The 1,086,362-nt window shown below is 40.1% G+C and overlaps 33 protein-coding genes across 89 annotated transcripts; 19 read left to right on the top strand and 14 right to left on the bottom strand.

The window, feature by feature from the left end:
- The first annotated feature begins 27,552 nt into the window (after positions 1-27,552).
- On the top strand, positions 27,553-38,212 carry vegfaa (vascular endothelial growth factor Aa). 2 transcript variants are annotated; one of them, XM_058053964.1, is made up of 7 exons: positions 27,553-28,174; positions 29,090-29,132; positions 31,328-31,524; positions 32,457-32,533; positions 32,617-32,649; positions 35,017-35,148; positions 36,134-38,212. In XM_058053964.1, exons 1-7 carry the CDS (start codon positions 28,109-28,111, stop codon positions 36,153-36,155), a joined length of 570 nt encoding a protein of 189 aa, XP_057909947.1. In that variant the 5' UTR covers positions 27,553-28,108; the 3' UTR covers positions 36,156-38,212. The 2 variants fall into 2 exon arrangements, with proteins under 2 accessions (XP_057909947.1, XP_057909948.1); XM_058053965.1 differs by lacking the exon at positions 27,553-28,174 and adding an exon at positions 28,890-29,014.
- A 25,149-nt stretch (positions 38,213-63,361) lies between these two features.
- Positions 63,362-66,877, bottom strand: LOC131105417 (uncharacterized). The gene is made up of 2 exons (XM_058053493.1): positions 66,718-66,877; positions 63,362-65,392 (listed from the first exon to the last, which is right to left on the bottom strand). The coding sequence occupies exons 1-2, from the start codon at positions 66,734-66,736 to the stop codon at positions 63,930-63,932; spliced, it is 1,482 nt and encodes a 493-aa protein (XP_057909476.1). The 5' UTR covers positions 66,737-66,877; the 3' UTR covers positions 63,362-63,929.
- A 562-nt stretch (positions 66,878-67,439) lies between these two features.
- rrp15 (ribosomal RNA processing 15 homolog) lies at positions 67,440-70,775 on the top strand. Its single transcript, XM_058053220.1, has 5 exons — positions 67,440-67,535; positions 67,911-68,188; positions 69,098-69,195; positions 69,284-69,476; positions 70,083-70,775. The coding sequence occupies exons 1-5, from the start codon at positions 67,490-67,492 to the stop codon at positions 70,230-70,232; spliced, it is 765 nt and encodes a 254-aa protein (XP_057909203.1). The 5' UTR covers positions 67,440-67,489; the 3' UTR covers positions 70,233-70,775.
- A 1,281-nt stretch (positions 70,776-72,056) lies between these two features.
- tgfb2 (transforming growth factor, beta 2) lies at positions 72,057-102,364 on the top strand. The gene is made up of 7 exons (XM_058053218.1): positions 72,057-72,937; positions 94,991-95,154; positions 98,899-99,031; positions 99,116-99,226; positions 99,317-99,491; positions 100,728-100,881; positions 100,946-102,364. Exons 1-7 carry the CDS (start codon positions 72,505-72,507, stop codon positions 101,102-101,104), a joined length of 1,329 nt encoding a protein of 442 aa, XP_057909201.1. The 5' UTR covers positions 72,057-72,504; the 3' UTR covers positions 101,105-102,364.
- Positions 102,365-120,258: 17,894 nt separating this feature from the next.
- On the top strand, positions 120,259-131,546 carry cep76 (centrosomal protein 76). Of its 4 annotated transcripts, none has more exons than XM_058053216.1 (14): positions 120,259-120,380; positions 120,954-121,089; positions 126,459-126,614; positions 126,711-126,789; positions 126,869-127,093; positions 127,166-127,351; positions 127,480-127,577; positions 127,797-127,925; positions 128,004-128,192; positions 129,322-129,488; positions 129,727-129,886; positions 129,991-130,164; positions 130,323-130,540; positions 130,776-131,546. In XM_058053216.1, exons 3-14 carry the CDS (start codon positions 126,459-126,461, stop codon positions 130,912-130,914), a joined length of 1,920 nt encoding a protein of 639 aa, XP_057909199.1. In that variant the 5' UTR covers positions 120,259-120,380; positions 120,954-121,089; the 3' UTR covers positions 130,915-131,546. The 4 variants fall into 4 exon arrangements, with proteins under 4 accessions (XP_057909199.1, XP_057909198.1, XP_057909197.1 ...); XM_058053215.1 differs by lacking the exon at positions 120,259-120,380 and adding an exon at positions 120,605-120,751; XM_058053214.1 differs by lacking the exons at positions 120,259-120,380; positions 120,954-121,089 and adding exons at positions 125,955-125,979; positions 126,063-126,148.
- A 73,321-nt stretch (positions 131,547-204,867) lies between these two features.
- id4 (inhibitor of DNA binding 4) lies at positions 204,868-207,102 on the top strand. Its single transcript, XM_058054029.1, has 3 exons — positions 204,868-205,407; positions 205,838-205,905; positions 206,286-207,102. Exons 1-2 carry the CDS (start codon positions 205,030-205,032, stop codon positions 205,883-205,885), a joined length of 426 nt encoding a protein of 141 aa, XP_057910012.1. The 5' UTR covers positions 204,868-205,029; the 3' UTR covers positions 205,886-205,905; positions 206,286-207,102.
- A 31,219-nt stretch (positions 207,103-238,321) lies between these two features.
- ncalda (neurocalcin delta a) lies at positions 238,322-255,287 on the top strand. 2 transcript variants are annotated; one of them, XM_058053763.1, is made up of 5 exons: positions 238,322-238,563; positions 248,524-248,930; positions 251,585-251,690; positions 252,539-252,658; positions 253,781-255,287. In XM_058053763.1, exons 2-4 carry the CDS (start codon positions 248,553-248,555, stop codon positions 252,634-252,636), a joined length of 582 nt encoding a protein of 193 aa, XP_057909746.1. In that variant the 5' UTR covers positions 238,322-238,563; positions 248,524-248,552; the 3' UTR covers positions 252,637-252,658; positions 253,781-255,287. The 2 variants fall into 2 exon arrangements, with proteins under 2 accessions (XP_057909746.1, XP_057909745.1); XM_058053762.1 differs by having other exon boundaries at positions 238,323-238,563; positions 248,521-248,930; positions 253,781-255,285.
- A 3,213-nt stretch (positions 255,288-258,500) lies between these two features.
- LOC131105592 (14-3-3 protein beta/alpha-like) lies at positions 258,501-263,894 on the top strand. Its single transcript, XM_058053881.1, has 6 exons — positions 258,501-258,646; positions 259,981-260,292; positions 261,196-261,319; positions 262,448-262,611; positions 262,719-262,814; positions 262,949-263,894. Exons 2-6 carry the CDS (start codon positions 259,990-259,992, stop codon positions 262,997-262,999), a joined length of 738 nt encoding a protein of 245 aa, XP_057909864.1. The 5' UTR covers positions 258,501-258,646; positions 259,981-259,989; the 3' UTR covers positions 263,000-263,894.
- A 1,218-nt stretch (positions 263,895-265,112) lies between these two features.
- Positions 265,113-269,778, top strand: LOC131105241 (polyadenylate-binding protein 1A). Of its 3 annotated transcripts, none has more exons than XM_058053151.1 (16): positions 265,113-265,387; positions 265,708-265,950; positions 266,138-266,331; positions 266,508-266,623; positions 266,975-267,114; positions 267,211-267,305; positions 267,397-267,534; positions 267,631-267,726; positions 267,844-268,116; positions 268,207-268,297; positions 268,392-268,514; positions 268,591-268,733; positions 268,865-268,949; positions 269,039-269,169; positions 269,251-269,341; positions 269,422-269,778. In XM_058053151.1, the coding sequence occupies exons 2-15, from the start codon at positions 265,758-265,760 to the stop codon at positions 269,338-269,340; spliced, it is 1,908 nt and encodes a 635-aa protein (XP_057909134.1). In that variant the 5' UTR covers positions 265,113-265,387; positions 265,708-265,757; the 3' UTR covers position 269,341; positions 269,422-269,778. The 3 variants fall into 3 exon arrangements, with proteins under 3 accessions (XP_057909134.1, XP_057909133.1, XP_057909132.1); XM_058053150.1 differs by having other exon boundaries at positions 265,113-265,391; XM_058053149.1 differs by having other exon boundaries at positions 265,113-265,634.
- A 1,242-nt stretch (positions 269,779-271,020) lies between these two features.
- On the top strand, positions 271,021-281,703 carry LOC131105240 (E3 ubiquitin-protein ligase RNF19A-like). 2 transcript variants are annotated; one of them, XM_058053147.1, is made up of 10 exons: positions 271,021-271,261; positions 273,010-273,996; positions 274,111-274,319; positions 275,166-275,310; positions 276,062-276,224; positions 276,553-276,667; positions 277,228-277,389; positions 277,813-278,026; positions 278,137-278,277; positions 279,367-281,701. In XM_058053147.1, exons 2-10 carry the CDS (start codon positions 273,293-273,295, stop codon positions 280,130-280,132), a joined length of 2,619 nt encoding a protein of 872 aa, XP_057909130.1. In that variant the 5' UTR covers positions 271,021-271,261; positions 273,010-273,292; the 3' UTR covers positions 280,133-281,701. The 2 variants fall into 2 exon arrangements, with proteins under 2 accessions (XP_057909130.1, XP_057909131.1); XM_058053148.1 differs by lacking the exon at positions 271,021-271,261 and having other exon boundaries at positions 273,022-273,996; positions 279,367-281,703.
- spag1b (sperm associated antigen 1b) lies at positions 281,484-295,376 on the bottom strand. The gene is made up of 19 exons (XM_058053145.1): positions 295,289-295,376; positions 295,021-295,189; positions 294,425-294,584; positions 294,225-294,347; positions 294,076-294,146; positions 293,026-293,132; positions 292,831-292,936; positions 292,633-292,763; positions 292,445-292,551; positions 292,048-292,171; positions 289,490-289,945; positions 287,637-287,736; positions 287,121-287,273; positions 286,863-287,020; positions 285,772-285,913; positions 284,546-284,672; positions 283,623-283,766; positions 282,863-283,183; positions 281,484-282,562 (listed from the first exon to the last, which is right to left on the bottom strand). Exons 2-19 carry the CDS (start codon positions 295,158-295,160, stop codon positions 282,434-282,436), a joined length of 2,799 nt encoding a protein of 932 aa, XP_057909128.1. The 5' UTR covers positions 295,161-295,189; positions 295,289-295,376; the 3' UTR covers positions 281,484-282,433.
- A 465-nt stretch (positions 295,377-295,841) lies between these two features.
- Positions 295,842-300,038, top strand: fbxo43 (F-box protein 43). Its single transcript, XM_058053402.1, has 6 exons — positions 295,842-295,977; positions 296,859-297,632; positions 297,711-298,454; positions 298,677-298,779; positions 299,207-299,371; positions 299,506-300,038. The coding sequence occupies exons 2-6, from the start codon at positions 296,884-296,886 to the stop codon at positions 299,752-299,754; spliced, it is 2,010 nt and encodes a 669-aa protein (XP_057909385.1). The 5' UTR covers positions 295,842-295,977; positions 296,859-296,883; the 3' UTR covers positions 299,755-300,038.
- Positions 300,039-300,836: 798 nt separating this feature from the next.
- LOC131105441 (regulator of G-protein signaling 22) lies at positions 300,837-320,036 on the top strand. Of its 6 annotated transcripts, XM_058053567.1 has the most exons (25): positions 300,837-300,940; positions 301,013-301,041; positions 301,126-301,188; positions 301,263-301,442; positions 301,534-301,619; positions 301,768-301,898; positions 302,573-302,647; positions 302,742-302,947; positions 303,014-303,201; positions 303,281-303,442; positions 304,679-304,808; positions 304,926-305,051; positions 305,205-305,306; positions 305,493-305,687; positions 310,066-310,146; positions 310,238-310,428; positions 311,411-311,573; positions 312,557-312,721; positions 314,878-314,919; positions 315,414-315,572; positions 316,993-317,172; positions 317,248-317,418; positions 317,488-317,619; positions 317,708-317,807; positions 317,934-320,036. In XM_058053567.1, the coding sequence occupies exons 1-25, from the start codon at positions 300,919-300,921 to the stop codon at positions 317,993-317,995; spliced, it is 3,141 nt and encodes a 1,046-aa protein (XP_057909550.1). In that variant the 5' UTR covers positions 300,837-300,918; the 3' UTR covers positions 317,996-320,036. The 6 variants fall into 6 exon arrangements, with proteins under 6 accessions (XP_057909550.1, XP_057909548.1, XP_057909547.1 ...); XM_058053565.1 differs by having other exon boundaries at positions 302,742-303,201; positions 304,929-305,051; XM_058053564.1 differs by having other exon boundaries at positions 300,838-300,940; positions 302,742-303,201.
- LOC131105440 (intermembrane lipid transfer protein VPS13B-like) lies at positions 318,710-584,457 on the bottom strand. Of its 9 annotated transcripts, none has more exons than XM_058053558.1 (68): positions 584,142-584,456; positions 583,499-583,668; positions 582,603-582,746; positions 575,206-575,323; positions 573,148-573,315; positions 572,731-572,912; positions 572,350-572,524; positions 567,258-567,532; positions 565,520-565,615; positions 565,093-565,215; positions 564,060-564,197; positions 560,273-560,360; positions 556,809-556,994; positions 555,431-555,600; positions 554,449-554,643; positions 552,161-552,285; positions 542,639-542,823; positions 531,842-531,976; positions 527,484-527,663; positions 495,381-495,490; positions 492,717-492,849; positions 485,738-485,871; positions 471,877-472,111; positions 470,536-470,753; positions 465,992-466,195; positions 461,739-461,910; positions 459,622-459,736; positions 456,262-456,328; positions 452,366-452,638; positions 452,155-452,302; positions 451,937-452,051; positions 426,413-426,616; positions 423,156-423,282; positions 422,165-422,308; positions 403,083-403,418; positions 401,995-402,382; positions 401,773-401,910; positions 395,329-395,712; positions 383,297-383,499; positions 381,773-381,989; positions 378,336-378,520; positions 365,511-365,707; positions 361,805-361,986; positions 361,348-361,568; positions 360,316-360,447; positions 356,822-356,983; positions 344,776-344,931; positions 344,421-344,687; positions 341,803-341,886; positions 341,495-341,670; positions 338,161-338,331; positions 334,971-335,178; positions 334,656-334,844; positions 333,305-333,451; positions 332,333-332,601; positions 331,870-331,997; positions 331,607-331,803; positions 330,012-330,142; positions 328,359-328,809; positions 327,384-327,542; positions 327,074-327,302; positions 323,898-324,074; positions 323,648-323,818; positions 323,339-323,515; positions 321,577-321,679; positions 320,288-320,456; positions 319,385-319,465; positions 318,710-319,279 (listed from the first exon to the last, which is right to left on the bottom strand). In XM_058053558.1, exons 2-68 carry the CDS (start codon positions 583,643-583,645, stop codon positions 319,028-319,030), a joined length of 12,066 nt encoding a protein of 4,021 aa, XP_057909541.1. In that variant the 5' UTR covers positions 583,646-583,668; positions 584,142-584,456; the 3' UTR covers positions 318,710-319,027. The 9 variants fall into 9 exon arrangements, 7 of the variants coding, with proteins under 7 accessions (XP_057909541.1, XP_057909539.1, XP_057909540.1 ...); XM_058053556.1 differs by lacking the exon at positions 456,262-456,328 and adding an exon at positions 454,432-454,567; XM_058053557.1 differs by lacking the exon at positions 456,262-456,328 and adding an exon at positions 454,432-454,567 and having other exon boundaries at positions 451,937-452,048.
- A 3,179-nt stretch (positions 584,458-587,636) lies between these two features.
- On the bottom strand, positions 587,637-660,636 carry osr2 (odd-skipped related transciption factor 2). Of its 4 annotated transcripts, XM_058053968.1 has the most exons (6): positions 660,415-660,636; positions 659,888-659,944; positions 651,475-651,646; positions 588,550-589,239; positions 588,290-588,389; positions 587,637-588,108 (listed from the first exon to the last, which is right to left on the bottom strand). In XM_058053968.1, the coding sequence occupies exons 4-6, from the start codon at positions 589,200-589,202 to the stop codon at positions 587,926-587,928; spliced, it is 936 nt and encodes a 311-aa protein (XP_057909951.1). In that variant the 5' UTR covers positions 589,203-589,239; positions 651,475-651,646; positions 659,888-659,944; positions 660,415-660,636; the 3' UTR covers positions 587,637-587,925. The 4 variants fall into 4 exon arrangements, with proteins under 4 accessions (XP_057909951.1, XP_057909950.1, XP_057909949.1 ...); XM_058053967.1 differs by lacking the exons at positions 651,475-651,646; positions 659,888-659,944; positions 660,415-660,636 and adding an exon at positions 590,276-590,490; XM_058053966.1 differs by lacking the exons at positions 651,475-651,646; positions 659,888-659,944; positions 660,415-660,636 and adding an exon at positions 590,281-590,490.
- A 2,675-nt stretch (positions 660,637-663,311) lies between these two features.
- Positions 663,312-673,004, bottom strand: LOC131105109 (potassium voltage-gated channel subfamily S member 2-like). Of its 6 annotated transcripts, XM_058052879.1 has the most exons (7): positions 672,547-673,002; positions 671,947-672,072; positions 671,829-671,849; positions 671,374-671,400; positions 670,479-670,848; positions 670,297-670,400; positions 663,312-664,850 (listed from the first exon to the last, which is right to left on the bottom strand). In XM_058052879.1, exon 7 carries the CDS (start codon positions 664,846-664,848, stop codon positions 663,433-663,435), a length of 1,416 nt encoding a protein of 471 aa, XP_057908862.1. In that variant the 5' UTR covers positions 664,849-664,850; positions 670,297-670,400; positions 670,479-670,848; positions 671,374-671,400; positions 671,829-671,849; positions 671,947-672,072; positions 672,547-673,002; the 3' UTR covers positions 663,312-663,432. The 6 variants fall into 6 exon arrangements, with proteins under 6 accessions (XP_057908862.1, XP_057908863.1, XP_057908858.1 ...); XM_058052880.1 differs by having other exon boundaries at positions 663,312-664,558; positions 664,628-664,850; positions 670,479-672,072; positions 672,547-673,004; XM_058052875.1 differs by having other exon boundaries at positions 670,479-670,511; positions 670,628-672,072.
- Positions 672,602-686,283, top strand: LOC131105111 (NIPA-like protein 2). The gene is made up of 11 exons (XM_058052882.1): positions 672,602-673,009; positions 678,229-678,297; positions 678,592-678,760; positions 682,367-682,426; positions 683,285-683,406; positions 683,893-683,989; positions 684,206-684,341; positions 684,426-684,514; positions 685,477-685,540; positions 685,636-685,733; positions 685,864-686,283. Exons 1-11 carry the CDS (start codon positions 672,905-672,907, stop codon positions 685,968-685,970), a joined length of 1,116 nt encoding a protein of 371 aa, XP_057908865.1. The 5' UTR covers positions 672,602-672,904; the 3' UTR covers positions 685,971-686,283.
- pop1 (POP1 homolog, ribonuclease P/MRP subunit) lies at positions 686,270-693,683 on the bottom strand. The gene is made up of 16 exons (XM_058052872.1): positions 693,530-693,683; positions 693,244-693,355; positions 692,911-693,048; positions 692,624-692,799; positions 692,272-692,532; positions 692,110-692,197; positions 691,868-692,046; positions 691,027-691,292; positions 690,858-690,951; positions 690,672-690,780; positions 690,486-690,605; positions 689,459-689,580; positions 689,193-689,384; positions 688,434-688,588; positions 688,002-688,223; positions 686,270-687,678 (listed from the first exon to the last, which is right to left on the bottom strand). Exons 2-16 carry the CDS (start codon positions 693,350-693,352, stop codon positions 687,036-687,038), a joined length of 2,874 nt encoding a protein of 957 aa, XP_057908855.1. The 5' UTR covers positions 693,353-693,355; positions 693,530-693,683; the 3' UTR covers positions 686,270-687,035.
- Positions 693,256-700,732, top strand: LOC131105113 (2-iminobutanoate/2-iminopropanoate deaminase-like). The gene is made up of 7 exons (XM_058052886.1): positions 693,256-693,299; positions 693,906-693,990; positions 694,314-694,419; positions 694,538-694,592; positions 694,812-694,880; positions 696,200-696,255; positions 696,348-700,732. Exons 2-7 carry the CDS (start codon positions 693,926-693,928, stop codon positions 696,405-696,407), a joined length of 411 nt encoding a protein of 136 aa, XP_057908869.1. The 5' UTR covers positions 693,256-693,299; positions 693,906-693,925; the 3' UTR covers positions 696,408-700,732.
- On the bottom strand, positions 696,613-703,870 carry LOC131105110 (cytadherence high molecular weight protein 1-like). Its single transcript, XM_058052881.1, has 3 exons — positions 703,729-703,870; positions 699,128-700,258; positions 696,613-697,619 (listed from the first exon to the last, which is right to left on the bottom strand). The coding sequence occupies exons 1-2, from the start codon at positions 703,814-703,816 to the stop codon at positions 699,144-699,146; spliced, it is 1,203 nt and encodes a 400-aa protein (XP_057908864.1). The 5' UTR covers positions 703,817-703,870; the 3' UTR covers positions 696,613-697,619; positions 699,128-699,143.
- An 822-nt stretch (positions 703,871-704,692) lies between these two features.
- Positions 704,693-711,135, bottom strand: LOC131105108 (matrilin-2-like). The gene is made up of 11 exons (XM_058052873.1): positions 710,946-711,135; positions 710,308-710,874; positions 710,086-710,208; positions 708,980-709,102; positions 708,702-708,824; positions 707,449-707,571; positions 707,254-707,376; positions 706,332-706,454; positions 705,835-706,245; positions 705,596-705,748; positions 704,693-704,830 (listed from the first exon to the last, which is right to left on the bottom strand). The coding sequence occupies exons 1-11, from the start codon at positions 711,133-711,135 to the stop codon at positions 704,706-704,708; spliced, it is 2,184 nt and encodes a 727-aa protein (XP_057908856.1). The 3' UTR covers positions 704,693-704,705.
- Positions 711,136-715,717: 4,582 nt separating this feature from the next.
- Positions 715,718-721,762, bottom strand: LOC131105112 (lysosomal-associated transmembrane protein 4B-like). The gene is made up of 7 exons (XM_058052885.1): positions 721,494-721,762; positions 719,902-720,013; positions 718,151-718,224; positions 717,917-718,039; positions 717,712-717,810; positions 717,295-717,390; positions 715,718-715,866 (listed from the first exon to the last, which is right to left on the bottom strand). The coding sequence occupies exons 1-7, from the start codon at positions 721,587-721,589 to the stop codon at positions 715,783-715,785; spliced, it is 684 nt and encodes a 227-aa protein (XP_057908868.1). The 5' UTR covers positions 721,590-721,762; the 3' UTR covers positions 715,718-715,782.
- A 649-nt stretch (positions 721,763-722,411) lies between these two features.
- LOC131105276 (protein LYRIC-like) lies at positions 722,412-729,006 on the bottom strand. Of its 2 annotated transcripts, XM_058053241.1 has the most exons (13): positions 728,366-729,006; positions 728,074-728,189; positions 726,658-726,733; positions 725,669-725,842; positions 725,395-725,445; positions 725,134-725,307; positions 724,851-724,928; positions 724,710-724,778; positions 724,453-724,592; positions 723,787-723,903; positions 723,519-723,629; positions 723,306-723,429; positions 722,412-723,186 (listed from the first exon to the last, which is right to left on the bottom strand). In XM_058053241.1, exons 1-13 carry the CDS (start codon positions 728,700-728,702, stop codon positions 723,122-723,124), a joined length of 1,632 nt encoding a protein of 543 aa, XP_057909224.1. In that variant the 5' UTR covers positions 728,703-729,006; the 3' UTR covers positions 722,412-723,121. The 2 variants fall into 2 exon arrangements, with proteins under 2 accessions (XP_057909224.1, XP_057909225.1); XM_058053242.1 differs by lacking the exon at positions 724,710-724,778 and having other exon boundaries at positions 728,366-729,005.
- Positions 729,007-729,474: 468 nt separating this feature from the next.
- Positions 729,475-754,819, bottom strand: ubr5 (ubiquitin protein ligase E3 component n-recognin 5). Of its 12 annotated transcripts, none has more exons than XM_058053612.1 (58): positions 754,567-754,819; positions 751,089-751,133; positions 750,915-750,996; positions 750,469-750,545; positions 750,174-750,293; positions 749,625-749,901; positions 749,370-749,529; positions 748,947-749,099; positions 748,127-748,338; positions 747,889-748,005; positions 747,168-747,278; positions 746,851-747,005; positions 746,214-746,331; positions 745,604-745,788; positions 745,372-745,481; positions 744,884-744,996; positions 744,656-744,802; positions 744,449-744,560; positions 744,181-744,335; positions 743,886-744,086; positions 743,584-743,794; positions 743,069-743,195; positions 742,833-742,984; positions 742,565-742,660; positions 742,158-742,281; positions 741,947-742,044; positions 740,592-740,749; positions 740,391-740,482; positions 740,138-740,284; positions 739,896-740,014; positions 739,685-739,811; positions 739,428-739,557; positions 739,168-739,328; positions 738,816-739,055; positions 738,533-738,656; positions 738,098-738,209; positions 737,872-738,003; positions 736,893-737,150; positions 736,527-736,798; positions 736,112-736,323; positions 735,755-735,988; positions 735,352-735,425; positions 735,103-735,275; positions 734,830-734,979; positions 734,272-734,489; positions 733,981-734,101; positions 733,408-733,780; positions 733,192-733,279; positions 732,954-733,098; positions 732,564-732,694; positions 732,332-732,392; positions 731,463-731,644; positions 731,282-731,366; positions 731,049-731,204; positions 730,849-730,962; positions 730,597-730,741; positions 730,406-730,491; positions 729,475-730,215 (listed from the first exon to the last, which is right to left on the bottom strand). In XM_058053612.1, the coding sequence occupies exons 1-58, from the start codon at positions 754,626-754,628 to the stop codon at positions 730,003-730,005; spliced, it is 8,553 nt and encodes a 2,850-aa protein (XP_057909595.1). In that variant the 5' UTR covers positions 754,629-754,819; the 3' UTR covers positions 729,475-730,002. The 12 variants fall into 12 exon arrangements, with proteins under 12 accessions (XP_057909595.1, XP_057909600.1, XP_057909602.1 ...); XM_058053617.1 differs by having other exon boundaries at positions 733,435-733,780; XM_058053619.1 differs by having other exon boundaries at positions 734,866-734,979.
- Positions 754,820-757,361: 2,542 nt separating this feature from the next.
- On the bottom strand, positions 757,362-762,690 carry LOC131105259 (antizyme inhibitor 1-like). The gene is made up of 12 exons (XM_058053194.1): positions 762,457-762,690; positions 761,751-761,872; positions 761,093-761,302; positions 760,801-760,974; positions 760,515-760,687; positions 760,008-760,142; positions 759,593-759,674; positions 759,449-759,523; positions 759,170-759,332; positions 758,928-759,043; positions 758,324-758,538; positions 757,362-758,243 (listed from the first exon to the last, which is right to left on the bottom strand). The coding sequence occupies exons 3-12, from the start codon at positions 761,192-761,194 to the stop codon at positions 758,132-758,134; spliced, it is 1,347 nt and encodes a 448-aa protein (XP_057909177.1). The 5' UTR covers positions 761,195-761,302; positions 761,751-761,872; positions 762,457-762,690; the 3' UTR covers positions 757,362-758,131.
- Positions 762,691-767,283: 4,593 nt separating this feature from the next.
- LOC131105232 (V-type proton ATPase subunit C 1-A-like) lies at positions 767,284-773,673 on the top strand. Its single transcript, XM_058053132.1, has 13 exons — positions 767,284-767,415; positions 767,825-767,969; positions 768,653-768,720; positions 769,512-769,597; positions 769,731-769,825; positions 769,941-770,032; positions 770,197-770,295; positions 770,377-770,445; positions 770,639-770,731; positions 771,447-771,540; positions 772,214-772,311; positions 772,427-772,553; positions 772,688-773,673. Exons 2-13 carry the CDS (start codon positions 767,838-767,840, stop codon positions 772,784-772,786), a joined length of 1,152 nt encoding a protein of 383 aa, XP_057909115.1. The 5' UTR covers positions 767,284-767,415; positions 767,825-767,837; the 3' UTR covers positions 772,787-773,673.
- Positions 773,674-773,985: 312 nt separating this feature from the next.
- On the top strand, positions 773,986-796,025 carry spire1b (spire-type actin nucleation factor 1b). 2 transcript variants are annotated; one of them, XM_058053130.1, is made up of 17 exons: positions 773,986-774,531; positions 776,873-776,901; positions 780,521-780,751; positions 781,321-781,446; positions 785,808-785,882; positions 786,100-786,264; positions 787,045-787,131; positions 787,443-787,572; positions 789,063-789,104; positions 791,932-792,095; positions 792,193-792,286; positions 792,382-792,524; positions 793,368-793,505; positions 794,137-794,207; positions 794,295-794,322; positions 794,471-794,736; positions 795,669-796,025. In XM_058053130.1, exons 1-17 carry the CDS (start codon positions 774,198-774,200, stop codon positions 795,922-795,924), a joined length of 2,379 nt encoding a protein of 792 aa, XP_057909113.1. In that variant the 5' UTR covers positions 773,986-774,197; the 3' UTR covers positions 795,925-796,025. The 2 variants fall into 2 exon arrangements, with proteins under 2 accessions (XP_057909113.1, XP_057909114.1); XM_058053131.1 differs by lacking the exon at positions 789,063-789,104.
- Positions 796,026-798,244: 2,219 nt separating this feature from the next.
- Positions 798,245-802,387, top strand: iqcg (IQ motif containing G). 3 transcript variants are annotated; one of them, XM_058053134.1, is made up of 10 exons: positions 798,245-798,357; positions 798,877-799,005; positions 799,094-799,122; positions 799,287-799,409; positions 799,700-799,784; positions 799,893-800,054; positions 800,687-800,761; positions 801,033-801,164; positions 801,233-801,322; positions 801,391-802,387. In XM_058053134.1, the coding sequence occupies exons 2-10, from the start codon at positions 798,877-798,879 to the stop codon at positions 801,505-801,507; spliced, it is 942 nt and encodes a 313-aa protein (XP_057909117.1). In that variant the 5' UTR covers positions 798,245-798,357; the 3' UTR covers positions 801,508-802,387. The 3 variants fall into 3 exon arrangements, with proteins under 3 accessions (XP_057909117.1, XP_057909118.1, XP_057909119.1); XM_058053135.1 differs by lacking the exon at positions 798,245-798,357 and adding an exon at positions 798,394-798,673; XM_058053136.1 differs by lacking the exon at positions 798,245-798,357 and adding an exon at positions 798,394-798,681.
- A 124-nt stretch (positions 802,388-802,511) lies between these two features.
- Positions 802,512-811,686, top strand: rnf144b (ring finger protein 144B). Its single transcript, XM_058053137.1, has 8 exons — positions 802,512-802,679; positions 805,053-805,299; positions 806,255-806,359; positions 807,042-807,102; positions 807,670-807,877; positions 808,698-808,842; positions 808,923-809,012; positions 810,408-811,686. The coding sequence occupies exons 2-8, from the start codon at positions 805,144-805,146 to the stop codon at positions 810,558-810,560; spliced, it is 918 nt and encodes a 305-aa protein (XP_057909120.1). The 5' UTR covers positions 802,512-802,679; positions 805,053-805,143; the 3' UTR covers positions 810,561-811,686.
- A 1,084-nt stretch (positions 811,687-812,770) lies between these two features.
- On the top strand, positions 812,771-819,841 carry sqlea (squalene epoxidase a). Its single transcript, XM_058053877.1, has 11 exons — positions 812,771-813,170; positions 814,202-814,442; positions 815,503-815,680; positions 816,846-816,942; positions 817,033-817,146; positions 817,222-817,393; positions 817,511-817,606; positions 818,565-818,707; positions 818,900-818,996; positions 819,063-819,150; positions 819,227-819,841. The coding sequence occupies exons 1-11, from the start codon at positions 812,907-812,909 to the stop codon at positions 819,417-819,419; spliced, it is 1,683 nt and encodes a 560-aa protein (XP_057909860.1). The 5' UTR covers positions 812,771-812,906; the 3' UTR covers positions 819,420-819,841.
- Positions 819,842-820,391: 550 nt separating this feature from the next.
- Positions 820,392-934,647, bottom strand: oxr1a (oxidation resistance 1a). Of its 10 annotated transcripts, XM_058053867.1 has the most exons (17): positions 934,516-934,647; positions 916,685-916,771; positions 882,546-882,742; positions 854,315-854,397; positions 846,830-846,937; positions 845,181-845,294; positions 838,411-838,563; positions 836,767-836,951; positions 834,051-834,724; positions 832,736-832,886; positions 830,503-830,668; positions 826,667-826,747; positions 825,231-825,356; positions 823,549-823,701; positions 823,292-823,387; positions 822,414-822,487; positions 820,399-822,341 (listed from the first exon to the last, which is right to left on the bottom strand). In XM_058053867.1, exons 2-17 carry the CDS (start codon positions 916,699-916,701, stop codon positions 822,206-822,208), a joined length of 2,514 nt encoding a protein of 837 aa, XP_057909850.1. In that variant the 5' UTR covers positions 916,702-916,771; positions 934,516-934,647; the 3' UTR covers positions 820,399-822,205. The 10 variants fall into 10 exon arrangements, with proteins under 10 accessions (XP_057909856.1, XP_057909855.1, XP_057909859.1 ...); XM_058053866.1 differs by lacking the exons at positions 916,685-916,771; positions 934,516-934,647 and adding an exon at positions 901,208-901,248; XM_058053875.1 differs by lacking the exons at positions 916,685-916,771; positions 934,516-934,647 and adding an exon at positions 886,341-886,421 and having other exon boundaries at positions 820,400-822,341.
- A 4,700-nt stretch (positions 934,648-939,347) lies between these two features.
- On the top strand, positions 939,348-961,678 carry si:dkey-122a22.2 (uncharacterized). Of its 2 annotated transcripts, none has more exons than XM_058054017.1 (11): positions 939,348-939,634; positions 939,888-940,050; positions 940,143-940,214; positions 940,294-940,370; positions 940,736-940,836; positions 942,341-942,457; positions 943,400-943,474; positions 958,570-958,705; positions 960,278-960,360; positions 960,448-960,544; positions 960,649-961,678. In XM_058054017.1, exons 1-11 carry the CDS (start codon positions 939,593-939,595, stop codon positions 960,811-960,813), a joined length of 1,128 nt encoding a protein of 375 aa, XP_057910000.1. In that variant the 5' UTR covers positions 939,348-939,592; the 3' UTR covers positions 960,814-961,678. The 2 variants fall into 2 exon arrangements, with proteins under 2 accessions (XP_057910000.1, XP_057910001.1); XM_058054018.1 differs by having other exon boundaries at positions 939,349-939,531.
- Positions 961,679-961,971: 293 nt separating this feature from the next.
- zfpm2a (zinc finger protein, FOG family member 2a) lies at positions 961,972-1,086,033 on the bottom strand. Of its 3 annotated transcripts, none has more exons than XM_058054015.1 (8): positions 1,085,747-1,086,033; positions 1,054,357-1,054,515; positions 1,047,824-1,047,925; positions 1,028,030-1,028,154; positions 1,010,975-1,011,083; positions 967,613-967,819; positions 966,875-967,102; positions 961,972-965,565 (listed from the first exon to the last, which is right to left on the bottom strand). In XM_058054015.1, the coding sequence occupies exons 1-8, from the start codon at positions 1,085,784-1,085,786 to the stop codon at positions 963,041-963,043; spliced, it is 3,495 nt and encodes a 1,164-aa protein (XP_057909998.1). In that variant the 5' UTR covers positions 1,085,787-1,086,033; the 3' UTR covers positions 961,972-963,040. The 3 variants fall into 3 exon arrangements, with proteins under 3 accessions (XP_057909998.1, XP_057909999.1, XP_057909996.1); XM_058054013.1 differs by having other exon boundaries at positions 961,973-965,565; positions 1,010,975-1,011,086; XM_058054016.1 differs by lacking the exons at positions 1,047,824-1,047,925; positions 1,054,357-1,054,515 and having other exon boundaries at positions 1,010,975-1,011,086.
- Between the last annotated feature and the right edge of the window lie 329 nt (positions 1,086,034-1,086,362).

Below are 1,086,362 nucleotides of genomic sequence, written 5' to 3'. Positions count from 1 at the left end.
TAAATAAAAAAATAAACTCCATATAAGTGTCATCATGATGGCTAAACAGTTATCATTTTAACAAATGCTACCTTTTGCACTTTTTTAAAATGAAAAGTGTTTCTCTCAGAGTTCTGACATTTGTAACTTTTCGAGTCTTCATGGGCTATTTTGCTGCTGTTTTTTTTTTAATTTATTTATTTTTAAAACCCCACACTGTACACTCAGAAATGCGCAGTGTGCTTGACCGCTACAACAGCACAGGAGCACAATGTTAAAAAGCCATAAGGATCCTTGTGTTGGAGTTCAATGAACAAAAATAACCCCCACTTTCACACTTTACTGTAGTTATGAGTACATCTACTGGTTGTATTAGGTATTACAAGTCTAACAGTTTACAGAGGTCTTTGCCTTTGTTAGATAGGTACTGCATATACAGCAAGTGTACAGTATATCCCACCCGCCTCCTTCTAGTGGTTTGGCAAAGTTTTGCAATTATTGGGTCATTACCAGCCAAAAGTGGCTGTTGGATTTTACAATTTTGATAGTAAAAAGATTAGATTTTCCACTGTTTTTTTAATTTATATTGTATTATGAAGATTGATAAAGCTCCTGCAAATTGCAAGCAGACAACGTCTGCGCCTACTGCAAAATATGTCCACATTGTCATGGGGCAAATATATATAAATCTTATATTGAGTGCATCCCATAATCAGTTCACAGTTCCACATGTCCAAAAGGAGTAGGAAGAAGCAAAGCTTATTAAATCCTACCCCTCCATCTTGTACTTTTACAATCAGTAACTGTTACATTTGTTCACTTCCTGCTTTCCATAATACAGTTTAAGGTTTTTTTGTTGTTGTTGTTGTTTTTTTCAATAATGTACCTCGTACCGAGGTACGAGGTAATATGACCAAACAATGACATAATGGGTACCATAGTAACTGTGATAGTATATATATATATATATATATATATATATATATATATATATATATATAGCACATCATGAGTATTACTACTTGTAATACTGAACACTGTGATTTTGACAAAAATACAGTCAGCTGGGATATTATTATTATATTTATATGAATCACCAACTTCACATGACTTACACATATATAGCTGAATAATAAACAAACAATACTTCTGAACAATTTCAAATCAACGTACAGCTTAAAGGTCTGCCCATGGCTGGAGCCTATCCCAGCTGTCTTCGGGGCAAGAGGCGGGGTACACCCTGGACTGGTCGCCAGCCAATCACAGGGCACATATAGACAAACAACCATTCACACTCACATTCATACCTATGGACAATTTGGAGTCGCTAATTAACCTAGCATGTTTTTGGAATGTGGGAGAAAACCGGAGTATCCGGAAAAAAAAAAAACAAAACACGCATGCACGTGGAGAGCATGCAAAGTCCACACAGAGATGCCCGAGTGTGGAATTGAACTCGGGTCTCTTAGCTGTGAGACCTGCCTGATAACCACTCATCCTAAATAACTTATTTATTTATTTATGACACACATTCACCAAATTTTGCTGAAAGGAACTGAAAAAAAAAAAAACGGACTGCCTCGCCGTAAGTTGGCCATGTGTGTGTCTTCTTTCCTACCGAGCTCTCTGCTGCTCAAAGAAACATCAAAGTGTTTCGCTCCCCATGCTCATGTGAATATGAGCTCATGGCAGGCCTGCCTTCATGACTGCAGGCCTCTCCGACATCTGTGGAAGAAAACCATCCTGGATCCGGCGCTACATATGGAAAAGTCAATGTCTTAATATTTTAGGAATGTATACCTGTATTTGATCCACGTGGTGGAACTTGAACTAAGAGTATATTTTAGCCAAATGTTCAAATCTAAGACTGCAGGTGTTACGAGATACGTATACATAGTGAAGAACTACATGACTGCGGTGAGGTAAATGGCTCTTAGTCTTTAGGTGCCGGGTGACTGACTTACGTCCAGTCCAGGGTGTTGGAAGTCCGCTGGGATTGGCCCCACCTCCAACCTCGTGACCCTAATGAAGACAAGCGAAATAGAAATGTGTCAACAGTGTTGAAGTAGTCACTCATGTCTAATAGCACTATTGCCACAGCTGGTCAAAGCCTCGGCATCAGACCCGGACTTCAGCATCTGGATCTCATCATTGCATTTCACAGAGGAAAGAGGGCAGTGGGAAGCATGGAAGCGCAACATCGCCCCAGTTCCAAGAACACCGAGACCGACGCCTTGTCCAGACTCTATTCTCCACACCCTCAAGACTCCCAACCTTCTTACCTGTGGCCTGTGTCCTTGATGCTTGTCCTCCATTGATGCTTTTACTACTTTTACTATTTATACTTTAACCTTTTAAATGCCAATTTTTAATGTTGACATTCATTTACTCCATTGATTTACACTTTAATTTCAATTAACCCTATATATCACCTTGTACTTCGGTACGAGGTACATTATTTAAAAAAACAAACAAAAAAAACAACCTTAAACTGTATTATGGAAAGCAGTTTATACTTTTTTTAACCTTTTCAAATGCCAATTTTGAATGTTGACATTCATTCACTCCATTGATTTACACTTTAATTTCAATTAACCCTATATATCACCTTGTACTTTGGTACGAGGTATATTATTAAAAAAAAAAAAAAACTTAAACTGTATTATGGAAAGCAGTTTATACTTTTTTTTTAACCTTTCAAATGCCAATTTTGAATGTTGACATTCATTTACTCCATTGATTTACACTTTAATTTCAATTAACCCTATATACCACCTTGTACTTCGGTACGAGGTACATTATTTAAAAAAAAAACAAAACAAAACAAAATTTAACTGTATTATGGAAAGCAGTTCATACTTTTTTAACCTTTCAAAGGCCAATTTTTAATGTTGACATTAATTTACTCCATTGATTTACACTTTAATTTCAATTAACCCTATATATCACTTGTACTTCGGTATGAGGTACATTATGTATTTAAAAAAAAAACAAAACAAAAAAAAACTTAAACTGTATTATGGAAAGCAGTTTATACTTTTTTAACCTTTCAAATGCCAATTTTTAATGTTGCCATTCATTTACTCCATTGATTTACACTTTAATTTTAATTAACCCTATATATCACCTTGTACTTCGGTACGAGGTACATTATTTAAAAAAAAAAAAAAAAAAAAAAACCTTCAACTGTATTATTGAAAGCAGGAAGTGAACAAATGTAACAGTTACTGATTGTAAAAGTACCAGATGGAGGGGTAGGATTTAATAAGCTTTGCTTCTTCCTACTCCTTTTGGACATGTGGAACTGTGAACTGATTATGTGATGCATTCAATTGTAATCTGATGCATGTTCAAATGAAATAAAACCATTACCATTACCATTGACATAATAACTGCTCAAACAGAAACCAAGTCAAGCTGAGTATTACCACGTACAAGAAACTGCAGAAGTATCCGTGGGTTAACAAGCCCTGATCTTTTGTCTGACTCTGGTATGTGAGGGAATCTGAAGATGAGGCTCCAAGTGGTACTTTTGCCAAGTAGACTTAAAGCTGAAAGGGGCAGCAGCACTTTTTCAAAACTCTGCAGTCATACAGGTCAAGTGGGTTTCTGCTATTTACAGAGAATTTAAAAGAAAAATGTTATAATCTAAGGAGAAAAAGTCACTTTTATGAGAATAAAGACCTAATATTCTGAGGAAAAAAAATGTCATTTAGGGAGTATGAAGTTGAAACATTTGTGAAATATATATTTTTTAAGTTGTAATATGATGGAAAACAAAGACAATAACAAATATAGTTGTATTCTTTTGGAAAATGAGACTGTGGCTGGAGTCTTCCTTTAGGGATAAGGTGAGAGGTACTGACATCTGGTCATGATGCGTTCAGCACACCTCGCCAGGGAAGTGTTCAGAGCATGTCCAACCAGTAGGAGGAAGACCAGTACACGTTTGTACCTTAGGTATTCTCTCAACTGGCCTGAGAATCCCTATGGATCCACCAGGAGGAACTGGACAAAGTAGCCGGGGAGAGGGAAGTCTGGGTTTCCATGCTTGGACTGCTGGTCCTGATCTAGGATAAGTAGACGAAGATGGATGGATGGATAGATGGGGAAAAAAAATCCAAAGAGAAGGTTGAAATAGTTCTATTCTAATGAAAAAAATATATTTTTTAAATTAATAATATGAAGAAAAATATTAACATTTAGGTAGTATAGGTTTGAAATAATAAAAATATTTTTTTCCAATCAAAACAAAATAAAAAAATATTTTTTTCAATTAAGATGGACAGAAATGTATATTATGGGAATACAATTAGAATATTTAAATAATCTAAATTTAAAAAAAATTACCAAATTTTACAAAATAGAATTTACAAATATTATTATTATTATTATTAGTATTATTTATTGCTTTGTCACCTACAGTATATGAGACCAGACCCTTGGGGGTGCCAACCCCTGGTATAGGGCAAATGTGGTCATCGTGATTGGAAAAACATCCACTTCTTACATTACTAGCAATAACTTTTGAGCATAGACAATTTCTGTACAGGTACACTATGTCTTATTATAACTAAATTCTGGTTGCCAATCATTGGTTTATTTGGATGCCCTATTATGTCTACTGGTCTTACTGATCTGTTCCCTGCCTGTGCTTATAGCTGTTTTCTTATGTTTTGCTTCACTTAGTATCAATGATATTAGTTTAGGAAATTTACCCAACTATTGCTTTGGATGTTTTGGTGATATTCCTCATCAGAAAGGTGGAAAAGTGCGGCTTGCAGCTGAAGAAGCCGATTAACTCCTGGACTTCATTAAATAAAATAAGATGCAGATGTACCTGCTAAAGTTTGTTGGTAGAATCACAAAACGCAGAGATGGAAAAGTACCCGCGTGCAACCAATTACCTTCTCAGCTGAAGCTAATTAAAAACCATGCAGTTGAACCTGCTGAAGTCCCAAATCAGAAAGGTGGAAAAGTGCAGCTGAAGAAACCGATTAACTCCTCGACTTCATCAAATTAAATAACATTCTGGGTGGATCTACCTTTGGTCGCTCTACTCTAATTTTATATATGAACCCAATTGATGGGGCTGCACGGTGGACGAGTGGTTAGCGTGTGTGGAGTTTGTATGTTGTCCCCGTGCATGCGTGGGTTTTTTCCAGGGACTCCGGTTTCCTCCCACATTCCAAAAAACATCCTAGGTTAATTAGCGACTCCAAATTGTCCATAGGTATGAATGTGAGTGTGAATGGTTGTTTGTCTATATGTGCCCTGTGATTGGCTGGCCACCAGTCCAGGGTGTACCCCGCCTCTCGCCTGAAGACAGCTGGGATAGGCTCCAGCACCCCAGTGACCTTTGTGAGGATAAGCGGTAGAAAATGAATGAATGATGTTGTGATTTTACACTATATTATGAAATTATTATTAATTTTATTAAATTATGACTATTTATTAAATTATTTATAAAATTATTATTAAATTGTGCCTGTTTTTTTTTATCATGTTTTCCCAGAGATCAAGTCTGGTCTTGTCTCACAAGTACCGACACCCAGTGATCAATGTAGAAACATTCACAATTTGAATGTGTGTTTATGATTTATTGATAATATATGTTTGAAAAACCCTGTTAGCGAGGCATACAATCTGGATTACAGTAGAATTTGGTTAGACTTTCAGAGGGAATGACTGCAACTCAAAGTGACAGAATCCCGAACACAAAGCTTTCAACCAACATTTGACTCTTTTTGCTTTTTCTGTCAGCTGTCTCTGCTTGTCTTTCAAGCCATCTGGCACAGTTTTGTGTCAGAATGTGTGAGCACTGCTTCTGCAAAGTGTATTTTTTTAAACAGTGTTTATTTACATGTGCTCACGGATATTATACAAAACATGCAGGCTTGGCTTTTGTCAAGTTTTGTAGAAGGTGGTTGGTTTGGATTGAGCATGAGTTTGAGCAATTTGCTTTAATAATTAGGCTTTAATACAAGCATTGTAATTTATATTGAGTATTAATAATGACAAATTCTTTCAAGAGCTTATTCTTGGCTTTTGATTATAAGGTAATGGCTTGTCTTTGATCACCAGTATTTTGGACTGAACTGTCATGATGTGCTATACATATCACTATATTGACAGTTACTATGGTACCCATTATGTCATTGTATGGTCATATCACCTCGTACTTCGCTGCGTGACAAAAATAAAATTATAAAAAAAATTCCAAAAATTAAAAAAATTTAAAAACAAATTTTTACATTTTTTAAAAATTTTTTTAATTAAAAAAATTATACTTAAACTATATTAGGAAAGCAGGAAGTGAACAAATGTAACAGTGACTGATTGTAAAAGTACCAGATGGAGGGGTAGGATTTAATAAGCTTTGCTTCTTCCTACTCCTTTTCGACATGTGAAACTGTGAACTGATTATGTGATGCATTCAATTGTAATCTGATGCATGTTCAAATGAAATAAAACCATTACCATGTCTCAATTTGTTTCCATCCTGCCTAATATTTGAATTTTGTAAAAGAAATAAAATTATAAAAACATGAACAGGAAGTACTTTCAGGTGATACCTTTTCAGGTTGTTATTATCACTTCTTCGGACTCCTAACTCTAAACATAAATGACTCCCAAAGCTAAAATTGTTTGTTTATAGAATCAAAAATGTAAAAGTAGCTCCATAAAAAATTGACTTTGACAATGAGAAAACAATCCATATGCATAAATGTTCATATTCCAGATGCAACATGTCTCGTGTGATTTGACACAAATGGTAAACATGGAAAAACTGAGCCAGGATAATGACGAATCTCGTCTGTACTTAATCTGCTGAAGGGAAGTTGGCATACTCACAATTGTCTTGAACAGACTCCTTCTCCCCTGTTAAGCACCACCTTGTTTCTCTTATGTCTCCCCCAACCCCCCGTATCCCCTCCTCCCTTGGTCCATCCCTGATTTCTTCCTCTCTTCTCATCCAGGTCTTTGTTCGGGGGAATGGAAAAGTACTGGAGTGTCTCAAAGAGGCTGACCAGACCCAGCATGGCTGGATGAATCCACCTTATTCGGAGCTTTCACCTTTCACTGTCCTAGCATGGTGGCCAAACACCAACTCACAAACACAACAATGTGGTGGGAACTGTGCTCGAGAGTTTGGTAGAGCAAGGAAAGTGGTTGCAGACCCATGTAGGCTAGAGGAAGAACGTGCCACTCTACTAAGAGAAGAATCAATCATGCATCACAAGCAAACCTTCTTGCTGTGAGGTACCAGTGAAAAGCGCTGCCGAGACCAGTGATTCCCATCCACTCTGTTGTCCTTGGAAAAACTTTCCAATTTTATCATTAATGGTTTTTCAAACAAATCAGTTTTATTGTTGAATACGACCTATTTGTGCAAACTGTTGCCTAAATGTTGCATTTTCAAGCATAAAAATTGCTAAATTAAGTGAAAAACAAATACAAGACAAAGCATTAAGAAGATGCATTCAAATTGGAATGTAGTATTCACTGTTGGTCACTAGGTGTCAGTAATTGTCCAGTGAGACAAGTACCAACCAGACTTTATTGCTGGATAAATAATAATTATAATAATCATAATAACAACACAGGCTGCACAGTGTAGGAGTGGTTAGCGTGCAGGCCAGACAGCTACGAGACCCGAGTTCAATTCCACCCTCAGCCATCTTTGTGTGGAGTTTGCGTGGGTTTCCTCCCACATTCCAAAAACATGCTAGGTTAATTAGCGACTCCAAATTGTCCATAGGTATGAATGTGAGTGTGAATGGTTGTTTGTCTATATGTGCCCTGTGATTGGCTGGCGACCAGTCCAGGGTGTACCCCGCTTCTCGCCCGAAGACAGCTCGGATAGGCTCCAGCACCCCCGCGACCCTCGTGAGGAAAAAGCGGTAGAAAATGAATGAATGAATAATCATAATAACAACATGGGCTGCATAGTGGTAAGTGGTTAGCGCGCAGGCCTCACAGCTAGAAGACTTGAGTTCAATTCCACCCTCAGCCATCTCTGTGTGGAGTTTGCATGGGTTTTCTCCGGGTACTCCGGTTTCCTCCCACATTCCAAAAACATGCTAGGTTAATTAGCGACTCCAAATTGTCCATAGGTATGAATGTGAGTGTGAATGGTTGTTTGTCTATATGTGCCCTGTGATTGGCTGGCGACCAGTCCAGGGTGTACACCGCTTCTTGTGCAAAGACAGCTGGGATAGGCTCCAGTCATGTTGTGACGTTCATGAACAAACCGGTTCTTTTGAACGGCTCATTAACATGAACGATGGGAACCGAGTCGCAACTGGGAACTGTTCCCACCCCCCACATCCCACCCACAGTTACATAGGGAGGAGCGCAGCCCAGCGGCGTGGTGCTTATTAGATTTGCAAATAGCATCACGTTGTGCACAGTGCCTTCACGTGAGTGCACCAGTAAAAAAAACAAAAAAATCCAACAACACAGAAACACGTGAATGCCCCATGCCTTGGAGAGCAGCAGCAGCAATATAGCAGCAAATATTTACAATGAATCCAGATCAGACTTTAAAAGGTTATAATCAGTATTTATGAATAATTTAAACTCATATTGGTGGGATATCTAAATTCATTCCTCCCAGTGATTATTTCCAAGATTTACTGGCTTCTTAAAACTTTATACTTAGTATAAAAATGAGCCAAATTAGCCAATTTTTTGAACGACTCTTTGAAAGGAACGGCTCACTAAGATCCGGCTCCCCTCAAAGAGCCAAAAATCCCATCTCTCGGCTCCAGCGGCCCCCCCCCCCCCCCCCCCCCCCCCACAACAAGCTAAAACTCAACTTTGAACCCCTAATGTCATTTCCTGTCCTCCACATGTCCGGAACACATTTACTGCAAAGCACCGAAGCACAACATGTAAGAGTTTTAATTGGCTTATTTTCTCTGATTACATCCTCAGTTGTTCCTCGTTTGTCATGGTTAATTGCTTCCAGACCTAGCCGCGATAAGTGAAATACTACAAAGTAGTATTCAATATTAATAAACAAAATATTTTTGTAGATAGAGCATATAAAGTGATTTTCCAAAATAAGGTGTTTTACCATTATTTGAGCACTGTATACATGAAATAACAATTATTCAACAATTAACCAATTCATTCCAGATAAAAAAAATATTACCATTTCTTTACAAATCTGTCTAAATGTATGATAGTGAGATAATCCATCCCACCTTACAGGTGTGCCACATCAAGATGCTGATTATTGTAAGGTCCTGATGGACAGTTCTAATATGCCAGTGCATTAATATGCATCCAAATTTTGCAGTGTTTCTTGCAATCATCTGTTCTCTCACCTTTGCTATGTGTTGTCTCTTTTGTGCCCCCCCCCCATGTTTCCCTCTGTGTGTGCACCTGCTGTGTTTGTACCCCCCCACACCCTCCACCCGCTCCCTCTCTGGCTTGGTGCTAAGAATCAGACACTACAGTATGTAGTTTTCCAATCACGTGCGGCTCAAACAGAAAAAAAAAAAAAATCACATCATTTTAAAAGGCCTGTTTAGTTCATAACCGACATCAATACTGATGATGATTATGAGTATATCCAAGATGCAGGTCGGTTTTGGCATCCGGGCACCTGTCGACTGCCTTTCAGCGGCCCTGCCGTATCACCAGCCCCCGGTCTCATGATGAAAGCTGTTAATGAGACCCAAGGCCATGTGTTGAAGGTCTGCCCAGGAATAGATGACATGTAAGGCTCGAAGGGAAGGCACACGCCGTATGACCGGCACACTAAAATCTTGTGAAAACATGTGATCAATATTTCGAGCTTGCGACCTTCATGTCGCACACGTCCACACGTTCTTGTCACATAATCTATTTTGAGGGATTGGCCAGTGAAAGTTAAGGATACAATTTACATACTGAGCATAGTCTTCCTTTTTGGGTTAAAAAAATATATTTTATAGTAAAATTAAAAACACAGAACACATGAAGGATGTATAAAATAAATATAATAAAAAAAACAGTGACGCCATATTCAAGAGTCACTCAAACATTCTGTCAGCTGCCTCACACTCCAGCCTCATATCTTCCCGAAAATATTTCAAAAATTATCCTCCCTCTGTCTCTTCCTCACTGGCCGCGACTGGCTTTCCTCACCCTCCTCTCTGGATTCTTATAAAATGTAAACAAAAATCACATTTATGTCAGATTTTCATATTGGCATGTATACAGGAGTTTGGTACACTTCTGTACAGTTTATAAACTGTTTAGGTCTTCGGAAAGTATAGATTACAGATATTAAATTTACCTGAAAATTTTGCCTTGGTTCATGTACATGACATTAAATACTCTGCATGAGTCAAACTGTCATTTTATTATATATTATATATATATATTATATATTTTTTTTAAATCACAAAAATGCCTTAAGCTAAACAAAATAGGAACCATAAGTCAGCGACATAGCCCGTCTATGATGTCATCAGCGGTCGACTGTCGAAAACGCTAACACAAAACACATTTAGTGTTTGTGCTTAACATGGATAAAGCTATCGTAATAAAATGTATTGATTCTTGACATGACTGTCCCCAAAGACACAATCTGGCAATGAGATCAACTTCCGCCACTTTCCTGTTTGCCATGAGTTATTTCTTTAATCGATTCCATTCAGTTGTTTGTTTTTTTTTAGGTATTTTATGATGTCTGATAATCCTGTGTATTTTTTGGGTTTACATTTTTTTTATTTTACAATTTTCCGGGTAATAAGGGACAATTTTTAGGATTTTTTTTCAAATGTAATTCTGCCTTTTCATGTTAAACAGGAAGCTGCTTTTGTGTTGTTTTTTTCAAAGAAGCATATATTCTTGAACAAATCGTTCAAAAAACATTTTCCGAAAATTGTCCTTTATTACCCTGCCGTCCCTTATAACCTCGTTTTACAGTACTTAATACTTAATAATAATTTATACAATAATATGATTAATGTCTCATTGAATGACAGCCTTTGTAATTATTCATTCATTCATTCATTTTCTACTGCTTATCCTCACATGGGGGTGCTGGAGCCTATCCCAGCTGTCTTCGGACAAGAGGCGGGGTACACCCTGGACTGGTCGCCAGCCAATCACAGGGCACATATAGACAAACAACCATTCACACTCACATTCATACCTATGGACAATATGGAGTCGCTAATTAACCTAGCATGTTTTTGGAATGTGGGAGGAAACCGGAGTACCCGGAGAAAACCCACGCATGCACGGGGAGAACATGCAAACTCCACACAGAGATGGCCGAGGGTGGAATCGAACCCGGGTCTCCTTTGTAATTACATTTATTGAAAATATTACTTGACTCAATCATACACGAAGCTCTGACTGATAGAGAAAATCCTCCTATCAGCTTATAGTATCAGTATTACGTCACATCAGGGAATCTCTTGACCTGGCCATTTCCATTGCATCATGGTGTGTCATGAACGAATGTACGTAAGAAACCACAACTGCGAAATCACAACAGAGCAAAAGTGAGAGTCATCCGGGAGGTTATGTTTGTGTATTATAGTATGTCTGGTTAGTAAGAAGGAAAAAACTGACACACTGCCAAGGAAGCCGATGCGTCACTGGCTGTCTGTGTGTACAGTCACACGTGCATGCGTGCGGGTGTGCACACAGCCATTGGAGTACATGCTTGTACGTGAATGTACTCACTTGCCAAGTTTTAGAGGCCTTGAGGGGTTTTTATCCATCGCTGCTTTATGTATGATAGACACCAACTGCTATGGTTACAACGATTCAGGTTTATGTGGCAGCTAAGCCCTGTCTAAATCTGAGCAAGACCTATAAAACGTTTGTATCCATTTGTGCTGTTTGAGATTGACTGGGGGATCTAGCTATCTAGGTCAAAAACCAGGCTTGTATTGCACAGGCTGCACGGTGGACGAGTGGTTAGCATGTCAAAGATGTCTTTTTGTTTGATGGGATGAATACAAAATATTCATTCATTCATTTTCTACCGCTTTTCCTCACGAGGGTCGCGAGGGTGCGGGAGCCTATCCCAGCTGGGTACACCCTGGACTGATCGCCAGCCAATCACAGGGCACATATAGACAAACAACCATTCACACTCACATTCATACCTATGGACAATTTGGAGTCGCCAATTAACCTAGCATGTTTTTGGAATGTGGGAGGAAATCGGAGTACCCGGAGAAAACCCACGCATGCACGGGGAGAACATGCAAACTCCACACAGAGATGGCCGAGGGTGGAATTGAACCCTAGCTGTGAGGTCTGCACGCTAACCACTCGTCCGCCTTTTAGTCACCTTTTAGAATGCAGTTCAGTGATATCTTACGCTTCGGTCGTCTAAACTTTCAAAGGCCAAGGCTTTTAAAAGCATTACTCACAACCACAAATGTAATCTGTGGAAGTAAAACACACATGTTGGTTTATTTAGCAGAAAGGAGTATTCTTGGATCAAATGGGTCTGATATTTTAAGGAAGTTCATTCATTCATTACTTTTTTACCGCTTATTCTCACGAGGGTCACGGGTATGCTGGAGCCTATCCCAACTGTCTTCGGACAAGAGGCGGGGTACACCCTGGACTGGTGGCCAGCCAATCACAGGGCACATATAGACAAACAACCATTCACACTCACATTCATACCTATGGACAATTTGGAGAACCTGCAAACTCAATGCCCGAGTGGGGAACTCGAACCCGGGTCTCCTAGCTGTGTGGCCTGTGTGCTAACCACTTAATTACCATGTGGGCACAGCAAATATTATACAATTATATAATAATAATAATAATAATAATAATAATAATAATAACAATAATAATAATTATTATTATTATTACTATTAATTATTATTTTATAACAATACAATAAGTAATAATAATAATATTATATTAATTAATATAATTAATATAATTATATAATAATAATTATAATAACAATTATTATTATATAATTATATAATAATAATAATAATTATTATTATTATTTTTATATTGTATCTGTAAAAATGTCATGCAACCTGCTATATGTGCTTGTGTCCCTTTTTTCAGGAACCCTTAGTAAACAGCAAACCACATTAAATAACCAAATTGATTTTTTTAAAAAAAAGCTACCTAAACCATGAAAAGGTTGGCTCAATCCATGATGCCAGGTTGTATGTTAAATTTCAATGAAATATTTTGGAAAGAACGGACGGGGCGGGCCGTATTTAAACACTTGGCGGGCCGGATGTGGCCCCCGGGCCGTAGTTTGCGCACCACTGATCTAGAGCATCACAAACAAGTTCCGTGGGTAAAATGTCCAGTATGCTGGCCATGCAAGAGACTCCAGGAATAGCATGCAGATTCTTGCAACATGGGGCCGTGCATTATCATGCTGCAACATGATGTTCTAGTCATGTTATGGACAAGGTATGCACAATATATGTACATACAAGGTATACATACAGTATTTGAGGCAAATAAAGTTACCTCATGATATGCAACACCTGTGGGGTAGATGATGAGTTCAGGTCATGAAAAAAGGGATCAATAAGAAGCGTTGTTTATATTTTTGTTGAATGTAACTGTATATTCGGAATGCTGATTCCTCGGTCATTGAAGTCAACTGAAAGAAAAGTCAGTGAAAAGTCCTTCATTTGAACCATACGGCTCATTCATCAGCGATTAGTTCTACAGCTGGCGAGCATACAGTACGCCGCTGTCATATAGATTTATGTTCACAGCTGACTTTCACTGCTTACATAACATGGAATAAATGGGACACTTTTTTTTTTCTTCTTTCTTTCCTTTCTTTAATGTATCCTGCAGATGAACTGAACAGGGATGTGACACAGCCCCTACAACCCTGGAGATTTTACTGGAACAACATACTGTAATCTTGAGCAAGAAGGTCCACCCAGATCCTCCCATGTTAATGAAACAGGGTGGCCTTTTACTGTTGGGAGCTCAGTGCAGCTGAACCCTGCACAAGCAGCTTAAGACACAGTGATAATAAAGTATGATAAACCAGCCACACAGATTGACACATTGTTTTACATAATGAGGATCTGAGGATCGAATCTGCATCCTTACCAACACCAACTGAGGCGAGTCGCCCTTAAAACCTTTGACATGATGTCCGGTAACAATGCAGCATGGGAAAAACAAGTTCAACGGCTGTTGTACTTTGCTAGTTTACATGAGAATCCCGGACTCGTTGTAAAGTCTCTGTAGACCAAAAAACCCAAGTCCTCCTCAAAAGATGGACGAAACAGAAGACAACAATTTTTTTTGGCTTTGCTAGCCTGAGCATACATTTTTTATGCCGCTTCCCATCATTTGGCGCAAGGTACACCCTGGACTGGTTGCCAGCCAATCGCAGGGCAGATATAGACAATGGACATATTTGTAGTCCAAAATGAACCGAACATGCGGTTTCAGACGCATGTTTTCTTGATCTAATAACTGTGTGGCCAACATGCTAACCATTCGTCCACCGTGCGGCCCTTTGATAAATATTCATTCATTCATTTTCTACCGTTTTTTTCCTCACGAGGGTCGCGGGGGGAGCTGGTGCCTATCCCAGCTGTCTTCGGGCGAGAGGCGGGGTACACCCTGGACTGGTCGCCAGCCAATCACAGGGCACATATAGACAAACAACCATTCACACTCACATTCATACCTATGGACAATTTGGAGTCGCCAATTAACCTAGCATGTTACAATGGAACATCAGTTAGCGTACTCCCTGGTTAGCATGTGTTTTGGTTAGTCAAAAATATTGCCTTTGGAAAATATCGAGGGACGAACTGTATTTGAGGCTGCACAGTGGTTGAGTGGTTAGCAAATCATTTGTGACATCCAGGCAATCTATTTTTTACATTGAAAAAGTCACTGAAGTCCTGAATTGACAATTTTTCCCAAACACAAATTAACTCTGATGTTGATTTTCCGGGCTGCATGGTGGACAAGTGGTTAGCACGCAGAGCTCACAGCTAAGAGACCCGAGTTCGATTCCACCATCTCTGTGTTTGCATGTTCTCCTTGTGCATTAGTGGGTTTTCTCCGGTTTTCTCCAACATTCCAAAAACATGCTAGGTTAATTAGCGACTCCAAATTGTCCATAGGTATGAATGTGAGTGTGAATGGTTGTTTGTCTATATGTGCCCTGTGATTGGCTGGCGAAATTAAAATAACTGTATTTTATAGCCTAATTGGAATTGTCATTCACCCTCCAAATGCCAATAGTTGGCGCCCCCTAGTGCCACAACACTTGGTTGGTACAAGCTGTAAATCTTTTGGAATTCCGGTTGTTCCGAGCGATTTAAATAAGTGATTTATTGTCCACTGATTGATGGCCGAAGTTTTAATTGTGTCTCCGCCGACTGAAGTCTTGGACCGGTCGACAGATTGATGACCCTCTGACTGTGGTCCTGTCTTCATACGGCATTGACCCTTGTCACCTACTCGTTCACTTCCCCTTCAGCTCCCTCACATCCGTCTTTTATTGTTTTTCCACTCATCTGGCCATGTTTCAACATCTCTTTATCTCTACCCCAGGCGAACACACAAGCCTCCCCAGCCTCTCTCCCCTTGTTCTCTAAATCTAAATCAAATCCAGGGTGTTGTTCAGACCTGGCTAGGCGGTAGCTGATTATTGAGTACATGACCCTGATTGACCCTTGACATCTGGACCTTGGTGCATTGTTAGAAGCGTTGTTGTGAAATGCATGGGGTGGCCAGGTGAAAAGGACAATTACTTGCAAGGTGTGAAAAGTGTGGAAACACATGGCCTGTGTTTACACTCCAGAGACACACACACACAAACACACACACACTCAAGAAAAACAGAAAAACTGAGAAACAGTTCTAGTCTCTTTAATGAGCAGCAGACACTGGCTGGGTATTGTTTAGAACTGAAACTTACTGTTAAATGGCAGCGAAACAACTGGCATATTACTAGGAGTCCAAGCGAACGCATCATTGGAGCCTGTATGAAAGACCCATAGTCTCCCAGGCACAGTTTTAAGTCGTCAGATCAGCCAATCAGCAGCAAGGGTGCCCAGTTGTCCCGCATCTCTTATGAAAACATCGACAACACGAAAAAGTGGAGAAGACAGGAACGACCAAGGTGAAATATAACACAAATCACAATAATTGAACTCAGAATTAATATTTTAGAAAGATTGTGTAATATCTTAAATAAACACCTTTTGTGACGACGCAACCTATTGTCACTTTTGCACTGGATTATATTTTGTGAGTCTCTTTTGTTTTCTATATATTGTTATTTTGACTGCTGAAGCATTCTTATATATTTAATCAAATAAATAACATTAATTTCTGATTCATTTAAAAGAATGGTTGCGGAGGTTCAAGCAACTTTTTTACAAATTGTTTCCGGAGGATGAAGTCAGGTGTAGAAATTAGAAATGTGGCACTGTGGATGTCCAACAACTTCATCGAGATAATAAAGTTTGTTTTTTTTGTAAGAACTTTTTGCAGCTTTATGACTAAAATATATAAAATATTAAATATAACATATAAACAATTTAAACAATTAATATAAGCAATAAATAATTTTAGATAAAATATAATATATGTGTAACCCAAGTGAAATTGTTAACATAATTTATTTATATATACTTGTACACTATATATTTATTTAATACCCTTTCATATAATTATAAGTGCATATATATATATATATATATATATATATATATATATATATATATATATATATATATATATATATATAAAGTATGAATAGAATGTTTGATATACAACACCCAGCAACCAGGTGATTTAAATCATGAGGGTTGACTCATGTAATTCTGTGCACCCAATCAGGATATCGACCCCCTTGATCACATGATATACACACTAACCAATAAATAGCCAACAGGAAGACACTCACCAAAGACACATGGGACATAAAGACACATTACATATGTGCAAAATAATAATAAAAAAAAGTTTTTCATCTGACTGTAACTTTTCTGTATACAGTTACAGTAACACTCTTAGCGGTTGCAAAATCTGTGGACTTAAAATTTGGGTGTATATCTGTAAAATCTGTCCACATCACCCAATAAAAGCTGTGTTTTTGTGCAATGACAATAAAGGCTATCTATCTATCTATCTATATTTTTGTAGTGCTGTGCATTTGTAAACATAAATAATCAGAATTAGGCAGGTTAATTGTATACGCTTAGACAGTAATATCCATGCAAAACAACACTATTGTACACGATGAGGACATTTTATATTATGTTTACAAATGCACAGCACTACAAAAATCTCATAAATATTCTGATTATCTTAAATAATCAGAATTAGGCAGGTTAATTGTAGACGCTTAGACAGTAATATTCATGCAAAACAACACTGTTGTACACTATGAGGACATTTTATATTAAGATTATTTTGTACAAAATTGTGTTTTGCGGATCCATATTGATGATTTAGATAATATTTTAACTATTTATAGTGAATTTTGAATTAGGATTTTCCATACAAAAAACACACAACTCTTGCTTTCATCACCCAAAGTGTCAAACCCTCATTCTCGATAATAGTGAAATGAAGTCCAGCACAAATGATCTTTGCAGCGAAGTGAGGAAATTATATAATTGCCAGTGTTTGGTAACACTTTAATGTTTCTCATCTGGCAGCCAGACCGGGGTGTTACTCATGAACATAAAATAAAGATAAACACGGAGAAATTCACAGACAGTCGGATCAACACATGGAGAAAAAGCAGAGCATGCTAAGCATATGTGGCCAACATGTTGCTTCTATCATGACTGTGTGATTTTAGCAGATGTTAATATGTGTGTGCACTCTTGTTGTTGGGATATAAATCTGCTTACACGGCTAGATTGTTGGATACACTCTTTTCCAGGGGGCAGAAAGCGAGGCTTCGTGACGTAAATCATTACATTTTTGAGTGAAGACATTTAATAACGTTAGGGTTAGTCACCAGGAAATGAAAGTCTGAATGTGAATGTATTGTTTGTGTGTGTATATTTCCTGTTCTTACTGTGTAAGTATACTGTTGAATGATATGTGTAATACTTTTCATATTCCTGTCATTTCTATATCAGCTAGTAGACAACATTGGAAATTTTGTAAGGTTTTACATTCATTCTTTCATTCATTTTCTACCGCTTTTTCCTCAAAAGGTTCACGGTGGTACTGGAGCCTATCCCAGCTGTCTTCGGAACTGGTCGCCAGCCAATCACACATATAGACAAACAACCATTCACACTCACATTCATACCTATGGACAATTTGCAGTTGCCAATTAACCTAGCATGTTTTTGGAATGTGGGATGAAACCGAGATGGCCGAGGGTGGAATTGAACCCTGGTCTCCTAGCTGTGAGGTCTGCGCGCTAACCACTCAGCCGCCGTGCCGCCCATCATTATTTCTATTTCTATCCTTACTAGGGTCGCTACGGGTCTCGGGGGTATGCTGGAGCCTATCCCAGCTGTCTTTGAGTTGGGATTTTTTTTTTATTATTATTGTTACACTTTCTGAACTAATTCATTTAGTCTTGTAAAAACACTTACATAATTCAGTTTGAACCCTTTTCACCCAATAAGACACTTTGGCACATTGTGTGTACTCTACAGTGTATATTGGCCAATCAACCACAAAGAATACAAATTGACTTTTTACAAATGAGCACTCAGACGTTATCTGTACATCAATTCTGGGAAAGTTTTGTAACAGTTAAGATACTTCTGCATCGATAATACAATTAGTAAATTAACCTTTACATTACCTTCTTTATTTGCTTATATTAGCCAACAATAAAAATCAAATTAGACACCCAAAAAAACACATTCGACTTGTTATCAGTCCTGTTCTTGACCTCACTCTAGCCCCTTGTCCGGTGTTGTTGAGAGTCTGCTGTGCGTCATAATGTCACTGGTGGTACAGATGAGGGACAGGGTGGGAAATGTACAGGTCCGAGGTCATGAAAATGTCTGGAAAGAAGCCTACTTTTTCAAATTAAAACTTACACAACAACATTGTAACATGGACACATCACTCTTACATAAAACAATATTCATGCATCAGGTTAATCTTATTTGGAAACATGGCTGAAAAAAAGCCTATAAACATTTTCTACTTGTAACTGTATACTTTTTAGTTATCCCTTGAGGAAAAGTTTGATTTACACGTTTTTTTGATTGTGTTTCAATTTCTTAGTCTCCCGGGCCTTAAATGCACCATTTCACAGGAGTGCCTGCGAATGGGATGGTGTGCTCTGGCTTCATGTTGGGGTCTAGCACAGAGACTTGATGTTCGATTATTTTTTTAATCAATTACATATACTGTATACTGACATGCATTGGATTGGTTTAGGTATCTTTAATGCAGAAATGTATCAAAATGCCCCCCCCCCCCTGCGTTGTTAGATTTTTCTGTATGTGGTTCTCGGTGGAAAACGTTGGGACACCCGTGGTGTAGGGATTCAGCCGAAGTGAGAAGATGGCTGAATATTTGTGTGAGAGAGCACTTTAAACAGGTGCAGATGTTACGACCCCCCCCCCCCCCCCCCACACACACACACACACATAAGCCCAATGCCTCCATATTGCACCACCTGTCTACTGTTGTCCCGGGTAATTGGAACACCTGAATCAACTCCATGACAAATCAGTCACACAATATTCATTCATTTTCTACCGCTTTTCCTCATGAGGGTCGCGGGGGGTGAGGTACATCCTGGACTGGTCGCCAGCCAATCACAGGGCACATATAGACAAACAACCATTCACACTCACATTCATACCTATGGACAATTTGGAGTCGCTAATTAACTTCGCATGTTTTTGGAATGTGGGAGGAAACCGGAGAAACCGGAGAAAACCCACGCATGCAAACTCCACAATGGTGGAATTGAACCCTGGTCTCCTAGCTGTGAGGTCTGTGCGCTAACCACTCGACCGCCGTGCCGTCCTGTCACACAATATATTCAATAAAACAATCAATTGTGTTTGAGTCCAAAAGTAATGGATACTTATCAAGATCTTGAATCAACCTTGAACCACTGGTCATATGAGGTGTGTCAGAAAAAGTTCCAGGACAAATTGTGATAGACTACAACCCAATTGCTTTTAAAAAGTGCTTTTTCCTCATCAAAATGTCCTATAAACGGGCAGCCAAAATGACACAGTTTTCAGTTGTTTTGAGTTCAAATGTTCTTCTGTTTTTCATTTAGTTCATTTTTGGCCTCTAAACACAGATGAATCAGAACTAAAAAAAAAAAAAAAAAAAAAAAAACTTTAGCTGCGTATTGACTTTCCCGTGCTGCATGGAGGTCAACAAGAAGGACAGAGAGAAAATACGAAAAATAAACCAAATTCAAATGATGTGTCCTGGTGTCTTAATCCCAACAGTGGCCTCAAACCAATGCAGAGGATTGAATGAAAGCCAATGGCAGCGAAAACAAAACAAAAAAGCAGGCAAAGCAATCTAGTCAAAGAGGAATTTGAGAGTAATAGAAGCTCTGAGGTTTGTTTGCTGTTGACATTAGGCTCAATGTGTGTTTTGCTCTCAGATGCAATAGCTTCCTTCTCAGCTTTGCCCCAAAACCAAATAAAAGCCCAGTCATCACGTGCCGAAGCACGGACTAACTGGACTGTTTTTAATATGATCTAATTCTTTCTGAGAAAAACAAAAACGATCCTTTTACTTTTCAAGTCATTTTTAGCTTTTTAAGTCTGGAAAGTTGCAGTCATGGAGAAAACACGACTGACTGCAGATCAGTGTGGCTATGTGCCTTTTTTCCCCAACTGCACCCTTACTGTATATATATATATATATATATATATATAGTATTTTTTCTTTTGTTAGCTGTGTATCATCATATCATTGAAGGTTATCAACCATTATAACCATTATTATTATAACCTGGTAATAGGGGTTCTCAACTAAACACTTCTCCTTTTCATAGGTTAGTTTCCTAGCCAGGGTTCCATCAGGAAGGGCATCCAGTTAAAGTCAAAACCATTCATACGGTTGACTCGCTCTACAGTGGCCGGGAAGTGCATAAGATGTTCATTCATTTTCTACCACTTTTCCTCTCGAGGGTCGCGGGGGTGCTGGAGCCTATCCCAGCTGTCTTCAGGTGAAAGGCGGGGTACACCCTGGACTGGTCGCCAGGCAATCACAGGGCGCATATAGACAAACAACCATTCACACTCACATTCATACCTATGGACAATTCTCCACACAGAGATGGCCGACGGTGGAATTGAACCCTGGTCTGTGCGCGCTAACCACTAGACCGCCGTGCTGCCCGCAAAACATGTTACCAATTGCAATTACACTACCCGGAAGGGGAATGTACCAAATCCCAGAGTTACAGGAAGTGATAAAGTTTGGACCAATCAGCTCCGGGTACATACCTCATACCATACCAGTTAATGATGGTGGTCCAGAAGCGCAAAACACAACAAATAATTACAATTGGACCACCCTGAAAGGGATTGTACCACACGAATCAGACAGGAAGTGGTAACATTTGGAGTTGTTGCGGGTGTTAATGGCGGACATTGACATCATTTTTTTTGCCCGTTTTGGAACAAAATTGTGTCAAGCTGTGAACCGATGCAGTGAGAGTTGAAGATCACTCAATCCTGTACTCCTTTTAAAAATATCATAGTTATATTGAACTTGAATGGTTTGATATTTATGTGTATACTGATTGGAAAAAGCCCAGTAACAAAAGTTGATACAAACATTGAACAATTTATGGGGAAGTTCAGACATTAATCGATTAATCTGGTTAGCGCCCAAATTTAAACCATGCACACTTTTTTGACACTGCCTTTTAAAAGCAACTGAATCGAGAATCGTTAGGAACCAGAATTGATACAAAGAAATTGGAACAGGAATCGTTCATATTCAAACGGTGCCCAAACCTGTCGCCTAGTCCACAAAACACATACAGACTGGTTGGCCAAACTCCCATTCACACTCAAGGACCCTGCATGCATCTGCATGTGTAGAGTTGGTCCACAGTTACACAACCAGGATGAAAATCCCACTGTGTTGACAGCGTGGGTTTCCCTCTCAGATGGCAGATTGTGATCCAGACTCTCTCCTAAGACATCAAGAAGTTATTCTCCATGGTTTTCCTGAAATTCCACGTGCCCATGGGGCAAAAAGGCCCAATAGGAATAGAGTCTTCAGCTCTTCAGCTCTTCTTCTGGGTTTAAGGCCATGATAAGTTCTCCCGGAGGTGGGAGTTGAAACTCCTTCTGATGGGGGACCGTGTCAGACTTTCCCAGCAGACCCTCGTACTGCGTTTGGGCCTGCCGAGTCTGACTAGCATGCTCCCCACCATCTGAGCCACCAGGTGTCCAAAACATGACACTACCACAAAGTCAATCATTGAACTGTGGCATTGACCATTGAAGCGTGTGAGTATAGTACAGTGACTTTCATTATCATGAAGTTCTGAAGTACTGAAAAAAATAGTACAACTTAGGATTTAGCTTAGGTTTTAGCAGAGTGTGCATGCCCCGACAACATATATGCAAATACCAGACGAAACAAATGTTCTACCGGAGTACGTCAAATATTTTAATGAGGGTACAACAGTGGTGTAATCCCCTTCCTGGTGGTGTAATTGTAATTTATTTTTCATTTTGTTTGGTGTTTTGCACTTTTCGGCTACAAACATAAACTGGAAAATTAATGTGCCAATTCACTGAAGCTGATTGGTCCAAATGTTATCACTTTCTATAACTCCTGGATTTGGTACGTTCCCTTTCCAGGTGGTGTAATTGTAATTTGGTTAGCTTTTTGTTGACATCATAGCCACTGTAGTGTAGGCTACTGCATACAATTTTTATTAGGTTCAGACATTAATAAGTTATGTGGATATAGTTAATATAAATGTCAGATGATTCAACATTTTACTTCATAAAAACATGAACCTTAAATTAGTTCAAACAAATACACATACAAATTGCCACACACACACACACACAGTCTTGTTTCCTCAGTGTACCTCACAAAATGTGCTTATGTGTAATTGGGTTGTTAACTGATCTGGTGAGTTGTGTCTGCTCAAGCCTGATGATGTGAATAGGATGTGGTTTTTAGAACCAAGTCCATTTTAACTCAAAACATACCGGGACTCTATTCAGGGGGACTTTATGTGAGAACAACAATACAGGAATCAGATGGGTTGGACATCAAACAGGCATAACCTTGCCAGCTCCCAATTGTCTCTGTAAGTCTCTGTACCGCTAAATTGAGTCCATATGTGAGAAGGCCAGGACATGCATGAGTCTGCTGTTGATGTTTTGAGTATGGGACTATCTCAAGAAACATGTGAGACACATACAAGCATAACTGCAATTAATAGAACAAAGAAATGAAAGAAATGCCAACATTTTATAACTGTGGTGTCGCTGTATTGTTTGTGAAAAGCCAGGGGTGTCAATGCATTTTCACTGAATGCCACTTGTAACTATATAATAATATATGTATAATATGAATATAAATATAAACGCTTGATATTATTACAGAGTCGCCCATGCACTTTATTATTATGCTTTTACTAACAAAACTTGTGAATATGGACCCTTTGCATTCTGTATTGTGCAAGGTGGAGTGGTTGCCTTAAATATTCATTCATTCATTTTCTTCCGCTTATCCTCACGAGGGTCGCGGGGGTGCAAACTCCACACAGAGATGGCCGAGGGTGGAATTGAACCCGCGTCTCCTAGCTGTGAGGTCTGCGCACTAACCACATGACCGCCGTGCAGCCTGACTTAAGTATATGACTCTTTATTACGTACTCGAGTGACAGTACTGTGGGTTGTCCTGTGAGGATTTTTTCTTTCTACTGATCTTTATTAACCTCACAGCTAGGAGACCAGGGTTCAATTCCACCCTCTGCCATCTCTGTGTGGAGTTTGCATGTTCTCCCCGTGCATGCGTGGGTTTTCTCCAGGTACTCCGGTTTCCTCCCACATTCCAAAAACATGCTAGGTTAATTGGCGATTCCAAATTGTCCATAGGTATGAATGTGAGTGTGAATGGTTGTTTGTCTATATGTGCCCTGTGATTGGCTGGCGACCAGTCCAGGGTGTACCCCGCCTCTCGTTTGAAGACAGCTGTGATAGGCTCCAGCTACCCCCCACGACCCTCGTGAGGAAAAGCGGTAGAAAAGAATCAATGAATGAATGATTTTTATTATGAAAGGTGGTGGTTATATATTGTAATCACATTACATTACAATCACATTTTTTGGTCATTATTAATATTATTAGGGGTGACTTGTCCACCTGTTGTCTATACTACTTGTACAACAGCATGTGAATTTGATTGATAATCTGTGTTGCTTCCCAAACGGACAGTTTGCATCCTTCCTTTTTTCATATATAGCCCTTGGTGGAAAGTTTGGACTCCCCTGTTCTAAGTGAACCCATATTTAGAATATTCCGCAATGTGAGTGCAGCCACTTATGAGATTACAGGTGTGAAGGAAAGGAATGCATTGTCAGTCAAAGAAGTACAAGTGTGTGTGTGTGTGTGTGTGTGTTTGTGTGTGTGTGTGTGTGATTGACCAAGAGACAGAGAGGTCTAAGGGTGGAAGGTTGGGGCGGGGGTTGCCCATGGACAGTCCCTGCATTCCCCTGGGCAGACTCATGGAGCCGGACACCAGGAAGCTAACATCCCTGTCTGTCTGAGTCTTGGTGGGACACTGGACCACCCAGATGGATCCCACTGAACAGACTGGCTTTAAGCAAATTGTCCACCAGGATACTGAATATTCACAGTGATGGAATCATGGGAAAATACAACATGGGAATGTAATATTTTTAGCTCCAAATATCCGCAATAATTTGATTTTAGAGGCAATGGAGAATTATTCAATACATTGAGGCATGCTTTAGTCAAAGTTCATCCCACCATCCAATTTTTGTCTAAAAAAATAAAAAATAACACAGATCTGGGACATGTCCGGAGCCACAGCATGGAATATTTTACTAACTTGTTTCTTTTTCTCACCTGTAGTAGACGCTCCTGCTTCAAAAGCTGCAGACACCAAAACACCACAACTGCTTATCATAATATGACAGTTACAGCAAAGCCTTTTTCTCTCCCCCAATATCACCCATGACATTATTGCCATAGTGCTATTTTTGTAACTGATACAGATTGTTTTTGTCATCATTAAAAATAGTAATGTGCCCTGCGATTGGCTGGCGACCAGTCCAGGGTGTACCCCGCCTCTCGCCCGAAGAAAATGAAAACTGGGGTGTTTGAAAACCAAGGAAAATCAACATTCATTCATTCATTTTCTACCGCTTATCCTCACGAGTGTCGCGGGGGTGCTGGAGCCTATCCCAGCTGTCTTCGAGCGAGAGGCAGGGTACACCCTGGACTGGTCGCCAGCCAATCACAGGGCACATATAGACAAACAACCATTCACACTCACATTCATACCTATGGACAATTTGGAGTCGCCAATTATCCTAGCATGTTTTTGGAATGTGGGAGGAAACCGGAGTACCCGGAGAAAACCCATGCATGCGCGAGGAGAACATGCAAACTCCACACAGAGATGGCAGAGGGTGGAATCGAACTCAGGTCTCCTAGCTATGTGGCTCAGAAAATCAACATCAGAGTTAATTTGGGACTTTTTCAATGTAAAAAATAGATGGCTCTGATGTCACAAATTATTTGAATGTGTGAAATGTGAGAGAAATGTGTACTGTAAAATTGTAAAGTTGGTCAATTCATGCATGAACAGTTAATATTGGTTTTATAACAAAGTCAGTATGAGCCTAGATATGATTCATTACCATTACTTCCCGTGGGACATTTTTTCAATTAAATAAATAAAGGCCAGCCAGGCCGGATGGAGTCAGAAAAACTCTTATGAACTCAGGGTCGATGATATAATTGTGTAATTCACAACCTTACAACTCATGCTCCCTGGAAAATTGGCGTCTGTAGTGACTGGAGCATGTGATATAGACTATGTGTGGAATTTTTTTTCTGCATCACGCTTTATTCATCAAACATTGACCACTAAGTTCCTCTGAAGGGAATAGTCATCTGAGACATGAGACAATGTTTTTCCAGGTTGCATTTTTTTTCCAAACAAGATGAAAAATTATTTCACACTTGACTTTGTACATAAAGTATTATCATGGCCTGAAACCGACAAGCTTAAACCTCCCAGTAATGAAGACAGTAATGAGGTAATCCCACATTTACTACAGTTAACTGGTTTCAGACGTGACAGTGAAAGTTCCACAAAGTAGGAACTTTGCAAAACGGTGCTGAAATTTAAAACGGTTGTATGCACTAACTGTTCAGATAAGTCTCTACTTATGAAAATGGCTAAAATGCTACTATGCTAACCTTAGCATGCTAACAAATAACATGCAACACCCAGTGTGGTTGAGCTGCTGTATACGTAATACTTTTTAAACTGTCAGAAAATGCTACAATGCTAGCATGCTAACACACAGCATGACACCACAAACTCTATACTACTCATAAAAACTACAAAAAATAACTACTATGCTAACATTAACATGCAACAGATAGCTAAATAGTGCTAAGTGTCAGTGCATGTTAATACTCATAAAACTGTCTGACAATTTTACTGTGCTAATGTTAGCATGCTATCAATGCTAACTGCTAGCATGATAACATGTAGCTTAATAGTGCATTCATTCATTCATTCATTTTCTACCGCTTTTTCCTCACGTGGGTCGCGGGGGGTGCTGGAGCCTATCCCAGCTGTCTTTGGGCGTAAGGCGGGGTACACCCTGGACTGGTCGCCAGCCAATCACAGGGCACATATAGACAAACAACCATTCACACTCACATTCATACCTATGGACAATTTGGAGTCGCCAATTAACCTAGCATTCACCTAGCATGAAACCGGAGTACCCGGAGAAAACCCACGCATGCACGGGGAGAACATGCAAACTCCACACAGAGATGGCCGAGGGTGGAATTGAACCCCGGTCTCCAAGCTGTGAGGTCTGCGTGCTAACTACTCGACTTCCATGCAGCCCAATATATTAATATTATAAATAATATTAATATTAATTCTAATGAGCACTGACTAGTAATCATGGTACATATCATTTATTACAGTTTCATTTTGGCATCCTTCTGTCTGGATGGGTTGAATTCTATCTCCATATTTTTTGTCCACTCACAATTGCTATGGTTAAAGTGTGTATATTAATTTTATTACCAAATTGAAGGTGAAAATTTAACAATAGTGATAAAGCAGTATCTGGTGGAAAACCAATATAAACACACTCTTTATGCACTAAATTATCATGTATGCGTTCATATAATGCACACAGAGCAATGAATAACCTCATGTTATGTCTCATTTCTACTCTGTTTATTATATTATGTATACCCCTATTACAATTAGTGTACGTACCCCACTTTGGGAACCTCGGTTCTCCAGTGAAGAAATGCCGTTCTACGATTGGCTGCTCCGCCTTGCCCCTCCTCCACAGCTGCTCAGGCACCTTTAATAAAGCATGAAAACGCAGCCCCAACCGCCAAGAGCAGACAGAACGCTGAGCCCAGCCGGTGACAACCTGCCGTCCGTTTACTATCGAAACAAGCATAAAAAACAAGCGTTTGACCGGGGTGGCGACTGAAGAACGAACAGCCTGACATTAAAAAAAAGGCGTGAAGACAAAAGGGGAAAATTGGATCCCATTTTCCTGGCTAACGTTGCTCTGACAAGCCACGCGCGCACACCTTTAAAAGACATCCGGCGTGTAAAGTTGCCGAACTGATCCTCCGGTCCCTGCCCGGGTTGAGAACACTTCAGTAGAACGTCTGTTTGAAGCTCGACCTGTTCCAGTGCGGATTTCAGACCTCGTCCCAAGCGGCTCGCTCGGGATCAACGATGCCTGTTGGATGGTAACATTGCCTGAAGAAAAACTGTCCGTGAACGTACCACATGCGCGTGGAAGATATGGATTCGCTTTCACTATAACCAAGATTTGCCGCGTTTTTTTTAAACACTTGTCTTCCTTTGACAAAATTACTTTCATTGTCATTTTAAAGGACCTCTGGGATTACTAGACTCCGCTGGGGTTACAATCATGAACTTTGTTTTTAGTTTGGTACAAATTCTTTTGGCAGCGGTTCTTCACCTATCCACTGTAAAGGTGAGTTTTGGGCATTGGATTTCTATTTCTGTAATAAACTGATTAATCACTACGTTAAAATTGATACAATTTCTGCATTGAAGCGTCAATATATAGGAAAATATCTGAACAAAATATTGAAATATTAGTATTTGTGAAAGGTCTCAAGAAAGCCAGCATACATACTACCAAGAAGAAGTATTTGATTGTGTTTAGAATGGAAAAAAAGTCTTATTTGTACAGTAAGTGAAAATGATGCAATCAATGGTGGCAGTCTAATAGTCCTTAGTCACCCATCAGGTGGCATCATTTCCTTTTACTTTCAAAAAAGCAACTTGTGTATCATGTATTTTTTTAATCTGTAAGCAATAATTTTGAAAATAAATGCACCTGAACTGACCAATTAAATAAGTCCCTGTACAACTGTTGAAAGTAGTTCAGCCTAAAATTGTCTAGTACCAACTCCAGGTTCTCTCAGCTCCCCAAAAGTTCAGCCCGGGGCCTATTTTTTTTCTCACGGTGATCATGAATATGTGGAGTCTGGGGCTCGGTTTCTCCCTGCATGATGCCCACCTCCTTCCCACCACATTCCCCACACACAGGCAGAGAACCGCTTTCTCACGCAATATCTTGGCCAATTGCAGCAGCCACATGAGGTCAACGGATGATGCCGCCTCGTCACTATGAACATGTGAACAAAGCAGCTTGAATGGAGAATAAAAGCACGCGGAAGAGCCTTTTGGGCTTTGCTAAAGGGACACACACCTCTCAATTATCTTATCTTTTATGTTAAAATACTGTACTAATCATGTTATTACACAATAATTGATCAGCATGACTCACCTGCCCAATCGCTCTTATGTAATTAGTTTTAAATATGTATTGTATATTGTCTTGCACAAGTGATGTAAACATGCTGTTTTGCTTTTCTTGCAGACTGCCAGCATTAACAAGGGAGTGGATAAGAGTAAAAATGAGGGTAAGTGCACAAGTTATATATATATACATTTTTTTTAAAGCTGTAGGTTTGCTTTGATTTGTGATCATTGTGAGAAATATAAAAGTTGGCTAAGCATAATTTGTGCTAAAATGTGTTATTTAGTGTCATACAGTACTTACATATATTATTTACCTCTCTTGTACTCAGGCTGCTGGGTTGTGCCTGTGTTGCTATGGTGACTACTATGACGCTTGCATCAATATTTTGGTATTATTGGTGCAGTTGTAGAAATTTCTGAATTACCTCGTGCTAAAGGGGACCTATTGCGCTTTTTCCACTTTTCTGAGCGATAAAGTTGTTAGAATGTTTTATTCCTTTGTTAAACAATGCCAACGTTTCAGATAATGAGTTTTGTGAATTTTGTTGCAAGTCCTGAAAGAAGTTTGGGATAGTCCTGAAGGCTCGATTTCAGAGAGTTTTTTCTAACACTTCCTTATACGAGTGTTCCCGGGTACCTGCTGTACAAGCTGAGTGGGACCAATCACAGTGCAGTGGGCGTGCCCAGAAGTGGGCTGTGATAAGTTAAAACAGACTGTTTTGGAAATCCAGCTGGAATAGGTGCAGATTCTGGAAGATCTTCTGCGTGGGTTATTGTGTGTAGCTGCTCTACAGGAGTCTACATCTCAATAGGTCTCCTTTTAAATGTTTCATCCAATAGTAGAAATGTAGTATGAGCGGTCCCTGCCCGTTTTTCCATTCCATTCCCTGTGCAGCTGCGAATAATCCATCCAGGAGTCCCTCAGACTAAGTTCTCTGTGATCCTGAGCAAATTTCTGACCCCTGGTTGGTCAGGACAACTTCACCTCAGGCACTGTGGCGCCAGGGGTCATCTCTGACATGTGACCCTTTAAGCCCACCTATGAGTTTGACTGAGCTTCTGGACTAATGCCGTAGACTTACATGTGTGTCAATGAGTTTTCCCTTTTTTTATTTAGATTTTATGATGTACACATGATCCCTTGAGATCCCAATTACAGAAGTCACTAAAATCGATTGGCCACATATCACTATATTAATGATGTGCAATAAAAACACCATTTAGCTCATTGTTATCGGTATTGTGGTGGTACCGCATTCAACGGAAGAGTTGCGTCAGGGTTTCTTGTGTCAAAATTGAGCCAAAAGAGAATCACTACCTCCAATTAGGTAATCACAATGCCTCCAGAACCAAAGCCAAGCCACAAAAACCTAATTACTTTTCTTATCTCCGTCTGACAAGCGGTGTGAGAATAGCATGAACTCTGCCACCTGCGTGCTCTTGAACACCAGTTACTTACAGTATCACCCCACCGGCAATCACATAACCCTGTGCATGTCTGTGCTCTAAAATGCTGTCTGCAGCAGCCAAAGTGTGGCGACATCCATCACCATCCACATGGTCTAACCTTGGCCTGAACACAACAGTGCCACTGTCAAACAAACAAGCCTGTGGCATTGAACCAAGGCTGATGGCTGATGTATTGACTGAGCGGCTGCCTGCATCAGACTAACCCAATCTTGCGCCAAATATGACATCGCTCTGTCTTCTTTTTTTTTTTGCTGCACGTTGAAATCTGCACCACTTTTATGGCGACTCCAAAGTCCCAAGTAAGACCTTTAACCAACCTGGGAACTTTGATTCATGTCTTTGCTCGAATGGAAAACAATCTTCAAACTGTGCGAAAGGAACTAAAACCACTATTAAAACAAAATATTAATTCACTATTATATTTATACATAGATATACTCTGTGTTCTTTACATTTTACTTTTGAGTCCTGCACATTTTGTTGTTTTTCTCACTTTCTATTGCACACAAGCCAAGTAACTCACACATTTTGCATCAGTGTTGTTCCAATTAAAGCTTGCAGGTTGTAAATGTGTTTGCCAAACATACAGCACATACACATAGCCGCACTGGTGCTATTATATTTACAGGCTGTTGATGGACTTCAAATGGATGTAGACATACATGATTAATGGCGTATGATGGACTTGAAATTGGCCATGAATGAAAAGAAAAGCAGCAGCAACAACACACAGTCCCACACCCCATAAGGATCAACCTTTTCTAAGGAAATTGTAATTTAAATTAGAAGAGTTAAGTAAATGTGCATGTTATGCTATGCTACCATCTAAAAGGTCATGTGCCGTATAGTAATTAAAATGACCAAAAAAACATTCTCCTCTTTTCAGTTATCCAACTCACAGAGGTCATCAATAAGAGTCGGTGCCAGCCAAGAGAGGTGCTTGTGGATATCTCCCAGGAGTATCCAGAAGACACGGAACACACCTACATACCTTCCTGCGTGGTCCTCACGAGGTGCGGAGGCTGCTGCATTGATGAGGCGATGGAGTGCGTACCAACTGAAACCCGCAATGTTACACTACAGGTGAGTTCAGAACGGTTGGAAACAATAGATTTTTAGAGCTTATATGTAATGTCACATGTATGCATAGTATTTATTCAAGGATAAACATGTTTAATCTTAAAGTCTGTTCTACATTAGTCCGATATTAGCACAAAAATCTAAAATCTAGTAGTCCATTCCTTACTCCATGCCAGCAATTTGATCTAACAGCACCAGATTCAACATGCAGACACGTGATCACGCTAGTGACACGTGTGCTAGCGTGTTTACAGAGTTTACAGGAGTATTTTTCGTTAATGTCTGAAAGAGACGTTGCAGCTGAGTGTAAATTTGTTATAAACAATCAGCGAAGTTTAATACGACAAATCTCATCACGCATTAGAAGCAGCATCACAAAAAAAAAACGCATGAAGAATTTTTGCAAGACCACCAAGACCAACAAAAAAAATAACTCTGGCTCCCTCAAACAGCGATAGATGTTTGCAAAGCGTGAGAAACTCCCACAGGATGACAAAAAGTCATAGGCTATAACAAAAAAAAGAGCGAGCACATCTCAGTGGTGAGTAATATCGGGTTTAAACGCTTCATTGAGCACCTTGAGCCTCACTACATTATGCATATTGTGGATAAAACTATACACCAGATGCATAAATACGTTAAAGGTTTTCTTCTGTTTGAGTATCCCTCCTTTTGTAGTATTATTATTATATACACTACCATCCAAAGCTTGGAGACACTTTCCCATTCTAATGAATGATAGAATGTCTTCAATGTACATGTGGTCAAAGCCTCTCCTGGCCTTTGATCAGGCTTGCACTTTGGCATGCATGGCAGTTAAATACTAACAGGAATGGACCATTGTACAAACATTCATGTGTTTTGGAGTATAGACAGAGCGATGAGGGCTTTGGTTTTGCAAGTGAAAAGTTTCATGAATTCTCTTTCCCTTCAAGGTGATGCAGTTGAGAACAATGGTAATACAACATAAAATACAGTTGAGCTTCACAGAGCATCAAACGTGTGATTGCAGGTGAGAGATTTGCATTCAGTTGACCTGTCATATGCATGCAAAAATCGAGATAAATTGAAATGAAATACATATTTCTACTTTAGGTTAAAGCCTGAAGTTCAAGCAAAGAAAGAATAGTAAGTACGTTGTATATCTTTTTTATTGCTGGTATTCTGTGGCGTGCATCACTGGTTGGATTATTCGTGTTGAGCATTGTGACGCCAGCCAACGCACATGACTTTGTGCCCTCTTGCATAATTACAGAAGTAATTCAGATTTAAAAATGACCTTTAATTTTGAGGTAGAGGAGGTATTGTGCTCCACCAAAAATTATTTTTGTGACTTCAATTTGGGAATTCCACAATCTACAATCCAGGCCAGGTTCAAAGGTGTACACTAAATTATGCTCACAAATTTGCTATAGTTAACTCGTGTGTGAATTCTGCAAAAATACAGTAAATTCACAATGCTTTTTTTCCCAATGCATCCAGTGTGAACCCTATAGAAACTTTCCTTTGATCCAAACAGTACATTACAACAAATATGACCACAGCCTCCCAGTACTGTCTTCCACCAAGCTATATCGGGCTCGTTTTATGGCAGTGTTAGTATTTGATGGTGTGGCTGCAGCAGTTGGGAGCGACTGAGTCTGCAGCCCACCCGCTGCTGTCTGACTCCAGTTGCACAAATCTAACCCCCCGGCTACCTCCCCAGTCTAATCGTAGCAACAGGTGTCATGGAGTTAACCTATTTTTATTTTTAGTGAGCGAAAAGAACTCCCGGTTACATGACTTGACATAAAAGCACTGTGTCTTTACATACATAGCTACATAGCTATCATCACATAAAATCCAATTGCTTGAGGTTTTAAGCAACAGTGTGCACACATTAACTAAGTGCCCTTCTCTTTGTGTTGTCTAAAATACAAAGCCATCCTTCGCACCTACAAGTAGGTCAGGTTGCTGAAGTAGATAAGAGCGTGTGTGGCTGTACCTTGGCAGCTTTAAAGTGGATGTATTGGCAGCAGAGATGATATCATATTAGCCAAAAGTCAAATCATTTTGTCTTTGGGCTAAAATTACCCTTGTCGGGTTAGAAGGTTGCTGTGCACGGTCCGATACTTGGACCAATACTGTGGCTGTGAAGATTGTGTGCGCGTTCATCAATCATAGTGACATGCATCCTGTTTCACCTTCATTGTCGATCAATATTCCAGCCTGCTAATGAGGAGACTAAATGAGAAGGCACATGCGCTTCCTGGTTGATTAGTTTCTGCTCGGTTTTATTGATTTTTGCCAACTTTGCCCGTATGTTCCTCATGTTCTCTGTGTCATAGGTAACGGACACAAGGAAGGTTTATCTCACCAAACCTTTGTTACAATTTAGAAGATTTCCTTGATTTTCGACATCTAAATGTTCTGCCGTATCTAAAATGTCGACGTTGCATCTGTTTTGTCCTACGCTGATAATTGATGCTGTCTGAGGACATTTTATCTTCTGTCGTGTCTTCTTTTGCACCTAGCGATAGCCGTCTTCATAGGCAGCAGTCAACTGTTAAGTAAATCAGAGTTAAAACAAAGCGGTAGACTGCTGTAGCCTTGACAGCCTCAATGATAAAGTCGGAATTGGATTGTTTAGTTGGTTATTTAGTCCAATGAGGCAAAGCAATGTTTCATAAAGCCGATCGGAGATACTTTATATTGTGACCTTCCATGGTGTGAGAGCACAGCTCAGCGTTAAAGTAACATTAAAGTCAACGTTATTCCAGTTTGTTTACATTATACAGTAAACCTCGGATATATCGGATTCAATTGTTCCCACTGGTTTTGTCCGATATAAGCGAAATCCGTTATATGCGTATACCGGAAAATGTCCGTTTTACGCATATATCGGATTTATATCCGGTATATGCGTAAATCGGATTTTATCCGTTATAAAAAGGCACTTCCTTGACTATGTTTCCAATGTACCTGGACGCGCAGGCAACGCTGCAAACGCTGCAAACGCTGCAAATGACGTCGTATAGCGGCCTGTCACGATTCGGCGAATCGGAGCGCCACGATGCGGCCATCCGATATATGCGAGGGAAATTTAATGGAAATGCATTGGAACGGGACTGGAGATTTTGTCCGAAATAGGCGAAATCCGTTATAAAAAATCCGATATATGCAATGAATTTTTATTGGAAATGCATTACAGAAAAATTGGTTCTTTTTTATCTGTCCGTTGTGAGCGAATTTCCGATATATCCGAGTCCGATATATCCGAGGTTTACTGTATGTTATTATATGTTGATTTGGAATTGATTTAAATCAGCGGAATGCTGTCATAAATCACATTGAGCATACATTTTCTTCACTCAACAACACTGGCAATGAGACAATGAGGGGTGGGCTGGGATTAAGGATTTTTTGCATGAGTGTCTGTCTGCCCTTTCTGCACAATTCGCTCTATAGCTTAGATCTCTCTCTCTTTTGTCTCTCCCTTTTATGCTTCCCTTGCAGCCACTGTGCGCCTTGTTCAGAGAGAAGAAAGCGCTTGTTTGTGCAGGACCCTCTCACCTGTAAATGCTCCTGCAAATTCACACAATTAGACTGCAAGTCCAGGCAGCTTGAGTTAAACGAAAGAACTTGCAGGTTTGTTTACCATACGCATTGCGATAAACAACGTGCCTTTGAATGGATAGATGGATTTCCTGTTGAGAAACACGCATGCCTTTCACTTGATTTTGATTGTTTTTTGTGTTGTATGTGAATGTTGAATTTTCGTCGTTCCCAGCACTTGCACTGCTGCATCTTTTCCAACCCTTTCTGACTTGCACGTTATAGTTACTCTGGTTGTTTAGCATCATGACATTGACATTCATATTCAAGGTGATTGCATATTGTATCTATCGGTTTCAATATTTTTCTTTATTATTGCAAGATTTTTGTTACGCTCATGTTCAAATCTTGTGTAATCTACATGGACTTTTCTTTTTGAACACTTTCCATCAAACGCAACATCTAAATTAAGTATATTTCACGTTACTGAATGCATCAATTGTGTCCATGCAGGGTGCTGCTTACTCATGTTCCTTACTCATGACTGAATCTATATAAATGCAGTCGAGTTAAACGCATCCCTTTTCCTCTGTGAAGCACCCCCCCCCCCCTCAAAAAAAAAAGAGAAGTGACATGACTGCTGCCTCTAGTTAACAAGACTACATGACCTCCCGTGACCTAATCACTTCCACGACCCCTGAGCCCCCCTGGGCCTCCCACACTGCTCTGGATTTAGAGAGCCACACACGTCTGGGTGGAATGACCGGTGAAATGATTCTAATTAGGAGGTTAGATTACTCCAACTTCCAGTTCCAGCGCTAAGCCTCAACAGCTTAACTCCGCTGCACATGAAACATCACGACTATAAAATCTACATAAAATGGCGCTTAAATCGAACATCTACGTTTGACATGCTAGAACTTAGAAAGTCATAAAAGCTACACCATCTTCACTCCCTTCTTTTTTTTGTCTCAATATGTTTGTGCATGACGTGGTGTGTTCATTGGTTAAAAGTACAAAAACAAACAATATAGTACTCGCTTATTACTGAAACAGATTTCCGTCTTGTCCTCCACAGATGTGACAAACCAAGGAGATGAGACCAGGAGACGCAGACACTGTTATAACACTGTTATGAAGGAATTATTTTTTGGCACAGCACTTTGAAATCTGAGGATGCATTCCCCCCCGCCCCCTGCAAGACACTCGATGACAATGCAAGACCGGACATTCTGGATGCTGATCACTATGCTGAACACTATTCATATATATGTGTACATATACTCTTTAAGTACGCCAACAATTTTTTGTATTGCTGCTACTATTTAAAACTGAACGACTGCGCTGCCGCGTGGGAAATGGGGGGAAAAGTATCGAAGAGTGCGGAAGTTTGCGCAAAGGATACAATTGAGGAGAAGCTATTTTATTTGATGTTAACACTTCACTGGATGCTTGTCTGCTGTGGATATGAACCTGACGTATGCCTCACTTTAAGGAATAATCGGTGACTGCGATCGAACCCGCGAATGCAGCCGAGCCGAACTGAAGAGCCTGAATGGGGACCGGAGGACGATAAGGATAAGAAAACCTGCAGCACTTGAACTGTTATATGGCAGGTTGACAAGTTGCGAAGTGACTACACTTAATGTGAGAACTACAAAAATCTGACACAACTGCTGACACAGGTTACGTGTTGTGGTGACGAATAATGGTGACCTGCTTCCCAAAATGGAAGTTCAGTGACGATGGCAAGAACCAAAACAAAATTTTGCCAATATTTACAATTGCTAAAGATTCGGGCTTATCTCCATATTTTAAAGTCAGGGTTAAAGGTATCGAACCACTACTTGTTTTTGGTCCTGCCTTCATCACACCACTTTTCCTGCGTTTTTTTTTTTTTTTTTTTGTGCACAGAGTTTATTTGTATTTTTTAAATATTGTGTTAATTTTGACTAAATGTCTTGAGACCAGGTGAAAGGGATGTTGTTGTAGGTATGTATGACAATTGAGTAGCGACTCAAAAAAAAAAAAAAAACTCAAACCGTTTTATATGAATGGCTTTGTTTGTGTTCCAAAGAAACATTCATGCTTCCACAACAGAGCAATTCATTAACGGTTTGTATGTACTTACTTGATATCCCTTTTGTCAAATAGATTACATTTAATTTATAGAACGTGTTCAGTATTCACTATTATAATATTTATATGCAGTGTTACAATGTTTTTTTTTTTTTTTTTTTTCGTTTTTTTTTTTTGGCCCTCAATTTCAATGTGGTTTGAGATTGAACATTTTTGACTGTGGATGCCTTTTTGTGGGCGAAAAGGACTGAAAACAACGCTTTGACATTCCTGATTTGAGCTAAAGCTGTGTTACTTACCAGCCGGAGAGGGAAGGGAGGGGGGGGGTCACGGGTGGGCATGTCGACCAAGAGAAAAACCCCAGTCATTAACATGTGCGAATGATGCACCAGAACAGGTGCTTTTCATTTTGGACCCGGGCATGTGGTTTTGCACTCGTTTGCCCGCAGACACGTCATAAGCAGGACGGAAGGAGTCTCGCTGCTGCTGCTGCTGCTGCTGCTGCTGCTGCTGCTGCTCAGCTCGGACCTAATTTAGTGAGGACTGTCCAATCAGATTGAGGTCTCTAGTATGAGGGCGGTGAATTGGCACTGTACTTACTCTGGCTTCTCTGACAAACACTATTGTGAAGGCTGAGTTTTTTTTTGCATTGGATTTTAAATCAGGAGGCACAATGAATCAGATCTACAGAAGCTCCAAATAGGAACACTTAATCTCAAAGACAAGTATTGCAGATTTATTCTTTAAAAAATCTCAAAGCTGCAGAAATACATACAATTTCCCACAACGTTATGCCGATTGTTCTTTATCAGTCATGTGAGCCAGCAGTAAATCCTGATATTACAACCCCTCCCCTCACACTAAAGTCCTGAGAGTGAGTTCACTAAAAGACAAGACAGCCGGGTCTCGCCTACGCCTCTTAAAGTCCTCATTTGATGAGAACATTCTCTTTGTATTTAAATGACAAAATTGTTGTTGACTTTGTACAGCCACAAAAAAATTTTGTAGTTTATTTTTCACATTAATATATTTATTTCTGCTGTATATTCTTTTACAATATTAATAGTTATTTTGTTGTTTCTAGTGTATTAAACATATTTATTTTTAAAATATCTTGTTTGCTTTTTTTTTTTTTACATTGTTGCCGTTTATGGTGATGTTATAATTTGCAGACTTTAACGACATTAACTAAAGTAATATAGTGTGTTTTGCAACTTATGAAAATAATCATAGTCATAACATAGATAAGATAAGCACGTACATGATGTACATTCATTACCTTGGCTTCAGATTGCATGTTTGGTTTTGCTAGACTGCTGTTATTTAGAACAGTAAAATACTAGGAAATTTGCCCCAAGCTAGAGTGGTTAGCGCACAGGCTACACAGCTAGAAGACCCGAGTTCGATTCCACCCTCGGCCATCTCTGTGTGGAGTTTGTATGTTCTCCTCATGAATGTGTGGGTTTTCTTCGGGTACTCCGGTTTCCTCCCACATTCCAAAAACATGCTAGGTTAATTAGCGACTCCAAATTGTCCATAGGTATGAATGTGAGTGTGAATGGTTGTTTGTCTATATGTGCCCCGTGATTTGCTGGCAACCAGTCCAGGGTGTATCCGAAGACTGTCGGCCTGAAGACAGCTGGGATAGGCTCCAGCACCCCCCGCGACCCTCGTGAGGATTGGAGGTAGAAAATGAATGAATGATGTAATTACCCAATATCCGTGTTATTCCCTTGTTATGCCACCAAGCTTGATAGACATTATGTAAGTATAAAGAAAGTTGTCTTTCGGCTTCTTTCCTGGGGTCGCAAAAACAAGTCACTTAAGTCACAGCGAGACCTCTCGTGGATACGTATTAGGGCATTGGCGGGGAATCAAACCTGCGCCAGCTGCATGAAATGAAGCAGTGTGTGCAACTCCATGCTCATTTATCCAAACAATCTGATTAATAATTCCTGTAAGGCGTATTTTTGTGAAACGTTTTTTTTATAATTCTCATGTTCTATGGTCTCTCAAGTTATTTTAGGCACATTTTTTTCTTGATTAAGAATCTATAGATAAAGTATTCTCTCAGTGATCTTTAAGATTGCGGTTGATTTCCTATAACGAGCAGCTCTGAGCCAGTAAATTAGAGCTGATGACAAACACAAGTGTTGAAGTATTTAAGCAACGCAGTTTAGTAAGAGTGTTGAGTGCTTGTGCAGCTAAATACCCCAAAGAATGCTACAAGTGATTTGATCTGTGATTACAAAGGATTTTTTTTTTCTTCTTAATATGGGTAATTTTTCCCTCATGGTAAACAGCAACAGAGTTAAGAGGCTGAACTTTAAACAGCTCACTCACTAATGCTGAGGCGACATGACATAATACGTTCAGCAATGTTACTTCAGGATACAGGCAATCCTCATCTTATGACATTTCGTGGTGATCATGTACTCCCAATTATTATTCATACTGTACAAAAAGAAAGAGCTATGTGGGCGTGGAATACATACAAAAATACATAAGTGGGATCATGCACAGTCACGCAATGAGGAAGGAGAACGTCACTTTTCAAATTCTTCTGATGCTGGTAAATCAAAGGGAAGTTAAAAGAAAGTAAAATTGTAACATTCTATATTGTTGTATGCTTGGTCAAACCCAAAGGTTTCCAAAGTGTGGCCCAGGGGCCCTCTGAAAGAGCATAATGTCATAATACAAAGAAAGGGGGAAAAAATTCACAATAATTTTCACAATTTTAGTAACAAAACCAAGCATGAAGTAATGGTTGGTGAAAAAGTTGTGATATTACAAAAACAAAATCAAAATCTTATGGCCATAAAAGTCACAGTGTTATGAAAATAATTACAAAAAAGACAGTTGAAATGTTTGGAAAAAAAAAACAGCAAAAAACTTAGGACATTCCTGGTCTAAATTATTTGACTGTCTCGACTAGTTGTGGGCAAAACGGTTCATTTCAGTGAACCGGATCGTTCAGGTTCATTCAGTAATAAGATTCGTTCATTTCGTTCATTTCGTTCATTTCGTTCATTTCGTTCATTTCGTTCATTTCGTTCATTTCGTTCATTTCGTTCATTTCGTTCATTTCGTTCATTTCGTTCATTTCGTTCATTTCGGTCAATTGGTCGTTAGCCTTTGATCTCCCCCTGTGCGTAGACCCGGTCAGCCGTGTCGAGTCAGTCTGTTCACTCATGTTCACGTTCGTTCCGACTCAACAGCACAACAACACATGATGACGTACCTTGGAATCTGAAGTATTATGACACCCCTCCGGATCCGAGCGTCTCAGCTCCCCAGTCCGGCGTTGACCGAGTCAATCTCTCTGTCTCGATCTTTCAGTCATCTAATAGTCCGGCCCTGCAAAAGAAACAATGGACTGACTCTCCAGCCAATCAAAAAAAAAGCATTTGCAACTGAACGAACTGAACGGGTATTTTAGGGTCGGTGACCTTGTTCATTCCGTTCACAAAAAAGAACTAGTTCTTTTGATCCATTCGTTCATGACAGACACACCACTAGTCTCAACCATCAATCAAGGATAATGATGGTATCCTTGAACATGTGAAAGGATCTACTGCAGGGATCTCAAACTCTATTTACTTGGGGGTCACTGGAGCTAGGGAGCATTATTAGAGCCCTGTAGACATGACAAAACACGACTATAGTCACATTTATACTCTTTTTATTTACAACATATTGCGCAACTGCAGGGTCTTGAGACATATGCTAACTCGCAAACTAGAGAGCTAGCGACCTAAAAGGTAGCCTTCAAGTTATTTCCTTTAAACTTAAATAGCCAAAAACTTACCACTTCCACACAGATAGGGAGGATAACTATTAACAGTTATTTAACCTTTAACATGAACATTAATCAAACGTAATATTTTTTTCTGGGTACATGATACCATACAGCATCCATATCAAACTTGCGCGGGCCGCACTAACATTAAACTTTTATATCAAGGCGGGGGCCTCAAACTAGTGTCCTGCGGGCCACATTTGGCCCGCGGGCCGCGTGTTTGAGACCCCTGATCTACTGTATGTATTAATTATTGTATTTGATCCTTTTACTATTATACTTTAAATGTCCCTTATATGTTATGTATACAGTGTGAGTGACTTTGGTGTTGATTTAGTTATGGTGGTGTTGCATCTTGTTCTGTTTTTGTTTGCTGTCTCCATTCGAATAAATGAAATAAAAATACAGTATGTGACCAATCGACCAACCGCGGACGTGAACAGCAGCAGCAGGACAGTTTCCCACCCATTTACTTTCCAGTTGAATAATTATTCAGGGAAATCACAGGCAGCAGGTTCAGCCACACAGACGGGGAGGGAGTGGAAAAAGAGCTCTTGTAATCTCTTTCTCCTTGTAGGTATGAACGTGCTTCCCTGAACGCACACACACACACACACACACCTCTATTATAAAAGCGTTCTTCAAGAGGGCAGGTTGACTCTCAGGTTGTCAGATTCAGCCAGTCATTCTCATTCTCATTCTCATGTACAGTAAGTACACTAGGGGTGCCCATACTTTTTCCAAGGAGGGCCACATACTGAAAATGAAAGGGCCACTTTGATATTTTATAACCCATGTAGACATGTAGGTATGTTATAAATGTTATTACATTGTATATCTCAAGAAAAAATGACCTTTTTTCACCACTTTGTGTCCAAATCGTGAATAATTAAAATGATCTATATTTACCCCAACGATCCAAAATGTCAGTCTACTCCAGTCTACAACCTTCAAAATGAAATACATCAAAATAATATTGTTATACAGCATAACTTGCAACATTGATAGCACCCACGTACACAGTCTACAGCTGAGGCTGCAAGGTTGAATACAAATGTAGGCTGAATGAGAAGCTTTATCATCAATCTTCTCAATATTTGTTGCAGTTCAGAGTCTGACATCATTTGGTCTGGTCCAAAATAAGGGCAGAAACAATCCAACTTCACAATATTTTTTTTTTTTGTGTGTGAAAATGAACACTGAAGTATTGCCTTAAATATGTCTTTGCAAATATTTGCACAGAACTGTTTAGACAAATGAAATCAAGGACAACTTGTGTCCCAATGTTGACAAGACAACCTTAAGATGCTAAACAGCCTAACACTGACATAACATCGGGTTGCCGAACTTGTCTCTGGTTAAAGCATGTCAACCGTTTGTATGTCTTCATTCATGCTCAAGCAGTCTCATTGCATGTAACTCTTAAAACACGTCTAATTTGACCTCATTGCAGGTTTATAATAGCCTTCCAGATTGTGCAGTGCTGTGATGATGATGCAAGTTAGCAACAAATGACGACGTTTGCTCCACGCTGGGGTTTTAGTAGCACGATTTCACACATTACTCGGAGATGCGAGTAGTCTCACATGTCTTGCTATGACGTATTTTGGTACACTCATGAGACATACTGTACAAACACATGAATTGATTAAGACCAAATAATGCAAACAGTAAGCGTGAAAGAACCCTTATAGTCATAGTTCTCATCACCGCCATTCTGATGTTGTCTTTAAAAAAACATTGATTTATGTCACAGATTTTGCATCAGAAAAATGTCTTGTTCATGTTATGTGTCATATATAAAATTATGGGTTTCTTAATTTTTCTGTCTGTTTTTACACATCTAAGACATTTCACACATACATTGTAATAATGATGTTGAAAATGATGAAGTAAATTATTATTTTTACATTAAAATGTACTGATCGTACAAGTATAGCATTCAGGAAAAAGCAATGAAGCGTTATTTTGCTCAACCTTGTCATCCTTTAATGCGTGAAAGGTTAAGTAGCTTATGTATACCATAACATACAAGCTATACTGTATTCCACCATACATATGAGACTGAATAACAGTTTGAAACTACAATGTGCTGCCCTGGGTGAGATTTTATATGTTTGACCCCCTCAGTTTACATAGCTTGCAAAAGAAATTGAATTGCATTATTTTTGCTGATAACAAATTACTAATAAATACAAAAAAATCAAATCCAGGATATAATATAAATAACCTTACTGCAGAATTGAAATACTTTATATATGTGAATAAATAATAATAGCGATAAATTATAAATGCAACAATACACATCAATAACTCTCCATATAATCTACATACACCGAGCCCGCACACACACAACCACACAAGCGTGCTAAACTAAACTCGCCAGTGTTTATCACCATTTTAACCTGTTTAAATCGGGAGGAGATTGTTCAGTATTTATAATTATTTCGTGCCATTATTGAGCGGTCCGCGATCCCCATACGATGGTTCCTTTCCATGACATCTTATAAATGCCATTTATACCGATATAAGTCATTTTTCTATCATTGGCAGAATCTATACCAGTATACCGGCATATAAAACATATCGCCCAACCCTGATACAAATACTGTATATATAATAACCATGTACTAAAATGATAGGTATGGCGAGATGTATATATTATAATTTGTGAGCTGTTCCATTTTAAGACTTAATAACAAGTTTTAATACAGTATAATATTAAAGATGACTTTTTTTCTGATTTTTGGCGCCCCCTGTAGGCCATGGGGTCTGTAGCATCTCCTTGTATTGCCTAATATGCCTATTAGGCAGTATAGGCTAGCTGACTCTGGTGCTATATTTCCATGTTAAAATGGTATAACTGGTAAAACAGTATAGCTGAGTGTACATCTGTATTTGCCCTATGTTTTCCTGCCTGGACTTGGCAGGGTATGGAGTCTTGGAATAATATTAATGAGGGGGGGGGGGGGGGGGAAGGAGTGGGTGGGTGTGGTGGGGGGGATTGGCTGCTTTGAAAGAGATAAGCCACATTAGTCCCAGTTGGGTGAACATGCACACATTCTCTTTACATCTAACATATGCATGCAAAGACACATTACTACACTTGAATACGGCAGAAGTAAAACTATGTCTATTCTGTACTCTTATTTCTAAAATGTTCACATAGAGATTTAAAGTAAACAAAAAAAAAAAAAAGCAAAACTGCAGCCCTTGCTGACCTGAGAAGGAGCTTAAGCACTTCATGTTTCGACCTTGTAAATCCATTCGTCCCTGAGGAGAGGAACCAGCAGGAGGACCTTAAAGGGGACACTAACAGTACAGATGGTATCATGTATTGGGAGCCGGCTATTTGGCCACTGATTCTTCAAGGATAGCCAGCATGTAGAGTTTCTTTGTTCTTTGTTACATTTCTCTGTCAACCAATTGGACTACAGTGGTTCCGAATCTACTTTTTAGGCATTGTGGGTTGTCGCCCAATCGAAATTATACACCATAGCAAACTGTACTTTAGGGCTATACTTGTCTGTTTCATTTCATTCTTAAATCTAGTGTGGAATGACAACCATATATTCTGCCAAAGCAACCAACTGCACAATGTCTGGACAATTGCAACGTTTCCACCACACAGACTTTTCATTTATCCAGGATTTAAAATCTTGGTGCATTTGGTACGGATGCCAGCCATTGTGTTTGTACGTTGAGTGTACGTTGGTAAACGTCACACTTTGAACCTTAAGAGCCATGCTGGCGGCTGAGTCACCTTGGCGCCGAGCACTCTTGACTCACATTCAGAAGGACCCGTGTTCACTTTTCCACCAAAATTACCAAAGAACTTGACCTCAATCCCATTGAAAAAAGTACCTTGTAGCGCACTGCGATTGGTGGAAGACACTTGTAGAGTTTCTATCATGATTAAGCCAGTGTACGGCTGCAAACTTCATTTCTACAAGCATCTTTTAGTTCAGTTTTAATGGAGCAACAAATGGAATGGATTGAGTAAGACCCTCAAACAATGCACAACGATGAGCCAATTCAAGAAACAATACAAGCAGTTGATGTTTGCTAAATACAAGGATGAAGAGTCTTGAACCAGTCATGATGTGCTATACATATCACTATATTGACACTTACTATGGTACCCACCTCGTACCTCGGTACGTGACAAAAAATGAAAAAAAAAACCCTTAAACTATATTAGGACAGCAGGAAGTGAACAAATGTAATGTTCATGTTGTGTTAGAACAAGGATCGCCAGCCCGCCGATCGCTATTGACCAGTCAATCCTTGGGATTTGCCCGGTCAATCACTTTCGTAAATTCCATAATTCTGTTACTTTTCAGGGCAAATTTCATGTTTGTGTAATTCTTGTGTAGGTTCACAGCCCGAGACCAGGGATCTTGTGCTCAAAAATGAGAGAAAAGGAGAAAAGTTGACATTATATATGTATAAAAAAAACCCACAAAAAAACTTACATTATATTAGGAAAGCAGGAAGTGAACAAATGTAATGTTTTACAATGGTAAAAATGGTTTTAAAATGATTAATGTTGTACAAGGGTCGCCAGCCCGCTGATCGCTATTGACCAGTCAATCCTCGGGATTTGCCCGGTCGATCACTTTCGTAAATTCCGTAATTCTGTTACTTTTCTGGGCAAATTTCATGTTTGTGTAACTCTTGTGTAGGTTCACAGCCCGAGACCAGGGATCTTGTGCTCAAAAATGAGAGAAAATGAGAAAACTTGACATTATATATATGTATAAAAAAACACAAAAAAATCTTACATTATATTAGGAAAGCAGGAAGTGAACAAATGTAACAGTTACTGATTGTAAAAGTACTAGATGGAGGGGTAGGATTTAATAAGCTTTGCTTCTTCCTACTCCTTTTGGGCATGTGGAACTGTGAACTGATTATGTGATGCATTCAATTGTAATCTGATGCATGTTCAAATGAAATAAAACCATTACCATTACAAAAGAGAATCTCTGAGACGTGAATGGACGACGTGCATATTTGAAGTACTTAGGACACCAAAACACGTTAATCTTGTTATTCCAACCGTGAGAAATTATTTTGAAAGGGATATTATATATGTGCTGGAATGTTGAGCTATTTATATGATCATTTTTCATAATTTTCATCACATCTTCTGGTTATGGAGTAGTAGGATTAAGTCACGTCTTAACCATACAGGCCTACCTGGAACTTCAACTTCAATCCACGGCTTTTCCTGTTGTTATGCTCCAGTTCTCAGTGAAACCCGCAAGACATTCGACTGTGAAAAGAAGGTAAGTATGTCAAATTTCTTCTGCTAATATGCGCCACAGCAGCCAGTCTAGAGCTCATGTTGCTAGCTACAACAGATAGTAATTGCTATCTGTTGCTAGCTACAACAGATAGCAATTAGCCACCTAGCTAGCACTGCCAGTAAAACTTTTAATACTCTTCAAAACACATACAGTATTTGTTAATGTTATTATTGTTGTCAATATGTCAATTTATTTGCGTTCGTTCATGACTGTTTGAACCTGGTTGCTGATGTCACTCGTTAGCGTTTTTGACATGACTTGCTAGCAAAGCATGGATTGCTATCGCTTGTCTTTTTAGCCTATCTTGCAGTCAATCTGTTAGGTTGAGTAAGTAAATCCATATTTTCTGACAAAATCTGTTTAAGAATAATAATCTGTTTAAGAAAATTAAAGAATAATAGTATGGACTTTCATTCTTGGGCTAAATAAGCAGTAAGTAGTGCTAACTGATGTTTTAATTTTGCTGCTGTCTGTGTCATTTTCTTATGTTATACCATTTGTTATTACAACATAATATCAATGACTGTTGTTATTGTATTATGGGATGTCACCTTCCTGGCTGTGCTGTGAGTTCATTACTACATATATTTGAATCTGGTTCCCTGAACGTAGTCGGGTAGTGATGTCACAACCAAGATGGCGTTGGTTTAGAAACCTTGCAGCGGGTTGCTGTAACAAAATGACCACTTCAGTTCACTCTTATTTCAGAATTATCCATGACAGCAGTATGACAAAAATGTTATATTAAGTGAGTACTTACATTTTGTTATTTTGTTTGTTTGTTTTTTTTTTACAAACTTTTGCTGGTGTCATGAGCACTTTAGCAAGACTGTGAGTCAACAACTTGGAATGAAGAATAGCCAACAAGCTAAATGTAGGGCATGCCGAAACTAATTTGTGAAACGTATTCAAGATTATTAAAACAACTGCAGTGAGTTGGAACACTATACCAACAAGTAACAAGACATATTGCAGCAACAAAGGGCTCCTCAACCTTGTTGAATGAGGATATGTGCCAAAGGGGTAGTAAAGCTGTGAAACGATACGATGTTAAATTACATAAAATATTAACCATTTAGTTCGGGACATTCTGTCATAGACGGTGGTGTGCCATTTGTTCAGTTAGCCAAAAGTCGAGTTAACCTAATTGCAACTGGTCAACAGGCTGACATCAAATCTAAATCACGGACAAAAATTGGATATGATTGTGTTGCTAATAATTAACATATAAATTATTCATTATGTATTGTGTCTTCCTTGAATGATTCACATGGGTATTGAGACTTGATCACAAAGTTTTTTGTCAATGCAATACTCAGGACATCTTTAACTCATTCAATCTCAGCCAAGGTACAGAATATTGTTTTATTGGGCTTTATAGACATGATGAATATCAAAAGAAAGATGAGAATAGAGAGTTTGTTTCCACATTTTTCTGTTCCTTAATAATCAGCAGTAAAACATAGGTAAGTTTCAGCAAAATATCACTTCTCAATCAAAAAAGAAGAGAGAAAAAAGGCCTGTGAAAAGGTACATTTCAAGTATAAATGAATGTACTATCTAAACAATGATGCAACAACATAAGCGGCACAAAACAATTATTGTTTTACATAAAAATAATTAATTTTTCATTTTTCTAAAGCTTTTCAAAGCACCATCGAGGTGAGAATTTTTTTGGCATGTTTTGCAGGGTGCAAAACTTATATGGCTCTAACAAAGACAGGAAGTCCCACACATGGCAGACGTGGTTGTTCTGAGTGCTGCAGGGATCTGCATTTTATTGCAAGTATGGGACGATATCGATATCATGCTTTTTTAGAGAGCTTTAAAGTCAAAATATATGTCCCATGATGTGCATTGTTAGCTTTCTCATGCTAGCCGTTTGTCTCTCTTCAGAATGCACGGAAAAGATATGTGCTCATATTTCACATAAGGATTGTGGATGATGTGCAAAATTCCCAAAAGTGCAGTTTTCCTTTAATTCAATCAAAGTGAAACGATAATGCAAGGCTTGTCTTGCTCCCACAAGAGTTTTCCCAAGATAGAAAAAAAAGAATAAGATTTTACACAGAACAAAAGTGAGGATGATAAAGTTACAAAAGTATATATAATCTACCCAAATCATGTATACAAATGTACGCTGATAATAGAGCTCCCAACATGAAATCCATTTGCTCTGGCATGAAATTGAACTTAATTCTTTGCAAACTACCATGTACAGTAGCTGTAAATGGTGTTTCCTGTAAGGCAGTTATTAGTCTTGCCACATAACTGCCTGGCATGTTCAATCATGGAATAGTTGAGGCTCTACAGTTGTGGTTTGAAAGGAATAGCTCAATGGCATAACACTCCACCCACCAACAGTCACCTTCGCAGCCCAGTCTCCACTGAGAAAGGCTACACTTTTCTAATCGAGGCAAAACACCTGAAAATGGTGCCGGGATTCCCGTTTCCACCATCTTTTGAAATGACATTTCACAAGCTTGCATTGGATGTTTACACAAAACCCCTACGTGGTTTTATGTAAATAAAAGCCAAAGATACACTCTTCTCGCTACTTCTCTTCGCCTGGCATTTTACCGGGCGCGGTCGCCACAAACTCTGAACATTGCATGCCGTGTCTTTTCAGATAATTTAGCCAGTTACACCCAACTAACTACAAGAACCAAGTCAGAGAACATTAAAGTTTGCAGCGAACCTAACTTTTATCGCAACTTTGTAACATTGTACGCAAAATAATATAATATTTAATATACTACTGATGAAATTTATTGATCTTTTCCCTACACACTTGGACAATGGACATTTATTTAAGCACATATACAAATGTAAAGATGCGTGCTTAGGCTAGCCCTCTGTTTGTCTCTCACTCACACATACAGTACATACATAATATTCAATTTATTGCGTTTACATTTTGATGAATTATAAGAAACTCAGGTATTACACTTGTTAATTGTGGTTGTTATTAATCCTAAAACAATCAGTGATTTTACTATTCCCTGATGAAAATTGAATAATTTTCCTTCATACAATTACTTTTCAATAATTACAGTATTAAGTATATTTGATAGCCTAATTGAAAAGGATTCACCCACCAAAGGCCAATAATTGGTGCCCCCTGGTGCCTGAAAACACTGAATACTTTTTATTTTTGTACTATGAAGTTTTCTTCCAAGTTCTAGCAGAATGACATTAATCATTAGCTAAATATAAACAAACACTGCAATAGAAACATCACATGCCCAACTTTAAGGAGCCACTCCCGTCTCTTACAATGTCGAGAACAGAATTGTTATTAGCCACAGGTATGATTCCACACCCCTTACATATGCTATGAGGTGTCCTTTGTTCTTGTTATGTGTGGAATGTAAAGGGTAGTACTTCATTGGCTGTTGCGTTTACACCTACACACGCTGAAAGATACATTCCTCTTGATAGGTCACCCAGCACCGGAATGAATAGCTGCAATTGAACTATGTTGTAGTAACAGCCCTGTCTGACTCCATACCTGTGTCGGTTGAGTCATTGTAGTGGGAACATAAACCATTGTCAATAAAACTAAATTCTTTCAGAACACTTCCGAGATGCTACGCCTCTGACGTGAGACACTTTTTCATCGTGTGCTTCATTTTACCCTAAACTATCCATTTCAAATGTTGAACACAAAGAATTACTTCAGGAGGACTCAAAATTACATATATTTTTCCTAATTCCAATTGTATTATAATATATGCAGTAGCACTGGTAGTGTAGTGTAACCTGCAGGTTGTAAGACTTCCCCTTGTAGAATTTGGCCGTTCTTTCACTTTCAGTTATCAATGGATTTTGTCATAACTTGTGTTTGCTTTACACATTGCCAGTTTCTCTACTGTTCTGTCTGTGCCCTATTTCCAGTGTCTGTGGTTGGTGGAGCCAACCTGCACTTACCTGATTGCCCTCAAGCAATCATATTCCCATTCATATACCCCAGAAAAACACCAGTTTGTCTTATTTCCCACTTGTGACTTCTACTTCCTTGTTCCTTGTGTTGTGACTTAGCCTTTTGTTATCGATTTGTGCCTACTTTAGCCTAGCGGCTATGGGTCATAGTATTTTGATTTTGCTACTTTTGTGTTTTATTTTCAAATTTTTGCCTCTTGTCTTTGCTTTGGGGTTCAGTGCTTTGCAAATTGTTGATTAAAAAATTTAAATTATTTCTGAATTTCTGAACAGCTAGGAGACCAGGGTTCAATCCCACCCTCGGGCATCTCTGTGTGGAGTTTGCATGTTCTCCCCGTGCATGCGTGGGTTTTCTCCGGGTACTCCGGTTTCCTCCCACATTCCAAAAACATGCTAGGTTAATTGGCCATTCCAAATTGTCCATAGGTATGAATGTGAGTGTGAATGGTTGTTTGTCTATATGTGCCCTGTGATTGGCTGGCGACCAGTCCAGGGTGTACCCCGCCTCTCGCCCAAGGACAGCTGGGATAGGCTCCAGCACCCCCCGCGACCCTCGTGAGGAAAAGCGGTAGAAAATGAATGAATGAATGAATGAATTTTGAGAGAAGGATGAGTGTAGGCTTACAGGCCCATCACCACATAAAAAATGTGATGCAATACAGGTACATTATATAAATGAGGCATAGGAATCTGAACCATGACATACTGTACTTCAATTTCCTGTAAGTTTCCGTCTCCGCTCATTTCACATGAAGGATGACTCATGTAATTTTCCATTTAATTATCAGTAAAGCAATATATGACTCATGAGGAAGCAAATATGTATATTTTTTATATTTATTACTATAGTTTTTTTAAGTGAGGGAGAGATATTCGAACAGCGTTGTGGCGAGGGATGACTGTATTTTTTTTTTATTATTATTATAGCTGCAAATCAATGCAGTGACAGCACCTTTGCTGGTACTTTGCTGGGTACCGACCCAAAGGTGCTGGTGAAACCCGGCAGGTGTAATTCTAAAGTGAGAACCGACCGGCCTACAAGTGAGACAAAGACTAACAGGTCTGATGGATTTTGAAGAGATAGTAACATTTGTGATAACATGACGCTACAGCTGGAAGAAGCCTGGGAGAAAAAGAATGTAAATAATGATAAGAAAGCTCAGGGAAGTGAAGAAGTGACTGCTATCACCAGATGGTTAAAACATCCACACTGGTGCCATTTTTTCCTTATCTGCTGGATTTCCATGGACAGTGTGGCCTAAAGGATGACACCTCCCTCAACTTTTGCCCTCGAAAAAGTCCCACGCTGCAGCATCTGTTTGACCAGTCGCCATTATAGCAACCTCGACCACAGTCATAGCCTGCTGCAACAATCTGACCAATAGTCAAAACAGCCTGCAACATCTTGTTTTTTTTTTACAAATTTACCTGATTTTTTTCTTCTTTCACTTCCTACCATGGAGCTAACTCTGCTCTCATGCTTTTTCTTTCTGGTCACGTTAAGGTTGCTGTGTTTGCAGGTATAAAGACAATCATAATTGACATATTTTGTTCCACATTGTCTTTCTACTGGAAATATCCCGCTGTCCTTTGGCTGAAATTTCCCCCTGTGGGACTAATAAATGCATAACTCTTCCTCCTACACTCTCAAGCATTCTGTTAAAACAGATCAGTTCATATCCTCAAAATCCATTCCTATCTTAGCATCAATTCAGGTTTCTGAGATTGCAACTACAGTAAACCTTGGATATATCGGATTCAATTGTTCCCACTGGTTTTGTCCGATATAAGCGAAATCCGTTATATGCGTATACCAGAAAATGTCCGTTTTACGCATATATCGGATTTATATCCGGTATATGCGTAAATTGGATTTTATCCGTTATAAAAAGGCACTTCCTTGACTATGTTTCCAATGTACCTGGACGCGCAGGCAACGCTGCAAACGCTGCAAATGACGTCGTATAGCGGCCTGTCATGATTCGGCGAATCAGAGCGCCACGATGCGGCCATCTGATATACGTATGCAAGGGAAATTTAATGGAAATGCATTGGAACGGGACTGGAGATTTTGTCCGAAATAGGCGAAATCCGTTATAAAAAATCTGATATATGCAATGAATTTTTATTGGAAATGCATTACAGAAAAATCGTTTCTTTTTTATCTGTCCGTTGTGAGCGAATTTCCGATATATCCGAGTCCGATATATCCGAGGTTTACTGTACTTTAAACGGTTTGCTAAAACGATACAAATATTGCTAGATGATGTTGAAATTTGGCGTACATGCTTTTGCAGTTGAAAGGAATAATTGTTAAATGTTGGTAACCTTCAACTTTTGGGCCATGCAAATTTCATAGCACCACTGCACTCTTTATGACGTAGCCGAATGACTGTTGGCCAACTTGTTTCTACTCAATCCCAAACCGCAATGCCCAGTGCCAAGCTTCGGTGACCTCCCGAGGGTATTTATGGACTGAGGACGAGGGTCATTTTCTCAGTACTGACATCTCACAGGCTCCCTGAGATCACCTGCTACATCAGAAATGTTTTCCACTATGAGTTAGCAAGAAACTAATCTGGCCTGTCCCATCACACATGAATATGTACACATGAGCATACACACATTATTTAATAAAATTGTTTTATGAATGGCTTGGGAAATAAAGACACTTTTAGGTTGTGTTAAAAGCAATGCACTATTTTAATTTGTCATCATTGTTGTTTGAGACTTTGTGTTCAGTCACGGTCCCGGCTAAGATGGAATCTACCCTAACTGACCGAGGTACATTGCAGACTAGATGCCTACGTATCACAGAGTAGACTGAACAGCCATTAACATTATCACCTATCTACAGTTTAAACCGCCTAGTTCACAACTAAATTTAGAACATGCAAACTATCCATTAAAATACGGCTATTGGCTGTAGTAATTGTTGCCATGACGGCATGGGTCTATATCTGACCGGTCCACTGCTGGAACTTGAACTGCTTTTTATACCAGCAATGCCACGTGATGACTTGGAAGCACAGCAAGGATCGGAATCCGATCCTGAGGTAACATCCTTCTCTTGGCAGTTTGAACAAACAAATAGCACAGGGAGGACAGCACTGCAAATTCAATCATGCAGTAAAACAAGTGCACCCCAGATATCCACCATAAATGCTACACATAAATACACATACATAGGCTTGGCCATAGCAGTTTTCTACACTGAAAAGAAACTGAGGAAATTCAATTTAGCAAGATTCATAAAAACAATAGGCTAGCATTCATTACCAAGCTAAACATTTTTTTTGTTACATATATTGGGTCTTACCATAATTATCATTATATAATGCAAATGATGGTAATGGTTTTATTTCATTTGAACATGCATCAGATTAAAATTGAGTGCATCCCATAATCAGTTCACAGTTCCACATGTCCAAAAGGAGTAGGAAGAAGCAAAGCTTATTAAATCCTACCCCTCCATCTGGTACTTTTACAATCAGTAACTGTTACATTTGTTCACTTCCTGCTTTCCTAATATAATGTAAATGTAAAGTTTTTTTTTTTTTTTTTTTTTACATATATAATGTCAAGTTTTCTCATTTTCTCTCATTTTTGAGCACAAGATCCCTGGTCTCGGGCTGTGAACCTACGCAAGAGTTACACAAACATGAAATTTGCCCTGAAAAGTAACAGAATTACGGAATTTACAAAAGTGATCGACCGGGCAAATCCCAAAGATCGACTGGTCAATCGCAATCGGGGGGACTGGTGACCCTTGTTCTAACACAACATGAACAGGCTGACTCTGACTACAGCTGTCCTATCTAGTCTTTGAACAAAAGACTAGATAGGACACCTCTAGTGAAAGTCAGACTACACCTGTCCTATCTAGTCTTTTGTTCAAAGACTAGATAGGACACCTTTAGTGAAAGTCAGACTACACCTGCCCTATCTAACATTTCCGCATGAACTAATGAAGTCTGCTCGGATGAGAGGCGAACAGGCGAAGACAACCTGAACAATACAGTTGTAATCACTTCTATGACCTGAGAATATAATGACCTTGATGAATGACAATACATATATTTATTGACATATAATGTCAATATATTATACCTATATAAACCTACTGTCTGCTGACCTCTGCATTGTTTGTTGACGGTAGTTAACAGGAGACTCGGAGCCTGTTGTAGACAGTGACACCGTTTATTTCCTGGTGTGAAATAATCTGCATTGTTCATTACGTTGGAAGGTGCTTTTCACTGACATCCTTCTGTAACGGATGCCAGTAGGCGTGGCTGTGTACTACATTGGTAAAACGTCACTCCCTTGACCTTAAGAGATGCGTTTAACACTGGCTTGACAGGCTAGGCCAGGGGTGGGCAAACTATGGCCCGGGGGCCACATCCGGCCCACCAAGTGTTTGAATACGGCCCGCCCGTTCTTTCCAAAGTATTTCATTTCAACTTAACATACAACCTGGCGTCATGTCTTCAGTTTAAGTCGCTGTTTTATCAATTTGGTTATTTGATGTGTTTACAAAGTGCTCCTGGAAAAAGGGACACAAGCACATATAGCAGATGGCTATACACCTTTACAGATACAATAATTCTCAGTGGACTGTCTGGACCCCCATCAATTTTGTTAAATCAATGCGGCCCGCAAGTCAAAAAGTTTGCCCACTTCTGTTCTAGACTTTTGGACCCAACAGACACCTCTCTTCACTCTCACTCCCAAGGTTCTCTGTTCGATCCCCAGCATGGGCAGGCTGAAGCAGGCGGGTTACTTTGGTGCCATGACCCGGATGAGAGTGGGGTTCAAGGGGGTGAGTGTAACAGATATCAAACCTCACTCACTGCACTGAACCCTGAGTCAGGGCTCCAAGCCCCAGCATGGGCTGTATGATGACGCAAGCAATGTCAGACTCTATAAATGTTTCTTCGCAAGACTTGATGCTCGTCGTTTTTTTTGGAAATGACTATGGAGGTAGGTCTGTTTGCTTTTGAAATATACTCAAGTGACAAAGTTGCAAATTGGCAACAGTCTTCTCAGTCTTCTTATTCTTTTCTAGATCAGGTGTGTGCCCCCACAAAGAAATGAATATATGGGAACCACTGACTAAATCAATGGAAGCAACCAGCTGAATACAAAGGATACAAATTAGTACATCTATATGATTTGATTTGGGAGTTAAATGCCTTAATATAACAGTATTTTTTTTACCTTTGCAAAAATGGTTCCTTCTGAAAGTATCAGGTGAGCACATTAATACATTCATTGTGGAACGTTTTCATGGAGTTTTTAGTACAATCCTTCTTGGCAGCCACAAACCTGACCATCAAATGACACCCCCCCCCCCCCCCCCCTCCTGCAACTACAAAACCCAGGCCTCCCAAGGAAACCCAGTAATAGATATATTGAAGAGGTTTATCTTTTAATTGTCTCCAGGACCCAACTGACCACTCAGCAGCTGTGGATTATTTGAAACATGAGTCACAGCAGATCGAAGCCAGATGGTTTTAAAAAAAAAGGGCTGAGCGTCTCTTGAAAGGACGAAGGAAACACCTTCTCCCTCCCACTGAGTTCTAACGTAAGTTACATAAGACTTGTGTTTTTCCATCACAAGCCAAGTGTTGAATTATTAGCCATGTTTAACGTGCCTCAGCACAGATCTCAGCGAGAATCATGTGACACATCTCAAAGTTTTATCTGTGGTGAAACAAGTCAAAGAAAGTTTGTCCAACCACCAGAGAGCCAGATCTTTTGAATTGATATCAGCTCTCAATAAATTTAAAAAGCATGAGAAAAGCATTATTTTATAAGAGGGAAGATTTGCTGTGGAGTATAATTTGATCAGGAGACGACTTATGTGTTGCATGAGACTACCGCTGATGATATGCTTACATAAAGACAAGAAACTTTTCATTCCTGAGCCTGATGAGAGACCCACTGCTCCACTTGCTGAGTCAACTACTACCAGTGGAGAAGTAGTTGTTGGAGGTGGGCTGTTGGAAACACGTGCAACCAAAGGCAGTGGCGGGAGGCCCAGGGGGGCTGGCCAGTTAATTTATAATGGCCTTGGCCAACCCTCCACCCCCCGGCTCGGCATCACTAAAATACTATGTGAATGCAGTTGATAGCCCAACTAAGTCATTTTCCTTGAGGGCCACATTGGAGTTATCGTTTCATCAAAAACAGTACTCATCAAAATATTCCAGCACTGCATGTTTCTCTTACATCCGGGTTGAGGGAGTTTCCTTTTTTTTCCAAAACATTTCCCTTATGATCAAATGCATATGTTGACAGGTATGCTTTGTTTATTGTGGTTAATTGGTTCATGACCCAACCCAACAGGGAGTTTCCGTGAAGTAGGTTCCTTATTTATAAACAGAATATTATTATTGCCAGTGCATAGGCAAGTTATTTATGACCTTCTAACACTAGTGGAGTCAAAAACAATTTCTTGAAATTGCACCGACTCACCTTTGCACTATCGCTTGCCCCTTCTTTAACTGTACTTCGGTGGAAATCGGGCTTAAAACAAGGCCTGTTTTAACGAACATGTCTATTTTTTTATATTCTAAACACATACAGTTAATCCAAAGAGCGATCAATATTCTAAAATTATTTTTTTTAAAATCATTTTGATGTTATTTTTCAATAACTGCTAATATTGATATATGTGCATTATAACAATTCCCACTGTCAATTGAACATGCCGCATGGTGACCTGCAGGAGCCATAAAGTTATGAATGCAGTTATCAAGTTCTTCCTCATTTCCTCAATAAAATGCATGAAGAAATTCCTCCAAAAATGCACTTTGGACTTATAATTAAGCATATTAATGTTTTGTTTTGTTTTTAAAGAAAGGTGTTTAAAAAAACAACTGTTGGTTGGACCTAAATAAAAATAATAGATATTATCTATAATAATAATAATAATAATAATAATAATAATAATAACAATTTTCTAATAATGTTTGCAATAATAGTAATAATACATTAAAAATAAAAATTACTTCAATAAAAGTAGGTGACCATTAGAAAATGTGGGTCCCAGGTTGAAACTATTTGAGAACCCCTGGTTACAACAACGTTTGCTCGTTAATCCTACATGCAAGAGTCTCGTATTAATTGAACAAAGTTCATCTTCATTGTTTGTTTACGTTGACCCGGTAGCATTATGACACCATGTTTCTATACGCCTCCATACTTTGAATAGTGTCTCCACCCAGGCAAGACCCCAGATTTTGTTCATGGAAGGACCTCGACGTCACAGGCCCTAACCTGGGATTGCTGCATGTGCAGTTAAGCATGCAACGAGGTTGTGCAACCTAATTACTTATATAATAGGCTATTTGAAACGGTTAATTGGTTTGGTTGTACGTGCTGACTGTCAAGTCCTGAGTGTTCGTCGATGCCAGTGGTTTTTCTAGGTTGCAGCCCGACATCGTGCTTGAGTTGGATATGGGATGATATAACTAACTAATCAAGAACGGCATGGCAACAAATGGAAAAAGCGGTTCATAAAATAGTTTTTCTTCAGAAATAGTTCCCACATTCAGGCATAATCAGTTTGTCAGTGTCATGCTCCACTTTCACTCGTCAGATTGTGACAACTTTAAGGTCTCATATAAGACAGCTCTAAGCATTACATCATGTCACGTCCACAGCAGGAGATCCTTGGAAAGCCAGCCTTTCATCCTTGATGGTGCACTCTCTCACGGTGAATATAAAGTGAAATCTCACCGTTTCTGCGCTATGGCTTCAGACAGCAGGGTGCAAGGGTCACAGGGCAGACTTGGGAAGGGAGCGATGTCATATTTGCAGCAGTAAATCAAAGTAACGACAAGAACCTCAGCTAATCTCCTGCAGGGAAGTTTGGCATCAAGTATCAGCAATCCAGTTTTCAAAATGTGACTGAGCAAAGTCATAATATGTGTTACAGAAAATATCTTAAACATCCAGGACATACTTTGGTGAGCAGACCTGCTTCACAGTCAGGAGATACCATGTGGGTTTGAATATCCATTGGGGCTTCTTTGTTTGCATGGGTTTTCTCTGGGTCTCTTCCACATCCCAAAATATGCATGGTAGGCTTGGAATTGTCCGCACTGTAGATGTGAATGGTTGTATTTCTATACAGTGTCCCCCAGAAGTACTGGACTAGTACAGTATGTTTTGCAGTACACTGAAAACATTTGGGTTAGCGCACAGACCTCACAGCTAGGAGAACCTGGGTTCAATTCCACCCTCGGCCATCTCTGTGTGGAGTTTGCATGTTCTCCCCGTGCATGCGTGGGTTTTCTCCGGGTACTCCGGTTTCCTCCCACATTCCAAAAACATGCAAGGTTAATTGGCGACTCCAAATTGTCCATAGGTATGAATGTGAGTGTGAATGGTTGTTTGTCTATATGTGCCCTGTGATTGGCTGGCCACCAGTCCAGGGTGTACCCTGCCTCTGGTCCGAAGACAGCTGGGATAGGCTCCAGCACCCTATAGGTGTGCCCTATTGCATTGCTCATTCAATCAATTAATGGCACTGAATGGTTAAGCTCAGTTTCACATTGAATAGCATATATTTTGCTTGTGCAGACTACATTTAGAGGTGAAAACAAGGTGAAAATCGGAAAGCTGTCTATGTCTTGAATCTGAGAAAATATGGAAAATCAATCGGAACCATTGCACATTGGTCACAGCTAGTGTAACCATTCGGAATGTCCTGAGGAGGAAATAAACCATTACCTGCTCTATCAGAATAATAAAGGAATTGTTCACTATTCCAGGGTGTACACCACCTCTTACTCAAATTGAGCTGGGATAAGCTCCAGCTCTCAAATTGACCCAAATGAGGACTCATATAACAGAAAATGGATAATAGAGGTGTCCTTGACCTTGATTATTTTTCCAATAATCATATTAGTGATGACATTTGGCAACCAGGAGACTTGTCACAATGAGTTGACAGTCGGTGATGATGAGTGAAGCAACACAGCAATCCATTCAGGAAGTCAAAAGGATTTCTTTTGAAAAACATCCTTTAAGCAATAGCACATGAAATATCAGGGAACAGAAAGGACAACAACCCGGGAATGACTGAAGAGAACACAAGGAGCAAAGACACGTGTTGAAACATCAGCGTTCAAGTTAGATCTTTGGCAGGGTCTACACATTTCTACACGTGGGCACATGTATGACTTGAAGAATATTTCTCTTTTTGGTAATAATAATAATAATACATATTTTTTTGGTGATGTATAACTTTATATAATTACAAAAAATGGTCTTTGTAAAGAAAAAATAGCCTTTGAGTCCAATAAGCAAGTTACAGTTAAGCAAGTTCACCAAGCTCCCGATCTCATTCCACATCACTAAATCCATGGCACGCTGTCTTGCGACTTTGCAAGTGTTTTAAATGGAGTGGGAAAGAAGGACAAAGCAAGAAGCTAAAAATGAACCACTTCCACACTAATTGGGACAATAACTTTTTTTTTTTTTTTAGTCAATCATACCAGACATTTATGTAACATTTCTGACATCCAGTCACCAGAATAACAAATATAACTTGCCTTTCAATATTTTTTTGTTTAATAAAAGGTGAACAATGAACCACAAAACAGTTTATTAAACAATGTATTAGTTCATTCAGTTTTGAGGTGACACAGCGATATAGTGAGGGATGACCGTATATAAATTTTGATATATAAGTCGCACTTGTCAAAAAGTCGCAGGGCTAGCCAAACTATGAAACAAAAGTATAATTTGTGTGAGAGATGAGGGATGGGATTCTTCCTACTCCTTTTTGGACATGCGGAACTGTGAACTTATGTTATGTGATGTGCTCCAGTATGATTTGTGTGCAACTATTTATAGTCCGGAAAATACAGTACTCTTTGAAATTAACAGAAGTGTCACTCTTTTTAGAAACTATAATTGCTATAATAATTGAAAGTGATAATTAATGATGACCACATTAAAAAAGTGCACCAACATTTGCCCTGACTACGAGTTTGAGGATCTCACCCCAATTACTGTAGTTTAGTGAAGCCATGCAGGCTGCATTTAGTGTCATACTCATACTCAATTTATCAACGTCATTATAAGCTGTCCGTTTTTCTCAGCCCCTTTTTGAAGCATGTGATTCTGAAGCCACAGTTGTGTTGAGCGGCCATATTTTGTTGATATTTTGCCAATGTTTGTCAAACTATTATGGACAGGACTTTCCACACAAGTTGCCAAAGCCAATTTATCTGCCCTCTCTTTTGCAACATCAGTAAAATAATAGCTGATTTATATTTCAGTCATTAGCCAAATGTGTCTGAAGACACTGTTTCTCTTTGTACGTTCCTGTCAGAACTGGCTCACATGGTTTTATTGCTTAATGACCCGGTACTGATGTATTTCATCTGTTCTGGATGCACTTTATTTAAGCTGTGTGAATAAACAAATAGTTTATTTCAGTTGAATGGTCAAAAATAGTTTTGATCGGCAGTTGTAAAAATATTAGTATGATGGGTTTCACAGCTTTTTGTGATTGTTGTGGCCCAAATTGCCTGATTTTTTTTTTTTTTTTACAAAGTCGCAATGTTTTGAGGGTTATTTCTGTTAATAATATTGCACAATTTTTTGGTTTTATGTAACCTTTATCGAAAAAAAGCATAGTATTTTAACACATATTGAACTTTTGAACACTGACAACACATTTATCAGTTTCCCCCAGGATCTTGCAGGCATTTCTAATATGTTTTATGCAATATAATTTCTCTCAGTACTGCCGGTGACAGTGGTTAAGGGTATCTACTATCCACCCATGAGCCACAGTAATCCATTAGGTCAATGGCATAGGGTATTGACAATGGCCAGTAGGCCAAAAACTTTCCCCATGGGAGCGTAAAATTTGGTCTTTTTCGGAATTCACAAGGCAAGTGGAACACACTAGTACTTTTTCTGTTTACCCACCACGTTTACCTGTGCAAACTTGTCCTTTCATTTTGATTATTTGGGAAATTGATCAAAAGAAGATATGTTAGAGAAGTTGAATAAACAAAATCGTTGTAGATTGTTGCAGAAATAAAGGACTCAGCAAGACTACAAAAGTACATCACAAAAAACATTCACTTCTTAGTTACTGTATATTACCAAAACTCAACTTATGGGTATAAAAATAAAAGTTACTGCAATAGAAGTACCTAGAAATGTAGGTGAAAATATATATAAATTCCCAATGATAGATTGGGACAGTAGGGGCTCGGACCACAAGCTGTTTTCTGTTATATGTTACTCAGTGCCCCGGCAAACTTCGGATATCCAGTCCTGCTGTGAGACATCTGCAACTTGACCTGCAATGGCCACTTCCTGCCAAGTTCAGGGGGATATCTCTGGTGATATATAGCGGGCTGTCTGATCCAAGTCTGTCTTGTATGGGGGCTCACAAAACCTCACAACTAATTTGTGGACACAAAAGTGAATGTACATCTTAAAGACATCTTAAAGCGGCTGAATTGTGAGAAGGATCATTTGAATACAAAACATCTGCACACAACAAACACACATGCTTGTGCAAACCCACACTGTGGGGAACACTCATTCATCACACATAGACCCCACATGGGTTTATGAAACAAGATGAATGATGATGAAAATTAGTGTGTTTTGAAAAATGTTATGAAACTACCAACACAACGGTGGTCTCAAAGACTATACTAAATAACAATACATGACAATTTTGTTACTTTGTGTCTGCATGGTTAAAGTCCCTCTCTGTGCTGCACACTTTGTGCTTTAAAGGGCCATGACGATTCTAGACCTCTGTTGTAAATATTTTTTTGTGCACGAGCATACACATCTAAAGGACACGTGTATGACTCCCAGCATGTTAAATGTCTTCCTTTGTGGATTCATCTGTGAGTGATGGCAACTGGCAGAAGGGCGCTGACCCACACTGACCCCAGGCGGACCAAAAGAGGGCTGCGTGGGAAAGACGGGGGTGGACATGGATCACTTCCCTCCTAGTTTTGCAGAATAGGAAATAGGAATCCCACAGAAGTTTGAGTGACGTTGGAAACCCAGTCAGGGTCAGCGCGTAAATCATATAAATCACTTTTTGAATTTTTGATTAAGTAAAAGTTATGCTTGACCTTTTTGAAGTGTATTTTGCAAATGGACAAACAAGCAATGCGAAGGTTGGCAAGCACGGAGGTCAGATGTTTCTTGGAGTTGGTCACCAGGATTACGCTCATCCAAGATTCTTCGTTCATCATCCCCGTCAATGTAGTCAATGCTTCCTGTACGGTTAGCAGAGAACCACCACCAAAGCTGCCCCTGCATAGGGTTCACATCATGAAACCACAGAAAGGTTCACAGAATGAAAGCCTGAGATTGTCAACTCTTAAAGCACCATGGAATGAGGTTTACCAATTGTCATCAGTTAAACTCACCTGTCCAAAAACTCAATCTCGCCCGGGTCATAGCACCACTGGTATTCCCCTACTCGGGGGTCCACACGTGCTAGTGCGACTCCTAAGGTGCCAGGGAGTGAGGTTTACCAGCTGGCATCTGTTACACTTGCGGGCATGGTAGGATCTCCGTACATTATATGTATGTTCCCAAAGTTTTTCCTGGTGATTGTGTTCCCAGGAATGTTTTAGTCAATATATGTCTCACTTTGATAAAATAAACCTAAAAATAAAAATATAGTGTATTTTTACATTAGATTTTTACTATTAAAATTTTTATTCTAACACACACTTGTAAGTCAAAATAGACAAAGAAGGATAAACACAAGAAAACCCCAAAACAATCCAAATTGTATGGCTTGGATCTGAAGGGCCATTCCCATCAATGATTGTGTCTTAGACAGATATCAGTAAGACCAATGTTGTATATCAATGGACTTTTCAGCCTGCACTGCCCTTCAGTGGTGAAACACTGAACCACACATTTTGAACTGTTTTCAGGGTTCATCTATATATATATAAAAAAACAGATAAGGAATTGTCTAAAAAAATGTTGGTTTTATTTTTTGCATAAATATTTTTAATGGCGGAAATGTCAAATGACATATGTAACTTTTTAGCATGGGTGGATCTAAACGCTTTTAATTTTTCATGACAGCTTAATTCATGAAATGATTATTATATTGGGCCCAGCACACACTAATCATTTTTGGAGACACTATAAATTTGTTATGATTTGTTTATTTTTACCACAGGATAGTTTTCCCTTGCTTTCCTAGACCGAATAGCCTGATGATGCTGGTGTTGCTTAACCGGTTTAGCAATGTTTTTAAGATTCATACACATTCTTTTCATTTCACTTCACACAGATTCATTCAAGTGAGGCAAGTGAGGCTTGTAGTTCTTTGGATGCTGTTGTAGGGGTCTTTTGTGACCTCTTGGATGAGTCGTCGGTGCGCCGTTGGGGTAATTTTGGGAAGGTTCACCACTGTTCCATGTTTTTGCCATTTGTGGATAATGGCTCTCAATGTGGTTTGCTGCAGTCCCAAAGCATTAGAACATTTCTAGACTCATAGATCTAAATGAATGTCAGTTATGTTTTAACTGGAGACTAATCGCTTTGTCACAATGGGAAAAAAAATTCTGATAAACTTTGCCACAGTTGGATTGACTGTTCTGTGAATAGTACATGGTGTATCAATGTTGTGTATCAATGAATTATTTCATTGTGCTCCACTTAAATGATGTTACCATTGTGAAGTGCAAGCCTTAGAAGGACATTTCTATGATGTTTTAGAACGCATTAGTCATAGCAAAGATATAGACAACAATGACTTGCAGTCCAGTCCTGACAATATCCCCATCACCCATGACGAAAGTGCCAATAATCACACCTGCTATCGCTCCCAAAGTGCGTGGCCAGGAAGAACACTTTCTGGCCATGGCCGCCGCTGCACCTGCAGACACCCCAGACGCACCCACCACTCCCAGCAATGCTCCGGCTTTCCCCCCTTCCCCGAGTACTGGCGATAAAACTTCCACCCCAAATAGCAGACCTACCGCCAAGACCGCCGCCCCGACTATGACTCTGTCCCCTCCAGCTGCATGCCTAACAAGGGGTCCCCCGATTGTGGCTCCCAAACCCAGCTGGCAAAGTTTAGCAGCAAAAATGGCTGAGTTCATAGCTTCTTCTGCAGAATTCTTATTCATGCGATCAGTGATTGTATTTCTGTTTGCATTATTCCCTTGCAGGTTCCCAACACTTAGCACAACCGCCTGTCCGGCATGGAGTGTCAGCATGGCGATGATAAATGTTATGAGCATTCCCATGCATCCTACCAACATCCAGAACTTAAAGTCAGATGAGTTCAGAAGCAAATAGCCCATGATTGCTACTAATCCAAGCAGAGCTATGAACACAACCTCGTGGCGTCCGTACCCAAATAAACCAAAAACCGATGTTACGACAGCGACCACAGTCATTGGAATACCCGAAAAAGCCAAAAAGTCCACATATTTGATCATAACAGTTTTGATCCATTCTTGGAGGGTTCGTTGTTCGAGTTCTGCCTCTTCTGTCTCCATCTTCTTTCTTTCTATCATTTCTCTCAGCTTACGCTCAGTTGCCCATGTCTTCATGTCCTCTGTACCGGTTTTCTTTTCGTTATTCATTGTCAGGATCCTCTCTTCGATCTGCACAGCCACTCGATCTCTTTGTTCTCGCTCTGAAATCTCCAGCTGTTTTTTCTCCATTTCCCAATTTGTTTGAGTGCAACAGGCCTCTCCTTGCTTCCAGAGAACCCGGAATACAAAGCGTAGAGGTGGTTTAAGGATGCTGAAAAAGATCAGTGCACATAGAAGACCCGTCATTCCATAATTATTCACAATCAGTTCAATGGAAAATGCCAGTGTGGCACCGCTGAGCGTGGTTCCAAGGGTGCCGGCAAGTCCTGCTGATGCCCACAAGCTTGCATAGTCTGTGTGAGCAATTCCGCAACTCCTAGTGGTGACAAACACAGAGGCTATCACTGCTGCCATGACGACACCGGCTACGACCGAAGTCATGGCGATGGTCAGTGCTGTAGCGCCCATGAGAGTCCCTAACCCAAGAGCACCCACTGTCTTGATATCTTCAATCAGTGGTTTCAGTCGGATGGGTGACGTCATCGCCATCATGATCTGGTCAACAGGGTCCTCTGTGGCGCCCATTATCGAGCCTCCCACTGTTCCCAGTACAAACCCGATCGCTGCTTCCTCTGAAAAAGGACAAGAAGATGTTTAAGGTGGTTAATTGGTCCCAGATCCAACCGTGATAATTTAATTTCTACAGAGTAGGATTATTCATTCATTCATTAATTTTCTACCGCTTATCCTCACGAGGGTCGCAGGGGTGCTGGAGCCTATCCCAGCTGTCTTTGGGCGAGAGGCGGGGTACACCCTGGACTGGTCGCCAGCCAATCACAGGGCACATATAGACAAACAACCATTCAGAGTAGGATTACTTGTTTACAATTTTCTAAATGTATTTTTTTAAGATTCTGAGAGTTTTAGAGAGGATTAGAGATCAATAAGACCTTGGTTCAAATTTCTGCTTGAGCATCTCTGATGCGTAGGTTTTCTCCGGGTACTCCGGGTACTCCGTTTTCTCCAGTTAAGTCAACTAGAAACTCCAAATTGTCCATAGGTATGAATATGAGTGTGAATGATTGTTTGTCTATATGTGCCCTGTGATTGGCTGATGACCAGTCCAGGGTGTACCCCGCCTCACGCCCAAAGACAGCTGGGATAGGCTCCAGCATACTCGTGACTCTAGTGAGGATAAACGGCATAGAAAATGGATGCATGGACAACAAATTAAAGCTATATTATAATATTCTAATATTCTACATGATACGTTGGTAATGTATTATCTTTGTTATCCACCTATTGTGTTGCTGTGTGTGTAGTTATTTTGACAACAGTAGTAGGAATTGTGTGTGACATTCGTAGGCGGGATCATTCTGCTTTGGGATCAAATACTTCCCGTTGTATTATGAGTGAGTGGACCATAAAAGTGCGTGTGAATCCGGATGATCTAAATCAAACCGACGGCAGTTAAGCGCACTGATCATTTTTGCCTCACAGCCGGGAAGTGAGTCAACATAAAATTGCATGCAGTCTTCCTTCTAAACAGACTGGATGATCTGGTTTAACGAGTAGACGGTCCACGCTGCTTTGTGTCACATCTTCTGCGTCACAAAGTTAATACAACTGGAGACTTTTCTTGAGTATTCTAAGGAAACAGAAATATACTGCTTTATTTTTTAGATACATTATAGATCTCTCTCTGTCTCTCTCACTCTATGTTTATATACAGAGATAATAAAACAGAATGAAATAGCATTTAGCAGCTCTATGTTTAGCAGCATTTAAATCAATTATTCCAAACTATATCAAGCTGCAAGAATGTGTAAAAAAACCAATGGTTGATGACAGCGATTAACATGCATTAATATTAACAATTAACAATTATGTATAATTGCACTTACGATGTAAACAGTACAGAATAAGCCAATTATTATTATTATGGAGATATACTTACTAATTTTTTTCTTAGCCATGTTCGGAGTAGTGCAGTCGGGATCCTGAGACTAGTCTAGTTCCTCCTGGTCTGTCCTGACGACACCACAGAAATAATTCCTTTTGTCCTGTTTCAAGATCTTTAGGCCACACCCACTACAGGTATGTCATTTCCCCATTGCAAAGGTGGTCCTTTTCCAATCACTATGATCTTTATACGGCGCACACGTGTAATAGCATTACTCGTGGGTCACGTGACAATGTTTTTTTTTAAACCACGTTGTCTCTCAACTCAATCTGTCAATCACTTTGCGAGAATCACTGACAATGACTGAAGGAATGAAAAAGAAAATGAAAAACTGATTTCTCTCTACTGTCCACCGATGTATTGCTCTTTTTTCTAAATTAGAAAGAATAAATAAAAAATACATATTTTGATAATAGGTTATATAATACATCTAATAATCTAATATAATAATATATGTACTATATATGCATTTTACCCTCAAATATTTTCTTTATATAACAAATACCAAACAATTAATAGCACAATAAATTTCAAGTCATGAATTAATTAAAACTAATTCTTCAACAAAGTGCATTCACAATGTAAATAACTATTCGCCATAATTATTGTATTTTGTCAAAGTGCATTTAGTTGACACCTCAATGTTATATACTGCAGTAAGTCTATTATTATCATATATTTTATAACATTGCGTATTTCCCAGTCCGAGGCGGAACCATTTCGTCTTTGCCGGTTGCACCCGGAAACAGTTATTTGTTACTCTACAATGGCGGCTGTGGAGTCGACACATGTGGATTCTCTGGCAGATATTGGTAACTATTTAACTCTTTAAGTGTGTTAACTACAGTTCTTATGTAGATGTAATTTTACTTTAGGTTATTTTGTAATACTTGTACAACTTTAGATTTGTCAGGTTGGCGTTTGTGGCTTTTCTCGTCAATTCAGTGTGTGTCAATAATACTTGTATGCTGTCAGTACCCTAATATTAGAATACAATGGCCATCCCTAAGGTCATTGAAACGTTGGTCATGTGACAGTTGCACATTTAGCCAATGTTAACACGTATCAAGAATGCTTATATCAAGTTGTGGCATTGTTGTGGCAACACGAGGGCCATATAAGGGCCACATAAGCGTTAAAAATGCTGTTATTTCGATGAGTTAACTGAATCATTTGTCAATCTGTAGATGATGCAGGGTCTTCTTTGGAGGATACAAGTGAGCTGATGAGCTCAGAAGAAGGGGGTGAACTTCAAATGTCAGCCAATGGAGAAGATGATGAGGAAAGTAACAGGGAGGATGCGGATGGTGATGAGGGCAATGCCAACGCCGGCTGGGCGCAAGCCATGGCAAAGATTTTGGGGAAAAAAACTCCCAAGACCAAAGCCACCATCTTGGCAAAGAACAAAAAAATGGACGAAGTGAAGGCGAAAGACCGACTGGAGCAGTTGGAGAAAAGGAAACTGGTAATTATAGTACTCTTCAATGCACAATTCATGAATTTTGATATTGTATTATTTTTCCGTCTCTCTGGAGATAGCCATAATAAGTAAAACAAGTCATGGAGTGGGGATTCACCCCCAAAATGACGATTTATTGTTGGTTGTATGTACATACTTTATTCATACTTTGATACTACTTTATGACGATTAACATTCCCCTTCAATTTGGTATAAAAGTAATATGCAGGCTAAACAACCAACCCCTACGAATGACGCGCGTCCCTGCAACTTCATCCTATCATCGCAGCTTTTCAGCAAAATGTTGTCCAATTGTAGTCATTCTCTGCAAGTTTCATTGCTCTTGAGTAAATCTCAAAAGCATATTTTAGCCATCAAAAATGTGTCATGACTTGTTTACATTAGTGAAAATACCGGCACAAAACTCTAAACTATCTTTTGAGCATTCGACCATCTATTAAATGGTAGGTTTGCTCAATCCACAGTACATTTTTTTCTACCGCTTATCCTAATTATCCTATGTTTAGTTTAGTATTATGTGGTAAACTATAGTCCAACTTGCAAATGCAAACTATGTATGCATTTGTGTGAATTCATCACAAGTCTAAAAATAAAGTAAAAAGCCTCGTGAAATACGAGCTTGTGTAATATTAATTACGAGGAATTGTCAATACTTGCAGAGAGATTGTTAGCTGTTGGCTAAGATCGTGGATGAATAAACTTAACCTAAACATAAGAGTTTGCGAAATGCGAATTTTATATATATTATATTATTTTATAATAAAATAAGTGACCTTGGTGTGTCGATTTCATGTAAGGCATTCAGGTTAATAATATGTTGGCAAAGGTTTTAAACGCTTTAGATTTATCTTGCATGTTTGTGTGAGCTAAATGTGTCATTGTTGTGTCCACCAGATTGACAAAAAGCGGGATTGGGAGATGATGTGCAGAGAGAAACCAAACCTTGTGAGGGACCGTGAAACTGAAAAGGATCTGCAGAGAATTGCAACCAGGTGTGTGTCATCGTGTGTCCTTGTGACGTTAAACAGGGAGCATGGGTAAACGCTGATTCCAGGCCATTCTGTGTATCTTTCCACCCAGAGGAGTCGTGCAGCTATTTAATGCCGTGAGGTGTCATCAGAAGAATGTAGATGACAAAGTGAAGAATGAGGCTGGTGGCTCAGAGAGGAAGAAGGCAAAAATACTTTCCTCGATTTCTAAAAAAGACTTCATCGATGTACTAAGGAAAACAGAAGGGGGCAGCAGCATCACAGTCAAGGAAGAAAAGGATGCTGTAAGTGGATCCACCCCATTGACACAAAATATTTTCAACATACTATTGGGCCAATTATATTGAATCTTAATGATTTATGCCATACATACGGTATACTGGTTGATGGATGAATTCCTGTGTAACAAGGAAACACAAAACGTGGACTGTATCAGTTCCGTGTCAGTGTTTTTAATTTACAAACAATCATAACAAAACTGTCTTCAAAGACAAGATAGAGTGTCCAGGAAGTTATGGATCTCTGGCGCATCAATTTAATGAAGACATTGACCAAGTGTGATGAAGCGTTTCCAAAGGGCACACATTTGGAACGCCCCATCCTTACTTTTGAGGGGTGAAAAGTATGTCGTATTATTGTTAAATTTGAAATAAGGACTATCACTCTGTTGTGTTTTCTAGTATATACCTCCAAAGTAGTTATTTTGAAGATATGTTTGTGGAAAAAACATATGCAACCTTAAAAAAAAATGATTTTTCAGTATCTTATACTCTTTATTCGTCAGTATCTGAATCACTTGGAGAGATTCTCACTGTTTTTTGGGAGAGTGCCCATCAAATTTTACAATTGCTCCGACTTAGTGGAATTTTTTTCATTATTGTGTGTCACAGGCTCCTGAGGTGGAGGAGAAACCTGCATGGAGTGTCCTCAGAGACGACTACATGATGGGAGCCACGATGAAAGACTGGGACAAACACAGCGACAAAGAAGAGGAGGATGTGCCACATACAGGAAATGATTCAGAAAATGATTCTGACTGACACCTCTCTCATACAAACTCAAGTGACTGTAAATACAGACTACACAGTACAGCCAGGTGGCTATGACGTTGTTGACCTGCAGGGGGCAGACTTGTTTCAGTCAATGCCAATAATGGGAAGTTCTTTATCAGATTGAGGCCTGCTCTGAAGGGATGGAGAACATCTAAAAATGTTGACCCTGACTGATGTTGGATATGCAGGAAATAAAATGACAAAAATATGTTGAAAGAAGATGGAAACAATAACGAGCTAGACGAGGTACTAGTTAATTACAGTTTCCAACTACAGATAATGTCGGTGCTTCAGTTTGTGTACCATATGTTATGTAATCGCTGTAAATATCAGTGTTCTGTACAGTATTGGTATCATAAAAAGCTGTTTACCAAAACATTTATTGATGACACTACTTTACTTTGAACACAGTTTAGTCCAAGATAGGACTACAATCAGATTTTTTAGATTTCCTATTGTGTTCTGAGTGTTATCAAATTGTAACATAAATGGTTGGCATCTTATGTATGACTTAATGATAAACACCAGCAGGCTGCTGCCGCTGCTGGTCTTCTAGCAATCCAATGTGTTGACGTGGCACCCAAAATTTTTGCTGACTCCTCTTTTCTTCTTCTTCCTGTGTCTGGCCTTCGTTGTTGTCACAACCTGGGTAAATATTTGCACATGGCGTTATCAACAGAGAAGGGGGGAAAGCAGCGAGTCGGGCTGTCTGCATCGCGTTGGAGACAAGTCTGTCATGGCAACACTGTGGCCTGCCATTCTGGTATGCCACCTTTTATCCCAGCGCTGTTGACATGGTCGGCCTTGGCCGCCATTCCCCACTCTGCATGCTTTGCTGAAAGTAAGATAGATGAAATATGGTGATACTCAAGGGTAAAAAATGCTCGGTAGTAGACTGGTGGAAGGAATCTCTTCGGGTCCACAGGTATGGAAGGTGTAAATTTGACCTCCCTGACTCACACCTCACTGGACCCCACATGGTGAAAGGACAAGGAAATCTGGCAGGAAAGCTAGGCAGACACAGTACACTTGGGAAATTATTCTAAAATATATTATGAACAGAAAAATTAATTGATTAATTTGATTTACCTGAATTTGTATGGGAAAATATGCTTGGTTAGGGTCTGTTTTGGTTTGCGACGGACCTTCTGTGCATACTCGGCTAATATTGCCCTTATAGATAATATTCCAAAATTTATTATGAACAGAAAAATTGTTGATTAATTTAATTTACCTGAATTTGTATGGGAAAATATGCTTGGTTAGGGTCTGTTTTGGTTTGCGACGGACATTCTGTGCATACTCAGCTAATATTGCCCTTATAGATAGTGATACCAATACTTTTTGCATGTTCATTGAATTATTTCGTGATTTTTTTCATTTAATTTGTTGATCATACTTGAACACAATTTTAGGTAAACACCTTATTTGTAAACTATTTAAGAAATATAGTACAATATGAGACAATGTAGCAATATAATAACATTATCTCTTTTATTTATTAAGTACAATTGTCTGAATAAAGTACTGTAGCATAATATAAATACATAAATATTAGTATCGATAACGTAACATCATGAACAAAACAGAAAATATTTATCTCATCGCGATACTACAACCCCAATACTGATACTATCAAAGGTATCGATACGATCGACATTTGGATCGATCCAACCGCCCCTACCATGGTCCAGCAAACCATCCTTGCCTTTGGCAGCACCATCCCGGTGTATGCATCGAACACTCAAGATTTAAAATAAACCCGGTGAGATTAAAATGAACCACCGGCTCGTCTGAAGCGGGCGGGGATAAACACGTGGTGTCGGTCTCTTTTTTTTATTCAAGTGGTCGCCGAGGTCCGTTACGCGTACACGCGTGAAGCTCATCAGCTACTTGTACATACCGGATTGAACCGTGGAGATGTTTAATCGGGTAACACCACGTTTGGGTGGATTTTGTGTTTAACCGGTTGGCGTCGAGGAACTTGTCACTTTATGAACGACAGGACCTGAGGTGTTTATTTTTGGAGCACGCCGTCTTGATATTTATTAGGATAATTAAGCTTATTTTTCTCTGTTTTGTAAATTGAAGAGACATTTTTGACTCTTTTGGAAGGTGTTGATGTGATGGTGAAGTTGTTGCTTGAGAGGCAATGCAACAGTACGCAACTTTTACCTCTCTAGTATACTTTCTAAGTGTTAGTTAACACTTTAAACCACTTAATGGCGGAAAATGTTATTTTAACGCACTCCTTTTACACATGAGATGTGTCTACTTGGTGACTTTTAAGTGGATGTTCTTCTTTCTAAATATCAATTTGGCGTGCGAAGCCTTTGTGGAGAAGATGAACCTGCACTTTGTCAGCCTTTTTCTCCTCACTTTGGATTTAGTCTCCGTCGCGCTCAGTTTGTCCACATGCAGCGTATTGGACACGGAGCAGTTCAAGAAGAGGCGCATCGAGGCTATCCGAGGGCAGATCCTGAGCAAACTCAAGCTCAGTCATCCCCCGGTGGACTTCCCCGAGCCCGAGGACGTTTCCCGGGACATCGTAGCCATTTACAACAGCACCAGGGACCTGCTGCAGGAGAAGGCCAACGAACGGGCGGCGACGTGCGAGCGACAGCGGAGTGAAGAGGAGTATTACGCCAAAGAGGTGCACAAGGTCGAAATGCAGCCCATCTACCCATCTGAGAGTAAGTGGATGATTTATATACCCTGATATGCTTTCAAATAGTAGACACAAGTACATGGTTGAGATGTCACTGATGGGGTCCCCAACCACTGGGTCACAGTCCAGTCACGGCCCAAGGATAGGGCTTTAAGTCTGTACTACATTGAATTTAATGTAAATATATATACTTTTTATACTGGTGCACCATGGACTGGTCGCCCAAAGACAACTGGGATATTATCCATCCATCCATGTTCTATGTATGTTTATGTTATGTTGGGCAAGAGGCGGGTACAACCTTGATTGGTCGCCAGCCAATCACAGAGCAATTAAGCAAATTCACTAATATTCATTCATTCATTTTCTACCGCTTTTCCTCACAAGGGTCGCTTGGGTGCTGGAGCCTATCCCAGCTGTCTTTGGGCGAGAGGCGGGGTACACCCTGGACTGGTCGCCAGCCAATCACAGGGCAAATTCACTAATATAAAAATGTTAATTCATTCATTTTGTACCGCTTATCCTTACAAGGGTCGCGGGGGGTGCTGGAGCCTATCCCAGCTGTCTTCAGGCGAGAGGCGGGGTACACCCCGGACTGGTCGCCAGCCAATCACAGGGCACATATAGACAAACAACCATTCACACTCACATTCATACCTATGGACAATTTGGAGTCGCTAATTAACCTAGCATGTTTTTGGAATGTGGGAGGAAACCGGAGTACCCGGAGAAAACCCACGCATGCACGGGAAAACTGTGTTTTCTGTTATTATGTCTACTATATTGAGTTATGCCATCGTAAAAGTAAATATAGGGGTGTTATTTATTGTCTAGAGGGCTCTAACAATTTTAAAAACATTATGTAGAAGGTCATAAACAAGTTTTCTATGCTACAACATTGTAAATATTCCTTTCATACATAAGGAATCCAACTTTGTGGACCTCACGGTAGGTCTGGAATATTCATTCATTCATTTTCTACCACTTATCCGCGAGGGGTGCTGGAGCCTATCCCAGCTGTCTTCAGGCGAGAGGCAGGGTACACCCTGGACTGGTGGCCAGCCAATCACAGGGCACATATAGACAAACAACCATTCACACTCACATTCATACCTATGGACAATTTGGAATCGCCAATTAACCTAGCATGTTTTTGGAATGTGGGAGGAAACCGGAGTACCCGGAGAAAACCCACGCATGTACGGGGAGAACATGCAAACTCCACGCAGAGATGGACGAGGGTGGAATTGAACCCGCCGTGCAGCCCTAATATAAAAATGAAGGCATTAAAATGACTTATTCAAACACGTTGATGAAATGTATTGTTCTACACTTGTCAAGTGTCTGCAGGGGGTTCGGAATTATCTTCTGTCAAGACCTTACTGTTTGAAAATGTTTGTTCACATTGTAAACATTGTACATGAAGATGAAAATATTGTTAGCTCACATGGATTTGTGGTTGTTATAACCGTCCACCAGCTGTTGGATACTGCCAGAAATAGGAGTGTAAACTGAGCAGCAGACTTCCTTTGTGTTTGTTGTGCAGTCATCGGCGGTGTCATAAAGACTTAAGTAAAGACACATAAAGACAAAAGTTGTACGGTTACTTAAAAAGTTCATCATCAATTTCATCAAGTTTATGTAAAGATTTGTCAGATCAACTCATGTAGATGTTCAAACTTGTCTGCACCGTTAATCACAGAGAAGTTCTATAGTTGGCTAAGCGCCACCTTTCAAGCACCGGCGATCATATGCTTCATAACACACCTCATGTATAGAAGAGGGCTATATATACCAAGTAAGTGTTTCCTGTGTCATGCATTTATTTGGTATTGTAAAACGACGTTATAAGTGACGATGGGGTAATAATGAACAATTTTCCGGAAAATGTTTTAAATGTAATTCTGCCTTTTCATGTTCAACAGGAAGCTTTTGTTGTTCTTGGTTTTTTTTAAGAAGCATATACAGTAAACCTCGGATATATCGGATTCAGTTGTTCCCACTGGTTTTGTCCGATATAAGCGAAATCCGTTATATGCGTATACCGGAAAATGTCCGTTTTACGCATATATCGGATTTATATCCGGTATATGCGTAAATCGGATTTTATCCGTTATAAAAAGGCACTTCCTTGACTATGTTTCCAATGTACCTGGACGCGCAGGCAACGCTGCAAATGACGTCGTATAGCGGTCTGTCACGACTCGGCGAATCGGAGCGCCACGATGCGGCCATCCGATATATGCGAGGGAAATTTAATGGAAATGCATTGGAACGGGACTGGAGATTTTGTCCGAAATTGGCGAAATCCGTTATAAAAAATCCGATATATGCAATGAATTTTTATTGGAAATGCATTACAGAAAAATTGGTTCTCTTTTATCTGTCCGTTGTGAGCGAATTTCCGATATATCCGAGTACGATATATCCGAGGTTTACTGTATTCTTGAACAAATTGTTCAAAAAACATTTTCCCGAAAACTGTCCCTTATTATTCCGTTTTACGGTAATTAAAAGGTGAAGTATCCACTGTGCAATGCACGTCTCCGTCAACAAACCAAGAAGGCGAGTGTGTCCAAGCTCTGCCTTCTTGGTTTTGTTGCATGCATGGGTGTCCAAAGTGTAGTGCAGGGGCAATGTGTGGACCGTGGCTCATTGGAGAAATGAAATAAACAAAAACAAGAGCAAAAAAAGCATAATGTAACTGTATAAACTTGAACGGTTTAAGTGAGTCAAAGGTCATGCAAAATGATTGTAAGCTAATATCAGCAAAGACGAGCAGGATAGCTTTGGGAGTATGTACTGTTGGAGTATGTACTGTTGGAGTATGTACTGCAGAAAGATGCATCGCATCAGCAGAGATGCCAGTTTTATCATACAAGCTTCGTCAAGGAATGATGAAGAGACTTATCTTTGGAGATATTAGCACCAATCAGTGTAGCAAAACGATATTTAAGCAAAACCGATATCGAATCGATAAGGCGTAAACTCTCTTTAACTTCGTCGGAAGGACAAGGAAAGCGATTTGGCGATCAGAGCTTTGGGGACTGCAATTCTATCCTGTCTGATTTATTGGGAATCGAACTCAATGGAGTGGTTAGCCGGGTTCGATTCCCCGCTCGTGCATCTTGAGTTTGCATATTCTCCCAGTTTGTGTGTGTTCTAAAACACACCACAAATTGTTTTTATAACCATGTCAAATAGTCCTACCCTGAAAGTATTTTGCACGCTCAATTTTTAAAAATTTGATCTGTTATTGGATTAGGGATCTGACTCACAGACAATAATTCCCGCCCCGGGTTCGAATCTCCACTAGTAAGCATCATAGGTATTCGTCAGGATCAAAAGATCCGCTGTGGCGACTCCGAAATCAGGAAAAAAGCCGAAATAAACAAACAAACTCACAGACAATTATTGATCATGCTGTGTACTTAATGCAATAATTTGGTTGCATTATTTTTTTTGTTGTTTTTATTTCAGTTAGGGACATAAATTCTTCGATAGTTGACCCCAAAAGGTTCACCACACTGCATTGGAAATGTGAGCACACGGACTGAAGAAAAAATAAACTAGCATGACATTCCGAATGCCCTGAAGTGTCTTTTTTCTTTGAATGTTATCCTTAGCTCTTCCTGCTGTGTAAATACCTTAAATATGAGGCCATTGGGCCTGCGTCCAAGTGCAGTCAACAAAGTATTAACCGGTATAAATAATACTGACGGGAGGGCGGGAGCCAAAAATGGATTGCCAGTCAAGTGAACTGGTGACACTGGCCAGGACTTCACAACAAGAGACAGATACCCGGACTGGAAAGAGTTTTTTCTTTCATTTCGGGTATCTGTTTATTTGGTCTTCTTCATGTGATGTATGTGTTATTGTGAAAAGTGAATAGTTCACTATCACTGATGGCATCGGGCGTTTCAGTTTTGGGCGCCAGGTAGTCGTGAAACGCCATACTGTGAGCTTCAACAGCAGCTTTCCAGAACTTCTGTACAGGAGGGTGCGTGGGCTGCGCCGGTTGTGCTCGGGGCGCTTTTGAGGCACTGTATCAGGCTTCCGTGTCTAGCGTTCAAAACCCAGTGAGCTGTGTATGTCAGCCCTGTTGGCCAACGGAGTTACTCTATGGAAAATTCCAGCAGATAACCCACCTCCCCCCCATGTTACGCCGAAAAAAACAACAACAACAAAAAAAAACCCACACATACATTCTCTAACTCTTTGTCTTTGTGATTGCATCCACAGGAGCCCACTGTCTTCACGGTAACCGATATTGCTCAAGGGCTGTCATAGTGGAATCACAACCAAAAGGGGAATTCCAACAATTTTACACTCAAATGTTGGTAACTTGTCAGTGGGAATAGTGCCAGTTACACAAGGTCCGTACGGCTCTGGAGTAGCTCTGTTAACTGTGACAAAATAAATACTATGATGTCACACAGATGCCATAGCCTTGATATTCTCCAAAATAACACATGTGAACTTTGGGGGGAAAAAATGCATTGCCCAACAGGGTCTCATTGTTTTGTGTTCTTGTCTTGGCTGCATTGGCTGCATTATGGGGACCGTTAATGCCGCCTCGTGTTTTTTTAAAACCTGTCTAATTAAAGTCAGAAAACCATAAGACTCGAGTCAAGTAACTTTATGGAAGCAAAACGGTTTTATTGCTGAGTTCACTTAAAGTATTTAGTCATTGGAATAAGGTGCAGAAACTGAAACATAATTAGGCATCGTGCTCCTACACCCATGCTGGGTTCGTTTCCTGATTTAATTACAAAAATGGGGCCTACTAACGCTATAACTTTGGTAGTCTCTGTTAAAGAAAGGAGACTATTTACTCAGCTGATTGTTGATGGGAGCCATGTTTATTGCACAAATGGTTTTGTGCCTCAAAATCTGCATTGCAAGCCAAATTTGTATTTCAAAAATTTTACTATTTTTGACAATTTTTTTTTGATATTTCCATTTGAAATAAAATAGAAAGTAAATAAAAAAAACACAACAACCTGTAGGTTTTGTTTGCTTTGTATGGTTACAGTCACACATACATATACTGTATACTCATCATGGGAATAAATGTCTTAGATTTTGATAGACAAACAACCATTCACACTCACATTCATACCTATGGACAATTTGGAGTCGCTAATTAACCTAGCATGTTTTTGGAATGTGGGAGGAAACCGGAGTATCCGGAGAAAACCCACGCATGCACGGGGAGAACATGCAAACTCCACACAGAGATGGCAGAGGGTGGAATTGAACCCTGGTCTCCTAGCTGTGAGGTCTGTGCGCTAACCACTCGACCGCCGCGCCGCCCCTGGTACTTATAATAATAATAATAATAATAATAAAAAAAACGATAATAAGGAAGGAGGAATTTCGCCAGGAAGGATATGCCAGGCGGGCGATGTTGAAGTTCTGCCTTAATTGCTCTGTTCGTTTGGTTAGGAGTTGGGTTGCATTGTGGAGGGGTTTGTGCAGCTTTCAGACCTGGTAAAAGGTACTGCACGCATTACTTATGTTGACCGAATTATTATTTACCAAATAAATGTAAGACCTGTGCCCTGTGATTGGCTGGCGACCAGTCCAGGGTGTACCCCGGCCTCTCGCCCGAAGACAGCTGGGATAGGCTCCAGCACCCCCGCGACCCTTGTGAGGATAAGCGGTACAAAAAAATGAATGAATTTCACTTTTAATGCACACTATGTTCTTAAATTGTCAACATCTCTCTCTTCGACGTATGAGGTGTGTTATGAAGCAATGTGGTCGCCGCAGTACCATTATTAATGAAACAAGACACCCACTTCACCGTTAATCTTCCAATGCCTGCCTTTCATTTCTGCTACTCACTTAGAGCATTAACACACCAGCAGCTGTTCTACTGCAATGAAAAAAAAACACCCACACGTCACTCATTGACGGTCACAGTGGGAACACAAATGTAGGTTGGGATTGCAGGGTTAATAACCTAACGTCATAATGTCTTATACAATGCCGCTTCCATATGACTATATTATCATTCATAGTAGTGATGCCATAATTCATTCTGATTCTGGCTGCTCTGTTCTCCAAATGGGAAACTTCATCGCGTTTTAATCTTGCAATTAAATCTCGATTAAATATGCATAAGGGCTGTGCGGTGGATTAGAATTGGGCACACAGTCAGGACATTTGGAATATCTGGGTTCGAATCTCTGGGTGGAGTCTGCATGTTCTTCTTCCGGGTACTCCGTTTTCTTCTTCGGTTAATTGTTCGTAGGTATGAATTGGTCTATATGTGCCCTGTGATTGGCTGGCGACCAGTCCAATTGTATCCCGCCTTTCGTTCAAAGTCGGCTGGGATAGGCGCCAGCAAACCGGCGACCGTAGTGTGTATAAGCAGCAATGAAGATGGATGAATGGAATAGGTCTTATTCAACTACAAAACCACGATAATTTATTTATGACTTCATTTTTAAAAAACCATGAAGCCGCGAAATTTGAACCGAGAAGTTGCGAGGGATGACTGCTTACTTTATACACACACACACACACACACCGACCAGACACATTTTGTAGCCATCAGCCAAGCATCTTCTGGCATACCTCTGGCTGGGTATTTGACCACTTTTCTTGGCAGAATTAGGTTTCAATTGGTTGGTTTTCCTGGCACAGAAACGGCTTTTAAATATAGTCCACAGATGTTCTATAGGGTTGATGTTAGCTTCATTTGAGCCTGCATTATCCATTCCAAAACCAGTTTTGATGTGTGTTTGGGATCACTGTCATGTTGGAACACCCAGTTGGATCCCGAGTTTCAGCTGTGTGCTGCTGATTTGAGTTGAGGAATTTAGAGGTGGTCCCCATCATGATTCCATCTTCAGGAACCAATGGCAGCAAAACAGAAGCATTGACGGTTTCTACAATGTTCTTAGTTTTCGAAAACTCACTTTGACTCCAAACATTTTGGTCTCATCTGACCAGAAAACGTTTGTACAAAAGTCAAATGTATTTACAGTATATAGGACCAGTTCAAAACAGAATTTAGGTCTAGAACCTCCTTGTACAGGGTGACCCAAAAAAAAACGGGCCCCAACTCTAATTAGGCCCCGTTTCTTAGTGTTTTGTCTGAATGAAATGAAATTTTGGTCATAACTAGTTTATTATATTCAAAACATCACTTCAAAACACTAGGGTCTTTGGACTTTTTTTCTACGTTCTACAGCTTATGTTCTAGATGGTCTCCATTTAGCTCCGTGCATTTCTTGAGGCGCAGCAGGAAGTTGTCCTTGACGTTCTTACAGACTGAATTGGTAATGGTTCTCATCTCCTCCCTGATGGCTTTCTTGATTTCCGCAATGGTTCTGGGTTTCCCTGCGTAGACTCTGTCCTTAAGATAGCCCCAAAGAAAAAAATCAGTGGGGCTTAGATCCGGGCTATGGGGTGCCCACTCAAAATCAGTCTTGAGATCTGATCACTCGGCCTCCGAAGTTCTCTTTTAGCCAATCGCGGGACAGGTTTTGAGGTGTGAGAACTTGCTCCGTCTTGCTGGAACCAGAACTTGCTCATGAGCGATGGGTAGATGGTCTGGAGTTCATTCTTGATGGTTTTGAGGACCTCCACATACCGCTCCTTGGTGACCAGATTCTCGGCTGTTCGCTTCTTGGGATGTCCCGAGTGGCTTCTCACTGGCAGTGTTGAGGTTCTCCACGGTCCCATACTTCTCGAAGTGGTCCACCCAGTTCTGAATTCTGCTTTTGGATGGAGCCTTTTCACATTCGAACTGGGTTTTCTTAAACGAGCCTGTCTTGTACTAAAAACACAGTGTATTCTTTGTCCCAGCTCCCATTGGGGTCTTTGTGTACTCACGGTTGTTGATTCTGCCATGTTCTGTAAAATAAGGGCAATCAGTGAATAAATAATGGAGATATCACATAAAGTGTACACAGACCCGTTTTTTTTGGGTCACCCTGTATACCCCAAAAACAACAACAACTGAATTCCACAAGTACAAGTACTTGTTGGAGACAAGGAAAACTCCTTCTAGAGAAGAAACCTTAAACAACCTAGACTCTGTGGGGCAGCCGTCTGTCTGAAGCGGTCGGGTTGGCATCTGGCTTGTCCGTGTGGGCAGTTGCAAATTTAAGCCGTCAAGCTTGACGGTGTTGATTTTGGAGCATGGCCTTCTTTCTTGCTTGGCATCCTGCCAGTCCACACCGATGTAAAAGCCACTTGACTTTGGTTGAGGATTCCAGAAGTTCAGTTCAGCACCACTTATAAGATTTAAGTATGTATATGTATATATTTCAGACGGTATGTACTGTATAATTCGGGCTTCCAATCCGTGTTCTTAAAAATCATTGACGATACATTGTAGTGCTATTCCATTCTGAGGAAAAAGACTTGTTCAAGCCCAAAATGAATAAGACATTCAAGCCCATTATGAGTCTATGCAAACTTTGACCGCAACTGTATGTCACCTACCTAAGTGGTTGGACTCAAATACTTTCTGGAATAAAAGACTACTTTTTTAGATATTTCCACATAATCATTAACTCAAGCTGAGACAGTCCAGCAGTAAATCTGCTCACCTATGTGTAAAAGTCTCGGTTGGTTGACACAGTGTCTTTGTGTAATAGAGCGAAGTGGACAGAAAGACTGTGTTTCAGGCTTGTGTGTCCCCCCAGTGTGCTGCATGTCTCTTGGGTGCTATACACTTCCATGCTTACTGAAGTGTATTATAAAATAAAAGTACAGTTTTTCATGGTGACCAGAAAAAAAATTGCAGATCAGAAAGATATTCCTGTTTCTACTTTGTCAAAATGTTCATAATTGTAATTTTCCGCCCCGACCTTTCTCCGATTCTTTCTATTTCTGTGGGACGCTGTGATAAAAGACATCTATTCTTTTTTGGCCAACAGCCCTTCATCCGAGATGAACTATACTAATGATAACTGAACTCCATAAAACCAGATTTTCCACAGTTAGTAACGATACAAGGCGTCTGATTTATTCTTTTGTTTGCTTTGGAAGTGGCTTGGAAATGTATTTAAACAGCAGACACATCATCAGCGCTTCAGTCACTGACACAGAGTGCCCATAACTGTAAATCTTTCAAAACTCCTAACGCTGTATTAAAGAAAGTTTGTAAGACATACGGAACGTAGCGAGCCAAAGCCTTACTGCTTATTTATAAATCAAATCTAGACCACATGTTGCTGTCTGTTGTTATTTAGTGAGCTGGATTCAAAGGCACTAATTAGTTCCCCATTAGTTTGTAATTCACTACATTGGACAGCTAAATGCATGAATTGCATTGGCTAAATCATCATTGTCATTTCATCATTGCGTCATGTTACATTTGAGACGCTCGAAGTGTACTCAAGTGTAGTGTACCTGTGTGAGGTATACCATATTAGCTACGAATCGCCACGAATCGCCTTTGTACATGCCATTCAGGAGGTTCCTCGCAAGAGTGCCAGAAAATTTGGCCGAACTTCTATGGAAGTCCCACAGGAAGAAAAGTCAAACAGGACTATAGCGGATTCGAGGAGCTAATTAAAGGGACAGCTACCCCAGCTTTGTATAATGACCAATGAATTTAATAAATGAAAATTAACCTTGACTGAAGGGTTCAGGGCGGCACGGTGGTCTAGGGGTTAGCGCACAGACCTCACAGCTAGGAGACCTGGGTTCAATTCCACCCTCGGGCATCTCTGTGTGGAGTTTGCATGTTCTCCCCGTGCATGCGTGGGTTTTCTCCGGGTACTCCGGTTTCCTCCCACATTCCAAAAACATGCTAGGTTAATTGGCGACTCCAAATTGTCCATAGGTATGAATGTGAGTGTGAATGGTTGTTTGTCTATATGTGCCCTGTGATTGGTCTGGGGTGTACCCCGCCTTACGCCCGAAGACAGCTGGGATAGGCTCCAGCACCCCCCGCGACCCTCGTGAGGAAAAGCGGTAGAAAATGAATGAATGAATGAATGAATGAAGGGTTCAGACTTTCGCTGTGAAAAACACTACATACTGAATTTTCATTGGAGACCCCTGCTATATAAGATCTACTTTATTATATGGATCTGATACTCGGACAATAACTAATTCAACTGCAGAAAGATTGGAAGCTTTTGAGATGTGGTGTGTACGTAGAGTAATAAAAGTATCCTGGAAAGAAAGAAAAAACAACACGCAAGTACTAACAATGGCAAATCGACAAAGAAAGCTTCTGAAGAATATTATGGAAAGGAAAAACATGTTCTTTGTTCACACAAACAGACACAGCCTATTTCAAACACAACTCCAAGAAGGAAAAATAGAAGGAAAGAGGAAAAAGGGTAGACTAAGACGTAAATGGATTGATAACATCAACACATGGAACAACAAATGCTAACAGAACTACAAATTAGCAGCTAAATCCGGTGCTACTGGTGAACCATGACCTCCAACCTTTAGAGAGAAGAAGACCCGCGGGCTACATCAGGTCTGCCAAGCGTTTTAATCCGACCAACAGGAATTTCCATTTTTTTTTAAACCTTTACCATCTTTAGCACTGTAGCTGGCAACATGACTTCCAGTGCTATTGTGGCAGGCTTGAGATCAGGGTGTACCCTGCTTCTCGCCCAATGTCAGCTGGGATAGACTCCAGCATATCCACGAACCAAATGAAAATTGATGGACGGACAACAAATTAAAGCTTGCATAGTTGGTTAATAGTTAATATTCTACATGATACGTTTGTAATGTATTGTCTTTGTTATCCACCTATTGTGTTGCTGTGTGTGTAGTTCTTTTGACACCAGTAGTAGGAATTGTGTGTGACTCACTGAGGAACACTGATTTTTTCGATTTTTTTTTAATCGATACATAATCCATTGTAAGGTAAAACATCGCTTTCGATATATTCGATATATTCGATATATTCGATATATTAATATTTCGTCACACCCCTATTGCAATTAATTTGATTGTCTTAAATTCTGAGCTGCACATATACACTTTATAGTATTCTAGCTGTGAAACCATCTGAAAGAAGAGGTTCACATACTAAGACCTGAGTGAAGACTTAAGGTTTTAGTTGGGAGCTCACTGTTCCCTCATGCAAGACCTGGACACTGCTGCCATTTGAACTTCTCAGACTATGCAGCCAAGTAGCATTGCATAATACAACATGAGAAAGTGAGCAAAGGCCCGAGTGAAGACTTAAGGTTTTAGTTGGGAGCTCGCATTTCCCTCAAGCAAGACCTGGACACTGTTGCCATTTGAACTTCTCAGACTATGTAGCCAAGTAGCATTGCATGAAACAACATTAGAACGGGAGCAAAGACCTGCGTGAAGACTTAAGGTTTTAGTTGGGAGCTCGCTTTTCCCTCATGCAAGACCTGGACATTGCTGCCATTTGAATATTCTCAGACTATGTAGCCAAGTAGCATTGCATAATACAACATGAGAAAGTGAGCAAAGGCCTGAGTGAAGACTTAAGGTTTTAGTTGGGAGCTCGCATTTCCCTCAAGCAAGACCTGGACACTGTTGTCATTTGAACTTCTCAGACCATGTAGCCAAGTAGCATTGCACAATACAACATGAGAAAGTGAGCAAAGACCTGAGTGAAGACTTAAGGTTTTAGTTGGGAGCTCTCTTTTCCCTCATGCAAAACCTGGACATTGCTGCCATTTGAATATTCTCAGACTATGTAGCCAAGTAGCATTGCATAAAACAACATGAGAAAGTGAGCAAAGACCTGAGTGCAGACTTAAGGTTTTAGTTGGGAGCTCGCATTTCCCTCATGCAAGACCTGGACATTGCTGCCATTTGAATATTCTCAGACTATGTAGCAAAGTAGCATTGCATAATACAACATGAGAAAGTGAGCAAAGACCTGAGTGAAGACTTAAGGTTTTAGTTGGGAGGCCACTTTTCCCTCATGCAAGACATGGACACTGCTGCCATTTGAACTTTGCAGACTATGTAGCCAAGTAGCATTGCATAATACAACATGAGAAAGTGAGCAACTGAATGAGTTAAAGAAAAACAAGATCTCCTCTATAAATGTCTTTTAAAATGTACACCAATGGCCAAGTCCTACTTCAGATGATAGCCTTAATAGGAGTGTAAGTGCAATTGTGAGCCGGTGAGTGGTGCCCATGCTTTGTTGTGGTGTGGCTCAATACAGCGCGGGCAGCCAACATTCATGCCTCCTGTTATGCAACAGTCTCGCTGAAAGAGACTACTGGATCAGTGGTCACAATGGTTTGTGTCATTCACCGTGTAACGTGCCAACATTAGTCTGCTGTACGCACACAGTGCTTGTGAGTGATTGTGTGTGTTTCTGTTATGAAGTGACAGTGGATGTGTGCCATCACACACTTTAATGACAATCCTCTGATGAAGAGACAAAGTTTAAAATAGGCCTAATGAGATCCAAATGTTCGCATTGAGTCATGGTTGTGTTTTAAGTCTCACTTGACAATTTTAAACACGTGTCAGAAAAGTTATTTCAGTATTTCAACCTTGTATCCATGGTAATAGTTTCTGTGTGATGAGTTTTGCACTTCTGTACGTAATGCCAACTGTATAGTTGATAATTGTTGATAGAGTATAAGTCATTTTGTTATTATTGGAAGGCTGGTTTACCGGTATATAAAAAAAATACCGTCCAACCCTGATTAAATGTCATTTTCTGTCGGGTATTCACATTGTCATGATCTCTTGATGGCAAAGGCAAAAAAGTTTTCTTCTCTCAAGGCTTCTCGCAGCATTGCTGCTGAGGTTTGATGCAGTAGGACAGTCATTTTAAACTTCTGGAAATATCCTGAGGGAATTGGAACCTAAAAGTCAAGTGGTAGAGTCAATGTAAGTGGTAGTCAATTGACTGATGGCTTCCATCATTACTGACATGAGAAGGAGATCCCACCTGAGTAAGGTGGAGGAGGCACAATCATGATCTGGGTTGCTTTTTCCTTCAATGGAACAATGGAGCTTGAGTTTGTGCAGGGGCGTCAAATGGAAACTGGCTATGTGGACATGATGCAGGGGACATCACTCTTGCACTTTTATGGTGCATATGGTGTGTTCCCAGCATCGTTTGTTGTTGCGTGGTTGTGTGGTGTGTCGGTCATGAATGAACGGGTCAAAATAACTCGTTCTTTTTTGTGAACGGAATGAACAAGGTCTCCACCCCTAAAACACCCGTTCAGTCCGTTCAGTTGCAAATTTTTTTTTTTGGTTGGCTGGAGAGTCAGTTCACCGTTCTTTTTGCAGGGCGGGACTATCTGCGTGCTTGCCTGTCTTATCCTATCGCCGCTCCTTGCTCTGTGGGTCGGTGGGGGGGGTTAGCTGACTGAAAGACCGAGACCGAGAGATTGACCGACACTGTCGGTGACCTCTTTCATTCCGTTCACAAAAAAGAACTAGTTCTTTTGACCGGTTCGTTCATGAAGGACACATCACTAGTCATCACGTGTTGTTGCGCTGTTGAGTCGGAACGAAGGTGAACATGAGTGAACTGACTGACTCCACACGGTTGACCGGGTCGATGCACAGGGGGAGATCATAGGCTAACAACCAATTGACCGAAATGAACGGCTCTTTTTACTGAATGAATGGTTTTGGCCACCACTAGTTCAGTTGCTAAACCCCTTCATGGACCTCTTTAAACCAGGCAGAAAAAAGTAACTTCCTGTACATAAACAGGCTTATCAGGAAGGTGTGAAAACTGCTGTTGAGACCCGTGTTACTAAACCATGCGCTCTAATGTGTGGTGAAAGTCTTTACACTTGAAGACAACCTATTGCATGTAAACCGTTACTGTATCTGACTATTCAACACTTAATGCTTTATTTGTATGTCTTCACTTCTGTTTTAATCAATACGGCATCCATGTGTATGACAGTGTATGATTTGCATGATTTAGAGGCAATCTGAATTAATTGCATGTGTTCCATGTTTGTTAGTAATACGAGTACCATAGACATGCATGGCCACTTTGTGTACATGAATGTTTATCTGTTGCTGTGTCTGTGGAGAGTGAATCCATGGTGGACGGTCCGTGAAAGAGCTGGGTATTTTTAGTTCCCAGGGATCGCGTGGAGTTGTTTCCAATTTGTTATTGGCAGGTGAGCGGCTGGGAGGAGATATATCCGAGCTCGTCCCTAACCCCCCCCACCCCTTGTCATCTCGTTCTCATTTTCATGTATTCTCTCGCTATGAACACATTCCTCCCCTCCTCCTGTTATCCCATCCTTTGCTTCTTCCTCTTTCATTTCCTCTTGGCTGCTATGTGCTTCAAGCTGTCTGCTCCTGTCATTTCCACTTTGCTTCTTTCATTCCTTGCCCCGTTGTTGGTCAAAATCACTTTTATGGTGTTTGCTGAGTACTTATCTGAGTATCTGTCTTCTGTCCGTGGGTTTCATTTACTTAAATGGTAATTATTCACTTATCTGATCTGTACTGCCATAGGATTTTTTTCCGATTCCTGACAATGCATTGCTAACACACATGGCGGTTATATGGTATTGTGTTGTCAAATGCACACATCCTTAGCTTAGATATATAATATACGTTTTTGTGTAAATGTCTTCAATGCCATTGTAGAATGTCCTGGACAGTCCGTTATCTTTCATCTGAAATGACGAAATGCAACAAACACAGTTGTTCAGCACATTTGTATGAAAACGACAAAACAATATCTTAAGGGGCTGCTGATGTAATTTCAGCTTCAGCTTCGTTCTCGTCTCCTCATCATCCTGAGTTGACTTGGAGGTTTGTTAACTTAGTTGAATTTTACAACTGCTAATAGCGATCACAAATGCCGACATTTCACCCCGATGTGATGTCATGATCCTTATCCTTCTTACCCATATACATGTCTTATTAAAATGAGAAATATTCAAAAGTAGGTGAAATAGTTTTACTGAATTCAGTCCCAGAACTTTTCAGTCTTGCACACAAGTATGCAGTCTGTTTCCATTTTTCCCCCAAATTCTGAGGTTGGAATTGCATCCTGTACTAAATCACAAAAAACGGTGCAATTTGTGAAGTCTGAGAAAAAAACAACAACTGATTTTGAAATAAAATCTATATGTTTGCATGATGTGACTTATATTCGTATACGTATGAGTGACGTGATCTGCACCGTAAACGCAATCTTAAAGAGAAAAAAAAACACCCAATAAAACTACCGTGTGTGAGAGAAGAGAAAGACGATAACGATCGCGATGCGGAGGCCAGAAGCCACAAACAGCGCCGAGGAGTCACAAAGCACATGTGCATTTCTGCATGCCAGTACTGAAACATCTGCAAAAGCAGTCAGCTCAGAATTCCAAACAGCTCGGGATCACAGTGCAATTATTTCACTGCAAATGTTTTCATTTATCTATTCCCACACTTTTCGGCTTCTGTTTTTGTTCAGCTCATGGTTTTGAACCGACTATTATGCCTGTCACCTGTTCAGGTCATTGAGGGGAGCTGAGGCTTGGAAAATAAAACTGGAAACGGTACAAAAATGCTCCCATTGGCCTGATGTCAGTAAAATGAGATGAAGTGGAGTATTGAGTCTGCCTAAATCCTCACGAAGAAGTCTCCAAGTGAAACAGTTTTAACTCAAATTGTTCTTCCTGTCCTCCAGATCACATATTTGCCCACTGCAGGTGTCCTACTTTAACCGGCCAAGGCCATAATGACCCTTTCATGTTGTAACTGCTTGTGCTTAAAGTAGCCTGTAAAGTCGGGGCCAACTGAACCCATTACATCTCTTCTACAGAAACCATGGAATTGTGGAAAGATCAGAGAGTTTGGTCGGCTGCAAAATGTAACACTTAAACAGCCAGGAAGTTTGACTCTGGCCAGTGGAGGTTAGAGGACCGCTGTGTTAACACACCCTTGCTGATATTACGCAACTGCAGAGTTGATGAGCTTGACGTGAAAAAAAAAAAACAAACTCTCAAACCGTATGAAAAGATGTTGATAACAAAGAATGACTTGTGTTCTAGATGAACTTGTTTACCCACTCGTAGTTTCCTCTTCCTGAGTGATGTGTGGTTAATAGTGCAGTCATACTACTTTTAAGTTCTCAAATACCACAAAGTCTCCAAAAACGGCAGAAAAAGTACCTTAAGAGCGAGTCGATTTTGAGAAAATATGTCACCAAGAGTGTTTGGAATGTGTCCAGATTTAGCACGGAGGGGGGTGGGCAGCAGCCTCGCTCAGGAGCGCTGACGCGCACAGCAGAGAGAGACAGACCTCTGTGTTAAGATAGAAGAGTGCAGCTCAAATCCAGTCAATATCTTTGTATAGAGTTGTGGACTCCTATAGAGCAGCTACACACAATAACCCGCACACATTTTCTTTTTTAAAGCAGGGGTCTCAAACTCAATTTACTTGGGGGCCACCGGAGCTCGGGTCTGGGTGAGACTGGGCCACATCAGGTTTTCCAAAAAAAAACAAAAACGTATTTATTAAAAACAAAAATGTATTTAAAACTTTGCTTTGGTTCCAATTTTCTACAAGAAAAGCTCTGATAAAACATTCCACTGTTCTCAAATATCTTACTTTTTATTTTTCTATACAAAATAAGATGAAAAATAAATAAACAAATCAAGAATAAAGAAAATCAATCAGTAATAAATATATAATAATAATAATAATAATAAAACGGCAAATAATAAAAACTTAAGAAACCACATATAGTTGGTGGGTAGACAAATTATTTTTTTCAGATTAAAATGAACAAAGCATTATTAGAGCCCTGTAGACATGACAAAACACGACTAGTCACATTTATACTCTTTTTATTTACAACATATTGCGCAACTGCAGGGTCTTGAGACACATGCTAACTCGCAAACTAGAGCGCTAGCGACCTAAACGGTAGCCTTCAAGTTATTTCCTTTAAACTTAAATAGCCAAAAACCTACCACTTCCACACGGATAGGGAGGATAACTATTAACAGTTATTTAACCTTTAACATGAACATTAATTAAACGTAATAATTTTTCATAACTTTCATATCAAGGCGGGGGCCTCAAACTAATGTCCTGCGGGCCACATTTGGCCCATGGGCCGCGTGTTTGAGACCCCTGGAATAAAGTCTTTGGAGAGCTAATTGAACAGTATTAAGGAGCTACTGGCAGCTCATGATCTTGGAGCGAGACCCCTGATTTACCGAGTTTTAACATAGCATATGGCAACCTTGCCTCCCCGAAGAAGAGCGCTTACTGTGGGTCAAACTTTGTCAGAAGTGCCGGTAGCGCGGTGGAGCTCAGGAGAAGCCCGACATGTGGCAATGACAAGTTGTCCTTGTCCCACACACTTTGTCAGAGGCGCCCTTGTTGCCAAATGTATTAATGGAGTCCTCGGTTTTTCCTAATACTCACTCACCCACAATTACATTCATGTTCTTAATAACGATGTGATTAATTTAATTAATGCGAGTACACCTCTCGCAAGTAATTTCAAACAGTTGCCTCCTTCCATAACAGACATAATCAGAACGACTCAATATGTTATTGGAAATAATCCATAAAGCCAGGGAATACTGCAGTTTAGAAGTTAGGGCACAAGCACTCGGACCAAAGTAGGAATGCTCGGTGCGAGCCCAGGCCAGCAGGGGCCAGGAGAGGGAGTGGGGGTGGGGGGGATCATGTCCCAAGTGCAACACAGTATGAATGGTCTAGTGTGAGCACACCCTCAATAGTGTGTGGAGGCCAGGTTGCTTGCTTTGACTCCCAATGCAAAGGTTAAAAACCCGGTCTTTGATATGTATCAAGGGCATATTCACAAAGAGGATTTTGATTTACTTGCCTTTGGATGGGAAATAGTTGCCCACTCTTCACTCATCCTTGCAAAAGTGACTTAAATGTGCTTCTTGAAATTAGTGTTTTAGACTGCTGTCAACCCCAAAGCACCACTATGCTTGATGATGGGCATGTTAGTTATATCGTTATTTAGCTTTTTAGTTCATCAGTCATATTAAGAAAAAAAATAATTCTTCAAAAACAAAAAAATACTCAATTACTAGACTCTGAGGCTCAGCTTTTTGGTTATTTTACAAACACATTTGTGCTTCTTTAACTTTAGGCCGCATAACACATGCTTTAGTACTTTACCATCGGTATGTGAGGTAATGGGAGTGATGAGTAATGAAGTGACGGATTACAAGGGTCAGTGGTATGAAAGGAGTTGTAGCCGTGTCATCTGTCATGTGATGTCACCTGCATCGCTTCTTCACACATACAAAGACCATAATGGGACCATTTGCTTTGGCTCATTTCCATGTCCGAGCTTGAATATCATGGCTAATGTATATCCTGTTATAATGTATAATGCCGCCTGCAGACAGTGAGGCAATGAGACCCAAAGCTTCAAGTCATTTTCACGATTTGCCTGTCTTGTTATGTATTCCGATTGGAAGTCTTCTAATCTTGTAATAGAGCAACATTTCCATGTGTGACTCATCCATAATTAGCATTGTATAAGGAAAACTACATGATTAAGTTAGGGAAATAGTGTGGTAGCGCGGAAATGGAAATGATGAGCAGTATCCACTGAGATCAGGATGATGCTAATAGAGGTTATACTAGAGGTTAGACGTGAGAGATGCGGCTGCATCAGTAGCAGCCTCCTGGGTCAGTAAGCATCAGTCGTCAATCACTATCACTCTTTGTGCTGTGTCTGTCACTCATTCACTGATTTCAAACGCAAATGAAACTGCATATTTTTTTACAACATAGAATGCTGTGACTTAAAGGGGATGATTATGCAAATTTTTCGGTCATTTGTATTGAGTTGTTGACTCCTATAAGCAGCTACACACAATTACCAGCACGCAAAGCTCTTCCAGAATCTGCACCTATTCAGCTATATTTCTTTGGATTTTGTGGTTCCCGCGAAAATGATCTGTTTTAATGTATTCCACCCACAGCCCGTCTCCAGGCATGCCCATTCCACTGTGGTTGGTAACCGAATGTGGCCACTAATTGTGGTGGGAGAAGGAACCTTGTTCCCTGAAGTGCTTTTGTTCCACGACTTACACAAAATAAACACAGTTAGGACAATGATAAGTTGTTATTGCTTACTCAGTCCGCACAACCAAATAACATCGGAAAGACGTCGGCTAGTCTACCTTCATACTTGCCCATTTTCACAAAACAGTTCAGTGTGTAGTGCCGTTGACAGATTAAAATTAATTTCTTTTGCTGGGAGGGAATCAAGGACTCCAACCAACCTCCAACCAGGAATTGTAAACAAATGTGACTTTACTAAAAAGTACAGATCGGGGGAGGGCAGAGAGCTTATCCGGCTTACAGATACGTCCATATAAGGAAGTCTGCGCTTTGTGACATCACAAAGATGCCGTTTTACCACGCCTTTTGAAACCGAGCGTTTTGAGCCATCCCAAATTTCTTTCAGGGTTGACTTCCAAATGCGCAAACCTCATTATCTGAAACTTTGGAATCGTTTAACACGAGAATACAACATTCTAACTACATTTATAAGTCAGAAAAGTGGGAAAAGCATAATAGGTCCCCTTTAACACCTTTAAGTAATTGACAGAAGCATGTTCTTATGTTGACGGTCTTACTAATTAAACTTCCTTATTTTCATTTGGTAGTCTTCAGCTTTTTTGCGTTGATTCTTATTCTGGGTATTACAAAAATTTACTTCCATGTACAGTATATATCTTGTGTATATCAATGCTCTTTTTATATGTGTCGTGTATTGGCCGATATATCGGTCATCGTTTTTCTTTCAGCTCTCAATATTGGTATCGGCATCGGCCCCAAAAATCCCATATTGGTCGGGCTCTAGTATCGGCTTTGGGAACAAATGTGAGGAGAAATAAAAATACAGTGTAGTAGTGTATCTGTGCCGCATGGGAGAACGTTAGATAGTACGTACAGATACTGTAAGAATGGGACTTTTTATAATTTTTATAAAGATCAATGTTTATATCAACAAATATAATCATATCATATCAGTTCATACAGTTTTTACACTGTATCAAATCATTCTATTTTTCGTATAATACATAGTTTTGAATTGTATAGTAACCTGTGTATCTCGATGCATATTGAATGATCTATAACAAAGACATTTACATCCCTACTATTTACTCAACTTCGGAAACATGTTTATCTTGTGAATCTTATCGGCGAAATATGATCTGCAAAGTGTCTCTGCTACCCTAAAGTGTGTATCAGTGTGACTGAAACCTTCCAGTGAACTTCTCCTCAATGCAGCCAGTGTCGTGTCAAAACAGCGCACTCATTCACAAGGGTCTGAAGGAGTTTGTGTAAACGGTTCTCATTCAGGACCCCTGGGAGCTGGAAGTTTAACTTTCTCTGTTGAGAGCTAGGAAGGAAACGAACAAGAGATTCATTAGTCTTGGCTTATCTTGCTTGCTACTGTTCCCTAAGACCACACTAGGTAATTATATAAAGTGATTAGTATCAGTAGTGTCTGCTCATTAACAAATAAACACAAATATTGCACTTAAGTGTAATTTTTATTTTTTGTTGTCTTTATATATTCTGAACGGGGCTGCACGGTGGTCGAGTGGTTAGCGCGCAGACCTCACAGCTAGGAGACCAGGGTTCAATTCCACCCTCGGCCATCTCTGTGTGGAGTTTGCATGTTCTTATCGTGCATGCGTGGGTTTTCTTCAGGTACTCCGGTTTCCTCCGACATTCCAAAAAAATGTGAGTGTGAATGGTTGTTTGTCTATATGTGCCCTGTGATTGGCTGGCGACCAGTCCAGGGTGTACCCCGCCTCTTGCCCGAAGGATAAACGGTAGAAAATGAATGAATGAATATATTCTGAATATCATTATTTGACTGGAAAAACTTTTCTGATATGAACTCCACACAGAGATGGCCGAGGGTGGAATTGAACCCTGGGCTCCTAGCTGTGAGGTCTGCGCGCTATGAACCAAACCACTAACTCTTTGTGTTTGGCTCATTTTGTTCTAGTCCGTCGTTGGCCAAACCGATTAATCGATTAATCAATTAATCAAAACAACAAGCTTCAGATTAATCGTCTAACTCATAGCTCATAGCCACAGAATAGAAGGTGAAGCCTGGCATATAACGCACCGCAAATTGAGCTTCAACCCTGATTATGACTCTGGCACTCACATAAATAATCCGTCATTTTTCTTTTGGCCAGTCCCAGCCAGTCTCTCTTTTTGCTGACTGAAATTGCCTACCCTTTTCCAAACAAACCACTGTGTCTTGCTAATCCAGGCCCGTTCTTCATGTTCCAACCGTCTATTAACGACCTCATAGGCTTCTATTTCACCGTGTTGTGGGCTGCTGTCAAACACTTCTCCAGCTCACACATGGTTTCCAGTACTACGGTTGCGTTCTTAATGACAAATTGTGTGTGTTCCGCGGCATCTGTCAGACATGGCAACAAATACTCCGTGGCTGTCAATGCTGCGCGTGTCACCCTGGTCATGAGGAAGCATCTGTCAAAGCCTTGCACGCACATGTTTCTAAGTAGTGTTTGCGGGGAGTTGTAAGGTTGCTACTGTACATGGCCGCTGATGTGAGAGGGCTGGGGTTCTGCTACAAAAAACTGACATTTTACCTTGTTTATCTTGTGAAACGAGATGGCAAAGTGGGTAGTATATATTAGACTAATTGTGTACTTGTATCTTTATATATCAGTATCGGATTGGGTGGTTCAGTTTACTACCACTAATCGTGCACATGCAGTAAATACCGTATTTTCTGGACTATAAGTCGCTCCGGAGTATAAGTCGCACAAGGTCAAAAATGCATAATGTAGAAAAAAGCATACATAAGTCACACTGGAGTATAAGTCACATTTTTTGCGGGTAATTTATTTTATAAACTACTTGACCAAAAACAGACATTACATCCTTGTAGAAGGCAAGTTCTAACAATAAATTTTACAAGTCGCTCTGGAGTATAAGTCGCAGGAACAGCCAACCTATGAAAAAAAGTGTGACTTATAGTCCGGAAAATACGGTAATAAGATACAAAAAAAAAAACTCGTGATGTTACGTTATAATTTGATAGTGGCAAAAACCCAAATGTAACATGCCTGTTCTCTGTTTCTCTGTTTCTCTGTTTCAGACGTTATCTCTCCCACTCTCTTCAACCCCTACTTCAGACGACTAATGTTTGACGTGTCCTCCATGGAGAAGAATGCCTCCAACCTGGTGAAAGCCGAGTTGAGAATCTTTCGACTTCAGAACCCTAGTGCCAGAGTATCCGAGCAACGCATCGAGCTATACCAGGTACAGCTGCTAGGCCGTAAGGGAAACGCGTGCACACACAAAGTACACTTCCAAATGTGAAAATTGTAACATGCATCAGATTACAATTGAATGCATCACATAATCAGTTCACAGTTCCACATGTCCAAAAGGAGTAGGAAGAAGCAAAGCTTATTAAATTCCTCACTTTTTTTGTTGAGAACTGATATTTTGGTAAAACTTCTGTTTGTTCTACTGCTGATTACTAAACAAGGGAAAAAGGTAGGAACAAACTGTTTTTTGCTGATGAAAGATGAGCGTCTAACCTTTCTTTTAGTATATACCATGTTCACATAGTCCGAGAACACAATATTTTATGTGCCTTCGAAAATCAGTCAAAATCATCAAATATGACCGGTAACCGGGACTGTTTTTTTGTAGAATTATACTGTATAAAATACACAGTATAATGTCCTGTTTTACAAAAGACATAAAAACCTCCCCACGCAGGGTTGTTGTACAAGAGACAGCCGTTCCTCCCGCATGTTCCAGACATGCCTGATCCCTATCTTTTCCGGTTTGTCAACGAATGAGAATACTCACAGCCTTTGTCAGCGACACGCTGTGCTTGTCTTGTCTGACGATTGTCAAATCTGCGCATAACTAACATAATACGGAACATTTCCAGTGGGGAAAGGAATTATTTGAAGTAGGTAATTGGTGGAGAAACACTTGGCAAGAAACTGAGGTCTTGTAGTTGGTCACCACGGTTACACGCATCTCTGGAGGGATTTGGGGTAAAGAAACAGCCCCCCCAAAAAAGCATGAATGTTTCCACTTCTGTGTTTGACAGGAGGTGATGAAGTCAAGTTTTAGTGTAGAATGGAACTTATGTCTAAATTAACACCAAAGTCACTCACAGTGTACACAAAACACACAAAGTAGCCCTTAAAAGCAAGGGTCCAAGGGGAAGAAGCCAATAATAAACAGGGCACCATTTTTATATTTTTTACCATTTTTATTTTTGCACCATTTTTATATTTTTTTACCATTTTTATTTTACCATTTTTTTTTTACTAAAAATAACATAAAATAACATGCATAAATTTCTATTTTTCTGCCTTATTTTTTGCAGGCATTTGTTCCTGTTTTGCCTTTTCTGTGTTTTGCCTGCTTCGTTTTTCCTTTATTACTCGCACCTGTTGCTAATTTGCGTTGTCCTTCTGTTGAGTTCAGGTGCGTTTGTTGATTCTGGTGGCATTATATAAGCTTGACACGCCACTGCAAAACGGATTGCTGAATCCCTGCACACATTTGTGACATATATTGCAAAATGCATGAACCTTATCAAGCATTGTTTTCAAGGTTTAACAGAATCTGTCTTTTCCTGTTGTTGATGTTCTTTCTGATTCTTTTCTAAGAAAACCCAGTATGGCATTACATGTTTCCATACTGGGATTGCAGATTTTGAATGGTCCTGCAGTATGCCGACAACAAATGATTTAAAGTCAGCGGTCTCAAACTTGCGGCCCGCGAGATGCAAGTTTGAGGCCCCCACCTTGATACCAAAGTTTAATGTTGAAATGACGGCTTAAAGCTGTGTGCACACCGTACACAATTAACATGATTTTGCGCCCCGCCCATACTGTTACCCTACCCTGTTACCCCGCCCTGTTTTGCTTTGGATTAGCAATGAAGCTAAAGGCTTATGACGCTGGGTACAAATAAATGCAGGAAAATACACGTCAAGATAAAGCATCTCATCAAACATGTTGTTAAAGTTACAACGCTGCTCCCAGATGGAACTGAGTACGATGCTAACTTGCTAATTGGGTAAAATTATTAAGTTTCATTAATGTTCATGTTAAAGGTTAAATAACTGTTAATAGTGTACATTTGAATCTGGAAAAATTATAATTTCTTACGTTTTTCTTATTTGCTGTTTTATTATTATTTTACTTATTTATTACTGATTGATTGATTTATTGTCTTTATTCTTATTCTTTTATCTTATTTTGTGTATAGAAAAATAAAAATTAAGATATTTGAGAACAGTGGAATGTTTTATCAGATATTTTGGTGTGGAAAACCGGAACCAAAGTACTGAAAAAGTGTAGATTATAGCAGAAGCAAAAGCATTGAAGATAGTTTTTTTTTGTATTGATTTTTTTTTTTCTAGTTTTTAATAAATGCGTTTTAGGGTTTTTTTTTTGAGACCCCTGTGATAAGTGATAGTGGAAAAAAAATAGACAATAAGATATAAGAGTCCAACAGTTGAATGAACTCTGATAATGTGGTGTGCCGTCCACATATGGCCATGTTGTTTACATCTTGTATTTATTCCACTTCTCGACCATCCATACTGAGTACAATAAACAGATCTCACCATGAGAATATTTGGTGGACACACCTGTAACTCAGATTACAATAAGAATTTCTCATTCTCCAAACACATGGAGTCAAGTTGAATGCCAATGAGCTCATTTTTTGGTCACATCTGACCACATGACATTATCCCAAACCTAGTATTGAGTCATTGAGTCGTTCGTTTGCCAATTCAGGCCTGGGAACGTGACCAACGCTGTGCTGTCAAGCAATTGTTATAGTGGAAATATCCTGATGTTGAACTTTTTTTTTTTTTTTTTTAACTTCCATGCTCTTTTCAAACAGTACTCAAGTACTACTTTGTTATCAAAGTGTTTCCAACACATTGGATAATTATTTATATTTGTGAATTGACCCTGCAGTTACCCTGGGTCTGGCTGTGGGTCAGCCTGTCTGCACCAGCCGGTCTCCATGCTATGTTTACTTCCAGACAAGGGGATGACAGCTGGGCTAAACACAGCTCCAAACAGAGAGACTTTCTCATGCAAACATGCCTGTAAATGTGTTAGGGAGGAAGGGACAGGCCGGTACAATGAGGGAGACCTGATATAATCCACTCAACACACATCCATCACCGACGCACTCATCTGGACGTGTTTGAAAGTATAAGAGCCTCTGAAGTAGTGACTTTGTGTGATGCATATGTGGGGGGGGGGCATACATCCTACCAAAATAACTAGTGGGGTTACACTGAATATGTAATATAATATTCAGCACTTGTGAGAGCCAATAACACCAATGATAAACATCATTTTGTTATGATTTATTTTGTTAATTAATTGTAATGGTAATGGTTTTATTTCATTTGAACATGCATCAGATTGCAATTGAATGCATCACATAATCAGTTCACAGTTACACATGTCCAAAAGGAGTAGGAAGAAGCAAAGCTTATTAAATCCTACCCCTCCATCTGGTACTTTTACAATCAGTAACTGTTACTTTTGTTCACTTCCTGCTTTCCGTAATACAGTTTAAGTTTTTTTTTTTTTTATTTGTGCCCATTGTGTTAGTTAGTTATCAATCTTTTTTTTTCACATTTTTTTTTCACGACATCATGCGTGCTAAAACCATAACTGTTCGAAATCCAAATAAGATCATATAAATATATAAAATATATTTTATTTTTATAAAATCATATTTTCTTCATAAATGTCATGTAGCATACTGCAGTTTTTTTGCATAAAACAAACAAAATATACTGGAAAAAAAAATAGAAAATATATATTAAAAAAATAAAATGATGTTGTATTTTTTATATGTATTTATTCATTACAAAAACAGATGCAGTTTGGATTTAAGTAAGAAAGACAATGCACAAAATAGTCACATATATTAAGATATGTAAAACATAATTTAGGTGTCAGATTTTATGTTTTTATTCTTCTGCACTGTGCACAGATTTTAACACACAAAGACCTGACATCCCCAACGCAACGATATATCGACAGCAGAGTAGTGCGAACACAAACGGAAGGCGAATGGCTGACCTTTGATGTGACGGAGGCGGTGAGTGAATGGATGAACCACAGAGGTGAGCGCATGCATTTGCCCTCATTTTTCTATCGGATGCATAACATTGTAACATCACCTCGTTGTGTGACATGTCTCTCCTTAGACAGAAACAGCGGATTCAAGCTCAGCCTACACTGTCCATGTTGTACTTTTATACCATCAAATAACTACATTATTCCCAACAAGAGTGAGGAACTGGAGGCACGGTTTGCAGGTTACCAATGTCGGATTACTAATTCTCAGATACTACAAATAATCTCTATGGTCTGTTGCAGCTGATTGTTGTGTTTTTTAATGTTTGTAGGTATTGATGACAGCTTCATTCATGGTCGTGACCTAAAAGTATTCAAGAGACGGCGTCACAGTGTCAGGGCTCCTCACCTCCTCATCATGCTGCTGCCCTCGTATCGGTTGGAGTCTCCGTTTCACCATAAAACCCATCGAACAAAGCGAGCCTTGGATGCAGCTTACTGCTCCAGGTACTGAGCTACACAACCATTCATTCATTCATTCATTTTCTACCGCTTTTTCCTCACTGGAGCCTATCCCAGCTGTCTTTGTGCGAGAGGCGAGGTACACCCTGGACTGGTCGCCAGCCAATCACAGGGCACATATAGACAAACAACCATTCACACTCACATTCATGTGGGAGGAAACCGGAGTATCCAGAGAAAGCCCACGCATGCACGGGGAGAACATGCAAACTCCACACAGAGATGGCCGAGGGTGGAATTGAACCCTGGTCTCCTAGCTGTGAGGTCTGCGCGCTAACCACTCGACCGCCGTGCCACCGAGCTACACAACCATCACTATGATAACCATTTCGGGAATAAACTTCATCTTTCGACTGTGATATACTGTACTGTGTGTATATATGTATATGTGTATACTGTATATATGTATATATTTGTATTATCAGTTTATAGTGGTTAATTTGTCCCAGACCCCCCAAGAATTTGCAATATAGGATTCAATCTTAATGAGCAGAATATTTTTGTAATTACAGCATACAAAACCTGTTTATGACTTTCAAAATACAGGTTTTTAACATTATTAGAGCACTGTAGGCATGAAGTAACACCCCTATAGTCACATTATGTACCTGTTATTCATTGTTTACACCAGGTTGCACATCTATTATGCTACAGGGACTCTAGACAGATTAAGCAGTTAGCTTTGAATTTATTTTTTAGAATGGGTTTCAAACAAAAAAAAAAGTAAGAAGCAACAAAATTATCACCTTAACACGGAATGGCAGCAGAATCCTTTTTTACTCTGCAACCATGGCTGGTAACATTGAATGTAATAAGTATGGATGGTGTCATCCATGTAACGTTACTGCTGCCTGGTGGCCAGAATACTACACATCAATTGTGTTTCAATTAGGGTTGTCAAAATGAGCGTGGTAATAGCAGTAACTGACTTATTTATTGTTATTTTTTTGCATAATTAATACATATGCATGTTATGATGACAGACGGAGGCACAGTGTAGTTCCCTAGAACTACCATAACAGACTTTTATTGCTTGTTCTGAATTATGTCATAATCACAATAATAATGTTGTGGCCGTAACCCTGAAACCGGTCTTATTTTTGTCCTAAATGGCTTATTTTCTATTACCTGTAATATGAGTGTGACTATTCAAAAACATGATAATTATTTAAAAAATGCATCAGTTCAAACAATATTCTTGTCCTTTTTCATGAATAATAGAAACGTTCAGGACAACTGTTGCTTAAGGTCCCTCTACATCGACTTTAAGAAAGACCTCGGCTTTCGGTGGATTCATGAACCGAAGGGCTATGAAGCCAACTTCTGTGCCGGAGCCTGTCCTTATCTATGGAGTGCTGATACACAACATTCCAGGGTAAGGATCATCCTTTAACCATTCCGGTAGCTCTACAGTCATTTCATTGTAATTATGTTTCCAGGTATTGGGCCTGTATAACACTATTAACCCGGATGCATCAGCGTCACCCTGCTGCGTGTCCCAGGACCTGGAACCCCTCACCATCCTCTACTATATCGGCAAGACTCCCAAAATAGAACAACTCTCCAATATGAAGGTCAAGTCTTGCAAGTGCAGCTAGAAACTCTTTAGCACAACCCACTCCCACTTTCCTTCAAACAATGTGCAGCCGCTTCTATTTCCGCATACACTGCGGAGTCCAAAGTCATGCGCACAAGCGATGCTACCCGAATATGCAGAACACCGTTAGCGTGACGTAGTCTAAAGACTTTAACACCAAAGTGTCTACCACACTGGCTCACGGTTGTTTAAATGCGGCGAATCTGGGCTTGTGGATTGATATTTTTTTTGATGAGAAACACGAGTCCGCGTTGCAATGTGCCGTCGGTTTTTGCGGTGCCCTACTTGGCTCGCCAAGCACACGAGCGCCTGTTGGCTATCAGATGTCAACATCCAGCCCTTTTAGACCCAGTAAACCCTTTTTTTTTTTTTTTTTCTCCTGGAAGAGAAACATTGCAGTCATTTTGGTGCTAAGTAAAGGACATTGATCCCATGCAGATAAACTGAATATTTCGTTATAAAAATGACAACCATGAAATAATGGACATGTTTCGATATAAACATGGGCAATGACGTGTGTGTGTGTGCAGTATGTGGACCACAACACGGTCATATTTGCTTTTAGTGAGTTTGACAGTATTGGCTACACATAACAGATGTGTGTCTCATTTGATCCATACACTTTAGTTTAACAAAACTGCTATGTTATTTTATTATATTATTATTATTATTATTATGAGTAAATTTGCTAGTCAGGCGTGGTCATGACGGTCGACTTCACCGCACAAATCAAATAAAAGCTGTCAAATAACGACCATGGCAAATTGTCATTATGATAAAGTGTTTTTTACAAGTCGATGCCCTTTTTGTCTTTTGAAGGCCAAGTCAACACGAATCACCTCACGCACTTGTCACACCAGACAGTTAAGGCAAACACTGGAGGTTTATGTGAGAATTATGAAGGTTCATTTGTTCCATTATTACCAGAGCTTTTTTTTTTTTTTAGACATTTAATTTTTTTTGATCTAATTATTATGCAGAAATTTTAATTGAATACAAATCTGTAAGCAAAATGAGTGCATTTTGAAATTTAGTTAATTAAAATAATGTTCAAAAATTCACTTTGATAAATTATAGTGTATTAAAATTCAGTGCAAATAAATTGGCTGTTTCGAAACTCACAGATATGCTGCAATTAATTGTGTCTCAGAACCAGCAAATCAGGTATGAAGTGCACAGTCATGTGGCACAAGCATTACAAAAATTGGAAATGCATCTGTTAATATAAATAAAATATAAATAAAATAAATAAAAATAAAATCTAACTATAAAAAAATAAAATATAATAAAAGAAATAAATAAAAATATTTGCACTGAATTTTTATGAAGTCAATTTTTAATTAACTGAATCTTAAAAAGCTGTATTTTAAAAAATAAATAAATAAATGAGAACTGGATTATTTAACTATATTATTTTGATGAATGAATATAACATGATTTGAAGTAAAAAAAAAAACAATAGTGTCTAAAAAATCTGCGGTAATAAAAAACAAATGATTCTTCATATGAAGTGTCTATATACAGTATGTGAAATATTACAAATTTCATTTTTCTCCACCCTCAACATCCATCCATTGTTTTGAGGGCTCTCTTATCCACAGTCCCATTCCCATTTGAAAGTGTTGTCTTCTTTTTTTATATACTTTGTACTTTAATGTATTCTTGGTTTTGCTATTTAAGATGTCCGTGCTTACGTGCTTCAGCACCGGAGACATTTTGAATAAGGTAGGAAACGGTGGGAAATCTCAACAATGTTTTCAATTATGCAGGTGCTGGACCCTATTTATTCATATTTTCATAATTGTCTGAAAAGGTCACAAGAAGAGATATGACATTTAGTTTAAATTGTATAGTGGGACCTCAGTTAGCGTTCGTCCTGGTTAGCATGATTTTTGGTTAATCTGAGAATAAACTAGAAATGTGCAAAGTGAGTTATTTAGTAGTTTGTTTGGGAACCTACATCTTTTTTTTTATACAGTAAACCTCGGATATATCGGACTCGGATATATCGGAAATTCGCTCACAACGGACAGATAAAAAAGAACCGATTTTTCTGTAATGCATTTCCAATAAAAATTCATTGCATATATCAGATTTTTTATAACGGATTTCGCCTATTTCGGACAAAATCTCCAGTCCCGTTCCAATGCATTTCCATTAAATTTCCCTCGCATATATCGGATGGCCGCATCGTGGCGCTCCGATTCGCCGAATCGTGACAGGCCGCTATACGACGTCATTTGCAGCGTTTGCAGCGTTGCCTGCGCGTCCAGGTACATTGGAAACATAGTCAAGGAAGTGCCTTTTTATAACGGACAAAATCCGATTTACGCATATACCGGATATAAATCCGATATATGCGTAAAACGGACATTTTCCGGTATACGCATATAACGGATTTTGCTTATATCGGACAAAACCAGTGGGAACAATTGAATCCGATATATCTGAGGTTTACTGTAGCACTAGATTGAAGTACTATTAACATATAAATCAAAGTAAAAGGTAAAAATAAATTTTATTGGCGTATCAATGGCCCCAATTTCCATTTAATTCCCATTCATTGAAAGGACATATTGAATATTAAATTTCAACAAAAAGTAAATTTTCTTTAAGTTTAATATGAATCCAATGTGATCTTGACGTCTGAGCGCCATGTATGAAAGTGTGCCACACAACACACTGGACTATTTTTGTATCCCGTTAGTAAAATTAGAACCGTAGAGCCTTTTTTGATTGTTATGTGCTTCCGAGAATAAAATCCTGATGTCATCACTTCTACAGATTGCTTCTAACATTGAACACGATTTGAAAACAGGACAAAATCAGTCAAGTCGTCCACTCGGTTCAAGCCTGTAATAATGTCATCACTGTGGCATATTGTTGCAGATTCCAATTCAAAGCTTTTGTTTCATACACAATGTCTGTCTGTCATTTGCTTCTAAAACAAATTGCACTGATGCTGTTTTTATTTTTAGTAAGTTGCAATAAACAACTTCATTTTTTTTAGTTAGGTAGTCAAGTGTCCCCTCGCCGTTTCTTCTTCTTTTTTTTTTTTTCCTCCAAAAGGGAGTATTGATGACCCCAGCTTCATTGGGGCATTTGCTGTCAGTGGACTTTCTAAATTAAAAAATAATAATTTCTAGATATTTGAGGCCTGTTTTATCATGGTAGTTTTATTGTTTCTGTGTATTTGTTGTTATTTTGATGTGATGACATTATTGTAATCCACTATACTGTAACATAATACAGTATTTTTGTGGTGCTCTTGTGGTAAATAAATTATTGAAGTTTTAAGAAAGCCGGTGTTATGTGTTGTATTATAGAAACCATCAGACTATTTGCATTGCATTGCAGATGTTTTCCTTTTAAATCAATTATGAGACGCGGCCCGCCATTAATACATCAGGACAGCCACAAATACAGTAAATTTAGCGCTACCTGTTCGGCCTGGCTCATAAACACATTATAACGAGCTTATTGTTGGAACTCTGCATAGTAGAAGATTGCTTCTTAATGTACCTGGTCTGCCAGAAAAGAAGATGTAGCACGAGGGATCAGTGGTGCCTTATTTTGTTGCTACATTTGTTTGCTTTTTTTTTTTTTTTTCAATATTCAGACCCTTTAGATTCTGTTTCAAAAACGCAAATGGCATCAAATCTAGCAGCGTTTTCAAGTCCGACTACAACACTTACTGTGCTGTATATACTGTACTTGCAATTGTCTAGCACATACAGCATTGGGCTTTTGAAATTCAACTGTATTTCTAAGGCCTCAATAATAGTATGAACATAAATAGTTTTATTTCTTCCTGCCAATTGCTGAAACTGCAACGAGATGTAGCAGTACTTCATAAATCAAAGTTCGATGCCAGTGCATGTAGTTGTAATGGGCTGCTTACGCATACAAGTGTGACTAATACAGTGACAGGGTTCATAGTGAAGAAATAATAGTACATAAATCTGCAGTTTAAAGTTCAGAGGCGGTTAATGCTGCGTTCATATTTTCCATGCTCATCTCATCGTCTGCAGAGGAATACACTTTTGCGCACCAATACTAATATAAAATATAATAATGTTATGACAAAGGTTAGCAGATTAGCGTACATTACAACATATTACGACAACAATCTACGTAACATATATATAGCAGAGGCCAGGTAGTATGCAACCATTATTTTGATGATTTAAAACACTACCGAAACATATTTTCTTTGCACATTGATACACATACTTATGCTAGTTCTGTCAACAACAACAACAACAGCGGCGACAACAGTTACAATGTCCGCTCTCCTTGAGATGGCTGTGTCTTCCAGCAGGTAAAAAAAAATGCTGACGGCAAACGAACATCTTGTTGAGTCTTTGTAGCAAAATTGAGAGCTCTTCCGTCTGTGAATGACGCTGAGACTAGCGATTAGCGACGTGTCGTGTTAGCCTACGAGATAAAAATAGTTTTTCATGTTAGCTGCTGCAATAATATCGCTGTTGCTTGGTTAATATACAAGTCAGTTATGTAAAATGGGACACTGGTTATACTGGGAAATAGGTCATTCCCATGACGTCCGTTGCTAGCTAGCTTATAGGGTCAGGCAAAATGATCTGACACATTTGTAGGTTAAATAAAAGGCAAATAAAGTAAAACAAAAAGTGTTTTTATTTCCGAAAAGTACATATAATGCCATTCTGTTTCATTATGTTTTAACAATTAAATCAGTAGGCTGCGCGGTGGATGAGTGGTTAGCGCGCATACCTCACAGCTAGGAGACCTGGGTTCAATTCCGCCCTCGGCCATCTCTGTGCGGAGTTTGCATGTTCTCCCCGTGCATGCGTGGGTTTTCTCCGGGTACTCCGGTTTCCCCCCACATTCCAAAAACATGCTAGGTTAATTAGCGACTCCAAGTTGTTCATAGGTATGAATGTGAGTGTGAATGGTTGTTTGTCTATATGTGCCCTGTGATTGGCTGGTGTTTCGATCTGGTACAGGATCATGTCTACCAAGATTGAAATGCAAATGGGACGCTCGTTATGTTGCAGTTACAGATTTGTTTGTTTTGATAAAGGTTTCCACAATAAAAGCGCGATGCTCACCAGTCTAATTCATGGCAGCAATTGAAAAAGAAACAAAAAACAATGGCATTATATGAAAAAAATGACATTATATGTACTTTTCTTGAATTTATTTGCCTGTTATTTAACCTACAAATGTGTCAGATGATTTTGCGCTAGAATTAAAAGAAATGTGTTCATGTTTCACATAAGGATTTTGAACGATGGGCAAAATTCCAACCAAAAAGTGCACTTCCCCTTTAAGCTGAAGGCCGCACAAACACATAAAATACCATTTGTTTTAACAAAACTACATTTAAATGCAGCCTGTATTGCAGTACTTACTAATCTGGTCTCATACCAAACAGCATGGCGCCAGAAAAAAAAAAAAGAGTTTTATTATTGATGCTACATATTTGACCTTAGTGTTCTGTGCTTTACTTCCACCCATATAGCCTCAACGTCTCCTTTTTTAACTATTGTTCTTTATCAGTCATTCTCTATCCCCTCCGTACCCCCGCCTTCCTCCTGCCCTTCCGCTCTTTCTTTCTCCCTTTTTTGACCGATAAACACGCAACACAACGGAAAGGCTACGGGCCAGGAAACCATTGTGGCTCAGTCAGGGAAACATGTCTACCCAAGACAGGAAACTCTTGTTAATATACGTGTCTTTATGAGCTTTTTCAAGGTTACCATATACAGTGGGGGGAATCATTATTTCTTCCCCTGCTGATTTTGTAAGTTTACCGCTTTACAACGGCATTAACAGCTTATATATTTTGCTAGCTTTGTTTTAACCGAATATAAACAAAAACATCGACATTTGACACTTTGTTAAGAGATTTTGTGTTATTTTGTATGGATTGTATACATCTCAGAAGGAATATTGGTCCATGGAAGATTCATTCACAAGCCTTCGTTGGTGTCCTGGCTGAGGACGAGAAGTTCTTATCCAAGACTCTGTGGTAGAAGGCTCCCGTTCATCGGCCCCTCGATGTGGTGAAGACTTCAGCAGAGAAGCAGAATGTTTCCACCTCCATGTTTGACAGTGGGGATGGTGTTCTCGGGGTCATATTCACCATTTATCTGTCTCCAAACACTTTTGAGTTTTTTTTGATGCCAAAGAACTGCATTTTTGTCTCGTCTGACCACATCGAAAAATTTCAATCTAATACCAACTGTGAAGCATCGGGGTGGTAACAATTAAAATTGTGCTATAACATATTTTATACGGTCCTAGAACCACAAATCTAGAATACTGTCACTGTGCTTCCTGGTTTCATTAAGCAAGGAACCAATCACTCAGTTCTTAATAAGCCAAATCGTTGATATTTATTGTGAGATATCATGTATGATTTTAGTACAGTAAACCTCGGATATATCGGATTCAATTGTTCACACTGGTTTTGTCCGATATCCGTTAAGCAAAATCCATTATATGCGTATACCGGAGAATGTCCGTTTTACGCATATATCGGATTTATATCCGGTATATGCGTAAATCGGATTTTATCCGTTATAAAAAGGCACTTCCTTGACTATGTTTCCAATGTACCTGGACGCGCAGGCAATGCTGCAAACGCTGCAAATGACGTCACAATTCGGCGAATTGGAGCGCCACGATGCAGCCATCCGATACATGCGAGGGAAATTTAATGGAAATGCATTGGAACGGGACTGGAGATTTTGTCCAAAATAGGCGAAATCCGTTATAAAAAATTAGATATATGCAATGAATTTTTATTGGAAATGCATTACAGAAAAATCGGTTCTTTTTTTATCTGTCCGTTGTGAGCGAATTTCCGATATATCCGAGTCCGATATATCCGAGGTTTACTGTATACAACTTAAAGATAATACAGACTGACTATTATAGAGCACAATTTATGTTTAGACTGCCAGACGTCTGACTAATGACATTAATAAACTACAACACAAAGGCTTGCTGCTCTGTCATTGTTTCCCTACAACATATAAATGTCAGAGTGACCGCGTCAGCCACAAAGAATGGTCATATAGTTTTTTTTTTTGTTTTTTTCTTCTAAGTCTTGGCCCAAACTAACAAACACACATCCAATCTTTCCAAAAGCAGGCATAAAATACCTTCCAGAATTCCTTCACAGTAAAGCAAAAAAATGAAAACCTCAGCATATCCAAACGATTCATTGTAAGGCACGAGCGGGATAGACATCGCCTTTTATTGAGTTTCCATTTAGACATGTCGTATTCCCCAACATGCTTTCCAATGTTCCCTCATTTAACATTACTTGTCACACGTCGCCATTGTAATGGTAATGGTTTTATTTCATTTGAACATGCATCAGATTACAATTGAATGCATCACATAATCAGTTCACAGTTCCACATGTCCAAAAGGAGTAAGAAGAAGCAAAGCTTATTAAATCCTACCCCTCCATCTGGTACTTTTACAATCAGTAACTGTTACATTTGTTCACTTCCTGCTTTCTTAAAATGGTTTAATGTTTTTTATTTTTATTTTTATTTTGCATATAAGTGTTTCAAATGTAATTCTTCCCTGAGATCATATTTCTCCTCTCTTGTAGAGAAGTATTGGATGACATTTTTAGGTAATTGGTTATTTTTAGCCTTATGCATTATTTTTAGCTGTTTGAAGATGAACTATATCAGCAGGTTTAAGTATTTGTGATTTTAGAAATAAGGAGTTAGTATGTTGTTCTCTGTAGGCGGCATTATGAATTATCCTTACTGGCCTTTTTTACAGTACATTTAGCGAGTGAAGATTGCTTTTATAGTTATTAGCCCATATTTCCACACAATAAGTACAATATGGTAGAACCAGAGAGCAATAAAGAGTTGTATGGTGGCTGTGAGGTGCAAAACAAATGACAATTAGATGTCAGGTCTTTTGTTAATCGAAGTTAGAAATCATTCAGTCAATAGTTCAATCTAATGCTCTTTTTAAGTAATAGATGCTTTGGTTAGTATCTCATACCAGATTGCTTTTGTACGTTGCAAGCCCACAGTGCAGAATCTAACCCTCCATAACATTATTCCATTATTCCACTTTCTCAACACACCTCAAGCCACCCTGGGGGGTGGGGATGGGGGGGTCTCCAGCTCTGTTTTAACCCAGATTTCATTGTAATTACAGTCTGTTTTTATTTTAAGTGGAATTTTAAACATAGAGCGCTAAAGTTGCACAGGGTCAGTGAACCCACATGGAATAGCGGTTACTCAATCTGCATGTTCTCATCCCTGACTTCACGCAAACGTGGTTTATAGTAGATTGTGCCTGGGGTTAAAATACCGCCCCGTGGCCCACCCACACCATTTCCACACGGTTCTCGCTGTTACAGCTCAATGGGAGAATAGAAATGTAAACTGTCAAGAACCAACGGTGCACTGCGCTCCCATTTCCCACGCTTTAAGAATAAAAGATAGCATTTAATAGTGTATAAATGTGTATTGTTTTGGATGTAATTACTGATGACATATTGATTTGAAGATGCTTACATATAATAATATTTTTTTTTTAATCAACGTATTTACTAAATAGGCACAATTCATTTGGACACTCTATTGCAACCCAAAAAGAATGTTACTGCTTTTCTCTTTAAAATATGACTCAGATGTCTCTGTGGGTGTGTGTGGGGTTCACAAGATGTTGTAGTCAAAAACCACATAAAGACCAAGGCCGTGCAAAACCCCCACTTTATTTTGGAATTTTGCCCATCAGTCACAATCGTTATGTGAAACATGAACACATATTCCTTTTCCTTTTTACTGTGCCATAGGAGGAACTAACAAAAAGAAAACTCAAAGAAACAACAACAGTGTCCATTTACATAACTGATTAGTATTTATTTGGCAACTAACATGAAAAACGATATTTTTCTAGTGGAGTACGCCTTGCTTGCTGCTCGTCTCAGCATCTTACAGACAGAAGAGTACATACGTAGCTCTCACTTTCGCCAAGATGACCGAATGAAGATGCTTGATTGCTATCAGCAAGTATTGTGCTTTTTTTTTTTACATAAAGAAAACAATGAAATAATTATGGATGGACGTTAATGATGATGCAGACTTATCGTACATCCTGACAAGGTCGATTTCTGTAGTGTTTCTTACTGTTTTTATCAAATTGCTGGCACTCCCAACTTGCTTAGGCCCCGTGGTGGGTTATTTTGCAATTGTTTTCAGTAAAAATTGCTCTTATAAGTACAGTATTGATGCAATATATCTAATTTTTGTCATTCTAAATAGTTTTCACCCCCATATTGACATTTCGAACATTGTGATGTTGCATGATAAATGACTGACTTCAGGGGGATTTTTACCGCTGCATGCTACTACATTGATTTCCTCAGTAATTTTCCCAAAAAAGCACGGACAGTCATCAGTGTCCTTCACTCCCTTCAACCCCCACCGATATTCTTTAAGTTCTGTTTCACTCGACTCTTGTTTTACATTACAAGCCAAGTTTACAAAAGCTGAGGTCAGTGTAATGAGAGAGTGGAAAAACTGACTTGTATCTCTTTCGTTCATTTCAACGATGATGATGAATATAGCATGTTGAAGATCATGAAATCATCCAAGTGAACACAAAGGTTTGCCCACTAACCTCCGATTTGTCAATTCAGGTTTGTAACTTTCCCATAGCTTCATTTTGCTCTGCAAATTGACGGCGGTGCTGGTACTTCTGAAAGTCACATTTTCTGTCACAAAAAGTAAAATACCCAAATCATAATATATTTCATCACTAGCTCTCACAGTACCATATTAATACACCAACATTAAATAACAATATTCCTGCTATCCAATGTCGATTTTGTTATTTTTCCTCCATCAGTAGTAAACAATCATGCTAGGTTAAATAGCGACTCCAAATTGTCCATAGGTATGAATGTGAGTGTGAATGGTTGTTTGTCTATATGTGCCCTGTGATTGGCTGGCGACCCGAAGACAGCTGGGATAGGCTCCAGCACCCCTCATGACCCTCGTGAGGATAAGCGGTAGAAAATAAATGAATGAATGAATAATTATCACTGTTCTTTCTTCATATAGTACATAGATATTGTGATGTAAAGTGCAACCTTGGTTAGCGTACGCCCCGGTTAGCATGTTTTTCAGTTAATGTAAAAAATTTACACAAAAATTCTGCTCAATTTGTGTACATTTTCTGGTTGGCGTATAATATAGCGCACGTTTTGTCGTGTTATTAATACACTGTGTGTTTCTTAATATATATTTTTAATGTAAACATTAGGCATGAGTGTGGTTAGACTTGTTATGAACAGATAATCACTTTTTTCCGAATACCAGTATGAAACGAGTACCTTTCATCATTATCCGTATTTATGCTTAAAGAAAACGCCCATTATGCCCTAATTATAATCAACCTTTTGTGGTATTATTAAAAGTTTCTCAAATATTTGAATGGCTTTACATGCATCATTTTAGTTAGGACCACTTTAGTCAAAAAATAAATGAGTTGACTGAATCCTTCCTTTTGATAGCTACTATAACATTACATTTAGTCACTATATAAAAGAACTGGAGACACATTCTCTTGGTTTTTAAATTAAAAAAAAAAATCAAGTGCATTTTTCTGTATAAACATTGCTGTCATTGTTTCCATTAGTAGAACAGGATGCCAGAGGTGCTCCAATTACACTCATGTTTGGGTTCCATACACTTCAAAATATGCTCCATGTGTGCAGAACCGAAGCCTTTTATCTCCCAATTTTATACAGATTACATCACCACGGTGCCAGAGAACCCTCCCGCCCTCCTTGCATACTCATTTATGCTTCTACGCGGTGAAAAGCTTTAAGTCGTGGTCCGAGTTAGTGGCTCTCAAAGGAATTCTCAAATCACTGAAATGTCCTCCCTCATTGTAAGCGCTCCAAATTGGATGTTGGAGTACCCAATGAATTTCATATGGGGAGATTTGTTCATCAACGGAGAGAGCTACTATATGGCGAGAATGCACAAGTCACTCACCAGAGGACCACCCTTTAAGGAATCTGTTTTTACATGACATATTAAGTGTGTGTTTAAGAAAAACAACCAAAATGGTTGTTAAAGTAATGAATAAAATATATATACATACATATAAAGTCAGAGTGTGGTTAGACAGAAAAACTGCGTGTTGTTTCTGGTTTTCTACACAAAATGAAGAGGTTAAATTAATGACTTCAATATGCTGAACATTCTTTGTTACCACTTAAGAAACAAATGATGAAATCAATCATTAGAGTGAAAGTACGCTTTAATAACCATTGATTAGGATGACTGGAAAATAACGTTTTTTTCTTAGCAGTGGAGGTCCAAGAACATGTGATTTAAGGCTTCACAGTTTTTCAACCGGCGACAAGGAGACATTGACGTCAGTGTTCCCATTCGCGCAGTTTACCAAAGTACGTAAATAACCTTACATTTATTTTCCAAAGCTGTTAACAAGACTTTGATTATACAGCTTAAATTGAGAGTGTATATGTTGTTACAGCCGTGCTTACACAATCTTGACAAATGTGGAGAGAAAATTGGGTGATTTACGATGCACGTAAAGAATTACATATCATGGCGACTAATGGAGACATTTTAATCATAAGGGGTTAGTATTATTTACGCATTGCTATTACTAGTTTTGTGACGTTGTTATCATCTTTTCACAGTTTCGGGGTAATGTTCCCGATTCTTTGGTAAAGTTGACACCCACAAAGTGGGAATGGATCCACGGTTGGCTGCGGCAAAGTCAGAAAACATTGTTTTCTCATCATGCTATTAAGTTGTAAAAACCCCTGACTCTGTTGTTACAAATAGCAATACATCAGCAACCAAACCTGGAAAGACACTGTTTTCTTTGTTTAACGACAATAAAGCATCCATGGTAACGTATCTAGGTAACCGTGTTCAATAGAACATTAATATGATCTACATTCGTGGGACAGTTAATGGCTAAAAGACAGGGGGCATGCATTGGTCAAGTTACTGGATGCTCTTCAGGAACAACATTCGGTAGGAACTGATGTAATGGCTGAATTAAATCATTGTGACAGAAATGAGAACAAGTAGAAAGAGCTGTTAAATCACAATGCTCTCCGTGGACGTTTCAATTTGTTCCAGCACAGGAGTTACAGGATGACTTGTTTTAGTCATCAAATTTGAGATCATGTCTTGTATTTTGAGCGTTTTTTTTTTTTTTGGTTTTGTCTCGACCTGTTTGTTCATTCATTCATTTTCTACCGCTTATCCTCACGAATACGGAAAATGATAAAAGGTACGAATACTTGTAACCAGCAAAAAAAAAATTATCTGTAACGGATGCTCATTTATAACGAGTCTAACCACACTCATGTCTAATGTTTACATTACAAATATATATCAAGGAACACAACAAGACGTGTGCCATATAGTACGCCAACCAGAAAATGTACACAAATTGAGCAGAATTTTAGTGTACATTTTTTACATTAACTGAAAAACATGCTAACCGGGGCGTATGCTAACCAAGGTTCCACTTTACATCACAATATCTACCTATATGAAGAAAGAACAGTGATGATTATTCATTCATTCAGTTATTTTCTACCGCTTATCCACACGAATACGGATAACGATGAAAGATACTCGTTTCATACTCGTAACCAGCAAAAAGTAATTATCCGTAACGGATACTCATTTATAACGAGTCTAACCACACTCATGTCTAATGTTTACATTACAAATATATATCAAGGAACACAACAAGATGTGTGCCATATTGTACGCCAACCAGAAAATGTACACAAATTGAGCAGAATTTTAGTGTGCATTTTGTACATTAACTGAAAAACATGCTAACCGAGGCGTATGCTAACCAAGGTTCCACTTTGCATCACAATATCTACCTATATGAAGAAAGAACAGTGATGATTATTCATTCATTCAGTTATTTTCTACCACTTATGCACACGAATACGGATAATGATGAAAGGTACTCGTTTCATACTCGTAACCAGCAAAAAGTAAATATCCGTAACGGATACTCGTTTATAACGAGTCTAACCACACTCATGTCTAATGTTTACATTACAAATATATATCAAGGAACACAACAAGATGTGTGCCATATTGTACCCCAACCAGAAAATGTACACAAATTGAGCAGAATTTTAGTGTAAATTTTTTTACATTAACTGAAAAACATGCTAACCGGGGCGTATGTTAACCAAGGTTCCACTTTACATCACAATATCTATGTATATGAAGAAAGAACAGTGATGATTATTCATTCATTCATTTATTTTCTACCGCTTATCCTCATTAGGGTAGCAGGGGGTGCTGGAGCCTATCCCCTGGACTGGTCACCAGCCAATCACAGGGCACATATAGACAAACAACCATTCACACTCACATTCATACCTATGGACAATTTGGAGTCGCTAATTAACCTAGCATGTTTTTGGAATGTGGGAGGAAATCGGAGAAAACCCACGGATGCACGGGGAGAACATGCAAACTCCACAGAAGTGTGGAATTGAACACGGGTCTCCTAGCTGTGAGGCCTGCACGCTAACCACTTGACCACCATGCAGCCTGTACCTGTTTACTCTTTGGTTTTTACAACTGCTTACAACTTCCTAAGGATCCAACATTGCAAAATGTAAATTCATGCAATTTTTTCAACAGAGAAAGAGCGCTGTATTATATTAGTACTGTTGTAAACTCCATAATCCACAACTTTTGGCAAGCAAGTCTTTCGGTCATGGTGCATCATTTTCTCCAACACCTCCAGGAAGTATACAATCCAAGTCATTTAAATTTATAGCATAATAGGCAGAAACTACTTGCAATTGCTCATTCCGTGAGTGTTTCAAACCTGGAAAATTGCTTGCCGTGCTCCATGAAAATGTGATTTAGTTTTAACAGCTGTTGGAGAGTAATAAGAGTTGTGAAAAAGTTGCCTCTTTCCTGGCACGCCAAGGGTGCTTATTGTTCTTGTAAGTTCTTAAACAAGTAGTGTTCAGTCTGTTCGAACTGAAGGGTCTACACTGAGAAACTGGCACCAGAAGCTCGTAGACTGAGTTCAGGTATTTGCCACGAAATAAACACTTCATCATTAACATTTCTAATTCATGATCAATAGCTTTGTTAAAATACAGCTCTCGGAAAAAAGTTGTTTCATTTCCACAAGTGGCCAGTGGTATCGTAAACCAGCTGATTTTTCATCTCACATACAAGAAAAGCAAAAAGATTCAAGGATGACATTGCTTATTAGTTTAATTTTTGTACTTCATTATGTCTCTCAAGTGTAAGGCAACTTGGAATTGAAAACGAACATCATAAAACGCTCACCAATTGACTGTCATGACCATCATTAAGGAGAAAGATTGTATCCTTGAGCATGTTAAAGGATCTGCTCAGCTACAGTAATAACTGAGCATTGCAGTGGTCTTGTTTGGAAGTAGTGATGTGCGGATCCATTCATCTATTTTCTATGCCGCTTATCCTCACTAGGGTCTTGGGTATATGCTGGAGCCTATCCCAGCTGTCTTCGGGCGAGAGGCGGGGTACACCCTGGACTGGTCGCCAGCCAATCACAGGGCACATATAGACAAACAACCATTCACACTCACATTCATACCTATGGACAATTTGGAGTCGCTAATTAACCTAGCATGTTTTTGGAATGTGGGAAGAAAAACGGAGTACCCGGAGAAAACCCACGCATGCACGGGGAGAACATGCAAACTCCAAGATTTGAACCCAGGTCTTCCCGAGCTCCTGCCGTGTGGCCAACACTTGTCCACTGTGCATCCATTATGTTTGTTCATTTCAAAAGTGGGTCAAAATCTGAAGTACCGACCTCACCTTACATCATTCATACGGTCTTGGACTGGATCATTAACTTGACATACTCTTTATTAAGTCAACCAAAAAAATAGTCAGGATCCTTCTAATATGCCTCAGGCCCCCAGACCCCCTTCCCCTCGCCCCTCCAAGGATCATGTTCAAGCTTATATGACTCTGGAATTGAATCAATGTCTGTTTAGTCACTTACCACACACATTTTCCACAGTGCTGGAATATCTTCAAAACATTTTCAGATGGAAAATAGTAATGGGGGGATTTGAGATTCACCTCACTGCCGTGTTCACACCAGATTATTCATTACCTTGTTTTTCTCTCCGTGCCAAATTTGATTCTCGTCTTTTGGGAGAACAAGAGTGGAATATGTGTCTTTCGGCCTGAAAGGACATATTCGTTATCAAGTTCAACTACGCCAATGCTATCGCTTTTGTAGTTCTCCTCCATGAGATGTCAACTCCCACATATTCCGTTAGACAGTTAGAACGTATCAATTATGCTGTTTGTGAAAAGTCATACCTGTTGTGTTTATCATGAATTGTATTATGTCTGTCAAGGCTGTAGTTATACTATATAATACAGTATATCTCTGTATACTGTATTTAGGTCATCTGGACCACACTGCTGAGGAAATCCCAAACCATGTCTGAAAGTCACTACTAAGGTTGAATAGCAGCGAAATAAAAATGATTTTACTGACCTCCAGTGGTCTGAATTTCATCCAGTGGTGCACCCTGGAATCCCCATTGATTTGTTATGATAATGTGCCCATTTGTGACACAATTTGTTTTTATATTTAAATTAAATTGTCTTGTTTTTTTTTTTTATTTCACTTTAAATTATTGATTAGATCAGTTTAAGCAGAGCAAAGAACCAAGACTACTGGTAATTTTACCCCAAATTTCCAAAAATGTACTATAGAAACCCTGGTTGGTTTATCCGAAAAGAAAATATATTTGTTTCTACAGTTCTATGCTTAGGGGCTGTCAACATTAATTAGGGACACATGTATTTTAATGTATTTGCCAATGGGTCAAACCTCCTCTGAACTGCTGCTACTGCAGTAGGAGTAGCCTGACAATCTCTACAATACAGCAGTGCTCACAAGCGGATGCACATACATTATATGGAAAGCGTGCAAGCTGTTGAAAGAACATTTTGTAGCAGGTGAGAGACTACTTAAAGCTTATACAAACCCATAAACAGGCTCATTTATTTTCAGATTAGGCACTCGGGGGTAATTGTACATTTTCATCAGGCCAAAATGAAAATGAAATTAAAAAAAATATATAATGTTGTCGCTGTTGACCTTTGTACTGACATGTATGTTTTTAATTTTCTAGGGAGAAAGTGAATGGAGAATTAATCAAAGTCAGGCCTTAGAATAAAGTGGTATTTCCAGAAAATTCTTTGGCTTCCAATGAGCATTCCTCTAAATTTAAAAACCTCCGCTCCTATGTTGCTATATATACAGCATATGCAGATTTCATAAAAAAAAAGAAGTACAGTGAGAGAAGGTAAAGCAACATAAAGCTGAGTGTGTTGATTCATATTTCCCATCGACTGTTATCTACTGTATTAAAGGTTCTGCATTTTTACTTTTCCCCTCCCTCCATAAAAAAGTACATTCAGGAAAAGTACTTTCATCTTGGTTGAGTTACTGCAAGGCTGCGGAAGGGGGGGGGCTTTGATGTAAAGCTATAAAGCTGGAGGGGATCTTCTAAGGCTGATTTTTCTACGTTTCATACGCATGCACGGTACTGAGTTCACTAGTGTTTATATTGTGTAGTGGGGTTAGGACTGGTACAACTGAGTCAAATTGAACATTATGGGGAGGCAGAGAAAACACAGAACCTACACCAAAGTCTGTGTGACTCAATTGAATGAAGGGTAACTTCTTTCTCTTTCAGCTTTTGAAATCAATCTTCTCCATCCAACCCCTTCACTACACACTAGGCAGCATCCTTCTACCAATATATTCACTATCTCTCCTCTGGACAAGTCCGAACCATCTCAGTCTGGTCTCTCTGACTTTATCTCCAAGGCCTCTAACATGTAATATCCCACTGATGTGCTCGTTCCTGATCCTATCCATCCTGGTCACTCCCAATGACAAGCTCAGCATCCTCATCTCTGCTACCTCCAGTTCAGCTTCCTGTCTTTTCCTCAGTGGAACTGTCTGAATGAATGATGTACAATTCCACCCCAGTCCAGTATGGGGTGCTAATATGCATAATGCTACAGGATCTGGTGACATTAGCATTATCCTTTTCCCATTATAAGCTTTCCTTCAAAAATACACTCAATCCGTGACCTCTGCCTTCGGACAATTGGTGGCCTGATCACAGTAACTCAATTTTCTCAGTTCTGGCCCCCAGGTCTGACCAAACCTTGTTGATGAAATAATGGTATTTATTTTATTTGCTAAACCAACCTATGAAAAGATAGACATCATAGACTATAGTGTCCATACTTCGCCACAGAAAAAGTAAAAGATGGAGGGGGCCACATTAAAAACGCTCAAATTCTGCAGCCTCCTCCTTGAACGCTCCTACACTGTTTGCAATTGGTTAGGGGTCGAGGGTCGTTACTCTCTCTCGCTCCCAAATGGCCCCCAGGCCAGATTTTGGCTCCCCCAGTAGAGTCTGTCTCCTATCAGTATGGCCACCAACAATGCCATATGACAGCCTGAGTAAGAACACAGAATAAAATGGAATTGAACACAATAAATATGAGCACATGGAGTAACGATGCTTGGTTTGGGTCATACAAAGTACAAAGTAATATTATCATTAGACGGGGTGCAGGGCATGGATACTGTTTGTTTGGTCTTGTGAGAGCAATGACCAGAATCCAAACTAACCAGATCATAGTTTATGTAAGATAAGATGCTCGAATGTGTTTAAAAGTGATACGCATATCCAGACAAACCATTAGGTCACCACAAGTGCTGGTAAACAGGCTCGACTTAGCAAGACAGCCGTAGTAAGGAACTATTGCTTTAAAAAAAATCAATTTCTTTTAGATCTTTCTCAAAGAGTGCATATTGTCCGATGCCAATTTTGGGGCTTTACAGGAGAAAGCCAAGTCCTAGTTATACATAATGATATTATACACATATAGTGGTGATTGCTCATTGAGTACCAGGAGAGCATAACTGCCATATGCTTTGAAATGACTATCATGAAGGAGCTGTTTGGACCAGTGCAAATGTCTGAATCAGTCGGACAGGTTCAAAGTGGATATTAAACAGACTTGCCAGCTCGTACAAAGTCTGTGTAAGATCCGATTGAGTCCATGTGTGAACTGAATAGGTCATTGTCGAGAATTCACAGCGTGTGAGTGGGAGTGCTGTTGATGTTTTGATCATGTGCCTGGAGCAAAACCAGGAACTTATTTTGGCGAGAACTGATGTGAAAATCCTCTACGACTTATTCGGTTGTTTATGAGAATATTATGACCGAGCAATGTGACTGCACTGCACCCAACTGAACCCCCCTACCCCCTTCAGGTGTCCCATTCCAAAAACATGCTCGGTTAATTGTCGACTCCAAATTGTCCATAGGTATGAATGTGAGTGTGAATGGTTGTTTGTCTATATGTGCCCTGTGATTGGTTGGCTGCCGACCAGTCCAGGGTGTACCCCGCCTCTCGCCTGAAGACAGCTGGGATAAGCTCCAGCACCCCCTGCGACCCTCGTGAGGATAAGCGGTAGAAAATGAATGAATGAATTAATATAATGGACTTCAACCACTCTTTGTTGGTGATGCAATCTGTCAACAGTACCTCTTTGTTCCCTCACTCCCTTTCTCTTTCCCCCGATATTCACCTCCCTTCCACATACCTTCGTCTTTCCACCATGATATAAAATGAAGAATGCAACTCATCACGTTACTGTCCTTTTATATTCTGCCAACAGTGAATTAAATGTCTCTAGAGATTTTTCTGCCCTGAAAAGCTTTTTACTCTTATCAAGGCCATCTAAATCACAGTGTAATGCAACAAGTTGACTAAAGCGCTATAAATATTATGACTGAAACGAGGTAAGAGTTCTCACGGGAAATGGAAGGCCATCAAGTGTTTTAATTTCACCGATTGATGGTCGCACATGAAAGGAGAAACTAAGAGAGGAGGGCTAAGAGTTAAGCTTTCATAGAACTGTGTGAAAAACATATGCCCCAAATATTACATTCAACAAACCCTGCCTAAAGGTTCCTGGTTACTTGGAAAGTACTACCCCCCGAGAAAAGCAGTCTTTCAGCCCTAAAATATGACCAGGAACTTAATTTTGACCCCACCCCAGAAAGGCGCATAGCTCCAGGATGAAGTTCCTGTGGTGCAAAGGGGCTATAGTATTAAGGGCCAAAAAAAGCCACAAAATTGACTCCTCAGAAAGTAAGTGAAAAAACACGCAGGAAATATTTTCTTAGTAAATCATAACATTTTGTCATAAACTGTAAATACTCACTTGGTCATTCTGTAGAAATACAGGCATGTGTACCTGTCATGTTTATAAATAATTTACAATGTTAAAAAACTGTGCTATGCTATTTTTGTTATGTTCTGATTGTCAACAAAGCTAGCTTCAAGGCTGTGACATCACTTCCTGTTTGAGAATAAAAAAACAGAGGTTGTCAACAAAGCTAGCTTCAGGACTGTGACATCACTTCCTGTTTTAGATTAAAAAAAAAACAGACAGGGAAGCCATTAGCCATTAGCCCACAGGATCGTTTGCTTCTGGTGTTCAGGGCTGACATATTAATGTCGTAAGTAGCTGTAATAAATTAATTAGTAGATAATGTTTAAATTATTTCATAAAAATGTTCAATAAGTTATGTTTTAAAAAGATTCTAAAATCGCTAATGCTAAAATTGGACATGCTAATACAAGCTGCGTTGGGTTTATGCATTGTCATGTTAGAAAGTGCATAGGCATTTGATTGTGTGTATTTTTTTGTATTGTTGACAGTTTGGACTCTATTCCATAATGAGTCCAGTAAAGTACCACACCCTACAGCGACGACTCATGTCTTCATTGTGGATGGAGTTTAGCTTAATGTTTTGTCTTCAGTTCCCACACTGAGTTGAGAACATTACAGTACCCAGTAAGTGTACTTCCTTGACTTATTCCTTGACATATTTTTTAGGTTGTCTTTTTTACGTTCCACGACATGGTGCTTCTCCCAACACTTCAGAAGCAGCTTTATAACCTTGGAAAATGAGCATTATAAAACAAATGAATGGCAATAAAGGTACATATTGCCTGCCTGGCTCTCTTTAGCTTTAGCTGTATTGCAAGGTGCCAGTCTAGCACAGCAAAAGTGCCTAACTTTCAGACCTTCACAAGGTGGATAAAATTGATTTCATATGTCAGGATCGACCGATAAAGAAATTGGCCCTGATTGATCATCCCTCTGATCAATCGGCGCATGCTTACTGTTGTGTGTCAGTTTTGTAGTGAAAATCCAGAAACTGAAGACAAAACAGACTTCAAACTTCAGTTCCTTTGTGGGGTAGCCCATTTTCTCTTTGTTATCCTCTCAATATTTTCTGACAAATTAAGCCTCACTGGAGTTGACTGAAGTTTAAATTTCCACATGAGCCCTGTTTGTGAGCCCTCTCAAAATGAAATCCAAAAAACTGTTCTTCCAAGTGAAAAAAACCCAAAAACCTAAATAATCAGAATCAGACAGAGAGGCCATAATTTCATCCCGGCACATTTGTTAACAAGCACGTTCTGCACATTTTCAGGTTGATACACCATGATTAATATATATCATCTCTGAAATGGAGACGAATTATGTTGAACCTGTAATGGTGTCATATGTCCTCTTTGTAGATGTACACACTTAATGGACCAAATGTCTTGTGACACAACACCAAATGAACTAATCAGCCATGCATGGGTTAGGTCTGATCCTGTTATTAGCATTTGCATTTTAGTTCAGCCATTGTTTATTCATGAATATATTTAGCAAACCATAATCGAGTGAATCAGTGAAATCCAAAGTGTGATCTGGCGAGGGATGACTGTATATGCACAATTACAATCAATTATAATTTTTGATACTTATCGTTACTCTCCTGCTTTCAGACAGCATTATGGGTACTTGCACGCTTTCCCAGATGTACCGTATGTAGTGTGCCCAGATGCACACAGATGTGAAAGATTAGGGACAGACTTAAACCCCTTATTCCAAGGCAAAAAAAAAAAGTTGATGATGTGGAACTTACGAGTACTATTCATTTTTTATGTTTTTTAAAATAACTATTTTCAGCCTTTGACTTCATGAAATCCCGAGTAAATGCCAATACAATGGGCACTGTTTATTTTTGTATTCATCGTACGGGTGGGTGGGAACGAATCCCAGAATGACAGCTGTTTTGTCTAACCGTAGTTAATAGTTTTCTCTTTTATCTGTCCAGATAAAAGGAGGGTTCTCCAATTGGCATGTTGATACCACCCTGATGTAGCTGAGGGAGAGGGGTGTGTGTGCTATCTGGTTTCCTTCTGAAGAAGACTGGAATGACCACCATTTTCCACTTATTACCAGACCCCTACCTGTTGCTTTTCATCCTGCAGTGTATGAGTCATTAGTACAAATTGATACGGTACATAGTAGATACGATATTCACAGGAATTGCATTCCGAGACTCCACTGCAAATGGCAAAAAAAAACATGAATAGTGAACACACCCCATAAAAAGCCTCCTAAAATATTTATTTTTAATATTCTAAACAGCATACAGTCGTCTCTCATTTATCATTAATTTATCGTGGTTAACTGGTTCCAGACCCAACCACAACAAGTCAATTTGTGCAAAGCAGGGTTCAATACATGTAATATTTTCATAGTTAGAGCATATAAAACCTGTTTATGACCTCCTTAATACTGTTTTTAGCATTATTAGAGCCCTGTAGACCTGAAATAACACCCCTATAATCACCTTTACACTAGTGTAATCTAATATAATAGACATGAAAAGTGATGTCGGTCGATTGCAAGGCATTGAAAACAGATTGACGTCAGCGTATCATTCATCCTCGCAATGATATGTTACTTGATTGATATACAGGGCAGCCTATCTGACATCATCATATCACACTACCACTATCTTTGCTGTGCAACCATTACATGCAAGCTACGGGATCTTGGTGCCAAACATAACATCCTTTTCCTTGAATATTTCAACTTTTTGCTACTAATATGAAGTTATTTTACCTCATAATATTATGCTATTCTTGTCAAACGATAACATTTTCTCCTTATATCACAACTTTTTTTGTTTTTAAGACTTTGACTTGACTTTGAAACTGTTTAAAAATAGTGAACTGGACAAAAATCCAGTCATGAATTTTACTCTGGTGAATCTGTTATTACTATTTCCAAGGTTGTAGGATGTAAAAATGAGTTTATAAAAAAACAATCTGGCATCGAGACAGCTGTTTTAATAATGCCAATGAGTGTATTTGAATTTAACAGAGATTTTAAACTTATGCAATATCCTATTCTGGCCTATTTTGTGCCTGCTGGATGAGCCCGACACTTGATGGACAACTTGCTTTGGGTTCCCCTCGCCAGGGTCGACCAAAGAAGTTGAGTCCCCGTGATCTGTGTTATTTCCACAAGTTTGAGTGCTGTCAGCATTGCTGCTGGGGTTGAAGAAGTGGGAGGTCAACCTGTCGGTGCTTAGACCATACACCACACACCACATCAAGTCAGCATTGTTCCAGAAGGAAGCCTCTTTTGAGGCTGGCTCACAAGAAAACCCCATAAACGTTAAATACTGGAACTATGTCCTGTGTGGTCTGATAAGTCATAAGTCAATTATGGCTTGCATACAGTCAAGTATGGTGTTGGTGTCAGGTTAAAGAACTACAGGAGAACAACAGTTGGGTTTATCCTAACTTCTTCCAGACCAGGCGTATAGACACAAACTGGGCCTATTCATTCATTCATTCATTCATTCATTCATTTTCTACCGCTTTTCCTCACGATTTGTATGACATACTGTATTTCTTGAGGTCATTTAGACTGGACTGCTTTGGATTGATGGATGGATGGAGAGTATGAAGGCAGGATAAAGAAGGAGGTGGGCTTCTCCTGGCAAATGGAGGCTTTGCATGTGAAGGCGGAGCAATTAGAATAGAGGGGGGGGTGCAGCCAAAACAAACAGAAGGAGCTCAGATTTTCATTCTGGCCCAAGCCACTGATTACTTCCAGCAATGTGTGAAAGAATGCTACTGTTGAGAAGCCAGCAGTAACCCCCTCACCCCCTAAAGAGGAAGTGTGCCAGTTCACCCCCTGGTGAAGGGACCTCGGCCTGTCAAATCACATAAACAGAACATCATCCATAATGTCTGTTGCTTCTTCTTCTTCTTATTACACTCAGGTGAAACCCAAAAGGTTGTATCAAAAGCAACAATAAACCATCTTTCACATATCATTTCTCATAGTTTTTCTCCCCTCGCTTCCCAAGTTTGTGTCCTCCTTTTGGCATTACGCACCAAGCCACCTCTCCTAGCCAAAAGTGCAACCCCTCTTGGTCAAATTATGGTGTTCTCCCTTGCTTATGTGTCACAAGGAAGGAATGTAAATCTGGACATCTCGTGGACTGCAGAGTTTTTTGGCTGCCAGTTTCCACTGCTGCGTACTTTCCACATGGAACCGCTCCAAAGTGGCCAAGCGAAAGAAGGAATTCCCGGCCGAGGGAGCTGAGATGATGACAGATTCCAGATTGCTCATCTGACCGCAGTCCCTTAATTTAGATCTTAAATTGATAGTGGCTTTTCTCCATTGTTTGTGCCGTAATATAAAAATAAAAAATATGTTGCGAACAATGGAAAATAAAAAGTGCTGACAAAACAAAGTATTGCACGATGACATTTGATCCAAGTATCTTTAAACATCAAGTACTGCCCACTGCCTGACCCCCCACCTCTGTACAGCTGTTTTCAGCACATCTCTAGAACCTTAACTGGCCCAACAAGAACTTTATATTCCCAGCAGCGCCCCTTATCCTATCCAACCCTATTGGTAACAGTGGTGCACTACATCGTAGTTACCGTAGTTGTCCACTAGAGGGCAAGAACGGCATTTAAAAAATACACTTTACATACAAATTAGTCAATGCAGTAGGCATACTCTATATGTGTTTGAGTTTGTTTCATTTATTTTGTGAAAAAAATAATGCCTTACAATGCCTTACTATTCCTTTATTCGGCAGAGTATTACAGTACAATTATAACATTCATCAGGCTACAAACACTGGGTTTGGACACAAAGAGTCAGCCTCATTCAAAGGACTTTGAGCCTTTAAGAGTTGAGGTCTTTTTCATACAGCCTTTTTAAAAAAATGGGAGTAACTTCAACGTTAGTGGAGACGCTTGCTCACCATCATGGCCGGCTTTGACCTCCATAGTATAGTATATTCTGTCCCATTCGTTCAATTACTGAGTATTTTGTTTTAAGTCCATGGTCTACACTTAGGCTGTGTCGAAATCCGGGGCCTGCAGTCAAATAGTCCGCATTTGTCCGCATAGTCCTGTCTTTTACTTTTAGACTCTTTTAGTGTATTACAGCAATTAATTGCTGAGCAGTGTGCAATACAATGATACTGGAGTCTGCTTACCATCATGGCGGCCAGACCCGCGCTACTACGGAAGTGCACGAGGAGCGGCAGTATTAACTTAAGAGTCCTTGCAAATGACGTCAAAAAGGGTCTTTCTTTGCCTCACGTCGCAGACCATGACGGAACGAGTACCTTAGTTATAGTCCTGCTTAAATTACCTCCCTAGTTCCCTACAATAAAATTAATGTACAACTTTTTTTCCAACCAGACGTATATTTATAATTATTACATGTTGTGTTATGTTCATATTTATGGTTATTTGTTGTCAAAACTTTTTTTAACGTTTTATCAAAGTTAGGCATACTCAAAGACACTTTTCCGCTGGCATTTCCGCTGCTGGCAGTTTGAATTGTGTGTCTCAGGTTTGTTTTGTTTCGATACAGCACACTTTTACTGAAAATATAGCCATTAAATTTAAAGTGGCCTGCTCTTAATGTGCTGACAGCTTCGGCAAGCACAACTGCCAGCATGTCTCTTCGTCCAGAGAAGGCCTCTGAGCTGAAGCAAATCATTCACAACCATCTGATCAAGGTAACATGGAACTGTTTAATTTAAGCAACAATTTTGCCCACATTATTGCAGTCAGCATGCTTTGTGTTAAAATATTCTTAAACATCGTGCATAGTTTTCTCACAAAACCTGGTGCTTTACTAGAAGTGAGGCAGGTGGATGTGTAGTTGAGGGTTTGATTCCCCTGTGTTGAGCAAAATAACCTGCAGGTGCTCAACCACCTCATCTTACAATCAGTTTGAATTGCAAGGTATTGATTGGTATGATTGATTGATGGTAAAGCCCATATTAGTAGTGATGGCGGTGTTATTATTTCCCTGTCTACTGTAAGATGGATATTCATGGAAAAATCCGAGAGGTGCTGTCTGAGACCATGAGGGAGGACCAAGGTCCAGCACATCGAGTCCTGTCCGAGGCAGACTTCCTCCATGCACTGCAGCGCAGAGGCATCATTGATGATGCAATGAAGGACATACTCTCCTCTCAGGTTGTATGCGCTCAATAGTCTCTCTTACTTTGTTATTTTGATAATGAAGCTGGTCATGTTATTCACTTCTTCAATGGAACATGTTCATTGTATTAGGATGGACATGGACAAGCAAGGTCTCCTCCAAAATCTGTCCCTCTCTTGACTGATAAACAGAACATCCAGCTGACAAAAAGTAACCGCTATCGCAAACAAATCAGTAAAAAGCTGCTTGTGACCGTTTTTATGCAGTGTAATGTTTCCTGTTCTTGCAGGCAATATTGACATGTGCAGACGTTACTTGTATCTGCAAGTGCTTGGTGGTAAGGCCTTCTTGGAGCACCTCCAGGAGCCAGAGCCTTTACCTGGTCATGTGTGCTCCACATTCACTTTATTCCTGCACTTCAAAAATCAAAGGTTTCACTCTAAACCAGTGCCCTGTGCTTGTGAACCTGACCTGCAAGAGGGCTTCCTCTTCCATATCCACACAGATGGCGCAGGTACAAGGATACAATGGCTTGAAATCACACTGAATGTATGAATCCGCTCTAAAATGACGTTGGATTGTGCAGGCGAAAGCAATAAGATGGCAGATGCAACCACAATGCTGTCCATTTCCGACCCGATTCACTTGGTGCTGATCAAGACGGACACATCCAGTGAGACCACACTGGTCTCTTCCTACTTCCTGGACTGGAGGACAGTCCTCAGCTCTCCCAGTGGGAAGACTAGCTTGGCTGTAGAACTGATGGGAGTGGGTGAGAATTATTTTTGCGCGCTGGCTGAGCCGGCGGGGTTTGTCATTCACGCCTACCGGAAATAGCTCAGGGAAATCATTCGGGAATAATTAACAGTAGTCGGTTGTGTTTGTTTGTTGTGTCATCAGGAAGTGAATGCAAGTTGCCGGCTGGTGTTTTAACAGTCAGTCTGGAGCTGTATCCTCCTCTCACAGCGACGCTGAGTCCTGACATCATTAGCACACAAGTAAGGACATCAACTTTACCTTAAATACTTTTCTTCCTATTAAGTTGTTTTGTTTCCGAATCATTATTATTCTATCCATTTTCTATGCCACTTCATTAGGGTCGCGGGGTTATGCTGGAGCCTATTGTTCCTTATTTATATATTTTAATTAAATTATATTCATTATTAAATAATTGTTGTGAACTTGCCTAAACATCTTGCATCTTGTTTGTTACTCAGCAATCCCTAGAAAGGCAGAGGACAGCAGAAAAGGAGAGGGTATTTCTGGTGTATGCCAAACAGTGGTGGAGGGAGTTTCTTGAAATCCGCTCATCAAACGAGTCCAAAATGGTCAAAATATTTGCACAGGTTTGCTCATGTTCATATTTTAAGGATTTTTTTAAAATTTACAGTATGACAGCTCTTATGTTTCCATCAAATCTCCAGGATGAGAATGGCATCAACAGGCCAGTGTGTTCCTACGTGCGTGTCCTCAGGGCCAGTCGACTGCTGGAAAGCCCTCGGCAGGCGGCCCGCTTTGTCAGCCTCCTGGCCCATGAAAAGGCCCCAATAGTAGGAGGAGGAGGCAAACATGAGCAGTGGTGCACATTATTGGCATTCCTGTGTAGAGGGAAGGTAATATACACAACATTGTTATGTCAATAGAAATGAGTTGTTGTGAAATTAGAATGGGATGAATGGTAAAACATACCAACATTTATGCAGATGATTAAAATGACTACAGTAGATCACCGTTTTTTTGCGGGGGTTACCGCCAGCGAATGGCAAAAATCTGTGAGTAATTAAGATGCCCATAAAAATGCCAATTTTTGACACATTGTACGCTCCTGCTACTGCCTTGGCAATTGGAGTGCAAATCCAGAACCCTCCACCATTTCGTCACATCCCTCACACATAAAATAAATGGCTACTCACCACCAATGAATAATAACTTAAGCTAAACAGATGGGATCACAGCAACTATGGTATGTTTTTGTTCCACTGAAATCTTAACACTTAATGAAAAATGATTATCTGTGAAGGCAAAGGCATAAATGTAAAAATTGTGAGCTTTTTTGTAACTTTTGTACATGTATGCTGTACATTTTACTTGTATTAATACATATTTATAAATGATTAACGACTTAGGATGATTGTGATGTGTTTTGTGTTGAAAAATGAAAATAATACATGCATACAATTTTGCAAATTTGGACGTGAATACTGCATTGCAAAAGTGTGCGGGTCCACTGTAAAACAACTTATGTTTTCTTTATGTGCATTTACCGATATATGTTGTCCATCACAGCAAATGCTATAAATTCTGAGACAAATATGTGGAATTATGTAACAAATGCCTTTTGTCATGGTCAGATTCACAGACCACCACAAGATAAATGTCCCCGACTGTTCCTCTGCAAGACAGACAACACAATCCTTGCAAAGTGGTGCTTGTCAGCCGTGATTTATGACTTTCATTCTAAGGAAAATTAATTTTGACTCATTGTCTCTGACTTGCTGTCAAACATCTATCATTCTATTGTCCTTAGCTTGGGTCATCACACCGAAGCAGCCACCTTAAGTTTATACCAATGTAAAAACAACTGCTTTATGTCATTATCAAACAATTAATTGCATGTTTAAAAGTACTATATGCGTAATATTCCACAAATATTAGTCTATAAAGATTACAGTTGACGCTCACTATACTACTGCAACATTAATAATGACTGTATTTTTATTTATTTTCTCCTTTTGTCCGCAGGGGGACTGTGAGGACCACTCGACACTGTTGTGTAGCCTCTTGCTGGGTTTTGGCCTTGACGCTTATGTGTGTGTGGGCACCAAAGCAAAGGGGACATCACACACGTGGGTTCTCACCCGAGGCACTGATGGGAGTATAACTTTTTGGGAGAGCCTGACTGCACGCAGGTTTGGTTTTTTTTTGTTCATATACTTGCTAACTTGTTATGCTGCTTTAAGTTCCTGCATTTTTTAACTGTTGTTCAGTGGTGTTATCTAAGATGATTGCATGGTGGTGCAACAAACATCAATTTTGTGTTACGATAGAGTGTGTTTGGAGCACCAATTTCAGATGGTAGCTCTTGGATAAAGGTCTAAAAAGGCCACTAATAAATGAGCATATGCATCACTCCAATTGTACGGGCAGATACCTTCATCAGACCGTAGACCCAGATGCCCCACCCCTGGCCTCCCAACCTAAACCCTTGTACCCATATCGTACCGTGGGCTGTGTCTTCAACCACCAAAGCTTCCTGGCCAACTGTCAGCCCACTGACTCGGTGGAGCTGTGTGTCTTTGACCTCCAGGTAGGCACGTGAATCTAAGGAATACTTTTGAAAATATTGGACTACCTTTTCACTCGTGAGAATCTTCACTAAATTACACTTCACTAAAGTTGTCTCTTTTTTAGAACCTATCGCGGTGGAAAGCAATGAGTGAAGAGGCTCTGAAGTCTGTCTGTGATTCTGGCGCCCTCAGCTCCCTGCCGCCTCTGCCTCCACTCATGTCCTCATCTCTCGATGATTCTACCGCCAGCAATCAGCTGGAACTGGAGATGAGGTACCTGATCTCCGAGCACAGGAAGGTATAGCATTGTGCTGCAGTGGACAATACAGTGCACAAAATATATACAGTATATATTCTAGGAAATATGATTTATAGTATAATTTTACCTTCAAATGTTTCAATCACATTGAACTGTCGACGTGTCTAATTTGCTACTGCATAATTTTTGTCCTCCAGGACTTGAACTTTACAACAGTCTGGGACGACGACCTGTGCTACCTGCTGTCCTCAGCATTATCAGCTTATGAGATGGAGCGCTGCCATGGGCTCTCATGTGGAAATGAGGAATTCCAGGATGCAGTAAGACGGGCGGTGCCGGACGGGCATACCTTTAAAGGCTTTCCCATCCACTTCCTGCACCGCAATGCCCGTAGGGCCTTTGCCACTTGCCTTAAGTAAGCAGAACGAACAAGTTGTATTTTGCACAGGCAACATATGTTCTTATTTTAATATATATTCTAACATATTCCAGCAAACTTATCTTTTTAATTAATATAAATATAAATTCTTACCACAATTCTCTTCCTGTTATTGGTTTATTCACATTATCATTGTGAATGTACTATATACCAGCAATTGTATTCCATGAAGTTATTCACATTTGCTTCTGTGTCTGATGCCGTTCTACAGGTCCCCATTCTGTGAGGAGATCGTGTGTTGCCGTGGTGACCATGTGAGGCTGGCTGTCCGTGTTAGAATATTTATTTATCCAGAGAATGTATGTGCTGTGTGGTTTATGTTTGCTTGTAAGTATCGCTCTGTTCTCTGACCACCCTCAGGTGTATGTGTGCTGTGTTGAGTGTGTTTAACGTACTTTTTAAAAAGAGAATATTTACATTATTATGAAAGGAAAAAGTCACAGGGACACTGGATGACTGTGTTCCAATCCACTTAGGTTTTTGTAAAGGTTTTTTATATTAGCCGAATTGACTCATTAGTATACAGGACAGTATTTATATCTGTTGTTGTAAACGCATAAACATGTTTACCTTTTAGTATCATTGTTCTATTGTAACATTACAACTGGAGAAACTTGACTGATGATGATCGGTCATTAATTTCATGAGAAAATGATGTGCATCATGTACAGAAGTGACAATTCTACTAAACCCATCTTTGTCTGAGGGTGGCACACAGGCATTTAGTGTTTCAGCATGCTTTTTAAAATCCATTTTTACTTTTGTATTCCATACGTGTTGCTGACAAATAAACTACTGAAAAATAACTCTACGACACTTCACTACGACATATTTGTCGCGTCTGCAATGACGTCATCAAAGCCTTTGCTTGATTGACTGATAGCGTCTTCGCCACTATTAGGCATGCGCATAACACGCTGTGAATGTGTATTTGTCTGGAAATAAATGTTTAAAATATTTTTAAAACGTCACTATGTGGCTGGAGATTTGTTTGACTTAGGGGCAAATGTTCGTTTTTGAAAATACCCGTGTTCGTGTGGGCATGGCCGGAGTATGAACAATGGAAACATAAGCTAAATCAGTGTATGAGTTGTGGCGAATCTTGATGTAATACCTAGGTTCAGCACTAGATGGCAGTTTAGCCTCAATTGTATGTTCACATTACTTTTACTATGCCTAACCGCTGGATCACAACTATGTTAAACAAATTAGAAACCATATTAAATATGTATTTGACTGGCCTTCTGTTAGTTTTTCCTCCAGTCTAGGGTTTACTCTGTCATCTGGGATAGGCTCTAGCGTTTACACAAACCTAATGAGGACAAATGGTATATATATTAGAAAATTAAAAGTGGACAATGGCTCTAGAATATTATTATTATAGCAATATAGTACAGTACAGGTGTATTTTGGCCTTAAGAGTTCAAGGGGTCATATTGACTTAACAAATGCTAATAAGCAGTCCATAAAGATGGCCCATGAATTAAAAATGTCAACATTTTCATTTGCCAGTCTACCTTTTTCCCCCACAATGATGAGTTGGTATGCCGGAAGAGCGATATGGAGCGGTAATGAATAATTCCCCTTCTCCTGTATTAGTCACAACACATACACCTCTGCTCCACAGGAAGAACAGCTCAGGAAGTGTTTGATGCTGGGAAGTCAGCTATGTTTTCAGCTCATATAAATCAGCAGTGCTGAGGTGTAATTGACTAATAGGGCCTGTGGGATCAAATGAGAAGGAGAAAGTTTGCTTCCTATCAAATCCATCACTCACACCAGAAGTGCTGCTGGCATGCAGTGTTTGCATGGGGTGGGGGGGCGGTGGGGGTCGGTGCAAGTGAGGCAATTACAGGTGTATTTTCTTCCACTTTCAATATCAGTTGTTTACTGTTGTTTATCATGGTTCCGGACCTGACTGAATATGGGGGCTACACGGTGGACGAGTGGTTAGCGCGTAGCCATCTCTGTGTGGAGGTTGCATGTTCTCCCTGTGCATGCGTGGGTTTTCTCCTTGTACTCCAGTTTCCTCCCACATTACAAAAATGAATGATTTCTTATTTAAAATTTGAATATTTTTGCAGTTAGATCATACATTTTTTTATTAAAGCCCCCTACAAATGAACTAACACCCCTATAGTCATATTTATACTCCATCCATCCATTTTCATACCGCTTGTCTTCCTCCTCCTCCTCCTCACGAGGATCGGAGGCATGCTGGCGCCTATCCTAGCTGTCTTCTGACGCGAGGCGGGGTACACCCTGGATTGGTCACCAGCCAATCACAGGGCACATATAGACAAACAACCATTCACACTCACATTCATACCTATGGACAATTTGGAGTCGCTAATTAACCTAGCATGTTTTTGGAATGTGGGAGGAAACCGGAGTACCCGGAAAAAAACCCACGCATTCACGAGTAGAACATGCAAACGCCACACAGAGATGGCTGTACATGGAATTGAACTAGCTGAACTAGGAATTGTCCTAGCTGCGAGGTCTGCGCACTAACCAGTCGTCCGCCGTGCAGCCCTTCATTATAAAATTAATTGATTCATTAATTTTCAGAGATGGTGGAGGGATGGAATTGAACTCGGGTCTCCTAACTGTGAGGCCTGCGCGCTAACCACTCGAACGCCGTGCAGCCCTTCATTATAAAATTAATTAATTCATTCATTTTCAGAGATGCCGGAAAGTGGAATTGAACTCAGGTCTCCTAGCCGTGAGGCCTGCACGCTAACCACTCGTCCGCCATGCAGCCCTTCATAATAAAATGCATTCATTCATTCATTTTCAGAGATGGCCGAGGGTGGAATTGAACTCGGGTCTCCTAGTGGTGAGGCAGCACGCTAACCACTCGACCACCGTGCAGTCCGTACTCCATATAAGTTAGTAAATAATAATAGGAACATTCTGTTTTTTCCAGCATACACACCACTCGACCACCGTGCAGCCCATAAAAAAATCACACTTAGTGGAAATTCACTTATTACAGTTGGGTCTGGAACCAATTAATTTATTGATTAATTGATTACTTGGTACCAGAATCAGAATCCAACACTTTATTATTATGGATAATGTAATAATGTAACGCATAGCAACACCATGATTCTGTTATTCTTCTGAAGGCACCGTGATAAATAACATTTCTAAAACATCCAACTAATTCTGTTCTCTTCTAGGTGTGTTGTCACACAGAAGGGGGCGTGGTTGTTGTGCTTCCTGTCTGCATTGCCTTCTTGCTGTTTGACTTCCCTCCTTTCATCCCTTGCATCCAACAAGCTCATTAAACGCCACGCAAACCGACATTTCAACCCGACTTCTCGCTCTTGTTTCACATCATTAAGAGTCAGCGTCGGGCTCAAAGGTAAGCAGGCTAACTCTTTGAGGGAGATGCTACGCCTGGCAGCTGGGTGTTTTGATGAGCTCGTCACTCCCTCACCCCAAACATGCCTCATTAGTAGTTCATTCTAAACACCTACCTGCACCCCCCCCCCCCCCGAAAACCTCCCCCAGCACCCATCTCCAACCCACACATGCACATACAGTTTTCGCTTTCTATTTGTTGCTCCCGCCCATCTCTCATCTCCCTCTCTGCGCCCCCATCCAGTTTCGGCGCTAATTAGCTGGCTTCTCCCTCTTCTGTGCTTCCCTCGTCACAAAGGGAGATGGATATTATTTTTCTTTAACCCAAAGGCCAACTTAATCAGCTGAATTAATGACTTTATTACCAGTTAGGCTCCGGGCCATGCAACGCCTTTTTCTCCAGTGGCCACTGCTCCTTCCGCCGTCGCTCACCCACTCCCACTTTGTTTACCCCCTGCAGGACTTTTTACATGACAAAAATAAAAAAAGACAATAGCAAGAGATGCAAAGACCTCCCGGCTAACAGGGAGAAATATAATCAATGATGTTACAGTATGTATACTTTATACAGCTTCAGCCTTAGTAATTTAATATTTACATCAGCAAAAAATGGAATCGGATTTTATCGGCTTACATGTAAAACTCTGATATTGGTACTCCAATACAAGCAGTCCATTCAAGACTCCGCCAGTCATGAACACTGACCTTAACCAAGGCAAGTGAGGCCTGCAGTTCTATGGATGTCGTTGTGGGGTCTTTTATGACCTCTTGAATTAGTCGTTGCTGCACTCTTGTGGTAATTTCAGTTGGGCGGACGCTCCTGGGAAGGTTCACCACGGTTTTATTTTTAGGCATTTAGTGGCTAATTGCTCTCACTGTGGTTTGCTGGAGTCCCAAAGCATTAGAAATGGCTTTAATAACCTTTTCCAGACTCAGTTAAATTATGTCAAACAATTTTTCACACAGGGCCAATAGGTTTGGATTTTTTTCACTTAATAATAAAAAGTTTAATGTAATGTAAATTATTTATTATTAAATTATTAATAAATTATTAAATTAAGAATATGGTTTATAATATAATTGTTACAGTATTTATAAAAATTTAAAAAATCATTTTCTGTGCGGTTGTCTTGTCATTGACTAATATTTAATAATAATAATAATAATATTATATATTTTATATTAATAATATTTCGTTTGATGATCTGAAACATTGAAGCATGGCATTTAAACACCCTTTCACACAGTATATATTTAAAAAAACACTATTTTTTCTTGTTTGTATCATTTTATGAGACTAGTATAATTACTAATTATTGCAGTGAACTAAAGTATTATTTGAATGAACATCCAAATAATACAATATCAGACCATAAGTGCTGTCTTAATCATAAATCCGCCCACAACCAAAAGCCCCACATTTGGATGGTGAATGCAATGAAAAAGAATGCTATGTTTGTGCTGCTGCCATAAATTGCATGTGAATAGAACTCTGATAGCTCCCACAAGGCAGCCACTGACCCCTCCGTGACTTCAATCCAAACTCCAAATTTGTTATCTGCAGCGGTGGCGGGGATAAAAGCCTGCATGCGGACCAATAGCATGAGTCAACTCCTTTGCACAAAACCGCATGTGAAAAGTGAGGAAGAAAGTCATTCTTAATGATGTCTTAAAAGCGGGATTAGCGGGTCTTGTGATTCTTCCTGAGAAATTACTGCTGACAATTTGGAATTTTGATAGGAGGATTAAAATGAATTAAATTGTAATTTCCCAAAAACCGTGGTAGAAATATGGGCCTATTTTTAGGGTTTGATAGAGCTCTATTATTGTAATATTTGTACAAATATTATTTTTTTTGTATAATTATGTATCTCACAACAGTCACACTGTAATAATAACAATAATAGTCATCATTATCATACTAATAAAGCAAGCTATTGTACTCCGGCTAAAACTAAACTCTGAATCCCTGAAGACATTCATTGAAACACACTTATTTACTCCTTATTTATGTATACTCTGCTCGTAATATGAGTGTAAATATGACTATAGGGGTGTTATTTCACATCTGGGGGCTCTAAGAATGGTAAAAATTGTATCTAGAAAGTCACAAACTTTCTATCCTCTAACTACAAAAATATTGATTTGGTGCAGGGAAGTGCAAAGTGCGACCCGGGGACCTTTTGCGGCCCACCACTGTGGCCCACAGCACGTTCTGAAAATATAATTGAACAAGAAAACATAACAAAACAGCAGAAGCAGAAAAATCAGCAGTAATTTTACAAAAATAAAGTCAATATATTAAGAGAAAAAAGTTGTATTCTAATGAGAAAAAAGTCGCAATTTTCAGAGAATAACATTGTAATATCATGACAAAGAATAATGTAATTTTAGTAACACGAAGTTAAAATATTACAGAAAAAAAGGCATTTAAAAAATTTTAATATTATGAGAGAAACAGAAAGAAAATTATTATTTTTGGAAATTAGCATGTGAAAAAAAAATGAGAATGAAGTCAAAATATTATGGGGATAAAGTCATAATGGTGAAAAAAAATATATATATATATATTATTTTTTTATTTTACTCGAATAAGGTACAAATATTGAGAGGTAAAAAAGTCATATTCTAACAAAAAAAAACATTGCAATTTTACAAGAATAAACCCTTAATATTATGAGGAAAAATAATATCATTTTAACAGCATAAATTTGACATTTTAAAGAACAGAAATGTTATTTTTTAAAAGTCATATTATTACAACAAACCAAATAAAGTTATGTTTTTGAAAATTAGGTTGGGAAATTTTGTACAACCCAGCCTTAGTACGCTTTAGCCTTAATTAGCCTTTTTTCCACTGTCAATCATCAGTCATCATTTATAATGTAAAAAAAATGACATCACCTTTGTCCTAACCTATAGTAGGGATCAACATACTGATTTTGGACCAGGAACTGCTCTAGAAGCATAATGGACGATGTAGTTCTTGAGTAAATGCACTTTTTGCCCTGTGGGTATAATTTGCATTGAATTTTTAATTTATTACAGTATACTGATTAGAATCCCTCAAGGGGAAATTCAATTTACGCTGCTGTATATATTATGTTACACATCACACCTAACCAGACCACACACACGCAGGCGTGCGACTGGAGGTGTCAGTATGACAATGTACCCATTTGCTGGAATTAAGGGGGTTTGGCACCTTTGCTTAAAGGCACCTCGACTGTAGTCCGAAGTCTAGATGAGCGCTTGTATTTGTTCAAACTATTTTTTCTTTTTTTTTACCAAGCGTCTTGCTGAAGGGACAGGACTAATTTGTGTGCTTCACGGGCACAGAACCAATCTGTCGAGGGTCAGAATTCTTGTCGGTTGGTATATAATTAGTTTATAACATTTATAGGGCTGCAGCACCCAAAACATTTTTTTTAATGAACATTGTGATTTAATTATTCTGCGGCTCCACTTGGGAATAAACACAAGATTAACATGCCAGTCATGCTAGTGAGCCTAACTTGCGTCCTCTTTTCAGGCACAACTTCCAATTTCAGACCGAGAGCCGCATTGAGTCGCTTCCAATTCCTGGGTGGTATTGCATGGAAGTGGAAAAAGTGTGCAAAATCTAAGTGGACAGGAAATGTAGGCAGAGACACGGAATACAAACCCGCTTGTGGCCCAATTGGCTGAGGTAGTGAGGCATAAAAGAATAAAAGCCAGAGAGACGCACAGCTCAGGACGTCAATAGATATCCTTAAATAAATAAATAAATACATTTTTAAGAAATGAAAACCCAAGCAGACTTTTTCCTTCGCTTTTGCCTGCGTCGTTGCCCCAAAGCCGAGAGGATGAAGAAAAGAAAAAAAAAAAACATCACAGGATGGAACATTTCCAAGAGCACTTGTCACGACGAAATTGTTTTGCTCAGTCTGCTTTATATCTTTCTTACATTCGTGTAAGATTTTAATTACACTGGCAATTAAGGATTGGTATGTTCAGGGGAGTTTTAATGCAATTTCAAAGGAAGAATTATTTAGCAGTCAGCTCTATAATTTCTACAGCAATTTCACACAGCCTCCATGACGGTAATTGCTTCAGAGTTATGAGAAATCCTGCCTATTTGATATTCCGGAATGCAACAATGTCCTTTGGCAGTTGTCTCTCCTGTTTTAATTCATGGATATACTGTATTCTTTTTTTCTGGTGCTTGTCCTTTATGGCAGCATTGCTAAAAGGAATGGATTGGTCCACCCGATCTTATTTTCTACTGATTATGCTTGTAATATTAGTTGTGTTATTTATTAGTCCCGTTCCTTCAGTAAGGCAGGTAAGGATAATTCAGTGAAAGGCGTGGAATCAGTACATTTTTTTTCATTTTACATTATGAAAATATATATATCACCTCGTACTTCTGTACAGGACAAAAAAATAAATACATAAAAAAAAATTTAAAAATTTTAAAATTTAAAAATTTAAAAATTTGAAACTATATTAGGAAAGCAGGAAGTGAACAAATGTAACAGTTACTGATTGTAAAAGTACTGTACAGGACAAAAACAAAAAAAAACAAAAAAAAAAAAATTTAAATGTAAAAATTTTAAAATTTTAAAATTTTAAACTATATTAGGAAAGCAGGAAGTGAACAAATGTAACAGTTAGTGATTGTAAAAGTACCAGATGGAGGGGTAGGATTTAATAAGCTTTGCTTCTTCCTACTCCTTTTGGACATGTGGAACTGTGAACTGATTATGGGATGCATTCAATTGTAATCTGATGCATGTTCAAATGAAATTAAACTATTACCATTACCATATATCTCTAACAATAGTGTAACACAACTATGTACAAAAATGAGACATATGTTATCATTTCTAGTAATATATATTGGGTATTTATTTACATTTGAATCAATGTGAGCTTTTCTGTAACGCTATGTGTGGGTTCCCACGTGACAGGTTGAGTTTGAGTTACCTTCTTGGGCTTTGGTTTACGTTTTGGACACTTATTTTGTATTGATCTTCCTGTTTAGCCTCGTCTGCCTTTGTTGCCATGGCCACCCACACCTGTCCCTAATTTGTCCTGTCTATTTAGTTCAGGTGTGTGCTTCTCCCTGTGTGGGATCATTATAGTTTGTCCTTCTGCTATCTCAGTTGCCTTTTTCCTGCTGCTGCAATTATTGCAAAAATAAATATTTTTACCTGCATTCGATCCTGCTCTCTGCATCCTGGGGTCGCATCGCAACACAGACATGCCGAACACGTGACATTTTCCATTTTAAGAGTTCATCATAATAACTAATAATAATAATAATAACTAGTTTTAATAGAATTACAGACCCATTCACTCCATCATGGTTTATCAAACATAAAAATCAAGTCAAATCATGTTTTGTGGTTGATTATGGTTTGTTTTTAGTAAAAAAAATATGCATTTTCTTTGTTTCTTTCGGCTTTTTCCTGATTACGGAGTCGCCACAGCGGATCTTTTGATCTGCATACTGATTTTGGCTTAATCACTTTATATTCCGGATGCCCTTCCTGACGAATACCTATGATGCTTACTAGTGGAGGTTCGAACCCGGGGCGTTTGCGCCAAAGTCCAGAATGCTAACCACTACAATATAAAATTCAATATGCATTTTTGGGTCACAAAATATGTTATATATTGAAGCAAATTCTATATAATTTTCCCCCTAAATTAGGCATTTCCAATTATAAATATGTGAAGAATAAAGAAGACTTATTCAAATTGTGAATGTAGTATTTGACATTGGTCACTAGGTGTCAGTAATTCCTGGAGCAACAGGCAATTATTGGCGGTTTAAAGGATCTCAGTCATAATAATAATAACATAATAATCATAATAATAACTTGGGCGTACCCCAAACAAGCTAAAACTCAACTGACGTCACTTCCTGTCCGCTCATCTCTCAGATCCTTTTGGGAACATATTTACCGAGACACACTCCAGCAAGAGTCTTCTGTGTTCGAAAACGCAAACTTACTACTACATACTTCCATAATGCATACTCAATCCATCAGACAGTATGCAAAGCGTTTACACTACAGCGTAGTACATGATAACCCACAATGCATTGCGATCCTACCCGAGCCGAAAATTAAAAAAACGGGCGAAAAAGTGACCGTTTAGATCCCGAGTGTGCCATTTATTTGTACAAGTAGCAACCGTTTACAATTTAGTTCGGACGAATTCGGCAAAAATTTAAGCTAGCCAAAGTGAGCAACGCACTTCCGGTTATTTTCACAAAATAAAACACCCCCTTACTTTTCTCATACAAAACTGCTTTTACTTTGAAAACAAGAAGCGAACCAACTCGCCATATATCCTGTTTGACACCGCCGTTTGGTCCATTCTGCTGCTCAATGTTCAGCCAACGGTACCGTTATGTCGCGTTGCATCCTGGGTAATTTGAGTGCGAGTAGTAAGCTGATGATACTCAACAACTTTTCGCATACCGCCAAGTATAGACTGTATACTTAAGAGTTAGTATGAGTAGTACGTAAGTATGCAGGTTCAAACACAGCATTATTTTTGTCTTAAATGTTGTATTTTCTCTGATTATATCTAGGGTATATACTATATAAGGGTGTTATTTCATGCTTAGAGAGCCGTAATAATGTTAAAAACATAATTAGAAAGTCATCAACATGTTATCTATGCCATCACTACAAAACTGCAACTACAATATACAATAAATATAGTAACATTACCCAAAATACGTGTTTTTCAATAAGTCTATGATCAAAAAAATAATGTTAGCATCCAAGTATTGGTGCTTTTGTTTGGAGACAAAAGGACAGCAGTTAATCATACTTTTTTTTCTGATCTTCCCAGAGGAATCCAATTACAGCACTGTTTGGAGATCAGTGAGATAAGTGTATCTAAGAAAAAACAATCAGAGCCTATCTGATTCCCATCTTAACCGGACATATCCCTGTAACAAAGTCTCTTCTTTCTCTATATTCCTCTTTGGGTTTTTTTTTTTATCTCCACATCTTCATCTTTTTTTATCTGCTTTCCTCCTTTTTTTCATACATTTTATATATGAAGTCGTTTTGTCTTCTTCTTCAAAGCACATCAATATTTATACAGGTTTAGCAGACTCGCTCCATAACACACCTTTTCTCATCGCTCCTTCATTTTTGAAGCATAATTGTAATGCCGCCGGAGATGCTGCTGAAATGAAGATGGTGCACATGCTCAGAAAGAGTGGAGTTGAGTAGGCGTTTTCACATCACCAGTGAAAATATCACAAAAGACCCTTTGGGTGGGGATGACCTTTTTGGTTTGAGCTGCGTTTGCTGGCTCTTTGGTCAAATGCCTCATGAAATATTTGGATATGCTAAATGAAATGTTCAGTTTTAGCCTTTATGCCAAATACTACAAGTCAAATGTTCCTCAAATGTGCCATGTATGGCGAGGATGGTGCTGCTGACCTCGACTTGAGATGTTGTGGACCCGTGGAAGGAATACCGAAGACCTCCTCAATCCCACCTTCCATCTTGGATGAAGAATCCGAGTTTACCAGGAGGTGATTTCCTGGAGAATACCATGCATGTACTCCATATCATTCATTCATTCATTGTCGCGGGGGTACTGGAGCCTATCCCAGCTGTCTTCGAGCAAGAGGTGGGGTACACCCAGTCAATCACAGGGCACATATAGACAAACAACCATTCACACTCACATTCATACCTATGGACAATTTGGAGTCGCTAATTAACCTAGCATGTTTTTGGAATGTGAGAGGAACATGCAAACTCCACACAGAGATGGCCGAGGGTGGAATTGAACTCGGGTCTTCTAGCTGTGAGGCTGCGCGCTAACCACTCGACCATCATGCAGCCCTTCACTATAAAATTCATTCATTCATTCATTCATTTTCAGAGATGGCTGAGGGTGGAATTGAACTTGGGTCTCCTAGCTGTGAGGCCTGCACGCTAACCACTCAACCGCCGTGGAATTGAACCGGGGTCTCCTAGCTGTGAGGCCTGCGCGCTAACCACTTGACCGCCGTGCAACCTTTCATAATAAAATTAATTCATTCATTCATTTTCAGAGATGGCCGAGGGTGGAATTGAACTCGGGTCTTCTAGCTGTGAGGCTGCGCGCTAACCACTCGACCATCGTGCAGCCCTTCATTATAAAATTCATTTGTTCATTCATTTTAAGAGATGGCTGTGCATGGAATTGAACTCGGGTCTCCTAGCTGTGAGGTCTGTGCACTAACCACTCGTCCGCCATGCAGCCCGTCATTATAAAATTCATTCATTCAATCATTTTCAGAGATGGCCGTGGGTGGAATTGAACTTGGGTCTCCTAGCTGTGAGTCCTGCACGCTAACCACTCGACCGCCGTGCAGCCCTTCATTATAAAATTCATTCATTCAATCATTTTCAGAGATGGCCAAGGGTGGAATTGAACTTGGGTCTCCTAGCTGTGAGGCCTGTATGCTAACCACTTCTACACCGTGCAGCCCATACTGCATATAATTTAGTAAATAATAATTTTTTAAAGGAACATTCTAATTTTCCATCATACTTGTATTGAAATTCCTTACCAGTACACTCCACCATTCCAATCAGTCATAATAATTCCATAATCCTATTACATACCGTCTGTTTGTGCTCAACCTCCGTGACCTATGGAGATTGATTATTGTATTGATACATCACTCTCCCTCCACTCATCAATAATGTCGATCAGTGTGCTCCAGCTGTGTAAAGGTCATAGATGCTTGGTAGTCATCAATTTCAACATTTTCATCTCTTCACACTGCAGTTCCTCAGCCAGTAGAGAATCCTTGACTTGGACTCTTGATGATGGAGCTCTACGATAAGCAATCATTGCAACATTGAGCCTTTGAATACACTTGAAATATTGAACATTAAATATTAAATAGACACACTCAATGCCTTGCATCCCACCCGGAAAGCACAGCCAAAACATATTGTGTGATAACCGAGCTTTATCCCCCAGTAGTTACTCTCCATTACTATGTAATGATATTCATGAGCTGGGCCCTGCCATACGGCTGTGAGGGTGTTGGATGTGTTTCATGCTGGAGATCCAGCAGCTTCTCCTCTGGGCCATTTGGGTGAGCCCTAATGACCGAGCACCCAGCTAATCCCCTTGAGGATAGGGATGTACTTTCCTTTGTAGGGAGACGCTGCGTTGAGGCCTTTGAAGGAATGTGACAGCGGTGTCTTGGGTTCAGCCCCGTACCGCACGTCGGGGGACCCACGCTTTGCCCTGCGGACATCATAAAAAGAATAGCTCACCATTACACTGAGTGTTGAGTTGAGAATATTTGTTGAGCATATTTGCATCTTCACATGTTCCTGAATAAACACACACACACACATACATAAGCACAGTGGGGCCCTCACAGTCAGGGCCGCAGTAATAGGCCCCCCGCCATCTGGAGGTCCTGTCCAGGGGGCCGTAAACAATAGAGCACACTCAATATGGCAGTAGACATCATCAGTGGAAGTGTGTGTGTGTGTTGGTAGTGTAACAGGGGACGTCGCCGGATCTTCCACACTTAAACCAATGTTTTTTTACCCCCCCACCCCGACCCCACCCCATTCAACCCCCGAGGCTGTTAGGTATAATGGTTCCTATCCAGATGATAGCCGCATACACTCTGAATAATGTAAAAATCAAAATAACATGTGTGTTTTGAATATAATTTTGTTTTTATGTGAAAATATACAAATATAGAAACATACATGTTATATTACTGTGTAGTCCCTGAATGAAGATATGTCGAAATTGCCTTTTATTATTGTCGTATAGTCAAATGTATTTTTAATGATTTTGCCTACCACCCTGGTAGCCACAAACCGGGGGAAAAAAAGCTCAGAGTGGAAAAATACAGAAGGGAAGCACACTGAGTTTTACTATTATATTGTATTATTCCAACTAACGGCAATATAATGCAGATATTGCTCATAGAAAAAGGTAATTTAAAAAAAAAATTCATATTAGATGAAATTGTGCAGTATTGCCTGATAATGGCCTTTGACATTATACAGCATATTCCAGTTAAATTCCATCATAACAAAATTTCTAAATCAAACTGTTATTTTTAGTTACTCGTCTCCGAATACTAATAACTATTTATCCATTGTCCCTGTATGAAAAATAATTGTCATATGTACCCTTCCCCCGAGCCTTTTATGAAAATCAGATGTAGAGAGCGCCTAATTAGGCGTGATTCACGGTAAAGGAAGGGGAAAGAGAGGAACGTGAATAAATTGAGAGCAGGAGGAGAGAAAACAGTGACAGACTGGTGATTAATGTGAAGGCTGTGATGCACATCAACGTGGAGACTCATTTTTTAAAAATCTTTTTGGTGGAAGGATCCAGAAGCAGGTTTCCTTTCATCTTCTACAGTATATTGCATTTAAATGCAAATTGGAGTGAATCCTGCACATAAAACCAATTGTAAAAACATAACTGTATATGACCTTGGCAGATATCTTTTTAACAAAGTTGCACTTCTTCCTACGGATTTTCGGAGAAGTGTTCCCTGTTAAGCATGAAACAAATAAATTATATTAAGGCGAAAGGCCGGGTACACCCTGGATTGGTCCCAAGGCAATCAGGATATCGAGAAACCAGGCAGCCGTTGAAGGGAAACTGAGGCCCTGTCCACATGGGAATGCTACTGATTCCGTCTACACAGTGTCGGATCAGTAAATAGTCAAAGATTATGTGATTGACACGTAGTGGCTCGCTGTGGCGCCGAATTCATGTTTGCTTAGCATGTTGCCATGTTGCTGTTATTCTGCGCCACAGCGAGCCACGACGCGCCAATCACATAATCTTTGGCAGTGGACTCCTAGCATCATTGTCGCAACTTGGCTTGCACCATTACATTCCAGTGGATTCCAATAGGCGGATTGTTTGTGACATTTGGTTCCACTTGGTGGACACTTCGTGCCGATTGCTTGATGCAAGTGCGCAACGAAGATTTTCTTGCCGCCAAACTAAATTTTTGCCGCCGTCACGGGCCACCACGAGCCAATTGGGAGGCAGTTTGAGCCACTGCACGCCACTAGGCACCTTATTGGTGACATTAGGCGCCACAGCAAATTGCATTGGCGCAAACTGGCGCAAACTGGCGCGAACTAGCACCAACTGGCGCTGGCCCAGTGGACTCCTAGCATCATTGGCGCAACTTGGCTCGCACCATTACATTCCAGTGGATTCCAATAGGCGGATTGTTTGTGACATTTGGTTCCACTTGGTGGACACTTTGCGCCACTTGCATCAAGCAAATGGCGTGACAAAGATTTTAAACATTTTGAAATTTTCTTGCCGCCAAACTCAATATTTTCCGCCGTCACGGGCCACCACGAGCCAGTTGGGAGGCAGTTTGAGCCACTGCACGCCACTTGGCACCTTATTGGCGACTCTAGGCGCCACAGCAAATTGCATTGGCACGAACTGGCGCCAGCCCAGTGGACTCCTAGCATCATTGGCGCAACTTGGCTCGCACCATTACATTCCAGCGGATTCCAATAGGTGGATTGTTTGTGACATTTGGTTCCACTTGGTGGACACTTCGCGCCACTTGCATGAAGCAATTGGCGTGACGAAGATTTTAAACATTTTGAAATTTTCTTGACGCCAAACTCAATTTTTGCCGCCGTCACGGGCCACCACGAGCCAGTTGGGAGGCAGTTTGAGCCACTGCACGCCACTAGGCACCTTACTGGCGACACTAGGCGCCACAGCAAATTGCATTGGCGTGAACTGGCAACAACTGGCGCCAGCCCAGTGGACTCCTAGCATCATTGTCGCAACTTGGCTCGCACCATTACATTATCATTATCAGATTGTTTGTGACATTTGGTTCCACTTGGTGGACACTTCGCGCCACTTGCATCAAGCAATTGGCGTGATGAAGATTTTAAACATTTTTTAATTTTCTTGCCGCCAAACTCAACTTTCTGCCGCCGTCACGAGCCACCACGAGCCAGTTGGGAGGCAGTTTGAGCCACTGCACGCCACTAGGCACCTTATTGGCGACACTAGGTGCCACAGCAAATTGCATTGGAGCGAAATGGCACCAACTGGCGCCGGCCCAGTGGACTCCTAGCATCATTGCCGCAACTTGGCTCGCAACATTACATTCCAGTGGATTCCAATAGGCGGATTGTTTGTGACATTTGGTTCCACTTGGTGGACACTTCGCACCACTTGCATCAAGCAATTGCTGTGACGAAGATTTTAAACATTTTGAAATTTTCTTGCCACGAAACTCAATTTTCTGCCGCCGTCACAGGCCACTAAGAGCCACCAAGAGCCAGGTGGGAGGCAGTTTGAGCCACTGCACGCCACTAGGCACCTTATTGGCGACACTAGGTGCCACAGCAAATTGCATTGCCGCGAACTGGCACCAACTGGCACCGGCCCAGTGGACTCTTAGCATAAACAGACACACAGACAAAGTCATATGACATATTTCCTGATGTTTTTTCTGTGAAACCCGCACGTGATTGGTTCTTAAATTTGAATGAACAAATTGAAAGTAATGTTTCCGACCAGTCCAGAGAAACGTCCTACATGTCGGCTAACAAGCAGGGTCACATTCCCCGCCACATGTCCCTGCCAGACAATGCCCCAGCTTTCTCTGATCATCAGCAGCCGTCAGCTATGCGTGTTCATTAGGAGCAAGGCTCCTTCGCCGTCAACTCCGGGGAGTGATCAGTGTTCTCTTTCTAGGTCACTGGTTATGCGATGCGCTGAGCCACTGGGAACCACTCATATTCCTATTCCGCTTTAGCAGGAGAAAGCAGCCACATGTCCAATTATACTCCCTCCACCAACCCCACCCGTCCGCCATCAGATCTGGAGCAGTCATCTTACATTCAGACATCTTCCCTCACACTCTGTTCCCGGAGTCCCTGAAGATGCTGGGGACAGGAAAAGGAAAGATTGTTTCCTGATTGCCGGCAAGAGGAAAAAGAGGGAATCTTTTTGAAATATTTAGCATTGAAATGGTCTCACCGGAATGAGGAGGTTTTGTTTTGTTTTATATTTGATGTTGGTAAACTTCAGAGGTACACAAGTCTTCCATTTAAATCACAGGGATGTCACAGTCAATGAAACGTCACGGTGACTACACTTGACATTTTTTTAAAGCTGTTGTGACTTGGGAAAGAAAAAAAACAATGTTAACATGAGGCAACGATCTGATTAATGCATTGATGAGCTGTTTAATTGGAACTCGTCTGTGGATGAGCATTTTTTTGTGCACGAGAATACAGTACTTATAGTATATTCATTCATTTATTCATTTTCTACCGCTTTTTCCTCACGAGGGTCGCTGGGGGTGCTGGAGCCTATCCCAGCTGTCTTCGGCCGAGAGGCGGGGTGCACCCTGGACTGGTCGCCAGCCAATCACAGGGCACATATAGACAAACAACCATTCACACTCACATTCATACCTATGGACAATTTGGAGTCGCCAATTAACCTAGCATGTTTTTGGAATGGCGGAGGAAACCTGAGTACCCGGAGAAAACCCATGCCCCAGGGTGGAATTGAACCCTCGTCTCCTAGCTGTGAGGTCTGCGCGCTAACCACTCCACCGCCGTGCCGCCCTATAGTATATTCAGTAGTCGCTATTTTTTCTGTAAATATATGCACTGGTCTTTCTCTTTCGGCTTTTCCCTTCAGGGGTCGCCACAGCAAATCAATCTCCTCCATCCACTACCCTCATGTCCTCCTTCACTACATCCATAAACCTCCTCTTTGGTCTTTCTCTTCCTTCTATCAATATATTTACTATCTCTCCTCTGGACATGTCCGAACCATCTCAGTCTGGCCTCTCTGACTTTATCTTCAAGGCCTCTAACATGTAATGTCTCTCTAGTGTACCCGTTTCTGATCCTATCCATCCTGGTCACTCCCAATGGGAACCTCAGCATCCTCATCACTGGTAGTTCTGCTTTCTGTGTTCAAGTTTTAATCATTAAACACAAATGTTAGGTAAGGTTTAGATTGGTGGTTTGGGAATGTAAAAAAAAAATGTTGCAATTATCCAAATTGCATCATTGCCATCTTTGCATTATTTATTTAAACGATATACTAAGTTCTATGTGAAGTATTTCCATAATGCCTCATATTAACTCGCTAGCAAGATCTCAGTGTATAGACTGGTCATATATCTCATCTCGTTTCATATTATATACATACTGTATTGTATATAACTCTGGTTGATTTTGTTAATACTTGGGTTGTTTATATTGTTTATTTTTCTATATTGTGTATTTTGTACTGCTTAACTTATTCTGTACTCTTGCTGCTGTGCAATGCAAATTTTCCCACTGAGGGAAAATTTTTCCTGTCTATTTTGCCGACGATTGTGGCGTTTGTCACCATGAAGGTCCGTATATACGCGACTCAAATGTTCAAACTGCCGTAACAGTCGGATTTATAGCCTCAACCTGGTTCACATTTTTAAAAAATGGAATAGAATTCACTCTGATACAAGTCACATATGAGCAAAAATTACATTTTAATACAGTCTACTGAAAATCCTCATTAAAAATCCGACATGATCATTTCCGAATGCACCCATTTAGAGAATAGAACATTTGTTTGTAAAGTCAGGTACTGTTTACTGGCATTTCGCTGTTTATCACAACTCGGCCCCCAGAGGATGCAACATGAAATGCAAAGGGCCTGTGCTGCTTTTGTTAATTAAAGCTGTCAATCAGGAGCTGGGTTTTTTTTTCTCCGTCAGGGTGTATTTGTGTCACTCTGACTGATTAAAGCTGTGATGAAAAGTTTCTTCAAGTAAACACTCCAGTTTTTTTAATGTTAAATGAGTTTCTTTCTTCTACATTAGTCCTTCCGACAGAATAATTGAAGTGTGCAGTATTGGCTTGCTTGTTACTATGCAACACTTAAGATATAGTATAGTAAAAAGATTATTACTTTACCTACAAATAATAATTGGTTGCAAGACACATGTAACCACATTAGCATGTTACTGGGATAGGCTCCAGCCCACCCGATTTTTACTTATATGACATGAGAAAATCCTAGTGCACCCGTAATAAAATATAAATGTAGCAACTGTATATAATTATATATAATTCATAATAGTATGAATACGCACACATTCATCTTGACATAAGAAACATATGGTTCACATGCATTAGTTCTCCAAAGTTCATTCAACATGCAGGTGCAAGGAATTATTGAAAACAACGGTTGAGGGGAGCGAGAGGGTGTAGGTTTTTTTTGTCCTGAATAAGTAAGTTTCAGTTTTTCATGTCTAAACTAGGCCTCAGAACGCCCCAGAGAGACGCTCGACATTGCTGTTCAATTAGACATGCAGAGAATCTCAGCGGTGGCGTATGCACGTATGCGCCACAGAGAGAGAGTTTTCTGTGATCCTCTACTAACCACTGAATGGATATCATACGATACGAACATCACGATACGTCATGTTGTTTGGATGTGAGTTCATGTTGCTAAAATATGCACACTTTGCTCAAACATTGTATAGAAACATATAGTCTATATGTGAAAACTCAATACTGTCATTGGCTGGGATCACTGACTGTTCCTGATGTCATTGGCCAAGATACACGCTACTGGTTTTCCATCCTGGAGATGCATTGTCAGGCCTTCACTGCTTATATTTGCTACCTGCACTGTTTATGGAGTAACGAAAAAGGGGTGGGGCTGCACGGTGGTCGAGTGGTTAGCACGCAGGCCTCACAGCTAGGAGACCCGAGTTCGATTCCACCCTCGGCTATCTCTGTGTGGAGTTTCCATGTTCTCCTCGTGCATGCTAGGTTAATTAGCGACTCCAAATTGTCCATAGGTATGAATGTGAGTGTGAATGGTTGTTTGTCTAAATGTGCCCTGTGATTGGCTGGCGACCAGTCCAGGGTGTACCCCGCCTCTCGCCTGAAGACAGCTGGGATAGGCTCCAGCACCCCCGCGACCCTAGTGAGGAAAAGCGGTAGAAAATGAATGAATAAATGAATGAATAAAAAGGGGTGGGATTGCACGGTGGTCTAGTGGTTAGCGAGCAGACCTCACAGCAAGTTCGATTCCACCCTCGGTCATCTCTGTGTGGAGTTTTCATGTTCTCCATGTGCATGCGTGGGTTTTCTCCGGGTACTCCGGTTTCCTCCCACATTCCAAAAACATGCTATGTTAATTAGCGACTCCAAATTGTCCATAGGTATGAATGTGAGTGTGAATGGTTGTTTGTCTATATGTGCCCTGTGATTGGCTGGCGACCAGTCCAGGGTGTACCCCGCCTCTCGCCTGAATACAGCTGGGATAGGCTCCAGGACGCCCGAGACCCTTGTGAGGGTAATTTTTTCACATTACTATACAACCGTCATTCAATTGCCGTTAAAGTCAAATTTAAGCGAGGCGATTGTATCAAACTGCTTTTCATGAAACAATGACTGACAGGAATGCTGACATTTACACTTCTGCCACTGAACAACAATGACAGGATCTTGTAAACTTGAGAAGAGATGCACGAAACAACTGTTCAATCTCTATAAGCAACGGACAATGGACGACCTAGAGGAATGACTTGCATTGAACGTATTCGTTCAGCTGATTTATAAATCTGCGTGAGCAGTGCCGAGATAAAGATAAGCGCTGAGAGATGGTTGTAAGGAAGAACTCAACAAGAGGAAGAAGGACGAAGAAATGCCAACTCAGGCTTCTGTCACAGCCCGTCTGCTAGGCGGCAAAGAATGAATGCCAATTATCACGGCCAACATTGTTTCTCAACAATACTTTAACTACGTGCCATTCGTCGAAAAGCCACTAAGCTCTCAGGAGTTAATTGGTTTTTAGAAAGCAATACAAAATCCCATTGCAATAATCACTTCTCATGGATCCTTTTTTCCGCTCCCATCAAACAAAGGCACAAATTATTTGAAGACTGACTATAAGCTGCTCACATTAAATTATTTGGAGTATATACTATTATATTATTATAATATGCGCACTATAAGCATCTGATAAGAGTGGTTCTCTGTATGGCAGATTGAACCCCAAGCTCTGCTTCTTTGTCTATGAGGCAAGTTCAGGCAGACGTTATTGGAGCAAGAGGAAAATATTTAAATCTGTCAACGTAATTTCACACGGGACTGTTGTTGTGAGCATGAATGTGAAATATCGGCTAAACTGTTGCTGAAGCTACAAACGGCACACTCTCTCTGGGAAAGGTGCATTAATGTCAGACACGCCATCGCTGCCTCTGACAAAGTGTATCCGACAATGAGTACTCCTCCTCTGGCTAGCGAGTTTGGAGGCAGCAACCACGTAACCCCGTTCTTATGTGCTCCACTGGCACCGGCGGTGCTTCTGACAAAGTGTGTGCGACAATGAGTGATTCTTTTAGAACGTTTTCTGTACGGGTTATTGTGTGTATCTGCTCTTTAGGGGTGCACAACTCAATATATATGGTCGAAAAATTATAGGTAACAATAATAAATAATAAAATAATAAAATATAATAATAATAATAATTTTATTAAAACAATTGCAATTATCACAATTATGTTATCTTTTTTAATTTAAATGAAATTATAATTTAATAATTAAAGATTCCTTTAATGTAATCAAATGATACTCTTTGAATAATATTTTTCCACAAAAAAAAGAAAAAAGGGCGGCACGGCGGTCGAGTGGTTAGCGCGCAGACCTCACAGCTAGGTGACCAGGGTTCAATTCCGCCCTCGGCCATCTCTGTGTGGAGTTTGCATGTTCTCCCCATGCAAGCGTGGGTTTTCTCCCGGTACTCCGGTTTCCTCCCACATTCCAAAAACATGCTAGGTTAATTAGCGACTCCAAATTGTCCATAGGTATGAATGTGAGTGTGAATGGTTGTTTGTCCATATGTGCCCTGTGATTGGCTGGCGACCAGTCTAGGGTGTACCCCGCCTCTTCCTCGTGAGGAAAAGCGGTAGAAAATGAATGAATGAATGAAAAAGAAAAAAAGAATTATCTTTGTGGGAAATTTATTACATTTGTGGGATTATTACATTCAAAGCTGCAGATTTGTTTACGTTTGTGGGCAGTTATTGCGTTTGCGGGTGTAACAGGGGCATACACACTGTATGTACTGTATGCTTAACAGACTACGGATAATATTGGAAAAACGTGTTCCCCAGAGTCATTGACCTCTGTCATAAAGCTTGTTCTGCCATACAATGCCAGCCTGGTGTTAATGCTCATTTCCACTTTAGGGTGAAGGAGGCTGCTGCAGTGATTGTGTTCCTTGACATGTGACATCCAGGGGGTTAAGGGGATACAATAGCCCCATCATGTAAGGTTGTCCCAGGGACTTGGGAGGGGAAATATAAAGGAGAGAATTGGACTGTGCATTAATGCTCTGCACGTACATGATATCTCCGGGCTTGATCCTTTCCCCCTCCATCCTCCGTCCTTCAACAACAACAGTGCAATTACGGTTCTGATGATAATAAAAGTCCTTGTGCAAAGCTCTGGAGAAACTAGGCTTTATTAATGTGACCTCTTTTTGAATGCAGCATTGCATTGAAATGTAAAATTCATATAAATTAATGTGCAAATCACAATTCACTATAATATCATTTAAGTTGTGTCAGTTGTGCTGTGCTGTTTGATTTTCATCACAACTCAAGACAAATTACAAATATGTTCTTCTCATTGTGTAGTCGTTGGAATCAGACATGGAGCAGAAACCGCACCAAATCAGACTGATGTTTGCCTGATGAAAAGACGTCAGCACCACAGGAGTGCTGCTGTGTGTGTGTTTGGGAGGAGGGGGGAAAAAAAAGAAACAATGGAAAATACATAATGCTGTGAACAGCAGGCTGCACGCTCCCACTTCACCTGGGACTTTGTGTGGAAGACCCCACCCCCCCACCCCCCTTTCTCCTGACCACACACACACACACACATGCACACACATGCATCATGTGAGGTGACCTGCTTCCATCATGAATATGGATGTGTTTGAAGAATGCAAATACACACCCTGGCTGTCTACAGACAGACAAGTCAGCAGCACAACAAAGAGAAGGTAGGAAATGAGAACAAAGGATCAGCCTGTGTTGACTCTGCACGGATGCCTTCACTTCTCGCTTTGTGTAAAAGTGCATGCATTCATATACAGTATATATGTATTTATGTGAATGTCATGTGGTCAGTCGGCGGTGAATACATTTTTAATGAAATGAGAAAGAAAGCTACTCACATCACATGACTCTACGAGATGGCATGATACAACACTTTTTTATAGTGCTTAAATGGAATCAGCATCTTCATAGATAGTGGCATTTAATGCAGGAGATGTGCCAAGCCAGACGTGGCGTACAGGGGTCCGCTTGTAAATAATTAATCTTTGCTCTTCATGTCTTCTTGTCAGTAGAGACGAGGGGCTTGTATCCTGGCAATGCGCCATGATTTCCACATGCTGCAGGGAGAGGCGGGCCCTCAGGGGGGAGACAATCTTCAACCTGCCTTGCAGCAACTGTACATACACGCATACGTATACACACACTTTGCAGCAATCTGTTACACAAAGACCTGCAAACACATGTGCAAGAAAAACTGGTCTAAGTAGATATTTGCATATACAGATGCTAAAATGTGTGCATATGCCAGTGGAGATTCTTTGTATAATTTATATTTGTGTGTTTGTACACACACAAACACACACTTTGTGGCTTTACACAAATAAACATATGGCAGGACTCATGCAAACAATCATTCTTGCAAGCAACTCAAGAGTTTCCATCTCGTAACAAAGCATCCACTCTGTGCGAGATGGAAACTCTTGAGTACAAAGTTTGCATATGCACGCAATTACAGACACACAGTGAATAAAACCTTTTAAGGATGTTTTGGGTTAGCGGTTCTAAGACTGGATACAGACTTTCTCGAGTAGCACTCAGGGTCCCAAAATATGTTATGGAATTCCCGTAAGACTTCAGGCTTTCATCAATTGATGATATCACTTCTGAGAGAAAATAGAGCTCACTAATACACAAGCAAGTTTAAGGAGAAGCATGGACAGCGAACACCAAACACTGGATCGACCAATGCAGACCCTAATTCATATCACGTCATATCACAGTAAACAACTTATTAACAGTGCAACTTCTTCAAGGTAAAAGCAGGCAACCATCAGGATCTGAATCAAGTTAACAAACTCATGAATACAGTCCATGACAGTCGGAACTTTTCTCTTTCTCAAAACGTGATTGTCGTGATATTGGGGATTTGGGGTCATGATGGTTCCCCTCGGTAATAGAGGAAGCTAACCTGGTCTGATGAAACACGTTTATCTCCCAAAAAAATAACCTCACGTCATGACGATGCAGACCACAGTTCATTCATTTTCTTCTGCTTTTCCTCAAGAGTGTCGCGGGGGTTGCTGGAGCATATCCCAGCTGTCTTTGGGCGAGAGGCGGGGTACACCCGGGACTGGTCGCCAGCCAATCACAGGGCACATATAGACAAACAACCATTCACACTCACATTCATACCGATGGACAATTTGGAGTCGCCAATTAACCTAGCATGTTTTTGGAATGTGGGAGGAAACCGGAGTAGGATAGATAGATACTTTATTTAAAAAAAAAAATTAATTCATTCATTTTCTACCGCTTATCCTCAAAAGGGTCGCCGGGTTTCGGTTTCAGTTTTGTTTTTATCAGAGAGGCCCAGATCACCTAAATTCTTTTTAACAGTAGGGATAGCAGAATCCGGGGCAATGACAAGGGTCTCTGTTTTCTCAGTGTTCAGTTGGAGACTGTTTTCATTTAACCACTGCCTCACTTGCATCAGGCAGTTGATTAAGGAGGTCAGTTTGTGGGTCTCAGATGCCTTAAATGAGGAGTACAGTTGAACATCATCGGCAAAAAGATGGTAGGAAACGTCGCTGAACTGCTGTATTATCCGACCGAGCGGTACGACAAACAATAAAAATAAAAAAAAAGAATGGGGCCCAGGACTGAGCCCTGGAGGATACCCCATAGTACATTTTTCCGGGCTCTGACATTATACATGTGATCAGACAATCCCAAAGACTCAGGTCTCAGATAGCTTAAATGAGCAGTACAGTTGAACATCATCGTCAAAAAAATGGTAGAAAACGTCGCCGAACTGCTGTATTATCCGACCAAGAGGTAGGACAGACAGTAAAAACAGAATGGGGCCCAAGACAGAGCCCTGGGGGATACCCCATAGTACATTTTTCCGGGCTCTGACATTATACACATGATCAGACAAGCCCAAAGACTCAGGTCTCAGATATCTTAAATGAGCAGTACAGTTGAAGATCATCGGCAAAAAAAATGGTAGGAAACATCGCCAAACTGCTGTATTATCCGACCAAGAGGTACGACATACAATAAAAACAGAATGGGGCCCAGGACAGAGCCCTGGGGGATACCACATAGTACATTTTTCCAGGCTCTGACATTATACACGTAATCAGACAATCCCAAAGACTGACAATAATGGAAGAGATTGACCTTGTTGTTCGAGTGTACTGATGACTGGTCGTTATTCTTTTGCAGCACATACAAAAGCATCCGTTTCACTTTTTCCAGTGAGAGAAAGCCATATGTAAATTTGCATGCATTGAAGTTTGCACCTGCTGCAGCCATAGCCTCGGTGGTCGCCGTACAAACCTAATTATTGGTGATTAGATTTGCCATCATCATGAATAATGTGTACATGGATATTGTAATGAGCTTAATTGTACACATTAGCGTATGTCTGCTAAAAGCATACATGATTCATTTCTCATATCTTTGGCCAGAAGTGTATTTCGACCACATATACATAATAATAATTATTATTATTATGAAAATACTAATTGCTACTTTTCACGGTGCACAATAAAAATAATGTTTCACACCAAACTTTGGAGTGAAATGAGAAAGACCTTGTTTGTGTAGATTGAAATAAGATATGTATTTAGCTAATGAAATTGATGTTATTAATGTGTGTGTGTGTGTGTTTTCAGGCTGGTGCTGGCTGATGAAAGCTTTCCCTCTCTGGTGGGTCATGCTGGCTGATTATTATTCTATCAGGCTCTCGGTGAGATGCAAATAGCACTAATAACTGGAGGAAGACGACGGTGTGGGGAGAGGCAAGGGAGTAGAAGAAGAGAAATAGAAGTGAACAAAATTTGATTTGCATTTTTTGTGAGAGAAATATCCAAGTCATTTCAATATCCAAGAAATTCATTGGGGTATATTTGAAAGGTTTATATTTGCCTTTAGATTGATATTCTCCATTCATAGGCCTATTGTACATTTGGTAATATGTTATATATACTATATTATACTATATTATGACACGGTACCATCACCCAATCAAGTGAAAGCACATTTAAATGAAGGGCAGCTATATTACATATTGTAGGCATATATTCTATGTGTCAACATTTTTACCATGTAGGATAATTACTGTCCAAACTCAGTTTTTAAAATTATATAAAATAATTTTATAATAATGGGATAAGCTCCAACACCCCCCGCGACCCTTGTGAGGATAAGCGGTAGAAAATGAATGAATTTTATAATGAAGGGCAGCATGGTGGACGAGTGGTTAGGTTAAGAGATCCAAGTTTGATTCTACCCTCCCTTCTTTAGCCATTTGTATTCTTAAAAAATGTTGGTCAAATCAGGTAACATTTGCTTAAATATTCAAATTTTTTGTCGAATTAATGGCCGTAGGTAACCACAATATAGTGATGATTTAGTAATAGATAGGCTGCACGGCGGACGAGTGGTTAGCATGCAGGCCTCACAGCTGAGAGACCCGAGTTCGATTCCATAAATTGTCCATAGGTATGAATGTGAGTGTGAATGGTTGTTTGTCTATATGTGCCCTGTGATTGGCTGGCGACCAGTCCAGTGTGTACCCCGCCTCTCGTCCGCAGACAGCTGGGATAGGCTCCAGCATCCCCCGCGACCCTTGTGAGGATAAGTGGTAGAAAATTAATGAATTAATGAATTTTATAATGAAGGGCTGCACAGTGGACGAGTGGTTAGCGTGCAGGCCTCACAGCTAGGAGACCCGAGTTCGATTCCAACCTCATGCGTGGGTTTTCTCCGGGTACTCCGGTTTCCTCCCACATTCCAAAAACATGCTAGGTTAATTAGCGACTCCAAATTGTCCATAGGTATGAATGTGAGTGTGAATGGTTGTTTGTCTATATGTGCCCTGTGATTGGCTGGCGACCAGTCCAGTGTGTACCCAGCCTCTCAGACAGCTGGGATAAGCTCCAGCACCCCCCTGACCCTCGAAAATTAATGAATGAATAAATAAATAATGAGGAATAGCTGGCACACAAAGTTAGATCCAGGTGCGTTCAAGAACACAGTTCTGAAAACTTCTCATGAACATATACAACAGAATACTATGTGATTGTAGAAGCAGTACTTTCACATCAACCCCTTTCCCAGTTGGCCATTAGTAAGTGAAAGACATGTATTCCCCTGCCAGCTCCTTACCATTCAACCCTCTTTGGCAGAATTCATGACCCCGGCCTGTGACAGCTGTGAGCCCTGAAGTGGCGTTTCCCAGAGAGGCAGCCAAACATTCCTCCCGGCTTTGTGAATGACAATGGGCACAATAAACAGCAACAACACAGCACTCAGTCGACGAGAGGAAGAGTGAAAGTGGTGGCTTGTTTCCTGAGAGTGTCAATTATCAATCAGCCCTCCTATAGCTTCAACTGCTTATGTTTTTTTTTTTTTTTTCTCCTCGCATTTGAAAAACATCATATGGTTTGAAATCCAACTCTCTCCACAGGGTCATGTACTTGGCAGCGTTACCCACGTATTGTGTGGGACCTTCATTTACATCCATGCTCTTTCTCTCTTAAGTGGAGCTTGATTCATCTGGAGAGGATGTTAAAGCTTGCTCACAGAGTTAAAAGAATACGACTAAATGAGCGCTGACAAAGAGCAGCCTGGAACAACGGAGCGAGCTGAGAACGCTTTCTCACATTTTATTGCTTTCGAATGGATCTAAGCCAGCGTTGCCTCACATACTCTATTCCCTCATTTGATATCATGAAAGGATCCATAAAGGATCCAGTGGTATTTTTATATGCAAAGTAGTGTAGCATAAGTAAAACTACTTTTCTCCATCTTAATGAACTGTATTTAATTTGTGCTTCCTAGACAGGGACAATATTCAAACGCACTAGCATTAAAGCCCGCCTCTTTCTGCTTTGTGTATGCCCACGTAGCACACACCCACGTTATGTTTATTGCCAGCTAATGATAGCAATTTGGAAAAGTTTAGCTACTAATGTTTGCCATCACTGAATGTATAGTCCATCATAACAATATGAATGCAAATTGTTGATTGCCTCTCTGAGACTGTTTGTGGACGCGCTACGGACATTACGTGGGAGTTTAGCAAGTCTAAAGGAAGTCTTTAGTATTTAATGTCACGTCTCGAGTCAAGTCTCAAGTAAAGATGTCCAAGTCAAGTCTCAAATCAAGACAGGTTGACTCAAGTCCAAAGTCGTAGGCTTGGAATTTTGGAGTCCTGAAGGGTCATATGTACCGTTGTTGTTGTTTGTATTAGCCATTCGTATTCTTGAAAAATGTAGGTCAAATCAGGTAACATTTGCTTAAATATTCATATTTTTTGTCTAATTAATGGCCGTAGGTAACCACAAAATAGTGAGGATTTAGTAATATATAGGCTGCACGGTGGACGAGTGGTTTGCATGCAGGCCTCACAGCTAGGAGACCTGAGTTCAATTCCACCCTCGGCCATATGTAACTTTGTTGTTTGTTTTAAAAAATAAAATAATATGTATATATATATAATATAATAATAATGTGTATTATAATTTTATATCATATAAAATATATTTTAAAAAATATGACCAGTGTGGTTAGCACGTTGGATATTGGGAAGATCTAGGTTCGAATATCCGTTTGAGCTGTGTACATGTTCAGGAAGTGGGAGGGGAGTGGGATACAACCATACAAAATAAGAGCACAAAAGAGCACATCATCAGTAGTCATCATTTGGAGTCGCCAATTAACCTAGCATGTTTTTGGAATGTGGGAGGAAACCGGAGTACCCGGAGAAAACCCACGCATGCACGGGGAGAACATGCAAACTCCACACAGAAATGGCCGAGGGTGGAATTGAACTCGGGTCTCCTAGCTGCGCACTAACTACTCGCCTATTGATTACATGATCTATTTCATTGTCCACATACAGTTCCTATCAGAAGTCTACATGTACTCATTACGGGTTTGAATGTCGTCTTAATCATGGCTGTATGCTCTATGTCCTCCTATAGCCAGTCTCCAGTTTATACGATTACTATTTGTTTTGTGTATCTATTCCTACCCTGCATCGTACTACCCTCCGACCTTGGACCAGTGGGGGATTCAGGCCAACGGTGGCATGGCTATAAATCCATGGACACAGACCATGTGGAGGCATTCAGGAGTCAGACACATCTCCTGCTGTCTTCCTGACCTCCTTCGCTGTTGTTGTTCTTCTGCTCCTTGTTCTCACTGAAATAAAATTGCCAAGCAACTAAAGTACATTTAGTATAGGAGTTCAATTTAATAATGCCTTTTCTCCCTGTGGTTGTCTTGCACACCGGGGGGCCTTGCAGTCTGTACCAATAAATATGTAATTTAAATAAATAAATACATTTAAGTTTTATAAACCGATAAATAAGTAAATTTAAATAAATATTTAATTTAAATAAATAAATAAATTTTAATTTTATAAACCGATAAATAAATACATTTAAATAAATATTTAATTTAAATAAATATTTAATTTAAATAAATAAATACATTTAAATAAATACATACATTTTATCAATATATTATCAGTTCAGTTTAATATTTTTGGCCATGACTGTACACTTTTCGAAGCAGTGCAACCAAAAGACATGCCACTAAATGGAGATAATAGACTGTTGGGAATAAAATCATACAATTTCATGGAACAAATAGGTGGAAATTTAATGTATGTCGGTGCAATCTAAGTACTTCAGGAGACCACAATGTTGTCATATATATTATCATATATACTGTGTAGACATATATACAGTATATAATTGAGTTGACTTGATTTTATGCACCTTGCAACCATGTAATAAAAAGATAACCACACAAACTAATTAACACAATCAATTTGAGTTACAGGAGCTCACAACAGTGCCTTGGTCAGCAAAGTGGGGGGACGTGTATTCCTAATTTCCCACCAGCTTTGAGTCATTCAGTCTTCAGTCCAGATGTTAGGAGAACATAAGCGCCCACTCCCCCACACACACAAAAACACACACAGGTTACACCCGATGCAAGGCGGGTTCAGTCTAGCCTGTTTAAGGTGCAACATCCCTGTCAGACGTCTGGATAGAGTCGGAGTGTAGGAGTGAATCTATTGCACACCAGTCTGTTTAAATGCATGCATGCAGGCTGTATATCACCGCTACCTCCACCCCCCCCAACCCCGAAGTCTTAGAGCAGCTTGTGCACAGTCGAGACTCACAGCAGGAGTCGAAGCAGACGATGTTGCTTTGTCTGAGGTGCTAAACGTTTGTTGTTCTTTATGACTGTCTAATTTGTTGCCATAACACAGATGTTCTCAAAATGTGACTTTTCATTACAGGAGATTCCCTTGACTGTGCAGTGTGAATTGAGAAGAAATAAAGTCATGCAGAGCCCACCCATGTGAGTTAGAGGTGCTTCTCGGCTCCTTGAGTTCCGTTCCGAGACTGTGATGAAATTCGAGTTTTGGTGGAAGTCAGATGTCTTTTTCTATGAAACAACAAAATGATATGTGTATTTTTTCCTTAATTCAAGCATTTTATTAGCATAAAAATGGCAAAAATACAAACTAATTTCTTCATTCATTCATTCATTCATTCATTTTCTACCGCCTATCCCAGCTGTCTTCGGGCGAGAGGCGGGGTACACCCTGGACAGGTCGCCAGCCAATCACAGGGCACATATAGACAAACAACCATTCACACTCACATTCATACCTATGGACAATTTGGAGTCGCTAATTAACCTAGCATGTTTTTGGAATGTGGGAGGAAACCGGAGTACCCGGGGGGAATTGAACTCGGGTCTCCTAGCTGTGAGGCCTGTACGCTAACCACTCGATCGCCGTGCAGCCTCAATTGCTGATTATTTACTATTCATTCATTCATTCATTTTCTACCGCTCATCCTCACAAGGGTCACGGGGGTGCTGGAGCCTATCCCAGAGGGGGGGGGGGTACACCCTGGACTGGTCGCCAGCCAATCACAGGGCACATATAGACAAACAACCATTCACACTCACATTCATACCTATGGACAATTTGGAGTCATGCACGAGGAGAACATGCAAACTCCACACAGAGATGGCTGAGGGTGGAATTGAACTCAGGTCTCCTAGCTGCATGCTAACCACTCGAGCACCGTGCAGCCTATGTATTACTAAATCATCACTATTTTGTAGTTACCTATGGCCAATAATTACACAAAAAAATATGAATATTTAAGCAAATGTTACCCTAACATGCAAACGCCACACAGAGATGGCCGAGGGTGGAATTGAACCCTGGTCTCTTAGCTGTGAGGTCTGCGCGCTAACCACTTAAACTAATTCAAAGAACTTTAATACAGGTTTTCAGGTTTAGACCTTATAATGATTGCAAGCCATAATAACAGAACCAAACTGACCCCTCCCACAGAAATGACTGATAACGTTGTCAACACCAGACATGAAGGATCATACTTATTATCGCACTAATTCCGGCCATGTTGACCTAACAACACACAACACACGGGGTATTCGCACACAAACACACAGTAGCAGGAGGTGTTGTTGCTGTGCTCGGCTGCAGTCCATCTGTTGCCCAGTCAGGAGGTGAACAAGAGAAGGTGTGAACCTGAGAGGACTCTTCCAGTATCACTCATGTTCAACAGCAGGTGGTGGAGTGTGTGATGGCTGTGAAGAGAGCCATGGACCCACAGACCTGGTTACTAACTTTGCTTGGCTTTGACTTTGGCTTGTTCTGATCTACTTACTTGACTTTCCTGAACAGTTGGTATGGGTGGGGGTGGTGGGGGGTGGAGGGGATGACAGCCCAGGATGACATTGCTCTTGTCTTGTTTTTGTGTTCATGAATTTACACTACATGATTCATATGATGGACAAGTGGTTAGCACGCAGGCCTCACAGCTAGGTGACCCGAGTTCAATTCCAAGTTTGTATGTTCTTCCCGTGCATGCGTGGGTTTTCTCCAATTTCCTCCCATATTCCAAAAACATGCTAGGTTAATTGGCGACTCCAAATTGTCTATACATAGGTATGAATGTGAGTGTGAATGGTTGTTTGTCTATATGTGCCCTGTGATTGGCTGGCGACCAGTCCAGGGTGTACCCCGCCTCTCGCCTGAAGACAGCTGGGATAGGCTCCAGCACCCCTCGCGACCCTCGTGAGGATAAGTGGTAGAAAATGAATGAATGAATGAATGATTCATATGACGGATGAATGGTTAGCACCCAGGCCTCACAGCTAGGAGACCCGAGTTCAATTCCAATTTTGCATGTTCTTCCCGTGCATGTGTGGGTTTTCTACGGTTTCCTCCCACATTCCAAAAACATGGTAGGTTCATTAGCGACTCCAAATTGTCCATAGGTATGAATGTGAGTGTGAATGGTTGTTTGTCTATATGTGCCCTGTGATTGGCTGGCGACCAGTCCAGGGTGTACCCCTCAAACTCGAAACTCAAAACCTACTTTAGGTTGTGGGCCAAACCACCGACATGGACATTTTTTTTACATATGAGTGGGGGGAATTTTCTATAAACACAAAAACATCACAATCTGTGAGATGTGTGGAATGGACAAATTATGCATTTCCCAGCATGCTTTGCTGTAGTTAAAATGACCACTTTTGTTTTGTCTTGTGTCTTTACAGCTAGGGTATCATCATAAAGTGTTTTTAGTCAAGTACCAATACATTATTTTCACTTTTGATCTGAATCTGACACCCTTATTAAGAATGGTTGTCACTATTGCCCAATGCCAGAGTAGTTCATACCGGAAGAATCGCCGACTTACTGAGATCACTCTTAGCTCTTTGTTTGATAAGGTCTGTGAGGCGGGTCGAATCAATGCTGTTTTTCAAACACTTCTGCGGGCTGGATAAAATTGCATCACCTCTCACCGGGCCCGAGTTTGACACATATACTCCATCACATGCAATGATGTGGCTGTGCTATAGTATGTTGTGTAATCCTAATTCCCCGACACCTTAAGAGCTGTTCTCAATCAGTGTGGTGAGTGTCCCTGTTACATTGGTGCCGTAACCCGAATGAGAGCGAGGTTCTGGGGGTGAGTGAAACAGACGCAGACAGAAAAATTTGCAAACCTGATTCTCTGATCTTTTAAGAGCTGCGCTGGACATTTTGTTGACAGCAGTTGAAAAGGACAGAGGCTTGGAAAACAACAAAAATTTGGAATTACTTTTCCCTTTTTTTTTACCTGTGCTTTGGTTGGGTGCTTTCACTCATTCAGTAAATGAAAGCAAAGTGGTCTTTGAAGGTAGATGTAAGAAAATATTGAAAAAATTGTAAATCCAGCATGAAGACCATCACTGTTAATCCAATCAAAGAGAACCACAACACAGCATCCATACTTATTCGAGTTGATCAGTTGTTATTGTCGGTGCTGTGCTCTTTGTCCGACAAGTCAAGAGAATCAGTTGAGGCTTTTGGAAACAGTGATCAATTTTCTAAATCAGTTATTAATCTTATCCCAAGCAAACCACCTCCACATGAGGCTTATTACGGGAACAAACAGGCGTACTGGCTTGAATAGCACGCTAGCTTTAATTAACTTGAGGTTATGCACCGCACACAATCACTCAACTCTCAACACAGACGTAATAACATCATAAACCCTCCATTTTATGCATTCACACACAGCATCAACAAGGATTAATATACACAGCGCTGGAAGAAGTCATACCTAAGTTTAACTTTTGCACCCCACAGCGCACTTCCATGGTGCGTTCAAGCACACCCAAAGTGCGAAATTTCAATGGCAGATGAAAAAAAATACTGTCAGTGAAGTATAAGGACATAAACACGTAAACGTTGTGAACTGCACATCCTATGGCCGCACTGCACACTCAACCTCCGTGGGCTATGTCAACACATCTCACCTCCCCACCTTGTCTCCTTCTCATTAACTTTGGAGCAGATGGCGTGCCCTGCTCTCTCTGTGTGAGCTTGACTGACAGGGGTTGGTTATTCACCTCCGTAGACATGATGCTCCACTCCATCTCTCCTATCTCATCATGTCCTTTAACTATGATGTTCCCCGGTCTCCTCCAAACCTCCTCTTAGTCCCCTTGACTTACTTTTGTGTGCTTTCACTTGTTTTTTTTGTCTTTTACTGACATGTTTCCACGCTGGTTTGTAAAGCACTGGTGATATACTACGGAAAAATTATTTCCTTGACCTAAAATGTGATATTGAGCAGTCGTTTTTACAGTATGACTGATTGTCCAGTTGTCAGGCAACAGGCTGATGCTACTTCAGGCCCGGTTTAAATCACCCTGTTTTTCAAGAAATTAGACAATAATATAAGATTGTGATTGCTTTGCTTCAGTAACTTTACAAATTGATGACTGCCAAGTCAAGTCAATTCAAGCTGATTTTATTTGCATAACCACTGATTAAAGCGTAATAGGAGTAATAGGTGTCAAAAGTTAAATATAAAAAGTGGAAAATAATCACAAAAGGCATATAACTAATGCCCTCAAAAATAAAATCAGCAAAAAGTTAAAGAAACTTTAACTTTAAGAATAGGAATATAATAATTATAATAATAGAATGTATAATCATAATAATATAATAGAATAGAATAATTATAAGAATAGGAATGCTCTGATCGGGATTTGCCCGCCAATACCGATTCCGATACCAATCATCCATGAGTGAAATCGACTGATACCGATCCCAACCACATAGATTCACTGTAAATGTTTCTATTAATTTATGATGGCTGCTATTGGCCAGAAGTGATGTACAAGGGAGGAAATTTTTCGGACAATTCCAAGGTTGTCGGCCTGCTCAAGGGCCCAAAAAAATAGGTAATTGTTAAAAAATAAAAACATGGGGGACAATGTGATTTTTTTTTTCATGGGCCCATAATTCCTGGTTGTCCCCCTGCTATTGGAGGATGAGGAGATTTTGGATGTGGGAGTATGTTGAGAGTACGACTTCCAGGTATCATGCATGATAATTTTTTTTAAAGCACCAAATATTTATGGGAGTGTGGTAGAATGACAAAAAATATATATTTTGTATGTTGTAAAAATGATGTCGTATAGGGAATTGTGTTCCCCGCTGGAACTGAAATGGTTCTCCAACACTTCAGCAGATCACTGACCCAGGAAACGTGTGGGTCAATTGCACATTGTCAGAGTTTTCCAAGTGATGAATTCCTGCTGGCAAAACTGAGCTGAGACGAGTTTTTTTTTTTTTTAGCTGTGCTTCAAGAGAAAGTTGAAAAGTTTATGACCTAATGGAAACCTTAATTAATTCTAAGCCAATATTTGCTTCTGTGGGTTGCCACAAATTTTGAGTGTCAAAATTGTAATAATAAATACATTTCGGTCAAAAATTAATGTGCCTCTCAAGTTTTTATTACATATTTTTTTAATTAATGCATTAATGTGCACTAGTGATGGGGAAACTCGATTTCTTTGACTAACCATCTCACTCGATACTGAAATCGTTGTTGAACCCTTATGGTGCAGCTTGGGAAGGCAAACTAAAGGAGAGTTGATTTCAGGCTAGTTCAAGATCTGTCGCTTTTTCCACGGAGCTAATATATTTATGCAAATGCAGTTAGAGCAATGCTTCTCAAATAGTCGGGCGCACCCCCCTCCCCCCCTGCCTGTCAGTGTTGTGCTCCATTAAGGTTTGCCTGGTCAGCAGACAGATAACACGTTCTCAATAAAGACTCCAGTTAAGTTCCATGTCAAAGCCTTGACTTTGACCAACTATGAACACCAATAAAGCATGTAAATTATGATTTTCATAAGATACAAATAATGCTAATTTACATTGTAAATTCCATATACCAGATAGCAGTTAGCGTTATGGATTTACATGGTGATTTCAAACTACTCCAAATATGACAGCTAATTAAGCAATTTAATGTACATTTAAATCAAAGATGCAAAATCGGTACAAGATACTGTCAGCTACTTCCTGTCCTTGAGGACAAACTGGACAATTAAAGTAACACTGTCACGCCCTGTGTGGGTTCCCACGTGACAGTTGGAGTTTGAGTTACCTTCTTGGGCTTTGGTTTCCGTTTTGCACGCTCTTATTTTGTATATGACTTCCTGTTTTCCCGTGTCTGCCGTGGTTGCCCTAATCACCCACACCTGTCCCTAATTTCAGTGTGTATTTAGTTCAGGTGTGTGCTTCTCCCTTTTTTTTGGGATCGTTATCATTTGTTAGTATGTCTCGTGAGTTGCTTTATCCCGCTGCTGATAATATTGCAAGCGATAAATATTTTTACCTGCATTTGGTCCTGCTTTCTGCATGCTGGGGTCACACCGCAAAGCAATCAAGCCGGACTGTGACAAACACTGCACAATTAATGATTTCTGATTTCCTTTTTTTTTAATTTAGCTTGCAGTAGCTTGGGTGTGTTATGATTCAGTAAAAAAAAACATTAAAAACATAAATTCATGACTTTCATACGTATATAATCTAAGCAGTGACCACTTGATTGACATGAGCGCAATATTGTGTTGGAGGATATTCATTCATTCATTCATTCATTCATTTTCTACCGCTTTTCCTCACGAGGGTCGCGGGGGTGCTGGAGCCTATCCCAGCTGTCTTCGGGCGTGAGGCGGGGTACACCCTGGACTGGTCGCCGGCCAATCACAGGGCACATATAGACAAACAACCATTCACACTCACGTTCATACCTATGGACAATTTGGAGTCGCCAATTGACCTAGCATGTTTTTGGAATGTGGGAAGAGAACCGGAGTACCCGGAGAAAACCCACGCATGCACGGGGAGAAAATGCAAACTCCACACAGAGATGGCCGAGGGTGGAATTGAACCCTGGTCTCCTAGCTGTGAGGTCTGCATGCTAAACACTCGATCACCGTGCAGCCTATATATTACTAAATCATCACTATTTTGTAGTTACCTACGGCCAATAATTGGGTGAGTTATGATTAAAAAAAATACATTAAAAACACAAATTCATGACTTTCATATATAATGTGCACTGGCTAAGCAGTGAACACTTGATTGACATGAGTGCATGAGTTTTGCACAAAGAATGCTGATATTTCAGTTTTGCGGCATATTTGTGCTCGCTGTCCTTCACCCCATAATCTAACATTATGATCAGTCGCCTGCTATTCACATCCCGATATACTAGATCTCTGAATCGCTCACTCTAGATTTAGGCTCTTGATATTTCACAGTCTGGGAGGCTTTTGTGGCTATTTCAGCATATTTGAGGAGAGGGCATTCAAGGAGCTGGATGCTTGTGGCCTCCAGCGAATGAATAAGAAAGCGACTGCAGCAGAAATGTTGTGAGTGTGTGTTTAAATAGAAAAAAAGGAGCACGGACCTTTATGCACAGACCGAGTGCAGCAGATAGGGTTCTTTGCGGTGATGTGTTCAGTGACCTTGTGCTTTCAGTGATGGGCTTCTATCTCCGCTCACACAATAGCACAGCAAAATAGAATTCTTGGGTACAACAGCACACAGCGGAGGTGCAGACGAGACGAGATCTCACCAATGCAATCGGGGAGGGGAGGGTCTAGCCAAAGAGATCTTGCCATGAGATTGCATGTGCAGTATGAGAGTGAGTGGAAACAGTAGAAATGAAGAAAAGGGAATGCCATCCATTAGACGATAGACCTCAACAGAGTCTGACAGTGTTTCCTTCTCAAGCTAGTGTGGCAGTGGTTAGATTTAAAGCCCATGTGCGCCAGTGCAAATGAAATTGTGTGCACAGTAGAGTAGAAACTGGCACATTTCTTTAACGAGACAGTGATTGTCACAACATCACAACAGTGGAACATCATAACTGTCAACTGGGATCAAACACACACGTGCTACCTTTTTTTTTTCCCTCCCCTGCCTCGGGCGCACTGTCCAGATGTACTGGAGAGTTTAGTTTTTTTGATGTAATATTAGTTACAGGAAATTACTTAAACAGTATAGTATAGTATAGTATAGTATCGTCCTTTATTGTCATTGTAACAAGTACAACAAATTAAAAAGTGCCAAACAGTCAGTGCATCATGAAAATATCAACTACATAAAAAACATAAATAAATAATAATATAAAAAATTAATAATGAAAAAATTGTAAAATATAATAATAATAATAATAAAATTAAACACTCATAAAATTCAGTCATTGCTATTGCACGATGTTAAATATTGAGGATACTTATTGCAAAAAACAAATAATAATATAAAAAATTTATAAAATATAATAATAATAATAATAATAAATCAAATAAAACACTCATAAAATTCACTCATTGCTATTGCACGATGTTAAGTATTGAGGGTACTTATTGCAAAAAACAAATAATAATATAACAAATTAATAAAATATAATAATAATAATAATAATAATAATAATAATAATAATAATAATAATAATAATAATAAATAAAATAAAACACTCATAAAATTCACTCATTGCTATTGCACGATGTTAAGTATTGAGGGTACTTATTGCAAAAAACAAATAATAATATAAAAAATTATAAAATATAATAATAATAATAAATCAAATAAAACACTTATAAAATTCACTCATTGCTATTGCACGATGTTAAGTATTGAGGGTACTTATTGCGGTTGGATAAAAATAGTTTTTAAGTCTGTTTGTTCTTGATTTCATTAACCTGTAACGTCTACCCGACGACAAAAGTTCAAACCTGGAGTGACCAGGATGGAAAGAGTCTAATTGCTGATGTGTTTTTCATCCATGTCTTCCACAACCCGACGGTGAAAAGTGCAACAACTGACAATACAAAGCAGGAAGGCAGGAATTGCTAGTGTTGACTGGTGTTGAAGTATTGCCTTTATTTCCTGAGCAGTTATATAACGGATATAATGCAGCATAAAGCATTGAAATAATTCCCCTGTCTTCTATTCACTCGGTTTTTGAAGCAGCACATTCTCGACCACAGAGGGTCATGATGAACTTTGAGTCGAGGGGGGGTGGGGGGTGGATATGGATGAAGTCTTTTCACCCAAGATAAGAACCTGTCCTTTCCAGAGAAAGAGCTTCTCTTGGAGAACGGCTTGATCCATGGTCCTACCTATTCTTTCCTCCACCCTTTCTCTCGCCTTCTTCCCTCTTTTGTATTTCTCTCCCGCTCACTGTAATCCAACGTGACACATTTACAGATGGTCTATCAATGCCTCAGCCCATCAGAGCCCTGTGAGCGAGCCTGCTGGCGGTCTGTGGGGACCCGATGGGCTGTCCAGTAGCTACTGCATGGGCGTATTTGCATTTGTGTGTTTATCTTGTAATTTTCAACCTTTTACTTTTGAGGCCAATATGACAGTTGTGGCTTGTATGTTTTGGTTAAGGATACGCAATATATAACATAACGATGGCCACTATAAATGGGTGCATGGGGACTCCACGATATACTGTATGTCTCGGAAGGGAAACGAGAGAAGAAACCAGACTGACACTGAGATGGATGAATGTGGAGTGGCGTAGACGTGAGGAAGGGCCTCCTGTGCCAACTCAAGGTGGATCTAGCATCCCTAAGGAAAGGTCTTTGACTATATGTCTTAGTCCATACATCTCACATCTCATCTCTCAGTATCTGAGAAGGCGTCGCTCCCTAATCGATGTTGAAAGTGGATAACGCATAGCTCTTTCTTATGATAATCACGCACTGAGCACAAATTAGACCCCGTATTGGACAGATGTTATATTTTATGCATATAGAATGCACGCTATACAAAGGGACAATATAATATTCTTGAATATGGTAATGAAAATGCAAATAATCGTCGCTAAGTATGGCATGCTCATGTCAACTGAATATCATTAAGTGGATTTTCTAAAAGCACAGAAATATATTAGTTTAAAAGTAACGCAGAGACAAATCAAAAGGCCTAATTTATAGTAATAACCATTTATGGGAGACTCCTTAAACTGAAAAAAATGACATGTATACTGTATTATCCTCTCGGTAAGCATCCGAAATCTATATAATGTATGTGTGACTGTTAGGATAAGGTGATTATTCATTGTTCGTTGCGACTAAACTAAAATCGAATCTATAAGGTGACCATATTGCAAAGTCTAACAGGCTTTGTTCTAATTAATCATCCATACATTTTCTATTTTTCTGCTGTGCCCTCAACAAATAATTAGAAAATAATATTAAAATGTTCTATTTGTTCCGCTTTTCAAGATTGGATTTGTACAATTGCTTCAATTATTCTGGTAAATAAATCTACATTGGTGAATCAGGAACAGGATCAAATGCAACAAAAACCAGAAAAATTGAGAAAACATAAATACCAAAATAGAATAACTGCAGTCAAAACAACCAACAGGAGAGGAACAAAGATTGGAAGCAAGGAGAGAAAACAAAGTGTAGAGCGATCTGGCAACTTTCTGGTGGCTTAAGAGCGCTAATTACTAAAATGTTGCTCGTCCTCGTGGCTGCAAACAAAACATAAGAAAGAAAGCAAAGGTGCAGAGACTGGACAAATAATAATTCCAGAAGATAATCATAATTCCAGAAGAAATTAAGATCACAACATCCAGTTTACAGGTCATCCCAGATTCTTAAACACAAAAAAGTGAGGAAATAGCACACTTTTAGCATTAAATGCATATGAATTTCATAGATGTAATCAATAAATGTTTGCAAATAATAAACTTTAAAGACAGCCTCCATGTTGTAGCCACTTGAGCTGTGACTTCGTCCGAGTAAGGGCTCCTGTCGCCGTATTGTGTTCTATGTAATCGCCTACAAACATCACAAGAGATTTAAGTAAATTTACAATAACGGCCATTGCTGGGGAAAACTGTACAAGTTGCTGTACAAAAAAAAAAAGAGCCATTGAAGTAGTCATTATTATGTTTGTCGCATTTCAAATATGATTGCTTTGAGGAAGTCTGCATTACAAGACTGGAATACAAGACAGGAGCCGTGCCTGGCATAAAATATCCATCTATGACAAGGAAAAGCAGCACTTCACCCGTCTCAGCTTGAGAGACCATCTCCAACCCACCCCTGACACCTTTGACATCAACGCCTAAGGCTAAACCGAGTTGAGGCGCTGTTGGGAGTAAGTAATGGCTTCCACGCACGGGAGGCGACAAACAACCGTGATTGGTGGAACTCGTTGCCAACGCTGTAGTACTCTTGCAAGTATCGAGAATAAATGTCTGTGTTTTTGTAAATTAATGTCCAGATATGATGTTACTCTGATGCCAACAAGTTCCCACGCCGCTGCTTTTTTGTTTCAAGGACATTCAATAACATCCCTTAAACTTGTATTACATAGTATAGTAAAAATAATCATAGAAAAGACATAGCATAGACTCACAGGTTAGCACTGGGAGGGACTTCCTTGTTATTCAGGTTTCTACACTACTTCCTGTGCTGGCTTTCTAAATGTGTTAGCCATTATTATTCTTGAAAAATATAGGTCAAATCAGGTAACATTTGCTTAAATATTCATATTTTTTGTCTAATTATTGGCCGTAGGTAACTACAAAATAGTGATGATTTAGTAATATATCGGCTGCATGGTGCTCGAGTGGTTAGCGTGCAGGCCTTACAGCTAGGAGACCCGAGTTCAATTCCACCCTCGGTCATGTCTGTGTGGAGTTTGCATGTTCTCCCCGTGCATGCGTGGGTTTTCTCCGGGTACTCCGGTTTACTCCCATATTCAAAAAAAATGCTCGGTTAATTAGCGACTCCAAATTGTCCATACAATGTGAGTGTGAATGGTTGTTTGTCTTTTTGTGCCCTGTGATTGGCTGGCGACCAGTCCAGGGTGGACATCGCCTCTCGCCTGAAGACAGCTGGGATAGGCTCCAGCATGCCTCCGATCCTCGTGAGGAGGAGGAGGAAGACACGCGGTATGAAAATGGATGGGTGGAGAGTAAATATGACTATAGGGGTGTTAGTTCATTTCTAGGGGGCTTTAATCAAAAAAAAATATTTGGCTGGCGACCAGTCCAGGGTGGACACCGCCTCTCGCCCTAAGACAGCTGGGATAGGCTCCAGCATGCCTCCAATCCTCGTGAGGAGGAGGAGGAGGAAGACAAGCGGTATGAAAATGGATGGATGGAGTGTAAATATGACTATAGGGGTGTTAGTTCATTTCTAGGGGGCTTTAATAAAAAAAAATATTTGGCTGGCGACCAGTCCAGGGTGTACCCCGCCTCTCGCCCGAAGACAGCTGGGATAGGCTCCAGCATGCCTCCGATCCTCGTGAGGAGGAGGAGGAGGAAGACAAGCTTTATGAAAATGGATGGATGGAGTGTAAATATGACTATAGGGGTGTTAGTTCATTTCTAGGGGGCTTTAATAAAAAAAATTATTTGGCTGGCGACCAGTCCAGGGTGGACTGGACCCCGCCTCTCGCCCTAAGACAGCTGGGATAGGCTCCAGCACCCACCTTGTGAGCATAAGCGTTAGAAAATGAATGAATGAATGAATAGTAATATATAAGTGCCACACATATATAAGTGTATTCCAGTAAATACACACACGAAAGAGGAAAAGACGACAATAAAAGTTGAGAATGAGTACAAATCTGTAGGAAGTGAAAGCTAATGAGAAAAAGAGTGACTGATAAAATGAACAAAAGTCAATAGCGTGTGTGCACAGGCTACAGTATGCGTGTGTGGGTGTGTGCGTGTGTGTGTGACATAAAGGCGTGGGGTGTTGTGCGCCACGTGGGGCCCCTCTTGTCGACTGCCTGCGTATCCCAGAATCCTATTAGGAGCAAGTCACACTTGGGTGGCACATTCATCATGGACCCTGCACATTCGGATTGCTGTTATGAATATAATTAGAGGAGAGGAGAAAGGAGGTGTTCAGGGCACTCGCACACTTTTAGTCATATGTGTGTGCACAAACACATATGTCAGGCAAACTTGTCTGGGTTACGTATAATCATGCATACAAAACATGATCCTATGGCTGCCTAACTGACACATATAGGTTCATGTCCTATTCATATACGCAGCACCACGTACTGTTTATCGTAGTTACTGTAGATTTTTACCCACCCAAAAAAATTCATATTTTTGGGGGGGTAAAAATCCGAAATTCTTATGTAGTTCACATTACCCCAAAAATGTGAACATACGTGGCACAAAAACACAACATCACACGGGTGTGTGTTTGTTTACGGAAGTTAACGGTTTTTAACGAATAAAATTTCAAGGATTTTGTTAACATTTTCTTAACCAAATTATTTTGCGTATGAGATTTACAAGGAAAGAATTTAGAAAAAATGTGGCTTGTGGAGAACTTGTTTGATGTCTGTTCCGAGAAGTGTGTAACTGGTGGTGGGACATTGACATGAGCCGCTTCACAGATTATAAAAAGTGTATGGCTGTCTTATTTTCTGTTATTATGTCTACTATATTAAGTTATACCATGGTAAAAGTAACTATAGGGGTGTTATTTCTTGTCTAGAGGGCTCTAACAGTGTTAAAAACATTATGTAGAAGGTCATGAACAAGTTTTCTATGCTCCAACGTTGTAAATATTTCTTTCTACCGCTTATCCTCACGATAGCTGGGTACACCCTGGACTGGTGACCAGCCAATCACAGGGCACATATAGACAAACAACCATTCACACTCACATTCATACCTATGGACAATTTGGAGTCGGCAATTAACCTAGCATGTTTTTGGAATGTGGGAGGAAACCGGAGTACCCGGAGAAAACCCACGCATGCACGGGGAGAACATGCAAACTCCACACAGAGATGGCCGAGGGTGGAATTGAACCCTGGTCTCCTAGCTGTGAGGTCTGTGCGCTAACCACTAGACCGCCGTGCCGCCCCCAATTGTTTATCACTTTCGAAATATTTTTTATCACTTTCGAAATATTTCTTTACACTCGTATTATCGTATTATCCATTCCATTCATACCTATGGACAATTTGGAGTCGCCAATTAACCTAGCATGTTTTTGGAATGTGGGAGGAAACCGGAGTACCGGGAGAAAACCCACACATGCACAGGGAGAACATGCAAACTCCACACAGAGATGGCCGAGGATGGAATTGAAGCCGGGTCTCCTAGCTGTGAGGCCTGCACGCTAACCATACGACCGCCGTGCAGCCCGGTCTGGAACCAATTAATTGCAATAATAATAACATCTGCCTTTATACTTCTGCTTACAAATATAGAAATTGTCATTTTGATTGATATATTCATGAAACAATATCTATACCTTTATATTGATTGTAATTTGTATCTTCAAAAAAATTAGATATTTGGGATATTTTACATATCCCATTAGGTTGTGTCTGTAAATGCATAATCCATACAAATTGTAGTCCAAATGAATAACATACTGTTTGACTTCCAGTCCTCTTTAGGCAAAAATCCACATTGTGTCCATATTTGTAATCTCATATAAGAGCCAGGACAAAGCTCTCATTAACTGTGTGCATGAACGCTGGACAAATGTAACAGCATGCTCTGTGTCTTCAGCAAACACACACACACACACACACACACGATTTGCACCCTCCGTCTGTCTCCCTGTAACTCTCACCCTGTGAGAGGATGTGCAGGCAGGAAGCTAGCCAAGACTCTTGGAGATCCAGCATGTGTTTACCACGTTCCAAATGAGAGAACTGCCTGCCATCTGAATGCTCTGTAATATCAATAATTGATGCTCTTGAGGAGTAGTAATTAAATTAGTTAATTATGCCAGTGAAATTACATGTAATTATGAGACTGGAGGGTGTGTTTAGTAAATTAGTCTCATCCATGCTCACTGTGTGAACTGCTGCCAAATTTTATTCCTCAATGATTCGGTAATTCCGATCCACTCTCTACATCTATTCATTCAGACACCATCTGATCGGGATTACAGCGTCTCTGTCACTGGAGGTATTGCTTTGTGCCTGATAGCGATACGCTAAGTGTGTGTGGCAACAACCGTGCTGTGATTTGCCGCACATATTCAAATATTTTGTCAAGTGAAAAATAATAATCATTATGACTTACGGCTTTACAAAACTTTACAGTACTGCATTTTTTTTCCAATAAGCTATCTATCTATAATCTAAGACAGCACTTTGAACATTGTAACATTCCGTACAGATTCCAGGAATACTATTAACTAAATGCTAAAGTGTGAACCTTCCCAGGAGTGACCAACCAACCAAATTTGCCCCAAGAGCATAGCAACGACTCCTCCAAGAAGTCACAAAGACCCAACAAGAACATCCAAAGAACATCATATCAACAGTAAAATATGGCGGAGGTAGTGCAATGGTCTGGGGCTGTTTTGCTGTTTCAGGACCTGGAAATGGAACCATGAATTGTACTGTTTACCAAAAAAAAATCTCATTTTAATTTTTTTTTATCTCCCTACTCAAGCAAAATGCTAACTTTAATAAATATTCAAAATTTTATAAGCCCATGGTATTCATCTAATATTGTGTAATAAAAAGGCTTAAATGCTTGAATGTTCAATATATTCGTGCCCTGCTCTGTTTATCCATGTAAGCGCTACCTATATGTAATGATATGTATTTATGTGCTCCACATTCATTTTATGAAGACCATCCCCTCCCTCAATGACAGCCTTTATTGCATTTAATCACCTTTTAATTGCATTCTATAATCTCACCTCCATTCTTCCAGATCTTGTTATGAACCTTTTGGCTTTGAAAGACTTGTGTGGGATTTCTCTGGGTGTCCAGAGGCGTCCGTCACCACATTCAAATTTCATGGCTTCACTTTATTTCAAACATATATTAATTTAATCATTAATTTAGTCATGCTGTTTCATGGTTGCATAAGGCCTATTATTAGTAAAAAATTTACATATTGAAGAAACTAAATTAAGTATGGTCAGGTATGAATATGGCAAAATTAACAAAAACACAAATACAAGAAAAATAAAAAAAATAAAAATAAAAATAAAAAATTATGAATGTAGTATTCGACTTTGGTCACTAGTAATTTTTGATGACCAGGTTTAAACTATCTCACAAAAAGCATCATAACAATAACAACACTGGCTACAGTTGCGGCTGTAAGTCAGCTAAAACCTAACCCTAAACCCCTGACATCACTTCCTGTCCACATGCCCAAATGACATTTATTGCAACACACTATCACATAACTTATTTATGTCTTAAATTGATTATATACTATATTGGGTAATACCAATGTCAGGGTGACTATATGGGTGATATATCATGTCTTTAGGTGTTATTTTACCGTATGTAGAAGGCCATATTCAGGTTTTTTTTATGCCATTTTTCATACCATAACGAGGAAAACAATTGCTTTATTGAATTTAATTAAGATACATACAGTATTTGTCAGGTGGGTGCATGGATGGTGGTGTGGTGTGCACTTTTTTGCCCACTGTACAATTGAGTTGGACACCCCTGGTATATGTGACCTCCAGTATGACGAACTGGTGGCCAGTCCAAGATGTAACGCCGTCAACCTCAAGTCAACCGTGATATGCTTCAGCTCACCATAGCCTTGAATAAGTGGAATAAAATGAATGAATAAACAGCTCACCACTCCACTTTCCCTTTAATTGAACTTGTGTTTGATCCTGGAAACACACACGTGTCAATTAAAAAAAACCTAAACAAAACACTGGACAAAATTAACACATGAAAAAGTGTTTTATACTTTATACTTTCTAATCAGCGATTCAATGTCAAGCATGCAAACTGGTATGAAAAATGAAAAACAACTGGTTCATATAATGTAAGTCTTGCAGATAATTTCAGCTTCAACTCAGATATTGGGAATAAAAGTAATTGTCCAAATGTCCAAATATTGCCCTCAGAGAAAGACTTATGGGTCGGCAAGTGTGCTAATGTTGCATTCAATAAAATAATTTAAATTAATGTGCCATGAAATAGTTCATTAATGAGGATGCATGGGGCGCATAAGGGGACCGACAGATGAGGAGGCAGCAAATAGCAGATGTCAGCAACAAGGCCACATTCAGAAATCTTAATAACTTCAAAAGAGGAGCTGCAGTTTGATTATGATAAATATGGCCTTCTTCTCGACAAAAGGTCCAATAAATCCCAATTGCACGTTTCATTCAAGCAGAACTCAAGCAGAAGTCCATCTCTAGTCTCACCTTCATAATTTGTATCTCTGACATGTTTGCTATTTTTAAAAAAATATTGAAAATAGTCTTATTATTATGGTCTTATTTTTAATCTGCTTTTTATTTTTAACCTTCTTTTTTTTCAGCTTTTCCTTTCAAGGTTCATCACAGCAAATCAACCGCCTCCATCCAACCCTGTCTCCCCTCATGTCCTCCTTCGCTACATCCATAAACCTCCTCTTTGGTCTTCCTCTACGCCTCCTACCATGCAGCATCCTTCTAGCATTCTTCTCCTCTGGACATGTCCCAACCATCTCAGTCTGACCTCTCTGACTTTATCTCCAAGGCCTCTAACATGTAATGTCCCTCTGATGTACTTGTTCCTGATCCTATCCATCCTGGTCACTCCCAATGAGAACTTCAGCATCCTCATTTCTGCTACCTACAGTTCTGCTTCCTGTGTTTTAGTCAGTGGCACTCTCTCTAGACCAAACAATATCTGGATTCTCTATAGAAGTGATGAAATATACGTATATTTATGTATATTTGAACATCTCAATTTATCTGACCTACTGCAATTTCAGCGTTATCTTTTTTCCACTTTTAAGCAGTTTAAGCAGTGAACCATGGATGTGTTCTTCCTACCTCCATATTTAATTACAACCATAAAAAAAATTACAATTTACCAGCTAATGTTGTAATAAAATGTCTAAATGTGGATCATAATCTTACTAACTACAGAAAAGACTAATTGTTAAACACAATAAACAAATACTAAAAAAGCACACACAATCACACATCACACAGTTGTTAAAACAGTCTTTCGGTAGTGGTGAAGAAAATCTGCGATGACGCGTCGTGCTCTGTGAAAGTTCCATCAAGGAATTGGGAATTGACTTTTAACACAATCACATTCAAGTGTGGAAACACATTTTTTAAAAAGCTGATTTTTATTAATTTAATGCAATAGTTGGGTATTTTTTAGTGCATGTAAACATACTGAGTGACATCTTGGGAACAATCCTATGTCTGATGTGACAACACAGTTGAATGTGCTGTAACAGATGGTGACAAAAGTGACAGGAAGTGTATTCTCTGCAGGCTGGGGTGACACATATTTGTGGCGTAAACACACAAGTGGGATCAGTCACAAAAGACAAGAGTTCTGGTCCAAAAACTGTTACTTAGTAACACAGCATTGGATAAGATTCATTCATTCATTCATTTTCTACCGCTTTTCCTCACAAAGGTCACGGGGTGTGCTGGAGCCTATCCCAGCTGTCTTCGGGCGAGAGGCGGGGTACACCCTGGACTGGTCGCCAGCCAATCACTGGATAAGATACGATGACAAAATGAAAATTGACAAAAAAATGACAAAAATCATATTTACTGTATTTGTATACAGTGAGGAAGCTGCCAATCCTCCCTCACTGATCAGGTGTATGTTATTTGTTATTTACATATATTCTGGTTAGTACTAATTATATTTATTTGCCATTTAAGTTGTTTAATTGCCACTTTAGTTTAGTTTTTTCATTTAGAAGTCATTGGTTTTGTTCCTAATTTCTCATCTGGTTCTCCTTTCTTTGAGGTGATTGGTCAGGGCACAAGCATGGAGGCGGGCCCTTGTGAGTGCAGGCCAGAGGCTGATCACCTCTTGATTGGACTCTCCCAAGTGTCACCTGGACGAGGGGGGGATTAACTGGGTAGTTGTTGGGTAATCTAAGTTGTTATGTGTAATAGAGTGTTTACATGTATACAGGAAGTGAAACTTCAGTGTGGTACTCTTGAAAGACTTTTGTAACATAAAAGAAGGGTGTTATAAATGTGAATATGGTACCTTTTAGACTTATTGCCTCACCCTCTCATTGGGAACTATGGTTGGCCCTTCATGGATAAAAGGGGCTAGGTGAATTGTTGGTGAGGAGGCTTGTTGTGTGTGCTGGGGGAAAATGCTGTTATACTGTCTGGTAAAATAAACTGAAATAGCTCTGGTGTGCATCTCAGAGGCTATGGCTATCCCGGGATATTTGTATACTATTAATGGGAAGTAATTATGTGTGGAATATTGCAGTGGAATCATCAATGCCCTCCCATGTTTCCATTGTTTGTTTGTTTGTCATTTTATTTCGAGCAAAAAAACAACAAAATAAAATGAAATGCACTGTCGCAAAAATCAGCACAATTATGCAAAATGCAAAATTGGCATAAAAACGCATTGATTCTAGTATGGGTCATTTTTGACCCACTTACGTATGGAAGAGTGTAGGGTCGAGTCACTCATGCATTTAAGGGTTAAGCAAAATCATACTCACCAACCTGTGACAGGAATCCCAACCCATGTTGTGCGTAGTTACATATGCTTCTTATGTCGCCCTTCTTCCATTCATCGGCGGTTGCACATTTTGCACATTAGCGAGTAATAAATAACTAACACCCGTTCGCCCAGATTTTGACACTTTGTGCAAAATAATCCACAAAACACCAGATTATTCACAAATGTGTTTGTAACCTTCTGTTAGAAGAAACATTTAATTGTTTATCCCTAATTATATTCCACTCTCACACTTGAATTGTTAGTAAAGCCACGGCAGATGATGCATTTGGGAGGGAGGAGAGCAGAAATGTGAAAGGATTACGTCAAACTGTTGCAAATCTTGTTCAGGGATTAGCAAGGCTTAAAATCAGGAGAAAACCCAAGGGTGTCTTCTCAAGGTCTGTGTGTGTGTGATGTGTGTTTACACTCGAGATGACACACTCCAATATACACACACACACACACAAACACGCACCCGTTCATGTTACACCTATTACACCTATTACATTCGTGTACGGACGTGCCTCTTGGCATCGTACACACACATCCATACATGTTGTTGTGATTGAATCCTGAAAAAAAAATGTATGTGTGTTTGCATGAAGGGGGTCTTCCTTTTTTTAAAAGTGTGAAAAAGGTTGCGTGTCTGCCAAATGCAACCTCAGCTTTAATCTGTGAGATGACCCACGGGGTCAAACCCATTCTCTTGGACGTGTCCCTTATTGTAGCAGGCAGTTGAGAGCCTCATCCGCAGTCAAGCTCGGTTAAAGCGTGAACGATCTGGGGGCTGTCGGACGGTGTGGCCATCACATCTCGTCTGCGTCTGCCTCAGAGTACATGACAGAAAGGGCTGAGGGGTTTCAGACACACCGAGAGAGCGGGAGTCAAGCTGACAGCTGTCACACTTGTATGTTCAATGACAGACAGGAGGATGGAGAGGACAAGGGAAATATGGACGCAGGGATGTATCTGGTGGGGAATGATTGATAATAAGTAGCAAACACATAGAACATTTGTATCCTACATAAAAATAATATGAGTTTAAACAAAACATTTGACCAAGTGTTACCGTGTGTGTATTCAGTGTGTTTGCACTAAGATAATATAACACAGGATTCATTGGGTGTGAACTTTTCTTAGGCTGCATTGAGCAAAGAATTACAGTAAATATTATAGACCTCACAGGTGCAACTCATTTAGAATACATTCAGCACATTCTTCATTCATTCCACCATCAGTCAAAATAAGCAGCATAGTGCAGAAATCTCCTGTTTATTGCAGTTAATTGTTTCCAGACCCGACCGTGATGACTGAATTTGCCCAAAGTAGGATTCCAACGTCATAGTTATAGCATAGAAAACACATTTGTGTGTGTGTGTATGTGGACAGTGGCCTGTTATTATTATTATTATTATTATTATTATTATTATGTAATAGTAATGGTTTTATTTCATTTGAACATGCATCAGATTACAATTGAATGCATCACATAATCGGTTCACAGTTCCACATGTCCAAAAGGAGTAGGAAGAAGCAAAGCTTATTAAATCCTACCCCTCCATCCTGTACTTTTACAATCAGTAACTGTTACATTTGTTCACTTCCTGCTTTCCTAATATAGTTTTTTTGTCACGTACTGAAGTACAAGGTGATATGACCATCCAATGACATAATATGTACCATAGTAAGTGTCAATATAGTGATATATATAGCACATCATGACTGGTTCAAGACTCTTCATCCTTGTATTTAGCAAACATCAACTGCTTGTATTGTTTCTTGAATTGGCTCATCGTTGTGCATTAGTCAATGACAACACCACTGAACACAAAATGCAGTTTTTAAATGAAACTTTTTATTATTAAGGGAGAAAATACAATCAGTAACTGTTACATTTGTTCACTTCCTGCTTTCCTAACATAGTTTTAAAAAATATTTTTTTTTTATTTTTTGTCACATACCGAAGTATGAGGTGATATGACCATAAAATGACATAATGGGTACCATAGTAAGTGTCAATATATTGATATATATATAGCACATTATGACTGGTTCAAGACTCTTCATCCTTGTATTTAGCAAACATCAACTGCTTGTATTGTTTCTTGAATTGGCTCATCGTTGTACATTGTTTGAGGGTCTTACTCAATCCATTCCATAGTTTGATTCCACATACTGAAATGCTATGTCCTAGCATATAAGTGTTTCAAATTTAGTTCTTCCCTAATTTTTGCTATTACTATTATTATTTTTTTGCCTGTTATGTAAGTAAGTTGTTTTTCCGGCAATCTATTCTGGTGCTTGTCTCCCAGAACAATTACTGACAACTAGTAATGTAAACTGTAGAATACCACATGCCCAATTTTTAGTACATGTAGCAATTTTTATGCTTAAAAATAATGAATTTAAGTATAAAATAGTAGTTCACTACTAACGCTGCTAACCATGACACCTAAAGGGTGCAAACTAATAAGTGTTTAGTTGCATAAGGGCAGCAGAGGCGGAAGAGAACCTCAGGGATCACTGCCATGCCAACAAGTACTTGTGGTCGTCAGTGTTATGGGGTTCAGTGTTTGGTACATGTACCCATAAATTAATAAAGAACTAAATTGTGGTCTGTAGCTTGAGTCAATGCTTATTTGTTTGACTCTTGCAACCATGATTAAGGATAAACATGGTATTGTGACGCTGACCCACATGTTGGGTTGTTTGAGCAACATCAACAAAGGTCTAATGTACCTGTCATATGTTTCACAGTACCTCTTTCTTTTCCTTCCACTGTAATATTTTTCTTTATGGCTATCCACTGGGAAAAAGCCTGTGAGCCAAAGCATCAGTTTTCCCAGAGCCGTCCCTGATAGAGGCAGATGGTGTCGATTTAAAAAGGTCCCATGGAAGTGTGTCATTTCTGGTGCTTACAACCCAAACGGATACAGAAACATAGTTGGAAACACACTTGTGCAGATGTACACCCATTTTTTTTGTTTGCATGTAAACCTCTGTCAGTACTTGTACTCTATGTACATTCTAAAGAAACAGCATGCATGTGTATTTTATACAAATACACATATCGGATTTAGAAATGTTTCAGTACTACTGTGTAAATATCAGCATTTATGGTAGCGGCTGGTCTGCTCGCCCGCACCCCTGCTTGTTTTGAGCTATGAAAATAAAGGCAACCAAATTCTGCTGATGCATAACATTTGGATGGGAAAGGCACACAGGAGCACCTGGTGGGATAGCCTCAACTGGTGCCTGTTAAATAGCTACCCGTTGGTGCCAGCTGCTGCATTGTTGGACTGAGACAATATGAGAGTTCCAGTAGCTCGACACGGCCATGTGTGTATTTGTGTGTATTTGTGTCCATTCTGACCTCACCTGCCCCCTTAATGTTTACAGGTGTTTTCCAGAGAGTGTTAGAGGACCTGTGATGCTTTTTACACTTTTCTGATCTATAAATGCACTCTACAGTGTGACCAATTACAGCAGAGTGGGCGTGCCTGGAGGCGGGCCATGGGTGGAATACATTAAAACCGACCGTTTTTGTGGAAAAAACTAAATCCAAAATAATACAGCCGAATAGGTGCAAATTCTGGAAGAACTAAAAATCTTTCTGTGCTGGTTATTGTGTGTAGCTGCTCTATAGGAGTCCACAACTCAATACAAAGGGCCAGAAAATGAGCATAATAGGTCCCATTTAAGTGTAATTCCTTTATTGTAAAGTGCAGGTCGTTCACAGCAGAGTGGGCGTGCCTGGAGGCGGGCCATGGGTGAAATACATTAAAACCAACCGTTTTTGTGGAAAAAAACGAAATCCAAAATAATACAGCTGAATAGGTGCAAATTCTGGAAGAACTAAAAAAAATTCTGTGTTGGTTATTGTGTGTAGCTGCTCTATAGGAGTCCACAACTCAATACAAAGGGCCAAAAATGAGCATAATAGGTCCCATTTAAGTGTAATTCCTTTATTGTAAAGTGCAGGTCGTTCACAGCAGAGTGGGCGTGTCTGGAGGTGGGCCATGGGTGGAATACATTAAAACCGACCATTTTTGTGGGAAAAATAAAATCCTAAATAATACAGCCGAATAGGTGCAAATTCAGGAAGAACTAAAAAAAATTCTGTGTTGGTTATTGTGTGTAGCTGCTCTATAGGAGTCCACAATTCAATACAAAGGGCCAAAAAATTAGCATAATAGGTCCCCATTTAAGTGTAATTCCTTTATTGTAAAGTGCAGGTCGCTCACAGCAGAGTGGGCGTGCCTGGAGGCGGGCCATGGGTGGAATACATTAAAAACCGACTGTTTTTGTGAAAAAAAAAAAAACGAAATCCAAAGTAATACAGCCGAATAGGTGCAAATTCTGGAAGACCTAAAAAAAAATCTGTGTTGGTTATTGTGTATTGCTGCTCTATAGGAGTCCACAATTCAATACAAAGGGACAAAAAATGAGCATAATAGGTCCCCATTTAAGTGTAATTCCTTTATTGTAAAGTGCAGATCACGCAACACAAAGTGGCCTCTCTTATATTAGTTCCACAAAGCAGCCGCTGGTTTATTCATGATGCCGCTCATACACACACGACATGTTCAATGTGCACAGTGTGGAATTCCTCTGCTGGGGTTGGTGTAGATAATGTTAATTACCGCTCAGCAATGCATGCTTTCATACTCCATTGATTCGCCATTTTTCAAAAAGTTATATTTTCTCCTTCGTATTGTGATTCATACCAGTTGGTGTTTGTCTCAATGGTAGCGCAGATAATGAAGACTAAATGATTAATGGGAGGTCATTTGGAGCATTTGAGTTTGGTATGTGTTTGGAGAAAAGAAATTACACAATAGCAAGGCAATACTTTGGTTGTGGAATCACGCAGAACAGAAGACATTCTGACGTGTTTTTTTAAGGCTAATAAAGGTAAGATGCAGCAGGTATTAGGTGGCTCCACCCCAGGAAGTCCAAAAATGGTTCGGAATGAGGTGTATACAAAGATTAGATTCTTTCCGTTTGAGCAAATAACCCGAATGGAATTGGAATATTTGGATCCATGTAAACGTGGTTATTGACTTTATTAACAAATATTTTTGAAACCCTGAAAATGGACATGTTCTCCAGACAAATTCAATCAACACAGAAAAAAAAAAATGCCATTTTATTTCTGTGAAATTGCTGACCTCTCTTATCTACCCTTCAATACTAACTGCCATCCTGCCTCGCCGCGCCATCTCATTAGTGCTCCCCACTAAACTTTAAACACAAAGACTCTTCACGTGCATGCTATTAATGAGGGAACTGAGGGTTTCTAATAAGCAGTTTTGCTTTTAATTAAAATGTCTCCATAAATTATCACCTCATAATCCAGCTGTCAAATTTCATACAGCTCCCGCTTAGTTTGACTCCAAAATTAGAGACAGAACCATCTATCTATCAATCTCAATAAACGTATCTTTCCCCTTTCGGTTTGGTAATTCTACCCTCTGGCAATTTTGGTGGATTTATTTTATATAGAGGCAGAATATCAGCAAAAATTATATATGTGCTTTACAACCCCGCCTCTCGTCCAAAGTCAGCTGGGATAGGCTCCAGCATCCCTGTGTGACCAGTGATCCTTTGGAATGGATTAATAATACTAACTGATGTACCACTGTACAAATCAATTAATAATATTGATTTAGTGTTTTTATTTTTAATTTATTGAGGTTGTATTATCTCTGTCTGTTGAAACAAAGCTACCCAAAAATTAGTAGCGGCTGAAATAATTCTATCTGTACCCTTTCTGCTACAGTGTAGCTCAGAAGAATATGTTAATAATGTTAGTGTGTCTTAATTATTGATGGTCGTATAAGACTTGGCTCCGCTCTGCTGATTTGGCAGTATTAGCGAGGGCGGCTGGCCATGCTAAATGATTTATTGTGGCCAATTTTCTTCCTGGGAGGACTTTGAATTTATAATGAGGAAATATTTCTCTAATGCCAGTGTGAATTTATCAGACTGTAAGCTGTTTTTCTGATACCAGGAAGTCTTTTGGCTGCCGCTGCCGGGACAATATGTAACTATTGCCTCTTGCATATTCAGTATCAATTTTCATGAGTGCTGTTGTTGGTTCATATGCTTACATTTTTACAAATGCAAACAATTGAACATATTTTTGATAGGAATTATTAACCCATTGACATTGTTAAAACTTGAAAGGTGTTCAAATTGCTATTGGCTGTTGACTTATTAATTTCTACTAAAATAAGCCATCTCAAAACAAAGGTTGACATCACAGAGTGATGGATGTATAAAAACAGAAAGTTACCTATTCCAATTAGTAGTTAATCTGCAGAGAAACTCCATCCATCAGCTCATCCAAGCATCATACGAAACTAAACACTGAGCGTGCTATTACTGGCAGCAGCTGTTACCATGCATTCATTAAATATGATATCTGTATTCATTATAAGGTCTGGTCAAGTCTATCTGAGCTGACAATGTGCAAGAATCGGTACACAACCTATTCAAATCACCTGTCTTTTGTAGGGTAGGGTGTGTATACGCATTCATTTTCTATGTAGCTTGTCCTCATGAAGAACCTTATTGATGAGAGGTAACCAAATATATACACAGGACCTGGAAATATAATAAAATGAAATAACTTCATAGGCTTAGAATCACAGCAATTTTATTTGTCCATATACGTATAGTGGTGTGAAAAAAGTGTTTGCCTCTGTCACACCTAAATGTCTCAATTATCAAGCAAATTTAAATATTAGTCAATACCGCTGCATTTCAGAAGAAGAATATCATACCAACAGTAAAATATGGTGGTGGTAGTGTGATGTTCCGGGGGCTGTTTTGCTGCTTTAGGACCTGGAAGACTTGCTGTGATAAATGGAACCATGAATTCTAAAAAGGCGCTTCATGCTGGAAAACCCTTAAATGTGGCTGAATTACAATTCTTCAAAGACAGTAAAATATGGTGGTGGTAGTGTGATGTTCCGGTGGGCTGTTTTGCTGCTTTAGGACCTGGAAGACTTGCTGTGATAAATGGAACCATGAATTCTGAAAAGGAACTGGAAAAGCCTCCAATGTGGCTCAATTACAATTCTGCAAAGACAGTAAAATATGGTGGTAGTAGTGTGATGTCCCGGGGCTGTTTTGCTGCTTTAGTACCTGGAAGACTTGCTGTGATAAATGGAACCATGAATTCTAAAAATGCGCTTCATGCTGGAAAACCCTTCAATGTGGCTGAATTACAATTCTGCAAAGACAGTAAAATATGGTGGTGGTAGTGTGATGTTCCGGGGGCTGTTTTACTGCTTTAGGACCTGGACGATTTGCTGTGATAAGTGGAACCATGAATTCTAAAAAGGTGCTTCATGCTGGAAAACCATTCAATGTGGCTGAATTACAATTCTGCAAAGACAGTAAAATATGGTGGTGGTAGTGTGATGTTCCGGGGACTTTTTTGCTGCTTTAGGACCTGGAAGACTTGCTGTGATAAATGGAACCATGAATTCTGAAAAGGCACTGGAAAACCCTCCAATGTGGCTCAATTACAATTCTGCAAAGACAGCAAAATATGGTGGTGGTAGTGTGATGTCCCGGGGGCTGTTTTGCTGCTTTAGGACCTGGAAGAGTTTTTTTGGCCATTTGAGTATCCATATTTGAGTAAATATACAGTCATTCATTCACTTTCTATACACAGGGCACATATAGACAAACAACCATTCACACTACACTCACATTCATACCTATGGACAATTTTCACGCATGCACGGGGAGAACATGCAAACTCCACACAGAGATGCCCAAGCGGGGAATCAAACCCGGGCACACTAACCACTCTCCACTGTACAGCCAGTAAATATACATATATACTGAAAATCAACCTAAAATGACCTTAGTGTTTTGCCCTTGTGAAACTGTAAGAGGTGGGAAAACCGGGTCACTATCCCACAATTTTCCCCAACTCCTCTGTTATTGAAACACTGATGTGCTACAGTGGATGTAACCTAGCACTAAGTATACAATAATTCCACATTCCCGCTCACATTCTATACCAAATAGAAATAATCCGGGTTCCAGCTTCCCCAAGGCGTACACTGTCTTCATTTTCTGACAAATGTTTATGGATAATAATTGTTATACTGTAATGTTTAATCTGTACTGTTAAAAGGCTCTACTTGATCCTTCGGCATTACAAATGTTATTATTATTATGATTAAAGTGTATGAGTGTCAGTGTCCTGGGAACACCGGTTCTGATTCACAGGTGAGAATTGAGGAAATATATGATATTCCTATGTGTAAAACATTTTATATTTTTATCTGTATGGGAAAAACAAAACAAAAGTCAAAGTTGTTTCATTTGGCCGCAGTAAAATTATTCAAACAAACCAGAGATATGTTTATATGTATTGAAATTAAAAAGTAATATCCCACCCAGATTGATGTTTTTCTAGGTCAGGCCAAAGAAAAGAATGAGAAAACACAGAATGAACTATTTGAACCCTAAAGGATGCATTCAAAAATACAAAACTGGCTGCAATGCAGATTTTCATGTACTGCAGCTACGAATGTCATGCTGAGTAAGAAATAGATGGTCAACAAGCCCACCGGACCCAAAGTTGACCATGTTCTAAACATGAGTATTGATCCCAGAGACATACTGTACATGCGGGACCAACCCCTCGCTAATAGAGACATTTACACATTAGTACATTTTGGCAGGTGTTATCCTGCTGTTGTTGAGAGCAGACGCATGCCGGGCATCATTAGGCCCCGTGCCAAGCCTGCTTTGGCTGCTCGCCTCAGTGTGTGTGTGTGTGTGTGTGTGTGTAAATGTGTGTGTATTTCAGTGCAACAGCAGTGTCACAAGGGGCTCCTTGTTGAAATTGAGAGTGATGTTATGATGCTGATCTGTGTGCAACATGTACAGTATCTGTTTGGACCACTGATCTGGAAACAGTGGTAACACAAAAAGCAAATGTTCTTATTCTCAATCTCAGCTATTCGTGCTGTGGTGAACCCCTCTGAACAAATTCATACCTATAAATGTAAAGGGGGGGGTCGCCAATTAACCTGACATGCATGTTTTTTTTGGAATGTGGGATAGGTTTTCCCGAAGAAAATCCATGCACAGAACATAGAAATTGCACAGAGAGACTCCAACCCACGTTTCACGATCTCCTGATTGTGTGGCCAAAATGCTAACCACTCAACTACCGTGCAACCAGCAGCACAACAGGTAAATAAGCACACAAAGGGCAAGTACTATAGTGATTAACATTAATTCATTCATTTTCTACCGCTTATCCTGGACTGGTCGCCAGCCAATCACATGGCACATATAGACAAACAACCATTCACACTCACATTCATACCTATGGACAATTTGGAGTCGCTAATTAACCTAGCATGTTTTTGGAATGTGGGAGGAAACCGGAGTACCCGGAGAAAACCCACGCATGCACGGGGAGAACATGCAAACTCCACACAGAGATGGCCGAGGGTGGAATTGAACCCTAGTCTCCTAGCTGTGAGGTCTGCGCTAACCACTCGTCCGCCGTGCAGCCCTATGATAAACAACAATTATGTTAATTCTAAACAAGTAACTTTAGCAACGTCTTACAAAACAGGTGCCGCAAAGCATGCTGGGAGCCACTCCCAATTCTGCCACTCCCAATACCTCCAAGTCAATTGAGTTAGTTACATTGATCACCATTGTTTTTTGTTTTTTTTTGTTTTTTTTGACACTATTTTGGAACAGATTTTTAACAAAAAAGAAAACATTTCACTTCATTTACCGCATGCTATAATAGAAAATCAACACAGATACAAACCTAATCACACCCCCAGAGTTTCACCAATAAAGTATGCATGCTGCAGCCATTTACAAATGTAATACATTGCAAAAGTGTTTATTTTGTAGCCCACTTTTTCCAGCAGCTTCAATCAAGTTTCCATCTGCAGGGAACGTGAAAATAAACCAGAGACATAACAAAACAAAAATGTACGCAAAGGGGAGATGATGTCGGCATACAACCTCGTCTCCTTCATTTGCAGAATAGAATATAAATTGATTTCAAACCAAAAATCCATTAATAATGATAATGGAAAAATTATTTTCCAAGCAAGAGACTCACGCACTTAGCCTAGAAATGTAAAATCCATCCGCAGATGTGTTAATATTAAAGAGAGGCTGATGGCAGGGGGAAAAAAAAAACAGCAGCATGTGAATATGTAATGACAATTGGGAGGCCATAACAAACTCTGCTTTTATGTTGAGTATTACTTATTAAAATAGCTTCTTAAATATTCATCACGTTATAGATGGCCTCTGCCACAGCTCTCTATTTGTCTCCTTAAGATATCAGACTTGAGAATAATCGAACTCTGTCACCCGGCACCCCTTTTTTTTTATAATAAACCGTAGCTTATGATGAATTATTGCAACTTTGGTGAGTTTATTTAAGGATATATAGCATGTGTATTCTATATTGATGAGGTTTTGCCATTGCTGTGAATTTATAGGTACAGTACATTTTCATAAACACATCTTAATATGACTGTATAATAAACTGCATGTGTAATAACACATTCATTTCAATGAAAGTGTTTAATTCCAATGTGTTTTTTAATTAATTAATTAATTAATTAATCTGTTCCATGCCCCAAGCCCTAAATATAGCGATATAGCTATGGTTATCGCTAACATTGGCTATCATTGAATGGTTATCATATAAACACTCCAAATTATTGATAATATATTTTGTACATATTTGTGTAGTATGTGATACTTGTCTCGCCAAACATTAAAGTGATATTACTGACACCTAGTGACCAGTATAGAATACTACATTTACAGTTTCATTCTTCTGAATGCCTTGTGGGGCTGCACACAGGCCTCACAGCTAGCAGACTGAAGTTCGATTCCACCCTCAGGCATCTCTTTGTGGAGTTTGCATGTTCTCCCGTGCAGGCGTGGGTTTTCTCCGGGTACTCCGGTTTCCTCCCACATTCCAAAAACATGCTAGGTTAATTAGCGACTCCAAATTGTCCATAGGTATGAATGTGAGTGTGAATGGTTGTTTGTCTATATGTGCCCTGTGATTGGCTGGCGACCAGTCCAGGGTGTACCCCGTCTCTCGCCGGAATACAGTTGGGATAGGCTCCAGCAGTTACATTTTTAGCTTCCGAAAAAATTAATTTCAAAAAGAACCACCAAACTTTTAATTTGGACATATAATTTCTTGATTAATTCTGGCTCTCATATCACATACGATAGGGATGACTGCTTCAATCTTTCTCCAACTATCCTATCTAAAAAGGGAAAACCAGAGGACCAACACATTGCACTGGTTATATTGATAAGTAAATACTAGAGCTTTAAATGCTCCTCACACCCAATTGGCTCCCTGCTATTGTTGCAGAGCCCACGCCTCAGTGAACACTAAATTCTCACTGTCACACTTCAATAACCCTAATTGTCCAAAATAAATGAGCTAATTTCTAAGTTCCATTTTCATACTTTGTTGATTGATTGGATTCTTTTGTGTGCCTTCCCACGTGGACATGTTTGTGTGGGCTTCACATTCTGTGTCTGTATATGTGTGTGTGGGTGTGTGTGTGTGGGTGTGTATATGTTCAACCGCTGCGTGTAATTTGACTCAAGACTTGTGTTTATTATTACGCTTCCGTTATTCTTGGGGCGAGCTATTCTCTGACCCCTGCTGTTTTTTATGCATCCATATTCCTTTCATCATCAGAAGGAAGCGAGATGGTGAGAAGGGAAACAAACTGTTTAAAATTGACTTGGGTTGTGTATTTGCATGTGTGTGTGTGTGTAAAAGTGTGAGTTTGACCTTAAAGATTCAATGCTGGATCCAGGATGATTTTTTATTTGCATCACAACCCCTCGGGATCACATTAAGTAATTCAGCAAAAAGCCGAGTTAGATGTAAATTGCTCATAACACACATGAGAAATATTACATTTCAGCCGTATTAAGTGAAAGTATACATAAGCTGATTTTAAATTGTTAAAATGTGCATTAAGAAACTCAACTATAGGAAAGGTCATCATAGTTTGAATACCTTATATCAGTGATTTTCAACCACTGTGCTGCGGCACACTAGTGTATCTTGAGAAACCGTCAGGTGTGCCGTGAGGAATTAGCCAATATCACTTTTTATAATTAACATTTATTAATCATTTGCAGATATTATATCAATAGCCATTATGTCAATAGCATACATGGACCCAAATATTCCAATTGCATTTGGTTTATTTGCTCAAACGGAAAGAATTGAACAGGGATGGAATATTCCTTTAACTCAGGGGTCTCAAACTCGCGGCCCGCGAGACATTTTGTAACATTTTTGGTTAGTGGTGTGCCACAAGATTTTTCCAATGTAAAAAAAACGTGTCGTGGCTCAAAAAAGGTTGAAAAACACTGCCTTATATGGTTACATTAGATCAGTGTTTTTCAACCTTTTTTGAGCCACAGCACGTTTTTTTACATTGGAAAAAATTTTGCAGCACACCAATAACCAATATTATTTGCTTCTTTCAGTTTTTTCCTGATTACGGACTCGCCACAGCAGATCCTTTTGATCCGCATACTAATTCAACCAACAATGTTACAAAATATCACCACTTCCTCTCATGTGCATCACTAAAGTCTATTAGAGGAACGAGGCAATCGGCTACGTGTTGCCACACGGACAAATTTACACCAATCTTATCTTTGCACCAATGACACGCGACAATATTTGCAGAAAATTATTAATACATGTTAATGAAAAAAATATATGATATTGAATAATTCCTCACGGCACACCTGACGATTTCTCACGGCACGCACAGTTGTTGAAAATCACTGCATTAGATCATGGATGTCCAAATAGCGGCTTGGGGGCCATTTGCGACCACTCAAGGGTGTATTAAGGGTGTAAATTCAGCTGGGCTAGGCTCCTGCTCATCCCTGACCTTAACAGGGACAAGATGGATGGATGGATGGATGGATGGATGGATGGATGCAACACTGTTCAGATCTAGACTACTGACAAATGACAAATCACACACACACACACACACACCGAGAAACTGGAGTTAAACTTCTTTTAACCCAACCATTCAAAAAGTGATGAGTATTTTTTCCCCAACTTTAAATCCTTTGCACCCAAACTTATCACGTCCTTTGTTCTTCCATTCAGCAGTCTTGGGGCAATAATCCCATCAATACTATCAGTGAAGGTGGCCTAGATAAGAATTCTACTGCGGCCTGTCTGTTGTGAATAAGCTGTCTAGAGGTCTGCACGCTCCAAGTGAATACACATGCACACACAAACGGGTTTTTTTTTTTAAAGTTCCCGAGGTATAAAACCTTGACCAGGATGCAATGAAGCACCACTCAAATACTTTTGATTTTTTTGTAATGGCCAAATATCAATTTTCTTTCATTTTGGGGACTTGATGACTGTCTGATTCTATAGGAATCCATATGATACCGATCTTATCTACCATCGCAAAGGTCTGAAAGTCAGCTACTGTCTGTTTTGCACTGCAAGAATGGCACCTAGCATTCTAAAACGAAAGTTAAACCGAGCAGAAGCAAAGGCTTATGAGACACACTTTAAAAATAAAATCAGCTCGGGAATCAAGCCTAATTATTACCGCCTAATTAAATGATCAAAAGATCTTTTGTTGTAATAGCGTTTGTAATAATGCTTTATCTCACAACTGTACTATAACGCTGAGCGTGTTCATTGTTTGGACCATGATAACACAAAGTGTGTGAACAAGAGGGTCATCTAAAAAGGAAAACACCCCAAAGACAAGCCAATGCAAATGTCACCCTGACCCAAAAGAGGCTCCCGGGTTAGTTAAGAATTCTGTGTGCGTATTTATACTTGCCCAAATGAATTTTGTAGTAGTATACGACATCTAGAGTCTCTTCTTGGCAACTTGAAGTGAATAATACATGAAGAAGACGCTGCAAAGATAGCATTTTATTTCAGTTCTAAAGTATAATATGAGTTGTTTACTTCTGAAATTGCTCAACAGGGGGATTGTTGTGCAAGACTACATTTTTTCATGCCTTTTGATGTACAATTAATAATTGATTTTATCTTCAACACAACACCAGACGCACAAAGGAGATTTTTAAGGCAAAATGTGCGGCCTATGATCAAAGACGTTGTGTTTTTGTTGTGGGTTGACGTCAATAATAAGTCCTCGGCATTTGAGGTGATAAGTACAGTCCCGAGTGGTTGGGGACTTGGCAGTTGTGTATATCCGATACTAGAAAAATAAATAAGATTACCTTTTTAAAGATAAAAGATTCATTAATTTTAACTTGAATGACTCATAGTACATTAGTAGTAATATGTAGTATGTTATACAACGTTTGTCCTGTATGTTTTCAGATACAGGAAGCCTTGACGTTGTAAGTCAAGTTTTCACTCCACAAGTATCTCTCCATAAGGTTTTTTCATTTGTTATGAACTCCTATACTGACAAAAGTAGAAAGTACGTTTCGGCAGTAGTCCAGAGTTCCTCGGGAGCGCAAGTTGCTTGTTGTTTTTGGAAAATGTGCGGCCTATGATCAAAGTCCCGAGTAGTTGGGGACTTGGCAGTTGTGTATATCCGATACTAGAAAAATAAATGAGATTACCTTTTTATAGATAAAAGCTTCATTAATTTTAACTTGAATGATTCACAGTACGTTAGTAGTAGTATGTAGTATGTTATGTATGTTATGTATGTTATGTATGTTATGTAGTATGTAGTATGTTATGACGTTTTAAGTCAAGTTTTCTCTCCACAAGTATCCCTCCAAAAGGTTTTTTCATTTGTTATGAACTTCTATACTGACAAAAGTAGAAAGTACATTTCGGCAGTAGTCCAGAGTTCCTCGGGAGCGTTTGGGAGCAAGTTGTTTGTTGTTTTTGGAAAATTATCTTTTAAAAAAGTGTTCTGAGGTAGCATATATACTAAAATAATTAAAACTAAAATAACATTGAAATGTATGCACCGTACTTTATTGTTAGGAAATATTTATTATGAACATTTTAACTGTCTCATCTCACCCAGAAAGCGGTAAAGGGTGATGATGTAATGACAATCAAGTGTTGTGACGTTTCTTAGTGGTTTATTCCACTTGGCTCTGACTTTTGAGAGGACGTTAGAATCAGGATTCAGTCTAAATCTATCCTGTAAACAAATGCTTGAGATCTAAAGACTTTCCTATAGTTGTTTTGCTAACCTTGGAGAGCGAATCCATTAGCATTTTGAAGGAGCTAAATATTAGCAAAGGAAGAGAGCGTCCTCAGAAAAAAAAAGCTGCCTTTCGTAGTCAACCATCTGTGCAGGCTTCTCTTCTTGCATTGCAATGGAACATACTTACTCGGAAAATAAGCCTTTCTTACGCCATTGCTATTAATTCCGATAGACTCCAGTGGTTCTCTCCATGCAAATAAATCAGTTGGACTCAAAACCAAGGAGGCAATTTTCACGACAAGTCCAGTTTGAAAATATTTCAGTTTCTTTCTGGATTTAGGGATATACCCCACAGACCGCAGTCATATTTTTTTATACCTTTCAAAACAACTGTCCACAGATAACAGCTTCACGATTGACCCCAATACAGCCTACAGTAATTGTGTTAGATGTTGTAACCATGCACCAATGCTCCAATCAGGGGATGGCCCCCAAATGGTTTGCATTGGTTTTCATGATTTTATTAAAGGGAGACTCTGCTCTTTATCAAAGACTTCCTGAAATGATTGAAATGCTGGACACACTTTGGTGTCTTTGCAAGTATGCGATGCTATGCACACTGAAGAGGATTTTTTTCCCCACCCCTTTTCTGCCATTTTCCTTTTTGTTGTTTGTTTACATGATCTTCCAGCTGACATTGGAATATGAAGGAATATTCTCGGCACGTTCTCTGGTTCTCGGTCCAAAAACATGTATGTTAGATTCCCTGAAGACTTAGACTGATGCTTCAAAGCGTTGTTTGAATATTAGCATATAGGTGGGTTTAACAAATATTTCAACATTGCAGTACACATCTAAGGCAGGAAATATGCCTTTTTCAATGTTATTTCTCACAGTGAAAAAAGTGTCGGGATCACTTCAAGAAACGCGTTACCTTAAGTAGCACAAAACCATAATGGTTGTTGGTATAAATAAGGAATTGATGGAACTTACCGTATTTTCCGGACTATAAGTCGCACTTTTTTTTCATAGGTTGGCTTTTCCTGCGACTTATACTCCAGAGCGACTTATACATGAAAAAACTGTTTATGTTACACTTTTCTGTTTATGTTTACTTTTTGTGTAGCTGAATAACCATTGTGTTAGCATATCTTACACCTATTCAGTCTGTTCTATATTATTTTATTAATGTTAGAACTTGCCTTAATGTCTGTTTTGGTAGTAGTTTGTAAAATAAATTACCTGCAAAAAATGCCACTTATACTCCAGTGGGACTTATGTATGTTTTTTTCTACCTAATTATGCATTTTTTGCCTTGTGCGACTTATACTCCAGTGCAACTTATTTATGTTTTTTTTCTACCTAATTATGCATTCTTGGCCTTGTGCGACTTATACTCTAGTGTGACTTATGTATGTTTTTTTCTACCTAATTATGCATTTTTGGCCTTGTGCGACTTATACTCCGGGGCAAATTATAGTCCACAAAATATGGTACATTGCTGATAGCATTTTCTGCTAGCAACATATGTTGGCCTTTCAATGAAATTAAGGGACATTGTAAAAATAAACAATATTTGTACTAATATTTGTAGGGACCATGAAGGCAGCGCGAGTGTACCATTGCGCATTTGAGAAAACATCCATCCATCCATCGATTTTCTATGCCACTTCCTTCACTCCTGCAATCCATCATTTTCAATGTAAATCTGGCAGAATGTATTATTAGTGTGTTATTTGTACATTTTTTCTGGTTTGCTCTTCTTCTTCTTCTTTGTAAAAGTTGTAAAAAGCAACGTGTTTGATCTATGACTATTCGCTTGTGATGATAATGAGGCAATTAGCTACCGCATTCCTACCTTGTTTTTTTTTTTGGTCAGCATTGGACCAATAAAGACTGTTGGTCAGGGGCTGATTTGACTGAGGAGATGCATGCTGGGAAAAGGGCGGTTGCAGCACCCATCTGTCTTCAGCCCCACGGCCCTGCTGCTGCGGCGCTGGAGGGCACACCTGTTACACTTTCCCAAGGGTGTGGAGGTGGAGAGGCCACAGCCACCCTGAAGCACAAAGAAAACACACACTTCTCCGAAGGAGGGGCAGCGAGAAGCATGCGTCCACAATGCACACTCTATGGGGCAGAAACCTTTATTCACCCTCAACCTTTTCTGTAATACATTCCAACACCACAAGTGGATTTGTACAATTTACACTTACACAATACACACACTTACACAATACACATTTTGTGTGGAAATTTAGATGTGAAAATGAATAGACATACTGCTGAAAATAACAAATACTACACAATCCTGGTACAAAAGTTCACAAAATGACATGTGATTCATCATTTTAATAATAGGTGTTATTGAACACTGCCGAAATCAACAGTGGTTTTGGCTACTTGTTGCCCTTAGCAACTGAAACCCCATTATATTCAATCATTCACAATGACGTTCAAGCAGAGTTATTTTTGTTTTTATCTGACATTCACTAATTGACTATACCCTCCATCCTTCAATAACACGACCATTTTGCAACAAATTTAAATGATTTATTCCGATTTTGACATAGAGAAGGGAATGACAATGACAGATTTAAAAAGGGCTTATTTTATTCTGTGTTTTTGAGTCACTTCACCCTCACTCCCTTTTCGGTCTGCAGTTGGATCCCTGAAGACTTAGACTGATGCTTCGTTGTTTGAATATTACCATATAGGTGGGTTTAACAAATATCTCAACATTGCAGTACACATCTAAGGCAGGAAATATGCCTTTTCAATGTTATTTCTCACTGTGAAAAAAAAACAGGTTTTAGTGTCGGGATCACTTTAAGAAACACGTTAAGTTAAGTAGCACAAAACCATAATGGTTGTTGGTATAAATAAGGAATCGATGGAACTTACCGTATTTTCCGGATTATAAGTCACACTTTTTTTTCATAGGTTGGCTGTTCCTGCGACTTATACTCTAGAGTGACTTATAAATCAAAAAACTGTTTATGTTACACTTTTCTGTAGCTGAATAACCATGTGTTAGCATATCTTACATCTATTCAGCCTGTTCTATATTCTTTTATTAATGTTAGAACTTGCCTTCCAAGAGGACGTAATGTCTGTTTTGGTCAAGTAGTTTGTAAAATAAATTACCTGCAAAAAAATGCCACTTATACTCCAGAGCGACTTATGTATGTTTTTGACTATACCCTCCATTCGTCAATAACACGGCCATTTTGCAACAAATTTAAATGATTTATTCCGATTTTGACGATGACAGAAAAACAGAGAGAACAGAATGACAATGACAGATTTAAAAAGGGCTTATTTTATTCTGTGTTTTTGAGTCACTTCACCCTCACTCCCCTACGTTTTTCTATCAATAACATTCCAGTCACCGGTCTGCAGTTGGATCATAGAGATGTGGCGTCTACTGGTGTTTGAGGTCGCCAACAAGAAAGACAAGTAGCAGATGGTGGTCTTTGTCATTCCCTCCTCTTTTCAATCTCCTGGCAAGCATCGCCACCTCACTCTTTTTGACCCTGTCCCCCCCCTCACTCTCTCTCCACCATAGCAAGGACCTCTGTAATCAGATATTGAAATTATTTAAAGCGATTAATTATTTTTGGAGAATCAATAGGAACATGTATGCAGCAGAGATTTGAGGCTACATATTCAATGTGTTGAATGACATTCCTTGGGAAAGTCTTTAAAAAAAAAATTCAAAAGGGGGGTGGGAGCATGGTGGCCTGGGGTGGGTGTTTCCAAGAGGAAGAAAAGAAAAGGAATGAGGAGGTTTTTCCAAGAAAGAAAAGCGCGCAAAATGTGTAAGGCTTTCTTATAGGACTTTCGTTGATGAAAAGAGGTTGAGGTTCCCGCCTTGGCGTTTTTACAATTGGGAGAAATAGCCAATATTTTTGTCACGTACCCATTTTTAGTCATCTGCACTGCAAGAATATACTGTGAATGCCATTAATTCATTACAAAGGTGACATAATTTCTTTGTTTTATTTCTTTTGTTCCACATTATTACTGGTACAATAAGTACTATTATTACAATAAGTCATTCTGCTGTTTTTTTTGTGTCAAACAGTCTATTGTCCTAAGTAGCCCAGCAAGAACTCAAGGGCTTGAATCTGCCACCCTACTGCATTGAAGACATCCTAATGACCCCGCAGGGCACGGGGTTGAGTCTGTCATTAACTCCATCACTGGGTCATCATCCATACTCATTCCATATCATTGGCAAAAGGCATTGGAACGGATGGGCAGTCGATGATGCTTAACTCATTTGGGGAAAGAATAAAACAAAAATATTTACATTTAAAAAGGGTCTGTCTAAAACCTGGAATCTTTTCCATTCACTAATTCAATCATTTCCAGCCGCTTATCCTCATAAAGGTCGTCCTAGCTGTCTTCGGGCGAGAGGCGGTGTATACTCTGGACTGGTCGCCAGCCAATCACAGGGCACATATAGACAAACAACCATTCACACTCACATTCATACCTATGGACAATTTGGAGTCGCTAATTAACCTAGCATGTTTTTGGAATGTGGGAGGAAACCGGAGTACCCGGAGAAAACCCACGCATGCACGGGGAGAACATGGAAACATGGAATTGAACTTGGGTCCCCTTGCTGTGTGGCCTGCGCGTTAACCACTGCGGCCCGTAATCTGTTCCACACACCTAAAATTGATTTTAAGATAGAAAAATTCCTGTTTTATATGCAGGAAATACACTTCTAATAAATGCAAATAAATTACAAAAAAAAGCAATAAATTAACATTTAACATCACTTTTACTTGATTGAATACCTGTTGACAATGACGGATTATTTTTTAAATTTAATGGTGTTTCTCACATTCTTTACTAAAGTGCAGTTTTTTCATTATTTTGCAGCTGTGATCCATAAAAAATAAAAACATAAACATATTCTTTCTTTGTGAAGGTTCTGTTTTTGATACAACTCTTCTAGTAGATCATAGATGTGCGTATTATGCAGGAGTACCCAGTCAAGTGGCCAGTGAGTGTATATGGCTTTTTTTCTTGAGTAGGCACTTAATATATCGCATATAAATGTGCAGATAAAGGTTTAGCTTTAGACAACATCTGTACTGCAATATACAGTACATTGGTGCACCTGTTGTTGCTTACACACACACACACATTGGATACACACTTAAAACATATGGAGATGAGCCACATGCCAATCAAATATCAGTGTCAACCTCCATGTTGTTGGCTTTGCAAAGTTTGTAGTGCAAACAACATCCGGCAGCATGAAGTGGACATGCAAAACATCAGCTCGGAAATGTTTGGTGTGGCTACAGTGGGAACTGTCAAACTGAAAGTACCAGCTATGGAAAAAAAAAAAGCTAACTCTGAATAGCCGTGTTTATCGTCGAATATTGATTTGATTTGAATATAAATCATATCTTGTCAATTTCTCACAAAATTGCCCATTTGGAATTTGAAAGAATGATGTGCTATACATATCACTATATTGACAGTTACCATGGTACCCATTATGTTATGTCATTTTATGGTCATATCACCTCGTACTTCGGTTCGGGACTAACATAATTTTAAAATTTAAAAATAAAAATGAAAAAAAAACCTTAAACCATATGCGGAAAGCAGGAAGTGAACAAATGTAACAGTTACTGATTGTAAAAGTACCAGATGGAGGGGTAGGATTTAATAAGCTTTGCTTCTTCCTACTCCTTTTGGACATGTGGAACTGTGAACTGATTATGTGATGCATTCAATTGTAATCTGATGCATGTTCAAATGAAATAAAACCATTACCATTACCAAAGAATGGCACAGCTACTCATTACTGACACCTTTTTTGAACATTAACATTTAGTCTATTTCAGTTTAATGGCTGTTTATAATACATTGCTTACTCACATTAATCTCACTGACATTTCTTCTTTTCTCATTTTTAAGCTCTAACACTGCAAAATGTAAATTCTTTGCAATAGAAAACCTATATTCAACACTTAAATGTCACCAGACTATGCTGGGAAAAAACGACACTGTAGCTTTGAATAGAACTATTCAATCTATTATAGAGCATATGACTTGCAACACTCCGAACATAGCATTTGTGTTTGTTTGCAAATAGGTGTGGATGCAAGCATGTGTGTGGACAGTTACTCAGGTTGCACAATGTAAACAGTGGATGCACCTGTGTAAATGACGCGGAGGGAACTTGTGGGTTAAGCTGGAGGGGCCACCAGGGACTGAGGCATGTTGTGCAAACTATATCATAAGGAGAGAGGCGCAACCCATCGCTACCACAGCTGAGCCCGTTGACACTGAGAGATGTTGGCTCAGATGGTACCGGTCGCTTACACACACTTGATGAACTGAATAGAAGCGCTGTTGTAGGACGAAAAGTAAACGGTATGCCATAGGTACGCAAGATCTGACAACCTGTTTCACTCCAAAAGTTTCCAGATCACAACCGGCTATTGATTCGCTTTAACCTTGTGTGACTTTCTGTCACTTCCTGTTGAAGGGAGCAAATGTTGAGCTGCATTTGATATGTGAATTTTTTGACTTGCCACATCGCTGTTTGAATTTTGTGACTTAAAAATATATATTCATTAATAAATCATTCTGTGTTTTAGATTAGATTAGATTAGATTAGATTAGATTAGATTAGATTAGATTAGATTAGATTAGATTAGATTAGATTAGATTTGATTAGATTCAACTTTATTGTTATTGCTCATGTCACTTGTACAGGGCAACAAAATGCAGTTAGCATCCAACCAGAAGTGCAAATTTATAAATACCTTATTAGTAAGTAAATGTAGAAATAGAATAGAGCTGTAAATGGACAGATCTATGTACAAACTATAACAGGTTATGATACAGTGTGGATATATACAGGGATATAAATGACTATAACATTGCTATTGCAGATAATACAGATTATAAACAGTATGCACAGTATGAATGTGACAATATATAATAACAGTAATATGTACAGTAATGCAATGAAGTAGTGCAATGAAGTGACTATGATACAGTTTTGTGGTTGAATATGCTCGATTTGTCGTTTTTTTTTAATACTTTTGCCTAAAATTAGCGCTTTCAAGCATTAAAATGGCTAAATTAAGATTAAATTAAAAATAAAAATACTGTATCAATCCATCTTTTTCTATGCCGCTTATCCTCACTAGGGTTGCGGGGATGCTGGAGCCTATCCCAGCTGACTCCGTGCAAGAGGACTAGTTGTCATCCAATCACAGGGCACATATAGACAAACAACCATTCACACTCACATTCATACCTATGGACAATTTGGAGTCGCCAATTAACCTAGCATGTTTTTGGAATGTGGGAGGAGTCCCCGGAGAAAACACACACACAATAAAAGGCAGAAGATGGAATTCCATGAATTAATCGCTAAATAAATTTTGGACTTTGAGTTCTGTCTACAAACAGCATCACAACAAAACAGGCTTATGTGATAATAAGTCTCCAGTTACCAAGTTCCAGTCCCAAGTCAGCACAGCAATAAACCTTTGGGGAAGTACAGCCAGAAGAGTCATAATTAAAGAAGCACCAGAGAGCAAATAGAAGACAACAAGATAAAACACACATCTTCACACCTTCTTGTTGTCCTGCAGATTTTAAACCTGAGTTTGTTGTCCACGGTTGGCAATAAGGCAATAATAGGTTATAAAAAAGGTTACTGGAAATAAAGGCTGTACACTTTGTGCACATTCCAACAATACACACATTTGTCACATCCATTGCCATGGTTACTGAACTGATACCAACCACATACAGTATTCTTAAACAAAATAGAAAGCCAAGGTTACACTGAGGCCTGGTAAAAGCAACATCACGAACAAGTAGACTTAATCATGAACTGACAGCTTCATCCATCCATTTGCTATTCCGCTTGTAGTCATTAGTGTGAACTGGAGCCTAACTGGAGCCTAACTGGAGCCTATCCCAGCTGATTGAAGGGGTGAGGTGGGATAGATCCACCAGTTAATCCCACATTTTAAAAAAAAGCATTATGTTGAACCAACTTGAAACAATCATTTCAGTTGGTATTGGCTTTATTCACATGAACACACAAGTGTTTAATTGAAATATTTACTTAATTTATTGAATTTATATTAATATTTAAAAAATTTAATTATATTTTAAAAATTAGCATTAATATTTACTTTATTTATTTAATTTTATTATTTATTTGAAATGTTTACTGTTTGTATCTGCCACGATCAATTCCTCCAAAGGATAAATACTCCTTCACACCAACGTTCCTTCTCCTTATGACAACAACATTCATTCACATTATGTCAATTTTTGCAAGATTCCCCATTATTATTGGTCAATTCCGTAATTGCATCCCCAATTCCATGAGCGCAGAAATCATAGGAACCTACCAAAATGAAAACAACGGCCAACCCTGTTTATTAACATCCTAAGATGCCAAGATTCCAGGGAATTTAACCACTAAACCCATTTTCCCGATGTATCTCTTATATGATAAATGCTTCTTACCTGCACTGCATTTTCACTTGTCCGCTATCTGCTTTTATGGCACATCTCAGTCCGCCTGTTTTTCAGGTCCTGTTGGGTCCAGTTGACCACGTTCACACTTGACCAAACAAACCAGACTAGCAGCCCAAATTGGTGCAACTTTGTTTAAAATAGAATAACAAGTGTGAACGCAGCCGCAGGATGTCTTGGTCCACCTGTTTGGTGCTGGGCAGAATTCACAAACAAACTGTACTAGCAGAGCAAATGGACTGTAGTTAATTTTAACCAGACCAAAAATGACAAGTGAACGCAACCTTAAGTGGTCTCGGTTAGCATTTTTGGTCTAGTGTTGTTTTTAGTTTTGATACAAACAGAAACAGAGGCCAGCTGAAGTAAAGCTAATAAAGTGGAGGCAGTGTGACCAACGCAATACAAGACGTTTTTAACTTGCCAAATGCACCGTGTACATACATCAGGGGTGGGCAAATATTTTGACTCGTTGGCCGCATTCAGTTAACAAAATTGTCCGGGGGGGCCAGAACATATATTTAACACACACACACTATTTTATGCTTATAATTTTCCTTGAATTATTTGTGTAATTTAATCTGTGAAAGTGTACTTTAAACATCAGACCACATCAAACTATGTAATTAAATTTTTTAGTTTCGTTGTTTTTTTTACTAAATAAGACATCTGACTTGTAAGTCGTGTTGCCAGTTTCTATGTTAAAAGTTGAAATACTTAGAAAGCAACTAGCGAGTGGTCCGCATGTGGCCCCCGGGCCATAGTTTGCGCACCCCTGGTGTACATGGTCGCTAGCCAATCACAAAGCGTGAAGAGTGAATACATAATGAGCATTTTCTTTAAACACGAATGCGGATAATTACGTAATGTATAAGTTGCACGGCGGTTGAGTGGTTAGCATGCAGATCTCACAGCTAGGAAACCAGGGTTCAATTCCACGCTCGGCCATCTCTGTGTGGAGTTTTGCATGTTCTCCCCGTGCATACGTGGGTTTTCTCCGGGTACTCCGGTTTCCTCCCACATTCCAAAAACATGCTAGGTTAATTAGCGACTCTAAATTGTCCATAGGTATGAATGTGAGTGTGAATGGTTGTTTGTCTGTATGTGCCCTGTGATTGGCTGGCCACCAGTCCAGGGTGTGTGTTGACACGTGACTAAATGAAACATACTAGTAAAGCAAGTTGGCTCTTGTCTATTTAAAGTGTCAATCTGAATGCACTCTTCAGTATCCAAAAAAAAAATATTTGTCCCCAAGCCACAGGTTGGACACCCCTGCTGAAGGAACTATATAACAGCAGAGATAATTCTTCCTGCTGGATTTTAGTACAGGTAAATATTTGAAATGTGTCTCACACACTCCAAAGAGTGGGAGACACGCCTTTTCCTCTTCTCCCCAGTGGGGTCAGTGTGCAGGCTTGGCGCCTCCCCTCTCCTCTATAAATGTGCACAATCTACTCCTTGTGAGCACTCGGAGCCCGATCCTGATCGCACACCACAAAGGGGATGTGGACACACTAGAATCGAATTCCCTTGTAAAAATATTTCCAACGTGGTGTCTTTTTAGAAGTGCAATTCATCCGCAGTGTCATTGTTTTGGTTTTTTTTTTAATTCACGATGAAGGCTGTTCCTCCTGTCCACCCCCAGGACTCCTCCTCCAGCAGCAGGGAGCTCTCCCTCCAACATATGCCCAAGCACAGCTTGCACATCTCCCGGTCCAATATGGAAGAGGAGGAGCGGTGCTGTTTGCAGTACGACATGAACGACTGCTACAGCCGACTGAAGCGCCTGGTGCCGACTATACCGCAGGATAAGAAAGTCAGCAAAGTGGAGATCCTCCAACATGTCATTGACTACATCCTGGACCTGCAGTTGGCCCTGGAGACGCACCCTTCTCTGCACAAACAAGCCCCTCAGCGGCACGGAACCTGCGCTCCCCCTGCGTCCAACCCCGGCCGAACGCCGCTCACGGTGCTCAACACCGAGCGCCACCAGGTACCGTTTGTTTACCGGTGGAGGTTATTATTCCTTTTTCCGTTATTTACTATGCTTAGACGCTCGCCAGCAGACAAAGCACATCAGCTCCGTCATGTGTAATTGCCCTGTCTTGTGTTAGCACATGTATGTGCAAACTGCAGCCACCCATACGTGTAGAATCTTGCAAGAAGAAAGCGCATTTGTCGTGTGCGGATTGCGCACTTGATTGCGGTGTTTATAATTTGCATGATAATGATGATGATGTGCTTTGAGGCCCATCTCATCCCACTGCTACTCAAGTAAATCAGCCTGCAGTCTCCTCTGTGCAAAAAGGTCAATTTATTATTCAGTTGGACATAAAACAATAAAAAAAAAATTTTTTTTTGCTTATTTTTATTGACTACATGTACTGAACATAATGTTATATTTCTTTTTTTTTTCTCTCTAGAGGACATCAATTGTCAAAAAACCTGAGGACTCAATTTTATGCCGCTGAGACACATAAGCACCACAATGGTAAGTTTTTAAAAATTCATATACATACGGAAACAATCATATATTAATGGTGTAAATGTAGGCCAGTGCATGCAAAGGAAAGAATCAGGCCTCACTTTGGCCTCTGTTTGAATTTTGTTACTTTCTTCTCGGTTAAAGTCAAACAGCAGTACAAAGTGTGCATAAGGGTGGGGTACGATTCTGGGGGGGTGATGTGACGGTCCGTCAGATAGCCGTCAGTCTTCAATCCGACAGCTTGAGAGAAACGATGTGGATGTGGTTTGGACCTGGTTTGTTTTGGCTTGTTGGTCAAGCACGACCTCTGTTGTTTCGGTGGCGCCACTCAGTCTGGAGCTCAGCAGCTCACCCCACCCCACCAAATCTATTTATCCCCTCCACAGGTGTGCAGGCTGCACAGAGCCCGCTCCAAAAGCCAGCAAAAGCTTCGCCAGGGACTCACAGCCAACTGGAGGCACAATCACAACAAAATTTGGAAACCACTGGAAGGACGTAAACTCGCATATAATGAACATTTTTTTTTTCTTCCATAGAGCATGGAATTTGCATAAGACCCCTTATTTGTCCCTATTCGACCACATTTTTCTTTTTGGTAATGAAGGAAATATTTTTTAACCCCAATTATGAATGATTTTTTTTTTTTTTTTTGTGAAAAAAGCGAGTCCAGTTTAAAGCTTTACTGAACTGCAAAAGTTGTTGTACATTTCTTGTAGACATCTATTGTTTAAAATAGATGGTTTGTGTCGGGATCTTAAAATATTTGATATTGTAAAAAAAAAAAAAAGGACAATTCAATTTGAAAACCATTAAGATTGTACATAAAGAGAAATAAATGATCTATGGAAAAAATAATGTATGTTAAAGGGATACATATATACTTCGAATAGATTATTGTAATTATTCAGATATTTTTATTAAAACCTTTTTTGTCGTTTTGTAAATATTGTGTTTCCACTTTGAAGTCTTTAGTCAATGAATGTGTTTTTTGTCCTCTCACAATGATATCAGTTCACTTTGCAAATATGAATATGTAGCATGTCGGGCTCATTGAAGAGATGTCAAACGTGCACTGAAGCAGGCCTCACTTTGTAGATAAGCTTATTTGCTCACTTGTTTTTATACTCACTAACGATGACTTTGACCCATTTGGGGCAATAGGCCACTCTGCTGCTTGATGGTTGTTTGTTTTTTGTTTTTTTTTTAATAAAAATGCCTGATTTAATTATGCTACAAAGCACTGTCTGCAGAAACTGTAACAGTGTTTACAATGTAATACCTAAAAATGCATTTTTAGTGACTTGACGTGTTTGTCGGCGAACAAAAAGTGATTTGAGTTCATTGAAAGAAAAATGAGCCTTTACATTTCATGACCTGAAACACCGACTTTACCTCGCCACACTCCTGCCAGAGTGGGAGGGCACATGTACGCCACTGTCAGCTGCACGGTTGGAAGTGATCTTCGCTGGCTTGTGAGGAGTTGTCAAAACAATTAAAGTTGCCAGGAAGAAGTATGTCGTCTCGTGTTTTCTCATTGTTTTGTTTGTCACGTGAAGGCTAAAGAGGGAGGTGTGCAAACATACCAGTTCTAGCTAATACAAAAATGTAATACATCACTCTTCTACTATTCAAATCTAGTGTGTTCCTGTGGTTAGACAGTCCATCCTTGTCACATTATATGGTTTGAATTTTCACTATTTCAAACATACGTATATTAAGTGATAAATTATGCTGTGCATCACATCACCTCGCACTTCGGTACAAGGTAGACTATGTAAAAAAAAAAAAAAAACGAACTGTATTATAGAAAGCAGGAAGTGAACAAATGTAACAGTTACTGATTGTAAAAGTACAAGATGGAGGGGTAGGATTTAATAAGCTTTGCTTCTTCCTACTCCTTTTGGACATGTGGAACTGTGAACTGATTATGTGATGCATTCAATTGTAATCTGATGCATGTTCAAGTGAAATAAAACCATTACCATTACCAAATATGGCCTACTGGCAAAAACAAAAGTATATTCAAGCATAAAAATGTCCATCCATCCATTCATAAACTGTAGTTGAGAGGCATAATAAACCATGGACTGGTCGCTAGCCAATCGCCGAGCATATATTGTATCGACAAAAAATAATTTACACTCACATTCATACACATGAACAATTTAAAATCGCACTTAACCTAGCATTTTATTTTGAATGTGGGGGGGATGAGGTAAAAATGTTTAAATTAACTAAATCACAAATATAACACATGAAGAAGACACATTCAAATTCATTCATTCATTCATTTTGTACTACTGGAGCCTATCCCAGTTGTCTTCGAGCAAGAAGCGGGGTACACCCTGGACTGGTCGCCAGCCAATCACAGGGCACATATAGACAAACAACCATTCACACTCACATTCATACCTATGGACAATTTGGAGTCGCCAATTAACCTAGCATGCATGTTGACGCATTCAAATTGTGATAAGCTGTTAAATGATGTTAGAAGGTTGAAACTTGATTGCAGGAACAACAGGCTTTTATTGCAGGTTTGAATATCTCATCCCAATCCTGTGCACACACATATATTACTCTTTATGGAAAGAAACAGTAAGGCCATGTGAGGCCTTGATACGTTTAAACGTATGCGGGGTGAAGTAGATATTCCATTACGGTGTCTATATCACTGTAAAAATCATACAAAGGGTAGTACTTTGGTCATGTGACGAACATACAAAATATGGTATGTGTCCTTTCTTTATGTTTTTATGATGTGTTTTATATGTGTACTTATGTGTTTTATTTGAACAATGTTTTTAAATAAAAGATAAGCGGGTCGCATGCACTATAACTCATCAAACTGACGTGCTTCTGTTTCACGCCATTCCACACTTCCTGGCTTTGATTAATGACATGCAGAATCATCCAAAATGGTCTGTGTATTAAACTGCTTTTAAAAGATAGCATCTGCTACTGCATATTTAAATGGCAGTTAAGTGATGCGTAATTATCATCATTCAGCACTACTAGATACTGTACATTTATATTCTTGGCTTTACGAAAATGTATCACTTGAATATCAATAAAGCTGTCAACATTTGCATTTGAAAAATATAATGAAATTATTTTCAGGAAAATAAGGGAAAGACGCGGGAGTATGTACCGCGTTTTAGGAATGTGGGAGAGCACGGGGAATTATTTATGTTTTATTTTTTTATTATGTCCATTACATTGTGTAATACAAGTGTAAAGGTGACTACAGCTTTATAGGTTCTTCATATAGACATGAAATAGTTATCAAAGTGAACTGACGAGTGTCTTTGTACATATTATTTCATGTATAGAGGGCTCTAATAATGTTAAAACTGTATTTAGAGGGTCGTGAGCAGGGTTTTTTTATGCTCTAAATGCGGAAATATTTAATTCATAAATAAGGAATCCGACTTTCGGTCGGGTCTGGAACCGCAATAAACGAGAAATTATTGTACATTCACAATTAGAACACCTGCACAATCTATTTTAGTCTCTTCGGGTTGATGTCAGATTGTTGCATCACAGGTTTACACCTATGGCGTCAGAAATCCACCACCTCTAAAAGGCTAAAGGTGTTTTTACAGACATGGGGAGAAAGACTTACACCAGAAGGAGAGAAGTGTGGGAGACCAGAGACCACAAGATTATTCAAAAACGGACGGAAAAACAAGCATCCCTCTCGTGAGCTCCGTGAGCTGAGGCCGATTCTCAGAAAGGTGAAGGATCGGTCCAGAATCACACCGGGGGAGTTTGGTAATGATCTCAAGGGAGCTGGGATCACAGTCTCGTAATTGCACAACACTCTGTGACGCAAAAGACATAAAACGAGAATGACTGCTGCTTTGAATGAACCTTGGCTATACGTTAAAGAGCAATAACAAGTTAAGCTGAGCTGTCTCATTTCCTTCTATTGCTGATTTAACTCCACATTATGGCGTTCCATGGGGGCCTATATCCCTGTGTGTTAATCACTACTCTTCCTGGCGTTCCCAGAAATATATGGCGACCGCTTATGTCTTGCATAACATTTATTATTTACTTGAATTGTACGCACAATATTAATAATATGATTTAAGGTTTATTTTATTTTAGCATGTATGTTAATACCCAAATTACTCAAAGTGGCACCTTAATTTTTCTCTGTCATTTACATGGTTGACGAATATATATAAAAATAAAAAAAAAAATAATAAAAAAAAAAATATATATATATATATATATATATACATATATATTATATATATAAAAAATATATATAAATAAATATAGAAATATCTGAAATATAACATACACTTAATTTTGAAAATGAATACTTCATGGACCCGTTGTCAGAATTGTACGAAAACGTGCCGCCCTGCTCCACTTCCAAACATGTACCAGATGTAAGTTTTTTATTGATGCCTCATTAATCACAATTATATTTTCCAAATTCATATTACTTATGATAATTGATGCACAATTATTTCTTCATTTGGGTTGCGTTTGAATTGATGATTTGACACGTCATGTTTTTATTTATGAGAGGAAAATAAGAAGAAACAATAATCCCACTGCGAATCATTCATTTTAATTACCCAACCTCCGATGATGCTTTAGATTTGTGATGCGGGATGTGAGAGATGCACCGCAGAGGGGGAATTGAACCGACAGTCAACATCTTAGGGCCTGCTTAGACACTCGCTTTTTTTTTTTCTTTGACATCAATATTGTTTAAAGCACCCTAGTGACACTGAGCTATAAAACACTACAATATCATTTGCATACTGTATTCATAACCTGCGTCCAACTGCTTGTTTTCTTGGTATTATCCAAAAATATGACTTAGGTCAACTTTGAGACTCTTTATTAAAAGTTTGGGTGACAGGAAAAAGTGTCTATGTGTCTGTTTTACTATTATCGTTGTCATCAATCAGCTTTTTCCTGCTTGACAACAAATGGATCCAAGGGCGGATGGAAGAATGATGTGAGGAATTTAAAAGAGAAGAGACTGAAAAACCAAAGGAGGATGTGGCATCAGCGGTGCCAATCGAGGCTCCCAGGAGACGGGCGGTGAATTACAGAAATGAGATCTCAGATAAATGCCAAGCTTCTTTAAATAGCAGAGAGAATGGCTGCATGCCCCTGGAGAACTCAGAGATTAGAGAGGGGAAACCACAAGTCTGCCAAGTCCCCGAAAGATTGGTGTGTGTGTGTGTGTGTGATGAGGTGGCCAACAGCCATGTCACAGAACATGACCCGAAGGTGCCGCCATCAGACAGCCAATATGGCACGCTAAATACTGCCGCTCCATCAGGGCGGAAGCAGCGCAACCGCCTCCAATCCAACAGGTTTTTGCTCACCTAATGAGCCTAATTAATGAGAATTCATTCACAATTTTTTATCCCACAGACATAACGAGGTGACAGTAATATATTGAAATGCATAGAAGAAATATGGAAAGGATGAAAAATAAACATAACTCACAATTAAAAAAAATATTTAAATCCTCTACAATAATAATGCAAAATAAAATTATATTTAATATTTTCTCAAAAATCTGATGAGGCAACAGAAAGATTCCCTCGCACTAAATTGTCTTTGTGAGCAAACAGCCAGAAAATGATTTCAGCAACTGCCTGAGGGGAAAGTACATCAAACCAAACAGAAATCACATTGGAGTCACAGATGACAAATGAAGACCTTAAATAACTGCATTACAGAAATAGAAAAAATTAATTTCGGCTGCTGTGCAATATTTCAGTCTCTCAAGAGCATGCGTGTGGATTAACAAATGTCTTTTGACATAGACAATTTAAAATTTCATCAGGAATGACATATTTTGTATTTGCATTCCAGTGTATTCCAGTGTTTTACCTGCACAATTTCTAAATATAACCCACCATGGAGCCAAAAAAAAAGTTGCAAGTGCCAAGAATTTTAATACAGAAGGTGACAAAAACCTTATTGAATTCAATCTTGTCCAGATAATATCAGAAATCCAACAATAAGTTGTTTCGTCATTTAGAATTATTTGACATTGTAAGTGACTTTGGAGGCCACAACAGAAAGCCATGTTATTATTAGGATCATAAACCGTTACCATTATTATTATTATAATAAGAGATTACACATTTTGGGGGAAATTTGAGTGCATTCACACGTGTGCATGTGGGGGCAAACGCGTGCACATGCACAGTTTAGTTCCAAATATGAAAATTGTAAATAGTAGTGTTATATTTCTGTATTGTTATTTTCATGTCTTATTTTCATGTCTTATTTATGTCTTAAATGGCTTATTTTCACTGATTATAACTACTACATTGGGTCATATGAGTGTAAAAAATACTATAGGGGTGTTATTTCATGTCCAGAGGGCTCTAATAATACTAGGGATCGTAAAAAAAAATTTAAAAAATCTGATGAAAGATGAGAGTCTAAACTTTCTTTTGGTGTTTATCGTGACTATATAACCTTAGAACACAATATTCTGTGTGCCTTGAAAAATCAGTCAAATTCATCAAAAATGGCCGGTATCAAGAGGGATGTCTTTTGATTTAATGAAATTATTTAATGAGATGTTTGAACTGCAATGTGATGGTTTTCTTATGTTTCTGTTTTTGTCAGATCTTTCGGAATGAATTAATAACTAAACTGAGGTTCCACTGTATCGTCGGTAATGATGCCATGGCGTCAAAACAACACCAAAAAGCCCATTTGATTATATCCATATATGCCTAAAAAGTTGTCAAAATATTCACTATATGCTGTTTAATACAGGAATATTGCTTCTAAATGCAATGATTAATGTTTTCTGATGAGCACAAATCAAAAGGCACACGGCGCGACAAAAAATACTGAGTAGAAATTGGATCCATAAGAAACGACACGTTGAAATGAAAGAAAATATGCACGTCTGATCCCGCCATATGTTTCCATATAGACATCAAGCCATCGATTAGGGGAGTGTTGTCATCTAGTTGGCACCCATTAGTCCGCCAGCTTTGGCACGCAGTCAACAACTAATTCACATGCTAATGTTTTCCAGATCAGGTCTCGCCCCCCCAAAATGCTTCCCTTTATTGACTTGATTTCATGATTGGGCAAATGGCCACTTCAATATCACAGACGCATGTTTGTGTTTGGCTCCGAGTATGCATTGGCAAGGCCTCATTTGTGGAGAGGTGGAAGATTCCCAAGCTTATGAATAAACAACAACAATCATTTACATAAACAATAACATTATCTGGCACATGAACCTTGACGACAATCAATTATGGTCATTATTGTCAAATCATCTGCCACGGTTGGCTTTTAATTACAGTTAGCTGCAGTTGGAAAAGAGGGAAAGTTTAGACACGATATCGGTCAACACTCTTAATAGATTGTTCTCGTGCTCGCCGTGACCGCAGTAAAAGATGTCGAGTGTGCTGAAACCTATCAACGTGGAGCAAGCGTGCACAAACAGCTGCAGCTAACTTTATTCTTATTCTATATCGCTCGCCCATTCGTCCACCCACAGATACAGTATCTTCCTCACCTATTGCTTGTCTGTTCATTCCCTCCCTCCATTTTCTTGCCCGGCAGCTGTCTTTCTCAGGAGACTCTCGCCTACACTTCTGTGTATCAGTCAGTAAGTTGTAAGAGTGCCTACATGCTCCCTGCAAGAGCTACTAATCATGGTTGGTTGGTTATTTAACCAGGAGAATTGAGTTTCTGTTGTTTCCATGACAATTCTGGTCCCTGATTTTAGGTCTATAAGTGTAAACCTTGCAATACATTTCGGAGCACCGAAAAACCCAAACTGCACACATACTGATGTAACTTTAGGCCCATTGTAAGGACTGTTACGTCTTGGTACATGCTAAAAAAAAATAATTTAACAAGAAAACTAAATAGCTGGAAAAAATGGAAAAAATCAGCCCAAATTATACAAGAAAATTTGAAAAATATTTTTTAAATATCATTTTAGTAGCACAGAGTTGAAATGTTGAAGAAATATTTTTTTGTCACAATATGATGAACAAATGCTGCATGGCAAGCGAGTGGTTAGCGTGCAGGCCTCACAGCTAGGAGACCCGAGTTCAATTGCATGTTCTCCCCGTGCATGCGTGGGTTTTCCTCCCACATTCCAAAAACATGCTAGGTTAATTAGCGACTCCAAATTGTCCATAGGTATGAATGTGAGTGTGAATGGTTGTTTGTCTATATGTGCCCTGTGATTGCCTGGCCACCAGTCCAGGGTGTACCCCGCCTCTCGCCCGAAAACAGCTGGGATAGGCTCCAGCACCCACCGCAACCGCAAATGAATGAACTAAACAGTCCTGAAAATGAAAAAAAATCAGCCCAAATTATACAATAAATTAAAAATTTTAATTTTTTTATATAATTTTAGTAGTACAGAGTTGAAATGTTAAAGAAATATTTTTGTCACAATATGATAAAGAAACAAAACAAAATGAAATTTAAATTTTTGGAAAATTAGTTTGAAGAAAAACTTTAGAAAAAGTCCAAATATTCACATTAAGTCATAATATTAGGAGAAGAAGTGCAAATATTTAAAGAAAACAGAAAAAAGGGGGGAAGCAAAAACTGATGTTCATACTAATGTTCACTTTTTCACCTATACTTCCATTTTTACTAGAAATATATAATATATATTAGCATATACTATCTTCAAATATCTAAGGTGCATGTGTTGCTTTTTTTTCTCATTGCACTTTAATACCATCTATATGTTGGTAAGAAATTAAAGAGCTTATACCCAATTATATGACTGATCAAAACTAATCAGCACATCGCCACGGAGAGCGCAATCTCTGTGGCAATGAGATGGGAAATGAGTAGAACAGGTGTATAGGTGAACAAAGATAAATATAGCCTGGCTTGATTAAGTAATTTCTCGACCTGTCCAGGATGATAACTGAGTATGTTAATCGCAGGCCCTATTAGTCATTTTCTCATTTGAGCTGTCGAGAAATTATTGTTATACGAGGAGATTGGTTGAAGCACGGTGAAAAGATTGGCCGTTTGCCATTCATCTCAGTCCAAGTCGCAAAAAATTTAAACATCACAATGGAAGTCATAACAGTAGCACAGCATTTGGAGTTTCCTGCAAAACAAAATAGCCGACCATAAGCTAACATAATAACAAAGATCACAGCTTCACTCTATCAATTTATCAATAAATCATGCTGAGACACAGCATTTATTTGAGTGTTTGAATTATCTCAAAACAGGCACAATAATAACAACATAATTCTAATAATAATTATTAAAAAAATAATACAGGCAACTGTTGTGGCTGTAATCCAGCTAAAACTCAACTCCACACAGCGAGTACACATTCATGCAATACACAAGCACAAGTCTTATTTATGTCTTAAATGGCTTATTTTCACTGATTATAACTACTACATTGCATAATATGAGTGTAAAAATTACTATAGGGGTGTTATTTTATGTCCAGAGGGCTCTAACAATACATTCATTCATTCATTTTCTACCGCTTTTTTCCTCACGAGGGTCGGGGGTGCTGGAGCCTATCCCAGCTGTCTTCGGGCGAGAGGCGGGGTACACCCTGGACTGGTTGCCAGCCAATCACAGGGCACATATAGACAAATAACCATTCACACTCACATTCATACCTATGGACAATTTGGAGTCGCCAATTAACCTAGCATGTTTTTGGAATGTGGGAGGAAACCGGAGTACCCGGAGAAAACCCACGCATGCACAAGAACATGCAAACTCCACACAGAGATGGCCGTGGGTGGAATTGAACCCTGGTCTCCTAGCTGTGAGGTCAGTGCGCTAACCACTCGACTGCCGTGCAGCCCTTTATTAACAGTAAAATAGACAAATAGATGAAAAAATAGACAAAAACATGTCCAAAAGTACCAAAAAACAAAAAAGACATGGGAAAAAGGTCCTTGCTGCAAAGTCCTGCTGCCGTGCATCTGTCGGCGTATTTCGCGTGTGCGCTCGCACTCCTGGCCAAAGGGGGAGAGAGAGCGGGTGCTCTGTGCAATGATGGGGTGTCACTCTCAGTCCGTCACACGTCCTTCCAATAAAATATCTCTACTCGAAAGCTTCATGGGCAAAGATCCGCCCTTTTGTTTTTCTTTTGTTGCAAGCAAGTTGACCGCACAGAACGTCCATTCTTAGTCAGAAGTTATCAGAGCTGCCGTGTTGTTGGATGTACAGATTGTCTCACATCATCACATCAAATTCCAGCCCCAGAGAACATCAGAGCAAAGTGGATTCATTGTTAGCTGTTCCTCTTAGAATGAACTCATCTTAATTATGTTCATCTTTCTCGATCTGTTTCTCTAGAAATGTCCTACTCGGGTGTATAACTGAGTGCATGGTGGGATGCCAGGGTGCCGACACACCCTCACCTCCATACCACGCTCACATCCACCTTCGCTCCAGCATTGTGTATGCACAACCCTGGTACCTAGCCTCACACAAACCCACACTTAAAAAGACACACAAAACATCTATGTGTCGGTAGTCACACATCAGATACAAAAGACACAAAGAACAGCAGCAGCAGCAGGCGAGCTGCTGGAGACGTTATCATTCCATATCTGTGCTTGGAGCCACACAAGTCTCCAAGGCTGCTATCAGCTCCCCCATTATCTCTGTCTGAGAGAGTGGAGGAGAACAGGCACAGGAGCCCCAAACCCACCCACCCCCCTTCCTCATCACCTCCTCTCTCAAAGCACTTCCACACACACACACATACACACATATATAGTAGCGACTCGTTAAGCGTGCAGAAATGAAATGTCTGTCCCCCTGGGTCTCCCAAGTTGCAGAGCTTAGCTGTGGAGGCACACGTTTGGTGACAACAAGAGTGCTAATAAAAACTAAAGATACAATACAAAGACGAGGGAATGGAAAGAGCAAGCACGTGCTGGATCTAATATTACAAAGTAGAAACACTACCGACCGGATGAGGGGGGGAAAAAAGCATTGTGAGGACCATCTGGGTTGCTTTTATGAATATTTTGTGTGGAATGAGTCACCCTGTGAAAAACCAGTTGAATTCATGATAGTTCATAACAACAAGTACTAATAATTTGGAATTGCAAATAACCATTAAAGGGTTCAAAGGTAAAAATGAACAAAAATAGTTTTGAATTAGTTTTCAAAACTATTAGTTTTCAATTAGCCTGCTTCATGCTAGCAAATGTACATTAAGGTTTGCTAGCATTAGCCATTTAGCTTATGTTCAAATGCTCTACAAAACATTTTGTAACAAACATTTAGCAGTCAGCTGTTTACTCTAGCAACTTTCTAAACTCTTTACAGCCTTTAGTATAAATTATCTCTACTTTGTACAAATCTGTGGTACAGAATAAGGAAGACAATCCACGATGATTTGACGTATATTCACCCTCGGGATTTATTCTTCCTCTGTCGTTTTGTCACCTACTCTATACCACCATCGCTGCTAGCACCCCCTAGTGGACTTTGCGGTATTACACCCAAAAGCCAACAATGGAGGTTTGGTTATTTTAGAAACAAACATACAAAAAAATAGTAGGGTGTTTTTTTTTTCTGTTACAACTGAATTTTATATGTATGACATTAACTATTACTACTCTAAACATATTTATGCATTTTAAACAGTTTTTTTAAACCATGTTTCCTTATCTTTGATGTACCTTACACTTCCCAAACTTGGAATTGGGGTAAAAAAAAGGATTTATTTACATTCCACGAACCAAGCTTATTAAATCACATATCAACATACACTGTAAATAAACCTGACATATACTGGATTCATTACACCAACTCAAATTAATCATTTATTTAGAGGACACATTCAATATACTGTATATAACTCATTGTAGCCACTAGGTGTCAGTAACGTTACAGTAACATGATAGGCAAAACAACAGGCTTTTATTGCAGGTTTGAATTATCTCACAACAGTAATCCCTGATTAAAAATAATTAAAAAAAAAACACAGTGAGTGTAAATGGTGACTTTCATGTCTAGAGGGTTCTAAAAAACATATTTAGAAGGTAGTAAACAAGTTTTGTAAGCCGTAATAACATAAATATTGTACTGGAACCAATGAATCACAATAAACGAGGGATTACTCTATGGCCTAATAGGCCAGCCAGCTCTCATTCTCCACCATTGGTTTATATTTTATGAGATAAAGCTCAAATTGTGGAAACTGGTGGACTACTTAGTTGTTCCATTAGTGCGATGCAGCTGGTCTCAGTGTCCCTTTGTGCTGGTGGTGACACGGTTGTCTGTGTTCAGCCACTATCGTCCTACAAAAACCTGCACCTTCTTATGTGTAGACTCTGAGACACCTAGAAAACGTGGGAAATAAATATAAATACCAAATAAACAGAAAGGATATTTATACTGCTTTTATGATCCGACTGAATGTCATTGTCATTGTAAGCGAGGGATGGGTGTGACACCGTGACATAGTGGAATAACACAATAATCATTAAAACCTCCCAGTTTTCAACATGGCATCCATAACAATGCCAATAATCATCAACATAATGAAAAATCATTATAGTATTCCTTTCTGCACTGGTCTAAAAATACAAACAGCTGCTGATTAGCAGGATGACAAGACACAGAGCACTAAGATGACAGTCCTTGGAGATGAAGGCGGTTCAACACTGAGCATTGTGGACCCAAAAGTGACAAAGAACAACCAAATATAGCAAGAAAAGCAATAATTAATGGGAACTGTACTGTGGAATAATTTGTCACTTCTGCTAAAAGCACCTCCTTGATCGCAGTCTGGTCTACAGAGACAAGAATCTTCTGAGAACTGGTGATCCAATTACAGCATTTCACAATATTCAAGTCTGTAATCCAGTAGGAAACATATACAGTAGTTCCTTTTTTATCACAGTTAATTGGTTCTAGACCCAATCGTGATAGGTACGATTCCTTATTTACTGAATGTATGAAATATTTTCATAGTTTCAGCATAAAAAACCTGTTTACGACCTTCTAAATACATTTTTTAAACATTGTTAGAGCCCTCTAGATATGGGATAACACATTTTTTTTGATAGCGTACTTCCTGCGCTGACTATTGTCTCATCAACATAACATTACTGAGACAGAGTGACTAGTGTAGAATACTACATATCACGTCTTTAAATGCATCTTCTGAATGCCTTATATTTGTATTTTTGGTTATTTAGCCATTTTCATGCTTAGAAATGCTTAATTTAGGAAAAAAGTATGTCAAATTTAATAATTTGCTGTATTCAACCATAAAAAATAATTAGGGGCCGCACAGTAGCCGAGTAGGCCACACAGTTAGGAGATCGGGAAGACCTGTGTTTGATTCTCAGCTTGTCTCTGTGTGGAGTTTGCATGCATGAGCATTCATCAGAAGTTTTTAACCACGACCTGTAGACCCGCCAGGAGACGTCACGTCACAGAGCAGTCCAGTTTATTGTCCTCCGTCACCCTCAACTCATCACAGAACAGGACATCAGACACCGAGGCGGCCGTGCTGATGAGAAGAAATTCACTAATTGTTTGATTATACAGATCTCCATGCTAATGAATTACTACTCTACGGTTCAGGAACATGGTGTGCAACCTGAATTATCACCCCAACACTCAAGCTGTGAAAGCTGATTACTCATTAGAAGGTGACTGAGTGGCACAAACCGCACTGACATCTTTAAATCCGCCCCTCAAAACCCCCACCCCATGTGGTTCTTGGTGGGTTTTGTCCACTTCCCGGACCAGGAAGGTGTCATTTAAACAACTCAAACAAAGGCAAAACATCGACAGCCACGGACCTGAAAAACGGCAAAAAAACGAAGCGTCAGAAAAGTGGGATTTTTTGCCTTCTTTAGGTCCTGCCGGGACCCCTGATTATTGTGTGGTGGGATTTGTGCACCTCCCGGACAAGAAAAGTGTTGTTTTGGCACCTCAAACAAAGGCGAAAAATCGACAGCCGCGGAACTGAAAAACGGGCGAAAAAACGAAGCGTCAGAAAAATGGGATTTTTTGCCTTCTTTAGGTCCTACCGGGACCCCTGATTAATGTGTGGTGGGTTTTGTCCACTTCCTGGACCAGGAAGGTGTCATTTAAACAACTCAAAAAAAGGTGAAAAATCGACAGCCACGGACCTGAAAAACGGCAAAAAAACGAAGCGTCAGAAAAGTGGGATTTTTTGCCTTCTTTAGGTCCTGCCGGGACCCATGATTAATGTGTGGTGGGATTTGTGCACCTCCCGGACAAGAAAAGTGTTGTTTTGGCACCTCAAACAAAGGCGAAAAATCGACAGCCGCGGACCTGAAAAACGGGCGAAAAAACAAAGCGTCAGAAAAGTGGGATTTTTTGCCTTCTTTAGGTCCTGCCGGGACCCCTGATTAATGTGTGGTGGGTTTTGTCAATTTCCCGGACAAGGAAGGTGTCATTTAAACAAGTCAAACAAAGGCGAAAATCGACATCCGCGGACCTGAAAAACGGGCAAAAAACGAAGCGTCAGAAAAGTGGGATTTTTTGCCTTCTTTAGGTCCTGCCGGGACCCCTGATTAATGTGTGGTGGGTTTTGTCCACTTCCCGGACCAGAAAAGTGTCGTTTTGGCACCTCAAAAAAGGAGAATTTGCGACAGCCGCAGACCTGGAAAACGGGCGAAAATCGAACTGTTAGAAAAGTGGGATTTTTTGCCTTCTTTAGGTCCTACCGGGACCCCTGATTAATGTGTTGTGGGTTTTGTCCACCTCCCGGACCAGAATTTAAAAAAAACTATTACTCATATTATTTTTTTTCCCTTTTATTCTCTTCAAATTACCAAAGCATTTTTAATTCAAACAATGCTGATACAGTCGACTGTATGAAAATGTGCAACAGAGCAATTACACATACTGTACATACAGTGGGGGCCAAATGCATTTATTAATTTGCAAAACACTGAGACGGTCAAATAAACCCACTCAAAACGTCTGGACTAATAGAACTTTTCAACTGGGATGTATGTCTACTCCGCTGGTTACTTTGTTGCATGAATGCAGCACGAACACAACATCGGATGAGAAGTATTCAAGGAAAATGTCTAACTTCCTCCTTGCATAACCATGGCCATCATTACAAATTGTATACAAATATACGAACGTTTTAAGGTCAAAACATCAAAGTATTTTGTAGAAATCGCGTTCTGCGTGCCCGAAAATTATATTTTTTTAAGTGATTTTTTTTAATCTGAAAATGCTGGCGGGCTGCACAGCTGTCGAGTGGTTCGCGCGCAGACCTCACACAGCTAGGAGACCAGGGTTCAATTCCACCCTCGGCCATCTTTACGTGGGGTTTGCATGTGCATGCGTGGGTTTTCTCCGGGTACTCCGGTTTCCTCCCACATTCCAAAAACATGCTAGGTTAATTGGCGACTCCAAATTGTCCATAGGTATGAATGTGAGTGTGAATGGTTGTTTGTCTATATGTGCCCTGTGATTGGCTGGCCACCAGTCCAGGGTGTACCCCGCCTCTCGCCCGAAGACAGCTGGGATAGGCTCCAGCACCCTCGTGAGGAAAAGCGGATGAATGAATGAATGAAAATGCTTGCTTATTGTTTTTGTGCATATCTTTATAAATGTACTTCATTCTTTATTTCTGATATTCATATGCTACATTATTAATATGGCAGGAGTAATCAAAGCCAACATCTGTGGACAAAGGCTTCAGAGCACAAAGCAGACAGGTCATGTTCTTGGATGTGCTGTTTGTGAAAGTGGGGGCGGGGGGCATCTAGCAGTTTACATGTACAGTATCTTTATCTGTGTGCGGGTGCATGCGTGGGTGCGTGCACATGTGAGCGCGAGTGTGTGTGGTGGTGTGTGTGTGTGTGTGTGTGTGTGAGAGAGAGAGAGAGTGCTGCCACAAGACAAAAGTTAATGAGGTTTGAAGGCTGCTGTAGCAGCGGCAGCCACATCTTTTTTTTTTTTTTTCCCTGTCCTTTACCTCTTTGCTTCCTGCCTGGGCCTTTCTTAAAAGGATAATGCAGCAAGGGTCTTTAAGTGTGCAGCTGCAAAGAGAAAGACAAGGGCAAGAGAGAGCGGTTTCGAGGGAGGGAGAGGAAATTTGGTGTAGTGAGCAAAAAGCAGAATGATGAAAGCATGAAAGAAAAGTGTAAATTATTATTATTTTTTAAATCTCACTCTCATTAAAGTAAAACAGTCATGTGAAGCAGACATCCTTATCAGTTGATCAAGATGAGCGGTCATTTTTTTTTGCCTTGCTCCCTGTTGGATGGGCCAATTAGTAACCTGTTAATTGGTGCAGGTGCACATGCCTGAATCAAGAGGCATTGTCATGTCATAAAAGATCTCTGCAGACCTCCCGTTGGCTTAAATTAGCCCACTTTTCCACCAATAGCAGGTCTCAGGTGTGGGTGTTGTGGACAAGACGTGTGCCTGTTAGTGTTGGTGAGTACATTGTAATTAGTATGTGGCTGCTACAAGTCTCCTTGTTGCCGTTTTCTGGATCTGACTAGCTTCTCCCACCAGCTGCCTTTTTGCTTTACCCCCCGCTTGGTCCAACTCCCTCCATCTGCTGTTGGAACCTATGCAATATGGTTTTCAATTTTTAAATTCCACAAATTTTCATTGTCGCTTAACATTATTTTCACTGTCCACATGATCGCAATTTTGATCATTCTTCCGATCATTAATATTTTCTCCGTCTTTAGTCGTCTGCATGCCTTTTGGCCGTCCAGGTGCCTCAAGTTATAGTTCCAAATTTTCTGCACCATAAGGCCAATAATCATAAGGCCATAAGGCACACCAAAAGGCGCACCATAAGGCGCACCATAAGGCGTACCATAAGGAACACCATAAGGCGCACCATAAGGCACACCATAAGGCGCACCGTAAGGCGCACCGTAAGGCGCACCGTAAGGCGCAACGTAAGGCGCAACAAAAGGCGCAACAAAAGGCGCACCATAAGGCGCACCATAAGGCACACCATAAGGCGCACCATAAGGCGCACCATAAGGCGCAACACCGGCGCCTGAGTTTAGTTGAACCTTATTAACTTTTTTTTAAAGTAATCTTCTTTTACAAATCCATCAAAATCCTCATCTTCTGTATCTGAATTGAACCGAGGAGCAATATCGTCATCAAACATGTTGGGTTCCCTCTCATCATTGTCGGAGTCGGTCTCATTGTCATGTGGATGTTCAGCAATGATGCAGGCTATCGTGAAAGGTTATAGCAGATACCTTAGTACCTTAGCACCCATAATCCATCCCCATATGGTGGCGTAACTCACCCGGTTCTGTCTCCCAGTCATCCATCGCTCTCCTGAACGCCCTGTTTACACCAATGTCCAGGGGTTGGAGTTCTTTTGTTAATTTTGTTAACGAGTAGAAAATGATGTATTCTGATGTCTCCAAAGACAGAGGGTAGCATCACACCTGCGGCCCAGATTGTGGGTGCTCTCCAATGGGAGATGGAGAAGCTTGTGACGGATGTTCTCCATGTCTCCTTTTTGGCGCTTCTAAGCTCTGTTCCCAGGTCCTGCAGTTGTCATGGTTTAAAAGTCGCTTGCCACCCAGTGGTCAGTCACACCATCTACCTGCTTTTTGGTGGTCTACTCTGCAGTCGGACTTCAAAAGGATTTGAGCCTGCCCCTGGTTTCACACTGCATGCCTTAACCCTTAGATGCATAAGTGGGTCAAAAATGACTCGGTCAGGTTGTTTTCTTGAAATATCTTTGCAATGAAAATTTTTTATCATTTCATATTCCAGGTATTCCTCAAAAAACATGTTTTTGATATCATGCCATTCACATTTTTAACTTACCTTTTATACATTTTAAGAATTTTTTGTTTTTGTGTTACTACCCCAACCTTCCATAAGTGGGTCAAAAATGACCCGGTCAGGTTGTTTTCTTGAAATATCTTCATAATGACATTTTTTTTATCATTTCATATTCCAGGTATTCCTCAAAAAACATGTTTTTGATATCATGCCATTCACATTTTTAACTTACCTTTTATACATTTTAAGAATTTTTTGTTTTTGTGTTACTACCCCAACCTTCCATAAGTGGGCCAAAAATGACCTGCATGCATTTTCTATGGAATCCAATAGGAACCATTGATTCTTATCAACTTATCAACTCCTAAATATAATACTAAATATCATACAAGTGATTATTCCTAACCAAAATGGCCAAATTGGCATCAAAACGCATTGATTCTAGTATGGGTCATTTTTCACCCACTTATAGAAGAGTGAAGGGTCCAGTCACTCATGCATCTAAGGGTTAAAATGTATTTTTTATCCTAGTTTATTATTCTATCTTTCGATTCTTGTGATGTTCCCTTCAAATTTGGCAGCTTCGTTCAATGCAGTTTTTGACTTTACACAACGAGAAATCTTCATGTCAGACACCAACTCCTTGGTGTTCTGTATATTTGACTTAGTAGCCTGATTTTTTGCTGTGCCGTCGCACTGGTTGGTTATGTACACTCCCCTCCTCTCTGCTGTGCCCGCTATCACTAATGCAACAGACATTAGCATAGTGTTTGATGTCGAGTTAGAGGACATTTAGACGCTCTCTGCTTAACAACTGTGTCAAGTGTTTGCCACGTCTATTTACCTCTAGAACAACATCAAACAATATGCACACGAGGCAATAATGGTGCTCCAGTTGTGGAGGATGCTGAGAGGAGGAGAGGGACAGATAAAGAGTGAAAGAAGCAAGAGACCATGGAAGAAATGAGAGCAGAGCCCTCAATGAGTGAAGTGAAAGTGGTGAATCAGCAGCGCAGTGAGGACTGCTGAGTCCTCTAAAGGTCTCCATTAGAATAAAGCGAAGACCTTGCACACGGCCAACTACACTAATATCATTTACTAACTGGGCAGTATTATCCACTGGAAAGATACATTTTTCTCATCATTTTTAATTTGTCCATTATAATCACAATAAAACAATACAAGCAGTTGATGTTTGCTAAATACAACCAGCCATGATGTGCTATACATATCACTATATTGACACTTACTATGGTACCCATTATGGCATTGGATGGTCATATCGCCTTGTACTTCAGTACGTGACAAAAAAATAAATAAATAAATAAAAAACTTAAACTATATTAGGAAAGTAGGAAGTGAACAAATGTAACAGTTACTGATTGTAAAAGTACCAGATGGAGGGGTAGGATTTAATAAGCTTTGCTTCTTCCTACTCCTTTTGGACATGTGGAACTGTGAACTGATTATGGGATGCATTCAATTGTAATCTGATGCATGTTCAAATGAAATAAAACCATTACCACAAAACACATGACAAAAACCCGTTTTTATTTTTCTCATAATGTAATATTTGTAATAATAATAATATATATTTTTTTTTACAGTGGCCTTGGAATTGTTGTAACTTCCCCCCTCATATTCAATAAGCAACTAGATTTTAAATACGTACTTTTCTTTTTTTTTTACAAATATAATTTTAAAAAAAATAATTTTGACTCAAAAACAGACAGATTAATTAAATTGTAATATCATTGAGGTAATATTATGACACAGCCTCAAGCCCAAATAATCACATTTTTGGAAATTACGTAATTTGAAAAAAGAAATCTGTCCTAATAATCATATTTTTTGTGAAATATAAAAAAAAAATATCCTTATCCTCACAAGGGTCACAGGCGTGCTGGAGCCTATCCCTGCTGTCTTCGGGCGAGAGGCGGGGTACACCCTGGACTGGTGGCCAGCCAATCACAGGGCACATATAGACAAACAACCATTCACACTGCCTTAAACCATTAACATATTGTTATCTATCTACAGCTATAGTATTTACAGTCATCTTTACCATACACAGCATTTCAGATGTGTGCCCTTGTCTATTTTGGCGATCTATTTGGGCTGTCAAGGTCAAATGGCGGAGATGTGAAGGTCAGTATTCGAGTAACAAGCAGCAATCACGACGGTTCCTCAGCTCTATTCAACTCCACCAGCCACAAACCAAATCATACAGCGGTAACTCTGGCAACCAAGGCTTTTTGGGGTATGAAGTGCACATTAGTACTTTATAGTTCTACGCTTGTGCTAGTGTACCATTTGCCTTCACATTACGATCAGGCAAGGCCTCTTTTCTTTTGAGCAGCCCAAAGATCTTTGGCTGGAAGTTGATATATGTCAATCAGCTTTTTTCGCCTGTCACACAGGAGCCATCCTGTCCGTCTCTCTCACCTCCAGCGAATGCTTCCCTTGCACTGATAGCACTCCAAATGTCAGATGAGCGACTGCTGGCAGAAGAGAGATTGCCTGACCTTATTGTTTGCCGTCTCCTCCTTTTTGTTCTTCACAAATAAAGGGTTTCTTAATAAACTGAAAGGTCCTCTAGTGTGGCCCACTGAGAAAATGAAAGGGGGCAGTGAGGTATGGTACAATGTGACGAGGGGGGGGGGAAAGAGGAGCTCATCAGAAAATAAAAAAGGTGCAAGTTAAAGATAAGGTGCCTGTCAGAGATTAATCCAGGCCTGCTTGATTGTTTTCTTTAATACCAGACCTGCTCCAGCAAGCGATAAGTTTGCTGAGTAATTTGGTTTTCCAGGGGACAGGGAGAGACTAGAGTGGCTGGCTTGGTGCTCAAAATAATATTCAGGTGTGCTCCATAATTGATTCTTGCTACCCTGTAGTTCTTAAAGAAAAATGAGATGAAACTCAAAACTGCTTTGACGGGCCTTTTTTATTCATCCTGCTACTTTTCTCTTTGCGCTCGCTTTTCTATCTGGTTCTTTTACCTCACTTTCGCCTCCGGATTAATAAACTGGCTTTACAAAAAAATACAATACAATAAAGGAGAGGAGAGCGAGTGCTTTTTAGTAGCCCCTATAAGTATAGTGATACTGTCAGAAAAAGGTAGAAGAGATAAAGAACACAGTGAACACGTTTTCTACCGCTTACCCTCACGAGGGTCACTGGCGTGCTGGAGCCTATCCCACCTGTCTTCGGGATAGAGGCAGGGTACACCCTGGACTGGTCGCCAGCCAATCACAGGGCACATATAGACAAACAACCATTCACACTCACATTCATACCTATGGACAATTTGGAGTCGCCAATTAACCTAGCATGTTTTTGGAATGGGGGAGGAAACCGTGAATGAATGAATGAAGATGAGGACTTTGATGGATTTGTGGGAGAAGATTGCTTTAAAAAAAAGTTAATAAGGTTCAACTAAACTCAGGCGCCGGCGGTGCGCCAGTGGTGCGCCTGCAGAAAATATGATACATATTTGATTTGTAATTACCATTGGGTGGCTGTTACTGCATTTAATTTCCACTCTAATTGTATTTATTTTGTTGGTATTTGCATTTATTATCATCAGACGACAATGTTACAGGGCTGCACGGTGGTCGAGTGGTTAGCGCAGGCCGACATATTGCACGCTCTAATGGCTTCACTTTGGAGGACAGGCTGGCCTTTTTCACATTACTTCCACATCAATGGGAAAACCATCTAGAAAATAACTCCAAATCAATACCATGCAGACCAGGGTTCACCTTAGTCGGGAGGGGATAATAAAGTGTAGAGACTTAAAGGGATAGTTTGGATTTTTTTTATATGAAGTGTACTACAGCAACAGTGACTTCCCCACTATTGGTCCCATGAGTCCAGTTCTGGTCGGAGATCCTTGACCAGGAACATAGTTGCTAATGAGTAAAGAGTTTGGCTTCTTAAAGCAATATGCATTCAAAAGAGTAATACATTTGCATCACAAAAATGTCCATAAAAAATGGGATGACCTGACAAATACTGAACAGAAACAAGACGAAAAAATACAACCAGACTTACCAGACACACTTATCACAGATCAATGTGAAGGAGCAGCAACTGTGCCTATAAACCTGCAATAAAAGTCTGTTGTTCTGGCGATCATGTTTGTTGTCTCACCAAAAAAAAAGTAACCAAAGTCGAATACTACATCCAAAATATTAATTTGTCTTCTTAGTGGTACAAAAAAAATTACAGTTTGCTCAAATATGCATATTTTTGACCAATAGCACGATTTATTATGATTTATTAATGTGGTAAAGAATGACTGGAGATGCATCAAATGGCAGTAATCAAATGGCCTCCTCCCAGATGGGCATGCCCTGGCCATCTCAACTGGCTCCTATCCATGTGAAGGAGCAGCAACTGTGCCTATAAACCTGCAATAAAAGTCTGTTGTTCTGGCGATCATGTCTGTTTGTTGTCTCACCAAAAAAACAGTAACCAAAGTCAAATACTACATCCAAAATTTTAATTTGTCTTCTTAGTGGTACAAAAAAAATGTATACAGTTTGCTCAAATGTGCATATTTTTGACAAATAGCATGATTTATTATGATTTATTACTGTGATAAAGAATGACTGGAGATGCATCAAATGGCAGTAATCAAATGGCCTCCTCCCAGATGGGCATGCCCTGGCCACCTCAATTGGCTCCTATCCATGTGAAGGCACAGCAACTGTGCCTATAAACATGCAATAAAAGCCTGTTGTTCTGGCGATCATACAAAAAAATGTATACAGTTTGCTCAAATATGCATATTTTTGACGAATAGCATGGTTTATTATGATTTATTAATGTGGTAAAGAATGACTGGAGATGCATCAAATGGTAGTAATTCATAAATGTAAATGCCATAAGTATATTTCTATGTATCTGTCTCTATTAGAAAAGGGAGATGGCTGGGGGACCAACATATTGCACTAACGTGGAAGTAACTAAGTAATCGGTTTGTGAAATCAATATTCTGCCAGCAACCACCCCCTTCTGTCCCCCCGCCCCCCCGGGTCCATCGGTGTCGCTCTGCAATTACAACATATATTGGCCAGTGCTAATTGCAAGTCTCATTATTTGAGGTTGCAGACAGTCACAAGCTCTGCAGCTGAGTTCAGCGCTAATCAGTGTGGGGTATGCGTACAAATATGCAGCATTGTAGCTGCTCTATGTATGCATGAACATGATAAAAATGAATAAATAATGTGCCTGATATCTGTGGAACCAAAAAAAGAATCAGCTAATATTTAATTTTTATTAGTTATTGTGAATTTCAATGGAAGATATGATTGTGTCCAACTCTTCCCATCACAGCCAGTAAGTCCAATGAGCAATCATTGTTCATTCAAAGTATGATCCAGCTTCTTTATTGTATCAACACAATTAGACAGTCCAATTAATTTATTCATAAATGTTTCATTGTCACGTGCATGCACACACGCACACACATTCACACACACGTACATGCGCCTGTACTCTTCCTATTTTCTCCCAAGGGTTTCTGTTAAAATTGACCTTCTCTGCCTTTCATCACAGGGAAATATCCCCCTCAAAGAATAATAAGGGCACCAGACACATTAATTAGAGGACGTCTGTTTAGATAAACGTCTGAGAGGGAGAAGGACAACGTAAGGAAAATAAAATGCAACATATTTTGCGTTGAGAAAATATTTTTTAGTTCTATAAACAAATGATCATTTGTAGATTACAATTTTCAGCACTGACAGTATCTTATATCAAACCTTGGTTTTCATACGTTCCAGTTTTCATATGATTCCTTTTTCGCATTTTGTGTGAAAATGCACCGTATGCATTACTGTGTTACTGTCGGTTAATTTTTTTTAATTGAATATGACTGCTAAATAACCCTTGATGAGGCTAAAGTGCCAGCCCTTGTATACAAAAGGTAAGAAACACTCTTTAATTTGTCTGCATCAACCCTAAATTCCATTAATTTATCATTTATAATTAATTTACATTGTTTCCTGAAAGTAAAACTATAATTACTCTATATAAAATCCATATTATGCAAGGTCAAGTCACGGAGGTAGCAGCATAAGCAGAAAAGCCCAGCCTTCCTTCTCCCTGGCGACTTCGTCCATCTCCTTCCAACGAATCCTCAGGCCTTCCCAGGCCAGTTGAGAGAGATATAGTTTCACCAAGGTGTCCTGAACGCACCCTGAAAGAATTTACCGTCAATATAGCTTCCTACCCTAACCTATGGTCATGAAATGTATAGAAGTGACTGAAAGAACAAGATCACACAGATAGGATGAGACGTTTGGTTGCTTGGACGTCTGATCAGGAGGTCCTGGACGCTCCCTTGTGAGATATTTCATCCATACCCCATACTGAGGAGGCTCATCAGGAGCAATATCCCGGACACGCTGGAGAGCGTATCTCTAAACTGAACTGGGAAAGCCTCGGGAATGGTAGGGAAGAGGGAAGTCAGGGGCTCCCTGCTAGAAGCTGCATGGATAAAAATAGGGCTCCAATAGAATCATTAACAATAAAAAAATATCTTATTTATATGCAGCGGTTTCTCCGAGGACACAATCTTTACAGCTTAAGTGTGAGATATGCTAACAAAACCCACGGGTGCTTGCACATGTCACTAGAACATACAGTATCTTGAGGTAATGGAGAATGAGGCTGGGTTGCAATCTGTTTTTAAACCACTATTGCTCACATATTTGAGCCGGATCTGGTGTTCCTATATTTTTGGGGGTGTGAAAAAAATGTAATTTGGAGAAAGTTGCACACGGTTTATGAGTTTATTTATGATTTTATTGTTTGTGTGTTGTTCCATTGGTCCTTCTATCTCAGTCTATATTTACATGATGCTAAATGTATAAATCTGTTTTTTGCGCCTGTGCATTTTTGTATGCATATTTGCCAACATCTGTAATGGAGCTTTTCATCATTTGATCATTCATTTTCAGTGACTCAATCATACTTACGACTAATATACAGCAATCCCTCATTTATCACAAATATTCATCACCCAACCTTGATAAGTGAATCTCCTCGAAGTAAGATTTCCTTTTAATAAATGTCATATTTTTAAAGTTAAAGCACAGTTAAAATGTCTACAACTTTCTAAATACAGTTTTTAATATTATTAGACCCCAATCGGCATGAAATAATACCCATATAGTCAACTTTATATCCGATTTACCCAATATAATAGAAATACTAGATAGTAAATAATGATTTTAAGACATAAATAAGACATTTTTGAATCCTGTAAGGATTACTGTGTCCATTTTTATATTTGAAAAGGCAGAATTTCTGCTACAAATGTTATTGTATTGTATTGAATCTTATTTAATGTGCAATTGTGCATAATGTTTATGTATTTACAGTGTTCCCTCACTTTATACACTTAGCTTAAATACTTTTTTTCAGACAGACACACACTTGTCTCTTATTTAAACACCCTTAAAGTTCAAATTTAATTTCAATAATGTAATATATTACATATATGAAGCATGGTTATTGACCATTTATGGTCATACATTCACTGCAGCATGTGACATGTGACAATGAACGTAAGCAAACAATACCTATTCAATTGTTTTAATGAAACCATATCCGTAAATATGTTAGATATACATGGATTTATGGACGAGTGAAAGAAGCTTGGGTGACTGGGTTGTGTCACTTCATTAAAATGATGACCCACGTGCAATGTATGATGAAAGAAGGAAAGACAAAGATAGTAAGACAGATTGATGCACTGTGGTGTACTGCGCCTGTGCAGTAAAATACCCCCCCCCCCCCCCCCCCCCCCCCCCCCCCGGACCGCTGTATTGACATTTGGACTAATAAAAACAAGAGAGAGACATTTCTCAGGGTGAGATTCTTGTGTTTGTGTCACTTATTCACATATGGGAATAAATCACCTGATGGGATTATCATATTTACTGTGAGACCTTTACCACGGTGACGTTGCATGATTGTGTTTTCAGATAAGTGAACCTCATGATAAAATAGGACGTGGAAGATGTGAGTTTGAAATGTCAGACCAATTTGACACACAGGCAGAGAAAATGGATGGATACTTGACAGAATAAAAAAAAAATGGCTGATAACATGAATTTTGACATACAAACACTGCAGCTCACTCACATCAAATACAACTAGAATTTCAAATCTGTTTTTACATTGCATTACATTTACTGGTCCAGAGGTTTTCCCTATAATTTGAATTGTTATAGTTTGTCACCTTTGGGCTTATTAAAAAATAATATAAACAGTAATTACTGTGATCACCTAATTAATTCATTTTAAAAAGCTATTAACGGCAGGAGATAACATTTTTACAATCTCATTATGCCAGGCGTAATTAGCATGTTCCCAAATAAATCTGAAATAATTAAACTTTTTTTTTTGTTTTATTTCTTGCATTTAATTCTTTTGTCGTTCTGCTGTTTGTACTCTTCTATCCTATTTTCTGTTAGTTATCCCACACTTTAGATTACTATAATCCCTCTATGGACACATCCTTTTGTTTTTAGAACATTTCTATGTTTTGCTTTCATCCTTAAGCTTTGCTTGTGTTGAATTATTAGGTTTATTCTTTGCTTGCTGTCATGGTGAAGAATGTTCACTTGGTCCCAAATTCATTCATTTATCCATTTAAATGTCCAGTGCATTCTGATTGACTAATTGAGATTCTTAACAAGAACCAACCCTATAAAGGTTTTGGACAATGCATATTGTGCATGCTGAAAACTCACCATCCAGATAATTCTATGGGAATGAGTGGCTCATCCAGCCTGTTCACCATTAGGTTTCTACTGGTTCAATTCTTCATAGCATTCTGTCATGTATTGTATTCATATATGCAACACAAGTTGAAAACAAGAGTATATATGATGGAAATTCTAATGGTTTATTTATTGTGGACGTGCTTAAGGAGTTACATCACATTTACGCATGCACAATTCAACTTTCTGATAGTTTGACATGTTAAATAATCAATACAACAACAAAAAAATAATAATTAAGAGTTGCAGGATTTCAGAAATATAAGTACAAAGAAAACCTATTCAATTAACCCAATACATGTAAATTAATGTCATTGGATATTTTCTACCTCTAATACTTTCAAATAAAGCCTTATTATTTGTCTTTTAAACGTTCCAGGCAAACATACGCCTCACTGATATCTTTATTGCAGTGTTAGAACGCTACCTGGTGGTTTTCTGTCGTTAATTCAACCTCATCCTTGTGTTCTCATTCCCATGCCTGAGTTCCTGTTTCTATACCCTTATTTTGTAATCACTTCCGGCCTTTCTTTGTTGCCGGTTAGCAGGGCCGAACATCAGGTGCTCGCTTAGCAGTGTGGGCATTTACTGCATATTACTGTGTTGTCATACTGAGCACATACTGATACCTTGTAACACATAAATCAGAAATGTCTGTTTCCGTCATAAAACTATATTTGACGGCATGGATATTAGATAAACACCTACAGCTACAGTATTTCCTGGTCACTTCCAAAGTCACAGCTTGTGACTTGCAATTTTTATAATTAGCGCTAGGAGGCAGTGTTTCTCTGAGAGTAATATCACAACCCTTAAATCCCATTGTAACATGCTAGTCCCTTATCATTTTATTAAGGACTTTAGCTCAGGAAATAAAATTTTCTCACATTAAAATATTGAAAAATGAATACAATAAATAGTAAATAACAACAAATACAACAATAAATTTTAATAAATAAATAAAATTAATAAATTTATAATGGAATAAAAATGTTAGTGCAGTACAAAGATGTGGCATGTTCCAATGACTGGGTTTGCCTAGGTCCCCAAATGAGGATTGGAGGAGATGGAATAGCCACACTGACACTGTTTCACACTATCCATCCATCTTATAAGCCGCTTATCCTCACTAGAGTGGCGAGTATGCTGGAGCCTATCCCAGCTGACTTTGGGCAAGAGTGTGTGACTTGATGACTGGCTTGCTTAAGTCCGCTCTGAAGGCTTGCAACACTGGAGCTTAACACCACTATGATCAAAATTGTCCTGTATTATTTCCACCCAGATTGGAATCGACGAGATACAGCATGAAAGCCTATTGGAGGAATATCTATATATGAGGGGGAATCATTAATGAGTGGGATGTTGTTTTGCCGCAAGTGAGTAAGAGCGTGAATAAGAGGAAGAGGTTGCATGTAGGAGTATACCACTGCAAATATGGTCGGGAGACAACACATTGCAGCTGCAGCCCAGTTTTATTAAGAGGATGAGCCAATGAACAAGCAAGCGTGTCTGGTCCATACACCCACACTGCCTGGGCTGGTGTCCTAGGAGATAAGCAAAACATTGTTTCATCCTTATCAGCTCCATCATAGTACACTATACGCATTCTGTTGTTTTCACTATATCTGTCCGAATCCTTTACTGCCTTAGCTGACATATGTAATGACCGGAGTAGCCTACTGTACAAGGTTGCATTAAAACTAACTATTAGGTCAATATTTTTTTCAGAATTAACGCTACAGTGCTAGGAGACCTGAGTTCAATTCCACCCTCGGCCATCTCTATGTGGAGTTTGCATGTTCTCCCGTGCATGTGTGGGTTTTCTGCAGGGTCTCCGGTTTCCTCCCACATTCCAAAAACATGCTAGGTTAATTAGCGACTCCAAATTGTCCATAGGTATGAATGTGAGTGTGAATGGTTGTTTGTCTATATGTGCCCTGTGATTGGCTGGCGACCAGTCCAGGGTGTACCCCGCCTCTGGCATAGGCTCCAGCACCCCCTGCGACCCTCGTGAGGACAAGCGGTAGAATGAATGAATTGAGTTGAATAGAGCTTTTTGTGCTTATAATAATCCATTGAAAACAAAAATCCTCCAACTAATTAATCTCTGCAGTGTTTTTCATTATGCATGAATGGTCACGCATTCATTCTTCATCCTTTTTTCAATTTGAATATCCTTGTATTTACACCTGTTCCTGGCTGCTTTTTGGAACATGTTGCCATGGCAGCAGTGTGGGTGTTTTTTTTTTCTTTTTATTTACCATCTTACTTCCCAAACACAAGCCAATAACAAAATGCACCACGTATACTAATTCAGTGGGTTCTAGTTTTTGTGTTGCATATCTATTTTTACTGGGGCTGGAAGGCTTTTATGTAAAATTATATTGGTGATTTTCAGCAGGCAACATAGCCAAGGTGTCAGCTGTAGTTAACTAAAAAAAAACTCAGAAAAAAACAGGAAAAAAAAATTAAAATATATATTGTACACAGTGAGCGCACACTAAACTCCTCAATATACAAATAAAACACAAAACAACACTGATATAACCTATAAATATTCCAAAGTATATGCCGCCTTTGTACATCCATAACAGTGAGAACAGGAACTTAGTGACTCATATGTGAGGCTGTGATGGAAGTGTGATTTTCTTGCTTGCTTGCCCAATCTGCTGCGTTGTGATAACGTCAGTTCATCCTCTTCCTCTACTGATCCTGTAGCCTGCCATGAAGAACAATACATTGGATAGATTTCTCCTTATTCGTTGTCCGCTGTCTCTATGTACGTACCTCCTGAAAGGACGACGTGGGTTGTAATGCTTTCTCTCCACTCACTTCGAAGTGTAATATTTTAGCACAGCCCACAATCCCCAAAATAATAAATATAGACCAGTATTTCCCAATCACTTATTAACTACTTATTCTGTACATTAATCCCTTTTTTATCATACATAGTTTCAACACCTGAGCACGACAAGTGAATTTCCTCAACGTAATGGTCAATGTCATGTAATAAACTGAATATTTTTGTAGTTTGGGCATAGAAAGCCTGTTTATGACTTTCTAAATATGATTTTTAACCATTATTAGAGCTCTCTGTATACATGAAACACCCCTATAGTTACATTCATATTACCCAATAGATATAATCAGAGAAAATCAGCCATTTAGAAAAAAAATAAGACCTGTAAATAAGTGCTTGTGTGTGTTTCGATAAACATCTTCCAAACGTCTGGACAGGAAGTGATGTCGACTATTCAGTGTTCGAGCAATGTTTGAACATTGTGCCATCTAGTGGTAGAGCATTTAATTGTTCTGAGTCTCACTATATGTTGATGGCATAGCTAGAGGAACACAAATATATTTTTGTAGTAAATAAACAATCAATGATGTAAAATTGAATCATTTTCAATTGCAATTTTTATGTCGTATTTGGGAATCACTGGTTTGGACTATCGAATTTCTGCACAAACTGTCTCAAGTAAGGTCACCTGCATGCTCGTTTTTTTCCACCAGGATCTCGACCTGACTGTAGTTTGTCCTCATAACCAACTTGAGTGGGCAAATGCTCACATTGGGTTCCACTGTACAGGACAGATGGCAAACAGCATGTATGGAGTTGTGTGGGTGAGCAATTCGCTGATGTCAACGTTGTAGATAGAGTTGCCCGTAGTGGCGATGGGCGTATGGTATGGGCAAGGCGTGTGTCGTGACAGATGCATTTTATTGATGACATTTTGCACATATGGTACATGACAAAAATCCTGAGGCTTATTTGTTATGCCATTCATCAATAACCATCATCTTATGTTACAGCATGATAATGCACCGCCCCATGTTGCTAACATCATACATGATTCCTGGAAGCCGAAAAACATCCCGGTTCTTGTATTGCTAGCATTTTCACTGGACACGTCAATCGCTGAGCGTGTTTGGGATGCTATGGATCGGAATGTTCCAGTTCCAAAATATCCAGTAACTACACAAAGCCATTGAAGAGGAGTGGACTAACATTCTGCAGGCCACAACCAACAACCTGATCAATTCCCTGTAAAGGGGATGCGCTGAGGTACAGTAATTACTGGTCACACCTGTTTTCCGATACCCCCTCACTCCCCTATGCCGTTCCCAGATTAAAATGTATTTCTTTTGCTGGAAGGGAATCAGGAACTCCAACCATTTGTGCCTGATGGAGGCGTCTTTAGGAATTGTAAACAAATGTGCCTTTCCCTTTGAGGCAAGTAGAGGAAGAGGTAGAAAGTGTATCTGGCTTACAGCGATGCCCATATAAGGAAATCCACCCATCTGTGACATCACAAAGGGGTACTTTTGCCACGCCTTTTGAAACCGAGCGTTTTGAGACAACCCAAACTTCTTTCAGGGCTTACTTCCAAATGTGCATACCTCATTATCTGAAACTTTGGCATAGTTTAACATGAGAATACAACATTTTGACTGCATTTATATGTCAGAAAATTGGAAAAAGCAAAATACAGCAAGGACATTTTTAGCACTACTGTATCATAACAAGAATGTTCACTGTTCAAATTTCAATTCCAGCCTTTCTTTGCGCACATGCTACTCGCTACAAGCCATAGGCATCATACTTTTTCAATATCCTCGACATTTTCGTCGCCCAGCTAATTTGAGTTGCGTGCAGACAATGATGTTGTTCCTTAGGCGTGTGTTTCGAACAATGGCGCAGTGTGGGACTGTTTCCTTTTTCAAAGGAACCTCGAAAGGAGGCTTTGGAGCCAAAAAAAAAAAAAAGTTTTCTCTACCACACAGGCGGTTGCTTCCTGAATATTCAGCAGGGATGAATTCCCTCTTGTGCGTGTTACCCACACTCTACGTCTGAACACACAGACACATACAACACACACACAAAACAAAGATGGCCACGTTTCTTGTAAAGTAAGGAGCATTCATTTAAAAAAACATCATTCATGGCTATTTTATAGGCCAGACCAGTTATTAGGTCACGTGTCTGATTGTGGATGTGGGTCATCCATACAAAAAGAACAATAAGAAGACATATGATTATTTTATTTTACAGCCTGTGGAGTATGGTGTCTCCCACATTGTATTTATGTGTAAAATACAGTATATAGTATTCTTCACTGGTCATTAGGTGTTACGTAATAATGATGAGACATACACATGCTCACAACTTACCTCACAACAGCTCTACTTGAGGATACTTATAATATATATAAGACATATATATATATATATATATATATAAGATGCGGGCTCAATTTATCAACGTTTCATGCTCTGCGTGCCATTCCATTGCACGCCTCTTCCCACCAGGCTCTTAAACAGCTTACTCACAGTACGCAATGGGGGGTAGTATTCACATGGATGACCTCGCCCCACCATACATAAGACCCCACCCCGGCCGGGGCCCCTTTTTTGCACCATTGAGTTGACCAGCGGCAGATGTTATTCAGATGAATTTAGCCAGACTGATTTCTGAATGTAAGATTGCAATTTTAATGCGTCACCAAAATCTGACTCATATTGTAGTAGTGCATAAAAAATACAATATTTGTTGGGTGTAATGTAATACATTACAGTAAAAAAGTAAATTATTGTTTAATTAACACAGGAAATGCAGTGCAGCTCAATTGTGTAAAGGAGTCTGTCATTTACCAGATTCCCTGTGTGTGTGTGTGTGTGTTGACCTATTGAAATCATTGCAGAGCAGTGTCCCTGTTACCATGGCAATGCAGGCTTCTGTGTCTCTCCCCTTTCATTTCCCCTCCACGCCAGAGTCAGGTCATGTGACCGTGCTGACGTCAAGCAGGGGCGGGAGGCAAAGGAGAGAGTTAGTGTGTCTGCGTTTTTTTTTTTTTTTCAAACAAATCCTCCTAACCCTCAAACGAGGTCTCTCTCCGAAAGTCAGTCTCTGTTATACTCCTTCAGCTATTCCGTTTATCTCTTTCTTTTTTGTTCTTACTCTCACTGTTATTTTTTTTTATTCCCGTTTCGGTTTCCTGTCACTCTTTTCGCCTGTTGCTTCCACGTCTCCCCCCATAAACTTAGCCTAAGATAGTGTTGGGTGATGACCTGCTAAACAACGCTACAAAGTGAGGTAAGCTTTTTGTGTATTTGTATTTATATTTGTATTTATGTGTATTTAAAAACATTCCTACACTCATTGAATTACATTTATTGATTAAATACAAGCTTTCTATCACGGCATGCTGTACACAGAAAGATCTCTATTTCATAACGGTTGCAGGAAGTGAGTGCATGATGGTGGGGGCTAGTGTGACCATCATGGGGGCTGAGAGTGTTAGTATGTGCTCCGCAGCAAGTGATGGGCAGCTCCACATGGCTTTTCCTCTCAAAGCATTCTAATGTCGGTGGCAGTCGTGGGCTGGAGCTGCTTCTTCTGTCTGCCAGAGATTTAGAAGGCGGAAAGGGGGGGGGGGGCTGAGCAGCTGCCACCTGCCCCCTCCCAACCACCCCATTGAAGGGAATTGGAAAGCCTGGAGAGGCATGCAGTGCAAAAATGCAACACTCATAATCTCCCCATGTTAATTTCAATACTTGCCACAAGTGATACATAGAGTGAGACAAGTGTTTTTCTTCCCTAATCATTTATTTTCTGGATTTTCACTTAGCGGGGGTCATGCTTAAGAACCCCTCCTCCATTCTTTGAAAGAGAACTCTCACACAAACCCAACCGTCTCCCCGCATGACTCAAACAAAAGCATACCAGCAGACATCCAGTGCAGTGAGTGCAAAAAGAAAGGGGATACTATATATATATATATAACAAGTGGTTGGAATCTTCCTATAAGACATGAGTCTTATGCATATGAATGTTTGCATTTGCATTTGTGAATTATATTCCGTTAAACTCATAATTATTGGACTAAATGATGGATTAAATTGAATTTGTATTACTTAAAGTGCCAAATTTGTGTAAGAAGTTTGGATATTCCGCATTGAAGAAACCTATTTTCAAAATTACCCCTCACAATTTAGAGGAGATGGACCAATTTTACACCATCCCAAAGGATCCTGGTAATTTAGTATAATCTAGAACATATTTTGGGTCACAGATAATCAGAGTAAAATGTTTGCTTTGTCAAGTAAGGCACTGACATCTTGGCGGTAATTGTGTTACTCTTATGGTAGTACATGATGTATTTACTTTGTACTGTATATGGGGGTAATTCATTCATTCATTTTCTACCGCTTATCCTCACAAGGGGTGCTGTCTTCGGGCGAGAAGCGGGGTACACCCTGGACTGGTCGCCAGCCAATCACAGGGCACATATAGACAAACAACCATTCACACTCACATTCATACCTATGGACAATTTGGAGTCGGCAATTAACCTAGCATGTTTTTGGAATGTGGGAGGAAACCGGAGTACCCTGGGAAAACCCACGCATGCACGGGGAGAACATGCAAACTCCACACAGAGATGGCCAAGGGTGAGATTGAACTCGGGTCTCCTAGCTGTGAGGTCTGCGTGCTAACCACTCGTCCACCGTGCAGTCCTATGGGGGTAATCAGATTACAAATAGCATCAGTTGATCAGCATCAACTATATACAGTAGTTGGAACATTGCATAAGTCTGTATTAATTTTTTTTTGGTTTCCACTTGACATCACATCCGGATGTAGTCGTCACTGACTCAGGCATGTGGGGGTCAAACCACCGTATTTGTCGCTCGACGTCACGTGACATCAGAGACAAAATCCTGCATACACAGTCTTGTTGCCGCTTATGCTGGAGTCTATCCTTCACACATAGTGGCAGGGCAAGTGGGGGTATTTATGTCTATTTATATGGTTGGAATAAAATAATACATTGTATTCAAGACATTTGTAAGATTAATCTCATTCGAGGAGCTGCTGTGGAAAAAAACACAGGCAGATAGAACATAAGTAGTAACTTTATCAGACATCCTGCAGCTTTCTCCACTGTGTATTTATGGGTGGAGTCATAACTCGGGTTAAAAATCCAGCGACAATAACAATTTCCTTTATCATATCCTGTGTGTCTACAGCTTCGGGAGGATCACAATTATGGGTTAATTGTTCAGAATTTTTGTTCTTAATTTTTTCAATTAATGTTTATGTTGTTTATGTTCCTGTGAGCTTTTTTGTAGGAATTATTTTCAAATATTCTCAGTGGAAATACATTAGTTGACGGTATTGGTGTAGTTCTATTTTATTGTTATTATCTCAATATAGTGATAAATACATTTTAATATGACTACCAGAAGAAGAACAGAGCACAGTTGATTTATAGCCAACCTCTTTGGCTTTGTTGTGGTGTTTATGTGGATGTGGGTTATGTGTTTTATTGCTGTTGAGTGGCAGTTACATGCACGCACAATTAAAAGTAATTTATTTTGCTGCGGTTTACCATCTGAAATGACAAAAAATTAAGAGTTACTGCTGAACTTCTTGAGGGATCTATAACATCCTGTTTTTGTGCTTAAGAAGGTTTCATGTAACACTGGTGGAAACTCAACTTGAAAGCAGTTTATGTAACCACTGATTTATGACCTGAGTCAGACAGCGAGAGATGGAAAGAAAGAGAGTGAGAGTGTGAAAGAGAGGATCTTAAAAAGATAGTAGGAGGAGAAGTATGTGTCATAGTACATTTGTAAATTTGGTATTAAACTAGTTCAGGTTTTAGTATAGAATTGCAACAACATACTCCTTGTAAGTATATAACGCACATTTTCATCAATCCGTCTATTTTCTAGGACACTTATCTTGCAGCAACAAAGTGGGATCCAGATTGTTGTCAATTTTCTGCCATTTTCAACATTCACCTCCCTTGCTGCTGCGCAAATAAAAAGCCTAACTGTTGGCTGCAATTCTTAGGAAGGAAAAATGTACAGTAAACCTCGGATATATCGGATTCAATTGTTCCCACTGGTTTTGTCCGATATAAGCGAAATCCGTTATATGCGTATACCGGAAAATGTCCGTTTTACGCATATATCGGCTTTATATCCGGTATATGCGTAAATCGGATTTTATCCGTTATAAAAAGGCACTTCCTTGACTATGTTTCCAATGTACCTGGACGCGCAGGCAACGCTGCAAACGCTGCAAATGACGTCGTATAGCGGCCTGTCACGATTCGGCGAATCGGAGCGCCACGATGCGGCCATCCGATATATGCGAGGGAAATTTAATGGAAATGCATTGGAACGGGACTGGAGATTTTGTCCGAAATAGGCGAAATCCGTTATAAAAAATCCGATATATGCAATGAATTTTTACTGGAAATGCATTACAGAAAAATCGGTTCTTTTTTATCCGTCCGTTGTGAGCGAAATTCCGATATATCCGAGTCCGATATATCCGAGGTTTACTGTAGTTATAAACATGAAATTAGGCATATTTATGTGAACATTAACAACTTCAAGCATATTTGACAAACTGCTCAGCGGAATTCAGTCAGTCTTAAGTTTGGAAATGTTTTTATAAAGTCCACAAATTATGTTTCAACAATTTATATTGGGTAGGATTGTTTTTCTATGATATATAATCAATGTGAGCTGTGCATGCAGAGCGATATGTTTATAGTGGATGCTAAGAACAGCTGGCCTGCCAGACTCTTGGTCATTCTCCAGTTGGGTTCTTTGTGAAAAGGGTCACGGGTCATTTACTTGATAGCCAGCTTCAAGTGGGGGCAGAATGCTCAGAGGGGTTGCCTACAGCTGAAGATTCCCATGCAGGGTGTCATGCTGACATGGTTCGTTTTGAAAGGATGACCCTGTCCTATAGGCTCTCATGCATTCGTGGGACCTATGGGAAACACATTCTGGGTCTATTTTTATCCGCTGAGTGGAATTCCCACACACTGACTTAGTAGTCATACTGGCTACAAACACAAACAGTCGTCAATAAATTAAAACCGCCAAAGTCAAACTCGATCTGTTGGTTTATTTCCCAGTTTTTTGAATTTCAGAACTTGTTGTATGGCAGTGCTTCTCAAATAGTCGGGCAGGCCCCCAAGGGGGGATGCGGTAAACTGTCAGGGGGGGCTATTGCTTGGCCGTTATAGTTAACACTGTTTATGGAGAATATTTGTGGCGAATCTGTTTTGTTACTGTATAGAATTGGCTGGAATGGAAATGCACAATCTGTAAGTGGTTAGCATAGGCCACACAGTCAGGAGATCGGGAAGTCCTGGGTTCGATTCTCATGCATGTTCTCTCCGTGCATGCCTGGGTTTTCTACAGGTACTCCAGTTTCTTGGCAACTCCAAATTGTCCATAGGTATGAATGTGAGTGTGAATGATTGTTTGTCTATATGTGCCCTGTGATTGGCTGGCGACCAGTCCAGGGTGTGCCCTGCCTCTCGGACAGGCTCCAGCACACCCATGACCCTGGTGAGGATAAGCATAAGCGGCATAGAAAATACCACATGAGTGTCTTTCCACTGGGAAAATCACAGCTACAGTGATTCCGGTTTAAACTGGAATCACCATATTATTATACCATCCTGGCATTTCAGTGTATAAGACATTTTTAGTGATTAATGATCGATGACATTGTTTAGTCTATCCTACAATACCATTTTTGAAATCAACATACTAAAACTTTCTTCTGCAATTCAAAATATTTTGTTTGTTTTTTCCATTCACCCCAAAGCTTTTTTTGTATTTTTAGTAAATTCTCAACAACCTTTTCAAACCCATCCAAGTTCCATGGGGTCATCCTGTCCCCTGACCTCGACTGATTCTACTTCTCTTTTATTGGCCATTTTCCATGATGCTGTATCCTGTTTCTATATTTTCTACACAGGAAGCTAAGAGAGCTGTGGTGCATCCCTTGGGTCATACTTAATCAGAACCATCTCCAGACTCAGTCTTTACCCTCAGGCTGTCTCTCACTATGCATACACTGTCAGTCACAAGTAGCCAGGACATATTATCCATATGTCTGCAACTACCTTTTGTATAAATTGTAATTCTGTTCTGGCTCAGCATTAAGTATCGTCGGCCACACTGTATGAATAATAAGAACCCACATTGTGTGGGTTATATGTCAAAAACATAACCACAGCAACTGCATCAGTGGTCATGTCAGGTTGAGCAATCCCTCCCACCAGGGCTACAGAGACACGGGTGCAAATTACAGCCATCTATCCATTTTCTATACCGCTTATCCTCACTAGGGTCGCCGGGGTATGCTGGAGTCTATCCCAGCTGATTGTAGCACAAAACAAAAAGATGCAGTGGTCCAAAATAGTTGTTAAATGTCATTCGCTGGAGTGTGTGCTGAACCTACTAGTATCCGTCACATCCGTTATGGAAAATACCACTCAGCTTTTGTAGTATTGTTTTGTATTTCCTTTGACATCATCTGTAAACCTGTAAAGTACTATCATTTTGGAATTGACTTGAGGAATGTGTTATATTTTGCTTCGTGCCAGCTCCCTCAATTTTCATTAAACAGGCCGCTCAGTTACTATAGCAACCTAATGAAGAAGCAAGACAATTTAAAGGTATGTTCACACTCTGCTCAGCAACTGCCTGGTCATCAGGTTGATGGTTATTGGACTACACAATAGTGACAATAGTAACGACCTTCATTTGGGTGGAGGATGGTCCTGTGTCTTGACTAGCAGCCAATCGGATTGTCCGGCTCAGAGCTGGTTACTTTTTTGGGTCACCAAACCTGACTTTTTTTGTTCCAATGGCACGTGGCGAGAGAGGCCTTGCTTACGCAGCTCAACAAACCGAAGATAGAAAGCTTTGAAAGCACTTCTGCCACTTTGTGACTGTTTCTATGGCTTAAAACTGCTCTAACATGATCAATTCTATTGTGCAGTTGCATCGTCACCTTTTTTTGGATTTTTGGATTAGGCGTTTGGGTTGAAAAAAAACATAAACACTTATTTGGTAGGGAATTAGTTAAAGTGATACTTTATTCTAATTTGAAAAGCATGGCAATGAAAATAGTGATGAACAAATGTCAGATATAAGGCAAGCATATTAGGACCCAATAAATCAGTTATTATTGATAAAATAATAAATTACCAAAATATTGCATGCATACAGGCAAGATTTAAAAGTTGAGTTTGAAAGTTAGTTTTAAGCCATCATCTATAATCATATAGAATTTTTTTTTAAAATAAAAAAATCAAAATTAATAAGATACATTTAAAAATAAAAAAAACTTGGACCAAATGGAGGGGTAGGATTTAATAAGCTTTGCTTCTTCCTACTCCTTTTGGACATGTGGAACTGTGAACTGATTATGCAATGCACTCAATTGTAATCTGATGCATGTTCAAATGAAATAAAACCATTACCATATCATAAGGATCATCCACCTCAGTTGAAGCCACCATGAGTATCCATATAGAACTGGATGTTAATGTAAGAGCACTGAGCCAGAAAGCTCATCAATGGTTATTTGATATGACGAGTATGTTGCTATGGTAACTGCTTTAAAAATTGCTTCATAAGAGAGTGTAGGTTGCAGTAAAAGGTTTTGACAAAGAGTGTGAAAATAAGGCACAAGCTAATTCTGTGAGAAAGAAGGGTTTATCAGGAAAATTGTGGAAAGAGCAAGAGGCCATATACGCTCATTTTGTCTCTTGTTGACAAATTCCTGTGGTGTGTTGGCTTTTTGAATTAGTCCCATGCTTGCTGTGAGGAAGTAACGTGACATAGCGCAGTGAGGAACATATAGGACGTCAGCAGAGTAGAACCTCTAATGTCAAACATGATTTACTGTAGTTTGTTCAGGTTTCAAAACAATTTTTCCATTGCCAATAATGGTATATATGTCCCAGATTTAAGCTGGTGCCATCATTAAAACTTTATTACAGCTTCATTCAATTCTACTTCTACAGTACTACTTCTTGAATGTTTATCATAGCACATTACCACACATTGAGACAACCTACTAACTGTCAGTATCATCGTTAGACGTGGTAGTTGAGGATCTGCCTGGTGATGATGTGATTGAAGTGAAACATTTGACTTCATTGTTGACTTTCTGTTAAGTAAATACCTGAGAGTCGTGAGGACCAAGGAATGTCTCGCCCTTTGTGACCTCGCTGATGAACCGCAATCATCCCCAGAGAACTCTTGGACCTGGTCAAACATCCGATGAAGGGGGCTGTGCGTTAGCATCAGGGTCTGATCTGTAATGCGTACAAGAGCACCCACCACAGTGATCAAGATGTTGCGACCTTATCTTGAAATTTCCGATACATGGTAGTCAAATCTCAGATTTTGATTTGAATTGATCCAGTCTGCAGCAAAGAAATTGACAAAGGGTTCATTGAAGGTGTTGCAGAGACTGAGATTATGATTACAGTGCTGAAAATAAGTAAGCCTGGTACTTTCCGTGATATGCTTATTATGAAAAAAAGCCTCATTTAAAGTTGCGCCCACCTTGGATATCAAAGCAAAACAGTATGATAACGAAAGCCCACACAATTATTATACACATTAATTAAGCTAAAACAGCATGTGATGTTTGCATCTAAACAAAGCACTGTTTTCCAGTACAACGAGAAACTTGTGCACCCACTTTGTGTCTAAAATGTATCTGAGATCAGTATGATAGAAGACCACAACCTGGAAGTAATATATTCACCAACTGATGCAGTTCAGATGCAGATGACCAAGCCATACATGCTTCCATTCTGATGTCTTCTTTGGCAAAGAGTTTAGAGAAATGTACTTTTAGACTTTTGCAACAGAATCTACATACTCTATCAAAATGATCATGTGTATGTCAAATGTGATTGACTGGCAACCAGTGCCATATGCCATCTCTTGTCTCTCATTCAAAGGTACAGATAACCTTCGACGCAGAACACGATGAAGTGGGGAGAAAGTCAATGTTTTAGTTTTTGTTCAATTATAAAATCTTTGACGCATTTGAATTCTCTGGTGCTTTTGTCATGAGTTATAGAAATTTAGAGTTGATTCTGCAATCTTTCACTTACTCTCTGTCCCTTGACCGACTCAGTCCGCCAGCATCCCCACGCCACCTATTACTTACGTGATTAACATATTTATATGCGATAAGCACCATTATTACTTCAACGCCAGCCTGTAGGTTACAGGAAGGCTGTTATCATCTATATTTACATGAGTCATGCAGCCATCTTTCTTGTATTAACGCTGACTCACAATCTACTCGTCCGTCTGATTTAAAGGGTAATACATTTGCTTGATGTTTAAGTGGAAGCACAGTGCAGTTGATGTACAGGGTCAGGCAAAATGATCTGACACATTTGTAGGTTAAATAAAAGGCAAATAAAGTAAAGAAACAAAAAAGTGTTTTTATTTTTGAAAAGTATATATAATGCCATTGTTTTCGGGGGCGCGCAGACCTCACAGCTAGGAGACCAGGTTCAATTCCACCCTCGGCCATCTCTGTGTGGAGTTTGCATGTTCTCCCCGTGCATGCGTGGGTTTTCTCCGGGTACTCCGGTTTCCTCCCACATTCCAAAAACATGCTAGGTTAATTGGCGACTCCAAATTGTCCATAGGTATGAATGTGAGTGAGAATGGTTGTTTGTCTATATGTGCCCTGTGATTGGCTGGCGACCAGTCCAGGGTGTACCCCCCCTCTCGCCCGAAGACAGCTGGGATAGGCTCCAGCACCCCCGCGACCCTCGTGAGGAAAAGCGTTAGAAAATGAATGAATGAATGAATGAATGTTTTCGGGGGGGTTTTCAGTTGCTGCCATGAATTGGACTGGTGAGCATTGCGCTTTTATTATGGAAACGTTTATCAAAAACAAACAAATCTGTAACTGCAGCATAACGAGCGTTCCATTTGCATTTCAATCTTGGTAGACATGATCCCGTACCAGCTCGAAACGCCACCTTGTTATGGGTTACCAACTTCAGAGCTACTGGATCTGCATTGAAACGAAAATCAACCGGCTCAATTAAATCAAAACTGATTTAATTGTTAAATCATATTGAAACAGAATGGCTTTATATGTACTTTTTGAAAATAAAAACACTTTATTTGCCTTTTATTTAACCTACAAATGTGTCAGATCATTTTGCCTGACCCTGTAGAAAAAGTATCTGTCAAAGAAATAAGTGCCCTGTCCTGTGACTGACTGACAGCCAGTCCAGCTAGGTTAAAGTCCACTTCTCCGGTGCCCCTGAGCAGGATAAGTGTTAGAAAATGAAGAAATGTATGAAAAAAAGTGTCTTGTTTGAATCTCCCACCCATACATTTTTTTGAGTAGCAATGACATTACATCTTCCCTTGTAACATTGGAAGCTATTTCACCAACAAAAACATTACCATGTTTGGCTGCTTAGCATGCACTTCTACAACAGTAAATTTCCCTTTGATGTTTCTTAAGAGAAGGACTAACAGATGTGTTTGGCAAATGCGGCTATCTTAGGGAGCATTTGTTGAGGTTGCAAGGGTAAATGTTTCCATATTAAGAGCATGCATGTGAACAGTCCTGTTGCGATCGATTCAACGCCCTGAGAAAGCATATTACATGCACCGCTGAGATATTTTTTTTATATTACTTGTGTTACTAAGCAATCTCGGGTTTCACACATTTGTAGCTAATACTACACAGCATTTGTAAAGGTGAGAACAACGTGTGACACTAGTAGGCAACAGCAAAAACCCAAAACACATGTCAACATTTGTCACCAGCTTTATAATAGCATGTTAAATTTAAAGTATTTGTTAGACCCGCCATCCCTATAGTTACAGTTGCTATTTGCTAAGCTAAGATTGGACACTCAGCCATTACCTTTAATGGATAGTGAGATTGTGACATGTTGACTTCCTCATTAACAAATAGGTGTTTCTCACTCTGTCAGCCTATAAGTGGTGCAAACTAGAGGCGGATTCACACTAGACTAGATCATTGATTTTCATTTATTCGATACTTTGACTTGTTTTGGTGGCCGTCGCTCAATCCCAAGGCAGACAAAAGGAAATTACAGTACTGCTACTAAATACCATGCAAATTGGCATTGTCTGTTTACATATGAGTCCGATCTCTTTAATGAATTAATCAATGCTCTTCATTTTCTGTGTCATCCAGCAGTGAGCCAAGTCATTTAAGAGCTTCCAGACATGGGGAAACAGAACAGCAAGCTCCGTCCTGAGGTGATGCAGGACCTGTTGGAGAGCACAGACTTCACCGAACACGAAATTCAAGAGTGGTACAAAGGTTTCCTGCGGGATTGCCCCAGTGGGAACCTGTCCATGGAGGAGTTTAAGAAAATATATGGCAACTTTTTCCCTTATGGAGATGCTTCAAAGTTTGCAGAGCACGTCTTTCGCACTTTTGATGCAAACGGTGACGGGACAATAGACTTCCGGGAGTTTATAATTGCGCTCAGTGTGACGTCACGTGGCAAACTGGAGCAGAAGCTAAAATGGGCCTTCAGTATGTATGACCTGGATGGGAATGGCTACATCAGTAAATCTGAGATGCTGGAAATTGTACAGGTGAGTAAGACATCTATAAGGGTTGAATATATATATATACATACATACAAATAAGAATTTTACTTTAATGTTCAGTGCCTATTTCATATTATTCAGGGCTATCATAGTAAAAACAGGGTTCCTACGCAAGTATGAAAAGTATAGAATTTTATTATATAAATTTCCTGGTACGGCTGCATAGCGACCGAGTGGTTAGCGTGCAGGCCTCACAGCTAGGAGACCTGAGTTCAATTCCACCCTCGGCCATCTCTGTGTAGAGTTTGCATGTTCTCCCTGTGCATGCATGGGTTTTCTCCGGGTACTCCGGTTTCCTCCCACATTCCAAAAACATGCTAGGTTAATTAGCGACTCCAAATTGTCCAAAGGTATGAATGTGTGTGAATGGTTGTTTGTCTATATGTGCCCTGTGATTGGCTGGCGACCAGTCCAGGGTGTACCCCGCCTCTCACCCGAAGACAGCTGGGATAGGCTCCAGCAGGATAAGCGGTAGAAAATGAATGAATGAATTTTCTGGAATGGAAAATGGAAACTGATCTTATGGAAAAATATTCAGGTTTACAATTTTAAACATACTTATAGTATAGTATAGTATATAGTATAACATACTTATACTTATCATTATGGCTAAATAGCTCAATCGTTGTCTTGTCTTGTCTTTCTTGCTTCTGTATTTAAAACTGGCTTCAATGTGGACAGTGACACAGCAACCCATCCTGCATGTATTTAAACTTATACAAGTTCAAGTTAACAAATATGGTTTCCCTGACCACAAACGAGCTACAGCAGATGTCACATAGAGAAAATATAACCGGTAGCTGCAGTAAAATGCATTCACATTATCCAAATGTTACTCTTTAAAGACATTTGTGGTTCCCAAAAGTAATGAAAAGAGAGAGAGAGAGCATAAATGGCATTTCCTGCACAAGAGCGTCAGATATAAACACCATCACATGCTGGACTCCTTCCCTAATGCATGTTGGATGCACTGAAAGGTAGCGAACAGAACAATGTGCTACAAAATGAAATAATATAGAGGATTATGACATAGACGCCTTACACAGTTTGTTAAATGTGTATGTGTACATATATGACCATAACCTTTACATAAAAAACCTTTTGATTGCGGGGATGGGTCTGCTCTTTCCCAATGAACATATGAAAGCAAATATTCCATACTCCTACATACTTTGAATCACAAATAGAAGTGTGTTTGGGTTTGACTAGCCATTAAAACAACCTCTGATTCATTTCTACAGCGGCAATAGTTAATTCCAGGAAATATGAATCCATTATGCTTTACATATACAAAGCTTCAAGGCTACATTTGCTCTCCTCCCACAGTAATTGAATAGTCTGCCTCTGCCTCTTCTATTGCTAACCTCTAATATAATCCTTTGGCACATTTCCTGTTAAATAGTAGCACTTTTTTTCCCAAAAGGCATACTTTACACATTTATCAATGGCTATTCGGAGAACTCATTTAACTATAACAAATAAAAACGACCATCAGGGAATCTAAATGCATGTTTGTAATCAGTTCAACTAGACCCAAAGCTAAGTGTTCCCGTTGGCTTTAGTGCACAATGATAGGCTGTGATTGGTTAGCTTGTAGAACATTATTTCCTGTGTGTATATGACTCAATCAGGGGGCGGACGCATCAATTAGTGGCACCTAACGGGTTGCTACAGCGAGACAATATACATAAATGTTTTTGTTGGGCTGAGTTTTACACCGAATACCTTTTTGTGACACCCTGGTTTCATCCCATCATATCAATGCATCCGAGTTTTTCTATTTTTGATACTGCTTATACTAAGAGTCCACCGGGCCAGCTCCAGTTGGTGCCAGTTCACGCCAATGCAATTTGCTGTGGCGACTAGTGTCACCAATAAGGTGCCTAGTGGCGTATAGTGGCTCAAACTGCCTCCCAACTGGCTCGTAGTGGCCCGTAACGGCGGCAAAAATTGAGTTTGGCGGCAAGAAAATTTCAAAAATGTTTAAAGTCCACCAAGTGGAACCAAATGTCACAAACAATCCGCCTATTGGAATCATCTGGAATGTAATGGCACGAGCCAAGTTGCGCCAAGGATGCTAGGAGTCCAGTTGGAGCCAGTTTGCGCCAAAGATTATGTGATTGCCGCATAGTGGCTCGCTGTGGCACCAACTGGCGCCGGCCCAGTGGACTCTTAGCAACAACAACATAGCATTGGTTATATTGGCTAGTTAAAATGCAGCACATATTGTATATCCACTGGACAGTGTCAACTATAACTTGTAGTCCATCAGAGGATGAGCTGCCATGCCACTTTGTAATAGGAAGCATAACCATAACCATTGCCAATTTAGCTCCCACTGCACTGTAATCACAATCATGCCTCATCTTTTCACGTCAGCTATCATTCTCCTGAAAGCAGCCTTCTTAATAGAGATAACGATTTCAATGATTACTACCAAGCAGCCTGCAAGGACACAGGGAGCAGAGACACACCATTGATAGCTCAGCTTATGTGTTATTTCAATAATTCTCTTATAAAGAGAATATATTTGACTGAGGGCAGTCCTTGGCATATACATTAGTTAATGTACAGTAATGTACCGTACATGTCTGCTGAGATGATTTAGAAAAGTAATTGTACTATTTGTCTTCATATAGGCTATTTATAAGATGGTGTCCTCAGTGATGAAGATGCCTGAGGATGAGTCAACACCTGAGAAAAGGACGGAGAAGATCTTCAGGCAAATGGACACCAACAGAGATGGTAGACATTTTATTTCCAGCCTTTTTAGTCGTTGATGTGCCTTTTGTTTTTTCTTCTCATTAAGTTCATTTATTGCTCAGATGATGATTTTATTTAACACCCAGGCGCCTGGTGTGATTCAGCATGGTAATGTTTGCTTTCATTTAGAACTTTAAAGGGGAATTCTGCCCTTCGTTCACAATTCAGTGATATATTCAGCTACAGTGATATTGTTATTGTAGCAGCTAACATGAAAAACTATATTTATCTGGCGGACTAACACAACGCCTCGCTAACCGCTCGTCTCAGAGTTGCTCGAATAGTCAGATGCAATCTGTAGGTTGTACAAAAAAAACACGTCAACACACAGCGCACAAAGTCACCTACCTACGGCACTATGTGGGCAACAAACCAATATCTATGTGTAATACCCATGCCAAAAAAACACTTAAATATTTGTGCCGCAAGGCATGCTGGGTAGCTTGCAATTCTGTATTTTTATTTCATACATATTTCTGTAAAATATGTTGATAAGGTTAACATACTCTTGATATCTAATGTTCTTTTTTCATGCTTCATATTGTTGTTGCAGCTGGACTACCCAGCATGACTTGCGGGCATTTGAAATAACAGTTTTAAGTTACCCATTATGTTTAGCACTTAGTTGATTCATGTGATGCGTTAAGTGGATGTGGATGTGACCCGCGTGTCAAAAAGTTTGAGAAGGAACATTACACCCCTTCTTGGTGAGCTGTGGATCCACAATGTTGTCACCAATGACCTGTGTTACCATCATTCTGTTATAATCTCACATATTCCAGATATCTCCCATCAAAACTATGTAAACTAACTGTCGGTATGTGTTTTAGGGAAGCTGTCACTCGAGGAGTTCATCAAGGGAGCAAAGAGTGACCCCTCTATTGTACGCCTGTTACAGTGTGACCCCAGCAGTGCTGGACAGTTTTGAAGATCAGGCAATGGTTTGTAAGGTAGGTGTTTATTTTTGTACAATCCACCCATTTTCTATACTGATGCCTTCATTTGGGTTGCGGTTCAGCCGGAGACTATCCCAGCTGACTTTGGGAACAAGAGGGTGGGAATTTAATCACAAGGCACCTATAGACAATACATTCACACTCGCATTCACACCTATGGATATTTTACAGACGCCAATCAGCATAAAATGCATGGCATGTTTTGGTGTGTGGGAGGAAGCCAGAGTGCTTGCAGAAAACCCACGCACCCACAGGGATAACATGTGACATGACCTATGTGCTGCCCTTTTGTAGTAAAATACATACTGTATTTTTATACAGATTTATTTATTTACATATTAACTTACAAAATTGCTACGACTGCGCAAATGCAAATATGCCAGGATGCACCGTAGGATTTGGGTGATATATTTTATTCATTTTCTACCGCTTATCCTCACGAGGGTCGCAGCTGTCTGGGCGAGAGGCGTGGTACACCCTTAACTGGTTGCCAGCCAATCACAGGGCACATATAGACAAACAACCATTCACACTCACATTCATACCTATGGACAATTTGGAGTCGCCAATTAACCTAGCATGTTTTTGGAATGTGGGAGGAAACCGGAAAACCCACGCATGCACAGTGGGGACATGCAAACTCCACACAGAGATGGCCGAGGGTGGAATTGAACCCTGGTTTCCGAGCCGTGGGGTGTGCGCAATAACCACTCGACCGCCGTGCAGCCCGGAACTCATTCATTCATTCATTTTCTACCGCTTATCCTCACGAGGGAGAGACAATTTGGAGTCGCTAATTAACCTAGCATGTTTTTGGAATGTGGGAGGAAACTGGAGTACCTGGAGAAAACCCACGCATGCACGGGGAGAACATGCAAACTCCACACAGAGATGGCCGAGGGTGGAATTGCGTGCTAACCACTTGACCGCCGTGCAGCCCTATATTTTATATACCAGTAAAGATAAGAAAATGACTTATGTATAAATGATAAACGTTGATGACTGTGCGTCGCGGTGGATATATATAAGATGAATGAAATACGAGAAGATGGGACATTGTAGCAGCCATGTTTTTATATGAAATGTTCAAAATAAAAATGCATCTATCTTGTTCAGTGCTTCTATGGCTGATCCATAATGCCCTTCGCCGTCCACTCTGGAGAAGTCTGATGATGAAGAATGACAAGCACAAGATCACGAAGAAGACAGGGCCTTTTGGTATACGTTGAAGACTTCAAAGATGTGCACAACTCCCAACCCCAAAGCGGTTTGTCTAAATTCAGGCAAACTCCAACTGCTGGACCGTCGTCTGGTTTTGAAAGCCCACAATGACGGAACGAGAGATATTGTGTTTTAATGCCAGGACTTCCTTTAGGTAAGAGAATTCAATCTGCAGAGCGGACTTGAGATCAACGACCACTTCTAATTTTCTCTTTTCTACTGTGAGAATGTTTATTGTGTATTACACAAATGTCTAGATTATTTGTTTCTTTAAAAAAAAAAAAAAAGTAGTGTGCTACTTTTTGTATTTGCAGCTTTGCAAGTTCTCAATAATGTATTGAAGGATGAAACGCATCATTTCCTGTGGTTTTGCATGTCAGTGGACATCTTTTAATAGAGGAGCAGAAGTTTTCGATGCAAAAAAAAAAGTGCACACCTCAATTTGTAAGGCAGATCCAGCCCATGATGAATTTTACGCTGTCACCTATGTATTGTATTGTATTTATGCTGCTGCAGGATTTCAAGCATAAAAATCTGTTTGTTTGTCACGTAGTCTGTATAGAAGATATTTTACTATCATTTATAGATGTTTTTAAGTGCCGCATGTGAAATGGGATCAGTTTGCTACTAATAACACATGCTCGGTGTTGTGCGAAGACGTGTGACCAGTCACATCGTGCTTGCTTCTGTTCCCAAGTATTTTCAGGGTCAGCACTACCAGTCAGTATTATTCAAGTTCCACTTAGTATCCCTTTTCGGTGAAACACAAAATAGCATCTTGTGGTCACATGCCAAATCAAACAAAAGGCAGTATTGTATAAACGTGTACTTTGTGATGTCCATCCAGACATCTTCGATGCCGCTTATCCTCACTTGAGTCGCGGGGGTATGCTGGAGCACCCCGGATCGGTCTGTATACATTCATGTGATGTGCTTAATGAAATGTTTATAGTTGCAGTTGCATTTTTGTAGGTTTTTGTATGGCATTTTGTATGGCATCTTTCAGTGTTCAATGGTTTCAGTTTTTGCACATGCAGGATTTTGACCGACTTTAAAAAAGGCAAGAATTAAATTTACAAATCAATGTTGTGTTGTGGTTTTGCTTACTGCCTGAATCTCAGGGTGCACTTCTAGCTCACTGTCATATAAATAGTTAGACCAACCCACTGACTGTATTTTCACCTGTACACTCTTTGCTGTATGCATTTACAGTCATGGATTTCATCAAATTTATTATATAAATTATGTAATTACTACTATGACAGTGCCAACGGCGGCTTGGTTTTAGTGACGTTAATTTAAATTTTGTTACATTCATGAAATGTCAATGGAAATTATGAATGTCATTGTTCCGTTATTACATGTGCACAATAAAAATGTTTGCAGCCTGATGTCACTGCCCGTATACTGTAATACGCCCATGTGACAAGAAAAACAAAAAAATGAGATTTTTTTGTTCCAGATTTTATGCAACATTCGATCTGAATGAGTAAACAAATCAGTGGGAAGTTTACAAGCAAAATTCTGTCTCCAAATTTCAAATTGCAACACTAAACAACATAAAAAAAAAACCTAGGTAACTTGCATTGTAATTTTCACCTCTATATACAGCAGCGTCAACATCCTGTGTGAACCTCCATAGGTGAGGGATCTTTGCTGGAAAGACACCACCGGTGCAGATAAACCTCCTACACAAACCCACGCTTCGCCGCCACATTTCTCAAGAAGCTTCTGATATGTGTATCTCTCCGCAAAGTGAAAAGTTTATACTGAGGACTGGAACGGGTGTCCTGGCACAAGCAGACACAACAACAGATTGATTCTGCAGAAACGAGCCGATGTCCTCTACCAACACAGTTCAGAAGACCCTGGCAGTAACAGGTTGTTGCCTGGCAACAGCATTGCAATGCCAAAATAATCAGTTCAGCCACTTTTTTTGGCTCTTTCATAAAAAAATAATAATAAATGTCTGTCCGAGACACTATTCATCATTAACACACCCACATTGCTACAGCTCATTGTTTCTGCTCAAAATCCTTTCAGTGTAATCTTAAACAATTGACTAAGATCAAACATGGAGCTTCATTCATCTCACCTATGGCCAGATTAGACCACCCGTTCCTTCACATTGAGAGGCGCCCATTAGGTGGCTTGGGCATCTAGCCCGGATGCCTCCTGGGTGCCTTCCTGGTGAGGTGAGGGCCTGGAGCAGACTTTGGACACACTGGAGGGATTAGGTCTCTCAACTGGTCTGGGACTGCCTTGGTGTCCCCTCGATGAAACAGAAAGAAGTGGAGAATAGGATCAACTTGACCCTAATGAAGATAATAGGCATAGAAAACAGATGGATGGATGGAACAAGGCTCGGTTAGATTTTAAATATAAAATATCCACGGTCTAATGAAGCCAAGTATTACGGCCACATTAAAAAACAATAATAATCAAAGAGTTCGCAAATAAAGCCGTAGACCTTTAAAACAAAACAGGAAAGAAAGACTTAAACCTTATGACATGAATTGTTTTCTAGTGACATCTTGTGGTCGTGGTATGTTATTGCAACCGAATGGACTTTTGAGACAAGATTTTGCAAAAGACAGATGCCTTCTCCAAGTTCTCAACTACTGCTGCATAAACCCCCCTTCATTACAAAAGAGCCTCAAAGGGCTTTAGTCCAGCCCCCCTAAAAGGACTGTTTCCATAGCCCTTGCTGTGCCTTGAGGTGAGTCTGACAATATCTAGCCGGAAATCCTCCACCTCCCGAATGCTTTTTCCCCACCAGAGATGTGACATTCCATGTACTTCTGCAGTCGATTATTGAACCAGCAGTAGTGGTGTGTCGGTCATGAACGAACAGGTCAAAAGAACTAGTTCTTTTTTGTGAACGGAATGAACGAGGTCACCGGCCTCTAAAATACCCGTTCAGTCCGTTCAGTTGCAAATGCTTTTTTTGATTGGCTGGAGAGTCAGTTCACCGTTCCTTTTGCAGGGCGGGACTGTCTGCGTGCTTGCCTGTCTTATACTACTGTCGCGCCTCGCTCTGTGAGTGGGTGGGGTTAGCTGACTGAAATACTTAGACCGAGAGATTGACCGACACTGTTGGTGACCTCGTTCATTCCGTTCACAAAAAAGAATTAGTTCTTTTGACCCGTTCGTTCATGACCGACACACCACTAGTCATCACGTGTTGTTGAGCTGTTGAGTCGTACCTAACGTGAACATGAGTGAACGGATTGACTCGACACGGCTGACCGGGTCAATGACCAGGGGGAGGTGATAAGCTAACGACCAATTGACTGAAATGAACGGATCTTTTTACTGAATACTTTACTGAATGATCCGGTTCACTGAAATGAACGGTTTTGCCCACCACGAAGTCCAACAGGTTTCCGGCTTTCAGCTGACACCCAGCACACTCTGCATCCAATCTTTTTGGCTCCTCCTAGGAGTGGTGTGCTTGGGAGGGAAAAATCAGTCAAATTATTTTTCTTTTCATGGTAGTTTGCTAATCCACTCTTTGTCTTGTCCCTCATTAGCGCCTTTTAGTCATTGGTGACTCTACCAGGGGCATAAAAAAACCCTGACAACTGAGCTCCTGTACCTAGACTCCTGTTTTATGGAGTTAAAAATCAACTCTGAGTCTACAATTACTGTATTCTGTTCCGGCTCCATTAAAATTACCCGTGTTTTAAGATAGACAGCTGTTAAAAATGCTACAGATAATTCACAAGCTTCATGTTTCTTGTAATCGGAGAGAAGCAGATGCAGACCACCCCCCTTTCATGGTCTTTCTGTGTACCAACACACACTTTAATGCTGATAAGAGGAAGCCTTGAGCTCCTCTTGTGACAATTGTAAATATTGGGGTCAGCCTGATGTTCATGCACAACTGGACCAACAGGTTTTGTGAGCAAGTGTTGTCTGTTTCACCCTGAAGACAAATACCATTTGCTCTCACACCTCTTACCCCTGCTAACACACCAAAAGAATTGACTATTACCTGTATATATGTATATACGTATCTATATATTGACACACATCATAATGTGATCAGTGCAATGTGATTTAACTAAAAAACATAAAAAAAACAATGATGTTCCAGGATTCCATGTGTGTATTCATTAGGTAAATATTTGTTTTAATTGATGATCAGGTAAGAAAAATAAGACAAATCTTGTTTGTGTGTGTCAGAGAGAGAGAGAGAGAGAGAGAGACTGAATTGCAACTTGTTGAACTGGTTAGGCATCTTCTTTACTGAACTTAATTATTTTGCCTTTAACTGGAATTCTTTCTAAAAGCACCACACCTTAACAAAAGTGAGGGTTTCGCTGTATTGAACTTAAACCATCTATTCTGCACGGAAATAGCTCACAGGCTTGACATATTTGCCTTCATGTTCCCCTTGGAAGTCGAACACAAACTTTTTTAATATCTAACTTTTTTAGTATATATTTAGTATGTGTTTAGTATGTAGTATATCTAACATAAATAGTACGTATTTATGTCCACAAAGTATACAATTCCTCTCCCAAACTGCAAGGCTACACAAATAAATGAATGAATTTTGGTTTGGAGGCTTAAACTACAACTACCATGATGCGTCACGTTCGGTTGGCATAGTGATTTGTGACGTCATCCACCCTGCACGGGCCGAGTCTTTAAATAGTAGAATAGGGGAGAAACCCCGTGGACTGTTCACACGACAAACTGAGAGAATTAGCTGGAGGTTTCCAGACGACACCACTGCAATCTCCCGTTGCACAGGTACGGACTGACGAAAACTTACCCCAGCCGACATGTCATGTTATTTGGTTGACGATTATAGTGTAATAAATACAATGACGTAGTCTCTCCATTGTCTGTAATTTCCAGACTTAAGAACAATGGCTAACTGGAGTGTAGAAGGAAGGTGTGTCATGTCGAAAGTTGAAGCTAGTATTGTGTCTCACTGTAAACCTGTTGGGCTGTCTGCTAACTGGGAAAGAGTTCTTTGTCGTGCTTATGTTTCGAGGTTTATAACCGTGGGGTTCTAATGCAAGCATAAAAAAGAAATGGAAGGTATACAGCAGACCTACTTAACTTGTAAAAACAAGTTATCGTGTGTGTGTGTGCGCGCGCATGCATGTACACTCATATACGTACGTACGTACGCACTAGGGTTGGGCGATATGGATCTTAGCATATATCATGATATTTTTAGGATGTATCACAATATGACTATATAAAACGATATACAATTTGAATTCAACAGAGTCTTGTATAAAAAGCTACAAACCTCAAAGGGGAACTGCACTTTTTTGGGGAAAATTTCCCATCATTCACAATCCTTATGTGAAACATGAACCGAAAACGAGTTAATTTCAGCAAGCTTACAGTACTGTCATTGGGTGACACCTATTTCGACTGAATCCCTCTAAAAAAAACGTCTAACAACATTGCATCGTTTTATATACACGCTCTGATCATGCAATAACACGTATAGTAATGATAACATGTAATAGTTGCACTATTTTGCCCTATTTTGATGATTTAAAACACCACAACTTCTTCTCTCGGCGGATCGATACATATAGTTATGGTGGCTCTGTTAACAACAACAACAACAACAGCGAAAACTTGACGATATCTCCTTGGGATGGCTTTGTGCTCGACTCCTCAGGTTTAAAAAATCCTTACGGCAAACCAGCATCTTGTTGAGTCTTTGTAGCAAAATCGAGAGCTTGGTATCTACTCTTCGGTCCGTGTTTGTTAGCTAGTATCAATATTACGCGCTAACAATGGATCTGCACGATCCATCGTTAGCGCGTAACATTATCATGATGACCCATTGGGCCTTATGATTTCCACATTAACGGAATCGTGGAATTGGCCAGTTAAACATGGAATCTCACAGAAATTGAAAATGTGACTGGAATGCTGTCATCGGGAGGAGAAGGAATGTTCGCATATTTACTTAGCTGGGCGGTCAATGGTAGCACAAAATCATTATAAACACGAAACGCAAGGTACTCAAATCATTTGAATAATCGTTGCAGCCCTATTCCAGTTTTTTAAATGGTCTCTCTAGTGACCCCCCCTTTTCACTTTCATTTTTCTAGTGAGCAGCCATGAGTGCGGAATCCATTGACAAGTTGATCAGGAAGGCCAAACTTGCTGAGCAAGTGGAGCGTTATGACGACATGGCTAACGCTATGAAGTCTGCAGCAGAGCTTGAAGAGAAAGAACTGAGCAGTGAATATCGCAACCTGCTTTCTGTGGCCTACAAGAATGTGGTTGGGGCTCGCCGATCCTCTTGGCGTGTTGTGTCTAGCATTGAGAAGATGGAAGGTGGTGACATAAAGCAGTCCTTGGCCAAGGACTACCGTGAGAAAATTGAAAATGAGCTCAAAGAAATCTGCAAGGATGTGCTGGTGAGCTTTATTCTATTGTATAATCTATTTATTGTGTTGTTACATTTATGATGTTTGGAACAGCAACAGCATTAACACAGTGACCTTAAAAGTCTACCTGGTGGTTATTGTACTGGACATGTTAAAATAAATTTGAGCTGCAGGCACTTACAGCAAGATAAATAACTTAAGATTTAAAAAGACAAAGTGCAAACTCAGCATGGGCCAGTGTGAGATTCTGATGGTATGATAACCTTGGGCAAAAAGTCACGGTTTCACAGTATTGTAATTCCAGCTCTAGTTTGAAATATTTGTATTGATAAGAGAACTATATTTTTGAACTATATAATGGAACACAAGGATTGATGGTGATGTTAACTAAAATATTGATAATATATTTATTATAAATATAATATGACAATTTATAATAAATAAAATGCAGTTATCAATGCAACCAGTCCAGGGTGTACCCCGCCTCTCACCCACAGACAGCTGAGATAGGCTCCAGCATACCCGCGACCACTGAGGACAAGCGGCATAGAAAATGGATGGCTGGATGGCAGTGTCTGTGGCTAGTTGTGTAACTCAAGTCACAACACAATATTTTCTTAGTACAAAAAAACAAAGTAAGATGCAAATAAACGCAATCAAGTGGCTCAAGAAGGTCTCAACATAAATGTAATAATAATAATAACAATAATGTTGCGTTATGTCATAGTGGTGAACGTGCCGGTCACACTTTTCAATGAACATCTGTTCCTGGCTCATATAATTTTTCGTAGGAACTGAGATGTTAAGTGATTGTTGCTATGCCCAACTTTTGGCAACACTGCACACTTTCTCTCATGACAAACAATTTTTGTGGCTTCCTGTTAACTTACAAAGTTTGATGTCGCTGTTTTTCTTTTTTTCTTAACTTTTCAGGGTCTCTTGGACAAATCTCTAATTCCAAAAACTGTATTGCCTGAAAGCAAAGTCTTCTATTTAAAAATGAAAGGCGACTATTACCGCTACCTAGCTGAAGTGGCAACAGAATCCGAGAAGGAAGGTATGAACATGAATCCATTCAGTTTGTGTGATGTTGTGGTGGTTTTATTTTTAGGTGTCACATAGGCTATGTTCACACTGCAGGGTTTGATGCACAATTTTAATTTTTTTGTTTAAATTTGATTGTTTTTTATGTGGTCAGTCACATTACCAAACAAATACGACAAGTTAATATGAACGCAAAGTACAGTAAACCTCGGATATATCGGAAATTCGCTCACAACGGACAGATAAAAAAGAACCAATTTTTCTGTAATGCATTTCCAATAAAAAATTCATTGCATATATCAGATTTTTTATAACGGATTTCGCCTATTTCGGACAAAATCTCCAGTCCCGTTCCAATGCATTTCCATTAAATTTCCCTTGCATATATCGGATGGCCGCATCGTGGCGCTCCGATTCACCGAATCGTGACAGGCCGCTATACGACGTCATTTGCAGCGTTTGCAGCGTTGCCTGCGCGTCCAGGTACATTGGAAACATAGTCAAGGAAGTGCCTTTTTATAACTGATAAAATCCGATTTACGCATATACCGGATATAAATCCGATATATGCGTAAAACTGACATTTTCCGGTATACGCATATAACGGATTTCGCTTATATCGGACAAAACCAGTGGGAACAATTGAATCCGATTATATCCGAGGTTTACTGTATCTGGAAAGTGTGTATGTGCAGAAGCATGACATCGCTCACATTTTTGTGTGTTTACAGAAGTGAACATTGCTGTAGTTTGAGTGCTTGTGCATTTCCAAGCCGATACTGGGTAAACCATTAGGCTGGTATCGGCAATTTCACAGTTCTGCTGTCTCCATCCATGCCAAAGCAAAGTGAACATTAGATACAGAAAGTGGGTTGGGTAATAGCATGTATTCAGCTGGGGGGTTAATTACGGCACTGTTTTACTTGCAACTAATATAAATAAAGACAATCAGCATGATATTAACGCAAGATTTCCTGATTACGGAGTCGCCACAGCTGATCTTTTGATCAACATACTGTTGAGATAATGCAGACTTTTATTAAATGGTCCTAATTTGGCAAAATGGGTTCCTATTTATTTGGTTCTTCTACAATGTTTTCATTTCAACACACTCACAATGTTTTTTGTTCTCCAACTTTAGAAATTATTAGCACCTCAGAGGAAGCCTACAGAGCAGCCTTTAAAATCAGCCAAGACACGATGACATCCACCCACCCAATCCGCCTTGGTCTTGCTCTCAATTTCTCTGTTTTTTTCTATGAGATCCGCAACTCACCAGAAAAGGCCTGTGAACTGGCTAAATCTGTAAGCATTGCTGAGAAATATCTTTAATAATTATTTATTTTTAAATGATTATATCACATTCATTTAATTCAGACGCCAACTGAGACTTTTGTTGTTGAATCTCGCAGGCTTTTGATGATGCCATTGCGGAGCTCAACACGCTGAGTGAAGATTCCTACAAAGACAGTACACTTATCATGCAGCTACTGAGAGACAACTTGACAGTAAGTTTAAATGTATTACACGATACACTATTATTCATTCACATTAACACGTTCATCCAACAGTCTATACTTGGATTTAGGAAAAGCATGCTCACATTACATTAATACAGATACGCTGTGGCTTTTTTTCACAGTTGTGGACTTCTGATAGCCAGTCTGAGGATACAGAGGATGCCAAAGAATGAGCTGAACCCCAATTGTCTCTTCTCGCCAGTGGCCATCATCATGACCATAAACACTGAGACCACCATAACCATAATTATTGTCCAGCTCTCCAGAATGCCTCTTGCGTCGGCTCACCTCTGTTAACTGGTATTTGTAGTAATTCAAGGTATGGGCATATAGGGGTTTTCCTTATGCATACTGTAGGTTTGTATGGTTCTAATGGTGGTGGGTTAACTCTTTAAAGTTAAAAAGCAGTATGCGTGTCAGTGGTTTTAGTTTTCTTACATCTTTTGATAAAGAAATATACCTCACAAGACGAAACATTGGCTGTTGAATGAAAGCAGGCTAAAATACCAAGGAAGGCCAAGTCTGAACACAAAGGTTGCATTCCATCACTGTCAAATGTTTAAGTTTCTACAGTTTAATTTACTTGTTTTTATATGATTTATGTTTGTGTATCGGTTACGAGGTATCAAAGTTGCAGTGGCATACAAGCTTCTTGGTGTTTTGTGCCTCTGGGGGGGAAAAAAGCTCCACATGCTACTTTTTTCAAATTGTGTTTTACTTTTCATGTTATCACATGTTTGTGATAGCAGAGCAAGTTCTTCCAGGTAAGTGGAATAAAACATTTTAACATTTTAATTCATCCATTAAACAGGCAATCTAGACTATTGACTGGAAAGTTGGATTTTTTTTAATGCAGTGTTCTGTCTGCAATAATCCATTGTATTGTCAGCAATGCTGTGGATTGTCAGCACCCGGGGGTATTTCTTAAAAGACCACAGTGTATGTTTTTAAACTGTAAGCCAGTCATTATAAATCAATTGTAATTTCTGTGATTCATTGATGCAGTGAATCACATTGAAATGCGAGAAAAGTCATCTTCCAATTAAACATGAATGTGGTTTTGTCTTCTATATTTGTCATTTTTGAATGTTCTTTGCTGTAATTTCGAGTGGATGCACACCAGTGTGCAACTTATGGCAAATGTGCTCTTTTAAAGTGTAATTTTTCCAGTGTGCTAAACTGATTTTAAAAAAAAGATATATTCAACCCATCAGACAGAGTTAATTTGAGCTAGTAGATATCAGACAGCTTTTCTTCTTTCCTCCACATCCGATCTGAGAAGAGTCAAACAAATGGGGAAAATCACCTGTGGGTATTGTCAGTTTAAAAAATTATTTCACTAATCGGACACTGGAATAAATTTTAGCACAACATAAAAGCAACGGTATTAGTGTGTGATTTAGCAAGAGTATTTCAACATAATTGGTAGAGTTTCACAGAAGTAGAAGTTCTAACTGTTAATATTAAGTGTAATGTTTAGTAATTTAGTCATCACAAATCATTCTAAGTGTCTCAAAATACAGTACAGCTATTAACTATTTTGACCAAGTAACCTATCGAGTGAGTAATTAAAAATGATGAAGTATTAACCAGAAACTGAATAAAAAAAGAACTGTTTTTGGGTCAAAGGTCATGCAAAAATATTGTAAGCTCCTATCAGCAAAGACAAGCAGGACAGCCTTGGGATTATGTACTGTTGGGGACATGACATCAGCAGAGATGCCAGTTTATCACCTTGTGTGCGTCATACAAGATTCGTGAATGAATGATGCAGAGCGTTATCTTTAGACATGGGCACAAATCAGTCTGGCAAAACAACTATAGAACGTATTTATTGTTCATCCAATTCTATTTTGTTTAATATAGTTTTAATACATTTTGTAAATATAATACCAAATTATGAGTTTTTTTCCCTTTCCCATAACTGAAAAATAGGGAAATCAAATTGGCTTCACTTAAATATGTATATATAATAATATAATGTATATACAGTATAAACAACTATTCACACAATTCTGCATGCACGTTTTCGTAATGACTCAAACCCTCGATTTCATGACTGTGAGGCCAACATACAAACCACTAGTCCACACTACAACATCACTTGTGTTATCGATACATTTTATTTTATTGGATTTACTTTATTGCTTCTTGAAAAAAAAAACAATCGGGCGAGGCTGCGTTTAAACACAACTGTCTGTGAACTACTGAGATGATGAAATCCAACCTAACATATCGCGAGATTTCTGACGTCATACGTGATATCGACCGCCCAGTGGTTCGGACTGGTATTGGGAAACAACCTCCACCGACCTTCCTTTCATTCCTGTAATCCGTCTGCGTTGGGTGTGCTCCGTAGCTAGCCACGGCACACATTTTATTATTATGAAACAAACCAAAAGCTAGACCGCACACGCAGACATATTTTTATAAGAAAAAAAAATCGGTGAAGCAGGATTTCATTTGCCAACTCAAGCAACGCCAAGAGGGAAGAAGAACCATAGACGTAACGAGAAGGACGCTGGCAAGCTAACGTTAAGATAACCGCCATTACAGAAAGCGTGGGTAATAACTCAAGCCGCTGTGTTGAGCACGTTTATGATTTCGGGGTTGCTCGTTAGTGTTAATTAAGCACGTATCTGTGTAAATTTACGGACATGTTTTGTTCAGATTGAAACGGTGTAGATAGAAATTAGTGCTCCTTGAGCCGCATCAGTTAGGCCGCGCATCGATAGCTTGCTGCTCTTGCTAGCTTAGCCCACGTTGTCACCTTTGGAGAGGAACGTGAGGAACGACTCGTTTGGGGCGGTTAGTGGTTGACGACAGGACAAAGACGATAACCGCTTCACATTGAAGATTGTGTTTTTCCAACGTATCACAGAGCGACACTTGCCATTACGTGTCTTTGGTGTCTGAACACGCGTCGTCGACATGAACCCCAGCGCGCCTAGCTACCCCATGGCCTCCCTCTATGTGGGAGACCTGCATCCAGACGTTACCGAAGCCATGCTCTACGAGAAATTCAGCCCGGCTGGGCCCATCTTGTCTATCAGGGTGTGCAGAGACATGATCACCCGTCGATCCCTCGGTTACGCCTATGTGAACTTCCAGCAGCCCGCAGATGGTGAGTGTTGCCGTTTTGGTCACGAAATGTGTTGACTCCATTTTGAACTTTTGAAGGAAAATACACGTTCTACTTAAGCTACATAAAAGTAACACTCATGTATTAGAATTACAGACAGTTTTCTGTCGGTTTGATGCAGTGTCAATGTTGTCCATGTAGGATTGCTCAAAAAAACTGTTTGTTTCAGCTGAGAGAGCCCTGGACACCATGAATTTTGATGTGATCAAAGGCAGACCACTTCGCATCATGTGGTCTCAGCGGGACCCCTCCCTGAGGAAGAGTGGAGTGGGCAACATATTCATTAAGAACCTCGACAAGTCCATTGACAACAAGGCACTCTACGATACCTTCTCAGCATTTGGAAATATCCTGTCCTGCAAGGTAGGTGGAGCAACGTTTGCCTTTTGAGCATTTTGGTGTGTATTTTTGTGCTTGACATACTCACTACTACTTTGCATGACTTTTAGGATGTGTAGCAGAACTTCAATGTTGGTCAAATGTATTAAAATTGCATGGTGTTTGATTGTTACTCAAGTGGTCAAATGTTTTCTTTCAAGGTGGTTTGTGATGAAAATGGCTCAAAGGGTTATGGCTTTGTGCACTTTGAGACCCACGAGGCTGCCGAGCGGGCCATTGAGAAAATGAATGGCATGCTGCTCAATGACAGGAAAGTGTAAGTGGGAATATCATTCATGACCCATTGATTTAAAGATTTTGTTAAATATCTTACTAACGTAATCTTAATGAACTGCAAGCCCCTCTGAGTGTTTTTACTGAGTGACTAGACTACATTGCATTTTTCTCACAAAGTTCTTTTGCAAAAACGGATACCCCACGTTTTATGTTTTGCACAACATGAAATGTGTTTTTACAGAAAGAAATAAGAAAACTTGGGGTATCTTTTTGCAAATTAACACTTCTAGTAATTTAACATTGGAACTAATGGACTTTTTGGATAATTCAGAGTAGAAAAGCACCAGAAATAAAGGTAATTGGAATGATATTTTGTCTATCTGATCAAAAGGTTTGTTGGACGCTTCAAATCACGCAAAGAGAGGGAAGCAGAGCTTGGGGCCCGTGCAAGGGAATTCACCAATGTTTATATCAAGAACTTTGGGGAGGACATGGATGATGAGAAGCTCAAGGAGTTGTTTGGAAAATATGGTAATTAAAAAGTAGCATAAACACTACCTAAATGAAAGCACGTTTTATTGTGCACATTAAATTGTATTCATTTGTGTATTTTCCTATTTGCTTAAGGGCCCGCTCTCAGTATACGTGTTATGACTGACGAGAGTGGCAAGTCCAAAGGATTTGGCTTTGTCAGTTTCGAGAGACACGAAGATGCACAAAAGGTAAGGCTACAGTGTTGTTAGTGTTTAAGATATTGTCCAAAGTCTTAAAGTGTTGGAGTTTCTTTCAGTGGCTTTGTGTGTGTATTTTTAGGCTGTGGATGATATGAATGGTAAAGAACTAAACGGCAGACAAGTTTATGTGGGCCGTGCACAGAAAAAAGGGGAGCGCCAGAACGAGCTGAAGCGTAAATTTGAGCAGATGAAACAGGATCGCATGACCAGATACCAGGTTTGTTTGCCTTTATTTCAAGAGAGTATACCTGGGCGTGTTTGAATGGGTCTACTACATGGAAGTGATTATGACTGATGAATTCATTATTTCTAGGGCGTCAACCTGTATGTGAAAAACCTGGATGACGGCCTTGATGATGAGCGTCTGCGTAAAGAATTCTCTCCATTTGGAACAATAACTAGTGCTAAGGTGAGTAGATAACGCAGTTGGGCTGTGTTAACATATAGAACCGTTGAAAGACCAGTGATGAACTCATGATGGTGCTTTACCAAGTGTTAACGTTGGCGCTGTTCTTGTCCTCCTCAGGTTATGATGGAAGGCGGACGCAGCAAAGGCTTTGGCTTTGTGTGCTTTTCTTCTCCGGAAGAGGCCACCAAAGCCGTAACAGAGATGAATGGCCGTATTGTTGCCACTAAACCATTGTATGTGGCCCTGGCTCAACGCAAAGAAGAGCGCCAGGCCCATCTAACCAATCAGTACATGCAGAGGATGGCCACAGTCCGCGCTGTGCCCAACCCTGTCCTTAACCCTTACCAGGCTGCTCCACCTTCTGGCTACTTCATGGCGGCTATACCTCAGGTGATACTAAATGACTCGCCTCCCTTTTTGAAGTACAGTACATATTTTTGTATGGCATAAGAGATACTCATGATAGTTTGTCTCCTTCAGGCCCAAAACCGTGCTGCATATTACTCTGCCAACCAGCTAGCTCAGCTGCGTCCCAGCCCGCGATGGGCTGCTCAGGGAGTGCGTCCACAGCGTAAGTTTCAACATTTACATAATGGATGCTGGTTTAATTCATGTATATTTTCATTAGTGTTCAAAAGCTATAAAATGGTTTTAATTCCCTGCAGACTTCCAGAACATGCCCAGTGCCATGCGCCCGTCGGCTCCCAGACCCCAGACTTTCAGCACGATCCGTCCTACCGCAACCACCAACACCCAGGTCCCACGTATGATGGCTTCTCAACGCATGCGTGAGTATACCCATTTTTTTGGTCACTGACTTGATGTTTAAATTGGAGGTAATCCGTTTGTTGTCCTGTGCTTCAGCCACCCAGGCCCTCAGCCAGCGCCCCGCCAGCGCTTCAGCCACTGCCGCTCCAGTGCGGGCCATGCCCCACTACAAATATGCTGCCGGAGTTCGCAACCCTCAGCAGCACATGGCCTCCCAGCCACAAGTCAACATGCAGCAGGTTTATAGTCTTTTCTTTCAATTTCTATTAGACTGTGTCACTCTAAATATTCTGAATTGATAGTTAAAGATACAACAGATGTAAAATGAAACTTGGAGAAAGTGTTAACAGATGTGTACTTTTCCCTTTAGCCGGCTGTCCATGTTCAAGGACAGGAGCCCCTGACCGCCTCCATGCTGGCAGCTGCCCCTCCTCAGGAACAGAAACAAATGCTGGGTCAGTACAGTATATTGTCTGCTCGTTTATTTTAGACGTATTAGTGGCTGCAATATAAAGCTTTATGATTGATCCTGTTCTTCCCTCAGGTGAGCGACTGTTCCCCCTGATTCAGACCATGCACCCCAGTCTGGCGGGCAAGATCACTGGCATGCTGCTGGAGATTGACAACTCTGAGCTTCTTCACATGCTTGAATCGCCTGAATCTCTGCGCTCAAAGGTCTGTAAATAGTGTTACAATACTCACTAGAACTGTTATATTTTCATATGCAGTGGTTTATTGAGTCTTGTTTTGATATAGGTGGATGAGGCTGTTGCAGTGCTCCAGGCCCACCAGGCCAAGGAAGCTGCTCAGAAGTCCACCACGCCCGCTGGTGTTCCCAGTGTCTAAGGTGTGTGAATTTTGTTGGACAACATTGCAGTAATATCTTATTACAATACATGTTTAACGGTTAATTTCCTTTCCCCGTAGATTGAGCAATTTGAAACCTGCTTCACCGATGGAAAAAGAGAAAAAAATTTAAACATTGAAAAATCCAAAACTCAGAAAACATCGCAAAATGATAAATTTTTTCTTAAAAAAAGAAAACTATTTACTCTGCCAGGTCTAGGAAGGGTTTGACTAGACCTTGATCATAAACAAAAAAAGTATTGAAAAAAAAAAGCAAAATCATCAAAATTCAATTGTAAATGTGAATGCATTCCTCTTTTATGTCATTTTACTGTGTCAGTGCCATGGACTAGAATATTAGTCATGGCACAGGATGGGGTTACCAGAGCATTTGGAAAGTTTATAGTAAAATGCTGGTTAATAAATTGTCATTCAAAATGTCTGTCTTGATTCATTTTTTGCATTTTCAAATGATATCTGTTGGTTGACATTGTCTTAAGACTGTTAACTTGTATCAGAAGGCTGTAATTCCATGGTTTAAAGGGGAACTGCACTTGTTGAAAATTTTGCCCATCATTAACAATCCTAATGTGAGACACTAACACCCTATTACTGTAGCAGCTAGCATGGTAATGCTTTTTTATCTCGCTCTTTTGCCATGTGCATTTTTTAGACCTGAGGACTGGCGCACTCAGCATCCCAATGAGAGTGGATGTCATAAGTGCTGTCGCTATTATTGAAGGAACTAGCATACGTATGTGTTTCTTGTCAAGAAGTTTTGGTAGTGTTTTAAATCATCAAAACACGGCGAGATACAACAATGACATGTTACCACTGTACGTTTTAATGGTCACATGTATATCAAACATGCAACGCTTTAAAAAAAAAAATTAAAAGGGCTTCATAGTCAAAATAGGTGTATCCAATGAGAGCGTTGTAAGCTAGCTCATATTAACTCGTTTTCTCGTGTTATAATGCACAGGCAATGGAAATAAATGTGTTCATGTTTCACATAAGGATTGTGAATGCTGATCAAAATTCCAAATGAAGTGCAGTTCCCCTTTAAAGTCTGGATTTAGAAAATGGTGGATCTTTGTGTGATACACACTTGTCAGTTATTGGCATATACTCAGGATTTAGTTATTTTGGGCTATTTTACTTACTGTACATGGGGGTGGAGTATAGGAGGGAAAGGACTGTTCGAGAAAATGGGTCAAATGAATAATAATTTATGTACTAAATGCATGATTAACAGGAATAGAGAGACACGGAAAGAGAGGAGTCGACAGTTCTATTCATTCAGCGTCCTTGATGGTGACGTTGAGTTGAACAAGTACTGTAGCCTGAGATGGCTTGAACAGCACACACAATAATGGCTGTAAAAATATTGTAATGATTTACTGCACCAGTAATTTCCAAATCTAATCAGATGCTGGATACTTTGCCTTCAAAATATATTTTTTTTAGCATATTTTAGCATTTATGTTATTGTTTTTAGTTCATTACATTCTTCATTCACATTAAAGTGTGAAGTGAGATATAGTTTTCCCACCTCTTTTTTGTCCTTATGTGAAAAAGAACATAGTATTATTTTTTTTTTGCTCAAGTGTGGATTTGGATTTACGTTAAAATAAATTTGATTGGTAAATGGGCCCTAATATGAGCGCATGCAACAAAAACCCGATCCAACTCTCGCGATATGATTTGAATTTGTGAGCTGGGGGGACAACAGCTTGAACTGAGCCTGGTATGTCTTGTTCGCGCACTGGGTGCTAGCGGAACACACAGACGTGAGTCCAGACTAAAAAGCAGTATTAGCAGTAGCGGGGAGTACTTTATCACTCATTGTTTTTCTCTTATACAACATTTTGTTTTTCTTCACTGTCACTGTGTCTGGAAGAAGAGCAACGTGCAACAGACGGTATGTTCTCATCGTTTCTTGCTAACCTATTTAGCCTGATGCTAACGCTAAGCCGTGTTTGGAAACCTTATATCGCTCAAGGACAGCGCAGACAAAATTACAATGTATGTAAATATAACTACCGTCGTGTCATATGATCTTTATTTCTCGCAGAGCCGACTTTTGTTATTAATTTGAATTGGCGTGAACATGGTAAACTGTACCACATCATTCTGGAGAAACCAAAGCCCGTCAACATTGTTTCTGTCTTCCTATTGCATCATCAATCATAACAGCAACTCATTACAAATTGTTTATTTGAATTAATCACCAATGTAACATTCTATAAAAATGTGTTTAATCTGAACTGTCACTGCTGCCCGTCTGTAAAAAGTATTTTTTGAACACTACAGAATCTATTGGTGATATAGAAATTATTTTTAAATATCTGTTGTTTATTCTTCGTGTGTGTGTATCGGGAAACATTGACTATGTTTACATGCACACGTTTTTCTGTATAAACTGGAATTTTATAAATACAGCAAAATTAAATCTTAATTTTTCAAGCCATAATATATATTTATGTTTACATGTCAATTAGTATATTTCCAATGTTGTTGGTAATAATAATCTCAAGACGTCAAATAGAAATGACATGCCAGATAAAATAGTATAAGGTATTGTGTGTCCTCCTAATACAATGGTATGGGAAACATCGCATTAGTAATAGATAGCTGTAAAACACCAACAGAGTGATGAAGATTGAAAAAGTACTCTATGCATTTTGTGTCCTACTCACAGTATTTTGTTGTCGGAAATATTGTATTTACTTTGAACTTTGAATTCACATGTTTTGTGTTAAGGATATCTTTATTGTGCCTATTCAGAAATTAATGAATGAATTTCGCTGGATGCTATCCAGACCGGTGTTTTCCTAAAGAGGTCATCAGTACAACATGATCTGTGTGTGTTTTTGTCTTTGTCACGACCTGTGACTGACCTGCCTTATTGTAAACACAGCTGCATGTTGCAGGTGTTGGTCTGGTAAACCCAAAGGGAAATACATCGTCAGTGCGGTACATGCAGTAAAAAAACTGCATCAAATAAGTTGAAACAATTCAATTAAAGTGCACGGAAACATTGTGTTTTACTCATTTTTAAAGTTGGATTAACACATATAAAATACTAGATTGAATATACCAGATTTCTCTTGCATGTACTCGTATACACTTTAATTAATCAGTCACCGTTGCCAGTGGTGCCACCTGAGGGTTCCCCTATGATTTTCTGAAGCTGTGGTGGCATTGGACTGCCTGCCGCTATGTCGTGCTGCTGCTCCAAAAATATCATGATATATGCTAAGGTTCATATCGCCCAGCCCTAGCAGCCAGGCATACTGTCTGGCTAACTACACAAGCTAATCTGCTATGTATTACACTGTATCCACTGTAGAAAATATGTATTTGCTCCCCTGATGATTTAGTAAGTTTACCCGCTTACAAAATCTGGAATTTTTATGGTGGCTTGATTGTAACTAAGAGAGACAGAATATATATTTAAAAATCCAGAAAAAAACATTATGAATGCGGGCTCACAACTGCTAAATTACTATGCGTTATACACTATACTTAAGTTTGTATGTGCTGATTTGAAGACAGGAAATGTAGCACTGTGTTCTTATGTGAACCATTTATACATAATCCAATGAAAGTGTAAGTGACAGTGTAAGTGTATAGTGACATTGTTTTGCATATTGTGTCTTTTGCTAGGTTTTGTTGCAGCTGTTTCTCCCCAAGTGACAAATTATCCGCAAACATTCGGCTGTTAGATGTGACCACGAGGTTGATCAGGAGAAGCCACCATGTCTTAAGTACAGAAGGGCCTTCTGGAGCCCTACCCCCTCCCCACCCTGGACCACCTTCCCCCTCACCCATCCATCACCTCAGTCCTTCTCTCAGCTCCATTCAACTCCCGGATCTCCCTGCACATGTGAGGGACAGGTTACCCTGCCCTGCCTCCTCACTGGCCGATCCCTCCCCTACTCCAGGAGAAATGAGCCTGCATAAGCACCATCAGTTTGGTAGTGGTGGGGTAATGGGCTCTGACCGGGATCTCCAATCCACAACCTCCACCATTTCCCTGTCGTCTGTGAAGAAGGCTCCCAAGAAAAGACGCCTATCCCTGGCTTCTCTTTTTAGATGGCGGGGACGGGAGGCCAAATCCATACGGCGGAAGTCTCGAGAGCTGCATAACCCCGGATCAGGAGGACTAACAGGGGTGGATGGTATTGCTAACATCGAGAGCATCCATTCCGAGATGTGTTACGATAAGACATCTACCCTCTTCACTGTGGTCGGGGCTGAAGATGCCTCAGCTGCAGCTGCCGCCAGCTCATCTGCCTCTGGAACTTCTTTCTTGGCCTGCACATCATCTTTCTCCAAGCAAGGGAGTGGGGTAGGAAAAGAACTTTTAGAGTGTCCCCTGTGCCTTCTGCACCACACTAAGGAGAGTTTCCCAGAGATTATGACCTGTCACCACCGCTCCTGCATTGACTGCCTACGGCAGTACCTGCGCATTGAAATTTCAGAATCACGTGTCAACATTAGTTGCCCTGAGTGCTCGGAGCGTTTCAACCCACATGATATCAATATGATTCTTAATGACCGTGGACTGATGGAGAAATACGAGGAGTTCATCCTCAGAAGGTGGTTGGTGGCTGACCCTGACTGCCGTTGGTGTCCGGCACCTGATTGCGGGTAAGAAATGTGTTTATTTCTGCATTCAGTTTGATCCATGGACTGTTATATGTATAACCATTATCTATATACAGTAGATAAATGTCACTATATGTTTTGTTTGTTTTCTGCTAGGTATGCAGTTATTGCCTTTGGTTGTGCCAGCTGCCCCAAGATCACATGCGGGAGGGACGGTTGTGGTACCGAGTTCTGTTATCACTGTAAGCAGATATGGCACCCCAACCAGACTTGCGATGCTGCACGACAACAGAGAGCCCAAAGCCTTCGCCTGAGGACAATTCGTACGTCGTCTCTCAGCTATAGCCAAGAAAGTGGAGCTGCAGGTTGGCAACCGAAGCACACATAGGCATTACTATCTGTTATGTCATCATGGCATCATGGCAAATGTGGACTCTTCACCCTTTTCCCCACATTAGCTTGCTAGTCCACACTGCAGTTTTTGAAATGAAGATTGAATTAATGGCCGAGTTTGCCTTGAGTCGTTATGATCCATGTGACAATAGTGTAATGACTCTATTATAAAATCTGTCATGTATTAAATTAACCCCTTCCCCTACCCCTTAAAACCTAGAGCCAAGGCAAAGAAGCCACTTGATTATCATTACATCATCACCCTTCACCCTTGTAACATTTATTGCAAAACAACTCTAATAAATAACAGCTCACAAGGGGCACTATAACACCATTTAGAAAAACAGAATGTATCAAATATGCATGTATAATATAAATAAAAATACGACAAACGTAATCAACAAATGTATAAACCTTATCAAGCATCATTTTAGCTTGATAAGGTTTATTTGGCCTCGCTCATTTATGAAATGCTGTACATTGCAGTGAAGTTGTATCGATGTGAGCCAGCTAGCGACAAGCAACAATTCAATAAGGGTTGTGAATGATGGGCAAAATTCCCCCCAAAAGTTCCCCTTATGTGCTAACCAGAGCGGACAAACCAGTACCATTACTGTACTTTTAGGACATATTTTTACAGTGTTGATTGGTTTTCAGATACCACATTGAAGGGTATCCAGACGTTGGCGGTAGTCTGTAATTTACCAAATGATTTACCCTTAAACAAATCTTTCTGGTTGGTGATTGCTATTATATTTTGTTGCAAGACAATATTGACTTGTTTTTTTTGTTGTTTTACTTTGTCATCCTGTCCTCAGCTGATGACATCAAGCCATGCCCACGCTGTGCTGCTTACATCATCAAAATGAACGATGGCAGTTGTAACCACATGACTTGTGCAGTCTGCGGCTGTGAGTTCTGCTGGCTTTGTATGAAGGAGATCTCAGACTTGCATTACTTGAGGTTAGTATGTGCGTACAAATGATGAAATAGGATTCGCAAAGTAGGATTCCTTATTTATAAATAATATATTTTCCTAGTTAGAGCATAGAACACATGTTTTCGACTTTGTAAATCCATTTTTTAACATTATTGGAGCACACCTTTTTACACTGTATTACCCGATACTGTATAGTAGACAGACATAGTAACAGAAAGTAAGACGTAAATCACATTACAATTACATAACATAGACTCACACCATAGCAATGACCACGTCTTCCTGCAGTGCATCAGTAATAATGTCAATGACACATACTGACCAGTATAAAATACTACTCTAATGCCATTGTTTATGGTTAAGGACCAGTCACTGACACTCTTTACCAAAGACGCTGCTCTTTACACTGCTAGCATTCAGCTAAACACAGTCAATCTAGCTAGCTGACATCTCAGTCACAGATATTGCACTACATATTATGTCTTCTGAATGCCTTAGTTGTATTTTTGTTCATTCAACCATTTTTATGCTTGAAAATGGTAATTTAGGCCACATCATTTGACATTTGACTGCTATTGCAGTAGAGGAGTGCAAGGTGAGCTGTGGCTCATTTGCATAAAACAGGATAAACCTCCAAAACCAACTGCTCTGAACAGGGCTCTTTAGAAAGAGTTTTAAATGTGCTGTAATTTTTGATCCTTAATGTATTTTGACTGAAGCGTGCCATAGTAATTTGTAATTTTGCAACGTGAATTTTATGTACCTCTTTCTCAGTCCGTCAGGTTGTACCTTTTGGGGTAAGAAGCCATGGAGCAGGAAGAAGAAGATTCTTTGGCAACTGGGAACACTTGTTGGTGCCCCTGTCGGCATTGCACTGATCGCCGGGATTGCTATCCCCGCCATGGTTATTGGCATCCCTGTATATGTTGGAAGAAAGGTGAGACCTCAAATATTCAGATTAGTTTGGAATACAGCATTGAAGTTTCCCTCATTTGGTGTGTAATTTGCCTCAAAAGTTTGAGATAAATCTATTGACATAACATTTAATGAAGAGCTGCTCTCACTATATCTTACTGTTGACATTCACTGCAGTTTTTCTTTTTCTTAAAAGTTATATTAGAATATAGTACACCTATATATTTCACTATTGAGCCATTTACCAATATGACAAAACATAGCTTATCTATTAAATTATATTTTATACGTAATGAGAAATTGATGAGGTGACTCTTAATTTGCCCCCCCCCCCCCCTTTTCTATCCTAGATTTACAATCGCTACGAAGGTAAAGATATCTGCAAACACAAGAGGAACCTGGTGATTGCAGGTGGTGTTACACTGTCTGTCATTGTGGCACCAGTGGTTGCAGCAGTCACTGTCGGTCAGTTTACTCTTCATTTCTTGCACATTTTTTCCATCCTGTGACATACTCATAGCTCTTTATTGCCAAATCTTTGACTGTGCTAGAATTCTACTTGCTTAATATTAAAGTTCACTTTATACACAAAGTTGTTGTAAAGGTCAAATGGTTTATCCATGAGTTATTGTTTAATCAAGGGAGAAGTTCATGGAGATATAAGTTTAAAAAATTAGGCGTCTTGGCTCAGGATATAGAGAGGTTGGTTCCCAATCTGAATGTTGTGGATTCGATTCTGTGTTCCTCCATGACCATTTAGAAGTACCCTTCAGCAAGATACACTTCACACTTCAAATTTCATGGTCAGGAACCAATTCAACGTGATAAATGAGGGATTACTGTACTGAACTTTCAGTTGCTCCTGCATAATCAGTAGGTGGATTAGGAGATATATGTTAAAGTGCTTTGAAACCTTACTTTACAAAAGTCCTAGGATAGAGCATAAATGAAAGGATATGAAAATTGAGGCCTCTTTTTTTTTGTTCATAGTCTAACTGTTTTTCTTATGTTGTTGTCTGCTTCAGGCATCGGTGTTCCCATCATGCTGGCATATGTATACGGTGTGGTGCCCATCTCGCTGTGCCGTAGTGGGGGCTGCGGTGTCTCCGCAGGAAATGGAAAAGGTGTTCGCATCGAATTTGCTGATGAGAATGACATGAATGTTGCCACTGGGACTGCGGCCACTGGTAAGGCCAGGACCCTGCACACCACTACACTGTTCATATCCCACACTTGTTGCTGCAAACCAAAAAAATACCTTTTCCTGGCCAACCGCTGATCTTCGTGGAACTCCGTGTGTGACACCACAGTACTCAGAGGTCTGATCCAGGAGATAAGATCTTAGCCAAGAAAGTACCTGAGCGGTAGCACCAATAGTTCCGGTTGTATAGTGTGATTGACGGTATCGAAGGCAGCACTGAGCTCTATTAATAATAATATTGAGGAGGTGTCACGATCCATAGATAACAGAAGATCGTTTGGTTGTATTTCGTCAGGCGATACCACCATGCCGGGCGGACCTCAAGTTTGGTCGCACACCATTTGCGCTCCATCCTCAGACATAATTGTTTAAGTTTTCATAACCATGTTGTGGTCATCTTTTTTTGTAGATTCAACATTAGCGACGGACACCAGGAACAACCCCAGTATATGTGAAGGCAGTGTTGGGGGTCTTACAAGCAGTTTAAGTGCCAGTGGCAGCCAAATTGACCGACTTGGGGCCATCAGGGACAATCTAAGCGAGACGGCATCCACGATGGCCTTTGCAGAAGCCAGCATCACAGGAAGCCTCTCCAGCAGTGCCATGGTCCACTACCTTAGCAGGTACAGTACATAGTCCATTCATCTTTTTTGAGTTATTTTTAACTACCCTGTCATGTTGGATTGGGAGACCCTACCAAGGGTGTAAAGTCTACTCTCTAATATGATGGCAGGTTGGAGGTGCAGGCTGATGTGCAGAAGGACCATTACAGCCTCAGTGAGTCGGGTTCTGTCAGCTTGGGAAAATTCAGCGACAGTGCAAGTACTAAAGCGTTGGCTGGATCCATTTTGAATACCCACATTCCCTTTGACAGGTAGGTCGTCTTTATTTGGGCAGAGGTAAGCAGCATGAAACTGTTGTTCTTTGTGTAAACACTCAGCAAACAAATGCAACACTTTTGCTCCCATTTTTTCATGAGCTGAACTTGAAGATCTCAAACTTTTTCAATGGGTTCGATGTTTTGAGGTATTGCTGCTACCCAACACTGTGTATCGGAGGGTCAGCAAAACTGACATTGGGCCTACACAGTACATCCGTGACACCCTCTGGTTCACCTCACAGGGCACTGGCAATCGAACTACTAGCTTGCCAACTATAAGAGATAAGATAAGATATGCCTTTATTCGTCCCTCATTGGGGAAATTTGCATTGCACAGCAGCAAGAGTACAGAATCAATTAAGCAGTACAAAATACACAATATAAAAAATAAACAAATTACCAAAATAATTAACAAATCAACAATTTTACCCAGAGTTATATACAAATACAGTTTGCAGATAATATGAAATGAGATGAAATATATGACCAGTCTATACACTGAGATCTTGCTAATTGTTAATATGAGGCATTATAGAAATACGTCACTTAGAACTTAATATATTGCACTTAGAGCCTCAATATTGCGCGTGGAGTCACCTAACAATACAAGTATTTAACCCTTTTTGGTCAGGATTTTTTTCTTAGAGTTTTCGGGTCCACCAGCAATGAAAAATTGTCTGTCCGCCTTTTAGTGCTCTTTTTATGTATCTATGGTTGTGCTGTCTCCACAGCAAATAGTGAACAGGAAGTAGCGAAAGCGTGTTGGATAATACCAAGTATTCAGCCGCAGGGGGTTACTATAAATAAATAAAATCAACAAGATATTAATTTATTGTTATTGAATTGGAATAATGTTATTATTATGGCCTTTTAGGTTTTACATCATTGAGTTTAGCTGATAAAAATGGGCAAAAAACACATTTCTGTTGAGTATTTATCTAGTGTTAACTGGTAAATCTGGAAGAAAAAAAAACAGTAGAAATATGTGACAATATACAGTATATACTACAATGTAATGCCATGGTAACGCTGATGTTTTTGCGATTGTCATCTAAATCATCGTCCTCCTGTGTTCTCTCCAAGAGATGGGAACAGCATGGAAGTCCAGGTTGACATTGAATCCAAACCTGCCAAATTACGGAACCACAGTAGCAGCAGCAGCGTAGAAGATGGCGCCCAGGTTGGCCGCTGTGGCTGGACCAGCCCCTCTAATGACCGCACGTTCTCCGAGGGCCGAGGAACATCTACCAATTGGGTCAAAGAAACATGTTGCCCCTTGTCTTCCAGCTTAGGAGGCAAAAAATGCAAAGGCAAACTGCGCAAGACGGGCGGCGGCACGAAGATCAACGAGACGAGAGAAGACATGGACACTCACCTTTTGGAGCAACGTAGCACCAACTCTTTAGAGTTTGACTCTCCTTCTCTGAGCAGCAGTCTGCCCTCCGTTTCCGACTCTCACTCCAGCCACTTCTCTGAGTTCAGCTGCTCTGATCTGGACACCATGAAAACATTATGTAACCACCACGGTCCCGGTGGAGGCGACTACCACACCCGCTTCGCCACCGTTGGCCCCTTACCCGAGGTGGAGTACGACCGTCTGGAAACCTGCCCTAGTTCTCGGACTTCCTGCCAGGGTCATGGTGCCGCTGCTCCTCATTCACCCAACTCCTCGCTTGCTCACGCAGAGCTTCCGACGCTTCGCTTTATCACAGAGGAACATGGCAGCCTGGCGTGCCCCGCTAAGCTACTAAAGGAAACCAACAACAATCACCACCAATCAGAACACGCCACTCAAACTCAGCAGTCCAACTCCTGCATACACACAGATATATTAAATATAACACCTTAAGTGCTGCCGCTTTTTCATTCCGGAAAAAATAACATTTCGCAAAATGATTTCAATCCGTGGAGAACCACTGTGCCACTTTCTATCATTCATGCCTTTTGGCTGGAGGAATCGTACCCACATCGTTCTTGAAAGTCCTTGGAACTTCTTGATGGCCATTCCCTGACTTGAAATGATCTAAAGAAATGTTTCTTCTATTTCCAAGACGACTCATTCAGACGGGAACTTCTTTTTGGTGCCTTCGTGAAGCATTTTGTGTTCTGTGTCTTAAGAACCCCAGACCATGAATGTCTGCGTCAAGGGGGCGGGGAGGACGGAGAGTTCCTCTCATAAGGAACATACTGAGACATGGTGAACTTGGTAAATGAAGACTTTTCAATGGCCTACCAAAGACCGCACTCAGGCTCTTGTTAAATCTTTTTTTTTTTTTTTTTCTTAGTCCAGTCCCCTTTAGACGTGTTATGTGTTTTACAAAAACGGGGGTCAAGAACTACATTGAGACTAGTAACCGAAGACACACAGCGGCCAAAAGGCACATGCACTGTTATTTCTTATATTGTTCATCTGCAAGATTCATAAGGCGCTCTTCTTCTAACGAGTTGTCAGTTAATTTCCCTTGCAGTCTTTGTGCTGCCAGTTGGTGCTGCTATGCTCACTTGAGGTCAAACGGTATTTTCTACACTTTTTTTTGCTTCAGCCTGCCTTTACTGCTCAGAGGCTGCATCGCGACCTCCGGCGTGGCTCAGGTGAACTCTTTATCAGGTGGATAAACAACACTTTGAATTGTATGTCAAGTCTACATTTGTTACAGATTTAAACGTTTCCTTCTGCATTACTGCGTTATCGGCTGTATCTGTACGCAGTATCTATACCACACAATGTTTTTGTTGTGCTTTGTTCATCAGCAAAACTGGTCCTTACTTAACACACCAGTGCCAGATATAATTGCAGAGACCCTTAGTTAGGCAGGGGTGTTTACACCGGGCACATTCTGAAAGTTATATTTTAACAAGAAAAATCAGCATAAATGTATAAATCTGCAGTAATTTTACACTAGTATGAGAAGAAAATTAAGCTGAGTTGAAATATTTGGAAGGGGGGGGGCAAAGAGCAAGAGTTCATAGTACGCTTTTTCACCTTTGACACACAAAGATGAGATGCATTTTATTGACTATACATTACTTCTTAGCCCACCTATATGTGTTTACAGAATATTAAAGCGGCCCTCTGTGGGAAAAGTTTGGACACCCCTGTCCTAAGGTATTTGTTTTTGGAGTTTGCATTGTTTTATGCATAAAAATGCATATCAAAATTAAAAAATGTAAAAAAAAAACATGACATTTTTGTTTATTTACTTCGGTTTGTGCAGATAGAATGCCTACAAAAAATTATTAGAGCTATTTTTTATGTAAAATATATATATTGATATATATATATATATCACATGCAAGCGACATTCCTAGTGCTCGTATCACATTCTATGCATTTATTTTTTTCTCATCGTAATATTTTGTGACCCACATAATGTTTCATAGGTATGTCACTGTGCTAATTCAACAACAAAAATGTATAAGCTTTATATTTTTTACAGGTTCTCAGCAGGAGCTGGAACCTATCCCAACTGGCTTAGCTCATTAGAGCGGAATAAACCCTGGACTGCTGTCCAATCAATTACAAAGTCGTACTTCCTGCCCATTATTAATGGCTGCTTAAAGAAACACAACATTTGGGTTAGTTTTAAGCTGTATTTTCAGAAGTTGAACAGATATTGTTGCCATACGGCACTTAACAGTACTAAAGAGGATCATGCAGATCTACAATATGTCTTCCATAACAATAATACAGCATATAAGATTTAGAACTTTGTGGTCTTTCCCTACAGCAAGGAATGTCTTAATTAGCCCAACGTCAAATTCCCTGAATGTCATGCTCATATATCAACATTCCGATATTATGAAAATTACCACAGTCAGGTCACCTGTACTGAAAAAACTCATTTTAGACCCAATTTACTAGTATAGTCAAGTTCAATAGTTCTGTGAATCTGTTAATACTTAAATGAATAGTGGTACAAAAGTAATTCTCTGTAGCAAAATTGCCTTTTAAAGAAAAATATATTTTTATGCAATCACTTTAAACTTAGTCTCAGGTCATTTACAGTACAGCGCAATTAAAGTCAATGTGTTTCCATTTGAATATATTGCTTTGGGACACATTTTGCAGCAGCCTGCACACAACAGTTTTGCATAGACCCGAGAGGTGTGGTTAGTGCAGCAGCTGATCCGGGCGGATGAGGTGGATGGTTCAGATGTATATGTTGGCCAGGTTCTGAACGTCATTCTTGGTGAACTCTGTGCTCTCTACAGCTGACAGGTGCTCAAACAGCTGGTGCACGTGGCTGCGTTCGTCCTTCTCCAGTAGCATCAATGCAACCTGAGGAAACAGCATAATTACATATATATTCATTCACTATACGGTGTGGATATACAAAAAAAATCAGATTAATATTTTTTCTAATTAATTAAAAAAAATAATTAAAAAAATAATTGATTAATTATTTTAAATTTTTTTTAATTATTTTTAAAATTAATCATGATTAATCACCACATGCAACTAAGTCTGAAGTACTTGATAATAATTTAATACTTAATAATAAAATACCCATTGGCAAAAAACTTTCAGCTACTTTTAAATGACTGTACTGTACTAAACAGATAGTAAAGCTCCTCTTACCGAGAACCTGTCAGCAGTATGTAGATGACTGAGGTGTTGGTAAACTAGGTTCGGGTCCTTCTCCAGAAGATTTGAGTCCAGCACCTTCACAATGAAGCTCATGGTCTGCCCGTTGAGGTGAGTACTCAAAAACTGTGGAAGCTTCTCTGGGTCTGTTGAAGCCAGCATGTCGGCGCACGCCGCCATGTTGCCGCTGCCGCAGGCGTTATTTAAAGCTTGGCCGAATTCGTAGGCGTTGGTTGGTTGCACTTTGTTGCTGAACTCTTCCCTGAAGCAATTATCGGAGCTCGGAACAACTGATGCTTCATGATCACTATCCACCTGAGGGGGACAAAGGATAAGACAGGAAGTGGGTTTACAGCATTCTGTCCCATTTTACATGTATAATATATATACTGCATTCATATTATTTATGTTACAAATAATGACATTACAAAGAAGAAAATAATTACATGGACAGGATAATTACTGGGAAATGTAATACCTGAAAAACAGGTCAAGCAACAAAAACCGGGCGTGGTATTCACTTACAAAATAAACAAGGTTGCTTAATGAAGTTAAATGCACACATTATTACATGATAACAAGAGTATATACTAAACTCAAATACTTTAGATTATTAACCGGGTGTAATATAATGCAAAGCCATGCCATAGACTCCATTATATCTGTTAAAATAAATGAATCTAGTTAACACGGTTAACGTACATTCAGACAAGGGTTTGAACCCTTGGGCTGTGGACCTGTGCCACGTTTTTACCTCTGTAATGGGGATGATCTTCCTGGGTTTCTCCAGACTTTGCTTGACTAGAATTGTAACCTCCTCCAGCTCCTTCTCTGCTTCCTGCACGTTGGGGTCCTGCTGCAGCACCTCCTGCAGGTCCGAACTGCATGCCAGGTAGTCCTGTGACACGGAACAACATTCAAACATAATAAAAATAATAATAAAAATAGTAATGCAGGTTTACGGCATTCAGTGATTAGGAAGGCACGCCCATAAATTCATTTAAAATGTATTCTTGTAACAAGACTCCCCCCAAGAACTAGTTAACATTGGGTGGGAGCATACACCGTAACATCTTAAGAGAACATTGTAAGGTTGACAAGATGGTTGAGTAGTTGAACCATGCCAAAACAACACCAGCAAACTCAATTATCATCGCTACACGCCGCCATCGCTGTTTTCCCATTGTGCGTTTTGTCTGAGCAACGCATTCGTTGGTGTGCTGCAATAACATCAGCCTCCCTTTGGGCTCTGGGTCTTCTGGCGGTCAAAGGCAGGATTGCAGGGCCATCCCCCATTATCTATGCTGCTTGTCCTCCAATTAAATGGTTTGCACAAATGAAATGCATTATGGGAAAACTTTTTTAAATTTTCCATGTATTGGTACATGTTTGTACATTTCTGAGGTATACCTTTTGAGTAGTTAAGTTCATGTGTGATGAGTAATGTTTGTAAGATGCTCCTGTGAGTCAGACTGTTATATTCTTACACTGTTATATATACAGACCTCCTGTGATACATATACGTATACTGTATGTATGTATATATATATATATATATACTGTATACGTATAAGTACAAATCCGTATTACTCAAACTTGAATAAATTGTAAACAACGCATGCAAATTGAAGAAGAACACCTCTTGGATAGACGTTCCACATGGCCAGCTCTTCTCACCTTAAGGCCTTTGTTGGCCATGGCTCGTCTGAAGAAGGCCTTCTTATTACTTGGCTCCAGTTTGAGTGCTGCATCACATTCCTGTTTGGCCTCCATGAATCGCTCCAGTTTCAATAAACACAAGGCTCTGTCGATGTAAACACACACACACACACACCACTTGTGACTTTTGTCTCTCATCTGCATCTTAACTATTATATTCTGATTAGGGCTGGGACAACGCGCCGACGTCATTGATGACGGCATCAAATCACAGCGGGGGAGTCGGGGGAGAAGAAAAGATCTCGCAATAGGATGTAAGTTTTCAACTTTTTTTTCCTTTCCTTGTTTGCAATGACCGCACCACGCAACTTGTGCTTCAGCCTTGCACACACAGAGCATGTACCCACTCAAACACACACCTGAGCAGACACACACACACACACATGGAGTGAGAGTGGCAGTGGAAAGCAAGAGGGAACACACACACACACACATAGCTGCTGTTATTATTTTGATTTATTTTATGTTTATATTTTGATTCAGATTGTTTTTTGCACAATATTATTATTATAATATTATTTTTGTTATTATAAGATTCCATTGTACACTTTATTGTTGTATTGTTCAATACAATTCAGTTTTGAACTTATTAAACTTATTAAAATATATATTGGTTTTATTCATGGAGATAAATTAGCATTAATTTCTAAAAAGTCAAATTATGGGGAGATAGTCGACTCGAAATCGGATTTAAAAATTAATCGTTAGATTAATCGATACATCAAAAAACTATTTTCTAGATTAATCAATTAAAAAATAATCGTTTAATCCAGCCCTAATTCTGATAACAAATGAACATAATACAACAAAAAAAAGCATAACCAAGATTAATTTCTGAGGAGTTTTCCACTTGACACTCCCTTCCCAAAACGGCCATAATGTAAACGAGTGTTTACTCAGGTGTAAAGTGTAAGCTGCTGTACGGCTGAGTCACACATTCAAAACAAACACAAACACAATAGGATGTTATCCCTGTCAGCTGCATCACACAATCAACTATTTATTAATGAAACAAAGGGACTTCCAACATGGAAAACATTGGGACATGTTTTCTCCCGCCCGATAAGAGAATCATTCAACACGATATTCAGGATAAATTCCATAAAATAGGAACAAACATGACAATTTGAAATGTTTACACCAAATAAAAATGATTGACTCCTTAACGCTGAATATGGACTAACCTGTTAGTGTAGATCGCACATTCCTCTGGTTTCATCTTAAGGCAGTCGGAATACTTTCCCAGAGCATCCTGGTATTGGCCCTTTTTCACACACATATTCCCTTCTTCCTTTAAACGAGCAAAACGCACTTCTGCTTTTGTTTCTGGAAGACAAACACAAAAGTCATTTGAATCATCTCCACTTTTTGACAGAAAACTATTATCCCAACAGCTGTCCCTTAGCTGCTGTTGGCTTTAGAAACAATTATAAAACATAACATATGTCTAATATAGGTAGTTAATTCCACATATTCATTCATAGTTTTGAGAATCTACACGATAAATAGTCTTGAAAATAAAGAAAACATGTTGAATGATGAGGTGTGTTCAAACATTTGGCCTGCACTATACCTCAATTTGGGGCTGCACGGTGGTCGAGTGATTATCATGCAAACCTCACAGCTAGGAGACCCGAGTTCAATTCCACCCTCGGCCATCTCTGTGTGGAGTTTACATGTTCTCCCTGTGCATGTTTGGGTTTTCTCCGATTTCCTCCCACATTCGAAAAACATGCTAGGTTAATTAGCGACTCCAAATTGTCCATAGGTATGAATGTGAGTGTGAATGGTTGTTTGTCTATATGTGCCCTGTGATTGGCTGGCCACCAGTCCAGGGTGTACCCCGCCTCTCGCCCGAAGACAGCTGGGATAGGCTCCAGCACCCCCCGCGACCCTCGTGAGGAAAAAGCGGTAGAAAATGAATGAATGAATGAATGAATATACCTCAATTTGAGCTCCACTATACCAATAACCTGTGTGGTTTATATTCTCTTTTCCACCGCAGGAATTTTTCATGAGCTTCTCATACACCTGGGATTTTGAAACCTTGTGTTTTGTAATAATAATAACGGTGTTCGACCCCACTAGGTGTACTAATAATAATTGTGTAATGTTAAAAGCTCATTCATGCAGAGACAAACTGCTTCTTCAAGTGCTTCCCAGCTTAAGGGAATATTTTTAGCGTCTGTTCTCACACAGTAATCCTCCAGTCTGTCTGTGGACAGGCTAAAAACAGCAAGTAATGCGCCCCTTTTTTTTTTTTTCCATCACTAACCAGCATCTCTAGCAGCCTTCTCGGCCCGAGCCTGGATGACCTCGGCGCTGGATGGATCCTCTCTGCGGTGTTGCTGGGCTGACAGGGGAACCGCCGGGATTTCCGGGAGTTTCTCTCGCCAGTCTGCACCGTCTTGCTCAATAAGCAACCGCGTGATCCTAAATGACAAGAAGTAGACGTAGAAGTAGTCAAGTATTGCTTTCCATTCCATTTAGTTTTAGCCTCCTCTGGCTAGAAGTGAGAGGTCAATCTTAATACCTGTTAACACTGTCGTGTGCTGCCTGCACGCTGCTGTCTATCTGCAACACAGTCTTGTAATCCACGTAGGCCTTTCGGTAGCGCTCCAGAGACTCATTAGCCATGGCCCGCCGCAGGAGGGGCTTGAGAGAGAATGGCTGCAGCTCCAGAGCTCTGTGAGTATTCAAATATATTTGGCAACATGAGTATAGCATCAAGTCTGCATATTCACGATATATGCACTAAGTGGACACTTTGTTTTGTTTATGTGCACAATCTAAAGGCTGCTTAAAAAATGATTTTTTACAAACAATAATGCAACAGTTATACAATTATAAACCACACACTAGAATCCATGCGATGATGTAGTACTACGCAAGTACTGTATAGCCAATGTTGCTGGCAGACCATCTTACATATGTTTGTGTACACTCAATAGTACATTATTATACCTACCAATAGTATCATATACCGAAATAGCTATTATTTTCCTTCTCACTAAGGTGCCCACACACACACACAAAGACTGGGAATCACCTTGTGCAATCCTGTATGCAGTTTTGACTATTGCCATCTTTCAGGTAGCAAGCTGCTCTATTGGAGTATAGAATACATAGGTCCTCTGGACTATCAATACCTGAAAGACAAGCAAACAAATTATGTAAACACATGACACTAATGACACAAATATTTGCTATAATAAATGACAAGTATACTCTATTGTCGGGAGTGTAACAAGACACCCAACTGACGAGATTGGGTCGACGAGACTGACTGGATAAACAAAACTTTTTTTTATTTAACGACGTCGCATAACAACGCATGGTTCATTTTGGAATGTTCCTTGTCCCACGAATTGGTGCTAAACAATATTATTGTCAACATTTTTGAGAGCAAATCAACCATTAATGTTATAATAGTAATATTAATAAATTATACATTATAATTGGCATTTGGTATTTCTCACAGGCAATTCGTACTGACCTTTTGCAGTATTTCTAAAATACTGTTTTTTAAATTGAGGTGTTAGTATTGGTAGGGCTGTTCAGCTGTCCTCTCATATTTCTAATTTTTAATAAGCCGTTTATAATAAACAATGCTATACAATATTTAAAGACAAACCATTGAGTTTTTATTAGTTTCGACATTTTAGCTTTTTCTAGTTACATTACGCCTTTTTGCTCTATTTTTAAAAATGTGTATTTCTGCAATAAACCTGGATGTCCACGTACTACCAGACAAGCAATGGAGAAGTTTCTCCAAGCTCTGTCGCTGGTCATGGACTGGGTTGCATTGCGGAGGGGTTTATGCAGCGTTTCAGCCCTACATTACATGTTAGCAAAAAGTGGAGCTCCACTCCCGCTTGTCTGTGCAGCAGATACTTCACCTTCGTTGACCACTTTAATAACCCTATAAATGCATGACATAAACACAGAGGTAGGCTAGGCTGCAAGGTTAATAGTGTGCATAAAACCCTTAATGTGCAGTTCAATGATGTCCGACGCACTGTCACTTCCATGTTACTATATTTCAATCATTCACAGTAGCGATGCCATAGTCGTGATTTATCATAAATGATTAGTTAAAAGAAAAATGCAGCAATAAGAAAATAAATGAAGTATTTCAGTCAGTGCCGTTGTAACTGTTTAATTTTTATTATATAGTTTTTTTTTTGCGAAAGCTAAGTCAGGATTAGTGTTATGAGGTGGTGCACGTGTTGCTAATGTGCCCTGTGTATTTAGACTACAGTACATTAATACGCTTATCTTAGCTCCAATTAGATTACGGGTGATGGCCAAGGCAGGCACGTGCTATATTTCAGTGATAGAAACTTGAATCGGTGGTCTAGTGTCATGAAATCCAGAGCAATAATGAGGAAGTATCAGTTTCTCTTCATCCATCTGATATTGTGTCTTTCACTTTCTCACTTCCGCTGTGAGATTTACAGCTCCAGTCTCATCCGATTTTACAGTCACTGGCCTTGCAAGTCATGTGACCCGAGCAGAGAGGCTTAGCACCAGGCTGCGACTAACAGAAAAGCCATCCGTTTAGAGCAACCTCCAAAGTGACACATCACTCTTCTTGGGTGACAGTCTGTCCTCGAGTCCACATCTTAACTGATGTGACGCGTGTTTAACTCATACGGGCAACTTTAGCCTGAAACGGACGGACGGGAAAGCTGTCATACCGGCAAGGTCATGACCTTTGAATTACAGCTTTCATGATTTGAAGCTACGTGTATTCAAGTAGAAGTGATGGAAGATTTCTCAGTTTCATGTGACATGTCTAAGATGCTAATCAATATGTGGCACAAGTGTACTTGAGTGTCATATATAGTACAATAAGTGTTGTAAAGACAGTATAAGTAACAATAACACATTTATACTTACCGGCATCTGTACAGCCTTGAATAGCTTGTGAGTATTTTTCCAGCGCATCGCCAAACTGTCCATTCTTAAACAGCAGGTTTCCTTCATTCTTTAAGCGGGATAGCGACATGGGGAGGGCTCCACACAGTACATCGAGATTGACATGTTCCCCAACACTTCCACCAACTGGAGTCTCCTTGCCGCTACTGACTTGATCAACCTGCCCCGACACCGCTGAGCCTCTCTTGCTCGTTCCATTAGCTACCTTTTCCTTGGACTCCTGCGAGACTTTGAACTTGTCTGAGCCGCTACCTTTGCTCCTCCGGTGTCCGTGATGGGAGTTAGTGGACTCGCTGTGCGGGGCCCCATCCCCTTTGCCATGGGGCCTCTTTTGTGCGTTACCCATGTCTCCCCTCTCCGCAGGAGCAGCTGAGCATTCGTCCCCTCCCACAAGCTGGCTTGGTTCAACCGGACAATCTAGAGGGTAGGAAGGGAGGGAGGGGGGGGGGGGTTCCCGGGAGAGGTTACATTGAAACACACCCACAGGAAGCAGTCAGTGGTTACATCACAGTTGGGGGAGGGTTAGGACGTGCATGACATCGAGCCACATAAGAGGAGGAGTTCCAGGAAGCGGCAGGAAGAATTACAAGAGCACTGGTTGGGTGGGGGTGGGGCGGGAGAACACGTGTGCATGCGGTTAACGTGTCACGTGGTCTCGAGGGAGGGGATTTTCAAAGCCGTCAGTGTTGGTCTGTGGTTTAAAGGGCATTTGTAACAGGAATGATGGCGGGACACGGCGTTACACCTGCACTCCATAGCCAATGACAACAAATACAGAAGCTTATATGGGAATATAGGGAGATAATTAAGACCGGCAAACGGTATTTCAGTATTTCACAATATTTTATTACAACTTTTCATGGGACAACACTAAAATAATAACACTTTCAATGTCAAATCATGAGTGTACTATTTAGATAACTGTGTAAATTTGCTGTCCCCATAAAATAACCATTATGTCAAACCTCCTGGCAAATAAAGTGAATATGCCCTTAGGTTAAACTGCAAAAATTTGACCCAATTAGCCTATTTTTTCACCCCGGGGTCATGTGACTTGCTACTGTTGCAAGGTTTTAGGTTCGAAGTTCAATATGGCACCTTGTGTCAAAGAACTGAGGATGTGAAAAAGAATAGTTGCTCTATAGACGCTCTGGAGGAGTGCAATGTGTTAACTAGGGCTGTCAATCGATTAAAATATTTGATCGCAATTAATCACATTAAAAAATTCATAGTTAACTCACAATTAATCACAGATGGAAATATGTTTTTATCTATAATAAGTAGGGGAAATATTTTCGATGTGCAACTACACCGATAATTACATCAAATTTTATGTAAAGGGATATCAATTTGGGAACTTTGGGCCATTATTTTAAAAAATGTAGTTAGAAAGCATATTTTTGTATTACTATTTTTCGTTATTGTTAGCATATTAGCTCTTAAACTCGCCCACAAACGTTCACAAATACAAAATGTTTTTGTTTATTTGTGTCAGCTCAAAATAAAATTTGTTTAATTATGATACTGGTTTTAAATTCTAAATGTTTGTGAGTAAAAAGCCTAGAAATGATTATTATTTAATATTAAATTGCTTCAATGCATCTTTCCTAAAACATTCGCAACATTTAATCCAAATTGCAAACCTAATTTAATTTAATTTCTCTTTTAAAACACATTGAAAACATTAAAACACAATGACACATGTCATTAACGCGTTAACAGCCCTAGTGTTAACACATTAAATATTTGGGCACAAGCCTGACATTTTTACGAGAGGTGTACTCACTTTTGTTGTTATCCAAACTGTACACTGACTGCATTGTATCCAAGTGTTTTAGTGTTGTCCTATTAGAAGATTTACAATATTTGCAGAAATGGGGGTGTACTCACTTATATAACATAATGTCACTGTAATGGGTGTGTGTTCAAAGTATTAGGTGAATGCTGTGCATATTTATTTAGTTTCTCTCCCTAAAATATCCCACTTTTTTTACATTTGAGTTTTGTGGTAGCAGAATAAACTGAATCATCATTTATTTGCATCACAAAATCATAGTTTGTGTGTATAGACTTTTACTATACACAGAAGATGCAGTATGATAATGTACCAATTTTACTGTAAATGTGAAAATCCATTGTGAAGGGATATAAATGATGTACAGTAGCTTATAATGTGAGTTATGTGTGTCAAATTATATGAATGATAAGGTTTTGCTCATTAGGAAACACATTGTTAAATGACTCATTCTCTGACAGTGTAAACAGGAACTGAGCATCATATTTCTCAAGACAGGCTTTTTTTTATTTTCTATGGATTTCAGTACATTAATTAGACCTGCTTTATTTTAGAATTTAGATGCTACTTGCACGAGTAAATTGTTAATAAATAAGGCATAACAAAACTGGAATTACCGTGCTGGTGAACCTCCAATAATGTTCGATTTGGGATGAATTCGGATCAACTACTTAAAATGTGCAAATCCAGAGTTTGGAAAAAATGATTTAATAACATATCTCACCGGTCTGCTGGGGTTTATTGTGTTCATCGTCCTCTTCTACTTCTTGGATGATGATTTTTTTGCCTTTTCTCTGCTTTCCTTGTCGCAGTTCTGTCATCTTCTTTGGAGTTTCAGCCAGAAGTTGCTACATCACAAATCATTGCCCACATCAGAGTATGCGATAACGTACGTCAGCAAATGTTACCACTATTATATACAACTGCAACTCTTGAATGACGTCAATCTTTTCCAACTAATTTTTTGCTAGGTGTGCTTATTATTATTATTAGGGTGGTATTATTAACTCATCGAGACCAAAATGTGGAGTATCGCCCACTTTACTTGATAGACTCTGCAGTCATAATGACAAACCGCGACATCTAGTGGACAAATGAAGCAACTGCTTCAAATCACTTACAGCGGCTACAACGTTATGTGGTTCCTCTCTCAGCACAGTTGTCAGGTCTTCAACAGCCAGTTGCCCGTTTCCCATTTCATTGTGGACGGAGGCACGGCGAAGCAGAGCTGACCAGGAAATGTAGTATTACTACTAAAGAACAAATACTGTTATAATACTGTATAATACTGTAGATAACAATAAAACACCTTTCACATTGCAGGGATCCAGCTCCAGTACACTGTTGCAGTCCTTCATGGCACTGGTCCAATGCTTCAGTTTGATCTCTGCCTGAGCTCTGTTATTGTATGCAGCCACCGTGGGCATAATGGACAGGCTCCTGTGATGATGAGGCGATAAAGGTCAATTAGACCTTCCTTTACAGTTGAATGGAATGGAAACTTGACCTTGAGTAGTATGCAACTGCCTCTTCATAATCCTTGGCTCGGAAAGCTTCATTGCCTTTGTCTTTTTCGCGCTTTGCCAGAAGCAGCTTCTCCTCGGTTGTCAGCACTGGATGTATTGTTCAGATATTATTCGAAATTGTTGTACTCGCAAGTCAACAAAATGTTGCATGAGCTAGAAAAAACCTCATGTATTACATGAAGGATCCACTTCAGCCTTGGGGTGTTCTGTGGTTATACTTGCAGGCTCATCGTTTCTGATAAAGTCGCCATCGATTTTCTTACATTCTTTCTCCACATCAAATCTACAGGATGAGATGTTAAAGGTTAGACAATATACATTCATTTTTTTGCTACATTTTGTGCGTTAAAGATGCCAGAGAAGCTAAAACTAACTCAACAAATGTCAACATAAGCTAAGCCAGGGGTGGCCAAAGTGCAGCCCATCGGCCATTTCAGGCCTGCAGCTTGTTTTCCCCAAACTTTAAAGATTTTTCCTGGCTTTAAAGAAGGATAATTTGTTGCATTTGATGCACATAACATGGAGGTCTCCAGTGAAGCTGACAATAAGAGGCGGACATGATGTTGCTCCAACAGAGCATCAGGTAGCATTGCTGATGCAGAGAAGTAAGCTGAAACAAACAATTAATGGCATATAAGACTTAAGGAAGCAAGGGAAAATTCAAGGCCGGATGATGCAAAAGTTGTCAAAGACATCAAATAACTGCACAAAATATCTTAAGATCACATCGATTACAAAGAAATTAAAGACAACTTGATGCAGCTTTGAAGTCAGCATCAGTTTTGTTTTATTAAATGTATTCCTATTTATTATTAACAATTGATTTGTAGTAGACAAAAAATCAGTAATAGGCATGGAGAAAGGGTAGGATTCAATTTAAGATCTGCTTCTTCCAACTCTTCCTTTTCAGTCATGCTGAATTTTGCAAATGGAATCATGTGATGGTTGCTTGTCTGAAACAACATACCATATTTTTTTATAAAAAATATTTTTGTCACCCTTAGCACTGTGTGATCGGGATGCAGGCTGTTTTATATCAAACTTTGACGTTAGATTATACTTTTTAGAAAAATGTCAATGTGGTCTACGCGTCCCTTGTGCTAATGAACAAAACGTTGACATCTTAGCTTTGGCTTATGGACCAAGCTGCGGGCTGAAAATGGCCCCTAGGCCACACATTTGACACCCAGGTCTATGATTTTTGATTTAAAAACAAAATGACTTACTTGTCCCATTCTCGATAATCTCGTGGTTTGATACATTTCGAAGACCTCCACTTTCCTGTCGGAGCAGAGTCCTGCAGGGAACACAAATTGTTATCTTCCCATGTATGAATGTAGTAGAAATACTGATCGAGACATTAGACATGTTTTACCCCACTGAGCGGAACAGAGTAGTTGGACCCTCTTACAGGCGGCATACTTTGAACCACATCATCTTCGAACATCAAATGCCTTTTGAGAGACATCTCTGTCTCTCGGCTTTCATCTTGCCACATCTGCATGCAAAATGTAAACTTTTTGAGTAAAATTCGACAGAAATTTGCCCCCAAGAGGTAATGAATTTGTAGCACACCCTCAACTCCTGTTCAATAAGGCTCCTCTCATCTTCTGGAAGATTGGAGGATGTGGAAACTGGATTTTCCTTCCTCAGTGCTCGGCTGTGAGGGTCTAGTTTCTCCAGATGATTCTCACAAAACTCAATCAGATGAGGATAAATGCCCTCCTTGCCAGATCTAATCAAAACACAGCCAATCACAACACCAATTACTTTGAGTAGTAGTATAGTAACTATACAAACTATAATATGAATATGATGGCTTAATAACACTGTTGCAATTTCTTTTATTTGTAAAGTCAATTCTATGATTAATTCTATCTTTAATTTGATAACTTCACTTCTCTAACCCAAATATTAAACACGTTACAGCCGATTTTATACCGGAAAATAGCTTTAAGCTAGCTTTAAACGAGCTTAATTTTCCAAGCAATTGAAGATGAATAAGTAATATAGTAATAAAAAAACATGCATACGAATGAAAATGCACCCGATATCATATGAAAAAATGCATTTTTAAGGACGTCCGCACAGACTCTCCAATATGGGTTTTCTATCATCACAACTGTTATCTTTGTAATGAGACAAGTTTGATTCAAATAATGGCTGTTTACCTCAATAATCGAAGAATTTTCTCCAGGTATTTAGTATCTTTGCATTTTTCAATGTAGTCATATTCCAGGTGCTCCACAGGGATCTTGGCAGCGGAGTCATTAGAAGTACAGTTACTTTGAAGGAAGGAAGCAGCATCCATGTCTAGGACCTACTATACTACTCCTACTACTACAAAGGGGAAACAATGACAAAGGGAAAAACAGAAAGGAAAATAAAGCCAATACTATCAGTGTGAACACAAATATTCAACTTTGTCTCGTTGTTAACCGTAGTCGTTGTTGTTGCTCTTGAAGATGCGTTCTATAGCGATTGTTTGAAGGGTTGCCGTGGAGACAGGCTCGTCGTACGTGTCTACGTCATCAGAAGGCGTCAACATTGAGCACAAACCAACAAACTCATGATTTGAATTAACGACATTTTATTTAAAAGATAAGAAAACATATACAAAACAAAACAAACCTATATTTATACTGGTAAATAAACAACAATTTTAATAAATATTCATGTGGATATATACTAATTGTCTTCAATGAGGATACAACGATGCACAACAGCTATTATTTACATCTGAGAGAGAAAATTATTCAATTAAATAATCCATCTAACTATTTGAAGGAAAACCCGTAACTGTAATAAATGATATCCATATGATTTAATTGTAAATGTAAATTGTAAATGATCCTCGTCATAATTTTTATTTGGATTCTTACTTCTTTCCCTGCTTCATATTCAGACTCCAGTCCTGTAGATGGCGGTAATACAATTAATCATAGCATCTCAGAGCTTAAAACAGGAAACACGTGACACCAGCCAAAGTTGGCTCCACATTTCAAAGCATAGCAACTTGCTGGTATGACTTGCTGGTGTACCTGATGGAAACAATGGCACACGGTGTCAGCTGAGCCTTTCCAACCGAGCCTCGATAAATCCGAGGGTCCTCTGTAGTCCTGCTTGAAGTAAGTGTTTTTATATCATTTTTAATCAGGAAAAAGCCGAAAGAAAGAAACAAAATGTCATTGCAATGTCAATACAGCGTCAGTAAAATTGAATCAATTTTAACCAGACACGTGAATGTACACAATTTCCCGAATACCAAATAATGTGAAAAATAGCTTTATAAATAATTTTAAGATAATTTTTAAGGAATAAAGAGGCAGTATCCAATGGCAATATTCAAGGAAAATCAATTTATATTTCTAGAAATTCTAAACAGAAGTTCTCTCAAGGCACTTTAGACATGGAGAAGGTCTAGAACCGTAGTCCTACTGAATCCCACATGGACATCATCAGGGTAAGCACAACAGGTGGAATGGCAACACTAATGAATCAGCTGAAGTTTGGTGTAGCTAAACCAGCTGCAAAGGTCCAATAAAAATGGCTGTAATGTGGATTATATTATTGTCTAAATAAATAAAGGAAGCAATGCTACAGTAATTTTTTTTAAGAGCCACTCGATCTGTTGCACATTATTTTAAGAGCATACGTACATGTGAAGGAGGAAAGGGATCTGCTTGTTCAAAATGTGCTCCAAATTTCTGCCAATATTTCTGTAACTGAGTAATCTTACCCCACACATGGATTTACATTTAGATTTAATTTTATATGAAACTGGGCTACAAAAGCATATGGACTTTAAGGTCCCCCTAATGCTAATAAGTATCCAATCAGGCATGTGGGTATGGTTATAAATGGATTCAAAATTTTCATATATCAGTAACAATTCCAACATTTACATGCAGTTCCTCAAGGAATTACATCTGCAAGTAATCTGTCTCTTGCTCTTCAAGCTCAAATTATATTTCTCAGCATAGTTAATTTTTGTGTTTGTCATCTAAAGGTCTCAGAAGAGTCGGAGGATAACAATGCAGTGCACTCCTGAATCCAGTGTCTACTATGGCAGCTGCAAAGGCCAACAGCGTTGTGAGAGTTCTGACAGTGGCTACTCGGGATTCTTTCACAGTCCACATAGCATCAATGGGCTGAACTCCTGCGGCTCCTTACCGGATTTCAGTGACACACCAAAAGAGAATTTCAGACCCTCGGTCACCCCCAAGGAGAAGACCAGAGATTTAATACAACCTTTGCACAAACATTCCAACAGGGTAACGCAAACCTCGGCTGTGAACTGGTGTGAAACCCCTAAAGTATACAAAAGAGATGCGCCATTACGACACAGACTACCTATGTGCAATGCCACCAATGATCAATCCAAAAGATCTCCATGCACTGCAAATACATCCCGTGGATATGATCATTGGCTCAGTGTGTCCTTTGAATCTCTTGACACCGTGCCACAGACTTCGAATTCAAGTGCATTAAACTTGAAGCAGGACTCCTTATCAGGTAGAAAACGTCGACTGCTCTTCTCCCAAGTGAGGACCTCAACTCTTGAAGATGGTACTCTCGGCTTGTGTCACCGCAACAGTTTGGAGAGGCATATTTCACTCTTGGATGATTTCAGGGACAGGAACCGTGTCTCTGATCAAGTCAGAGAATCCCCATGCTTAAGCACCTCATCCAAGGAAAACCTTCCATCGCCGGTTGGCAACCTCTATTACTCCTCGGATGTCTTGTGTACACCATCGTCCACACAGACTCCTAAACATATCGGGTATGCACTCTTTGAAATAATTAATATGTTAAAATGATGAGTTGAATGATCTGAGAACATGTCTGAACCTTGCTGCAGGTCTCTGTGTGAGGACAGTGGTTTCAGTTCCCTCACCCCGGATGAATCCCAAGACTCCTCCGTCAATCACGACGGCTCGTTCCAAGAATTGCTGCCATCTTCCCGAAAAGGAAACTCTGGAACTCCAAATCTGACAGATGCAAAACGCCGTTCCCGTTTGCAACGCCAACACAGGCTTTCCACTCTTAAGGAAGGAGGCTCGCAGTCCGAAGAAGACCCGTCTGACAGAACGCACCAACCATGCCGCCAGAGCTCTTCTAAAGATGACAATGTTTTTATCAGTGCTACCCCTCGCAGGGTCCTCGCTCTTAAATATGTCAACACTTCCTCTGGTGGGTTGGCTTCGACTAGACACAGCGGTACCACTCCTCTAAGAGACACCACAGTTAAACTCCACAGCGAGCCTCCTTCTAGTGCCAAATCTGTGAATTCTGAAATAACTCCTCTCAAGACAACTGTGGCCAATCTGTCGTTGACACCTGCTTTGCAGATGGTCCATATTTTGTCTCAGCAGAGGGCCCAGATGTTTGCTGGCGCAAGTCCAAGTCTGAAAGAGCAGATAAGGTTAGCAGAAAGTCTGGCTAGGACCCCCATAGTGTGCAAGACAACTATGCCGTTGGCGGGATTGATTGGCCGCAAGATGGGCTTGGAGAAGGTGGACATATTGACTGAGCTGAGGAAACGGAACCTCAGGCACATCCTGGCTGTTATTCTTGGCCTCCTGTCTGCTGAGTGTATCAACAGGTCAGCGCTTTATCCTCTTAATAGCCTTTTCTATTATCTGTGCTTTACATTATTTCTTACACCCTGAAATGTCAGTGTGTGTTTTTTTTTTTAAAGATGTCAAACAAGATGGCTCACCTTTTATTGGTGCTTTACTGGCTACAGTTTTAACTTCTCTTCTTCAAACCTCTGGTCTAAGTAAATATTGTCATGATACATTTATTCATTGATTTATTTTTACAGGTGTGGTCATGTTTGCAAAGGATGGGAAGAAATAATCCAGCAAGACAAGCAAGCTCGCTTTAGAAGAGAGAGTCACAGACTTGAAGTAGAAGCTTCTCGAGAGGTACGGGAACAATAAAAGCAGTATATACCTATTATTATTATTATTATTATTATTATTATTATTATTATTATTATTATTATTATATAAGCAAGCATTAAAGTCAAGTAGTCTTCACAGGATGGTAATTATGAGCCCTCAATAAATCATAAAGTGTATGCGCATCTGCTCCATCTTTGTGGTACACAGGCTGAATGACGAGGATTCACTGTGCATTTTTCTATATGAAATTAACACAAAATGGATGTCACAAAGGCGATAGTAAGCCGAATGCCACAGTTACAGTGTAGCAGCACAGCCTTCTTTCCAACTGTGAGCGCTTACTGAGGCTTTTTCAAAAACCTGGTGTAGTTATGCATTGTATGAATTGCTGTTCCAGCTGAATGAATCATATTCACAACATTGTCCTGTTATATTTTGTCACTTTCAGGTCGGTGGGACTGTGCCTGACAGTGAAAACAGACTGACTCGATCTAAAAGATCGGTCCTTCAGACCATCCAGACTCAATCCACAACATCCAGTCACTGCACCCCACAGTCTGGAACTCGCACTTTACCTTTGGGTAGCAGCAGGAAATGGGACAAGTTCGTAGAGGCAAGATTCCTTACATACACTTTTCCTTACGTTTTATTTAGATGTGTTGTATTACAAAATAATACTAATTACCTGACCTTTTTATTTAGAGAAGGTGGTAAATTACCATTATAACATATTTCATTCTCTTCCAGGTTGCCAAAACCCTCTTCAATGATGAATGCCTCAGACATTGCCCTCGCTGTCAGCATCCTGCCAAATGTCATTCGGTGAAAGGTGAAGGTGTTTGCACCAGAGATGACTGTTCTTTCAGGTTTTGCACAGCTTGTTTGTGTGCTTTCCACGGCTCCAAAGAATGTGACCGCCAATCTGTAGGACTTCACAAGAAGGACGTGTTACTTCCAGGAAGTGCCCAAAGGAGGCGAAGCATTAGGAGACTATGAACAGACAATGCATTCCTAGCTGCTACTCGGTTATTTTATAGACATATTTTTTTTACACTGAATAGCGAAGGCTAGAATGGAGAAAGTACTTTGTACATAGTACATGAGAGCTTATTCTGTACGGATCACTGTGTGTGTGTGTGTGTGTTACATGTAATTTTTTCCCCACATTTTTCAACAAGAGTCCTGTTTTTACTCATGAAGTCTCATTTGCACATGATTCTTAGTCAGTGGTTGATGTACTTTTCCATATGTGTTATTGGTGTGTTTTGATTTTGCGATTTTTAAATAAATTAGATTTTTTTAATAACCCTGCTTGCTACTTTTATGAGCTACTGTACTATTTACTGCCGACAGTCACTGGTAAAAAAAACCATTTGTGTTTGGCGACATCTAGTGGTCTTTTACCGGTAATAGAAATGTTATACTGTATGGTCCAAATGGAAGGATTAGAGACATAATTTTTACAAAGAGCTAGGGATGACGTAAAAAATATACATTACAGTACATTGCTGCTTTAAGTACACTAAAAAAATAAAGGAACACTAGACTCTAGACTCTACACTCTAGAATGAAATATTCATATTAAGTACTTTGTTCTTTACATAGACATACACGCTGCATTCATGACCACTCGGAGATCCCAGTAAATACACCCAATATGTAACACGCAGCCCAAATCACGTGATATTTACAAAAGCAACCACTTGTTACTCATAACAGTAAGACAATGTTACAAAATATTCTGCTTCTAACAGACATCAAAGTTAAACTTAAAAATACAGGTCACTGCTTGCTCTATATGCTGGAACTATTTCCTGCCATCCTTAGCGCTTTGTACGTGTTTGGCGACATCTAGTGGTGTGTTGCCTCTAATGTCATTTTTTTTTCTTCCACGTAAACCGACAGGGTAAGAAATACTTAAATCATCATGGAAGTTAGGGACTTCTAACAGTCACAAATGGATGAATGTATGTATAACATGTATGCAACAAGTCAAAGTATTTTCACACATTCCTCTCTGGTTTTTGGTAAACTTTTATGCCCCCCCCCCATGTTTACAAATCGAGTCCACTTCCATAGCAACCTGCTGTGTGTATTAGCAGGATAGTGAGTGGTTTTCCCCTGCAGTAACACATTAGGAATGTTTGTGAAGCGTGAACCATGAGTGCTGCCATTTCCACAGGTAAGATATATGTTTCCAAACGTTACTTTTGGATTTGATTCATTTGTTTAAACTTTGTTTTATTCCTTACAGACTTTCCACAACTTACGCTGGACAATTTTGTGAGAAGTTATATATTTTTTTTATTTCACAAGTTGTCCTATTAGCAAAATACATATACTAAATACTTGTTTACTTATGTGCAGGAGAACTTCCTGACCTCTGATGATCTGTTTGTTCATATGTTCAATACATTTTTAAGTCTGCCGGTAAAGCAACACTTTTTAAAAAAGATTAAAAAAAATCATTTTATTGTGTTATTAATTGACCCATCCCTTGACAGTCTTTCCCGCAGGCTTTGCTGTATAATCAGGAGACTGAGCAGTTTGAGGTGGCGAACGGAGCAGCTGAATTCACTTTGAAGACAATCAGAACAGCACTTGAACGCAGCAAATCACAACCTCTCACTGATCGCCTCACAAAAACCAAAACCCCTACAGTGGACAACCATTACACTGTCTCCGTAAATTGACAAAATGTTTCCTATTTACATATCAAGAGTGTGTGAAGTGTTGATTTCATATTAATGTTTTACTTTCTCTCTTTTCTTGCAGTGTCTGGACAGAGAACAGGGGATACAGTGGATGAGGAAGGAGAGATTGCCATATTTCCTTCAAAGTAGCTGCTACCATGAGTACAGGTAGGCCAGGGGATTCAAACTCACCTTACCTGGGGTCTGAGAGTCTGGTTGTTAGCATGTTGTGTTTGAACATTGCTGAAGTGACATTTTCAAAATCCAGAAATGTCTTTAATGTATACTTTTGCTGTGTTTTCTTGGTGTTCTGCAGACTTTCTAAGTTGTTGTTTCAGGGAGGACATGATCTAAATATGCCCTGGAGAACGTGTAGATCTTGTCTGTCCAAGCAATCGCCAACACACCATTCCAAAGGATATAACTTAGCAGCTGAGGCTGTTGAAGGTATATATTCATTTTCATGTACTCTGAACTCCCGCCCAACCAAGTTCTCTAATTGGCTGAGACGCAATCTTACTAAACATTAGCCAATCCTTATTGCTTATGGGCGCTAAACATCCGCCCACTTAAGTTCTCTGATTGGCTGAAGACACAATCTTACTAAACCTTAGCCAATCCTTATGCTTATGGGCTAAAAACACCCGCCTACCCCAATCAGAGAACTTGGGTGGGCGGGTGTTTTTAGTAAGAGATGCACTCTTACTAAACCTTAGCCAATTCGTATTGCTTGTTGGCTCTAAACACCCGCCCATCCAAGTTCTCTGATTGGCTGAAGACTCAATCTTACTAAACCTGAGCCAATCCTGATCGCTTATGCGGTTATCTCACCTCCCACCCTTGTCACTCTGCAACACTCTCACTGCGCTGTAAATTAGTTATGAAGTCGGTGATATATTTATAGTAACGTGCAGTAACGGGGTGTCGAAAATGGTAACGGCGTTATGCTGACAGTAAGAGTAATTAGTTAGATTACCCGTTACTGAAAAAAGTAACGACGTTAGTAACGGCGTTTATTTAAACGTGTTTCCCATCACTGTACATTAGCAAGGAACAAGGTCTGACATTACTGGTCTTTTAGGACTTTTTTTCTTTTTTTACATATTACGTCTTTATTAAAGGTGAAAATTCTGATGAAATTCAGAGCTGGCTTCATCTGCTCAAAGATGATCCTATCGATGGACTATTGTGGATGAGTATTTGCAGTCATTTTTATAGATGTGCTGTGTATGTATATAGATATGTATAGATTTTATAATGTGCTAAATATGAGCTATTTCACCCCTACAGGTTGTGTGGGAATACATCATCCAGCGTCCTCGGGCCGTAGCAGAAAAATGCACACAAATCGTATTAAATCCTCCAGATGTTCCTCCATCCATTTCCCTTTCTCCAACTGTGCTTGCATCGACACCCCGGAATCATCAGCTACATCTGGAGACATGCAACTTCAAGAGGAGGCTTCTGAACTCCACGTGGACCACCTGGCTGCACAGGTGGTTAAACGTGTGATTGAAGATGCTGTATACGTGTTGATTAAAAACACAAAAGAAATGTCTGAGAGGCGTTGCAGCAGGGGAACGGAAACTGTCCAGGATATTTGCTGCCACGGTACCTGTTGCCAAGGCGACAAACCAGGCATCGATGGCTTGAAGGAGTTTTTGCGAGGCACACCGGGAGGCAAGTTGTTAAATCTGTGGTTGGACATTGAGAGAATGAAAACGATACAAAACAGAGAGCGCAAAAACAGGTGATAATGTCAACACCATCAACATTGTATGTTTGAGTATACATTCTAAATGTATGTATATGATTTATTTGTGTATTAGCTTTTTGGACGTAATGAGGGGTCGCTACCTACGGGGCAGCAGTCAGAACTGTCTGAACAGGGAGCTGCTCTCCACACTGGGGCTGACGACCTCTCTCTGCTGGACGGAAGAGAGACTTTCTGCAATACAACCTGACCTCACAGAGTCACTCATCTCCTACTGGTGAGCGTTTAGTGATAAAGATGATATTTTTGCATGTATATGTGTATTACGTTTGACTCTATTATGTTCCATTGATACATTACATTAATATATTGTACTGTACACATGTAAATAAATCAAATTAGGTCAAAATTTTTAATAATACTTGACAATGTAGAAAACAGTTTTATTATATATTTAGCAAGATTGGGGCTGCACATTGGTCGAGTGGTTAGAGTTTAGGCCACACACCTAGGAGACCCGAGTTCGATTCCACCCTCAGCATCTCTGTGTGGAGTTTGCATGTTCTCCCCGTGCATTCCTTCTACATTCCAAAAACGTCTACTCCAATTTGTCCATAGGTATGAATGTGAGTGTGAATGGTTGTTTGTCTATATGTGCCCTGTGATTGGCTGGCGACCAGTCCAGGGTGTACCCCGCCTCTCGCCCGAAGACAGCTGGGATAGGCTCCAGCACCCCCGCGACCCTCGTGAGGAAAAGCGGTAGAAAATGAATGAATGAATGAATGTGTATTACGTTTGACTCTATTATGTTCCATTGATACATTACATTAATATATTGTACTGTACACATGTAAACAAATCAAATTAGGTCAAAATTTGTAATAATACTTGACAATGTAGAAAACAGTTTTATTATATATTTAGCAAGATTGGGGCTGCACATTGGTCGAGTGGTTAGCGTTTACACCACACAGCTAGGAGACCCGAGTTCGATTCCACCCTCAGCATCTCTGTGTGGAGTTTGCATGTTCTCCCCGTGCATTCCTTCTACATTCCAAAAACGTCTACTCCAAATTGTCCATAGGTATGAATATGAGTGTGAATGGTTGTTTGTCTATATGTGCCCTGTGATTGGCTGGCGACCAGTCCAGGGTGTACCCCGCCTCTTGCCTGAAAACAGCTAGGATAGGCTCCAGCACCCCTTGCGACCCTCGCGAGGATAAACGGTATAGAAAATAATGAATTTAGCAATATCCATCCATCGTCTTTCGTTTAGCTGAGGTTAGGTCGAGGGGGTGGCAGACTTCCTGTCCCCATGGCTACTTCATCCAGCTCCTCCAAGCGCATCCCGAGGCGTTCCCAGCCCAGCTGAGACACCAATTTTAATACACAGTGTACTTAAAACCACTGCATCCATAATAATCACTATATTTACTTCATATTGATGCTGATTTTTTATATTACAGTATTGGATTGCAGTACATTTTTAGGTCTCACCTTCTTGCCCCCACAGGTTTCCTCGCTACTGGACATCTATGTATGTTCAAAAAGACACAGAGCTGTGGAACGAGCGGTGTGTCAGCCTTCCCAATTATCCACCTAAAAGTGGACTGCTTGGATCCATGCATGCTGTTCACATTCAGGTAAGAGTATTAGGATATTACACAACAGATGTGCGGCTGGGAGGGATAGAAAACTAGACACAATTAAAGGTAGGTTGCGTTAATGTGACTCTCCATTGTTTTTTTTACTTTTATTAGCAGTCTAACTCTGACAGATGTCAATCACCAGACTGCACAATGATGGAGAATATGCTGAAGGCACTTTTTGTTGACCCTCGTGCTGGTTCGTACTTCACCCACTTTTGTGAGCAGTCTGGAAACCAGGTATAGGTAATAGTACCACATACACCAGACAGTAGAATGCAGTACATATGAATTTAATTTAAAAAAAATTTCAATGACAAACCCCATTATATGTTCAATGGTGTTTGCAGACTGTCAGTGTGTCTGATGATGATTACTTTGTTTCATTGAAAGCTGTGGAACAATGCGGTTTACTTTTGGATCGACCTCCAGCACTATCACGAGCTCTTCTACCAGGATGGATTGGATCCCTACCGAGTGCAGAGAGCGGCTCAGGTACGTACATAAACGGGAAATCTACTGCAGACTTCAAAATAGATAAGAAATGAGATAAGTTATTTGAGAATGTAATAAAACAAGCAAAATAGGCGAGGACACATTCAAACACATTCATTTTGTATTTTTTGTAATCAAATCACCCCAGCGATTTCAATAACTTCTCCTCTCATCTCCTTTTGTCAGCTTCTGTATTCCAAGTATCTCATCAGCTCTGCCAAAAGGAGCATTAGTGTCCCGGAGGAGGTCAGGAGGTGGGTATATGACAAGCTGACTCCTGCTTTTGAAGAGCTCTTTGACCACGTTGAGGAGCACGCCTTGCATATCCTCATGGAGGCTTGGACCGTGCTGGTTGACCGGGACAAAGACTCCTTCCTGCAGGTGAGAACGGGGCATGCTCCTTTTCACTGATATCATGTGCAAATAGTAAACAACAAGACTAGTAAGTTCAAAGTGTTACATGACGGCCAAACACAAGATTGAGAATATTAAACAAAACAACATGGCCCATCAGTAGAACCGACATGTGATGTGTTGTCTTTTTGCAAGAACTGTCATCTCAACAGCCTCAAAAAAGGAGAATTCATGACAGCCGCGGACCTGAAAAATGGGCAAAAAAACGAAGTGTCAGAAAAGTGGGATTTTTTGCCTTCTTTAGGTCTGGCCGGGACCCCTGATTAATGTGTGGTGGGTTTTGTCCACCTCCCGGACCAGAAAAGTGTTGTTTTGGCACCTCAAAAAAGGAGAATTCACGACAGCCGCGGACCTGAAAAACGGGCGAAAAAACAAAGCATCAGAAAAGTGGGATTTTTTGCCTTCTTTAGGTCCTGCCGGGACCCCTGATTAATGTGTGGTGGGTTTTGTCCACTTCCCGGACCAGGAAGGTGTCATTTAAACAACTCGAACAAAGGTGAAAAATCGACAGCCGCGGACCTGAAAAACGGGCAAAAAAACGAAGCGTCAGAAAAGTGGGATTTTTTGCCTTCTTTAGGTCCTACCGGGACCCCTGATTATTGTGTGGTGGGTTTTGTCCACTTCCTGGACCAGAAAAGTGTTGTTTTGGCACCTCAAAAAAGGAGAATTCACGACAGCCGCGGACCCGAAAAATGGGCAAAAAACGAAGCATCAGAAAAGTGGGATTTTTTGCCTTCTTTAGGTCCTGCCGGGACCCCTGATTAATGTGTGGTGGGTTTTGTCCACTTCCTGCACCAGGAAGGTGTCATTTAAACAACTCAAACAAAGGCGAAAAATCGATAGCCGCGGACCTGAAAAACGGGCAAAAAATGAAGCGTCAGAAAAGTGGGATTTTTTGCCTTCTTTAGGTCCTGCCGGGACCCCTGATTAATGTGTGGTGGGTTTTGTCCACTTCCCGGACCAGGAAGGTGTCATTTAAACAACTCAAACAAAGGCGAAAAATCAACAGCCGTGGACCTGAAAAACGGGCAAAAAAACGAAGCGTCAGAAAAGTGGAATTTTTGGCCTTCTTTACGTCCTACTGGGACCCTTGATTAATGTGTGGTGGGATTTGTCCACCTCCCGGACCAGGTGGGGGCTGCCCCCTCCGTCCGCGCGGACGCGGCATCAAAACCCATAAGACCCAGCCCGTCGATCCGCGGCAACAGCCTCTCGTGCAAAACCCCTTGTCTTGGAACTTGTCAACCTCCCCGGCCCTCTGCCGAGAGGGGGCGGTGGCCGGGAACCTCTCACCTCTGACGACTCTTAGCGGTGGATCACTCGGCTCGTGCGTCGATGAAGAACGCAGCCAGCTGCGAGAACTAATGTGAATTGCAGGACACATTGATCATCGACCTATATTGTAATCTATGACATGACTGAAAAAAATGAGAAAAAAGTCAAAAACGGGAAAAAAGAGAAAAAAATGAGAAAAAATGAAAAACAAGAAAAATCGAAAAAAATTAAAAAAAATACAAAAGTAATCCGATTACAAAAGTAATCAGATTACAATAGTAATCAGATTACAATAGTAATCAGATTACTTTTGTAATTTTTTTGTAATTTTTTGTAATTTTTTTTCGATTTTTCTTGTTTTTCATTTTTTCTTGTTTTTCAGAAAAATGAGAAAAAAGAAAAATGAAAAAAAAAAAATTGAAAAAAAATTACTTTAGTAATCGGATTACTTTAGTAATCGGATTACTTTAGTAATCGGATTACTTTTGTAATCGGATTACTTTTGTAATCGGATTACTTTTGTAATCGGATTACTTTAGTAATCGGATTACAAAAGTAATCGGATTACAAAAGTAATCTGATTACAAAAGTAATCGGATTACTTTTGTAGTCGGATTACTTTTGTAGTCGGATTACAAAAGTAATCTGATTACTTTTGTAATCTGATTACTTTTGTAATCCGATTACTTTTGTAGTCGGATTACAAAAGTAATCGGATTACTTTTGTAGTCGGATTACAAAAGTAATCGGATTACTTTTGTAGTCGGATTACAAAAGTAATCGGATTACTTTTGTAGTCGGATTACAAAAGTAATCGGATTACTTTTGTAGTCGGATTACTTTAGTAATTTTTTTTATTTTTTTGGAATTTTCTGTAATTTTTGTTCAGCTTTTCTTTTCATTTTTTCTTTTTTTCTCATTTTTCCTGAAAAACAAGAAAAATCGAAAAAAATTACAAAAAATTACAAAAGTAATCCGATTACAAAAGTAATCCGATTCGGATTACTCTTGTAATCGGATTACTCTTGTAATCGGATTCAGTCTTTTTTTTATTTTTTGTTGTAATTTTCTGTAATTTTTTTCATGTTTTCTTTTTTTCTCATTTTTCCTGAAAAACAAGAAAAAATGAAAAACAAGAAAAATCGAAAAAAATTACAAAAAATTACAAAAGTAATCCGATTACAAAAGTAATCCGATTCAGATTACTATTGTAATCGGATTACTTTTGTAACCGGATTACTCTTGTAATCGGATTACTTCTGTAATCTGATTACTCTTGTAATCTGATTACTCTTGTAATTGGATTACTTTTGTAATCGGATTACTCTTGTAATCGGATTACAAAAGTAATCAGAACTTTTGTAATCAGATTACTTTAGTAATTTTTTTGTATTTTTTTGGTAATTTTCTGTAATTTTTTTCAGTTTTTCTTTTCATTTTTTCTTTTTTTTCTCATTTTTCCTGAAAAACAAGAAAAAATGAAAAACAAGAAAAATCGAAAAAAATTACAAAAAATTACAAAAGTAATCCGATTAGATTACTCTTGTAATCCGATTACTCTTGTAATCGGATTACTCTTGTAATCTGATTACTCTTGTAATCGGATTACTCTTGTAATTGGATTACTCTTGTAATCGGATTACTTTTGTAATTTTTTTGTAATTTTGTGTAATTTTTTCAGTTTTTCTTGTTTTTCATTTTTTTCTCTTTCTCACTTTTCCTGAAAAACAAGAAAAACAAGAAAAATAAAAAAAAAAACAAAAAATTACAAAAAAAATTACTAAAGTAATCCAATTACAAGAGTAATCAGATTACAAGAGTAATCAGATTACAAGAGTAATCAGATTACAAAAGTAATCCGATTACAAGAGTAATCGTCAGAAAAGTGCGATTTTTTGCCTTCTTTAGGTCCTTCTTTAGGACCCATGATTATAGTGTTTCTTTGATGGAACCTTCAAGTCTTCATCCTCTGTCTGCACTTTTTTAGGTGTGTGTGCATAAAGTGGAGCCCTGTGTGGACAGTTGGGAATAGAAGAAAAAAAAGAAAAAAAAGAAAAATGAAAAACAAAAAAAATTGAAAAAAATTACAATAGTAATCGGATTACTTTAGTAATCGGATTACTTTTGTAGTCGGATTACAAAAGTAATCGGATTACTTTTGTAAAGTAATCCGATTCAGATTACTTTTGTAATCGGATTACTCTTGTAATCGGATTACTCTTGTAATTGGATTACTTTTGTAATCGGATTCAGTAATTTTTTTTATTTTTTGTTGTAATTTTCTGTAATTTTTTTCATTTTTTCTTTTTTTCTCATTTTTCCTGAAAAACAAGAAAAAATGAAAAACAAGAAAAATTGAAAAAAATTACAAAAAATTACAAAAGTAATCCGATTACAAAAGTAATCCGATTCAGATTACTATTGTAATCGGATTACTTTTGTAATCGGATTACTCTTGTAATTGGATTACTTTTGTAATCGGATTACTCTTGTAATCGGATTACTCTTGTAATCGGATAACTTTAGTAATTTTTTTGTATTTTTTTCAGTTTTTCTTTTCATTTTTTCTTTTTTTGTCATTTTTCCTGAAAAACAAGAAAAAATGAAAAACAAGAAAAATAAAAAAAAATTACAAAAGTAATCCGATTACAAAAGTAACCCGATTCGGATTACTCTTGTAATCGGATTACTCTTGTAATCGGATTACTCTTGTAATTGGATTACTGTTGTAATCGGATTACTTTTGTAATTTTTTTGTAATTTTTTTGTAATTTTGTGTAATTTTTTCAGTTTTTCTTGTTTTTCATTTTTTTCTCTTTCTCACTTTTCCTGAAAAACAAGAAAAACAAGAAAAATCGAAAAAAAAAATACAAAAAAAATTACTAAAGTAATCCAATTACAAAAGTAATCCGATTACAAGAGTAATCAGATTACAAGAGTAATCCGATTACAAGAGTAATCGTCAGAAAAGTGCGATTTTTTGCCTTCTTTAGGTCCAACCGGGACCCATGATTAATGTGTTTCTTTGATGGAACCTTCAAGTCTTCATCCTCTGTCTGCACTTTTTTAGGTGTGTGTGCATAAAGTGGAGCGCTGTGTGGACAGTTGGGAATACAGGGAGCTCCAGAACCTGTACACAGAATCTAAACAGGTCTGTTTGTATTGTCAATCACAAAGAAACAATAAAGGATTCAGGGTCAACTGTAATACTACATATTGTTGATGCTGTGTTTCCTAAACAGGTAACGCAGGACATGACAGCTTCATATAGTACTTCATCTCAGATGTTCTCTCAGAGCAAAGGGGCCCTCAACTCTTGGTCCAATGTGCCTCGTCAGTACCAAGGTTACCGTTTAGGCTCCTTGCTTCGCCACTCTCATGAGATCTGGCACTTTATGTCCTTCCTCCAGAATAAAGATGCAAGGTCAGTTAGGTACATCCAATATCCATATAATCCTGAGTGGATACTCATTTGCATATCTCTGTGCTCTAAATTAATATGCTATTAGCCATTCCCTTTAATCCAGGGGTCTCAAACTCAATTTACTTGGGGGCCACTGGAGCTTGGGTCTGGGTGAGACTGGGCCGCATCAGGTTTTCCATAAAAAAAACAAAAACAAAAACAAACGCATTTATTAAAAACAAAAACATTTTAAAAACTTCGCTTTGGTTCCAATTTTCTACAAGAAAAGCTCTGATAAAACATTCCACCGTTCTCAAATATTTTACTTTTTATTTTTCTACACAAAATAAGATGAAAAATAAATAAATAAATCAAGAATAAAGAAAATTAATCAATCGGAAATAAATAAATAAATAAAATAATAATAATAAAATGGCAAATAATAAAAACTTAAGAAACCACATATAGTTGGTGGGTCGACAAATTATTTTTTTCAGATTAAAATGAACAAAGCATTATTAGAGCCCTGTAGACATGACAAAACACGATTATAGTCACATTTATACTTTTTTTATTTACAACATATTGCGCAACTTGGTCTTGAAACACATGCTAACTCGCAAACTAGAGAGCTAGCGACCTAAACGGTAGCCTTCAAGTTATTTCCTTTAAACTTAAATAGCCAAAACCTTACCACTTCCACACGGATAGGGAGGATACCTTTAACATGAACATTAATCAAACGTAATAATATTTTCTGGGTACATGATATCATACAGCATCCATATCAAACTTGCGCGGGCCACGTGTTTGAGACCCCTGCTTTAATCGGTCACAGGTCCGTAATGGGCCTTTTACTGGGTCCAGATCAGGATCTGTCAATTAAGTCTCACTGAGCATTACAGTAACATTACTGACACCTACGTCAACGTCTTTGAATGCGTCTTCTGAATGTCTTATATTTTATTTGAGTTCATTCAGCCTTTTTTATGCCTGAAATGCATGTCGTCAGTATCCACTTGGAATGCTGGCTGGACCTGGAGCAGTACAGGAGGACACCTCTTCGGAACAAAGCAGTGAGAGAGGACCGATCTTCACGTATCGCGAAGAGATATCTCAACAGGAAGTACTTTTTCAGCAAGCGCAGTCCCGCCACAGCAGAGCAGCAAAATCATGTAAGTTTAAAAAGAAGTCTGTTCACATTTCGTGACAATGAAATAGATGATCTAGTTTGAATGACTGTAAAATTCATGGGAAAAGAAACACAATAACAAAGTGCCTGTGACGTGACAATACAGATTTGCAAGTTTGCAAACTTCCACTGAGACTTTCATATCAGATCTAATAAATAAGGCCTCCGTGGCTTTAATGCAATATTCCACTTTAGACTTGCCGCTGACAGTTTGGACAGGGTGTCACTGAGGGATCAGACAATAAAAAACATGGTTAGAATTGAAACGAGAAGAGGGAGAGGTTTGTGGTTTGAATCCTCAGGATTGGAGCAGACCTAGTCGGGCAACATCTGCAGTTTAAAGTTAGATTTCTACATTGCTGTATTAACTGCATGGCGCATCTAAAGTCAAGGTGAAGGGATGACGACCTTTCAAATTGGCATTTGACTTCTGTGGTCCAGTACGGATCCAGATCCAGTACAAGATCCTATATTCTGAGATAATATTAATAAACAGGATTATTCATGCCACCAGTTTTCTGGTAGTGATAACCACCTTTAGTTACATTAGAGAGGCAAAACATTACAAACACCTCTGTACGGTGGACGGAGCTACGTAGTGGCCACCCCACTGACCATCTAGACATTTCAGGTGCCCACCCCTATGTGAGTAATGGTCTCACCTTAGCTACATCAATGAAACATTTCTGGCTCCAACCACAAACATAAACACATTGTTTATTCTATGTCTGTCAATTTGTATTCATAATACTATATAATAATTCCAGTGTTTATACCAGTATGGTAAAGAAGAATGGGATTGTGGGAATCATGTTGAGAATCGTATGAGTCAGGAAATGACAGACGTCTGGTTTCCCACTGTAGGAATGTTTTATCCGACTTCCTCTGCAGCCTCTTTTGTTCTTTCATGTATAAACTTCAACTACAACAAAGAAGCCCGTCTATATTCTTTGTGTGTTTGTGTAGATATTACACCTGGCAGGTGGACGAGAGCATCTGAAACTGGATTGTCTCTCAAATGAAGTTACGGTGAAGATCCAGGATATCATCAGGAATCACATTGAGAAAACATGGCTGCCGCAGTTTCTGGCCACAGCAGAGTTCATAGAACGACAGAAACACAAACCACAGGTAGAACTTTTTTTGTCTGTCTTACACAAAGCCCAATCCCAGTCATAAAAATATCATAAATAAGTCAAGGACATCTACTACTGTAAATAAGAAACCATGTATTTTACATTATGTTATTACCACACATTCATAATTCAACATTCACAGCCATGGAAATTTGTGGATTATTATTTTTTTTTCTTCTCATTTACCCTCAGTCAGTGATTTTTACATGATACCGCTGTTAAAAAAATCTGCAATGTTTATGTCTTACGCTTCACTGATTTTGCAACACTATATTTTATAAACAATAGTTACAGCTTAACATACAGAAAACAATGAGAAATACAGTGGTGACTTGGTTAACATCAAAATGGACTCTAACCAAGTTTTCCCATCAAAAATAATGTAAATCCAATTCATCCGTTCCAGACACCCAAAAGATTTTACACAAAACACATTTTTATAGTTTTACATGAATAAAATAATACAAACATTATTATATATTTTTATTCTAATTTACCCTCAGTCCGTGATTTTTATAAGTACATGATAATACAGGTCAAATCTCCAGCATACATGTATCGCAACGCAATGTTTACGTTTATGTATTTATGCTTCACTGATTTCACAACACTATATTTTATAGACAATAGTTACAGTTTAACATACAAAAAACAATGGGAAATACAGTGGTGACTTGGTTAAAGTCAAAATGGACTCTAACCAAGTTTTCCCATAGAAAATAATGTAAATCCAATTCATCCGTTGTAGACACCTAAAAGGTTTAACACAAAACACATTTTTATAGTTTTACATGAATAAAATAATACAAAAATTATTTGTGGATTATTATAATTTTTTTTATTCTAATTTCCCCTCAGTCCGTGATTTTTATAAGTACATGATAATACAGGTCAAATCTCCAGCATACATGTATCGCAACGCTATGTTTGTCTTTATGCTTCACTGATTTCACAACACTATATTTTATAGACAATAGTTACAGTTTCACATACAGACAACAATGGGAAATACAGTGGCGACTTGGTTAACGTCAAAATGGACTCTAACCAAGTTTTTCCATCGAAAATAATGTAAATCCAATTCATCCGTTCCAGACACCCAAAAGGTTTAACACAAAACACATTTTATAGTTTTACATGAATTAAATAATACTAAAATAATTACAAATAAACTAGTTTTTGGGGACTATGTTTCAGTGTTTGGAGGTCAATCCCTTTTTTTAAAGCTGTTTCTGCACTCGAGAAAAAAACTGTTAAGGCTGTTTTACATTAAAAAAAACAATGCTACAAACATGAGAATTGACATTTTTGCAATAATTATGAATGTTAACCAGAGCACGTTAACCAAGGTATCACTACACATACAAATGATGAATGAAAATTTTAAAAGAATATTTAACATGACTTTTCCCTTTATTGAAATTGATTAACACAGAGATGAGTAGACTGTTTCCACTCTTGTTTTTATTACTAACTTAACTTTAAAGAGTGAAATAACTTATAATGTTATTGTAAACTTCCGTAATACTGAAATACTGTGGATGGTGTGGAAGTTGGCTGTAAGGCCATTTTTTTAAATTCTCTGTTTAAAACCAGTAGACAGGAAGTCGCATACCCAAAGGAGGATGCGATCATGAGTTCCATGTGAACTTTAATTTTAATTTAGAGAAATGATTCAATGTGTTCCAGTTTGTTGTCATTTCTACTAACGCACATTCATTTATCACTTCTGCCATTTCTGAGAGCGTGGACTTCATTTCCATATCATGCAGCCTTTGCTTCCTGCGTCCTTATGGCCTTGAGATAAGACGTCATGGCCTCTGCTATGTGAGAAACCACTAAATACAGTCAATGCTCTCAGGTTGCCTCATCAGGTGGCAACACCTAAACCACATATTCCGCTGCTCTGCCTCATTATGTTATCAGGTTTACATAGGATGGCCAACAAAAGTCCTCTCATTGGGTACCGAAGTGGAGTGGTAGTTTAAAATTACATGCATGGTGACAGGAGTCCAGTCGATGGGACAGTAAAGCAGTTATGTATAGGGCACACTGAAGATTAGGATTACTCTAGACTGTGGAAGTTTTTCCTCTCATCTCTTTGAATTAGTTTCTATTTCTTACTAATCTACTCGTATGTGTGCGTTGCAGCCCAGCTATCAAGGACACAAGACGAGAAAAGAAGCCTGGAAGGTAGGAACGACATCCACAGCGTTGGAATGGAGAAACAGAAGGCATTTTTTGGCCTGCAGTCATGTGATTTACTTCACCACTTGGCTCCCAGGGCTGGCTTTGTCAAACTTCATTTTGGCCTTGCGGTTAATTTTCCCAAATGGGATCCAGGATAAATACGATTAAAGCATCAGCATAACTAAACTGGCTTTAATAGTCTGTGGAGTGTTCTCATGCGGCTCTGTTGTCATCCCTGCTGCTCGGCAGCACGACACAGATATAAAACATGAACATTTTGGAAGCAGTGTGATTATAGGATGGACTTTTCATACATGATTGTGACTTTCATCTTTATGATCATGATGTCATCGCTGGCAGAGAGCATCTTCCCTATGGAGGACCGTCATTATGTCAGTTATGTGTGAGCTCATAGCTCGCATGACATTGTTATTGTTGTTTTATAGCGTGGGCACTTCCATGGCGTCCTAAAACATTGCTCACTCTCTTGCCGACAGAGTCAGGGCTTGTGGATGAGTTCCTCCAAGGAGATCCTTCTATTTCGACAGCTTCTCCTCAGCCCCGCCTCCTGTTTGCAGTTCCAACATTTTGTGTCCGTGAAGGGGGACTTCCTGGAGAATGATGTGCTCTTTTGGCAAGAGGTGCAGAGGTACAAGGTACAGCAACGCGAGCGGCACACCCACGAGCTGTCATCACAGCTTCTCAGCTTTTTCTTCAAATATGTATATTGACTCTTTTATGGCTAAAAAATGTGTATATATATTTTGAAAAATTATCAAACTTGTAATAGTATGACTTACATATTGACACTTTTATGGTAAAACTGATTTTTTAAATATTTTGAAACTATAGCAACCATGCATTAGTATGACATATATTGACACGTTTATGGCAAAACAAAAAAAAACATTTTTTAATATTTTGAAAATATATTAACCATCCAATAATATGACTTATATGTTGACACTTTTATGGTAAAACAAAAAAATATATATATATTTTCAAAATATAACAACCATGCAATAGTATACTTTGACACTTTTATGGCAAAACTAAAAAAACATTTTTTTTTAAATATTTTGAAAATATATTAACCATGCAATAGTATGACTTATATGTTGACAGTTTTATGGTAAAACAAAAAAAATACATTTTTTTAATATTTTCAAAATATAGCAATCATGCATTAGTATGACTTATATGTTGACAGTTTTATGGTAAAACTAAAAAATATTTTTAATATTTAAAAAATATAGCAACCATACATTAGTATGACTTATATATTAACACTTTGTATGGTAAAACTAAAAAAACATTTTTTTTTTAATATTTTGAAAATATAGCAACCATGCATTAATTAGTATGACTCATATATTGACACTTTTATGTTAAAACTAAAAAAAATATATATATTTTGAAAATCTAGCAACCATGCATTAGTATGACATATGGTAAAACCGAATTTTTTAAATATATTTTGAAAATATAGCACCCATGTATATATATGACATACATATTGACACCTTTATGGTAAAACTTAAAAAATTATTTTTTGTAATATTTTGAAAATATAGCAACCATGCATTAATTAGTATGACTCATATATTGACACTTTTATGGTAAAACTAAAAAAAATTTTTTTTTTTACATTTTGAAAATGTATCAACCATGCATTAGTATGACATATAGTGACACTTTTATGGTAAGTATATTTTTTTGTAATATTTTGAAAATATAGGAACATTGTAATAGTATCACTTATACATTGACACTAGTAAAAGTAACATTTTTGGAAGTACACCTTCTTGTGCTAGTCTTTGTGCGCCCTCACCCCGTTGACCCAGCTGGGGATGATCAGTCCCCGGCTTGTGTCCAAGTGGCGTGTATCTCCAGTTCACTTTGTTTCTGATGGCTTACGGCGGCCTTTCCAGCCATTGTTCCTGCATTCTTCACTGAGCTCCGTGTACTTGGCCTTCTTACGCTCGTGGGCCTCATTGATTCCGTCTTCCCAGGGGACACTTTGTCCCAGGATAGTCACTTGTTTGGTTTTCTGCCACTTTTTGCACCTCCCTGCAGGACCTGTGTCATTCCCACAGCACAGACGCCACCATTCAACAAAAAATCTCCACCATCATCAACTGTTTCATCAACTCGTCCACACCTCCAGCCCTTCAGATAGACATCCCTCTGGGGCAGGCGCAGCACATTTTGGACAAACGCCATGAGCTGGGCCCTTACATCTTCAGAGAGGCACAGGTGGTGTATCAATGTGTGTGTGTGTGTGTGTGTTTTCCGTTGTATAATCCACTATGTGATCCACTGTGCTGATAGATGTCAGTGTTCACCGAGCTGCTCAGGTTTTGGCCTGAATTTCAAGAACTAAGACGGAGTGTACAAGAAGGTCATCTCCAGGTGATGCTGTCGGACAAACGAGTCAAACATAAAGCTCGAGTACGGAGACAGAGGAGGAAGGAGGAGGAAGAGGAGGAGAGGAAAGCCCAGGTGAACGACTTTGTGTATTTATCTCTTTATAAACAAAGTTAAAGTTCATTCTTTTGTTTCTTTGTACAGGCAGAGCTAAAACAGATAGATTCCAGTTCCAGTGAGAGTGAAGACATGGAAAATGATTCCCATCAGGGAAAAGGAAGTGAAAAGCGACTGTCAACAACACAGAAGAACTTGCTATTGTATTCCCCAGAACCAGTAAGAAGATCATGTTCTCATTTAGGGAGGCAAAACATGAAAATAGTGATAGAAAGCACAGAGACTGTTGCTTATAATGTTTCCTCAGTTATCGTGGTCCTACTCCAAATACATGGCCGTTCTAAAGAGGGAGGAGACGCTACTAAGGAGGCAGAGTCAGAAGGAAGCGTCGTCGTCCACATATTCAGGTATACACAACGCTTCCATACGCCAAACTACAAGTTTCATTCAAATTCCATTCAGTAAAATGCATATTTATTCATAACTTCAAGGTACTCTGTTTTTTGACACTCAACTTTGTGTATCCTTAACAGTGTCCTCCGATGGAAGTGTGAGGTCAAGAGGAAAGTCCTCCAGATCAATGTCAACAATGTGATGGAAAGTAGTGACAAATATCATTGATAAAATAATTTTAGTATACTATTTGTTCATTTGGGATTTGCACTTAGGGTTCCAAGAAACTCAATTAACTTGATTACTGCCTATTTTTTATTTCCAGTAAAAAAAAATATGTTAGTCAATCTTGGTGAAATCAAACGTAATGAATTTCTATTGTGTAATATGCACCCCTTAGTTTATGTATAGAAATGAATTAAGACCTGGATTCATGCTTGTTTATACAGGGCTAAATGATCTGATACATTTGTAGGTTAAATAAAAAGGCAAAGTAAAGAAACTAAAATTAGTTTTAAAAAGTACATATAATGTCATTGTTTTTCGTTTCTTTTTCAGTTGCTGCCATGAATTGGACTGGTGAGCATCGCGCTTTTATTGTGGAAACGTTTATCAAAACAAACAAATGTAATAGACTTGATCCCGTACCAGCTCCAAACACCATCTTGTTATGGGTTACCAACTTCAGAGCTACTGGATCTGCATTGGAACCAAAATCAATCGGCCGACCTCGCATCGCCAGAAGTGATTTAATTGTTAAATCATAATGAAACAGAATGACATTTTACTTTATTTGCCTTTTATTTAACCTACAAATGTGTCACATCATTTTACCTGACCCTGTATGTGCCCTGCGATGGACTGGTCACCAGTCCAGGACTTTACCCTGCCTTTCACCCAAAGAAAATGGAAGGATGGATGAATGGACACACAAAGACTTTTTTACAACTTTTTTTAATTAAAAATTATTCTCTAAATATATTAGAATTTGAAAGCTATAGTACTGAAAGCTTAGAGTCCAGAGGTACTAAGGCAAAAACAACAAGGTTTGGCATCAATGTACAGTAAGAGAACTGTCAAAGATCATCTATTATTATTTCACTTGGCAGCTGGAGTTTGTGGCTTTATATATTTTCTTGACAAGTTATAAATAAAAATGTTTTCTATTTGTGCTGTGCTTTACAAAATATAAATTCTCTAAAGGCAGTTTTTCTGAGTTATCACGGATGACGTATCAGTGGAAGCCGATGTGTAAGGCTTTATTCTTTACCATGGTGAACTTGCTGATGAAAACCTTGGCGAAGGCGGGGTCCACCAGGTAGCGGTACGACTTGGTGACGGAGGGCGGCGGCTCCGCGACCGTCACTGGAGGTTGCAGCTGCAGAGATGCGGCGGCAGAGGCGGGGAAATAGTGCGAGGCTTGCTTCACGTATTGTACCAGGCGCTGGTACTGCTGCTCGGATAGACGCTCTCGAACGCCGTCACCCTGAGAGAGGATAGAGGATTACTACTACGACTTAAGCAGTGAAGTTCTCGCATTATCAAGACTAGTTATTATTATTATGAATAATAACTATGAACACTACGCCACCTCTGCGTCGCTGGCTACTGTGTGCTGCTGTAATGTGAGGGTGAGTTCCCCCTGCCGTTCTGCTTCCTGTTTACATTCCACCTGCAGAGGACACAGTCGCAATATTTAGTCTCCAGACACGGAAAAGTTCTACCTGATTATGTACAGTAAACCTCGGATATATCGGAAATTCGCTCACAACGGACAGATAAAAAAGAACAGATTTTTCTGTAATGCATTTCCAATAAAAATTCATTGCATATATCGGATTTTTTAACGGATTTCGCCTATTTCGGACAAAATTTCCAGTCCCGTTCCAATGCATTTCCATTAAATTTCCCTCGCATATATCGGATGGCTGCATCGTTATGCTAATCTTGTTGATGTCACTGGCTATTGTCTTTCTCCTGGCTCCAGATTTAGGACAAATATAAAAGTGAGTGACGTCAATAATACTAGCACAGCAGTGAATGAGATCTTAACCTCACTATTGGAAATAACGTAGGCCTGACGGGCGTAACAGGGCCTAGCTTAATTAACAATTTGTTATGCTCAGAGTCCAATAAAGTTAAATTCTCATTACCTTACGTCTCTTTTCATTGCCCAGTCCAGGTACATTGGAAACATAGTCAAGGAAGTGCCTTTTTATAACAGATAAAATCCGATTTACGCATATACCGGATATAAATCCGATATATGTGTAAAACGGACATTTTCCGGTATACGCATATACGCAACGGATTTCGCTTATATCGGACAAAACCAGTGGGAAAAATTGAATCCGATATATCCGAGGTTTACTGTATATGCGTAAAGCGGACATTTTCTGGTATACGCATATACGCAACGGATTTCGCTTATATCGGACAAAACCAGTGGGAACAATTGAATCCGATATATCCGAGGTTTACTGTATTCCCGTACCTCCGTGATTGGGAAGGCCTGCTGCTGGGTGTCCTCGCTTAAGCTGACCACAAAAAGCACCTCCAACGTGAGTAGGAGACAACCAGCATGCTCCTGCCCTGACCCACTCACAATGGTCACCTCCAGGGCCATGTGGAGCTCCGGTCGCCCCAACGACTGGAGCATTTTCCTGGAGCCGAACAGAAGAAAAAGGCGAGTTAGGATGGAATTCATGAACTGTCTTTCATCAAGATGAGATAAAAATGCTACATTTCCCATACAGGACCATGCAACAAATGACGTGATGTGTTTGCATACATCCTGTAATTTAAACATCGACATGAACGTGTGGCTCCTATTACACAGGAAGGTGAGCGTTCAGCCATGTTGCTCTGACAAGAGTGTTTACTTTGGAAAGCAGGTTCTGTAATTGCGCGGCAGATGTGAGAAGCAGCGTCGGGGACACTTTTTGATTCTGTTCAGTGTAACCGGGGCTAAAACAGTCTGACCCTTCAAACGGCTACCTGTAGTAAATATTACCGAGTGATGGACGCCTGATGGAAACCATGCAAAAGGAATAACGCCACAAGGGAGAATTCTCTCAGCGTTCTTGTATTTTCACATCATTAACTCGACATCTAAGGTGGAATGTTCCAAAGGAATAATAAATTTAAGAGATGCCATTTTTCATCACCGGGTGCTATTAAAAATATGGAACGTAGCTACTTTGAAAAAAAAAAAAAACTCATTATGAAATGCAGTCCCTTGAATAAACTAATGTTAATATTCTAAGCATTCCACGGAGAGGAACTACGAAAAGGAACGCCAAAATGTGATGCAGCGCTGAGCCGTGATCCGATTTCAATGATGCTGAAGCTGAAGGCAGCCACGCCTGCCACGGCGCAACATGCAACCTTAGTGATCCAGCTCCAAACCATCTGGCACCAAGAGGAATGTGTCCCTCTTCCACGTGAAGGCATCTTCTCTGGATAGACTCAAAGCTCACGAGTTTGAGCTGGAGGATTTGGCAGGGTGCTTACAAAAACCTTTTAACATGGCTTGACGAGAACAAGGGAGGGCAGGCTGGCTACCATGTGTGGAATCAAGGTCAAACAGACTTTTCTGACGAGTGGGGTGGTGTTAATGTAGCCTTCAAGAGAGCCAAAATGATGAGAGGAAAAGTGGGAGAAAAAAAGAACACCGCATTTTGGAGAGCATCCAAGGAAAGCAAGCCCCACATGTCCCACTTTGAATGCAAAACTCCGACACAGTGAAACAATGGTGGCCTTTTTGGGGGCGGGGTGTCATACCAAACATATTTAAGGTTGCTGTTGGGGGCCTCGGCTGATTTGTCCTCCGTTGGCAGATGGAGTTGTTGAGGAAGCTGCCACAGTCCTGCTCCATGGAGGATGCCTGTTCGGACACAGTAACGCACCATTCAAGCAAATGCGGTGTACAATTAAAGAGTCGCACAAAACATGCACACACAAACCTGAGGTTCAGACACCAGTCATGCATGCAGGTGATACCGCAGCAAATATTCACATTGACAATAAATACACAATTATTTGCTCTCATATTGCAAATTGTCCTAATTGTGCCAAAAACTGGTTCTAAATTAACTGATTCGTTATTTATACGGCAACACAACAACTGTTTACTTTTGTTTCCTAATGTTGTGATTACGTTTGGTTTCGTTGTGCGTTAGCATGCAAATTAACAGACACGCTAATGTTCATCAATGCGGAATAACCGTTTCAAGGTTTAGTGTTGAGAATTAGTGATGGGCAAAACCGTTCATTTCAGTAAACCGGATCGTTCAGGTTCATTCAGTAAAAAGATCCGTTCATTTCGGTCAATTGGTCGTTAGCCTGGGATCTCCCCCTGTGCATAGACTCGGTCAGCCGTGTGGAGTCAGTCCGTTCACTCATGTTCACGTTCGTTCCGACTTAACAGAGCAACAACACGTGATGACTAGTGGTGTGTCGGTCATGAACGAATGGGTCAAAAGAACTAGTTCTTTTTTGTGAATGGAATGACAGTGTCGGTCAATCTCTCGGTCTCGGTATTTCAGTCAGTTAACCCCACCCACCCACAGAGCGAGGCGTGACGATAGGATAAGACAGGTAAGCACTCAGATAGTCCCGCCCTACAAAAGGAACGATGAACGATGAGCCAATCACTGAACGGGTCTTTTAGGGGCGGTGACCTCGTTCATTCCGTTCACAAAAAAGAACCAGTTCTTTTGACCCGTTCGTTCATGACCGAGACACCACTATCGAGAATGAGCAACACCAACACCTGCTTGAAAAGACGGCCTATTATTAGTAAATAAAATATGCATACGTATATAAGCTTCCTGTCCACCACTTGCTCTGTTCCAACAGGGGACACATTTACGGCAACACACATGAGCACGAGTCTTATTTACGTATGTGCCTTATTTACTCTTAATATGTCTACTATGTTGGGTAATACGGGTGTAAACTAAACTATAGGGGTGTTAGTATATGTCTAGAGGGCTCTAATAATGTAAAAAAATGTATGTGTTTATTATATATTATTTACTCTTATTATGTCTACTATGTTGGGTTATACGGGTGTAAACTAAACTATAGGGGTGTTAGTATATGTCTAGAGGGCTCTAATAATGTTAAAAAATTTAAAAATGTATGTGTTTATATTTATATATATGTATATATATATAAAATTCATTATTTACTCTTATTATATCTACAATGTTGGGTTATACGGGCGTGAACGAAACTATAGGGGTGTTAGTATATGTCTAGAGGGCTCTAATAATGTAAAAAAATGTATGTGTTTATTATATATTATTTACTCTTATTATGTCTACTATGTTGGGTAATACGGGTGTAAACAAAACTATAGGGGTGTTAGTATATGTCTAGAGGGCTCTAATAATGTAAAACAAAAATTGTGTGTGTGTGTGTATATATGACATATAAATATGACATATGACAAAAAATATGGTCAGGAACCAGCTGTCTTCAAGCGAGAGTGACTTTTTTGTTTCAAACCAAACATTAATAAGATCAACTTTGAACGCACCATATCCAGTTTGGGACACCAGTTCGGCTGCTCCTCCTATGGGCTTGGTGAAAACTCCCACAATTCCCTTCCCCATGCCAGAAATGACGCCTTTGGCTTTGCAACCAGCCGAGGTCTGCATCTCCCAGTTCCTTTGGAAATTCTGCATGGGCTGGTCCACGATGCCCGCTATTGCTCCTACAACAAAGACAAACCTTCATGTGTTATTTTGACTTTTTCCCATGCCATCCAAGTAATACTTCATTTGATTAATGGTGTAGACGAGTATGAAAATCTGAAGATTATTTTTGCACCCAAATCGTCACATACCCAGCAAACTAATGCCAAGTCGTGACAGCCCCTGCCTAAGCCCGTCTCCCAGACTCTCTGGTAGCTGTCGCCTCCACTCTTCCTGCCTGGTATAGTGCTCCTCATCCAGAGACAGACGGTCCATGTTCCTGGCCAGGCTGGTGGCCAAGTTGGTGATGGATGTCAGGGTGCCTGAGTGCACACAGACTCATTTTAATGCCAATTCAATGGTAACTAAAAAGGACGTACATCCTCCATGCACTGGGGTTACCTTTGGAGATGTGCTTGACAAAGGATGTGGTCCCTCTGGAGACGCCGCTGACAAAGGCACCGGGTCCGCGGGTCAGACCCTCATAGGGTAAACGGAAGAAATCGGACACACCATTACCGATGCTCCGTACCAGACTAGCGGGACTGCCCAGAATCTCCAAAGACCCCACGACCCATCCTGATATACAAGAACAACCACAAAAACACAAAGTGAAGACAATTATTAACTTCTTCTGTTCAGATTGACCAATGTGAGATATAAATCTACATTGGGGTGAGCAAACTACGGCTCGGGGGCCACATCCGGCACGCCAAGTGTTTGAATACGGCCCGCCTGTTGCCCGCCTGTTGCCCGCCTGTTGCCTGTTGTAGCTGTTTTACCAATTTTTACCAATTTATTTGATGTGGTCTGTTTATAAAATGCTCCTGAAAAAAGGGACACAAGCAAATAATAATCATAATAATAATAGTAATAATAGTAAAAGAAAATAAATTAAAAAATAAATTTAATAAATAATAATAATATACTAAATTTAATTTTAATAATAATAACTTTAATAATAATAATAATAATAATAATAATAATAATAATAAGCAGCACTTTACATCAAATAAATTTGATTTTGTTAAATCAATGTGGCCCCATAGTCAAAAAGTCTGCCCACCCCTGGTCTACATAATCCATATACCATCTAGAATCAGTCACTAAAGACAGAATACACTATTGAGCTGTACCCCATAGTGCAGGGGTGGGCAAACTACGGCCCGGGGGCCAAATGTAGGCCACCAAGCGTTTGAATCGGGCTGCTTTCCAAGTATTTGAACTTTAAACAAAAACTGGCAACATGACTTTTCAAGTCGGATGTCTTATTTAGCAAAAAAAAAAAAAGGCAAAATTACATAGTTTGACGTAAAATAGAAAAAATGAAATGAAATGGAAAAAAATGGACATGAGAACAGCTGATAGTATAACACTTTTACAGATAAAATTAGACAAATAATTCAAGGAAAATTATAAGCACAAAATAGTGTGTGTGTGTTAAATATATGTTTTGTTAACTCAAATATTTGCCCACCCCTGCCATAGTGGAATATTTCTCATTTTTGGACATTTGGCTATAAAGGTAAGGCGGTAAGGAATAACTTACCAGAATATTACCAGTCATTACAATGTGAGTACCGGCCCCAATACTTCAGTAAAAATGTAATCTTAGTGGTAGTCACAATGATTTTAGGAGCAAAGGAATAAACCAGCAGCACCTGCTCACAAACAAGCCTCCCGAGTACGTTTCTGGGGCGTAAGAGCTTCTTGCCAAAAACACTTTATAGAGTGTGAGACTCTCTCTACAAAAATGTTCAACATCATGATTTGATATTAAACCGTGTTAAACCTATTGGATTACATTCTCAACGTTCCACATATGCTAACACACATACGCTATATACGATGATGCAAGTAGCAAAGTGGATTTATTGCACCGTGCTATCTCACCTCTGCTATCCAAGAACTGAATTTACGGCTGGTTGATAGTCGCACTAACTGACGAATGCGCGTGCAAAATCAGATAGACATTTCTCAAGACGCCCGTGCTCGCTTTGATGCTCTACTCGTTTTAACGGCGGTCACTTAGAGGCCATATTGCTTTACATTGTCTCTCAGCAGCGGTTTGAGCCCAGACGGGAGCCTCGATTTTACAGTGCTGAGTCATCCTCTTATGGACGTGCACATACACAAACATGTATCGGCATGTGCTTTATATCCATATGCCTCCTTTGTGTGTGTGTTTGTGTTTAAATGTAGCGTTATACATCCTGAAGCTAATCAGACCCAGAACACAATGCTTGCCCAAACTAATGACGACTCCAGGAAGTGGAGAACACGGGGAGGTGTTGAAATACAAGCAGAAATGATGGCTGTAATGACACACAGCGGAAAGGAGGAATAAATCCAGCCAGAAGAATAATTTCTGATGTGGAAATGATGGGTTAAATAAGACCACATGTGGAGGCTTCAACTAGACAGGACAAGAGCATGGGCCAGAACTCCAGAGCCTTCATGCTTTTCGGCCAACTTCTCCATGGTGACGGTTTAGATGAACCATAATGTATCAGCAGTAATCAGTAAAACATTATGAAGCCCTTTTTTTACATGTAAGGTGAGTCAGATGCTGGAGTACCTTGGCTGGGCGATGCTGATCTGTGGTAAGTTTGTGCCAACTGGCAAATACGGCCCAATTTTTTTTTTTTATTATTATTATTATTATTTTTTTTTTACTGCGGCTGGATTTACATTGGCCATAACAATTCCACATTGGATGAAGAGTCTTGAACCAGTCATGATGTGCTATTCTTATCACTATATTGACAGTTACTATGGTAACCATTATGTCATTGTATGGTCATATCACCATAGCACCTTCGGTACGTGACAAAAATAAAATAAAAAAATAAAATATAATAAAAAAAACTTATTAGGAAAGCACTCTGCAAAACCTCATTATCTGATACTTTTACCTTTAAAAACCTTTATTAATTAAAAAAAAATAGATAATAAATAAAAAATAAGGGCTGCACGGCGGTCAAGTGTTTAGTGCGCAGACCAGGGTTCAATCCCACCCTCGGCCATCTCTGTGTGGAGTTTGCATGTTCTCCCCGTGCATGTGTGGGTTTTCTCCGGGTACTCCGGTTTCCTCCCACATTCCAAAAAACATGCTAGGTTAATTAGCGACTCCAAATTGTCCATAGGTATGAATGTGAGTGTGAATGGTTGTTTGTCTATATGTGCCCTGTGATTGGCTGGCGACCAGTCAGACCAGTGTACCTCGCCTGGCACCCAAAGACAGCTGGGATAGGCTTCAGCAGCCCCCGCGACCCTCGTGAGGATAAGCGGTAGAAAAAATGAATGAATGAATGAATAAATTGAATTAGGAAAGCAGGAAGTGAACAAATGTAACAGTTACTGATTGTAAAAGTACCAGATGGAGGGGTAGGATTTAATAAGCTTTGCTTCTTCCTACTCCTTTTGGACATGTGGAACTGTGAACTGATTATGTGATGCATTCAATTGTAATCTGATGCATGTTCAAATGAAATTAAACCATTACCATTACATTTCTAACACTTGACATCAAACTTTGGAAAAAGTTCCAAAATTGGAAATGTTAAAAACGGACGCACCGGCTCTGAAGAGGGCCCCAGCAGCATAATGCAAAGCCAGAGCGTGGACGAGCTGTCTGGCCGTGGTGCAGAGAGGCCCTCGCTCAAACAAGGAGAACGCCAGAGGTGTGTGGTCGGAAGCGATGTACAGCTTGAGGGACGCATGGATGCTGACCAACAGGTTGACCGGCTGAATGGTCAACTTCTGCAGACGCACAGGTTGCACTAGCGTCTGTATGGATTGAAGTACCTGTAGGACGCAGTACAATGTTACCTCCATATTTGCCTTGATTATCTTCGCTTGTGAATGTTACAAAGTACGATATAACACCTGCTCAGGTAGGGTGAGGTCTGAGGCAGCTTCTTTACACATCTGAGGCTTCACTGAGGTCATAGCGGAGGCAGGGATGAAGGTGTGGAACAAGGTTTTCACATAGTAAACAAATGTGTCCTCGAGATAGACTCTTGCAGGCTGGACTTGGATGTTAACCTATGGAGGACGCAAACAAAGGAGAATAGAAACTGTAGAGCCAAACATGGCAGAAAATGAGATGATTCCCACTATAAAAGGCCTATGAATTACTTTTATTGCTGCTATATAAACTGTATAGAATGTGAAGAATAAGAAGACACAGCAGGAGGGATCAGTGTTGCCAAGTTAGGGACTTTGTTGCAAAATTTGATGTTTTTTTGTGTTTTTTTTTTAAATAAATGAGAGCCCTAGATACTCTTTGTTTTTTTTTAAAGGGACTTGTGGAAAATTAGGAGGACACTTTTGGAGGAAAAATTTTACGTATTTTTTTTTTAATCAAAAATCTCTGGATTGTGACATAAAAAAAAATTAAAAAGACAAAAATACAGGACAGAAGACAGTTTGCTTGTAGCCAACATTTTCCAGCTGTAGAGATGCGACATATGACACAAAATGAGTTAATTTCCATTATAAAAGGCCTATAAATGACTTTTGATGCTGCTATGTAAGAAAGAAGAAGACACAGCAAGAGGGACATTTTTTTTTTTTTTAAATCAGAGCCCTAGATACTCTTTGTTTTTTGAAAGGGACTTGGGGCAAATTAGGTGGACACTTTTGGAGACTGAACAAGCAGAAAAATAAAAAATAATAACCTACAAGTGGCTCTGGATTTTGACATTTAAAAAAAATTAAAAAAGACAAAAATATGGGACAGAAGACAGTTTGCTTGTAGCTATAACATTTTCTAAATAACCACCACAGATAGATTGCAGCCCTGTGGGGAATGACAAATGACATCACAATGACAAATAGGTTAAGATAAAGTAATCCCACCTCCTCCAGACTGCATCCGTCCCCAGACAGGATCAGCCTCAACTGCAGGAAACAAAAACGTTTAAACTCCTCCAGGCGTTCATCCGTGTCAACGGGGTTGTCATGGTTACTCCACTGATTCCTGAGCTCGCTGGCCCCCTTTTGCTCCTGGCACAGCAGTACAGGGAAGTGGAAGCTCGCACGGTTGTACAGCTGGTTGTCCACTTGCAGGCATAAGCAGTACACTTCAATGAGAGAGGCTTTGGCCATAAAAGCCAAGAGGGACGCTGCAGCTGCTCCAGGCTTGGCAGTCTCCTCAGGGGGCAGGGAGGTGGGTGCCGGGGCTAGTCTGAGCAGCAAGTTGGTCAATGTGAGCCTCAGCAGCTCCACAGAACCCGAGGGGCTTGTGATGTCATCACTCAATGCCACACTGGCCTTGCTCAGAAGGACACTGAAGGACAGCTTGGTGGAGCTGGAAAAATAAATTGGATGAAAATAAATACACTTCCTCCATTTCAAACACGGATTCATTAATCATTATTTATAGAGCAAAAAAGAGGTGAGGTCCATCACAGCATAATCCCAAAAACTGTCTGAGGTCATTTGCTTATGTTTACCTGATATGTAATCACAGAGATGTGGTGCTATTCAATCTTTAATGATGTTTAGTGTTGATGTAATGGAAGAACCTTGTAAAGCAATGTGCTGCAACACTAAACCAATAAGAACACAGCAGGTCTTTATGGGGGAAAAGATGGCACTATTGGCATTGCTTTGAGAACCCATTATCAGCAATTATTATTGTTATTCATTCATTTTCTACTGCTTATCCTCACGAGGGTCGCAGGGGGTGCTGGAGCCTATCCCAGCTGTCTTTGGGTGCCAGGCGGGGTACACCCTGGAAACCGGAGTACCCGGAGAAAACCAACGCATGCACAGGGAGAACATCCACCCATCCATCCTTCCATCCAACCATCATCCATCCATCCATCCATCCATCCATCCATCACGCCATCATCCATCCAACCATCCATTCATCCATCCAACCATTTATCCATCCATCCATTCATCCATCCATCACACCATCATCCATCCAACCATTCATCCATCCATCCATCCAACCATTTATCCATCCATCCATTCATCCAACCAACCAACCAACCATCCATCCATCATCCATCGTTCCATCCAACCATCTATCCATCCATCCATCCATCCTGCCATCTGTCCATCCAACTATTCATCCATCCATCCAACCATCCATCCATCCAACCATTTATCCAACCAACCATCCATCATTCATCCATCCAACCATCATCCATCGTTCCATCCAACCATCTATCCATCCATCTGCCCATCCATCCATCCAACCATCCTTCCATCCATCCAACCATCATCTATCCATCCATCCATCCATCCATCCAACCATCCAACCAATCATCATCATCCATCCATCCATCCAACCCTCCATCCAAAAACCCAATCATCATCTATCCATCCAATCATCATCCATCCAACCAACCATCCAACCCTCCATCCATCCAACCAACCATCCAACCCTCCATCCATCCATCCATCCACCCAACTATCCATCCATTGAGATTTGCAGCATATGATCAGAAGTACTTATGACCAAGATATAAGCAGACTAAAGAAGTGTCTGTATTCAAATACCTGTTGTGTTGGTTGGTTAGAACATCCCCATCCACATCCACACCGCCCTCTGGTGACAGAGTCAGAACTATGGTTCCTTTCTCATATCCCACATCTACGTAGAGACAACCAAAGCCAGGCAAGAACACAACCTGAGCAGGAAAAACAAAATAATATCATGTTAGTAGTGAAACAGTTTAAGACCACACCCCTAACAAGTATAACGTTTAAGAAAACAAACAGAATGCAACCTCAAACTACCAGATTCATATCTAAGAATCCAACGTTCCGATATGAACCTCCAGGATTGACGGGATCTGCTCCTCATGTGACAAAAGGAAGCAGATCCCTGCTAAACACTTCACTCGGCAGCCATAACAAGCCCGACCTTTGATCTCTCACCCGTACCACCGAGGTCAGACCAGGACCTGGCAGTAACCAGAGATACGCAGCCTCAGCCTCAACCCCGACCAGCGGCCGGCTAGACACAAGACTAAACATTACACATCCTTCTTGTTAGCCTAACCCCTGGCTAGCTCACTGGTCTGCATAAAGGTACGCTGCCAGGGTCTCAACTTAAACACAGCAGGGCTAAACACACTTCATGGAAATGTCTAACATCTAACATTCATTTTCTATGCCGCTTGACGTCAGTAGGGTCACGGGTTAGCTGGGGGCTAACAGGTGGGGTACACCTTGGACCGGTCACCTGGGGACGTACAAACAAACATTCATACCTATGGACATTCTCTATTATTTTTGGAATGCTAGAAGAAGTCGAAATAACCCTCGCTTGCAACTCCAAGGATTCAAACCCGAGAAAGTCATATTAAACACCAGGAACAAGCCCCCCCCCCCACCAGACTTATGAAATATAATACTTTCGTATTTAAATTTTAGATATTGCAGGAGGTAATACGCTCAATCAAAAACAAATAGCAATGTATAAATTAGAGGCGGGGTACACATTGGACTGGTGGCCAGCCAATCACAGGGCACACATAGACAAACAACCATTCACACTCACATTCATACCTATGGACAATTTGGAGTCGCTAATTAACCTAGCATGTTTTTGGAACGTGGGAGGAAACTGGAGTACCCACAGAAAACCCACGAAAAATCCATACAGAGATGACCGAGGGTGGAATTGAACTCGGGACTCCGAGCTGTGAGGCCTGTGTGTGAACCATTTGTCCACCATGCAGCCCAATGTATAAATGAATGAATTCATTTTCTACCACTTTTTCCTCACGAGGGTCGCGGGGGTGCTGGAGTCTATCCCAGCTATCTTCGAGCGAGAGGCGGGTACACCCTGGACTGGTCATCAGCCAATCACAGGGCACACGTAGACAAACAACCATTCACACTCACATTCATACCTATGGACAATTTGAAGTCGCTAATTAACCTAGCATGTTTTTGGAATGTGGGAGGAAACCGGAGTACCCGGAGAAAACCCACGAAAACTCCGCACAGAGATGCTGAGGGTGGAATTGAACTCGGGACTCTTAGCTGTGAGGCCTGCGTGCTAACCACTCGACCACCGTGCAGCCCAATGTATAAATTATTAATAGTAAATTTGTCATACAAAGAAATAAACTATGAGCTCGTACCTGAGTACCAGGGCAATTAATGTCAATGGGTTCGGTCCAGTCTGTGGTGAAGACATCTGTTATTGTTTTCAGTGACAAAGTGGGCAGTGGTTCTCTCTGCCGGCAGTCGGGGAAACTAGAAAAGTGGTGGTAGAGCTCGTGGTGGATCGAACAATTTGCAGGAAGAGGACAACAGTACACCTCTGTTTTTGGAATTTCTGCAAAAGATCAATATTTAGTCAGTGGAAAATGTGAGGAGGAAAGTCTCACTTCCTCTTTCTCACCTTTGACATTCTCCTTAAGCATCAGCGGGATTGGACACTTGTTGTACACCAGCATGTGAGGACAAGGATCCTCATTGAGAGTAATGAATGTCACCCCAAGGTGCTCCTGATACGTCAGGACTATGGCTCTGAAACGTAGAAATAAAAACAAACAAAAGCATGAAAAACATTGCCTCAGCCTCTTAGAGCCGTTAGATATTATTCTACGTCAAAGCCCTGAGGTGCATCATTGACAGAACGCCAACAGAATGAATGACGCACTTTTAATATCACAAGAGAAGAAAAAAAAAATAGAAGGATGAAAACAAGCTGAGGAACTAACTGGAAATGTTAAGGGAGTTTTCTCCTCTGCTTCATTAGCACTATTTAACAAACACTAAATGTTCACTTTGACTCATGTTCAATACCCTGCTCTAAATGGACTGTTCCTGCCAGAGGGTCACACACGCTGCAGTTAACCCACCTGGTGTTCGGGCCACCCCCGGAGTTTGTTTCCCCGGGAACCGACACACTCTGCCTGGGGAAGTCTGCTCGGATGGGAGTGGGCAAGCTCCACGCTGTAGACCCCAATAATGAGCTGAAAAGCATGTATTTTAAAGGCAAGGGGAACTCCACTTTGCCTTGGTCGCTGGTTTGGAGAAGGTCCCAGCATGGCACTGAGTGGGGTTTGGCTGGAGAGGACACTTCGCATGGCGTCAGAGTGAATGCTGCCGTCTCTGGTATTTCACAGACCTGTGCAAAATAGAAACATAACATTTCGAAAACATTCAAATCAAAGCAAATAATTATGACTTGCTTTCACCCAAATGAGCCTTTTTTTTAATTAAATTGAGTAGCACAGAAACCCTGCTGGGCTGCTTTAAAAACACTGACCTCCACTCATCCACTGTGTTGTCATTGAAGACGTTTTCTTTCTAAATTTCAGCCCTCCTGACAACTTCCAAGCTCTGCCATCTTTCTTTAGGGAGATCAGAAGCCTACATTGTTTTACATTACACTACAATGTTGCTCTCATCAGGGCCAAGCAGGAGATGAAAGCAAGAAAGGAAACCTGCATCCAATTTTGTTTGTCTAATACGTATCCCTATGAAGTGCTGTTGCCTCATAGCGAGAACAGTGGAAGGACAAAGGGCAGTGTGGGGGGGGGGGACATGATCTAAAACGGCTTGCTGTGTCCTTTTAATGCATTTGTGTGGTCGTTATGGTGTCTCTGTGTGAGTCATGGGCACGTTACATCTACTTTATGTGTGAATGGGCTATATGATAGGATGCAGCACCTACACAAGCACATATCGTATATGTATGAGGTAGCAATAGAGAGCTACAGGTCAAGGATTTATAGTGTATTTATAGTGTATATTGTACTCAAATACCTTGTATAAACTTATACAACTTATACACTTATACCATAAATATAAACATTAAAGCTCATTACCTGGTTATCATTCCCCAGACGGTGGTCAGTCAGCAGAGGCCTGCAGTGTATTGTGTAGCCGGTGTTGTTGACAAGGATTGTCCTGTCCTCTATCTGGAGGATTTGGATACCGTGTTTCACCGTAGATGACACACAGAATTGACACAGCTATGGAAGAAATCACAGACAAAATTTAACAGATATTTATCTGCTTCATTACAGTGACATAAAAGCGGATTAAATCATAGCAGCTATGTTTTCCATACGGTGAAAAATCACTTGCCACTCACTCAAACTTATGAGAGCCTAGCGTATGCCTTGAGTAGAGTAGTAAGTTAATCTGTAATGGTAATGGTTTTATTTCATTTGTTTGTCTAATACGTATCCCTATGAAGTGCTGTTGCCTCATAGCGAGAACAGTGGAAGGACAAAGGGCAGTGTGATTACAATTGATTACAATTGAATGCATCACATAATCAGTTCACAGTTCCACATGTCCAAAAGGAGTAGGAAGAAGCAAAGCTTATTAATTACTACCCCTGCATCTGGTACTTTTACAATCAATAACTGTTACATTTGTTCACTTCCTGCTTTCCTAATATAGTTTTTTTAATTTTATTGTATTTTTTTATTTGATATTTAATTATTATTATTAATTATTATAAATATTATATATTTTTTTCTAAATATTTTATTTTTTTCAAATAATGTATTTATTTTATATATTTTTTTTTTATTTTTTATTTTTCACGTACCGAAGTACGAGGTGATATGACCATCCAATGACATAATGGGTACCATAGTAAGTGTCAATATAGTGATATGTATAGCACATCATGACTGGTTCAAGACTCTTCATCCTTGTATTTAGCAAACATCAACTGCTTGTATTGTTTCTTGAATTGGCTCATCGTTGTGCATTGTTTGACCTGTAGTAATATAGAACCGTGCTATATCATGCCAGCAGCTCTTTTTAACATTTTCGTTCCCTTATTTAGCAACATAAAGAGGGGCAAGACATTACAAACAGTCCGATGCAGTGTAGTTCTACATCACTGCAAACCTCAGCGACATTAACAAAGAACATCTGTTGTTGTCTCTGTACAAGCTAGCTTATAAAAGCTCTTGTTCGGGATCTCATTAAATTGTGCAGGTGGACCTAATTCAGTGTCTTGAGACTATTTTCCATTTCACCATTCAGGTTTGTCGGTGCATGGCAAGGATTTACTACATTAAAAATGTAGCAGCAAATCTTTCTTGAGGATTTTATCGTCTCCTCCCCACCCCTGGTCATCATGTCATACACGTTTTGTCATGTGCCTGGTATATAAACAACTCCTGATTATTAAATACCTATTTTGCTGGCCCTCACCTTCTGTCTGCCGGGGAAAGCTCCCAATGTGATGTCCGCCTCCACGTATCCTTCCTCATCTAAGGTTACTACCTCGGAATTTGCACCCTCCTTCCATCGCGGTGAGGTCAGATCATGCACCAGTTTCAGTGCTGTAGACTTGTGGACTGTGTTTGTTTGAGCCCAATATATGCCGATCTGGAAAGCTTCCTACATGGTAGAGAACAATAGGGGGGGAAAAAAAGACATAAAATAATAACTTCTTATGGCTCATCAGTAAGCATGCATCATAAATACATCAAATATGCAGAACACATACTGCAGATGGCACCATACCTTGAAGTTAGGCGGTACAATGACCTTGCCGGCTGGTATCTGCAGTACAATGGTCTCTCCCTCAAAAAGCCACAGGTCCCACTGGGAGTGATTAGCCAACAGGGCCCAGGGTAGCAGCTCCACCAGCAGGGTGCTCAGGCCCAATTTCCAGCACGATAACTTCACTTGCATAGGACTATCCCACTGGGCGAGGGGCTCCAGTGTTGAACTAGAAAGAGAAAAAAAAAAAAACCCACTGCACTAGAATGCACCCCTGGATTTTACTACTGCGGCTAATGAGCAGCTATACAGAATAAATCAGAAGCAGGCAGACATCCAATCATACAGCAAATTGGACATGAATAATATAATATGCACGGTTTGATCACGAGTGCGTACAAGGGCACTTAGAAGACTGACAATCTTAATGGTTTTTTCTCCACGCTGAGCTAAGCCAGGTGACACGAGTCTGCCGATACTGTGGTAAACTCGCTTCAAAGACACAAGCGTCGTGACTTGTGACTGCAAACCTCCACCCTCTCACGTAAACAACAAGGACATACACGCAGACAGAGAGACAAACACACGGCTACCTGTAATGCGGCGCCGATAAACAAATGTCACTGTCACTTTAGTTTGTTAGCAAAACTATTTAAACAAATTATCAAGGGGGAAAGTTCTCCCGTGCGCTATATGTAGGTTTTGCGCACTCCGCTAAGTAAAACGACATGCTGCTAAAGTGGTCATTTAAATGAGTTGTGTATATAAACGGGCAATTTTGCTCCACTATATATATATGTATGTATGTATGTATGCCATTAAAATACTGACAGCAGTCATAAAAACATAACAAGCATGGCAACGTGCACAACTTATGTCTTATGAATTGGAAAAGTGTTGAGAACAGCAGATCATTTTAACCAAATAGATTCTGCTGGGGCCTGCACGGTGTATGAGTGGTTAGCGCAGAGACCTCGCAGCTAGGAGACCAGGGTTCAATTCCACCTTCGGCTATCGCTGTGTGGAGTTTGCATGTTCTCGCCATGCATGCGTGGGTTTTCTCCGGGTACTTCGGTTTCCTCCCACATTCCAAAAACATGCTAGCTTAACATGCTAGCCTCTTGCCCCAAGACAGCTGGGATAGGCTCCAGCATAGAAAATGGATGAATGGATTTCTTTAAATCCCAAGCACATAGCCCTGAACATAATGTGTGTGTGCATGTGTGTGTGTGAAAATCATCCCAGAGAATTGCAATCCTTATCACAGGCCTCACAGCAAGGAGACCCGAGTTCAATTCCACCCTCGGCCATCTCTGTGTAGAGTTTGCATGTTCTCCCCGTGCATGCGTGGGTTTTCTCCCGGTACTCCGGTTTCCTCCCACATTCCAAAAACATGCTAGGTTAATTGGCGACTCCAAATTGTCCATAGGTATGAATGTGAGTGTGAATGGTTGTTTGTCTATATGTGCCCTGTGATTGGCTGGTGTACCCGCCCGAAGACAGCCGTGATAGGCTCCAGCACTCCCCGCCACCCTCGTGAGGAAAAGCGGTGAAAAATGAATGAATGAATGAATGACTCTGCTGGAGTGACGTTGTCATGTCAGACGTCTTTCCACTGTGGTTAACCTTTTTGTGTACCATACTGGTGTTTATGCATGTGCAAGGTTAATTGGTGAACTGCAGGAGAGGTCAGCCAAGTGTTGGCCTCATAAATCACACACACAAAAAGAAACGAAAACACTATTGTGACAGAGCAAAAGAAACCCTCCGTTGCTTTAACCCTTCGATGCATAAGTGGGTCAAAAATGACCAGGTCAGGTTATTTTCTTGAAATATCTTCATAATGAAAAAGTGTTATAATTTCATATTCCAGGTATTCCCCAAAAAACATGTTTATGACATCCGGCCAACCTTTTATACATTTTAAGAAATTTTTGTTTTTGTGTTACTACCTCAACCTTCAATAATTGGGTCAAACATGACCCGCATGCATTTTCTATGGAATCCAATAGGAACCTTTGATTCTTATTCTCTTACTTCATAACTGGCTGACACTAGCTGGCTAATATTACTATATGTATAGTTGGGCATTACTCTTTTATTTCCTCACCCATGCCTTGGCTGCTAGTTACACAGCTTGAAATGGTCCTACAGATGCTGGATGATGGAGAAGCAGTAACGGGGTTGTACTCTGAGTCAGAAATGTCTGAAGACCTAGACTTTAGTGCAGGTGGCAAGCCAAGTAGGGTCTAAAGATCTTCTGGGTGTGTGATGCACGCATCCCCTATGCGACACACAATGGATCATTTTTCAAAGATGTAAAAAAGTGAAAAATTAAGATGTTTCTAACATGTTTCTTCCATGTGCAATATTAAGGGCTCTCAATGCAATATACTAAGTTATATGTGAAGTATTTCCATAATGCCTCATATTAACTCACTAGCAAGATCTCAGTGTATAGACTGGTCATATATCTCATTTCGTTTCACATTATCTACACACTGTATTGTATATATAACTCTGTGAAAAACTGTTGATTTTGTTAATACTTGGGTTGTGTATATGTTTATTTTATTTTATTGTATATTTTGTATTTTGTACTGCTTACCTGATTCTGTACTCTTGCTGCTGTGCAATGCAAATTTCCCCACTGAGGGACGAATAAAGGTATATCTTATCTTATCTTATGAAATCATTCTTGTGTGGTCCTAAATATAATACTAAATATAATACAAGCATTGATTCTAATATGGGTCATTTTTGACCCACTTATGAAAGAGTGTAGGGTCTAGTCACTCGTGCATCTAAGGGTTAAGACACAGTGCTTCTCTCTTTCTCTCTCTCTTTTTCTGGACAAGGGAGTATGCACACTGAGCTTTCATCTGCAGTGCAGCGGCCCTCTCAGCATGCCCATAAACTGTTCCCCATGTCTGGCCACTCTTTTCTCCCATGTGTAGTACATTTAAGGGTACAGTCAATGCTGATTACTAAAATAAAAAGAAGTTACAAACAGTAACGACAACAGGAAAAAAAAAAAAGCAGATTTCAGTACCCCGACATTACCAGGCTCATAAAAACTGTTTTTTTCTTTGATTTAAAGTACAAATTAAATGTCTTAATGCTTGAGTTAAATTATGCTGCTCTCATTTTAGATGAAAAGCAGTACTCTCATAGACAAATAGTACAAAGTACAGAGCTACTAAATGAGTACCCGTCTGTGTCTTTGGAGACGTAAGGCCATGGTGGCTCGCTGGAAGTCTTTGGACCATAGAAATCAGACAGGATGTTCTCCAGGTTGTTCTCATTTCCATTCTTGTCCACTATCTGTTTGATGAGGCTGGTGGAGATGGGTACAGCACAATGGGATGCATCTTTATCCTCCCTGAAAAGAAGAACGCAAAGTCATTGTCAGTCCAATCCCTGATCAACTTTATCAGTTTAAATATGTACAGACAAAACTAAATATGCAATATTGCTTTGCAAGGCATCTTTCATTGAGCTTTACCAATCTTGTTGGGTATTCCAGCATAAAACTGTGCACCATTATGGTTCTTTTTGTTTTACTCTGCAACATTCAAAGTATGCAAATGTTCCCAAGAAGCCCGGTGAACACGCTAATGAATTGCATCCATTCTACAGTAAACCTTGGATATATCGGATTCAATTGTTCCCACTGGTTGTGTCCGATATAAGCAAAATCCGTTATATGCGTATACCGGAAAATGTCCGTTTTACGCATATATCGGATTTATATCCGGTATATAGTATGTAAATCGGATTTTATCCGTTATAAAAAGGCACTTCCTTGACTATGTTTCCAATGTACCTGGACGCGCAGGCAACGCTGCAAACGCTGCAAATGACGTCGTATAGCGGCCTGTCACGATTCGGCGAATCGGAGCGCCACGATGCGGCCATCCGATATATGCGAGGGAAATTTAATGGAAATGCATTGGAACGGGACTGGAGATTTTGTCCGAAATAGGCGAAATCCGTTATAAAAAATCAGATATATGCAATGAATTTTTATTGGAAATGCATTACAGAAAAATCGGTTCTTTTTTATCTGTCCATTGTGAGCGAATTTCCGATATATTCGAGTCCGATATATCCGAGGTTTACTGTACTATAAAAGGAACTTAGGGTAAGCGACATGATGGAGACAAGGTGTCGACAGGAAGATTTTCATTCCGAACACTTCCTGAGGGGGTTAAACTTGAAGAGGCTTCTGATTGTAAGCCTCATTTTTTTCTCATGTGGTTGCCTATATGAGCCGAGCAGGACACGGTGGTTCTGGTTAAGACCTGTCTGTCTCTCTTGTGCTGCACACCACAGCCCTGTCCATTACAGCCCACAACTATGTGTAATTACAGGAAGGAAAGATGAGCCGTTGACCAGTGAACATTCAAAATTGAATCCATCCTTGGGGTTTAAAGGCACATATACGGTATATGTGTATATATATATATATATATATATGTGTGTGTGTGTGTAAAGGTACATTCCCACTTGTGGCTTCTGTTGAGTGCATTTATAAGGCTGGAAAGTAACCAAGCATGGATTGAGTCGGGGGTACAAGAGTGCAGAATGGAAGCGTGTGGTGAGACACGGTTTATGCAGGGGACACTGTGTAAACACAAGGGATATTGTGGTTGCAAACCCCAAAAGAACAAGACCGAGATGCATTCATTTTTATTGTTTTTCAGGCTTATCTACAACATTAGGAGCTAAATATATTCCCAGTCACTACGGTATTGCTATGTGGTTCTTACAGGGCCTGTGTAATCAAAACAAACTTTGTGACCAGATATCTAAACCAAAAAAAATTCTGTCAGGAGTCAATTACGCTCAGTGTTTACTGTTTATTCAACTCATCAGTAGTCGCTACCATAAAGAATGAAATTCCCTCCATGTATTCCTATAACACGGCAGTTTATGCATGCACAGATGACAAATACGGTAGGAGCAGCTATACATGTGGTAGTCATTTCTCGACTTACACTAACACTAATGTAACTGAAAGTCAAAGCATCTGCCATTTATATATATATGCGTGACATGACACATGAGGTACCATAGTGATATATCGACTAATGTTATTACATCATATAAAATTCAGATGAATTATACATACATGACAATTATTTTACAAGCAAATGTAGATTCATCGCAGAAAAACCTACGACGCTACAAATGTGAGGCCGGCTAATAACTCTCAAACCAACACTGGCACATAGCGCTAACCCTAGTAAATAACAGTAGACCACACACAGAAACAACATGGAAAACATCTACTCAAGATACATACATCTTCTCCAAACACATACACAAATAAAAACCACAGGTAGGTCCAAAAACCTGCTCTCTGTTAGAGTCTCCATCGAAATTAGGGGTAATTACAGTTTGACCTGACATGCTGGAATTGGAGTTGTATTTCTGCTGCCAAGCTGACTTCCTGCATGTCTGAAATAAGGGGGAAATTGGCTTACTAAACTCAAAATATGCTATGAGCATTTTTTTTTTTTTTTTAAAGTAAGTGGCTCTCCAACTACACAAGATCGAAACATTGCAAGCCAGAGAAAGACCGGCTGTCAGACTGGCTTTTACAACAATAGTCGGACCAAAAATAAAAAGCCATAGCATTTCAGTATGTGGAATCAAACTATGGAATGGATTGAGTAAGACCCTCAAACAATGCACAACGATGAGCCAATTCAAGAAACAATACAAGCAGTTGATGTTTGCTAAATACAAGGATGAAGAGTCTTGAACCAGTCATGATGTGCTATACATATCACTATATTGACACTTACTATGGTACCCATTATGTCATTGGATGGTCATATCACCTTGTACTTTAGTACATTATTTAAAAAAAACAAAAACAAAAAAAAAACCCTTAAACTGTATTATGGAAAGCAGGAAGTGAACAAATGTAACAGTTACTGATTGTAAAAGTACCAGATGGAGGGGTAAGATTTAATAAGCTTTGCTCGTAGGTTTGCATTTACTGAGTGCAGGCAATTTGCGGCCCACGTAAGGAAGTCCGGCTCGCATTGAATTAATAGAACTTGATGTTAGAAAAAAAACTGTAAAACCTCATTATATGATGCTTTGATGTTTTTTTTTTTAAAAGAACCTTTACTAATAAAAAATTAAAAAATGATAAAACAATACAAAAATTTAATGAAAATAAAATAAATGAATAAAAACTTAAATTGTATTAGGAAAGCAGGAAGTGAACAAATGTAACAGTTACTGATTGCAAAAGTACCAGATGGAGGGGTAGGATTTAATAAGCTTTGCTTCTTCCTACTCCTTTTGGACATGTGGAACTGTGAACTGATTATGTGATGCATTCAATTGTAATCTGATGCATGTTCAAATGAAATAAAACCATTACCATTACCAAAATAAGAAGGAACATGAAGACTGCTGATAATTTTGTCCGCACCCTCACTTGCTTTCTTTTTTTTTTTACATGAAAAGCCTGTTGCGATATGGGTTTTATTCATTATTATTGAGATTTTGTATTTGTTTCTTACCTGGCCTGGAACGTGAGATGGTGGGTAAGGTCTGCCTCGGTGTTGAACAGGGGCTCCTGGTGGCCCTGCCCTGGTACCAGCTGGCTCTCTCGTAGTCCTAGGCTCCTTTTCTCTATATGGATGATTATTGGGTCCGGTAAATGGCTCCTCATGACAAACAGTGGACTAAACGCAACCTGAAAGAAGACAATTGTATGTGTTACAAAGATGCATTACATCATATCAGAGGCTAAGTAGATTATAAGGACGGGAAAACTAAAATCTTAATCTTTCATTACCATATGCAAAAGTAAATCCAGGACACTCACCACTCTTTGTTGCATATGGGAATTCGGTTCAATCGTGATGAGATTACACCACACGAAGAGTAAAGATCCATCAGAACACGGCACCTTAATAGAAGACCAAAAAGAATTAGTGGGCCATGTGCCATTTTGGACTTGACTGGGGGATGTGGTGACTTCATTGCTTCCCAAAAGCTGAAAAGAATGGGTTTCATCAAGAACACTTCACTTGTCTTTGTTCCAGACGTCACTGATGGAATGTATGTTTCCTCAGTGATATGTCGTGTTATTGCTGTGTTGCGGCCGTGCAGACGCATGCTTTGATTTTAAATGTGTTCGGTTTATTTATTTATTTATGGCATGCCTGAAAAGCATGAAGACTAATTTTTAATTTTTGCACTGTTTGTGTTTTGTTCACCCATAAATTATACACTTTACACGCAATTTGTGACAGCAAATGGTGCACATTGGGACAAAATTATTTTTTTTACATCTTATCAAGTACTGTTTTCTTCTAGTATACGGCAACAGTATGCACAATACACATATCTGTGAAGCAGTCTTGGCATTATTTGGTCCTGCTGTGTCCCATGTGATGCCCCCACAACAGCAGTAATTCCTCTATTTGCAAGGCCCCTACAAGATGCTGAACTCAAGAGAACCCGCTCCCAGTGCAGGAATAGAAAGATTAGTCTTTTTTTTAATTAATTTATAATTATTAATTAATTATAATTTAAATAAAAAAATAAAAATAAGTAATTATAATTAATTATAATTAATTATAATTAATTAACTTATAATTATTATAATAATTTAATTAATTTTAAATAAAATACAGTTTAGTTTAGTTTAATTTATTATTATAATTTAATAATAGATATTATTATTTATATTTATTATTGTTGTTTATTTATTATTATTATTTTATTATTATTTTATTAAGTATTTATTATCCAGAAAAAGAATGTAGAAAGAGCAGAAAGGGTGTATAAACGAGAAAGAAGAACACAGACAATATGGGAGAGGGTTTGCTTACTAGAAGACGTCACTTTGGGCATTATGATAAATTACTAACAAAAATTCACATAGGTATTGAAAAAATGAGCCATAAATAATAGAAATGAAATGTCTGTGACTTAGTGATGAGAAGGAGAGACGCTGATCTAAAAAACTACATTCCTGTGGATGAACAAACAGGACGATGAGCAGGTTTCCAGAGAATGGAGTTAATAAGCGATTAAAGCGCGTGACAGACGAGGTAGCGAGTGTGTGGGCGACAGAGCAAAAGAAGCAGAGGGAAATAGTTAACGGAGAAGAAAAGCGAGATCTAAGGATTCAGCTACTAGACAACTCTCTTATTTGGATCCAACCATCCATATGTGGAATGAATGTCTGATGTGCGGAGAAAAGATAACAGCGGAGTTTGGACACAAGTCAGTTGGGGGGGGGGGCAGAAATGCAAGCTGTTAAAAGTATGACGCTCATATAGCAGCAAAAATACAAGCAAAGCCACAAACAAAGGCCGACAACAAGTAAAACAAAGAATACAAGGAGGAGGAAGTGATCAGCTGGTGTGAAAGTGCTTTCAATGGATCTCATGCCCGCATATCAGTGAGCGTTTCCTGTTTATGCTTAGCGATACGGAGCATAAACTCTATTATTTACTTCTCAACATCTTTGGCCGACAGACTAAAAAAATAAAAAAAAAGACATTTCTTAGTGAGTGATGATGGTTTGTTATCAAGTCTTATGCCACAGTGGCCACCCAAGAGAAGATGATCTGGTCACAGTTGGTGGTCCAGTCACCAGCGACAAATAGGTGTGAGATGAAGATATGGTAATGGTTTTATTATTTCATTTGAACATGCATCAGATTACAATTGAATGCATCACATAATCAGTTCACAGTTCCACATGTCCAAAAGGAGTAGGAAGAAGCAAAGCTTATTAAATCCTACCCCTCCATCTGGTACTTTTACAATCAGTAACTGTTACATTTGTTCACTTCCTGCTTTCCTAATATAGTTCAAGTTTTTTTTTTGTCACGTACCGAAGTACGAGGTGATATGACCATACAATGACATAATGGGTACCATAGTAAGTGTCAATATAGTGTTGGAATCAGCTGTGAGGCCTGTGCGCTAACCACTCGTCCACCGTGCAGCCGGTGGTAAAATATATGTGTATTTATCCGGTTGGCACATTCTAAATTTGCAAAGGAGGAGCGACACGGTAAGTGCACTATATATATATATATATATATATATATATATATATATATATATATATATATATACATATATATACCGTCAGAAACGGGTACATGTACAGTTGGAGCTGATTATTATATAGAATACTACACAGTATCAAACGCTACACTACCATGGCTAGGAAAATTTAAGAATACACAAAAGTTGCCATATTAACTATAGTTCACTTATTTTTTCCATTAATTTTACAATTAAGAATCTTGAAATATTACTTAAATCATTGTTTGTGCAAATAATAAAGGTTTAGTTCTACTTCAAGTGTTTAGAAATCCCAAACCAGTCATGAAAAGATTTGTTTTTGACCTTAAAGGTTCTTTTTCTGAAGTCAACCCAGCCATGGTAATCTAATGTGTACTATGGAAAGTACAATACCTGAACAATAGAGCTGCTGGTGCCCATTTCCTTCCTCTCTAGCTGCACATCCTGGGACCAGTCGTCATCTCCTCTGGCCCTCACACACAGCTCTGTCAGTTCTGCGTCCTCCAGAACGTAGGATGGCAACTTAGCTCCTGCCTCCAGGCACTCGCAGTGTTCTCTGACCACCGTCTGACCGTTAGGGCCAACATAGTGCTGGGCCAGGCGCACTTCAATGTCCTCAGTCAGGTAACTGCATAATATTTGGCGTCCGCAGATTATTACCTGGTAAAGGGAACACATACGTAGATCTTCACTGTATTATAACATCTTTGTTGTATCTTATGTATATTGTATATATATATTTTTTTACCTGCTTCTGGACACCGTTAAGTTGCTCCACTTTGATAATAAGTGACGCTGTGCGGCCTTTGTCCTCAATGGTCCTGATCAGTGTCCCGACATTGTCCACATTGAAGGCCTCAGACCAGCGCCAGTTACCCCATCCTTCAATGCAGATGTGCAGCAGCTGCAGCATGGAACAGCGAGGGTGACATACACAAAAACAAGACACAGAGGCACACTTAACATCAGAGGGTAATCGCTTTTTCCTTTATTTATTGCTAAGCATAAGGCACATAAACAACAAGATTCTGTGTTTAGAAGATTTTGCTGCGGAGACAAACACAAAGTTCCTGTTTACTGGTGCAGAAAAGTCCTGCTGCTGCTGTGCGAAAATAGAAGCACGTACACAATAAACTGGACGGTGGAAAACAGCTGATGTGGAAGCTAATTGTGGCGGCGATGAGCGATGGATAGCGGACGGGGTCTGTTCTGCACACGTCTAAATCGGATTCAGATAGTTTGGCTCTCGAGCATGTCGGCCTCATATCCGTCACTTCAAAATGGAGCACACCTCTCTCTGTGTGCCTTGGGGTAAACAAACAGAGGCGGGAGGACAAGAAACAGATGCTGGACAAATTTATTTTCCAACCGTTTTATATAATTCCTTGAACTACGGGTCACAATATGGTAATAGCCACGAGGATGACAACTCCACTCTGGATGCTGCTTTTTTTTGCACTTTGTGAGTAAAGTAATGGTAATGGTTTTATTTCATTTGAACATGCATCAGATTACAATTGAATGCATCACATAATCAGTTCACAGTCCCACATGTCCAAAAGGAGTAGGAAGAAGCAAAGCTTATTAAATCCTACCCCTCCATCTGGTACTTTTACAATCACTAACTGTTACATTTGTTCACTTCCTGCTTTCATAATACAATTTAAGTTTTTATTTATTTATATTATTTTTATTTAATTTTTGTATTATTTAATCATTTTTTCATTTTTTATTAGTAAAGGTTTTTTTTTTTAAAAAAACATCAAAGCATCATATAATGAGGTTTTACAGTTTTTTCTAACATCAAGTTCTATTAATTCAATGTGAGCCGGACTTCCTTATGTAGGCTGCAGATTGCCTGCACTCAGTAAATGCAAACCTACAAGTGACCAATCACAGCAGAGTGTGCGTATGCTAGAGGAGGGTCGGGGGATGGAGTAAATTAAACACACCGTATGCGGAGAAGGCAGGAAATCCATGGAAACACTGCGGAAGGAGGTGCAGGAATTTGGAATATTTCGGAAGAGTTGTTTGCGGGTTATTGTGTGTAGCTGCTCTATAGGAGTCCATTCAATACAAAGTGTAATCTATTAATTTTGCATTTATTTTGCTCATTATACAATGTCAGTTATTCTTTATTTCTGAATAAGCCATCACCCATTCTATTTTTCTGTACAAAATGATTGATTTGAACACGTTAACCACAGAAAGTGAACAAAAGAGAGATAAATAGAGGCATGGAAAGAGACAGACAAGAAGAGAAAAAGAGAAAGAAGAGAAAAAGAGAGAAGGGAGAGAGACAAACATGAGGTGGATGTCTGGCTTCACTATATCGTCCCAGAGGAGAAGCAACCAGACTAAAACACCAAGGAGTCTTTTTGAAGTATTTTTAAAGATTTACACATCGCTTTAATGTGCTGAACTTTTAGCCAGTCTTTTTTTTTTTTTTTTTTTTAAAGAAAAACAAATTTCTCCTCAGGTCAGAGAGCATGGGGGAGCCCTGGTCAAGACCTTCTATGTTTCTCCCCACCGCACTGGTTCCTCACTGTTTGAAGGCAGATTTCTTTACAATAACATTCTTAATCAAAGCCTGAATTCACTTTCTTTGAGACCGTTTCTCCTTCCTGTCGGCTGAATATAAGTGACATAATTTCTTAGATCTCCTTGATCACAAGGAACGTGGCAAAGTGGTGTAAACAACCAGGTGATGGAGGTGAAGATAAAGCCTCAGGGTGGAGAACTACTATGTAATTCTTTAAAGAAGCCTGCACGTTATAATAAAGGACCCTTAGATGAAATGGAGTCGACTTAAAGCCTGTATTAGTATTAGTTTCAGTCTCAGGGAATCGTGAAGAAGTACCGGACTGAAGTTAATTATAGTCCAAATATTTTAGTAGTACTGTACACTTACTGGAAGCCCGAGCTGTGCCTCAGCACCATCTGTGAGGACTGCTTTAGTATTTCAACACTTTTTCTCTTCTTTAACCTCGCCATCCCTCCCCCTCCTCTCCGTGCCTCAAATTGACCTTTAAGACAGACGTCATAATAAGAGCGTGTACTCTTAACTTCAAACACAAAGTGCGTTTTTTGTTGTAAGTCATCACTGCTTTGACTGCGAGCAATGAAAAACAAGAAAACGCCAATAACATAAACACATCGGACACGTAAGACAACAAGAATTAAAAATACAAAGCTGTTTTTCCTCTTTTTGACTTATACAACTTTTGTGACAGAGTAAAAAAAAAAAAAAAAAAAAAAAAAAGCTAGCGGACCACATGTGGTGGCTTTAGGCCCAAGGATTAGATCGGCCCTTGCACTCACATCCAATTTATTCTACCAAGAGAAAACATTATGGACTGTGAGGAGGTTTTTTTTTATAGGTTGTAATTGTTGTGTTCTCTGTGTGGAGTTTGCATGTTCTCCCCGTGTATGCGTGGGTTTTTTTTTCCGGGGACTCCGGTTTCCTCCGGAATGTGAGTGTGAATGGTTGTTTGTCTATATGTGCCCTGTGATTGGCTGGCGACCAGTCCAGAGTGTACCCCGCCTCTTGTCCGAAAACAGCTGGGATAGGCTCCAGCGCCCCCGCCACCCTTGTGTGGAAAAGCGGTAGAAAATGAATGAATGAATGAATGTTTAGTTTTTGTTTCTGAAAACATTAAAGTTGTAAGTGGGCTGCACAGTGTCCGAGTAGTTAGCGCGCAGACCTCACACCAAGGAGACCTGAGTTCAATTCCACCCTCGGCCATCTCTGTGTGGAGTTTGCATGTTCTCCCCGTGCACGTGTGGGTTTTTCTCCCGGTACTCCGGTTTCCTCCCACATTCCAAAAAACATGCTAGGTTAATTGGCGACTCCAAATTGTCCATAGGTATGAATGTGAGTGTGAATGGTTGTTTGTCTATATGTGCCCTCTGATTGGCTGGTGACCAGTCCAGGGTGTATCCCGCCTGTCGCCTGAAGACAGCTGGGATAGGCTCCAGCACCCCCTGCGACTCTTGTGAGGATAATCGGCAAAAAATGAATAAATTAATAAATGAATTGTTGTGTTATTGTTATATAGAAATGATAAAATACATCTTGAATAAAGTTTGAATGAACTTTTCCTGGTTCATTATTTAAACTTGAATATTGGGAGGGGGCGGGGGGCAGAAAACATGAATATCATAGTTTTATTGAGTGGCTCTAAATGAACTGTAATGAAATCCTATCAACTATCATCATCTCAGATTCAACAGTTTATTGCGTCTTAAGTCTGTATGTCATTTTTTTTACCTTATATAACAAATACCTTAGTACTTACAGTTTGTTGAAAGAAGAACACATGATGACCTTTTCATGTTTTTCTTCTCAACCAAAATATGTAAGGGTCAAATTAGTGATAAAAGTTGACTCAGACACAAGTGGGACCATACACAGCATCATCACATTGTTATTACATGACCCAGCTTTTGTGGTTGCTATGGAAGATAAATGCATAACCCAAACATGGAACTGACATATTCAGAAATGCTGCAAACTTCTGAGAAGCACCCGCCTCAAATGGTAATAATAACCCATGAGTCAATCAAACAAGCAGATTCTTTCATAGGTCACTGTCACATCTAGTGCCAATGTTGTTTAATTTTATCCCGGGATAAAATTATTAGCGACAAGGATTACTGGAAAAGGCGGTCAGTTTTTACTCCGTCAAAGCGGTGATGATCTACTTTGCGGTAAACAGACAGCCACTACCTCATTTGGTTTGCAAGTGCTCACATATCCCATAGATACCGAGGGCGGCAACACTAATGAAACAAGCCTAAAAATACAAAAACAAACTACCGTCTAGACACAAACTCTCTTACACAAGGCACGCACAGTACTGACCACTGGGATTGCTATCCACTGCTTGGCCCTTCAGTGATGTACTTCACACCGATCACATGACAAACTGTCAACAGCAAATGTCATTTTAGTCTTTCTTTAGAACATTAACTTCTTGTTTGTGACCACGATTGACTGCAGCTGTTGGTGCCTCTTTGGCAGCATAGAATGATGTCAGCGGATGGGACAATATTCCCAAACAATGGGAAAGTCCGAGGAACTTGAAGATGATCAAGGTGAAAGACATTTGACCAAGTATTTATGCGAGTACATATACATATATTTGAACCTGTACGTATACTTTCGACCTTGTGTAAATTTTAGTTCTTTTTTTAGTGTTTTTGAAAATATTAAAGTTGTAAGTGGGCTGCACGGTGGTTGAGTGGTTAGCGCGCAGACCTCACACCAAGGAGATCTGAGTTCAATTCCACCCTCGGCCATCTCTGTGTGGAGTTTGCATGTTCTCCCCGTGCATGCATGGGTTTCCTCGGATAATCCGGTTTCCTCCCACATTCCAAAAACATGCTAGGTTAATTAATTAAATGAATGTGAGTGTGAATGGTTGTTTGTCTATATGTGCCCTGTGATTGGCTGGCCACCAGTCCAGGGTGTACCCCGTCTCTCGCCCGAAGACAGCTGGGATAAGCTCCAGCGACCCTCGTGAGGAAAAGCGGTAGAAAATGAATGAAGGAATGAATGTTTAGTTTTTGTTTTTTTTGGAAAACAAGAAAGTTGTAAGTGGGCTGCACGGCGGTTGAGTGGTTAGCGTGCAGACCTCACACCAAGGAGACCTGAGTTCAATTCCACCCTCGGCCATGGACGCGTGGGTTTTCTCCAGTTTCCTCCCACATTCCAAAAACATGCTAGGTTAATTGGCGACTCCAAATTGTCCATAGGTATGAATGTGAGTGTGAATGGTTGTTTGTCTATATGTGCCCTGTGATTGGCTGGCGACCAGTCCAGGGTGTACCCCGCCTCTTGCCCGAAGACAGCTGAGAACACTCATGAGGATAAGCGGAAGAAAATGAATGAATGAATGAAAAGTTGTAAGTCACTACAACCTCGAAAAAAATGGCTCAAATGCCCAAATCATTCTTGTGATGACTGTAAGTAAACTTCTAACCACAACTGTACTGTGTGTACCGGTAATTATAAACAAAATATGAAGCAACATCCCTCTATTGTAAATCCATGTCAATAATAGTCACACTGTTGTCTGTTTCTGATTTGATGTATTTTCATTTTCGGCGACTTTTGTTGTGCCAATTTGCAATCGTGCTTCGGCGTCTGTCGCTTTTGAAGTATGTTGAGCTTTCTTGGCCACAGTAATATCCCCTTACTGACTACATTGAACAACAAGAGAGGCCACTATGGCAATATCAATCAAAGGAGGGACAGGTCACAGCGATCTAATGTGCTGTCCGTGGTGCTGAACCAAAGAATAACCCAAAGGTCCACAATGTTCACCAGCATCCTCATAGTGTGGTCACAATCAAACAGGAGACCAATTAGACTATTTTGTAATTATCCTGGCTCATTTAACTCTACTTATCTGTCAGAAAATGTCCGAAAAAATTAAATAATAGAAATCAAACAAAACCAAAAGTCAACCAGCAACACAGAAAAGTCCTCTAAACCTACGTGACCGTGTTTAAAAAGTAACGACAAGGCTGCTAAAAGAAAAGATAGGAGTTAATTCAAATCAAAAGACATCAGTCACAGCGAGAGACGTTATTGTGATGCTGACATCATAGCACGCTTTCATTTGCTGAGCTGGCAAGACATATCTTTAGTCACAGAATCATTAACAGGACTTTTGTCATGTGGAGTTTGACCAGAAACGGTTCTGCTTCCCAAACACGCTTACGATTCTTTGTTGTCCATTCAAGGCCAAGGATTTGGCAAGAAGAATAAATATTTTGATCCTTTCATTGTAAAAAAAATGCTAACACATTGACATGTTTAAAAAATTACCAAGCACAAAAAAACCCAGCTCCTCAAAGTTCAACGCTCATCAACGTGAATTATTGAATTATTACACTGCGTCTAAGAGATAGGAAACTTTTTGGTGGGCCAAACGCCACAGGGTTGAATTACTTCAACATATAAACATATATACACTTATGAAGAACCGTGATAGAACAATGGCCCATCTGATACACACCGTGGAGTCATAACACAATCTCACAGCAAATCAGAGGGAGAAAAACAAACCCTCCCAAGTAAATATCGGGCTGGTAGAACGTGATGAGAGGGACTTCGGAGGACTGAGATAGAAAAGAAAAAGGGGGTGGCAAATACAAGAAACTGCCAGTACTCATTGTATTGAATTGAATGAAGTCTTGGCTATAGAATTTGTGGTCAGAAACGAATAAAGTGCATTGCGGTTTAAAAGATTGCACAAAGGAAAATATGTCTCTTAAATGCAAACAATTTTTTATTATTTTATTTTATTTTATTTTATTTTAATTTTAATTTTAATTTTAATTTTTTAATTTTTTATTTATAAGATTTAATATAATAGACATTTATCCTAAACATTTATTCATTTTTTGACAAATAAATGTGCCTTACAGGTTGCCGTAGTATTGTGTAAACAAGTGACGTGAGATTTGTGTGATCCAAAATGGCTGAATAAACAAACAATGCTGTGGTAGGCTGAAAGTGTACATTTTTTGTTGAAAACCGATCCATACAAAACTGCGGCTCAGCTATATTATGTACATGTTGTAGGGTTAAAAGACAGCAATGTCCTATTCATGTCAAAACAGTTCATCCCACCTGGAAGCTGCCCAGTAAAACCGCATCTAATCCTTGGGCCAAAGCAGCAGCAGCTACACTACAGTAGAGCGGTTTGGGGTTAAGGGCCTTTACTCAAAGAAACCTACAAGCTCTGACTTCTCCCACGTAGCTTTATAAGGTCAGTCTCGGAATTAAACCAACGACCACTATTGCTCAATCGCTCTAAATACGAAACATAGGCTTTTGGGCCGCAATCACTATAACGAGTCAACCATAGAAGCCCTTTGCTGGAGCAAATGACTCCTTATTCAAATTCTGATGATTCCTTGTCGGCCCTTAAAAGTCCAAAATCCCGGGGGCTTTTTACACCCCTCTCCTGACTTAACCGCAAGAACCACAAGGATTTCCATCAGCTAGGCTGTTTCCTGTACTGAGTAGCCAGATATTTCAAATATCCACACCACACGGCAGTCTTGAAAAACAACAGGGTGGGGTGAGAAGAATTGATGTTATGTGCTTATAAATATAAAAAATATGTGTAGCAGGACACAATGATGACTTTTTAATGGATGTTGTTAATCACTTTTTCAATTCACCTCAATGCAGATGGCTCATAGTGTATGATACAACATAGTATAAATATACAGTACATTGTCTTGGCTGCTGAATGCTGGAGTGTGAAGGTATGCATGGCTTGACGGTCTCCAGGCTGTAGGAAACATTTTATAACATTGTGTAGGTGTGAGTAAGGATTTGATTCAGGGTCAAGTGATAGTCGGCCTGAAGAACATGACTGCTAACGTATGGCTAGGATTGGCAGAAGAAGCAGGGGGTAAAAGAAAAAAAAACAACAAAAAACACAAGAGCCTTGAGTAGGATCGTGACCTGAGTGGAGGTTCATGTTTCACTGAGAAAACAGTTTGCTTGAGCCTTTCTTGAGAGAGGAGTGACAGACATTCAAAGGTATGTCAACATCATTGGAAGGGTTCTCTGGTTCGACTGCTTTGAATCATACGTATGCCTCCTTTACACACGTGCATGAACATGCATGCAAGTACAAAGAATTAGACTGTTCATTCCTGGGAATTTATCTTCTTATTCTTTATAACTGCATCTATGAAGTACCAGCAGGTGTGGTAAATACAGTAAACCTCTGATATATCGGATTCAATTGTTCCCACTGGTTTTGTCCGATATAAGCGAAATCCGTTATATGCGTATACCGGAAAATATCCGTTTTACGCATATATCGAATTTATATCCGGTATATGCGTAAATCGGATTTTATCCGTTATAAAAAGGCACTTCCTTGACTGTTTCCAATGTACCTGGACGCGCAGGCAACGCTGCAAATGACGTCGTATAGCGGCCTGTCACGATTCGGCGAATCGGAGCGCCACGATGCGGCCATCCGATATATGCGAGGGAAATTTAATGGAAATGCATTGGAACGGGACTGGAGATTTTGTCCCAAATAGGCGAAATCCGTTATAAAAAATCCGATATATGCAATGAATTTTTATTGGAAATGCATTACAGAAAAATCGGTTCTTTTTTATCTGTCCGTTGTGAGCGAATTTCCGATATATCCGAGGTTTACTGTAGTTAAATTTTTGCACTGCTGAGTATCGTCTCAGCATTTCTAAAGCTTTGGGACTCCAGCAAACCACAGTGAGAGCCGCTATTCACAAACGGCAAAAACATGGAACAGTGATGAACCTTCCCAGGAGTGGCTAGCCAACACAAATCACCCCAGGAGCGCAGCAAAGACTAATCCAAGAAGTTCAAGAACATCCACAAAAACTTCATGAACATAAGAATTCAGTTTCAAGACAAAACCACAACTGAAAAAAAAAAAAAAACCACCAATACGATAATAGTCTGACAAGACAAAAGTTAAACTTTGTGTCTCATTACATCTGGCATAAAGAACAACACACCAACAGCAAAATATGGTGGTGGTAGCATGATGGTCTTAGGCTGTTTTGCTGCATCAGTACCTGGAATACTGTGATAAATGAAACCATGGATTCTGCTGTCTACCAAAAAAATCCTGAAGAAGAATGTCCAGCCATCTGTTTGTTGAAACCAACTTACAAGGGGGGCAAACACTTTTACCACAATACTCTCTATATTATTATTATTATATTATTATTATCCATCCAGGCATACACTGTATTCTTCTGCACAGCATGTAGCACACACTGCATTCTTATGCTGTACACGGCACGTATCCTTCCGCTGGCGAGCGCTATAACCGGGATTCGAGTGAGTTGTGTTTAAGGACCAAATGTATGTTTTTAATTCATTTATGGGCTCATATTCATTACTATGGAATCTCATAACATGAAACTTTATTAACCGAGGCACACCTGTACCGCTCGATAATAACAGATCTCTGTACGCTTTCTACTAATTAAATTCTGGACTTTTCTGGATGCATTTCAATTTGTACGCATTTTCGTAGGTCAATCATATATCTAATAAGTTATCTGCAGATCTGGAGAGAATAAGAGAGAGAAAGAATAGGGACATATTTTACTGCACACAATTAAAGCTTGTGTGCCTGTGGGACCGGTCAGCTGGGACACAGACATCATACCACAGCCATGAGGACAGGCTGATGGCTTCAAGCCTCAAGCGCAGTGAAAATGTCCATAAACAAACGGGAATGTGACACGGACATTATTGTTTTTATGGATTAATCTGGAAGTATGTGTTTCTTTGCGAGAAAAACACAATATATTGGTAAAAGCTTTATGATACTTGTACTGTATGAATTAAGTAACGGCATCATGACTTCATTCCAGTGGTGAAATACAAAATATGAGGAAATGAGTGTTTATCTGTTGCTTGAAGTGGAATACTAAATGATGAGAAGGGGGTATGTGATGCGCTCAAGCAAAAATAACGCAATCACTGATTCGGGAAATGATGTGCAAGAGCAACAACATACCTATGAGCAACTATTAAAACAATTCTTTTATCAGTTGTGTTATTTGTGTAACCCTGGAAAGTAATTACGTGTGCGTGCTGAGGCAGACATATTGCCACACATTTATCATAAGGCTTAATAAGTTAGCTGATTGTTTTGGCCAAGTTGCACTCGTTACTTATTTATCTACTTTCACAAATCATGCTCATCTTGAGAACACATTTAATATACTGTATCACAAACACATGATAAGATAATATATGACACAAGCGCATCATTCATAATGACATTTGGCTCCGTATGTCAATGTTTGTGGACACATCCTGAAGATACAGAGGTCATTTTGACTCATTTCAGACATTAAAGATTGCAACTTCCCGTGTGTGTGTGTGTGTGTGTGTGTGTGTGTGTGTATCTGTACGTTGGAGAGGCTGAAGTAAGCGCACAGATTAACCGCAGTCAATGATTAATACAACTTGACTTACTGCAAAGTAATTACGGCCATGTCTTTTCTCAGGTTTGACTTTCTCACACTTGTCATTGAGTACATGGGTTCTTGAAACGTGTTTAATGACGACACATGCGTGTGCCTCAAACGGCCGACCAACCCACCGCTAACCTCAAAACCACAAAGGGTTAAATATAATCAATCTCCTTTACCAGCACTGTCACGCCACTAGAAACAGTCAAATAACACTTTTTTTTTCCACCAAGCAGCATGATTGTGTTCTGTTTTGAATTGTGTGCACATTTTTAATAAAAATAAAAATAAAAATAAAAATAAAAATAAAAATAAAAATAAAAATAAAAATAAAAATAAAAATAAAAATAAAAATAAAAATAAAAATAAAAATAAAAATAAAAATAAAAATAAAAATAAAAATAAAATAAAAATAAAAAAATAAAAAATAAAAATAAAAATAAAAATAAAAATAAAAATAAAAATAAAAATAATTTTTAATGTGCACAAAAGGTGCACAAACAACATCTGAACCAGGCTACCTTGTCAATGGAGAATATTAATTTACATTCAACACAGGGAAGAAATGAAAAGGACCAAAAATGTGGCCTTTTGTGGTAGAAACAATCCAGATCAGGGTTTACTCTTCCAAACTGTACTGTGCCGAGATTAAATAAATTGCACCACTCCATGGAAACACATCACTCAACATGAGCTTCTGAATATTATGTGTCTTTTTTATACTTAGTTACATTGGTTTTCATCATTAATTCCTTCCAAAAAGATATTTTTGCCATTTCAATTTAATATGAAGGGCTACACGGTGGTCGAGTGGTTAGCGCGCAGACCTCACAGCTAGGAGACCTAGCTCAATTCAATGCCACCCTCGATTGGCTGGCGACCAGTCCAGGGTGTACCCTGCCTCTTGCCCGAAAACAGCTGGGATAGGCTCCAGCACCCCCGCGACCCTCGGGAGGATAAGTGGTAGAAAATGAATGAATGAATTTAATATGAAGGGCTGCACGCTGGTTGACTTTATGTGCCCTGTGATTGGCTGCAAACCAGTCCAGGGTGTACCCTGCCTCCAGACAGCTGGGATAGGCTCCAGCACCCTCCGCGACCCTCGCGAGGATAAGCGGTAGAAAATGAATGAATGAATAAAGTTGTAAGTGGGCTGCACGGCGGTCGAGTGGTTAGCGCGCAGACCTCACAGCTAGGAAACCCGAGTTCAATCCCACCCTCGGCCATCTCTGTGTGGAGTTTGCATGTTCTCCCCGTGCATGCGTGGGTTTTCTCAGAGTACTCCGGTTTCCTCCCACATTCCAAAAACATGCTAGGTTAATTAGCGACTCCAAATTGTCCATAGGTATGAATGTGAGTGTGAATGGTTGTTTGTCTATATGTGCCTTGTGATTGGCTGGCGACCAGTCCAGGGTGTATCTTGCCTGAAGACAGCTGGGATAGGCTCCAGCACCCCCCATCACCCTTGTGAGGATAAGCGGTAAAAAATGAATGAATTAATTTAATATGAAAGCAGAAAAAAATGTCCATTTGTCCCATAATCTATCAAAAAAATTAAACAAATGTTCATTCCTTACATCATTAATACGCCTAAATCATAATGACACTGATTGTACTAATCGTGTGCTCTACTGTCATCCAAAATCATTAGGTGGGTGTTGACATGGCGTCTACGTCCATACTTTAACATACCGTACAGAGCCATAAAGCTTTGGGCTGTCAGGTACTTCCCAGTCGTTCCACGATGTGTGTGTGTGCGTGTGTGTGTGTGTTACCTGGGGAGATTTGTGAGATCTCCAGCTGTACTGGTGGCTGTGGAGGCTGGCCAGGAGCACATTCTCATCTGTATCCACCTGGCCGAAGCGCAGAGTCTCCTGGGTATCATTACAGATGACATAGTGGCTGTAAACTAGTTCCTCGGCCTCTGGGTTTCCATTCTGTGAACAAACAGTAGGAGCTACGGTCAGATGGATTCATTAATTAATTAAAAAGGTGACAGAAGCTAAAACGCTCTAAGATGTCTTATGCGTGTTATTGTGAGCCGTGTGTGAGAACATCTCCAACAATGCCATGGCGTGTACGTGTTCCTGATCTAAAAAGTGTCGATCCTGCCAGGTCAGCTGTGAGCCAGTAGGAGATTGAGGTGATATCATCTGTGGGAGCAAGACAACCTCAGTAGGGGGGTGAAACAAATCACAGCCTGTCAGCTAACCAGGCTGGAGCCGCCTCAGCTGAACTTCAAGTACATTTTCGGTTCTTCTCTTCAGGAACTTTTTTGCACATCTGGCCAAATGAGCAACAAGTTTTTTCCTCTATACTTAAACTTTTCCTTTCTCGGTAAGTTTTAGGTCACCGTTATATGGCTGTAAAAATATTTCTCAAAGGTCAAGGAATTGCAACTAACAGCTTTATTATGTGCACCTGTCTTTCGTATTATCTTTATGCATAGAATATAGAGTTACACAAAGTGGAAGCATCATAATATTAAACTATTAGTTCTTAGTCTGATCCATTTTCCATGCATAAAATGGGAAAATCATACTGAAATTGTGTCACACATGGATGCCGTGCACTCATACATCACTTTCATGAAAGAAAACAGACCTCCAGGGTAAACTAATGTGCACAATTTATCATTTTATTTGAACTCCTTCCAAAGTGTCTTGGGCCCTGATGGGATATCTCACTCTCTTGCACACCCCTCCGCCCCCCCCCCCTTGCCTCGTGAGGTACATCCATCTGTATTTCAAACAGCTTCTTCACTGCTACCCAACTGCTCCAAAAAGACAGACCCAGTCCTGCTGTATACTTTTAAAACGGCACACGGGTTGTTATAAGACCCTAGCAATAAAAGCTCAAAGTTTGACTGCCGAGCACGTTTAAGGCCCCGATATTGTTGAGGTTATTGAAAACGGATGGGGAAGTTTACATCATTGCACTTGACAATGGATGACGACTGATATGCAAATAAAAGTAAAGCGAAAGAGAAGTAAAAAAAAAAAAAAAGGGGGTAAATAGAAATAAGACAGCTGCTGCGGTTTCAAATCCACTTCCCAGTTTTACAGTGGAACAGTATCTATGCTCCCCACCGCCATTTACAAACTTCCTGCTGCCCATTGTAAGATGCCATCGCTAATCCCGCTGTTTGATGGTATCGTCTTTCTGCTCCGGTTCATGAGGCAACATGATAGGCGCGTCCACATCGCAAACACAAGAGTCCACGTCATGATGCTTTTTATTCAAGGACTTTAACGCGTCTAAATATTAGGAAATAACAAGATTTGAAAAGAAAACATCTTAGTTGTTAAAGAGCACATGGTGAAACGTTGAAACATCAGGAATCCAAGTATCGATTTCACTAATCCACCCAGATACTGTTTCATCAGTACCCAGAGTACGTACAAAAGGGGCACATACAAGTATGCCCATAAAATGTCTGGAATACAAATTGTAAATTATGATACCCCTGAAAAAATACATACTTTCTTTGCTTTGAAAGTCAATTGTGTGTGTGTGTATTTTCTAAAACTACTTATGTATGCAAAAGATGAAAAAAAAAACTTTTCTCTCACGCATATACAACAGTTTGTGAAGATTTTGTGAGAAAATACACAGTGCCAGCACTCTGGGCCTTTGTGTGGCTTTCCACCAAAACCACTTCCACAGGGTTTAGGGGGCTGAGGGAGAGAACAAGTTGGAGAAATGAAAATGGAGGTATGGAGCTTGAGGTTTAAATATAGGGGGTCTGAGGTCGTCAAAATATGGGCCAGATGAAGTTGACGGACATGTAGCGTAAAAAAAAAATCATACTAAATGAAAATATTTGCAACAAAAACTGCACTGAAGTTTAGCACAATGCGGTACTTTCTATCTGACGTTTTATTGCCGTGCATCTGGAAGTGGTACGGCTGTTCTGGTCATGGTGGTGGTGGTGGTATGACCACCATGCGTTGTTAGCTTTAACTTGTGTGGTAGTTGAGGAATCCTCTCCATGGTTCAGTGGTGACCCTTAAGGCCACATCACAACATGCCCGCATGCCAGCCTTGACACCAAGAACCATGAAAATCACTAAAATGATTAAACATGTAAAGATACGTCCTTCTGTTGTGGCGGGACCAGCCAGGCCTGTTAACATTTCCAACTGTTTCTGATTAGGTTTTCAATAAAGATCACGTTTTATGACGTATAGACTACGTGTGTCTGTGTTTGTCTTATGTTTGGGGTGTTTAAAAAAAAAAAAAAAAATACCCATGTTGTGTGATTGGCCTCTCTTTACCCCCGTCTCCAAAACTACCAAATCCACATGCAGCACATTTACCTCATAATTACAGCGTGTTTCCCCCTTAAGCAAAGTGGTTGAGGTAGTTATGTAGGGGTTCCGAGGTTGCTGCTGTTTAGTCCAATCAAAACAATACAGAAACTCAATAACTCCATGAACTAATCCGCAGGGAATATCCGAAAAAATCCCTGTGGGAGACAAAATGACCTAGTAGTCATGCTTGGCAAGTTAGGTAAAGCCCATCATGAATATCAACATGTCCAAAACACGACTTCAGAACTGCTCTATGAGCTTTCATTACAGCCGGTTATTTATGGCTAAATTAACTCGCAGAAATTGGGAGCAATCATAACCTTGCACCAATGAGGCAAATGATCTAATATGAGCCATCATCCAACGGGGCTGATGGTGTAAAAAACTAAATCTTCTGGCTGAAACAATGAATTTAAAATATGTTTCTATGTATTTGATTTGATCACAGCTGTTTCTGTATTAAAAAAAAAAAAAAAAAAGAAAACATAGCTATTATTTCTCCAAGTACAACCATGAGCATACTTCATATCTCAAGGGGCCGGTATAATGAGGCAGTACAGCTGAGCAGAGCCATGCAAAGCCAGAATGCCCCAAGTGTCTTAACATGTGTGGTGGACAAGAGGGTGGAGGACCCGGGCCAGAAAAAGTCTTGGCAGGTGTCATCAATTTTACAATATTTTCTTCAGCCGAAATTCAAACATTAACCTGGCTACCAGAGGCAGGGGTGAACGTTTGGAAAAGAGACTAGATGAGGGACCGATGTGTTAAAGTCTAAGTCCACATTCACAACAAACTAGGTTACACTTACATTAACTGAGCGATAAGATGCTATAGTTATGTGAAACCTCAACCATTGACCGAAAAACTATTTCACCACACACATTTTGGGATTACCTTCCGCAAACTGGCTCGATCGGTCATGTGTTAGATGTTTCAATGTCAGATGATTTTATTACCTGTTGCCAGCTTTGAAGAGCGGTGTCCAAAGTGTGGATGGCATACTGATTGATTGTGGCAAACATCGGATCCACAAACACGTTTGCATCCCAAACGCTGCTTTGGGGACAGCGGGTGGCTGTGGCCTGGCCCTGAAATATATCATAAATATATCATATTAAGAAACATGAAGTTAGAGCTCTCGAATAATGCACACAAGTTAATTAGATTGCACTTAAATTAGAAATATATGGTTGTTGATGCAATGGATGGCTTTATATTTTCCTATACATTCAGTAATAATTAGACAGTAATTTATTTTCCTTTGGAGTGACAGGGCACATATAGTCAAACAACCATTCACACTCGCATTCATACCTATGGACAATTTGGAGTCGCTAATTAACCTAGCATGTTTTTGGAATGTGGGAGGAAACCGGAGTACCCGAAGAAAAAACGCGCATGCACGGGGAGCAAACTCCGCACAGACATGGCCGAGGGTGGAATTGAACTTGTGTCTCCTAGCTGTGTGGCCTGCGCACCAACCACTAATCCGCCGTGCAGCCCACTTACAACTTTATTCATTCATTCATTCATTTTCTACTGCTTATCCTCGCAAGGGTCGCAGAGGGTGCTGGAGCCTATCCCAGCTGTCTGGAGAAGGGGTACACCCTGGACTGGTTTGCAGCCAATCACAGGGCACATAAAGTCAAACAACCATTCACACTCACATTCATACCTATGGCAATTTGGGGAGAACATGCAAACTCCACACAGAGATGGCTGAGGGTGGAATTGAACTTGTGTCTCCTAGCTGTGAGACCTACACGCTAACCACTTTACCACCGTGCAGCCTCATAATAAAAATAATGAAGGAAAAGAAAGCAGTGACTCTAATGTGCTCCCAGGGATGCAATGCTTATTATTACATATTACATTTATTTAAGAGAATACAAAGGACAAAACGTTGGAGATGTCCCGCTGAGACCACATTTGGTGCACCTCTACAACCAGACGTGATGCTCCATCTTTAATATTCTGGACTGGATTACCTGGATTACACAAGGCTGCAGAACCTGCATGTGTGTTAGGTTCCGATACTGCAGCAGTTTGCAGTCCAGCTGGGTGGAAAAGTTGAACTCCTGACAATGACGTGGTCCATTGGTCCACTGCCGCAAGAAGATCTGTGGCTCCCCACCACCAATGACCATGAACTCCTGTTTCTGGGGTATCTTCCTATCTGGCAGGAAGGGCCGCAGCTTTTGTGATGGAGCTGTGAGAAGAGAGACATTTTACTGGTATTTGTATTTAAAGCATAACCGGGCAGGTTTAGCCTATATAAGCAGTTAATTTAATATTGGTTAATTAATTTAAAATCATCAAATCAAGTTAGCATGGTCCCCCATAAAACAGAAAATGGAAGATTAGAGATTTAACTTGTCAATAAAAATAATGTACAAACCAAACAATAATAATACAGTAATAGGATTCAGTACAATGAGTCCTAACCTGTTCCTAGTTGTTCTAGGTGGTGGCAGAGGTGAACTTGGATCTGTGCGAGTTGCAGTGACACACCCAACGAAGGCACATACCACGGGGCAAAGCAGGAGTCAACACGGGTACACACTGCTAGGGCCATGGGGGATACCAGCTGATCACATGGCAGCTGGGAGCCAGACTCGCTATCGGAACTGGGTGCAAAGAAGAGAAGCAACTCAGCTGAGATGGTAACGTCTAAATTTCATCCATCCATGTTCTATACCGCTTATCCTAACGAGAGTGGCGGGCATGCTGCAGCCTATCTCAGCTGGGGTACACCCTGGACTGGTGGCCAGCCAATCACAGGGCACATATAGACAAACAACCATTCACACTCACATTCATACCTATGGACAATTTGGAGTCGCCAATTAACCTAGCATGTTTTTGGAATGTGGGAGGAAACCAGAGTACCCGGAGAAAACCCACGCATGCACTGGGAGAACATGCAAACTCCACACAGAGATGCTTGTGAGGGGAATCGAACCCGGGTATGTATGATTCACTTTTTTTGTGAAAAATGTGTCTGTTTTTGGAAATTTTGCACGTAAACTGGTCTGATTGTCCTGTACTGTATGGTTCCGAAAAATGAAGTGAACCTAAATAAAGAAACCTTTGCTTTGCTGACTGATTTCTTATTGAATGGCTGCTAAATAAAATCAACAGTTTTCTGCATGTAAAACTATAGTTATTCTCTCTATATATAAAAAATAAAATATAATTTTAAAAATATTTTTATAATATTTTTTATTTATATTTTTTATTATATATATATATTTATATTTTTCGATCTCCATGGGAAAAAATGCTTCAGTTTTCGTCTGACCTTTTATAAAAAACAGGTTCCACTGAATTGCGGTCCACCATCGCTGTTGTGGTCTAAATACAGTACTGGAGATGGTCCCCATGGACATTCACTGTATGTCATGGCTGATAGTGCTGAATGGAATATAATTGAAGTGAATGACCATTTGCTCAGTAATTTGCCTCTACCACGGGTCCACCTTAGCCAATACAGCAGGAAATGCTTGAGACCTAAATAATAGTGGTGCAGCAAAGCGCCCCTTAAAAAAGATAAGCATCACATGTTGACGATTTTCATGACTTTCAGTTGGCAGGGCAGCCAAGTTTTTTTTTTTTTTTTTTTTTTTGCTGGAAACAAGTACGGTAGATGAAATCTGTGAGTAAGGAGAGAGGAATCAATTTTTATCAATAAAGACAAACAATTTAAACTTATGTTTGAAGTATGATTGTAATGAAATGCAGATGTATATTTCATTAAATGCTGTTTCTCAGTTTCTTGTACATGTTTTCTTGTTTTCTTTTCTCTCCAACAGAACAGAATGTGGGCTTGGCAATTTCATTCCACTTACATTTTTCTACATCTCAGGAGGAAATAGAGGAGAAACGGGAAATAGTGGGAAAAGAGTTAGATGCAAAGAGTGGAGCCCATAAGCAGTCAGAAGGTGTTGGCTGAGATATTAAAGAAGAGAAGCAGCAGTAGTAAGACGTGAAGACCAAACACATTCTTTTTGGGGAGTTACAAGTCAACCCAACCCTTCTAGCAACTTTTGAGCCAAACCAAAGGGGGCTTTTACTCCTTGTGCTTCCCGTGAGCTTTCCCGCGATTAGATACACTCAAGGTAAGCAGGAAGGAATCCGGATGGGCCCTGACAGGCACTTGGTGTGCTGGGAAATCTCATTAGGCCGATCTGAACGCCTTCCAAACCCGCTCCCAGCTCCTGCTCACCATATGTGGGATGAGGGACACATTGCTGACTTTTGTGCTCAGTGGCCGGGATGTGTGCTCGTGTTCTCTGCTTTCACCCACACATATTCCAAATGAGTACAGTACAGTATCTATTCAAACTAGGGTATCCTGATACAATATTGATACTCAATATCGGGCCAATATTGGAAAAAAAACGGTTATCAAATTATATGGATATCTAAAACCTCTGATATTGACACTCCGATACAAAAAGTGGATTCTAGACGCCAGCAATGGTCGGATAGAACCCGCATGATCACAGCAACAGTGTGAGCTAACGTGGTAACAAAGTAGCAAATGAGTGGAAGTGATATCAGGCGCATGGAAGTATGTTATATTGCAGCTGAGCGTAAAACTTGTAATGCACAACTTTCTCGTGCGGGCACAGAATCGGAAATCAAACCAATTTCATTGCACATTTGAAGCACCACCACACAGGACACTCCCACGGGACCAAGTGCCAGCCTCTTTGGGTGGTTAGGGAAGTCTCGTTTAAATGCTACATTGTTTAAATGCTAGCTGCTACTACATTGTCCATAAAACAAATGAGTCAGTTTTTGTCATACTTACTGCTGCTGACTACTGTTTGAGTAATATTCCTCGATCAAACCTTTTCCAACATTCCACATTACAAAATAAAAATATGTATGTGCTGATATTGGCTTGATGTCGGGTATCAGAAAAAAAAAAAGTCGTCATTCATCCAGAAGGTGAAAAGACATTTGACCTATAGACCAGGGGTGGGCAAACTTTTTGACTCGCGGGCCGCATTGATATAACAAAATCTCCGGGGGGGGGGGGGGGGGGGGGGCAGACTATATATTTTACACGTAACAGTCCACCTGGTATTATTGTATCTGTAAAATTGTCATGCAATCTCTATTATTTTATATTTAAATATTTTAAAAATAATAAAATATTATAATAATTAAAATAAAATTAAAATAATAATAATTATATTATTATTATTATTATTATGTAAAATATGCAAATATAACAATATTATTATATATAATTAATATAATAATTAGCATAATATAATAAATATAATAATCATAATAGTTATAATAATAATATGATAATTATTATTTTAATTTTTATTATTATTATTTGCTTGTGTCTCTTTTTCAGGAGCACTTTGTAAACAACAGACCATGTCAAACAATGAAATTGATATAACCATCAAAAGGTTGGCTCAGGCCATGATGCCAGGTTGTATGTTGAGTTTAAATTAAATACTTTTGAAAGATTGGGCGGGCCGTATTCAAACACTTGGCGGGCCGGATGTGGCCCCCGGGCCGTAGTTTGCCCACCCCTGCTGTAGAGGCTCACAACATCCACTCTAGTTCATCCAAGCGGTGTTCGCTGATGTTGAGGTCTGGGTCCTTGATGAAGTTTTTACCCAAATATTCTTGGCCGTGATTCGTGCACCATAGCATCATCATACACTTTCATAAAGTTGCATTGGAAAAGTTGGAATGCGGTAGGATTTAGAATTGGGGGACTTTAGCAACGTTTCCACCAACTTGTAAAGTTTGGTTTACCACTTTACAGGCTGAATCGTTAAATCCTGATCGAGCTTATATTTCCACCGCGGGGAGTGTAGGCGGAAGGGCGCACAGCTTTGTCAGCGACATAAATAATGTGACATCATAGCAGCAGGACAGCATGTATCTCGGCTGAAGATTTTAAGAGAGAGAAAGGCAAAACGATACAGACAAGACTAATAGCTTGTAATCCACAGTATTTTTTTCTTTACATGTTATTCTCTGTGGTCTTTTATTCCGTTCAGTTTGAATATCTGACGACTATCTGCAAAAACTCAATGGGTAGCAACGTTAACTAGCATGGCGACAAAAGGGGTGCTGAAAAGTGGCAGAAAATTAATGACAACCATTATTTTACCTTTGCTCATCTCCTCCTTCACTGTTACTGTTGAGTAAAATCCTCCACACGTCTGAGGCCACCATGTCTTTATGTTCATCAACCAGGCCGAGGTTGGGAAGCTGCAGCTGGCAGGAGCTGCTCTCCGACAGGCTAAACTCCCGGTATGGAATGAAGGCCTGCTGGAGCTCATCCCAGTAGTCTAGGCTGCATGGCACCTGAAAAAAGACAGAACATTTTTTTTTATACAGCCACTGGAAGCATTCACATGTCAGCAACATTCAATAAAAAAAGAGGTGCTTTACATTACAGTTTAAGGGGGTAATCCGGGTAATCCGGGTAATCCTAGGCTGGACACTGCTTGTGGAAGTGCACCTTACCTCAACATAATGATTGTGGGTACTGACTGAAAGCAATCGAATGAGGTTTCGGTGGCAGGTGGGTGCGTTTTTATGCGATTATACGGTGTTCCAAATTACATCTGGACTCATTGGAGAAACGATTGGGACAGTTTGACTGCATTTGAGAAACATTCAAGCGGCAATCAAAAGATTATGATTGATGATGATTATGAATTTTAAACTTTTAATATCAGGATATATTCGGGCAGGTGCATTTATGCTGCATTACGGCTAATTTAAGGCACATTTGGAGACATTATCACAGGATACAAAGTGGATTACCGTTTCGGTTTTCCCTCGAATGCAATCAGAATGTTTGGAATGCTGTTGGAATACCGTAAGAATATTGAATATAAATGCTGTTCGATATTTTTCCCACTTCAAATGCACCTCAAAGATTTTGAGTATAAGCAAAACATTTGGGCCACAAGAATGGGCCAGAAAATTTAGAATGCAATCAGAATGCAGTCAGAATTTTTAGAATACACTTCAAATATCCAGGAATAAAGCAGGAATTTTCAGTCCAATTGCATTCCGGCTCATTCCGCCTGTAGTGTGACTAGCGTTTTTATTAAATATGAATACATTCATTCACTGGCTGCTACCACAACAATAACCTAGGTTTTTATTTTTTATTTTTTTTAATACAGAGCAAATCTACTCCTGTTTTCAGAAGGCCACTCCCTCAATTCAACGTGGGGTTCAAAGACATACTGGAAATGTAATGTACCCCTGACTGACCAAGAGTATACTTTGCTGTTGCACAAACAATACTATTGAGTATATAGCCTAGTTATATAGGGATGAAGTTACTATTGTGGTTGACTAAACACATAGCTGTTGCTACATTACTGTCTTATTACGGTCATTTCACTAACTGTGCAAAAAAAAAAAACAAGTTAATTTCTCATCAAGTCACAAAACCCATATTATTTTGACCGCGGACCACCAACAGAGTATGATGAACACTCATCCGCATAGAAACACCGTATGACCACAGCATAACTTAAGAGCAGGCTTCAAAACATCCATTTGCATGGAAGTCCTGGAGCTGTTTTTCACACCGAATAACAATCAGGTTATGGGAGAATTTTCACATAGTGCAATAGCTGGCAGGGTTTCTTTCATTTCTCTTACAGTGAGCCAACATTAGCATAAATGTGGCGGGTGCTCCTGTGTGAACAAAGCCAAGTTCTCAGGTTCCACTGACCACCTGCAGAACCCTGCTACTGATGGATCAGCAGTGGCAGGGAGCTCTCAGCAGCCCACCTGAAAAAAGCCAGACACCGTCGTATGAAGGTGTGTGTGGAGTACATTGGTCTGCGTAAATCAAATTGTTTACTAGAGCTATGGCGCTCCCAGGACAATTTGGAACTGTCAATAGGGTCAGTGTGCACATGTGCAGTACAAACCACCTTTAATTTAAGCAGGAATGCATGAGGTAACCGTAGTTTACATGGTGTGTGAAATGCCACGTAGGGTTTCCTGGAATCAACCTTCTGTAATTGTACCTGACAGAGTTGTGCACCCGCAACACTCGCCACTGGAGCGGAAACTCACTAAGAATTCCCAGAACAGATTTATTTCACCTGTTTTATTCTCCGCATAAAATGACAGATATGGCTACATCATGTAAACATGATGTAGCCATATCTGACACGACACAACAGAAGATGAAACAATCATTGGATTGAACATTGATTTTCATTCATTCATTCATTTTCTACCGCTTATCCTCACGAGGTCGCATGGGATGCTGGAGTGTATCCCAGCTGTCTTTGGGCTAGAGGCGAGGTACACCCTGGACTGGTGGCCAGCCAATCACAGGGCACATATAGACAAACAACCATTCACACTCACATTCATACCTATGGACAATTTGGAGTCGCCAATTAACCTAGCATGCCCTGTGATTGGCTGGCGACCAGTCCAGGGTGTACCCCGCCTCTCGCCCAAAGACAGCTGGGATAGGCTCCAGCACCCCCCGTGACCCTCGTGAGGAAAAAGCGGTAGAAAATGAATGAATGAATGAATTAACCTAGCATGTTTTTGGAATGTGGGAGGAAACCGGAGTACCCGAAGAAAACCCACGCATGCACGGTGAGAACATGCAAACTCCACACAGAGATGGCCGAGGGTGGAATCGAACCCAGGTCTCCTAGCTGTGAGGACAACGCGCTAACCCCACAACCGCAGTGCAGCCCTCCAACATTGATTTAAAATGAAAAATTATGTTTTTTACAATGGAATAACAATTTTTGCCAATGTGTTCGAAAAGGTCAGACGAAAACGTACAAAACAAAAAACAAAGCAAGTTTTCCCATAAGATATAATGTAAATCCTATTAATATCCATTCATATCCGTAATCCATCCAGAAAAAACGGAATATAGGAAAAAATACAAAATACACAGACAACAAATTAAATGGATAAATGAACATCAAACAAGGGATCGCTCTGTAGTTTCCAAATTCTAAAGTAACCACTACCTATTCTTCACTTTGTTTGGGTGTACAAAAACAGAGACATATTTTTGGTCATAATTTTCAGCAAAAATTTTATCCTACGAAATTCAAGACGTACAAAAATTGAGGTTCCACTGTATTTACTATAATGTCAATCATACAAATATTGTTGGCCCCTAAAAAAGGAGGTGCTCTTATTTGTAAATGGTAAATACCATATTTTGGTATACTGTGGATGAAGGGGAAGATAAATAATTGCATACTATTAAAGACAATATGGATATATACTGTATGTGTATACAGTATATATCTATATACGCAAGTCTGGGTAGTGCAGCCTCTCCAACATGATTGTGTGTATCTTATCTGATAAACACGTAATTCTAAATACCCCACACACACACTCTGATGATGCAAACCCATCCGGTTATGTTCTTTTATTTCCATTTTGGAAGTTGTTTAAATGCCAAGAAAATGTACACATGTTAAGGGCAAGTACCGTAAATATTCCAAACTATTTATAAATATCTTTACATCTCCAGCGGTTGGCTGATCTGACTTCCATCACTGTCAAGCACCTAAGTTTCTGCCAAACCTCAAACTATTATTTTGCATGGAGTTACTTGTCTGGGACTGATTGACACATTACAGTTCCTCGGAAGGATAATTAAAGACAGGTGACCTAAAGCAAACACACAGCATGAAGAAATGATTTCAATTTCCACAATGAAGCCAGGTGTGATGGCCGAATCAAAGCCTGTGCAACTGAAGACTTTCTGTGAGGCGATGGCGGATGACACAGCCTGCCCCGGTCTTCCATGACTTTTATTAAAAAGATCAACACTGATTACGTGCTCTGTTCTGTGACCGGTGTCTATGTATCTCCAAAAATTCCACCGCTCGTTCCCTCTTATCAGCCAGCAGAACAATTTAATTGACATCAGCTTGAGTAAATGTTTACTCAGGAGAAATTATTTTTAAAAATTCTGAAAATGACTCCCACTTTGCTGTCTCAGGTGGGCTAATATATGTTAACGTTAATCAGTGTGGAAAATCAGAAATAAACCCATGCTGAGATATTTTACTCTGACCCCCCCCTCCACCCCCCCCCCCCCCAATGCCAAACTAGCAAAGGGGGGTCTGTGGTGTTGTTGGTGGATGAGGTGTTAAACCTCCTGATCTAATTTACCACTTGAACAGTATTTTCTTTTTACAGTGCATTAGCTATGACTAATACGAGTCCGCTTGAGTGCTGTCCTGCTAAAACAATAGTTATTTTGGCTCAAACACACTCTTGCTCTTTTTTTTTTTTTTTTTTTTGCTTAATGTCATACTGACGCTAAACAGTTCATGGACTTTGCTTAGGTTTTGATTTATGGAGTCTGAAGGCTCTACCTTACTCTGCAAACAATCACACGCTGTTAAAAATGTTTGTAGAATTACTATTAAAATAGCCACACAAAATGATGCAAACTATGAAAGTACATACATCATCAAACATTATACGCACGCAATCAGAAAGTGACAAAGAGTTTGTTGTACACTCAACAGGTTACGACATATAATCAAGGGGAAAAAATCTCTACAGGGTCAGGCAAAATTATCTGTTACATTTGTAGGTTAAATAAAAGGAAAATAAAGTAAAGTAACATTTATTTTTTCAGAAAATATTTTTTTTTCTCATATAATGCCATTGTTTTTCGTTTCTTTTTCAGTTGCTGCCATGAATCAGACTGGTAAGCATCGTGCTTTTATTGTGGAAACATTTATCAAAACAAACAAATTTGTAACTGCAACATAACAAGCGTTCCGTTTGCACTTTAATCTCGGTAGACATGATCCTGTACCAGCGCCAAACACCATCTTGTTATGGGTTAATCTGGGTAATCTACATTGAAACGAAAATCAACTGATTTAATAGTTATAACATAATGAAACAGAATAGCATTATACGTATGTACTTTTTGAAAATTGAAAATCTTTACTTTATTTACCTTTTATTTAACCTACAAATTGTCAGATCAATTTGCCTCACCCTGTATGTGCCATGTGACCAGTCTAGGGCAGGGATCCCAAACTCATTTTACCTGGTGGCCACCGAAGCTAGGTTCTGGGTGAAGCCGGGCCGCATCAGGTTTTCAAAAAAAAACCCAACCCCAAAACGCATTAAAAACTGGAAAAAAAAATCAATTAAAAAAAACTATCTTCATTGCTTTTGCTTCTGCTATACCCTACACTTTGGTTCCGGTTTTCCACACCAAAATATCTGATAAAACATTCCACTGTTCTCAAATATCTTAATTTTTATTTTTCTATACACAAAATAAGATAAAAAAATAAAATAAACAAATTAAGATTAAAGACAATAAATCAATCAGTAATAGTAATCACTGTAATCAGTAATAAATAAGTAAAATAATAATAAAACAAATGTAAGAAACCACATACAGTTGGTAGAGAAATTATTTTTTTCAGATTCAAATGTACACTATTAACAGTTATTTAACCTTTAACATGAACATTAATGAAACTTAATAATTTGACCCAATTAGCAAGTTAGCATCATACTCAGTTCCATCTGGGAGCAGCGTCGTAACTTTAACAACATGTATTTTCCGTTTTTATTCCAAATCATTTCCTGCATTTATTTGTACCCAGCGTCATAAGCCTTTAGCTTCATTGCTAATCCAAAGCAAAACAGGGCGGGGTAACAGGGTAGGGTAACAGTATGGGCGGGCGCAAAATCATGTTGTGTCCGGTGTGCACACAGCTTTAAGTTGTCATTTCAACATTAAACTTTGGTATCAAGGTGGCGGCCTCAAAGTAGCGTCTTGCAGGCCGCATTTGGCCCGCAGGTTTGAGACCCCTTGTCTAGGGTGTACCTGGACCAGTCACCAGTCCATGGACGTACCCTGCCTCTCACCCAAAGTCAGCTGGGATAGGCTCCAGCTCACTCTTGACCCAAATGAGGACAGGCGGTATAGAAAATGGAAGGATGGATGAATGGACACACAAAGACTTTTTGACTTTTTTACAACTTTTTTTCATTAAAAAATGTTCTCTAAATATATTAGAATTTGAAAGCTATAGTACTGAAAGCTTGCCTGACCCTGTATTACCAACTTACTACAAAAGCAAAGTGCGAAGTTAGAGTGAAGACAAATTCTTCTGTCTTCCTCTGTGTTTGCTGACAAGGGTTTCACCACCAAGCACTTTAACGACCGTTCATACGTTCATAAGGGGGTAAACGTCAACATCAGCAGGGGATTTCCTCCACTGTAAATACCATGTGGCATGGAAACGGATTTAGAAGCCCAGAGAGAGAGAAAGAGCACCAAAAAAAAAAAAGAGTGACAAAAAGTACTAAAGTACATTTGCGATGATAAGGCGTCCCTGTGTGCGTATCCATGTGAAAACCTGAAAAAGTTCCTCCATCTCCAACGCCAATGCCTATTTTGTAAGCAGCGGTACGACTTTGAATAATAGTAATAGTTTGGAAATCCCAGTTGAGGCACTGGAACTAGTCGGGGAAACCACAACTATTTAAAGAAAGGAAAACCTGATTTTATGAATATGATCTACCCTGGGGACAAGCAAGGAGTACGGCTCAGAACTACGACCCCTCCACCCACCTTCATCGAAGAAGAGACCTGGAGCACAGCAGAGGCAAGATGAGGTCGAGGAGGTGACAGGAAGAGGTTTGAGAGATGAGTGAATGGAGTGATGGCTCAAATATGGATTGCATTTTGTCCACTTACAATCACTCCAGAATGAGCTATTTTCGGAGAAAGCTGACATGACAGATCGGAATGACAAGACAGCTCTCTTTGCTCCTTATTTCTTTTCCTACGCCTCTCACTTTACATTTCTCAAAATCTATCAGCCTCCATCTCTGTGTGGCTCCATGGTAATTTTAGAGGCCTGAGAAATAATGACTGCCTTGGTCTCCCCCCCCCCCCCCCCCTCGACTTTGTGCCGTCTCCACGTAAAGTGAGTTCAATTCTTTTTGGAACAGAAAGTCAACCATTAGCACTTTTTATTGCTGCATTTCCATTTTTGACTCTTTCTGGTCTTGAGAGGAAGTCGAATAATTAAAACATGTGAACTTCTGCATAAAGGAACGCTAAGGGGCTTGAAACCATTTACATCTGGGATCACAATGACATTTGGCTGATGACGAAGGGGGTCCAGTTCAAATAACCCCCTTGAACCGAACCCCCTTGGGCTTTCACACAACTGATGTAAGATTATAAAGGCAAGCTGGGCTGTGTAACACCACAAGTGATGGATCCAAATCAATTATTATGATTATTTCATGGTAACATCTTTCAAAAGGTCAGTGACATACAAAATCATCGATAAGACGCAAAACACATGCTTTGTTTACTCTAAAAGACAACGTTTCGGATTGTGAAATGCACAGGGAGACACTTCAGGTCTATAACTTATATCTTATTACACAGTAGCTCCATATTCAACATATATTCTAATTTCACTTGGAGATGAATAAAGTATCTATCGACATAAATGATATCACCATTACATATTTTCCTAAGCTGGCTGAGGTAATAAATGGGTGCTCAGAACCTGTTTCTGTCAACACTTGCGTGAAAAACTCATCATTTGTTTAACAGACTTCTTTTAGACAGGAACATGCCAGATAGCAAGGGGATTGGACAATGTGGAAAACACATGTTCATCAACCACATGTTTGTATTCACACATAACTCAACCTGCAAGTACTATCATGCATGCTAATGGGTCCATTGATGTAGTATTTGGCGGTCTCAAGGGAATACATAGTGTATTGATAACTTCATTACGTTTTTATAATTGATTTTCTTGCACATTGCTTGGTTAATGGATTTGGATGGATATTGGATGTGTGTGGACCAATGTGGCACAACTCCCCTGGGTGGCGTCAGGGTACTTCATGGGGACGGGTGAGACGATGTGATGTCGGCGAGTAGAATATGACAAAAAATGGCATTGAAAACTGTAGTTAAAGGTTAAGCCCACCAGGTGGCAACAGAAACCGGTAAATGACTCAAAGCACACTGTTAGACATCGAAAACCCCTGAGCTATTGTTCTTTACAACTGACGACAGATGATATTTAAATACTAGAAATGTATTCAAAGTCGTTATTTTTACTGATTATTATTGTATTTTTTGTTTTTTGTTTTATGTTCACACCAACCGCATTAACATGTTGACTTTGTTGACCTATAAATAAAGTTAGAATGTTGAATTCTCGTTTTAAACGACGCCAAAGTTTCAGATTATGACGTTTACGCATTTGGAAGTGACCTCTAAAAGAAGTTTGGGATGGCTCTGATCACTCGGTTTCAGACAGTTGTTTCTAACTGTGACTTCACAGTGAGCATGTGTTGTGCGAAGTCACCGACTTCCTTATATGGGCATGCCCAGGTACAAACTGTTCGCTGTACAAGCTGAGTGGGACCAATCACAGTGGAGTGGGCGTTCCCCAAACATTTTGGAAATCCAAGAAAATGCAGCTGGAATCAGTGCAGATTCTGTTGGACCTACAAAACGTTCTAAGTACGTTATTGTGTGTAGCTGCTCCATCGGAGTCCACATAGGGTCCCCTTTAAGGCAGTTAATGTGCTCCACATATTCAAATGTATTTAAAATGCATTTAAAATGACAAAATATCTCTGACAAAGGAGATGAACACATTTATGTGTTCAAATATTCAGGCTAAATGTTCAAAACAAATATATTGAATGTAAAAACAAAGCAAATTTGGATCCTTTTCACTTACAAATATGCTTGTGTGTGTTTACATTTGGGGTTTGTGGTGAGCAGGGTGAATAGACAGCTCGGGGGGAATAGTAGCGGTTTTACCCCTTGCAGGGTGGCACTATGTTAGGCTTAGAAAATCGCTGGTCTAGTCTCATTGACAGGGTCGAACAAATGGTGTTAATTTGACATTATAACAGATGGTAGCGGTGAGCTTGAGGGGTTATGCACACAGAAACGTTTTCAGGTCAAAACTGCCAAGGATTTTAACATTTAAGGCTTTCATCCACACAGTTCTGGGTGCATTGGAACTATTTTTTGAAAATGCCTATGACCTGTGGGTGTACCCCAGGGGTCAATCCTGGAACCCCTATTGTTCAATATGTACGTACTTCCTTTAGGTCAGCTAATACGCAGCTGCAATGTACTACTATGGAGCAGAATAACACAGAGGAACATACAGTATTTGACTACTCTTTTCAGCATATCCATCCACTGGTGAAAATGACCTTTTTCTCCTTCTCCTTTGAACTATCGCATATTTTCACAGAGACTCCTATAAGCAGGCTCCCAGTCATTATTCATCCCCTCCCTTTTGCTTCATATAATTTCTCTAGCTCCCCCTAATCATCCTTTCTGTCTATTCCATTAGATGCTCTCTCTCTCTCTCTCTCTCTAGCTATCCTCTCTCTGTCTGCCTCCTACTGTAATTCTATATGAGGCCAATCAGCAAGAGGCTCAGGGCCTGAGTCATTAAAGACTTTACAGCTGTGGGGCCTCCTGATACATGTCCTAGTACATCTTACATCTCTACCAGCATTTGTGCAGAGTTTAAAAGAGAGATAGAGGCAATATGGATGGCAAACTGATTTATGAGAAACTGCTCAAAAAAAGGGTTGCACGGCGGTCGAGTGGTTCGAATAGTTCAATTCCACCCTCGGTCATCTCTGTGTGGAGTTTGCATGTTCTCCTCCGTGCATGCGTGGGTTTTCTCCGGGTACTCCGGTTTCCTCCCACATTCCAAAAACATGCTAGGTTAATTAGCGACTCCAAATTGTCCATAGGTATGAATGTGAGTGTGAATGGTTGTTTGACTATATGTGCCCTGTGATTGGCTGGCGACCAGTCCAGGGTGTACCCCGCCTCTCTCCCAAAAGCGGTAGAAAATAAATGAATGAATGCTCAAAAAAAGTGTGACTAAAAAACTGTTTCACCAAATCATGTGATCATACCAGAAACTACAGTAAACCTCGGATATATCGGAAATTCGCTCACAACGGACAGATAAAAAAATTTTTCTGTAATGCATTTCCAATAAAAATTCATTGCATATATCGGATTTTTTATAACGGATTTCGCCTATTTCGGACAAAATCTCCAGTCCCGTTCCAATGCATTTCCATTAAATTTCCCTCGCATATATCGGATGGCCGCATCGTGGCGCTCCGATTCGCCGAATCGTGACAGGCCGCTATACGACGTCATTTGCAGCGTTTGCAGCGTTGCCTGTGCGTCCAGGTACATTGGAAACATAGTCAAGGAAGTGCCTTTTTATAACGGATAAAATCCGATTTACGCAAATACCGGATATAAATCCGATATATGCGTAAAACTGACATTTTCCGGTACACGCATATAACGGATTTCGCTTATATCGGACAAAACCAGTGGGAACAATTGAATCCGATATATCCGAGGTTTACTGTATAATACACAGAACTACATAGTATATGTTGGCATATGCAAGTACAACATGGCATACAAATTGTTAAACTGGAAAAAAAAAGGTAGTGCATTGAAATGTATAAAATGAGTGATTGAAGACAAGATGGGATTTAATCCCCCACCGGGCCTCTGTAGACTCGGTAGCTGAAAGAAACCTGCCAAAAACATAACCTCATCTTGGTTTGAAGACACCTGGCTTTTCACACCAGAGCACGCAAGATGACTTTCACAGCTGTCTCACCATGTATTACACGTTTGGAGGGACGGCAGGGTTCCCGGTCATTCAATAACATGCAAGGTGTGGATCTCTCCTGACTCAGATTATGAGAGCCATATTGGAACGCGGCCCAGCTCTGAGAATTTGTTTCTTTTTCACCGTAGGCGGATGAGCAAGGTGCAGTAAAGGGTATGCATATTCTTTTTAGGCCAATTGCCCCTTCGTCTTAGCAGAAGAACTCGGAGACTACTAATACATCCTGTGTGGATGAATAACACATGACCATTCTTTTGCTTTCCTGGAGATGACTCAGCTTTTGACGCTGTGATGTATCTGTCTGTGTATGTCTGAGTTTGGAAGGATTTTGCATGAGGTGTCGGTCATTCAATGACATGTCACTGTGGCGTTCCCAACTCCGGTTGAGACCATTTATATCAAAGAGACAGCTTGAACTACGTCTAAGGTCAGCACAAACTCATGAGGACGGTCAACCAGCCTTTTCCAGACGCCAACCCATGAAGGAAACTTCGGTAGTTGCCAGCTCTCGTCAGCTCCCAAGCATCAAGTTAGGTTTAAGGTTAAGGTTTCACGGTGATGTATATTCAAGATCGGCAGTGATAAGACAAACCATGTTATGGAAAACACAGTAAACGCATCAGGAAACTATTTATGAACAGGTATTAGGCCTGGTCTATCAAGGTTTGGTGGTAAGTGCTTTTGTGAAAAAAAACAAAACAAAAAAAAACACTTATGGTGCTGAATTATTATCAACCCACTTAACACATGCATGTAAACATCATGTCTTTCTTATGAGTTCTTGAACTTTATGTTTATGTGTTTTAATTGAAACCAGTGAGTGAGTTTAACTAAATATTGACTCAGTAAAACTCACTTAAAATCTAGCAATGAAAATGTGTTTTTTCAGTGTACAGTGGATATTTTTTTCTCAAAAATAGTCTTGTTTTTGCAGACAGTACATGCTATTACTACGACAGTTACTATGGTACCCATTATGTCATTGTATGGTCATATCACCTTGTACTTCGGTACAAGGTACATTATTTAAAAAAAAAAAAAAAACCTTAAACTGTATTATGGAAAGCAGGAAGTGAACAAATGTAACAGTTACTGATTGTAAAAGTACCAGATGGAGGGGTAGGATTTAATAAGCTTTGGACATGTGGAACTGTGAACTGATTATGCGATGCATTCAATTGTAATCTGATGCATGTTCAAATGAAATAAAACCATTACCATTACCTATTCTACTACTACTTAAGTCGGCATCCATCCATCTATCCATCCATCCATCCAGTCCCTATGCCGCTTATCCTCACTGGGGTCACGGGGGTATACTGGAGCCTATCCCAGCTGACATTGGGCGAGAGGCAGGGTTCACCCCGGATTGGTCGCCAGTCAAACAACCATTCACACTCACGTTCATACCTATGGGCAATTTAGAGTTAACCTAACATGGATGTTTTGGGAATGTGGGAGTATTCAGAGACAACGCACGCACGGGAGAACTCCCAGGTCGAGATTCAAACCCGGATCTGGTGACTGTGAGGCCAACAAGCTAACCACTAAGTTGGTAATAACTTAAATAACCTTAAATAAATATGTGATAATACAAGTATACAGTATACATACACCACTGTTGAAAAGAACAGATTTCTACATGTTTACAGTACGCTTTTATGCACTGACAATGTTTTTTCGTCAAACTTTGAGATTTTGCACTTGTTTGGTGGTTCTTGAACGCATCATAATCGAGTAAGTAAACCTAAGTAAACTTTTTATATATGTAGCTTTTCTCCGACGCTGCCACAGCTTAATAAATCCGCCAAGTAGAAGATAAACTACAATGTTCTTTAAGTTGAACACACATATCGACACCTTTGTTTCTTTAAACCAGATAAACCCCTGGAGACATTTTGACCTTTTAAGAGCCTCTCAGTTTTAAGCACATCAGGACGTGACATTAGACTCCCATTCATCTTTCATCATTATTCATTAGTGCTTAGTACCGTTACATTTTATACTTTAAATGTGTGTGAGGCAAACCTGGGCTGTGCTTCTATGCGTTTAGCTTTAAAATGACAAATGAAGAAACACAGGCAGGCTTCAGGAGCTGAATCTAATCTAATAATCACAACAGTGATCAGAGGAGATGATTTTTATGGGCGTCTCAATTATTCATATCTGTGGGTATTTTAACCAACGAATATTGCATGATGTACTCTACTGTACTGTACTGTATGTGTGCCTGTTTCTACCTGTAAGGCGTCCCCAAGGTCAGCCGTGCTGATTTCGGGGTCTTCTGTGGTGTTGAAAGGGACAGGCGTTATCCTGACGAAGGTGAGGACACGAGGTTCAGGGTACCTCCAAACCATTAGTCCTGGACTCTCCTCTGTCTCTGTATAGAACACAACCTCGTGGGGTCCTGGCCATCTCTGGGAAGCTGGACAACAAAAAAATAAATACATTAATATTGCACTTCATGGAAGACATAACTCATATACAAAATACAAATATGACCGGAGAGTCTAACAGCATAGGAAATAATAGGAAATGCAGTGAGCATTTTGATATTAACCAATGTAATACACTGTCATTTATTCATTCATTCATTTTCTACCGCTTTTCCTCAGGTCGCGGGGGTGCTGGAGCCTATCCCAGCTGTCTTCGGGCAAGAGGTGGGGTACACCCTGGGACTGGTCGCCAGCCAATCACAGGGCACATATAGACAAACAACCATTCACACTCATATTCATACCTATGGACAATTTGGAGTCGCTAATTAACCTAGCATGTTTTTGGAATGTAATGGTAATGGTTTAATTTCATTTGAACATGCATCAGATTACAATTGAATGCATCCCATAATCAGTTCACAGTTCCACATGTCCAAAAGGAGTAGGAAGAAGCAAAGCTTATTAAATCCTACCTCTCCATCTGGTACTTTTACAATCAGTAACTGTTACATTTGTTCACTTCCTGCTTTCCATAATACAGTTTAAGTTTTTTTTTTTGTTAAATAATGTACCTCGTACCGAAGTACGAGGTGATATTACCATACAATGACATAATGGATACCATAGTAGGAATGTGGGAGGAAACTGTGATTTATAAAAAATAAAAATAAAAATAAAAATAAAAATAAAAATAAAAATAAAAATAAAAATAAAAATAAAAATAAAAATAAAAATAAAAATAAAAATAAAAATAAAGATAAAAATAAAAATAAAAATAAAAATAAAAATAAATAAAACCTGAATATTACCTTTTTATATCTTTTTCAGGCAAAGAAAAAGTTGTTTTCATCCAAGGTTTATCTAAAAATAATGCTTTGTCTTACTGTTTTATCTCCCACTTTCTGGTCGGATTCTCTTGATGCCGTTCTGCCTTCTTCTGCTGTCTAACTTGCTTTAAGACTATTGACATCCTTTTGGTTTGGGTCAGTTCCGACCCAATCTTGTTATTTACACAATCAGGATAAAAATCCGATCTGGACCTTGGCCAAAGATTGTAAAATGCGACATTGGATGCTGTGATGCATTTATAGATGTTTCTATGGAACCCAAAACAAAACAATGACTCGGTGGATGTTTCCATGCTTTCAGAGTGTTTATATGCATAAGGAGCAGTATATAAACACATGGGTTGAGTTAACTTTTCTCCAGAGAGTAAACAGTCATTGACTGAATCGTGCCAAGCACCTGCAAAAACTGGATGACATAGATCGAAACTTTTGAGTGGTGTTTGAATCAAATTGCGGCTGCTGTTTGGGATCAAGGTCCTTTGGAAAAATGTTTATTTGAGAAAAAAAAATCAGTCCCTTCCATCCCATTGTCAGACCCTCGGGGGACACTTGCACTTCTCTGTACTTTGGGGACTACTTCGCTTTGTCTGTTGACAATATGTTCCCTTTCTCCAAGTTCAAGCAATATTCATTCTCTTGCTTCAGCCAACATATTAAATGCATCAAAGACGGGTGAAACAATGTAAGAGTCAATCACAGCTGACAGAGTGAATGACTGGTCTTCAGCCAGGGAGAAGTTTGATCCTCTTTGTGTAATGTTTCTATGTGTGCATGTTGAGAGCAACTCATATCAAACAGAAAAAGAAAGAGTCAACAGCATGTTACTTAGAGTGGAACCAGGCAGATCAAACTCCATTCAGAGATTTCAATGGTTTCAGACACTGGATGTTGATGTCTGCACCCAGATGGCACAGATTATTGTTTTTTTTACAGAATAAAAAGACTAAAAATCAATGAAAACGTGTTTGTGAATTGTGAATCGTGTACTAAATGGGCTGTACATGCCGATGCTGATGATTTCATTCATTTTCTATAGGTGTGCTGGAGCCTATCCCAGCTGATTTTTTGGGGGTACACCTAGAACTGTTTGCCAGTAGTGTTGCAAGTTAACCCACACACGGGGAAAACATGCAAACTCCACACGGAGATGTCCAACAGATCTTCCAGAATTCCTGAGCGAGTGGCCAACTGGCTAAGCACTAGGCCACCTTGCGGCCATGCTGATGATTCATCAAAGATAAATTGTACGAAAATAATGATCCAATATGCACAGTATATAGAGTGGATACTTGCAACTACACTAATTAGTGGATTATTGGTAAACTCCAAAAATTGTTTTTTTCCCCACAGACTCGAAGTGGGTAATTATTTATAAATTAATTCATTCATTTTCTACCGCTTTTCCTCACAAGGGTCGCAAGGGTGCTGTAGCCTATCCCAGCTGTCTTCGGACGAGAGGCGGGGTACACCCTGGACTGGTGGCCAGCCAATCACAGGGCACATATAGACAAACAACCATTCACGCTCACATTCATACCTATGGACAATTTGGAGACGCTAATTAACCTAGCATGTTTTTGGAATGTGGGAGAAAACCGGAGTACCCAAAAAAAAAAAAACCACGCATACACGGGGAGAACATGCAAACTCCACACAGAGATGGCCGAGGGTGGAATTGAACCCTGGTCTCCTAGCTGTGAGGTCTGTGCGCAAACCACTCGCCGCGCAGCCCTAAATACATAATACTATAGGTAAATATACTATGGGGTGGTAATGTGGGCCACAATGGGTTAAACAATTTTGCGTATGGGCCATCTATATATAGGCGGCATCAAGCAGAATGATATACTTGCTCACGGAGCAACAAAACAAAAACATAACACATCCACAGCAAATTAACGCATCACATAAATCAACAGCTAAGCGTTAAACATGGCACGTAACTTAAAAATGTTATATTCAAATACCCTCAAGGCATGCTGGGTAGTTCAGGTGCAACAGAATGCTACCCAGCATGCCTTGCGGTGGGAATATATGGGTATTTAGAAATTAAGACGCATAGCGGGCCTGATTGTTTGTCCATCAGTGATTTAGGGGGTACGTAAATATAAATGAAAAATAATGAACTAAGACTCACAATTACGAGTGTGCCTGAATGCCTCACTGTGCAAAAAAGAATGGACACAGAGCATAAAGTTGTTCATTGCTCTGTGTGCATCATATGAACAAATAAGTAAGTTTGATCATTATTTTGTACATTAAGAGTGTTTAATCTTGATTGTGATTTATAGGTTTTGGATATGACGTTTACATCTGCGCTACATACACATTGCGTACGTTTTTACGTAGTTCAGTCTTGGTATTGTGCTGTATCACAGCATGACTATTTACCTGGGTCCTGGATATACTGGAACTGCCCTGTTCGCAGGTCATCAGAGCTGTGTTCCGAGCGAGGGCACGGGGAACCCGGAGAGGGTGGCGGTTGGGTCTGGCAGGATTTGGTTTTGGGGCAATTTTCAACGGTGTCTCCACTCTGGGTGGTGTAATATGCGCTGAGATGCTCCTCCATCAGCTTCAGACAATTTAAATGTTCTTGTCCCCAGAACACCTGTCAGGTTGAATGCAGCACACAAGGAGATTCGTATTACGACATATTGATCCAAATATGCAGGAATTGAAGTATAAAGATTAAATTATGAAGCAACAAAAAAAAGTACTGTACAAGGTGTTAGAAAATAACAACAAAAAGTCGACATAGTAGCCAGGAGTCGCGACTAATATGTGAATTCTGACATCAACAATTCATCATTATCTTCCAAAACAAGTGGAAAAACAGTCACATGAGTCACTGCTTTACATCATCAAGAACGCTACCCAACACAAGCTAGCATCCTCCTTAAATGGCGTTCCCCTTCCCACATCCATCAAAGTGTGTCTGCGTGATTTGGACAAAGAAGCAGGAATTTCTGAGTCAAAGTGTTTCACACATGGAGCTGCATGCCTGCAACTCGCTAATGTGCCCGTGCTGGTTTATGACTAAACAGGAAAATTCAGGGAGTTTTAGGCATGTGGAGAAAATAAGATGAAGGAATCGGACGCAATTCCAGTGGTTTTTGTACAGCAGTTGATTAAAACACCACAAACAGCAATATTTGCAAAGTGAAACATGCGATTCCGTATTAGGGAATCCACTGAAAATGATCACTCTAAAGCAGTAGTATGGCACAATGCCTTGTAATAATGGAGTCAGTCAAAATGAAGAGGGGACTTTTCAACAGGGAACATTATTTAAAGTTCCACATGAAAAATATAACCCTGCCTAAAAATAGCCTTATAATGATCTACTACTTAAACAGCAGAGTCTCATCGAGCTGTCACCGTGGATACGAGTTCTTACTCCTAACAAGTAACTGTGGCCAGATTGCCTGCAGATGTCCCCTGTCAATCATTCATTCATTCATTTTCTACCGCTTTTTCCTCACGAGGGTCGCGAGGGTGCTGGAGCCTATCCCAGCTGTCTTCGGGCGAGAGGCGGGGTACACTCTCGACTGGTGGCCAGCCAATCACAGGGCACATATAGACAAACAACCATTCAAACTCACATTCATACCTATGGACAATTTGGAGTCGCTAATTAACCTAGCATGTTTTTGGAATGTGGGAGGAAACCGGAGTACCCGGAGAAAACCCACGCATGCACGGGGAGAACATGCAAACTCCACACAGAGATGGCCGAGGGTGGAATTGAACCCTGGTCTCCTAGCTGTGAGGTCTGAGCGCTAACCACTCAACCGTCGTGCCACCGATTTTCCCTGTCAATCACATAAAAATATAATAATGTGAACACAAACACCTTAATTTCTGACTGTAACTCGTATTAAACATCTTGTGCATTAAAGTCATGGGTACTCAGACCTGCAGAAGGCCTCCTTTCAGGTCCAGCAGTAGCTTAGGTGGACCAGGCTCATGTCCAGGACTGCCACTGTGCCGACACCACCTAGCTTCCAGTGAGCTACTGCAAGAAAACGGCCCCAGTAGGACATGGCTTTGTTCCTTCAGTCCAGTTCTCACCAGCACATCTTGCAGCTCCAGCTGCACAGAAGCGGATTGAACTACATCTGGGAGAAGGGGGAAAGTGACAAGGAATGATGAGAGGTTACATAATTTCAAAACATTGGACAATGACCATGGAAAATGTTAGGTCAGTGTTACTGCAACAGCGTCCACAGAGATATGACATTTATGTTTAAAATACATGAAATATCAAATAAGAACCTTGTGGTTGTACAATTTTTTATTTTAACCAAAATCTGTGTTGCTCAGTACAACAGATTACATGTAATAATAATAATAAAACAATAATAATAATCTCTGCACGGACCAGGGTTCAATTCCACCATCTCTGTGTGGAGTTTGCATTTTCTCCCCGTGCATGTGTGGGTTTTCTCCGGGTACTCCGGTTTCCTCCCACATTCCAAAAAAATGCTAGGTTAATTAGCGACTCAAAATTGTCCATAGGTATGAATGTGAGTGTGAATGGTTGTTTGTCTATATGTGCCCTGTGATTGGCTGGCGACCAGTCCAGGGTGTACCCCGCCTCTCGCCCAAAGACAACTGGGATAGGCTCCAGCACCCCCGCAACCCTTGTGAGGAAAAAGAGGTAGAAAATGAATGAAGGAATGAATGAATCTCAGCACGCTCATGTTTCTTATGTATGTTATGGGTACGCTTGTTATTGTTTACATTTTTTTCTCCCAACATTGACTGTAAAGGTTCAAATGTTGGTATTGCACCGTCATTAAATGTCATTAAATGTTTAATGGCGGTGATGATTTGACTGTGGAACAGATGATTTCCACTATAATTCATTCTTATGCGAGAATTTGTTCTAAAGTTGGAAGAAATTACAAGTCAGCCAGCACCCTAGAATGCATTGTGGTCTGGTTCTATTTCCAAAGTATTTTTTTCCCATGAAAATAAATGTTTTAAGTAAATTAAATAGCGGTTATACCTGCTACTAGACATGTCGTCAATACCCCCGAGGTGTAAAAATTAGACCCTGCTTTAAACCAACATGTTTAGTTAAAGCTAGACCGAGAGACAAACATGGTACGATCCACACACGGAGAAGCCAAACACCCACTCATCCTGAAAGAAGCAAACATAGCAGGAGCCACCACAATAAGACAGCACTCTCTGTCCTTTCCATTTAATCGCAGATGGGTCATTAACTGTGGTCACAGGCTTCCAGAAGTTGGCCTTCTAATGGCCATAAATCAGCAGACTCTAACCTCATGGAGTAGTTGCTAACATGGCAGGGCTGAGCTGAGCTGGTCAGGTCAGTCACGGCAACAGCAGCAGCAGCCCGTTTGAAAACCTCAAACCAGAATGACTAATAATGCCCTGTGAAGTGGCCCCTTGCCTTCTGATGGCGGTAATGGTTCCTCCGTTCAGTCCTCGCAAGCAGAAAAGTAGAGCACCTACAACTGTTATTACCATTATTTTTGCGCAGATGTAGCGAAAATATGGGATATTTATTATTTAAAATTGAGTTGCAATCAAAACATGGTCGTTTTTGCCTGGTCATATTCAACAATTAAAAAAAAACAAAAAAAAAAAACTGTACAATGTCGAGTTAAATATGAAAGTGATAATCGCGATGATTTGGACACCACAGAGTTTTTTGATATTCATACATAATTAAAATGCTGTATTCATGTGGAGTCATTTGGCTCTATAACTATAGCCTATCTTGGCAAAATGCAAGAATACAAGGATGCATTCAAGGCGCTTCCCATGCTAATTAACACTCATGGAGGCCCAGCCATGTTGGTAACAATTGTTATTGTTTGAAATAGTATTTCCACAGTTCCTGTACATCATCAATACTATCCGTGTAGCAGAAATCATATGCATATTTTGCGTAAAGCGCATCAATTTAACTTAGTTAAATTTAACTAAGTTAAATGAAAACTCTAAATCAGCAGTGGGCAAACTTTTTGACTCGTTGGCCGCGTTGAGTTACCAAAATTGTCCGGGGAGCCAGAATATATATTTCACACACACTATTTTATGCTTAAACCTTAAATTATTATTATTTATTCTAAATTATTTGGACAAATTACTTTTTACGCTGTACATTGTTTATATTTGATGTCATCCATTTATTCTCCACATTATTATTTATTATTATACGGGAGACAGGCAACAACATTCGTTGGCAATTTCACTGCAGTGTTATTGTGCAATGAAAATAAAGAAAGTCTATCTATCTATCTATCTATCTATCTATCTATCTATCTATCTATCTATCTATCTATCTATCTATCTATCTATCTATCTATCTATAAATCTAACAGTCCGCATTGAATTATTTGTCTAATTTTATCTGTAAGAGTGTCATACTATCAGCTATATGTTCCAATTCCCTTTTTTCAGGAGCACTTTAAACATCAGACATCAACAAATTATCAAATCGAATAATAAGACATACAACTTGCAAGTCATGTTGCCAGCTTGTACGTATGTTAAAAGAATACTGGCGGGCCGGATTCAAATGCTTGATAGGCCGCATGTGGCCCCGGGGCCATAGTTTGCCCACCCCTGTTCTAAATGGTCCATAGGTATGAATGTGAGTGTGAATGGTTGTTTGTCTATATGTGCCCTGTGATTGGTTAGCGACCAATCCAGGGTGTACCCCGCCTCTCGCCCAAAGTCAACTGGGATAGGCTCCAGCGGCGTCCAAAAAGGATTGATGGATCAGAGCCTGTCAATAAAACCATGGTTTTTGTGTACCCCCTTACCACCAATATAGAGATTAATATCAAATAGGTTGTCAATGCCAAATGAATAATGAAAAAATATTAAAATCACAGCAGATTGCAAAACTTCTTGTGGGTTTATTTGGGGTGAAGACGGATAAGTGGAGTTTTAAGGAAAAATGGAAAGCCATAGACAGGGAGTGGAACGGGAGCTGATAAACCATGAAGACAAATGCATGTTGACATGCGGAGAGAAAAAGGGTGTGAAAGATATGAAATGATGAATATATGACACATCTTTCCAGACTCGGTACACTGAGAAATGTCTTACTCAATATTCAGCCTGACACCACTACTGTACTGTTCCAATAAAAGAGGGATTTTCTTTTTCTTTTTATACTACGATGAGTCATGTGTCCAGGAAAGATGTTGTCGATGGCCTACAAGTTGGCAGTTTACCTGCAAATGTCTTTCTTGCTGTTGTGCTGCACTGAGCGCTGTAATTTATCGAACAGGTTTATTTTCACGGTGAGGATTTATTTGACAGCACGAGGAAACTCCCCAACGAGGTTTAAATGTTGAATGGCGGTCTTTTATTCCCATGTGAGTGGGAGACACAAACACAGACACACACTAATACACACATAAAATGATGAGTAGAACCATACCCATGCATATGGAACATGATATAAGATCACACGCAGACACAAGAAATGAAACAATGTGCAATCAAAGCATTCTTCCTCCCTCACCATGCGTCATTTACAGCCTAGTTGACCACAGCATCTGGGGGTTGAAGCCAGAAGCAGCAGCAGAAACGGCAGCAGCTCCCAATAATTACTTTAATTTGGAATGATTTTAATGAGGGGGAATCAAATTCATTCCTCATCCAATTTTTCCATCCAGTCAAGTAAAACACATTTGTCAACCCCCTCCCTCATCCATGTCGGAGCTCTCTGTGTGACCATAATACCAGTAAGTTAGTCCCCGAAGATGTATCAGACAGTCAGAGTGCACCACACAGACAGTCGGGGGCGGGGGGGGGGGGGGAATATACAATGGACATAGTTGGGAAAATACAGGAGTACATGCAGTATTCCATAGACATTCATTTTCTACAGCTTATCCTGACAAAGGTCACAGCGGGTGCTGGAGCCTATTCCAGCTGTGGAACTGGTCGACTGGTGGCCAGCCAATCACAGGGCACATATAGACAAACAACCATTCACACTCACATTCATACCTATGGACAATTTGGAGTCGCCAATTAACCTAGCATGTTTTTGGAATGTGGGAGGAAAGCGGAGTACCCGGAGAAAACCCACGCATGTACGGGGAGAACATGCAAACTCCACACAGAGATGGCCGAGAGTGGAATTGAACTCGGGTCTTCTAGCTGTGAGACCTGTGCGATAACCACTTGACCACCGTGCAACAATTATGAACTAAACTGCAGTGAAATGTTCTGAATTTTGCATTTACCCAAATAAAGTCACTTTTGGCGTTCACGTACAGGATGTCCGACTTGAGTACAGCCGCTGATAGGTAACAGTAGCTAAACTTTGCCAAATTGCTATCATTGGCTGACAACAAACCTTTTTCCCTGGAAAATTCCCTTGCCATTTTCATTCATTCATTCATTTTCTACCGCTTATCCTCACGAGGGTCGCGGGGGTGCCGCAGCCTATCCCAGGGCGAGAGGCGGGGTACACCCTGTACTGGTCGCCAGCCAATCACAGGGCACATATAGACAAACAACCATTCACATTCATACCTATGGACAATATGGAGTCGCTAATTAACCTAGCATGTTTTTTGGAATGTGGGAGGAAACCGGAGTACCCGGAGAAATGCAAACTCCACACAGAGATGGCCGAGAGTGGAATTGAACTCGGGTTTCCTAGCTGTGAGGCATGCGCGCTATCGACTCGTTCACGGTGCAGCCCCAAAACAAACAAACAAAAAAAGCTAAGCTGTGCAGATGTACTTGATGAAACTCCACACAGACATGGCCGAGGGTGGAATCGAACTCAGGTCTCATTGTGTGCTAACCACTAATACACCGTGCAGCCTATTTCATAGACAATCATACTGAAATACTACAAGACGATATCCCATATAGCCAAATAGTTATAAAGTGACATATTGTTTGTATAAAATGGTACATCCTGGAGATACCAGAAACGTACAATATGACGTTATGTCCAGGGCTACTTCTTATGTATATCTCATAAATTGCTAAACATCAATTAACATTTTTAATATTGTCATTGTCATGTATAGATGAACTGTCAAAATGCTGACAACATGAATGAGAGACCTTCACCTGCGTAACACTGGACAGACCTGCCAGTAATTCACTGCACACCAGCTTTTCACTGCAGGCTACCATATAACTTATGTCACTCCGGCAACTAAGTGGGTGGTGTGCGTGGAAATCTTTGTAAAGTGAAATACATCTTTGGCGAACACTTGGGTAAGATTAGATAGGATCGCGACTGATTTACTGTCTCAGTTTCTTTCTGGCAGCCCTTATCTGACCACTGCCTGGCTGATTTATACTTCAGGGTGAACTGGTATCAATTAGACCAAACCTAAAGGAGTCATTACCCAAGTAGCACAAGCCTCCATAGACTTAGCCGGGATGCTTAGAGTAATATAAATAATATATTGTCACTCACCACAGGAATACACTCTCCACTTACCACAAGACCACTATAGGAAACTAGTTCCATAGGGTAAGACATCACAGTCCCTGGACGAGTGTTGTATGTCATCCAAGTCATTACGAGGTGATGATGGTTGTTTCGTAACAAATGTGCCAATTTCATGTCAGAGAGCGAGGGCACGTTATGGTAGATTTTAGGAAACATGTTTTCATATGAGCCGTGCGGTGCTCTAGTGGTTTGCATGTTGGCCTCACAGTCAGGAGATTGCGGGTTCATATCTCCGTCGGAACATGTCTGTGTGGAGTTTGCATGTTTCTGTGCCTGGGTTGTCTCTGAGTACGCTGGCTTCCTGTCAAATTCCAAAAATATTCATTCATTCATTTTCTACCGGTTATCCTCACGAGGGTCGTGGGGAAAGCTGGAGCCTATCCCAGCTGTTTTCGGGCGAGAGGCGGGGTACACCCTGGACTGGTCGCCAGCCAATCACAGGGCACATATAGACAAACAACCATTCACACTCACATTCATACCTATGGACAATTTGGAGTCGCCAATTAACCTAGCATGTTTTTGGAATGTGGGAGGAAACCGGAGTACCCGGAGAAAACACGGGGAAAACATGCAAACTCCACACAGAGATGGCCTCGGGTGGGATTGAACTCGGGTCTCCTAGCTGTGAGGTCTGCACGCTAACAACTCGACCACCGTGCAGCCCCTAAAATATTTATGCTTTGTTCATTGGAGAGTTTGAATTGAAGTGTGAATTGTTGTTTGTTTATATGTGCTCTGTGATTGGCTGGCAACCAGTCAAGGGTGATAAGCGGTAAAGAAAATAGATGGATGGATGAAAATTGCCAAAAAAAAAAATGACAGGATGCATGAAAACAAATGTCTGGCCAATCCAGGGTGTACCCCGCCTCTCGTCAGAAGACAGCTGGGATAGGCTCCAGCACCCCCGCGACCCTCGTGAGGAAAAGCGGTAGAAAATGAATGAATGAGTGTTTTCAAACTTCACCACTTTTGTACCATTTCAAGCTAAGCATTGGATTTGAACGACCTGAAAAAATGGTGTGTTCTTAAACTTTTGATAAAAAATTGTTTAGTACTGGTTAGTTTTATTGGGATTATCATGTGGATGAAATAAAGACAGTCAGTATACAAATAATGTGATCATTGTAAAAATATCATATCCAAGGAAACACAATGACTAATAAACCAAATGAGGACACCTAAACAAATATGGGGTGGCTTTCAACTTGCTCCACTACAGACGTTTGGTGGAGTAAATCACCACAAAAAAGTAAGGGGGCGTCCACAGAGGTACAGGACGGAGGTGAGAGAGTTTCATTTCAGACTACATGTTGTTGTGTACATGTGAAAAAGTGTGTGTGTGTGTGTGTGTTTTTAGGAAATGGAGGGCACTCTTTGGGCAGTCTGATGGAGAGCTGAGAGATTAGTGAAGGTCTTATTTCATGGACATTTGGACATCTGTTCTCTCTCTTTTTCCCACCTCCCTCCTTTCTTCCAATGAACTATGAATGCCCCTCTACCTTGGGGAGTGGTGAGCCGTGGACGGGAGGGAGGAATGCAGGGCTTCCACTTGCTTTTCATTAACACAGGATCTGGTAACACACCTCACTGTCAACCTAATCCCCTCTCTCTCCATCTTGTTCTCTGGCAGAGCATGGCTGCTATGACCAGGTACAGACCCCCAGATGTTGGAGCTACAGCTCCAGTCTGATGAAGCCTGGATGGGGTGGGGTGAGTGCAATGACATGCGTATGCAGGGACTACTCCTGTTTTGTCTACTTTAACTTATCGCTTTGAGTTCTGGATTTTTTTTTTTTTTACTTTTTTCAAATCCTTTTTCAGTATTTTCTTCACTCACCTCCTCATCTGCTCTTTGTGCGTTAATTTGGTTAATATCTCATTTCTGGTCAAGCTTTTCTTAAATCCTGCTTTCGTGCATCCTGTCACCAATGTAATGTATGTAATTTATGGTAATATTTCATTTGAACGTGCATCAGATTACAATTGAATGCATCACATAATCAGTTCACAGTTCCACATGTCCAAAAGGAGTAGGAAGAAGCAAAGCTTATTAAATCCTACCCCTCCATCTGGTACTTTTACAATCAGTAACTGTTACATTTGTTCACTTCCTGCTTTCCTAATATAGTTTAAGTTATAGTTATAGTTAAGTTATAGTTATTTTTTTTATTATTAGTATTATTTACGAGGTGATATGACTATACAATGACATAAGTGACCATACCATAAGTGTATCAATTAATTAATGTATATTAATTCTACAATAACCTCATGTATGACCACGAGAAAGCATCATTCAACCAGTAGTGAGGCCAGATGTTGATAAGAAAAATATCCCCTTTTATAGTAAACTCCTTGTCTTCATATATTATCATTAACTGTGCGGGAAATATACAGCAAAACTCAACTCCTGCCCCTAATAAAATAAGATGCCTTTTTTTTTTTTTTTCTGAGGTTGACTATTTGATATTAATTGCAAAATTACTGTATCATGGACAGGGGTGCCCATCAGGAATTCTGTGCCCCCATTAAAAGCTATTTTTTATTATTTACTTGAACCTGAAGTTAATTATATGTACTGTTTTGTGCAAGAAATAGTGAATAATGGAGAAATAGTCAATCATTACTCAATTTGAAAGATGTACAAATTGTATTAAAAATAGACGCAATATTTGGTTCCAATGCTGGATTCTAGCATCTTCATATACATCTGATTAATGGTAAAGGTAATGGTTTTATTTCATTTGAACATGCATCAGATTACAATTGAATGCATCACATAATCAGTTCACAGTTCCACATGTCCAAAAGGAGTAGGAAGAAGCAAAGCTTATTAAATCCTACCCCTCCATCTGGTACTTTTACAATCAGTAGCTGTTACATTTGTTCACTTCCTGCTTTCCTAATTTTTATTTTTATTTTTTTGTCCCGTACCAAAGTACGAGGTGATATGACCATACAATGACATAATGGGTACCATAGTAAGTGTCAATATAGTGATATATATAGCACATCATGACTGGTTCAAGACTCTTCATCCTTGTATTTAGCAAACATCAACTGCTTGTATTGTTTCTTGAATTGGCTCATCGTTGTGCATTGTTTGAGGGTCTTATTCAATCCATCCATTCCATGGTTTGATTCCACATACTGAAATGTTTGCAGAAATTCTTTCGAAACTACAGTCAAACCTCTGTTTTCGTCAGCATTACAATTACCGGGGTTTTCGTACGTTTCATTTTTCACCAGACTTTCCGTCACTAATTATTAATGAATTGTATTTTCCTTTCCATGTATCTTCCCCTCTGCCCTGCATCTCATCCATGCACAATGACATCCTGCCCAGTTCTCCTGTGGTCCATCAATATCAGGCTTCCACTAAAGGCCACGAGAGCAACAAGAGTAGCAGCAGTAGTGGTCTATTGTAGCAGTAGTCCTATTACATTCTCCTGTCTTACATCTCACATGTACAGCCAGTCCCAAGGGGGTCATTCCCTCTGACTGATTGAGGCCGCTCAAACGGGAATCCTACCTTTCATCTTTGTAAATGTCCGAGGTATCTGTTTTCAGAGGTACAGATCAGACTTGGATTGGGGTACGGAGTGGTGAGTGATGGAGGTGGTACGGCCAAGGCTAAAAGTCAGCAGATACATCTATTGTCACCAACAATCAGTCCACGTAATTGGAGACACTTTGTCTCCTTGTGATGGCAACAAATCTGGAAACACTACGAGAGAAAACGTCCTGGGGGAACATAGTCGTGTGGGATATGACGGAGCTCTGTAAGAGTCCTAAAGTTATCATGAGACAAAAAAAAAAAAAAAAAGGTGAGACAAACATGTCACTCAGCAGTAATGATTTGGACATCTGCTTTAAAAATACCGTTTCCCACACACAAGCATTCTTACTTTCTGGAATTCCACTGGCAGTATGAACAGGATTCACCCCACATGAACTTTTCAGCATTCTTTCAGAAAGCGGGCCAAGATGTGAAATATTAGCAACTGTAATGAGCTCGAAATAAAAAAAAAAAAAGCCTGAAACCTCACAGGTTTTTCACCATTTGCTCAAACATATATTACGACAAAGCCAATATAAGTTTTATATTATAAAGTGACAGCATTGTTTAGAATAGACATGATTTTGCTGGACAGTTTGTTGCCAACTGTCCCAAACTTATGCAAATGTTTGTCAAATATCCTGAGAACAATATTTAGCAATATTTTTTTCTGGTGGGGTTTGCTTTTTCTTGGGCTTTCTTGGCTTTTTATGCTACTGATTCCAAAATAAGGATCAGTCCATCAAAAAGAAATGAGAAGAAAATGAGACTGAGAAATTGGTTCCAGACAGTGATAAGTGAATTTCAGGGAAGTAGGATTCTTTCTTTGTGAATGGAATATTTTCATAATTAGAGCATGGAACATCTAAATACAGTTCATAACATTATTCGAGTCCATTACTTCCATATTATCCAATATAGTAGATATCATAAAAGTAGCCATTTATGACATCTGGAGGACAAGAAGTGACATCGGGGGATGTGGGTTGAGTTTTAGCTCGTCGTGGGTTTTGGCCAATTTTGAAAAATGGCTGGAATTGAATGAGTTAAGTTAGTTTGATGGCTGCACGGTGGACGAGTGGTTAGGATGCATGCCTCACAGCTAGGAGACCCAAGTTCAATTCCACCCTGGGCCATCTCTGTGTGGAGTTTGCACGCGTGAGTTTTGTCCCACATTCCAAAAACATGCTAGGTTAATAGGCGACTCCAAATTGTCCATAGGTATGAATGTGAGTGTGAATGGTTGTTTGTCTATATGTGCCCTGTGATTGGCTGGCGACCAGTCCAGGGTGTACCCCGCCTCCCACCCAAAGACAGCTGGGATAGGCTCCAGCACCACTGCGACCCTCGTGAGGTTAAGCGATAGAAAATGAATGAATGAGTTAGTTTGACCCTTGATGGGAATATATTTCAATTATATCCGATTAAATCCATACAAATCAGCGCATAGTGGAACAGATTGTGTTTGACTTTAGAGGTTCTACTGTCAAGTGAACACACGGTGGAAAAAGCCGGTGAAAAGTAGGCAGCATGGACTATTGTGTCATTGGGCAGTTAAGTAGGTTAAAGTAAACAAAATGCAAGTTGTTTGAGGTTTTAATTAGATGCTCTGACACACATTATATCTTAAGTAACCCAATATCAACATCTGTAAAACAGATGCAGGCACTTAGCCGTGCTCCACCGTTGTCCCTCGGCAACCGTAGTGCGAGGTTTCGATGCAATGTAGCATAAACAAACAAGCTAGTTAGGGGTGAAATCTATACCTACAACATGCGAAAGATCATCACTCACTGCTCCATCTGTTCTTATAAAGTACACGGCGCAGAAACATGGGCTCATTCTTGTCATCTAATAAAGTACAAGGAATTTGACGGACACTCTTTTCTTTTCTTTGTGGATAAAAAAAAATATTTCCCCTTAAATGTTCATTAAACTTCTTTGGTGTTGGCCCACTACCCCAAATTCAAACTGCACTGTCATTACATTAAAGGGGATCTATTATGTTTATTTTCAGCCCTTTGTATTGGATTGTGGATTCCTATAGAACAGCTACATACAATAACCCGCACAGAAAGCGCTCTTCCAGAATATGCACCTATTCCAGCTCTATTTCCTTGGCATTGCAAAACTTTCTGTTTTAATTGATTCTATCCACAGCCAACCTCTGGGCACGCCCACTCCACTGTGATTGGTCCCAATCAGCTTGTACAGCGAATCATTTGTACAACTTTTACCCAGGCATGCCCATATAAGGAAGTCACCGCCAAACTTCCAAATGCACAAATCTCATTATCTGAAACTTTGGCGTCGTTTAACATAACATCCTAACAACATGTATAGGTCAGAAAAGTATAAGAAGCATAATAAGTCGCCTTTAAATATATTTGTGTGAAATATGAGGTGATACATCTTTGCAATTTGGGTCACCACATGGAATAACAGGATGATGGTGGGTTTTGCCATTTTATATATTATTTATATAAATTGTATATATATTTTTATATATAAAAATGTATATATTTCTATATTTTATATTTTCATTTTATTATATTTATATATAATAAGTTATATTTTTTCATTATATAATAAAATTATATTATATTATATAATTATATTATATTAATATTTTTATATATTTTTATTTTCTTGAATTTAAAATTATTTTCATAACACTCTTTAAATTTATCCTCCAAACATTTTTAAACAACCACTTAAATATGGACGTTTCCTTTTGTAGAAGCTCCTAGTAAATTCTCATTACAACAGGTACCTGACCGAGCTGTAAAATGAAAACATATGCACGCCCTCATTTAAAAAGAAATAATGTATTGCCCTGACAATAAATTTCAATGTGTTTTTTTTTCTATGCTCCCAAAATGAAAGGCATATTTCTGTCTGACTTACCCTCGATCCTTAAGCCCGACTTCAGGTTGAGACTTCCCGCCATAGATGACACAGACACGGTCACGCTGGGTCTCTTTGGATGGGCCTCCGTCTCCATGACGACTACAATCTGGGTGGTGTGTAGGGAGACCTTGTGGAAGGACAGGGCCAAGGCATCGATGCTGCTGGCTTTACTCAGGCCGTGGCTCTGATGGGGAGGGGTAAAAGTCCTGGGCAGCATCTTTGCAGGAGATGAATGAGGGGTCGAAAAAGTGGACGCCGGTTTACTGGAGGTGTTCCACGTGTTGTTTGGTATCATTTTCTTCAGGTAGACCTTGGCCTGCTCCAGTTTGACTAGTGTTGGGTTGATTTTCAAGGGGCGAGACAGCTCTAAATTGAGTTCAGCTGTGGAGCAGAGTGAGAAGAAAGAATTAGATTAGATTTAATTACCTTATACTGTATGCTGCTTTCAACATTTCGAGTGGATTTGCCTTTAAAAAGAGACTGCTTGGCTTGGGCAGGTACTCACTAATACATGGTGGTAGCATGCACACACACACACACACACACACACTCATTGGATGTCTTTATGGGTGTTCCAGCCTCTGCGGTTTTGTAACCATGGATGGGAAATTGCATTTTATATTCTTTTCATTTTATGACAGGCAATTTAGTAATGGCCTATTTAGTATGTGAAAAAGGCTTTCTAGTGTTTGTGTAAACTCAGTAAGCAACCTGAACAAATAAAAAATACAAGCACAGTCCCGGCTTGTCTTTTCAATATCCACCATAAGTGAATAAATTCTATGTAGGTTCCATAAAGCCAAACATGTAAATAACCCAAATGAATATGGAAGAGCATGAAAGGGATTTTTTTTTTAATGCACACCACATAAATTCAAGACTTCTATTTCTTGTGTCTTTGTGCACTGTAGTCTTCAAACACTTGACTGGAATTTACAGAGACACATGAATTAACTCCATGCCGTGTTACACCACTTCCATTATCACATTTTTCCACTTGGTCATGATGATGGGAGAGGGAAGCAGCTGAAAACAAGTCCATCTGCTTCTCATGGTATCCTCGAGGCACTGGTTGCTTTTAAGGGGTTTAGGCCTTCCGTATGTCTCGTTCCCAGATACAAGTACTGGATGACATTGGCGGGAGCACAGCCAGGAGAAGGAAGACACACACACACACACACACAGATCCAGTTCTTGCACCCTGGCTTCTTTCATTCTTTAATCCAATGGAAGTGAGGCAGATGGTAAAAAGGAAGAATGGAACTGGAGGGCAGGTACAATTTGCTGTGCAATGTAGCTTATCATTTCCACCTGATTTACATCAGGAAACTTTCCAGAGATGGAATCAAAAGCATGGACGCAGCTGTTCATTTACAGTAGGTTTACTATGCACACCCACTCCTTTTTTCACCCGTTTTATTCTCTCCCTCTCCGCTCCGTGGAGCTCATCTTCTTGTCTCTCTTCTTAGTCAGCCCAGTCATTTACTTTTCCAACAGCCCCCAGTCTAATCAACCCCACCCTGGCTGTAATCACTTAAAGTTGGCCCTCATCACACGGTCGGGGCCATGCCTGGTTCTCTACTCTCAACATCAGCCCAAACGGCTCCTTCAGAAATATTTTTATGTCCCCACCCAGAAAAAAACTACAACTGTGTACATTAATAACTAATGTGAGTATAACTACATAAGCAAATTCACTATTTTATACTGGATATCAAGGATATTAAATTCCTATTCATAACATTGTATTTCGACTCATCACATACATTTGATGTAAATGTTTTAACCTTACTCTTGTGTTAGCTTTCTGGTAACGGGTGGGTTTTGACCCATGTATTAAATCAACTATAAAATAAACTAAAATTAATAAGTTACCATCAAATTTGCTTCTCTTATCTTCTTAGGCTTCCTCATCCATGAAAATGTTGGTTTTAATACTTTTGGTGTGGGCATATAGGCCTTTTTTTTGTCACTATACACCTCGATTTAAATTTCTAAAATTGGTAAAATGAACCTCAAAAGCAGGAAAGCAGGAAGTGAACAAATGTAACAGTTACTGTTTGTAAAAGTACCAGATGGAGGGGTTAGGATTTAATAAGCTTTGCTTCTTCCTACTCCTTTTGGACATGTGGAACTGTGAACTGATTATGTGATGCATTCAATTGTAATCTGATGCATGTTCAAATGAAATAAAACCATTACCATTACCAAAAGAATCATATTAATAAATTGAAGGTTCTTTTGTGGCCTGGCTATTACTGAGGGATATGGAACATATCTCTTAAATCAATTAGTTTTATTTATTTTCTCATTTTAGTATTAATCACTAAAGAAACATCTATAGTGTTCATATATATTAATTCATTTATGATGAGTGCTATTGGTCCGAGGTGCCATAAAAAGGGAAAAGTTATGAAATTCCAAGGTCCCCTGCTATTGATCAGTGGCCAATCGACTGGAGCATCCCTAATTTAGTTATTAAAATGCACTTTACTATTACTGTTTTACTACTGCAGTTATAGGATGACCAATATAATATGAACAGGCTGGTGGGAATCACACACAGGCCTTCTCTGGTGTCTTGACTTGCACTAAAGAGAATGTGAGGTCTAACAAACATGCCTACACAAACATATATATCTCTGCAAGATGACAATGCTACTGGCCAAGATGGCTACTTTCCCTTACTTTCCTATTGCCCCCCTTTCAACTTGGTGTGTGTGTGTGTGTGTGTGTGTGCAACAACCACAAATGTTTTCATTGCCGGCCCACCTTTGATTCTCCGGCTGACATTTCACGCTTGACTCTTGACAGTGGCGAGGCCATGTCAGACAAAGGTGGCTATATGTCCAACTTCACGCGTGAGGATATTTGTGAAACTCTGTGTTTACGTGACCGAAATTGCTGAAGGGCATCTGTAGAATCCCAAAGTCACAAAAAAAGAGCCTCATACATATCAAGGCCACTGACATGTACCACACATGCCATCTGAATCAAATTACAACTGTTCTCGATGGTTCGAAGGTGCAAACGCTTGTATACAGTAACTGACAATATTTTTTAGAAGCCATAGTTTGACGAAAAGCAGAGTCAAAGAGAGTAATGGTTCCAATTTGTTCTAGCTAATCTATCACCTCCTGCCTCTCTTTGGAGAGAAGGCTGATCTCTTGTCTCCAAGTGGTAGCAGTTACATCTTTGGACTCGCCAACGGACCTGCTACGAGACTGGAACTGTTTAAGAAAGATGACAACAAAAGAAAAGATGTGTCCTGAAAGTACGTGTGTGTGCACTCTTGAAAAAATATACCACCCTACTTTTTAATAATCGGTAATAATCAATGGCTCCATCTTGATTAGTGGATAATAATAAATAAATATGGGGTAATAACTGCAAAAGCAATCTTCACTCGCTAAATGTACTGCAAAAAGGCCAGTAAGGATAATTCATAATGCCGCCTAAAGAGAACATACTAACTCCTTATTTCTAAAATCACAAATACTTAAACTTGCTGATATAGTTCATCTTCAAACAGCTAAAATAACGCATAAGGCTAAAAATAACCAATTACCTAAAAATGCCATCCAATACTTCTCTACAAGAGAGGAGAAATATGATCTCAGGGAAGAACTACATTTGAAACACTTATATGCTAGGACTACGTTAAAAAGCCATAGCATTTCAGTATGTGGAATCAAACTATGGAATGGATTGAGTAAGACCCTCAAACAATGCACAACGATGAGCCAATTCAAGAAACAATACAAGCAGTTGATGTCATGATGTGCTATACATATCACTATATTGGCACTTACTATGGTACACATTATGTCATTGGATGGTCATATCACATTATTAAAAAAAAAAAAAAAAGAAAACCTTAAACTGTATTATGGAAAGCAGGAAGTGAACAAATGCAACAGTTACTGATTGTAAAAGTATCAAATGGAGGTGTAGGATTTAATAAGCTTTGCTTCTTCCTACTTCTTTTGGACATGTGGAACTGTGAACTGATTATGTGATGCACTCAATTGTAATCTGATGCATGTTCAAATTGCCATTACCAACCATTACCAGTAATCTACCTCCTGTATGTATGTACCTACAATAGCTATGGTAATGTGAGTACATAAAGAGTAGCCACTGTGTTTAAACACTATCTGCTTTACAGTACACACGGAGCGAGTCTTTTCCAATCTGCATCCTTGAGAGGGCAGCTCGGATTGGCCAAAAATTGGTCTGAAATTGCAAGCATATTGCTGTAAACACACGGCAAAGGAGTAGCCTCATGGTGGTCTGCGCTCCGTTGACGTCTCGTTTAAATAAATCAAATATGAAGCATTGTCAAATCAAAGTGGAATCGCCAGACATGATATACACATGCAGCACACCCACTGGTAGATGACTACATAAGCATACAAAAGTGGATCCTTGAATAAAAAAAAAGTGGAGTTATCTTCCTTATTCATCATACGTAGATGATGTGGGCCAACCTCACCTAGACTCTACTACCAGAGTTTGACACCCCTGGGCTACAAAAATATAAGTAATATCGTGCATCGGCACACTATGACCAATACAAGTGCATGTGTGCAAATGTGTGGCTGACTGTGTGGGTGAAGGGGAAACCAGTAACATGTGTGGTCAATTCCCGATATTTCCAACATTGGCCCGACCCGGCAAGGGTGGGGCGGGTGGGTGGGGATGGGGCATGAATCTGGGATGTAGTAATGATTGTGATTATGTGTGTGGCTGTGAATATTCTGATTCATTCAGGTCATTGAATGGGACCCCACCTAGTCTTTGAACATGAACTGATGAAGCCTGCTTGGATGAGACAGTCAAGTTGGGATTCGGTACCGCGGGAATATGAGCGTGGTTATCCCATTGACGGTTGGACAGGTACTGTATACTCTGTACATCTTCCAAATAATCAAATAACATACATTACATACTGAAAGGCTCAATGCTGTTTGACGTCTGGTGTCCTCTGAAAGAACCAGATGGGTAGATGAGAATCTACCATGTGTGGCTTTATAGTGGACAGAGCTGCATTGTGTTGTGTTGCATTGAGCGGCCCGGAGGAGACAAAAAAGCTGAGGGCTTTCCGTGGACAGAGGAAGGGATGTGTGTGGCAAAATTCTTCATCAATAACCACCACAGTCCAGCAGGCCTTCTGGGATCAGGGAGCAAAACTGTGAAGGATTTCCTGTGCCTACACACACTGTTCATGGATTCATGAAATCCTCATAGGGATGAGGAAGTTTCACAGACTCATCCACTTAGAAGCCCACTCACGCTGGACGCACACTCAAAGGGTTTTCAGATAACAAATATGACAAATATGAAACATATGGTTTTAAAAAGGAGGGAATAATTATATGATCCCGTGCTGATTGGATGAGAAAGACAAGACCAGCCCATCATTTTTATGGTAGGTTTATGTCAACATAGAGAGAGAATATGAATACATTCATTCATTTCCTACCGCGGGGGTGCTGGAGCCTATCCCAGCTGTCGCCAGCCAATCACAGGGCACATATAGACAAACAACCATTCACACTCACATTCATACCTATGGACAATTTGGAGTCGCTAATTAACCTAGCATGTTTTTGGAATGTGGAGGAAACCGGAGTACCCGGAGAAAACCGATGCATGCACGGGGAGAACATGCAAACTCCACACAGAGATGGCCGAGAGTGGAATTGAACTCTGGTCTTCTAGCTGTGAGGCCTGCGCGCTAACCACTCAACCACCGTGCAGTCTGTTTTATGAAAATACTTTTGACAGTTATGAACTAAACTGCAGTAAAATGTTCTGAATTTTGCATTTACCCAAATAAAGTCACTTTTGGTATTCACGTACAGGATACATGTCCGACTTGAATACAGCCGCTGATAGGTAACAGTAGCTAAACTTTGCCAAATTGCTATCATTGGCTGACAACAAACCTTTTTCCCTGGAAAATTCCCTTGTTATTTTCATTCATTCATTCATTTTCCGCTTATCCTCACACGGATCACGGGGGTGCTGGAGCCTATCCCAGCTGTTTTCGGCGAGAGGCAAGGTACACCCTGGACTGGTGGCCAGCCAATCACAGGGCACATATAGACAAACAACCATTCACAGTCACATTCATACCTATGGACAATTTGGAGTCACTAATTAAGCTAGCATGTTTTTGGAATGTTGGAGGAAACTGGAGTACCAGGAGAAAATCCACACATGCACAGGGAGAACATGCAAACTCCGCACAGAGATGGCCGAGGGTGGAATTGAACTCAGGTCTTCTAGCTGTGAGGCCTGCATCCGCCGTGCAGCCTCAATATCAATACAAAATCCAGGAAAAAAAAAACCTTAAAGATTTGATTCACTTCCACATTCAGCAGAGGATCAAATAATTATTATCCCATTGGACTCATTTATGAAGACAATGTGTACCTGGCCCATTGAGGAAATCTTTGATCTGGAGGCACAGTAGGGGCGGTGGGATGCCTGATTCACTGTCCACTTCACCAGCTGCTGTCTGGAGCCAGAAGACATTGTAATCCAGAGATTCGGGCAAAGTCTTCCCGTGGTCTGGATAGCATCACATTATGGAAAAGCAGGAGTAAAAGGTCAAATTGTTATTGTTATACAATATCTATTATCCAACCAAACTACCTTGGCACTTGTAGTCTGAAGCCACGCCTCTTAACGTCACATCAAACACAGATAACTCCATCTTCTGCTTGCGGTGGTGGCAACTGAGCAACGCAGAAGGTTGGATCACCTGCAGGTACAGCATTGGTTCTAGCACCTGGTCGGCGGCCCCTCTCCTCCCAGGCTGCCTCACTATTGTGACCCCCAGCGCTTGGCGGGCCGAGGAGCGGCTGAGGCTGCCTCTTAACAGCGGAGAGGCTGGCTGGGAGACATTGCTGTTGAGAATGTCCTCAGCAGTCAGGTCTTTTAGTGTAACAGGGGCAGCAGGGGCGGGGTCCGGAGACATGGACGGTGAGACTGGGGGAGACTCGGACAGGACTTCAGGGTGGTTGAGAGCACTCTTTCCTACCTGATGGAGATGGAGAAGGCTCGCTGAGTTAACTGTTTAGTTTATAATTGTACATAAAATTATGAAAATCACAGTTGCTTTGTTTAGGTAACTGACTTAGTCTTAACACAGATATGCAGGCCTATGCATGCAACTGGTCTTTCCATTACTGGAATTGCACTGGGATTACTGGGATTACATCCACTCATCACACATTTGTGACTGCAGGGAGATGCTACACAGCCAAAAGTTTGTGTATATAAATGAAAATAAATGAATCTTGTTGCCTAAAAATAAATTAAAAATATACAATAAAATAATAAAATAATAAAATAATAAAATAATAAAATAATAAAATAATAAAATAATAAAATAATAAAATAATAAAATAATAAAATAATAAAATAATAAAATAATAAAATAATAAAATAATAAAATAATAAAATAATAAAATAATAAAATAATAAAATAATAAAATAATAAAATAATAATAAATAAATTGCAGGGAAGAGTAGCAGCCCTTGTGTGGGGGTCCCTGTTTAAAAAAACAAGCTAATAAAAAAAGATAACTACAGATTCCAGAGTCACAGTTAACAGTTATGGACATATGACTGGTTTACAGGAAACTTGCCACATCAATACAGTATATAAAAATCACGTAAACACGCCCCCACATTGCTTAATATGACCACCGTTTCCGGTTGTAGTTTTCCTCTCTTACCTTTTCCTCAGTTTCCTTCGTGTCTTGTTTACTGTGTAATGGCGAAGTCACGGCCTTTGGAGGACTGGAGCACTCATACGCCATGACAGACAATCTCCCAGCGGTAAGAAAGATGTCGAAAGGGATAAAGTTGAGGTTTTTGGTAATAGTGGACTTATGGGAGGGTCTTGCTATGCAGTGGTGACTGGTCCCACTCTGCTGCTCAATCTGGATGATACGGATGCGAGCGCTATCGCTTCCGAAGCCGCTGTCCTGTCCGGTTGCACTGTGACGAGATGAAGAATCGATGCCAGGCAGCGAGCCTCGGCTGCCATACTTGAGCTCATGTTGACACATCTGGATACAGATACAAGAAAAGGCCAGGATTTAGTTTTTGGTGATTTTCAACGCAAAATATACAAAGTAAAAAAAATGACAGCGTATATATTATCTTGAAATAAAATCTTAATTGAGTCCAACAGGTGCTGATCCCGAAGTAACAAAATGAAAGCAACATTGAGTCACATGAACAATAGACAATATATAGGCAAGTCTAAATGCTCATGAATAAAAGGACGGGACTAATCTGACTGGGATTAAAGTCTACTGGCATATTACAGAAAGGGATAACAATAAGCATCAAATAAAAATACATGAGAGTATTTTCTTCTTTGCAAAGAAGCCCCGTGCTGATCCTTTACAATAAGACATAAACCAAATAGCTGACTTGATTAAAACCATGGGCGAATTGAACAATGAAAGGGAGCATCGCAGAGCCACAAAAAACATTAAAGGCATGCTCTGGGACCTTTTTTGTGGTCTTAAACATAATTTTGTAATTTTGAAATATTGGAAATATCTTTAAAGAAGGGCTTCACTCTAGTAAAATCCAATTGTTTTGTGCAGTGGCTGTGGGTACCATGAATAAAGCAGCCCAAAATTGTATACTTGGCTCCAGATGTCAGTTGAGTTGCAGCCATTGTGGCTATAAAAGGCTTTCAGCGACAGATGATACAGTGGGGAAATAATTATTTGATCCCCTGCTGATTTTGTACGTCCCCCTCGCCCCCTTGTGAAAAACGTGGATAGTCCATATTTTTATGGCACGTATGCTTTAACAGTAAGAGATAGCTTATTAACTACAAAAATTTAATTTATTTGTATATTACTGGGGGCTGCACGGCGGATGAGTGGTTAGCGCACAGACCTCACAGCTAGGAGACAAGGGTTCAATTCCACCCTTGGCCATCTCTGTGTGGAGTTTGCATGTTCTCCCCGTGCATGCGGGGGTTTTCTCCGGGTACTCCGGTTTCCTCCCACATTCCAAAAACATGCTAGGTTAATTAGCGACTCCAAATTGTCCATAGGTATGAATGTGAGTGTGAATGGTTGTTTGTCTATATGTGCCCTGTGATTGGCTGGCGACCAGTCCAGGGTGTACCCCGCGCCTTTCGCCCGAAGACAGCTGGGATAGGCTCCAGCCCCCCCGCGACTCTCGTGAGGAAAAAGCGTTACAAAATGAATGAATAAATGTATATGACTAGGGGCAGCACGGCGGACGACTGGTTAGCGCACAGACCTCACACCTAGGAGACCAGGGTTCAATTCCACCCTCGGCCATCTCTGTGCGGAGTTTGCATGTTCTTCCCGTGCATACGTGGGTTTCCTCGAGTGTGAATGGTTGTTTGTCTATATGTGCCCTGTGATTGGCTGGCAACCAGTCCTGGGTGTATCCCGCCTCTTGTCCAAAGACAGCTGGGATAGGCTCCAGCAAACGCAACCCTCGTGAGGAAAAGCGGTAGAAAATGAATGAATGAATGAATATGACCGAGCGAAATAGACCGATGAAGCACAAACATTTGTCACGTTTCTTCAGCAAAATGCTCAGTAAGAAAGAAAAAGTAAAGGGGATTCTGGGAAAAAATATGTGATTCTGGGATTAGCAATTTATTACAAGGGAGGAGCTGCCTAATGACCTCAAGGGAACTGGGACCATAGGCATTGAATGGAAGTCGAACTAGATTTAGGAGAATGGTATGTGGTCAGGTGAAACCAATTGAGCACTATGGCATCAACTCCTATTCTATAATATGACACCAATAATACACAATACTCTCTGAAATTGTATGATTTGGAGGGTTTTTTTAAAGACCCTCCTGAAATGTGTGTAACCCTATAGTGACCAACAACAACAAAATGTCTGGCAAACCTCTGTGTTTCCCAGCAAGGCTTTCTCCACAGAGTACAAACCTTTATATATGACCACTTTATATGCGCTACTACATTTTTCCCAAATGACATTAGGTCGCTGCAAAGAAAGCGTCCAATGGCGCTATAAGGTATGGCCCATTTTCTGCATGCATCTGATCAAACCTGCACATGGTAGCTATTACAACATGTACTCTCAGCTGCCCCCCCCTCACACTCTCTACATCACTCCCTCCCACCCACTGCATGGGAATTTTAAATGTATATTATTGCTGTGTCAGAGATAGTATTTCAAGACCTCCGGGCAAACAGTAAACCCACTGGCAGCACATTAGACAGAATACTTGACTTATTAGATATTTCCTAAACTAAACAGTGTCATCAAAGGCTAAGAACAAGAGCCATATAAAACGCTGCGGCACGCCTGCCTGTCTGTTCTGTTCTCTTCGGCCCAGCTTTCACAGGATAGGCCTTGCCAGATCCTTCTCTTTCCCCCGAGCTTAATGTGGACAGGATGTGTACATTTTTTTTTTTTCTGTCACAAAGTAAGATTTTCCAAGGACCGAGAGGGGAAATGAGACGGAGCTGATTTTCCGCGAGTGTTGTGTTTAGCAGGTGAAACTTGTGCGGAGGTTGGAGGTGTTTGAAAAGTGTATCAGTGCAGTCAAAATGTCCACTCAATGAGCGCCCCTTGTTGGAAGGGACAAATAAGCTGTGCGGCAGCTGGGAAAGAGCGAGAGCCAGGAGAAACTGCCAAAACTCCCCTGTCTCTCTTTGTGAGCCTGGGCTATATACACATGCATTTACAATTATGGCAAATACCCAATGTTCTCTTTAACCACCACCACAAAGAGAGTGCCCCCCTAAGCAAATTCTTTGTCTATATTTAGATGGGTTTAGTGGAATATGGGATAATGGGGAACACTATTGGGGGGCGTAGAGGAAAAGAAACAATGCAAAAACACACAGTTGTTCAAATGTTGCATTTGGAATCAATGCATGCAATCAGTATATCCCCAAAAACAGGGTTTAGTTAAAAAAATGCCAAGCACAAGTTGGCTTTTAAGATTTCTGGACTGAGTTATAACCCTCTATGATTGCTCATAGACAAGGGCAACAGGTATTAATAACATATGGTCTGTAGACTTTAACATTACACCAATTTATTCACTGACAGAAGGCAATAGATTCTGGACGCAAACATGCACCGCAGCTACATGCCTGCTCCCAGCTGAAATCCCCTTTTTCCAACCATTACTTTCTATTACATTATATAATAGCTTCACTGAAACACAGTTTCCACATCCCGGTGTAATCTTTCACTGGACTTGGAGTTGATCATGATCGCGAATGTGTGATGACACACACACACACACACACACACACACACATATAATGCACCCTCCAACATCTATTGGCCAATCATGATGTCATGCTTCTCAGAGTCTCTAGGCATAACGCTCTGGAAAACCGAGGATAATCCACAAAGTGTGAAATCATGAGGCTCCCAGGTGCCAATTATATCAGTGCGCATCTGCGTGACCCCAATTTCTGTCAGTGTAACTCAGAATTGCTTGGCTGGAATAAGGCTAATAAGCGGAAGCAAATGTCACATCATCCGAATGCCACCCGTTTACAGTGTTATATGACAACATACGTTTTACATCTGAATAGCGCATATGCACTTGAGTGTTTCCAGATGAATCAAAAGTAGGTTGCAATTCAGGTTGAGAGATCACGGAATAAGAAAATCTGGAAGTTTTCAGCTCTACAGTACAGTATCAAAAGAATATAGTAGAATTAGCAAGTGGTCGTTCAAGGGGGCAGAAAGATCCTGATGTAGGACAGTGACAATGTGCTGTGTAATCCTCTGTAAATTAGACTAAATCTATCAGAAATTCTAAACTGTTCACCCATTGAAAATTAAGGGGATGAAGAAGATGTTCAAAGAAACTATTAAGGGTCCAAAATGAATAAGCCCATGAGGATGCGGATGATGACGCCTCTCGTCAGTATACCCCTGTGACCCTGTTGAAAGTAAGCGGTATAGAAAATGGATGGATGGTGTATAAATTATGATTTGATGTCAATTTTGCGACATGTAAAATGTCACATACTACAAAACGGTAGAGCTTCAGAATAATCTGCGGTGATTTGCAAAGTATCACTACTCATTGTATACCAAACGCATTTTGGGGCATCCTAAACACACACACACACAGAGTCGTCCACGCACAGTGTAACTCAAATTTAAATCGAGGAAGAGATTTTGTCAAAATTCGTACAATTAAGAACAAAATATAGGGTGTGGTGTCCTTAATATGCATTACGATCTGATTTTCTAATCTAGTTCTGCACATTTTTCATGATGGGTTTATAGCATGTCTCCATGGACCTTACGGGGCCATGTTCCATGTTCCATGTTCCATGTTCCATGTTCCATGTTCCATGTTCCATGTTCAATGTTCAATGTTCAATGTTCAATGTTCAATGTTCAATGTTCAATGTTCAATGTTCAATGTTCAATGTTCCATGTTCCATGTTCCATGTTCCATGTTCCATGTTCCATGTTCCATGTTCCATGTTCAATGTTCAATGTTCAATGTTCAATGTTCAATGTTCAATGTTCAATGTTCAATGTTCCATGTTCCATGTTCCATGTTCCATGTTCCATGTTCCATGTTCCATGTTCAATGTTCAATGTTCAATGTTCAATGTTCAATGTTCAATGTTCAATGTTCCATGTTCCATGTTCCATGTTCCATGTTCCATGTTCCATGTTCCATGTTCAATGTTCAATGTTCAATGTTCAATGTTCAATGTCCCATGTCCCATGTCCCATGTCCCATGTCCCATGTCCCATGTCCCATGTCCCATGTCCCATGTTCAATGTTCAATGTTCCATGTTCAATATCCATGTTCAAGTGCAAGCTCATTCAACAACGGCTTAAATATCAGTGCATTCTATAAATGACTAAATAATGTTTATGTGTATGCGCAGAAAAACTAAAGATGGTAAGTAATGTGTTCATCACAATGAAAAATTTGATAACAAAACATTTCTCTCATTAACTGAATTAAAACATTAAAACAGTTATTGTCATAGTTGCATAGTTGAAATAAAAGTCACTAATTACATGAGTAATTCCTTCTTGTTGAGACCATGTTTTCATCATGTTCTCTGGTGAGAATTTCCATCAACATAAGTGTTGTTCTATTACTATTAATCTCTGTGACGGCACAATACTGTTGAGCTACTTGCTTGTAGTCTGCATGGAAGTTAACTACTTTATCTTGACTATATCAGAGTTTACAAGTTCGACCCCCTGTTGCGCTACCCGCTATTGTTTACCAGAAGCCTAAAGCCAGGGCAAGCCTCTGTTCTTTTGTATGTAGCACAGAAACAAAATCAATAGCTAGACCCCCAGCTTAATAAAAAAAAATAACAACAATACTACTTTTTGAAATGTCAAAATGCCAAAAAGACTCTTAATTCATGCATTCATTTTCTGGTGGAGAACAGTGGGGGGAAGACATTCATAATGTGAAGTCACCTCTCTCTGTACGCCGTAGCCACAAGCAAGAAAGGCATCAAAGGAGCAGACTTTTTTTTTTTTTTATAGATGCAACTTTGTTTTAACTAACAAAGGCAACCTGCAATGCACTCGAACTGAACCACAACAAAGAAGCAATGAAAGGTCGTGACCTTGGAGCTTGGAAATGGATGCCGAGTGCTTCGGAGTGACTGTCAACTGTACTTTAAACATAGCGGACTCCAAAGCTGAGGGCGCCAAGAGGGGCCGTTTTAACAAGCTCCCTGTGCTGAAAAATGCTGGTGGGTGGTTTTTACTCCTTCTGGGGTTTAATGTCAGGAGGATGAGGGACAACGCCACAAATACACTTTTCATCCACATTTACCAGACTATAGCATCCGTGTTTGGACTTTAGGAAAATATGGAGGAATACCCAACTCGCAGATTCTCCTCATGAAAGAAACATCTTAATGAAAGTATAATGTATGCATGCAGGCATTCCTAAAGCACTGGATCATCCAGAAAGGAAAGAACCCTGTTCAGGGTGTCTGTGAATGGGGTATTTACATACAAAAAATTAAGTAGTAAACAAAAGCAAATCAATGAGAATCATGCTCTTGTTCATCTGGGAAAGCCCTGGCGCAAAAACAAAGAACTAAAATGCCTGAATGATGAAAAGAAACATTGGCAAAATTGAAATTTAATGTAGTCCAAATGGACGACAGTAAGCTACTCAACGAAAACCTGGTGCTGGGACAAACAGCAGCCAAAATCTTGGTTTTTATAATTGTTTAAACTTCAAAACCTGGTTCTTGCCCTGTGTCTTTGTGCAGTATCGGTTCCCTTAGACACATGTTGCTGCATTAGAACTCATATTTCTGTCGCTGAGGAAAACGCAGCTAAATCCACAGTAATGACAGTCAGCAGCCTGAAGCAGGTTGCCTGAGTGTGACTATGGATCCACAGAGACCCAAGCCAAACCCACTATACCCCGACTCCTAATCTCGAGCAAGGAATGATTTAATAGCTTTGACAGACACCACCCTTAGAGCTCAACGGGAGATTTATTGCTTCAGCGATCCCCAACCAATCTAAACCTGATTCAGATCAACAAATAGAATCCAACAGCTGGCTGTGATAGAATTAACTCCTATAAGATACAATAACTGTGTAGGACCAAGGTAATTGCATTAGTCTGTGGAGAAAGTCATGCTAAGTGCCAGATTTGAATTGTTCATTAACTGTATGACTGTAGTGAAAACAGATTGGAAAAGTGGTTGACGATTTGACCATCGTGATGTATAAGAATTGAAAAATGATTCTTCAAGTATCGTCAAAACGTTTCCACTGTGCATAACAAACTGACTATGACTATGTAAGTCATACTTCATAAATATGATAGCATAGTACAGTGCAGCATACATTTACGACGTAACATTTGCTTCAGTACGATCAGCACTAGCTTAGACAGTCCACTTGTTAAGTCTAGGTTACAGTTGGACATACGATTATTTTGGCCGTGCGATTTTTCATGTTGACCAAATCGCTGTGTTTTTTGTGGAAACTCGTTGTGGTGACCATGAAGGACTAAGGTCTTGACACGCATGGCGGATGTACAAAATATCTGAATATGTGCAGACGTACAAAAAAAATGTACAAAAATGGCCTATGTTGGCAATTTGGCTGATGCACGAAGACATAAGTGCGTAAGTTTGTCTTGCAACCCGAAAAAACCAAGAGCCCGTCGAGTTTATTTGGCCGGTCTGCAGTCGGTCTACATTTCTTGCATTTTTTTTTGCATATAGACGACGAGCCGTTGGAGCTCGTAGAACTGGTTGTGACCGAGACTTTACAATCTAGTAAACACAATTTAATATATGATTGGAAATTGTTATCAGTTTCAATTATGTAGATGCCGCTTGTGGGACGACCTGGCAACATCGACACCAATGATCATTTCATTCTCATTCATGAGGTGCTTGGCATTGAGCCTTTAAAGTAAGTGGATTGAGTGGACCCTCCGGCGTACATTTCCAGGTGAAGTGTGGTTTATAAAAAGAAGATTGCGTGCAGGTGTTTACCTACGCAGGCTTTGATGCGTTTTAATGTTTACATGCATGCTGTTTTCGTCTTTTGTGTTGTAGAAATCCTCCCCCTGAGGACTCTAAGTGGGTTTCGAATAAAGGATAAGGGAATCTTAAAGAACCAAATCACAGAATGAGAACCAGATTGTTTATCCATGACAACAATACCTAATACAGACGCCCGGGCTTATCTGCAGTCCCTGTATGCCTACAAGTAAGCGGGTCTTATTACAGCTGACAACTATACCTAATACAGACGCCCGGGCTTATCTGCAGTCCCTGTATGCCTACAAGTAAGCGGGTCTTATTAAAAAAAGCACCCTTCCTTTTCCTGCTTGGCCTTTTATACACTGAAGATTGTGTAAGAGGCTGGAGTCCTGGACCAATCAGCTTTCGCCACTGCCCTTGCTTTCATGGTGTTTCTGCTTTCGTTTGTTCGCAAGGGCATCAAGGCATCTTTTTCTTTGTTTGCAGGGGCATCAAGGCGTCTGGAAATTCTGCTTTTTTTTTGTTGCAGAGGAAGCTGTCATATGCATACCTGATGTTTCCACCTTAACTGTCAGTTCTCACCTTTGTTTTATCTTTTATCTTTAGCTAGCAAAATTGAGCAAATACCTTCAGTGTGTACTCGTATTTTATAAATGAGACCCTTAATGTGTAGAATGGAAGTGGACGGCAATTAGAAATAAGTGAATAAGAAACACAAACCCTCCAGTCTGATGGTGTCATTCAACCCCCCGCAGAATTAAAGTCATCATCTTGAATTTTCATTCTTTGTCTTTGGTTCCTGCCTATTTGAAAACAACTGTCTCTCATTAGTTGTCACTGTCACTATTTAGTTTGGGAGACTTTTATGGGGCTAATACTCTAATCTAATATTCAGGCTGCAGTGTTTACACATGCGAGTCCCTGAATGAGGTAGGCTCATTGTCTGTGGGCAGGCTACCGAGAGAAAATTCGATGTGGACATTACAAATCTGCTGTGTACTGGGAAAGGACACGCAGTATTCAAAAGACATCCTGATTCAATTAAATATTTATTTCATTTCAGTTTAGATTTCGGGGCTTAAAGAAAAGCGAAGAGTGGCAACGCAGAAACAGAAAACAAAGAGATTCTTAGGTTAAAATACTGGTTCTTAAGATCAGTCAGTCAAGATTTAGTAATGCTTTTAACTTAACATCATTAGCTTTGGCATCCTCTTTTCAACAAACAAACAACTTCAAACTCTACTGTCTTCAAGGGGGGGGGGGGGGGGTTGTGGTTCACAAAGGGTTTGGGAGACTTCAAAAACTGTAGGGATGCTTTTGATTAGGTCATGAAATGTTCTTCTAAAATTCCTTCTGGTGCTGCCAGACAGACATGTCTGTGTCAGCAAGGAAAACAGCAGCAACCTGAGGTGAGATGGGACTATTCACGGGAGTGAAGATGTGCAGCAGGTGGTTTGCTTAGGAATGTGGCTTAGGAATCACACACACACACACAAGTGCAATGTGCATGTGTCTCCACAAAGCCAAATGGAAGTAAGAGAACTTACGTCCAAACTGGCTGTTTATGTCCAGAGGTGAGTACAGAAGACTGGAGTAGTTTATTTCAGTCTGGATATGTTCCCAGATCTCAGAGAAAAAACTGCTTAGATGTGCTTCAAGTTAGTTTTTCAAAGGACACTTATGTAAGACCCCCACTGTCCCCTCATCTACAACAGTAGAGAGCTTTTTTTTTTACCCCCCTATGGGGAATAGATAGACCACAAAGTAAAAGCAAAAATAGAAAACAAAACATGAGTTTCAGATAGCATGATATCCTGGCTGAACTGAACCGACAAAGTTCAAGCAGAGAGAAACGACTTTCAGGTATCTTCAATCTGTGATTCTCGTTGGGTCTTTGTCAAAAAAAAGTATAATGATCTAATGTCTGTTCAATTGAGATACAGAAGATATGGACTTTAATGGATTTGTGGGAGAAGATGAATATGATGAGTGTATTGTTAAAAAGAATAAAGTTCAACTAAACATTAGCATGCACCTTATAATAAGGTGTGCATTATGTATGTGTTAAGTACGGAAATATGGTGCGGAAAAAAAATTCTGCAATTTGGGTCACCAAATAGTGAAGGATGTCTATGTGTCACATCAATGGCTATTCATTTATTCATTCATTTTCTACCGCTTATAATAACACAGGGTCGCGGGGGTGCTGGAGCCTATCCCAGCCATCTTTGTGAGAGAGGCGGGGTACACCCTCGACTGGTCGGCAGCCAATCACATGGCACATATAGACAAACAACCATTCACACTCACATTCATACCTATGGACAATTTAATTCATTCATTTTATACTGCTTATACTCACGAGGGTCGCGGGGAGTGCTGGAGCCTATCCCAGCTGTCTTCGTGCGAGAGGCGGGGAAACACCCTGGACTGGTCGCCAGCCAATCACAGGGCACATATAGACAAACAACCATTCACACTCACATTCATACCTATGGACAATTTGGAGTCGCTAATTAACCTAGCATGTTTTTGGAATGTGGGAGTAAACTGGAGTACCCGGAGAAAACCCACGAAAACTCCATACAGAGATGGCCGAGGGTGGAATTGAACTGGGGTCTCCTAGCTGTGAGGCCTGCGTGCTAACCACTCATCCACCGTGCAGCCATCAATGGCTATTCATTATGTGTCATTTACTGTGAATGCTTATATGCTCTTTTCTGCTTGGGTTTCCACTTTTAAAGACTGTAAAAAGAGTAAAATCTTACTTATTTGCTTGAGAATTTCAACAAATTATATGAGCAGATATTTTGAAGCACATGGATGCTGCGGTAAAATATCTAAACCCGGTACAGCAGGACTTTTTCATGCATTGCGAATCCAATAATTATAAGAAGGTTCCTATATTTAAACGAGCCTAACCAAATACATTGGTACAATCAAATTCAATCATATCCACATGCAAATCCACAAAAAACTTGACTCCATAATCCAAGGAGAACTCAATACTCCCCCCCTGTTTGTGTAGGTAATATCTTGCTTTTACAGGTGATGAAGAAATCCTTTTCCTTTTTTCACCCCCTTAAAAAAAGAAAACGTCTACCATGATACGTGTACATATGTGTCTGCACCAGTTGCCCCGGTGTGCCCTGCTTTACTGGTCCCCTGGGTTTCTGACCCCGTTTCCTTTGCAGTCAGACACAGAGGGCACACCCCTGACTCTGTTCACCTGAGTCGACACCCGATCTCATAGTTGACCGCAGGGGCCCGATGTCTGTCCTAAAAGACGCTGTTTGTCTCCTTGCTCCGACAGAATTCCAACCTTCATGATTTAATCTGGAGTTTTCACGCCAATTTTGCCAAAACCGATGGAAGTGGAGAGCGAATTCAGCTGCTACTGATCTCGAATAGATTGAGTTTCTAAGGGACCAATTTAAGCCACATTTATGCTTTGAGAAGCCGGTGAGTTTGGGGTGCAGAGACCGAACAGGCAAGGTGACTTGTTATTACTGCCTGTCAATTAGCAGTTGATTCAAACAGGAGGGTCAGTGACAGATGAAAAAAAAGCGGGAAAAATATTTAGTTTCATAACAAAAGAAGGGCAGCGAGATGAACCCTGGTTAAGAAACTGTGTAAAGACGGAATGAGACAACAGCACTTACTAAACAGATGCGAGCTGCCAAAATGGAAAAGGAGATGGCTGTATAGGGAGGATTATTTATTATTGTACTCAGAAGCAACAGGGCAAATGAAAATAGAGCTAAGCAGGATGGGAAAAGGGATCTCGCCCTCAGAGAGCATTAATGGCAAGTTTGACTGGTTAAGAGCACACCTCTGAGGAACGTCAGCTCCCATATTTACAGAAAAAAATCAAAACAAACATCAGATTCAGCTTTCTTTTTTCTTGTTTTCTGCCGCATTCTCAATCTGTCCGCGCTTGAGCTTCCTGCACTCGTACGTTTTCATTATTTGTGTTGGCCGTACAAAGCTGCCGTGACACATCACTGTCTTGGAGTGGGATGTTTTACCTCTCGGAGACAATATGAAACACTCATCACAAGGTGCGGCAGTCCATGAGACAGCTCACTCATACAGAAACATACTGGCCAGAGACAAGGATCCAGATTCCGATGTGCTTCTGAAATTTAGCTGACATTAGCCACGTATACATGGACCCAAATATTCCAATTCCATTCGGGTTACTTGCTCAAACGGAAAGAATCTAACCTTTGTATACACCTCATTCCGAAAGAAAAGTGCCAATCCGAATGAATATATAATCGGATTCACAGATGTGACTTTCCGCTCAATCGGAAAGTTGTCAGACTGCGTTCTTCTTCGTGGTGTTTTTCTTCTTCTGTTGTTTATTGGCGGTTGGCAATCAGCTTTCGTGTGCATTAGCGCCATCTGTGGAACAGAATCTAAACCCTTCTATACGCCATTCACAAGTCCAGTTTTATTAAAAAAGAAAATATATATCTATATAAAACATGTGCCGAGCTTAATTATAAAATATTAGCAAGATTGAACTTCTATTTTTTTTTTTACTTTTTGAACTTTTCCTGTTCCTGGGTGCGTTCTTTCAGCGAATGGTGAGATATGACGTAACACGCAGCTTGAGGCGTTCTTCAATTTAAAAAAAATGGAGGCGAGCAATCAGCACTGGACTGCTAAGGAAAGTTTGTTTTTGATTCAAACTAAATTTCAAGACTGGACGAACGAAAAACTGTCACGAAAAACTCGATGTTGGTGTTTATGCTTTACTGCGCATGCCCCATTGACTATTCTGGTTGATTATAGCGGCGTATGTAGACACGCCATTGGAATATTCCTTTCCATGTATACCATTGCTTTCGGAAAGGTCATTCAGAAAGATTCCATTCGGAAAGAGAAAAACTCCTCATTTAAACGTGGACATTCATTCATTTTCTACTGCTTATCCTCCTGAGGGTCACGGGGGGTGCTGGAGCCTATCCCAGCTGTCTTCGGGCGAGAGGCGGGGTACACCCTGGACTGGTCGCCAGCCAATCACAGGGCACATATAGACAAACAACCATTCACACTCACATTCATACCTATGGACAATTTGGAGTCGCCAATTAACCTAGCATGTTTTTGGAATGTGGGAGGAAACCGGAGTACCCGGAGAAAACCCACAAAAACTCCACACAGAGATGGCCGAGGGTGGAATTGAACTGGGGTCTCCTAGCTGTGAGGCCTGCGTGCTAACCACTCATCCACCGTGCAGCCATCAATGGCTATTCATTCAACCATTCACACTCACATTCATACCTATGGACAATTTGGAGTAGCCAATTAACCTAGCATGTTTGACAAGACAGAGAAATTGATAGTTTAAGAAGAAATGGGCTTCCAAAGTTTGATAGTATAACATCTTCTAGCGGTACATTCAGGGACAGAAAAAAAAAAACGTCCTTGTCATATACTGCAGACACAATGGACACCCTACATCTGGATGTGTTTTTTTTTTTTGTCAAAAACAACATAATAATACTTTCAAACATGACACAACAATAAAAGCCCTCTTCTCTGTTCAAACATGCTATTTATGTGTGGTTGTGTGGATGATGTGCATAGAAAAGAAGCCTCAGAGAAGCACTGGCTCCTCCGTACAAAGAAGTCAAACTATTGCTCAAAGCCACTGACAAACCAAAGCAGCTACCGACCAATGTGTTCGTGTCTACTGTAAATCCAGTTCTCACCGCAGTTCGTGTTGGTTGGCAATGCGCTCTGCTTTATAATTAAGTGCGGTAATAGTGCAGCTTTGCGTGAGTAGAGCCTGTGCACAAACACTTTTAAACACAGTCACGCACACAGATTTAGCACTAAATCCTCCTGCATACAATCTCAGCTGCTTAGCTCACAAAAACTGTGTCGATTTTAGTACAGAACATACAATAACAGGATATTAAATGTATAAGTCAATGACAAAAATGGACAACAAATGGCAATCCGGAGATGTTTTTACCGAACCTTGCTGTGTGGACCAAACCATACGTGAGTGTTGAAGGAAGTCTAAAGACCCGTTTCCCATGCGTGTAATCATCCCAGGATGAGGTGGAGGATGAAGCTGTGTGGGACTTCCCCTGCACCAGAGGGTATTTTCCCCCTTCCACTGTGGTTGTGGCTGCATCCCAGTTTGAGGAAAACCTCAAAAGGAACAAGCTCCAATCCTTATCTGAACTAGTATCTGACACACTCGATCGTTTGGCAACTTTCAACAAGTGTCAGGGAATGGAGATGATGCAAAGATTTTGGTGAGTGTCAGTTGATGGACAAGTGATGGAAATGTGGAGATGTATACTCAACTGACTTCATTAGGTACATCTGAACGAATGACATATAATACAGGAAATGCATCAAATATGAAATGTATCATTAGAAAACTAGAATTCTCAATTTACATATGCACCCCACATACATACTACCGTATTTTCCGGACTATAAGTCACACTTTTTTTCATAGGTTGGCTGTTCCTGCGACTTATACTCCAGAGCGACTTATAAATGAAAAAACTGTTTATGTTACATAAACACAGGACACCTTTTCTGTTCATGTTTATTTTTTGTGTAGCTGAATAACCATTGTGTTAGCATATCTTACACCTATTTAGCCTGTTCTATATTCTTTTATTATTGTTAGAACTTGCCTTCTAAGAGGACATAATGTCTGTTTTGGTTAAGTAGTTTGGAAAATGAATTACCCGCAAAAAATGCAACTTATACTCCAGTGTGACTTATGTATGTTTTTTTCGACCTAATTATGCATTTTTGGCCTTGTGCGACTTATGTATTTTTTTCTACCTAATTATGCATTTTTGACCTTGTGTGACTTATACTCCAGAGCGACTTATGTATGTTTTTTTTCTACGTAATTATGCATTTTTGGCCTTGTACGACTTATACTCCAGTGCAACTTATGTATGTTTTTTTTCTACCCAATTATGCATTTTTGGCCTTGTGCGACTTATACTCCAGTGCGACTTATGTATGTTTTTTTCTACCTAATTATGGAGTTTTGGCCTTGTGCGACTTATACTCCAGAGCGACTTATGTATGTTTTTTTTCTACCTAATTATGCATTTTTGGCCTTGTGCGACTTATACTCCAGTGCGACTTATGTATGTTTTTTTCTACCTAATTATGGCCTTCTGCGACTTATACTCCAGAGCTACTTATGCATGTTTTTTCTACCTAATTATGCATTTTTGGCCATGTGTGACTTATGTTTTTTTTTTTTTTTTTTTTGGTGTTGTGCGTCTTATGTATGTTTTTGTCTACCTAATGGTGCATTTTTGGCCTTGTGCGACTTATACTCCAGTGCGGCTTGTGTATGTTTTTTTCTACCTAATTATGCATTTTTGGCCTTGTGCTACTTATACTCCGAAGTGACTTATAGTCCAGAAAATACGGTAATTAGTGAGCCAACAGACGTTCAGATATTCTGTACGTCCTGATTACGTCAAAATCGTATTCCTTCATGGTCTCCACAAGTACGCTCTCCACGAACAAACAAACAAACACGATGATTTGGGGAATGCCAAAAATCACACATCTGGTTGTGACCTAGACTTTAGCGTTGTCGTGCTGCTGCTAAAGTACATGTGTGTGCGGCTTTAGCTTGTTCTTCCTGTTTGTATATGTGGGTTTGTCTGGATATTTTGGCTTCCTCCTACATCCCAATACATGCATGGTAGCTTAACTGGAAACTGTGAGTGTGAATGGTTGCTGGTTTATTTGTCTCATGTGATTCACTGGTGACTCTCCTACAAACATGTTGAATTATCCAAGTGTACAGTACCGTGTGATGTTCCTTAACCAAAACCAAAGTCAACTGGGATAGGCTCCAGCTCACTCTAATGTGGATGAGCAGTATACAAATTTAACAGATGGCTGGATTACGCCGGTGTGCCAAATGGTGTGTCAAGCCAGCCAGTGCAAATATGTCCCCTGAACTTGTCTCAGTAGTATAAACAGCATCATAGAAGATCAGACACACCAAATATATACATGCACGCGTCAGCAACACTACAGTACTGGTCCCCGAGTAGCAGACTGTAGGCAGTTCCCGTGTAAGCACGCAGAGAATGTTAGGACGATGTGAATGGATTTGCATGTGTGTGCGAGTGAGGACAGACATTTCTGTGTTGTTACACTGCCAAAGTCCAAGAAGCTTCTCTGTCATCTATTCATAGCTGCTTCACTGAATCATCTCCTGCTGCTGAAAGCTGCCTGATCTTCACCCAGCTTCACTTCATCTTGATTAACATCAAGCAGCTAATGGGGCCATTCCTCGAGGAACAACAATGTAGACGGTGTAAGAATGATCCGCCCGACAGTTAATGAGTTCGTCTGAGGCCAATGAAGTGCATGTATAAAAGTCTGGCCGATTTATGTAACTACTTAAAATATATAGGCGGCTTCATTGAAGTTAATGGACACATGAGTTGCGTTGGATATTAGGATGTCTCAGCATTAGCTACGGTTCATCATACTTTGTTTTAGTCCCTAATGCAAGAGGTTATGTTGACAGCTATGGGTCATTCTTTTATTAAGAAAAAAAAAAACTGTTGACAAATTACTATATTGCACAGATTATGGGAAAAAAATAACAGTCTATGACAATATATGATTTTCTTACACACACAGCTCAATGAATAAGAATTAGTGAAGTACCACACGAGGTGTACACACAACAAATCCATTAACCGAGACAATAAATCAGCTTTAAGGGGGTGATGGGAACTGTTCGAGATCAGTTTGCAGAATTGGGGAATCTGTTAAAGTCAAACAGCATGTTCTTAAAAAAAGTGTTTAAACTGCTGACGGAGCAGAGATGCTTTTTAGGCTTTCCTCAAATGAAAGGCGCTGTGTTCTTAATTGAATGTTAATAAGATCATGTGAACAGGATGTATACACGCGGAACGGGGAAAAACATGTCAAATACTACATATAAAAACCCACACTTCCAAACACAATGTCTTACAGCCCTGAAACTTGCAAATAGTCGGGAATTTGATCCGCACGGCTTGTTTAAAATGATATGCATCTCTTTTGTTCTATTCAGAAAACATCAAAAACATTCTTCTGGCAAATTCCAACAGCAAACAATGTCAGAGCATATACTACCGATACTATTGTTCGCATTAGCATCGGGTGGACAGATTTTTGGCAGAGCGAGAGTGGGAGTGAGAAGACACAGCCTTTGATTTGCTGTGATGAAACACGCCACTAGAGGGCCCTGCAGTTTGCACAAAGGGCTTCTGTTGACTGACCACCATGTTGGAGCAGTACAGGGCCTGAGCCAAGCACCCCCACAGAGGTCGGTCAAGGAAAGACCAACACCACCGAGAAGAATGAAGGTACAGTTAGTTTAAACAAAGTGACCAAATAAATGACTATTTATTGTAATTAACTGCTCTACAGCTGTACGGAGTTTTAAAAAAATTGCGTTTACATGACAAAAGAAACACATGCATTGGCATTGAGTTGCAGAACACTGAAAAAAATACGGAATGGTAGTAGTAGACCAGCTACAGTTGTTCCCATCTTGACTTGAACCTGGAGGAAACTTCTTGCAGCCATTAGCTGCTCTGGTTCTACCATATCTTACTTATTGTGTGGAAATATGGGCTAATAACTATAAACACAATCACTCGCTAAATCTACTGCAAAAAAGGCCAGTAAGGATAATTCATAATGCCGCCTACAGAGAACATACTAACTCCTTATTTCTAAAATGACAATGCTTAAACTTGCTGATATAGTTCATCTTAAGCTAAAATAATGCATAAGGCTAAAAATAATCAATTACCTAAAAATGTCATCCAATACTTCTCTACAAGAGAGGAGAAATATGATCTCAGGGAAGAACTACAGGGGTCATATTATAAGGTCATATCACCTTGTACTTCGATACGTGACAAAAAAAAAACAAAAAAAAAACTTGAACCATATTAGGAAAGCAGGAAGTGAACAAATGTAACAGTTACTGATTGTAAAAGTACCAGATGGAGGGGTAGGATTTAATAAGCTTCGCTTCTTCCTACTCCTTTTGGACATGTGGAACTGTGAACTGATTATGTGATGCATTCAATTGTAATCTGATGCATGTTCAAATGAAATAAAACCATTACCATTTGTCGGCAACATCAAGACTAGAATCATTACTAATTAAATATGAGTGTAGAAACCAAAGTGACTTCAGGTATCTTTCAGTGGCTTCACGTTACTTAACTACAGAGAAGTACAGGTGGAGAGGGGAATTACTCTGTCCACTCGCTTCTTTTAATTTACTGCCTCATCTGCTCTCTTCCCTTGTCCATTCCTCTCTGCTGTGACTCCCATCCTCACCACAGCTGGTAAATATTTTTATATTGTGTTCCATTAGCAAGTTTTATTGAGCAGTCAGACGGGGCAAATGGCGCCTGGGAGCTCCCTGTCCTGTAAACAATAGGAAAGGCCCTGAAAGCTGCAGCTGAGCACGGTGCAGTAAACTAGGCACATTAGAGAACCACTGTGCGCTGAGTAAATATTTAAATGTGTTGGATCCTCCCCGGTGGAGGCGCAAGTTAAGGGGCATTATAGAGTATACAGAAAAAAAAGCAAGACAGGGTTTTGAAGTAAAACGGCCAGAAAGCAATGGAGGCATACACCAGGTCAAGTTACCGAAAGGAGGTGATTATGCTCGGCTTCAGAATGTCATAGTACATAATGGAATTCATGTTTTCCCTTATTGAACCACAGTTCCTCAGTGCTGGTAGCATTCATGCAACCCCAGATCATGACACTAACACCATATTGTGGTGCTTTACATATGTTGCCAGCTCATTCATTCATGCATTCATTAATTTTCTACCGCTTTTTCCTCACGAGGGTCGCGGGGGGTGCTGGAGCCTATCCCAGCTGTCTTCGGATGGCGGGGTACCATACCTATGGACAATTTGGAGTCGCCAATTAACCTAGCATGTTTTTGGAATGTGGGAGGAAACCGGAGTACCTGGAGAAAACTCACGCATGCTCGGGGAGAACACGCAAACTCCCCACAGAGATGGCCAAGGGTGGAATTGAACCCTAGTTTCCTAGCTGCGCGATAACCACTCGACTGCCGTGCCGCCTCCAGCTCATTCAGTGGATAATAAATCTATACCACTATCCGATCTGTACATTGATTACTCTGAAGTATATCCCAGTTTCACATCTATAGTATTGTCCCTTGAGAAGATACACTGTAATAAAATGGGAAAACTTTCTCATTACTGATGTGTACCTCAACGCCTTGCCCAGGAGTGTCCATGGCCCCCATATTGTCTTTCAGAAGCTGATGAAGGAGGTGCACCTGAGCGATGCTCAGGTAGAAATCCAGACTGCTGGTCACATTAACTTCCAGAGAGTGACCACACACCACCAAGTCCTGGAGAGGAAATCAAAAATGGGAGGCGAGGCTAATTCATCCAAAAACAAAAACATGACTTTTTGTGAACTTAGTGCATCATCTTCCTTCTATATATTTTATAAACAGTCTTCCACGCAGCATCTGTAAATGTCTGCCATGTTTTAATAATGTTTTATTCTGATATCAAATATAAAAATAAAATATAAAATAATTCATAATTTAGAAATTATAATTTATAATAATTATTATAAATAATAATAATTTATACTAATAATAATTCATAATTATAAATATATAAATAAATATTTACGCGAATAAATAAATAAAAATAACATAAAATACTAATTTTGAATTTAGAAATTAGAATTTATAATAATTAATAATTATTAAATATAATAATAATCATTTATAATAATTTGTAATTATAAAAATATAAATAAATATTTAAGCGTCTGAGTATTTTGAAAAGCACTATACAAATAAAATGTATTTTTATAATGTACACTATGGGACCTACACTATACATAGAGTATCATACTCTGTAGGTGTGTACGGCCACGTCAGTGTACTGTTATGTGTTGTGGAGGGGCGTGCTAGCGTAGAAGGAGTAGGCATCAAAGTGGCAGGAAGCTGGAACAAGCTGTGCCAGAAAATATCAGCTGTATAAGCAAAGGGTGAACTCTGTGTCAAAATCCTCCATTACATGGTATCATGGTTGGGGCATTTCTAATGAGTGACTTACTGTATGCTAACAGGCATAGGTTAACGTTTCAGGAACTGGTCAAAAGACAAACAATACAATTCTACAGTATAGATAATTTAACTTCTAATTCGATGTATGACTGAGAATAATCAGTGCACTGACCTCTGCTTGTCCAGCATCAGGGGGCAGATTCTTGCTGAAGATGATAGCGGGGGCAGCAGTTATGCGGACCGAGAAGTCGGTCACAATGGGTGTCAGAATAGCCCGCCGGTCCTGGTGTCTCCTTATACTAAAGAAATACATATAACAATGTTAAATAATAACACACATATATTAGGCTTTGTGATGCTAGGAGTCCACTGCGCCGGCGCCGGTTGGTGCCAGGTAATGCCAAAGATTATGTGATTGACGCGTAGTGGCTCGCTTTGGCGCCGAATTATGGTTCGCTTGGCATGTTGCCATTATTCGGCACCACTACGAGCGAGCCACTACGCGCCAATCACATAATCTTTGGCGTGAACTGGCACCAACCGACGCCGGCCCAGTGGACTCCTAGCATCATTGGTGCAACTTGGCTCGCGCCATTACATTCCAGTGGATTCCAATAGGTGGATTGTTTGCAACATTTGGTTCCACTTGGTGGATACAAAGATTTTAAACATTTTGAAATTTTCTTGCCGGCAAACTCAATTTTTGCCGCTGTTACGGGCCACAACGAGCCAGTTTGAGCCACTGCACGCCACTCGGCACCTTATTGGTGACACTAGGCGCCACAGTGGACTCTTAGCATAACACACCTTTTTCATTGCACAGCTATAAAATACATCATCATTCAATGCAATCTTTTAGTGACAATGTTAGAATAACATTGATTTAACAATATATTTATAATTTTGGTTATACATTGAAGGGCGCACAAAGTCAGCTGGGATAGGCTCCAGCGGTATACGCTAGTGAGGATAAGCGCCATAGAAAATGGAAGGCTGGATGGGTTGCAAATTTATGCAAGTTTCATTTGTACTGTAAATGTAAAAAATATACTTTTTTCAAACAATTTCTTATAGTTTTGGGTTTAAAAGTAAAAGTTGACAACCAGAGACACATTTCATACGCTTGCATTTTCATATCCTTAATAATTGAGCTCACCATTGATTTATTTTTCTTAGTGTAGCTGTACTTGTGAAAATACTTCCATAAATAAGACGTTTTAGCTGGAAGCTAGAATAGGCGCAGAGACACAGTGAGACGTCGTTTGACAAGCCCCCAAATGGAAACCCCTCCTTAATTGTATACACAAGATCAAGCTGAAGCGTCTAACATCAGCTTTCTTCATTTCACTCCAGTCAATTCCCACAATCAAGTCATATTTGTGGGAACATTTGTTAGCAGTAAAACAAATATACAAGCCCGCTTTATAAGGTGGTGTTAATTGCCACATCTGCTGCTATTAAAACACAATCATGCCGTACAATATTTATAGTTGGCTGGGATTATAAAAGGCCCTGTTTCGAAGCGGGCTGGTGTACAGTACTCAGCCAGGCCCACTATCATATTCACTTCTGCCACACAAATGTGCATTAATGCTGCCCTCGAGCTATTATTTTCCGACACGTTTCTTTGAATAGAGGGTTTGAAAGAGGTTTCATTCAGAGGTGAAATGATCTATGAGGGCAATTGGTGTTGGCTAATCTCCCCTCAGACAGGGATTGAAACAATGAGTGTCTCATTGCAAGGGACAGGTGCTATCATTCACCAGAAAGGCAAAAAAAGGCATGGGGCTCGGTTTACTGGTAATATTGGGGAGGCCTCTGATATTGAGCTGTGTGTGCGTCTCTGTACACTTTGGGGTGGAGGTACTGCAAACAACAATGCAGTCGTCACTTTGCGGTTCTAATTTCGCATTTTTGTTTTCAAAAATATATCTATGGTACATTTGTGATTGAATACGGCCTATTATTAGTAAAAAGAAAAATGCATATTTACGTACATTTTTATTTTATTTTGCCTAAATTAAGTTTCGTAAGTTTTTTCAACCCAAATGTTGAATGTTGAAGCCACAGTATGTGGAATCAAACTATGGAATGGATTGAGTAAGACCCTCAAACAATGCACAACGATGAGCCAATTCAAGAAACAATACAAGCAGTTGATGTTTGCTAAATACAAGGATGAAGAGTCTTGAACCAGTCATGATGTGCTATATATATCACTATATTGACACTTACTATGGTACCCATTATGTCATTGTATGGTCATATCACCTCGTACTTCGGTACGCGGTACATTATTAAAAAAAAAAAAAAAAAAAAAAACTTAAACTATATTATGGAAAGCAGGAAGTGAACAAATGTAACAGTTACTGATTGTAAAAGTACCAGATGGAGGGGTAGGATTTAATAAGCTTTGCTTCTTCCTACTCCTTTTGGACATATGGAACTGGGAAAAACAGGTGATGATGCAAGTGCACATTAGAAGAGATCATGTTGAGTGCAGTTTTAAGTCATAAAAACGTCCACAAGGGGGTAGAAGTGCATTTGATTAGAGCTAGCCTGCATCTTTCCCATGTAAGGTATTTAAGTGGTCCACAATAAGCAGGAAGTGGAAAAGCATGGAGAAGTGTAGCTTGGAGAAGGATACGCATTGAAGGGAAATTTTAACAGTTCAGTTCCAAATGTGAAAATTGTAAATAGTTAACCATGTTAGACTTGCAAATACGGCGTTACTTCCCATCTGGGCACCGGGGTGCTAGTTCTTGTGCAGAGGGCTCCTATAATGGTAAAAACCACTAGTTTTCTCTGTATATTTCATTTACAAATAAGGAAATTCACTTATCACAGTCAGGTCTGAAAATAATTAACCATGATAAATGAGGGATTATTATACATGGAAATTGGCTTCTATTTCTTACAAACCCTAAAAGTGTGAACACAAAGCAGCATTACGGCTTGGGACATATGCAAAAAAATAAAAGCTCGACAAACTAGGAGACGGAGAGCGTTCACAGAGGCCTGACAAAGAGTCTTTCCAAGCCAGCAATACACTGGAATGAGGACAGTTCCAGTCAGTGGTCCCTGGTACTGGAATTTCCTCACAAAACCTCAGGAAGCTGACTGAGGCCACAGCACATCCACCACTACTTGAAATATACCCAAAAAAACTGTGGCGAGAATATGCCAGAGTCCAAAACACGAGTGTGAGAGTATCAATGTATCAAATGAGCTCGAGGTGAGAAATCGGGAAGTGATGTGTGTCAAATTCTGTTACAATCAAAGCAAAGATTTTGTTTCATTAGAGTCTACTGTTTGAGAATACCGATATTCATATTGGGAGTATAAGTACATATGTGTGAACACCTCTTTACAAATGATGACGGATACAAATATAAAATACTGTATATCAATACCAAGAAGAAACCTGACCTGCTAGACATGTTCCATTCCAGGGCCGGGTTCTGCGAGTTCCTCTCACTGTCCGCCAATACACCTCCTTTTATTCCCTCCTTCTCTGGTTTGAGTTGCTCCCATTGTGCTGTACCAATGTTGATGGACTGAAGGTCAACCTGGTACTGACGATCCTCCACCTCGGAGCCAGGGTCACGCAGGATACCAAGGTTCAATGCCCGTCTGAAAGGAGATACAATAATAGAATAATGAAATAATGGAATAATATTCCCATGGTGTGATTGGATGGAAACATTCTCTACTTAAACACTGAAGACGGAATCTGTCGTTATGTGGTCCAGAATGTTTTTCGTTGTATTGAAAATTGAAGTACTTCTTGCAGCGGTGTGTTTGTAGTTTTTGATTTCCAGATAATTTTATCATCTATTATGACACCTATATATGTGTTTAATAATAATCTGTACATGTCCACTGAGCTACCAACACCAAGGGCTCCAATGTCCGAGACTGCTGGTTGCATTGAAATGTGCCCGACACTCTGAAAAACCAACCTGTGAGGTTATGGTGGCATGTCTGCACTGTGTGCCTGTCAGCCAATTTACCACTCCGCAGGGTGCGCTTCGCCTGCGCCAAGCATAGACCAAGTAGGAGCTGGAGAGCTTTCAGTGTAACTTTGTCACGCTGTTTTGTCACAAAATTGTCACTGCGCCAAGCTGAAAAAGTGGACTCCTCTCCTGGTGCGCTGTCACGCCCATCTCGGCGCAGTTCAGTCTACCAAATTGTCTGCGCATAGTGGTGCGCCGAACCATATTACTCTGTACAAATACAGATTAAAAACTGAACTCCTTATAGAGGAGCACAGTGTGGGAAAAGTTATTTGTATTTTTTTATTTTGTCTATGATTTTTGTGCGAGATGACTTTCCACGGCTTTACTTGTGTTTCAAGTATTGCTGTTTTGATATACAGTAACTGGCAAAATATGGTAATAATATTGTAGTGTTACTTAGCTATTTTCGTGCCTACCGGATCATCAACCTCACCAGATCACGCATTCCTAAAGTACATGACCGCCACTTCGTACATAAACTTAAATCTGGTAAGTCATAGACATGCATCAGGATTCGGCATTGCTTTCCAATTGCTGTTTTTGTATCGGTGCCAAAAAAAATGATGTCACTCATTCTGCATTTGCAAGACAAGATGCGCAAGAAAGAATAATCACAACTTAGCATCTGCATATGACATCAGAGCTTTTGCTCTGTTATGATATGTTTATTTGTGCTGGTGAAATCAAATGACTACTTCAATGGAATAAATAAGGGCTTAAAATGACTACAGATGTAGGGGCAGCCCGAGTAGTTTTATTTTGGTTCAGCGATGTCAGTGCTAATTTTCATACAGCATATCCCATGCTCAGCCACACTGGAAAAAAGGCCTCCGTGAGTGTGTTATGTTATGACAATAAGCATCAAGTACAAAAACAACAGTGATGGGAGATCAGAAGTGTATAAGCAGACTTCGCTGGATTTGTTGACACACAAACAAGTGAAACAGATCCTTAATCAACATTTGGAACCGCATTTCTCAACAGAGTTAAATACCAATCAAACCAAGAAAGATTGGGTGGGATGTGTCAGTCAAACTCATAAAGACCTTTTGTAACACAACCTCCATGTCGTATCCATCCCAAACTCTATCTTTCACATTAAACAAACCGCGGTTACATCATATGCATTCCAAATTATCTCTCCACTTGAGCCCGTTTAGCAGAGCCTCTTAGTCATAATCAACATGAATGTCTGAAGCCAAGTCTCCACATTGCTGCAGGGTCATCCCCCCCAGTGACATTAATATAAATGATAAAGAAAGAAAAAATCATGGTAATATTAACGGCATATTTCAGCCATTTGCAGGAAACAGGAGAGCTTAATTTCTGACAAAAGGGGAGACATTTGGAAGCTTCCATTGGGTTTAAAAATAATTGAAGCCAGATTTCTTACTGTATTGTGTGTGTCTGTGTGTTTGGGGGGTTACATATTTGATTGGTCATGTGAGGACCGCACTGCTTCGCCAAGTGAAGACACTCTCCATACCATATCCCCATATTTATGTAAATCATATGCACACATATGTTTTTAAAGAAAAAGCTGCAAGCAGGTGGAATACACCATTCTCACAAGCTTTTATGACACATCTGTGAGCCACTAGCACGTGAAGACGAAGGAAAACAACAACTAATAATCGACACCCTTTTGCAGATGAGGACGGCAGGGTGGGGGTGGCGTGCACATATTACATATGTTTGCCCTTGTTCCCGAGCCAACCTTACTTAATAGCTGGAAAATACCACTGAACTATTTTTATGACGAAGCGCTGCTATTTATAAACGAATAAATAATAAGACATCAAAAGCACTGTAAACGCTGCATGTGGATTAGATTCACAGGCATTATTTCAAGAAGTTTGCGTTTTTTTGTTGGGGTGGGGGGGTATTTAAATTTTACAGTCATTTAAAATAATCAGGACACCCCGTGGTACAGTATTAAGCTTCTATTCTCCGACTGCTGAACACAATAAAGTGAAAACATGCACTTTGACAATATTTTGTCTTATTATGTTTACTATATTGGGTAATACGAGTGTAAAGGTGAACTATATGGGTGTTAATTCATGTCTAGGGGAATATAACATATTTAGATGGTTGTAAACAGGTTTTCTATGCTCTAACTCGGGGGTCTCAAACACGCGGCTCGCGGGCCAAATGTGGCCCGCAGGACACTAGTTTGAGGCCCCCGCCTTGATTTGAAAGTTTAATGTTAGTGCGGCCCGCGCAAGTTTGATATGGATGCTGTATGGTATCATGTACCCAGAAAAAATTATGTTTGATTAATGTTCATGTTAAAGGTTAAATAACTGTTAATAGTTATCCTCCCTATCCGTGTGGAAGTGGTAAGTTTTTGGCTACCGTTTAGGTCGCTAGCTCTCTAGTTTGCGAGTTAGCATGTCTCTCAAGACCCTGCAGTTGCGCAATATGTTGTAAATAAAAAGAGTATAAATGTGACTATAGTCGTGTTTTGTCATGTCTACAGGGCTCTAATAATGCTTTGTTCATTTTAATCTGAAAAAAATAATTTGTCTACCCACCAACCAATGTGGTTTCTTAAGTTTTTATTATTTGCCGTTTTATTATTATTATTATATTTATTTATTTATTACTGATTGATTGATTTTCTTTATTCTTGATTTGTTTATTTATTTTTCATCTTATTTCGTGTAGAAAAATTAAAAGTAAGATATACAGTGGAATGTTTTATCAGAGCTTTTCTTGTAGAAAATCGGAACCAAAGCAAAGTTTATTCATTGTTCTGTTTTTAATAAATGTTTTTTTTTTTTTTTTTGTGGAAAAACCTGATGCGGCCCAGTCTCACGCAGACCCGAGCTCCAGTGGCCCCCAAGTAAATTGAGTTTGAGACCCCTGCTCTACTTACAAAAAAAAACAATGAACCGTGATGAACGAGGGGTTACTGTATCAGTTTCAAAGCAAGCAAAGTGGACCGTTCGGGAGCTACGACTGTGGTGATGAGGCAAAATTATTCATCCGTTTTGTTCATGACTCATAATTAAGGAGACGTCACTACCATGTTGCAACAAAGGCAGATGGAATCATTGAATGGCATTATGGGACACAGTCATGTGAAAAAAGTCCGAAAAAAGGATTTTTTTTTTCTCATGTGAGCGCTGCTACGATTTTTTTTTGGACGTGATTCAAACACTCCACCCAATTTGAGTATTGGCAGATTATACTTCACTTAAAAATCCACAGATACTTCATCAATGGAACATATGTATACCAATGTTCCAAATCCCATAGAATTACAAAAAAAAAACAAACGTTTAAATGGTATATTAATTATACTACGCATTCCACTGTTTTCAATTCTTTGGGTCTCTGCGTGTGTTTGTCAGAACATTCATCTTGATGTGTCTTATTGGGGAGACTTCTGGGAGTACTGGTCCTTGAGGTGTTGCAGATTAGGGATCATATGTTGACATGCTGATAGAATTTAAGGAGGAACCATCTGGAAACAACACAGTATTTAGCTGATGCCATGTACGCCTATAAACAGCAAAAAAAAAAAAAAAAAAACACATGCAGGCAAGCTGTGCTGCTAACATGTTGTAGCAAATTGAAGCGTAAGCTTAAAATGTAAGGAAACAATGACTTTACAATCAAATCCAGATACGGACTATATACATGCATGACCGCCGAGGAATAATTGTCAGAAAAATAAAGTTGAATACCTTGAAAATATTGCAGCAAATTATATTGTTGGACAAATCATATTGTAAATAAGTAAAAGGGGCTTGTTAAAAGTGGGATCCTGGGATGGCCTGATTACCGTGCTTTGGTTTTGAAGGCTAACTGTGGTTCAAGGTTGTAAAATAAACCACAGTGGGATCTGGTTGAGGCACAGGGCCCGATGGTTGGAGTGTGGGAGCAGTGAGCTGTGTTAAAACACTCTAACAGGGGTGACTGTATAAGGCAACACACACACACATTTCTTACAGCTTCCATCCAGACCCCCTTCCCAAACCCTTGTCCCAGACCAGTGGTACAGGAAGCACCAGGGTAATACCAAGCCTTGCCAGCTTCTGGATCTTGTCATTGTGAAACCCGTAACCTGAACCCACAACCCCAGACCTGTTTTTCACTCAATTTCCCCAACAATCACATGCAATACATGTCTCCTTGCACTTCTTAACTGAGGCAAGAGTATGAGCCAATGTGTGTGTATTTAAGGGAGATGAGGTCCTCTGGTTTTGCTCTCAAATAGAAAGTTCAGCATTCTTTTCCAAAGTAATTCAGCAAAGTTTATCAAAATCTGACATGTGCACATAAAGTACAGTACTTTGCTTGCCGTGGACTTAAAATACTGTATAAAATACTTCGGTACGAGGTACATTATTTAAAAAAAAAAACAAAAAAACCCTTAAACCGTATTATGGAAAGCAGGAAGTGAACAAATGTAACAGTTACTGATTGTAAAAGTACAAGGATCAATAGTCTTGAACCAGTCATGATGTGCTATACATATCACTATATTGACACTTACTAGTTGGTGTACATGCTGGTTCAGACGGTTACATTACATACTGGTTGCTGGTTGCATCGAAATGTGCCTGACACTCACACACACATGACCACACAATGACAATTTGGGTACCCCATTATGTCATTGTATGGTCATATCACCTCATACTTCGGTATGAGGTGCATTATTAAAAAAATAAAAATAAATAAAAAAACCTAAACTGTATTATGGAAAGCAGGAGGTGAACAAATATAACAGTTACTGATTGTAAAAGTACGAGGATAAATAGTCTTGAACCAGTCATGATGTGCTATACATATCACTATATTGACAATTACTAGTTGGTGTACATGCTGGTTCAGACGGTTACATTAAATACTGTTTGCATCGAAATGTGCCTGACACTCACACACGACCATACAATGACATAATGGGTACCCCATTATGTCATTACATGGTCATATCACCTCGTACTTCGGTATGAGGTGCATTATTAAAAAAGTAAAAATAAAAACAAATAAAAAAAAAACCTAAACTGTATTATGGAAAGCAGGAAGTGAACAAATGTAAGAGTTACTGATTGTAAAAGTACCAGATGGAGGGGTAGGATTTAATAAGCTTTGCTTCTTCCTACTCCTTTTGGACATGTGGAACTGTGAACTGATTATGTGATGCATTCAATTGTAATCTGATGCATGTTCAAATGAAATTAAACCATTACATTTTTATTCCATATGCTACTCTCTGTGTCCTTTAAATTGCCCCTCCGGGATAAATAAAGTGTTTTTGAACTTGAACTTGAATTAAACGCACCCCTCCGATGATGAAGTAATCGCCATAGGATGAGTATGTAATGTATTTTTAATGTAAATGACACATCTGAGGTTCTCTCTTATTGCAGCCGACATGCACGTCCTCATTGGCACCGAGCGGCTCCTCTGTGAAAACATTACACTGCACAGTGGCTTCTCAATCAGCTCGCTTTGACTCGTACTTGGCAAGTGGCGTGCTGAGGGGGGAATTCATAAGCAGTATGATTCATAAAAGTTACAATTACTCGGTGGGTTAATCCCCCTCCCAGTTTACAGTGGTCTGTTCTGAATCGCCAGGGATTCCGCAACTTGTGAGCTTTGGATTTATGACACCAGTCAAGTCCAATTGCTGTTAATCTGCATCTACCAATTAAAATAATTAAAGTGTTGAAATTAAAATGCTTACCAGGCCTCAGAGTAAGGAGCAAATGATGCTGTGGAATATACAGTCAGCAAAATATAAGACCATTTCGATGAAATACATTTTCAATGAGTTCAACATGGACGTAAATACGAAGACAGCAGCAACAAGTTGCTCCAAATGTGTCACACTTGGCAACGGAACCAAGTGTGTTCCCACCACCTCCAAAACAGGCTGACACGTGATAAAGAAAATACTTCTTTTCCTGCTTTGCGATTTGGAACCGATACATGAGAAAATCCTCATGACAATCTCGCCTAACATAGCCCAGCACCGCATGACTCATCCCGACTGCTGCGTCCAACGTTCAGACCCGACCCACCCTCGCCAAAGTCATACATGACAGCAGCTACACAACCGAGCGCTTTGTTTACTTTTTGATGAGATGCTGTATACAACAAAAAAAATCAGTGTTTGCCGTTTCGTCAACATAAGTCACTTATCTCGCTCTCAATTTACATATCAGGGAAGACATTGTTCTAAACAGTCAGTGTTCAATGTGTTGCTGTGAAGACACTCGCAGGCGGGGGCTCCCATGGTGGCCTGTTTCGCATGTAAAACTGCACAGTTTAAAACTCTTTCAGAACATCATTGTGGCAACAACAAAAAAAAGCCACGTGCAAAGAGCTTATATTATACAGTTTGTCTATTAAATGTTTCCCATTATGGGCAAAATGTAAACGGTTACAACATGATTGGAGAATAACAATTAAAGGGGTACACACGTCAACACTAAGTTGACTGTTTTAATGGGCCAACTGCTGGTGCACCTGACCAGTGACACATGACACCCACCAGTACGTCCCCCCCCCCCCCCCCCCCAAGCTAAGAACCTCAGGCAAAGTATAATGCCCAATTTGAATTTTTTTATTTTTTATTTTTTTAAATGTGGTTGTTCACGTCACCCTCCCTCACAAAAAAAAAAAGTGACGACTTGTCAATGTGAACGCAAAGTGATGTCACACGCATTGCAGTAAACTTTGGTGCAATGGGAGTCAATATTTTCTTAACCAAATGATGACTCCTCTGAAATAAAAAAAAAAAAAATCATTTTGGGTGGATGTCGGAGCCACTTTTTAAAATATAATTAGTGAGTACTTTTACCCAAGTTTCACAATGCAAACCACATCTAGATGCAACCTGATCATTCCGACTGCAGTAGATATGATACATATGAGATTTATATATACACACATAGGAACAAGGCCTTAGTTGCATTTGATAACCTGAGCTAATTGTTAATTTGGAATGTTCAACAATGTACTAAAAACACTGACTTTTACTCTGAAACATAACTAAACTAAATAAAACTAAAAAAAAAAGTACATTATTTCAAATGGGTGGGAACTGTTTTGTTTTACTTCACTAAACATGCTATTGTTTACATACTTTGAAAATAAAGTCAAACAACTATACACAACAACCAAAAAAAGAAATGTTTTATATAATAATTTTCCTATTCAGGAATGCAGGTAAAACTATAATTTGACATGCACAATTTTATAATATATAATTACTATTAAAAATATTCAATTTACAGGGCTCCTAATTGTGTTAGTTACCAATTGATTTCGCTGAGTTGTGGCATAAACCTTGCATGGAGTGGTTGTCTGATACATTGTAATGGTCGTATTCAGGAATGCATGTAAAACTATAATTTGACATGCACAATTTTATAATATATAATTACTATTAAAAATATTCCATTTACAAGGCTCCTAATTGTGTTAGTTACCGATTGATTTCGCTGAGTTGTGACATAAACCTTGCATCGAGTGGTTGTCTGATACATTTGTTAAGTAATGGTCGTATTCAGGAATGCAGGTAAAACTATAATTTGACATGCACAATTTTGTAATATATAATTACCATTAAAAATATTCCAGTTACAGGGCTCCTAATTGTGTTAGTTACCAACTGATTTCGCTGAGTTGTGGCATAAACCTTGCACTGAGTGGCGTTCTGATACATTTGTTAAGTAATGGTTGTATTCAGGAATACATGTAAAACTATAATTTGACATGCACAATTTTATAATATATAATTACTATTAAAAATATTCCATTTACAGGGCTCCTAATTGTGTTAGTTAACAATTGATTTCGCTGAGTTGTGGCATAAACCTTGCATGGAGTGGCTGTCTGATACATTTGTTAAGTCATGGCCGTACTCAGGAATGCAGGTAAAACTATAATTTGACATGCACAATTTTATAATATATAATTACCATTAAAAATTTTCAATTCACAGGGCTCCTAATTGTGTTAGTTACCAATTGATTTCGCCGAGTTGTGGCATAAACCTTGCATGGAGTGTCTGTCTGATACATTTGTTAAGTAACAGTCGACCGATGCCAAACAGCTCGTCGGCGACCTCAGAGCTTCATTGTGTGCAATCATTCATTTCCAACTAAAACACTTTGCAACAGTCACGTAGAGGACGCCGACTTGTTTTATCGGGACAATATAAGACGCGCATATTTTTAAAGGTGTATAGTATCACACATCCTTGGCTGCACATGAGTCAGAATGTTGATGCTAATCTAAACGTTGTAAATTTCAGCCTGCTAATAGTTGGACCATTTACTCAAACACACGTCCTGATGACTTGGATGATTTGGTGAACATGGACAGTAATTCACAAGCTTTTAATGGCCGGCGACTCTTCACTAGATTGTGTACCTGACAGATTTATGTGTGGGCCCCAGTTACATTTCATCCTGTGCTACTTTGTCCACTCTTAAAGATGGTGAGAATTACAAGGAGGCCTAGGTGTACTTGGATACGTGCGTCATTGCAAGACAATCTTTTTTTTTTTTTTTTAACCAATAACTTAGTGAGTGGTCCAACACACATGAAATCATTTCCTCTGTTAGCAACAACAGATTTTCTTCCACATTGGTATAATTATGCTTTTCGTAAAACATGTCAGGCAGAGTTTGGATCTCGGATTCAGAGGTGTGCATGACTTGTCAGACTCCACTTTGAAACAATGTTTGTGTCCAGCCAAGAATTTCCACAATAATATAATCACACCATTTTATTCTGAGGCAGTTTATCAATTAATCCCTCAACACACGGATGGAAGACATCACTCCTTACTGGCTTTAGGAGGTCATTTGGTAGGGTTGTTTTTTTTTTTTTGAGGTTTTGGATGATGCAGACAAAGCACACACTATTATTGCTACTTATACAAAAAGAACAAAATCAACCATTATTAAATGTCATTATAAAAGCACCATTTACTGAGGCCAGGAGGAAAAAAGTGTCTATCGAAGGTATGGTGTTTATTTGTTCAAATCTACAGGGTCAGGCAAAATGATCTGACACATTTGTAGGTTAAATAAAAGGCAAATAAAGTAAAACAAAAAAGTGTTTTTATTTCCGAAAAGTGCATATGCCATTTTTTTCATATAATGCCATTTTGCTTTGTTTCTTTACAATTACATTATTTTTCGTTTCTTTTTCAGTTGCGGCCATGAATTGGACTGGTGAGCTTTGCGCTTTTATTGTGGAAACGTTTATCAAAACAAACAAATCTGTAACTGCAACATAACGAGCGTTCCGTTTGCACTTCGATCTTGGTAGACATGATCTCGTACCAGCTCGAAACACCATCTTGTTATGGGTTACCAACCGCTAGAACTGATTTAATTGTTAAAACATCATGAAACCGAATGGCATTATATGTACTATTATTTTACTTTATTTTACTTTTATTTAACCTCCAAATGTGTCGGCTCATTTTGCCTGACCCTGTATTTATTCCGCTCCACAAACAAAGTTTTAGACAATGTCCAAACATATTGTTATTCCCATATCTTGGAATGTTTGCGGGTCATTGTCCAAACAGGCAGCCATGGAAGTAAAGACAACACAAAGTTAAAAAACACATTTCATTGTTACATGAACTCACTGGCTAAGGCACAACTATGATCCTTCACTGTGTGATACGAGTGTTGAGTCACACTCTGGCATGGACGGGCTTTTATGGAGCTGTAAAATTAGGTCCATTTAACAGATCCAGCAGCACGGACCATGAGTGTTTTTTAATATTGATTAGAAGGTTAGGTATTGCTAAACTGGTTCACATTGAAATGAAGACAGGCCTGTTGAGAACATTGCTGAAGATGATCACTATTATCTGTCAAAATGTGAGCCTTTGGCAAAGCACTTTGAAATGGATTACACGTTGTTTACAGCAATTATTGAACTCTGACAAATGTTGAAAGCAGTAGGATTACATATCAAGGCCTTCTCCTCCCTCTTCAAGAAAAATCAGGGGAATAGTGGCTATATTTGACGGGGATAATGTACTCTACGTGTTACAATCAAATAGGGTAGACAAACTAAAACAGTATGTACTTTTGGTCGCTCAATCTATAACATTTAGTTGCATTTAATTTATAATTTAGAAATTGCATAATTTAATAAGGATAAGCCTCAAGTGTACCAATATATATATATCATATTAGCACGGAAACCCCCCCACTAATGCCACAATCAAGTGGGTGCACACGTGCTTCCTCCATCGGCTAATTCTTCCTCTGTAGTTAATGACTGCACGGCCGCTGTGTATAATTTGAGGCTGATCTAGTATTTGTCCAAACCTTTGAGTGTATTTATATTAACTGACATTTCTATATGTGAGATTTCCCTTCTCCCCCACTCCCCCCACCCATTCTGAGGATAGATGGGAGTAAAGTCCTGTGATGCTTTATTGTAACTACAGAGCAAACGTTTAAGAATTATTTGACTTTCAACTACAACATCAGAATGTAAATGAATTAAAACTGTTAAGGAAGACAGTATAATGGATTGATGGATTGTTCCCTTGCAATAAACAATAGTATAGCAGCACAGAAAAAAAAGACCCAAGAGCACATGGGGATTAGATAGGAAGGGAAGACTGAATTAAAAGTGTTTCTGTAGAGCAGAAAATGTGTGTGGAGCCCATTCCAGGTGCAAAGCATTAGAAGAGATGGCACATCAAACATAGCTTTGCTTTGCCTCTTTCCTGCAGCCATGGTGGCAGGAAGTGCTCTACAGTATCCTGTGAACTGACCAACGAGTGACAGCAAAGAGACCAAATAAACTGGGAGGTTGAGAACATTTACACAACGTTCAAGAGCTTCCTGCAGGGGAACAGGCGTCAGGGGGTGGAGGTATAAGATACAGAACGTAATGCAAAGCAGGCATGGGAAGATGAACGCTGACTTTTGAGGAGGGCTGACTTGAATCAATTTAAATGTGAAAATAGGACAAAAATAATAATTATAGAATAACATTGGACTGGTCATTATTCATTCATTTTGTACTGCTTATTCTCACGAGGGTCGTGGAGGGTGCTGGAGCCTATCCCAGCTGTCTTCAGGCGAGAGGCGGGGTACTGGTCGCTAGCCAATCACAGGGCACATATAGACAAACAACCATTCACACTCACATTCATACCGATGGACAATTTGGAGTCGCTAATTAACCTAGCATGTTTTTGGAATGTGGGAGGAAAACCCGGAGAAAACCCACGCATGCACGGAGAGAACATGCAAACTCCACACAGAGATGGCCGAGGGTGGAATTGAACCCTGGTCTCCTAGCTGTGAGGTCGCTAACCACTCAACCGCCATGCAGCCCACCACATCAAATTATCAAATTACGAAAATTTAATTTTACAGTTTTTTTTTACGCGATAACCACTCAACCACCATGCAGCCCACCACATCAAATTACGAAATTGAATTTTACAGATTTTTTTTTTTTACTGTTTTTTTTTTTTTTTATCCGACTTGTAAGTCATGTTGCCAGCTTGTATGTTAACAGTTGAAATACTTACCAAGCAACTAGCGGGCCGGATTCAAACACTGGGTGGGCCGCATGCAAACAACCATTCACACTCACATTCATACCGATGGACAATTTGGAGTCGCTAATTAACCTAGCATGTTTTTGGAATGTAATGGTAATGGTTTTATTTCATTTGAACATGCATCAGATTACAATTCATCACATAATCAGTTCACAGTTCCACATGTCCAAAAAGGAGTAGGAAGAAGCAAAGCTTATTAAATCCTAACCCCTCCAACTCGGGTACCGGGTACCCCGATTTCCTCCCACATTCCAAAAACATGCTAGGTTAATTAGCGACTCAAAATTGTCCATAGGTATGAATGTGAGTATGAATGGTTGTTTGTCTATATGTGCCCTGTGATTGGCTGCCAACCAGTCCAGGGTGTACCCCGCCTTTTGCCCGAAAACAGCTGGGATAGGCTCCAGCACAGCGGTAGAAAATGAATGAACGAATGAAGACGTCATACATCCCAGTGTGTCATTCCTCCATCCTAGTCAAAACACCTATCAATTCCCAATTGTTTCCCCGTATTTAGCCTCTTCTTTGTCTGTGTTTCTGTCACATGTGATATAGGCCGCCCACCCCTGTCACCCCCACCTTTTATGGTGACACTCAAAGTGACGGTCTGCGAGCTTCCAGGAAACCAGTTTTGTGTTTTGGCATGCTGCTGTCAGTCAGGTCGGGATGCATGTTGACAGATGTTAGTCCGTTGACCCCTCAGCTGTGCTGCTCTCATAAAAGGGTTTGATCCAGGGGTTGGCCGCTTAGCCACTGGACTGCGACCTCAGCGGCCTTGCCTGTGTGTGTGTGAGTGTATCTACTCCATCCTGAAGCAGGATATGGGGCTCTAAGACCCTGATATACCCTATAACAACTAGGAAGCTCAACTGCTGTGCGATATACACAGTAATACGCTGTCAGTGTGTGTGTGTGTGTGTGTGGACATCGGAAATACTTGTGCATATTTTTTGTGTTTGTGTCAGTGTGTGTGTGTGTGTGTGTGTGGTGTTTTTGTTCTTTTTCTCACTGCTCATGACATGTTGATATTACAGCATCCTGTGGTTAGTTTGAAGCTGTCAGGGAGCCTCTGACTGGTCAGCCACATATCACATGACCACATGAATGTATTTTTTTTGGAGGATTTACCTTGAGAGATCAAAAAAGTGAGCAGTTCATCAATATACAAAATGACTCCAATTATGCCGCTAAGATCAGTTCGCATGGGAAAAAGCCGAGTGTTTGAGCTTGAAAGTGTGTGCGTGTGGTCAGTAGTTACCTGCCATCAACAGTCCACACAGTAGAACATCACATCAAAGAAAGGACAATTGCAGCGTTGAAGTGGGAGAAAAAAAAAGAAAAAAAAAAACTCAAGAAAGGAGGAATGTGCAGATGCTTTCAAATGTCCATGTGTGAAGCCACAAGCGTAGCTCTGGGGGGAACCAATGAGAATCCAGTGGTAATTTTCTAATGCCTGTGTAATGAGAGGCATATTACAACTCCAGGAGGTCCAAGCAAACTTTAAAGAACCAGGAGCTGTCTTCAGAACTCTTTTGTAGCTCCGGGTCCTCAAGGGGGATGTCGGACATTTACACTATCCATGGCTCACTTCCTTTCTGCAGTAGTATGTTTGTCAGTGAGAGAGTGTGGCAGTGGGATTGAACAAATGACTGAATTGCACGCACTATTTTGAATTGTATTAATTTAAAACCAGATGCATATACAGTTGATTCACATTGTTCAAAGTCAGATTATGTGCGAGTCAATTGACATGTCATCTATTAAAGCAGGGGTGGGCAAACTTTTTGACTCGCGGGCCGCATTGATATAACAAAATTTCCGGGGGGGGGGGCAGACTATATATTTTACACGTAACAGTCCACCTGGTATTATTGTATCTGTAAAATTGTCATGCAATCTGCTATTATTATTTATTATTTTATATTTATATTTAAATATTTTAAAAATAATAAAATATTATAATAATTAAAATAAAATTAAAATTATAATTATTATATTATTATTATGTAAAATATGCAAATATAACAATATTATTATATATAATTAATATAATAATTAGCATTAATATAATAAATATAATAATCATAATAGTTATAATAATAATATAATAATTTTTATTTTAATTTTTATTATTATTATGTGCTTGTGTCTCTTTTTTCAGGAGCACTTTGTAAACAACAGACCATGTCAAACAACGAAATTGATACAACCATCAAAAGGTTGGCTCAGGCCATGATGCCAGGTTGTATGTTGAGTTTAAATTAAATACTTTTGAAAGATTGGATGGGCCGTATTCAAACACTTGGCGGGCCGGATGTGGCCCCCGGGCCGTAGTTTGCCCACCCCTGTATTAAAGTGACTCAGATTGAGCGGACAGGCAGGATGAAGACGGATTCCATTTGTCAGGACGATGTTGACTCTAAACATGCATTCATGGGAAAGACACCCTGCATCCTTTAATTTCTATATAAGGCCAAATGAATGTAACTAAGCATGGCAGGTACGTACATCCACAGGGTGCTCAAATACTTACATATGCACGTGTGGCTTTGAATGAACCACCGAGAGAAATATGAAGCCAGCACATGAACAGTTCTACTGTGGTGGTCCTCTTTCTTCTCTCTATAGTGTACCCCCCACCCCCCCATACACACACACACACACAGACACACCGGCCTGTGCACACACTCAAGCACATACACAGCAGACCTCCAGTTGGCACCTACCCCTCCTAACTTTATTACTCCAGAGCCTCAATACAAGGCATGTAATCGGGGGGAACATTATTAACTTAAGCTAAATGCATTCTTACACACACATAGTATATAGTATGTGAGTGTACTGTATATACAGGTATGCACTGTACAATTCCAACCATCTGGGGGAAAAAATAATGAAAAAAAAAATACAATAATGTACCTACTCCGGTTTCCTCCCTAAAAATTTGCGTTTCATTCAATGACAAAAGAAACACATGCATTGGCATCAGGTTGCAGAACACTGAAAAAAAAAAACACTAATGGTAGTACTAGACCAGCTACAGTCGTTCCCATCTTAACTTGAACCCGGAGGAAGCTTCTTGCAGCCATTAGCTGCTCTGGTTCTACCATATCTTACTTATTGTGTGGAAATATGGGGTAATAACTATAAAAGCAATCTTCACTCGCTAAATGTACTGCAAAAAAGGCCAGTAAGGATAATTCATAATGCCGCCTACAGAGAACATACTAACTCCTTATTTCTAAAATGACAAATACTTAAACTTGCTCATATAGTTCATCTTCAAACAGCTAAAATAATGCATAAGGCTAAAAAATAACCAATTATCTAAAAATGCCATCCAATACTTCTCTACAAGAGAGGAGAAATATGATCTCAGGGAAGAACATTTGACATATGCTAGGACTACGTTAAAAAGCCATAGCATTTCAGTATGTGGAATCAAACTATGGAATGGATTGAGTAAGGAACTCAAACAATGCACAACGATGAGCCAATTCAAGAAACAATACAAGCAGTTGATGTTTGCTAAATACAAGGATGAAGAGTCTTGAACCAGTCATGATGTGCAATACATATCACTATATTGACACTTACTATGGTACCCATTATGTCATTGGATGGTCATATCACCTCGTACTTCGGTACGAGGTACATTATTTCAAAAAAAAAAAAACAACAACCTTAAACTCTATTATGGAAAGCAGGAAGTGAACAAATGTAACAGTTACTGATTGTAAAAGTACCAGATGGAGGGGTAGGATTTAATAAGCTTTGCTTCTTCCTACTCCTTTTGGACATGTGGAACTGTGAACTGATTATGTAATGCATTCAATTGTAATCTGATGCATGTCCAAATGAAATTAAACCATTACCATTATAAAAGAATGACAATAAATGTATTAATTTTCAGCGAGTTCTAATATCCTAGCACCCATTACATTTTCTTCCAGTGGGACCCTTAGCAAAGGGGTTCTCCTTCCTAATCTACCCCGATGTCTAAATTCAAGACAGAGGAATATTGTGTTGCAAGCATCAACAGAGCCGGCCCTGAGAATAACATCACAGAGGCCACAGATATTCAAGGAATGAACCACAAGCTGTACACAGAAGTCAGCAGATGCCACAACACAAGACTCTGTATACAGCTTTCTGCTTCCTGTATGGATACGGAGAATGTAACGCATAATGAAGAGCTACGGAACAAAGCAGGGTGATGGATTAATGGAAGTAAGTCAACAGCCATCGATGATACATAAGTCTGAGATAGTGAATTCGCATGATTCCATGAATCATCAACTTTATGAGTCTTCATATAAACTTTAGTAAATCTGTTCAAGGGCTTCAATGTAAACAAAGACCGGAATGATTGTTAGATGGTGTACACCCTTACGGAGAATAATAGCCTTATTGTTTGGTTGGCTTATTAAATAAGGAAGGTACTCCAGTTCACAATTAAAATTCAGATTTTGCAGAATCACCTACACAAACAAAGTAACATTGAAGCACAAACAATGAATTTTAATTTCCTTAGCAGCTTTTCGGTCAGTAAAAAAAATCAATCTCAATCCCACTTCCTGAAAAAAAGACTATCCAGTTAAATATGGCCGTGGCCTAATTGTCTAAGTCTCCTCGGTATCTTCCCAATCATCCACACAGTCTGACTTTAAAGATAAATCGTAAGAAAAGCTTTAATAAACCAAGCCCTGTGATTTACTTTGGGTGGTGGCTGTCCTTGTTTTGAAAACTATTTCACATTGCATTCATCTTGACTTTCATCCTTATGGATGGTCTACCAGGACCAGGTGTGTTCCTGACCTCCAATCACTATCTGATCTTCTTACTGCAGAAAAAAAGACTGAGAAAATACATTTGACATAAAAGTTCAATCCAGTTTGCGGTGAATTAAAATTTAATCTGAGGTAACACACAGTATGTGCTTTCTGTCAATATTAAAGCAATTTCCATGTAAATAAAAGTAAACTGTATTATGGAAAGCAGGAAGTGAACAAATGTAATAGTTACTGATTGTAAAAGTATGTGGAACTGTGAATTGATTATGTGAGGCACTCAATTGTAATCTGATGCATGTTCAAATGAAATAAAACCATTACCATAAATGTGGATTTTTTTTTAATTTGATGCGTTTTGGCCTTCTGTTCAGATGCAAACGTAGGTTTTTGTCCTAAAAAACTGAACTTTTGGAATACCCTGCTTCAGTGTATGCATGCAGAAAGCGAACTCAAAGCTTTTGGCTTATTGCCGTAAAAATTATGTACTGTCATTTAAATATAATATAATGTTGATGAATATAATAACAATGACGAACAAAGGTGTCACTATTGCCTTTGTAGGACACTGCTGCTGCTGTCCTGCCCTCCAAAACTAAAACGGCTTCAACACTCCTGTCAATCACAGCGATTTTAATCACACCTCTAGCTGGAAGGACAACTTTTACAAGCCTTTCAAGACTAAGAAAATAGAATACATTCAGAGGGAAGAGAAATCCCAGAATGATAATATACTACGACTCTGAGCCACCTAAAAAACCAGATCAGCATCTTTGCCCCAAAAAAAGACTCATACAATTAGAGATGTGTAGTTGGTTTTACCCGCATATCTGTGTTAATGACAAACAAGCTTTTTTTTTTTTTTTTACAAAAAGTAACAGTTACTAATAGCAAGATGCAGACTAGCAAATTACAATCCTATAATTATAGTATTTATTACCAAAGCCGCTAAGACCTAAATAGATTTAGGACCTTTGATTCAAGATAGCTCGTGTGGCTGGGCAATCCCCACACACACACACACACACACACACACACACACACTACCTCTACAGTTCTGAGCTCTTTGCAGTAGTTCAGTGAGTTTACCAGGAACACTATACACAAATTGGTACCGCTGGCATCTACAATACTGTATAATAATAACACAAATGTAGCTTTCAATTGTCCATATGCCAATACAATGAGCTCTACCTTGAATTATAACAGATTGCAGCAATCATTACCTCTTATTAGCAGCCCTTGGGGGTTTTAAAATGACTCCCAAATCTATGTATATAAGTGCAAGTCCAGGATGTCACCGTGTGTGGCCGTAAAAAGTGGTCTTTCACAGCGGTGCAGCAGAACTGGCATACTTTTTGCTGGTGTAAACAAACTGGGAAATTGGGCACTTGGCAGCAGACTAAAGTGACGAAACAAGTGTGCACTGAGGCATCTAATGAATCATTTTCTGGGAACTCAGGCTTTTATGAGGAAAAGAAAGATGAGGAGTGAAGACATGGTGTGGGTGGCCGGCTAAGAGCTTACAAAAAGAATGGCATTTCATTAAAAATAAAAGAAATAAGAGACGGCTACAGATGTTAAGACGGACAGTTGAGACAATCAGTCACCATGCTTACCTCCATGTACAAACTACACACTAAGATGCAGAGATCCTACAGTGTCTACTATCACGCCAATGTGCAAGTAGTACTAGTACTCATACAATATGTTAATGACAAGCTAGTAGTACAATATGATGACAATAGCCACGTTTACATGAGGAGTTTTTCTCTTTCCGAATGACCTTTCCTAAAGCAATGGTATACATGGAAATGAATATTCCAATGGCGTGTCTACATGCGCCGCTATAATCAACCAGAATAGTCAATGGGGCATGCGCAGTAAAGCGTAAACACCAACATCGAGTTTTTCTTTCACTTGTTGGAATAACTCCGTATTGCCAGTTTTCGTTCGTCCAGTCTTGAAATTTAGTTTGAATCAAAAACAAACTTTCCGCAGCAGTCCAGTGCTGATTGCTCACCTGTCATTTTTTTTAAATCGAAGAACGTCTCGAGCTGCGTGTTACGTCATATCTCAGCATTCGCTAAAAGAACGCACCCGGGAACAGGATAAGATAAAGTTCAATCTTGCTAATATTTTATAATTAAGCTCGGCACATGTTTTATATAGATATGTATTTTCTTTTTTAATAAAACTGAAATCTGTTCCACAAATGGCGCTAATGCGCACGAAAGCTGCTTGCCAACCGCCAATAAACAACAGAAGAAGAAAAACACCACGAAGAAGAACGCAGTCTGACAACTTTCCGATTGAGCGGGTACAAGATACCTCAATCGGATTGGGGAAAGGAATATTCCACCCCTGTGAATCCGATTATATATTCATTCGGATTGGCACTTTGAGCAAATAGTCCGAATGGAATTGGAATATTTGGGTCCATGTATACGTGGCTAATGTGATGGAACTATCAGTAATAGTCATAAGAGTATCATACATTATATCAAACACAAATATGGAAAGAGAAAAGCAAGCGGAAAAGGGGCATGACATTACGAGACAAGAATGGTTGAAGTCTATTGATATAGTAACTCCATTTTGGCTTTGCTCTTTATTACTACTGACACAACAGAAGCCTCCCCGTTACCACAGAAATGCAGACATGTGCATCAATCAAAACAAAACAAAACAAAAAAAAAAACACATTCTGCAACACTGCAGGATGCTGCCTTGGTCTCTCTCTCAGACAGACCATGAGGTAACGGGTTTGTGATACGTACGTGGTGGAATCTAGAGCTGTGTCATTTAGGAGTTGTCAGGAAGTGTGCAGGACAGTGTAAGACACAAATACACACACACACACATATATATATGCAGACACACTGAGGCAAGCGTTGTCTGCTTGTATCCATGGGAGGAAAAAACACTGCACATTCAGACATGGTACTTCAATTTGCATATAAACCACTCTGAAATTCACCTACTTCGGTACGAAGTAGGTGAATTTTATTTTTATTTAAAAAAAAAAAAACAAAAAACCTTAAACTGAATTATGGAAAGCAGGAAGTGAACAAATGTAACAGTTACTCTTTGTAAAAGTACCAGATGGAGGGGTAGGATTTAATAAGCTTTGCTTCTTCCTACTCCTTTTGGACATGTGGAACTGTGAACTGATTATGTGATGCATTCAATTGTAATCTGATGCATGTTCAAATGAAATAAAACCATTACCATTATTACGAAATCATGAGATGACAAGATTGGGTATACGAGTATAAATTTACAATATATTGCAATCTACTGATTTAATTTGTACAGTTACAGTCTTCTGCACTGTGTGTATGACTAAGCGCCCCGCCTCTTCCTACTGAGACTCCATAACTGACCGCTTCTTTCATGCCATTGCTCTATAGAACAAACATGCATTTTCACTGATTATGGTATTAATGAATTAATTATCGTCCCAGGCCGAGTGCCCACCTTCATCTGGTTACATCTTGTGACGCCACTAATGATTACTGTCAGCGTTAAACATGGTGCACCGTTTTCTGATCACCATCGTACGAGCAAACAGGAATCCCTCAATTAGGTGTTCCGTGAGAAGATTTTAAAAATAATAATGACCAAAAAAATACATATAAGGGGGAAGTAAAAGATCAGTGTGACTTTAAGAAAAGGGTCCAAACCACAAGAAAGTCTGGGTTGAATGCATGCTGGACATTCCTCAGACCAGCACTCACGCACATAATTTTTCAAGAGAGGAAAATTATTTCAGCTGTGTAAATTGACAGCGGCCTTGTAGCTCAAGATGGAGAGGGAGGAAAAAGGGGAAGCCTTGAGCTCTGTGTAATAATTCCTGCTTAGCGGAGAAGCCACCGGGGACCTCCCTCTTTTATGAAAACAAAATTCAGTATCACATGGTCACATGAAACCGTTAATTGCTACCAAATGAATCGAGTGCCTGATACCAGTTTAGCTATGCCGTCGTACAGGCACAGGTTTATTTAGCTTTCTTTGAAGAGCTTGATATGCTGTATATGTACAAGTATACCGTATATATATACATACAGCATATAGCGCACTGAAAATGTTCAGGCTGAAATGGAAACTGGAAAGGAGTTAGTGAAAATCATCTCGATACTTTACAGTTTTCACTGGCGTCTTGTCTCCCAGGGTGGTATTGCACTCGACCCCGGTGTTTGACATTCTAAGTCGTTTCATGTACAGGAGACAATAGCCACGTTTGCATGAGGAGTTTTTCTCTTTCTCCGAATGACCTTTCCGAAAGCAATGGTATACATGGAAAGGAATATTCCAATTGTGTGTTTACATGCGGCGCTATAATCAACCAGAACAGTCAATTGTGCATGCCCAGTAAAGCGTAAACACCAACATCACGTGATACCGACTTCCTTAAGTTTTTCTTTCACTTGTTGGAATAACTCCGTATTGCCAGTTTTTCGTTCGTCCAGTCTTGAAATTTAGTTTGAATCAAAAACAAACTTTCCGCAGCAGTCCAGTGCCGATTGCTCGCCTCCATTTTTTTTTTTAAATCGAAGAACGTCTCGAGCTGCGTGTTACGTCATATCTCAGCATTCGCTGAAAGAACGCACCCGGGAACAGGAAAAGATAAAGTTCAATCTTGCTAATACAGTAAACCTCGGATATATCGGATTCAATTGTTCCCACTGGTTTTGTCCGATATAAGCGAAATCCGTTATATGCGTATACCGGAAAATGTCCGTTTTACGCATATGTCGGATTTATATCCAATATATGCGTAAATCGGATTTTCCACCCCTGTGAATCCGATTATATATTCATTCGGATTGGCACTTTTCTTTCGGAATGAGGTGTATACAAACGTTACATTCTTTCCGTTTGAGCAAATAACCCAAATGGAATTGGAATATTTGGGTCCATGTAAATGTGGTTATCAACACCATTGCTGCTTGGATTGGTCATGGGAGTTACGATCAATGGACGTGATTAGAGATGGGCAATACACAGAATTACAGCAAAAACGCGAAGTTTGCAGTCGTTTGTAAACAAGTATATTTGAGTTGAGGCTCAAATGTGACCAGAGAAGTAGATGAGGAAGTTAATGTTTCCTAAGGACGAAAAAAAATGTCCACACAATAACTTTATATGACTTAATTCTTGGGTTCAACTCAGAATGGGAAGTGGTTTACTCTAAACATGGTTTGTTTACACACATGCACATGTCTGCTGGTGGTGTCGGTAACGGCGAGTGCATATATGAATCTTGAATATGTCATGCATGTGGTAATATGTATTGCATATGTCCATAATTTAAAGAATGTTATGTGCACTTTACAGAGTATATGATATTTATATGTGTACTGTATGTGAATGTTAAAGGCTTCAAGAAAAATAATGAGTTAGGGTGGAGCCTATCTCTTTCTTTGAGCAGATGTGGTACGACAGCCGCAGAGCCTCAAACTACCATAGGCAGATATTTTCTGAGTGAAATAGCATGGCTGTTTTGGGGAAGCAAACTATATTTTTATGTTTACAAGAGCATCAGTCATCATCTGACAAGATAACAACATGGTCAACACATTTCTGTGCAAGCAAAGTATATGGTGAAGATTCACGATAAACAAACATAAAACATACAGTTCACTTTCTGAAACTGACTTGGATAAAACTAAATGATAACAGTCAGTAAATCACTAGCAATGGTGCGTTTATGGTCAGAGGTTTACATACACTAATCGTAGGGATGGATGTCTTAAGACAGGGGTGGGTAAACTTTTTGACTCGTGGGCCGCGTTGAGTTAACAAAATTGTCCGGGGGTGCCAGAAAATATATTTAACACACACACTATTTTACGCTTATAATTCTAACATCCTGCATTGAATTAGTTGTCTAATTTTATCTGTAAAAGTGTTATACTATCAGCAATATGTTCTCATGTCCCTTTTTTCAGGAGCACTTTGGACTGGTCGCCAGGGCACATATAGACAAACAACCATTCACACTCACATTCATACCTATGGACAATTTGGAGTCGCCAATTAACCTAGCATGTTTTTGGAATGTGGGAGAAAACCCGGAGAAAACCCACACATGCACGGGGAGAACATGCAAACTCCACACAGAGATGGCCGAGGGTGGAATTGAACCCTGGTCTCCTAGCTGTGAGGTCTACGCGCTAACCACTCAACCGCCATGCAGCCCACCACATCAAATTATCAAATTACAAAAATTGAATTTTACAGATTTTTTTTTTTTCTTTACGCGCTAACCACTCAACCGCCATGCAGCTCACCCTATCAAATTACGAATTGAATTTTACAGATTTTTTTTAACTTTTTTTTTTTTTTTTTATCCGTCTTCTAAGTCATGTTGCCAGCTTGTATGTTAAAAGTTGAAATACTTACAAAGAAACTGGCGGGCCGGATTCAAACACTTGGTGGGCCGCATGCGGCCCCCTGACCGTAGTTTGCCCACCCCCATTTGAAATTCGTGTAAGTGGCTCTGAAGGTTCCGGAATGTATCTTAACTTCAAAAGGCCAAGCTCTATACATTTTTTTTCGATACTGATCATGAGTGACTGCAACTCAGTTTCTATTGGCAGAATGAAAAATGTCTACTTTACTGAGCAACCGACACTTAATTTACGATCAAATCACATCATAGACAGCACTGAAGCTCAAAAGGAGTAGGCTGAAACAAAAGGCTTACGTTCACGACACAACAGATACTATATGTTCATTTCCTCCTTTCAAAGCTAAGGTGTAGTATTAATTACACTGGTACAGTAGCAAACATCCGGCATTGTGCCATTGGTGTACCATCACATTCATTCATTGATTTTCTACCGCTTTTTCCTCACAAGGGTCGCGGGGGTGCTGGAGCCTATCCCAGCTGTCTTCGGGCGAGAGGCAGGGTACACCCTGGACTGGTCGCCAGCCAATCACAGGGTACATATAGACAAACAACCATTCACACTCACATTCATACCTATGGACAATTTCGCTAATTAACCTAGCATGTTTTTGGAATGTGGGAGGAAACCGGAGTACCCGGAGAAAACCCACGCATGCACGGGGAGAACATGCAAACTCCACACAGAGATGGCCGAGGGTGGAATTGAACCCTGGTGTCCTAGCTGTGAGGTCTGCGCGCTAACCACTTGACCGCCGTGCCGCCCTACCATCACATTACTTCATTTTTTTTTTTCCATTTCAGAATAATGTCCCGTATCAATGCATGTCCTCCTCTCTGTGTTTTCGGTTGTCAGGCATACCCCTTGGCCAGGTGGCCAGGACCACCTCCAACCGCCTGCTACATGCATTCTGCCCTTTCAGGACATTCCCGCTGGTTGAAGCAAGTGTTGTCCTCCTTCATTTTTTTCCCCTCTCCACATTACATCGTGCGTCAGCACACATCTCACTTGCAGCTGCACAATGCATTAGGCATCACTTTTATCCCTCCCTCATTACATATGTTTGCCAGCGCCATATCTGCCCATTCAAACAAATGCTTTCTCACAGACACAATGTGAGGCGATGGTTTCCAGGCAGCTATGACACAATCCAGATCCTCCGCACGGCCTATAGCAGGGAAACATGTTTTGTGCCGAGATATTCCCCTTAGAAGTTTAGATTTTCCTAGCCGAGCAGCTTTGAACCATATGAGTCTTTTGTTTTAGCTGGCAGACGTGTTTATCCTAAAGATGTCATTGCTGATGCAGCTTAACTGTTAAGTGGGAAAGACTCATGAGATCAAATATGTATTATCCTATGCAGTTTCAAATCTGTTGCATAAACAAAATACAGTAAACCTCGGATATATCGGACTCGGATATATCGGAAATTCGCTCACAACGGACAGATAAAAAAAGAACCAATTTTTCTGTAATGCATTTCCAATAAAAATTCATTGCATATATCGGATTTTTTATAACGGATTTCGCCTATTTCGGACAAAATCTCCAGTCCCGTTCCAATGCATTTCCATTAAATTTCCCTCGCATATATCGGATGGCCGCATCGTGGCGCTCCGATTCGCCGAATCGTGACAGGCCGCTATACGACGTCATTTGCAGCGTTTGCAGCGTTGCCTGCGCGTCCAGGTACATTGGAAACATAGTCAAGGAAGTGCCTTTTTATAACAGATAAAATCCGATTTACGATATATGCGAAAAACGGACATTTTCCGGTATACGCATATAACGGATTTCGCTTATATCGGACAAAACCAGTGGGAACAATTGAATCCGATATATCCGAGGTTTACTGTACTTCAATTGACCAGCCAGAATTTGGATAATTTGCTGGACTTTGATGATCGTAGTCCATATCACAATCATATACCACAACACTTTGATTAAATATCGAACTAATCCATACCCAAAAGTGGAGGACTCGACAATATTAAACTGTGCATTAAGTAGCAGAATCAAAAACATTGCTGTTTTGATTTTTGGGTTTGTTTGTTTTTTTTGCATTGACACACAATGAAATGCTGACTTTTCTTATTTCGTAACCAGGCACATAATTTACTTCAAATAATTTCAATTGATCTTACTGGTAGAGGTCTTTACGTAGCACTGTGCGAGTAAGAGTGTTATCAGCCTGAGGAGCCATGCTGACGGAACCCAACTTCAGTACCAACGTGTCTTCTTTGCTTGCGTGCAGATCTTCTTACACACAAATAACAGTGGTTGGGGTATGTTTGGGGTATGCATTCTTGCGGTATTACAACTTATACAACTTAAATAGATATGATTGACAGACCAGTTTTACCTGTTCTGTCTGGTGCCCCTGGACAGAAGACCCTGATCAAGCTAGTGTTGATGTAGATGAGAGGCAAACACCGAGACGTCAGTGTGTGGCTTCTCATAGGCTGACCTGCCGACTTCCCACGGTCTTTGTAGCGTCTTGGTACTGTTGTCTGAAAAAACAGTTCAAATTGAGTTTTTGTTGGTACCTTGATAATGAATCACATAATTCTTACCTGAAATATTCCAGCTATGGTGGTTAATAAAGGACATGAGAGGACAACATCAAAGGGCTGGGCTGTCAGAAGGATTTCTCTCAGGTACTGAGGTGAACCGTCTGCGAGTGGATCAGCAGTGACCCGCTGACTGGTCGAGGTCGCGTTGCTGCGTGTCGGCCGTTCAGGCCGTGTGGTGAGTTTATGACGAACGTTTTTTGTGACTGCCTGTGTGTAGGTAATGGACAAAAATCCATGCTGCTGGTGAGAGCCTTCCAACACCTTGGCTGCTGTCTGGCCGGTGATGAGAAAGGAAAATAATCATTACCGTGACAAGTGTCTAAGGAAAAATACATGAACCAACACCAACAACAACAAAAAGTACATAGTGTTAAATGGCTATGATGTGGACTGACTTACTGTTCAAAATTAATTCTTACAGTAATGCTGAAGTGTCCTAAGTTGTTGGATTGGGCGACCTTAACTTTGCCAGGCTACTGATACCCCCCCAAAAAAGCTGATTATGATTAAGTCTGATTAAGATCAGCAAACAAACAAAAGTCTGGCTAGCTAATTTGAAAGACCCATTAATGAAGACAGCGCTATAAAGATAATTATATATACAATACCGCTCAAAAGTTTGGGATCACTTGCAAATTTCTTGGTTTTCCAAAGAAAAACAAATTTTCATGCATTTCAGAAAAAAAATTCTACAGTAAACCTCGGATATATCGGAAATTCGCTCACAACGGACAGATAAAAAAGAACCAATTTTTCTGTAATGCATTTCCAATAAAAATTCATTGCATATATCAGATTTTTTATAACGGATTTCGCCTATTTCGGACAAAATCTCCGGTCCCGTTCCAACGCATTTCCATTAAATTTCCCTCGCATATATCGGATGGCCGCATCGTGGCGCTCCGATTCGCCGAATCGTGACAGGCCGCTATACGACGTCATTTGCAGTGTTGCCTGCGCGTCCAGGTACATTGGAAACATACTAGTCAAGGAAGTGCCTTTTTATAACGGATAAAATCCGATTTACGCATATACCGGATATAAATCCGATATATGCGTAAAACTGACATTTTCCGGTATACGCACATAACGGATTTCGCTTATATCGGACAAAACCAGTGGGAACAATAGAATCCGATATATCCGAGGTTTACTGTATTTCACAAACAAAATTAATCGGATCATTTTCAAAGAATGATCTACATTTTTGCATAGAGGCCTACTATCAACAACTGTCAGTCCTCTGCATCAATCTCCTGGTATGGCTGCTAATCCAAGTTCATCATTTTACCAAGATAATAGATTATTAGAAAACCCATCTAAAAATCTAAACTAAAATCTCTTACCATGCTGTTAACTACTCGCCTAAGAGAGCAGCACAAACTGGGTCTAACAAGGACAGAAAAACGATGCACACGTTGTCACCTGGCAGCTGCACTAAATACTACCCGTCAAACACCAGTGTCAGTATCAACAGTGAAGCGGCGACTTCAGAATGCTGTACTTTATGGCAGGATTGCCAAAAAAAAAGCCATATCTCAGACTGTCCAAAAAAAAAATTCCAAGTGATCCCAAACTTTTGAGCGCTAGTGTAAATATATTTCTTACAAATCTTACAGTTAGAAGAGTGACAAGCAGAGCTCACTGTGAATGTAATAAACTTTTGTGACAGGGCTAAAAAAAAAAAAAATTCTAAGAGACTCTGGAATAGTCTTCCAAAACATTCAGTTAAAGTGGACTGAGCATCCGTGAAACCACTCATAAATCACTGTGTAATTGAAAAACAGCTTGAAGCATACAATTATGTGCCCCTTGGGAAAAGGTCCTGCAATAATTGAAGCCAACTCTCAGGTTGTAAGTACATTCCTCAGAGCGTCACATCATCTTGAGAGTTACATCCCTTTTGGACTGGCTTTATTCAAGTGTTATAATTCATAACAGGTACAGATTTACGGTAAACATGTTTGCCAAAATGTATCTCTGAGCAATGCACACAACCTTTTTCAGCCACTACTGATGGGGGGTATAGCAGAGGCAGCTCCACAGAAGAAGAAACATATTCTTACAGGAGGGAAAAGGCCAGAGATGTGGCTGAAAGAATCTTGCTTGCTGACTGGTCGAACCAACACAGTGCGTCTGTTCAGCTTGTCAGTGCAAGAGAGGACCACTCCTCCACAGCTGCTTCCAACACCCTCCTCCATACTGGAGGTGAGGAAAGAGACAATAGGTGCACAAAAGGGGATAGAGACAGCAGATGCAGGAAACATAAGTGCGTGTCTCCAGAATGAAAAGCAGTAAATAAATAAAAAAAAATAAAAAATCACAGATGTGATGGCGGCAACAATGAAGTTCATTAGATTCAAGTGGATCCTTAGATAATTGGGGAGGGAAAGCAAAGAGTTAATCAGTCCAACCAAAGGAAGCAGCGCCAGCATGAATCACCTCAAATATTGTGCAATGGTCTCATACGATCGATATGACAATAGTTCATACGTATTACTGATGATGTATTATTGATATTGAGCATTATCACATACTACAGTATTAATTGGCCCTGTACCCTAGAAACCGCCCATGAATGATACGGGAAAAGGCCGAAATGATACTGATAAAATATAAAGTTTAACCATGTCCGGTATCAGCCCCCGTAGCTGTCCACTCAGAGCGCACTGCTCTGGTATCGTGGCCGTGAAACAACCAATCAGAGAACAGCACACGAAGTGCTTAGTGCCTAGTGCTTCTCCAGTCACCAAAAAACCCAAACTTTGATTAATGGAACTTTAATTGTCAGACATTTATAAGATAAGACTGTTGATAAAATATTATTGTTGAAATATTTTTGCAATTGTTGAATTGATATACAGTAAACCACGGATATATCGGACTCGGATATATCGGAAATTCGCTCACAACGGACAGATAAAAAAAGAACCGATTTGTCTGTAATGCATTTCCAATAAAAATTAATTGCATATATCGGATTTTTTATAACGGATTTCGCCTATTTCGGACAAAATCTCCAGTCCCGTTCCAATGCATTTCCATTAAATTTCCCTCGCATATATCGGATGGCCGCATAGTGGCGCTCCGATTCGCCGAATCGTGACAGGCCGCTATACGACGTCATTTGCAGCGTTGCCTGCGCGTCCGGGTACATTGGAAACATAGTCAAGGAAGTGCCTTTTTATAACGGATAAAATCCGATTTACGCATATATCGGATATAAATTCGATATATGCGTAAAAAGGACATTTTCCGGTATACGCATATAACGGATTTCGCTTATATCGGACAAAACCAGTGGGAACAATTGAATCCGATATATCCGAGGTTTACTGTAATACATGTAATAAACTGAACATTTTCTGGAAACAAAATGGTCTTTAGATTAAATAGTACGTGATAATAAGCTCATGATTAAATAGTATGTGATAATAAGATCATCACATGATTTGTCTGGTATCAGGCCCGGTATCATGCCCCCTGCGTGTCAGTATCAGCCCTCGACCGAAGGCATGATACCTGGCCTGATACCAGACAAACCATGTGATAACCTATAATTAGAGACCAGTATAAGAACATCTCCCGGTGTAAGAGTGAATCAACAAGAAGATGGAAGACGATGCCACCAGATTTCAGGAATTTGATTATGAAGCTATTTCAAACCACTGGAGAGACAGGGAGATGCGATAGCTTATTTCTTGTCAGACTGTTCTGACTTGATCCAATTTGTTAGGGTGTATCTCAACAAAATATGTCTGAACACCCTGAGTCACTGCCAGGTTTTTTTTTTTTTTTCCTGTCTGTCCAGCATTTGGAGATATATAGACCCCCATCTTTAAAGCAGTATAAGGAGGCCGAATGCTGGTTTGCTGTGGGACAGGCAGAGGCCTCACCACGGCTGTATCTTTGCAGTTCAGAAGGAGTCCTTCATAAAGTCCCGAGTGCCAGCCTTGACCTGGCCTGGAGACAAACACAAGGCCATGTTTCAATAGGCATCTAGGATTATTATTATTATTATTCTACGGCGACACAGTCTGCTCATGTCTCTAATGACATCATTTAGAAACTAGCTTTGGGATCAGTAAACCACTTGCTGGTCCTCAAGCAGTATGAGCTGTTTATACAATGTATATACAATGTATAATTGCACGTAGGATAGAATTTTGTAAACAATTCTTCAAAGAATTAAAAGAGACAGTATTTGAATTGGAAATCTAAAGATAAAGAACATGAAACCCAAATATACATTCTGGCATTGGAATCAAATTATTGCGGTAAACAGAAACACAGCATTTGTAAAGAAAAAAAAAATCATGATAAGATTAAATAATTAGTTTCTATTTGGGTTCAGCTGTCGGAATTCTTCTATACGGACCACATGCTCTGATTTTGACTCCGGTCTGTAGGGAATTGGTTTGGGTACCAGATGATTGTAGGCTGGAGACATATTGGAAGATATGGAAATAATATCAAAACCATCTGTATTATTTCTCTCACGTCTATGTCACTATGGGGACTACCTGCTTCTAATGTCAGTGACTTTGACTAATACACATCGATTCCTAAGGAATTTCTCCTCAATAGAACATCTCATCTGTCTTCAAATAATTTGTTGAGCAGCTGGAAGAAATCAGCCATAACTTTGTCAGTCAGTCAATCTCTTTTTGGTGTATCTGTATTTCAGAAAAGAACATTAAGTTGATATATTTATGCCACATCATTGCCTTTCTGTTCATGATTGTGGCATTTTGTTCTTGTCGTTTTGGATGAGTGAACATTGATTGAACTTATTGATGTCTCTGGAAATTCCTACGTTTTTTTTTATATGTACATTAGTGTGCATGTCACTTTAAAGGGTCCCTGGCATGATCCGTCAACTTTGCTTACAACATGTATGCTATATATTGCAAATATATTGCTATATATATGCTATTCATATTTGATGTCATCTATTTATTCTCAACATTATTATTTATTATTATACGGGAGCCAGGCAACATTTCATGGGCAATTTCACTGCTGTGTTATTGTGCAATGACAATAAAGAAAGTCTATCTATCTATATTGTTTGTAAAATGGTATATTTTCAAATACTACACTTATAGTTCATGACACCAGCCATTATAAACGAGCTTGCAGCTCAGCCTCATTCCTGGAAGTGACATCATCAGGGTATAAACACCTCTAAGGCAGCTAAGGCAGAGTAAACAAACACTTCTCGGGGTATATCATCAACTGGGTTCAGTATATTTTCCATCTAAATAGTAGTCATGCCAAAATGTTGCGTTGCTGCTGGATGTTCACACTATCCGTAAGTCTGCAATATTCACTATAATCACTGTAAAATGCTCTGTTTTGCACATTGCCATGAACTGTAGAGCGCTAGCTCATCATGGCTGGTGCCATGATATATAAATATAATTTTTACAAATTTACCGTTCGCTTTCAAAAATCGAACAATGCCAAATCTGGCCTGGGCTTCAATTCCATTTGGCCTTCGGAACGGTTTAGAAAATAGCATTGAGGTGGCCCGCCTGATGTTATTGCCTGTATTGAAATCATCAGGCATCTCTGAGTAAGCTTCCAGTATCATTTGGACATCTCATTGCCAGGATGAGTGTCCTGGTTTTCGGTAATCAAAACATGGTCACCCTTGAACATTTCTTTTATTTTCCCTTAAATTCCTATTCTCTGCCTCATTATGGGAAGATTCCCAAACCTAACAGCAACCTTTTGCTATATCATGAGGGAGCTCTTTATCATCCTCAGTACCTTCTCCACTCCCTTGTTGTTCTCAATGTTTGATAAAAATCTAAGTGTCAGTGATATATGTACCTTTGACACTAGCATGACCTAACTACATTTTTTTCCCCCAGCAGTAAGACATCAAGAGTCAGATGAAAAATTTTTTGTCGAAGTTAAATAATTTCTATTTTATGTATTTATTATACTGATTATTAAAAAAATGAATTTAGATTCTGTTATATATATTGCTTTAAATACCACACAGAATCAGACTATACGCATAGAGACATGCATCTCTGCAACAATTTCATCCAACTGGGGTTTGTGCAGAAATATCAAACTGTTGATCAGTTTAAATTGGTCTATTAAATGTACATTAAATGTATTCATTATCTTCTTCATTAACCTACTAAATGATCAATCAATAAATGACCCAGTCTTTGTGGCAATTATGCACACTCCTGTAGAGATAGGAAAGTTTATGTACTAATTCCAAAGTCAAATGCCCATAGTAAAGGCCAGGGAGGTCTTCAAGAATCCCATGTTCAGGTTCAAGACCAAGCCAATCGCCCTCCGACCAGTAACTCAAGACTATAACTTACGCCTTGGAAACAAGCGAAGGTAATTTCAAAATCTGGCAAATAAAAAAATCCTTTTCTGTTATCATTTCTGTGGTTCAAGCAATCATTGCCAATGACAGGGTTCCATGTGGACTCAAGGCAAGGAGGTTCCATCCCCACTTCACTGTCTGGCTCGATGAGAGAAAGAGGCACTTAAAGCCAAGAACATATTTACACAGGCATGTAAGCACAGAGAGCTGGAAACACACACAAACACATTATGGGCTTCGGGATCCAAGAAGCTTGGTTCGTTATCTTCTCAGAATGAGGCGAAGGGAATTGCCTCCTGCTAAGTGGACCTCAGGCACGTACACAAAAAAAAAAAAAATAAGACTGCAAAAAAAAACATACATGCATTCATACAGAAAAACAACAGTAAATACAGCAACTGTCATTTAGTCGTAGTATTTCATATGGAAGTTGCAGGATTTCTATATACTAGCATGTCTTGGAACCGTGCCCAGCAGTTTTCCTCCAATGCGTTAATGTTTCTATGAATCAATTCAGACACCACAGGCGCAAATAAAATGACGGATGGACTAACTGAACTTCTCTGCTCTGTGAGTCAGACTTGGGCCAGCCCAAAGAAGAGTCAAATCGTCCATCCAGGTTTTTTTTTTTGGTTTTTTTTTTTTGTCTATAGCTGTCTGGAAAAAAGATGACGCTGGAGTGATAATCACAAAAATCCCCCTTATGGAGGTGAATGGTAACTCGAAATTGTTGTTGGCGGTAAAGTGTTTATGTGAGAGAGTGTGTAGTGATTTATGACTTGGGGGCTAAGTGGTGATTGTTGCTTTTCCCCATGGATATGCTCACACATAAATGATGGACGTATTGTATATAAAGTATATAAAGTATATGATCACAACAGAAATACAAATACTCCACCTGTGTCTGTAGTGGTCAATGTTGAAACTGCCGACTTTACATTTGATCTTCGTGTAGACATCCTGGATATCGACTGAGGCGCTGAGGTCCTCTAGTTCACTGACCATGCAGACTTCTGTTGAAAAAGAAGAAACACGCTTGGAAGTATGGAAGTATGACCTGCAAATTGGCTGCACATTAATCCTGAGACTGGAACACTGTTAATGATGGGAGGGGCTCGTTATTGTGTCACACTTTTATGCCGTCAAACGAGTGAATAAATTACTCAAGTATAAAACCTCAGCTTGCCAAAATGAGGATTGTGCATGTCACAAAATACTAATTGCTCACAAAATATGTATTTATATACAGTAAATGGATATCATATGCATTCCTCACTGCACCTTGTGTGAAAATTCAACGACACACCGCCGGGGAAAATATGTTTCATTCGCTACAAACCGATTACGTGAACTGATTATGAAGCAAGCCTGGGAGCTTAGCTGATCGTTGTCATTGTTTCCACTGAAAAAGTCCCACAGTCACAGATGTGGTGATTTGGAGAAACAGTGGTTCTTAATGGCTTCTTAACATTGGAAAAACAAGGCTAGTCAGCTTTATTGTGGATACTGTGTGGAAAAAAAAAAAAAAAACATCCCAAGTTAGTAGTCAGCGCATTCCCAACAGAAGTAATTAAAGAATACCTTTCATAAAAAAACAGGTCGATATTTTGGCCGTTTATTAAATTACGTCAACAAGCAATTGTCCGGACGGATTTGATCGGTTCAGATCGGTATCAGTGTTTATATTGATGATGCTATCCACACAATATGTTTGCTAACTCCGTATCTATTATTTCCCAGTTTCACACTTTGAATGTAAATTTAAAAATATGGGTAAATAAAGTGCTGGATAATATTGGTATATTAGTATGAAAGCCAATACCGACATATTTTACCTAATTTACACAAAGGCATGGCATTGCTGTCCCCATGTGGTGTGTTTTTTTTTGGAGTGAATGCACCTCAGCAAGGTGCAAAAATGCAATTTTCATAATTTAATAGATTGTTCATTTTGAGATCTGGTGAGAAGATGTGCAATATTACAAAGACGCACTCAAATGTAAATTAAGCCTTTCATCACCACAATAAATTTGAACGAGACACGACACAGTTCCATCAATCTTCTTTCTCCGCAGCTGCTAACCTCCTCTTGGCCTTCAACAGTTAAATTTTAAAGACATCAATCTTTATTCAGTGAATTCATCGCAGTGAACTGACTTGCACCCACAGCGTGCATTCTTACGAAGTCAGAAATGGTTGCAGAGGGCACGCACATCACACGTCATCCATAGCCCGACGCAGCCCCGCATACAACCAAAGTTCCTCCTGCGCTAAAAGTGCTACATAGTGTATGCATGCTTCCAAATCCGTACTGAGGATTTGGGATACATTTTTGGACGAAATTGGGACATTTTTGGACGAAAAAATACTAATCATGCAAAACCCGATACATGCAAAAATTGACTTTAATACAAAATGACATAAATTACCGCTCAAAAGTTTGGGATCACTTGCAAATTTCTTTGTTTTCTGAAGAAAAACACATTTTCATGCATTTCACAAACAATTTTTTTCCATTACACAAACAATTAAAATTAATCAGATGATTTTCAAAGAATGATCTACATTTTTGTATAGAGGCCTACTATCAACAACTGTCAGTCCTCTGCATCAATCTCCTGGTATGGCTGCTAATCCAAGTTAAACATTTTATAAAGATAATAGATTATTAGAAAACCCATCTAAAAATCTAAACTAAAACTAAAATCTCTTACCATGCTGTTAACTACTCGCTTCAGAGAGCAGCACAAACTGGGTCTAACAAGGACATAAAAACGATGAACTGTGCAAGAAGACAAATATCTGAGAGCGCCTCACAGGTCGTCACCTGGCAGCTGCACTAAGCAGTACCAGTCAAACACCAGTGTCAGTATCAACAGTGAAATGGCAACTTCAGGATGCTGGACTTCATGGCAGGATTGCCAAGAAAATGCCTTATCTCAGACTGGCCCCAAAAAAATTTCCAAGTGATCCGAAACTTTTGAGCGGTAGCGTATTAATTTGAGAAACACATACCTGTCTTTTTTGTTGTTGGGTCAGGGGCAAACAGCTTAACAATAATCTTGGGTAACATCCACTGCATCCAAAGGCTGACCTTCCCACTAGTGCCACCGATGCTGCTAGTTTTCTGCTCCAGGGTCACCGTGTCAGCAAAGGGACCGTCATCACCTGCTGGTACCGAGTCACCCTGGGAAGAAGAGGAGGAGGGACAAGAAGTTTTATGGGTTTTTGTTTGAAAAATAATCAAGTAATTTAAGTAGCATTCCAAAATGATCACAATTATGATTTGTATTTTGTGACTGCATATGATAAACATCCATATGCTTGTATTCCTATGTCAGACAAACACTATAGGGATGACTGCAATAGGAATAGTCTGTGTCCGTGTCTTTCTTAAATCTGTAAATCTGTTTTTTCAAACATATTTGTTTGGTTGGAAAGTGATCGACCTGCAAATAAACATTGTGGTTTAAAGCTCTTGAAAATGCGTGATTTTTTTTTATTTGATTTTTTTCCCATAGCTTCTCCCATCACTGCCTTGTAATGACAGATTATGTCATGGTTATTGAGCCTGGCTGTCGCTGGTGGCGAGGTTATCAACAATCTCAATTAGAAACGCCACAGCTGCTTGGATGATTACAGTGTCTTTAAGAGGATCCAGATGAGGAAACTATGTCCCCATTCCACTGTTGGGGAAGGATAAGAGCACTACACTAATTTGCAAATTGAATTTAATTGCACTGTGTCTGACTACAAGGCTCTGTGATGATCCTATTATAAAAAAAATACCTAAAATATATGTATCTTGATTGTGCCGACTTAAAAACATATTGCCTAGTACAGTATACAGTACTTGTATGTATACAATATACAGTATATGAGGACCACAAGACACTGATGAGAAACATGTGGCCCATTAAATATATTTGCTTCTAAGCGGAAAAAGTCGAAGCACTTTCTCAAGAGTATAAAGATTTCAAACCAAATCTGATTAAAGACATATCAGCAAGGCTGTTGAAAAAAGTTAAAAAAAAAAAAAAAGAAACCTCTGGAGGTAACGTGGTATCACTACAACATAAATGATACCAGTTATGATTCACTTCAAATGTTTTGCAACAGACCGATATGCTCAGACCGAAGCAATCAATTACCTTATAAGTGGCATTTGTTCCAATCAATTATCTAAAGTGTAATTATATGTTTCCATGCAATCAAACCAGGTCATTGTGTGTCGGAGCGCCTCACAGTATGCAGTAACTGGCAAGAGAATAACATGTGCCAAGTATTAATAGTACTCATTCAGTAAGATATTTTGATGTCTACTGCCATTTGGGGACTAATTGTTGAGTGAGTTAACATAATAGTGTGTGTGTGTGTGTGTGTGTGTGTGATGAGTTTACTGCCGCCGCAAAAAAGTAACCAAGAATGATCAAAGTTGATGCTGGATAACCTTTAACCTAATAATAAATTTGAAAAAAACTAACTTTGGAATAACGTTACTTATCTACATTATGTAACAAAACATAACGTGCTGATTAAGGCGGGTTCTGACACATTCCTGACTTGCAAAAATACAAATATTCTATTTTTTTCCCACATCTTTATAAGCCAAATTGTGAAGTATACAGTTTAATATTGAGGTCGCCATGCTATAAACAGGCTGAGAATCCAGGTTTATTTTCTCTGCAGAGTTTGTCTTTGCTCATCAGAGGGTCCCAAACACTGTCGGACAACACCAGGCGGGGAAGACAGGCAGTGTGGGAGGAGGAAAAAATATGTTTAGGGGTAAATATGGGTGATTAAAAAAAAAAAATGTATTAGTTTTTTGCTGATTTCACAGGTGTAATCTGTAGATAATGTTTGGTTTTAAACAAATTGTCAACCTCTAAATGCAACTTACTACATCAAGGGGGTCTCCAGCTCCACACAGCTCCACAAAACTAGTCTTTTAAGTTGCTTCCATCATCAAATTTGGCTATTTAAAATATTTTGTAGCATTTTGGGAAAGGTGAGATGTTTCTGGCCCATTCTGCGACTGTAGATGTGCTGTAAAATATCAGTAATCTATCCATTTATCTATTTGCTGTCGCTGATCCTCACTAGGGTCGCGGGTATGCTGGAGCCTATCCCAGCTGTCTTTGGGCGAGAGGCGGGGTACACCCTGGACTGGTTGCCAGGGAGCCAATTAACCTAACATGCAGGCATGTTGTTGGAATGTCAGAGAAAATCCACGTACAAGGAGAACATGCAAACTTTCCAAATGGGGAATCGAACCAAGGTCTCCCCGATCTCCTCACTGTGTGGCCACCGTGCAGTCGGTTTATCAATATTCATTCATTCATTCATTCATTTTCTACCGCTTTTTCCACATGAGGGTCGCGCGGGGTGCTGGAGCCTATCCCAGCTGTCTTTAGGCGAGAGGCGGGGTACACCCTAGACTGGTCGCCAGCTAATCACAGGGCACATATAGACAAACAACCATTCACACTCACATTCATACCTATCGACAATTTGGAGTCGCCAATTAACCCAGCATGTTTTTAGAATGTGGGAGGAAACCGGAGTACCCGGAGAAAACCCACGCATGCACGGGGAGAACATGCAAACTCCACACAGATGCCCGAGGGTGGAATTGAACCCTGGTCTCCTAGCTGTGAGGTCTGCGCGCTAACCACTTATCAATAATGTAAGGTAAAATAGCATTTGTGTGTGAAATAACCTTTTCAATACAAAATTAACATTTTTTATGTTATGTTCTAGTATAGTATAAAATGGACATTTCCCAAACTTTCTAACTACGGGGCGGGGTGTGACTCTGTGATGGTATGGATATAGTTAAAGAATAAGTACCAGGAAGGGGGTCAGGAGGTGTGCTTCTTGGGGAGAGAGTGCTGCCACAACTGCTGAGAATTATCAAAACAGCTCCCACATTCTTGCTCAATCATCAACCTCCCACAGGACCAAACACTTCTACCAATGTTTGTATTTAAGTAAACAGTGACAAGTGGGATTCTGTTATAGACACACCATACCATAAGTCCTTCACTGGCTAACCGTATCCTCGCCACTGAGTCCACAAATGACACAGTGATAAATGTTGATGGCTCTAAAATGAACGCAGACACAAAATGCACATATGGTTTGAAACCTTTTTTTTTTTTTTTTTTCCTCGATAGGTGCTCAAACCGACTCACATCATTGCCTCTCAGATGTCATTATGGTGTTTCTGTGATCCCAAAGGGCCACACGTTTCTAACAGGTTTGACACGGTCATAGGGTATTCATTAAATCACTGGCTGGTTGCCACAGCTTAATAACACAAACACTCATCTAAACCATCATTAGCAGCTGGCCTCTCAGACGCTCACAAAAGTCACACCATACACACACTTCTTTTTGTCTGGCAGTTAGGGCAGTCAAGTTATTCACATTTTTAATCAGCTTTATTGTTAAAGCTGTCGAATTAATTAATCACGATTAATCACCATTTGGAATATGTCTGAAATATTCGTATTTTTTATTTTATTAAAAGAAAAATAAAGAGGGGTCAGCACGCAGGGCTCACAGCTAGGAGACCCGAGTTCGATTCCACCCTCGGGCATCTCTGTGTGGAGTTTGCCCGTGCATGCGTGGGTTTTCTCCGGGTACTCCGGTTTCCTCCCACATTCCAAAAACATGCTAGGTTAATTAGCGACTAAAATTGTCCATAAATATGAATGTGAGTGTGAATGGTTGTTTGTCTATATGTGCCCTGTGATTGGCTGGCGACCAGTCTCGCCCGAAGACAGCTGGGATAGGCTCCAGTACCCCCACGACACTCGTGAGGATAAGCAGTAGAAAATGAATGAATGAGTGAATGAAAAATAAAAATGCTGTTGTGATTTCGGAGTTTAACGTGTACTTGAATGCACCTTGAGAATAAAAAAAAAATTCTAAAGTTGATAAAAACTTCATGGGAAACTTCAGACATTTTGTCGAAAAACAACTTTGTTTAGCACCCTCCTTTAATCCATGTAATCTTTTATGACCCTGCCTCTTAAAAAAATCGGAATCAACAATAGTTAGGAACCGGAATTGACATGAGGAATCTGAATTATAACTGGCTATTGGCTGGCCATTATGAGCAGGTGTTAATTTGGATGTAATAATTAATTAAACTAATTAGTTGTAAAGATCTTAGGACTGCACACCTTTACTAAAGCCACGAAAACTGAACCGGTTTTATGATGGTTGGTTTTAAACCTTGTAGCCAAATGAACACAACAAACCTCAGTAGGGGATCCGACATCTGCAGACGGACTATAGGTGCTGGTGTCTGGCAGGGCTGTACCAGCACTGCTGCGGACCGGAGACGATGGAGTGGCACCGGTAGCGGGTTCCGGGACATTGGTGGTCTGACGTAAAATGCCATGCCTTTGGAGACGAGCCCAAGTAGAAGTCCAGTTCAGCAGGAGCTCATACGAAAGCTGAATCTGGTCAGGAACCAAAACAAAGTAAGACAAATAGAACGGAAAATATATAAAATATGAGTATAGTATATCAATCATTTAATTGGAACTAGAAACAGAAAATAAATCAAATTGACATGTTTTCCTGTACTATGATTCTCTCACGCCAGTTAATATATGTTTTATGTTTATTGAAGTTTTGGGACCTAAAGTGGACCGTGTCTACAAAGCTTAATACATGCATCGGCACATGCAGACCACTTCTGCAGTTGAGTGAATTAAAAGATAAATCTGCATGACACGCCACAAGTCTCAACATTTAAAAGCAGATTCAAATGTATTTTGGCCAAAGTCTGACTCAAACAGCTGCTTTAGGGAGTTCTCGTGTAGTTGAAGTCATTACCACTGATTTGGCTTGGCAGTTTGGTAGTTATGTGACACTAAATCTCGTTAAAGCTTGAAGAGAAGACAGAGTAAAAGGAATAGTAGCCAGTAATGGACCACAATCCACCCACCCCTCGGCTCTTGAACTTATCACTGATTGTTTTTTTTTTTTTTTTTTTCGGACCTGGCATTATGAGACTATTCTGTATTTATCTGTTAAATGTGCCATCATTTGTAAGACGCAGCATGCTGATATAATTTTTCTTTTTTTCATAACACAGTTCTGACAGGATTAGCCACAGAGGAAATTTGTTTTGTCTCATCAATTTCCCCTGAACCTAAAAAAAAAAAACACCACAGTAAGGAAAAATTGGAGGCTTGGCATCAAAGTGTTCTCGGCAATAGATCATGTCTTCACTCGAGGCCCTAACTTTAAACAACAGCAAAGCCAAAAACATGAGTGGAAAACATGACAAGGGAAAGCAGGGGTCGTGGTGCTTTCACTTATTCATGCATTCAGCAAAGATTTATTTAGAAAAGTGGAGAGCTCTAAAAAAAAAAAGTAACGCTTTCGAAGCTAAGCTCTTGCTTTTAAAAGTAGCCCTTCCGCGGCCCGAATGTGGGTCCTTTGAAGGCAGAAAGCACACGGATACGGAGCGCAAGTCATTACAAGTGTATGGCTTATTTCAAACATGTCTACAAACACCTACTAAGGAGAGGACAAACCGAGCGCAAGACCTGGAGAATATGCAGAGTAGAGAATAAAAGGCCTGGGAATGGTGGAGTGACAATGGTTCGGTCCGTGGTCAATGGGAAAGTCTTGACATCAGACTATTTCTATCATGAAAATGTTAAAATTGCTTCTGTTCACATTTATATAATGTTTATTTCATTTGTTCCTCTTTACTCTTTACTTTAATAATCATAATAATAATCTATAGATCTGTCATCTTCTCTCTGACATTGTTATGATTCCACCCCTTTTCCTGGTAAAGAGAAGCAGGAAGCAGTTACTATGGTACCGATTATGTCATTGTATGGTCATATCACCTCGTACTTCAGTACATGACAAAAATTAAATAAAAAATATATTATAAATAATATTATAATACCATAATATAAATATTTGCCCATTAGGATTTTTTTTAATCACCAATTATGATGGTTGCCATCCTTGAGTTAAGACAACTCATAATAATAAAGTTTTGAGAGTAGTAGTTACATAAAAAATATATATATTAGGAAAGCAGGAAGTGAACAAATGTAACAGTTACTGATTGGAAATGTAGGATTTAATAAGCTATCCAAATATTTCCATGATGGAGAGATGAGAACCAATTAGCAAAATAAGAGAACAGATTTGTGGCGATGTTGTGAGAGGAAAAAAAGATGAATCCTCACTTGCATTGAATGAAAAATGTAATTAATGTAACTCCGTATTCACACCAGACTCGTATAATGTATGTCACGTCTGCGTAGCGTTTTAGGCGCGTAGATTGCAAAAGGTGAATTCACAGTAAAGTTGCTTTTTGTAGTATGACTGTTGCTTTTCATGGATATTTTTGAAGGTTAAATTGTATTTTTTGTAATTTAGAGAGCGATATTAGCGATATCTGTTGTGATATTTTTGCCCATTGGGATTTTTTTTATCACTAATTATGATGGTTGCCATCCTTGAGTTAAGACAACTCATAATAATAAAGCTTTGAGAGTAGTAGTTACATTTAAAAAAAACTTAAACTATATTAGGAAAGCAGGAAGTGAACAAATGTAACAGTTACCAGATGGAGGGGTAGGATTTAATAAGCTTTGCTTCTTCCTACTCCTTTTGGACATGTGGAACTGTGAACTGATTATGTGATGCATTCAATTGTAATCTGATGCATGTTCAAATGAAATAAAACCATTACCATTGTGGTCCAGTAACTACTGTCTGGCTGCAGGCAGGTGTGGCCACTCAAAGATGAGCCCACAGACAAATGCTTACATGAGCTCACAATACGGATGCCACATTTCATGAGTACGGAAAAGCTGAACACTTGGAGGGCCGCGTTCTCCAAAGACCTGTCATCTGCGGATCAAGAGGAGTGCTAGGCTGCGGTAGTACAACCTGGAAACTGAACAGAGGCTCTCGCAGTCATTCATAAAAAACACACATGAAAGATGTGAGAGCGCACGGTGCAGATGGTTAGTGCGCTTTTCTCTTTTTCCAAGCGCAATTTATCTAGATACATAACCAGTTGGACATTTTGGAGAGTGTGTGTGGTAGCGTAACATACACATGCAGAGATACACATGTGTTTTATTTGAGTACAGTGTTATATCTGAGATCAGAGCACAAGCTTATCAGGGTTTGATTACCTGATGGAACCTATCCTGGTTAAAGATGCTTTTGGTAATGGTTTTATTTCATTTGAACATGCATCAGATTACAATTGAATGCATCACATAATCAGTCTGTTGACTATTTAGCTTGTTAGCTTTCCTCATCACTAGTAAACATTAGTAATCAAAGAGACGGCCAGTGTTACTGAACCTGCAACTAATTGTGTTACAACCCAGCAGGCTTTGCGGCATTAGCTTTAAGTTGCCGTATGTAGCGGTATTTCTTTTGTGACGCATATATGCAGACTTTTTGCAGACATTTGCACTTACACTGCAAGCAACAATACTAATGTGAACAAAGACTAAGAAGTTCCTTTGTTCTCGAAGCGGGGTGGGGGGGGGTTACTCTGGCAGCACTTCTTAAAGCGCTGCGGCATGGCTTGACTCATCATTATGAGGGGAGAAAAGAATGTAAAAGAGGAGAAGAGACTACAAAAGAAGAGAATTTTCACCGCATGTCATTACTAAATGCTAGTAATGACTCAGCATATTATCACAATAACCTATCAGCAGTGTCAAATACATAGCTGGTCTATTTGAAATAAATTAAAAACAAAAAAAAAGATAATTTCCCAAACCCACTCTTCAAATATCTGGGAAGGTTTTCACCTACTAACGGGATTGCAGACTTTCATTTGTTTCTGGTACCAATTTTCCTCATTATCACCCAGGCACGGTCTGAGATGTTAAATTGTGTGACCATTCCAAGCGCCGCCCCAATAAAGTGTTTACAGAGAACCTAATTTAATGCAGCTAATTCAATTGAGAAAAAAACTAAACATGTGCAATAGTACATTTAGATGCAGATACAGTAAACCTCGGATATATCGGATTCAATTGTTCCCACTGGTTTTGTCCGATATAAGCGAAATCCGTTATATGCGTAAAAAGGAAAATGTCCTTTTTACGCATATATCGGATTTATATCCGGTATATGCGTAAATCGGATTTTATCCGTTATAAAAAGGCACTTCCTTGACTATGTTTCCAATGTACCTGGACGCGCAGGCAACGCTGCAAACGCTGCAAATGACGTCGTATAGCGGCCTGTCACGATTCGGCGAATCGGAGCGCCACGATGCGGCCATCCGATATATGCGAGGGAAATTTAATGGAAATGCATTGGAACGGGACTGGAGATTTTGTCCGAAATAGGCGAAATCCGTTATAAAAAATCCGATATATGCAATGAATTTTTATTGGAAATGCATTACAGAAAAATCGGTTCTTTTTTATCTGTCCGTTGTGAGCGAATTTCCGATATATCCGAGTCCGATATATCCTAGGTTTACTGTATAGCTCTGAAACAACATAGAGTCAAGGCGGTAGAATAAAGTACACTATTTTAAGACTATATTCAACAATGTGGATGAGTCAAACAAACCAAAACATTTTGGTTTAAGACAAATGAGGCAACACGTTTTTGTTTTCACTGTCATGTCATGGCCAATCACAAGGTAACAGCAGTTTATTTCAAATCAAATAAAAGATATTATGGAAACGGACTGTTTCTTTGAGCATTCAGGTAAAACGATATGATCCTTCCAAATAAATCACGGAACGCCAATGAGTAATTTGGGCGAATGTCAACTGACCTGAGGGTTTGAGCACTTGACTCGGACTGGCTGCAGATCGACGTGGAGACAAACAACGAAGGAGTGCCTTCCTTCGGAACAGTTTGGTGGCTTGTTGGATGTGACTGCCAGGGTGGAGGTGCACCCCATCGGTTCCAGGAGGCTGAGGCTACGCTGCTGACCCAGCAGGGTGTAGACACTGAACTGACTCAGGGTTATTGTCCACGGGAAAGCGTCACCTGGTGGGGGAATATATCAAAGAAAACAAGGTCATAAACAAAACATAAATAAACAGATGCAAACATGATACATTTTAAGTAAATACATGTAGATATTATAATATCAGAAACCTATAAATCTTGTAAAAGGGCTGCAGAACTCATTCTATTTTTTTTCTTTAACATACCAATGTGGTATTGCCATTCAAGAAAAAAATTAATAAATGTCTTCAAATCCATGACCTGTTTGCATGAATACGCACAATGTCATTATAATAATTCAAATGTAGAAGAGATCTTGACACTAATGTATGATACTCAGTACTGAATAAGTTTAAAACCCGATCATTTAGGGTCGGAACATTGTTGAAACCAATTCTAGCAGTAACATCACCAAGACTGATGTCTGTATTCGTATGACCAAAAGTACATGTCTGATGTAATTGAAGATTTCTATTTTTGTTATTTTGAAGAAAAAAAAAAAAAAACACGTCCTGTCAGACGTTATGTCAACCTTGCCAGGTGTGCACGACACATGTGCAGGCATCGATCTCTCAAAGTCGCTCGACTTAAGTTTGTTTATCTTTTGTCATGCCGAATGAGCGGCGTTCGGTCAAAGGTTAGCCAAGTGATGAAAAGGTCGTAAAAGACGGTACACTCCCAATCTTTGATCCCACTTCGTTATCAACACCAAGAATTTTAATAAAAAATGTTAATAAAAACAAAAGTAAATATGTGATCAGTTGTGTATTGCATCTTGTATTCAACCGCAAATTGTATTTAAGTTATGGTAATTTTTGTTTATTTTGAACATGCATACAGGTTACGCTAGAATTACAAATGTTCATAATTATAATTTCAGGACTAAAAAGTTTGTATATTTGTGTTTATGTGACATTGATATATTGATTATCCTGACCTTTAACCCTACAACCTTAACTAACCTGTTTTTGTAGCACTATTAGCGAGTCAAGTGTAATATTATAGTTTATTTCCTCATATCGCCACACAGAAAATTAGATACGGTAATAACCTGAGTACATCATATAGCTAAACAATAACTAAAATACCTTCTAAAGTATCTTCTTGTGCTGCAATGAGTGTCAAAGAAAGCATTTCAAGCTGTGTAGTGTCAGAAACCTACCTTCTTCTAAAATGGGCTTGGATACCACAAATGGGAGTTCTTGCAAAGGTTCCATGTACTTGTGCCCAGCACTGACAACACTGATCTGGGGCAGGCAGACCACAAGGGTTCCTGGCATCGATGCTTGGTTGTGGTACCAGCTTCTCACAGTACCAGGGATGTCACCAAAGATGATAGTGCTTGGTGACGGAAGACTGTCATTGGGCAGGAACACACAACATGATTGCAGCTCCAACTGGAGAGTAAAAGCAGACAACATGAATTATGATTTAAAAAAAAACAGGAATTGCCCATATACAGTAATCTTTTGGCGTCTCCCCTCGGGGGTCACCACAGTGAGTCACTCATAAGATTTGTTTGGCTTTGATTTTACATCGGGCTGCCATGTCTGACGTAACCTTCCCATTTACGCCCGTCACATTTCCTCAACATCAGCACAAATCAAGCAGAACCGCGCAGAATGAAACAAATTCAAAGTCTGCGACACGTTTGGGAGAGAATTACCATTTCATAAGATTGCTGTTTGAATATATAAGATTACGTTTACAAACCGTCTCAAATCATTGTTGCAGTCAGGTAAGAACTAAATTTGAAACACTTATATGCTAGGACTACATTAAAAAGCCATAGCATTTCAGTATGTGGAATCAAACTATGGAATGGATTGAGTAAGACCCTCAAACAATGCACAACGATGAGCCAATTCAAGAAACAATACAAGCAGTTGATGTTTGCTAAATGCAAGGATGAAGAGTCTTGAACCAGTCATGATGTGCTATATATATCACTATATTGACACTTACTATGGTACCCATTATGTCATTGGATGGTCATATCACCTCGTACTTCGGTACGTGACAAAAAATTAAAAAAAATAAAATTAAAAAATTAAACTATATTAGGAAAGCAGGAAGTGGTCAAATCTAACAGTTACTGATTGTAAAAGTACCAGATGGAGGGGTAAGATTTAATAAGCTTTGCTTCTTCCTACTCCTTTTGGACATGTGGAACTGTGACCTGATTATGTGATGCATTCAATTGTAATCTGATGCATGTTCAAATGAAATAAAACCATTACCATTACCACATTACACTCAACTCATTGTGCCACGGAAGCTGACTGTGCACTGACTGCTTGTGGGAGGGGTGGACCTCTCCGCAGAACAATACTAAATCACTTAGTCTCCAAATACCGGGAAAATCGTCCAACAACGACCAGAAAGCCTATTTATTATTTTTAAATGGGGGGGGGGGGGGGGGGGCAATCTGTGGTCATGAGAAACATGCACTTTTCAGAACAAAACTGAAACCCAAACCAATTTGGTCAAGCTCAATGCTGAGGGCTACGTGTTGACATATACATTTCTCTCCACGACCAGGCATTGATTCTGAATGGAAAGTATGTGTAGAGATGTTGTGTACGGAGAAGATAAAAATCCTGGAGGGATTGGATGGGAGGAGGGAAAAGAAAGAGGTTTGGAAGAGCTGTTGGGGAATCCACTGTTTGTGTTGAAAGTAATTATGTGGTCGCATACGCAGTGAATACACATAGTTGCATACACATAAGAATAACGAATAATGTTTGTACTCGGCCGGGTGAACAACATATCAGTATGGGCTCCGTGTCTCGACGTAAGGTGTAAAGCTTCAGTTGAGACTGCGCAGGGTTCATGTATGGTATTCCCCACAATTATGTTAAACAGCTCCGTAACAAGCCAATAAACACAGCAATGGAAGTCATTAGGCTGTATGACCGCTTAGAATGAGCTGACGGACGTGTCAGGCTTGGGTATGTTTGGTGAGAGAGAAAGCATGAGCAATGTCAAGACGGGAAACTAACAAGGATGCCAGCATGACTGATGGATTGTTCCATCAGATGCTAGGGAGGTGAGGACCATTGCCGCCACATACAACTAGACTCAAGGGTCACTCGTAAAGCCCTGTGAACTAATTCATATTTTATCCATAATAAAATAGTGGAAAATGTATAATTCATTGAGGGCAAACCCATGGAAAGGCAGCTTTTCCAAGTGCTTCTGAGGGAATAGTCTAAAATTAGAAATGGGCACAAAAAATAGCTGAAATCCAAGAGCGTAATTGCACTGTGGAATATCTGTTACACAACTTTGACTTCTGTCAAGTTCAGGATAAAATGGAAATAAAACAGCAAAAAAAAAACACATAGATGGTCTGTGGAAATTACTCCAGTATAAGAAACAGTTTGATTATAGTCCCCTTTTAGTAAAAATGTAAAAAGTGAAACAAACCATAATCTGGAATTACCTTTTCCATTACGACAAAGTTGTATTTATTTTCAGGTCAAGCTATGTTCTCAACCTCACCCATGATTATGATCATGAGCCTTGAGTAGCAACCGAAAGGACAAGGTTGCAAGTACAAGAGGCGGAAATGAGTTTTCTCTACTTGGAGATAAGGTGAGAAGGACTGTCATCCGGGAGAATCTCAGAGTAGAACCACTGCTCCTCCGCATTGAGAGAAGCCGGATGATCTGGTCAGGATGACTCCTGGATGCCTCCCTAGGAAGGCGTTCGTTAGAAGGCCTCAGGAAGACCCAAGACCCAGGAAGACCCAAGACCCAGGAAGACCCAACTTCATAATGACTTGGAGAGACTATGTCTCTCAGCTTGCTTGAGAGCCTTGGGATCCGCAGAGAGGAACTGTGCGAAGTAGCCACGCAAAGCGAAGTCTGGGCTTCCCATCTTAGGGTGCAACCCCCTCGGTGGAAGTGGAAAACGATGGATGGATCAATAATACGACACATTATTCACATTATTGATGGTTTGACAGACCTTGTAGTCATTAGACCGTCAAAATCTGTTGCCGACTAAACATATCTCATGTTTATAACACAAAACAAGCAATATCAAAATGTAAACAATTTGTACCAAGGACAGGACGTAAATAACTCCGTCCGTACTTCATTCTGCAAAGAGTTTGCCAATCGGTCCAGTTATCTTATGAAGCCAGGCAAGAACCAAAAAAAAAAAAAACATAGTAAAAAAAAGGCGCATAAGACAACACCAAAAATATTCCTTTGAAATGATCGCCAGAGGCCAAATAAACTCTTGACATCTGAGTGACAGCCTGTAGGTTTTTTCAGAGGTGACTATTGCTTATCCTGTGGCTTAGGCCCTGATCCCATCATCTTAGGCCTCTGAAAGGACTTTCTTAAACTTTAATCTAGAATCACTCTGGCACGAACTCAAACTGAATACTGGATCAGAACACTAGTATCTGCTGTCAGTAATCAATAAATTCGACTTTGAGATTTTCTTGAAATGTAAAGTGAACTTCAAATAAAATGATTTATTACTGGAAATTAAACAATGTGCTAAACCAATTGGAGGTTATGCTGACTAATTGGTAATTTACCTACTTTGTCCATTTGGTATCCAACACTTCCAGCCTGGCATCACATCACAAATATTTCAACATTTTGTCTTTTTTTTGTGTCAAGTTCTGCTCACTTTTATTCCTTAATCACTTGTTGGCTTCATCAGACAGTGTTAGAATCCAAGCCACATGTGTGGACTGTTTCAAATCCGCCACCACCACCACCTCCTCCTAAATGTCCCTCACTTCCTTCTTTCCTGAGCAGCAGCAGGGGTGTATCATCTGACTTGCTATCATTTGTCCCTTGAGTCTCTGTGAGGATTGTTATCTGTTTCCAGCAGAGTAACCTCCCCCAGAAAGGAAGCTAATGCATAAACATAGCTATATTTAATGGCTGTGACCATGTGAAGATGGAACACATACTGTAGGTAAAGCAGAGGACTGTGTGTCTTCTGTAATAAGCAGTTTAAAGTAAGACATGCAACATTCCAAGTACAGTTACCTAGCATCTGCAGGTTTGGCTTATTTTTCATGGTAATGGTTTTATTTCATTTGAACATGCATCAGATTACAATTGAATGCATCACATAATCAGTTCACAGTTCCACATGTCCAAAAGGAGTAGGAAGAAGCAAAGCTTATTAAATCCTACCACTCCATCTGGTACTTTTACAATCAGTAACTGTTACATTTGTTCACTTCCTGCTTTCCTAATATAGTTTTTTTTTAAATCATGTACCAAAGTACAAGGTGATATGACCATACATCATAACTTCGCACTTGCCGATGTATGGTACTTGTGTAAAATTAATTGTCAAGGAGGTGATATGATGTTCATGCACAAAAAAAAATATTTCACTATTCTTATTCTACTTATTGTTATTTTTACACATTAAGTAACCTTCCGGGCTGCACGGCGGTCGAGTGGTTAGCGTGCAGACCTCACAGCAAGGAGACCTGAGTTCAAACCCACCCTCAGCCATCTCTGTGTGGTGTTTGCATGTTCTTCCCGTGCATGCGTGGGTTTTCATTTTGCGGGGACTCCGGTTTCCGCCCACATTCCAAAAACATGCTAGGTTAATTGGCGACTCCAAATTGTCCATAGGTATGAATGTGAGTGTGAATGGTTGTTTGTCTATATGTGCCCTTAAACTGTATTATGGAAAAATAAAAATTAAAAAACCTTAAACCATTTCAGGAAAGCAGGAAGTGAACAAATGTAACAGTTACCGATTGTAAAAGTACCAGATGGAGGGGTAGGATTTAATAAGCTTTGCTTCTTCCTACTCCTTTTGGACATGTGGAACTGTGAACTGATTATGGGATGCATTCAATTGTAATCTGATGCATGTTCAAATGACATAAAACCATTAACATTACCCTGTGATTGGCTGGCGACCAGTCCAGGGTGTACCCCGCCTCTCGCCCAAAGACAGCTGGGATAGGCTCCAGCACCCCACGCGACCCTTGTGAGGATAAGCGGTAGAAAATGAATGAATGAACGAAAGTAACCTTCCCAATATATTAATAATAACTTTGACCTTAAATAGCTCCTTTCAATGGGACCCAATGTCGCTTAAACTATTAAAAAAAATTCAACAATGTCAAAAATGAAGGATACATATTTTTAAAAAAAATTGAAATAAATATTTAAATCAAAATAAATATTCTGACATTTTTCTCAAATTAATTCCCTACACATTTCTCTCTCTCACACACACAATAAGCAATTCACAAGACACAGGATGTCACCCGGCGACGGAGAAAAAGAGGAAATTAGAAACACCACTTCTAGCATCCCCGGTGAAAACATTTGCAACTCAAGAGGAGAAATATCTCACTGGAGGGATCGGCAGCAAATGGAAAACACATCCCTTTGTTTTTGAAAACCTGATACCTCTCCAAATGTTATCTTCCTGTCCCTGCACCAGACGGGACCAAAGTTGCTGGTCAGATGAACAGAGGGTCTATAGAGCATCCCCTCCAAATATCTCTCTGGGCACCCCCGCCCACTGTTAACCTTTTGCTCCCTCTTCTTCTACATATCCTGCATTTACAGCTCAATTCAAAAACCCATTTGGAACAGCGGTTGCGATAGTGTAAATAGTGTCTCGTGGAAACTGAGATGATTAATGTGTGTGAGACACTACAGATGTGCGTTTCGATGTGTACATGTATACACTTTCCTTTGTTGCCCGCCTCGCTGAACTGCTACGCTTCCAAATGTCTGTGAGAAAGTCATTTTAAGCATGATGCCCACAGACAGCAGATAGCCTCGCTCGTACCCGCATGCCATCACAAGCAATAAACTTGCGGCCTGGCACGGGAGCACATTGAGGCAACCAGCCATCCCTGAAGCCCCCGCATTCCTCTCTTCTAACACTGCTTACAGAAGCTGACAAGCACTGGAGGTCTCCTTGGCTGAAGTGGAAATCTGCAAAAATAAACGCTTTAGGTGACATGAAGGCTTTGTTTGTTTCTGCTGGCCCAGATGTTTGTGTTAGCGCAGTGGGTTAATTGCAACTTTGATCGCTGCGTTTACCGATCCGACAGTGGCCTTATGAGTGTGGTTGGCCTGGCCTGTAATGACGGCTCCCACCCCCTGAGCTCAAACAATCAACCCTCAGCTATTTTGGCATACTGAGCCAGTACAGATGGGCTCAAAGAGGTGGCCGAGGCCAAATTTGACTGGAGATTGTCCTTAGAAAGAATCATTATGAGATGTTGGCGTGATCGCTTTCTTTTGAACAATCTGGTTGGTTACTACATGGTAACGGCAATGGCTTAGTATATTTCAAATATCCTTAATAAAAACGACAAAAAGAAACATATGGTTACACTTGGCGGCACGGCGGTCGAGTGGTTAGCGCGCAGACCTCACAGCTAGGAGACCAGGGTTCAATTCCACCCTAGGCCATCTCTGTGTGGAGTTTGCATGATCTCCCCGTGCATGCGTGGGTTTTCTCCGGGTACTCCGGGTTTCCTCCCACATTCCAAAAACATGCTAGGTTAATTGGCGACTCCAAATTGTCCATAGGTATGAATGTGAGTGTGAATGGTTGTTTGTCTATATGTGCCCTGTGATTGGCTGGCGACCAGTCATGGGTGTACCCCGCCTCTCGCCCGAAGACAGCTGGGATAGGCTCCAGCACCCCTGCGACCCTCGTGAGGAAAAAGCGGTAGAATATGAATGAATGAATGAATGGTTACACTTGCATAATTCAAAGTGTCTGAAAAGGAGTCGAACCAAAGACAGCTTATTTAATAATAACAATCAAGGGGTAGGATTAAACACTCTATAAACCTCCTCAAATATGACGAAATGTACCGGTGTAAACATCTGAGGTACTTCAATGTAACTATAAGTATGTTTGCAATAAACTAAACCATTACTAATCCTTCCCCTTCTCGATATCTCGGCAAATTTCGGTTCACTTCCTTTGCCAATTCCTTTGTCATATAATCCTGTAGATGCCTCTTTTGGTTCGACTTCTCCTTCCGTTGCTCTGAAATATTTTTGTTGATGTCAGTTTCCATTTGTTTTTGTACTTTGTGTGTGTCCTGGAAGTACCGTGATGGTAGATTATTTATCTTGAGACGCCTTCACTTTCTACTGATCACTTTGTCATCACTTAGGCTACTGACAGTCATTGTTTATTTCATATTTAAAGTCGTGGGTTTCAGCAAGCAACCCTACTAATAGTGGTCAAGATCTACAATGAGTGTGTCCAGATTGGACATTGGTCAGCCAAAAAAAATGGATCGTATCGGTCTAAAATCTCCAAAAGAAGCATTCCAGTCCACACCACGTGATCACAACAACAACCTGGCAGCGTCCTGGTAATGTCTGAAAAAGACGTCACAGTCGAGTCCAAACCTGCAGTGGTGGCACAGAAGCAGCCAAGTTCAACATGACCTACCCCGTCGTTCATTTGAAGCAGCACCACAAAATTCGGAAACCCCTCCCAACCAAAATAATCGACACAGTCTGACACATCTGCAAAACGTGACAAATTGAGTTTTTCTCACATCTGCTGTTGACTATTGGTGTCTGTTTGGTAACATCACATGATCAAGCCTTTTCTAACATCACACACTGCAAAAAAAGTAATAAAAGTATGTTTCATACTTATATTGTATTGGATATATATCGGTATTGGCCGATATTCAACGCTGCAATATCGGTATCATAACAGAAGTCAAAAAGCCGTCATATTCCTACTCTACGATTAAGAAAACAGTGAGGCGCTCAGGCTTCTATTCTCTTCAACAGGAAATGACACACAAGGTGCGACATGCTCAACAGTATTAAATGGACTGAATGAGGTTGCGCTGCACACCGTTGATTTATGGAGTGCGATCGAACACAGCAAGCCAAGCTGAACCCTCAGGTGAGCTGATCAGCCCAGCGTTTGGCAAGGCTTCTTCTAGCGCCGTCCAAAGTCCAACGGTGGACGCATGCCCGAAAACTTCAGATTAACCTCCAAGCAAACCATTCCAAACCAGATTCCTGCACCATTTCAGTCATTCTGTCATGTTACAAGCATGCGTGTCAATGCCGTGTATGATCATTTTTTCCCCTTTTAATAGGTCATATGTGTACATATCAATAATGACTACAAGTTATCAGTGTGTTGACACAGCAAATGATATAAATGGTAAAAATTAAGGCAGTGTACCAATTATAATAACTTGATTAAATACATTCTTCATATATTGATTTATGGTAATTGTAATGGTTTTATTTCATTTGAACATGCATCAGATTACAATTGAATGCATCACATAATCAGTTCACAGTTCCACATGTCCAAAAGGAGTAGGAAGAAGCAAAGCTTATTAAATCCTACCCCTCCATCTGGTACTTTTACAATCAGTAACTGTTACATTTGTTCACTTCCTGCTTTCCTAATATATTTTTTTTTATCACGTACCAAAGTACGAGGTGATATGACCATACATCATAACTTCGCACTTGCCGATGTATGGTACTTACCACATTCTAAATTTGGACGAGTGTAAAATTACATTTGTTCACTTCCTGCTTTCCTAATATAATCCAAGTTTTTTTCAAATGTAACTACTACTCTCAAAACGTTATTATTATGAGTTGTATTTACTCAAGGATGGCAACCATCATAATTAGTGATAAAAAAAATCCTAATGGGCAAAAATATCCCAACATATATCACTAATATTGCTCTCTAAATTACACAAAATACAATTTAACCTTCAAAAATATCCATGAAAAGCAACAGTCATACTACAAAAAAAGCACCTTTACTGTAAATTGACCTTTGTCAATCTACACGCTTAAAACGCTACGCAGACGTGACATACGTTATACACGTCTGGTGTGAATACAGAGTTACATTAATAATAATAATAATACATTTTACAGAAAAAAATGGAGTTGAATAAAAGCAAGTAAACAGAGTAAAAGATACATTAAAATACAACATTACATTTTTCATTCAATGCAAGTGAGGATTCATCTTTTTTTTTCTCTCATTACATCGCTACAACTCTGTTCTCTTATTTTGCTAATTGGTTCTCATCTCTCCATCTCTTTATGGAAATATTTGGAAAGGTTCAGTTTCAGGAAGGAGACACAGCATCCGTCTATAACTATTAACCCTACAACCTGTTAAGGTTTAGTTCATAGTCATTCAATAAAAACGTTTTTGTAAATTACACATTTAAAAGATGTGTATATGTTTTTTTAGGGCAATATTCACCCAATATATTGTCTTTCAATGGTGACTACAATGTTGTACAGCAATGACACAGATTAGTTTAAACACATAAATCCCAAACAGAAGCATCACAATGTGCAACAACGACGGTCACCAAGTTTGGACTACCAAATTCTTCAAAGTGGTACAAAGTCGTAGCTGTGTTTACATTTCTTTTTTTTTTTTTTTGACAGACTAGGAGGATGAGGTGTTGAATGGAGGGATGATAAGATGGAGGGAGGGACAGAAGATGAAGTAATGTGCCTGTAGAAAATACTCCAGCTGGGGGTCAGAGCCTGTTCATGGAAACCATCTGGCCAGCATCATCTGAGCCACACCAAACATACAGTGCATATGATCCTCCCCCAATCTCTCCCTTACTTTCTTCCTTAAGAGTTCCCGTGTTCCTCCTTTCTTGTAGCCAACCTCAGTCTCATTTCCATCACTTTACCTTTGATGCCCTGCAGATTTTTTTTTTCTCTGTATTTTGTCCTTCAAAAAAAAATTCCTACTCAATAATACATAGCAGCTGCAGGGAGCAGTGTTACTTTATTTTTCCATGGCAACCGTCTTTTTGTTTCAGTAGATTCCACTTCAGTTTTGGTAGCAACGTTTTCCTTGCCAGCGCAGAAAATATTCACTATTGAAGGAATTATCGCAAAATTCTTGAAATACAGGGTGTATAAAAAAAGTAGCCAAGAAAGTTATATTTGAATATTTTCATGTAATGTATTTATTTGTATACGAATGTTGAATGAGCATTTGTTTGTACTCTTAGAGCAGGGGTCTCAAACTCAATTTACTTGGGGGCCACTAGAGGCCCCAGGTTTTCCCCCCCAAAAAAAACAAAAAACGCATTTATTAAAAACAAAAATTTTTTAAAAACTTCGCTTTGGATCCAATTTTCTACAAGAAAAGCTCTGATAAAACAATATCTTACTTTTTATTTTTCTACACAAAATAAGATGAAAAATAAATAAACAAATCAAGAATAAAGAAAATCAATCAGTAATAAATAAATATAATAATAATAATAAAACGGCAAATAATAAAAACTTAAGAAACCACATATAGTTGGTGGGTAGACAAATTATTTTTTTCAGATTAAAATGAACAAAGCATTATTAGAGCCCTGTAGACATGACAAAACACGACTATAGTCACATTTATACTTTTTTTATTTACAACATATTGCGCAACTGCAGGGTCTTGAGACACATGCTAACTCGCAAACTAGAGAGCTAGCGACCTAAACGGTAGCCTTCAAGTTATTTCCTTTAAACTTAAATAGCCAAAAACTTACCACTTCCACACGGATAGGGAGGATAACTATTAACAGTTATTTAACCTTTAACATGAACATTAATCAAACGTAATATTTTTTTCTGGGTACATGATACCATACAGCATCCATATCAAACTTGCGCGGGCCGCACTAACATTAAACTTTCATATCAAGGCGGGGGCCTCAAAGTAGTGTCCGCGTGTTGGAGACCCCTGTCTTAGAGGAATACCATGTTTTTGTCTTTAAGGAAATGGGCGGTTGGCACGTGATTGGTGGGCCCAAAATGGTGCTCCACCACAACGGAGAACTGTAATTGATCGACAGAAATGCCCTGAGGTCACCTGACTTGACACAGATTTTTTTTTTTTTTTGAGGCCTTTCATTGAAACAAAGGATTAATCTAGTTATTGCATGGTTAATAAATTAGTTAATTAAATTACTGTATGTAACAGTGGTCATCCTCCACGGCGACATATACAAGCCAGTAAGTACATATCCGTTACTACAGTATAACCATTTGTATAGTATATCAACTGTGTGTCGCCATGGCTACTGTTGTGAATCCATAAGAAAGAGAATACATACTGATGTCATACAAACGTCAGTTTTAAATGGTTTCAGAAATCCCCAAATCCTGAAATAATAGTCATACACCCTTTTTTTTAAAAACACGTATATCTTCTATAAAAGATGGAAGAACCTCATTCCAACAGGCACATGTGCAGGAGAAGTGTGATCCATTAGGTATTCTGTTTATATGGGACAAAAATAAATGGAGTGGTTTAAGTTTTGAGATATCCAAGGCCTCGGGTACCAGCTGTCGGGTTGTCGGTTTGGTTCATTTCTACCCTCATGTCAATGGGACAGACTGTTTCCTAATTACTGCTGTAGTACTTGGTGTGGTCCCCAGTTGCACAGCCAAAGGGGACAGAGGAAAGTGGAGGCAATGACGGGCTCGGCAAACTATTAGAAGGTTGAGTTAACTTTTGAGGAACTACTGTAAACAGCTTAATGGCCTGACATGAGACTTGGGTTCTCTGTGTGTGTTTTTTTTTTTAACCCCCCCCCCAGATTCACATACGTCATGTTTTCTTTTATGTTTCACTGACATCAGCTTGTGTGGTCCCGGCAATGAGAATTTAATAGAATTAAGAATAGAATTAAGGTTGTTGGATTTGCATCACCGGTTGTTTACATGCACCTTACAGTAACATCTATTAAAGTGTTCAATTACATTGTTTCCCGGTTGGTGAGGCATTATTAGTCCAAAAATATGCATATTGAAGTTCAAATAGAAACATAGAAATTTAAAAAAAAAAAGCCATTTTAGTAAATTACCTCGAAAATTGCTTGATGCCAGTGTTTCCCAGATGTTAGTGGGAATGTTTCTCCAAGTGAAGAACATGGCTTCTTCCACTGCCTGGAACCGAAGCCCATTTTTGTAAGCTTCCCTGTGCCATCCATCCCCAAATGTTCTCAATTTAATTTCGATCAGGGGAACATGGAGGATGTTCCAGGAGAGGTCCAACAATGAGGTTATTCCTCTGGAAGAATTCGGGCATTGTAAGCTGCTGTGCTGTCTTGCTGTATAACCATAGTCATTACCATATACATTAGCCATTTGCCGTTTGACACCCCTGCACAACATTGAAGCTCCTTGAAGCAAAAAGCAACCCAAATCATGATGGCGCCCCCTCAACTGTGCCATGTGGAAACACGTCAGAACCGTCATGTTCATTCTTTTCTCATCCAAGAGTAAAAGTTTCTTCCACCCTTCATTGTCCCGTAGTTTGTGGTCTCATTCAAATTCCCAGTCGGCAATTTTGTGGCTGTGAAGGAGACGAGGCCTTTGAAGACGTTTTTGTTCTGAAAACGCTTCTCTTTTAAATTCTGTCTTGTGGTGATTGAACTGTACTCTGCACCATCCCGTTTCTTGACGGACAGCCAATTGGATCCTCCATCTCAGGGGCCGGTGACATTATTTTGGGTGTCCCACTCGACTTCTTTGTTCCATAACATGCAGTATCTAATGATGAGTTTAAAATGACTGTCTTACTGCGTCCAACGTCAGCTGCAATGGTGCGTTGCGAGGGGCCTTGCTTACATCGCTCAACTTTTGATCAGCTGATGACCTTTCATTTTAACGATTACTTAAAATATTTTTGTCTTACTCCCAATTCTTTTTGCATTTTGTAGCTCTACTTTGAAACTCCTGAAGATCTAACATTTTTTTTAACTGGTCTTAAAATTGTAACCATGATTGTGGAAGAAGAAAAATTGTGGAAGAACTAAATTTGAAACACTTATATGCTAGGACTACGTTAAAAAGCCATAGCATTTCAGTATGTGGAATCAAACTATGGAATGGATTGAGTAAGGACCTCAAACAATGCACAACGATGAGCCAATTCAAGAAACAATACAAGCAGTTGATGTTTGCTAAATACAAGGATGAAGAGTCTTGAACCAGTCATGATGTGCTATACATATCACTATATTGACACTTACTATGGTACCCATTATGTCATTGGATGGTCATATCACCTTGTACTTCGGTACGTGAAAAATAAAAAAATAAAAAAAATATATATATAAAATAAATAAATTATTACAAAAATAAACAAAATATAAAATATTATATTATAATATTTATAATCATAATAATAATTAAATATTTTTTTAAATACAATAAATGAAAAAAAAATTAAACTATATTAGGAAAGCAGGAAGTGAACAAATGTAACAGTTACTGATTGCAAAAGTACCAGATGGAGGGGTAGGATTTAATAAGCTTTGCTTCTTCCTACTCCTTTTGGACATGTGGAACTGTGAACTGATTATGTGATGCATTCAATTGTAATCTGATGCATGTTCAAATGAAATAAAACCATTACTATTACCATAAGACTATGAATGAGATGTAGTGTTCTACGCTGGTTGCTAGGTGATAGTGATGTTACTGTTACTATTCCATAACAATAAACAGTAGACAGAGACAAACAAACAACTGCAGACTTGATCGCCACAACAACAGGTTGTTATTGCAGGTGTTTTATGTCTCAAATCAAAATCTGAGAATTCAACACACACACACACACACACTCAATAGTGGGAGCCTTCCCCACTATTTAAAAAGCACCAATCTACTGTATTTTTTTTACACAGCCACATGCAGTGTTTACAAAACATCTGAAAAGGGGAAAATATCCAGTACTTCTTTGCTTTCATTGAAACAGATTCTCAGAGGACATTGTTTCAAAAAGCCTTGTGCAATTTCACTACTTTAGTTTCTACTAAAAAATTGCACAACTGTTAAATTCTAAGGTCTTGTGTTGACGATAGGGGGTAGTTAGGGGGTAGTTGGACCACTGTAGTTTTCCATGAAATCAGTGGAGTTATTTTAAAATACCTCATGCATTCCATCAAACAGTGATCTCTAATGTTGCAAAAACATAAAAGAAGGGGGAGGGCGCTTAGGGGGTGTTACCTGCAGAGTAAGGCATTTCACAGCATCCCAGGCATGAGCGATGAGTTCCTTCATTCTCTCCTCTGACGTTGTTGATGATTCCCCTGGTGTGGTCTCCGGCATCACTTTCATAGGAATGGACAGGGGGCGTGATTCTGACACAGAAAGGAAGAGAAATGACAAATTGTACACAATACATTAAAAGGTATTGAGCCATCTGTAACTTACCAATCACTTCTACTTAACATTAAAATATATAATTCAATTAACATTTAACAGACTAGTATATCACCAAGAACTATAGGTACTCCATGTAATTATGTTTCATGGCTACAAATATATTCCTGTAAATTATTAATACTGTGCAAAAAGAAGAAAACCAGTTACATGCACATGGCGGAAAAATACATAGCAATAGGTAGTCGACGTTTCTGTCCATGTTCTGACCTATCCATGTTGGTAGAATGTTATGTTACCACGTTTTTTCTGGCTTAAGTCGTCAGTAGCCACGTTTACATGAGGAGTTTTTCTCTTTCCGAATGACCTTTCCGAAAGCAATGGTATACATGGAAAGGAATATTCCAATCGTGTGTCTACATGCGCCGCTATAATCAACCAGAATAGTCAATGGGTCATGCGCAGTAAAGCGTAAACATCAACATCACGTGATACCGACTTCCTCGAGTTTTTCTTTCACTTGTTGGAATAACTCCATATTGCCAGTTTTTCCTTCGTCCAGTCTCGAAATTTAGTTTGAATCAAAAACAAACTTTCCGCAGCAGTCCAGTGCCGATTGCTCGCCTCCATTTTTTTTTAAAATCGAAGAACATCTCGAGCTGCGTGTTACGTCATATCTCAGCATTCGCTGAAAGAACGCACCCGGGAACAGGAAAAGATAAAGTCCAATCTTGCTAATATTTTATAATTAAGCTCGGCACATGTTTTATATAGATATATATTTTCTTTTTTAATAAAACTGGACTTGTGAATGGCGTATAGAAGGGTTTAGATTCTGTTCCACAGATGGCGCTAATACATACGAAAGCTGCTTGCCAACCGCCAATAAACAACAAAAGAAGAAAAACACCACAAAGAAGAACGCAGTCTGACAACTTTCCGTTTAAACGGGTACAAGATACCTAAAATCGGATTGGGGAAAGGAATATTCCACCCCTGTGAATCCGATTATATATTCATTCGGATTGGCACTTTTCTTTCGGAATGAGGTGTATACAAAAGTTACATTCTTTCCGTTGGAATGGAATTCCGAATTGGAATTGGACTATTTGGATCCATGTAAACGTGGCTACTTTCTAGTTAAAGTGACAGTACAGATCATTGGATGCCCTGCTGTAAGTTTACCACTTTATGAAAACATGAACAGTCCAGATTTTTTTAGTGGTTGCTTTTTGGTGAATTTACTTCAACATAGAAAAACAGTCAAGCTGAAAAAAAATGCTTACAAAGTAATTTGTGTTTAAGTGAGCGAAAAAAAGTATTTGATCACCTACTAAAATAAACCTTGTAGAAATTCTGGACTGTTCATGTATTTGGAAAAGGATAAAATTACAAAATCAGCGGAGGATCAAGTAATTATTCCCCCCAATGTAACTGTCACTTAAACAACCCCGACATGACTTAAGACAGCAAAACTGTGATGCAAGTTGTAAAGCGCAATAAAGAAAATGTGTTTTTTGGGACATTTATATATCCCATAAAACATCTCGGTGAGATTATCTGAACCCGGTTTCCAATCATTGCATGTTCTCCTTTTGTCACAAGTCCAGCTTTCCTTTCTGCGTACTTCAACCTCAAAACATTCAGCCAACATCCACAAGGCCTAATACCCTTATCATTCATAAAAGCACAAATAAGATACAGGACGCAAAAAAAAGTCACTGCAGAGTCGGTGAGAAGTCTGAAAGGACTAATCAGTGTTAGTCATTCACATACATTGAAATGTAGCAATAAGTGTCCCTGTGAGACTATAACCAGGGGCCTCATATCTCATTATTTCTAATTTGTCTTGTTTTCTTTCCCAAGCCAACTATCGTTATTTTGATAAATTATTGGCCATTCCAGAAAAAATGTTAAACTATATAAACTCCACAATGAAAATATTATCCCCTTCTGGGAAGCATACGGCAGCCAATAAAAACCTGCCTGACTTCCATCAGGCTACTAGGACTTAGATCATGTACAACTGTGTAGAATCGCCGCATATCTGCCTCATTATTCCGGCCATCATTTACTGGCATTCATTCGTTCATTCATTTTCTAACGCTTTTTCCTATGACGGAAATTAATGTCATTTTTGTATAATAATGCAGAAATTTTCATAATAAGTCGGAACATTACGAGAAAGAAAAACAACAAAGTTGCAATTTTTGGAAAATGAAGCTGTGGTTATGTTAAATGAAATATGAAAGAAAAAAGTTTTAATATTGTGAAAAGAAGCAAAATAAAATACATTTTAAGTAAATCAGGTTGGGAAAATATTTTAATATTATGGGAATAACATCAAAATATTCATCCATTCATTCATTTTCTACCGCTTTTTCCTATGAGGGAAATTAATGTCATTTTTGTATAATAATGCAGACATTTTCATAATAAGTCGGAATATTACGAGAAGGAAAAACAACAAATAAACTTGCAATTTTTGGCAAATGAAGTTGTGGTTATGTTAAATGAAATATGAAAGAAAAAAGTTTTAATATTGTGAGAAGAAGCAAAATAAAATAATACATTTTAAGTAAATCAGGTTGGGAAAATATTTTAATATTATGGGAATAACATCAAAATATTCATCCATTCATTCATTTTCTACCGCTTATCCTCACGAGGGTCGCGGGGGTTGCTGGAGCCTATCCCAGCTGTCTTCGGGCGGGGAGAGGCGGGGTACACCTCGGACTGGTCGCCAGCCAATCACAGGGCACATACAGTCAAACAACCATTCACACTCACATTCATACCTATGGACAATTTGGAGTCGCTAATTACCCTGATAAAACCCACAAGGGTGGAATTGAACCCTGGTCTCCTAGCTGTGAGGTCTGCGCGCTACCCACTCGACCACCGTGCCACCCCATTTACTGGCATTTATCAATTTATTTTGTGTCGTCCTCCAAAATATATAAGTTAAATCATCATAGAATGCTTATTATGCATATGCTTAAGTAGTTGAGATCACCAAAAGATTTTCTTCGTAGAGGAGGTTGGACCAGCAAACCATAATTTTTGACAACTTTACAGATTAATGGCACAAACAATACAAATGTTTCCATGTCACTATATCACTTTCTGTTCCTCCCAGTAAACAAGAAAATTACACTTAATCCCATCATCCAGACCACTAGCAGACGAGAACAAAGACGGCAGTTTTTGTTCCAAACTTTGGGAAGCGGAGCCAAATTGAAGGATACGTTTCTCAGCAAAAGCTAAATTCTCTCAGGGCGCCAATGCTTAATTGAAAGGTTGAAATGCAAAACCAATGAGGTCATTTCTCTGGTAGATGTTAGCAAACACTTATAGAAGGTTGGAGCTTGGATCACGATGCTGCTTCTAACAGGAACACTCGTTAGGGATACATCATACAAATACTTAAGAGGTTTACTATGTGAACCCAATTGAGGTGTATTTGATCAGGGCAGATAGAATAAAAAAAATAAATACCAACACTTTTGTTACATATTGCTGCAAACCTCAGCTTCTATGAAGCATTTTACTGCATACAACAGAAACATGCGTTTGACCAACAAAAATGTCTGAGGAGGCGAAGAACAGTATTAGCACACGCTATTTTGAAAAAGCTGGGATCCCTTTGCTGTGAAGAGAAAACGGTAAGGGAGTTATATAGAAATATTTGAGAATAGAAACTAGAAACTAAAAGAAAGTTATTTGTTCCAACAAAATGACATAACATGAAAATATGCTGTTATTTGTATAAACTATGTTCCAGAAATTCCTCAAGAGGGAGCCTATCCCAGCTGTCTTCGGGCGAGAGGCTGGGTACACCCTGGACTAGTGACCAGCCAATCACAGAGCACATATAGACAAACAACCATTCACACTCACATTCATACCTATGGACAATTTGGAGTCGCTAATTAACCTAGCATGTTTTTGGAATGTGGGAGGAAACCGGAGTACCCGGAGAAAACCCACACATGCACGGGGAGAACATGCAAACTCCACACAGAGATGGCCGAAGGTGGAATTGAACTCGGGTCTCCTAGCTGTGATGTCTGCGTGCTAACCACTCGTCCGCCGTTGCAAGTTAATTTAAAAAAAAATTTGTTCCCCAGTGACGGCCATCATCATCATGGCTGTATACAAACAGTATACATTCCGTACCGTCCCTAATGTTGTGCATTGCGTGCTCCTTCACAGCCAATCAATACACAACGTAGCACAAAAACACCAAACGTAAACAGTAATGGACAATGAGAAACAAAACAAAACATCGGAGCATTGATATATGACGATTAAGATGGTGGTTAAATAAAGTACAACTGATATTAACGGCTGTTCTGCATGCCACACAGATGGGGGCGCTGTGGTGCCTGTAGTAGCTTTTTGGTAACAATGCTGTTAGTTTATTGAAATGTGAAACTGCATAAGCTATACTATACATGATCTGTGGTTTGTTTTAAGGTAGCAGATCGTCAAATTGGGTATGTACAATGTATAAATGTATAAAATGTGATCATTTTAAACTTTTGCAAAAACTATTTATCATTTCTCATGTGGCAACTCTATGTAGAATAATGACTGATAGTGTTTTTTTCATACACAGTACATATTTAACATGCAACAGGTGAAATCTGAGAAAACAGAGTGGCGTATTTGCTTGCCAAACTGGGAGGATATTGCTTCTGTGATTTAAGCTGGACTGCAACAAAAGTACAGCATGATATCACCTCGCCCCCAGCGCTTTCTAGGGAACCGATCTGCAGTGAGCTGCTTATGTGTGTCTCTGTACATTTGCCTAAACATTAACAGGCACCTAGCAAAAAGGCTGCAGGGCAAGTCGCCTTGATTACAACGAAACTGCAGCTACGCTCAATGCGGTAACGAAACGGCGTTGTGCTCTCTTTACATTGTATGTGCCAGGCATGTGTTCAAACGAACGGTTGAAAGTAAAGCATATAGTAAAGACGATGGTTCTTGAGACTAGTTTTTTCGAGTGGTTTGTGATTTATGATTAACAAGGTATTTTCTTAAAGGAAATTATTAGCTCAGACTAAAAAAATGCTAATCTAAATGCACATAATTTTATATTACAGGAGAAAAAATAACATTGGCCGCCTGCCTGTTATAACCTTTTAAATTCGGGAGTGACCCTAGGCTTCCCCTTAGTACAAATCTGCGGTCTCGGTTACAAAAATGAAGACCAACTCATATCTGGTTAGAAAGTTTGGTCACCGACTCTAAATATGCTATTAACATATTATTACACACACACAATTTTTTTTTTCTTTGGACCAGCTACACAAGTGAAACATTAGCTGGGCCATTTTGTGTAATTACTTACAAAAACATAATTTATCTCACTGGAAAATTATTAATTTGTGGTCTGTCAGAGGATGAGATCAGGCCAATGAAAGCATAATCCATTTTATGGATAAAACAGCTTTACATTCCTTATGGCCTCTCAATTCAACCACATGCCAAATGTTACATTTGTTTACGAACGTTATACACACAACCATTACCAACATAAAACAAAAAGCAACCGAATGAGCAATATATATATATATACATTTGATGGTATATTTAATTCAGCTGGCAATAAAAAGGTGAATACCGTTTTAAGGATAACATAAGCAGAAGCATAACATAAGCAATCAGTAAAAAAGGCCCCCCAACATCGAAAGCTTTAAGTCTCATCTTAAAACCCACTTTTATTCTCTGGCTTTTAACTCGGAGTTCTTTCTTTTTATTTTAATTGGTTTTATTTTTTTATACTTGTATTGCTTTGCTTCTTGTTTTTAATATTTTAATATCTATTTTACTATTTTATTTCTTATTTGAGCTTTTAGTTTTGGATTAAATTCAATTTGTACCTTTATTGTATTTTTTTTTAATTTTTTTATTTTACTAGTCTGTGCAGCACTTTGGAAACTCTATTTATATACAGTAAACCTCGGATATATCGGATTCAATTGTTCCCACTGGTTTTGTCCGATATAAGCGAAATCCGTTATATGCGTATACCGGAAAATGTCCGTTTTACGCATATATCGGATTTATATCCGGTATATGCGTAAATCGGATTTTATCCGTTATAAAAAGGCACTTCCTTGACTATGTTTCCAATGTACCTGGACGCGCAGGCAACGCTGCAAACGCTGCAAATGACGTCGTATAGCGGCCTGTCACGATTCGGCGAATCGGAGCGCCACGATGCGGCCATCCGATATATGCGAGGGAAATTTAATGGAAATGCATTGGAACGGGACTGGAGATTTTGTCCGAAATAGGCGAAATCCGTTATAAAAAATCCGATATATGCAATGAATTTTTATTGGAAATGCATTACAGAAAAATCGGTTCTTTTTTATCTGTCCGTTGTGAGCGAATTTCCGATATATCCGAGTCCGATATATCCGAGGTTTACTGTAGCACATTTTATAAACAAAGTGGATTGGATTGGATACATAAGCAATGACAAAACTCTAGCATAAAAATATAGCTAAATTGAACGTATGTCCAAGAGCACTGTTTTTTTACATAGCATAATTAAGCTCTCATTTGAATATCCTGCTTCTATAATCACATCATCATCCCTACAGTATTTCAGCAGAGGTTCAGGTCACAGTTGTATTAGGCTGATAACATTGTCAGATACTGTATTTCTTGTTATGACAAGAACTATATGACTATACACTACTATGCATCCCTCTCTCTTGGCAACGTATGCATTATTACAGGAGGCAAATAACAGGCCAGATGTAAACATACAGTATCGATCGTATTTGGTGCTTGGGAAGCCTACCTGTTACAGTCTTCGTTTTGACAGGACTGCTGGCATAGTCGGAGGCTTGATTGGAGGTTTGTTGTACCAATGGCGTGCTCCCTACTGAGGTGTCGTCCTCTCTTCGCTTTGCCAATGGAACCGGGCCTGGATTCTGCAATAACATCACAGCAACAATGAGGACTATATATAATAAATAAGTATATGTAAAAGAGGGCCTACTATGCTTTTAACCACTTTTATGACCTATAAATGTTGTTAGAATGTTGTATTATTGTGTTAAACGATCAGATATTGAGGTTTGCGTATTTGGAAGTGAGCCCTAAAAGAAGTTTGGGATGGCTTTGAACGCTCCGTGACTTCACAGTGAGCATTGTGGGAAGTCACCTCCAACCAGCCAGTGACTTCAAGGTGGACCAGGTTTTAGCGGTATGAACTGAGTGGGACCAATCACAGCGCAGTGAGTATACCCGGAGGAGGGCCACGGGTGGAATAAATTCAAATTGACCGTTTTGGAAATACAGGAAATACAGCTGGAATAGGTGCAGATTCTGGAAGATCTAGAAAGCTTTCTGTGCGTGTTATTGTGTGTAGCTGCTCCATAGGAGTCCACAACTCAACACAAAGGGCCGGAAATGAGCATAATAGGTCCACTTAATCTTGATCACGAATACTGTGATCAATTGAAAAATCCATCCATCCTTATCCATACCGCTTATCCTCTTCTTCTCCTATTCCCTGAAACACATCCGCTGCCATGTCCTCATCCAGCCCGCTACGAGTAAATGTTTTATAATTAATCGTGTTGTCAATTTATGGTATACAATTATGAGCATTCTCAGTGCCAGTGATCTTCTTGTCTCTTGTTTATCTAGGTTGTTCTTTGGCCTTCAGTGAAAGGTCTTGCCTAAAACAACCAGGCCTTGAGAAGAACCTCTGCTTGCAGCATGTGTTTATCCTTGTAGAGCCATAACCTCCAGAATAAGGAGTAGGATTAAGTCATTTACTCTCCTTATCTGTCACATTTGTATTTTGACAGCCGTTCTACATTCAGGAGCAGAGGAAACTATATAGCAAAATATTATACACACGTCCCTCGCCACCTCACGCTTCGAATTCCGCGGGTTCACTCGATGACCGTTTTTCAAAACGACCGTATATTAATAAATTATGGTGATTTTGTGGCTGAATACGGCCTTTCAAGCATAAACGTGTATATGAATTAAAATACAAATATAAAGCATTCAGAAGAGGCATTCAAAGACATGATAATATGTAGTGCTCTATCTACTATTAGATCATGTTCCTGTAATATTCAGTGAGAGACACACAAGCACCAGATTCGATCACCCTAACAACAGGCTTTTATGGAACAAAAAAAAAATCTATAAAACCACAATAACCCTGAATAAAAATCCCTAATAAAATCACAAGCTAAAACTACTACTAAATCAACAACATCAATTCCTGTCCTCCCCCCACTCAGCTCCCCGGCATCTTAACACATTTAAACACACATGAGCACAAGTCTTATTTATGTTTTTCTCTTATTTATTTCATGTCTAGAAGGCTGTAGTAACGTTAAAAAATATTTAAAAGGTAATAAACAGGTTTTCTATGCTCTAATTAGTGTGTCAATATTCTACTTAAACATAAAGGAATTAACCACAATAATCTCAATATTATTTTATTATTTCGTTGTGTCCATCTGATTATTCATTATCAACAAGCGTCCGTGACCCTCATGAGGATAAGCGGTAGAAAATAATAATACAGTAAACCTCGGATATATCGGACTCGGATATATCGGAAATTCGCTCACAACGGACAGATAAAAAAGAACCAATTTTTCTGTAATGCATTTCCAATAAAAATTCATTGCATATATCGGATTTTTTATAACGGATTTCGCCTATTTCGGACAAAATCTCCAGACCCGTTCCAATGCATTTCCATTAAATTTCCCTCGCATATATCGGATGGCCGCATCGTGGCGCTCCGATTCGCCGAATCGTGACAGGCCGCTATACGACGTCATTTGCAGCGTTTGCAGCGTTGCCTGCGCGTCCAGGTACATTGGAAACATAGTCAAGAAAGTGCCTTTTTATAACGGATAAAATCCGATTTACGCATATACCAGATATAAATCCGATATATGCGTAAAACGGACATTTTCCGGTATACACATATAACGGATTTTGCTTATATCGGACAAAACCAGTGGGAACAATTGAATCCGATATATCCAAGGTTTACTGTATAATAATAATAATAATAAACAAGACTTACAGCGGGTATTAGCTGTTATTATTCTATAAGGAGTGTTACTTTCATTTATGAAAGGAGGACGTGGATCAGGATTAGGCATCAAACAGCAGCAGGAAGAGGCATGCTTAGTAAAAGATTCACTTTGCCGAATGGGGAATAATTAAAACTCATAAAAACTGGCTACTGTTGTCAGATTACTGTTGCTGCTCATTGACAAACAAAACATCCACAAAAAAAAATCCTCATCTGACTCAGACGTACATGGACATGGGTCCATATTAACATCTTAAAATGTTCTAATACGGAGTTTAATCTTAAAATAATGTTCTTTTAGATTTAATTTCCTGCATAGTTGAGGCATTTCATCAAAAGAAAATGAAATAAATAACAATTCCGACACAATTGAACGTCTCACACCTGTTGCTGCTGTCTGCTGCTACCTCGATGAGGCTGATGCAGCAACCACGTGCAGAAGATTGGGTCCACGTTGATAGCTACGCCCTGGACACTCGCCAACAGAACTGCACCTGGAAACATAACAAGTGGAAGGAAATGAGTTCCAATAGTGTAATTCCAAAGCAACAATGGATTTGAGGGGAAAAAATAAATAAATAGGAACGGGTATGCGGTACATCTGTCTGGCAAACACTGAACGGTTGTTTAAATGTGCTCGACTTGACAATTTAAACAACTTGATTGAAATACAAAGAACATCAATATCTGTCGGTGAAATTAATAACAACCAATGTGCAAAGGTGGACTAGGTGCCATGTTCTAGTGTGTCTAAAATACCTAGTTTGAGTGCATCAAGCTGTTGCAGAAATGACCTTTTTTTTTTTTTAACACTGATCAAAGAGGTAGCTCCCCAAGCCAAGAAAAACATTTTCTTCTGATAAATTTCTATGAAATATAAGACTTTCGCTCGGTCTTGGTTTACTCTTAAAAAATAATCTTTACCAACAATAAGTGAGCCCTGAGGTAATGCATTAGGATCCTATCAATAATGATTCCCATGCCGGCAGGATTAGCGGAGGGTCTCTGGCGTGCTGTGGAATGTCCCAGCATGACGACAGGAGGATGTTTCAGCTCTAGCAGGACTTTCAAGAAGTTTAATGAGGCTTTGGACAAGACCCCAATCTGCTGTTTCAGGCCCAAAGCCAGTGTGTGTGTGTGTGTGTGTGCATACACTCTTGCTTGCTGTCCTGCAGATGTGACAACCGTACACACATACATGCACTTCATGTTACGCACGGACACATTTTGTTGCAAAAACTTGCCAGCTCAGCAGTAGTTCCTTTCTGGTCTACTATTTTAGTGAATGTAAATAAAATGACTCTAATTTGCTTCACATTTACAACCTTATTTGTGTGCGTCTGCACTATGAATTAATGGCTGCTTGAGTGAAAGCATGTGTAATGTGTAAAGTGTGTTATACATGTAGCCCAGGGGTCTCAAACTCAATTTACTTGGGGGACACTGGAGCTCGGGTCTGGGTGAGACTGTGCCGCATCAGGTTTTTCCAAAAAAAAAAAACGCATTTATTAAAAAAATAATAAATTTTAAAACTTTGCTTTGGTTCCAATTTTCTACAAGAAAAGCTCTGATAAAACATTCCACTGTTCTCAAATATCTTACTTCTTATTTTTCTACACAAAATAAGATGAAAAATAAATAAACAAATCAAGAATAAAGAAAATCAATCAATCAGTAATAAATAAATAAATAAATATAATAATAATAATAAAACGGCAAATAATAAAAACTTAAGAAACCACATATAGTTGGTGGGTAGACAAATTATTTTTATATTTTGCCCTGTAGACATGGCAAAACACGACTATAGTCACATTTATACTCTTTTTATTTACAACTTATTGCGCAACTGCAGGGTCTTGAGACACATGCTAACTCGCAAACTAGAGCGCTAGCGACCTAAACGGTAGCCTTCAAGTTATTTCCTTTAAACTTAAATAGAAAAAAAATTACCACTTCCACACGGATAGGGAGGATAACTATTAACAGTTATTTAACCTTTAACATGAACATTAATCAAACATAATAATTTTTTCTGGGTACATGATACCATACAGCATCCATATCAAACTTGCGCGGGCCGCACTAACATTAAACTTTCATATCAAGGCGGGGGCCTCAAACTAGTGTCCTGTGGGGCCGCATGTTTGAGACCCCTGATGTAGCCCAATACAAATGAATGGGCACTTGCACATTTTTTTAAATACCAATGTGTTTACCAGGTGCACTTTAATCCTTACAGCTTATTATGGAAAGAAAATAGCTGAAAAACGATACATATTCTCCTCGGACCAAGTCAAACTAACAATCCTTCCTCTATTGCTTCATTTATCATCCGACGTCGTTTACTTTCCGTCAGTTCCATGGTAATGTCTCTATGCTATTGCCTCGCACCTCCCAAGTCTTGTGTCCTTAACAACAGCTTTTCTGGCATTAATCCTGACATCAAATGTATTCCATAACCCACCCTTGTGTTCGCTCATCCATCTTCCACTACCTCCTTGTATCACAAGCTCCGCACCGCATTACAATCTATCACTTCACCTTCCAGTTCTCTGTCATTCTCCGTTTTGCGCTACTTTTTCCACCTTCAGTCTTCTTTGCCACCATGCTTTTCATGCTCGTCTTTTCCTAAATAGGAATCATAACCTCAGGCCTGTGGCTTGAACTCCGATACCACAATGCGGCTGGCTAATGGGCCGTGGCTGTGGCTGTGGTGCTGGAAGCCAACTTCTAGTAGTTCCATCATAGACCAGAACAGCATGAGAAACTGGAGAATGGAATTTCTGGAGAAACTGTGTGTGAATTCTGACGTTGAGCTGAAATGTTGTATAATTGTTGAAATAAAGGACGGATTTAGAGATTACAATGGTTTGTAAAATCTGAGAAAGGTGGAATTACTATATTGTCACGGATATTGCGGAAATGTTCGAACTTATTGGATTCGGTTGATTCGGAATGTACATTTACGAATCATTCAGGGAATTTTACCCACATGTCACTTCCCAGATACTACATAGCCTTCACTTTATACACAAAAACAATGTTAACAACAATATAAAAAGTCTGGATTTAACAATAATTCTAATCTAGGCATGATACCCTGCAGTGTGATGATAGCCTCGGTTGAGAAATGTGGCAGTAGGAATTCTCAAGTTCAAACAGGATCTTTTGGGATGTTTGGGGTTATGGAAAAAGTGGAATTAAGTGGAATTTTAGGGATGTCGTAGGGATGTCGTGTTGTAGGGATGAATTGTTAGCACGAATGCCATGAAGGTACTGAATGTTTTGACAATGAAATGGTGAGCAGTTGCACAAACTGTTAATTCATATTCTGTGGGAATTGTCTTTTTTTGGATGTGGAAAAATGTGGAAATACTGAATTTTGTGAGGGGATTGTGTCAGGGAATAATGTCTTAGGGAATAATACGTAATTCCAAGCCGCTACACACAGGAAGGGCACTTTTCTTCTTTAACTACTAAATACAGTAAACCTCGGATATATCGGACTCGGATATATCGAAAATTCGCTCACAACGGACAGATAAAAAAGAACCAATTTTTCTGTAATGCATTTCCAATAAAAATTCATTGCATATATCGGATTTTTTATAATGGATTTCGCCTATTTCGGACAAAATCTCCAGTCCCGTTCCAATGCATTTCCATTAAATTTCCCTCGCATATATCGGATGGCCGCATCGTGGCGCTCCGATTCGCCGAATCGTGACAGGCCGCTATACGACGTCATTTGCAGCGTTTGCAGCGTTGCCTGCGCGTCCAGGTACATTGGAAACATAGTCAAGGAAGTGCCCTTTTATAACGGATAAAATCCGATTTACGCATATACCGGATATAAATCCGATATATGCGTAAAACGGACATTTTCCGGTAACGGATTTCGCTTGTATCGGACAAAACCAGTGGGAACAATTGAATCCGATATATCCGAGGTTTACTGTATTAACCTTTATAACATTAAGTCTCACAAACGTGAAGTAGGTTCTTCTGAATGAACTGTAAAAATTGAAATTAGACATCATAAAATGCTCATTTAGTGGAAAAATGGCGACCAGCATTGGTCGCTTGTTGGATCTACGCCGCTGGACTGTTGCAAACATCATGAAGGATTAAGATGGTATCTTTGAACATGTGAAAGGTGATAACTTAAGTGTCATAGTGTTATTAAGACTTCCTGGGAAGCACGTCTGTCCTTCCCTTGCAATTAATTATTAAACTTTGCATTAGAACTTTTTAGTACTTCGGAGTCCAAGCTTGGAGAGTACATGAAAAGACTTGCATTAGGTGTGCTGCATGCTGTTATACAAACTGAGGTCATTTCTCTTGAGTTTTGAATTGGGTTCATTGCAATGGTTAGCAGACCTTTGGTTGGCAGGTGTTGTTGCAAATAGTGTTGTACCAAACATGTTTTTTGGGGGTGACGAATCACACAGAGAAATTACGTGTCGCAAAGAAAACATATTTTTTTTTAATGTCAGGAAGCAGTTAAGGATTAGGTACCAAAAGTAAACCGCTACTCAGTCTCACTGCCACTATTTCTCAGTGACCAAACCACCACCTCTCTACCGCTCTCGGGCGTCTGCACTTTTTGTAACCAGAAGAACCTCTGACATTCTTAAACCTCGCAGCCGCCTTTTAAATTGTTGATTAGTCTGTTTTACTTTTCATCATCAATTTAAAAATTTAAGCCGTTTGTTTTTTAAGGTGAAGTTTGGTGTGCGTAACGTGAGCGATTTTTGTTCACACTGCACAGTTGTATTGTGTAATAGCACCACACTATCAATGTAAATATTAAAAACAACCAATTACTTAAAAAAAATGTCATCCAATACTTCTCTACAAGAGAGGAGAAATATGATCTCAGGGAAGAACTACATTTGAAACACATGCTAGGACTACGTTAAAAAGTCATAGCATTTCAGTATGTGGAATCAAACTATGGAATGGATTGAGTAAGACCCTCAAACAATGCACAACGATGAGCCAATTCAAGAAAAAATACAAGCAGTTGAAAAAAACCTTAAACTGTATTATGGAAAGCAGGAAGTGAACAAATGTAACAGTTACTGATTGTAAAAGTACCAGATAGAGGGGTAGGATTTAATCAAAGATTAATCAAGGATTTAACCAAAAAAAAACAATAACTGTTACTATAGCAACAATACAATTGCTGAATACAAGGATGAAGAGTCTTGAACCAGTCATGATGTGCTATACATATCACTATATTGACACTTACTATGGTACCCATTATGTCATCATATGGTCATATGACCTCGTACTTCGGTACGTGACAAAAATACAATTTCAAAAAAAAAAAAAACTGAAACTACATTAGGAAAGCAGGAAGTGAACAAATGTAACAGTTACTGATTGTAAAAGTACCAGATGGAGGGGTAGGATTTAATAAGCTTTGCTTCTTCCTACTCCTTTTGGACATGTGGAACTGTGAACTGATTATGTGATGCATTCAATTGTAATCTGATGCATGTTCAAATGAAATAAAACCATTACCATTTATCGCCAAATCAGGTCCATAGCAGGGATACCACTGTGATACACTCTCATGCCAGTCAAAATGCATTCATTCTTTAAAGGTCTGACAGTAACGCAGAAACTAAATACATTCGGTTTTTGGTCCATCGAAGATCAAGGCTTTACCGTTTACACAGAATGTCCGTGTTCCATCATTGTGTTTACGCAGAGTGACATCTCCTTTGAAGCAGGCAGCGGCATGAAATAGCCGAACATGCTGAGGAACCGACCTCGGCAGGAGGCTAACTGTTGTTTTCTCTGCTCTAACAGGGTGGCATATGGGTAATTACAGAAAGTGATGACAATGATAACAGATGTGTTTTTCTTACTTCTTAAATTACTCCCCGAGAAAACACGAGTTGGTGCAGCTCACCGTGTACGTGCAGACATATGAGGACACACTTGCCTTGACTCCTCCGCAATGGACCTATTAATGTCAAAGGTGATTTTTTTTTCCCCCTCTACATAGACTTAAGACCAGTAGACTTAAAAGAGAGTGCGGTGCTGCTGGTGTTGTTTTACGGCTGTCTGACATCAGCCTGCTCCTAGCCTGAGGCCACATTGAAGCACGAGACCGGGCTAAGGCAAGACTTAAACTTCAGTTCAGGGTCGTCTCCCCGCCCTGCAACCACCCCCACGCACCCTGCATTGACCCCAAAATATGTCATCTTCATAATAAGTTTTAAAAAATGTATTTACTTTTAAATCATGTTTACGAACATAAAGTCTATGAACGATAGCATGTTCCCCAAAGGACTCCCCAAGGGTTAAAGACCGGGGTTAAAGATGGCACAACCTTAAAAAGGGCACAGCCTTCAAACTGCAGGGCAATGACCCCACCATCAGTTTCAGACAGGCAAAAAAAAAAAGACGCTAAACCCCACTCCCCCCAAAAGAGAGGGGGGTAGATTGTGTTTTAGCCAACTAATCGCCCCCTCAGAATTGGTTCATTGTGGGACACGAGGCAGCGCTGGGACTTTGTGTCCAGTCTCTCCAACTGAAAATAAATAAATATAACCCAGCTCGAGTCAGCCTGATGACTTCTGACAGATTTAGTTAATTCCGAAGCCAAGTAGCAAAACAAAACATTACGCAAGCGTGCACGGCCTACGCTGCCTTTAATTGCTTTTCCGATGAGCTCATGACTTGAAGGTGTCCTGGAGCGAGCCGTGCACTCCGACAGGTGTTCTGCGGCTTTGTGAATCGGTGTGAGTGTTGGTCACTGTATGTACGTGTGTGTGTTTATGTGTATGCATGCATGTGACGGACCAGGAGCTGTTGACACTACTGAAAAAGGACTCAGCTGTGTGTGTGTGGGTGGGTTCAAGGAACGTTGTGCTCGGTACATATTATGTCTCAACAAAATTTTTCAAAATGCGTGCGTATATATTTGTCAAGATATGGAAATGGTTCTATTAGCATCTATTTGATGTGTGATGGATGATGTGAGACAAATATTATGTGGCTGTTTACATGTGGGGCTGTGACCTGGAGGCAATCCTGCAGAAGAAGCCAGGGGCTCAGGAAGGACACGGGCCGACATGACAGGAAACAGACTCTTGGCATACAGAAAGCCTGCCCAGTTTGGGATTTTATGTGTGTGTGTGGTTGTTTGGTGAGGATGCAATAACGGCCACAATTAGAGTGCTTCATTTTCAACTGGCAGACATACTGTACATTCAAAAAACGAAACATACTTAAAAATAGGATTTAAAAAGAAAGCTCATTTCAGTGGGGCGGTATCTATATGATTTATGGGATGACTATAATCACTTCATGTTATGTCATGTTATGTAAAATGCACAGGATATATTGCATACTGATAAACCATATATGCAGTTTTTCCATCAAGTGTTCGTTGAGCTATTTTATCAGTATAAGAAATGACTATGAAACATAGTTCTGGATCAAATTTCATAGCGTTGAAAACATAAAATGATAAGTTCATTCAAAATGCAGTACTTTAAACATAATGAATCAGTGATGAATATCAATAAAATGTGCAAAATCCATAACAAAATAGATACAATAATGTATACTTGTAAGTAACGGTAATGGTTTTATTTCATTTGAACATGCATCTGATTACAATTGAATGCATCCCATAATCAGTTCACAGTTCCACATGTCCAAAAGGAGTAGGAAGAAGCAAAGCTTATTAAATCCTACCCCTCCATCTGGTACTTTTACAATCAGTAACTGTTACATTTGTTCACTTCCTGCTTTCCTAATATAGTTTAAGTTTTTTTTGTTTTTTTTAAATTGTATTTTTGTCACGTACCGAAGTACGAGGTCATATGACCATACGATGACATAATGTGTACCATAGTAAGTGTCAATATAGTGATATGTATGGCACATCATGACTGGTTCAAGACGCATCATCCTTGTATTTAGCAATTGTATTGTTGCTATAGTAACAGTTATTGTTTTTTGTTTTGTTTTTTTTTGTCAGGTACTGAAGTACGAGGTGATATAACCATACAATGACATGTGTATGAATAACATAAGTGACCATACAATGACATAAATGTATCAATAATGTAAATTAATTCTACAATAACCTAATGTATGACCATGGGAAAGCATCATACAACCAGTAGTGAGGCCAGATGTTGATAAGAAAAATATCCCCTTTTATAGTAAACTCCTTGCCTTCATATATTATCATTAACTGTACAGAAAAAAACAGCAAAACTCAACTCCTGCCCCTAATGAAATAAGATGCCTGGATTCGAACTACGCCAGCTATTATCTCGACTTATGCTTACGGTAGAAAATCATTTTTCTGCTATGACGACATAATACATTGTTTCTGTCTTGCTCATTTCATGTCGCACCAATGCAAAACGCTTTAAGTCATGACCAAATGTGACCTGGGTCTTGTCAACAAGATAGCCAGTCATCTTAATGAGAGACAAAACAGACAAGGTTCTGATTGCTTTATATCCATGATGGATATAAAGTGCACTGTGTGAACTCAAAATGAGCTCCACTGTAATGTAAGGGAAACGGAGGAGACGCTTGTGAGATTATTAAAATAAACAGACTTCTGCTTCTGCTGCTGAATTCCCACAGACAGGCTGAATTTTGCACAGTTACCTTGAAAACTCCTTGTCACTGCGATCCATCAGCTGACTTATCAGCTTTTGGTATACGGTTCAACCTTAGTTCTTTCAGTTCATCATGACGGCTGAGAGGCTGGGTAAATGTTATAATGTCCGTCATTAGCTGAGGTTTCTTCCATGTATGTGACATGCTGACTAATCACCTGGCAAGGGAGTCAAAATTTCAATTTGACATTGAACACAGGAAGTGAACTAATTTATTAGTGATTGCCGTGATATGGAGAACGGGTAGGATTCCATTTGCTGTGCTTCTTCTAACTTCTTTTCGCTATTTAAATTATGAAATTATAAGTATGAGATGTTTACGCCAACATAACCTTGTATCTTGCATGAAGTTTTAGTAATATTTTACTCAAAATACAATTCTAAGAATTGTATTAAGCAATGCTTTCAAATGATAAATATATGCATTTTCTACCGCTTAGCCTCACAAAGGTTGCATGGGGTGCTGGAGCCTATCCCAGCTGTCTTCGGGCAAGAGGCGGGGTACACCCTGGACTGGTCGCCAGCCAATCACAGGGCACATATAGACAAACAACCATTCACACTCACATTCATACCTATGGACAATTTGGAGTCGCTAATTAACCTAGCATGTTTTTGGAATGTGGGAGGAAACCGGAGTCCCCGAAGAAAACCCACACAGAGATGGCCAAGGGTGGAATTGAACCCGGGTCTCTTAGCTATATGAGGCCTGCACGCTAACCACTCTACCGCCGTGCAGCCACAATTGCAAATTCATTCATTCATTCATTTTTTACCGCTTTTCCTCACGAGGGTCGCGGGGTCTGCTGGAGCCTATCCCAGCTGTCTTCGGGCGAGAGGCGGGGCACACCCTGGACTGGTCACCAGCCAATCACAGGGCACATATAGTCAAACAACCATTCACACTCACATTCATACCTATGGACAATTTGGAGTCGCTAATTAACCTAGCATGTTTTTGGAATGTGGGAGGAACATGCAAACTCCACACAGAGATGGCCGAGGGTGGAATTGAACCCTGGTCTCCTAGCTGTGAGGTCTGCGCGCTAACCACTCTTCCACCGTGCCACCGATAAATACATTACTGTGGTAAAAAATAATAATAACACAATTAATATTACTTATTGGATACTTTTTTTAAACACTGATTTTCTTTTTTTTTAGATATGCATGAGAACATTATATGCAAATAATGTTTATAATAAAGGCACACTTGGTTGTTTCTGAATATAGAAGACGTTTTTAGAGCACACACAAGCTTTGAGCCTTGGATGTAAGGTGGCTTTTCTACTATTATTAGAAGCTTTATGAGCATAGTGGCAGGACTCTTAATTATGAGCCAGAGGTTAGATGAAGGTAATAGTGTCGGGAAGTCGTCCTTTCATCTGACGAGCTTGTATATGCAGCGAGCAAAAGAGAGTGGTGCTTGAACTGCCTGTGTTTACTGCCTGTTTATCTAAGTGGGCATGTGAGGCCTGGAGGGCCAAAGCAGGTCAAACCACACACAGAGAGAGAGGAGTCCAGGACCCCCGAAGGACCATTCAAAGTGATGAAGTTTTAGTACTACTGCTTGGGCTATGACTACTGCTGATGCACGCGTGCACGTCAACACACACACACACACACACACAGTTTTTTACTACCGTGTTGGGACTTAGATGCCTCTAGGGCAGGAAGATGAGTTGGTGGACTCCACAAAGCAGTCTAAAAAAAAACTTTAAGGTGGCCAAACAAGTTTTTCACATGTTCTGCAAGGCGAAAAAAATAGTAGCAATTTAATAATAGTTTTTCAGAATAAAATAATAAACCTAATTTTGGATTTGTTTTCGTGAATCTGCAGGCCTTGCTAAAAACTCCTTAGTGATTGATACCAAAGCTTGCCAAGAAAGTACATCTCATAGTAGATTGTCACGTTGCTGCCACCTGTGGGATCTTAAAGTTGGTATTTCAAATTTGCACAGTGGACCACTTTGTGTGATCGAGATGGAGAGCGAGAGAGAAAGAGAGAGAGAGAGAGAGAGCACAGGGCAGCCACCGGGAACCACAAACTGTAAGGCAAGCAGTTGATTTTGTTTTCTTGTAGGGCAGGGTTTGAGTGGGAAAATATGGCAAAATAAAATAAACCTTTAAATTTGACTGAAATGGCAGCCAACAGGCGCTGCTGTGTAAAAAAAAAAAAAAAAAAAAAAAAATGAAGTGTGAGTTCTTGTGGTTTGGGTTAATCCTGATTGAGGAGCCCCTGAGTTGAGATGTCAGCAATATGAGACTAAAACAAAAATAATTACAACCAGGGTTAATGAATACAACTGCCTGGGGCATGGGGACTAGAAAGGAAGGGGGGGGGGGCGGTTGAGTGAAAGAGAACAGCGGATGAAGTGGGAAAAAAAAGTGAATGGGAGTGGGGTAAAATACAGAATAAGTGAAAAATATATGGTGTATATTCACCCAAATGGAAAAAAAAACTTGCCCATTAGGGGAGGAAAAAAAAAATCTATAATAAGTGCGTACGACTGACATTCAGATAAAGAACCATCCAGCTGTGCCTTTGTAGGGGCCTGAGGTATGCTATTCCTCCGCACGTCTGATAGCTTGTATGGCTTAGCTTGAAACATGAAGTGTGGCAAACCGTGCCTCCCATTTAACTACTGCTGTGTCGAATAAGTTTATACATTCTCCCTCCGACTACCTTTCATCTTTGCTGTTATGTCTGCACACACTATCTCAGTTATGCAGGGAGCTGCCTTCACAATAACACTGGGGGGGTAAAATAAGAGGCACCTGCACCTTTGGTTCATGTTCAGAGTTAAAAGTAGAAAATCTTATTCTAAGCATCAATCCATCTTATTCCACCTTTTTCCAAGGTCGGGTAGCAGAGGCAGCAGCCCAATACAAGACAAGCCCAGGCTTCCGTCTCCCTGGCTTTTTTGTCCAGCTCCTCCAAGGGGGATTTTGAGGTGTTTCCAAGCCAGCTGAGAGACAGTCTCTCCAGCCTGTTCTAGGTATTCCCTGAGGCTTCCCACTGGCTTGGAAGTAGGGGTGTAAGAAAATATTGTTTCGGTGATATATGTGATACACAGTAAACCTCGGATATATCGGATTCAATTGTTCCCACTGGTTTTGTCCGATATAAGCGAAATCCGTTATATGCGTATACCGGAAAATGTCCGTTTTACGCATATATCGGATTTATATCCGGTATATGCGTAAATCAGATTTTATCCGTTATAAAAAGGCACTTCCTTGACTATGTTTCCAATGTACCTGGACTGGGCAATGAAAAGAGACGTAAGGTAATGAGAATTTAACTTTATTGGACTCTGAGCATAACAAATTGTTAATTAAGCTAGGCCCTGTTACGCCCGTCAGGCCTACGTTATTTCCAATAGTGAGGTTAAGATCTCATTCACTGCTGTGCTAGTATTATTGACGTCACTCACTTTTATATTTGTCCTAAATCTGGAGCCAGGAGAAAGACAATAGCCAGTGACATCAACAAGATTAGCATAACCATGCGGCCATCCGATATATGCGAGGGAAATTTAATGGAAATGCATTGGAACGGGACTGGAGATTTTGTCCGAAATAGGCGAAATCCGTTATAAAAAATCCGATATATGCAATGAATTTTTATTGGAAATGCATTACAGAAAAATCGGTTCTTTTTTATCTGTCCGTTGTGAGCGAATTTCCGATATATCCGAGTCCGATATATACTGTACTGTACTGTACTTCGTTCCACGATACTGTATCGATATTAAAAAGTATGATATCAATATTTTTAGGCATTTATCAGACTGTATATGGTATTTATTCAAGTGCAGACACGGCAAAGGTGACTAATGATATCAGTCTGAATGATGCAGGCAAAGTCTCACTTCTTTGGCACAGTTGACCATGTCATTTTTTTTTCGAGGTTAGAAAACTGGATGGGAATATCTGGTACTGCTCTAAAATGCTTCAAGTCCAATCCGGAGAACAGAAAGTACTTCATCGGAATTGATAACTGTGTCTCAGAACAAATGGCTATGACTTGTGGGGTTCCCCAGGGGTCAATCCCGAGGGCGCTATTGTTCGATCTGTACATGCTTCCCCTTTAGACCAGCTAATATGCAGCTGCAATGTGTCCTACCACAACTATGCAGACTAAACTCAGATCTACATGTCATTGACGGCAGGTGAACAAGGTCCTGCAGATTTACTGCACTGTGTAAATGCAAAACAACTTTCTCCAGCTAAACTCGGACAAAACTGAAATCATTGTGTTTGGCCGACAGAAACAAATGGTACGACTGGTCGACATTTTCTTCTACTACAGACCTGTGACACTAGGAATTTAGAAACAAAATGATTTGTCAAATATATATTTATATCTATTTAAGAGCCAATGAAGCTGCTGTGCACAGCATTAAAGCACATTCAGCACATCTCATTCTAAGCGCTCAACACCTGGTGGACAGCTGCTGGAGTGGATGAGTCTAACAGAAACAAAAACAATCCACATTAAAGGAGTTCCATGAACACCATTATCAACCTTCATTCTGACTACAAGTCCTCCCCACCGCCTAGGCATTACTCACTTGGATGGGGAGGGGGAAATGATAAGCAAAATTTAACCTGCTCCCTCGTGTCGTACTGATCTCTCTTCCTTTTATATATTTTTTTTCTGTAGTCCGTGTCATAAATTGCATAAACTAGTGGTGGTCACTGATGCAAATCATAGTGAATATTCTATCAAATAGATTTGCACAGATCTGTATACAAACCATTTGATTAATTTCCATTAAAGTATTCTGAATCCTTAAGACTCTTAAGACTTTTGTGAGTTTCAAAGAAGCAGTCAGCAAATAATCCTATGATCATTAAAATTTCTAAATCAGGAAAAAACATCAAAAGACGTTCATAAAAATGGTAAATTTTATTTTATTTTATTTTATTTTATTTTATTTTATTTTATTTTATTTTATTTTATTTTATTTTAATTTAATTTAAAAATTGTTATTTTAATCATTTTAGTTTAATTTAATATTATTAAGTATTCAAATTCTCTCCATTCAGTCTCATTGGTTCAATATGATCTTAGTGGCAAGTTCACATTTGACGAGTGACTCCACCCATCCCAGGGTCTGTATTCCCGGCCATGGGCGAGGTGGAACCACTCATCTTGTTCAGCTTGCGAGAAGCTAACTAATAAAGACCAGACAATATGCTAAAATGAACATATCCCTGATTCTGAGCCCAAGGGATGGTCAACATGGGTCCATGGTGCATTACCTAACTTTGAAGGATTGTGTTCAGCTCATGTTTTGGTTGCAGTGAGGTCAGACCCCAGAAAAATGTTGGATAAAGTGTTGAGATAGAGTTGCAAAACACCGAGCTCTGCTGCAGCAAAGGATCTAAGACATGGAATGGACCCACATGATGTCGCATACAAGGCGGTCATGGTGTGGTGTTCATCATGAGGAACACATTAAACACAGATCTTAACTGTAGTTTGATATATGCAATGTTCATCTATAAATCCAAAAATATATTACATGGCACATCTGATTTATGACTCCATAATGTACTTTTAATGACCCATACCACCCTAAATGACCAGCCATTACTTTCTGTCCTCCTCCCCTACAAGGCAAGATCATTGTTCATCGTAACATTCTTTGTCTTGATGTAATTCCCGACAGCTCAGATATGCTTACTTCGAAAAAAAAAAAAAAAAACTAACCAACAAGAAGTGCCATATAATTTTACGGCTTCTTCAATGCACTATATAGAAAATAAACATTGGACATAGTTACCACAGCTACTTAAGTCATTAAAAGCACTACACAAGCAAAAACAATACAAAAGGCCCAGCAATATAAAAGCGTGGTCACTGCCGCAGATGAGGGGACTGACGTCAGGCAGACCTATAAACCTAGTTCAGGTGTGGACTATTTTTCTTGGAGCCATCCAATAAGTCATGAAATAAGAATGTCACTGACAGACTCGCAGTTAAACAATAAATCCCCCCGTTTTAGTGGAGTTGCTGTTCAAATAAACTATGGCGTTCATGCAGTCATGGAGGCTATTGTACCATCTGACACGTGTCACAGTCCACGATTAGTGCTGTGTCAACACCCATTAGGACTATTAGAGCCATAGTGCAACAGGGCCACTGTAGGGTCAGTCAGCCGTTTCATAGCGGACCATAACTGGTACTGGAGCTTCTGAACATTGTAAAAGTAATTGTTAACAGTAAAAGCATCACGGTCATTCATTTAAGTGTAGGGGGTTTGCATATGTTTATGTATGATAATTGCTATTTTAATCCAACTTAGAATTTTGGTTCTTTTACCTTTAAAAAAAATGCAAAACCGATGCTGTCCTTGTTTTGACCTATTTGCATTGCTGTCATCCCAGCCCACCATAAAGTTTAAGGAGTGCGGACAAAGTCTGTTCAGCTTCTGGCTCACCCCACTATGACCTGCCTCATATGCTTTACTAAGTCTGATTACATCTCTTTCTGTCAACCACAGAAAAAGAAAGGTTACCTCCTTGGAGCGCAGTTTACTTCAAAAATATCTGCTGAGTATCAGTAATAGAGGTGTGACAAATTTAAGAAAAAAAAAACATGAACGAGATCCCTTCAGTGAATGACGTGGCACTAAATTATTTGTATGACCAGAATGGTCGATGGTAAATGGTTTTTCACTTCTATAACGCTTTTCCACCCAAGGCACGCAAAGCAGATTTGCCTACTGATGCTGCAGCATCAGGAGCAACTGTGTGCGACTGACCAATCAGAGAGCATGAAGAGTGAATACATAATGAGCATTTTCTTTAACCACGGATACAGATAATGACAAAATGTACTTGTGTCATACTATCGGTAACAGATACTCATTACAAACGAGTACCCGGCTCATTCTTAGTATCCACTTTTCCGTCTCTGAATGACGCTGAGAATAGCAATAAGCAAGGAGTCATGTCCGCGAGATAAAAATAGTTTGCCATGCTAGCTGCTACAGTAATAATATTGCTTTAGCTTGATTAATATACAAGTCAGTTATTTAAATGGACACCGTTGGCATTTTTTTGGGAGTCAAAATAGGTATTTCCCATGACATCCATTGCTAGCCAGCTTATATTAACTCGTTTTCTCGCGCTAGAATGCACAGAAAAGGGAAAGAAATGTGTTCATGTTTCATATAAGGATTGTAAATGATGGGCAAAATTCCTTAAAAAAAAAAAAAAAAAGTGTAGATCCCCTTTAAGATAAAATGGAAAGGGATATTGCTCATATGTATTCCATAAATTAGGTACATTTTGTGAACAAGACTGAGCCTAATCCAATCAATCTTTTGAGTTTATGGTCTGTAATGGAATCAGATCAAATGATCATTTGCCAGAAAAGGAGGTCACAGTAAGATATGCGTTCAACTCAAAGATAGAATGATTGAAGTTCTGGGAGCACAGCAACATACTCATATTGTCTCTGATATGATTCCAAATAATAAACCCATGAAATTTAACACAGCATTAAAAGCTTAACTGAGTTAACAGACAAATATATCATTCATTTTCTCCATAGTTGATACAGCAAAATATGCTAAATGTCAATCCTTGATACCGCATTCATTCATTTTAATTTCAATTACTTACCTATTTAATAGCAGCAGACATTAGCATTGCCACTACAGCCAGTCTGTAAGAACTTTGTGCAAATATGCAAAGAACCACAAATGACATCGCTCTTCAATAACTAACCATTCTAAAATCCTGTTACATCCATCCATCCATCAATCCATGTTCCACTTGCTCTCTCTCTGCAGCCACGCTTCACCAGGAGCTGTTTGACTGCTTAGCATACTGTATCTTGGCCTCCGCTGATGTTTTAGTGTATTGAAAACAAAAACTGAAAGAACATCCAAGTGTCAATGTTCTGGTTCTTTCGCAGACGTAACTGTGCCCACCCTCACCAACACCACATTTGAGGTTTATTTGAATAGAAAATGACCCCGCTTGTGTTTAAAATATCTTCAATACTGTCATCACCAAATATTTATTTGGAGAAGAGAGGACCTCTGATTCCTGACATTCCTTTTGCCTCACAACACGGTGCCTTGATGACAGTAGTTCAAACAAGCACTTTGGACGTTCTTATTGATGCCATGGCAAACTCAACGTGATTAATTAACAATTTGGATAGTCAGTTACGTCTGGAGAAAATGTGTCTTTAAGTACCGGTGACCTCCTTGCAGGTTATGATATTGTGTCTTATTGTTGAGGTATTCAATTTATACATATTATATATACATATTATACAATCCTTCTACATGCTTGACATTTCATCTGTATTGTATCATTGACATATTAAATAAGTTCAGTCTTTAAGCTAAGCAGTGAATTGCACAGTGAAACCCTTGGACTACACTATTATTATTATTATTATTAGTATTATAGTTTGGTGGCTGGGTGGTGCAGAAGCATCTCCCATCAGGATGTTTGGTAAACCACAAGGGGGCAGTGATGTAACAAGGAATTAGCAAGGGTCAAAGAGGTCTTTTGAGAAAGACAGGGATCATGGGGGAAGGGAAGAGGAAATAAAATGTGGAAAAATGTATTATCTCTATGTTGGCATGTATTAATGGAAGTTAGTGAAAAGCAGAAAGTTGAAAAAAAGGTTATATGAAATTAAAGTACGGACATATTTTATTTTATTTTATGAGTACTTAATCTGTTGGTCATCCACTGAAATTGTTGCATTAGTAGATTTTTTTATTATTATTCAAAGCATTTTGTAACATTATTTTTGATATACTTTACTTCAGAAAGTTTTGTTTGTCAAAATTTGGCGACCCCTAACAGGAAAATGTAAAAATACATATTTAAATATATTTTTTTTAAATACATATTTCCCATTAGACTTACACATACTATATGAACTGCACTACAAGCTACAAATTACATCACTTGTTTGCAAAAGAAAAGGAGAGAAAAAAAATTCAGTTGTATTATCAGAACGGCAAGCGGCCGGTGTCTGACCACCGTCTCCAGCACCCTGCTGCTCCGTGCTGTTCTTTCCCTCCCCTGGCACTGGTGACCCCGTCTTAACTCCACGATAGCAGCAAGGGGCTTAGAACTCCAGAATATTCCTCTACAACCCTGATCGTCTGGGAGTTCTCTTCAAGTCCACACATTTCCCTGCTACCCACTGTGTGGGCACCAGTTGACTGCATCTGTTGAAACTCATGATAAGACATCTTTTTTTAAGCTTAACTACAGTTGTTTATTATATTGAATTAAAGCAGGCAAAAAAGTTGGAAAGCAATCACTGAAATGAGCATTTGACTATGAAACGTACAGATTAAACTAAAACAAACTGAATTTTTACGTGCCGTGGCTTGTCTACCTTCCCTTGTGCTGCAGAGGAAGCTCCTGTGAAGCTTCCTGATAGCAGAGAAGTACTGCTGGTTGATAACCGAGGTGTGAACAGCAGTGTAACTTGTCACTGCAGGGGGCTACAATGACGGCCCATCAGAGGTTAGGGGGTTACACGGCTGCAGGACGGCGTGTCAATGGGCGGAGCTCCCTATCATCGCAAAGATAACTAATGAGAAACTTTGAATAAAGATTGTTTCCAATTGAAGAACCTGGTTTTAGTTCTTAAAACAACAAAAAAACATTGATTTTTTTATATATATTATATATTTTAATATTTTATATATTATAATATTATATATATTATATATTAACATGTTTGAGGTTCTTACGGAAGGATATGATGACAGGGCCGTTGCTAGGAATGTAAAGGTATGATATTCTTACGCTTCGATACGTACGTCTGTACAGTAAACCTCGGATATATCGGATTCAATTGTTCCCACTGGTTTTGTCCGATATAAGCGAAATCCGTTATATGCGTATACCGGAAAATGTCCGTTTTACGCATATATCGGATTTATATCCGGTATATGCGTAAATCGGATTTTATCCGTTATAAAAAGGCACTTCCTTCAATGTTTCCAATGTACCTGGACACGCAGGCAACGCTGCAAACGCTGCAAATGACGTCGTATAGCGGCCTGTCACAATTCGGCGAATCGGAGCGCCACGATGCGGCCATCCGATATATGCGAGGGAAATTTAATGGAAATGCATTGGAACGGGACTGGAGATTTTGTCCGAAATAGGCGAAATCCGTTATAAAAAATTCGATATATGCAATGAATTTTTATTGGAAATGCATTACAGATAAATTGGTTCTTTTTTATCTGTCCGTTGTGAGCGAATTTCCGATATATCCGAGGTTCACTGTATTAAGACCATAGTTCGGTTTATTTCCGGTACAGTAAGAGAACAAAACTGCCGATCTTTTTGTGTCTAATGAAAAAGAATTGCAATCTGCAGGCTGGTAATTCAGCAATAAATAAAATTGTCGCATTGCAACACCAATGTACACTAGGAAACAGTATGGAGCTTTCGGTTCGGTACAGCTGTGTAAGGATTCGCTCTAAATACGAAATACCTTTTAATGCATTATAACTAAAGTCTATGACAATATGTCATTCTGGTTAAACTTTTATAGGAAAATAATTGACATTAAATATACGCATTGTGTGAGATGGATTTGTTCAAGTAAATTCAAACAGTGATCAAACCCGATTCCGCACTAGAGGCCGCTAAGTTCTACAGAGTCCTAAATCTCCCATGTGACCAGGTGATTAGGTCCCTTGGCTGAGCTTCCCCCCCATCTGCTTCATATCACACCATTGCACACTCCCTCCACTCAACCATCCCACCCTTCCATCCTTCTACATATTATGGAAAAGCACGACAGTGTGACCTTTGACACCTTAATCAAGGAGCATTAAAGGGCCTCTTAAATGAAACTGACGGAGTGGCCAGATTAGACTGACAGGGCGACTGACTGACTGGCCCGGAGGCTAAGACGGATCCAGAAGCAGCGGCGCTGAAATGCTGTTGCCAACACGTCGGAGGTGGCAGAGGTGGTGGGAGAGTGTTGGCCATCATAGGGCTTACATATTAGCCTGGCTTATTAGTTCACTAAAGGGACCTTCCACCCTCTCAGGATTGTCACACATCGTTTTACTGCTTAGCCATTTAGAACCTGTCTCACAGATGCTAAGAGTCTGTCCGTCAGAGGCGGATGGAGGTTAAAGGTTGAGAGTGATTCCAAGAGCTGGTAATATTCAAGAACTAGGGCCGCCGTAAGAAAAAATACATACAGGATGTTGACACACACACAAATAAATACTGTACACACAAATGCTACTATGTTACAAGGAGGTAAGAGACTTCTCATTTTGAACTGTAATAATTTATGATAAGCTGTAAAACGACGCTATGTGAAAAAAATGCCAAGTGCACGAAGAGGACAATGATGCAGTGACTAAACATTGCAGATTAATCAGAAACAAAATGAGAATTAGATCAGAACGCTGATATAGCAAGGATAAAAGATATAAATTACTGTGAATATATTATATTCCTGTGAATAATACTTATCCTCGAGTAAGAAGGTCAACTAACTACCATCCATCAAATGTACTGTATTTCCAACCAATTCCACTGGGGGTATCATTCCCCAATAATATTAAAGCTGCATGAGTGCAAGCAGTACATCAAGGACCCGAGAGATACTGTCCTCTGATGCGAAGAAACAATCATAATAAAAATAGCAATACAAAGTGAAAAAAATGGTCCTGAAAATGTACGGTGATCCCTCATTTATTGCACTTAATTGGTTCCAGACCGGCTGCACGGCGTACGAGTGGTTAGCACGCAGACCTCGCAGCTAGGGGACCAGGGTTCAATTCCACCCTCGGCCATCTCTATGTGGAGTTTGCATGTTCTCCCCGTGCATGCGTGGGTTTTCTCCGGGTACTCCGGTTTCCTCCCACATTCCAAAAACATGCTAGGTTAATTGGCGACACCAAATTGTCCATAGGTATGAATGTGAGTGTGAATGGTTGTTTGTCTATATGTGCCCTGTGATTGGCTGACAACCAGTCCAGGGATAGCTGGGATAGGCTCCAGCACCCCCGTGACCCTTGTGAGGATAAGCGGTAGAAAATGAATGAATGAATGCTTCCAGACCAAAGTCCTCTCAACAAAAACTAACACCCACTGAGCCACCTTTACCCACATATTACTCCGTATAATATATATGTATATACAGTAAACCTCGGATATATCGGACTCGGATATATCGGAAATTCGCTCACAACGGACAGATAAAAAAGAACCGATTTTTCTGTAATGCATTTCCAATAAAAATTAATTGCATATATCGGATTTTTTATAACGGATTTCGCCTATTTCGGACAAAATCTCCAGTCCCGTTCCAATGCATTTCCATTAAATTTCCCTCGCATATATCGGATGGCCGCATCGTGGCGCTCTGATTCGCCGAATCGTGACAGGCCGCTATACGACGTCATTTGCAGCGTTTGCAGCGTTGCCTGCGCGTCCAGGTACATTGGAAACATAGTCAAGGAAGGGCCTTTTTATAACGGATAAAATCCGATTTACGCATATACCGGATATAAATCCGATATATGCGTAAAACGGACATTTTCCGGTATACGCATATAACGGATTTCGCTTATATCGGACAAAACCAGTGGGAAAAATTGAATCTGATATATCCAAGGTTTACTGTATATATGTATATATATATAATACGCCATTTAAGACATAAATAAGACTGATGCTTGTGTGTGTTTCTGTATGCCTTAGCGAGCGGAGTAGCGGGCGAACAGGAAGTGACATCAGGGGGTTCAGAGATGAATTTTAGCTTGCCTTGGGTTAAGGCCACAACAATGCTTGTCAATGTCGCAACATTTAAAAGCTAATGTACAACAGCAGGGTAACATTGGCTAATTGCAAACTACTGCATGCTGATACTATGCAAATAGAATTGACAATGACGGCTGAATAATAAAAGTACAATCGCATACAAGAGACATGGAATCTCCCAAACACCAAAGCAACACAGTCCTAATGATGCTGTCAACGATGAAGCAAAGGGCGCTGAGGTCCGAGGCCCCCAGAGCGCACGTTACACCTTAACTGTGTAGCTCAATCACACAGAAGCAATGACGTGGCCCCCAGGCCTGGTATTTAAGCTCCCAGTGCAGACAATTTGTGCTGTCTGGAGGCTGATTAAGCGGATAAACAGCGTTGGCACAGAGACATATTAAGCACAGCTTTCAAAACACCAGATCATATTTCATGGTCAAAATGCTTTTCTTTTTAATTTCTTTAATGAGTGTGTGAGGCTAGGTCAGTCAGCCATTTGCTCCCCCGGAGATATTAATGTCAGGAAGAATGGGACTGTGAATTCTGATTTCTAAATTTGTTCTACAAAATGAAACTAAATACAATGTAAAATATTAACATTTAAATTAAAAATAACTTTACAGAGAGGATGCTGCAGAAACAACATTTATTTTTTGTACGTCTGGCTTTCACTCACTTTTATGGTACCAAAACTGAGAACATGACCGAACAAACTTAAAAAGTTTGGCCTCCTCACCATGTGAGTACGAGACGGCGAGCATGAGAAACACAGGCAGAAGACAAATAAATGAGCCGTGTTCAGAGTCATAGAATGACAACCGGTCATAAAAGTTTAGCAGAGTTGAAGATGACCAGCCAGGAGGGTTTGTCTGGCCTTCAAAAAACACAAAGGATCAGGTTTCCAGAGGAGGCTGAAGGGCCAAAGGGAGCTCGATGCTCTACTCACCTAAAAGACCATAACTCTTGCTTGGCCAGAACCTACTGAGCTAAAGCTTGGCCTGTGCAGAGGTCTCAATCACCTTCCAAATCTGTTCCCATTGACAGCTTCCATTAACATTCCGGCCTAAACTGGCAGGGGCGCAAATCAAGATTAAGTGCGGTGAAGGACTAGGGGGTATATAGTGGTTTTATGTACAAACACAACTGGCAAGGCCAGTTCACATTGATGACTACTTCATCTCAAAAAGCTGGGTTCCAAAAGCGGAATTTCTGTAATCACTATATTAAAAAAAATCTAATTTATTTTCAAAATAAAATTCTAAAAATGACTGAATAATTCAAAAGAGCGTTATCAGTCCAAAAAAAAAACATGAATAACGACAGGGTGGGAGTATAATAAAGGATTGACCCCTGCAGTCCAAGGTCAGCAGTGGACAGCAGAGAGATTGACATAAACCAGGATACTGAGCTTGTACTTCCTCCTGTCATCCCCGCTTCTAAGCCAATACGCTTCCTATTGTGACATCGACAACAGTGTTTCCCATACATTCGTTTATTTGTAGCAGCCCGCCACAGATACATTTGGTCCACCACAAATAGATTGTGCGTTGCTTTTTATTTTTTACTGAGCTTGTACTTCCTCCTGTCATCCCCGCTTCTAAGCCAATACGCTTCCTATTGTGACATCGACAACGGTGTTTCCCATACATTTGTTTATTTGTAGCAGCCCGCCACAGGTAAATTTGGTCCACCACAAATAGATTGTGCGTTGCTTTTTTATTTTTTACTGAGCTTGTACTTCCTCCTGTCATCCCCGTTTCTAAGCCAATACGCTTCCTATTGTGACATCGACAACAGTGTTTCCCATACATTCGTTTATTTGTAGCAGCCCGCCACAGATAAATTTGATCCACCACAAATAGATTGTACGTTGCTTTTTATTTTTTACTGAGCTTGTACTTCCTCCTGTCATCCCCGCTTCTAAGCCAATACGCTTTCTATTGTGACATCGACAACAGTGTTTCCCATACATTTGTTTATTTGTAGCAGCCCGTCACAGGTAAATTTGGTCCACCACAAATAGATTGTGCGTTGCTTTTTTATTTTTTACTGAGCTTGTACTTCCTCCTGTCATCCCCGTTTCTAAGCCAATACGCTTCCTATTGTGACATCGACAACAGTGTTTCCCATACATTCGTTTATTTGTAGCAGCCCGCCACAGATACATTTGGTCCACCACAAATAGATTGTGCGTTGCTTTTATATTTTTTACTGAGCTTGTACTTCCTCTTGTCATCCCTGCTTCTAAGCCAATACGCTTCCTATTGTGACATCGACAACGGTGTTTCCCATACATTCGTTTATTTGTAGCAGCCCGCCACAGATACATTTGGTCCACCACAAATAGATTGTGCGTTGCTTTTTATTTTTTACTGAGCTTGTACTTCCTCCTGTCATCCCCGCTTCTAAGCCAATACGCTTCCTATTGTGACATCGACAACAGTGTTTCCCATACATTTGTTTATTTGTAGCAGCCCGCCACAGATAAATTTGGTCCACCAAAAATAGATTGTGCGTTGCTTTTTATTTTCGTAAGATTTAGTGCTACCTGTCGGCCCACTCTCTACAACTCAGATGTGGATTTGTTTTTTAATTTCGTCAATCAATTAATGACACACAATAGCCTTGAATAATCAGTCAAAACCAAAAAAACTAGCAATTTGCACAACTGAGAGCCATCTATGCGTGCGTGTGTATGTCTAGTCTGTAGGAATAAACTGCTGCCATTACTAGAGTTAATCCAAAGCACTCTTGTCCCCACAGCCACTTTGTCATCTTTTCATCCTCACCACTGCTGCTTTATGGGAAACAATAATCACCCACTAACTTTTATCTGTTGAAGAGCCACGGCTGCTGCAGTTCCCTGTGGTTTGGGCAACTGATTTGGGCAACAGCGAAGCCTGGGAAAGTGCGGGTAAGGGGAAGAACAAGAGGGAAGTAGTTGAGGTGAAGGGAGGAATGAGTGTGGGAGGAATGGGCAAAGACACATGGAAGGAATGGAACAAGGGAGGAGGCATGCTCCGACAGCTGAGCTGTGAAGAAGCTAATAGGGTCTCATCCCCTTCGCTTTCCCACGGCGACAGTATGTTTTCTGATGATCACTGGAGCGGCGAAACCCATATTGGTTAGGCTACTGGCACAGAACTGCAGTCAGCATGCTTCAAAAGGCACATTTTGTATCCATCTGAAGTTTGGGTTAGCCTGCATGTGACCTAAGTACAAGTATGAATGTGTGTGAATCAGTAACCAAATTCGAATAGCATCAGGAGGTGGTACTTGATCTTAGCAATACAGATGAAAGACAGACAACGTCTCACAGTCACTGATGGCAATAAAGTGAAAGGAGAGACAAACAGGGATAAAACACAAATTAATGTTGTATGTTAGGGGAAAGCTAGGAAAGAATTATGGAGGGGAAATTTTCTTTCACGAGGCAGCGTAAAAAACAGCAACTTGCTTTGACAGTTGTCATGCGCAGCAGAAGTTATTAATCATATCGATGACAAATACGACTAATAATGGGGTTGACTTATTTTTCTGCGATTTCCATCACAATTACATTATTATGTTAAACCTCAGTGTAATTGGAGCAATAAAAAAGATAATGTGTTGGTCTACTCTGGAGTGGCTGCAGGGGAGAGGCACTTCCCGATGCCTTCAGGTTCGGGAAAGGGTCCAGACTATCCTGAAGTTTCACTAACGGTAGAGCTTCATCTGAATCCCGAGAGGAACAACGAGGATATCGAGTCCGAATGGTTCGTATTCCATGGCTCGGACCGGAGCTATGGGGGTGTGGTGGTCTGTACCACTTGTAGCTAACAGCCCCAAACCTAATTGTAGACACCAGGAACCAAGCTGAAGAAGTCCCTATTGAGCATGGATGGCTTGTCGGACGGCTAAAGCTGCTGACCAGGTACCAGCAGGCCAAGCGGCACGTGGCTTCAGCGTTGTTCGAGGCAAGTTCTGTGAAGCAAGATCTTCAGTCGGCCCACGTAGAGGCCATCCAACGCCTCACGGAACGGAGGACGGAAGCCTCAACTGAGGATATAGTTAGCCAGCGGAATGAATACTTTGAAGCCCTTCTCACTGACATGCCTTCCATAGAGGAAACAGAATCCGAGGACACAAACACGGACAGTTCCATCTTTGTAGCTGAGGTATCATTGCTCATAACATTCCGGGGTTCCTCAAGTCTTCAGAACTGATGATTTCACTTTCACACGGTGAATAAGGCTAATTACGTCTTTCTTTCCCTTGGACCAACGTGTGAGCCCTGTGACCCGCAATGACCTCTAGTCATTCTTCAAGGCCAAATCTTTGGCCTCTCTACTATCGTTTGGCCTCTCTGAAGCATATCACCTCACAGAAACAAATGCATGCTGGGACAGCAGTTGGTAGTGGCACATTCTACACATTTACATCCACCTTAGATGGATTAGGTTTCGATTAGATCAGTACTGGGTCTAATGGGTCTGAGGGCACAATGTTTGTAATGCATTGCTTGAGTTGCATTGATGTTTTTGTTTGAATCCTCACAATGACCATCATAAGAATGTCCATGGTTTGTTCTTGAGTACTTCAATATATTCTTACTACTTAGCGTAGCTCTGACCTTAACTCCTACTTAAACGGGATAGTATGTGTGACTTGGTCAATGTCAAATACACACATGGTAGCAGTGATATCATGATAGAGTGGAAACTAGTCTGTGGAAAAGATCCAGTTCCAAGCCACACTCCAAGCCACCCCCAACACTCTCACCACTATTAGCTCTTACACTTTCAGACAATGTCTCAAATCTCTGCCCACTGCCTCTCAGCCGCATGCAGCAGTCTTACTTTAAGTACTGTGAGACTGGTCTAAGTACACTTCACAGATGAGCAGCTCTAGTAATGGGCTGTGATTGACCTCAATAGCCAGCCCTGAGTGGGTTCCCTTAGGGCTAATCTCCGCATTACCAACTCTGCTTCTCACACGCTTACTGATGATGATGATGAGATCAACATCTAGCAGATTAAACAGATAGGTGGTGCGGGTTCAAAAAATAAAAACGTAATTTCAGTGTAATTTAGTCTAAATTTGTAAAACAACAAATTTATAAACAAATTGGAATTCAATCTTGCTGTAAGAGGCCATGGTTCGATATACAGCATTTTTTCCCGGTTAACAGACATGCATATATTGACAGTTTCGTATTCATCCATATGAATGCAAAGGTATGCTGGAGCCTATCCCAGCTAACTTCGGGCGAGAGGCGGTATACACCCTGGACAGGTCGCCAGCCAATCACAAGGCACATATAGACAAACAACCATTCACACTCACAATTTATGGACAATTTAGAATCGCCAATTAGCTTAACATTCATTCATTCATTCATTTTCTACCGCTTTTCCTCACGAGGGTGCTGGAGCCTATCCCAGCTAACTTTGGGCGAGAGGCGGGATACACCCTGGACAGGTCGCCAGGCACATATAGACAAACAACCATTCACACTCACAATTTATGGACAATTTAGGATCGCCAATTAGCTTAACATTAATTAATTCATTCATTCATTCATTTTCTACCGCTTTTCCTCACGAGGGTCGGGGTGCTGGAGCCTATCCCAGCTAACTTTGGGCGAGAGGCGGGATACACCCTGGACAGGTCGCCAGGCACATATAGATGAATCGCCAATTAGCTTAACATGTTGGACGAAATCAGAAAAAACCTACACGCACACATGGTGAACATGCAAACTCCACACAGAGATGCCCAAAGCAGTGATGTTAACCTACGTCTTCCCGACTGTGTAGCCTAAATGCTATCCACCACGCAGCTCTCCTGATTCGGTCAAGAAAAAATGACCAATCAGTGTGAAATCACTCCCAAAGGCAGCAGCTGCAGTATATCTCAGCTTTCTGTACTTTCATTGTATTTCTGCAAATTTACTCACTCTGGTGTCTGGTATTGAAAATCACCTCAATTTGTATTTGGACAAGTTACAAAACATACATAGTTTTTCACTGAGTCACCTGATTTTTGTTCTTACACTGATATATTATGTATTTTTAGCTCACATTTGTCTACTGTGGATTTATCAAGCAGCCAAAGTTCAAGCCAGCAGCTTAAAACCATCATGGCTGCTGACTGAGACAAAGCCGGCCTGTTGATTTAACACTCGACAGAGTGCATGAACACATGCACAGGAGTGAAGGAGTATGATAGATGGACATATGAAAGTACAGCAAGCCTTTGAAAGATTGTAATGGAGGAGCCTACCAAGGGATACCCTAAAATTCACACCTCATCTACGGTGCAGCCCATTCAACAGCTCCAGTTTCAGAGAAGAAAGCATGTGCTTTTCAATGCAGGCACTACACATAATAGTGTGCGTCTGTGCGAAATGTTGAGATCAAAGTCAGGTGGCGCTTCTTTTTCCACCTGCTCTCATTAGTCTTCAGCGTACAGGCTTAGGTGGCGTAAGACCCTGTCTCTTTTACTGCTGTGGACAGGCCACTCAGGACACTGAACAGCTCGAGAAACGTATTTTCTCATTAAAAGGACATACCATAAAATCTTGTATCACACAACAAAACTACATACATATGTTTATTATGACAGCATCATACCACTCTCAAAGGATTAAATTCCGTCCATTTATTCATTCATTTATTCATTTTCTACTGCTTATCCTCACAAGGGTCGCGGGGGGTGCTGGAGCCAGCTGTCTTGGGGCGAGAGGCAGGGTACACCCTGGACTGGTGGCCAGCCAATCACAGGGCACATATAGACAAACAACCATTCACACTCACATTCATACCTATGGACAATTTGGAGTCGCTAATTAACCTAGCATGTTTTTGGAATGTGGGAGCAAACCGGAGTACCCGGAAAAAACCCACGCATGCACAAGGAGAACATGCAAACTCCACACAAAGATGGCCAAGGGTGGAATTGAACTCTGTTCTCCTAGCTGTGAGGTCTGCGCATTAACCACTCGTCCGCCGTGCAGCCAAATTCCATCCATTCATTCATTTTCTACCGCTTTTTCCTCACGAGGGTCGCGGGGGTTGCTGGAGCCTATCCCAGCTGTCTTGGGGCGAGGGGCAGGGCACAGCCTGGACTGGTGGCCAGCCAATCACAGGGCACATATAGACAAACAACCATTCACACTCACATTCATACCTATGGACAATTTGGAGTCGCCAATTAACCTAGCATGTTTTTGGAATGTGGGAGGAAACCGGAGTACCCGGAGAAAACCCACGCATGCACGGGGAGAACATGCAAACTCCACACAGAGATGGCCGAGGGTGGAATTGAACCCTGGTCTCCTATCTGCGAGGTCTGCGCACTAACCACTCGAGCAACGTGCAGCCAAATTTCATCCAATATATTTTAATTAACATTAAAGCTCACATGGTTCCCTTGCTTCCATAGGTTTCATGGTTTGGTAAAGAGATCAAACCTGCTTTACGGGCAACATTTTAACATTTGTTCAACTCTCCATGTGCTTGATTAAATGTAACATTTTGAAAGCTGGAAGAGTTCTAAGAAAAGCATAAATCATTGTCTCGCAGCTGCTGGCCTGGCTTGAGAGAACACATGCTATTCCTCACTCACTCTCTCGTTTTGTCTTCATTATGATCATACCGGACCCAACAGTCCCTCCTCCTCTGTTGCAAGTCACTGCGGTGGCGGGTGTGTGTGTGTGTTGGGGGGGGGGGGGGGGGGGGGGGGGACACCTGCAGGCCGCTACTCGCCCTGAAGTTGTGCCTAAAGCCAAGCTCCTCACACGCCCTCTGGCCCTGCGCTCCCTCTGGTCTTTAACGTTAGCTATGACCAAAGACCCCAAAGTCTCTCTCATCAATCAGTGGTGACGGGCCAAGATCAAGTCAGAGAGGACTGTCAGCCCAGACCGCAAATGTCCATGGACGAAAATGATACGTCATCACTAAAGGATCGCAAAAGGTTGCGAATAACATGGTCCAGGACTTCTTACAAAAGGCACAATTTGGATTCACAGACCACTTCCACTGTATACATACATTAAGTTGATGCGGACATCTGGCTATTGCTGGTATTCCACTGATCTACTAACACTGACTGACATCAAAACATTTCATATTCACTGAGGCTGGACACCATTGAAACTTTACGGTACTTTGAAAATATATCACAAAGCAATGTAAGACAACTGCATGGATAAATGCTAAGCATATGTAGACCAGAGCAAGCCAAATACTAAAAGACGTTAACCGAAGTGCCAACAACACTGCGTATCAACTCAGTGACCAAGCACAGGATCACGACACTAATACACTTGATACGTGGTATCATTGGTATCGGTTATCGGTGATTTCACCCATGGAAGATCGGGATCAGTATCGGCAGCATAAAACCCTGATGGGAATATCCTTAATATCCTTATCCTTAATCCTTAATTATTGTTTGCATTTTGAAGCTCTACTTAGAATAACTCAAATATGGAGATGTGATTCAAAACAAAAACAGGAGTCCAGGATAAGTGGTCTTAGCCATTTACATTCCGCTGAATGACCTAGCAACAGTTGCTACAACAATCCCATGACCCAGAAACGGAAGTCAAACTCGATGACACACATTTTAACCAAAACTCAACAAATACATAATCCAACTCTAATAATCAAACCCTAAAACACTTGTGACCTGCATATTCACCACACAATGAAATAATAATATAATATTATAAATGTTTGTTTATTTTGAACCTGAAGAGGGTAATACCGTATTTTCTGGACTATAAGTCGCTCCGGAGAATAAGTCGCACAAGTCCAAAAGTGCATAATTAGGTACAAAAAAGCATACATAAGTTGCATTTCTGCGGGTAATTTATTTTAACTACTTGATCAAAACAGACATTATATCCTCTTAGAAGGTAAGTTCTAACAATAATAAAAAGAATCATCATCTCTGGAGTATAAGTCGCACAAGGCCAAAAATGCCTAATTAGGTAGAAAAAAAACATACATAAGTCGCCCTGGAGTATAAGTCGCACAAGGCCAAAAATGCATAATTAGGTAGAAAAAAAAAATACATAAGTCGCACTGGAGTATAAGTCGCATATTTGCGGGTCATTTATTTAACAAACTACTTGACCAAAACAGACATTACGTCGCACAAGGCCATAATTAGGTAGAAAAAACATACTTAAGTTGCTCTGATCAAAACAGACTCTTAGAAGGCAAGTTCTAACAATAATAAAAGAATCATCATCTCTGGAGTCGCACAGGGGCCAAAAATGCATAATTAGGTAGAAAAAAACATACATAAGTCGCCCTGCAGTATATGTCGCACAAGGCCATAATTAGGTAGAAAAAACATACATAAGTTGCTCTGGAGTATAAGTCGCACAAGGCCAAAAATGCATAATTAGGTAGAAAAAAAACATACATAAGTCGCACTGGAGTATAAGTCGCACAAAGCCAAAAATGCATCATTATGTAGAAAAAAACACGCATAAGTCGCTCTGGAGTATAAGCCGCACAAGGCCAAAAATGCATAATTAGGTAGAAAAAAAAATACATAAGTCGCACAAGGCCAAAAATGCATAATTAGGTAGAAAAAAACATACATAAGTCCACTGGAGTATAAGTCGCATTTTTACGGGTCATTTATTTTCCAAACTACTTGACCAAAACAGACATTACGTCCTCTTAGAAGGCAAGTTCTAACAATAATAAAAGAATAGAGAACATCATTTATAAGTCGCTCTGGAGTATAAGTTGCAGGAACAGCCAACCTATGAAAAAATGTGTGATTTACAGTCCGGATAATACAGTATATATTTGAAAAACGCCAAACATTTGGATTATTTCCCACAGCTTAATGTGCGGCTTTTGAGAAAATGTCACCATTCTCTCCACCAGAAGTGACTTCCCACAGTTTTAGTCCTTTTCCCATATGCCACACTCTAAACACAGTGGTCACACAATAGGAATTTGCTGAATACAATGAACAGATCCACATTAGGACTAACTGAACATGTAAAATAAGCTCAGCAGTGAGCTTGATAGCAAAACCAAATTGTGTAAGATCAAGATCAAAAAAACGCAGAGACTCTGAGTCAGCCCCCTTGAAGCAAAGGGTGCAAGCTCATTTCAGCTGGGGTTACTCCTTGCTTTCATCTTTGTCAGGGGATTCATCATTCCGTTAACACGGCTCTAACAGGCACCCGTCACCCTCTCAATGACGGCAAGGACATTCAGTATGCGGATAAAAGGTTTTCATGATGTAAGCCTGACCACCACACAAAACGGCCAATAGACATAGTACACCTAGCGTTTGCTAACACGTGCACGCATGCACTCACACGGTTAGTTGTTTCACTCTTTACTCCGATGCGTGTTTGTTATGACACGCATGCAGAGAGAGAGAGAAATGTAGCAGTATGGTCAAATTGTTGCTGTCAAACAACAGTGCTGTTTTTAACTATGACATTACTGACAGGCATACTGCAGATAAAAGAGATATTTCTGGCAGATGCATACTGTGCGTCTGTGTGCACTCATGGATACACATATGTGCACGTGCACAATATTGAGAGTGTGTATGTCTGTGTGTATATACGTATGTGCAGCTGTGTTTTTTTACTTAATATGTAAATCACTTTTATGGCACTTGCATTTGTATTGAACTCAACAAAAGCTAATGAGATGAATGCATATGGATGAAAAAGATGTTGTGAAAAGAGAACATTTGTAAAAAAATGACAAAATGATGAGTGATCAGAAGCAGTCTGGTACCTCTCCTTTAGCTGGACTATCATTACCGCTACACTCAAAGCATAATGTGTTAATAACCCTTTTATTTCCACTTTTTGGAGAAAATATAATAATGATGTACAGTCTGAAGCAACATTCTTGAATTAAAGTTGCAATAATTCCAGGTGTGACAGCTCCATGTCTCACTACTAAACACACAAAATTGATGTGAAGGATAATACAGATGAAATTGATTGTTGATGCTGACTTAACATGTACATTCTTACCAGAGTTCCTGCAATTTTCACCTTGCTGTGGCACCTGGACCGAAAATGTCAGCAAGTCGGGAGCCAAAAGGGATTCAGGCTTGCGGATCTCATTGAGCCATCGTCTCATATGAAGTTCCTTAGTGTCCGATGGGCCCTGGATCAGAGGAACCAGCCTCTCCTTTACCCCCTCTAGTGAGCCTGAGGGACGTGAGATAAAAACACAATTATAAAAATAACATACATAACATTTCATATTATCTGCATACTGTATTTGTATATAACTCTGAGAAAAACTGTTGATTTTGTTAATACTTGGGTTGTTTATATTGTTTATTTTCTATATTGGGTATTTTGTACTGCTTAACTGATTCTGTACTCTTGCTGCTGTGCAATGCAAATTTCCCCACTGAGGGACGAATAAAGGCATATCTTATCTTATACTAAAAAAATAGCTTTCACACCTTAATTGATATACAGCATGTTGCAAACTGTATATTTAATTACATTCTTTAGTATTTTGTTATACTGAATTATTATTATACTGTAATTCCTGAAGGGAAATTATATTGTAAAAATGCTGAAGACCCATTACCTGGCTATACTTTGTCTTGGCCTCTCCGGAATTCCATATTTCTATATTTTTAACCATTCCTTAGTCGATTTCTTGGAATGTTTTGGGTCATTGTCTTGTTGCAAGATGAACCTCCGCTTCGGCTTCAATTTGTGAACAGATGTTCCACTTGTTCTTCAAGCACCTAATGTTCTATCAACTGCGTCTCAATCTAATTTTACATTTCAAGAAACGTTGTGGTAATGTTTACATCTCGAGATTTTTTTTTTTTAATGAAATAAATTTTACAATAAGAAACTTCTACAGGGCCGAGTGGTTAGAACGCAGGTCTCACAGCTAGGAGACCTGAGTTAAATTCCCCCCTCGGGCATCTCTGTGTGGAGTTTGCATGTTCTCCCCGTGGTTTTCTCCGGGTACTTTGGTTTCCTCCCACATTCCAAAAACATGCTAGGTTAATTGGCGACTCCAAATTGTCCATAGGTATGAATGTGAGTGTGAATGGTTGTTTGTCTATATGTGCCCTGTGATTGGCTGGCGACCAGTCTGCGCCCGAAGACAGCTGGGATAGGCTCCAGCACCCCCGTGACCCTCGTGAGGATAAGCAGTAGAAAATGAATGAATGAATGAATGAAAGTTCTACAGCTGTAATACTGTGGTAGATTACCTTAACCTCTAAATATTACAACGCGGATCAAATGTTCATGTGTTTTAATTATGTTAAAAAAAGATTTCATGGGGGTGTGCTATTTTTTTCCCATGACTGTATAAACCACCTGACAAGTTAACCTTCTGCACTGCAAAAATGCCCTGTCAATTTTAAGGCTAAATATTCTAGATATAAGCATGCTTGTGCTTAAAACAAGCAAATTTGGCTGCCAGTGCAGTAAGTGAATTTCACTTGCTAAGATGTCTTAAAACAAGTCACTCTGTCCGACTGTCAGTATAGCACATACAATCTTGAAATAAGATCACAAAGACTCATTTCAAGCAATCTAGTTAAGCTTGGTTAATGCAAAAGAAGCTTATTATCACTCAAAACTAGGGTATTTTTTAGCATCAAATGACTTAAAACAAGATTTATTAAATTCTTGTTTTTAGGTTGCTAAATAAGACCACATGCTTAAAATAAGGAAACAAGACAATGCTCTCAGGAAAAAAAAACATGCTTTTATTGACAAGGACCAAGGTAAAGATTGTCTTCAGAGGGGTCACGCTCGTGAATACTGTCCTTCAGTACCTCATTCTGGATGACGGCTAACAAAGTGGCACCACATTTGGGGTAGGTGAGGTGGAAGGTGTAATAACACCCCATGAGGATCAGAGGAGCCTCATGAATCATTTCCTTAGGTAAGGTGGTCAGGAGAAGGTTAGTAGATCCTACCAGGAAGACCGGACTGGTGATGGGCCGTCTCTGGAGAAACATATTGGGGTCCTCAGATGGCTGAGAGCAACAAAGTAGAGACAAAAAGTAGAACAAGATTAAACTTCACGCATATCAACTTCATTTTCAGTTTGATACTGATACTGATGCAAACTCACCTCAAGAACATGGAACAGTGCCTCACATGCTGGTCCAAGCTTTTTGGGTGGGGGCATTGGAGAAGGGAACATTGAAGGAAGTGCCTTGAACAAAGCAATGGCATGTCCTGCTGAAAAACAATATGGACACATCAACTGCATTGTCTTTCTTGCTGTTAGGCAATTTGACTGTGACATTAAGTATTGTGCAATTGTGTAACTGAAAAGTCAACATAAAAGGCAAAAAAGGTAGTGTAATCATGGAAAAACTGTATCAGTGAGCGACAGCGTATGTTTGTTTATGTGTTTAGTGTGTATATCCCTGAAACAATATGCATTTTTAGTAAAATAAGAGTAAAATAAAAGCTTTTGCTGTTATTGGACAAGCAAACTTAAAGTTTGGCTGGATAGTGTGGCAACAGCAGTCGGGGTGAATCTACAATATTCTCGACACTGTCGCTGCAGGGATATAAAAAGCACATGTCCGTTGCACAAGTGAAAAACAAGACTGTAAGGGTCATATGTATACATGAAAAGGTGTTAGTGGTGTTTAAAACCTCTAGTGACCACCACATCTTAGAAACTTTTTGGTATTCTAAAGTCTTGGTGGATGATGAAGATATTAATCAATAATACTACATTAAAAAAAATATTATTAACATCAGTCTAGGTGTGTCTAAAAATATGTGCTGAGGGTAGGTGTCTTTATAATTTACATGACATTTACCTTGTAAGAGTGACACAGTTGCCTCATCTAATGTCTCCATCTCACAATGAAAAAGCAATCTGCAAGTTACAGTAAACGGGAAAAGAGTTCATGTCATTAAAAAGCAAACAAACAAACAACTAAAATAACAACAAACATAAATATGACGGAAATTATTTTGTCCATTGCTGAGACTCACAACCAACTGGCTAATGTTAACCTTCCTTATCATATCAAATCCCCTTCGCGCCATGCGACTTGAGGCAGTCCTTAATGTTAGCTAGGTTTAACAGATACAATTACTGAACACCAAAGGAAAACGCATGATATTAATGTCAGTTGACCTGGTATAAGCTACAGACAGTTTATTTACATGAGACTAATTAGCTACAGTCGTTGTACACACCCCATCAGCGAGGCAGCTAGCTAGCAAAACGGGTTTTGCAGTTAGCGAGCTAGCTTAACAAAGTTAAATCAGCTAACAGTTCATTAAGTTATTCTGTCAACTTGTTATATTTGGAGCGCCCCTCCATACATCCCCTATGCCTTTCTAATTTGACTGGCAATTCTCTTGGTTAGCTGATGTTTAACTACATCGAATTTCTACCTTACCTTGCTTGGTCGCTGCCCCACCTTGGCTCTCTGGTGAACTGATGCGATAAGGTCCGCTAGCCACAACTGCTAATTTTGGCGCGTGGCTCGTGATGCATTTGGATGTCCTCGTGAAGTAGGAAATTCACACTTTAACAGCTGATTTGGACATTAAAAGCCAGAGAATTTGTAAATACAAGTGGTAAACTCGGGAAAGGTCCATGGTGAGGCGTTATGATGTAGCAGGTCAACATATGTGAACAATTTAAGAACATTTTATTTTTTTATGTTTTTTTGGCCAATATTTAAAAATTAAAAACAAAAAAAAATTGTATATAGACATCTCTTCCTTAAAGAGACCAGATAAAAGTCTGTGTGATAATAATTAAAAGAGATGAAAATTTAAGCGTCTGTTTTTGCCTGAATGTACCTGCTGGGGAAATGTTAACCACAGCTGATGCTTGAAATTAGATGTTTTTTTCTTGAGTTACTAGTACTTTAAATAAGACTTTAGTGGATGTTTACAGACGTGCCTTGTATCTAGTCAAAAATAACTCTAACAAAGACAAAAATGCTTATCAAGACAAGGCAAGTGACATTTACTTGAATTAAGTCAAATGATCTTCCTTAGAAAGCACTAGATAATCAATTTATACTTAAAACAAGTTCAAGTAGATTTTCTAATCTAAATATAAGATTATTACACTTGGTCAGATCTGCAGTTTTTGCAGTGTGAACTCTCGCTCTAGTAACATAGTTGCCGTCAAAGGCCTGGCTGAAGCCCAATGACAACGCCATGGGAGAAAACAGCAACTTAATCACACAGCTGGGAAGGAATCAACATAAAGAATGAAAGAGAGGAGACAGAGTGAAGGGCTTTAAAGCGTAGATTTAAGAAAGTAAGAGACGGTCCACTGCGGTCCGGTCGGTCGATCTCACTCGCTCCCTCACACAGGCAGTAAAGTTTTAACAGGGCACAGCTGCACACACCTGGGGTCCTGGCACACACTTTTATAGCTCCCACGGTTCCTGAGGCGCATTTCACCGTTGCACGGCTGCAGAACTTCAGCTCGAGATTTTGGAGCGAGCCCTCAAGAGTCAGTGACTGGTCTAGAGATTTCACACCTAATAAAAAATGGGAGGGGGGGAAGAACAAGGAAAAAAGAAGCAGAAAACAGTGAATATGAATTGCAGTTCGACAGGTTTTAATAACGCTGCTTAAATTAATTGTTCTTGACCCCTTTCTTTCACAAAGCTCTGATCAACCTGACGCTCTGAACCCAATCTGTTGGTGGCCCCAATATGTTTTGGTATCTAAATCTGGGTTCATTTAGTGCCTTACCATGGTAAACTGCAGTAATTGTCCAAAAAGAGTAACCTAAGTCATTGTGTTAATAATTTAGTATTTTGATCACCTAGTTTGGACATAAAAATAAATGTTAAAATAGTTGATGTTTGCCCCAGGAACCACATTGAAAATAATCTCTTGTGCTGAAACTCACAAACAAGCAGCAAGTAGCAAAAACCTGGCAGATCATTTCAGGGGAAGTAACGTATTTGATGATGGCTTCCAGATTCCAGGCGGTCATTAGCATCTTTTACGCTGCCGTTTAAGGCCAGGAATGTTACACCGCTGTTACCTCCGCATTGAGACAAACGGTACAACTGCTTAGCTGGTGATTGAAACTAAATTCTAATTCATTATGGAGCACCAACATCAGTTCAGCACAAGATGACTAGAATTAATCTGCGGTTTATTTATATTTATTTATAAGGGGTTTCATAACGGCTTAAATGTGACTGGAAAATCACATTCAATTCTTTAATTGTAATTTATAACCATTTGCAATTGACCTTAAATAACAGAAGAAAAAAAAAGAATGACTCAGGTAGGCATATTCATTGATGACATTTTAAGCAAAGGAATTGCAGGCAATTTGCTGAAATCTTAACCACTGACTTCCCTCCTCTCCCACCCCCTAACAAATTACACAGTGACCTCTTCATCCGCTGTATGAGAGGCCCTCTGTATGACCAGATGGAAGATGGGGAGGTTAATGACACCCTGTATGTCTCCCTGCCTCCACTTCTTACATTTAGGGCAATAGAGCAGTGTTGGCTGTCGGGAAAAAAAGTTTGGGTTACCCACGACTGTGTACCTGCTTCCATTGAGTGTCATGCATGTGCTAGAAATGTATAGTAGTTTCATGTTTTTATTTTTTGTATGGCAATCTTTATTGCTCTCTGGTTCTACCATATCTTATTTATTGTGTGGAAATATGGGGGTAATAACCATAAAAGCAATCTTCACTCGCTAAATGTACTGCAAAAAAGGTCAGTAAGGATAATTCATAATGCCGCCTACAGAGAACATACTAACTCCTTATTTCTAAAATCACAAATACTTCAACTTGCTGATATAGTTCATTTTCAAACAGCTAAAATAATGCATAAGGCTAAAAATAACCAATTACCTAAAAATGTCATCCAATACTTCTAGAGGAGAAATATGATCTCAGGGAAGAACTACATTTGAAACACTTATATGCTAGGACTACGTTAAAAAGCCATAGCATTTCAGTATGTGGAATCAAACTATGGGATGGATTGAGTAAGACCCTCAAACAATGCACAACGATGAGCCAATTCAAGAAACAATACAAGCAGTTGATGTTTGCTAAATACAAGGATGAAGAGTCTTGAACCAGTCATGATGTGCTATATATATCACTATATTGACACTTACTATGGTACCCATTATGTCATTGGATGGTCATATCACTTCGTACTTCGGTACAAGGTACATTATTTAAAAAATAAAAAAATAAATAAAAAACACCTTAAACTGTATTATGGAAAGCAGGAAGTGAACAAATGAAACAGTTACCGATTGTAAAAGTAAACTGTATTATGGAAAGCAGGAAGTGAACAAATGTAACAGTTACTGATTGTATAAGTACCAGATGGAGGGGTAGGATTTAATAAGCTTTGCTTCTTCCTACTCCTTTTGGACATGTGGAACTGTGAACTGATTATGGGATGCACTCAATTGTAATCTGATGCATGTTCAAATGAAATAAAACCATTACCAATCTAGGTATTATTTCAGGACTGTTACCCCACTGTAAGAAACCCCTTGCCCACGTGGATGTCCAAAAGGGCATGGTGCACCTGCTGGGGTGCTGGTGGTTGCCCCCGGGGGACCTCTCTTGACAATGTCTTGTCCAGCTGTTAAGACTATAAAAAGTGGGGTACACAGGAAAGGAAAACACCGGTTTGTAGTTTGTTGCCTTCAACTGTGGTATTCCATTGGTGTATGTGTGCAATGCATTAGTGTGCGCATTACAACCAGACGTGTGAGTGTTTTTTTTTTTTTTTTGCGTGTGACTAAAAGAATGAATGCGTGTGGTGCTGTTATTTGTCAAATGAGGACAGGTGCACGGAATACATAAACACACAGCTAGGGGCCAGAGGCTATAGCACTCCATCAAACACCATGAGGGCAAGTGTGGGCAGCTGGATTTACCATCCTGAAACTGAGCAACTAGTGCAAAAAAGATTAGGGAGAATAACACAAATAATGCATTTGTTTAGTAACATTTACATTGATGTGCCAATATAGGATAATAGACTTTCACGGGCCTTGTTCAGCATGGAACACGTGCGTATGCTTCAACATGCATATATGGAACGCAGTACTGGTCTGGGTCTCTGATGGTGTGTGAGAGACACCTGCATACTTGAAAGCCCAGTTTACGCTTTCCTGCGCCAGTTCTTCAGGGAATGGTGTGGGAAAGTATTTTTCTGCCTCGTTATATAAAACTACATTCACAAAGGATCTGTAGGGGAATCGAGAGGGGGGGGAAAGGTTTCGTTTCTTGTGTTTTTGTCACAACTGTCAAAAAATATTCCAGTTCACACACAGCTGGAAAAATTCCTAATATTTTTGCAATTTTGCATGCCAGAGCTAACGGTCTTGTCCAAAAGTGTGTTTTTAATATTCCGCGTTGCATATATTATGGTCGGGAATTTGAGTTATGGGTCACATTAAATGAACACTTCCCAGTGGAAGCTCATCATTTTGAACGGTGCACACACACACAGTAGCCCTGTATTCCACTATCCATCAATGGATTTGACATATCTGAGCATGCGCACATCCTCCTTTTCCAAAAGGGCATTTTTCAAAGTAAAGACGGCGAGGACTCTGCCAAACACGCACAGGCAGAGAGTGGATCAGATAGACACACTTTCTCTTACATATATATAATACACTGTTGTATATACGGCATAATTCTAACACTGCTCCATTTCTGTGGTCTGTGTAATTGTTCACAACTCCGCGGTGCATGGCAAGGTTTACGTTAAATGCATATTTTGTAAGTTTTTAATTCCGAGTTGAAAAAAATTGCAGAATCTAAAAACTACCAACATATTCAACCCAGCAGCCACCAGTTTGGTCACAAATGCTGCCCAGTCATACCCTTATTTTCTACTTAGTTTTCACTCTGGTGTGAAGACAAAAAAAAAAAAACAGTGTAACACAAAGCAAAGTAGGGCTACATAGTAGGATTATATAGTCAATCTTGTTTAGTTAACATTTATGTTAATATTTCCAAGTGTCCGGAACAGAGGAATTGGATTTACATGGTCTTGTGGGAAAAATGTATTGAGTTTGAGTTGGACCTTCTTGAATGGATTCATAACGCTAACTGTATATATATATATATTTTATATATATGATATACTCTACATCTCTGGATTTTAGTGACGACATTACCACCAAAACAGAAAAGCAGACAATCTCTCATCATGAGATAAAGTCGACTGAAAGCAGCCAACTAAGCCAATAACAAATGCTTATTCAAAAAGAATATTTGTCACTCATAAGGAGCTCAAGCAGAAGCGGTAAGTAGAATGGTGGGGGTTTGGGGGTCGGGGGGGGGGGGGGGGGGGGGTCTACTGGCACACTGCCAAGACTTGATCAACAAGGAAGGTACATGCAGAGAGTGGGCTTGAAAGATCGTCACGGTGAAACGTGAGTCCTGAAGCTATAGATTAGGTCTGTCTGTGACACTGTGCAACAGTTCAATCACATCAAATCTGTCACTCACTTAAATTGCAGTTCCAAATACGGAACATGCATTTTTATTCTGTCAGCAGTACACATTGCCATAAGTAAACAAGCAGTATCTGCTTAAGTAGACAGACATTTCAAGCCTGTGTTAAATAAAGTATTAGTGTTTGTAGTGACAGAAGATGAGTGCATAGTTTTTTTAATGCTTTCCATCCTACCCAGGTGCATAGTTTTTGTCTGCAAACTAAAGCAGTGGCACATTACCGGCCACTAAATTACCTGAAAGTCATGTGAAAGCAATTTGCTCTAAACTAATAGGATTGGGGCACAAGACACAATGATAGGAAGCGTAAGGAAAGTTGTACTTGATTCCTGCAATGTGAATTCAGGAAAACTGGTGGAGAGATAGGCCATTATAGAAGATGGATTTGAGGATCTGTTTCTCTACTAAGGAAACAACTATACCCAATCGAAAATTTTACACAAGAAACACAGAAATTCTTGCTTTGAAGTCATAACCAGAATGATCCTGTGTGATTTAACCATGACAGACTACCGTCTGCAGCTTATAATAAACCAACCACTCTGTCACTAGAATGCTTCTCTGGATTATTACGCTCCTTGTCTGCCACCCAGATCTCTGAGTCTAGAACTCACTGATGTGTGCCTTCTTTCTCCCGTATTTTATTTCTCCTATGGAAGGGAACTTCAGAGAATTCAGAAAAAAGCTAAATGTCAATATCTTTTCATTACTCGATTAATCCATTAAGATCAATATTTCTGTTTCGCTGAGGCTTACTGTGTCTGTGTGTGGTGGAAGCCAGACGTGACTGGGACTTTAGTGCTTCTGAAGCACATCAATAGGGGCTACAAGTCAAATTTATGGCCATGTAACATGGCACTTTGTGCTCAATGGGCACTAGCCACTACACCCTGTGATCGTACCGGAATGGTGGTCCACAGCAGGAAGCCAGCTCTGCAGACGGTATCAAATCACAGCCAATTCAAAGATCTCCATTTGTCACTTATGCAGAAGTTATGCAATTTACAAAAGTCTAAAAAAAAATACTGTGGAAAAATTTCTCTAATGCATCATCAAAAACAAGTGTGTCACTAAATTATCTAAAGGTTCTGTCCCTCAGTTACTACGAATTTAGTGTTACACAGTTAGAAGATATAGTTACATGTTAAACCAGGGCTTCTACATAGTCTACTGTATTGCCCAATGTCGATGTTAATTTAATAAATCTAAATTATTTTAACAGTCACAGCCACAAACACAAATTGGATAAACGATTATGTGACAATGCATCTCAACAAACATTTTTTCAGTTAATTTCCCTTGGTTTCTTACGTAAACACTAGACTGAATGACAGAAAAGGAGATGTAAGAGGACAAAAGAAAGAATAGGAGGCCCCCGTGTCTGGATTGACTTAAAACATCATCAAGATTTGCCAGGAAAGGAACAAGACCGTCTGTGGTCCATTGAAGTTTGCATTGACAAAAGCTGTCTCAAGTTCCATCCAAGAATTATCTATCGGTTCTCTGATGTTGACACAACATGTTTTTTTATTTCAGAATTAGAGTTGTGTATGGATGAAAAGGCTCTCTTTCTTTTGTGACCCCCGTGACTTCTTGTTAGTCTTCAACATGTGAAGCACACTAACAGAAAGACCTCTTCATCGTGTAGAAGTGTACTTCTGTGAAGGGATAGACATTGCATCCATCCATCCACCAGTTATCCATTCAGGTTCACACAGAGCTGTAGCCTATACCAACTGACTTCAAGCAAAAGGAGGTCTATAACATGGACTGGTCGCTAGTCAATCAAAAAGCACATACAGAGACAGACAACCATTCACAGCATCACTGACTGGGGATCGAACCCAGGCTGTCTGCAACTGACGTTGGGCACATGATCCACTAGACTAGTATTCAACTACAAATAGTTCCATATACAGAAAATGTCCTCAAGCTAAAGTCCAGTTCAGTCACTCCCTTTAAATGTAATACCCAATTCCTATCCCGCAGGAAAGCTTCCAACTGTTATATGAATGTATGACATCCATACTGTACACTATTTTGATACCATTGGCTGGAAACATAAAGACAAAGGGAAAATGTTGCACCCTGTGTTTGATAACTTGTTCAGGACAGTTAAGCTGTAAATGCATTGTGACGGACAGGTGAAAATTATTTCAGGATATTAATACTTATCATGAATATATCTACCCCTGTGTTAATTCATCTGTCACAATTCAGCCATTGTAATTCAGCCATTGCAAACCAATGTATGGAGACCGTGACCGTGCGTGGGAGGTCACTGTGGTCAGCGTGTTGCTAAACCAGAGGTTAGCAGTGGCTGCACGCCACGGCAGGCGGGAATTACAGGCTTCCTTCAGTTACTGCTACTGTGATGACTGCTACTAGAAACCACACAAGGATCAGAGAATATGCAACAACGGGGAGTGCTAACAATCACAACTAGTGGACTAGAAAACGATATGTACACAGAAGAAACGAGTGGAATAACAGAGGAAAAGAATACAGACAATAGGAATGATTGAAATAAAGGATTAAAAAAAACAACAAAGCAAGTTATGATGTTGTTTCTAACCTCAGATTACAACGCATACAAGAGCAAATACCCACCTCTCTATGGGACACATCTCCATTTCCACCAGACACAAAGTATGACATTAAGTGTTCTGCAGAGCCCACCAATAAAATACAACACTGGCGTGAGGCTGAGTGGAATTCATGTGTCACCAAAAAAAAACCAAGGTCAAACACAAAACAGTTCTGGACATTAGTACTGTGTTACTGACATTTGTGTGAGTGTGTGAGGTTCTTAAAAAGGGTCCTATTAAGCTTTTTCCACTTTTCTGACCTACAAATGTATTTGGAATGTTGTATTGTGTTAAACGATGACAAAGCTTCAGATCATAAGGTTTGCGTATTCGGAAGTGAGCGCTGAAAGAAGTTTGCGATGGCTCTGAATGCTCGGTTTCAGAGACTTTTTTCTAACACTGGCTCTCTGTGACGTCACAGTATGCCAGGCTTCCTTATATGGGCATGTGCTGTAGGCCAGATACACTCTGCCCCTCTTCTTCTCTATTTATGATGTAAGCAATGTCTCGCAGGAAATTATGTTTCAGGCATAAGGGAAAGCTAAACCTTTTTAGCAATTCCTAACAAGACAAACATCAGGCAGAAGTGGTTGGACTTCCCGATTTGCTACCAGAAAAGAAAAAGATTAAAATCTGTCAATGGCATTTCACACTGCACTTTTTCCTGAACATGGGCCTGTATTCAGCTGGACTAGCTGACAAACTGTTGCTGATGCCTTTCCAACGTTACTTGGTCGTGCCGAAGAGTCAGAAGACTGACCAGTAAATAGCAATTCAGCAGTGTCCTAACTGTGTTTATTTCATGTAAGTCATAGAACAAATGCAGTTGTCCATGTAGCATTATAGAGTGTACATCCAGGGAACGGAGTGCACATTACAAGCTCAACGAGTCTGGAGTTGCTAACAGCAATTTCCCATCATCAGTGAGTCTACGCAAAAGAGGTGTAATGATCACATTATACGTTGCCGTTGTTGTAGAAAACCTAAAATGCTAAAGCTATCCGGAAGTTCTCCTGAGCACTTGGGAGTGTGACCAACCACAGCGGAGTGGGCCGTGCCGGGAGGCGGGCCGTGGGTGGAATAAATAAACAGTTTTCGTGGGAAGCCCGAAATCCAAGAAATACAGCTGGAATAGGTGCAGATTCTGGAACATTTAGAAAGCTTTCTGTGCTGGTCGTTGTGTGTAGCTGCTCTATAGGAGTTCACAACTCAATACAAAGGGTGGAAAAATTAGCATAAAGGTCCCCTTTCACTATATGCCATTCGTAAGGTGAACATATCTGCCACATACAATGACCGCTGCTTTAATCTGAGGCCAAAATTATTTCAAGGAAATTTTACCTGCCTGTCAGTACATTGAGATTAAAACTAGAAATATTCCCTGCGGCTTTTAAATTTTTCTTTGGAAAAAGACTCTCCTATCCAAACACCTTCCATTAAGGACATCGACCATCTGTGTTATCATCTTGAAACAATATGAAACACCTTTTATTATTGGAAAAAATCTAACATCAAACGAGTTAAAAAAGGAGGAATGTTTATTTTACAATAAACGCATATGTTCAAAGTGAACCGTTTTTTGTTTGTTCAGAATTCAGCGAAAACGTGTGTGTTCATGTGTGCATGCAATGCTTTGGTCTTGGCAGTCACCTGACGGCTACTGCTTGGTGAGAGAAGAACAAACACAGGTCTTAAACCCGCTTCCAGCTCTGGATTTTGTAATCACTGTAAAATACCCAGTCACTCAGTCAGTAAGCCACATGAAAAGAAAAGTTAGGCCAAACGCAAAGATGGCAAATACTTTAGTGGCATAGAAGGTCAAATAAATGGCACTGTGTCAGCACTTCACAGGGAAACTGAAATCTCTGCATTTGCTATGGGACTACAAGCAAAACAACGAAGATTTCAGCGATGGTTCGAATTAACCATTAAAATATCAAATGCAATTTTTTTTTTATCATTATATTAAACAGTTATATACAATTTGAGCTCACATTAAAGTTTGAGTGCAAACATCTATGCCTTTAAGCTTCCAGGGCTCTACATTAAAAATAAAAATGACTTGCCCATGGGGAATCCTTAAGGTGAGAACTACTTGCCCGAACTTGCCCCATGTAAAATGAAAAGACATAATGCCATAATGATATCATCAAATTTTTGTGGTATCACATGAGAATCTCAAATAAAGATGAAATGATTATCATTTCTTGTGGTTGTTTTCCTACATAGATCATGACGTTGCATGGAAATCTGGATTGTCAAGAGACTTCTAGGCACTTTGCCTTGATAAATAAAAGTACATTCATGATTGAATAAACATTGTACTTATTAAATAATAAATGACAACACAAGTTATTGGGTTATTACTCACCTGTGCCATCATTTGATTTGCTGCCGCTAATAAAATACTCGTTTAGGAGGCACTGTTTCATCAATTTTTGGTGTTTTCCTTTAGAAGTTGATGAAGAATTAGACGATGTTGGCAGGGATGCCATGATAGATGTTTTCGTAGTCAAACCATTGCTGATTGGTTGATCGCGAGTGAGTAAAATGCGGACTGTGGACTGCGAACCGCGGTCTAAATAAACGATTCTGATCGGTCCATTTCAAGATTTGTAAGGATTGGTTTGCAAATTACCACCGGAATTACGCAGTCCGTGTTTTACCAACACCCAACAAGAACAAGAACGCTTTTAAAAAAAAAAACTCATGCCAAAGTGCACTTGCCCGACGAGAATATCACTGATTGGATTTACTTGCCCGAATTTTGTTTTAACTTGCCCCGGGCCATCGGTACATCGTTATTGTCGAGCCCTGGCTTCTATTAACTAGAAGTGCTGACATAACTATCGAACAAATGGTCACAAACGATCAACATTGTATCCAATTGTTGTCCAATTTGTTTGTTAGTCAAAAGCAGGACGGATGGATCTGGATTTATTGTGCTTTGCAGCTGAAATGGACTATAAAGACTTAACCTCATGAGCTCATCCTTCTCCAAAAGGACAGATTTCTGGCTAACCTGCATTGGAGTTGATGTTGTCCAGACACTTGGCCAGAAAGCCCTGACCCTTCACACGTTTTTTTATACATCTTAGAGCACCATGTGTTTTTTAAACATCTTTTATCCGAACATCTTCAAATGGATTTACAATGTATCAAAATAAACAAACGCCACTGCGCCATAGATAGTGCCAATACATTGATGATCGCAACTGTATAGTCGCCAATAAGAGTTCAATTTATAAACGCAATGAACACATCATCCATTCCTCAACACCTCTTTGCTTCCTAAACTCTGAACTACAAGTATAACCACACACACACACACACACACACACACACACACACACACACACACACGTTTTGTTCTTGTTTTAAGCTGCAACCAAAAGTCCAGATGTAAAACTCTTTCTCCATGGAACTATCCAATGCCTGTTCCGAGAGAGGGCAGAGTGAGCGAAGAGGAATATTTGACTTCACTCCACGGGAGACCAGTTTCATACATTTTTGGCAGCCGCACAACAATAAAACGAGGTAGTTTTGCTGGTTTGGCAGCAGGGGAGTGACGGCATACCAAACAACGCAATCCTAATGAGTTGGAAAACCCCAAACCCTTCAGAGGACTGTCCAGATGTGACCATCATGAGAAAAGCTACCGTTTTATTTATTTTAGAGTGCCGCCCTGACTTTAACAAGAAACGCTGAAGTTGGCCTTTAAGCCATCACAGGTAATGTGAAACAAGAGTTGTATTTTTTTTGTTTTTGGTTCTACCACTACTGCAGCCACTTTTATCATTTGCTCATTTTGTATTAGGATTTATGGATAATTTAATTCCATTGTTGAGTTTACTGTTGTAGTTGCCCATTTCCATGGTGCTGTTTTCTGATGTAATGCATACATGTTCAGTTTCAATTTGAAAAAGGGGGGACATTCAGCAGGTGAATGTAGTACATTTTCTGTAGTGTAACTGAGATTTCACAGATTTTTATAGACACCTGTGTACTGTAGATCTCAGTACATGTAGATATCAGTTGAGAAAACTTAGCATGTTTGTTTGTTTTGTGTATTTTTGTACCTGCAGCTTTGTAAACCTCATTGATTAGGCTTTCGTTGAGCGTCAAGGTTGCACCGCTCAATGTGCCATGGGTCCAACTCTGGCAGATTGCTTGGATCAGATGCGTTTGGGCTCTTGTGGCCTGCACAGCGAAGTAGGGAAGCTCCAAAATACACTCTCTGGTTGGTACAGAAGATATTTTACTCCTGAAAGACAATGACAAGAAAATGAAATGAAAATGAAAATTTGTTAGAAAAAAAAGTTATACAAGAAAACATAATGATCTCAAATCATATCAACTTGCTCTCTCATTGCTCGTTTTACCTAGCGACATATGGACTGGAAATTTACAAGGCAATAAGGATGCATTCCAACAACAAAAAAATACATGAAGCATATTAGTTATTTGGCAATACGTTGCCTCTGTGCTATGCCACATAATCCTTTGTTCTCCTGCCTCAAAAATTGGGATAATGATTTATGTGGAGGCATGTCCAGAAACACAGAAAACCATCTTCAAACCCGTAAGTCGGGTCACTACTACTAACTGTATTTTCTGGACTATAAGTCGCTCCGAAGTCGTACAATGCCAAAAATGCATAATTAGGTAGAAAACATTTTTTTTTTTGCGGGAAATTTATTTTACAAACTACTTGACCAAAACAGACATTACGTCCTCTTAGAAGGCAAGTTCTACCAATAATAAAATAATCGAGAATAGGTTGAATAGGTGTAAGATATGCTAACACAATAGTTATTCAGCTACACAAAAAATAAACAAACAGAAAAGGTGTCCAGTGTTTATGTAACATAAACATTTTTTTTTTTCATTTATAAGTCGCTCTGGAGTATAAGTTGCAGGAACAGCCAACCTATAAAAAAAAGTGACTTATAGTACAGAAAATACGGTACTTGTAATGTAATGATGCACAGATACTAACACAAACAAATGTCCTTGAATAACCCTTGAATCCAATGACCCTTGAATGCAATAATACATAATGTAAGGTCTTAACAGATAACCTTATTATTCATTTCTGGTGGGGTGCATTATATTTTGGGGGTATCCATATACACACACACACACGAGACTACACCACACATTGTAATCAAACGAATGCAATGAAAGTAGTAATGCACGAGACACTTCTCTCTCAAGTGGGGGTAAAAATAGAACTATGATTAATTCCGAGGATGGCTGTGGTCTGTCGGGAATGAACATCACACTTAATTTAAATCATACATTCACTTGGGTCTGATCCCTTTTAAAGTGTGGTGTATGTCACAAGAGTTTCTCCCCTGCTCAGAAGCTCTGCAATCATTTAACTTCTCTATGTGGCTCTTCATCTTTCCCTTTCTTCTGTTCAAGGGTGGCTCGACAGCTGCTCGCTGCAAACAGACGGGCACGGAGTGCGTAACCGCATTCTGTCTCCACAAAAGGGCAACTGAGACACATACAGTTTGGAGAGAAAGTGCGATAAAAGAAAAATACTACAGACAAAAACAGATTCTTAAGTGACAGGGTCAACAGGTTTACCTCGATTCCACACACATTTTGAATACGCGGCTTACATGTGGTACATTTGGCAACCATGCAATGTCGGGCTTCTAACCTATTAAAAATCACTACTGTTGTATGCCATAGAACTTGACATCAATCAAACAGATCCTCATGTGTTTGTGCATGCCTGCGTCCATGTGTACACACAGTTACATTTTGCTGATGTACAAAAGAAAGTGAAGGGGACCCCTGCAACAATAACGTCCCCCCCACATGCAGAGCAAATGTGTTTGCAAAGCCACTTCAATCGGCGCACTGGCAAAAGATGAAGGTTTCTTGGCTTATTCAAGTGTTTAAGCGTTTTAAGGGAGCTGCCATGTGCATGTGGTCCTCTAAAACTTTAATTATGCACCTGTTTTTATTATGTCATGCCCAACTCATTGTAAAAAAAAAAAAAATCAACATGGAGGTTGGACTTAAATGAGAAGCAGAAATTCTCATTAGGTTCTTTCAGGAATGTTGGATGTGAGGACAGCCAGACACTTTAGATTCCATTACATAGCTGGCACGGTCTGCATTTCAATACAACGTGGTAAAACAGTTTTCTAATAATTAGCACAGTTTTTGCAACCGTGTCTGAAAATCATGATAAGCATAAATAAAAATGTAAACAAAAATCATAAACACATGAATGCTAAGAAAGTGTCACTCACAAATGCGGTGTGTGCAACACTGAGGTTAAATTTGCAGTACAACTCATTAAAATATACTTCTACAATAATGTGGAGACTCACCAGAAATGGGCCCACAACTCATTTGGGATGCTGACTCATAAATTAAGGAACTTACTCCTTGGCCTGAACATTAATGTCTCATTGAATGCACAAGCTAACCTCCTTTAAGTCAATAACTTTTCTGTGAGAACACATAGCCATTGGAAATATTTTGAAACGGGAAATCAAAATTAGTCAGGAATTATGAAAAAAAAAAACATCTTAATTCCAACTAATAAAATTAGCTTTCGTCAAGTGTATTGCAACATTAAGCCCCATATCCAGACTTGCTGCAAATGAGTTCTGGACTAAACTGAGGCATGTCCAACTGGAATATTCCCAAAATGCTGAACTAGATTTGTGACTCTTCCTGTCCGTGGCTGCAGTCGGAAATCAGGCAATACAGGCCTTAAGTGTTGTGACGAAGCAATGAGCCAAGCGCAACGGCCATCATAACAGCACAGGTACGATTGCCTCATCTGTTTCCACTGTGTACTGCAAAAAACATGAACATGAAACTGACATGAACATGAGTTCTGTCATAAAAGTTAATTAAAACTATTATTAAAACTATTTCTGATGCCATATAAAACATCACATTTCTCAAAAGCCAGTCTGTGCTGAGGACAGATACATACTGTGATTTTCAAAAGATCCACAGGTCACTGGTTCTAATCGGCTTCCTTATGCCAACAGTGGGCAAGTCTATTTTTAGGCAAATACAGCTGCGGCTTTTGCAACCTTGTTGTTATTTCTACCAAAGCAGGGCCACACAAAATCTCAACTGATGACATGCATTTACTTCTAAATGAGACAAATACATGAATGTTTTCAAACATACACAATACCTCCATGCCATACCTTTTACTGTCGCATAAGCAAAACATGGTCACACCTGTGCACACATATGCTTAGACTAACAAAACAAGTTGGGTCAGCATTAATAAAATCAAGGCTGACAAGTAGCCTGGCTACTCGAACAACTTGTAAAAGAAAATACCAGTCTGGAAATGTGCTGGTTGTGTGTGAGTATCACAGTATCGCAGTCATGTCACACAGTGAAAAGAGCTATTAATTAATTGTTACTGTTGAACTACTGCGTAACACTTCAATCTCTAAATGAACTGCAAATGCTTCCTGAGACATTGAATGGTGTCCTAGTATGAACTAACTGCAGTATATTCAATTTATTGACGTGCACTGCTAGTAAAATGTTGACATCACGATATGTTGGCAGTAATCAACTACAGTAAACCTCGGATATATCGGATTCAATTGTTCCCACTGGTTTTGTCCGATACAAGCAAAATCTGTTATATGCGTATACCGGAAAATGTCCGTTTTACGCATATATCAGATTTATATCCGGTATATGCGTAAATCCGATTTTATCCGTTATAAAAAGGCACTTCCTTGACTATGTTTCCAATGTACCTGGACTGGGCAATGAAATGAGACGTAAGATAATGAGAATTTAACTTTATTGGACTCTGAGTTGGAGCGCCACGATGCGGCCATCCGATATATGCGAGGGAAATTTAATGGAAATGCATTGGAACGGAAATGGAGATTTTGTCCGAAATAGGCGAAATCAGTTATAAAAAATCCGATATATGCAATGAATTTTTATTGGAAATGCATTACAGAAAAATCTGTTCTTTTTTATCTGTCCGTTGTGAGCGAATTTCCGATATATCCGAGTCCGATATATCCGAGGTTTACTGTACTAAGAAAGAAAAACATATTTCCTGAACTGGGGAGCCACCTGTTGCCTGCAAATATGTTTTTCAAGATTTTAAGATCAGCATCTTAAAACCCACTTTTATTCTCTCTTACGGTACTCATCCTGTACTGTACCAAAAATCAATTCCAAAATACAGTCTCAAAGACGGGTTATGAGATGTGGAGCAAGGTGTCTAAGTCAATGAACCACAGAGTGTCTGCAATGTGATCTCAATGGGAAAAAATCCACTTGTATTACAACATTCTCTTTAAATAAACCTTTTAAAAATAAGTAGGAATTGTTGCAAAGATAATGACTCAAAATGTGAACACGAAAGTCAATCAGTCTGTTCAGTTTGCTTTGTAATTTGCTACTTTTGCTTGCCATTTGGCATACCTGAACCACTTAAGTCTACAGCAGCAACAATATAATCAGTAATTGACTGACATATTTGTCAGATAGCTGAAATAGATAGCCACTGTCTAGGAGCCGGTGACGTTATCTGAAATGTCTACCAATCATTCACTGTCACAGCCTTCCTTCATTAACAAAAGCAAACAATCCCCAATGAAAACAGTCAGGAAGCATCTGCTCTTGTTCTTCTTCTGTAATAATAAATATCCATTGCGTCAAACTCAGATGAGATGGCCCTTTATTGATCTTGATCGATTTGCTATTTTCCCCAAACAGTTGCACAGGCCGGATAAAGGTGCAGCATGGGCCAGATCCTCTAGATCAGGAGTGGGCAAACTTTTTATGATTTAACAAAATTGACGGGGGACCAGACTATATATTTTACACATAATTCTAACAGTCCACCTGGAATTATTGTATCCGTAAAAGAGTCATGCAATCTGCTATATATGCTTGTGTCTCTTTTTTCAGGAGCACTTTGTAAACAGCAGACCACATCAAATAACCAAATTGATAAAACAGCGACTTAAACTGAAGCCATGATGCCAGGTTGTATGTTACGTTTCAATGAAATACTTTGGAATGAACGGGCGGGCCGGATTTAAACACTTGGCGGGCCGGATGTGGCCCCCGGGGCTGTAGTTTGCCCACCCTTGCTCTAGATTGTGGGACGACTTTGATGAAGTGAGCAGCTTGGTTTCGACTGAGCTGTTTGCCCACACATGCCTGGTTTGTGTCACATAACCACTGTCATGGAGGAAATTCGGGAAGACCAGGACAATCAGCCAAGATTATGGAGAATCTGAATACCTTTGTCCATAAAATGACCATTGACACAAATTTGAAATAGGCTACTTCGAAGTAACTCTACTTTGTTATTACTTTTTCAGGTTAGGTGGTTCTATCCATCTTCTGTACCTCTTGTCTTCACTATGGTCGTAGCTTTCTTTCGGCAAGAGATGGGGTACACCCTGGACTGGTCCCCAGCCAATCACAGAGCACATATACACAAACAACCATTTACACTCACATTCACACCAATGGACAATTTAGAGTCTCCAATTAGCCTAAAATGCATGGTTGTAGACTGTAGGTTTGCAGTGTATATCCGTTGGAAGACCTCTGTGTGGAGTTGCATGTTCTTCCAAACATTCCGAAAATATGCATGCTAAGTTAGGTAGTCCCTTACCTCACCGACTGTTAAATTAGTATCATGGTCAAATAAAGTTATTAACATTATGATAAGACATTGATGACATCCATGCAGAGCTCTAACCAGAGTAAATTATGGTGATGCCCAGGCTACATTTATGGGCACTGTTCAAAGTTATGTATCAATAGTGTTCCCAATTTTTTTTGTTTTTTTTATTTGTCCTGTAATGCCTGAAGTAAGAAACAGTAGAATGAAACAGGGCTCCTTGTTTCTCCCTAAAACTCCCTCTCTCACACACACACACACACACACACACACCCATCTGGAGCACTCCTAACCCACAACACACACATTCTCTGGAGAGAGCTTCATTACACAGGGATTACTAAAAGAAATGTTTTAATCAAGTTGTGCAGACAGCTGCAGACCGCAAGGCGAAAAAATGGCAATGACGTGGTTCATCAGTCGTTAAAGGAAAACATATCAGGAGGCCTGTGTATGAGAATGTACAATATGTGTGTGTGTGTGTGTGTGTGTGTGTGTAGCTTCCTGCCTCTAACATGTCCAGCTGTGGAGGACATGTGGTTCATTATTAGTAGATAAGAATAAATCTAACATTTATATTCAAGTTTTAATGACAGAGATTGTAATTGATTTGAGGTAGCAGTTGATACACAAAGACGGTACGTGCACTTTTTTTCGACTTCAAGATTACTACAGTAAGCATGGTTGAATTCTTGGTCATGCATAGATACACACCGCGTTGCCAGTCAGAACAAGATGTGACTTGGAATAACGCCATTACCATGTCACAGGCCTCCTTGCTACACCCGACCAAATAAAAAACGTCTTGACACCAGAACTTGGGCGACATACTTTATAGCCTGTATAACACCTGAAATATGATGTTTTAAATTGCTGCCTACAAAAGCCTTGCACTCCTGTGCTTTTGCAGTATGGAGTGGAAAAATATGACATCATATGCAATTGCAGGTCTTTACAACACACCTGTTAATACACAAAGTCCACTTGTTAGGAGATTAATCATGGAGAGAAATGTTTTCTTTCTAAAAAATATTCAATCATGTTCATGTTTTTTTAAGGACAGAGAATGACCAAAAGTAATATTTGTATTGCCTTTTTCGACTATACTTGATGTTCGCTGCAAGTACTGTGTATTTTCAGGTCGACAAAATAAAGCTGAGCACAAGTACAAGATTTGAGCATTAATTGAAGGTCGTTTTTTTTTTTTTTTTTTTAAGAAATAAGCCAAAAAATCAGTCCTATCTACAGAGCACTCATTTAAAATGGTAAGCAATCTGTAGTGGGTTGTTGGAATGAACATTGGCTGGAGGTGGCTATGACATCATGCTAATACTATGCAAGAAGAACTGATTGTTCAACCAGATAGCCTCTATAACATTACACTTAACAGGCCAAACTATATCAAATAATAATAAATAACAAATGTTATTTTCTAATACGTTATCATTATTATTCAAAGTTTACTGGCTAAACATGAATTAGTTCTGTGTGGTATTTATGCCCCTGGTGTAGCGCGGAGACACAGACCAGGAGCTGCTCAATTTGGCAAACTATGGAGAGAATAATGAGGCATTACAATCGCACCACAAGGCTCATGGATCTGATGCCTTAAGCAGCCCTCATAAATCACCACATAAGGTAACGTCGAGTTTAGACTACTGGTCCAGATGTAGTCATGGACTTTTCAACTTTGCATAAAGCAACCCTTCAGGTGGTGATAAAAAATACATTTTAAAAATACTCTATAATAGCGGTATAATAATAATTAGATAAAGTGAAAAGCAACTTTTGCCTCTGTTCAAATGGGCTTTTTGTGGCGAAACAACATGCACCTGTAATGCCACATGGCCTAAGAAATGATCCCCTCCGAAATAGCTGAGCGAGAAATAGGGGCTGCTAAAAGTGCCACATAAAAGCTGACGTGGGTCTGAATTACAGCCTGCAATGCAACCAGCCACACTCGGCTCCTATGTGGGTTTTGTTGGTAGACCCGGGCTGTTGCCCCCCCCCCCCCCCCCGGACCTGGCCTGCCTCCATATGCTGCTGCTTTCAGGTGGCTCTGCAAAATGGGATATTGCGTGGTGTGAGTGTGAGGTGAGAGGTTCTCATGGGGATATCAATGCAGGTGGTACTTCTAACACCCCTTCTAACATCCGTTAACATTCTCCTATTTTTTATAGCACTTATCTGGGATTAGGGGCTTAACAGCTAGAACAATTGAAACCAAGAGCTGGTGAAATCGGAAGCTTCAAACACTGCAGAGGAACTTTAGATGTGTACCAAAAGCATACATATACTGTATGAGTAAGCGGAAGGATATAGGATGAAAAAGTGTCAATCAATAAGAAAATCAATGTCCGATGAAATGCAATATCTTTGGTGTTATGGGACCATAACATAACATTTATAAAGCCACAAAAATGTAATATAAAAACAAACAGCACCACAACGTAAATGTGAGCAAATAATAAAATAAAAGTGCCTCAGTATCTTCTTATGAGGCAAATGGCAGGTCACTCATCGCTATCATTTGTGCTACCTTGACTGTGATGCCATGCTGCTTTTTTGCTGTCGCGGGGCATTTTTTATCTCTCCTCTTCAAAATGTCCTGCAGGGTGGGCTGACTCGCCTGCGGCTGTATTGCGTCGGATGTTTGTTTTTGAGGTGTCGTATCAGGTTTGTTGTGTTAAATGCAGCCTTTTCCTTTCCACTCCTTGAAATCCTAAATTTGCATATTTCACACTTTTCGATTGCAAGGTTTATGTCATCAAACAAAAAGACCAAAATGTAAAAAAGACAACAAACTAAGTAATATTTTTAGAAAAACTAAAACTTTGACTTCACCTTAAAACAGTGCTTCTCTAATAGTGGGGCGGGCCCACTAGGGGGATGTGCGGTAAAGTGTCATAGTGGCGTGAAAAGCTGGGACTACTGTCAATGTTACTGCACACCTGATAACATGTACACATTTATCCTACTCAACTGTGTCAGTTGTAAAACCTAGAAATGTACTTTCACCTCAAACTCAGGGTACGTGGGAAAACGTGATTCAGTGAACAAAAATATGATTAAAGTCGAAGTACAATTTATGAAAATAGCACAAAAGAATGATGTCACCAATAATCAGACAGTCAAAGGCATGCATACTAGAAAGAATAACATAGTACTTTCTCAACTTGTCAAAGACAAGCAAAGGGTAGCACGTCAAGTGTTATTTCTAAGCAGGGCATTGATCTTTGAGGTTTTCCTAAAGAGAAATATTGAACAAAAGAATAACATCCATTTGACATCTGCATCCACTGTTTGATGTAGACATGGAAGAAAAGGCACGCTTTGAGATCAAACAACTATCCGTTTCCATATCAAGACCAAAGATGTAAAACAGTCTTGACGTAGACCTGCTCATATAGAACTCTGCTCTGGGTTTTCCAGTTGCCTGTGTGACCTGCTCACAAATGCATATGCAACAATTATCTGGAGAAAAGTCAGAAGAACCTGCGATCCTTTGACAGTTTTAAATGCAAATTAAAGGAATTGATTCTTAAGTCAAAACAACTCAAAAATTGCATTTTTTGAGTTTTTCCAGTGTTTTTACTATGTTTCAGCCCAAACATGTACAACCTCCAAAAGGTGTGAGATGCCCAGCTAACCCATTCATTAGGCAGCCCTTCATCTAAGAGGATGGGCCTGCTAACCAACAAGGGCCAGTAGCCTACAACTCTCATAATCCATCAATATTACCTGCACAACCCAAATTGAGAAGACAATTGCAATACACAACTTTTCCCTAAAATTGTTCTTGTGTCATGGGAGAAAGCAAACTGAGATGCTTTTCATCATCCCATTCAGAAGGTCCCGGTCACCTGCTGTACAATGAGGTTTTTTTTGTTTCGTTGTTTTGTTTTGTTTTTGTTTTTTCAATCTTAGCACTCACCAGTATGCAGGCATCTGGATCATCTTCCCATAAAGTGCTGTGCTAAAGGAGGGAATGACTGGGATCAATGGAAGGAATCCCCCCGTACTATCTTGGCATGTAAGCCCGGCCTGAAACCCAGACACCTGGAAAGAAGAAAAAGATCATGTATGATTTAGCTCATTTAACCATCTACATACTATTCGGTCGGAGATGGAACAGCACCGGACAGAGCTGGTGTGAGCCTACAAAAGGGAACGTGTGAGCTAGGGATTACGTTTTTGGCGTCTTTGTCCTTCTTCCCCACTCCGCTTGAAACACAAGTTTAGCATTTAGCACAGGGGTCTCAAACACTAGTTTGAGGCCCCCGCCTTGATATGAAAGTTTAATGTTTGATATGGATGCTGTATGGTATCATGTACCCAGAAAAAATTATTACGTTTGATTAATGTTCATGTTAAAGGTTAAATAACTATTAACAGTTATCCTCCCTATCCGTGTGGAAGTGGTAAGTTTTTGGCTATTTAAGTTTAAAGGAAATAACTTGAAGGCTACCGTTTAGGTCGCTAGCTCTCTAGTTTGCGAGTTAGCATGTGTCTCAAGACCTGCAGTTGTGCAATATGTTGTAAATAAAAAGAGTATAAATGTGACTATAGTCGTGTTTTGTCATGTCTACAGGGCTCTAATAATGCTTTGTTCATTTTAATCTGAAAAAAATAATTTGTCTACCCACCAACTATATGTAGCGACGTTTTTTAATTTTTTTTGTTTTTAATAAATGCGTTTTTGTTTTTTTGAAAAACCTGATGCGGCACAGTCTCCACCCAGACCCGAGCTCCAGTGGCCCCCAAGTAAATTGAGTTTGAGGCCCCTGATTTAGCACTTGTTAGCTCGGTAGCTTGCTATGCAAACAGCAGCCGTCTTTGGTGCCAAACGGCCTGTTTAATTGACTCCTAATTGACCCCTAAGTCATTCCCTATGTACGCCCATTCTGCTGTAATTGGTCACATTCCCAAGCAATCCCGAGGACCTCCAGATACGTAGGTTTCCGTTTACTGAGTGCAAGCAATCAAAACATTTGGCTGTATGTTAAAAGCAGACATTTTAAGTTGAGTTCGGCAGCTATCCGGAAGTCCTCATGAGCACTCTGAAGCATTAATCCAATAAATACAGCTGGATTCGGTGCAGGAAGATGTACAGAGCTATCAGTGCTGGTTGTCGCATGTAACTGCTGTATAGGAGTCCACAACTCAGTACAAAGAGCTAAAAAACTAGCATATTTCCCTTTAATATAGCAGCAGTGCAAACTACAAGCACCACGGCACTGTCATTATTGTCTTTACAGTATTGTAACTGTTGTGAACATTTACGTCTAAACTCCACAGGGGAAGGTCACAACAGCAATAGCGCCCTTAACCATCCCATCAATGTATTCAGTCTAAATCCCTGAGACTGAACAGAGCAGGACTGGTACTCATCAGGAAGCTTGCTGTGCTGAAATTTTTATGACCAGGTGGAAAAAGGTCATCAAGGTCAGTAAAAGGTTTTAGGCTCACAAAGTGTGGCCACAGACATGGCCCATGTTGTGTGAAAACCATTATGTCAACCTGAAATTTTTTTGTGCTGCTGACTGCTCAAATATAGTGGATTTGACCCCTATTGTCACCTTTACACTCCTATTGTTTTTTTTGTTGACCCCACATTGCACAGGTTACAGGATCACTGCAAGGACATAACCGAGCTAACCAGTTAGCCTCTCTGAGGGGGGCCAATTATGCTAATTTTCGGCCCTTTGTGTTGGGTTTTGAACTCCTATAAAGCAGCTACACACGATAACCCACACAGAAAGCTTTCTAGATCTTCCAGAATCTGCACCTAGTCCAGCCGTATTTCCTTTGATTTCCAAAACAGTGTTTGAATTTACTGCACCCAAGGACTTCGAGACTACTGCCGAAACTTTCTAATTTTGTCTGTATAGGAGTTAATAAATGAATAAACCCTTTGGAGAGCTACTTGAAAAGTTATTAGGAGCTACTGGAAGATTTTAGTCAACGACATAAACGGCGATCATTTATAAATTAATAACTTTTTGAAAGGCCGCACTATAGTGAGGGGAGCGATATTCCAACCGTGATCCAGCGAGGGACAACTGTAATACTGTCAAGTTCTTTAGGACTTGCACCAGCCATGACAGCAATCGTCTATAAATTTATCATTTTTTTACTTTTTCAGAGCGAGGAAACAATGATGGTGACAAACCGCGACGGAGCAAGGGACGGCTGTCAATGCAAACATATTGTAATATTTACCTTGAGGTAAAAGTGTGCATAGCAGTGATGTAGGAGGTTGTCAGAAGGCTGGCTGAGAGCACTGACTGTGCTGACCAACTCTGGAGCATACATGGGCACAGAGTGTTCCACATTCATCCGCTCAACCTGGAACTGTGCAGAGGGTAGGGGGCGCACTGGCCGAAAGGCTGACATGTTGACAGGTCCTGGTGGGGCCTAGGAGATTCAAATATATATGGAATGAAAAAAAATAATAAAACAAATACTGGTGGTATATGGTTTTCTTCAGTTGTCTTAGTGTAACCATTTACTTTTGATTATTAAGCGTGTGATATAGAATCTCACATTCTTAAAATAACACTTTATCATTTTATATAAACTGCTCAGAAAGTTGTGCTGCTGATGTGATGGTGCTGTGTAAAAAAACTCAAGATATACAATATGCGCCAGAGGATAAAGGAATCCGTATTACAGTATATTTGCTTTTGAAATGATTAGATTAAGTGGCCCACTAACTCAGCCGAGACCCATTTGATGACAGCATGAATAGTACAGTGATTATGTATTAAATTTGCAAGCAGCGTGATCAAATCTGCGCAATCACACTCTTGAAGTGTGAGGTGGGTAATGCAGTCAAGTAGGGAAACACCATAAAATGTATTGTTGTAAGTAAAATTTTACAGATGTCACAATATTAAAAAAAACTTTCAAAATATAAAATTTGTATCTATTAATCAATTTTTTACTGCAATGAGGGTAGCCAGAGCCGATGCTAACAGTCCTTCCAATATTTTCTGGGTCAGACATCAAAACTTGATTATTAATGGATAATTTGGTAGCCTACCAAAATTATTGAGAGGTCAAGAGGTACACCTTTAATCAAATAATCAGCTAGCTTATTCCGCAGAGCCAACCCTTTTGACGAAGAAGATGGCAAAAAAAGCACAAAAAAACACAAATGACAGATTTATTGCAAAAGTGGTGTCTATAGTTTTGCACTGACCTTGCGTCCAAAGATGACAGGCATTAGTGTGTGAAGAAAGTTGAATTCAGCCATAGAGACAGTGACAGAGACTTGGAGCAGCGTGAGACAAGTGAGCCTGGTGGGGATAAATTCTTCCAATCTTGCTATTTCTTCTGGAGTCACTGAACAACGACTCTCCTCGACCATTTCTGCGTGGACATTAACAATAATTAATGACATGGCCGTTTGTTTGCTTTGGACCATTAATTTACTGCATGGGCTACAGTAAGGAGTAATGGTAAAAATGTGTGGATGTGAGCGCAACCTACAAACACGGTTCGGAGAGACCAGATTATGTGCTATTGGGGCATACACCCAAGGAAAAAACATTCATCAACAATTATGTATTTGGTTTTTGAGGCTTCCATTCAAATCTTGTATGCACATTTTCAAATCTTAACAGATTTATTAGACGTGAGAGACCCCAAACATGACAACATAAACTAGGGCTGGTCAATATGACCCAAATATCAAATCCTAATACTTTGGGATACGCCCATTACATTACTAATATTTATGATATTATTTGATCGAGCAGAAACAGACTTGTAGGTAGAACTTTTAGAGGCAGATTCAACCAAATATATAATTATACTTTTTTTCATGCCAATTTAAAAACCTCACTCATTAGCGTCTTCTGTCATTTCTGTCAAGTAGACAAAATGAGAGATATCAAAATCAAACAATGCTGTTGCTATAATCATTGATATCTATTCTATTGAATATACACAGTGACTGATATGCTGGCCAATCAGGGTGGAGGAAGGCGGGACTTAATTGGAGAGCGGCGGCATGCATACTGAGGGTGCCCTGCCCCAGTGTGCGTGTATAATGTTTGCTCAGCCTTTGCAAATAGAGGAGGAGCTAAGATGCTAATTTCAAGATAATGATGATCAAGGAGGAAGAGTGGTATCAATACTTTTCAGCAGTTAAGATTATTGATACATGATATTACTATGGAAAGTATTTGGATTTTTCCTAAAAACGTGTATTAAAAAAGAAGGGTTGATTTATATTGAAGTTCACCTTATATTCTTATACAGGTATTCTACTAAATCTACGAAAGTTTGTGGTCATCTTTTATCGTTATGGGGGTATTCTGGTTAACATTTCACTGTAATGAGTTTTTGCTTGAAATATTACATACGGACAAACATTCCAGGTCATTCTTTCAAAGCATCCCAGGAATGAAGTCATGACAGACAGTTATGCAGGGATGACGACGATAGAGGTGTTTGACTAAACCTCCCTTATGCAGTCCAGAAGCTCATGACTTTCATGTACAACTCCATGGTGAAAGATGGATTGTGCAAGGAAACAATGTGATGAAGACGTTGATGAGTAAACAAGTTCTTACCTTGCTGTGGCTTACAATAAGGCTCATACTCATGGTCCATGGCACAAGTGATCATTTTGATAATGCGATGCACGGCGCTGCTGTGCAACTTGATATCTAAAGGTCCCACGATGAGTCTCTTGATGGACGTTTCTTGAACAGTAGGCACTACGTCTTCCATAATCCCAGTAGACAAGTCCTGGAAATCTACAATGAGAAACATGCATTAAAGCATCATTTACAGACACACCGATGAGTTAGTGCATAAATTAGTTCCATATACCAGGGGTCCCCAACCGTCGGGCCGGGGATCGGTACCGGTTTGTGGCGCATTTGCTACCGGGTCGCACAGAAATTATAAATAATATATAAACATCTCACTGTCTCCCATCCCACCTAGATGGGACCATCTCGTTTCAACGAAACAAGCTCAGGCTTCGCACTGATTCAGTGGGTGAGTTAAAAAAAAACAAATCACACTGGTCCGTGGTGCAAATAAGGTTGGGGACCCCTGCGATATACTGTAATTATGCCAATTGTGTCATTGTACACACCAAGGTCCATAAAGGCAGCATTGGATGATTTTGGTGTGGAAGAACCTCACAGAGTCCTGACCTCCGAATACTCATGATACAGTAAACCTCGGATATATCGGATTCAATTGTTCCCACTGGTTTTGTCCGATATAAGTGAAATCCGTTATATGCGTATACCGGAAAATTTCCGCTTTACGCATATATCGGATTTATATCCGGTATATGCGTAAATCGGATTTTATCCGTTATAAAAAGGCACTTCCTTGACTATGTTTCCAATGTACCTGGACGCGCAGGCAACGCTGCAAACACTGCAAATGACGTCGTATAGCGGCCTGTCACGATTCGGCGAATCGGAGCGCCACGATGCAGCCATCCGATATATGCGAGGGAAATTTAATGGAAATGCATTGGAACGGGACTAGAGATTTTGTCCGAAATAGGCGAAATCCGTTATAAAAAAATCCGATATATGCAATGAATTTTTATTGGAAATGCATTACAGAAAAATCGGTTCGTTTTTATCTGTCCGTTGTGAGCGAATTTCCGATATATCCGAGTCCGATATATCCGAGGTTTACTGTACTTACTGTCTGCTATAGCGCATAAAAGGGGACCAACTTAATCAACATCATTTCTTCTATTTTCATCTTATGTACTGTAAGTGTAATACCAGATACTACAAGTTTTGACTATATAGTGTACCGTATATACAGTATAAGACTATTAAAATTGCACCGATGTGAACCCGGCCGCACATTCTTACTTCTGTCCCAGTATTCCCAACATTCCTATCAATGCAATAAAAATATTTAAATGTCACTTAATCAAGTAAAATGGCCTCCAGTCATCTGTTAGGGGAAAACCGAATGACAATATTGAGTGGCAAGGATTTGATCCAGCCAAAAAGAATCAGCACACACAGCACTAAACTTTTCAATGATGAGTATAACAAATGTCCACCCCTCTCACACAGCTGTCCCTTCGGTCTTTGCAGGCCTCTGTTCCAGAGTTCCACTTAAAAGACTCCAGCAAGTCCCCAGCAATAAAAAGGGAGAAATTAAAAAAGAAGTGGGTGGATGAATGGCAGAGAGAGAGAGAGAGAGAGAGGAGGACAAAGGGTCAAAACTTTCTTTATTCTCATTACATTCCACTACGGCACAGAACATTTTTAGTTCAGAAGTTAGAAGTGTAAGCAAAAAAAAAATGTCTGGTAGAGAAAGACACTTCTTCCCTTTCTCTGTTCGATTTAGAAGAATTAGGACTAAACTAATCAACCGTATGACTGCATTTTGAATAGTCAGTGACATGATGGGCAAGCAGACCATATAGTAAGGATTTATACTTTCTAAAAAGGTGCGTGCCTCAGTCTCCAAAGGTTAAAACGAGTTACTCGAACGTGAAGTCAGTGGTAAGTGTGACCCGAGTCGGCTAATGTTTCAGTTGACTCAGAGTCTGTAAGTCCTGTGGCGATAGAGACTAATTTGTTTGGTTGACACTGGATCAGGTCTATGTGCGGGAAGGAGGGAAACACTGACAGAAGAGAAGCATTCCATTTGACAGGAGTAACCGCAACCATCCCACACTTATCCTACTGTAACATACAACTTGGACAGCTGAGGACAAGATTATCAATGTTTTTTTTTCTTATTTTCAATCATGTAAAATGATCTATTGAAACAAAAGAAATATTACTGATGCTTTTGCTTGTTTACAATTTATTCATGCATTCTGATTAAACTATCACCAGGTTTTTTTAACACAAAAATACATCAAATGTAGATTTTATTTTATTTCAGATTTTTACTAATTTCTACAGGTTTTAATTGCTCTGTTTGGACAGTCAAAAAGTGTTGTGTCCATAATATTTGCAAGTGAGCAACCCAATCATACAGAAGGTGGCAAATAGTGCGCCATAAGCCTCCACAAACTGCACAATGAACTACAATAATTAGTTAAAAATAGATGCAATTATCTGGTGCGACCGCAATTTGCTCGAAATAGCACACACGCCAATCCAACACATCCTATCGTTAGCGGGGGGCATGTCCAGTGAAAATGTTGGCCATGTTTTCGGCTTCCAGGAAATTTGTCCAAATGTTTACTTGCAACATGGGGCCGTGCATTATCATTTTACCATATGAGGTAACGCCCATGCATGAATGGCGTCAAGATCTGGTCACGATATCGCTCTGAAATCAAAATGCCATCAATAAAATGCACATGCTCGCTGTCTATACCATGAATCCACCACCACCATGTACCACTCAATCCACAACACAAACTGTAGATATTTGAATTCAGCTTATTAAAATGGGAGCAAAACCAAAAGTGTTTTTGTTGACTAAATATATCTGATCATATATGTGACTTATTCTCATTATTATACATCATATTGGCTAAAAAAAAAAAAAGACCACACACAGAGTAAATCCCCAGCAACCCCATAGTATTAGGTTCAACAGAACAATTCTGTAGGTTGAATGTCATAAAGAATGAAGCCCAATTAGGCAATCGCACCCTATCCACTTTATCAAGGGCTTACAGGTAGAGAGACCGGGGAGGAACGGTGTTTCAACAAGCATCAAGGTGAAAGAAACTCAAATATGTGTCAGCAGACTAAACACTTCTGACAGTTGCCCTCCAGGTAAGTTGGGGTGAGAGAGAGGACAGGAAGGGTCAAGGACCAGGTGGTTGCGAGTCAAACAAGACAATCGCTTTATTCAAGTCTCTGGGGTTCTTGTTTGACAGAGAAGAGGGAAAGGGAGAAGAAGAAAGATGACGAAAGAAAGAGAATGAGAGGGAAAGCACAACACAGATAGGAAAAAAAGGAAGGACAAGCTGGAGCAAAAGGGAACATGACAAGTATAAAAGGAAGAGAGAGAAGAAGTGGAAAGGTTTGAAAGGTGAGCAAACAAGCTCTGTGAGGAGGAATGACGAAGACAATACCTTTGCCGCTGCTGTTCTCCATTGTGTAGAGGTAATCCAAGTAAAAAGCACCGAAGCGCTGCATGCCTGCTATCTCTGTGTAGGTCTCCTGTCAAACAAAAGAAGAGTTGGGTAAACATGGCGGTGGGGGAACAAACAAGCAACCTTCAAGACTGCAGTGACTGGGGTCATGATGGATTCGACGAAGAGGGGTTAAATTGAAGATAAAAAGGGTTATTGAGAGCTCATCTGGTAACCTTTAATGATAGCAGGGAAAATAATTACCGTACTTTTTTTTCATAGGTTGGCTGTTCCTGCGACTTATACTCCAGAGCGACTTATAAATGAAAGAACTGTTTGTTACATAAAAACTGTACACCTTTATTGTTTATGTTTATTTTTGTATAGCTGAATAACCATTGTGTTAGCATATCTTACACCCTATCTATTGGTAATGGTAATGGTTTTATTTCATTTGAACATGCATCAGATTACAATTGAATGCATCACATAATCAGTTCACAGTTCCACATGTCCAAAAGGAGTAGGAAGAAGCAAAGCTTATTAAATCCTACCCTTCCATTTGGTACTTTTACAATCAGTAACTGTTACATTTGTTCACTTCCTGCTTTCCTAATATAGTTTTTTTTTTTTTTGTCATGTACCGAAGTACGAGGTGATATTCTTTTATTAATTTTAGAACTTGCCTTCCAAGAGGACGTAATGTCTGTTTTGGTCAAGTAGATTGTAAAATAAATGATCCGCAAAAAATGCGACTTACACTCCAGTGCGACTTATGTATGTTTTTTTTCTACCTAATTATGCATTTCTGGCCTTGTGCGACTTATAGTCCAGAAAGTACGGTACTTTATCCCCTGCTGATTTTGTAAGTTCCCCAACTTACACAACTATGAGCAGTCCATAATAATTATTGTACATTTATTTTTTGTCCCCTACTGAGCAGCAACAATTATGATGACCACAAACCAGTTATGTGCCTATAAAGCACACAAATTAGCCCTATCCCTTCAGCAAGAAACCACTGTTGACTCAATAATTGTCAAATGGAAGACATGCAAGGTAAAAAAGTCAGTCGCCCTTGCTCTGGAGCTCCACGTAAGCTCTCACCTTGTTGATTAAGGATAATCCTGACAAAAGTGAGGGATCAGCCCAGAATTACATGGGAGGAGCTGGTTAATGTTCAAGGGAGCTGGGGCCGCAGTTACCAAGAAAAACATTAGTAACACACTTTGCTGTAATGGATTGAGATCCTGAAAGCACATGTACCGGGCCTATCGGAAGTATGCCAGTGAACACGTGAATGATTCAAAGAAAGCTTGGGAGAATGTGATGTGGTCAGCTTAAACCAAAATTGAGCTCCTTGGCAGCAACTTGACTCCACGTGTTTGGAGGCGGAGAGCGGTCGAATATGACCCCGACAATACCACCCCTTACTGTCAAACAGTAGCAGCAGAAACTCTTGTGACGGGTTGGGGATGGGTCTTGCAGCATGACAATGACCAAAACTTATGGTCAATGCAAAAAAGGAGTGGCTGGAGAAGCAGCACATTATCTGTCTCCGGACCTTAATCCCATAAAAATCTGTCGAGGAAGCTGACACTTTGTATTGCCGAGTGACAGCCTCAAATCCTTGATGATTGTGAGAGTATCTCCAAAATTAATCCTGCAATATGCACAAACGTGACGACCAATGTCTGGCCTTTGTGCTTTCCAACAATGATGTGGCAAAGTAGCCTACTTAGCCATGTTTGCTTGCTTTATCAAAACACTCATTTGTTGCTAATTTGCTGCTAAAAATCCAGCATTTGTCTCAGAATCAGACATAGCTTCGGTACGAGGTACATTATTTAAAAAAAAAAAAAAACTTAAACCATATTATGGAAAGCAGGAAGTGAACAAATGTAACAGTTACTGATTGTAAAAGTACCAGATGGAGGGGTAGGATTTAATAAGCTTTGCTTCTTCCTACTCCTTTTGGACATGTGGAACTGTGAACTGATTATGTGATGCATTCAATTGTAATCCGATGCATGTTCAAATGAAATAAAACCATGACCATAGCTTTCACGATTCTTTTCACAATAGCCACGTTTACATGAGGAAATTTTCCTCTTTCCGAATGACGTACCAGAAAACAGTGTATACATGGAAAGGAATATTCCAATCTCCTGTCTACATGCACCGCTATAATCAAACGGAATAGTCAAAGGGGCATGCGCAGTAAAACGTAAACAACATCACGTGATTCATCGAAGATGGAGGACGAGAGTGTGATTACCACGGTTGTTGGGACAGTTGCTACATTTTTTTTAAAGCAGCAACTTGAACGTTCAGTTCTTTTAAAGTTTGTATCAAAAACGAAACAAACTTTCCGCTGTAGTCCAGTGATGACTGCTCGCCGCCATTTTCAAAACCTGAGACGCGTCTGCGTGTTACGTCGCACCTGAAAGAACGCACCCTGACAAATTTCCGATTGAGCGGGTACAAGATACCTCAACCAGATTGGGGAAAGGTATATTCCACTCCTGTGAATCCGATTATATATTCATTCGGATTGGCACTTTTCTTTCGGAATGAGGTGTATACAAAGGTTACATTCTTTCCATTTAAGCAAATAACCTGAATGGAATTGTAATATTTGGGTCCATGTATACGTGGCTACTGCCATAGACAGCTTGAACCAAGGTGACGCTGCAAGGGCTAACCTTAAAATGTATCATTTACAAATTCAAAAGAAACAAGCACAAAAGAAAAAGGTTAAGATGCAACCAAAATATATTTCTGTATGTGTATTAGTTACACACCGTTAAATCATTAACCACACAATTAAAGAGTATGAAAGAAGGGAGAGACCCAGAACACACCAAAGCAGAGGCACATACGCTTAACCTAACCAACAAGCTCAGGCTCTCCAAACAGAGATTTCAATGGGGTCTTATCAGAAAAGCAGGTTAATAAGTAATATTTATAAGGGGACTGCTAATAGCTCTGGCATGCGTTTGGATCAAAGCCATTGGCTGATTTCAAAACCGCTAATGAATTAACACGAAAACCTTTGACTCTTGAGACTTTCAAGCCTGAATAGATGGATGAATGGATGTCCAAACAAACGCTTCACTGATGGTCATGAGCATTTGTGAGCAAAGTCAACACTCGAGCTCCGATGGTAGATGAGGGGATCTTAGAGATGTCAGGCATAATCTCTGGTGTGGTAGCCAACTAGTTCAAATAGCTGGAAAATTCCTCTATTGGAGCTAGCAGCTGGGTGACTAAACTTAGGAGTGCGGATTTTAAAGTGAATTAAAACATAATTATTATACTGATTTGTTTAGATGAGAGGTTACTGAAATACAACTTAAAAAGAGTATAAAAACATATGTACTTAGTACCTCTGAATATAGTAACAGTTGTCATTGCCTCGTAAAAAAAGCTTCATGTAATTACAATGTATCACTGGCGTGGTTAAAATAATATAATGGAAAAGTGGTAATTAAAAGGTGTAGCATTTTCATATGACTGATTCCTTTCATCCTATTGGGATGGTCCGCTCTGGAACTTTTTTTTCTTGCATTCTGTATGTTTGTTTGGATTTTAAAAATCAGATATTTCCTGTCAAACTTACTTGAAACATCTGCAAAGATTTCTCGTTAACCAACGAAAAACAACAATGAACACAAACAGTGCACTGAATCTTGGGAACACGGCTTTGCAGCTAAATTCAGTAATACATTAATCAACTCATTGCTGTAGTACTTTTGAAGATGGGAACGTCATGAAATTTGGAGACCTTGTGAGTAACAGTATCCAGGATGAACTCAGCCCGGACACCATTGTTCTCTGGACTGCGGTAGTCAAACAGAGAGTTTGTAAGGTAGGTCATTCCTTTGCTGCTTAGGGTGTCCCCACAGCTGAAGAACACAGCATCCTGTAAGAACACAGAGATAAGGCAGAATGGATGTAAGCCATTGAGAAAACAATCTTTACTCTATATCCCTGTCCGGATATATCTGAAATTATTTTTCTACTGCACTATAACGAGTATGTTCTAATTCTTGTGTTCAATTCAATTACTGTATTGTCCTATGGTGTGAGTTAAGAATTATTTATTCAATATGAGGTGGGATACACCTTGGACTGGTTGCTAGACAATCAAGACACATGCATATATTTTTTTTAAATGTAGGGTGAAAACAGTTTAAACCCTAAACCTTCCAGCTCTCCTGACTGTGTGGCCGACACGCTAACCATTAAGCCACTGTGTGACCCCACTTACAGAGTAATTAGCTACAAGATTCGACAAGAACGGAACTCATAAATAATAACGACTATTGACATTGATTGACAAATCTGTTGGCGAAAGTACGGACGCAAATTTAACATTGGGAAAGACGGAGGAGGACATTGTGCAGACTGTGGATTATAATAAAGCAGTAGCTATAAAGGGACGGGACATGATGATCTTCCGTTAGCATGGCTGTTAATTTTGTCATTTCGAGCTGTGCATCCTCAAATTAATACTAAACCTGTGATGCTTTGCAAGAACGAACCAATTGGCAAATCTTCTCAACTAAAGAGTGAGCAGTAGTAGTCAACAATACCCATAGTCTATCAACTGGAACCTTTGTTTTGACAATTAAAGACGTGTAAATCGGGTGCAGCCATGATGAGGCAGATACTGTAGTTGCAGTACAGTGGAAATAAAAAAAATTAGTTCCAATTCTAGTGTCTTACTTCAGTTAACCATTGGGATAGATTCTATGGTTCCAACTTTGCAGAAAATTTGAAGGAATGCCCTGAGGAAGTTTTACACTTGTCTTTACCTCTTCTGTGCGGTTTGTGTTTTCTTCAAAATCCTGTACTCCCATGATGCCTTTCAGGCAGAGAGCCCGGCAGCCCACAAAGCCAATCTGACAGTCAAAGAAGGGCTCTCCCATCATGAGCACCTACAAAAAAAACAGAACAAGAAAGTTAAACCAAATACCAAATGCTGCAATACATCACGAAACCAACTCTACTTAACAAAAAAGCATATGCGGTTCATTCAGACTTTTTATACTTTTATACTTATACTGTTTAGTTTGTCTTAGAAAACAGTTCACCTCTCAAAGACTAAGTGGCATCATTCATTTTCTTTATGTTAGCCCAACACAAAACCTCACTAAGAGGACTATGATATAGAAAAAAATCAATGTCTGACCACACAATAACGTGACGTGTAAAGAGTGAGAATAAATCCAAATGCCTTACCTCAATTGTGATTCCCTCTTGTTCCAGACACAAGACCTCTCTGGACTTGACTTTCTGAGGGCTGTAGTAGCTCGTCTCTGCGTGGGACTCTGTCAGCTGAAATATTAGAGAAAAGTGTTGCATCAAAATGTCACATTTCTCACAAAAAAGCAAGTTTGACAGCAGTAAATCAAGGGAATCACATATTCAGACAGCTATCCATCAAATTACGAGGAAATTCTTTAAAAAAATTACTTTTGCTGCACGCTTTTTTTATTTTCATTTAGCATTATATGCCGAAAAATGACAAAGAAAAAGTCAATGTCCAAAACTAGAATACTACCTAAAAAGTGAAAAGGCCAGGTGGAGTATTTTTCTTTAAAAAAGCTATTAGAAAGATAAAACATGGTCACTGTAATACCGTATCATGGTGACAACAGGAATAGAATAGGAAACCTAAACCAGTGGTCACCAACCTCTTAGAGTCCGAGATCCCTAGTCTCAGCTGTGAACCATGGCAAGATGCCTTGTGCCTAAATGTTCACCATTTTGCTTAATTTAGCAATGTGAGACAAGCCGGTGTGGCGTGTGCTGGTACTTCCGGACAGGGTTCAAAGTGGTCAAATTGTGTGCCTGATCCCTCTGATGACTATGAGAACACTAAAAAATCCCAACATAAAAACTGTTTAGCTAAAGGAGAGATTGTCCAGTAGAGCATTTATTCCTCTGGGTGAAGGTCTGACGGAAGCAAGGACAGAAAGAGCGATGGAGCATCTGGTCAAAACTAGCTGGTCGCAACAAGACAGAGTCGTGATGCTTCAGAGTTTGGCCCATATAACAACTGTGGGTGTAGAGCTGAACTGTGCAGGCCTCAACCCATTCAACTTTAACACAGGAAGCAGGTGCAGAACAAGAAGCAGCTGTGTCTTATTATCCCTACTGATGGAGCGGATTCTCTCACCCTCGCTGCCTCCCTCTCCAATTCGCACTTAATCACGTGTGGAGACGAACCTGGAAATTCCTGGAGGTTATATTAAGAAAGGATGTTACTTAAATATCTGACGCAACATAACTTGCATCTTTGCTGAACACATACTCAGAACTACACGAAAATTACTTTAGGGACTGAATTTCAGGGGTAACACGAATTGCCAAAAACAACAGGATTCAGGATTGGGATCCATCCATAATGTTTCTGAGACACCAGTTAGAAATGTCCATTTCCTTGCCCGTACCGCACACAGTGAAACTTCATAGGGACCAAGCTGCCCTTTGAGACTCACGCTCAAAACATGCCGACAAGATTTTGGGGTGGGGCGCACAGAAACACTAACCCCCCCCCAAAAAAAAAGCGTAGTGACATCATAATTCCGTATATCAGCTTGATAATTATTGTGCACTGCTAAAATATATCAAACATTTTGTTCCCAGGGCTGCACGGCGAAAGAGTGGATAGCGTGCAGGCCACACAGCTAGGAGACCCGAGATCAATTCCACCCTCGGCCATCTCTGTGTGGCATTTGCATGTTGTCCCCATACATGAGTTTTCTCCGGGTACTCCAGTTTCCTCCCACATTCCGAAAACATGCTAGGTTAATTGGCGACTCCAAATTGTCCATAGGTATGAATGTGAGTGTGAATGGTTGTTTGACCCGCCTATCGCCCGAAGACAGCTCTGATAGGCTCCAGCACCCCCCGCGACCCTCGTGAGGATAAGCGGTAGAAAATTAATGAATGAATTCCCATAGAAGTTCATTACCTTAAACGTTAGAGAAGCCTTAGTGCAGTAGAACCCAATGGAAACCATAGGATCCTTAGGTGTGTGTTGTTGGGGATTGTTTGGGGTTCCTCCAGTCTCCCTCTGCAAAAAGGGACCTTCTTCCCCCTCCTCTGAGCCTACGAGGGCTGGAACAAAGGACCAAGCCCAAGAGACCCAACCTTGGTAGTTCTCTTCAGAAAGGTCTGAGTCCATGTAGAACTCTTGGCTGGAGTACTGGCTTGGACCCTGATTCTTGTCTACTTCCATATCCATACCTGAAAAGCAAAAAGAAGAGAAAGAAGAAAAAAATAAACAAATTAATGCACAAAATAACAACGTTGTTGAAACTAAATTTGGTGAGTTTATGCACAAGTGCAAATAATGATTGCATAATATATTACTGTATATATATATAAAGATGCATTTTTTCCCTTTTGACCATTTTCAAGGTCTATAAATTATGTCAGAAAATAATTGTATTTCAGTCTTTCTGCAGACGGACAGCCATTTAGATGAATTTATTTCAGAAAGTTGGTAGAAATAGAGTTGGTAAAAATAGCAAAACAAACTTATGATTTTTTTTTGGTCACTTTTCCGGACATCAATTTAAACAAACACCACCATAACGTGCCATTCTCTGATAACAACTCTTCACATTTTGTCTATTTCCATAAAGATGGAGAAAGAGGAAGCTGATGTCAATACCCAAGAATGTGTAATCCCATTCCTTGCAGCCTCATGTCCTCTGCAGAAAAACAATACTGTCCGTGAGGTCACTGCTTAGGAATCCCAGAGGCTAAGGCGGTGAAAATTATGAATTTAATTAAATCTTTCACTCAGTGAATTGGCAGTTGTAACTCTCATGTCATGTGTTATCTCCTTCTCTCCTCCAGTGTTCCTGTCCAATTTGGTCTTCTCTCTTTTTTTCGCTCTGTGGTAGCCTTTGAGGTGTCACTTCAACAAGTTAAGCCGTTTCGCTTCATGTCACAGACTGACGCAGCCTGCGTTTGAATTATGAGACAATCAAAATAAAAGAGCACTTACCAATCAAATGATCAAAACACGGCGGCTTAAGTAGACTTTGAAGTAATAATCCACAGAAGTGAGTGAAAAATTCCCAGGGAGATGTGGGCTGGACAAATGTATGTTACTTTAGCTGAACGCTGTTCCACATGAATACATTCAAAACATAATGACTCAATCTAAAATGACTAAAATCAACTGAGTATTAATGTCCAAAGCAGCATTTATCACCTGTCATGTAGCACATAGCTGCACAGTTTAAACAACAAGTGGGTATGCAAGTAATTGACATTGAAAAGTGACCTAGCGTGACAAATGAGAAGCAGCAATGCCCTCAAAGGCCAGTAGATGTCCGTCCATGTTTATGAAGGGAGAGCTGGACTGGACAAATAAGTAAATGCTTAATTCTAATTCGTTCTACATCATAACTTGTCAGTCATGCCTTCTAGAACACTTATTCAAAGGTCAAATAATATCAGAAAGTTTTGAGGAAATAATGTGTGAACCATTGTACATGATCCTGGTACCTTTAAGCATAATCACCACTAATCAATGGTCAATTCAGAACAACTGTATATGTCTGCATTGTAGATTTTTAGACATGACACATAAAATAAATAAAAATGTCTTAACTCATGACATCACTTGCCTGCCAACATCATTATTCGCCAAAAAAATATCAATATACTACAGGAAACGGTACTAACAAAAATACTAATATGAATATCTCATTTTTTATACCAATATCAATATCCCTAGTTACATATTTCCATAAAAATTTAATTGAAATCAATTTCAGCAGTAAAGAATATAACTGTAATACAAGTCCCTGCTATTAAACCATTGTATCCTCATTCATACACTATGGAGAATATTATGTATTTAAAAAAAATCACATTACTGGACTGACATATGGCAGCCATATGACATTTTAAAAAAGCAAGATGGCCTGTTGCTTCAAACCAATGTGTGCGATAGTCTGGTCCCATCAATGGGCCTCTGAGGCAAGTAAGGGCATGCTCCCCTTCAAAGCAAAGTCTTGCGGCAAACACATCATAGAAAGCCCAAAACATTACAGTACAATATGTATAGGTCATTGGACAAACTCCAGCCATTTACATACATACAGTGAGATGACGCACGCATACACACACACACAAGCTGCTATAGACCGCAATATTGCCGACTGTATAATTCTTCATGTGCACATGAAACGGTGTATGATCTCCGGTTCCAACCTCGGATATTGTCAAATCTAATGCTTGGTCCGGTCTACTTGTCTATACACTTACTGTGGCAAATCTGTTTAAGGGAGACAGGCTCCCACCTAAATAGAAATTGAAAAATAATACGCAAAACCCATACAAAAAGGTACACAATTCACAGTTTTGCTGTAGTGATTAAAAGTCTTCAAGATCTGCAACACAACATACACACAGTATCTATACTGTATGGTATGCTCTCCGAGCAGGCTAACTAAAAACCCGAAAAGGGAGTCAAAATTTTAAGTTTCAAGTGTTTTGAATTTTTTTAAGTGTTCAAATACTTGGCACACTATAAAAAAAGAAATTAAATAAATTTTTTTAAAAAAGATCCCTGTACAATGATCATGAAAAATACTGAAGAACAAAACCTTACCCTCACAGAACTGTCAGAAATAACAATCATGATGATTGGACACCACATGAATTGTAGATATTGAGACATAATTAACTTCACGTTTTATTAACGTGTAGTAATTTGGCGTTTCAGGCGCTTCCCACACTAATTATCAAGCATGAAGACATGCAAGGTAACAATTGTTATTGGATTTCCAAAGTTCCTGTACTTCGTCAATATTATTATTATAATAATATTATATTATTATTATATTATTATAATTGTGCAGCTATTTTGTAAACGGAACACAGATAATGACTTCCAGTGCAAATCATTTTACAGGATGAAATTACAGTTAATGTCAGAGTCACTCAATGAAACCATAATATTGTTGTCAAGCCCTCTTTTCCAATATCCAGGATTATATCATAAATCAAGAAAAGACCAAACGTTATTCAACATTCATATCATCATCACCATCACCATACCTCATTCCAACCATGGAATTTCCATTTCATCTTCGAATAACAAGTTCCAAAACAGATACAGAAAAGATCTCTGCAGGTTCTGAGAAAGTTGTTACAATGTTAGGTCAGTCACTTTAAGTATTGATATGCTCAAACGTCCTGGAAAAATACATACTGTATTTCCTTGTACATCACCCCATCAAACACACACCCAACCAAGCCCCCTTTCAGCTTCTCTGTCGATTACTTCCAGCATAACAAGATCTGGAGGCACTCAGGTTCCGAGAGCTGGTCCCCTTCTTGTATATTTTTGCGATAGGATACTAATTCATTCTCAGAGGCTCCACATAGCAGTAGCATGACACCGACTCTTACATCTGGCATTGGAAACCAAAGTGCAAGTTGCGCCAACTTTGCAGTAAAGGTTCCTGGCCAACAGGCAGGGTGTAGGTCGTTGGGGGTGAACAAAGGAGCTACAGTATGTTCGTGCCATGCTCCCTGCCTTCCTTTTGCCCACCACTTGTTCTAGGAGTGGTGCTACAAAAAGTGTCCAAATCCATTACGGCCTGGATCTCAAAAACTCAATTTTGTCAAGAGGAGGAAAAGTCTTTAGGGAGTGATGAGGGGAAGAGGTTTGGTTTCGCTTTCAGTTACCTGATATGTTTATGGATTATGTGCATCTGGATGTTTTGTTTGTGTGACTACCTAAGTGAGTTTAAATCTCTGTAGTTCAGAATGTTCTTAAAGTTACTGTTAAGGCCACTATAAGATAATTATACCACAACTGAGTGTGCAAGGATTAAAGCGTACAAACGACCCAGGTACGGTCGCGTATTATGCAGCGTGGACACGTCTGTGAGTGAAGCCATGACTGTGTATTTTACTTGGCTCCAGGATGTGAGGAGTGTGATTTCCTCAGCTTCAAATCAGAAATCCGAAAGAGATGAGTCCTGTGTTTGATTTACCCATGTTCCTTCACTTAATCCTTCTATGCAAAATAGTCTGTACTGAGTTAAAAATGCTGTAATATGTTTGTTGAAATAACAGAGGAAGGCTACACCATCGTTTATTTATCATTTATTGTCATTTCTGAAGGACAAAATGTAAAAAAAAAAAAGTCAGTGATTTAACTTTGTTTATTTTCTCCATACCATGCTAATATTTGTTTGTTTATTTTCAGCAGTGCTCCATTGAAATCCTTCTAAATATGCAATTGGGAAGTGCACATTTGTTTCCCAAACACTGTGCACGCTTTTGGGAGTTCAATGAGTGCAACTCTGGCATGGCTTCACGACGTGTCCGTTTCATTCAAGTTCATGCATTTGTGTTCTTCCTTCCTAATATTCACCAGAATTTTTTTTTTTCCTGAGTATCGTAATATCTGATGTGCAAATCAGTTCCCGGCACCAGACAAATTATTGTTCACTAGAAAGTACTAGGAGTACTATATGTACAGTATAAGGAACATAACATTATTGTTTTATATTATATTTCTACACATAGTCGTCAAATATCACAACCTCACTTTATAGCTGTAAAAAAAATGAATGAATTAATAAATGATTGCTGTCTCATGGTTGACCACGGCTTAGTATTCCATGCCAAAGTGGTCCATTTTTGGCTGTCTCCTTTCTCAATCAGGTTCAAACCCATGTCTACTATCTTAGGTAATACAAGTATAAAATCCCCAATAGGGATGTTATTACATATTTGTAGGGCCCTAATAATATTAACGTTTTAGAATTTTTGAAGCTGTGATGGTAGGCTGCATGGGTGGGCTCCCGCCGCTGTGTCTTGTCACTGGTGCGTCTGTATTTTTATTTTTTTTTTGTAATTGTGACATAACATTTTTCTGACTTATTTATTTATTAAGTTCTTTATTTCACTTTTTTGAAAAACCAGCAGAACATGAACCATAACTGTTGCAAAGTTGGTATAGTTGCCGACAGAAATATTGTTTCAATATTGTTGAAATATTGACGTATAACAGCCAGCTCACTCACCTGGTGGATTTGTTCCAGCTTCCCTGACATGACAGCTGCCCTCTTCTCGGTCCGTTTCTCTGTGCCCTCCTATTTCTCCATAGTAAAGTGCAACTATTAGTTCTAAAATCCGGATGAACATGGGAAGTTGCTGATCTGTAATGGATAACTTCAGGCTATCCACCATGGTTTGGATCTGAGGGGACAACAAAAAAAAACAACAGAAAAGTTTCTTACCCTTCAACAAAAAAGGAACAATATTATAATGGTGTGTTGATGACGCCTAAAAAGACCCTAAAAGACCGCCTAAAAGACTTTTGGAGCATACATGATCATAGAAAACATCAGCATTGGTATTGTGGCAGTATTTGCGTTATCTTATTTGAATTCACAGCTACTTACTTTGATGACGGATGGGATCTTAGAATTGATGTTGTCATAGGTAAAATGAAGGCGTGTTCGGAAGGAGCATTTGTACAGTAGTGGATCCTGGTAGAACTCAATCTTGCCACTTGCATTCCGCTTGTCTAAGCACACGGTGCAATCGGCAAAGTTGATGACTTTCCGAAGAACCAATTCTGGAGCTGCAGAAAGAGCAGAGCAAAATATAAAATCAAAAAAGGGTGGAAAACGAGAAAGGTGCTTCGGCAAGGCGTAATTTGACATGGGAATTTGGGCATGGCCGTTGTGTTCTCATAGACTTTATCATTCTTGGAAATCTATGGGTCAGTCTTTTTATCCTGTCCTGCATTGTAGTTGCATCTACAATTGGTTTTTACTAGCTTAAAATCACAACTAATATAAGAAGCCTTTACTTACCCGTGATGTCCATGAATGCCCTTTCCCACAGATCGTCAACAGTGTAGCATTCTGCTGAAGTAATGTTGATTGACAACACAATGTCATCCTCGACGTACTTCAGTATCAAGTTGTTGACCAAAACATTCACATTATTCACCACACGTCTGATCAGGCTCTGAACATAACCTGCACAAACAAGCATATGAATAGGGAAACATGATGAACAATACACTAGCTACATATTATAGACACGAGAAATACATGTATGATGTTGGTCAACATAACCTGACTCACAATCTGTAAGGTGTTTTATAAATTAGAAATCCATGGCTCTGCATGGGCTTGTTTAGTTCTTGCACACCGAACCGTTCAGACCATACTTTTGCAGCATTTTACAAGAAAAAGCTATCTAATATATTGTTGCAGACTTCGGGGAGCCACAAATCCCTAATACACATCGTCATATCTATAAATATTGGGGAAAAGCCTAAAGTGCATAACATTACAAAACAAAGTGAGAACATAATAAAAAATATTGTACAGAATCCTCCATCGGATCAACGCCATTATTTATTTTGCCTTTGTGCCGTTTACACAGCCAGTGTAAACATATCAACAGCTGAAGTTTTCCCTTAAGGAATGTTTATGATATTTTCATGAATATCCTAAATAGTAACAGAACTAATAACGATGCAGCACTAAATGGTGTTCTTGATGGAAAATAATTATATGAATTAGCAAGCTTACCGTGCCTGACTAGACATGGCAAAAAATATCATGAGTTTGATGACTGACCAATTAGGAGGTAGGAGGCGAGGGTGACGTAAACCGAGTTTACAAACGCAATGTGTGTTTGTCACATAGGTGCCTGGCCTTGCTTGCATGTGCTTGCCAAAGTTTGTGTGTGTTCTGGCTGCTCTTGCGTGCATGAGTGTGCCTGTGGTTCTGAGGTCAGTTCGAATGTTGCTGTTGCATCAGCAGCCTGGACATAAACCAGCACTGTTATTTCCCTTTTTGGATCAAATTTGTCCTCTGCTGGGATGTTTTTGCTCATGTTACATTTATCTTTTTCTTGCCTCACACAAAGTTCCTCCGTGAACTATTGCACCGCTATGACCTTCTGAACGATTGACATGGCCGGTCTCGATCCTGCAGCCGAAGACATAGGCCATTTTAACCATAGAAAACGTTTTCATAACGTTTCCCGTGTTTTTATTTGTGACCGTAAATTAAAGCGAACATGAATACACTGTAAACCACGTCCATCACATTTAAAGAGGAAAAAAAAATGTTGGACATATCTAGGCTGCACTTGTCTATAAAACTCAGGTATTTATATTATAACACACTATAAGACACACTATAAACCTTGCAATCCTACCTGTTGTGCTCCCGCTCCTAAATACAAATGTACAAAAACTAAATGTACTAATTTCATACTTGTATCCGGCAAAAATACATTATCCATAAGGGTAACTCGTTTATAACGACTATCTGACTCATCCCTACGAGACAGACACAGTTAGGACATCGGGAAGACCTGGGTTCGAATCTCCGCCAAGGCATCTCTGTGTGGAGTTCGCATGTTCTCCCCGTGCATGTGTAGGTTTTCTCCGGGTATCCTCCCACATTCCAAAAACATGCATGTTTGGTTAATTTGCGACTGCAAATCCTCCATAGGTATGAATGTGACCGTGAATGATTGTTTGTCTATATGTGCCCTGCCTGATGTGTTGAGCTGGGATAAGCCCCAGCATCCCCCCACGACCCAAGTGAGGACAAGCGGCATTGAAAACTGATATATTGGAAGAGGCTCACGATGCGAGCATGGCACGGTGTCACAGTTTGATGACCTACACATGACTTTGTGACAACTATAAGCCAACTTATCCCATTTAAAGTTAAATTATCTTCTCAAAACTCTTGGAGGTCAACTCAAACTCCAGATTGCGTAAACAGGTTCTAATCTGTGCTTCAGTTTGTATCCCTGTCCTCCCCCACCGCTTTCCATGGTGGTCATTCTGCAAGAAGGGAGGTAGCATAGCTTCACTGGCTGGCCCCTGTGCCATCACTCACCTGGGGGCAGGTCGGGGTCGCTGGGGGCAGCTTGCTGGAGGCGGCGGGGCTTGCCTATAGCCTTGGAACTATCTGAAACACTGCGACTTGTTGAGGTGGAACCGCTCTCATGGTCATCCTGAAAAAAACAAACACAAGCACATGTAAAGCTGCAAAATGGGACAAAGATGCACATTTTACAAGTCACTGAGGCAATTAATAATGAATCTCAATAATATGGCAGTATGTATTACAGTACAAAGATCATGTAAGGACTATCATGGTCAAAAGTTCAACCAAGTCAGCAAACCAAGAGAAAGCAGAGCATCCCTGTGTGTCTACTATATGGGGGATCATTATGGTCACCTTCTCATACCATTTTTTTATCAAAATGTATGCACGAAAATGCAAAGTTGTGTGGGCATAAGGCTGAGATTGTAAAAAAGCCTTAAAACTGTCTGAAGTGGTGGCCCCCATCTTATTAGATGAACCCGGCTGCCAGACATTGCTATTGAAAACAGTCTCTTTGGCGATGCAGTTGAAGATTTCCAAGTATAAACATACAAACTCAAATCAAAGGAAGCTGCAATACTACTAAAGGATGGTGTCAGCACTATTCGAATTCTACGGCAAACATTTAAACCCCAAAGTTTTTTCAAACAGCAGATTTGACAGATTCTGCGGGTTAATAGAAGCATGTAAAATGCCACTGCTGAGCATACACTCTCTTACCGCCTTCATGTTTTTCCACCATGGGTCACTAGCAGACTCATGCTGACATCAAAGTGACAGGTCTGGAGATTAGGGGCCAAGCAGCGGAGGGCTAACGCCTATGGTGTGATAAAATAAACGAGGGAAACCAATAGGTCCCTATCAAAGACAAAATCTCTCCTCTGACATGTATGGGGGCCCTGTCCTCCACGTCAGGGTCTACAGAATTCTCCCTTGAGCGGGTCCTTCAATTAGACCTCCTGTGTCTTCAAAACTAAACACTCACAATACGTTTGTCCACTAAAGTATTCGACAATTTTAACGCGTAATGTTCCAGAAGGCTGTTAAATAAACAACATTACCAGACAGAGTATATTATCTCACAAAAGGTGGCAGCCTTAGATGGACCATGTGGACATGCTAACATTTTTGCATTGCAACGCAAAGTTCTGATTTGTGTGATAGTTGTTCTCCACATTTACAGTAATACACACATAGCCTCCATATTTTAAGATTTTGTTTTTATTAATAAAATATTTAAACGGGCCCCCACTTATTTACTCTCAGTTCAAATCTTCTATTTCTGAAGAACAAAGCGTAAATTAAAAGTGTCTTTTAAAATTTGATTAATCAATTAATTGAAAAAATAATCGGCTGATTAATCGCTGATTTAAATATCATTACTTGCAGCCCTAGTATGAGTGTGTGTGTGTGTGTGTGTGTGTGTGTGTGTGTGAATGCGTTAATAGGGACGTGCTCATATTCTCAAACAGAACATACACCGTCCAATTACATTTGCAAACAATTCAATTGAGTCAAATCAAGGACATTTCTCATCAAGAGCAGCAGACAAGCCATTATTCCTGATAATTTAAGTTACCACTTCCACACAAAATGGGAGGAGAACTCATTCATTCATTCATTCATTTTCTACTGCTTATCCTCACGTGGGTGCTGGAGCCTATCCCAGCTCTCTTTGAGTGAGAGGCGGGGTACACCCTGTAATGGTCGCCAGCCAATCGCAGGGCACATATAGACAAACAATAATTCACACTCACATTTATACATTTGAGTCGCCAATTAACCTAGCATGCATGGAATGTGGGAGGAAACCGGAGTACCCGAAGAAAACCCACGACTGCACGGGGAGAACATGCAAACTCCACACAGAGATGGCCGAGGGCCGTGGCCCTTCAGACGTCTCCATCAACTAACCACAAAGCCAGGCCAAACATGAGAGGCAAGCCGCTTTCACTGGCATTGCTAAACTCTAATGCTAATTACTGCAATGTGTTATACACTCTATATAAAACCCCCAACATAGACACAGCCATAAAAACACATCAGTCTGTACATACACATTTTTCAAATCAGCCACAACAGATGATGAGAAATTCCACGGTCTAGAAATGTATAATACAATCTATTTGCCACATGTAACGAAAACAGTTTTGCATAGGGTTTTCCTCCCGCATGCCACAAATAAATTATAGATGAATTGTCTACATGTGTAAATACCCCGCCTTTTGCCCACAGTCAGCTGGGATAGGCTGCAGCTTACTAGCGACCTTTGCCAAACTTGAACAAAATGTTATGAGTAACCTGTCCACACAGAGTTCCAAACCAGCATGAAGTAGCGATCAAGGTCGAGAACTTTAGAAGAATAAAAACCTAAAAACAAATGTTCAGTGGGCGATATGTCATGCAAAATGTGTGATATTCTGTAAATACTAGGGATGGTACAGAATAGTACACAATTTTAACCATTCATGCACAATTGGGCAGTGATGAGTGATGAGCAGCTGCTAGCTAGTCAGTCTTATTGGCGAACTGCAGAGGTTCAAAGCGGTTGCCTGGCAACAATGCCAAACTTAAAGCAAAATTATATCGGCCCTGGAAATAAGGATTGAAAATCAGAAATGCAACTATGTGGCTGTTGGATTAGGAAGAGGACGTTGAGGTGTGATGCACCTGTTTTTGAACACTTCACATTTCAAAATTATTCTTTAATGGGGGGGGGGGGGGGGCTGTCTTCTGTGTGGTGCGCAACACAAATCTATACATTGTATCTGAACTGGAAATATGTAAAAAAAAAAAAAAGGAGACACTGACTTTCCACTTCAAGGCATCCTTAGTAGTACAATAAACAATAATACATAAAAAAGAAATGGGACTCTTCATCAATGTAGATGAATGCCAATGTCTATTTGAGGTTCCGTGTTTTTAGATTTTGAAGAAATATACAAAGATGCCGTCCTTCTGTTCTGAAAAAAAGTATTAATGCAACGCCTGGAAAGCAAGTAATAGGCTGCATTGCGGAATTGTTGCAGTCCGGAAGGCCTGAAAGCAAGGATTAAGCTGAGGGGTGGCAGCATCCTGCCCAGAGTGTATTGATCACCACTTGTCTCAATGGCTACAGGAAGCCGCTAGGCTTAATTTTTCCCCTGGCTGCTTTCCTGTGTCTGAGGAGCAACAGTAACATCATCCCACTGGGGATCCAAAACTTCATCAAACCTCAAAGACAAAGCAGTGTTACACGAGAATTAGCTGACTCAAATGCAATGCCTGTTGAGCAGAAGGTTTTCTGGTGGAATGACATGCATTGAACTCTGCATATGCTTTAAATCAGTCTGGAATGCCAACCGGTCCAGAGCAATGGGTCACTTTGGAGAGGTTTGAACTTAAATCAGGGAGAAACCCATAAAGCACAGTAAAAAAAAAAGCTGGCACATCCATGCCAGAAACATTTGTGTGGCTTATACACTTTCCCATATGAAACACTGACTTACTGAACCATGAGCGTCATTAGAACTTAAAAGCCTCACAATGACTAAAGTCTGTCGCCAAATGCAGGGATTTGAGGCCACCAACAGACTGTGAAGAATGTGTTACAGGCAGTGATTCTTCAAATTGGGTTATATTATTCGCAAAGTCTGTCATGACAATACAATTAAAATTGTATTTATGCACTGACATTCAAGACACATTCATAAAAAGATCTACCTCTTTACGTAAGAATGAATTAGAAAAGTGAGCGTCCCGAAACACCATGTCCTCATACTCTGACTCTTCTTCCCGGATGACAAAGCTCAGTTTAACTGATGGTCAGAAGGATTTATTGAGCAATCTCTGTAAGCCATTTGCAGGAGAATCAAAGGCTAGATTTCCGGATGGCATCAGGGCAGAGATTATCCGGTTTTTGCTGTCTGATTACAAACTCCTACAGGCTGTTTTTCTTCTACTCGTTTCACTTTTTCCTTTAGTGTTTTATGCACCACATAAACAGAGATGTGCAGGCAGAAAAATGTCTCGTTCTCAGCCCTGAACGCAAGTACAATTTTTCATTTTTCAATTTCGTAACAGAAAAATAACCATACCCACGGAACGATGTCATTATTTTAAGAAAGTAGCAGTTTGCTTGGCCAAGTGTTATCAGCTTGTCCCACCCTCTAAGCCGTTTATTTTTCTTTAAATACCGTTTCAGGGCACCCAGAACGCCATTGCCATGTGGATGAAAGGTTGTAACTTTAAAATACTGTGAGGACGGGCTGTAAAGTAGCGTTTTTCGAACTTACTACGGGATCCCTCCTGATTTTTTTCTCTTCAGGTCAAAACTCAGGTTTAACAGAAGGAACTTCAGTTTCGGTGTCGTAACCCAAACTCATTTTCCACCAACAGAATCCACACATCCTCGTGAGAAGTATACAGTATGTTTGGAAACATTATCGACAGGGGAAAAGAGAAAACTGTGCAACGTTTTGAAAGATAACAAGTCAGCCAAAATGAAGAAAATCCAAGACAAGAAAATCTGACAATACATATCCCCCCCGTCTTGGGACACTACCACAGTGGATGTGGTAGAAGTTGAAGAAAGACCTCTGTGTGTTGTGTCTCAAAACATTGGCAGCAGACGGTATGAAACCTGATAAATTGAAGAGACACTCGGAGACCATTCATTACTGGCACTTCAGTAAGCCACCAGACTTTTTCAAGAGGAAACTTAGTGAATGTCGACAGCAGGAAAGCGGTTTTTACTGCCTGTGTAAACAACAAAGCACAGCTAGCTTCCTACAAGTCGCCAAAAGAAGAAGAGCTGTTTGTGTTTAGTCTTTATGTGAAGAGACCCATCTCCTTGTATGATCATCAGGAATCTAAAGATGAGAATTATGTTGATTAAGTGGAATTGATATAATTGTGCATGAAACTGATGCCTACCATCAGAAAGCTTTCTAGATTTTCCAGAATCTGCACCTATTCCAGCTGAATTTCCTTGGATTTCCAAAGCTGTCTGTTTTAAATTATTCTACCTACGGCCCGCCTCCGGGCATGCCAACGGCACTGTGATTGGTCACACTCCCAAGCATTACAGAAGACTTCCGGACAACTGCCAAAACCCACATTCTAATTTTGTTGGCATAGGAGTTAATAAAATAAATGAATAAACCCTTTGGAGAGCTACTTAAATAGTGTTTAAGAGCCACTGTAGTCTTTTGTGGGAGTACCCGTGTTCAAAAAACTCGGGTAGACCACTGACTGGTGGTGGAAAAAGGCCATTAGCAAGTTCAGACATCAGTGAGCTAGTAATTTACACGCCGCTCCCTGTATGCACACTCTATAATGCTACACAGACAACCGCTTACACAAAATAAACACAGTTGGGGTACTGATAAATTGTTACTTAGAGCTTGCGCTTCTTACTCGTTGGAAAGTCATCGGACTTCAGCAATCGTGGATAGTCCAGCTTTGCCCATGTTCACAAAACAGTCCCATATTTTTCCTTTCGCGCAAACCGCAATATCTGCAGCTTTGGCATCGTTTAACATGAGAATACAACGTAAAACAACATTTATAGGTCAGAAAAGTGGAAAAAGCATAACAGGTCCCCTTTAACTCAATTGCTACCTATTTATACATCTATTGCCTCTCACAAAAAAAGGAGGTCTCGTGCACATATTTATAAAAACATAAAAGACGTATATATAGGTATTTGAGACGTGTGTGTGTATGTGTATAAATATAAATATATATATATATATATATATATATATATATATATATATATAAAAAACACACACGTCTTTTTTTTTCACAAGAGGCAAAAAAAGACGTGATGACGCAACAGCACAATAGAAGATATCATGTTTAGTGCAGTCTGCAACTTGTCCGTTCCTCTCATGGGGGTTTACATTTTGGTCACATTGCACACTTTTTATGCACATTTTCCAAGACGGATGCATGTTTTTACAACCTCATGCTTGGATTTTAACTGCAAACCCTCAATTATAGAATTTACCATTTCACTCTCCCTGTCCCGGAAGAACTTCTGCTGTAAGTCTGGCTATACTCCAAATTACAGTAGGCCTCATGGGTGTATATACAAGTGAATAATTTGTCCAAATGTCAATTGCGATTTCCTCCAAAATCTTGTTTCAAAGGGTAGCCTTTTTAAAGGCATCTGCAAATTAAGTTGTTTTGAAACATCAGTGCCGTGTTGGTATATGACCTTAAACTTGGTATAGGCTGAAAAACCTTCAAAAGTTTCAATTTCATTCGCCTTAGAAACCTGATCCTTCAAGCAGTAGTCATCGGCAGTATACGATATTTACCAGTACTTCTGGGTAGCCCGTGCTCATGTGTTACAAATCTTTTTGCCACAGCCTATATAATTAGCTGTAATTGACTTCCCTTAAAATGTGTTTCTTCTGGGACATCTGGCCTTGAAACTGCAACTTCCCCATAAAATCATAGCACTGAGCTACAGTCGTATTTTTCTAACTTGCATGGATCGGGCTTTCCGGCAAAAATTAAAGAAATCACTAAATAAAACAATATGAACTTCTCTATTAGGATAAAAGTCCGATAAATGTCTATAATGACTCGATAGGACATACATTAATTTATTTGTGGCGGTCCACAAATAAAACTGGACCACATTGTAATTCTGCTTTTAATTCCCATGCAGTAAGTGAAAGACATTAAGTGTTTCTTGTCATATACCTACAGTATATGTCATTTCTGAAGTTTTGTTTATGACAGGGTAACACATGCGATCGATGGCTGCCCTCATCTAAATCCACTACCCTCCTGTAAACTAACCACCACAAATAGACTGGCTACGTTTACATGCAGTCAAATAAGCCTATCATAACCAGAATATTAGCAATAACCTGGTTGCGCACGGCCATGTAACCACCAATAACTCTTTTGAAAAAACAGAATATGCTCATATTCCGGTTTTTAAAAACACAAATATTACCCGTTACTCCTTTTCTAAACTGAATATTGGGTCATGTATACGCCTATCAGGATATCCCCATCAAAAGGAATATTGATTTGTGTTCCATTCAAAAAGAATCTTGGGTCTTTGACAGAACTATTGAATTTGAAAACATGTCGGAACGCAAAATTGCACATTTTTGGAGTGAGGAAGAAACTAACCATCTCATTAATGTGGTGAAAGACAGAAAAATGTTTAACCGAACATGCATGTTTTTGGAAACCGGAGTACCCGGAGAAAATCCACGCAAGCACGAGCAGAACATGCTAATTCCACACGGAGATGTCCAAGTGGAGATTCCAACCAAGCGTCCTACCGATCTCCTGAGTGTGTGGCCAACAGTGCTGCCATAATAAATACAATTAAATAATAAAAATAAAAACTAAATGATAGATAATTACATCAAGAAACCGCCCCTTCACAAACTAACCTGGTCTCCATCCCTCAGCTTCAGGATGCACTCCATGGTGTTGATGGTGACGACCACAGGCTCTGACCCCAGCTTTGTCCAGGGTACATGAATACGCAGCTCATGGATATGACCACTCATGAATGTAAACGGAAGTTTCAATTCCTGTGTGAAGACAAATAAAAACAATGGTGTGCAGAAAAATACTACATAAATAAATTGTACATGCTGTTACATGCTGAGGCCTTTATGATTTATTTGAACAGTTAAGTTTTTACTTATTTACATATTTTAAAATTACACATACAGTACCACCCTCCAGGAAAGATAAGAATCGTCCTTAATTCCTTAGATGAATAGTTTGAAGAGACATGTAATGACCATCGCAAGACAAGCAACCAGTTGATAGTCCATCTCTTAAACAACACAAAAGATGGGGCTTCTGGCATATGGACCCTCATGCATGGTCCGTAGCTTACCATTACTGAAGACGAGAATGGATCTAAATAGTATTAGCTAGCTAGTCAAAGGGGGAAGATCCAGAAAATGAACTCCACCAATTCTCGCCAATTACGCCAGAAGCTTGTTGATGAGTACAAGAGCATCTAGCTGAGGTGAAATTTTTCAGTGGGAAGTAGGAGTGGGAATATATATAAATGTCAATATGTCATATAATTTAGAAAAATTTAAATAAAATGTTAAATAAATTCAAATTTATGCACCATTTTTTCCATTTAAAATTAATTGAAGATGTAAGTTTTATGATGATTCCTCCATTGAAAAATCATGGTTGGAATATATCAATAATGGTCCAAAACTGACATCACAATGCTATCAATGTCTTAATAATATAATTTGAACGTCGCTGCCCGTTCCCCCGATTGGCCACAGTAAATGTCCCATACTGCATAACGTACCTGCTCTAGCACATCCAGCTTCAGATCCAATTTGCTGAGCACTACATCTCCTCCCCAAAGAGACAGCTGCAAATCAGATGGCTTCAAATTCTTTATATATTTGTTCACATAGCTCATCAGGAGTGGCGTGACATAGGACTCCAACATCTTGTCCCTCTTCTGTAAGCCAGCTGTATAGAAGAAAGCAGAGCTTCTTGTTAAATGTATCTGCTTTTAAACATGTCAGGTAGTAAACATTGCAGAGTCCTACAGATTAACAAAATGCTACAATTACCAACAATACTGCATTCGATGAAGGAACGCTTGCAAACAATAGTGCATTTAGTATTATCTAAATTACATTTAAGTTACATCAGTGGTGCATGTACTGTACGAGAGCAAGATGCCATATTTTGCCATAGCAGCAAAAGAATATGCAGTCGTTATTTATATAGTATCTATACAGATACATACAATATCTATATAGTTTATATAGTCTTTGAATAAAAGTGCCAGTGCTAGCCTGCAAGCTACCAGCCTTCACTTGTTGTGAATACGATTGTAGCGAATGAGCTAACTAGTATAGCTACGCATAAAGCAAAAAAATTACCTGTGCACGCCAAGATAGTAAATTAAATATGTTAAGGTAAAACACCAAACTTACTTCACTTAGTTAGCCTATCTTTGACTGAGCTGTCATCCTCCACAGCGACCAACACCGCAGCTGCGAGGCAGAGAAGCTAAGCTAACTCCTCCACACAAGTCACCATAACTTTGTTTTCTCCAAGATATATGGTCGGACAACGTGATTACAACAAAAACATGATCTCGCGTAACTGTAGATTGTTTTCTAAGGGGATTTCATTTGCATTTAACTTCATAAATTCGCTCCGTTATCGGGCGCTAGCTACAGTTCTCTTCGGCTGGAGCACAGACGTCATCAGCAAACACGACTTCCGCATGTCTGGTGGGGCGTTCAAGTCCGCTGGTAAATGGGACGGCTGCATTGCTACATCGCTTACATTGACTTTATGAGCGGCAGGTGTTGGATTGGACTGACTCAAGTCGTAATACACGTCTTACGGTTATTTACAGCCGGATCGCTGGAAATATACCTGGATAAAGTTGTAATCATTAATTTATCCAACTATTTGAGGAAAATAATTATGTCGGCAGTGTGTGGGGAAATGTAATTTTATGAATGAAAGTTACATTTCGAGAATAAAAATAAACTGTTTGTCAAACCTATAATGAAAGCATATTTATGTTTTAACAGAACATTATGCTGCAGGTATTTTTATATTCTTATATATTTTACTTACGTTGTAAAAAAAAAAAAGATTGACAGCAAGTGAGGTGACTATAGTCTATTTTATTAACCACGTTATATATTTTCAGACTACACATACAATATAATGTAATGTTTATTTATTTTACTAATTATAACAAATAAACTCGGCTATATGCATTTGTGCTTCCTCAATTTTAATTCAATCCAACACGTTTAGTCCGTGTATTTCTCCATAAACTGCATTTTAAAACGATGCATATTCTCCAAAGAGCTTGTTGAGAAAGAGCCAACTTTAACTGTTCTTGCTTGCATATGGTTCCCAAACCTGCACAAAGAGGAGGTTTTATGGAGACTTTAATGTTCTAACAATTTGCTTTGTTTAAATTAACAACATATTATACCAACCGGAAAATAAATGTGAATATTGTTTTTAAAAAAATAGTGTTTTGCATTGCTAATTCTTGTGCGTATTTATGGAAGGCTGAAATCCAAATTTGGCACCAATCGCGTTACATGTAGGTATGTGTGTTAGGACTTTTATGGTGCAGTAAAAATAAATAACATTTGGCGCAATAAATCCAAATTCTCAATGTTAATATGCTATAAAATTGAATAAATTGTTAATTATCTATTGATTGACTCATTGATTTGGCGCAAAAAACCCTCCATATAAAACCCATTTCCACTCAACTGCAGTCAACAACGTTAACAACTAATTCAAAAGAAGTCTTCATGTCTTCTCTTCCAAAACACAAGACTAACAAATGTTCCTTATAAGTGTTACAAACGTATACAAGCCTCCAATATTGGCTGGATATTTGAAATATTGCAGACATATTTCTTCTCTACAAGTGATTTATTTCTTCCACCTGGGCCTTTTTTTTTTTTTCTTAAATGCCAAATTCTTGTTTAAAGAATCATTGCAAAGAGTTGTCCCAAGGCAGACAATGCTTTTCAGGCTTCTCAAAAGGAGTGAAGAGCATAAATAACATCAGTGGAGTTGTGAACTTTATACTTTGGTTCCATGCTGACTAACTAAAGTGATGGATAATTTGTCAGTGTGTGCCATATAACCACCACCGGTCACATTGCTACATATATATAAATATTAAAATTATCAATCAATTCACTAATTGACATCAATCCCTCTCTCCAGTAAATTTCCAAATGAAACATTGACTTTGACTTTCAGGTAGAGGTGTGTGAGCAAACAAGGGACTGTTGCTTTGACATCATAAGTGTTGCAAAACAGTAATTCTGAAGAAAGTGACTCACGCTATGACCAGTTGTGTTTGAGCTCGGGCCCACTTCACACCTAAAGTCCGGCACGTTTGGCTACTTTGAGTATTCGGAATACTGGATTTAGAACATGCATGTGTGCCAGGGCACAGCATGGTTGCATGGACACCAGTCCTTGCATGGTTCTGGCTCATATAGAAATTAAATACAAAGACTCAAAATAATCCAAAACCCATTTGTGACTGTAATAAAGACATGTTGTTTATATGATTATATCAATAATACAGCAAAGATAAATAAATGGGCCGATGCACAAATGATCAGTGTGAGCACAGGCTAAAGAGGCGGAATCTCACCAAACCATACAAATGACCTTTTTTCCACCGAGGGTCACGTCCAGTCAATTTAAAGCATGCAGGAACCACATTGATACATTTTGTGCATCAAAGATACTCAAAACCAATCCAATGTTACTTGGTCAAAGCAAATTATTGCAAAATCTAATAATATACTTCCCTAATAATTAGTTTTATTTAAGAAATATGCCAAATAAAGCCAATAAAAAAATGAACTGCTGGCTGTGAATGGTCCTCAGGCTGCACTTTGAACACCATGACCAAAATATCTGTCATCCCGCAAAAACACAGTTTTGATGATTAGTCTTCTAAACGCTAGAAAGTGAGTCATTTCACTAACTGTGCATCTGGTTTGGGACATGCGGCCAGAAAGAAAATGACGAAATGTTGTCTTACCAACGCCCCAAATTACTTAATTTATTTGAAGACTGAAGCAAAGTTCTATAACCCCTGCTTGTGATGATGATGATTTTGATTATTATTATTATTATTGAGGTTTTGTTGTTGTGTTATTTCATTCATATATCAAAATAACACATTGTACATTTACACATTCCATTAAAATATATGTGAAATCTGAACGTCTAAGGTCTTTTATTGATTATTTTTTAGAAATTCTTCTTCTTTAAGAGCGTTAAATGCTCTATTTAATTCTGTGAAGTGAAAATTTGACTTTTTTTCAATTTTTCTATTTTTTTTTAAACCAGTGGCTGTTGTAGTAGTGAGAAAACAGGCCTGAAGGCCAAGTGGAAAAAGAAACTGAGATGATCTGAAAAATGGACTGAATACAGAAACAAACCTCAACATGATGTTGAGTTATGTATCTTATATACCAAATCTATTAAATCCACTTCTCTATCCATTTGTCACACTTTCATTTTCCACTCTATTCAATGTAAAAAAAAAAATAATAAAATGTGTACTTTTTAAGCATTCCCCCTTTAAATGTGATGTTTTGAATGAGCCACTATACACTGATGGATGTACCTGGCAGGTCAGGTAACTGATAAAGTTGTGATATGGCTGATAATATAGCTAATAATACTTATCAGCATTTGATAAAAATGTGTTCTATGTGTAATATTGACATATTTCCGCATTTTTAATAAATCAACCCATTACTTTGTAACAATAATAATTGTTTTTTTGTCTGTAAAAAGGTGTAAATGTGTGTTTGTTGGTCTATAACCCCCCACCCCCCCACAAACCCGCTCACTTGTCAAAACTATAAACTCAATGAGTTCATGTCAAGAAAAATATAACCACAAATGTATACAATGGAAATATTTATTTCTAAAATGCAATTTAACACACTTTTTTTGATAACAACTTTGAATGCCAGAAAAGACTACTTTATTTATTTACACGTTTTTTTTTTATATTTACAGGTGCTGTGCACGGTTGCTGTCCAAACTTGCAGTCCAAAATCAAGTCCTAATGTGCTGCAGTATCCACATTTCCATGCCATTGAACTCCTCTTCTTGGGTTATGTCCATTTGTCATATGTTTTTTTTTGTTTTGTTCTTGTTGTGTTATTTATTCATTTTTTTTCTGTCCACGTTTTAGTAGTCCTGATGTGGGCTGTGCGTCAAACTGTGCCGTCGCAAGTCACAGTTGCGCCGAAACACCTTTCCGCAGCGGCCACAGCTGTAGGGCTTGATGTCTGTATGGGTGAGAAGGTGAGTTTTCAGGTTACTTCTTTGATTAAAGGTTCTTCCGCATGTGGGGCATTTGTGGGGAGACTCCTGTTTAGATTTAAAGCAAGCAAAGGATTATTCCCTTCAATTATATCCAATATTAATCATTAAAAAGTACATTTCATGCGGATTTTTTTTTTTTGGTTTAAATTTGCGGACAGGCTCCAACATCCCCGTGCATGCAATGTATGCAATTTGAATTATGCTAATAATATTTGTATGATCTTACCTGCATGTGTAAGGTTTTATGCACTGCTAGGGTTCGAGACTGACAGAATCCTTTCCCGCATTCTTGACATTTGAATGGTTTTTCCTTGGAGTGGATGTACCTGTAAAACAGAAAAAACACGTCAGTATAAGGTTTATGTTATAGAATATTTTTAAAAAATAATATATCATTCGCAAGGATTTATTGGGTTAATTGCGGGTGCTTTGTTTCAGTCCTAACAACGATCTTTATTGGAGGATCTATGGAGGATCGAGTCTCACCTGTGGTCTCTGAGGTGGTCTTGTCTTCTGAAGGCCTTGTGGCAAATGTCACACGTGTACGGCCTCTCGTCAGTGTGGGTCCTTTCGTGGATGAGAAGGTTGTAGGACTTGGTGAAATGTCTGCCGCAGAACTTGCAAATAAATTCCTTTTTGGTCTTGGACGGCAGCCGGCCCCGGGTGGGTTTCCTGTCCGGGGACAGCTTGTTCAGCTCGGTTATGGTCCCCCCTAGTCCCGACGCCAATTTGGCCAAATCCGCAACCTTCGGCGGGTCCTCCTGTGTGGCTGCCAAGGCCAGATTAGCGAAGTCGAACCTCGGCCTGTCCTTGTGCAGCGAGGGCATGCCGTGCGTAACGGAGGCTTGTTTTGGATGGAAAAGCTGCGCCGCGGCGGTGAAGGGCAAAGCCGGGAATGAAATCCTGGGGTCCATCAAGCCCTGGGCGGCAGCCATTTCCGTGATAGTCGATCTCAGTCCTTGGATGTGCGGGTAGCCAAGAGTCCAGTGGTTCATGTGCATGGTGTGCACCGCGCTCAGGCCGTACAGTCCCTGCAGCTGCTCAGCTGGGAAAGTGTTGACGGCCTGCAGGAAGGAGTAGTTAGTGAGCTGCAGGGGAGGGTGCAGGGGGATCGGAGCGTGCAAAGCTTTGCTCCCCATCTCGGCTCACGCTTGTGCGCAGGACACGACGGCAGGCCTGGAGGGTGGGTGGAAAATGGAGAGACGTTAATCAGGGACGTTAATCTAACAGCTTGTTTGCGAGCACTCAAATTAGAATAAGACAAAATATCAATTCCTTTCTTTCGTTTGTGTGGATATACAACAATAAACAGAAACTAATATCTTGAAAACTGGCAAAATATTTATTAAAAGCATTTGAATATATTAATAAAACGGCGTAATGTAGGTTATTCGTAATAAAACATCTAATACATTATATTAGTATACTTCAGTCAGGTCATATAGGCGTTTTTTGTATTAATTAGTAAAAGTACTATAGTCTGCATATTTATTTGAGTAATAAGTAAACAAAGCAATATTCCTGCATTGATGTGACGTGCATGAATGAAGATGTAAACAACAACAACAATAAAAAAAATCAGGAAAATTAATTCCTAAATGAACATATTGTATACCCAGTGCAGAGATAAAGAAAAACAATCATTTTTTGTTTAATTTTCTAATATATGTTTTCTATTTATTGGTCAGATATACTTATATATGTATATATTACGACGAGTATGTATGTACAATTACTTTAGGTATTAGTTGAATACCTGCTGGTTTGCTCCATTCATATTTTTTTTTAAATTACTTTCACGGACCTTTGACATTTGAATTTGGCCTCTGTGCCCCCCCCCCCCACCAACCCCCCAGGACAGGATGGGGTTAAATATAATTTTGCACAGGTGCAGCATGGTCACCATACAGGAACTTGCTGTTCCTCTGCTATATATTTTCATCAACAAGTAGAACTGATTTCTTTTTAAAGTTTACATCGTCTTACTTATATACTTTTTTTTAATTCTACTAGTACTAACACACGCGTGTTCAATATTGTGCGTGGATCAATAATAATAGCAAACGTGGTGTGGATGAGGGGGGGATTCGAACCCACATGCAAAGATGACACTTTGCTTTGCAGCTTGATGAGTCTTGCAAAGAGTAATTTAAAGTGACAGAAAAAGTTGCAAAAAAACACGGAAGGTGAAGATTCCGTGACATGTACCAACCTTACCCCGGGGTAAATAGTGCTCAATATCCTGCCGTATCCCAGTAATCCACTACACCAGCGACCCGTTCCAGTATAGCGACACTATACGTTGTCCAAGTTCGAAGTCCATGAAGTATTCACAGCCCATGCAAGTGCGGAGCCCCGGGAAGTGTACACGCTTGTGTAACGAGGCGAGTCGGGTCTGGAGGACTGCGGGTCTGGCTGAGGGCTGTGTGTAAGTCTGGAAGTGTGCTGGAGCGGCACCGGTTCTTCACTTTTTAGGGCTCCGGCTTGGACTCACTCAGCCCGCCTCCGACACGCCCCCCCCCACCCCCCTCTCTCTATCATTAATTCCAATGTTCCTCCTCTGTTTATTTGTGTTTGGATAGCAACTAGAGATCCAGATCCGAGTACGGTACCCTGTTCGGATCAACTATATGTGACACCTTTATTAAAATACTTTTTTTTTTGGAGACATTAAGCAAACAAGATGAAAGTTTTTGCTCAACTTTTGCAAGACTTAAAAAAAAAGCAGCAACTACATAAGTGGACTTTGCCATTGGGTGACATTAAAGTGTATTGTTTAAGTATATTGCGTATATTATTACATACACAAATCAATAAACAATGCTCACTTTTTATTTTGTGTATTATTTTTCTCATCTTATATAAACTTCCCCAATTATAAACTAATTATGGCTCAAAGGAACATAATTCTCATCACAAATAAATCCAAATTATTATTTATAAGCATATGTTGAAATATCACACTTTAGATAATATTAACAAAATGTTTATTTCCCATATATACACTGCAATACATGTTTATTATTATTATGTTTTGTTTATTTTGAAGGATTTAAGGCCTAATTTTCTATCATTCAATATGCTGGTCAATGCGTCTGCAAATAAATTTAAATACAGCAAATAAATTGTGGGGTAAATAAAAAGTAGTATTTTCCTACATATCACAAAATAAAAATTCACTTTGTTGAATAATATCACACCTATTTTTACAAGTTTACAATCATATAAACTACATCTCTCAATGCCCACAAACAAATTTATACCATTATTTTAATTTACTCCAACATATTTATTATTATAAAAAATATATTAAATAATAATAATAATAATAGCAACGACATGTCCAAAGAGAGTTTTGCATGTTTGAGCCGGGTGTTGAAACAGTTAAAGGTTTACTGCAGGGCTGAGAAGGTTCACAGTGGCTTGCCTGCAGTGTTGCTTTACGACTATGCAGCGCCCCCTATTGGTGTTTGGGCATAACAACATGTTTCCTCTTCCAGTTCAAATGATGTGACGAGTATGTTAGATCAAATGTACATAGCCTATTGTCTTTGCAGGGACAAAACACTACTTAAAACTTACTTTTCAGTGTATATATATATATTGAAAACTTTTAATTAGAACATAATCAATGTAAAAGTAATTACTTGTGACTATTTTTGATCTCGGAAGTGTATAAACTGGGAAGGCAAGTCTTCATATTTAGAGCTGCAGAGCTAAATGTGGTTGTGGTTACTGGTCTCTTTTGTTACTCAAAGTGACAAATTTCTTCATTTCTGCACCTTAGAAATTGCAGAAAGATTACAAGAATATAATAAACATAACCCAGATTCATGTAAAAGTGAATTATAAATGATAAGTTTACATTTCATGATACATTCAAACTATAATTTGATGTGTTCCTCATAAAAGTTTGCATAACTTGTACTGAGTTCTGGGGAATACTTCCAATGATAATACTCACATAGCACGGTGTTTATTTTCCTTCACACAATAACACAATTTCTCATGTATGTGATATTTAGTGACTTCTCCAACATGTGAATAGTATCAGTGTATTCATTATAGAGTTTAGGTAATGTCAGAGAATTAGTGTCTAGACCTTTGACCTTGGCCTGAGTCCTAGCAGCCGCCATCATTCTCTGTGATCATCAGACTCCCAGAGAGTATTAGCGTTGGAACCCCGTGCAGCTGCCAAGCCCGTAATGGCCGTCACTCTTCTTCTAACTCTGACCGTCAAGGGGGGGGATACGCTAGATTATCAGTAAGGACCTTCGGATCTCTCACAAGTTCACACAAAATATCTTTTTTTGTTACAAAATGTCAAATTAATTTTGTACATCACATTACAGTTCTCATTATTATTACAATAAAATGAATGAAATATGAAATATCAAGCTAATATAAGTGTAATTAAAAAATATAAAGACCGCTGCCATACTCACACGTCTTTGACAGGAAAAGAGAAGCTGCTGACTTTGTTTTGTGTGTGTGTGTGTGTATATGGTATTTTGCTGTATGTCGTCTAACAGGATGTCAGGTCCATACTACCTAGTGTTTACCTACCTGCTGTGGTTTCAAAGCCCCCACAACCCCACCAGGCACAAACTCACACTCACTCATCCTGCTGCAGCACGAGCTCACACAAAGAACGCTGTAGTCATATTTCATATTTCATAGTTCATATTTCCTCAACAGCACATATTGACTTCAATTGTAAAAATGGAGTCTATGACTCTTTTGATGAAGTATAATTGGTCAACTTGTATCTATAATTAATACTGAATGAAGTACAACATAAATATACAAAAAGGGGCTGTTGACTGATGAAATACACACCAAAATATACTAAAAATACTACTACTAAATTTATTCTAAAAGTAATCAGATTATCTGTCAGACATGGAAAATTTGGTCTTTGCACAATTCAACATATTTGAAAAGGAGTAGGCTGGTTAGCGCAAGCTTCACAGCTAAGAGACCCAAGTTCAATTCCACCCATGACCATCTCCGGGTACTCCGGTTTCCTCCCACATTCCAAAAACATGCTAGGTTAATTGTCGACTCCAAATTGTCCATAGGTATGAATGTGAGTGTGAATGGTTGTTTGTCTATATGTGCCCTGTGATTGGCTGGCCACCAGTCCAGGGCCTTCTCGCCCCAAGACAAGCGTTAGAAAATGAATGAATGAATGAATGAAAAAGAGTAGGAAGAAGCAGTAACAGAAGTTGAACCCATGGGCACTGTATGGTGGGGAAAAGATAGGACAATTCCAAGGAACACCTAAAAATAGGTCCAAAAAGAAAAATATTTTTTTCCCATGGTGCCCAAGAATCCCTGGTGGGATCCCTGGTTGAACCTGTAAAATAGTTTTACTCAAATAATGAGAAAATGTCTCAGACTTAAACAGTTGTTACGGAACACATGGTTCCGTTTTGCACCTTTGGGCCTTTTGGTTGTGGGTGCACTTGCTGCAGTCTAGCAGATTGTGCATTGCACAATATTGCCTCCTGTTGGTTAACAATGAAACTACACGTGGCACAGCATTCACTACATACAGGTGATGCTCATTTTGAGTGACAGTGTATATGTTTATTACTGTTGCTGTACTCAGATGTTTGTTTAATATCTGATTTTATAAATATTGAATTAGTTGTAGAAATAATAATAACAATAATAATAATAATAATAATAATGGGTTTCATCTTCACAATACTGTACTATTCATCCATTTGCGGGGGTATGCTGGAGCCTATCCCAGCTAGAGATGTGGGGTACACCCTCTGCAAGGGGAGAACAAACTCCATACAAGGATCCCCGACAAAGATTCTAACCTAGATCTTCCCAATCTTCTGACTGTGTGGCCAACATGCTAACCACTCGACCACCGTGCGGCCCAATATTGTACCAGTAACACTAATTCTCCAATAAATAACTATTTTTCTGCAATCTGAAAATGTGACACGCTGTTATAGGATTGTTAAGTTTCACTTAGCACATTTTACATTCAAAGTGGAGCAGCAAGCGAATAGGGAGTGTCGAAGAACACTTCTCTGATCTCCTGTTGATCACTTCTCCATCTGCTGTGTATTGCCAGGCTCTTCACTGGTCTCCTGCCATCTGTTAAACAGCACCCAGCATCTTTGCGTGACCAAATGCCTTTACTCCTCAACATGTCATCCGCGCTGCCAGAGAAGCATAGCGAAGAAACCCATGATATCATGCTCCTTTAACCAATAAAACCCACCAGTTAATGCTGTCGAAGCCCAGCACTGAATCCCATTTGTCAGCAAATAGCTTCCCTTGGGCTGTTTGTTCTGGCCAGATGCTTCTGTATAGCTGCCTGCCATTAATATGACATATTTTGTTGTTTGTTGTCTGGTCTGGCCGATGGCTGTTAATATGCAGTAAACAGAAGAAGCAAATAAATGATTAGTATGATTCTAAAAAAAGAGCGATAGTGCATATGCAAAAAATACTGATGTGTCAGCAGTGATGTCAAAGGATCCATGCTGTCTAAGATACCAACGGGACTTCAGATGGAATGTAAGGAGCACCCCATGGACTGGAATTCCCATGCAGTAACATCATAGGCCGGCTGTATTCAACGTTCTCAAGCAGGTTCAAACTACATTTACTTCATTTGTAATGGTAATGGTTTTAGTTCATTTGAACGTGCATCAGATTACAATTGAATGCATCACATAATTAGTTCACAGTTCCACATGTCCAAAAGGAGTAGGAAGAAGCAAATCTTATTAAATCCTACCTAACAGTAACTGTTACATTTGTTCACTTCCTGCTTTCCTAATATAATTTAAGTTTATTTTTTTTTTACTTTATTTATGTATTTTTTATTTATGTATTTACGTATTTATCATGTATTTATTTATTAGTATTTATTTATTGTGTATTTATTTATAGTGTATTTTTAAATTTTAAAATTAAAATTTTAAATGTCAAATGTCAAATGTCAAATGTCAAATTTTTAATTTTTAATTTTTAATTTTTAATTTTTAATTTTTAATTTTTAATTTTTAATATAAAATATAAAATATAAAATATAAAATATAAAATATAAAATATAAAATATAAAATATAAATTTTTTAATTTTTAATTTTTAATTTTTAATTTTTAATTTTTAATTTTTAATTTTTAATTTTTGATTTTTAATTTTTAATTTTTAATTTTTAATTTTTAGTACCATAGTAACTGTCAATATAGTGATATATATATTGCACACCATGACTGGTTCAAGACTCTTCACCCTTGTAATTCATAAATAATAAAAATAATCATTTATTATATCAACTAAGAATGACTTTATTTTCCATTTCATTACCCGGAGGCACCATTTAACTTTTTATTGTCTTTGATCGCCTTTTTTCCTTTCATTAACACGTCATCCGAGCTCCAACTCCCTGCAACCTTGAGCAAGATAAGATGGACCTTTGCTGGGGTTGAACCCCTCGGAGCAACTGTACTACATGCACTCCTATAGCAGATCGGTTCTCGCCGGTGAGGTGATGGACAGTAAAACTCCTGCACCTGTTTTCTGGCCACGCTCGAGTGTTGTTACAACGATGAAGACCCACATTAAAAAAAAGTTTCTCCAGCACGCATGGAGTGATAAATCAACAGAAAGGCAGAGTGTCTCATAAAGTCCGTCAAAAATTACATTTTAAAAGGTCCCACGTTTGCTATTTACCTGGAGAGGTTTGGAGCCAAAATGGACAGATGAAAGCAGAGATGGAAAGCTTTTTAAAGTTCTTGAGTGGAGAGGAAAGAAGTTGGATCGAGAGCGAGATGAAGAAATGGAAGAACCGCAGAATGGAAGGAGGGAAATATGTTGTGGGAGCCTGGAAAAGGATGAAGTGAGGAATGGAGAGATGAAGGAACCAGGATTTAGACGACTTGTCAGGGTTTTCGTGTAACCAGTGGCCTTTGAAAACATTTAGTGATTATGTTGGATGTAGGCTGAATAAAACCAGCCATTTCCCACATCAACCGTTCTATGGCGTTCTTACAAATGCATTCACTAAAACCTTAAACTATATTAGGAAAGCAGGAAGTGAACAAATGTAACAGTTACTGATTGTAAAAGTACCAGATGGAGGGGTAGAATTTAATAAGCTTTGCTTCTTCCTACTCCTTTTGGACATGTGGAACTGTGAACTGATTATGTGATGCATTCAATTGTAATCGGATGCATGTTCAAATGAAATAAAACCATTACCATTACCAGTAGGAAAAATAGTGTGTATAAATTCTTTCATTCATTCATTTTCTACCACTTGGGCGAGAGGCAGGGCACATATAGACAAACAACCATTCACACTCACATTCATACGTACCTATGGACAATTTGGAGTCGCCAATTAACCTAGCATGTTTTTGGAATGTGGGAGGAATCCGGAGTACCCGGAAAAAAACCCACGCATGCATGGGGAGAACATGCAAACTCCACACAAAGATGGCCGAGGATGGGATTGAACTTGGGTTTCCTAGCTGTGAGGTCTGCACGCTAACCACTCGACCGCCATGCAGCCCAAAATATGAACAGGAAATCAATTTTGTTGACAATAATTACAGATTTAATGCACAAAACATTCATTTTCCAGGCAGGGTACACCCTGGACTGGTGGCCAGCCAGCCAATCACAGGGCACATACGTATAGACAAACAACCATTCACACTCACATTCATACCTATGGACAATTTGGAGTCAATTAACCTAGCCATGTTTTTGGAACATGCAAACTCCACACAGAGATGGCTGAGGGTGGAATTGAACTCGGGTCTCTTAGCTGTGGGGCTTGCGCGCGAACCACTCAACCACTGTGCAGCATGGCAATGTTTCAATTCATACCTATGGACAATTTGGAGTTGCCAATTAACCTAGCATGTTTTTGGAATGTGGGAGGAAACCGGAGTTCCAGGAGAGAACCCACGCATGCACGGGGAGAACATGCAAACTCCACACAGAGATGGCCGAGGGTGGATGTGTATAAATGAATGTATAAATGTATAAATGTATATAAATTCAGCATCTTCTCCTCTGGTGTCTCCCTGTATGAACCTGCTACTGATGGATGACTGCTTCACTATGGTTTGAATTATTAATGGGCATGTCTGTATGGTTCAATTGGAAACACACACAAACAAAGGAAGAAAATGCTTCAACACACACACACACACACACACACACACACACACACACACACACACACACACACACACACACACACTCCAACACACATACTCACTCACACACTAAGTAAATGTTAATGTACAGGTGCAGTCTTAAGGGAGGTTGTGTTTCCCTCTCATCAGTCACTCGTAATCACTTCCCCTCCAGCCCAGTAAATCACCGTTTTCACTAATGCATTTATAGGATGCAGGTTGACTACAGCCAGGGGAAAGTTTGGCTACCACCAGGAATACATTATAGGCTTCTGCATCTATACAGTCAAACAGTCAATACAAGTCACCTCACAGACAGGAAATATTGTTTTATAAAAGTCTACTTGTTTCTGAAATGTATTTGCGCTTTTAATAGGGTTTTAAGCTGTTTACGACGTATAGGTGAGAGCAGAGTTATTGGCCCCCCCGGGAGGGGGGTGCGTGGAGGGGGGGGGCTTCTGGGCAGCTGTACATTTTGGCAGGTTGCACAGCTCCACCAAAGCGGTCACGGGGAGGTCCCAATGACCTGTTTTATACCAACACAGGCGCTTTGTCGTAAAACTATGGGGAAGTGTAGTCACAACTTGAGTATTTGTTTGAAGTGGGTGGAAAAGCCCCCCCCCTGTTGGAGGACCATGCAAGTGGAATGGAACTGCCTTGAAAAACATGCTATTTTATATAGTATCCATTAAGGATCGACCGATATATATCGGGCCGATATTTGCATTTTTTTCTTGTATCGGTACGTGCGTGGGTTCGCCGATGTATGTATTTTTCCACCGCATGATTTACAGTCAGGCATCCGCCGGGGCAGCTTTGTGTTGCCCCGGATAAATAGATTTAATATAATATTCATTCATTTTCTACCGCTTATCCTCACGAGGGTCGCGGGGGATGCTGGAGCCTATCCCAGCTGTCTTCAGGCGAGAGGCGGGGTACACCCTGGACTGGTGGCCAATCCCAACCAGCCAATCACAGGGCACATATAGACAAACAACCATTCACACTCACATTCATACCTATGGACAATTTGGAGTCGCCAATTAACCTAGCATGTTTTTGGAATGTGGGAGGAAACCGAAGTACCCGGAGAAAAGAACATGCAAACTCCACACAGAGATGGCCGAGGGTGGAATTGAACCCTGGTCTCCTCGCTGTGAGGTCTGTGCGCTAACCACTTGACCACCGTGCTGCCACTTAATATAATATATTAAATATAAATAAATGTAAACTATGACAGAAATGTTTTGCACATGGTTGAATATTTATTCCTTTTAAAGTTGATAATTCCGTTTAAATGTGTGTTTAAGAAAGCTAAATCCTACTGTGTTCAGTGTTTACATATAAATAATTATAACTAATAAATAATAATAAATATTTGTTTAAACATAAGACCGTAATATTTGTTATCATGGTCATTTTTTCATGTAAATTGAGGGATCAAAAACAGACAAATATCGGCCCATGCAAAATCAGCCATCGGCTAAGGGTGATGGAAAAAATTCGGTATCGGCCCAAAAAAAAACCACATCGGTTGATCCCTAGTATCCATCCACATTGTGTTCAAACACCGCATTCCCTTCTCTCCGTCACTGGAATTGGTTATTGCGTCATGACGGGCTTGCACGTAGAGGTGTGATGCATGTTTTCAAACTACACACCAATTTCTCACCCGACTCCAAGTCCAGGTTCTTGTCATCCCGTTCTTAATATACTGTAATCAAGGGACAGTTTTCCATTGGTCCGAATATCCGTGGAAGCCGTGAACTTTACCTGTCACGGTGACAAAAATGCTCTCTCTGCACGAGTGTGTGCGTCACAGATGGATGGTGGAAGCGTGTTCCAGGATTATGTTCTATGAACTTTTAAAGGGACCCTGGGGTTGATCTGCAAAGCCCATAATCTCAGTCAACGTGTTGCGTTAGATGAACGTTATTGCTTTATTATTAAACACCTAAAAGTGGGTCTTGAGCCGGTAGAAGCCCCCCCCCCTTCCATATCCAAATGAATGTGGTAATTCTCGACACACGCCATTTGCTATTTGGCTATGAAATTATGATACTGCTCAGGAACTACATCATCCTAAATTGATACAGCTTGAAAAAGAATTCTTAAACGCTCTTTAAATGTGCAAATGTGTGTCATGTCATTCCCTCGTGCTGTCTTTCCAATAGTTGAGATTTTTTTTTTCATGTGTAGTGTTTTATATCTGTGGAGAGAGTGAGAATTCAATAGAAGTGGTGTTGTATTCATTTCACATGTGCAGGAAGAACATTAATGCTGAAACAGAAGTGGAACCTTGGGATGTTCAAGGGCTTCCTCAATCCATGGCTCGTTTCCACAACCGTGAGATCTGTTAAGAATACTATCAAATGTGAAATTCTTTCTAATTATTAAGGCTTTTTTGGATTGCTAAAACTGTGCTAATGTTCATGGTGGATGTGTTACTGGTTTAAAACACAGAAACCGGTTGCAGCCCATTTCGTAACAGTTAACTTAGCAATTATAAATTAACCAAGGTTGACAAAGTCAGGGTAAAATAGCAGTAAAACGGCAGTATAGAATTGATGACACAAGCAAACAGGCCAGATCGTGAATGGTCAACATGAGCGCAAGCCAGGATTTGGACGGCTGGGCCACTTGTGCCCAAGTTTAGCACGGTGCAAAGGCCAAACAGTGTGAGTGCACCCTAATTAAGGAAAGTGACCTTCAAGAGATGATGTCCAAGTTCTGCCTTTTCCTAGTTGATCATACATGGGACTTAATTCATTTTCTACCGCTTTTTCCTCACAAGGGTGCTGGAGCCTATCCCAGCTGTCTTCGGGCGAGAGGCGGGGTACACCCTGGACTGGTCGCCAGCCAATCACAGGGCACATATAGACAAACAACCATTCACACTCACATTCATACCTATGGACAATTTGGAGTCGCCAATTAACCTAGCATGTTTTTGGAATGTGGGAGGAAACCGGAGTACCCGGAGAAAACCCACGCATGCACGGGGAGAACATGCAAACTCCACACAGAGATGCCCGAGGGTGGAATTGAACCCTGGTCTCCTAGCTGTGAGGTCTGTGCGCTAACCCCTAGACCACCGTGCCGCCCTAAAATTAAAATTAAAATTAAAATTAATTAAAAAAAAACAACAAAAAACAAAAAAACCTTAAACTGTATTATGGAAAGCAGGAAGTGAACAAATGTAACAGTTACTGATTGTAAAAGTACCAGATGGAGGGGTAGGATTTAATAAGCTTTGCTTCTTCCTACTCCTTTTGGACATGTGGAACTGTGAACTGATTATGGGATGCACTCAATTGTAATCTGATGCATGTTCAAACGAAATAAAACCATTACCATTACCAAAAATGTACTCTTGTAACCAATCGCAGGCATGGGTTCTTTCGACTTTTATGCATCCTCTGTAAGGGTGGACGATGGAGCCTCTAAATTTGAAATATCACGACAACAATACAGTAGTCAGTAACTGAAATGTACAGTTTAAACGTTAACGTTAAACTTCCTCAGCTTCTATGGAGTGCGATCCTGGAAATGTTAGGTGGTCCACTTTTTTTTGATTTATTTATCTGTTATGGTCTCGGGATTTTTATTTGATGGTGTTTGGGTAAAACAGATGCTCAGAAAGTGAACGCAAGGAGGAAGCGGCTACAAATGCTCTTTATTAGCGCACCAACCGCAGCCTTGCAACCCAAAGGGACCGGCTTTTTTATTTATGATTGCAACACTGAAGATCAGTTGATCTTTGTCATTTTTACCATCTGGACTCTTTCATTCCGTCTGTGCAACTTAAAAGGCTGACATTGTAGCAACTATGGTACACAAGAGAGAGAATTGACTTCAAGATGTGATACTGCAAAAGGGCCACCAAAAGCGGAGCTGGTGTTTCATGCTGACTCGACTGAAGTTATTATTTCTATTATCTTTTTTTTTTTAACAATTGTTCTTTATTACCCTGTCATGCAATAACTTATCTTGACATTCCAAGTTGGCTTTGGCCTTGAGTGCAGGGCTGCATTTGCGGTGGTCCGATTTCAGTGTTATTTGGCCACTGTCCAGTCACATCCAGGGAAGTTAAAGAAATTGTGGGAAATATGAAGAGGATCAATTAAGTACAATCACATGATATGTATGTGGGGAATGTGGCCAAACACAAATTCCCTCAAGATCATAATTCATATGATAAAAATTACTCTTTACTTTCTACTGACATGAAATCCCTTTTTTTAAATACATGTTTATTTAAAAGAGGGCTGCACGGCGGTTGAGTGGTTAGCGCGCATGCCTCACAGCTAGGAGACCCGAGTTCAATTCCACCCTGGGCTATATTTTACTGTGGGTACTCCGGTTTCCTCCCACATTCCAAAAACATGCTAGGTTAATTGGCGACTTCAAATTGTCCATAGGTATGAATGTGAGTGTGAATGGTTGTTTGTCTATATGTGCCCTGTGATTGGCTGGCCACCAGTCCAGGGTGTACCCGATACCCGATGACTGTCGGACCGAAGACAATGTGGGAGGAAACCGGAGTACCCGGAGAAAACCCACGCAAACTCCACACAGAGATGGCCGAGGGTGGAATTGAACTCGGGATTCCTAGCTGTGAGGCCTGTGTGTGAACCACTTCACAACCGCACAGCCCAATGTATAAATGAATTCATTCATTTTCTACCACTTTTTCCTCACAAGGGTGGCGGAGGTGCTGGAGCCTATCCCAGCTATCTTCAGGCGAGAGGCGGGGTACACCCTGGACTGGTCGCCAGCCAATCACAGGGCACATATAGACAAACAACCATTCACACTCACATTCATACCTATGGACAATTTGGAGTCGCCAATTAACCTAGCATGTTTTTGGAATGTGGGAGGAAACCGGAGTACCCGGAGAAATCCACAAGGAGAACATACAAACTCCACACAGAGATGGCCGAGACTGGAATTGAAACCGGGTCTCCTAGCTGTGAGGTCTGCGCGCTAACCACACGACCACCGTGCAACTTGTGTGTGTATAATGATAATGGCGGCTTGTCAGTGCTTCCTCCAGTGACGTACCCTTACTATGACTATCAGAGATCCGAATACACGAAACGAGCAGTTTGTCCAGTTGCAAGAGTCGTAGAATCTGCATGGCGGCTCACAATGCTGCCAATTCCAGATGTGCAAGTTTTGTAGACAGCCGACACAGGGTTGCATCATCGGATATGGTTTTCCAGACGCAGATGTGCCGCTACCAGTCTCCCAGAGGTGATTCATCAATTTTAATGTTCAACAGGTGGATACTGCCTCCTTCCATAGGTTACCTCTTTAGCTTACCTAGCCCCTCAGTTCGATGGTACGGTGGGATAGTGGTTAGAACACATCCCTAAAATGTTACACCAACTGGAGACGAAGTGTGAATGCGAGTGTATGGGTTTGTTGTGACGTAATCCCTGTGTGTTGAATTAGTGCTGCCAAAAGCCAAAGAAAAAGCATTTACATATGCACAGAGTTAATCTTTTGACGGCATTTGTAGGCTCGTAAAATCGGGGATATCATGCACAGATCAAATTTCCAAGTTCATGAGACTTTAGAGGGCACATGTTTCTTGGCGGGCCACCATCTGTTTTTAACTAGCTTGCATCAAAGTCTAAAAATATAATGGACTATGGTCCCGCGCATGATATGTACTTAACTGTTTTGTACTTCTTGGTTTTAACACTAGATGGAGATACGGTCTTGAACGAGTCAGAGTCTCCACTAGGAAAGCGATCGCAGAAAATTTTTTTTTCGGTTAATCAGAAATGGCGGAACCGAACAGATGCGAGATTGCAAGGGATTATTAGGTAGGTATCGCAACATTGTTAGCCTGAACAGAGAGGCTTGGCTTGGACGTCATTAGCCGAGCTAACACTTTGCACCATAGGCTACGTTTTTTGTGTAAAATGATACTTTTTCAAAATGCCTCGTTCATTTGTCCGACGGTACTGCAGTCTGAACGGTTAAGTTAAGCTTGTAACTGACCGATATGTGACGGAAAGCTGTGTTTGGACAAGAATCGGGAAAAGGTACTTACAGGTAAGCACTCCCAGCTCCGACATCTACCCGCACATTTCTAGGAATTTCTTCCAGGCTCATAAGCTGCAGTATGGTCATCTTATGTACACCCAACATGGTGACTTGAGTAATGAACCCAAGTGGATTTCATTCATCATAGTAAGTTGTTTCATGTATAATATAAGAGATCTCGCCGGTCTAAGGGAGGACAGTAACTTTGAAGTTATGACCTCGTCATTTCAGTAGGGCATGTTTGGCTTTTTTGTTTCTGCTTTTTAAAAGAGTTAATAGTAGGAATGGCCGAGCCTCCGATAATATTAGAGCGTTTTTTCCCGAAAATGAAAAACGATATTTAAATAATGCTGTATAGATGAACATTTTAATGTTGACATGGCCAGAATGACACCACACCTGAAGTCGGCTAGTTCCTCATGTGACGCTAGCCATTCAATGAAGCACAAATTTGAAGGTCTTGAGGTTCTTGCCAAGAATTCATGTTTCCCAATGATAATAGAATGTATCGAATCTCGAATTCCTTACCGGGTGCTGACAACGTGATATCAGTGGATAGACAGGGAATCACACCGATGCGGAGCGTAAAAAAGATGACCTCATCAAACCGCCTCTCAAGCATGTAAACAAACTTGGTTGACTAGCAATTTGGCTTGTTCCTTCCATCTCAATAGTAGGAATGTAACAATTTCCGGAAATAAGTACGGTAAAAATCTGATGCTGTTTTTGTGTACTCGATTAGGAGAAGAGTGCTGGGCCTACATGAAAATTATGAAACTTGATTTTCTTCCCTGGTTTTTTGGACGATCCAAAATATTTTAATGGCTATGCCGTCATATCCCAAGCATAATGTCAAGAGTTTCTCAGATGATGTACAATGTTGTTTAAAGCTTTGCAAGCTAATTGCTGATGCTCTATCCATTAGCTTCACAACACGCATGTGTTCATTCCACCACTGAAGATAGTGGTGTGTTGGTCATGAACGAACGGGTCAAAAGAACTAGTTATTTTTTGCCCCTAAAAGACCCATTCAGTCCGTTCAGTTGCAAATGGTTTTTTTTTTTTGATTGGCTGGAGAGTCAGTTCACCGTTCCTTTTGCAGGACTGGATTATCTGCGTACTTGCTTGTCTTATCCTATCGTCGCACCTCGCTCTGTGGGTGGGGTTAGCTGACTGAAACACAGAGGCCGAGAGATTGACCGACACTGTCGTTCTTTTGACCCGTTTGTTCATGACCGACACAGTACTAGTCATCACGTGTTGTTGCGCTGTTGAGTCGGAACGAACGTGAACAGGAGTGAACGGATTGACTCGAAACGGCTAACCTGGTCTATGCACAGGGGGAGATCATAGGTTAACGACCAATGGAAATGAACGAAATGAACGAAATGAACAAAATGAACGAAATGAACGAAATGAACGAAATGAACGAAATGAACGAAATGAACAAAATGAACGAAATGAACGAAATGAACGAAATGAACGAAATGAACGAAATGAACGAAATGAACGAAATGAACGAAATGAACGAAATGAACGAAATGAACGAAATGAACGAAATGAACGAAATGAACACATCTTTTTACTGAATGAACCGTAACGATCCGCTTCACTGAAATGAACGGTTTTGTCTACCACTAACAGGCGATATGTCCTGTTACACATCAGCTGATATCGGTATCGGAAATTGAGAGTTGGACAACATCGGTTATCAGCAAAAAAAAAAAAGCTATTATCGGACATCGATCATGTCTGTTTTTGCTGTCAAAAGAAAATGTAATATTTCCTCATCCCCTCGCCGTTATTTCAAGAGCGCTACAGTACCCCTTTATGGCTCTTGTGTCATTTAAACTCTTTATGATTATGTTTCCTATGCTTCTTTGTGTTATTCCAGCAGAAATTCACTTGACTTCAGAGTGTCATATAAGTGTATCCGTATGCATAAAAGCAATGAAGGCGAGTGTTTTATGTGCGCTCCCCAAGCTGAAACAGCTGGGTGGCTGCTGAAGTTGTGTTGACCTCTACCCCTTTAGGTCTTACTGCAGTGCTATGGTGGAAGTCAACCCAAGCACTTCCAGCCCAGCTGCAAAGACCGGGATCTGGATATTTCGATATCGTGGAGAGAGTCAAGAGACCCGTCAGCCTCTGAGGACCCTTTTGAAGAATATGCATTCTTTTGCTGAGTGGCCTTTAAAAAAAAAAACATTCACCAGAACTGCACTTTTGCCCCCTTGTTTTATGTTTATATATACACATTGTTGCATGCAAGTGGAACAGTGGAATAAAGTTACAGCATTTATGTTCCTGTACTCATTTTGCTGATGAGACCTCTGTTGCCTCATTCTGCCGGTTCCAGTGTACTTGTATGGCTCCTGGCTTGGACTTTTATTAGCTGTTCCAGAGCCTCAAAGTACTTGGCCCCAACCTGGTTCTCCCCGGCTTTTTCCTCACTAATGAAGTGCACATTCTGCAGTTGAAAATTTTTGGCAGAGCTCGGTTCCTTGGTCATCCCTTAATGGGAATATCCCCCCTTTTCCATGCTTCTTTGCCTACCTCACTCGTTGTTGCCGCCGCCGCCACGCTGGTGTGACCCGTTTCCTGAAATGTCAGTTATTAGCCAAAGGACGTTTGATTCATAAATCTTCACACGCTGGTTTGCCACTGTTGGAGGCCCTGCGCCGGGCAACCGGCTGAGTTGTTAAAGGGTTGACTTATTACATGACTGGGTGTCCGTTTAGAGGTTGTGACCTCACTGAGGTTAAGGTGTTGACAAGGAGGGAAAACATGTACTTTGTGTGGTCAACACTGTATGTCTGCTTGGAACAGGGAAACATTCATCATCGCTTCTGGTACACGCGGACCTGAGACACATGCTTCACAAAACCGGAGAAACCTACCGTTCATTTTCCAAATTATGAGAATTATGTCACACATGAGTACCTCCTTACATAAATATCAATAACTTACCACAATACAGTAAACCTCGGATATATCGGACTCGGATATATCGGAAATTCACTCACAACGGACAGATAAAAAAGAACCGTTTTTCTGTAATGCATTTCCAATAAAAATTAATTGCATATATCGGATTTTTTATAACGGATTTTGCCTATTTCGGACAAAATCTCCAGTCCCGTTCCAATGCATTTCCATTAAATTTCCCTCGCATATATCGGATGGCCGCATCGTTATGCTAATCTTGTTGATGTCACTGGCTCTTGTCTTTCTCCTGGCTCCAGATTTAGGACAAATATAAAAGTGAGTGACGTCAATAATACTAGCACAGCGGTGAATGAGATCTTAACCTCACTATTGGAAATAACGTAGGCCTGACGGGCGTAACAGGGCCTAGCTTAATTAACAATTTGTTATGCTCAGAGTCCAATAAAGTTAAATTCTCATTACCTTACGTCTCTTTTCATTGCCCAGTCCAGGTACATTGGAAACATAGTCAAGGAAGTGCCTTTTTTTAACGGATAAAATCCGATTTACGCATATACCGGATATAAATCCGATATATACGTAAAACGGACATTTTCCGGTATACGCATATAACGGATTTCGCTTATATCGGACAAAACCAGTGGGAACAATTGAATCTGATATATCCGAGGTTTACTGTATTAGATTTACAAATCTAAATATGGCAGTATCTGTTCCTGAATCAAGATCTCCAACTTCAATGAGAAATTACCAAATGTGAGGATGGGACAGCCGTCATCCTCAAATCAACCTTGAGGACCCCTGTGCTATCTGCATTTATGAGGAAAAAATCCACAGGGAAATGGAAGCTGGGAATATAGTTTGTGACAAGGAAGGTCGTGCGAAACTGGCTAAATCTGGTCCGGCTGGCCATTTTGACGGTGAGTTTGAGTCCTCTGGGCCTTTGACGATTGAAAAGTCAACACAGTAAAATAAGGTCTCCTTTGGGGATTGTGACAAATGATCATTTTTTTTGTCATTAGTTGCTTTTATATGACCGGATTATGGATATATGACCCTTTCAAATGTAAAACAAAGGCAGGATGACATGGTAGCCTTATTTTTACATCCAAAGAATGCAGCCTTTAATGTCCAATGCGAGCCTTAATTACGCCAAACGTTTGATTGATGCTATACTGAGAACAGAAGACAGAAGGCTTGTGGTATGGACAGTTGCTGAGAACAATTTACTTTTTCCACATGGGTGCTTCTTTGCTCCTCGTCTATTTCCTCTGGGGAGGGGGGGGGGGTCGAAGAGGATACTTCAGGTCCCTTTGGACACCAGTAGCCAACTGTTTGCAGCTGATGAATAGCCTTAAGACAAACTATATTCATGTATTGTAGCCAGTGGCGTCATTGGGCCTATTTTAGGGGGGCTTCAGACCCCCTAAAATGTTCTTAAGATATTTTTTATTGATTTAAAAAAAATGTAATAATTTTTTTTTTTTTTTTTACAAAGTGTGCAAAAGTCAGTGGCCTATTTTAGAAATTTTAAAATGTTCTTAAGTCCCCCCTAAATAATTGGATATTTTTTATTGATTTTTCAAAATTTTTAATTTTTTTTTTTTTTGGACAAATTTCATATAGTAAGGCAAAAGCAGGCTAATAAGCAAGCCAATAAGCAGGCTAATACTAGCCTACTACTACTACTGCTAGTATATTATTCATCATAAGAAGAATAATTATGATAGTAATAATAATAGGCTAATTAATAATATAATAATGATTATTATATAATTGATCACTGTCCACTGGACAGAATGGTTGCAGAGATTGAGCAGCGGTTTTGCAGTATATATTGTGTGTACTTGTGTACATTTAATGGTGGCTTAAAACAATTGAGTATCTCTACTAAATCTTTCCAAAAGTGGGAAAGTTATATCCCGGTTCTTGTTTGTTATTTGTTTTTTGGATTTTTTGGATTTTTTTTGAATGTCTACTACATTCATTCATATCCTGTGCATCTCCAGGGGGCTAAACCCCCCCTTCTGTCCTGGCCCCTGATTATAGCCTAACAAGTTAAGTGAAGAAGGAAGACGCTAGCGAAACAGGCTGCAAAATATGATTTCTCACATTGGAAAACGTACATGCACAGCAGTTATGACATAAACGCCCCCACATGCTGAGGTAACCTTGACCATGACATTGTTTTACCTGCATGGCTGAGAAAGCCAAGTGACAAAATACCCTAGAGGGATTACATACTGTAATTATTTATTTGGTAATATGATTCAGAGACCCAAAAAAAAAAATAAGGGAACCAAATAATTCCAAACTGACTGCATCTGCTGTTGCTGCTGTTGCTGGCTGGGTGGTCCGGGGTCTACAGAGCATAAGTACCCCATTACTCACCTGGCCACATCCTTTAACATTTTGGACCCTTATCAGTTTTTAAAAAATGTCCCAAAAGCTCCATAAAAAGTATAGCAAAATTAAAAAAACGTGACTTTCTACAACCTGACTTGGCTTTGAGTGCACCGGACCAAACCAGTGGGAGCACGGTGAGTCTATTGGGATGTTGTTAGGTCTTGGAATGTACATAGTTCAATAAACTATTCAATCCTCAGCCTTAAAAGAAATATTTCAAAAAGAAAAAACAACAACGAAATGAAATGTATTTTTTATATGTCAGCAAGTGGTTACCATGCATTTCAATGCCAATACATGGAGGGAAGGAATGACAGGAATAATGAGGAATGGTGTGTAATGGCGATGCATCATGGCTGCTTTTAAACGTTTTAAAAGTGAAAGCTTTCATCGTATTTTATTGACATTTGTTGCTAGTTACCGTGATATGAAAAAAATGTGGCCACCCTTGGTAATTTTCAGGATTTTCCTTTATAAATCACTGATTGTTTGGATCAGCGATTTCAGTTCAATATATCATATACCAGACAAACACACGGATCATACATTTGGGCGCCATTTTTTTTTATTGATTTGAATACCCTTAACACTAATTATTGGAACTCACTGACCCTTGACCTGCATACACAAATGAAGCCAATCATGAGAAAAGATATTTAAGGTGACCAATTGCAGGTTCTATCATATCTGAAGAATAGCACTACAGTCGCCTCAAAGCAACTGTCAAATGACCTGAAAACAATGATTGTTCAACATCATGGTTAAGGGGAAGGATACAAAAAGCTAGCTCAGATATTTCACTGTGAGGAACTGCAGACACTGGAAGACCGCAGGAACAGTTCTAGTTAAGGCCCGGAATGGCAGGACAAGAAAAATCTCAGATAAGCAGAGAAGTCAAACTCAACCCTCAGACCACCTCCAAAGACCTACACCTTGATCTTGGTGCAAATGTTGTCACCGTGCATTGTTCAACTATTCAGTTATTCTGGAAGAAACCTTTTGGAGGGATGCAAAATCACTGGTCGCCAGCCAATCACAGGGCACATATAGACAAACAACCATTCACACTCACATTCATACCTATGGACAATTTGGAGTCGCCAATTAACCTAGCATGTTTTTGGAATGTGGGAGGAAACCGGACATACGAACTCCACACAGAGATGGTCGAGGGTGGTATTGAACCCTGGCGTCCTAGCTGTGAGGTAGCTGAGCGCTAACCACTCGTCCACCGTGCAGCCCTACTTAAAGGGAAATATAAAGGGAAATCATTAATTCATTTTCTACCGCTTTTTCCTCACGAGGGTCGCGGGGGTGCTGGAGCCTATCCCAGCTGTCTTCAGGCGAGAGGCGGGGTACACCCTGGACTGGTGGCCAGCCAATCACAGGGCACATATAGACAAACAACCATTCACACTCACATTCATACCTATGGATAATTTGGAGTCGCTAATTAACCTAGCATGTTTTTGGAATGTGGGAAGAAACCCACACATGCACGGGGAGAACATGCAAACTCCACACAGAGATGGCAGAGGGTGGAATTGAACCTTGGTCTCCTAGCTGCAATGCCTGCGCGTTAACCACTCGACCACCGTGCAGCCCTATTTGTGATTTATAAATGATCAGGGGTGCCCAAACTATTTCATACCACTGTAAAAGATAAAAACGACTTAATATATAAAGATACAAATTCTTTATTGCAATCAGAATATCCTTTTTTTTTCGGAAGGCTACATAGTTTCCAGTTAATCTAAATCATGTGCGTGCGGTGCAACTTGACTTTCAATAAAACGTTCAGCAGATGGTCACAAAGGATATGACTTATTATTTTTATGTGCTTCATTATCCTTAAAGAATGCAACAATTAAAATGAGCTATCACAGCCCAATATTTGAACCTGCATAGGAAAAAAAACGCCTCACAAAAGATGCCAAGAAAGTTTTAAAGTGATTAAAAAAATGGTGTGCCCTCTTTATGTGGTTTCAGCAGTTGCATCGAGGTTTTACTCCGGTCAAGAACTCACCGAAAAACTCCCAGCATGAGCATTTTTATTAGAACACCCAAAGTAAACAACTCCAGTGAGTGTTTTTGATCAACGCAATTTGCTACAACGCTCCTTTCCAAGTTACATCTTGTGTTCAAGATGTTGTAAGTTAATTTGCCAGATCAACAAGAAAAAAAAAAACACAAAAGCGGCGGAATCTAATGAAAAGCACTACCCTGGCATTCGCACCGCATACCAGCGGTCGTCCAAAGAATGGGAGCTCTTTTAATGTGGTGATTGCACGGCTTCGGATTGAAAGTATAAGTTTCCGTAAAAGAACATACCCTTCCATTATCTTTTCTTTTCTCCCCGTTTGCTATCATTTGTGAGAGAATTTCAGTTTTTCCAAAGTACTTACGGAAATGTGTCACTTCTTGACTTTTGACACGGTATTTTTGAGCTAATCTTGCGGCTGCAGCTGGCATCATCGTGCCGTCATCATTGCATCAGTACAAGACATAAATGTCCATGAATAGCGGGGAGGGGGAGGGGGGGTGCGAGATTCTGGGCAAAAAGTAAGAAGTCTCGGGTAAATCAAAGACCATATGGCACCTGAGGGAGGTGTTCTCATAACCGTAGGTTTTCATTTATGGCTCCATTCACAGATGGTTTGGAACCAAATTTGAGGTGAACACGACATTGACCTTTGTGTTCTCCCTCACACATTTCCGACTGAGGCAACTGTTTCCTTCCTACGATAAAGCTTGTGGCCACATTTTGGGGGGGGTTAGATGGAGAAGGAGGTGCCATATCATACAATGTCATGTTCCTTGGTTCTCAGACTTGTACTGCACCCATGCTTTTGCTCAGTCACTTGGCTGGCCAAGGTGGCTTTGCCAAGTGTGAGTTCACAAGGGCAACACTGACGTACTTGGGTCAGGTGGCTGGTGGGAAGGGCAACTTGGTCTGGTGCTGCTAATACTTCAATCTCCGAAAACGATGACATACTCCTGCCATGAGAAAATACCTCATATATTTTTGGTTAGCAGTTGGAAAACATCTGGATGACATTTTTCGAACATGGTACCTCCTATTACTGATTGGTTGGATGGAAAATGTTGTCGGTCCCTTGTCATGAGAGGTTTAAATGGTAAAGCTGTGAAGGTCCCAAATTTTAGACTACTTCGTATTTGTTTTTACTTTCATATCTTTGTGTTTTACGTATTGTTATTGATGTGATTTTGGAAAATAATGTCATAAAGACTTAGAAAGTGACTGCAAATTCTACATGTGTGCTGTGTCACGTAGGGTTGCCAACAGGAGGGTTACTCGGTTCTGAGCACGGGGGGGCTTAGACCCCTGGAAATGCACAGGATATGAATGAATGTAATAGACATAAAAAAATCAAAATATCCAAAAAATACAAATAACGACCAAAAACCGGGATATAACTTTCCTACTTTTGGACAGATTTAGTAGAGATACTCAATTGTTTTAGGCCACCATTAAATTTACATAAGTATACACAATCTACACTGCAAAACGGCTGATCAATTATATAATAATCATTATTATATTATTAATTAGCCTATTATTATTGCTATCATAATTTTTCTTATTCTGATTATTACTACTACGACTACTACTAGTAGTAGTAGGCTAGTATTAGCCTGCTTATTGGCTTGCTTATTAGCCTGCTTTTGCCCTATTATATGAAATTTGTCAGAGATTTAAAAAATCTATAATTTTTTTTTAAAAATCAATAAAAAAATATCCAAGTATTTAGGGGGGACTTAAGAACATTTTAAAAAAATTCTAAAACAGGCCTAATGATGCCACTGACTTTTGCACACTTTGAAAAAAAAAATATTTAAACTGTTTTAAAAAATCAATAAAAAATTATTATTACTATCATCATTATTCTTATTCTGATTATTACTACTACTACTACTAGTAGTAGTAGGCTAGTATTAGCCTGCTTATTGGCTTGCTTATTAGCCTGCTTTTGCCCTATTATACGAAATTTGAGATTTTTTTTGGTAAAAAAAAATCAATAAATTTTTTTTTAAATCAATAAAAAATATCAAATTATTTAGGGGGGCTTAAGATTATTTTAGGGTGGCTGAAGCCTATTTTAGGGGTTCTGAACCCCCCCCAAAAAAGCTAAAGCCCCCTAAAATGGGCCTAATGACGCCATTGAAGCCCCCCTAAAAAGCTAAAGTCCCCTCAAATGGGCCTAATGACGCCACTGAAGCACCCCTAAAAAGCTGAAGCCCCTTAAAACGGGCCTAATGATGCCACTGAAGCCCCCCTAAAAAGCTGAAGCCCCCTAAAACAGGCCTAATGATACCACTGAAGCCCCCCTAAAAGCTAAAGCCCCCCTAAAATAGGCCTAATGACACCATTGGTTGCCAACAAAACGAGCTTGACATAGGCCAGCATTTTGATCCCTTACCAAACCGAGTGTCTTTCGACTATTCTTGCCTCTTTGTTTACACATTTTGCCCGTCTGTCATTGGCTGGACTTTACATTGAAGGCAGCAATCTCGCTAGAGTTATCCCCCTTGCGTCTGATCTTCGGACTCCAAACTTTTTTTTTTACCACAGTGGGAACTTGTTTTGAACCTAAACACGACGACCTGTGATGAACCAAAAGTACTGTATCGCTTTCAATGTCTGTTTCAGACCAAGTTCGATGCCGGGCTATCATGCTTGCAAGCGTCAAGTGCAGCAAATCATCATGACACCAAAATAACATGATGTCACGTTGAGGTACTGTGATGGATCTCCTAAATGTTCGGTGTGAGCTGTGCAAAACATTATACCGTTATATTTTCTTTACCTTGAATGGTGATTAGCACGCAGACATGACAGGCTCACACTAGAACATGTTACATTTCATCATATTCAACACCGTACTGGAATCAAGATGGACGGAGAACGTAAGCTTCCTTATTCTCTTGTAGTTTGCGGTTTGGAGTTATTGTTATTTCAGAGGACTGCATGTGAATATTGAGCATATCGATTGCGTTTTGCTACAGGCAGTCTTGGCAACGCCACAAAAGCCTTTTTCTGTAACAATTTCAGTCAAGTATTACATGACTTTGCTCTTTCAAGGCTCCAGTGGGGAGGAAATAGCAGATTGAATGTAAACAAGATTAGCTTCCCCTGTTGCACAGACAGCTGCTGCTGCTTCAATGCCGGGCCATAAATCTGCTGGACAACATGGAGATGTTCTGGAAAGGTGGAAAGGAAGATGTTACTGTCACTTCTTGGCTGCGCTTCTTTTGATAAAATATGAATAATGACTGCTTTTTTTTTTATAGAAATAAGGCTTTCTGACAGCAAACATTAGGATTGGCGGAACATTCAAAGGCAGGGGTCTCAAACTCAGTTTACTTGGGGGCCACTGGAGCTCAGGTCTGGGTGAGACTGGGCCGCATCAGGTTTTCAAAAAAAAAAACAACAAAAAACGCATTTATTAAAAACAAAAAAATGTAAAAAACTTCGCTTTGGTTCCAATTTTCTACAATAAAAGCTCTGATAAAACATTCCACTGTTCTCAAATATTTAATTTTTATTTTTCTACACAAAATAAGATGAAAAATAAATAAACAAATCAAGAGTAATAAATAATTATAATAATATTAATAAAACGGCAAATAATAAAAATTTAACAAACCACATATAGTTGGTGGGTCGACAAATTATTTTTTTCAGATTAAAATGAACAAAGCATTATTAGAGCCCTGTAGACATGACAAAACACGACTATAGTCACATTTATACTCTTTTTATTTACAACATATTGCGCAACTGCAGGGTCTTGAGACACATGCTAACTCGCAAACTAGAGCGCTAGCGACCTAAACTGTAGCCTCCAAGTTATTTCCTTTAAACTTAAATAGCCAAAAACTTACCACTTCCACACATATAGGGAGGATAACTATTAACAGTTATTTAACCTTTAACATGAACATTAATCAAACGTAATAATTTTTTCTGGGTACATGATACCATACAGCATCCATATCAAACTTGCGCGGGCCGCACTAACATTAGACTTTCCTATCAAGGCGGGGGCCTCAAAGTAGTGTCCTGCGGGCCACATTTGGCCCACGGGCCACGTGTTTGAGACCCCTGTTTTAGAGAGTTTTGTAGGGTGTTCCAGTCATTAAACTTAAATAGCCAAAAACTTACCACTTCCACACGGATAGTGAGGATAACTATTAACAGTTATTTAACCTTTAACATGAACATTAATCAAACGTAATATTTTTTTCTGGGTACATGATACCATACAGCATCCATATCAAACTTGCGCGGGCCGCACTAACATTAAACTTTCATATCAAGGCGGGGGCCTCAAAGTAGTGTCCTGCGGGCCACATTTGGCCCGCGGGCCGCGTGTTTGAGACCCCTGTTCTAAGGATTCTGGATGAATTTGGCGGACTTTATTAGAAACAAATAGTGTCCATGCTGTAGCTCATTTGTCCTTTTTTTCCGAGTTTACTTGGTTTTTCCTGCTACCTCAGCTATCACGGGCTAAATATAGCATATAGTTTGTGGCTCCTTCAGAATATTTTCCAACTGCCAAAACACACAAGGCTCTGCTTTCTTAACCTTGTGCAGTGATCTGTGTATTTGTAGTGGAAATGCTGTGAAAAAGGAAGCTGTGGTGCTCAACAAGGCTGCCTTAACGTGTAATAATGACACTGTACGCTTGTGTTTTTGTAGCTGTGAAACCACAGTAGAGAGAAAAACAGCCATAACTCCTTCCATGTAACTATGTGTCATAATTCTCATCAGAGAGATCAAGATTGCTGCTGGAATTGCTTCCCTTCGTTGACGTAGTTTGTGGAAGATTTTCCTGCAAAATAAATCGAATGGCATTGTCTTTAACTTGTCACCAAATTTACATGGTTAATAAATCCATCCACCTCCATGCTGCTTATCCTCACTTCGGTCACTAATCCTTAGTGATCACTTACACACATACACAGTACACATATTGTGCAATAATAATGAATATAGTAAATATAGTAAATAATCAGCAATTGAGGCTGCACGATGGTTGAGTGGTTAGTGCGCAGGACTCACAGCTAAGAGCCCCGGGTTCAATTCCACCCAGGTACTCCGGTTTCCTCCCACATTCCAAAAACATGCTAGGTTAATTAGTGACTCCAAATTGTCTGGGGACCAGTCAAGGGTGTACCCCGCCTCTCGCCCGAAGACAGCTGGGATAGGCTTCAGCACCCCTACCCTGTGACCCTTTTGCGGATAGGCGGTAGAAAATGAATGAATAAATGAATAGTAAATAATTAGCAATTGAGGCTGCACGGTGGTCAAGTGGTTAACATGCAGGCCTCACAGCTAGAAGACCCAAGTTCAATTCCACCCGGGTACTCCGGTTTCCTCCCACAGTCCAAAAACATGCTAGGTTAATTAGCGACTCCAAATTGTCCATAGGTATGAATGTGAGTGTGAATGGTTGTTTGTCTATATGTGCCCTGTGATTGGCTGGCCACCAGTCCAGGGTGTACCCCGCCTGTAGTGCGAAGACAGCCTGGATAGGCTCCAGCACCCCTCCCCTGCGACCCTTGTGAGGATAAGCGGTAGAAAATGAATGAATGAATGAATCAGCAATTGCTATATTTATATAACACCACCCTTTTCTGGCTAAACCACGCCCACTCCCTGTTTATGCCCCGCCCACTTCCAGTACAGATATGGATACAGATGATTTAGATGGGAGGACAGATACAGATACAGATAGTGGTGTACACGTTCAAGTATTTCCTCTTTGACTGTTGTCTTATCTACTTCATTTCTCCTAGTGTTTCTGCTTTTGTGATTTATTTTTAAATACATATTTGATTAGGTGGCATTAGCCCACCATTCGCATTGGTGACACTTCCAAATAATACATTTTCAGCAGTGACCCCCCCCCCCCTTCCTCCACCCTTTTCCAGTTCCATTCTGTCATTCCCAGGCTCTGACTGTGAGTGTCCCTTTGGGAATTGAAGTAGCACTTTGGGTCAGCTACTTCAAACCTTGTGTTTAAAGTTCTTCGTTGCGAGACAAATTAGGATAACGTTGCTACAAATGTTGAACTTGGTGTTTCTAAACAAGGTTTCAGTTAACTTGCTTTAAGGCCAGCCGGGCAGGCATTTGTTGTTGGAAGTTGATGGTTAGATTTTCTTAATTTTGACAGCACTACCCATTGGGTAAATTCAAAGACGCTTTACAGTAGAGAAAAAATTGAGTAAAAACAGAGTAAAAGATGCATTAAAATACAATATCCAAACATTCATTCAGAGCTAAAAGAAGGCTAAAAGCAGGGCGGAATTTGATAATATTGCTTATACAATACAGAAATGTGATACAACACAACTGCAACTTTTTCACGTCAGTGTGTTCTATCATTGATTTAATAAGAAAAGCCTCTTTAAAACACATGCTTGGCTCTCACTTACTCCATGAGGAAGTTTATTATTTGGTATTGTATTGTGTACTGCCTCTCAGATGTCGGTGCCAGTAGTTCTAATCCAGCAGGTCTGAAATCAGACTTTTCACTTTGGTGCAGGAACTGGACTGAGCCACCTGATGAGACCCAGAGTGCAGTTCTGGCAGAGGATGTACCTTTTTTTTTTTTTTTTTGCTTCTATGTCAGCATGTGTACCTCATGCATTGGGTCATTCAGTGACACATGACACCAGAGACTTAGGTTGGATTATTTATATTTCAAAAGGCACTGCTGGAGCACATCATGTATGTATATGTGGGCTTCTTATGGGACAGGAAGGAACCGGAATGATTGGATAGACACTGTAGATTCAACTCAGGTTTCTACATTACCAGACTGAAGGGCCATTTATAACATTGTTTTCAACTAACTATAACTAAGGTACACTACATTACCGTACAAATGGTAATGGTTTTATTTCATTTGAACATGCATCAGATTACAATTGAATGCATCACATAATCAGTTCACAGTTCCACATGTCCAAACGGAGTAGGAAGAAGCAAAGCTTATTAAATCCTACCCCTCCATCTGGTACTTTTACAATCAGTAACTGTTACATTTGTTCACTTCCTGCTTTCCATAATATAATTTAAGTTTGTTTTTTTTACTTTATTTATGTATTTTTTATTTATGTATTTATTTATAATGTATTTATTTATTGTGTATTTATTTATGATGTATTTTTAATTTTTATGTATTTTTAATTTTTATGTATTTATTTATCGTGTATTTATTTATCGTGTATTTATTTATCGTGTATTTATTTATCATGTATTTTAAATTTTAAATTTTAAATTTTAAATTTTAAATTTTAAATTTTAAATTTTAAATTTTAAATTTTAAATTTTAAATTTTAAATTTTAAATTTTAAATTTTAAATTTTAAATTTTAAATTTTAAATTTGACTGGTTCAAGACTCTTCACCCTTGTAATTCATAAATAATGAAAATAATCATTTATTATATCAACTAAGAATGACTTTATTTTCCATTCTTTTTTTTACTTTATTTTATAAATTTTTATTTTTTATATATTTTTAATTAATTATTTTTTTAAATTTCATTTTATTTTATTTGTTTGTATTTTTGTCACGTACCAAAGTACGAGGTGATATGACCATCCAATGACATAATGGGTACCATAGTAAGTGTCAATATAGTGATATGTATAGCACATCATGACTGGTTCAAGACTCTTCATCCTTGTATTTAGCAAACATCAACTGCTTGTATTGTTTCTTGAATTGGCTCATCGTTGTGCATTGTTTGAGGGTCTTACTCAATCCATTCCATAGTTTGATTCCACATACTGAAATGCTAGGAACAAACCTTAAACACTACTCATTAGTTCCTCAGTAACTACAGTATTTTTTTTATACAAAGTGAAATCTACGCAAAGTAGATAATTAAAAAAATCGAGCTCCCCTTTTCTTCTCTGTGCTCATACTCTTCCTGAACTTCCTCCCTAATTCCTCTTTTCCCCTAATTTCAAATGGCCACGAATTCAAAGAATTTCTCCCTGCAAGTGTTTAACACAGCGGTGCTTTGAAGCCCGATCCAAGTGACTGCAATGTCTGTACTTTGTTATTCAAAATGCTAGCTGTATTAAATCACACGGCCCGTTTATGCTCCGCATTCTCCAAGTCTTCATTTCTGATGGAGGAAGTCCTGTTTTGCACTTCTGAGGCCGCCTAGGGAATATTGATTCTGGCTTTCAATGCCCATCTAATAGGTCCGAGGCCCAGTAATATTGTGTTAATGCTGTAATATATGCACATTAATGTTGCTCTTGGAGCCTTTCCCTCGGAGACGGGAGCTTAGTAAAAAAAAAAAAAAAAAAGAGTGGGTTGCCTTTTTGTCATGTCCAATAGCTGGTGACTCACTTTCCCTGCTTTATGCCATAGAAGCCAAAGCACACATCGCCAAGTGGGAGATGTTGGAAAAAGAGAAAACGGAGCACAATATTAGCTGAAAGATTGTCTTGATTGAAATTATAGTGTCAGAGGGGACATTAAAGTTCTGAAGGTCTTGTTTTATTTTAGTGGTTTTTGCGTTTTAAAAGCTAAGACTTACATCCAGAACTGAAAGGAAAACCAGTGTTTTTAAGAGGAATCGTGACGGACCCTACAGGATCGTGTCTGTTGACTGGAAACACACTCGTACGTCATTTTTAACAGCACAATTAACTCGAGCCATTGAAAGCGCAATCCAGGGTGTACCCCGCCTCTCGCCCGAAGACAGCTGGGATAGGCTCCAGCACCCCTCCTCTGTGATCCTTGTGAGGATAAGCGGTAGAAAATGAATGAATAGTAAATAATCAGCAATTGAGGCTGCACGGTGGCGAGTGGTTGGTGCGCAGGCCTCACAGCTAGGAGACCCGAGTTCAATTCCTCCCGGGTACTACGGTTTCCTCCCACATTCCAAAAACACGCTAGGTTAATTAGCGACTCCAAATTGTCCATAGGTATGAATGTGAGTGTGAATGGTTGTTTGTCTATATGTGCCCTGTGATTGGCTGGCGACCAGTCCAGAGTGTACCCCGCCTCTCGCCCAAAGACAGCTGGGATAGGCTCCAGCACCCCTCCTCTGTGATCCTTGTGAGGATAAGCGGTAGAAAATGAATGAATAGTAAATAATCAGCAATTGAGGCTGCACGGTGGACGAGTGGTTGGTGCGCAGGCCTCACAGCTAGGAGCCCCGAGTTCAATTCCTCCCGGGTACTACGGTTTCCTCCCACATTCCAAAAACATGCTAGGTTAATTAGCGACTCCAAATTCATCCATAGGTATGAATGTGAGTGTGAATGGTTGTTTGTCTATATGTGCCCTGTGATTGGCTGGCCCAGTAATATTGTGTTAATGCTGTAATATATGCACATTAATGTTGCTCTTGGAGCCTTTCCCTCGGAGACGGGAGCTTAGTAAAAAAAAGAAGAGAGTTAACAATTAACTTGAGCCATTGAAAGCGCAATGGCTTGTGTTTTCTTTTCAATCCCAAACATTTGCAATTGATTGTTTCGTTTTTTTTTGTTTTTTTTTTATACAAACAGTCTTATAAAAGATGGAAAAAGTACAGAGGTGCTGCAGTAAAGCAGGCAAGGAAACACACCTTTCTTTTATAGCCATGGAATAAACAGTAGTTTATGGTTGAGTCATGTTACATAAAGAGGTACTGTCTCTTTAAATACAAGTTTGAGGCAGATGCTATTCACTATCAAAGATGATTAGTTTACCACCAAATTTGTACTACACTTAAATTTAATTCCCTTGGCATGTACCTCATTATGCATTGGAAAAAAAAAGGACTTTATCGAGATATTCACGTCAACTTAAAAAAAAAAAAAGGTGGCGTCCAACTGTCATTGGTCTGAGAAAGATGAGCTCCTCTTATCAGCTTCCTGGGTGCGCAGCCTTCACCTCTGCCTTATACAGATTGGTATCTCCCTTTGCCTTTTGTCAAATAGCTACCCTAATTTTATGGCTTTACGGCACTTTGTTGCGCGTCTCTTCTCCTGTGATAGCGTTCAAAGGTGCATCCACCCAAAGATAACAGTTTACAGTAGTTAATTGGTGATTAAACGAGAAGATGTCCTTGTAAAAATGTCGCTACCTGTGTTGTGGATTTTTTTTAAAGAGTGTTTTTTTTTTTTTAGGATGCGGAAAAAGTTTCATTGCCTTTTAAAATGAATGTTGGTTTTAAGTGAGTTCATTGGCTTGTTTTGGAATGATAGAAGAACTTGTAAAATGATATGATGGAGTGCACCTCTTGTCGAGTTATGAGCGCAGAGTCAAAACAATCTCGAGGAAAAAAAAAAAACGACTATTCAGAGGAGCCTCGGGCCAAAAGGGGGTCGACTATGAATGGTGACAGAGTAGTGATAATGTGGAGAGGTTGTCCGCCCCCCTTGGATGTTGTGGGCCTTTTCTTTTTTGATATATTTGATATTAATTCCCCTAAAATTGCTATGGATGTTAAAAACAAGGTGTGGTCTTCCTCCCATAAATTTGTTGGTTGGCAAAATTTTGTATATGAAGAAAAACATTCATTTAATTTATTTAAAAGCCACTCAAACAGGCTAAAATCTACGCTAAAATTTCAGAAATTCACAGTCATGATCACGTGATGGCAAAGGCAAAAGGGCTTTCTGTCTTTGAACAGGGCAATATTATTGTCCGCATTGCTGCAGAGGTTGGGCGGAGTCGGTAGGGGTGTCACGATACACACAGGTCCCAAGACGAAAATATATTTTAGTATTCCTATTAATTATTATTTCACTGAAATAAACAGTGCAGGTACATGTTTTACAACTTTGCATTCATGACCTAACTGTTTTAACTGTTGAACTTTGCACAAATTGAAACATTGCCATGCTGCACGGTGGAAGAGTGGTTAGTGCACAAGCCCCGCAGTCAGGAGACCCAAGTTCAATTCCACCCTCGGCCATCTCTGTGTGGAGTTTGCATGTTCCAAAAACATTCTAGGTTAATTAGTGACTCCAAATTTTCCATAGGTATGAATGTGAGTGTGAATGGTTGTTTGTCTATATGTGCCCTGTGATTGGATGGCGACCAGTCCAGGGTGTACCCCGCCTCTCGCCCGAAGACAGCTGGGATAGACTCCAGCACCCCCCGTGAACCTTGTGAGGATAAGCGGTAGAAATGAATGAATGTATTATTACTCACTAAATATAGCAACCATGTTGCAAAATTGTCAACACGGATCTGTTCTCCGTATGAGGTGTGTTATGAAGCGGAGTCACAGCGATCGCAGGGCCTTGATTAAGGTTGCAGACAAGTTACTTTGACCAGGTTCTAGTAGCTGTTTTACTTTGATGAGACATTGGGAACGCCAAGGTAGGTTGGATTGCAAAGTTTATAGAGTGTTCATTCATTCCTTTTCTACCGCTTATCCTCACAAGTGTCGCGAGGGTTGCTGGAGCCTACCCCAGCTGTCTTCGGGCGAGAGGCGGGGTACACCCTGGACTGGTTGCCAGCCAGCCAATCACAGGGCACATATAGACAAACAACCATTCACACTCACATTCATACCTATGGACAATTTGGAGTCGCTAATTAACCTAGCATGTTTTTGGAATGTGGGAGGAAACCGGAGTACCCGGAGAAAACCCACGCATGCACGGGGAGAACATGCAAACTCCACACAGAGATGGCCGAGGGTGGAATGGCACTAACCACTCGTCCACCGTGCAGCCGTTTATAGAATGTATGAAGTTCAATAATAATAGATATATATTATTATTGTATTATCATTCATAGTAGCGATTCCGCAGTTCACAGTATGATTGGCTTCTGGTGACCTTGTTCTTGAAGCTTGTTTTAGAACCTTACGAGATCTTGTGACACCCCTGAAAATAAGTAATAACCTTGATTTTTTTTCTGGTCTTTATTCTCATTGGATTGATTGCATTCGGTTTTAGATTAATTTTTGAATGAAAAAAATTAGTTCTCTCTTGTTTAAGAGGGTTTTGTTTACTTTTGTCTTCGTGGTACACCAGGAACTGGTCAGCTGTTGAAAACACCCTTACATGAGCCAGTGCTCTAAAGCCATGTAATTACATTTTAAGCAGCGTTTGCTGGTTGAAATACTCCCAGTAATTAGTTCTCTCTTTTTTTTACCCTTCATACAATCGTCTCCTTTTTCATGAAGTTTGGCCTGCACGCTGGAAAGGGGGGGGGACAAAGACGGTCGGTAATATGGAATGAATTAATCAAATCTGACGGTCGGAGGATGTAAGAATAGAATAACACTCAGCCACCCCCCCCTCCCCATAACGCTCTCATCCACCCACACAAACACATTAACACAGACCACCTGAAATGTGTTTTGGGGGTTGTTTCCTTTGATTAGGAATGTTATGGGAGTGCTGCACAAATAGAAACGCGGTCCAGACTGTTTTATAGTGTTTATTTGCGGTACCACCTGTGTTTCCAACCAGAAGAACCAGCTTGTGATAGTGATGAGGAAAAGAGCCTCTTAAGTGCATTTTTTAAAAGCGTTTCTGCATGTCTATTAATTTATGGGAAATGTCCAAGTCACATTTCTTTGTTTTTTAAGTCTTTTAGAACCTCTGACCCTTCTCCTCATCCCTTTTTTCCCCCTCCTTTCTCTTCCACCCATCTCTGTCAAATATTTATAGCTGATGGGAGATAAGATTATTCCGGCCTCGGACCTTTCTGTGCCAGCTGCTGCAGACCTTTGCTCACAATAAAGAGTTAAGATGTGTTCCAGTGCAGTGAGAAGATTGTTTTATTTTATTTCAAGCTCATCGTATATAGGCTTTGTTTAATCAGAGGGCATCGGACGACATTTTCTGTGTTCTATTAAGGCATCTCGACTCTAAAGATTAGGTTAGACCAGGGGTGGGCAAACTTTTTGACTCGCGGGCCGCATTAATTTAACAAAATTGACGGGGGGGATTATGTAGTATTTTACACATAACAGTCCATTTTTACACCTATATTTTTACACATATTTTACATGTAAAAGTGTCATGCAATCTGCTATATGTGCACTTTGAAATCATTTATTTGATGTAAAGTGTGTTTCTCAATGTATTATTATTATTATTATTGTTATTTTTATTAGAATTATTATTATTAGTTATAGTAATGTTATTATATTATTATTATTATTATTTTGTTATAATAATATTACTACCATTATTATATTAATATTATTAACAACAATATTAATATAATAGTAGTATTATTATCATTATTTGTATTACTATTATTGTGCTTGTGCTCCTTTTTCCAGGAGTATTTTGTAATATTACTACCATTATTATATTAATATTATTAACAACAATATTAATATAATAGTAGTATTATTATCATTATTGACAACATTATTATTATTATTATTATTATTATTATTATTATTATTATTATTATTATTATTATTATTATTATTATTATTATTATTATTATTATTATTATTATTATTATTATTATTATTATTATGTGCCTGTGTCCCTTTTTACAGGAGCATTTTGTAACAGACCACATCAAATAACGAAATTGATAAAGCAGCTACCTCAACCATCAAAAAATTGGCCCAAGCCACGATGCCAGGTTGTATGTTGAGTTCAAATGAAATATTTGGAAAAAACAGACGGGCCATATTGAAACACTTGGCGGGCCGGATGTGGCCCCCGGGCCGTAGTTTGCCCACCCCTGGGTTAGACACTTGTGTGATGAGTGTGTACAGTATTAACATGTAAACCTTCCATGGTGTGTGAGAAGGCCACGCTTCATTCTTGGCATGACTGTAAACATTACTAAATAGGATTTTTTTTTTTTTTTTTCCCCTCCCGGTTCATAAAAGACACATGTTAGTGTCTACGTACACAATCAGAGACACGAACGTTACATTACAACCTGTCAAAGTTGGATCAAAACCGCCCTCCGTGCCAGTGGAAAATTTGTGTTTAATAATAATAATTAAAAAAAAAAAAAAAAAGAGCACCATCTGGGCTTTTTAAATTGTTGCAGTGTGTGAAGATTTCACACAAATTATTTATTCCCTAACCTCAAATAACCCAGTTTTTGCATCCACGCACCAACTAACACTTTTGCCAGGGGGCGTGGCAAAAGTCCTATGGAGATGCACAGGATATGAATGAATGTAGTAGACATAAAAAAATCCTAAAAATGTATAACTTTTGATATAACTTTCCTACTTTTGGACAGATTTAGTAGAGATACTCAATTGTTTTTAGACCATCATTAAATGTACACAAGTACACACAATTTATACTGCAAAACCGCTGCTCAAGCTCTGCAACCATTGACAGTGATCAATTATATAATAATCATTATTAGATTATTAATTAGCCTATTATTATTACTATCATCATTCTTCTTCTGATTATTATTACTACTAGTAGTAGTAGTAGTAGGCTAGTATTAGCCTGCTTTTGCCCTGTTATATGAAATTTTTTTTGTAAAAAAAAAAATCAATAAAAAATTTAAAAATCAATAAAAAAAAAATAAAATAAAATCAAAAAAAATATCCAATTATTTAGAGGGGGCTTAAGGACATTTTAAAACATTCTAAAAAGTAGGCTAGTATTAGCCTGCTTTTGCCCTGTTATATGAATTTTTTTTGTAAAAAGAATAAAAAAATCTATAAAAAAATTTAAAAATCAATAAAAAAAGAAAAGAAAATCAATAAAAAATATCCAATTATTTAGAGGGGGCTTAAGAACATTTTAAAACATTCTAAAAAGTAGGCTAGTATTAGCCTGCTTTTGCCCTGTTATATGAATTTTTTTTTGTAAAAAAAAAAAAAAAATCAATAAAAAAATTTAAAAATCAATAAAAAAATAAAAGAAAATCAATAAAAAAATATCCAATTATTTAGAGGGGGCTTAAGAACATTTTAAAACATTCTAAAATAGGCCTAATGACGCCACTTACTTCTGCACACTTTGCATGTAATGCATTGCCCCACATTACAATAGTGAAATTTCATTAAGATCTCCTTCAGCTGGGAGCAAATACAATAAAACCTCACAATAACGTGCATAACGCACAGTCAGCACAGTAGTTTCTAATCATATCTTCCAAGTTTTATCACACAGCTTTGGGTGTCCTCAGCCAGGGTTCATCCAACTGCAATAATTGGGCAACTGTTAAAGCTATTTTTGAGGATATACCATTCATATGTCATGAAAGGGGACATGCATCATTAAAAGATATTTTGCTGTTTAAAGTACTCCTGTGTTATCAAGTCGAGGTCTGAAACAACAGCGGTAGTGCCACCTAATGGCAAAGCAGCCCCAAAACAAACAGCATCAAATAGTGACTTATCAGGGCTACTGTCTATTGATTTCTTAAAGCGACTTTGAACCTTCACACCTATCAGATGATTAAGAACTTATACTTTCAGTATCTCCAAATAAAGGCTCTCGTTTAAGTTGACTGTTTTCACGCTTTCCTGCAATAACAACTATGTTTTTAAACCAGTGTTTACAATTTAAAATGATGTTGTGTTCAGTGCTATTTATAGGATGAGGACAATATCCATCATTACTGATAAGACGCCATGGGTGGGCATTTATTTGTACCATCGTTAGAAAAATATACATCACATACTACACAATACACAAGGAGACCCATCATGAAATACAATATTATTCTGCGGTATCATGGTGTATAATTATAAAAATTTAAATAATACTAACAACAATAAAAAACACAAAATGAAAATAAAATACATTATGTATTATCTATACTTGTGTATCATTATTGTGCAATCAAAGCAGGGTTTATTTTATTTCTAATAATATTTATAGTACTTTTTATAGTACTTTTTAGGCACATACACATGATGTGTGGTATTTTAATGTTGACACTTTTAATGCCATTTCACTGCATCTTAGTTATTGGATGTTTTAAAAAAATTATTATTGATGTTGATTTAAAGCTCTGAATCACTCTTCTTACTTATTATAATATTATTTTCTTTAAATAGCAACTTGTATTAGTACTTTTGTACAATTTCCAAACTACTACATATCTATGTTTTGCAATAACAGTTTATTTTTATTATTTCTAAGTAATCAACGTTTATATTTTGGGAATTGTAGCAGTGGTTAAATAAAATGTCATAATAGTACAAACATAAAGACACGCATTTTGGTTGTAAATCTAACTAATGTAAATTTTATATCCCCATCATTTGTATGCTTTTGGCTTTTATGTTATTACAGACAAACGGCCATAATGTCTGTCTGGAGCCGCTCATTTCCCGGCCTCGGCTGGCTGCCTGCCGTCTGTTCTGTTGACTCTTCTTCTCCCATAAGTCGCCCCACTTAACAGGCATATGTGCTTGTTTACATGCATACTATTATATATTCACAAACCTGCATGTAAACGTGTGTGTGTGTGTGAATGAGCTGACAACCGACCTTTCAAACGACACCGTTTGGGAGCATAAAAATGAGCTGATTGTGATAAGATAAATGATAAGGCAGATATCAGGCCTCCAGATCGATGTGTTGACCGTGGGATCTCATGGGGGGATTACGGCAAATACGGTCCTATACTGATGACAGAGCAGCTAATAGCGGCCATTACAGCGAGCAAAGTGCCTGCAAGCAACGTGTGTGTTAACAGTGTGTGTTAAGAATATACGTAAAGTGCACTTAACGACTCGGGGATGTTGATGGAACTATATAATATTGATCACGACATGATAAGGACGGTTTGTTGTGTCAATAAATAGTCCCGCCTTTCTTTATCCTATCCTTTCAGGGACTCCCTGGAACATTTAATGCAACATTGACAGTATGCTAAAAAAAAAAAAACTTAAATCAATTATGTTTCACTATACTTAATTCACAGTACTTTGTGTCATCAAATACGCTTATCCGTCTATCATCCGTGCTGTTGTCATCGCCGATACCGATTTGATTGCCCAGTACAAAGGTTTATTATCCTCTCGAAGCCCCGGACAGCGACCTAAAGATGGCATTAGTTGGATTACTTTTAATGTTCTGATAACTGGCCATAAGCAGACAAGTGCCTTGGGGGTCAAAGGTTATTCACGGCAGAACTGAAGACATCAGTGCTTTTTAAATCACCTTTATGAGAACTCTAAAGATGGTTGTGCATTGACTTTGATACCAATGTCATGTTAGGATGTGAGTACAGTGGAAACTCGGTTTTTATGATTCATTTGTTCAAAAAAAAAACTAGAAACTGAAATGTGTAGAAAGTGAAGCAAAACAGTGAGTCACCGACTTGTACAATAAATACACAACATGACAACAACATGGTGGTTTGTGTACGACACTGACTGCAGAGATCTGTTAGAACAACGGTGAAAAATGTACCTATGATTATTATTGTGTTCAGTCGCCGCATCATGGTTTCAGTTACTATAGTGTTCGCTGGGACACACAAGCACCAGACTTCAACAGGCTTTGACAGCAGGTTTGAATGATCTTACAACAGGCACAATAATAATACCGTATTTTCTGGACTATAAGTCGCTGTGGAGTATAAGTCGCACAAGGCCAACAATGCCATTTTAGATAGAAAAAAACATACATAAGTCGCACCGGAGTAGCATTTTTTGCAGGTAATTTATTTTTAAATTTCTTTAAGATTTTTTCAAATTTTTTAAAATTTTTAAAATTTTTAATTTTTTTTAAGATTTTTAAATTTTTTTAAGATTTTTTACAAATTTTTATGTTTTTATGTTTTTAATTTTATTTTATTTGGGATAGGCTCCAGCATAATCGGTATTACAAAATGGATGTATGGATCACTATAAAACGAGCTAAATTAGAATGGCCGTAATCCATGCTAAGTAAAAAAAACTCAACTCTGAACCCCCAACGCCACTTCCTGTCCTCCACACATCCGGAACACATTTCTAGCAATACACACAAGCTCATGTCTTAAAAGCCAAATCTACTCTGATTATGTGTACTACTGTATGAGGAGTAATATAAGTTTAACAGTGACTATAGAGGGTCATGTTTAGAGGGCTCTAATAATATTAAAAATCAATATTTAGAAGGTTTTAAACAGGTTTTCTATGCTCTGACTACAAGGAAAAATTGATTAATAAACAAGTAATCCTACTTTGCAGAAATTCACTTAGAATCTGAAACCAATTATTATCCAATCCAAACCACTTTATTTATTTTATAAAGTTTCCAAAGTGCTGCACAGACTAGTAAAATAAAAAGTAAAAATTAAACACAATAAGTAAAGGTATAAATTGAATTTAATCCAAAACTAAAAGATCAAAAAAGAAATAAAATTGTATATTAAAATATTAAAAACAAGAAGCAAAGCAATAAAAGTAAAAAAATAAAACCAATTAAAATAAAAAGAAAGAACTAAAAGACACAGGACCATACGACTCACTCCGAGTTAAAAGCCAGAGAATAAAAGTGGATTTTAAGACGAGACTTAAAATTTTTTTAAATTATTATGATTAGAATTTCATAGATCTCATAGATTCCCAACCCAGGAAATAAATGCGACATGAGATAAATGCATGTTCATAAACACACAAAATGACGATTTATTCATGAAAGTAAGACATTATATTAGTCTTATAATTATGAATGACAGAGCATGAGAAGGTCTGCTAAATTCCATGACAGTCCATCTATCAATTGACTTCCCCAACATCTGAAAGTGAAGCAATTAATGCATGTAAAACATTGACATACTGATTCTATTACAACTACATTGAGTGCCACACTAAAAAAAAAACCTTAACTTCATTCATTCATTCATTAACACGAAGAGGGGGTGAAAAAAAAACGAGTCGCTTGCAAATTTGTTTCCTGTTTTGGACATCATTTCTGCTTGCTCTTTGAGTTAGCAAAGTTCCCACAACATCCGCGCCTCACGTGTTTACCATCTTTTGGCACGACGGCCAGTTTCCATCAAGTCCTGTGTATTTATGAACTGTGAGTAAAAATGTCAGTACTGTGCAAGAGGAGCAGCTTTGCATGCAAGCCCCCACTATTATATTATATCCCAACATCATCTGAAGCAAATTTTGCACATTTGTGGACTGCGGACAGACAAAGAGGAATATACCGGCTTGGATCAAGTGATTATGTTAATTATTGAACAATCACAGGATGATTTGATAAAGGATTACATGTCAACATAGAACATGTTTGTAAGTTTTGTTGTCAGGTTTAATTGTTGTCAGGATAATTCATAATGCCGCCTACAGAGAACATACTAACTCCTTATTTCTAAAATGACACATACTTAAACTTGCTAATATAGTTAATCTTCAAACAGTTAAAATAATGCATAAGGCTAAAAAATAACCAATTACCTAAAAATGTCATCCAATACTTCTCTACAGGAGAGGAGAAATATGATCTCAGGTAAGAACTACATTTGAAACACTTATATGCTAGGACTACGTTAAAAAGCCATAGCATTTCAGTATGTGGAATCAAAATATGGAATGGATTGAGTAAGACCCTTAAACAATGCACACAAAAAATAAAAATAAAAATAAAAATAAAAATAAAAATAAAAATAAAAATAAAAATAAAAATAAAAATAAAAATAAAAATAAAAATAAAAATAAAAATAAAAATAAAAATAAAAATAAAAATAAAAATAAAAATAAAAATAAAAATAAAAATAAAAATGAAAATGAAAATAAAAATAAAAATAAAAAGCAGGAAGTGAACAAATGTAACTGATTGTAAAAGTACCAGATGGAGGGGTAGGATTTAATAAGCTTTGCTTCTTCCTACTCCTTTTGGACATGTGGAACTGTGAACTGATTATGTGATGCATTCAATTGTAATCTGATACATATTCAAATGAAATAAAACTATTACCAATTACCAATAGGTTTGAGGTCAGACATTTCTTATAGTGGGTGACCAAGGTTGCACCATCCTGAAGTGTGGAGCTTGGTGGGGGGGTGCTGTAGCCTACAGCCTGTAGCCTGTGCTGGAGCCTATCCCAGCTGTCTTCGGGCGAGAGGCGGGTTACACCCTGGACTGGTCGCCAGCCAATCACAGGGCACATATAGACAAACAACCATTCACACTCACATTCATACCTATGGACAATTTGGAGTCGCTAATTAACCTAGCATGTTTTTTGGAATGTGGGAGGAAGCCGTAGTACCCGGAAAAAAATACATGCATGCACGGGGAGAACATGAGAAATGCCCAAAAGTGGAATCGAACTCAGGTCTCCTAGCTGTGTGGCATGCGCGGTAACCGCTCAACCACCGCGCAGCCCCAAAATTCAGCTTCCTCTATAGATTTTCAATGGGATTAAGATGCAGGGACCGGCTTGGCCACTAATTCTTGTAAAGATCCATACATGACCCATCTTATATCTTATATATTGGCTGATATTATATTTATAGTTGATAGTTGCCATGTTTCTGTCTAAAAATCACAATCAGGTTGTACTTCATAAAATCGAGTTGCTCAGTTGTCGCCGCGTCAGTTCAGCGTCAGCTTTCATTGAGCCCGTGTTTGTGTTCTGGCGAGACATCATCTATAACGAGAACTGATTAGTTAACTCATGTAAATGTCTCACGCTATTTTAGTCCCCTCCGCTCAGCCATCCATCAAGGCCTCGCCCACCCTCCCACACCAGTGGCATTCTTCGGAGGTGTCTGCGCCCCCCCCTTGTAAGACGTTACGGACTCAGCTAAAGGAAAGGCATGAAGTTCAAGTTCGTTCACATGCAACAAAAAGGAATTTGACGTCCTAATTAGAAATTTTCCTTGGTAGATTTCCACTGTCAATTTCCAGACACGCATCAGGAATTACTGTTTTAGCTAAGGTTAATTTGTCTCTCCTTTTCCTGTCTTCTGATTTTCTTCACACCCCCTCTCCGTTTAACATTGTACAGATGTGAAGAGGTGGAGTCAGGGCTTGACAGTCACTGTGGGGCTTAGCCCTTCTACATCCACCTACACCAAGTGGACCTCACCCTCCGTGTGTTTTTCTTTCCACTGGGGAGGTGAATAAATGTTAGAAGGTCAGAGAGGAGGGTCTGCTTTTTAGCCCTGGAGTCTGGCTCTGTGATGTCAGCGTATGTTTATTTGTCATACCGGCCAACCCTGCAGAATAAAACATTTTCACGTCAGAGTGGTAAAACATATTTCCTCGCTCCGAAGAAGCATGCTGAGGGCCCGGGTGTGAACACACAATCTTTCAGTATATCCAATATATGCCTTTTATGTTGGCTACTGTAATATACTATTCCAGTCTAAATCACATACATTATCGAATTGCATAACTAAAATATCATATACTATAATTCCCAAATTATAGAGCTCATTCATTCATTCATTTTCTACCGCTTATCCTCACAGGGGTGCTGGAGCCTATCCCAGCTATCTTCGGGAAAGAAGCGGGGTACACCCTGGACTGGTGGCCAGCCAATCACAGGGCACATATAGACAAACAACCATTCACACTCACATTCATACCTATGGACAATTTGGAGTCGCTAATTAACCTAGCATTTTTTTGGAATGTGGGAGGAAACCGGAGTACCCGAAGAAAACTCCACACAGAGATGGCCGAGGGTGGGATTGAACTCAGGTCTCCAAGCTGTGATGTCGACCACTCGACCGCCGTGCAACCAATTAACCTAGCATGTTTTTGGAATGTGGGAGGAAACCGGAGTACCCGGAGAAAACCCACACATGCACGGGTAGAACATGCAAACTCCACACAGAGATGGCCCAGGGTGGAATCAAACACCTAGCAGTGTGGCATGCTTGCTAACCACTATTGTGAACCAGATAATATTTGTGTTGCTAGCACCAGCATTCTGCATCACTTGATAATAAAAATTTAATAGCTTTAATGATTAAGAATTTTAATCAAATTAATCCACTGCAAACATGCAAACTCCACACAGAGATGGCCAAGGGTGGAATCGAACTCGGGTCTCCTAGTCTCCCAAACTGAATCTGTAGTGATTCTACACTTGATCAAACTTACTTAAGATGTGCCAGAACAGAACACAATCGCTGCATAAAACTTCAAAATGTGATATTTGCTTCCACGTCACTTGTTCATAATAATAATAATAATACATTTTATTTATATTGCACTTTACATTACAGAAATCGTAAAGTACTACAAAGAAAGCGTTAAATCTACAATGAAGCAATAAAACAACACAACACAACAATGTCACTACTTCCTGAAACTCACTTCAATTCTGTGCATCAAGGGAAATGTAGTTTTTAGTCCTAAATGAGCTGCATCACTGTTTAAAGCGTGAAAAAGTAGTGTTTTATAGACCAGAAATGACAGTACGATAAATTCGGAGAATTACTCAAATTCGAATTCTAGCACCATTTTCTGGTTGTGATTTTGAACTAAACAGCATGATGAGAAACAACAGCATATTGTGTAATACATCTGGATCATAAATAAATCCAAATAGAATGGATTAAAAAATGTCTCTAGCCATATGTGTGTACTTTTATACATTGAGTTTTTTGTACAAAAAAAATACACGCTGCTTTAGCAGATACGCAGAGGTGCATGTCAGCCATTTCATCCTCTAGAGAACATTTAAGGAAGCTAAAGATAAAACCCAAGACGTGATGCTCTCATAGTGATGTCCTTTGTGGGAGGAAATTTAATGAAAGTGTCTACATTGGTAGCAGATGGAGCAGTTTCCTGAACTTCAGCCATGGTGGAAATATTACACTGCACACCACACACACACACACACACACACACAGTAAAACATGTACCCAATAGCTCTTTATTTTGTCATTGAGTCCAGCCCTATTTCTATCTGTCATTGTCTTGCATCACCCTCCCACGTATTTATTTATTTTCACAGACTCCTTCTTCGACAGACTCCCACAAACCCTCTGAGAATTCTTTCCACGCTGGAGCTTCATGACAAACGTAACCCATTTGGTGACTTCTTGAAGAAAAGTTCATTATGAAGTGTTCTATATGTGTTACATGATGGCGTGTATGAACGGATGAGCACAAGTGAGAGTTGCAATTTGTCTTGAGCGTGCATACTACGAGTATGTGAGTGGGGGTCGAGTATGTGTGTGTGTGTGTGTGTGGGTGGTTCCACTGAGGGTTGAGTGGTTGAGCCAGATGACAGTAATAAATGCTCTCACTTTAGGGCCTGTTGAATGCATCATTAATCACATTTATTGATAATCTGTTGCCTTAAATACCTCAAAGTCGGTGTTGTTACAAATGTTTTAGTAAAATTGAGATATCAATGTTGTGTTATGTTTGAATGAATCTGGAGTGGGGCATCGACACGCAGTATTTGACCTTAAACCAGGAGCCACAAACGTGCTATATTTAGCCCGTGATAGCTGAGGTAGCAGGAAAAACCAAGTAAACTCGGAAAAAAGGACAAATGAGCTACAGCATGGACACTATTTGTTTCTAATAAAGTCCGCCAAATTCATCCAGAATCCTTAGAACAGGGGTCTCAAACACGCGGCCCGTGGGCCAAATGTGGCCCGCAGGCCCACTACTTTGAGGCCCCCGCCTTGATATGAAAGTCTAATGTTAGTGCGGCCCGCGCAAGTTTGATATGGATGCTGTATGGTATCATGTACCCAGAAAAAAATTATTATTACGTTTGATTAATGTTCATGTTAAAGGTTAAATAACTGTTAATAGTTATCCTCCCTATCCGTGTGGAAGTGGTACATTTTTGGCTATTTAAGTTTAATGACTGGAACACCCTCCAAAACTCGCTAAAACAGGGGTCTCAAACACGCGGCCCGTGGGCCAAATGTGGCCCGCAGGACACTACTTTGAGGCCCCCGCCTTGATATGAAAGTTTAATGTTAGTGCGGCCCGCGCAAGTTTGATATGGATGCTGTATGGTATCATGTACCCAGAAAAAAAATTATTACGTTTGATTAATGTTCATGTTAAAGGTTAAATAACTGTTAATAGTTATCCTCCCTATCCATGTGGAAGTGGTAACTTTTTGGCTATTTACGTTTAAAGGAAATAACTTGAAGGCTACCGTTTAGGTCGCTATAGCTCTCTAGTTTGCGAGTTGGCATGTGTCTCAAGACCCTGCAGTTGCGCAATATGTTGTAAATAAAAAAAAAGTATAAATGTGACTATAGTCGTGTTTTGTCATGTCTACAGGGCTCTAATAATGCTTTGTTCATTTTAATCTGAAAAAAATAATAATGTTTTATCAGAACTTTTATTGTAGAAAATCGGAACCAAAGCACTGAAAAAGTTTGTATATTTTTCTGTTTTTAATAAATGCTTTTTTTTTTTTTGGAAAACCGGCCCAGCCTTGCCCAGACCCTAGCTCCAGTGGCCCCCAGGTAAATTGAGTTTGAGACCCCTGCCTTAAACTATCATCCCAAGTCATCACAATGATCCATCCCAGCCCCCCTCACCCATCACATCACACCAGTCCAACAGCATCTCCGGTGGCTCCCCGTCACCTTCCACATTCATTACAAATTGTTTTCACTAACTTACAAGGTCATCCACAACCTTACCCCCCCCCCCCCCTTACCTCGTTGACCTCCTCTAGATTGCCACACCAGCTCACATTCTCAGAGCCCCCTCTTCATTCAGATCACTGTCCCCTTTTCCACGCCTCATCACCAAAGCAGTCAGCCGACTCGGGAAATCACTCCCACGCTGATTTTCTCACATTGTTCAAATCTCATTTTAAATTATTAGTTAAAGAGAAAAAAAAACAGCAGAGAGATTTTGCCCAATGAAAACACTATGAGTGCTGTAAAGATGTCAGGTAGAACAGGCTTATTGTTGTGATATATGGAGATATATAGATAATACATGTGATATATAAAGCATACAAGAGAAATTTCTTATCATTGTTTCTGGGTTGGGCCTCAATGTTATTGACTGGTACTTTGAGGCATTTGACCTTCAGCCATCAGCACTTCTCTTCCTCTCCTTATCTGTCCGTCTCACTCCTGCTCCTCATTTGTCCTCACTCCCCTCACTCCATCCTTCTCTACAACTTGCTGCTTTACTCCAACCCCCCCCAAACCCCCCAAACCCCTTCATTCCTTCCACTTCTGTACTATACTGTTGGGAATGTGCAAGTCGTTTGGTGACCTCTCAGGGGGTCATAAATTTAGTGATGAGAAATTGAGAGACAAACAGTTAAGCGATGAAGTGATGATAATGCAGTCAGTCTATCAAACGCTGGCAAACATTTCCAAATGGGCAATATAAGAATCAGCCTTTTCTCACTGGCAAAGAGTCCTTACAAAGAGCCTTTAAATAGATTAGTAATACTAATATTAACTATTAGTTATTATTATTATATTAACTACATACTATATTAAGTAAATATTCATATTGTTATTTAATAATTGTTATTAGTAATTATTAAATATATATAATATTATTATATATTATTTTTACTGTTTATTAACAATTTATTTGAACATAGATAATACTATTAAATGTATTGAAAAATACTTTTCCACAATAATTATACATAATGATCAATGTATCTTATTATTAAATCATATATATTTATTATTAGATTTTTATTATATTATTATATAATATAATATTATTTTATTATATTACTTTTAATATTTATTATTTTATATATATATAATAGCTAAAATAATAAATAAAATAAAAGGAAATTTTGTGAACATGAATAATAATAATTATTATTATTATAATTATATATATATATATATATATATATATATATATATATATATATATAATAGCTATTCTATATTATATATATATAATTATTATTAATCATGTTCACAAAATAGCTATTATATAGCTAAACTAATAATAATTATTAATCATGTTCACAAAATTTCCTTTTTTTCCTGGAACAATCCCACCCTTTTATATTACAGGTATGAACTACATGCAAAGGAAATAAAGTAAATATCCCTCAATTATAATATTCATAATATTATAAATGTGTATTAAGTGAAACAAAGGCCTTAATAATGTAAAGTAGAACTTGTATAAACAATTTATAAACCCTTAATAATCATCACATATGACCGGCTGTAACTGATACCAGTTTTAGTTAGATATTTCATTAAATAAGTTGCTTATTAATAAATCAAGCCAGTATTAATGTGGCATGTGTTACTGGATTTACTGGAGTGACGAGGAAGGGCACCTTCAAACCTTATTAGATTTTTGCTTTCTTGTCGTCGGGAACAGTTGGATCTATTATTGAAGTGGACAGATGAACCCACCGGGCCGTACGCATACTATGAATGACCTGACAGCCCGTCGCATACGAGCGTGCATGACTTCTTTAGATCGTGTGAGAGTCTGGAAATGCGGATGGGTCCGTACGTAACACAGTGGCTGGCCCGCCGCACCCCCCCCCAGCCCAGCCTTTCCAGTCCATATACATCACAAGCCAACGCCATCCCTGTTTGCTCCCAGATAATGTTATCAGAGCTGATAACTGCCGCTGACCGCCACTTCTGACTTCAACCCCCTGGCATCCCCCCCCCCTTAACGCACCCCCGCATGCCAAGCCACTGGTTTTCCAGCACTGGCTTGGATTTTATAGGGAGTGTTTTGATTACCATCTCACTATCCTTTAACCCCCATGTCTGTCTGCACAGCTTGAGTGCAGCATAGATAGACCATAGACCACAACACTAAAGCTCATCACCATCACAAATCCAAACGAGTCCGCCACTGTCGGACGGCGAGAATCCCAAAGACAAGCCACCCCCCCCGGCTCTCTGATATTTTCATAGCTGCTGATGTCATTCCACACATTTTTTCACTAATTAGAGGACTGAAATTACCTTCTGTCAGACGGGAGCTTAATCCTTAATATCAAAGTGTGTCTGATGGCTTGAGTGTCACGGATGGAATTGGGCGGCTATGGTGGCTCGTCGGGGGAGGAGAGGGGCCGTTAAACATCACTGCGTGATTGAGGAGAGTTTCTGGAGAGCAAGTTAAGGGCACGGGAGGGTCAAGCGTGATAGTTCTGGCTGGTGGCTTTTGTTTTTGCGGGGAGAAGGGTATAATGATTGGGGGATGATAAGATTATCACGGGTTAGTGGCTGTACCGGCGGGGGTAAAAAGGAGCAAGAATGTATGGAGGGGGGGTATATGTGGAGGCTTGGGGTTCATCATGAGGGAAACCCCTGGGTTGCCTGGAAACTGGTAGGGAACAGTTGTAAATATAGCACTGGTGCATGCCTGATAGGAACCTATTTATGTCAAAGGGATTCAGTGCGGTGCAAACACCAAATGCATGAACAGAAGCGTATAAAATGTGGAAATATTTTGTCGGTGTCTGAATCCCAATACTGTACAGATGCAGGCGCACCTTTTCCCAGAAAGACTAATTCTCTGATCCCTCAAATGCATGTACAGTAAACCTCGGATATATCGGATTCAATTGTTCCCACTGGTTTTGTCCGATATAAACGAAATCCGTTATATGCGTATACTGGAAAATGTCCGTTTTACGCATATATTGGATTCATATCCGGTATATGCGTAAATCGGATTTAATCCGTTATAAAAAGGCACTTCCTTGACTATGTTTCCAATGTACCTGGACGCGCAGGCAACGCTGCAAATGACGTCGTATAGCGGCCTGTCGCGATTCGGCGAATCGGAGCGCCACGATGCGGCCATCCGATATATGCGAGGGAAATTTAATGGAAATGCATTAGAACGGGACTGGAGATTTTGTCCGAAATAGGCGAAATCCGTTATAAAAAATCCGATATATGCAATGAATTTTTATTGGAAATGCATTACAGAAAAATCGGTTCTTTTTTATCTGTCCGTTGTGAGCGAATTTCCGATATATCCGAGGTTTACTGTAATTGCGGTCATGTCTGATATTGACTTTGTCATTTTTACAGCTTCTATACACGGTTGACATCTATAGTGCCTTGCCAAGAAACCCTCAATGCAGTTAATAATTTCAGACATGTAGTCTCCGTGCCCCTGCTGCAATGTCATTGCCAACGGCCCGCGTGTTTGTCTATACGTGCGCGTCAATGCTGGAAATGACCGGCTCGGTTATTATCGGGGTAATCCTGAAATTGGAGACAGCATTAAACCGGGGCATGTCATTCAAGGGAGGGATCCCGTCTGTGTATTGACTACCGTCGCTTCCAATTAGACAAAACATTTCCTCAAAGCCTTCCAGATTGAGAGGACTAACACATTCCTTTCAAGATGTCCACCACAGACAAGCAGGCCCGTTACCGACTAAATTGGATGATTACAAGAATACGACCCTGTCCTCTGTAACCTCCGTACTTCTTTCTCTTCCTCACCTTTGGCCTTGCCGTTGTTTTCCCTTGAATCCTGGTGTAATAGGTGTGGATATTAGCCTGGTTGGACGAGTGTCGGGTGACAGCGCGCACAGCTTTAGGGCTCCAAATTCTGTAGGCCTGTCACTGCGGCCCTTCTAGACATTGCTGATGGAGTCATTTGTTTTTGCACATTAATTCAATTCTGTCCCCAGACCAGGGTCGGACACCTGCTTTCCATTGCGGTTGAGAGGACAGGGGGCGGGAGGGGAGGGGTGTGGGGACCAAAAGGACCGGGGTGGTGTGGGCCACCTGCCAATGTTATTACAGTAGTGCAGCACCCAGACAAAAACACACGCATTGAGTATGAATGCCTCATGTTTCTGATAAATCATACCCCGTATACATGCTAAGAACCTGTTAAATGACTATTCGAAAATGATTTCGACTTTTCTTAACTAGCTGACCCCTGCTCCTGCAGATTTTCCTCGACCTTCTAATTCAACGTAAAAGTGGTTTAACCGTCTTTGGTGGATTGGTTTTACTAATCACTCAGCACCCTGAATGGCAGTTGTAGAAGTTCTCAGGGATCTCCATTGGTGGAGACCCAGACACTCTATAACAGTCGGTCTATTGTTAGATGAACTCAACCGTGAGGAGGGTGAGGGTGTTTAACTCGACAGTACACTGCCCCCCAGTGCTCAACACGCCCTCTTGCTGTGAACAGCATGAAAAACTACATCCATAGCAGTGATGTGCGTATAAAGTTCATGAGATGTTCGTACAGGTTGCTCATTAAGACCATAATGTTCACTTTGGTTGACCAGATATTTTTTTAGCGCTATTTATTATTACATATGTGGTCTTAACTTTTCATTGTATACAAAGTACATACAACTATCCTAATTCCCAAGGAAAATCTCTGATACAGACTTTTCCTCTTTATAGAAGGACAGCAGAGACAAGCACCTTCCACCTTCTTTTAATATCATTTTAATAACCCCAAATGTTCCTATGTGTATAGAATGTGAGCAGCACTTCCACAGCCTTCACCTTCTCCTTAACACTAAGAAAACCAAATGCATCATCTTTGACCGGAAATCTTTGTTCTCATCCCTACTCCCAAAATTTCCCTACTCTGGTTGGACACGTCCCTTTCCTTCACCACCCATATCAAGCACCTACAGTCAAAAGTCAAAGCTTCCTCTATCGCAATAAGTCCTCTTTCACCCGTTCAGCAAAACATACACACCACAATCTAAGGTCCAGTAATCACATCAAACTCTCCATCCCCAAAGTTCATACCGTCTTTGGACGCAGCGCTTTCCGGTTTGCTGCAGCTAATGACTGGAACACCCTACAAAACGCTCTAAAACAGGGGTCTCAAACACGCGGCCCGCGGGCCAAATGTGGCCCGCAGGACACGAGTTTGAGGCCCCCGCCTTGATATGAAAGTTTAATGTTAGTGCGGCCCGCGCAAGTTTGATATGGATGCTGTATGGTATCATGTACCCAGAAAAAAATATTACGTTTGATTAATGTTCATGTTAAAGGTTAAATAACTGTTAATAGTTATCCTCCCTATCCGTGTGGAAGTGGTAAGTTTTTGGCTATTTAAGTTTAAAGGAAATAACTTGAAGGCTACCGTTTAGGTCGCTAGCTCTCCAGTTTGCGAGTTAGCACCTACTATATGTGGTTTCTTAAGTTTTTATTATTTGCCGTTTAATTATTATTATTACATTTATTTATTTATTACTGATTGATTTTCTTTATTCTTGATTTGTTTATTTATTTTTCATTTTATTTTGTGTAGAAAAATAAAAAGTAAGATATTTGAGAACAGTGGAATGTTTTATCAGAGCTTTTCATGTAGAAAATTGGAACCAAAGCAAAGTTTTTTATTTTTTTTTGTTTTTAATAAATGCGTTTTGTTTTTTTTGTTTTTTTGGAAAACCTGATGCGGGCCAGTCTCACCCAGACCCGAGCTCCAGTGGCCCCCCAAGTAAATTGAGTTTGAGACCCCTGCTATAAAACTTTCAGCCTTCACATCTCTCTCTGTCTTTAAACAAAACTTGCAACTAATTACATCTGATTCATGCACTTGCTGATTAGGCCTATTGCCATATCCCATTGTTTTAATGTTGTTTGATGCTTTTGTATTACATATTTACTGTATTGATATTTGTAATTTTATATAACGTTCTTATTTTCAGCACTCCCCTCTCCCATCAAAGGCTGCATTTGTAAATAAGAATTTGTTCTTAAATTGCTTGCCTGGGTAAATAAATGTAAAATAAAAAATAAAAATTCATACACACCTTTGAGTCAGGCAGGAATTGTACATTACCAGCCACTAGATATGGATCTGCTCATCAAGACTAACCGGCAGCTAGAAACCCAATATCCATTTACATGAAGTCTGGCAATGCTTTCAAGGTCCGGGTTGCCCGGCGGGGTATGTGGAAGTGTGTGCATGTACTCCTTATGGTTGGAGTGATTAAGTGTGACCAACCATAGCATCACAACTAGGCCTACTTGCACAATCTAATGACAACCAATATGGAAAAATCAGTACTTATTGCTGGCGTGGAGGTGCTACTTTAATATGACGGATGTTTCTAATATTCTGTGGAGGGCAACATATTGTATACAATATCATAGTGTATTTCTACACCCGGTTCTCTGTGAATGAAGTCAAACCAGATGCCTTCACTGTACATAATGTATACAGCGAGGCAAACCTTTTTATTGTAAATACCTGCAATCAGCACAGACGATGTCAAGAGTCATGCTCAGTTTGCTCTACAGTGCAGAGCCGTTCACTCCAGACATTACATTAGGGAGGTCTTAAACATACAATATAATCAGTAGCGTCGGGAATAGTGTAGTTTCACAGTCAAGGACATTACAATCTCATTACATCGCCCCCATTCACTTTGAAAGTATTACAGCGTATATACAGTATTTTCCTGTGACATAACGTAAATAGGAAACCAAAAACTGATGTAACATGTTGCCTGGCCTGTAATCAGCCCACTTACTGCCGGGACGGACCCAATCAATGTTTGCCTGTCAGCCAGCCAGCCTGCCACCCAGATGTAGCCCCCTGTCTTAAGCCCGTGCTTGTTTAAGAAATCTCTGTCCTGGAAGTCGGTTTTGCAAAGCAAGGCTTCCCCTGGAAATGACCAATTAGGAGGTAATATGGACCTAGTTTCCTCCGTGCCAACTTGAATCTGCGTGCTGGTGCTATAATGAGATATGATCTGAGAGATACATGGATGGAAGTGGTTTGGGGAAGCATGAAATGGCCCTCCTTCCCCTCCTCCCATCCTAAATTGGAGTACATAATTCCCACAGAAACATGTGAGACTAATTGATTACTGCTTTCCCTCATCCACTGGCAGCATTGTGTGTTTGGACAAATATTTAATAGCACATATCAGCTTGTTATTATATTTTTATTACTCTTACCTGCTTTCTTCCAAATAAGTTCCCTTATAGTGGATACGCTCAAGTACTATCTCAATAAAGATGGAGTTGAATGGAACTCAGAGACAACTGATCGCATTTTAAAGGCATTTACTAGATTATTTCCTGAAAGAGTAAAATATTGAGTGATCACTAGAAGAAACGCATTAATGTTGATACTGTGGTAACAATGCATTTAAGATTTAAATTTTTTCAACAGAAAATGGTAAATAAGCTGGTAATAATTTAGTGAGAGAACTCAGTGTCTTTCACTGCTGGTCATCTTGTCCAATTAATTTGTTTATTCATTCATTCATTCATTTTCTACCGCTTATCCTCACAAGGGTCTCCGGGGTGCTGGAGCCTATCCAAGTTGTCTTCGGGCAAGAGGCGGGGTACACCCTGGACTGGTCGCCAGCCAATCACAGGGCACATATAGACAAACAACCATTCACACTCACATTCATACCTATGGACAATTTGGTAGTTGCTAATTAACCTAGCATCTTTTTGGAATGTGGGAGGAAACCGGAGTACCCGGAGAAAACCCACACAGGGATGGCCGAGGGTGGGATTGAACGCGGGTTTCCAAGCTCTGAGGTCTGCGCGCTACCCACTCGACTACCGTGCAGCCCCAATTAATTTGTGTTACCCAAAATTGACTATATTGAGTGACCTCATAGGGGCTGCACGGCGTTTGAGTGGTTATCAGACCTCACAGCTAGGAGACCCGGGTTCAATCCCACCCTCGGCCATCACTGTGTGGGTTTTCTCCGGGTACTCCGGTTTCCTCCCACATTCCAAAAACATGCTAGGTTAATTGGCGACTCCAAATTGTCCATAGGTATGAATGTGAGTGTGAATGGTTGTTTGTCTATATGTGCCCTGTGATTGGCTGGTGACCAGTCCAAGTTGTACCCCGCCTCTCACCCGAAGACAGCTGGGATAGGCTCCAGTGACCCTCATGAGGATGAGCGGTAAAAAATCATTTCTGTGGAAATTGGCTGATACTGACCAATTGGTGCAACGCTAGCAGACAAATACAAATCTATTTTTATGCAGTCATTGGCTGATACAAGTACATACATAATAATGTTGATAGATTTGATACCTGTGGCACAAAGTGTTAAACCAATAGTGTTTTGTGAGTGCATATCGATAGCCATACATTTCTCCTCATTCCACTTCCACTTCTTCATAACATTTCAGGCTCCTGTTCAGACAGCATTCCGGTAAGGACCCCAGCTTCCAGGCCCCAAGCACACGGCTTTGAGTCCAGCTCAAGGGGTCGGTAACAAATGCAACGAGGCGAATCTCCCCTCCATCTCTCTTCCTCTTAAATACACAGTCATGACATGCACGGCCATGCATGCGTGATTCCAGGCAGTCCACCGTCCACAGCGTCTGCACACACGGCTCTATCACGGGCCTGTGGAGTCATCGTCTATTTTTAATGAGGGATGAATGCACGGCCGGTATAGACTTATCATCCCCAAAAGAATTATAATCATGACTTTTGTAGTTTTGATGGATCACTCCAGCTTCCTGTAACCTTGTGGTTAATGTTGCCATGACGATGACATCTTGTGGTAAGAGGGGGTGAAAAGAGCTCCATCACCACTTCCCAATTTAACCAAACTGATTGCATTAGGAAATAAGACCCTTCCTAATTTGGTGTCTAATGTGTGCGTTCTTTCAATTTAAGGCCAGATTTAATCCCAGAATATTTGTCACATTTGACACTTAAATGTGAAACAACAAGCTCAGCTAACAACATACCCCCCCCCCCCCCCCCCCCCCCACCCCAGCACTTGCCTTGAGCACTGATTGTGTTTACAGGGGGGATCCCTGCTTCTTAACAGCCTCTCACTGTCTACCCCCCCCCCCCCCCTAAATAGAACCAGACACTCTGCAACAGCAAATTGTCCGAACTGCTGCACAGTCAGTCCCTCACCGAGTTTCCATTTGAAGTCAGATCCAAGCCACCTGATGTCCTCTAAAGACAGGAGCAGTAGAAGCAGAACGACTTCAAACATCTGTCAGCAGAATATTCTTCTGGAGTAAAAATCCTGTTACCTACTTGTGAAAAAGTACATGCAGTGTGTGTGTGGGGGGGGGGGGGGGGGGGGAGGGTTCTTATAAGGCAGGTGTTAATGTAGTATGTTGTTTTTCAGCATCTGCTAGCTGATGTGATTTTGTGTGAGAAACAAGATGTTCTTAAAGAAGGAAAAGAGACAGTAGCTGTGAGACATTTGCTGACAGACGGAAAGAAGTCACATTTAAGTGTGGAACTAAGCAGTTAGTTCAGTAGCTCACTACAACGTGGTTAAGCCAGTAAATTGGGAATAATAATAAATGATAATGTAATGGTTTTATTTCATTTGAACATGCATCAGATTACAATTGAATGCATCACATAATCAGTTCACAGTTCCACATGTCCAAAAGGAGTAGGAAGAAGCAAAACTTATTAAATCCTACCCCTCCATCTGGTACTTTTACAATCAGTAACTGTTACATTTGTTCACTTCCTGCTTTCTTAACATAGTTTTTTTTAATTATTTATTTTTATTTATTAATTTTTTGTCACGTACCAAAGTACGAGGTGATATGACCATACAATGACATAATGGGTACTATAGCATAGTATTTAGCCTTGTGCATTATTTTAGCTGTTTGAAGATTAACTATATCAGCAAGTTTAAGTATTTGTTATTTTAGAGATAAAGACTTAGTATGTTCTCTGTATATGAATGGAATGGAATATACACCAGAAAGTGAGCTGCATCAAGATCATTGCCTATTTTTGGACATAACCACACAAATCCTCATCCCCAGATGTGGACTGCCGATTGGGAGTTTACCTGGGGGGCTTCCCGGTGGGCGAGGGGTGGGCAAACTTTTTGACTCACAGGCCGCATTGATTAATTTGCTATTCTTTTCCCTGGTTAGGCTTTTGTAATTCATGTGTTTGTGTATAAAACTAGCGTTATACCAGAGTCCAACCATTATTGACATTAGAAAACTCTCATGCACACAACCAAGGATGGCATGACTGGCAAAATGTGGCTACACATGTTAATTATGTACCTCCTGCCATCTAGTGGAAGGGAAATCCATTAGTCCGCATGCTACTATACATTAGTGGCATAGCTAGATGAAAACCATACATTATTTGTTCTAAAAAAAAATGAATACTTTAAATGAAATTGGATTATTTCCCACAGCCCAGTGGTTGGGAATCACTGCCACAGACACTGAATCCATGTCTTCTTCTAAGAATAACAGTTTTAGCAAGGAAACTGTCTGGTTGTAGTTAGAATCTGACATAATTTTCCCACGTGAAATATCACAAAATAGAAGTTAGCAAGGAGATAAGGGAGCAGAAATAGAAAAAAATGGAATAACTATTATGACATTGTTTGGGAACAAGCCACTACAGTAGAGCCAGAGTTCAAGACAGACAGACGTGGAAAAGGAAAAGCTTCTCCTGTCTCTCCACAGACCATTGGTTGTGTGATGGAGTGATTTTAAATAGCTACTTTCTTTCTGTGGAAGTCATCATCTTCATGGACAGAATGTTGCTTTTATAAGTTCAGACATCTGCCAGAGGAAAGCAGAGGTTAAAGTTTGCCATTCCTTGCACATGGATCCAACCTGTGCATATGAAGAAAGAGGCTGAAATTTATAAATCCACCAATAGATGTCACTGTTGAACCAGTCAGTCATCAAATCTGCTACGGAAGGGTGGGAGCCAGCAGTGCCTTTGTCAAAATGTCAATAATTTCTCTGACAGCGTTGTCCTGGCATCATGATATCAGCGAATAACAGTTTATTATCAAATAGATGTTGGAATTAAATATATATACACAACTGAAACAAAAACTCACAGACAAAAGCTTCGGGTTTTAGACCCAGATAGTATTTTATGACATTTGTGGCTCAGGGGCGGACAGTCAAACACAGGCAATATCCAGGGGCCCCTAAATGTCTCATAAAAACTGATTATTGATGTTTTTCCTTCCTTTCCTTAAATTACATATTACCGTGTTAGTCTTAAGTCACGTCTTAAAACTATATCAAAATACATAATCTATCATGATCATTTCGACTGACCACACCCTTGCCATGCCAATGGACTATTCCATGTTACTGCGCATGTGCACACTGATTGCTAAAACGGGACCAAAACAAACTTGTTGGCACGGTTTGGAGCAGTGTTGCTAATTTGGTGATTTTGTCGCGAGATTTGGCTGTGGATTTAGAATATAGAAATAGAGTATTTATTAATTTTGTGAAAACAAGGAAACAAGCTGCAGTGTTTATGAAATACAAAATGAGATGATTAGAGGTCTTATTTGTTAAGCCGCAGCCCCAAGATGCTGTCGACAAGAAGCCAGTAGCTTTATATTTTCCTAATTACAGCATAGAAAACTTGTTTACCACCTTTCAAATACATTTTTTAGTAGTTCCCTCTAGACATAAACTAAAACCAAATAGAAAAAAAGATTATACCATGGATACCCGCACATTCACCATTCAGCATTTGTTACAAAACCTATTCTTTTTTCTTTTTTTCCAGCTGAAAACATTTAGTCTGCAATAATTTACTTAAAAAACACCCATCATTTTTATGTGTAGATGTTTTTATGATTCACCTATAATGCTTTTCACCAAGCAATAAGATTGTGCGCTTTGTTTGGCAGTCCTTGAACGCACCGTAGTTTGTTCGGCTGTGGAACAAGCTAGCTAGGGTGAGCCTAACTGTTCAACAATCATTTTATTCACTCATTCATTTTTACTGCTTATCCTCATGAGGGTCGCGGGGGTGCTGGAGCCTATCCCAGTTGTCTTTGGGCGAGAGGTGGGGGTAAACCCTGGACTGGTGGCCAGCCAATCACAGGGCACATATAGACAAACAACCATTCACACTCACATTCATACCTATGGACAATTTGGAGTCGCTAATTAACCTAGCATGTTTTTGGAATGTGGGAGGAAACCGGAGTACCCGGCGAAAACCCACACATGCACGGGGAAAACATGCAAACTCCACACAGAGATGGCCAAGGGTGGGATTGAACTCTGGTCTCCTAGCTGTGAGGTCTGCACGCTAACCACTCAACCAATCATTTTACATTACTATTCATTTTAGTGTAACTCCTTACATTTGTCTTCCTTTTTTCTTAGAGCGTTTTAACACAGGCGCATGTTTATTTGTGCTTAGACTGAGGCATCATTAGCTGTGCGGTGCCTCTGCCCCTGTGAGTCATTGTTAAAGGAGCTCGTGCTAAACGATCAAGGAAATAATGTTGACATTTCTCACGGTGCGATGCGGAGGGGTGTAGAACTGACACCTTTTGAACGGAGCTCATCTACACCTCCTGGCAACTCCATAAACACCGACAGACAACACGATAAAGCCTTCCCTACAGATTTACCTCAAAGTCGTGAGACGAGGAACATGACTCAGGAAATCAGGGATGGGTGATGAAATGGGGTCCACCTTATTTTGACTATAAAACTAATTGTGCACCACCACATGCTGTATATATTTTATTATAATAACTGCTGAAAATATACTGATGAATTGAGAGCACTGATGCTATTGTTTATACAGGCTGTTGATCCAGTTTGTGCCAGTGCAGGGAAGAATAGGCTAAGAATAATCTACTGTAATCAACTTACAACTCCACTTCAAATGTGAGATTGTTGTCACAGCAAAATTAATCGTATCATCAAAAGATTAAAGAGCAGACCAGTTCATTGTCCCACCTCTGCACTGCAAATTAACTAACTTGAAATCAGGCTTATTAAACGTAACCCAGACCTTTTGAAAACCTAACCTAAACATTCTCTCTGCAAAAACATATTTCCCCTTAAATGTGACTCGTCCATTTGGCCATCGCTATTGCCCTGCAATAGCCTCGTTATGAGGCTATGCCATTAGCTCCAGACACGTTAAATGCAGGAACCAATAATAAAAAAAAAAAAATGCCATAACCGAGTGCTCATTTGGGAAATCACCTCTACCAAGCAATAATCTGCTGCTTCTCCTCTGGAATCCCAATGTGGTCCACATTCACACTGTGTAATTTCACAGCATTCCATGATTCATACAATCATTTCATTTTATAGTGATAGTCAACAGCACAGAGTCAATGTGGCCTTGCGGCCACGACGCAAATCGAGATTTGAATCTCGGTTTGCATGTACTTCGGTTTGCTCACCATCTTATAACAAACTGGAAAGTGCTTGTCGCTGCCTTCCTTCTATACAGAGGAAAAGCCACCTTCGATCTTATCTTTTCAAACTTCATAGAAATATGCAAAGAGCAGTGCCAGCTAGAGGTAGAGTAACAAGTCAAACGCAATAAGATCTGTGGGTTTCTTCCTGTGAAGATAACGTACCTGTTTCACCGTTTATCTCGACCTGTACCATTCCTTGAGGCTACAAAGTGTCACAGCAAGTTAAAGCTTCCAAATGGAAACAAGACCTCAGATAAGTCAAGTCCAATAAATGGTGAGTGGCAGATATTGGGTGAGATTGGGTGGGGAGCAAGAAGGAACAGGAAGTGAGGTTGAGGGAAACACAGAAAAGGCACACTAAGACAGAGCTAAAGGGGAATGGTGGTGGTAATGTGGTAAAATGTGTAATATAAGTCCCTAAAAAATGGGCACATTTCAAATGGTGATTATCATTCATTCATTCATCCTCATTAGGGTCACTGAGGTATGTTGGAGCCTATCCCAGCTGACTTGGTGCACCCTGGACCGGTCTACAGCCAATTGCAGGGCACATATAGACAAACAAAAATGGGGATTAATCATGATTAATTTGAAAACACAGATTAATTTGATTAAAATTCTTAATCATTAAAACTATTAAATTGTAATTATCAGGTGATGCAGAATGCTTTTGCTAGCAACTCAAAAATTATCAGGTTCACAATAGTGGTTAGCACGCAGGCCACACTGCTAGGACACCGGTGTTCGATTCCGCCCTCAGCCATCTCTGTGTGGAGTTTGCATGTTCTCCCCGTGCATGTGTGGGTTTTCTCCGGGTACTCCGGTTTCCTCCCACATTCCAAAAACATTCTAGGTTAATTAGTGACTCCAAATTGTCCATAGGTATGAAGGTGAGTGTGAATGGTTGTTTGTCTATATGTGCCCTGTGATTGGCTGGTGTGAAGATAAGCGGTAGAAAATGAATGAATGAATGAAAGGTTCTCAATAGTATTTCAATTCGGGGTAGGCGTGAAAAAATGTAATTCCTTTGGCATTATGACAGAAAATAATTGAGTACCACTGGACTCTACTAATGAAGCTATCCTGCCGTACACTACAGTGTGTCATTACCTCGTTTGGTCTGTATGCTTCCCATCCTTCTAGTGTTGTTTTGTAGTGAGTGGGCGGTGTACAGTGTAGAGTGAGCGTGGGTTTTGGTGGGCAGTAACACTGCTGATGCTTCAGTGTCTGTGGGCACGCTTACAACAGCCTCCTTATTGCTGCTGTTGCTCGTATCACAACATTTTCACCACCTCCTTGGAGAGGAGACGTTCTGTCACAGAAGACTCACGCAAGACTAAACACAGTCTGACATGTTCCATATCTTACTGCTAAATCTCTATGCAGCAATCTGTATCTGTGGGATTTATTTTTACTTTTGTATGGTCTCAGAACCAGGTATTGACAAAATGATTGTCAAGCAGGTATCCTGGCTGCTGTAGCACCGCTTTGGGACGAAACCTGAGTGGTGAACTACTGATGAAGCTTTTTTTCCTAATGGCACAATGTTTTCCAAAAACGTTTTACATTTCCGACCGCCAAAGAAGAAAACGGAATCAATAATCCTTGCTAACTCAAAACATGTTTGCCTGACTTCCATTTCTCCTTTTTGCATTTTGAAGCTTTGAAGTTCCTTGAAGGAAAACTGCACTTTTTGGGGAATTTTGCCCATCCTCTACAATCCTTATGTGAAGCATAAACACGTACAGTATTTCTTTCCCTTCTCTGTGCGTTCTAACGAGAGAAAACAAGTTTTTATACAACGGTTGTCATGGGATGTACCTATTTTGATGCTAAACCCAAACGCCAACAGTGTTCCATTTACATACCTAACTTGTATATTAACCAAGCTATAGCCATATTGTTATTGTAGCAGGCGGACGATTCTATGTTTCTATGCTGCTGTTGTTGATGGATGAGCTATATGAAATCAATGTGTCTCGGAAAGAAGATTTGATAATGTTTTATCATCAAAATACTGCAATTTTTTAGTCTGTACCTCCCAATGCATTGTTAGCTAGCTTATACTAACTTGTTTTTTTTTGTTAGGACGGGGGCAGTTCAAAATGTAAATTCTTGCCAAGTGTTCTTAAAATTTTTATCAGGAGTGTACGTATGTTGTCTCTCCGTGAAGTTTGCTTGCATAATATAAAAAAGAGAACAAGGCTAGATACTCACTAGTCAAATTCTAAACCCACACAAAGTGTATACACTGACAAAGGGTGTTAAAAAAATGTTTTTTTCCTACTCAAGGACATGTAGGTAGTGTGCTTGTCTTGTGCTTTGAAGAGCTCCATGTAAATGCTTGTGGAACTTTTCAAAAAAACACAAAAGAGAAACATTTTCTTAGCTTAGGTAGTGCATGTAAAAATATACCATTATATAGTACTGAGACTGGAGGAGAGAGGTCTTGCTCTGAATAATCAATGACTGTCATGAAAAAGCACTTTAAAGATCAGAAAAAATACAAGACTTTTACCTTCATTTCAAGGACACTGACATTTAACAACACTGTTGAGTCTTTCGGATGCTGACCCTGAATTCGGACACAACTATTTGTTGACGTAGCCTGAGAAAACATTTCACGAACCACTGTGGCTTGTTGATCAGATTTAAAGAAGAGAAGTGTGTTTTAATTTGTGATGGAAGAAGTTAAAATCTGAATGATTGTGTTTTGAATAGAAAATTATCATTGAAAAGTATAAAGGTCCTCTCCACAGTGACAGCAGTGAGTTCTTGCAACCGGGGGCTCTTACCTCGGATCTGTTCATTATCTTTGCTTGGCTGTCAAGCACGCTCTCTCACTCTTTAAGGCCTCCTTGAGCCTCTCACACATCTCACGGCTAATTACCAGCGCTATCATCTCATCTTCAAAAGAGAAGTGATGGAGGAAAAACAACCGGAGAGGCCAAATTGGCAGATAAGCACCTGGGGAAACAATGAGTAAAAAAAAAAAAGTGTGAGAGTGAGAAGCAGATTGGAGCCGAACCAAGCAATAATAAAACAACCATACAAAGGAATTCTGTAGATGAAGGATGTCAGCGATAAAGGACTGCTCATGATTTGACAGTGGATGTTGCCTATTATTTGTTATGCCACCCACCCTGCTTGGGTGTTTTAAGACTGTGTGTTCCATTAGGGATAGCCAATAAGTCCAATAATAACATCCGGAAAATGAGACGGTTATCGTTTTTTCTTCCTATAATGATATTGATTTGTGTGATAAGTGAATTTCTGCAAAGTGGGATTAAGCCAAAGTTGTCAGCTTGTGGTGTCATACCTATAAATGTGGACAGGAAGTGACGTTGCGGGTTCAGAGCAGCAGAGCTCAGCATGGGTCACGGCCACAACAGGAGCTTGTGTTATGATTCGGATTATTCTTTATTATTAATGTGACTATTGTGAGATAATGCAAACCTGCAATAAAAGCCTGTTGTTCTGCCAATCAGGATTGCCGCTTGCCTCCCCTAATATTAAAGTGACATTACTGACACCTAATGGCCAGTGTAGAATACTACATTCACAATTTTAATGTGGTCTTCTTCATGCCTTGTATTTGTGTTTTTGTTCATTTAGCCATTTTTCCCAAAATTCCAAATGCAATGTTGGGGTGTATAATTTAAATATGCGTCTTATTTAAATCGCGCATGGTCTTCATTTTTGCTGGCCCAAATCCAAATGTGCAATCCCATTCTAAATCGCAACAGCTGAGAGTTCACCAAAATGTGAATTTAATCATTTTTATGTGGTTTGAAGCATGGAATAAATAAACTTTATTAAATAAACTTTATATATTTTACATATAAGAGAAGACTCAATCAGAAAATCTGCCTTTCCAGTTATGGAGTGGGAAGTTGTTTCCTAGGGAACCGTGCCCATTGTGGTGACGTTTTTATTCTGGCGTATGGGGAAGATTCTACGATGTACATCCACGTATGGACAGTGTAAAAGAAGCCATTATTAGAATGACTTTCTGGTTCTGTTCTTATCAGTTTTCTCAATTGAAAGCTGTAAATAAATGCCCCAACTGAAACTTAATAATCACTAATAAAAAGGTAACGATTCGTAGTTTCAAAACTGATATAAAAGACGTCCAAAGTCATCTCTCTTATACAACTTGTTTTCTCTGTTGGACTATTTTTACCTCTTGGATATAGGCCATTGTATAATATCTGGACTGAATTCAAGGTGGAGCCTTTTTGTCAGAATGAAAGACAAGAAATAGCAGAACAGATATCGGGGGAAAAAAAACAAATTACCACATGCGGTTGCCATAACCAGAGAATTATCATAGTTAATCAAGTTATACCGTTTGAACACCCCCTAACTTTGTTGTGTTTCTTAAAAAAATTATACATTTTACATACATACAAGTTATCCTCCCATTGCATGTGGAAGTGGTAATTTTTGGCCTTCATACCTTGTCCTTCTACCCCAATTAAGGTGAGCAATGTGTTGTAAACAAAGTACAATAGTAGTTTAAAGGTGATTATGGGGTGTTATTTAATGTCTACAGGACTGTAACTCTGATGTTGTGTTAAGGGTCGGACCCCAGATGCTGATGCGGGAAGCTTGTGGAGCAGTTGGAGTCTTTTAATAAAGAAAAATACAAAAATAGTAGTCCATAATGATGTCTGGAACCAATTAACTGCGATGAACGAGGGACGGGGGAAATACTGAAATATTTCGCATGAATAAGTAAAACTGCAGTTGAACATATAAATCATCTGAGGACATTTTTTGTAATGGTTGATGAATGGGGGGGTGACTGCAAAATATTTCTGTGAATCTTTTCTCTGCGACAGTGACAGTCGCAGACAGACAAAGTAAAGAGGAGGTCGGCCAGCGCTGTCAGAGGAGCTCTGCCTGAGTCAGATAAGACACCCATATATAATCCTGCTTTTTACTCTGTACTCAGGCTTTCCAAGGAAAATCACCCTGTAGTCAGTTATTGGTCTGCTGTACGCTGCTGCTACCTGAGCACGAGAAAGAAACACAGACTTGAACCCAAAACCTTCTTGTAAAAGTCAGTGCAATCTATAAAAAAATCACATATACACAAAATCCTTATTCACCCTACTTGGAGATACTCCAGCCTCCTCCTATGCTCCAAAAAAAAGTGTATGTGAGATGCATACATTGGTGTGGTGCATTGGTTACCACACAACATATCTGGATCCACAAAAGAAAACAATCTGGAAATTATTTAGCAATGAACGGTAGGATGGTGTTTTTATAACCCTTGAAGGACAGTGCTGTGTAGACTCAGTCTTAAAATTACCGACAGTATATTTGTCCTACACATTTTCATTGTAAACAAGATGAGCCCTTCACTGGCCAGGTTTTACTGCCAAATAGCATCGTATTATGCACAAAACCAAAATGCACAGCACAAACATGATTAAACCTCACCTCTAGCATTTGCATTTGTGAACAAGGACGATGGGAAATGAAGAATAGAAAGTACACCTTTGTCTGTGCAGTGGATCTTAATCTATATGGTGCGTTGAAGGACCACCGAACACCCAAAAAAGGAACATAAACATGACGTCACTGCATCCAGTACCCCAACTCATACTAAATTGGTCACCCAGCCGGAAAAGGCTCCTGTTCCCCACACCCTTGCACGTGATTGTCTGCTTGGTAAAGAATACTTTCCTAATTATGCAACTGCAGTAAATTGCTTCCAAATGTTAGAAATGCATCACGTTTTCTGCATCATTTTTCCTTTGAATATACTGATACCTTCATTTTCAATACGGTTCAAGCCGAAAGTAATTGACCAGAAGACATCTGAATGAATCAACTAATCAATGGCAGAAAGTCTTCTTTGTGTAAATGTGAGCAGCCCATTAAAGTCGGTACAGGCAGACATGCATCTAACTCCAGACAGCAAAGCAGTGACAGATAGTGACATTTTGAACTCAATAATTCTTTACATCAGCCAATACGACGTGCAGACAACTTTACTATTGATCTCCTTTAATGAGCCTGTGTGTGTGTGTGTGTGTGTGTGTGTGTGAGAGACGCAAGTGCAGAGGTGTGTCAAATCAGTAAACTCAAGGACATAACCACATGTAATTTGGAATAGACTCCTGAAAAGGGCTGCAAAAGCATGACACAGCAAGCAAAATTTTAAATTATTTTATTTTTAAACAAAGCAATGCTTTCCGAATGTGTATCATTCAATGAGGGTACAGAAAAATGCATTAGACTTCCGATAAAGTGCTCATGACACCAAAAAAAGTTTGAATAACAATATATAATTCGATATAACAATAACAAAATGACACCCCCTATGTGAGCATCCAGTCCACAGAATAATGAAAGTCAATCAATTCAGTTACATTTTATTTATACATCAAGATTTGACAGCAATGTTGATTAGTCATCTTAGTGTCGATTTGACACTTCTGTAACTGTGTGTTATGCTTTTAAAAAATTAAGCTCATTTAGGAGTGAAGATTAGCGGATCATCATTAGTTTGCTGATTTATTATTGCTTGGTATGAGCAATGGCACTGACCTAGATTTGGCAACAGCTAGTGACAGAGTGGGATTTCAGGCAAAAAGCAATCACCAGTTAGCCCTTAAAGTATCCGCACATTGAGATTCATATTCCTGTGGAGCCTTGCCTATAATAAATATTTACTATGCAGTCTAGGTTTTCCTGGTCTGTCATTATCAAGAATATTCAGGTAAGAATCTTTGACATACTGTATGTTGTTGGCCAAGCTCCGTGTTCCTATGCTTTGATGCTGCTGCTAGATTTTGGCAAATCAGAAGTCAGGTACATGGAGCACAGGGAACAAGCGTGTGTGATATACTGCTGCACCCAATTAAATCAGCACCCCAAGTTGCAGTGACGTGGTGAGGTTTCATGGTTGTGTTAATATATACAGTAAACCTCAGATATATCGGATTCAATTGTTCCCACTGGTTTTGTCCGATATAAGCGAAATCCGTTATATGCGTATACCGGAAAATGTCGGTCTTACGCATATATCGGATTTATATCCGGTATATGCGTAAATTGGATTTTATCCGTTATAAAAAGGCACTTCCTTGACTACGTTTCCAATGTACCTGGACGCGCAGGCAACGCTGCAAACGCTGCAAATGACATCGTATAGCGGCCTGTCACAATTCGGCGAATCGGAGCGCCACGATGCGGCCATCCGATATATGCGAGGGAAATTTAATGGAAATGCATTGGAACAGGACTGGAGATTTTGTCCGAAATAGGCGAAATCCGTTATAAAAAATCCGATATATGCAATGAATTTTTATTGGAAATGCATTACAGAAAAATTGGTTCTTTTTTTATCTGTCCGTTGTGAGCGAATTTCTGATATATCCGAGTCCGATATATCCGAGGTTTACTGTAGTATGTTGCTAAATAAGAAAAAAAAGAGAGCTTTGGTTCAAATTCAGCAATATTTACTTAATAAAATATTAAAAACAATTGGATTCATGCAAAGAAACTATGACGACCTTGCAAGGTCAAGGACTAAGAGAAAATAGGTAACTAAAGACAGAGACTGATTCGACAAGTCGAACAAGACACAAGTGAAAGATGGCAGCTGATTGGAGGATAAGCCATGTCACACAATGAGTACATGGAAGATAAACTCAGCGGGAACCGGGAACACAAAAAAACCAGACCGAGATAGTGAACTGTAACTCACATGTTTTTCCATTGGTGCTGCTTTTTTGTACTTGGTCTCCTTGATTACAGTGATTATGAACATGGGGCAGTAATCATTCCGTGATTCAATGTGTTGAGAGGCGCTTGCCCAAGGCCACAAAACAAAGACTGGAGTACACCAGTAAGCAGTATATTGAGTACTGTGACTAACGATAATTAGGATGAATCCTGGTCCCAGAGACTTATCAATCATGATATCGCTTTGTCAGGAGTTTGACCTTTGTTTGTATAGGACATTGGAAAAGGATGCTCAGGATGAAAATTAATTTCATAAAACTCTTAAAGGGGACCTATTATGCTAATTTTTCGGCCCTTTGTTTTGAGTTGTGGACTCCAATAGAGCAGCTACACGCAATAACCAGCACAGAAAGCTTTCTAGTTCTTCCAGAATCTGCACCTACTCCTGTATTTTCGATTTTTTTTTTTATGTATTCCACCTCCAGACACGCCCACTCTGCTGTGGTTGGTCACACTACGAAGTGCTTAGAAGGACTTCCAACTCTATAGGAGTTGATAATAAACTGTGATTTATCTTTTTAAAATGTCCGATTTTAACATAAAGCCGAATCCGGTCCAGAAGTAGCGACTGGACTGTCCGAAGTTTCTTGCAATGGTAAGTAGCTTTAGCATTTTAGTATTTTCTACAGCATCGGAAATTTGACTTTGTGGTGGCATAACACAAAGAAGAACCTTGTATGCTTTTATGTGCGTCCAAAAAAAATCTATACTTTAGCTCCTTTTCTGTTGTGTGCCATTCTAGTTGATGTAATTCCATGTTTGTTTATAAAAAGGCATGATTATTTCTTTAACTTCAGGTTCAGCTTCGTAGCGATTTAGTGAGTCATTAAAATAAGAAAGTTCAAAAGCACAAAACTGTAAACAACACATTGAACAAGTCCAAGGCAAGCACAAAAAATATAATGACCAAAGGCGACAGTGCGGAAAAACAAACAGAAGGCTAATAGAAAAAATATACACTGGTAATAGACGAGATGCAGAACAGTACACAGGAGAGAGTGTAGGAGGGAACAGAAAAAAAAACAAAAAAGCTCAAATTTAGGATATATCAGGATTATTCCATTTTTTTTTTTTGCTCCATTTTGTTCCTCATACAAGAAGAAGCGTACACCACCGACTTAGCGTGATAGTGCATTCATCTTCATATCGCCTTTGCCATTATTTTGTCTGAGACATGAAGGAAAGGAAGCGTCCCTCTGAGAGGAGTGTTTACCGTGTCAGCAGTGACAAAATGTCATTTAGTCCACAGCCACTTGCATGCCTTTTTCTCTGGTGTTTAAAGCCCTGTGGCACCACCAGACAGGAGCAAATAGATTCTTGCCTCTGGATAAAGGAAAAACCTAATTCCTGGCTGATTGATGGAATAAAGGCTTGTCCTGGCATTCAAAGCAGAGTGGGCTTTCTGATGAAATATCACCCATCCATCACTATCTCCACAACTGTCTGAAGCTCAATTAATGGTAACCTTGGTGTTTCTGAGAGGGAAAAGGTTTTTTGAATTTGGAAACTATCCATGAAAAAGTAATGAGGTCTTCTTGATGATCAATCTGTGTCATGTTGGTCAAAAGAGAACAAGGGGACTCCTTTTCTGCAGGGAATAGGAGAATTCCTGATTCCGGTAGCCTGTGTAGCATTATAGAGTGTGCATACAAGGGAGCGGGGTTGCTAATAGCTATTTCCCACCCGAAACAGTGGGTCTTCCTGTTTCTTTTAAACGCTGGTAGCCTCTGAAAATTGCAGGAGGTCATTATATATAACAGTACAACAATATAACAGTCTGATTCATCATGTAATGATCAACACTAAGTTCATCACAAAGCAACTTAACACTCCAAAAGTATACAATGCAATCATTGGGTTGCTGCAATGACATCAGCCTCCCTCTTTGATCCGTTCCCTTGCCTCTGGTGGACAGAGGCAGCTTTGCAGGACCATCCATCTATGTTGCTTGTCACTTGTTTTGGTACATTTTATGTATATTTCATAGATTTTGACTGTTAAGTTGTTGTGTGATGAGTTTAATGTTAGATGTTAAGATGAAACCGTGAAGTAGACTGTTATATTGAGTAATGGCCTCCCGCAATTTCCAATGTGTTGGCAAGCACATTTTCTCAGTTTTTTCTCACAGTGAGTGTGAATGCACCTTTATATTTGGGTGCATGTGTGCTAGCTTGAGGTTGTGGACTTGAGTAACGCGAATTGGACGGAGTCAGAGTCAAGTCACAATTTTGATGGGGTTTTTTTTTTATGGTTTTTGACATTATGATATTACCCTACATAACAAAGAATAACTCAATTTGTGACTATAATTAGTTTCATTTATATGCTGTTGCCCTGGGAATGGCTACTGCAAACTGCACTGTACAAGTCAAACACCACGGGGATTAATGAAATAAACTGCAGCAGTCATGTAGCAACATAGTAATTGCAACAAATTAGGCAATTATCACCATTGCCTGATACCATGGGGATGAGTGTACGCTTTCATACTGAGGGAGTTCATTATCCAGGAAAATAGATGGGAAGGAGAGAAAAGGAGGAACATGGATAGCCTTAATAATATCTGAATATTTACAAACACATAGAAATGTCAATATTGTTATGAACATGTTTCTCGACGCCAACACCACACCTTTTTTATTTCAGAAGGTGTTGTGTATGTTATGATTGCAGGGGGCATCTCTCATGATTGAAGGCTCTCATCTGTTTGATAATGACTGGCCTTTTCAACAGGACAATGCTACAGTTCACAAGAGAAAAGATCTCACTTTTTTTTGGACCATCCTGCATGTTCCTCTGATCTAAATCCAATTGAAAACATGCATGGATAGATGACAAGTCAAGTTTACAAAAATCAATGAATGCATTTTCTGAATGCTTTAAATTAATTTAGCTATTTGTATGCTTGAACATGCTTACTTTAGGCCATAAATTAAACTAAATATGCATTTTTCCAATAGTAAGCAGTATTAAACCACAAAACAGAATAATATACAGTATCTTTGAAAACCGTGATGGAGTGAAGCTGTGAAAATAGAAGCGTGAAGTTGATCATCTTGCCGTAATTGGATCAGTATTCCTACCACACACGGTAACACACTGTCCATCCACGTCCAGCATCCCCTTTAATTAACTATTGCATACAATTTCTTCAATCTCTAACCATATTAATAATATAACAGGAGGGGAACTTCCCTGTTGCTACTGTCAGAGCATAATAATACAGACGAGGGGGATCCAAGGAGGGACGGACTTCTCCATCATCTACCTCAGGGGTCCTGGTGACCTATATTCACTTATATTTGCAAGAAAGTCAGTGATGTGAACCATGACAATACCAGTAGCACACTGTAGGAACCGAAATATTATCTCAATTAAAGGTCTTTTAAAAGATGTCAAATGAATACCCAGACAGAATCAACGCAAATTAAGAGTCAAACTCACAAAATTCATCCAATTTCTATTCAGCTTGTCCTCATTATGGTCACTTGGATTGGTTACCTGTCAATCACAGGGCACATACACTGTAAAGAAGAAGTCAACCTCCCATTCAGACTAATGGACAATCTTTTTCAGTGCAGAAAATTTAATATTAACCCATTAAATAATAACACTGTATATACTTAATTGATCTCATTAATTTGTTTTCAATAAATCACAATCATTGTTTTCAATAAATCACAATCCACTCACAGTGTAACAAGCTAACACCTGAAATGTTTAATGAATAATATGACATGATAATTATTATTAAACCTATCTTAACTTTTGCTAATAATTCATGGGACAAATCAAGCAAGAAAAATTATGAAGGCTTAAGTCAGGCTTATTAATAATAAAAAAAAGACCAATATTTAGATTTCGATTTTACTTTGAAAGCGTTACATAGCGTCAGACAACACTCCACACGGTTCCGCCTCGCTTCCTCCATTTCCAAAGCCGTACTTGATGAAGTCACGGGTGGTACTTACATAAAACGTAGTCTTTTGGAGGGAACTGGCACCACTTTTGTCTTCATTTTGAAGTTTTTCATTTTTCGTTTCGAAAAACGTCACTCCATTGCGAGTTGTTAGTTGAATGTCTTCTTCTGATCGTCTGTGACCTTGTTTAAACAACTCACTGACACATTACCGCCACCATTTGGTCGGAAGCTGCACTGCAACTGAGCATCTCATGTATAACATAGCATTAGCGGCTAGCCAGTCAGGTGATAACTTAAGTTGATAATTTTTGCGGCCCAATAGGTGGCGCTTGAGGCCTAATTTATGGTTAAGAATCACAGATCTAGAGTCTCCAATTAGCTTGACATGTTTTGGACTGTGGGAGGAAAACCGATTTTTCATTGTGTGTGAATTAAGCTCAATATTGAATATGTGACAATAGGCAGGTTTCTCATTAGGATTCCTTGAGCAGGAACACCATCCCTCGAGAAAGGACTGTTATAATTCCTTTATGATTTCATGATAGTCACAGAAGAATGGCTATACTCTTGAAGCATGTGGTATGAATTTCAAATTGGATTGCTTGGGTAAATATAACAAGAGTGTGAATGGGGAGCAGGTGTGTAAATTTGGCGTTCTATGTCAGATATTTCACCGAAAGTTCAACATGGCACCTCATGGCAAAGAACTCTCTGAGGTGTCTCTTTTAAAGATTTTATTGGATGCCATTGCCATTTAGAGAAAATGTGAATAATGCAGCTAATCAGCAGAAAAGAAACTGTCTTGTATTCTATTCTGCTGTTCCTTACTTGTCAAAATGTTTTCCATAAGATGTCAGTCACGATTACAAATGTTGTTAGTCAAACTCGATTACGCATTCGATGTGACAAAGTAAAAAAAAAAAAAAAAACTCATTCATGTTTTTCATGTTTAATTCACTTTGCATTACACATCTGAAGTCATGGTGCTGCAAAACCACAATATCACATTTGACTGATGCTTACACTTCAGATACATTTGCTATAACGAGTAGGGATGGAGTACTACATATATAAGACTGAAAACAACCACACATCTTTTTCATTTAGTTTTCGTCAAATACTGTTTGTGCACAGTGGTTAGTAATACTCAAGGTCCACTATAGTTGCTGTTATTTCCACTGAGAACCAACACAAGTTATTGCACGCAGCTACAGAGATGCAGGGAGGATTGCAAAATTGAAGGAATCTTCTAAGGTGAAAACTTTCCATGGGAGTTGTAAGGAATTTATGGGAATGATTGGAATATACGGTATTAGTGAGGTTGATAACGAATCCAATCAGACATGAAAGTCTTCATTAAAATCATCATGCAAAACTATAAGAATGGTATATTGTTGATATACTGAATGTATACATACAGCTATTGAACCTTTTGGGGGCAGTGTACACAAAAACACGTCTACCACGGTACTAAACGAAATCGACACTAAATATCGACACTTGGCCGTCTACTACTTGAATTCAAACACAACTTGTTTGTGTTCTTTATACTTAAACTACTGTGCATAAGGGTAGGCTCTTATGAATGCCAGTAAATGCGAGGATCTCCTGCTGGCCTGCCATTTTTTTCCACTTGTCTCCATCCACGTTGTTAGAAACATTTAAAGATAAAAAGCGGAAATTTTCCACATGAAACGGGCCGTTTGCGGATTGATTTTTGTATGTCCCCAATCAATATTCTATACAGAAATGAAACATAAAACATGACTGGGCTCACATTGAATAGTGAACAAAATAACACACTAAGAAGAATAAATGTTGATTGATTAAATAAAACAAAGAAAACTGAATACCAAAATGACCCTCAACATCCTTTAAAGGGGACCTATTATGCTCATATTTGATGCTTTGTATTGAGTATAATTGGACTCCTATAGAGTAACTGCACACAATAACTCACACAATCCTACTCTTTCTACAGTGTTTCCATGGACTTCCTGCTTCTGCCCCAAATGGTCTGTTTAATTTATTCCACCCCAGGATGCTGTGATTGGTCACACTACTATAAGCACTCCCGAGGACTTCCAGATACATGGGTCTGCATTGAGAATACAACATTGAAACAACATTCACATGGCAGAAAAGTGGAAAAAATGATACAGTAATAGGTCCCCTTTAAATTTTCTGAATGTGGCTCCTGATGTGGACACTCATGAACGAGACAGGACAAAACGAGACATGAGAAGCAAAGCAGGGAAGGGAGCGCAGAGGGAAGAGAGAGCCAGCAGAAGACTTTGCCCAAAAAAAGCGTTGCTGGCACATTTGTTTGACCCATGAGGCCAAAGGAAGTTGCGAGTGCCAGCAATTTGATAAAGTGAGAAAGACAACTGAATTTGATCTCCTCAGGATGTACGTAAGGGCCACATCAACAATAAGTTCCATCCATTCATCATTTCTATTTTTTATTATTATTTTTGCATTGTTCTGTATTATTCTGCATATAAATTGCTATAATTACTCTCTGTAAAATTAATTTATTTTATATATTTTTTTAAATATTTTTAGGAGGATTAAGGTTAGGTTTTTATACAGTTTAGTTTTTTATTTCGAAAAATGAATAAAAACTGAGGTACCGACATTTTGTAATTTTAATTTTAATGTTTAATAACAGGGAAAAGTGTAGAAATGTATAGATTAATTAAAATTTTTTTTAAAAATGATTAATTTAATTAATTATTTTTTATATATTATTTAATAATTAATTTAATTAAAAAAAAATTTTTTTATTGTTTCAACCAAACAATTTCCAAAGGATTATTCAAAAATCTGGTCATTATTACGATCGGATGAAATACCGTTCATATATATAACTCCACTTCATTCCCATGAATTCTTATTTAAATTGAGGAAGAAGAATCTTAACCCCCCCCCCCCCCCCCATCCCCATGGAGTTTGCGCCTCTAAATCCCTTCAACTTTGCAACCCTATTTCCAACATGATGGAAGGAAACACAGCTTTGGTGCTCAATGTTTCAGAACCCGGGACAGCTCATCACACAAGACCACCTTCAGTGTATGGACTCGTTCAGGCTGTGTTCACTGGGTGAACTCCGACTCATGTTTGACAGGCTGGCCATGAGAGACTTCACTTTGTGTGCGTAATAGTTCCTCAGGTTGACGGACGGCACCTCTTTGATGCCCTCGTCAAAATCGCAGCTTCGCATAGCGATCTCCAACTGTTTTTGTCTCTTGTAAAAGAGGGAGAATTTATTGAAAATGAGCGTGATGGGAAGCACCACTACTAAGATCCCCGCCAGGATGCAAGCTGAGGCCGTCAGCTTTCCCGCTAAAGACAAGGGCACCACGTCTCCGTAGCCGACTGTGGTCATGCTGACCGTGGCCCACCACCAGCACGCTGGGATGGTGGACAGGTCCTCGCTGTCCTCGTTCTCCACTGTGTAGGCCATGACTGAGAAAAAAGACACCCCGACTGCCAAGTAGAGAAGCAGCAGACCCACCTCCTTGTAGCTGTTCCTCAGGGTGGCCCCCAGGGAACGCAGCCCGGTGGAGTGGCGTGCCAGCTTCAGGATTCGGAAAATCCTCATGAGCCGAAGCACTTGAGCGACTCGACCCAGGTTGGCGAGTGCAGGGCTGCTCTCCACGACCAGATTGATGACGAGTGTCAGGTAAAAGGGAAGTATGGACACCAAGTCGATCACGTTTAGCGGATGCTCGAAAAAATGCACCAAGTCGGGCGCCACCGCGAACCTCGCCACCAACTCCAAGGTGAACCAAGCGATACCGAAGTGTTCCACGATCTCAAAGCGGGGGTCCTCCACGGGTCGGCCCTCGCGGTCCATCAGACTGAACTCGCTCATGCTGTTCATACACATGGTGGCGATGGAGCCGAGCACGACCAGGATGGAGAGGATGCTGATGATGCGACTGGCTCCGGAGTAGCCTGGGTTGTCCAGCATCAGCCAGACGCGCCTGCGTGTGCTCCCCAGCGGCTGCTTGTCAAATTTTGTTGCATCGTTGTAAAACTCCAGAAGCTCATCGAATGACGAAGTGGTGCTACCTTCATCGCTTCCATCCCATTCTTCTCGATCCTGGTCCATTTTCCGACAGTGATAAGCGCCGCTGCAGCAGGAGTCGATGAAGAACTCATTGATGCCCCAGTACTCGATCTCCTGGCTGAATGAGAAGATGCACAGCTCGGCCATGACATGCAGCCGACCCGTGTTGTAGAAATTCAACACATACGGGAAAAGTGCAGGGTTCCTATCGAAGTAAAACTCCTTCTCGGTGTCATCGTAGTCGTCACACAGCTCCAGTATGGACTCCCTGGACTGGCACTGAAGAAGACGCGCCAGCCTCGTCTCCGGGAACCGGGAGAGCGTGTCTGAGTGGAGACGCTTCTTGAAGCCTCCCACGTTGATATGGATGGCGGTGCCACCGGGTTCCCTCAGGACATGCCCTGTCATATCTGCACAGGTAAACGACTGAAGATGCAATCATTTGGATTCATATTTTTATGTTTTCATGACAGAACACATGCAAACAAAGAACTTACTGCAAGTGGGTCACCAAATCCCTGCAGATGACTCTGGTGACAGCATCCTGGTAATTTTGTGGTCGAGTTGTCTGCTCTAAAATGTGCGCATTACCTTCCGGAAAGCTGCAGGCGCGTCTCAGTCAGACGGAGTGAAGAACTCCTCCAAAGGGAGCAATGCCGAATATGACAAAAATAACTGTCGTGTATTTTGTGTGTGTATGTGCAGCATCGGAGCCACACAGTCTGGGCTGTGGGCACGCAAACACGCACGTCCACTCCTCTCGGATGCTTTTGTTTGTAAAGGGGAATCCTTTCTCTTTCTCTCTCTCTCCCTCTCTCTCTCCATATCTCGTCTGTTGCTGCGCAGCAACACGTAGCTTTCTCACTGTACGAGGTGGGCGGATCGATACGAATATCGATATTGTCGATACCAGCGGTATCTCTCTACCAAGCGATACTACTATGGTGATATCGATACTTTTCAGTTGTCTTTATTTTTGTTGTGTTACATTATTGTGTTGTTTTTTTTACAAACTCTTAAGGGGGGGCTGCACAGCGGTCAAGTGGTTAGCGCGCAGACCTCACAGCTAAGAGACCAAGGTTCAATTCCACCCTCGGCCATCTCTGTGTGGAGTTTGCATGTTATCCCCGTGCATGCGTGGGTTTTCTCCGGGTACTCCGGTTTCCTCCCACATTCCAAAAACATGCTAGGTTAATTAGCGACTCCAAATTGTCCATAGGTATGAATGTGAGTGTGAATGGTTGTTTGTCTATATGTGCCCCGTGATTGGCTGGCCACCAGTCCAGGGTGTACCCTGCCTCTCGCCCAAAGACAGCTGGGATAGGCTCCAGCACCCCCGCGAAGTGGTAGAAAATGAATGAATGAACTCTTAAGGGAATCAGTCATTTGACTCAAGAGGAGTCACCTCTTGTTTTGATATTAATAACATATTCATTCATTCATTTTCTACTGCTTATCCTCACAAGGCGTGCTGGAGCCTATCCCAGCTGTCTTCGGGCGAGAGGCGGGTACACCCTGGACTGGTCTCCAGCCAATCACAGGGCACATATAGACAAACAACCATTCACACTCACATTCATACCTATGGACAATTTGGAGTCACCAATTAACCTAGCATGTTTTTAGAATGTCGGAGGAAACCGGAGTACCCGGAGAAAACCCACGCATGCACGGGGAGAACATGCAAACTCCACACAGAGATGGCCGAAGGTGGAATTGAACTCGGGTCTCCTAGTTGTGAGGTCTGTGCGCTAACCACTTTTCCACCGTGCAGCCCTATATTAATAACAATTAAACATAAATTATTTGACCTATTTTGTTTTGACTTTAATGAGTAACAAATTAAAAGCAAAAATCACGAAACCATTCCATGATCTAGACAAAACTTCAAGAAAAAGTATCATTTAATGAACTGGACAAGTTCAACCAAAAAGTATCAGTATCAGTAACAGTATCTACACTATGGGCTGTATTTCGTTGGTATCAGATCGATACCAAAATGTGCTGTATCACCCACTCCTGCTCTGCACCGCCCACCTCCCTCCACCTAGTTCAGTATCATGAGGACAGCAGCTCCTTTGAAAAGAGCAGTGAAACACATACACAAACAGCACAGAACTGTACACTGTATAATACACATGTGAACTACAAAAATATCCAAATTGAATTTATTAGGTTCTTACTTAGTAGCAAATAAGTACTGCAAAGTACAAGATTACTGTGGAGATATCAATCAATCCATTTTCTATACCAGGTATGCTGGAGCCTATCCCAGCTGTCTTTTCGGTACACCCTGGACTGGTCGCTGTGGAGATGTATGAAAACCAAATCATAAGAAGCTTTCCTAATGCCTGTGGACCTAAACTGTGGTGCCTTGGTTAATGTCCGACTTAAACCAAACCGGTCTTTAACCAAAGCAAATTCCAGACACCCGAAAATTCATTCATTTTCTACCGCTTTTCCTCACGAGGGTCGCGGGGGGTGCTGGAGCCTATCCCAGCTGTCTTTGGGCGAGAGGCGGGGTACACCCTGGACTGGAGATGTATAAAGACCAAATCATAAGAAGCTTTCCGAATGCCTGTGGACCTAAACTGTGGTGCCTTGGTTAACATCCGACTCAAACCAAACCGGACTCTAACCAAAGCAAATTCCAGACACCCAGAAATGTTAAGCCAAAACACATATTTATAGAAAAATAATGCAGCCATAATTACAAATGACAAGTGGATGGACAACTGAGCATTTAACATCACTTTTACTTAGTTTTGCAAGGAGGGTGATTATGCTTGGAGGGTAATCCTTTTTTTTTTTTTTTTTTTACTTTTTCTGCACTAATGCCATAAAAAATATGCAGAGGTCTGTTGAAAGCTTTTCACAATCTGCATGTGGCTCTCGAATGCTTGACACAGCAGAGACCAAGGCAGCGTACAAATAAAATGTGTTTTAGAGGAAAAGGGTCTGCAAAGAGTAGCAACAAGCAGGAAGAACATTCGGGTACAACATGGGCGAGGATAACTAAGGTAATGAACCAGCCCCGTTTATGTGATGCAAGTTGAAATACAGAAGTGAACATTTAACATCATTTTACCATCATTTAAAAAAAAAAAAAAACGCAACAACCATATGTGCTGCTGTCAAATTTGACTTATGTAAAATGCATAAAAGCACTGCCGACGCACCGCAACCTATCCTGACTGTGATCTTTTCTCATTCACATGAATAGGTTAACTGCTCCACCACCTCTTGGAGCAAGTCGGGGGGAAATTTTCAAGTAGATCCCCTGCAAATGATGGAACTAATGAAGCTAAGGGTAATGCCTGCTGGTGTGTGGCATCCCGTAGGACGCAAGAAGCGGTGGTGACAACGCATACCCACGCAGGAACAATGCGCTTCTTGCGTGCTATTGTCATTCACTAGACACCCCGGATGGTTTGCCAGAAAAATAATCCATTATGCAAATGACGGGTTATAAAATAGAAAAAAAAAGATGTAGTGGAAAAATTAGCCACAATAAACCAAACACTAACTGATACTGATGGAAAAAACAACCTCCTTGAAAGAGGCCATAACAATTTATAGTCAACAATACAAGCATGTCATGCAGGAAACTATAAAACCAGAATAAAGGTCACCCCTGAAAAAAAAGTCCCAGGATTCTCTTCTGTGCACGGTCGGTGTCAATAAGAGGTGTGGATAAGACATTTTAAAAGCGCGTACTACGGGTCCACACCATTCAATATTATACATTCAGTATCCCTGACAAAGTGGGAGTGGAAAAAGATGTCATTATGTCTAAGTCATGTCTAAGTAAATGAAAACGGAACCAGGTTTTCCTCGCCTATTTTTTGCGGTTTACCTGGTTTCACGCCACCCGAAAAGGGGATTTGTAGCTAAGCCCCCAATTCTTGACTTGTCATAGTCAACAATCAACCCCCTGTCTTGTAGAATTTAATTGACTGTTGTGGTTTACTACTTTGTTTTTTCTGAAATAATTAATGAATAAATGATAGCTGTTTGATGGTACACTGTGGTTTAGTCCAAACATTGAAATATTAGTGATATGCAATATCACAGTATAATATATGCAGCAGTAATCACACAAAAATTTAGACATTACCTTACATTACTTTACCTTTACACTGCATGAAGTCAGCCTTGACATGTCTGACATTTTTGAGTGGAAAAAAAGCTATCCAGTTCTCCTCCCATTACGTGTGGAAGTGGTAGGTTTTTGGCCTCTTGAGTTTACAAGAAATAAATTAGGGGTTCGCAAGCTTGCTAGTTAGCAGCCATAAGAGTTGCAATGTGGTGTAAACAATAAATTACAGGAGTGTAAAAGTGACTATAGGGATGTTATTCCATGTTTAGGGCTCTAATAATGTTAAAACCTTTAAGTTTTTATGCTTTAAGTATGAAAAATGTCAATTTATTATCATGGAATTGCAGAAATTCAATTATTGTGGTCCGGTTTAGAATCAATATGGGATGATTTTTTGTCCAAAGGGCCCATATTATGAATAAGTGTCAAAGGTCCCACAATCGTTTATTAGAGATATGTTAGCCTCGATGCTGGAATTTTGTAAAAGTACTTCTATGTGAAATCAACAAGTGATCACACGCTGTGCGGTGTGACTCTCACACTGACCGTCATGTCTACAGACATCAGCTAAAATATCACAACAACAACAACAACACAATCAAGCCTGCACTGAAGCTTTGACCTTGTAAAGATGGCTTTATTGATTAAACACCAAAGAGTATGTTCTCCATGGCTCAATAAATATCCATGATTAAAGGCACTGAAGGCATGAGCAGACAAATGCACAAAATGCATCTAAATTTAGCACAATATTATGGTAGCACTGTAGCTTGGGTTCAATTGTACTTCCTTTCCCTCTGTATAACATGTATGGTAATTGAATCATCTAAATTGGTTGTTTCGTCATGTCAGTGGTTTGACTGACAGAGAGGATCCTGCCTCCCACCCTTGGAGGCCACCCAAGGATGAGGCTGTCCAATATAATGCTATTATTCTATACAGAGATTGTCTTCATCCTGCCACTGACAGGTCGGAGGTATTTTTTCTAGCCCAACAGCAGCCGTAAAAAAACCAATAGCAGATTTAACAGGTTCTTAAAATGTCACTACATTCAGTCATGAATTATTAAATAATAGCTGGCATTTATTCTTTGCCGGCTGGGATTTCTCGATGAGACAACATGCAGTGGGAAGTTGTGACTATTAACTTACAAAATGCTGTATTATTTATTCCTTTATTCTATCTGTCTGTCTGTTAGGGTATTTCAGTGGTGAGGTGACGTGATAAACAGGGAATACTTCAGTGTTACTGCACACCTGCCAACATGTACAAATTTATTGTACTCAACATGGAATTTGACTCTTGAATACTTCACAGCTCTACGTTTTGTTGCATTTTCCTGGTTTCAGTTTCAAGTTCAGTCTGTAGAGTACAGATAAATACGTATCAGTTCCTCAATAGTACTTCAAATCAGACGTGGCGTGAAAACATTTCTGAAAATAAACGAGTATCACTGAGGTCATGTATTGTAAGGTTCAATGTTTTGTGTCATTACTGCCACCAAGTGACCAGAATACTACATATCACTTGTATTCCAATATGTTTTGACTGATAATACTCTACCATAAATCAGCGATTATTTATTCATTTTTGAAAAACCATGATATAGTGAGGGCGCGATAATCGAATCTTACAAACTTCCCATTCGAAGTCCCCAACCCAACCCAACCGGGAAAACATGGAATCAAAATGTATAGAATCAAAATGAATATAGTGTAGTTTAGGTGCTATGTCACTGTGGGTTTTAGTCAGCTTACTTTATGCTCAGTGATTTATTATTCTCCTCCACTAGCAGGTCAGTCATTTCTTCACCTCAGGTGGGATCGGGTTCTTCTGCTGGGAGTCTAAAAAGCTCAGCCAACTGTCCAATATAAAGAAAAAAACAGAAGGTCACATATATCTGGAACTACTGGAAAAGAAGAGTTGTTGCTCTACTTACCTGTGCCATGGAAGACTGGGAGATCCAACGGGTCTTTAGAGTGTTTTTATGTGTAGGAGCGTTAAAAAAATGACATTGTGACTTGTGACTTGGACCTCACAGACCTGTGCACGCCAGACATCATGTAAACTCAACATCACATCACATACCATGATCGGTTTGTAGACACCTTTGCTTCCCTCTAAAAAATCCATTGTGTTTTTGTTACCGTAAATTTCATAGAAGAGCACTTAAAAATGTCAATGCAACAACAAAAGTGTGCATGTATAGTCGGACAGCTGATAATAAAGATACAGGCTTCTTCTGATTGTCACATCAACATCCTTTATGTGTCACTCCCAGACTCTCACTCCAGCGAGAGTAACTGATACTGTTTAAAGAGTGAAATAGATACAAAACATTTGGAAATGCAAATCAAATGAACCGCAGGTGTAAAATAAGAATTGCAAATGTCTTCATTACAATAACCAGATATCTCCCTAGCATTCAACTCTTGTGTGCAGGATTGCGGGTTAGCATTACATAGTGAGTCATTGCAGTATTACATTTTCTGCATGGACAAACATTGCTCTGGTTTTTAATTGAAAATGTGGCGGGACACAAAGCAATATTTGAGGCCTGATTTCCAGGAGGCGTGTTTCTGTATTACTCTTTTGAACGCATATTGTTTTGAGAAGAATATTGTCTTTACTACTACCTGGAACTTCGTTTTTCATCACCGAAATCCCACCAGAACTGGACTTAGGGGACCAACTGGGGGGGTAAATCACCTTTGCTGTACTACACTATGGATGTCATACCAAATCCTCCGTTTAAGAGTGTCACGTGAAGCTGTGTCCATAGCAACACAGATAAGCCACACATACATGATAAAAAAAAACTGCCATTCACCCACCATCCCTGAGAGATGAACCTGCAGGCTCTTAAAACAGAATAAGGACAGAGCACAAAGAATGTGTTAAATTAGCAAAAACAACATGCTGCTGATTCACTGTTCAATGCAAGTGGTTGTATTGTAACCAAAGTGGAAGCAGAAAATCACAATGCAAAGAGAAGAAGCAGGTCCATCACTCCTCTTTCTTCTTTTTTGCATTTTAATGCTCCTTTTACTACCTGGTGACAATCCATCAGCACAAAACATGAATACTTTTTTTCCTCAGTCTTAACATTTTGCTCAGGGGTGTACAGTTACTCACTGAAGGATGTGTCTTATAAGTTGAAATATAAGAAGCATTATATGGTAGTTTCATATAGTAGATGTAGCTGAGACATATTATGTTTTATATGTGGGGGGGGTTGCCGGCCAGTGGGAGCTATTTAAGTTGAAATGAAAGCATAAAGCAGCCTTACCAACACAAGACTACAATGATGCTAGAAACACAAGAAGAAAAATGTACATAATTTTTGCATAAAAAGCAGGATCAGTGGGATCGGTATTTTTCAGCACATCCCTTTGACCAGCACTTACCTGCAGCTGGACTCAAACATGGGGATATTTTGGCTTCATTTGCATTACTAGTTCAGACAGTGCTTTTCCTGTCCCTTTCAGCTGCAGATGAGATTCCCAAATGAGGATTCATACATCCTGAAACACCTGTGGGTGGGAACATTATCCTGAAATAAGATACCAGGTGGTGGCTTTTTGAAATCAGCTCCATTGTAGGAAACACAAAGCACAGTTACCTTTTTATCATCTCCTTTTATAAATGTACATTTGAGCTTTGCGTTCATTATTGTTTTTGTTTATCATGATTAGAAAAGACAGGACAGCAAAGCTATTCATGAAGTACACCAAAAAATTATATTTGTGAAAATATAAAAAGTTACAGATATCAATATAATGGCAACATTAGATTAAATGCCATTGATATCGATGATATCAATATTTGAATCGACCCTCTAACCCCAAGTAACTATAATGGGAGCATTAGCATCCATTCATCCCTACACTTGACCCTTGGACCAACCATACCACACCAAATGCAATAATAACGTTATACACTGAATTTAATCCGCCTAGAAAGATGACAAAACATATCGAACACACACAATGGTAGATTTTACGCACCTGACATTTTCGGCTGCTTGCTAGCAGTCGTCACCGGAGTGGTCACGTGGTCCAACTCTTTTTTTTTCTCCTTAAGGTTGCGTTAAAAACTACATTGTTTGGTTAATTTCCACAAGTTGAAACAGTTTTAAAATTATCTTAGCTTTAATTGAATTATACGCCTAAAATGTTGTACTATCATTATTAATCAGCGTATTTCCAATGAAAGTAAAGCTCTGACACGTGACCACGAGTAGTTGACATGCACAACTTTTCCCCGAGTTTGGTCTGCGGTGCCGTGGGTGCGGGATGCAGGGGACAGAGAGGGCAGACAAAGATGTGAAAAAGAAGCTTTGGAAGTTTAAACATTCTTCATCGTATGATTAAAAAAAAAAACATGGCGAATTTAAGTGTTCCTTGGGAGGCTCTCAATTTGACTATCGCGCTGACTCACCGGGCTGAAGTCCTGGAAAATCCACTTCAGGTAAGTAATTGAATATAAAGACAGTAGTTATCGATAAACCCTGTCACACTTAATATAAATAAATTAACCACGGTTTAACTGTACATTCACTCTCCTGCAGCTTGCTATTATACTTTTTTAACATTTAACATTGTGATAGTAATTATAACAATGATATAGTGACTTCCCTTTCGAAGATATCTTCCATAGTGCTTACAGTAGAATGTAAACTTTGTGGAAGTCTCCATCTTGGAAGCTCGTGCTTCCCCACCCGCCATCTGGAGCATTATAATGCTCAAAAAGAGATTATATTCTCCTTTTAGAATGCTTAATATATTCGCTAAAGCTTTTTGTGTAATGAGCAGCGAGTAAGGCAGCCAGTACTGAGATAAATTGATGCTAGCACCTGTCAAAACTATTTTCTACAGCAGTGTTTCCCATCCTTTATTAAGCTAAGGCACGTACTTTACATTACAAACATTTTCCGGGCACATTTCCAAATAATAATGTCATTAAAAGTATAAATAGTGAAATAATGATTAAGTGATTTGGTGAAAGATAATTCAATTATTGTGCTTTTTTTTTAGACCAAGTAATTATCCAAATTGATTAGCTGTGTGGTTGGGAATCACTGCTGTAACTCTCCACATTAATGCATAAAGTTTGTAGACTTCTGATGTCTATATAACACCACAGTGCATGAATATGACTTCTGTCCTCCCACTCCTGCTCCCATTCTCCTCACACGTGTGACATTTTGGGGTGGCAGAGAGGAGAGAGTAACAGAATAGGCATGAGTAATCACTCATGGGTGGGTGCTACAGAATGGATCTACTGTATTAACACTGAAGTCATCCTGAACCGCTGGATAATGGTCCCGGCCCCCTCCATCTCCCAACCCACCCACTATGCCAATGGATGTCATAACAATGTCATTCTGTCCCACCCTTGACTTGGCTTATGGAGTTGCAGTGGTTGGAAATGGTGTACCTGAAAAAAACCACACCTTTGTTTCTTCATTACCTCATTCAACAACATGGCTAATGTTTCCTGTAATTCCTGTAATTAGTGTTACTCTTCAAATCATACAATCAAACATGGTAAATTCCAGCTCCTATACATTATTTAATATAATCAGAGAAGTTACTTTTAAATACTAAAAGCTAAAACTCAACTCGGAACCCCTGACGTCACTTCCTGTCTCATTTCAAGTGTTATTTATGTCTTAAATGGTTCAATATTTCTGATTATGGCTACTATATTGGGTAATATGAATTTTGCAATTGTTTTCTACATGTTAAATGATAACTCATTCATTAATTTTCTACCGCTTATCCTCTCGAGGGTTGCGGTGGTGCTGGAGCCTATCCCAGCTGTCTTAGGGCGAGAGGCGGGGTACACCCTGGGCTGGTCGCCAGCCAATCACAGGGCACATATAGACAAACAACCATTCACACTCACATTCGTACCTATGGACAATTAACCTAGCATGTTTTTGGAATGTGGGAGGAAACCGGAGTACCCGGAGAACATGTAAACTCCACACAGAGATGGCCGAGGGTGGAATTGAACTCGGGTCTCCTAGCTGTGAAGCCTGCGTGTTAACCACTCGTCCACCATGCAACCCTTAAACTATAACAATAAAAAAGTGTTTAACGTTAACATTTTGTTTGGATTACATCAAAGTTGATCCAGCCTAGCCAGCATCGTTTCCATGCCACCACTGCTGTTGGCCATGTTGCTTCCGTGCCCACCACCTCCAAACAGAAAGTACTGTAGAAGGCTTCATCCAGAGATCAGATCATCCCATACGTGCACAGATTGCCATTGTGGGTGAACACAAAGAGTCGTGCTGTCTCCTACCATGGAGGAGGATCAGTGCTGTCAGTTGTTCCAGCAGCTTGCAAGGCCATTCTGTATTTGAATATGTCAGGAAATTTGTAACGACAAGAACACATGTGGAAAATGTACGTCTTTCAAAGACAGTACAGCATCATTTAGAAATTACATCGCATATTAGTGGGGATCGAGATAAAAATTTTTATTGTGTGTGTCAGATCAGCTCATTGGAGTCTGTGATATTCATATAACACAGGATACAGACTCTTGTGTTGTGCTAGCATTAGTCAGTGTCATAATTGTGTGCGGTGGCTGTACAAACTTTGCTGCACACCAAAAGGCAATATTTGAAGATGATGATGTTAACATACAGACTGGTTTTGTTTAGTGTGTACATATATTAATTAGCTGGCCTTCTTTATTTCATGGCCATATTTGCTTTGTTTTAACCTTGCCATGCACGGTGACATTTAACATACATTTGGTTTAACTTATAAAGGCCTAATGAGAAGATTGATTACATTCTTTTTCCCTCATAATATTATAGGTTGATTCTTTTTTCTCTTCATCACATAATTATGTCTTTATTCTCATAATATTTTGACATTTTCTCAGTGTCATTTCCCCCAAATTACAATTTTATTTGTTGGCTTTTTACGTAATTATTTTGATAAAAATAAAAATTCTCATGAAGTTAAATATTTTTTCTCTTTATGTTTCAATTTTGGCTGTGTTTTTATTTTCAAAAATATTTATTTCAAAATTCTAAATTTTTTTTAATGTTCTGTGTGCCAAGAAAAAACATCTACGAGTTATAAATGGCCCCCACACACACTTGAACACCACTGTTATACTGTAATTAGACAAACGATGACTAAGAGACTCCACTATGAATTATTTTGCGAGCTAAACATTTTTAACTCACACATCATTGGGAGCTCTGTGAATAAAGTGTATGTAGTCTGAAGCCTGCAATATTTGCTAAGAAAGCCAAAGACCACGGCCCCACCCAGCATATCATTGTCCTGCTTGGAGCTTTTTGTTTGCTTTTCCTCTGACTGCAACCATGTCACTTCTCTATCGCTCAGGCTTCCTTTCACTTACACTCTTTTGTGTAGTGCTCTTAGAGTATTGAATCTTTCAGCAGAAAGAAGAAATAATCAGTTAAAGTAGCTGTAAGAAAGAATTGGGATATCATTTAAGTCAGTGGTGTAAAAACAAACAGGACAGCAACAAATAAGCTCAGTGAGTCCAATGAATGTATTCGCTAATTACTTCCATCCATAACGCTTATCCTCATTAGGGTTGTGGGGGGTATGCTGGAGCCTATCCCAGGTGGCTTCGGGCAATCAACAATCATTCACGCTGACATTCAAACCTATGGACAATTAAGAGTCGGCAACTAAAGGGGACCTATTATGCTTTTTCAACTTTTCTGACCTATAAATGTATTTAGAATGTTGTATTCTTGTGTTAAACGATGACAAAGTTTCAGATAATGAGGTTTGAGCATTTGGAAGTGAGTCCTGAAAGAAGTTTGGGATGGCTCAAAACACTCAGTTTCAGAGGGCGTTGCAAAACTGTTCCTTTGTGATGTCACAGAGGAGCAGGCTTCTTTATGGGCATGGCTATAGGCCCTCCAACAAGCTCTGCTTCTCTGTTTAAGAGGCAAGCTCAGGCAGAAGTTATTGGAGTTGGTGATTCCCAGCAAGAGAAAAATGTTTCACACGGAACTGTTTTAGTGAACTTGAACGTGTTGCGGAAGCCACAACTCAATACAAAGGTTCGAAAAATGAGCACAATAGGTTCCCTTTAATCTTACATGTTTTTGGAATGTGGGAGGAAACCAGAGTACCCGGAGAAAACCCGGTACTTCTTGGTACTCCGAGAACATGCAAACTCCACACAGAGATGCCCAGACGGAGACTGGAACCCAGATCTCCTGACTGTTTAGCCAACATGCTAACTGCTTTCCACCGTGCAACCATACTTACAAAACCATTTTTTTTGTTTGAACACACACAGCCATTGTATGAGGTATCAAACTCAAAACACTCACACAGTTTTACCTAAATTTAAACCAGTCCCTTTGGAATCTCATTATCCTGCCACCCATCTGCTTTCAACATCCTCCTCCCAAATCCTGTTATCCCACTGTGATCATCAAACAGATTCCCACTTCTAGACAAAGACATTCACACACTTAAGTCGTAATCCTGTTTACTTCTGGTGTGGTTTTAGTCGTTTTTATAGGTCAGTACACTCATCAAGGTCCATATCAAGGTGAATACTTTATGTACACTGAAGAGAGATTGAACAGTAGATCCAATAATGACCCTTAGGATACATTAGAGTAGATTGACAAGAGTCTTGAGCTTTCATGAGGTAGCATCATCCAAACTTCTTCTCTCATTATAGGAACTGCTGGAGATCATTCATTCATTCATTAATTTTCTACCGCTTATCCTCACGAGGGTTGCGGGGGGTGCTGGAGCCTATCCCAATTGTCTTCGGGCGAGAGGCGGGGTACACCCTGGACTGTTCGCCAGCCAATCACAGGGCACATATAGACAAACAACCATTCACACTCACATTCATACCTATGGACAATTTGGAGTCGCTAATTAACCTAGCATGTCTTTGGAATGTGGGAGGAAACCGGAAAACCCACGCATGCACGGGGAGAACATGCAAACTCCACATAGAGATAGCCAAGGGTGGAATTAAACTCGGGTCTCCTAGCTGTGAGGCCTACGTGCTAACCACTCAAACGCCGTGCAGCCTACTGCTGGAGTTCATTCATTCATTTTCTAACACTTATCCTCACGCGGGTCGTGGGGGGTGCTGGAGCCTATCCCAACTCTTCGGGCGAGAGGCGGGGTACACCCTGGACTGGTGGCCAGCCAATCACAAGGCACATATAGACAAACAACCATTCACACTCACATGCATACCTATGGACAATTTGGAGTCACCAATTAACCTAGCATGTTTTTGGAATGTGGGAGGAAACCGGAGAAAACCCGCACATGCACAGGGAGAACACGCAAACTCCACACAGAGATGGCCGAGGGTGGAATCGAACTCGGGTCTCCTAGCTATGAGGCCTGCGCACTAACCACTCGCCCGGTGCAGCCTACTGCTGGAGTTACTGTATCTTGTTTGTTTACTTTCTTTGTTTTTGGCTTTGTTGCATAGAAACGTATTAGAAGTTGGAAAGTTGAATTTGAACAAGCACAGAAGAGGCCCACTCGTGTTCTTAAATAAGAGCCCGGGTGGCTCAATGTGACTGTCATAAAAGTGACAGCTGGAGGGAAGACATGCGAGAGTATTATGGGAGTTAGTGTGTGACTAGTGGAGCATCGCTTCATCTCCTGTCTGTTTACCGTTTCTTCCCACAGACGTATATCCTGGGAATCATCATCTCTATTTGTGGGAACATCCTCATCAGCATTTCACTCAACATACAGGTAGGACACGTAGGACCTTTCAGCACGTGCATGATTGGTTTTATGCAAAATTCATCCACAGCATTAACTCATGTTCAAACATGATAATACTGTTTGTGTTCATAGAAAAAGTTTCAGATCTTTGAGTTTAGTTCAGGAAAAAATGTGATGCGTTTATATTTTTTATAAGACAATACAAACATAGAGGATGAGACGCCATCTTTAATTTGGATGCCATTTGTTTAGTTTACACGTAACCTTTCATGTTAGATTATATGATTACTAATGGACTCATGCGCTCTCATTTCCAAACAGAAATATGCCCACGTCCGTCAATCTCAGCGTGCCTCCAAGCCCTACTACACCTCTGTGCTGTGGTGGGGCGGTGTCCTTCTCATGGGTGTTGGGGAATTGGGTAATTTTGCCGCCTACGGCTTTGCTCCAGCATCTCTCATAGCCCCACTGGGTTGTGTGTCTGTCATAGGTAAGTTGTGACCTTCACTTCACCACACTCCTGTATACATTAAACGTGTGTGTATTGGGGGGGGTCTTTCAAAGACCACAAGACCAAGATATATGACATTGAAATCAAACCACTGCCTGGTGGTCAGTGCACCCTTTTCCAAACACATGTTAAACATTACCCAACCTTATCAGTCACCGTTAAAGACATGACGGGTAGCTCATGATTATTAATGATATCTATTACAAAATCCTCCTTCGATTTGTTTCCTTCGATGTGTTGTATGGGGATGAGCGGTTTGAAGAACGCACACTCTTTGAGGGCTGAATCTATTTACTTGTATAAAGATGAAGCACCTTTGATATCGTTAGCGTAAGTAATAGTTACATCAATGGGAAGAAAAACCACAAGAATCAACAATCGCTGCGCTCGTTTCCGTTTTATTCTCATTATTGTTCTAAGAATGCCCATTGATTGCATGAATAACGTGCAGGTTAATTGAGTCTCGAAAGAGCATCTCAGCACATTAGTGTTGCCAAAGATAATTACGTGAAAAGGGAGTCAGTCTCAGCCATGTCACTACCGACACAACGTGGCGGGGTAGGGATCCTTGGCTGAGTTTACTAGAGGAACGCAACCGTGTGTTCACGTTAGCACTCTTCCTGTCCACGGAGACCACTTGTCACAATTAGATACGACAGCAGCCTGCTAAATATTGTTAATGGAGAACCATTTTTCACCTCTCGTCTCCTTGACTTTGCCGAGAAGGCGTTTAATCACTTGGAGGAATGAGCCTGGCATGTGGCAGTCAAGGTCACCTTCAAAAACATCATTAGATTTAACAGTAAATAAGAAAAGGGACAAAATGTTCACCCATTTTTACTATTATTATTATTATTATAATAAGCAGGGAGGACTTCCTGTCCTCTGCCTGTCACAGCCTTATTTCGACGTATTGTGAAGAGGACCTCAAGGGCTTTCCGGTGATGTGGTTTGTTGTTTTGTCCAACGCGGTCTTCCCAAAATGGCTGCCATTTTTTTTTCCTGTTAAAGCTTTTCATATGATTTTTGACATTAGAAATTAATTGTGTATTTATTTTGGTCAGAAATCAACTAAAGCAATAAAAAAAAAAACAGAGGAGCCGTGAGGGAGCTTAAAGAGCTGCCTCTTTTCTGGGAGCTGAGCCAAAGGAGTCGTTTCTCGAAAGAGCTGAACTTCACATCACAAGCACAAATACATGTACGTGTATACCCAATATTCTAAACAGATTCTTGCCTATCTATTTATAATATACATACCTAATATGACACTAGAAAAGAGTATCAACTCTACTACAAAAGGATAAAAATTGTTTCATGTAGAACAATAACAAATTTTCATAGGTGTGGTGAGGGTAATGTAAGATGGGGGTGTTTAAAGTGTGGCCCAGGGGTGTGCAGTATGTTCTAAAAATATAATTTAACAAGAAAGCAAACAAAAAAAAAGTAATTTTAGAGGTTGTAAATGTACAGGTACAGGTTACAGGTTTTAAAGGTTGTAATTTAACAAGGAAAATGGCATAATTTTACAAGAATAATATATTGGAAAATGTATGTCAGTTTAGTAGCATAAAGTTGAAATATTAAGAAGGATCTTAATTTTTAGTGATAATATGAAGAAAAAAAAACCCAACAAAGAAATTTGCAATTTTTGGAATACTGCGTTAGGTGAATGAAGTGAAAATATTAAGGGAAAAAAAATATTCTAACGACAAAAAAAGTATGAGAATAAACGTGTTGTATTATGTAAAACTTAATTTTATTAGTATAAATATTAAAGAAAAATACATTGTTTTTTTTTTAAAATCAGAATGTTACAAAAGAAAGAAAATAAAGTTGTAATGTTTGAAAAACATTTGTTGGCAGAAAGTTTTAATGTTATGGGAATAAAGTCAAAATATGGGACTAAAGTCATAATATTACAAGAAACAAAAATGACAAGGTTATTTAAAAAGAAAGTTGAAATATTAGCAAAATTAAATGAAGAGCAAAGGCTGAAGTTTGTACTAATGATACACTTTTTTTCTTTGAAATATATGTAATTGCAGCTGTTTTATGTAGAATACGTCCATTTTCAGGGGCTCAGATTGACATAGCCACTAGCCACAATGAAATCAGCCCATCAACCCATCACCAAATTTGGAGACGTGTGCTTAGTTCTTCACTTGCTCCTTCTCGTTTCATTTTTTCCCCTTCAGAAAGTCTAATTATGACACATGACACATATATAGGTGTGTATGAAGGCTAAACCATAAACCCCATTGTCCAAATACTTGTGCACCGTGTCGTAGCAAACATTATTATGACATTCCTCTGCCAAAATGACACCATGATGGATTAAAAATGGTGTGATGTGTTTTCCCTCAGGAGAATCCTAGGTAAGACATCCGAGGGGTTATATAGAGGAGACACAGTAATCTGATGCGCACACACACACACAAATCCCCCCACAGGAAGTATGACAGAACTGTTTACCCCAGAGGTTCCTGTTGTCACATTTCTCATTTTATCAAGCTGTGTGGATCTCACTTTATATGGTGTTGCTATGGTGACTTGGCAAAACCCATCTGCTCCCAAAGGCACAGCCTCATTCCTTAATTTGTGTATAATGTGAGTTTTTAATGCTCACTGTTTGAAATATCGATCAACCGTCTGCTTAAGGAGTCTTTGTAATCTAGCAATTAGTCAGCGATATCCCTTTGCAGAATCGTGCACATGCATGCCTTGACTTTTACCGAATTATCATAGCCGGCTTTGTTTCGTCACTCAACAACTCGATGTGCTTATCGATATGTTTACGTACCCAACTTTCAAGGTGACGATCTGGTTGTTAGTTAATTACAGTACAGTGAACTCTAATCAAGCTAACTCCTTTCTGCGTGGATTTGGTTGATATTTGTCTGTCGGTTCTACTTTCGTTTTGTTTGATTTGTGCATCATACTGTTTGTGCGCTTGTGTGTACATCCATCTGTGCCTGTGCGTCCTTATTGACACGTCTGTGTGTGTGTCTACGGTCCCGCAACACAATCAATCACAGTCGGAGGCCAACACTGTATTGTTTTTTTGTTAGTCTCGGTTTACCGCATATCCCGGGGCTAACACAAAAAAAAAAAAGACAATGTGAGGCTAGCCTCTTGGATTGTCAATATGTTTTTTTTTTGGACACTGACGTTGACTAATGAGCTCATTAAGCATGTTGAATGGAATATCATGCTGGCGATGTTATGAGGTCCTAATGAGCGCCATCTATCTCAGCGTTCTGACAGATTTCATAGACGGTGTTTGTATGTCACTTAAGTCTTAACCACTTCCCATCCCTTCCAACCCAACACATTTCATGTTATTACCTTTTATCGTGTGTCAATGCACTGCTGGTGAAGTAGCACCATTGGAGCTCAGTGTGGATGGGAGTGCTGACCGACTGTAATATTGATTTCAATCCAGTTTTATTGTGTTTAGACTGTTGCTGTTTTAATGATATAGTGTCAGAGTGTGAAATAACACTGCCTTACGGCTAAGTTATGCTTTGACACTAATAAACTGCTGTAGTGGCTGTTAACTAATGGAAATATATGTTCACTTTCCAGCCAGCGCTATCATATCTGTGATTTTCCTGAAGGAGACGGTGTGCGTCTCGGACATTTTAGGTAAGAAAACACTAATAAAACAGATTGCTGGCAAAGAAATAACTTACTAAAGTTCAGATTGATCAAATAGGCTTTGTTGATACAATGAGAAGAAACTAGGAATGATATTAGAACACTCTTATTGTTGCATGTGCATGGTCGGAAACATGCAGAAATTATATTTATTGAAAATTGTGGTGTATTAGCTGCACCAACTAAAGTTAGAGGAAAAGCCAATCATGAGCTATTAAAAACTATGACAAGCTTGTCAACCCACTAGAAATTGAAGGTCACTGCGTCATCTTACAAACAGCATTAACTCATCACACAGCAGCTTAACACTCAAACGTTATACCTCGGAAATATAGAAACATGTACCAATACGAGTTTAACACAAAATTTAACACACATTTCCAATCATGCGTTTTGTTTGAGAAAACTATTTCATTGGAGGAGCATAGAAAGCAGAGGGAGCCAGTGGTTGGCTGACGTCGTTGCAGCATCCCAATGAATGCGTTCCTTTTTTATAAAATCATATTGTTTGTACATTTGTTAGATACACCTTTTCAGTATTAAGTCGCTGTGTGATGAATGTTAGTAAAGTGATCTTTACTAGAAGGGAAAAGCTGCCATATTGTATGGGGCACCGCACAGCAGCAACCCCCGGCTGCTGCATCATTAGTAGGTAAACAGTGTCAAAGCGCTGTGAGAAGGTAGAAAAGCACTATATAAGTAAAAGTCCATTTACACTGCAGCACCAAAAATGACTTGCATTTATTTGCTATTCGTGGGTGGTCTTGCACGTAACTGGGGGGGGATCTACTCTATTTATTTGTGATATTTCAATGTTTGTTGGAATATTTGTTCATGCCTCTTTAGGTAGCACGCTGGCAATAACAGGAACCTACGTGCTCGTGACATTCGCCCCCCACACATCCACTCACATTACAGCTCATCTGGTCCAGTTCTACGCCATCAGCTGGCACTTCTTGCTCTACCTGGTACGTAAACCTTTTCAAACTAAGACATATACAAGTGTGGAAGGAGCTACAGGTTCATGCCATGAAGGTTTAAAGAGTCATGCAGTGGATACAGACACATTAAATACACGGGGATACTGTGGCCAGGCATTTAAAGGTCAGCTCGCCCCTTCTCCCCAACCCTACTTGTGTATTCTCCATCTGTTAAAACTCGCCGATGTTTGCCAGAGGTCCTTGAGCAGCTGAATGCTATCAGCCTCACAAGGACAGCTCTTGGCTCTTCTCATTAATAGCCAGCCCGTCATTTCATTTTTTATTTTTTTTTTTCCCCCTGTCCACGGTGATTTGTTTCAATTAAAGAGTGCTGCTCTTTGTCTGCAAACAGCACTTTGTCACACAGATAACGTTGTCAGGGAAAAGCTTGGAGAGCAAATTTCATTTTCTGTACAAAGTTTGAGGAAATGGGATCTGCATAAATTAACTTCTCCCTCCCCTTTTTCTCCATAGACAATAGAGGTCATCATCTTTTGCATCCTGCTCTTTCTCTACACCAAGAAGAATATGAAGCACATTGTCATTGTGATGCTGCTGGTGGCGCTGCTTGGTATGGACAAGTGCGAGCTGCTTGATTGAGGGCGCATGGGTCAGGAATTTAAACAGTTTAGGTCATGAGTTTGCTTTGTTGCCTGGTTACCGAAGCAGACCTGGGGTCAGTTATCATTTCTAGCCGTTACCCAGTCAGCGGCATATACTTCATATTTAATTACCCCAGAATATCTATTACCGCAAATGGATGTTTCAGCGGGTGTTGCTTCTGCAGCTTCTCTGACGGTCATCTCAGTGAAGGCCGTGTCAGGAATGATCACAGAATCCATAAAAGGTCATCTGCAATTCATCTACCCAATCTTCTACGTCATGTTCGTCATCATGGTGGCATCTTGTGCTTTTCAAATCAAGTGAGTTGTTTGGGCTTGCTATTCCTCGAATCAAAGCCTTTCGCTGGATTGACTTAAAAAAAAAGATTCTTGTTTCTTCTCCAGATTTCTTAATCAGGCAATGAAGATGTTTGATGCCACAGAGGTTGTTCCCGTCAACTTTGTGTTTTTCACTGCAAGTGCCATCGTTGCAGGTATGTTTTTAGAGCATCATTATGGGGATTAGGAGTCGTTCCACAATATTAAAACACTTGCACAACCTAATAAATGTATCAACAATTATTGCTTGACAGTGTCATCATAGAGGTAGTTCATTTGTATTTATGGGAATATTGTTATAGTTTGTAGAATTACAATCTAGATCAGGTGTGGGCAAATATTTTGACTTGTGAGCTGCAGAAAAAAATGTCCAGGGGGTCAGAACATATATTTAACACACACACACTATTTTATGCTTATAATTTTCCTTGAATTATTTGTCTAAGTCATGTCCCTTTTTTCAGAGCACTTTAAACATCACATCAAACTAAAATTTATTTTACAGTTTTGTTTTTGTTTTTTTTTTTTACTAAATACGACATCCGACTTGCAAGTCATGTTGCCAGTTTGTATGTTAAAAGTTGAAATACTTAGAAAGCAACTGGCGGGCCGGATTCAAACGCTTGTTGGGCCGCATGTGGCCCCCGGGCCATAGTTTGCCTACCCTTGATCTAGCTTGATGAGTGTCTCAAAATGAAATGGAAAATATTCGTTGATATTTCTTGTTTCCGAAATTCATTGAGAACGCCTAATGAGCTGCATGGGATGGACTGTACCATTAAGCACAGAGCAATTATTTAATGACTTAAGTAATGAGTCCATTTGCTCCACATGGCGAGGATGCAGGTAAAACCTAATTACAGCTCTTCTGCTAAAAGCATGCACTGCAGATTTGGTTGGATTTTATTAATAAAAATAAGTGTAGCACTAACATTACTTGAAAATATGAAGTCATTATGATTGAAGGACCTGTCGTTATATTATTATGTATACGGACTGTCAATAGAAACTTTGAGGTAGAAATGTATGCATACAGTATTCCTACTTGTACAGTCATGTATTGCTGACTTAGTGCTCGGGTAAGTAAGATAATGAGTTGTCCCCTTTTGTTTTCCAGGGATAATCTTTTACCAGGAATTTGAAGGCTTAGCATTGCTGAATATTTTCATGTTCATTTTCGGGTGAGTATTGACTAAAACATTATTATTTACTACCCCAGTATTTCATATGTACATACTGACTTATTGAATACTAATGTGCATCTTTTTGTCTCTAGCTGCCTTCTGTCTTTCCTTGGAGTTTTCCTGATAGCCCGAAACAGACCAAAAGCAAAGCAACAAGATCGGAACTTTATTGCAATGGATACGGTCCCAAGTAAGTTCGGTATTATTTATTCATTTGACGAGTGAACACAAGGTGTTTGTGTTAGACATGGTCCACTGTGATGGACCGTGTAGAATTGGCATTACGCTAAAATAAATGAACTTTCCTCGCTTATTCACAGGGAGGAGACAAACAGACAAAGTGCAGCCTGAGGCGAAAACTCAGACATATGGATCGCTGGCAGCCAAGCTCATGTGTAACAGAGCTGGCCAAACAGACGAGTCTTAGGACCAGACCCATCTGTGGGGACTTTGGGGAAGTATGTGAACACATGGCCTGGACTGGACTGGGCCAGAAGTGAGAGAAAAATGGGCGGTGTGGCCACTTATATCGGACACTAGTGACACACTCCTCTGTGGTGTTTTGTTTTTTTTTTTAATTGGAGTGGAGATTTTAAGAAACAACGGTCAAAATACGAACTGAACGGTTCAATGTGTGACGACTTGTATGTTAAAGAAAAATGTACAAATCTGATCCTTTTATGTCTGCATATAAATAAAAAAAGTACTTCTGCCCCCCCGACGGTGAGGGATGAATGGAATCATCATGCTCGTGGTTGAGGTGGATTATTTAAAAGCCCTTCTACATATGCAATAGTGTATGTACATCGCACTTCACCTCATATAAACCACAAAGCGGCATCTAAACTTAGGGGTTGCCAAGCAACCAAACTTACCTACCACCCACACATTAAGGAACTCAAGATTCAATGTTAAAGTGTTGAGTTCAGTGCCTGATCTTAAACTGCCTGTGTTGTTTAATTTGGCGTTTAGAGGCGAGAGCTTGGTGAAGGTGATGGTAATCATCTTACTCTCTTACTCAACTTTTAATACCCTCAAGTCAAAAAAAATGTTATCTGAAATGGATCCAATTCAATCAAACTCTGTGACAGTCTGGATGCAGATGCATTTGAAATCCATTTATTTCATAAAAATAATAGTTTGGAGTTACATGGCGTTTTTCAAGATACTCAAAAGACACTGAATACATCCAAAGAAAGCAATTTCAGGTTGGGCTCAATTCTCGAGTGTCTAACAAATGTAAGTCCCCCCGCTCAAAATTAATTTAATTTTATGTTCCAGGGTTTCTGTACAAAGAAAGCATATTAGGGCCTGGTATTGTGTTGATTTATTTGATATTGGTGCCAAAATTGCTGCTTTTGAATCAGTTTAATTTCAAACCGTTTCTATCACTTTCAAGCATTGATGAAGTATTTTCCCACTAAAATGCGGCACCTGCTTCATACCATCCCTTAGCATGCAACAACAAAAAAAGTTCTCTTCTGCATGAACTTCAAACCTCTATGTTGATTTTGGCAAAACGATAGTGGAGAGACGTCGGGTTGCGAAGCAGCACAATTCCCCTGTGTTCCGGCGGCTGACTGACGAGGGTGTGAATGAGACCGGTGACGCTCACAAAACCCAGAGCCTCCCCACAGCCTGCCGACAGCGAGAAGTCGGCCTGAGTGACCCAGCCGAGAGTCACTCGGGAGCAGTGAGACGTGACGCTCGGCAGGGGATTTGGCCACACTCCCAACACAAAATCAGAGTCTTTATCAGAAGGAACGTGTTTACCCTCGGTCGTATCAGTAGACTGACGCTGTACAAGAGTTTTCTTGCTTCCCTTTTTGCTACGTTTGATTGTATTTTTCAAGGTGTCCCGGTGGAGGGGCTCCTGAGGCCCACTGCTGCCTGGCCCTTTGTTCAGCAGCTTCAGGTCCTCCACTGTGGGCACACAGACCATGGCGTGGAGGTCTGGTTTGCCCTTCAATAACAGTGACAGGCGTACCCAAACCAGATTCATCTTGTGACTTGTTAGGAAAGCCACCCTGGCCGCATGGTTTAGAGGCAGCATTTCCCTGACATGGTATAACCTCTGACCTTTAGAAGAAGTGGGTCTGCACCAACTGGAGAGCAGCCTCAATGACTTTATGTTTCTACAAAACAAAGTCATGTGATTACTGGTAAAAGTCAGGCGTAGTGATCTAGATCTAGGCAGTAAAACCCGAGTCAGATGATACATTTTGGGAAGCTTTTGTAGGATCGTCTTTGCTGGGTTATCGCTATTATCTCTAATGTGGTCTGTCAGACTTTTTTATGCATCATTCCGATAAAAGAGACACACACACCAATCATTAAGCAGGCCTTGGAGCACTGTTTTTGTCGAGGTACTTTCATAGCAATATAAGGATAAGTTGACTATTGTGTAAGCTAATAATTCTCCACAGGGGACTGTGGAAACGTTTGTGGGTAAACATACCTGAGAACTGTGAAGTGCGTCGCAGGCTTTGCCACAGCAGCGTCTTGATGTGATGTCATCGCCGACTGCATCACCGATGTGCTTTCAGTCCGAGTGTCTCCTTGTCTCTCCGCCGCCTCACTTCCAGTAAGATCCCACTCCTCAGCCAGCTGTTGCCAAGGGCAACAGAACGGAGCCAGGCAGCCATGTTTAATGTAATTGGTTCTTTTGGCAGGCGGGCATCTAGAGTGGAGGGCAAAAGGTCAAACTCTTTCGAAACCATCGGGGCAGTGATGCTTATATATATGAGACAAACCGAGTACTGAGCAGCTTTATTAACAGCTTATCTGCATGAGGGAACAATACTAAAATGAAGAATACTTTCACTTCAAAGCTATTGGCCATCAAAAAATAAATAAATAAAAGCTACAGCTATTTTAGTATTTAACTGACCTTTTAAACTTTTCAAGCAGCACCGACTCCTGCTCGTCTTGAAATCGAGCTCCTGCAGGGCAGTCTGGGTAGTCATGAGGGAAGTGGGGAGCACCTTTATTCTGAGAGTGTGTCAGACTCATTTTTAGTCCACCAATGCGAACACCTCGGTACACCTGGCAGGATGACAGAGTAATGAGTAAACACCGGATCAACCTCGGGGGGTGGGGGGGGTTCAATCTTGTCGATTTCAAGGTTGACTACACGGCGGCCGACGGTGTTCACACACATTTTTCTAGACGTACTCTGGCTTCTTTCCACCTTCCAAAAACATGCATGTGATGCTAACTGCTAAATTATCCAATAGGTGTGAATGTGAGTGTGGATGTTTGTTTGCTGATATCTGCTCCGTTATTGGCTCAGTCCGTGGTTTTCCCAAAGTCAGCTTGGATAGGGCTCCAGCTCACCGGTAACACAAAAAATTGAAACAAAAAATTGAAACAAATGATAGAAGGGTGAGTTTACTAGGGCTTGCTGAAACTAAACATATAAGCCACATCGCAAATAAGACTCAAGCTTCTCTGAGGCTGCGTCTATGTGTGTCACGTGCACAATCAGTTTCGGGTCTTTAATAATCAATTTGAACTATTCTTCTACTAGGGTGGCCTGACAATATAACATAAATCTTCAATGTTTTGTTTATTAAACAAAATTTAATTTAAAAACAGATAAAGCTAACAAACAGTATACTAATGGAGGAAGGCGGTCCATGGTACCCACCAGTGGGATCCAGAAAGCCATGCCCCAGCCTTTCGGAAGCAGCACGTCCCATCCAGCGCCCCAGGAGTTCATCTCATGTCCCACCTGCTTGCCAGGCTGGTGCACCAGCAGGATGGGGATTCGACCCTGCAGTGGAGTGGGAGTAAGCCTGGAACCCGGTACGAGGACGTCACTTCTCATGCGGTTCAGCTCCTGTTAAGATGTAAAGTCTTTGGGTAGTGCAGGTCATTTATGCACTCAGTTTTGGAACTCAGATTTTCTGATACCTGTTCTGAAATTTTATTATCAGTGACATTGTTGCGCACAGACTGTTCCCACAAGTAACTCTGACAACAGTGTTCTGGCACGCCACGCAAGGACAGTTCTTTTATCTTCTCCTCATTCACCCCTGGAAGAAATTACACACCACACAGAGTATGCACATCAGCATCATTAGCACATCTTTTAGCTTCCATTTTACCGCTGACCACAAACAATGCGCTCAAGTGTGAACCATGGTTAGTGTTTAAAGAAAAGGGACTTCTGTCTTACTAAAGGAGCATGTACGTATATGTATGCATATACAGTTTATAAATATACTGTATATGCACGCAATAAAACTACCTTACCTACAGAAGACAAGAAGTCTCTCCTTCATTCATCCTTCGTACACATAAAAAGCAGATTACTGATGAATGAAATCACTTTTTTAATTTAATGCTTGATATGAGCTGATTTTCATCATCCTTCATCTATCATTTTCAATGCCACTTATCCTCACTAGGGTTGCGGGTCTGCTGGAGCCTATCCCAGCAGTCTTTGGCGGAGAGGCGAGTTACACAGTTACAGTTCTTCCGTATTATCCATTCATTTTTAAAATAATTTGTTCAGGGTCACAAGGAAGCTGGAGCCTATCCCAGTGATAACTCTTCCTAAATCTCTAAAAAGGCAGCGAATAAGCTGTTGTCTGTCCCAAATGCTGTTTTTTAGAGTACAGGGTCCTGCCAGGATTCGAACCTGGAGCATCTGTATTGCTGAGCAGAGGCCCCCCAGGAGCACAGGACCAGATGCGTACTCTGTGAAACAGCCTCAGGGCATGGAACAGCAGACTTATTCTGACCTGCTTATTATAAAGCACATTTGTGTTTTAATGCAGGTGGACTCATTAAACCTGAACTAAATAAGACCTTGATAGAAAAGATGGTCTCAAATGTGAAGATTGGATCGTATGTGCACAAAGAATGGCACGTATGTACAGTAAACCACAATTAGCAGCCCATCTTTGCACTGCTTCGGTGTTCAGACAGATATTACCTTGTGCTTCCTTCACACACGGCAACGCTTTAACCCTCTTTGTTGGCATCGCCAGCCTGGGGTCATCAACTGTCAGCCCCAGCACTGTGCCTGGGGGCAGCTCTGTAGTCGAGTAGATGTCTATATGAAGTACAAAACAGTCATTAGATTGCTGATTAAAAACAAACAAAAAAGGAAAGAGTAAACCTTTTAGTGTGAGAAAGACATCAGTTTGTTGCTGATGCAGAAGCATCTTGCTCTTATCCTTGCAGTGGTCAGGCCACCAGAGGCATGAAGGCTGGGATTTGCTCAATTCCTGATTAACAAAAAAAAAGTTTGTTAGTATATTTAAATTAAATGATTGCTTTTCATTCTAGTAAAAGTAATTCTTACATCACAATCTGTAGCAGCTTCCAAAGTATCGGTGAGCACAGAATGAGAATGAGGTCCAATCAGTCGATATCGTACAATCTCCATAGTGAGATCACTGCAAAAAATATTCATAAACAATGTTTATTTTTCTGTCATTAAGAAATAAAATCAAGAAATAAACTACACAAACTTTATCACTATTCCAGTAGAACTGGATTTCCAAGTAACAGGGGTGTTGGGTGGTCTGGTTCCGTCACCAAGGATCTTTTTAGCAGGAGGTCCACTCCTATCCTGACGACTTCGCTTTCTTTTAGTTCCAGGTACATGTTGGATTTCTGGGTTTTTTCCAGCTTCGATGGGGGGGACAACATCTGTATCCGTCTCTTGCAGCAAAGGCGGCGGCGGAATCACAGCCTCATTACACTGGCACACACTTTGCAACTCGGGCAGGATGTCCTGAAATCAGCAGTGTAAAAATTCAACACTCCTGAATAGTTTAAAAAAAATACTTTACTAATCAATATTTTAATTAATTGCAAGAGGAGGTTCTAAGTAGAACTTCAAAATGCATAAAGTAGTAATGGAGAAATCAAATGAATTCATCCTCCGTCTCAGGGTCAGTGACTTTTTGGGGGGTCTACGACTTGACTTTTTTGTTCCATAACCTTCATGATCATTTAAGAAGTTTAAAAAGACTGTGCAGCAATGGTGCTTTGCAAGAAGCCTTGCTAATGCAGCGCAACAATCTGACCGTGTTGAAAGCGAGACACCTTTTGCCTTTGCCAAAAGACATCATGACAGTGTGAATACCTGACAGAACACGACATTGAATCCACATTTTTGCCAATATTTTAGCTTTTAAAGGCTGTGGTCTTAAACTGTTGATAAGCTAACAGACACCCCTTTTCACAATAAATTGCTTACTCGAAATATATTGTGTCTCAATCTCATTTCTTTTTGCATTTTGAAGCTCTACCTAGAACTTCCTTAAATGTTTGTTCCAAATAATTGGTGAAGAAAAACAACCGTACCGTTTTAAGAGTGGGATGAGCCCAGATCCACAGCTGCCTATGAGTTGAGCCCTGTTCACGGGTTCTCCACAAGAATGTAACAGGGCCCAGGGGCTGTGAGGGGAACTGACCTGCCCGATACACCACCACGCTGCCCTGTCTTTGTCCTGACAGACACAATCGTTGAGCAAATGTCGGACCTGTAAAAATAAAAATGCATGTTACGACTCTGTAATTGTGTTTGAGGTATCACACATCCTTACCGGCCTCCTTGCTGGTCATGTGTGACAAACACTCCAGTAGTTTGTCTTCCTCTCCCTGGATCTCTATGCAGCAATAGTATGAAAGGTCCTGTGGCAGAAACACAAATAGTTATAGTCTATGTGACTAACCCATTAAACCTGACAGTATGTGAGGATCTGTACCTGCAGTAGACAATGGCTACTCATGGCTCGGTAGCAGGGGCGGTAGCATTTTAACGTTGGTCTATCTCCAAGGCAGTAGCCCCACTTTTTCACCATGTGGAAACGCTTGGCATGCCAGATGTGCGTCTCCAGCCAAACATTCTTTCTCTGCCGCCTATTGAACTCCAAAAGCAGATTTCCGTGACGGCGGCGAGCTTTGCGGCTCTTGGTTTTATTCTGCTCCTTCTTCCCTTTTGAGCTGGCCTGCAAGCACTTCTCTCGCTGTGGATAGGCAAAAGAAATACCAAAAATCAAAGTGACTCCCGAACCGCTTTAAAAAGCTTTAGAATAGAGGAACCACAAGGAACACTACCATTCTGTTGGCCATCTCTCTCAGCCTGCAAGGAAGGCGTTTGGTGTTGTGGCTCATTGCTCGTCTCCTCATGTGCCTCGGCAGGGCTCCAAATACATTACAGCTGCCGGTTGTCTTGGTAACAGCTTTTAGCATTGCACTTACTTCTGCTGCCCTCGCCTGAGCAAAGAGCCCAGCTATGGACAAGAATGACAGAGGAGTTTACAATTAAATGTAAACAATACCACATCTGACATGTCTTGTGTCTGCCTTAGTTTGGCAAATTACATTGGAGAGGCGTAGTTTACCAGTAATATGCTGCGGCATCTTGTCAGAATAGATTCCACCATCTTTCTGGTGTCCACGGACCCAACCACCCTGTTGGCGACTGCTCTTATTTCTTTCTGAAGGTGGATTTTTGCCAGAAGGTCCACCACCATCTCCACCTGAGGAACCATTGCATTGTGTTGACATCAGAGATGAGAGAGAACAATCCCATTCATTTGTCCCAGTTTTGTTTTGGTGCCTTAATAGTTCATATGAATAAATAGCAGTGTATTGTGTTGTGTTGTGACTAGGCAAGTATAATAATGATTGTAATGACAGACCCCAAACTAATAGCGACAGTAAAGAGGAGTTACCGTTGGACTGTGTTCTTCCCCGCACATCCGCAGGCGACGAAGAATACTGTACGTTGGTGGGTTGGTTTCTCATTTTCTTCTGTCGCATTTTCACTTTAGCAGCAGACATTTTCTATGGAAGCAAAAGGTTGTATTCCCTAAATGACAGTTGTGCTCATTCCTGACCATACACCCAACTGGAAAACTATCACAGTCTTTTACCAAGCCATATTCCACACATACGCGAAGAATGGTGGGATTTTCAAACTACACAGGAATGAAATAACAATATATATCACACGCTCACCTCAATTATTGCCAAGAAATTCTGCTTGAAATGTAGTTTTGTCTTCTTTACACTTTACCGACTAGCGAGCTAGCATGTGAGACGCACAGCGCGTGCTGTATTGTAGTTTCTTCCGGGTATGTGGCGGTCATGGGAGTTGTAGTGTACCTGTGAAATACAGTTAATTCTTTTTCTTCTTCTGGTCAGTTGATTCGATTCATTCAGGATTTCATATTTTTAATTGTAGGGAAAATATACAAAGTAAGGATGTTTTCTAGACGGCAGTTTATGTTGCTGTAGCAGTCACGCTTAGTGACGTCATCATCCAGCGCGGCGTATCTGGGTCAAAACACATATGTTCTCTGCAAAACTTCTGTCATTTGCGTATTCTTGCTAGTTGCTGCACCGTTCTTTCAAATGGCTGCACTGATCAGGAGGATTATCAGCACAAAAAAAGCTCCTTCTGCCATCGGCCCGTACAGGTGAGAAAGTTTCAACAACTAATTGAAGAAAAATAAAAATATACCATACCACAATCATTTTGTATAAGGGTGCAAAGTGCAGGTAAATAAATAAGTGCAAGTAAATAATCAACCCAAAGCTATACTGCCGTCTATTCATCCTGATTTTGGATTAAACTTTCAACTAAATGTAATACAAATTTAACTCAGCATTATTAATATATGCACTCATAAGGCACAATATTTAATTAGTTCCTTTATAATAATAATAGTCATTTGCAAAGAAAAGATTGACATATTAATAATTGAATAATATCAGTTATTTCCTATTCTTCCTCCCACAGCCAGGCAGTCGTGGTGGACCGGACCATGTACATCTCAGGCCAGCTGGGGATGGACCCCACAAGTGGACAGTTGGTGAAAGGTGGCGTTCAGGACCAAACCAAACAGGTGACCACACCCGCAGTATGCAATTTTAGTTCATAAGAATTTATAATTACATCATCATACAGTACAAGTACAAGCCCACGATTTTAAACGTTAATACAAGGTGCTGTGATCTTCTCAGGCTCTTGTCAACATGGGTGCCATCCTTGGAGCTGCTGGGTGTGGTTATGAAAACGGTGAGGAGAAAGTACATGGTAGTAATATACACTCCCAAAATGGAATATTACTTGCTTTTTTTTTTAGTCACACATACACATATATATATATATATATATATATATATATATATATATATATATATATATATATATATATATATATATATATATATATATATATATATATATATATATATATATAGCAAATCTCCAACATTGTTATACTGTCTCCCGTAGTTGTCAAAACAACTGTTCTTCTCACTGACATGAAGGACTTCACCACAGTCAATGATGTTTACAAGCAATGTAAGTACTATTCATGGACTTTGCAATAATCTGCATTGAGCTTTGTTGTGCTACGGGAGTGCAGACATCCACTGTGGAGCCACTTCCACTGCAGGCCACTTTTATTGACAATACAGGAAATGCCAAAATAAAACTTCCAGTGGAAATAATTTTTTCCCCAAAATGTGCAAATACGCCTTCTGTGAATGATTTCATGAGTCAATTTATTTATTAGATTTTCATTAATGAAGGCTTTATTTATTTGTAACCATTTAAAACAAATTGTTGTATTTACCCTTTATGTATTTCATGAAAATCTGCCACTTATTAACCTTACAGGGGTGAAATATGGTTATTTCCTGTCCTGACTGTGGAGTCTACTCCGGTATTGACTTCATAGTGGACCTCTGCAGCCTGAGGCCTTCAGCTCATTTGCTTTCTTACCTTGCTGAAGTGGTGCAAGTGTGATGGGAGCAACCACTTGAGGGCGGTGTGTCTCTATGTGGAAAAGCTTCTTAACAGTTTAGAAAAAAGTGTTTTTGTTTTAATAAAACTGCCTTTTTGAAATAGCAAAAGAGCCTATTTTCACAGTAATTTAGTTGTGTTTTATATGAAAATGATCAAGAGAAAAACTGTTAGATAAGAACTTCATTGAATAATATTAATTTACATGTTATAACAAGTAAATATTAAAGGGGACCTATTATGCTTTTACACTTTTCTGACCTGCCTTAAAAGCAGTTCTGGATGGCTCAGCATGCTGTGCTTTATAGATTTTATTTTTTTAACACCGAGTTCTACTGACATTTTTGATTGCTTGCACTCAGTAAACACAGACCTATGTGTACAGAAGTCCTCGGGAGCGCTTGGAAGTGTGATCAAACACAGCAGAGTGTGCTCTACGGGAGGAGGGCTGGGGTGGAGTACACGTTTAAACGTTTGGGCGGTAGGCAGAAAAATCAAGAAAAAACTACTGGAAGAGGCGCAGATTCTGGAAGATCAAGAAAGCTGCTTGTCCCGAAAGTCCTGAAAAATAGTATAATAGGTCCCCTTTAAAAAAAAAAAAAAATCCTAGCAACTCTGTGGACCTTAATCCCATAAGAAATCTGTGGAGGCGAAACTTTGAGTTGCTAAGCAACAGCTTCCAACAATGGTTTCTGCAAGTCATACATTGCTTGGTGATCAAATACCTATTTTGCTCAATGAATGATATTTCTTTTCTATTGTTGATGATATCGTGCCTCTCTTTGTTAAAGTAAGCCCGCCATAAAAATGGTGAACTGTTATCATATTTTCTACAAAGTTAGCAGAGCATCAACTGATATATTTCCTGTATATAGTCTTCAGCACCAACTTCCCAGCCAGAGCCGCCTACCAGGTTGCTGCTCTTCCCAGGGTGCGTATCGTATCAGGTCATTTTCTTGAGTTTCCACTGATGCTATCGCTGATAAAAAACTAAAGCATCCATCCTCTGTCTGTGTGCACTAGGGCGGACTGGTTGAAATTGAAGCCGTCGCTGTCTTAGGCCCTCTGATGGATGCGTCCTAAAAATGGGTCTATTCAACATTGTTGGGGAATTACTACATAATTGCAATAATAATATTATTCCAAATAATATATTACTCTTATAATATAATATAATACTCTTTGAATACACACACTAAGATTAGTGGGGGAAACTTTATTCCTTACACTTGGTGGAATCACATATAAATTTCATAGGAGGAATATTCTTTCATGCAGACCCCCCCCCCCCCAGCCTGAATCACATTATATGTTAGTTTTGTTAGATTGACATTAACTTATCCAGCGTACACAGGAAATGTGTTGATGAATAAGTCATTAATGAACAAATATTAAAGAACAAAACCGTGAGGAAAAGCATGGAACACACTGAAATTACCATGACTACCAATTGTAATAAAAACAAAGTATTCCGCCTTGAGACGAAAAAGACAAAATCTAGTCTGCGAATATTCATCATTCATCATTCATCAAGGTCAAATCAAATGTTGACTAGTTGGAAAGAAGACTCATATCAGGGGTTAAGCCTTACACCCCCTACACCCATGACAGACCTGGAAAAGACAATATCGGTGAAAAAGTGATGGACGAGGGCAACAGTAGAGGGATCATTCTCACCGTCTCAAAATAATACTTTTAACAAACTTTAAAGTGGCCAAGAGTGCAGAAGCTGAAGAAATCTATAGAACCATGGACATAAATCAACTAAGCATGGATCCAGAACCAAACGAGGATCAACTACTCTTGTACAACGACACGGTCGTTACCTCGAACCAGACCTGATAAAGCAAGGAACTCACAAATTGTCCCCTCAAAGTCGGAAATAGCTTTAACCCCCAGATAGCCAACAATATTTTGACACCAAAAATGTTGTTTCACAAACATCCTTATTTAATTTTTAAAAGTAGGTTGATACTTGCTATGATTTTATAGTTGTTTACAAACTAAAAGGACTAACGGTGAGAAGCCACAGTGGGGAAAAAAAAAGTGTACAGACCATAAAAGTGGGGCCTGATCTTTCAGATTTTTTGGGGTATCAAATAGGAGGTGTTAGGAAAGTACCACAGCATCTTTGTGAAGCAGAACGTTGGATTGTTCACCCTTTAACAGGAAACATAAGCTGGGTTTAGACTGTTGTGAGACCACACCTATGCAGATCATACTGATTGTGTTATTATCCTGATGTATCCTCCTCCATCCATTTTGCGTGTTGCTTGGGTCTATTTTGAAGAATGCCTGGAAGATTAACAAAAAAAAACAGTCAGAGAATGGTTGCATATTTATCTTTCCACATTTTGTATTCGGTATTCTAGTACATGATATAATATCTAGTACAAGATATTAAGGCATTGACACAATGATGTGTTTCACTCACTTGCTGCTCCCATATTATTTGTAATATTTTAATGGTACTGAAAAACAATTAAAAGTATTGTCTAGTTTAAATAATATCACCAATAAATGGAGGAGTGGTTAGCTTGCAGGCCTCACAGCTCGGAGACCCGAGTTCAATTCCACCCTCGGCCATCTCTGTGTGGAGTTTGCATGTTCTCCCCGTGCATGCATGGGATTTTTCTGGGTACTCCGGTTTCCTCCCACATTCCAAAAACATGCTAGGTTAATTGGCGACTCCAAATTGTCCATAGGTATGAATGTGAGTGTGAATGGTTGTTTGTCTATATGTGCCCTGTGATTGGCTGGTGACCAGTCCAGGGTGTACCCCGCCTTTCACCTGAAGACAGTATGGTTTATAACATTAATAGAGACCTCTAAACAATAAATAACATATAGGGTTCGAATTTCGTAGACTAGGCGCAGCCGCGGCGCACCTGCCCTATAGAGCGACCACGGTTGGCATCATACTTTCAGCTGCCGTCAGGTTGAGGTCCCACGGTGTGAAAAACCTGCTTGTGAGGCTTTTGGTGACGTGTCTGCACTGTGCGCCTCTCGGACAATTTACCACTGCGCATGGTGCGCTTTGCCTGCGCCAAGAATAGACCGGGTCGGAGCTGGCGAGCTTTGCGGTCACCTATGGTGCGCTGTTTTGTCATGAAATTGTCAGCTGAAAATGTGGACACCTCTCATGGTGCGCCGCCACGAGCATTAAAATTAAATCACAAATCAAAATAAAATTTTGCACTTTTACAATCACGTACAAACAAATCAATTTTAATGTCAGTCAGCAATATCCTATTCCATCTGCATGATGACTGGAATGTAGTTAGTCTTGTACAGCATTTGTCTTATGTAAGGTGAAGCGTGCTTATGTATTAAGCGTGCTTATGTGCGTGAGTGTGGGTGTGAAGCCGTCCACACACGAACAATGTCTCTCGTCTCCTCCAAACAATGGAGTTCAGACCTGGGAATTTACCAAGACGGTGGAAGAATTCAGCGTGTTTTTGGTTTCTAGCCAACAACGTGTTTGATCTCTGCATGGTTGGGTAGAATGTCAATATTCTCCATGACGACTTGAGAGATTAGCGTCTTTTAGCATTAATTGTTTACAGGATGGTAAACAAGATCTTATCAGCTGTGTGGACATGCTCAGATTAGTCTGAACTTTCAGTCCGTGATCATGTCTTACTGCTTCTCCTAAAATCAGGATGTCTGGACATGTTTGGTATGTAATTATAATGTGTTAAATTAAGCATCGTCTATTAGTAGTTTTACTCCTCAAGGCCTCCAATGAAAGGACTTCCTGTTTGTCTGAGCTAATTAAAGAAGAAGAACGATGTGTCATGTACCTTCTGACAAGGGTTCCTAGATCTGACCAGCAGAAACTGGTGTCAGAGTTGCTTCGGTGTCTGTTCGTGTGGGTTCAGTAGCAGGAACTTCTACGTCACCGTCACTTTCTGCTGAACATGGAGCTGTCTCAGATGTTGGTTGAGCTTCTGAAGGCAACAGTGAAGACACCAGGTCCTTCAAGTCAGTTTTTTCAGATATTGAGGCAGGCTCCTGGGTAAATGTTGCTTGGGTGGGACAGGAAGTTTCTGAGGACATCATAAGAGCTTTGTTGTCCTCTTCAGTCCCAGGTTCTTGCTCGACTTGCGTATCATCTGTAACTTGAGATGAAGGAGGCATCTCTGGAATGGTCGCCACCGCGATCCGTGGATCTATTACAGCTTCCAAATCTTCACTGGGAGATGAGGATTCAGCTGTGGAATCTTCACTTGTTGTTGTTTCATTTGGTGCCACCTCGTGTGGAGCATGAGTTCCCATTTGTATTTCTGATGTGGGAACTTGTGGAGAACTGTCCGTAGGAGCCTCCAAAGAAAGAGGAATATCCGCAGGGACCTCGGCGACTGCCTCTTGCGTAACTTCTACCACTGGTTCTACAACAGGCTTGGCATCCTCATTTGGGGTCTCGGCAACTCCTGCAGCTCCTCCGTCAGCCTTCATTTCTTCTGCAGGAGGTACCTCAGACTCAATCACTTCAACAGGTTCTAGCGCAGAAACCTCCGTCTTCACAATTTCAGCATCAGCCCCAGCTTTTATCTCTCCATCATCTTCTAGAGCCTGCACTGTGGCAACATCTTCCATACCAAGAATCTCCCCTGAAGCCTCACAAAGGGGTTCGACGATCACACGTTCCTCATTACCAACATCTTCTACCATTAAACCAGCAGATGCAGAGTCAGTGGAGGCTTCTTCTTCTGCAGCAACTAAACCCGGCTCTTCAAAGTTGACCGCTTCTGGTTGTGGTTCAGAATGAGCCAAGAGATCTTCTCCGGAGCCCAGATCCTCCTGAGCCTCCATTACCACCAACACAGCCTTTAGTCCATCGTCAGCGTGCAGTTGAAGATCATCTGCCAAGGCACACACAGGCAACTGCGTCTGGTCCTCGATGGCGTCTGCAATGACGCCATTTTGAACGGCTGTCAACAGAGGGACAAGCAAAGACATGAAGATTTAGAACTGTGGACAATCGGGCATCCGAATAAAAACTTGAACCTGACTCAAGACAGATATGGACGTTCTGTGGTCAGAAGAATGACAATGGACATCATCTGTTGCTAACGAAAAATGTATCACAGGAAATATTACGGGAACAATAAGACTCAAAGAATGCAAAACAAATTGAGAAAATATGCTTTCATTTCCTCACTTTAAGGTCAGATTTATTAAAGTTAAGTCCTGGATGAAGAGGAAATGACGATGGCATCTGTTGGACACGCCCTAGCTTCACTCGCATTTTACTGACTTTACTGAAGACACGGCCTGCTTTTGGATAAAACTACAGTAGACGGACAAATAGTGTGGTAGTTCGATATTCATTCATTCATTCATTCATTTTCTACCGCTTATCCTCACAAGGGTCGCGGGGGTGTTGGAGCCTATCCCAGCTGTCTTCAGGCGAGAGGCGGGGTACACCCTGGACTGGTGGCCAGCCAATCACAGGGCACATATAGACAAACAACCATTCACACTCACATTCATACCTATGGACAATTTGGAGTCGCTAATTAACCTAGCATGTTTTTGGAATGTGGGAGGAAACCGGAGTACCCGGGGGGAATTGAACTCGGGTCTCCTAGCTGTGAGGCCTGCGCGCTAACCACTCGCTGTGCAGCCTCAATTGCTGATTATTTACTATTCATTCATTCATTCATTTTCTACCGCTTATTCTCACAAGGGTCGCGGGGGAGGGGGTGCTGGAGCCTATCTCAGCTGTCTTCAGGCAAGAGGCGGGGTACACCCTGGACTGGTCGCCAGCCAATCACAGGGCACATATAGACAAACAACCATTCATACTCACATTCATACCTATGGACAATTTGGAGTCGCTAATTAACCTAGCATGTTTTTGGAATGTGGGAGGAAACCAGAGTACCCGGAGAAAATGCACGGGGAGAACATGCAAACTCCACACGAGTGTGGAATTGAACTCGGGTCTCCGAGCTGTGAGGCCTGCATGCTAACCACTTCACCACCGTGCAGCCGATGTAAAAAAAACTTAATGGTAGAATGTGCTCAATGAGAGGCGTTCATTTGATTGGTTAAGATTACACTCCGCTGTGTTCCTCCTTCTCCTCCTACCGGTGGGAGGGACGGAGGTGTGGGTGCGCCAGACTGCGCTGCTCACAAAATTTGCAAGATGCACTGGCCACACCACCATTGGTCTACATATTTACAGCGTCATGTCTTGTTGTCCAAAAGTATCTTCTCTTCTTTCTTATTAACTATTTTGTCATAGTTTTTAATCAATGAGTGTTTGCTTTGATTACTTATTTTTGGTAAGTGGTAGCAAAAACGTTTTAAAGCAAATTAAATTAAACCTTCAAAGTAAATTTAAGCATCATATATACCGAAGATGACTAAATGCAAAACCAAATATTCAATATACAGTCAACCCAGATTAGCTATGATTGGGTTTTCGACACAAACTTTTGCCTCGGTTTTCATACATTTTTTGAAATCACAGACTTAAAACATGTGAATTATGTGGTGTTTTTAATACGATAATGCTCATAATTAATAATTAATCATAATAAATTAGCATTAATGCTCATAATATTTCATTCAAATATTCTGCTATTAAAGAGACCGCATGAAACTTGATAAAAATGTTGATATTGTATGTATCTGTTAATACATACAAATGTGTATAATTCTGTATTATCATTCTTCATTAATCATTATTAATTATCAAACTGTGATTAATCTGATTACAAATTTTAATCATTTTTTAATTATTGGGTGTCTGGATCAGATTGAGAGGATTGACATTATTTCCTATGGGAAAAATGAACATACGTTTATTATGAGATATTTTGAAACTTTTAATCATGTGACAACCACCTATTTGAGTTTTCAATGCATTTTTCAATAAGACCTTCGATTTTTCTCCCCTAAAGATATCCTCTGAATGTAAAACCCTTCCAACTGAGCCCCACGGAGCACATAGAGCAGAAAGATGATTGGCGATGACAAAGCATGAGAGTCTCAGCCTACATGGATGACTGGTGTGTCAACATGATGTGGTTGCCAAAGATGATAGCGATGGCAGTCAAAACAGCGACATGGCTTGTTGGGGGGAAAAAAAGGGGGTGGGACCCAGGCGAGGGATCTGAGGGAGGGCATGGATGACATACGATATCAGGCTCTATCGTACATGTATCTGGAGACGGTTTGTGCAAACCTGTTCCTAGCATGTACTGGACGGAAACATTTCCTTAAATTAGAAAAATGAAATCAAGAATGATTTATTGACCAACCCCAATGCATGTACCGTAAATTAATAAGTAGGATAACAACTCAAAATTTCAAACTACAGTGAAAGCATCATATTCAAACAAGAATCGGTGCACAAATTCCAAACCAAATTGTCATTTGTTGTTATTGGTTGTTGGTGTCAGCATTTGTGTGTGCATTGGCATCTCCGGCCCGGGCTGTGGGAACCAAGCTCAGGTCTGGGTGCGTGCCTGGAGAGCGACGAGGCGTACGGGCATGTTCAGTGGTCAAAGTGCGTTTGTGTGATGCGATGCACTGATGTGATAATGCAATTATTTTGTAGCAGATGGCCTTTATGAATTAATTTTCCAGCTAATAGGGCAAATATTAGTGCTGATCTAGATGCCCTAATATGCTAAACAGATTTGCTCTACCAGAGAAGTGGAAGATTCTCCTGTTACATAGTTTTTATTTGACTTTATTTAATGTTTCATTGACATTATCACCTCGTACTTCGGTACGGGACAAAAAAAAACCCCAAAAAAACAAACCTTAAACCATATTAGGAAAGCAGGAAGTGAACAAATTATTATTATGTCATTGTATGGTCATATCACCTCGTACTTCTGTACGTGACAAAAAATAAAAATAAAAATAAAAATAAAAATAAAAATAAAAATAAAAATAAAAATAAAAATAAAAATAAAAATAAAAATAAAAATAAAAATAAAAATAAAAATAAAAATAAAAATAAAAATAAAAATAAAAATAAAAATAAAAATAAATTAGGAAAGCAGGAAGTGAACAAATGTAACAGTTACTGATTGTAAAAGTACCAGATGGAGGGGTAGGATTTAATAAGCTTTGCTTCTTCCTACTCCTTTTGGACATGTGGAACTGTGAACTGATTATGTGATGCATTCAATTGTAATCTGATGCATGTTCAAATGAAATAAAACCATTACCATTACATTATTAAGACCCTAATGTCTTGCCCATGTCTGGGAGCGCCACCACCTCCCCACCCCAAGGAAAAATAAAAAATCACATATTACCCAGAGATTAGAAAAGGTCTATTTCCGAATCACGGAGATACCTATCTCCCTATTTTAACATGTACAGGTCATTGTGGAAGTAAAGTGAAGTCAAGTAAAGTAAAGTATTTCAAACTTACCCACACTATCGCCATTGCTCCCCTCAGGCTTTGTGCCTGGTCGTTTCTCTTGATCCACATTCTGTGTACTGGATGAGGAGCAGCCCATGTTTGCGGAATAAAACTTCACATAAAATGAATGAACAAGTAGTGGAGCAGATACGGAGATGGTGTAGCAGTAGTCACATGCACAACTACACTGTCTCAACCATTATGTCCTTGTGTGTGTGTGTGTGTGTGTGTGTGTGAGACCATGCATGGTCTGCTGTCCCCCCTAACAACAATCTGTTGTTCAACCTCGTGCACAAGCTCAAACTGTTCAGGAGGAGGAGGAGGCAAGCATGTATGGTGTGTGTGTGTGTGTGTGTGTGTGTGTGTGTCCTTCCTTTCCTCACCTTACCAGCTTATTTCCTCTTCTTCCTGTAGAAAAGATTCTCCACCTTGTGGTAATATTTATGGCAGCATGTAAGCAATGGTTGTCCCTGTCCGTGCATGGATTTTCTCCGGTATTCCGGTTTCCTCTCACATTCCAAAAAACAAACAAACAAGCATGTTAGGTTAATTGGAAACTGTAAAGTCAGCTGTGATAGGTTCCAGCAGTACAAAAGCAGTACAGAAAATGGATGAGTGTATATAAGCAATGAGAGTGTTTTATCAGCCATGACAGAACCAGATTGTGCAAACTAATTTATTTTCATTGCACAACAAAAATATTAGATAAAGTATATATCACACTGGCTACAAAACTTGTATATAAATATCTCTAGAGGAAAGCGGCTTCTTGGAGTCTGGGATCTGGGATAATCCATTATGGTTTTTCATTTTTGCACAAGTTGCTTCTCAAGCAGCTGCAATCTCGTCGACATAACGTCAAGTGGACAAGTTAAAGAAAAGTGACAACAAAGGACGGAACATATTTAAGTATATTCATTTAATATACTTAAATATATAAAATATGATGTAAATCAGGTTTGACTTTACAACAAGCATTCACACTATCACTTAGTGAAAGCGCACCCAAAAAGGATATCATTCTGTGTCAAGATCCTCAGTTTCTCATTGACCTGGTTCTGAAACATGATGAGGTTCTCACATTGACACGTGTTCTCATCAGCTGGTTTGTCTATGGAAAAACATTTTTTAAAAAAAAAGAAAGTAAGAATCCTCCCACCTGTTTTTGAACCTTTTCTCACATACTATAATGGTGAAAAAAATCAAGAATTTAATGAAGTTTTAATATTACTAATATTATTATGAATAAATAATGGCAGTGGCGACACGGCGGACGAGTGGTTAGCCTCACAGTTCGGAGACCCGAGTTCAATTCCACCCTTAGCCATCTCTGTATGGAGTTTGCATGTTCTCCGGGTACTCCGGTTTCCTCCCACATTCCAAAAACATGCTAGGTTAATTAGCGACTCCAAATTGTCCATAGGTATGAATGTGAGTGTGAATGGTTGTTTGTCTATATGTGCCCTGTGATTGGCTGGCGACCAGTCCAGGGTGTGCCCCGCCTCTCGCTCGAAGACAGCTGGGATAGGCTCCAGCACCCCCCACGACCCTTGTGAGGATAAGCGATAAAAAATGAATGAATGAATGAATAATGGAAGTGTGTACGTAACCACTAAAAGGCAAACGCTGTAAACAACACCACCGGTTACCCTGGAGTGGCAAAACAAAGCGGCAAAATAACCCGCCATGGGGCCAAATAAATTGTTATCATATTTGTGCTTAACTTTCATACAGTTGAACTCATTTCTGTCAATGTATTAAAATGTTCCAGTATCCCTATATTGATATTTATAACATTCAATTAACTATCCTTGCAGCCCTGTTATTTGGTTGGTTGCTATTAAAGTTATTAAACATCTAGCCACGTGTGACGTACCATTACATATCCTGGACTTGAGTTTCTTTGTCACGTCTTCCATTTTGCCAAGGTTGTCGGTGTAATAAACATGTCTGTCATTGGGCTCCGATGCTATTTCTCTTAGCTCTTGTTCCACTGCTTTGCCAACACCTAAAGCATAAATGGTTATTCCTATAAAAGGACAAGAAAAGGTTTGGTTAGATGTATAAAGACCATGTTCCCGATTAAATCCAGATCCCGGTTAAAAAGAATCATACCAGAGTTCTTGGCTTTACTCGCCCATTCAGAGACATCATTGTGAGATCGTCCATCGGTAAAAACGATGCAGACACGTGGAATGTTGGTCCTGGCGCCTTCTTTGGCTGAAAAGCTCGACTCAAACATGTGTCGCAGGGCTGAACCAGTCATGGACCCCTTCCCCATGTACCGCATCCCAGTTACAGCTTGCTTGACGGCCTGGGCTGTACTGTACTGTCCCAATGTGAACTCTGTACGGACTTTGGTGGAGTACTGGACCAGGCCCACATGTGTGCCGGTTTCAGAAATGTCCAAAGAGTCCACAATGGTGTTTACGAATTGTTTGACAAGCTCAAAGTTGTCAGGACCCAGACTCTTGGAGCCATCAATCACAAAAACTAGATCCATGACGCCTTTGCTGCACTCTGGTTCTATTCGATAAACAAAATCCAACCCGGTTTTACTGTTAATGTTATATGACATGAAAAAAACTGTGTACTGGTTCTACTTGACGTACCTTTGCAGCTTTTCCCGTCATCAGCCAGAATGAATCCTTCCAAGCATTTGCATATGTAAGAGTCATTGGTGCTGACACACAGATGCTCGCATCCATGGTCCACTCTCTGGCACACGTCCACACCTGCACATTGGGTCATGTCACACAGAATTGGAACCGCTTTATCATTGGGGAAAGTTAAATTCACATAGTTCATTCATTCATTCATTTTCTACCGCCGGGTGCTGGAGCCTATCCCAGCTGTCTTCAAGAGAGAGGCGGGGTACACCCTGGACTGCCAGATTTTTGGAATAATACTGTTTAACACATAAATAATAATAAACACTATTGTTGTTTTGCTGTCAGTGATAGCTACAAAAATTCATTTTCTACCGCTTATCCTCACGAGGGTCAAGGGGGGGCTGGAGCCTATCCCAGCTGTCTTCGGGCGAGAGGCGGGGTACTCCCTGGACTGGTGGCCAGCCAATCACAGGGCACATATAGACAAACAACCATTCACACTCACATTCATACCTATGGACAATTTGGAGTCGCAAATTAACCTAGCATGTTTTTGGAATGTGGGAGGAAACCGGAGTACCCCGAAAAAACATGCATGGGGAGAACATGCAAACTCCACACTGACATAGCCGAGGATGGAATCGAATTCGGGTCTCCTAGCTGTGTGGCCTGTGCCCTAACCACTCGTCCCATTCACATAGTTATAGAGGTAAATTGTATTCTGTTCCTATGACGATGAAGGACACAACATCCAGTGATAAAAATACTAAATTCCAGAATTCAATGGAGATCCTTTAACATGTTCAAGGATGCTATGTGTAGTGTTAAAGAGATCTGTGATACCTGACTGTGAACATGACATGAGTCCTTACTATGAAATGTAAATACATGAAATAACAGCCAATAACTTTATTTAACTCACTCTGACATGTTTTCCCATCAGGTCGCAGTGTGAAGCCTTCTCTGCATTTACACAAGCACGAATCCTCCATGCTGATGAACTCGTGTTCACAGCCGTGTTTCCCATCCGCACAGTGGTCAATCCCTGCAAGATGAGCCGATTGTGTCACATTAGACTTTAAGAAAACTGGGTTGTAGAAAATGAAAGGACACTCACTTTTGCATGTTTTCCCATCAGGTCTGAGTGTGTATCCTTTTCGGCATTTACACACACATGAACCGTCTGTGTTTGTAAACTCTTGTTCACAGCCGTGTTCCTCTTCAGCACAGTGATCGATTTCTATCAAAGAAAACCACAATTTATGTTAGTTGTGGAAGGGGGAGGGGTCTATCCCCCCCAATATGTACGGTATGTCAATGTCAACGTAAGGCGGCATTTTTTTTAGTAATAAGAACATGGTGGACATAAACAGTAGTGGTCCATAAAAGACTGCAATGAGTGCAAACCTTGTCATGCACAAGTATCTCGTGGTAGTACAGAACTGGAAAAAATTTTTGCACAGCCTCTGGCTCCCTCAAATAACCAGCATTGTCCAAAACTAGTGCTGTCAAGAAATGTAAAAAAAAAATTAAAAAATAAAAAATAAAAAAAACAAAGCGAATAATTAATTATGATCTGTAATTACTCATTCATTAATTCATTTTCTACCGCTTTTCCTCACGAGGGTCGCGGGGGTGCTGGAGCCTATCCCAGCTGTCTTCGGGCGAGAGGCGGGGTACACCCTGGACTGGTCGCCAGCCAATCACAGGGCACATATAGACAAACAACCATTCACACTCACATTCATACCTATGGACAATTTGGAGTCACCAATTAACCTAGCATGTTTTTGGAATGTGGGAGGAAACCGGAGTACCCGGAGAAAACCCACGCATGCACGGGGAGAACATGCAAACTCCACACAGAGATGGCCGAGGGTGGAATTGAACCCTGGTCTCCTAGCTGTGAAGTCTGCGCACTAACCACACGACCGCCATGCCGCCCGATCTGTAATTAATTTATCTAATTAACATGTTTTTTTAATTTGACCGAAAAATTGCTACATTGCTATATTTTCACATCTCCTCGCCGCTACTCACCTTGCCCTCCCAACTACAATGGGAGCCTATCAGGTGATGTTTAACAAGCCCAAACACAATGACAGCCAATTAGTGTCGACTGACCTTTGTTTCCACCCCCCAACAACTCAAACATAATTAGCCCAAATGCATAAAAATCAATATCAGGCAACTAGCATACTGAAACACTAATTATGACTAATTATGTAATGAATTAATCACAATTACTGTTTCAAATTGACACCCCTATCCGAAGCACAAACTCCCAGTATAACTATTATTGTGATGAAGGACTTGATGGGAATACCAATTGTCTGGAACGCCACCTAGCGGTAGGAATTGGACACTTACTATGACAGGTTTTCCCATCTGGTCTGAGTCGGTACCCTTTTGTGCATGTACACACACATGAATCCCCGGTGCTCAGAAACTCCTGTTCACACTCACGCTGTAAATCATCACAGGGATCAGACTCTGGAAATTGAAAAAATAAAAACTTTATTGACTCTTAATTAACGTTTATGCATGTATATTTACTCCGAATTGAAGGCGCATGCAAACATGCAGACGTCACTTTTCTTTCTTTAGGTTTCTGTACTCATTTTCTTCTGGTTATTAAAAGAACTTACTGCTGCAAGTCTTGCCATCGGAATTGAGGACGTAGCCCCCCTTACACCTGCACACGTATGACTGTGGAATGCTGACACAGTTGTGTTCACAGCCATGGTCCACCAGGTCACACAAGTCTATTTCTGAGGGAAGGAATCTCTGTTCAATGTTTCTCTACTGCTGCTTTTTCCACTTGGGTGACATTTTTATTTTTCATTGGACTTACGTACAATAACAGCATAGCATGGTCTTCATGTTTTAGTGGTTTTGATGATAATAATAAATAATACATTTTATTTGTACGTATAGCGCTTTTCAAAGTACTCAAAGACGTTTTATAGTAGAAAAAAAAAGAAATAAAAAAGAGTTGAGTAAAAACAGAATAAACGATGCATTAAAATACAATATCCATACATTGATTCAGAGCTAAAACAAAGCGGGGCAGGACGCGGCAGTCAGTTAGACATTAAAAACGGATTTAAACAGGTGGGTTTTGGTCTGACATGATGACAACAGTTTGACCCTAGAAACAATTTCTTTCTACTTCCATCACTTCCTGTTAGATTTTTTTCAACTTGAAAACCAAACAATGTGCTGCAGGCCAATAAGAAACAAGCCAGTGTCCACAAACGGCCCCTGCGCCACACTTTGGACACCCTTAGTGTTTTTTGAAGGGGGGAAAGTCGGGGAAAGCACGGAGTGAATGGGGCAAAGAGGGTGGGGGCAGCGATGGAAAAGGCTGTGTCTCCCCAGATTCGGAGCTTGGTCTTACATGATGACAACAGTTTGACCCTAGAAACAGTTTCTTTCTACTTCCATCACTTCCTGTTAGATTTTTTTCAACTTGAAAACCAAGAAACAAGCCAGTGTCCACAAACGGCCCCTGCGCCACACTTTGGACACCCCTGCTTTTAATAGCTCTTTGTCAGGGTTGAGTGTGTGATGTGACACCCACTCTATCTGCAACCACAACGCTCATCAACTATTTAGCTTTCTAGTTCCCTTTATAATGAGCGAACAATGGTAATTAAAGAGAGATAAAGAGTGCTATTGCGGCTGGAACAAATCGATGAGTAATTTTAATTGCAAACTTTGAGAAAAAGGAACGAGAAAGAATATGATTCACCTTCACATGCCTTGCCGTCAAGATGGAGGGTAAAACCTTTTCTACACTTGCACCAGTAAGAAGCAGGACTGCTCACACATTCATGCTGGCATTGATGGTCCACCGAGTCACACAATGCCGTGCCTACGCATGCACACACACAAGGGGAATCAACCAAAACGTGCAAACAAGCATGCAGGAAGTCAAATAAATTAAATTAATTAATTAATTTAATTTAATTACCTCGGCAGAGTTTGGACTGGAATACCGAGAGGAGCGTTTCCATTTGGCTAAAGTTAGCCACCAGGTGTACGTGCTCCGAGTACGGCTCACTCCCCATGACCTCCAGGGTGCTCATGTCCACTCTCCCCACACCGATGGCATAAATCTGGATGCCGGCTTGTCTTGCTCGGGCCGCAATTTCATCCACCGAATCCTGAGGCCTGCCGTCGGTCACAACCATCGCAATCCGAGGGATGTGAAGGTGCGCCGGCCGTGCGCCCTTATTTTCTGTGAAGGCCGTCTCCATAGTGTACTGAATAGCCAAACCGGTCATGGTGCCGGTGGCGAGATGTTCCATGTTCCTCACCGCCTGCTCAACCTCAGCTTTAGTGGTGTACGTCTTGAGGGAGAACTCATTCTGAACCACGCTTCCATATTGGAGCAGACCGACACGTGTGGCATCAGGACCGATCTCCATAAACTGAAGAAGTTTATTGATGAACGTTTTGACTTTTTCGTAGTCATCAGGTCGGATGCTGCGGGAGCTGTCGATCACGAACACAAAATCCACCGGCGAACTTTTGCACTCTGAGATCACAGAAACCATTTGGAGAAGTTTAGAATGGGAGAAAAGCTCTTTGACACACATGTGCATGTACCGGCTCCTTTTTCCTCCACTTGTGTCACGTTTTGTGTTTTGGCGATGAAAGGTCTGGGACGCCTTCGGTCCAGCCGAGCGGCATCGCAGCACAGCAGCCAGAGGACAGCGAGCACCAGCGACCTCATACTGATGAAGGCAGACAACCAGAACTGTTCCACAATGAAATCAATGTTAACAAATGTATTCATTTTCTATAGGACATTCTTCTCAAGAGAGCAGGATGCATCCAAACCAAATAAACAATACAATACAAAAACAGCATCACTTATGAATTAATTTTACAAATTACTAATTATGGTAATGGTTTTATTTCATTTGAACATGCATCAGATTACAATTGAGTGCATCCCATAATCAGTTCACAGTTCCACATGTCCAAAAGGAGTAGGAAGAAGCAAAGCATATTAAATCCTACCCCTCCATCTGGTACTTTTACAATCAGTAACTGTTACATTTGTTCACTTCCTGCTTTCCATAATACAGTTTAGGTTTTTTTTTTGGTTTTTTTTTTATTTTATTTTTTAATCATTTTTAATAATGTACCCCGCCTCTCGCCCAAAGACAGCTGGGATAGGCTCCAGCACCCCCGGGGTAGAAAATGAATGAATGAAAGCTGAAATTTACCAAGCTCCACACTGTGGGATGGTGCAACCTTGGTTACCCACTGTAAGAAATGTCTGACCTCAAACCTATGGTAATGGTAATGGTTTTATTTCATTTGAACATGCATCAGATTACAATTGAATGCATCACATAATCAGTTCACAGTTCCACATGTCCAAAAGGAGTAGGAAGAAGCAAAGCTTATTAAATCCTACCCCTCTATCTGTTCACTTCCACATTTGTTCACTTCCTGCTTTCCTAATTTATTTTTATTTTTATTTTTATTTTTATTTTTATTTTTATTTTTATTTTTATTTTTATTTTTATTTTTATTTTTGTCACGTACCAAAGTATGAGGTGATATGACCATCCAATGACATAATGGGTACCATAGTAAGTGTCAATATAGTGATATGTTAGTATGTTCTCTGTAGGTGGCATTATGAATTATCCTTACTGGCCTTTTTTGCAGTACATTCAGTGAGTGAAGATTGCTTTTATAGTTATTAGCCCATATTTCCACACATCAAGTATGATAAGGTAGAACCAGAGAGCAATAAAGAGTGTGGAGTGAAATTTTTGCCACCTTAATTATGTTTCCTATGGTGAAATAACATATTTATCACTGACAACAAGGTCAGATTTCACTCATATTTTGAAGCACTAACAAAAGTTCTATATGAATAAAGTGTACTATATCATGATCAATCGATCTTATTCAAACTGCCCATCAGTTGTGGAAAGCGGCCATATTCTATAACTTAGCAGCTCGCACTGGTAAACAAATATAGCGAATGAGGAGGTACAGTATATAAATAGGCAGAACTTTCACCTCTTGCATATTTGACTCGTCCGGGTTTCAAATTTCCCACTTTCGGATGTATAGGTGTAATACAGTAGCTTTCATGAATGACTCAAGTTCAAATTGCATTTTACAACTCATCAATTAATATCTGCTAAGGAATGTTTTCCGATGTTCCATCAGGTAAATGTTTTATTGTCAGAAACGGCAACCGTAGAATGATGAGGTGTGGTCCCGTCTACTGTAATCTTGTAGACGATGGATTCCCATCATGATGCATGGATGCTGTAAAATAGCGTGTCTGCACGTGTCAGTTTTATTATAGCAGCTAACCTTGCAAGTGTCGGATGTCCGCGCATGCATAAAGATGTCAACCTCTAACCTTCCACCTGTTTGTCAACATGGAGTATAATGATCATGATAACCGCTATGCTGTATATATTTTGATTTTGTTAGTTTGATACATGCTACTAAATATTCAATAATTTAGTGAAAATCTTTTTTTGTTTGTTTTTTTTGCAGCAAATACAAGCAACAGCATGTATCTGATGATGTATCAAGGGTATCCGATATCTTTAATCTTCAGTATAAACACAAGATATAATCCCTCGTGTGTTCAATAACTACTACCATTGTGTTTCAGGTTAAAAAAAAAAAGTATTAATACATTAAACAGCAGTGGACTATGTGTATCTTATCACAGCAATTAAATCCAAGCTTCTTACCTTGAGCCAGAAGATGTTAATGTCTGTTCTCCCCCTCACAAATAATCCAAGTGAACCGGGAATGACACAAGAGAAAAGCTCTGCTAAATTGTTACATTTACTCCACTTGCCCGTCTCCTCGTCTCCTCTCTGCCTGCAGCCACACAGACGCTTTTTACTCTGCCTGATGGTCAAGCCAGAAGCGTCACCTTGACTGTGGGAATTTGGTTTTTCTCTCTCATTGGTCCTTCAACTGTTCCGTTTTTGAGAGTTGAACTTGTGGTGTTTCACATGAGGCACCACGGGTTTTTTTTTTTAAGTTTTAGCTTTAAACTCCTGAGAAAAATAAAAAAAAGGCAATTACTGTTATTTTTATGCATAAAAACAAACACTATACCATATTAGCCTTTTTGTCAGAAAAAATATTAGAAGAATAAGTGCTTATTGTCAATGTTTTTTTTTCAGATTCAATTATTAGCAGGACTCCCGTTTCCTCTCACATTCCAAAAATATGCTAGATTTTTTTTTGTAAAACATGATATTATGCAAATCCACAATTTTTGTGGTTAGCGCGCAGGCCTCACAGCTAGGAAACCCGAATTCAATTCCACCCTCGGCCATCTTTTCTCCGGGTACTCCGGTTTCCTCCCACATTCCAAAAACATGCTAGGTTAATTGGAGACTCCAAATTGTCCATAGGTATGAATGTGAGTGTGAATGGTTGTTTGTCTATATGTGCCCTGTGATTGGCTGGCGACCAGTCCAGGGTGTACCCCGCCTCTCGCCCGAAGACAGCTGGGATAGGCTCCAGCACCCCTCGCGACCCTTGTGAGGATAAGCGGTAGAAAATGAATTAATTAATTAATCATTAGCAGTGGTGCACCATCAGGGCCAGCAAAGCAGTCTCTGCAGGCCGAAACACTATCAGAAGCACTGAACTCCATTTAAATACTAGTATTTTCAGCCTATTAACTTCATTTTGTACTTTGTGCTTTGTATTTTATGTGTTGCCATGTGAAGCTAATTTGTCCAGGGCCTTCAGAATCAGAAGTGCTGGCCCATGTCACATACACACTATTCAATCTATTCAATCAATGGGGCTGTTTCTTTAAAGGGGACCTCATTATCGGCCCTTTGTATTGAGTTGTGGACTCCAATAGAGCAGCTACACACAATAACGCGCACAGCTTTCTAGATCTTGCTGAATCTGCACCTATTCCCGCTGTGCTTCCTTGTATTTCCTGCTTCCCGGCAAAATGGTCTGTTTTAATTTATTCCCACCAAGCATGCCCACTCCGCTGTGATTGGTCACATTCTCAAGGGCTCCCTAGGACTTCTGGACAGCTGCCGAAACTTGCTTTCTAATTTTGTCGGTATAGGAATTGATAATAAAGGTGAGGGAAATGTGGTCATTACAGGTTTTTTGCAGTGTTTAAAAAACAGACCCACTGATTGTGGTAGAAAAAGGCTATTAGAAACTACAAACATCGGTGAGCTTGCACCAACACTCACTCCGCTCTATGTATGCACACTTTATAATGTGTAAATAACACGGGCAAATGCTTTTGTTTGAATACATACACAAAATAAACAGTTTGAACACTGATAAATTGTTACTTACGGCTCTTCTGACTCTTCAACACAACCAAGTAACGTTAAAAAAGACGAAGAGTCCAGCTTCATAATGGCCCATGTTCATAAAACACTCCTGTGAGAAATGCCGTTGACAGATAAAAATATTTTGTCTTGCTGGCAGGGAATCTGCAACTCCAACCACTTCTGCCTGATGCTCGTAAAACCCGAATAAACATTTCAAACATTGGACAAAAATCTCCAAAATGTTACTGCTTGCGCTGAACTCTGCATGTTCCATACAAATTTCCAGGAGATTATGTAATGTCTACACAATAAAATGCTATAAATATTAAAAAAACGCGACAACTGGATATAAATACGCTGATTCATGTGGTCCGAACATCCAAACAGAAGTCTCTGTGAAGGTTACAAAGACTATTTTTGAGATATATTTCACCCAAAGTTGAGCATGGGTTTATGGAAAGACACGATCATCATCACAATCCCAACCACACAATGACCACTTTGCAAAGTCAATGATCATATCTTACAGTTTCCAGTGTTTAGTAGTCCCCACCCCAGTGATGTATTAAGTATAAATATACAGTAATAAAAAAACAACCATTTTAAATCTCAATTTGAGTTTTAATACGCAAGAAAAACATTGATTTATATTTCACTTTGATTGCACATCACATCAGGACGTTTTTCCAGTAAACAGGAGAAACGGGCGTATGTGTTTTTCCATACTGCAGACTTCATTTGGGAAAATAGGACTGATGATGTCATTGCAGTAAGTTTAAAACACCACCGGTTTCCCACTAGTCCAAATAATGTGCTATGTTAAGGTGCAGCCCAGCATAAATAAAAGCAGAGACAGGATGAAACAAAACACGGCAACCATTACACTCATACAAGTACCGACACTAGCGGAGACAGTACACAGCATTATTAAAAAATATATCTTTCCATCATGTCATGATAGTTAAATAAGGTCACGTTATCCCATGTACACAATAGTACTGTGTGATTGATGGCTTTGGTAATACAAAATGTGTGTCATATGAGTTTAAGGGACACTAAAGAGGCAGCGAGGTACGCACATGGATTGTAGAAACATCGGATATAAGTCGGGAATCTTGGAAATATTTTCATGCTGTCACTGTGGAAAAGGACGGAGGGGTACCTTGTTTTGTCGGAACACTCACGCTGTTATCATAAGGAGGAAGAAGCACCTGTAAATAGGGATACAGAGACAGAGAATGAGCTTTTAAAACGATAACTGTGACTCAACTCCATTACGAGCGGCAGAGCATACATTTCTAACAATGACGTGATGAGATTTATTTACAAAGCTAAACCATTCTAATCTCGTAAGGCATTGGTTTTCAAACCGGGGGGGTGTCAGAACGTGTATTTATAGAACTGCGTGTGATTAAAGTTAAACAAGGCCAATTTTAAATGAACAAACTAAGAATCTCAAATAGGTCATTGTTTAACAAATCTAATGGTGGCAAATGGAGACTGTCATGGGCGCACTCTGCTGCCATCTTCTGGCTGCTTGCGGTACTGCTGTTACTTCAGCACACCAGCCTTCCATCATTCACAATCCTTCCCTTTTCTGTGCATTATAACACAAGAAAACAAGTTAATATGATATAGCTTACAATGCTATCATTGGGATACATCTATTTCAACTACGAAGCCTTCTAACAACATTGCATGGTTTGATATACATGCTATGAACACGTACACTGATGATAACATGTACTAGTTGCAGTATCTTGCAGTATTTTGATGATTTAAACGAGCATTTTGTTGAGTCTTTGTCGTAAAACTGAGAGCGAGATGTCATGTTAGTTTTTCATGTTAGCTGCTACAATAATATACCATGAGGTCTGTTGTTAGCTCATATTATCTCGTTTTCTCGTGCTAGTATGCACAGAAAGGGAACGAATACTGTATGTGTTCATGTTTCACATTCGGAATTATGAGTTGAATTATGGGCAAAATTCAAAAAAAAAGTGCCAGTGACACCAAAACACATGCTAATGTTGTTATTTTTGCTTTGAAAAATGACACTGAAAAACATATTTCCAAATTTTTGTGTTCCCATTCTAACTTTTGTAAAGATTTTTTTTGTAAAACATGATATTATGCAAATCCACAATTTTTGTGGTTAGCGCGCAGGCCTCACAGCTAGGAGACCCAAATTCAATTCCACCCTCGGCCATCTTTTCTCCGGGTACTCCGGTTTCCTCCCACATTCCAAAAACATGCTAGGTTAATTGGCGACTCCAAATTGTCCATAGGTATGAATGTGAGTGTGAATGGTTGTTTGTCTATATGTGCCCTGTGATTGGCTGGCGACCAGTCCAGGGTGTACCCCGCCTCTCGCCTGAAGACAGCTGGGATAGGCTCCAGCACCCCCCGCGACCCTCATGAGGATAAGCGGTAGAAAATGAATAAATGAATATCTCTGTAGCTATCACTGCCAGCAAAACAACAATAGTGTTTATTATTATTTATGTATCAGTCATTTTATTTATGTAACAGTATCAGTAGTAGTCAGTGACTTTTGGACTTGATGTGAAATGTTGTCTTTGAAATTATTCCTTAATTGTTCCACTTAATTATATGTGTATTATTATGTGGTGACTTACCGTTGTGTCATTGGTTGTAACATAGAGGAGGATCTCTGCAGTGCCGCGGCTGCACACGTATCTGTAGCAGTTCCACACGCATGCTAACAGGTAAGCCTGGTGTAAAATGACAGCATCAAAACACAAATGTAAAGATATATTATTATGACAATCAAATCACACTAAACCGGCAGTACTTTTAACATAAGGATGCAAAGGCTTGTGTTCCAAAATATAAAATCAGGTCATGTTATCCTCTGAGGACCTCTGACGTAACAACGCGTGTAACAACATACTCCTTTAGCACTATCCATCTGTTGGATTGATGTTCAAGGATACCACAAGTTACACTGAACACCTGAAAAGCATCTCCAAAACACCAAATAAAATGAGCTTTAAACTTTGTCAATGGATAGTAAATAGAACACAACAACGTACCTTGAAAGCCAGAATACAGCTGATGAAGAGCAGCACGACGAGGACCATGCACACATTACTAAGAGCTGCAATCTCCTCTTTGTAGGGAAAATTGTCAGGCTACAAGTGGAGAGGGTAGAAAGCGTATATAAATGACAGTGGAGCACTATACTTTAAAACATGACAGCAGGCTACCAATATGAATATGAATATGTATGTTTCTTACCAACTGCTGCAGGTAATCCTGTATCGTGTTTGGATAGACCACAATGCTCACAGCAACAAGGGTATTGAGTGCAAAGTCAAAGATCTGATAGCAGAAAAACGGGATGATCCAGGCGGCACGCAACTGAAACAGATTTTTTTTTTCCCAGGAAGAACATCAAATGGAATCAAGTGTAATAATAATAATAATAATAATAATAATAATAATAATAATTACAAACACTATTCAGTTTACCTTGTATGCACCATATGTTGCCATCCCACATATGAGTATCATCAGCAGAGATATGGCTGAGCCGATGCACATATCTGAAGCACAGAGACAAGGCACACTTTTAAATATATACATATATATATATATGACTCTTTTTTGTAAGGTTTGTAACTCCATATGTAGATGCTGTAACTTGCTTATTAATAAATATACAGAGAGACCACATAACAGAAGGGATCAGTGTTTACTACTCGCTGCCTATTTATCTTGTATTTTCACCAACCATCCATTTTCGTGGTGGTATGCTGGTTGTATGTCGACTAAAACGGAGTTAGACCCCTCAAAAAATCAGTATTAAATTTAGTATTGCAAACAATTATTAAACTAGAACAGGCGTTCATCAGCTGACTAAAAGTTCAAGATCATAGTTACCAATTACTTAGTAATGAGTAGCTGCACCAGTCTTGTTATTCGCCACAAAAATTGTTTTGGGTATGAATGATGACAGTATTTCCGGGAGGCTAAATGAGAATGTTGCTCCGAGTGGTGACAATGGCTTCACTCACTGAATTAATCCACTGTCTGGAGCTAGTGTCTATTTTTTGTATAGCCATCTTACACAACCTGAACCTTACAATGAACGGGAAAAAGTAGCCCACGTCATGACACCCAATGGGTCCCATGTTTGGTGTACTTGAAAATTCCAAATGGGCAATTTTGGTGTTAGCTGCTACAATTAACATGACTGTAGCTTGGTTTAATATACAGGTCAGCTATTAAAAGTTATATTAGAACACACAAAAAAGGTAAAGAAATACGATAATGGTTTTATTTCATTTAAACATGCATCAGATTACATTGAATGCATCCCATAATCAGTTCACAGTTCCACATGTCCAAAAGGAGTAGGAAGAAGCAAAGCTTATTAAATCCTACCCCTCCATCTGTTCCTCCATTTGTTCACTTCCTGCTTTCCTAATATAGTTTAAGTTTTGTTTTTTTTCATTTTTTGTCACTTACCGAAGTACAAGGTGATATGACCATCCAATGACATAATGGGTACCATAGTAAGTGTCAATATAGTGATATGTATATCATATTTCTCCTCTCTTGTAGAGAAGTATTGGATGACATTTTTAGGTAATTGGTTATTTTTAGACTTATGCATTATTTTGGCTGTTTGAAGATTAACTATATTAGCAAGTAGAAATGAGGAGTTAGTATGTTCTCTGTAGGCGGCAATATTAATTATCCTTACTGGCCTTTTTTGCAGTACATTTACTGAGTGAAGATTGCTTTTATAGTTATTACCCGATATTTCCACACAATATGTAAGATATGGTAGAACCAGAGAGCAATAAAGAGTGTGGAGTGATTTCTGATAGAGAACAAATGTTGCTTTGTTCAATATTGAAATATTTGTGGCCTCCATATGTGTTCATGTTTCATGTAAATGCAGTTTTCCTTTAAGGCAGAGTTCCTTCCCGTATCTATCATTCATTGTCGTTAAAAGGTGTGGCTGGGCCAACTTGCAGCAAAGTTTAATCCCTCAAAAGTAGGCCAAAAAAGGCTAACCGTGACTCTCACTGCGTCCCACCTGCCAGACTATTCCTGTGCACACCTGCTCCAACTGTTAAAAAGGCTTTTCAAATGCTGTGCACCTATAAACATAACACGTGTATGTGCCTTCTATGTGTTTCATTGACAACAATAACACATGAGTTAGACACTATTTAGTAATCATGTCCTGTTTGAAGGCTATGCTTACTTACTGGCATCATCCATGACGTCCAAGTCATTAGCCAACTCAGCACTGGTCAGGTGGTACTGCTCAGGATCACCGAGCGCTGTGAGCAGGATGAGTAAGACCACAGCGTTGATGAGCTTAGGGACACAGGACATATGGGCAGATAAGATAAACAATACGGAGAAGGAGGACGGCAGTTTAGAAAATGAACTTCAACTCTTGTATAGTGTCAGGATTTCAAGTTCAAACAGCTGTCAGTGAACACACCATAATATTATGCGGCGGTGTATTATGAGTATTAAAAGAATGGATTTTACAAACAAAACAACTAATATCATGCACGATGCATATCTGCTATCTCTCGCCATATCGTAGTTCGAATTTTGCGGCTTCACGCTTTCAAAAATATATTAATAAATTATGTTCTTTTGTGGTTGAATATGAAAAAAAATGCCTAAATTTGGCGTTTTCAAGCAGAACAAATAAATTAAAATAACTAAATTATGCCGGGACATGTTACCGGGACATAATTCACCCCGGAACGATCGATTGGGGAGGGGTTGCCACCCGGAAGGGTGGGCACAACAGGAAGCGAAAAACCCCCGTCCCTTGCGCCCACCCTTCCGGGTGGCAACCCCTCCCCTATCGATCGTTCCGGGGTGAATTATGTCCCGGTAACGTACCACTACAAACTAAAATAAAATTTAAGTCATTCAGAAGACACATTCAAATTTGTATTTGCAGTATCCTGACCTGGTCACTAGATGTCAGTAATGTTTTTTTAATCCTGAAACAAACACCGGACTTGATCACTGGAAGAACAGGCTTTAATTGTTTGAATTTTGAATTGTTTGAAGTTTGAATTATCTCAAAACAGGCAAGATAATCATAAGATAATGATCCTAATCATAAGAATCAAAATAATAACACAAGTTACAGTTGTGGCCATAACCCATACTGAGCTAAAACTTGAAGACGTATCACATGTAATCCAAAAAGACTTAATTGTGAATGTTTTGGTGTGTGCAGTAGCTCCCATTGTTAATTATCTGGCGGGTGATTCCTTTATCATAATCATCAAGGTGTTCAACTAACAAGCAAATGTCAAGTTATGGAGATGTACATAACAGAGTCATTTGTATAGAGAACTACACTAACCAAAACAACCCTCCAAAAGTCATATGACTGAGGATGCTAATTACCTGTGTGATCAAGTGGTGGTAATGGAAAATTCTCTGGCAGCCTGAAACTAAACCCGGATTCTACCTGCAGAGACCTAAGTTATTCATAAGAGGGACAGAATCTTTCCATGTTGGGTGTTTGGTGTTGCTTAGCCTCTCCATTATCATCACACACTGGGAAATCCATCACATTGTATACAGAAAAACATGTTTTTAACAGATGCTATTTGAAAGTCCTGGCTTTTCCCAAGATGTCATGGGTTCGAGTCCACAGCAGGGAAGCAGGCGTTTAGAATAGGCTTAGGCAGGCGAGGTCATAAAGGTGAAGCCAATGTGTTAGGTATGCTAGTACTTCATTAGAATACATTTATGGTCATATCTAATTCATATGAAATATTTCTAAAAAAAAATGTGTATATACGGAGGCGATGCTTACCATGTACCAGACCCCCAGAATGATGGTACCTGTGCGGACATGACAGCACAAGCAGCAGCTTGTGGAGTACCAGTAGTCCCACGGGGATGTCGTCATCCTGTTAGCGGTTAAAGCAGCATTAAAAGCAGAAATATCGTCCTTACAATGTGTGCCCTCAATGGATACTGGCGAACACTATCTGCCCGCCTGTGAATTGTTCGTTCTTTATCGACGTGGGCAGACTAAAACGCAGCACCGCGTCAAACCAGCTTCCGCTTTCAAATTAAAACACCATCAGGGATTCGCCTAGTTCTTGGAATTATTGTAATGTGATACAACCTGACATACAGTATCACAACTGCAAGCCCACATCACATTTAAAATGGTTAAAACAGAAACTTTTGCCTTCTTTAGTGAGAAAATAGCAGTTTTCAATACCTTACAGCCTGATTAGCCCAGCTAAGATGAACTTAATGCCGAGCATACAATGACCTGTATGAATGAGGATATTCACGGACATTCCCATATTACCAATCCGCAAATTAATTCGATTTGTTGTGATTACATATGTACATCATATTTATCACTACAGGACAGATATTCATCATTTCGCATTAGATTGAAGCTACAACATCGAACTTCCGGAGCTTGCACGGTGACTTTTGTTTTATATTGAAAATCTACAGTACAGCACTTCCGGTTTCAGTTTACTTGTAATGAAGAACAGCAAACTCGGCGATAGGTACCCAAAATTACTTTTTCTATAAAAGTATCTCTACACTTTCTAGCTTTAAATGGCATTCTGTATAACATTTGACTGCTTATGGAAATGTCTTCCAGTGTAACTGGCATTGACCATAATGTAAAATTTTCAAATACTACAATATTATAATACTATTATAATACTAACAGTCACAATAAAACAAGAGAAACACAAGGTTAATGTTGATGTTTTTACATATGGCTTTAGCTTTACTTTTATTAAACAAGTTTTTACAAAAAAAAAACGTCCAAGATTTGTGAATCAACTACAGTTGGAAAGTCTGTACGAGGTTGAAGACGTGGGCGCATCTTCAATCAGCAGTCATATTTAGTAAAAACCGGAAGGGATCGGAAAGGCTTGACAGCATACGACAGACAAGTTAAACCGGATGGACCTCGTCTGCTGTAATCTCACAGATCACGAAAAATACAGACATGTACACACACACACACAGTTGAACCAAAATGTCCTCCGGCCCTTTTTCACTCAATGATGCTGACCGGATCATCAAGGGTGACAAGGGAAAGGAAAGGAAAGGCCAGTTCGGCATAGTGTTGTCATGCTGAGTAACCTCATAGTCACCACAACAATACAACCGTTTCTTTACATCTACATTCCTACTAACTAGCTCCTTCACTTATTTCAATAATGGAATTACAAGACGAGTATCAAAAGCATGTTTAAAAATTAATTCACAAAGCATGAAATTAGATTCAGCTGCTTCGACGTTCACGTTCCCGTGACCCAACGACTGACTGGGTAAAAAGGTTTTCATTTTTCAGTCGGGATTTTATCCATCAAGTCAACCACAGATCAGAGTTGTTTTGTTGTTGCATAATCAGGATATCAAGTCTTTTGCATGTGGTGGACTACAAAAAAAATGGACTCATGTCTCCCTTCTTGCCTTCTTCTTCTTCGATGGCTTAGCTGCTTGGCTTTCTTCAAGTTTTTCTGAAAAATCGAGAATGTTTAGTCGTTTTCAAATAATTGTATTTCTCTGAAACAATGAAAAACATCTATAAACGTTCATGTCTATTTTTTCCATAATTATCATCAGTTATTATACTCACGTTGTTGTGTTGTAGAAGGAACATTGATTGGAGCAGTGGCTTGTCCCTCGGGTAGCTTGGGTGGCACTTGTGTGGCAAGAGGTTTCTGAGATACGTTTTCCTTCACCGTTCTCTCCAATCTCGACTAAAAGCAACAACAGGCATCAGTTAATAACAATTAAAAAGTTGCGTTTCAAAGATTAATCTGGGCGTTTGAATGTTTGTTGCACCGACCTCAGCAGCAGCTGCTTTCGGAGGCTGGACAGCAGCAGAAGGTACCTGAACAGGCACCTGCTGCTTCTTCAGCTGGGCTGAATGTTCTGCCTTCTTCTCTGGCACTTCAACCTAAGTCAGATACAGTGGAGAAATATTAATAATAAATTTCAACTTTGAAATGCATATTAAAATAAACAGTTCTGTTATAGGATTTGTACCATAATCGACAGATTCAGGTGATCCACGTAACACGAGTGTGTTAAAAATATTTTCCTCATGCAGTTACCTGGCCTGTCGTTCCACCTTCCTCAGCTGCCTTTTTCTTTTTCTTCCTCTTCTTTTTTGTTTTAGCTGCTCCGTCAGCCGCGGTGTCTCCACTGTCCTTCTCATTTTCATCATCGTCCTGACAAACATGCATGAAGAGGCATCACATTACATGCGCCATCCTTCCATGCATACATAAACACATGCGCCCATTGTTTAACAATACACTACATAGCTGTGTGAATATTTTATTGAAGTGTTCAATCAATCCATATAATGTAGCATCGCTGGGAGTACTTCTTGTTTCTGAGTGATTTGCTGTAGAGTTTTTGCAAAAAAAAAGGCTGGAAAGAACATGTTAGAGCTCACATAGTAGTTGGTTAATATTCTACATTATACGCAGGTAGTGCAGTAGTCTGTTTTTATCCACCTACTGTGTTGCTGTGTGCGTATAGTTCTTTTGACCATAGCGAATATGGTAAGCCTCGCACAGGCACACTACACTCGAGTACCATCTAGGGACATGACACAATAATATTTGAATGATAATCTTATTGATAACTGTTTTTTTTAACCGTACCATACCATACAACCGTACAAGCCTACAAAAATGTGTTATCGTGACAGACCTAATTGTATGTTTAGTTGCTTTACAAGGTTCTACGTGCCTCCTGGAGGTGTTACTTACAGGAGATGCACTCAGCAGATTAGGCTTAGCGGGCTCAAGTTGCTCCTGAACTGGAGTTGGCTCATGGGTGGGCTCTTCATAGTTACCCCAGGCTTCAGAAGGGGCATTCCAGTCCGAGCTGGGATCCATTGAACCGCCATCTGAAAACACAAAGCTTTAATAAAAACACTGTTTGTAGCATAAACAAGTCTCGGATATGACTAAAAAAATTTAAAAAAGAGGTGAATGATGGGAAATGGCTTAGTTGGAATTCTTACTGAATCCAGACCACTCATCATCCACTTTGGGCTGACTGAGCCACGGCACATGATCAGCCAACTGGGGCTCTAAACACACAACACACTATGTCATGTTTTGCCCTCCGGCGATGAGAAAGACTTGAGCCACGCTGTACTTACCGGCACCGCCAACACCCAGTTTAGTAAAGGACATCAGATTCAGATCAGGTGGAACCCTGTCAATCACAGTCCAAGAATCTAGAGGGGGCGAAAAGACAATTTATTTCACGTTTATTAACATAATACAGTCAACCTTTTATTATGGCAAACGTACAGAATGGATTCTTGACATTTTATTTTCTTATAGGAAGACAGACTGTTCAATTCTGACTTGCATCCATAGCTAAGTAGATACAATAGACTAATACAGTACTAGTGATAGAGGTGGAATCTCGTTCAATACCGTCAATATCTGCCCTCCACAGTGGGGCTGCGACACTCGGTGTTGCTTCTCTCGTGGTAGTCCAAGGGCCTTGCATCTTTGGCACAACCGTGTGGGAAGGAACCGTGACTGCCTTCACTGCTTGACCGTCGGTCACATCGCTAGCAGCCACCAATGCGATGTCACTCCTGTCATCTGATATCAACAAAAGAAACGCTTCATAACAGCATGGATCCCGAGGAGATATCAGTGTTAACGCTGTTTCTACTGGTAATTAATTACCTTGAGAAACAATAGCATCAACCTTCTCCGCTTTCACTTTTGAAGACTCTCCTGGGGGGGAAGAAACAAAAGGGTTAAAATATATATATATATACACAGTCTGCAAAATGTTTCAACCTACAGCGCTTTATGGAAAAATATTCTCTTGATGTGATTTATAGCCAATTACGGCAACAACAGGCACTTCAAAATAAAAGATCCAAATTGAAGTAACAAGGTCATTTTCTTGAAAACTGTAAGGTTTTTTTTTCCCACCTTCACTGAAAATACGCACCTTTTTTCTTCTTTTGGTTGGCAGGCGGAGGAGCTCCTGAGGGCTTACGCTGCTCTGGAGGACCACTTGCAGGCATGCCAATCCCTCCAGGACTGGCCGAGCCATCGCTGGAACTCTTGTCCTTCTTACGTTGCTCACGTTTCTCCTTGTTACTGACCTTGGTCTCCCATGTGCCTGGAAAAGGAAGTTGAGCGCAATGTGTAATTAGTTGCAAGAAAGCAAAAGAGCTTATTGTAAGATTAGGGATTTTTGGATTTGGTTGGATGATGAAATAGGCGGCTTAGACATGTTATCAATTAAAAAAATACATGTAATTACATTTATTTCTAAATAGACAGTAATGCTTATTGTGTAGCACTCAGAAGCAGTCTGCCATAAAATTATATTATTAGGTTAGCTTGATATACACACCTTAAAAACAAATGGGTGTGAAATTCAAATCCTGCAATAAATAGGATGAATATGACCCGGTACACCAAAGCAAACTACAATCGTAATAATAAAAATTGCAACAAGTGCACATATCCCATAAGTAGTAATGATTTTAATAATCATAATAATCATTTTAACCAATTTTAAAAACAAATCAGACACTAATTATGACCTCAAATTAAAAGATTAGTATTAAGAGTGTCCCAATCTGTTATTGATATTAGACATTGACCCAACATCAGGAAAAAAAAACGCATCTGATTATGTCAGCCTGCATTTAAAATTTAGCATATTGGAACTCTGATACAAGCAAACCATTCCATTATCTGAACTAGCTGTATTTTTCGTTCAAGTCGGAAAAAGACGTAGCTGAGTGCAAAACAATGTGCAATTAAAAACAAAGCGCCATCAATGTTGCAGGATCCATCACTAGTCATTAGAAAGTAAAAGATAGACAATGATAAAAATGGTGCAATTTAAAAAAATGACGACAACCTGGCTAACTCTACCGGACCGCAGTAAACAAACATTAATATGAATGTGACTTCACGTTTTACCTTCCTCTGGCTCCTTTCCAGTGGCTGTCACAGTCTCCTTCACTGTCTGTTTGGCTTTCTTCTTGGACTTCTTGGCCTAGAACATAAGCAGCAGATATAAATGCTTCAGCAGGTAGTCGATCAGATAAGCATACTCAAGCTAGATCTATTAATAAGTCCAGAAACCAATACTAATAAGTGCATCCTGATTCTTACGACCATTTGGAAAAAGGTTTATGTGGCTTTGTGCTATCAAGGAAGTAGTATTGAATGAATTGCTATACCACGTGACCAGGAGTCATCCAGCATCTGCTAACAGTGCTTTATTTGTATTAGCGTATTAGGAGCACCCTTTATCTTATCTAAAAGCTGAGAACTCACATGCATATTTTGGGGAAAAACTCGCATGATTACAACTCCGCACAGAAATGCCCAACAGATATTCAAACTCAGATCTTCTGACTGTGTGGCAAAAATGTCAACCACTTATAATAAATACTAAGAGTTTAAGCAGATATTCCTTGGTGAGCTACTCAAGTGATTAGACAAGTAACAACTAATGTTTTCCAACAACCAGCAGAACATGAACTGAGAAAATCACAAAACATGCATTGACAGGCATTCACAGACTGTGACAATTCAGACTATTTTTCATTCTCACTGTAATAAAAGGACACCAATGTCAACTCAATACGTTCACGTATTTTTATCTGGTTGCATGGAAAAATTCAACCGCAATGTTTCATATTTTAGTCGCAAAATGCAACCATTTAGTCGCAGTCTGAGGCCCTGGGTAACCCAACACCGGCAGCTGCTGTGGTTACATCACGGATGTGTGACAGTGACACAGGAGAGGGTTCTCACCCTCCCGCCCCTCCTGAGTTTGGCTTTACAGGACCCCTATAATACACTCACTGACCAAAATAAGAGAACACCTCCTCAAACCAAACTTTGCAGAGATCATGCTCCACTTTGATTGGTAATAATGAATATTGCGCTTGTAGTGGTGTTGAACAGTACTCTAATGTCTGTACTTCATGGCACCCTGGAAATCTTTCTATAAGGCAAGCTCAGGCAGACGTGGTTGGAGTAGGTGATTCCCAGCAAGAGATAAATATTTTCATCTGTCAACGGTATTTCATACGGGTTGTTTTTTTATGAACATGGCTGTGAAGTCAGAAAGCAAAGCACTCTCGCCGGGAAATGCTAGACACGCTGTGGGTCCACAGAGCTCTGAACCACTTTCCAAGTAGCTCTCCAAAGGCTTTATTCATTTATCATCAACTCGTATACCCCAAAAATTAAAATGTGGTGTTCGGGAGTAGTCCAACTGTCAAATAATGTCAACTGAAAAACTACATCAAGTTAAACAGAAGAATCCAAAGTACTTGAACACACCATCCTGGGGTTTGATAAGACAAATGTTGCTCATATTACCTCTATAATCTTTTCCCTCTGGGTTTGCACAGGAAGTGGCTGGTGATGTGGCACTCTCTCTTCTGCAACTATAGCATCCTCTTCCTGGAATTCAACAGCTCGCCCATTCGGTTGGGCTTTCTAAAAAAAAAATACAGATTGACAAAATACGTTTCAGCAAATGTACTGCAAAATTATTATATACATTTTTTTAAACCAGTCACCTATCGTAGTCTAGCTTTCAAGCATTAGCTTAGCAGTTAGCCTAGCTTATGTACAGTTTTCATTACATGTTTCGTGTGGTTTCATTTACGTGCCTTTTCCACCTTTTTCTTCTTCTTTTTCGGCTCCTCTGATTTAACTGCCTTGCTGGCGACTCGTTTTACTTCGACGCTGTCGTCCACGACGTTGACAGCAGGCCGCTTCTTGAAGAAGAGAGCCCGACACATCGAGGCCCATAGAGCGAGCATCAGCACCAAGCCGGTGCTTGCCGCTAAAAGGATCGCCCATGACGGAATGAGCTCAGGCTTCAGCGCTAGATCCACTCCGAGCTCCGTACGCAGAAATTCCAGACCTTTGGACAACAACTCATTCAGGCGATTTCCCATCAGCTTGGCCTGCTGGAAGGCCATGTCCCTCCACTGTTCCATGCGAGTTGCTAATGGAGCTAGCCAATGATTTACAATGAAGCCCGCCCCTATTAGCCTACCTAGCTTGCAGTGCTAGCTAAAAATAGTGGAACGACTTTGCCATGACGGAAACAATAAAATGCGTTCCTACTCTACTGCCTACAGGCCAATCTAAGACTAACCTAACCAAGCTAAATGGACAAGTCTTTAAATAATAAGCTAGCTAGCGGAGATCATCGTAAGACAATGTACCAAGTGTGACGGCCACTCGAGCGAAGCAGGTTCACCTCATATGGCTTTGACTGGACGAGTAACGATGCCCTCTTACCATGGTTGCGAACTTTTCAGTAAGAAAAGTAGCTATTGGCTGTCGTACACGTTGCTAAATGACGTCATCGCCTAGTTTGCATATTATTTGCCTATGATGATTTAAAATGCTGTAGGAAAAACAAAACACAACCTCGTAGCGAGGCAAGTAAAAACGCATTAATTATGATTAGACTAGAAAAATAAACTTGATTCTTGTTTTTTAAATTTAAAATTTCATCAGAATAATTCACTTAAGCGCAAGCACCCCTCCCATCAAACATTGGCAATTGAAAACTTATTAAAATTAGCACAACTGAATAACTTACATGCAATTTTATGTAAAGAAAAAAAGACAATTGAGTCATCAACAGAGTTCTAGATGCAAACATGAAATAAAATATTGCTATATATGCTATCTGGATAGCAGCAGTAACATTTTCTGCAAAGAAATGAATTAAAGTTGAAATGAATTTCAAGACACAGATGAAGAATGGACAACATTTTGCATCCAAGTTTATTTTGAAATTCCCTACTCCCCCTGTACAAGAAAAAAAGATTTTCCAGAAAGGCAGCAGTGAACTGTCAGTGATAGTACTTTTCTGGGGAAGGAAAAATTATAATCACAGTGCGTCTTTTAAATAGCTCTACTGCCGTCATCTTTGGCTGGGTTTCCGGCTGACAGCTGTCTGTCAAACCAAATACCTGGGAAGCAAACGTTTAAGCCAATAGAGCAGAGCTGTGGGCTTTACATTTTACAGTGCCAATGCAGGAATGTTCTGGACTGTATACATATTTTTTCATTAACACAAAAGGAAAAAAATAAAAATTGAAATAAAAATAACATGTTTGTGTTCACAACACAAATACCGTCTGGGGAGATAGAGACAGTATGTCAAATTTAATAAAATTGTATAGACAAAAAATAAATCTACAAAAATGGAGCTAAGTAAATATTACACAACAGTAAACATCATTTTACTTTTTTTTTTTTTAACTCTTTTCTGTTGAACCTCTACACAAAACCAAAGTTCTTGGTCTTAATGGCTAACAGGAGTTTCTGTTTGAGTATCTGTTTTGAAGAATACAGTGGCACGTAGAGGCGCGAGATGCATGTATTGGCTGTGGGGAGGTGCTGGTCATCTGGAGGCCGGATGGTGATGGAGGGCATAGGCTGAAAGCCCTCTTCGCTGGCTGGCAGGGAAGGGCTGGACGTCCAGAAGTACACCTGATGATGAAAAAAAAATGTCAAATTGATCAAACTGTATAACATTCATGTGGCTTTAAAGTGTTGGCCACTAGGTCCAGTCGTGTGGAGTGGACTTGGGCCGCTAAACACAGCACATGCCAACATATTTCCTTGAATATACCTTGAAACCGATCACCGGCCCATGACAGTACACAAAGATCTATCTTACCAGATCTTGCCTCTCGGTCATGCTCATCTTTTCAACGATGGACCAAAACCAGCGCTTAAACTGCAGTAGTTTGTCAGCATTTTCCCCTGTTGGAAAAAAAGAGTATTGTATGTTATGGTTTACAATTATACAGCTAAACGTTAGTATTGTATACTTGGATAATCAACAGATCCAAATCCAGACAACCATACCAGACTCATCATTGAAGGAGGTGAAACTAATGAGCATCTGCACGTTGACCTCTCCGCAACCATTGACCAGCAACCTGAAGTCCTCAGCAGTCAGGTCTTCAAGGGCATTCTTCGGAAGAACATCCAGCAGACCCTTCCGCATTGCCTTGGATTGACAAAAATCAGAAGGTTTGTGAATACATTTATGTAAATAATGGATAGGACACTAAATCTGAGGTGCATTCACTGGCAGGATTAAGTCAAGGGACTCACATGGAGAGGTTGCTCAGCCACCACCAGCATTCTGTGCTCTGCATACTTTCGCACATACTCGTACACATTAAGGGGAGTTACTGGCATGTTTACCCCCCCAGAAAGAAGCTCCACCTGAACCAGGAGGGGCAGAGTTAGCAAGGCACATACAGTGGACACTTGTGATATAGATTGGATATATTATAAACTGAGGTCATTACCTGTCCAGCCCCTTCTTCTTTGCAGAGGTCAATAGCAAAGGCCAAGTCCATAGCAGCAAATACTGCGTCAGCTTCACCAGCCAATGAATGGCGAATAAGTTGCCGCAGACTTTCGTACATGACGGGATCGAAGAATGCAAAGTCGTGCCAGTTCACCTGCAGCATATGACAGAGTAGCTTTTTAGTATGACTATTTATTTTGTAATACATATTTGAAGAAAGTTTGCGTCTACCTTCCTTCCAAGCAAGACCTTGATAACATGTCTGTTCAATGTTATTGGACAGAGCTCATTCTGAAGAAGACACAACCCCAATATCCTAAAATGAAAACAGCCGTGTTTAAAAGGTTACCGTGGTCTATTAAACATTTTCATTGAGTAACAATCAATTCTCTGAACAGCAATACTTCATTACCTGCCGATGTTGCGGAAGCAGTTTAATCTGGCTTCTGTGTTCTTTCCGGGCCGAGGGGAGTAGAAGCCTCGCTTGCCGGGCTGATAGAAGAGGGGAGCGTTGTCATCCCCATCGTCTGGGTCGTCCAGCTCCATGTCTACCACACTGCGGGTTGAACCGTGGCGCTTCCGGTTCTCCAATTGCTATAGCCAAACACACAACAATACCTGTATGTTAACATTTGTTAGCCGTGAGTATGTCTAAACATGGAATTGTTAAAAAAAAAAAATCTTGCATGTACAGTATTAATACGCTTGACAGGAAGGAGGAAGTGAGAGAGCATAGAGTGTGCAGAAGGTTACACACTGTAGGGAAATTTTCACATGCATGCACACGCGTGTGCACAGTTTAGTTCCAAATGTCAAAATTGTAAACAGTTATATTTGTGAAGAAATACTTATTTTGATGTAAAACAACAATTTATGTGTATTTGTCTCAAAGTGAAAGTTATGCTTTAAAATCTGTTTTACTCCCTTTGTTGTTGGGAACTGATTTTTCCTGAAACTTACCTATAAGTAATGTTGAAGCATTTTATCATTTAGTCTTGCTTAATTCCATATTTTCGCTGTGCAATGTCACTTTCTATACAGCAAGCAGTTTGTGTTTTGGGGGCTGCAAGTGTGAATAATTTAGTGTTTAGTAATTGTAAATATAATAATTTATATATAGTATGTTAATGACAAGTAGATGTAAATAGAGAGTAAAAAAAAGATTGTGAACTTAGACCTGCTGTGTATCCTGCTGAAGCACAAATAGAGCAGAAGGCATTTCACTTTAATTGTAGTACTTATATCAAGAAATAGATTGAGGGAAAAAAATGTTCAATATACTTGTGTTTTCTCTGGAGCTTCCAGAAGACCCAGGTCCAGTATACTGTCGGCACCATTTTCCCTGGAGAAGACAAAGATTGATTGGTTGGTCACACTGAACAGGTAAATCTGGCAAATAAACTAAGGTTTAGGTTCTGTTGTACCTAAATATCAAAATCATTGACAGGACTTTACAATGGTATAATTTCCTCTCGCTGGCCACACCGTAACATGTATGATGCATTTTTCTAACCTTCCATGTGCAATGAGCAGCTCCATAGCTTCTTCTACTCTGGCTCTGAGAGAATCCTCACTGGCCAACAGCAGCAGTAGTTGTGCAGGGGACAGCTCCAGCAACATGCCTGTGATTTTACTGGCAAAGGCCTGCAAAGATGAAACAGCAAGTCTTATTATGGTGTAAGAATCATTACATACAATACACAACCACCCATAGGAATTCAAACATTCACACCATTACTTAAAAAAGCCAAAATTCCCACCGCTGCGCCAAATTAATGTGCAGTGGGAAACTATTAAATACCGTACCTTTGTTCTTTTATTAATATATTGCTTCACGTAACCTTGTTTGAAATAAACCGAATCATTATGTTACCAAAAATGGACACATGCGCTCATATCCTACCGGTTGCATTGCATGAACACGTGGGTAGAGCCTTTCCCCCAAGGCTTGTCTGTGGGCAGGTAGAGGGTCAGGCTCATCACTTGGGTTGCCCTCTGATGATGGCCTAAAAGGCCTGGTGTCTATGGACAATTGTCTCCTAGAGTCTCTGTAGCATGCCAACACAAACGAGCAGCACTGTCAGTCTTCCAATGGCAAAAGCCACACGTATGTAAATACGTAAATAGGAGCTCAAGTTCACCTATCCCGGTCTCTCCTGGATCCCGCTCGCAGACCTCCGCTTCTCCTCTCCCTTTCCCGGTCTCTGTTTCTCAAACGCTGCATTAGATCTGCATATCCACAAAAAAATGTTTTACTTTGAAGTATATTTCCATTTCAAAATCTCAAGTTAACTTATCAGTTTACAAGAATGAACTCAAGTTCCAAAATACAGTATAGTTTCTTTATAATTTCATACTTGAATTGTAATCGTGATGACACGTACTGCTGGCCTGCATGCCCTTGCTGACACTCTGGACGCAGTCCAAATTGGGAAGCTTGTCGTTAGAAAGGAGTGCCAGTGCAATGGCTGTGTAGAAGCTGCGGGCCACACCACTGCCCTCGCCAGGCTCGTCTTTGAAGGTGACTTTTACCCGGTGCACAGCCATTGGCGTGGTTGTGCAGCGCCGGCCAAAATGGGTGTTTAGCTGACGCATGGTCTGTTGTATTAGTTGGTCTCTATCTCGGTCAACTTCAAGGGCCAAGTCTCGGGATTGCAGATTTCTTAACTTCTCCATTTCTCGTCGGAATTTTGACTCTTTCACCTCAAAGCCACCAAGCTCAGTGAGGATCTAAAAAAAACAACAACAACAAGGTGTCAATTAGGAAAGTTGGACTAAACGGCCAATACTGATTGTCAGCACATTGATAAAGATCAAGAATGTACAAAGATATTGTACGATTTTGGGCAACATACTGAGAACTGATTTTTTCCATACATTGTGTCTCTTTTATGTATCTAAATTAGGTGACCAAGTATTACAAAGAGTACCGATCCAGGCTCTGCGCCGACGTCCTCCATGAAGACACGACCAAAGAGTTCCAGTGACAGACGCCAGCGTCCAAGCAGCATGTCGTGTGAGATCATCATCCCCATGAAACTACAGTGAGGTCTACACACAAGGAGGCAACAGGAAGTGTTGTGGTCTAGTTACTATAATATAACGACATGAAATTATACCAATTTGCATACTATTATCACAATAGTGCTAACATTATGCTAAACCTGTTGTGTCCCTGAATTGTGAAGATTATACAATTTGAGCCTTTTGCAATTTGCTACCTGAACGATGGGAGGGGAGGTCCATCACTTTCAGTGAGGCCAATCTCAGCAAGCAGGCTGCTCTTCAGCTGGGCAGCAAGGTCATGGGGTGACGGACCAGCTTTTGAGGGCTCTAGCTCCTGGTCTGCGAGGGACTGGTCCTCAGAGCTCCGCTGAGCAGTCTCCATACTCATTACGTTCTTCAGGTTGGCCGAGTAAGACATTTTAGTAGGAAGGACCTGCAGTGACAAATTAAATTCATGTCGCCGGGTCTTGAAATGACAGCGTGACGATGAAGGAATGCAAATGGGTAAATGGGACACAAAATAAGCAAGCATATGCAGTGTTCTAATATCCACTTGAATTGCTGTGAGAAACATAACTATCCAATATATCCATTATTGTCTTTCTAGCCATTATTCCTACACGCTTTACTTGAATAATGGGCATCACGGAAAGGAAATAATGAATGTGGATAGCTTTTACAGAGATTAATTAATTCCAATTAATTCTATTACATGTAAATATTAGAACACAGCTGTTGTGAGCATGTTTTTCATATGAAGAGGGGTGGTATACCTGTGAGGGGGAGGGTAGAGAGGAGCCCAAGTTTACCTCCAGGCAGTTCCTGTCCACGCTTGCCTCAGCCAGGCCTTTGGTTGCCATGTAAGAGGATGAGTACAAACCCTGAGAGGGTCGCCCGAACAGATCCTCCTTCCTCGCATTTGGCTGATGAAGTAGCAGCATAATTAAAACATATGTTACTACAAATGAAACCACCACCACCAATCTGAACGGAGGAGGGGATTTGAGCCTTGTGACCATGCGGACAGACTCAGCAATAACTCTCACCTGCAGGAGGTGGGGCTGGTCTGCTAGTGGTATGGCCTCGGCCAAAGGAACGTCAAACGGGTTGGGTGGGATGCAGCCTAAGAAGGTCATGGAGTCAGAGCGGCGGAAGAAAGGATGATTCTGACCCGTTTCAGCGGGAGCAGCATCTTCATCCTTGTCCTGTAATGTCGAACCTACAGTGAATCAGAAAGAAAGTGTTAGACATTAATAGACCACTTATTTGAAATTTATCGATTTCTTCTTACGTACTTTGATTGGTGTCCTCATCATTTTCATGTTCAGAATCCTCATTGTCCAAACCCAATTCCAAAATCTCTCGATTCCTAAAAAGACGAATTTGAACAGCAGATGTGTCAAAGTGATGCAGCGCAAAATAATGAGCATAAAAATCAACAGATATACCCTTTTGTAATTTAATGTCCTTCTTTATAAATAACTGTCAAATTAAATGTACTCCTATTTTGGAAATAATTTTGTTTCTTGTATTTTCTGATGTTCAAATTATTTTAGTCCAATGTCACCTCAGATCTCTACTTGCTAGTTCAAATGGAACTATCCAAAACGTCTCACACTGGCAGTGAAGACTACAGTATATTGCCAAGAAGCCACGTGTGCAATGGCTATGCAAATGTGAGGAGATAGGCCCAGTTACCTCTTTCTATCCAGCTGTGGGGTTTCAAGAGTGGTCTGCTGGTTCATGGCCTTAATCCAGTAGATTAGGGCCTGGAAAACATAGGCCACGTGTTTCAGCGAACAAACATCCAGCACTGGAAGCACATCCGAGTGCTCATCATTGTGGGAGCGCATGAGCGATAAGGCATAGTTGAGAAAGTCGCCTCGTGCGGACATCATGCCTTGACGAGCAGTCAGTAGAGTGGCTGCTCTCCTGAAAAACAAAAAGGGAGCCATTTTTATATTTCCTAAACTATAATGCAGCTCCATATAATATGGAATAAGATTCAAAGAGAATAAAGTCACATTTGTTCATGTATTTTAAATTATTTTGTACCTGCGGCCTTCTAGGGTGCGGAGGTTGGCCTCCTCCCGAGCAGTCATGCGTTCCCGGCGTGCTGAATGTTGAGAGGCATGAAGTGGGTGACTTGGGTGGCCAGGGTCTCCAGCGGATGACAGGGCAGACCCATATCTCAACTGAGCCTCTGTGGAATCCATGATGGACACCATCCAGTTCCAGGTGGGTATCAACTTTTCTTCAACATAGTTCTGATTCAACAAGTGGAGAAAATGTGTCTTATATTATATATGCCGTATAGTTAGAGCGGAAGAGATGAAGAAAGTCTCATGTATAGTAAAACATTCTGAAATGTAAGGGAACAACTAGAAACTACCCAAACAAAATATGACTTTGATTAAATCTGTTTAAAAAGTGTGCTGGGATGTTACAATGTCGTATTTCTATAGCTCACCTGCAGGTTGACCGCATCTTGATAGGTAAGTTTCACAGAGGCAGGATACTGCGAGTAGACGAGGTGGTTGTACTTTGGAATCAAACTCATGAGGTCTGAGATCTGCCTAATAACGATACTGTAGGCCCTGGCTAGGCTGCTGGCAGATGTCAGATAGCTGCTGGAGTTGCTTGCCTCCAGAGCAGCTGCAGCTGCAGCGGCACTAGAGGTGATTGCACTTGAGCGACGCAAGTTTGTAGGGTCAATGTATATGAGGCCAGTCGAGCTCGCTGCTAAAACAAATAAATAAAAAAATCACAGTCATCGTTGTTTGTTACTCATGCACAAAAATTAATTCCAGTAACTAGGCAACAAAGATCCACTGACCAGCTGATGTTGAGGAACTCGGAGGAGCACTTCCAGCCGTCCTTTGACTGGGGGTGTTTCGAACTGCCCATTGCATGGATCGAGGAGCCTGAGCTGCACTGTTGGCATGGGAAGCATTAGTTGTCCTTTCCAGAGGCTCATCAAACAGAAATGTTTCTGGGTCAACATCATCGCTCTGACTGCTGCTGCTGTCAGAGTCACTGGAGTCATTGGACTGAGAGTCGTCCTCGGAAAAGAAGGCCGGGACACTGCTGGCACCTTCAAAGAAAAAAAAGAGGAAAAACCACACAGATGGGAAGTGAATATGTGCATTCATCTGCATCACTGTTTACTTGTATTAAGGCAGGGGTGCATGTTAGTCAAACACACCACAACAAGCCCAATTAACTCTAATGTGACAGTGATAACAATGAGGCAACAATTCAAAACAGCCACACTTTGTTTAACCTGAATTTTAAAAAAGTGCTTTGTGACAGGAATTTCACACTAAATGGCTTTTCTGACTCTGTTCGGGAGTTAAGCATAGTAATCATGATTAGAAGAAATCAGTGAAAAAAAGTACATCATTTGGAAAGGCTACAAGTAAAGTTATCTGGTGAGGGGCAGTATTAGTAAAAAAAATAAATAAAAGAACTGGCAGCAGGGAGCTGTATGTGTTTTGAAGATTCACTCTTGCCCTGACATCTGTATATGCATGGAAGTAAAGGAGGAGCTCATACCAAAAATAGGATATGCGAAGGATACCCTACTGCCTGTAAATGAAATACATTGAGTATTCAGCCAGGAACCATTTTATCTGCTGTTTTATTAGCTCTCCAAAACAGCCTAAAACCCATCATGGTGACGGGGTGACATTTTGAGGAGTGAAGCAGTCTGCAGCTTATAGACAAGATACAGAGTGTGGCACATCATTTAAGAGAAATGTTGTTTAATGTGTTTAATGAAGTAAGAAAAGAAGAATAAAAATATAAAACCCAACCTGCTTCAGAGCCAGCTGTGGCTGCTGTAACGACACTTCTGCGGCCACTAGCATTATCCTGATTGCTGTGGTTGCTTTCACTATCGCTCTCAGTTTCTGCCGCTGCGAGAAGATCAAGTTCCATGTCACTCCCTAAAAAGGATGACAACAAAAAAAGAAAATGCTTAATTTCTCTTTAGATCATGGTTGCCAACTTCACATTTAAGAAAAAAAGACAGTGCCACACCATCCTCGTCGTGCTCATCATGCTGTCCTTCTGCTTCAGCGTTTTCCTCTCCCTGCTCTTCTTGATCGTCGTGATGGTCCTCCTCACCCGCTACTCCCTCCACCACTTCAACCTGAGAAATAAGGACAATGTAAATAAATCCACTAACCAACTCTTGAGAGCAGCCATCACCAAATGGCAGCACCGGGTCCAGATCTGGACTCGTGGCCAATTACATTGAATGGGATGGGTTTCTTTACATTTGACATTCATCTGAGCTACTAGTCTGTTTTACACAATTTAAGGCAACATAAGGTTCCGACCCTCACTTTGGGGAAAAAAAACTTACTCAATTTTAATTGGAGACATCATTTATCACAGTTAAATATTCCAACAGCTTACGTGTCATGAATAGATTGCATCTCCTGGCAAATGTGACCTTAATTAACCTCTCACCTCTTCCACATCTGCTGACACTATATCATCCTGTTCCTCGTCTCTGCCTCTGACAGGCTGAGACTGGCTGCTGTGCCGCGGTTGGGGGTTCCTGATGATATAAGAAGCAGTAGTCTGACTGGAACTGGAAAAAAGTAAAACATCTACTTAAAATATTCTCTTGTGGTTTTATTGTCAAAGTAGCCACATATAAAATGCCCAAATGTCACGATTAATCAATTTACTTAGACTTAGTGAATGCTTTCATTAAAAAAAAAAAAAGAGGGAAAAAAAAAAAACTTACTTGCTAGACTGATCAGGTGATGGCCTTGGAGGAAGTGGTTCAACAGAGAAGAGCTCCTCACTGCCCTGAACAGCATCAATACTTGTACTAGCCAAAGTAAATGGGGCTGTAGGTCTGGCGATGCCCATTCGAACTGGAACAATCAGCGACTCCGCCACATTACAGAGCTCCTCCACAGCATAGGGTAGAAGAGCTTGGAAAACACGCCTGCATTTCCCGATGGGCTGGGGGATGAAGTTGCTATGTTGGAGAAAAAAAAAGAGAAAATCAGGGTGACGGACATCAGAGGCACACTTAAGGCAAATAAATTAATACTCTCATTTTTTAGTATCTTATTTCAGCGTTTATTTACTTTTTCTTTTTGGATGAGGCCATCTCGACGCTGAGGATCACAAATACTCTGGATACAGAGCGTAGAAACCTTCTAGTGACATTGACTGCCTCCTCTCTTCGGCCAGGTGTGTACTTGATCTGCAGCTCTTTCACCAGTGTACCTAGTAAAGTGTCTATGAACTGACAGAAGAAAAGAACAACATTGTTGTATAAGGTGTACTTTCACAATATGACAGCATAGGAGCACAGTTTTATGGTCATGGTGGCGAGTGGGCTTACAGTGATGTCAGGCGCGCACTTGACAATGAGGCAGTGGGTGAAACAGTCAAGGCGAATGGTGCCACTCTGTTGATTCAAATAGACCTGCTCTTCAGGTAGGAGGTGGGCAATTCTGCTGCTTGCACTCAGACTAACAAAGAAAATAGAAATCAAACAAATTGGATTAGAGAAGAAATTGTGTATGGTGACAATACAGTTCATTCACAGCAAGGTTTGAACGTGACTGAAATAATATACATATCATTGCATTTCCTTACGGGTCTTTATTCTCTTGTGAACCAAACATGATCATGGACTTTAGAGCATTCCAGTCCTGCAGAACCCTCTCCAGAGCCAGCTGAGCAAAGCGGGGAGGCTCCAGGTCATGATCTGGCATGTCTGAGTCTAAAATGGAAAAAAAAACAAAAACATTTTTGTATTTCATAGGTACGAGACACCTCATTCAAATAAATCGAGCGTATGATGGACCTTCTGCACTTGCAGCCTTGCGATTCCTGTCCTCTCTGATGCGTGGTGGTCTGTACTGACAGTGCTCAACACTCTGCCTGGCAACAGTCTGCACTAGGAATAGTAGTATGTGCTCACCCCTGGTGATGAAAACAATCAGAATCAGAAATGTGCCCTGCATAAACCATTCCAATCATTTGAAAAACTGGCCTTGCAATCCAACCAGAAGTTTAAATACAACTTTATTGGATATGGTAACTTACCTGCTGTTTGGTGCTGTAACCAGGTTAGTGGTCGTGAGTAACCTGTATAGCAGATCAAGGCGAGCAGCCTTTTGGCCAGCAATCAGGGTTTTACACTTGCATTTCTCCCAGCAATCACAGTATGCTGTGGGAGAGGTCCTCTTGAGTCTGACAAAAATACAATGAGATTAAAATTAGATTAATTTAAAGCAACACTACTGTACTCAATACATCTCCAAAGCTTAAAATAGCCACATTCAACACTAGGACTTACTTGCAGTCATGTCCTTTGTGACATACCCTGGCACACTCAGTGCAGCAACAAAGAGACTCAAGTAATCCACATGTCCGACACTCAAAGATGTCCTAAATACAAAGCAAAGTCAATGTCAGAGACAGCTTTCTACTTAACATTCATGTAATTCAATTATATGCAGAGATCCTTTCCACTTAATCCCCAAGTGTATGGACTAACCTGATTAATGTGTTCAGCCCCGGTCCAAGTGAAACTACATGTGTCGTTGCAGCAGAGGACATAAAGGGGTGAATCGTCAGGGTTGGTTCCCAGTGGACAAATCATTTCCATGAAAACAGAATCTGAATCCTCCTTCTCTGCAATGCCTGGATCACCCACTGTTTTTTTTCAAGAAGCAGAACAAAAGAGGTAAATGTATGGGAATATTATTTTGACATATGGTGGTACCATGCAGGTAACACACCTAGCAAACCCATCACAGTAATAACATGAGCAGTGCAGCAAAATAGGTCAGGATTCTCGTGTTTCTGACAAGCTGTAGTTATTCAGCTGCTATGTCAGCAGACGACATACTTAAATCTAGAAATGATCTGTGACAGACTGGGAGAATGGAAAGAATGTGACGGGGCTAGAAATTAAGGAAATCCCGATACAACTTTTTCACTCATGGTACGATTCCATTATTGCAGTGTTGAATATTGTCCAATACCAATACTACTAGCAACAGTAGGAATAAGAAAAACTTAGTTCTTGATGCATCTGGTGTATAGTTTTATCCACAACTGGCATAATGTAGCGAGGCATGACGTACTCACTGACGCATTTAAACCAGACATTACTCACCTCCAACAGGCCTGTCTATTTTCTGTCATAGCCAATGAGTTTTTCCAGTTTTGTGAGAGTTTCTCCCTCTTTGCAAATGTGTCAAACAGCAGTGGATGTTTGAGTAAGCCGCGGTGTTGCAAAAAAATCTTGCTTCAAATGCACGATTAGGTTGGTTGTATTAAACTTCACCGGTTCTGTACCACCCACAGGAAACTTGTGCATGACACGTCTTTTTCAGATGTTAATCAAAAATACTGCCCTACAGAGGATATCACTGCTGCTCCTTGCTAAACACGCTAGTATACGCTGTTGTGATCACTGGGCTTTGCATGCTGGCATGAATTACGGAATGGACTGCTTGTATCGCTGTGCCAATATCTGACTTTTTAGACTACCATACTGTTTTGTTTTTTTTGGGGGGGGGGCTGCAATGGGATCGGGACATCCCTATATATTATCTATCTCCAATGAGAATTGTGTTTTTAATTACTGCTAGCTAATTATCTCCTGAAGCCAAATGAGTGAGCTCACAGAGCTTTCCACATATACCAACATCCACTATGGCTGTTTCAGAAGAGGTTCTTGAGCTTCTGGCAGAATTTTTCTTTGATGATGAGACAAATTTGATAGCCATAGCAAATTAGAATGTTCTTTATTATATATAAAGGAGACAAGTCAAATTTTGGTTGTAAGATGATGTGCTTCCAAATGTATACTGGGTAATCCAGGAATTCAACATCTTAACTTACCTTTAGCCATTTTCTGTGCTGCTTCCAGTACAGTGATGGCTGCAGGGTAGGCTCTCCCACTGACGGCCAGCATGAAAGGGGTCATTCCTCGGGCATCCCTTAAAAAGAAAAATAAATCAATTTCATGTAGAATAGCCAATAGTCAAAATAACATGAACAAAAAAGACTGGGTATTTCTAATTATTTCCATATAAAAAAAGAACAAGCATACTTAGCAGACAGCAGTTCACGTAGATGTGGCCTCAGAACAACACTGTCACACATCAGCTTCAGAATGAGGTGCGCATTGGCCTTCCTGTCTTTGGATTCAACAACAGAAGGTTCTGTGGATGGCCCTGATCATATTTCAAAATAAAGTGGAAAAAATATTACAAACAACATACAAGATAAAAACACAAAACATGCCAGAACACAGGTATTATACCTAAAACTCGACAAATAAGTGCCATTAAACAACAGGCATTTCAAATTTACTGAAACATTTTCTTATTAGACTGGTTGGTCTTGAAATTGAGGTTCAATTCAAAGGCCAATGCAATGCAAGCAAAAATGAACCTCAAATACTGCGAATCAATCACTGACTGTATTTGTACTATTATAACGAAGCTACTTGGTAACCTGGTATGGTCGAGGTGCTAGGGCCCTGGCTGGTCCCGGTGGAGGCTGTTGCTAGTGAACCTACGGGTGGTGCTAGAATGAAGTCAATGTCACCATCTGTTCAGACAAGATAATAAAATAGCAATTAACTTGCGTTTCAGAATTTCTAAATTGTTGTTGTATGTTGCTGATCAGCAGTCCACTTACAGAGCCCATACAATGAAGACAAGGGTTCAGAACTGAACTAAAAAGTACATTGCGCATATGGTTACAGTAAAAACACACTCACCAGGGTCCATAGGTGGGGGGTCAGGGACCCAACTTGGTGGGGCGATTGGTGGTGACACAGGGTCCTGGTGGTCGCTGGAGGATGGGCCTGACTCATGACGGCCAAGGCCAGCTGCCCTGAGAGAGCGCCGCATCATTTCTCTCAGTCGAAGTCTGAAGATACACAAAAGATGAGGTGTACAACAAACAAATATAAAAGGCATTTTCCTTTTATCCTTTGAGCAGTATCCCACTGACCCTCTGCTACTGGAGGAGCCGGTCCTGTTTCCAGAGCTGTTGCTGGAAACCACAGAGATGGCATTTGCAATGGCCTCTACAGCAGATAAGCGCTCAGCAAATGTGTTCCGCTCTGACCTTTCAGCCTCTGAAATTGAATAATGGTTATTTAGCATTTGTGTGCAACTCAGAGACAAGGAGACCATTAAACAGTGTGGCACGCAGGTTCAGAAAAGAAATAAATATTACAAACATAAATGCTGCCGTCAGTCCCTAGTCACATTAGGCAAGGGCCACAGGGAGCTTTTCTAATCCAATATAAAAAAAATACATTAAATGAAAGTGAGCACCCACTTTTAGTTATAAATGGAGGATTTAAATCTTCTTTCAAACAATAAAATTCATCCAATCAATCTTTCTGGTTTTAATTTCCTTGAATAAAACCACCTTGAATTTGAAACTTACAACTTGTAACTGTGTTTTACTCTTTGAGAAAAAAGGTCTACCAAAGCGTGACTGCCTAACAGCAGGTTTACCTTCCTCCTCTTTAGTTTCCTTGTTACTAACAGGGAAACAAACAGAGACGGCAGCATGCAGAATGTTGCGGTTTCCATCACAGCGATGGCCTAGAAGTGCGCCGAGGGCATGGGTGCCCTGATCAAATAGGAAAGCTTGTTCTAGGTTCACCAGGTACTGCCGACACGCTTCGTAGTCACAACGCAACACATGCTGCATCAGCATCTGCTTCTGAATAAGAAAGGAAAGTAAGAGTCAAGAATATGGAACGGTATAAGAAAATGTAAGACAAATTTATCAACATGTGAAGTACCGTGTTTACCTCAACGGCCATAATTATAATAGCAGCTTTCTTTTTAATGGTCGAGTTTAGAGAGGGGATATTGGCAAGAGAGTGGACCCCCATTCCCAGGCTATTTATTGGAGGCAGATCCAGCCAATCAGGATCTCGAATTCCACCCATGCAGTCTTTTGCCATTGGGTAGATTGTGCCATTGCCGTCTCGAAGAATGATCGGAGATTCCTTCAAGACAAATTATTTCAATTGTAATAAATGTAAAAGGATAATTAAAATAAAATAAAAAAACACACACTATTTATTAAGCAGGTCGTCTTACCTGTCCTGCGGTAAAGATAGCCACATTGCGCTCGCTCTGACCCAGGAAGGCCATGTTGTTAGTTGGGAAATTATTCTCCTGCTCAGCTTTGCCAGTCGCCAGGTCAAAGATACAGTACCGAACCCAGTTACCCGTTTTCAGCACTGCATGAACTCCTGGAAGATTACAATATTTATGAATGTCAGGCATAGCCTTTCTGCACAGCACAAGCACATTATACAAAAACATGTAATGATATTGTGATACAAAATGAGTACAAATGCCAAACCTTTGGAGTCAACATTAACAGCCAGGATTTCCGCCTTTTCCGGGATACAGAGCTTTTTGGGTGTGCGCTGAAAACAGTCAGGGACTTTTGGAGTGCCACCAGTTTTGACCACCTAGTTTTAACAAAGCCAATTAGCAAAAGCTCCAACTATTAGTCTGAGGATTTATAAGGGCGACATCACATAACCACATCAATGTGTGTACTTACCTGAAGCTCATCTATTCTGAGGAGCCTACAGTCCTGCAGTAGGGAAGAGGGGTCTGAGTCAGTGGTTACAGTGGTGGTCTGGTTGCTCACGCTGCTCGATGTCCCGGGAAACTTCACAGCAACATATGCACCATCCACTTTAAGCACCTAGACATGACAGAATTGGAATATGTTTAAATGAGTATAGAAACAGGAGTGCAAGCTTCATAACATTTCATATGGCCCCACCTTTCCCACGGGGACGTTCTTAACATCCTCCACAAACACCACTTCTCTAAGAAGCCACTGCTCTTCATTCACTTTCTCCTCTTCCTTGGGAGCTGGGGTAGAACGTCTTCGCTCTGTAAGTCATACAGTGTTACTGGTTGTAGTATATTTAAATAAGACAAGCATTATCATTTGAGGAAAATTGTACAATTTGATTGCGATGATGCAGTTATGATGCTGCACAATTTAGCATTATATTTGTACTGCTATATATAGCAGTACATTTGAAAATGCAACATATAAGTGGACTTGACTAATTTTGAGTACGACCGTACAGGGTCAACTGTGCGTCTCGCTGACAAAAGCCTGTGCACCATCTGTTTCAAAGTGAGTGGTCTAATGAGAGCACTGTGAGTGAGATATTGGTGCTGAGGCCGGAAGCCAGGGAGAAAAGCCAAGACTTGGGGGCTCTTGAGAGAAGCAGAGACGCAAGCAGAAAGATGACATACTGTACGGTAGAGAGGCGCTGCTAGCAATGGAGGAGGTATCACTGCATGTAGAAGCTGGGGAGGGTGGAGGACCCATCTCAGTCTTCACCAGCTCTGGTTTACATTCAGTCCTGTAATAATAAAGGTTATAATTTAAAGAGCTGCATTCATGATGTCTAGAAGCATTCTTTTATTGGACAAAAAAAAGGGCAACAGTATCTTAAAATGGAACAATTTGGGGGGGAAGACTGACTTTGTTTCTTGGGTTTTAGTGGTCTTCTCCATGTTCTTTAGGCTCTCTGGCGAGCGAAGCTGAAACCTGCAGCTGTCATTCATGTTCCACACAGACTCTAACAATACTCCAACTTTGGGAATCCCAGCGCTGACTGAAAAGGCCACTGCCCCAGCATGGTAGAGGGGGTTATTCCTCAAGCATACCTAAGGAAAGATGGAAATTTGTCCTTAGTACAGAAAATCAGGACGTTGAAGTCACAAATTCCACCACATACTTCAGTTTCAATGCAGAAATTTGGCCAATTTGCTTTGCTTTGTTGAATTCTTTGGCCGGTTCAAATGTCATGTCCACAGTCCTTATGGGACACATGAATACACGTATCTTTTTTTGTGTTTTAAATATATAAAAACTACAGAAGCAGCTAGAATCCACTTAATGGATGCACCTATTCCGCCTTCTGAAAAAACTGTTAACATTGTTACACCACAGAACTACATTACTGTCATAGTGACCCCTTGCAACCCCACGCCGGATAGCGACGAAAAAAGAAACATGAGCTCAAGCTGCATTTAGCGTAAAAAGTACATGACGTATATATTTAAAAAACAAACAAACAAAAAGGTCTTACTTGGGTTCCCACTGTGATGTTGGGTATCAAGGAAATGCCAGCACTGGACTTTGGCTTTTTATTCTTGGCTCTGGCCTTTTCAAGCATTTTCTTCCGCTGACTAAAAGGCACCACACCCCTGCAGACAGATGACACATAATTTTTATGGTAAAGATTTTAACACATTAAATAAAGGTTATAGATGAATGTGTACAGCACCGGAAAAACATGTGGAGGGGAACATTGTCTGCAGGATCTCAATCCTTACTCAGCAAAGTAAAATGAAGCATGGAGCTCCAGTACGAAGGTGAATGACTGCTAGGATTTTTCTCTATTTTCTAATTATGGCGCCGCTAGATTTCTCATGTCTTTCTCAATAAGCTTCTTGCATTGTAGTGGTATTCCAGTCTTGTACTGGTCTACAATCTTATCACTCAGGTCCTTTGACAGCTCTATGGGCAGTCTTGTCCATGGTAGCGGGGCAGTTTGGATGGAAGAAAGCTTCTGTTTCTGTGACAGGTGTCCTTTATCCAGATAAAAGGACTAATTTGTGTGCCCCAGGGGCACATAAGTGGACTGGGGGGAGGGGGTCAGAAAATTACCAGGTCTGGATCAAATAACATTCATTTAATGCTTTTGTGCTTGGGATTTTGCTTACCACCAGTAGAGGCTGTTCTCCAACTGTGCACAAGTGTAGAGTGCACAGCAGTAGAGGGACACCATGCGTTCCCCCTGAAGCTCAGGGAAAGCTTGGGCAGTATGCTCGAGCTTCGAAGCTACTGTGCTTAGTGTGTCGTCAACCCAAGTTGCCACCTACACAAACACACACACACACAATTAATTAAATTATAACTTAAAAGGTGAAACTGATAGTATATAATTGTATATGCTTTGTATGTAATTGTATATGATAAATATATTAAAGCATATCACACAGGATTATGTCCTAAAGGTAAATATTCTGTAGAGATATACCTTGTTGGTCTCCGTTGCTACAGTGGCTCTGATACTATTGGCTGACAGCAAGGTGATCCTCTCATTAGCCAGACCCAGGAAAGACACACGTGGATGATGAATGGAAGGATTCTGATGGAGAAAAATGACTTAAGTTATCGCTCAGTCTGACAAGTCAGACTCGGCATTAACCAAGACACATGACATATATGGAATAACAACAACATTGTTGGGGTGTTTCTTTGGTGGCTGACTAACACTGACACAAATGTGCACATATAAGCATGCACACAGTAAAGGACAGTTACATTCGATAGCCACAACTGCTTGTAATTGAAAGCCATTAAAACGCCCCTTCCCAGTGTAATGGTAAGGGATACTATGATACTATTGATTGTCAGTATTTGTTACTGTTTATTTCGGTGTCATGATACACTCAGCTCACAAATAGTAGAAGTACTAAAGCTTCTGCTCTGACATTAACACAGCAGCTGTTCAACCACACGGCAGTTTGGATTGCAATGTATAGTGTGTGTGAAGCACTTAAATATGTGATTCTAATCTTGCCCCACGTGACAGTGATAGACTTCTGGCTGCCCTTGAGAAATATTGTCACGTTTTAATGTCAAGATCTCGCAGCCCCTGCTTTTTATTCAGTTACAGTAAAAAAAAAATAGGGCCTTCAATACCAACATTAAACACCAATAATCAAAAGTTTATTCCACTATATTCAATCTTCCACCTGGGCATTCCTGTAGGGTTCAGGTTCAGTCCATTTCCACTGATAAAGTTCTCCTTTGGAGCTGACAGCCACCAACTCAGAGAACATGGCCCCAATGCTGACAAACTTTACACCATCCTGTACAGAGAAGCAGATATTTATGTTTAGTTAGCATAAACACATACATCCATAACTTAAAGGGAAATGCCCTAGAGCACATTAAACACTGAGCGCAAAAAAATGAGTGTCCTCATCTTACCTTGTCGGGCCACCACTGTAGCTCCTCTCCTAAAGAGACAGGGCTCTGAACCGGGATGTTCTTCTTGTCCAAGCTGGTTTCTCCATCCCGGCTGGTGGATCCTCGTTCTGTATCGAACGAGGCCCCGTCCAGCCACCGGCGCTCACGTAGTCTCAATACAGACTCGCGCTCACGCAGCAGCTCAGAGTCACGCTCTAAGGGAAGGAGGAGAACTGGTATGCAATAAGGTCACACCAGTGGGATAGAAATAAGCCACTCTCTGGGAAAGACCCGTCAATATACTTTAAAGCACAGAGAAAAAGATAAGATTCGTTAGAATCACTGTATTCTAAGTATTGTATTGGTTGGGAGTGTATATAATACCAATAGGTGAATAATTTTGCACGCTCATATTGTAAAATGTCACTAGATGAGGAAGTGGATTGATAAGGAAAAACCATGCAACTGGTCAAAGAACAAACTGGGCAGCTTTTGTTTTTTGTTCAAAGATAGACTACCTTGAAAGGTTCCTTAAGTTTCTTTAAGACAGGTGGGCATAGCGGGCCTTTCTCAGAGAGCTCGTATTTGCACTACAGCCATGCACCATATAACACCAAACATTTAAAGCCTGTAACACCAAATGCTCATTACAAACCAAGTAGAAGAGGCTGAGGGGGAAAACAATGAAGCTCAGGCCATTTTATTAGGTTTAGATTAAATTTTGCCTAAGTACCTTTTAAGCAAAAGAGTACACAAGTATTTTTTAGTTGAACTTGTTCAATTGTACTTTTTGGGAAAGGGGGTTTACTTTTAAGATGATGCCTTTATTAATTTGAGTTACCTCTGGACGATCCTAGACGGGACAGTGACGAGCGTCGAAAAGAGGGGTATCCAAAGTAGCTGATATCCTCAGAGAACATCGCATCTGCATCGATAATCACACTGGGGTGGGCTGAGTGAATGTCTGCATCCAACAAGGACATCAGGTCCTCTGCTTGGGAAAAGGCAAAAAGAAGAATGGGAGGGTAAAATAACTTTCAAGCAATAAAAGTAGCCACAGTTCAATCACACCTAAACTCAGGCATGTTTGGCTAGTGTGAGTGTTCTACACTAATAGAGCAGTGTAGAAGTGATGGGACAAGCAAACTCGTTGGAGTCTGAATGCTCAGTTTGAATGCAGGCAAGCAGAGGCCAGGAGAAAGAAAGGAAACTACACCCAAATCCAGTTCGGTACAAATGGCCTAGTTTTATTTTAATGACATACCTCCAGGGAGGTAGGACTCGCTGGCTGTGTCATCGCCATCATCTCCGTCTTCATCATCTCTGCTTAGCAGGTTGTTTACAGCCAGGTTGACGTCCAGGTTGGTTCTCTGGAGTTCTCGAATGATGACACTCCTGGACTTTCCCTGAAGTACTACTTGGGCCTGAGAATAAATGATACAATGAAACACATTAGTGCTGTACTGGGTGCACTTTGTTTTTTTTATGTGTCAAATTCCATGAGAGACATGACTTTTACCTGGGATATAAGGTCTTCGGGGATGACTGAGGCTGGTATGACTGGTTGTGGCTGGCTACCTAATAGACCAGACCCCCGATCACGTCCTGTACGGATCACCCTGGTCTGCCGGCGAGAGTCCCGTGCTGCTGTTGATGACCTGCCCGAAGTGCTTCCGCTTCCACCGCCTCCGCCGCCTCCACCTCCACTGGTACCCCCGGCTGCTCCACCTCCTGCAGCTCCTCCTCCACTTCCACCTCCGCCACTGCCTCCATTTACACCAGAGCTCCATCGACTCCTGTAACAGAAAAACAAGCGAGATAGTCACAGTCAGATACAACTGCCAGAAACATTGTCTGACACATAAAAGCCCCAAAGCTTAGCTATAAAACCTGAAAAATGAAATGCTCAAAATACATGAGTTGCATGTTTGTTCACTTTTGAGAGAGTGTAATATGTCCCAATGCCAGACGTTATCATCAATACATATTCAGTCATCCCACAATTTGGGGGAAAAAATCTGGATGCAGACCATTTACAATTTTGTCTCTAAATTCTGTCAGAACTTACCCAAGGGTGTTGCCTGCCAGTCTGCCCAGTGTGTCAGAACCAGACAAGAACCAGGGCGGATCACTGGTCCTGCCTGGCCTGGAGCTCCTTCCTGTCCCTGAACCAGTGCTCAACTTTGAACTGGAAACAAAAGATGGGAAATCAGTTACAAACTTATAAGTATAATTATTCAGGATGAAGACCTTTGAGCACAAAAAAATAAATTGAAGTAATCATTTACAATGAACCTTAGCCAATTCAAAAGGAGATGCCTTTACGTGATTTTCAAACACACAACCAAAGGAGAATTCCTTACCCATCACTGCTATCCGGTTTGCTCAGCTCCAGGCGATCAGGCTGGACAGCAAAGCTAATCCGACACACACGTCCATCCTAAAATTGATGCAGTCATATACAGTATATATTCAATGTGACACACATGAAAGAGGACAAACCTTCAGGGTGGATCTTGAAGTACACTATTGGTACACATGAAGTAGCTACTGCCATCATGTATGGCTAGTTTACTACGTTTAAGAATTAGTACAGCAATAAAAGTATGAAGATGTCATATTTTACCTGAACACTAAATGTAATCATTTGCCAATAAAATGCCAATAAAAAGAAAACAAAAAGCTGTGGTCAAGTGGTAACAAGTTGTAACATCAGCAAAATCTAGGATTATTTGGGCACCATAACAAAACACATCGTATTATATAATACACACATTTACACTGACATTGCAATGCAAGAGAGCATTACCTCAAGAAGAAATCCAGCATGGTTTGGCCCAACAACACATTGTTTCAGGGTGGCTTGCTCCAACAAGCTAAGATGTGGATGACTACAATGACACAGATGTACAAAATTAGGAATACATGGTTGAAACCTATTCTCAAATATACTTTAACTAAATTAAAAGACTGACAGACTCACCTACTGAAACTATATTTGTTTAGTTTCTCCGACACCTCACGTAGCCTGTCAAGAAAAAAAAATGAAAATTTTTCCAAGTCAGTCATGTTTCTTTGCAGGTCAAATCTACACCCCGTTTGAAAATTAATTTCCAGGTGTTCTGCAGTTACAATAAAATAAAATCTATATAAATCTGATTTGAATAAATAATCCAGTCCAAAAGCACTGCATGTTTCTGACGTTCTTTGTATTGTAAACTGATTTGATACGAGGGATTACTGTACTGCTACGGTTGATCGTTGGTTAATTGATTGCCTGGTGATTTCAGCCTCTGAAAATAATTGGCCGATTACTTGGTTATTAAAGCAATCATTAGTTGCATCCCTACTGTTACTTATATACCGCTACTGCGGTCGTCATGGTTATGGGCTAATAACGAGATTTAACGAGTCTTGCGTGTGCATGTCTGGAAAAACAGGAAACGATATGGTACCATTCTGGGGAACAACAAAAAAAAATTGTGATGTTTTAATACAATATATTAGGGGTGTAATGAGTTATCACAGACTGTTTGAAATCTTAGCTAAAAAGATCCCATGTTCGACATCTTTTACCACAAAAGCAGTATAGTGGCTCAAAAACAATCCAAGTCATCAAATAAACATTTTTAGACGATGGATAGCTCTCACGTGACTAGACAAATGGGCTGCCGTAGTTAATGACCAATGCAGCACACCAACACCACAATTTCAACAATCTTTCCACAGCCCACCATAGCCATGACCAGAACATGGACTCACAGGGTACTCAGGCGGGAGCAAACATGAAGATCTAGGCTACATGTGCACTTAAATGGCAACATTACAGTAATAATATGTGGCCAGGTCCTGCCAGGTAAGGCTACCAGGACAAGAGTCAGCAAAACAAATTTCTCAAACAGTTTATGCAAACATAGTACAGGTGGACCTTGGGATGTTATCTGCAAGTTAGGTTCCTAGACTGTGATGCAAAATGAGTTTCAGTCCAAGTCAAACACATTAAATACAGCAATATAATGATTAAATACAATAATTAAATTGATCTAATAAAAAGAGTAACTCTGCGTAACAACTTCCTAGTGCATGGAATCCACAACCCCTCTACCATTCATTAGCAGTCGATAATATTTATTCCTTAATGATGGTTGCGACAGTCGAGTGGTTGGGACCAAAACAGCAGCCAATATTGGTGGGTGTGTCTCCACTTTCTGAGCATTTTATTACGTTGATTTTTACTTCCATGGTGACTGCTTTCCTTTTCTTTGGCGTACTGCCGCTTGGGAGACATAATGAAGCCCAACCACTCAGTGTGGCTGAGCAGGCACACAATGTATCCTTCCGCCCAGCACGAGACACACACCGCATTCTTGTGCTGTGTGTGGCGCGTAGTCTTCCTCTGCTGCACGCTTTTAACTAGTTCTCCGGTGAGACTCGTGTTTATGGACCAAATTTTAGTTTTTAATTGAATTTATGGCATTAGTGCATTCATAACCACAAAACATTGTAACACAGAACGCCGTAAACAAGGTCTACCTGTATACATCTTATTATTCATTATTAAGTAAACAAAATGATTGCAAAGCATGGGCCATATATTTTTCAACTTCCACTGTTAAATTTTTTTGTGTGGTGAGGCTATTGTAAGGATTAAAATTGCTGGATGCTATTGATTCTGCAGAGAATATCGCCTTTCAACTCAAAGTGACACAAAACGCAAAAAACCATACATTAAAATGTAATGGTTTCTTCATGTGCCAGTGCTTTTTACGTCAGTCATACAACACAAAGCCATTGTAAGAATGTCAGAACCAGTGGAGAGCAACATACAGCAACACTAAAGAAGATAGAGCATGGTACAAACTAAAGTTTTCCCAAAAAAATCTGCCTTTTCATTACCAAAATGAGACGATCACATATGAAACTGATTTAGCTTCAGATTCATACAGTATATCCTACCATCACAAGTGCGTCACACAGAAATGGACAGTTTAATGCAGATTGGCACAATTTAGGACTGTAAAAATGTCTTACCACTATCAATTTAAAAAGTATTAAAGCAAATATTCCAGGAAACTCTGTATAGTTTGTGCATGAAATACAAATTATTTAATATCCTCTTACAATCCCTATTGAACAAGCATAACCTGATCAAATTTCAGTGGGCTACTAACTCGTCAATATGCAATATTATATTCCAATTGCTCCATGGGGTAAATGTAACGGTCAATGTCTGCAATTTCTACTTGCTGTATCCGCTTTGACAACTAGGTTACTTCACAGAAGTACATACTGTAGGTTTAGCAGCACATTGTGACTCAAACATGAAATGACGACTGTAAGAAAATAACAGTATGTGTCACTTGTGAAGGACAGTGGCTATTAACATTGAGTGTTCATGTCAGTCCAGTTTGATCAAATCATTCAGTCCGTATCAACCACGAGCTTTGCTGTCATGCTTGAACTCAATGTCAGCCTAAAACAATGGCTTCTCAACCTCATCTCTGGCATAAAGCACGGCATTGGACGATATTATCAAACTGAATACCAGCCTACAAGCGTTAAATACAATTTTAAGTTCTTCCATACTATGTGGTGCAAGCATGAGCATGCAATTTCTAACCATGTCGTGTACAGTTTCATTTATTAAGATAACAATGCCGCCTTGTAGTAGTCTGGTCAGCACAGCAAGGGAAAATAGTGTTACCTGTTAAAAATAACAATCTAGCATGGATAAGCATTTAATACAAAAGATTTCTTGTCTGGTGTGGTCTCTGAGCTCGTCACTACTGCCATAAAATCAACACCCAAACATATTGTATGCATATCAGAGTAGGTTTAAAACAAATGATGAAAAATAGTCATTGAAGGCTTGTGGTACCCACATGCATAAAAGGAATAATAATGAAATAAATATGACTTTGACAAAAGCATGGAAGCTCACTAGCTTACTAGCACTAGCCTTGAGCTACGTAGCTAACGTTAGCTCCTTCATTGATATGGATTATTAGCAGGACACGCACAAAACAAATATCGACACACGTCAAAATCGTTGACGTGTAATCTACGCGGAAAACCTCTCGTTTTCTGGATAACGACATGTATTGCGAGCCTTATTTCCCTCTCTTTAACCCATCCCCCAACCCGCATTGTCCATCTCAACTTCGACTGTGAGCCAATCCTTCCAAGAACCAGCCTGCTAGCTTTAGCATTCCAGTGATAGCCGACGTAAGGTAACGGGCTAGCTAGCAGCTGGCGGTGGATTGACTGCTTAGAGGCTAAAACGAGGATTGTTCAAGATACCGGGGCCTAGATTTTACGCTAGTATTACATTTTACTCGTTGGAGAAATAATTAGCGCACATGACAATGTCAGCGTCGTTAGCAACACTGTTTACCACAATCCGCAGATAAATATGGAATAGGATTATTATTATAATACTATTACGGGCCGCGACAAAATACCTGTCATTGAGCTGATCTTCGGTCCCGGGCAACGGGTGAACCACGAAGTGTATAGATGTCATGGGGACGGTCCAAAGTCACACCCAGCTGTGTGAACGACGTGGAAATTGATGTTGTTTCGATGACTGTATATGTTTGGATTCATAGGAATCGTTTAAAGGCGAGAAAGCTCGAATTTAGATCCCAGCTTCCTCACCGACATGCCGCCATCTTAACTCTAGCAAGCTTCTTGTGTGTGTGTGTTGATTAGCGCTCATGCACGCGCCCTGCTGGTTGGAGCTCGAGCACAAACAGGAAACGTGTTACACTGAACAGGAAAAGCAACTAATAAACATTTTATTAAGACACATTTCACCTCAACAAACGGCATTTATTCGTTTTTTAAGTGTTGTGTGCCTTTATTTTATGAAGCATGTCTGGTAAGTAAAGAGCTCGGGTTTTGTTCATGAGAAAAGAGCATCACATAGGATGTCAGACATCTCCCACAAGTTAGTCTTTTTAATTTTAAATAACTTGTTTAACTCTTTCTTGTATAGTATAGCAATGTAGCAGACTTCTTCAGCTCAAAGACTAGATAGGACAGCTCATATTCTAAGACAGCCTGATCAATACTGTGCAATACACTGGTTTACTGCACATTATATTGTACAATTGGTTATGGATGTCACCACTTTGGTCATTTTTATTGCTGTGTTTTTATTGCTGCAAATGGTCCCCGGGGTGCTCTTTGGCAAGCATAATTACATCTATATTTTTTTGTTCTATTTGTTGAATAAATATCTGTGCTTTTGTGTTGACTTGTTAATATTGTTACATACTTGTTTACGTAGTTTGCACTATTAACTTTATTTTGCTGAAGTATTTGTATTTGTATTTAAAAGGGAATGAACAAATAATCGTTTTATTGTGTTGATATCGTTACATTGTGTTATAATGTATTTACTGTATATATTGTTAAATTGTTCATACAATTACTGTAAATGTGTTGATTAAAATGTGTTTTGGGGTGTCTAAAATATCTGTCTAGTATTTATGTAATTTTACAACATTAAATAAATCACATTGTTTAAAAAGTAGGAAAGCACTCAGAGATTGCAGACCTCCACCAAGCACCATAATTCTAATAAGTTCTAATAAGTTCTCACCATAATGTGATTTTTGGGATAGTCCGTTATCAACATATTTAGAATCCTTGACCATGAAAACATACAATGAAAGGGCTTGAATGACTTCAAGAATGCTAACAGGCTCCTGTTAACATGCTAACACCTAACTTAATAGTGCTTGAAAGAGCCTACCTCTGAAAATGTTGGTATAATTAAGTTAGCATGCTAACATTATCATGTTAACGCCACGCATGATACTGGTAAGTGTCCGCTTCAGTTTATATTCATGACAATCTGTAAAAATGCTTGTATGTTCATGTTAGCATGCTAGCAGTCTAACGTGCAGTTTGCATGCTAACACTTAGCATAGACAATGACTAAAAATGCTACTATGCCGATGTTAGCATGCTAACAATCACAGCATGCTAACACAATAAACTGTGAAGGCCAAATGTCCTAAACAAGTGCTTTGACCATATTTGTGTGTGGTTTTATAATGTTAAATCTTAAAAAAAATTACACCAAAACTCAATTCCTGAACACTTTTGACCAAGAAGATGGCAAGACGAAAGATACACGTCATGGTGCAAAACCATGCAGCACCAGCAGTCGCATTAATGGTAAGAAGTATTTCATTTGTTCCATTTTAAAGTATGTGGCTTTTAATGGTTCTTTTAGCCCAAAAAGGTTCCCGACCCCTGGTCTAAGTCCCTATGTGTGTGTACATCTCTATTGTGCATCCACAGCAGGCCTTTTGTTCGGGTTCTTTGTGTTTTTCTGGAGTCTAGACAGCTGATACATTTGTAACTAATCCTTTAACTAAACCAAACATTAATCAGGGGTCCCGGCAGGACCTAAAGAAGGCAAAAAATCCCACTTTTCTGACGCTTTGTTTTTTCGCCCGTTTTTCAGGTCCGCAGCTGTCGTGAATTCTCCTTTTTTGAGGTGCCAAAACAACACTTTTCTGGTCCGGGAGGTGCACAAATCCCACCACACATTAATCAGGGTCCCAGTAGGACCTAAAGAAGGCAAAAAATCCCACTTTTCTGACGCTTCGTTTTTTGCCCGTGTTTCAGGTCGGCGGCTGTCGATTTTTCGCCTTTGTTTGAGTTGTTTAAATGACACCTTCCTGGTCCGGGAAGTGGACAAAACCCACCACACATTAATCAGGGGTCCCGGTAGGACCTAAAGAAGGCAAAAAATCCCACTTTTCTGACGCTTTGTTTTTTCGCCCGTTTTTCAGGTCCGCCGCGGCTTTTGTGAATTCTCCTTTTTTGAGGTGCCAAAACAACACTTTTCTGGTAGGGGAGGTGGACAAATCCCACCACACATTAATCAGGGGTCCCGGTAGGACCCATCTTCTGTGATCCAACCACAGAAAAATCATTTAGACAGAACAAATGGTTTGTAGCATGCAGTTCTATTCTCTCAAGTCTCTGTGTAGGTATTCATGGGGTATGTCATTCAGGCGAACCAACGTAGATTATATAACAAAAAAACCTTCATGCAGGATAAGGTTGCGGGGTGCACTGTAGACACCCATGCAAGTTCACACAATTTACTTATTTCGCACTCTCCCATTAACATATCAGAGTATTGATTAGGCTTGGTCCTGGACAGTCCAGATGTCTGCCAAACTTAACTTTCAGGTGTATTTTCTACTGTGTATGTTAATGATGATGCATTGGATCTTGTCCATAAGGTATTTATTTTTTCGACAGATATCAAGCATTGCAACAATATATCAACAGGCTTCAGACAGATGGTACACACTGCAACTACACATGAAATTGACTTACACACTCAAACATTTAACAAACTATTAAGCCAAAACAATGAGAACAAATTGAGGTTTCTTGTAATTATAAATAATCTATTCCACATTAGATTTACCATAAACACTATGTTCCATCTGCAGCACATGCTAATAATAAACCTGGGTTTCTAAGTGACATGTCCGTGTTCTGTGAGGCAGCAAATGGCAGAAATGAATATTGCACCATTGCATGTGTTCCAGCAAACCATGCACAGTACACTGACAACACTGATTTACTGCACCAAAGCCATGACTAATGAACCTTCATGTACAAAATCCCAACCTCAAAACACTGGTTTTAAATGCAATGTGAGGAATCAACTGTACAACCAATTAAAAATCATAAATACAAGATCTTAAAAATGGTGGTTAAGCTTTAAATAAATTGCTTACAAGACTATCAAGTGTTTCTTTCCCCAATATATATTTTAATTTTTTACGAGCATAAAAAGTAGTCTATGATAAAGGAGTCATCCATTTTGTTGCATGACAGACTACTATTTTAACCACATAAAGCCCAGGATGCTGATGATTGAGAAGTAAATCCAGTCTTGTCCCAGTGACTCCAACAATGATGTGCAGCAATGGTTCAATTTATCATGTTAGGAATAAGCAGCAGAACCCATTAAATGCCCGGTGACAGCTAAGCTGGGATAGAGAGTGCTGCTTCTGTTTGGCGGCCATTAAAAAAATAGGGGACCAACGACAAGTTCTTCAGTACTGCCTGTGTGACGCCGGTGTCCTGCATCTCATACCTGGCGGATGATCAACATGAGTGACATTTTAGTACAACTATTTCTTTTAACAACAGACTTCACAACAATCAAGTCCTTACCAGTCTCTACAGGAGACAACATAAAATACAGGTGGAGTGGCCGAGTCTGAGGTGCAAAGAGGCTGGCCCAGAGAGCAGGCCCCTGCGTGGCTGAACTCGAGCCAGTCTCCAATGTTGAGCTCAGGCAGCATGCAGTGCTCCATCACCTGGTCCAGATCATCACCAGAGGGGCCCCACAGGCTGCTGCTGAACAAGGGCGCATCCAGACGGGTGTTCTGCAAGCACAAAAACAATACTAAATCATGATCAATCACTCATCTTTGGATGCAAGCACGCTAAAACAATATCAGCAAATGTAGCAAGAAGAATAGCAGCTGTGTCCACGCATGCCTGATGTGTTTACTTTATTTACTTTGCAAGTTGATTTTGGTGTGTGCACCTAAAGTCTTAAAATTTTAAGTCAGGGGCCACTGTGCTTCTAGTCAAAAAAGCCCTGCCATTGTCATAACACTTAATAAATGTTTTGATAGTGACTAACCAATTATTCTGAATACATTTATGTTGATGGATGTCGTGAAACTCAGGCTCATTATGGCCAAGCTTTGAGATACAATTGTAACGTTTCATTCTCATTGCACATTTTTTAGAACACTCTGCAGCTCACCTTATGAACAGTTGGAGCAGTGATGTCCAAATCAATGAGTTTACAAGCAAATGGTCCATACACTCCTTCATTCATGCGGTAGTGAAACTCTGGCTCATCATTGGGAGATGGATCATCTGCTCATTGGGATCATGAGGAAACAAAAAGTATTGTGTTTTTAGTTGTGTGTCGTGCTATCGTCTTCTGAATCTGAACAGTGCCGTTTCTCTCAATTTTAAAATCTGCTGAGTCATGCAACTGACCATGTGTTTGATCTTGATCCCGCGCCACCACCTCTTTGGAGATGATGTTGACGACCAAGGTGAAAGCAGAGGACACAAAGTAGCTGCCAGGCTCGGCAATGATGCTAACTCCAGAAAGCGGGGGGAAGTATAGGTCCACCATAGGCATGACTGCATTTTTGATCTGCAAGAGAGATATTACTTATAAATGGTAGCTTCCAAAGTGTATTAATAAATGTATACTACTAAGGCTGAAATGGCTATGAGATCACTGACGGTACCAACACAAACTGTACTTACCAATTCCAGCTGGGTGCTCGAGCCACCAAAGCCATCTCCAAAGTCCAAGATTTTCATGTTAAATCCAATTTCCTCCTACAACAGACAAGATTTATGCATGTTAAAAACAGTTCATAAACATAAATTTGAATAATATATACTCACCGCCATATCAAAAACACAGCGAGCATCAGCAATTGCATTTGTGTATACTTTGTCCTCCTCGCAGCTGTAGGAAATGAGGGATCTAAAAGGAAAAAAAAAGGCATATTTAGTATCCTGGTCACTAGGCGGCAGTTACATTATATACTATTATCTTAGATAACATTAACTTAACGGTGCATGGAATCCGTCATAACATGTCCGACATGAAGTGAAAACAAGTTACTCTCCCATTCTGTGGAAGTGGTAAGATTTTGGTCTCTTGCTTGTTTCGTAACATGCACGGTGTACAGCGCAACTCAATACATAACAATACAAAAGCACAGCTTGTGTACCCCCCAGTTTTGACCAGCAATTGCCCTTGAATGTTATCTCCGTGGTACATTAACTCGTCTTTTTAGATTTCTGCAGCGCTCACCTGACCCCAACCACCTGTACACCCAACTGTTTGGCGCTCTCCAGTAGATGTCGACAGTCTTTGAGGGAACAGCCAAATGGCATGCTGAACTCGCTGTCCTGCCTTGATGCTTCCGTTGACACTTGAATTAGAAGCCTAAATAAAAGGAAAATCTGTTAAGCTAGTAGTGCGTTAAAGTCACACTTGCCATACTATACACAACAGTGTTCCGACGTGACCGAGAACGGAGGTCTTTGTTCTGGTCCGACAAGTCAATCAAGCGGAGCACTTACCAAAGCAGCTCAACAACATTTATACAAACGCAGTGCACACATAAGACGCATCATCAATTTTTGAGAAAATTCAAGCTTTTTCTTATAGTGCGGAAAATACGGTAATCATGTTTACAATTCTGTATTTTTCTTTTTACCATGATCCCACAATGAAAATAATCTTCTTCACCCTGCCATAGGAACACTCATGAGTAGTCTTACTACTGAATTATTTTCATATGTGTCAATGACTTACTTGGCATTCGGATGGAAGCGTGAAATCTTGCGCAGCTCTGCTTCATTATCGCACATCAGGAGGTCAATGCCATTCTTTGCAGCATACTTAATTTGAGACACCCGTTTGCAAACTCCACTGTAGATTATGTCTTCTGAGGGAATACCGTGGCTCTGCACTAGCTCAAGTTCAGACTGAAAAACAGACAAAGAAAAAGAGTTGTTACTTCATGTTCAGAATCCCTATCCTGCAATGGAGATAATTACAATCCTACATTTTCAAACAAACAATTTAACTTGCTAATTACCTGGTCGTTGCATACAAAGCCAGCGCCAAGAGCCGCCAGTACTTCAATAACACCTGGGCTGCTGTTACATCTGACAGTATAGAAGGGACGAATTTGGGCCAAGTGTGTTCGCCAGCGAACGTGCTGCCTCATTACAACTCCTAGGTCGGCGACAAAGAACGCCTTCTTCTCAGACTAAGGAAGAACATAAAATTTATGAATCAGAAAAATAACTACAAATTAAAAATATGCAATACAAGAAGATTTCCGTCATGGTTAGCGCCACAAATCGAGATTTATATGCAAAGCTTACCAAAGTTTGCTCATAAATGTGATTGTCTATCACATCACACAGAGATGTGCCTCCTTCCAGAAGGCTCACTGAAAACTGTGGTTCATCTGAGATTCCTTTCATCCTCTCAACCGTGTTCTGTGTGTCCGACAGGCATAAAGAATATGGGTGGTCCGAAGTGATGTTGCTCGCTCCCTCTCGAGCCACTGGGTCCTAGGCTTATGCAGCAAACTTTAAGAAAACCAGAAAAGATTTAATATACAGTATATTGTATAGAAAATCCAGTTTAAGTGAATTTCCGCTAAGTAGAATTCCAATCAAAAATCAAATATTTGTGTAGTTAGCATAGAAAACACATTTATGCCCTTCTGAATATGTTTTTTATCATGCTTAGCGCCCTCTAGACATGAAACAACACCTTTACTAAATGTGTATCACTAAATACTGCAGACATAGAGAAAATAAGCCATGAAAATGCATATTGGAAAGTTTATGTCCTAAAAATACCAACAAAAAGTGAGTGAAAGCCAATGATGCGAGATGTGAGTCGCAGGATCTATAATAACGTCAATCACATTAGTCTGGGACAAAGTGCAAGTCTATTTGATGCATTTTTTTGTTCCAATAATAGACACAGAGAGGCATCAGACTTTTAAAAATGCTTAAAAAAAATACTCACATGGATGAGTCCTTGGGTGAACTCTTCCACTATCAGCTAGGATCCCAAGGTGGCTCGGAGTTGAAGTCAAATGACTCCCGGAATAGGGCCGCCCCTAGATCCTCTGGATGGCTATTGTACACCTGCAATAAAATGAGGACAATGTGCCATACAATCAGCAAATGACAGAATAATAATTCAGGTGGAATTACCCGGCATAAATAGAATTTTCTTCATTCAATCCATGCAGGCGCTGGAATTTAACAGCCCAAGCTATAAATTGAAGTTATCACTTAAAGACTGTGCTTTAGCCATTTAAAACTAAAACTTAAGCAAATTGAGTGTGCTGTTATTCAAAAGGGGGATTTACTCTCGCCAATAATGGTATTTAATAGTTGCATCATGCCTGTCGTAGCCTTGTATGGGCTGTAATAGATAGCCAACACCCAACAATCACCATGACGTAAAGCCAAGCTACTACTGTAAAAACATTTGATATCTGACATCTTACGACGTCAATGATGTTAGCACAACAGATTAGCATTAGCTACCTGGAAATATAAAACACGTGAGTGCAACACAAATATCGTATTTCTAATTTGGATTATATTTTCTGTCATTAGGAATGTTGTTCATTTCTTGTAAAACCGAACCAGTTTGACGGGATTCATCTGGTTCATTCAAACGCATGCTAACGAGCTAGCTAGCGACACGCAGCGCTACTTACGTCTGTTGAAATCCCAAAAGAGGGGACAGAACGCTTTTTCCTTTTAGGCGGAATTTTTAACAACTGATGGGATTACTACGGGAGAAAATCAAAGTTTCCATTTGGGGATTAAGTCAAATAATTATAATCCAGTCAGGTTGAGTCGGCGAAAATAACCACACAATCGTGACCAAAGGAGGACGTCTTTCGTGGCGGAAGTGTCAAGCACACGTCAACATTGTTACTTCCGGTTAAAATATACAGCAACCAATTTTTTTGCAGAGAACTTCCGCCCGTAGAAGCAAAGAAGTAAATGAAAAAAATAATTGATTTAACCAGAAAATACGGAAGCCCATTACCGCTACTGATAATTCTGAAATAAAAAGTCGAAATTATGAGATTGAAAGCCAAAATTATGAGCTACAAACTGCATGTGTCATATGTGCCACCTTCTTCACTTGACACAATTGTGAGTGGGTAGTCTTTTGTAAATGTTCGACGTTTACAACATGCGTAATGAGTTGTCAGCGGTCGCGTTCTTCTTCAGGAGGATACCCACTTTGCTTACAATTGTGTCGCCATTTTTGAAGAAGGCGGCAACTGTGGCACATGCGCAGTTTGTATCTCATAATGCTTCCCTATATAACAATTTCGAGGCTTCCATAAGAAAATTATTTTACATCGGTATTGACAATTGTTTGTGTTTTCATTTAATGTCATCTTATGTTGATTAGTACTTATGATAATATACAGTAAAATTACACAAGAAAAAAAATATTCCATTTCACTAACTAGTGACTGTTTGTAATATAGCATATAGCTTTGCAAATTTCCAAAGCTGGGTTGAATAATTAGAAATGCAACTGAATTTATAATAGTCATGAATTGCTTTTCCACCACATGGGTCACAGAGGAACTGGAGCCTATCAGGCGAGAGGCGGGGTATACCCTAGTTTGGCGGTCAATCACAGGACAGATATAGACAAACAAGCATTCACACTCACATTCACACCCCATGGACATTCTTTTATTTATTTATTTATTTTGGACAGTTTTTAAGTCTCCAGTTAATCTAACCTGCATACTTTCAGACTGGCGAAGGAAACAGCAGTACCCTCACAAAACCAACACAAGCACAAGGATATCATGCAAACACCATACTGTCCCATTTACAACATATTTATATGTTTTACTTGAATTCAGTAGTATGTTCGGGTCTGACATTAACATTGAGTCCATCATGCTGAATTGCTAATTATTAGTATTGATAAACATTTAGTTTACTGCTGCAATACAATGAAAAGCATAATTTCATATAGTATATTGTATATATAAATGTATACTGTATATAAACAATTTCCTGAGCAAATTACCTTAATCACGTTGTGTTTTTGTTTCCCATGCCTTATTGATGAAGGTGAAGTGCTGTCCAAATGAAGTTAATCTTTTTCAGAAATCTGAATACTTTTCAAGAATTAATCCACTAAATTCCAGTAAGATGGATGCATACATTTTCTGTCATGTTCAAAATCAATCACATTCCTGGTTTGTTGTATCTTTGTTGAGCTGTGCGGATGTCTGGACATTCAAGTGCCTGGGGCAGTGTGTGTTTTTAAGGAGGTCAATTTGCATATGTCCCTCCTCAAGAGGAGGATGCCAGGGAAAGCTTAACTACTTGCTGAACATTACAGTCTCTTTTGGGGGCTGTTCCTCTCACTCCGTACACACACATAGTGCACACACGCTGAGACAGAAGTCATGTAAGTTAACCAGTAAACTGAGGACCATTTATGGCCTGCAGCTTCTTTTTTATACTGTAAAAGTACAATGAAACAAAAATGAAAGGAAAAAAAATGAAAATGGTGGGGAAATAGAGAATACAAAAGATGAAATATTGTTCATAATACAACTGATATATTAAAAATATGCTTTGTCACCACAAATCTGATTTGGGGGCTGTTTTTCTTTATATATAAGTTATTAGAAAATTAATCTACAAAATAGATAATCTCAAAAAATCCTTTGGTTTTTGTAGTGTGGTGAAAAAAATTTGGACAGCAGACCATTAATGATGTGGGGGAAAAATATAGCATTTGTCATATTAATATAATTGTTTAGTTATATAATGCAGATAATTACATATTTTGTAATTTTTTTGAGGAAAAATACAAATATTTGTCTCATAAATACCTTGAATGCACTGTAAAAGTTGAATAGTTTTTTTTAAACTGTAAAACAAAAGCTATTCTGTGATTTGAGTTGTATTCTATTAAATAATACTTTGTACATCCAATCACACATAGCATCTAAAGCTGCTCCCGCTAACGCACAATGTTTAATTTCCATTGTTTGGTCCATAATAGCCATCACAGCCACTGGGTATGCAAGCCATGTGTACCACCCACCGTGAGGGGAAACACTCAGTGGCTGCACTGTGCAGAAGGAATTCTTATTTGCAGATATTCTAAGTAGATGACCTCAGCTCTGCCTTGCCAGAATGACCAAAAAACAGTTAGGAATCAGCCATTCAAACATAGCATTTCCACTTGTGTTTGCACAGAATCAATTGACTTCTGTATGCTATGGACGTGACTCACAAGCTAAAGCTATCATATTGTGTGGTCTTACATAACTGAATATAGTGTCCTTTAGTCACGCAGCAGAGGTGTTGCTAAGTAAAAGGAACTCAAACAAATGTCTCCTCTGACTCATCTGAATATTAAACAGGACTGTGTCAAAGCATTCCCTTCAAGTGCATCACAAATATTTCGGAGAAATGTTGTATTTCTTTTTCTGCAGTGTGTCGATTGTTGAATACCTGCAGGGTTGCAAAGCGACCTAAAAGCAACCTAAAGCAAGTGTGTCAAACTCAGGCCCGCTGGCCAAATCAGGCCCGCACTGCAATTTCAACTGGCCCGTGGAACTGTTTGGAAAATAGCATGGAGTTAGCCCACCTCACAGACCTTATCAAAGTGATGACAGTGGTCAGTGTAATTAAGCAATTCATCCATATTTTCAATATGCAGAAAATTACAAATGTTGAACATTTCAGGATGATACAAAGTTGAGTGGTAGGGTGGACCTAAAGTAGGTTTTGAGTTTTGGCCCCCTTGTGCAATTGAGTTTGACACCCCTGGGTTCCACTTTCAGAAACAATGAGACCATGATCATTTTTAAAGAATATTTCAGCCAAAATATGTAATAAACAATAGGTCAGGAGTGTCAATTTTTATCCCATTTTTGGCATATTGTAAAAATATTATTATATGCATACTGTATATTGACCTGGGATGCAACATTGCGGTTTTTTAGAAAGAATATTTTTTTTTGTACACCTAAAAGTGCTTTTTCTCTTACACAATACCCCTGGGCCTTTCCTGGACATTGCATTATAACAACATTTAACAATTGTATCAGACTGGTGCAGAGATACACCGAGATTGATGGTTCAACAATCACTCACAACGACAACATTATCTAGAAATGATATATGGTTCATCTTCATTTCCCTCCTGTCAAGATAGTGACAATTGCTTGCCTGTAATAACTTCCAAACAGTGTCAGAGCCTTAGATAATTTACAAGAATAAATGCCTACATTGTTCCTGAAAAAAAGATATGATGCTAACTGGTTTACTTGGCCACTTACTTAATGTTTTAACTCAATATACTGTATTTTTTAGATCACAGAGAACACTATTTGAATACATGTGATGAACTTGTGAATAATTTGCTGTATTGCTTGACCGCAAATGAAATCAATTGAAAATCTGTGAGGATTGGGATCAAATCCATGCACAATTACATCATGGCACGTCATTTCATCATTTACTAATTTTTCAAATTAATTTTCACCCGAGACTATACACTAAGACTCTAAACAGTAGTTGTGCTATAGCCGTCTGGAGTGTGTGCGTTCTGATAACATCCCAGCAGACTGGAAGTAAGCCAGCCATGGGCAAACTTACCATGCTGTTTGATGTGGAGGGTTGGCTCCAGGCAGACCAAGCATTGTGTCCCAAACAATGAACCCCAGACCCACTGAACTATAAACATGTCCTTTTGGGGGGCGTTTTCCTTAGATTCTGTACTGGAGACACCCAATGTCAGGAAACCTGAGGCGACTCTTCTAAATTTAGTATCTATAAGAATTCTAATGCTGCTGACTTGCATTCCAAGATTGTTTGGCGACTTTTCTAATTTATAATGCACTTGGAATGTTGCGGAATTCTGGGGTGGAGAAGTCATTGTTTCTTGTAATGGGAGGATATCCATGCGTTTTCTATACTGCTTATCCCCACTAGGGTCGCGTAGGGTATGCTGGAACCTATCCCAGCTGACTTCAGCGACCGGTGGCCAGCCAATCATATGGCACATATAAACAAACAGCCATACACATTCATACCTATATAGCTAATGCATGTTTTTTTTTTGCAAACTCCACACAGAGATGCACAAGCGGAGATTCAAACCCAGGTCTTCACTATCTCCTAACTGTGTTGCCAACATGTTAACCACTCGGCTTTGCAATGTTAAATTTAGAACCAAAATTTTAATTTTTAACATTTGTTGGTGAAATAATTTTGATTATTTTAATAGTATTAATCAGTATAAATCGGTTTTGCAATGTTAAATTTAGAACCAAAATTTTAATTTTTAACCTTTGTTGGTGAAATAATTTATTATTTTAATAGTATTAATATTTTACAATTTTTTAAGAAAAATCCTGAAGATCCCTGAACCCCACCTATTTTTGCGGTTTACTCACAATTGCAGTAACCCCAAGCTACCAGCTATGGCGCTAGTGAGTTTTGTTGTATGTCGATAAGCACTTCCGCTTCCGCTGGCTGGTCAGCTGACTCTGATGCTGCTGTCAGGAGACCTCGCCAACTGTGCTTGAATGGCAGCAATGCGATTCAGCATTCCATAATATGCAATAAAGGTTACATTTCTCTCCTAACGAACACAGTTTAATACATAGGTGAGTTAACCCGTCAACAAATTTGATCGTCAGCTTGTTTAAGTGTTTTTTTCAGCAAAGCTAATATCAAACTAACTAGCTAATCCCTGATGGATGGAGCTGTAATTATCATTTTATTGACTTGTCTGTGGGCATAAGTTGTCCATATGTAAATATTATGTTTGCATTATACAAATATGTTGCTCCCTTTTGTCTGTGGATTGTGTGTTTAGGGTGATATGTCGTTCCATAACAGTAAACAGGACGATTTTGTGTTGTGACGCTACATATGGCTTACTAACATTGAATGGTGCTCAGTGATATCAAGTGCCACCAAGTACTAGTATCAAGACAACTGTTGTTTTTCAAAAATATATATTAATACTCCACTTACAAATGAAAATACACTTTTCCCATCTGACTTCTGTAGTCCAGCCAGAATCATGACTGAGTTTTGGTTGATATCTGCTCCGGGAGAGAAAACCTGCCAGCAAACATGGGACAAAATGATGGCGGCAACCACACGCACCAACAATCTCTCTACCAACCACAAGTTCAGCATCCCAGACTTGAAGGTTAGTCTGGATTCATCTGCTCTATTATTTGTCATCCTTTGATTGACAAGCAGCCTCAAACTCAGTTATGATTGCAAATAGCAATGACGACAAATATAAACAAAACATAATCATCTATGTTATAGCAGAATTCTTTATCCAAGTATATATAGTCAATCTTCATCCAGTCTGGGTCCCGTGCTTGTATGAGCTTTTTCCATAATAAATGAAAAAATTCAGTTCAATACCTTATGTGTTAATTTTAAAATCAGTAGTTAAGTAATGAATTATAAAAATCTCACCTTATGAATCTGCTGTCAAGAATATGCCGGATCTGCGTATGGGTCGCAACCTTTAAAGAGCTCCGTTGTAAACATGTTAAAGTGTTGATTTGCTGAAGTTTTCATCCAAGGCAGCAGAGCTTGTCTGGTTTGGGTCTGCTCTGTGCTGAAGGTGAAGTAACCCCGTTGACCTTGATGCCACACAGGGCTGTAATGGGCTTCTGGAACATTTAATAATGCATGAGTGACTCTGGACAACGAGGCGCCATCCAAAGTACACCGGGCCCCTTGGTTGTCACTCTAGGCTGACTGGACCCCACAAACCACCGTTTAAACACAACCTGCCTGATCCCCAGCACTGTCTAGACTCCTGTTATTAATAATATTGTGATAGTGACTTATTGTTTTTGTGTGTGTAAACAGGTGGGAACTCTAGATGTCTTGGTTGGGCTGTCAGATGAATTGGCCAAATTAGATTCTTTTGTTGAAAGGTAAGATTTTATTTGCGGAGTCATGCTTAAATTAGATTATTATTAACTCATAACTGCAATCTATACTCAAATGATATCTTATTATGCAATCTTGTGATGTTATTTGGATGTATTGTAAAGAACTTGTCATAAATGGAAACATATGAATGCATTTATTAAAGGCCAGTTAATTTAAAAAAAAAAAGATTATTATTAACTTTCATTAAGAGCAGTCTTATTGTAAAGCAGAACAAAAATGTAACAATAATATAAAAACAGTCATCATCTCTTATTATATGCACCATTTTCCAGCTCTCCGGTGCCGCTGGTTTAATCTCACCTTGTCTTGTAACAATGAGGAATTTCACATGCTGCCGAGTCTTGCACGACTTGCGGTATAAACCTGGCAATTTGCAGTATGGTGGCACGCCAACAGCTCTTCATTAGTCATATTTATATCCAGTGACTTACTGTATGCTACCAAGTATGTTTGACGTCCTTTGGAAACATTGACGTCTAAATCTCACACACAGTGCTTACCGTCTTTCACCAGCTTTGAGTTCCTCTGTGGACATTTCCAAGAACGTGTGAGAAAGAACAAGTTCGCTACTTGGTTTTAAGTCTAGGCTGCCTTTAATCCACTTCCCCGTTGACTTTTTGGGAAATGGAACCTTTTATGTGTGTGAATGCTTGTACACTGAGTTTATGGTCGTGTTTGCACAGTGCATGGAGAGTGAATTTGAGTGTTACACTGGCTTTGTGTATGTAGCTTTTTTGCTAAAGCGTGTTTTAAATGACTTGGCTGTCCACAGTGTAGTAAAGAAGGTGGCTCAATACATGGCCGACGTGCTGGAAGACAGTCGAGACAAAGTGCAGGAGAACTTGCTGGCCAATGGAGGTATAGTAATTCTGTTTTAGTAGCCCATGTTAGTTTTCACTTTATACTTGAGATCACCCAACCCATGCTCTGTGATTAGGACATTTTCATTTGCATTTACTGCCAATGACGTGTCTTTTTTTCTCTCCCCCAGTTGATCTCATCACCTACATCACACGGTTTCAATGGGACATGGCCAAGTATCCCATCAAGCAATCACTCAAAAACATTTCTGAAATTATCTCTAAGGTAATCATGTTGACATTTAAATAACAGTGAAAATTTGTTTTTATTTTGAATAATCTGTGCAATGCTTTTAAAGTTAAGTGTGTTATTAATTAATAGGCTGGTGTGTATTTTACAGCAAGTCACCCAAATTGACAACGATTTGAAGACCAGAGCATCAGCATATAACAACCTGAAAGGAAACCTACAGAATTTAGAAAGGAAGAATGCGTAAGTGAAAAGTAAAAGTACAGCCGTTAACACATTAATACAGATTAATTCATTGGATTAAAAACAATCTGAAAGGATTAATGCATGCGCAGCACACAGTCACTCAAAATGACACAATTCCACTCACTGGCTATTATTGGTGCGCCTACCTTGTCTGCCCACAGGGGGAGCTTGCTGACCAGGAGCTTGGCTGACATTGTCAAGAAGGAAGACTTTGTTCTAGACTCAGAGTACCTTATCACTCTGATTGTTGTGGTACCAAAGTGAGTACATTAAAATGGAAAAGGTTTTCGCGGGATAATTAAAGTATTAATAAGTGTGACCCCGCTCTGTTGTACTCTCAGAACATCTTATGCGGACTGGCAGAAAACATATGAAACGCTTGCAGAGATGGTGGTGCCTCGATCCTCCAAGTAAGGAGTGTGAAACTAGATTAAGTATTTGTATTGGTAGCGTACAACTTATTTTAGTTCCATTCCATTTGTATTTTGTCACTTTTTTATGTGAGGTACTTGTTGTATATTTTCTCAATTCCTATGCATATTTCTATGTATTGTTTTCTGTACAACTCAATAATGTTTTTATCTTTTTTCATTTTTTTCCTAGTCTTTTGTTTGAGGACAATGACAGTGGATTGTTCAGCGTGACTCTATTTCAGAAAGCAATTGATGACTTCAAACACAAAGCCAGAGAGAACAAGTAAGACATTCAAGTCAAGTCAATTTCATTTATATAGAGGAAGTTATGTCAAGGAACTTTGCACACGGAGCAGGCCATACATTAAGAAAGGGTCTCAAACACAACTCAACTGTCGGTTGTTGGAAGTAGAGTCTTACAGTGTGGGTAAAAAAACACTATAAGCATCACACAGCAACAGTTGGATAGCACATACACAGGGTAACTACTCCTAGTGGAGGATAATAAACAACTATGTTAACTGTACACCCAAACTTTTTAGTGTCACAAAGCATGCTGGGAAGCCTGAAGCACACCCAGTGATTCTGTTTCCCAGCATACTTTGCCCCATTGGCTGTAAATTTGAGACCCCTGCTTTACAGTAAGCCCATGAGCAAGCACAAGGAAAAATTCCCTCCAAGTAAGAAACCTCAAACATAACGCAGGCTCTGAAATAATGATACAGACAATAGGAAGAGGAGTTGATGTTCAATAGTATTGACACTGTAACACTTAAAACACTCTACATTCAAGGGTCAAAAGAAACAGGTCTAAAGTCTAAAATTTCAGAATCTAAATCAGGATCGGACCAAAAGCACTTTGAAAACAGCTTGATTTTTCTCAGTTAATGTTGATTTTTGCATATTTAATGTTGAAATGAAACACTGTATGTTATGTATATTTAGATTTTTAAAACATTTATTATGAATAATATTTTCCAACTCCACCCCGCTTGCAGGTTCTCGGTGAGAGACTTTCAGTACAATGAAGGGGAAATGAAGGCCGATAAAGACGAGATGACTCGGCTGTCTACAGATAAAAAGAAGCAATTTGTAAGTGTTTCACATTATGTTGGCCATGAGTCTTATGACAGTTATGTTTATGAAAGTAGTTCAAAGTTTTCTTCTGTCAGTACTGTCAGCAGTAGTGCTGCAGCCGGGGGGGATGCACAGCTCACAAATGCATCAATTGATTTGGACCAGAGAAAGCAGGCTGTAGATGTGAAAGCATACTGACGTCAGCCACTTCCACATTTAGCCAAAAGACTATTCATATGAAATACTAGAAATACTCGTTAATAAACGAGGGTGATTTGTGGTATTTTCTAGCCCATAGTATTATTTTGACAGTTTTTTTTTTAATCCTGTTTTGTTATGTTATTCACTTCAGAATTATGTCTCTCGTGCTGGCTTGCAGTCTTTGTATGTTTGCAAGGTTGAACATCTGGACATGCTAAAGGAATGTAAAAGTTATGCTAAACGGCGCCATGATGGAATACTGTAAATGAATCTTTGGTTTGAAGGAGGAAAACTGCAACAGGGTGTGGCGATATGTTTTAACAAGGATACAAAAACACTACAGTACAGCAGAAAGGCATGATGACAGGAGTGAAATAACGTGTGAATCACATAATTTCTTGTTTCCAACCTGTAGGTTGATCATTAAAATTCAAAGAAAGGGTGAAATGTGAGATGATATTTACAATACAGTATTTCTTCTGTGCAGGGTCCACTTGTTCGATGGCTGAAAGTGAACTTCAGTGAGGCTTTCATCGCGTGGATCCACATTAAAGCACTGAGGGTTTTTGTTGAATCTGTTCTCAGGTGCTCTTACTCCGACTACCTCTTTTCACTTCACTTCGATTTACAACATTAAATATAAACACAACTGAAGTGAAGTGCTTTATTGCTAACTTGTTGCTAATGTGGTGACCCTCAGATATGGACTGCCAGTGAACTTTCAGTCCATGTTACTGCAGCCAAACAAGAAGACTACAAAGAAGCTGAGGGAGGTGCTCAATGATCTATACAAACATCTGGACAGCAGTGCTGCAGCAATTATTGACGTGAGTACTTCAAACCTTCTTACAGATCATTTCACTGTATCACAAAGGCCAATACAAGATCAAAACAAAAGGGTTAAGAGCATCATGCTAAGACGCTAAGTTTCATTATGCACATCATTCCATATTTGTTTCAGTCAGCAATGGATATTCCAGGATTGAATCTGAGCCAGCAGGAGTATTATCCATACGTGTACTACAAAATTGACTGCAACCTTCTGGACTTCAAAGTGTAAGACTTCCATTTTCATGGTACATCCCCCACTTGCTTCCGTGTTCCTGGAGTCTCATCGCTTCCACACTTGAATGACCGAAAACGCTGCATGCTCATTCGTTGTGGCTACAAAACACACATACACGCTTATATCACTTTTAAAAAGGACTTATTAGTCGTTCTACATGATGTGGAAGTGTTGTAATGAAGATGTTTGTGTGTTTTTAAGTTATCCCTGTTTAATTTTTATGCAACTCCTCATGAATGGTCTGGTAAGGGAACTTCACAAGATTTGCACAAGATCTTTTTTTTTGCTGCTCATGATTAATTTTTTTGAAAATGGCAGCCAGAATGTGTTTTTTATGTAAGAATTGTGTAAACTAGAGTAAGGGAGCAAGGGAATTTTGGGGAGCTACTTCTTGGTCACGAATCCTTTGCTCTCGCCACTTCACGGACAGCATTTTTGTGAATACAGCACTGTCGCTGGATCATACAGTGTTCATGCAATTATTATATTTCCAATATAGAATTCTTCTTTACCGTTTACGGATAACCATTAGTGCATGTCCTTTTTAAATATCATTTTTAAATCCCTTCAAAAATGCTTTTGTGTACAGCTTATTCTTGAGGCAAACATTGTAAAATTAATTTTAAAAATGATGGTGGATATTTGTATATGTATTAGCCATTCCATATGTGTACTGTACAGCTCCTGTGTTGATGTTTTTGTGTTGCATTAAATTCATTCTATTATATGTGTGACAACCAAATTAGTTGTGTGTTTGTGAGATGACTGCATGCTGATATTGTGGAAATGTTTGTTTTGTGCCGTGTATAACTTTTTAAAAAGGGGCCATTATGAGTCCATTACATTGATGGTCACAGCTTACTAATGGTTTTAATTAACAAATGGAAGTACAATAAAGTATATTAAAACATTTGTTTTATGACATTACTTTTGATGTAAATGCTATAACTTTACATCCTAATGTTAATTATTCATATTACATACAATTAATTGTAGGAGCAAAAAAATGACTACTCTATTGGCTCATTCAAAGACTTCCTGTATCCAAGGACTTCCTGTATCCAATGACTTATTGCCTAACAATATAATAAACAATGTAACAATGTACAGCACAACAAAACACTGATATCTCTCTATCGATATCATGACGCTGGTATCGACACTGCCCTTGGTATCGATACTCTTTGGGATCGATCCGCCCACCCCCTAACGGAGAGAGCTGTAGCCACACAACGTCTCGTGATCGTGGGTATCAGAACCTCGAGCGGGCCACGAAAGCGTCTCACGTAGCGTCCACACCGTTGCTGGCGATCCGGGAGGAGGACGTGGGTGAACAGCAATGTCTTCCCCGGGTTAGCTCTCGCTCATCGGCTTGGCCTGCTCTCGCTATCGAGATAATGCCAGGATGGCGGAGCCTGGAGGCGGGCTGCACGGACTGACGGATGCTGCGAGCCAGCTCGGCGAGCATCAGCACCACAGCGTGATGACTTCCGCGGGGGACGCGCGGCCGGAGGATCTGTCTTTGGAGGAGATCCTCGGGCTTTACAGCCAGCCCATCAACGAGGAGCAGGCTTGGGCCGTGTGTTATCAGTGTTGCGCGACGCTGTTGAAGGAGCACCGGAGGAGGAGATCCTCAACTGCTGCCCAGGCGACCCCATATCCGACGAGGATATCAGGACCGAGCGATGTTCGGATTGCAAAGGACGGATCTGTAAAGCTACATCACCAGAGCTGTGAAGGTAAACATTGTATAGCATTTTAAACGCGATCATAGCGAGGTGATGTCATATCTTTTTGTGCATAGACACATCAAATGCAGTGAATATGAAGGCCAAATCTAACAGTACTGTCATATACAATCAAGAGTAATTTTAAGTAATTTTAACAATAAACAAGTAGGCCTCCACATGATCAGTGACAAACAAAGGAACCCCCTGGTGATGTTTTAACGACCCCCTTAAAGTGTTCTCTGGATTTGCACATTTTCCTCTTCACTAAAGGCACATGTTTTGCATCATGTGACTTCCATGTAAAAAAAAAAAACCCTGAGCCTATTTTGCAGCTTAATATCACACCACAATGCTCATTGGGCATTAACTGGGGAAAGCATGTGATTAATGTGTCTGGCTACTGATCAGGGCAAGGTGGAGGTTCACGCCTGCATGGATAGATGGATATAGAAGATGTGTGTGTGTGTGTGTGTGTGTGTGTGTGTGTGTGTGTGTGTGTGTGTGTGTGTGTGTGTGTGTGTGTAAAAATGCCATGGTAGATCCTCCCACATACATCTCACTGGGTGTAATACAGCTTACTAGCAATTGCAATGGAAGATGATCAGACTAATTAATGAGCTGTTTTAGGACTAAAGCTTTAATGGGCGACTGCTATGATTGCTATGTATACTGTATATACATATACATGATTTTAACTTTAACATACTGTAACATAATAAACCAAAGACAACTACTCTTACTTCAAGTGTGTCGAGTTATATCCATGCAATTGATTATTCAATAAACTAGTAGCACTGTATAGGAATCAAATAATAGCTAAAGTCTGCAAAAATTCATGTTCTGTCTACACTGAATTCAGCAGGGCATGTAATGGATGAATAATGAATAATCAATTGCATTGATACTACTCTGCACACTCTTTAAGTAAGAGTAGTTGTCTTTGGTTTATTATGTCACAGTATGTTAAAGTTAATAAAGTTAAAGTTCATATAAATGTATATGTATATACAGTACACATAGCAATCATAGCAGGGCAGAACATGAATTTTGCAGACTTTAGCTACAGTAAACCTCGGATATATCGGAAATTTGCTCACAACGGACAGATAAAAAAGAACCGATTTTTCTGTAATGCATTTCCAATAAAAATTCATTGCATATATCGGATTTTTTATAACGGATTTCGCCTATTTCGGACAAAATCTCCAGTCCCGTTCCAATGCATTTCCATTAAGGGAAATTCCAGTGGGAACAATTGAATCCGATATATCCGAGGTTTACTGTATTATTTGATTCTTAAACAATGCTACTAGTTTATTGTCTGAAGTAAGATGGCATAGAAAGACTCCAACAATGGTAACTTGGGCCCGCTTCACACCTAAAATCTGTCAAGTTTGACTAGTGTGAGAAGTCAGATACATGCTGAAGTTGCAAGAAGTGGGGACGTGATGCTTGTGGATAAATGGCATAGCGATGGGCCTCACCATATTGACACGGAATGCTCTGGATTAGCGTATTTGGTATTTGAGGATAATGGTAATCACCCCAAATACTAAGTCTATGTCGCATGGGCCACGAATGAACCCTTTATTATTTTTTGGGATCTGATTACTTGAATATAGCATTCATTTTTTAAACATTACATGTAATATTCTCTGTATTAAAAGCAATATGTGGATCACATAATGGCTGAACATTGCTGCACTTGGCTGCAAACACTACACTGTAGTTTGAGAGGACGCAGTTGACGTGGAGCCACGAGCGGGAACAAATACTGAGCAGAAATAGAAAAAGGAAAGGGTATTTTCAATGGCAAGTTGAGCTTCAAAACAATGACAGATGGCTCTTTTAGCAAGACCAAAGGTCTTTGTATCGGCTGTCGTTGCGAGTTGAGTTGTAATGGCGTATGTAGACTCTCAAATGCCAAAGAGAAGGTACTGGAGCACTGCAGGTATTTTTTTAAAATTGTCATTCAGACAACCTTTGCACGTATTATACAGTAGTGACAGCACCAGGTAGGTTTGGATTTCATTTAAAAACTGCATTTTGTGTTCAGGTGTGTTGTCATTGACTAATATTTAAATTAGTTTGATGATTCCAAACATTTAAGTATGACAAACATGCCAAAAAATAAAAAATCAGGTAGGGGAAAATACACTTTTTCACTCCACTGTAATGTAGACAGAGTCTAGATATTTCTATGGTCTTGGAGAAGTAGACCTATAGACTCAGTAGATGTTTTTCTGTGCTATAATGGTATATAGTACATATTTTGTATTTAAAAATGCTTGTGAATGGATTTGAACCTGCTGCTTAAATGTGACAACCCTTCTGTCTTGTTTCCCTGCAGGTAAATACAACCTGTGCACCCAAACAGAGGTGAGTAACACAGCTGGGTTTTAATTATTGCATATTAGCATCACAGAATGACCTCAAATTATATAAAATATATATTAGACATTTCAAATTTTGCTGCTTGGTGGTTTTATTTTTACTTACAAATTTTAAAGATAACATTAAATCCCCTATCCTCATTTTTTAAATTAGCTGTGTCATGTTCTTTAATCCTGTTGGAGTGGAACCCGTTTATGTTGACGTCTCTCAGATTGACCGTCGACATAAGCGGTTGTTGACATTACCAAACTCAAAACGGAAACAAGCCATTCCTTCCACAATTACTGTTGACGGACAGGGTTTTTGAACCTATGGTAGTTTGTGGGCGTCGTTTTCCTCCATTTGTGCATATTTTAAATTTTGGTTCTTCTGTTTTCATACTATGATATGTTATGATATTTCAACTGGACAGCACTTAGACGGTTGTCAACGTAAGTGTGACTGATACCTTTTGTCTTCATACCTTTAATTAATGTAAACATTTAACATATACAGACACCAATATAGAGTATCAATACATCCAAGGTAGCCTTAACTCTAATTTTAATAAATATCACATTGTATGCACACTGCCTCAAAGAATGTGAACAGTAGATGAGGTGGTGAATGTCCCATGATATGTTTATGTCTTGGAGGCAATTCCATGAATTTTACTGGAAATCGCCAGCCTATATGTAAATCATGTGTTCGCTTATGTGAATAAGAGAGCAGATGGAGAATAATGGAGTTAGACCTCTTCTCGGTCATATAGTCGATTTCTCTGTGTAGGGAAGGCGGGGCTGCTAGCATACACACACAGTGCAGCAAGGGAGCTGTAGAAATTAGGAGGAAAATGCCGCAGAATGATAATAATAATGAGCAAGGTGAGCCAATCAACATGAATGAGCCAGCATGCCGAGTTTGCTCAAAAGCGGTTGGGACAAAAAGGCAAGACTACCACCTCAAACATGTCCACCATTTTGGGAAAACTACACATTGTAAAGTGCAGCCTGCCACATCCTAGAACAGTTCATTCATTCATTTTCTACCGCTTATCCTCACGTGCTGGAGCCTATTCCAGTTGTCTTTAGCAAGAGGCGGGGTACACCCTGGACTGGTCGCCAGCCAATCACAGGGCACATATAGTCAAACAACCATTCACACTCACATTCATACCTATGGACAATTTGGAGTCGCCAATTAACCTAGCATGTTTTTTGGAATGTGGGAGAAAACCGGAGTACTCGGAGAATCATTTACCAGAAGTAGCTGGTCATATGATAGTTTGTGGTCAAAGTAGTGCCCTCAGGTTTAAATGTCATAGAAAAGAATCTCAGAGAACTAGTTTTGCCCGAGGGAAACATTCCTCCCTTATTCTGTCTTATGATGAAGAATGTGAGTAAAATATTTGTAAACAACTTCACTTCAAATGTGTCTTGTCATTGCACCCAGGTTACTATTGAGCTTTGAGGATTTTATTACTATATAATGGCACTGAAATAGTACAGTAGTTCTAGAGTGTGTGTTATATTTATTATGTATATGGCTGGTCAAGCATATAACATTTTTGGAGCTATTTTTATTTACTTTTTCATGATTCTTATAATACAGTCTCCCCTCAGCCCAACTCTACGGACAATTCTATGGCTAAGTTTTGGATTTGAAATTTGAGATGAGGCTGTAAGGTCCTTTGTAGGACAGAAACAGTTTAGCAACATTTAGCCCCTTGACACAAATGTTACAATTGTGATAATGCTAATTTCAGCACCTACGACTCTTTGTTGGCTAGCATAGTTGCCTCTTTGCCATTCATTCATTCATTTTCTACTGCTTATCCTCACGAAGGTCGCTGGAGCCTATCCCAGCTGTCTTCGAACGAGAGGCGGGTTACACCCTGGACTGGTGGCCAGCCAATCACAGGGCACATATAGACAAACAACCATTCACACTCACATTCATACCTATGGACAATTTGGAGTCACCAATTAACCTAGCATGTTTTTTTTGGAATGTGGGAGGAAACCGGAGTACCCGAAGAAAACCCACGCATGCACGGGGAGAACATGCAAACTCCACACAGAGATCACCGAGGGTGGAATCGAACCTGGGTGTCGCAGTTGTGTGGCCTGTGCGTGAACCACTCGACCACCATGCAGCACCTCTTTGCCAGTTTCCCCTTTTTTCATCTCCTCATCAGCCCATCATTATGCTTGGTTGCTTGGAAGCCTGGGAACCACTCGGGGAGGCTGATATGCATGATTGGTCAGCCTTCATCTACAGATGCTTAAGAATCACGAGGAAGGTTGTCGTTAGTAAAGTATGGCTTATTGTTTTTTAAACTGAAACATAAAATAGAGTTTCAGATTATATTTTGTAGGTAATGAAGGGCTAGTGTGGGAATAAAAAAAAATGATTATTTTGGATGATGAACAGCAGAAAGATTATTAATGTGATTTCTTTAAAACAAAAGCATGTATGTTTGCTGGGGGGGGGGTTCTGACAAACTAAGAAGCGGCACTCAGCCATACCCCCTGGCGATGAAAAGGAAAACTAATGTTAGAACTTTACACATCTCCAAATTTTGTCCGTCTCACTTTAACTTTTCACTTCCCTTCTTCCTCCATTCGGCCATGCTGCCACTTTAGATCAGTTGTTTATGCAGTCTGGCCGTCTCGCTCTCTTTTCTCAGTGCTCAGGCAAGCAGATTAATCCCCTGTGTGATTTCTCTTTCTTGTCTTTTGTCCGAGCGTTGGCATCGCTGGTTTTATCAGCCATGACACTCCAATCCGAGTTTATATGCTACAAAACAGGCTAAACAGAGGCACAACCACATGGATCCATAGGTGGATTTGCAAAATGCTCAGTTTCAATATGAACATGAACATAAAATGCAATTAGAGATTGAAATAATAAAATTAAGGATGGCTATTTTTTCAGTGCATGTCTACCCACCATGGCAAGAATGTGTGCACCACAAAAATAGAATTCTCATTGTGCAATAATAAATTATACCATGACGCTCATGGTCATGGTTTGTTTATTTGCTCAACAAGTTACATTAAGGAATATCACAGTTACACCAGGCCATGTGCAAGTACAAATATGCAAGTATGTGTGCATTCTTGTAATATCACAAGGCAAGGTTAGAATCCGGATCAGCGGCCTTGTGGAGTTTCATGCACAGCATGAAATGGTAATAGTAATGGTTTTATTTCATTTGAACATGCATCAGATTACAATTGAATGCATCACATAATCAGTTCACAGTTCCACATGTCCAAAAGGAGTAGGAAGAAGCAAAGCTTATTAAATCCTACCCCTCCATCTGGTACTTTTACAATCAGGAACTGTTATATTTGTTCACTTCCTGCTTTCCTAATATAATTTAAGTTGTTTTTTTGTTTTTTATTTTATAAATAGTAAAAAAAAACATTTTTATTACTCAAATAAGCTTAGTTTTGAATGACAATATTACACTCCATCCAAATAATATTTTCACAGCATATCTTAGCATTGTTTGGTGGCTTCCCAAGTTCAATGGTCTAATGGGATAACGATGGTGATTGGATAGAGATTTCCTGTTTGGATTCAGAGTTTTCAGTGTTTGGTGTTTGTGCTCCTGCAGGTGATCGAATCTCTGGGTATCATGATCTACAAGGCTCTGGACTATGGGCTGAAGGATAATGAGGAAAGGGAACTCAGTCCTCCTCTGGAGCAGCTCATCGACATGATGACCAACATAGCAGAGAGCGACGTCTGCCCCGATGAAGGCTATGAAGCAACTGAAGAAGAAGACGACGCGGATGACGACCCTGACAACATTTCTAATCTTCATGGCTACAAGGGGATTCTTAAGGTATGCAAAACAAGATGTGGGAGCAGCTTGGTTGTGGTATTCTAACCGAATGTATGTAATGGATGCAGACGTTGGTGGTGTCACTCGACAGTGGAAGACGTTTGGATAGCCTTAGTTTTATTCTATCATTTTTTTTGTCCCCTTTCTCTTTCATTTTTCATCTCATCACACCATTCAAGTATCAAATCGTTTAGCTAATTTAGGGATGCCTACTTTCCCACAGTGCTGAATGCCTTTGATCTAATTAGACCAAAGGCATTCGATCTAATTAAGCCAAAGGCATTCGATCTAATTAGACCAAAGGCATTCGATCTAATTAGACCAAAGGCATTCGATCTAATTAGACCAAAGGCATTCAATCTAATTAGACCAAAGGCATTCAATCTAATTAGACCAAAGGCATTCGATCTAATTAGACCAAAGGCATTCGATCTAATTAGACCAAAGGCATTCAACAACTACTTCCACTTTTCTCAACAGATTCCGACCGTTTCACAATTAACCTGGACACTTTTCTTCTCATTTTTATTTTTTTATATGTGTTCATTTTTGAATTGTCTGCCTTCTAGTTTTGTACAGACCATCTGCCCAGTCAGTCGGATGCTCCCAGTCACTACCAGGCAGTATGTCGTGCTCTGTACACTGAAACCAGGGAATTACGGACTTTCCTGGAGAAGATCAAGAGTGCCAAAGAGGTGGGTCATGGGTTTATAGGCGTGTAAGTCCTGCCCCCTCTCCTAAATCTGTACAGGATGATGACTGACCCTTTAGTCTTGCTACTCTAGTAGTCTAGCTACTCACACAATTGAATGTATAGTAATCCCTTGTTAATTGGTTCCAGACCCAACCATGGCAAGTGAATTTCCACCAACTAGGATTTTTTGTATAAAAATTGAATATTTTCATTGCACTAACATTACTGATGCCGAGTGACCAGTGTAGAATACTGCATCTTATTCACAGCGTCTTTGAATGAGTTTTCTGAATTCCTTATACAAGAAGGACAAAGTAAGAATCCAAAAACTTACCACTTCCACACAGAATAGGAGGAGAATTTGTTTTCATTCCATCATGCACAACATGCCATGGCTGACTACAAGCAATGTTTTGTCATTACTGATGCCTAGTGACCAGAATAGTACATATAACTTGTCTTTCAATATTTTTAGACCAATAATGGGTCATAGTCAACAACAAAACAGGGATCATTAATTAATTATGTTTTTGCGATAAAAAAATGCGATATAATGATGTTATTGTCGCTGATGGTCGAAACACCCAAAATTTGCGTAAATATCTTGACAAATGAGGCCAATTAACAATTATTTTCTATGTTTTCAAATGCAAATTTGAAAAGACAAAAATGACTATACCTTGATTGCACTCCATCATAAAATCGTGGTTGAACGCTGTTCATTTAATCAGTGCATTTGACTTTCTGCCAAGCCCCCTATGAGGCTGTTGGATTAAACTCACAACATAATGTTTTTCCACTGTTCATTCATCTATTAACATCTAGTGAAGGACTCACATTAGGGTTTGCCTTGAGGGCTCGGCAGTAGTTTAGAAAATGTCCTGTTGGGAGATGTGTGTGTATTTGTGTGTCGCCACCTCAGGGTTCCTTCCTGTTATGCACTACTGCTACTGCCCTTTTAGTGTGCATAATGCACCAGAATGAATAGAGGGAATCCGGTGGGTTACATAACTGATAAAAAGAAGGGAGGACAGAGAGGATACTTATTGAAGAAAGCAGGATAAATGAATGACATTTATGGTTGGGCTAAGCCAAGGGTGTCCAAAGTGTGCCCTCGGGTTCATTTGTGCCTGCAGCTTGTTTTTTAAATATTTAGATATTAAATATTCATTCATTTTCTGCTGCTTATTCTCACGAGGGTGCTGGAGCCTATCCCAGCTGTCTTTAGGCGAGAGGCGGAGTACACTATGGACTGGTGGCCAGCCAATCACAGGGCACATATAGACAAACAACCATTCACACTCACATTCATACCTATGGACAATTGGAGTCGCTAATTAACCTAGCATGTTTTTGGAATGTGGGAAGAAACCGGAGTACCCGAAGATGGCCGAGGGTGGAATCGAACTCGGGTCTCCTAGCTGTGAGGTCTGCGCGCTAACCACTCGACCACCATGCAGCCTGATATGAAATATTACATCATACAATTACATATTTATTTAGTATTATAATAATTTTTTTTGTTGTCTTGAACAAAGTTCAGTTTCTCCAACATTCATCCAATTATATCCAATATTCAGTTCTTTATTTCTTTGGCTAAATTATAAAAAAACATACCACAAAAAAAGTTATTGATGAATTGGATAATCGAGTAATCATTGATGATACAATGATACACTGTATTTACTGAGTGTGGAAAAAGTAAGTAATTGGCATATCCTGTACAGTATTCAGTCATCTGAGTTTTTAAATCTACTGCTACTAATATACTACTGCTACTGTATGTATTTGTATTGAACTTTTCAAAGCAATTTGGTTTCACAGTTTATTTACACTAAGGAAAAATGTATACCGGTATCTTGCCACATACAGTATCTAAAAATAAGTGTCACCATGATCACGTCCTGATTCAACCCCTTACTGCCGTTTCTGTGATTCCACATGAATACTTGCATGAAAGTATGTGCATCTGAATGGGAGCAGGGTATGTAGTATTTATGAGGTAATACAAGCATACATCTGTGCCTTTGTGTATAAATGAGATCAGCTGTGAGCATCACCCAGCCCCCAACCCTGCACAGCTGAGCTGCATGGCTGCAATGTGCCAACCCACTGGGGGGCGGGGGGTCCATCCTAATCATTCGACCACTACTAGCACTTATTTCCAGACCCTGTCTTTGTCTCCTTAAATAGACATTCACAGAAAACAAACTAGTCAACGTTGCTCTGCCGGACACAAACCAATTTGCATGTTACACTCAATTGGTTTTCAGTCTGAAGTGTAAAGGGAAATTATTGTTAGTGACGTGCGTCTTTAATCGACGATCGACCTGGTGACCAACATAGAATACTAATAATTCACATTTTGAATGCGTCGTTTTAATGCCTTGTATTTGTATTTTTAGTTCATTTAGCAATGTAATGCTTGGAAATGTCTAATTCAGACAAAAAAAAAAGTACAAGTTTGCTGTTTTTTGTCGATTCATGAAGCGTGTTTAACCCACGGAACTTAAATTAATTTCGAACCGCGTTGTGGTGAGGGATGACTGTATGTACAGTAAACCTCGGATATATCGGAAATTTGCTCACAACGGACAGATAAAAAAGAACCAATTTTTCTGTAATGCATTTCCAATAAAAATTCATTGCATATTTCGGATTTTTTTATAACGGATTTCGCCCATTTCGGACAAAATCTCCAGTCCCGTTCCAATGCATTTCCATTAAATTTCCCTCGCATATATCGGATGGCCGCATCGTGGCGCTCTGATTCGCCGAATCGTGACAGGCCGCTATACGACGTCATTTGCAGCGTTGCCTGCGCGTCCAGGTACATTGGAAACATAGTCAAGGAAGTGCCTTTTTATAACGGATAAAATCCGATTTACGCATATACCGGATATAAATCCGATATATGCGTAAAACGGACATTTTCCGGTATACGCATATAACGGATTTCGCTTATATCGGACAAAACCAGTGGGAACAATTGAATCAGATATATCCGAGGTTTACTATACTTCGACATTAACGGGTTCTTTTGTCGTAAGAATTGGACATATTTGTAACTGATACTCTTATTCAAGTGTAGCATTTGAATGAATCCTTTAGCTAGTTGACTGCTGTGCAGAATGTCCCTCATTCAGAGACATTCTCCATGACCCTGACCAAGGTACTATGTAATCTAGGAAATGGGTGCGTGCTGCTTCCTGCATCATGTACAAAATGTGATGTTTGTGTTCTGTTCTGGTAATTCCAAAAGAGAACGAATGGAGTTGTTCCAATAAATAACACACTCGTCACTGGCTAGATGAACAGTGTTTTCCTTAAATGGCCTGCTTTAATCCCATAAGCCCTTCAACATTGCCACGTAACAATGGATCACTGTACGCTGTACTGTAGTCCTGCAGTTATGATGCAGCAAAATGCATGTGATTGTGTGAGCGATGTTACGTAACAAATACACAGCAGAGCTTACATGGCAGCCGAGGCAGCTGTTCCTGGGTAGGATGAGAGTGCTTCTTGAGTCCGTCCTCCTTTGAGTACACTATTACAGTCATGTGATTTACTTTGATTTGGTATGACGAGCACAGCATTAAGCAGAGGGAATATGTTTGTATCTTTGGATTTCGACCAAGATGGATGTTTGGTTGGGTGATCAAAAGAGTGACAAAATGCAACATCCTACTTTCCTTGGGATGCCTGTTGTAATACAGTAAACCTCGGATATATCGGACTCAGATATATCGGAAATTCGCTCACAACGGACAGATAAAAAAGAACCAATTTTTCTGTAATGCATTTCCAATAAAACTTCATTGCATATATCGGATTTTTTATAACGGATTTCGCCTATTTCGGACAAAATCTCCAGTCCCGTTCCAATGCATTTCCATTAAATTTCCCTCGCATATATCGGATGGCCGCATCGTGGCGCTCCGATTCGCCGAATCGTGACAGGCCGCTATACGACGTCATTTGCAGCGTTTGCAGCGTTGCCTGCGCGTCCAGGTACATTGGAAACATAGTCAAGGAAGTGCCTTTTTATAACGGATAAAATCCGATTTACGCATATACCGGATATAAATCCGATATATGCGTAAAACGAACATTTTCCGGTATACGCATATAACGGATTTCGCTTATATCGGACAAAACCAGTGGGAACAATTGAATCCGATATATCCGAGGTTTACTGTAGTACTCTATAGAAGTTGCAATTGACCATAAAATACAGGAGAACACACCCACCCACACACACATAAAAGGGTCCTTGTGATGGAAAAAGTAATTTGAAGAACCATTTCAAATGTTACACTTTTTTTTCTCCTCTATTAGTTGGGCTTTTCTTTTCTCTAACAGAACCTTCGTAAGATGGAAGAAGAGACAACAGTCGACTCCAGCAGAGACCTGGATGAGTTACAAAATGCCGACTGGGTAATGAACACAAAATATCATTAATATTTGCCAGATCAATAACGGCCCGCTTGGTTTCATTACATTTCATATTCGTATAAGCTAGTTTGTTTGATGCAATTTAAGGCAAAATAAGGTTCACATCGTCACAATGAAAGAATTGCATAAAACATACTATTATCACAAATTAATATTTCCTGCCCTCCCTCTTGATGTCCTTTACTCCTCCCCACTTCAGGCTCGATTCTGGGTTCAGGTGATGAGGGACCTGCGAGAAGGAGTCAAGCTTAAAAAGGTGCAGGAGCGCCAGTACAACCCTCTGCCCATTGAATACCAACTTACTCCCTATGAAATGCTTATGGATGATATCAGGTCCAAACGCTACAAACTGCGCAAAGTCATGGTTAGTATGTCATCTGGATAACAGACATTATGATGTACCTGTTTGCTTTAAAGGGGTAACCTATTATGCTCACTTTTTGTCCAGTTGTAATGAGTTGTGGACTTCTATAGAGTAGCTTTGTAGATCTTTCAGAATCTGCACCTATTCCAGTGGTATTTACTTGGATTTCCAAAACATTCATTGATTGATTCATTTTCTACCGCTTATCCTGGGGGATGCCGAAGCCTGTCCCAGCTGTTTTCGGGCAAGAGGCAGGGTACACCCTGGACTGGTCGCCAGCCAATCACAGGGCACATAAAGTCAAACAACCATTCACACTCACATTCATACCTATGGACAATTTGGAGTCGCCAATTTTTGGAATGTGGGAGGAAACCGGAGAAAACCCACACATGCAAACTCCACACAGAGATGGCAGAGGGTGGAATTGAACTCGGGTCTCCTAGCTGTGAGACCTGCACCCTAACCACTCGTCCACCATGCAGCCGATTTCCAAAACAGTCTGTTTTAAATTATCCCACTCACGGCCCGCCTCCAGTCACTCCCACTCCTCTGTGATTGGTCATGTGAATGTTAGAAAAAAAAAGTCATTGGAATCATTGGATCATCCTGGAATCGTTTAACATGAGAATACAACATTTTAACAACAATTATAGGTCAGAAAAGTGGAAAAAGCATAATAGGTCCCCTTTAAAATGATTGATGATGTCACTCAATGACTACACTATGAACCAAATATGATAAAAGTGAGGATTTTTTTTAAATGTGTGCCTGTTTCAGGTGAATGGAGACATACCACCCAGGATTAAAAAGAGTGCTCATGAAGTCATACTGGAGTTCATTAGGTCCAGACCCCCCCTCAACCCTGTGAGTGGAACTAAATTCTTACAATCTTCAAATCACATTGCAACCCTGTGGAACTTGTGACATCCTTGTGTCGATAAAAACAGAGATCTTTGTATCGTCTTTGTATGAGCTCATCGGCTAGACGGCTGTTCCCACAAGGCAGCCATGGATCATTAGTCATTAGTGAAGACATGGAACTGTAAATTTACTGTTGTTTTTTTTTTGTTGCATACACTTTCAATTTGATCATATTATTTGGAAGATAACACTTGCTTTTTGTCATAGCATATATTTTTATATAGAACATCATTAATTATGACAATGTTGCGAAGGTGTCGGCACGTAAACTGAAGCCACCAACACAGCCTCCTCCCACGCTTCATGAAAGGATACTGGAGGAAATTAAAGCCGAGAGGAAACTTCGACCCGTATCTCCAGATCAAATCCGCAGGGGGCGACTGGGTAAGATCTTCAACACTTTTTTGGGTCTTCCTCTTCATACATAATTATAATCAGACCAGACAAGTTTAAAAGCCGGAGATGGAATTGGTTATGATAGATACTATGCCATCATCTTTATACCAGATACAACCCGTGAAACTTTATTGACAATAAATCTTACATTTTCACCTACCGACCGTCTACAACTCCAAAATGGCTCTCTGCACTTGTTGAGAATGTGGCCTAAAATGTCTTTTATGTTGCAGCTATTGCACCTTGCACCTTTTATTGCTTTAATTACTCCTGTACAGGGTGTCCCTCAGGTCTGGACAGATAATATAGACATGAAATATACATTAATTAATACAGTTGAACTCCCTGGGGAGATGTTCAGGGCACATCTGACCGGTAGAAGGCCTCGGAAGACCCAGGATACGGAGAGACTGTGGGCTCTAATTTCATGGCGCAACGCAAGGTGTCGCAGTGGTAATTTGGTCCAGCGCACCACTGTGTGCAGCCAATTTGGTCATTTGATAGACTGGGCTGCGGCGCGAGAGGCGTAGCGGCGCACCAGGGGAGGTGTCCACATTTTCAGTTTTAGCGTAGCGACAATTTTGTGACAAAACAGGACGCCAAAAGTGCACTGAAAGCTCGCCAGCTCCGACCTGGTCTATTCTTGGCGCAGGCGAAGCGCTCCCTGCGCAGTGGGAAATTAGTGCACAGAGGTCACCAAAACCTCACAGGCAGGTTTTTCAGAGATATATACTATGTGTGTATCTATGGTGTACCCCGCCGCCCCCTCTATGAGGATAAGCGGTATAGAAAAAGAATGGTGGACTTTAGGGACACCCTGTATAAAGTATAGTTGGCAATATAGTGAGAGTTAAACTGTAATTTTTGCAATACATAATTTACAATAGGATGCACGGTGACCGAGTGGTTAGCACGCAGGCCTTACAGCTAGGAGACCCGAGTTCAATTCCACCCTCGGAGTTTGCATGTTCTCCCCGTGCATGCGTGGGTTTTCTCCGGGTACTCCGGTTTCCTCCCACATTCCAAAAACATGCTAGGTTAATTGGCGACTCCAAATTGTCCATAGGTATGAATGTGAGTGTGAATGGTTGTTTGTTTATATTTGCCCTGTGATTGGCTGGCGACCAGTCTGGGGTGTATCCCGCCTCTTGCCCGAAGAGAGCTGGGATAGGCTCCAGTACCCCTGCGACCCTCGTCAGGATAAGCGGTAGAAAATGAATGAATGAATAATGTACAATATATAACAATAAAGTATAATATACTGTATTTTATATATACAGTGTTCACAATGCTAACAACTCTTTGGAGTTGTTATGACAGTATCTCTCACTATTGCATTTCAAACTAAAAAAAGCATGCTAACTTCTACAAAGTCTTGCTATTTGCACTGTAAGCATATTGTTCATAATAATAATATTTTCCCCCTAATAAGCTCCTAATCCAAATGACCGTCCCATGCCCTGCATTTCTCTTTGCAGCAATTCGACCACTTAGCATGTCTTTCAGTTTTGATACGTCAGGTAACGTTCCTCCTCCTCCTGCTGCTGCTGCTGTTGCTGCTTATTTGGCTTTTATTTATTTCATGATTGCTTCTTCTCTTTTCACTTGCTATGGCCGCTCATCTGCTCAAACACACACACACACACACAGGCGACCATCTGCACACTGCATTCATATCGAATGTCATGCTTTAGTGGTTGTGCTGATGTGAAATGCGATGTGAGAGATTGTTCAGTTGGAGGGAATAGATAAGATTGACAAATTACAGAAATATTTCATAATTGGAAAGTCAATTATTTTCTGAAAAGACATTTTTTCCACACACAGCGCAATAAAAAGGTGAGTCACATCCTTTTTAAAGGCATTTTTAAGCGAAAATGTTAAATAAAATGTTACAAATTACACAATGACAGAGTGATTACTACTAACTTTAGGGCTTCTGCTGTTTCCAGCAGTCGTCATTGTACAGTACTTTTAACAAAATGATTTTTATCATTATTACTGCTGACTTTGCAGAATAGAATCAGGGTGCTGACAGAGCAGCGCATTACTTCCTGATGCATATCCATCCCACCAAAAACATTTATTTCAAATCGCCAAAGACACCACTGTGATCGAGATGTTCCCTCTTACTGAAGCGAGTGTCTCTCATCCCAACATAAGCTTTATTATCACGCTCAGTCATTCATGACGTCAGATTATCCTACTGTATGTGTCTGCTACTCCATGTGTACTCCTGGACCCATTTTGTTGTTTAATGGTGTGTTTTGTACTTTGCTTCACCAGGCAACAATAAGTCTATGGTATTTTTTTTTCCTCACTGGTGTACAGTATACGCATTGCACCTTTAATGCAGTACTTGGTCTAAATTCAGGGAGAAACAGAGGCAACAATCAAAGAAATTTGCCTTCATTGCTTCAAGATCTTGCTTTGAATATTAGACTGATCATCCTTTTATGACACCGACTAATTTCTACTTAACATTAATCAAAATTTCTTAGTCCACTTTGCTGCTGCTTCATGGTTTGATCCTGTACGTGGCTCAGAACCCTAATTGACACCAGGACAACGGAACCCCCTTAAAACCACAACCTTTGTTTGTCCATTTGCTGCACTCTTAAAACCACCATTTGATATTTGTGGATCTTAAGAGAAGTGTTGGCATGAAAAATGCTTGAAAAAGTACATATATAAGTATATATATATATATATATATACATATATAGTACAGTGTATACAAGTACAATATAGAATTCATGCAATAACAATGGAACATGCTTAAAAAACACATTGGATTGACGTGCGTCATATTTACGTTTGTATAAGTCAACATGTCCGAAAAGGAAAATAAAAACAACATCCTACCTGTCATGTGTCAGTGATGCGTTGCGACCCCAGAATGCAGAGCGCACGTCCAAAATGCAGATGAAAAAGTGTTTTTTAATGATAATCGTGCTATGCAGCAGCAAAGACAAGCAACTGACCACACCAAGCAAATGATGAACAATGAATCGACAAAGGAAGGAGCACACACCTGACGTGAATAGGGAACAGAAAATTAGAGGCAGGTGCGCCAAACGAGTAAGGGGTGAGAGAACAGAAAGGAACAACAAAGGAAGTGGTTTCAAAATAAGGGCATGGAAACAGGAAGTATGACATAGAAGGAAACTAAATGAGCTGTCACAGGGGCCAAGTCCCACATCGTGTGTTAAACATCTAACAGGTTACCACTTTTTAATAAAATAATTATAATTTTTAATTAAATTATTAATAAATTAATTCTAATTATTATTAATAAAATAAAAATAATTATTATAAATTATTGTTATTATTATTAATAAAATAAAAAAATAAAAAATGAAAAAGTTAATAGAGTTGGCAGCTTGGGTGTTCAGTCATAATAATTAAAAAAAAAACAGAAAAAATGTGACTGCATCTCATTAATCAGCAACTATTTGGTATTCTAGTAATCTAGTTCTCTGATTTCAGCCTCTCAAATGGGAAATTTTTTAAATTTTGTTTGTCATCCATGAAAGCAGAGTCATTATCTGCATTAAAACACCCACTATGTGTATTCCCTTATTGCATTGATTTAACAAAATATGAAAGATATTGCAAAAATATGACATAATGTTCACCTAGCTTTCCCTAATGAAGGAGATATCCCCTTCTAGGTTTTGGCAAAACTCGCAGTATGCCACAGGACTTGTTTCGTACGGGATTAGGTAAAGTATGAGCGACGTTGCAGCCATGTTGGAAGGTTGATTTCCCAACCCTTACCTTGTCTCTCTGTCTGCCTGGCTGCTCACTAACGTTTACTCTGATCAGATAGCGAAGGAGCGGACCAAATGACGGTACAGTGCACAATGCCGACCTCGATATATCCAGCTTTTGTTTGAATCCAGAACCAAGAAGATACCCGCATCAAAACGATGAGCTCTCCAGGATAAACCAGAGAGCCGTTACAGATCAGCTGTGACTTTTACACTAACTCCCACCCTACCGAGTTTTTTTTTTTTTTTTTTTTTAAATATTGTTCCACTCCTGTGAACCACCAATTTTGAAAAGTGATGCTGTGTGTTTAACACCCGCTTATCAATCCCCTGCCTTCATACCGACCTAACCCACCCATCCCGAATGGATCTCCATTTTCCTCTATGATGATTGCATTGTTTGACAATACCCTCATCATAACTTTATTACTTTACTGTAATTGACAATACAAACAAATCAAATTTGGAATAATATAATAACAAATGCAAGAAATCACAAGAGGAAATAATAAGAGATCCAGTCCTGAATGTCTGCTTGTTTGATTGACAGCTGTTTGTGTGTGGATGTATGCAGATGACTTTAGTCCCTACATGGGCAGGAGGACCTCCAGCACTCTGTCTTTGAACAACGGACCATCATCTCCTACAGCGGTACCCTGCGGATCTCAGTCCGTACCGCAGAGGAAGAAGCTTCTGAAGGCTCCCAGTCTTGCCGAGCTGGACAGCTCTGATTCCGACGTCAGTGTGGGCGTTCGTGGTGTTCTCTTTTCTTTCGTGTGACATCAGAACGGCGAAGTGTAATATATGTGCTTGTTTATTTTATGTATTTATCCAGGATGACTTTACAGGCCACAAATCAGTGAGTACCTCAAGTGTGGCGACATCTCTAATGGATGACACATCTCCTGAATCAGCACTGGGGAAGAAGAGTGAGTATTGTATTGTATTTTCTTTTATGTTTTATTATGCTCCGTGAGCCATTAACTTACATAATGATTTCCTTTTTGTGATTCCCGCAATCAAGCTCCACCAATGTTCCTCCCCATCTCCTCCACACCGCAGCCGGAGAGGCGCCAGACCCCCCAGAGGAGACACTCTATTGAGAAAGAAACCCCAACCAATGTCCGACTCTTTCAGCAGCCCTCTAAACAGAACTCTAAATCTCTGGTGAGTTAACAATGAGTGACCACTTCAGGTACAGCGGAAAAACTCTTTTGTCAAAGTGCAGCCCGGGGGACTATTTTCATGCCAATGCGGTCTAGTGCGACTTTAGAGGAATATGGTACTTTTTGAAGTGTACAACCGTAAAGGAGGGACATTAGAGATGCTACCATCAATCTGATGTAATAAATAGTGGAAGACTTCAAACATAACAAATCCGAGTGCAAGTAAAGTAAGCACATTGGACATGGCTGCTGTAAGGACGTTCCACTTTACATCTTGTTATTGCACCTCGGGGCACATCACATTGTCTCAAGGATTTGTGTAGATGCTCGATTAGGGGTGGGCAATGTATGGCCCGGGGGCCACATCCGGCCCACCAAGTGTTTAAACACGGTTCTTAAATATGTCCTTTCCACAGTATTTCATTGAAACTTAACATACAACCTTTTGATGGTTTAGGTATTTTTGTTTTTTTTTAATCAATTTGGTTATTTGATCTGTGAAAAGTGCTCCTGAAAAAAGAGACACAGATTGCATGACTCTTGCATGACAGATGCAATAATTCCAGGTGGACTGTTAGAATTATATGTGTAAAATATATAGTCTGGCCCCCCCATCAATTTTGTTAAATCAGTGCATCCCGCATGTCAAAAAGTTTGCCCACCCCTGTGCTACATTGTACCTTGCACAGAAACAACAAATATTTGTTGTTTGCTAAGGCTCCCCACGGTGAAATCTCTCCATGATTGCATTTTCCTGTATCTGTATTAATGTAGCAGTGCAGTGTAATGGTGTCCCTTTGGTAATTAATATACAACACTGACTTGTGTTTTTGTGTGTTTGCAGGAGGAGTTCTGTTTCCCTGTGGAGTGTCTGTCTCTGACAGTGGAGGAGGTGATGCACATCAGACAGGTTCTGGTTAAAGCAGAGCTGGAGAAATTTCAGCAGTATAAAGAAATCTACACGGCAATGAAGAAGGGAAAGGTACGTTTTTCCTGAATTACCTGATACGAAATATATGATTTTCTCATTACAGTCATCCCTCGCTCCAAGTCTAAGTCAACATATATAGGTTATTTCTATGAAAAATGGGTCTATTTCATCAACCTCCCCATTTTCCCTTAAGTCTCCGGGGAGAGTCACAAATAAAAATTTCAAGGAACGACTAATTGACAACCACTTATGTTGATGTCAGGCATCCATTCCGAGGGCTTCCACTGTATGGCGTTAGGTTAAAACATGGTTGTGTAACTTTAATGTTGTTATATTTTCAAATTGTGCAATACTTAAGATTCATTCATTCAAGTGAAACTCAGGTACAATATGTGCAATACTACATTTTGTTTACTGAAATCCCACATTTTGGTTACTGCAATTCTACATCTTGTTACTGTATAGGTTATTGTTTTTGATGTACATATATTTACACTTATTTTGAACAGCACCTGCCACTTTTATATTTATATTGTTATTCCTTGTTTTATTTTTATCCTTTTCCTTATTCTTATTTTTACTTTCTACAAAATGCACCGTGGTGTTGCACTCAAATTTTGTTGTATGCAATACAATGACAATAAAGGCGATTCTGATTCTGATTCTGATATTTTCATTGCAGCTTTGCTTCTGTTGTCGAACCAAACGGTTTTCCTTTTTCACCTGGTCCTACATCTGCCAGTTTTGCAAAAAGTAAAACACCGTCAACATACAGAAAAAATACATATATATATACAAAAAAAAACACATTGCATTAATTGCTTCTTTTTGTCTTCACAGGCCTGTGTGTGCACAGTGTTGCAAAAAGGTAAGACATAAATTTATTGTTATATGAGAAATCAACCAGAATTGACTTAAGTGACATTTCCAGATGCTCTGCCTTGTTAAGATGCTATGCGTTTTATCTTATCTTTATGATAGAAAAATAACCTAATACCTATTATATATATTGACAGATGAGACTGCCATCCAAACCTTATTCCAGCCTGCCCATCTACTCCATCGGCTCGACTAATACTCTACCCAGGGAGAGAATAAGTGCCATGGCTTCTGCAGGACAGGGACTCCAAGTGGCTGGAGGTCCACAGACTTCAGCGGCGGCTGAAGCAGCACCGACTCCGCCTTCCAAAGGAGTTAAAAAGGCTTCTGGTGCTGCAGCAGTGAAGCCTGAGAAATCCTCCAGTGGCCATCGACGGCCGAGCATTCACAAGACCATGTCCAAGTAAGACCTCTAGCCTGGTTCCTTGCCTTCGGTTGGCCACAATAAAAGGCCATTCCAAAATGACAGTGACAGTTTGTAAGTGTGTTTGTTTGCTTAGTTGTGTTTGGTTGTGATTGGGGACAAGTCTAGGGTGTTTCTCACCCAAACTCCGCTTTGATAGTCTGCCAACGCGAAACACGCAAAACTTTAAATTATTATTATTTATTCAAAATTATTTTTATTATTTTTATTTATTTTAATTATTAGTACAAATTACTGTTTACGCTGTACATTGTTGTTCATATTTGATGTCATCTATTTATTCTCAACATTATTATTTATTATTATTATTGCACGGGAGCCAGGCAACGACATTTTGTTGGCAATTTCACTGCTCTATCTATCTATCTATCTATCTATCTATCTATCTATCTATCTATCTATCTATCTATCTATCTATCTATCTATCTATCTATCTATCTATCTATCTATCTATCTATCTATCTATCTATCTATCTATCTATCTATCTATCTATCTATCTATCTATCTATCTATCTATCTATCTATCTATCTATCTATCTATCTATCTATCTATCTATCTATCTATCTATCTATCTATCTATCTATCTATCCATCCATCCATCCATCCATCCATCCATCCATCCATCCATCCATCCATCCATCCATCCATCCATCCATCATCCATCCATCCATCCATCCATCCATCCATCCATCCACCCACCCCTCTCTCTCTCTCTCTCTCTCTCTCTCTCTATCCATCCATCCATCCACCCACCCCTCTCTTTCTCTCTCTCTCTCTCTCCCTCTCTATCCATCCATCCATCCATCCCAGATCTCCCCTTAATGTGAACAAATTAATGAAGAATAAGACCGTTGACATCCACTCATAATTGGAATATCTTTTTCATAATAATTTTCCTATTGTTTCCAGGCTATCCAAGCATGGCTCCTTAAAGTCACATGAAGAGCTGGAGCTCCCACCAGAGCTGACAGAGGACTGGGCCACCATGGAAGTGTGTGTCGACTGCAAGAAGTTCATCTCTGACATTATCGCCTCCAGCAAGCACAGCCTGTCACTGGCCACCAAGAGAGCTCGTTTAAAACGCAAGACGCAATCCTTATACATGTCTTCACCGAAAGGAAGGGAGGAGTACCGACCCACTGAGCGAACAATCAGTGAGATCTAGACGATGTAGATCTATGTCTCTCCAGCTGCTGTATGTACGTACGACAGTCATAAGTAATAAACCTCTAGGATGCATAGAGGCTTTGTGTACATCATGTACAACCTCGTCATTTGACCCTTTCATTTCTGCTCGAGGACTTTAGGGAGGAGAAAGTACAAGAACTACAATGTTTATCTGTACTCTCTTCTCTGGTTGCACAACAGAGTGATCCACCCAAGCTTGCACCGAATCTAATAAGCACAAGACAGAAGAAAGACTGTCAGACTTGTCGCTAAGTGGGGATATACACCAGGCCTGCGCAGTGGTCACGGGGTAAAAAGTGACGGACGGACGGTCACATTGAAACTATATATTTTGTATCAGACGCCATTTGCTTTTGTATTTTCTTTTTACACGACTCGTTTTGGATGAAGTGTCATGTCACCCTTCCATTATTTAGAACAGGTTCAACCATTTATTGACTCAAATCTCTCTTTGTGCAAGTCTAGTGCCATAAAATGACATAAAGGGTGTCCATAAAGTCTCCTTACAATGTAAAATATGTATTACAAAAGCAAAAAATATAACAATTTCCTGATTTGCATTCATTCATTTTATACCGCTTATCCTCACAAGGGTCGCAGGGGGTGCTGGAGCCTATCCCAGCTGTCTTCAGGCGAGAGGCGCGGTACACCCTGGACTGGTGGCCAGCCAATCACAGGGCACATATAGACAAACAACCATTCACACTCACATTCATACCTATGGACAATTTGGAGTCGCCAATTAACCTAGCATGTTTTTGGAATGTGGGAGGAAACCGGAGCATCCAGAGAAAACCCACGCATGCACGGGGAGAACATGCAAACTCCACACAGAGATGGCTGAGGGTGGAATCGAACTCGGGTCTCCTAGCTGTGAGGTCTGACCACTCGTCCACCGTGCAGCCCTGCATTTTTAATCATTCATTCATTTTCTACGGCTTTTCCTCACGAGGGTCGCGGGGGTGCTGGAGCCTATCCCAGCTGTCTTTGGGCAAGAGGCAGGGTACACCCTGGACTGGTCGCCAGCCAATCACAGGGCACATATAGACAAACAACCATTCACACTCACATTCATATTCACATTCATACCTATGGACAATTTGGAGTCGCCAATTAACCTAGCATGTTTTTGGAATGTGGGAGGAAACCGGAGTACCCGGAGAAAACCCACACATGCAAAGTCCACACAGAGATGGCCGAGGGTGGAATCGAACTCGGGTCTCCTAGCTGTGAGGTCTGCGCAGTAACCACTTTCCACCGTGTAGCCCTGCATTTTTTATATATTTACTAAATTGTAAAGAGACTTTGTGGACACCATTTTGTATTCATATTTCTTCATTTGACCCAAAAAAAAGGTCTGATAAAGTGATATGACAAACTATACGTATTCATGAATAACATTGTGTGGTTTGTACGGTAAACAGTAACCACAAGTGTCTCTATATATGAACTCGCATCGGTCGTGCCGTGACCTGTTTCCAATTAAGGTTATGTGTTAAAAAATACATAAAAAATGATGCAAATGTTCCCCAAATGTTAAAAATGTTTGAGGTGATGCTTTCTATTGTTCATTTCTGTGCACATACAGACATATGACATACATTGCCATCATTACCATTACAACTCCTGCTGCTGGTTGGCAATAACACATGTGATGACTGGTTGGTTGTTTTCGGCAGCATCAGTGCAGTCATCTACATTACACGTTAGTACAATACACATTAGTGTATTACGCTTTTTCTTGCACAGATGTTTAGTTAAAGCTAAGCCATGGACAACATACAGTACACTCATCTCAACTAATACTTCATATAATGCCTTCCTTTGCTATCCACTAACTTGTGGCTTTATTTTTTTATGTTCTGCCTTAAAATTGTATTATATTAGTGGTCGCACTAATATGTTGACATGTCATCTAAAGTCAATGTGCAGGTTTTTGCTGAATGATGTATTGGTTCAGTTGGTTCCTGTGTTGCTTTGTGTCTTTAGGTTGGAGGAAGGAAGTCCACAGGAGAAACAGCATCGTGCATGAATGGTTTTGCTTGTATCTTCAGTGTGTATTACCTTCAGACTCCAATTCCCTGGCCAAAATAAATGCAATATCCTCCTACACTTTGATATCTTTTTTTTTTTTTTAGTTCTAAATATATTTGGTATACTTTTTGCTCCCATGACACATCTGTGTGCCTCCAGGCCTGTTTGAGTCTATGGATATATTTGGACTTATTTTTACTTTGACAGCAAAGGTTAGCAAGCTCGGTGTTTTGATTGGTCAGATTTTGTACCACCTGACCTTACTGGCATTACCATAGCAACAAGTCAACAGCCACCTCTTGTTCGACTGTGAATGTTTATTTGCGACCCTACAGATTGGCAAACGTTGCTTTGACTGTGATGTTGTGTTAACGACGTAAGTATTCATTTATTTTACGCCTTCATATTGTAATTCATAGCATAGCACTACCGGTTATTTGTAATGGAAAGATTTGCTATCTCTCGAGACGACTGATGACGTATTTCGTCGCGTGTCTTTTTACGATGAATTGACGTCATTGTTTAAAAGGTTTTCTTTGTAGTTTCTGTGTATCATTTCTTATATTTAATTCATGGGAAGTTAGGTGGAATAACTGGAATTTAAGAACGTATTAGCTTTTAAATGTATTGACAATAATTAGTATTGACTGATTGGCTGAGCGAAATCACGTGGTCAACTGCCGCTTAGTAAGGTGTGTAGGTAGGGTGTCGTTTGCTTACTCATTTAATTTACCAAATACGTAAAATTTAAAAAACTTATATTATTCTTTTCTGTCTTCATCAATGCTACAATGGTGCTGTTGTTTTAGTGACTAGGTATTTAGATGCCCTCCAGTGTCCAGAGTTAGTATTGCAGGCAGCCTGGTTCCTTATCACTACATAAACCTGTCCACAGATGAATTTATCCCAGATTCAGAGTCTCAGACTGGCAGCTGTACTGGAGGAGTGCTCAGACCAGTTGGACATACTGGAACATGCTCTGACGATCCATATCCACAGGGAGTGCAGTACTGAACAACGACGGGTGAGCACTTCACAGTCCATAAGTAATGCGAGGATGAAAGTGTCGTGATGGTGGTAATACTTCAGTTTTCTTTGTGTGTGTCTTCCAGGCCAGGGTAAAAAAGGTGAAACGAGACTGGTGAGTGCAGACGTGCAACTGTATGCATTTTGTTGCACACCACACACAAAGAGCCGTGCATGGACTGATGTCAGAGACAGGGACCGTGCATGGGACTTCAGTTCAGTCTTTCACTTTAAGTCATCTTGTGAAGCCTAATCTTAGTCTTTGTTTTGTTTGTGTAGTCACTATATCTCACAGCAGGTGTCCAAGTTACAAGGTGAGCTGGAAGAGAAACAGAGCTTTGCTTGTCTGCTGCAGGTGGTTCATGGACAGGACCAGGAAAAGAATGCTGAGAGCAGCAAAAGGTTCATCAACACACCATGTGGAAACATTCATTTAGTTCATTTTCTACCCCTTTATCATCACGAGGGTCGCGGGCGTGCTGGAGCCTATTCCATACGCTCTAAATAATCACTACATGTACCAGCATCCTTACCAAAAAGCTTCACAATTGTAAATATTCGAATTTATACAGATTTTCTATATTATTTTGTAATTTTGTTTTTGTCTGCAGTATATTTTTAAATGTGTTTCATCATGCAAAATGATGTTGTGTTAGTCATGTGTCATAGTCATGTGAGTGTGTTGCTCCCAGAGAAGCAAAGAAGGAGATGGAGAAGAGGAGGCGGCTGCTACCAAAGCAACAAGCGGAGCTCCAAGAGAAAGCAAATCAACTGAAGGTGAGATGCGCAAATCTAAACATCACCTCCATCCATGCTCATGTCTACAATTTGCTTGATGTAGCCACTGAACGCATCATAAACATCAACCTTTCACCCTCCTATCAGGAACTGCAAACATTATACGAGGATATTAAAGAGCGTCTGCATCAACTAAATGAGTCAAATGCTGAAAGGAAATGTCTTGAGGAGAGAAACATTGAGCAGCAGCTCCAGAGAACTCAAAATGAGATGAGGGAAGCTGAGAAGCGACTTGAAGACCAAGTAGTGGTGAGAGCAACAAGCCATGCGTAACACACCTTTGATTATTCACGCTATTATTATTATTATTATTATTCCCCTGACTTCCACATCTCACAGTCTGGCTCCAGCATCTCTGTGTGGAGTTTGCATGTACTTCTTGTGGCTTTTCAGTTACTCTGATTTTCTCCCAACATAAAAACATGTTAAGCTAAGTAGAAACTATAAAATAATATTAAATAGAAAATATAAATTCTGGTCCATAGCTGCTCTTTTGTTGGCCCGCACTAAATTCTAAAAATATAGTATAAGACAAAAACTTTAAAAAACAGCAAAAAAAAAATGAAAAAAGTTGTACTGTAATGTGGAAAAAGTCACTCAAAAAGCTAATCTAAAAATAGCTCAAGCAAATCTAAAACTATCATTTTTGTAGCACAAGGTTGTACTATGAAATAAAGACTTTTTTTTAAAGTCATAATATTTTGAAAAACAAAAACAAAGCATTAAAAAGTTTACATTTTTTGAATTTTAGGTTGCAGAAAAAGTGAAATATTATCGGAGTAAAGTCATGACAACAAGAAAATTTAAAACAACTGCAATTAATCAAGAAAAATATAAAAAAAAAATCCTGATATTACGACAACATTTACTCTGTCTCTTAGGTGCTGAATGATCAGTTGAAGCTGCAGGAGAGAATTCATGGGGAGTCAAATATATTCCTGAAAAAACAACATCAGGTGAGTTAAAGTTCAGTTAATCATAAGTAGAAGATTATAAAGCATAAATAAATTATAGAGCATAAATAAAAACAAACTGACATAAAAAAAACGTATACGAGGAGTGCTTCATTCTGTGTTTTCAGTGCACTTCCTTCTTTGGAACTTGAGTCAAAAGATCAAATCTAGTACTTACACACAATTACCGAGGGAATTACAATTTCTAGAATTTGCAATGTCAGTTTTCTTGACTTGGCAACCCGAGCACATCCTGTTCGTCCTTGTTGAGTAGGAGTTGCAGGAGCAGCTGCGACACTGGCAGGAGTGCACGGAGCAGAACATGCAGGAGAAGGAGCACAACCTCACCAGCATGCGTTACAGAAGAGCAACAAACTTGGAGAAACTTACTGCCATGCAGAAGAAGGTGAATGGTTCAACAGCCATCACTGCAACGTCAGCAGGAATATTAATAAAGCCTGAATATGTATTCAGTACAGCGAGATGGAAGAGGTGGTAAAAGAAGACTGGGAGGAGCAGGAGAGAATTCGCCAGCGGGAGCGTGAGATTGCAGCTTCTATCAAGGTAAGGGCATTCCCGTGGATAGTTGAAGGATTGATGGATTGGTCACCCGTGACTTTGGACTCTCACAGTTGCAGTCTTGGTGGAGAGGTTGCATGGTCCGCAAAGGATTTGGCATCTATAGGAAAGTCGAAGAAAAGAAAGGGAAGAAGAAGAAGAAGGAAGGAAAGAAGAAGAAGAAGAAATGAGTCTTAACGAGCCATGTGTATGGATTTATTAGATGGTTCTGGCTCGGGGAGAATTACATATTTTATACTAAACCTCTTAAAGCTCAAAGTCTAAACTTATTCTATTTCAAATCTATTTTAGTATGTATAATCGAATAATCGAACCCTCGACATAGAAATACCTCTGGACCTCATGTAATAGTAATGTAACCAAAGCATTCATTCATTCGTTTTCTACTGCTTATCTGCACAAGGGTTGCAGGAGGTGCTGGAGCCTATCCCAGCTGTCTTGGGGCGAGAGGCGGGGTACACCCTGGACTGGTCGCCAGCCAATCACAGGGCACATATAGACAAACAACCATTCACACTCACATTCATAAATCAAATTAATACAATTTGGAGTCACCAATTAACCGATAAGCATGTTTTTAGAATGTGGGAGACCCGGAGAAAACCCACGGGGAGAACATGCAAACTCCACACAGAGTTGGCCGATGATGGAATTGAACACGGGTCTCCTAGCTGTGAGGCCCTGTAACCAAAGCAATTTACTTTATATTGTTTTTTGTGTTAATTGTCTTTCCCTGGTGAAGACACAACCATAGCTATGTACAGTGACCCCCCCCCCCCCCCCCCCCCAGAAGTCTGACCCCCAAAATGAAAAAAACTATTTCTCGAAGGTCGCACAAAAACATGGACACAATACTTCACCTCTGTAAGCATGCATACATGCTGTAAGTGTAAATGGCTATTCATCCTACATTGGAATGTTATCACCAGTCTAGTACAAGCACAAATTTATGATTATTGATTAATGATTATTAATCTTTAATGCACATGTATCATCTAGTACTTAGCATCATTGTAGAAATCCCCTAAATTGAACCCTAAAATAAAAATAAATAAGGTTTTTGGTCTGATATGATGCATTGATGTACTGTATGAGACGAGCTTGTTTTTCCCTACTGTCTTTAAATGCAACCTACGTACAGTATGACCAGCAGGAGGAGTCGCGAACAGTAGCTTCCCTGAATGGAAGCAGTGGACTGCACACACTCCCACACTCCACACTCCCACAGTTGTATGAGTAGTGTCGGTGTAGGCGTTGGCTGTGTCGGTTGCTATCCACCACATGTGTCACAGTGCGGCTCAGGACTCAAGCAGGTTCTCCACCCGAGTTCTCCACAGGCAAGGTAAGCGTCATCACTCTACACGGAAGCTGTTCATAAATGCGTCACTCAGTCATTATAGATGTAAATATGCAACCTTGAAAGATAATGCTTCATGTTTTCATTAAATGGAGCATATTAGTGTAATACGGTAAATTAGCAGTGACTATACTGTAGCTGTATCACAATTTTAACCAGTCTGGGAACCTGATATTGTCATTTTTTCCCAACCATGGAGACCAGAAAGGGAGCGAGTGGGAGTTGCCTTTTAAATGATATACACATTCCGACTTTTTAGGTCACTTTTTAGGCTATTCTGGTGTTTACCTAGCCAAAATGATAGACTACTGACTACCACCAAGAAGACGACGCCATTGTCTAATTTGCATAATTTGTCGTTTCGCGAAACTCCAGCTTTAGAGACTTATAAAAACTAACTTAAGAGGTGTACAGAATGTCATTTAATGTACGTTCTTGGTTACCAAAGTGGGGTACACGTACCCTCAGTGGTACACCAATTGTCATGGAGGTGAGTGAATACCATTAGAATGCGTTTGTGAGCCAGGTAGCACCAAATCTCTTATGGTTAAAATGTCACAAATAAATGCAGTAAAAATCACCAAGCCAAAACATTTCAAACACCAACAACGCAGGTTATGATGTCACTTGGTTAGTCGCTATTTTCCACACAATAAATGCAGTTGCATGAACCGCCATCATGCTTTTCTCCACCAACTACACTATCAATGATCTGCATCTATGCCACCACTGATCAATACCAGATAATAAAAGACTACTCACTTCAAATGTGGGCCACTACTGACTGTGTTGTGCTACAGATGGCAGCCAATTTAAACAGCCTGGTCAAACAAGAGCGCTGTGTGGGTAATTTTTCTGTAGATTGAGTATTTAAATCCTCAGTTTCCAAGGTAACACCATACTGTGTCCACACAAAGCGGGGGAACAATGCGGTGTACTTTTGACTGGGATTTTTATCATCAAATGAGACATTTACAAATTTTAGTAATGCTTAAATCAACCTTGGTCCATGTATAGAACACAGAAGACATTTTTGAATAAGCAATTTATAGCAAACAATCTTTAAATTGTAACTTGCCAGGGGAACATGCGGCATAGTCCATAAGAGAGAGGTTATTCCTCTTTGTCAGACAGGCAGTGCGCGCCCTCGGTTATGAGGAATTCCCCCCTGGAACATATCCAAATAGTCAACTACTGTTTTGACGCCCATGCACAATCTGAAGCACCATTCTTACATTGAAGCAAAATGCATCACAAGTCTTGATGGTGCCCCCTTAACTGTGCAGTGTGTTGATTTTAAAACTATTCTCTGTAACCAGTAAACACCAGTTCTTTTGGGCCAAGGATCAAGTGGTCCGACTCAGGGCTGGTGACTTTATTGGATCTTCAGCTTGACTTTTTTGTTCACTCTAAGGATATTTTAAGAAGTTTTAAAATGTCTGTCCTTGTGAAAAAAAAAGACTTGTCTCCAAGACCTTTGGGAAAATATTCTGTGGTCTGACCAGACAAAAGTTAAACTTTTCAGAAGGCGTGTGTCCCATTACTTCTGGTGGAAAAGTGACACCGCATTTCAGAAAAAGAACATCATGCCCACAGTAAAATATGGTGGTGGTAGTGTGATGGTCACAACTTTAAAATAGTTAGTTACAGTGACTACAGCTATTAAATAATAATACACATGAAGAACTTCCTGTGAACTTTCTGTGTTTTGTCGTCAGTTGTGTTTTAATTGACTAATATTTCAACTTGATGTTTAAATGCAAGTATAATGAACCACAAATCTTTAAAAAAAAAAAAAAGTCTGTCCTACTGTTTCTAACCTCAGCAGCAATGGCGGGCTGCAAGCCTCCCGGAAACACTGGCATCAAGCTTGTCCAAACCCATTTTTGAGGTGATTAAGAAGAATGGTGCAGCCTTTTTACATATTTATAACAATATCAAGAGTATGCTTCCCACAGTGGAAAAAATTTCGACCCCCCCCCCCTTGATTTCAATGACCTCATGTAACAATCATGTAACTATTTCACTTCTCCACCAAGGCTGAGTTGTATCCAAAATGTTTGTTACAGTGTATCGCAAAAGTGATGACACATTTCAGCAAGCATGGGACGATACTGAGCAAACGAAACTTGGATATGCTTCAGAGTAGTGTTCCGCTTGGAAATAACTTTGGAATGTGTTTATATGATCTAAATAGCTAAAAGGAAGCTTTTTTTTAATCTGGATCCAGAGGATAGGGACTGCTACTATTTGTACATTTTCCACTCCTCCCCGAGGAAGGTTATGTTTACGGTGCAGGGCTCAGGGTTATCTGAAGTTTCTGTTGTAAACATTAATGTGTTTGTGTAAACCTTACAGCAACATGCAGGGTACAATTCCCTTCTGTTCCCACAAGAGGAACTAGAAGCAGCCTGATTCTGTCATCTTTCCCCGCTGACGTCACTCCAGCATGACTAGCACAACATCTAAAGCTTCAGAACCAGAGACCTGTGCCAGCCCGGACTCACGGCATGGTCCTGATGTCTTCTGCAAGCTGTGCCTCTGCAAGCATGGACCTGCTCTAGCCAGAACACTGCAGAACTGCAAGTGCATCTTCTGTACAGCTGTAAGTGGCACTGAATGTATATATAAATATCATATATAGTAATATAAACAGCCTACAAAGGAGCTAAGAAAGCAAGATCAACATGGGCACCACCTTCCTGTTTTGCTATGAGTTATTCCTTGAATTCCTGTTACCCAAAATGGAGCCAAAGAAAGTTGCAATGCCAGCATTTGACAAAGGAGATAAACACTGTTTGAAGTAAGCTTAAATATTAATTTATCTCTTTCATTCGTCATTTATACAGATTAAGCATGCATAGCATTTAAACATTTTTATTTTGCCATCTTGTAGGCAAGCTAAGGACGCTAACAAGGACGCTTGTGATAAAAACTTGTGCAGTGTATTAGTAATGTAACAAGACGTTCGCCATGAACCAAAATACATACTAACCAGGGTGGACGCTGTATATAATAAAAACAAATGAAATAATCAAATACTAATATGGAAAAAAATAAGTATATAATTACTTATTTATTTAATTTTTAAAATATATATGCAGATATATATTTTTGGCTTAGGTGACAGAGTGATCGTCCCCAACCTGAAGGTTGGGGTTCGATCCTCCGTCCTCTCGTGATCACGTCGAAATATCCTTGGGCAAGATACTGAACCCCCAGTTGCTCCTGATGCTGCGTCATCAGTAGATAAACGTGCTAACTTTTTGTATTTAGTCTGGTGAATTTATGTATGTATTTAATGTATTTAGTCCATGCCACTAGCACTCTCAGTCTCACAGGCACTCGGGCTGTTTACGATACGTTATCAACAGGGTCTGCTATCACTGCAAAGAGGTACAAAGGTGTATAATTAAAGTGTCTCTGTTAAATACAAACAGACAGGTGATATGTTGATATCCTGCCCTAACCATAGCGAGCTGTAAAGATGATTTACTGTAGTACGTCCAAACAAAATGAAATGCTAAATGAATGCTACTGTGACGTGTCTACCCCTCCAGTGTCTGCAGCAGTATGTTGAGTTGGCTATCAAGGAGGGTGGAGGAGCACCCATCACCTGTCCAGATATGGATTGCAAAAACATTGGCGTGTTACTGGACACGGAGGTAAGCCTCACCAATAAAAACTGTGACATTTTATCACCGTATAAAGTAAATACTGAGGCTTTTATGAGGCTATGACTAAACCAAGAGGCAGTGAGCAAACTGTAAGATCCTGTTTTAGCCAAAACAGGTTGATTCCTGTAAAACATGTTTTACCCATAAAGATAAAAGTTAGAAGCTAAAGAAACTCATTTAAAATTGCAAAAAAAATTACAATTTAAAATTGTATTTTATTAGGTAAACAAACTTGAAATTTTCAAGCCTATGACTCAAGATGTATTTACACTTTTTTTTAACCCGATCATACGCTCCCAAAGATTTATACATCTTTCACATTTTTTTACTCAAGAGGCACAAAGCGGTGATGATACAACTCCACAATAGAACACAGCATGTTTTGTGCCATTAGTGGCTGGGATTGAACGAGTTAAAAAAACGCGACTTTGCAAAACATTGACTCGCTCCCAACTTCCCAAAATGGATATGACAGTGATTAAGGACATTGAGGACATTATATGATGGTGGAGCGCCAACGCCGTGGTGACAGTTGATGCTTATTAACCTTTCTGATCAAATGCAAACGTCTCCCCACCCCCAAAGCGAGAACGTCTTTAATAGTGTCCTCAGTGGTCCTCAGCACCAAGTGGCTCAAATATCGTTAATAAAGTTTATTCTGTGTTTCCAGATAGACGACTTGGCCTCTGCTGATTGTGCAAAGTTGTATCAGCGTTTAAAGTACGAGAGAGGTGGGTTTTTCTAAAAGTTGGATAACATTTGTATATTATTTGATACTGGTGCCAAATCGGTACTTTCTTAACGGTACTTAAAAGATGTCTATACTATAGATGTCCAAAAACATTCATTCATTTTCTACTGATAATCCTCACCCTAGATTGGTTGTCAGCCAATCACATGGCACATATAGACAAACAACCATTCACACTCACATTCATACCTATGGATGATATGGAGTTGCCAATTAACCTAGCATGTTTTTGGAATGTGGGAGGAAACCGGAGTACCCGGAGAAAACCCATGCATGCACGGGGAGAACATGCAAACTCCACACAGAGATGGCCGAGAGTGGAATCGAACTCAGGTCTTCTAGCTGTGTGGCCTGCACACTAATCACTCGTGCAGCCTGTCCAAAAACAGTATACAGTAAATGATGCATTGTTGCATGAAATGACTTGTGATACATTGGATCTTATTATTAGACCTTGCAGTTGTACCTAATGATGTCACCAATAAAGCATTAGACACCATTAGACATTAGACACACTGTATACTCACAATCACTGTGATCTCCGCAGGGGTGAACCTGGACCCAGGTAAAACCTGGTGTCCGGTGCTTGAATGCCAGGCTGAGTGTAACGTGCAGCTGAGCTCTAAAGGCCATCCCGCCGCTGTGCCCTGTCCCACTTGTCACACCATCTTCTGTTCCGAGTGCGGGGGACCCTGGCAAGGAGACCACACCTGTTCCGAACTCCAGCCCATGATGTCACGCTCTGATGAAAGCAGGTCAGTCCGGCAGTCACAGAGAATCTGAACCGGTTTGTTCAAGTATACAAATGTAATGTCTTGCAAAAGCGACCTTTGTTAGTACATGGTTTCATCCATTTAGAAACAAACACCCTTAGCAAGTAGAGGGAAGTAATAAAAACTTTGCCCCCCATGTTTCCTTGTTGCACAACTGCATTAGTGTGCCACCCCAGGCTGGGCTGCGATTCTGCCAGACTGATTGATGTCACAGGGGAGGCGTTGAGTGATGGTGTGATTCCATTGTGGGCATGCCAAGGGAAGGAAAGGAGAAAAGGTCCCCAGCCAGTGCAGAGGGAGCCTGTATACTGCAGTATGATGAGTGTGAAATGAGCTTTAGGAGGTATTTACCATTTTATGACAGCTGTTAGTAGTATAGTTACTGGCTTTGCTAGAAGACACGAAATAACCGGCCATGATACATTTGTAATGGACGCTGTAGGAGAGGGTAATGTTAAAAAGTTAAAAAAAAACATGTTAAGAAATACAAATACAAATTGATTGACAGCTGATGAGTACAACATATGATAGGCCCCAGCTTCCCTGTGACCTTGAACATGGTTTAGAGGTATACTAAATGGATGACGACAGTTGTTTCAATCAACAAGGGCCGTGCCGTGAATTGTGCTCTTAAAATACCCCTGTCATAAAACCGACTCTTAAAATAAGTAACCCAGTTCAACACGAGCACTGACCCAGGACTGTGCCGCAGTGTGTGCCGTCAGCCGCTGTGATTTGGTACTCCTCGTCGCCCCCGTTGTTTGCCATCTCTTGTTTCTCTTTCATTTAATCACATGGACAGGAGCCACAGTGACAGCGACTCCGAGCTGCCTATCAAACAGTGTCCAAAGTGTGACATCTACATCGAGAGGAACCAAGGATGTGCACAGATGGTTTGCAAATGCTGCAAGCACACGTTCTGTTGGTACTGTCTGCAAAACCTGGACGTGAGTCTTGTAAAAACACCACCTTTACGACCTCACGGAAGAGTGTTTTCCTTTCCTTTCTTAACATTTTGTAATTATAGGGTGACATTTTCCTGAGGCATTACGATAAGGGGCCGTGCAGAAACAAACTTGGCCACTCCAGGGCCATGCTTATGTGGGACCGAACAAAGGTAAAGCAGCTCAAACAAATACTTGTTATTTTTTGGCAGACAATAATAAATGAAACACACTGACGAAACCAAACTATGCTGTTTTCTAGTACATTTCTATCTATAGTGTCACTTTAATTTAGTCTTGACAACTCAATTCAGTCCGTCACTCAAAAGCATGTGGTAGATTTGTTTATTGTTGCATACCCATGTGCCTAAATAGTCCTCCGTCAGACATTAAGCTGAGATAATCACCCCAAATCTGAAATCCTTGCCTCCAGTTGACGTAACAGTGAACTTTCTGACTGCACAACCAACTCAGAAATTATATTTGCTATTGGATTCACGTCAGTTTACGGAGCATGACAAATGGTTTATGATGGGCTATTAAAGGAGCATATTCATTTTGCTGTCAGTCACGCTATTTGCCACGAAGCTTAAATGTGGTTTGCATTATTAAACAGAAGCCGAGCGTACAGTTCACTGACTCCCAGTGAAGCTGAGTAAATAATCATATTGTCCAATGAATGTGTAACATGTTGTAACATGGGATATTTACACTATAAACCTTGCAATCCTACAACACTCGGTGTTCCAAACACTGTTGATTGAGAAAGTAGCATCTTAAAGGCCAAAATGTATGGTAATTCATTTCATATGGTAAAAATTACCCTGGTATTTGTATATTTTGTTTTTCTTGATGGACCATTTGGCATGAATTAATAACGATAAAATAGAAATACTACCGTATTTGTCATTTTTAGAGACAGTTGTACCTAAAAAAACAAAACCCTATTTTAAAATCCATATAATTTATTTATTAACTATTATTTCTACAAGATATGGACATGGAAGGAACATTTTTAATTAGAAATTCAGTTTGGGCAGTCTTGAATTGACAATAAATAAATAATTTCCAAGTTACTTTTCAGTCACTCTGTAGATCTTTGCATCTGCTGTAGTCGTAGAACAATGGCCAAGTGTCTGCACAGCTTTAGCGTAGTGCAATAAATCAGCTCATAATTGGCAAGTTTTAAGTACTTTATTTAATACCCGTGCTACTCAGTTTGCGGCTGGCTATTGCAGTATTGTTGGCACATAATTAGATTTTACATTCATGTACAGGGGTTTTATTGAAACTAATAAAAGTATGTAAACATTACACGCTGTTTGGAATGCTTGAGGTCCATCAATGGACAATAATCTAAGGTTGGTATGTTTGCATGAGTCAGCAATGCTGCATAGGTCATTGCTTTTCCTGTATTGTATAGTTGAATGAGATAAAGGTGCATTTTTATGTCATTTAATGTAATATTCATGCGCAACATAGTATTATGTTATTGTCTCAATTGCAGTGATCTGACAGACCACTTTGTTTTATAGTTATGTTTATAATCGGCATTTATTACTTCTCAGGTGGTGGGGATCCTGGTGGGGGTTACCATCGTGATGCTGGTAACCTCTCCGCTCCTTCTGCTGGCTTCCCCGTGCTTTTTGTGCTGCATGTGCAAGCCATGTAGAGGGAAGAAAAAGAAAAAGAAGGACCAGCCAGACTCCACCACATCATAGCAGCTATACTGTTATAAAGCCCTGCTCAGCGAGAAGAAACTGTACGCTGGAAAACAAATCGCGGTCCCCGACAGTAATGCCATCAACATGTCGAGTGGTGTGACAAAGTGTTTGCTTGTTTGTTTTTTTTCCTTGTTTATCACACTTAAATGTTTCAGATCATCAAACAAATTTGAATGTTAGTCGTCACACTACCTCCACCATATTTTACTGTTGGTTTGTTGTTTGTTTTCTGAAATGCGGCTTCACTTTTTCTTCTAAAAAAGTTCAACTTTTGTCTCATCAGACCACAGGTCTTAGAGATCATCAAGATTGAGATGAGCCTTAATGTTGTTTTTGTTCCGCAGTGGTTCTCATCTTGGAACTCATGAATACTGACCTTAACTGAGGCAAGTGAGGCCTGCAGTTCTTTAGTTCTTTTGTTGTGGGGTCTTTTGTGACCTCTTAGATGAGTTGTTTGTGCTCCTGAAAAAGGTAGGGAAGATTCACCAAAGTTCTATGGTTTGACTATTTCTGGATAATGGCTGGAGTCCCAAAACTTTAGAAATGGCTTTATAACCTTTTCCAAACTGATAGATCACAATTAATCTCATGTACAGTATGTTTTAACAGGGACGACCATGTTGGTTGGTTTCTTTTTCTCCCTTAATATTGAAACATTTCATTAAAAAAAATGCATTTTGTGTGAAAAACATGCAAAAAAACACTTTTTTGAACACTTTTTCACACCACCGCAGACATAATCAGTGTGATAGTTTGGTGGCGGTAAATGGATGGGGGTGGTTCCTCACTCATGCCCTTCAATATCCCCGATCCTGTGCCAAATGAGAGACATTAGTCAAGTGCCTAAGTCTACCGTGCCTGCTGATTTTTCACAATTCCGTATAGGTACTTTCATGTTATTCTATCATTTATGTATTGTATTGTGTGAATGAAATATGATATATTCTCTTTGTTTCCATGCACCTTAATTTCCACACTCAAAGGTTTTTCTAAAATATTTTCATGATGTATTTATTTCTTGTATGTCTTATCTTAAGTCCAATTTCTGTTGATGTCTCTTGAGTCAAATATGTTCTAAAAGTGCCATTGTTACTGAAATAAACATACTATACTGAATGTGCATTTCTATTGTTCTACCCTACAGTCTCATCTGTGTTATATTCATTGAGGTAGACACTTTTGGAATTATTTATTGTGCACATTGTTAGCACATTGTTAGGTCTCTAGCTCTCTAGCGTACCCTAGTGGTCATCCCTGGAAAGCCACTGGTTTAACCCCAAACCCAAAGGCCCACAATATAATAAATTAACCTGTTTTATATTAGTATTTGAGCATTTTCTTAAACACTGCATAAAATAAAGAATTGTTCCTCGTGGTAGCCTGTTTAAATTAAAATACAAAACCCCAAAGAGCCTGAATTGCTCTGTATTCATTTTATTGTGTAATTATCTTGTTTGGAATAGTACTAGGACAGTCTTGGGTGCCATGCAGAAAACACAAAGCGAGCATTAAATTGTCCCTGAGTGTTCCCTTTGCATTTGTATTGTGTAATTTCTGTAGTCATTATAGAATTTCCTTGTTGTGAAAATAACAGACATGTAAAAACATTACTATCCAGTGCACAAATGTTAAATATAAAAATTCAAAAGAAGAAGAAAGAAAGTTTCACAGACAGTAATGCATAATTTTTTTTTAAACATCTACGTTTTATTTTGAAAGCTGCATTACAACGTATTGTTTCACTCTGTAACTGTTTTATCTCTTAACTTTAGAGTACTTGCATTCTACTACAAACCCACACACACACAAATGGTTTGAATTTATGTGAAGATGTCTATGGATTTTTAAATAAAAACTTAAAACACAAAGAAATGAAAAGACTGAACACGTCGCGTTTTAAAGTCACAGAGCAACACACCACTTCCTTCGTAAACAATCTATGCTCCAGTGGTTTGATACAGAGGTGAAAATGCACCTTTCCACTGACACCACATCATACTACGAGCCTGCTGGTCGGCTGTCCAATCAGCGCCGGTAAAGTGGGCAAACCTCCCCAGCATTGTCCAATCAGCGCATAAGCATGAGCTCTGCTCACCATCACGTCTCATCTGATTGGAGTATCCGCAAAAAGGCTGTAAAAGTATCCAATCAGAAGAGTCTGCGTCTTTGACATCGTCATCCAATATTCAGCATCCTCAACTTCGAAAGCGAGTTACAGAATTATGTTTCCTTCTAGCACCTTCTTTTAAAATATGGTGATGATGAACTAGTCTTTTATTTAATTAATCATAAATTATTCATATTGTTTTCACCACGTTGACAGTTTATCTTTTTGTGTTAAAAATGTGGACTTTTTTGGGACTAGCTAGCTTTACATATTTATACAAAAAGTCAGGATTTGTTTGGGCTTTATCTCAGAAAGAGCTGTTGGCAGCCATAGTCTTACTTCTGTCAGTGGGACTCCTGCTGACTTATTTCCGAAACCTTCATGGCCAGAAGGTGCTAACTTTCCCCCATAGCCTCTTGTCTGTCTTACCTGTCGTCAACCGTCTCGCCCCTCAAAGTCCATCAGCTAGGAGTGGGAATGCTGAGAACGTGTGTGGAAAGGTAAGATTTTGAAAATAAAACATCTATATATTTTGTTAAAAAAGTTATAAAGACAAGGAGTGTCCAACGTGTGGCCCGGTTTAGCATATTAAACAACATTGGAATGGTTGTACTGTTATTAATGTACGTACACAATATATCAAAATGGCTGCCACATTCTTCAACTGTTATAGATGTTAACCCCACTGGAGATAGCCTTTTGTATGTTTGTTAAAGGAACATATAGTTTATAATATTCCAGTTCCATGTATACATGTTGTATAGCTACAAACCGTATTGGAACATAAAGTAAACCCTCGTTTATCGCTTTTAATTGGTCCCAGACCAAATGTTGATAAGTGAATTGCCGCAAAGTAGGATTCCTTATTTATTAATGAAATATTTTCAAATATACAGCACAGAAAACATGCATACGACTTTTTAAATATGATTTTTAGTATTACTTGAAGACTCTAGAAATGAACTAACACCCCTATAGTCACCTTAACACTCACATGATCAAATATAGCAAACATAATCAGAGTAAATAAAACACATTCATTCATTCATTTTCTACCGCTTATCCTCACGAGGGTCGCGGGGGGTGCTGGAGCCTATCCCAGCTGTCTTCGGGCGAGAGGCGGGGTACACCCTGGACTGGTCGCCAGCCAATCACAGGGCACATATAGACAAACAACCATTCACACTCACATTCACACTAAATAAAATACATAAGACATAAATTGGATTCATGCTTATGTGTGTTGCTATAAATTTGTTCCCTGGGAAGCTGAGTTACAGGCAGACAGGAAGTTGCGTTTTGAGGTGTGAGCAGTGGCCCGTGTTTTTATTAGGCATCTTTATTGTGTCTGTTTTGTGATCAGGTCTGCCATTTGAGTGTCTCACCGAACTTTACAGTAACAATACTGACACCTAGTGACCAGTGTAGAATACTACATATCATATCACTTTATACTTTGTTGATTCACACAAGTTTAGATGCATGGCATTTTCTGTTGTGTAACAGCTCATTCATGTCCTTTCACTGCTAGAAGCTGAAAAGAAGGAAACAAGTGGCTACGGGTGGCTCCTCCTCGGGGATTGGTTCAGACATGGATCCAGACGTGGTGATAGTTGGGGCCGGAGTCCTGGGCTCAGCAATGGCGGCTGTGCTGGCGCGGGATGGAAGGAGGGTGACTGTAATCGAGAGGGACTTGAAGGAGCCTGACAGGATAGTCGGGGAGCTGCTGCAACCCGGCGGCTATCGAGCGCTCAAAGAGTTGGGCCTGGAAGGTGAGAGACGCACGGAGGCTTTTTGTTGTGGTTGCCATATTCATTATTTTGGTGGGAGTCTTTTTCTACATTTAAGCACTACTTGGTAACTTCAACTTAAGTCAAACGCCAAACTTGGGAAGTACTTCCTGTGACTCCCAGCACTGGATATCTCCAATGGTTGGGTGTTGGGGCCTTGAGCAGGAATCAAACCTGCGCTGTCTGCACAAAAGGTAGTCTTATGACATGTAAAAAATGGCCCAGTTTTGTAAATACAATGTAAGAATGGTATAAATTGTACTTCTGTTTTCATTATTAATTTATTCCAAAAGTTCAGATGAAAACCCAAATGTTTTAAAAAAACTAAAGTCATGGTATAAATATTAACAAAACATATTTTAGTTATATTTGTAATTATAGTTTTAACATGCAGAAAACATTCATTCATTCATTCATTCTTTTTCTACCGCTTATCCTCAAGAGGGTCGCGGGGGAATGCTGGAGCCTATCCCAGCTGTTTTTGGGCGAGAGTACATTGGACTGGTGGCCAGCCAATCACAGGGCACATATAGACAAACAACCATTCACACTCACATTCATACCTATGGACAATTTGGAGTCGCCAATTAACCTAGCATGTTTTTGTAATGTGGGAGGAAACCGGAGTACCCGGAGAAAACCCACGCATGCACGGTGAAAACATGCAAACTCCACACTGAGATGGAATTGAACTTAGGTCTCCTAGCTGTGAGGTCTGCGTGCTAACCACTCGTCCGCCGTGCAGCCCCGTGCAGAAATAATATTCTGAAATGTTTCTCACTTTTTTTTAAATGTGCAGACTGTCTTTGGACCCATGGCAGGTTGTTTTTTTTGTTGTTACACTTTGTGGAACGATGTAGTACAGTAAAAATAGATTGGTTAGTCCAAAATTTTGGCAAAAATGTACGAAAACTGTGGTGTGTGTTGTTATTATGTAATATGTTGAAGTTATGTTCGATGTTCCTCACTAATTAGCTTCAAAACAATCAGTGCCCTATTGGTTCTTAACGAGTGTAACATTGTTGCGCTCGTTCTTCCACAGGCGCCGTGGAGAATCTCGATGCCCATCTGGTCAACGGCTATGTGATCCATAACATGGAGACCAACACAGAGGTGGAGATCCCTTACCCTCAGCAGGAGGAGAAAATCCAGTGTGGACGTGCTTTCCATCATGGAAGATTCATTATGGGCTTGCGGAAGGCAGCCCTGGCTGAGCCCAGGTGAGCTCATGTTGTTTTGTGACGGGAACAAACTTAGTGGTTTACACCCTGGTAACATGCTAATGTATGCACACTCTATAATGCTACACAGACAACCACTTACTTACACTAAATAAACACGGTGGAATCTTCCACAAAAGAGGGCTGCACAGCGGAGATGAGGACAGGTGTACCCTGACACGCCCATATAAGGAAGTCTGGCTCTTTGTGACATCACAGAGAGCAAGTGTTAGAAAAAATATCTGAAATCGAGCATTTAGACCCATTCCGAACTTCTTTCAGGGCTCTAAACCTCATTATCTGAAACTTTGGCATCATTTAGCACAACAATACAACATTCCAATATTCATAGATTTGAAAAATGGAAAAATAATAATAATAGTTAATAATGTAACTATAATAATAATTAAATCCCTTTAAACAAAATCAGAAGTCACACACACTTTTATGGCCATTCATTCATTTTTTTATATCGCTTATCCTCACATGGGTCGTGGGGGTGCTGGAGCCTATCCCAGCTGTCTTCGGGCAAGAGGAAGGGTACACCCTGGCTAGCCAATCACAGGGCACATATAGACAAATAACCATTCACACTCACATTCATACCTATTGACAATTTGGAGTCGCCAATTAACCTAAGATTGAAATATTAAAGAAGTTGCCGTAAAGTTGTAATATAATGATAAACCATCTAAATCTAGAATTACAGTAGCTTTGGGAATGTTTAATATTAAAGAAATATTATAGGAACAAAGTCCAAATATTAGAAGAAGAACATGTAGTATGAAGATTCATTCATTCATTTTCTACCGCTTATCCTCACGAGGGTTGCGGGGGTGCTGGAGCCTATCCCAGCTGTCTTCAGGCGAGAGGCGGGGTACACCCTGGACTGGTCGCCAGCCAATCACAGGGCACATATAGACAAACAACCATTCACACTCACATTCATACCTATGGACAATTTGGAGTCGCCAATTAACCTAGCATGTTTTTGGAATGTGGGAGGAAACCGGAGTACCCGGAGAAAAACCATGCAAACTCCACACAGAGATGGCCCAGGGTGGAATTGAACCTGGGTGTCCTAGCTGTGACGCCTGCGCGTTGCTGTGCAGCTTTTGTGACCATGTCCATATTAATAGCATACTGACCTGTTGGTGCCCTCTAGTGTCACATTTCTAGAAGGCACGGTGACGGCGTTGGAGGAAGAGCATGGCTGTGTAACGGGGGTTGAGTACAAGGATAAAGCCACAGGCCACATCAAGGTAAGACGAGAACGGAATAGTATAAGTTGAGTATAACTTACTACTTAATACTTCAATAAATATTCATATGAAGGTGATGATGTTTTTCAGGAAGTGCATGCAGCTCTGACAGTGGTGGCTGACGGCTGCTTCTCCAAGTTCAGGAAGAGTTTGGTGTCTGGGAAAGCGCGCACTTCCTCTCACTTCGTTGGATGCCTCATGAAGGTGCCTTTTGCTTATTTTTGAGCTTTTTTTTTCTTCCACTCAGCAGCATTAGAATGAAGTACTCGTCCTTTACAGGACTGCCCCCAGTTCAAAGCCAACAATGCAGAGCTGGTGCTGGCCAACCCCAGCCCCGTGCTGGTCTATCAGATCTCCTCCACACACACCAGGGTCCTTGTGGACATCAGGGGGGAGATGCCCCGTAACCTCCCGCAGTACTTGGCAGAGAAAATACACCCTCAGCTTCCAGGTAAACGCAGTCACTGGATATACTTCTTTAGGTGCAGTACATCAATATCCATACTTTTACACATTCTGTCAGTATGAGCTGGATCATACTATATCTCCTGGGCGCTCTTTTTTTCAGAGCATTTAAAGGAACCTTTCATGGAGGCCCTACAGAACGATCGTGTCAGGTCCATGCCTGCCAGCTTCCTCCCGCCTTCTCCTGTCAACAAGTCAGGTACTCACAGGCGGCATACTCAAATTGGGAAAAAACTGGAAAATATTCAGCATTGTACACGGTGTCCATAAAGGCTGATCGTGTATGAAAAGTAAACATGTTTAATATGAATACATATTCTTTCATTTACATTTTTAAATATATTTTTAATATATATTTAATATATATTTTTTATATTATTTTTAAAATTTTGTCCTAAAAAACAAAATTATTTTTAATGATTAGTATTTTGTATAATGTATGCTTGTTTTTATTTGTATAAAAAAAAGATTCAAATCTTTTTTTAATTTTTTCAATTCAACTGAAATAAGCTGCACGGCGGACGAGTGGTTGGTTAGCGTGCAGACCTCACAGCTAGGAGACCAGGGTTCAATCCCACCCTCGGAGTTTGCGTGTTCTCCGGGTACTCCGGTTTCCTCCCACATTCCAAAACATGCTAGGTTAATTGGCGACTCCAAATTGTCCATAGGTATGAATGTGAGTGTGAATGGTTGTTTGTCTATATGTGCCACGTGATTGGCTGGCGACCAGTCCAGGGTGTACCCCGCCTCTCGCCCGAAATCAGCTGGGATAGGCTCCAGCACGCCCCATGACCCTCGTAAGGGTAATATTCTTTCATTTACATTTTTAAAATATATTTTATATTTTTTAAAATTTTGTCCTAAAAAACAAAATTATTTTTAATTAGTATTTTGTATAGTTTGTGCTTGTTTTTATTAGTATTTAAAAAAAGGATGAAGTTACATTCAAATCTTTTAATTTTTTTTCAATTCAATTGAAATAGGCCATTGAAAAATAACTGCCACAAACGCCAAAAAGTATGAAAGCAACAATGACAACATGTATTCATAATTCATACATAAGATATTCACCATGAAATCAAAGCTGTATTAAATATAAAGTGATGATGCATGTTGTGTTGGAGCCAAATCAGCCAATCAGTGTGTGTGCACTGCAGGCGTTCTGCTCCTGGGCGATGCTTACAATATGAGGCATCCACTGACTGGAGGAGGGATGAGCGTCGCTCTCAATGACGTCATCATCTGGAGGCGCCTGTTGAGGAACATTCCAGACCTGTACGACGACAGCGCCCTGTTGCAGGTCAGCTGCTATTTGATTGGTCGTTAATATGACCTTTGGATTGTATTAGTCTTTCAACTCACACTTACATACTCGCCAGAAGCTACTTTGAGAGCAAACCTGCAGTGTCTCGGTCCTCCATGGCACCACTTTGACACCAGTTTTAGATTCCATAAAGGAAAATACCATTCAGCCTTCCGTGTCACCTAACAGGCTAACAAGAAATTCCACTGGGAGCGCAAGTCATCACATTCCTTTGTGGTGAACGTGCTGGCCCAGGCCCTGTATGAGCTCTTTGCAGCCACGGATGGTGAGTTTGCCTGCATTGTTATTAGCATTCACAGGCATCATCTTGTTTTTCTGTTTGGACGACCAGACTCCCTTCATGAACTGAGAAAAGCCTGCTTTCAGTACTTCAAACTCGGAGGAGAGTGCATTGCCGGGCCTATCGGATTACTTTCAGTGTATGTATAATAAATATTCTAACACTATCGTTATTCACAGTAATACTTGGTGAATAATACTAAATTTTTTCACCAGTTTATCTCCCAAACCAATGACCCTCGTCGGACACTTCTTTGCCGTGGCCTTGTACGCAATCTACTTCAACTTCAAGTCTGAATCCTGGAGCACCAAACACAGAGCTGTTTTAAAAAGTGGAGCCATCCTCTACCGTGCTTGCATGGTCTTGTTTCCCCTCATCTACTCTGAGCTGCAGTACTTCCTGTACTGAAAAGCCAGCCCTCCCATGGATGATCAGCGACCAGGATTGCACTTTTCCAGCCTTCGGCATTAGCTAATCTTTCCTTAGCGAGGATGAGGATTTTTTTTTTTTTTACATGTTGAGTGTGCCTTAGTGATGACTTGTTCATGTGGGCAAACTGTTATACCTCGTCTGTGCTCACCCATCCTTCACTGGACATCTGATGAGGTTGAGGTGGACGACACAAAACATCCAGCAATGTCTCATTACCATATTTAAACTTTTTAAAACCACTTAATTATTGTGCTAATTTGAATATTCAGGAAGAATAAAGCACCTTTGAGTACCCTGCAGTGTACTTCAATCAACATTACAGTACTTCTGTACAAATATTGGAAACACTAAAGAATGATCCTGATCCTTGCTTGAAAGCAAATACCATGTCCCCCCCCCCCAAAAAAAAATATGCAACCTTGTACAGTAAAAAAGGGCAAACCTATTTTTTAAATATCTTGAACAATTGAAAATAAGTGGATGTCTATTAAATGTGTCCACTTTAAAACGAACACGGGTTACTATAGGTTGGATTCTGATCAGTAGGCCACATCTTGCATCACGTGACAATGAAGACAAGCACACATCAACAAAAGTAGGGAATATAAATCTTGGAATGTTTTGCACATCCAACAGAAAATTTGCAGGGTGACGTGAAGAAGGATGTACATAAGATGTCCTAGCAATAACACAATTAGATTTAAATGTCAAGATCTACCATGCTGACAGAATTCTACAAAACTTCTTAGTTTCAGTCTTTCACTATAGTGCACTACAATACTGCATTGTGTATGCTGTCACTAAACTGGACCAATGCAACCACTAGAGGGCGCTCATTCACAACTGAATATAGTAGCCACTCCACATACAATACAATACAGAGAAACCCAAGGATGGGGGGTGTGTGTGTGTACAGACAGGGACACATTAAAACTGTGGTTATACAGGCCATAAAAGACATTAGGACATATTATAGTTACAACCATTAATTGATCTTTATTATTTATACATCACTGATACATGGTATTTTGGTGAAATAATTGGAAGAATTATCCATATTCATCTTTGTGACTTCCCACAAGGACACAAATACTGGTGTGGAAGACCAGAAAGGGGGAGGGGAGGGGGCGGGGGTGTGAGAGAAGTGTCCTTGGTCGAATGTTACGCGCCGCCCAGTTCGCCAGGTCAGTTTGCCAGCATACCTACCTGTCCGAGATTCACCTGGCACACAATCCGAACCCTCAGTGGTCGCTCTGAACCACATTCCACCCCCCCCCCCCCCTTTTCCCACCTCGGAGCGATCCTCGTTTTTAGACACGCAAGAGTATTATGGCATAACCTTATTGATATCGGTAGCAGCAAGCTTCCTAATTAATAACAGTTAACATCTTATGGATCTAAACCAAAAAGTACTGTACAGCTACTGCTAAGAGAATCTAAGAGAATCTAAGAACCTGGTCCTGACGCTTTTACACCAGATTAAAGTGCTAGAAGCAAACCCACCAATCCACACTTCATAATATGTATTTATATATAGCATCATTTACAGGGTAAATATACATTATATTGTAACCGCTGAAATATCAGCACAAATAGATCACTGTCACACTTAACAGCAAAATATATATGATTATATATCATACAGCCATATATAATCATATATACTGATATATAATTGTCATATATGCATGTGAAACGGTTCACCACGTCTCAGGCTTTTCAAACGATACCCAGAAAAGCAATTTGTGTATCAAGACGTAAAAGCTTTACATGTTTCCTGTCTTGAACGAGCCGCAAAGCGGCGGCAAAAACGCCGCCGGGAATGGGGGTGGGGAGGGCCCTGCGGGGTATCTTGAGGTCACAGGACAGTTATTTGCATATTCCACAAAAATCTATTGCAACACGTTACTGTCTACTAACAGTACAGCCAGCATCTGCGAGAGGAGCCGGTGTTAGCTGGACTCACACGTACACCCACTGAACAGAACATTACGACAATGGCCGACGTGGTTATAGCGATGTGCTTTCAGATGGTGTGCTAGGACGGTGAACGACGAGAGGACTACGACACACGATACTCTTATTAGTTTAGCCTCTGGACTGACTGGACTGGAGGGGAGGGGGGGGGCAAACAAAATGTAACAAAATACACACCTCAGCAAGGTATTCTCTCCACTTCGGCGGTGCTATATTGAATGTGGCCTATGACCGCTGACCACTCGATTTGGGACACGCCCACACGCCACCACGCGTAAAAGGAATGTGTTCATGTTCCTCATGTAAGACCCTGACTCCACGGTGAGGAGCGTACTGCTGAATGGACAACAGCCAGGGGGCTGCTGGGGACTCCTTGAGCTTAGAGTTCACACAAATGAGCTAGACTGGTAGGGCAGCTTTCTGTCTCACACACACACACACATGTACACACACACACGCACACACACACTCCCCTTTTCAAGGCCTCACAACGACTTGTACCTGTCTTTAGGCGTTCTCTGCATGACACACTCGTCCCTATGCTGCAAGCTGCTGCAACACGGCTGTAACAAGATATACACAAAGGTATTGTTTCCACGAAGAATAAAAAAAGCTCCGGAATAACTGCAGTAGTAACGCACAACAAGCATCCCATAGCTGGCTTCCGGCCCCGGGGAGGCCCGCTCGTGTGCAGTTAGGGTTGGGGCGTAGCCATTGTTCTAAGGAGCTCCTCGCTTTGCCCTCACTCAGGGCGTGTCTATTTCCCCCCGTGGTGTGTTGTGTTGCTATTCAAAGGCCCAGATCTCTATGTCCTGCACATAGAAATCCTCCTTTTTCGACAGCATGGGATTCCCGAATGTTTTACACGAGTGACTCCTGCCGTGGTAAAGGTCTCCGTCCAGCCACAGGCCGAACTCGCCGCTGGAAGAGAAGAGAATTCAGCTCTGCAACAACAAAAAAAAAAAAAGTGTTGGAAATCCGGCATGCCCTCACCTTCCTCCACCGAACGCTAAGGAGTCCATATCTCCCTTGATGAAGAACATGTTGTCTCCCGTCCATTTGTACACCTGTTGGAGACACAATAGCTGATATCAGATGATGTGGCACCACGTCCTTGTTTACATTATTTAATAAGCCCGGTGTGACACTCATTAAAACGAGGACGGTAGCACAGACGCGCGTTTGCCACCTGAATCAACATCAGACAATCCAGGTGAGCATTTTCAACAACCCCCCCCCCCCCCCACTAGAATGTTGAATTAGGATTTACTCGCAACAATTCTTCTGCGTTCTGTATGTTGTTCTTCGCCAAGCATCCTTGAACCGGCATCTTGCCATAACAGATCATACCTCAGGGGTGTCCAAACTTTTTCCACCAAGGACCGCAGATGGAAAAGTACATGTTGGGGCCATTGTAATACTTTAAAAAAAATACTTTTATATGTATTTAAAGACTACACCTAGCGTTCTGTCATAAGTAACAAAGCTATTTAGTGGGTGCAGGGTGCTGGGTGCTGGGTGATTAGGCCCAAATTTGTGACATGCAATTCTCTAGCAAAAAGCTAGGGGGCAATGTTTTCCCAACAACTCTTGTTAACTGGCTGTTTGGGCTCCCTGTGTGGTGGTGGTGGTGGTGAACCATGCCGACCAAAGCAACATCCTCCACGTTGCACTGTTGGTAACGCCACTGTACGGCTGACATAGTCATTAAAAGCAATTCATTAACAATAACATCGTTAACGCTATTTACTCCAAACATTGATCATAGCTCTTTAAATGTATGAATTCTCAGTGGGTTTGTCCCCGTGTACAGATCATGTCATAAGAGACATTTGAACCATAGATGAGAACGAATGCTTGTCATGTTGTACCTCAAACTCTGGATTGAAGGTGAAGAGGAAGGTCTCTCCTGTGCCATAAAAGCCATCGCTGACTTTAAAGGGTTCTGACGCCAGAGCACCAAACACCTGAAGAAGACACAGGACTTCCATTCTCTGACGTGTACTACAACTGTGTGTATGTTAGATATGAGAAACTCCAATCCTAATAGACATTGGATGTTGCGTTTATGGGAATATTGGCGTCCATATGAGACTGTAGATTCAACACTGGTTCTTTTTAGGCGTACCTGCCCGTCGCTGTCCTTAATGACCATGAGCACTGGGGTGTCTTGTCCCTGCATGGCTCTGTACAGCGTCTTGATGCTCATGCCGTGTTTGGACGTGCCAAAGGCAAGCGTCCATGGGTACCCGATGGTTCGCGGTGGCAGATTCCTGGCAAGCTGTGAGGCAAAACAAAAAAAACGACTGAAAGACCAAAAAGGCTACTGCGACCAATGCTCAATTCCACGTGTGCTGACCTTTTAACACCAGCTATCATTTAAAGAAGACCAACATGGCTGCAAACACACACAATGTTATGTAGAGCACCTCGTGAGAGCCCCTCCACCACCCGGCCGTGTGCTGCTGCTGACACACTGACGTTCTAATAGCAAGTTCGCTGCTTGGGGAGGAAGAAGCTGCCTTCTTTTTTTAAACATCAGATAAAACCCAAACAGCCTAAAACATTGGAGTTTAAGTGACAACTACGATACTGCAGCAGCTTTGCTGTATGCTCTGATGTTCGCTCTAACACGTCAGTCTCAGGCCTCCTCTTGTCGTTTCAGCACATTCTGCTCGTAGTGCGGCGGCGGCCGCACCAAAGCCCTGTAATGACAGGCCTGGAAATGATCCCACGGGCAGATGAGGCTCCACTTGGTTCGCCTCCACGCTGCCTGAACTGCGTCGCTGATTGCAGTAAGTCGCATATTGGCACTCTATCGGTCAACGTGCCAACTGGGACGCGTTTAGACGCGGAAATGCCCGTGGGCTGTACAGTGCACATACAACACTGGACACATTATTTGATCCCCGCTGCTGATGTACGCTCACAGACATGAACATCCTACAATGTTATGGTGGGTTATTTCTCTCAGTCTGTAGTTGTACTAGACAGCCTTTAGGTCAGTTTGGATATTTACATCTGTAATTTTAGATACAGTGGAACCTCTGAAGATGGGACTTAAACAACATGGGGGGGGGGACTATAACCAAGGTTGCACATAACTCCTGAAAAAGGGAAATGGCAAACTTGTGCATCACCAAGGGGTGTTAAGAAGAATATGCATACACTGTGTACACAATCATTAGGCGAGTTGTAATTTGGGGGATTCAGTTGATTATTCACCAGCTATACTGTCATCCCTCGTAATATCACAGTTCACTTATTGCTTCCTTGCTATATTGCATTTTGTCAGAAAATTAATAAATGGTCATTGTTTTCAGGTAGACTTTGGTCTGTTAGTCTGTTGTAATGACACAAAACATTGAGACTATACCTTAATACTGATTAAAGTGGGAAAAAAAGATCTCCCATCCCTTGTGGAAGTGGTACGTTTTTGGCGTTTTAAGCTTAGAATAAATAAATACAAGACTAACTGGTTAGCCTGCTACCTAGCAGATGTCTCGAGTCCCTGCTGCATAAGAGATCATTTGTAGAGATTGTACTCCACTTCAAAATGCACATTCTGCCCACTGCGGGTAGGTGACACCTTTGCATTATAAGGATTTATTGTTATGTAAAACAAATGGAAAAAAATGACAAAAATGTTTTTCCATTGGGAAAGTTGGACTCTAGAACAAATACTTTCCAATGGGGACAAAAAATCCAAACAAATCGAGCAACCTCCAGAACTAGATTGTGCTCAAGCTTAGCGGTTCCACTGCAGTATACACTTTATTGTCGTTCGTGGAGATGGAGGAGACACTATACCTTCTCTATTTGATCAGCCTCCAAGAGATCGCTTGGCTCTCTGAGGTTTGGTTTGAATGTCTCTGGCTCCAGCTCAGTCTTAATGGACATCTCATGCTTGGAGTTTACCTCCTCCTTGGTGGTGATCTACAACAACAAACACCAGTCAGACGTGGATGCATTGCATTGAAAATCATGTTAAGCGTGGGTCCCAAATAGCACTGGAGAGATGTCATAACAAACTGCTATTTTAAGATCATAACAGAGCTACTTCAGCTACTTGGACTACGATGCTACATTGGGGGTATTTGGATGAGCTGAGAAAAGTACCTTATGCACTCAGATTAGGGCTGCACAAAAAAATTTAGGCTGACTTTTAAGATTTTACTTAACTCTGCCATTTAACTCAAGGAATCGGTCTGACGGCTGACACTTTCTCCTCCTCTCCCTGTGCCCCAGTGGGCTTCTCCGGCCAGGGCGAGTTAGCTCCACTGCTCTGCGTTGATAGCCGCAGAATGAGATTGCAATAATTAATTGACTTTTCTTTTCATGTGCACGACTGTACTGTCCAGAGTGTGCATGCTATGGCTCTGATTTCATGGATTATTTTCTGCATAACAATGTATAATATCACCCAGGGAATCACAATCTCAATTCTCAGAAAAAAAAAAAATAATAATTTGATTCACATTTTGTGCAGCCCTAACTCAGATGTAATTATAAAAGCAGAAGAGAGTACACTACCAGTATACTAACTACAAGCGTATTTACACCGTCCTTCACTCACCTTTGGTGTTTTGACACCGGAAAATGTCTTGCATAAATTATGAGCTAGAGTCAAACTACTTTATACATTTGCACAGCAAAGTTGGACGTGTGCTCTACGCTGCAGGGTTTTTGGAATATTTACATTTCCTGATAACACCACCACTGGTGCTCAGGGACGTGATCGTGTTTCAGGCCCCACGGGTCTAATGACGCGTCTGCTATCAGAATAATTCAGGAGGGAGGAACACGTCCGCCCTCTTTAACTCACCACATCGTATTTGATTTTCCAGCAGTTTTGTTGAACAATTGTACGAACAACTGGACTTCCCTGATCATATTTATGTCTGAGAGTCACACACAGTATATGCGTGTCCAACACGTATAGCTAGTAACATAACAACCAGACTCTGGGGAAAGTCTGACACGTGAAGATAAGACTGCCGTCATGACAACACGTCATCACTTTTGCACAACTTTTCTGTGCTCTGGTGATACATATTCAGTCAACGGCTCCGGAAGTTACAGCATTTCTAAACTAAATCAAGAAAATTCAGTTCAAAAATTCGGTTTATGTGCGACAACAACTGCTGGAGTGTGTAACATGGAGCCCAAAGGAGACTGTTGGCAGGGAGGGCAGCAGGGCTGGGTGGAACAGCGAGTGAGTGGGCAGACACGGGTATCGGGGGCACCTGGAGTCGCTTGCAGAGTGAGCGCAGATCTTCGCTGTTTAGAGCATCGATCCGACGGTGGTACTCCGTCATAGACACTACCTGGTAGTACAAAGACAGGCACAGGTGGAACATACAATTCTTCCAGTTCTACGACGAGCAACGATGAAAGGTTTCTGAAGTCACATGTGTGCACGAAGCACTGTGATGCAACAGAGGTCTTTGTTAGAAGAAAGGGGCCGGGGCAATTTTCAAGCACTCGGCCATTTTGCATGTTTGTGTAATATGTTTAACAGCATCCTGTAAGGATATTGTAAAACTACTTAAGTGTTCAAGCAAAAGGCTCATTAATTCAACACAACCACAAAGGACAGAAATAATACTCCAGACGAACAAAGATGCAATAGTAATACAAGATAGTAACTTATAGGTGAGAAAGCTTCTGTTATTTACGCTGCAGGGCAATTTGGTGGTCACACTTTCAAAAGCCTCTGTTGTTAAGATACCATTCAGTTTAAATATAACAATCTTTTATTTTATTTTTTTAAATCCGACTGACCAGACAAGCAAGCATTCATAGAGAAAATCGTCAGAATCTGCTCTGCAGTCACAGACAGAACTTTAGCCCCAGAGCAGAAGTATTTTATGACTGACTGCTTTATCCTCCTAAGCTGCTGGCCATTAAGGCGCACACTGTTTGGAACAATTCACAAAACTACAAGCCAGAGTCCAGACATATCGACATGGTGACCTTCTAAGCATGGATTTAGTCCAACAAAGTCACACCTCACACGGCCAACCCCATCAGGACATACTTCTTCTGTTCTATCACAGTAACGTCACAACAAGTAGAAACAGTCGTAAATGCTTCGTGATCCTACTTTATAGCCTGGAATATTGGAGAATAACAAACACACGCACACAAGGTGAGGAACACTATTGAATTCATGAAAAACACAATGCCTGTGTCCATATACGTCTTCAATAAAAAGTCGACGTGACTGTATATGTTCATTTATGCCTTACATTCACCATTGATATGCATTTCAAATAGTTTTCTCCATGTAAAACTATAACTGTAAACCCATAAAGGTGTTTGTGTTCACTTTTGGTTGTTGGGAACAGATTAAATGGAGTTGCATTATGTCTGACAAAAATGTATTCAGTTAGCGTAACGTCTTCTGGCTTAAATGGTGTTTTGGTGCCATCTGCGTTCACTATTGACTCACTCAGGACTAGATTGCAGACCTGTTTGGCCAGATCCTGGATCACACTTGACCAAACAAATGGTACTAGCAGACCACAACAGTACTTTTAACCGGACTAAAAATGAGAGAGCAAGTGATTGTAAAGCAGAGAAGGCTTTATGCCTAGAAAGATGTTAATTTAGCTGAAGATCCCACAAGCTAACGGATAATCTGATGCTACACAAACCCCCACAAAACATATACACTGGCAATCCACAACCACCAACCCGGCAACACAAAAAGAATAAAACCATGGCAAGCACAGCTAAAGGGTCACTGACATGATTTATCCACCTTGCTTAAATATGTTTGCTGATCAAATATGCAGTAAAGCGTAATTACAGGAAGGGACATCCGTGGAGTAGCACCTCTCAGCTAAAGCCAGGTCAACAAACGCTTCCAAATAGTAGTCATGCCAAAACCTTGTGTTGCTGCTGGCAGGGGACACAAATGCCCACCCCGCATTTCAAGTACCATTGAGAAACTGATTATAATCTATTTATCTCGACTGTATGAAACTGAAATGAGGAAAATGCAACAAAATAAAGAGCTGTGAAGCATACAAGCATATTCAATGGTCAATTTGCATGTAGAGTATGATGAATTTGTAAATCTTTGCAGGTCTGCACTAACATTGAAAAGTATTCCTCCCCCCAGTTCACCGCGCCCTCCCAGGGGAACCTGCCCCACTGTTTGAGAAGCACTGCTTTGCCTAAACTGGTTGGTGTACAAGCAGGTGCACGTTTAAGCAATCAGTCGCACCGAGGAGTTAACCCTAGTGACAGACTACCACTACAGACTCACGATGGTAATGTCTACTTAAGCAACAACAAAGTACGAACACAAATATATTTTGTCTGCGCTCTTCCGTTCTGTTTTTAGCCAGTACGTCAACGTCACCACATAACAACAAACCAACACATAGCCCTGCAAATGAATAGTTATCTAGGAGTAAAATACATTCCTAACTAACAGCTATAAAACCCATTCTAGCCCACACAGCGCGACGTCGTAGTTAATAGAGCATTGTGTCATTATACAGCCACCTTGTACAGCAAACTTTCCAGTCTGCTTTGCGCCTGGATTCACCATGATAATGAACATTACAGTTCACTTTTTCTTTAAAACTAACCGAAGAACAAACCGGCTAATTTGCTAGCGGACATGTTAGCTTGGCTAGCAAGCTAGCGCGGCTCGCCGACCACAACACAACATATGCACGTACAAAGAAAGTACATCGCTATATATGTAACACCAACTAAATATAATAAACATACACGGGTATACTTATGTGTCAGTTGTTTCTCTTGGTCCTTTACCCTCCAAGAAAACATGTCTTGCTTTCTGGGCGAGGTTGAAAGTCGCATTACAGAGAATTTAAGTCCCCCAGCCGAGAGAGTGATACATTTGTACCCTTGTCAACCTGACCGTGTGTATCAAACGGAAACATTTTCCGCTGAAGGGGTCCTCACGCGACCTGACTTGAGTGACAGTACTACAAGCCAATCATAACATGGGACGGGAATGGCACGCGAGCTCCATTGGTTAAAATATTGTAACAGCAGCCCACTTACATGAAGAATTTAAAGCAACTCCAACACTAGTCTGCCGCCTACATTTTTGAGATTCTTCTAAAACAGCCTTTAAAAATATGTACAAATCATGTCATTGTAACACATCAGTATAATTTCATTAAGTACAACAGCTGGTTCCATATCTTTGTGTCATTCTTATATTTTTAAGCAGGACAAACACAGGCAGTTTCTCATAATTGTGTTCACAGTGAGATGTTTTCTGATGTTGCATTCAGCCAAGCCCAAATGGGGAATGTGCAGGTGGACCCTAACCCCTCTTAAGCATCTCCACCTGGGCTAATTAGCAATGGGGAGGGACTAACTTCAGTGGTTGCACCACTTTTACACAATGTTTGACACACTGCCCCCTGCAGTTTGGGAGCAGTTTGTTCAAGTCGTTCAAAGCATAACCCAGCCTTTACAATTACTCCAATTTCCAGAGTCTCTTATTGGGAGGAAACTAAAAAGACACCAAAAATGGTGAAAAATGTGAAAACAAATAATAATCAGTGTACTGTAATATTTATAGCCCAAATTAAGTTAGATTAAATTTATAAAATAATGTATAATGACGCGGCTGTTTCCCATTCAGCAAAGTAGGCTGCTGAATTCCGGCCAACATTAGCGACAGCCACACAACATGTAATGACTGACTGAAAAGAGTAAACAATTCCACAAACATGCAAAACACTTTGGTTGGAAGTTTAGAATTGGTAATTCCAATCAAAGCAAGTGTTCACACGGCATACATAAAAAAACACATGTGAGTTCAAGTTCACATAAACATTACAATAAAAAAAATCAACAAATGGCGTGGTACACCGAATTCCAAATACAGAAGCAGTTTACAAAAGCGACACATTACAGCACATTAAAAATGAGCATTACATAATGAAGTGTTGGATGCTCAATTTGACATACAATACACCACATATGATTCTGGTTTGACAGATGATGGATTAATGGATAGTGATAAACTATGATTAATCCATGGCTGCAAGTATAATTGAGGCAAGTTTAGCTGGATTGACCATACCTCCCATTCTTTGACATTGACGTCAGTGATGGGCTCCTCCTCGGCACTCTCTGACACCTCATGCTTCTTGACAACCATAAAGCCAGGCTCTTGTCCCATTCCTCTGACCCCTTCGCCGTACATATCCGGGCTCCATTGCATGAAGAAGACATAAAGGTGGTCTGACCTGAAAGTGGGGGTACAAACAAATAAAATCTATTGTAAACGTTTTCCGTGAACACCTGCAAAAATGGATTGTCTGTTCCTGAAATGTTTGCCAAACGATTAATGACTTACTGGAGATGTTGTTTGATGACAGATAATCATTCACACCAGTTATTTACAACCAGTCAACTGTTTAAATGGCCTTGAAATGTCCCCTTGTGGAACGAAGAAATGCATAACTCTCTCTCTAAATTGCAGTGGTGAATTACAATATGACACAAACATCTAAAGAGAAAAAAAATGCTCTCATTTGGGTATTTTTGTAACTAAATGACAGATAATTCAGCTTCTGATAACACAGCATTGTAACAGAGAGATGTTTCCTGTGCTAAAAAATATTTTGAGATAAAAATATTCCATCTGCAATCTGCAATAATACGTCAATAATAAGTCAAAGTCGTCCACTTTGGGTTTTTACTCTATCGCGTTTTGTTTAGCTTTAATTCAGATTGTTTACACTGATTAAAAGACACATATTTAATGGAGAGATGAACAGACAGTAAATCCCTTTCACTGTAATGTAATTCTATGCCCTAAAAGCTTGTTTTCACCTTACACCATTACCGATATAAAGACACCACCCTAAAAGCACTTGCATCCACGTGTATCTTTCAAAGCAAGTTTTGAATCCGACCCTAATGTCACCCTTACAAGTCGAATTCGACATGGAAAAAGTACTCACCAGGTGGGAAACGCTGTATCTAAGCAACCTGTGGCTCAAGCAACAAAGCTGGACTTGAGAAGTTCATAGTTCAGGATGAAGTGAGAAGGGATTTCAGGGCTCTTACTATAAGAGTCCCACATTCAACACTTAGCATATGTGAGACACATTAACGCCGTGGTTTTCAAGGTCTAACACTGAGGGCCTCCCTCCAAGTAGCCAAACAGCTTAAGTGCTCAAGCGCTCCAAGGAGAGGCATACCTTATAATGGAACCATGACTGACAAAAATGACATGGGTGCCTGTCTGACTTGAAATATTATTACTTAACAAAAAATCATGGCCGCTTTTAATGGTTCACATGAATTGCATTTCTTAAAGTAAAGTCAAGTCAAGTAATTCGTTTTCATCTATTATTGAGAAAAACACATTTTCTAAGACCAAGAACGAGAGCATTTTTGATTTGTTTCAGTGAGGTGGGGTGGGGGAGTGGGGGTTACGGTGGACTAGTGGTTAGCATGTTGGTCACACAGTCAGGAGATCTGTAAGATCTGTGTTTGAATCACTGTTGGCCATCTCTATGTGGAGGTTGCACATTCTCCCCGTGCATGGGTGGGTTTTCACCAGGTATGCCTCCTCCCACATGCCCAAAACATGCATGTTATGAGTGGTTAGCATGTTGGCCACACAGTCAGGAGATCTGGAAGATCTGTGTTTGAATCACTGTTGGCCATCTCTATGTGGAGGTTGCACGTTCTCCCTGTGCATGGGTGGGTTTTCTCCAGGTATGCCTCCTCCTCCCACAAGCCCAAAACATGCATGTTATGAGTGGTTAGCATGTTGGCCACACAGTCAGGAGATCTATAAGATCTGTGTTTGAATCACTGTTGGGCATCTCTATGTGGAGGTTGCACATTCTCCCCGTGCATGGGTGGGTTTTCTCCAGGTATGCCTCCTCCTCCCACATGCCCAAAACATGCATGTTATGAGTGGTTAGCATGTTGGCCCCACAGTCAGGAGATCTGTAAGATCTGTGTTTGAAACACTGTTGGGCATCTCTATGTGGAGGTTGCACGTTCTGCCCGTGCATGGGTGGGTTTTCTCCAGGTATGCCTCCTCCCACATGCCCAAAACATGCATGTTATGAGTGGTTAGCATGTTGGCCCCACAGTCAGGAGATCTGTAAGATCTGTGTTTGAATCGCTGTTGGGCATCTCTATGTGGAGGTTGCACGTTCTCCCCGTGCATGGGTGGATTTTCTCCAGGTATGCCTCCTCCCACATGCCCAAAACATGCATGTTATGCTAACAGCGTTAGTTAGTGCACCAAAACGTAATGCATGTCGAGGATATGTTGCAAAGCGACTGACCTCTCCTGTGGCACAGCAAACCAGTATTCATGCTTCTTGCCCTGCTGGGCATACTGCTGCATAGAGGCGCTGGCATTGGAAACAAATGTCTTCTTCATGGGCTTCCCCACCCGCAGACAAAGGAACTTGTGTGAGCGGCTCTTCCGCCTCTCTGAAGATGAGGAGAAAAAAAAAACAGCAAAATACGATTATATTAAATCAAAACAGCTTATTTAATTGGTATGATAAGCATAACATTTGATAACATTTATTCTCTAATATCATCTTCCATTTACAAGCTGATCTGTCTGGCAGATCAGAAAATAAAAATAGTAGCAAATAAACAGCTTATATTAGCATAGCATTCTGTCCATCATTATTTATCATTATCACAACCTGAGGACACGGAATGAGATCACCATGCCAGGAACACTGGCACATTTTGTGCCTTACATAACACAATGACCAAAAACATTCATCTGCAAAAGGGACCATAGTTTCTAAACATGTTTTTGAACTTGCTGCTGTTACTGCGTGGGCTGTGCTAATATGCACATAATGGCGGTGAACCCTGCTGAGATGCCTTTAAATTGTAAACAGTTTGTGCAGAATAAATTGCTAGAGGGGAAAATGAGAAAACTCCCTCCTGCAGAAATATGCGTTGAAATCAATTTTCAGCAGAGTCCAGTTAAAGCGGCTAACAACACCGAGTGAGTCACTGGGAGGCTCTGTTCAGAACTGGCGTGCGTCCTCTGTGATATAATCACAAGCAGACAGCTCGAGGTACACCAGTTCACAGACGGGCATGCCATTGCATCCTCGTATGTGAATAGTGACCCACTTGTGCACCCACAAATGCACAAATTCATCCAAGGTGGATGCAAGCAATGATTCAACAAACTTGGGATGCATGTTGATATTTTGCCTGAAGAAAGAAATCAATCTTCACTTGGCAACAACCTGTCTGGAAGCGACAAGCAAGGCTGCAGTCCGCCTTCCTTTAGGAAACTACACATATGAAATTCAGCAAAGCTCTAGTCCCAAATGCTAGTCCCTCTAAAGTCTAGTCACTAAAGTCTGCCAAATTGCTATCAGGAGCTGACAAGGAACATAACTAACGTGCGTGTGTGCTACGTGGGGTGTGGCTTACATGGTCGGAGCAGGAAGTGGGCGGGATATAAGGCTAATTCCCCCTTAGGCCACTGCCTAAAGGTTGCAAACAGTCCCTTTATGGTTTCAGAGATGTTTAAAGCCCAGCTTTGCTAAGTCACTAGCTCGTTAAAAGTTTACCCGTGTCATATAAATATTTCATTTCTTACTAATTAAATGTGTTTACCCTGTGAGTTGTTGTCCTTTTGCTCCTGCTCAACATCCTCGTTCTCCGCCTTCACTTGTTGCATAGAGTCTGTTTTGGAAACTTCCGTCCCCTCGTTGGCATTCCCCGGTGGACTGGCTGCGACAGAAAGCGTATCTGTGGAAAGCGGGGCGGCTGAGTTCTGGGACCCTGGACGAGAGGTGCTGTTGCTGCTGCTGGGGCACTGGGCCTGGCTAGTGGGGGTGCTGGTTGTGGGTGTGCTTGGTGGCTTCTCTTCACTGTGCTGCTTGGATCCCAATGGGGACTGGCTTTTCTTTTCAGTGGCAGTGTCAGGAGGGTTATCCTCTGCTGTTGAGGAGGCCGAAGCCTTTGCTGCTTTTAAGTCCTCAGGATGGCTGACTGAGCTGCGGGGACTGCCTGGCACCTGGGAGCCGGTGGGCTCCTCCTGAGTCACGGTTTGCACAGATTCTGTGGACGCGCCAGAAGACTTGTCCAGACCAACATCGTCGTTGGATGCTTGCTCTTCCTCCCGTATGGGGGACAGCTCTGTCTCTGTGAAGACATCTTCTGAGATTGAGCCCTCTGTGCTGCGTGGGGCAGTGCTGCCACTGTCATTGGCCCCTGGCTCCCTTAGGCGATGCTCTGGGTCCTTCTGCTGGGAGGGATGCCTCTCGGAAGGAAGAGGCTCCAGGTCACTGGAAACATGCATGATGTAAAATGAGACACAAGCATAACGAAACAGCTTTTTGCCAAATAAAAGCCTCCAATAGTTAATCGATTTCTTGGATTAATATAGCATCCTTTATATATTAATCTTGCTACTTGCACTGGGCTAGTGTGACACCTTCAGGAGACTAATTTGAATGTTTCATTGGTACATTTATGGACATGACAGCACAGCTTAATCCACTGTTGCAACATGCCTGAAACATCTGATGTGATTGAGCATTGGGATACCAATCGGGCATCCCGATTACATACCCTTTGAACGAAAGAGAGAGAGACTCAATGTGGGAACGAGAACAAGAGACAGATTGCCAACTGTTCCATGGGCAGCAACTCCCGACCAGCTAAATACAGCACTGGGCCTTCCAAGCTGCCAGCAGAGGAAACCAGAAAAGGAAAGGACTCCACAGGGCTCCAACACTATATTTATAGTTGCATAATTTAAGCTTGGCCGATAACTTAAAAACAAACCAAGAAAAAGAAAGGGTAGGAAACAACTTATTCCACCGAGGTGACTAATTCCTTCTGCAGTGAGAGCAACAACCAGAGCGTAGGAAGGTGAAAGCATACTTAATTAACCCTGGTATAATTGCCATTTCCTTTTTTATTTGGCTAAACATGGGAAAACAATTAAACTGTCAGTTGGTTGCTGATGTAATCAGACCGTGGGTGCAGCAGAGAAACATTGATTAGAAGAATTCTGCTACATTTCTGTGAGGGTAAGAACTGGGGGTGGAATAAAGATACAAAAACGTACCAAGCATGAACCATAATGTCTTTGCAGGGCGGAAAGTCTTGCACAGATGTATTTTCTCGTTTAGAACTAATAAAAATGGCTACAAGTTCTAATGTTGAACATGTGCCAGGTGCCTTTGTTCTAATCGGGAATAACGGAATAAAAATATGTAATAGTTAATAGAGTTATGCAGAATAAGAGTTATGCAGTAATTAAGAATACACCCCCCCCATTTCAGACCATCAAACACATTTAAATTTTAGTCAATGACAACACAACTGAACACAAAATGCAATTTTTAAATTAAGCTTTCTATTATTAAGGGGAAAAAAATACAAACCAACATGGCCCTGTGTGGACAAAAAGTGATAACCCCCACCATTTCTAAAGCTTTGGGACTCCTGTGATGAACCTTCACAGGAGTGGCCGCCCAGCCCATATTATATCATGAGCGTAGCAAAAACACATCCAAATGGTCACAAAAGACCCCACAACAACATCCAAACAGCTGCAGGCCTCACTTGCCTCAGTTAAGGTCAGTGTTCATGACTCCACCATAATTAAGACAATGGGCAAAAACAGTTCCAAGGCGAAAACATCTTGGGAAAATAGTCGGTGGTCTAATGAGACAAAAGTTGGAAGGTGTGTGTCCCATAACATCTGGCGTAAAAGTAACACCGCATTTTTACCAACAGTAAAATATGATGGAGGTAGTGCGATGGTTTGGTGCTATTTTGCTATTTCAGGACTGGGAAGACTTGCTGTAATAAATGAAACCATGAACTCAGCTGTCTATCAAAAAAATCCAGAAGGAAAACGTCCGACCATCTGTTCGGAACCTCAAGCTGAAACCAACTTGGGTTCTGCAGCAGGACAATGATCCAAGTCAACCTCTGAATGGCTGAAGAAAAACTAAATGAGGAGTATCCTAGCCGATGTCCTGATCTGACCCCCATTGAGATGCTATGGCATGACCTTAAAAACGCGGTTAATGCTGGAAATCCCTCCAATTCGGCAAAGATGGATGGGCCAAAATTACTCCACAGCGCTGTCAGAGACTCATTGCAAGTTATCCCAAATGCTTGATTGCAGTTGTTGCTGCTAAGGGTGACCCAACTTTTCCACACTGACCCATGCAGGCTTGGATTTCTTTTCTCCCTTAATAATAAGTACATTCCGTTGTGTTTTAATTGACGTACGTATGTGTCAACATTCTAAATGTACATAATGAAATGTATATTCTTTTCAAATGTTTGTGTGTGTGTTTTCTCTTACTCAGGCACAGTCTCTCTGATCTTGGGGTCAGTGATCTCTTTAAAGATGGCGGCAGACTGCACTTCTTCCAGAGGACACATAATGCCATACTCCTCGCACCCATGGGCCTGAACCAGTGGGTCCATCCGGTGTGGATCAAACATGATGTTGTTGGGTGTCACCAGCAACACCCCGCTTACTGCACCCTGAAATCCACACAGAGAGGAGAAAGCTGAGTAACAATTTGCCCTTTTTCGAGACATAAAAATTAACTATTTCATATTTTAGTTAACACAAACAATGATGAAAACCTTATTGTTACAACTGAGAGGCATTTTGCAACCACTAATCTCCTAAATCAAGTAGAAGGTATTGAGCGTATTATAATGCTTTCATTTGAGCAGCGGTTCAATACCATGGATCTTTGTGCGTGTCTGACGGGCAGGAAAGCTGCCTTGACACACGCGTGCTTACTGGCAGCCAATGGGTGGACAGACAGGGTGGAGCCTGTGTAATTCAAGGAAAGACATTCTATTCTCGGTGCCCTCGGTAAATTGAGCACATACCTCACAATTCAGCAACCATTTTCAGTATAGTACTACTGCTGAAAAATATTCTATGGAAACAGAAGTCAGTACCCGAGACGACTGTGTCTTGCCTACAAGTCAAGCATGCGTGCATGAGTGCTGCCGACATGGAGGAGTAGAGCATGACATGGCAGCTTTTCGACATAAGCACCCTAAATGCTCAAGTTGAATGGATAGAGTGGCCAAGTAGGTCTCCGGACCTGAACCCAATTTAGCAATGGTGGGCCATCCTCAAGCAAGAAAGTATAACCATGTTTCATTTCTACAGTATTGCCCTTGAAAGAGACAATGCAATATACAGTCACATATTGATTGTTTTCTGTGGTCCGAATCAATTGATGTGTTGGAATCAATTGATGTGTTTCCCCTCCCGGGTGTGGTTCCTGTTCAGACGGTAAAAATTCCCAGTGTACAAAAATGTGTCAAAGCAAGCCATGTGACATTCTTCCATTTGAAAGTCAGAGTTTTAAGTGCAAGTACAAAAAAAAAACCCAAAAAACACAACATGGTGAAAGTGTGTTTTGAGAGCAGCCGCACGGTAGAGGTTAGCATTTTGGCCACACAGTCAGGAGATCGTGAAGATCTGGATTCATTCATTCATTCATTTTCTACCGCTTTTTCCTCAGGGTTGCGGGGGTGCTGGATCCTATCCCAGCTGTCTTCGGGCAAGAGACGGGGTACACCCTGGACTGGTCGCTAGCCAATCACAGGGCACATATAGACAAACAACCATTCACACTCACATTCATACCTATGGACAATTTGGAGTGGCCAATTAACCTAGCATGTTTTTGGAATGTGGGAGGAAACCGGAGTACCCGGAGAAAACCCACGCATGCACGATGGCCGAGGGTGGAATTGAACCCTGGTCTCCTAGCTGTGAGGTCTGTGCACTAACCACTAGACTACCGTGCCGCCCCTCACAAGGGTTGCGGGGGCTGCTGGAGCCTATCCCAGCTGTCTGATCTGGATTCCAATCATTTAAATTGCAGTTGACCAAACAAATCAGAACTCTCTGAAGTTTTCTTCATTTTCTATTTGTGATATTTCTGAGCCACCACAGATGGGATCTTCTTACCTTGCCATCAGTTATGTATTTGCAGTTGATCTTCAGAAACTTCTCTGTCAGGGCCTCTTCCTCCTCGGAGGTGGATGACACCACTCTCGACTGGCGAAGGGCGGAAAACACCGGAGGGAGAGCGGCCTCTGGTCTGGAGGGGCCATCTGAGTCCTGAGGGAATGTGGGTGGGGTCCGAACATCCGTGTAATCACAGGAGGGAAGGAGACAAAAAGAAGACACTTGTTAGTTCTCTTACAAGGACATTTCATCGGATTAAAAAAAATAAAAAATCAAGTGAAAGAAGACTATAAATAACTTATTTTGTGAGCTGTGTGTAATTTAAATGTGCCTCCTGCCCTGAGGCCCGGATCATATATGCTGTATAGCCACTTTCACCGTATCCTGGTTCAGAAAATGTAATGACACAATAATATGCACTGACAAACACAGAAAGTTTGTTCCACTTGGAAACACATGGTGTAACTAATATGTGTCCTATTTGATCATACTAATGCAGTTGAGTCTCTAAATATATTACATTATATTACATACAGAATTAATGCTTCCAGTACACTTATAAAGGTGAAAATAATATGGAAAATTTCCACAATTTGAACATGAACGTGCTCCCCGTTCAAAGTAAAGGATTTTTTTAAATTAAATTAAATTAACCCTGAACAAAATAATTATAAGAAAATCAACAGGAATTGTTACAAATCAATGCAAATTCCAAGTCTACAGCTACTCAACATGCATAATTATTAGGTAAATTACATTTTTCAGTTTTTATGTAATATTGAAAGCACTGCTTTCAGCCATTCCAAAAAGATATTCAACTTTAAAAAAAGGAAATGTTTTTTCCAAAGGGCTTAAATGAGTATGCACAATTGTTAGTCCCAACAAGACTGGAAGAAGTCCTTTGCCAGGTGGGTATTGTGAACTGTAGCATTGTCCTGTTGAAAAACCCATCCATTACTACACAGACGAGGGCCCTCAGTTATGAGGGTTGCCACCTGCGACATATCCACATAGATATGCCATTTGACGCCCCCGCACAACCCGAAGCTCCATTGTTCCATTGAAGGAAAAACACACCCCAAATCATGATGGCACCCCATCACCAAACATCTCAAATGGGATCTCTTTGTGATGCCAGTAATGTGCAAATGTTGACTACATGGAAACAGTAACCGGGAGTCACCAATCTATGATGTCATCAGCAGTTGACAATGTTGTTCTTTGCTAACACAGTTACACCAAAAGACTTACTTAGACATTAGCCTTACAATTACAGTTTTACATGCATAAAACAATTCTAAATGTATATAAATTATGAATGAAAGGTTTCTCTTGAAGTGAAAAACACTATATAACACTATATAAAAAAACATTAAGAGTATGTTTCTGTTAGAACCAGACATTCTGAAACGGATTAATGACGCTAACCAAGGTTCCATTGTAACAACATTGCTACGAGTGTAATTTCTCATAATTAAATCAGTGTGCCAATAATGCTCCAGATGTTTCCTCTAACTGCACAATGCAACATTTTCATGTCTCGGTCATACAGCCATGTTGACACACACACTACGAGCAAATCCGTTGCTGTTTTTTTTTCCCTTTAGGACATAGAACTGTAACTCTGCAATCTGGCACAGATGGTGCATTTGATGGACTGGAAACACAAGGTGTGGTAGTCTTACTGTTTTGATACGTAGCTTGTTGCCATACAAAGACTGCACCACAGGGAGAGACACGGAGGTCTGTCTGAATTAATTGCTGAATCCGAGCTACATTTCGGAAGATGGGTTAGGGTTCCCAACTATTGGTAAAGATCTTGGTGGAATGTCGGGATGGGTGAGGGTGCGCTGTGGCCCTTGCTGGTGGACCTAGCCTGGCGTGGCGTGGGCTTCTGGGTGTGTGTGTATGGGTCTTTGGAGCTTCAGTGCTGAGGCCTAAAGTGGAAGTTCCCTTGGAAAAATGTGACACCCCGCTCAAAGTTTTGGGGATACAAGTTGTGTAGTGTTTGTGTAATCCTGCTTATAAAGCAATGCAATGAAAACAATACATCTTGCCTTTGGGGTTTCACACTCGGGGAGTGTTAACAAAGGGCCATGAAAACATGACCTCCTTGGCAGATGTAACAAATCAGAATCACAACAAAAGACAGACTTCTGGAAAGAAATACGAAGATAATAAAGATGGCTGAAGGCAACGAGAGTGCTTGGAGTGAGGACAAACAACAAAAATGGGAAAAAAAAAGGAGGACATAGGAGTGTGTGGGAGTTCTTATCAATGGGGATTTGGAGCTGGAGAGTCAGAGCCCATAGACCTGTCTGGTGTTCCACTGACACTCACCCACACAACTCCTCCTCACCGTCTCCTGGTACCGTCAACAAACATCCTGCAGCTATTGATCCACACTGACACACACACCTCAGATCATGGCATACGGGGGAAGACTGATGGGGGTCGGGGGGCAAAATCTGAAAACCACTACATGCTCATTGTAAAGTTACTGTATATATAAGATAAATTTGTTAGCACAAACAATGTTTAATCTGTAGTCAGTGAGACCTGCTTGTGTCAACAGCTTTGCAAGCCAAGCACCGAGTGTTCCAGATGAGGTCGGCAGCCGTGGGAATTTGTCACCGTTTCACCAGCTTGTCATCCACTTCACTTACAGTGAACCCAGCTCACCTACACACAACTGCAATCCATGGCTCCACTTGGCTAGGAAGTCACTTCTTAATGACTCATTCAAGCAGACATTCCTCCTCCATGGTTAAACAGAAAAGTGAAACCGGGCTTTTTTGTAAGTGTTAAAATAGACGGTAACACCTGAAAGCAGGAAAAAAATGTAGTGTAAATTACACAGCAGCACACGCCTGGTTTGAAACATACATGCCAAAACATGTCTTTGCTTAAACGTATGCTTAACTAACATTGACTTGTATCCTATTAAACATGGCATACTTGAGAAAAAATGATGTTTGGACAACTAAAACTCAGATTTCTACAAATATGAGGCCGGTATGTAAGAAAGACACTGATGCCGAGGATGAAAAAAAAAAAAAAGTATCAGGATACAGCCGCAGGTACAACCTTTTTCATTGGCTAGAGAAAAAAGTTGGGGAAAATACAGGAAATTCGAACTGCAAATGGATCCCAGGGTGCTTGGCAGGCATCACCTGACTTTGACCTTGAGAGTGACACATAGAAAAAATGAAAAAAATAAATTAAATACACAGCTCCACCTTGTGGACATTGCTTTTGTCTGCATAGGAAATAAATGATAGTGACAATGGATGTCTTCCATGCAAATTCTATGCACCCAAACACACCAGTACTATATCTGACGAACATAGTTCATCATCAAGACGAAAAAAAAAACTCGGTAAACTCAGTAAAAAAGTGATAGCTTTAGCATTATCATGAGTGGTATCAGCTTCCTTGTGCATTAGCTTAATGAAATACACCCCCACAAAAGTCATAAAACATGTCAAGGCAGACAGATGAGGCATATTTAAGTAAGGAAAATACTGTGAAGGTCATAGCAATGATCATGCGTGTGCTTGTACTGTATGAGTGCGTCCGTGCACAAATGTACATATCATCACGGTCACACTGAATAGGACACCGAGGGCATGCCAGCCCGCACAGATAACAAGAGAGCAACGATGCCAACAGGCGGGTATCGCTGCCAAATAATGCAATGACAGCAATGCTGGCAGCTAGAATGTCAGCCGGTTCTGTTCTGTAGGGTTTTTTTCTTTTTGTAGCCAATATCAACAGGCCTGTAGGCACCCTAATAGAATGCTTAATTTGACCCTTAGCTCAATGGGTAAACAAAAAATCTTTACATTGCAAAAATACACTAACTTATGATAGTTAATCATTTTCATTCTATTCGTGTGGAGTGTACTGTAATAATTTCTAATAATGGAAATAAAAGGGTCTAAAAGTCATGGACATCCCAGGGATGAAATGTTTTCATTGGTCTTTTGTTGTTATGGGCGGTTATTCATGCTCTTGAACTCAATGACTGTTGAGTTGAGAGCAGGATGAATGAGGATGAATGAAACCCGTCCGTCCAATCCACCTGTTTTGCAAGATCTCATCGATGAAGGATGTAATACAGTAAACCTCGGATATATCGGACTCGGATATATCGGAAATTCGCTCACAACGGACAGATAAAAAAGAACCGATTTTTCTGTAATGCATTTCCAATAAAAATTCATTGCATATATTTATAACGGATTTCGCCTATTTCGGACAAAATCTCCAGTCCCGTTCCAATGCATTTCCATTAAATTTCCCTCGCATATATCGGATGGCCGCATCGTTATGCTAATCTTGTTGATGTCACTGGCTATTGTCTTTCTCCTGGCTCCAGATTTAGGACAAATATAAAAGTGAGTGACGTCAATAATACTAGCACAGCAGTGAATGAGATCTTAACCTCACTATTGGAAATAACGTAGGCCTGACGGGCGTAACAGGGCCTAGCTTAATTAACAATTTGTTATGCTCAGAGTCCAATAAAGTTAAATTCTCATTACCTTACGTCTCTTTTCATTGCCCAGTCCAGGTACATTGGAAACATAGTTAAGGAAGTGCCTTTTTATAACGGATAAAATCCGATTTACGCATATACCGTTGTTGAATGTTTATTCATTAAAAATGGGAGGTGTTGCATGCTGACCAAAGGGCCAAGGGGGGTCCCTAGTTCACAACTTGGATGGTCCTGTGACTATCTAACCACCTTTACCTTCTCTTGCTCCGACTTCCATCCATTTCTTTCACCTTCGACCTGCAAGCTTCTACAGATGAGGTCTTCACAACGGTTATAAAGCAATGGATGAAGTGTGTGACCATTGGTGGTACCGATGTAACTCTTATTAATTAATAACTGTGCCGAGTTTCGTTCCTCTCAGTCCATGGGAAGTGGGTCAGACGAAATCTTTAATGAGCATCCCTCATATATATATATATATATATGACCGTCCCAAATATCCATTATCCACTCATTGCTGAAACAAATGTGTGGTGCAGTTGGTTAGAATGTTTGCTTAGGCATTATATTCACTTCGACTTTAACTTCAATGTGCAAAGCCACCAGTGCCAGATGTATCATCTCAAAAGAGAAGTATCTACCGTCATTTCTTCATCGGTGTTGTATTCCATTGTGCTGCTTGCGGTACAGTAGTACTTTGCATTTTAAAAAATCCTCATATTTGTCACAAAGTCTAAAAAGGCGTATAATTACAATGTGGAGGAAGACGTAGAAACCGAGGAGGTTATTAGATTTCCTTCCTGAAATCAGTTGGATGTTTCTCCCAAATAAAACACACAAACACCTTTGAATTGACACTTTGGATAGGGTAACGCTCCCTTTTCCAAGCACACTTCCTCTGCCTGGAATACTGTAATTGCTGCTCGCCTATGAGAGTTCCACCATTCATTAGTTCCTCTAAATATCTGAAACAGCATCACTTTGAAAGGCTTAATTTCTTTGCAGTCACAGCCCTTAACTCTGTTCCTCCTCCAAGGAGAGCTGCAGAATATGCTCCTGTTCTCACAGGCATGACCCAAATAGATAAGTAGTAAATGAACAGGAGCCTTTCTTTTAGCAGCCGTGGAGAAAGAAACGCTGAGCCGAGAGCAGAGGAAGTGCTCGTGGTGAGAAGCTGTTGAAATTCAAGTGAAGCGGAGGTGAGAGTGATGGTGATGGAGACGCAACGTCAAGCAGCCAACATTTTGGGGGTATAACTGGGCATCATATCATTTGCTTTTTTGTAAAGTTCTACACTTACACAAACCACTCAAAGTTCCAGGTCTTATCCAAATTATATTCATATTCAGTGATACCTCGGTTTTAGTGTATGAAAACCAGAAAATTTTACGATAAAAAAAAACAATGGAAATGCAAAGAATTGTTCAAGCCACACAAAAATATTAACAAAATTTGACATTTTTCAATGCAAACCGAATCGCACAAAAACTGTGATGTACGAATACTAAGGTTCGACTGTATCTGGTGTATATATGGATTGAGAATGTTGGAAGGATTTATGACTCCACTGGTCATAGTACAAGACTATCAAGTTCATTTTCATGAGTGGCTGACACATAAAAACCGAGTGTTCTGCCACTCGTAAACAACTGTGATGTATGCCTGCATCCATCATAGAAACAATGTGTCTTTCAGTGTTGATTATACAACATGTACACAACTCTTCAAGTGCATTTTTCTGCAACTGAAAATACAGAAATAAATTGAATGGCACAATTGAGACGTGTGTAAATTCTGTGGCATAAATACAAAAGTCTTGCATTCAGTGCAAGAACAACAAAATAATATATTTTTCTAGTGAATAATAAATGCGGAATATTACACACAGAGACTTCATTTTTCATACCTTGGAATTACTAGCCATTTTATTGTTTCCGGACCTTCGTTTCCCAACATGAACTCATTCTGAATGTTGTTAAAGCTACTGTGTGTGTTTAACAGCTATGGATGAGTTGCTGTGGAACCAAACACACCTTGGGGTCAGCATTATTTGTTGTACATTGTCATGTCTGCTTGTAGGGTACGAACTAACCGCCAGGACTTCCAGGGATATATCCGCGTGCCAGCTGGCAGCAGACGTCAGTTATACGGTATCACATATATAAAAATCGATCGGGCAGCATTTTCAGTTTGTTTGACGCAAAGCTCAGAGTGGCAACATAGTTTTCATAGCGTATAAGGTTATGCATCAGAGGCGTGGTCCACATACCGTCACCTTCTCTAAATCGGCTTCTGAAGAGGTGGGAGAGAGGGGGCTGATAGGACTGAGGGAAGGAGAGCTTCCAACACTGGAGACGTACTCAGGATCAGGAACATACAAAACCTGAAAACACAATACATGTCTGTGTTTACACAGACGTTGCCTTTGTGCAAACACGCATGCACATCACATGTGCATGCACAAGGGAAGACTGGGGAGAACATATGCCTAGATAAACATGGCTTAACTACATCTACATGTTTTACAAGTTGGTGATGACAAAAACATACAGAATGGATGGAAGTTCTACAGTAGAGCAATTGGCAGTTGGGACTGCAGTGTGTCAACATAGCTAGTATAGGGGTGTGAAAATGATTTTGCCCACTTCCTGTTTTCTTTTTTTTTTGTGCATATTTGTCACACTTCAATATTTCAAATGAATATATATTAGTCAGTGACAACAAAAATAAAGCTTTTAAATTAAAATTGTAATTATTTATTATGTGAAAAAGTCATTGCCCCCTGTTTTCAAACATAACCGAGATTAATGGAGATCTATCAATCTGGAAAAGGTTCCAGCAAACCACAGTGAGAAACATTATCCACAAATAGCAAATACATGGACCAGTGGTGAACCTTCCCAGGAGTGGTCGTCCAACCAAAATGACCAAGACCGCAGCGATGACTTATCCAAGAGGTCACAAAAGACCCCACAACAACATCCAAATATGGCCTTAATGGCAGAGTTCCAAGACGAAAACCACTGCTGAACAAAAATAACATGAAGACTCGTCTCAATTTTACCAGAAAACATCTTAATGATCCCCAAGACCTTTGGGAAAATACTCGAGTCATCTGACCAGACACCTTAAAAAGCAGTTCATACTTGAAAACCCTTTCATGTGGCTAAATTACAACAATTCTGTAAAGATTGGGCCAAAAATTCCCTCACAGCGCTATAAGAGACTCATTGCAAGTTATCGCAAATACTTGATTGCAGTTGTTGCTGCTAAAAGGTGGCCCAATCAGTTACTACTTTTAGGGTGCAATCACTTTTTCACACAGGGGTACTTTACATGAAGATGTAATTCGGATTAGAAAGGTAGAAAGGTAACCATTTGTCAGGGGCTCCGACTTGAGAAGTTATCAAGTACTGCTAATAAATTAGCTTCCTTCTTTTTAAACTTTTCGTGTACTGCTTCTGTAATATTTGGGTAGGCAAAGGTGCAGAACACGAGGCATGTTTCTGCTTTTGATCAATGATTGCTAATATGAGATTGAGTGCGAATCACACGAGTTCTGACTTGTTATGCACAAGTAGTACATGATGGGAGATAATGGCCGTAGTATTACTACAGTAGTTTAAGTGTTTTGGAATGTTTACAGTACTTTGCATGGCTACCTGTGGCATTATTGATATATAAGACAACAGGGAGGTGGAGGATTTGATTTTTCAAATTTGCAGTAGCTGATTCCTGAAAATGAAGGATGGGAATGACGAACAGCCCACTGAACTACTTATACTATCACGTACTATACTATCACTTTACTACCACACAAACAAATGGTGAGTGAAAAAAGTGAATGGCCGCAGTCACGATCCTGATGCAGTGATGGGGGCTCAATATATTTGTGAAGGCGTGCACGGCGGTTCACACCTGGCCAGGCACAACTGCCCTGGAGAACAGTTTGTTCAGCTGAACCAGCTCGTTGGGTGTGGTGTCAAACTTGAGTGCAATGCTGTTCAATGTGTCCCGCGATTCCACCTGGACCAAGAGAGAGGACAGAAAATGACATGATAGCTTCTTTTTAGGGCATTTCCATAAAGGCTCTAGCGTGTGACACAGATCTAAAAACGGAGAGGGGGGGGACAACTTGACGATTATTAGTTTGAATATGTTAGTGTGGCTTGTTTAATTTTCATGCTAGAGCTTGCCAAACTATGCAAACTTGAGTTGTTGACCAGGAAAAGATTCTCAAGGGATGCGGTGACACAGGATTGACATTTTCACATCCTTACAAGTCATAACCACTGTATAAAATGCCATTTTAACAACGGAACAATCTATTAAATTTGACGAGTACACTGAATGTCTTTGGAATTTTTCTGTAAATCAATGTTACAAGACTTATTAAAAAGAGTGCAGAAATAGAATTCAGAATTTAGTCAGTGCACATTAATGTAATCCACACTTGTTTCTTCTTGAACCCAACCGGACGTTAATAGATACATTCAATAAGGCGGATTGGTATTGGGTTAATTTTATTTGATGCACACAAGTTACATTGGAATACATCACATCATTTAATTCAAAGTTCTGCATTTCTAAAAGGAGTAGGAAGAACCTAAACATAGTCAATCCTATTTTCAAATCATCATAATAAAGTCTGATTCAAGTCCAGAGTCATGGATAGTCAGTGTTGCAAGTCCAAAGTCATCAAAATTGTGACTCGAGTCCAACTTGGATGACTTGACCACACCTACGCTACTTGGTGCAGGTGTGTATATTTGTTAACCAAACCAAATATCTAGCACATGTGTGCAAAACACTATTTGGTTTGGTAATTATACCGAGAGATCGGCTGCTGTGCCCTGCAGAGTGACCCAGGTGCGTTTGCTTGTCTCCACCAGTTATGAGGCAAACATCAGAGAGGTTAGTCCACGTGCTGGAACCAGTGAAGCTTCTAACATGCCCAGTGGGGAGTTCTACTCTCCAAATAAGGATGACAACCATGTCTGCGTGGGAAATGTGTATACATGAAAAAAAATACAAAAAAAAAAACAAGCCCACGGGAAATAAGCCCTGAAAAGCAGACAGGCAGAGAAATGCATAATCAGGGCAAGTTAATGGCAATTTGTTTTTGTGTAGTTTTGTGACTGAGGATGCACAGTAAGCTTTTCCATAACAGCACCACAGAGGGGTAATATCTAAGAATAGTAGACATGACTGATTGTTACCAGACAGTAAAGACCTAAGGGGAACTAGGAGAGACAAGCTACAACATTGCAATGCCCTAAATTGAGATACAAGGGCACAATGGTTTGGAAAAATCCATCCATCCATTTTCTATGCCACTTATCCGCACTAGGGTTGCTAGTATGCTGGGGCCTATACCAGCTGTCTTTGTGCGCGAGGCGGGGTAGACCCTGGACTGGTCGCCAGCCAATCACAGGGCACGTATAGACAAACAACCATTCACACTCACATTCATACCTATGGACAATTTGGAGTCGCCAATTAACCTAGCATGTTTTTGGAATGTGGGAGGAAACCCGGGACAACATGCAAACTCCACATAGAGATGCTCAAGCGGAAAAATTTAATTTTTTTTAAAATTATTTTTATATTATAATATATATATATATATAATATTATATTTACATTATTTTTATTATTAATTTAATTTTTTTCATCCCGATATGGCAAGACAACAATTTCCTATGTGAGTTTAGACTTCTTTAGTGAATACATACTGCATAATTTAGGTGACCAACAATATTAGATATATTTGGTTGACAATTTCTGTTTGTTCAAATCAATTATTTGCAATACTTGAGATACAGTCAATAACTTTTTTTTATTTGACTATTCATTGCAGCACATTACCGATAACAAATCTGTGGCTTTTCCCTGATGCAATTAAGTAATTTAACCAAAGTAATTCCACAAAAACGGCTGCTGCTTTGTAACTGGGTTATGGGACAATTACGGGTAGGCTATTCTAAATTCCAGAGGTCAATAACGGCACTTTTGGCATGACTTGGTGCAACAGCGACAGGTGATTGGAGGAAAAACAAAGGAGGTGTTTAGTGCACTAGTAAAAGACTGTGCTTTGCAAGTCTGTGACTTACCCAGTCTGACTTGTGTGCTATTGTTGGTGTCGGTAAAGGCTGGCAGTAACCAGTTTGTCAATAAACCTTCTGCAAAGAAAGATGCAACGTCTCTGTGTCTAGACGGCACAGTACAAAAACACGAGAGGCAGTGCACCGTTCCAACTTTCTCTTTGCTTTCAGTATGTATAATAACTATAAACAAACAATATTTCAGATGGCTGTCTCAGTCACGTCCAAGAAGTTTTATACAGCAGACAAAATGAACTGTGTCCAGTGGCTTGTTTATCATTGATTGGACTGGTGAATAGGACACTATCTCTGAGTCACAATCTGTCATGACAACAATTACTGCACAATTACTGTAAATTTTATTTTAGGACAGGGCTTGACAATAACGTTGTACCGATGGCCTGGGGCAAGTTAAAACAAAATTTGGGCAAGTAAATCCAATCAGTGATATTCCCGTCGGGCAAGTGCACTTTGGCATGAGTTTTTTTTTTTTTAAGCGGTTCTTGTTGGTTGTTGGTAAAACACGGACTGCGTAATTCCAGTGGTAATTTGCAAACCAATCCTTGCAAATCTTGAAATGGACCAATCAGAATCGTTTATTTAGACCGCGGTCCGTAGTCCACAGTCCGCGTTTTACCCACACCCATTCTTGTTCGCGATCAACCAGATCAGTGATCGTTAAACTAGGAAAACATCTATCATGGCGTCCCTGCCAACATGGTCTAATTCTTCAACAACTTCTGAAGGAAAACACCAAAAAGTAATGAAACAGTGCCTCCTAAACAAGTATTTTATTAGAGGCAGCAAATCAAATGATGGCACAGGTGAGTGAATCACATTGCAGTGACAATTTGAAGTGGTCACAATGAAACACCACCGATTAGATCCAATAACAAAGTGCTGATTTTGCACAAGCTACAAAATCTAGCGGTTTCATTTCTCTGTGTATTTTTCTCACCTTTGCTTCACAAATTATTGTTTGACCATTGAGCATTTTTTTCTGTATTAAAAACAAACTTTACTAGTACACAAATGTGTCTATTCAATAATGTTTCATTGTGGTGCAACAACTTATAAAAGGCAAAGTGTCTAGAAGTCTCTTGACAATCCAGATTTCCATTCAACGTCATGATCTATGTAGGAAAACAACCACAAGAAATGATAATCATTTCATCTTTTTTTGAGATTCTCATGTGATACCACAAAAATTAGATGGTATCATTATGGCATTATGTCTTTTCATTTTACATGGGGCAAGGTCGGGCAAGTAGTTCTCACCTTAAGGATTCCCCATGGGCAAGTCATTTTTGTTTTTAATGTAGAGCCCTGTGGGAGCAATTTTTCGTGAATGTAAATATAATATACTGTATATATTAACGCGTTAACTTTGGCAGCCCTGACCTAAACTCATCAACCTATAAAACGATATAGCCCCATAGCAACACAGCAACACCCATTAAACATTATGTGTGTGTGCTTGGTGAGAAGCTGAAATTTCACAATTCCGGACTCATTTTAGTGAGGTTGCTGAAGGGTTAATGACCAGCAGGGTCCCCTACAGTATTTGAGCCTTTCATCTGGCAGCTTCAACATCATCGATTTGATTGTTGTCCTTTGGCTTGCAACTGGCTCATCCATGAACTGTTTATTTTTAGCTTTACAGCTTCTTTGCGGCGCAGCACAAAACTAAACCTAAACAAACACAGGACACTATTCATACTCAGGATTGATAATGGCCACTGTAAATAAAAAAAAAAAAAAAAAGGATATCAATATTTAAGCTTCCTTCAAGGCCATCATCTCTTCTTCGAGTAGAAGGGTCAAGAAAGGTTTTGGCAGTCATCTTGAGAATGACTGACAATTAGCTAATGGTCACACTACTCGAAGGTTAAGGAGGTGCATTCAAAAAAGGCAGTTGGCTACTAAGTCATGAGACTAATGGCTCCGTTTAAGACTCCGCTGGCATCTCGGTAGAACATTAAGTAGTAATATCAGAGCAAAGAGAAAGGGCAAACCATAATCAACAATCAGTGAATCAAGCTCGAAATAAAATGCAATATAAAGTTTAATCAACCATAATCCTATATCTAAGCAGCTATTGCTCTTAATTTCATGATGGATGAATCCCAGCATTGGTATGACAGTTGCCATGGTGACTTTGTCATTACTACCCAAATGGCATGTGACTCCTGTGCAACTACATCCTTGCTGTTTATGTGCCGGTCTAATTTTAGAGCCTCGATAAGTCACAACATTGTGTCCTTTTCAAGGGGATTCCTTCATGGATTTCTCCTTGTATCAGATTAAAAGGCCTGTCTGAGCTTTGATAGTCGTCCTTACTTACCAGGTACAGAAAAGAAGGCACAATCAAATGACTGCACAAAGGGGGCTGATTTCCTTTCAAATACTACCTTGCTTGTTTTTGGAATTACATCCTGTGTAACTCTGGTCTTCCTATCTGCAATCAAGTCATTAATTCAACATGCAAAATAGTAGCCGGCAGTCAAATCAAGTTGTGCTACAACACCGGTCAACGTGCTCGGCACTATATTCAGTCTGATGAACTGATATACGGTTTAGCAAACTGTGATAACAGTTATTGTACCGTTGAGCAATTTTATTTTTGTAATGATCTAATTTACTGTACTACAGTAAACCTCGGATATATCGGATTCAATTGTTCCCACTGGTTGTGTCCGATATAAGCGAAATCCGTTATATGCGTATACCGGAAAATGTCCGTTTTACGCATATATCGGATTTATATCCGGTATATGCGTAAATCGGATTTTATCCGTTATAAAAAGGCTCTTCCTTGACTATGTTTCCAATGTACCTGGATGCGCAGGCAACGCTGCAAACGCTGCAAATGACGTCGTATAGCGGCCTGTCACGATTCGGCGAATCGGAGCGCCATCCGATATATGCGAGGGAAATTTAATGGAAATGCATTGGAACGGGACTGGAGATTTTGTCCGAAATCGGCGAAATCCGTTATAAAAAATCTGATATATGCAATTAATTTTTATTGGAAATGCATTACAGAAAAATAGGTTCTTTTTTATCTGTCCGTTGTGAGCGAATTTCCGATATATCCGAGTCCCGATATATCCGAGGTTTACTGTATTATGCCATGTTTAACGTCTCAGAGCCCACAGTTGCATAGGATATTGCGGAAGGCAAATCTACTGACCACAATCAAGATATTTTTCACCTCAGAGGGACTATAAATGAGGTGCGGACTTAGATTCAACATATTTTAACAAAATTACTTACAAAAAAACTCAAAAATAATAATAATAATAACTAACAATCATTATATGAAATGTAAAATAATGCTAATAATAAAGTCAGAAGTGCAAGATTGGCTATACTTTCCAAGATACAGTATTGGTAAAGTATGGTGGTGGTAGTGTGATGGTCTGGGGCTCTTTTGCTATTTGCTTTGATAAACAGAACCATGAATTCTGGTGTCTACCAAAAAAAAGAAAGGCGAATGTCTGGCCATGTTTTAGTGACCTCAAAGCTGAAACGAACCTGGGTGCTGAATGGCTGAAGAAAAACAAAATGAAGACTTTTTCCTGACCGCGAAAAAAATTCCCCCACTGCGTTGTAAGAGAGTCATTGCAAGCTAAAGCTATTGCAAGCATTCAGTGGTGTACAAGCACACGGCTTGGAAGAAATCCTTTGGGAAACCTTGCATCCGAGTTGTTCCCACAGACTTGGATACAAGTCAGCCAATAGGTGGATGTGACTGAATGGCTTGGCGTTATCAGCGTCCAAGCAGATGCGATGCAGTTATTCAGGTTATTTCTCAATAAGAAAAAAAAAGGCTGGAGAAAGAAATCCATGAGAAGGGGAAGGAAGATGGCATCGATAAGACGCCAGGAGAGAAAACCCACCATTTTCCTGTGGACGCCGGATGATAGATTATAAAGTTATCTGCGGGAGAGCAAAATAGGGAAACACAGCCGTCCAGCCCCTCGGCAACAGGAGATAAGTTTAAGATAAAGGTGTACCTCAATCACTGTCACTGTCGGCCAAGTGTCCCTCACAATGTAAGCAAGGCAGTCAAGGCGCAAAGAGCCTTGGTTACTGTATGTCTTTTAACACTTTGTTAGCTTGCTGGCTAAGTGCCGGTGCTACGTGTCAGGCAACAAGACACAATCATTGGCAGTGCTAGATCCATCCATCACACTATCAGCAACCTGGGAGGGTGGTAATAAGAAATAACACGTGAAAAATAACAGTGACGGCTGACAGGAAAAAGATGAGATATGATTCCGGATCTTTTCCTTGCCACAATGTCACATTAAACACCGATTGTGTTTTTTTTTTGTGCAACTGCTCATAAGGCAGCAATTAACTACTGTCCGATTCTTAGCAATCAGCACGTCCAGAATGACTGACAGGTTCGGAAGGTGGTGCTGATGTAGCTTAGGTGTGAAGAGATGGAGGAACGGAGCAAATGAGCATTACTTCCAGAAGCCTGTTCAGGCATCCCTTGAAAGAAGGAAATACACCGGAGAAGACCATACTTTTGCTCCCTTCCCCGTCTTCAGCTGAAAGGCACACAGAGCGAAAGGAGCCACAGCTATCCGACTCCTCGCTGTTGCCACGGAGAGGGATGAGGAAAATCTGTCTGACCGCAGCTGCATTTGAGGGTCATTTCAAGAACACCAGGCAAAGCAGAGACCGGCTACGTTTTTAGTGCAGGCTAGTGGAACAAGAGACCCCCCCAACAAACCGCCCCCCTCCCTACTTCACCCATCTCCTAAAGAAGAGCTAAATCAATAGAAATAACAACGCAGTTGGAAGGTCATTCACGAGCACGGCTAGCTCTCTGTGGTGGAATGCTGCCGATATGTGGCATGGAGAGAATGGAAAGAACAATATCATCTTGGCATCGGCATCATACATGTCTGTTTCTATAATCTACCACAGAGAAACACACAGAACTATTAAAAATTATCTCGATCATCAATACATCAGGAAGAAAAATAGAGCTGATGTGAATCAAGTCATCACAAAAACACATTTCATTTGAGCATCAGGTACACGTGTTGCACGGGCTAAAGTCTGAAATTGCGTCTCCCCCTACACTAATGAGCTAGCAAGCATGGTTAGACACGGTTAACACACAAACATCCGCTACGTCGCTAGTCAGGGCAACAGAAGCACAGGAAGCAGACGTACACACAGAGAACAGCAGCATGAAAGCCGAAGACGGTCAAATGCACCAAACGACATGACACAAATAAAAAGAGCTGTTTTTTTTTTTAAAGAGCGGTGTACTCACAGAATATTCAATGGTCCCTTTGGGTCTCTGGAACGACATGCGCCTCCCATCCTTCTTCTCCGGGGTCTTCTTTTGGCCGGTATCTGTAAGCAGGCGAGGCAAGGTACGCATTACATTCATGTTCCTCTCTCTCCAGCTTGTCACAAGCTGCCGATTCCCAGCCCCGTGGGTAGACAGCTCATTCGTCAACAGTGAGCGCGCCAGCCAGAGATGTGAGCTGTGAGCGCTGGACAGCTTTCTCTCTCTCTCTCTCTCTCTCTCTCTCTCTCTCTCTCTCTCTCCTTGCTCTCCTTCTATGCTCCTGCTCTTCTTGCACGCTGTCCTCCTCTGCCTCTCTCTCTCTCTGTTCTCCGCCCAGACCACCATGCAGAGCAATGACATCTGTTGAAAACAATTCACCTTGCTTCCCTCCCTTTGCTGCCTCTCACGGCAGACAGAGACCTGCTTGACCTCCATCAGGGCGTCGCTAAGGATGCGAGGCGGAGAGGACTGACAGGAGAGGAAGATGTTGGGAAGTGATATTACTCAAGACAAATATGAGGAGAGGATTGAGGGGTGGATGATAACAAGGGAAAGATTCAGTTTAGCGTCTCGCTTGTGTGGAATAGCAGCACATGAAGGAGGGGTATTATATTTGCTTGGAGTGTTGTTGTGAGGGATTTGCGAGATGAATCAGTAAATGTGAAACTTTATGATGAGAAAAAGGAAGGCAGACGACTGCAAACAGAGGGTAGCCGCAGGCGGATTATTATTATTATTTTTTTTTCATAAAAAAGGGTGACTGAAAATGATGTCCGGGTATCAACATGTGACTTGAAGTGTACAAAATGTAGTGTGAATATTGGCTGGATGAGTGTGAAGAAAACACAGGAAGAAGGTGGGGGCTGGGCCAGGACTACTTGGAGGAACAGGGATGAAGGCAAGAGGGTGGATGGAATACTGAGGCAGTACAATGAAGACTTAAAAAATATAAACACTTAACTGCTATATTAATTGTTGTTATTTTGTCAAAGTAGTGACAGGTACAGGTACAGTATGTCCATTTTGTAATGTTTTTTACCCCCTCACATTTATAGCCTCCTCCTATGCACAATTAGCAAACAAAAAGTTTCCCAGCATGCCTTGAGGGTTATAAATTAGTATAAAATTTTTGTATGTGTATCAGTGTGTAAGCAGCTATTTCAATACCTACATAGTCTGTGTGATGCTGTTGCATTGTGTGTTCCACATGTGTCACTTGTTATTTTTGGTTGCACTGTGAGTAAGGGACGTTTTGTTGATGACTGAAGTTTGTGTCAAAATAGTTTTTTAATGGCCGTCTCAATAGCCACATTTACATGAGGAGTTTTTCTCTTTCCGAATGACCTTTCCGAAAGCAATGGTATACATGGAAAGGAATATTCCAATGGCGTGTCTACATGCGCCGCTATAATCAACCAGAATAGTCAATGAGGAATGCGCAGTAAAGCGTAAACACCAACATCACGTGATACCGACTTCCTCGAGTTTTTCTTTCACTTGTTGGAATAACTCCGTATTGCCAGTTTTTCGTTCGTCTAGTCTTGAAATTTCATTTGAATCAAAAACAAACTTTCCGCAGCAGTCCAGTGCCGATTGCTCGCCTCCATTTTTTTTTAAATCGAAGAACATCTCGAGCTGCGTGTTACGTCATATCTCAGCATTCGCTGAAAGAACAAACCCGGGAACAGGAAAAGATAAAGTTCAATCTTGCTAATATTTTATTATTAAGCTTGGCACATGTTTTATATAGATATGTATTTTATTTTTTAATAAAACTGGACTTGTGAATGGCGTATAGAAGGGTTTAGATTCTGTTCCACAGATGGCGCTAATGCACACGAAAGCTGCTTGCCAACCGCCAATAAACAACAGAAGAAGAAAAACACCACGAAGAAGAACGCAGTCTGACAACTTTCCGATTGAGCGGGTACAAGATACCTCAATCGGATTGGGGAAAGGAATATTCCACATCTGTGAATCCGATTATATATTCATTCGGATTGGCACTTTTCTTTCGGAATGAGGTGTACATTATTTTCGTTTGAGCAAATAAACCGAATGGAATTGGAATATTTGGGTCCATGTAAACGTGGCTACTGACTTTGCAACCTCATGCAAAAAGCCGCGCTCTATTGTAAAAAAAACCCAAATAAATAAGAAGCGTGTAAGAAGTGTATAAAAACTGTAAGATAATAATACAGTAGCTTCACATAAATGGCTGCAAAGATGTGTTTGTTCAGTGCAGAAAATACGGCTTATTTCTCGTTATTCGTTTGCATTCATATATTGGAATTTTCCGCTGGTATCCATTCAGACGGTATGACATAACATGCTCACAATACTGAGACACGGCGGTACAAGAAATATATGCAGAAACAATCTTCGGGTCATGATGACCAATCAATGTTCAGTACAGTAACAGTTTTCCCTGAACAATATGGTGGAAAATAATCATTTGCTCTTCATCCGAGTAATCAGAATGAAAAAACATTTTACTTGGCGGGTTAATGGCCTCGATGACAATAACACAGGGTCAAGTGGAAGCAAGCTACAGTATGTGACTTGCACGGACAATGAAAGGAGTTACTGTGTGTCAGGAAAAACAAATAAGGCTGCCAATATGGGATATCACGGCTTAGTGAACAATTCAACAACAACAACAACAAAAAGATACACTGTATCGTCCAAAATACTTGACGAATCATCATTTCTGAATTCTTGATTAGCAATCTGCTATAGATGAATCACGGTTGCTAAATATACAGTTCCCGCGCTTCATACATAGCAATGAAACTGAAGCTGGCAGGGAACACGAGAGTCAACAACGACGTGACTAACATTCCCCTCATGCTCCGATAGAATACACGAGCAGATTTCCCTCCGCTCCCTTGTTTTTCCTGCCTGTTGGTTATGTAGCCCACCCCAGCTGTTATTATTAGAAAAACCTTAACAGTTGGCGAGGAAAAAGCTGTCACCCACAGCCACATTGCACAGGTGCTGTACTAATACCGGTTAAGACTGCCTGAGACATTTTTCATGCATTCACAGTTTGGACAATTCAGGTCTTAAATATTGATTTTTCAAGGCTATTTTCAATGTACAAGGCTTCAGGTCAAATGTTTAAAGGGGTACACAACTGTAAAAACTTTGGGAACCACTGATTTATGCTAAAGTCCTGAGTGATCCTGATGTTTTTACACAATTGCCAACGTGCCCCAAAACCTTGGTTACAGCAAAGAAAAAGCAGGATAAATGAAATTTAATGTCCCTAATTAAACAACATTTTACAGCTGTAAAGGGCAGTAACAAGCAACTTAAAAAGCAAGCATCAAATATCTTCAACTCACAGAAAGGCTGTTGCAATTAAAAAGCCCACGCTTGCTTATTACATTTACTGCATGCTGCAATAAATCATAGCAACTGCAGTAAATGTCAACTTTCTAAACAAATACTTTTACAGTCTCAGAAGATTATTGGAAAAAAAGGACAGCAAAAAAATAAACGTGCATGTGCGCAAAGAATAAGTGAGTCAGAGAATGACTTATGTGTGTTATTATTAGTTAGTTTTTGTCCTGTTAAAACTGTATGTATATTTTATACCACTGTCAATGGTTGTTTGTCTATATGTGCCCTGTGATTGGCTGGCGACCAGTCCAGGGTGTACCCCGCCTCTCACCCGAAAACAGCTGGGATAGGCTCCAGCAACCTCCAAAATGAATGAATGAATGAGATCATTTACACTGAAGAAATATCACCTTATGTAAAACCAAAAGTCAAAACCTGCGGCGATCTCGTTCAAATAAAGACCTGTCATACAGTTCCTTTGATTGCTCCGTCATGCGTGACAGAGAGCAGAACATTGTAAACTTGCGGTCGCGCCGAGACAGAAATAATACCACGTGTGTCAATAAGGTTATCTCGTCTGTTTGTTTAACAGAAAGAGAACCTGGTCAATAGGAATATATGTCCTTAAATGACTTCCTTTGTGCTGTGGTGTTATATAAAACCTAACATGACCTTACAGAGCGGTTGAGCCCGTACCGTTTTTTGGTGTGAATTTAGACAAGTCATGTTTAAGTTTCAGCAGAACTGACTGCTTAAAGGGAAACAATGATTTTTTTTTTTTTTTTTACACAAACTATGAACAGGAGCATAGTCAGGTTCTTCATTCCTATCCTCACTCAACCCTCAGACTAGAATAACACTCCTCAACTTTAACAGGAAACTGTGTGTCTGTGTGTGTGTGTGTGTGATAGCATTCTTGTCACAAGTGTGTGCCCGTGCCGGAACAGGAGGCGGTCAATCTGCCCTGTCCTCTGATTAATACTCTCCCTGTGTAGAATAATCACATTCTTCCTAATGTGTTGTAAATTCTTTACCGTGCGTGCGTGATGGTGGCCTTGCCGGGATCGTCAAAGTCAAAAATGCAATGCCTATACTGAGGCGTGTTCCTGTTGACGCACTCTCATCCGTATTCATATAGACATCTGTTGCCATAGAAACCAAATTGCCACAAAAAACTTGTGGATGTAGTGCATTGCTTCCGCCTGGTCATATGAATATCTGTGTATTACTTCATGTAATGTCACATAAATCTGATGCATATCTGAAAATGTTAGCGTAATAAATGACATTAGCATTCATGTTGACAAACATTACCTTTGCAGCCATTTGACAAGCCAATGCATTTTGCTAGAGACCTTTTTACTGCACATTTTATTGAGAAGTTAGTTTAGTTTTGTAGATTTTTGAGCTGCGGACATTCCATACCGTTATTGACAAACAAACTAATCCTTATCATTTTTGATCCAGTTGCCTCCAAGGCATCATTTTTCAAAATATGCATTTCTAACGTAATCTAATTATTAAAAAAAAAAAAAGTTTGACCTTTAAAGTCAACTGTATCAAGTCAAGTCAAGTCACAAATGACTGGAGTCTGACTCCAGTCAAGTCATGTGACCCACCCACAGCTGCGGACATTCCACATTGACAAGCATACCATTATTGACTAACAAACTAATCCGTATAATTTTTGGTCCAGGTGCCTTCAAGGCATCATTTTTCAAAATATGCATTTCTAAGGTAATCTAATTATTAAAAAAAAAAAAGTTTGACCTTTCAAGTCCACTGTATCAAGTCAAGTCACAAATGACTGGAGTCTGACTCCAGTCAAGTCATGTGACCCACCTCAGCTAATTACCACCATCAAGTAGGACAAAAATGATTGTTTTGATTGCAAAATTATTTATTTATGTAAAACCTACACAACTGTCTTCATGAAATAGATGATGTACGTTTTCTTCTCATTTTAACAGTTTGAACCGCGCGCCAAGAACACCCGCGGACTTAAGTAGAACAGCAAATATCTGAATGCACTGAATGTGTGAGCAGTCACGTCATCGCTCTCAGGCTCCATTGTGTTGTCATTCTTTTTTTTTTTTTTTTTAGATTAGATTGCCGAAAGAAACAAACTAATTTGTATCATTTATCAAAGACTCTTGGTTTGTATTATATAATTCCCATGTTAAAGAAGTGTTTGCCCAAGTTGAGCACTCGACAAGCTGTGCTTGTCCATGTCACAGCCACATGCACTCTGACCCGGGGTTGACTAACTAGAGAAACCTTAGGTGTTCCGGTTATTGCCGTGTGAGCGTTTTCTTTTTTGCAAGGCCAACGGGTGGGGTGGGGTGGGGGTGCTTGGCTGGTGTCAAGAGTAAAGGAGATGTGATGAATGGTGTTGCTGAAGCCAACCTCTGCATCGGCTGGTTCGATTAGGATGATACATATGCGTAATGTGACTTGGCTGCAGCTTCCTCAACAGCTGCTGCTGCTGTGTTGGAACTTTAACACAACATGGTCAAAAAATAAATAAAAATAAAATGGCAACCTCAAGAGAAAATGAAACTGTACACCTTTTGTTTTTACATAATGTACTTGCATCTTTGTCTCTTCAGGTCTCCTTGTGGAGCCCCTAAGCATCTCTGCAGCAACACTCACCTCTTAGGTTACAGCTTCAATAAATAGCAGAAGTGATGAGCTCAGCTATAAGAAACACAACTCTGCATATCGGATCTTCGTAATAAACAAGAAGCACAAAAACCGTGTTAAGGAACCGTGATTTAAGTCTGCTCTTCTGTGTCGGGTATACAATCATTATGGAAACCTGGAATTATATTGCTACTATAAACTAGAGCTGCACCTATTAAGTATTTTAGTAAATCAGGTATTCTACTGAATTTTTTGTTTCCATTAATCGGGCAATCTGATAAAAGATTTTGTTTGGTTAAAGAGCAATTATGAAATTGTCCATAGGTATGAATGTGAGTGTGAATGGCGACGTTCATGCCATTGATTTGCACTGCGGAATTTTAACCGCGGCGAGGTGAGGGATGACGTTACGTATTTAATCAGGTTAACATCAGTTGCTGCTTGTTCGGACAAAGTGTTCAGTGTTAGCTCTCCAAGTTTAGCAAACAATGAAACTCCTGGGAATAAACAGAGGTGTGGTTCACAGCTGGTGGATTAGTTGCATCTTGCACGTTGACAATGACCAATTGTGTTCCATCATTACTTCAGCGTTAACATTACCATTATATTGATCCCTTCCCTCCGTCCCCCGGTAAGTGAGAGTGACTTCCACCGCAGAAAAAGGCCGGTCATCTCGTCCGATTAATTCAATTATTTTTCGTGTAATTTGCTTAGCCTTCTGACTGTCACGCATACAGTACGGGCGTATTATTAGCTGCTGTTTGATTGATGATCCTTGAAACCTGACCATACTCACTCATGTGTTTGTTCTTCAAATGCCGTAATAAACTAAGATGATTGCAATGTCAGGAATCAAACTATGGAATGGATTGAGTAAGGAACTCAAACAATGCACAACAATGAGCCAATTCAAGAAACAATACAAGCAGTTGATGTTTGCTAAATACAAGGATGAAGAGTCTTGAACCAGTCATGATGTGCTATATATATCACTATATTGACACTTACTATGGTACCCATTATGTCATTGTATGGTCATATCACCTCGTACTTCGGTACGAGGTACATTATTTAAAAAAAAAAAAAACAAAAAAAAACTTAAACTGTATTATGGAAAGCAGGAAGTGAACAAATGTAACAGTTACCGATTGTAAAAGTACCAGATGGAGGGGTAGGATTTAATATGCTTTGCTTCTTCCTACTCCTTTTGGACATGTGGAACTGTGAACTGATTATGTGATGCATTCAATTGTAATCTGATGCATGTTCAAATGAAATAAAACAATTACCATTAAAGCTTACTATTAAAGTAAGCTAATGAAATGCTGTGATATTCTGCACGCAGGTCAGTATGGACGTTACATGGTCAAGCTAGGGGGTTAGGTGATGATCCTGGTCAGTGACCCGTTCACCATAAATAAGCTTTTGCCTATGTTATTGGTCGAGCCTTAATGATCCATGCTCACACAAGCCTAGCTAGTAGTCTTCTTTCGTTCAGTAGGGTAGTAACCTGCATACATAATTTACCCCAACGGTTTACACTTCTGCTGGAAAAGGAGGCACAGGGACTGCTAATAAACCCCGAGACCTTCCATGCATTTTAAGTGCAGCAAAGCATGCATCTGATTATTCTGTGTCCTAATTAGATAAAACAATTACCCTGCCAGCAACTGAGCTTGGTGCTTGATGACTTTGCATGAACTGCAAACCCCCGTACAGTACGTTCAGTCAAGTGTGAAGCAAGACTGTGCGGTCCTACAGGAAAGCTTTCTTAGAGCCAAGGGGTGCTCCAATGAGAGCGGATATCGTCAGCGTTGTCGCTGTATCGATGCTGCTGTTGTTGTTGTTGACAGAACTCGCATAAGTATGTATTTAAATCGGCAAGATACTGCAACTATTACATGTTATATCATCAGTGTACATGTAAGGTTTTTTGTAGAGGTGTATCCCAATGACAGCATTGTAAGCTAGCTGATATTAACTCGTTTTCTTGTGTTATAATGCACAAAAAAGGGTGGAAACACTTTAGAGTAGTCAGTGTTCAGCTGATAAAGACACAAACCCTTGATGAGTGTGTGCATTGTTTGTTCCACATAAATGATTTCAGTGAAATCAGTGCTGATCCATCGGGTATCGGCCAATTCGTACACAAGAAACCGTTTAGTTTACATGTATAAACAACAATCACCTGGAGCACGGCCATGTTGTTTCACTCTCGCCCATTACTTAAACCACCAGAAAGAGTGAATAGTTAGGAGCTGTATTTTTTGCCAAACTTCATTCACAATCCTCACATACAAGTAGCCAGGCTTTTTTCCGGTACGGTGTCACACTCAAAAGTTCCCCCTGCAACTTGTGCTAACTCAAAACATTTACATTACAATCCTAATGTAAGCGCATCCTGCGATTAGCACGTATGCCATCTTAAAAAAAGCCTGTGAGATCCGAGGAGGGAATGTCAATGTTCAAAAATGTTTAATATGCAAATGAAACATTTTGTTTGATTTGTTGAAATCCTGTGATTTATGGATTTAAGGTTACAAAGAAAACTGATAAATTCATAAAATCACAAGCTGATGCAATATTATTTAACAAAAATAAGCCTCAAATCCTTTGACACAACTTTTTCCAGGAAGCTGCCGCAAACTCTAGCAGAACAATGACAAAAAAACCCAGCAAAACTCTGGAGGGACTTATTATAGCTTCCACGGTAACAACGATGAATAAAAATACCAAAAATGTCATTAATACAGAGAGGGGACACAATGTGAAACGGCCTTGGGGACATGACTCACTGACTGGCTGGCTGTATAGTTTGGAGTACCCACATGTACATGTTCTAAATGCCTCAGTTGTTAAATGTCCTACTGACAAACAGAGCACAAAACGCAACCATTGTGACCTGTCAGCTGGTTGGTCTCACAGTCATCTGGGAGACAGTGGACTTGCAAAATGTTGGAGAAGGGTTAGCATGTTTATGAGTGTGACTGGGTCAAATCCATCCATGACTACATTGCAAATGCTGCATTCATTCAATTAGTTTGCAGTAACACTGTCATTAAGTAGTTTCAGCACATGTGAAAATTATTTTTTCAAAGTCTCAAAATGTTACCTCACTAACGAACTGCATGCCTTCACAACAATAGAGCTTCAGGTCACGTCAGCTGGTGTGGCAACTGTCGCCAACTTCTTTTAGTCGTCCAAAGTCCATGTGTACCACGTAATACCGAAGCACAGTGCAGAAATGCAATCAAATAATACAACGCGGTAGATTGGCGGTAATAACTGTTTACAAGTACACATCTGTCATTATTTTAAATCATAAAAGTTGATTTAAACAACCAACGACGACGAATGTAGCATCGGTTAGTTTGTTACACATTACAACTAGTAAATATACTAAATATGTACATTTAACCAATTGTCGATAAGGCGACATAAAAGTTAAGATATTTGAAGGGAGTTTTGCACTGCGCCCTATGGGCGCAAGGTACACGTTGACAGCCTAGCTTGAGCAAAAAGAGCTTCCACAGTGATCTCCAAACTACGAACACACATGACTGAAGTTTCACCAACCTGTTCCGGAGTTAACTGTGCTTTTATCCAGAACTGTCTCGGCATGGTACGGGTTGTAATGTACTTCCTCCTCCTGTCCGAATACAGGCCACAGTCTGTGGGCAATAACGTCCCTGACAGCCCTCGCTCCGCTGCCGGTTACAGAGAGTATATAGCGGTAGTCCATAACTACCAAACTTAGCTTTAAAGCAGCTAAGAACGACGACTTTTGATGGCTACCACGGCCGTAGACATTTCTCTGTTAACTTAAAGCAGAGGTGAGAAAAGTCTCTGACAGAACACAAATTCCTGTACACAAACTATTTCTATGACGTCACCACTTTACACAGTCTTTTTGTGTGCGCCCCTTGTGGACTAAAACTGTACTACAGTTTAGCACTTCTTAAACTGACGTGTAATGACTTTACATTTAATAGACACCTCGCAATAAGGACCCTTCAAATAGTTTTTATATAGAAAAAAATACATCATATTTTTGCTAATAAATATGCTAAAAATTCCTCTTTTCTAAAAGGGGCAGGCGGATCGATCCAAATATTGATATGTTGATATCAAGGGTGGTAATAGTATCATATGTATTGGTTGTCTTATGTTTTGGTTGTCTTGGGTGTTTATTTTCATAAATATGTTTGTTGTTGTTGTGTTGTTCATATTGTTATATAGTTGGTATGTTATATATTCATATTGTTAACCTAAATAATGGCAATAATGGTACTGTTGTGTGGATATCATCATTATATTTCTGTGTTCATACAATAACAAAATTGTACTTGGGAGTTTAATTAATTTCAATGATGAGCTATTGTATGTATGACATATAAACAGAAGGACAATGTGCTTTATTCCCAGAAAGCCTTCTCATCTGAAGCTGGGATCTGACACATTATGAAACAAGGGACAGCTGGTAAAAGTGAGAAGAGTTGAGTCAGGCAGTCAAGCTCAATACTGAATGTGCGCCATCTGCTGGACACAGTGAAGGCTGCACAGTGAAGACTTTAGTGACCTTTAGTCAAAGTTCAGGTACGGTTATGGCAAACAATAAAAAAACAATAATAAAAGAAAATAATGATGACGTATTATTTCAAAAGATGAATAAGGATACAGCTCATGTCGGCATTGACTTTGTAACCTTTATGCACCAATAAAGTGCCTCTGTTTCCTATCCTCTTTCCCCAAAAGGTCAATATCTTTTACCACAAAGCAAGGTAATCAAGCCTATATACAATTATAGCAAAAAAACAAACAATACATACATCAATGCAGCTAAAAGCCTTGAACACCAATATTCAAGCACAGAGTGCTGCACATGAATCATTTATCCACACTGTGCAGCACTACTATTTATACATCATCACCAAAGGGGTCACGGGACAGGTAACTTATTCTCAATACCATTTAAACACATTTGCATTAGTAATAATAGCTAGTATAGTCAATACAACCCAACTACTAGACATTTGAAGTACTTTAGTAAACATCCTTACATAAATATGCAGCGACAAGACTTCATCTGACCCCATGTTCCTCTATGACATTGCACGGGGCCCTGCTGGTACACTTGGCACTGGGACAGTGTAATCAGACGGGCGTCACACTGGCCCCGGCGCCACCCCACAGGGCCTTGTAGCTGCGTGATACACTGTGTTGCTACATATCTGCCCACAGCACTCAAAAAAACATCCATTAATTCCTCATAGGGAGCCAGAGCCACCCCTTCTCCCTGCTTTGCAACCTTATAGTATTTCACTTAAAGGGGATCTATTATGCGTTTGCCACTTTTCTGAACTATCAATCAATATTATCATGTTAAATCAGGGGTCAAAAATTAGGGGTTAAAACACGCGGCCCGCGGGCCAAATGTGGCCCGCAGGACACGAGTTTGAGGCCTCCGCCTTGATATGAAAGTTTAATGTTAGTGCGGCCCGTGCAAGTTTGACATGGATGCTGTATGGTATCATGTACCCAGAAAAAATTATTACGTTTGATTAATGTTCATGTTAAAGGTTAAATAACTGTTAATAGTTATCCTCCCTATCCGTGTGGAAGTGGTAAGTTTTTGGCTATTTAAGTTTAAAGGAAATAACTTGAAGGCTACTGTTTAGGTCGCTAGCTCTCTAGTTTGCGAGTTAGCATGTGTCTCAAGACCTTGCAGTTGCGCAATATGTTGTAAATAAAAAAAAGTATAAATGTGACTATAGTCGTGTTTTGTCATGTCTACAGGGCTCTAATAATGTTTTGTTAATTTTAATCTGAAAAAAATAATTAGTCTACCCACCAACAATATGAGGTTTCCTAAGTTTTTATTTTATTATTATATTTATTACTGATTGATTGATTTTCTTTATTCCAGAAAATATGGTAGTTAAGTCTTAAGTCAGCACTTGCCAAAACAGGACTACACCGTGAATAATTCTGTTTAGTCGTGAGGTCTTGCTGTGCAAATACGCCCCCCCCATGACAGCCGCTGCCAGCAACAGCCTTGAGAGGGTCTTGTTTGTGACGCTTTGTCATCATCTACGAGTGCAGCACTGGGGGGAATCGCAAAATGTTAATCTCAGCACTTCCCATTGAGAGCAAGGTAGGCTGCAGCCTAATCCTGAGAACAGGAGCATCTTTATTATGGCACAACAAACAGAAGGGACACAGGGGGGCTTTTTTGCACTGGATAAAGAGCATAAGTACACCCAGAAAAGCAGAATGGCTTTGTTAGCATATGCACGTAAACACATTTTCACAGAATATGACATTTCCCATTAGAGTGGAAAGCAGCAGGAAACTCACTCAAGTGGCGTGATTTCACCTGCTGGCAAACTCAAACAAGCCTTTTGGAGTCTGGTAATTGGGAACTTTCATTGTGGTGCGTGAGGCAAAAGAGATCACTGGGAGCAATCGACATCTCGTGGAACATTTCTTCAACTCCAGTCTAACTACAAGACCACACCGGGGCTTTGCATTTCACAAATTCTGGTCTATTATCCATGAAGATATTTAGAAGAAGCAGGCTGAGGCATCCAGACAATAGCCACAATTAAAAGTGTTTAACAGTCCTTGTCAGAGGATCCCACCCTCTTGGAGGCTCTCTTCGGGGGAACGGAGCTTCGCCTCTCAAAAGCTGTCATTGCTACAGCAGCTGAGCATGTTTTTCTATTTCACAGCAGGGCTCAAATATTCATGGAAGAAAAAAAAAATAATCAAATGTCGTGTGTTGCCTGTGACAATGATTCACCACATCATCTGGAGGAATAATTATTCAACACTGCGGTTATACAAGTGTCACTCAAATCACAGACAGAACCGTTTGTTGTTCCAGTTTGCATCACGTATACATTAAACGTGGGTATGTGCACTCTTCTTCAAAATGATAAGACCAGTTGAAAAATTGCACAAAATTTACATTTTTCGTTGTTGAATCTAAAAGAGGTAGAAGTGAGAGAGAAATAAAAATGTTTTGAGTAAGCAACAACAAAGTGAAATAAACTGTTCATCATCATCTGGTGAAATGTTTAAAACCACAGACTTGAAAAGCCAAAATCTTGGCAAAAATGTGGATTAAATGTCATTTTCACACTCAATAAAAATAATATATGTAATACGTTAAATAAAAGTGCTGCACAAGAAGATTAAAAATATAATAAATTAGAAATAAATTAGAATAAAATAAGAAAATATAAAAAAATTGATAAAATAAAATTAGATAAAATACTGTATGATCAAAGCAAAAAAGAATAAAATAAAAAAAAAGTAAAAAGTAAAAAGTCAACCTCCTACTAAGTGTTAAAAGGAGAAGAGGTGGGTCTTAAAATGGGATTTAAAAACAGACAGACAAGAGGCCTGTTTTATATGCTGAGGCAGATTATTCAAAAATTTTGGGGCTGCAACAGTAAAGGCACGACCCCACCCCTTAGCTTCCGCTTTGTTTTCGTCTCCCTCGGGAGCAACTGATCAGCTGACCTGAGAGACCTCAGAGAGATACGGCGGCGCAAGACCGTTGAGGGATTTAAAAGCTAATAAAATAATTTTGAAACAAACCCTAAAATGTACAGGCATCCAGTGGAGTGAAAATAAAATCGAGGTAATGTGCTCGTATTTTCTTGTGCCAGTTAAAAGACAATATGTTTGTCTTAAATTATAAAGCACATTTATTTATTGGTAACAATCTGGCAAACTTTTCTAATGTATGATACATTTAAAATGATAATAATAATAACAATTGCTTATTAGTCAAAGGGATAGTTATGATTGTGACATGAAGATGTAAGCCATCCCCATCAGCAACTGTGACTTCCTTCATCAAGATAAAGTAACCTTGAAATAGTAGAGGTCAATATTGAGCTAACCAACAAGTATCTTCTGTATCATATTCTCATATTAATAGGCAACAGAAAACAAGGATGTTATTGTTGATGAGTTGTGTCATGGCGTCAAACAATGACCCACATCTACAACGATTCAATCCACCGTTATTGCACGCGTTTCTCTCTCGGGATTAGTCAGTGGGGTGGCTGGTGGTGATCAATGATTAGTGGTGTCAGAGCAAGCTATCTTTCACCTCCACTTCCACTGCCCCCGCTCACGGTCATCCATCCTCTCTGGGTGTCTACGTGGTCCGGGGGCCACCTTGACGAATGATGGCCACTAGGCTTTAGAGGAAGAACACATCCATCTGCAGAGCTAAGTCCTCTCCCCCTTCAACCTGTTCTCTCTTTATGTGTACATTTTATGTGACACCAACGCAAATAGGTAAAAATATACAGAAGGATGTATATGCGAAACACGGGGTGATGATGGAATATACTGTACATCGTGGACCATTACTCAATTTATGAAAGAAAAAAAAAGTCCGAGCCCCCAAACTTGACAGTGAGATCACAAAACAACATACTCCATTACGTCAGTGTCCACTTTGTTATCTATATTGAACTCTTGGGACCGAGTTAATTGCTTTTCTTTTAAAGCCAGACGTCGTCATATATCTCATTATTAGCCTAAACATCCTCCCATGTATCACTAAGCTACAAGAGGAGCACAAAAGCACACAGAGCGCTCAACATAAGCCTCTGCACCCTCCATTAACCCCCCAAAGGCATTAGAACCAGACAGACGTGCACTCTGGGATCAGAGGAAATTATAGCCAAATGGACAGGTGGCGAGAGGTTCCGCACTCTCTCGATCTGTTGTAAAACTATCCTCACCCTGGACACTCCTCGTCCATCACCTGATATCGTCGGCTCCACAAGTACACTAAATTGGATAATGAATCTCATCCCCCAGGAGATGCGCTAAATGGATAATTTGTTGCTTAAATTGTGAGACGGGGGCATATTGCATCATCCGTGGTGTTAGCTGTTAATATACTTAAAGGGTTGCAAAATTAATGAACATATCATTAAAAAAATAATCTGTTGAATGTAATGTGTAGTCCTTTTTTTTAGAGCAAAAAAAACGATGATTGACTGGTAAATTGTGAGCTTTGCCTTTCAACTCGGCTCCACTGAGTAAGACCCTCAAACAATTATCACCTCGTACTTCGGTACAAGGTACATTGTTAAAAAAACAACAAAAAAAACCTTAAACTGTATTATGGAAAGCAGGAAGTGAACAAATGAAACAGTTACTGATTGTAAAAGTAAACTGTATTATGGAAAGCAGGAAGTGAACAAATGAAACAGTTACTGATTGTAAAAGTAAACTGTATTATGGAAAGCAGGAAGTGAACAAATGTAACAGTTACTGATTGTAAAAGTAAACTGTATTATGGAAAGCAGGAAGTGAACAAATGTAATAGTTACCGATTGTAAAAGTACCAGATGGAGGGGTAGGATTTAATAAGCTTTGCTTCTTCCTACTACTTTTGGACATGTGGAACTGTGAACTGATTATGTGATGCATTCAATTGTAATCTGATGCATGTTCAAATGAAATTAAACCATTACCACTAACAATGCACAACTATGAGTGAATTCAAGAAACAATACAAGCAGTTGATGTGTGCTAAATACAAGTCTTGAACCAGTCATGATGTGCTATATATATCACTATATTGACAGTTACTATGGTACACATTATGTCAATGAATGGTCATATCACCTTGTACTTCGGTACGTGACAAAAATAAAATAAAACTAAAAATCAAAATAAAAAAAAAATATACTATGTTAGGAAAGCAGGAAGTGAACAAATGTAACAGTTACTGATTGTAAAAGTACCAGATGGAGAGGTAGGATTTAATAAGCTTTGCTTCTTCCTACTCCTTTTGGACATGTGGAACTGTGAACTGATTATGTGATGCATTCAATTGTAATCTGACGCATGTTCAAATGAAATAAAACCATTACCATTACCATCTTCACCACCCAATACATAGTCTGCATCACAGACACCACAGCAATCCACATGTTGATCTTGTGTTCCATCCTCCCCTCTTTTGTGAACGAGACCCCGAGGTACTTCAACTCCTCTACTTGAGGCAGGATCTCATCCCCGACTCGGAGAATTCCACTTCACCCTTTTGTGAGCGAGAACCATAGACATGGACTCAGACTTGGAGGTGATGATTCTCACATCAGCCACTTCACACTTGGCTGCGGACCAGTCCAGTGAGAGTTGAAGATCACGCCCGATGGAAGCCAGCAGGACCGCATCATTTGCAAAAAAAAGCAATCCTGCAGCCACCAAACCGGATCTCCTGATCCACCTGGCTGCACCTCGATATTCTGTCCATAAAAGTAATGAACAGAATCCTGACAGAGTCCAATCATATCAATATTATATTTTATAATTGTTTATTAAGGGCGGCACGGCGGTCGAGTGGTTAGCGCGCAGACCTCACAGCTAGGAGACCAGAGTTCAATTCCACCCTTCACCCTCGGCCATCTCTGTGTGGAGTTTGCATGTTCTCCCCGTGCATGCGTGGGTTTTCTCCGGGTACTCCGGTTTCCTCCCACATTCCAAAAACATGCTAGGTTAATTGGCGACTCCAAATTGTCCATAGGTATGAATGTGAGTGTGAATGGTTGTTTGTCTATATGTGCCCTGTGATTGGCTGGCGACCAGTCCAGGGTGTACCCCGCCTCTCGCCCAAAGACAGCTGGGATAGGCTCCAGCACCCCCGCGGCCCTCGTGAGGAAAAGCGGCAGAAAATGAATGAATGAATGAATTGTTTATTATTGTGATTATTACTATTAAATATTTATTATTATTATATAGTATCCTTAAAGTTTCACGTAATTAACTGTGGATGTTGACCGACCTGAAATTCTTCTCAAGGACTTGCTATTGAGAAGCGTCACAAACATGGCAGCCATGCTGAGGTTATTCGCCACTAAAAATAACAAGATTTGTAAGCACTTGAGGCGAGTAATCAACATCTGTTACTATAAACTCTAATGGTGTAATCAAACTCATTAATAGAGAAGCCTAAAATCCAATTTCTGCTTTAATGAATGATTCATTTAAGGATATCACGGTGGACAAATAATAATTCTGCTGAAATCCTTCTGCACATTCCAGGGGTTCATAGAGAGAAGATGTCAAGGCATGCATCAGCCGACTAATTGTGGCATAAGAATGCCCACAGCCTGTGCATGTCTGCCTGATACACGAGTCCCCAAATATAAACTGTCAAGAACTTGAGGGCAGCAGTCATGACCTTACATTCAACATACATCAGTGTTGTGCCGTCTCTATTCACTCTAATAAATGCGACATATCAAAATAATATAGAATGGATCATAACAACAGAATCTTCCATTGTTAAATTCTATTTAATACCCGTATAGTTATATGTAAGTTGTTCATTGGTTCATTCAGGCTTAGTGCCGTCTACGTCAAACAGGAGCAAGTCTTTCTAACTCGATAAAAATGTTTTTTTTTCTTCACCATTATGCTTCTTTGTCACCGTTTTCCACAGCTTTGCCATTTTGTGAATGTCCAAAGAGCAATGACCCATATGAAAAGACTGCATATATAGTTCTGGCCAGCTAAATCCTGTCCTCCAGCTACTCTTCCTCTTGGATAAACCAGTGCATAACAAATGTGGGCCTAGAGCATGTGCGATTCCAAGGTTTTAGACATTCTAATAAAAGAGGGTAAGAAGAACATCAGGATCTACGAGAACAGGGCTCAAGGTGGTTTGGATGAGTCATAAACAGTAGTAAACTTAGTTGTTTTTGCTGCTGAAAATGCTTGTTTAAGAGCAAAGTATTTGCACATCGGTAGAAAACAGACTTTTACCACTTCTATATTATGATTTTCTAAAGATCTAATACCATTGTTTTTTCTTTGGAACTGTGTAGTACTACCGTTGTTGCTGAAGGAGGTATCTATCTGGACTGGTTGAAGGAGAATGGTTACCTCTGTGTGATAATGACAATTATATGTATAACTACCTCATATTTGCAGGTTCTATTCAAATGTCCTTTTATTCTTGGTTCTTCAATCAAGCAAAACAAACGCTTTGGTCAAGAAAGACAAAACTTAGCTCTCCAAAGTAGCAATCTCCCAACAAAATGTGTTTGAAGGTTTTAGATCAGACAAAAATCCAAACGTACAAAAACAGAGTAAATTTTTCCAATAGTTCATTCATTCATTTTGTACCGCTTATCCTCACGAGGGTGCTGGAGCCTATCCCAGCTGTCTTCGGGCGAGAGGCGGGTTACACCCTGGATTGGTGGCCAGCCAATCACAGGGCACATATAGACAAACAACCATTCACACTCACATTCATACCTATGGACAATTTGGAGTCGCCAATTAACCTAGCAAGTTTTTGGAATGTGGGAGGAAACCGGAGAAAACCCACGCTGGCCGAGGGTGGGATTGAACTCCGGTCTCCTAGCTCCTTAGCATGCATGCTAACCAAGGTTTTGCTGTATATAATACAGTAATTAGGACACTGATGTAAAATCAGTAAAAATTGTTTGCAATCTCAAACGCCTTACCTTAGAGAAAGCAAAACACTTGGGATAACAAAAATAGCCTTGCTGAAAAGTTGAGTTCAATCACAGGGCACATATAGACAAACAACCATTCACACTCACATTCATACCTATGGACAATTTGGAGTCACCAATTAACCTAGCATGTTTTCGGAATGTGGGAGGAAACCGGAGTACCCAAAGAAAACCCACACATACACGGGGAGAACATGCAAACTCCACACAGAGATGACCAATGGTGTTTTTTCCAATAGTAAACAATCTAAACATTTTCCAGACAGCCAAAAATATTAGCAAATGTATCTAATAGACTATAATTATAGTTGCATATTCATAAAATAATACAAAATCATTATAAATGACGAATGGATGGATCGTACACCGCAATTTCTGTATGATTTGGTTTTAATCATAAAATTTTGCCTTGGTTTTCATACAATATTGTACTTAAACTAGGTCGTTTGTTCTGTGCTGAATAGTTTTTTCAAAATCGAGTGCTTCAAAAAGAAAGCATGCTACTGCTGACTCACTGGCCGTGCAACTGCTAAATAACCCGCCATGGGACCAAACAATGTTACGTTATAAAAAATGTGAGAAACACTATTCAATTCAATCTTACCAGGATGTACGGAACGTCGTGTATAGTTGATGATCCTGGCAAGATTGAATTCAATAGTCTGTCTCCTTCTTCATCAGGTGGTCTCTTTTGTTAAAATTTGTGATGCATTTGAATAAAATAGCAGTTGAAAAAAAATATTATGACCTACGACGCTTTGACACAGAATGCGGAATATGGAGTTCACCGGTAAGTTACACACAGACATGGCTACAATGATGTCACACTATTTACAGCCCCCATGTATCTGCTATACTGACCTGCCTTCATCCATTCCCCCCCACCTATCAAATTTCTATACCACTTATCCTGTTCAGGGCTGCAGGTAATTGGATCCTTTCACTTCAGCAGTATTTGTGGGAAACATAGTAATCAGCCTGTGTGGTTTTGGTATTGATATTTCTAGTATCCTAGTAGCCTTCTCCACCAAATGCATTCGTTAGAAGCACATGCAGTTCTTTTCAGCCTTTTGTCAGAACTGCCGAGTATAAGACCAGACTGTTTTCTGCTATGTTGGAGGCTCCGAACCTCTTTCAGTTTAAGCCTAATCACAATGTGTCTGCAAAGTGCTGCGGTATGCTTTCTAACAGTTACAAAGGTATCTTTCAAGTCTTCCTTGGCAATTATACTATCTCCTGGGAAATACAATTAGACACAAAAGATTTGAAGGAAGGCATGGTAACCAACAGTGAAGAATACTAACACTAACACTGGAATCATTAAACAAGAATTAAGAATTTGCTATAATAATATTTTCAGTACCGTACAGGCTGCACTTGCACTTGACGGGTATTAAAATGAGATGCTCCGATCAGGGATTTATTCTCCCGATTCCGATACCAATCAGCCATGAGTTAGATCAGGGGTGGGCAAACTTTTTGACTCGCGGGCCGCATTGATTTAACAAAATTGCGGGGGGCTAACTATATAGTATTTTACACGTAACAGTCCATTTATATATGTATATTTTTACACATATTTTACACGTAAAATAAAGTGCGTTATGAATTAAACTTATTATTATTAATTCATTCATTCATTTTCTACTTATCTAGGTCATTATATATAACACTGACTCACGTTGTCATCTTACAAATAACACTAAACTCATCACACAGCAACCTAACATTGAAAAGATATTCATTCATTCATTCATTTTCTACCGCTTTTTCCTCATGAGGGTCGCGGGGGTGCTGGAGCCTATCCCAGCTGTCTTCGGGCAAGAGGCGGGGTACACCCTGGACTGGTCGCCAGCCAATCACAGGGCACATATAGACAAACAACCATTCACACTCACATTCATACCTATGGACAATTTGGAGTCGATTGAAAAGATATAACTGAGAAATATACAAACATGTACCAATATTCATTCATTCATTCATTTTCTACTGCTTTAACCTCACGAGGGTCACAGGGGTGCTGGAGCCTATCCCAGCTGTTTTCGGGCGAGAGGCGGGGTACACCCTGGACTGGTTTATTATTATTATTATTATTATGTGCTTGTGTCCATTTTTTCAGGAGCATTTGTAAACAACAGACCACATCAAATAACGAAATTGATCAAGCCATGATGCCAGGTTGTATGTTGACTTTAAATGAAATACTTTGGAAAGAACAGGCAGGCCATATTCAAACACTTGGCGGGCCGGATGTGGCCCCCGGGCCATAGTTTTCCCACCCCTGAGTTAGATCATCTGATACCGATCTGGTGCATTCTGTATACATGCCCCTTGAATACTAAAAACAGACATAAAAAAAAAAAAATAACAACAACAATAAATTCATGAAGCGAACGGGAAACTAATATCAACAGTTATATGAAGTGGCAGTTCTTGTTTTCCCTCCGCTGCGAAATGAATCAATACACGGGCCGGCCCAAGTGTTTGACGGTGGAAAACTGCTTACTCTTCATTTGAAGTATATGTAATCAATCTTAGCCAGAGGATGGCGAGAGCCTTTTCCAAACTAAGTGGGGAAACAGTGAGATTACTAGCTCTGTGGCATTTAGGCATTTATAAATTGAACCCATCAGGAAGGGGAGGGCCACCGAGAGACCCTCCCCGGTCCATGTAATTACACCAGCAGCCCGATATACTGCATACAAATCTTTCCTTTACTGTAGCACTGCAGTAAATTCAGTGTAAAGCTTTCTTTATATTACCGGTACTACAGAATAAAAAAATATTGCTGTTGCTATCCAAGACAGGGGAAAAAAACTACACATCTTGTTGTGTCCTTGTTGGGGGCACTTGTAGATATTCATATAAAACAAGATATGACACATGACAATCTATTTTATTGTGGATAAAAATCTGCATTTAACCTTGCAGGAAGTGAATGTGGAGCGTTCTTGAAGGTTGAAGGAGCTGCTTAAAAGCCCAGCATTGATTTCCGGACTATATGAATCGTCTCTGGAGATATTCAGAAATGACAAATGCCAGACATTTGTAGCGGCACTGACATCACAGAGATGGTCGTGACATTGAGAAAGCCTGAGGATAAGTGATTCTTTTATTCTACGTGCATGACTTTCTGTGTGTCTGGCATGCAAAGATCCTGGCCTTTTGTCGTGTTGTGTTGTGTTGTATGCCAGTACCTTCGTGCTTTATAAATATTAGAATATATTCATTCATTCATTTTCTAACGCTTTTCCTCACGAGGGTCGCGGGGGGTGCTGGAGCCTATCCCAGCTGTCTTCGGGCGAGAGGCGGGGTACACCCTGGACTGGTCGCCAGCCAATCACAGGGCACATATAGACAAACAACCATTCACACTCACATTCATACCTATGGACAATTTGGAGTGGCCAGTTAACCTAGCATGTTTTTGGAATGTGGGAGGAAACCGGAGTACCCGGAGAACATGCAAACTCCACACAGAATTGAACCCTGGTCTCCTAGCTGTGAGGTCTGCGCGCTAACCACTCGACCGCCGTGCCGCCCTATTATAATATATAATATACAGTAAACCTCGGATATATCGGATTCAATTGTTCCCACTGGTTTTGTCCGATGTAAGCGAAATCCGTTATATGCGTATACCGGAAAATGTCCGTTTTACGCATATATCGGATTTATATCCGGTATATGCGTAAATCGGATTTTATCCGTTATAAAAAGGCACTTCCTTGACTATGTTTCCAATGTACCTGGACGCGCAGGCAACGCTGCAAATGACGTCGTATAGCGGCCTGTCACGATTCGGCGAATCGGAGCGCCACGATGCGGCCATCCGATATATGCGAGGGAAATTGAATGGAAATGCATTGGAACGGGACTGGAGATTTTGTCCGAAATAGGCGAAATCCGTTATAAAAAATCCGATATATGCAATGAATTTTTATTGGAACTGCATTACAGAAAAATCGGTTCTTTTTTATCTGTCCATTGTGAGCGAATTTCCGATATATCCGAGGTTTACTGTAGTAATTTTTTTTTTTTTTTAATTGTAAATACATGGTTGATGGGGTCAGTTACAATTTAAAATCTCCTCTGACATACACTGATGTTTATTAACCTGACAGAGTATGTGTGTTTTGTCCTTCTCTCAAAGGGAAAAGCATAAATCAATCAACAACCTATGAGGTTTTTAACATGTGGGTCTTTTTTTTTTTAATGTACATTAGCTTCTATCTCCGAGAAGACACTTAAGGTGAGTAATAACATCAAGGACAAAGAGAATAATATTGGAAGATTAAAAGTAAAATAAACAGGTGACATTTTCGGCCCATAATGAAGTTAGGGTTAAAGCTTCTCGGTTGCCGTCTGTGGATGACAAAAGCATAGCATTAACCTTTAAAGGAAAAGGTTACTAAGATGTCCTGTCATCTGGTGAATTGGATGTACTGTATGCAAAGTACACACCAGGCCACCACAACATTAGGTACACATGCTTATGATTTCATGCTTATTCTAATGATTCCGACATTTTGGTTGATGCGCTAAGTCAACATTGAGAAGAGAAGTCAACATTGCACATAACCTCTGAGTCGCTACATTAGCATTATTGTAGCCAGTAATAAACGCCTCTCTAGAGTATGACTTTGTAGCGACATGGAAGGTTTGTGTTGTGAAGCTGTCAGACTGTGAACGCGTCTGGAGAGTGTGTGTGGCGTGAGCGAGGATGACAACTAAAAGTGCGTATGTGGAGACAGCTACTGTTACTCTTCTGCTGATATTATGTTTACTGGCGTGGATCATGGATCGGAAATCTCGCTTTTGCTTTTTAAAGGCTTCTATGTCAGACGGCATCATCAAAACAAAAATAGTAACCCGGAAAATATGGGCAAACAAAGAACAGACAGAGGGTAGATCTCAAAGAAAATGTTGCAGAGTCGGAAGAAAGCAAAACGTAGCAGCGGATAAGAGAAAGGCCCTTCATTGGATCTGCGTTGAGGCTAAGCTGCCTTGTGAGGCTACGTGACCAGCCTGGAGCGCCAAGGCAAGAGGGCTCAGGCTTATCTCAGCGCACACATGCAGCTCTGCTGGCAAAATGCAATGTGCCATGGTTGAGGGTGCAGCAGCCGAATGAGAACCACGGACAGCTCTCACTCCACGAGTCCTCCCTTGCGCTCGTTCAGTCACCGAGGAGCATCCTGCAACGGGCTCAAGATCATCGACCACATAGGGAAGATTCAAACTTAAGTAGGATTTTCCACAGAGGCGGGGGGGGGGGGGGGGGGGGGGTATCTTTTCACCGGAGTCTGCATCCCACAGGATGTTTATAAAAGCACGGGTTTAATAAATTGAATATTTCCATTTGCCTGGTTATAATGTTGAACTAGCAAACCCACAAGCTATCATTTGAGTGCTTTAATTTCCAATTCACCACGGATGCAGTTTCAGTATCAGATGTGATAACGTGTGGCTCTGTTGTGCTCGTGATTTGATTTGGTACTTTAACTAAAAGGTGTTTGTCAGACACAATGTCTCTCTCATCCTCGTGATGTTATCGAAGTCAGTGGGAAAATACGGCATAGAGGGGATGCAGTATTTGCTGGATTATTAATTATTAAGGACAAGAATGACGTATCTGTGGCCTGAATGTCATCTCAAGGACAAGCGTTGCACTCCTACTAAGACAGCATAATGGGACAGTGCTTGTCCGACCATTTGGGCTTGTGTTATGTACAGTAAACCTCGGATATATCGGACTCGGATATATCGGAAATCGCTCACAAAGGACAGATAAAAAAGAACCGATTTTTCTGTAATGCATTTCCAATAAAAATTAATTGCATATATCAGATTTTTTATAACGGATTTCGGCTATTTCGGACAAAATCTCCAGTCCCGTTCCAATGCATTTCCATTAAATTTCCCTCGCATATATCGGATGGCCGCATCGTGGCGCTCCGATTCGCCGAATCGTGACAGGCCGCTATACGACGTCGGTTGCAGCGTTTGCAGCGTTGCTTGCGCGTCCAGGTACATTGGAAACATAGTCAAGGAAGTGCCTTTTTATAACGGATAAAATCCGAGTTACACATATACCGGATATAAATCCAATATATGCGTAAAACGGACATTTTCCGGTATACGCATATAACGGATTTCGCTTATATCGGACAAAACCAGTGGGAACAATTGAATCTGATATATCCGAGGTTTACTGTAGTTGAATAACCCTGCTGTACCATAAACACCACACCGATTGCTATACAGGGAGTTTTTCCATTTGCTTCTAAACACAGAATACGTCTCCCTGCAACATGCACTGTAATTGCCACCTTGGGCTATAAACCTGTTGTGTAAACACACAAGAAGAGCCACCTGAGACACAAACATCAAATGCAAGGATAGAACACAACTGTATCACCTGCAGTCAAACGCCCCCCACTGATTAGGTTCTCATGTCACATGACAGGGACGCACACTTTTGCTCACACTAAACAAAAATATAATCGGAACTAAAAGGAAGCAACAGGATAGCAAATTAACATCTAACAAGACACCCCCATCGATGTATTGAATAACTGTTGATTTAATTCCGGCCATTGAGCCCTAGTCATGAAACTGCATATCAAGCACACTTGGAAGGCAGCCTCCGCCGAGTTAGTGTATTGCTCCCCCAGCACCAATTCCTCCCCTCTTCGACCCTGCAGTGAAAATCCAATGAATAACTAACAGGGGAGTGATCAGTTTTGCGGCTGCCAAATCAGCGCCACTCCCGACAAGGAAGAGGAAGCTGCTATGCGCACTTGTGTCTTTTTTATTAGCATTCTCTGTCAGGTGTTGTGGAGATGCAATGCTGAGTTTGCAGAGTCAGCGCATGAATCATTTCACTCTGATACATCATTTACTTTCTTAAATGTCATTATTTATGATGGATTTTTATGGACTTTACGGTATATTTGGAGGTTGTCTGTGTACAACTGTTTGCAACTTTTACTTTTGGAAATAGCAAAAATGGAGCATAGCAATAGCATGTAAAGTCATGTAAAGAAGGTCTAGCGGTTTTGTCTTTACAAATGAAGATATCAATCATTTTTATTATTATGTGTTTCTCCTTAGGACGACAGACAAGGTTGTTTCCTCCATGTTTACCGTCCTGTCCATTTGTCCTTGAGACAATTCTTCCTTCTATTCCCCTCTGCGGTCACACACGGAAAATATATCAAAAGGACCACAAGGTCAATTGTGACAAGACGGAAAGAGGGAGAAAAAAAAAAGCTGAAGGGTGATCAACACGTGCAACACTTAAAAGCCATTAGCTCTGTTGGCATTCTATGCAGGCTCTTCATACAATGAAGGAGCAACAACTGTGTGCATGTGTCAAGTACTTCATCTAACCTACTCATAAAGGATCATCCCCAAAGTACGCACATACAATAAGAGCGTGACTCAGATGAGCATGACTCGGTGTAGGCAGGAACAATTTAAAGTCAGGCTCAGTGAGATGCTTGTGTTCATTCCCTGTTAAGTGTCCCGATACTCAGTAGAGCTTGTTGAGTTTTCAGGCTGGATATAATGATGGAAATGTCATCTGAAGCACCGGAAAACATAAAAGACTGGGAGTCGAATTCACGCCCTCTTTGGACGGAATAGTCGGCTGCTGTGGGAGTCTATGAAATGTTTCTTATTTGTCTTTCTTTATGTCTTACAGCTGGCTGGCGGGCTTTTTTTTTTTTATTTATAAACATACATGGTCAATAAACAGGCTGCACAAGTGGTTAGCGTGCAGGCCTCACAGCTAGGAGACCTGGGTTCAATTCCACCCTCGGCCATCTCTGTGTGAAGTTTGCTTGTTCTCCCCGTGCATGCGTGTTTTTTTTTTTTCGGGTAATCCGGTTTCCTCCAATCCTTAATTGGTGACTCCAAATTGTCCATATGTATGAATGTGAGTGTGAATGGTTGTTTGTCTATATATGCCCTGTGATGTACCGCTGCAAGACAGCTGGGATAGGCTCCAGCAGCCCTGCGACCCTCGTGAGGATAAACGGTAGAAAATGAATGGTCAATAAAGAATATGTGTAACATATTGTTGAGTTGTTATCCTTCATGATGGTTATTGAAAAGCATGTAGATCGTCTTTATTCACCATCCGTGACCTCATGCAACACAGGAACAGATGCGTCATAGGTATAGACGTCGTATCCGGTCACGAAAATAATATGCGTTGCAACAGGAATCAAAGTATTATACACATACAAACTTGCTGTAATAAAGATATGTTGTGCGGAGTGTCTGTGAATGCACCTCGTGTGAATGTGGAGGCGAGTTAGAGATACATATATTGTATTGGAATTAATTTTACTGTTGTTAAGGTCGGAATAAAGTTATAAAAAAGCGACTCCATGGGGACTGTTCCATCATAAACAGAGAGGTATGATTTACCATGATGCGTTTAATGAGTTATTTTTGCCAGCCCTGCTATTTCTTTGTATATTTATTCCATGAAGATAGCATGGCACCATTCTCTTTTTAATGCAAGTCAGCCCGACGATGAAGCTATTTACAGAATTATTGTTGCTCTTTTTCCTGCCGACTACACTGACGGCAATCACTGCGAAAATAAAAGATGTTTAACACCAGCATCTGGGACGAATCACAGGTGTGACTTGCAGTTGAACACCCAATGGGATAGAACATTAGGTGCGTTGTATACATACATATATTTATATGCGTGGTATATATGTGCCTCAAATGACACGGCTGTCTAAAACCTGACAGCGAGCACAGCAAGCAATCTGACATATTATTCATTTCTCAGTAGACTCAATTAGCAAAATAGGGCCTGAGAGGGATCAGTGAGTACCTGGCCTGGGTTGGGGCTGCAAAAAAAAAAAAAAAGACCACATGCTTCCTCGTACTGAATACTATGTGAAATAGAAAGAAGGGTCAGCCACTAATCAATCTTTCATTCTGTGAAAAAGAAGTATAATTATTTAAAAAGGTGCAGTGCATCTGTGGGCAGCCATTGAAGCTTTATGGAGGCCAAGACGAGCGGCTGCAAATGATTAACTACGATGACTCATACTTTGGAGAAGCTTGTACAATTTGTTACGAAGCGGTTAAATATCATAAAGACAGAATAAGCCGCGGCCACATCTCGTTTTAATGGTTGTAATACTTCTGACCGCGATGGCTCTCTTTCTTTTTAACAGCCTGCATACGTATGCCATTGAACAGATAATGGCTGATGAACGAAGGTAAAATGTCAACAGTGGGCCCATTATCTCATCTTTATCCTACAGTTTCCCTTCACTGATTATTGTTAACTGGACTGGGATGAAGGCAGATCAATCCGCCATTACCGCAGAGCCTTGGCCTGGAAGCGGTCAATACATGATGACTCTGTAGTGAGCTTATCATAGTGTGAACTCAGCAGACTGACGCACCTTCACCTGCTCAATCCTTCATCTATCATCGCATGATGAACTCCTGAAATCCTAACCTTGCCCTCCTGTGTGCCGTTATAAAAAGGCTACACTATTTACATGACGGATGGCATAACATCTGCGCCATCTTTAGCTCACTATGTTGTTGGCCAGTTGGTGTACATTGGAATGTTTACGTCTTTAGAACTACAGTCTATGGAGAAAAAAATACTGTGGTGTTTTCACACAAAAGCAAATCAATACATCACCTACCGATGGTGTAGCCTCGCTTCAGCTCGCCACACCGCGGACTGCGGCGCTGGGAGTTGGTGGTGTTGTTTTCCTGCACCGCGAGCACGGCGGTTGTCTTGGCAACAGGTGATGCAGGTTTGTTGAGGGGCGAGGCTGGCACCAAAGTCGGGGAGAAACCTTGACTGGCAATGTCCACCGACTGAGACTTCTTCTTCAGTCTGCAGTGGAAAAAAAAAAAAGCACATGTTCATACGGATATAATGTACAGAATCTCGGAATGCTCGGTGGATTAGGAAAACACCTTTGAGTGACCTTAACTGCTCATGAGCAAACCACTCAAAGCATATTTGCATTTTACGTTGTTGATCGCTATGGTTTGTCATAGAAATTAGATCATGCAAAGACATTTTTCTTCCAGAGGCTCAGTCAGCAGAAAAAAAATCGATAGGCTAATCGCGTCCTTGTTGCGGTGGAATTTATCAGCCGCACTGCTCGCACAGCAAGCAGGAATACAGCAGGATAGCAGACAGACTGTAGCAAAAAGTACGTAAAGTAAGCGAAACAGAACATCTATTCTGCCGTGGATTAAAAATTCAGTTATTCAATCAATCATTATTTAGCGTTAAATCACAACAACAGCTATCTCACGGCTTTTTACAAATGGAGCTCACATTCATAGATGAAAACCAAAGAACCAACAGACACCCTACATCAGGGGTCTCAAACTCAATTTACTTGGGGGCCACTGGAGCTCGGGTCTGGGTGAGACTGGGCCGCATCAGGTTTTCAAAAAAAAGAAAACCAACAAAAAAAACCCCGCATTTATTAAAAACCAAAAAATTTTAAAAACTTTGCTTTGGTTCCAATTTTCTACAAGAAAAGCTCTGATAAAAAATTCCACTGTTCTCAAATATCTTACTTTTTATTTTTCTACACAAAATAAGATGAAAAATAAATAAACAAATCAAGAATAAAGAAAATCAATCAGTAATAAATAAATAAATATAATAATAATAAAACGACAAATAATAAAAATTAAGAAACCACATATAGTTGGTGGGTAGACAATTTTTTTTTCAGATTAAAATGAACAAAGCATTATTAGAGCCCTGTAGACATGACAAAACATGACTACAGTCACATTTATACTTTTTTTATTTACAACATATTGCGCAACTGCAGGGTCTTGAGACACATGCTAACTCGCAAACTAGAGAACTAGCGACCTAAACGGTAGCCTTCAAGTTATTTCCATTAAACTTAAATAGCCACAAACTTACCACTTCCACACGGATAGGGAGGATAACTATTAACAGTTATTTAACCTTTAATATGATCATTAATCAAATGTAATAATTTTTTCTGGGTACATGATACCATACAGAATCCATATCAAACTTGCGCGGGCCGCACTAACATTAAACTTTCATATCAAGGCGGGGGCCTCAAAGTAGTGTCCTGCGGGCCACATTTGGCCCACGGGCCGCGTGTTTGAGACCCCTGCCCTACATGAAAAACTCAATCTGGGGAAGAAACCTTGAACAGAGTAGAGGCATTGCTGGTAGATCAAGCCAAGAAGTCTTAAAAATAACAAACAACTATGGGTTCTACAGTATGTAATGAATGCCCAATATTCGCTTGGTTATCAGGCGAATATGCGAGTGTCACAACAGTTTCTTAGTTCACCTTTTCATTTGACATTAAAGGCTTTCAAGGTGAAATTTGATGTATCATAACGCCATGGGTCGAATCAAATCCGTCTGGGATAACTCCTCAAAGACTATTACAAGGATGAGAGGCTCCTTGGTTTGGGTTAGAGCAATTTTTAGCATTTGCTAGGCTAATCAGGTAATCCCAAAGTACAACTTACTTATGTTCTCTTACGTCTACAAAGGTTTACACAGTCATAAGCCTTTTAACCCAGCTGTTTGAGAACGTGACGGAATGTTCTGCCAATTAGCCGGCTAGATGAAGGAAGTCTGCGTAAATGGGACAGCAGAAGTGCCGGGCTAAAAAAGCTAACTATATGTAGCCTCAAAAAATCAAAAACAAAATCAGGATTTTAAACTTTGACATTTTTTCTTGTAATATTTTTTTTATTTTATTCTCGTAAAAATTACAATAAATACAATAAGTGTAAAATTAATAATTTTAACTTTTTCTGCCAGTCGTCTTAAGGTAGCTAGCTGGGCTAGCATAGCTCCAGCATAGCCTTGTGACCCTAATAGAAAGTGGATGGATACAGTACATATTGATACAAGTTCCTGCACTGTAGGAACAAATATATAGAGATACACGTTTCAAAAAAATGAATGAGTCAAATGGGAACACAAATCTTATAGAAAGTCTTCCCCGAAGAAAGTTTTCCCATTTTCAATTCTTAGGTTTTGGGATAACATGGCCCAATACCTTTGTCTAAATGCTGTATCTTTAGTCAGGGAAAATCCTGAAACAGCAATTCAAGATTCCCAGCTCTCTCCCTCTTTCTCTCACTCTTCCACACACTTTCAATCATTTCCTGTAGAACTGCTGAAGCAAACAGAATCTTTCTGGCCATTTCGCCCAAACGCTCATCCCCTGATGGACCAAAGCTGCTCACATGACGTAAGTGTTAATTTTGTAATGAAATGCATAATCTCTAGTCCATCATAGTGTGTGTGTTCCCTGGAAATTAAACCCCCAAATGGTCCACTGAGGCCAAATTAGGTAGTTTGAGAATAAATACGAGGGGACAGTACCTTGGTACTTTGGTTAGCAAACAAGTACAGACTCAACCAAGGATGACATCATAGATGGGACTCTAACTTCTCAGGTGGGCATTCAGGGACGTTTCATAATAAAGACACATTACGAACACAGTTGGACTCATACAGTATATTAATAACACAACAAGACTGAATCACCAATGTGTGGGATTCTTTATTTAGGTACTCAAATCCGTGGAATGATACCGAGTATCAAACTGAGTAGTTTGCATAACATTCTCAGCTAAGTTTACCTTACAGGAAACCGTAACAATGTCAATGAAGTATCACAAGATTTCACAGTGGGTGTGGGATCCAAAAGCCAAAGGCTAGGATGCAACACTTTTATTAAGGACAATAACGTACAATAACCAAGTCAGTTATTGAGAACCCAAAACCGATGTCCCAGTATACATGTATAAAAATGTCTCATTTACAGATTGTGGCTTATATTTCATTCATTGTATGTTTTTACAGAGAAAATTAGGTCAGGCAATTTTACTTGGGTGACATCTTTATGTTTATGACTATTTTGCCAACCCAGTTCATTTGTTTACACGACGCATTATGAAGATGAAGGTATGAAAAGCAGAGACCTGCAGCTGCTGTTTTTGCCTTTGGAAGAGGAGAAAGAAGGATAGCGCCAAGCTGTATGAAGTCTATCTCCACTCCCTTAGGAGTTGGTACTAATTACTTTCTCATAAGTAGAGCGGAAGCCCCTCTTCTGTAGCTCAACATTTATGTTCATTGAGCTACAAGGCCAACCGGTGCCAACACAATATGGAAGTGTGTGTGGACGTGGAATGAGAAGGTGGGGAAAGAATTAACACGGTGCCTTGTAGCGTGGATGGATAGAAACAGAAGGACAATCAATGCTTGTGCTGGTGTGTGTAAACAGTGAAGGCAACGTTTGTCCTCACTTCACTTGTCCACATTTCAATCAAACGCAAACTTAATGACGCAGTGTTGCTTCTGCTCCTGCATGACTTCTTCTGAGAAAAAAAAAAATGCAGCTATTCTTTGGTTATACTTTCACGATTTATAATAACTGGTTACCTGGCACGACACATACCGTCAAAGAATGTGATCGGATGCATATCAGATGAGGAAGTAAGCACGGTCGTCACATTAGAGACCAAACTCGTGTCTTCTGCTAGATTTTTGTTGGGGACAAAAGCACAGTTTACAATTTGACAGATTTTACTCGGTCCGAGCTTCATACTTTGCATTTTAATTTGTTCTTATATGGATGTTTGTGGCTGCACGGTGGTCGTGTGGTTAGCGCGCAGACCTCACAGCTAGGAGACCGGGGTTCAATCCCGCCCTCGGCTGTGTGGAGTTTGCATGTTCTCCCCATCGTAAACCGGAGTACCCGTTTCCTCCCACATTCCAAAAACATGCTAGGTTAATTGGCGACTCCAAATTGTCCATAGGTATGAATGTGAGTGTGAATGGTTGTTTGTCTATATGTGCCCTGTGATTGGCTGGCGACCAGTCCAGGGTGTACACCCCGCCTCTCGTCCGAAGACAGCTGGGATAGGCTGCAGCACCCCATATGACCCTTGTGAGGATAAGCGGTAGAAAATTAATGAATGAATGGATGTTTGTGCCATGTAGAAATGTGCAGCTTTCTAAATTGTATCAGAATCAGAATAGGGTTTATTGCCAGGTATGATCAAACACATACTAGGAATTTGTTTTGGTATAGTAGGTGCAGACACATCTATTAAAAAAAGAATGAAAAATACAAAATATACAGAATAAACAGTATAAATATATGTACACAGTCTGTATTCTTGCTAGCATTATTTAAATCGATCTATTTATGCAGCAGTGAATCATACAAGGTGAACCCAAGTGACACAGCAGTCAAGGCCATATGTCTATATGCCACATTTTCAGTTTTGACAAGCTACAGCTCGGGTGACATAGATTTGTAGTCCACTGCAAATACACAGTGTTTCTCTGCCTTGACCTGGAGACACTTTGAGCTGTAGCATAGATTGCTATGGGTGGTCCTGACAGATGGAGAACACATGAGGATGTAACATTGCAAATAGCTTCCACTGCTCAAATGATATGATTTCGATGCGATACAGAGGGAAACTGCACAAGGGACAATTTGAACACGATTCCACAAATGCATCCCACATCATGAAAAGCAGAAAACACTCCACTGGGAAAATGCCACAAATTAAACAGGCTCTTCCTCTCACACCAGTGGGGAAGTGGGACAGTGTTGGCTTAGCATAAGGGTGTTTTCTTTTTTTTTTTTCTTCTCCATCTGGGTAAATAGGCTTCGTCACAAGCTATGATTGCACCAATCTCCCCTGCAAGCAAAAAGCGCTCATGAGTACCAGGGAGGAAAGAGCGATGCGCATCAACAAAGACACCAACGGTGGCAGATTGCTACCCACAAAGATGACAGATAGGAGGGGAAGAATAATGGCGGAAAACAGACTAAGACATTTTATTTTCTACCCGGCTGTTGTGATCTGACCTGGGCCATGAGGTTGCGGTATATTCGCTGCCTTGCCAAATTGGCATGGCTGTGATTATCCGACTCGACGGGGATCCACGTGGTTTGGCAAAAGATGCATAAACAAGAGTAAATTTGAGGCTAAGTCAAAACACACTTATCACACCGCTACTAAGACGGATTAGACTCAGGAAAAAAAGAGGCTGCTGTCGCAATACCGTCTTTTCATCCTCTCCTTTGCTTTCCATACCTTGCCTTGCAGCGGCAGTTGCATGTTTTTTACAGGGGGAGGGGTTTTTACATACAGCCTCAAATAGGCTATATAAAGCCTGTGGTGCTAAAATGGGATGACGTCAAAGTCAGTGCTGGCAGCACAGTGACCATCTGACAGTAATGATGCTTTAAGTGTCGCCACGGTCTGAATAGCGGTTATGTAACTTTGCATTTTGTACTTGCTTATTGTTTTGTGGCTTTCAAAAAGTCTACCAAAGTCAAATAACCGTCTGTAGTTCTGCTCAAGGCAGTGGGTTGCACTTGCACATTTCAGAGGTGTGTTGTTTGTTAGCCTGCGGTAGCAGCATTTGAATCTTCATTCACATTATGAGACAAAAAGATGGCTTATTCATAGAAAATTCCGGAAAAATTGAATCAACCAAAGCTCGCAAGCATTGTTGAATGCAGGTATTTATCTTCCTTCCCTTCCTTCTTTGTGCTGACCACAACATCAGTTCGGTACTTTCTGAGAAGTAGGATTCCTTATTTATAAATTGAATATGTTTCTAGTTATAGCATAGAAAATCTGTCGAAAATCTGTCAAAAATCTGTCAAAAATCTGTCAAAAATCTGTCAAAAATCTGTCAAAAATCTGTCAAAAATCTGTCAAAAATCTGTCAAAAATCTGTCGAAAATCTGTCGAAAATCTGTCGAAAATCTGTCGAAAATCGAATGTGTGTTACCATAAATGTGTTCCCTAGTGGAACTGAGACAGACAGGAAGTGACATTGGGGCTTCACAGTTGAGTTTGAGCTTGTTGTGGGTTACGGCTGCAACAGTAACCAATGTTACAAGCATTGTTCCAGCGATCAAGTCCAGTGACACCGACTTACTGACACCTAGTGGCCAGTGTCCAATACTAAGTCAATATCTTTGAATGAGTCTTCTGAATGCCTTATATTTGTATTCTACTTAATTTCGACATCTTTATGCTTTAAAATGCTTAATTTAGGGAAAAATATGTAACATTTGCTTATATATGCATATGTTTTGACTACCAATAGGCCATATTTAACATGAGATAGCATGATTTATTAATGTTTTTGAAAAAACGTGATCGTGTGAAGCTGAGTTTTTAGCTGACTGTTAAGTGAATGTATAGCATGTGTTTATAAAACATGACACCATATCGGGGATGGTAGAATGTAAGAGGCAAAATTAACGTTTATCTGTCCAAAATGGGTGCAAGTGTAAACTCCGCTACAGTATATTATAACAGCAATTATAAAAAAACGAATTCCCAGAGATTGCCGACTGCTCTATTCAATTCAGATCCAATTGGTATGAAATAACTCATGACAAGAACATACATAATCACAAAGTAATAACCCCTGCTAATCATGTCATCAGCATCTGTCTACCCATCGGCTATCCATCCATCCATCCGTCTTTAACAGGTTATATGAAAGATCGAAGGAATTGCAATCCCTGCCTCCGCAAAGCAGGGCAATCATTACAAAACAATTGGGAAACTGCGACTATCTTAAGCTTAATGAGAATGTGCAAGTCATGGCTCAGACACCCAGAGAAGGAGGGCAACAACAACCTGTGGCCACGCATGTTAATGAGGCCTTCTATTGCATCCGGGAGCCTAATGAAATACGGCTGAACGTCACCACACTCTGCTCTGCTGTCGGACACCTCCGCATAATGATGTATAGAGCACCACGCCGCATTACACCCATCTGCCCTTGCTAAATGCCACAGCAGCAATTCTGTGTCACGGGGTTATTGAGCAGTTTTGACCAATGAGGCTTTAAAACTCCATGTCAAAGTAATAGGAGCTAAAGGCCATTGAAAACACTGACACGAGGTTGAAAGAAAAGGGATCACGAGCTACATGGATGTATGTGATACAAGTGTATTGACTACAGCTTTGGGGAGTCTTGTAACTTACTATGATACGTAAATTAATGCACAGTTTCAAAGGCATCTGCAGATAACATACAACACTAATGTACTGACGTTTAGGTTTAATGTTTTGAACTTGGTCTAAGAGCACAATTCTGGTTTAACTCCTACAAAAGTCGTACAATATAAGCTTTCCATTTGGCCTACAATAGAGATCACCCCATTGCATTAATGCATGTGGTTATTGCTTTCCCTTTTCTGTGAATTATAACGGCAGTTAATACCAACTAGCTAACAATGCACGTCATTGGGACACAGCTACTTTAAGGCCTAACAAAAATAAAACCATTAAAAAAACATCAACATTGTGTTCCATTTCCAGTGTTTCTGTATATTGTTATTGTTGCAGCTAACACGAAGTACTATATTTCTGGTGGAGTATCACAATGCAATACTGTGAGTGAGTTGACGGTAGCATTAGTTCTCATCAATGGGTTTGTGAAATCAATAATACATTCATTCATTCATTCATTTTCTACCGCTTTTTCCTCACGAGGGTCGCAAGGGGTGCTGGAGCCTATCCCAGCTGTCTTTGGGCGAGAGGCGGGGTACACCCTGGACTGGTTGCCAGCCAATCACAGGGCACATATAGACAAACAACCATTCACACTCACATTCATACCTATGGACAATTTGGAGTCGCCAATTAAGCTAGCATGTTTTTGGAATGTGGGAGGAAACCGGAGTACCGGGAGAAAATCCACGCATGCACGGGGAGAACATGCAAACTCTACACAGAGATGGTCGAGATGGTGGAATTGAACCCTGGTCTCCTAGCCTGAAATCAATCAAAATAAGGCAAAATACTGTAAGTATTACATGTTCATGTGGTCATTACAATGTACTTGATTCATGATCGAGCATGTATATAAAACGATAAAACTTTTTTTTTTTTTAGAGGGTTTCGTAGTCCTAATGTACTGCATGTCTCGAGTTTTTAATATTGGAGATTTTAAAACCAGGCCAATATAATACCATACTTGTTTTTTTGCTGATATCGGACCGATATCAATATCAGATAGTGACGTCCCTACTAGCATGTACCTGTATTGTTGTCTTTTTTACTTCTGACCTATACCTGATATCATTGTTACCATTTACTTACGTGAACTACACCACTTTAAACATAGCGCTAGCCGCAACACAATCCTAATACTTCAATCACGCCTTAAATATTTCCACATTGCATTCATCATAACAGCAGCTGAAGACACTAGCAAACAATGTCTCACCAGTCGACCGACCCTCGAGCCGTGTCTCATTATTCCTCCATCACTTAGCAGCGTGTGCCAACAACAGTACCACACTGCTTCATTTTGATTACAAAAAAAAATGTCAATAAATCAATCACTGATGGCAAAAGGCTCAATACAACATAGGAACTGACATCGACAGGAGCTTAACAGACGAGTCACAGAGGAATTATCTCAACTGCCACTCAGAGTGGGGAGGGTGGGTGATGTGGGAGAAGTATACATCTGGCTTTGACTCCAGGGCATGCTGTTTCCTCCCTCACTTCCCGGGTGTCTATATCGCTCAAGCAACAAAATACGGACATGCACAGGAAACGTGAAAACCGTTCGCCTTTTTTCGTCCTCATCTCGGCAACAAACACACCCCGTCAGAGTCAGCTGCTCAATCACACACAGCCTCCAGCGGTTGATTCACTGGGTACCCACGGGGACCTTGGGTCTGTTACTGCAGTCTGCTACTGTCCCTCTTCTCCTCCTCGTTGCTACAGCCTCAGTTTTTCTCTCGCTCTCTCATTGGCCGAGCGCCTGTGACAGCCGGCGAAATGATTGGTCAGCAGAAGTATACGGACGCACCGTCATGCCACTGGCTAGTGATAGTGCAGTTTGCAGCAATGTGGTCATGTTATCATGTGAGCTCGTTACGGCTACGCAAGAGAGAAGAGGTCAGCAAAAAGACAGAAAGCGATTATTTTCTTTGTATTTCCATTCTACGAATAATATACTCAGTGGTTGGTATTTTACTGGAATCTCATGAGATATAATATGCATGAATAATACGAGAATTAAATGAGTACAGTCATCCCTTGCCACTTCACAGTTCAAAATTTGCAGCTTTACTCATGTTTAAAAAAAAAAAATTAATAAATCAAGCTGTTTCGTGGTTGAATACAATCTATTAATAGTCACATTTATGCATACTGAAACAAATTTTACATATTTTGTTGCCTAAATTTGCATTTCCAAGCATAAAATTAGCAAAACGAACTAAAAAAGATAAATGTAAGCCATTCAGAAGCTTATCAAATGTAATATTCTAGACTTACCACTAGGTGTCAGTTATGTTACTGTCATGAAAATTGTGCTAGATATCATAGCTAGTCCATGTAGCCGTGTAAAAATAAAACATGGAGTGTAGGATAATACTTTACAGATAATCTATTCATAGTTATTCATATGTTGGTTATTGTTTCCTATATCAATACAGATTAGTGTCCTATCGCATTGTTTTGGAGAAGCACTGCTGTATGCACACTCTATAATGCTACACAGACAAACGCTTCCTTACACAAAATAAACAGTTTGTACACTTGAAATCTGCAACTACAACCACTTCTGCCTGATGCTTGCCTCTTTAGGCAAGTTTGATTTCCCTCAAACATTTCCTGGAAGGAATGATAAGGATGCCTGGCTCACTGTGACATCATAGTGAGCAGTGATGAAAAAAACTCTCTGAAACCATGCGTTCAGAGCTATCTAAAACGTCTTTTAGGGTTCACTTCCACATGTGCAAACCTAATTATCCGAAACTTTGGCATTGTTTATCACGAGAATACTACAATGTAACAATATTTATGGGTCAGAAAAGTGGAGCATAAGGTCTCCTTTACGTTTTAAATCATCCAGTCATTTAACAATATTAATCTTGTAGCACTCCACTGTAAAATATATTTGAATTTAAATGGCCACACTAAATTATAATTGGCTTATTAGTCAGGTGTAAATTTCACTCCCCGCTTGCACGGTTGGAATACCGAATGCTCACATTTTCTCAGCCAGGGCTCTCACTTGCAAGGAAAGCACTGACTGGCTGGAGGCACCAACATCTGTCACCACTGGTGTCACTGGCACACGCCAATGAGGTCACACGTCCCTGCTGCTGTCAGGGCACGTCAATGCTGTGGGTCAAGTAGAAGTTAGCATCTGTTGCGATGCCATTATTTAGAGGTTACATGACTCATAGTATATAATAGTGACTTGCACACAGAATTCTAGCCCAATTTCCTCGGTTCTTTTCAAAATTCAACTGTTTTTGTCTACTTCTGCTCCTCTAGACCACACGTCTTTCCTTCCTCCTGTCTGCTGGAAGTTGGCAGCCTGTTTGGCTCAGGCTAGTCAGCCTGATCCCCCCCCTCCCTCCCTGCAGCGGGCACATTTGGCACCAGTTGGCATATTCTGCAACGTGCTGAAATACACTACGCAGCTTAGCTTGAGTGTGACACAGTTAGATGAAGTCCATGACAGAAAATGTGGGCTTTTCGTCATGTGGACGGTGGATGGTTGACACCAGTGGATCCCAAACTTTTTATATTCGCAAACCCCCTTCAGACATTTGACCTGAAGCCGTGTAGCCACTAATGAATTGGAACACCAATATAAATGAAATCTTCAAGATGAAACACATAATAATAATAATCAATAATCATTCAAAACTTACCTATTTGTTGATATGATGTACACAATTTTTTTTTTTTTTTCAAACCAAAAGTCCACTGTTTTACATGACTGAGTGCTGAATCATGACTGTGCTAGGATACACCGCAAACCACATTGGTGGTTCTTGAAATTTCAAGTCAACCCGACATATGGGTCAAGCTTTGGGCTGCCAATTACGGTGGTGTATTTGTCAGAAAATCTGAAAAAAATATCAAGGCAACACAGCATGGATACGTGTTTTGACAAATTTTCAGCCATTTGTGGGATGTCCGATTTTTTCTGCCATCAGTGATGCGACACATGAGGAGGACACAGAAAGATATAGCTAAAAAAAATAACATGTTTAGAAGCTGGAGAATGACGAGTTCCACAATGGAGAGTGACAGTTTAGACGGACATTGAAAATGAAGACAAAGCCTCTAGCACTTTCAGAGGACGGTGTCGGCCCCGTAAAGAGACTACCACACATCACAAACCATTAGAAACTACACAGGATGGAAGTGCATGTGATGGGTCTTGATTACTTGACATTATTTTAACAAAACAAAGTGAACTTTATTTACTGCATACAGCCCAAAACCTGTGTACAAATAGCTAACTGCTACCACAATAATAACATAGTATAATACATCAATTCTATTAAAGCAGGGGTCTCAAACTCTATTTACCTGGGGGCCACTGGAGCTAGGGTCTGGGTGAGACTGGGCCGCATCAGGTTTTCAAAAAAAACCCCAAAAAAAACGCATTTATCAAAAAAAGAAAAATGAATAAACTTTGCTTTGGTTCCGATTTTCTTCAAGAAAAGCTCTGATAAAACATTCCACTGTTCTCAAATATCTTAATTTTTTATTTTTCTACACAAAATAAGATGAAAAATAAATAAACAAATCAAGAATAAAGAAAATCAATCAATCAGTAATAAATAAATATATATATTAATAATAATAATAATAATAAAACGGCAAATAATAACAACTTAAGAAACCACATATAGTTGGTGGGTAGACAAATTATTTTTTTTCTGATTAAAATGAACAAAGCATTATTAGAGCCCTGTAGACATGACAAAACACGACTATAGTCACATTTATACTCTTTTTATTTACAACATATTGCGCAACTGCAGGGTCTTGAGACACATGCTAACTCGCAAACTAGAGAGCTAGCGACCTAAACGGTAGCCTTCAAGTTATTTCCTTTAAACTTAAATAGCCAAAAACTTACCACTTCCACACGGATAGGGAGGATAACTATTAACAGTTATTTAACCTTTAACATGAACATAAATCAAACATAATAATTTTTTCTGGGTACATGATACCATACAGCATCCATATCAAACTTGCGCGGGCCGCACTAACATTAAACTTTCATATCAAGACGGGGGCCTCAAACTAGTATCCTGCGGGCCACATTTGGCCCGCGGGCCACGTGTTTGAGACCCCTGTATTAAAGCAAATATTCTGCAAAATCTAAAACGTTTTTCTTTGCGGGTTATTGTGTGTAACTACTCTATACAAAGCATTGAAAAATGAGTATAATAGGTCCCCTTTAATGAATATCACTGACTGCAATTACTTGCATGTATTTAGGAAGTAGAAATACATGGGAAAAATATTTTTTAGTGCAAAATGACGAATTAACAGAATTTTACTGTACAGGGCTGGGAGTGATCCCACGCCCTCTGCCTTAAAGGGCAGCAGCTGTACCATTACACTTCCAGGAACTGACGCCTCCTGACTTGGCGCTGTATGCCTTATGGCAGCAATGCACATTCTTTCTACATTTGCCAAGAATACGCCCCTTTGTGGAAACGGGGGCCCAATGCAAACTGCCCCTGTGCACACAACACACATGTAAACACATGCCTGCTAGCCCACTAAAATTAGCTCTTTGTAAAAACACCTTTGGGATAAACTAGAGGAGGATGATCAGCAGACCCCCCGAGTACAACAAAGTCTTGCATTCAAATATGCACGCAAACACTTGACGACGCCGAGGCCGGGCTGTGTGATGCATAGACTAAACCTGACAGTCAAATGTGACACAAAAAGGTTTTGACAGCTGCACGTGGTCTCAGCTGCACGGCTGTTAGAATACAGCTGCAGGCAATGCTATTTCATTTAATGAGATTATTAATTTTCTTCTCACCAGCAAGGTGCTCTCTGCTTGTTAGTTTGATGCGAGAGGGTTAAGGGTGCAGTGCAGGGAGTGTATATATTTTATATCATCAGTAACACCAAACTGTGTCAGCATTTTATCAGTAAAGGTGTGTTCAACGTTACAATTGTGCGGGTGTATAAATGCACGCTCTAAATTAAACTGACAAGAGTATAAAATGCGGTATAACATCGATCTATGTATTGCCTTCATGCTGCACAAGGGGGGGGGAGCCTTCTATAAAAAGAAAGTCACATAACCATAAACATTTTGCGTGTGGATGCACTTTGGATTGAAGACATAAAATGCAACAACTCAGCCAAGATGATGGAAAAGCATCATTGTCATCAATTGAAGCAGCAACATCTGCATGAATAAGCACGGGATCGTAGACGTAAACCTCATCTCAGCTCACCTCAACTCAAACCTTTTTCCATGTGATGTACTCCCGAGCAGTCACATACTGACAGCTCATGTGCATCAACGTAAAAACTACTGTAATGTATATACATTTGAATGGCAGTACAATAGCTGTGTATCTAATATATAAATAGCCGTTAAAACAAAATGTAGCGAGACTTCAGTGCTTCCCTGGAAAAATGTATCTTGCTAAGGTTTGGTACCAACACAAGTCATATGACCACAAACATAAATCCAGAAATTAATCTTCATGTGATGTAGTGGTAGCGTAGCAACTAAAGTGCTCAATAACAATAATTTGACAACAATTAGTCAGCTTGCAGATCCTTGCGGTCGCCGACGGTGTCAACCTATCATCTGGCTTGCAAGCACATGTCCCCACAATTAAGGAACGAGGCACCATGGCTGCTTGGTTTGTGATGGAAATCGGTCATGTGCTGGGTTCAGAACACATATCGCTGTCCAGGCTGATCAGTACAAATTATTATTAAATAATAATAATAATAATAATAACAACAATAATAAGTGAAGAATGAATGTACACGTTGTTTGTCTACTTATTTACTTAATGTATTTATTCATTTAAAGTATTTATTTATTTATTTTTATTTATTCATTTAAAGTATTTATTTTTATTAATTCATTTAAAGTATTTATTTATTTATTTTTATTTATTCATTTAAAGTATTTATTTATTTGTTTTTATTAATTCATTTAAAGTATTTATTTTTTATTTTTATTCATTTAAAGTATTTATTTTATTTTATTTTTTTTAAATCAATCATTCATTCATTCATTTTATACCGCTTATCCTCACGAGGGTAGCAGGGGGTGCTGGAGCCTATCCCAGCTGTCTTCGGGCGAGAGGCGGGGTACACCCTGAACTGGTCGCCAGCCAATCACAGGGCACATATAGACAAACAACCATTCACACTCACATTCATACCTATGGACAATTTTGGAATCGCTAATTAACCTAGCATGTTTTTGGAATCGGGAGGACGTTTACTGCAGTTGACATTTGTAAAACTAATAAAATCATATTCTGACCCAAATGGGGGGGGAATGCAAATTTTAGAAATACATGAAGTTATAATAATAAGTGAGCCACAGTGCATGTGCAGAAGTTGTCAAAAGACATCAATTTTAACACATCTTGGTTTTCTCCTTCACTGCCCACTACTGATGGCTGTAGTGTGCTGATGTGGAACCCTGCTGACACAGTACACATGACGTCAGCTAAACCACTTCACCTCACACCACTACACTACATAATAAATACACAAGCCAGCTTGTGGCCTGTCTTTGCTTCGCCCTTGTCACGGTGACTCCTTCCTCCCTTCTTACCCAGCACCGCCCCCGCTCTCAGTAACCCAATGCCCAACCCAATGCCTTTCTATTTTTTTTTTCATTTTTTTATTTTATTTCATCAGGAAGCGAGTGCAGCAAGATGAAGTAACAACATCTCTTCATTCCGCCTTTCTCTCTCTCTGCCCCCAAGAGCATCTTCTGCCCCACTGCTCTGCCACCATGAATTCATCAGCACAAACTTGCCAAACAAGTGTTCTGACTTCTGCTCCTAAACACACATTGTTGTCGGAACACGCACACACACACAATTTTAAACATTTGGCTCAAATATACTCCATGTTAAGTTCATCCACTCTGTGATTCAAATCACTTTTATTTACCTAATTGACATAAATATCCTGAGGAGGAATGAATGCTGATGCCAATGAGCTCAAGGTTGGTAAATAAATCTTTTTGTGTATGTGCTGTGTAAATGAGTAGTAGCTGATGGCAATTTTGTGAGTCCTTTCTTTGAACGTTACAAAAACATACAAGATAAAACATATTTAAATGCGCATCCACACACCAAATGATCTGTTGGGTTTGGCACTGAATAAAGTTGCTGTGGTCATACAATCTGTTTGAGAAGCACTGTATTATCCATCCATCCATTTTCTATACCGTTTATTCTCATCAGGATGGCAGGGGTATGCTGGAGCCTATCCCAGCCGACTACACAATGTGACTAAATTTTGACTAAACCTTGTTCATCTTTTTAATAAAGATATTTCAAAATAACACATTTTAGAGCTGTAATTATAACACAGGATTACTATTGCAACGACACATCATCAGTAGGGTCAAACTAACCTGTCTCACGATGGTCTAAACCAGGGGTGGGCAAACTACGGCCCGGGGGCCACATCCGGCCCGCCAAGTGTTTGAATACGGCCCGCCCAATCTTTCCAAAGTATTTCATTTAAACTCAACATACAACCTGGCATCATGGCCTGAGCCAACCTTTTGATGGTTTTATCAATTTCGTTTTTTGACATGGTCTGTTGTTTACAAAGTGCTCCTGAAAAAAGGGACACAAGCACATAATAATAATAATAATAATTATTATTATTATTAGATTATTATAATTATTATTAGAACTATTATGATTATTAGAATTATTATATTAATGTTAATTATTATATTAATTATATATATGATATTATTGTTATATTTGCATATTTTACATAATAATAATAATATAATAATTATTTTAATTTTATTGTAATTATTATAATATTTTATTATTTTTAAAATATTTAAATATAAATATAAAATGATAAATAATAATAGCAGATTGCATGACAATTTTACAGATACAATAATACCAGGTGGACTGTTACGTGTAAAATATATAGTCTGCCCCCGCGTAAATTTTGGCATATCAATGCGGCCCGCGAGTCAAAAAGTTTGCCCACCCCTGGTCTAAACCCAGCTCACGTTCCCTATTAGTGGGTGAACAATCCAACGCTTGGTGAATTCTGCTTCACGATGATAGGAAGAGCCGACATCGAAGGATCAAAAAGCGACGTCGCTATGAACGCTTGGCCGCCACAAGCCAGTTATCCCTGTGGTAACTTTTCTGACAAAAAGTAAAACCATGTTTTTCGCCAAAGTTATCATCTCATACCGACCCATTCCTGGACTGGAGTCAAGACTTTTATTTGACTGGGTGATGGATGGCAGGAAGGCTTAACTGCAAGTTTATCGCTAGCCCAGTGTATGAGGACGGGTTTCCAAGCCGTGTTGACAGGATATAAGATCTATTCGGCTGTAGTCTGTTTTTGTGGCCGCTAATAAAGAATGATTTGTGTATTTTCCAACATGTCTCCTACTGATTCTGATAGCATGAAGTGTTTTGACTTAAGATATGTTTCATTTCTCCTTGCATCATTTCGAAAGAAGATTGTATGCGGGCCTCTTGGATCACTTTTTATCTGATCAAAGTGGATTAAGGAAGAGTGGTTCGGATTAGATGTGTGTCACACGCGGTCTATAATTAAGGACATGAAACCCAGTAACTAAAGTTATCTGAGAACTTTCTTGTAAGTGTAGTTAGTGATTGCGTAAGAATGACAAAGAGCTTAAGTTCCACTAAGACCTGCAGAGAAAGTCCCACAGGGCTCTTAACATTGTCTAGGTTATCAATTTTCGATTGATAACATTTCAAATCATTCTTTGTTCTGCAGGTTGACTTTATATAGACACACATACAAAGATCGTGATAGATCGTGATTGGCTCCAGCCAAAGAAAGGGGCGTTTCCTCACTGACTCAAGTGATATATAATAATATATTGGGCAGGCAGCACAGATAGGTGAACTCTGATTACATACTGAAGTTCTCAACGTTATAAAGGGTCAGGCAAAATGATCTGATACATTTGTAGGTTAAATAAAAGGCAAATAAAGTAAAGAAACAACAAAGTGTTTTTATTTTCGAAAAGCACATATAATGACATTGTTTTTCGTTTCTTTTTCTTCAGTTGCTGCCATGAATTGGACTGGTAAGCATTGCGCTCTCATTGTCGAAACGTTCATCCAAACCAATGAATCTGTAACTGCAACATAACGAGCGTTCCGTTTGCACTTCAATCTTGGTAGACATGATCCCGTACCAGTACTCGAAACGCCATCTTGTTATGGGTTACCAAACTTCAGAGCTACTGGATCTGTATTGAAACCAAAATCAACCGGCCAGAACTGATTTAACTGATTTTTTGTTTCTTTACTTTATTTGTCTTTTATTTAACCTACAAATGTGTCAGAACATTTTTACTGACCCTGTAGTTTATAAGGTGTGTAATGTTTTGCGGCTCCAGACTACTGGAAGGGGAGGAAAAATGGCTCTTTTGATGGTAAAGGTTGCCGACCCTTGCAGTAGGCCAATCATATCATGGTTGGGTCCACTCCAAGTCTAAAGTCCAGTACGTTTGGCGAGTGCACGTGCACCTCCTCGTTGTTAATGATAACCAACATATTTCAGAATACAAATCAACAGAAAAATCAAGTCAAATCAAAAGTCTATATACCCAAGTACACCCAAACTATTGAGAGAACACATCGAAAAGGCTCGTTAATTAAGATGCAGAATCCATTCCTCCAGAATCAACTTCTGTTTGATGAATGCTTTAAAAACCCATCCCTGACAAATCAAATTATTTCCTACAAAATCCCAGCAATCCTTTCAAATGTCTTCATTCTGCTCCCAAGGGAGGGAATGCTGTGTTTTCAATGTCTTCTTTTGGTCATAAAAACCCTTTTATGATCCCTTAGCTGTACTGACTCAAAGTGGTTTACAAATGATAGCAAGAGTGGGAGTGTTTTGGGGCTTTTCCTATAAAATTATCAGAAAATCAAGTATCGTTATATTGTATATCTTAGGAGTTGGCTATTAAACTGTATAGAGCTGAGCTTTGGGAAAAGCACTTACAGTCCAACAAAAGCTTCGCCATCAGTTGCCTTTTGATTTTTTTGAGTGAGAGCATCAATACACCCAAAAGGCTGTTCCACTATTTCTCTGTAATAGTTCATATTTTCACTGCAAAGTACATTATGCTTGCAGATTTCTTCAAAGCACAGCTTTAAAGTATTATAAAGTACTGTATCTTCGAGACGCCACCAGCGAGAAAAATGTCTTAGCGCTACGAAATGTTGGTACATACCCAGCAGGTTCCAGAGCAGGTTCCATTGACTCTTGTGCAAAAGGGATAACGGAACTGATCCCTCGCACTGCTTAACTTGGAAAGGCATGTCATGTGACCGTGCCCGTATTAGGAGTGTGGGGCACTGGGCTAATTTATTTAGCACAGTAATTGGTATAATTCAAGGCAGGACAATCTGCGAGTTTCCGCGCATGCGCTCTGTGACTGGATGAGTGGCTCGAGTATGTGCTAGTTTCTGGACTTGGGCTCACTGACGGCCGAATCAACACCATTGCCATATTGGATGTGGCAAGAAGAAAGAACACAGAATTACCTGTGGGTGTGACAGAAATAATACTTTTGATTATATGTAGCCATGAAAACATTTATACATTATCATTTAACAAACAGAATTTGATGACTTTGTGGAATAATGCTGTAGATTCCCACAGTAAAACTATGTAGAAACGGGTTTTTATCAAGTTTGGTCCATTTCCATTCATTTATGAGACAGATCTGCCACATCCAAATGTATCACAGCAACAAGCCAAGCCACTCAAACTCATAATTTATTGTTTACGGCCGCTAACTAGTAAGTAACAAGCTCACCAGTTAGCCCTGAGTGTATTTCTTGTAAAACTTAAAAAGCCAAAACCATACCACTTCCACACGAGATTGGAGGAGAACTTTCTTCACTCATGTCGGACATGCCATGGCATTACTGCCGCCTAGTGAATGCCATATGAATAGTATTTTGATAAGTATTAACTAATAATACAGACCATAGTCTACCACGAAACAGTGATCAATTCGTAATTCATTAATTAAAAAAAATGCAGCAAGGAAACGATAATCAAACTACAATACTGTGAGGGACTACTGAAAATCTTGACTCACTTCAATGAGTAACTCCTAAAATCTCGAGTCAGTAAAATGAGTCAAGTTTATCATCAGTAGCAACTCCACAAATTTATATCTCCAGCTTTTGTGCAGCCAAAAAAATGTCAATGACTGAAATATAAACACATGTAATCAGTGTCCCGGAACGGATTGTGGTTGGCTTTGGAGGTTCCACCCTTGAAGGGGGGAAAAAAAAAACCACACGCATGGTGAGTGTGTCATAGTGCCTGGTCCTTGCTGTGTATTTCCTGAGTGGCCATCCTCCAAGGCCATGTCACTTTGGGTCCAGGTGGTAAAAGCATAAGGGCTTCTGGTGGCGGAGATGTGCAACACTCAGCCATCTGCTGATGAGTCACTCAGTCTCTGCTCTTGTTCAGTCTGACTGGGCACAAGATCGGAGCCCATCACTGTACGTGTGCGTGCTAAAATGCATTAGTGTTCGATTTAATATGATGGCAACTCAGCACAGACGTAATCTGTAAAAGGCTGAAAGCACTCACACAGAATTGGGATTCCATTTGTCAGAATGCCGTGATGAGGGAGACCTTGACAACTAATTTCTACATCAACATCAAAAGGCTTTGAATCTCCAAAAAAAGATGGAAAACAATAAATGTAGAACTGTAACTGTGAATGCATTCTACATTGGCCACTGTTCGGTGACACAGGCATTGGACCACTAAGTTTCCCTAGGGAATACATTTACTGTGACACAAAATGACAAGGTGTTTGTGCAATAAAGCTTGAAACACTGCACATCCACAGAACTGCAAATAAAACTGAATATGGGGAGATGCGCTGGAGGTGTCGCGTTCATTAATCTGTGGCGGTACACATGCTACTTCCAAGACAGCTGAATCGGAGTAAAGGCTTGACTCCAGTATGACAGCTCTGCTCCTCCAGGCCACAACTAACCCAAATCCCGGTTATATCTCCTCCACCTCACTCACATTCCAATCATCTAAGGGTGGGGTGGTGAGCACTCACTCACTCTCTCCCTCCTTCTCTCTCTCCCAAATCGCCACACTTGTGATGATGCAATTATTATGGCGGCTTTGGTAGTCATGCTTATACTGCCCCCTATCCACCAGCATGTTGTTTTACCACCATGCACAGGAATCACAAATGAGAAACTGTACTTCCTCATCTGACATTCAAAGACCTAAAATGACACACCTTCTGTTACAAACGTGTGTCATCATTCCTTTCATTATTATGAATTAATGAACTAAAAGGACTTGTTTGCTTTCCAATATGTTAAACGTGAATTCCTCTCTTGGAAATGAATAAAGTATATCTAAAACCCAGTGAAGATCACATGATCTATACTGCAACAATTAATAGAATTGTTTAGTACTTGTAACCACACTCCATTTCACATTTCTAGCAAAGGTAAGGAATTATAAGACACATTTAAGAGCAAAAAAATACGACTTCTGAGTACTTTCAGAGGTTGTGAAATGCTGCCTCAGTGAGGTGTCAAACATGGCAGTAATGCATCTTTTTTACTTTATTCGAGATGCATTTAAAGACACTGGAGGCAGGGCTCACTGTAGCTGAGCCGGTATCCGTGGGTAGCGGTAGTGGCAAAGATGTACGGACATGGAAGACCACCTTTCTGGTAATGAAGGAGAAGCAGCTAGTGAGTGAGGTCAAGAGGTTCCAGACAGATATGCTGGAATTGGGCTTGGGCTCTGGGACGATTCTTCTTGAGAGGGGCTGGACTGTCTTTTACTCAGGAGATGCTGAGCAGGTGTGGGTGGACCTATTTCCCCCTGGCTCAGTGTCTTCTGGTGAGGGTTTGACTCTGGAAAGTATGCCCTTTTCACCGGTTTTGGTTAAAACCACATGGACAGAATGTGTAGGCACAGCCAAGGGATTGAGGTCTGAGATGAAAATCAGCATTCCACGGTCCACAACTGGAAAAATGTGGAGTGCCCTCTCAAGGTCAGGGATAAGGTCATGGCCCCAAGCGGAGAAGTTCAAGTATCTTGGGGTAGAAAGAAGATGGAGATTGATCGTTGATTGGTGTGGCAATGGCAGTGATGTGGACTCTACATGAGTTTAATGTGATAAAGAAGATTTACCGGTCGATCTACATTTCTACCCTCACCACAAGCGTGAGGTAGTGACGGAAAGAACAAGGTCATGAACGAAGTGGGGTCCTCTCCATGCTGCTCCTCCATGTTGAGAGGAGGCAGCTAGGATGGTTTTCGCATCTGGTTAGGATGGGAACACCTCAGGGTTCCACCCCGGAAGACTTGGCCGAGGAGAGGCAAGTCTGCAACCTGACCCCAGGTAAGCGGAAGAAGCTGGATGGATGGATTTCCGTGCAAGTTGGATATCATCTTGCTGTAGGCTCGTACCAATAAAATCTGTTAAACTGAAGTCGGTCTTCATTTGATTGACACTGTAGATGTGAGTCTACAAAATGCAGCTTCAACTGATTGCAAATTGTCTTTGAGTTAACAAATACACGACACTGACAAAGCGATTGCTGATGTTGGAGAAAACAGTAAAATGCTGCACAAGAAGGCTTTTTAAAATTCCCTTTACTCTAAAAGGGATGCTCGTACAATCAAAGAAGCATGAGAAATCGGTCCATTTGTCTTCATTGCACAAATAGAGCTACTTGGGCTGACAGTACTTGAATGTAAACTATCAAGTAGCTCTTGTCTAGGATCAAAGGTGTTATCAAGCATTAAGTATAGTCGACTGAATCCAGCTTGGGACATCCACTGACTTGTGTTCCCTAACCATTGATTTATCCCTTCCCAGTATATTAAATACTGATCTTTTTTTGGTCAGATAGCTGATGTTGTCTTAGACTCGTCAGGTTCCGTAAAGAACACATTTATCATATTAACCATAAATGTTATAGAAATACGTATATCAATATATAGTAGGCCATCTATGGGACTCCCTGCTTGAAAAGAGGTTGGAATAGTTCCAATTCCTCGGTGGGAATATGACACCGTCATCCTGAAGTATTTTGAGTAATGCCGCACAGACAGGCTGATCTGTATTCTGAGGGAAGTCGAGTCAGGTGGTTCATAATGTCGTTTCTGAACAGTGGGTGACAAATGGCTGTGCTCTGTAATGCTTTCCTGAAAGACAAACACAGCTGAATACTGATGACCTTGCTCGGGTGTAAATCGTTTGAGTGGGGGGAATTGTTAAAAAACAAAAAGCAACAACTGAAGCTACTTGAAGGAAGCCTGATCATGAATACTACACGGCGTGATCTCTTGTTGGACAATTCGGTGTGAGTCAGTGTGGGAACAGAAAAGTTAACCACATCCACACTAGCCACTTGCTTGGTTGGAATAATGAGCGGTTTCTGAAAGGCGGCCATTTTTTTGTTGACGCACATGTGTAAATGTATAAATTTGCAATGAGGGGAAAAGTTGCATATGCATACAAGTACAGTATATCTTTTATCATGTTAAATTTGCATTCAAATTTTGCCTTGGTTTTCCAACATTGTCTTGGTTATCGTACAGTATTGCATGTGAAAAAAAATATTGTATCATTCCGCAAAATTTAGTGATCAATAAGATGTTCACTTATGTTACACTTGCTAAAATTTGGGCATGGTGGTCACAGAGATGTCTCATCATATTGTTAGCGCCAATTTTTTTTTTTTTGGGGGGGGGGGGGCATTTTGTGCTGATTGGTTGTTGTCTTCCATTTTTCAAATTTGTCAAAATACTTTTGCAAATCCAAAATATGTCCAGATATCAGAACCTGTTCTTCTCAGCCTGTTGTTTGCGGCCAGCCTGTTGTTTGCGGCCATGTTTCCTTCCACCATGTTTTCATGAGCATTGCAAACTGTGCACGAGCATCCCCTGTTGATGCTGTTCTCGGAAATTGATTTATCGAAGTGTGCTTGTCAATCACAGTCAATGGCTTTTATCATAAATATCATTAAATCCTTAGTCCAATAATCATATAACCCAAAACAGTGATAACTGGATTCCAGGGTAACCAGTGATAGAATTGTGCTATGTCAAGGTTACACAACCACCATTGAGTGTCCTACCCCAGTAACAAATGTAGCCTAAAAAGGTACTTCCTGGAGTGAAATACAAACGGTATAAGGTTCAGCATGATGACAACAGGCTATGAAAGAGAAAAATGGCAAAGGGCCTTGAAACCAAAACAAATCTCTCCTTATGTTGATGTTATTGTGATGTATCTTTCGTATTTTCCCCAACTGATTAACTGTCCTCGTCCTGATTTGTAGCCATACTATACGCAGAACCGGACTTAGTAATTCATAAAATCTCAGATATTTGTTGTAAACGCAAACATAAATTGTCTGCTGGCAATTTGGAGTGCAAAGAGCTTTATCTGCACCTCTCTGTGATGTATTGAGTAAAGCCTGTGACGAGGGAGCATTGGAGAACAGGCTTTTAATCAGGAAGACCGAGGCCTGCAGCGGCAGTGTGCAAGAAGGGGGAGAGAAGGGAGGAGGGGGGGTGCAAACATTACATAAATAGGTTTAGGCCACATCAAAATTCATTCTCAGAGCAGATATTAATCTTGTCGGATATATATTTAGAAATGGCTTACATAATAATAGTGAAACCAGTCCAATCTGTTTGTAATGGAAGCTACAAGAGTGACAAAATGTCAACATGCCGAAGAGTACATTCATCACTGCCCTACTGGCCCCTATTGGTGGACAGCAGGAAATGCATCAGTAATGAGCTGCGGACATAACAAATCTATATCTGCAATTTCTAAACAAATAAATAACAATCCCACCTGGAAATGCAATGGAATAATTGTCCGACAAAAACATGTGCAAGCAAATACTCAGGTATTTCCTTTCTCACACCTTTGAGCTGAGAGGATCTCTGTTTTGTCTCTTTCTTGCGCTATAAAATTCAGAGTTGTTTCCTCCAGCATGAGTCATCAAAGATTATCTAAGGCAACATTCAGTGCAAACAACAGGAGGTCCAAAAAAACAAAAATGGGGACTAAATGTCTTACATGCTCTGACTCATGCGCTTTACTAGTATAGCTCTGACTCTGCGTGTTATGTGACTGATTACTGTTTTTACCCAGAAGCTGAGCTTATCTACGAGCTACTTTAGTTTATTTCAATTAAAATTCACGACATCCAGATGCCAAGAGACGATACTGACAAAACATACTGAGTTCTTTTTCTGATTCATGTACATAACGGTGCGTATGTAGCATACTCTGTTAGACCAGATGACCTTTTATAATAATTCTGGCCTTGTGTCCTTTGGCTTTAGGCCTAGAAGTGGATATTATGCAACTTGGCTGACTATAATGGACTATATGTTGCTTTCAAATGTCAAGCATGTGAAGGGTACATAAAGGACGTCCCATTTAATATATGTTTTGCATAAGCAAGCACATGAATACATTGTAACACATATCTACCTCTTACACACACACACACACACACACACACACACACATATACAGTGATGTGAATAAGTGTTTATCGCTTAATGATTTCATATTTTATAGCATGTTTTCCTGAAGGCGGGCCATGGGTGGAATACATCAACTAGGGATGTCCGATATTGGCTTTTTTGCCAAAAACCGATACGTTGATATTGTCCAATTCTCATACCGATATATGTAACATAACGCATCTCCTGTGGTGGAATAAACACACGTCTTGTATGAAGTATTTCTTTAATATCAGTTTTCAGGATTAAAAAAAAAAACAGATACATATATCAACCAATATGGCATTTTTATGCGGATGTCGGACCGATAATTATAGGACATCCCTAACTAAAACAGACCGTTTTCGCGGGATCCACAAAATCCAAAGTAATACAGCTGAATAGGTACAGATTCTGGAAGAACTAGAACACTTTCTGTGCTGGTTATTGTGTGTAACCGCTCTATAGGAGTCCACAACTCAATACAAAGGGCTGAAAAATGAGCGTAGTAGTTCCCCTTTAAATTAAAAGATTTATTATTAAGGGAGGAAAAAAAAAATCCAGTCAACGCTGGCAACCCATGACACCATTACATTCATCTTGTGTATCACTGTCTGCCCCGGCTTGTTTACAGTTATCAATTACACCGGTATAAGTCATTTTATCATTGGAAGACTCTGTATCGGTATATAAAAAATATCGCCCAACCCTAATTTAACAGTGACTGCATGTTTCTGACACAATCGAATTCATTAACTTAAGCAAAACTAGCCCTTCAATTGTTGTTTGGCATGTATTTCAAAATGGAATTCATAGATTTCTCTGCATCCGACGGAATGATTTCAAGGGCCCCACATTGCAAACAGATAATTTGCATGATGGAAAAAGATGAACAGGTCTAAGTAAGACACCGAGAAAGAGAGATTCTCTCCCACAAACATGGGCAGGATATCAAATATGGATGTCTCAATTTCAGAAGCACGGCATGCAGAGACAGAATAAATATATGATGGTGAGAATCTCATCCCTCCCCTTATCCTCACCTTTGTAGAAGCCGTACTCTTCACATCATTCAATTGAGTTGCGTCCAGACAGTGGAAAACCAATTAATGTTTATATAAAATGTTTAGGTTCGCATTAGTACCAACGGTATGAATCCTAATGTAACACTATGCATGGCAAATCTACATTAACCCACACATATTGTAATACGCTGCTTACCCCTATTAGGCTCCTGAATGGCTGAAATACTGTCATGGGAATAAGGGGCATGACTAAAAGCTTACTACCCGGATCTAAATGGTACATTTGGATAATTAGAACATGATCAGGAATCCTTTGTGCATGTTACTTGAAGAACTTCCTAAAATGTATTATGGATAATAGTAGGACATTATAATAATCAGTGCTTTTGCTTAATGATTCAAATTCAAAAGTTAAGTTTAAAGAACATAAATCATGCCTGAATATAATTGAGGAGTACCTCAGGGGTCATTCCTGAGACCATGTATGTTGTTTATTTCATATGCAAATTTCCGTTATTTCTGTGGTATTAGCTGTAGGGTTGGGTATCATTTGAATTTGAAGAATGCCTTTTACCGCGCAGACCTCACAGCTAGGAGACCAGGGTTCAATTCCACCCTCGGCCATCTCTGTGTGGAGTTTTGCATGTTCTCCCCGTGCATACGTGGGTTTTCTCCGGGTTCTCCGATTTCAAATGTGAATAGTTGTTTGTCTATATATGCCCTGTGATTGGCTGGCGACCAGTCCAGGGTGTAACCCGCCTTTCGCCCGAAGACAGCTGGGATAGGCTCCAGCCCTCCCGTGACCCTCGTGAGGATAAGCGGTAAAAATGAATGAATAATTCACTCTTATGTAAAACTTTTAATAACCTCAGAAATGCTGAGCTGTTCCAGAAGCAGGCCAACTATGAAGCGGTGGCATTCTTGCTCCAGTTAAATAACACACTCAACATAGAGCCAACCACCCTGAGGTGCTCTCTTTACTTCAAGGACAAGCTGTTTGCATGACATAATAGTTCAGCCTCACTTTGGAAAAAAAACTGTTCATGAATATCAAATTGATTCATGTAATAAGTAGATTAAAACACAGTTTATTTTCTACATATGATCTGTCCTGTGTCCTATGCGATGCTGTGATGGGGCTACAGAGTTTGCCATTGGCTGGGCTGAGTTCATCCTCTGGATGACATTAACAACAACAACAACTGTGGCTGCTACTCCCGGTGTTTTAAAGTGAGTAATGAAATGAAACGCTAATTTAACTCTTCTTCGCTGCTGCCCCCAGGCTTAGCCGTCTCCCAGGACACCAGCTGATGCACCAAGCGGAGCTGGAAACCATCTATCCCACGGGAGGATGAGAGGAGAGAGGGAACGAACCAGAGGAGGAGGCAGAGAGTCGGACTCAGTGGGAGAGAGCCATCCAAATAAAAAGAGGAGGGGACAAATTTTGACCCTGGTTATACTGATTGCCTACAAAAAAATAATCAACTAATAATAACAAAATAATTAATTCATGACTCTGGGATCCTGTGGACTACGCACAAGATAAACGTGTAAACAAAGCTAGCAGTATTGTCGGAGAGTAAGTCTATTTATGGCAGATTAATGTTGTCCTGTATATCACTGAAGTAATAAACGTTATCGTGGTGATGGATGATAGGCTGATACATGTACTGTATGATATAAGCTGATATTTTTTTTTATGCCGTGCAATCAACTCACATTAGTTTAGAGATACAACAACAATTAACTTTCCTGATGCTAATGCAGAGTTATTATCGCTGTATAGTCTTATTATTGCTTATCATGTTTACTATATTAAGTAGTCTAAATTTGACTATAGGGGTGCTATTTAGATGTCTACTGCGCTCTAATAATGTTAAACCATGTTTTGAAAAAGGTCATAAACAGGTTTTCTATGCTCAAAAAAAAAATTCATTATTAATATTGAATCCCTATCACAGTCGGGTCTGGAACCAATTAATCACGATAAACGAAGGACGACTGTAATGGGGTTGTGCAATTTGGAAGCTTGGAGCCTTGTTCGAGGACCCCCTTCTACAAAGATTTTAATGGCGCACTAATCTGATCACACACAAACTCTGCATATGTCATTTTATGGATTAAAAGAGTGGTGTGCCAGAGAGATGAAAAATAAAGTAAACCAGATTAGAAATGACCACATGAAACCTCTCTGATTTATGGAAAGCCGTCATAAATACGTGTGGAAAAACACTCAATCTTGAGGAGTGGTACAGGAAATCGAACCTGGGAACCTAATCCAGTAAAATTTGTGTTTATTTTAAAATAACATTGTATTAAAATCTAATTAGTTTGTTTTCATGGTTAGCAGGCTCACTTTCGCCCGTTTGACCGGGTGACACTGAACTGCTATCCAATGACCTTGTGTGTGATGCAATATGTTTTCGACTCGTAACAGGCTCCTGAGGGTAGGTAGCGCTTTACGTTTTGTAACCCCGACATAATCTTGTTTCATGCTTCTTTGGTGTCGAACATTCGTGCAGCTGTCCAGTACAACAAGATCAGCGCTACAATAGATTGCAACAGTAATAAATGGCACCACCAGAGCCAAGAGTTATGCCTTGGCTCCCTGCTGTGACATATTTCGGGGCTTCTCCAGCATAATTGTTCAGTCTTAGGAACATGTATGAGCATTGACATTAGCATGCCCTTTGTCAGCACAACACATTTTGAGTCCCTGCTTGACTGCAGAGTTTTAGGTCCTCGGGCTGATGCTGTCACTTCCTGTTTTGTTTAACTAGCTCATCAAAATTTAGCTGATCGCAGCAGTTCTGCATGCTGGCACTTGACAGGAAGATCAGGGCAGTTGGTAAATTAAGTTTTTATATTTTAGACGGCACTAGCAAGCATAAAACCCTGATGCACTGAAACAATAATCTATGCAACTGGAATACTGTAACTGCAATACTGTTTATGTAGAGCATTCCTGGGTCACTTGATCACTTGCTTTCAGATTCGAGATGCCAACTATGGGACACCGAACTGACAGAAAGCGTGTTAGGCAATCAGAAAAAAATCTCAACTGTTCGATGAATTGCTACACCGCAAAATAAAAAAAATAACAGAGTAAAATATGGGTCTTTCAACTTTTCCCAATAGGCGTCATCACAGAAAGAAAATCCCATGATGCTTTATTTAGCTTAATGTTTACACCGGATGCCCTTCTTGACGCAACCCTGGTGGGGGGAATCGACCCACGCCCTCTGCTACAAAGCACACAGCAAAACACCACCAGGAATTAACAGTTAATTCTGCCATTGTGTGCTCTCATTTGGTGAGAGCGAAAGAAAGGGGCTGGGGACAGGTTTACCCATAACGTTTCATATAAAGCGTCCTGTTATTCATTGATAACATTGACAACATTGACATTTTACAAACTGCTTTGGATTCTCACGGTAATACAAGACAGTGCAACCCTTATCAACTCAATACCAGACACATATTTTGCTTCTAAATACGCAAATGGGACAGCACTTGTTATTTTAAGGTGTTTCACAAATAAAGCTAGATTTATACATATATTAAAATTAAAACCCTGTATTACAAAGTTTACAATTGCAAGATGGATCGAGACAAAACCCCGAAGGTCAGCCCAAGGAGTGTTGGGGTGACAGCTTGTTAATAATGATTGGATCAGCAGGCCTTTGCAGGGGGTTAACACTTCCCAGCGAGCACCGTGGTCCCCAGACAGCATTTGCTTCCCTCTGCATACATAAATCATCAAGTCCAAAGCACCTTAATGTCGATCAACAGCTCAGGGGTAAAGACAGTTAGATATCCAATTACTTCGTATGAAAGTCAAGAGTAGCGGGGCGTCAATGTCAGAGCTGATATTTTGTTAAGGCTGTAATGACGAACGCGTCATCATGAGCTTAATTACAATGATGAGGATATGACATTGATCACAGTATGCATGTGGGGCTGATGAGGAGTTACCGTTGTGTCATGCCTTTACAAGAGTAAGCCAAGGACATCACAGACATTTATTTTTGTTAATGTGTGAATGAGTCATCCAATAAAGAAGACATCTTTTCACTGCAATACTGTAATGTCAATACTGCGATATCTCGAGTATAGCCTCTCAAATATGATGTGTAGTTCCAGGGGACAGTTAAGTAAAGAGTTTGGCTTCTCAAAATATTCATTCATTTTCTACCGCTTATCGTCATGAGGATCGTGGGGGTGCAGGAACCTATCCCAGCTGTCTTCGGGCGAGAAGCGGGGTACAAACAACCATTCACACTCACATTCATACCTATGGACAATTTAATTTGGAGTTGCTAATTAACCTAGCATGTTTTTGGAATGTGGGAGGAAACCGGAGTACCCACAGAAAACCCACTTATGCACGGGGAGAACATGCAAACTCCACACAGAGATGGCCGAGGGTGGAATTGAACTCGGGTCTCCTAGCTGTAAGGCCTGCGCGCTAACCGCTCATCCGCCATTCATTCATTTTCTACCGCTTATCGTCATGAGGATCGCGGGGGTGCTGGAGCCTACCCCAGCTGTCTTCAGGCAAGAGGCGGGGTACACCCTGGACTGGTGGCCAGCCAATCACAGGACACATATAGACAAACAACCATTCACACTCACATTCATACCTATGGACAATTTGAAGTCGCCAATTAACCTAGCATGTTTTTGGAATGTGGGAGGAAACCGGAGTACCCGGAGAAGACCCACGCATGCACGGGGAGAACATGCAAACTCCACACAGAGATGGCCGAGGGTGGAATTGAACTCGGGTCTCCTAGCTCCTAGCACGCTAACCACTCGTTCACCATTCAGCCCTTCTCAAAACAATGCCTACACGAAAAAAAATCAGACCTCACAAATCGCTTGGCGTTATTTTCTCTGCCGTTGCATCACAACGTGCTCCCACCTGTCCATTGTTAGGCACATTTGCTTCACTGGTTTCACAGTGTTTACTGCTGGGATAGTGAAAGTTACATGTCTGACTACGAAACAAGTGATGACGACATTCCTTTGGCACGAAGCCAAAGGGATATTTATGAACCGGAATACACGAATGCCGCACTTCAGTGCTTGTGCAGTGACAACAAATTAGCGGCACAAATGAGCTAGTTCTTACCTGTGGTAGTGGAACAGCAGAACTCTTCAAAACACGTACAGTATATCCAGTAAGTCCTGGGCGTGTAGGAACCTAATCCCCCACGCAAAAGTGTCCACTTCATACCCGAAGCTGCTCCCTAGTCACTATGGTTCCCATAGTTTAAACCACTATAGACAGGCGGATTCACGAAGTGATACAACACTGATTTTTGTGATGAAAGTGTATTAAGCTTTTGAGATCTTTACTTTACTATATTTACTGTACCCAGCAACTAGCTGGAACTACTTTCCTCAGCACCAAAATCCGACAGACAGGAAGTGGGGAGTGAGTCGCTGTTGACGGACTTCACTGCTAATGGGGGTTTCATACAACTTCATATCAAAAAATCTGAATTATCCCTTTAAGAAAACAGTGAATTTCTTGTATATTGTGGACCAAACCTACCAGAAAATAAAGCACCTGTACCAACTTGTGGGCTAGCAGCCTTATATAAGTGCAGCATTCTATTGGATATACGTCTTATTTTATAATGAGGCAGATTTATGAATGCACCATGCAAGAGCAGTCATTACAAGGGAAACTTTAGATGAATAAACAAAATCACAAATAACGGCGGTGTCACTCTGTTCAACGGTAATCCAGTTACATTTTAATGAGCACATGTTGGCAAAAACAAGCTGCAGAAATGCTGCACTCGCCATTTTAATAATTTGAGTGAAACAGATTTCATTAGACGGTTTAATCCCCCATGACAAGCACAGCGAACTTACGCTTTGGATGTATTGTCTATATCTTTGTACTATATACAGTATAAAACATAATTTGCTTTGTTAAGTTTCAAATATTAACGGAACGTTTAATTACACTCCTGCTTTGTACACAAATGTTTGATATTGCCAGAGGGAATCCATGAGGAAAACCAATACTGGGAATTCACAAATAAAGCCACACCAGCAAAAGGCAATCTCTGACAGCGACACAGATTCCCTCCCACACTTTATGGTTCATTCAGCAGTTTAGAAGGAGAAAAATGAATTGTTTCGTATTCAGCAAAAAAAACGTGAATGCGATTCGGAGGCTTTGAATTTCCAGATAGCAACCTATTACAGTCATTTTGACCGTATCGGTGTCATCTGCTGTGCTGAGACAGCTCCCAGAAGACAAAGTGCTGCCTTGTTTTAATCATCTTCTCACACACAGTGTGATGATCACACACTCTGTGAGGAGACAGGTGGATGTTGGATGCAGCATCATGAAGGCATTCAGTCATTATTATTATTATTATTATTATCATCATCATCATGGAACATATTCCTTTTTTTGTTTTTTTTTTGAGACAAACTGGAACTACAGTGTTCCCCCCCCCGGTGGCTGTATTTCGCCATTAATGGTCAGGAAAAAAGGGTATCCCTTAGGATATTTTGAAGCTGTGGTGGTGGGCTGCATGGGAGGGCACACTGCCACCACTGTGTTGTACCGCTGCTGCATCTGCAATTTTATGAAAGCGTCACTATCTCAAAGCTGGACATTATACGTGTTTATTTTGAACAACTTAGATACATGACTAGTGTTTTGAAGACAAGCTAGATGTATTATATTAGCATGTACCCTATGAATAGGATAACTACTTGTAGCGCTCCAGTTGGACAAAAAAGGCTTCCTACATAGAGGCAGTGAGAACCAAGCAAAATATGTAAACAAAGATGCCGGAAAGTTGAATGGGATTTAAACGTGAGCGATGATACACACTAGCACAGATGTTGCGGCTCCACATTTTACAGTCCAGTTCTCATTTTCATAATAATAAGGAACAAAATGACACCCTGAAAGCCCACGAAGAAGCTGTCCTAAAGCCAGATGCAAAAAAAGACCAAGGGCCCAATCACCGGAGAAAGCACTTTTGTACATGAAATTTGGCATATTTGAAGAGAGTTTGTGAAAAGCAAGTTTGTGTTTTTCATTCTTCTCCCACAAACTACAATTCAATCTAAATTTAAAAAAATAATAGATATGAAAGTGTGTATAACAGTATTGTGCATCCCAACGTAAAACAATTACAAATTAGTTGGAGGAGGTAAAGTCGGTAAGGTAATTAGGTGCTGGAGCCTATCCCAGCCGTCTTTGGGCGAGAGGCGGGGTACACCCTGGACTGGTCGCCAGCCAATCACAGGGCACATATAGACAAACAACCATTCACACTCACATTCATACCTATGGACAATTTGGAGTCGCTAATTAACCTAGCATGTTTTTGGAATGTGGGAAGAAACTGGAGAAAACCCACGCATGCACAGGGAGAACATGCATAAAGATGGCCGAGGGTGGAATCGAATTCAGGTCTCCTCGCTGTGAGGCCTGCGCGCTAACCACTCGCTGTGCAGCCGTCGGTAAGGTTGTTTTTATTCATTTTGTGTTAACTGCCACATTGGATCACGTCGAGGTCACCAAGCTCCCAAGAAGGTCTTCATTTCTTCACCAGCTCACAACAGAATAAATATCAAAAGCAGGAACTCCTCTTTTTTGATTCCAACACTTGCACGCTGAAAACCTTGTAACCAAACCATGCCCCCAACCCGAGTGATATGCCCCCTATTGTCCACCACAATTTATCTGCTGGATGATACATCGGAGGTGCACAAACAGGACAACATAAAAACATCAACCCAAACTCTCCTGGTAGAGGTAACAACAACAACAACATATAGTCCACTTCACACATGCTGCATAAGCGGTTTCTAGCTCACAGGCGACATCCAGAAACGCCAAAGACATAAATGATGTATGCAAACACACAAAGCCGCATTAAAAATAGAAAATGTACACATGAGGACACAGAAGACTAACCTGGGCTTATGAAACATCACATAATGTCTGAATAAAGTACTGTACACACGATTGAGGGATTAGCAGCTGTAGCAGCTATAAATAAACAGCATTATACATGTATAGCTTATGTACGTGCTGTGGATGAGGACACCAAGTGATCTACTATGCTTACATAGAAAAAAATTAACATTATGCTGACCTTTTGGTGCTAAACATGTTAGCGGCGTCTTCCTTCTCCTTCTCAGAGCTGTTAAGTTGATCTCCACTTGATGTTTACTTCTCAAACCTGCAGACGAGCAAACACACAAACAAACAAAGAAGAAAGAGAAAGATATGGGTGAGATTCTCAGCATCACAGTCATTTTGCCCTGAGGTTTTCTGCATTACTCAGTCATGCTGACCTCAGCAACCTCCATTAGCAGGCCTCCAACTGAGCTATTCAAATTGACTGGCCTTAGCAGGAGGCACTGAGCACGGCAGAACACTGCAAGCACAACAATACAGTAGAAACCAATACAGCAATTCTTTTTTTTTTTTTAGCACATTATCACAGCAGCGACTATTATAAACATGAATGGATCAATTGGCTAAGACAAGAAATTCAACCCTATTTTAGTCAGTACCCCTGCATACTACTAGGTGGTACAGTCTGCCAAACAGAGCCCTCCTATGCTATACCTTCCATAATGGGTGTGAGTTAGCCTCTGGTCTTTTATGTAAAGGTTATCAGAGACTGGAGATGAGGAGCTGCAGTAAAAGAAGACAGGATTCAATAATTAATACGAAGGTCTATGCAGGACTCACTTCTCACCTTCGCCTGTCTGTAATGAGATGAGAGGAGGCCCGGGGGAAGGAAAGGAGAATTGAGTGATTAAAGTGCCTGGCTCTGCCCCATCTAACTTCATCTCCACACACACACACACACACGAGTTGGACGGACAAGCCTGCACGTGCATACACACAATCTCATTTACAACTCCTTCAGAGTGTTGTCTATTCCCACGCACACAGACACACACAGGGTGGGAGCAAGAAGCCAGCTGAATGAAGGCGAAAAGGTTAACAAAGTAGCATGACACAGGAAACAACTAATACTTCACTCGGGTGACATGGAAATTGAATACGCACTTAATTCTCAAAGTATACCAAAGGCAGCAGCTTCAATGTTGCTTCTAAGGTAATTCAGTGGATAAAAACACAGGCCGGTTGTACCCGTAAACAGGAATGTATTAAATAATTGTTGTGACACAATGTTACTCCATGCCATGGTGTATAATTCACAATGCAATAAAAAGGATTAAGGATTCTGAAGGCAAATAAACAACCACATAAAAAGGAACCAATGTTGCAGCATAGGTTGGTCCCATTATGTGCAGTAATGAGTTTTTTTTTATCCGTTTTTATATCTTTAAAATGTCCAGAAAAGAGAAAGACATGTGTTCATGTCTTGCATATAAATTTTGGATGACGGGGAAAATTCCAAAAAAAAGTGTAGTTTTCCTTTAAGGTCCCCAAGCACAGTATATGGAGAGGGTTTTATAAAAAAAAAAGAGATACATCATTTCCAATTCCATTGCTTTTAAAAAAAGTGACTCATCCTCCCATTTGTTACAGGGCTCTAAAATGATGACGCAGAGTGCTTTACAAAACTAAGCCTGGCCAGTGGAAGAGATAAAGCTTTCAGGCATGTACGCGGACACATTCAATGTCGCTGCCTGTCCACACGTCCGGAAGACATTCAGACATTCATAGAAAAACACAAAAGAGTCTTATTTATGTCTAAAATGGATTATTTTCTTTACTTAGTGTCCGTGCAGGACCTCCACTTTTTTCCTCATAACGTAGTATGGCATGATGGTAACCGGCCCATGATTAGCAGCGGTCTTATTAATGAGATAGAACAGGCAACAGGCGGATATTTCACATTCAAGTTCACAAAAACAGTCTAATTTCAAATGCTGTTGAATATTAGCGGAATATTTTTGTCTTTCTGGGAATCACCAATTCCAACCACTACTGCCTGAGCTTGCCTTGTCGAAAGACTTCCTGGGAGCCATAGCTAACAACTGTAAACAAGGCGCAGCAGCACTGTGGGCAAGGCAGTCAAACAGCGCATGCCTTAATAAGGAAGCCCGGCTTCTTGTGACATCACAGCGAGCCAGTGTTAGAAAAAAACCTCTCTGAAACTGAGAGCCATTTTAAAAGTCTTTCAATGCTCACTTCGGCTTTGTTTAACACGAGAATACAACATTCTAATAACATTTATAGGTCAGAAAAGTGGAAAAAGCACCTTTAAATCACATTTCACGTGTATAGTGGCATTAAGTCATTCTATTCTATTGTATGTACCTCAAATTGAAGATCATGCATATAACTATAACTATATAACTAATAAGTAATCTACATTGTTCCAAAATCTACACACAAAAGTAACAATGATAATTTGATTTACATAGCAAACATGATTGAATGCATATTTCCTGTATTAACACTATACACTGGTTTAAATTTGTGGTAAATTCAGCATAGTTTTTATGCATTATTATCGCTGCATAACCCAAAGTCAAAACAATATACTCAGTGGCGCCATATGGTTCCTCCTGACACGATTAGACCGGACCTTGTCAACTTCTATCTCTATGGCAAAAACAAGCTTGTTTGAGGATGTGTTTCCTGACGAGCTTCATCAGGCCAGCCTTTTATTTCAGCTTAATTGTCTCTGGGCGTGCAGCACATTCTGACAGACCCCATCAGCATCCAAGCATGTAATGAATTGAGGCAAATCCTTCCGACAGCTAGAGGGACAGCAGGTAGCTTCTGCTGGAGGCTGACAACTATAAAACATCAATGACACATAGGTGATGTGTTCAGGCCGAACACAAAGCAGATTTAAGATGAAGGCTGACCAAGTGATTTTACATCAAACTACGGTGAGCCAAGCATGTTTTCCCAGGTACTATTAATATGACCGAGTGCAAACAGGCACACCGCGCTTTGGCTGCAGAAACAGCCCACTGTTTCCACTGCAGCAATGTTTCTGATATTTGTTTATTTTGTTCCCTGCCACAGAGTTTGTGAATGACAAACAAGAGAAGGTAAACAGAGATATCAGTGGAGCTGTTTGCTGGAAGAAATCCAAACGCTGAGCTGTAGAAGTGGGGTATTGATCAGAGGCCGGATCAGCTGGTCTAAAATCGGTACACAGCCATGAAGCAGCAAAACATGGAGGAAAGGAAACGAAATAACACAGCAGAGCATAGTATAGGTATTGTTTATATCTATGATATAATGAGGGAACTTTTTAAAAACACAAGAGAACGCACTAACTCCTTATTTCTAAAATCACAAATACTTAAACTTACTGATATTGTTCATCTTCAAACAGCTAAAATAATGCATAAGGCTAAAAATAACAAGCCTAAAAATGTCATCCAATACTTCTCTACAAGAGAGGAAAAATATGATCTCAGGGAAGAACTACATTTGAAACACTTATATGCTAGGACTACGTTAAAAAGCCATAGCATTTCAGTATGTGGAATCAAACTATGGGATGGATTGAGTAAGACCCTCAAACAATGCACAACGATGAGTGAATTCAAGAAACAATACAAGCAGTTGATGTTTGCTAAATACAAGGATTAAGGGTCTTGAACCAGTCATGATATCACCTTGTACTTCGGTACGTGACAAAAATAAAAATAAAAATAAAAATAAAAATAAAAATCTTCAAGTATATTAGGAAAGCAGGAAGTGAACAAATGTAACAGTTACTGATTGTAAAAGTACCAGATGGAGGGGTAGGATTTAATAAGCTTTGCTTCTTCCTACTCTTTTTGGACATGTGGAACTGTGAACTGATTATGGGATGCACTCAATTGTAATCTGATGCATGTTCAAATGAAATAAAACCATTACCATTACCAAAAACAATAAATAAGCATTAACAGTAAATACAGACTGGAGGCCCCCATTTCCTTTTTGTTTACATCCATTTATATTTGTTTATGCAAAAATAAATGGCAACAAATAAAGTTCTACTTTCAGCTCACACTCATTTGTGGTTCCCAGATGCATAATTTGTTAAATTGCATTAAAAAGCGTGAACGCAAAAAGCTTGTTGAATACAAATGCGTCTCAAATATCTACATAAATGTTTAATAATTTGGCACGTACTGCTTTTAAATGAGGCATTTTTTATCTCGCCCCAAAAATGATGTGCACATCCAACAACCGCAGTGGCATTTCAATCAGGGCCCGGTGCTGTGCTGCAGTAATATGACTCATCTGCTCTCTACTAGTGTCCCATGGTTGCTCCTTTGTCAGCACCTACCCATTGTTTACATCTGTCTTCAGTCGCTCATCTCCTCTTTCTCCACTATTCATTTCCTTGGCCGTGTCTGCTGGAAAACACACAGCCTGATTGCAGTACCGTTCCTGCAGTAATAGGGGTCATATTAGCCGAGAAGGAAACTGTGATGGAAAATTTTATATTTCACAGGTATAACATAGGTTACACATTGTTTGAATTACTTTAAGGCCTTTTGTGGAGCTTCAACATTTGCATCCGAGCACATCCTGCTGTCCCTTCAAAGATGGTGGCACAGCAGGAGGCTATCTGTAACCTGGGGTTAGGGGCAGTGTCGGAGGAGGTCATTCTTTGATCAAAGCTTTACCTTCATGGGATAAGGGGACATCAGGATGTCCCACCAAATGGCTGACCCTAGGAGGTTGTCTCGCATGGGTGTGACAAACCGTGCCAGAAGAATGGGTGTGAAGGCTAACCCCCATACATGAGGGTGGCATCGGGGGAGTGACAAGAAAGTCTCTTTTCTCTTGTAATGTAATTCATTTGCATGCTATGGAGTATAAAAGTTCCCGCCAAGAGACCACTCTTGGCCAGACACCTACAGACCGCCATGCATACTGTGTGTTGTCTGACCCCTTTGTTTTGCAAAAATAATAAAAACTGCCAGAGCTATGTATTTATTTCAGGCATTCTCTATCCTACTTAGGATGATAGAAATTTTTTCCACAACAATTTGGTGTCAGAAGTGGGATTCCTTGGCTGATTGGATCTGGACCTGTGGCGGACAGCGACTGATCATCCTGGAATTAATTTTTTCCTCCAGCCTCTCTGTCATTGACATTCAGAGATTTTCAGGGCTGACCGTCCAGGACTCCAGACCATCACCACTGGAATCTCTTATCAAGAGTGGAACTACGTTTTTTTGATGGTGAGAATCCTGAAATAATTACTATATTTGAGCATTAGTTGCATGTTTATATGTAAGTGTTGTAGTGTTTCCCATATGCACATTTGGTCACTTGTCGGTACGGATAAGATCTCTGTAACATGAGTGAATCGCGTATCAGAGTATACTGGGTATACTTTCATGCTAATAAGAGCTCAGTAACAACATTGAGTGAGTTACGCATGGTATGGGCGGACAAGACCTCAATAATATAAAAAATAAACCAAAAAAATTGTGAGTGAGTCGCGCACCATTGGGCGAACAAGACCTCTGTAACAACAAAGAGTGAGTTGCGCTTGTAGCTGTTTTGTGCTAATGAGACCTCAGTAATAGATTAATAGATAGTAATAGATTAGACAATAGGAGTGAATCATGCACAATTGTATATTGGATATACATTAATGCGAACAAAATCTTGAAGTGATAAAGAGTGGTTTACGCATTATTCATTGGATACAGCTCGGCTTTGTCGTGGATTGTGCCGAAGGAACAACACGGATTCGGGGTGACGACCTTGTCTTAAGGGAATTGTGCACAACCGAGTGACATCTGTAAATATGGGAAATCTGGTAAACAAGCAACTATAGGTAAAGAAAAAAAAATGAGGAAAGCATGCATAAAAAAAAAAAACACTAATATGGGGAACTTTTGAGAACAAGAGAAAGTGAGTTAAACAAAATAGATAAGTGAGATTTTTGTTGGGAAAAATGGTGATAAGGGAAAACATCACATTGCATTGTTTAAAAGAAAAAAATATTATTTGAGAGAAAATCAAAGAGCATTCAAGAATTGTGTTTAGGGCATGGACTCGTTGGGAAAAAAAAAAAATGAAAAAGGCTAAAAACCATTGAGGGCAGAGAGCACGGCTTGCAACTAAGACTTGTAATGATGATCGTTACATAGATGATGAAGATCTGCAACACACACTGACATGAAAAGAACAGACAAGACTTCTCAGAATAGGTCTTCCTTCTCTTTCTCCTACAGTGCCTCAGTGTCTCAGAGTGGACCATGATCTTGATCGCACACCTCCACCCTTGCTCTGCCAACAACCTGACAACAACATCCTGATACAACAACATGCATGATGAGTCCAATATCATCAGCCATGCCATTATGTCCAGTTTCATCTTCACCAAGACCTGAAGAAGATCCAACACATGACCTGTGTTCTAACTGCAAACGATCCCTTCCAGACATGCATTGTCGCTCGTATCCAAACGGATGCTTAGCAAGTATCCTGTAACTGACGGTGGAGACCATGAGTGGTGTAAGGAAGGCGTGTGGGGAGGCCATAACAGCCCTGCTTGTGTTTAGTGAAGTTGTCCCACTTTCCTTGACGACTGAGGAGTTCTGAAGACGTTTGCTGACATGGTGTTCACGGTGGTGACAATCACATCACCAGCCACTAAAGCGGAATGTGGCTGACTTAGAACTGGATGGATCACACTTTTGACCGGATGGATCACACCTTTGATGCAAGGACAAGCCATGCACCAGAATCCATGGGTGGCAACAAATGGCCACCTGCAAGGAGGACACCCAGAGAAGAGACTGGGACAGCAATATGACCCTGGCATGTGCAGCAAAGGAGACTTTGGACCAAAGACTTGATGGAGAACTTTCTCAACAAGCATGGTGGAAGGAGGCAAGGAGGTGGGGCGTGATGGGATCATGGCTACTCTGACTCATCTGATGCCAAGGATGATACTGAAGTTGACAGTAACACACACACACATACACATCTATATGCTCTGTCCTTTTCTTCCTTTTGTTTAGAGTCTTGGCTTAAATCAGCCCCTCTTGCTGATAACTATGTAGGATATGATCTACTTCTCTCTTTTAGAATATGCTATAAGACGACTTAGTAAGGTCATTTCTTTTCCTTTCGACTCTGATGAAATACACTCACTAAGAGTGACAAATTCCTAACCTCTCCAAAGTTGAATGGCAATTATGTTAACTTTGTTGGCCAATCAGGTGAAGTGGACCAAAGACAAGTCACCATTGGATTTTCTGTTTAAGAGAAAATTCAACTTCAAAAATTAAGTTTGTTGGCATATGGTGCAAAGGACCAAATGGCCTAGTTTCTAATTCAGATGGAGGTGAAGGTGTAAAAACTGACCCTGATGTTCACACTTTGGTGAAGCAAGAGGCCAATCAGCTGTATGCATATCAAAGGAACATGCAAACTGGTGACATGAGTGCTCAACTGGTGGAGGAGGTTAAGAATGTACTTTCTCACACGCACACACACACACACACACACACACAATTAATGCAAATTGATGCTCTTCAAGGTCTTCAATGCACATCGTACTTTTCTATGGTGATGAGAAATTTGATAAAAGATATTGACATAGGGATAGCTGTTAGGGGAATGTTTATCTCACAAATATTTTGTTCTGGGCATAAGTGCTGCCTTGATGCACATTTGGGTTACTCAGGTACTATTTTTTTTGACGTCATGATTCCATTCCTCATGGGTCTCTATCTAAAAGAGACACAGTGACAAATGGAATAATGTGGGCCTTTTTTGTACAAGCATGCTATTTTACATTCGATTGGGAATGCAAAAACAATTTGTTAATTTATTACAGTCCGCAATTGGATTTTTTGAAAAGTGTTTTCGGCAAAAATACACTCAGAAAGGACTGTCCAGCTGGTTTTTCATTGTTGTGTTGTCTTGTTTGTCTGTGTGAGTGTGAGGCTGAAGCCATCTCTGACCATCACTTTGGGAAAGGGAAACAAATGTATTGCAATACAGAACAAACCCAATGATTAGTTTACTAATAGACACTTGCAAAGAACATATTAGGCTGTTCTGCTCTTTTAGCATCAATAGGCATAAATTAAATCTGCTAAAATGTAGATAGTTCATTTAGGGTATGCAGAACCATCTAAAAATTAGCTATTATGAAAAAGGCCTTGTAAATTAGGACAATCCGACTTTCAAAGGAACTTGGACCTTTTAAATGTTGCAAATGACATCCTGACATGACGACTATGAGTGCGACACACCGACAGCAGGGTTCTTCATGGGGGACAGTGGACTGTGACTAAAATTTAAATTGACTGAAATTTAAATGTGTTAATTGTTCTTTCAGGGTTGTTCTTGTGTTGTGGAAAGACATAAACTACTATGAACTATTTCAGCCTAACCTTCATTGTTCCACATTAGGAAAGCACATTCTCCTGGAGGAGGAGAAGACAAATGTCATATGTGGCCGAAACATGACATCTTTTTTGTTTAAAACTGTTTAACAGTACTAACATGTACTAACATTAACACTGTAACACTTGAAGTCATTCACACACCTGGAAGGGTGTGTCATCATTAACTTCAGTTTGTTCAACAGGACACTTCTTCAGGATCCAGAGTTTGAATTGTCGAACTTTGTTTGATGTTGTCCAGCTTCACAGATTACTGTTTGCAGATGTATAAAAAAGATAACCATCATTTGATTTTACAGGGAACTGCCAATGCTTTTGGAAGTTGACACATGGGAAGTACATGTGTCAAAAGGGGGGAGATTGTCATTTTGTTGAATAATCATTGTTAACAATTGGACATGATATATTTTTTTTGCTAGAATTGGTTTCTCCAAAACCAAAGTGAGTGAAACAAAGGTAGGTATGAGTTCTAACATTAGAGGTTGATAATGATCAGTGATCAGCAGTAGTATTGACACTCCATGGATTGTACAACATGCTGAAGATTTTGGTAAGTTACTGTATCTTGTTTTTTCTTGACTATATTATAGTATTTGGTACTTTGCCTTCCATAGTGCCAATGGTCATGCTAATGAGAGCAAATGGTTCATTGAAACCCAAATTTCCAGCTGTGAGCAAGGAACACTACTACAGTGTGACAATGTCCATCTTAATGCAAATTCAGACCAGATGGTGTGTTGGTTTAAATTCAGTGAAACCTTGTGTTGTTTGGCAAAAACTTAAATGCAGAGCTGGATGTTAAAATTAAAGTTAAAATAGATATTGGTGGCATGATGGCAGAGTGATTAGCACTGCCGTCTCACAGCAAGAAGGTTTGAGAACCTTTCTGTGTGGAGTTTCACGTTCTCCTCATGCTTACGCTGGCTTTCTCCTGACAATTTGAAAATTTTAAGGCTCATTTACAATCGACGTCAATGGCCAAAATATGAACAAAGTGTCGTATTCAGTCAGACACTACATGATGGTTGCCTACTGCTCTCGAGATTAGCGAGATTAGTCATGTGTAGAGAACACATCTGACATGTATCACGTAGATGTAAAATGTTGTGTTGCTCATTCATTTCTTTCTATGTTCTTGGTGGGTGTCGAGTGACCTGACATCTGTTGGCCCTGGGGGCCATAGAGAGGACGTGTTGGAGTTCCAGCAGAGGGAAGACTCCACTGTCAGCGTGGTCATATGAGAGACCTGCACACAGATCGGTCAAGGCAGAAAGACACTACCTGAACACTAGAGGACTACAACTACAACGACAACCAGAACAAAAGAAATGTCCATGACGCACTCAACCGTCTCAACTGCGTGTTTGGATGGAGTTCACGAGTTTGCACCGCAAGCTCCGGCAACCGAAGAACAAGGGCTTCAATCAAGAGGATTGGCTGACTGACTGACTGATTGAATACAACACAATAGAACAACAGCAAGCCATCAACAGAGGCACAAGGACTTCGACATAATTTGGATTCTCATTGGGATCGCGGGTAGGCTGGAGCCTATCCCGGTTGACTTTGGGCAAGAGGATGCACGGTCTGCCAACCAATCACATGGCAGACACCAAATATCAAATTGAACTGACTGTCGATCAACACCTGCACCATCTATCACAACAATTGAACACATTATAACACGGTTTTCCACAATCCTAATTTTCATAATTAATTTACTGACAACCCCGGTCTGATGTTTGTTTATCTACTGTAATTGGTGATTAATTAATAATCAAAAGGGAGGAGTGTGATGGAAAATTTTATATTTCACAGGTATAACATAGGTTACACATTGTTTGAATTACTTTAAGGCCTTTTGTGGAGCTTCAACATTTGCATCCGAGCACATCCTGCTGTCCCTTCAAAGATGGTGGCACAGCAGGAGGCTATCTGTAACCTGGGGTTAGGGGCAGTGTCGGAGGAGGTCATTCTTTGATCAAAGCTTTACCTTCATGGGATAAGGGGACATCAGGATGTCCCACCAAATGGCTGACCCTAGGAGGTTGTCTCGCATGGGTGTGACAAACCGTGCCAGAAGAATGGGTGTGAAGGCTAACCCCCATACATGAGGGTGGCATCGGGGGAGTGACAAGAAAGTCTCTTTTCTCTTGTAATGTAATTCATTTGCATGCTATGGAGTATAAAAGTTCCCGCCAAGAGACCACTCTTGGCCAGACACCTACAGACCGCCATGCATACTGTGTGTTGTCTGACCCCTTTGTTTTGCAAAAATAATAAAAACTGCCAGAGCTATGTATTTATTTCAGGCATTCTCTATCCTACTTAGGATGATAGAAATTTTTTCCACAACAAAACGCAATACAATAGACACCTTCTGCCGTGTTTAAGTATGACAAATGATCATGTTTTCAGAGGCATCTCCTGTGGATGAATGGAGATATCCATGAGGTTCGGTAGTTTTGATGGATGAAGTATGCCAGTGTATTCTCATTCATCCAGGTCATTGTATTCTCAGGGCATTCGATCGATCGCAAGTAGACTGTTCAGGTTGTCTTAGAAGACGTTTCACTTTTCATTCGAGTAGCCTTCATCGCTTTATGCTTAAAGACTTAGTGGGACACACACCAGTCAAACTAGATAGGACAACTCTGGTGCAAAATCCAATATTTATTATCGAAAAACGGAAGAGGCGGGTCCAGACAGTAATGGTTGGCTCTTTAGTGGGGTCAAATGACAATCGTTGGGGTCGTTTGGGTGCTATCACCTTCGTTCGCATTCCGTTCAGATGTAATGATGATCATGGATCATGGCTAAATGACCGAGTCTTTTAGGAAGGGATGAAAGGACAGCATTGTATGTGGGAGAGATGGCTTCCCTCACTCCTCTTTCAAACCATCCTTCTCTGTCTGTTGTTCTCCGTGTACAACAGAGTTCTCTTTCTCTTTGAGATGCAGGTAGACCGCAGAGTCTTGACCTGAATAATTAGCCCGTCTCAGTTGTGCTACGCGCCTGCTCAGTGGATGCCTGGTTTACCCCCCGGATGTAAAAATCTGTGCATTGGACAGCATACAGCGGATTGTTCTGTCTTTGGGTTGTACCAACTTTAGCAGGTTTGAGGGGTACTGGTGTGTTAAGTTTCCCGAAAGAATAAAAGAGTAGCAAACACAATAACACTCTTATCCCATACGTATGTCTTGGACTGTTTTGGCACCATTTTTGTTGCATTGAAATTACTTACCTTATTAAAAAGCAATGCCAATAACTGACAAAATGTGAAAATTTATCCTTGTGGCCAGTAACACTTAATACTCTTTCAGATAAGAGAGAGAAATTCTGTTCTTCTTCAACTTAATGCCACTGCTTTTAAAAAGAAACTAAGAATGTTTCGCAAATTGAGAGTTTTCTAATCTACTGTAGAATTCTCACCGTTGTCTCATCTGGAAACCTACTCAGGGTTTCCTTCGATGCCTTAACACACGCTACCATTTATTCAGTGGTTCTCAATTATTTTCTGTCATGTCCCCGTTCCCCACTCTACTATTGAGAAACCGATAACGGTTTATTTATCTGTACTGTACAGACTGAACTCAAAACTGAAACCAGCAAAATACAAGAGTCAAATTGCACTCCAAGTACAATAAATCCATACATATTGGCAGCACTGTACTAATAATAAAAGTACTCACTGCCTCTAACGACCACCCGCCACTTCCCCACGTTGATTCAAGATGAATACATGTCTAAACTGTTGGTTCTAAAGACCAAAACATGACATAAAATCTTCAGATGAATGCTTGTCAAACCCATTTTTCAAGTGTTGAATGCTTCCATTGCAGTGTGATCTCCTACACATGAAACTAAAACGGATAAAACTATACATTATTCAAACAGCACAGGCAGAACTGGAAAAAAATGGCCCTTTAGCACAATAGCCTCTAGCAGGAACATAATTCTTCCTCACACCTGCGGGATGTATTGTGCTTGTGTGTACAATACAACATCAATTCAGTCAATAAATAGAATAAATACAGCCAAACCACAATAACTTATTGCAATAGAACGATTCTCCACTGCTTGCCTGATTTGTTTCCATTTCCTCTAGAACATTTCCTTGTGCACAAATTCTGCACATAATGATGGTTGTTGGAGGTGGTTGGGGGTTGGGGTGAGCGAGCCCACAGTGTCCAGCAGAGTAGCTCATGGCAAGGTATGCGGGAGAACTGGAACGCTGTCACATTAACTTAAAAGACACATACACATACGCAACTGGACAGGAGATTTTACGCTGCAGAGTCATTTTTTGGCATGGTAATAGTCTTGAAATCAAAACCTTGAAATCACTGCTTGCGACGAGAACCACAGAAAAGGTTCCACACTTAAGATCTGCAATACACCGAACATAACAGACAGCTAGGCTTCTTTTCCGTTTGCTACAGTGCCTTGAGTGTCTCAGAGTGGACCACGACCTTGATTGCACATCTCCATTCTGGCTCTGCCAACAACCACAACACCCTAATTCAACATATCTGCGGTGCCAATGTTTTCACTTCCATCTTCACCTCATTCACCTCTTCGTCAAAATGCAAGTGGTGCATTCTCACTAGTGTCCAGATAAGTGCAGGTAAAGTTAAAGTTCTCCAGCAAGCATCCTATGACTGATACACAGTTGGCAGTGTAAACAGGGCGTGCAGGGAGGCTGTAACAGCTCTCAAATCTTCTTGCTGATAGCAGTAGAAGCTATGACAAAACGTATTTCCTCTCAATGACTCAGGTGTAGCAGTCTATCACTAACAGTGACAAATTCATAAACTCACAGAAGCTGAGCCGCAATTCTGTCACTATATTAGCACATCAGGGGAATTGGTCACAAGCAGGAGACATTACAATCTTAGGTGTGGATGATAATTATCTTAACATATTTACCAATGGCAATGAATTCCCACTCACCGAAGAGTGATTGGTGAAATTAAACAAAACACTCTAATGATGAGGCTACTTGAGGACACAAAATGGGCTTAACCAACAGTGGGCCAATAGCTTCACTTTCCTGCTGAGGAAACATTATTACACAACGTTTTCCACCTTATACCGGGGCCCTATGATTTCCACTTTAAAAGGGATTGAAGAATTTCAGAAGTGGTCGTCTCCCAACCTGAAGGATGCGGGTTCGATCCTCTGTACGCCCGAGTCATCAGTAAGTAAATGTGCTAAAAGTGTCAAAGCGCTTTGAGCGCCTTGGAGGTGGTAAAGCAACTATACACATGAAAGACCATTTACCAAATATGGAGTTTACTGTTAAAAGGCGGAATCACATTGAAAACTGATTCACAAACATCTGGTTTACAAACACTAACACGACCTCTTCCAAAATAAACATGTCAAAGAGGTCACCTGAGGCATTTTTTGCTTTAACAAAAATATTAAATATGCTTAAAAATGGTAAAATATACACTAAAAGGTAAAAATAAAAGATAATTTAAACAGAAAAAAAATAATAAAACTACTTAAATATTATCTAGCCCAATATAGCGTACAGCATATTTGAAAATATCTACAGTACGAGGTGTGTCCCGAGCTGATATTGATAGTATCGGCCAATTTCATCAAAAATAAAATCATGCTACATCCCAAAAATATCATGATATATGTTAAGGTCAATATCGGCCAACCCTACCCCCGAATATCTACTTAAGGCACAGAGGTTACCCAAACTGACATACACCGGGTTTTGGCCATTTACAGTACTTAACAAAAAGTCCGACAATAACCAAGCACCAGCTGCCACAAGGCTCCCAAATGATCGAGAAGATTATAGCTTGATGTAAACAAAGCGGTCCCTGTTTGTGGAATTCAACAGAAAAATTCACCCTCAAAAAACAAATGCTAAATGCTGAGTGTCACTGACCAAGGTGCTGATCTATAATTAAGAGCTGGCTATGGCCCTGGACAATACACAGTGGTTGCCCACAACCCCACAGGAATTGAACATGAACAAGTACATTTGAGGAAATATCAGATTTAAATAAATCTTCATTTGTGTACCAGGCTCTCCCAGGAGACCCCCAAAAATGTTTAGAAACACCAATGTCAACGAGGCCATCTTTGGTCTCGTCAATACAGTCAGGATCACATTGTTGGCCCTCTAATGCATCATGAGCTAAATAGGAGGTTAGGATTGGAGGGTGGCTTGTTGTTCCACACAAGGGAGGGGGTGGAGACATGAAGGGGGTCACTGGACTGGGTTCCTGGGGCTTAGCGTGGCAAATCCTCAATAATCCTCCGACTAGTTCCATGGCTACGTTTACACATCAAGCATGCTTCACAACACTGTAAGTCCCGACTACCACTTTTTCGATCCCTTATAGTTCACCTGTACTTCATTTAAAAAGGTCAGCTGGGAATGTTTATCCTCTTTAAGTCTCTTTTGAGATTACCATCATTAGACAACAGGATAACCGTGACGGAGTCGGACAAACGGAATGAAAACCAATTATTCCACAGGGTATTTATCCATACTGGAACAAGCGGGGCTGAGGGAATCGCTTCACAGGCTGACTGCACAATGACAGCCACTTTGAATGCTTTTCTTGAAGTTCTGCTGTATTTTCAACAATGTCCCACGAACCCATTGGGAAAGAATGTCTTTCTTGGAAGTTGTAACATTTATTTACTACGGAGTTCCTGCAATCACATTACAATAAATCACAGCATCGTAGCCCTTTTTATTATCTTATTGCAATCCTGTTGATTGAAGACCCTTCCTCTCCCTCCGTGTATTTCAACATCAATGATTTATGATTCCCCACAAATCTGGAAGCACAACAACAACAAAAACCCAACAAACTTGAGTTTAAAGATTAATTGTATTTGACTTTACACTGCTATATGATAAAATATGATCTTCTAATTGCAAAGGATGCGATTACAGGGCAGTCAGTCCAGTGATGAATACCCAATAGAGAATGGAGTATGCATGAAATAAATAAGAGAGTTCAAGGCCGCTTACAATAAGCCAAACAACACAGCAACAAGCCTCGAAACTTCTGGAGCAGGTTTATTTGGAATGATGAGTCTTTAAGGCAAGATGATAAAAGTATACAATTTCTACTATAAGACACAAAAGGTGCAGGGAACTTAGTCAAAATTCATGTCTTGAACCGGAAGCTTCAACATCCAACACTACGACAAAACACTCACTGATGCTAAAACGAGCAGACGCACAGTATTAAGACTAACATCGTAGGGTATGTAAACTTTGATACATAAAATTTGGGTCATTCGGAGAGCAAACACAATTGTTGTATGATGATAAATAATAATAAATGACTTCACACAACCATTAACCACTAGTCTCAGGTTCTATAAATCAGTACATGTTCAAAAGGCGATTTAAAACTATTTAAATATATATATATATATATATATATATATATACACATACACACACACACAACAAGAAATTGCTTTATCAGACTTAAAACTAATTGAATTTTCCTCTTTTGGAAAACATCATGTACTGTATGTAATAATGTCCTTCTATGTGAATGAACGACTTGTATTTGCATAGATTTCAAAGCAGGAATCAATTGGTAACAGCAAGAACCCACTGATGATGACAGGGTGGGGGATTAATGAAAGCCAGCAGGACCATGCATAATATGATCATGAAAGTCATCATTCAAGATGTATGTGCCTGTGTGTGTGTGTGTGTGTGTGAGTGTGTGAAAAGTATTCCTAACAGAAGTGCTTTACCTTTATATTCGTTTGTTTTAGACCACCTAAAAACATAATGAAATTGAGTATGTTTTCACTCCGATACCTCAAAGTATGATACATAGGAGCATAATGAATCCACAAATACACAATTTATTCCTATTTATATAATTTCGCACCGCTCATATTGTGTCTTAAAGCTGTACTCTGACATTGACTGAACCACACACAAACTGTCAATACGCAATAACTCAATTCTGCACCAAGCTCTGGCCCTTCTATGTTTTATTAGGATGTGCAATAAGAGATTAAGGAGACAATATAGGGGCTTTCCTCATCATCCCCAGCGAGGCAACTCATTGTACACCTTATGGGCCTATACCTTATTGCATTATGCAATGGTATAATAGGCTTAGCATCATGCAACTCCTCAGGAGGGACTTTTGGGAGAGACTCAGATGACTCAGTTCATTAAATCTCCCCTCCTCAGAGCTTTACAGCTGCTGAGGAGTGAAGTTTCTACACTCCCACATAAGCACTGACCTTACATGCTGATTGCTATATATAGATTAGGCCAATTTTACTCATATGCTGGGGAAATTTTAATTATATATAGTTATATTTAACTATAAAGTGCACTTAATTTTGTCAAAATTGATGAGAGGCCTTATAATCCGGTGTGGACTGAGTTCCAAAATCTGTAAAAAAATAACACAGGACGTTATAGTCCACTGGACTTCCTTATATGGGCATGGCTGTAAGCCAGATGTTCATGGAACAAGCTCAGGCAGAAGTTATTGTATTTGGTGATTCCCAGCAAGAGAAAAATATTTTCATCTGTCAACAGCATTTCACATGTTTTTTTGTGAACATGAACCAGCACACTCGTACATCCATTCCCAGCGTCCTCACGTTCGGCTTCTGAGCTCCATCGCACTAACCATGTGGCGTATAGGTGTGGTGAGTTTTGCCCTTTCCAAGACACCAAATTTCAGTAACGGTGTCAGTTAAGAATATGCATAAAGTTGATGTATATGAACACTGCATACACTCACAGGACGTTCCTTTCTCTGACAAACCTTTTTACCAGCTAAGGTCTAATGGGTGTTGCTACGCCCTCACATTGGTGACATCCTATGCGGTGTTTTCGTCTGTTGACGTGGTCTGTCTTCACACTTGCCTCCCTGAGGACGAGAAAGACTAGATTCCACTGGCAGGGGTACCGAGACCGCCTCGGAGATGGATTTCTGTCGCTATATGTGGGACCTTTTGGTCCTGGGCTGTGTTTACACTTAACCAAACCAACCATACTCTAATCTGGTTTACCCGAATCCAAGCACCAATGTGAATGTGAACGAGCAAATGTACCAGATCCCACTAATGTGACCACAAAAAACCAATACAAGTACCAGATTAAAGAGGATTAAAGCATAATTAGTACCATGACCATGACAAAATACGTTATATTTACTGTTTGTTTTTCAGTTTTTTCATATAATGTATGAAACCGTCAATAAATGTCACTATAACATCGCTATGGGGTTAACAAGCAAATAATATTTAAACCTTCAACCTGTCATGGCATGTTCACCATAACAACACAGGCTACTAATGCCGCAGATAACATTACAAAGTTTCCCTGTCAATGTAAACCATCTAAAACTGCATTAAATCCAGTTCATGCGTGCGAAAAGCAATAAATAGACTTCACCCGGAAGCGTCAGCATCAGCATCCTTCTATTTACAAACCATTCAGGCTTCTATGCAACGCAACACAAGACTTTACAAACACGAAATGTTTACAAGGAAACCCTTCATCACAACATTTAGCCCGGGACGTGTGTGGAAAAACAACACACAACCGGTGCACATCTGTACTTACTTTCAGTACGACGTCAAGCCTCGATAGAAGAAACATCATTTACGTTGAAAGTGAGTATTCACCAGCCGTGCACCGGAGTGGGAATGTAATTCTGCACACACAGGACGACATGCGGAGTCATTTGACCTTCTCCCAACAGAAGGTACCATCAGTGAGACGGAGGATGGGGGTGGAGTGGACCGTACCAAGAGGGTGTCCTGGCGAGGCGAGGGGGTGTCTATCCTGCAGAATAGCTATGCATGTTCATACAGTGTTTCAAAATACGTGTATTCTATTCAAATCAATGAAAATTATTTTAAAAAGGCATTAATTAACTTAAAGCATATTATGCTTTGACATAAAAGTGATTTATTGAACACGTGGCGGGGCAGGTATGATGAATGTCAGGAATTGACATTGTTTTTGTTTGATGATAGTGAATATTGTTATTTTATGATTTACATTGATATGCAAAACTATGGAAAAAGCCGAAAGAAACAAAATGGCGGCTGATCGGAGTAAACAACATGCAAGCAGAAAAAAATAGAAATGAATGTTGCTTGGCTAGCTTATGTAGCAGCCTCTGCTCATATTGCTACAAAATCATCAACAAACTATAATGGCCATGTTTGTGTTTTTGTTATATGATAGAAAAATATTATTTTATGATTTACATTGATATGCAAAACTATGGTGGCGACCCCGTAATCAGGGAAAAAGCCGAAAGAAACAAACAAAATGGCGGCTGATAGGAGTAAACAAACATGCAAGCAGAAAAAAATAGAAATGAATGTTGCTTGGCTAGCTTATGTAGCAGCCTCTGCTCATATTTCTACAAAATCATCAACAAACTATAATGGCCATGTTTGTGTTTTTGTTTGATGATAGAAAAATATTACTTTATGATTTACATTGATATGCAATACTATGGTGGCGACCCCGTAATCAGGAAAAACAAAATAAACAAACCAAATGGCGGCTGATAGGAGTAAACAAACATGCAAGCAGAAAAAAACAAAAACATAAATAAATGTCGCTTGGCTAGCTTGTGTAGCAGCCTCTGCTCATATTGCTACAAAATCATCAACAAACTATAATGGCCATGCTTGTGGTTAAAAAAGACTTAGTGGTGATGCAATTCATAACAACATGCGATGGCGTTTCAGGTGGATGCTTTAAGGCTTTAAGGAGGGGGTGGGTTTGTGTTTGTGAGGAAATACGCCATGAAGGAAATATTCACCCACATAAAATGTCAGGGGGGGTTTCATTTTCACCTACCAACATGTACAAATTTTCGTACTCCACATGCAATTTGTATGGTCTTCATTTTGTTGCATTTGCCTGGTTTCAGTTTCAAGTTCAGTCTGTACAGTACAGATAAGTGAGAATATTATCAGTGTCTCAAGTATTTAAAATCAGGGGGGTTTGGAAAAAAAAAAAACATGTGCAATGTGAAAAGTGCTTCTCAATCATTTTAAGGACATAACTGCCAATCCGAATGTATTGCTACAACTGGCCAACCATCTTAATGAGATGTTTCCTTCGTCCATTTGTACTGTAAATCAATGGGAGCTATTTTTGTTGCAGATTTTTTTTTTCCATTTGGGCATGGGGGGGGGTATTCTCCAGGTACTCCCACATTCCAAAAACATGCTAGGTTAATTGGAGACTCCAAATTGTCCGTAGGTATGAATGTGAGTGTGAATGATTCTTTGTCTATATGTGCCCTGTGATTGGCTGGCGACCAGTCCAGGGTGTACCCTGCCTCTCGCCCCAGGGACGGCTGGGATAGGCTCCAGCACCCCCCGCGACCCTCGTGAGGAAAAGCGGTAGAAAATGAATGAATGAAATTGTCCATAGTTATGAATGTGAGTGTGAATGGTTGTTTGTCTATATGTGTCCTGTGATTGGCTGGCGACCAGTCCAGAGTTTTGCCCAAAAGTGAGGACAGGTTCCAGCATACCCCCGTACCTTAATTACGACCTTAATTAAGAAAATCGGCATTGGAAATGAATGGATGTATGAATACGGGACATTTAAAAACGCATGGTGGGCTTCATTCTAGTGTTCAGTTCATCTTTTGCTCAAAGTCAGTCTTCTGAACAGGATAACTGGTAGGACACCAATGCATATAGTAAACCACAACGTCCTTTCGAGGTCTTTACTGTGTTCTTTTTGTGATGATGCGTGTACACCCATGTATCAAATCAAGAGAGGTTCAAGGACAAATGCAGAAAATACATGTCTGGTCACACTGACAGGAGTAGGACTTCATGCCTGCTGAGTTGGAAACTGGATTTCTCAAGTATAAATGAAGACTTGTTAGTGTATTGATTGATGCTGCACTTCAGCAGTGAGGGGCTAAAATCAATGAGCGCCGCATGGAGCCCTGAAGACTGAGTGTTGAAGTCTGCAATGCCTCTTAAACACCCGGAGCTCACTCATAAATAAATGAAGGAGACATTCTATTTCCTTGGGAAAAAAAAAAAACATATTTTCTTCCAAGAGAAACCCGTTTGTGCCTTTCAAGCAATTATTCTATAAAAAAAAAACATTATTGGCTAAACCAAATAATATTGCTTCGTGTGTCTGTTCCCTTAGAGGTGAGCGTCATAACCTCCATTATTAAACTGAATTCACAAACCCACACTAACATAGGAGTGTCCTAGCAGCATGGTGCTGAAGAGATGTCATTCCTGTAACCTCTTCCAAGATATAAATCAGATAAACAGGAAATGGCTTTTTATCGACCTGCCATGCTATCTCAATTGTTTTTAAAACGGTTACGTTTCACGTTTGTTGTCTCTGTTTTCATATAGACGTTCACTCAGATCGGAGGCCGTACAAGTGGCTGTTTGGCTACGTAAAAGCGATTATTTGCAGCTGAATGTTCTTTTACTTTTTGACATGTAACAGTTGTCAGTATGCCCAGTTGTTTCTTTTCTGTCTAGCTTTGCTTTTTTTTTTCTTTTCTTTTGTTTTATAATGGTGTTCTTTGAGGTGTTTTTGCTAGCTCAAGACAAAGCGCAGCTGGTGCCTGCTGCTTCCTCCTCTGGTGGCTTTGTTGTACTTTGTGTGACTCTCATTAAAGAGACTATCATTTTTGTTTTGCCTCACGACTCTGCAGCTAAGGTCCAGACCTGCACAGCATGTAACATAAAATCTCTTTTTTGTGGTTATGAGCTCAGGTAGAGGAAAAATGAGATGTGGTTTTTTTTTTTTTTTTTTTGGAGGGGGTAGAGACTTGTCAGTGATGTGACAAATATCATACTCATGCATTATTATTTTCACTCTGCTCCTATTTTTACAAGCTATTCAACAACCCTGTAGCCCTGCAAGCCAGAATGAAATGTATTGTGTAAGACTTGCTGAATGTCAGGGCTGGAGGGGGACAAGCAACACTTGCAACATGACTGCTGCCTCCAGACATGGCACAAATGCCATGTCTGGTGATAGCGTCAAGGTGACCTGGCATGCAAAGGATGCCTAGTTACTGTGTGTGTACCATGTGTGAACATGCTACATGCACCCTGAAGAAAGATTAGCTGTTTTATTTATGAGAAATACCTCATTTGAATAGAAAAGAGTACAGAACCATGAAAAGCAAAGAGTTGTTTTTCTGTGGGGGCCAAGGGACATGTAGAATGTTAATTTCTCTTGGAGATGAATAAAGCATCTATCTATTTATGTGTTTGTCTATCTGCATCACATGTTTATTCAAGGCAATGACAAATGAATGCTCTGATTTCGATAGCTAAAAGAATACTGTCTGGATGTATTACACTGATAAATAAGGACAAGCGGTATAGAAATTGGATTGGTTGTACTCTGGTGTTTTGCCAGTGACAAAGATGTGAGGGTCAAGGGTCACTTCATTCTGAGAGAAAATAGTTGCCTGATTACACCAGCTTTATCCTCAGTACTAAATATGTGGCACCGGAGCTGGAAAAAAAAGGTGCATGACCCACCATTATATGCTTTAATCAACCATTGGGGCCATAAAAACAAAAACAACATACAATACACACACTCTGTAGCCAGACAGCGAGTCAACACCCAACATTCATCATTGTTTATTACTGCAATGAATTCACGACATGACTCCAGTTACCATACAGCTACTAAAATGGGTTTATTGTTGATTTTTTATTTTGTGTAGCAAGTATTTACTGGACGAATACATAGGATAGTCTGGTTTTGTTCTTGAATTGGTGTCTAAGTGAGTGAATGATGTGTGTTGCCCCTTTCAAAACTCTATTCTGATGTATTTTGGTGTTTTACAGTTTATTATTGTGCTCCAATATTTCTCTCCTAAATGTGCATGGAAATTAAAAAAAATGTAGGGCAACCAATCTGGGATGCATGAATGCATAAAAATGTGATTTGCATAGATTACTTGTCTTGGAGCATCTGCCCTGACCACTAGAAATTCAGGAGGGGGCTTGACTGTTTGTTATGACAATGCCATATATATGTTTCAATTTGACATTTTCTTCATGGTTATATCAAGAATGGCGTTATCTATATCTGCAGTAAATTTTTAAAAAAGTCCGAAATGGTCACAGTCAATGTGGCGACAAAGACTTGAGTTCCTCATGAGTTTGTGGAAAATAGCGACCCCCAAAGGCCAAAACACCAACATATTTACCTCGTTGTTTTGAGTCACGGTAAAAGGACAGAGCGAAAAATACGTCTAAGTTAACGTTACAGTCAATCGAAGGACATTTCAAAACATTAAAAAATACTTCTAAATATATTTCGTTTGCTGCCAAAGACGGTGTTATACTATTTGGAAACGCGTTCACGTGACAAGTTTGTCTTTCGTCGGCTTCTGTACTCAACCAGGAAGTTACTGTCACAACAGTCCATTCATCCGTCCATCCATTTTCTACCGCTCATCCCCTTCAGGGTCCCTGGGAATCTATCCCATCTGAAAGCCGGACTGTTCTCCAGTCAATCACAGGACACATAGAGACGGACAGACGTCCACATGGTCGCAGAGTGGGGGACCGAGCCCACGCTTGTTGTAGTGACACTGTGAATATAAAGCTATTCAATTAATTTTATACATTACTACCAGCGATAAAAACGACTTAAAATGAAGAAAGAAGCTAAAACTCAAGCTTCTGCATCTAGAAAGGTAATGTAATTCAGAATTGTTAGTTACTTACCATTAATAACGCTTACACGACGTCAGTAAACATTTTCCTGCTGGTTCTAATTTAACTTATTAAGTTAAACCGTACACTGTAGGGAAACTGAGGCAACATTTTGGTGAATTAACGAAAACCGAATCATACGAAAAACAGGGTTTGACTGTACATCCAACTTTTTGTTCTCGAGTTGGTTTAATCTGCAATTTAACACTGAAACCCCTCGCTCTCTAAAAACAGGAACAAGATGAGAAACAACAAAGCAAAGCAGAGGTTAAAAGCAGCCTCTCTCACAGCTCCGTCCTCATGAACGTTGGGAAGTGTTTGCTTCTAATCATCATCATCCCTCCCTTCCTTAACTATGCATCTCTGCAACGAGAAGGACAGATGCTGCTTCCAAAAGGTCGTCAGTTCAAGTCTAAGTTCCTCCTCACATCAAATGTATCACAATCTCTTGAGATTGCTTCATATTTTGGCTTTTCTGATATCAACTAGATGGTCAGATTGTAGACGTTGGCTTGGGTCAAAGGATGCATCTGTTGTGTAAAGGACGGGGACAACCAGTTGGTAACTACTACTATGATTTGTTGTTCTCTTAAGTGGCTGCTTTTTTATTTACAGGCTAACTAATCTTTTATTTCTTTAGTTATCCTGGATGCCCCAACCGGGATGTCATCAGACATTTGGTTTCATGTCCAAGAGAGTGTCGCCACATTAACGAAGGTGAGGAAATTACATTTAAAAAAAGAAAATGGTCCATCCATTCTATGTCGGTGATCCTCACTACTGTCACGGGTACGCTGGAGCCTATAACAGTGTAATAATTCTGAATAAATCAATAGTGACAATGGGTAGAAGTAGCCACTATTTCCAAGACTCTTTTTTTTTCCTTTTTGTGTCAGGGCACATCGACAGTCTTTGGTGTGCCTCTGCCACATCGTCTCTCCGCACAGCGGAAAGTCGGGGCCGACAGCCTGCCCCATGTTGTTTGTCTGAAATGTTATGTGATTTAGGTCACGTGCTTGCTTTGTAGAGTTTCATGTCTTCAGTTGGGAGTTTTTCATATGCTATCCTGGTATTCTGTACAGGTTTGTACGTATGACCGAATTGGACTGGGGTTCAGTAAACGTCTGATGCAGAATGAAACCACGGGAACTGAGAAGGTTTGGGGGATATCCACAACTGGGCGGTGAGTATTTTGAGTATGTTGCAGTCATTATGAGGGTGCTGTTTGCACAATACACACACAATTTATGTGACACAGATAATAATGACCAAGTACAGGAACTTTGTAAATCCAATAACAATAGCTACCGTTTGTGTCTGCTGCCATGGCGCATGTGAATTAATCTTGGAAGCACCTTGAACGCCTTCTTGTTAGACGCCAGCTGCAAAAGCAAGAAGCTAGGCTACAGTTATATGGTCAAATAACTCCACATGAATAAAATGTTAATTTAATATATCTACAAATGATGATTAATGATTGACACAAATGATTTTTGCATGCAATCTTGTATTTGCCACTATTTTTCATGAACTTCACATTGTGCAATTTATCCTTTTACACATTTTTTTTATTGCACATTGCAAAACACAAGCAAGTTTTGAGTGCACCTCAACTTTAAATTGGACACCCTTGTTAGCAGATTCGGAGTACATGTCATACGTATACATACATTATCTTGGGGCTGTTAAGTGAAGGTGCATAGAATTTTGCAAAAACAGTTTTCTTTCCAAGTTGCACTCACCCTGGCAAATTCCTTCTTTTTTAATTGAGCACTGAATAAGTTGAAGTAATTCCCACAAGTAATGCAGTCTATAGTGTAATCAACATCAGCATTTTAGCTAGTCAGTATAATTTTGTCCGATACATAATAAGCCAGGCTGCTGGTTTGACGAATTCCTCATACATCACTGATAAAATAATGAAGTATTACTTGAATAGGTTTAGTAGAATATCTGTAAATTCATTTATTCTGTGTAATTGACTTGTGAATCGGTAACGGTTCAGTTTGAAGGTTTATATAATAGTGTAGCTAGAGATACTGATGTTCTGCCTGGGCCCATCTAATACTGTTTGCAACTATGCACTAAATCGTGCTGTCTTTGACAGCGGAACTCATTTGATGTGCTTTAAATCTGCCTAAAGGATGAGCACCAAACAACGGTCAGCAGTCTAGATTACCTTGGCATTTGGCCCAGTAAACATACGGCTGCCGTTTTAGATGCAAGCAATCAATTTCCCAGGATTCAATTTCTCCACGGCTTTGATGACTGCCTAACCTTAACCCTGTGAGTCTTGTGAAATGGCTCCTTTTCAAATGGGACACGTTGAGTTTGATGGATGAGCAAAGTGTACGTAAGGCAGCAGAGGGCGATCAGAAATGAGCAACTACATCTCATGTAATAGTGATGCTCCTTTTGATGGTATTTTACTTTGGTAAAACCGCTGAGAAAACATGCAAAAGCCAGAGATGTTATGTTAGAATTATGTTATTTTAGTTGCAAGTTACATCGTTATAATTGCTCATAATTCATAAGAAGATTAGAAATGAATCAGTGTAATGATATCATCTTTCATGTCCATATGTTTGGCCCAGCAGAGATGAATAAATCAACCTCCTGGCCCAGTTTGCACGTGACCTGGTTTTATTTTTTGCAACCAAAGACATATGAGTTGTGTTGTCTTCAAGGATGGTAGACGATCTGCACCGTCTGTTGGTGGCCGCTGGGATTGCCATGCCCTTCATCCTGGTTGGCTCCGAAATTGGCGCACTCAATTGCAGGTTCTACAGTCACATCCATAACTTGTAAGTTTCAAAAGGGAATAATGAACTCATACACACAAATGCTTTTTTGTCTATTATTAGAAAAAAAATTGATTCGATTTTTACATTTTTGAAAACTGATTTTAGTTATTTTTGGAATAAATTAAGCATTTTCAAGAAAAAAAACAACTAAACCTACTAAAATACAAATATAACATTCAGAAAATACACTGAAAGCACACTGATATGTAGTATTACACTAGTAACTAGGTGTCAGTAATATTACATCGCCATCGCATTATGTTTTTGATATTCCATTAATGCTGGAAGTAAGTTATTGTCAGATCTGGAAGCAATTAATCGCGATAAACGAGGCATGACTGTACTTTAGAGTAATCAGTGTGGATTTACTTTCCACCAAAAATTAGTCAAAACACAATTGTTATAAATAACTGACAACACAACTAAGCATTTTGCCGACATTCAAGCATACTGTGGCTAGCATGATAGGCTAAACTAAATATTGACACTTTAGCCACAATTCGCTCTGAGATGTACTTCAGTGTTTCCCACATTGGTGTAAAAATAAATGAATGTTTACTCCACCATCTAAATCCAACTCATTACTCAACCATGTAGGAGACAATGGAGTGATGAATGTGACAAGAAGTGGGTAAAAGTGATGAAAGATTTAGTGTTTACTCAGGGACCGTGTTGCTGCCAAAGGGAGAAAATTAAGTAGTGGTGAGATGACACCTTTCCAAATGGAAATATTACCTAGGGATCCGGTGTACGTGTGGTCATCAGTCTATAGGGACGGGGGCAGGCGATTCCACTGAGAAAGACAGATTGGGTGATGCGTTTGTTGCTGGTGATCATGACACCCTTCAAGGGTTATGTGAACCAGGGTAGTCAAGGAATCTGACATCACCTAAAAGCGTGTTTTAACAGCTAAAGTTCAATTTTGTGTCCTCTGTTTGGCAGGCAAGTGACAGACCTGGTGTTGATTGATCCCATACCGGAGGACCTTTTTGAAGAGGAGCAGTGGAAGGTGTATTGGTGAGTTTTTAATGTATGCAATATGGGATGTATGTTGGAGAACAAGCAGAAACTCCGTGGATGATTGTGACCAATCAGATTTCAGGTGTCAGGTCCCTAATTTTCTCTTTTGGGCTTTTTGGTGAGCGTAGTTGATTATCTATGCTGAGTGGGTATCGTTAAGTTGATGAATGATGAATCAAACAGAGTGAAGGTGGCAATGTGGTTAAAACTGACTGTGTATCAGTGTCATAACAATGCTTTAATGTATTCTAGTATATTCTGTAATTATTTAGGGAGAATCCGCATTTTCATAGACAAGACAGGAAATGTTTGGTTCATATAATACAGTAAACCTCGGGTATATCGGATTCAATTGTTCCCACTGGTTTTGTCCGATATAAGCGAAATCCGTTATATGCGTATACCGGAAAATGTCCGTTTTACGCATATATCGGATTTATATCCGGTATATGCGTAAATCGGATTTTATCCGTTATAAAAAGGCACTTCCTTGACTATGTTTCCAATGTACCTGGACGCGCAGGCAACGCTGCAAACGCTGCAAACGCTGCAAACGCTGCAAACGCTGCAAATGACGTCGTATAGCGGCCTGTCACGATTCGGCGAATCGGAGCGCCACGATGCGGCCATCCGATATATGCGAGGGAAATTTAATGGAAATGCATTGGAACGGGACTGGAGATTTTGTCCGAAATAGGCGAAATCCGACAATAAAGGGAGTCTATCTATATATCGTTATCCGATATATGCAATGAATTTTTATTGGAAATGCATTACAGAAAAATCGGTTCTTTTTTATCTGTCCGTTGTGAGCGAATTTCCGATATATCCGAGTCCGATATATCCGAGGTTTACTGTATAACCAAATCCCAGCCATGACTCACAATGACTTACGTCATCAGCGGCTATGTCCCTGATTACTCGTGTCGAGATTTTATGTGCATGACCCAAGTCTGCTAAATAAATATCCCTGCAAATGGCTTATTTACACGTGACTAGAAGTGGAGCAGCACCATTTATAAGCTGTATGTGTCCAATTATCTTTTGATTAATATGCATTAGTCTACATGAATAGTACATGACGGTTCCACCACAATCCAATTACTGTGCACAGAGGCAATGGAGGAAGGAAATGAAGCAAAGACTTATATTTTCTCTCTATAAAAACATTCCATCATTGCTGTCCATTTGCACGGTGGAGTAAAAATAGAAAAAGGAAGGGTGGAGGCAGTAAGATGATTTAACAAAAATGCAGTACAGATGTTTGCATCACTACATTGCAGTTCAATTGCTATCTGCCAGCTTTTCTTTCACCATAGTTGGCTTTATTCGCTTTTTGTCATGATGGAGAAGTTAGCATCCCTGCCACCTGAGAAGGATTCTGGTTAGTTTTCCAATCAGCTCTGGAAAACTTGAGGATTTACACATCAAAGCTGTGCTCATTAACAGAGGCTCACTCCCAAAATTAGTTCTGTTACGTCCGACAAAATGAATCGTCACCATCTCCCAGGAATGATATTTGTGCGGCGCTTCTACACGTGGGTGTGCATACGCGTACGTTTGCTGGTGCAAACTTATTAGGGGTCATCGTTCTTATTTTGAATTTTCTCAGCATGTGTCTCATTTCCTTGCGGACGTAGATAATGCTTCCTGATGAGAAATAAAGCAGTGGGTCTAGCTTCAAAGATTAGTGCAAGCCTCAGAGTGTGTCTGGACAAATTGCATTCAGAGAGTGGGTTGATCATTCACTGCTGTGGCGTGTTATTTTTTTCCAGCACAGGCACCACATGCGCCTTCTTAAAGGGGGATATATGCAACTTGCTTCAAATTACATTTTTTGAAATCACAAAATATAAGAGCACTGTCATATGTTGAGTGTGGAGTAGTAGTTTAAAACAACACATTGTACAAAAGAAGTCAACAATTTTCACCATTCATTCATTCATTTTCTACCGCTTATCCTCACAAGGGTCACGGTCGTGCTGGAGCCTATCCCAGCTGTTTTCAGGCAAGAGGCAGGGTACACCGTGGACTGGTGGCCAGCCAATCACAGGGCACATATAGACAAACAACCATTCACACTCACATTCATACCTATGGACAATTTGGAGTCGCCAATTAACCTAGCATGTTTTTGGAATGTGGGAGGAAACCGGAGTACCCGGAGAAAACCCACATAGAGATGGCCAAGGGTGGAATTGAACCCGGGTCTCCGAGCTATATGAGGCCTGCACGCTAACCACTCTTCCGTCGTGCAGCCACAATTGCAAATTCATTCATTCATTTTTTACTGCTTTTCCTCACGAGGGTCGCGGAGTCTTTTGGAGCCTATCCCAGCTGTCTTCGGGCGAGAAGAGGAGTACACCCTGGACTGGTCGCCAGCCAATCACAGGGCACATATAGACAAACAACCATTCACACTCACATTCATACCTATGCACAATTTGGAGTCGCCAATTAACCTAGCATGTTTTTGGAATGTGGGAGGAAACCGGAGTACCCGGAGAAAAGCCACACAGACATGGCCGAGGGTGGAATTGAACCCGGGGCTCCTAGCTATAAGGCTAACCACTAGTCCACCGTGCAGCCACAATTGCAAATTAAACTGCATAAAAATGTTTTGTTCGTCCCCAATTAAATAATTACCATTTATAGCTGTTTCATACGTGTGTACTGATTATGTACTTATGTGTTATACATTCAATGATAGCAAATATTAGTAGCTAAATCTTGCCATTGCTATCATTAGCTGACAACAAACATACCGAGTGTACGTGGGCATCATGTTACATCAGCCACGCTTATGTATATGATGCTACATACATTATATGTTGCGTATGCTCTAATGGTGGTTATTTTATTGTGAAATGCTCCCTTGTGTGGAAACTCTGTTGCCGCGTTTGTTGTTTTTTTTTTTGTACATTAGCTCAACCAACACAGGGAAGCTGCACCACAGAGAGAAGGTGGAGTGATATGTGCCTTTTAAAGCCTTTATTTCATAAACAAACTTGTATCCGCTAATAATGTAGAGCTTTGGGTATTAAATCTCTCGGGTAGAGAAGTGTTCAGCGTGAGTAATTATGCGGTCTGGCCTCTCAAGACCGGACATTTTTTGATGAGACTGTAAATTGCAGTTCAAGAAAATACAGTGACAATTCTGTAATTTTGGTTCCGGGAGAATTAATTTAGCACTCCAGCGTGTGTTTCCTCTTAGCTAAATGCATGTGTGAACAAAAAAAAACCTAATTTACCTCATGGGGAATATATTTGCTCGTAAAGTAGAGATTATGGGGAATGCACCCTCTGATGAAATGGGCCTTACAAATTAATGAATGCTGATTGGGCAATTCTTCTGTTTTAATGCACCATTATTGTGATGTGTGAACATCACCTGGGTTCCCTTTTGTCTGTATAGTTTTTTTCCCCCCTATTTGTATCTTTTTATGATCATTTGAAGCATTTCAGTTGGATGCTGAGACCATTAGTTTGGGAGGAAGTTCTTTTTCAGCTTCTATAACTGCTTGCAATTGCTGTGCATTTGCCTCATCATCTTTTATGGATGTGTCAATACCTGACGTGTGTGTGGGTTGGTGTGTGTGTGTGTGTGTGTGTGTGCATGTTCCTGATTGCCTCAGGGTTGCACAATCAGGAAACTTTACAAATGCAATATCCTTACACATTTGCTCTCATTAGGGGTGCAACAATACGTGTAGCTGTATCGATATAGGGGTCACGGTTCAGGACGCATATAGTACGTATATCGATGTAACACAGTGCCACACTTCTGGTTGCCACCTTAGCGTGGTCTGGTGATCCTGTCAGTCATCCTCCTTTGCTGCAGCGAAGGTAATGTTTACCAACATAACTTTTTTTTTTGCAGTGTTAATGATTCACCCATCCATCTGTTTTCAATGCCGCTTATCCTCACTAGGGTCGCGGGTATGCTGGAGCCTATCCCAGCTGTCTTTGGGCACGAGGCAGGGACTGGTTACTGCTTATGATTTAACTCTCTAATTGTTAATATACATCATTTTGTGGTCTCAGAAGGATTTTTTTTCCGTTCTTGCCATCGTTTGTAAACAGTAGTACCTACTGATGACATACGTATACAGTTCTCCTGTTATAGCCTGCACTTGTACACTGAAATCAATAAGTTACTGGAGCACAGCGATGTTCCAAAACCCTCCAGGGATCATTGTGCGAGATTGGCAGTAATATTGCAGAAATGGACGAATGGATGGATGGTCAGCGATGAGGGATGGGGAAAGACTAGCAACTGTGAGCAGTTTGATACAGGTACCCGTATAGTGAAGCTTAAAATAAACCTCACACTGGCATTAATAGTTTCCACACTGCCCAACGATTGACTACCATCTCAGAATCCCACACCAATTCAGGATTGGCCCCTATTCAATGAAAGTTTCAATATACCACATTGGTAAAGTGATAATGAACACACAAAAGTTTTAAAGTAAAAAAATTCCGACACCCCTCAGGAGTCTACATGGGGCACCATGGGGTGTCCCAGCTTTTTCAAATGATCGTATCTGAACCTTGTATGTTGTTCATTATGCCCGCATGCCTTAATGGCTCCCCGTCCAGTCACCAACTGACTCAACTGATTCCCAGCCCCGTTTTTAAGATTAAGATTAAGATATGCCTTTATTCGTCCCTCAGTGGGGAAATTTGTATTGCACAGCAGCAAGAGTACAGAGTCAGTTAAGCAGTACAAAATACACAATATAGAAAAATAAACAATATAAACGACCCAAGTATTAACAAAAATCAACAGTTTTTCCCAGAGTTATATACAATACAGTATGTAGATAATATGAGACGAGATGAGATATATGACCAGTCTATACACTGAGATCTTGTTAGGGAGTTAATATGAGGCATTATGGAAACACTTCACATAGAACTTAGTATATTGCATTTAGAGCCCTTAATATTGCACATGGAGGTTGATCAGATATTGCACAGTGAATGGGGTCTGGAGTAACTATACTGAATGTAAAAAGCAAAGTATTACACAGATGTACATAGCAGTGTAGAAGTCTATTGGGAGCAGTGCTGGTTGTACAACCTGACAGCTGCAGGAAGAAAAGACCTGCGATATCGCTCCTTCACACACTTGGGGTGAAGCAGTCTATCGCTGAAGGAGCTCTCAAGTGCTGTCAAAGTGTCCTGCAGGGGGTGGGAGTCGTTCTCCAACATGGATGATAGCTTAGCCAACATCCTCCTCTCTCCCACCACCTCCACTGGGTCAAGAGGGCAACCCAGTGCAGAGCTGGCCTTCCTGATGATCTTATCCAGTCTCTTCCTATCCGCAGCCGAAATGCTGCTGCCCCAGCAGACCACTCCCTGGAAAATGGCTGAAGCCACAACAGAGTCATAGAACGTCTTGAGGAGTGCCCCTTGCACTCCAAAAGACCTCAGTCTCCTGAGCAGATAGAGTCTGCTCATGCCCTTCCTGTAAAGTGCTTCCGTGTGATGAGTCCAGTCCAGTCTATTGTTGAGATGAACACCCAGGTACTTGTAAGATGTCACCATCTCAATGTCCATTCCCTGAATGTTCACTGGTGTTGGAGGAGAGTGGATGCGCCTGCGGAAATCCACCACCAGCTCTCTGGTTTTCCCCGTGTTGATCTGGAGGCAGTTCCGCTGGCACCAGTCCACAAAGTCCTGTGTCAGTCCTCTGTACTCCAAGTCGTCCCCATCTGTGATGAGGCCAACAATTGCAGAGTCGTCAGAGAACTTCTGCAGGTGGCAGGTTGGTGTGTTGTAGGAGAAGTCTGCTGTGTAGAGGGTGAAAAGGAACGGAGCCAGGACCGTTCCCTGCGGAGCCCCCGTACTGCAGACAACTGTGTCGGACACACAGTCCCGTGTCCTCACATACTGTGGACGGTTGGTGAGGTAATCCAGTATCCACGATGTGAGGTGCAGGTCCACCCCTGTGTTCTCCAGCTTGTCCCTCAGAAGTGCTGGCTGGATGGTGTTGAACGCACTGGAAAAATCAAAGAACATGATTCTCACCGTGCTCCCAGGTTTCTCCAGGTGAGAGAGCGCTCTGTGCTGGAGGAAGATGACAGCGTCGTCCACCCCAGTGCCAGGTTGATAGGCGAACTGGAGCGGGTCCATCGAAGGACCCACCAGGGGGCGGAGATGGTCAAGGATCAGCCGCTCCAGGGTCTTCATCAGGTGTGATGTAAGTGCCACCGGCCTGTAGCTGCTGAGGTCCTTGGGGTGCGGCGTCTTGGGGACAGGAACCACGCAGGATGTCTTCCACAGCTGTGGCACCCTCCCCAGCTTCAGGCTCAGGTTGAAGATGTGCTCAACAATCCCGCACAGCTCGTCCGCGCAGGACTTCAGGAGCCTGGAGCTGATGCCGTCTGGTCCCGCCGCCTTCCTCGCCTTGGTCTTCCGGAGCTGGTTTCTCACCTGGGATGTTGTGAGGGTCAGGTTGGAGCAGGGGGGCTGTGTGCGGGGGGAGGTTAGTGAGGAGGTTGAGCTGATTAGGTGAGAAGTGGTGGGGGATGGCTGTGTGCAGGAGGGGGAGGTGGGGGTAGGGCTGTCCACTCGAGGTGTCGATGGGGGGAGTTTCGGCAGAAGTTTCGGCAGGAGGTGCTGGGCCGGGGGATGGGCAGATGGTTGATCAAACCTGTTGAAAAATAGATTCAGATCGTTAGCCTTTACCTGGTCCCCAGCAGCCTGGGAGTCGGGCCCCTTGTGGCCAGAGATGGTTTTCAGGCCTCTCCAGACTCCTCTGACGTTGTTCTGCTGCAGCTGTTCCTCCATCTTTTTCCTGTAGCAGTCCTTCCCCTCCCTGATTTTCCTCCTCAGCTCCTTCTGCACAGCCTTCAGCTCTTCCCTATTTCCTGACTTAAAGACCCTCTTCTTCTCCTTTAGGAGAGCCTTTATGTCCGGATTAATCCACGGTTTGTTGTTGGAGAAACACCGTACAGTCCTGGTGGGTACAGTGTTTTCCACACAGAAGTTTATGTAGTCTGTGACGCAGTCAGTGAGACTGTCTATATCGTCCCCATGAGGATGGCAGAGTTCCTCCCACACTGTTGTGTTGAAACAATCCTTCAGAGCCTCGTCGGCTTCATCAGACCATCTCTTCACTGTGCGGGACACAGCTGGCAGCCTGCGTACCAGAGGTTTGTACACAGGCTGGAGATGTACCAGGTTGTGGTCTGATCTTCCCAGGGGAGGAAGTGCTGTTGAATTGTATGCCTCCTTGGTGTTGGCATAACACAAGTCCAGTGTTTTATTGTCTCTGGTGCAGCAGGTGACATACTGGGTGAAGGTGGGCAGGGTGGAGGATGGAGAAGCGTGGTTGAAATCACCTGAGAGAAGAAGGAGAGCCTGCGGATGTTGTGTCTGTAGCCGGCCCACGGCAGAGTGGATGACGTCACAGGCCGCGTCGGCGTTAGCAGAGGGGGGAATGTACGCCGCTATCGCGATAACGTGCGAGAATTCCCGCGGCAGATAGTACGGTCTCATGCTAACGGCTAACAGTTCAATGTCTTTGCAGCAGAGTTGCTCTTTAATAGTGATGTGCCCAGAGTTACACCATCTATCATTCACAAACACTGCTAGCCCGCCTCCTTTCCTCTTACCGCTCTCCTTTGTCCTGTCCGCCCGCAGTAGTGTGAATCCGTGTAGTGTAGCGATCGTGTCTGGGGTCCGTGTATCCAGCCACGTTTCCGTAAACAACATGACGCTACACTCCCGGAACTGCCTCTGATGCCGGGTCAGCGCCGCTAGTTCGTCCATCTTATTGGGGAGAGATCTTACGTTCCCCATGATGATGGACGGGAGAACTGGTCTGTATCTCCTCCTCTTGTCGCGGCATTGGGCTCCGGCACGGCTTCCCCGTCTTCTCCTCTTTACCTCCCGGGGAACCTCGAGGGGTTCCCCGGGGGGCAGCGCCGCTGTGTTGCGGAGCGCCAACAGCTGGTCCCTACTGTAAACAATAGAGTTTCGGCGTGCGGTCGAAAACATCGTCGAAAAATTATGAGAAATGCCAGCTCAACACTATCACTATGGTGGACAGTTGAACTGAGCATTTACGAAGCCGTTCCTTTAAGAATAACCTAGAAAAAGAATGAAAAAGACAGAATAAAGAAGAAAAGAACTCAACGAAGAGCGAGAGCTGCTGTAGCAGGCTGCCACCAGAGCGGCGCCAAGTCATGTTTTGGACCTTCACCCCACCCGGGGACAAACAGATGAGTCAGTAGAGCCAATTAAAAGTGCAAGAACTACAGTTGGTATTTCCAGTGAAGCTGGACTTGTATTAAAAATCTATATATTGATGCAGAGGCTAGGGTCTGTTGTTGGTTGTGGTGCAAGAAGGACACCTTGTGCTCATATAAGGTATTACGCCCAAGTGGTGAATAATATACTGTATTGTGTTGCTTTGTTATTTCTAGTATGAATGTATCTTTAGCTTTGACACCATTTAAATGAAGATGTTAGTTATGCCGATGTATAATGAAAACAATAAACACTTCCAATCATTTCCTTAAACACACCATAATTAAAGGCATATTGTATATTTTTCCACAGTATTTCTAGTAATGAATACTGTGCTGTTCTTTCAATTTTGCTCCAACGTCCAGTATGGGATACAATTACATGATATAATTGCGACTAACTGAATGTATAGAGCTCATCATCTATTAAGTGTAGGTTTTGTGTCCACGTGTTAAAGTGTCCTTGAGTGAATGCCCTACCTTCTCTTTGCAGAATACTTTGCAATAATCACTTCAATATTCTGCATGCATAATAGTTAGCTGATCCCCATGTAATAGGCTATGTTTAAATGTTCTCTTGTCATTGTAATAGTTGGCAGAAGCTCGTGTAATAGTTCGTGTCTTGTGTGCGAGCAGGCTCTCAGGTAACAGAGGCCCTGCATATGCAATGAGATGGTAATGAGGGAAGAGGAGGAGGAGGAGGAGGTGGTGGAGGAGGAGGAAGGGAAGCTTATCACTACAGGGCCAAATTCCGACAGTGAATTGCGCAGTTGTAACAAAAGTAACAGAGCGCCCATTCAGCCTGCACTAATCCAGATGGGAAAGTCAAACAGCAGAAAGTCCACGGCACAAACTCATTTCATCACTTTATTAATTTAGATATTGCCTTCTTGCTCCTGTTGGGAGGGTGGGAGAGGGCGCGGTGGAGTGGGGGTGGGAGCCCATCTGAAATGACCAACAACTGCAAGGCGTTTTGCTCTACATGTTTCTTTCCCCCACTTCGTCTCCGCACGTTATCTGTTTAATTCATCCCGCCAATCTTGGCTGTCTTTACCCACTAAATTTCCCTTTGACACGCATGCCTTGCTTCGCATAATCCTCACTCCGGGGCAGAATTAAAAATGGGGAGGGGGGGGGGGAGAAATTGGACAGGTGGCTGGAGAATCCTTGAAATAAGGTTTCAATGCCAGACCCAAAAAATGATTGGAACAGATTTGAACTTGGGGCTGATAGAAGTTTTTCTTCCTTGTTATTTTTGGAATCAAGGGGTTGAGAAAAGGGCGATAGGTGGAAAATGCTCAGCCACTTTTAAACTCCCGTCAGAGTCAGGTCGAAATTGTACTGCCAGAATGACTAGAGGGGGAAAAAAGCGTGGCAAGGAAGATGGAAATGTCAAAATGTCATTCTCCTGAAATCTGATTAAAAAAGTTTCTCCACAGTTTCTCCACATTGTTCACTTCTTTCATTTCCTGTCTGTACTCTTTTTGATTATTATACCGTGAGTTGCCATTACCTGGGTTCGATTCTGCGCTTGGGTATATCGGTGTTCTCCCCGTGCATGCGTGGGTTTTCTCCGGGTACTCCGGTTTCCTACCACATTCCAAAAACATGCTAGGTTAATTGGCGACTCCAAATTGTCCATAGGTATGAATGTGAGTGTGAATGGTTGTTTGTCTATATGTGCCCTGTGATTGGCTGGCCACATATGAATATATGTCAATGATAACAGCCATGTTGATAGGACACCACACGAGTTTTGATTTAATAATTGACATAATTAACATGTTTTGTTGCTGCACAGCAAAAAGTGGGTAGCACGCAGACCTCACAGCGAGGAGACCCGAGTTCAATTCCACCCTCGGCCATCTCTGAGTGGAGTTTGCATGTTCTCCCCATGCACGTGTGGCTTTTCTCCGGGTACTCCCACATTCCAAAAACATGCAGGTTAATTAGCGACTCCAAATTGTCCATAGGTATGAATGTGAGTGTGAATGGTTGTTTGTCTATATGTGCCCTGTGATTGGCTGGCGACCAGTCCAGGGTGTACCCCGCCTCTCGCCCGAAGAAAGCTGGGATAGGCTCCAGCACTCCCGCGACCCTCGTGAGGAAAAGCGGCAGAAAATGAATGAATGAATGAATGAATGTTGCTGGTATAGGCTCCAGCATCCCCCCTCCATAGAAGATGGATGGATGGATTTGCCATTACTAAAGAGCAGTGCCTGACATGTTTCTGTGTATAAAGGGTATAAGTAGGAGAGATAGGTTACTAACATATAGTACATAGCATACACGTGTGAGCAGGTAGATGTCACGGTGCGGCTTGAGAGTTTTAACGTTTGACTCCAGGATGCAGAGATTAGGACCTAATTGCAGGTAAAAATGTATTTATTTTCGCTATGCAGCAGGATGGCGCACTAGCGTGGCAAACTCAACACAAGACAATGAACCGACAAAAGGAAGACGCACCGGCTGACCTAAATACAATCAATAAATTACAAACAGGTGCGCGTAGAGGAGAAAGTAAAAGTGACGGAACACAGGACTGACCAACACAGGAAATAATTCAAAATAAGGGCACGAAGGAGGAACAGAGGAAAAGACGAAAACAGTAGAGACAGTAGAGATGTAGAGGAGGAAAGGGAAGCTTGCTGCATCATAACTAAGAGATAACAAACATACGCCCGTGTCAAGCCTGACTACAGCAATGAACAATCATAAGCGAACATGCTTATTTTTGCACTACTAAAACATACACCTCACTGTTATGTACAATAATGCTTCAATAATACAATACTGGACTTATGTGCAATAAGATTCATTCATCCAAGTGCAATACTACATTTTGTTTACTGAAATTCCACATTTGATTACTGCAATTCTACATCTTGCTACTGTGTAGGTTATTGTTTTTGACTGCAATTCTATATCTTGTTACTGTATAGGCTATTGTTTTTGATGTACATATATTTACACTTATTTTGAACAGCACCTGCCACTTTTATATTTATATTGTTATTCCTTGTTTTATTTTTATCCTTTTCCTTATTCTTATTTTTACCTTCTACAAAATGCACCGTGGAGTCACACTCAAATTTTGTTGTATGCAATATAATGACAATTAAGGCGATTCTGATTCTGATTCTGATATAAGGTTTATCAAAAAGGCAAGTTTTATGTATGTGCTCGGGTTTTATTTTGCTCCGGGTTTTATTTTGCTCGGGCGTCTGCCACCCAGATTCAATCAGGTAGATGGTTCCACAGGAGAGGGGCTGTCTTAGACTTTAATCTCCTCCATGATCTCACCGTTAATGCTTGTGTTGCATGCTTCAAATCGAAGTGAGTGATTGTGGAGTGGGCTCTGATTTTCCTCAATAAAACGAGCCAGTTGCAATAGGTTGATTTTACAAAACAACATTCCCGAACTTTCTTATGAGCCACTGGCCTTAACTATTTTATGGATTAAAAATACAAATAAAAAGATCTCTTTGTTCACTAGCAGGAATGTGAAGGTCAGCCTAGAGGCCGCTGTTGATAATTTTTGAATATTTTAGCATCCAACTGACATTTAGTGACTACAACTATCTGTTACTTTTCAAATCAACATAGAATTGATCAAAACTTGGATGTAAAGTGCGGATCGTCTGGCCCAGATCAAGAATAAGACAGGGACCAGTGTCCCCCGCTGCCTGGTGGATGATCTACGGTGTGTTGGCAGCATTTAGGGGCAGGCTGTGCTGCTTGGCACGGCGCTGGCGGCAGAGAGCGCATGGCACTATTGACTAGGCTCCACCGGCTGAGACCAGCCAATTCAGAGCACCAGTGAGCTAAGACCGATTAGGTCTCCTGAGTTACAAAATTGCAGTGCTCTTCTTCTTTCATCACCCAGAAGAAGGTTTTCTCATTCCCTAGTCAAATGTTTTTTTTGAACTGAGAAAGTTTTGCATTTTAGACTGAAAAAACACTTGTACCACTACGCTATTCATTTCATACAGACCCCATACAGTATATTGTTGTTCAGCGTTTACTAATAGTACTTTGATCATGCAAACTAAGTATCAGAAATAAACTAAGGGAAGAGGTTAGTTTAGACTAACGGAAGGCGACGGTGCAAAACAGGATAACAGGGAAAAGCACAGTGGATAAAAAATAGGAAGACCAAACAGCAAATAGTATACATGTAAACTAGAAAGGCTCCTCATTCATCGCGGTCAACTGGTTTCAGACCAGACCATGATAAGTGAATTTCCGTGAAGTAGGTTTACTTATTTATAAATGGAATATTTTCATACTAAGAGCATAGAAGACACGTTTACGATCTTCTAATGCTGGGTTTTTAACATTATTAGAGCCCTCTCGACATAAAATAACACCCCTATAGTCACCTTGACACTTTTATTTCCCAATATAGTAGATATAATAATGGAAAATAAGACATTAGAATGCTACATTTCACATCCACCCAATGCGTTTTCTGAATACCTTACATTTTTATACTAAAGGATACATTTAGGACAAAAATACTTACATTTAATATACAATAATAGGCCAGAGTCAACCATGAAACAGCGATGAATTATTAATATATTTTGACAAACTGTGATAGAGTGAAGCCACAACATTTTAACAATTTTTATTTTATTTTCTTAATTAATTTTAAATGTATAAAATAAATTACAAATATATATAATTATATTAGGAACATATAATATAATATAATATAATATAATATAATATAATATAATATAATATAATATAATATAATATAATATAATATAATATAATATAATATAATATAATATAATATAATATAATATAATATAATATAATATAATATAATATAATATAATATACAGTGAAGAAAATAAGTATTTGAACACCCTGCTATTTTGCTATTTCTCCCACTTAGAAATCATGGAGGGGTCTGAAATTTTCATCGTAGGTGCATGTCCACTGTGAGAGAGATAAACTAAAAAGAAAAATCCAGAAATCACAATGCATGATTTTTTAACAATTTATTTGTGTGATACAGCTGCAAATAAGTATTTGAACACCTGAGAAAATGAATGTTAATATTTGGTACAGTAGCCTTTGTTTGCTATTACAGAGGTCAAACGTTTCCTGTAGTTTTTCACCAGGTTTGCACACACTGCAGGAGGGATCTTGGCCCACTCCTCCACACAGATCTTCTCTAGATCAGTCAGGTTTCTGGGCTGTCGCTGAGAAACACGGAGTTTGAGCTCCCTCCAAAGATTTTCGATTGGGTTCAGGTCTGGAGACTGGCTGGGCCATGCTAGAACCTTGATATGCTTCTTACGGAGCCACTCCTTGGTTTTCCTGGCTGTGTGCTTCGGGTCGTTGTCGTGTTGGAAGACCCAGCCACGACCCATCTTCAATGCTCTGACAGAGGGAAGGAGGTTGTTCCCCAAAATCTCACAATACACGGCCCCAGTCATCCTCTCTTTAATGCAGTGCACTCGTCCTGTCCCATGTGCAGAAAAACACCCCCAAAGCATGATGCTACCACCCCCATGCTTCACAGTAGGGATGGTGTTCTTCGGATTGTACTCTTCATTCTTCTTCCTCCAAACACGCTTATTGGAATTATGACCAAAAAGTTCTATTTTGGTCTCATCTGACCATAAAACTTTCTCCCATGACTCCTCTGTATCATCCAAATGGTCATATGCAAACTTAAGACGGGCCTTGACATGTGCTGGTTTAAGCAGGGGAACCTTTCGTGCCATGCATGATTTCACATCATGACGTCTTAGTGTATTACCTACAGTAACCTTGGAAACGGTGGTCCCAGCTCTTTTCAGGTCATTGACCAAGTCCTGTCGTGTAGTTCTGGGCTGATTCCTCACCTTTCTTAGAATCATTGAGACCCCACGAGGTGATATCTTGCATGGGGCTCCACTCCGATTGAGATTGACCGTCATGTTTAGCTTCTTCCATTTTCTAATGATAGCTCCAACAGTGGACCTTTTTTCACCAAGCTGCTTGGTAATTGCTCCGTAGCCCTTTCCAGCCTTGTGGAGGTGTACAATTTTGTCTCTGGTGTCTTTGGACAGCTCTTTGGTCTTCGCCATGTTACAAGTTAAAGTCTTACTGATTGTATGGGGTGGACAGGTGTCTTTATGCAGCTAACGACCTCAAACAGGTGCATCTGATTCAGGATGATACATGGAGTGCAGGTGGACTTCTAATGGGCAGACTAACAGGTCTTTCAGGGTCAGAATTCTAGATGATACACAGGTGTTCAAATACTTATTTGCAGCTGTATCACACAAATAAATTGTTAAAAAATCATGCATTGTGATTTCTGGATTTTTCTTTTTAGTTTATCTCTCTCACAGTGGACATGCACCTACGATGAAAATTTCAGACCCCTCCATGATTTCTAAGTGGGAGAAATAGCAAAATAGCAGGGTGTTCAAATACTTATTTTCTTCACTGTAATATAATATAATATATTTTTTTGTGCATTCCCTGTGTTTGGTACGTTTCTGGTTTTGTTTTGATAATTGTGACAATTTCTTGTGGACTTTATTTCATACTGGTAAATTTAATACTTATGGTGTAGTATTTAAATTACCATTCTATTCAAGTTGCCTGTCACAATACTATGTAAAAGTAAAATTATTGTTTTCGGACATAATTTGGCTCATTGTTCAAAAGTACCAATTTGGCATCAAAATCGGATAATATGTAAACGATACCCAACCCTAGTGTTTATGAAGTACTTACTTACATCCACAATGTTTTGCAATACAATGAGGAGACTTTTGTGGGATTCATGTAAATATAGAAATATTTGCCTCTTTTTGTCAGGCATGGTAAGCTGCTGCCATCCCTTCAAGCCAAGCAGTTTTCCGCAGCTTCTGGGCTGAGCCGCTTGCTGATTATCCTGGGCGCCATTGAACCAACTATCAAAGAAAATGTCTCTGAGGAGATCATCCAGCGGCAGGTCAGGCTAATGCACACGCTCGAACACACTTAGACACAAACCACATCAGGGCGGTCCCCACGGGACATCATATTGATTATTGAATATGATTATCGATTGAGAGCTGTTTGGGGAACGAATGTGAAAACAAATGCTACACATTTAACAATGACTATTAAACTTTGTCACTCCCTTTTTCATCCAACATCACATCTAAGAATATGATTTCCAGGCATTTCCAATAAATTCATAGTTCCCAGTCTGCCATAGGGTGATGCTGTTGCAGGAATAATCAGCTCCTCTTCAGCAGTGGATGATTCAGACCTTTTGTTTCCATGTTCTCAGAAATTGTGCATTTGGAACGATAGTAATACCAGATGTCATTTTTAAAGACATGGAAATTGAACGTGTTCCCGGATGCAACATTGGCCACAAATGCAGTGTCCTCTCATGTATTCTTATGTTTCAAAGTCAGCTTATGACAGCGACAGTTCATATTAAACACATAGATTGCATAAGTTCTTAAATGTATGCATTAAATCATACTATTATATAACAATAACACATTAATTGGAGCCCATTAGATCTGTTCTGGTGTCGAGTTGGTATTTATTCTATATTAAATCAATCCTAATTTACAGTACTCACTACGGTGACATTTCTAACAGTCAACCATCCATTCCATCCATTAGTGTTTTTTTTTTTTTCCGTTATGATGATGACGTGTGCCCGCGGTTTGTTGAGTCTTCTTGTTCCTTGCTGCCAGCCACCCACGATTTGATGGCAGGCGCGATGTGGGACCTATTTCAAGTCATACAGTTGTTGCCAAGGAGATAAGGACATCATTGTGCTTGCTATTTTCCAAGGACGGAGAAAAGATTTTGTCGACAAGATCGTGAAGGTTATGATGTGAACACAAGCTCGTGTGCAGGTCATATGGTACAGTCCGTAATGGCTGGTCACTGCCTTTTTATTATTGTTATTATAATTATACCTGATCTGATTGCATTTTAGTGGTATTTTGTTACAAAGCCCACAGTTTTTTTATACTTTAAAAGTCTTTATACTTCACAGATTATGTTTTTTCATCATACTTTGCGTCATTGAACGCATCGTAGCTGTCTCCGATGCTGCGACATCTTCATAAATCCATCAAACAGAAGACAAACCAGTCGAAAGAGACCTGCTGACTTAGCTTCTGATAAATAGAATATCATAAAGTACATTTCATGTGTTACAGTGTTATTTTTACACAACTTAATTGCATTAAAAAAAACATTTTCAATTTTTCTTATGATACATTAGGTGTACGTATGTACATAGGTACATTATTAAAAAAAAACAACAAAAAAAATTAAACTGTATTATGGAAAGCAGGAAGTGAACAAATGTAATAGTTACTGATTGTAAAGGTACCAGACGGAGGGGTAGGATTTAATAAGCTTTGCTTCTTCCTACTCCTTTTGGACATGTGGAACTGTGAACTGATTATGTGATGCATTCAATTGTAATCTGATGCATGTTCAAATGAAATAAAACCATTACCATTACCATTACCATATGATATATTCAATGGTCCTGTGCTTTCACTAGAAATACCTGCTAAGCAACCCTGCCCACCAGAGCAGCGCCGTGGATGAGCATTACTTCCTCAATGAAAGTGCAGCACAAGTAAGGTAATGGTACTTCTGGTACTCCACCAGAAGGTGAGTTTACTAATTCCTATATGTACAAGAAATCAAAATGTATCTTTGTTTCCGAAGGGAGATCACAAAATATAAGCCCCTCTCCAGCAGAACGTCAGTCAGCGTGATCACGGGCGATTCCTTTGACCAACAAATCCCTGAACACCTCAACCAAGTGAGCGTGTTTTACCTTACACGTCCATGATGCATTTTTATGAAGTATCGCACGCTGGGAGTAATGTGTAAAACCTCCAATACATCCTGTTTTACTTGCACCAGATGGTATCCAAGCTTCAAAAGAAGTTTCTGGAGGAGTCCTACCCATCAGCCAATCACGTTCACATAAAAGGAGTAGACCGTCGAATGATCTACATGAAGCCATCTGCCATCAGCCAGTACCTGAGGAAGCTCGTCAAGCAGCGACAAGCCGGGCAGAGAGAATGACCCGTGGCCAACATGTAAATAAAATACACCCAGGTAGAATATTTTATCGTTACTCTAGAAAACAGGTTTCCCATAGAGATCATCTTCAAGACCGGTAAGGTTCATTGTCTAGTTCCAATTTTTTTTTTTTTTTAACATTGGAAGTTTTAATTGAGGAAAACCGGAGGGTATTCAGCTTGATGAAAATATTTGAAAATCTTATCTTTCTTTTTACCTGGTTGGCCAATACCAAAAACGACTAACCACTGGAAAGGCCTCACACGTCACTACTCAACCTCATTCTCTTATCTCTTGCTGTTGCGTTTTAAGATTATAAATGTTATGACCGTAGGGCAAAGTACATGAAATTCATCATTTTTGATAGATTGACAGAATTGCTATACCGAATCATTTGTGCAGACTGATAATTTAAGAACGAAACCAATAAAATTAATTGTTACATGACAACTGTTACATAAGAAACTGCAGACTAAAACCTGACACGGGAGTCAAAATGTAAAGCTGAGGTGCAATCAAAACAGTTCATGAATAAGTGCAACAAATGAAACCAAAATATATGAATATATGCCAATGATAGCAGTCATGATGATAGGACACCACGTGAGTTTTGATTGAATAATTGCCATAATTAACATGTTTTGGGGCTGCACGGCGGTCGAGTGGTTAGCACAGCTACGAGACCTGAGTTCAATTCCACGAAAGGTAACGATTATTATTGGATATCCAAAGTCCCTGGAATTTGTCAGTATTATTTGCGAACCAGAAACTGTGTGTATTTTGCAAACATCAGTACTGACTTACATTACGAATATTTTTACATGATGTAATTACACTTCATATCAGAGACAATAAAATCCTGACATTATTCCTGTCAGGTTTTTGTGTCCTCTTTTTTTCTTCCAATATTCAGGTTTGAGGCCCATACTGAACCACATGGCACACTAAACCATAGAAGAAGAACGCATGCTTACCAAGACTCATCCAGAGGTGGAATGGTATGAAACAACAAAATATTCTATTCAAGTTTCATTTTATCATTGCTATAGCGCCATAATGTAACAATTACAACCATTTCACCTATGATTAACGATGTGAAAATAATAAAAAAAAAACAGGAATAAAAATAGTGCTGTATTGAAAATAATGAAAGAATAGATGGAATTTGTCATGTACGTACATAAAAGTGAAAAAACACCGGACAACGTTTCATCCTGAGGATTTAACTTTAATTATGACACCACATCAAAATAAAAATTTCCAACAGATTTGGAATTGAATTCCATCCATATACATGCATAGCAACAACATTTTAAGAAACATTTTCAGGACATTGGAATGATAATCAGTATTCCCACTGACCTCCCACCCATCTTGTTCGTTAGCAATAAACCTAATTCTTTTTTTTTTTTTTTTTCAATTTTCGCCCCCCAGAAGGGTTACAAATAATTATATGCACAGTCCCCATTTCATAATACTGCCTTCAGTAATGTTCCCTCATTTACAAAGTATTGCATTAAGAGCAAATTTTTCCAAAAGGCAGACCAAAGTGTATCGTTAAACAGAAATAGGAGTACTATACAAGATTGCTGCCATCCTTATGAAAACATCAACATCTGATCTGAAGAAAAAAGACAGGGACAAAACAGCCACATATGAATGCAAAGCCGTGTGTATATGCCGAAATGTGAAATGCAAGTCATCAGTTGCCGACGCGAGTCCACATTTGGGGCATATACTGCGTTTGCTACAGCAAATAAGAATACACAAGTGCCTCAGTAGCTATTTTTGTGTCTAAAATGCATCGCATTGTTTTATTGACTATTGTTTCATTGAGTCTACATTACAATGTAAACAATATGTGTGCTACACAAGAATGACTATACAATAACATTACAAACAACTCTGATATAAATTTCATTTGAATTTAAATTAAAATCACTACTCATTAATACTGATTGTAAAATAAATTAATGCGAAAGTGGCACCGATATTATTCTTGATTCATTTGTCTTCTCTTTTTATATTTGAACCAATTCTTTTTGCACGTTTCAGTCATAAAACGATGAAAGGAGAAGCTTTTCTTGATTGTCCACAAGCAGTTTTTAGCACTGCATGATGCACTATTCCAGACACAAACAGTGTACCAAAAACAAAGTAGGGGTGTAAAAGGGGGTTAAATATCACGGGTATGGGGGGGGGGGCGAGTTTGGGTGGAAGAAGAGGTCTTTTATTTGACATGCTCGGCAGCATGTGATGAACAGTAAAACTTCTTATGAGTAATAAAGTTTGACAGGTTGTTGAATTGGATGTCACACAGGCGACAGTACTTGCTACTTCCGGACCCGTTCACCCCTTTATTGGCGGCGGGTGCCGCCTCCTCATTCGGGGACTTGGACGAAGGGGACATGTTCTCGTTGGAGTCGGAAGGGTTCTCGGTTGTCCACGTCGGTGAAGGATTAGTGGTTTGGCCATCTGGCTGGGGCTGGTTCTCCTGTTGCGGTGCCGCGCTCGAACGTTCTTCTGGCTTATGCGCCCCGTTGACAATGACCATGCCCCGGTTTTTGGGCAGCAGCGGTAGCGGCTCCTTGCCAGGATGAGGGCAGCCATTAGCGGCGGGCTGTTGGGTCTGTTCCCTGGTTGCTCCCGCCTCACCTCCGCCGCCTCCTCCATTAAGACTCTGCTCCTGTTCGCTGGCCTCCGCCTGCATCGCCGGCCCCCCGCTCACATAATCAGTTGGCTTTATCCCAAAATAGGGCGATATTTGCTCGGGACCTTTCATTTTCTTTATTGCTCCAGGATAAAGGCAATGGGGCAGATACATATTCTTGTCATCTTTTGATGGGATGAGTTGAGGTTCAGCGAAAGGCTTGAGACCGGGCACCGGCCCCAGGTGGGGTGGGAACAGGCCTCCGTTCTGCGCCATCGCTTTCCCGTTGCCGTTTTTTTCACATTTACTCGGACTCTTATCAAGAGCCTCGTCAGTGTTGTTATTGCCTTCGCTCATCACGTCGGGGAACATGGCGGCGTCCATGTTGCCAGTGTCATTGTGCTGTTGATGAGGCTGCTGCGCCTTCTGAGCGGCCGCGGCGGCAGTCGCCGGACAAAAGTTCTGTTTGTGCGCCAAGTAGTTCTCCACTTTGTTAAAACTTATCTTGCACACGGCACATTCATGGTAGTCCAACAGTCTTTTTGGAGAGCTACATGTCTTATCAGAGACCGGCGAACACTTTTTGCTGAGATCGATGGGAGCGTCCAACTCTTGTGGCTCCGTCGCGTTGCATTTAGGAGCCAAAATGGGCTTTGTGACAGTCAGAGAGGCCTCCAGGTGTTTGGGCACCATACCTGGAAAGATGTCACAGCGGGGGTGGAAACGGTCTCCGAGGCTGTCCACGGCTTCCTGGGACGTACAAGGATTCATAGGAGGAACCCCGAGGAAACCCGGCTGTCCCATGGGGGGCCTCTGGTGATCTTGATCAGGGAGACACATCTCGTACATCTTTCTGCGCTTACGAGTTCTCATGGTCCTCTGCATGGAGGGCACCTTGTTGGTGGACATGCGCTTCATGGGCGGGTCATGACGAGTGGCGCAGTAGTACTGCTTGTGGACCATGTAGGTCTCGTGGCGGCTGAAGGTGATGTTGCAAGCGTCGCAGGTGGTCTTGCTGGGGTCGTTGTCGCTCTCCACAAGACCAGTACTCGGGCTTTTCCCTTCTAGTTGTTTTCCATTCAGCCTGTCCTCGGTCCCGGTTGGTGTCGAGACCTTTTTCACCGGTCCGGATAGATCCTTATCGGGTCCTTTGGCCCCGGCGTTGATCATGTCTAATACGCTGGAGTTCAAGCACGCCGACTGCATGAGGTGACTGTCTGCTTCAGAGGGGTGGCATCCGGTTAACATGCTGACCGACGTGTGTCCGCCGTTGGGACTCACCGCTTCGGGGACCTTGTCGGAAAGTGCGGAGAAGTCAGGTGACTTTGCCATGTGTTGCCAGCGGCTGTTACAATAGTGCTTTTTGTGGACCAAGTAGTTGTCCAGGTTACTGAAGGTGATATTGCATTCAAAACACGTGGCCCCTTTGGGCATGAGAGGGCTGTAGATGACTGGAGGATAGCTGCTCCCTCCGTGACGTAGCCTCCTGTGAACCAACTCTGACATTTTAGCGAGAATCTCCGAAGCCTGCGGGACCACTGAAATGTCTTGAGAGAAAGCGAACTGAGACAAGAAGGGGCCCATGGGAAATGTAGGCATGTTATGTTGCACGGGGGAGGAGGCCAAGCGGGGGCTGGAGGGCTCGGACTTGATCCGAGTGTAGGAAAAACTGGCTTTGCTGCCCGGGTGGGCATCTCCCTTCTGAGCAGACAGCATGGGCTTCTTCTCAGCCTTGTCAGCCTCTCCGTCTGTGCTGGTCTCCTTGCTGAGGGCCCCTTTGGGGCTTCCCAGCAGAGCGTCCTTCCTGTTGGCGAGCTCGGTGCAGGCCTGCTGCTGCTGCTGGAGGCTTTCCTCGGACCCCCTGGGGGAATGCTCGGTGGCGTCGCCTTCCCTGTGAAGTTTGCTGCCATGCCCATGTAAGTCCTGATGCTGTAAGAGTTCCCTGTGGCTCTGAAAGCTGATATGGCAGTGATTGCATCTGAAGGCCGCCTGTGACAGGTGAGACATGATGTGATGCTGGAATGTAATAAGAGAATCTGCCGTGTAGTTACAGATTGTGCATTTCAAGCTGGTGCCAGGAGGGAGGCTCTCTTCCATTTTGACACCTGTGAAGGAGATAAAAGAGACAACCTGAGAATCTCGCCTCCCACTTCTGCTTTAGAGTTAACTGTTGAAACCATCAAATAGCCATGCGTTTATGCCAAGGATATTCTCAGCCACCAAAGCATATTCTGTCAACCACGCTAGCTGACAGCGGGATACGGTGGTAGCCTCGGCATCGGAAAACCAAGGCAATTTATCCCGTAGGAAATAATGTAAATCCAATGGATCTGTTCCAGACTATTCATTCATTCATTTTCTTCCGCTTATCCTCACGAGGGTCGCAGGGGTGCTGGAGCCTATCCCAGCTGTCCGGTTTACCCCGGACCGGTCGCCAGCCAATCACAGGGCACATATAGACAAACAACCATTCACACTCACATTCATACCTATGGACAATTTGGAGTCGCTAATTAACCTAGCATGTTTTTGGAATGTGGGAGGAAACCGGAGTACCCGGAGAAAACCCACGCATGCACGGGGAGAACATGCAAACTGGCCGAGGATGGGGTTGAACACGGGTCTCCTAGCTGTGAGGTCTGCGCGCTAACCACTCGACCGCCGTGCAGCACAAACTATGAACAGGACATCCGTTTTGTTGACAATAATTACAGATTTAATGCACAAAACATTTATTCATTCATTCAGAGAGGTGAGAGGCGGGGTACACCCTGGACTGGTCGCCAGCCAATCACAGGGCACATATAGACAAACAACCATTCACACTCACATTCATACCTATGGACAATTTGGAGTCGTCAATTAACCTAGCATGTTTTTGGAATGTGGGAGGAAACCGGAGTACCCGGAGAAAACCCACGCATGCATGGGGAGAACATGCAAACTCCACACAGAGATGTCCGAGGGTGGGATTGAACTCGGGTCTGCGTGCTAACCACTTGATCACCGTGCAGCGCAAACTATGAACAGGAAATACATTTTGTTGACAATAATTACAGATTTAATGCACAAAACATTCATTCATTTTCTACCGCTTATCCTCACAAGGGTTGTGGGGGGTTGCTGGAGCCTATCCCAGCTGTCTTCGGGCGAGAGGCGGGGTACACCCTGGACTGGTCGCCAGCCAATCACAGGGCACATATAGACAAACAACCATTCACACTCACATTCATACCTATGGACAATTTGGAGTCGCCAATTAACCTAGCATGTAACGCATAAAACAATGTGAATAATTATTAATTACTAACGAATGGAACTTATTTTTAATGCATATTCCTGACTAGAAGACATTTAAATGGAGCCGTATCTTCCATACCAACGTGATAACTTCAATTGGGTCATGTGACTCACCACTGTGTGAGGTGCTGAGGTGCATCTCCAGGGACCTGGCCCCTGAAAAGGTCTTGTTGCATTGTGGGAAGGGGCAGACGCTGGAGGTCTGGTGGGGTCCAGTGTCATTCTCTTCAACGATGGTCTCAGGTTCTCTTTGCCGCCCGCTGCAGTAGTACATCAGATGGGCCTGTAGGTTCCTCTCACTGCGAAACCAGATTCCACAAGCTTTGCAGGGGAAGATGTCCTCTGGAGGAACACAAAGCGTAAGATATTAGGATACATATTTTTACATTAGACTTGAAGAAAAAGACTTCTCAAAGCTGCAGTTTTCCTCCCAATCATTAGCTGCTGCATATTGCTGCACTGCAACCACTGGGTTTGGGTCCTTTTTCAAGGGCAAACAAGAAGAGTAGACCATCTGCTTCCAGAGACCTCCCTGTTGAGCTGAACCCAGATAGCCCTTGCTAAGTAAACAAACGCACTATTTGCATGAGGCCTGTATTTTGCAATTAACACGATAGTCCGATCCTCCGAGTGTTTATGTGAACCTAAAACTTGAAGGTCGTTGGTTCTTATCGCCAATGCAGAGACTCATCTGGGTTAATCTCCGCCTTGTGGAGACGACGCGCCTTGTTAAGCAGGTGACTATGGGCAAGCTATGTGTGTGTGTGTGTGTGTTAGAGAGTGAGAGAACAAAAGGAAGTGCATGATACGTGCGTGTTTAAATAAAATGAACGATGGCACACGGATACTCACTGTTGACAATGGCAGTGGGCAGGATGGAAGCCATTGCTGCCTGCTGTGGCAGGAGCTGGATGCTGTCTAGCAACCTGGCCGGGTACATGCCCTCGCTCAACGACATGTGGTTGACCGCCTGCAAACGCGAGTCAAAGTCCACCGCGAACGCCACCAGCTCCTCGCCCTCCATCATGTTCTTGGTGGTGGTGCACCATAGTTGGCCACCTGCACAAAGCGGACAGAGACATTGTTTCAGTGTTGGTTGTGAGAGAAGGGCAGAATTTATCATTTGTACATACAATCATTTTTATCAGTGAATATTCATATGTTTGTGTGCATAACAGGTTTTATTTCAAACATCAGGATGTGTTAGCATGGTTAGCAGTGTGGAGAGTGCAGCCGACAGCAGCTCCTGTGTAAATGTTCACTGCATATATAACCAGTAATGTTACATTACCGACACCGACTCTACGTTATCCTATTCAGATATCTTATTTTCTATGATTATGTCTGCCATATTAGGTGATACTATCATAAAAGTGACTTTGTGGGTGTTGTTTCCTGTCTAGAGGGCTCTAACAATACCCAAAAAACATATCAGACAGGTTTTTTATGCTCTTACTATGCAAATATTCCATTTATAAACAATGCTACTTCATGGAAATTCATTTCACAATTGGGTCCGGAACCAATTCATAAAAATATTTTTGTATAATAATAATAATAATAATAATAATAACAACAACAATAATAATACCAGTGACCCTTGTGAGGAAAAGCGGTAGAAAATGAATGAATACTACTACTACTACTACTACTACTAATAATAATAATTATCATAATAATAACAACAACAATAATAATAATAATAATAATACCAGTGACCCTTGTGAGGATAAGCGGTAGAAAATGAATGAATGAATGAATAATAATAATAATAACAATAATAATAATACCAGCGACCCTCGTGAGGATAAGCGGTAGAAAATGAATGAATGAATGAATAATAATAATAATAACATCAATAATAATAATAATAATAATAATACCAGCGACCCTCATGAGGAAAAGCAGTAGAAAATCAATAATAATAATAATAATAACAACAACAACAACAATAATAATAATAATACCAGCGACCTTCGTGAGGATAAGCGATAGAAAATGAATAATAATAATAATAATAATAATAATAATAATAATAATAATAATAATAATAATAACAATAATAATAATAATAATAATAATAATAATAATATATTATTTTGGGTAAAATTTGGTTTTCGAATGTTCTGGTTTCTGTCAGACTTTTTGCAATGCATTAATGACCAAAACCAAGGTTCCACTGGATATATCTAAATTGAGATCTCATTTTAATTTTCTAATTAATTTTTCCCACCAGGTAGAACCATACTGTAGTGGGAACAAACGCACAAAACAACAAACAAGAATGAAGGAGAACGTGCATCTCCAGTCACCTGTGGACCAAGTATGTCCGTTGACCCCGATAACCAGACGACAAATGTTACTTTCGAAAAAACTGAGGGCAACATGGCTGTTTTTGGTTTCCGACGCATAAACAGGACGTTGGTATTATTAGATTGTTGTGTTTTGGTGTTGGGGATTAGACATTCCTTTTCAAATCTTCTGAACATATTCATTAAGGGGGGGTTGGGGGTTGAATGAGGGGAGGTAGAGGAAGAGAGCGAAAGCTTTAGCTTAGATAATATTTATCTCAGCACATGACAGGTTTTTTTCAGCCGCACTTCATTTACCATAGAAGAGATTAAAGTTTTTAATATGACTATTTACAGAAATCTGGCTTGGGAGATAACAACAAACGATGATACGCTCCCGCTAAATGGCAGAATTAGGACATTGTTTCGGAGGAAAGCCGGACAATTAATTAAGGCACGCTGTTAGCTTTCAAAGATGTGCAAACATAGCATCACCGTGTCAGGCTGAGAGGCGACATGTGATTTCAGCCCTTGCTGATGTGGAATAAAGAGAACCCCCCCCCCCCCCCCCACACACACACACATGTGTGACACTGACTAGTCACTACTCATGTTTACATAAACCCGACCAAAACCCTGCATTTCAAACCACGCTGTGAACGTTCTCTCAATTAACACCATCCGCGCTTTTACGACATAAAACAGTCAAGTTTGGAACCGTTGTAGCGTATCTATAAATCATGCATTTGCATGAATGAATTTCCCCATTATTATTTGGATTCCAAATTGAATATTTCACTATCCGCTTTGACGAAAAACGCTTCCCATCTGCTGGTGAAGTGCTGAAAATTAGACCATCACAAACGTCAAAGGAGGGAAATGATATTAAAATATGCTACCTCTGTGTGCAAGCATCACTCCCCGCGAGTGTGTAATATGTGTGTGTGTGTGTGTGTGTGTGTGCGTGTCACCCCTTTAAAGAGCAGTGCCTATCTGTTGGCCAATCGACTGTGACGAGACACCCACTTCAGGCCGCTCCACTTCATCGTTTTGATTCTGTCATACCGCACACTGCCTGGAGAGGTCCTTTGAATTTTTATCTCCTAATTAAAATAACAAAACTCCTCTCTACTGTCTGCCCAAGTTACCATCAAGGTAGATACAAACGGCAAGTGACAAAGATGGGCCAACGTATCGCAGCCATAGCCACAAAAGTTTCTCTCTGTATGGATCTCTTTCGTGGGAGACATGCTCTGTAGCTTACAAAGAGAATAATGAACAAGGCCCGTGCATGCTGAGATACAAATCAGTGTTTTTTTGGATCAATAGGGATGAAAGGCATTCAGAAAGGAGGCAGATTATGCGAGCGTGGAGAAGTGTTTTACTGCTTTTGACAGCAGAATATGCAGTCAGCTTGCATCCCTTCAGCCAAGGAAGCGACACATCCATCTGTTGTGTGCACAAATGCTGGAAGTCAGTACCAGGACTGGATGTACCACTTTTTTTTTTTTTTTCCTGAACTAAACAAAACACTGAAGCAGCATTCTGCTAGTTTCAGTCGATTTCTGGAGATATATACGTGTTGGATTTAACAGTACTTATACCATCATTTAATACAATTGCAGTTTGATTTCCATTAAGCGGCTTCTTAGTGATACAATACTCACACGTGGCTGATATTGACAATTCTAAGGCCACATGACGTTTAAAAAACATTTAAAGTGATACACACCTGTGTACACAATAAGACCAGATACAGTCAATCACTGCATGTTTGCATATTTTTTTTTTATCAAAACATGTTTATTTGTGGCACATTAGGCTTATAATTTCCATAATTAGGTTATTGAGCAAATTCAAGAAACAATACAAGCAGTTGATGTTTGCTAAATAAAGGAGTCTTGAACCAGTCATAATGTGCTATACATATCACTATATTGACAGTTACTATGGTACCCATTATGTCATTGGATGGTCATATCACTTCGTACTTCGGTACGTGACGAAAAAAAAAAAAGAAAAAAAAATTGTATTAGGAAAGCAGGAAGTGAACAAATGTATTGAGTAAGACCCTCAAACAATGCACAACGATGAGCCAATTCAAAAAACAATACAAGCAGTTGATGTTTAAAATAAAAAAAAAAACATTAAAAACTATATTAGGAAAGCAGGAAGTGACCAAATGTAACAGTTACTGATTATAAAAGTACCAGATGGAGGGGTAGGATTTAATAAGCTTTGCTTCTTCCTACTCCTTTTGGACATGTGGAACTGTGAACTGATTATGTGATGCATTCAATTGTAATCTTATGCATGTTCAAATGAAATAAAACCATTACCATTACCATTTATTGGTAGAAAAACCATACCTTACAGCGATGTCTGAGGGAGGCGTTTGATTTAATCACCTTTTGTTGGTTTGTGTTAGAGCGTACACATTTTTACGGGTTTGTTATTGTTTTGGGAATTCAACAAGTGCATTGAAAGTTCATGTTGCTAATTATAGCTTAGATTTTATACTTTTATAAACAATATAAATCCACTATATTGATTGAAATGAGAATATTTGAAGCAGCTATTATGATGTGTTCCGTACCACCTGTTATAAATATTTAGTTTTCAAATACCTGTACATGAGTCATGTCTATAAAAACTTAAGCGGTATAGAAAATGGATGGATGGATACTACAGTAAACCTCGGATATATCGGATTCAATTGTTCCCACTGGTTTTGTCCGATATAAGCGAAATCCGTTATATGCATATACCGGAAAATGTCCGTTTTACGCATATATCGGATTTATATCCGGTATATGCGTAAATGGGATTTTATCCGTTATAAAAAGGCACTTCCTTGACTATGTTTCCAATGTACCTGGACGCGCAGGCAACGCTGCAAACGCTGCAAATGACGTCGTATAGCGGGCTGTCACGATTCGGCGAATCGGAGCGCCACGATGCGGCCATCCGATATATGCGAGGGAAATTTAATGGAAATGCATTGGAACGGGACTGGAGATTTTGTCTGAAATAGGCGAAATCCGTTATAAAAAATCCGATATATGCAATGAATTTTTATTGGAAATGCATTACAGAAAAATCGGTTCTTTTTTATCTGTCCGTTGTGAGTGAATTTCCGATATATCCGAGGTTTACTTTATATGTACCCGTATAGTCTTGACGTACCGACACATTTTTTGCAGCGACCCCGCAGAGATACATAACACTAAAAGACCGCTTCTGAAAAAACAAAGTTGTATCACATATGACAACGGCGTGCTTTGTGCGCGTAAGAAACCTGAACAGCGAGGTCAAGAAGGTAGAGAAAAAGACACAAGTCAAGAAAGTGGACGAAAAAAAGGGCTGTGAAAAGTGCAGCTTGTGATTTGCACTTGTTTGCCTGCTAACTGTCGGCAAGGCGCTGCCTTTGTGCACTAGCCAATGCAGTTGGAATGAAGGCTATTGTCTAAATCCTCCTGCAGAGCACCTGATAAAAGAATAAAGAACTATGACATATTCTAAAAACAATGGAGGAATTAAGGAGAGACAATAGGCCAGCTGCCTCATTAAAACAATCAAAACGGCATCCTGTATGTGGTCCAGATAATTAAAAACCACTGCTTCCTAAAGTCTCTCAATACCATATCCACCGGCTCACTGAGGCCCTGAGACTATAGCTCTGCTGGCTAAATGCCCTCGTCCCTTCTTCCTTTTGATTAGTGCTTTATTTGAACGTTGAAGATGAACATATGAGGGAAATTCATGAAACACATTTATAATGCAAACCCTTTCCCTCTTCTATAAGTACTTACAAACTAATCAAACGTCTTGGGATGAATCACTCGGGGCACGTGTCGCCTCCCCTTTGCCTAAAGCCTCAAGAGATTTCAAAGTGCAAACATCACAGGGCAATTTTTTAAGAATTTCCTCCATTTAAATGAGTTCATAAGAAAACGCTTGTGTACAGTATCTACGGGGGGAGGCAGGGCAAAGTGAGATACAAGAGCAGGATGTTTTTAGTTTGCAAAGCGCTCCGTGGCACCGTATCTTAATGAAGTCGCAAACAAATCTCATGCCTTGTGCAAAGCTGAGAGACAACAAAGCGGCAGAAATAACAGAAGGGTTTGGATAATTAAACTGGCCTGAAGACAGGTATTCAAATGTTGGTGTGTAAACAGCACAACTCTTTAATAGTTTAGCTGTAAAATGCGTAGTTAAGCACATCAGCGCTTGCCTCTCCCATCTGTCCAAACACATTAACATTGCAGAGGCCATTACGGATCTGGAAGTACAGTTGCACGTGGGACAGCGTGGCTTGAATGCGGCACGTGGGGAAAACTAACAGCGGTCCGTGAATGCATCGTGTTTGCAGGAATTTATAGCAGAGTATTGTGTTAGGTTGCACAATTTGGAATGTATCGATGATGTGGTGGAAAAGTGACAATATTGTTATTATTATTATTATTATGGGCATGCCTGTTATTCATACCTAATATTACATGTCGTAATTTGACGGTGATTCAGCATTGTTTTGGCTTAGCTCTGGAGAGTTTTAGCAGTAAAGGTGCGGAGTTAGCGGGCTGCACGGCGGTTGAGTGGTTAGCGCGGAAGCCTCAGAGTTCAATTCCACCCTCGGCCATCTCTCTGTGTCGAATGATAACAGTCATGATGATAGGACACCACATGAGTTTTGATTTAATAATTGACATAATTAACATGTTTTGGGGCTGCACGGCGGTCGAGTGGTTAGCACAGCTACGAGACCTGAGTTCAATTCCACCCTCGGCCATCTCTGTGTGGACTTGCATGCGTGGGTTTTCTCTGGGTACTCCGCTTTTCCTCCCACATTCCAAAAACATGCTAGGTTAATTAGCGACTCCAAATTGTCCATAGGTATGAATGTGAGTGTGAATGGTTGTTTGTCTATATGTGCCCTGTGATTGGCTGGCGACCAGTCCAGGGTGTACCACGCTTCTCGCTCGAAGACAGCGGGGATAGGCTCCAGCGCCACCCAAAAATGAATGAATGAATGAGGTGAGGAGTTAGCTTCATGTTATGCAAAATTTGTTGTTGTTTGTTTGTTTTGACCCTCGAATGCAACTGATATTCGCTTCTCTGTGAATATGCATTTTGTAGCATTTTTTTTGAGTTTACACTATAGTCTCGTGACGTCCACCTGCCAAAAAAATCCTGCAATTTCAGATCTACTGACTTGTCAATCAGTTCCAGCTACAACAACACTCCCCTTCTGTCATTAATTACCGTCATTCGTTACCAAGACATAATGTAACCAAAAAATATACCCAATTTGTGCCTTTTTTTTAATGATGGGAGATATGAACCCGTTTGTTTTTGCAGAAGACCAGAAAGTAAACAAAAGTTGTGTGGTACAAGTACTCCTCCATTGTAAAAGAAAATAGTACTACAGCAATATTTGCATAATGACAATTTGGATTGGTGTTACTCACAGAGCTGCATTCAATACCATAAATAAAAATCTGTCATCTGAGGACCCAAACATGCATAAGAACACATCTGCAAGTGCATCCTTCTTTCCAAGCTTAATGATGGCTGTTCAAACTTCTTTCCTTTGTTGCTTCAGACTCCTGCGCTTGTAATCTGCGTCTATTGGCAGCACGCTAACTGTTGGTCTTAATTGTGAAGCGAGGCCAGCGGTGCCTGAAGCCGCGGTGAGAGTTGTAATTAAAGACCTCTACTACTTCTTGTCTTCACATCAGCTCCAACTCCTTCTGGTCAAATGGGAAAGCGGCTCCACGTACCTACGAATATCAAGTAGCTGCAAAGCTGTTAACGGACTCTCGCTTTCCATTTTTGAACGAAGCTTTATTGCAGGTCAAGTCGATTTCAAACTCTTCCTGTGATTAATGTGAAATAGATGGATGCGTAATATGTGTATCTGCAGCTGACAGCCCGTGATGCATTCACAAACACTAAACAAATCATCCTCATGAATACTGGTAAATATTTGAATGGCTACAGTTAGCACATTAGCATGACTCACATTGTCTTAACACCCCTCTGTCTGATACTACATAGAAGGATTCATAGATATACTTCATTAATGATGTCACCACAGCATGTCAGGAAAGTGACCCGGGTTCGATGTGCACCGACACGCCTCTCTCAAACCAGCTCATCACTATTGACGCTAACGCTAAAGTCAAATTAGAGGATGTTATTCCACCGAGGCACTGACAGATTGATCCTCTCCATCTCCACTCCATGCCCAGTTCACATCTGGGACGGCCACTAGGAGGCACTCTTCTCATGCCCAAGCCGCCGCTGGTTGACGTTGATGCTGCGACCATGCAGAGACTGCACACATTCCATATCACAGCAGCACCGTGCCTTTACATCTTTGCTTGCAAGGTACCTTGGAAAGATCTTTTTTTTTGTGAGGGGAATTGTATGCATGTAGCAAAAATGCACCATTTTGACGTCTTTACCTCGGGATATGTCATATGCGAGCTTGAAAGTCATACAATATAAACAGTCTTTCCTTTCTAAATCTGTTCCTGTAAAACTAAATTCCAGCAAAGATAAGACACATGTATTTCCACGATTTATAACATTGTCCGATATGTGTTACACAACCACGCCTTTTGTGTCCAGACTCATTTTTCGACACAATCTACACAACGCTGAAAGCACCTGCATGGCCTTGAGCAAATGGCATGAAGGTCCCAATGCAAATTAAAAAGTCATTCCAGGGAAGCCTCACTACAGTATGTATCAATATAACATGTGCATTTTAGAAATTATACTAAATAAAAGTTGAAAGAATAAACTGTTAAAATGAAATTAAAACAGTACCCCCCCCTCTGGATAATCGCTGGCGCTTTTCAGTACAGCGGCAAAGGATGCTTGCCTGTTAATAGTCTTTTCATAATCATGGAGGAGAGATATGTAAATGAAAAGCTAGTTTTTGTATCACAGTGCAAGCCAGTTTCATTTATTATATTATTTATGTGATTTTTTTTTTAAATAGCAAACATAACATAAATTTTATATATTTTAAAATATAAAATCTCCCTCTTTCTATATATATATTTTTTTGTTTTAACCATGCATTATTTCATGGGTGGCCTAGGACATAATCAATTAAGAAAACAGTCACTAGTTGTGATCATATTATTTACGTGACATTTTTTTTTTAATAGCAAACATAACATAAATTTAATATATTTTAAAATATAAAATCTCCCTCTGTATATATTTTTTTTAATTTTTCTAAATACATTTAATTTATTAGAAATATGTCACACGTGGCTAATTTACGGCCATCTCAAGAGGAAAAGCTTTTATGACAAGATTAATTACAAGTAATGAATTGTTCTCCTTTGCACACATGCTAACAATAAAGAGGGCATTTTCAAGTTTGTGTTAAAATGGATTCTGTACTGTCAGCGTTAGACAATACCAGACACAGATTCCAACACTGCAAAGCTGTTTCCTCTTATTCAGCACACACACACACACACACAGACACACACACACATGCATTGAAAAAGTGGACTGTTTAAGCAAAGCGGTGACTGGCTCCTCTCCTCCGCTGTGCTTTATTCTCTATTTGGACAGGTCCATCCCACTGAGGACTCTATTAAGTATCCTTCTCTGCGGGTAGTTCTGCTCGTGTCCTGGTTGTGGCCAGTCGACATGTGTTTACCGCGGCCCCTGCTGGGGCGGCAGGCTGGTTGGGGACCTGTCCGAACCAAGCCTCGCTAATGGGACCAAAAGACCCCTTGTGACCCTCTTGGGGACGGAACACAATTTGAGTGACCACCACTGCAGAGAGACCTCTTTCGTTAGCCTGCAGATGTAACGTAAACCACATGGGCTATTCCATCATGGCTGGGTCGGAGCATGTGACCAGTAAAGGGGACAACACAGGCCAGTTGATTTTTTTTTTTTTTTTTGCAGTGAGAGCAGCAAAGCCATCACCACGTGCCTCAGTGCCTCCTCCAACATGGCTCTGGCCCTACACCACATGGCCAGCCTGTGTGTGTGTGTGTGTTGTGGGAGGGGGGCGGGGGTGTTGTATGCTTGATGCCAGCCTAATGCAAATGCTCGCCATTTAAAAACTGGGAGCTTCCCTCCCTCCCGCCTCGTCTCTCCTCTTTGGAGAGGTCTACTTTTGGCCTTCTGGTGCTGGCACTTATTTTCTTAGTCTCCAGAAGGACCGAGCCACAGAGATGCACCTGTCATCCGCTTTGGAATTCAAACAGTATTGTTCTGGTCGTGAACATTTGAATTTATTACCTCGTGAATGTATTCAATTCTGATTTGGGCTTAAAGTATTTTTTCACTGTTGCAGTCAGTCGTCCGGCTAAACGGCATCATCCCAGCATGTCATGTGACATCCTGCTTAAAGGTGCTAATTCTGTCGGTTTGCAAAGACACATACAACGCCAGGCTAAAAGGCCTAATTGCGTTTGTCACATTGTGTCTGGGTGGCTCCTGTACGGGGTGCACGCTCGCCGCCCTTGCTCATTGCCATTCAGTCATGGCTGCCCCCAGGTATCACCATGCGGCCATCTGGAGCCGACATCTGTCTCTCTATTGATCACAAGGGTTTAGCACTTGATCAAACAGACTGCGACAGGAAATTGCTCTTTTCCCCACAGAAAGGGCCAATTGCCTGCGTGAGGGTAATAGAGTGGAACTGCGATGCAGCAGCAGGGGCAGTGGGCAGGAGGGCACGAGGCGCAGCCACTGCGGAGGTGTTCAAACCTAATGCATCATCACCAACATCCTGTTTGCAACCCTTGCAACCTTTCAATTTCAGAACCTCTCCAGTCCATATGGACACCGACCGTATGCCGCAATCCGAGTCCCATTTTAGTACACAATAAAAATGTATCTTACATTCAATATATATATATAGTATATAATATTATATATATCATTCATCAGTCTTTACTTGTTTTAGTTAAGCTAATTTCATTTTTTTTATTGATTTATTTTGCTTTTAGAGCTGCAACAATTAATCAGCTAACCAACAACTATTTTGATATTCGATTAATCATTTTGTTGATTTAAAAATGTAAATATTCTGTGATTTCGGCCTTTCTTATGTGAATATTTTTCCTTTTCCTTAGTCATCCCTTTGACTTTTATGGACAACATTGATGGACAACCACTACCCATTTGCGTTTGGTCCATCTAGGACAGGGGTGGGCAAACTTTTTGACTCGTGGGCCGCGTTGAGTTAACAAAATTGTCCGGGGGGGCACCCGGAAAATATATTTAACACACACAATATTTTACGCTTACAATTATATTCTAACATTCTGCATTGAATTAGTTGTCTAATTTATTTGTAAAAGTGTCATACTATCAGCTGTGTGTCCCTTTTTCCAGGAGCACTTTAAACATCAGACCACATCAAATTACGAAATTGAATTAATTATTATTATTATTATTTTTTTTATCCGACTTGCAAGTCATGTTGCCAGCTTGTATGTTAAAAGTTGAAATACTTAGAAAGCAACTGGTGGGCCGGATTCAAACGCTTGGTGGGCCGCATGCGGCCCCCGGGCCATAGTTTGTCCACCCCTGATCTAAGACATGGGTGTCCAACCCATTGAGGGCGCTACCCCCGAGAAAGCCAGTTTTAACTGTCTATGAATGTAAATATGAATATAACCATGCATTATTTAATGGGTGGCCTAGAAAATAATCAATGAAGAAAATAGTCACTAGTTGCTACTTTTATTCCATGTTGATTCATTTCTTCCTCTTCCTTTACTTGGGGAATAAATGTGGTGTAAATGAACTATTGCGTAATAGACACGAGGAAGGGGTGGGACTCAATAAGCTGTGTCTTCCTACTCCTAGTCAGACATCTAGAATGATGAAAATGGAACAATGTGATGTTCTTGAACGCAACAAAAGACTATACCAATTCCACACTACACTATCAATACCTGAATGTGTATTCCAGGCATTTCCAAATATGAAAATAGTTGGTTGTGTGCTTTTCCAGGCACTCACTTTAACATCATGTTTAGCAAGTACGGACAATTTGATAGCGAAGGTGACATTTATTCAGCATTGTAGAACATATTTAATTGTCGCTGCAGAAAGCAAGATATGTTTTCCTCTTGCCTACAGTGCCGGGATTGTCCTTTGGAATATGATGCAAATTTGGGATGAAGCAACTAATTCCTTCCTTGCACCTCTGAACACCCCCCCTCCACCCTCAATCCTCTGCCAGCCTCCATCCTCCCCAGACACGAGGATTCTGATTAATCGTGTGACCGCCCCTCGTTTTGCATTTTATACAATTTCACGGCGCCACGGTGAGATGTGCGAGGTGTTTCGCCACTTTTGGCAAGCTGAAAAGACGTAGCCCAAGGAAGAACAAGTCGAAAGTATGAGGGGGGGAAAAAAATATGACCAGGGGATGTGATAAAAAATTATCAGACAGTGTGTTTTCCTGTTTGGTTTTAATCTACATTTAATTAAATTCTTATCTGCTGTGTGCTTATGGCTGCATCTGAATGGAGAGGCTGCATTCATTATGAATGGTAAAATTGAACTCACTACATTGTGTGTGGCCCAATAAAGGAAGCAGGCTCTTATTGCGGTGCATGCAAGCTCCGACAGACGTGCAGGAAAAAAAATAAGTCAATTAAGATCAGTCTTTAAATTACCGCTGTATCAAAACAAGGGGCGGGAACATGCGCCATAATAGAATCCTGACAGGGAAGAGAGCACATGTGACTGTTGTTAATATACATCCCATTTGATGCAGCCAATTGTATTACATAGCTTGTTTATGGAACCGGCGCAATTCATGCACACTGCGTTTACTCGACAGCCATGATGGCGCCTAATCAATAGTAACGAGGGAAATGAATGTCAAAGGTCAAATGAATGATGGAGGCGGCATGTGCAATAAAAAGTTGCATTCAAAGGCAACAAAAAGAAAGGAAAAAAACATTTTGTAATGCTATTGACAAAAGACGCACAGCTTATAACCGGCAGGTAGAGCACAGTGAGCTAAGAACAATATCTCGTAGGTAGCCTCCCGCCGCCGTTGTGGAAAAAAGACCCTGAGCCGATACTACAAAGTTGGACCGCGGCAAAATCCCTAAATCTTCCAGTTTGCGTATTCCGAGCAGCGTCGGGAAGAAAGAAGCTCCCTGCTGCCTGTCCGTGTTTACAGAGCTGTTCTCATCTCTAGGCCTTGCTCATCCACGGCACTCACACACACTCGGCTTTTTTTACACGGAGTGTGTGCGACTCTGGGTGTGTATGGGAGGGAAGGGGGGGGGGGTGAAGGATCGGCAGATGAATGACTTTGGTGCATCGGAAGGGGGATCACAGCAGATAATCGCTCCCGACTGCTGTGCTGGCGTGCGCGGATCCGGTCTTTAAAATAATGTTGGGAGTCAAGCCTCTCCCCGAGCATTTCGCAGGTTATCATCTGCATTTTATGTTTGCTGTTTAAATCTTAACAGGACGCGAGCGGCACGGGAGAGCAAATATGTCTGGAGTCGGGTGAAGCGGACTGGAAATGTCATTGCGAGGGGTTAAGATTAGCGCTCGCTGGCTGGGGAGATGAAACCCTTCAAAACGAATGGCGTTCATTCCTCGGAATGTCGTATTTAACCTTACTGGGCTGGATTGCCTTAAGAAGGAATGTTGCACCATCAAGCTGACCTCTCGTTATTCCCGAGACTTTGAACTCAAACACAAGACAAATCTCCCCGAGTAGATTTAAATACACACCAGTGTGAATACAGCACGACATAAATTCCAATATCATAAATACTACTATCACACAAACAGAGAGGCCATAAAGTACTGCAGCCTGTGTCTGGGACTATAAACCTCTGGTGTTACTCATAGGGAATAAACACACATGCACAATTTACTGCGCTAGATCCCCTCTTTGTTTATCTTTTAAATAACCACAGTTTATCACCCTCCCGCATAAGCAAATTGCATGCAATGTGTGTCGCTTTAACATTTGATATGCTGTCCAGAAGATTCATTCGTTCCCTATGAATTCAATTGTCTTTGCAATATCCCGCCGCCATAGGCATCGGGCCCCCCCCATCACCTGTTCGTTATCACCGGCCATCCTGTTCTGGGGAGCTCTTGAAACGGTGCCACGGCGTTGACTCTCGGCTAACAGCAGGTCTCTGAACTTCTCACGCTTGATGGCGGGGCTGGAAATTACGCTAACAACTAATTAACATCATAAAGCGTGTTTAAATGGACGGACGACACCTGCAACCTTCATTTGCACATGCTAAAAAATTACCTGTGTTTTTTTTATTTTTGCAGATAACAAGAGATGGGTTAAGGAATATTCAAATGCGCTTGCTGGATTGCTGCCACTAGGCGTCATTTTTAGCTCGTGCTGTGAAAAGCCGACAGGACAAAGTAATAAATTGTCAAAACAGAGAGCTGGCAAAATTCCTAAAGCTGTTTTTTTCCCATTTTCCTTTAAAAGAAGGCTTGCATGAACCTTGAAAGAGCGCACTGAAAATTACTGAGCCTGAAATAATAACACATTCCATTCTAATTTATATTTCAATATAAAGTATTTCCAGGCATGCAGTAGGCATGGACTTCCAGTTACTGGTCCAAATAACAAAGTGCCGTCTGTCAATCCGAGACACTTTGCTGGCTGGCTGAACTAAGCTGGTTTAGACTGACAACACGGAGGAAGCATCTCTCTCTGGAGTCCCGAGTCCTGCCACCAGCTCCTTGCCGCTGCCAGAGAAGAAAGATGACCACGATACCACCAAGTCCCTGTTTTTTTTTTTTTTTTTTTTTTTTTTTGGAAAGGGTGTGTCACAACTCTCTACTGCACACCCGTCTCGCCTACATTAAGGACTACGGCGGTAATACCGCTTTAATCTTCGACAAATAATTTGAAATGTCAAATCGGGGGCCAGGGACTTCCTCGTCTGCTGCACCAGTGGCTCAGCCCGCTCGCCCCATTTGCTGAATAGCTGAAAGCCCACCGCCAGATCCCCTGAAACTTTCAAGCTTTTTGTTCCAACATTGAATGCAACATTAACATACCCTTTGAAATCATCTCCTTTCCCAAAAAAAAAAAAAAAAAAAAAGCCCCAAACAGCTAAATATGAAAACAGTTGATACTCCTTCGCCCGTACCTCCCCCCCTTCTTTTCCTTGGGCTCCCTTAATGAGAGGCAACATGGCCGTCTCTCCACTGAAGGATCCAGACATTCTGTGTGATAGAGAGACTGCGGCTGTTTATTAATAATGAATTTGGATGTTTGCATGTGGAATGTTATCAGCCCGCACACAATCCCACCAATCGTTTGCCCTGATGGGGTAGCTGGGTTGCTCATTAGCAGAACATATTTAATCCAGAAGTTTCTTATCAAATGTCACACCTGCATCTCTAAATGGCATTTTCACATTCATTCGCCTGTATTTGGGAGATGAGGCTCCAAGGTGCTTTGCAGAGATTAAGAAGGAGAGAGAGTGTAAGCTTATTTTATCATTTAGCGGGTCTGGAAGGAATCCAAGGAGTTTTTGTCTTGTTGTTGTAATTAGAAAGCCTTTTAAGTGATAACGCCTGCAAAGGAATATGAGTATGTAGCGATCAGGCCAGTCCCCCCTCCGCTCTCCTCATCTCTCTTCTTCCCTTCTCTTCTTCTGGCTTTTTTTAATTGTTGAATGCCGAGGTTTGTTCTATGCACAGCGAGGATTAACTCGGTAGCTTGTGAAGTTTAATGAAAGACTTGAAAGTGCGCACTTTCTTGGGTCTCGCTATGACGATTTTTTTTTTTTTTTTGTTACCTGCGTGGGAATGGAAATTTTTGTTCTTAAATTACCAAACGCACAAAAACGGACATTGCTTTAAGTTCATGTTTACCACAAATAACATTGAAAATAACAAAACTAAATGTCCTGTATGCTACCATTTGGTGCTCGACCAAAAATCTTGGCGGTTGTGATGTCACAAAAGGTGACGCAGATCCTGTGAGATTTCATTGAAGGATTAACTTCAAGTGTGTTTTGTTTTTTTTTGCGTTTCCCCCCTATTCCACCACAAAAGCTTATCAATCATGACAAAAAGAAAATAGCGTGGAACCTTGGTTAGTATCATTCATTTCAGGTGCTCAATGTACTCAAACCGAGGCAAAATTTGGATGTACAGTACATTCTCAATGTTAACCAAAAAACACGCTAACCGGCACGGGCGCTAATAAACAAGGTTCCGCAGTGCTTGGTCCAAATACATTTCATCAATCAGATGCTATGGACAAAGTCAGTCAGGCTTCATTAAAAGCAAAATGATCTGACATATTTGTAGGTTAAATAAAAGGAAAATAAAGTAAAGAAACAGTACATATAATGCCATTTTTTTAAAATTTCTTTTTCAGTTGCTGCCATGAATTGAACTGGTGAGCATTGCGCTTTCATTGTGGAAACGCTTACCAAAACAAACTAATCTGTAACTGCAACACAACGACTGTTCCGTTTGCATTTCAATCTTGGTAGACATGATCCCGTACCAGATCAAAACACCATCTTGTTATGGGTTACCAATTTCAGAGCTACTGGATCTGCATTGAAACCAAAATCAACCGGCCGACCTCGCATCGCCAGAAGTGATTTTTATAACATAATGATACAGAATGGCATTAATGCAAATAAAAACCACTTTTTGGTTTTACTTTATTTGCCTTTTATTTAACCTACAAATGTGTCAGATCATTTTGCCTGACCTTGTGTTATACTAACTTATTTTTACACTTCTATAAAATAATATATGTTGTCTTTTTAACTGCACTGGATCATCACATATTCACAATTCAGGATTCATTTGGCAGATTTTTGGTAAATACATTTTTTTAATCAAATATTAATTGATAATAATACATGTAAAATGTACAGCATACATGTACTACTGTTAAAACACAATTTCTAGATGTTTCATCTGTTCTACCAATCATCATTCAGTGTTGAATAAAAATGGATTTAATTAATTTTTAGCTTCAGTTGCTAGCAAACGATGGCTTTTGAAGCTGAATGTAATAGAATAATTCCAACAGGGACCTTTATTGCAAATGTTGAACGTCAACATCAATCTCGTAGGAACGAGGGTTTTATGACAGCAATGCCTGGAAAATATGATTTCAAGTGAAGTGAGCTAACGTCACAGTAAATGTTATTGCAGATCTTTAGAATTAGAAAATGGCTGAGATGATTTCATATTTTACTTCCTTTTTTTTTTTTTTTCAGTCATTGCATGAAGTCTCGGAATATCCCGGAATGCTGCTGCTGCTGCTGCTGCGGCTTGCCATCTGGCCAGATAAGTCCAAAACTGAGAAGTATTGATCTGGTAATAGTGGTTCACACTTTGGACTCTGACACCTTAGCCCTGCAGACATAATGTCATAGCCTCTTATCCTTTTCCTCTTAACACAACCTGCCTATCTCCAACAGGCTGTCACCTCTAGTAATACGCTTCTCAAAAGCCCCCTAAATCACACAAATCATTGCACTTTCAGACATTATTTATTTTTCCGCCTCTTAAAAGTGAATCATGATGTACAGTTCGGTTAAAGGTTGTTGCTTTGTTCGTGCCCCCGCCCCACCCTTTCCTTGCTTCGGTCTTCCGTCAACACCTACAAGCACTTTTGGTAAGTAATTCTATTTTAGACATTGGGAGAACTGCTACATAGCAATTACTGGGTTGGGTCTGTGTGATTGTGTAGGCTTACAGTGCATGACAAATATCGTCGAGCTAGACCCCCGCACGGTGATCCCACGTGCTTTAGACGTTTTCATTAATTGAAATCGTCACTGCGTAACCGTTCAGTACTACACTCTGGCAGGTATGAATGAAAGCTGCTACAGCTTAATTACTCTGCAGCTAAATATGCATTGTTGGAAACCCAAATGTCAGGCTTTATATCTGCTACAAATCACTAGTTTAATAAAGTGGGAGTGACAATTAGTGAGCACTTAGGCATCAAAAAATTAATGAAAACTACTAGCCCAAAGCCAGACTTTCTTGTCAAATACAAAAGCCTGCAAATGATCAGATGTTTTGCAAACTTTTTGAGAGCAGCTTATCCGCTGCTGAAAGATGCCAAACGTTGCCATTATATGCAAATTGTGTTTATTATCTTGCAGGCAGGCAGCACAGATCCTGCCTTGGTTGGGGCTGATGCAGCCCACAGCAACTTCTGAGCAAGGTTTAAGCACAAGGGGTTTTAATTAGCTCTCTAAGGGCCGCAGTTAGAGGTGCACTTTTCACAACAGCCGTTGGGAAGTTGAAGACTAACTTGCAGCGCTCCATATGTTGCCCAAGAGGCCTCCGAGACGAGCGCAATTCACATTTGGAGAGACGCAATGACCACTCCGAAAAGCAGCACGCCTTTTTGGTGGATTGAATGGTTTATGATTGACTGACATTTTTTGGGAATGTGATCAAAACATGTTGTAAAAACATTTTTATTACAAATATTAAAACTTCTGTCAATCACGTCATGTACAATTATTTTATTTATTTTTTATTTTTTTATTTTTATTTATTTTATTTATTTTTTAAATCTCTTTTTACACTTAGAGCACACATTTCCATTTACCAAACCTGCAAACTCTGCTCACACCGATTTAATTTAATGATTAAAATGTTTAATGCGATTAATCACAGACAATGGGAATCATGATTAATCACGATTAATCACGATTAATCACAACTATGAACTATCTTCAACTTTTCATCAACTGATTTTACTTGCAAGAACATTGGCCGTACGTGGGCTGTACTTAAGTTTAGTTTGGCGAAGGTTAGCCGTGGTTGCACTCGTGACTGGCTGCTTTACGTTGATGTGTTAAGCTAAACCTGACCCCACCTTTACCAAGGGTGCCATTGGAGTATATTCCCCATTTATTGGACTGACAACTCTTACAGAGTAAGTCCGCTACTCACTGCTACTCACCTTGCCCACCCGGTAATTAAATAATGTAGTTATTTCCCTTAACGTATTTTTGAAGACCCTAATATTAATCATGGATAAAAAAACAAAGCCTTTGTGTAAAACTGTTAAAAAAAAGACAAATCTTGTACTTCAATGTGTGGCCACTATGTGATGACAGAGTGGACAACAGTTGCAAGCATTGTCAGAAAATATTCTCAATAAAAAAGGAGATATTTCTACTATATTCTACTACTGTAATATAAAACAAAGTAGTTAGTTGCCATATTTGGCTGACGGTTGTCCCTAAATTAATGTTACAATGAAGGACTCATGGATCATTTTCTGTTCCGGATGTTTATGATTGCAAGGTTTATACTCTCTCTTCATTGTCATCCTTTTTTTTTTTATAATTTCCAGCTCAGTGTACCTCCTTTTCCCATCAACTCTCATTATATTTTCCGCGTTTGACCCCGGAGCTGCCAAAAATGATCTGTCTCATTAAGCGATGCATCACTTTCTTTCTTCTTCAACTTATTGTCTCTTGCACACTATCCCATCTTTCATCTTAAGCTTGGAATAAATTATACAACAACCGTTGCATGCATGCCATTTGTCACAAATGAAGCAGTTAGGCATAAAAAGCGTGACGCTGATATCTGATCCCAGTTCATACAAGTGAGTATAGAAGCCAATGCAAACGATGTTTTACTCGTCTTTCACTGACCACGACCGCTAGTAGTAGTCGTTATTTGAACAAATACAACAGATTACACAGGAGCCGCTGATTGCGTCTTTACCTCTCTGATGTATTTGCTAAAATTCATATATTCACTTGCAACATTTGACACAATTTCTATGGAGACTCTTGGCATTACAGGCAAAATGAGGTTTTGTGTAAATAGTACGTTGGGAGAAAATGGCCTGGAGATAAAAAAATGGTGTTTGTTCAAGCCGAGTCTTGGGCTTCCGCGGTCGTGGCCTCCGAGCCCACCACATCTTTTCTGTACGTGACATGTAACAAAATGTCATTTTTGACATGAAACAGAATCTAACGCAAAAAGACAATTTGCAACGACATGTGGTCGGTACAGTCCCACCTTTCTGAAGACGACAAGGTGGCGGATGGGAATGCCGTTGAGGGGGCTCGGGGAGTGCTTGTAATGTGCAAGCAGAGCAGACATAAGGGAATAAGTTGGACGGGGAAGAAGACAGAGAACAAACCTGGCAGGCGCGTTGAGGCCATGCCAGTCGTGCCTGCGCCACGCGGTGTGGCAGGAAGGGCAGTGCCAGGAAATGTGGCGAGAGAAGGAAAGATCAAACAACAAGGGCTGCAGATCTCCACCAATCTGCTCTGTATTAATGTCGGAGCCAAGGAGCGGTTGAACCAGACGTGGTCCACAAAGTGTGAGATGTGTGATGTCTGGATGACCATTTGCTGCAAACTGGATGTCGTGAGAGAGACAACCATTTCCAAACTTGCTCTCGGACAAAAGAAGTTTACCGTTTAACTTCTCGGTTGCTTGATTTCAAATCCTACGATCACGTGTTCCAGATTTGACATGTATGAGTGAATGTGAGACACGCCTGTCAGCTCCAGCGGACCGCATCCGGCTCCAAAAATTGTACTCCATATAGCTGCAATAAAGCAAGCAGACGGCAAATGAGCTCCATGCTGCCATCACTCCCTCCAGGACAGATGGCAAAATTAGTCAATATGCTTTCCAAAATTACATGGAAATCACACAGCTTTGTGTCTATCTGTCTATGCTTTCCATAGCGTCATGACCATCTTTGTCTGGGTGTGACGACTGTGAAAAGGGTGGCGTTCTGGGCTTTGGGATGGTAAAGAAGGCAGAATCATCGTTATTGCTGTTGATTGGAAAGAAGAGGTGAAGTAATGGTAGACATGAGTTCTTTTGTTAGCGTTGTGTGTGTGTGTGTGTGTGTGTATACGGGTGGCGGTAACTGGGGAACGAGCCTGTTCTTTGACAATGTATGATGAACAGCCTGCTATTTGGAGTGCATCCGCAGGAGCCGGTTTGAAGCGCCCGGTCCTTGGAGAAATGTCATAGGAGCGCAATGTTTGAGGAGCAGACTGCAAATGCTGAATCTCCCCGTGGCCCGTGTATTTTTGGGGGAATGACACAGAGCATCTTATGACAATATTAGCCCGTATCCCTGCTTGTCTTTTTGAATAGAATCTTGAACCGCGAGCTGATAATGGTATCTCTGCTGATATAAGTCTCTCTGCAGCAAAGCGGGAAAAGGTCTGCTGTTTTGGAGGAATCTCGCTTCAAAATCTTGTCAGAGGGGAAATTGCGTGATTTCTCCACTATTCACTATGTGAGATAAAATTGCAGAAGTTGGCAGCGTGACTATCTTGTCATGTAAATAATTCAACAGAGGATTCTTCCATCTGTTGTGTAAAAAAAATAAAAAATAACATGTTTTCTGTGCGAACACAATATAGATTTATGACACACTTATTTTTAAAGTAATAGAAAATGGAAACTCGGGATAACTATATATCACATTTTTTTTTAGACACTGTGCTGGCAGCTCACATCTTGCTGCAATGACTGTGATCAGTTAAAACATATAGAAATCATTTCCGCTAATGAAATACATAAAAAAATACGACAACTGAGATGAAAGTGGAACTGCAGATGGCGGAACAGTCTGATTCTGGACTGAGCTATGGACACATTGGCCTGAAAATATATGTAAAAATTGGAAAATGTGCAGACATTCTGAGTTGCCTAATTGCATATGTGCAGTAAAATGATCATAACACAGTCCACTGAGAAAACTCTGTCCCTTTTCGTGACGGCTCTGTCTTTGTGTCCTGTTCAGGCAATTATGCCCAGCTCCATGTTCTCATATGGGAATCGATGGGGGAGCGAAGAGTGCGGGCAGGCTGAGGTTGGGTATGAGGGGGGGGTGGCTGGTGAAAAAGTCATTTTAGCGTTGAACTCTTCAGTTCCGGTCATGCTCTGTACCTACGCAAATTAAAACCTCCCCAGTAGCCTATGTAAATATGGTGCCTACTGTGCTGCGCTTTAATGAGCCATGATATGAAAGACATTGAAAACCAATGGAAAATAACTGGCCACTTAAAGGTGGGGTGCATCTGACAGGTGACAGGTAGAGGCAGGTTTAAGACAGGGTTGGGTCTAAGGCATGAACAGAGGGGGTTGCGGGATGAAGGGGGGGGCAGACCGGCTCTCGCATTTGGGAATAATCTGCAACTGTGAGTATTGAACCAAGGGAAGGCCTCGAGCATTACAAAAAAATTCTGCGTGGTAGCAGTGAAAAGGCAAAAGGGGGTTGTGTACATACGCACTCATTTTTAAGAGCGTTGGCTGCTGTTTAGTCCATTAAAAGGAAACGTTAAATGTTGTCTACCTTGACACAAAGACGATTGTCAGCAGCTTAAATGTGCATCACTCCATTCCACACGGTCACACCGAGGCTTCGCATCCTACAATAACCTTTGTCTTGTACACACGTTACATGGATTACCTATGAGACAATCTTCTTTGTTCAGCAAAATGTCGCCGTAGAAATAAGAAACTCTTCAAGGTGGGGGCCCTAGCAAAAAGGGACTCGTCGTCTGCACAAACCGATTAATCCGAAACATTCAGAGGAATCTCAAGTCATTTACGATATCACAGAATCCATCATGGAGATTCCCAGGCAGAGCTGAATCGGCGGCCCAGTTCAATGAGGACTGATGGAACTTATAATTTCATGGCAAAGGGAACATGGCGTCTTTGCAAAGCTGCAATAGCAAAGCATAAAATAAAATACAGGATTGTACCAGAGCAAGGAAACACATCCAGTACCTGATTGCTAACAGACATTAAAGTACAATGACGTATGTGAAATAAGCATGTGAACATATGAAAAAACGTACGGATCGCTAATTGGACAAACCCTTTGCATACAATTATTGTTAAGATTATAGGACAGTTGACTTGCAAAGACTGAGAGTTAATATCATGATTCCAATCTAAAAATGGAACACAAAAAAATATATGTAAGGTTTTTTATTTGTTATGAAGTTCTTAAATCATACAAAATTCAGTCTCTAAGAAGACACAGCCAGATATAAATGTTAGAAACTTCCTGCCTGGCTGGTGAGCATCATTGTAGTCAGGCCATCTGAACAAGACAGTGGGGTGCCTCATGAATTTAGACTAAGTTGTGATTCAATATTTGGCTGACAGACTTTCTGCAGTCAACTGTGAGCAAATGCAAACTCTTTGCAAGCAGTCGTTTAGTTCTTGTTTTTCGGTCTTTTGTCCTAAAATTAAACACCTGAAGTGAAAATAGGATCTTCGAACAAAAAAATATGTTGGCTTCCCCAAAGTTAGCTGGGATAGGCTCCAGCTCACCCACAATTAAAGTTGGGCATAGTTTGAATTTCAGCGATTCCGGTTCAGATTCCGACAACTGGGTAGAAACCATAGCTACCGTTCTTTGTTTACACCCAATTTTCATGACATCAACGGACTGCTAAAACCCTCGGATACATTGGCAGGAGACCATTGTTGTTTATTGTTAGACTTCCCTGATTGATACAGGAAGTCCCGCATGGTGTATGAAAGACTTATTTCTACACCAATCATGCATGATATCATTGCTGCTCTTTTTTCCATGAAGCTGAAGCTGAAACTAGGAATCGAAATCTAAAAATGTGAACAATTCCAAGTTAGTACCGGTTTTCATTGATGCCCAACTGTACCTGGAAAATGGAAGGATAGATGGAATTGATTAAATCCCCAAACATCATGGCGTAGCCACAAATAGACACATTCACCTGCTTGTGTGTACTGAACAGCAAAGCATCACATGATAGCTGGTGCATTTAAAAATCAAAACATCTGTACTGGATTTCAGTGCTCTGAAATGCAAGTGTGCAGAAGCGTGATTCGCTATCAGTTGTCATGCTAGGTTGCATGTCCACACAGCAAAAAAAAAAACCCAAATTGACCCAAAAAATGTTCCCAGTGGTTCCTTCAGTGCCTTGACTTCACTGCATGGATGGAAGAAAAAAAAAAAAAAAACCTTCATGGTAGCCGCTATGAGAAGATGCTGATAAATCTGTCCGACCAGTTTGGGTCACTCTCTATTCTGCTCTTCCAGCTCAGATAGCAGAAGCACTTTACAAGGAGCCATCTCTCGCCGTGGCAACTTTGTGTGACCTTGTGGAGCTGAATAAGACTGTAAAATTGATTCAGCTCCTGTAATAAAAGAGCATGCACATTATCGGCATTCTAATTATAATTAATACAAGCAGCAGAGGCAGACCCATTATTTATGATAGCAGCCCATAATAAGCAAACAATAATAATAATCAGCTGCTTATTTTAGTCATATAATGATGAATGACTATCCCTCTGGCACACAAAACAGTAGCTGATCACACGAGTGCTGCTTATTTCATTTCTACTTTCCGTAACCCCGTTTTACCCTTTAGCTTTATATTCACAATAACTATATGTAAAGCCATTACATAAATACACACAAAATAAATAAACGAAACTATTTTTGGTACTGGCAAGAATCTGAAAATCACATTTCTGCTGCATATGAGAACGAGCGAGCACTCGACTGCCTCAAAGTGTGTAAAATAAAAAGACCTCAGAGATCTTGGTTATCGCTTATAATTAGGCATCCATGTAGCTTACGCCATTTCCCCTGTTTGATAATTATAGTCCGTCCTGCCTAATTTTGCAGAGAGTCAGAAAAATGCTTATTGGTGCCTATCTTCCTTATTAATTCTTCTCACAAATCCTTGATTATTTTCCAATTCTATCCTCTGATATCTCCCTGGCTCTGTTTGTTTCACTCGCTCCTCCACTGAGCGGTCCGCCTTCCCTCTCAATCGACTGTTTTGTTTCCCATTTTAATGAACAGTTGGATTCTTTTATTTCTCTACAAGTGCTGGATTTGCCTTATCACCCTCCGTCCCTTTGAGGGTTGCCAATTGGTTTTATCCACGGATGTATCATTTCTTAGGCTTCCTCTTTTTTTCTCCACAAAGAGAAATAACCACTTCGTCAACAAGCCTCTCCGGAGCCAGAGATTAAAAACCTCAACATCACCTACCTTCCAGCGCTGCTCCCAACTGGTTTGTGTAAAACTCAATTAAACTCGTCCCCAATGAATTTCTCATTGCGGTACATTAAAAGGAATTTTTTTCAAGCATGATGACAAATGTAGCTTCAGAGCCGTTCGAAATGTTGAACTCAGGTTTTAGCCTCATGATGTTTCAAAAAGCGGCTTAACACAAGACATCGAAAAAGATACAATGTTTAAAGTCCATCAATTAGCCCCCAGCAGCGGTACAATGCAACCGTTTCATGATTAAAGGTAAACAACCGAGACATAATGGCGGTTGTCAACCATTTATGAAATTCAGATTTAATCTTCAGGGGTTTGCAGATCGGTGGTCTCTTGTTCGGATCGGCTTTGAATCGATAACAAGTGACTGCGTACAATCGGTCTAGTCGGTGAAAAGGCATCGTTCAGTCAAGCATTGCAAGTCGATGTGCGTGTTAACTTCATTCATATGTGATAACGTGTTTCCACTACAACCTGACAATCTGAGCGGAAAAGCATCCTTTAGATGTTGTCTGTCTATGACGAGTTCAATTCTTTTGTACTTTGGATTTTTCTATTGCGTGTAAAAGCACAAGTGAGAGGTTTTTCTCTAAAGCACAACAGGAAGGGGGGGAAATAAGACCTGGCTTGGTTTCAGCCAGGTCTGCCTTACAAGAAGACAATCCTCCCCTCCCTTCCCCCCACGCGCTTTTTCTTGTTCTCCCCGTGAGGCGGTCCCTCCCCAGCAGCCCAAGAATTTAAGGGCATCTTTGAAGCCTCGCAGTGTTCTTCGGTGTTGTAAAATGTGCATGTTCTCGTCAGGCTGTCAGCCCCGGGAAGGTGTTTTTCGTGCTGAGATTAGTGGACGAGGTGCAGTCTGTGTTTTTGGCCAAACACACGCCCATGCTTTGACACAAGGAGGGACTCTGACTTGAACTGGGCAACAGACCAAGATCACTCCCTCTTGTCTCCTCTTCTTCTTCTTCCCACCCCCCCAGTCCTCTCCAAGACACGATGACATGTGTCATTGCTATAGACCTGTTCTGGAAGATACAACTGGTTCAAGGTCGGGGCAAATCCCCAATGTGGGGAAGAGAATGATAGAAATGATGTACACCTCTCCTCTCATGGGTGTCTTTTTCTTAAATACTTTGCATAATTCATGGTGCTGTAATGTCTGTGATGTTATATGAACTCATCATAAGGCCAACTTGATCAATGTCTATATGTTTATTTTTGTCTGTTTACAGTTCAATAGAATAAGTCTACAGAGGGTGCAAGTGTTCTAGGACCATTTTTGGAGTCCCTTCCTCAATGAACCAAATCATGAAATGTGATGTTTCACATGGAAATGTGTATATAACTTCAACAATGGCCGATTTCCATAAAAAAAAAAACATGTGATCAGCATCAAACCTTTTGCACGCTTTGCATGTCTGTCACTAGCTGTGCTTTCACTCCAAATATGCCTTTTTTACCACAGAGAAATTTAGTTTTAAAAACAAAATAAAGCAATGTTGTTAGTTTGGAGCTTGTTTTTGTTCCACGGGGAAAGCCACAGATGGATATCACATTCATAGGGTGCCTACTAACTTTTTCAGGTGTCACTGAACAACTTTATTATTCATTCATTCATTCATTTGGGGGGGGGGTGCTGGAGCCTATCCCAGCTGTCTTAGGGCACATATAGACAAACAACCAAACAACCATTCACACTCACATTCATACCTATAGACAATTTGGAGTCCCTGGAGAAAACCCACTCATACATGAGGAGAAAATGCAAACTCCACACAGAGATGGCCGAGGGTGGAATTGAACTGTGTGCTAACCACTCGTCCACCGTGCAGCCCCAACTTTACTGTGTTGTTGTCATTTACTAATTATGTCTTGTGCTCCAAAAACTATTTGTGTGCACTATAAATGTATTTAATAAGTGTGTGATGCATATTAAGAGCATCGGATGGTGAGCGAACAATGGCAACCGAAGAGAGAAGGCGATGGTTCCGGAGCCGAATTGACTGTAATAATTACAACAGTCACTTGTACAGCACATGCTTATTCAAAATTGGAGAAGAATGTCAACGTCAAGCTAGTAGAAGGTTCAATTACTTGCAATTTTTTGCCATTTTCTGGTGGTCCCAGGCGTAACCCCCACAAAAAGCGAAGATGGACTTGTGAAAGTAAAAAAAAAAAAAAAAAGGATTTCACCTTGGACAAAATAACACTAATAACACGAGAAGCAGTTCTGATTCGAAGTGAAAAGGAAAAGAGGTACTGTGTAATTATTTGACACTTACAATGCCTTACACTTCAGATCTGGGAGTATGGTGAGCAGAAAATCTGTTTACTATGGAGCTGAGTTCCTCTCACTTCTGTGGGGACGAAGGCTTTGAATAATTCATAGAGAGCGCCATGGGCATATATGCAAAGGAAAAGTGTCGCAGAATATCTCACCAAAGATGGCATTCTCCATTATGTGTGCTGTGCCCGGTGTGCCCACAGACCTCACATAATGTAATTGGATAAAAGTCAAATGCTGACTATTGAGAGGCTACATAAGGCGAGGATATTTCCCTGAGTCTGTGTGATATGCCATTTGACTCCAAAGCAGCTGTAGGAAAAATTACTTATTATATATTTATCTTGAACACATCATTACTTTTTTTTTAATGCAGCTCCAATAAATTACTGGAATAAATTTACCTACAGTAATTTATTGGAGCTGCATTAAAAAAAAAATACTGGAATAAATTTACTGGAATAAATATACCTACAGGGGCAGCACGGCGGTCTAGTGGTTAGCACGCAGACCTCACAGGGTTCAATTCCACCCTCGGCCATCTCTGTGTGGAGTTTGCATGTTCTCCCCGTGTATGCCATTGAGTGTTAAGCTGCTGTGTGATGAGTTAATGCTGTTTGTAAGATGACGCAGTGACCTTCAATTTCTAGTGGGTTGACAAGCTTGTCATAGTTTTTTAATAGCTCATGATTGGCTTTGGGCGGCACGGCGGTCGAGTGGTTAGCGTGCAGACCTCACAGCTAGGAGACCAGGCCAGACCTCGGGCATCTCTGTGTGGAGTTTTCATGTTTTCCCTGTGCATGCGTGGGTTTTCTCCGGGTACTCCGGTTTCCTCCCACATTCCAAAAACATGCTAGGTTAATTGAATGTAAATGTGAGTGTGAATGGTTGTTTGTCTATATGTGCCCTGTGATTGGCTGGCGACCAGTCCAGGGTGTACCCCGCCTCTCCCCCGAAAACAGCTGGGATAGGCTCCAGCACCCCCGCAACCCTCGTGAGGAAAAGCGGTAGAAAATGAATGAATGAATTTACCTCCAACTTTTCGTTCAAAACGCATGACCTCTCCAAATACAACAAGGGATAAAATATCGCTCTTGAATTAGAAAGTCCTTATTGTGATTGGGTTCATCAAAGTTGTTTTTGTTGTCATTGTACTCTGCTGACAACTTGTCTCATTGGGATGTGGCTGGCTGAAACAATGACGTGCTTTACATATCAAGACTGCGGAGCCTTTCATTTAAAGAGGCTTCTTCTTCACAGACAACACTTTTATTGACAGGTAAACCCCAGGAGATTACACACAGTGGTCTAATTAGTCTCTCCCTCCAATGCACTATTTACACACCCCAAGGAAGGAGTGCGATCCAGGCAAAGCCAACATTCGAGAGCGAGAGAGAGAGAGAGAGAGAGAGAGAGAGAGGTGACTATGATGGATGTGTCGGCCATGTAACTGTAGAGAGGAGTTGGTGGCTTGCTTAATTCCTGACATGAAATATTACCTGAAGGCCTCAACTGAGCAGACCTGCGTGGATGGGAGCTGAGATAGCATCCATCCCTCCAGTAGAGGAAACAAATAAACAAACAAAAGCTCCAAGACCCCTGACCTGACAAAGCAAGTGCCACTGATAAAGTTAGCACACATTTTAGCCACTTCTTCGTCTCACTCTTGTCTTTGGCCTCGCTTTCACCTTGTTGTGTGCATGTTCTTCTATTAAAGGTAATAGCCGTAACTTCATACCGGTGTTTTTTTTTTTAAACATTTGTCAATCTTGAAAGAAAAAGGAGAGGAGAGTAAATTATAAATCTTACTTGAGTCAGCTAAGGGCTTCTATCTCCAAAACAAAATAAAATCCAGTCCAAAACACTGCTGTGAGCATTAGGTAGCTACGGGTTTAAGCCTTGTCCGCCATGATCAAACTAGGATTTATGAAGCATCATAACTCCCGACAACATCCAGCGGCTTATTAATTTTATATATTTCTGTCCATTCCCTGATATTCCAAGCCTTGACAGTCACTCAAGATAAGCCAAAAGCGTTCTGACAGGATGGAGTGTGTATATATTTTTCACCGCTCCGCCACCCCCCCCCCCCCCCCCTCGCTCCATTTGAATAGCTATAGAAGAAACCTTGAAACGACTATGGTGCAATTTGTCTGTGGTTTTGTCTTCACTTGCAACCTTCCCATTCATGCAGGGCCTTAAATCAACCTTGCTATCTGCCCAGAGCATAAGAACTGACCAAATAGAGACAAGGAGGCAAGGTGAGAGGCCCGTGTGTGTGTGTACATCTTTATGTACAGTATGTTTATTAGAAAAGGCTGAGCGCCAATGAGCAGGAGGTGATTGGCTCCACCGGAGTATCATGTGATTGAATTTTAATCAAAACTCACTAATCACCATTTACAGGCCTTCTATGCAAAGGCTTGTTCTCTGATATATAAGAGGGAAACATGCTGATAGAGTTTAATTTAACTGGAGTCTAGGTCGGAGGCGTGATTTAATGTGGCCCATCGGGAAAGTGTGCAGCAAGGAAACGAGAGAAGAAGAAGGAAATGCTACTACATTATACCATGACTCTTTTAAAACTTTCTTTTTAACGCAAACCTTTTCATAGACAGAAAATAAAATATACTATATCATTATAGAGGTTACACATGCTCATTATATCTTCGGCGTGATGCCAACATGCTTATACAGTCGTGTATAGAAGTTTACATGAACCCTTGACATTACTTCCTGTCCGCCACTCACATATCTCTCTAAGAGAACACATTAATAGCAACACACACAAGCACGAGTCTCATTTATGTCTATTATATTGGGTAACACAAGTGTAAAGGTGACTATAGGGGTGCTAGTATATGTCTAGAGGGCTCTAAACAGGTTTTCTGCACTCTACAAAATTATTCCATTTATAAATACGGAATTCTACTTTGCAAAAATGCTACTAATGCAATTAATTAACCATGATAAACGAGGGATTCGTGTACTCCATCCATTTTGTATCTTCACTAGGGTTGCGGGTATGCTGGAGCCGATCCCAGGGTGGGATTAGTGTACTGTTGTTAGTGTACACTTTTATAGCCATCAACAAGCTTCTGGCATCATTTTGGATATTTGATTCCGATCTGATTCCGCATCCCTCCCATGTACCGCTTTCCTCACTCCTTTCCCAGGTGTCTGTACATACGGCATACGCACAGACCAAATAACTCGGCCACAGCGGCTATCGCACCTGGCAGTCTCTGACAAAGACCCCGACCAGCCACAATGACTGAAGCAAGCAGTGGAGAAGAAGCAAGCAGGATGTAATCTCTAGGCGATGTTGATAAAGGGAAACGCAAAGGGTTTGGGTCAAAGGGATTAAAATGGTGGAGGTGTTGGTTGTAAGAGGGAGAGGTGCTGGTTCTAAGAAGGAGAGTGGCTGTGGTGTCGTGGTGGGACCAGTGGGGGAACCACCCCATAACAGTGTGGAGCGTGGAGATTACAGGGGGAATGGTGCAAGGAGGATTCCGGTGTGTGGAGGGGAAGGAATAACTCCATATGGAGGTGGAACACAGCATTAGCAGTGTTTGTTCAACAGGATGCAGTAGGGATGTTCCCATCGGGATTTTATGCTGCCGATACCGATCCTCATACTTCATACTTGCAGTATAAATGTTTATATGTACCACCGGCTATATTAGGGGTCACCAAGGTTTTTTATTGTGAGACAAAAATACAAATTGGGCTGCACGGCGGTCGAGTGGCTAGCCCGCAGACCTTACAGCTAGGAGACCCGGGTTCAATTCCACCCTCGGCCTTCTCTGTGTGGATTTTCCATGTTCTTCCCGCGCAAGCGCGGGTTTTCTTCGGGTACTCCGGTTTCCTCCCACATTCCAAAAACATGCTAGGTTAATTGGCGACTCCAAATCGTCAACATTTATTTTCAACAACGTCATTCGTAGCCCGACGCAGCCCTGCACACAACAAAAGTTCCTCCTGCACTAAAAGTGCTACATCCAGGGTGTACCCCGCCTCTCGCCCGAAGACAGCTGGTATAGTCTCCAGCAACCCCCGTGTGAGGAAAAGCGGTAGAAAATGAATGAATGAATGAAAAATACAAATTTTTGTAACATTTATTTTCATCAACGTCATTCATAGCCCGACGTAGCCCTGCACACAACAAAAGTTCCTCTTGCACTAAAAGTGCTACATAGTGTCTGCATGCTCTCAAATTCGTACTGAGGTGGTCATCCCCAAATTTTGCCCACATTTGCAAATACAACGAGTTGGGACAGGGGCTTGATCGCCAATCCATCAGTATCATGCTTTTTGACTTATATTGGCCGATACCGATCGGTGGCCGATCGGTTGGAGTGTTTCTAGTAGGGGCTTGGGCATCAGGCAGTTATGTACTGTTGGTCGTGTAACAGCCAGATGGTAAACGAGACAAGTATGAAGAAAACAAAGTTCCTATTATGATCCAATTTATTAGAAACAAACATCAACTTTGTTCTCTGCATGACTGGTATTGTCTAAATAGCATCAACCCCATGACTAGATATGACATTTTAAACTACGAAGACCAACCATGCCGGTTGATATCAAGCGGGGATGACTTGAGTTACGTGTTTTTGAGCCCTTCATGCCTACGCAAACCTCACATGATGTGGATAGAGTTCTACCAACAAAACATGTCAGTCACCTCTTCGTGAAAATGGGGCAGATATGAGACTGAAACCTATCTTGCGCAGCACCAAATACTGTACTCACAGCTTCCATTTCACAGTCAGTGGGTGAGCGGAGTTCAAAAATCTTTCTTTTTTTTTTTTTTTTTTTTTCCTCCAAGCCAGCTATCCAAAGGCTCACATTCCAGTTACATTTCAAATTGAATAGACTTATGTTTCCAGCAGTCCAGCTTTTTGGCCACTAGAGAGATGACAGACTGGTTTCTACTGACTGCTCAGGGGAGCACAATGGCTTTGACAGAGTTAAGAGAAAGAGTGCATCAATGCCCCACCATCTCTCTTTTACCGCCACACACACACACACAAACACACACACACCTCTCTCACTTCTCTCCTCATGTTCCTTTTTGTCTTTTCTATCCTCTCTCTCCCTCTCTTGCTTCCCTTGGGCCTCCAGGATGGATGGCCCTGTCTGACCGGGGCGACACTGATGTCTGCTCCGCCACACTTCTGTACCTACAGCACGCCTGTCTGCTTGCTCACGTCTAAGTCCACTCACCTTCTCTATCATGAATAAGGGGCAGCCATCTCTGTCACTCATTGCTGGCCACAAGAGTTCAGTAATACTCACAACTAAATGACATTAACATTAACATAACGACCATGTTATGGTAATGTTATGTTTTCAGTGTTGTTGGTCTGCTTCATTGTTGGTGGGTAGAATTAACATTGGATTTTCAAAATTTCGAAAGGAAATTGATACCACCGAAGATCGCTTTGACCACAAATAGTGAGATCACATTTGGGATCGTTCTTCTCACGCTGCTCTCAACACTGGACTGCCACGACTGAAGATTGTATTGTAACGTCTACTGGGACATTAGCCACGTTTACATGGACCCAAATATTCCAATTCTATTAGGGTTATTTGCTCAAACGGAAAGAATCTAACCTTTGTATACACCTCATTCCGAAAGAAAAGTGCCAATCCGAATGAATATATAATCGGATTCACGGGGTGGAATATTCCTTTCCCGAAATCCGATTGAGGTATCTTGTACCCGCTCAATCGGAAAGTTGTCAGGGTGCGTTCTTTCAGCGCATGCTCAGCTGTCGTCTCTCAGGTTTTGAAAATGGCGGCAAGCAGTCATCACTGGACTACAGCGGAAAGTTCGTTTTTGATACAAACTTTAAAAGTACTGAACGTTCAAATTGCTGCTTTAAAAAAAGCAACTGTCCCAACAACCGTGGTAATCACACTCTTGTCCGCCATCTTTGATGAATCACGTGATGTTGTTTACGTTTTACTGCCCCATTGACTATTCCGTTTGATTATAGCGGTGCATGAAGACAAGAGAATGGAATATTCCTTTCCATGTATACACTGTTTTCTGGTACGTCATTCGGAAAGATTCCATTCGGAAAGAGGACAATCTCATGTAAACGTGGCTAATGTAAGGATGTTTAGTTGACCATCTCTTTCTTGCAAAAACAAAACAGGCTATTGTCGCTCAAACCATGCCAAAACAACATCAGCAAACTCAACTCTACTCCAAGCCATCCACTTTTGTTCCACTCCTTGTCAGCAAACTAATCCAGCCGGAGCTAGAATAGGATTTAGATCAGGCTTCATAGCAGGCCACTACAGAATAATGTTGTGTTCATAGGTATTCTTGGGTGATTTTGGCTGTGTTATTGCATTATTATCCTTTTGGAGGACCCATGACCTGCTACAGAGACAAAGGTCTAAAACTGGGAGGGGATAGTTTTGCGATTTCACTGAATCCTTTGCCGGGAGTTACCACCCAGCAAAACAATTGAAAATTGTAGGACAGAAAAAAAAAACATTATTATCAGTACTGGCTCTCCGTTAAGGTAACATAAGATGGCGAAACATTTGGGTCTCGGAATTCATTGCAGCTGTAGCTCCATCTGATTCAAACACAAGATGACACTTGCAGGATTATTCAAATTCAATGAGTCATCTGTAAGAAATGCTGGCAACCTGCTATAAACCATCTTCGTTTTTTCCCTGTGTCCTTAAACATTGCATTGGGCTTAAAGAGAGAGGTAGACTTGCTCGGATCCTTTGACCAGATCACCTGATAAACGGAGACCCAGATAAGGTACTAATGTTAGAGGTGGTTGAGAGAATAAAAAACAGTGATATCACACTGATACGCCTCTCTAAAGACTATGGTGTTCTTTCATAGTGGTGGTTGTACAATCAATAAAATGGATTAACTGTAAAAGGTATGAATAAAGGTTATCCCGCATCGACACACCGGCGACCCCGAAAAATTATTTTATACCGTGTTGAGATATTTCCTCTGATGAATATCTGATCATGATTCATGCTGCCGGAGAACGATTTTCTGGGGTATACGTTACCAAAAACAGAACTGTATTCTCTTAGCTAGTTCTATTATAATAAGATTTATTTTCTATTTAAACTGCATCTGTGTTTTTTCCACCCTTTTCTCCCCCTCATAACCTGATCATCCCCTGACTGCTTTGCTACATCAGACCTGCAAGAACCCTCACAGAGACTTTAATCATGTGGTTTTCCATCACCGTGACTGACGATCTGAACATACATTCACCTGTGAGTGAGTGCTCTATCACTCTTTTTTCTTTTCTTCTACACACACACACACAGTGGGATCCAACATTGATAAAAATGCTCTAAAACCATGCCCGTCTGGTCTTGACATATACCTGTAGGACTGGGTAGAACAGCTCTAGTCATGACTAGGTAGGACAAATTTTGTTTTTAGCTTTATCTGGCAGCTCTGTCTTATAGTCAAGAATAGAGCTGTCCTACCTGGTCCTACCTAGACCCATCAAGTCATACTTAGCTTAGTAGTTCTCACAATATTGGACAGTTAGAGCTGTCCTATCTAGTATATGAATCATATAAAATCCAAGCAGCCTTTATCAGTGTGGAGAGCACCGTTATGGGTATCTGACAACTCGTATGGGGTCAAGTCATATAGGGTAAAGGGGGGTTGAATTTCCAAGGACCCTTGACTTTTTTTTTTTTAATGGGGCCCAGAATTCCTGGCAGCACCTTTGACTCTAGCTATCCTTTCTAGTCAAGACACGAGCTTCCTACCTGGTTGTTGAGCATGAACTGATGAGGCCCAGTTGTGATCCATTCAATGCTCTGAGAGTGTGGATATCCAACAGTGTGGATATCCAGGAAGGCCCTTCTCCCTTGTGTTTTGTCTCACGCAGCCTCATTGTGTGTGTGTGTGTGTGTGTGTGTGTGTGTGTGAGAGAGAGGATCTGACCAATGGCATCCAACAGCAGGGCTTATCCTAAAGCTCAGCGACAATGCTTTTCACACCTACTTACCACAGCAAAGATGGGGGCGGCAGACTGGATCATAACCAGGCCTTAAAAGCGGGCTAAGGGCTTCTAGAAGATATACACTCTTTAATTACTGACTCAAGATGGCACACTAGATTATAATCCCAGTAGAGGCTCATTTTCATATCTGCGGGATTTTTCAATGAATATAAAAACGGTCATTGATTGTGCCGTTAAGAGAGGACAGTTAAAAAGAAGAAATATAAAGTACATATCACATGAACTTGGCGGTGATTAATGTAATAAAATGTGATCTTTTCCCCTCCATCTGTACTGAACAGATTCAATACCAGAGAGACAAGCCGCAAATATTAAGAAGGAGCTTCTTAAAATCCACTTAACCGATTCACAGAGACTTGTAAGAAAAGTAATGTAGTGAAATTGTACCGCAGATAGTAAAACAATGATTAATAAGTCCTTTTAACGTACTTGGGTGTTTGCCGCCGACCCTTTCAGGCACACAATGAGCCTCCCTGGATGATCGATACCAAAGCATTTCAAGTCATTGATTATACCATTATGAACACGTTAAACGTGCGACCCACTCCCATGTGAGCGCATTAACCACGGCAGCCAATGAATCCAAGGAGGAAGCTGACTCTTCAACTGCTGTTTTTTTTTTTTTCCAATTTTGCCTTAAATGCAGTGCTTAGAGCAAGCTCCGTGTAGTTCAGGTACTTCACTCAGATGATTATAATGCCACGAGGGTGCAATAAATCACTCTTATTAGCCACACTGGAGCACAATGGTATCATAATTAATGGCAGCAGCAGGATTGAACGCTGCCCTGACATGGAAAAGTGGGCCTACTTAAGCTCTACAAGGCATTTAAATATGCAGAGTGAATGGCACAACCCAAACCCTCCTGCTCTAAGGACAGCCTACGCTCATTAGCCTGACACCCTCCATGGCACTGATACAAGGCCGGCCGGCTATTGTCAGACACACACATACACACACGCATCCGGACCACAAGCACACCCTCAAAAATGCAAATGCAGAGACCACGGCAACAAAATGTTGTGTGATAATGTTAAAAAAAAAAAAATCTAGTCTTCATCAGTGCCCACCAGTCCATTTACATGCAATGTCTTTATTGTTGTTTTTGTCTGGGGGTTTAGCCCGCGGTGAATGCAGATGGACATTTATGTGTCAGCAGCCATTATGTGAATTTTCGGTAATGGCGTCTGGTGTATGTGTGTTTTTGTGGTGAATGTGGGTGCAGTGGCAGAGCGGTGCGTCGGGTGCCTGTACTATAGTGTCTCTGCACATAAAAGACTGCCGGAGCACGCGTCTGGAGCTTTGAAGGGAGCAGCAGCAAAATGCGTGTATGTGCTTAGTGCATGTAATGTAGACTCAGGATGAAAGAATAGGTGGAAATTTATTGAGCTAAAATGCTATGGGCTGCACGGCGGTTGAGTGGTTAGCATGCAGACCTCACAGCTAGAAGACCCGAGTTTAATCCCCCGTGCATGCGTGGGTTTTCTCCGGGTACTCCGGTTTCCTCCCACATTCCAAAAACATGCTAGGTTAATTGGCGACTCCAAATTGTCCATAGGTATGAATGTGAGTGTGAATGGTTGTTTGTCTATATGTGCCCTGAGACAGCTGGGATACGCTCCAGCAACCTCCGCGACCCTCATGGGGAAAAGCGGTAGAAAATGAATGAATGAATGAAAAATACAAATTTTTGTAACATTTATTTTCATCAACATCATTCATAGCCCGACGCAGCCCCGCACACAACAAAAGTTCCTCCTGCACTAAAAGTGCTACATCCAGGATGTACCCCGCCTAGGCCTCCCTAGCTGGGATAGGCTCCACACCCCCGCGACCCTCGTGAGAATAAGCGGCAGAAAATGAATGAATAAAATGCTATCTTGAAGCATTTGATGATGGCTTCATCATCTAGATTTTACCCTCCACAGTCCCTCCCCTCCATAAAGCCTATTTTACTACTTCTCTATTACAGGGGCGGACTTACCATTAGGTAAACACGGGCAATTGCCCCTGTGTGGGGCATCCTGAGGCCTCATTTTTCCCCCTTCCCCCCCAAAACAAATCACTTTTGTCAGTGCAGCACAAGGATGCAGAGGGCCCCAATGACTGTCTTTGCCCTGGGCCCCCAAATGGCTAAATGCACCCCTTTCTCTATTCCAAATGTGCAAGCTTCAGCTTCAGAAAAAGCGTCTCCTCCCCACCCAGCTCCGGAGCGAGCCTGACCGTATAGAGCTATCGCATGGCTCAGTGCAATCAATTATTGTTGCAGCAGAATCATTAATAATTTCCTAATGAAAATGATTCTGTTGATCTATGTTGTCTTTTAATTAAGCATAATTAGTTGGCTGCTCTAAGCTGTGGCGGGGACTCCTTTAGGGTACAATTTTGTTTTAATACACTGATAATGAAATTTCTACATTGTGTGTCAGTTGTTTAGTTATTATTCAGTCACACCATTTCACTGCGTTCCCAGATAACAGATAATAAACCCTTCCATGCCCTATTCGCTGCAGTCATTTTAAAAAAGGAGAGGGGTTGCAATGAACAACCCTAATAGCTTCTTACCATGGAGCGGGAAGCAGCAGGCATCACACTTTTAACTTTCATCGACAATACAACAAAACAATAATACAAACAGAGTCATACCAAACAACGAAGGGGGAATTTCAAATAGAACCATGCAGGTTCTGCACGTGTCTGCACAGGTCATGTTAGTTCAGAGGGCTTCAGTCGGCCAGCTGTGAAAACGAAGTGGGGGCATAAAAAAAAAGGATCTGATTGTGAGGACTTAGCGAATATGAAGTAATACAAAGCCACAGCAAGTTGGCTAATTCTTCTCTGTTCGGGCTTATGTAAAACGTCCTAGTTACATTGGTCAATTTCTGCACCAACAATGGGATAAGTTGCTCTGGAGACTTGTGGGACATGCTGGATCTGAATGTGGTCTGACTTAAGAGGCTTACAATTGAAAAGTTTAGGTGACCTCTGAATAATGCCGCATAATGGAGGGTGTTTGGTTTCATTGGGTGCAAACATCAGTTAACAACGGCGCCAGCTCAGTGCTTATTTAAAAAAAAATGGCAGTTGTCATTTTCCCAAATGCTGCAGGAGTGTTGTGTCGGCAGGTACTGATTTTTAGTTAAATTGAGTAGAAATTGTCATTTAATAAGATGACTGGCATGTCTGCTCAATGATGGTCAACGTTAGGAGCTAAACTTTGCCAAATCACTATCATTAGCTGTGTGTCTTGCATGCTCGGTGTGGTGCGTGCATTGGAAACTTAGAGTCCACTATGGACTCTAACCGCTGCAATTATTCATTCATCCATTTTCGGGCGAGAGGCGGGGTACACCCTGGACTGGTCACCAGCCAATCACAGGGCACATATAGACAAACAACCATTCACACTCACATTCATACCTATGGACAATTTGGAGTCGCCAATTAACCTAGCATGTTTTTAGAATGTGGGAGGAAACCGGAGTACCCGGAGAACATGCAAACTCCACACAGAGATGGCGGATGGTGGAATTGAACCCTGGTCTCCCAGCTGTGAGGTCTGCGTGCTAAACACTCGTCCGCCGTGCCCGCTCAAAATTAGCAAAAATAAGCAAAAAATCAGTTTACAGAAAGACGATCTACTGGTAATATACAGTCAAAGAATTATTGTTCTAAATAATAAAACAAGTTGTATCTTCGACGAACAGCTTGACACAACAAAAATGTTCCCAATCAAGGAGAATTCACAACGAGCCTTTGTTAAATGTCTCCCATTTTTCACTTTCCCTATCAATCTGTTGTTTATCTGCAGAGAAAATTCCCAACTGGTTCCTATCTTCCTCTCCGGGTTCCTGTCTGTCATCCTCGTTCACTCCTGGTGCTCCACTCTTACTGTAACACATAATTACTCTGCAGACTTTCAGCCTGTTTCTAGAACTTCTGTGCTTCAAAGAAATTGTCAGAGTGTGGAGGAGAGAGCATTGTGGGAGTTCCAGGTGGATTTCTCGATAATGAGTTAGCACAGTGGTAGAGTTGAGCGTTTTAGTAACGGCTGGCTGCTAAGGCGCTTCATGGGAGTTTAATGTAAAACAAACAGGGCCACAGCGAAGGCCTGAGAAAAGCAGATATTGCACTTTACCAATGTCACTTCAGGGCCCTTGCTGCTTCTTATTTTAAGAGTGAATTCATATAATGGGCTATATTTTGAAGGATTGAAAGTGTCCTATCGAATAAACATCACGTGAGAAGAAGGTTGCAAAGGGGCTAAAAATTCACCTTGATTCTCCACCAAATTGTCATAATTAGTAATTGGATACTTTCCAACTAAACGTACTTTCATTAATCAAACACAAGACTGTATCAACAGTATATTGTATATATTAAGTAACTTATATCGATGATTACATTCAGAGACTGATGGGTCAAATGCTGCAAAAGCAATGGTATTGTGCACTGTACCGTGGATTAAAACATTCATTCATTCATTCATTTTCTACCGCTTTTTCCTCACGAGGGTCGCGGTGGTGCTGGAGCCTATCCCAGCTGTCTTCGGGCGAGAGGCGGGGTACACCCTGGACTGGTGGCCAGCCAATCACAGGGCACATATAGACAAACAACCATTCACACTCACATTCATACCTATGGACAATTTGGAGTCGCCAATTAACCTAGCATGTTTTTGGAATGTGGGAGGAAACCGGAGTACCCGGAGAAAACCCACGCATGCATGCAAACTCCACACAGAGATGGCCGAGAGTGGAATTGAACCCTGGTCTAGTAGCTGTGAGGTCTGGTGCTAACCACTCGAGCGCCGTGCAGCCTGGATTAAAACAATTCTAAAATAATTTTTTTTATTTTTCCATTTTTTTAATTTAAGGATTAAAACAGTTCTAAAATAAAAACATGTACAAAATGCATTAAAAAATGCACTTAAAAAATGAGCAAATGACCATAAAAACATAATTTTGTTTAGCTTGTCGTGGTCCTGATCACCTCGGGCGCCCTGTGGGGGACCTGACCAAGCCATCCAGCTTTCTTGTTTCACTCTCCACTGCATGCATTATATATAAACATATTTGACAAACCTCCAGACGCCACAATAAGAGAGGTTTTTTTCTGTCTTCTTTCATTTTTTTGTCATATATACTGTACACACCTAAATGTTGAGTAAATGTCATTATTTATTATTGACTCAATACAATGTTATCTACAATAGATGGTTTGATATATATTGTATCTGGATTATTGATGCAGATTGAAATTCTGATCATTAATATCACAGTTAAAAAATATATGCCCAATATTACACTGCTGTTTAGCAACAGAGTTATAAAACACCGCCCTTAATGGTAAATAATATTCACTTTCACTTCCACTCCATATTTTTCTCTTGCTTCTGGAAATACTGGGGAACAAATGATGAGCAGTAGTCAAAATGTAAAGCAAAAATCACAGGGCAGAACACACAATAGTACTCTGTAGCCACTCAAACCAATCAGCAGTCAGATACTCGCACATAGATTCACGCTGGCAGGCATCCAAAGTGAACGGCTACTATCTTTGCAAGCAGCCATAAAGAAAGCCGAGACCACTGAAACGTGAGCCAAAACATATTATGTGAGCATACTGTGCAGTGAGATATTCGCTGTTTTTCATAAGTAACACATCTCAAGGAGCAATGAAGCAGCTGACAGAGGGGAAGCAGCACAGGGTGAAGATATAAACAATCTGGACCCCAGCTTTTCAAGGTGGGAGGAAAGTTGCAGTTGGACTCTGAAGAGGCTTTAATCAACCCACACTACAATCTACACAATCCCAGCTCCAAAAGAGCAAAATTCTATATTCAATTCCATGTTTTGCATTTTTTTTCATTATGGTGTCCCCTCCAAATTCTACACACACACAAACACATGTTGGAGCATTTTAACACAGGTTCAGAAGAAAGATGGCGGAATAAATCGAATCCCAGACTGACTTTGCTCTCAAGAGCTGAAAACATTCAATAGCATCAAACACTTTTTTAAACTCGATGTCACTGCAAAAAAAAAATAAAAAATTGCCAGGAGCAAAATTGTGCAAGAATTTTGGTAATCTAATACTTTTAGAGGCTGCGTGGTACGCTAGTGGTTGGCACGCAGGCCACACACCTATGAGACCCGAGTTCGATTCCACCCTCGACCATCTCTGTGTGGAGTTTGCATGTTCCATACGACGGTTTTCTCCCGGTACACATTCCAAAAACATGCTAGGTTAATTGGCGACTCCAAATTGTCCATAGGTATGAATGTGAGTGTGAATGGTTGTTTGTCTATATGTGCCCTGTGATTGGCTGGCCACCAGTCCAGGGTGTACCCCGCCTCTCGCCCGAAGACAGCTGGGATAGACCCCAGCACCCCAGGACCCTCGTGAGGATAAGCGGTAAAAAATGAATGAATGAATTAATAGTAATTTTAGATGCAGTTCTGTGAAAAAAAAACAGATAAAAAGTTTTCATTCAGCCATTGATGACCAAGTTATACAATGTCTAAAATACAAAAATGCATCAATGACAAATAACTGATGTTTATGAAGTTGCTTATGTGATGTAACGGAAGATATTCGACTTCCAATACAAGATTTTAATTAATTCTTAACATTCTATCAGGGTTTAATGATTCGCTTGGAGGATTTTCCAATAATGAACTTAATACAGTACAATGCATAACAAGTCTCACTAGGGGGAGTGCGGGGACGACATTGTGTTTGATTTAATAATGAAAGTGACAAACAAAGTGGCTGTAAGTGACACACTATTGGGTAAGCGATGCTGCATGCGTTACGTTAATATGAGATGCCATCACATCATACATGTACGAAAAGCGGCGGATCTTATTGTCCTTCTTAAACAAAAACAGGAGAAATCCTGTTATTGCCCCCCCCCGTTTTTGTTCCATACAGTAAGTCTGCTAGCAAAACGATTAGAAGATTTTAAAGAAGTGCATAATCTTCTTTAACAGCTTATCAAAACTTTAATGATCTGGTGATAAAGAGCACAAAGTTAAGTAGCCGGTTAAGAGGATAACTCCCCAGAGCAGTCTAGTGATTAGTAGATGAGAATTGGGAGACCGAAAAGCCGGGTTGCAAATCCCACTCCTGCCACTTATTCACTTTGAGGCAGAAGACGCTCCAGTCAAGCTTTGGGTGTATTGTCACGGGTAATCATTTTGGAAAAGTGATAAATGGAGCCTCTTTCCTTTACCCTGTGTGAGCCCAAACACATACTGTATCAATATTTATGTATTTATTTTTTGTGCTGTCTTGCTCGGTAACACCCGTAAAGACCCAGTTAGGCCTGTAGAAGCCCAGCACTTTTATTATACGGGTAGCGTCAGTGTCAAGAGAGAAAAACAGTTGGCATGAAGACACTGAAAATGCACGTCAAGGGATACACCTAATGGCAAACTTTGTGGCTACTTTTGGATAAATTAGGATGCGGAACATTATCTTTTAGTTCCCAAGAAGAGGACGTAATTATTGACTTTTCTGGCAAAAAAGCTTCAAAATTTTAAAAATCTTTTTGTGTAAGAAAAGCTTAGCAAAGTCTAGTTCTGCTAGACCTTAGGCTGCCTTTGACACTGTTGACCATGTGATCAGAGGTTAGAAAACTGGGTGAGAATGTTTGCGCTAAACTGGTTCAAGCCTTATTTTGTTAGGATCGGTAACTATGACTTGTGGGGTTTACCAGGGGTCAATCTTAGGCCCCCTATTGTTCAATGTATACATGCTTCCTTTTGGCCAGCTACAACATTTATAGTGCTGTCTACTTTACAAAATACATAATAATAATAATAACAACAATATAATAATACAATACAACCCACCAATGTATTTGTTTTTCTGAAGCAATGACCATATATACTGTAACGAACTCAGCAGTGTGCAACATAAGCTGCTAATTGTATCTGTCCTTACATTTACTGTGAATGTCATTAAACAAAACAACGCTACTAATAGCCTAGACTTGTGCACCATACTGTAGCTGCCTCATGAATTTTATTATTATATTTATTTCATTATTGTATTTACATAGTACAAGAACATGAATATATATATATATAACAAATTTGCAACCTGATCTCTATTCCTGCCTTGCTTGTTATCTCCTCTAAGACGCAGTATAAAGGGAGGGAGGGGGGGGGGCATTAATTACGTTGTGAAATCTAAAGACCATTAACTTTGTGTGTCAAGTGATGTTTCTCACTTCTTAATCAGGGTTTTAGTGATATAAATTACTTGCTGGATGAGAAAAACAGATAGCCGGGGAGCGTGTGCATGTAATGTTTAAGTGTGTGCTTGTCCTTGCAGCTATTCTCTAAGAACATTTCAGAACATTTGTGGCTTGGAGAAGCATGGAGAGCAATAGAGAGAAAGTCAAAGACGGCCAGGAGACAGACAGGTGGGAGTTGAGTGGATCGTCTGTGTCTTAGCTGTGGTGTGTTGTGTTGCAGTGTGGAGAGATAACGGGATGCGGCGTTGCTTGCTTACCTTTGCTGTACACCACACAGTTGTTTTTGTTGTCCTCTGCTCCCTGCCAAGTCACATCCAGCAGCCACTTGGGGCCGGTGCTCAGCACCACCGGGACCTTGCTCTTCGTCTTCTGGACGGTGACAGATAACAAACATTTATCATTTGCTTATTTTAGTGATTAAAGAAACATTAATAAGCATGCTTGCCTGCTGCGCTGAATGGCCACAAACAAGACAATCCAGGAACTATAGGGGTGTTATAGTTCTTCCAGCCCTTCCAGTCACTAAAGTAGGTGATTTTTATTTATTTAATTTAATTATTAATTTATTCATTTTCTACCACTAGCGGGGGGTGCTGGAGCCTATCCCAGCTGTCTTGGGGCGAGAGGCAGGGTACACCCCGGACTGGTCGCCAGCCAATCGCAGGGCACATATAGACAAACAACCATTCACACTCACATTCATACCTATGGACAATTTGGAGTTGCTAATTAACCTAGCATGTTTTTGGAATTTGGGAGGAAACCCACGCATGCACGGGGAGAACATGCAAACTCCACACAAAGATGGCCGAGAGTGGAATTGAACCCTGGTCTTCTAGCTGTGAGGTCTGCGCGCTAACCACTTGACCGCCGTGCCGCCCAATTTAATTATATTTAATTTAATTAATTTAATTTAATTTATTTGTACAAATTACTGTTTACGCTGTACATTGTTCATATTTATTGGTTATCTATTTATTCTCCACATTATTATTTAAAATTTATTATTATACGGGAGCCAGGCAACGACATTTCGTTGGCAATTTCACTGCTGGGTTATTGTGCAATGACAATAAAGAACATCTATCCTATCCCTATCCTATTTTGATTAAGGAGTTCATCAATTAAATCAAGTGCTGGAGAAACCGGTTGGAGCAAAAACCTGCAGTGTCTCAGCCTTCCATTGACACGCGTGCTATACATCAAGTCCATGTAAATCCTATTTGATGATGACTGGGATGTGTTTGTGCGGTGTGCTGCTCATTTCCTCGAAGGGGAGACAAATGAGACCAAGAGCATACACAATGTCAATTCCAGAATTGAGAGCCCAATTTTCTAAGCGATATTTTGTACTTTGGGTACACTTACTATTGGCATCATCTTACCAATTCCAAAAAAAATACTACAGCATCCTCCTAATGGGTCCGCCATACTGTGTGTATAGTACCTGTATGTGCTTGCTGTATTTACCCGCCATCATATCCTGCTTTGTTGATGTTCTTTTTGTGCTGCTGTTGTTTGAGTGTATGCTAAGGCACCTGAGTACAAAAGTCTATTACTTAAAGGCAAACTGTCAGTATTTCAAGGCCATTACTTTTTAACCCCGAGGCCCTTCTTCATTAGGTTGTTACAGAAATAGTAATGCTTTGAGAAAATGGGTTGGCATGCAATCTCAACTCGGTTCATTTGCATAATGCAATGGGAAAAAAAAAGTAGTCCTTTGCACATGGCAACAACCTTGAAGGATAAATGCAAATGTCACTTGTGCATGTTAAAGGTCTGAATTGGCACAGATATGCACATGAGATGAGCTCTGCAGTGTGTCTGCATGCCCCCCCCCCCTCTCTCCTTCTACTCTGTCCGTTTCTTTTTCATGAACTCTATCTAGTTAGGCTAGAGAACTGATTTTAGAGAGTAAATAGTAAAAACATCTCAAAGAGTTCATGAGATGCTATGTGTGTTTGTGTCTACAAACTGCATCACCAATAATAAAAAAAAAAACACACACACACAGACAGTAAATTGCGTACTCTTATTTTTTTCTATCGCCGTCGTCTTATCCTGCCTTGGCAGCAGATGAGAGAAAGACGACCTCTGTAATTTAAGTCATCCTGGATTTCACATTTCAAATTAGCCTCACAATAAAGTCCTCTATCTGGCTAACCTGGAAATCTCACAACCCCGTCAAAGGAGCAGGGCAGACTGTCCGATTGTTGCTACGACGACTATCTGAAATGGGAATCAGATTAACCCTTTCTTAGATCTCTAGACTGGAGCCATTCCTTATTCACCAGCGAAGAAGGCCTTTCCGACATCCCTCTGAGCCTTTGGGAATTTATGATATTCCAGCTGGTCTTAATGTAGCCAACAGAGACTCAACAGCACTTTAACTAGACTTCCTTTCACATGTTAGGTATTACATGTGACTTGAATGGACTGTCAATTTCAGTTAACTTGGCTTCACCCTTTCCGCAAACAAGTGATGACAGTTTTTCCACCGCAGATTTACATAACTCATCCACAGCAACAAAAGTGGCCTATGCGCTTTGGAAGCATGCTTGCATGTCGCAGCCGCCACAAAGACAAAGAGATGCACAAGAGCATGCAACATATTTAGGATTAAGATAGTGTGGTGTCACTGCAAAGAGGAGTGTTTGCAAATGCAAATGGAAACATTTGTACAACCAAATCAGTTGGCCTAAGTGGCCACGGCAAGGAGAAATACTGATTGACAGGCAGAAAATTATCATTTCATTCAAGCGGGGGAGCATAGGATGAACTGGTTTTATAGAAACAAAGTCGTCCTCCATCCGACGCAAAAGCAGGGAGGTGACGTATGGAAGCAGAATTCCCAAACCAAAGCAGATAAGTTGGTAACTTGCTGATTGAAGACAGAAATTATAAGTGTGGTGCTTCCTTATTCTTACTTCCCTATTTTTAATCTTTATACAGTGGAACCTTGGTTAGCGTACTGCCCGGTTAGAGTATTTTTTGGTTTAGGCCGAAAATGTATGCATTGTGTTTGTATTGCTTTTATAGCGTATTTTTTTTTTATCACAAAACGTTTTTGTTAGGTGCCTGTTGGCATGCACTGAACTGGAAACCAAAACCGAAAGTCATTCTCACCCCAGCTCCGTCGCCTGCCGATGATGTAACTCTGTAGTTCTTTGGTAACTAATAAAGTTACGGCACAAGTCTGTTTTTTTTTGTTTTCATCACTGCTGCGAAATAACATACAATGGAGCCAAATAAAGCCAAATAAAAAGTTTAAGTGTAATTGAATTTGCACTATTCCTAAAAAGGGGAAAACATGTATTTGTTAGAGTACGTTTTAGTTTAAGACTGACCTTCTGGAAAGCAGATAAGTTGGTAACTTGCTGATTGAAGACAGAAATTATAGGTGTGGTGTTTCCTTATTTTTACTTCCCTATTTTTAATCTTTATACAGTGGAACCTTGGTTAGCGTATGACCCGGTTAAAGTATTTTTTGGTTTAGGTCGAAAATTTATGCATTGTATTTGTATTGTTTTAAAAACGGATTTTCATCATAAAATATTTTTGTTAGGTGCCTGTTGGCATGCACTGAACTGGAAACCAAAACTGGAAGTCATTCATCTCCGTTGCCTGCCGTTGATGTAGTTCTTTGGTAACTAATAAAGTTACGCCACAAGTCTCTTTTTTTGTTTTCATCACTGCTACGAAATAACAAACAATGGAGCCAAATAAAGCCAAATAAAAAGTTTAAGTGTAATTGAATTTGCATTATTTCTTAAAAGGGGAAAACATGTATTTGTTAGAGTACGTTTTAGTTTAAGACCGACCTTCTGGAACGCATTAATCATGCCAACTAAAAACTACAAAAAGATATTTTGTACTCAAATGTTAACTAAACATCATGTAAGCGGATCAACATAGATTTTAATTAAAACAATTACAAAGGTTAAATCATCACTTTCCACTGATATCATACCCCCCCCACGGTCCACGCACAAGTTGTGTTATACTTTATCCACCCTCTGCTTCCACTTCAGTGGTTTTAACACTCACACTTTTTTTTTTTTTCCCCTGAGCTCCGTTACCTTTCCTCGTGTAAGAGATACAGCCACCCAAACAGTGTAGTCAGCTAGGAAGTGATTACAAACTGATGCTCCAAATTCACTATAAAATGAAAATCAATATTTCCACAAGTTGCTGCAACATAAAAGATAACCTTCATTGATTTTTCGAGACTTAGGCGTCTGTGATAAAATCTAATATAAATTTTCAGCCACACGGATTTGGATCAGAGCAGAGCAGGGGTTGAACGATAAGTTCTGTGCACATCTCTCAGAGTTGGATTTTTTTTCCTCCTCCCCGCCTCCCTCCCCGCTTCCTTCTTGCAAGGCAGGGCCGTACAATTTATAATTGGCCCTGTGTGAGCAAAAGCTTCTATCAGGAATCTGTTCTAATTTTTATTACTGAGAAGCTAAAGCCTGTTCCAGATAATTTGGAAATTTCAGGGGAATTGTGATAGAGCTGATGGCACAGCCGGACCGACTCCAGAAAGGAGCTAACCTGTAATAGCCTCTGTGGCGGCTGTGATTAAATGTTGCCATAGATGAAAGACCTGCCATCACTGCAATAAATTAACCAATCACACAAATCCCAAGTCGCTACTAATCCCTCCTTGATACCATGATCCTCTGATCAGCTGAAAGAGGTGAAGAAGAAAGTGTCTTGTGACACTCAGCCTGCCTCTAACTCCCAGCTTCCCTGTGTAAACAACTAGCTAATGATATCACCGCTGACCATTTCACCACCAGTGGCTGCTCTTAACCTGCTCCTATTCAGGGCAGGTGAAATCGATACAAACCTTGGTGGGAATGATTATTTCCCTCATGGCTTTTTCCCTCGCTCCCTCCACCAAGGTCACTGGCTGGCACTGGAGCCGTTCTTCTGATCCCACAGCTGCAGGATTTAGACAACTGAGAGATCAAAAGAGCGCTGTCTGAATATCTGACGACGTTCATTGACTTCATACTTTGAGCGTTCGATAGCCACTCATCAGTCAGTTGGAATACGATGATGCAAACGCCACCTCTGATATTGTTTTTTTTTTCTCGATAAAAACAGCAGTTTGTTGCGATGCACTAAGAACCGTTTCTTCTTTCGCAAATGCGCCTTCTGACAGTACAAATAAGACAACAACAAGGCTATTTGTTATTTGTTTCCAACATGGCGGCGAGGATAAAGGATTTGTACCTGTTTTACCAGTCAGTTTACAGCAGACAGCACACTCACACCTCGATAACGTCCATTGCAATTAGTTGTTCACTGCGATGAAACAAATTGCATGTGGTCAACTGGAAATTTCATTAAGGGAGATTTTCCTCTAGCCATCGTTATCGCTGCATGTTTTAATATTTTCTTAGCCTCAAGGATGGATGGGTTGCAAGGGTCTTTTTTTTTTTTTTTCCCCAAATAATTGGCCGAAGCTCACCTCGCCAGTCTGTGTCTCACCACTATTCACTCTGCATAAAAGCTGTATATATGTATATGCGTGGTTAAGTGCTGCATATTTTTTTTTTTCATGCTCCCAGAAATAAGGTTCTCAGTCAACATCCTACACAAAGTGGGACATACCCCAATTTTTCACGTCGGCTTTTGTGTTATTTTCTCCTCATAAATGGCCACGGTTACATCTGGCTGAGATGAAAAGATACCTACGTAATGCTTCAATTCCTTTTTCCACCCCCTTCTCCAAGGCTATAGCATCTGCTGCTGGGAGCCTAAATAACAGAAATATGCAGGAATTGCACACTAATTCCCTTTAGAGATAGATCTTGGCTGGTGCCCTGTCATAAATCAGAGAATTTCGATATGAAATGAGGCAAGCTGCTCTAATCATTTCTGCATTTCAAATTGGATCACTGGCTCAATCGCTTGGCTTTTAAACTGCTTGCCTAAGAGCAAATGTGAGGTGTGAGATAATTCAGGCGAAATCTCCGCCTGCTCTGTGCGGCGGTTAGTTTACTGCTTGAGTGCAAGAGAATGCTTTTTTTTTTTTTTTTTTTTCAACCTCCCTCTTCCCTTAGCCCATCTTTCTCTTTTCAACTTTTTCAAATTAACTTTTCATTTTCAAATCGATTAAATTGAGAGCGAGTCATTGCTGTTCCCCGGAATCTTTGAAGGGACACACATGCTTTGGCTGTTGCTATCGTGGTTCAGCTAAGAGGAAGAAATATTTTCTCATTTAAATCACCTTTTATCCCGTTGGCTGGAATGTAAGCATCAAAGTACAAATGCTGCATTAGCTATTGGTCACGGTGGTATTCATAATGACCGCGGGTGGCATTGCGAGAGTATGCTTATTCTGTTTTAGACATAAGTGCTAATAAAGCCGACGAATGGAGGATTCAGCGTACACACCGATGATTCATTACCAACAGCTCGTCGTTATAGCGTATTATATTCTTACTTCATCAAACGTCAGTCCTTCTCTTTGTAGATACGTATATCTACAAAGAGAATTACAAATGGTTGTGAGGTGCTCTAATTCTCAAGTCCAAATGTTTATCGTCAGTTGAACTTGCCTAAAGAAGGCAAGGTGTTTCTTTTCCTTGACTACTCCGCACCCACAATTTTTCCACAGTATCCAAAGTCGGGGCGACATTTAATGTTTAACTCAACTTCTCATGTAAGTTCAAGTCTGTATTACATATATTTGAAGTGGTAAACAAGAGAAAGGTAGAGGTACTGCAGATCTTAATTATGTCTCGGAGGTACATGTTCAAACATGTATGGATCCGGTCAGAGAACATCCCAGTCGCTTCACTACTTACTGTTGGAATTACAAGAAATTTTCCCATTTGGATTCTGTGGAGAAGGTTGTTTGATCTTTTGCATGTACTGTATGTAAGAGTTACTTGGCTGAGCAGGGGAGATGATGTGTGAGGCGCCATAATAGGAAACTCTGAGCCAGTAATGTTCACCTGTATGGATATTAACGTGACCCCTGGAGGCTAAGGTAGGAGGTGACATATTCTCCAGACAGATCCACTCCTGACCCGTTGGGAATTATTATGTGCGTTGGACGGAAGAGAGTTAATCAGTCAATGAGGTCATCATAAGTCCCGGGTCGCATAACCAAGCGCGCTAAACCAGGATCAATCAGAAACCGTAAATATAGACAAAAAAAATAAAATGCTTTAAATGATACTTGAATAAAGTCCTTGACTTTCGATAAACCTCTCTGCTCCCCTTTTGGTTTAGTATTCTTTTGAACTTCCCTCTTTCTCTGGTTGAGTCAGAAATTTCACGATGCATTAGAATAGCATCCCTCTGTGTGTGCTTTTATATTTCAGGAGACTCTCTGTGTGCAGCCAATCTCACTTTCTGATGCAGAAATTGGGCTCTACAGCTACAGAATATAAATTAGACTTAACAGTGAAAGTACAATAGATGAAATCCCCCCAAAACAATGCACCGAAACACACGGCATGCATTGCTAACTAAGCTTATAATAACACACAAATGGAACATGATGCTGAGCTGTATCTGATTTACATACACTTCCTGATCATCTCCCGGATGCTGCAGTCTTCTACAGGTTCATCGCCGGGTGCACTTTAGAGAAATGGGGTCTTACTAAATCCACTGTAAAAGACCGACAATATTTACAGCAAGTTAAGTAAATAAGATAAAGATGGTGAACTTGCCCCTCGCTAAATGCATTAGACGTGAACTCTCTTATCAGAGTCTCAGCACACAGACTGCTAAAAGATGGGTTTCCTGTGCTGAAAAATGGTCTTTGTTACCCAATTAGTTTGCTGACGACCCTGTGGTGTAATATTACAGCTTTGACAGTTTCATACTCATCCATCTAATGAGGCTCTGCTAGACCACCGGGGAGTGCAATGGACAGTGGCCAGATCTTCTTTCCTATCTTCAATGCTAATTTTCTCTTTTTTGCAGGTTAAAAGACTTTGTTGTTAGGAGAACTATTGTCTCTTTGGTATAGGCCTTGTGCAAACTAGGCTTAGGATCTGAGGGCGAGGGCCATGCTAGAGGACAACAAAGACGTATCAAGGTGTACTAGCAGGGGTTCACCTGCGTGGTAAGGAAATTAACAGCAAAAGGTATACACGTTACAATAATCTGATGGTTGACGGTCCTTCCACCTTTAAGGTATTCAAAATGTAAGTCATGTTATTATTGGAAACATCAGGAGCGATAACAGCTCAAAGGCCCGGTGGCTGTACCTGCAAACATCCAGGTGTGAAATAACCACCATACCTCCTTTAGCCTCACCTCAATTAATTCCTCTGCCAAGAACACCCACACAAGCACAATGAGAACACGCAAACTCCACACAGCAACTCCTGAGGTGAACACCGCACCAGCATTCCGCCCACTATCGGGGACTTGCTAATGGAAACAATCAAGAATTATCTGCAGCATTTCTCAAGGAAGTTGTTTCAACATATCACAAGAAAAGCCATGACGGTGACAGATGGCAAGGCAGCTGGCAGCGCTCAAACTTTTCTCTCGCTTTGCTTCTTCTTCCACCTGTGCCTTTGCTTCCGTGGAGGTCCGCTGTGTATTGAAATGTTGTATAAGCATTCATTTGGGAAGACTGAGTTCTAAGCAGTACTGGTGCTGCTTCTCGGACTAACATTCGGTAAAACCTGAAACTTTGTTGGGTTGTTTCAGCTATTAATCATTACACTACATGAAAGTCTTGAGGTGATCACATGAGTTAGAGCAAGCGCAATGCTTCCTTCAGTCATCCAGTCACGAGCCAACAGCGCACTCAGCCCACTGTAAATGCCACTGTAAATATTATATACATATATATATATATATATATATATATATATATATATATATATATATATATATATATATATATATAGTCAGCCATAATAGTCTAACTCAGGGTGTCATCTTTCAAGTCCACTTTGCTAACAACACTAAATACATCACACAGCAAACTAACACTCAAAAGGTGTACCTGACAAATATACAAACATGTCTCAATATGATTTTGTGTCTGACCAACGCATTCATTGGTGCATTGCAATGACGGTGGTGGACAGAGGCAGCATTGCACCGCCATCTACTGTTCCTATACTCCTTCAATAAAATGGTTGTCCAAACTAAATGTATTATCGGAAAACTTATTAATAAAATATATACTTAAAATATATATTTTTTTTACATATTAAACCTTTACCTGTAGTGATCCCATAGCCTGCCAAGTGTGGTTTAACCAAAGAATAATACAGTAAAGGTGACTATAGGGGTGTTAATTTATGTCTACAAGGCTCTAATAAGTTTTTGTGAATTCACTTATTACTGCAACCAGTTAACTACGATAACCATAAGATGATTGGAGATCTTTTGAGTACTTGTTTTCTGGTCCGGTAAGGCCCGGCCTTGCATCGGTGTACAGCTTGTATTTGATTATTATTTATATTGTGTAATTGCACATGATATTTGTCATTGAATTGTCTCTTACACTCTCTCATTATTACAATGACCATTGCAACAAAATGCAATTAAAGAAAACTAAATTATAGGTTAATTAATTTCAGTTAGTTGGGTCGTCTGTGCTAATAATTATAATATAACATGGTGGTACGGATATGATCTACTCACTATTTGAGCTTACATGATTTTAAATATACAGGACGTCATGCCAATCTCGGTGATGTTTATTTCTATATCATTACAGTCAATTCTAAAGAAATCAGTATGTCTGTTCTTATCAGTAGCCGCCATATCAGTTTAGGTAGGTTGTGTTGTGATGGAAGGACAGCAAAATGTCAGGTTCACTTGTAGATCAGGTCAACCATGCATTATCGCTCAAACGGTGGAGCTCAGCCGTGGTCATAACAGCGCTGGCTAGCTGACTGAGTGCTTCACAGCTAATACACAGAGCTGTGGGGAGCAATGAGTTGCGGTCATGCACACAGCAACTGGCTCAGAAACTATAATAGTGATGATAAAAAAAAAAGATCTAACTTCCTTGTGGCACACACTGCATCTCATATACAACATTCAGTGATACATTTATCTAGTGTACTATAGGTTGCTTTGATGATTATTTTATTGATATTATAATATATTATATAATTTATTTTATTTATATTATGCCACTTTTGCCACTGGTACATATATGAACGGTGGTGAGCAAGGGGTGATGGAAAAAGCATGCCAAATAATTAGCATTGTAACCATCTGAAGAGACCTCAGTCCTGATATTGGTTTAAGCCCAGGAAATAATTGATGCATGCAATAACGTTGGTTCTATGCCGGATTTGGGGGCCGATTATTTCATTAGATGAAACCACCTTCCTGTTGCCAAAAATATGTGTGTGTGCACCACAGAAATTTAAATCCTGTTAGGCCTGATAATGTCTGATGTTTGGAAAAGCAGATGGAAGACAGTGTGACTGTTGCATGGAAAAATAAAATATGAAAACCAATTTAGTAACTCAGTATGTGGAATCAAACTATGGAATGGATTGAGTAAGGAACTCAAACAATGCACAACGATGTGACAATTGTATTTGCTAAATACAAGGATGAAGTGTCTTGTACCAGTCATGATTCAAGTTTTATACATATCACTATATTGACACTTACTATGGTACCCATTATGTCATTGTATGGTCATATCACCTCATACTTCGGTACATAATAAAAAAAAAATGAAAAAAAAAACGTAAACTATATTAAGAAAGCAGGAAGTGAACAAATGTAACAGTTACTGATTGTAAAAGTACCAGATGGAGGGGTAGGATTTAATAAGCTTTGCTTCTTCCTACTCCTTTCGGACGTGTGGAACTGTGAACTGATTATGTGATGCACTCAATTACCATTACCATTACTTATATCAGACTAGTTTGTACCCCCACTTGTTCCATTGATGCAGCTTCATAGTTTGTTTGTTTATGCGAACACAAATGTATACGCATGGCACCATACACTATGTGTATTTGTGTCATTTTACACTTATTCCAGTCCTATCCTGGGGTGCTTCCTTGCATATGTAATTGGATGTTAGTGTAAATAATTGCCCGAGCATGTGCCAGTGTGATGGTGGTGATGATTTGCGTCTCGGCTCATGTGTGACTATATGTGTGTAGAAGGTATGTGTATACTACACAGTATGTTTGTATGCATCTCTACGCGTGTGTGTGTGTGCATGTGTGTGAGAGAGAGAAAGAGAGAGAGAATCTGCCCCATCCATACTCGACTCTCAAGTCCCACTGATTCTCCTTTCCAGCCATGTTGAATCCTCTTTTCCTTATCAGGCGAGCCCAGGCCTGCATCAGGCTCTCCTTGCTATGACAGAGGCTACAACAATAGACCTGCGATACCGCTGCTTAGCGCTGCGTTTCGGAGGGGAAACCTGCCACGGGCGCAGATTAACTACAACACACACATGCACACAAAATAGATTGCAGCCACCAAAACAAAACATTTTTCAGAATGCCTCCTCTTGATTAATGAAGCAATGACAAGAAGAAAAATATAATTTCTGAAACAGAAAAATCCGCCGCCACTTGTTAAAGTTTAGGGGTAGCAACAATAAACATATTGGATGGAGAGGGTGGGCAAAAAAAAGGTGCGAGATAAATGGCTTGAGTGATGGGCTGAATAATTTCTGGAGCATTTTTTGGTTACACGGGCCCACATTCCCACCCTTGTAGCGAATTGCACAATAACCACACTCCAACGGCTGACAGACCCCACATCTCTCTCTATACCAGGTGAAAATTAGGACAGTATCTTGACATTTTTGCTCTTTTGTAGTCGACAAGCTAAAGCTCTCTGTTCACAACACACACATACACACACAAGCGCGTGCTTGCCTTCACATACATCACGTATCATATGACTCCCCCTCTTAATGTCTGAAAATAACCCTTCTTTTTAAAATGTGCTTGTTTACATCGGTATTCAAAATGTGGATGTTATTGCTGGAAGAGTCAAATTCCTATATATTATTACCACATACACAAATTAGAAAACATAAGATAAGATACAAAGCCGCCAAGATCTTAACAATTAACCTTGTCTTATGCATTTAATTACTGAGCAATTTACTCTCAAATACCCTCAAAACACATCCGGACTAGAATTCTATAGACTCATTACAGTCACCTTGACTAAGCTCTTGTAATTACCATCGGTAAGGCATTGTACAAGAGGCAGCAACACCTCCATCAACACGTTTACAACAGAGCTGGAAATCTGCCTCTCATTAATAGCTTGCCCCCAAATCAATTATTAACACGTACAACAGAAACCAGGCTAACAAGGGCCAGGCCTTTTACTTCAGGCAAATCGTGGGCCACCTTCTTCTCCCAGTTCGGTCCAGTCAGGTAATTATCACTTTTAAAGACACCTGCTACTCAATAGCTTCGACCCAGACTGTTCATTTAGCTCCCCGATTGCAGCCATTTATGTCTGAGTGTCACTATTAATTTGGGCTAATTTGGAGAGTGTGAGGAGCCGCGCAGAGGCGTTGTCGGCGGCGCCGTGAATGTGCTCGTTGCTCACCTGCAACGCAGCCGCGGCTGTAATTGCGGTCTAATGGTCTGATTGATCAGAGAGAGAAGTGAGGGATGAGATGGTGTTCTGGCAGCTCGATCAGTCAGACCAAGAGGAAAGGAGTAGGAACGTGGATGGGGGGGTCGGGGGGGGGGGGGGGCAGCTGCAGGAACGCCAAGTCTTGTTTTAGTTTGTTTTATTTTCAGACATTTGGTTGCTTTGAGTTCCTCTGTTTATTTATTCCTGAATCAATACAAGAGAAACTACTTTGGTTGCAGTTTCAGCTTTCCAACATTCATTCATTCATTTTCTACCGCTTTTTCCTCACAAGAGTCGCAGGGGGTGCTGGAGCCTATCCCAGCTGTCTTCAGGCGAGAGGCAGGGTACACCCTGGACTGGTGGCCAGCCAATCACAGGGCGCATATAGACAAACAACCATTCACACTCACATTCATACCTATGGACAATTTGGAGTCGCTAATTAACCTAGCATGTTTTTTGGAATGTGGGAGGAAACCGGAGTACCCGGAGAAAACCCACGCATGCACAGGAACGAGAACATAGAGATGGCCGAGGGTGGAATTGAACTTGGGTCTCATAGGTGTGTGGCCTGCGTGCCAACCAATAGGGTACCGTGCAGCCTCTAAAAGCATTAGATTACCAAAATTCTTCCACAATTTTGCTCCTGGCAATTTTTTTTTTTTTTGCGGTGACATCGAGTTTAAAAAAGTGTTTGATGCTATTGAATGTTTTCAGCTCTTGACAGCAAAGTCAGTCTGGGACTCGATTTATTCCGCCATCTTTCTTCTGAGCCTGTGTTAAAATGCTCCAACATGTGTGTGTGTAGACCTTGGAGTACCCTGAGAACATGCAAACTCCACACAGAGATGGCCGAGGGTGGAATTGAACCGTGGTCTCCTAGCTGTGAGGTCTACACGCTAGCCACTCATCCACCGTGCAGCTAGATAACCAACATATTTAAATAAAGTCAAAATCAGCAACAGATATCAGTAGTTCAAACAGCAACCACAATAATGAAATATGGTATTGATGGGTTTCCGACACTGGCAATTCAAACTGAACATTAACTCCCTGAAGGCAGCATTTCTGGTGCAGCTCTTCCATTGGCTCTCATGATCTTGTTAGTGCCAGTGAGGATGTGCTGTATCTTTGATAGACATTTATATCACCAAAACTCCCTTGTAACACAGGGCAATGTGGTTGAGCTAACAGGTCTGTAAAAGCAGGAAGTATAACGCCAAGCTGAGCCTCCGTGCTCTGCAGACCTGCGACAGACGACCCATCAGCTGTGAAATCTGCTTGCCTCCTTGATAAACACTAGAGATGTGACCCTATCTTTGTCCTGCAGATGACCAGATTTCCTGTTATGCTTTTTTTTTTTTTCTTTTCCCCTGTGTTTTTTTTCTTGATTTATATCTCCCTCTGTTCGCCACGCTGCTGTTTCATTCTCACTTTTCCAAGCTTCTTTTCAGGCCTGTCTGCACAAATGCATTCACCACTCTACCGCGTTCTTTCTCAGCATCATCCATCACTCTTGGTCAGCTACTGAGGCCTGTCATCCACCTGCAGCCAGCACATATTGGCTTCCACCCCACAGCACATGTAGCGACAGGCTAGCGCTAGCTCATGCGCCCATTTGCTTCGTCCAGATGACTCACCCCCCACTCATTTGTTCTCTCCTCTCCGCAAAGTTGTGTAGCGCTTCAACCAGATACCAGTCAAACCGAAACGTGTGCAATAGCAATTGTTTGCACTTAAGAACTGAGACCGATACCCTGTATATACTACACAGTACTAGTTCAATTTAAAAAAAGTGTCTCCATTTCAGAGAGGGCGTAGAGATATCTCCCCGGTGGGTCATGAGTTTTGAACATGAGAGAGGTGTCACTCCAGCGTTTTAGCCAACCGTTTCCAGGTAATTCATTCACCACTGCGAAATCAAACATCTAAGAGGGTTAAAGGAGATTTAATAGTCTGTGGAGGTCACACCTCATAAGAATGACTGAGAGTGGCTCCTGGGTAAAGCTGGGACCAGTGAAGCAATGAGCTTTTATTTCTACCTCAAACGCTTTCGACTGCCTTATGACCCTGCTTTGGACCACCCTGACATGCATCACAATGAGCCAGCTTTAAAATAACCCCATTTTTTTTTCTTGTGCCTCTAAATCCTCACTCTGGTATCATAGTTTGCTCCTGTACACGTGTCATTGTTTGATGAATTGCACCAGGTGCTCAGGAGAAATGCTACGGAAGAAGCTGCAGCCGTTTGAAAAGCACATGCTCATTGGCGAGAGTCATTAAATATTGAAATAATTCATGAAGAAATAAGAAATCTAGAATGGTACAGACTTGGACCCCTACAAAGCTATTACTAAGAGCTAAGAGTCTTGAACCATTCATGATGTGCTATACATATCACTATATTGACAATTACTATGGTAGCCATTATGTCATTGGATGGTCATATCACCTCATACTTCAGTACGTGACAAAAATAAAATTAAATATATATATAATTATATATATAAATATAAATTGCAGACTCCAAATTGTCCATGAGTGTGAATGGTTGTTTGTCTATATGTGCCCTGTGATTGGCTGGCGACCAGTCCAGGGTGTACCCCGCCTCTTGCCCGAAGACAGCACCCCCGCGACCCCCGTCAGGAAAAGCGGTAGAAAATAAAAATAAAAATATAAATAAAAAAAAAATAAAAATAAAAATAAAAATAAAAATAAAAATAAAAATAAAAATAAAAATAAAAATAAAAATAAAAATAAAAATAAAAATAAAAATAAAAATAAACTATATTAGGAAAGCAGGAAGTGAACAAATGTAACAGTTACTGATTGTAAAAGTACCAGATGGAGGGGTAGGATTTAATAAGCTTTGCTTCTTCCTACTCCTTTTGGACATGTGGAACTATGAACTGATTATGTGATGCATTCAATTGTAATCTGATGCATGTTCAAATGAAATAAAACCATTACCATTACCATTTTGCCTAAACACCCCATACTGGGAACATTTTACCAATCCACACCATACCATTTTGATCTGAACTAGATTAAGATGTGGCTCTCAAAATACTACAATTGATAGATAGTTCTAAAAAAAAATGGATAAAAGCTTTGGAGGCTCACTGAGAGAAAAATGCAAGTTGTGCTGACCGAGCCTTTAATGAGACATACTGAGAAGCCGCTAACAGCCTGTATCCATATGAGAGATGGAACCAAGGAAAAGAGGAGGGCAAGAAGCAAAGCACTGAAAGGCCCCCATGAGAATAGACACACCAGAGATCCTTAAAGGCACGGCGCAGGAGCTTCTTCCTTTGCTTTTAATTGCAAGGAAGGTTTGGCATATTCTGTAACCCTCTGTAGCCAATTAAAGTGGATGACCAGCACTTGCTCACAAAATGATAGACTAGAATGAGGATCTGCTAGGTGGTGATGAATTCCTTAGAGTGCACTTAGTTAAGAACACATCACTCTTGCCAGGAGCAGGTATCAACAATTAGCTGAAGCTTTTCGGTCAGTCAGTTGATGTATTTTTTTATTTTTATTTTTTAAAGTTTGTACAAATGAGAAAAATCTGTTTGGGTGGATGTGGCCCACAATGCATCTTCTAAATGCCTGATTTTGTATTTTACGTCATTATGCTTGAAAATGCTATATTTAAGCAAAAAATATATATATTTTTACAAACTATAAGCCGTACTCAACCATAATTTATTAATTAGTATATTTTTAATACGTGCAAAATTGGAAGTGTGATGCGGAGAGGGACGGCAGCACATGGCTCCGGCTATTTAAAGCCACTGAATACTTCAAAATGATGAGGACAGCTCAGTTCAGACTTCCCCATAAATGGTTTAATAAAGTTGAGCTGCAGGAAAATAGGGGATTGAGCGGGTGGGAGGTGGCGGGACTCGGAGAACTTGGCCTTATGTGTCTTTGCAAAAGGGAATGTGAGACTGGTTCCAGTTTTAATAGGGACTTGTTAATTAATCCTAATTCGCATAAGAATTGCGGATAATGGGCAAAATTCCCCCAAAAGTGCATTTTCCTTTAACCTGCCTTATTCTCATATGTGCAAAACGAGTAGAACACAAATATATAGGATTCACTCCCAATGACATTGGTTTAGAATTCATTCATTCATTCATTGGAGCCTATCCCAGCTGTCTTCGGGCGAGAGGCAAGAGTACACCCTGGACTGGTCACCAGCCAATCACAGGGCACATATAGACAAACAACCATTCACACTCACATTCATACCTATGGACAATTTGGAGTTGCCAATTAACCTAGCATGTTTTTGGAATCCGGAGTACCTGGAGAAAACCCACGCATGTACGGAAAGAACATGCAAACTCCACACAGAGATGGCCAAGAGTGGAATTGAACTCGTGTATCCTTGCTGTGAGACCTGCGTGCTAACCACTCGGTTACAATTGCTTTCGAAATGTTGACATTTCATGTCCATTGCCAGATTTTCCTTCATAACCCTACTGTTACTACTGTTACTGTTACTACTACTAATACTACTGTTACACTACTAATACTGTCCTACAGCTTAATATGTAAGTAAAATCCATTTTCCAATGATATGTTTTGAATTTGGTCGCTTAAATAATCAATCAAATGCCATAATCTCCTAAAATGAATGCCATGTTACTCATGCTTGTCAATCAATGTTTGAAAATGTGATGTTTTGGGGTAAAAAAAAAAAAGACAGGATAGGAACATACCAGTGTGCTATTCTCGTTACCCATCTCAATCTTGCCTTCGAAAGGTCCCCATGTTGTTCCCACAGGCAGCTGCAGACGGCTATGGATGCGACGCTCGCCATCTTTAAGGAATGCATCCAGATCTCCTGAAAACAAAAGTAGGTGGTTAACCACACTGCCGTTCCCCTTCAAATTACAAATAACATAGTTTTTTCTCTTTAAATACACAATGGCATCATACCATTGCCCTATTGCGGTTCAAAATTCAAAGGTTGACATCTCAGCAAATGATGGCAGCCTCCATCTGATGGTGTTCCTCAGACACATCATTCACTAACATGACTTGAAAGGTGTCTTCTGTTAAGATAATCGCTGTGAGACATTGCAGACAGCCTGCTGGCTACAGGAAGGACTATTCTTGTAATTCCAGTAAGGAAGAACCCCTTGTTAGTGCTGTACAGCACTCATTAATTAACAGTGAAACCGGATAGCACTGTTAGTACTACCCACACTCACCTCCCTGACACCCACAGCTATCTTATCTTGTAGATTGAGTGTACATTTTAGGGAGGGTTAGAGTTGTTTAATCAAACTGTTATGCTGAACCGCAAGGCAGGCTGTTGCATAAGTGTGATACGAAGGGTGATGACCCTCTGTCGGGGTGCATATTTGTGTTGTACTGCAAAATGCAGTTGACAATCCATTGATATTAATTGACAGAAATGGCTAGCTCTAACCATTAACGTTTGATAATTCCATACGAACAAACATTCATGGTTAATTCGAAAACCTAACTAAAAAGTAGTATACTCAAAGAGATCAACTGAATTCAATTTCCTGATCACGTCATTGTTTGTGTGGGCCCTTGTTGCTAGGCAGAGTTCATTTGGTTATATCAAAACCCAAATATATTCATTCATTCATTAATTTTCTACCTCTTTTCCTCCCGCGAGGGGTGCTGGAGCCTATCCCAGCTGTCTTCAGGCGAGAGGCGGGGTACACCCTGGACTGGTGGCCAGCCAATCACAGGGCACATATAGACAAACAACCATTCACACTCACATTCATACCTATGGACAATTTGGAGTCGCTAATTAACCTAGCATGTTTTTGGAATGTGGGAGGAAACCGGAGTACCCGGAGAAAATCCACGCATGCACGGGAACGAGAACATGCAAACTCTACACAGAGATGGCCGAGGGTGGAATTGAACTTGGGTCTCATAGCTGTGTGGCCTGCGTGCCAACCACTAGGGTACCGTGCAGCCTCTAAAAGCATTAGATTACCAAAATTCTTCCACAATTTTTCTCCTGGCATTTTTTATTTTTTTTTGCGGTGACATCGAGTTTAAAAAAGTGTTTGATGCTATTGAATGTTGAGAAAACCCACGCATGCACAGGGAGAACATGCAAACTCCACACAGAAATGGCCAAGGGTGGAATTGAACCCTGGTCTCCAAGCTGTGAGGTCTGTGCGCTAACCACTCGACCACCGTGCCGCCCTAAACCGAAATATAGGCCAACAAAATGATGACATACAGTACGGCAGTCATGCCCACTCTTGTTTGAATCTCAAGTCTCATCTTTCTTTTGGTCGCCTCCATATTTATATAGCCATAGAAAACAATATTCGGCATGCCTTGAAATATCAGTCCAAGTTGTCTAAAATGGCCGATACTGAAGAGTTTGGCTTGGATTGAATGTTCAGATGTGATCCAATTCAAAGTTACCCTTTTGTGCTCCCCGGCATGCTTGAAAATGGTGTATATTAATAGGTATGTATGCATAGCTATTTCGAGAAGTACATGTGTAGCTCATCCTTTTTGTCTCCCTGTCCATGCTGCTGCAGCTCATTATGGAGAAATAATTAAACACTGGTGCACAGCTGGTCGTCATCACTGAGAGCAACAGCCACTGTTTGATGCATTCTGTTTGTCCTCAGATAAGACCCACGGCCTTTAACCACTTGGATGCAAGTTGCTGTTTAGCACCGCTTGACACGCAGCTCAACCAACCCCTACCAGCTATTCTTTTTCTTCTTTTCCATTCCTTTGCCCTTTTCTGTCTTTTTTTTTTTTTTTTTGGGTGGCTTGGAGCAGGTAGTGAACAGTGTAGATGCAAGCGATGAAGGTTCAGGGGTGGGGGTGGGTAAGGGGGCAATGTGTGCGGTTTGTGGTCCACCGTGTTTGGCTTCCAGTTGTGTGCATCACACAACAAATGTTGCCTGAGGACCTCGGTGCACAGATGGCTAGTCGCAGATGTTGCAGGTACTCATGGACCCCACAAAAAAAAATGGATGAATAATGAGTTGACTTCACAAACTGTATTTTGCATGTTCACTTTAACAGGTTTTGCAATTGAATCGAATTTATTCATGTATTTTCTAATTGTGCCGTCTGTGAGTATATATGTACCTATACAATGCCAATGTGTTATTATTACGAGGTATTCTCACAGTGATAATTAGCTTCCTTTGAAGCCACACAAGTGAAGCGATCTCATTACTGACTAGAGTTTACCAACCTTGTGTTTGCACCACTTTTTTGTCATCCAATTTTCAAAAGCCAAACATGTGGCCACAACTAAAATATACAATAAGGAGGCCGTACTCCCTCCTCTGCATCCCAAACCAACACCTCCCTACCACCTTCACCCTCTACGCCTCCCGACACCACCTACCCCTCAGCCACCCCCCCACATCCACACCCCACCAGCCCTCCCTCGATAAGATCATCATCTGTCGCTAGACTCTAGGGTCTGTTCCTGCACTCCACAGATACTTGGCAGACCAATGAATGTCCCTTTGTGTGGCGAGATCCTCCTCAGATAGCACCCAAGATGCTCCATGCTGGCATCTGCTTGTTTTTTGGGTGCAGTTGTGTCCATTTTCTGTTGTTGTGGAGAAGAATAGGATGCCTCTTCTCTCTCTTCAGTGCCATATGACGGAATACAAATAAGTTTCTTGGTGGCAGAGTGCCAGTCTGGTATGGTTTGAAGAATAAATGGGCATAGACTATTCATGTGTCCTTGAAAGATATGGACTACCATTTTATCCACCATCTTGTTATCTCTTGGAAAAAAAACTGGCTGTTCATGTATGCTTTTCTCTTCTATTATTTGACTTTATTTGCTGGTAATTCAAAATGACATTTTTTTTTATTGCACACAATATGCAGCAGTGATTTTTCTCGCACTTATTTTTTAGCCTAGAGAGATGTCTTGTAATAAATTTAAATTGCTTAATCAAATTGCTGATGCAGAATCTAGATTTTTGGAGGGAAAACTACAGGCTAACCGCAAAACACTGTGGAAAAAACAGGTTTATATGTACGTATGTACATTTCATATGGAGTCATCCCTCGCCACTTTGCGCATCCAATTTCGTAGTTTCAGTCCATCATGTTTTTTCAAAACTACATTAAATCATAAAATATGTTTCGTTGCTGACTACGGTCAATAATTGGTGTAGAAAATTGCACAGTAAAGCCAATGCTACAGATTTTTTGCCTAAATTAATTAAATTTAAGAAGATGCATTTGAAGATAATGTGAATTTTGTGGCTTTCACTCAGACAGTGGAAAGGGCAACACACAAAAACACGAGTCTTGAATGCATTATTTACTCCTATTATGAGTACTACATTGGGGAATACAAGTACAGAAGTGACTATGGGGTGTTAGTTCATGTCGACAGGGCTCTAATAATGTTAACAACCGTATTCAGAAAGTCGTAAACAGGTAAACTATAAAAAATATTAAAAATGAGGAATCCTACTTTGACCAAATTCCCTTATTGTAAGGTCTGGAACAAATTAACTGTTAATAAACGAGGGATTACTATAGTGATGTCATCATCGGAACGAGATAGAGAATGACCCAAATGAGGTTAGTTTTCTCCTGTATACGAGGTGGCTGTGCATATTTAGCCATATGTTGTATTTTCACGAGACATAACTTGCACACTACAAAGTCCTTAAAGGGGACCTATTATGCTTTTTCCACTTTTCTGAACTATAAATGTCGTTAGAATGTCGTATTCAAGTATTAAACGATACCAAATGAAGCTTGCGCATTTGGAAATAAACCCTGAAAGAAGTTTTGGATGGCTCTGAACGCTCGGTTTCAAAAGGCGGGGTATAACTTCCCCTTTTGTGATGTCACAGAGGGGTGGACTTCCTTATATGGGCATGGCTGTAAGCCAGATAAACTCTCTGCTGCTCTGCTGTTTACTTGCTAGCAATGCCTCGAAAGGGAACTGAAAAATGTGCTATACAGTATATGAAAAATAATCCCACTTGATAAATAATTAAAGCTAATAAATGGCTGCTCCTCCAAGTTCAATAACCTGTGTGGAGCAATTGTGAGATGTTCTTGCATTCCGCTCATCTCACCTGATAGGAAGTGTCGTAGAGCCAGCAAATGGTCTATAAATTAATCGACCACGGGAGGCATACGGAGTGAAATGGAATGAAGTGTATCGGTTCAACAGGAGGTGCCACATCTTCATAGCAAATATGTGATATGAAATTTTACAGCTGAAGGAGAAATGTCACAGAGCTTTGATAAGAGAGCGATGAACTTTCTCCTTCCCACCCCCCCAACCCAAACTGCTATTATCAGGTCTCAGTGAGCAAAATGCAACATTTATAACCCACAGCTCACACTATCTCAGGCACTTGTTTTAAAACACTGAAGACCCCCCCGTCCCCGCCCCAGCCACCACACACTACGCCTCATCTTCCTTGTCCTCTTCTTCTTCACTACCCACCTCTATCATCCCCGAACTGCCTACAGGGTGCTGGCCCAAGAACCTTCAAAGAGTAGGAAAAAGGTGCTGAGTGTGTTTCCAGGACTGGATTGGCAGACTGGAGTGGTGTTCCTCTTATTAAGGAGGAGGACCGGAGGGTGTGTTCCCAATATCATGGGATCACAGTCCTCAGCCTTCCTGCTAAGGTCTATTCAGGGCTTCCGGAGAGTACGATCTGCTGCATAGTTGAATTTCGGCTTTAGGAGGAGCAGTGAGGTTTTTTGTCCTGGTCGTGGAACTCTGGACCAATTCTAGACTAGTCCTTGATGGTGCATGGGCGTATGCACCACAATTTGGAGAGGTATTATAGGTACCGTGACGAGCGTGAGGCGAGCTAACACATAGGCTACGTTAACAGTACAGGTCAAGTCCAATATTTTGGCGCAACTGTGACCTGAATGATATTTTTTTATGTTATTATGAACAGTAAAATTCTGACTTTTTCAAATAAATCTGAAATGTGTCCATGAAGTAGTGCTTTGGAGAAAGGTACTCAAAAAGTGTAGCCAAAATTTCTTCATCTGAAAATTATTTTTAACACTCAAGGCTTCGACATCCCGACAAAGATGCGCAAAATAGCCCAAATTCTTGGTTAAACTGGTATTAATATTAATGAAAAGCCGCCATCTTTATATATGTTAGAAATGGCAGAGCTACACTCACGGGCAAGAATTTGATTCTGCAGTACACTATCAGGACGTGCACTGTTTGGTGTCATTGAACAAATGAAATATACCAGCTGTCAAGTCTTCCCTTCAATCAAAAGCCTGGCAAAGAAAGCAGCTGGCCTGCTGACAACAACTGCGAGGCATCCGTCTTTTGGGAAGCGCTGCAATTTCAATTGATTGCATGTAAAGAGACAGCAAAACTGAAAGAATAATTGTCCTCATGCAAAGATATCGCTCATATCACCAAAATCATCTAGAGGACACACACCACTCCAGCTGCAATCTGATTTGTTTCAATGTTTTTTTTTGCTAAATTTCCAACCCATCAGAAGGACATTACTCCACTTGCGGGTGTCAGGATGAATGAGAAATTGATGGGATGCTCACTTGAGATGCATTTTCAGGGGCCATCTTCTCTGTTCACTCTTTTCATAGAGAAAGAAAGTGAAAACAGCACGGATAAGAAGTTCAACTTTGAAGTTATAGGTAACAATTGCTTTGAAAAACATCAGATAAACGACAAACTCATTTGGTTGGTTTATCAGAAATATATTTCTGTATTTTCTGGACTATCAGTCGCTCCGGAGTATAAGTCGCACAGGGCCAAAAATGCATAATTAGGTAGAAAAAAACATATAAGTCGCACTGGAGTACAAGTCGCATTTTTTGTGGGTAATTTATTTTCCAAACTACTTGACCAAAACAGACATTACGTCCTCTTGGAAGGCAAGTTCTAACAATAAAAAAACAGAAAACAGGCTGAATAGGTGTAAGATATGCTAACACAATAGTTATTCAGCTACACGAAAAATAAACAAACAGAAAAAGTGTCCAGTGTTTATGTAAATAAACAGTTTTTCATTTATAAGTCGCTCTTGAGTATAAGTCGCAGGAACAGCCAACCTATGAAAAAAAGTGCGACTTATAATCCCGAAAATAATTGACAAATCATGCTGTTTCATGGTTTAACATGGCCTGTAACATCAAGCATTTCAATGTAAACTGTATGCATGTTCAAAATAATTAAACCATAACATCACTTTCTGTCCACCTGCCAATCAGCGCATTCATAGCAACACACACGAGCACATGTCTGATGTTTTAAATGGATTATTTACTCGTATATATTAGTTATACTGTATGAGTGCAAAGGTGTTGACATGGGTGTTATTTCACTCTCAATGATAAAAAGGTACTTCAACAACTTTTCTATGCTCTAACTACAAAAATATTTGATTTATCATTAAGAATTTGTACTTTGTGGAAATGTACCAATAAACTACGATGGATTGTTGTAGTTGAATTAAGTTGGGTACGCATTTAATTGCATTTCTATTTTCAAAAAGTGCCAAAGTACGCAATCTAAACCATCTTACTTCTCTGGTTGCAGTACTGACATATTGTACTTGGTGGAAATGTACCTTTGTGAAACATATGTGGTAGTATCCTCACAAGGGTCGCGGTGTGTATGCTGGAGACTATCCCAGCTGACTTAGGGTTGGGGTACACCTGGTACCCGACTCCAGGGTAGAACCTCAGTAGCTACAGAAGCCATAAAAGGTACAATGACGTACTTGTAATTATGAGAGTATAGTTAACGCTGCATAGCAGTATTCCGCGGTTAATTTAGGAAAAGACTATTTTAAGTGCTCCTGAACCTCCTCCCAAGTCAATTACTAGGATGCAACTTCCCCTGGGTAACGGGGAATTCTCTTTTTTTTCCTGGGTGACCTAGTTGTCTTTTGTGAGTAGGTTTTAGCCGAAGCAGTTTGACAGCCAACAGATAAGATGGATTAAGCTTTTTTTCATCCAGTTTTGATGTGAACAGCGTAAAAGCGGGTTAAATCATTGAGTTTCAGGAGTATTTTTAAATGCCTGAAGATAGTGTGATAAAGGAGCTAAACCTAAGACTTGGGCTTGGAAGGTCAAGGTCGCAGCTTTGGAGAGCAGCTACCCCGTGACAGGGCCACCTCTCAGTGGGAGCGGAGCGCAGCGGCCGACCCCACCTCTCATCACTCCTAGAAAAGATACACGGAAGGAGTGAAACTAAATCCCGCTAGGGCTCAAAGAGCGGTGCACCCTTGCCTTGTGTGGGTGCACGTGTGTGAGAAAGCGCGAAAAGGAGTTTTTTTAGATCCTGCCTGTGCACTGCAAGAATTCCTCCATGAGCAACTTGCTCCGTAATTAGCTTTGGATTATTTGCCAGTACTGAAATAAAACAATAATTAATCTGTTTACATAAAACATAAGGGAATGAAAAATGATGCAGCAATTAAGCACCCCATGTCAGAAAGCCAATCAATCATGGAAAAATAAAATCGTATTTCGAGCACTACTTCCTCTGTGCGCCTCCCCCAATCCTGAGGTGCGCTTAACATGCACATAGGAGTTGACAACCATACAATCACATGACACCGCTCAGCCAATCCGGAATTCATTAGAATTTTAAGCCGTGCTGCAATGAAGCCACTTGAGAAAGAGAAAAGGTGAAGAGGCTGAAACAATTAACAAGGCAACGACGTTACACGGAGGTCAAAATCCAACATGTTTGCTTATCAGATGTCACATCAGGCCAACACTGACAGGTTTCTGCTCGGAAACCTTTCCAAGGGGACATATTTAGACACATTTTTGGACATCTTTTCCCTCACCGCTCCTCATGTCGGTGACAGGGGAGAGTAATCCTATACACAGGCTGCTATTGTGAAATGAGAAACTAGCCTCCTTCACTGCCAGAGACCAGATGCACCTCTCTCTCTCTCTGTCCTAATCTGTAAACGACTTAAAGGAGCCTTATCTCCGGGCTCTTCTGCTTCATTTCATGCTTGATTTACTTTAATTTGTCTGATAGGGCACAAGGATTTGGAAATGGCCCATCTTTCGGTGGAAAATGTTCTGATTTTTCTCTGGCATTGTTATGTGGCGGTTTTTGACTTTTCTCATCCATCCCTCCCCTTCACCCTTTCTTTAATTCCTCCATCTTCATCTCTCTCCCACTCACTCTCTTTCTTTCTCTTCTCCTCTTTTGCCATCATGCCTTTTTTTTTTTTTTTTTCGAAAGAGGAAGCGGGGGTCGGTCCAGCGCAACAGTCTGTTTGAGTGCATTTGGATTCAGGCTAACACAGCAGAAACAAGTTCTCCATAAAGTGTGATTTTGGTGATGGACACAGCAACGGTGGAGTGATACCGGCCTTTTTTTCATACATAGTAGGGGGGAGAGCAGCCAAGTGCTTCAAACCACAAAGATCTAATGTTTAAGTTAAGAGGTGGCCAGCCCTCCAGTTCACCGAGTGGGGGAACGGCTTGAGCTGATAAAGTTGCTTCACAGAGTGGGACACGGACAAGCGACATGTTTTTACAGATGCCTCGAGTTTTTTTTTTTTTTGACTGCTGGAACTTAAATACTTGCATGGTTGTCTGACTGCGCTCGTCACCAAGACATTTTCTCACTTGTGCTGAATGACAGTACAGGAAGCCAGCTATGATTAGAGAAGCCCAGATCCTGAATAATCTCCATCCCCTTCCATCAATGTGCAATACACGGAGGCAACAGAAAAAAAAAAGCCACTAAAGGAGACAGGGTGGAAAGAAAGATATGCACTGTGTGTACAGAGATGTCACATGGCTCCACTGCCCTCCTTTACCCACTCAAATCTAAATCCACACAATTTCAGCCTGACTGGTCTGAAAAGGGCTATTCATCATAAGATCTACAGAAAAAAAATGACATTTAACAACATGAATTCAATCTAAGTACGCTTACAAGGTTTCAAAAAAATACTCCCACTAAACTGGTAGTCTTCAAACATGAACAAGTTAACCACAATCACACACAAGATGAACCATTGAAATTCATCTCACAGCCTAAATTTACTTAACTGCGAGTCTGCGTGTGGTGATAAACGCAGTGATGATCCGGCAACACGTCTTTATCCGTGTTTTGCTTTAATTAACACCGGATTGTTTGTAAAGATGATTAATATGCCAATAAAAACGCTATAATTGAATACCACAACACTACTGCAATCAGGAAGGACATACCATTTTTATGAACTTTTTATTGTCGTTATCATCTACCATTATGTTGAATTTTAATTCACTTGACAAGCCGACTCCTCCCCCTTACAGCCGTCTACGAGAAAGTGTCCGGCGTGTTTTCCTGCGTGTCTTCAGGCCTTCACAGCACGGAGCATGACAACACTAAATGTCAATAGACATGCGTCGGCATGTGTGTGAAATAGCAGTCTCCGGGGTTCGGTTTCGAGATATTTTACATTGCATGAGATGGCCTTTCCGTGCGACTGACTAACAACCAGACTCGGGTGTATCTCGCCTCGTGCTCGAATTCAGCTGGGATTGGCTCCATCTCGCACGTGACCCGAATGAGGACAATCGGTATCGGAATAGTTTATTGTATTGAATTGGTTCCAGACTCAACCATGATGAACGATTACTCGATATAGCAGACACAAATATGACTTGTGCTCGTCTGTGGCACAAATGTGTTCCCTAGAATAAGACCTATCATTCATAGTGTCTCTCAATGAGTCTTTTTGAACGCAGGGCTCGACAATAACGATGTACCGATGGCCCGGGGCAAGTTAAAACAAAATGTGGGCAAGTAAATCCAATCATTAATATTCCCGTCGGGCATGCTAAAGTGCACTTTAGCATGCCGTACTGCCAAGAGTTTTTTTAAAGCGGTTCTTGTTGGGTGTTGGTAAAACACGGACTGCGTAATTCCGGTGGTAATTTGCAAAGCAATCCTTGCAAATCTTGCAAAATGGTTTATTTAGACCGCGGTCCGTATACCACAATCCGCGTTTTACCCACACCCGTTCTTGTTCGCGATCAACCAATCAGCAATCGTTTTACTAGGAAGACATCTATCATGGCGTCCCTGCCAACATCGTCTAATTCTTCAACAACTTCTGAAGGAAAACACCAAAAAGTGATGAAACAGTGCCTCCTAAACAAGTATTTTATTAGCGGTTAGCAAATCAAATGATGGCACAGGTGAGTGAATCACATCGCTGTGACAATTTGAAGTGGTCACAATGAAACACCACCGATTAGATCCAATACCAAGTGCTGATTTTGCACAAGCTACAAAATCTAGCGGTTTCATTTCTCTGTGTATTTTTCTCACCTTTGCTTCACAAATTATTGTTTGACCATTGAGCATTTTTTTCTGGATTAAAAACACTTTACTAGTACACAAATGTGTCTATTCAATAATGTTTCATTGTGGTGCACAACTTATAAATATCACTGCTTACTACGACTACCATGTGTAAGGTAGCATGTCTGAAAATGTGTGGAGATGTATGTTAAATACATCTCCACAAATTTTCAGACATTCCTCCAAATACAATGCATCAGTACTATTATCTGATGAATTATCAGCATATATTGATATATGATATCATTATGGCACTTTTCATTTTACATGGGGCAAGTTCGGGCAAGTAGTTCTCACCTTAAGGATTCCCCATGGGCAAGTCATTTTGGTTTTTAACGTAGAGCCCTGTGAACGTCTTATATTTGTATTGTACTTCTTGTACAGTATTCATTCATTTTCTATATCGCTTGTCGTCACGAGGGTCGCGGGGGTGCTGGAGCCTATTCCAGCTGTGTTCAGGCGAGACGTGGGGTACACTCTGGACTGATCGCCAGTCAATCACAGGGCACATACACTACCGCTCAAAAGTTTGGGATCACTTGCAAATTTCTTTGTTTTCCAAAGAAAAACACATTTTCATGCATTTCACAAAATTGTTTTTTCAATTTCACAAACATTTTTATCCATTTCACAAACAATTAAAATGAATCAAATGATTTTCAAAGAATGATCTACATTTTTGCATAGAGGCCTACTATCAACAACTGTCAGTCCTCTGCATCAATCTCCTGGTATGGCTGCTAATTCAAGTTAAACATTTTATAAGGCTAATAGATCATTAGAAACCCCATCTAAAAATCTAAACTAAAACTAAAAACTCTTACCATGCTGTTAACTACTCCCTGCAGAGAGCAGCACAAACTGGGTCTAACAAGGACAGAAAAACGATGCACAACAGTGCAAGAAGACAAATATCTGAGAGTGAAGACACTGAATAGTACCCGTCAAACACCAGTGTCAGTATCAAACAGTGAAGCGGCGACTTCAGGATGCTGGACTTTATAGTAGGACCGCCGAGAAAAAGCTTTATCTCAGACTGGCCAAAACAATTTCCAAGTGAACCCAAACTTTTGAGCGGTAGTGTAAAGACAAACAACCATTCACACTCACATTCATACCTACGAACAATTTGGAGTCGACAATTAACCGAGCATGCATGTCTTTGGAATATGCTGTAAAATTTGCTTTAATGTGCATATTTTTGATGAAGAATTATTTTTTAAAAATGAGGTAGAGTCCATCCATTTTCTATACCGATTATCCCTACTAGGGTCATGGGTATGCTGGGGCCTATCCCAGCCGACTTCGCAGACCGTGATAGAGTTAAGCCGCAAAATTTGAAGCGCGAGGAACAACTGTATAAAGAATGTATGAATGCAAGTTCTGATCAAATATCAAAATATAACTTTAAGGATGAAAGTAAATTTGTCTCTTGTAGAAAAGACAAAAATTCATGCGTTGAAAGCAACTCCAAACCAAATCCACTCATACACTTCAGCCCAAAGCAATTAAAATTTCCACAAGCAAGTCATTTTCAGTTCAGCAATCTGGAGTTTACCTAGTATTATTCCCCTAGTATTACTCACGTGAGTGTCTCCATATTGATACAAAATACACACATCAAATATTCAACCAATTACAATGATACCTCTTAGAAAAAACGTGTGCAGCCATAGTGCCTGCGAGGGTGAGCGTTGCAGAACAAACACATTCAAAGAGCTGAAGGAAGATGCAATGGGTGACTGCCCCCCCCGGGGGCACAAACTGCACCACCAGCTGTGTTTTAGGTCCGCTTCATATTTAGTGACAAGTCTCATTTTCTCTTGGAATTCTTTAGACTTGCTTTTATGAAATCACACCAAAAAACATTGCATTGTAATTACGGACATAAATTCATATGATATGCAGGAAAATGGTCGAGATTAAATGTTCTTATTAAAAGCATTGTGACTGTGCCACATCCCACGCATCTGCACAAGACTAGAACTGAATGTGGTGACATCTTCCTTATATGATAAGAACACTGATTACAGTTTTGCCCTATTTTAGATTATATAACTAACAACCATGAAGTTCCTCCATAAAGCCTCTTAGTATGGCGGATCAGTGACTAAATTTGCATCAAGGCAATGCAGTACAGAAGTACAGTGATTTGTCTAATCTCTTGTTGCATATTTCATCATTATAATCATGCATTGTGAATGTATGTGTGTGTGTGGGGGGAGAGGGGGGTGAGAGGATAGTTTTTCCCTCACACAGGTGATACCTTCAACAACATTGTATTTGATGGCAACTTCAAATCTGTCAAGGCTTCATAGAGAAACTTATGATGGAATTTCATTATCAGCGTCAGTAATCGGTGTCATTCATGTTTTTGCGAGACTTGTCAAAAGACGTTTGAATCAACCCCTTCAGGTGCGAGATAAAAAAACCTTCTTCTCAGACAAAAACTGCTGTGATGCACGTCCAAATTTCTTGATTACAAGAAGGCGGTTGCGCTGAAGTGGAGCGGGGAGAGGTGGCGTCGTGCAGAGAAAGTTTCCAGTTTGCTGATATAACAGTCAAGTGTGTCTATAAGTCTACTTAAAAAGCTTAGGTATCAGTCGAGACAGCTGCAACACCCTCGTCTTACGATTCTGTCGAGACAGTACACTATCAAACCTTTCATAGCGTTCCCAAGCTACATTTCCGGTGACAAAAGCTTTGCGAAAGCCTCCTGAAGGATTCATCTATATCCTAATATTTCCAATCCAATTTAAGTGGAGGAGCCAGAGTGGTCTGTGCACTAGTTTACCAATCTTTGCTTTCTAAGACTCCGTGTGCTGAAGGCTTGAGGGGTTCAATCAATGGCTCTTTGATCTCGGCTGGAACCATAATTATTTAACATTGTTACAAGGATTTCTCTAATCCATCCTACCATTAAATCCCTTTTACACCCTCATCTTCAGCAGCCTAATCTGCATCTGGGTGCTCCATTTGTCTCTCTCCCCTCGTTTTGGCGCACCCCTCCCTCCCTCCCTCCCTTGACTGCGCCCTGACTTTAGAAAAGAGTTGACTTCCAAGTTGGAAAGTGTCTTGTTTACAGTGACGGGACTTGAATTGTCATGTTTTTCAACTGCGCTGCACTAGATGCAATTTTTGAGTAATGATATCTCTCCGATCTGGGACCACATCCACCAAGAACAGTATCAATAACTATAATGGATGGACAACCATAGTGGATCAAGATCCTGTAGTGCCCACAATGTCCTGCTCCTCAAAAAGGGACATGTACAGGCCCTTTTGAAATTTGCCAGAGAACACCTACACTACCGCTCAAAACTTTGGGATCACTTGCAAATTTCTTTGTTCTCCAAAGAAAAACACATTTTCATGCATTTCACAAACAATCAAAATTAATCAGAATGATTTTCAAAGAATCATAGGCCTCTGCATAGAGGCCTACTATCAACACCTGTCAGTCCTCTCCTGGTATGGCTGCTAATCCAAGTTAATCATTTTATAAGATTAATAGATTATTAGAAAACCCATCTAAAAATCTAAACTAAAACTAAAATCTCTTACCATGCTGTTAACTACTCCCTTCAGAGAGCAGCACAAACTGGGTCTAACAAGGATAGAAAAACGATGCACAACTGTGCAAGAAGACAAATATCTGATTTTGTGTAATTTAAGACAAACACGCCTCACAGGTCGTCACCTGGCAACTGCACTAAATAGTACCCGTCAAACTTTCTGACGTATAAATGTAGGTGGAATGTTGTATTCTCGTGTTTCGGAGGCCATTTCAAAACTGTGATGTCACAGAAGAGCGGGCTTCCTTATGGGAATGGCTGTAAGCGCGATACGCGATCACCCAAGGTCTGCTTCCTCATCTCTTCCCCAAGCTGTGCTTCTGTTTACGAAACAAGCTCAGACAGAAGTTATTGTATTTGGTGATTCCCAGCAAGAGAAAAATATGTTCATATATTTTTCATATTTTCATATATTTTCATTTTCATTTTCAATGGCATTTTACAAGAGACATGAAATATCCGCCAAATACAGTTGGACTAGGTGCAGATTCTGAGAGAGTTTTCTGTGCGGGTTATTGTGTGCAGCTGCTCTATAGGAGTCCACAACATGAGCATAATAGGTCCACTATAATCCAATGGAAAATTTTGCATGTGATCTGAAACTGAGTTGTCAAGCAACCACCTCAAAATGTGATAGACAAACATTCATTCATTCATTCATTCATTTTCTACCGCTTTTTCCTCACGAGGGTCGCGGGGGGTGCTGGAGCCTATCCCAGCTGTCTTCAGGCGAGAGGCGGGGTACACCCTCTGGACTGGTCGCCAGCCAATCACAGGGCACATATAGACAAACAACCATTCACACTCACATTCATACCTATGGACAATTTGGAGTCGCCAATTAACCTAGCATGTTTTTGGAATGTGGGAGGAAACCGGAGTACCCGGAGAAAACCCACGCATGCACAGGGAGAACATGCAAACTCCACACAGAGATGGCCGAGGGTGGAATTGAACCCTGGTCTCCTCGCTGTGAGGTCTGCGCGCTAACCACTAGACCATAGACAAACATGCAACAAAAAAAAAAACTACATATGGCCTTACATAGAATCATGGTCAGTAAATTGCAGGTAATTAAAATGAAGTTATATTGTGTGCAATAATAAGCTTTCTCTACATGAATTAAAGGGAATTCAAAGTTAATTTTACTGACCGATTGGTGCAAATAGGTTTCATCCGCCGGTTTATATTATGATCCCTTTGGATCACAACAAGGTCCCACTCTTGTTGAGCAAATAGTTGTGTGTCTTTGTTTCACCATGACATAAATAGCTGCACAGGCAACCGCAAACATTTGTTGAGCCACCTGCCAAAGTATCGTGGCCATCTGGTCCTCCTGTTCTCCTATTATGACATATGTGCATTAAACCTGAAATGTTTTTGTAAAGAGGGGGGCGATCTGGGGGAGGGGGGCGGGTTACGAATGGAGTTACAAGTGAGACTTTTTTTTTTTTTTACATGAAGAGTCAAGCTCCATTTCCAGTATGTGCATGTTTGATGTCTTTAAAGGGGAAGGAAGAGGATGGGTGACAATGGAGTTCTATTTTGGTGTGTGTGTATGTGTGAGACCGTCCGTCCGGTAGCTTTCATTGACTGACCCCTGGCCAATGGTCAACTGGCAGCAAGAGCTGAGCAAGGTGGTCCATGCTGGCTGCCTGGGACGGCCAAGTGAAAGGATTTGTTGACAAGGTGGCCACATTGCTTTTGATCATCCTTTGTTACATTTTGCTCCTGCTGCATCTTCTGCATGGCAACAAAACATAATAGCTCAAAACATCCGTGTATCATTTCTTTCCCTTTAAAAGAGACTTTAATACAAGAGTGCAATTATTATTTTTCTGGAAGTGATATTTATGTTCTGTGTAGAGCCGTTAAATGCATGCAAAGACAGAGGCTGCAAAACAGAATCATGAGAAGATTCACGAAAAAAAAATTAGCTGTGCTAATAAAGCCACTGATTGTTAATTGCCAACACACTGACTGCCACACCAGTGTCAATCAACTGCACCGCACACACCAACAGGAAGTACAACGTTTAAATGACTCAAAACGCCTGCGCTCTTAATAAAGCATGGATTCTTATGACATTGTATCATGGGTGTGGTTTACATGCTCAAGCACTTTGATAAGGCTGCTAACAAGTTCATTAGCAAAGTTCGCTAGTTAAAACGTGCCATTTTCCAATTAGCCTAGAGCCTTGAGCAAGCGGAGGGGAATGAGAGAGACCGAGTCAGATTCCTATCACTGCCGGTCCGTGAAAACGAAAAGAATAGCATGACACGCTATCTTCCAAATCAACGGCTGATTGCAAAAAGTACCATGACGAGAAATGAACATGAGACGGAAAGATCAGCGTGCAGATTTGCTTAAGGACATACTTGTAAAGACAAGGGGAGAGAAAGGGAGCTCGTTGGGTGTTCCACATCAGAGACTCGGCACTCCGAACAACAGAGACAGCTATCAGATTAATATTGAGTCATCGTGCATGCTTCTCTGCCGCCGCAGACTACGAGACAATCACGGAACAAGGGCCAATCACGGACAGCCACTTGATATGTGCAAAGTGGAGATGAAATGCGGCGACTCAAAAAAAGAAGAAATGTTCAATTACAGGACGTGGGGTTGTAAAGGCTTTTGTTGTTACTCAGCAAAAGGGAAAGTGTACTGAGGTGTTTCAATAGAATCACCAAAGCAGGTGGACATGTTCCGAGTTAACCCACCTCATTAAAAGGCTTGTCTCTTTTTTTTTATGGAACGGCCATTACACATTCTATTCAGATGCTACACGTGGAGTGATTAAAAATTATCTGCGGGCGATCATAATCAGACCTGCTTTAACTTAAGCCAAAGAATAACAAAGAACTTTTTGAATGTGGAACTATCTGAACATTTACAAAGAGATTAAAGGGTAGACAGTGGCAAACTAAATAAATTTACTTTTAATCGCTTTGAACAGGAAGTCGTGTCTTTTCAAACGGCCCTATCTGATTGTCTGATTCGCCTCTTTATTCAAATTATAACATGCCCATCTGACTTTTGCAACACAATGGGAAAAATTAAAAAGGGAAATGACCTTTCATGGCAGCCATGATGGCAGAGTGAATGGCATTATTATGCTGCGAGATTAATTTCTGCCCACTCTGTGCTGCCTAATGAAAAAACACAGGAAAGGAGTATCACTCAGTATAATGGTGGCGTACAGTATACAGTACAGAAACAAATATTCAAGGCAATATGTTGATTTGCTTTTTTCCAGCCTTGCTCTCGAATTGTAGCCGGTGCACAGAGAATGTTAAAGCGCCATTTTTTTTTTTACAATGTAATACAGCAGAGATTAGGACACCGGTGTGGAAGAATGTTGCTTGATAGCTCCGAACCACTCGGGCTGTGCTTCAGTAAAACATGAAATGTGCAACATGTCTCACATCACCTCCTCAGCAGTTCAACTATGCGCGGTGTATGCAAGCGACTAAGTCCGGTGTCTGCAGTCAAGCAGTGTGTTTCTGAGCCTGTAAATCTCATTCTGATGCTTAAGTAGGAGCAATAATTATAGTCGTACATCTGACCGCGCTACATCCATTCCTTCTTTTCAAAGTCGTATTTTTAAGCTCAGCATTTCTCGGCCCAAAGTGTCTTTTCTCGGCATTTGATGCCTTCTTTTTGTCACGGCCCCCATAGTTCTGAGCTGACCCCCTCAGCCCTGTCTCCTGACTGATCACAGTGATGGTTTATTACTGTCATCCTAGCGCTCTTATCTTTAGCCAGCAATGCTCATTTCCTTCCCCAGATTTAAATGCAAATGTGAAATTTAATGATAAATGCATTATCTGATAGGTGCGATAACACTGATTCACTGTCAGTATAAAATACACACCCCGGGGGGCTTTGAGCTAGCAAGCACAACTTGCCCAAATCCACTTTTTTCTCTCTCTCTCGCTCTTTTTTTTTCTCCTCTCTCTCGTTTCACAAATGCCTTTACCTGCAATAAATTCCTGAGGTCATTTTATACATTAAATGGAATCATGTTTTGAGTGTTCAGCAGTGGGCGTGCTGAGACGTAATTGCCATGCAACTATCTTGTTCAATGTATTATCCGTCACTTTGAGGAAGTCGCCTTTTTGGAATCTAAAAAAACGCGAAAACAATGTTACTTTTCAGGAAAAGTACTGTGAATGCTAGTACAGTGGAACCTCGGTTTTCATTATTAATCCTTTCCAAAAAGTCAAACCAAAACGTAAAAAAAAAACAAATACATTCTTAAATTCAATAATGTCATTCCGATTAGTCCGTTCGAAATATTAACACAAAACAATGTAAACTTACTTTATTTATTTACATTTAAACTAAGTAGTTCCCTTGAACTTACTTGTAAATGTCTGCTTTACAGCCATATGTATTGGATCCCGAATCCGATCCGGAAGTAGAGATCGGATAGTCTAAAGTTTCCAAAGAAAAGAGGTTACTTCAAGTCATCTCTCAATGGTAAGTAGCTCTATCATTTTATCATTAGGTTTTCTACAGCATCGATAACGTGTAATGTGGTCATTACACTCTTTTTTTCAGGATTACCAGTGTTTAAAAAACTCTGGTAGAACCACTGATTGTGATGGGAAATGGCTATTAGCAACCGCCTTCCCTGTATGCACACTCTATAATGCTACACTGACAACCGCTTTTCTTCCATGACTTCCACAAAATAAATCCAGTTAGGACACTGATAAATTCTTACTTACTGCTTGCTCTTCTGTCTCTTCGATACAACCGAGTAACGTTGGAAAGGCAACGGTTTTTCGGCTAGTCCAGCTGCATACTGGCCCATGTTCTCCAAACAGTCCAGTGTGAAATGTCGTTGAAACCGGGCGTTTTGAGCCATCCCAAACTTTTATCAGGGCTCACTTCCAAATGCACAACCCTTATCTGAAACTCTAACTACATTTATAGGTCAGAAAAGTGGAAGTGGAAAAAGCATAGGTCCCCTTTAAACGTTCCTGCCTTACCGATCCTGTTGCAACAGACGCTACCTTCGTAGTTTGCGACATCTTTCCTGAATTCAATAGTGTTTTTACAAGCGTCTCCTCTCGATTAAATGATTCTCTGGCTGTAATCTGACTACACACAGATACTAAGTCACCAATGTGTGGATGCTTTGTTGGGGCACCTAATTCAAGGGACACAAATTGTTTGGCTGTATGAAATCATTTTCATAGGAAACCGAATCGCCAAACTCAGGTTCCACTGTATATGTTAGAACTGAATGCGTCCTAAATAACCTGTTATTTACATAGACTGTACATTTCTGTTAGATTAAGTCACCATGCAAAGACAATGCTTCATTACTTTCCAAATGTCAATCTCTTCCACCCCAGTTGTACTATTCTACTTACTGATATACTAGTATTCACTGTATGTAGGTTTTCTCTCCAACCAATTTCTTCAGCAGGTGATTTAATTGATGAGCTCCTCCCCTCAAACTGACGGAGGTGTGGATCATTAAAATCACCTGCTTCAGTGACCGGCTGGATAGAAAACATGCACGGCACCGGGAGTTTTGACACGCCTGCTTGGAGAATACTTGGCTTGCTTACTTGGACCATCCCATTCGTCTGGCCCCACTGCAGCATGCCTCGTCTTGTCAGCCTGGCCGTCCACCTCTGGCTCTCCTGTTTCTCGGTTGCCGTTCTCCTCTCCTGCAAACCATACAAATCCAACAAAGTCACATAAGCAATATAAATCGAGCATGACTGATTACCCACTGATTACATTTATCATCTGTATGAATCACAGTGAGAGTATACATGATGATAGCACAACATGAGGTGTCCTATGTTTGTACTTATGTATGTGACCAGGTTTTATGCATAGGGAATTGGCACATTAGTAGTGAGCTCGTTAGGCCCAGCTGCACACTTTTGTGTCAAAGGATTTCCCATGAGTGCTTGCAGGAAGAGGAAGAAGCACCATAGAACAGGAAGGAAAGCAATGTGCAGGGGAGAGGTGGTCGTTAACGTTTGATCTCCTGTTGAATGAGAATGTGTGTTATACCATCTTTTGATTCATACAGACCATACCAAGGATATATTTGGGTATCTCGCTCAGCATGTAAGTACTTAAAGTCCTTGTTAAAGGAAAATTGCACTTTTGGGAGGGAATTTTGCCCATCATCCGCAACATGAGCACATGTCTACAGTATTTTGCCATATATCAATCATTTTAAACATTACCGGAACTTCTTTAATGCGCTCATTGTTTTCACATCCAGTGCTACTTTTGTCACATATCTACTCAAAGTTTTATAGGCATATAAATCCGGATACATTTTTCAATGGCTACTACCTGATGTATGGGTTATGCAATACATAATCAAAAAACATACCATGTCACTAAATGGTAAACAAAACCTCAATTCAAATACTGTATTTTCTGAAGTAAAAGTCGCAAAATGCCAAAAATGCATAATTAGGTAGAAAAAACATACATAAGTTTCCAAATTTCCCCACTGAGGTACGAATAAAGGCATATCTTAATCATAAGTCACACTGGAGTACAAGTCGCATTTTTTGCGGGTAAGTTATTTTCCAAACTACTTGACCAAAACAGACATTATGTCCTCTTGGAAGGCAAGTTCTAACAATAATAAAATAATAAAGAACAAGCTGAATAGATGTAAGATATGCTAACACAATCGTTATTCAGCAATACAAAAAATAAACATGAACAAAAAAGGCGTCCAGTGTTTAAGTGACATAAACGTTTTTTTCATTTATAAGTCACTCTGGAGTATAAGTCACAGGAACAGCCAACCTATGAAAAAAAGTGCAACTTATAGTCAGGAAAATACGGTATATTTTTACAGCAGTATATTTTTATTTTTATATTTTTACAAGTTTTTCCGTTATGATAGTTTTTTTAAACTACACATATAAGCGTTCTTATCACACTTCAGTGTCACTGTCTATCCTCAGTGAAGTTAATCTTCACATCAAGCGCACACTCGAGCTTGTTTGGATTTTTTTGACATGGTTCAGTTCAAAGGAAGCAAACACTGCCAAAGGGATGTCTGCTGTCGTCCTCCTACTTGAGGAGATGTTAAAGAGAAAAGTATTATTGGAAAGAAGTTTGAAGATATGTCCTACTTCCACCACATGCGGTCATTACGACCCAGTTCTGTTTATGCGAGTGTCAACTCGGACAGGCGTTTCCCCCCCCCCTCCAGTTATATTATCACAGAAGCCACAAAAACGACAATTCCCCCATTATTTATTGTCGGGCTGAGTATGGCAGTAAAGAGTTACATACTATTAGCTCGTATTATGATGGTGATCACAAAAGCGCATATCAACAGTTCCTTCCAATGGAGCGGAGTTAAAAAAAAAAAAAAAAAAAAGAAAAGCCAGTGAGATAACATTAAAGGCACTACCTTGATCTCAAGCGTACATGCTAAGCCCTGTAACGGAACGTATTGGAAGTGTTTAATTACAGCCCGGGAAACGAAGCTACATGATGATTCCTTAATTAAGGAGTGATTAAGGATTTTCTGCCTTCTATCTGACACAGTTTGCAATGCATTTTAAACACAAGCATCCAGGCAGCGTCACAGGGAACAATGTCACAGGGCTTTGATGAAGTTCCCCCGCACAAATGTCATGAAGAAAAAGCACAGCAGACGCAGGAAGTGCTGTGGCAGCGTTCCTTTGACTACAGCACAGCGGGGAACGGGGAACAATATCATTTTTTTGTTATTGTAACCTGTCATGTATAGAAATAGATTTAATCACAGTCTAAATCACTGAGATCTACATGAAGTAATAAAGACAAGGTCTGTTTCCTGGACATAGATCATTCTCACATATCATATTTAACAGTTCACGTCGGTTCCTTTCCCTGCAGACTCAGATGGAGCTAACCAGAGCAGAGGGGATGGGGGTGCGAGGTGGCCCGCTGAGTGCAGGGTTGGCGGGCATGCATGAGGAGCCAGTGAGCTGTTCAAATCACCCTATCGCCGCTTTATCAAAGAACAGCTCTCGAGCCAAATCACAGTCGCACACAGCGTGACACACATTCAGGTCAATAAGCTTATAGGCAATTTACACAAACAATTCCTCGAGCAAGGTAGCAACAAAGTCATATTGGCGTTTTCTCCCCCTTTTAGCATTGTCTCAGCTAAGGAAGCCCTTGAAAATGTCAATCCCGTGTGTGTGTGCGGAGCTGGAGGACCTCAGAGCGCTGTAATCCTGACCACTGAGGCGAAAGAAAGGGCACGATTTCAGCAATATTGAATATAAGGATTTTTAAGTCTTCATACATGACGGTCTTTCATTATGTGTTAGTGAATTCAAGTTTTCACACTTTAACCCAGTGACAGGTTTTTCAGGCCTCCCCAAGAGCAAAGTAATAATTCAGAATGCGATGAATGAATGAATTCATTTTACGGGGAAATACCTACCATCCATGCAGAAGTGGTAGTCAGATGATAATGCATTTATTTGCTGACTGGCATTATGCAGCAACAGATTACATTTACTCATAGCCAACATTTTTTCTCCAAAGTCAAGCTTGGTTGACTTCTCTACTATCAGAAAAACATGTTGAAACTGCATTCAATTTGTGGCCGTAAAATGCCCTCCCACTGTCTCGTTAAATGCCAATAAATTCCCATCATTACAGAATCTGGCAGTTTTCCTCCTTTTCTGCAGCCTCTGTCTTTATCTCACTCTGCCTCAGTCTCTGAGCATGTAGATCTGGCCCAGTTAGATTGTCATACTTAACAAACATTAATGATTAATTTCCTCCACTGAGTCAAATGGGGCTAAAGGGATGACTCGATTCATCTTATCGCACCGCAAATTAGCATTTCCCCATATTCTCCAGCTTCAGCTATGCATTCAAATTCAACATTGGCCATTCTGGGCACTAGCAGCACTGGGCGAAGAAGTCAAGGAGATGCTCCTGGTGCATTGCTGGAGAATGGGATCACTTCTGTGTAACATAAAAGGTGTCATCTTTGATGCTGGTAGCGCTCTGTTATTTCTAGGAATGTCCGATGATATCTGTCAACCAATATTATTGGCAACATTGGCATAACAATGAGATATTAGATCACATTTTTTTTCTGCAGATATTGATATCGGTGCACGGATCAGACCTCACCAAACTACACAATGAGCTCACGATGGAAGGTTTGCCTTCAGATATTAAGTGTGCATTTTGCAATGACTTTAATGTGCCTTATATATATACATATCACTATATTGACAGTTACTCTGGTGCCCATTATGTCATTGGATGGTCATATCACCTCGTACTTCGGTACGTGACAAAAAAATAAAAATAAAAAAAATTAACTATATTAGGAAAGCAGGAAGTGAACAAATGTAACAGTTACTGATTGTAAAAGTACCAGATGGAGGGGTAGGATTTAATAAGCTTTGCTTCTTCCTACTCCTTTTGGACATGTGGGACTGTGAACTGATTATGGGATGCACTCAATTGTAATCTGATGCATGTTCAAATGAAATAAAACCATTACCATTACCTTCAATCATTCTAATAATCATTGTTGTTAATATTAAAAACACATGTGGTAATATTTATTTTTCTGTACAAACCGCTGTATGAGTTGCTGGCACCGGCATCATTCACAAATCAATAAAGACACTAACAGACCTGACAACGTTTAAGAAATGTAAGTATAGTATAAGACTATGACTCGGTGATGCACAAATCAATTGTCAAGTAATGCTCATTGTCAACAGGCAGCACTTGGAAGACACAAGACGGAGCAGCTTGTGACAACAGCCTGCGTGGAATCTCAAAAATAGACAGCATGAAAAGACGGGGCAAAAGGGAAATGTTGTATTCTTGTCATTACAGACCCAGGTGTGTCAACAGGAAACGCGTCTGTGGGCTATATTACCCCCAAACATAACTTGAGGTAGTTTGAATTGTGTTTATTTGTATGGCTCTCTACGTGATGTGCACGAGTGGCACCCGAGCCAGTCACCTTTAACAAAACCAGCTCCGAAGTCAACCACCAATCCATTCAGAGGTCCACAAGCCTCAGCCCAGATGGGACGCGAAGGTGCTCCCTTTACTTATCTAGGCAGTCTCTTTTCTGCAAGGGTAAGGCAAATGGCTGAGCCTTGGTGGCATTCAACTTCTTGACCTTTGCGCCTTTAAGCAGCTTTACTACTTCACCGCACTCTGATCAAAGTTAATAAGTGCTTCATATGTTAATGAAAATTGGTACTCTTCTTTGTGTTCCAACAGCTTTTTAATACCTATTATAGACTGAAACTTTTAATGGAGGTTTTAGGTCCCCCTGACAAGCCCATTTCAGAGAGTGACTACACAGATACAAGGCTAAGCTAAGACCAGAGAGCCGCTGCTCAGTGGAGGAACCTTACACGGGAGACCTTATTCTCCGGAAAGCAGCACAAGATAAAGGCCATGGGATGAGTGGCTGCTTTAAAACCCACGTTCAAGTCCGCACAAGGCTAATTACAGCACGCCATCGCATTTGAGAGGGTTTAGTTAATCAAGGGGTCCCTTTTTCCTTTTCCTCTTATAGTCGAGGAATAACACACTTAAACCATTTAATGCTGCCTGGATTGCATTTTTTCTTAATTCACAGCAGTTTCACAAGTGGGGCAAATTTAAGCCACGCTGACATTAGGTTTAAATAGATCTTATTGTGAAAGGGATCATGGGGGAAATGGCTACACCTGATGATGGTGTAAAACTTGCCATGATGGAAAAATGAATGTGGATAAAACATCATTTGGGTCTTAGAGGCAAAGGAGACTTAGCCGCTTGCAAGTGTAGATAGAGAAGTAATACAAAAATCTGACATGTCGCGCTTGTGTATGACAACGAGCAGATTAATAATTTCAGCATTTGACATGACGCTTTTTCCCTGTTAACTTTCTTCACAAACACCGGGACTGAAAAGAAGATTTGAGGCCAAGTTCCTCACACGGGTTTACCCAAAACAAAGAGAATATCAAGTGGCTTTGAAGATTTTCAGAAGTTGTATTTTTTTTTCTTCTTCTTCTTCTTCTTCTTGCAGCGGCAGCAGAAGCCTCCAATGTGTTCTGCAGCATCTATATCATGGCTACCGGGCAATTACAAACCTATACACTCCACTTTGAAGTTTAAGGACACATCACGTCAGAGACAAAAGGCTAAAAACAGACACAGTGTTGCTGGTAATTGCAATTTCTAAACAAATGTGCCGTTCAACTTTTCCCGAAGAACAAAAGGAAGACATTGATACAATTACTGGGGCATAGCCTACCTGAAACATGAAAGATTAATTCTGCGTCTCTAATGTAATCCCACAAGGCACATCAGTTTAGAAGTGTGAAAAAAATTATTCTAAACAATTTTCCCTTTGAAAGGAGAAAGAAGGCACACATTCAAAGAATTGGTGCTTCATTAAAAAGTCAAATATATGGCATCCGCGAGGGGGGCGGGGGACACCTGAGGTAGGAAGGGGTTAGAGGAGGTGAGGGTTGGAGGGAGGGGGGGTGAAGGTGGGACAACTCTGTCATCTTCACACCGTAACCTGGAGCAGACCACAAATTAAATCCTGTGATGGCAAGGTGTGACCAAAATGAAACAAACGCACAAAGAAGAAATCTAATTGAATTGCAGTTCAAAGAAGGCCCGGGCCTTCCTGGCGAAGCTACGCTGGACCTCCGAGCAGTAGCAGGTGCTGCTCGGTGTAGCCGCGATGCTTTAGCACAACCTCAAAGGCGACTACGACGCTCTCCAGTGCATTGGTTCACCGTAGCGCACCTTCACAGTGCCATCACAGTTGCTGCCAATGCCATCTCTCAGATCAAACCACTGCTCTTGGGTGGGGGGCGGGAATAATTATCAAAATGGACAGTTTCTACAGCAGGCAGTGATGTTGGAGAAGTTCTGATATTGATGCCAGGTTTGATTCGAACAGGACTTTTGTTAAAAGGCTTTGGCGTTACTTCCATTCACTTGTGATGCTTTGACACCAGGGTTCCCTAACAGATTGTCAGGTATTAGGCATCAAAAAGAGCCCAGCACATGCCATGTGGAAATCATCGGTTTTTTTTTTTTGGTTTTTTTTATATTCGATCCTCACCTTTGCTGCAGAAGTACTCCATGTCCCCACAGTTCATGTTCTCCGTCTCAAACTCAGCAGAGAAGTTCTCTTCCACCGAGAACTCATCTTTGGCCAGAAGCTCGTTCTCCTCAGAGATACACTCCTCCTCCTCTTCCTCCAGGCCATCCTCCAAAGGACCTGAGGGAACACACACACACACACATACACAAATACACACATACGCATACCGATGTTAAGCAGTTTCATCAGATCCTTGAGGCTTTCAAGAAGTAAGTCTGTCTTCTTGTTTCTTTTTTTTTTTTTTAGCAGATTTTAGTCTGTAGTTTTGTGTTGGACTGTCAACACAGTTTTGCAAAGAATTTTTACACGTCATTGGTTAAAAAAAAAATAAAAAAAAGTGAGCAGTTATATTAATTAGAGTCCATATAAAACAAAACCTCACATAGAGGAAGTAAAAGTTTCTTTTTGTACAAGCATCAGCAGGGGAACAGGAATGAAAATACTTTTATTAATTTGTTAGTCTTATCACAAGGTACGATGTACAATTTTCCATTTACATTCAATGCCTCCAGGTAATACACTAGCGCAATCTTAAAGGAGACACTTTTCCGTGTGATTAATTTTTTTTCTTCTCCCCTCTGTGCATTATTACTTCCTTAAATCTAAATGATTTCAGAGTTTGGCTCGTAGCTGTACATCTTCTTTGGAATTTGTATATTACCATTTTTGCTTCAAATAAAGGGCATTGATGGAATTACTCTTTTGCTACCTGAATTGTATTAGCTGTAAAAAGGGGAAAAAAGCATGTCACATACTATTCTACTTCACACCACAACATATCCCCATGCAGGAAATGCACAGTAACTGAAAAGTTTGAATAATCATTTCAAAAGTGTTGAAGCTCAAAATGCACTGGCACACCTTTTAATATGTTTCTTCTATTGTAGTGTAAAACTAAAGTCAGCTCTAATAAAGCATCTTAAATTTCTCTCAATCCGAGCCTCATCAGAGACTCCCCGGATGTGCTCTTGTCATTAGTTCTATAAACGACTCCTTTGAAGAGGTCTACATCTGCAAGAGCCCTGGACATGAGAAGCACACAGATCTCGACCAGGCGTTGCAGAAGGAAGCGTGTTTAAATTAGGATTCAGTTTTATGATCTTATCTGATGCCTTCTGCTGAGGAGTGAAGTGAGCCATGACACGACTCTATGAGTCCAGCATCGCTTAAGATGATACAGAGAGATAAACAAGGCGGTATCAAGGGGAGATTATATGAGTGACGTTAAAAGCTGCCACCAAGGAAATTGGACACACAAAGGCGCAAGTAAGCGGGAAAACATGTGGAATTCTAAGATAGACAAAATATGTGAAATCTTATTTATTTTGTTCTTTTAATAAAAAAAAAACTATGTTACCAGACTAATTTATCATTACTTCAAATCTCAGAAACACTTAAAACAAGCAAAATAATTATTTTGACCCTGATTTCAAACATTTTAATCTTATAAATACAATTATTCTTCCTCTGTTGGGTGCAAATACAGCGCCACTATTGCATACCTTACAAAATGGAGCCACAGTGTTGTGTGATGATAAGGCTAAAGGGAGATTAAAGATAAACTTTGCGGTCAATAAGACACAAAGATTAGGTAGATAAAATGACATAGAATTGCAGTTTAAAAGACTCAGAATAAGGGCATCTCACTTCCCCCCCCTAACTGATAAGAACTAAATGGAGCATTTTCAGACTGATAGAGATACCGCAGGCCTATCTGAATATGAAAAAATGAAATACTCCACTCAGTCAGCGCCATTACAGGGGCCAGATGGCGACTCCTTGCATATTGCGTAGATTAGTAAAGTTTGTTCATATTCTCACATGTTTAGTTTATTATATAGTATTCATTGCATGGAGGGACCTGAAATTATTTCAGAGACAGCAATGATAAGAATAATGACTTTCTAAACGACTAGCACCACACTCCTAACTCATTTTCTGATAGTGGCGTCCGTGCTATATTTAGTTGTGTACTGTTTAAAATCCTGTCACATTCAGTGTGTGACCCACGCTTGTTGGTGCATTTCTATAGGCTCTGCAGACCAACCGGGGCACAGGAAAGTCTGCTTCACCTTCTTATCAAGACTCCATTGGAGTTCAGATGGCCAGTGACACCACAGAGAGCTTCTGCTTTTCATTTCACTTAAAAAAAAAGACAGATGATGGGATTATAATGCCCTAAATTATGAATATTTAGAGATGCTCAGAAGTCAAGCAGAAAAAATAAGTCCATACCCAGATGCCTAAAATGACCCAGATTATTTTGATATATGCTTATTTTAACCTGCACAGCTTTTTGGCATCTTTTCAGGTAATTTTGTTCATAATGCTCACAGGAAGAGATTAATCACACTCCACCCTGTCATGTGACTCAAACAATAATTGGTCAAATTGTTCAATCAGAGCAGCTTTGCCAGTGAAACGAGTGGGCGTGGGAGAGGCAGGCAACTAGTGAGTACAGTGACAGAAGTCTCTAGAACAGGGGTGGGCAAACTACGGCCCGGGGGCCACATCCGGCCCGCCAAGTGTTTCAATACGGCCCGCCCAATCTTTCAAAAGTATTTAATTTAAACTCAACATACAACCTGGCATCATGGCCTGAGCCAACCTTTTGATGGTTGTATCAATTTCGTTGTTTGACATGGTCTGTTGTTTACAAAGTGCTCCTGAAAAAAGAGACACAAGCACATAATAATAATAAAAATTAAAATAATAATTATTATTATATTATTATAACTATTATGATTATTATATTTATTATATTAATGCTAATTATTATATTAATTATATATAATAATATTGTTATATTTGCATATTTTACATAATAATGATATAATAATTATTATTTTAATTTTATTTTAATTATTATAATATTTTATTATTTTTAAAATATTTAAATATAAATATAAAATAATAAATAATAATAGCAGATTGCATGACAATTTTACAGATACAATAATACCAGGTGGACTGCCCCCCCCCCCCCGGAAATTTTGTTATATCAATGCAGCCCGCGAGTCAAAAAGTTTGCCCACCCCTGCTCTAGAAGGTTTTTAGAGGGTTGGTAATAAGATTTAAGTTTATGTCCATCCATCAGCAATTTCTTCCACTTATTCTGTTTCGGGGCACAGGGAGACTACACCCTGGAAAACACTTGGATTTTGATTTTCACATAAAAACATTTGTACTTAATTTCTGGAAATGCAACATTTCTGCTTTTTCCGCCCCTGTACGGGCATGACGGGGACCACGACTTGCACCGTAATTGGCTGCAGGTAGCCTGGCTGGCTGCTGGTCGCATCGAGAACCATATCCCCTTTTGTGGCGCTGGTCTATATATGTTTTACTTGTATGCCAAATTGTAGGCCCCACACTGTGCTCCTTCATTTAGGAGATTAGTTTGGACTTGTTGTCCCCCTTCTCCCCCCCCCCCTTCATCGCCCAATCATCCCGTCACTGCATAGTATGTTGTATATGTATAGACGTATGATTGCACAATTTCGCTTGTACTTCTGTATAAGTTACAAGAATAAAGGCTTGTTCATAAAATTATTAAAATGAGGGACATAATATCTCCTCTGCCAGGGTCAATGTTTGGATCTGTTTTTTGTGCACACTCCACCCTGAACTGTATCATCCACATTCATCAAGCTCTTCCTCTGCCCCCCCGACTACTTCTGAGGGGGGGGAAATATCAGCCCTGTTCAAACAGTCATGCAGTGGGAGCAGCAGCCAGGAGCAGCCAATGTTAATAGAGACATTGGTTGCTGAATGCAGGCTTGATCACAGTGGCTCTTTTGTTCATGGCATGGCCTCTGTCTGATAGGGATCGGCCATGCAGAGTGGAGCTGCAGAGCGGGTTATGCTAATGCTCACACTGAGTTTATAAAATGGGGTGATACTCACAGACCACATGATGGACAGAGGATTAATGATCGAGTCACGGAGAAAAGGGGAGCAATGAGGAGAAAGGCTGCAGATTGAGGTGGTGGAATGAGCAGGAAAACTAAAAAGGAACAGCAAAGTGGAAAAACACATACAGTAGGTCCCTGATTTCTTCAAGAGTTACGTTCGATACCGACCAGTGAATGGCTAAAATCTATAAATAGTTCATACATTTATAAAAAATGCCTATTTGCAACACAATGCTAACAAGCCACTAACATTCCAACAGACCTAGGACATGCTGGAGGGATGACGGTGTGTCTCCTGGTGGAACTGGAAGGCGTGGAAGTCTGGGCTTCTCTGACCCAGACCCAGAAAAAGAATGGAATGGATGGATTGAACAACATTTTTTTGATAGCAGTTTGCAGGGCCGTGAATGCTGACTTGCAGAAACCCACTTTATATCCAAACTTTGCAAACAATAACATTTTTTTTAAACAAAAGCCTGCAAAACAAATGACCGAGTCTGAGCTTAGATGCTACCATATACTGGATGAGCGACTGCTAACTTCATGGCATGCTTTCACACTCGGCTTCAGTGTGAGCAGCTTTCGGCCAGGCAGTGATAGCGATACCTACCACTATCAGCAGGCTCCACAGTGTGATATGTGGATCACAAACCCAACCCCCTCTATAGCTCCCTAATTAGAGGTGAGGTAATTGAATCTGACAGAACAAAGCAGCAGATCTCTATAAGCATGGAAATCATTTTTTTTTCTCCCACCTATACAGTTTTTCATCCAAAAGGTCCATTGAAAATGTGTCCAAGCTGGCCTGGGGATAAAACGTAGCACCTGAGACTAAACATGAATGCATAATGCAGCCTGAAAATCCAAACAGGGCCACACTCCTCAACCCCTGCCAGCACCGCTTCTTGAGTGTGGCCCTTTGTGCCAGCCCTGATACCAGGCTTCTTCAAATCCAGACCAAGACACAAAAAAACTCTGTGGGACTCTCTAAACTTAAGATGCAGAAGAATCGAAAATCTTGAAATTTTCCAAATTGTACGCTCACTAGGAGGCAGGTAAGCTTCACAATATATTCAGTATGTTTACCCCCACAGCAGCAGAAAGGGGATTAACACTTCTACTATCTAAAAAGGTTAAAAGTGTGAAAATAAAATAAAGCTATTTTGTCTCATCGTACGTGAGGGGTTGAGAAGTGTAAGCAAGAGAGTGAAGAAGCAGAAAAGCGGAAAGAGACTTGGGGCCATATTCTCTGCTCAGCTATAATGACCTTTGGGAAGCAGAGGGCTCCCTCAGCCTTAGAGGAGACTTAGTGTATATGTTACAGGGCTCAAGCCTCTAATTTAATCCTTGATCACTGTAATGAAATAGATATCATTTATGCTGCTCTTAATAGCTTAATATGCTACAGGAATCCCCACAGGAATTGTTCATTTCATTTAATTCCATTCCATTTTCTCCCCATATGCCATATATCTTTTACATAAAAGATTTTCTTTAAATGTTTCCAGGTTCTACAGTCTGATCGAGATACATGTGGAGCAAATGCTAAGTAAATCACCACTTGTATACTTTTGTTTGTTTGTGCTGGGATGACTTGGGATGACAACATGGTCGTTGCTGCAGGTGGTTGAGTCTGCATCATATGAGGTGAAGTACAACCAAACTTTCCGGCGTTACAGCCTGTGCAGTAGTGGTACCTTGGTTAACATCCGCTTTTCAGTTAGCATCCAAAATATTTGCTTATTCGTTCACCCGCTTGGTTAGGGTGCAAACAAACTGTTGTATCTGTGCTTGGTTTGTTTACGTAGCCATCTTGGATCAAACCCCAAGACAAAATCTTGCGATACTCACTTCACCCTTAGCTATGGCAGCCTGTAAGGTACATATAGCACACGTTATGTAATGAAGTGGTCAGTGTATCATTTCAGTGAGTGCGATGAACTCTAATAAGGTGCTATGAGACCAAAGGAGGCTTCAAGTGACAGTCACTTTCCATGACTCTTTGCAAAACTAAGTAAAAATTATGTTAAATGTTATCCGTTAATTTGTGATTTGTAATTATTTAATTATTTTATCTAGGCAAAACTATAATTATTGTCTACAAAATGTGTTTTGTGTTTTCTCTGGGTGTTTACAACAAATTAATAGGATTTACGTACATTATTTTCAATGGGAACATTTGTTTTGGTTAGAGTCCGTTTTGGTTTGAGTCAGACTGATTAATGATGCTAACCGAGGCACCACTGTAGTTGACTCGGTGACAACTATACCTCATTTTTGGCTAATATCAGAACCACTAAATTAATTGTAACTTTTAATTTAGCGCCAAAAACAGTGGCAGTGATAGCTATTCAGTTTTTCGGTACATCGGTTTCACTATGCATGCCTACCCATCATTGGACCCTATCGTGTTTTCCAAGTTGCTAGGTTGACTGTTGTTGCGCCCAGTGCGGTCTGTTGAAGGGGAATGACATGAGCTTGCTTCTTTATCCAATGAATTGCAGTAATACTGTTTTGAAAACATGCTGGCATTTGACTATGCCATTAAAATGCTGGAGGCACCTCTGAGCGTGCCCGAGGGCTTTAGCAGATGCCAGGCAGTTTCTCTGTGGAGTTAGCTGGGTCCTGCTCCACTCTCCTGCCTGTACTTGTCTTTCCAGAATTTACACACACACACACACAAGTGGAAGTGGACCTGGTACATCGTGTGCACCTGGAAAGGAAAACTTTTTTTTTTTTAATATCACAATCCCTATATGAATCATCCACAATGCCTATGTCAGACAATTCCAGACCGTTCCCTTTTCTGTGCGTTCTAGATAGCTGCCTTGTGTTGGCAGTTTTTCCACTAAGAATGGACATAATTGGATTCACCTACTCCACTTATAAAGTCCTCTAAAAAAACATCCAAAAACACTCCACTTACATGCCCTGACCTGCATATTAATCAAGCTATAGCAACACTGTTTTTGTGCTAACACAGAATAACACAGAAGAACTACTTTATCGTAATCGTGACATGGCTAGATCGACTCTGTATATCAAGCAGTATGTGCTCCACAAAACAGAATCAATATCACGGTGACTCAAGCGTGGGGTGTCTTTTCCACTTGATGTTGGGTTAAGTGGAAAAAAAGTTTCTACCACTGCAGGTTTTGTTATTGTCCTCTTCGCCTTTCCATCAATGGTAGCACTTTGTGCCACTTGATTTCTGTTGGCATGGCTTGGTACGTAGCCCCACATTTAGACCGCTAAATTATGCCAGTCCTGAATCTCTTGCCCCCCCCCATCTGCTCTGATGTTTCACCCCTTCTTCTTGCTCAGTCAGCTTCTAAAACCGGTAACTCAACCTCTGTATTATCAGGCTCAAAAAGATAAGGTTCTGGATCCTCATTTGTCTCAAACTAGTAGTCGTCGTTTGCTCTCTGGAAGTCAGCCATAGCAAACACGGAATATGCTCTCTATGTAACGTTAAGTTGCTACGTGCTTCGCGAACCTGTGCGGCGAAGAAAGCAGTTCTTATAATGAGCTTATAATGACAAAATACTGTAAATTATAGTACTTTATGTACATGTTATTATGAATGTTGTGCATGTACATGGTGATTGGGGCCTGAATCCCAATCACGTCCATTCTTAGTGAAAAACCGCCAGCATGAAGCGACTTTCTAGAGCTCACAGAAAAGGAAAAGACGTTCGTTCATGCCCACACGCAAAACTTTAAATTATTATTATTTATCCAAAATTATTTAAATTATTTGTGCAATTTACTGTTTACGCTGTACATTGTTGTTCATATTTGATGTCATCTATTTATTCTCCATATTATTATAATATTGTTATAATATTGTTATAATATTGTTATTATATTATATTATATTATATTATATTATATTATATTATATTATATTATATTATATTATATGTAATATATATTATATTATATTATATGTAATATATATTATTATTATATAATGGCAATTTCATCGCTGTGTTATTGTGCAATGACAATAAAGGAAGTCTATCTATCCATCCATCCATCCATCCATCCATCTAGATCAGGGGTGGGCAAACTTTTTGACTCATGGGCCGCGTTGAGTTAACAAAATTGTGCGGGGGGCCAGAACATATACTTAACACACACACACACTCTAATTTTATTTTATATGATTAAGATATGCCTTTATTCGTCCCTCAGTGGGGAAATTTGTAAAAGTGTCATACTATCAGCTATATGTTCTCATTTCCCTCAAACGACAAAATGTAATTTTACTTTTTTTTTTTTTTACTGAATAAGACATCATGTTAAAAGTTGAAATACTGGACTCAAACGCTTGGTGGGCCGCATGTGGCCCCCGGGCCATAGTTTGCCCACCCCTGATCTAGATTGTGAATGATGGGCAAACTTCCAAAAAAGTGCAGCTCCTTAAAAGTCACACATTGTTCTTACTTTGTTAATGAAAGGTGAAATGTCCCTTTGCAGAGACACAAACACTGTAAACTAATTTGTAATCATGTTAGCCTTCTCGTGTTCTTCGGGTTGCCTTTATGCTGGATGGATGATTTATTTCTATCGTTCCGATTCTTGCATTAAAATAAAACCATTTCCATGTACGCCAAATGTGACAACAGAAACAAAGCAGGTGGAGTAGACTTGCCTTTAATTACTGCTTTTAAGCAAGTTTTTCACACAAACATTCACTTTTAATGAAGCCATTGAGTGAGGCTCCGGGGAGCTATCATGGCTAAGTGGGGGCATCCATCTTCAGCCATCGGCTCATCTGCAGACGAGCGGAGGCTCTGTCGAAAGCGCACTCACCTCATATTGGCTCACTTTATCTCCACTAAGTAAAGTCACTGGGATGGTGGTAAAAATACTTTTTATTCACTAGCTGTGACTGGCCAGAGAGAGTTTTGATTGTAAAAGTGGCAGGAGATGTTTCGGGCCTAAAGCTAGTTGCTTTTTTAGCACAAAAAAATCAAATAAACTGCATCTGTGGGAGGTTGAAATATTATATTAGTAATAAATTACAACACTAAAATTGCCTGTGACACAGTTAGCTTTTAGTGGCGCCTAATTTAATGGAAACACAAAATAATGTAGATAAAACAATGTTTTCCATCAAGGAATTTCTATGAAATTAATATATCTGAGATGCCAATTTCATTCCAGCATTATGAAGGACGAGGGGGTTCCTTTTGCAATAAATTCTTCATTAATTTAATTCTAATTTGCCTCTGGTTCCTATTTCTACTATTGATAGTTCCACTTCTTAATACCTCGGATAAGAGGGAGAAAATCATCGCAATAACTCAGTGGAGACTGCGAGACGCAGATAGGATCTAAATATTACCAATGCCAAAAGAAGTGTGAAGTCTGATGAACATTTCAAAAGAACAATTCTTTATGGATCAGCTAAATCTTTTCCACTTTTTAATTAAAAGTAAAGAAAATAGAAGTTAATTATCCTGTAAAGATTAGCTGGTGGGCATCTTCCTGTAAATTAGTTCTAATTAAAAGAAAATTGTCAAATGACATTCAAAGCGCTGTCCTCTAAAACAGAGAGTGAGATGGGCTTTTAGCTCGCCGCCTCCCCCTCTTTCCCACCCGCAGCCTCGCTGTTAATTCTTGATCTGGCCTTGCGAAGCCTCTTGCTGGAAGATTATGATTTAGCCAGTTCTTCAGAAAGCGCACACAGACACACAATGTCTCTCCTTGGCTAGCAGGACTCCATAGCACACAGTGAAATACTGCAGCGTCCATTGTGAACTACACGCTCATAAGCGATTATAATTTTATTTTTACCACAATAAAAAAATAATGCGGTGACATTTTTGTTAATTAATGAACATGTGTGTATTTATATATTCACTATAAGACTAAGAATGTGGCATATATATTGATTTAACTTGATGTTTGTGATGCTACAAGAAAATTCTCTAATAAAAACATTTGCAAAATATTATGCTGACCATATTTCATTATCACCCAATGATACTAAGCATAAGATAACCTTATGGTTCAATCAAAATTCAGCGATAATGTTAATACGTTTTTAAGTATGTCAAGATATTTAACATATTTTAGTGTTAACTTTGCCAATTATTGACCTGTGTCCATGTGTTAAATTAAAGTTAATGTAACAAAAAGCTTAAAAAATACCTGTACTTTAAATGCTTTAAATAGCTTTAGGTGAGTTACGGTATAAAAAAAAACATTTTATCGAAATGCGCTACTTTTTAAAAATAATAATTCAAAAATGCAAATTATTTAAGAACAAATACCATAGCCAGACACCAACAGTGTTTCAGTGTAAATAGTATTCCTCTAACCACAATGCTTTCACCAGTAAGAGATGAATTAGCGTTTCATACCTTTTTTATCTGATTTCATGTGTATTTCATCATTCAGTGTGTCTCTTGCCTCCATCCCAGCGCATTGTATTATACAATATTCCAGCAACAGCCAAACAGAAGAGAGCTAAAACCCTCACTGATGCCCTTCCATCTGCTGTAGCTAATGATGATGCTCTGTGTGGCCTGGAGCAGAACTGTGCGAGGGAGATTTACACCCATAATACCCCTGGGTCTCTGAAGCTGCACCGCTCTGTGAAACACCGTCACTCCATCACTTTCCATATGATATCTGGCAGAACAGGTAACAATGGGCCAGCAACAATGTCTTTTTGTACTACTGACAAGTGCCTTATTTGGTTGACATAACCTGCCTCGGAGTCTGAGGAGTGTCACGAAGCACACAGGGAAGCGGGTGACAGTTACACCGCTGAGACATTGTGCACTTGCGACAATCATACCTGGCTTTATTCGAAAAGATACTCGACAATAAGTGTGACATTGGGGTAAGTGAGAGGGATGGCTGTCTTGGAATGCTCTAATTAGAACGACGATGGCAGTAGGGGGAAAATAAGACCGCGCAGAGCTGTTCCTAAGGTTTATAAGTCCTAATTGCCCTTCAATTTTGGTGCCTATAACAAGTGAAGCAAATATAGTGAGACACAGGACCATAGTGTGTGTGTGTGTGTGTGTGTGTGTGGAGAGAGAACACCATTCCCCGGGGATTGAATGCACATACACAGTAAATGGAAGTGGCATGTCTCTGACCTTTGAGTTGCAGCATATGAGTAAAATGAATGTGCTGTCAAAATATTGCTTGAGAAATGACAATCCACCTTGCCTGTCCCAAGTCTTGACACGGTGTGCAAGTGGAGAGCAGTAACCCGCTGATCCCGACATTTCAAATGAGGGGATTATCATGACAACAAACTGCCGCCTGACACACTGCGTCCCTTTAAAGATATTCTGGATTGTCGCTTATTATTGCCAACGTCCCACACAGTCTCCCTAGCAATGACGTTTGGCAAGTATTAAAAAAAAAAAAAAAAAGTATCCTCAAAAAAGATTCAGTACAGTCACACTTGACAAAAGAACTTAATGGCAATCTTATGAAGTAAACTTAAAGGTAGGATATTTGAGTGGTGTCTTCATTTACACCCATGTAATACTCAAGTCCACAGAGAATAACTCAAATTATAAAGAAAACAAGTGCCTTGAGAAGAGAAAGCTTGGGAGGAACAAAGACAGGCAGCCTTAATTATTTCTTGGCGTGAATAGCATGTCAATGGGTCACCTTAGTTCTGCTAGGCATTCACCCCCCCTGGGCCTCACAGGTTTCAAAATGATGTCCAAATTATTGTGCGCTCCATCGCAGCATGGTGCAATTATCATGTTTACCGGTGGTGCATTATGGCAGTGTTGATGTTTACACCTGTCTGCGTGAGATGGCAAGGTTTACACTCCGTAATTTTGCAAATGTACAGTATGCATATAAGCTTGTTGGCAGTGAATTAAATTAGGTCAGAAATGGAATACATCAATAGCAACCCATATGTGCATCTTTCTTTTCATTTTTTTCCACCCCCCCATCCCCCCCATCCCCTATCCCCATCCGTCTTTGCTCGGAAGCTTGGCGATGAAGCAGCTTGAAGACTGCAGAAGTGTGATATGTGAAAATCACATTTGCAGATGAGCTTGAAACTCCCTTTTAATATTCAGATATCAAACATTCGGCAGTGAGAAGCTCGCTAAGACGCAATTCGGGGGAGAAAAAGCAAGATCCACGTCATTAAGGGGAATCGTTGGAGGCTTGGTTTACATTTTACACAAATGTACGACCAAGTAGAAACATCATAAGTTATCTGCAATAACAATGCAAATTTTTGTCACAGAGTGCAGGAAGATTGTGTCAAAATCCAAAGTCGCTCAGGTCTTTCTTTGGTATTTCCCCCACTCTGTGGCTTAACACCCTCAGCTTATTGGGGCTTTGATTTCTTTCATTTTTCCCTGAGAAGTCACACAGGCTTGTAGAGTCAAAGACACTAAAAGGTATGTTTGCCACGAGGCACAGGAACACGTGTCCTCATAGCCTGCCAATAGCTCATCAAACACATGAGGCCGCGGACGGATGGATGGAAGCCCGGCTGGTGTCTAGGATGTCTAAACAGAATCCGCTCTGCAGCACAACCAATGTTTGCTCGCTTTCCCTCAATACCACAAAAAAGAAAAACAAAAAAAACGTCCATTCTGTGACCTTTTTCTGCACATAAATGTACCAGGAAGACTACAACACCAGCACAAGGTTCTTTTCCTTTCTCGTTCCTGGTGATTTTCAGAGTACAGTGGCTCTCTGACAATCATTTTGCTGTTTTACGGCCCAAACCTATTCACTGAATGCTAGAATATAGCCTTTGCAATTTCCCTCTACTGCCTTCATTTCATCTTAGCCCTGCGCCAAATTTGTCTTCGTGCCATTTTAATTACAGCCAAGGCAATCTTTATGATGGTATTCAGTGAAAACACCAATCTGCAAAAAAGGTGATAAGTAGAAACGCCACCCGGCTTTGGTATCAGTAATAAACAGACACGTAATTGAATAATTTGACCTAAGAGGCTGATCCTGGGAAATGGCATGTTGGAAATATTATTTGGAATATTTTAGGCAGTTCACTGTTTTGCATGACGCCTGCAGTTGGAGAACACAGTGGATTTGGCTGCTTGCCTGGGCTATAGGGTGAGTTTTTACAGTACTGATAAGCCTTTGGTAGCCCGGTAGCACTGAGATGTGTGTGTTCATTTTCACCAGAGGAACACTGGCTTAAATCTATGTGCGTGCATGTGTGTATGTACACAGAGGAGGGGAAGACAGCCAAGTGTGCCGGCGTCCATATGGACACACACCCCTGTGTACCCCCCCCTGCCACAAACAGACACACACACGTCTATGAACACACATGTAAAAAAAGAAGATTTACGGAAAGCCTCCGAGACAATGACACAAGGTTCCTTCCTGTTTAAGGATATCTGTCACAGGATGATGGCTCTGAGTCAATACCGCAGCAAGTTTGCATAGAACTATCTAATAAAATGTTAAATAAAACAAAATCCTTTTTTCAATCTTTTTGCTCGCTCACCCTCCGCAGTTCAACACCGATTTGACTGCTGGCATAATTTTGCAGAGACAATTTGCAGATGCAGCAGAGCTATCAATCCGAACAGACACACAATCCGGGTCCAATGTCACTTCTCCTCATTATGTTAATGGTTAATACATGCAAATGAAAACATTCTAGCAATTTGATGTCTTTGAAGATAGTTTTCATATTGTCTTAGCCGTAATGATGGCACACTTTTCTCCCTATAGCTTTGATTTATGGAAGTCGACTTAGTTCATTTTTATCAGCTATGAGTTCATTTCTAGGGCTACTGGAATGTGCTTTTCCCTTCCTCTTACTATTTAACTAATTACAATTCAGGTACCATAAGCAGATTTTTCATGCTATTGGTGTTGTTCTTAATTAAGAAACAAATGAATTCTCCCCAGCAAAATAGATGGAACAACGGGATAGGGTGCCAGGGGCCAGATGCGGCGCTTCTTAATTAGAAGTCACCCCATTGTCTGAGGTTTTTAATGAAGCCCCAATCTAAATGGATATCAAAAAAGCTTCTAGTGAAGAAGAAAAACACACACACACACACACTGGCCATTTAAAATAATAAGGAAATAAAGATAATGAAAGACAAAAGACATGTACTCGCAGCCCCTGCTCCCACCTTCAGTTCAGTTCAAGCAGCGCTCCCGTCACCTCTGGATGAGCCCTATTAAAGCTGCTCGATCCCTCGCCTGCCCCCCGCCTGCCGGCAGCCATGTCTAATGTTCTGCCAAACCAACATAGAAACACTCTTTTCAACTTCTCATCAAAGTGGAAGTTTCATTACCCTGTGGATGGTTATCAACTAACCGAGGCAGCCGTCAACTTCCTGTCTCGACTGGAAAAAGAGCTGAGGCGAGCTGAATCCGTGTTTGTGATATCATTGTAATTTGTGATAGGCTGCTGTTTTGTTCTCTGAAGACTGACACAAACTTCCAATTAGCTGGAACAAATTGTCACCTCAGTGCAATATAGATGCTAGAAACGGTGGGAGACAAATCAGGATGGCCCTGTGAAGACCAATCATCGGCTTCAGTGATGCTGGCATCGTGGGGAGCAAAGACGATAACATCAGGCTGCTTTGAGTGAAATAAAAAAAACATAACATGCCCATAAGTGCTGCCAACCCCATCAGACAGCATGGCTTAGGAGCTCCCCAGAGGATGGGCCGATGCCCACTGATACAAGCCCAGCAACCATCTTGGTCCAGCCCAAGTATCCCCGTGCCCAAGGGCGGTGCCATCAATGGCACGACTTGTGCCAGATTGGATCCCCCCACCAGCAATGCCTTTCAAAAGATGTTTTTTTGTTTTTTTTTTTAAAGATCAGGTATGCGGTGTGATTTTTCTTTCGCTTTGTAATGTGTCACACACTGATGGAGGCTGACTTTAAATCTATTTACTTTTATTTTATTTCCATGAAACCCGACTGTCACGAGTAAATTTCTGCAAAATACGATTTATTATTTATAATAACAAATTTTTATTCATTCATTTTCTACCGCTTATCCTCACAAAGGTTGCAGGAGGTACTGGAGCCTATCCCAGCTGTCTTCGGGCGAGAAGCGGGGTACACCCTGGACTGGTCGTGAGCCAATCACAGAGGAATTTTTATTATTTGTTATTTTTAATCTATTGTAAAAATTCAAACCTGCAATAAAGGCCTGTTGTGTCTCACCAATCATTACAGTGACATTACTCACATCTAGTAACCAATACTACATACTATACTCGCCTTACCACCCCACAAAAAAATAATAAATTGTTAAAATATAGTTAATGATCTACTAGCAAGTGTGAATATGAGAAAATGGTATTTCCCGAGCTAGCTAAATACTGCAATATCACTCTCAGCGTCATATCTAAAACTACTGCATCCTTGGCTGACACCCACGGTAGCGGTGCTGCTGGTCTCGTGTGTCTACTTTGTTGTGACTCTGAAAAACGTTGACACCTTTGGTAGCTTTGATAAAAATCTGTTTCCCTCTTGCCTTCTCCTCTTCTCCGCTCTGCTGGGAAAACTCAGCTGACAAGTTTGTTTTGCTCCAGTCTTCCGGAATCAATCTGGACATGCGCAGTAAACTTGGTATAGTCCATTGCGTGAGAAGGGAGATCATGTTAGATTACGAATTCGGATGTAGTTTTAAGCACGTCAATTAAGACTAAAACAGTAATATGTACTTTAAATTGAAGGAGAAAAATAAATAATTACTTTTTATGACATATTTGGGGGTGTTTGCCTCATGATAATTCCACCCTTCGGTCTTTGAATGCGTCTTTTGAATGCCTTATCCTTGTATTTTAATTCATTTAGCCATTTTTATGCTTGGAAATGTCTAATTTAGGAAAAATGGCGCTATATTTGCTTAAATATGCATATTTTCTGACTTATAATAGGCAGTATTCAACCAAAAAACAGCATGATTTAGTAACTAATAAATTTTTTGATAAATTGTGATACAGTGAAACCATGAACAAAGTGGCGATGGATGACTGCATTATCCAGACACATAATATTAACATAAAATAGATAATTTATGATGTAACTTTTTGAATAAGAAGTCCTCTATTCATTTATTACCATAATCTTCTGTCTGTTCACTCATGTGCTCTCCTTCTCATTTACAGCATTACTTGTTTATTTATATCTATGAATGAGATTAGAGGGGGAGATTAGCGAGCAGACACATGAAGACACATGAATAGCGATCAAAGACAGGAGAATAATGGAAGTCTTTTGGTGATTGCTCAGCTCCTTTCAAATCTACCGGTGGAATATGCTAACTGTACAAGTGCACTTTGACAACAATAATTCAAAATCATCAGGAGAGTGAGGCGTGTAAACACTCCAGATCAACACATACGAGTACACTATATACTCATGATGCATGGAGGGCACGGGAAATGAACAGTTCAGAGATATTACAAAACATCTCCGACATAAATAGAGATGTTTACAGGTCCCACTGTTTCTGGAGGCTCTCTTGAGGAACATCAGCCATGAAGAGTAAACAAGCAACACATTTGTGGCAGAAGTATGGCTACAAATATGACATTTCATCCAGTTGATTTATGTAGAACGCTGTGACAGCTGAATCGCCTTTTCCCTTCTGTTTGTCTGGATGGTGCACATTCGGAAGATGCACTGTTCTGGCCAATTATCGGTGGCAGGACAGAGAGACCTGTCACTCAGGTTTTTTATGAAAAATGGACAAGGGACAGCACAAAAAGAGGGTAGAAATGCGAAAACAAGCCATGGTAAAATACAGAGCATCAGACTGGAGTTTTGACAAACTAACTTTGCAAGAAGGATTTATTTGCAGCTGCAAATGAAGGGTCGGATCTAAGTACCAGTGGGCTAATTATTTATCCTGCTGGCTTTATGGCTCTCATTAATTTTCTCCCTCTCTTTCTTTACCTTCCATTGGAAGTCTGAAGTCAACCTGCATCTGGTGCTGATAACGCTGGGGTCTCAGCACACCCCCCTCAGCCTTCCTTCAAACCCACACAAACACACTTCCACTAGAGAAAAGAGCAATATACATTTGCTGGATGATTTTACGTGCAAATACAGAAAGATGTTCTACCTTGAAGGAGAATATATTGTCAATAGAATCTGTCAGTCCTCTGGTTATGGTGTGTAAATTTGTATTGAATTTGGCCTTGACTGGAGTATCGCTTTATGGGGAAAGCAACCATATTTAGTCACTCACACACAAGACAGAAGAAATGCGTGATTTAGCAAAGCGTCAAGACATGTAAGACACGTAATAATCAGAATTAAAAATCCATACTCTATTTAACAAATACATGTACCTTTGTCATTATATTCATCATATTAAACCGGGTTAACTGCAACTGTCCAGAGTGTATCCCACCTCTCCCAGAAGTTGGGGCGGGCTGGGATAGACTCCAGCTCCTGACTTTCAAAAGGATAGGCAGTAAGTGAATGACCAAGTAAATCATTTTATAAAGTACAGTGGTACCATGGATAACATCCGTTTGTCCATGTGTTTTTTTGGTTGAAGACCAAAATTTTTGCAAAAATTTGCCTTGGCTTGCTTGTTTTAGCATTCCAAAATTTGGTTTGTTAACGATACGGGCACATGTATCATGCAATGCGTTGTGGGCTGCGAGCGTCATTTTAGAGTAACAGCATTTGTTTGCTTGTTGCAAGAGAGAGCGATATACAGTGCTAACAGGTCAAAGTGATGTTAGATGTTCAGTTGTACAGACATTATTTTTGCAACATTTTTTGCATGTAAAACTACTATATTTATTGTCTATAAAATGTGTTTGTGTTAACATTTGTGGGATCTGGAACAGATTGATCGGCTCTACTTTCTGTGCTATGGGAAAATTTGCTTTGGTTAAGAGTCCGTTTTGGTTTGAGTCCAACCTTCTGGAACGGATTAATGATGTTAACCAAGGAACCACTGTGTATTATTCTATGAATGTTAAAATTAGGATTGTTGTTTTCTTAAGTTAGCTAAATAAGTTTAAAGTTTAAATGTTTTAGTTTTCAATGAGTGCTCAATAAAAGTTGAATCCATTGTTATTAAAATGATAATTTAGATTATTTCATTAATGTCATTTGTATCCATCCATCCATTTTCTATACCTCCATCTCTTTCTCTTTCTATACATCCATCCTCACTAGGGTCATGGGTATGCCAAAGCCTATCCCAGATGATGGAGGGGTCACCAGCAATATTCCACAAGTTGAAATTGAACTAGCTGCAGTACAGCAAAAGTAATGGGTGGAAAAGTATTAATATTGAATTGTTGAGCTGCTTTGTCATTGAACTTGTTTGTGTATCTGTGTCTCACAAGTTTTCTATCGCCACTCAGGGTGGTGAATGAAACTGAACCAGTTCGGCGTAAGAAATCGGAAGCCAGCAGTTCGGAATTGAGGGTATCTGCAATTTCCAAATGGTATAATCTGGCTCCCCTGCAACCTCTATTCTGCCTGTCCATTCCCCCCCCTCCACCTGTCCATCACATTTACCCCATCACAACCATGACTGCAAAAACGTCACTTCCAACAGCCACATTGTCAATGCACCGACAAACCAAACGTCCAATTTGAGCCATTTCTTCCAGGCGGCGTGCTGATAGAGACTCCACACAGGTCGCACTTTCAAACGCAGCAGAGAGACGCAGTGGGCGGGAATTGGTGCAAAGCAAATATTGTCAACTTGTGCTGACTTCAAACGGCAGTCAAATGGCAGCCGCCAACTCGGCAGAACAGAAGCTGCTTTCCACACAAGAGAAAGAACCCACAGAACTTGGGATGATTCTTTTCAACTTTAACTTTTCAGGCAAACCACAGCATTTATTTCTCTTCTTCAATGCAGGAAAGTTAAATATTGTATAAACAAATGTACACAGTTCCAAGAATAATGGTTCTTTCTTACTAGGATTCGATACGTTTGATCGACTGCAGCTTTTGCACATTCTATAATTTTTGCATTTGTAACTAACTTGGAGAACGTATAACTAGTTCCATTCACTTCCAGGCTCTACAACGGTCCACTATCAGGGCTCTGGGGGTGATGGACCTGGCTAGTCAAGATAAAGAAGACCCTGATGAAATGAACCATGTGGAAGCAGAGAGTGCTGCTCTCTACTGATGGAAGACATTCATGAGAGGTGAGACTGTTACAGTGTGGTATTGACCTGAGTGACCCGCCTCACTGCTTGACAGCACAGACGACAGGGTTCCACTCATAGCGACAGTATCGAAAAAAAAAACACACAAGTACAACAGGTCTGTGAAATATTACAAACATGACATAATTCCTCATATTGGATTAAAATACACTGAATCTGTGTATCCAGTGTTGTGTGCGATAGTGGCAGGTGAATAAAAAAAAAAAACTGATATAACTAACCCGTCCTTTAAAGTGACATATTAAATACTGTCTGATAATTCTGACTGACAATATTCCGTGTTATATGATTGTAGCTGTGTGACACAAATCATTATTTACCATTTCCACATCTAAGACATGCACTATATCACAAGCATTGAGCTGGTCAATATACATCACTTCTCCCCCAAAGGATTACAGAGCTTATCTGAAATGATATTCAATAAAGTATGACCGCAGAAATACAGAGTGGAGTGTTCCTGCTCAGATCTGGCTTGTGCTTAGAAAAAAAAAATAACACTTTATTGGAATTAAGATCTCAGTCAAGATTACCTGCAGAAAAAGTGGTTAGATGTCTGTTCTACTGCCACGTCCTCCACTTTATTCTGTGCTGCTTGGGTATGGGGACCAGACCAGTGTACTGTATTGTATATTGTTTTCCAAAAGCACCGGGGTGTAATCAGATGCTTTTATGAAATGAAATTGGACAAAAGAAACTAATATTACTTGCTTAAATGCCCCAATGAAGCAAATGCAAAACTGGTCCTTATGTGATGCTTTACAACCACACTAATAATGAAAAAAAATGAAAATAATAATGAAAAAAATGTCAATGTTATTGTCATATAATCTTGTACTTCGGTATGTGACAAAAAATAAAAAATAAAAAAAATACAAATTAATAAAAAAAAATGAATTCTATCAGAAGGGCAGGAAGTGAACAAATGTAACTGATTGTAAAAGTACCAGATGGAGGGGTAGGATTTAATAAGCTTTGCTTCTTCCTACTCCTTTTGGACATGTGGAACTGTGAACTGATTATGTGATGCATTCAATTCTAACCTGATGCATGTTCAAATGAAATTAAACCATTACCATTCCCAATTATACCAATGTTTCCACTGGGTGTACAGCTGACCCTCATTTATGGGCAGGGCAAGTTTATTCATAGAGTACAACATATAAATAAACATGTGCTTTACAGTAAAGAATGATTCTTTATAAAATCATTCCATGAAAAAAAGAAAAGAATTCAAAAATCTTTACATAAATCATTCCATAAAATGGAGAAGAAGGAGGATACTACTATATATAATATATATACTGTTATACATAATCAGGCTAACTAACAAACCAACAAGCAATCTAAAATGTTTTCATTTTCTGTCTTGTTTGTGTTTGCAATCCTAACCCAATATTGAATTACAGTCATGCCACAATTGTATAAACTCATTACATTTTCTATGATTTAAATGTCCCCCCCACCCATCAAGCACACAAACATACAGCTAACCCCGCCGCGCACAGTATATGTTTTCTTTCTTGTCAGGCATTTCACAAAGCCTCCACAGAGTGCGGTTTGGGCACTTGGGCTGAGTATCTGATGAGAAGTGTGGGGACTGTCAGGGCTGTCACACACTGTAAGTACACGCTAATTAGCTGATGTATGCAGGGCCTCGTCCATGTTGGAGGGGTATCAAAAAGCAATCAACGCCCCATCCCTGATGAGCCACAGAGCTTCGCATTGTCTATGGAAAGATGATGTGTGGCTGGACACCGACTCGGCTTTCCAAGCCGCCATAATGCTGCACAATCACTACTTTTTATGCAGAAATCTTAACCCCAAAGCCACAAAGGATAAAAAAAAAAGTAGGGGAAATGTTGAGTTCATCATTTTCAAAGTAGTCTGAAGATTTTGACAGTTGCTCTTCTGAAGCGGAGAATTGGAGAAGTGGGAGAATTTGCCCGAGGGTGCCATAAAATAAATGTATGAATGAACTACTTCATTGCACTATTGTACATATTACTGTAATATCTTGTTGCATTCATAGATCATACTGTTTATAATTTATATAATCTGCAATAACCATACTCTAGTCACTTCATTGCAATACTGTACATATTACTGTTATTATTGTAACCATCACATCCATACTGTTTATAATCTGTATAATCTACAATAGCCATATTATAGTCATTTATATCCTTGTATATATCCTCACTGTATTATAGTCATAGCCTGTTATAGTTTTTTACATACTAGATCTGTCCATTTTTTTTCTACATTTACTTACTACTAAGGTACTTATAAAATTGCACTTCTGGTTGGATGCTAACTGCATTTTGTTGCGTGTACCAGTGACATGACCAATAACAATAAAGTTGAATCTAATCTAATCTAATCTAATCTAAAAGAAATAATATAGATAGTAGGCAAATGAGCAGCTGTAGGATGACACCGGACAAATATACTGTCAAAATGAATGGAACGCATGTACATTTTCAGTGTGTTGAGGAATGAAACAAAAAATCTATCTACTGTATATCAAGCAGTAGCAGTAAAACTCCAGAATATCAGTGTGAAATAGTGAAAAAAATAATGAAATCTCCTGAACACAATTTGGCCACCCTTTCATAATCTAATTTGACCGAAGGCCATACAGCTAATTCGTTTCAGCAAAGACCATAGGTGTTTTAGCTGCAGGCTCCAGTGGAGAGAGGCATGCGTGTCACACAAAGACCATTGGTTAGCAACGTACCAAAAGGGACTCTGTATCACCATCTTATCTTCAAAGGACTGGGCAGGGGCTCAGGGGAGCTGTGCCACCGCCTTGCCTCCACGCAGACACACACAGAGGGGGGATTTGGACCTACGTGGAGGAACCAGAGATCTCTCGGCCAGCACCCAGGCCTGGACTCTCCTCCAGCTCACCCGCGGAGAACAGGCAGGGTTCCTGCACACGCGGCACAACATCAATGAGCTCATCGCCCCTCTACTCCCCTTCCCTTCTTCCTCTCCCTCTCCGCCTCCCTCCCTCCCTTTCCTCTGCAAACCCCCTCATTCGACTGCCTGCCCATTTGCTTCCTGGCCTCAGCTTGATGGAGGGAATGGGATCTGAACTCAACTTAGACACAGAGTTTCCACATTTCACAGATGGCCGGGAGAGGCTTTGCATGGAGGTGAGGAAACAGCGAGAGAAGAGGACACTGAAAGAAAAAAGGGAGAGAGGGAGCCGCATCGCCGGCGCCGAAGCGAGGCCGATTTCACACCATGGCAGAGTGCGCTAAAGCAAACCGCCGTTAATCCACTCACTGAGGGGAAGGCCTGGAGCTATTCCACCACCCGACCGCCATCTCCATCCACAAAGCCATAAATGGTACATTATACAACTGGGCTTCAGAGACACTGTTGATATGCTGATAGGTGATGGACAAAGACCAAAGCAGCCACAGGAGCCAAGTTGCATACAGGACTGAAGGCTTTGGCGCCGGACAGAAGAGCATAAACGTATTCAAGCATGATCTCTGTACCTGCTGAGGTGCAAACTGTTAGCGCGCTAAATCTGTGCTCGATATCAAGGTTAACTCAGGACCCCTCCTGAAAACAGTGATGGATGTACGGCACGCTAACACTCCCACGTCCGCTCTTCAATAAAGCAGCTTTTCTCCCGTCCCGTCCCCACTGTGGCTCCTTATCTGTATAGAGTTACCAAAAGTCTTAAAGATGAGTCTTTGAACTTATGAAAGACAATCATTACGAATGAAAGACGAAAAGAAATATATAAGCACGGGGAAATTTAAATAAGTTGCGGCAAAGAAAATTGCATTGAATTGTGTTAACGATAAGACATGCAACCAGGCTGAGCCACAAAATGAGATGTTTTACATGAAGCGCGCGGCCTTGTAGATTAGAGCGCCATCCTGTTTGGACATGAAGCCAATTGGGTTACTATCGCATGTAGAGAGAATTTGAAAGATAAGTGAGAACTATGAGAATTGTTCTAATCCAACTGTAACAAAAAGCTGAAGTATATTGTCTTTCCCCCGAAGAGGCACTGTATGATAAGCATCTTTGATGAAAGAAGTTCATTACTTGTGCAGCGTTAATATGCTGTGTTATGAGCCTAAGCCAACCTACAGCGAGGCAGCCTCTAAATGAAGCCTCCAACATTTAATGGACATCATTAGGTGAAAACATATAAGAAATCATTATGGTAATTACAAGCCCCTTTTATTCACCCTGTCTTTGACGAGAACGTTGTCCTATCAACCACTTCAACCAAACAAAGACTTGTTGTCTATTCGCCCAAATGATGTCTGCTTCCATTTGGATGGGAATTGTCTCTGGATTTTCTCTTTTTTTTTTTTTTTAGTGAATGGCCGTGAATGGAAGCTACATTTTAAAAAATGAAAACTTGATTAAAACGGATGATTTGCATTTGTTGAATTTGACTTCCATTTGCGCAGCCACTTCATTACAAGTGAGACCTTGATCTTGAAAGGAGCTCCCTACAAAGCTAATGGACTTGTCTGTTACATCTGTGGACCCTGAAAGGGCCAAAGCTTTCTATTAAATATCAGGCACCGCTACGGGCACATAAGGCTTCACTTCACATCTTTAGAAACATGATCTAAGCAGCGACAAAAGGACCGAGGAACATCTTTAAGGAGATTCAAGGCAAGACTTGGCTGTTTATTTACATTATCCATCCAACCATCTTTTGTCACGATGTTGGATTTTCTTCCGAAAATGCAGAGCGACACTCGCTGTAGACTTCTTTTTTTTTTCCATTTTTGACTCTTTGTTAAACAAACATAATACGGGGGTGCCATCTTATCAGATTCCGCTTACAATAACAGATCGCTTCAAGTCAAAGCCTATGTTTAACTTACTCCATCCCATGGGAACATTCAGTTCAAACAAGTCAAGAGACATCTGCCAGTCGCCTGCAGTTGATGATGTCAACGAGTCCCCACTGGTACCAGATTCCTCCACCACACAATCATTCCCTGTGAGATTACTGCAATAGGATATTACTGTACAAACTATGACCATGTGTCCTCCTGCCACAAAGCTTAGCAACATATTACAGTTTGTCAAAGCCAGCTATTGCCAGCGAGAGATAGATACAGAGAGAGGAGAGAAGCCATTGACCTTTGTGTCCTTCATATTTGCCTAGCTTCCCCTCCACCCCAATCTTCAGAGTGAAATCATCTGATCCCAAACTAACTGTCAACTGGCTTGTGATGGTAGCAAAGCCGACGGACATCAATCAATCAGATTTTCTCCTCTTCTATCACAGAAGAATTTTTTCCAGCTTTTTTTTTTTTTCAAGCTTATCAACTGACCCAGTTGTTATCCTGTTTCTGAAGCTTATAAAAAAACTTGATTATGGTCAAATATACTGTATTCCTCAGAGATTCATATCCACTGACGGAGCACAGTATGTGATGATTGTGGCTTTTCATAATGTACATTGTAATTCTGATGAATTGATCATTTGAGCCGGTTATCTGTGGTTTTCAGGAATACGTAAACCTTAGATAAAAATCCAATCTGATATCAGACAAAACACCATTTTAGTTGGCTTACACTTGCTCAATGTCAACAGTCATTACCAGATAAGCATTTTGCGAAATGCAGAGAGAAAGAAAATTCTAAAATAATAGTGACTGCATTTTCTGCATTCCGGATGTTGACTCTGGCGCTGATTTGAGGAGACATGCACTTTGCAGTACGTCACTTTAGCCTCATCATATTTGCATAATAATCTGTACTTACAGCAAATATAATCAATGGTCATCAACTAGTTTTGATTGGAATAATTTGGCATTAAGACTATTTACGTTGCAACACTTTCCCGCTAATCACATGCAGGAAGATATGGCCTCTGATCACATGACGTGTAAGCTGCGCTGTCAACAGCTTTAGCAGCTTTGCAATGGTGCAAATCAAAACACAGCCTTTTTTAGCATTAACATGTTTGGAAGTTTGTCTTATACTTAAAGCATATTTGACAGATAAATTGTTTATCTATTTACAAAGCCTTGTCATTAGTGATTTTTCACTGAACCCCTAAGATGCTGTGTGTTTTGTGCCGTTTGACTAGGAGAAAATGCTGATGTACAAATTGAAGTGAAAGGCTTGTTGCCTTAATCCTCTGTTGCCACCTATCCCTTAACTATCCTCGGTGCCTGGTGCATTTCATCCCAATGTAAAGTTGTGCATTGGCTCCCTATGACACACACACACACATATACACATACACACACACAACATCCCCCAGTAATTCCTGCCAAGCTAAAGATTTGGCTTGAACAGCTATTAGGGTGTCATTCTGTGATGTGCCAGCTACTATCCTCCTTCAGAAATGGTGTTCACGACATCATCACTACATTATCCCTTTAATTAGTCTATTTTACTTACATTTTTTTTCATTTTTCATTCACAAAAATGTCATTTAGTTTGAATGTGAGGTCAAACTAACGACTTGGACATAAATACATACATACATACGGAAAACTGTCAGAGTTTCTTGGTATTTAACAATTCCGATTCATAAAGATGTGAAAGCATTAAAGAAACATACACTCACTATGCATATCCACAGAACATCTAAACTGTTCAGTGGTCTAAAAAGAAACATGCCTCATCATCAACCCGTTAATTGTACAATATATTCATTCATAACACATTTGTATCACCAAGGTGAAAAAGGACCTGTGCTAGTTAAATGAACGCAGAATTTATGATGTGTGGCAGTCTCTGAGCCTGGCTATTTCCTCTCTTGGCTGGGGCCAAATGGAGAATGTTAAATGAGGCAATTGAGTCCCCGGGGCAAGAGGAGGATGAAAAAAGAAGGCATTGCCCCTGCTCCAACCCCAAGGAGCATTCTGCAGCATCCAAGCACTCTGGTCCGCTGCTTTATCCACATAGCACAGAGTTAGACACAAACTCATCTGCTTTTATACACAAAATGCATAAAAAGTAACACTTGGGAGTTCAACCACTTGGAAATATTGTACCAACACAGACCCACACAAACTAGATGAGGAGTTTTCACATTTGTATTGTGAAAACTGTGTACATTTGTGTATAGAATCTCATTACTGTATCATATGGACTGTACAACTGGGACCATAAGATGCATAATATTCTACAGCTGTATTTACAGGAAACCGATTTCCCCTGCAGTCCCACACTGTCAGCTACACAGACACACTCCAAAGTTGACACCCCTGATAATCAAAGCTTTGTCTGGGTCTTAAAAGGGCGTACTTGAACAACAGCGAGAGCAGAGGCCGTCTTTGCTCATAATGGCCTTTGGACATCAATATTTAAATCTTACATCTCTGTTGTGATTAGAAGGATGCCTTTTTCTCCCTCAGCCTCCTGTCCTGGAACACTGGAACAACAAGATGGGGGTGAAAGAAAGCCTAAATCAATGATCTTTGAGTCTAAACTAGATTCCTAAGCAGTTTGCCACTCTCGGCAGCAAGATAAGATAAACTCTCTTTGACCTTAGAGATGAAGTTGCCATGACGATCGGGGAGTCTACTTCTTTATTGATATTTTCCTGATGTAACAACAAATGGAACTAGATCCCGGCCTTGATAAGTGCGATTAATTAATACCAATATTGATCACGACAAGCAAGAGACAAGGCTATTAACTTAAAGCAGGCTGAAAGTCAATTGTTGCGGGGGGGCTCAATAGACATCACTGATATCAAATTTGAATAAACAGAGAGCCACACACTTAGGTGGTGGAAGATAAATAAATAATATCAAGTGACAGCGAAAGTAGTGCCCTCCAAAATGAGAGCCTGGCCAAGCAGTTATTGGAATAATAACAGAAAAATCCAGGAAAGAGGAAGATAAAGAGGAAACTGTGTGAGGAAGTGACCTGTACCTTGGTTGCAACCCTACCCACTTATCACGCTGCTGTCGAGGCTTTCCAGGCTGCAGGGGCAGCAAGGGCAACTTTAGGCACTGTCACTCTATCAGCTGCCAAGCACAAGCCCGTCCAACATGACTTATAGCTCCTTTTTACTTACGGAAACAACATCTGCTTTCCATTCCTCTATCTACATTGCAACTATAAATGACAGCAATTAACAGTAGCACTGCAAGTGGAAACATATTCTATACTGAAAAATGAATTTTAACAATAAAAACACCTCAATTAGACAAAGTATGCCCGCTTAAAAAAAATTAAGAACCCAATTGGGGATCCTTCAGCTAAGACAAGGCGACAACACAAGCTGTTATTGTCAGGGAACAGATGTTGGAGGGAAAGTTGGCATCCAGCAGCCCCGGTGCCTCTGACACAAATCACAAAGAAAAACACAGGAGATACAAAATGATTGTCACCTAATGGAAAAAAAAGACTCTTAAATATACAGCATGGCGTACATACAAAACCGTTTTCATTTCCCACCCCCGAAACATCTGACTGCCGCAGTTGTCGGTGTTTGAGGACAAGGGTGAGAGGCGGCACCGTATAAACTCTCTGGATACAACAATCTCCATGAGAATAAAGCTGGCCTAAGTTGTAAAAATATTCTATTTAAGTTCTGCATAAATAAATATATCCACAGCTAACACTCTGATCCATGTGCTTAGAACACATAGGCACATGACTGTTGTACTGTACAGACACTAATGTACACACAGGCAAACACACATGTACACACATACACACAGGATGTTGGCAGACAGTTCAGTAAACACGCTTCTTATCATTTACGACTGTAATCTGCCTCTGATAAATGCCCCTCAAAGATAGAAATGTCACCTGATATGATAAACAGTTTGCTGGCGTTCCATAAGTGGCCATATGCAAAGGTTGGAAACAGTAACAGTAGCACAAGGATGGAAAATATTGTTTAAAAAAAAAAGCATGTGGAGATGACCTTGTATATGTTAAATTTGAGATAGAAGTTAATTAACAGTTAACAATAATATACAAATTACATTTCACATTCAATATTATCATCATTTATCATCTGCAAAAAGAAGATTATCCCCACTTTTTTTTTTACATTTTCATAATATAACCAAAATTCATCATTGTACACTGCAGTGGATCATCTTCTCGAATGTGAGATCACTATCACAAAAGTAGATTAAGCATGATGACGGAGTATGACATAGCGTTAAGCTCTGCAAAGTGTGGTTGCTGTGCGCTAGCACAACCCGGCTCGTTGCCTCACATCTTGATTGGATAATATCAAGCAGCGAAAAGAAGCCGCAAGAATTCTCAGGCCACCACATAAAGACGACAACAGTTAAGGCGATAGCACTAAGTCAATTTAATGAGCACATTTGACACAAGATGTCTGCGCATGGCCTCGGAGGGCTGCTTCAATATGTTCCCATAAACACCAGCGGAAGCACACATCCTACATCATCCAGATTCACTTTTATGCTGTGGAACTTTGTGGGGCAATTTTACAGAAAAATTACTCAGAGGGGGCCTGGTTTCAATTGAGCCTGTTCATATCTTTCCTTCCTATTAAGCATCAAACCGCTCTCCTCGCAGTACCAATAAGAGGTATGGGCATCACCAGCATACTGGAAGAAGGGAGGGAGAGATGGAGAATAAGGAGGGTAAAAAGGAGGGAGCTTGGCGGAATTCACACATCATACTACAGCAGCTAATCGCAATCCGCACAGCATCAGCGATATTTTCATCACTCCTGTCCAATTCTACTGAGCAGCCTAACAATCTGGGCAATTTATTGGCATATTGGCACGGGGTGATAAGGCTAAAAACAACAGCAGCTAGCAGCTGGGGCTGGGGAGATGAGCTGATAACATTGATATGTGCTCCCACACAAAACACCTTTCCCACTATCTCCTTTTTCTATCAAACTCTTATTACAATAAAAGTGTATGGGTTTTTTTCTCTTTCTTGGAAAAGGGGAGGGTGATACAGAAATGGGGCAATATATATATATATATATATATATATATATATACATATATGTGTGTTGGTGTGTAACATTTCACAGAAAAAAAAACAAGAGGGCAAAATACATAATTTATCACTGTATTATCGGGATATCCAGGCAGCCTAATCAAGGAGCACTGAGTGACTATTTTTTGCCTTATCATCCAAAGTGGTGGAAACGGAGAAGGAATTATCAGGCAGCTGCAGATTGCTAGGCTGGAATTTTAATGGTAATAATCGGGTTTCTGATGGTATATCTTCTCTGCTTATCTTTCCCATTATCTGCCCTTATCTCCCCAGTCATCGGAGCAAATTAATGGTGCTCTTTCAGCATTTCCTTTTTATCACTGCTCAGAGAGCACCCAAGGGGAAAGAATAAGCAAAATATTAAAATACTGCATAAATCACAATTTTAGATAACAGTCCAATGTATGCAGGGAAGAAGGTGGTGGTAGTGGGAGGGTGGTGGGGGCACTGCGCCCAACAACCTTTTTTTGTCCTTTAGAATGACTGTCTGCGTTGACTTTCTGTGCAGTGCCTTTTTTTTCCCAGAGTTCCCGGGGTGTGAGAGAGGATCTAGGCTCCTTGTGACCTTTCTGGTTGCAACTACAGCTTGATTATACAGCCGCACACCGCCTGCACATTAACATGATCTTACACATGACATACTAATTCACACACGGCCGGGTCACAATGATGAAACTGCAACACAAATGTTAGACTTCCTTCGCTTGACTACAGCATTTGGATGCTGCGATTGGATTGGTTCAAAGATGAGCACGTCTATCACGTCACACGCGTTGTTATGCTTCATTTGATGTTGCGGTGGCCATGATGTGTTCAATTAATAGCTGAAATATAACATCAATTGTCCAGACATCGACATTACTTCCCTCATATTTTTGTCTTTTTGAAGACTTTGGAGTTAAGAGTACATTTGCTAATTTTTCTGGGAATAATTAAAACATTCTAGCAGTGAGTAAAAAGTTTTGTATGGGAAATAACATTAAAAATAAAATTAAATATTAAATATTTTACTTTGAATGTAATAATAAAGATATAAATCAGACCTTCATCACACACACACACACAATAAAATATCAATAAGATGAAGAAACAAATATTTAGCATAAGAAAAAAAATAGCACAACACCCACTGACGCACAATGGCCTAAATAAAAAGCAGCAAAAAATGCTCTCGTGCGCTATTACACATGTGTCCTCATAAATAGATGACTGCAAACATGCAAATACATACACATACACATTCACACACGCCTACACAAACACCTAATATTTTCCCCCTGGTCCCTCGCTTGATTGTTTTAACATGTCTTCGAGCAAAAAGGAATTGATTTTATGATAAATTAGTAGCAGTGTATTTTTGATATCACATCCAATGACATCTCACAGTATCGGTACAGTATTGGAAGAAACACCACACACAGTGGAGCTGGTAAACACACTTATTTAACACACACTGTCAGCTGTGATTGTAGTAAATCTAATAATTATTAATTGAGATGTATATTTATCTATTATAATAAAATGTTAACAGGAAAAAAGCAGGAGGCCAAAAGGTCATACCTGTAGATCTATTCTTAAAAACCAAAACAATCAGGAAGAAAACATCTCGTAAACACGAGGGAGTCCATAGTCATTTAAATATGTCAACTACGAGGATGAAGGCAGTGTCAACAGATTTTATGTGAAATTAAAAATATATATTATTTTAATAATAATAGATACCTTCATGCATGTTACAATTATTACTACAATTCTAATAACAGTGATTTAAAAATGACAAAAAAAATGTGTGTCTAGTCAGGTACACACACCACATGTGTGGGTCAATGACATGCATGTGTGGGTGTGTGTGTTTGTGCATGTGTGTGTTTTGGCCAATATGTGTCAATTAAAGCATCTAACTATATAATTCAATAGCATTTATATTTCCTTTGGTTATGTATCATATCTAATTGAACCATGCGGGCTATCACAATGGGGGTGCACACAGAAGTGTGCCACTGATGCATACACATTTATGGATGTTAACTAGGCTCAAGTCGGATGGAATCACACATAGTAAAGATCTTTTTCAGTCTTTTACCGCCGTTGGTGAAACTTTTGAGCCACGGTGGGATTTGGAGCGGAACTCACCTCTTGAGAAGCCCACAGAACGAAGGAGCGGCGTGACATGTATAAGCGGCACTTCGGGTGGGGGGCTGATTCAGTGTCACTGTGGTCACCAGCGTTTATAAACATAACAGAAACTCCCCAAAAGCCGAGAGACAACATCGGAATAAATGAACGGAACTTACGTTTGATCTGCCTGGGGTTGCTCTGCTTCCTTCGGGACATGCCTGCTGCGTGGACGGTCAGTGAATCCAGGTGTAGTGCGGACAAATCGATAGCTTTTGCTTCATCCAAGCAGTCGGTTTTTAATATTTTATCTGCTGTTCAGTGAGAAAGAAAATTACAAAGAAGGGCGCTGAACTACTTTTTTTTTAATGTATATCGTTCCGTCTGTCTTTATCTTTCTGTCCTCCCAGGCTCTGGCTTTGGCGTTGCCCCTCTCTCTTTCTCTCGCTCTAACACGCACACCCCCTCTCTCTCTCCTCCTCTCTCTCTTTTCTCTCCCAAGTCAGCCTCTCACTGGTGAGGTATAAAGTGCTTCGCGATTTTCTTTGCAGATAAGGTGTGGTCTTCGTGGGCCACCGTACTTCACTTGACATCCAATGACATTCGCTCCGAGGCATTAATTGGCACCGCCCAATTAGAAATGCAACTTGTTATGACTACAAACTCCAGTCCAACATATTACACATTAAAAATACATAATATTACACTTTAAAACAATTTATAATAAGCTAATCTACCTGTAAATGTATCACAAAGCAAACACTTGACTGAAGTGAACTAAAATTTTGTCATGCG

Source organism: Doryrhamphus excisus, chromosome 17 (assembly GCF_030265055.1).
Source record: "Doryrhamphus excisus isolate RoL2022-K1 chromosome 17, RoL_Dexc_1.0, whole genome shotgun sequence".
NCBI classification, from domain to species: domain Eukaryota; kingdom Metazoa; phylum Chordata; class Actinopteri; order Syngnathiformes; family Syngnathidae; genus Doryrhamphus; species Doryrhamphus excisus.
The sequence above is the reverse complement of the archived record's forward strand: the minus strand, read 5'-3'. Positions and strand labels throughout refer to the sequence as shown.

Coding starts and splice junctions, on each gene's coding strand:
- rrp15 (XM_058053220.1), top strand. CDS start 67,490: ATGGCGGCTGTGGAGTCGACACATGTGGATTCTCTGGCAGATATTG. Junction 67,536..67,910: donor GGATTCTCTGGCAGATATTG/GTAACTATTTAA, acceptor GTCAATCTGTAG/ATGATGCAGGGTCTTCTTTG. Junction 69,196..69,283: donor CTGCAGAGAATTGCAACCAG/GTGTGTGTCATC, acceptor CTTTCCACCCAG/AGGAGTCGTGCAGCTATTTA.
- LOC131105112 (XM_058052885.1), bottom strand. CDS start 721,589: ATGACGACATCCCCGTGGGACTACTGGTACTCCACAAGCTGCTGCTTG. Junction 717,811..717,916: donor AGGATTACCTGCAGCAGTTG/GTAAGAAACATA, acceptor CTCCACTTGTAG/CCTGACAATTTTCCCTACAA. Junction 715,867..717,294: donor TTACAACCAATGACACAACG/GTAAGTCACCAC, acceptor CCCTATTTACAG/GTGCTTCTTCCTCCTTATGA.
- vegfaa (XM_058053964.1), top strand. CDS start 28,109: ATGAACTTTGTTTTTAGTTTGGTACAAATTCTTTTGGCAGCGGTTCTT. Junction 32,534..32,616: donor CATCAAACGTGTGATTGCAG/GTGAGAGATTTG, acceptor TTTCTACTTTAG/GTTAAAGCCTGAAGTTCAAG. Junction 32,650..35,016: donor GTTCAAGCAAAGAAAGAATA/GTAAGTACGTTG, acceptor CTTCCCTTGCAG/CCACTGTGCGCCTTGTTCAG.
- id4 (XM_058054029.1), top strand. CDS start 205,030: ATGAAGGCTGTTCCTCCTGTCCACCCCCAGGACTCCTCCTCCAGCAGC. Junction 205,408..205,837: donor TCAACACCGAGCGCCACCAG/GTACCGTTTGTT, acceptor TTTTCTCTCTAG/AGGACATCAATTGTCAAAAA.
- LOC131105259 (XM_058053194.1), bottom strand. CDS start 761,194: ATGAAAGGAATCTCAGATGAACCACAGTTTTCAGTGAGCCTTCTGGAA. Junction 759,044..759,169: donor GGATCAAGATCAAACACATG/GTCAGTTGCATG, acceptor CCCAATGAGCAG/ATGATCCATCTCCCAATGAT. Junction 758,539..758,927: donor CTGCTCCAACTGTTCATAAG/GTGAGCTGCAGA, acceptor TTGTGCTTGCAG/AACACCCGTCTGGATGCGCC.
- rnf144b (XM_058053137.1), top strand. CDS start 805,144: ATGACTAGCACAACATCTAAAGCTTCAGAACCAGAGACCTGTGCCAGC. Junction 807,103..807,669: donor GCGTTTAAAGTACGAGAGAG/GTGGGTTTTTCT, acceptor TGATCTCCGCAG/GGGTGAACCTGGACCCAGGT. Junction 808,843..808,922: donor ACTGTCTGCAAAACCTGGAC/GTGAGTCTTGTA, acceptor TTGTAATTATAG/GGTGACATTTTCCTGAGGCA.
- LOC131105441 (XM_058053564.1), top strand. CDS start 300,919: ATGAGTGCTGCCATTTCCACAG. Junction 301,189..301,262: donor ATACATTTTTAAGTCTGCCG/GTAAAGCAACAC, acceptor ATCCCTTGACAG/TCTTTCCCGCAGGCTTTGCT. Junction 314,920..315,413: donor CGAGAAAAGAAGCCTGGAAG/GTAGGAACGACA, acceptor TCTTGCCGACAG/AGTCAGGGCTTGTGGATGAG.
- LOC131105440 (XM_058053556.1), bottom strand. CDS start 583,645: ATGTTGGAGTCCTATGTCACGCCACTCCTGATGAGCTATGTGAACAAA. Junction 452,639..454,431: donor TCTCTGGCCTTTTCCCTCCT/GTAAGAATATGT, acceptor ATCACCGGCCAG/ACAGCAGCCAAGGTGTTGGA. Junction 319,466..320,287: donor AGGCCTTCCCAATCACGGAG/GTACGGGAATAC, acceptor TGTCCTCTGCAG/GTGGAATGTAAACAGGAAGC.
- LOC131105232 (XM_058053132.1), top strand. CDS start 767,838: ATGACTGAGTTTTGGTTGATATCTGCTCCGGGAGAGAAAACCTGCCAG. Junction 772,312..772,426: donor TTTGTTGAATCTGTTCTCAG/GTGCTCTTACTC, acceptor GGTGACCCTCAG/ATATGGACTGCCAGTGAACT. Junction 772,554..772,687: donor GTGCTGCAGCAATTATTGAC/GTGAGTACTTCA, acceptor TATTTGTTTCAG/TCAGCAATGGATATTCCAGG.
- LOC131105109 (XM_058052874.1), bottom strand. CDS start 664,848: ATGACAGGGCATGTCCTGAGGGAACCCGGTGGCACCGCCATCCATATC.
- zfpm2a (XM_058054013.1), bottom strand. CDS start 1,085,786: ATGTCCCGAAGGAAGCAGAGCAACCCCAGGCAGATCAAAC. Junction 967,820..1,010,974: donor CTGTGTGGTGTACAGCAAAG/GTAAGCAAGCAA, acceptor CGCTTTGTGCAG/GTGGCCAACTATGGTGCACC. Junction 965,566..966,874: donor CCTCAGCACCTCACACAGTG/GTGAGTCACATG, acceptor TCTCCTTCACAG/GTGTCAAAATGGAAGAGAGC.
- sqlea (XM_058053877.1), top strand. CDS start 812,907: ATGTGGACTTTTTTGGGACTAGCTAGCTTTACATATTTATACAAAAAG. Junction 818,708..818,899: donor ACGACAGCGCCCTGTTGCAG/GTCAGCTGCTAT, acceptor GTCACCTAACAG/GCTAACAAGAAATTCCACTG. Junction 818,997..819,062: donor GCTCTTTGCAGCCACGGATG/GTGAGTTTGCCT, acceptor TTGGACGACCAG/ACTCCCTTCATGAACTGAGA.
- LOC131105108 (XM_058052873.1), bottom strand. CDS start 711,135: ATGAATACATTTGTTAACATTGATTTCATTGTGGAACAGTTCTGGTTG. Junction 710,209..710,307: donor CCAGTCCAAACTCTGCCGAG/GTAATTAAATTA, acceptor GTGCATGCGTAG/GCACGGCATTGTGTGACTCG. Junction 704,831..705,595: donor CAAGTCCAGGATATGTAATG/GTACGTCACACG, acceptor GTTTTTCCATAG/ACAAACCAGCTGATGAGAAC.
- LOC131105241 (XM_058053151.1), top strand. CDS start 265,758: ATGAACCCCAGCGCGCCTAGCTACCCCATGGCCTCCCTCTATGTGGGA. Junction 265,951..266,137: donor CTTCCAGCAGCCCGCAGATG/GTGAGTGTTGCC, acceptor TGTTTGTTTCAG/CTGAGAGAGCCCTGGACACC. Junction 267,306..267,396: donor GACACGAAGATGCACAAAAG/GTAAGGCTACAG, acceptor GTGTATTTTTAG/GCTGTGGATGATATGAATGG.
- LOC131105240 (XM_058053148.1), top strand. CDS start 273,293: ATGAGCCTGCATAAGCACCATCAGTTTGGTAGTGGTGGGGTAATGGGC. Junction 275,311..276,061: donor TCAGACTTGCATTACTTGAG/GTTAGTATGTGC, acceptor CCTCTTTCTCAG/TCCGTCAGGTTGTACCTTTT. Junction 278,278..279,366: donor ACCCACATTCCCTTTGACAG/GTAGGTCGTCTT, acceptor GTTCTCTCCAAG/AGATGGGAACAGCATGGAAG.
- fbxo43 (XM_058053402.1), top strand. CDS start 296,884: ATGCAGTGCACTCCTGAATCCAGTGTCTACTATGGCAGCTGCAAAGGC. Junction 297,633..297,710: donor CAGACTCCTAAACATATCGG/GTATGCACTCTT, acceptor ACCTTGCTGCAG/GTCTCTGTGTGAGGACAGTG. Junction 298,780..299,206: donor AAGTAGAAGCTTCTCGAGAG/GTACGGGAACAA, acceptor TGTCACTTTCAG/GTCGGTGGGACTGTGCCTGA.
- pop1 (XM_058052872.1), bottom strand. CDS start 693,352: ATGTCTGCTGCTAAAGTGAAAATGCGACAGAAGAAAATGAGAAACCAA. Junction 691,293..691,867: donor CTCATCCCACTCTTAAAACG/GTACGGTTGTTT, acceptor TGCTGATTTCAG/GACATCCTGCCCGAGTTGCA. Junction 688,589..689,192: donor TGGCTTTCTGGATCCCACTG/GTGGGTACCATG, acceptor TCATCCTGCCAG/GTGTACCGAGGTGTTCGCAT.
- ubr5 (XM_058053612.1), bottom strand. CDS start 754,628: ATGACATCTATACACTTCGTGGTTCACCCGTTGCCCGGGACCGAAGAT. Junction 749,530..749,624: donor CCGAAGACCTTATATCCCAG/GTAAAAGTCATG, acceptor ATTTATTCTCAG/GCCCAAGTAGTACTTCAGGG. Junction 734,980..735,102: donor ACCAGCCCCACCTCCTGCAG/GTGAGAGTTATT, acceptor CTACTTCATCAG/CCAAATGCGAGGAAGGAGGA.
- LOC131105110 (XM_058052881.1), bottom strand. CDS start 703,816: ATGGGCTGCTCCTCATCCAGTACACAGAATGTGGATCAAGAGAAACGA. Junction 700,259..703,728: donor GAGCAATGGCGATAGTGTGG/GTAAGTTTGAAA, acceptor CTCTGTTGACAG/CCGTTCAAAATGGCGTCATT.
- LOC131105111 (XM_058052882.1), top strand. CDS start 672,905: ATGATTAAAAAAAAAAACATGGCGAATTTAAGTGTTCCTTGGGAGGCT. Junction 682,427..683,284: donor GTGCGTCTCGGACATTTTAG/GTAAGAAAACAC, acceptor ATGCCTCTTTAG/GTAGCACGCTGGCAATAACA. Junction 683,990..684,205: donor GCTGCTGGTGGCGCTGCTTG/GTATGGACAAGT, acceptor TTGCTTCTGCAG/CTTCTCTGACGGTCATCTCA.
- LOC131105592 (XM_058053881.1), top strand. CDS start 259,990: ATGAGTGCGGAATCCATTGACAAGTTGATCAGGAAGGCCAAACTTGCT. Junction 260,293..261,195: donor AAATCTGCAAGGATGTGCTG/GTGAGCTTTATT, acceptor TTAACTTTTCAG/GGTCTCTTGGACAAATCTCT. Junction 262,815..262,948: donor TACTGAGAGACAACTTGACA/GTAAGTTTAAAT, acceptor TTTTTTTCACAG/TTGTGGACTTCTGATAGCCA.
- tgfb2 (XM_058053218.1), top strand. CDS start 72,505: ATGAGATGTGTCTACTTGGTGACTTTTAAGTGGATGTTCTTCTTTCTA. Junction 95,155..98,898: donor AACGCATCGAGCTATACCAG/GTACAGCTGCTA, acceptor CACTGTGCACAG/ATTTTAACACACAAAGACCT. Junction 99,492..100,727: donor GATGCAGCTTACTGCTCCAG/GTACTGAGCTAC, acceptor CATGAATAATAG/AAACGTTCAGGACAACTGTT.
- spire1b (XM_058053130.1), top strand. CDS start 774,198: ATGGCGGAGCCTGGAGGCGGGCTGCACGGACTGACGGATGCTGCGAGC. Junction 774,532..776,872: donor ACATCACCAGAGCTGTGAAG/GTAAACATTGTA, acceptor GTTTCCCTGCAG/GTAAATACAACCTGTGCACC. Junction 792,287..792,381: donor ATCAGCACTGGGGAAGAAGA/GTGAGTATTGTA, acceptor CCCGCAATCAAG/CTCCACCAATGTTCCTCCCC.
- LOC131105276 (XM_058053241.1), bottom strand. CDS start 728,702: ATGGAACAGTGGAGGGACATGGCCTTCCAGCAGGCCAAGCTGATGGGA. Junction 726,734..728,073: donor AGAGGGAAAAGATTATAGAG/GTAATATGAGCA, acceptor CTTATGTTCTAG/GCCAAGAAGTCCAAGAAGAA. Junction 724,593..724,709: donor TGATGAGTGGTCTGGATTCA/GTAAGAATTCCA, acceptor TTGTGTTTTCAG/ATGGCGGTTCAATGGATCCC.
- oxr1a (XM_058053866.1), bottom strand. CDS start 901,233: ATGGAACCTGCTCTGGAACCTGCTGG. Junction 846,938..854,314: donor AAGGGACCATTGAATATTCT/GTGAGTACACCG, acceptor CTCTTGGTCCAG/GTGGAATCGCGGGACACATT. Junction 830,669..832,735: donor TTTGCTGTGCCACAGGAGAG/GTCAGTCGCTTT, acceptor CCCCACTTTCAG/GTCAGACCACCTTTATGTCT.
- iqcg (XM_058053134.1), top strand. CDS start 798,877: ATGAATTTATCCCAGATTCAGAGTCTCAGACTGGCAGCTGTACTGGAG. Junction 799,123..799,286: donor AAAAAGGTGAAACGAGACTG/GTGAGTGCAGAC, acceptor TTGTTTGTGTAG/TCACTATATCTCACAGCAGG. Junction 799,410..799,699: donor AATGCTGAGAGCAGCAAAAG/GTTCATCAACAC, acceptor TGTTGCTCCCAG/AGAAGCAAAGAAGGAGATGG.
- spag1b (XM_058053145.1), bottom strand. CDS start 295,160: ATGGATGCTGCTTCCTTCCTTCAAAGTAACTGTACTTCTAATGACTCC. Junction 294,348..294,424: donor TTATTGAACAGGAGTTGAGG/GTGTGCTACAAA, acceptor TTTTGCATGCAG/ATGTGGCAAGATGAAAGCCG. Junction 294,147..294,224: donor ACTCTGTTCCGCTCAGTGGG/GTAAAACATGTC, acceptor TGTTCCCTGCAG/GACTCTGCTCCGACAGGAAA.
- osr2 (XM_058053968.1), bottom strand. CDS start 589,202: ATGGGGAGCAAAGCTTTGCACGCTCCGATCCCCCTGCACCCTCCCCTG. Junction 588,390..588,549: donor GACCACCTCAGAGACCACAG/GTGAGACTCGAT, acceptor TCTGTTTTACAG/GTACATCCACTCCAAGGAAA. Junction 588,109..588,289: donor ATAAAACCTTACACATGCAG/GTAAGATCATAC, acceptor AAATCTAAACAG/GAGTCTCCCCACAAATGCCC.
- LOC131105113 (XM_058052886.1), top strand. CDS start 693,926: ATGGCTGCACTGATCAGGAGGATTATCAGCACAAAAAAAGCTCCTTCT. Junction 694,881..696,199: donor CAATGATGTTTACAAGCAAT/GTAAGTACTATT, acceptor TCCTGTATATAG/TCTTCAGCACCAACTTCCCA. Junction 696,256..696,347: donor AGGTTGCTGCTCTTCCCAGG/GTGCGTATCGTA, acceptor TGTGTGCACTAG/GGCGGACTGGTTGAAATTGA.
- si:dkey-122a22.2 (XM_058054017.1), top strand. CDS start 939,593: ATGAAGAAAGAAGCTAAAACTCAAGCTTCTGCATCTAGAAAG. Junction 940,371..940,735: donor GTGTCGCCACATTAACGAAG/GTGAGGAAATTA, acceptor TATTCTGTACAG/GTTTGTACGTATGACCGAAT. Junction 942,458..943,399: donor TACAGTCACATCCATAACTT/GTAAGTTTCAAA, acceptor TCTGTTTGGCAG/GCAAGTGACAGACCTGGTGT.
- cep76 (XM_058053214.1), top strand. CDS start 126,086: ATGTCTCTTCGTCCAGAGAAGGCCTCTGAGCTGAAGCAAATCATTCAC. Junction 129,489..129,726: donor GAGAGCCTGACTGCACGCAG/GTTTGGTTTTTT, acceptor TTGTACGGGCAG/ATACCTTCATCAGACCGTAG. Junction 130,165..130,322: donor TGATCTCCGAGCACAGGAAG/GTATAGCATTGT, acceptor TTTGTCCTCCAG/GACTTGAACTTTACAACAGT.
- ncalda (XM_058053763.1), top strand. CDS start 248,553: ATGGGGAAACAGAACAGCAAGCTCCGTCCTGAGGTGATGCAGGACCTG. Junction 248,931..251,584: donor AGATGCTGGAAATTGTACAG/GTGAGTAAGACA, acceptor GTCTTCATATAG/GCTATTTATAAGATGGTGTC. Junction 251,691..252,538: donor AATGGACACCAACAGAGATG/GTAGACATTTTA, acceptor TATGTGTTTTAG/GGAAGCTGTCACTCGAGGAG.